The sequence below is a fragment of the Microtus oregoni genome, unplaced genomic scaffold, assembly GCF_018167655.1.
Source record: "Microtus oregoni isolate MIOR12 unplaced genomic scaffold, Mior012 000044F_ref0000062, whole genome shotgun sequence".
Lineage (NCBI taxonomy): Eukaryota > Metazoa > Chordata > Mammalia > Rodentia > Cricetidae > Microtus > Microtus oregoni.
The window spans coordinates 8,847,347-10,000,779 of NW_024543218.1; the positions used below are offsets into that span (position 1 = coordinate 8,847,347).

Below are 1,153,433 nucleotides of genomic sequence, written 5' to 3' on the forward strand. Positions count from 1 at the left end.
CTTGGACAGGAGAAGCATGGTGTCTGCCACACTTCCCTTCTTCCCAGCATTCTGTTCTGTCTACTCCACCTACCTAAGGGCTGCCCTATTAAAAGGCCAAGGCAGCTTCTTTATTCAACCAATAAAACCAACACAAATGCAGAAGGACCTCCAACACCATTTCAAAATGGCCATGGCTTTTTTTCTCTGCTACCACGGAATCAGAAAAACCTTCTAGCAAACAGAGCCCACCCAAGAAAATGCCATTACCAAGCCATGCTTAACTTTGTTCTTTTGTGTCTAAGATTCCTTTTTAAACACTCTCAAGTTTTACATGGATTTAGTCCACCACGTTAGTACACCAACTGTGGTAAGGGGGCCACTTGTTGGTTCCTGGCTCCTCAACCCTGAAATAAACACACAGAAACTATATTATTTAAAACACTGCTTGGTCTGTTAGCTCTAACTTTTTATTGGCTAGCCCTTACATTTTAATTTAACCCATTTCTGCGTATCTCTATGTGGCTGTGGCTTACCAGCTAAAGTTTCAGCGTCTGTCTCTGGTGGGGCTACATGGCTTCTCCTTGACTCTGCGTCCTTTCTCTGAGCATTCAGTTTAGTTTTCCCTGCCTAGTTCTATTCCCCTATAACTCTGTTATAGGCTCAAAGCAGTTCCTTTATTAGCCAATGATATTCACAGCATACAGAGGGGAATCCCACATCTCCAGTTTGTGCTGCCCCATTTTTTTTTTTTTTTGGATTGTAGAGGCATTCCTAGAGGCATGGTTAACCTATGAGTGACTGTACCCTTAAAGAAAACTGACTCTGTTTCTCAAAAAGTCATCAACTGTCTGTAGCCCTTCAGCTAGGGGCCAGTGCTCAGGCGTGCCTTGCTCCTCCTTGCTAGAATGTTGATTGGCTTGCTCTTGTACAGGTCATGTGCAAGCAACCTCAGCTCCTGGGAGCTCATGACTATAGCAGTCCTGTCACATCCAGAAGACACAATTTCACCTGGGGTCTTCCCTGACCTGTGGCTCTTATATACCCTTCCAACCCCAGCTTCTGAAATGGTCCCCGACTCTTGGCAAAGGTACATGCATGTGTGTGTGTGTGTATGTGTGTGTTTTATATAAGTACCATTTGTGCTTAAGTACTCTATAGATTCTTTCTGAGATTGGCTCCTGTGAGCATCTGTCTTAATTAATCAGTCACTGCACAGAGAGAATTCTCTGAGAACTTTGTTCTTAGCATGGGCCATGCTTTAAAAACTATGCTGCTATGGGACATAAGGAAGAGTAAGGGGGAACCAGAATGGTCAGATGATTTCAGTAACCTCATTCCCTCTATAGGAAAAACAACACAAAACCACAACCAGACTTTAACATTATCTTTGACCTATAAGCACATTTGGGGGATGATTGTCGTCTGAGTAATGTGAGTTATTGCATAAGATGTTCTCGTAAGACTTCTCAACAGCCCTATGCATGTTACTCTGTTGTTACAGCTTTCTGAGGTTGAGAACAACTCATCAACCCAAGGGGAAGTTGTCCAGACTGGTGCTGGCCAGTAGGAATAGAACTAGAGTCATGCATTTAATTAAAAATTTGCTGATAGCTACATCAAACACACACACTTACACACAGGGAGGGGGCGAGAATGGGTAAAATTACTTCCCATGCTATACTTAACATAACATCACTAAAATATTTTCATTTTAAACACACAAGGAATATAAGCAACTGTTTCCATATTTTGCACTGTCTTTGAAACCTTGTGTGCTTGGTACACATAAAGCACACTTCAGTTCGACCACACACATTTCAAATGCTTAGAAGCCACATGACAAGCACAAAGGGGTGAAGGTCACAGAATGCAGAGTCTGGGCTCATCCACAGTTGGGAGTGTGAGTCATGGTTTATTACCGCTCTGCACACAGTCCTTCGAATACCTCCTACCATGGCTGGAACAATAACTCAAGTCTTAGAGACTGAAGGTGGTACAGCCCTATCTCCATGGCTAATTTCATTGCCTCCCTAGTTCCCTCTCTTTCTGCCTCTGTCCCAGGCTTGCTGCTGAGTCACGTTCACCCTCACCTCAGGGTCAACGTACTTCCCGTTCCTTTAGCCTGGATTCCATCTTCTCAAGTCACAAGCCTGGGAATCGTTAGGGTTTTTCTGTGATGCCCTCTCAGGATGACTTTCCTCTCTAACGGCTTTTTGTCTGCCCACTCCACTTTCTTACTGTTCATTACTACCCACACATTTTAAAGTTCACTTGTTGAGATCTCTTCCACTAGCGAATCCATGAAATCAGAGCTTTGCTTTGAATGACCTAGCACACAGCAGGCTTGCCAAGTGAATGAGTGAGTTGTGCAGTTTGGGGCAAACCATTTGGAAGTGAGTGCAGTGTTCAAGAATTTGTCCTCTGGAGCCAGATGTCAGCTGCCCAGCTTGGTTCCTGTGAGCTGGGCCCTTTTCCGCTCTGTTTCCTTATCTAAAAAATGTGGATATTAATAACAGCATGCATTTCATGAAACTGGCATTACTTCATGGATTAATGAGGTGAAGTATGTCATATGTGTTCCACAGGAAGTTCTCGAGGAAATGTAGTATCTGTGGCTACAGAGATTACTTACATACTCAGGCACCCAGAATTCAGTCTATGGTTCCTAAAAGCCATTCCTTTTTGCCTCTCATATCTATCTTGGTTCGCAGTTGGGCATCCCATTACCTTCAACACCCTTCTCGAACCCCTATAATATACAGCCTTTCCCTCTCCTCCCAGGCCTGCCTGTTGTTCCCCTTTCTTCCTCTTCCCTTTATCGTCCTTCCTGGTCTGCCTTAGATGTTGAGTTCTTTACAAGCACCGCCCCCACCCATCTTTCTATTTTGTCAAAAAATAAAATCAAACCTCATGAACATATTTGTGTACAGAATTTAATGGTGTCAAATATGGCAATGTTGTACAATCATCATCATTATCTACTTTCATAACTCTTCACTCTGGAAAATTCAAACTTTATACTCATTAAATACCCCTTCTAGGCTCCCTCCTCCCAGACCCTGGCACCCACGGTTCTACCATTTATCCTAATGATGTTGATTGCCCTAAGTACCTCACATATGAAGAACTGCACAGTCTTTGTCCTTTTCTGACTTATATTGTACTCAGCATAGTTTCATCAACAGTCACATTCTAGCCCACATCAGCTGGGAACCCTCACCCATTGCTGGTGGGAACGCAAACTTGTGCAACCACTCTGGAAAGCAGTGTGGCAGTTTCTCAGGAAATCCGGGATCAACCTACCCCTGGACCCAGCAATGCCACTCTTGGGAATATACCCAAGAGATGCCCTATCATACAACAAAAGTGTATGCTCTACTATGTTCATAGCAGCATTGTTTATAATAGCCAGAACCTGGAAACAACCTAGATGCCCTTCAATGGAAGAATGGATGAAGAAAGTATGGAATATATACATATTAGAGTACTACTCAGCAGTAAAAAACAAGGACTTCTTGAATTTTGCATGCAAATGGATGGAAATAGAAAACACTATCCTGAGTGAGGTAAGCCAGACCCAAAAAGAGGAACATGGGATGTACTCACTCATATTTGGTTTCTAGCCATAAATAAAAGACATTGAGCCTATAATTAGTGATCCTAGAGAAGCTAAATAAGAAGAACCCAAAGAAAAACATAAAGGCATCCTCCTGAATATTAACCTTCATCAGGCAATGAAAGGAGACAGAGACCCACATTGGAGCACAGGACTGAAATCTCAAGGTCCAAATCAGGAGCAGAAGGAGAGGGAGCACGAGCAAGGAACTCAGGACCGCGAGGGGTGCACCCACACACTGAGACAATGGGGATGTTCTATTGGGAACTCACCAAGGCCAGCTGGCCTGGGTCTGAAAAAGCCTGGGATAAAACCAGACTTGCTGAACATAGCGGACAATGAGGACTACTGAGAACTCAAGAACAATGGCAATGGGTTTTTGATCCTACTGCACGTACTGGCTTTGTGGGAGCCTAGGCAGTTTGGATGCTCACCTTACTAGACCTGGATGGAGGTGGGTGGTCCTTGGACTTCCCACAGGTCAGGGAACCCTGATTGCTCTTTGGGCTGACAAAGGAGGGGGACTTGATTGGGGGAGGGGGAGGGAAATGGGAGGCGGTGGCGGGGAAGAGACAGAAATCTTTAATAAATAAATAAAAAGATGAATAGTATTTTAATATGTATATGTACCTCTCTTTGTGGAAAATACTGTTAGGATCATGGAGTGCACAGGTATCTCTTTGAACTTCTGTTTTCAGTTCTAGATAATAGATATGTAGATGCTAATTCCTGTTTACATGACCCCCTGGGCAATCTCATACACCTCTAGAACTTTGGCTACCTTTTCTTTCTTTATTAAAAATCTGAATAAAAATATAATTTTCCACAGTTGTCTTCTGTCTTTTTATCTCTCCCATATATTATTCCTTGTTCCCTCTTAAAATCATGATCTGTTTTTCTTTATTGTTGCTACACACACACACACACACACACACACACACACACACTAAATATGAATACAACCTGCTTAGTCCCTTTACTTGTATGTATATGATTTGGGGGCTGACCATTTGGCATTGGATAACCAACTAGGAGTTTCATCCCTGGAAAAGACTATTTCTTCCACTCTCAACATTCCCTAGCTGTCTGTTTTTATTTGTTTATTGATGGATCCCCATGACATTATCTCTTCCACATAGGATGTATTGGTATTGCACTTACTCAGGTCTTTTTTAGGAAGCCATATTGTTAAGGTATCATGGGTGAAACTTCCCTATTATCTCTAAACAATACAATCTCACAGCAGATTTCCTGGTTCTTTGGTTCTTACAATCTTTAGGCCTCTTCTTTCTCAATGATCCATGAGCCTTAGGTGTGGGAGCTGCATTGTAGATGTAGCTATGGGAACTAATTACCACTCAGATACTTGTTTTCTGCATTTTGACCATTTGTGCCTTTTTTTGTTTTTGTTTTTGTTTTTTCAAGACAAGATTTCTCTGTAGCTTTGGGGCCCGTCCTGGATCTAGCTCTTGTAGACTAGGCTGGCCTCAAACTCACAGAGATCCGCCTGCCTCTGCCTCCTGAGTGCTGGGATTAAAGTTGTGCGCCACCACCAACTGGCCAATTGTGCTTTTTTTTTATGTTGCAAAGAGAAGTTTGGTGGCTGAGTCGTGAAAGCTAGGTGTATTGGTGGTTTATGCAGATAAATATTTAGAATGCATTTAGACATTTTGTTGGTGTAGTGAAGTGGTAGTAAGATCCATGACTTCACTAGTCCTAAGTGGTTGGTTAGGTTTCCAGTACCAGGTAAAATTCATATTGAGTGTGCCCTAAGTCCAATCAGAGCTACTGGTTACTGCCAAGACATGACAGCTGTTGGGCAATGCTGGTCATCACAGTGGTTCGTGGGCATTGTAGCTGTGTAGGACTATTGAGGGCTTTCCTCCCATTGAAGCTGTCATCGCATCTTTGAGAGCTATGAATTCAGGTTCTCGAGGTCTTGTGTCCAAACCGCAGGATGTCTTCAGCACTAGGAGCTTACTCTCAGTTTCTAGGAGACAACCGACGGCAACAACAATAGCCGAAATTGTTTTGAGAGTATTGCACTCACTTCCCAGACCAGCAACTGGAAAGGTCTCATGCCAGGTATTGGGAGTTTTGTTAGGTAGTCTACGATTGCCATGTCTCATATTAATTCCAAATCCACTTCTCTAGCCCTGTAGTCTCTCTGGAGCTCCAGATTCGCAATTTTGATGGCCTTGGATACCCAACTCTGAAATCATTTCCTCCAGACTATACCCCTTCAGTACTTCTTGTCTTAATGAATGGCTCAACTCCCTAACCGTTGTCCATCTCAGAATCTGCAGTGTCAATCTTGAGCTCCTTTCTCCCTTCCTAGATTCCAAATAGCCACAAATCTCCGTTAGATAACCCGGCACCACACCTCAGTTCAAGCCCATTATCACTTCATGCCCAGACTCCAGGCTCCTGAGCACTAACGACTTCCTCATATACACCCAGCACCTACCTTCCCATCCCTTTAATTCTTTATAATGGATTAGAGTGATTCCGAGAATGTGCAGATCAGATAGTTCCATCCATTCAAGGCAACAAGTCGCTTCCAGCGCCTTTAGAACCACACTAGTCATGGGGGAAGTAAAAATACACCACACACACACACACACACACACAAAACAGCCATTGTCCAACATATGCCCCTTATACCACTGTCTGCCAGTTCTTTTTTCTCAGTTCCCAGGAGACAATAATTTCTAACTATCTACTGGATTCCTTGGAATTTGTCTCTTATGAGGAAGAGGCTGGCTCCAGTTCTGCTTGAATGTGGTTAGCTTTCATTCCTTGTTGCTCCCCATCCCCATATATCTGGACAACTAAGAAAGGAGAGCTGTGCAGGCCTTGTCTCTAAGAATCAGTGTGAATTTAAGATTGGATTCTAGGCCACGGTGGGAGAACTGCCCACTATGTTGGCCTTTGACCATAGTAAAAACAGCTGCCTTAGCCAACTGCTTACCTTCATGTTAGAACCGGAGAGCATTCACTGCTGGGAGCCTGGGTGGGAACTAAGTATGCTCTATTTACGTTCACGGCTGGATCCATTGAGTTATCTAAATCCTGAGTGGGCAGCTGTGCCCAGCTCTGGGTGAATGGACCGGAAGAGCTTTCTGGTTCATACTACTATGCCCCAGTCTGTCCTCACCTCTAGCTTTGTAATTCTTCCCAGATGTGTTTTAAAGATTTGGGATGAGCTTTCTCCTAAGGTCATTTACTCTGCTCCAGTTCTTGTCCAGTGTTCTTTAGACCTCCGGTCCTGGGTTCTCTTATTTCTCTCTCTGTCTTTTCTTATATATCAGAACCCTGGGTTTTTTTAAATTCTATTTTCTCTTGTTTGAACAACTCTGCTGATACCTGCCTCAGCAATGGACCTGAGAGGTGACTCTGGCTACTTTTGGTGTGTGAAGAGCTGGATTAGCCTTTCACTGAGTGCATCATTGGTCTAGATGGGCATCCAGGGCAGCAGCCATGCCCTGCGCTCCCTTCTGTCATCTAGTGTTGCTGCTGAGAAGCCTAAAGCCGTTCTGTACCCAGTTCTACTTGGAATCTTGGGTTTGGCTTTTGAAAGCTTTTACAATACCCTTTGTCCACGTGGTTCTGTGGTTTTTACAATGATGTGTTTCAGTGTGAGGTTATTTTCAGGCATTGTCTTGGAACTCAATAGGCCCTTTCACTTTGTAAAGTTATGTCCTGTCATTCCAGGAAATTTTCTTGAATTGTTCCTTTGATAGTTTCCTCTTCTGTTTTCCACTTGTTTCCTTTCTGAAACTCCCATTATTCAGACAGGGGATTTCCTGTACTAGACTGCACCTCTCTTGTGCTTTATTCTCTTGGTTCTCTAATGCCTTATATGCTTTGACTTATGGGAAGTTTTTCTCATTATATATATTTTTAATTTCCATCTGATTTTTTTTTTTTTGGTTTTTTTCGAGACAAGGTTTTCTCTGTGGTTTTGGAGCCTGTCCTGGAACTAGCTCTTGTAGACCAGGCTGGTCTCGAACTCACAGAGATCCGCCTGCCTCTGCCTCCCTAGTGCTGGGATTAAAGGCGTGCGCCACCACCGCCCGGCTCCATCTGATTTTTTTTTAACTGAAACGTTTACTATACAAGGGTTTATTTTTATCTTTTGTTTTGTTTTGTCGTTTCTCTGTAGTTTTGGAGCCTGTCCTGGAACTAGCTCTGGAAGTACACCAGGCTGGCCTTGAACTCACAAATATCTGCCTGACTTCCTCCCCCCCCCCCCCCCCCCGAGTGCTGGGGTTAAAGGTGTACATCACTGCCACCTGGTTACTTTTACTGTTTATAGTAATTTATAGTAAAAATGAAAAAGTTTTAGTATCTATGCCTTGTTTAGTGGATATAATATCTTATAACATTTCAGTAGCTGTTAAAGTCTTTGAAGATATTAATAATATTGTTTTCTTCCTCCTGTATAATCTTTAGTGCTTTCTAGTTGATTTTTTATGTTAATTTGCTTTGGCCTGTATCTTTCTTACTAGGAAACTCAACTCAGAGTCTGAAGATCCATAAATGCCTGCCAATATCCAGGAGGAAGGCAATCAAATGTCTCAAGGAAGCCTGACTTATGATATAGTTGGCTCTGCCAGGGCATACACTGTGGAACCCACTTACTGGACAGGACCACGGGAAAGAGCAAGAAAGACAGGCAGGGTTCTCCATCATCACTTTCATCTTTTGGAAGGTTCCTCCTCAGCCTAGCCAGTGGCTAGTGTAAAGTTTCAGTTCTCTTGAGACTGATAATTCAGTTACTATGCAGCTGCTAGTCTGTCTTTTAGCTTCCAAAATCATGTTGTCGATTTATCTTTTATGAATGTACTTTTATCCCTTGGGAGGAAGACTCAGTGGGAATCACGGTAAGTTCAAGGCCAGCCTGGGTACGTAGGCTCAGTTCCTCATAAGCCATGGCTATAACCAAGATTCTTTCTTTTAAAATAAAATAAATAAACCCAGTCACTATAAGTTTTTAGTGAGTTTTCAGAAGAACGTAAAGAACATCAGGTGCATGCAGTCTGATGTTTCTCACGAGAATGAAAGAACACACACCCTTTACTGGCGGACACCGAGTGCTGTCCCTGTATAAGAATGCAGTAAGAAGCACTTCCTGGGAAAGCTGCCCCACGAAATATGCCTGCATCTTAACCATGGCTTGGCTTCCCATCCTCCAGAACTGTGAGAAACAAATTTCTATTATGTATAATCTGCGTAGTATATCATAATTTTTAAAGTAGCCCAAACGGTTGGAATTGTGAATACATGTTTTACCTCATGCCTCTAGTAGTTTTTGGGCTTCCATCGACTGTTACCTCAGGTTTAGAAAATAAAGATTTTTGTAATTCTGCTCTGAGTCTTATAATATTAGTATCAAGCTAGTTTCAAGGAATCAGTTTGATCTCCATGGGCCTTAATTTTCTTACCTGCAAAACTGAATAATAAAAGAGACCCCAGAGTGTTAGTGAGGTGATAGGAAGAGCCTTTGGGTGCTTAACATGTAACAATGACTTAAATAACTTAAAAACATTTAGTTCATTTCTAAGCACCAATCTGAGTAGTGAGGACCCTCTTTCCAATGTCAGGTGTATGTCTTTCAATAGCACATTCATTTCCATGTGTGGGAAGGCCAACATATATTGTTATATTTAGGATTTTTGACCCATTCATTAAATTTTTAAAGTCTGACTTGTTTCTTGAATTCTTCTGTCATTCTATAATATAGGTACAACTACATTTCAGATATGGGAAAGACATACATCATGCTACAAAGATGGCTTACTCAAAACTCTTTTGAAAACTGAAAGCATCTCAGTCGAAGCCTGGAGTGTGTGTGCGATGATCTTGGACACTGTGGTGGTTTGAAAGAAAATGGCCCCCAAAGGGTGTGGCACTATTAGGAGGTGTGGCTTTCTGGGAGGAAGTGTGACACTGGGGGGGGGGTCAGGCTTGGAGGTCTCTTATGCTTAAGCTACACCCGGTGATGTAGTTCACTTCCTGTTGCCAGATCAAGATGTAGCGCTTCTTGGCTCCTTCTCCAGTGCCATGTCTGCCTGCATGCTGCCACGTCCCACCATGATGATGGACTACACCTCTGAGAGTGTGAGCGTTAACCACCCCAGTTAAATGTTTTCCCTTCTGAGAGTTGATGTGGTCATGGTGTCTCTTCACACCCACAGAAACCCTAACTAAGACCCTTTCTCATGCCCTTGTTAGGTCCGGTTCTACATGTTAACACAGGGATACTAATGGTTCTCAGAGGGGGATAAATAAAGGTTAAGGTTAGAATAAAATGGGTCCACCAATTCAAGTCACTGCTGATTATAAAAGCATGCATTACTTTAGCTACATTTTGAAGTTATAAGTAGTAAGTCACGGCACTTAGGGGCCGTGTCACATCGCTGATGGTTTTGTAGACAACCTCTCCTGACTTGTAGGTACTTGGTTGGAACAGACACATGAATGCGGACAAATTGTCATTCATCCTGGAAGGAAAGATAGGATTTATTTTTATTTAATTGCTCCTAAGAGGACTTGTGCTTACCAATCAAAAAGGCTTAAGGTTTTCGTTCTCTGAAGCAACAGCTTCTAACCATTCGCGTCCAGAGTTCAGTTACAGGCCTGGCTTCTGAATTGTGGTTATCATGGATGCAACACGAAACACTGAAGCTGATGCCATTCATAAATGAAGACTCTTATGCAATGATGAATCTGTATAACACACAGAAGCAGCACCAAAGGATGGGATTAAACAAACTGTATCTTGTTAGAAATAGTGGTAGATATTTTCTCATATAGATAGTTTCTGCAAACTAAATTATTTTAACAACTGAAAAAATATTTTAACTAACATGGCAAATTATAGTCTTTAAGTACATTTTTAATAGGATGGGGACTAATGCTAGTCTCTGATGCATGCTTTAATAGGATGGGCACTAATGCTAGTCTCTGATGCATGCTTTAATAGGATGGGCACTATTGCTAGTCTCTGATGCATGCTTTAATAGGATGGGCACTATTGCTAGTCTTTGATGCATGCTTTAATAGGATGGGCACTATTGCTAGTCTCACCTGCATGCTTTGACTTGTGTAGTCCATGGCTTTCAGACCTGCTCTGAGCTGAGTTACATGGAACGTTACTTAGATGCTTTCACAACTTCTTTGTTCTTCCGTCAACTCTTTGCAAGCAGGTCATTTTCCTTAGGTCACTGGAATTCTTCAACTCTAGAATGAAAGTGCTCAGGCCTGCCCACAAAATAATCAGGCAAATGCAGTCCTTATTTCTGGATAAATTTGGAGGTCTGTATCAAAAAGGAGCGATTTCTGATAATCTGAAAAGAATCCCAATAAGAAATGGGCAAACAGTGGGTGGCAGAATGAAGAAAGACGAGAAGCCTCATTTTATAGGAGTTCAACTACACTAGACTCTGCAACCATGTTCCTCTCCTCTCTGGGTTCAAGACTCTCTTTATGGTGGGGTGGGGGGGAAGGAGGGAGAGAGGTAGCTCTTATGAACTAGTCCTATGTATCTGTAGGAATAAAAGGCAGCAGGAACAGTTAAGTGTTTTGAATTACATGTACCAATTTCACTGATGACTCAGAAAAATTATACAAACTACCTAAACTGTGTGCTCCTTCATTCCCTGAGTGTGTTCAGAAATAAATGATATTTGATCCTAAGAATAATTAACTCGAACATTTCAGAGTTCTTGAAGGATATTTAATTCGGTAAATGTCTACCACTTTAGTAATTATTCTGATTGGATGTCAATTTTGGGAAACTTTACATTAATAAGTATATCTGTTTTTCCATCTCTGCTACCCATGTCCTTGGCTTCCTGACTCGGTGGATTTCTTTTCCCTGATTCTCTTTGCACACTATTATGGGTCGGTGGTTCTGCTTTGCTGGTTCTTTGATCCTAATCAAATCCTGCATTTGCAGCTTATTAGGATCAGAATTTCCTCCCTTTCTAATTACTGGCAGCACAGCAGCCCATGTTTGCTTATGCAGAAAGAATCTGTAATAAGACCCACGGTATTTTACAACAAATTCACGGGTTATGTCTACTGTGACTAGAAATGATGGACATTTCATCACATGGAATTTCTGTCAATGAATCTTTGCCTTATTTATTTATGAAATACCCTGTACCTTATGCATCAACTTTCATATATCAAAGGTGTATCAAGTTTTAGTTTGTAAGCGAGAGTGGGGTAATTTTATCTCTAAATTTAGAATCAGATTCTTATAGCTAATGACCCCAAGGGTTATCGCCCTCTCGCTCAAACTTCTGCTTTTACAGATAAGGAAATAGGCTGTTACTAGTCTAAGGCTACACAGCATTTACAGATGGAGTAGGGATGAAAGTCATGGATCCTGGCTACACAGTTACTTCTCAAGGCCTGCCACACCTGCACTGCTGGGTCTGGAACGGGAACACTTGAGGGGGAGGCCCTAGATACCTTTGTTCTCAGATGCTGCACTTTCAATTTAGGTCACCCCAATTATAGGTTTGTGGACCACAAGTGCAGACAGAGGGCTGGCACAGATCCATCCTCCCACCCAGATGCTGGATACGTATCTGTTTCTCTATAAACAAACCACAGGTCATTTCACAGCGACGGCAATCCATTCTCCACTCTCGGATAAGCAAGTAATCCTCTCTGGATCTCTGGAGCATGCACTGTGCCTTTCCCAGGGTAGGATCTCGAGCCTTGTGGAACTTGTAAGACATGATGAAGGCAAATGTGAGGAATTTCATAGAGCTGAATCTTTCTGGCTGGTGAAATAGCTCAGTGGGTAGAGGACCTTGCATGCAGGCCTGACAATCTGAGTTCATCTCCTGGATCCCACAAGACAGCATCCCAGAGCCAACTTCCGAGACATGTCATCTGATGTTCATGTGTGCACTATGGCACGCACGCGCGCGCGCGCGCACACACACACACATATATATACACACATTCATAAACACATACACAGTCATACCCTACACAAACACACATATACATGCACATACACATACACACAGATCTGCACACACACACATGCACACATTCATAAACACATACACAATACCCTACACAAACAACATAAACATGCACATACGCATACACACAGATCTGCACACACACACACACACACACACACACACACACACAAATACACTTTCCCACCCCCACACAGATGTTGAATCCTTAACTGGAAGTACACACATCTCAAAAGCATGAAGAAAATTTCCTTTGCTAGTCTGGAGGTTTCTTTTTTTTTTTTCAATACAAGTCTTTTATTGCCCCAAAAGACACCCCAAATCATATTAAAATTCAGGATCTTGTTTCTGGAACTGGTAACTTAGGTCTACTCATCAGCCTGCTGCACTGTTTCCTTTCCAGACACATAGATACCATCCAAAAACTTCCTGATATCTTTGTTCTTAACTGTTGTGGCCTGCTGTATCAGAGCTGCCGAGTTTGAAACAAGTTCAATATCATTTCCTTCAAGGATTAATTCATCCTTCTGGGCTTGAGAGACAGAACAAGCAATGCCTGTCCTCATCCGAACCCTGCGGATGTATTTTTCACCCAAGAAATTTCAGATTTCAACCAAAGACCCATTCTCTTGAATAACGACGTTGATGGGGAAGTGAGCATACACGGACCTCATCTTGTAGCGGAAGCCCAGCGTAACACCCTTGATCATGTTTTGAACGTGGCTGCAGATGGTATCGACGGTGGCCAGTTCCTTCCTGTTGCCCCAACATTTGTCAACCCGGAGCCTCTTCTTCTTCTTCCCAAGAAGGCTCAGCTCTACGTTGATGTGATTGAAGTCCCTCCGGAGGGTTCCTCTGGGGCCCTTCACAATGACTGTGCGCCCCTTCAGAGTGATGTCCACATTTTCTGGAATGTCGACCGTCTGATTGCTGAGAATGGTCTTCATTCTCGCAGTAGATGGGGCAAAGAGCATGGAGGTTTCTTGAAGAATTTGCCAGTGTAGCACACACCCAAGAAAGGCCACAGACAAACACAGACATTTGCGGTTGCCGAGCTTCATCTGGCTGTCACTGGAGCCAGCTTTTGCCTCCAGATGAACAACTCTGATCCGCCGTCAAGACGACTGAAAGTTTGTAGTCAAGAAGGGAAAAGGAAATAAAGCTCCATTATGTTCTCAGTTAGTATTTTTGCTGTGAAAAGTGAATGCATTTGGGGAGTAAACTACTCAGATTCCACCAGCAAGCATAGGTCGCAAAGACCAAGTTCTCTCCCACCTAGGTTTTTTTTTTTTTTTTGTTTCCAGAAATTTCGTATCATACACAAATGTCAGTATTTATGCAGGTTTTGCCTCATTTTATTTTTTTAATATGCATTCTCTACTCACCCTAGACATACCCATGCAAGTTTGTGTTATTTTAAAAACTGGTCATATACATTAGCTCTGTATGCATAGATGGTAATTTAAGAAGTAATTGCATGTTTGAATAAATCAGTATAGGAGAGGTCAAACAGATACAACACACATGCATGTGCTGGTACACACACACAAACACATAACACAAGCATTTGAGGGCAAACACCGCTGAGCCACGACACTGGGCCTGTGTGCTGTATTCAAACCAACCACTTCCAATGCGAACATGAGCATGGCCGCAGTCACACAGCACTTCTTACCCGTGACCAGTTCTTCATCTTGTTAACTGGAAGAATTTATCTCTTTGCATGGTTCTCTCCCTGCGAGTCTCTCTCTCGCTACTCAGTTGTAACTGCTGACTTTCTAACCAGTCTGAGGAAGTGGTAAACGTCAAAACTTTTTCCTTTATGAGGCCACACTTGGTGCTTTCTGTTATTATCGAGATACGGGTGTCAGGATTCAACGTCCTTGCGTTTAAGTTATCTCGACTTTGCTCATGAATTCCTGGCTCTCTCCTCCGCTGGGGGCTCGACCTGACTAGCTGCCTCATATCGATGGCAACCTACCAAAACCCTGTAAAGCACTCAGCACAGGGCGGGGCACATCAGCGTTCTACCTCACAATTTAAGGAAGGCAGGGGGCTAGTTTTTGTTTTAAGATAAAAATCTTTTGACAAAACACAAACTCCCTAAAACTTCCTTTAAACCAAACAGCATTGTCACACCCGCACAAGCTCCTATTACTTACACAGCCAGATGACTCAAGATTACTTAACGTTTCTATTCAGAAGAACTTTGCTGGCCGGTAATCAGTACACCAGGCCTTCCCCCACCTTCCTTCGCTCTCCCCTGGGAGACTGACGTTTGGAGTACTAAGTTTATTAGAAAAAAAGCCTCTGTGTTTTCTGCCGGAACTGTTTGTCCTGGGTTTTAGAAAAAGCCACTCTTAGTCATTTTTCAAGTTTATTCGCTGAGGTGGGGAAAGGAAGTGAACATGGCTTTTAGCCTCTGAGTCTTCAACTCAGAAACGGGGCATTTGTGAAAATAGGTTGTAAGTAGCCCAAGGACCGAGGACTCTGTTTATCAACGGACCTACAATGATATCCCTGTCACCCAGAGACAGGACTGGGGGGGGGGGGCACACAGGAGTCCTGACTTCTGGACGTTCCAGGGAGCAGTTTCAGCTTTTGCGCTTGACCCCATTAAAACGGGGCTTCTCCCTCCCTTTGGAGCAAAGCGTTCACTTTCTCTGTAAATTCAAAACGACCAAGCAAGTCTGTCCTAAACCCGACCGGGTCCCCGAGGTCAGCGAGCACGGGCTTGCACCCTCCCCAAACCTTTCGTACCCGGGGGGGGGGGGGACCACACGGAGCGCGCCGCAGCGGGTGGGTTGGGTCTGCGCGGCGCCCAGCGGGGCCGTCCGTCTGTCCATCTGTCCGTCAGTCCGCGGGCCGGGGTGGTGGAGCGCGCGGGAGGAGCGCGGCGGCGGCGGCCGGAGCGCGGGCGGCCGGGAGGGGGCGCGGCGGGTCCGGGAGGGAGGGAGGAGGGCGGCGGAGGCCTCGGAGTCGGAGAGGCAGCGGGGTCGTGCCGGGGTCCCGCGCGCCAGGCCTGGGGCCAAAGGAGCCACGGCTCTCGGGGCGGCACTGCGCCTCGGACTGGGAACTTGTCCCGCGAGCGTCTCCCGCAGCCGCCCGCGCCTCTTCCGGCCGCCGCTCCAGCTCCTTTAGCCGGCCGCGGCCGCCGCGCCGCTCTGCCTTACAAAGGAGGACGAATGAGGCGGGCGGCGGCGCGGTGCGGGCCCCCCCGGGCGGCGGGGATGGCGGCCGCCCCCGGCACCACCTAAGACGCCCCCCGCGCCCAGCTTCGGCCCAGGCCCGAGCCCCGCAGGCGGCCGAGCGCTGCGTGTCGCCCGTGGCCCGCGAGGAGGCGGAGGAGCAGGGCGAGGCGCCGCCTTCCCCGCGCACTGCCGCGCGCCCTCGCCGTTGTCTGCGCTGCGCGCTGGACCAGTTTCGCGAAGTTGCCCGGGCCCCGCGCCGCCCAGATGTGCGACCTCATTGAGCCTCAGCCGAGCGAGAAGATCGGCAGGATGAAGAAGTTGAGGAGAACTTTGTCAGAGAGTTTCAGCCGCATCGGTGAGTGTGCTCCGCTGACCCTCACCCCACCCCACCCCCGTGGGCTGCCGGCTGTCCCCGGACTCTCTCCCTCGGCCCCGCGCCCCCACCCGTGCTCCGAGCACCAGCCAGGCAGCTGCCACCTCCAGGCGAGCTGCGGACCAGGGATGGAGGGGGGGGATGTCGCTCGGAGAGCCTTTCCCTCTTCCCCAGGATCTGGGCTTCATTTGTGGACTGTCCCAAGCCTTGAATTTGGGTTCCTTCTCTCAGCCACTAGTATCTTTTGCACCAGCAGTGGACCGCGAGGGGACACCCAGTCCTCACCGCCATAGGGGTTCTGCGGCCACCCAGGTTATTTGTTATTTTTAAAGCTCTTTGGTATTAGGTGTTTAACTAGTAATTTAGCTTTGAGAATCGCTGAAACGTTGACGTGTGCCTGAAGCTATTTAACGTAGCCAAACCTAAAGGAAGTGGGACAGATACCTTGAGACCTTTTGTTCCCTACTTCGGGTCCTATAAATGGAGGTTTGGGTGATCAGTTCTTAGGACGCTGAACCTTCCAGCTGCTGTAGAGAAATGTGAGCTATGAAGTTGTGGGGACTCTATGAATCAGTCTCCTGAACTGCTGCAGTAGTACTGTTCAGAGTATTGTCTTTGAGAAAGAGCAACGGACTTAACAAAGAACAAACAACAACAAGATCAGGGAATGTTTAGGATACTTAAAAAGATAGATCCGTGTTCTAGGGAACAGCAAGAGGACAACAGTGTCATGTGGAATGGGTTTGTTAATCTTGAGGTTTACTGGCAGGAAGTGCGCCTCTTAACCTGGAGGTGTAGCTGCCTCCTAAACCGTCATAACTTCCTTTGACACAGGTAACTGTGCCAAGCAAGAGATTCCCACAGAGCCTCAGACAAACCTATCAGAGTGTCCAAGTGTACCTTCTGGCCTTTGGTTCGCTGTGATCATGTCCATGAAAGTGTTAATTAATCATAAACAAGCTAATTCCTTAAAACACTGATGTGCCAGTGACTGTCAGCTGTCTGTCCATGCATGCAAACTGTCTTCAAGTGAAAGTAAACATTTGGTCAAGCTTATTATTGTTAATATTAATTATTATTACCATTATTTTGGTCCAATTTGTTAATATTATTTCTGAGAACACTCAAAGTTATGTGTAGAAGCCAGATTAATCCAGCATTTCCATATTGTGTTTGAATGCACACAGACTCACTCTTGTGGATTAGGCATTCCAGTGTGGAGTCTTCTATTGAAATGAAGTTCGAAGCCCAGAGGAGTGGAGAGTGAGGTGTGCAGTCCTGTGCGTTATTCACAAGGATGTTTCCGTGCTGGGCCCAAATCACTGCCCATGCGGGTTCTGGAGTCCATTAGGGCCTGTTCTGAAGCGCATCAACTAGATATTTACTAATGCTAATGATTCCGTTGGAGCCCCTCCAGTTTTGTGTTAAATAATTCATTGCAGTTGAGTCTCAGTAAGAAACCAAGGGCATTAATAGAGAAATACTGTATGTTTAAATAATTTTAGGGTTTGATGGCCAATCACTAAAATTTGGGGTAACTGCAATATTGGCAAATATTGCAGTTAATTGGGCTTCCTAGATTATTGAGATTCAGTGATGGGAAAACTCCTTTTGAATCAAACTCTTCTCACAAATGCCTTCTATGATTATGTGGCGATTACATGCAGGCTTCAGGAAATAGTACAGCTATGTCGTGTATTGAAAGAGGACCTGTGACTCAGAAGAGTGGATCATACTGTGATATATTGTGAAAGAAATTATTGGTATTTTTAAGTGATTTTAATGTTGGGTGTGCACCAAAGCCAGGGTGTTTATTAGAAACAGCACTGCCGAACGCGTATTGTTCTCCTCTGCTTTTCTTCACACTCAGAGGCAGTGAACTTTGGTCATTCTGATGACCGAAGGAGTTTTTGAGGAGCTAAAGGCAATGGAATGAGAGTTTGTGCAGGGAATGTGGCCTGTGCATCAGATGGGGTTCCTGGAATTGCCAGTCTGAGCTCAGTGACCTTGGATAGGTTTCTCAACTTTTCTGAGTCTCAGTTTTCAATTTGTTTGTTGGCATTTAGTGAAATAACGATTCATTGTCTCGTGTGACGCGCAGTGTGGACTCAATAAATGTCTGCACCATGTTGTCGTCGTCAGGCCCAGACCATACTGGCGTGACTCTGTAGAAAGCAAGGAAAAGAGAAGCGCTGACAGATTTGTCCTATAGCAGCCGGAAATCGGGGTAGAATTGGACCGAGCTGGGCCTGGCCATCTCTTGTCCCGCTCGACTTGGGCAACCAGTAATCCACTTAAAGGCCTGCATTCTCACACATCATAGATGATGCTAACTGGTTACCATCTTCCCCAAACACAACTGATCTGAGATTACTATATTATAAAAGGTCAGATCAAACACATTGGGTTTCAAGCCACAGGGCTCTAAGTATGCCATCTGCTAGGCAATGACTCCAGTGTAGCTGGAGTTCCCGTATAAGACGAGTGTGATTGAATTCTACGGTCAACTGTCCATTTCACAGTGAGTGTTCACAGCTTCCTGCTCAGTGACGTCAGCGTGGTCACTATTTAGGAATCGCTATTCTTGTCTAATACGATTCCCTCCTGTTTCCCACTTAGGACTTTTAGGCTAGCTGAGCAGACAGGAGCTTCATTGTTAGATAGCTGAACTCTGCTACAGCCTATGTCTTTCCCCTGGAATTTTTTTTTTCAAGACAGGGTTTCTCTGTAGCTTTGGAGCCTGTCCTGGAACTCGCTATAGATCCGGCTGGCCTTGAACTCACAGAGATTCCCTGAGGTTTGCAGGGAGGTTCAGGCAGATGAAGGCTATGAGGTGTCTGTATGATTGGGTCCTATGACGTTCCTTCAAACATGTTTGGATTCTTCCCAGGAGAAAGGAAGTTTATGTTTGATATTTGAGAAGAACCCATGTATGCCATTTCTTTAAAGGATGTGGTGGGTGAAAAGAGGAAGCCGTGGTTTAGGCTGAATTCCTGTGGGTTTGTTGCCTTCTGCCAGAGGTGTACATTTCTAGATTTGATTGTCAGTGATGAGCCGCTCTGAGAAGAGGGAGAGATATAAAGTTAAAAGTTCAGACACACTCTTAACTGTTGTCCTGTATTCTTTCCCGAAGAAGCTATAAGAGATTTTAATTTGGGGCTGGGAGTTTATCTCAGTGGTAAGAGCTTTCCCAGGATGTGTGAGGCCCTGAGCTCAGTGCCTAGCATGAGAGAGGGGCGGGGTCAGAGGGGCTATCATTGGTAATGGAATCTGTGTTTATGATTCTTACATAGAAATACATATGGTTTTTATTTATGAAAACACTAGTGTATATCAAGTTATGAGGTTCTCTCTCTTTGCCTCTGAGGTAGATCTCGCTAACCCCACATATTACCGTGTGCCTTCTGGAGCTAGATTCTGCAGTTAGTGAACAGTGTGGCTGGAAGACAGGCTAGTGAATGGGCAGTCCCACCATTCAGTGGGAAATTCTGTAGTGCAGGTTAGCGAACCCGCCAGTGGAGGACACCGCAGAATCTTGCCTCTGTGCTTGGGGAGGAGTGGGAAGCCTTTTAGGAGCTGTGTCTGAACTGAGGACCAGATAGACTGTCTGATCATATTAAATGACTTCCTATTTATCCTTTTGTTAAGCCAGGGTAGCACAATCTGCCTGTTGTCCCACGATATCCTTGAGGACAATTGTGGTTTTACATTTACATAAATGATTAATGACAATCAGAGAATGTAATCAATAACAAGATGTTATGTGCATGTGTAGGTCAGAGTTTATCATCAGTGACTTGATAGCTATCTGGCAAGGACATCGTGGTCTTTGTTTTACTGTTAACTGCTTTTTAGGGCAAGGATGCAATACTTAGAGAAAACTGTGTCAGGTGTTAATCTAATAATGTAAGGTATCTGTTGAGTCTAAATCTGTTCTTCCCTGTGGCACACAGGGCCTGACCGTATCATTCAGCAGAGAGACCTTTGTTGCTTATCAAATACACCTATAATTTTTTCTTTATTCCCCCCTTTCTGTGTAATCTTAGACCCACCCTTTATAGTTAAGAATGGTGGGAAGCTGTCAGAACGAAGAAGGGAGCAGTGGGCTGGTGTGAATGTTTGAGAATCCCTCACCCCACTTCATTCTTTTCTCGCCTCCACTCCTTGTTTTCCAACCCTGATGGGACAGCGTCGGCTGCAGGACATCTTTGCTTGAGAAGACAGGTGTCTAAACTTCCAGCACTTTTGCAGTGGCCGCAGTAGATAAAATATTTTCGAAAGTTTGTCTTCTGAGTCACGCATCTGCAAGGCTCATGACGTGGCTTCTTCCCTCTTGCTAACTGATTGATGGATGAGCCGGAACTGTAATTATGTGCTCATATGGTACTTTGTGTCTGAAGGCAGTGCTAGTCTAAAATACTCATCCTTTTGAAAAGTGGAGAAATTTGTTTATGTTTGCGTCACTAATGTTTGGTAATGGCCTCGTCAGACAAGCATATTAGTTGAAAGACTCACCTTTGCTGGCTGGGCTTGAGAGTTTTGAGATTAGGAGTTACATTCTGGTGAAGATTAGCCAGTAGAGTCAGCTAGGGCCTTCTTCCTTTCCCTCTTTCAGGTTTAGTGTATGGTGACAATTCTGGGGTGAAAATATGCATGTGGCCGATTTCAGGAGCAGCCACTGAGGCCGGGACAAGGACCCTCCTTTCATTTTAATTCAGGGCAGCTTGTTACCTAGTGATGAAGGCGGGCAGTGTGTTTTCGGATGGAAGGGAAGACTAAGAACTAGGTGTCTTAGCTGCCTTGGTCAGCCTGCACCTGCTGGCTGAGCACCACGGCTACATTCTTCTGGACCTTTTACAAAGACGAATTTATGATCTAAAGCAGAGCAAGATCAAGATTGCTAGAAAGATTCAAGATTGCTAGAAAGCCAGGCATGGTGGCTCAAGCCTGTAATCCCAGCACTTGGAAAGCTGAAGCAGGAGGATTGCTGCTAGTTCCAGGCCGAACTGGGTTCCAGAATAAGACCTTGTCTCAAAAATCACATGGCAGTACACCACACCGGACACCACATAGCTACAGTATATAACTTTTTGCTAAGGAGTTTCTGCTTAGACTTACTAATTTCTCAGGATTTAATTGCCAGAATAATTTGCTTCTCATTGCTTTTATCAGAGCACGACCTCTCAAGCAATGGATACCCAAGCCTTTTCATCCAGGCTAGGACCATCCAGTATAGGCCTGTAAACACCTAGGCAGGATTTTGTAGATGTGAAACATTTCTGCAAGTGGTAGTGTCAGAGAAAGGAGCTATTTTGTGCTTTCTCATCTCTGTGAAACGTTGTAGCTACAGGACTTAATTAACCAGTATTTGACAACTATGTGCTGTATTCTTTCCTTTTTCTTTAGAGTCAGATCAAATTTCATTTCCAAGGTTAAGTGTATAGAAGATAAATCTGAGGTATTTGTTAGTTTCTGTGAAACATTTTCAAAAAATTCATCATGTTAAAATTTGAATTACGTCTCCTATCCCACACAGTGCTCATTTGATAATGCCTGGCTTTTTTATTACCACGCACAAACTTTCCTTTGCATTAAAATATCACTTTGAGCCGGGCGGTGGTGGCGCACGCCTTTAATCCCAGCACTCGGGAGGCAAAGGCAGGCGGATCTCTGTGAGTTCGAGACCAGCCTGGTCTACAAGAGCTAGTTCCAGGACAGGCTCCAAAACCACAGAGAAACCCTGTCTCGAAAAACCAAAAAAAAAAAAAAATATCACTTTGACACTGTGTGGAGTGTTTGTTATCCTCACAAGTGGCGTGGGAGGTCCACACAGCACACAGGAGGATACACAGAGGAAATTTGTTTGAGATTACTTTGTGTTCCTCTTATACTTCTATTAAAGCATGTTCTGCCGCAGAAGCGGTAGTGAAAGTCATGGGGGCTTCTCTTCCTTATTTCCAGGAATGCTTCATTTACATATTTATGAAAAGTCTTTCACAGACGCATGCTGCGCTGTTCCCGCCCTCATTTGCAGTTCTTGTATTTATATCATGGCACCGTTACTCAGATAGGGGCACAGTTTTGCTTTCTGAGATGAAAACATTGTCCTGCACCCCGTTTCTCCTTCCCGGGACTTAGATTCTCTTTGGGAGGCATCACAATAACAGTCTCCTTTCTCTTTCTTTTTTAGCTCTGAAGAAAGATGACAGCGCCTTTGACGAGGTAGGCCGAATCTCTTCCTCTCACGCAAAGGTGGATAGGTCCTAGGGGCCAACTTCGTGCTTAGAAACAGGAAAGATAACTTAAGAAACCGGGAAAAACCCATAAGTAATGAGAGACAACATTTGTTTCTTTTGTTACCCCATGTTAGTCTCCAGTCTCAAATAGTCATTTGAATGTTGTAGTAATCACCAGAGGTGTGTCTGAATCAGTAAACAAAAGACACATGCGGCCTTTGTGTTGCTGCCTTCCCTCTAATGGTGTAGCCTGAGGAGCCACACACACGCGTGTGTGGGGCCAGTCCAGAGCTGTGGGTAAGTCGGGCAGTAAGGCTCCTTTGCAGACCTTGCTGAATCAGGGCGTGATGTGCCGATGCCGCAGATTGTCTGCAACGCTCCCGAAGGAGGAGGTGACTTTTTCTGTTCCAGTTTCCCTGCTCTTTCGGGATCAGCTGGGTCTCTCTTCACTCGCTACAAAGTGGTAAAGAAAATGCCTACGTTCCTAGGTAACAAAGCATTCTGAATAGGATTTTAAAATTGTGCTTTCCTGAGCTGTTGTTACTGTTTCCAGGGCGTCGTCGAGGGAAATATTTCATGGGACACATATAAGGCCAGTCACGTGGATGTTATGAACGGGTTGTGCCGTGTCCGTTGTGTGTAGTTACATGTAAACAGAGATGTTTCTACACCTCGTGCTTACCCCACAGCCTCATGAATGCATAGAGTGGTTGGCATTGATTGTTTAACATGCTCAGATTCCATGAAAGGTGCTGGCAATCCTCCCCCCTCCACTGTAGTGAGGCAAGAACATATGTGCTCAGGGAATGTCCCTTTGGCCACGTGCTGGTCCTGTTCTACGGGGAGGGCCACTCAGGGCGAGCCTGCTGCAGGCCAGGATTTCTGGACGGGGCCAGCGCCATTTGTCTCTCATGATCTGTTGCTTCATCGCTGCACCTGTTCCAACTTTCCTGGTCCGCGCTCAATAAAGCAGGTTACTGAAGTCCAAAACAACTTTCCCAGACAGCGTTCCTGGACCATCCTCCTAAGATTAATTTCTCTAGTCTTGAAGGAAGAAAAGAAACTTTCCTTTTTCATCCTAGTAGATATTACTAGTTTCCCCTAAACCTGTATTTCTGGAATTTCTACCGTTTCCTTACTGAGATATCTGTTTTCAAGTGAGTATTTATTCAGGAGTCAAGAGTGAGACTATTGGGCACCTTTTCTTTCTTTATAAAGAAAAGCCTCCCCTGTAATTTATGGGAGTAATTTAAGTCTCCATAAAGAGAGACTTCAGGAAAGAGAGGAGGCTAAAACTCTTCCGTCCTGCTCTCCCGATATAACCACTGTTGAATATTCTTGCTTTTTCCTCCAGGTTTTAAAACCATAACCCATTATTATAGCCCTTTTCTCCTTTAAGCCATGGCGTATTTCTCCATGTCCTCATAGGCTCCTCCCGTCAGTGTACGGAATTAGAAAACAAAACAAACAAACGAACAAACAAAACAAACAAACCACCTCCTTTCTTGTATGGTGTTAGTCTGTTTCACAGCCGCGCGTACATTTGTGTAAACAAGCGCATAAGCGAGAGTCTGGACAGAGGAGTGTATAAGGATGTCACAGCTGCAAATAATCCTGTAATCTTATTCTGAAACTTCTGTAGAATCAGACGTTCTGCCGTTTGGGACAAAGTCATCACCAGCTCCCACACAGTATTTTCCTTCTTTCACAGCACAGAGGTTTGTTTGTTTTTTTCTTTTTTAACATTGTTAATCAGAAAGTCATAGAATGCTAGACCCAGAGGAGTGGCAGAAACCGTTACTTCTCCATCCTGGCATTTCGGCATTTCACAGATGAGCACATTATGATGCAGAGGGCCGGAGTAATTTTCAGCTCGTTAAGGAAAGCATAGGGTCTTGATCTAGGAGGGTAGGGGTGATGCAGGCGTGCCGGGGGCTGATGCTAGTGCACCTGCAGCTGAGCTACTGCTCCTCTCTGCACAGGTCTGCACAATGCTGGCAGCTTCCTTTCAGACGGCTTGAGTGGATTACATAAATTAATGTATATAAAGCTCTTAGAAGACTGTCTGGCGTGCTGGAACTGGCAGAGTGTGGATCATCTCTGCTGCTGTCACCAAGGGCATCTTCATTGATGTGCTAACTGTGGTGATCTACCCTCTTTAGTTGGAAGAGCTACAGGGGCGATGGAAGATTTCAATTAAAAATTAAGGCTATGGAGGAGATTTCATTTCAGATATACCACTAAAATTTCATGTAAGACTGTGTAATGATTTTCAAATTAAGATGGTGAGAGCACTATTTAAAATCCACCATTTTTTATCCTCTCCAAGTGGATGCCTCGCTCACCCTTGTCACCCTTGGGCACACTGCATGCGGCTCCCATTCAGTAAGGGTGCGTTAGAGTGAGCGACTGTCTGCTGCGGGAGCAGAGGGATGAGCTGAGACGGCAAGACTTCTATCGGCCACTGCTTAGCTACTCAGGCAGGTTCTTAATGTAGTCTTAGTCTTGGTCTTCTCATTTGTAAACCAGCAGTTAGACTGCACTCTTCAAAAGTGCTCTGGGCTCTAGTGTGGGATTCTAAGTAGCAAAGTTACCTCCGCCGGGGACTTTCATGTGGAGGAAGTAGAGAGATGGCCCTGGCTCAATTCCCAGAACCCACATGGAAGCTCACCATTGTCTGTAATTGCAACTCCAGGAGTTCTGACACCTTCACACAGACACACATGCAGGCAAGACCACCAATGCATATAAAGAATAAAATAAATAATTTTAAAAAGTCTACTGGAATCTAAGAGGAGCTGGATATGTGCTCATATAGATGGGAAGTAACAGTTTTTTTGAGGATCATTTTCAGATTGTCTAGTAGAAGTTTTCTTGAATGTGTGGGTTCCTGGCTGTTTACCTCGCCTCATGTTGGCCTCATGTTCGAATCCGGTCTCTATAGTCTCCTGGAATTTATTTGAGTCTGGAGTCCGGCAGCTGGAGGGCTGGGTCAGTATCTTAGCTATGCGGCAAGGTGTGGCTGTTCTCTCCCGACTCGGAGTTTACAAGCTTCAGGCTCCTTATCAGAGGGAGCGCCAGAAAGTGCCTGGCCACAGGAGTGTGGGTGCTACTCCGAGATTAGTGTGAAGATTCCTTTCCGGTGTGTGGGAATGTTTGACCTTGAACGATGGAGAGAAAAAATATGCTTTAGTTATTTAATCTCTGACTGTTATACTCTGCTGATTTTCAAAACAGCATGAAATTGTATTCATAAATTATGTAAAGTAGATCATGTGTGTGTATTTGTGTGTGTGTGTGTGTGTGTGTGTGTTTACATGTGACTAGCTTGCAGTTAAGTGTTGAGGACTTCAGACATTTGTGTTGATAGATAGTGGGTGTGGCTGAAACCCCTCGTAGTTGGAGACCGGAAATTTTCAGGATGGTCATCAGCCCTTCCTTCGTTGTGCATTTATTTGGACCCTGAGTAAAATGGTAGCCAGTTTATGAACTGTGAGCTGAATCTATAAGTTTTGAATGAACTAACCAGTTTTAGGATTTCCAGAGACTTTCTTCCCTCTTCAAGTTTTAAGCTTACTTCCACAACCAATAGAAGTTTGGATCCGCAGGGTTTGGTGCCATACATGGCTAAAACGAAGGAACTAGATAGGTACATACTAGGGGAACAAATCAACTAGAAAGAAGGTAAAAGAAAGCTGGTTTCTTATGCCATTGTTTCTATGGGGCCTGGTGGTGACACTGTGGTGACCTGTCAGTCAGTGTGGGAGAATCTGTAGGACTTTGGAATGTCTTGGTGAACCTACATCATGCCTTCATACGGAATCTCAGTTTTATGTTTAATGATTTTTTTTGACGAATTATGATACCTAATATACAAAAGATAAGAGAATACAATTATTATTGTTCACTAATATTGTTCAATAATTGTATGCATTGTTTATATTTAATGATTGTATGCAAAACTAACATATACAAAGTCTTGCATGTTGGAGACAAAAGCTTCAGTAAACGTGAGTGAATTCACATAGAAAGGATTAGAAACTTCCGAAGTTACAGCAGTTCATGAGTTGTTATTGATTAATGAGAAAAGCTGTGTAGTTCTGTTTTGTCCTGCTGCAAAATGCTGCCCCTCCTTGGCTTATGGATGGGAAGTACAGAAACTTGAATGCTTGAGATAGATCTTTGAGGTGTGAAGCGCTTCATTTTGAGGATGGTATTCCCATCCAAATAATTCATCTCTTCTTTTGTGGTGAAAAACCTCACAGTGTCTGAGCCTTCTCGCCGTGCCTGCTTCTGTCATGTTTGTAACCCAGAGGAGCTCCCAGGACTGATGTGGATACTTTTCACCTATTTCACTCTTGAAATCCAAGGGAAATGTATACAAAATATATAAAAATCTTCATTTTTAAAATCTCATCTGTGAGTACCCAGGAGTCTATTTTAGAGACCACCTTACAATCTATATTGGCTGTAATAATTCTTGGGGATAGACGGGGACAGTGTACACCTTTAACTTCCAGTCTAGAGCATGGTCCCTGTTACTCATATAAAGACACAATGCTCGAGATAATAGCTGTAGCAGTAACTGACTTCATGAGAACAGCGCGCTGGGGTGCGGGGGTACTCCTGCACTGTTTTCCAGTCGTTGTAGCTCTCTCTGTCATGGCCTCCCAGGGTCTGTGGGTCTACAGCTGGCATTCGGCTGTCCACACTCACCGCCTGGAGTACCAAGCCACCTCCTGTTCACCTAGCTTCCAGAGAAGTGGGCCAGTCTTTCCTGCTCATTCCTGCATTTTTGCGGTTCCCCCCTGTTCTTGCTGGCACCAGTCCCACTGATGCAGCTCTGCCCGTTGCCTTTCCTTGTTTCCTCTCACCCTGGGCATCCCTGTCTCCTGACAGTGCTATCCGTGGTGTGCCCCTTTGTCTGTCATTTGTAATCTCTCTGAGCATAGATTTTGACCTGTCTTCTCCTCTCAGCTCGTGGCTGCCAGGGACTGCTTGAGGAAATCCCTCTGCAAATACATCTATCAGTTCCTGCTACTGCTGCAACCTCAAGCAGCAGTACAAAGCCAGCCCTTTGTACGTGTAGCTGTGTCGCGGACCTTCCCGCTCCCCTCAGCCCTGCTCCTTGTCTCTAGAGTCATTTCTTAGGGCTCTCTGAGCAAAGTGAGGCAAATCGGGTGGCTTCAACAACACACGTTTCTGGCGATCAGAAGTCTGAAATCAGGATGTTGACAAAGTTAGTGCCTTCTACAAGCTGTGAGAGAAGGAGCTCTCCTTAGCTCCCTCTCCTTGGCTTGTGGATGCTAGATTCTTCTGGTTTCTTTATGTCATCTTCCCTCAGAGTGTTTGTTTCTCTCCCCCTCCCTCCTCCGTCCTTCAGTCTCTCTCTCCCTCTTCCTTCCACTGGGATTTACTATGTAACCTATCCTTGGATTCAGGATCCTTCTACCTCTGCATAGCAATCACTGGCACTAACTTTTTCATCCTCCCCCCCCCCCCCCAAAAAAAAAAATCCGACATCTTTCAGATTGCTCAGGTGCCTGATCAGCTCCAGGGTAGCCTCCTCTTAATGTAATTATATTAGCAACAATCTTTTTTTCCTCCTTCCTAAAGAAGGTCACTTCAGAAATAACAGAGTCAAAGCTTAGACCTGTGAGTTTTTAGTGGACAGAGATCAACAGTTGCAGCCTTCCTTTTCTTCAAGTACTCAGTCTTGTTAGGATCTTCACTGCCTTCCCACAGACGCCGCCTACACCAGCCTGGACTTCAGAGGACTCTCTGTGTTCTGTTTCTCCTGCTTCAGGCCACTTTCTCTCGTCTCCCCCAGCCCACGTTTCCCACTCTGTCTTTTCTGTCACCCCCTTTCCTAGCACTTTTGCCCAGGCTCTGACTGTGCTTCTCTAGCCCTCTTTTCTTTTGTAACAGGAGCCTCTGAGATCATTTCTCATGCTCTCATTGAGTGTCTCGTCTGTGCCTTGCTTTTGGCTACCCCGCTATTATAGTCACACCAGAGTGTCTGGCTCAGCTTCCTGTTCCAAACTCTGCGCTGGATATCCAGCTACACAGTTAGATGTTTCTGCCTTTGTATTCTCCAGCCATCCTGGTCTCAGTGCACACAAAATATTAGTAATTCCTGTGGTCCCCAACCCTACACTTTCTCTCTTCTGTAACTTAGAAACTGGCTTTCCCAGCTGTGTGATTTCCAGGCTGGGAGCCTTAAGCTCTCCAGCCCCTCATGCAAGCACTGACTTGGCTCTCTTCCCTCAGTTCCCTTGCTTCCCACCACTAATTCGGACGCACAATTTCAGCATCTCTTGCCTGGCCTGGTGGTTGTCTTCTGACTGACTATCCTGTCTGTGGCTTCCTTCCTGTTCCAGCCCGGTGTAAGATCTCCCATACAAATTGTGTCCTTATACCCCCACCTTTCTTTAAAGGTCTTTGTCAGCCGCAAATTCAAGTTCACTTTCCTGGCTTGACTTTCAAGGCTTTTCACAGTCAATTCCATTCCTGCCTCGCGGTGCCTGGCGGCCATTTATCCCTGTTCTGGTGCCCTCATTGTCATCGCCTCTGCCACCGCGTCAGTTCCGTGCTGTAACTGCCACCTGCTTTATCTCAGCTCCTCTTTGCTCCCACGACTCCACTGTTCCTCCATTTCAGCCTTGCCCAAATGTCCCCTCTGTAAAGACTCATGCATCTGGTGTTTATGGCTGCCTGTTTTGTGTCAGGCTTTGGATATGCGCTTACCCTGGCCTCCATCTAGTCGGACTCAGAGAGGTAAATGTTGAGTTGTTTATCAGGCAGCCTCTCCTGGCGTTTTTCAGTCTTGTTCTGTTTTATAGGAATATTCTGCATTATCTTGTTTTTTCTCTGTGATCATGCCTGTGTAGACTGGTTTTTCTTTGGGCCACCAGTTCACAGATAATGACAGGGAGACTTCTTGTTAATTATGAAAACTTGTCCCACTAGCTCTTAGAACTTAAATTAACCCCAAGCATATCAATCTAGGTTTAGCCGCATGGCTTTTTACCTTCTTTCATTCTGTATGTCCAGCTCCCTCCAGGTCTCATGGACTTCTTCCTGTGGTGATCTCCTCCTGCCTAGCTGTTGGCTGTTCAGCTTTTTATTATCCCAATCACAGCAGTACATTTTCACCTTAGATGCTGTGGATCGCAGTGTGCTGGCTAGTTTTAACTCAGCTTGACCCAAGTGAGGGTTATCAGCGAGGAGGGAACCCCAACTAAGAAAAATGCCTCTATAAGATCAGGCTGCAGGTCAGATTGTAGGGACTTTTCTTAATTAGTGATTTATGAGGGATGGCCTAGACATTGTGGGTGGTGCCATCCCTGGGCTGGGAGTTCTGGGTACTATAAGAAAGCAATCCATAAGTAGCAAGATAATAAGTAGGGCTCCTGCATGACCTCTGCATGAGCTCCTAGCTCCAGTTCCTGTCCTGAATTCCTCTAGTGATGTGGAAGCATAAGCCAATAAACCTTTCCTTCCTCAACCTCCTTTGGTCATGGTGCTTTTGTCACAGCAATGGTAAGCTTAGCTGAGATGCACAGGAACCTACGAACTATTGTTTGATTATAGCAGAAGTCTAGAAGTCATTGTATTCCAAGTATATCATCCTGTATCATTCGCAAAAAGAGCTTCAATTCTCCTTAATTCTCTGTTGGAAATTTAGTTTAAATTTTGCATGCTTAAAACTTTCTGTGTTTTTTGGATTTCTATTCTAAAAATGTTTGATCAGATCAAATGCCATCTCCCTAATTATGGTAGACATAATTACCATAATTATGTCTCGCCCCGGCCAGTGGCTGGAATGTCTGAGTAGCCCTGTACCGAGTCAGAGGGGAAGAACAGGCCATGAAATGCAAAATGTATGACATTTGGGGGAGTTAGTCACCTTCATTTTGGAGAAGACAAGAGAGCTAACAGGCATCGAAAGCCCAAGCAGTGTCATGTCGCTGCCTTGAGCATCACCATTCTGCCCGCAGGCTCACCAGACTGCAGCTGTGTCTCTGAGAGGGTGAGTGCTCCCCTCCTGCCTACCTCAGCTGTGTGTGTGGAAAGCTGGCCTTTGACACTGGAAGAGTTTCCGCGTTGCATACGTACCTGTGTATTTCTTGAGCAGGTGGTGTTTGAAACACCCATTTATGGAGTATTGAGTGTCTGTGTAATCTCATAGCAGCAAACACGATGGTCACCAGTCAAGGGTGAGGAGTCTCAGGAATTTCTCAGGTCTTGAATCTGTGGTCTACATTTGATTTCTAAAACGAAAACAAATGTGTTTATTCTTATTCTCAGTGCTTCACATTTCTGAAGATATAATCACACACCATTTGAACCAGCAGGTTTATTTTACAAATTTCTTTTTTAAGGCCATATTGATATTTTTAAGTTTCTTAAATGAGCATTTTCAACATTTTATGACAACAATAAAAGCAATACATTCCCCCTGGTGAGTCTGTTTTATTTTTTTTATTTTTAATATATAGTTATTTCTCATTATTTTTATCTGTTATTTAGCTTTAGCATTTGTTTTTTCTTAATATTGAGTTTTATTAGCTATTTTGTTAACTACTTCTTTTTAGAGCACATAAGCCTAGGGGTTTTCTTAAAATGTTTTTCCCAATGACGTGAATTAATGACAGTGGTATTTATTACACAGTAATTTTTAAAATAAGGAGATAGTTTTCTTCATATATTTTTATTGTTTAAAATTTGTTTTATTATTTTGTGAGTATGAGTGTTTACCTTCATGTATGCATGTATAACATGTGTATGTCTGGTGCCCAGAGAGGCTAGAAGAAGGCGGTGCTGGAGCCCCTGAAACTGGAGTTATAGACAGTTGTGAGTCGCCATGTGGGTGCTGGGAATTAAATCCAAGTCTGCTGGAAGAGCAACTGGTGTTCTTAGCTGGTGAGCCATCTCTCCAGCCCTTCATATACTTTTAAAATACCTAGTCCAAATTGTACAATATTAAGTCATATACACATATTTATTTATGTATAGAAAGAATGTATTAAAAATCTTTTAGGGTTTTTATGAGCAGATAAAAGAGAGAAAAATATTTCAACAATATGTAGTTGTATTTCCAGGAAAGTTCACATTTGTCTTCTCAGTGATAAAAATGCTTTTTCCTCTGTTTTGTTTGAGACAAGGTCTTAATGTATAGCCCTGGCTAGCATGGTATTTGCTGTGTCGCTTAGGATGGCCCTGGATTCATAGTGCTCTTCCTGCTTCAGCTTCCTGAGTGCTGGGTTTGCATATCACATTTCAGCTTAAAACATATAAACATTACATGTAGGTACTGAAAGAGGCGGAGAACTCAGGGAGTGTTTGAATGCTCAATTCCATGTCCTTATTAGCTCTTTTTCAGTCCTAGGACCTCCACATGTGAGGAGTCTATATGGCGTGATGTTTGGATGGTGTCCTGCTATCCCTCGAACGTGTAACGCAGCTCTGTGTCCCAGTCAGTTTAAAGGCTGAAGCGTGCAATTCATCTTCTTTAAAAATATAGCAGATTGATGCCGGTCTTTCAGTGTATTTTAATGGTTCTTTGGGAAGGGAAAGAAGGGGACAGAGTTGTAATTATAATACCACAAACTTGCGACATCCCAGGGTTTGCCAATGAGAATGTGTCAGTCATAATCTTATCAACCCTAGCGTATGCTTTGGTGGAAACAAACTGAAATATGTCCCTATAATTTAGTTCTTCTTTTAAGGCCAGACAGTGAGTCTAACTTAGTTTTCTCTGGGTATTTATTTATTCTGTTTTATGGCACGGGGGCTATGAAGCCGCAGTGGCTCTTGGGAGGGGAGGGGGAAGGGAGAGAGTTCTCTACCTATCCCCTGAGGATTGGGGTGTAGGCCTCTCAGGGCCTGACTCTACTCAAACCTTGATGCTATGCTTGGAGGTAGCCAGAGTTGGTGCTGGGGCTTTTTGTATCCTTTAAGTGTCTGCAAGTGATGAAAATGGCCAGGGGTCTTCTTTAAGTACCTGCTGCTGACGTACTGGGAAGAAACAGAAGGTGGGTGTTGCTACACTCATGTGCAATCTGAACTTTTTAGAATGACGTAATTTTAGAACGCGATGTCTGAGTTTTGATTCAGAACATTGGGTTTTCTTAGTGCTACAGGATATACCGTTTGATGCCAAATTAATATTCCAGGAGCCTTAACCAAAAGAAAAGCTAAGTCAGTTTCTAGTTATGCAGAAATTTTTAACAAAGGGAAATCATTCTATGTCAGATACAATGAATTTTCTTATTTTCTTGGAAACATTTTTCATTAATCTAGATGAATTGCAGATAAAGAAGAAATGAAGATTGATGAGATAAACTTGTTTGTTAGGATTATAAATCCTTTTGTGTTATAGGCCGTTGTTGGTTTTCCGTCTTCAGCTCCCTGGCTCGCTTTCGATTGCTTTCGAGTGGCTATGATGGAGAACGTCCCATAGTCCTCACCTCTCCTCCTTAAGAGGCAGACTATTAAGTCTCTGACGAATGAGGATCCTTGGGTCATTAGATATTGGGGTTCAGGTGTGCAAAAGGCTTGATAACACATGGCCTGTGCGCAGACGCCTTAATTGAGTCTGGGACTTCCCCAGGAGGTTCTCATGACTCTGTCTAAATGATGTGTTACATGTGCACCCGAAGGTGCTTTAGTCATAGCGAGAAAAAAAGCAAACATGTACTTTGCGAAGCGCACCACGGATTTCTGAGTAGTTACTGGGAGATGCAAACACGAGAGCCTGTGTGACTGACATTGACTGCGCGTCCTCACTGTTGGCTGAGCCATTGTGCTCATGTCCTGCATCCCCGTATTACTCTGACCACATTGCCTGGAGTCCACCTCCGGAGTAGCATCTTCTCTGGATGCCCTGCAGGAGAAACACTGCGTAGGTACGGGGTGATGTACGGCACACTGCTGTAAAGGACAGAGTTCCCATAGAGACTGCCTGTGTTTGGCTGCAACCCCAGCGTTTGAGTAGCCGTTTCCAACAAGGCATGATGCTGAGTATGACTTTGATTTTCAGTTTTGTTTGTTTTTATTATTTTAAAGAGAAAGAGAAAAAGAAAGAATGTAAAGTTGTGAGTTAGGAGGTGGGGAGTATCTGATAGAAATCGGAGGGGAAAACATGAACAAATATACTGTCTTCGAGTTTTTTCAATAAAAATGTTTGAAAGACTGAGTGGATTTTTTTTTTTTGCAGTAAATAGAACACCACAAAAGCTTTACCTATTTATTTATTTATTTATTTATTTATTTATTTATTTATTTGTTCATCTGTATGAATATTTGCTTGAATTTATATGTCCCATGTGCCTGCAGGGGGCCAAGGAGGCCAGAAGAGGGTGGTGGTACACCGGAACTGCAGCAGTTTGCAGGTGTGAGCTACCGTGTGGGTGCTGGGGAAGAAACCCACGTCCTCTGCAAGAGCATCAAGTGCTCTTAAATACTGAGCCCTCTCTCCAACCCCGATAGGACAGTTTTTGGAATCAAGCTACACCCAACCTATTGAAAAGAAACCAAGGCCTGAGGACATGAAATAATTACACCAATAAAAATGATATTGGAGAGAGTTTGACCGATTAGTTATTTTGAAACCGGAGGGGTCTCTTTTCTCATTTGCTCCATTTCAGATTTCAATTTTAAACGTATTTTATTCGATAACATTTATGTCTGTGATGCAGAGCTCTGAAGATGGTGGAGGTTCACTGTTGGGTGGCAGCTGCACGATCTACAGATGGAGTCAAACCAGGAGGCTTGACGAGAGATGCCAGGGTGCCATAACTATCAGGTCCCTGGAAGCAGTGTTGGAACATTTGACAGTGTGCGTAGATTGCCTTCATTGGACAAGGCAGAATGGTTAATAGTGAATATATTTTCCTTCAAGTCCTGAATATATACATGGATTCTTAGCTCGTGCATATGAGAGGACTTTGCCTTTATATTTATTTCATATCGTGGCAGCTGGAATCTTTGTGAAGGGGATAGCTATAGAGAAAAGAAGCTGATAGTTTGTGACATTTCCATTTAGAAAGAAAGATGAAAGACTTCAGTAAGCAAAGAGGAGAGACATTGCATTATTTTTATTTGTTTATTTTTATTTTTCTTGTTTGTTTTCTGGTAGCATGAAGAAAGAAATAGACCCGTTTGAAACTTTTCTTTGCTTTTTTCTACCCTGTTCTCTTCCCCCGGCCCCAGTTTCATAGGTTGGCCAGTCTTCTCTTTTGTTCCGAACACTGCCTGCCTTTGGTGAAGCACACACTGCTGTTTCCTCCCAGGCAGACGTGTAGAGCCCGTGGCTGCCGAGCTTCTCTGTCCTGAACTCTAATGTGCCAGGCACTGGGTTGGTGCTTTGGGATAGGGGTGTTTTCAGTGCCGTCCTCTCATGGAGACTAATGTGGTACTTTTAGGGTGTGCACAGTGGGAACAGGCTGGGGAAGAAGGGGCATTGTTTCAGGCAGGAGAGAGAGATGTTCTGTGATGCCAGTTTCTAGAACCAGGCCTGGGCTCCCCGCTGTGACCCTGAGAGGCTCCAGTGTACACAGGTCTTTTATCTTGTCTTCTGCTTTTGACAAAACACTAGTTGTGTTGAGAGGATGTGGGTGCCCCCACATGAGGAGTGATTTTAGGTTCTTCTCGGGGCCATTTAGATGTATTTCTCCCCCTCTTTTTGATGAGAAGGAGTAGGGAAGGGAAAATCTCAAGTGAGCGAAATCAGTTCCAGTCACCAGGCTCATTAAGTTAATATTTACTTTCTAAATGAATGTATTTGCCCGCCCTTCCTGCTGTTGGTTTGGCAAGAATTTAACATGCACTTGAGGGTTCAAGCTACTCTCCACTTCCACCAGGCACTTTACTCAGAGGCTGGTGGCCTGTGGGACGTCCTGGACCCTGCTCTGTTCTTTTTCTTGAAATTTCATGCATCTTGGGTTTCGGGGAAGACATAAAATCAAGTCACATTTTCTCTGTTTCTCTGTCTGCTGCCCAGTCTCCATCAAATGATGGATCAAATGATGTCTTGTGCCTTTAAACCTATTTCTAATAACCGTGTTGACGTATGAAAAGATCAGGCATTGGGTTAAAGACCAACCGTGGAGAACTAAAGATCTGAAAACTCTGTGTATTTTTGTTATTAATTCTAATAGCGTGACATGCTAGCATTATAAAAAAAAAAAGCACCTGATCCCTCATGGAAAGGTGAAAATATACAGATGAAAGGTGAAAATATCCATTCAAATACTGGAAATTTAGGGAGAAAGGTTTCTGCTTAGTAACAACTCATCTTTTTCAATATTTCATTCATTAGTATTTTAGGGTTGATTTTCTTTTAAATTGTGTGTGTGCACGTGTGTGTGGGTGCGTGTGCGTATGTTTGCACACGTGTGTGTGTGCGCGTGTGCATGCATGTGTGTGTGTGTCTGCGCACATGAGTGCAGGTGCCCTTGGAGGCCAGAAGTTGGCATCAGATCGCCCAGAGCCGGAGTTACAGGCAGTGTAACAGCTGTAACAGTTGTGTGTTACAGCACACAGGTGTCAACTGCTCAATGCGAGCGTTGGGAGCCGAACTCAGGTCCTCTGAAAGAGCAGTTTCCACTCTTTACTGCTCATTCGCCTCTCCAGCTCCTTATTTTTAACAGTTAAGCAGCTTAGAGGTTTAAAAAAATAAAGATGATCTTGTCATGAAGGCTTTTTGCTCTCTGAACCTTAGTGACTACTCTCACAAGTCTGCCTTGGTGTTATTGAGACGCTGTTTAATACATAATCCTTAGTTAAGGGCAGAATCCATTTTTATTAATTTATTTTGCATATTGGTAATTTTACTTAACTTTATTGATTCCAGTCTTTTTCAGGGGTTTCCTAGCTAAATAATCAGGCTATCCACAAATTGTTTTTTCTTAACGTTTTCTTTTTCTAGTGTTGTATGAAATTAATATTTTTATTTTTTTATGATGGAAGTTTTAGTTTTTCTTAGTGGAAGTTATTAATTTTCCATAGGTCTCAGATGAGTTTTTATGGTATAACGTTTTAATGAACATAACATATTGATTGTTGTACCCTTTCTGGATACAGGAGGTCTTCAGACACATTTCATAGCATGGTGGATAAACTTTTCAAGCCAATTATGTTCCATTATTAGAGGCTGTTTCGAGGCTTTTAAAAAATTTATGTCAAAGGAGAAAGCTGTGTGTGCTTAAAATTCTTAAGCTGGAACCCTTGTTCTTCCAAATGTATCTATATCTGACACACACGCACATCTATCTCAGCAAATGCATCCGTTTCGAAAGCCACAGGTATGTCCTGCAAGGTTTTGTAATTCCAGCATGGTGTCTGGAATCACGAGAAAGTCTGATGAACTGTGTTTGGAACATACACTGTCATTTGGGGAATCTGCAAGGCAGTAAATAGCTACAGGAATCACAGAGTTAGCAGTGTATTGGGCGAGGCAGTTTCCTCTGAGATTTATTTGTCATCTCTGCATGGATCGGCATCCACCTCTCAGGTTCTAGCAGGTGCTGCGAGCAGTGCTGGGTGCTGGGTGCAAAGCTAGAGCAGGAGATGTGGGAGCTTCCTCCTACCTTCCTCCAGACTCTGCAAAGCCTTCTGGGAGCCCCCTTTCCTTATCTGTCCTGCCAGGAGGAGTTGTTACGAAGAGTGGTAACCTAGAGCTTGTAAATCCTTTCAAAGGTCCTGGCACAGAGCCTGCGCTGCCTCTTCCCAGCAGCACCCTGTACACCCGTGGTGTGCTGTGGGTTTGGATTTGTGAGTTCTCACTTCTGGAGACTCATGGGTGTGCGTTTGACTTTGTGAGCCCCACATCGAGGGGCACAGGCTCAGGGCCACATAGTGCCGGCCTAGCTTCAGCACGGGCACCAGTGGTCTTACTTTAGAAACTGCCTCATTTTAAAGACGAGAGAACCGATACTGTAAAGTCCACACGGATGCTTCCTACTGTTACTGTCTCAACTTCTGCAGTCACACAGCCTTTGGTGACACCTGTTGGCTGGACCTAACTGTGAGCACTGGCTACCAGGTGGGTTTTGGTGGATGAGAGTTATGGCCCTTGTGAGCACCACTAATGGGTGGGTCACGTATGTCACGTCTCCGGTGTGCACCTGGTGACAAGAATGTCACAGATAGCATTGATCATCCTTAATAGAGTGGGAGGAAGATAATTCCTGGTCTTTCCTTCTTCTGGTTTGAGGCCTTCCAGCATCTCCCTGCATCCCTGGTTCTCTGTTTTTACCGACATTTTCACTAGAACACAGTCACTGTCTACAGAAGCCCCGTTTCCCCAGTTCCCTGCCTCCTGCATCCCTGAATTGAGTAATCCACCCACTGGCGCCATCAGGATATTCCCCTTTCCCGGCTGTTCAGCACAGTCCTTTGCACTTGCAGATAAAGACCGAAAGGCCAGCCAGCCAACACTTTTGATATCTTTTAAGGGCTCTTGTATTATTTGGACCTTCTTCTCACCCAGCCCACTTCTTTCTCCAGAATGCCACAGGTAAGCCTATGGCAATGAGATAAGTCTTACCTTAATTATTTTTCTTTCTGTGTTTTATTTAAATTTTTCAATAATGTTTTCATTAATTTCGTTTTACAGATAAGGAAGAAACTTAGAGTAGTTAAACAGCACAGAGCTAGTGAGGGTTCTGAATGAGGGGTGATGTAGACCCCAGCTTCTTAAACTTTGTCTTTGGGCCCTGTGTCAGTTTGCTTTTATTGAATGTGGATCTTGTGGACAATTTGGTGATAGATTTTGGAACATGCCATGACCAAAAATTAATGCTACATGAGATGTATGATGCGGTCAGTGTCTTTTTGGCCAGGATTGTCCCTGCTGCACCGTGCAGCTTTGCCGCGCCTTGGTTTTGAACTTGTGGTTGTGCACCACACACCACTCTGCCATGCATTGCCAGTGCCTGGGACCACATTCAGTGCTGGAGAAGATTGGTTCAAGATGTGTTAGAGTCTTCTATCCTGTGGAATATTGGTTTAATGATGCAAAGATGTGTTGTATTCTTTTATGTTGCATTTGTTTAATTTGGTGAAGCTCTGTTACTTTGCTTGTTTAAAACACCTGATTGATCAATAGCAAGGCAGGAGCAAGGCTAGGTGGGCCTGGCAGGCAGAGAGAATAGAAGGAGAAAAGGAGAAGAGACAGAAAAGGGGAGGGAGAGGAGCTACACAGCAAGCCACGGAATAAAAAATAAAGAACAGTATATAGAAGGGTAAGAAGCCCAGAGACAAAAGGTAGATAGAATAATTTAAGTTAAAAAAGTTGGCTAGAAACAATCCAAGCTAAGACTGGGCATTATAAGAATAATTCTCCATGTATTTATTTGGGAGCTGGGTGGTGGGCCCCCAAAGAACAAAGAGTAAAAGAGTTAAAAAACAAAACAAAACAAAACAAAGAAATCACCCCCTGACAATTCAGGGCTGTGACATGCTTTGAACCAGTATGTTTTAGCTGCACATGGGTAGTTTTCTGGCCTCATATAAACACAATGGTTTAGTTACAGAAAGCAAGGTTACTATTTTTGCAGTCATTTCTCATTTAAGTATCAGGTTTGTATCATTTTGGATTGGATTAGGATGTTTGATTTTTTTAAAAAAAATGCTGACTTAAGTTTCATGAAAAACCATGAGAGGAACTTTGGCTTGGGATTAGGCTGGGATCTGGAATGACTCTCAGCTTAGCTCCCCCAGTTTGCTGTCACGCATGTGTGTGAAATGGTGTTCTCAGCGCTGACAGCGTAGAGTAGAACAACGATAGGTCAGCTTTAAGAAATGCGGAAGGGAAGATACTGTAGGTCTCGCGGTGCTAAAGGGTTAATCAGATGTTCCTTCTTTATGTAGAAATAAGTAGGTACATACATCTCAGTAGTGCGCACACTCACTTTCCTCTTCAGTAAGCGGTAAATTCTGCATACATATGCACCAACATTTGTTTTAAATTTTTTTTTGTTTTACAAAATATTTATTTTATTGGAGGAATATGTGTGCATGGCTGCTTGTCTGTGTTCTATCATGTGTATGCAGATGCCTGCAGAGACCAGAGACGACATTGGATTCCCTGGAATTGGAATTAAAGGTGGTTGTGAGTTGTGGATATGGGTGCTGGGGGCCAAGCCCGTGTCCTTTGGGACATCTCGCAGCCATGGTGTCTCTCTAGCCAGCAAATTGTTTTAAGATAAAACTCTTGATTTAGTATCAGTAAATGTTTGACTCGATACTTATTTTAGGCGTATACCCAGGGTCACATAACAATTTGTCCCAGTAAAAAGGGTCATGAATGGAGGAGGGAAGCCATGATCTAGTCATGCCTTCATCCTGAGCCTTCTAGCACTGAGAGAGGCTTGCTGGGTTAGCCTTTGGAAAGGAGCCTTGAAAATTCCTGCCTCTGAATGTTGATTGAGTTACATTTTCTGTTGAATTGTAACTTTCAAGTTGCAAATTAATGCCAAGAGTACATTGGGGTGGGACTAATTGAGAAACAAAGTACAAAAACAAAAGTGCTGCATACAAATTGATCTTCCAACTTGGAGTGCTTACGATAAATCCTATTGCCTGTGCCTCCAGGAGACTTTCTTACCTAATTAAAAAGTGCAGGCCAGATAGGCATGCCAGGAACCCAGTACCAATGGCAGTTTTGCTCCTGTTCGTTTGGCAACAGTTCAGAATAATTGGTTAAATTTTTAAAAATAAAATGACTGTTCATAGTGGGCTAGTTCTCTTTAAAAACCAGTGGGTGTGTGTGAGTGTGTGTGTGAGATCATCATTTTTAGCTTGTGGTTTTTTTTTTCTGCCAATCTTGACAGTTGTAGAAAAGCTCATAATACAATCCTTTTCCTAAAGCCCCAGATTGTGACTGGTTTAAAAAGTCACGATTTCTAAGCCAATATACTGGGCGTTATTTTACTTGGATTGGGGTTTTCTACTTGGGTCCCAAGACAGGTAAAAGTGAGCCCCAGAGAGTGCTCTCTAGTGTGTTGGGTTTTGTCTAGACTTGTCCCTTGCATTAAATGGGGAGTGGGGAAGGGGGGCTGGGGAGAATACCCAGTGGTTCTGTTAGTGACTGGGGAACGGATGGCCCTCTTCCCAGTGCTGCCCTGACTGTTTGGACTGAAGCCCTTCCTGTCACCAAGTAGTTCGTGCTGTTTATTTATTTACACAGTGTAAGGAAATTCTTTCTTTATCTCCCCATCGTATCCTCCATCAAAGTTTCCACTCTGGGCCCTCGTCTAAACAGCAGTATTTGAGTCTGTCTCTTTCCTTTTTAAAAAAGTTCTTTTTAATTTGTTTTAGTAGTAACTGTTATTCTCTAGTGCCAGGGATTGAGTCTAAGGCTTGAGCATGTCTCTGGCAAGATGTATGCCAGAGCGGGGTCTTGGTATGATGACTATCTGAAATTAAAAAATTATCAGAAAATGAAAATTTGTCGTGTTCTGAACATTAGAATTTAAGGTACAAGAATTATTATTATTATGATTTTTTTTTTATCCTATTCAGCCTTGAAAAGGTGGAACACTGGAGCCCTGGGCCTGTCCTTTCCTTTTAATTCACTTTATGGTACTGTTTTCCCCCATCTCATACTTGGGGACAGTCTAGCTATTAGCACTTCCCTGGGCCATCCTGGGTAGAGGTGATTAAGAAGGCAGCTGCAGCCCCGTGATGCCTCCCCAGCTCTCAAGCCTTTTACTTCAATCAGTGCTTGTTATCTCTCAGGGTCCTTAAGGACACATCCCCACACCATCAAATCCAGAAAGGGCTTTATCTGGGAGGTTGAGCTGTGTGGGGAATTAAAGTGACAGACAGCTGTCTAATCATGGCAAATTGTCCCTGTCTATTCCTAACAAGTTTCATAGGCCTTCGGAATTTCCAAAGTAATTCCTTTTTTCCTTAACCACCACCTTCTGGTGACAATCCTGTGAAGTGTTGTGGTCCTGTTTTCATCTCTGTTTTGTGGAGGAGGACAGGGCGCTCTGAGGAGTGGGCGCTGTGCATAGGGTTCCCGCCCTCATCCCTCACTCTTGTTATTCTGTGTACCTGGCCTTAAAGACTTCTCTTAACTCTTACTTCAGAGGGGATAGTTTGATTCTGGAGCAAATATGAGTGGCCATGGCCCAGGAACACAGATTTAGATTGCACCTTCCAATGTAGAGGCAATTTCATCAAGTTTTTACTAGTAACAGAACAAAGAAAGTCATACATCAAGACACTTTTCAGATACACTCTTGGAAACCCCAGAGGGGCAGGGTCACAGCGAGATGGAGAAATTTCCACCGTGTGCCTCGGCTCTTTCCGGATGGACGACAGGCTTAGTTAGCTTTTGGGTTGGTGGGAGCTAGTCATCTGCTAAGTTAATATGTTTCAAAGGAAACTCGTGCTCTGCCTGGAAATTGGTAATGATTTGCCTAAGGCTTTTAGGTTAGGTTAGGTTAGGTTAGGTTAGGTAGAGAGGAGGCCTGAGAAGGAGGGTAAACAGAACTTGTCTGTGGACTTGGAGCGTTCGGAACTCTGCAGAGCATTGCAGTTCTGATAGGTAATCAGCCACACAGAAGGTTTGTTCTGGAAATTCTAATCCATAGTTCTCCCCGTTGGCCAAACATCACATTTTAGGCATGCTATATTATTAAATATTATAATCATATTCCCCCTTGCTATGAAGGGTCACTCTTAGAATCTGATGCAGATGAGGCTGGGTGGAACAGCAATCTGTTGGAGAGATGAAGCCATTAAGAAACTCCTGGACTAGACGAAAACTGGTAGTCATTGTATCTGACTTATTTTGACTAATTTTTCATTTATTTTGTCCTGTATATCTGATGTAACAGATAAGAATATTATAAGAATAATTGTAAGAGTATTATATTCTAAATTAAAATAATTGAGAACACTGTTAGTCCAAGGGGTAACAGATGAAACACACATTGTAAACAACCAAAATTGATACATTAAAAAAAAACTTGATTTACTGTATTCCCTTCTCCAGATTTACAGTTTTGGTGTACAATGAACTCTTACTTGTATTTAGAACACTTAAAAAAAATCTTTTATCTTTTAATTTCGGGGTTTGTTTTGGATTGTTGTTGCTTCTGTCCAGCTTGACCTTATACCTATAACATCATGTTTAGTGGCTAGCTCTCGTTCTGAGGAAAAACCTGTATTTAATATCTGAATTACCATAAGTCTTATTGGTGCATACTGAGTGAATCTGTTTTATTCCATTGCTATCTTGCTAGATTTATTTTGAAAAGTAAATGGAAGGCCACATTATAGAAGAAATTGGATAATAATATTCCTTAAAAGTATTTTGAACAATATTATTTTCAAATGTACCAAATATTAATAACAATGTTATAGACAAGAGATCAGATCTGTTAGAAATCATAATTTTATAGAATTTATTGTAGAATAATTTTTAAAAATTATTTTGACAGTCAGAAATGGAAAATGGGACTCTAGAAGGGATATTATTGCCCATTTTATTTTTATTAGCAAAATATGAAACTTTAAATTCTTTTTTTCTTTGATACTAGCTAATTGCAATATACGATACCTTAAATTCTTATTTAATTAAGAAACAACAGCACTTAAGGATTAAGCCATCATGAATGTTGTTATGTAGATAGATGTCTTTTTTTGAGGTAAAAGAGTTAACACAAATCTTTGAGTGTGGTAAGTTGAGTACATAGAGCAAAGCTTCCTTTGCTTAAAAGTAACTGAGCCTGTTCTGGGACCTTTTAGCGTTTAATTTGTTGTATCACAATATTTCAGCATAAGTAGAAACACAGTAATCTAATTGGTTAGACACACATAGAGTATATTTTTTTAATAGAAAAACATTTCTTTGTTTTGTGAGACTTCAGTTTGAGGGCTGGAGCCATGACTCATGGCTGAGAGAGTGCTTGCTGGGGACACATGTTTGGTTCACAGCCATGTGTTAACAACAGTCCAGGGTCTTCTGTGTCATGTTCTGACCCCTGTAGATAACAGGCATGCATGTGGTGCATAGAAATACATGCATGCAAAACACGTTTGCATATAAAACAAGAAGTAAGTCTTTACAGAAGGGAATTTGGATTTAAAATGTATGTACCCCAAAATGAGTTTTCTTTGGAAGATTTAAAATATGTTTTTGTCAGTTTAAAAACTAGATTTCTTTTATCCAAATTTTACTGTATAATGAGAAGAAAAATCTTCTTAGAGACAGTGAAAACCCTTGAATCTCTGAAGTCTAAAACTATATTCAGGTTAGGTAGGGGCTTGGGGCAAGCGAATAGTTCGAACAGCGAGATTCGGAAATGAGATGACATCACTCTAATGTGTAGCTTCACTGGAAACAAGATTAGCAGTATTTTATCACTTAGGAGTATACTAACTGAAATATTCATGAAAATCATAGGTAATTTTGAAAATAATTATAAGAGGATTTAAGAAATATTTAGCTACTTGGGGACGTGACTGTCGTGTGGTTGGAGATGAGCTCCCAGTATTTTGAATCTCCATGACGTGTTCTGATAAAGTCCGCACAGCTGGGAGAACTTGGAATTTGCACATCCATTTCCTTGAGTTTTGAGGGACAGCAGAGGTTAGAGGGACCTGGAGACAGCCCTTTTTTCTAGTCAGATGGACTCTTAGATGTGATGTCCTTCCTGTCTGCTTCAGTTGGTGACCTCATCTTCATCCTTGAGAAAGACTCTGTAATTACATCTGAATTTTATTGCCATGTTTAAGTATTTGTCTGACATACATTTTGTACACAACAAAGAACTGTTCAATATTTAAGAAAACCTTATTACTGTAAAACACAGAATAGAGCACTAATTTTATCTCAAGGTATTGAATTTTACCGTAAAAAGTTAATAACCCTTATATTAAAATGAACTAAATTTTAATGATATTTACTTCCTTTAACTTTTATTTTCAAAATATTTTTTTTAGTATACTTCAATCTTATAACATTAGTCTCATTGATTTCATTTTGTAATAATTTTTGTCTTACCATACGATATCCTTTTTTGTTGCAAAACGATTTTTTTCTTTAACCTTGATTTTTAAACCAAAAATAATCTCATAGGGAGCAAGGGGAAGGTTATGAGGGGTGCTTGACAGAAGGAGACCAAGGAGGAAACTAAAATATATATCTTATACCTATAACTTTTATCTCCCTTTTGATATTTTTATCATTATCATTAATATTACTGTTACTATTCTAATAAAATTAGAAAATAGCTTTTAATAATTTAAAATGAATTAAATTTAATTCAAGAGGCTATATATAAAACACAGAAAACATATTTGGTATTTAAAATATCTAACAGTTATAAAGTCTAATAGTTTTGTGCTTTTTAAATAATATATAAACTAATTATTTCTTAAAGATTGAAATAATTATAACAAACACTTGACATTGCTTTTGTTAGCCCAATCAATCCTGAATAAGAAAATAACTTCTTGAGATATCACCAACCCTGATCTCAAATGGTAATACAGAACTATAGTAAAAAAAAAAATCAGCATGGTGCTGTGGGACAATGGTCTGTACCCTGTCAATTATATCTTAATAAAACGCTGATTGGCTAGTATCTAGGCAGGAAGTATAGGCGGGACAACCAGACAGGAAGTACAGGCGGGTCAACGAGAATACGAGAATTCTGGGAAGAAGGAAGTCCCAGTCTGCAGTCATGACCAGCCACAGAAGAAGCAAGATGTGACTGCCTCGCAGAATAAGGTACTGAGCCATGTGACTAACATAGACAAGAATAATGGGCTAATATGTAAGAGATAATAAGAAGTCTGAGCTACTAGGCCAATCAGTTTATAACTAATGTAGACTCTCTGTGTGATTCCTTTGGGACTAAGGACTGTGGGAACCAGGCAGGACAGAAAACCTCGTCAACAGCACAGTATTGGCATAATACCATGTTGCCCTCAACTGAAGAATGGACAAGGAAAATGTGGTCCATTTACACAATGGAGTACTATTCAGTGGTAAAAAACAATGACATCTTCAAGTTTGTAGGCAAATGGGTAGAACTAGAAAAAAACCATCCTGAGTGAGTTAATCCAGACCCATAAAGACAAATATCATATGTACTCATGCATTAGTGGCTTTTATATGTAAAGCAAAGAATAACGATCTACAGTCCACAACCCCAGAGAGCCTAGACAACAAAGAGGACCCTAAGAGAGCCATACATTAATCTACATAGGAAGGAGAAAAAGACAAGATCTCCTGAGTAAATTGGGAGCGTGGGGCTAGGAGGGAAGGGTGGAAGGGGAGAAGGGAGGAAGGAAGGGGTATGGGGAAAATGTATAGCTCAATTAAACATAATAAAGTGTAAAGAACACAGCATGGTACTGCCATAAAAACAGACATGTTGATCAGTGATTTATGAAGACCTCTACATAAATTCATACACCTATGGACACCTAGTTTTTGATAAAGAAGTCAAAAATATAGACTGGAAAAATGACAGTGTCTTTAACAAGTGGTGCTGGTCAACCTTGATGGCTGCACGAAACCCAACTTCATGTGGATCAAAGACCTCAGCACAAGGCCCATGGCACTGACCCTGACAGAAGAGAAAATGGGAATAGCCTTAAACTCATGGGCACAGGAAAAAACTTTCTGAACAGGATACCAGTAGCACAGGCACTAAAATCAATTAATAAATGGGACCTCATGAAACTGAAAACCTTCTGTAAGGCAAAGGACATTGTCATTCAGACAAAGCTGTAGCTTACAGAATGGAAAAAGTTTTCTATCAACTATACATCCAATAGAAAGCTAGTGTCTAAAATATATAAAGAACTAAAAACCTGGGCATCAAGAAAACAACTCAATTAAAAATGAGGTACAGATCTAAAAAGGGACTTCTCAGTAGAAGTGAAAAGCACTTAAGGAAATGTTCAACATCTTTAGTTATCAGGGGAACAACTTTGAGATTTTTTTTATCTCCTGTCAGAATGGCCAAGATGAATAAAACAAATGACAGCTCATGCTGGAGAGGTTGTCGAGGAAGGGCAACTCTCATCCGTGACTGGTGGGACTGCCTGTGTTTGTGCCCTGCTTCCTGCTGTGTGTCTTCTGCTTTTTCCTTTGACTCCTTGTTTTTCTGTTCATTTGCTTTATTTTATTTTAGTTTTCTTTTATTTAGATGCCCATTTGTTTTCTAATGAGAGAGAGAGAGAGAGAGAGAGAGAGAGAGAGAGAGAGAGAGAGCCAGAAAGGATATGGGTTTGGGTGGGGCAAGAAGGTGTAGGGGGCAGGGAATCATAATTAAAATATGGTATACAAAAAACTATTTTCAATTAAAAATGATTGTTTTTGTTAAAAAAAATAGGATTAAATTTTCATCGAAGTTTGTAAGACATTCAAAGCTGGATTAAGTCTGACATTTTTTACTTTATTTCTTTTCAGCCACCTGTTTACTCTTGTATTAAGTTTCTGTTAATCATTTAATAAATATTTTATTTAAACTGTTTCTTTAAAACTAAAAATGATGAGTATTGTTCTAGATGTTATTATGATATAACTTGTTGAGATTTTCTGTAAACTTTAGGATGCTTTTGTAAGTTTTGACATAGGATTTTAGAATGACCTTCTCCCATCTGCTCCCACCCCCCAAAAATGTTTAGAGTAATATATCTTACATAGGCTCAGCAAAGATATGGATTTTGAAAAACCTACTTGTTCGTTTCAAAGAGGCAGTAGTGGTTAAAAAATATTCCTAAAATCCTTATATTTATATAACTCACTAAAACATGGAGATAAATCATCCTTCTAGTCCTTGGAATAAGAGAAAGGGTTCTATCCAGTAGGAAAAGAGAAGCAGAAGTAATCCTCTTAGAATTCATTCACATACTCAAACAGTAGGGACCGTGTCCTAGAGCCACAATTGAGTCAAGGATCAAGGAGATGCCATTTTGACCAGAATATATAATTATCTTTATCTTGTCTTAAAACAATAATACTTTTTACATTTTGAATTTAAAAACTCATGTTACTTCTCTCAAAGGAAGATGTAGGACCTTTGGCCACCTCTGCTTGTTTTAACACAATGGCCACTTGATTTAATACCCACTCTCTGATCTTCATTTATTCTTTCGTTCTATATACTTGTAGCCAAGCCCTCTTACCTCTTGGGGAAGGTGGAGTTGACACTTTACCCTGAAGTTTTAGTTTTAACTTTGAGCCTCAGGGAATCTAGGTCAACTTAACAACTTTAATTTACATACTTACAAATAATTTGACACTGAATAAATGATATTTAAACAAAGTAAGCACACAGAGGGGGCCGGTGAGATGGCTCAGGGGTTAAGAGCATAGGCTGCTCTTCCAGAGGACCTGAGTTTAATTCCCAGCAACCACATAGTGACTCGCAACCATCTACAATGAGATCTGGTGCCTTCTTCTGGCTTGCAGGCAAACATGCAGGCAGAACACTGTATACATAATAAATAGATAAATCTTTAAAAAAGTAAGCATACGGAGACAGTATATATAAGATAGATTTTTAAAACCGAAGATTCTGAATGCTGTTAGTAGAGTTTATGCCTCCTGCTACCTTGAAAAGGTAACACAGCACAAAAGATCTTTAGGAAATCTGTAGTCCAGCCTTAATGAAAACATGACATTTAACAGTTTTACAATAATTCATAAAAACAATGATTTTTAACTGACATTTGTATTTATTTCAAGACTGTTCATGAAGGGAATCCTTACTGAGATCTATGTACATAAAATTTGAATTTATAGCTCAATGAAATCTTTTTATTCTAATGATGTTGCTTTATAGGAAGAATTCTCATTTTAAGGTTTTATGAAACGATAGATCCAAAGTTAACATTTTCATAGTTTTTAAGATGTTAGTTGTACCCAAGTTTATGAGGCAGTATGTATTTATTATGTCTTTTAATGCACAACCAAAATATATTCATAAAGCTTCACATGTAGATATTTTTTATATTTTTATTATTTTAATTTATTTATATAAGCCCTTGCACAAGCCATCCCACTCCTCCTATCTCCTTATCTATCAAACGTCACATTCTTTTTCTCTCTTCAAAAAACCGGAAAACAACTAACGCATTAAAACCTAAAAAGGAAAAATGCCAGACCACAACCACGTCACCACAACAAAGCACACAAAAAAGTATGGGGTCCATTTGCACACATGCATCTAAACTGGGCATGCCAAAAATAATTTTAGTATGCAGTAAAAAATGAATGAAAAAATAAACTGCAGTGTCCCTAGTTTATTATGTATTTTTTGACACAAACAACACATAACCCAATTGCATGAAATCTGTGGAAACCTAGTTTTACAAAAAGGTAGAACATTTATATCCCCATTCCATTATGTTGTGAGAAAGCTTAGTAATGCTAGAGCTAGTAGCATGTCTTGAGTCCCAGCGTTGGGGAGGCAGAGGTAGGCAAGTCTCTGAGTTTGAGTTCAGACTCATCTACAGAATGAGCTCCAGGACAGCCAGGGCTACACAGAGAAACCCTGTCTCGAGAATCCAGAAAGCCCTGCAGTGGGTGCCATAATTGTTGTTATAAATGCAGCTGTTATGTAAAAGAGCCCAAGAGATTATTCTGAAGCCAAATATGAGTGACTATGGCCCAGGAGCACAGATTTAGGCTACCTGTACATTACCTATTCAAAGTGAAATTGGTTTCTTAAGCAACATAATAAAGCCATACATGAAGACACTTTTCAAATACACTCTTGGAAACCCCAGAGGGGCAGGGTCACAGCAGGATGGAGAAATCTCCATCATATGCCTCAGATCTTACCAGACAACAGGCATAGTTAGCTTTTGGGTTGGTGGGAGCTGGTCATCTGCTAAGTTAATATGTTCCCAAGGAAACTAGTGCTCTGCCTGTAAATGGGTAATGATCTGCCTCAGGCTTGCAAGGCTGTTAGGTTAGGTACAGAGGAGGATGGTGCATGGCTCCGATAGCTTGTCTCTGGACTTGAAACATTCGGAACTTTGTAGGCATTGCAGTTCTGATAGGTAATCAGCCACAAGGAAAGTTCATTTTGAAAGTCTAAGTTATTTTTTGGAATCTTTGGTCCATAGCTACAAACCTTACTAACGTGGTTTTCAAATTGATAGTTACTTCCTTGATGACTATGAGTGATAAAATGAGCCATCCACTAATTTGTCCATTTAGACAAATGCATTTTATTTTATGTGTCTTGTGTTACAGATTCATGACTCTAAATGCTTAGTTTTCCATAGTTGAAAACCGTATTTCACAATCTTTTAGGTGCTTAAAGCTCCAACAATTCGAGCGATGGAGGGAGTCCTGGCAGTTTGGCTGAGAGGGAAGGACTTGTTGGCATTCCAAATTAGGAACCCAGCTGTTGAGTCACACTGAGCTTCAGTGTGTCTGCCTGTGGTGGCAGCGGCCAGGTCTCTCAGTACCTTGAACCAGGGTGATCTGCCTGGGGCCACTGGGCTCCAGTGCTCCTTGGAAGTGAGGGGAACACCTACCTAGTGGGGATATTAAGGTCTCAGTGTCTTGGTTTCTTTTTCTTCCATATAGACACTTGAAGCTAGCCTAATGAAAATAATTGAAAAACGGCTAGAATATCACATTTTACTATCTGAGTCAGATTTAATTCATGTACTGACTGGCCTTTCACACCTTGGATATTTTTATGCTCTGGATCACTTTAAAGCATTGTCTTTATCATGTCAAGGAAATTCGTTTATAAGCCTCTTGAAGAGGGAAAGCTCTGTGACAAAAGCCAGCTGCCCAGACACTTCCCTCTCCTCACCCATCCCCCAGCAGGCCGCTGAAGCAGTGTGTTGGCTTGGCTCCAGCTTTCCCGACTGACAGAATTGTTCCTGGGCCAGGAATGAGAGGAATCTGTCAGGTTTGGAAGATGGCTTGGGTTGCTTTGCTGGCTTCCGATTTGAAACCTTCCTGCTGAACTGAGAGCAGCCCTTCCCAGCATCGGGAGTTCTGCCTTAACTTAGTGCGCAGAAATCTTACTGTTAAGCACGGCTTTCCAGTCTCCTCCTTAATTTCAGGAGCGCCTTTTTTGTTTTTTTCCCCCTTTCTTTTGTAACATGGAAGAACTGGGTTACTTTTAAGCAATCGCCTCTCTTGTACAAGTTAATACCCACGATTTCTGACTGTTTGCCACCCAGAGCTGCTACCGGCATAGGAGATTGCATTAATTTCCTCATTGTACTTTGAGGTGGGAAAGTGTAGCCATTTGAAAGGCTTAGGCCAGGAAATGATTGGCCATTGTGGATGGAATTTGTTTATCTTTCCCACTCCCGCATTCCTAGACTGTGAGAGAACTGGGCATCCCTGTGAGTACTCTTGGACCCTGGCAGCCCCTGTGCTGGCTCCCTTTATTTTTTATTAAAGGCTTTCTTTCTCCTTAGGGAATGAATTTAGGGACCTGCATACAAACATTTCTCAAGGGCTCTTTCTCAAGTGTTAAATACACTTGCTAAAATAAGTGTTGAGATAATTTTAATGAGCTTCCAGGTCATGACTGTCAAAGAGAAGTATAATGTAACTGACATATTTTTCCCTATTAGTCAAATTTTAAAATAAAAGAAATAGATAAATTTGTACCCCCAAAAGCAACGTCATGTATCATGTCTCTGAGCAATGTTATCTTAACCCTGTGTATTCTTAACCCTGAATACAAAAAGTAGAATATTAGTGCATAAAACAAATGTGGAAATTATTCTTTGGAATGTTTTCCTGTTCTTTTTTGTCTTCAAAATGGTCTTATCACCATGCAGGTGTCCTACTAGTCCTCGTAATCCGTGAGGTAGCATTTGTCACACTAGTGGTTACTTTCCTACCAAAGTAAGAGTCCGAGTCTGGGCCTCAGTGGCCACAGATATGTAGAGAGACTTTTAATTTTGGACGAAAGATTTCTTTGCATGAATTCATTCACCGTGTGTGTGAGATCAGCAGAGGAGAGGCTGGCTGATGGAGTGTGCTCTGTCTATGTCAGGGCTGGCAGTGTGTCAAGAGCTGTCACCCAGCACAGTTCCTGCTGCGCATGCTCACTCGGAAGCCCCGAAACCCGCTAAACATGGTGAATGCTGTGTTTGCTTGTGTTAGCACTTGGTTCTGTTTTGCTGCCCAGTTCCTTTTCAAGGTCATATAGTTTTATGAAATAGGCTTGGGTTTTGGTACTAGCCTGCCACCTCATGTTTCATACTGCACCTTGATGTTTCCATGTCTCTTCAGTTTTCTTCTTGGACAGTGATTATGAAGTGCCGAAGGTGGATGAGTCTCCAGTGTAGGTGGTCGTGGAGGTATTTCAGCCATTGGAGGATTTCCACGTGGCCTATGTTCTAGACATTGCATCTCGGGCTTTGATGAGGAGAGGACTCTGGGGGGTCTGGTCCATGAGATGTGATGTAGGAGGTTTGAGGTGGGCCTCAGCATTCTCATTTCTCACACAGTGTCAGGTGACGTTTTACTGCTGGTCCTCAGTCCACATTGGGAACAGCAATGATGTGGCGTGCCATGGTAACAGAACTCCAGGCAATAGCAGGTTTTCCAGTAACCTGCCACAAAAAGAGTAAAATAAGAATAACATAGTGAGATTTTCCTCCAGGCCGAAAGTACTCTGGTTGTGTATCTTTTAATAATTCAGAGATAATTTCTTCCCTGCCTTGTTACCATGGTTGTTGTAAATGGTAGTTATTATTTTTTAAAATGACCTTTCGTGACAGAATTCAAAAGCTAACAACACTTCATGTTCTGCGTTAATAAAACAGAATAAGCATAGTGCATGACTAACTTCTAAAGTCTGATTTACCCTACCTTCCAAATCAGCGTATGTTTATCGTTTTCTTTCTGAGTATTTATGCATTTGTATTGACGGACGTACTTGCAGAGTTGTTCAGTGTCACTTTCTTCACTAGCCCTCGGCTCCATTATTGTCTCTCAACACTCTTATTTGAGATTCAGTTAATGATGAGCTCGTCTCTGATTGGCCAGCTCTAAGTTTACTTACAGTGCAGACGTTTGTGCTTGTGTGTATGTGTGTGTGTGTGTGTGTGTGTGTGTGTGTGAAAGTGTTTGTGTGTGTGTATTTTCAATTGTACACTGAAAACTTTAGGAACTTTTTATATAAGTTACTTTATAAAAACATTTCTTTTCATTTAGGCAGATTTAGTTGAAATCACAGAATGGCTTGTGGCATTGCATTTATGAACTGCAGTAATACATAGCTGTAGGTGGTGTGGTGGCTATGAATGTGTATTTGTACTCATTTGTATTTGTATTTCCAATTCATCTGTAAGAAGTGCGGTAAAAAGACTTTCATTCTTTAAAACTTAAATTATTTGAAAAGGAACTACAAACATTTTATCACCTCATTAAGTCACTCAGTGTCGTTAGACCCAAGCATATAGATCTCTAGATATGTATATATCTGTTGTGGAATGTTAGTTGAAGATGTGTTCCATTTGTTTATGCTGTGGAGTGTTTATCTAATGATGCAGAGATGAGTTGTATCCTTTCATGGTGCATTTGTTTAACTCTGTGAAGCTGTGTTTCTTTGCCTGTCTAAACCACCTGATGGGTCTAATAAAGAACTGAAAGACCAATAGCTAGGGAGGAGAAAGAATAGGAGGGACTGGCAGGCAGAGAATAAATAAGGGAAGTCTTGGAAGAGATGATCGGGGAGTGAGAAAAGGAGAGAAAGGAGGACATCTGTGGCCAGTCATCGAGCTACACAGCAAGCCACAGATTAAGAAGTGAAGAAAGGTATACAGAATAGAGAAAGTTAAAAGCCCAGAGGTAAAAGTTAGATGGTATAATTTAATAACAGCTGCCTAGAAATAAGCCAAACTAAGTCCGACATTCATAACAATGAATAAGTCTCCATGTGATTATTTGGGAGCTGGGCGGCAGGCCCCCCAAAAGATCTAAGAGTAAAAAGAAAAAAACCCAACTGCATTATATACATTATACAGTTTTTAAAGGCAATATAAACTTCCTCTTATTTTGCAATTATGAATTAGTTTATGTATTTTACTATTTTTCTCCTCCTGTTTAGACATTTTCCGTGTAGATTACAACTATTTGTTTTCAAAAGATGGAAGATTTGGGGTCAACCTGGTTTATATGGTGAGCTCCAAGATAACCAGGACTACATAGAGAGACCCTGTCTCAAAAAACAAAGCAAATATACAGAAAAATGGAGGAGCATCCTGTGTTTTGGTAGCGTGCTAAGCATATATTCAGTTTATTTATGTAGAATGCTCATTCAAGATCTATCTACTGGGTCATCCACAATACTAGTGACTTTCTCCCAATACTGTGAGGAAGTTTCTCCTGAGGAAAGGTTTCCTACGTGCCTCTGTGGCAAGGGCCATGCTTGCCAGGGGACCTACCATCAGACCCCTCAGGACGGCCAAGTGTGCTGCCTGGGCTGTGTACCCTGTGGGAGAAGAGGTGTGGCTGATGCAGGGGTGTGCAGAGTGGTGGCATGGTGAGGAGGTCGTACTCGTGAGTGAAACCTGATGCTGGTCCAGTGAGTAGCATCACAGTGTGTTTGGACTTCCTGGAAGAGGTTATGGTCCCTAGACCAGGAACCAGCACTGCAAGAAGCTTCTGACAGTTTTGTGCTTGCTGTTTAGAATGATTAAATAATGGGACTTACGGACCTAAGAGAATGTCTCTCTCAGCATTTACCTTGGGGAGAGAATGTCTCTCTCAGCATTTACCTTGGGGTTGGACACAAAGTCCGAAGGCTGAAGGGGTGTGCATAGTATCCTTTTCTTCACCAGGGAAGGCTCTTGGGCTGAGTTGGGAGAAATGCTAGTAGTTCTTGTAGGTGCCAGAGCAGAAAGCTCCGTCAAGCACAGATACTTTCAGTCTGTTGGATGTAGCTAGAATATGGCTTACTAATTGGAACTGGAAAGACACTCAAGGGTAAGAATAAAAGGTCTCTCAAAGTGAACCCACTTATTGTGAAGATCAAAATTTCATGGCTATTATGCATAGAAAATTTGATTGAATTTGGGTCTTCTTGGAAATAAATCTATAACTATGAAAAGAAATTCTCATTTTTTTACTTGCAATTATTTTCTAATTCTTAGAAAAACAATGATATAAAGATTTGGGGCACATTTTCTTATGAAAACCACATAACATAATTTGCTATGCTTTAGCATAATAATAAAGTAAGTTTTACGCATTCATTTTTATTTATAAGGTATTAAAAGAATTTTACACATGTGTTTTGATTTTCTTAGTGCATATTTACAACTGTGGGTTCTTTCCCTCTTTAGCTGTGAATTACAGAGAATGCTGCCGTTCTTATTTTTTGTGGTCTTATGTTATTCAAGTAGGTTTCCAATCACTTTTGTTTCATTCTTGGGTATTATATCTGTTTTTCAAGGTTGCCGTGGTCTGTGATGCATGGTGCAACCCATATGGAGGGAGTGTCTGTTGAACTAATTTTAGAAGTGGGCATTTTCTTAAATAATTTTGAATTGTGGCAATCAATATTTGAGGATATGTATTTGGTTGCAGATTTTCTTTATAGCTCTTGGATTTTTAATGTATTTCGCGATTATCACAGTAGTTTCAAGGATAACGAAGGCTTATTTTTTACAGTTTTATTACAGGGTCCTAAACAAGGCAAAATTTTAAATACTTGACAGGTGAAATTGTCAATATTAGGAATTTATATCCTTCTATGATTTAGAATTATTTCTTTGAGTTTTCCAATGTTGTCTTTCTATGTTATATTTTTATGCTAATATCTCCATCTCATATGTGAATCATGGTCATTAGGGGTTTGCCTCAAAGAGAACTCTTTGTTCTTTGAAATGAGCAGTAATTACAGAAAGCCTCCACACTGGATAGCATCTGTGCGGGGATCTTCCCCTCAACATTATGAGCAATTATCAATCATGGCCAGAGAGTCGGCTTGTAAATTATGAATATTCTGAGGACAATGATGCAGAATGATGCTGGAGTTAATGGAAGCGCCATATGCCTAGGGGGAGATGTCATCAAGACAAACATTTTGTTTGTCAAAGTGACATTCAGATGACTGGAAGCCATATTAATCCAGTCATAAGTTCCTGTCAAGCTTAGGTCTGATTTTAAAAGTAGCTATTTGGGGCTCATTTGGTTATCACTGTCTAAGGGAGCACATGGTATAAAACCATCAACCCTTAGGATAGAAAGTACCAGTGACAGAAAATTCACTGGCCTTTGGAACTCTTTCCATCAACTGTTGAGCACATTCTTTCTGCTTGATTGTTTCTGTATTTTGTTGTGATCTGTTCGGGGAAGTTCAGTTTCTTTCCTGGTATGTTAGTATTTCTGTCCTATGGAGAATGAGGAGAGACTATATAGTTCATTAGGAGTTCACCATCTGTAATCTTTCAATACAGTACAGTCATCTCGAAGGTCCTGAAAGCAGGTCTCCTCCAGCAGGAGCACGGTGGGCAAGAAGACCTTGCAGGAGCTGTGCTGGCTTGATGGATGGAAGAGAATTGACTTCTAGGCTGTCAGCTTCTGTTTTACTCTTTCTCAAAGTTGCATTGCCTGAGAACATGCTTGTACCATGTCCTGGCAGCATGCAGGGAGTTCTTTCCTACACGTTCTTTCGCTACACTGCTGCCCTATTTGCAATGAAACAAACTAGTATGAACCATCCTTCTCCACCCACAGTCTTTTTTTTTAGATATTTTATTTAGTTTGTATATATGGATATTTACTTGAATCCCTGAAATATTCTGTCTCTATGTCTCCAGCATTGGACTTACTATGCTAAAGCTCACCTGGTTCTTTTTTTAAGGGTAGAGGTATCTGAACGTGGGTTCTCTTGCTTGCATGACAAGCACTATACTGCCTGAGCCTTCTCCCTAGCGCTTACTCAGGCGTGCTGACTCAAGATTTCCAAGCCTTGCTCATTAAAATACCAGTCCACCATTTCTGCATCAGGCACATCTTTAGGTGCCATAACCACTCTACCCATCTACTGTACTGTATCACATGAAGCAGGATGCTTACTTTGCCTTGTTTATCTAGATTAACTGCATAAAATCGCTGTCAAATGCAAGATTTTTATTTATTGTCAGAGGAAATCAGGGGCATCTAAAAACTTTTAAATTTGAGGCTGGAAAGATGTACTTCTTTTGTTGTTGCTGGAGAGAATCAGTGTAATTCAGTGTAAATCAGTGTAATTCAGTAAAAAGCTTTAAAACTGTTATGCCCAGATCCGGCAAGTCCCCTAAAAGCCAATAAGGAGGCTGAGTCCCGTTTGTAAAAGCAAAGAGCCTTTATTTTATGCAAGTTTGCAAACTCGGTCTCTCCTCATGTCCAGTGTATTGGAATAAATGGAGAGCCCCAAACTCAGTCAGAGTTGGGTTTTTATAGTAGTAAAGGTGGGGGTGAGGTTTTAGGACCCCTGATTGGCTGGCATTTGTCGAGGGATCTCCCGGTGAGTGTGCTGGCAGGTGATCCTATCTACAGCGGTTGGAACGTTAGGCATTTCCTTTGGATGGCCTGTTCCTGGGTGGTGCTCCTGTAATCTCGGTCTGTGGTTCTTCCTGCAACCAGGTGTTGCTTCAGGGTAAACTACTGAGACTCAGACCTCCATTAAAGTTGTAGATGGCTGAGTCCTAAAGTTTTATAAATTTTGTATTTGTTAAGATGTGTGATCCTGAAGGCAGGGCCCTTGCCAGCCATCACTCCCTGCTCTGTCCTGCAGGGGCTTGGCTTGCTCTTTCTCTGTATAGGTAGAACTGAAGTGTGGCCCTTTCTGAAGCATGTCATTAGGGAATTTGGCTCTTGATTTCTCTCCGTTGCTCTTCTCCTACTAAATAGTACAGATCCAGGAGCCTTTGTAGAGTACTCAAGGGTGGCTTCAAAGCCTCACCTCCCAAGAGGGGTGAGGTGACCTGAAATGAAATGTCCCAGACCCCGGGAATGTCTGCTGGTGTGGGTAGTCTTCCTGGACTGTGTGAAGGGAAGCCACACTTAGAAGGATACAGAGCTCTTGCCTGTGGCTGGAAGTGCACCTTCACATTCCACAGGGGGTCCCCAGAGTTGCATGTTCAAGGTCATCATGAGGAGACTCTCTCAGGGTTGAGGTGGCCCTGCATGGACAGGAGAAAGGGGGAAGGGAACATGTGTGACTATGTATGTGCTGGTGTGTGTGGGATAGGGTTAGCCCTGGTTTTATTTCAATCAAATAGATCTAAAAAAGATGACTTTCTCTGGTTTTAGTGAGCGTCGAATATGAATCAGGTTGGCATTTTGCAGGTAAGGTTCTAAATCTTACAGAGCAGACACGTGTAGATTATAGGTTATGTGTATTTGTTTATTCATGTGTGTGCGTGCTCACACACACACACACACACACACATACTCAGTCACACTTGCAAGTGCAGTATGCGTCTTTTTAGACACCTTGAAAAATGGGTATCCCCCCTTGAATAGTTTTTTCCCCCCTTCAGTCTAGGCTTCCCAGGTCTGAATTAAAAGAGGTTTTGAGCGGCTGGAAGGTGTGGGCAAAGTGGTTTGGAGTGTTTTCTGTCTAGACTTGATAGTCTTGCTTAAATAATTTGTAAGGAACATTCGGGCTGTTTTCTTTCCTTTTAAAGGAGACCCAGCACGTGTGTGGTAGCCCTTCAAATGAATGCTTTAGACAGCTACACTTTATTTGTAGGCGAACGGGAACGTGCTACCCCTCTGCCTAGTTCAGTCGCACGGGCCCATGGTCAACACATTGGCCAGAAGAGAAAGGGAACATCCTCTCTTGAAAGCCTGTTGTCCTGCTCGAATTTCCCTTCCGTGTCATGCACACTGAGAGGAATTAACTGGCACTCACCAGACTTCTTAACCACAGCCAGATCTGGGAAGCGCTCCCTTGGCCTCAGAAAGGGTTTGGTCAGCGGAGAAGAAAATTACAGCTGACATTAATGGGTGGAGTCGGCAGGCGGGAGCAGCCAGCTCTTCTGGGGCCCTGTGGAGCTAGTGAAGTGAAAGCCGACTTCTCTTTACGTCTTTAACCTCGCCATTCTCCCCAAACTCTCAAAGAAAGGCAGTTCCATCATCTCTCATGATTTGCTCGGCTTTGGCAGGAGGGTGAGCAGCTCATGGACATCTCCCGGTTGTTGAGTTTACATTGAGACAGCGTGCTGTCCCTAATTAGTGAGAGGCAGGCTGACTGTGAAAGACCTTGGCCTCCAAATGGGGATTTTTAACGCTCGAATGTACCTGTGAGTGTCTGAAGCCCAAAGCGAGGTCCTGGCTGCTCTGAGTGGATGGCATTATAAATTAGTTCAAGTCTAGCTATAATGTAAGCCTTTATTTTTCCCTGGTCTAGTTTCTTTATTAAGCCTTTTTGTTTTACTTTTAAAGCATTAAAATATATAGTTTAAAACAACAGCAGATCATAAAAATTTCTTGCTATTTCCTAGTCTACAGTCGCTCTTCCCTGTAGGTGACCGTGAACAACATTTTAAACACTGCTTCTGTACTTTGTTTTTTGCTTGTAAATTCCTTTCTTCCTCCTTTTCCTTCTCTTCCCTTCCCTTCCCTTTTTCTTCCCTTTCATTACCCCTCCTTTCCCTCCCCTCCCTTCCCCCCCCCCCCCCTTAGGAACTGGAGTCATAGTTGTTAGCTGCCTTGCAGAGCTGGGAATCCATCCTGAGTCCTCTATAAGACTCTAGCTCTGACATTAGCTTTTATACACATCTTGTCCTTACACGTGTGGGCGAGTGGACGGCTTTATTCACATTTGTAAATGCTGAGTCACGTGTGCTATGGGTATGTAAAATTTTAAGAAATTCCTGAATCACTTAGTGACAGGAACATGTTCCAAGACATGCAGTGTGGTGTTAGGCAGTCTCATTGTTATGGGCATTGCACAAACTTGATGTCTGTGACATTACTGTGCAATTATAGTATGTGTGGCCACTGTTGTGCACAAGTCTGCCATTGATGAAAGGCCATCGTGTGCCATGCCTGTGTATGCTGCCAAAAGTGCTTACTCTGACCCTCACTGTTCATTTCCCTAACCTTTCCTCTCCTGTTTTCTGGAACTACAAGATTTCCCAGTTAGACACACGAACACTGGTGATTTCCTAGTTGTTTCAAGGGTGAATTACTTTAGTAATGAAGCTAATTGTCTCTCCTTTTTGTTATTAAACCGTTTCCTCCCCTGTAGACTTTGAACTACTTTTACTACTTGATAAAATTTAGGACACTGCGGGGCTGGTGTCTACCCGCTTCCTGCTGTGGGGAGCTCTGGAGGTCCTCTGTCCCCACCTTCCCCTTGGGTAGGAATGGTTCGTGTGACTTGATCTTTGATTGTCTCCCGGAATGCGCCCAGCATTAAGGGGCTTAAACCCCATAGCATTTCATTCCTGTTGGCTTCAGCTGGTAGACATTTCAAGGTATATTATAAGAGTAGCTGAATGGATAGAGAATGTGGGAGCAGCTGGCTTCTTTAAATAAACAACATTAGTGGAGCCCCAGAATTCTTTCAGGCCCATCTGTGGGTCAAGGGCTGATGTATGCTTAATGAGTTTCATTCAGTCACCTGAAGAACAGGAGAATATAAGCACACACACCCTCAGTACATTGGCTATGTGCTGAGACACGGTAGGGAAGTTATCCTGAACTTCATGTCTTGAAGTAACTCTGACGTCTGTTCTCTCATAGAATCCTCTGTGGCAGGAATCTGGAGTGCCCAGCCTAGTGTTTCCGACTCTAGTGTCGGAAGCTGTTTGAGCTGAAGTGCACCGAAGGCTTGCCTGAGCTGGGAGGCCTGTCTGCTCAGTGACTCACCCCTTGGCTGTTGGCAGACGGCCCCGATTCCTTGCCACATGGATGTCTCTATAGGGCTGTCCAAGTATTCTCTTGTGGTGGCTGGCTTCTTCCAGAGGAGTCTTCCAAGAGAGACAGACCAGTGGAAACCACATGTCGTTCGTGACCCTGGAAATCATGCACTGTCATTTTTTCAGTGTCCCCTTGGTCATACAGATGAGCTCTGCTTAGGATGGGAGGGCAGGCCTGTATCTACTAAGGCCAGGAAAAGCGCCATCCTGGGGGTTTGCTTGGAGAATGGCCGCCCTTTCCTCTAAGCCTCTCATCTCGCCCTCCTGCCAGACAAAATCCTCGCTCTGCTCAAGACCCGTGCTTCATCTCAGTGCAGCTCACGTCTTGGAGAGGGATCAGGCGCTGTTTAAACAGGTTTCGAAAACTAGGGATTCATTAGAAAGTTTCCTTTATTGGAAGAAATTGTTGGAATTCCCAGTGTTCTCAATTAGAAATGAGGTTCCTGTTCCATGGAATTTCTGGCCGGAATTTATAGAAAGTATATTTATCATCATGGCAGAGGAATATATGCTTAGCGCAACATTTTAACTTAGCATTAGTCAGGAAAAAAAAACATATAACATTCGTTGGTTCTCAAAAGCGAGTCTGAGGTTCCTGGAAAACCCGTACTGGAGGGTTGTCAGACCAGGGAGCTGGGACCCAGGGAAATATGGAGGTCCAGCTGTGCTGGCTGCCAGGTGTGGTTTAGCTTCAGACCTGCCATTTTAGACTGCTGCGTGACACTGGGGCTGGGCTCTGCACACGGTTTTCCAGATTCCTCTGCCATCTGGATTTCTGCTCCCTTCCAGTAGGATAAGGCACCCCATGGAGACTCAGCCATGGAGGAAGGGGAGCAACCAGACACACATGCTCCGTTCAGTGCCTAGATGTGTTCAGCTCATAGCTTCGCCAAGAGCCAGTGCTGCTTTGACCCCTCCCCACTGAGGTGTGAGAAGCCGCTACGCTCTGTATGGTTCCCATTTTGACACCTAGACCTTGCAGTTTCTTATCTTCTTTTGTTTTTCTGAGCCTCGTTGATGCTTCTAGCAGCTACTAGTGTCTCATGACCAATGCCCCATTTTCACTGTTCAGTCCCCACACCCATGTGACCGGTTTTAAAATTGCCTGTCGTCTGAGGTGTTTGCTTTCCCCCACACTGAAGCAGGGGTTAAGATTTCCAGAGACACCATCCCTGACAACTGCAGAAGCATGTTTGCGTCAGTTTTTCCTTGGCCTGTGTCTCCTGCAGCCGGCCTCCAGTCTCCTTCTGAGGGCTCCACAGATACAGGTATTCTGTGATGCTGGGTAGTTTTGTAAATCTTTTTAACCAAGGAGCTTAAAAACAGTCATTTCCCTTCACCTTGGCCACATGAGATAAATTCTGTGTGCCACCAGTCCTGACCGGAGGGCCTGCTTCTGGGCTTCTTCTGTGTGCTGCACAGTGGCCTCTGGCTCAGCAGTGGGCCACTCCAGGCCCACACTCCCTTCCTCTCGTCTTCTCTTATTTTCCCCAAGACTCTTACTCCTGCTTTGCCATCTGCTTTATCTCCCCTTTCTGTTTGCAAACCCTAATTCCCTCTTTTTCTTATTGCCCCCAGTTGGAATGATGGATAGTTTGTGTATATTAAAATTGGAAACACTTGCTGAGAAGTATATCTGTGGAATGTACTTTCCATAAGGGTAATGGCATGAGGAAGCATAATTGTATCAACCCATGAATTAGATGAGTGCAGTATAGACCCAAGGAAACAGCTAGCAGTGCCATTAATGGGACTTCTGTTCTTCAGGTTAGTAGACTGATTCAGCCTTTCTATGTCTACCAGAGGGGTTACATGAGTCTTTACAGCACACTTATCTTTTTGTGTGGTATAAAAAACTCTATTTTAGGCAGGTGCATTTTGGAACATAGCAGTGAAGTGAAATGGCTTGTCTCTTGCCTGTCTTGAAAGACCGTACTGTGTAGCTAGGAAGAGAGGAACCACATACAACATTGAAAAGGGATGGACATCAGTGAGCCCTGATGTGGTCAATACTAGATCCATGCTGGGGGGAAGACAGTGGTGCCTCCTCTGACAGGCTCTGAACACTTTGTTGTCTCAGTATTTATACGGGCAAGCTCATTGTGTTACAAGTGATGAGTCTGAGGCTCAGTTGTCAGTTCATTTGCCCAAAGCCACTCACTCACAAAGTGACGGAAGTCAGGGTTCTGACTGGCCTTAGTCAGGTTTATAGTGGTGACCTGTGGCTGCGGTTGTTTTTGTGAGTGTTTTGAAATGGCTTGATGTCATCTCCTCTTTGAAGTTTCCACCCTGCTCTGCGCTCTGGAGGCTAATCTACATGGATTTCACCAATGAACACCCATCCACAGTGTCTTGCAGCCAGATGTGACCAATGAGAAGCATTCAGGAGCTCAGAGGGAAAGTGTAGGACGGTGGAGGTTTCTTTCTACTGTTCCTCTTTGTCAGTCCCCGCCTGTTTGCTCTATAGCTCTCTCTCCCTGTGTTCCCCTGTGTCCCAGCTGTCCTACCTCTCCTTTACCACTTGTCTCCTGCCTGGAAAAGTGGGTAGCCCATTTCTAATCCAGAACTTGGGGCACAGAAATGGGGGCCCCAGGGAAAGCTGGCTAGCTAGACCAAGCCAGTATCTATGAGCTCCAGGATCAGCGAGAGACTCTACCTTAGTATAGAAGGTGGAGACAATCGAGGAAGCCACACAGTATGATCCTCAGGCTTCCATAGGCACGGAATACACACATGAGTATCCGGAACCACATGTAGCTGCACACCTGTACAACTACACGCATGTAATACACATCTACACAATTTGAATAGAACCGTGCACATACCACATACGCAAAACAGTCTAGTTTGTGAAATTGGTTGATTGCTTACTGGGAAATGCAAATAGGAGTTCCTAAATTAATTGCTTACCTTTGCTAACATGTAGATTAACTTTTACTTTGTCAAAATCTTGAAAAGTTCTTTTTCTTTGCTTAGGTTGATACACAGTCAAGGAGAATACAGATTCTTTTAAAATGAAGCAACTAACTGCATCTTCGTTTTCAGAATGCATTTCACTAAAAAAAAAAAAAGTTTACTTTAAGGGGTAGCCACTAATAACATTCCTGATTGGTGCTTCTATATTTATGATCCATATGAAATTTTTTAAAGAATTAATTAATTAGTTGAGGCAGGTTTTCTCTGTGTAGCTCTGGCTGTGCTAGAACTTACCTGTAGACCAGGCTGACCTTGAATTCAAGGATCTGGCTGCCTCTGCCTCCCAAGTTCTGGGATTAAAGGCGCGTGCCACCTTGTCAAGCTTGAAGTGTTTTATTCTTTTACTAGAGAACTAATCTTTTGGGAGAGTTTTAGGCATTTTGAGCAGAAAGATAGCATTATAGCATTTTATCATTCTTCCTTTTTTGTTTCTTCGAGACAGCGTTTCTCTGTAGCTTTGCAACCTGTCCTAGAACTTTCTCTATAAGTCAGGCTGGCCTCGAACTCACTGATATCTGCCTATCTCTGCCTCCCAAGTGCTGGGATGAAAGGTGTGTGCTACCTTCACCTGGCTCCCCATCTTCTTTTACACCTCTTCCCCTGTTATTACTATCTTAAGGTGGCTCATTTGTGGGGAACGGGCATGATTATTACTGTTAACTACAGTTTCCCTTAGGGTCCACTCTGTGCCCCACAGTTAGAGTTTGAAAAAGAATGGCATACCTTTCCCATTGCCATCACAGACTGGTGCAAGGGCCCTGGAGAGCTCTTGGTGCCCCATCCTTGCTCATTCCTCACTCTTGTCCCTGAAGCCCTGCTGACGACTGGTCTTTCTCCTGTCTCGATAGCTTGCCCTTTTCTGGAATGTTCCATATTATATATTTGAATGTTATGGTATGTAATCCTTTCGGACTGGCTTATTTCCCATAGTGAGAAGCATTTAAGGCTAAATATTAAGAATAAAATGTCTAAATGGTATTTGTTTGTCTCTATGTTCCACAGTCGGTTTACCCACTCACCTATGGATTGACACCTTGGTTGTTTCCAGGTTCTGGCAGTCATGAATGAGGTGGCTATCAGCTTTCTTGTGTAGGGTTTCATGATGACAGGAGCTTTGGATTGATGTCCTAGATTTAGGATGGGAGTGGAATTTGGAAAGGAGCATCGGTTTGTCTCTCCAGCTTTTACAAAAAGGTTGGCTGGTTGGACGTGTCTAGTAGGAAGCTTACACTGTCGTAGCAGAAGGTCCTATGGGAAAGGAAGTACTTTTGGAGTAAACCATCTATTTTCAGGTGAGAAGTACAATTCCTAATCCGGCAAAAGGGCTTTTTGATCTAGTCAAAGCCATTGGGAGATACTGACTTACTTGCTAGCCACCCCGAAGCTCAATTAAGTTATGAATTCATCAGATAGCTGTTGATAAGCAGAGAATTAGAGTTGAGGCGCATGCTGATTATCTGATAGAAATCAGCACACACACTTACCTGCTTCATCCCCTTCCATGAGTCATTTATTTCAGGCCGAGAGCTCTACACACACCTCACATGCATATCTGGAGCGTGACCGCATCTTTGGGATGCTAATGTGGCCCTTGCTCGTTGTGGACCAGCCAAAAAGGGCATTCATTCTTTGTGATTTTCTGTAGCCATTTGTAATTCTGCCAAGGGAGTTGACATGCTGGGACCTTGCCAGCCTTTCTTCAGAGAGGTTGACTCATGTTGAAAGATCCTTGGAGTTTCTGTGGTCGGTTAATCTTCTGGTCTGTTGTCTGTGGTGTGAGCCAGAGACATTTCCAACACATACATTCCCAGCGGAAAACTCAACTTGGAGTGGTGTATCTCGGGTAAAGCTGCTTCAGCTTTTTAGTATTTGAGAGAATAGCAAGCCCCTCTTGCTGCCTGGGATCTTGCAAGCATAGATTAGCCCATCTTTTTAGAACTCTTACAGTTCTCAGGGGAAAATGCTTTGCGACTTCTAAGCATAATTACTGGCATATTAAAGCTGGAGTAAGGCAGAGTGCACCCACTTGAAAAATCAAATGCTCACCCTTTTCTTCCGTTTGACTCCTTTAGAGGGCTAATTCATCTCGAGCGGGAAAAGCTTTTGAGCTGCAGTGGAGAGTTTTAGAATTATTATCCAACGCTCCACCACAAGTCTGACCTTATTATTTTGGCATCTGTAGCTCATTACGTCATATACAGTGGCCTAGAATCTTGCTGAACCTAAGATGAGGTAAATAAGATCCTGTTCAGTTTGTGGAGGGCTCTGAGGTTCTTGAGCTGGTCATGCCCAGTTCCTAGGTGCATTCCAGTGTTCAGTGCTGTCCATGTGGCCAAGGGAAAGTGATTGGCAGTGAGGAACAACTTTCTATTTCCTGGTACTTACTCAAAGTTATAAACAGGAAGTGTTTTTACACTTAAAACATGACTAGAAATAGTTGGGAAAGTCTGTTTTGTAGACAATGACTGGCTAAAAATGACAATATTTCATTGCTCTTGGAGATTTAAGCCTCCTATTGCCATCAACCGGGTCATGCTCTACAGAAACAGGTTTTCAAAAAATATTTTCTAAGAAATTTACTGATAAAAATTGATGCCATAGACATGTGGTTATTAGAGATCGCTGCTGCTTGCTTACATAACTTAATTTCATCTTGTGGAATGTGGAGAATATCATGGGTCTACATGTTGAGAGAGCTTATTAAGCAATCAGGATCATTGTGATTAGGACTTTGGTTGCAACTTTATTTTTGTTTCTGCTCAAAGTCCTTTTTTTCAGATACTCTCAGTGAAATTTGTTAATTCAGTCTTCTTCTTCACATTTTAATTTTCCTTATATAACCTTCCATAAGAATGCTAGGAACTGAAGCTATGATAAAGGGCTCAAAGTGAGTAGGAAATGCGGTAGAGCATCTTAAACGGCAGGGATTTCTGGATCCGTGTCCGTGATCATTTTCTAGATGATCTAGACCCGTACTGACTAATCACATAGCCCTTAGAGCGGAAACGGCAGGGATTTCTGGATCCGTGTCCGTGATCATTTTCCTGATGATCTAGACCTGTACTGTCTAATCATGTAGCCCTTAGAGCGGAAACGGCAGGGATTTCTGGATCCATGTCCGTGATCATTTTCTAGATGATCTAGACCCGTACTGTCTAATCATGTAGCCCTTAGAGCGGTAATGAGGTAATGGCAGAGATGGTCTGGATCCGTGTCCGTGATCATTTTCCTGATGATCTAGACCTGTACTGTCTAATCATGTAGCCCTTATATGGTTCTTCCCGCCCACTCTATGGAAGGTGACTTTTGGGACTGAAGAACTGAACTTTTCATCTCAGTTCCTTTAGGAAACACCATGGACCTAGTGGCTGCTTTATCAACAGCTCTAGAGAGTAATTTCCTTTCTCAAGGCATTCTCCAGAATTTATTGTCTGTCTGCTTACATCATGCTAAGAATGTTGCTGAATTTTTCATTTTTACCACAAGTAAGAATACCTCGAGCTCCTGTTACACTGTAAGGAAGCCGCCGTGAACTGCAGTTACACTGTAGGGACACCTGGGCCCACGGAATGTAAGATGGCCAGGCCAGCTGTCCAATGTCTGTTTTTGCTCCTGTTAAGTGACAGAGTCTAGTTTTTGTTCCTCCAGTGATAGCATCTCTTGTTAGTCACGATTAATTTTTGCTTTTCTAATACTTTACGATTAGATTACAATTTCCTGCTATTTTCACCACCCTAAAATGAAATGCCAGACCCAGTGGCGTTCTTCCCCACTCCCCACTCGCAACTCCTTCCTCCGTCGTTTTCTCTAGAGGTGACATCAGAGACGACTTTGGCTGCTCCAGTCTTGTGGTGCACAATCCTCTGTCCTGGTGTCTTACAAGCATCGTGTATTCACTAGTAGCAGTTCTTGAGGCTGGCGGTCTGAGATGGGGACCTCAGTCTAGAGAGTGCTGTTCTAACTGCAGAGCTCCTGACTTCCTGTAGTGACCAGACAGAAGGGATGCTTTGTCTTCTGTCCTCCTGGTAAATGCACCAGTGCCACTCATGAGGGTTCTACTCTCATGGTTTAATTGCGTTCCAGTGGCCCCATTTCCCACTACCATCTTACCAGAGATTATACTGGAGTGTAATACACTTTGAGATCTGTGCCAATAAACCTTCAGGCCATAGCATTCACTAAATGGGATTTTATATGAGGTTGTACTCATATACCATAACTTCAAGGATCATGTATGCCATTGAAGGCAAAGTCCTTCGGTTCTTTAGGTAATTTAATAATACTCCTTGTATAGCTAATCCGTGTCTTGTTTATTTATTAATTAATGTATTATTTATGTTGCCAACCTTTTCATGATCTTAAGAATTGCTGCTATAGCTTCCTCCTGCAGCAGATGAGAACAGACACAGAAACCCACAGTCAGACATTGTACAGAGAGTGAGGGACCTTGGAAACCCTCCGCCCTAAATGGCAAGTCTCCATCAAATCCTTCTCCTCAGAGCTCAGGGAACCCCACAGAAGGGGAGGCAGAAAGAGTGTGAGACCCAGGGTGGATAGAGGACATCGGGAAAGCAAGGCCCTCAGTTCATATGAGCTCACAGAGACCGAGGCAGCATGCATAGGGCCTGCATGGGTCTGCACCAGGTCTTCTTTTCTTTTTAATATTTTAATATTATCCCTTATAAGCCTGTGTTTTCCAATGAGACAGAAAGGGAGTGGATCCTGATGGGAGGGCAGGTGGAGAGGAACTGAGGAGTAGAGAGTGGGGAACCCGTAATCAGGATATAGTATGTGAGAAAGTAAAGCATTTTCAGTAAGAGGAAAACAGTTGCTGCTGTAAAGATACTCATCTAGGTACATATGGGGTACAATTTTATTTTGCTGGTTTGCATGTGTACTGTATGTAACTCTTTACTGTTTCTGAGTCAGGGGTATGTTCTTTGTCATGCTTGCCTTCTTCCCCTCCTGCCTCTGTCTGCGGAGTACTGCCAGCGATGCTTTCGTTCTGGTGAAGGTGACTATGCCTTCACATATCCCGTGTGACAGATGGGGTAAAGCAAACTGTGGATTTAAGAGAAGACACATTGAAGGATAATTGAAGAGCACCAGTTTTTCTCCGTCAGTTCTGGTTCAGTCTTGTGTTTTTAACAATCAGCACATCTGAGTTTGTACAGCCACTGTTAACATTGGTCATCTAAGAAAGTACATGACCACTTCCCTTGTGTATTTCTCCGTCCTTCTCCTTACTCTCTGCACTGTCTAGCTGAGTGGCATCCTCATTGTGGCAAGGACAGCAGGAGTCCATAGCTTGCTGGTAGGATTTAAGTTGAAATAACAAATTGCACTTTTTCATAAATACTCGAGAAATGTGCAGGGAACTTGCTGAGTTCAAAGCAGGACAAACATCCCTCTTAGTTTCTAGTGTGTTCATGTGTTGTCCTCTGCTCTGACCTGAACGGTTAGGCTGAGAGCCTCCTGCTGGTCTGTTAGATCTGTTTAACAGATGGACATTTGTGCCTGAAATGACGGAAATATGAATCTGCTTTTAAAAATAGCTTAATAATTTTTTTGTATATTTCCAGAAATAGTTTTATTAAAAACAAGGATATGGTAAATGTAGCCATATAAGAATATGACCCCAAATTGTAGTACAGTTAGCTAAAAAAGGAAAAAAGATCCTATACAGTTGGGTATTTTGATTTACCCTTCTTATCAGGGTTCATTAGTTATACAAACTATGACATGAAGCAGAAATGAAGGAAAGTGCTCTGTAATGGAGCCGAGGGCTGTGGGAAAGTTCCAGAAGTTCAGAAGGGGCCCAGTCATCTGAGGCCCTAAGAGGGTACACTCTGGAGATGATGATGGTGTGTGTGTGTGTCTGCATACCGTGTATACGTTTATGTGTATGTTTGTGTGTATAAATCTTTTGTATTTATTTTTTAATGGTGAAAACAAAAATTATTAATTTGGAGTCTAAAAAGGATAAGTACTGAGCTTAGAATTTCATAGTGAGAAAACTTTTGAGTCAGGACGAGAAACAATAAGATGTACATACAGTTTGAAGAGGGACATTACTGGGTTGACATATATGACCAGTGTCCCCCAGTGGACACTGACAGACAGCAGAGGTGTTGCTCTGAGAAGCTGGAAGCTTTGTCCAGGAAGATCAAGAGGGACTCCTGGTGCAGCCCCAGTAAGAGGCTAAAGGACCCCAGAGAGATGGCGGCGCAAATCCACATAGGAAAGCAGAGCGATCTGGGGTGCATGGTCTGTGAGCAATGGCAGGATAGAAAAGCATGGATCACGCACATGTGTACGGCCTCCCTGCTTTTTCATGTTGCACTCTGCCCAGGCCCCAGACCACGGCTGGGGCCACACATGGTCTAGACAAGTATTTGCCTTCCTTTCCTCCTCAGGTGACGCGTGTCTCTGAAAAGAGCCTGAAGACATAGCAAAAGTGTGCTTTTTCCATTCTCGCTCAGCCCACTCAGGTTGGCCACCAAGACTAACTACCACAGAAACTAAAGGCGTAAATAATATATGCTCCTGGTCTTCTTAGACAGAGATAATATCTGTAAGTTATTCTGCAGTGAAGGATTGATGCATAATCATTGCAAGCAACATTTTGAATATGGAGAATGTTTGGAAGGAATATAGCATGTTGGCTGGGAGCAGAGATTTTTAGCTTCAGACCCTGGTGTCAACTACCTGCCCTCCCAAGCCTCAGTTTCTTCTTTTGCAGAAACAGGATCAACAATTGTGACTACCTCTTCGTATGGCCGTGAAGGATGGATTTGTTAATATACTCAAAAATATCTGGATCAGTACCTGGTGCTTGGCAAATGCCTAGCGCGTGGTAACTGATCCCCCTGGTACTGTGATGCAGGCAGGGGAACATTAACAGAAAATTTGACTTGCTCACATTCTTTCCCCGTGGGAAAACAGCGTGAACTGGGGTGGATGGACAGTATCAGCACAGTGCAATGCAAGGCGCCTCGTCTTTAAAATGTTGTCCGTACTAAGTGTGGTTGATAAAGATCACCTGGGCCTCTGCTGTCCTTTCAGAAGAATGCTGAGAGGGGCCCTCGCAGATGCCTAGTGCAGACTGTGTTCCCCGGAACTGTGAAGCACACACCCGCACATGGAGGTCTGAGTCCTGAGGTCTGTCAGGCTCTTAGAGCATCTTTAGAGTGTGTGTTGGTCTCATTGATGAGACGGGGCCTTTAACTAGACGAGATCCTGAGCTCCCAATTTACAGATAGCCTATATTTAACCGAGCGCCTGTGTCCAGTGCAGTCCCCCTCTCGCACTGTTCACACCCAGGCTATTATGACACACCTTATCAGCATGAGTCACCTAGTGCCTGGGTGGAGGATTTCTCACCCTCCTGGAAGTCCTTCACATTCCAGCCTGTCTTTTGTCAACTGGAACCGCAGTTGCTGGTGGTGACCAGGGATCCTGCTGCTGTCTCCCGGAAGGTCTGAGATTATTCAGTGTGTTGATGCTGGAGCTTAGGAGGTGACTCCAGAGCAGCAGCAAGGCTGGCTGTGCGGCCAGCTGCTCCAGGCAGTTTCCAGCACCTCCAACCAGTTCTGAGGATGAGAGGCAGAATTCCTCTGTGTGCCTGCCAGTGCTCCTCGCTGGGCTCCCTGGCAGGAATCTGAGAACAGCTCAAGAAGCAAAATCAATTGAATTCCAACACAAGGCAGAGAAAATTGACACCGTCCCCGCAAGGCCACTTCCTTTGGGAGAAAAAGTTTATAAAGTATATTATTTGCTTTAACCGAGTGCCCTAGGTCCTCAGAAGAATACGTTCAGCTTGTCTTAACTTTGAGGTGAAAAGGAACTGTCATGGCGGGGGTGATTGTGGCTTGTATGTGTTGCTTATGTAAATGAGGAGTTTGTAAATTAGACGCTCGTTGTTTATGCTCATGGTTATTTCTCCGTGGTTGCTGGTGTGAGACATATTTGATGATTTCACCCCCAATGTTTGAGGCCGAAGCAGTTTACCTTGAGTTCCCTGTAGTAAAACAGGGGTGAAGCCTAGGCTTGGGAAGCCAGAGTCTGGGTGGGAAGACATACCCGTACCTCGGCAATGTAGTGCTGGAAGGTGTGCATATGGAATTCTCAAGTTTCTGTAGGTAAATTCTTCTGAGAAGAAACCATTGCTTGTGGTTATTCTGTCCACCTTTTCCTCATGAGGGGCTAGAGTCTCCCAGGAGGAAGCAGCTGACCTTGCTGCAGTGGGTCTCTTGCCAGTATGTTCAGAACCCTGCTTTACTATTGATCCCTTTTTATTAAGGGTATCTGTTTTTGATCTCTGAGGAGCAGCGGTATTTCTCTTGTTTCCATAATTTCGGATTCAGTTCCTGAGCCAAGCATTAGTGAGCAAATCTGTGCTTAAAGCTTTTGGTCATGTTATTCTATATAGTGTCTCTCTCAAAATCCATTGTACCACCAGTCACTTTCAACTTTGGTATAACAAAACCAAATTTCCAGTCAGGCTGATGGCTGAAGAGCTGCCTCATTGGTAATGCTTGCCTTCTACAGTACTTTCTCTCCACAGAAGAGAAATAGTTTTGTAGAAAATAAGTTTACTTTTATTTTTATAGAGTCTGAAGCCAGTGAAAATTATTTATAGTATCAATGAGAACCTTTCAGTAGATAATACTTCCCAAGGCTAATGTTTACATTCTACTTTTCACATTTTATTTAAAAATATTTTTTTCTGCAAAATTTGAGTTTCATTATAATATTTTAATATAAATAAATCATCTTTGTACTTTGCTTATGCTTGCTACCTTTTGCTTAAAAACTTTCTAAATTGACTTTTTTTTTTTTTTTTTTTTTTTTTTTTTTTTTTTTTTTAGTTGCTATAGCAGTATTTAAAGCCATTCTCTGCGTTTGCTGTTCTCAGTGTGGAAGGTGCTGTCATGAGGTCTGGGGACCGAATGGTGAATGGTGTGGCCTTGGCGTTTGCCCTCCAAGACCTCACAGTGCACTGGAAAGTAGGCTAAAAAATAAAATAAAATAATGTTCAAGAATGTGTCAAAGTCAAAAGAAATTTCTAATTTTGCTAGCTCCAAAATGAATGAAACCTAACAAACATGATTTGAGAGATGATGACTTGTCGCACTGGGTCGGGATGAATGCACTTTTCCCATGAAATGTCTCATTTACAAGCATTATAATACTTTATTTTCTAAGGTTTTAAATGTGTCGCTGAAATCGTAGGGACTCAGTCATTTTCTCACGGCCATTTGAGATCTTCCATGCATGCAAGGCCTTGAAACACAGGCTTTAAATTTCCATGTGCAGCAAATCCAGAGGAAGAACAAAAAGCATGGCTTCTGTAAAATTTAAGATTCCAAGTGGCGACGGGGCTCCCCTCCCGTTGTGTTTTCACCAGAGGACGTCCAGCTCCAGCTGCAGTGGCAGGCCGTGGCCTGAGCCATCACTGTGCGCTGGGAGTTTATCTGAGAACGGTCATGTTAGGTCATGGCAGGAAGAATCGCCTTCCTCAAAGCTAAACAAGCCACAGCCTGTAGCCCCTTCAAGGCCTCAGAAGCCTGTCTGCAGTCTATGCTGCCAAGAGCTTTGTGCTCACACCCAGGGCCAAATGGTTTCCTTTTTGTTTTTTAAATTAGAGCAGGAAATGTCTATTAGCAACTTAATATCTTTGTCTCTAATTCAGAAGCAAAAGCCAATTATTTGTTATCTTAAGAAGTTAGTGGTTTTTAATTATTTTTTTTAAAGACAGCAAACAATATAATGGTTTTTTTTTTTTTTTTTTTTTTTTTTTTTTGGTTTTTCGAGACAGGGTTTCTCTGTTGCTTTGGAGCCTATCCTGGAACTAGCTCTTGTAGACCAGGCTGGCCTCGAACTCATAGAGATCTGCCTGCCTCTGCCTCCCAAGTGCTGGGATTAAAGGCGTGCACTACCACCGCCCGGCTTATAATAGGTTTCTTAATGGCACTTTTGGACGGATATTGTTATTCTTTGTTCTCCTTCCTCTCCCGCATCACCACCTTCCCTGTTCCCCGTCTCCTTGCTGGTGCTCTGCCTTCCTTCCGAGGCCACCTTCAGCTGTATGCCACGTACATCTTTGGCCATTCTTTTTTGCTACTACTTTTCAAACCTTCCTTCCTCCTTTCTACTTTGATGTTTCTACACACACACACACACACACACACACACACACACACACACGTGTGCGTGCATACACACATACACAGTCTTAAATTCTGTACCCGAGAAAACTTGATATCTGACTTTCTAGCCTGACTTTTGTTGCTTAACATAATTGTTCCAATTTTTTATGGCTAAATAAAATTCCATCATGTATGTATATCATATTTACTTTTCCTTTCGTCTGTTCATGGATGTGTAGGCGGCTCTGGATGTTGGTGATTGTGAATAGTGTAGCAGTAATCTGGGTGTGCAAGGATCTCTGTACAGTGCTGATTTAGAGTCCCTGAGACATATATCCAGGCATGTTGTAGTTTGCTGGCTCATAGGCCATTCAGTTTGAAGTGTTCTGAGAAACCTCTACACTGACTTTCATCCTGGCTCCATCAGTTGATTGGTTCTCAGCAGCATGTCTAGATGCTCCTCTTCCCCATGATTCCAAGCCTTTGTTTTCCTTTGTCCTCTTAGGGACAGCCACTCTGACTGGGGTGGGACGGAGTCTCAAAACAGTTTTCAATCAGAAGGGTCAAGGAGGAATGCCTGTTAGAAGTAGACAGAGCAAGAGCCAAGAAACTTTAATACAATTGATAATGATTACAGTGACCACAAATGATAAGGGCTCCCCCCTCCCTCTTTCCCCTCCTCCCTTCATTTCCTCCCCCTCCCTCTCCCCCTCCCTCTCTCCCCCTTTCCTCCCCCCTCCCTTCCTCCCTCCTTCCTTTCTCTTGTTTTCTTTAAGACCAGGCCTCACTATGCATCCTTAGCTTGCCTGGAACTCTATATAGATCAGGTGGTTCTGAACTCACATAGATTTGCTGCGCCTGTCCCTTGGAGTGGTGCTGGGATTAAAAACTTGAGCCACCATGCACAGCCAGTTTATGGCCTTTGTCTTCTAATGTATCCACAGCAAGCCGTTAGCAACGTGGAGGCTCTTCTATGCCTATATATAATTCTGTAAGAAGTAGTTTTACTGCCAAGGTTTGAAGGTGTTCTTGTAAATCTCAGATCTTGGTGAGCTCAGCCCTACCTTGCTTGGAACCCGAAAGTTTTACTAGAAAAAGTAACTTGACATTCTGTTTTTCTTAGAAAAGACAGGATTCCTGTGCAGTAAGTAATGTAAACTACATATTTGGAAATTCCTTTTGCTTGTTCCTTTTAATTTACTGGTGGTGGTTCATCAATTTTATGTATATAAAATTTAGGTGAGCCTAATTCTCATTTAATAAAAATACTATCAGCCAGGAGGTAGTGGCATAGGCCTTTAATCCCAGCACTTGGGAGGCAGAGGCAGGTGGATCTCTATGAGTTCAAGACCAGCCTAGTCTAAAGAGTGAGTTCCAGGATAGCCAGAGCTACATAGAAAAATTCTGTCTCAAAAACCAAAACATAACAAACTCAGTATCAGAATCAACATTAAACAATATAATATCCTCTGTCTGTCTCTCTGCCTCTGTTTCTGCTCCTGTATCTTCGTGTGTGTGTGTGTGTGTGTGTGTGTGTGTGTGTGTGTGTGTGTCCGTGCACTGGACATATCTGGAAGATCCATATAAGGTACGTCAAGCATGTGTTGAGGACAAGCAAGCTCACTTTATCTCCAGCTTTTGTATCCTGTTATATTAAAGACTCAACATTGTCAGATCTTCAAACGGCCAAGGAAGCCAAGAATCCTGATTGCTAAGGGTCTTTGGATGCGTTCATATACTGTTTTTTCATAACAGCTCTATGAACATTAGCAAACAAGTTAAAAAGCAGAAAGGAGGTGCTTTTTAACCTCAGTTACAGTCTGAGCAGTTACAAGTGTGACACAAAGCACTGAGCACACTTAGTGTGTAGCCAAACCACCACCACCACCACCACCACCACCACCACCACCACCACCGCAACCCAAGACCTGACGCTGGAGTGAGATGTGCTGGTGGTCATATGACGGAGTTGGGTCGGGGGATGGGGGCTAGGTATTAGCATAATTTCATTGAATACATGAAGTAAAAATGTTAGAGAATTTAGCGACAGGAGAGAAAGCTTCTGAGTAATGATGGGGATTCTTTCCAGGCTCAGACTATCCTAGAAGTTTTACCCTCTTTCTGGAAATGTTGATATAAGAGAAAAAAGCAGGATTTCCAGAGTTACTTTCTGGTATGTGCACATATATAGTAATTCCCATGCTTGGGGCTTTCAGGAACAGTATTGGGCAGCATCGTAGAGCAGTCCTTTTGTGGGTACATGCCATCATCCTCCTGCCCCCCTCCCTTCATCTGGGTGCTCCTTTCCTTTCTCCTTCGTCGATTCTTATGTGCTCCCCGGGTTCTTTTCATCTCAGATCCCTGCGCTTGCTCTTGCCTTTGCCCTGGATAGAACATTGCAGACTTCATTTCTTGCTTTATTTCTAGGCTTAGCTCGAATATATTTTCTCCGAGGGAAAGCGTTTTCTCTAAGCTTTCATGTCATAAACTCTGGCTCTGTGCGGACTGAAGAGACAGACAAGAGCGGGCACGGGCGGTATACCATAATCCCCTCGTGTGGGAGACTGAGCCAGTCGGTTCATGAGTTCGTGTTAGCCTGGGCTGTGTACTGAGACCCCTGGCAGTGAGGGAGGATGAGAGAGTGCACTGGGGTGTTCTGGGCTTTGTGTTCATATCTGTCTCTGGAAATGGTGCATTCTCTCCTCCGGTTCTCTGAGAAATTACTCCATGAGCTTAGTAGATAGTCTAGAGAAGGAAGTGGAGTTCCCTGCTTCCCCAGTGAGGCGCACTGTGTCTCATTCCTGTGGCTTACCATATATGCGAGTGTATGAAGGGCCTGAGAACCCGTGTCTCGAGTAGCTAACTGTGATGTAGTCTTTCTTGCCTACCTTCCGTCACTTCTGTTAGAGAACATCTGTTTCTGTCTTGAGTATTGTTTGGTGTTGCACAAAGTATAGTTTAGGAAAATGCTGTGCTAAACATGGTTTTAATTAATTAGAGGAAATGTCTTAGAAAGGAATGTTCTAGAAGTAATGGGAATAGCAAGCAGATTTTGTTCATCTCTCTCCATGACTTGACTTCAACATTTCAATGTTTACTTCATTTTCAGAGGATTTTCTTTATAGCCAGGTCTGGCCTAATTGCCTGTATTCCAAGCACAAGAAATGCATTTTTTTTATGTCAGTCTCCTAATAATTTTTATTTCAAAAATTTAAAACACATGTAAAAGTTAAGACAGTTCTATTATCCAAATTTAACTGTTACCCAAATTCCATATTATTTACCAATTCTTTGGCCAAACTCTTTCTAAAGTGTAATGAGAAATACTTTGCTGTTCATCTTGTGTGTGCATACTTTTCCTGGGAGGACCTAGGGGGACGGGGAGTGGAGCGGGCCTTATGAATAGCAGATGTGGATTTGCGGTGCCCCTGAACTGTGGGCCCCAGACTCCGGGAGCATCCTGAAAGGGATGTTACTTTATCTCAGTGTTATTGCCTACCAAGATGGAATTCTTGGGCAATTTGTAATACTGTGTTAATATTCACATTTGAAAAGTCAGAAATATAATCTCATACCATAAAATTCATTCCTTCCTATATTCATAAAAGTACGTATCATCGCCGCTGCTTAATTCCATAACCTTCCTCTCACTCCTAAAATATGACCAATCTCATTAGCAGTAACTTTTCACTCTTTTTTCTCCTCTAACCGCTGTAAGTTTTGTATCTCATTGTGGTTGTTATGGACACTGAACGTACTGTTGTGCTGTATTCCTCCATACATACCGCGTTTTGTTTTTCATTTATCACTTGGGGACACTTGGGCTGTCTCTACGTGCTGGCTGCTGTGACTATACTGTTGTGAACATTCATCAGTAAGTTTTTTTGACATATGTTCTCATTTTTGGCATATATCAGGAAAATTGATCTTCCAGGACATCCCCCAACTGTATGACTGCCAGTAGGGCAGCCCAGCACTTTGCAGAGTGCACTCTTTAAATCCTACCTGCGGTGCCAGGGAGTTCCACTTTCCACATCCTTCCGGATGCTATCAGTCACAGTGGCGTGGAAGTGTATATGGTCTAGACTGTCATTTCTGTAATGGTCAGTGAGTAGACACTTTTTCATCTTGATATTTGCTGTTGTATATCTTCTGTGGAGAACTGTCTTTTCAAGCACTGGCTTCTGTCTGTCTGTCTATCTTCATCCATCCATCCGTCCATCTGTCTTTCTGTGTCTGTCCATCTGTCAGTCAGTCCATCCATCCATCCATCCATCCATCCATCCATCCATCCTGTCTTTTCGAGACAGTGTTTCTCTGTGTAGCCCTAGCTGTCCTGGAACTAGCTCTTGTAGTTCAGGCTGACCTCAGACCCACAGAGATCCACCTGCCTCTGCCTCCCGAGTGCTGGGATTAAAAATGTGCACCCCCACATCTGTCTTAAGCACTGACTTTTATCTAGGTTGTTTTTATATTATTGACTTGTACTCTGTCATTGATTCTGGATGCTAGCCTTGCTTCTGAGACAAAAACTGCACAAATCTCCCATTCTTTGGCTTTTCTTTTCATTCCTTGTTGATGTGCTCTGAAGCAGTAACACTATATTTTGATTGGATCCAGCTTTCCATTGTTTCAGTTAGATCGTTTGCTTTTTTTTTTTAAAGATATAATTCATTCCTAAGAAACCATTACCAAATTTGGGATCTTGTTCATCTACACTTTTTTTTTTCTGAGAACTTACTAGTTGTAGCCTTTATATTTAGGACAGTGATCCATTTTGAGTTAATCTTTGTATATGATGCAAGGGAAGCCCATACTATTAAGAATAAAATTTGACTTCAGCTATAGGATGACCTAGAAAGGTAGTTATTTTCTCCTTACCTCTATCTTCTTGCCTTTCCATCCTTGTCCTGAAGCCTCCATTCTTAACGAATAATGACATAATTAATTGGTATTTGTGTAATTCAAAGTAGTAGAAATAGAATCGAAGGGAGGACAAAGTCTCCTTATAAATGTGATTACATTTAATTAAATGAACAACTAAGTTACAGTGGACATCTGGCACTGTGCCTTTCTCTCCTGCTCTGTTTCTCTGACAGTGATGCCTGATCTGTTCCCTGTGGAACTCCTTCCTTACCATTTGGTTTATAAATTGTCTTTGCACAAAGAGTAGGTAGCTCAGAGATGGACACAGACTGAGAAAGGATAATGAGAGGGAATCAAAATGAGTGTGAAAGGAAGCTGGCATAGACTGGAACTATGGATGTCTTACCACTCCAGATGGACATCTGTCTGTGTATAAAGCAAACATGAAGAGAAGTGTGGGCTAAGACACAGAGATACGCCTTTCTTTTTATATCATGAATAATAAAAACCAAGAGACAGATATTGGGGTTCAGGCTGAAGATCAGAAAAGCAAAGCAGCCAGCTGCTGTCTCTTACCTCTACCTCAAACAAAAATGGGCAGTCTTCCCACCACAAATCCTCAGACTGAGACCGAGCTGAGAGTTGTCTCTTCCTGTTTGATATTCCTCTGTAGTGTTGAGATTAAAGGTGTGCACCACCACTGCCAGGCCTTTATGGCTAACTAGTGTGGCTGCTGGGATTAAAGGTGTTTGCCACCACTGCCTGGCCTGTTTGGCTGACTAGTGTGTGGCTGCTTTGAGCTCTGATCTTCAGGCAAGATTTATTTATTAAAACACAATAATATGGAAGTCTAGGATGTAGCTGTGCGTGGAGCGCAGACCACTGCTGGACATCCCCGATCTGTGAGTCTGTTCACTCCTTTTCAGGTGTGTTCCTGAAGGAGCTGTGACTTAACACAGACACAAGGCCAGGAGCTTAGGGCAATATACCTTTTTCTTCCTTCACGGATTTGACCTTAGTTTGACCTTACTGTGTGGATTCAGGCGATTTCATCAAATGCATCATTTCATAGAGAAGAAAACTGAAGCCCAATGGGCTATAGATTATGCCCAAAGTTGTGAGTTCCTTCTTCTTGGTGCATGAACATGGGTTCATGGCTTCATGAATGATGGAGTTCCTAGTGTTAAAACATTGTTTTATTAATATGAAAAATGTCTACAGTTGCAATTATAAAAAGTTTTGCATCAGTTTTTTTCATGCTTTGTGGTCTATCTTCATAATAGAAATGACAGTTGAAACATTAGATTCATGTTTAAAACAAATTATTATTTTTTTTACAGATATATAAACTCACCTACATTATTATATAAAAAAGCTTATACTGAGGAAAACCTGGGCACTAATAATAAACATTTCATGTTCATTAAGTCACAAAATATTAATTTCACCACTTATTCACTGTATAGCATATTTATACTTTTGTTTTCATGGCTTCCACTAATGACACCATTAAGATAGCTAAATAGTATGAGAGATAAATTTTAAGTGTTTTGGTTCCCACTAATTTATATCAAGGGTAGAACTTGCTTTTTATGGCTATCAGAGACTCACTAAACTGAGCGTACAGCTGGTGTATCACTCCACATCCACACTCGCACCCTTTATCTGATGTTCAGTGCTGATGGCATTGAGGTGACTGTATCGTCACGGGAGCAGTTGACATCTCGACATTCAACTTAGCTGATTCTCTTGGACCCTGGCTCCATCTTCAGATAGCCTTGTTGTGCATAATGCAGACAATATCGGATCACACACAAGTTCCGCATGAACTTTCCTGGAAAGTCTGTGTCCAAAGTTTAAAAGTTATAGTTGTTTTCAACACAAGATCTGGAACAAAGTCATTGATGACGGATGGAAGCGTGGGTCAGTTAGGGTAGAGTTGGGAGGGGACGCTGTAGTGTGGAATGTGTTGCTGGTGAGGGAGGTAGCAGGGGTCACTTGGTGGACCTGTCAGACCTGTCTTGCTTATCAGTGCAGAGAGAAGATAGCCAGAGCTCGAGAGGGACCTTTGGCCACTAGAGATGGCCTCTCCGGAAAGGCCAGTCTACTAGAGAATGTGAAGAGAGAGTTTCTGCAGATGTAGCGGGTTCTAGCTGAGGAGCAGAGCAAGCCATAGAGGTACTCAGCAGCTTAATTTGCATCCATGATTGCACTTCTTGAAAATGGGAAGGTAAAACCTGTTTTAGACTTTCACATTCAGACATTTAGGGAGGATTTTCTTCCCAGAAGGATAAAAAAAATCATAAAACACGTAATTATGGTTTGTTCAAGTATCTTTTCCAAAAAACCATTTCTTGTAGGCAACTTTAAAAATGGCGAGTAGAGACAACAGCTCTGTGCTTGCTCTTCTGCAGAGCGCACAGCCTCTTCCAGCCTGCATGCTGGACACTCTCGGTCCTCTCCTGGCTCTGCTGTTCTGGACAGGCCACCAAAAGGTCCTCTTCTTCCCCTTTTCTGCCTGAAGGTGGAGCCGAGCCCTCTCCATTTGAGATGTGGCGATATCTAACCCAGAAGGTTTAGATAATGCTTGCCCCAGTGGTGTCCTTTGGGAGCATTTGATGATTGTGATCCTTTTTCGTAATGTGGCCGGGGCTGAGGAGGAGGCTAACCCATAACCTGTCTGGTTAGCTCAGGGACAGTCTAGGGTATGGTTTTTAAAGTGCCCAGAGTCCTGTGGGTCTGGCCTTTCCTGTACACTGACTATTTTCAGATAGATAGGGATTGTTTTCCTTAAAGCATCATCCCCCATTTCTCAGTGGATGTATTCTTGTGCCCAACTGTTGCTTTATTTATTGCATATTATGTTTGAATACCAAGTGTGGCCCTTTGATTCTTTGTTTCCAAGCCTGACTATCTTCTTCTATTTAAATGTTTTGCTTTAGCCTCTGAAGATAATGCATTGCCTTCCTCAGTGAATGCTGGCATAGGCCATACGAAACTTTCTTTTTGTTGGTGTTAAAAAGAAATTTGGCAGTTCCTAGCAAAGTCCCAGCTGTTAACTTGGGGTATTATGAAGCTGCGAGGAGGGACCGAATTCTGCCAGATAACCAACCAACTGTATCTGTGTTAAGCAGTTTATGTATGCCTTGCTTTAAACAGCACTTTCATGAATTTTGGTCACAAATTGAATCAATTTAATGTACCTGTGCAATTTATTCTCTTTTCTACCAAGCAAACAGCTATAAAAATGGTCACCTATTTCCTATATCGATTAAATGTCAGCCTTCTTTCTAGAAATATCTTATATAAAGAAGATCTTACAGTGATATGATCCAAAGATTGTAAAAACACACAAAACGAAAATGGCCGACGTTTCCTGTGGCTCCTCTGACCTCGAGTCCACTCATTGATTTCCTTAAACCCTACTTACCTTCATGAACGATTTTAGATTGCTTATCACGAAAGCTCCTTTTAACAAGACCTGGAGCTAAGCACAGGGAGAAAACCAGAAGGGTGGCAAAGAAGGTGAGCAAGGGCCTAGGCAGGGGCCTGGGAGGCTGTCTGGCTCTCCCAGAAGGTACTGTGGACCTAACCAACAGCAGTAGACTTGCCCACTTACAAGGAGATGTTTCCTGAGCACCCACCATATACCTGGGCTTCGGGGGCACCGGGTGTGCAGTGATCTGCTTGGCAGCAGACACAATTCCTTTGTCAGCTTTGCATTTTAGTGAAGAGAAAGGTTTTGAAGCGGTGCTGTCTATGTAGTGTGTTAGAAGTAGCCGTTAAGAAGAGAGGGATAAGAGGAGACAGGTGGAGGTAGTGGTCTAGGAGCGCATTCCTGAGAAGTGGGTGTTAGCTAAACGCCACAGGCTGAGGGGAACGTAGGAGTGCCAGAAGAGCATGCCCTGCAGAAGGGGCAGCCAGGGCACAGGCCCTGATGTGCTCGTAGGAGGGGGTGGCATGTGCTGGCGGAGTGAGTGAGGAGATAGTGACCAGAAGAGGTTGTCATGGCCGCTTGCAGCTGAGGATCAGTTAGAGCCATGTCAGGTTCTTTAAGTAAAAAAGTACCAAGGCTCACATAAAACCAGGAACCAGCCCTACCATCCTTAAAAAACATCCCCTCTAGTTGTATATCAAATTTGCTTATTCATGTGCTTCAAGTTTCCAATATTTTTTTAAGAAATGAAGTGATAACTATGTGTTCAGATATATGTGTTTGTCATCATTTCTTTTTTTTTCATCATTTCTTTTATAGTTTCTTAGATATTTCAGGATGTGCTTCTAACTTTGATACATTGCTGTTTAATTGGGAAGCAAGTAACAGAAGATCCCCCTAGATCCACTGGCCTAACGAATCCTTAAATGACCACTGTAACAAGAGGAGATGGTGGACTTTGTCATTTACTCTTGTTCTGACAGTCTCGACTGCTTCTGCTGACCCTGAAGCGTCCTTCCCTGTATTCGTCCACCCTCACCCCAAGGTTATCCAGTCCCTAAAACCTTACGGTGAAGCCTGGGCGGCTGTAACAGCCATGTCAGATCCACTCTAAATCCTACTGGTCTTCTTCTGGACAAGTGCGCTTTAAAACCATGCTCTCACAGTCCTGTGATGATTTTCAAAGTCTCCTTGTGTTGTAGGCTGTTTCCTATTTAAAGCCAGTGGGGTGCTGTTTTAAAACTTGTGTTTCCAGTTCTGTTGTGAAAATACAGCCTCCAAGCCACTTAATGGAGGTCTCCTTTTCATAGCTACTCAAGGGGAAACCTCTGAGGGGCTCCGCCTTTCGTAGGCGATGGGAGAGAATACATAGTGTGCTCCGCTGAGCGCTGCTCTTCCGGAATAGCCCACCATCTGCGCTCGCTCATAGACGCATGCGTGATCAAGCCCGTGTCCTCTGCAACTCATGTAGTGCTTAAGATGGGGTGTTTTCCCATTTGCTTAACATTTGCGAATCTTATGCCTTTGTGTCATGGAAGTTGGAGATGGGACCAAGTGTTGGGAAGGTCAGGTCTCTATGGGTTATGCACCAGCGCCCTATTTCCGGGAGGATTATTGCTTTAGGTTGCCAGGGAAATGGGTTAGGAGGATGCCCACTGGTGCCAGCTGCGGGGCTGGCAGGCAGCTGGTCCCTGGGTGTCTCTTGGGCAGAGTCAACAGTTGGGTCAGAGTGGCTGTGACTCAGCGAGTGTAAACATTTGCTTAGTTTAAATGATTAGTGCAGCCCCTGCCTAGTTATTAGCTGATGATAGGGGTAGCGTGGAGGCCAGCCGCAGTTCCTCCCTGCTGGAGAGCACTGCTGGTAGATGCATTTGACCAGCTGTCCAGGGAGCCCGTTCGTGTTGATAGAGTAGCAGGTGAAACTGTAGTGTTATGATGAAGTGAAGTGGGCACTGAGAAGGACCAGTAGAGGGGGAAGGGTGCAGGTTGTTTGCCTGACTCAGGCTGTTGAGCAGCCCTCTCACACAGGTAGGCACAGGAACAAAAGAACCCGTCCCAACGCTTTAGAAGAAGAGAGGAAGAGGGAAGCGTTACCGCCTGTATTATGATTGCTTTGGGTTTCGGTCTCCCCCACTAGAGTGGAGATGTTCATGCTTGTTCATTTTAATCCCAGCATTGTTGAAGCGAGCTGAAAGGCAAACCGTATTTCTCTCTTTAATGTCCCTCTTCGGGCTGATGGTAAGGTGTTACTTTGATAGGTTTTTGTAAGCCTTTGGCATACAATCCGACTTTCTATCCATTTAGAGGTGCGGGATGGGTGTGGGATTTAATGAAGGATTGTATAGGCGTAGAAGCTCTCCCTGGTTCCTCACCCATTTGTCATTGTTAGTGTGTGTGCTGGGCCCTGTCTTTTATGTCCGTGTTTGGAATGCAGACACAGCTCAGTGCCTTGAGAAAGGCAGGCAGACTTCTCTATTCAAGGAAAAAGGGTCAGGAGAGCAACAGTCACTGAGATGTAAATGTCTTGAAAGGAATTACATTGGGAGGAGTTGTAACAGGAGTTGGGAGCAGCTCTTCAGGAATGTGTGTGGCTCAGCGATTTGTGATCAGCTCAAAATCTGTTAACTGATTGCAACTTGAATTAAAATAAGTTGAGCTGTATAGTCGAACAGAATGTTCCAAAGTTTATTACTTCAAACAAATTTTTCTTATATTTGACCCAAAACATTCCTATTTATGTTTTCTCATAATACTAATGACTTGTTGGACAGGCAGTGTACTGTCTCTTTAATGGCCTATAGTGGCGGTTATCCTCAGGGAATAAAGGTGATTTTGTTAAATTGTTCAGCATATGTTTCTCCCGAGGATCTCTTGAAACACCAGCCTCCAGAGCAGTTTACTTTAGAGGAGTATTATAGCTAAGACAAGGGTGATAGCACATACCTATAATCTTAACACTCGACAGGCACTTTTAGCCTCGGTTTCTATTGCTGTGTCGAAACACCATCACCAAAAAGCAAGTTGGGGAGGAAAGGGTTTATCAGACTTACACTTGAGCATCACTGTTCATCACTGAAGGAAGTCAGGACAGGAACTCAAAACAGGGCAGGATCCTGGAGGCAGGACCTGATGCAGAGCCTTAGAGAGGAGCTGCTTACTGGTTTGCTTCCATGATTTGCACAACCTGCTTCCTTGCAGAATCCAGGGCCACCTGCCTAGGGATGGTGCCACACACCAGGGGCTGGACCCTCCCCCACTGATCACTAATGGAGAAAATGCCTTATAGCTGGATCTCACGGAGGCATTTTGTCAACTGAGGCTCCTTCCTCTCTGATGACTCTGGCTTGTGTCAAGTTGACAAACATCAGCCAGTCCAGCAGACAGACATGAAGATCACAAGTTGTGTAGCAGCGGAGTGTGTTAATATTATGAAATATTGCCTCGGCTAATGGCATTAGGAAGGCATCAGTTTATATCTTCCTTGGATTTTGCAGCAGTCTCTTCAGATGAATTCATGAAACAGTTTCCAATGTTTAATTAAAAATACTCAGTTTATTTGAATGTTATGTTAGGTTACCGAATATTCAATATCATTAAATTTGTTATCTGTGACACAATTGTGCATAGAAGAACCCCATATCTGCATCGATAGGGGAAATAAAATACAGCATGAATAATAAATTTAGAACCACAGTATAGAAGAAGCTGGGGTCAGATGGAATGAGTTTTTGTTGGTCTTGCACTCAGTGACATAGCAGGACAGTGGAAGGCTACTCTGTAGCTTAATCTGGTCCCTTCCGATGACCCCTTCCCACGTAGAGCAGAATGCTGTCCTACATGTCTCCTTGCACGTACTACACATGCACCATGGTCCACATCAGCTGCCGGAGTGTTTGCAGACTGCAGTTCCTGTGGCTCTGAAGGGGAGAAGAACTGATTTTATCATTGTTTTATCTGCATTTGTTTTCTACTCTAAACACCATTGTGATCCCAAATTAGAAGACAAAAGAACTCATTTCTCATGGTTTGAAACTTTGTGGGGCAAACTCAAACCCAGTTTTATATGTCGTGTTTTAGAACATGGTTTTGTATACAGTTCAGTGTTTTCCAAACTCTGTTGGAAAGTTAAATCATCTCTTTCATGGATTCTGTGATGAGACAAACTCGGTATTGCTGTCATTTACAGGTTTGAAGATGTAGGGTGCTTTTTGTTTGTTTGTTTAACAAGAGAATATAAGCCAGCTCTTAAATTTTCTTTTACTGGGGATCGAGCCCAAGGTACTACTTTCTACTGAGTTTTTAAATGAAGCAATGTAATTAAAACTTGACCATTTGGGACACATATTTCAAATACTGTTGTCTGTGTGTTACCCCATTTCAGACATTTCTGCCCTGTGGTAAGATGGGTTGTCTACAAGGAAACAGGGAGACTTTCATCCCTGTGCCAGTCTGCCCATCTGGGACAGTTCACAAAGTTCTTAGTAGCCACTTGAGACGCGTTTTCAGTACATGCTTGTTGGCAGGTGTGGCTCCCGATAGACCTTTGTCTCCACTCCCTCTGGGAGCCTGGACTGTGGCGTGAGTACCATGGATACCTGTGCCATGGTCGCCCTGTCTGCCAAGTGGCAGATTTATGACCATTACACTTGCATCTGTAACAAGAATGTGTTGTTACCTTTCATGCGGCTTGGGTGGCTTCATTTTCCTGTGTATTAGGTAGAGACTGTATCTGCCATGGGGGGCTGTCACCTATAGTCACGGTGGGATTTTTCCCCTTTAGTTAATTCTGAGAACGTCCTCACAGACACACATTAATTAGGTGTGTCTCTTAGGAGCGTCTAAATCAAGTCAGCTCGACAATGAAGAGTAACTTACAGACATAAGTGAGCGAGAAATAAATGAAAATTTAAGGACACAAAGAAAGGAAGTGATTGTTTCTGTGGAAATAAATGAGTTGGAAACAGGATTCAGGCGTGTTATGAAATTTATTTTCATCTTGACTCAGTCGCAGAAGAGACAACACCATAGACAGGACAGAGTTCAGAGACAAGTCTCAGCATGGGTGGTCCAGGCTGGGTTTGAGTACTGCAGGCCTCAGCCCCCAGGGACACTACAGACCTGAGCCCCTACATATGTACTGACCAGTCTTTCAATCATCCTTTTTGAAATTTAATACTGGAATGTATAGGTGGTGGTTTATAATTATGGTTAAAATGGGAGGTGGGAGGAGCCTGAATTTCTAGACTGCAGGAAAATCTTGCCACCACAGAAAGTCTGTTAGAGTCAAAGGTCAGGGAGAACTTGGGTGGACCAATATCCTTTGGGCCTTTGCACGAATCAACTTGTGCGGCTGTGATTGAGTGAACAGGTCTGCATGGGATCACGTCAGCCAGCATTCTAGCACGGAGAGCAAGGAAGGGGCCATGGCGCAGGAGGGGAAGGGGTCATGAACCTCCACACCTCACTGAAGAGCTATGAGGTTGATGCTTTCTTGGGGGTGGGTTGAGGCTTTTTTAAGGGTATAGCTCCTGGTAGGCCCACGCTCTAGTGGATGACCCCATATCATGAGTCTGTGGGCAACACAATTGGATTCCATGGGTTAAAAAAAGAGGACATGAAGGTTGGGGGACAGGGAGGAGAGGATGGATTTGTTCAGTGAGACAGGAGGAGAGGGGATCTGTGTGGAAGTAATTGTAGAGGCGAAGAATTGGGGGTGAATATAATCAAAATACGTTACATGAAATTTGCAAAGAATAAAATATTTAAAGGCAAAATGTGATATATTATGATATTTATAATATTCTATTATTTATATAATTGTCTTTAAGGATATATTAAGTTTCTTAAAATCAAGAGTGGTTTTTTTTTTTTTTTTTTTTTTTTTTGGTAATGTCCCCATGGACAGAATAAAAAAACTTATTCAAGTTAAAGAAGAAAAGGATTCTTGAGTGAATTAGGTGCAACGAAACATAAAAGACATTTGCAATAATCTAGTTTTTATGTCCACCTTAAATGATACTTTGGTTGCGTCCCCTCACTACTGGTGTTCACTGTACTGTGGTGTCTTATAACTTTATGCTTGTACCAGTTTCCTGTGGTCTGGGTTCTCCTGACTTTATATTTGCCCCATCCATGTGTCATTTCTAATCATTTACTTAGAAGCCTAGGAGGCAAAGTTTACATTTGTCTATCTAGCCAAAAAAAAAAAAATAGAAAATGATAATAATGTAGACAAGTCTTCAGGGTAAATATATGAATTATTGTTTTGTTTGTGTTTTTTGATACAGGGTTTCAAGGTTTCTTTGTATAGTCCTGGAACTTGCTCTCTAGAACAGACTGGTTTCAAACTCGGAGACCCACCTGCCTCTGTCTCGCAGATTATGAGATTAAAGGCCTGCACCACCACCACCTGGCTCTGCTCCTATCCTTTCTCCCCCCTCCCTTCTTCCCTTCCTCCTTTCTTTTTTCTTTTTGGTTTGTATTTGTAAAAGATTAGTTTTCCTGAAAAAATCTTAAGTGTTTAAAAACTTTTTTTGTAAGTTATTTCAACTTGTGTAAAACTTTACAAAGACCATTAAAAGTATCCCCTTCCATTGTTTTTTCTGTTCTCTCTCATTTTCCCTCCTCCTCTCTAGTTCTTCCATCTATCTGCCTATCTGTCTATCATCATCATCATTGACCTGTCTGTGCAGTGTGTGTGTGTGTGTGTGTGTGTGTATGTGTGTGTGTGTGTACACAGGCACACACATTTATACACAATCTTAGACTTGAGAGTAAGCTGTATATAAGATAGTATATGTGATCTCTTACGCTGTCAACTTCAGTATACTTAACACGGATTGAATACTTTTGCTCTAATATATGGCTTATTTTCTAATTTTGTCATCTCACCTAACAAATACTGTTGCATGGCATTGTTTCACCCCAGGGAAGACCCAAGCCTAGAATCATATATTATATTTACTTGGCTATGTAGTTTTGGCTCCTTTGGTCTAATGCAGTTCTTCAAGTTCTATATTTAAGACATTGGCATTTCTAGGTGGAGCTATTTTTTTGTTTTTAATAGACTGCTGCCCCATGCCATGTTTGTACTGCTTCCTCCTATTTAGATTTATTTATGCATTTCCAGTAGAATGGCATCACTGACATGCTCTGGGCTTCTGCCTCTGTGGGCACATGATACTCATCCGCACCTCAGACTTGATGCCGATTGACCATTTGCTAGTGTCTGTAGGCCGTGTGTGGGGAGATTCATTCACTACAGATGCATGGGTCCCCATGAACGTATCTTCCCCAGACCTACAGCTAGCATTCACTGGTTATTTACTCAGGTGGTTAAAGGCCACGAGGTTTACCCTCATGATACAGGCTTCCTGGAGTAAGCAGCCACCTTCATCCGTCCATCCATCCATCCATCCATCATCCATCCACCCACCTATCCATCTACCCATTCATCCAGCCACCCACCCATCCATCCGTCCACCTACTTATCCACCCATCCTCTATCCATGCTCCCATCCATCCATCCATCCATCCATCCACCCATTCATCCATCCGCCCAGCGACCCACTCACACATCCATCCACCCATCCATTGCACAATGCATGTTTGCTTTCAAATTCCAATTATAGTTATAGACACATGTATACACACAAATCGTCTCTACTTTTTAATGTGTTTTTGTTTGTATTGTCTACATTTCTATAGTAAAGTTTCTGAGAAACTTTATCAACTTGTCATTTCAAAATTACTTGACCATAAAGCCGCTCTGTCTTTTCTAGTGATGCTCTGAGATGCTTATCCTCTCAGTAGCTTTTCTGCTGGTGGACGTCCTCCCGTGGAATGATTGGAACCGTTTTCTTAATGTCTCTTCATTATGTTAAAAATAAAACCCCTTTCTTTTCATGACTAGCTGACTTTTCTCAGTGGGCAAGTGCTGGACCCAGGCCCTGGCGCTGGTGCTCTGAGTCTTCCACAGGCCCGGACCCACAGCACAACCTATTTTGTTTTTAAAATAACAGTTTTGAAAATCAACAAATGCTCCTCTAGATGCTGCAATTATTTTCTGATTGACCTTTTATTGTACTAAAATACTTTATATATTTCCTAAATCTGAGTAGCCTTAATTAAACATTCTCCGTGTTAAACTTGGTTTGCTTGTGTATTCTAACTTTTGTTTCTAATTAATTTATAATGAGGCTGAACTACAAGAGCAGACAAATCATTTGTCATTTGTGTGTGTAGTCTGTTTTTATCTTTTGCCAATTATTGTATTGAGAAAGTAATTTTTTTCTCTTGAGAGCCTGTTGTATTGGCAGGGATAATAATCTTTGTTATATACATGTCTATAACATGTATTCTTTGCCATTTTATCACAGTTATTTCACATATATGTTTTATATACACATTCTTTTTTCACATTTATCTAATCTTTGATTCTTATGGTTCTTGAGGTTTGGTTTATATGATAGAAGTTTTTCCCGTACTGAGATGAGAAAAATATTCAGCCATGTTTTCTTCTGACAGTTTCCTTAGTTGTTTTTTTAATTTATTTAAAGTGATTTACTTAATAATTAGTTTTCTTTTTAATTTTCATTTTTATTTTTTATCATGTAGATTTCTTACTAATAATACTTAATACCTGGTATTTATGGTTTTTTTCTTATTTTTAAAATAGTGTTTTTAATTTTTACGTCATATTTTGATCATATTTACTCCTCCATCTTCACTCCTCCAAGATTTCCCCTTTCCACCTGATTTTCCTCCCCGCCCAACTTTGGGTCTTGCTCTTCCTCCTACAGCCCTCTCATTCGAGTGGGGGCCTGCCCGGAGTGTGAGCAATCTACAAAGTGACTGTCTTTCACTCAGACATCACCAGATGCCAGCAGTTCCTCAGCTAGTGCTGGGACTTCCTTCCCACTTCCCCTGCTGCAGATTTGTTTGGCTTGTGGTACGGGGTCTTGTGGATGCTGTCATGGTCGCTGTGAGTTCATATAGGCAGCCCTGATATATTCAGAAAATACCATTTTCTTGGATTTACCCAGGATTCCTGGCTCTCCAACTTTGCTATCCTGTCTCTAGAAGATCCCTGAGTCTCAGAGGGATGGATATGATATGTATACATCCCATTTAGGGTTGGGCACTCCACAGTTTCCTGTAGTCTGAAGTCTGCCCAGGGGATGTTCTCTGTATTAATTGCCATTTCCTACTTCTCTGAAGAGGACTGAGAGACACTGATGATTCCTCTTATTCAGTTATATTTTTTTAAAAAATATTGATACATAAGAAAGCACAGCATACTGTGTATCTTTGGGCAAATTGCCTGTTTCACTGGTCTGATTTTTAAACTGGGTAAGATTATAGCGCTGTCAAGGGGAGTGTTCAGCACTAAGATAAGACCCTGTTTTAAAGACGTTAGTGTATAGCTCTCAGTTGATGAATAGCATCCCTACTGCTGAGATATCTTCAGTGTCTGTGAGCTGTTTAATTTTCTTACTGTGTTTAGCAGTGTTTTTGGCTGACTTTAGTTTTGAAATGTCCACCCATTCATCTCTAAATCAACTTTTGCCTTCTCTTTCCCCTCATGTAAGAGTTTAAGAATACCTTTTAGGGCCAGTTAAATCCAGGAGAAAGGAGCTTGGGGTCAACACTATTTTCTGTCACCTTCAACTTACTGATCAAAAATGTTATCTATATTGGAAAATCAACTTAAATATGCATCATGGTGGTGTTTGCTTTATTGATGCACTCCTGCAAGAGATGGTCTGTAAATTATGTTCAGAATGGGGTAGTCCGAAGATAGAATTCCAACACTGTATTAGTGAAGGCTGTGTTTTCACAGTGTATGCCACTTCCTTGTGTAAATGCAGGTAAACACTGCCAAGTCAGTGAACCAGCCATAAATTATATGGTACATGTAGGGCAAGCCAGGTGTGTACCTGTCATTATTTTCTAAAAATAAGAGTTCCCGGGAAATGATGAATTCAAATTGCAACTCGTGGCCATTAACCTCAAGTTTTTGAGAGCATCAGTGGATTTTTTTTTTTGTTTTTGTTTTTGAGTTTTCCATGCATTCAACATTCTGATGTACCCGAGCTTAGTTGTGAGTAATGCGGTTCCAGGACAGTGTATGACCAGGAACAGACCAGAAGCTCTAGCAAGAGCAGCTTGTGAGCTAGTCTCCCTGGCAGCATAAAGAATAAAAAAAAATCCACTCATCATGACAGCCGCTAAACAAGCGAATGCATGGTCTAGTTATGAGTGACTCTTGCAGAGCAGCTGCACCGTATACAATTCAGAACTATCAGCTAGACCAGTCCATCCATTCGGCCATTTCCTCTCCACAATCCCAATGGGCTCCAGAGAACCAGGTGACCACGAGGGGTGGGGAGGTGTAGGAGAGGCCTGCAGTTACCAACATTAGCTACAGTTGTGTTTATACGAGTCAGTGTGGAAGACCTACTCGAGCCTGCCGTGACTGACTGAATCAGGCCCATCTGGTGGGAAGAAACTTGGTACCGCTGCGCTCAGGGAAGCTGAGCAAAGCAAGAACTGGGTTGGGGGTGGGGGGTGTGCTACCCAGAGGACATTACTCACTGTGAGTCGGGTTTTGCTGGCCAAAAGGGGCCAAGTAAGGTTCTTTGCTGGAGCAGAGGATAAGTGGGAATGCTGTCATCTAAAGGAGAAATAATTATGGTGTTCGGGGAGCAGCACTGCCCTTTGTACACAGTGTGGGAGGAGGTAGGAAAGGGAATGGGATTGCTACCTTGTAGAAGGTTTTGATACCCAGGCAGGAAATTTTTACCCATGGTCCTTGGGGCCAAGGGTCCCCGTAACCTTAAAAAGGCCCTTATTTAAAACAAGATTTCTCTTTAAAAATAGCTAACCTTTGCTCCCCAAAGGAACTTAAAACAGGATGGAGTTATTAGTCCTGGAGAGACTTAGGTTATAAAAGCCATCTAGAGACACCCTGAGGAATGCCCTTGGGACGTGGTGGCAGTTTTCTCCCATGGTGATATAAACTAGGAACAGTTATTGGAGCTACAGCAATGGTAGCTGCTTCAGGACAGAGGATGGAGTCAGTAAATACTGGTTCAAGGGAGCTGTCAGATTTGACTGCTGAGAAATGTGACTCAGAATTACCCCCCCCATCTGTCTGTCTGTCTGTCTGTCTGTCTGTCTTCCATAAATCAGTGCTCACAATGTATGGACGACAGAATACAAAGGGAAAGGCCATGACTTCTAGGGAACTGTGGAGTAAAGTTGAAGAGACGAAGGCTGGGCTGCAGTGGTCATAGCAGTCAGAGTCCACATGTTTAAAACACCCCCGTGGGCCACCCCTGCATTGAAAATGAGGGCAGAGAGTGATTGCTTCAGAGATTTTTCTCTGGAATCCAATATCTGCTTTTGACACCAGGGATCAGTCATAGACCAGCGAATGCAGATTCCTAGTGGAAGTCAGCAATGGTACCCTACAAAAAAAAGAGGGGCTGGGAACATGGAAGGAAATAAATGGCATGTTTTGCAATTATATAAAAAAACCTAACCATAACACTTGGTTTGTATTCCTAGGACACAATTAGCCTCCCATATTATATCATTATAAAATTTTGCAGTTAAAAATCTGTTTAGTTATTTCTGCCCGATAACAAATTGTTTGTTATTATTTAAGGAATATGTGGAAATGACTTAACAGTCATGTATATTTAAGCATGAAGTCAGGAATTCTTGACAGAGTAACTGATTTAACAAAAAAAAAATCCACAACTAACAAACTATTATAAAAGTAAACTGGAAAACAAACCTTTTTTGTGGTGCCTTTCAAGTGCAAATGTGTGCAATGGTAATTCAATAACGACTCACCCTTAGTGTCCCGGTGCAGTTGTGACCTAAGCTGAGCTTCCTGGGACTGCAGGCATTTCTTTCTACACTGGCATAATCAGTGCTGACTTCAGACAGTTTTAAGTAGCATTCATGTGAGCAAACAGCGGTTGCAATGATGATATCACTCCGTCAGCCCGGAGCCTGTAATGAATTGGCAGCCTCTCCCTTCCCTGTCCTTCATCCCACACACCCACAACCGTGCTTTTAAAATCTACCTGGCTGGCGCACAGTGGTTGCACTGCACATGAGACTGGTTCCTGGCTTCCCCTGTTTCTCTTAGTGGAGTTTGAGCTCTGCCAAGCTCCACTCTTTCGCCTCCAGGGCCTTAGATCTCAGACAGTCAGCTGAAAGTTGGGGTATGGTACCAACGTGGTGTTTGTATAATTATCTGGATTTCTGGCGCACAAGGACAACCAGTATGGCTCCATGTGGTTGGAGGAGTGGAGAGAGACATGGACAGTTTTTGAAGAGACTTGTGGGTACTCTCAGGACCCACAGATGTTGCTGCTGGTGGCTTTCCTGGTTGCTTTGGCCTTAGAACATAAGGGTTTTGCTTTCAGTTTGATTACACCTGGCTTCATCAACAACATCCCTTGTTGTTTTATGTATGGATCTAAGGGGTTGTCTGGGAGGCTGGATGAGAACAGAGAACCCCTTACATTGTTGAGCAGAAACCTGTAGAGTATGGAGAAGTCTTAGAGATGGAGCATGCAACTGGATGGCAATGCTCTGTTAACTGAGTTGTGGCCTTGGTTTAGGAGGTGTTAGGAACACATTTCTCCAGGCTGGTTCTTAAGGAACAGTGGTGGGCATTTCCCCATGCTGACCCTGGAGGAACAATGGTGGGCATTTCCCCATGCTGACCCTGGAGGAACAATGGTGGGCATTTCCCCATGCTGACCCTGGAGGAGCAATGGTGGGCATTTCCCCATGTTGACCCTGGAGGAGCAATGGTGGGCATTTCCCCATGCTGACCCTGGAGGAGCAATGGTGGGCATTTCCCCATGTTGACCATGGAGGAGCAATGGTGGACATTTCCCCATGCTGACCCTGGAGGAACAATGGTGGGCATTTCCCCATGCTGACCCTGGAGGAGCAATGGTGGGCATTTCCCCATGCTGACCCTGGAGGAGCAATGGTGGGCATTTCCCCATGCTGACCCTGGAGGAGCAGTGGTGGGCATTTCCCCATGCTGACCCTGGAGGAGCAGTGGTGGGCATTTCCCCATGCTGACCCTGGAGGAGCAGTGGTGGGCATTTCCCCATGCTGACCCTGGAGGAGCAATGGTGGGCATTTCCCCATGCTGACCCTGGAGGAGCAATGGTGGGCATTTCCCCATGCTGACCCTGGAGGAGCAATGGTGGGCATTTCCCCATGCTGACCCTGGAGGAGCAATGGTGGGCATTTCCCCATGCTGACCCTGGAGGAGCAGTGGTGGGCATTTCCCTATGTTGACCCTGGAGGAGCAATGGTGGACATTTCCCCATGCTGACCCTGGAGGAGCAGTGTGGGCATTTCCCCATGCTGACCCTGGAGGAGCAGTGTGGGCATTTCCCCATGCTGACCCTGGAGGAACAGTGGTGGGCATTTCCCCATGCTGACCCTGGAGGAACAGTGGTGGACAGTTTAGTTTGTCAACCCAGAATACTTTAGTTGCTCTCTAAAAACTTTCTTTGGTTGTTGGGGAGAGATGGTTTTTGTATATTCAGAATCGATGAAGTTGACATAACTGGGCAGAATTTGACTTCAACATGACCTATGAAAAATGTATGTATGATTTGCTCAGGTTATTTTGAAAGCATTAAACAAAATTATCTACATTTGAATTACTGTTTAGGAAGGTTCTATGAGTTTGTAATTGGTTGGTAAATGAATGAAAGAATTTAGAAGTTGCTAATAAATTCAGAATAATTTTTCTGATGACCCAACGGAAAGGAAGGGGAGGTTTTAGTCTCTGAGGAAATGTTTATACATGTTAGTATTCCTGGTTGTCCTTAAGTCTTATAGATGACTTACATGGCTACTGGGTTGATGCCTGAACCTACATCTTAAGTTTTTTAGGTTAAAAAAAAATAAAAATTAATGTATTTTGTTTACATACACACACACACACACACACACACACACACACACACACACACACACACCGGGGGAGGGAGGAGAGGAAAAACATAAGAATCTAATCATTTTTTTCCCCCACAGGATGTTAATTTGTCTTTTGTTGTAATTGAGAGATTGTGTAACCGTGAAGCTCTGCTGGCCCAATGCTGTATTTAAACTAAGTTGGCCTTGAACTCACGAAATCTGATTGCTTCTGCCTCCTGCTTGCTGGAATCAGAGGTTGGTGACTTAATTTCAGATGAAGTGATATGTCCTCCAAAAATGTAAGTCTATGGCTTTAGACTTCGAGAGAACCAAAGGTCTGCTGTGGACGGGAAAGTCAACGATGAGCTTGGAATTTGTTGTTTCCGAAAGGTCCAGTCACGGGACAGTGAGGGGTGTGAGCTCTCGGGTCAGGTGGCATGGATTTGAATTGTAACTCTAACTGGTTCCTGTTGAAATGGCTTATTTTCTCAGTGTCCTACTTTCCGTATCTTCAAAACGGAATTAACAATAGTGCCTACCGAGCTCAAATCGTTATTCTGCCTATTTAGATTGCAGTGCATACAAAAGGCATCTGGCAGTTCCCATTATTATTATTTGCAATAGTTACTAAATATTATTTTCTTAAATTTCTTCAGTTTTAGGTTATAAAGGATTTAATTAACTATACAAAATACCACAACTTAGTTTCTTCCATCTTAAATAGAAGTCTCCTTAGAAACACTAACCCCAGTGTCGTAGTGTGACTTCTCTCGCGTTGTGACATTCTGTACCTTCAGAATTAGGACTCTTAAGAGACAACACAAACATTGCTTCAAGTTGTAGCTAATCCAGAATTAAAACACCGGTACAACGAATGTGTGGAATCATTTATGTAGCTGTAATTAAGCTGCTTTTGTATCTAGATACTGTTGAGAGCAAAAAAACGTATCAAAATTATACTGATTGCAGCTCCTTTCCCAAAGATCACTTTAGAAGTTAAGAAAAAATAAAACAAATGATATGTAAGTTATAATTATGACGACTATTCTCTTGGCCCTCAGGTTACATTTGCGTGCTCTGTATTGTGAGTTTTTAAAACATCATTATAATTACTTAAAACTGCCTTTTTAAACTTGAAAATGTACTCTCAATGGATCATATCATAGCATGTGTGTTTGTCTCTGTTCTGGACCATGAGGATTAAGCAATGGATGAATCTGATGAAAGTACACCCTCCTGGAACTCAGCTGTGGAGTGAGGCAGGCAGTAGCACCCAGGACTCACAGAAGGGGTACTTCTGTAGACATGACACCAGGAGGGCTAAGGTGTGGAGATGCCGGGGAGTTTAGGATTTGTGGGAGCAGTAAGGGGCCACTGTTAGTGGAACATGGTGAGCGAGGAGGAAGGTTAAAGGAATAAAGTCAGAAATATATCCTACATTGTATACATTGCAGGCTGCTCTACAGCAGCATCAGCGTAGGAGACAGGAACTGTGAGAAGGTCAGATTGTAGCCTGCCTCTTTAAGAGGATGCTACCCTGGGAAGTAAGGCCCCGTGGTTGGATGAACATCAGGCCACTTATTCCTCCACCTCCTGCAATGCTCAAGGGACAAGGTTAAGAATCGTCCTGTGGTGTGGTTTTACAAGTCCTGATGTATTTCCCTCACCAGTATCTTGTTCTCCCATGTTCTTTGTCAGATATGCTGTCTGTCTTCGTTAGGGTTTCTGTTGCTGCAAAGGGACACAGTGGCCATGGCAACTCTTCATAAGGAAAACATTTAATTGGGGCTTGTAGTCGGACCTTTCTGTGGGGACTGCTGGCTCCCCAGTAATGACAGAGAGACTTACTATTAATTATAAAAGATTGGCTGATAGCTTAGGCTTGTTAACAACTAGCTCTTACAACTTAACCCATTTTTATCAATCTACTTTTTGTCTCGTGTCTTTATTACCTTTACTCTGTACTAACTATGCTGCTTCCTCTCCTTCTGACTGGTGACTCCCCTCTTCTTCTTCCCAGGGTCCTGTGTATCTGAACATCCTTCCTAGCTATTTGGCCATTCAGCTTTCTACTAAACCAATCAGAAAGGCAAATCTTCACAGTATATAAAAAAGGTTATTCCACAACAGGGGCTGGCTTACAGAGGTTTAGTTATTATCAACATGGCAGGAAGCATGGTATTGCTCAGGCAGACATGGTGCTGCAGAAGGAGCCACGAGTTCTACATTTGGATCAGGGGGCAGAAGGAAAGAGAACAATACTGGGCCTGAGCCTTGGAGACCTTAAATCCCACTCCATGACGCACTTCTCCAACAAGACCACATTTCCTAATGGTGCCACTCTGTCAGAGCCTATGGGGCCATTTTCATCCAGATCACCACAACTGTCCCAGGCAAAACCACATGGCGTAAAACTTCTTCCTAGTCCTGAAAACTTAGAAAACCCAGATACTTTTCTTTGTTCATGGCATTCCTCTGAAGACTCACTCTCCCCCCACCCCCTCATGGAGGCTTTATCTCTCTTGGGTTAAACTGTCCCTCAGTGGCAGTCCTCTCAACTGTTAGGCTGTCTTCATAATGCTCCTCTGTCTTAAGACCTAGTCATGTCTTATGGCTCCTTCTCCCGATAAAGCCCATTCCTGAAATGCAGCTGTGTGTCAGCTCCTTTTGGGAATCCTCCCATGGCTGCCATTCTATCTGTGTATCTAACAAGTTCTGATTTGCTTTTAGTTTGGGATCTGGAGACAGGGTCTTTATAGCTTGAGTTGCTCTTGAACTTAAGATCCCCCTCCTCACCCTCTGAATGCTGGGATTTCAGGTGTGAAATCCACATACATCCACGTGAGAGTTTGTGAGTGGGTGGGGAGATGGCACCGTGGTTAGGAGCTCTTGCTGCTCTGGCAGGGCACCCAGATCCAGTTCCCAGCACTCATGTGCTAACTTTCTAACATCTGTGACTTCAGTTCCAGGGGGTTCAGCACCCTCTTCTGACCTCTGAGGACGCCAAGACACATGTGAGACACATGTACACAGGCGGATAAGACACTCATACCCAAAACTAAATTTGAGTAGAGTGACGTGGCTTCCAGTCTATTTTGAAAGGACACTTTATCAGTTATGTTGAGAAAGGGCAGCGATGGCAGGAAACCAGGTGAGACGTTCCTGCAAAAGTCAAGAGCATCTTACGTTGATGTCATCATTGCCTCACAAGGGCAGCTGTGCTGGAGGTCCTGAGAGGTGGCTGGCGTCTTTATTTTGTAAGCAGACTCAGTAAGTGAGAATGCAGAAGATGGTGGTTAGCCAATTTCAGGGTTAGTGTAGGGCAGTAGAGACATGGTTCTGGTTCATTTATAGGTTTGCTTTGAGAGAATGGTGCAATTTTTACACCATGCATGTCGATATATACACAATAGAGATGAAGGAAGTGTGGTGTGCTTTGACCTGAGAAGTGTATGATGCATTTTGTGTTTAGAGTTGGCTTAAAGATGCATTGTATTGCAAATACGTGGGGATTTGTTTTGACTTCCCACTTTATGTTCATCGGTCACAAGACACTTCTTATGGAGACCAAAAATGTACCTTTTGTTTTATTGCTTCAGTTTTTAGAAGATACACACAGATTTTCTATTATTTTTCTATCTTTTGAAGACTTACTTTCAAATACCATCTATATTGAGTAGCTATGTTTTATTTGAAAATGATGCCGCAATTGCCTAAATACTTTTTTGTAAAGTTTCTCAAAAGTTGATTTAAAATTTGTCTATAAATTATTTAATGGTTGTCACTTTAAGTTCATGAACTTTGTTTTGGCACACAGAGATGCCCTTAAGAGCCAGCAGGTATACTACAGCACATTGCCTTTTGTTCTGTTTTGGCTTGAGTTTACTAACATTTTCACACTTGCTCCTTTGTCTGTGTCCTTGTCCATCTAGGTCCCACAGTACCTGCTTTTGTGGACCTAGGCTCCCTGTTCACTTGCCTTAGTCCCAAAGGACCCCCATAATCCTGCTGAATCCTCTGTTTTCCTTCACTTTTCAGCAAGATCTTATGCCCCCTGCTCTCTAGGTTTGTTTCCTAAGACAGGATCTCACTCTGAAGCCTATGCCAATTGCAGACTCCTCCTCCCTAGGTCTCTCAAGTGCTGTGATACAAGCGTGAGTCACCATCCCTGGCTTGCCTTGTTGTTTTGAAGGATGCTTAACCAGTGGATTCCTAAGGAAAGCTTTGTTCCTGCCATTATTTCTGTTCTTACATTCAGTTGATATATTGGCTTCATTTAGAATTGTAGTTGAAATATTTTCCCTGAAGAACTTTAAAATCACCATTCTGTTGTCTGACAGGTTCCTTTATGTGTTATTTTTTCCCCTGTTTTCCTTTGGCATTTTGAGACAGTGTTTTATTATTGTAGCTCAGGATAGTCTTGAACTTGCAACTTTCAGTCCTTTGCCTCCTGAGTGCTGGGATCATGGGAGTGTGGCACCATAGCCGGCTGATTTCTTACTTTTAAAGTGTTCTTCTTTTCTGTGTAAGTCTGTTATATGTGTCTATCTTTTCTTCTGTTTGCTGTTCTTACATGTTTGCAGCTGTTCATAAATACATGATTTGCATGATTATCATCTCCTCTCCAGTGTGTAAGGAAAAGTCTTGATGGCCCTTCTCCGTATGGAAAGCTTATTAGCAAGTTGCTTTGCTTAATGGTAATGAATCAGCAACCAGAATGGCTTCCTCAAAGGAGTCAATCATTGTTGGAGACATTTTTCTTTCAGATGGGAAAATCAGATGGGTTAGGTTGGGCCTTGTGTGTGAGTAGATTAAGGGACTTGATGTGAGGGTCCTAGCGAACCTAGTATTCTCTTGTGGAATATTACTTGAATTGTGTAAAGGTATGTCGCATTTGTTTATGGCACATTTGTTTAACTACACAAAGATGTGTTACATCTGTTTATTCTGAATTTCTTTAATTTTGTAAAGATGTGTTGCTGTTTTATCTAGCCTGCCTAAGGCACCTGATTGGTCTAATAAAAATCTGAACACCCAATAGCTAGGCAGTGAAGGGATAGTTGGGGCTGGCGGACAGAGAGAATAAGTAGGAGGAGGAATCTAGGAGAGAAGAGAATGAGAGGAGAAAACCAGAGAGAAAGAGAGGGAGAACCCAGGGACAGTCAGCCAGGCAGCCGCCAGCCTCCTAGACACAGAGTAGGACAAACAGAAGGAGGTTAACAGCCCCGAGGCAAAACGTAGATGAAACGGGTTAATTTAAATTATAAGAGCTAGGAGGAAACAAGCCTAAGCTAAGGCTGAGCATTCATAACTAATAATAAATCTCTGAGTCATGATTTGGGAGCTGGTTGGCAGCCCGAAGGAATGCTCTTACAGTATTGAGTGCTTTGAAGTTAATGCTGGCCACCATTGTGTTTCCTTTTCAACGTGTCTCCAGTTTACAGGTGCAGACGCCAGTATCTAAGAGAATAACCTGGGTCCTTTGGGTAAGGATGTGCAGACACTGGTATCTAAGAGAATAACCTGGGTCCTTTGGGTAAGGATGTGCAGACATTGGTATCTAAGAAAATAACCTGGGTCCATTGGCTAAGGATTGCAGACACTGGTATCTAAGAGAATATCCTGGGACCATTGGGTAAGGATGTGCAGACACCGGTATCTAAGAGAATATTCTGGTCCATTGGGTAAGGATGTGCAGACACCGGTATCTAAGAGAATAACCTGGGTCCATTGGGTAAGGATTGCAGACGCCAGTATCTAAGAGAATATCCTGGTCCATTTCGTAAGGATGTACAGACACCAGTATCTAAGAAAATAACCTGGTTCATTGGGTAAGGATGTGCAGATGCTGGTATCTAAGAGAATATCCTGGTCCATTTCGTAAGGATGTGCAGACACTGGTATTTAAGAGAATAACCTGGGTCCATTGGGTAAGGATGTGCAGGGATTATAGCCTTAAGTTGTGACCTAAGAGCCTGCACAGCTCTCCAGTTTCAGCATAGCTTCTTATCTTCCCTTCTCGTTTTCTGACCTGTCTGTATTTGGTGCAGAAATTAGCTCACATGTCACTGGTTTCCGAACCAGATTTCTCTGCTTACTCAAACCAGTAATTGCTCCTTCAGCATTGTTGATAGGTTTCTTTCTAACTTTGTCTGTGTCCTAGTGAGTTTATTTCTTGTTTTGATAAGGGAGGAGAAAAAAGTCTGTGTTCAGTCTGCCATGTAGAACCAGGTGTCTCAGTCCCACCAAGCCATGTGGGTTTGGGTGTTTTGTTTTAGAGATGTATTTTATTATTTGAAGTTACGCGTAGGCTTGTGGGTATGTACATATGGGTGCCACTAGAGGCCAGCAGAGGGCATCAGATCCTCTGGGGCTGGAGTTGTAGTATGTGAGCTGTCTGATATGGATGCTAGGAACAGATAGGACAGAGCTGGGTTTCTCTACAAGAGTAATACATGTTCTTAATCGCTGAGCCATGTCTCCAGCCTTGCTGCTTGGATTTTTATTTTAACCTGCTGTGCTGTGAGAATTTCACATTCTACCTTGAAATTATTTCTGTAGTGAGGCTGAGTCTAAAACTTTTAAAAGTTCCCTTTGAAGGATGGTGTTATTTGTAGATATGAAAGCCATCTCATTGTTTGGTTCTATTGCAAAATCTCTACACATAGTCTGATTATTTGTATTTTATACAATAAACACTATAGGGGTCCCTGGATGTAGTGCTTATTCTGTGACAAAGCATTGCTCTAGAACCTTAGGAAAGGCAACTAAATTCTTACCACAATCTTCAGAAATCGGTGCTCTCGTAATGATTTCCATTTCTCTGGCAAGCAGACACCAAGGGAAAGTGGTCATGATATGAACCCAGGCAGCCTAAGCCCAGCTTCCATGGTCTATAAAACTGAGACAGAATAAAGACCAGGATGCTGCTGCTGACTTTGTGTCAACATTACACTCATAAAACTTTTCCAGTTTTTTCCTGCATTGTGATGGACATTAGAGTGCTTGCAGAAAGAGCGTACGATTATGAAGAAAAGCCTTTGACAGAAAGAAGTGTTGAACGTGTCAGTACTCATGCAATAGAAATGCCAGAATAGGAGTCTCATCAGCCTTACAAGTCCTGTGTGTGTTGCCTTCTGGGAAGGTGGGCCTGTCAAGTGGGTAACACCCAGGATTTTGCTGCTGCAGTTTCCGCAGTCATGGAGATGAGCCTCCCTCTCGCTGTTGAAGGTCTTTGTCTTCAAAGCAGACTGTGACCACATTGATTTGGTGGTTACTTGGGAGATTTTACCCTTGTCTAGCCATAGAGCTGCACAGAAGGGAGAGGATGTGGTGCTTCAAGTGTCTCAAGGACATTTCCTAGGGACCAGATCTCTGTACTCCCTCCTTCCTGTCATTATCCACATTGTGTTTGTAGGATGGAATGGTCCAGGCACATTTTCAGAGGCCGTAAGATGAAGATCGATGACTTCCACTTGGGGCATCTGTTTATTTTCTTGGTGAGGGGTTTGGGCATTAAACTTTACTAGCTAGCTCAATCACTGGTTCCCTTTTATATCCGTGGCTCAGCAGATAAATAGTGGAATTACCCACGTTTTATTTATGTGGGGGCAGGAAGTCCTCTAAGCAATGAGTGGATGTAGGTGACCCCTTCCTAAGAACCCAAGTGATTTTATATGGAGATCTATCACGATGCAGATCCAGAGAGCTCAGATGACGCCTGGAATGACCTCATGTCTGCAGCCATCACAGCACGCATGTGCTCTGTGAAGAACTAGTTAGTATAAAGAGAAAGACCAATTTCCTCAAAATCCTCAGATTCCAGAATGTGATTGACAGTGTGGGATTTTAGTGTGCTTCATTAAGAATTAGATGCTTTTGAGAAAAGAGTGCTTTCTGGTCGCCTTCGAATTCAGAGGCCTGAGAGGCTTGGAGTACAGGCAGCAGCATGGATGGCAAAGGTTGCCTGTAGCTTGACCTCCAGCTCCACCTGTTATCCTGTGACTTTGGCCATGCTGCTTAGCAACCCTGAGCTTCATTTCACTCTTTTTTAAAAAATTTATTTATTTATTAATTAAACTTTTCCACCTCCTCCCCTCCTCCCATTTTCCTCCCACTTCCCCCTCTTCCCCCTCCTCCCACTCCCTCCACTCACCCTACCCCTTCCTCTCCAGTCCTAAGAGAAGTCAGGGTACCCTGCCCTGTGGGAAGTTCAAGGCCTTCCCCCCTCCATCCAGGTCTAGGAAGGTGAACATCCAAACAGGCTAGGCTCCCACAAAGTCATTCCATGCAGTAGAATCAAAACCCAGTGCCATTATCATTGGCTTCTCAGTCAGCCCTCATTGTCAGCCACATTCAGAGAGTCCGGTCTGATCACATGCTCCTTCAGTCCCAGTCCAGCTGGCCTTGGTGAGCTCCCATTAGATCAGCCCCACCGTCTCAGTGTGTGGGTGCTCCCCTCGCGGTCCTGACTTCCTTGCTCATGTTCTCCCTCCCTCTGTTCCTCATTTGAACCTTGGGAGCTCAGTCCAGTGCTCCAGTGTGGGTCTCTGTCTCTATCTCCATCCATCGCCAGATGAAGGTTCTATGGTGATATGCAAGATATTAATCAGTGTGGCTATGGGAGAAGGCCAGTTCAGGCGCCCTCTCCTCTGCTGCCCATAGACCTAGCTGGGGACATCCCCTTGGACACCTGGGAACTAATTAAGGGAGCCATTTTAGAGTTGGCAAGAGACTTCATTTCACTCTTAACTGAGATGGATTACCACTACCCATCTCTTTGAATAATAAATGGAATTAAGTAGGATAATGCAAATTAGCGTTTAGTAATGGTTAGCACACTGAAACACTGGCACATTGTGCATTTTACAGTAACAGTATTGATTGCATATGTGTGACAGCACACCCCTCTACGTCATTACTTTGTAGATTTCATATACTATATATTTCTCAAGTTTCTTTCATGTTTGTCTGTCGCCTGTACTCCTACAGGAATGTTTTGTTGGGTTTCACTGACTGGCCAAGTATCTGTTCCCATGATTCTTGATGATGAGGTGTGTTGGTGTGTTCATGCCCCTGCAGTGCTCGCTCTCTTCCAATGTTCTTCATCATCTTTGCCGTAGGCATTTGATTTGATCTGGAACCGGAACACTCGTGCTCTGGGTGCTGCCTTGTGATTGTTGTTCAGGTGTAAGCCCCAGGTGGTTATTTTCTGCTCAGTGCTTCAGTTCCCATTCTTGGAAAAGGGCAGTGGGAGTTTTGCCCCCACTTCATCTTCTGATATCAGGACATCAGTCCCTGAGCAGCTGTTACCTCAAGCTCCCCCGCCCCCCCCCCCCCCCCCCCCCCCGTGATCACCCAGCTCTTGAGTCAAGCTTGTATATAATTATGGGAAACACTTCATACTTGATGAATAGACTGGACTTGGCTTTTACTGAATCTCAGCCTGGTGCCTTTTCCATTTACATACATTTTGCATTTACTATAGATTGGGATTTCAATGGAATGTGATGAGGTATAGGGGATTTTTTTTTTTTTTATCTAACTTTGACATCATGGTCTTTCTATGTATCTGTTTTTTTTTTCTTAATAACATGGCAAAAACTGAACTTGTAAAAAATTACTCTTCCCTCATATATGACATCCCAACTGCAGCCTCCTGTCTCTCCACGTGTCCCGGTACCTCCCCCAGATCCACTCCTCTGTTTCCCTTCAGAAAGGAGCAGACCTCCCAAGAATATCAAACAAACGCAGCATAACAGATTTCAATAATGCTAGGCACATCCCCTCATCTGTATCCGTTTCTTTATCATTAGAGAATTTGGGAAGAAGCCTGGCAGTCGGAATCAGTGTCCTGGTGGTGTCTTCTGAGGGGAGACCTTCTCATGCATAAGCGTATTGTATTTTCTTTGTTTCAGTTGCGTGAAAGAACTTCAAAGCCATAGATTTGATTCTTCGCAGATACAAACCCAGCCTTCATTTTCTAACTTACAGCATCCACTTATGTTTTTCGTTATATTTTGCATAGAGGTCATCACATCTTTCTGATGAGAAAGAAAAAGAAACTGCTTTAAATTCGAGTCATTTTTGTCTCTCAAACTAAAAATATTTCCCCCAGGGAACAGCGTTTTGCCAGCGGAATTCTCTAGTTTGTGGTCTCTACTAGGAAAAGGTGCATAGAAGTGTGGAACACATGAATGAACGAGCTGTGCTTTAGCCTGGTGCGAAAACCTAGGTTCCCTGTTTGTGCTGTCAGAGGAAGCATTCGGATCTGTACACATTTGCTTTTCCTCCATTTTCAGATGGTTGTGCTGCGTGTTCCTCCCACAGGTATTTAAAATGTGACTGCTTCTGTGGAATATAAATATTGAGGTCGATGTCTAAAGGTCGTTTTTAAAATTTAAAACATGTACGCTCCCTCATATTTAAATATTTATTGGACAGAAGTTGTATAAGTCATCGGCACTGGTGAGGGACTCCTGACCTAGAATAGATCCTGGGTTATGATGCCAACAGAGATTTGGTAGGAGCACACCAAGGTTAGTGCACATGAGGCATGGGCTTCTCCAGCAGACACCTTAGGAGTTTCCCCATCACTTTCTAAGGAATCTTTAGAAGGAATAGCTTATGTAGACACCTGTCTTGATGGCTCTCCCAGTGGTACTGCACACTGAGTGTTGTGCTATTTGGGGCATCTAGGAAAGGCTCTCAGGGCAGTGGATGGGGAAAGAAGTTATCAGCAAGTATGTTGCAGAGAACCAGAACTGTGTAGCTCTGTTCCTCAGTGCTTGTGAGGAACCCCGTGAAGGAAGGAATGCACTTTGTCATTGTTTTGAGCCTTCTGCCCTAATTCTCTTAACGAGTCTCTGTCCAGATTCTCTCTCACTTGGCGTTATTCATAAACTTGCTAGTAAAACCGAGGGAAGTGATCTGAGAAGGCTCGGGCTCCTTATGCTGTGCTGTTGTTTTTGGTTACTCTGCTGCCGATTCTGGTGGTGGTGGTAACCCTTGCCCTCACTTCCTTCTTCTGTCCTCCTCTTATCCCTTTTCTTTTGAAATAAGGCTCTGCACCATAGCCCAGGATGGTCTGAAACTCACCACATACTCTAGGTTGGCCCCAAACTTGCAGCATCCTTCTGCGTGGCTTTTAGTGTTGGGTTATAGTCACGAGCTGCCACACACCTCACCCGGCTCTGCTTTTCCGGATCAGTAGTAGTGTGTAGACCAATGCCAGGAGGGTCATGGAGGAAGAGCACACAGGCCTTTGGAAGGAATCTTTCTGATGAGGAAATAGAAGCAGAGAGAAGCAAATCTACACATTAGAAAAATCCCCTTGCCCCTGTGGATGCCCAAGAGATGGAAAGGAAAATGAATGACTGGCTGCTTTCCGGTCTGCTCCACAGGGGATCTTATCCTTTTTAAACTTTGATCCTTAGTGCTTGGCATTGTCGCTAATGAGTAGTAGGTGCCATCTATATTTTTGTGAAGCAGTTGAAGACAAAATCACAGAAAATGGGGGCATAGATAGTAGCCCTGAGGTATAATAGGAACTCAATGATTAAATTACTGATTCTAAGGTTGTAGAACAGGCCTAGAAAAGAAGGGAGATATCTGGAAAACAAAACCCACTGGAAAAAAAAATACCCGTTTCATTTTAATTGAAAGACATTTGACTGAAAAACGTACACTAAGTACTCTATATGACTATTCTCTTAACTAGTTAATATTAAGACTGAATCTGCTGTTTTAATCTTCTGTTGATTTGAATTTTAATGCTAAAATGAAACCAAGTTTTCTGTAACTCCACTGTGAAGGAAAGATGTATGGATAAAGGGGTTTACTGTGTGACTCGCTCTGTCACACTGCAGCTTCCATGAGGAGATTTAAAATGGTTTCCTCTTTTCTCTTAAATTTTGTTTTATTTTGGTGCGTGTGTGTGTGTGTGTGTGCATGTGCGCACGTGTGCAGTGATGGAGGGCATACGTGAAGGGACGGAGAAATGAATGGATCAAGATACATGATGTAAAAGACACAGAATAACTAAAAAGAAAGTTTAAAGAGAAACAAGGGTGATTTAAAATTACTTTTTAGGGGGGCTGGAGAGATGGCTCAGTGGTTAAGAGCATTGCCTGCTCTTCCAAAGGTACTGAGTTCAATTCCCGGCAACCACATGGTGGCTCACAACCACCTATAATGAGATCTGGTGCCCTTTTCTGGTGCGCGGGCATACACACATACAGAATATTGTATACATAATAAATAAATATTTAAAAAAATTACTTTTTAGGACTTCTCATGTTTCTTGTCAAGGCCAATTGAAATTTCTTTATTTTTTAATGGCATATATTGTACAAAATAATGATGTCATTGTGACATTCTCATAGTGTAATGTTCTTAGATCGTGTTCACTCTCTCTGCCCGCTTTTATCTCATTTATCCCCACCCATTGCACATTAGAGAGTAAACAGACAATGCTTGTTTCCCTGTAAACTCTTACTTTGATTTAAAGTTCTTAGTGGAGAAATTCTAGGTTATTGTGGTGTTTTAATAATCAGGTGCCAGTTACTTATACGTTATACTTATACAAATCAAAACAGCTGTAATCGAATTCTGTTCCTGAATATTTCACTACCGAAAGGAGGGTTTATTAACATTTAATGTTATAAGTAAGTTAAATGATTGACTGTGCCCACAGGAAGCTGCGCATTAATTAAAGGTTGTAGCAAAGTGTTCTTGAGCTAATTGATCATAAGCTGAACGCATTCGGAGTAGAGTGTGCTGAGGTTCGTCACCAGGCTACAGTGCTTGATAAACCATGATCAAAAGCAATGTGGAGAGGAAAGGGTTTATTATACTTACAGGTCATGGTTCACCATCAGGGCATCCCTGGGCAGGAGCTCCAGGCAGGATCTGAAGTACAGAGCCGGGAGGAAGGCTGCTTACTGGCTTGCTTCCTCTGGCTCATTCAGCTAGCGTTCTTGCGCAGTCCAGACCCAAGGAGGGCACCACCCACAGTGGACCTGGAGCCTCCCGCATTAGCATCAAGTAGTAATTGAGAAAATGCCTCATAGACATGTCCATAGGCTAGTCTGATGGAGGCAATTCCTCAGTTGAGGCTCCCCCTTCCAGAGTGTTGTCGAGTTGACAGCTGGCGCGGACTGTGGTAGTCACTGATCGGCAAAAGGCTGACACAGGGGTTAAGTAGTCACTCTTCGTTGGTGACTTGTGTGTCTTTGTGCTTCTCTGGAGCAGTTAGAGAACAAACAGGATCACATGAGCTGCATTCCTCTGTCTGTTCACAGCCGCCTTTCCCAGACGACATTCTGATTAGTGTTTTCTTGCTTGTGACACCCAAAGGGACACACAGTTCCGATGCTAAGCACAGGGCCCGTCACGATTTCTGTTTCTCGAACATTCTGCCTTGTCCCAGATCTCCCCTCCCACCTGCCTCCTCGCCTTGTTCCCTTGACCCCCAGATTTTCTTTTGAGAGCTCCCTGTGTAGAAAGGACGCTGGAGTTTTTGTCTCGAGGACTGGTTACCTGGAAGGTGGTTTAGTGATGGAGGAGTGCTGCGAGCAGGGGCAGGGTTTTCAAAGGTTAGGCACTCAAGAGTTAAATTTTGGGTTTGGGAAGTTAGAGATTTGTGCACCATTTCTGAAGGGAATTGACATGTTTCATCAGGTTATTCTTCAATGGCAGGGTCCTGAGAGAGAGGACCAGGGAATCAGAAGATAAGGAGACAAAAAATTTGGGCTCAGTACATCTTTCACGAGCTATATCTTGTGCCAAGCAAGTTTACTAAGAAATACAGCATTTTATATACTATTTTCAGAAAAAAAAAAGAGTTAGCAAAAAATATCTTACAATGGGGATGAAATCAGTAAGAATATAATCAAACAATGTTGCACAAGGGGACAGAAGATACCATAAGGACAACAGAGAATAATAAGCATACAGTGGTCTTAGGACTGATAGCCATAGCTCCCCGAGGCCCTGGCCCCAGGCAATTACTGACTTTGCAAAGTATGATCCTGGTTCTAGAGAAGGAGCTGTGTTCCTTCTCCACACATCCAGGCCTCAGGAAAACCTTGGCTAAGCCCAGCCCTCAGAACTAAACAGTGGATATGAGTTTGAAGATGAGGGACAATAGGGCCTGAAAATACATAATGACATCCTAAGTCTATGGTGCTGTCTGAACATTGGGCAAAGATGAGCTCGCTGTAGAGGGAATGCAGATGGAAGCAAGCAGAGGTCCAGGGTTCCAGTACATGGAATATCTCAGTCTTCATGTGGGAAGAAAGTGAGTTCATGATAACTGCAAAGGGACAGAGCCAGTCCAATAGGAGAGAACTGGTCTTGGGTAGTTAGAGCCCCCACGATGGCCTGGGGACAAAGGAGCTGCTCCATTGTGCTAGGTGCTCCCAGAGGTTCTGCTAAGGTTTAGCAATGGTCTGTGAAGGCCAAGGATGACCTTGAGTGGGATGAAGAAGATAGGCCTGATTTTAACAAATTAAAAAATAAATGTAAAGAGGGATTGGGAAAGGCCAAGGCTTCCTTTTAAAAAAATTTAGTAGGTCTGGAGAGATGTCTCAGCATTTAAGAGCACTGGCTGTTCTTTCAGAGTACTGGAGTTCAATTCCCAACACCCACATGGCAGCTCAACTGTCTGTAACTCCAGTCCCAGGGTACCCAACACCCTCATAGAGATATGCATGCAGGCACACCACCAATGCACATTACAGTAAATTGGTATAAAGAAAAAAAATAGAGAAACAGAGTTGGGATTAAGGAGATTTAAGGTTAAAGTGAACTGTGGGATTTAAATAGGTTTCATTCCTCTCCGTCTTAACAAACAAAAAAGGGTCCTCTGGGACACAAGGCTGCCCTATAAACAGGAGAAAGCTGTCACCCAACGAGTTAGAGCTCATTCTCTTCTCTGCGGTGCTGCAGTCTTTTTATAGGGTGTCAGATCCCATTGTCACTGCGGTGCTTTCTTCTTCTAGGTTTTCAGATGTTAGATGGTGTCTTTGGGCTGCTATAAAGTCGAACAGCCCTGCGTGAGATTTTTTATAAACCTAGAAATAATTTCAGTGTAAAACCATCAGAGAGGATTTCTAGTCGGAAGTAAAGTTGGTACAAGTATTTTAATTCTTTTGAGATGCTTAAATATGGTTAAAAGAATCACTCATTATTTCTCAAGCACTAATTGCTGTGGAAGAAGCATTTTTATGGACTTGCCATATGCTTTTGTGAAGACAAGCTTAAGCAGGGACTGGAGATTAGTTGACACACACCACTTCATGCGTGTCCCCATGAGCAGGGTTAGGCTAATTTATGTTTATTGCCCACACACTGTGTGTTTTCCTTTCCAGTGAAGGCGCTGTTGTGGGACAGTTGCCGACGTGTCCCATTCATTCATGCCGGGCAACATTGCTTTAGTGATGCAGACGTGTTGCGTTCTTTTACGTTGCATCTGTTTAACTCTGTGAAGCTGTTACTTCACTTGTCTAAAACACCTGAGGGCTCTGATAAAGAGCTGACCGGCCAATAGGTAGGCAGGAGAGAGAAGTAGGCGGGGCTGGCATGTAGAAAGCATATATAGGGGGAGAAAGCTAGGGGAGGGAAGAGGAATGAGAAGAGGGGGAGAGGAGGATACCAGGGACTAGCCACGTAGTAAGAACAGAAGAAATATATAGAATAAGAAAGGTAAAAAAATAAGATGCAAAACTTAAAGAGAAATAGAATAATTCAAGTTAGAAAAGCTGGCTAGAAACAAGTAAAACTGAGGCCAGACATTCATAAGCCAGATTAAGTCTCCATGTATTTATTTGGGAGCCGAGTAGTGATGCCCCAAAGAGTTAAAAAAAAAAAAAGCCAACTGCAGAGCTCTGTCTTGGAGAAAATTTCTGCAGAGTCTTGGGGTAGGGACATTTTACCTGTGTTTATGTATGTTGTTCTACCAATAATTATCTTTTACTAATGCTTCTGTTGTTTTTTTTCTTTTTTTTTAAAATTTATTTATTTATTAAAGATTTCTGTCTCTTCCCCGCCACTGCCTCCCATTTCCCTCCCTCTCCCCCAATCAAGTCCCCGTCCCTCATCAGCCCAAAGAGCAATCAGGGTTCCCTGCCCTGTGGGAAGTCCAAGGAACCCCCACCTCCATCCAGGTCTAGAAAGGTGAGCATCCAAACTGCCTAGGCTCCCACAAAGCCCGTACGTGCAGTAGGATCAAAAACCCATTGCCATTGTTCTTGAGTTCTCAGTAGTCCTCATTGTCCGCTATGTTCAGCAAGTCCAGTTTTATCCCAGGCTTTTTCAGACCCAGGCCAGCTGGCCTTAGTGGGTTCCCGATAGAACATCCCCATTGTCTCAGTGTGTGGGTGCACCCCTCGCGGTCCTGAGTTCCTTGCTCGTGCTCTCTCTCCTTCTGCTCCTGATTTGGACCTTGAGATTTCAGTCCGGTGCTCCAATGTGGGTCTCTGTCTCTGTCTCCTTTCATCACCTGATGAAGATTAATATTCAGGAGGATGCATATATGTTTGTCTTTGGATTCACCTTCTTATTTAGCTTCTCTAGGATTGCGAATTATAGGCTCAATGCCCTTTATTTATGGCTAGAAACCAAATATGAGTGAGTACATCCCATGTTCCTCTTTTTGGGTCTGGCTTACCTCACTCAGGATAGTGTTTTCTATTTCCATCCATTTGTATGCAAAATTCAAGAAGTCCTTGTTTTTTACTGCTGAGTAGTACTCTAATATGTATATATTCCATACTTTCTTCATCCATTCTTCCATTGAAGGGCATCTAGGTTGTTTCCAGGTTCTGACTATTACAAACAATGCTGCTATGAACATAGTTGAGCATATACTTTTGTTGTATGATAAGGCCTCTCTTGGGTATATTCCCAAGAGTGGCATTGCTGGGTCCAGGGGTAGGTTGATCCCGAATTTCCTGAGAAACCGCCACACTGCTTTCCAGAGTGGTTGCACAAGTTTGCGTTCCCACCAGCAATGGATGAGTGTACCCCTTTCTCCACAACCTCTCCAGCAAAGGCTATCCTTGGTGTTTTTTATTTTAGCCATTCTGACAGGTGTAAGATGGTATCTTAAAGTTGTCTTGATTTGCATTTCTCTGATCGCTAAGGAAGTTGAGCATGACCTTAAGTGTCTTTTGGCCATTTGAAGTTCTTCTGTTGAGAATTCTCTGTTCAGCTCAGTACCCCATTTTATAATTGGGTTGATTAGCCTTTTACGGTCTAGTTTCTTGAGTTCTTTATATATTTTGGAGATCAGACCTTTGTCAGTTGCGGGGTTGGTGAAGATCTTCTCCCAGTCAGTGGGTTGCCTTTGTGTCTTAGTGACAGTGTCCTCTGCTTTACAGAAGCTTCTCAGTCTCAGGAGGTCCCATTTATTCAATGAGGCCCTTAATGTCTGTGCTGCTGGGGTTATACGTAAGAAGTGGTCTCCTGTGCCCATGTGTTGTAGAGTACTTCCCACTTTCTCTTCTGTCAGGTTCAGTGTGTTCAGACTGATATTGAGGTCTTTAATCCATTTGTATTGGCATATAAACAGAGAAGTCGACCAATGGAATCGAATAGAAGACCCTGACTTTGACCCACAAACCTATGAACACCTGATTTTCGATAAAGGAGCTAAAAGTATACAATGCTTCTGTTATTTTAATTTCCTATTAGTTGGAATGATAGTACATAAATGAGATCTATCTACCTTAAAAATGCTGGTTCCTAGTTGAAGTAGCTTGCTTGTGCTACTAAAGAGTAGAACATTTTCGTCCATGCGGTGCTCATCATTGCGGTGGGTCTTCCTCATTGAGATTTAATCCATGTGGGGAGATTCTGTTTCTGCAGAGATCTATGCATCATGGATGCTTCCCATGGCTTTAGTGGGAAGCCAGTTATTTGAGTATGCATTAAAAACCGATGCATTGTTATTTTCATCCTGCTGTGGTAGACAGATGTTTTGTTTAGGACTGTCTCAGAAGACAGAGTCTTGCTTTCTGATTGGTCCCAATAGAATTAAAATGCCCTCCCTTTTTCCTTTTTTGAGAAATGTGTGCCTATCAATTTAAAACTCTTTATTTGAAAAGTTATTTGACCGTTATTAGTGAAATTAATTCTTGATGAGCTATTATTTTTTAATGTTCTCTTGTTGAAAGTGTTTTGTGGTAAGTACTCAGTTGTGAATATGCTGTGCATCTGATTTTCCTATTGGAAAATGTAAATTTCACCCCTTCTTTGTAGTGTGTGTGTGTGTAGGGGGGACTGGGATGAAGACCGGGTCTCTCTATAGTCCTGGCTGTCCTGGAGCTCACTATATGGACCAGGGTGATCTCAAACTCTGTAGACTCTAGGTTTTCAGTTCTGACTTGAATCTTATACACTAGAGCTTTGTAGTTAGTGACAATGGGGAAATAGTAGGCTGTGAAAAAGACAGAAGGAAGGGAGAGAAAGTATAAACTTAATATTGAATTATCAATAGGCATTTATATCTTTAGTCCAAGGAAATTGAAGCACATATCAAGAAAGCCCCTAGAGATATACTTATGTTTTCTAAAAGGTTTCCAATTTCTTGACATAGTGTGAAAGAAAAGTACAGTAGCAATGGAACAAAGATGTTGGGGAATAATCAGTAGAAACTGAGGGAGTTGAGCAGTGACTGGGAAATGAGCCTGGGAGGCCTTTAGCACCTACAGATGGCATGTGTGGGCTGAACTGAAGCAGGAGGGCTAACACAGGTACCACATCGCATACCGGAGCACCAGCTCCCAGAGGCAGGACATCTGTGGTTCCTGAGAGTTTAGTGCCTGGTCACTCCTAAATATATATGATCGTTAGTGTTGAAAACCCCTGGTTTATTGAGCATTGTTGTTCCTTAGTCTTACAAGAACCTTCTAAAGCGTAGGAATTTGTATTATTTCCTTAAGTTAGGTATCTTTCTGAAGGCCTTTGGTAGGAGCTCATCTTCGTTTCATTCTTGATCTTTCTTTCTCCGTCTGACTATTTTGTCTGAGAGTGTGTTGGGGTTGGTGCTCCAGTGTGCCTGTTTATGGGGGTTCGTTGATGACGTTGCCTCTTTTTTCCCCTTTTCTCATTGGACTTGTCTTATCTTTTAAGAATTCGAAGGTGAATAGCCTTGCTTTGGTGTGCCAGGCAGGATTTATTTTTTGGAGCACGGTGGCTCTGCACTGTGTACGGTCCCTTGAAGTTGTTGGGCGGTCCAGTTGCAGCTGTAGTTTGTTTACTGCTTGCCCGTAGAAAGTTTGGTGTTGATGGGATCTGTTTGCAAGCAATGCTATGTTTTTATAGGAGTTGAATCTTCTTGGATGCGTGGGGCATTGACTAAAGAGGTGCTTGCTTTAGCAGTGGGTCCACAAAGCCAACCTAATTGATTTGACTTTCCCATTGTGGTAAGTGAAACCATAAACGTTTTCTGAATTAGAGTCCCTGCTGGAGAGAGGACTAGAGAAGGAAAGATGGCTTCCAAAGTCTTGGAGTCAGACTTTTGCAACCGTTGCTAAAGTTAAGTTTTCTTTAACACATTGGGGAAAGCCTTGTTGTCTGCATCTGGGACAACTAGGAAAAAACCCATGTAGGTAGAACAGCCTGGAGTCCGTCCAAACACTCTTCCACCAGAGTCTCAAAGAGCCATTGTCTATGAGGCTTTGAGCCACAGAGCTCATTTCACTCTTCTAAGCTGCACCCTATGGTATCACAGAGCCTCGCAGTTATGCTATCAGCTTACGTTCAGATAGAGATAACTGTTGTTGTGTTAAGTGTGATCTGCTAGTGTTTGGATATACAGCTCCCACCTCACACCATCCTACCTTACCCACTGAGTTCTTTGTGATTCTGGTATTCAGACTTAGATTACCTAAGCTGGACACAGGCCAGTGTTGCTTGGTCCATTTCTCTGAAACCTCCCTTAGCCTGAACTCTCAAAGTATCGTCTGTTATGAGGTCTGTTATGTGGGAGTTATTTTATTCGTTGTATTCATTGAGTGTTTGTGAGAGCAGCAGTGGTGCCCCATTCATCTTTACCTCCACGATGTGGAATTCAAAACGCAGTAAATGACTGGTAAAATAATAGGAGAGAAATATCTTAGGGGTGAGGAACACAAAACATAGTTCCCTATAAACATCTTCTTAGCTTTTTCTTCACATCCTCCACATGTCTCTAGAGCATGTCTGTGACTTTTGCAAGAGTCTTGTTGCTGCCATGGCCAGTGGCCTTTAAAGGCCAACATTGAGGCAACCAACTGACTTCACTCTTGTAGTTTCTGTAACATTTGTTAGCTGCTTATGAGTAGTGATATTTATCCCCAGTGTTTCTTATTTGAAGTGATAGACGTGTTATTTGGCTTGATTGAATGTTTTTACATATTGTTCATAAACCCAGACATCACTTTGTACCATATACCTATATACTACATAAATCATCAGTTAAAAAGCTACATAGTTGTTAAATAAAAAAAAAAGAAAGAAAAAAGAATATAGGGATGCCGTGAGTGTGTTTGCCAGAACTGTTTTGTTTTCTTTCCTGCGTGGAGTGCACAGATTCTGAGAGCGCCCTCCATCTTCCTTCCCTCGCTCTTTTGTACGTTGCGGTTTAATAGACTGATAAAGTTTTCCAAGAACATTTTTTTCAAGTCTTGGTAGAGTGAGGGGTGTTCACTGATAAAACTGGTCACACTTGATTCCCTCCAGAGTCCAGAGAACACTCAGAAACGAGTAAGTGAACAATCCCAGTGTTTCCCTGAAATGGCACCGTGACCCAAGGACAGTTAGAGTGCAGCTTTTCAACAGTTAGCTGCAGCTCATCTAGAGCTGCAGGGTTTTGAGGAAGTTTTTGTCCAAGTATAGGAATTGTAGATATTGGGCGTCATTGATATAGAAGAGTTGAGTTGTAAAATTTAGGTTTCCTAAAGGTTATGTTTAGGTTTGGTAAAATAACACCAACATCTAAAAAATCAGTCCATATAATGGGCATTTAATTGTAAATGCTTAATCATAGCAATTGCCAGGGCCATGTGGAATTGTAGTCATTTGATAACCGTCTTCTTTTGAGGAATACCCATCTTTTATCAACTTTTAAAATAATACTGAAGTGTTTCTCATATAGGTTTAATGAAATGAATTCATAGAATTGCAGCGTTATAATGCACCACGTAGCCTTTTCTGGTACCCTCAGCTTGTCTTTACACCATTTTCTTAGTTGATGTTGTCTTTTTCTTTATGTTTTTAATGCGGTCTTCTATTCCTGTCTTCCATTGGTCTCTTTTTTTCTTGTTTCGTCCTTATGCGCCACCCCTCTGCAGTGTCTGAACTAGCTCTAGGTCATGTGGCATGCAACCAGGGTGTCTGGATAGACAAGAACACCTACGAAACTGGTAGGATAGAGACTACACACTTTCATGTCTCCGCCTTGAAGAGTCAAACCTACCCTCTAGCTGTGACATTTTCCCAATGAAAGATGGTGAAGAAAAGCTTCCCTGAGACAGAGAGAAGGGGCATGTAGGGATGTCTGCGGGACAAGGAAGGAGTCTTGAGTGAAGCAGGGAAGAGCTTAGACATGGGTTTATTTAGAGCAGGGTCCGCTTGGCCCTGCATGTGCACGGGGAAGCTGGATGTGCTTCCCTAGTGTTCAGCTGGATACCATCGCCAGCTAAAGCAATATGAAGACTGTTCATAATCTCGCATTCAAAATGAAGGAGCTCAAGATACATTTCAGAACTGGAAAAATGAATCTCATGTAAGGGTAAGCATTTCAGGGGATTAGCTTTCTTTTCCTTGCAGAAATGAATTTACATAGATGCCTTCTTATATGTCAGTCTTATTTTCCATTTTTCCTCAAATCCAATGAGATGTTTGTTTGCAAGACTTATTGTCTTTTTTTTCTTTGAATCTCAAAGTGCTTTGTAGCGTCTATGTTCTAGTGAGGTTTCAGATACATGTCACTGTCCCTCATGAAGATATTCCTCAGTGCATGAATACAGTGATTCATTTCCTGATGTCTTGCCCCCCAGCATGGTCTTTACTGCTATTTTATGGTCAACCACTATAGTTGACACTATGTTTTTCTTTCTTTCTTTCTTTCTTTCTCTCTCTCTCTCTCTCTCTCTCTCTCTGTCTCCCTCCCTCCCACCCTCCCTCCCTTCCTCCCTCCCTCCCTTCCTCCCTCCCTCCGTTCCTCCCTCTCCCACCCTCCCTCCCTCCTTCCCTCCTTTCCTTTCTTTCTTTTTTTTCTTTCTTTCTGTTTTTCGAAACAGGCGTTCTCTGTGTAGCTTTGCAGCCTATCCTGGAACTAGCTCTTGTAGACCAGACTGGCCTCGAACTCACAGAGATCCGCCTGCATCTGCCTTCCAATTGCTGGGGTTAAAGGCGTGCGCCACCACCGCTTGGCTGACACCACATTATTCTTTCCACACAGTCTTTAAGCTCCTTGTTTGTGTCCTTTCTACACGGACCCACAGACTTTGTTTGAACTCCTGTCACCAGTCCCTGTTTATGTAGGTGCTGGGGAGACCCAGGACTAATGCAGAAAGCCCCTGCTCCTGAGGGATTTATAGCGTGGTTGGGTGGGAAGATAAACAAATGAAACAAATTAGTGTATAGAACCAGTGAGGTGTGATAAGGAGTGAAGGGCGAGACTGTACCGAGGAGGTTGGTGGAGAGCTGTATAAAGCCGGGGCCAGCTGAATGACCCAGGGATTGCTGGGCAAGACCATGGTAGATGGAGCAAAGAGGAACATGGCTGCAGCAGGTGTAAGCATTGAGGAAGCGAAGAATGGCCCACCCTGACTGAGCAGAACCCAGCAGGCTCTGCAAGTCCCTCTCAGTTCTGCACTGTCGGAGGGGACCAGCCCCGCCTGGAGCCCTTGCTCTCCAGGTCCAGTCAGTACCGCCTGCCTGGGGCAATAAATGGCTTATCTTCTAGTTTCAGGTTGGGTACAAGCATTTTATCTGTGGCCAGATTTTTCTTTGACGTTTTCCCTTCTTTGTCCTGCCTTCTCCCCGCCCCCCCCACCAGAAGATACCCTCAAGAAATCCAGTGGACTAGCGTCTTGGTTGAGCCAGATGTTAGGAAGCTCTGACCCAGGTGTGTAAAAGGCAGCATGCAGTTGAGCATACACATATCCATGCGCCAGAGTGCAGCTTCTGCCCCTGCAGTTGCCTTTCCTCTCTATCTGTCTTTGTTTATGACCCTCTTCCTCCTCGTTATACCAGAAGTTCGGAACTGTGCTAGGGCTCCCCCTTTTTGCTAGGCCTCCAGTCCATTCAGTCTTCAGGTAAAACAAAATGCTTCTTTATCTCCCCTCCCTAATTCCATTGCCTTCTTTAAGGTCTTGTCTAAACATTTGTCCTTGCTTCCTGAGTGTCCCCCCCTTCCCTCCTTGTTTAGGTCCGTTTTCTACAGCATTTCCTTGTTGAACAATGAAAACCCCCACATAGCCCACCTTCTTGCCTTGTCCCATAGGACTTCCCTTTTGGATTCCATGGCAGCTTCATCTGGGGTAAAATGCCTAAATTCTTGCTGTGCTTTCCATGGCCCTTTATGCCCTGGCATGGAACCTTCTGGCAATCAGCTTGCACAGTTGCCACCACTGTGCTTGGCTATCTTCACAGCCAGCTTCCACCTGAGGCTGCAAGCTGTCCCTCACATACCCTTCTCTTCCTGGCCCTCAGATTTGCGTTCCTTCCTCTGTGGAGTCTGTTCTGCACTACTGAAAGGAGGTTATTTGTACCCTAACACGTGCTGTCGAAAACCTGCTTCATCAGGGATGCTTGTGTCTGGCACTCAGGAGGCTGGCACATGAGGATTAAGTGTTTGTGGACATCACATCTGCATAGGCCATTGAGGGCCATCCTGGGCTACTTAGTGGGGCCCTATCCTAACACACCAGCACCATACTTATTTTATCACATTAAAATAATTTGTTTTATTTCTTTAGCTTCGTCTTATGGTAGATTTTGTTAAGTGCTTGAAAGTATTGTCTAAAGTTTATTTCTGAGTTAGATCTAATCTGACCTTCTTGCAAATGTAATTTCTCACAAGCATAAATATTTGATAATTATAGTCTCCTGTCTTGCATGCCATGTGTTTATATATCTGCTTCTAGTGTTAGAGTGCACTCAGGTCCTTGTGCGTAGTAGGCTCTTTATTTCCAATCACTTATTTGGCTCCTTGGCTGTAGAGAACACTGTTGTTCACAGTACATGCTTGTGGAATAGGTAACTAAAAGGGTAAAGGAGAGTTTTTTCATCAGCCCTTTATTTTTTAAACAGAATACCTTAGTAAACAAGAATATTTCACATACAGTTTCAGGAAAAATAAACCATAGGAATTATTATGGTGAAGTGACCAAGCTGACTTGAATCATGGATTATTTCAGGGAGCACTGAATGTGGGAAGGGAGTTTGCCTAAGATAATTTTAGGACCCAAACACGGAGTTGGGAAATTGATTAGTTATTTTAAGGATATAGTCAATATTTTATAGATGCCTCGCTTTGTGTTATAGGGGAATGAAAAAAGCCAGTGATTGCTTGGTTTGTACTCAAGGACTTTAAAACAGGGATGATACCAATAATAAAAGAGCGTTTTATGAAACAGCATATAATTAAATCCTAAGTGATTCAAATACAGAGCGACATTGGCTTTGCAAAAGGGAGCATTTTTTGGGTAGGAGAGATGAGCAATTCCATAGAGAATCTCAAGTCTTGAAAGACATTTTGGACTTAGAGTCTGTTCTTCAGACATAGTGTTCATACAATTCTAGAGTGTTCTGATATTACAGCCACAGCTTGGGCTGGGGAGCCAATTCTGCCCTAAAGTATTTGCCGTTTGTTGGTTCCCAGCTGCTCTACCCTGAAATAATCAAACAGGAACTATATTATTTAAAGCACTGTTTGGCCAATCATTTAAGTGTATTGATAGCTAGCTCTTACATCTAGAATTAATCCATTTCTAGTGTTTTGTATTTTACCACAAGGCTCGTGGCCTACTGGCAAAGTTCTACCATGTCTGTCTCTGGGCAGCAGCTCCATGGCTTCTCCTCACTCCTACTTCTTCCTCCCAGCATTCAGTTTAGTTTTCCCCCATCTAGCTAAGTTCTGCCCTGCTATAGGTCCAAAACAGTTTCTTTAATCATTACTGGTAATCACAGCACACAGAGGGGACTCCCACATCACCATGCAAACATGGGGACCTGAATCTAATCCTAGAACCCATGTAAAATGCCAGGCACGGCAGTACATCCTTATAGCCCCGGCACCGGGAGGGCAGTGTAGACTATTTGTGAGTTCCAGGTCCGTGGGAAATAAGGTGGATGGCTTCTAAAGAATGACACCTGAGCCTGACTTCTGAAATGCAAATGCACACACACACACACACACATTTATAACTTATTTCTTAGCTGGGTAAAGAAGGAAGTACATAACATAATATTTTTATTTTAACAGGTTTTTTTTTGTTTCTGTTGATTTGTTTGATTTGGGTAGGATTTTGTAGGGACTTTTCTTTTGTGTTGCAGACAAAAATCAAGGTCATTATTTCTGAGTCATTCAGAGTGATGAGGGTGAAGTAGCAGGAAGGCAAGGTAGTTCATTTGGATCAGCGGGGATGTGATGGGCAGATTGTTCTTTCTCAGCCTGCTGGCCACACACAGACTCAAGACCAGAGCTCCCCATTAGCGTAGTGGTTACCGTCTCTCATGACTATATTCATCATGCAACTAACGTTTATGAAGTGAGATTGCCATGCCACTTTAAAATTGCTTGTGCGAATTATTTTCCAGTTTTGTTGCACTTTAATTTATGAACCTTGGTGGCCTGTTTTCAGGCACAGCAAACCCTAAGACAAATATGAGGGATGATAGATCAGCCTCTCTCCTGTAGGGGGCGCTAAGAGAGTAGCAGTTTAGTACTCCTTTGCCACCCAGCACCTTCTGGCATGACTTGGCACAATTTACTTCAAGATTGTGTACTCTGGTTTGTGCTGGCATTTTATTTTTGAGGGTGTTGTGGGTCCTAAGCCCACAGTAATTCTTCAAACTCACAGCTATGCATTCTCTCACTTGGGTTCAGTAAATGCCACACCTGTTTGATTATTTTTTTTTAACCTCATGTGTTTGAGGCATGGTAATTTTAGAGTTCTCATTAGGTCTCATTTACATATGACAAATGTATGCATCTAGACACATTAAACCATTTTCCAAACGCTTGCAACATTGCTGATAGTAGCCTAAACTTGGCCTTTTGTAGGACCTCAGATTATTATTTAATGGGATTGTCACTCAGGACACTTACTGGCTTCCTCTAGTGCTTTTAAAAAAATTGAATTGAGCATGATAAGGTGCATCTCTTGATTAAATGTGTTTCCTCCTGTGCAATCACCATTAGCTGTTTGGCTTCTATTCCATATGCTTTTGAAGCCAGCCCTGCATTGCAAATCAATAGCTTTCTGGAGAGACAGTGTGTTGTGAATTGCCTGGACAGCATATGCATGCTTCCCTTGGCTGCAAAGCTGCTGCAGAGCGCGGTTACTCTGCCTTCCTGGGAACTCCACAGGCAAGTCCATCGTGTTTGCAGGAAAAAAAAATAGATTATTTTAGGGAAATATTGAACTGTTAAAGCTTCTGATACTGAACATTAGCATGTCCTTTGTGCTCTTCTGAGACCATTTTTTGGTTCTGCTCCACTGAGATCAGCTTCTCAGAGTGATTTCTGGATTTTTTCCCCCCTGCTTATGCTTCCCCCTCTCTTGGTTGTAGTACGGCCGTACCATTTCAGCTTGCTAGTGCAGAAAGATGTGAATTCAGTTGCTGTGTGAGGCTGGCCTGGTGCAAGCACATTGCTAGAGATATGTTAAAGAGTTCCAGGTGAATCCAGCTTGAGAGAGACAACCGCAAAACGGTAAGACGGAGCATGCCTGGAATCCGAGCAAGGGTTTTTATTTGGAGCATCTCGGCAAGTCTGAATCCTGACTCACTCATTTACAACTTGAAAAGGATTCATTTTATGCATGTCATTTTACTCCCTCCCTCTATTTAACTGCCAGGACCGCCAAAGATTGATAAAGGGTAATTTAAATTAAGGATCTGATGGGGGGTTACTCAGGGAGTCTCCGGAGGCTCCCGAGGCTATTGCTTGTAGTTTGTAAACACCAGTGGCGGAGATAAGATGAAGAAAATGTTCAGAGACTGCTTCTTTGCCAGAGCTGAGCCGGATTTCTTGGAAACTCGTCTTTTTTTTTATAGCTTAAAGAGCCCTTTGCTGATTGTTTTGCCTGGTTATGCTCGGCTGAATGCCCTCTGAGTCAGGCGACTGAAGGACGGGAGACCACTTTTCCTCCGGGTAAACTGATGGCTGTGAATTCAGCTGCCTTGGACCCGAGTGGAATTGATATCTCTACTATGTTAGAGATCCGCAGCTTTTTCTCTGCTCACCCTCTCCCCTCCTTGAGTCCTGAATGCACCTGGTTCAAGCGTGTTGCCGGGTAGAGGTCAGGGCGCTGTCATTTAGCATCACTATATCTATAGTGGTTCTGGTTTCCTGCATAGAAGTGGTATTTCTCCATGCAGTTCTGCTGGAAGTGCTGGCTCTGCTAGTGGATTGTTACCATTGTAGACACGGATGGAGAACCCCTGCATGCTGAGAGGCTGGGGTAGTAGACAGCCTACTCCATCCAAAATGAGGCTTGCCTGCTCAGGGAGAAGATGAAGAACCAGGTTGGGATATAAACCTTGACAGAGGATGAAATTCTACTTGTCTCCTTGATTGAGGCATAGTATTAAGTAGTGGGGGGGTTTGAAGTTGAAGGATATATTTTTATATTGTTCACATTGAGTAATACATTAGATGATCCTGTGAATTTGTCTAGGTCCACCTTTCTTGAAGGTGATAAATATTAAGGATGTCAGTGTTAGATATTTTGCTTTAAAATATTTTACTTTGAATGCTTCAACATAGGAATTCACTTGAACTGTGCATGCTGTAGTCGGGGAATATCCACTGGCCAAATTGTCAGCAACTTGCATCTTGGCCAGAAACTAGTTTTATCTAATTTTGTGATACCAAACAGTCTAAGAATCAGCTAATTGGGAAAAACATTGATGGAATTTAGGATTCACAGTAAGTGATTTATTGGAGGAGGAGCTTCTTTACTTATTCAAATTTAAGTGTAAATCTGGGCTTTGATTTCTAGGAATGAATATTTGGATTTTGTTCAAAGGAGTGTTGGAATCTTCTTGTGTTTTGGTCACTTATTATTTTCCCAAAAAGTAAAGGGAAACATGAACTGTTATTTTCACCTGATTCTATTGAGACGATGCACTGCTTGCTCTGGCTTTTCCTGAGAGTGGTATGTTCTAGCTATTTATATTTTTACCTTCACTTTGTGTAAGCTGGGAGGTTTATTTTCTCATCCTGTGACAGAAGGAACGGTACATCTGCCAAAAATAATTTTAAGAAGGGGACTAGTAGAGTGGTAATTCGACATTATGTTGCAGTATCCCTCTCCTGTCTTTATCACGCAAACATTTATTATCTATATACTGTGTCTAAGACACTGGGAGACACGCTTGCAGAAAGAAGAGGGGAGAGGGAAGGCTCTGGGGAAACGTTCCCATTTCCCCTGCAGTCTGCACCATGTGTCCTCTCAGAGAGTAACTCTGGAACGACTGCTGAGGAGAGCCTCTTTCCTGCAGGCAAGCATTCACTTAGGTACACACATTTGTGCACAGTCTGCTGTGAGACACTGTGAGCGGAACAGGTCGTTCTGGTTCCTGTCATCATGGAGAAATTCTGTGGGAAATTTTTGTTTTTCCACTTTGGTAATGGTGAGAGAGATACTGTCTGCGTTGATTTTTAAAACTATGTTTAAAATGCACATTCCACAGAACTTGCCAATTTTAGATTGACAGGACAGCGGCATTATTGAGTATATTCAGTGTTCTGCAATAATTACCTCTATCCCTTCCCAGAACTTCCCACCATCTCAAACAGTTAAGTAATAACTACCATTCTCCCTTCTCCTCCCCCTTCATAACCGTGATTCTGCTTTCTGTGCCCGCGAGTCAACCTCCGCTAGGTACTGTGTTTCTTGTCAAATGGAATGACGTCGTATTTGGCTTCTTTCGCTTAGCACGTTTTCACAGTTCACTGATATAGTACCATACATTGGAATTTCATCCTGTGGAGGGTATACTTGATTTTAATATGGAAAAGATAGCGGTTTTCCTCCTTAGTATAGGGTGTCACTAAATCAAGTTCCCATATGGACACTGTAGTGGAAAACTTAGAGCTTCTAAAAGTAGTAGCCTGTGGAAACAGCAAGGCGTGAGGACTAGCAATGCACCCCGAGAACCACCCACCGATATCTGGTTATTTCCATGGCCTGGTGATTGAGCATCGTACCTGGACTGCTTACATTTTCTTGTCTATTCATTGCTGCTAAGAGAGCCGTGATCAGTCGGTATGTCCATCGTGAAGCGGGATTGCGACTTCTGTCATCATTATGATTTTGCCTCACTGCGCTCCCAGTGCCTTGCTCATTCTAGCTATAAGCAAAGACATCAGAACACCACTCAGGTTTCCTGTGAACGCTGTGCCCTGGATACCTTCTGGCCCCAGTCCCGTTTGTAGTGGACAGTCAACCAGAAACCCTAGCCTCTGCGTTAGTCAAGAAGAATGGAGAGAAGGTATATGCTTGATACCACAGTAAACAGTTTTTCATTAGACAGGCAAGCTTAGCTTCATCAATAAAGTTTTCCTTTCTTGATTTTCTCTACATACCACTTCCCTTACACCCAAGATATTTTTCTAATAGTTGTTCCTTTTTAAAAGGTCATGTCATGGCCCCACCCAGAGCCATGTATTTGTTTGCCAATGTCTGTACTGGATCCCTGGAAATTTTGTATCTATGTCTGCAACTCCCTGTTCAAGGCACCTAAACATTAACAGAGGAGCAATGTTTATTATAAGTCATCCCATCTTTCTAAGTAGCCTGCATCCTCCTAGTCTTGTTTTTGTTTTATTGGGGGTGAATGGGATCTTATATTGACATGCTGACTTTTTCAACTTAATATCTAGCTGAGACCTTCCGCCTCTGCTCTCCAAGTGCTAGGATTATGATGTTTCTAACCACACTTGGCATCCTGTCCTTAATGATTCCTAATGCATCATGCTCTTCTGTTGTTTTTTTTTTCCCTCTGTTATGCCTGACTTTTCATATGAGGCAGACTCTGAATTAGATTAATTAAATGAATGTTTACTTGGGTGGTGAGCTGGAAGAGAGGCAGGAATGGCAGGCCAGAAAACCACATCCCAGTTAATCTGCGTTGCTTTCATCGTGCTTTTTCTCTCCTATCAGCAGCAATGAGGTGGAAATGGATGGACAGTATTGTGCGTGGGATGTAGGTTTCTGGGGACACATGTGCAGTGGTCAGGAGCTTCTGCTGTGTAGTTTGGTCCTGCAGTGAACCTCCACTCCCATTGTTTACTCTCTGCATTGGACAGGTTGCTTAGCTCATGTGCATTTGAGTTTAATTACCCATGAAACTGAGATAATGATGTCCCCTCCTGAGTTCTTGTAGATCATGTTAGCGATAGTTTTTGTGGTAACTGCTATAGAAGAGTTCCACGGTAGCTGGCCATCGTTAGTGACATTGTCACCTTATCTAGAAGCCCTCAATTTCCCCCTCTGTTTTCTAACAGCTACATTTTTTTTTTTTGCAAGGTCCCAGATCCTTCTCCAGTTTGCCTCATTAGAGGATGCCTTAGTTTTACAGAAGATAAAAGGAGGTTGTAGGAGGTTGCTCATCTCTGCTTCTCATCCACCAGACTTTGGAAGGGTGTCTGTTGCAAAGACATGCTTTCCTGTCCAATCGACAACCCATTTCAACCAGCAGCCAGTTTCTCCACTAAATGAGATCTTGCTAAAAACCTTGGCCATGAAATGCTTGTGGAAGCTCTGGGTTTGTTTCAAGGGGCAGACAAGCAGCAGGGGGTTTTCATCCTGCTGCTCTGTTCTGTTCACCTTGGCTGGCTTAGTGAGGAGTCGCTATGCTATTGACTCTTCCCTGGTGTGGGAAAGGAGAACAGGTCTTCCTGAAGTCAAGGGGCGTTGTTATTAAAGAGCCACTATTGGTTTGATTATTGCTGAAATTTTAGCTCTTCACCGTGAATGGGCCAATTGTGAGGGCTGCATTGAAGGACACTTCCATGTTTTCCCAAAGGCTCCTTGTTCCCTGTGTTTCTCTTCAGGAGCTCTGTGTGGTTAGTGGCCCACATTTGAGTCTCTGAAAATGGCAAGAGCTTCAGAAGTCTCTCTTATATTCAGTGATGCCCTGTATTTCTCAGCATTCTTTGGTCAGGTTTTATTTAGATGGATTTTATTGGAAGATAAACATCACACTTTAACCATTGTAATTGCCAAGCACTAATAATGCATTTCATTTTTATTAAAGATGTTTGATCCAGGTGTGATGATAGAAATTGTGTTCATTTCCTTTGTGTTTCAGAATAAGATCTTAGTATGGCATTTTATCTCTTCTTCAGGGAAGAAATTTTAAAGTATTTATAATCTTCATTATTACATATTCCTATAGTTACCAGGTGAAAGAGTGCAGGCCCGACTGGATTGGTCTGATCTCCAGTAGCGTGTTCCTTTCAGTTTCCACTCTTTAAAGCCATTGTGCTTCCTGCATCTTGCGTGAGGGGCAGAACAGAGAGGAACTTGAAAGGTATACTCTGTGAAGATAGAACTGACCTGGTTCAGCACAAACAAGCCAGGGGCGATTCCGTGAGGCTCAGAAGTGAAACAAGAGGATTCGGATGGCACCCGGCACTGACCTTTGCACAACTTTTCCGGCAGATGACAGCTTCTGGAGTCTGTTATGATGTCTTTTAGAAGGTGAAATTCAAACAGTAGGCGTTCCAGGACGGGCAAAAATCCATCCTGGTTAGGATACACCATGGATTTCTAACTCAGCTCATTTTATTTGCTCTGAGAACTCCTGAAATGGTGCATGGGCTTGGTGTTTAAATTGCTGTGGCTCATGTTAATCTTCCTGACCAGGTTCCTTCTCTAATGCATAATGGAGGATCTTTTGAAAATACACAGTGACTTCCCTTTCTCAGGAAGGACCAAAGGCAGAGCTTAGTGAAAAGGAGCACTCTATATAAACCTGTAGCGTCTTAGAGAGCGGAGAAAAAGGTCCTTTTGTGCTGGAATAGATTTTTTTCCTTTTTCTTTTCTTTTCTTTTTTGGAATAGATATTTTTGAAAGCTTTAAAGGAACAGTGTCTTGATGAAGAAACTAATTATCCATGCATTGAAAGCCTGTTTGTATGGCTTAATGTTTCAGTTTCCGTGGGGATTGTTAGTTGGTAGAGCCTTCAGTTTGTGGAACAGCAGGACAGGGTCACTCTCTGGCCATATGTGGATTCTCATCATCCCACATACGCCTTTTCTGGTCCCTCTGACTGCAGATATGTGGTCAGGGAGAAAACACAGACATCAGTTCTGCTGTTCGAGCTCCCAGCCGTGGATACTCATATGGGCATCCTGCGTGAATGCTATTTTCTTAATTCTCTTTCTACATGATGGTATTTTAGCCAGATTACAATTGGGGGTATCAAGCAGGAGTCAGAATTTGTATGATACCTTCTTTGACATTTTGGGATGCTTGGTAAAATTTTACTGGGACCAGCATTTGAAGGGTGTTCCGTTCAGCTTTCCACACACTAGGAGTCAGAGCCCAGGTCCTTTTCCAGTCTAGACAGGATCATTCCATTCCGCCAAGCAGGCAGAGGGCTCCCTCCAATGGCAGGGCTTGCTGTAGGGTAGGTACACAGTACTTTGTACACATCTATGTCTTTAAAATGTTTCCTTCCTAGATCTAGGAGTAACTTCTTTCTAAACCTTTTCCCTCCAAAGATGCCGAATAAACCTTAGTAAACAAGTGGAGCACAGTTTTGGATTCAATTCTCTTGAGAAAAATATTAATACTGTTAAAAAAAATAGTCATGATGGTTAATGTTGAAACCTTTTCTAGAACATATAAATGCTCCTTTACTAGAAATATACAAGTACATTAACCTATAGGCAGGAAGCATACTGTAATAATTTGTATGTATTATTCGTTTTTACCTTAATCTCCTTGCTTTTTGTTTTCAAATACATTGGCCGTATATTGTTAGAAAACTTTATTTCCATGTGCAAAATAATAGTAATTATCTGAATTTGCAATCCTATTTTGTGGGAAGTTTGAGCAAAAGTTTTAGTCAAAGATGATGACGCACTTGTCACCCCTGCGGTTTGAAGAAATGAAAACAAAATTTGTTTCTAAAGGAGTTGACTTTTCTCCTTTATTTGACCATAATAACAATATATTATTGTGTGGTCTAGGACACTGTGTCTCAAACATCAACCCCAAAGACATCTTGTTAAAATCAAGATTCTAATGATGTGGGACTGTGGTGGCCTGACATCCCAGGCAGGGCCATTCCTACTGTGAGCACCAAGAGAATTATAGAGTATTCAAGAGAAGTGTGATCCCCTAAAGATAAAATCATGACAAAGATCCTATGTAGGCCTCATGACAGTAGAGATGTTACCCTTGCTGCTTTAAATTTATCATTATAATCAAAAATTGAAGATGCTAGAGTTGTCTAATTAGCTGCATATGTCTTTATGAGCCTGTAGACAAAACTATATCTCAATAAACCCAATACTATATATATATACATATATATGTATATATATGTAATAAGTAATATAGTAGATAGAGCTACTTAGACTTATACTGATTACATTTACTAAAACTTTAGCTGCTGGAAGCATACGTAAATATTCTCATTAGAATTAAAAAGAAACCAAAACCAATTGTCCAGCTTGTAAACATTGGAGCCCAGAAAGGATATAACAAAACTACAGTCCCTGAGGCAATATGACATGACACGGTTCAGCTTTGTCCATGAAGGAATTAAATAATAAAATTAGGTCAGATCCAAAGAAACAAGTCAGTAGAGAAATATATGTTGCATTACCTTAAAGAAACAAAATGGCAACAAATCCTGGTGAGGATGCAGGGGGAAAGAATTCCTTATCTATGGTTGGTGCATCCTTAATGGAAGTCGGTATAGGTGTTTCTCAAACTCAAACACGAGCCTCTGTGTGTTCCAGCGATGTCATTCGTAGCCTCACACCTCTGGGACTCTAAAGTCAGCACTGGACAGAGATAGAGGCATACCACGATGCAGAGCCTGGGTTATGGGAGAAAAGGAAGCAGAAGACTGGAAAGAGAAAGGGGGCGGGCAGGATGGGTGGTGGAATGTGTGTGAATATGTATATGAGAATGTGATGATGCAACCCACTACTCTCTACAATTAATATGTACAAAAATGGATGGAAAAGTAAATGGCATTTTAGAACAAGGTCGCTGCAATGGACATTGAATTGTGGTGAGTAGGAACAGCCAGTGAAAGCATTTTCATTGGAAAAGATCTCAACTCAAGAGCGTGTCTCCATTTAATATAGTTTCTGAGGGTGATTTTTAAGACAGCCTACTTTATTTATTTACTTATTTATTATGTATACAACATTCTGTCTGTATATAGGCCTGCAGGCCAGAAGAGGGCACCAGACCCCATTACAGATGGTTGTGAGCCACCATATGGTTGCTGGGAATTGAACTCAGGACCTCTAGGAAGAGAGGTAATGCTCTTAACCTCTTAGCCTTCTCTCCAGCCCAAGATGCCCTACTTTTAATTAAAGGGATAGGCTTATCATTGAGTAGTTATTGGCAGAGCATGTATTTCCTGGCCATACTCTTATCTTTTAGGACACTAAAGACACAGAAAACAGTTTATGTATTCAAGGTATTTACAGTTTGGGCCTGGAATATAATTAATGCATGAGAAATATAACGACAACCAAACAAAGAGAGACTTCCTGCTGCTCCAGTCAGATATATGAAAGCAGGCTGCTTGTAGCTTACCTGTGTATATGAGAGCAACAGTTACTTAGCGTAGGTTTGGAGGCACAATCTGAAAGTGGTTTATGTTGTAGTAGGAGCGGCGAGGCTGTGTCCCCGGCACCCAGCCACCCGCATGGCTAGCTTATGCCCCGAAATAATTACACGGAAACTGTATTCTTTTAAACACTGCCTGGCCCATTAGTTCCAGCCTCTTATTGGCTAGCTCTTACATATTGATCTAACCCATTTCTAATAATCTGTGTAGCCCACGAGCTGGCTTATCAGGAATGATCTTAACCTGCGTCTGCCTGGAGTGGGAGAATCATGGTGACTCCTTGACTCAGCTTCTTTCTCCCAGCCTTCTGTTCTGTTTACTCCGCCTACCTAATTTTATGTCCTATTAAAGGGCCAAGGCAGTCTCTTTATTTAACCAATGAAACAACAGATAGAAAGATGACCCTCCTCCATCAGGTATAGGTCATAGTAAGGGCATTAATGGTTGCAGCAATGACGCTGATGCAGGGGCAGAGCTGCTGTTTAACAGACCAAGGTTGACAAGTGTCCTACAGTGTGACTTGCCACATCATGCTTTACACTACTGATTCCTTAGCCAGATACTCATGCTGCTATCACTGAGAAATGATTGTTTGATTTCAGAGTTAATGAAAATATGAGGCCCGAAATACCGAAGTAAATGTTCACAGTATGTGCCACCTCCATGCTTCCGGAATCCTCAGCTGCTCAGGAGGAATTGTCTTTAACACGAAGGGAACACAAAGAAGTGAGCTTATCTGCTTGGCATTTATCTATTTAAAACCATTCGCTACTTCTAACCTTGGGCCCATTTTCATACTAGAGGCAGGAAAGGTCAAAGGAGCTGCTAAGTCCACCAGCTCTGCCATTCAGCCTGCGAGAAGACAGACCTAGAGAGTTGAGCAGACCTGTTGTGAAGTTGTTTGGAGTCGTGCATGCTAGTCAATGCTATTATGCAGAGCTTGAGTTTGGTAAAAACAAGATGGTGAGTAATAGAATGGCCATGCTCATGTCACCGTATGTACATGCAGTTTACACATCCTTTATCTTTGTTCCATGTGCTCCGAGAGGCACCTCTATCTACACAGATGCATAGACACACAGACATGCGAACGCACACACACTAATTCAGGAGAGAAGAAACCACAGCCTACAACACGGGAGTGGATGCCGTCCTCATCAACCCCGCAGGTTGAAATAACAGACAAAGGTGGCTGTCATGGGCATTATTCCAGTGGTGTTATACAATTCCTCTTAGTCCTCAGAATACTGTTCCTAGCTATCTTTTTATAGCTGAAATTCCTTTTAAAGGAGGAATCTTTTCGTTTATAATTTTTAAAATTCAAGTATTTTTGGTGGAGGTAATATTTACATAAAACCTTGTAGATGACTAACGATGATTTTTATTGGGAGCAATTCTGAAAGAAGTTGTTGAGTAGGAGAAAATACTTAGAATTCCATGGGGTAATGTACAATGCAAAAAACAAAACAGAGATAGCTAGAAATAGATGATATTGTTAAGACAGTGCTTATGGCATAGCTTGTACTGCCCCTGTGGTAGACACTCCCTTCATGAACCTCAGAAGACCTTGACCTCGCCCCTGCTATATATGTGGGGATTATTTGACACAGGTAAACTTGGCATCTTTGAAAGCCATTCTTTTCTGGTAGCTGCCTTCCACTAAGCAAGTAGAGAAGGTCACTCTGGGATCTTAGAAACACGCCAATCACCAGAAAATGGCTGATTCAAAGTGACAATTTTCAACCCGAATGAATTCGGTCTAAACGAATGCCAGCCTTAACCGAATCACGCTCTTTCCCATCTACTGCTGAGGTTTCAGTAGACAGCTGGCTAGGTTTACATAGCTGTAAGCAAAAGTCATAGGTCATACTCTGCCTGTTGGAGCCCCAACACTGAATATCTGACTTTTCCTTTTCTTAAACCACGTTATGGTCTACCAACAAATTAACAAACTTTTGTTAAGGGTGATCAGGCCAACTCTATGAGATGGAACCTATATCTGATATCATTAATGAGGCTAAATAATTCATGGAACCAGTGAAGACCTACTATGATTATTCTGCTAAATTAACAAAGCAGTTAAATGACTGTCAATGGTATCGCTGTCCCCATAGATCAGGGCCTTGCTCAGCCCTCATCAGAGATGCTTCTTCTGTGGTAGACGGCAGTTAGCACAGAGACTCACAGCTGCACAGTGTTAGAGGGCGAGACTTTGGAGCACTTGGCCCTGAGTGGGATGTTGCTGTCACACTCTTCAAGGCTCCGGGATTTATGCAGAAGGGGGTGGTGGTGTTAGGACTCAGAGAGCTAGTGATGGTGGACAGTTTGGAAGAAGCAGCATTTTCCAGACACAGCAGGGCAGATGCTCAAGGCAGACACAGGCCCAGCATGGTGACTGAGTGGGCACAAAGGCTCTCTGCTCACAAATGACAGCTGCTGGGTGACAGAAAGTCAGGTTCCTTCTCTGGAGTGATACGGGGTACATCAGCATCCTCAGGAGTGGTTGATCAACACAAATGGATTGCACCTTTCTTTCAACATGTTGTTGGTGTTTGTGTTGCTGTTGGTGTTGCTGCTGCTATTGTTGTTGTTGTTGCTGTTGTTATTGGTGTTGTTGTTATTGTTGCTGTTGTTGTTACTGGTGTTGTTGTTATGGGTGTTGTTGCTGTTTTTGTTGGTGTTGCTGTTATTATTGTTGTTGCTGGTGTTGTTGCTGCTGCATTTTTTTGTTGGTGTGGTTGTTGTTGTTGGTGGTGGATTTTTATCTTATAAGAAAGAAAGGACACAAAGTTGGTGGGGAGGGAAACAGGGAGGAGATGGGAGGAGCTGGAGGAGCTGGAGGAGCTAGAGGATAGTAGAGAATATGATAAAATATATGATATGACATTCTCAAAAAACAACAAAAAAGATAAGTGGGCCATACTTATTCAGATGAATATCTCTATGTGTGGTTTCAGCTCTCACCTAGATCAAAAATTGAAGTTCTGCTGACTTCACTGGAAGAAAAGAAAATAAGTTTATTCGGGTATTGATGATGATTTCTTCTTTTTAAGTGTTTTCAAGTGCCACGCGTCCCTGCTTATGTAACTCTTGTCACCTCTGTTTGTGAATGCAGTGTGAAGCACTGCAGCTGGAGAAAATAGATTCTTAATTCCCATTAGTGTTGGCATGTCTTGTTCTCACACGGGGCGATAGTGTGCTTGTTTACCGTGATCCGCCTCAGGCGCATGTACCCAAGATGTTTTCTCCTGGCCCCAAGATTTGAGAAGACCACTTTGAAACCATAGAAGCATCCTGTTCCTCATGACTTTGTAAGCAAATATTAGTTAGATTCTTCAAGAGGACCTCTGAAGACAAATTGGTTTTGAGAGTTGTCAAACGAATATAAGATAAAGTCATCGCCCTATGGAGGAGATAGATTGTTAAGATAGTTAATTAAAAGGAAGCGTTGCAATATAAGGACACAAAATATAGCAGATTAAATGCAGTCGCTGAAGGGATTCTTAATAAAGCTGGCTAAGTGTCTGAATCATCAAGGGCTTCTGGGCAGAGGGAATTTTTAGCACAGTTGTGGCTTCCCTTGGGAGGAAGGCCACTGCCAAAGTCTATGCATCAAATGGTAAAAGCTGCTGATCTATGGAATGGCCCAAGTCTCCTGTGCCTGGAGCAGCTTCAGTGGGCTGTCTTTGTACATGGCCAAGCACTCATAGTCTTAAAAATATGTGTCGCTAATACAATCAATTAAAATTAATTTAGGTCTGGAGAAATGGCTTAGTGGTTAAAAGTGCTCATTGCTCTTGTATAGGACCAGTGTTTGGTTTCCAGCACCCATGTTAGGCGGCTCACAGCAGCCCATAACCAGCTCTGAGGTGCTTGACCTCTGTGGGTACCCACATATGTCTTCTCTGTCTCTCCCCTCCCCCCCCTCTCTCTCACACACACACACTCACACATTTGTTCTCTCAGTGTCTCTTTCATACTCTCTCACACACATATATAAATATTTAAATCTTTAACATTTTTCTTTCTCCATATTTAATCTCTGATTACTGACTTAATCAAATTGCCCTCCTTTCACAGACTAATTTCCATGATTCTAACATACTTCATAAACTCTAAATAAAGCACATAACATGAAGATGGTTGTTGTAAATATGATTGCCATATTTATGCATGTCCTATTCTAAACACTGATACTAAGGGTTGGATTCGTTTCATTTTTGGAACCTTCCTAAGCATTATAGATTTACTCACTTAGCATGCCTCCCCAGGAAGTTGAGTAACAATCTTTTCTTGTGTGTTCTTGGGATTGTGTTATCTTTATAGTTGTACAGTAGCATGTACTTACTCACTTAGCATGCCTCCCCAGGAAGCTTAGTAACAATCTTTTCTTGTGTGTTCTTGGTATTATGTTATCTTTATAGTTGTACAGTAGCATAGGTTATGGAATCTTAGTTGTTAATCATTGGGGGTCTTAGCTGTCTTATCAAAACTAAGTGACTCAGACTTGAACCACAGAATGGAAGCCAAACTGAGTTCTCTTCTTAGGGGTTATTTCACATATATTGTTAAACGTTAACTTGTTTTAAAGACTGCCTTCCATATGTGGGTGTTTCTTTGCGCAGTTTGTTGTCTGTCTCACGGATGTGCACTTTGGAATATGTCATTTGGGGAACATTGCCTGTCCTTCACGGCACTGTCATATTGCCCTGGTCATTATTCCCCGAGCAGACCATGTTACTCTTGTGTCTAAACTGGCACCACCCGCTTGTCCCCCTCTTCCACCCCACCCCACCTGACCCGTGAGCATCCTTCCATGTCTTTGGTAAATTTCCTGCTTGGTCTAGCACTACTTGGCCGTTCAGCATTTTCTGTGTTAAAATTGGTTATATTGGATTGGATTCATCCTTTCCTATTGTAATTGCTATTCCTACTTTAGTGGCTTTTGTCATCTGAAATCACATTGAACTCATGCTTTTTCGGTAACTCATTCGATTTAAACACAATATTATGTTTCTTTTTGATAGTTGAATAACCCACCACTGTATCATCAGTGGGAGCTCTGTTAGGCCGATTCTCTTATCCGACTAACGTTCTTGTGCTATTTTAAAAAGGCCTCTAGCTTTCCAGTCAATAGCTGGATGTTTCCTAGGCTCCATTTCTCTTGATTCTTCTTTAATCTCTTCTCCCACCCACCACCGACACTTATGTCCTGTGAGCTGGAAGCTATTTTTTTCAGTGGGAGCTATAACATCAGCCAGAATACAGGCACGCAGTGGGATGAGCTGGAAATGGATGAAAGGGTTACTGTTTACGGGCTGGAGAAGTCTCCTCTGCGAGGTGTGGGGTTCTGTTTCTGACTCTTCTTACTTATAAGGTTATATCTGTGATCACGATTCATACTTGCTAACAGATTACGGAGGGGCTCACAGGAAGATGTGGGTGCAGGGGGATAGCACCTACGTGTAACCTGTCATCCAGGCCTCTTCTGCTGGGTCTGTATCACTCAATGGTTTCATGCTAAGAGCTAGTGGAAATTACAGCTTCCCGCAAGGCGTGGGCATTGCGATTATTTCACCTTGCTGGGTCCTTCTCTGAACCAGAGTTCTTTAATTCGGGGTCTCCAGGAGAACTCCCACAGGAGTGTGTGAGGGCAGCAGAGCTGAGCCCAGGTATGTCAGGAGGACCCGAGTGAGCTTGGCTTTCTGTTGTGCTCATAGACAACAGATCATGTTGGGCAGATCACGTTTAAGTCCTGTGTCCTAAATACTGGAAACATGAAACCTACCTAGAAGAGTTTCTTTGTGCTATGTGGAAAACTCAGTGTACATTTCTTCCCTTGATGAAGATGCGTGCACAGAGAAGGTATGGTTACCTGTATGTTTTGTGGCAGCCTGGCTGAACTGGAGACCAGATAAATTTGGTATGACCTTAATTATGTGGAGAAACTTGTTGATGAGCTTTGTAACTCGTGAAGCTACAGTTGATGATGCCCAGTACATAGCCATATATAGTGACAGCAATCGTGACAACCGTTGCTTACTTCCGCCTGGATTTGATACAGTGTATCAAATTTGTTTAGTGGTCTATGCGGCAGTGTTTTTGCTTGTTTGTTTTTGTTCTTTTTGTAGGTTCTGCTCAGGTATCAGAATGCTTCAGGCTGTTTCAGCAAAGTGCACATAATAGGTTTTTACCCTTGGGTAACAGTCCCTCACAGGCACTGGCTTATTATTCACAGTTTCAATAGCGTTTCTTTGCCTGGGATCTTACCAGGCTGAAGTCAGGGTGTTGTCTGGGTGGTGGCTTTCACCTGGAGCTCAACGTCCTCTTCCTTGTTGACAGAACTAGTTTTACTGTGTGTGCAGGTCTGTGGTCCCCATTTTCCTGGCAGTTGTCAGGCCAAGACTGTGATATACCTTATGGTTGTATCACTCAGTTCTCAGCGTGGTCATGGCTGCCTTTCAGACTAGCCGGCCCTGAGCGTTCTGTCTTTCTTGGTTTTGGAGGGCTCTCCTAGCTTTGTTCACCCCACCAGGTAATCTAGTGTTTGTATATAAAACAATATTATCATATGACATCATATTATATTTGCATAGAAAAGGGAGAGGATTATTCAAAGGCAAGAGATTCAGATATTGTTTTAGAGTCCACCTATTAAAACCTTCAGCAGAAGGATCTTGATGATAGCTATTTATGAACATATGTATTTGTTATCTTTGTAGCAGCATTGTGCTTTTTAAACAATAGCTTTTGGATGAATGTCTTGAAGCCTTAGCTTTTTTTTTTTTTAAATAAAATATAATGATTAGTTATTTGGATGAATCTTTTGTATAAGATTTATTACAAGAAGACTGAGCATGACTGGAGATAGGCTGTAATACCATGGTGTGGCCCTGCCTTCCATGGACTTAGCCAAAGGATTGTTGAGGCTTAGATGCAGGAGGGAAGGCTCAGCAGTGAAGAGCACTTGCTGCTCTTGCAGGGGACCTGGGATGTTCCCAGCATCCACTTTGCAGCTTCCAAGTGTTTGCAGCTCCAGTTCCAACATCATCTTCTGGGCTCTGTGGGCACTGAGCATGCATGTGGCGCATATACATAATATGCAGGCAAAATATGCATACATCTAAACTAAAATAAAAAATCTTAAAAAGAGAAGTAATGCCTCTCACATATGGTCTGCTAGTAGGGTGCCTGAAGAGCGTGGTACTGCAAAACTACTGTGGCAGGCTGATTTATTTCCAATTCAAGTAACGGCAGTCTAGATTAAAAGAAATTGAGGTTGTCTTTTCCATTTCTTTGTCAGTCTACGTAGATGTTTGTCAAGTTTTAACGTTGTTTTTAATTTTTATTCATTAGTGTTTTTTATTTCCATTTTGATATTGAATTATTATTTAATTTTATTCTTATTTTAGATTTCATCCACTCCTCTAAGTATCTTAAGATTGATTCAAAGCTTATATCTTTATATCGTTCTTCTTTCCTGCGTTCTTTTAGTATTATATGTTTATGTATATGTATTTTATATGTATATATACTATATATTACATATATTAGCATTGCATGTTTATGAATTTGTCAAGTGGAGTGAAGTCAATCAAGATGGTGGAAATTTTCAACCTGCATCTTCAGAGGTAAACGTTTGAAACAAAGTAGCCCCATCCTCCTTAGCTTTCTTTAGCTCCTGCTTCTGTCAGCTCCTGCTGTGGTCAGTAGGTACCCATCCCATCCCTGCTAACTGTGGCTTTGTTTGTTTGTTTGTTTTGTGAAATGGGTTTTCCACTCCTTTCATGATTTAGAAATACCCATTTGCAGTCAGATGATAAAACCTGAGCATTCAGAACCTTGTAGGATACACGGCCTATGCCATAAGGTATTTTTGTTTGTTTTTTATTAGGTAGATAAATTTTCTTTTTTTTTAACGTGCAAACTGCGAATCTACACAGAACAGTTATAAGTAATTTTCTGTATTGTGAATACAGCTCATAAAGTGGGCTTTTCTGAGTTGAAACGCGCCCTGGCCAGATCAGTGCGTGTAGTGATTGCGTTGTTTCAGTGAGGCTCACTCAAGTCATCCCTTCTCTATTCCAGATATGTGTCACAAAGATGTCTACACGGAACTGCCAGGGGACAGATTCAGTGATCAAGCACCTGGACACCATCCCTGAGGACAAAAAAGTCAGAGTCCAGAGGACGCAGAGCACCTTCGACCCATTCGAGAAGCCTGCCAACCAAGTCAAAAGGGTGCATTCTGAGAATAATGCCTGCATTAACTTCAAGTCCTCCTTGGCTGGCAAAGAGTCACCCAAAGTGCGGCGGCACTCCAGCCCCAGCTCGGTAAGGACCCCCCCCCATATATCAGGGGGTACCCGGAAGGACTAGCCTTCAACACAGCTGCACAATGTGCGGATGACGGCAGGTGGTGTTTGTAGTGAGAGTTTATGCATTTTCTCTCATGGTTGAATATTTTGGAAGAGAGAAAACTAGACAAAGACTCTATTGAGTTAAGAGTGCCCAGCAAGCAAATATGAAATCATTTAACTTATTTTTAGAAATAAAACAAAACAAATACCTTTTTCTTTAAAAAAAAATAAGATTGTTTGGCCGGGCGGTGGTAGCACACGCCTTTAATCCCAGCACTCGGGAGGGAGAGGCAGGCGGATCTCTGTGAGTCTGAAGCCAGCCTGGTCTACAAAGTGAGTTCCAGGACAGGCTCCAAAGCTACAGAGAAACCCTGTCTCAGAAAACCACTCAAAAAAAAATTGTTTTTGGAGTTAGAAAAATTTATCATTGCAAACCCTTTGTATTTCACTCTCTTAGAGATGTCTGTGGACGTGCCTGTGCTCGTGAGAAGTTTTCTAAGTCGGCAGGTTCACAAAGCATTTCAGAGAAGAATGAGCGCTGTCCAGGTGTCGTCTCACAGTTTGCTCCCGATGGAAATATTTTAGCATTTAACAGCTAGGCGTTGATCCTCAGAGGGAAAGGCCACTCATTTTCAGGAAACCCTCGACTCAAAGCCAAGGCAGTTCTTGGCTTTGGACTAAAGTATTTGCCTTAGTTTGAGTGTAGTGAATCCAGTAGACTGTGTGGCCTCAGAAAGAGACGTTTACTTTCCTCCTCCTAGAGCTGAGAAGTCCTGGGTGTTGAGCCTGTGGGACCACCACAGGTTTCACTCATGAGGGCAACGACCAGATGAGCCCCTTGCCTTCGCCAGCTCTCACCTCTGTCTAGTACCGCTTCCCTGGGATGGGGTATTTTCAACATGCAGCTTGTCGAAGAGGCCTTTGCATCCAGGATGCTTGCTGCTTTTCACTCACAAAAATGTAATTGGAACTCAGACTTTCAGGGCTGGCTGGCACTTAGCGCTGTGAAAATATTTTGTGATCTTTTGAAACGGAATAATTTTCAGACTTTACCGACACTTACTAATCTTTGGACATTGATGCCCTAAGGGTTTAGAGAGTGGGAGGGAGATGGCAAGGAAGCTTGATTCTGTTACCTTCCTAAAAACACATGGCATTTAACAAGCGCTGAGCTCAAAGTTTCTGCGGGAACAGACCCAGCAAAGCCACTGAGCTGCTCCAGTAGCGTTGGCACTTAAGTTTCATTATGTTTTGTGCTACCGAGCAGATCCAGTGTCAATAAAGCAGAAGTAATAGTACTGCAGCCTCTCTGAAACTTGGTTTTGGAGCCCCAAACCCTCGCTTGTGATCGTCACTTGTTACTGTAAAGTGGGTTTGCCTGTCACAGCTCCACCATTGACTCCCCAGAGAACCTCCCGATCTAGTGTTATGGAAGAGAAACTGAGAGCTGTAGACAACAGTCAAGCTCCTACCATCTTAAGGCAAGTGTATACCATCTACTCTGTAGTTACCTGGTACCATATGTCAGCCTGTAATGGTTTGCAGAAATTATCATTCTAGATATTACATGAGTTAATCCCATGCCTTTCTTTGGGGACTTCTCTCAAATGACAAATCGAGTTACTTTTCTTGCCTTATGTAGAACGTTTTGGAATAAATTCTGCACAGGGTAGATTAACTAGAAGGAAGAGTTTGAGGAGGCCCAGGAAGAAGTGACATAGAGAAACAGAATTTAGGGATAATTAGTAATTTATGGGATAATAAGGAATATACAAAGTATTTTCTCCATTATATTTGTATCTATAAATACATGTATATAACATCTTAAGCTTACATTAATATATAGCATTTAGTAGTGTATTATAATACAGAAAGGATCCTGTACTATGATTACATTTCTAATTTTTATTACTTGTAATTGCATTTTCTTTTCACTTGTCCCCAACTAGTAAGGTTGGTAACACTGTTTCAACCTCAATAGCAATGTGTTAGTTTGATTATTTTATACCTGTGATAACCATAGGAAATCATGACCCATAAAAACCATTGGCACGGGGTTCTGTTATTTTTTGAATCATGTGATGGTATAGTTGTGATTGCTAGATCCGAGCACCCTTGCCCTGACACAGCGGTATTGATTTGTACCCTTCATCTTGTCATTATTTCAAACTATTGGTTAGTTAGAATTGTCCCTAGGAGTACAGTTGGAAAGACACCGTGATGAAGTGTGGCGGTATTTCTATTGTTATACACATGTTATATCCATGGGCACTCAGGGTACCACAGCCATCCTTAATTGTGGCTTTCTTGCAGTTAAGGGTGGTATGGTCCTGATCTTAAATGACTGCCTGGCTAAGACCATGTGTTAAAGGCTTGGATGCTATCCATGCCTCATTAAGTAGGACTCAAAGGAGGGAAACTGGGTCACTGGGCACGTGCCCTTAAGTGGTATTATTTGGACCACCCCTTCTACTTCTTGTTTTTCTTGTCTCTCAGTTTTCTGTCTCCCCCCTCCCACTTTCCTTCTTTCTTCACTCCCTTCCATCTCCTGCCCCATCCCAGATGCTATGGGGTAGCCAGGCCTTCTGTATGCTCCTGTCATTTGGTACTGGGCCATCCCAACTAAAAGCAATGGACTCTGGTGACCATGGACTGAAACCATGAGTCCACATAAGCCGTTCCTCTGGTGAGTTGTGTGTGTTAGATATTTTGTCAGGAGGCACGGGGCTCTCAGCCTTACACAAACAGTCCTTATGGAGAATGAAATCGAGTCTTCAGTGAAGTCAGTGGAGCTATGGCTGCATCACTGGGATGCACATCCCGGGATCCTCATGTCGTGTACAATAATACAGCCTCAACACCTATCCCTGCTTCTAGGGATGAGATTTCAACATAAGAGAGTTTACTGTGTCCCCATTTGGGCGGAACTTCAATCCATGGGGCTGTTTTCCTAGAGTAGTAGTAATAAGGGAAAGAGATGCTCAGTTCTCATCAGTTTAATTTAATTCTGGTTCTCCAGTAGCTACAGAATCTTAGATCAGTTTCATTATTGTTCCACCCCTTACATTCTTCATGTCCTAATGGGGTGTAGAATAGAATCAGTCTTATGATGGATCTGTTGGTTATAAACTTAGGTAATAAACGTCAAAAGCCAAAGAGTAAGCCTTCAGTGTTCTTGATATTTGTTACTGCTGTGTGAACAATGAAGTAGAGCTGCTGAGGTCCTGCCTTGCAAATGGCAGGGTGGCGAGCACTGTTCAGCTGCAGCGTCCACTCTTTCCATTACCCAGACCAATGTTCCCCTCCAGTGAGCCAGGCAATCGACAGCCCTTTGCACTTCTATGCTGTTTTTGAAGAATGCATTAACATTATCTCATTAAATCCAATGTCTCTGTGGAGTGTCCGTTGGCAGCTGCACCTTAGCCGTCTGTATTTCCAAGTCACCATGGTGCTTTTGAGTGCGCACTAAGTAGAGAAATGATAAGAAGGAAACGGTTGTCCCATAAGGCTGGTGTCCATCCGTTCATGCACCCGAGGTTGCAGAGCAGAGATAATGGTTAGGGTTGCCTGCATCTCCGTGTGTTCTAGTGTCTTCGTTTAAACAGGGCAGCATAATAAAGCTGTGTGGAGAAAGGCAATGAAAGACCCGATCTTTAATTTTAAGAGAGGGACCCCCTGCCCCACTCCTGCATTATTCTTGGTTTTGTTCGTTGGATAGGAGAGGTTTTACTCGTAGCCTCTTTAAATGCTTGGCATTTGGATTCCTTATTTATATGCGTGGTAATTGCACATCAGACTACTTTCCATGCTTAAAATAGAAGACTCACTTTGTAAGAACCTAATCCTCAAAGCTTAGACCATCTCATATAGTCCATGTTTCAAGGAACCATCCTTTCATAGACCAGAGCTGTTTTTAGAGGGGAATCACATGCCTTCGATCTGTCTTAGGAAGACTGTATGATTGATCTGCAAATTACAGGCTATTTTCACAATGTCTACAGATCAGTACCACAGGGCAAATAACTGATTGTTTTGCTGCTAAACGGGGCAAAGTATTAATTTTACGCCATTCCAGTGTTAATAGAATATACTTTAACCACAGCAGTTAATAAATCCAAATCCATTTAGTTAGATAAATAGACCATATGTGCCATTATTATTTTTTCTTACTTGTTTGTTTTTCTTTTAAATAAAATCAATATTGGTTTTTATAACATGAAAACTTTCACATTTTTACAGTTGCCTCTGCTCAGTTTTTAGGTAGTGTTACAGTGTCTCATTTGAAAGCAATCGCATATTCCAGGCAGATTGCACAGAGTGAAACATACAATGTTTAGTCAATCTTTGTGCCTCTCCCAAGAGACGAAAAACTGTTGTCTTCCATCTCTGCCAGTTCCTGTTTCCTAGTACTTGCTGTCAGTATACAGTAGCCAGGTGGGCCCTGCTAGGAGCAAAGGGGTGGTTTTCTGTAGCTACCTTTTCCTTTAGCTCAGATTCATTCTTAAAGGAGTCCAACAGCAGACATGAAGAGTTTCTCACTCGGATTTAAAATAATTTAGAGAGGAACTGTGAGCACAATATTTTCTCCATTGAAGATCATTTATACAAAGTTTAATATAGGTTTTAAATTTCTATTTAGAACTTGAGCTTGGGAGGGTGATGGTGAAGTGCGACATTCTCAAGCTGTTTCCTGGCGATGAGAAACGGGTGCGAATAGACCCACACAGGACTAGTCAAGTAGCTCAGAATGCAAATGTCCACTACATTTCACTTGTTCTTATGTGTTTTTTGAGAGAAGAAAAAGTAAAAACTCTTCAGTGTGATGTGTAATTTAACATATGTGTAAACAAAATACCATTAAAAATCTTGGATCTCCTTTACACATTCCCTTCCTGTCTGTGGTAAAATTTGAAGTATATTAGTCTGTCATCAAGCTGTCTATTTTTCTGTGACCTGCATTGCCCCTCCTCCCCACAATGTACCTCAGACCCTATCTACAGAGAAGATCCTCGAGAAGGTGATTGAGTTCACTTGCAGTCACGGGGCTGGGTCCTCTAACTAATGTTCTTATGAGCTGAGGGAGGGAGAGGAGAAGCAGGATGAGGACTCCAGCCAAAGAGAGGCGTCAGCAGGAACCAAACCTGCTGTCACCACCATCTTGATCTGCTGTCTTCCATAACTGGAAATGCCTTTTTGTTGTTGATGCTACCCAGGCTGCAGCATTTGAAAACCTCTGGGGAACTAATACATATCTAGAAAACAATGCTTTGCTATTAGTTAGGGTGTTTTCTTAAAATACTGTTCATAACCAAATTTTGCTATTTCCCCTCGTACTACGTGCTGAATGGGAACATCAAACAGATGAGTTTTGCTTTGAGGAAAAATGTGTTTAATTAAAACTCAGCAGATAGTCTTGGGAGAAAGTCATCTTTCTGGGAGATTCTCCTATTTATGCACTTAGACCAGAGTAAATGATGCCGAAAGTGTTGTACAGCCCTAGTTATTTCTGATTTCTGTGAAGACAAGAGTTCTACTTTTGGTCCATGCTTCATTAAAAATTTAGCAACATGTAACTATGGAGCTTGGTGTGGCTTTGGGGAACTGTCCTCTCATTGGATACTTTGATGGAGAAATGGGTTACTATGGTGTTCAACGCTATGGCAGATTGAATAACTGACCTGGAAAACGTCTTGCAGTCTCTGTTGCTGCCTTTGACACATTCATTCTGCCTGTGAAGATGCTCTGTCAGCATCTAGAGATACCTGGGTTTAATAATTGGGACCAGAAGATGATTCTCTTTATATCAGTATTGAAAATAAGAAGCAGAATTTGCCTATCTCATTTTTAAAGTAGATTCATACCTCCAAGTTACCAACCATGTCATATACACTTAGAAAAATTGATGTCATAATTGACAAATTAAATTTTTTTGCTTCCATCTTTGGAATTTTTGTTGTTTCTTTTTTGAGACACGATCTCACTATGTAGCTCTGGCTGCCCTAGATCTCACTATGCAGACCGGATTGACCTCAAAGTTACAGAGATCCTCCTGCCTCTGCCTCCCACGTGCACCTCAGCCTGGTTACAGAATAAGTTTCAGGACAGGTACCAAAGCTACAGAGAAACCCTGTCTCCAAAAAACTAACAAAACAAAGCAAAAACCCTCTTTCCACTCTCGAAATCCCCTTTCCAGTCTCACGACCTTTAGTCATACTCATTCCCATGTAAATATACATAATAAAGATTAGAAGCCAGAATCTGCATATGAGAGAGTATGTAGTTTTGTCTTTTGATATTGGATCAACTCAGTTAATATAGGGATTTCAGATCCATCATTTTTCCTTCTGGATTTGTAAAATTCTATTGTATATGTGCCTCGTTTTCTTTGTATTCACCAGTGTTTGGATGTCTACATTGTTGTGTTTTCTTGCTATTGTGAATGGAGAAACAATGAAATATTTGTGCCAGTGTCTCTGTGGCAGGGTGTAGAATGCTTTGGGTGCAGGAACTGTGGTGGCATAGCTGGGTCAAGTAGTAGTGATAATTCTTCTTCTTCTTCTTCTTCTTCTTCTTCTTCTTCTTCTTCTTCTCCTCCTCCTCCTCCTCCTCCTCCTCCTCCTCTCCTTCTCCTCTTCCTTCTCCTCTCCTTCTCCTTCTCCTCTTCCTTCTCCTCTCCTTCTCCTTCTCCTCTTCCTTCTCCTCTCCTTCTCCTTCTTCTCCTCCTCCTCCTCCTCCTCCTCCTCCTCCTCTTCTTCTTCTTCTTCTCCTCCTCCTCCTCCTTCTCCTCCTCCTCCTCCTCCTGCTCCTCCTCTCCTTCTCCTTCTCCTCTTCCTTCTCCTCTCCTTCTCCTTCTCCTCCTCCTCCCCCTCCTCCTTCTCCTCTCCTCCTCCTTCTCCTCTCCTTCTCCTCCTCCTCCTCCTCCCCCTCCTCCTCCTCCCCCTCCTCCTTCTCTCCTTCTCCTTCTCCTCTCCTTCTTCTCCTCCTCCTCCTCCCCCTCCTCTTCCTCTTCCTCCCCCTCCTCCTCCTCCTTCTTCTCTTCCTCCTCCTCCCCCTTCCCCTCCCCCTCCTCCTCTTCCTCCTCTCTAATTTCAGAGGTGCTGAGCCAGTTTATATTCCCACCAGCAGTGAATAGGGCTCCTCTTTTCCCATAACATCACTAGCATTAAATGTCTTTTTCCTTGATGGTAGCCATTCTTATTGGGGTGAGATGGAATCTCACAATTATTTTTATTTGCATTTTTCTGATGCCAAAGATGTTGAACCCTGTTAAACATATGTATTGCTCATTTGTCATTTTTCTTCCTTCTTTTTTTTATTTTTGGTCTTGAAAATTTGAAACATGTATATAAAACATGCTAGTTACTTCGTCCTCCTCCTTTCCAGCTCTGCCAGCCATACCCCCTTCCCTACACAACTCTTTTTTAAAATATTTATTTATTATGTATACAATATTCTGTCTGTGTGTATGCCTGAAGGCCAGAATACACAACTCTTCTTATGAATTCGTTAACTTGTTGTCTAGTGTCCAGCGGACTTTAACTGCATGTTTGTGAACCTGAATTTGAAACTAGGCATTAGAGATTGCTGACCTGCTCATCAGTAGGTACACCTGGCTACTATGTCTCTCCTTCTCCCACAACCTCTTTACTGGCAGTCGTTCACCACTAAGTGCAGGAGCCTGTGAGCACATTCTCTACTCACTGTTGGCTGGGCCTGGCTTGTAAACACCAATACAGTGGGCACAGCACTGTGAGTTTGTGATTGCCATGGCCTTGCCATGCTTAGAAGACCTCAGTTTGCAATCCTTTCCTTAGCTTTCAGATCATCCATTCATTCAGCCCCCACTTCCAAAACTATTTTTTGAACTTTAAAAGGGTGCTGTAACTGTCTTTAATCAGACAGTATTCTTAGTGTCTTGTGGAGTCATGGGTCTCTGCATTCACCTTCACTCACTACAGAGAAAAGCTTCTCTGACTAAGGGTGACAGTGGCCCTTGCGTGTGGGTATAAGTATAGATATTTAGAAGGTGCTTTGAATCTGTGCCATCTGAGCAGTAGGTTTCGCCCCCTCCCGGGGAGAAAAGTCTTCTACAGTCATGGGGTTTTGATCAGATGCATAGCATTAGGCCTGGATTTTCTCTTGTGAGCACACATCCCCAATCTAGTCAGAAGCAGTTGTTTATCTCCCATAAGAGCTGACCACTATTGTGCCAATGGGCACATCTTGACTGACAGGCTGGTTTCATGGTTCGTAGAGTCCACAGCTGGGTAAGATCACTAATGCTTTTACTCTTTCAACAGACCTCAGGACTCTCCAGCACCCCTGAAAGCTAGTCAGCAGGGAGCAGGCTCAAGCTCCTTATTTTGCATCCAAGGCATGTGATGCCTGTAGCAGTAGGGCCTCACCATCTAGTTTTTGTGAGCAACCAAGAGGGATGCCAAGAACCTGTTTCCCACACTTGGTAATAGGGTTTTTGTTTAGTGACTCATTATTTCCAAGAATGACCCTGTCTGGTCTTGGACAGTATTTGCCAAATATTTTATGCTTTTTATTGGGTTACTAGATTGTGGTTTTTCATACCTCCCTTGTTTTGACTATTTCTTCCCCCACCTTCTTGTCTCTCCCACCTTCGTTTGAACCTGTGCGCCCCAAGTTTCCCACCCTTTCCATGCTCATATATGTTCCTTCCGCCCCTCTTCCTTAAGGTGCCCTGCCCTGTGCAATGTCTCCTCTCTAGTTTTCTGCTTTCTAGAGGTTCTCCACATTAAACACATGGAACTGAGGAGTGGAGGGAAGCTAGGACATACACGTGGGAGAGAATATGCAGCGTTTGTCTTTTTGTCCCTGGGTTATTACCTCAGTACAAAATTTCAAGTTTCATTGACTTTCATACCAATCTCATGATGTCAGTTTTGTGTCTAGCAGGATAAAATTCCATTTGGTGTGTATACTCTATTTTCTTTACCCGTTCATCTGTTGATGAGCAACATTACCAAATGGGCCTGAGAACCCTGGGTGTTAAGGGGGAAAGAATGAAATTCAATCCCTACACCTTAGGCTGTCCAAAACTCAATTCCAAATGGTAGGGTTTCCCCCCTTCTTTATTTTCAGATATACTCTTTATTCTGCTTGTGAATCTTCATTTGAATCAACATTGTTGATCCCCCACATCACAAATCTGTGAACTTTTATTTGCCAAAGGTGGTTCACTTATGTTTATTGTAATCTTTGATGTAATTGGGCTTAAATTTATCTTTATTTGATGACTTACTTGGTGTATTTTTTTTTGAGAATCTTTTGTCTAATTTCCCTTTCCTTGCCTCTTTCTTTCTTTCTTTCTTTTTTGAATTTTCCCTTCATTCCTCAATTTATTTAAAATGTATACATCTTACTTGTATAAATGTAGCAAAGACTTTTAAGATGTAAGAAAAATACTAAAATTTGTGACTTTGGAGTTATTTAGTGTCTACTCTCTGTTCTAATTGATTCAAGAATTCTCAACATGATTCATTCTCTGTCTCTCTCTCTCTCTCTCTCTCTCTCTCTCTCTCTCTCTCTCTCTGCCTTCTTGTACTTCTTGCACTAGTCCAGCCAAGCCTTATGATGCCGTACTGTTGAGGTTATCGAGGTTAATGCCTTGATTATTTGCCTCAGGTGATAAAAGTTGCAATGTCTACATATCTCTCACTGGGTACAAAAACTGCTGCACTATTAGTGATACAAATCATTGCCTCTTTTTGTTTGTTTGTTTTGTTTTGTTTTGAGGCAGGGTCTCTCTACATAACTCTGACCTGGAACTTACAATGCAGACTAGGCTGGCCTCAAACTTACCGAGATCCCTCTATTTCTGTCTCTGGAGGGCTAACCACACCCAGCCAAATCACTTCTTATTAACTTTATAAAATATTCCTTGCCATTTTGTTAACTCTGATTAACTTTTCTATGTAGATATAGTTGTTCCTTGAAGTGTCTGGTGAGAATTTTTTTCAAACCTGAGTTTATTGCTGTTTTAACTATACCTTTTTTCTCATTCAATACTCACTAAATGTTTTTTTATGCTGGTTAAATATTGATCATACAGTAACTTCAAAGCCATGCTTACCTTTTTACTGATAGCCCTGTTATAAGAGTTTTAGTTCCACTGTCCATTAAACTCCATGCTTCTCTTTCTTGGTTTCATCTTTTGTGAACTGTGACTTTAGGATTTGTACTAATGTTTTTATTTGAGAAACCTGCCAGCTTATTCTATTTCGTTCGCTTGCTTCTGTTGATTGGATCAAAAAAGCCATAGTATAATTATATTTTCATTAAAATAAAACTGTTAAGAAAAAAAGCCATGGTTATAACCTTAGGTTTAATTGCATTTTTCTGATGACTAGGGATGCTGAATGCAGTTATAAATATTTGTTGGCCATTTGTAATTGTACATTGTCGTTTTTGTAGATGTTGGCTGAGTCTTTGCTTGGCCCTTCTAACTCAGTGACCTCATTCTCCTCTATCCTTTCTGTTTTTATAAAATTAAGTCTCACCTTACCTTTCTCATGTATATGTAAAGGTTTCTGCTATTTTAATCTAATAGTTTTCTCATGGGTTTAGGGTCATTTCTCTGAAATTTTACTCCCAATTGCATTATACCATTCAAGATTCCTCGAAATGTCTGGTTAGATAATTCTTTTTTCAAGATCATGAACTGTTAGTTTTGAAGAATGTGTCTTTAGTCACTGTGTTGCATTTGCTGTGGTCAGGGGACAAGAGAACATATTTAGTATTTTCATTTTTAATTAATTGCTACAGTTGGAATGCAAGTCATGGGCTTTTTTGTGACCTGTCATTCATCTGTATCATTGTCCTTTCTGTATTTGACCTCCCTGCTCTTCTCCCCTGCAACCTCAGTGTACAACTTTCTCCCTGTAAGTAGTTTCTCCTCTGCTTTCACATCTGTCTGACCAAGTCTAGATTCTGCATATGAGGGGACATATGGGGCATTGTGTTTTCTTCTTTCTCTCTTTGCCCTCCCCCATTTATTCCCTTTCCTTCCTCATCATAGTCTCTCTTATTTCATATCTGTATATGTCCTACATATGGGCTCACACATACACACATAAGTATGTGTCCATATATGACAGAAAATATGGTTCATGTATTTGAGTCTGACTTGTGCTGCTTATGTTATCATTTTTATTTTTACATCAGATTTATCATGTTAATGAAAATCTCTATTAGTTTTCCTGAAGGTGCTATATTTCACCTTCTTTATGGCTGAATAAAACTCCACTGTGTGTATGGACCATATTCTCATCAAATTAATCTGCTACTCATCTTGTGTATTGTGAGTGCCTCCCTTCCGTAGCAAAACAACCAGGTTACACTCTCACCAGCGTAAAAGTGCATGAAACTTCCCTAGCATTTTTGTCATGCTGTTTCCTAGTGACAGCCGGTCTTATGGGTGAGATGGCATCATAGTGTTGTTTAATTTGCATTTTCTTGATGGCTAAGGGTGTTGAACAGTTTCCACATACTGGCTGTCTGAAGTTCTACCTTTGAGAATAGTTCTATTTATTCACCTATTTACTGATTAGATGGGTTTTCATGTTTAATTCTTTGGGACCTTCTTTATTGCCTGTGTTAATCCTCTACCACATATCCAGTTGCAAAGCTTTTCTCCCATCCTGTCGGCCATCTCGCCACTCTGATGCTCATTCCCTTTGTGCTGCAGACGCTCCTCGATTTCATTGGTCAGTCTTTAACAATTTTATGACCTGTGAGAATGCAAGGTTAGAATGATCAGTTATCTGTAAATAATTTTCGTTATCTATGTGATTTACTGATGAAATATGTTGGAGGAGTACTTTCGGACTAAGTGTTACACAGTCATGATGTTGTAGAGGAACATAGTATTCCCAGCATCAGCAGCTGTATAATACATGTAGTAACTACAGTCTCATTATAACTAGAAAGTCATAGTTAAGATTCTAATAGAACTTTATGGGTAGTCAAATGTGATTTTTGTACAAGTTTCATGTATCACAAAATTTTCTTTTGGTCCCTCCCCTACTGCTAAAACAAAGTAATAATTATTCTACATCAATGGGATGTATAAAAATATAGGATAGAGTATGTTTGATCTGCATATACCAGTTTATTAATCTATAATTTAGAATATTATGCCAAATGTGGAAAATGTTCATAACACATTGAATGTGAAAACACAGGTCATAAAGCATGTACATTGAATGTCACAACATCTCTATAAACAAACAATTTCCAGCAAGATAGCCTTGGGTGATGCTATATCAAAATATTTACAGTGCTACCTTGGTTAGATTATGGGCAAATATAATTCTCCGTGTGTTTGTATATTCTGAATTTGTACAATGATTGTTTACTGCCTTGTTTTAAAAATATTCTGATATCAGAAAATGTTACTTACTCATTGTCAACAAATTGGTACTGAAACAATGTTTTGTTTTCCCACTGTTCTGTGTTTAGCCAACAAGTCCCAAGTTTGGAAAAGCTGACTCCTATGAAAAACTGGAGAAACTAGGAGAAGGATCTTATGCAACAGTCTACAAAGGGAAAAGCAAGTAAGTTAAATATTTTAAAAAACAAGTCATATGTGCAGGGTATCTGTTCTCTTAATAGTAAATAACAGCATAGTTAAAAAATTCAAATTTACTACAGGGTAGATTTTCCTGCTATTTGGTTTCCTGACTTTTGTGACCTTGCTTTAAAGAAGTCTAAAAGCTAATGGAAGTGGTTTTCTTCACATAGCTTACTTTTTCTCAATGGACCTAGAATCCTCAAATGAGAATTATTTTCCAGGTAAATGAGGCAGTTAATTTCTCATGGTGGTTTACCATTTATTATTTTTTTCATTTTCCCCATTTATTGAAAATAGGTTATTTTCTCATACAATATATGCTGACTATATACACTCGAAGGACCCACAGAACACTGAGTTAAACTCTGTACTATATGCACAGATAACTTGGTGCAGACCTCTGTAGGCCCTGGGCCTGCTGCTGCCCTGTCTCTGTGAGCTCATGTGTGCTTTGCTTAGTTGATTCAGCAGGTCTGTTCTGCAGATGGCCTCCATTCTCTCTGGCCTTACACTTTTTCTAACTCTTTGCCTCCTCTTGCCCAGGTTTCTCTGAGCTCTGAGGGGAGGGATTTAATGGAGACATCCCATTTAGATTCTGTCTCTAATAATGTCTTTCTCTGCACCTTTTCCTGTCTGCTATCAAGGAAGCCTCTCTGATGATGACTGAATGAGACTCTGATCTATGAGTATAGCAGAATAGCATTAGGAGTTATTTTATTGAGTTTTTTGTTTTTTTGTTTTTGTTTTTTTTTTTTTTTTTTTTAGATCAGTAGTGTTTTGTTTTACCCTAGGTCTCTGTACACTCTAGTCTCTGATTCTTGATCACCCAACGGTATCAGGGATTGTCTAATGCAGTAGGCCTTAGTCAAACCAGACATTGATTGCTACTCCTAAAAGTTTGGGGCTACTGTTGCCCTAGCGTATTTGGTCACATTGTAGGTCAAAGGTTTTATGTCGGGCTTGGTGTTCATGCTTCTCTTTTGTAAACCTTCAGAGTGTCTTCTTGCATCAAAGACCCTAGAATGTAGGGGTGAAGGCTCCCGGTAGGTAGCAGCTGGACTTCTCCATATTCAGTGAGTTGTATGGATGTTGTATTCTGCAGTGAGACCCCACTGTCAGTGTGCAGAGAGGAATCCATTGTCTTAGCATCAGCCTGGATTGTTTGGGGATTTTTATGTGATCCCCTTGTGTAGTATGGAACAACAGGCTGCTTCCCTGCCGCCCCAGCTCCTGGCCGCCTGGCTAGCTTATGCCCCGAAATAATTACATGGAAACTGTATTCTTTTAAACACTGCTTGGCCCATTAGCTCTAGCCTCTTACTGGCTACCTCTCACATCTTGCTTTAACCCATTTCTAATAATGTGTGTAGCCCCACGAGGTGTGGCTTACCAGGAAAGATCTTAACCTGCGGCTGTCTGGTGTGGGAGAATCATGGCGACTACAGATTATAGTGTGGTTATCATATACTTAATGACTAATATCCATATGGAAGAGAATATATTTCATATTTACCTTTCTGGGTCTGGATGACCTCTGTATGAGTTTTTCTAGTTCCATCCATTTGCCTGCAGACTTTATGATATCATTATTTTAACATCTGAGTTCATTGTATAAATGTGCCACATTTTCTTTATCCGTTCTTTGGTTGAAGGACTTCTAGGGTTTCGAATAAATATAAGTGATCTAAATTCAAACATATTGTCATTGTTGACATCCTTTTGTATTAAACATTTACTCCACCTTTCCCAAATCTTTTAGTTTGAAATTGTAAGCTTTTATTTTACTCCTTTTTACCTGTCTCCTTTGGCATAAAGTTCCACATATAGAAGCACCTTTTCCTCTTTCCCACAGTTCTCCTCCTCTATTACTTTCTTAAGATTTAATGACAGATTGTGTTCGTGTGTGTGCGTGTGTGTGTGTGCGCAACTGGGCGGGGGCAGGGGGGGAGTGCCAGTATCTTTATTAGGACAACTTGCAGGAGTTTGGGCAATAGATACTTGTTGTTGTTTAGGGTGCCTCAAAGGCAGCTACATCGCCATAAGGCCCTCCCTCCCTCAGCCTTGGAGGTTCCTGAAAGATGCCTGTCTGGAGATCTCAGGCAGACTAGCAGTCAGCTGGGCAGCTCAGCTTCCTCTGTCATATGACTGTTCACTGCTTTCATTATTTTGCGGAGGAGCCTTGTGAAGCAGTTTTTAGTCCCCGAATCTCGTGAGCCTGCCTCTTCATCCAGAAGAGAATGTTTCAATTCGAATGAATTTTCCACACAAATATTAGTGACTGAATAATGATACTTTGATTTTCTCAAATTTCACAGTGATTTTACATTAGAATTTTTTGTTTTATTTTATTGAAAAGTTTTTCCTATAATATAACCGGATTACTCTTCCCCTCCCTTTGTTCCACCCAAGTCCTCCCACCTTCCCTTCTATTTGGATCTACTCCATTTCTGTGTCTCACCAGAAAATGAACAGGCTTCTAGAAGATAATAATAAAATAAAACATACACCCCCCCAAAAAAATCAACAGCAACAATGACAACGAAAAACAAAACAAAACAAAAAACCCAGACCACCACACCTGAATAGGACAAAACAAACCGAAGGAGAAGAGCCTCAGAAAAGGCACAGGAAACATAGACACAGACCCACTCAATAGCATACCAAGGAGTCCAATAAAAGCTACAAATCAGAAACCATAATATATGCGTAAGGACCTGTAGGGTAAAAAAGCAGAGAAAATGTAAAAAGATAAAATTAAATAGAAAGGAGGAAAGGAGAGCAGGGGGAGAGAGAGAGAGAGAGAACGATGGCCTTAAGTTAGCTTCTCTGTTGTCTATCTGATGTGGAGCATGAGGCCTACCTTAAGAGTGATTTCTTTCCCTAATGAGATTCCCGTGGAGAAACCTAAATCTTCATTCACAAGTGGTTATTCATAATCTTCTGGGTTAGGGATGCAGGCGTGTGTCCACTTCTCCTCTCAGCTCTCGGACCCCATCTGGTGCAGACCTGTTCAGGCCCTGTGCCTGCTGAGCTTATATGTGTGTCCATCTTGTTGTCTTAGAGGGCCTGGTTTTCCTGCTGACTTCCATTACCTCGGGGTCCTGCACTTTTTCTGCCTACACTTCTGTGGGGTTTTCTGAGAAGAGGGATATGATGGAGACATCTGTTTTGGGTTAGCATGTTCCAAGGTCTCTCGCTTTCTGCAAAATATCCGTATATTTGTTCTCATCTGTTGTAGGAAGAAACTTCTCTGGTTCTCTGGTGAAGGCTGAGCCAGGCACTGATCTATGGGGGTAGCAGAATGCCATTTGGAGTCATTTTATTGTTGCGGCTTTTTTGTTTTGTTTTGTTTTTTAAAGATCTGGTTTTACCATAGGTGCTTAGGCTATCTAGTCTCTGGTTCTTGGTCACCCAAAGCGGTGTAAGGTGTGGGTTGCAGCTCGTGGGGGTGGGGCCTCAGGAAAAAGCAGATACTGATTTGTTACTCCCACAAGCTTTGGGCCACAGTTGCACTAGCAGATCTAGTAGACAGGCCATCATAGTAGATGGAAGATTTGTAGCTGAGATCGTGTTCACATGTCTTCAGTGGTAGTGTGTGGAGTTCCTTCTTATAATCAAGATGCTGGGCTGCGGTCATGAAGGCCCTAGGTGGGCCCCAGCTCGACTGCTCTCTGTTCAGTGAGTTGTGGAAGTGTTGTTTCAGGAATGGGACTGTGCTGTCAGTTTGTAGAGAGCAACCTACAATTTTAGCAACAGCCTGGGTTGTTTGGGGGTTCCGATGGGACCCCTTTTACCAACAACTCCATTAGATATAATCCATTCCCAGATAGCTAGTGGGGGCTACGTCTTGCCCATTGTTTGGTGATTTAATTTGATTGCTTTCATATATATATGTGGTGGTTTAAAAGAAAATGTTCCCCATAGGCTGATAGGGAGTGGCACTGTTAGGAGGTGTGATTTTGTTGAAGTGGGTGTGGTGTTGATGGAGGAAGTGTGTCTCAGTCTCTTTCTGCTGCCTTTGGATCTGGATGTAGAACTCCCAGTAGCCTCCCCAGCACCATGTGTCCCTCCCCAGCACCGTGTGTCCCTGCATGCTTCCCACCATCATGACTATGGACTAAGCCTCTGAGCTGTAAGACAGCCCCAATTCAGCATTTTCCTTTGTAGAGTGCCACCTTCGTGTCTCTTCCCAGGAGTGGAAACCCTAACTATGACAAGGGATATATTTTAGAAAAGCTTCTGCTGTTTTTGGTTTCCATACCACCCCTCACGTGGCCCTTAGTTGTAGCTGTCTCTCCCTCGATGGTCTTAGTTAATCAAAACCCACTGACAGAGTTAGGGGTTAAAGCTGAAGATCAGAGAATCGGAGTAGTAAGCCACTAGAGAGACCTTTTACCTCTACCAATGTTCAGACCGAAGGGGCGATCTCCAGACTGCTGAGACTGTACTCACCAAACCTCAGGACCCACACTCCAGTGAGTTTCTGTCTCTTCCCCTTTATGTTCCTCTCTCTGCCCAGCCATATCACTCCTGTCTCCACCTCCCTAGTGCTAGGATTAAAGGTGTGTGACTCCCAAATCCTGGGATTAAAGTGTAACCACCACCTCCTGGATCTGTTTCTGTATCATCTTGTGTAACCCAGGATAGCCTTGAACTCACAGAGATTCCTCTGCCTCTGTCTCCCGAGTCCTGGGATTACAGGTATGTGCCACCATTCCCTGGCCTCTAGTAGCTTGGTTTTGCAATGTGATCTTCAGGCAAGCTTTCTTTATTAAAATACAAATAAAATATCTCTACATCCCTCCCCTTCCCTGCTTAATTCTCCTGTTCAGCCTGCCCATCTATCCATAACTATCAATTTTATTTTCCTTTCCTAATAAGATCTGTTTATTCCTACTAGTCCCTTACTCTATACCTAACCTCTGTGGTTCTATGGATTTAGCTTGCATATCATTGATTTAATAATTAATACCCATGAACAAGTGAATATATATCGTATTTGTTTTTCTGAGGCTGTGTTGCCTCACATAGGGTGATTTTTTTTTTTTTAGTTCCAACCATTTACCAGCAAATATCATTTAAAATAATGGCTTAGTACTACTATATTGTATAAATGTACCATATTTTTCTGTCCATTCCTCTGTTGAGGGACATTTAGGTTGTTTCCAATTTCTGAGTACTATGAATAGAGCAGAAAGGAACACGGTTTACCAAGTGTGTCTTTGGTAGGATGAAGTGTCCTTAGGGTATATGCCCAAGAGTTATGTAGCTGGATATTGAGGTAATTCAAGTCCCATCTCGCTGAGGAACTGCTCCACTGAGTTCCATATGACTGTATAAGTTTGCACTCCTACCAGCAATGGAAGAGTGCTTCCCTTACTCCACATCCTTGCTGTATTATTGAGCTGTCACCCGTGTTACGTTTTTCTACCAATTTTTGTGGGCATAAGATGAAATCTGAAACTATTTTTAATTTTCATTTTCCTGATGGCTAAGGATGTTGAACATTTCTTTAAGTGTTTCTCAGCCATTTGAGTTTCCCTTTTGAGAATTCTCCGTTTAGATCTGTGCCCCATTTTTTTTATTGCATTGCTTTCTTGATATCTACTTTTTTACTGTATTTTTGATATTAGCCCTTGTATTTGTTGGATTTGTGTGTCAAACTGTCAGAAGCTAGAGTCATCAGAAAAGGAGCCCCAGTTGAGGAAATGCCTCTCTGAGATCTAGCTGTAGGACATTTTCTAATTAGTGACCGCCGGAGAAGGGCCTACTCCATTGTGGGCTGGTGGTCCTGGGTTCTGTAAGAAAGCACGTCAGTAAGCCATCCTCCATGGCTTTGGCATCTGCTCCTGCCTTCAGGATTCTGCCCTCTTTGAGTTCTTGTCCTGACTTCCTTCAGTGATGAACAGCACTGTGGAAGTATAGGCTGAGTAAACCCTTTCCTCCCCAACTTGCCTTTTGGACATGGTGTTTCCCTGCAGCAATAGAAACCCTGACTAAGACAGCCTTCTATTGGATGTGTGGTTGGTAAATATCTTTTCCCATTCTGTAGGCTGCTGTTCTGTCTGAGTGATGGTTTCGCCATGTCAGTTTCTTGATGTCCTATTTATCAATTGTTGATCTTAGTGCCTGTGTTAATAGTTTCTGTTCAGAAGTCTTTTCCTTTGCTAATGAGTTCAAAGATATTCCTTACTTTCTCCTCTCTGTAGTTCATTTTATCTAGTTTTATATTGAGTTCTTTGATCCATTTGCAGTTGAGTTTTGTGCAGGGTGATAAATACACATCTATTTTGAATCTTCTACATACAGCTTTTTTGGGGGGTCTTTATGTGGTTTGAATAGCCGAGGAATTGGCCTCCTACAGTGAACTGGGCAGTGTTCCTTCTGTTTTGAGTAATATTGGCAATATCTCTTTGAAAAGTCTGGTAGAAATCTATGCCAAAACCATCTGGTCCTGGACTCTTTTTGTTTGGGAGAATTTTATTGGCTGCTTCTGTTTCACTAGGGGTTTTAGGTCTGTTTAAATTGCTTATTTGACCTTGATTTAACTTTTGTAGGTGGTTGTATATTAAGAAAACTATTCTTTTCTTTTAGATTTTCCAGTTTGCTGGAGCACAGGTTTTTCCAGATTTGGATTTTTAAAAAGCCTTCCCAGACATATTTCTCCCACACTTTCCCATCTCTGAATGTTAGGAAGAGACTGTATTCAGTGACAAGAAGCTTATAGGAAGCTTCTGTTTTAGGAGTAACCCAAGGCAAAAACCTTGTTTCACCTTAATAACCCTACCAAATGATACTAAAAATAATTTTGAAACCATCCCTGTTATAATGTCTTTATAAAATCTATGACAGAAAATTGAAACAGAACATGTAATGGAAAATTTAGATCTAATTTGGGTAAAAGTATGTGTATTCATTTTTCTTCAGGGTTTTTAAATAAAGAGGATTAAGTATTTCTTATGAAGATTATGTGCTAAGAAATGCAGAAATATACTGTTAAGGGTAGTAATTGTGCTAACTGTGAGTGGTATTAAAGGGTTTATTTTTTTCAATATGGAGTCACATGATAGGGCATGGAAAAAAGTAGAGCCAGGGAACTATACTATTAATGACTTAACCAGGCAGCCTGAAGCATGGAAGGTTAGAGTAATGCTTTGTATAGCCAACCTAGTTTTTGCAGAGGTTGTGTTACGTGAGTTCTAATTGGCCTTAGCAATCACAACCTGGAGCCAGATATTGGGGTAAATGCTGAAAGATCAGAAAGAGAAAGGAGCAAGGCACAGCCCACTGTTACCTTGCTAATCACTCCGATGAAAAAGGGCTGAGCTCCTGTCTCCTCCCTCCTTATATTCCTCTCTCTGCCCAGCCATGTCTCTTCCTCTCTGTCTGCCCTCTGGTCTTCAGACAAGCTTTATTTGTTGAAGTACAGACAAGATATCACTTCAAGGTTGTATCCCAAGCTTTTTATTCTTTCCTAAAGAAAATTAGTAGTAGTCATCATATAAAACTATTTTACATTTAAGACCAATAATGAGATGCTAACTAGCCATTATGAAGCAATTACTTGGTATACACCACACTACTTATTTTTATCTTATTTACCTCTTGCAATGGTCTACATGATACCTGCATCACAAGCATGTCCATCTCACCCGTCAGCAGTCCTGCTGCGTGGACTTTCATCAACTTTTTGTGCTCACACATGTTGTTAGTAGCAACACATGTTGAGCTCATGTCTTCTTGGCTGTAAGACATTTTTGTTTTTCCTAATCACGACACCATTCCTTCTTATTATACAAGCTGTAAAGCCTTGGAAAGATTCGGTCCTTGTTGAATAATCCAGATGGTACTCACATATGCCTGACTTGTTTCAATTGTGATTCAGACAAAAGCAAACATACTATTTGATGGTATGGAAGCAAGCTCTTAGAACAGCCTGCCCACAAAAGATGCCTTCAGCTAATGTGCAGGTGAATAACTTACTAAATGTTTAATGTGCCGATTTATTTCAAAATCCTAGAGATTATTGAACATTTTCCCATTTATTGTTCCTGAATATAAAAAAGACATCACCAGTTCCTTTACTTTTTGAGAAGGATGATTCTGGACAGTTGATAGCTTCTGTTCCAGCAGTTTTTAAATTATCTTATCAGTGTTCTTGAGAAGTCTCGAGACTACTGGTCACAGGTAGAATTTAATTTCCTCCAGCAGGAGATGAAAGCTGTTGCTCCCTCACCAAATTTAAGAAGTGATAGGCTGCCTGGCTCCTTTCCTTTTATGTAACAAGGTCTGGATAAGACAACAGCTATGCACTTGTCCTACAGGAGAATTTAAGAGTTGAGTTCTTTTGGTGCATTCCTAGAGTGGTACCCAATTAAAGGAGCCTTTTAAACCTCAGGAGCTTGTTTCTGCACTCTTCAGCATTCTCTCCTAAAGTTGAGTAGCCCTGACTCTATCTTGGAACCTTTCTGTTTAGCCTTCTCCTCAGTTCTTCATCATCTTCCAGAAAAGCTGCTTGGACCTTGAGATTCCCGTGATTCTCCATCTGTGAGGATTTCACACACATGTTCATTGTGCTGATATATGGGTTTCATGTTTAAACTTTACCACCAGCCTGATTGTGGTTGCTGGCCACGGCTGGCAAAACAGAGAAGCACCCATTTGGTGGCTTAAACATGAGACTTTTGTTGGGTCTTTATTCCAGTGTGGAGCGGGACGTGAAAGGTCAAGGGACGGCAGTTTGCTCCTTCCCGGTCTTCTGAGGGGAGTGTGCTCCATTCCTCCCTCTAGCCTTGGAGGGTTGGTGATCTTGTGGTTTCTCCCTTGTGCATTCATCCCACTGGAAACAGTCTGCTTTAATCTCCACAGTGTGCTTAGTATGCTTGTCTGCCTCTGCCAGTGTTTCTTCTGAGTCGGGACATAGATCCTATGGAATGAATGTCCTTCTTAGTGACTTCACTTTATCCTGATGGCTCTTTGATGACTGGTTTTTGTTTCACTCTTCCTCTTTGTGTGTGTGTACATATATGTATCCATGGATGACTATCCGCTGCATATGTTTATGTAGGTTAGAGGGCAATATCAAATATTTTTCTTCATTGTTGCTCTTCTTAATTTGAAGACAGGGTCTCTCACTGAACCTGGAGCCTTCCGTTTAGGCTAGAGTAGCTTGCCAGTAAGCTCCTGGGATCACCTGTCCTTGTGTTACCAACTCTGGCATTACAGTTGTGTGCCTCTGTTCCCCGCTTTTCCATTGGTGCTGAGGATCCAAACTCAATCCTCATGCTTGTATACCAGGCATTTAAACAATGAGCGATCTTCCCAATCCCCAAGACCATGTGGTCATATAATGTCCCTTTCTAAGTTTAGGCATGGTGAGAATGGAAACATATATTTTCTTGGAGGACGCTGTTTAGTCCTTAACAGTTACTCATTTTCAGTCTTCCAACTTGGCGGTGCATTCACAACAGTCTTCTTTTAAGATATAAAAACAAAATATAACTCAATAAAATATACAAAGACAAAACAAAATCCACCACATCAAAGTTGAACAAGGCACACTAACAGAAGGAAAAGAGTCCAAGAGAAAGCACAAGAACCACACATTGGGAAGTTCATAGAAATATTAAGCTGAAATCTATACAGAATATATAGAGGACTTGGTGCAGAGCGGAGTCAGCCCTGTGAGTCATATGAGCCTTGACAGTTGACTCAGAGGCCTCATCCGCCTGCTTACTCCCATCTCCTCTGGCTCTTAAAGTCTCTCAGCCTTCATTCTGTGAGTTTCTTTGAGCTCTGAGGGGAAAGTCTGGTACTTACTCTGTGGACCAGGTGCCCTTCAACTTTCAGTAATCCTTCTGGCTTTGTGCTCCCAAATGCTGGGGATTTCAGGTGGGCACACTTTCCCAGGCCAGGATTTGATGTACATTTTATAATATAATGTATTTGTTTGTTCATTTGTTGGTGTGCGTGTGCCCAGAGGAGGTGGGGTCGGGCACATATGCCGTGGTGTGTCTGTGGACAACAACTTGTGGGAGAGGGTTCACTCCTTCCACACTGTGGGTCCTGAAGATTAAACTCAGCCAGGCTTGGTGACTACGGACTTTACCTATTTTGCTAGCCCTTGTTAATATTTTTGAAGTTTAGCCAACCAGTGTTTATTTATTTATAATTATCCCCCTCAATGATGCATTGGTTAATTTACTCTTTGCTATGGCAAGACAAGGGACACAGCAGCTTGGGGAAGGGTGTACCTATCTGTTTCACAGCTCAACACAGGTGACAGTTGGGAGGCAGAGAGCAGTGAGTGCTGCTGGCGGTATTGTTCCCTTTTCCCTTAGTGTTGGGTGCAAACCTGCAGGATGGTGTTGTCTATGTTTTGGGTGGGCCTCCCCATCCCAGTCCCAGAAAGACTCTCAGAAATACTTACTCAGAGCCATGCCTTTTAAACATTTACAGGTCCAGTCAAGCTGATGTCAGCATGGTGGAGGAATATCCCGGCCAGCAGGATATGAACGGGGGTTCCTGATAAAACTGGAGGAGAGGAATGAAAGGGCAAGAGACACAAAAAATGACAACAAGACAGGATTTCTGATCAAGCCGTGCTTTATTATTTCTCAGAAGCTGTTATATAGCAAATGGGCAAGGGGGTGGGGGGGAAGTCAGGTCTGCTGGAATTCAGGTCCAGAGAGTCCCTAGCTGGTAAGGAAAAACTGAGGGTCTGTGATTGTTGACTAACAAAAGAAATGCTAATTGTTTCTAAAGCCTGGGGCCTGCAGGTTTCACTAGGAGATAAGATACCAGCTTGATTGAATTTACCCTGCAGAGGGGATAAATGTGAATATTTTACTTATCTTGTGAGCTTAAGATGGCTGTAAACAAAATACAGATCTCAAAAATACAGGTCTTTGCTTCCGGCTTCTCCACCCTTTTGAAGTATTAGAATGAGGCAAGTTGAAGCTCATCTGGTAGATGAGTGGGCATTAACCAGTGTGTGTGTGTGTGTGTGTGTGTGTGTGGGTGGGTGGGTGGGTGTGGGGGGGGGGCAGAGGCCCGATCCTCCCATGTCTAATTGGTGCGGGAATTTTCTTTCCAACTTGGTGGAAGAATTTTCTTTTCAGAGTTCCAGGTGTCCTTTTGGGGAGGAGAGGGTCTGGGTTTTTATGTCAGTACCTCTGCACATCAATCTCTATGCAATCAGGCATGTTCCTCAGGAGACCCAGAGACAGAATGCATGGTCCTCTCCCTGCAGTGCTTTGCCTCCCACCCCTTGCTGGTGCCCATGCCTGTCATGGGCCGACACACATATCTCTGGGTTTTACGTGGCTCCAGTAGGAGACTAACTCTCAAGAGGCTCTTCTAGCCCTCGATCAGCCAGATCAAGCCAGTGATAATGGAACAGAATGGGCTTGGATGCCAGAGTCCACCTGTTCATGAACAAACTTAGTGAGCCTATTAAGGGCCCACGGTCCAAAAGCCATCAATAATAAAAATCCTAAAAGGGGGTCCCAAAAGGGAAGGTAAGAGGGTGGTGACGCAGGGGGAGGTGGAGAACCAGTTTTTGAAGCTCCTCTTGCTCTCTCTGTTTTTTTTTTTTTTTCCACTCTAATCCTTCTCTGACCTTAGCCATTCTATCTCCGACTATCCCGGTATGATCAGTATAAATACAACATTTCTCTTTCAAGACAGTGTAAAGGGATCAAAATCTAAAATTTTTAACATATGCATCAAACCCAAACATTTTACAGGGTGTGTCAAACTTTTCTCAACATCTATAAGCAGTTACAAATATCATTAGGTCAATTCCAGTAAGAGTACAATGACAGACATTGTTGTTATTAAATACCAGTTTCAGTCTCTGAGCAATAGTCAAACCCCCAGTCTGCCCCCCTTCTTAAGTGAAGAGGGGTTAAGATGTCTGTAAACAAAATACTGATCTCAAAATACAGGTCTTTGCTTCCGGCAGAGGAAAACAGTACCAGATGTGGATTTGCTCTTAGGAAACTGAATCTCATCGTCGTTATCATCATTATAGTTTGCTGACATTCTCATACATGTAGATAATATGTTCTCATTATTCTCTCCCCAGCATCTCACCTCCCTCTGATTCCCTACGATACAGTTCCTCCCTCCTGCCAGTCTTTTGCTAGATGCGTTACTTCTGGTTTTGTTTCGTCACTAGTTTGCTGTAGTCCCTAGGAAAAGAGACTTGTTTGAGACTGAGAGTAGAATTTGTCTGTGTGTATAAAGGTGATCATTTATTTAGAAGACAGTTTGATGCTGTGTTAATTTAGCTGAAAAACAGTATTAAGTCCTTCTGCTGGGGCCAAGGGCCTCCCTAGCCATGGGGTTTTGACCAGGTATAAGGTAATAGGCATGGGTTTACATCCGTGCAACAGGCCGTAAACCTATCTGAATCAGTTGGTCATCCCCAGAACCATCATGCTAGTACCGCAACAAGTGGACACATCCTGCCCGTAGGTAGGTATCGTAGCTCCTGAGATTTAGCTAAAGACAAGCTGCCGGCTCTGTTCCATCTTGATTGTGATGCAGCCAAGGCATGTGGTATTTTCCAGCAATGAGTCTTACCATCTTGAGGTGCGTGGCTGAGAGAAATGGCAACAGTCCATACAACTCATTGGCGGTATGTTGTGCTTGGTCGTCAGGGTTTTGTTTAATAACCAATTGCTTTAGGATGGAACTTAATCTTTAAGAGTGATGGTACAGGTACATAAGTTATTCTATATAAGATAGGATTTCCCTGTACTATATAAACTAATATATAGTAAGACAGGTCCAGCTAAACTGGTGTGGTTATTTCAAAAGGGGACAAGATAAAGGATACTGTTGACTGCAGAATTTGAAGTGAGCAGCCATGGCTTCAGTGCTGGAACCCGGGTCTGCTGCATCACTGTGCTCCTCATTGGTTTTTTTTGCATGGTTTCCTTTTGTGGCCAATCTCAATTCTCCACCAAAATACAGGATTTTATTCTGTTAGTAATAAGCCTAAATTTATTGAACTCTGAAGGTCTCAAAGTAAAAGCAACCGAATTGACTTTGATATTTGGAGATTTTGAGTAACCAAAAGTAAGCATTAAAGTGGAATTTGTTTCAAGCAGTGTATAGTTTGGAAGGGCTGGCGGTTGGCCTGTGTGAGTATCATGATGGCGTGGTTATTGTAAACAGAGCTAAGGCCTCCCGCCATGTCAGCTCCCCACGCGAGATGTGCACACCCAAATTCTGTTGGACGCTGCTAGCAGAACAACCCAGAACTCCGCTGAAGTGCGAATGTGAGGCCCCACGTGCATGGCAAAGTTCTAAACCTTTGCTCCCCGCAGCCGAGTTGCAGGGCAGTAGGCAGGTAGGGCTGTTGCTGCTTCTGCTTTTCCCGGACTTTTTATGTCAGTCAGAGGAAGAACAGCAGCCCCTTGTTCCACCTCTGTTTTCAGTCACCCCACAGATGGTCATGCTCCCAGCCATTTTCTTGCTTGTCCCCGGTTTCCGTGGAGGTGCAGGTGCCAAGGCTTCTCTCCTCAGGAGTTTGCTAAGCTGCTCCTGATGAACCTGCCCACACTGGTTCTTGCCAGCAGTGAATTGTTATCTCAGAGGTCAATAAGAACAACGGAGGAATTTGCTCCTTTTATGTAACGCGAGATTTGTGTGACCAAAAGTGTCAATCTTCTTTTGCATTGCATTCTGCCTATTTGTGCTGAATAATTGAACTTGAAATTAAACGACCTCATAAATTGAGAGGGTAGCCAAACCCAGACCGATGTCTACTAAATGCATTTCAAAGAGCTCTTCAAAGCCCCAGGGAGAAACAGGGGGAAGGAATGCTTTTAATTAAACAAGCACAGGAGGAGAAAGGTGGGGCAGTTGACCATCTTTCCAGGATGTGGGCAGTTACAGACCTGGTTCTTCCGATTGCCCTCGAGGTCAATGCCATTGATACTCTATCAGAAGGAGTTGGAAGAATTGTATAAGTCAGGAATCCCTGGGTGGAAAGCCCTGAATACAAGGTTTATTGGTGTTCCAACCTAGCTCTTAATAAATGGATCATCCCTAGAGGTCACCTGACCATAGATAGGAGCTCCGCGCAGAAGAGAGGCAAATTGGATCTCATCTTGAGGATTGTTTGGGATGCTCCTGTCTGTTTGTAATTAAATTTTCCTGATGCCTATTAGATTTGGGGGCCGTGGGCCTAAGCTGTCTGCACCTTGCTTCAGAGGTCACCCAGGGACCAAAATTAGTTGTAGGATAGGAGAATGACACTACAGCATGCAACTGTGTGTTTTGTGGTTTAATGTACACAATACGCTATTACCATGTACAGTAGGAGAAATGGGATTTATAGAGAGTAGCTATGTAATAAATGAGGTTTGTCATGTGATTTTTTTTTAAAAATGTTCTTTGTGTATAGGGGAAAGTTGAAAACCAGGGCTCTTATCATTACCTAGTCCAAGGAGGATAACAGTCCACCCACTCACATCTGCTAATTTTATTTTCTTTAGAAGCACTACAGCTTACTCAAATTGCAGATTCCAGCCCTGATTTCCTTTGGAAGAATGCAGACATTAGAGTTTAGTTCGTTGGTACAGCTGGTTTCACTTAGCTTGCAGCAGATAAAACAAACAGTGCCTAATCTTTTTGACAAAAGCAACAATAAGGTTATTGTTTAAGCAAAAGGCACGATTTCAATTATTAGAATAACATGTACTGGAACAACTTTCTGTTAGACAGTTGCTTAAGTGTGGTGGCCTCTGTTAGCCTTTTTTGATTGAGTTCTTTGATCATTTTATTGTATCGGCCGCAAAACAACATACTGAAGTCAGTGTTAGTGTCTTCACTAATTCTTTTTGAAAGGGTAAACTGGGAAAGTTTTGATTATTGAAATGATTACATTTCATAGTGTGAGGGGTCTCTGTTTAAGGCATGTTTGAGAAGGAGAGAAAGGCTGCAAGGATGCTGCTTGCTTTAGCCATCATCCCGAGTAGTATCATTTTTAGTTTGAATCAGGATGCTAGGTAGCAACATCTTACTACTCGAAGCCAGTGACCCTCACCTGCCTGCCAGGATACATTTAATAGGGTCTGGAAGCTTATTTGTTTTTATCACTTGGGAGGTATAAGAGGCCATGGACACTGCCAAGAAATGCTCTATAAATTAACATGTGGTGAGGGAGAATTGTCTGTAATCTGTCAATCATGTTTTAAATAAACGCTGATTGGCCAGGCAGGAAGTATAGATGGGAAAACCAGACAGGAAGTAGAAATGATGCAGTGAGAACAAGAGAATTCTGGGAGGGAGGAAGTTGATTCCTCCCACTCCTGCCCAGATCACCGAAGCAGCAGGATATGATCTGCCCCACTGAAAAAAGGTACTGAGCCACATGGCTAACATAGATCAGAATAATGGGTTAATATGAGCTACAAGAGCTAATAAGTAGCCTGACCTAATGGGCCAATCAGCTTTATAACTTATAGAGATCTCTGTGTGATTTTCTTTTCTTTTTTTAAAATTTTTTTAATGACTTATTTAACTTTATTTTATGTGCACTGGTGTGAAGGTGTCAGTTCTCGTGGAACTGCATTTTCAGACAGTTGTGAGCTGCCCTGTGGGTGCTGGGAATTGAACCCTGAGTCCTCTGGAAGAGCAGTCAGTGCTCTTAACTGCTGAGCCATCTCTCCAGCCCCTCTGTGTGATTTTCTTTGGGGCTTGCCGGCTGTGGGGTACCGGGCAGGATAGAAACCCCAACAAGCAGGCCCCGACTATGTTACAAACATGACCATCTCCTGAAACTAAGAAGTAGTTGGACAAGATGTCAGTATTCCTGGGATTTATATACCCTGCTCTAAACCATGGAATGCACAGAGACAGTGTCTGTCTAAAAGCGCTCCTTCCTCTGAGTTTCTGACTAAGCACTTGCTGTGATCTGTGTGCAGTGGAGGTGTAGTGAACTAGACTCATGGTCCCTCTTTTCATGGTGTCTGTCATCTAATGAGAGAAGGAATGACTGAATCAGTAGACAGACATGTCTGTACTTGCAAATAGTGTGCGGGCAATGTGAGCAATGAGAAAGAGTAAGGGGAGGTGTGTTCTAGATGGGCAGACATTGGGAACCCTGTTGAGGAAGGGATATTTGTGCCGATGATCTGAAAGAGAAGTGTTTTTGGTTTGGTTTTGCCAGCTAGGTAATGAGTAGGGAAGAATGTATTGCAGACCAGGCCTCAATGCAGAAGAGACCTTGGTGAAACTGACAGAAATGGATCTGTTCTGCAAACTCAGAGAAAGGAATGTGACAAAGGCGGTGGAATGATAGAGGGCAGTTTGAGAAGTCTACAGTACCTTGAGGATTATCCTTGGGTATTTGTGTTTATGCAACTGTTGAAAAACCGTTCATCCAAAATGAGACTTGAAATGACTGTCATTTATTAACATGTGCCCGCAGTTGGGAAAGGACTAGATATAAAAAGTTTATTTCTGGTTCATTTTCGTTGCTTGGTGCAGTTTGACTGCGATACAAGGGATCACTGGCATAGTGGTTCACTGTCTGGCTGAAAGCTGGTTCTGCACATGGTTTGGGTTTTCCTATAGTACGGTGAGCATTTGAGGACACAGACAGACTTAAGTTATCAGTGCTGCCATATAAAGAGCCCGGGCATTGCCCTTATAAAGAAAAACATGCGTGGAGGAATGAATGACTTTTCTTATCTCTGATAACTGAGAGAATGTCACAGGGCAAGCCACTGCCCTAATCTCTGGAGAGACATGGTGTTCAGATGTTTGTAGTCCCCGTCTGGTTACCTACATCACAATCACTGAAACCATAAACTGCTAGGTATTTAGATGGTATCATGGATGAGTGGGGTGGTTGCCATCAGTCTTACAAAAGAGTAGGAGGTTGCAGTTGAGAATTCTCAGAAATGAGGTTTCTGTGCAATAATATATGATGTGATCCAGTGATACAAAAATGGCCTTAGTTTAGTTAAAACTAGATGTTATACATTTTAGAGCAATCATTATAAATATTTAAGCAAGCATAAGGTATGGAAGTATAAAATAGGATCATATAAAATTCCCCAGTTAAAATCAGAAGAAGCAGAAATATCAGAAGGGCAAATAAAACAGACAGAAAATAGATACAAACACAATAGATTTTCATACAACTTAATCAAAATAACTTCATGTAAGTGATCAAAATGTACCAATTAAAAGACTCTAAATGAACAAACCAAGACTCAGTTCTCTGTTGTCAAAAGAAATCCTCAGAATATAGAAACTCAAATTAAAAGTGAATAGACAGAGTGAAAATTTACCATGTTAACAAACAATAGAAAGATGAAGTAGTCATGTTTCTTTGAGTATTAAACAGAAACTTTTGGTCACTGAGATCATCTTCACTGACGAAGGGATCACTCCTTAATGATAATAGGGCCAGTTCCCCAAGCAATGTCTTTTTTTTTTTTTGGTTTTTTGAGACAGGGTTTCTCTTAGCTTTGGTGTCGGTCCCGGAACTAGCTCTTGTAGACCAGGCTGGCCTCAAACTCACAGAGATCCGCCTGCCTCTGCCTCCGGAGTGCTGGGATTAAAGGCGTGTGCCATCACCTCCTGGCTTCCAAGCAATGTCTTTGTGCTGGAAAACAAAACAAATAATTCGAAAGTATGAGAGGTGAGGATAGATGGGACTTCCCAAGACAGAAGAGCCTCCTGACCTTTGCTCTTTTGTCCGTAATTCATTCCTCAGGCAGATGGGTGAGGATTTGGACAGCACTGTTAAGATGTATAGACTGAGATTGGCCAGCAGTTAAATGTGTGGCACCCTATATCCCATTCTGCTGACCAGGTGTTCAAAGAGAGTGGAGTCAAGGGCAGGGAACACAGGCTACACCTCAGTAGGGAGCATGAATGAGCTGGGGGCCCGTCTAAAAGCCTCCTGTGGATCTGGGCTTTGTCCTAATCTGAGTTCCCTTCTAGCCCTTTCTCTTGCCTAGCTTTCTTCTCTGAGCATTTACAAATGGGGGATTAGCTCCTTTAAGTGTGTAAATACTCTGTGTAGAAGAGGAAGGGTGTGTTTGGGAGGGGATCTGCTTCCTGGTTTTTTGTTGTTGTTTGAGTCCTGGTTTACATATGTTGTCTTTGGTCACCAGTAGTCATCACTGCTTTTTTTTTTTTTTTTTACTATAAATATTGTCTTCGTTTTCATGAAAATTATGTGATAAGCTTACTTAAATAGTACTAATGCTTCTTGAAAGTTGATAGAATATTTTTCCTAAAATAAAATTGGACTAAAGTACTTTATTCTGGGATCAAATTGAAGATTGAAAATCATTCATTTCAGTGATTCAGCAGAAGCATTTTGAATTTTGTGTGATTCTCACCTACTTAAAATTGTCAGTTCGTTTGAAAAGGTTTCTTATACAACAATGTGTACATGCTCAACTTTATGATTTGTGTGAAAATTAATCAGCCTAAAATTCATGGGACCTCTCATCATTTATTACTTACAACTTAATGATGTGTCCCAAATAATTAAAGAAAGCAACAACAGCTATCAATAACTGAACATTTGGAACAGGAAATCGTGAGTAAGCTGAAGCTTAGCAGAACTCAGGTTCTGTTTGAGTCCATAGCCAACAAGGTGAAGCATCAATGAATTTAGTCAATTGTTTCCTATTTAGCATGAACTCAAAAGCAGATGTATATGCCATTAGCAATAATGAGAGAAAGATAGATAAGCCCCTGAAATTTTAGTATTAGTATTTACATTGAATAATCAGTGTTATAGACATTGTTTCCATCAGAGAATTTGAAGTACAGATATCATAGTAGAGCAGATGAGAGAGGAGAGGGGCTTTAGAGAAAGGAGGGACCCTTCTCCTACGTGTGCATGGGGTGTCAGAGAAGTTCAGCTTTAAGGCTATGTCTGTGGTTTCATCCTGCAGCAATGGGAATGATGTATATCTCTATCTGTAGAATCTGAAAATGGGAAATATGATATGAGCTTACTGTCTTTGAACCAACAAAATAACTGAGCTTAAAAAATCTCAGACAGAAAGGAAATTGAAGATCTCAGGCATAAAACATTTGTCATTTTTTTATGGTTGATTCCTGAGCAAATATGTTCTTTCTTTCTAACATTCCAAGGAAACAGACATTTCCCTGCATAAATGAATCCTTTGAAGTTATAAAAGCTAATTTGGTATCAAGTTCAGAATGGCCTCTTTGGGATTGCATTGTCTCAGTTGGGGGAAACTGTAAACTTTGGGCACTTTGGATAATATTGAAAGCCCTGTTGTAATCCAGTAGAGAATACCATAGATGTTGTTTCTAATTGGTCTGATGGGTTAGTGAATTTTGAGGCAGCATTGAAGTCAGACTCTGTAGAGAGGGATAGAAGAACCCTGAAGGAAGCAGAGAATTGGTTGTATGTCTGATCAAACCTCTTAGGAGGAGCACTGGAAAATTGGGATACTGAGAAACCATGTGGGTAGCACTACAGACGAGGCCCACTGGGAGTCCTTAGGGATCAGAATTCCCAACGAGAAAGAGATAGACTAAACACCAATACATTTTATAAAAGAACACAACAATACCAAAACATTAGCTTCAGGATCTTAGGATGAATGTTTCAGTGCTAAACTCTAGAGGGTTCTGAGGGCACCAGGGAGCATGACCAACTTAAATGCACAGTGGATTTTCTGAGTAAAGCAGCATTTAATCTCTAAATGAAATAAAAAGAAGTAACAGCATAGCAGAGAGAAGCAGAGGATAGGAGGGAACGTAGCAAGAGAGGAGACTGCGGGGGGGTCACAAGTGAGTGAGCAAGCATAAGGGGGATCAGGTGACACAAGAAGGTCAGAGGTTCAGAGGCATTCTGGAACGACAGGACAGTTTGTCATTAAGGAAGTGTTCTTACAGTGTTTGTAGGGTCCCAGTGGGAGTGGAGATTGGGAGCATGAGAAGAACAAGATGGAGAGGAAAAGCCCCTGTTCTGAGGGATGGTGCATGAAGATGCGGAGAGCTGATTCAGGGAGAGTCAGACGTGAGGCCTTCAGACCATTCTGGATTTAAAGCAATAGGAAAGACACATAGAGAGACTGGAATGAAGGGGTTAGTGGTAAGGAGGGAGGAAATGATTAAGGAAACCCTTGAAGTATATTCGTATATTCTTGATGGAAAAATTTGAGCCGTTTCTCAAACGTCAGTTGAGACTTCCTTCTACATGTCCCAGATAATTGGTCTTCCCTTTTTTGGGTCTCAAATGTTTCTTTTGTTGTCAGCTTCGTGGTATTTAGGCCTTAGACCGTATGGAAATGGCCCTCAGGTGTTTCTTCTGCCTTTGTATTGATGATTGTTTCAGCAGCAGAGAGGCCACGGAGCCCTAGTGTGGCTGCACTCTTGACCCCAGCGCTAGTGTGATTTGTTAGCATAGCATCTGCTCTGTGCTCCCCTCTTCTCTTCTCGTTATTTCTTTTTTTGTGTGTGTAATTTAGCTTCATGCAACATATGTGAAATTTTCACACTGGATCATTGCTCTCAGTCTGGACGACTGTGGTTGACTAAGCACATCCTGTCGAGAATGCTGTGTCGTCATAGTACGTGCTCAGTGAGTGCGTTTTAATTTGTCATTAAAAATCTTAGAAGAGATTTGAAATAAGACAATTTCCTACAGTTTACAAAGGAAGAAACTGATGTGAACATAGTCTAGAAAATCTTCTACAGTCACATGGCTGACTCTACCTTAAATCAGGACAAGTCAGCTCAACTCCAGATATGACAGGACTTTTTAGAAAAACATTCATCACTTTCAAGTCTGTGCTTGTCCTACCCTCTTAAATGAACAAATTTGATAATAGTCTTGACTCTTGCCCCCATGTTCGTATTGCGGTTTGGTTTTAGCCATTTACCCGTGTTTCCACCATCCTAGCAACTAGCTATTTCTTCACTTATTCCATCCTGGTAATTTGTGGAATTCTGTGATGAGGGAGAGAGAGAGAGAGAGAGAGAGAGAGAGAGAGAGAGAGAGAGAGCTGCTCTCTTCTCCTTTCTGGCGGGCTCTGCGTTTTAGGGAAGAGTTTCTATTTTGCAGCTGTCTTTTCCTGTGAGCCTAAGCTCAAGATTTCATGACATCCGTTTCTCTTGCTGCTTTTCATGGTTGCCATATGAGTGAAGGCATAGATAACTCCCGACTCCCAGCACAGTTGTGGCCTTTATAGCCCTCACAAATAGAGGAGGGATACTAACACAGTCATTCTTCCAAAACAAAACTCTTTCAGATGGGATTTTGAGTAAATTAGAAATTCAGATTTTTTTTTTTTTTTACTCTAACCTGAAGCTTATCTCCACAAAGTATTGTGACCATACTGAAGTGATTTTTGAAAATGGGCTGCAAGGAGAAAATGGCTCTCTGCCTCTATTGTGTGCTTTGAAACTCTTGCCAAAATTTCAAGGTCTTTCTTTTCACTTTTAGCCACTTCTCTGGGCTTTAAATGGACACGTTTGAATCGTATGTATTTATACAAACTGTTCTATGGAGTTTCTTTCTGAAGCTGCTGCTAATCATTTTTGTGATGACTGCTCTGACTTCAACTAACTTAACATTGGTCTAAGAGGAGCTTGTTTTATCAATACGGTCCAAAGGGTGCCAGTGTAGGAGGTTAATTTGAGTAGTAAGTGCTAGCGTTACAGATGCCATGTTGAAGCTGGTGTGGCCAGGTCCCTGCTTAGGAATTCTCCAGATGGGAGAGGACGCAGAGGGTGCAGAGATGGGAGGGGATGCTTAGGGCGCAGAGATGGAAGAGGGTGCATAGGGTACAGAGATGGAGGGGATGCAGAGGGTGCAGAGATGGGAGGGGATGCAGAGGGTGCAGAGATGGAGGGGATGCAGAGGGTGCAGAGATGGAGGGGGTGCAGAGGGTGCAGAGATGAGAGAGGATGCATAGGGTGCAGAGATGGAGGGGGTGCAGAGGGTGCAGAGATGGGAGGGGATGCAGAGGGTGCAGAGATGGGAGGGGATGCAGAGGGTGCAGAGATGGGAGGGGATGCAGAGGGTGCAGAGATGGAAGAGGACGCATAGGGTGCAGAGATGAGAGAGGATGCATAGGGTGCAGAGATGGGAGGGATGCAGAGGGTGCAGAGATGGGAGGGGATGCAGAGGGTGCAGAGATGGAGGGGATGCAGAGGGTGCAGGGATGGAGGGGATGCAGAGGGTGCAGGGATGGAGGGGATGCAGAGGGTGCAGGGATGGAGGGGATGCAGAGGGTGCAGAGATGGGAGGGGATGCAGAGGGTGCAGAGATGGGAGGGGATGCAGAGGGTGCAGAGATGGGAGGGGATGCAGAGGGTGCAGAGATGGGAGGGGATGCAGAGGGTGCAAAGATGAAAGGGGATGCAGAGGGTGCAGAGATGAAAGGGGATGCAGAGGGTGCAGAGATGAGAGAGGATGCATAGGGTGCAGAGATGGGAGGGGATGCAGAGGGTGCAGAGATGAGAGAGGATGCATAGGGTGCAGAGATGGGAGGGGATGCAGAGGGTGCAGAGATGGGAGGGGATGCAGAGGGTGCAGAGATGGGAGGGGATGCAGAGGGTGCAGAGATGGAGGGGATGCAGAGGGTGCAGGGATGGAGGGGATGCAGAGGGTGCAGAGATGGGAGGGGATGCATAGGGTGCAGAGATGGGAGGGGATGCAGAGGGTGCAGAGATGGAGGGGACGCAGAGGGTGCAGAGATGGAAGAGGACGCATAGGGTGCAGAGATGGAGGGGACGCAGAGGGTGCAGAGATGGAGGGGATGCAGAGGGTGCAGAGATGGAGGGGATGCAGAGGGTGCAGAGATGGGAGGGGATGCAGAGGGTGCAGAGATGGAGGGGACGCAGAGGGTGCAGAGATGGAAGAGGACGCATAGGGTGCAGAGATGGAGGGGACGCAGAGGGTGCAGAGATGGGAGGGGATGCAGAGGGTGCAGAGATGGAGGGGATGCAGAGGGTGCAGAGATGGAGGGGATGCAGAGGGTGCAGAGATGGAGGGGATGCAGAGGGTGCAGAGATAGGAGGGGATGCAGAGGGTGCAGAGATTGGAGGGGCCGCAGAGGGTGCAGAGATAGGAGGGGATGCAGAGGGTGTGCTTGTTAAGTTGGAAAAGCAGGGCTGGCAGGCTGAATGACTGGGCTGCCTTTACACAGCTGACTGGCACCAGCCCTGCACTGGAAGTGGTGGCTCTGCTTCTTAACCTGCTCCTTTTCCAGGGCACTCCGGAGCGGGAGCCGGTCCCTCCAGCGGAAATTCACAGCCCTTCTGCCCCTTTCAGATATGCAATTCAGCCATATTGTCTCCTTATTCACTCAGAGTTAGTGGTCCTGTCATATTTTCAGCAGATACATATTTGCCATACTTCTCACTTCTGTAAAGTCAAAGTCTATAAGTTCAGTTGACTAATAAGTACTCTGGATTTTAAGATCTTGGTAAAGGAAGAAAATAAATGACATTTTCTTTAAAACCTGGATTTTAAAAATAAACAAAAACCTGCTAGAAATGATAGCGAGTGTCTGCCTAAACCCAAGAAGACAGGAAAGATAATTTAGACAGTATTATTTATCTGCCATAGGCATAGGATCTTGGTTTTAATAGTGTTTGCTATATAAAAACCAGTGATTTTTTTATGAGACCAAATTCCACTTTAATAAGAAAAGCATAAAAGAAAACAATGAAGAGACAAAAAAGTTGACAGTTACTGACCAGTGTCTTAACTCTTTCCAAATATTTGACTTGAGAAGGTGTGTGTATCTTCCCAGTTTACCAAATTTCAGATTAATTTTCTTTAAAAGAAAAGCATTTTATGAGCAGGAGCTAAGTGGCCTCTTTTTTATTTTCTGGGCTGGATCTCCATATGACGCATTAGTGGAAGGAATCATTCCTCGGAGTGACCACTGGGGTTTCCTTCCTGCTGCAGAGGGGAGTGTGGCGTGACAGTTGTACATGTTACCTATTATGTATTTTAAATGAGCAAATATCTAATCATTCTTGAGTGTATTGAGCCTGTGTGGCCAGAGACATTTCTCCTTGATGCTCTCTTTTAGAATAAATGGAAACACCCCAGAATGCTTTCTGTTGGTGACTGTGACGGCTGACACACACAAGGAGAGACATTCTGCAAGGCTGATTTTGTCATTCCTTTTTTTTTTTCCCCCTGTAGCTTTGGAGTCTGTCCTGGAACTAGTTATTATAGACCAGGCTGGCCTCGAACTCACAGAGATCCACCTGCCTCTGCCTCCCTAGTGCTGGGATTAAAGGCGTGTGCCACCAGCGCCCGGTAGACTTCTTAAGTAAATGCTTTGTTCTGTGAATAGCAACAAAACCAAACTTTGTTGTAATCTGTCATCTCTAACAGTTTGCTATTCCAGCCCTTATTTTAGATAGTTGGCTTCATTTGATTATTGAAGCTAGGTTGCAAGAAAGAAACCATACAACATGGATTTTTCTCAAGGGACCTAAGTTGCGCTGTCTCTCATGAAAAGAACTTAGATTTCTTAGCAGAAGCAAATCATTATGGAGTAGTTTGTGTAGGACCTGGTTTCCTTCATGCCTTAGCGGTGAAAGCACAGAGCTCCTCTGCAGGAAGCCGTGTGAATGACCGCGAGGAGCACGCGTGTGCTTGTCCAGAAAACACCCTGGACTAAACAAAGCATGGGTGAATTTAGTAAATTGTGTGCTCACCTTTCTTTGTAATAATCCCAAGTTACTCAGATATTCTATAGTGTGTATGTATAGCCACAGTATATATGTATCACAGACTAGGGGTTAATGCAATATTTTAGGATGGTTAATTTATATTTATGAAGATATTAATTTTATGATTTGTTTAACCTGGACTCAGCACATAAGTGTTTTTGGTAGGTTTTATGAATGTGGTTTATTATTTTATATTCCTTAGGATTCAAAATTCCTATTTAACATCTTCAGATGGCCATTGCCTCAGTGGTTCTCTGTATGCTCACTCTAAAGTCCATCCTCAGTTTACACACTCAAAGCATATACATCCTGATTGGTTTCTCTAGGCTTTGTGTGCTTCGAACCCTTGTTTGTGACAGGAGGTCCCCAGCCCAGTATTTAAAGGCCTTATCTCTCCTTTTAACAAGTTAACACATTGTTAAGTCTTGGTGTTATGATTTTCTAAAAATGCTGCAAGATTCCTGGCGGCACTAGGCAGCAGAAATGCTGTAGGTCTCCAAATGGTGGTAGTGGGTCACGTGGCAGCAGGCAGTGGGCCCAGGGAGCAGCTGGTCCGAGGCAGAGATGGCTGCTGGTCCCGAGTAGTGGCTGGTACCAGGCAGGGAGACACATGGCAGGCGGGCAAGAGACAGAGACATGGATAGACACGACTTGCAGAGTCAGGTTGAATATTTATTCCGGGGGTTATGAAGGGGGAAGGGAAATGGGAAAGAGAGAGAGAGGAGAAGAGGAGAGAGACGAGGGGGGGACTGGGGGGGCGGAGAAGTGGGGAGAGAGGCAGAAGCGAAGCTGCCTCTCCAAAAGGAAGCTAGAAAAGAGAGCGAGCTCAGGCCTGAAGCTGAAGATCAGCCTGTCTCAGTGGATGGGGGAGGGAGTGGGCACGGCTTGTCTCCCAAAGTGACAAACAGTCATAACACTTGGAAGCTAATTCAAATCAGACATACCGTGAAACTTTCTACATATCGGAAATTTATCTCCGTGTCAGGCTTCTTTAAGCGTTCTTCTTGCTTAAGCTTTGATCTTGGGCCCCCATCTTTCACATGCTTACATGGGACAGTTTTAGAAAGAATCTCGCCAAGCCAGTGCGTGTGAGCGCCCCTGCACCTAGATAACCAGTTACCTGCTTGCCCTTAGCATGAATCCTGCCAGGCCAGTTTAGCAAGGGTCATTAACTCCTACCCTTGGTACCTTAATATGTTTTCACTCACCTGTCCTGTTGCTGACTGTAGTCCTCACTTTCCCTACTTGGAACTGAGGCCAAAGGTTCTCTCCCTCATTGCAGACGTTTGACACTTCTCATTAGAGTCTTATTTTTCACTCGTGTCAGGATATTTAATACCTATTTCTGTTCGGCCTTTCTTGGTGTCTCCTTTCCTTCCTCTGTATTAACTTATTCTGAGCACCAGGCACAGTGCTCCCAGTTCCTCAGTCAGCAAACGTCACTCTATGGTGATGGAGGAAAATGTCTAGAGTGCTTTGATCGGAAGCTGTGATGATGAGTTTCTGTGTTGGTTTTTGCCACGGTGGTGAAATACCAGCAGTCACCTTGGGGAGGGCTGGCCCGACTTGTGGCCTCCGAGGCTGCTGCCTGTTCTCTGGGTCCACTTGCCATTAGCCCTATGGTTGTGGTGGAGTACTTAATGCTAAAGTGTCTGTAGAAGGAACACGCTCAGCTTGTGTTAGCCGGGGACCAGAGGGAAGAAGGGACCCCTGTTTTCAACAGCCTTTTACCTGACCAATCCATGAGTGGATACTGTATCGATGATGCCAGAACCTTTAAAATCCATTCGCCTCCCAAAGGTCAAGCCATAGCAACACCGGCTCTGAAAGATGGCTTTAGGGGATGGAATTTTAGAGCCAGAGCACAGGAATTGTTCTTTTCAGCTGTGCACTTGGATACTAAGCCTTGGTTTCTGCAGTTTGTAAGTCATCTCTCTGGGTTCATGGAGTAAAATCTGCTATCACATTTGTCCTGAAAATAATTGGATTTTTATTTACTTTCACCGAGTCTATGAATACTCCCGTTAGAGTAATATCTAGCCAGGCCATCTCAGAGGTGTGCAACCTCATGCTTCTGGTCCCCACATGGCCCCAGGCCCTTGCAGTATGTGCCCTTAGTCATTCCTTTAAGGATTGTTTTGGGCACAGTTGCTTTTACTAAGAGGTAGAAACATGGGAGTGATTTTACCTTATGACAGGACATGCCAGGCCCATTTTCCTGAATGGTAATGATGGACATGTGAGAACTTGGGGCCATTTCACGTCTGATAAAAATATTGAAGTAAACCATAACTCACATAAAATGCATTAATAATTATGAATGTTCTGTGGGGTGCCATTTTGGAAAAGAATTTGTCCATAGGAAAATGATTTGGAGAAAAGCCCCTCCTCCCGCGTCCTCTGACTTAGCTCCAGGACGAAGTCTTTTCACAAGATTAAGGTGAAGTTTCCTTTGTTCTTTCTCCGTGTGTCTTTGCAGGCAACTACCAAATAGAAAATGATGGTTTTCTATATTGGCAGAAACATAAACTCCAGGGCTGGGTGTGTGTTTTGGTCTTCGTTAGAATGGGTGGAGGATACCCTGATCTCTGAATATCCTGTCATAACGTCTCTCTGGGGCTGCATTAATTGCTTTATCCTGTGGCTCTGAAGTTTGCTTAATTTTGTATGGCTCTTTTTGAATGGGAAAAACAAGATCTCTGTGGTGAACACCAGTTGGCAACGAGTATTTGGGGACTCTTCAAAACCTTGCCGGGAAATCGGTGATGTGCTTTTCCGTGCATTTCATCTGCTTTCTGTAGGGAGGCTTTTATCCTGAGAGCGGGAGCGCGGCTTCACTCATGCTGTGCTCAGGGTGTGGACCTGAGCCAAGGCCAGGGAGCTCTTCTGGCTCTGTTAGATACATGGGAACTGGACTGGGAGGCTCGAAGTGCTGTAAAGTTGAGCATCAGATTGTATCTGCTTTCTTCCTGTTAGCCCAACTCGCTGTGGTTGTGAGGCTGTAGCAATGCGTTTCACATAGCAAATAGACTTGCCTTTTCTTCTTAGGTAGGGTTGAGATGTGATGTAGAAGAATTAGCCAGAGCATAAGAAGCAAGCAACCCAGGATTTGGGAAAGAGATAATATCATCAGGAAGTATAGTCATTTCTTTTTAGCTCATTGGAAATGTTTTCTGTCATGGATGGGGACGAAAACAAACTTGCCGAAGATGACAATCTATTTGAAGTGGCTGCTTGACCTCCGAGAGAGAAAATGTGATTTCTCCAGAAGTGTAATTGCAGTGTTTTCCAAGCCTTCTGTGATGTGTTTCTCCAGACAAGTGTGCTTGAAAACAGGAAGAGGGCAAAACAAAACCAAACCCTGCCATTGCTTGTTTTTTTTCTATTTGGTGGTTCTCTGACTTTGCTTCTCTTCTTTCTTAATTTTCAGTGCACTCCGGTCCAGGTATGTTGTGTTTTTGTGAGTGAATATCACACAGTATGTTTCAGGTCTCACTTCGTGGGGATCTGTACTTTGTGATAAGTAACTATTTTTTTTTTAAAATGAAATTAGACATTTTCCTCAGTCACTGTGGTGACTCTAACTTATAAGACAAATAAATCCTTATCCCCCAAGTGGCTTTTGCTCTCAGTGTTCATCACAGCAGCGGAGACCAAACTAGAATTGTTGCCTTTATCTGCCATGAGTTTGGGTTGCTGGGCACTATCTCGTCTCCTCCACTAGCTTGGGATCTCTTCAGCAGCTTTTTGTGGGTTGCTCTTGTTATCCCCAGAGAGTTCATTGCATCTCGGAAACACTTGTCTTCAGAGTTCTTAGAAGTTCACAGTCCTTTGACTTAATCCCGCAGAAGGTTGTGTATCGGGGTAAATGATAACAGTCTCTTGAAACTCAACCAGACCAGATGAGCCCAGATTGGCCTAGTTTTAGATGCAGGAAGTCCTTTGAGGAGCTCAGGCCCCAAGTCCACTTATTGAAGATGTTGCTGCCCTAGAAAGATGGCAAAGAACAGATGCAATTACTCACCTCTCCTTTTGCTTATATTGCTCCCAAGGAGAGTTCCGTTCTGTCCGCAAATGCGGAGCAGGCACAGGAGGGACTTGTACCATCAGATTGTGACACATGGGGCTCACCATCAGATGGGGGAATGCACGGTGGTTCTCTAAAAACTTGTTTTCAGACCTGAGATGACTGTTCTATAGAATTTTAAGAAAGTTTGTACTTGAGTTTTTTATTTATCTGTCAATTTTCTGTGGAAATTATGAAAAACTACAAGATACTAGTAGTCCTGAAGTGTCGGAATGTTCAAACCAACGGATGAAACAGACCTAAGGATGTGGGTATGCCTTTTTACCTGCGCACTCTCCTTGAACACTTGGAAAAGAATATTGTTTGGATAGTTCTGAGCAGTTCCGAAGTGAAAATAGATGTTAAGAGGTCAGCAACAATGGTGCCATACCTGAATACCTTCTTCTCTTGAGAGTTAAACTGTGGTGCTAAGAGGGTAGCGAGCCAGTTTAGCTAGTAAGCATACTTCTTTGCCTATAAGTGTTGATAGGTGTATTTGATTTTGTAGTGGTAGGAAAGGAAGTCCTGAGAAGGTAGATTCGGTGTTGCCAGGGTATTTGATAAAGGCTGGTTAACTGACCCACGAGCAGTAGAGACCCTAGTGTGTGCTATTTCCGTGCCTAGACACAGATCTCCCTGCGTAGTCTAGTGGCAGTGGAACACGGGTGTACTTACCAGTGAGATCTCCCTGCACAGTCTAGTGGCAGTGGAACACGGGTGTACTGTAGTAATAAGAGTGGCGGGGCTGTGTCCCCAGAACCCCGGCTGCCTGGCTAGCTTATGCCCGAAATAACAACACACAAACTGTATTCATTTAATCACTGCTTGGCCCATTTCTATCTAGCCTCTTCTAGGCTAATTCTCACATATTAATTTAGCCCATTTCTAATCATCTGTGTTGTGCCCCTAGGTGCGCTTACCGGGAAGATTCTAGCCTATGTCCATCCTGGGTCAGAGCTTCATAGCATGTGTCTGCCCAGGAGCCAGGAGCATGGCATCTCTCTGAAGCGTCTGCTCCCGAGAGGAGAGCTGTGGAGTCTGAGCTCACTTCCTCTTCCTCCCAGCGTTCTGTTCTGTTTATTCCTCCCTCCTATCTTCTAACCAATGAGGGCCAAGCAGTTTCTTTTTATTTAACCAATGACCTTCCTCCATCAGTGTACTTACCAGTGAGATCTCCCTGCACAGTCTAGTGGCAGTGGAACACCGGTGTATTTACCAGTGATGGAGAGCTGAGGCCTGCCTGCAAGGGGAGCATGAACAAGGCCTGGGTGGGGAAGTGGAGTTGGGGGAGAGGTGATAAAGAGACAAAGAGATAGAGAGACACAGAGACACAGACACTTGAAGCCAAGGGCACCGAAATGAGGATGGGGTTTTGGTCCAGAGTGCAGTGCGAGAAAGCACAGTGCTGGTCTCTCTGTGTTCAGTGTTTTTGTCTTTTGAGGATGAGAACAGGGGAGGCGAGGAGGTAATGCCTGTCATGATTAGGATTGAAATATAGAATCATGGTTAGAGGCATGAGCACTGGGTACCTGTGACAGGTTGGAGTTTTATTAGAGAGAAAATGTACTCCTGAATCATATTTCAGAAGGAGAGAGATACTGCAATTTCAGGTCCATGAAGACAACCGTCACATTATACTTTATGGCACAATCAGCGAGTTCACAGTTCAGTTTCTAGAACGGGGCGTGTCCTGATCGGATCAGCCCTAATACAGCACACCTGGTAGTTTGTGCTTCCTGACAGCCGAGCTTGAGAAGGGACTCACAGTGTCTCAGGATATCTTAGCATGTTTATACTGATAAAACAGCATCGCTGTAAGAGACTAGGCCAAGGAAGAGAGACATGAGAAGCTTTTTTCAGCCATGATTAGACATTAGAATCACCAAAGGAAGTTTTCCAAATACAGGTGCTTTTACCTCTTCCCCCGGCCACACCAGTTAACTCAGAGGTATGACCAGCCACTGTTGTGGTGTAGCCCCTTGGTGGGTCTACTCTGCAGTGAGAGCTGAGAAAATGTACTTGAATGTACACAGTTGCAAAGACTGACCTGGTCCTGCTGCATGCCTTGCCTGTGTACCGAGGGGATAGCTATGCTGCCAGCATCCCTAACAGTATCCTCATTCCTCTGCTTTCAAGATACTGTCAGGACTGAGTCTCTTGCCTCCCATCCTTGTTTACATCAGACACCACCCAAGACCTGCATTTGACAGTCAGCCACTCTCACGACACATTTGCGTTTCTTTGGTAGCCTCTACTCTAGTGGTAGCTTCCCCCACTCTTCTGGGTCTTCCAGATGAAGAGCATCACCCCCAGATCAGCAAATTATCCCCTACTCCCCATCTCTGTTCTGAGTGTTTTCTTAACTCTGAATCCTGACTGTTCCATGTAGTACAAATGAATCACAAATTTATGTCTGGCTTAGAATTTTGTACCAAGATCCAGACTTATAAATATCAATGTGTCAGTTGCATCTTCATTTAATGTTTCTAGGCCAACGTCTTACCAAATAAAATTCTTGGAACACATGTCCATCTCTCCAAGTTTTAGTTCCGTTCATATCAACAAATGGTACCTCCAACTACCCTCATGCTGAAATCAAGAAATTATAAGTCATCCTTTTAAGTTCCCAAGGCTCAGTTGAATTTGTCCTGATTGTCTCGCAGTTTTGTCTGCAGAAGATGTTGCCTTTCTCCATTGTTCTTCCCCCAATATGAATGCTAACATCTTTTATCTAGACTGCAGCTTCAGCTTCTTGCCCACCCTTCCTATTGTGAGGTAATGTATTGGAGCAATGACAACTTATCAGTGATGGCCACCACTAAGAAAGTCCCTCACCTCCCCCAGCAGCCAGTAGCTCCTAGGAGAGCAGTGGAGTCTAATAAGCCCCTCCCATCCATGGTGGAACTTTGATGGGTTCCATCTAAGGCAGGTCCTCTGCAGATAATCACAGCTGCTATTAGCTCATGAAAACTGAGCCATGTTAGATTCAGAAGACAGCATTTTATAGCACCCCTTACTTAGTAAGACCCCCAACTCGTTCCTTCTTTCTGTACCTCTTTGTGGGGAAAATCATTAGTAGAAATCGTAGTTGTAGTAAACCCTTGACAACCTGTTACATGGCTTTAAACACTGTCAACCTCATATCTGATCTTCTTTTGTCATTTAATTTCTTCTACTAGTTTTGAGAAAAACTCCAACTATAATTGTTTCACAGAATATTATTTGAAAGATGAAGACTCTTGTATTAAAATACAACTATGGAGTTGGAGTGTAGAGCCTTTGCCGCTTTTGCAGAGAGCCAGAGTTCATTCAGTAGCCATCACTCCAACTCCAGGGCTCGTCCATATGCCTTCATATATCCTCTTCTAGCCTCTGAGGGTATATAAAGGCACAGGACACACACGCACGTACACACACACACCCATCATGTTCTAACATTACAAAATTAAAACAAATATTAATGTCTTAATAATATTAAGACCTCAGCTAGTGTTACTTTGAAATTTGTTTGTTCATGTTAGTTCCTACAGTGTCTTACAGTTTGAATTTTTCAGATTATAACCCAATAACTATGTAATTTGTTGATTATATTCTTTCAGTAAGCATTTAATCTAGGTATGGTCAGATTCAGAATAGGGTTCTATTAATTCTGTGAAGGAGCATGTCAGCTCCCATCAGAAAAACATACTTTCCTGTAGCATCTTCTATGCCCTTTGCAAAGCAAGCACTTACTACATCAGCTTTTTCTTCCTTTTACCACAGAGTACCCCATGGGTTTTATTAGTTTTAGTGTATAGTTATAGATTTAAGCATATTTGATGTCTTTATGTTGCATCTTACAAATAACCAAATATTGCCACTTGACAAGTGCCCATAAGATTAAGACGTAATTATGATATTACATACACTTCACATGAGATCACACACTGCAGTGCAGGTATTGGGGGACACCAAGCTGCTTTAGCAAAAGTGAGCCTCAGCCGATGGTCCTGCAGGCCTTACCTGGACAAGATTAACCTCCAGAAGAGACTCTCTCCTCTGATGGGTGGACATCGGAGTTAACAATTGCCATATGCTGGATATTCCCATGGCCTCCAACAGCAAACGTACACAGGTCTGTTTTCTGGCATGAATATAATGATTTAAAATGTCCAAACTAATTATGTTTCAAGGTAGTATGTGTCTATATGTTTGATTAAACATTTAAAATCATGAACTACGCTTTAGTTATGATTTATTTTTACAGGTAATAGTTGCTGATTGAATGTACTCTTTGCTCATTGTATTAAAACCTCAGATTTTGTATTCTTAGTCACCTCCTAGCAAATAGACTTTATACTGTTATTAATCTTAGATTTAACAAGAATTAGTATGAGTCTTCCCCATTTCTGTCTACATAATTTTGGCAGATGTGAAGACAAGGGGCTGCTAGAGTTACCTTGAAATTATAATTATTTAAATTTTTTCTCCCTTAGAGTGAGGTGCTAACACCTAGAAGAGATGGGGTTTAGCATTGTCAGGATCTGCCAGAAAACAATGGTTAAGTAGTACTGAGGTGACTTCTCGTTCCCATCCAAATAAAAGATGATTTAACGACAGTAGCCAGGCCACAGAACAGCTGGATAACTTTTAAGTTTCAATGCTAGATACTGAACATTTGAACTAGTTTTGAAAGATGATGTTAATAAATGAAGCCTGATTAGGATAATTTTCCAAATAGTTTTACTAACTTTGCCCCCAGTTTATAAACTCAGCTCAAAGGACTGGTCTGGTTCTGCCACAGCTTGCTGTTGTCCCTATGTCAACACAGCAAGGGACAGAAGCCTTGTGCCTGGCTTCTCTGGCTATTGCTTTCCTCAGCACTTTCTCTTGTTACACGATCATAACGGATGAGGGAGACATCATATATTAAATTTCCCAGATATATTAAATTTCTTTTAGGTCTACTGCTTTAATTTCCTTTATATCTTCCAGACACAGTCTTTTCTAGGTGTTAGCACACGAACACTACTTTCCAAGATGACCTAGATAATATTGTTTTAATGTACTAGTTTCTCCTGTTAAGTTGAGGTAACTGATGGAATAGAAGACTTCCCAGCTTTCCCTTGAGAATTACTTATGTGTATGAAAATTGGTTTTGAGCATCAGTTTTTGAAACTGGAAACTGTGCCCTGAGCAAAGGGGGGGAGTCTATAGGTTTTGTAGAACTAGAAATAAATGAACGAATGGGGGGAGAGAAAACAAAACAAAGCAGTGGGCTGTTGTTTTTGTTTAAAAATTCTGCTCTTTAGGCGTTACTCTCACACAAGAATTTTGTACCTGCAAGTGTCAAGGGTCAATGGAATTACAGACACAGTTTCCGAATTTAGGGTTTTGAAGTTTTTTTCAAAATCTCTTTGAAGCTGAATCCTACTTGACCATGGCTCTGACTGGCCACCTCGTGTCCCCAGGTCTCTGTGACTGGAGTTCCCCCAATACCTATTTATACAGCTCTGCCTTGTGCTGCATTCGACACCTCATTCCTTGTGACATATAGGCCACACTAGAACACTGAGTTACTAACCTAGAGCTTAGATTGCACCTCGCAGTGACGCCATGTTGGTGATGGGGGTTGTATCTGAAGGAAAATGGCTTCGTGTGTGGCTTATGAGAACAGAGGCAAGACTGGCAGTGTCTCCAAAAGAATGTTCTACGGCAACATTAACACAAGTTAGAGCATACTTTCCTCACCATGTTATTTATCTGAATTAATGCTTCCTCTGGCAATCACACCCTGATTGCCTTTTATTCATTAGCTTTTGATTTAATTAATATGACTTGTTAAAGGCGAATCTTCAATGTTTTTCTATAAACAGCTCTGATTTATTGATTCAATTTGAATATTGTGTTTATTTAAATAGGTGTTTGAATTACATGTTTTGAGCCCTCATAAAGTAGTTTCAAACTACAAGTTAATTAGGAAATATGACTTTCTTTTTTGCTTTTTTAGGGGATAGCATCTTAATTTGATACCCTTAAGAAGTGAGATGCAGGCATTGCTAGTACTTTTGAATTTTAAGTGCTTCAGATAGTACTACTAAAGTTTGATGATATATATTTGTACACAAATTAGAACATTAGACAATTTTATAATATTATTCTTCCCAAAAATCCTTTTCAGAATGGTTGAGCCTGTGACTTGATGCTTTTTCTGGTCTTTGAAGCTGAAGTTGTTGTCTGGACACTCATCAACTCAGCAGTTGATGAGTGTCCAGACATGCAGAGAAAATCTAATGAAGGAAGGAGAAAGTCACAGTGACTCAGGTTAAAGAGGGACTTGATGATCAATATGATTCCTAGTGGAAAACTAAGTGAAGCCTTGAGGAGAGAGAGGTGATGAGGGCTCTGTGCTTAGATTAGTAAAGGGTTTTCAGTGTTTTGCAGTGAGTGTGTTGGCTTTAAGAAGGTTAAAATATTCTACAGATTCTAAAACTTCCACAAAATGAAAACTTGTCACCATGTGCATAAGAAGCAGAGAAACTTCACTTTTAATGGGGGTGGGGAGTGTATTGTGGAGGGATCACAAAAGATAAAAGGAAAATAAATCCTTAAGCCAAACATGAATGAAGATATTGCTATTTTGTAAAATTTTTGTGTCTCTGAAAGATTTGGAAATAAGTTTTCTACTTTATTCTAGATTTATTTAGTATAAAGGAGAAAGTATCCATGAATTAACTGCACCAATATTTATTATGTAAAATGTATGCAGTGCCAGTAAGGTTCCGAATAGTGGACACACAGAAGTGAAAGAAGCATTTTCCTTATTTCTGGAGCTTTTAATGTATAACCTTTAAAGAAATTTTTTAGTTTCATATGATATGATATCTAAAATATCAGTGTCATAACAACTAAAATGATCATAGCCCACAAAGTCCCCTAACACTTAGGTCTGGAAGGGGCTCATAAGCGAAGAGCACAGGTTCTTCCAGAAGGCCCCAGTTGGATTCCCAGCACTCATTGTGGCTCACAGCCATCTGTAGTTCCAATTCTAGGGCTTTGACATCTGTCTCTGGCCTCCTCAGGCACCAGACACAGACATGATGAACAGACTTACATGCAGATGAAACACATAACACATGCACATAAAACAAAATAACATTTAAACAAACAAATAGACACCTTAACACTTGGAGTTTCAGTTCATGGAAATTGCATAATCATAATTTCATGAAACTGGCTCTTGTGTTTATAGAAAGTAAGTTCAAAGGAAATGTTTTTATCACCGTGGACTGATGTAGATTGGTCTTTGGGAGTGCTCAGGCTGTCTCGGTCACTGTTCTGTTGCTGTGAAGAGACGCTATGATCAAAGAACTCATAAAAGAAAGCATTTAACTGGGGACTTAACAGTTTCAGAGAGTGAGTCTATTATTATCATCATAGTGAGGGCATGGTGGCACTGGAGCAATAGTTGATTGTTACATTCTCATCCACAGGCGGAGAGAGAGACAGAGAGAGAGAGAGAGAGAGAGAGAGAGAGAGAGACAGAGAGAGAGAGACAGAGAGAGAGAGACAGAGAGAGAGAGAGAGACAGAAAGAGAGAGAGAGAGACAGAGAGAGAGACAGAGAGAAAAGAGAACAGGGAACAAACAAGAGAGAGCACTTGGGACTGACATGGATTTTTGAAACCTCAAAGTCCACTCCCAGTGACACACTTTCTCCAAGGCCACACCTCCTGATGCTGCTTCTCCTCTCAAATAGTTCCACTCCCTGGTGTCTAAGCATTCAAATATTGGAGCCCATGGGGGCATTCTTGTGCACACCACCACAGTGACTTTAGATGCATCGCAGGAATAAGTGTTAAGTCAAGGAAAGGCTCCATTGCTTTTCCAAGGACTAGTCATAGTTCATGGTCCCAGGGCCATGAAGTGCATGACCTTTAGAGGCATGAGATCCCATACTCCAGAATTCAGTTCCTGGTACATACAGTTTCATTCTTCTCAAGGGAAGTGGAAAGCTTTGGGGAAAGAAGGTGCTGCGTGTGTTTTATGGGTGAGAGGAAAATGTCTGTAAGCGCGGGGAACATTCCAAGGCGTTCCTGGAATCAGTTACAGCCTCCTGTGGGGGCCACTGATGAGCTCAGCTGGGCTGAGAAAGCTGTGCAGATGTCGACTCTGAGTCGCAGCCTCAGTCCCTGCCAGAGGCTCCCTTAGTTCTCAAACACAAAGTGAGGATCACAGGCTGAGAAGGGCACGGGCAGGGATTTGTGGATGCTTGCTCCTGGGTACCCAGAGAGCGAATAGGCTTAGAGAACTCAAGGTGATGCGCTCAGCAGCGGAGGTATGTCTTCCCAGCTGGGATACAGGCAACACATCCTGAATCTGACTCCCAGGAGAAGACTGCACATGGTGGAGCCTTGGAACAAGATGTCCGCCTCCCGTTGCCATCCCCAGTAATGATGGGGTGTCAGTGGGCTCAGGGAGAAATGCCACCTGGCAGTTGGAGTGTGATGAGGACTTTGGCTTCTGAGTTTCCCTTCTGGGGCAGCTTTTTTGAACAAAAATAAGTTAGAGTTTGATTTTTAATTTTTATTTATTTGAAAGACATTAGCATTCACATTTCAGACTCAGACATATTCAGACCCAGGTTTTCTGGGTCACATGATCCCTCCATTTTGTTTCCTCTGAAGACTTCTGGTAGCAATCATAATTATAATAAGAAACTATGTTGACATATAAGATTAGCAAACCAAATATTACTAACATAGAGGAGACAGAGGGAAGGACTAGGAATTGTCATTGTTGCTGTAGGAAAGGTATATACAAAATTTGAGTTTTCATTAAAAATAATAGAGTTGCATATGGCTTGACCTTGCAACTCTTTTTTTCTTAGGAATTTGTTACTCACATTCTAAAAAATATGGATAAAATATGCAAGGATATAATTATGTCACTCTAGTAGCAGAAAGCTGTGAATAAGCTAGATAATTATTAGTTGAAGAATAGTATGAAATTAAGTATATTATCTTTTACAATGGGATGTGTATCATATACCAACATTTCTGTATGTAGTTTTCTGTATCGTGCAGATGTATATAAATATACATATGTCAGTTTATGTAGCATAAACAAGTATATATAAAATTTACATGTAAATATGGAAGGGCTATAGACCAGAGAGTATGTCGGAATAGTACTCAGTGTTGACTCCAGAGGATGGGACCTGGGTGGTGGGAAGAGTATGTCAGGATGGTTAGTTTTTCTTTTCTTTTCTTTTCTTTTTTCTTTTTTCTTTTTCTTTTTCTCCTTCCTTCCTTCCTTCCTTCCTTCTTCCTTCCTTCCCTTCTGTCTTTCTTTTTTGGTTTTTTTGAGACAGGGTTTCTCTGTGTTACTTTGGAGCCTGTCCTGGAATTAGCTCTTGTAGACCAGACTGGCCTTGACTCACAGAGATCTGCCTGCCTCCGCCTCCCAAGTGCTGGGATTAAAGGCGTGGGCTTCCCACAGGTCAGGGAACCCTGATTGCTCTTCGATCAGATGAGGGAGGGGGAATTGATCGGGGGAGGGGGAGGGAAATGGGAAGCGGTTGTGGGGACGAGGCAGAAATCCTTAATAAATAAATAAATTTAAAAAAAAAAAAATAAAGGCGTGTGCCACCACTGCCTGGTTTGGTGGTTGGTTTTTTATTAATTATATTTTCTATTTTTTATGTTTAGTATCTCCTTTAAAACATTTTAACGAACAAGGCCACCAAATGAAGTATTCCAGCAGGTCCAGTAAAAGTAGAAAATAAGGCGATCAAGAGGATCAGAATATACGGTTATGCCTGGATGTTATAGTAGCAGAACTGACTGAATAAAAACTGTCTCCACAATGTAATGTTACCTTTGATTAGAGCTGACACACACATGCAGAATGTGTTTCAAAGAACCATTTGCTTTGAGTATGTCTTTATAATTTGTAATAGTATATTCTTCATTTTTTAGATTTATTTATTTTTATTTTTGTGTGCATTGGTGTTTTGTCTTCATGTATGTCTGTGTAAGGGTGTCAGATCCCCTGGGACTAGGGTTACAGACAGTGGGTGCTGGGAAATGAACCTGGGTCCTCTGGAAGAACAGTCAGTATTCTTAAATGTTGAGCCATCTCTCCAGCCCCCTATTCATCACATTTTTGATGATCTGCCATAATATAAAATACAACCAGAATCAATTATAGTTTTCAGAAGCTCTTATTTTAAAAATAGGAAAGATGTTATGGAAGATGAGAGCATCAGAGAGAGAGAGAGAGTGTGTGTGTGTTAAAGAGGGGCGGCAGAGGGTGGTGTGTGTGTGAAGGGAATGTGTGTGTCAAGTTTCTGTCTTTGGGATTAAAGGATCCTATCTAAGTGAAGATGCAGTTTGAGAAACAAAGGAAAATATTCCTTTCACTGCTTTGCTTTTAATTACACTGAGAATCATTGTCAAGTGGTTTTGTTGAACTCTAATTTCACTGGGAAGGGAAAGACTAAATCATAGAAATGTCAGGTTCAACCTTGGCAGTATTGCAAGTGTGTTTACCATGTGAATAATTACAGTATTCTAGGACTCCCAGGCTTGCTGAAATCAGTTTGTCACTGACATTCTCAATGCAGAATTGCATGGAATAGAACTTTTAGGATGCTAAATTAGAGCCACGATAGACGTATAGTTCTATAGAGTCACTTTGATTTGATCTTTGGTTTCCTTCAGGGTAAACGGGAAGCTGGTGGCTCTAAAGGTGATCAGACTGCAGGAGGAAGAGGGGACGCCGTTCACGGCCATCAGGGAAGGTAGGCACTCTGTCCTCTCTCTGATTCTCTATTTATGTGGTTTTCATGGCACGGTGAGTATGGTACTCTCTCCAGACATGCTGAGATTTAGTTACGCTGCTGAGTGTCTTATTTGATTGTGGAAACTGTAATTAAAAACATTCACTACCTTCTGCAGTCATACCAAGTCATATTAAACAAGACAAGACCATCTTTTTATATTCAGATTTGTGGGGGGAAAATTCATGGTGGGCTCTCTAGGCAACTGGAGAATATTTTTATGTCTGATTCTGTTTGCAGCACTGCTAAAATACTAAATAACTCACTACTAAATATTAAATACTAAAATGCTAAAATGTCAGAGTGACATTATTATAGATTCATGATTTTTAAAGGAAATTCTTAAAAATGAAGGATTATCCTTACCTTGTTGCTCATTTGCCTTTCTTCTTTCTTGGGTCCCTTGTTTTCTTTCTTTCCTCCTTTCTTTTGCTGTTGTTTTAATTCTTCTCTTATATATTACATTTCAATCTTGGTTCCCCTCCCTCCACTCCTCCACTCTTCCCCTCATTCCCTCTCCCCTGGACGCAATCCACTCCCTGTTTTCCTTTAGAAAAGAGGAGGCCTTCCAGAGATATCAGCTGAACACTGAATAAATAACAAGTGACATTAAGACTAGGCACATATCAAGGCTGGACAAGGAGGAAAAGGCCACAAGAGCAGGTGAAAGAGTCAGAGACATCCCCATTCCCACTGCTAGGAGACCCACAAAAACACCAAGCCATACAACCATAACATATATGCAGAGGACCTATCGTAGACCCTCACAGTCTCTCTGATTGTTACTGTAGTCTCTAGGAGCCTTTGTGTGAGTCCTGATTAGTTGGTACTGTTCTCCGTGGTGTCCTTGACTTCTCTGGCTCCTGCAGTCTTTCCTCTCCCTCTTCTGTGGGATTCCCTAAGCTCTGCCTCATGTTTGACTATGGGTCTCTGCATTTGCTCCCAACAGATGCTAGATGATGCCCCTCTGATGACAAGTGGGCTAGGCAGCAATCTATGAATATAGCAGAATATCACAAGTAATCATTTCATTGACTTGTGTGTGTGAGAGAGAGACAGAGACAGAAAGAGGCACACACAGAGAGAGGAGGGGGAGAAAGAGAGAGTCGTGTTTGGTTCTGTTTGTAGGTCTCTGGACTGTCCAGTTTCTGATTCCTGTCCATGCAGGCAGTGTCAGGCTTGGTCTCCCTTTTGTGGTGTGGGCCTCAATCTACACCACCATCGTTCTTATCCTTTAGTTTGCATTGCTTGTCTCATTCCTTTAGTATTATGTATGTTGCAATATTTTTCCCATTGCTATTTTTAAAAAGTTCTCTCATAATGCAGCAGATTCTATGTATAAGGCTTTAGTTTTATTAAATAAGGTTGAACTGTCTTTTGTCTTTTTCATTTATGCATAAGAGGGTTTCTGCTATTGATGAGAGTCATCTTACTCATGTGAATTTTCAGTTCTGTCATAAATATTAGGGTTAGTAGCTTCACTTCTACATATTTTAAAAATGCAAATTCTCTTTACCTAAGTCCTTAGTTCATTCTCCCATCAGAGGGACCAAAGCTACATCTTCTGCTGATCCAAATGATGTATCAGTGTTTTGCCACCTAGTTTTTGACAAATTGAGTACACTCTGTCATTGCCTGGTTTGTCATTTGATGATGATAATGTTGATATGCTTCTTCCTTCTTTTCCTCTTTCTAGTCTTCCTCTTTGCCCCAATATAGTTTTTATTGCTGTGATACAACATCATGACCAAAGATAAATTTGGGGAGGAAAGGACGTTTTATTACACTTCCATATTGCAGTTCAGCATTCAAGGAGGTTAGGCAAGAAACTCAAAGAGGGCAGAAATGTGGAGGCAGGAGCTGATGCTGCTTATTCGTCCTTATGGCCGGCTTATTTGATATCTTTTACACCCCACGACCATCTGCCCAGGGGTGATACCACCTCCAATGTTCTGGGCCCTTCCACTCCAGTCTTCAATGTTCCACAGGCTAGGCTAGAGTCCAGTCCAGTAGGGCATTTTCTCAGTTGAGGCTCCCTCTCCCAAAATGACTCTGGCCTGTGCCAGGTTTTCAGAAAACTAGCCGGTATGCGCTTGTTGTATTTTCTCATCTCATTCTTCCTTTCACTTCCTTGCAGTTGGCTTGCTTGGTTACCGGTTAGCTGAGACATCTTAGAAAATGTATCCATTGTCTCTGTATTATATACCAAGCCTTCCGTCTTCTGGTTCTTCTCCCTAACCTTTTAGTAGATTGCACACGGTTGAAACAATCTTTCCTGCAACGGCAGACTCCAGGCAGGGTCAGTTTTTCTCTTTGCTTTGTCTTGCCTTTTCTGTTTGCAGAACCTAAGAAGAGGAAAAAAAAAAAAAAAAGCCTGCTTTTCTCTAGTAAGCACCCATTCCTGGATAATTTCATTCATTCCCTAAATTTAAATAGCAGGCATAAGCTGTTGACTTCCACACATGTATTTATTTAGTTAAGACCTTGTCTTTGTGTCCACTTCATAGATCTGTCTGCCTACTTGGAATTTTCCCTTGAATTCAACAACCTCTAAAAAGAATAAGATATCACCACCAAGTACGACTGTTATAACAAATAACCTAAAACCTTATATCCAAACATAATTCTGGTCCATCACGTCCCATGCAGTATTCTCTATACATGAGTAAAGGTCATGTCCAGCGAATTAACCAAATGTGGTTCTGTTGGGTCCATCTCTAAAGGTAGCTCACATCTGTCCACAGCTGAATCTCCTCACTGTATCGCAGGATTCCTTGGATTGTTGCAGGAACTTTTGCATTACACTCTCCCCTTCTTTGTCATCCTATTGTTTCTTCTTTACTTTGAAACTACTATAATCTAATTATGTAAGCCATGTTTAATTAATCCCTTTATAAACCTGTATTGTCTTAGGGCCCTCACATACACTCTTCCTCTATCTAGAATACTCTTCATTGACCAGTTTAGGTACCAACTACAAACTCGTATGTTCTCTTCTCAAGAGAAATTTTCTATAACCATCCTGTCTACCAGTTGCAGCTAGCTATTACCTTACCCACCTTTATGCAGCTCACCATGCCGATAATCCTGTTCGTTCCCATTACCGTTCTTACTGGAATGTGAACTGTGGGAGATAGAATTTTAATGAGGTTAGTGACCTTGTTTGACACCCGCCCTGCAACAGCTATTGAGTGGCTTACAGAGCATCATTAAGTTAGAGTCAGTAAATAAGATGGAATATTCGATACAGATGGTACTCCTGTGGAATCTGTCATCCAGGTGGCAGGCAGAAGATTGAAATAATACATCAAAGAATAACACGCCATGCCATATAAATGCCAAATCATTTCTGAAGTATCGTGAATTCCCAGAAAGGTTCTCCACTAGTGAAGTGTCCTAAGATGTCGGCTGGACCTAGAGGCAGAAATCCGATGATAAACTGTGGAGTCTGGATGGAGAAGATGCTGTCTGGACTGGCACAGAGACTGAGCAGGGGTAGAGATTCAGTGACTTTTCTTAGTGCCGGGAGTGGGGATGGTTTCCATGAGGTGGTCTCAGTGGCTGGTCACGTGGCAGTAGGGGGTCTTGTGCCATTGGAGGATTTAGTTTGTACATGTTGAGTTCTAATGGTGTGGGCATGAAGCTCCCAGCAATTGAATATAAACAACACATTTAGTAAGACCCTTACAATCATTAAGACCCTTACAATCATAAAATCTTTAGTTTTATTTAATTAAATTTAAAGCAGAGATTTATTTGAGTCGATATTCTGGAAGATAGAAAGTGTAAAAAGCATGGCCGTGGCACCTGCGGTGCAGAAGGGCAGCAGTCGAGGGCAGAGGAAGAACAAGAGCAGAAGTAAAAGTAAGTTCAATGTTTTTGAGGTCAAGAACTTTCAGTAGTTCAATGTTTTTGAGGCCAAGAATTTTTGGTGCAAATGAGAGATTGACTGTTAGTCGGGGTAATCTATAGAGAGTGGCTTTTGGAGTCTGGAATTCTGGGTGTTGACTGTTTCACTGTTTCTTTGTCTTTCATCACAGAACTGTCAGGCTTAGATGGTGCATTACATAGGAGTAGATATCGCCTTATAGTTTTGGAGGCTGGAAGGCCAAAGCCACGATACCATGACACCCTTTCTGCAAGCTGAGAGAGATGATCTGTCCTAAGATTTTTCCCTGGCTCCTAGACAGGCGTCTTGTCCCTGTGTCTCTAGGTTTTAAGTCTGTGCCTGTCTGCATACACATGTCTTCTTTCTCTAAGGACACACTGGTCATACTGAATTAGAGGTTACCCTGACGATCTTATTTTACTGTAGTTACCTCCCTACAGACTCACAGCCAGCTACATATTGGAGTTATGACTTCAGCATGCAGTTTTGTTGTTGTTGTTGTTGGGGAAGGGCACATTTCAGCCCGTAATACCACTTAATAGTTTGGGACCCTAGAAACCTTATTTGCAGAAGGTAGGTGTTGGCTTATGTCTTTGGTTATGGATTTTCTATATTGACATGATTCTTCTGATTTCCTGAGGATTCTTGAAGTTCAGATTTTTCAATGTTCGTATAATGGAAAATGGTGAAAGAGTTGTTGAGGCATGGGATGGTCCATCACAAAATGACATCGTGTTTCCTTTAAATACAGTATTCTGAAGTCTCTACAAGAAAGTCTGACTTCTAAATGATTTATTTACATTTTATGTGTATAATGTTTGCTTTCATATACGTGTATGTATGATGTGAGTGCTTAGTGACTGTAGAGGCCCCAAGGGAGTGTGAGGTCCCTCCCTAGAGCTCCTGACTGGGAGCCACCTGTGAGTGCTCAGAACTAAACTTGGCCACTCTGTAAGAGCAACGAGTATTCGAAAGCTCCGAGCCGCCTCTTTCTCCCGTCTGTTGTTAGCAGAAGTGAAATGACTTCGTGATAATAATAAGATTGAAACAGTGGGTCAGTTTTAGATGTGTGTTCCTCTCTTCACCTTTCTTCCTGCCTCTCACAGTCTATTATGTATAGAAACAACAGCTGCTGTTACTGCTGGGCTTGTCAATCCCAGCAATCGATGTGAAGGCTAGGCGTAACTTATGTGCATCAAGCGGGAGAACATGAAACATTGGGAGGGCGGGACACTGGGCCAATGAGAGGGAGAGCTGGAATTTGAGTTCGCCTCTATTCTGCTATTCTGGCCAATTCTTCGTTCACGAAATGTCAACAGCGTGAAGACTGGGAGTTGGGACACACCGTGCTTGGGAATCTTTTTTTTTTTTTTTTTTTTTTCGAGACAGGGTTTCTCTGTGGCTTTGGAGCCTGTCCTGGAACTAGCTCTGTAGACCAGACTGGTCTTGAACTCACAGAGATCCGCCTGCCTCTGCCTCCCGAGTGCTGGGATTAAAGGCGTGCGCCACCATCGCCCGGCTTTAGGAAGGGAATCTTAAGTGCCTGCTTTTCATTTAGTGGATTACCTTGGAATTTAGGGTTTATCATAATTTTCACCCAGAGTGGAAATGCTAAGCAGCTCTAATCTTGCTTAGACTTGTGTGTCAAGATAGACTGAACTATATCTTGTTGAGCTCGAGAACATATAGTGGCTTAACTTAGGTTTAGATAACTTTGAAACTTATAATGTTTTTGGTGGCAGCTTAACATAACTGTGGCAAGGGTCAGCGTTCCTGTTTTAGTTTAGTTTAGTTCCTGTTTGGATGCTATCTCCTCAGCTTGTGGCACTTCTGATAGAGGGTCTGAGCACAAGGAAAGGTTTGGAAGGGAGCGGATAAAATATCTTAGGCTACGCTACCTTCAGTACCTTCATCACATAGATGTTCTTATTCCGTGGTTTCACTTCATAGATCTAATAGCATAAACATTTCCTATAAAGTTTCCTACAGTTAAGGCAAGGGGAAAGTTGTCATTTCTATAGATTCTTGAATGTATGGTACTTTGCAAAGGTAAGCATCCACAGAAATCTAAATACTCTGTAAACAAAGCAAGCCTAGGTGAAAATAGTAGCTACGTGTGGCAAGTATTCTGTCATGCACCTGTCATCCTAGCACTTGAGAGGTGGAGTCAGGGAAGTCGGTATTGCTAACATGGGTGCCAGCCTCCAGTCCGCACTAGGGTATGCAAAAAAAAAAAAAATCCAAAAATGTGGCGAGGGCCTAGGAAATATTCTTATCTATATGAGGAAACACACACTTTCTGATGGTAACTTTCTCTTTTACAGTAATCCTCTCTGAGAATCTGTCTCCACACAGCTGCATTCTTTTTATTTAGAAAAACAATCTTTTTTTCACTTTACATACCAATCCCAGTTCCCACTCCCTCCCCTCCTCCTGTTCCCTTCACCTGCCCCTCCAACCCTCCCCTCATCCACTCCTCGGAGAGGGTAAGGTCCAAGGCCCTCCCTACTATATCTAGGCTGAGCAAGGTATCCATCAGAAGAGAATAGGTTCCAAAAAACCCAGTACATGCAGTAGGGATAAATCCTGGTGCCACTGCCAGTGGCCTGCAGTCTGCCCCAGCCATGCAACTGTCACCTACATTCAGAGGGACTGGTTTGGACCTGTGCTGTTTCCTCCCCTGTCCAGCTGGAGTTGGTGAGCTCCCATTAGTTCAGGTAGACTGTTTCAGTGGGTGAACCCTTCATGTTCATAGCAGCATTGTGTAATAGCCGGAACCTGGAAACAACCTAGATGCCCCTCTACCGAAGAATGGATAAAGAAAATACGGCAATTTATACATTAGAGTACTACTCAGCGGTAAAAAAAACAATGACATCTTAAAATTTGCAAATGGATGGAACTAGAAAAAACCATCCTGAGAGAGGTAACCCAGACCCAGAAGGATGAACATGGTATGTACTCACTTAAAGTGGATACTAACTAGCTGTAAAGCAAACGATATTAAACAGATAGTTCATGGTCCTAGAGAAACTAAGTAACAAGGTGAACCCTAAGAAAAACATACATAGATCCACCTGGAAAGAGGAAACTTGGGAACATGCTGGTGGGGGTAGAAGGGAGGGTGGAAGGGGAAGGCGCCGGGTTGTCACCTGCTGTATACCCACCCATGGCAGCTCTCAGCAAATTGGGAGTTCAAAGCCCTGTCTGAACTCAAGAGCAGTCTACTCTTACTTTCTCTTTTTGTATTTTATTATTTATTCTGAAAACCGTTTATATTTTTAATATCCATTTATGATAGCAGGAAGGAGGAGGTGGGTAGAAGGTGAGAACAAATTAAGGGGAAATGCAAGCACCTTTCATAAGACATTTAGAAGTTGTTAGCCTGCTTATAAAGTGAGCAGCTAACTTTTATCGTTAACCTTCAGTCCTCTCATTAAATGATTCCCAGTACTGCAGTAAATTAGGCACGTATGATAGGAGTTGTAATTTTTTAAATGTGATAACATCATGGAACAGAAAATGAAGCTGGCGTTAACCGAGCCAGTGAGAACTGTGGTGTTTGATTTGGTTTTCCCCACTCCATCTTTGATGTAGAACATCTTTAAAAATATTTGTTGCTCGTTGTTAACTGCTTCATTATTTCACGTATAGAGACCTGATATAATTTGCGTGTGGATAACGAACATTAGTTTTGAGATCTCATTGGGTTATAATTCAAATAGAAATTAACTAAGCTAAATTTCATATTTGTGCTGTTACTTTACTTTTCCATAGCTTCAGTTACAGAGTTCCACAAACCTAATAGTTTTTTATACATATACTGCTAAGCTAGGAGCCTAAAATCAAAACATTGATAAGCCAGGCTTTCTGTGAAAACTGCACTTGAGAAACATTTGCTTTTTGCTAGCTTTGGCTGGCTCCTGGCAATGTTTGGGGTCTTTGACGTGTGTATACGGTACTCAGCCCTCTGTCTCTATGGTTACACGGCCTCCTGCTCTGCATCTCATCCTCTCCTTAGGAAGCTGCCCGTCATTATACTCTGGGCCTCCCTTAGCTGAGTGTGGGTTTATTTTAGTGGATTCCATTTATGTGGTGTATTTGCAGGTAAAGTCACACTATGAGGTCCCATGTAGAAAGGAATGTGGGGGAAATGTGGTTCAACCCACTCCGATCTTGATTCTTGTTATTTTCATGGAGACATTTGAAAGGACTGCATTTTTTGATCCAAAAGTTTATCAGAGGGACATGATATGTAGTGATGATAATATTTGCTGGTCATTTTCTCTTAATAAAATGTGTGTGTATGTTAGACAAATGAATTCATTAGCATTCTCTAAGGTGATTTGGCTATTTGTTATTTTTTAAAGAAAAATTCAATTTTTTTTTTCTCCGTGACTAAATGACTTGAGGTATGTGGCTTGTAAGGTGAGTTGTGTCATGTCAGTGAGCATGATTAAGACTTTGGTTGTTAGTTTGAGTTTGGCAGCAGGGAGAATTGATCCCAATACTAGTATATATAAATAAAATGATAAAGGTCTATTTTTTTTAAGATTTATTTATTTATTATGTATACAACATTCTACCTCCACGTATGCCCACAAGCCAGAAGAGGGCGCCAGATCTCATTACAGTTGGTTGTGAGTCACCATGTGGTTGCTGGGAATTGAACTCAAGACCTCTGGAAGAACAGCCTGTGCTCTTAACCACTGAACCATCTCTCCAGCCCGATAAAGGTCTATTTTGACAGTTCCTCAAATTGATAGTTGTGATTTCAGACATTAATTCCTAAGATAAAATATTTTAAATCTTAACTTTTAAGTCCATCCCACAAGAATCTGTTTTATCTAGGTAGAAAGTCTAATAAACATACACCTTCTCCATTTGTATAGGACTGGGCTGGTATGTGGTCATCCTTGGTTATAACCCAGGTCATTTTGTCAAAGGCCCGGATGGCAGAGCACATCTCCCATTATTCCCTAGCGGATAGAACTCGCCTCTTACTGCTGCCCAGGGTTTTCCAATCCATCGCTCTTCTCTGACACAAATGGTCTCGTAAGTGTGTTTCCAGAACTCCATTGAGAGAGGGCAAGATGAGGTCCGAAGACATGGTCTCCCTCTGTGCAGAACGAGAAGACAGTGCTGGAGAGGCTGGGGAGGATGCTGTGGGTTCGTAGCTGTGGTTTGTCAACACTGGTCACCATGTGTAGTGATTTAAGAATTAATAATGGACCATAAAGTAAAGTTTTAGCTATGTCTTACTCAATATTAGTACAGCATTTAATCATATGCAGTAGGTAACAATAAATTGTCTCTCACCTGTCTTAATAAGTTTAGAATTTATCATTTCCATGCTCAGTTTAGGCATTTCTGTAATTAGCTGTTATATCAACAGATTTATTTTAAAGTTGCAATCTGTGCCATGATTGTTTGAAGTTTAATAATCCTATAAGAACTAATTTGGGAGCTAAAGCACACCATAGAGATTACCAGCAAGAGGCATATTCATCTGGTATTTTAGTATGAATTCTCAAACCTAACTGTATAAATTCAAATTTGCTTGGATTCCTGCCTGAGTATTGCGTAGGCCTTAAATTTTACATACCTCAGTTTCCTCTTCTATTAAAGAAGATGGAAATAGTACCAGTTTTAGAGATCTTGGAAGAAGTAACCATTAAATTCATGTTGCTATCAACTAAAAAGAATCATAGCATGAACATTTTTTGGAAATAAAAATGCACTACTAGGAAATAAAAATTCAAGAGAAGATTTGCATGGTAACTTTAAGAAAACCAAGAGAAGGACCAAGAAGAGCTACTTTCTCTGATGTCTCTGAGGGTAAACGATAGAAGGATGAGTTTTCTCCTGGATTAGCTGTTTTGGTCTCTTTCAGATTGGAAATATCCCTCAGCTGTCCTGAGATCTTAACTATCAACTTCCATTTCAGAATCAGTTGTCTTGCTTGGCACCTTTAGGTGTTTGGATAAGGACTGTTGTGTTGTGAGTTACCCAGACACATGATGGGGATGAAGTGCCTCCCCCATTCCTTTTCCTTGCTGCTCATCAGATCCCAACACTGGACAGTTCTTTTGTAGGAGGCTTTGGTTTTCACATGGATACTGACTCTCTTGACTGAAGGGCTTAGGTTTGCTGCTCACCGTACGAGACGGAGAAAGAGACAAGTTACAGGGCATTCTCCCCCGTGAACAAGTAGAATTTCATTTTATTCATCTCCCAGTTTTTGGTTTAGATTTGTTTGTAGCTGATGTAAGAGAGAGTGGAAGGTAATGAAATATTTTGGGGGAAAAAAAGCCAAGTGCATTTTAGAACATGGATGTGTGGTTCTGAAGAGGAAAAACATGTAGGGTGAAGTATGTGTTTTGACAAGGAGCTCAGAGGGTATGGAGACTTTCAGGATGACATCCAAACTGCTTCTTGGGATATGGACTGGATAATAGAGCCTATGCTAAGAAAGAACCTACAAAGAAGGATGGAGATTAGGAAAAATTTAGGGAGTTCAGTCTTGCAAGTGTTAAATTTGAAACCTGGCATCCATATGCTGTTTGTATACATAGTGGCGATGCTGAAATGACAGATCAATTATACACCGACTGAAGACCTTATAAGTCAGGTGCAGGGTCTATGTTACTGTTCTGAGGAAGGTTGACATTATCATCTTCATTTTATCAATCAAAGAACTGCAGTCTCCAGATAGTTTTGTTAAAAGACACCAACAACAGAGTCTGGTGAACTGTCTGTCACATAGTATCTTCTCAATATAACAACCAAATGCCTGAATGCATTCCGATCCTCTCTGCATTGCTGTTGAGGCAGAAACCCATAGGGTTAGAATTGTATAGACTATTGTAAGTCAGCTAAGAAAAAGAGCAAGATGAGACTTGAAAAACCACTGCATCAGACAGTAAATGCTCGACCTGGTGGAGGTTGTGCCCCTCAGCAAATACTGCACTCATTGTACCTTCAATTTCTTCATTTCTGAAATGAACTTTCTTCTAAATTGCATTATCTTTGAAGAAACACTTTTGTAACAGCCCCCACTTAAAATTCTGTTTACTAGGAAACTATGTCATAAAGGAATAACACTTACACTAAGCCCCAACTTTCTTATCTGCACCTTAGAGATAGTTCTGATCTGTATATTAGCACAGGATTGTTGTGAGAGTTACATGAGTTTAGCATCTTTAATAGCATGGCAAGGTAAAAACTGAAGATGTCTTCAGGGAATTTTCAGCAATTAGAAGTGCATTCAGGTGGGGTTGCTTCCTAATCTTTTTTAAATTGTCTTAAATACAAATGCATCATATCGTAACGTATATTACCAGTTGCCAAACAAGATGAAATATAATACTTTTTCTAATTTAACCAACCAATAAAGCAGCTGCTTAATTGAAAGATAAGATTTTAATCCTCAAATTTAACAAAATAAAAGAAACCCACTATTTTCATAGGTTTTAAAGTCACATGATCCAACAGCTTTCAATTTTTTGTTGATATTAGCTGCCAGACAGCCATCACATTTCTCAGACTTACAAAGAATAACAATTGGATCCATTTACATAAACTTACTTAGAATCGCAGTCTAGACTCATGGATTTTTTTTTCCCTTCCATTTACAAAATTTTTCCTGTCAATTGTAAAAGGCTCTACAGCAATTCATGTTAATGTTTGCAGTGACAGACATAAAGGAATATTACTAATGGTTTAAAGGAGCTATTTTAGCACAATAAACTCATGTCTCATTATAGCATGTGTATGTGTAAAGAACACTGGTGATACAATTATGGGTTTTTCCAGCTGGTAAAAGATTGAGGCCAGTACTATCATTTGAAAGAAAAATTTCTGAATACTTAAATTTGACTCCAAATTCCCATGTTTATCTCCGGTTTTTACTGGCCATGCTGTTGAACGTGTTACCTCATCTCTTCCCTCGACAGTCCTGAGTTAATACCTCAGTACAAACGTCTCTGTCCTGCGGAGACGAAGATGAGGCCTAGGGATAAATGAATTCTTCTTTGTCACACATTTGCTAGAAAACAAAGGTCTTAACTGAAGTGTTTGTTCAAAGATAATTCATTCTTCACCTAAAAGTTTCTTGGAAAATTTAAAAAATATTGCAAGCTCAGGAACCTGTATTAATAAATTTTTATACATATAAACTTATTTTATATTTATTGCTCATATGATAGTTGTGAACATAGCTATATATTGCTTTAAAATTATTAAATTATTTTAAATACTTAGTATTTCTTTATATTTGGGAAGTCATTACATTGTTATGCTACATACCATGTATACTATCTAATAATAGAGGCAGTCAAAAGGTGAACTGTGAACTAATTTCATGGCCAGTGTCATGCTTACTGTCAGAATTTGGTGTTTTATGTATCTTGAGACTCTATATTAAGTCATATTTTCTTATATGTTTAGTGAGTACTTAGTAAAGATACCAAATAATGTGACTTTTTTAGTAGTCTTTTCAAAAAACAGATACAGCATATGTATTGGAAAGAGGAGAAAGGACTGGGAAAGTCGTGGTTGTAAAATTCCTATAAAATTTCATGCTCTTTGGACTGGAGAGGGAGGGGGAAAGGAGTGGGGGGAGGGGGAGAAGAGTGGGAGGAGGGGGAGAAGGGTGGGAGGAGGGGGAGGGAAATGGGAGGCTGGGAGGAGGTGGAAACTTGTTTTTTTTTTCTCATTTTCTCAATAAAAAAAAATAAAAAAAATAAAAAAAAATTTCATGCCTGCAAACATGTCGGTAGACTACAATTAAAAGAAGCACAAAGAGACCCACTGGTAAATTTTCGAAAGTAAAATTGCTTAAAGAAAAAGACAAATGGAAATGTTGAAGGTAGGAAGAGACAAGCAAGTCATTAGAGCAGAGAAAACTGTGCTCAAGAGCTGACCTTTCCTCTAAACTGCCAGGTATATTCTAAAAAAACAAAAGAAAAGAAAATGAAAACCTGTCAATTAAAATTCTACATCTAACAAAACTGTCCTTTAGAAGAGAAGGCAAGTCTTGTTTAAATCAGGAGACCTTGAGTGAAATACTCATGGAAGTGTGTCAGGATGGGTGCACATGCCACCAGGCCCACGTTTTAGTAGAAAAAGAATATAATATTAGAAATGGTAATTTGTGAGTAAATATAAACAATTTTATAAAGATATTATTCTTTCTAATCTCAGAATCTGTAAAATATTAGACTGCTTAGTATATTGACTGACATTTCTAGATACAGATTACATTATTAGACACAGACCTAATGTCTGTGAGGGAGAGAAAAAGCTACATTTTAAAAACATTAAGCAGATGCTAGCCTGGAGTAAACTGCAATAAATCAAGCTGTGAATTATAATTCATGGGATAATCACTAAGAAAATATCCTGATTAAAAGTCAACAAAATATGATATGGTTTATTTCAAAGTATGCTGAAAAAGACCAATGCACGAAGGCAGTTAGGAGAACCCAGGAAAATACGTGGAGCGTTCCTGCAAAAAATGCAATAGACAGAGATAAAACTCTACTACTCAACACTCTGAACTTAAGATGTCCAGAGAAGTTTTTCACTATGCATAGAAAGAGAAGAGGCAACATTATATATTCTATGGGAGATGAGCTTTAGTTCTATCGACTCAAGAAGATAAATGTAAAAGGATATGTATCCATAGGAAATCTGGCAAGATAGAAACTAGAATGGATCCTAACAGACACCTTTGTACTTTTCCTATAGACAGAGACATTTTATGATGATGCGAGAGTCAACCTGTGAGGAAGGTTTCGCTATTAGAAACACAGAAGCCCAACATTAGAGTTCAAATATGCAGGAAGCATATTCTTGTATACTTAATAGAAAAGTAGACAATTCTGCAATTAATATTATTCCACAAATATCAGTAGATCAGTTGGAAAAAGTCAACCAAGATATAGAAGACAGGAATGATATGGTAACCAATGTGGTTAATAGATAGTTCACCCAGCTCCAGTAGAGGATACATTTAACTGAAGAGCAAACTGAACGTTCTCAAAAGTACATCACAGATTAAACCTTAAGACAAGTCTAAGTATGTGAAAAATGATGGAAATGTTTCAGGGTGTGGATTCTGTTTACTGAACTATTACATTGAAAACAGAACAAAGCTCCATTTGGGGGAAAGTTGGGAATTAAACAAAACACATTCTGGGTAATCTATAGACCAAAAAACAATGAAACTTGTCGACACAGATACATGAGTATTTGGGAGAACAGGCTGAGCTGGAAACATGCATTTCAGAAAAGAAAAATATGATTTCAACTTTAAAATAATCTAAGGTTTTAAACCCTATTGGAAAAGAGCAGCAAATTTATCTTCCAGCAAAGAGAAGGAGAATAAAGACCACAGTGGAAATCAGTGGACTAGAAGACAGAAGCGTAGAGAAGCCAGTTAAACAGAAAGCTGTGTCTTTGCTATGAGATATTAGTAAACACTCACCTAACTAACCAGGATGAAAATGGCATAAGTACCACACCAGTGAAAAAATATCACTATTGATCTTGAGAAATGATGAGACTTTAACGGGGTACTATGAGCCGCTTACTTCCAGCAAATCAGACAAGTGGACAATGATATTGTCAGAAGCTATTGCTCTGACAATTAGATGTGTTAATGAAGAATAGATTAATACTTTACAACAAATACAAATCTCAACCCAAACTTTATGTTTCAATATAAAAACTATAGGATTTCTGAGCACGGACCTGCAGGAAATCTTTCGTGACTTTTGGACTAGAGATTAGCAGAATTTGTAGAAGATAGCTCATAAATTAAAGTGTAGTCTTTGAACACAGATCTAGGAAAGCAAAGAGACAAGTTAAAAAGGAAGAAAACATTGCCAAATAATATATTTGATAAAGGCCCAAATTCAATAATGAGGAAACTCATATGTTATAAATTATATTGTAGAATTGCACACACAAAGCTTGTTGAAGAGTGAGGTAGAACCCATTGGTAGCAAGTCAGGGTCTTTTGGGTGAGCGGCATCCCTAGAAGCTGGGGTGGCAGGTCTACCTTCAGGCCCAGGTGCTGTCAGCTTTTGGCAAGCAGATATACAGCATACTATTTGATTGGTGCAAGAAAGTAGCTCAATATGAGCAAGAATTATATATACTTTTTTATTATTATATAACTTGTACAGCCAAGGAGCTTATTGTTTGTGGCCGCTTACAGGTCCAACTCTTATGGCTTGCCGGGGAGAAGCAGCCAGAGGAAGGAGTGTTGAGGGAGGAATGACTGCTCCTGCTGTTTTCTGGCCTGTGCCCTCTCAGCTCCAACTCTGCTTGAACCCTCTTGTAAGACCTCGTTAAGTACCGCCTCTTCCCTGCCATCCTCTGTCTTTCTTCCTTTTTGTTTCTCTGTGCTTTGTCTATTGCTTGTATGCTTCCATTGCAGTCCTTGACTCCATTAAGCTTTCTGGTCAGCTGTGCTCAGTTGTGACCTGTTGGTGACGACTTGGTGCTTGAGCGCCTATGGTGTGGCTGACTCCTCAGATGCCAAACATTCCCCCACTGCTATCAAAATGGATCTAACCCAGAGTCCAGTCAGTGATTTAATAGAATTTAGGCAGCAATAAATTGGGCCATGATTATTTCAGAATTAAGAGTGGCAGTAATCACTGGCATAGTCTTAGGGTACATAGGGTTTGGTCAGAAATGGGCAGAGGGAATTTGTTGCTAAGTAGCTAGCTGAAGTAGAAATATTCTCCCTGCAACACACCAGGCAAACCCCACTCGTTTGCCTGCCTAGAGGGAATTCTACCTTGTGACAGTGGGTATGTAGGTTGTGCAGAAATTATCTAATGCAGACTCTGCCTATTCTGGTGTCCACTCTGATTCCTTCAGAATGTGAATCTGAGCATTGTTCTGATCAACATCTTAGTTTTTATGATTACTTTTAATCTTGTTATTACCATTATGCTTGGGATCTACATGAAAACACTATGTTTTCAGGAAGAAGGAGATAGAACTGGGTGTTGGTTGCATTCATTTCAGGGGCATTATGAGTACAGAGATCTTTGACTTGATAGATGGAACTACTGTAAGACTTGCATGCTCCAAGTTACTGAATTCATACTCTACTCAGCCTGCGGGCTCAAGACATTTACCCCTGAAGGGACTTAATCCTGAGTTGTGAGAGCTATGAAGAACACCAGGGATTGTGTATGTAATCTGGTCCTATCACTTACAAAAGATCAGCTGAGTCCTGGGGAGAAGTGTTAAAGTGAGCAAGGTGAGCGCAGCTCAGACCTGGACTGAGAGTCCTGTGCATCATCCCTGCAGAGAGCCAGCCCTGGCAGTGACTCAGCTCTTCCCAGTGCTGCTCTCCTCACATGGGAGCCCAGCTTTGTGTGAAGTGCCAGAAAGTAGGCCATTCAGATTTCTCGGCATTTCTCATTTTCTAGTGACATTTTAGAATGCAGTGGAACTCTTCATGAAACCATCAAATAATAATTCCTATCTTGATTTATAAAAAAAATCCTAATTAATAGCTTATGTGGGGGAAAAATGTACCATTATAGAATATCATGGGAAGTTCAGAAGTGCAAAGTTAAAGGAAACTCTGGTTTGGGATATTTATATTTTTTGGATATTTGCCATCTCAGTCAGTTCTCTGAGCATACCCAAGAGCAATGGGTTGATAGTAGGACTTTTTAAGAGGCCCTAGCATTTTGAATGGGACCCAAGAAAAAGAATTAAAGGAAACACTCAACAAGAACTTGGCAGTTGTCCTGTTATCTCTCTCCCTCACTCCCTCTCCCCCTCTGTGTGTGTGTGTGTGTGTGTGTGTGTGTGTGTGTGTGTGTGTGGCTGTAGCTTAGGGCTAGTGTGAGCAGGATATAGCAGCAAGGGTGGCGTACTGTTAATGTTGATGAATTTGTTTTTAGAAGTATTTATAGTTAGAAAAATTTCTTGATGGAGACAAAGACTGATTTTTCAGTATACTGGGGCTTTTTTTGTCATCAGAGAATTATGCCAATTTCCATGATAAGCAGAAAAATGGTTTTTGTTTGCTTAAGCTGACTATGTTAATGTTTAAAAATGTTAAATATAGTGAATAAGTGGTTGTCTGTGACCTCCGTCCCTCTTTCCTTTGCTCCTTTCTTCCTCCAGCCTGACAGGTTCTTATTATGTAGTCTTGAACTCAGACCAGTCCTCCTACCTTGACCTCTTAGGTACTGAGATTACAAGCCTGTTCTGTTACACCAGGCTTCTTTTCTCTGCCCTTCCCTTTCTGTCTATTTTGCAAGGGTTTCACTGTGTAGCTCAGACTGTCTTCAATCTCTCATGTCTTTTGTCTCAGGCCCAGGGAGTGAGGGTTACAGATACACACTGCTGTACACCTTGTGCTCACACTGTTGTCTAAATGCCATCGTCCAGACTGTGGAGAGCGCAAGCCAGTGAGAAGCAGATAGCATTTCCACTGTCGTCTGGCCTTCCAGGATCTCGAATATGTCCTTCCTTTTGCTACCCTCATGCTAATGTGTTTTGAGTACTGCATATGGCTTGAGAGTTGCAGAAGGCAAATGACTTATAAGTCTGTGGAAGTGATGGCCAGTGGATTCACTACAAAGTCTATCTGACTGAACGCTGGGATACGTGGTTTCTTACTGTGAGATCACAAGCAATGGTGACGTTGACGGCAGCATGCTTTGTGCTCTCTCAGCCAGGGTCAGCTGAACAACATCTGGACCAGTCTAATATATGCAGCCCTCACTCTAGGCTCAGGGGTGTTAGAAAGCAACCAAGGCTTGGCTGGCAGGAGGTCACTCATCACCAATAAATAGTGGAATAATGGATTAACCAACATTAAGACTTGCTGTGTCATAAAGTCAATTGATACGGCAGAACCTGTGTTCATGGTGGAAAAATTTATGCAAAAGAAATTCGAGAGCTAAACTCCACTGAACATGGAAGACAAGACAGTACAGCAGCTTTGTTTTCAAGTGCATGCTTCAGTGTTTTCAGAATTGAAGATCTACAACTTGACTACCATACTTCTAGCTAGTTCTTCTGTTTCCTGAAGATTTCTGCCTCGGTGGTAACTTATTGAAAGTAAGTGGCAATCAAGCCCATACCGTTATAATTTTCATATTTACCTACACTGTTAAAGTTATTCTCTGACCAACAAATTATTTAAAAACTTGATTTTTTCCTTTGACCTGAAAATTTGGGAGAATGTTGGGAAACTATCATCATTCAACTTGCAGTGCTTTAATATGATATCCTGCTTTCTTTAAGTACAGTATTAATCTAAAAATGTTTGAAACAAAAAAAAATAATTAAAACCTACAAAGAACAAAAGGCCATTTTTATACTCACAAACATGCACAGTTCTCAGCCCAGCTTTCCTTGCTGCTGCAATACTGGATGTGTGCTTGTGCAAATGGAGATCAAGACATGATCAGAAAAACATGGGCATGCAATTTTAATGACTCGATAAACATGTATACCATTTTACACATAGGCAAATCTATAAGTACAGTGTCATATTGTGCAGGTTATGTGTAGAGTTGTTGGTATAAGCTTTATGTGTCATTGGAGGGCAGCATGTGGCTTTTTATACTTCCGAGATGAAATACATTGCAAAAGCTAACTTGGGATGACACTCACAACACAGACTATCCAAACCTTTGGATTTTCCATACAAAAGTGTGTATTCTTTTTTCATTACAAGGATGTAACTGAAATGACTTGCTTTGTGGCTGTGTCTCCCAGTGTGGCCAGCATACTTTCCTTGAGGCTTATATTTCCAGTAGATGGTCCTGTATGCATATGTGCACATTTGCACCTTCAGTACATCCCTGAAAGGGCAATGCTTATTTCAGACAATTCATTCTCCATAAGTGCATTCTGTGTTTTGCATTTCCCTGCTGAAAATGATGTCTTCTATAAATTTCACAGTGATAAACATGAGGGAAACCTTTTAGTTGCTGTGGGTCCATTAAATCGATATCTAGTCATTAGAGAGGAGGGAGAAGACATTTTAAAAATGCTTGAATGATGACCTAAAATGCACATATTAATTTAGAAAGCCACCATTTCAAGGACTCCCAGTTTGGTGAGGCAGTCTGTTGGGCTTCACCCATAGAAAGAGGAGCATTTGTCATGCCTGATATTTGCCCTTCTATGGGTGAGCAACAGACTTCTTCTCTTTCAGATCACTTTCATAAGGGAACAGCAAGAAGTCACTACATTAAGAGAGACACAGTTCAAGCATAAAGACTAATCTTTTATGCGATTTTCTAAATAAAAAAATGAGAATATTTCCTTAGAAGATTGTACAAATCCATGACCTTCTCAAAACTTCTATTCTTTTTAACTTTGTTTAATTTGACACCATTTGCCATTGTCACTTATGGTTGTTTTTCTCCTGGGATGCCACTAATGCCAGGGGCAAATGTTCCTGAAGACACCCCTTCCCCCGTCCCCAGGGTCACCAGATAGAGTATGGAGGCCAGTTCAGATAAACAGTGGACAATTTTGAGCATAAGGGTGGCCTTTAAAGGATAGCTGTGTAGACTGAGTCTGCGCTTATGTTTCCCAGCTGCCCAGACCCGAATAATCACACAGAAGCTATATTAATTACAATACTGTTTGGCTGATGGCTCAGGTATATTTCTAACTAACTCTTACATCTTAAATTAACCAATTTCTATTAGTTTATGTATCGCCACGAGGCTGTGGCCAACCAGTATGTCTCCAGTGTCTTTCTCCTTTGGCAGCTACATGGCATCTCCCTGACTCTGCCTCCTTTCTCCCTGCATACGGTTTAGTTTTCCCGCCCAGCTCCATCTGCCCTGCGATAGGCTAAAGGAGCTTCTTTATTAACCAATGGTAATAAAACAGATTCACACCATACAGAGGGGAATCCCAATCATAGCTGGGCATCCTATATTCTTATTTGCTAGTTGGCCATCTTAATTCTTCCTTTCTCTCTGTTGTGGTCATCTCTGACCATCCAGAACTCTGTTGCCTCGACTAACTTCACTCTCTTACGCAAGTAAATTAGCTCCATGGAGCCACCCATTACCTCTTTGTGGTGATTTTCCCAGTCTCCTGGTGAAGAGATCCACATCCTTACTTTTGCTCTCAGCACTGAATTTCAGAGAGTGGATTGTAACTCTAGTTGAATATCCTGGTTTCTCCACCTTGACACTAAGCTATCTCTGTTCTGGGTGCCTCAGACCATGGTCTCCACTTTGTCTTCAGGGTTAATGTTGTCACCTTCTATTGAGGGTCTTGTCTGATTTCTTTTCTCCACTTAGATAGTCTCTCAACTTGTTTTCAGAATGGTCACCAATGTAACTACTTCTCTGTGTCCTTTTGAGCTTTTTTGCAATGATCCCAGATAAAAGTGGTGAAGAGTCCTAATGCTACCCTTTCTGGGCCCCCTTTGTTTGTATGTTCCTTCTTTCTGTTTCTCCTACATTCCGCCTCAAGGTTTAGACTCTTAAAATATAGTCTAAGATCAGCCCTTTAAACATTCAAGACAGATTGACTCGTGATGGAGGAAGGTCGTTGGTTAAAAAAAAAAAAAGAAAGAAACTGCTTGGCTGGCCCTCATAGGTTAGAACACACGTGGGTGGAGAAAACAGAACAGAATGCTGGGAGGAAGAGGAAGTGAGCTCAGACTCGACAGCTCTCCTCTCAGGGGCAGATGCCTCACAGAGACACCATGCCCCGCTCCCAGGCAGACACACGCGATGAAGCTCCGACCCAGGATAGATGTAGGCTAGAATCTTCCCGGTAAGACCAGTGCTCACAGATTATTAGAGATGGGTTGATCGGGATATCAGAATTAGCCAGTAAGGGCTAGAGCTAAAGGGCCAAGCAGTGTTTAAATGAAACAATTTGTGTGTTGTTATTTCGGGGCATAAGCTAGCAGGCGGCTGGGGTGTTGGGGACGCAGCCCCGCCGCTCTTAATACTACAGACTCGCAAGTTTATTGGGGGTCATGGGGAAATGAGAGCTGGTGGGAGGTGAGGTGAGAAGGGATGGGCAAGGAGAGAAGCTGACACACAACTGAGTTGTACCTGAAGTCTCAGATAGTCTGAAATTGGGGTAGACCTTCCAAGTAGACAAAAGGCCAGGTGATGACACCAACCCTCGTTCTCCTGGGTGGCTTTGAGTTGATAGTTCAAAGGCCCTCCAGTTGACCTGCTTCATGGTTGTCTTTGCTCTGTAACCCGTATATTAATTCCTACCATTTTCCACCTCAAGTGCCTGGGTCTGAGAAAACCTGGAGTGGGAGGAGGCCGTGTCTAGAGTCAGAAGCTGTTCCTACCAGTCGGCACAGCTGTGACACAGCTGAGGAACGTAGATGCTGCTACTGACACTGCCTCCATCCCAGTCCCATCTACTACCACCATCATCATGTTGCTTTCCTGTTGGAATCAAAGGTAGTTCCCTGTTACCCACATTTTTAGGAGAATGTTACCCTCAAACTTACCCAGTGGTCCTCTTCTGTTGCCTTGTAGCCACTTCTCTATGTGTTTGCTTCAGGCCTTTGTTTCTGATGTTCTCTGTCTGGACTGTCCTTCTTCTCCAGTGTTTACGTCAGTATCATGGTAACTCAAGAATAATATTTAGAAAGGGTTATGTATGGATTTCTAGACTGCTAGAAATCTTGATCTCATCAGGTGGAATTTACATGAATGTAAGCTTGTTGGTGTTTATTTGTGATTTTTACCCACCCCAATGTCTCTCTTTCTCTTTGTGTGTGTGTGTGTGTGTGTGTGTGTGTGTATGTATGTGATATACTGTGATAAAAATAGTTAGAAATGATCTCTCTGCTTTATAGGCTGAGCCCTTCTGTGAACAGAGCTCAGTGCACTGATCCTCTCCAGAGCATGGCTTTCAGGCTGGTACAATGATCATAAACTTGGGCACCCTTTATCACCTTCCTCATGGTGATTCTGGGGGAGAACTTGGAAACTATAGAGTCTGTTTTTTTTTTTCTGCCAAGTGAATGTGGCATAGACTCACAGACTTTAATGTTTAGTTAAAAAAAAAATAAAATCTCATTAGATCCTCCAGAAGATCTAGCAGATGGGACATGTAGATTTATATTGAGGCAGAAGAACAGTTCTTACTCTGTTTTCCCCTACTTTGTTCAGGTCAGACATGTATTTTTATGATGCCATTGCTTCTAAAAACAGTAGAGTTCGGCTTGGGTGTGGGCATCTGTACATTCACACAAATGGAGTGTTGTGTTAACCTGGGCTTGTTTTAAGTCTGGGTCCCAGCACTTAGTAGGACTTTGACATTGGGCAGAGTACTTATCTTGTCCTCTCATAAGCGGTTATAGTGTGTCTTTCCTGTGTGAGGTTTTTGGGAAGACCGGAGAAGTTTCATGCCCAATTTTGGTCACTGCTGTGGTAATGTGAGCTTGGGACTCACATGCCTCCCGACTGTCATTTCAAACATACAGTGTCGTGATACAGATGGCACTTAGCAAATGCTTTTCGTTTCTTTGGGAAGTGAAAATAAATAGGAAACAGTTCTTGCTCATCAAAAGCAAAATTTAGTAAAATAACTAAAAATGTTAGTGTGTTGGCAGATAGTTCAAAACCTTTCATAAATTCAGAGGCCCCCTATAGCAAGCAAAGAGTCTTGAGATCTGTGTCAAGAATGGATATATACTGGCAAATAGAGGTATGCCTCTATCTGAGTTTTTGGAAATTAAGCATAAGGGTAATATACAATATTGCTTTCTCAAAGATGATAAGCCGGGTGTTGATTTCCTACTTCAGATTCATTATCTCAGCAGGTCTACATAGCTGCCTTGTGACCTGTATCTACTGGCGTATCCCCAGGATTTACGAGGAAGACAAAGCTTCTAGGGAAGGGTATAACTTGCCCGGGGCCACATAATTCCTGAAACAGTGGGTAGGTGTCTCTGTCCAAAGCCCTTGTGGCCAACTGCATCATCCTTGGAATGGTGTTTGTAGCGGATGGAGCCAAAATAGTTTTGAAAGCAACTGCTCTTTGGGGAGCCGTGAATCAATGAGCCTAACTCGGTTCTATTGCCCAAGAGAATGGCATCCTGTACTAAAAGGGCCCACTGTGTAGTGTAAGGGATGGGGATGTGGAGTGAGAACTGGCTTAAAATGCTGTGCTGTGCAGAACTTACTCCACAGAGTTGGCCTTCTGTCTGCTTCACAAGAAGGGAGTTCAGGAAACTGCTCTTTTCTTTTCGTGCTCTTGATGAACAGTTCTACTGACAGGCTGGGCTTGTGAAGTTCTCTACTTCCTAAAAAGTAAACTCGTTTTGTTAGTCGTCTGTTAATATCCATTATGATTGTGATATAAAACCATTATAATTGTGTTTAAATGTAATAAAAATAGACTATGATACTTTCAAATAACATGGCCACACAAGGATTAAATTGCCCTTTACTGGCAATATTTCAAATATTTGCTGATTAAGTTGTTTTGGTAGATTTTACAGTTGATGTTCTTTTTGGCTCTAAGAAGCAATTAAATTATCTTCAGGAAATAGTGAAAGGTTACCTTTGGTTGTACAGGCCAACTTTCTGACTTCAGCTCAGGATTCATGAACAAATTAACATGTGAATCACAGGAGGTCTCTTCATGAGGAATGGGATTATATCCATAACTAAACCTCATGCACACAGCTGATGGGGGTTTGAATTTAGCAATACAGTAGGGGTAAGAGACTTCATTCCTTCTCCTGTTCCCCCCGACCTGCGCTTTGTCTGTGGCAGTGTTGATCCCTGTGCGAGCAACTGGCTCATTGAACAGAGTGCACCTGCAACGTTGAAGGCCAGAGAGCCTCCCAGGAGAACTCTTCTGTAAGTGATGGAGACAACAGGCTCAGTGCAGTCATTTGCGATGCTTCTATTTAAGAAGATGCCCCTGAGCACAACTAACAACACAGAATGACTCTTTCTAAAAACTAAACTCAAATTGCTTCAGAGCCAGGAGACTCTGTAACCTTTGCTCCTGCGTGACTTGCTGTGAAGAAATGGAGACGTCTACATATAAACCGTACCCCAGAAGTGATTATGTTTATCTTTTACTTAAAAAAAATTTTTTTTGAAGCATGATTTTGCTATATAATTTAGACTGGCCTCAAATTCATGAGGCCCCTGCTTCAGCCTTCTTAATCCTGGGGTTGCTGCCAAGGCTATCATCACACCCAGCAGAAGTGATTGTTTTTAGCTAAACTCTTTTTGGGATAATGTTATTTTAGAGAAAGATTGTCTTGTATGCAAATTGTAACAGATACAATTTCTCTCTCTCTCTCTCTTTTTCTAGTTGAAGGAGCCTGAATACCAGGGACTTGGCAATTGTTTTTAATAGATTCTTTGACTAAGATGACTAACTAGGTCTGACATAATCCCTGTGGCACGAGTCTGTCATTGTTTACCGATGCTATGACTCACGCTTTGGAAAGGACTCTTCGATGACATATGGATGCAAAAATGACCACCTAGAGCGTTTATCCCTCTCCCAGTCAAAACTCCTAGCAGTTTTGTTTTTTAAATTAAAGACTTGATTAGTCATCCGCATAGAAATTTCAGAAACTGCTTTTGCAATTACAGTTATCTGTCAAGAATTCCTCCCAGAGAGATGGAGTAAGAATGCTAATTAATTCCAGCTTCCAGAGTGACTTACGCCTGAGAGTCTGAGTTCAGCTTCCAGCAACTTAGGGGAAGCGTGTAAGTGCTATAATTAGCAGCAACAAAGAACGCCTTGTAGGCTATTAATCTGTTCACTTTGAATTCTTCAATGAAACTTGACTGTTTTTGTGTTACTCTCTAAGAACGCAGTGTTCTGGCTGCTTGTCTGTAGAAAAAGTATTGGTAGGAAACCCAGACCAAAGTGAGATTATTATTTAAGGGTTACTTTTAAAGTTTTAAATTTCTCATTATTTTTAAACTTTAACATTCAATAAATGTCCATATTACAGTTACACATGTTTTAAAAATTAAAACTATTTGTGACTGATTTAAATGTTATAGAAAAATGTGTTCAAAGCCCACAGTTCCCACAAACCTCTTTCCTTTGCCGTGGAGTTTCTCTGTTGCCAGCATTGAGTGTGAGTGTGGTACTCTTGTTACAAGTGATGAGGAAATATTGGTATGGAATTATTACTTGAAACCATTGTCTGTATTAGGGTTCATTCTGCTCTTTGTGGAAATGATGTCATATGTCCATCATGACAGTATCACACACAGTGTTTCACAAGTTTGAATCTTCATATTTACTTAACCTCTTACATTTCATCAACCTCCGCTAACTATTGATCTTATTTGCTGTCTCTCTGGTTTTCTTTTCCCAGCATATGGTATGGGTAGAACCAGAGTGGCGAGCCTTTGTGTAACTGCTTCTCCACTCAGCAATAGTGTAGTTAAAGGTCATGCATATATTTTTGTAGCGTTGCAGCTCATTTAAGATGAAATAGGATTGCATTTTATGAGTGTGTCATAAATTACCTGCTTGTGTACTTCAAAGTTTCTTTAAGTTTAGGCAGTTCTGAATAAAGTGGCTAAGGATATTCTTATTTTTAAAGATATATTTATTTCTATTTTGCATGTCTTGCTTGCACATGTGTAAAAAAAAAATACACCACATTGGTTTCTGTGGAGGCCATGATTGGAGTTACAGACTATTAGGCGCCACTACATGTGTGCTGGCAGCCAAACCTAGGTCCTCTGCAATGGTGGCAAGCACTGTTAACCCCGGAGTCTTCAGCCCAGTGCTATGCACATTCTTACATAAGTTTCTGAATGAACGTAAGGTATTGACTCATTTGGTGCTGTATTCTGCTTGCCACTGTCACATGAACTTAAGGGAGAGAATAGCAAGGATGCCGCTGTTATCTTCGCTCATGGTTTCAGGGCTTTGGTCTGATGTATTGGGCTTGCGGCGGAACAGAAACGTCAAAGTAGAAAGGCATGGTGGCTGAAAGCTGCTCACCTTGTGACAACGTAGCAGTGGACAGGACTGACAGGAAGGGCAGAGGGACAAATATACCCCTGAAAGGCACAGCCCAGTGACCTCTTTCTTTCAGTAAGTCTTCACCTCCTAAAGGTGAAGTACTCCCCCAGTACTTCCCAGTGCCACTCACTGAAAATAAGCCTTCAGTGTAGGAATCTCTAGGGTGCATTCCCCATCCAAGCCGTAACAGGGACCTACTTTCTTCTAACTGTCTTTGAAATGAGGTAGTCATTGAGTGTATATGTTAGGATAAAGCCCAAACAACACCCGTGCGCACCCTACTACTTTTGTGGAATGGCAGATTAGTGACTATTGAATATATAAAAAAGTGTTATTCGGGCAGAACCTGGAAGAACATTTTACAAAGTAACTCTGTATTTATTTGTTTATTTTTATGTGTGTGTGTGTGTGTGTGTGTATGTGTGTGTGTGTATGTGTGTGTGTATGTGTGTATGTGTGTGTGTATGTGTGTATGTGTGTGTGTATGTGTGTGTGTATGTGTGTGTGTGTATGTGTGTGTGTATGTGTGTGTGTGTATGTATGTGTGTATGTGTGTGTATGTGTGTGTATGTGTGTGTGTGTGTATGTGTGTGTGTGTATGTGTGTGTGTATGTGTGTGTATGTGTGTGTGTATGTGTATGTGTGTATGTGTGTGTATGTGTGTGTATGTGTGTGTATGTGTGTGTATGTGTGTGTATGTGTGTATGTGTGTGTGTATGTGTGTGTGTGTATGTGTGTGTGTATGTATGTGTGTGTATGTGTGTATGTGTGTGTATGTGTGTGTATGTGTGTGTGTGTATGTGTGTGTGTATGTGTGTGTGTGTATGTGTGTATGTGTGTGTATGTGTGTGTGTGTATGTGTATGTGTGTGTGTGTATGTGTGTGTGTGTGTATGTGTGTGTGTGCGCGCGTGCACACAGGTATGCTGTGGCACATGTGTGGAGGACAGAGGACAGCTTGTAGAAGGGGGTTCCCTCCTTCCACCATGGGGATCCTGAAGATTGAAGTCAGTTTGTCAAGCTTGGCCCTGTGTGCCATCCCACCAGCCCTGGGCAGACATTTTCCTATAATATTAGCAGAGCAGCCTAGAGAAGCAGCAACTAATACTTAGGTCCTACCTCAAACATCCTTAAATCAATAGTTACAGAAACTTTGTAAGAAATGATTTCTTTTAGTTACATGATTTGTGTGCTTGTCCCTGTGTCTCTCTCTCTCTGTGTGCATGTCAAGTGTGTACAGGTAACCACAGAGGTCAGAAGAGAGTCAGATCCTGAAAATTCCTGGAGGATTATATTGGAGGTTGTGAGCCACCTGGCTTGGGTACAGGGACCCTATAGAGGGTCTTCTGGAAGAGTGGCAAGCGTTCTTCACCACTGAATTCTTTCCAGTTCTCTAGAAACATTTTAAATGTCTTGGTGAATTTAATATGCTTGGTTCTTTTTAAGCATTCAGATGTTGTGATTTTATAACCAGTACTTCTGCAAATATTTAACCTCTCCTTATAAACCTATTAAAACATGTATTTTAAATGTAGCTCATCTGAAGCATTTCAGTATTGATGGGAACCTATTAAAATTCTCTCATATGTTTTCATTTATATGAATTTAACATAAATTAAAATTGTAAGTATAGCTTTTGACATATGAAACTTATAATAAACACACCATCAACTAACTACTAAATTTTTTCCCTGTGAGTATACATTGCGGTAGTTTGAATGTAATCGGCCACCATAACCGCATAGGGAATGGTGCTATTGAGAGGTGTGGCTTTGTTGAAGTAGGTATGGTCTGGTTGGAGGAAGTGGGTCACTATAGGGGTAGGCGTTGATGTCTCATAAATGTTTAAGCCATGCCCAGTACCTCTTCCTGTTGCCTGCAGATCAGAGATGTAGAATTTTCATCTTCTTCTCTAGCACCATGTCTGCTTGCTGACATATTAGTCTAAATAATCTTAATCAATAAAAACCAGGAGTCAGATAATGGGTTTAAATCCTGGAAGATCAGAGTACCTGGAGCAGCTGTGCTTCCTACCTGTGACCTTCCTCAGTCCAATAGGGATCAGATCCTGTCTCTGCCTGGCATATCACTTCCTTTCTTTCACCTCCTGAGTGCTGGGATTAATGGCTTGTGCCACCACCACCAAGCTTCTATGGTTAACTAGTCACTACTAGCTCTGCCCTCTGATCTCCAGGCAAGCTTTATTTGTCAGAACACAAAATATCACACAACAGCTTGCCTGTTGCCATGTCCCATCGTGATGATAATAGGACTGAATCTCTGAACTGCAAGCCACCCCAATTAAATGAATTCCTTTATAAGAGTTACCATGGTCATGGTGTCTCTTCATGGCAATAGAGTCCCTAAATAAGACATACGCTGATTCTGAAACTTACCATCAATGGTTTAAAATATGGTTTTGATTTGAATTGTGATGTTGCTATTTAAAACTAAACATTCACAGTGTCCTGATACCCATAGTGATCCAGAGGGACCATTACCAGGAGTGGTGGCCTTGTTTTATGAAGTGAGGTTGGAGACTTACACAGCTAGAAAGTCAGGACCAGTTGGGAGGCTGCCATCTGTGCCCAGTGGCATTGTCCTTTTGGATTGGTGAGGGATCATTTGATGTAGCCCTTGTCACTAAGGTCATACAGCCAGGTTTCTGCTTGGAAGTCTCTCCTTTTCCCTTTAAGTCAGGTGAATTTAGCCCGCTTCAGCCAGTCCCTCCACCTTTTCCTTGAAAGCTTTCTTGTTTTCCTATTTCTCTTCCTGATGGTGAGGTCAGAACTCTTTGTTTCCACTTTTAAAATGAGTTCTTTGAGTATTTTGTACAATGTATTTTGATCATTATTCACCCCACTCCTCTGATGCTTCCCAGATCTCACGCCCTTTCCTTTTCCATTCAACTATGAGGTGTGTGAGTGTGTGTGTGTGTGTGTGTGTGTGTGTGTGTGTCTTCCATTGCCAGTAGCAACTCAGCTAAGAGCAGGACCCTGTGCTCACTTCTTATACATGACACCACATTAGGGGCCAAGAGCCTGTAGCTCGATAGGGCATATATCCTAGGGCAGAACCTGCTACTGTTACTCTGCTGGGTGGACACAGTATTAAATTGACTTCTAATGCTTTATCTTTTACCCAGGGATCATTGCATCTCTCAACTCTGGTCAAGTCTTTCTACTCTTGTCATTTTATTTATTTGTTTCTTGCAGTAGATGTTGATTAACACAGAGACCCACTATTGTTAAAGATGCAGAAAATAAGAGACTGCAGAGTGCTGAGCCCTAAATGGGACATCTATAATTATTCCTTCCTCCCAAGGCTCAGGGGTTCTTAGGGAAGAGGCGGGTTAGCTGATTGTAAAAGCGACAGGTGGCGGACAGCTAACAGGAAACTATTTCCCATACATGGAACAGCGTTTCCCGTACACAGGATTTTTACACAGGAGATCGGAGCTCCTCATGCTAATGCAATACAGTAATTTTGAGTTCACCCTCTTTATTATATCTCTGACATATGTCTAACTGACTTTCCGTGGAAATCGCCTGCTACTTTTAATGACTCACTGGAAGATCAGTGACTGTGAGCTTCTTGCATTAAGGAATGACCAATTATGACTTTTTAGAACATATGAGTTCTTGTGTAACATCTGTGTTGTAAATGGGTGAATCTTGTAAGGACCAGAGTGACTTTCAGATAGAAATGTAGCCTTTCGATAACGTTTCCCTCTGGAGAACAGCTTTTGGGTTGGGTCATTAGCTGACTGGCCCCTTTCAGCTCCCACGTCTAGTCTGTCATTGCATTCTTTTGGCTTACCCTAGGAATCTGGCAACATCTTAACCTGATTCGTGGCTGCTGTCACCACTAGTTTGGGCTCAACAGTTAAATAGTTCTTGATTGTTTCTTCTCTGTAGTCTTTCTGCTCTATGACAGCTGTCATTCTTGAAACATAAGTCAGAATGTTATTCTATCAATATTGTCTCTCCAGTGGCTGTAATCATAAGGGACTCAATTAGAAAATCTTGGCCTGTATTCCTAGGTCACAGGCTTCTCTCTGGCTTCATATTCCACCAGTGTGTGTCTGTAGCCAGACTGCCCTCGGTATTGTTTTTGGATCACTAAGCTCAGCTCAGTTCCCACCTCAGTACCTTTGGACATCCTTCTCCTTTCTGCCGTCACGTGACAGTATGCCCCTCTCACAGATGTCATTACATCTCTGCTCAGGGTTCGCCTCCTCAAAGGTATTCTCTGACCATCGTTTCTGAGTTAGGCTCCCTTTTGTCCCCTCCCTGCCACTTTGTGGTCTCGTCAATAGAAAACTGTATCCCGATTGCTGGTACTCTACATTTTAATTTATTGATTGTTCCAAGTGTATTGCAATGCCTTTGGCTCTTGGAATACTTCCTGGCACTAATGTGTTCAGCAGCGTAAGTGGCAGATGTACGTGCTGAGTGGAGGAACTCATGGCTCCTATTCACAATGAAAGCTCAGTGGAAGGGCGGGCAGAGGCCTTTGTACATTGTAATATATTTGTATATTATAATACAGCTGCATTGTAGTGTCTCAGCCATACAAAGTCCCAATAAATACTTACTGAATAAATGGTGAGCAGTTTGCAGTGTGGATCTCTGTGTCACATTTCAAATCCTGGTCTTAGATTCCCTTCATCATGCTTTCTGCATCTGGGTAACGGAGCCTTCATTTCCCTAGCCCCATTGAAGGCATGGCCAGTGGGGTCTGTTGTAAGTTACACTAGGACAGCTGAGCTAAAATCACGCCCTCAGCTTGTTGACGTGAGTTTTCTTCTGTCTTGCATTTTTATGTCAAGGAAAACCAGAAGACAGTGAATGTAAGCGTAAAGCCAAGAAGAAGATGGAGTACTTGAAATGATTGGAAGGCTTAGAGCTGCTAAAGTAACTTGTCATCTCTGGCAAAGAACTGACACTAAACACTGCCATTTATAAACCATTTCATGTACAGTATAATTTATAGTAAAATTCACAGTATTTAAAGGAAGATAAGTATGTTCAAGAGGAATAGATCTGAAAACCCCCTAAGTAAAATCACATTTAAAAGTATCAGTCAAAAAAAACCCACTGCTCCAAACTGAAGTGTCGTTTAGGATGAAATAGCCCTATGTATGAAGAGCTAATTCAGGGCGTGAAGCACGTACACCATTACCGTTAGCGTGTGTGGAAATGAACTCAGATTAAAAGGAATTCTTAAACTTGTGGCGCTGGTCAGGTCTTCCCTGTGTAAAGGCACTGTTGCCAAGTTACATCCCCTGAACCCAAGAGTGTCATGCATGCCCCTCACCTCCCTAGCCCTGTCCTCATCTCTAACCCTGCTGGTGCTTGCCCATGCCTTTGTCTCCAGGAGAAGCAGAACAGTGGGATTTCAGTATTCAGAATCACCTGATATGGTATTAGTTCCATCACATAGTGTCACGTGATCCGTGTTTATTTTAAATCACTTCACGTTCTTTAAAAATGGGTGCTTTGGAACTGTTTGTTGTCACTGGAAACCACTTCTTTGCTAGCATTGAAGAATCATTTACCAAATGGTTCATATGATATGAAGAACACTGGGCTCTGGGCTTGCCTCTCGGGACCATATTGGTATACCGGAGTCCTCAGAGTTGACGGTGCTGTTAATTGTTTGCTTGACGGGACCTGGAATTCTTGGGGAGTTTGGGCTGTGGGGGAAATTATTTTGATTGCATTCATTGAGTTGGCAAGGCTCTTTCACTAGGGGTGACATTTCCTGAGCTCAGGTCCTGGACTATATGATAAAGGGTGTTGAGCTCATACATTCATTTCTCCCTGCTTCTTTGCCGTGGACACAATGAGGTCAGCTGCTCCTGTGCTGTGATCTCCCTGCCATGATGGACTGTAATTGTGAACTGTGAGCCAAATAGACTCTTTCTCCCTTAAGTTGCTGTGGTCAGGGGATTTTAGCATAGCAACATGAAAAGGAGCTGAGAGAGCAGACAGTGTTGGGAGGATTCCTGAATGTACATGCTAGATAACAATGATGACAAAGATTCCTTGTGTCTGAGATGCAGGGATCTCATTTTTCAAGCTGCTCAGGGATTCTGAGAATGTTTGCATGTTTGAGAACATTCCTCTATTAGGTACAAACAGTTTTAAGTTTCTTCCTTCAAAACTCTTTCATATAGGTAGAAAATGAAAATAAACATGAAAGGCATGATTAGATAATGTATTGGGGTATGTGGGGGTGTGTGCACGTACCCGTGTGTGTGCGTGCTCGCGTGTGTGCGTGTGTGTGGGTGTGGGGGATTTATGTGTGTGTGTGCGTGTGTGTGCGTGTGTGAGATCTAAATGTGGGTGATCTAGATAAGACAACACAGGGTCAAAGCCTTGATTTATTGCTGGGTAAGCATCAGAAGGAGCGCTAGTGCAGCAGGGTTCATCTGAGTGTGCCAGTCATTAGTGTGGTTTCTCTGGAGTCTCCTAAGAGTTTTCAAGAAAGGCCTAAAAAGAAAGCCAGATATTTTAGTCTAGTTACTTTTCACTGTCTTGGTAAAACCATTCTGTAAAATGAACTAGATAGAATTCCTTACCAAATTTTTTCAGGACTAAATGTGGATATTGTATGGAAGTCCTCATAGTCCTTGTTCAAACCTACATAAACCAGCTTACCTAATTACCATGTTAGAACACTGTTCTCGCTGCTATCAAGATGCCCTGGTAGTGGTGAAATAAGTTAGATCTTGTCCTCATACATGATTATAATTGCAAATATCAGTGGCCTTTAGAAACTTTATTATAGGGACTTCTATAAGTTAGTGATTTAAAAGACGGATTCCATTATAGAATATTTTTCTCTATCTTTTTTTCCCTTCTTCTAGCATACATAATTAGTGTGGATTCCTGGACATTACTTTGAAGGGGATTTTAATCAACATTGCTCATAGGTGGTCTGTGAGAATAATGCTGTGATTATCTCCTAAATGCAGTCTGTTACAGCAGGCATTCAGACTGCACTCATTCCCTGATGCCTAGTGGAAAGGAAGTGAAGCAGGAGACATGGAGACTGAAGTAGGGAGCCTCGTGAAAGGTAGATCTTCCTGTGTAAGCATCACAGCTCCATTTAGTGCTAAAAGATGCCTTTGGAGTAACCAGGAGGAAACTGGGGGGAGTTGTCTGTTTGCAAAACAATATTATAATCTGATTTATATTTTAAAAGGCTTTTTTATTTTTGCATTTTGGTTTTTAGTAAACCAGGAAGACTTGTTGGCGCTTTGAATTAGAGTAATCCTATGGAAATGGGGAAGTGAATGGTGTCAGTTCGGTTTTGGGGCCCTACCACTGGGACTGCCTGTGGGACTGATCTGGGGGAAGAGCAGTGGAAATCCAGGTCAGCTTCTGGCAGTCCTTTGTAAGCCTCTAGGGAAGCAGGAGGCATTTTTAGTAACAGTTCTGGGGCACATCTTGGGAAAATGAAAGATTCTTTTGAAGACCTGTATCATCCATCCAGTTCTCCCTGTCCGGTTGCTGCATGTGTAGTCTGAGAGTAGCCCAGATAGAGGGGAAATCTAGAGAACTGTCAGTGGGTTTTGTCAGCTAGTACCAACATTTAGCAGGGTGATGGGGCAAGGGCGCGGCAGCAGCGACTGGCAAGTGTAAAGGGATGGGATAATATGAGGATGAAGGCACTGAAGAAATGGAGACGCACACCTCCGACCTATTCGAAAGACAGAATTGACCGACAGATTGGGAGGCGTGCCATGCTAGAGTAGGCCCTGTACAAATCAGCAGGTAACCAAAGGAATAATGAGCATTGGGGATCCTGGGAGGACTACGGAGGGATGCTGAAGGGTTGCTGAGAATGCAGAGCGTGAAGACCTTGAAGCCAAGACACACTCTTAAGATTCTGATAGGAAATGCTTAAGAATGGCTCAGTTCTGAGGAAGGCTCTGCAGGGACGAGGACAAGCAAATGAGAAGGAAGGTCCGAGAGTGACCACAAATGTCCCTGCTGTGGGCAAGACTGCACAAACCAGTGATGATGGAGATGCACTGGTGCTGCCAGCTGTAAACTCAGGTAAATGGAAATGATCTGTCACTCTGCAAGTACTTTCTATTGTACTTCTTGCTTTCTTCTTCATATTTAACCCCTTGTCAAGTCACAGTTGTGATATAATGCTAGTTCAGCGTGTGTGTGTGTGTGTGTGTGTTGTGGTGTTTGTGGTGTCTGTTTCCTCTAACCACAAAAAGAATGTTTAATTTTGGGGGACCAAATGTTCTCCGTTTTATGTCTAAGATTCCTGCCTAGGGGATGGCAGCACACACAATGAGCTTCCTGCCTAGGGAATTGGCCCCACCCACAGTGAGCTTCCTGCCTAGGGAATGGCAGCACACACAATGAGCTTCCTGCCTAGAGAATGGCACCACCCACAGTGAGCTTCCTGCCTAGAGAATGGCCCCACCCACAGTGAGCTTCCTGCCTAGAGAATGGCACCACCCACAGTGAGCTTCCTGCCTAGGGAATGGCACTACCCACAGTAGGCTGGTCTTCCTTCCTCCATCAATATACTCAAAGATAATTCCTCACAGGCATGCTCAGGGCCACCTCATAGGTGATTCTGGGTTCTGTCAACTGACAATTAACATTAACTGCTGTAATTGCTGTGTGAGCTGTGTGGGCAGGAGGAGGAGCGAAGGCTGGAGTAGCCTGCCACAGTATTGTAGATAGGTTCAGAAGCTTCGTCAAGCCTGGTCTTATTCCTTCATTGACTGTTACTGCTGGTTTTGCCTGTTTGGCTTCTGTTTACACTGGCCAAGGTTACTTGGGCAGACAGATTCAGAAGAATATGCAGGTACCATCTGTTCTCAGTCAGATAGTCCCTAATTCCATAAAACATGAATACTACAAGACTTATTGAACATTGTCGAATAGTCATTTCCAAGGTGGGCCAGAGTGTGGTAGTGAGGGAAGAGACTGTGTTAATGGAAAAAATGTATATCATATACTTGCTGTTTTTATGGTGCAAACTATATAACATGGATGAATTAAAATTTCCTTTGAGACAACAAATTTGTTCATGGCCATTGAGAAAGTCCTGTAGAAAGTTTGAATGTTAAAAATATCAAGACTTTTCTTTACCATTTACTTAAGAGGTGAAGACCCACATGAAGTCCTAGAGGTTAGTTAATTGGGTTATTTATGCTTATTTAGTAAATAGTGAAGAACTGAGATTGTACTCATAGCCTTATGTTTTTTTCACTGGTTTGTGTATCTTGATTCATACAGAGTAATTCATTAGTTAGAATAAGCAGTTATATATTTTCTATTTTTTTAAAAAATAATTATTTTATTTACTTACATATGGATGATATGTTGCCAACATGTGTGTCTACACTCCAAGTGTGTTCTTGAGTCTATGGAGACCACAAGAGGGCATCATATGCCCTGGCACTTGAGTTACAGATGGTTTGTAAGTCCCGATGTGGGGGCTGGAAATTGAACTCTGGTTCTCTGGTAGAGCATCCAGTGAACTTAAATGTTGAGCCATCTGTCTGTCCAGTCCCATTTTGATTTTTCAGTGTGGAAATCCCAGCAGCTTAGATCTCTAGTCACTGCTTAATCTTGAAAGCTCTTTCCTCTCTCTGCCCAACCTACAGTATTTTAATGTTCCCTCTTGCTGCTGTGTGATTTTTTTCAAGATCCAGAAACACGGAAAATTTATGGCTCATAAGCTGTAGAACAGCTCGTGGAAGCCACATATTACAAGGAAGGAGCAAATAATTGTGTTTTTAGTTATAGTCTCAAACTTCTGAGTGGCATTATTGATGACTATGCTTGTCTTTCTGTTCCAATATGAACTGTTGATTGTATAAATATTAATTTTATGAGCAATCAATTTTTTAAATGTTGTATAAATATTAATTTTATGAGCAATCAATTTTTTAAGTCAGGAGTTTTATTGCAATAAAAAGAATGGAGGAGAAAAGAGAGAAAGAGAGAAAGGGAGAGAGAGACACGAACAGAGAAAGTGAGGGAGAGGCAGAGACCTGTTGTGATATGAGCGGTGGGCTATGTTCCTGGCACCCGGCTGCCCACACGGCTAGCTTTATACCCGAAATAATTACATGGAAACTGTATTCTTTTAAACACTGGTTGGCCCATTAGTTTTAACCTCTTATTGGCTAGCTCTTACATATTGATCTAACCCATTTCTAATATTCTGTGTAGTACCATGAGCTGGCTTACTGGGAAAGATCTTAACCTGCGTCTGTCTGGAGTGGGAGAATCATGACTCGCTGACTCAACTTCTTTCTCCCAGCATTCTGTTCTGTTTACTCCACCTATCTAAATTCTACCCTATCAGAGGGCCAATCAGTTTCTTTATTAATTAACCAATGAACGCAATAGATAGACAGATGACCCACCTCCATCAGAGACCTACTTGACTCTTGAGCACAGCAGTGGGAGAAGAGAGCCAAGCCCTGGAATTGTATGCGTAGTTCTCATTCAGAGGATAGGTAGAATTGTTTCTAAGTCCTTTTGTTTAGTGCAGCTTTGTTTTCTTTTTGAAATTGCTTCTTAGCACAGCTAGGTCCTGTACCCTTCCTTTGTGTACTGACACAGGTTGGTCACTAGAACATTCAGGTCAGCATTTACAGTATGCCTAGGATGGAGATGTTTGGAAAGATAGATAGAACACGGGGTGAAATGAGCCAATTGCCATTTGAACTTTGAGTTGGGAGGCTGATAGCATGGAAATAACCTACTTCACAGGTCAGGTCAAGTATGTTTGCCTTCTGAGAGGGTCTTGTGGCTGCCACCAGGAACTGCTGGCCAGCCTTTTGAGCCCCAGTTCACTTTAAACCAGCGAACAGGGTAGTGAGTGTGCGTCTCTCGTTGAGGAGATTGGCAGAACGATTTTGAAGAAGTAGGTGATGAGCAGAACTCTTCTTGTCCATGGAGGTGTGATGCTGGGAAAGTTAGTTCATAAAGGTCAAAGCCTATGATTCTGTGTCAGTTTTCCTTATACAGAACAACCGGGATTTGACTTGATCCTAAAACTAAGCGTGACACTTGGGTATTTCCTTGTGTGTGCGGCGGTGCTCTCCCTAATCCATTGCTCTGCCGGGTAGAGCTGCCTTGTGGGAACTCGGAAACGTTGAGGTGTCAGGACTGGGTCTTGTGGATGCTCTGGACAGGGCAGGGAACCCTGACTGCTCTTCGGACTGGAGAGGGAGGGGGAGGGGAGTGGGGGTGGGGAGTGGGGGGAGGGAAAAGGGAGGTGGGGAGGAGGCGGAAATTTTTAATTAAAAAAAAAAAAAAGAAAGAAAGAAAGAGTTGCTTAAATTCTACTTCATCCAGGGCACAATCTCCTTACTCTCCTCATGTTTTATTAACTTGGATGTTGGTGCATTTTCTGATATCAGATAATTGAACTTTTTCAGTAAAAGATGAGACAGATCTGTGAATGTTCATATACAGAAGAATTAGTCCTCATCAAAAAGTGCAGGCGAACAGTGTGTTTGTGGAAATCCTGGGGAGTCTACATTTTTATCAGCTCCCTCTTAAAGTTCACATCAATAAAGGTACCAGAAAGCGCATATACACACATACCTACACACAGAAACAACCCAGACACATACATAGATGCACATGCACACACAGAGAGACATACACCCGTGTAGACGTGTAATGCGCATGAACATGCACACACACACACACACACACACACACACACACACACACACAGCCATCAGCTTACAGCCACTGTGGACTTGCAAATAGGAAAATAACACTGGGCCAGAGGCTGAACTGTGGTTTCCTGTCAGCTGGATTAGAATACACTTTCCTTTGTATCTCTTGTTTTTACCTTTAAGAATGGTAAACTGATTCTGAGTATATATATATATTTTTTTTTTTTCACAAATAGATCAGTACTCACTATTTCTGTCTAAAAGAAAAGCTGCTGAGAATTTTTAAGACATTAAATTACTGTTAAACTGTAATGGTTTGCAGCTCGTGATTGTCACAACCTACGTGGCATACAGCATTGCAGTGAACATTAGCTATGGACTGCAGTAAAATATGCACTCACTCATTAGTTCACCAACTGTAGCAAATGCCCTGGAACTGGAGCTTTCGCCCCGCCCACCAGTCCCGAATAACACTCTGAGGCTTAATATTAATTACAGACTGTTTGGCCGATGGCCCCGTCTTCTTACTGACCACCTCTACTTGTAAACTAATGCATTTCCATTAATCTATGTATTTCTTCTACATGGATGTGGCCTTACCTCATTTTCTACTTGTCTTGCTTCCTCGGTGGTTGCTAGTGGGTGTCTTCCCCGACTCTGCCTTCCTTACCCCTGTCCCTCTGCTTGGATTTCCCACCTTGCTATATTCTGTCCTGCCATAGGCCAAAGCAGCCTCCTTATTAACAGAGGATAATCAGATCTATTCACAGCATACAGAGGGGCATCCCACATCATGGTCCAGTAATACAGTAAGTGGGAACAGAAAAGAGAAAGTGGAACAAAATAGTATGGGAAGTATCCTAACTTTCTGAAGCTTTCAAAATTAAGCATTATACTGCTCTAAAGCCAAAAGTCTATTAATTTTCAAGTGGAAATCACACAGTCAGTTGTTAAGTTTGCGGTGGTAACAGAACGTGCTACTTGGCTGCCTTCGCAGAGACTTCGGAAGTAGCATCTGGGCGTCAAGCTGCTGCTGGAGTCATGGCATTTGCATCACGTCTGTAGTGGCGTCGACGTCTCTAGGGAAATACAGGGGCTGGGAGGACTGGAGGATGAATTGTGGCCGCCTATATGTGGTTGTTTTTATTTTATCCACGTGTGTTCGTTATCCACAGCACTGGGGTTTGAATGATTTTGCAAAGTATAGAGCATGCGCCTGTCAACCCAGGAGAAAGCATTTTTCTTCTTGCCATTTATGGTTTTGGACTTGAACTTCTTTCTCCTTGGTCTGTGTAGAATGTGTAACTGATTTCTTGACAGCAGCCATTCCTCTACAGTGTTAAATACCAGCAGGCATTCCTTTGGCCTGACTCTGTCTTGGTACATCACTATCAAACCTCCCTTAAGACTTCAAAGTTTGCCATGTCTTTCTTATGTTCCTGATAGCTCTACTCATTGATAGGACAGAGGAGATGACTTTTCGTGGGGTTCCCACCATCTGCCGGGCCCTGGCTGTTTGATTTGTGCGCACGTACCCTTTGTATGTCCTTTCTGTGTAAGTTCTGTCCTCTTGGATGAGAGAAAGCCTGAGCAAGGAAGGTTCTTAGCCTTCAGCGACAGTGCCTACAACTTACAAAACTGTGATGGACACTTTTAATCCCAGCGCTAGGGAGGGAGAGGCCCGCGGAACTCTGTGCATTCAGGGCCAGCCTGGTTCACATGATCATGGTCAACTGGAGATACGCAGTGAGACTATGTGTCCGAAAGAGCGACGTGACTGTTTCTTATGTATTAGTCACCTTATTCCATTATTTCTGTGTATTTTCCGAAAAGATACTATTTATATCCTACGATGCTGTCATTTGGCATGTTGTCGATAATGTTAGACACCGGGCTTCATGTTGCTGCCTGTCGTGCAATCCCCATTTCCCAGGGGGCAGGGGTTGAGGAGACAAGGGGGCAACGATACAGACTCCAAGAGATTCCAGTGCAAAAGCTCAAAGTTCTTTATTGTTAAAATGTCGGGGTTTTATGGGCTTGGGGAAAGTAAACTTCCGCAGGGACGTTTTTGGTTTGTTCTTTTGAAACTGGCAGCCGCTGCTGGCGTGTTGTGATTGGCTAGGAGCTCACGTCATTAGTTACCCTGCTTTTGCTTCCGCTGACAGGTTGTTTTGGCCAATTTTGCTTATTCGTTGGGAGTTTGCGTTGCGCTTGCTTGTGCTTGCGCCATTGCCCTGCGTCAGTTCCATAGTCTCGGTTCCTGTCAAAGGATCCCCACAAATCCTTCCCAGCGTGTGAAGGGCTTGGAGGAAGTGGCTTTCGTGTGGAAAAAGCTGTTTATTAGAGAACTGTGCAAAAGATGCCAGTGATACTGTGTTCCAGAAGAGTGTGATACCACAGCTTGGGCAACTGAAGCCAAGAAGGAAGGGGGTTAGGTACAAGTAGCACAGATTAGAGAAGGCCAAAAAAAAAAAAAAAATCACTAGAAAGGGTTTCTAAAACAAAAGGATGCTGCTTCCTCAGAATCACCAGAGTTTATCAGGAAAAATCCAGAAGCTGAGCATTCATGTGATTATCCATACCTGCACATATCTACACATATGTTTGTCTGTGCACATACCCATACATGTGTTTCTATTTACACACACATACATAAACATGTATATTTATATATGCATACATTAACCCACATGCATACATGTGTGTCCACTTTAAACACACCCCCACACACCCGTGTGCACTCACACATGTGTGTTCATACACGCACAGACACGCATCCATACACATATACAGACAGCAGTCATTGCTTGCACAGTTGGTGCCCAATTCACAGTGGGTGGTAATAACTGGTAATGAGCACTCTGGGTAATGAGAAGATCGTGTTAAAACCCAGGGCCCTCCTTCCTGAAACTCTTTATCAGTCTTTCTCTTGGAGTTGGAGTTAAATAAGGATCTGAACATGCAAATGAAGAAGAGCCTGGCATTTCTCAATGTGCCCTACAGATCTTGCATAGGGACAGCAATGATTTTTGTGCCATTGCTGCTTTTGTTGGAGAGAACGGAAGCTAATGCCATCTGTGTGCGTCCTTTGAGTCGGGCACACAACAAGGAACTTGCTCTAGCAGGACTCGTCATGTTTTCATCTAACATTTCAGCTCACCGTTCTGCGAGTCTGTTTCTCCCTTCAAGAATTGCATATGGCTCAGTGTGACTCATGAACTTGGCGCATAGGGAAACACGCTTTCAATTTTAAACAGATTGATTCATCTTCTTTAGATCAGTTTTGTGCCTTATCAGAAAGTTGACTAATGGCTATGTCTTGGTTAGGTTTCTTATTTCTGTGAAAAGACACCATGACGACACTTATAAAGGAAGTAGTTCAGTTGTGGTGGCTCACTTACAGTTCAGAGATTCAGTCCATCATGGCGCGGTACGTGGCCGCATGCAGACAGGCATGGTGCTGGAGAAATAGCTGAGTGTTTATAACCTGCAGATAACAGCAAGTCAACTGACCGTCCCCCTTGTGGTATCCTGAGTGTAGGGAACCAGAAAGCCTGCCCCAACAGGGACACATTGCCTCCAGAATGTTTGACCCAGATTAAAGGTGTGCCCTCCAGCCTCAAGGTCTGGATTAAAGGTTTGTGTCATCTAGCGCCCATCAAGACACACTTCCTCCAACGAGGCCACACCTCCTAAGAGTGCCACCCACTGTGAGTTTATGGAGGCCAAATATATTCAAACTCGTAGGCTGGGTTAATTTAACTGTTTGAATTAGTTGATGGTGTTACTTATTATGCCACTGAGAATTAACTCTGTCTGGCTCAGTAGGTTAATCTTGTCCATGGGAAAGATACCGAAACGCCTTGGAATCTCGGAATCTTGAGATATGGTCCTTAGCAGAAACATCAGATGTTGCGGTATTATTGAAGAAAATGAATCCTGGAAAGGGATTGGCCTGTTCAGTGCTGTGGTTGCAGTGGGTCCTCTGGACTCAGACCCAGGGCAAAAATGTCTGGGGCAGAAGCTCTTTACAGAGAAATGAGAGATGACACCCCAGTGCATAAAGGCCTTAAGGGCAGCCTACAGGCAATTTTCTGCCCAGTAAACCAAAGCTTACTTCCTGATCGGAGGGAGAGAAATCTTTTTGTACGCACGTGGGACTGTTCCAAGCTTTGACTCCTGGGCCCATGCTCAGGAGTCAAGTACTTTCCCATTGAGCTACAGCCCCAGGACTAAGGGAGTAAAACCTTTATAAACTTATTGTGCACTGGAGTTGAATGGCCTTGATTGAACCGGATGGCTTTTGTGTTGTTTCTGCCCCAGGTAATGACGTTCTTGATTTGATTTATGTAGTCTAGTGTAAGTTTTCCCGTTATATTCTATCAATACAGCACCTCGACCATTTTGCTTAGGAAATGGTAGGGTTTCTATTGTATTTTTATAGACATTCTGCATTGTGATTTTAGATTTATAGTTAAAAAGTTCCCATTGCTCCGTGGAGTGCCCTTACTCTCATGCATACAACAAAGCAATAATAGGCTCTATAAAGTTCAGAAGGATTTTGAAAAATTAGCAAAGCACTTGAGTAGTTAATTGCCTGTGAATCTTGGAGCCTAGAGAGGGGTGACCCACAGAAATCAGAGTATAATTGGCTCTATAGAAACCTTGACTCCAGCAGAATAACTTCTTGGCATTTAAGTGAGAAATGAAAAATGTTTTAGTCCCCAAAGGAAGGGCTTGCGTCAGATAGTCTGCAGGCTTCCTTTTGGTTTCTGTTGTCTTGGCTCCTAGCAGATGGTAAAGAGAACTGGCTATAGACTCAGAAAGTAGGCCTTGTAAATGCCCATTCTAGGTCTATTCTGCCTTAAAATAAAGGTAGATTATTTTCCTAGACCTTCCAGGTGGAAAGCTATCTGTTTCTGGAGTTTGCTCATCTTTCAGTTTTGGAGGTTAGAAAAGGCTGGCAGAGGTGATCAGACTTCCTTTCTAAGCTCCAGGTTTATGATCAGTATGTTTGCAGCCTTGAGAACAACAAAGGCACAGAGAGACAATTGCACTGCCTTGTGTGCAATAGCACGTTTTTTTTGCTGCGAGTCCTGCAGGTCTTTCCCTTAAATGATTTAGCGACAAAAGGACATGTATTGTCTTCCAGTTAGAAGTCTACCTGAAAGATGGGGTTCCTTCCTCTTCTCTCAGAACTGAGGGAGGGTAAGGAGAGCTCCAGTAAGTGCCTGCTGTGCCTCTTCTGTGCTCTGCTGAGATGCTATGGAAAGGCTTTACAAGGAGAAGGGAATTTGATCAGATAAAAGCAATTTTTAAAAGCTGGTTTGAACAGCAATTTTCCCTTTAGTGTTCTTCTTTTCTTATTGTTATCTCTGAAAAAGTCTTTGCGACAGTGGAAGTGACTCACAACCATCAAGATATAGTTGATACCTTTCTCGGCATCTTAGCGTGAGGATCTTCTGCCCCAGCACCTGGAAAAACCTGAACATAAAGGGAATCCAAGGCCACAGGGGAAAATCATGGAACAAAGTTAGGAAAATGAAGACAGAGAAACAGATGATACTTAATTGGATTCCAAAAGCACCATTGATTGTACCACATGAGGACAGAGAAGGCTGGAGTTTGAGGCCTGTGGCCTCATTTCTCAGCCTTAGTGTTTATGACTTTCAATCAAAGGGTTGAGTTCAGAAATCTGGAAGGTGCCATTCACCTATTAATTCGGTGAGGATTACTTCCACTGGGTTTGTTGATTCAGTCTCTTTTGTAGAAGCTAAATTATGGGCGAATTTAATACATGAGACATGATGACACCTTCTAGAAAGGGAAATGCAAGTCCATGGAAGTTAGATATATTTGTACAGGTGGTGGGGATGTGAATGAATGACGCTTGCCATGTTTCTCAGGAGCTGTCTTTCCTGTATGTGAAGGCAGGTAGTGTTGTTGGTCCCAGACACTAAGCACAGACTCTAAGATAGCACTGCTTTCTTCACTGTAATTGAGACACACAGTACACAGTAGGATTGTTTTGACCTGGGAACCAGATACACCTTCAATTCTTCTGTTGCCAATGATGGAGACAGAGATGAAAAATTTTTGGAAATTTTTAATTTGTAGCAGATAAACCTATTTTTGTGTGTCTGATTTCTTGAAAAGCTGCTATTCTCTTAAGCTATTCTCTCAAACTGAACTTACGTTGTGAACTCAGGTCATAAAATATATAATGTGCAGCTTATCTTTTTACTCATGTGCTTCTCCTAGTAAATCATACCTCCAAATGTCTTCAGCTAGGCATCTGTGGAGTGCTTCTGTGAAATCTAACACCAGCTTTGGCAGCTCCCGATGAGAAGAAAATGGCTTTTAGTGAGAAACTAGAAGCCCCAAATGCAAGCTTTTAAAGTGGCTGTTATTGTTGGTAACCAAGTAGATTTGCTGGTGGTAAGGAGATTTAGAGAATTCTTCTCAGAATAAGACAGGAGAAGCATCTCCCCAAAGACATTAAATAAGATTTTGCTCTCTGTGACTTGACATAAACAAGAATTATTTTTTTATTGCTGCAGCCTCTGAATGTTGCATTAGGAAGAGAGAAATGCAAGCAAGGAGAACCTGGCATTCTGCAGTCTTTCCCAGCACGGTTGGAGGGCAGCCGAAGCTGTTATTGCTCTCATTAGATATTTTGTAAAGAACTTGAACATCCGGGTACAGTGAGAATGGGCCAAGTGTTGCATCATCTGCAGCTGGTTATCTGTGGTCACTGAAAAGGAGGGTGTGGGTATATGTCAGGGGAACCTGGTTAGGTTCTGCATGCTAGTGACCTTGCAATAAGTCACTGGGGTTAGTTGGGGGATTAGGTGAGTGTGGCCTGTCCAGACCTAGGTTTTGCCGTGTCTGTCCTAGCAGTGATGGTGGCGGGACGGCGGGGAAGTAAATGGTTTATGAGTTGTGTACTCCAGGACAGTACTCTTTGACCTGAACTTTGCTATCGTGTGGAACTTCTTCCCATGGGAGTGTTATCCAGTCAAATGAAATGCTTAGCATACTTGAAATCCCAGGGTGGCCTCAACCAAAATCAGCATTTGGTTTCTGTTGTCCCAGCTTCTCCTGCCTGGCTGCTGATCTATTTGTACTTTCTCCAGACAGTGAGGTATCTGTTTCTCAAAGTGATGCTCCTCTGGCATTTGACAGCACACCTTCCAGTTTCCCTGACTTTGAAATTGTGGTGTGATTCAAAGGCCATACATCCACGACCTTACTAATGTTTTATTCACATAGAGGTCCTGTGCGTTGACTTTTTTGCCTTTTTGAACTCAACGTAACAAAACTGCATGCCAAAATACTATTAAAAGTGTAGAGCCAAGAATTTTTTTTACCTTCTAGCTTAGGAGTTTAACTTTTATTTGAGTCTGATATTGTGTCTGTTCCCCCCTCACCCATGCGTGTGTGTGTGTGTGTGTGTGTGTGTGTGTGTGTGTTCAGCCATGCATCTCTTGGCTCTCTCACATGCATTCCGGAAGGCATTAGGACACACAGCCACAACAAAGGAGGCCTTGGCCTTGAACTGACATCTGCTTGTTTGAAAGGATATTAACTGCTTCTTAGTTTCTTTCCTCACCGTGATAAAATGCCCTGACAAAAGCAATCTAAGGGAGATCCAGTTCGTTTTGGTCGCCAGTTCCAAGCCGTCTGGCCTCAGTGCAGGGAAGTACCGTGGCAGGAGCATGGCAGAGCTAGTCGTTCCATTCCCAGTCAAGAGCAGAAAGCAGTGAATGAGTCCATGCCGGTGCTTGGCTGGCCCTCTCCAGTTCTTACGGTTCACAGTCTCCACGTCAATTAGAGTAATGAAGATCTCCCCTCATTGTAATTTCTAGAGGTGATTTAGACAATCACACGTGTGCCCATGAGCAGCCCTCATATGTATCAGCTTGACAATTAATATTAGCCATCTGAAGCTATTGATATAGTTTTATATAAAAGAGGTTGATTTAATTCTTGGCCAATAATAATATCATATATGATATAAATGTTTATTCTCAGTCAGAGGACATAGGAGACACACTGCCTCCTTGTGACATGCTTTTCACGGTTCTCACTGTATTTGTAAAAATTGTATAAAAAAAGCATGAAATAATTAAAATAGCTTTTATAGCCAGATAAAAGCCAGTGAGCAGTGGTGGCGCACACACCTTTAATCCCAGCACTAAGGAAGCAAAGGCAGGAGGATCTCTGTGAGTTTGAGGCCAGCCTGGGCTACAGAGCAAGTTCCAGGACAGGCTCCAAAGCTACAGAGAAACACTTGTCTTGAAAACAAAACAAGCCTTCTAGAATCTCTATTCCTAGAGTCTCTTTTGCTCAGAAGCCGGGGTCCAGAGCACAGTCGCCATTGTTCCCACCCCTTTGCTGTGCATTGCTGTGCGCTGCAGTTTCTGCAGCGTTCCCTGTGACGTGTTCGCCTTTGGGAAGAACCACATGCTCCACATTTATGTGCTGCCTGCCTTTGGGAGAGTCGTTCTTGTGGCAAATGGGAACAAGATCAAGCAGACTGTGGTGGGCCAGTGGATGGGAGATTTATAGGCTGAACTGACTGTGGTCTAGACCAGGAGCTGAGATGGTTTACAATGTGAGGATTAATGTTATCTTCATGAAAGTCAGTCTTTAGAAAAGGACTACTTCCAGCCATTTGTGTGTTATGAGAAAGAAGTTGAATTTCTTAGGTGTTGTAATAAGAGCGGCGGGCTACATTCCTGGCACCCAGCCACCCACACGGCTAGCTTTACCCGAAATAATTACACGGAAACTATATTCTTTTAAACACTGCCTGGCCCATTTCTATTAATATGTGTAGCACCGAGGTGCGCTTACCAGGAAGATTCTAGCCTACGTCCATCCTGGGTTGGAGTGTCATCGCGTCTGCCCTGAGAGGAGCTGCATGACTTCTGAGCTCACTTCCTCTTCCTCCCAGCATTCTGTTCTGTTTACTCCTCCCACGTATGTTTTAACCTATGAGGCCAAGCAGTTTCTTTATTAATTAACCAATGACCTTCCTCCATCACTTAGGGATCCTCAGAGTTCTTGAGTTAGAAGGGCAAGAGTGGAGCCCTCTTTCCACTGCTTTTGCCAGTTCTTCAGCACAGGGGATGAGAAGGAAAGAGGAGAGACGTGATGCAGGACACAGGACAGACGTGATGCAGGACACAGGACAGACGTGATGCAGAACAGAGAACAGATGTGATGCAGGACACAGGACAGACATGATGCAGGACACAGGACAGACATGATGCAGGACAGAGGACAGACGTGATGCAGGACAGAGAACAGATGTGATGCAGGACAGAGGACAGACGTGATGCAGGACAGAGAACAGATGTGATGCAGGACAGACGTGATGCAGGACAGAGGACAGATGTGATGCAGGACACAGGACAGACATGATGCAGGACAGAGAACAGATGTGATGCAGGACAGACGTGATGCAGGACAGAGGACAGACATGATGCAGGACACAGGACAGACATGATGCAGGACAGAGGACAGACGTGATGTAGGACACAGGACAGATGTGATGCAGTTATGGGGCTTCCTTTTGGTAATTGCTCTGTAGTTCCCTGCTAATCGTTCAGTTAAGCATCTGAATGCTTCTTATTTTAGTCAGTCTGTTGAAAATAAAGAAATTTTCAGAAACATTTTAAATATGAAAATGATACTTCTTTGTCACAAGCAAGTGAAATGATACAGAAAAGTGGGTGTAGAAAATTAAATTCTTTCTTCTCAGTTAGAAAATTGGTTCGATGAGTACTTTCCTTTTTTTTTTTTTTGTAGCCAGTGCTTTGCTCTTTCACGGCAGCTTGGTTGATTTGAATATTGATGGTGGAAAGGCAGCAATGCATTTGTGAAGATTTCTTAGTCACTTTGAATCAGTTAGGCTTCGGTGGGTTGAACCATGCTTCACATTGTCGCAGTTTTGGTGGTTAAGCCACACTAATAGAGGGGTCTGTTCTTCGAAGCGTTATAGGAAGTCTTCGGTATTGTGTGTGTGCTGCAGTGTGGAAGTCATTTCTAGATGACTGACCTTTGCAGTAGTCAAGGGCTGGATAAGTGGGTTATTGGTGTCAAAGGGGTGGATGGAAGCTTCAAAGTCCAATAGCGTGCTCCACATTTGTGTCATTGGAGAACTCAGAGAGGCTGAGCAGTTGGAATATGCAGGGGGATTGAATCTTGCCCTTGTGCCTACAGGAAAGCAAGGCTAAGAAACAAATAAAACAGTATGTATACTTTGGAGGCAAAGGCAGGTAGTATTAAAGTATTCCTAACCTAGTTTTACCTTTTCACACTTGAAGGACATCTGTGACACAAAAACATTATTCTTGGGCCTGTGTGGGATTTATGTCTATAGGATGCCATATTTACTTTAGCCTCATGTTTTGGATGAGCTATGACTTCTCTCCTACATAACTCAGGGAGTATGTATATAGAAACTGCAAAGAGCAGCCTGGGGAGACGACTTACTCGAAGCGTTGAGTCAAATTCCCCCAGAGCCTATTAGAATGAAAGAAAGAAAGAAAGAAAGAAAGAGAAGAAGGAAGGAAGGAAGAAAATCTAGCAATTTAGTGTGCCGGTAGTCCCAGTGCACAGAGACAGAAGGGTATCTGAGGCTGTCCAGCCAATCTGACTAAAATGGCAAATTCCTGGTTCAGTGAGAGACCCTGCCTCAAAAAATAAGGAGAACCAAGGAAGACACACAGTGTTGACCTTTGGTCTCCACACACATATGCATGCACATCGTGTAAACTGGTACACAAACACACACCCCCACACACACACATAAAAGACGAATATAAGTTTGAAGCTATAATCATACTTTTTATTAGCCTGAGGTTCTTTCTCTCTTTCTTGTTGTGTATTTATTATGTAATATGTATTTGTGTAATACTGTGTAATATTGGATATCACTAAGGGAAGAACCAGAAATGAGGGGAACTGTGGCATGTGTAATTATTTTTCAAGCTTGTATCCAGGTAGGCAGCCCGTGTTATAAAATGCGGGCAGAGTGTCAGGAGCCATCCATCAGTCTTCGGGTACATGCTTGCTCTCATTCCGTGTAAACCAAGTCCCCACCACAGACACAAGAAAACAATGAGTCATCTCTTCCCCCTCGACTCCTCCAGTTCATCCTTAGGATTTTCCCATTCTCAGTATCTTAATTTAGAAAATAGTCAGAATCCATCAGCAAGTAAGATAGGAGTTCTCAGTTGAAAGTTGTTACTGTTTATAGTAAAAAAAACATGAGTTTCGGAGTGCAAGCTGAAAAAAATTTTTTATCTGTTCTTTGTAGAATGAGATAGGGTTTATCGATATTTATTATTTTGGGGAAAAATCAGGTACCACTGGTAAGAACACAGAAAAGATGACAGGAAATGGGAAATGTCCTATTTCTTTTCCAATGCTGAAGTTACAGAGATGTGTTTTGTGTCTTCAGTCTTTTCTTCCTGAGGAGAAGCAGACATTTTCATATTCTAAAGATGGGTTCCTTACCTCGTTATAAACAGTTTTTATCAGTTACACTGGAGATTTAATCAAACCTACCTACTTTAATTTCATGTATTGGTTCAGATTCTCTTTTTATCATGATAAGATTGAATTTTAGATAAAATTCACCCCCTTTCAATCTGTGTTCTCAGTGTGGGAGGTCCCCAGTGTGACTGATTGATGCTATGTGTGAAGTTGGCACCTCGATGGTGGAGTTCCCTGCATCCCACAGTTACCTTTTAGACTTTCCGTCATATTGTTGTGACATCAGAGCCCCAAAACTATGATTTTCACCTTCAATCCTAATTCAACATTTTGTATCATACACAATGATGTCATTTCAAACCTCCCTGGTAAACGGATTTTGAAGTGTTGCTGGATTGTTGATTAAGCTTTGTGCAGAAAGGAAGTCTACTGAGTAACCAGTGCAAATGTTGCAGGATTTGATTTGTTTGCAAACTGAGAAAATAACACATGGTATACTTATGATATAGTTAAGTCTACAAGGGTGTTATTTTGACTGTTCGTTGTGGAGAAGGAGAGCCTGGCTCCAGAACTCACTGGTGCGTTGGATTGGCTTGGCACCCGTGAGACTTATTTGCCTTGATGGCAGCCGGAACTACAGCATCGGGCACCTGCTGCAACAGAGGCTGCTGGCTTGGCAGCCACAAAGCGGGTCGTGTCTCTCACCTGTCCTCGTGTTGGTAGATTGCTGGCCGTTTTCCACTGTCACCACCGTCAGATGCCATTTTTCTGTCATCACCTTTGGAAATTGTGGCTCTGTCCCTTCCCAGTTATAGATTCATTACGTTAATCTCAAAAAGAGCACTTTCAAATAGTGATACTTACTTCGCTGCCAGTGTGCTGAGAAAGCAGACGCAAACATAATCTGGCCTGTACACACTGTCAAAATGGAGACCTGTTCAAAAGGTGTTTGGAGGCTTTTAAACATCCTATGACACCGGTCAAATGACAGAAATATTTATTTATGTGACATTAGAGTTTTTCAAGGAAAATAAAAGCTTTACCCCAGATGAGAATTAGCAGGCATTTGTTGTTGCTGAAATCGTGAGGAAAGCACAGTACGTAATACATAGTGGGTGTGAAGATATTATTTTGAGAAATAAGAAAGGCTTTTGGAGGAAGAAGTGGTAAAAGAAAGGCAATAATGGGAGACGTGGGGATGAACAAGCCAAGCCAGAGGTCGGGTGAGCATGGGATTCCTGATGCAGTCAAAGCCTCAGTTCTGTTTCAGAGTTTTCTCCGTCCAGATGGGTCATCACTAACCTTGACAGCATAGGAGAGCACTGAAAAATGAAATTGGACAAGATTACAAACAATGGGATATAATATATTCCAGAAACCTGCCTCACACAGCCAGGGTCCTTTGGTTCATTGTGATTTCCGTAGGTCCTTCGTTTGTTTCCTTTGGAGGTCCTCCTGTGTGGAATAGTAGGTGTTAGGCTCTGTTCTGGCCATCAATTCCAAATACCCTGCTGTGATCCAAGTTAAAAGCCTCTCCTGAAGTCAGCTTCAAAACTCAGAAAAAAAAAAAAAGCTGCAGAAGACAACCAGCAAATGTGTATTTGTTCTACAAATTAATAGCTGAGTCCTAGCAATGTATTAGGGCTTTAATGGTTCAAAGCTGACGAGAGAGTTAAATAATTAAAAGACAGATTATAAATTACTAGGATGAACAATAATGATATATTTGAATTTCTTATAATTTCAGACTATGGCCTTATTCACAAATTTTTAAAGGAACTACAAGGTCAAAATCATCAATATATTTACAAATCATTGCTTGTTAAATCTAAATATTGCACTTATTTTTACATGTTTCTAAGTCCATGAGAGAATGTAGGAATCAGGGCTAGAGACATAGCCCAGAAGTTGAGTGTACACCGCTCCTAGAAATGAATGGCAGCTAGTCAATGTGAGTTCCTTCCATGTGCTGCCTTGTGTACAATAGGGATGCTCCAATAGAAGAAATGTCCTTTGTGTTGTGGAGCAGGAGGTTGGTAGCCTGCTCTTGATTCATCGCACAGACACTCCCCTAAAGCACAGGTGATTCGTGCCTTCAGGATCAATAGAAAACCATAGCAAGCTTGCGGGTACAGAGACCAGTGCTGGGTAGGCCGAAGAGAAGGATAAGAAACTGAAAAGGGACAGAGATACTGGGTTTTTTTGAAGCTCAGGATAATGCTGGAGAAGAAGGAAGCTAGAGTCAGTGTGCACGGCAGCACTGTTTACAGAGAGGAGTGCTGGCCCAGCAAAGCGTCACCTCTGTGGAGCTGAGGCCGTCTAAAGAAAGGCCAGTCCACTCCAATGATGCTGAAAACAAAGAAGGAAGGACAGGGAAACAAGAAAGATCATGCGGGATGGAAGAGGACACTCACCTCTCGCGACACCAGTTGTATAAAGGGGGATAAAAGTGTCGAGAGAGGGGACTCTCAAACAAGGCCTCCAGTCCAGTTAGTGAGCAAGAGAAGAACAAAGGAGTCTGCGTCTTAAAACACAAGAAGAGAAAAAAATCTGTGCACTTTATCTAATGGGTCACACCAGAAACCCACCATAAAACTAAAGAAAACCATACAGAAGACTGTGATAGGAATTAAATATTTTTTCTTTAGCCCTTTGAATATACGAAACAAACAGAAAGCCTTGTTGGATTGAAAATACCAAGCTCAGCAGAAAGCGAGGAAGAAGAAAGGAGAAAATGAAGTAAAGTGTGTGTTAGTTGAACTCCCGAGAAACATAGAAGATTAAAATAAATAAATAAATAAATGAAAACTAAATTGCAGGGTGTTCAGGGGAAATGTAAATGGCAGGCAACCATACATTTAATATCTACAGTTAATGTAAGTGGCCCAACCCCATCAAGTGAAAATCAGACATCGGCAGGATGGCATTTAAAAACATATGCTGTGGGTAAACCTTTACTCAGTATGCCAGAATTGGTAAGACGGACGGAAAAGGACCATAAAAGATCCACCATGTCAGCAATTTCATTCAAGCTGGACGGGCCACACAAGGTTAAGGGCAGAGCATCAGATACTTCCAGCAACCAAACGATACACAGCCATAAAAGGGTCAGTTCACAAAGAATCTAAGGGCATACGCAGTGAGCATCAGCACTTCGGAGCTTGAAGCAGGGCTGCCGAGATGGTGCAGTAGATAGAAGGCGCCTGCCATCCAGCCTGGCAACAGGCGGGGAAGAGTACTGACTCCTGCAAGAAGACCTCTGACCTCCGCATACGCGCATGTGCACAGGTGCATGCACACTAGCTTGCCTTCCATTGCTGTGACGAGCACTCTGCCCCAAAGCACATTCTGTTCCTTACATCGTATGGGCAATAGTCAATAACAGACAGAAACCAGAGCAGAAACCCCTGCAAGCTAGGAACGTGAAGAAGACATGGTGGAGAAATGCTGGGCTTACCGTCCTGTCCCTGCCTTCCGCTCTCATGGCTTTTCTACCGAGCCCAGCTACACTTGCGTAAGGAATGGTGCCGCTAGCCACAGGCCGGCCCCTCCCGTGTCAGTTAGCAGTCAAGAAAATGCTCCATAGACATTCGCACACTCCAGTTTGACTGAAGTAGCCTCCTAAATGAGACACCCTCAGATAACCGTGGGCTGTCAGGATGACAGCACAACCTAAGTTAGGACATTAACAAACACACAAAGTAAATAAATGTAAAAAAAATAAGAAGCAAAAAAAAAAATAAAACAACTACAGAACTTAAAAGATAATTTCATCACGCCACAATTTTAGTTGTTAATTTCATTCACATTGCCCTCTCGATAGCTGTCCTATGGGCGTAGAGCATGGGAAACGGATGGGTCTCATCTGGCAGTGAGCGCACCGGTAACGTGACATGGCTGACTAATGGTCACTTGTTTCTCTGCCCACTTTGTCTTTCAGCGTCGCTGTTGAAAGGCTTGAAGCACGCAAACATCGTGTTGCTTCATGACATCATCCACACCAAGGAGACGCTGACGCTTGTCTTTGAGTACGTGGTAAGTGGAATCAGAGTGCCGTCTAGCTAAGTACGAATCAAAATCTTACAGTGATAGCGTTTGATGTTTTAATGGCCATCCTGAGATGAGTGGATTTTCTGAGTACATGTGACATTGTTTTGCGTAAAATCATGGCCCCGTGAGAGATTTTTGAGTATGTCTCTTAAAAGAAGGTCCAGAAAATTGTCAAGTTGCATTTTCCTTGGAATTTGTAACGTAGTTTCACAAAAGCATCCTTAAGATATATATCTATATCTGTATGTAAATATATAGAGATATATTGGCAGGAGTTGGGGATGGATCCAGATACTTGAAATTTAGGTTTCAAGTCTTTCCTCCTTAGTTATTTCAGCTATTAACTAAAGCTTCCAATTTATTTAGCATACCATGTAACAATCTTCTTGTGTTGAGGGTGTCACTGCGGGAAGACCTGAACTTCAACTGGTAATTAATCTTTCTTCATTTCCCTCACTAAAACATATGGTGTTTGTGTAGCGCCGTCTCAGCCTTTAGCTGTGGAATCATGAAATGTAACCATGATAATTAGCATCCCAGCCTTCACAGATGGATCTGAGAGCATGTAATTTATAAGATACAAATGACACCGGTGCCGACTTTTTATTGTGAAGAACAGCTACTGGGATTTTGACTGTATTAAGGTCTCTTTTTTATAATTAGGGTTTTATTTAAATAATTCTCATCTTTCCTTAAAAGTATAAAAGAATGAATATTTGAGGCATTTTATATCTTCCTAATGTCTGCCTGTGTCTGTTATCATTCGAAAATTGTTGTCTCCTGAAGAAGCCATTCATCCTGTGTATTTACATATAAATGATTGATACATTTGAATAATATGGTAATGTGTAACAAGGATAGCTAGAGCTAGCGAGTTGCATATATTACGGGCTACCAAGAATGGAAGCAGATTCACACATCAATACAAATATAATTTCTTTTGTCTCCTCCATGAGTTGGAGTCAATAATGTATTGAGCTGACTTAGGCTTGTAACTTTCCATTCATGTTTTCTAGTATGTCTGATTTACATGTTTCAATGAAATCTAGATTTTTCTATTTATACTGTCTTCCACAATGCTTTACAGAAAGAGTGTTTATAGATGTACTTATTCCCTCCCTCAAATTGGGCAATTAAATTAGAAAAAATAAACAAGTTTGGGACACCTATATTAATGGACCTTTTGTTGATTTCCGTGTACAGTCCACTGATGTGAAGTTAAACACAGACATATGTATGTGTTAATTAAGTTAATGTGTACACATAATCATATATGCACACATCTGCTTGTGGTTGTGTTTTTTAGTGTACTCTGAAATCAGCATCAAACATTGCAATCTAAACGTTCTCAAGCTTTTTGATGATATTACCTTATTTTAAAGTTGGTGATATCAAACTTATTTTATGAGCAGCATTGATTTTGCTGTTCCACGTTACTTCTCGCTGCTTCTGGTGGCACATAACACCAACTTCTCAGGAGACTGAGGCAGGAGAGTCATAATAAATACAAAGCCTGCCTGGCTAGAGAGAAAATTGAAGGCCAGCCTGGTGAAGTTGGCGAGATCCTGTGCCCACAGGGAGTGGTATGGAGAAATGCGGCTCCATCATTAGATCTCTGTTGCTGCGGTAGATAGAATGCCTTAAAACAATGCGTGGAAGGGTTTATTTTCACATAAGCTTCCAGAAGGGGTGAATCTGTCCTGGGGTGAAGCAAGAGACTTGGGCTTTTTTTTTTTTTAGACTCTGGTGTGTCTTTGCTTTTATATTAGAATTCCATTTTTAGCTGGGGAGGCACGGCAGCAAGCAGCAAGCCTCGAGGCAGGAGCAGGAAGCTAAGGGCTAATAGCGTGGACTGTAAAGCACAAAGCTGAAGGCAAACTGGAGTAGTGGTGAGAGTGTGAACTCCCGAAGCCTGGCATCATGGATGCTCTTTCTTCATCCCGGCCACAGTGCTCCATAACCTTCCCAGTCAGTGCCATCAGCTGGGGTCCAAACAGTCCAATATGTGAGCCTGCAGGGCATTAGTCATTCAAACCAGCACAAGTTCATGCCTAGTTGTGAAAGACCGTGGGATCAATCTTGGCCACCACCAAAACACACAAAAAACCAAGAAAACAAATAAAATTTTATGAAAGGACATAGTTATATAGTATAAGGGAAAATAATCAATATGCCACACTCTTAAAACCCTAGATGTAAAGTTAAAACAAGAGAGTTTGACAGTTTTTTGGGCACTGCTACATCTTTGTTTTTCATTACAATTGTTTTCAGTGTCTTTCTGAGGTGCATCCATGAGCCTCACTACACAAAGGGTTCTTATTTATGACAATGCCCATGCAATATAACGTATGTCTACCCCTTTCTTTGATAGAGGACCCTAATCCTAGTTCTTTTATTCCCACAAGTGACATTTTAGGTTTCTGAAAGCCTTCTGAAGGCCAGAATAATGAAATAAGTGAGAGAATGTTAGTGATGTGGGAAAATCCTCAAGGAAATGACTTTGGAGCTAATTAGCACAGCAATCCAGTGTCTAATAGAACTTTGTTGATCCTCTCAAATACCTTGGAAAGTTAAAACATTGTGAAACTGAATTCTTACCAACTTTCCCTGTGTGCATATGTAGTGATCTGGAAGCTTGGAAGCTGGAGTTTGTTGGCCTAGGGCTCCCCAGGTGGCTTGCGTCTAAGTGGTAGGTCACAGGGGCCTCTGCTAAGTATGCTTCCAGAGCTGCTTCCGTCTCATAGATGGAAATGCTAAGGGTCACCTCTAATCCGGAAAAGACAAGCAGGCTTGGGAAGGAAGCTGCTTCCTAATGGTCTAAGACACTGGGGCAGCATTCTGTATTTCAGGTATGGGTTTAATCTTGAAAGAGAAATATGATAGCATTTGGAATCATTGACTCCAGAATACATTTAGTTGTGACAAGGCTAACAAAATTGTTCTTCTACTTAAACAGAAAGCTTAAGCAATTGAGTTTTTATGCTCACTGGGTTTTGTCGAAGACAAATGAGTGCCACGTTGTATTTAACAGTATGATGAAAAATGTAAGACATATTCCGTAAGTGGGAATAAGAATATTAATAGTAAACACAATTATAGAAATGTATGTTGCCATTAATTTCATAATCATTGTGTTTTGCTTTAAATTGCAAAAGAGCAAGCCATCTGGAACATCATTTTTCATTGTGTATTTAATGACGTACAAAAAGAAGCAAAAGCCAAGCATGGTAGCAAATGCCTTTAATCCCGACACTCGGGAAGTAGAGGCAGGCAGAGCTCTCTATCATGTAGACCTGGTCTACACTGAGAGTTCTAGGCCATTCTGGGCCACTTACTAAGACCCTGTCAAAAATAAATAAACCAAAAAATTGAATGAAGTTATCAGACGTGGACAAAGTTTTGATTTTACAAGATATATAAGTTATAGAGATTAATGTATGATATTGTGCATATAGGAGTTTGGTAGAAGACCAGACATTCCCTCAACTATTCATGCCACCAAAACATGAATAAACATAGGCAAAAGGATACAATTATGTAGGAGATGTCCATGTCTACTAACTTTGTTGCTTTGATTGTGGTGATGGTAATATGGGTATGTGCGGATCATGAGTCTTCAAAATGCGTAGGTGGAATATATACAAATGTTAGTCTGTTAGTTACTGCTCAAAAAGTGACAGGAGGAAAACCTAGAAATTCATAGCTAATCCCAATAAAAATCGATGTGGTCATTTTATTTCTCCTGCTATGATCCAAACTAATATGGAATGTATTTTAAAACTTAAAACTGTAAGATTGTGCCTCATGAGAAAAAGACAGTGCAACCAAAAATCATATAAAATGATTGAAAGATCACCATAAATGCCATGGCTCTATTAGTTTTATAAAACACTCCATAAATGTTGTCCAATTAAATTGTGATATTATAATGGTTGTTACTTTAACACGCTAAGTCTTGGCTTACTTTTTCAAGCATTAATCATTAAGTATGGCTCAGTTATGAATTAATGTAGACTACAGAAGAGAGATCCATGACCTGGACACTGGGACACTCCCGTGTCAGTAGTCACAATACTGAGGACACTCTCTTGTCGGAAACCCAGCCTGATTTCTAAATGAGCCAAGGTTTATGAGGGCAGTGATTAATTCTCCCAGGCACACCAGGCTATCTGGGGCATCTGAAATTGTTAAATGTTTTTGTACACACACCCACCCACCCCTCCCCTACACACACACACACACACACACACACACACGGAGACAGAGAGAGAGAGAGAGAGAGAGAGAGAGAGAGAGAGAGAGAGAGAGAGAGAAAGAGAGAGAGAGAGACAGACAGGGAGGGACAGAGAGAGACAGAGAAACAGAGAGACAGAAACTGCAGAGACAAAGTTTTCATCACTTTATTTAACTCATAAATCATCATTTAACTCGTATTTCATTTTCCCACCTAGCTGATCTATATTCCAGCTGTATTTCTCACATCTAAACTTTTTTTCTACCCAAGCAAACATGCTACATAAGCAGGCATAGCAGCTTCAAACAATGGCATGGCTACAGATCCATAGTTGTGTCCGAGCAATTAAAGACTCTCTGTTCAAAACAAATGTGCCGATCAGAGTTCCCTATTGCAAAATGGATCTCCTTCTTCTTGGCTGATTCAGACATGAAAGTCCTGCAGGGTTATTGTGGCCGGCAGCCTGATAACCGGACTTTAAAAACAAGAAAAATCAGGTGACTCTGGCCAGTCAGACCTAGAGCAAGAATTATAGCTGGGAAGTGTGCTCTGAGCACCTGCTGCCATCGGAAGTGTTGAAAACATACTCAGTTGCGTGTATGGCTTTCCTGGGATAATAGAGTAGCCACTCTGCTAATGATGTCAAAATAGCCTCTGCAGCCTCACGCGTCTTTGGGCTCTTGCCATCCAAAGATGAGCCAGAATTGTTTCAGTGTAGTTGGCTGAAGTGAAATCCCATGTCATGGTTTGGCTGTACTGGAGCCCACAGGACTGTGTGTCCAGTGTTTCGTGATGGCAGACAGATCCTGCTTATCTTCAAGATTCACAGAATAGGCTGGTCTTAGTGGCGCATGCGCTTAATTTTAGCACTCTGGGTGACATAGGCAGAGATCTCTGTGAGTTTCAAACAGTCAGCACTATATAGTAAAACCCTATCTAAATAAATAAATACATACATACATACATAAATAAATTCACAAAGCTCAGCGGCGGTTTTCCCAGCATGCAGTGCACATTCCAGTGTAGTGCCTGCTCCCCGTGGTCCCCACCGGCTCATAAGCAGTCACTGCATCAGCTGCATTACTCAGTTACAGGTAAGAATGTGAGGTGAACTGCAGGGGGCACTCTCACATATCTTCCCGTAGTGACTTTTGTGAAATCCTCTAAGTTGTAAGTAGTCGAGCGTGAATCTAGTTTTAAAAATGTGATTTAAGGTAGAGCATAACACAGAATATTGGCAGAGTTCCAAACTATAGTTCAGTATTAAATTTTGAGACTCTTCATTCTCATTAAGTGTTATTTGATTGTCCTAGGGTTTGATTTGATCGTTCCAAGAGCTCTAATGAGATCTGAACCAACAGAATGGCCATGAAGTCTGCTTCTCAGGTCACCATGCTGATCTGTTTATGTCTGCATCAGCAGTTTCTCCCAAACCCATTGATGAATGCATTGGCATGAGCCAGGAAGTCAGCTGGGGAATGCTAGAGGGCAGTGCCCTTCACCTCTCTCTCCGTGTGTCATAGTTAGGGATTCTATGAAGAAGTGGTAATGATGTGCTCTACCACCTGCGCTTGCATACGCAGCACCCATAATTAACAGTTAGAGTGATGTCATCAAGGGTCAGAAAGTAGCCTGTGAAATGACGAGTCCAGCCTTCAAGGTACATTCGGCGTGAAACAATCTCTTTGGCTGTTTCCTACAGGGCAGTTTAGCTGAATATTAGAAGAAGACAGTGCAAGCACATTTACGTAAAAATGATTCGTGTAAAACAAGACTGGTAATTTCCTTGCTCCCGTGTGAGCTGGCACTGAGATGTGACAGGAGACGACAGTAGCAGGGCAGAGTGTGTGTGTTGACAGAAATTGGAGCAAAGCAGGACTGACGCAGGTCAGCTAATAGGATGGCAGGGTGGCAGCCGTAAGAGAGAAGAGCAACGCAGAGAGGAGAGGGAAGCGGTGCCTGTGCTCGAGAGAGGCTGCAGAGGCCAAGGGCGAGACTTCCAGGAGGCCTGTTGTAGCATTCCAGTGCTCTGTGTTACTAGTAAATTAAACTTGGCATCTCTTAGAGTGTGTTTATTCATCAGGATGACTAGAACACAGCTGAAATTCAGTGCGTCTGTATGTGTGTGGGGAAGGTGTTCCTAGCCTGTGCTGTGTGCATTGCACCAAAATGTTATTAGAGTGTCTTAGTACATGGAAGTCATGGTCCCTCCTGGAACATTGGAGTTCTCATTAGATCCCCCTGTTTTGCTGATAAAGAAAACTGGGTTCATTCACGTACTTTCTGCTCTTTCCTGTAGCTGTGTCCTGCCATCTGTTGAGTCTGTGTGATGATGGACAGGTCCCGTTTCCCATCAGAATTCACAAAGCAGGCTGACTTTAGTGTTAGTCCAGGTATCCTCAAGTTAGATCACAAAGGACAAAGTTTTGCAACCATTACATAAATCTGTCTCATTTGGCATCATTTTTTGTAAACAAACTAAAAATTTTATGGTCATTCACTTGATCATTAATTGACTCATTTGTCCTCTAGCGTAAGTGGGCTGTCTTGACAGGCCCTTCCCTCTTGAGTCTAGAGATACAGATAGATAGCCCTAACCCCAGCATGATAGTACACTCTTGTGATCCCAACACTTGGGAGGATGATACAAAAGGATTACATATTTAAGGCCACTTGGACTGCATAGCCAGGACTTCTAAATAACAACAACAACAACTACAAGAAAGCGTACACACAAAAGAACGAACTATGTACACGTCTGTCTGCAGGAAGCCTGGTGATTGTACACTGGTGATGTAGTTGAGAAGCCGCTGGAGTTTAAAACGGCAGCCACACTTCTACGTGCGTGATGGGACTATGGCAACCTTGCAACTTGGTGAAAACAGTGGAAAGTTGGCTTGGACTCAAAGGCTTTCCTTTATCAAAGGTTTTAGTGATGTTTTTATTTTATATATGAAGAACTAGTTGTGTTTAGAGATTACACATTCTGCACGGGAAAGCCGCCATTGAGATGGGAGTGTCGGATGTGGAGGAGCAGATGCAGGCTTTGTGACTGACTGACGGCAGACAGTGGGAAGCCAAGGATTCTGAACCTCATGGAGAAATTGAAGAAATGAAAAGGAACCAGGCTAGCTTCCAATCAGTGCTCTCTTCGAATTGGTAAAAACAAAGTCAATTAGCTCCTCTTCTCTCCTTTCCCTGGTGACTGTTTTCATCTAATAAGGCGTGCGGTTTCTTCACTCATTTCAGCTGTTTGGTCACTGTCATGTTGGATGCTGGGATGGCAGTGTCTTTTTCTTTGTTCTTGTATCACACTTATATTCTGCGCTGTGGTGTCTTGTCATGTGGTTGCGAGCCGGATTGCATGCCCCAGTCCTCGTTCAGGATTTTAGTTCTATAGTCTAAGATGGAAGTGAGTCTCATCTTTAACTTGCTTAAGAGAATGCCTGATTATCTACAAACAGTTCTATGCATATTCCACTGTATCTCAAACCATTTTGTTTGAATACATTCTGCCTCTTTGGATTTGGTTTGTTTTCATTTTAAATTCTCCTTTTATTTTATAATCCTATCATTAAAAGCACAGGCACTTAGTAGTCCAGAAATCACGTGGAAGATAAGAGCTATAATAAAAAAAAGAGGGTTTCTTGGGAAAGGAAGGCAGTTTTAATTTCTTTTCCTCGCCAGAAATGCTGTTATATTTCTTAAGAAAATAACAATATTACATGAGTGGGCTTGTTAGGAGGTGTGGGAGGCAGGAAAGTGACACATTAAGTAGAATAAAACTATCAAAGCTGATGAGTTCGGAGGAACTAGACACAACTTTACTTATAAATGCAAGATTTTTAATTTTATGAATGTTCCTAAGATCAGGATGAAGGTAATCAATGATTCCAATCACCTTTGAATTCAGGCTGATTAGGTTAGTAAATGCTTGTAGAAAGCGTCATTGTCAAATTCTAAGTGGGAATGTGCACATTGCTATGTAGCCCACAAAATGGAGTGGAGGTAACATTCCAAAATTCTCACAGCAACTTGAGAAATTTGTATCATTTTAGTGTGTACTACTTTGATTTTGTTGATTGTGCATGCATGCATTCTTCTGTGTGTGTGTGAATGTGTGCATGCATTCATGCCAATGTGTGCATGTATTCATGGATTTGTGTGTGTACATGTGTGTGCATGTGGATGTATTTGTGTGCACACTTGTGTGTGTGTTGACACACAGTCTCTTGTTGCACAGGTTGTTCTTGAACTGCTGATCCTGTATCCCACTTGCCAAACACTGGGATTATAGGCATGTGTCAGAATGCCTAGGTTCTCTTGTTTAAAAGTTGTTATTTCGTTTTTTTTTTAAATGTGAATATTTAGCTCAGGTCACATGGCATTTTAAATTAGTTTCCTTTTTTTTGCTGTGGTAAGGTGTGTATTTGCCACTGTCAGTATCAGCCATGTATTTGAGGTGGTATCGTTGTCAACTCGCGTGGAGATTAGAGTCCTTCAGTTTTACTTCTTTAGGAAGGCAGAGGTATTCACTTCGTATCTTTTACATTAAAACAAATTCTGCTCTTCCTAAACATACTATAAAGCTTCTTTTTACTGTGTCTTAAATATCTTTTGTGAAAATTGTTACTGAAGGTATTTATGTGCATGAGTGTGTAGGTGTAGTGTGTGTACAGTGTCCACAGAGGTGGGAAGAGGGTGCTGGACCCCCTGAAACTGGAGTGGTAGATGCTTGTGAGCCGCCATGTTGGGCGCTGAGAATTGACCCTGGGTCTTCGGCAAGAGCAACATGGGCTTTTAACAGCGGGGCCATCTCTCTTGCCCCCTCTTACTGTCTCTGGTTGGGTGTTTATCTTTGGGACCAGCCATTGCTTTGTCCTTAATAACAGAGTGTTATTTATATAACTACAGAATTTTGTCCTTTTTGCTCTTTTACCCATTCACTTAAAAGCAGACTCCTGGCCACTGCAGGCCTCCGATTCTTTCATTCCCAATAGCACTGTTGTAATTTCGATTATATTAGTATTCAGTTCTTATGGTATTTGTCATTATGTCTTTGTTGCTGAGGCAGATAACATCCTATGATTGAGCTTCTCTCTCTCTGATCACGCTGCCTCTCCCCGGAAATAATTCTCTACTGATTTAAGGTTTTTTATTGCTTTAGAACTTTTCAGAGCATAGAGATGATAAGTGTCTGGTTTCCTGGTATGCCCCTGGCCTTTGCTTCGTCTAGAGAGTCACCCTATCCATTTTGTGTTTACTTGGGGAACATAAATTCTGATCCCGTGCAGGGACAAGCATGGGAAAGTGTTTGCATATAGTTCAGCATTCGCACTTGGTTGACACCTGGGTGTGGCGATTATGGCCAGGAATAATTTCATTCATGGGAAAGTCTTTGCATATAGTTCAGCACTCGTGCCTGCTGGGTGTGATGATTCTGGTCGGGAATAATATTCCATTCACGTTGCAGCAGAGTGCTCCGTGTTACTTATTTGCCATTATTTCTCCTTTTTATTTTATAAAGCAATCTTTTTTATTTTACATACCAATCTCAGTTTCCTTTCCCTCCCCTCCTCTTGCTCCTCCCACCCTACTCTCCCCTGTCTACTTCTCAGAGAGGGTATATACATACTTCTCAGAGTGGGAGTCAACAAAGTCTCTCATATTACTAGAGACAGGACCAAGACCCTCCCCACTTTTTCTAGACTGAGAGAGCCAGTTCATGCACTAGGGATAAATACTGGTTCCCCTCTGAGTAGCCCCCCAAACTGCCTAAGCCACACAAATGTCACCCACATTCAGAGGGCCTAGTTCGGTCCTATGCAAGTTTCCCAGTGGCCAGTCCAGAGTCAGTGGGCTCTCACTAGCTCAGGTCAGCTGTTTCTGTGAGTATTTCCATCATGGTCTTGGCTCCTTTGCTCATAATATCACTCCTCCCTCTCAATGACTGGGTTCCAGGAATTTGGCCCAGTGCTTAGCTGTGGATTTCCACATCTGCTTCCTTCAGTTACTGGATGAAGGTTCTGTGGTGACAATTAAGGTAGTTATCAATCTTATTACACAGAAGGGCAGTTAAGGCTCCCTCTCCACTATTGCTTAGATTCTTAGTTGAGGCCACCATCCTGGGAATTTTCCTAGTGCCAGATTTCCCACTACGCCCGTACAGACTCCCTCTATTAAGATGTCTCTCTCCTTCCCTAGCATCTTCACAGCTCAACATTTCTGGTCCCTCCTCCTCCTCTCCTTGTTCAGTCCCCTTCCACACCCCCCATGCTCCCAATTCACTCAGGAGATCTTGTCTATTTCCCCTTTCTGGGGCATCCATGTATGTCTCTCTTAGGGTGCTCCTTGTTTCTTGTCTTCTCTGGGGTTGTGGACTATAGTCTGATTATCCTTTGCTTTATGTCTAATATTCACTCATTAGTGATACATAGTGTGTACGTGCATGGTTGTCTTTCTGGGTCTGGGTCACCTCACTCAGGATGGCTTATTCAAGTTCCGTCCATTTGCCTGCCTATTTCAAGATGTCATTGTGTCTAACTGCTGTTGTATAGATGTGCCACACTTTCTTTATCCACTCTTCAGTTGAGGGGCATCTTGATTCTTTCCAGATTCTGACAATTATGAATAATGCTGCTATGAACATAGTTGAATATTACCTCCTTGTGGTCCTTGTGGTATGAGTGTGCATCCTTTAGGTATATACCCAAGAGTAGTATTTCTGGGTCTTAAGGTGGATTGATTCCTAATTTTCTGAGAAGTTGTCTTGCTGATTTCCAAACTGGATGTACAAGTTTGCATTCCCACCAGCAGTGGACAGCTGTTCCCTTTTCTCCTCTCCAACGTAAGCTGTCATTAGTGGTTTTCATCTTAGCCAATCTGACAGGTGTATGATGGAATCTCAGTATTGTTTGGATCTGCATTATCTTGATGACCAGGGATGCTGAGCATTTCCTTAAAGTGCCTTTAAGCCATTTGAGATACCTCTGTTGAAAATTCTCTGTTTAGATCTGTATCCCACTTTTAAAAAATTGGGTTATTTGGTACTTGGATATCTAGTTTCTTGGCTTCTTTGTATATTTTGGAGATCATCCCTCTGTCAAATGTGGGGTTGGTGAAGGTCTTTTCCCATCCTATAGGCTGCCGTTTTGTCTTGTTGACTGTGTACTTTGTCTTACAGAAACTTCTCAGTTTCAGGAAGTCTCATTTATTACTTGTTGCTCTCAGTATCTGTGTCACTGGGGTTATATTCAGGAAGTGATCTCCTGTGCCAATGCTTTCCCACTTTCTCTTTGATGAGGTTCAGTGTGGTTGGATTTTGTTGAGGTCTTTGATCCATTTGGACTTGAGTTTTGTGCATGGCCGTAGATATGGTTCTATTTGCATTCTTATACATGTCTACATCTGGTTATGCCAGCACCATTTGTTGAACATTCTTTCTTTTTTCCCATTATATAATTTTGGCTTCTTTGGCAAAAATCAGGTACTCATAGGTGTGGTGATTAATATCACAGTCTTTGATTCTGTTCCACTGGTCAATCTGTCTAGTTTTTTTTTTCCCAATACCAAGCTGTTTTTATTACTATGACTCCTTAGTAGAGCTTGAGGTCAGGGATGGTGATGCTTCCAGAAGTTCCTTTATTTTACAGGATTGTTTTGGCTATCCTGGAATTTTTGTTTTTCCATATGACACTGAGTATTTTTATTTCAGGTTTGTGAAGAATTGTGCTGGGATTTTAATGGGGTTTGCATTGAATGTATAGATTGCTTTCGGTAAGATTGCCATTTTTATTGTGTTGATCTTACCTATCCAAGAGCATGAGAGATCCTTCGATTTTCTGATATATTGTTTAATTTCTTTCCCCAAAGACTTAAAGTTCTTGTCATACAGGTCTTACTGAAGGTGTTTTTCAGCTGTAGAAGTTTCCTGGTAGAATTTTTCAGGTTACTTATGTATACAATCATATCATCTATAAATAGTAAAATTTCAACCTCTTTTCTTCCAATGATCTCCTTTTGTTGTCTTATTGCTCTAGCTAGGACCTCAAGAACTATATTGAATAGATATAGAGAGAGTGGTCAGCCTTGTCTTGTTCCTGACTTTGAGGGAATCGCTTTGAATTTCTCTTCATTTAGTTTGATGTTGGCTTGCTGTATTTTGCCTTTATTATGTTTAGGGATGTTCCTTGTATCCCTGATCTCTCCAAGACCTTTATCAAAGGTCTTGATAAATGATAATGATATGATCATGTGTTTTTTTTTATCCGTTTGTTTATATGGTGGATTACATTGACATGTTTTCATATGTTGAACCATCCCTGCATCTCTGAGATAAAGCCTACATAGTCATGGTGGATGCTTTTTCTGATGTGTTCTTGGATGCGGTTTGCCAGTATTTTATTGAGTATTATTACATCAATGTTCATGAGGGAGATTGGTCGTAATTCTCTTTCTTAGTAATGTCTTTGAGTGGTTTTGATAGCAGGGTAATTGTAACCTTATAAAAAGAGTTTGTCAGTGTCCCTTTTATTTCTATTGTGTGGGATACTTTGAGGAGTATTTGTATTAGCTATTTGAAATTCGCAGAATTCTGTGCTGAAACCATCTAACCCTGGGCTTTTTTTTTTGGTTGGGAGAATTTTGATGAGTGCTTCTATTTCTTTAGGGATTATAGATCTATTTAAATTGTTTGTCTGTTCTTGATTTAGTTTTGGTATGTGTTATCTATCTAGAAAAATTCCATTTACTTAAAATTTTCCAATTTTTGTGGGGTCCAAGGTTTTAAAGTACGAGCTGTGATAATTCTCTGGATTTTCTCGGTGTCTGTTGTTCTGTCTCCCTTTTCATTTCGGATTTTCATTTCTGAATATAATTTGTATTTTCTCTTTCTCCCGTTTGGTTAGTTTAGATATAGGTTTTTCTATGTTGTTGATCTTCTCCGAGAACCAATTCTTTGTCTCTTGACTGTTTGTATTGTTTTCTTTGTTTCTATTCTATTGCATTCAGCCCTCAACTAGATTATTTCCAGGCATCTGCCCCTCCTGGGTATTTTTACTTCTTTTTGTTCTAAAGCTTTCAGGTGTGCTGTTAAGTCCCTAGTGTGAGATCCCCTCACTTTCTTTATGCAGACACTTAGTGCTATGAACCTTCTTCAGCATAGCTTTCACAGTGCCCCAGAGTTTAGGTATGTCGTGCATTCATTTTTGTTGAATTCTAGGAGGTCTTTATTATTTCTTTCTCGAACTGGAGGTGATTCACTTGAGCATTATTCAATTTCCATGGGTTTTTGGACTTTCTGCAATCAGTGTTGTTGAATTAGAACTTAAAGCCATGGTGATCTGATAGGAGAGAGGGGTTATTCAAGTCTGTTTTTTATCTGTTGAGGTTTGCTTTGTTACTGAGTATGTTGTTGATAATAGAGAAAGTTCTATGAGATGCTAAGAAGAAGGTATATCCTTTTGTGTTCAGGTGGAATGTTCTATAGATGTCTGTTAAACCCATTTGAATCATAGTATCTGTTAGTTCCTTTATTTCTCTGTTAAGTTTCTGTCTGGCAGTCCTGTCCAGTGGTGACAGTGGGGTGTTGAAGTCTCCCACTATTAGGGTGTGGGGTTTGATGTGTGATTTAAGTTGTAGCAATGTTTTTTACAAATATGGATGCCCTTGCATTTGGGGCAAAGATGTTCAGCATTGAGACTTCATCTTGATGAATTTTTCCTATGATAAATATGAAATGTCCTTTTTCATCTCTTTTTATTAATTTTAATTTGAAGTCTATTTTGCTAGATATTAGGATAGCTACACCAGCTTGTTTCTTGGGTTATTTGATTGGAAAGCCTTTTCCCTACCCTTTATTCTGAGATAATATTTGTATATGAAGTTCAGGTCTGTTTCTTGTATCCAGCAGAAGGATGAATTCTATTTTCGTATCCAATCTGTTAGCCTGTGTCTCTTTTTAATTTTTTTTTATTTTCAAAACAATTTTATTTTACATACCAATCCCAGTTCCATCCTCCTCCTGTCCTTCCTCTGTCTCCACTTTCTCCCTACCCCACATCCACTTCTCAGAGAGGGTGAGGCCTTCCATGGGGAGTCAACAAGGTCTGTCACATCACTTGAGGCAGGACCAAGGCCCTCCCCACTGTATCTAGCCTGAGGAAGATACCTCTGTAGGGAATAGGCTCCAAAGAGACAGTTCATGCACTAGGGATAAATACTGGTTCCACTGCTAATGACCCTACAAACTGTCACCCACATTCAGAGGGCAAAGTTCAGTGTTATGCAGGTTCCCCAGTGGTATGAACAGAGTCAGTGAGCTCTCACTTGCTTGGGTCAGCTGTTTCTGTGGGTATCACCATCATGGTCTTGGTCTCTTTGCTCATAATATCACTCCTCCCTCTCTCTATGACTGGAATCTAGTTCTGCCCAGTGATTAGCTGTGAATCTCTGCATCGGCTTCCATCAGTTACTGAATGAAGGTTCTATAATGACAATTGAGATAGCCCTCAATTTTATTAGAGGGGAAGGAGAGTTAAGGTACCCTCTTCACTATTGCTTATATTTTTAGCTGGGTTCATCCTTGTGGTTTCATGGGAATTTCCCTGATTTGGGATTCCCCCTTGGATGCTATCAATATGATTTATTATCACTGGTTAATAAAGAAGTCACTTTAGCATATGGCAAGGTAGAGTATAGACAGGCGAGAAATCTGAACAGAAATAGATAGAGTAGGCGGAGTCAAGGAGATGCCATGTCTCTGCAGAAGGAGAAATATGCTGGAACCTTACCGGTAGACCACAGCCTTATGGTGATATGTAGATTCCTAGAAATGGGTTAAGATGTAAGAGCTTGCTAGAAATATGCTTGCGCTGTCAGCCAAACGGTGTTGTGATTAATATAGCTTGTGTGATTATTCAAGTTCTGTGTGTGCCGGAAACAAAATTGCAATTTCTGTTTACATTTCCCTGTGCCTGGTTTCTTGCTAGCCCCATAATGGCTCCCACTTTCAAGGTACCTCTTTCCTTGCTCTCCCTCTCTATCCTTCACCCAGCTCTACCTTCCTAATCCCTCATGTTCTCCTCCCTGCTCCCCTTCCACCTCCCCCCCCCCCCACTGCCAGTTTACTAAGGAGATGTAGTCTACTTCCTCTTCTTTGGAGTATCCATATATGTCCCTCTTATGGTTCTCCTTATTTTCTGTCTTCTTTGGGGCTGTGGACTGTTGGCTGGTTCTCCGTTGCTTTATTTCTAATGTCCACTTATGAGTGAGTACATACTGTGTTTGTCTTTCTGGATCTGGGTTACCAATTAGGATGCCCAGATTGGTTTATTCTAGGTCCATCTATTTTCCTGAAAATTTCAAGATGTCATTTTTTTTTCTGCTGAGTAGAGCTCTATTTTTTTTTTTTGATGTACCACATTTTCTTTATCCATTCTGTGGTTGAGGGGCTTCTAGGTTGTTTCCAGTTTCTGGCTATCATGAATAATGCTGCTATGAACATAGTTGAGCAAATGTCTTTGTGGTATGATTGACCATCCTTTGTGTGTATGCCCCAAGAGTGGTATTTCTGGACCTTGAGGCAGATTGATCTCCAATATTCTGAGAAATTGCCATACTGACTTCTAAAGTGTCTATGCAAGTTTGCACTCCCACCATCAATGGAGGAGTGCAGATTTAGTCACATCCTTCCCCTCAGAAGGAGAGCAAAGGGAATACAAGTTGGAGAGGAACAAGTTACACTTTCCGTGTGTACAGATGATATGATAGTATACATAAGTAATCTGAAAATCCTGCCAGGGAACTTTTACAGCTGAAAAACACCTTCAGCAATGTGGCAGGATACAAGATTAACTCAAAAAAATCAGTAGCCTTCTATAAATATGATAAGCAGTCTGAGATAGAAATCAGAGAAACGTCACCGTTCATAATAGCCACAAATAACGTAATATATCTTGGGGTAACTCCAACCAAACAGGTGAAAGGCCAGTATGACAAGAACTTTTAGTCTGAAGAGAGAAATGGAAGAAGATATCAGAAAATGGAAAGATCTCCCATGCTTTGGATAGGTAGGATTTGGATAGGTAGGATCAACATAGTAAAAATTGCAATCTTACCGAAAGCAATCTACAGATTCAATACAGTCTCCATCAAAATCCCAGCACAATTCTTTACAAACTTGAAATAAAAATACTCAATGTCATATGGAAAAACAAGAACCCCAGGATAGCCAAAACAATCCTGTAAAATAAAGGAACTTCTGGAGGCATCACAATCTCTGACTCCCAACTCTACTACAGAGCTACAGTACTGCAAACAGCCTGGTATTGGCATAAGAACAGACAGGAGGACCAGTGGAACCAAAGACACAGATATCAATCACACACTTACGAACATAAAGTAACAAATAATATAAAATAATATAAAATGGGAAAAAAGAAAGAATCTTCAACAAATGGTGCTGGCATAACTGGATATCAACATGTAGGAGAATGAAAATAGATCCATATCTATCACCATGCACAAAACTCAAGTCCAAATGGATCAAAGACCTCAACATAAAACCAACTACACTGAACCTCATAGAAGAGAAAGTGGGAAGTACACTTGAACACATTGGCACGGGAGACCACCTCCTAAATATAACCCCAGCAGCACACACACTATCCTTATTATTCTTGGGTTTTGTATGTTCTTGCTGTTTCATATTTCCTGTATATTTTGTGTTAAGAATTTGTTGGATTTAACATTTTTTTTTGTCTAATCCATCTATTTCCTGTATCCTATCTTCATCGCCTGGGATTCTCTCTTTCATCTCTTTCATTCTGTTGGTTATGCTTACATCTGTAGTTCCTGATCATTTACCCAGATTTCCACTTCCAGAATCCCCTCCGTTGTGTTTTCTTTATTGCCTCTATTTCAGTTTTCACGTCTTGAACCATTTCCTTCTCCTGTTTGTTTTTCCTTGGCTTTCTTTGCCTTTTTTTTTTATTTATGGGAATTCTCATTTCCTCTTTAAGTGCCTCTGTCAACTTCATATATCTATTTTTAAGGTCGTTTTCTTCTACTTCATTTGCCCTGATTGTGTAGAACCGCTAGTTTCTGGTGGTGCCATGTTGCTCTTTATGTTGTTGAGTGTGTTCTTACTCTGTCTCTACCCACTTCTTCCTCAAATGGGTGCAGGTAGGACCTGTGCTTCAGGGGGTTCGTCTCCCTCCCATTGTGCAGATGGGGCCTCTGGGTTAGTGGTTGCTCTTCCTCCAGGCACAGATGGGGCTGCACCTCTGGTGGTCACTGATGTGGCTCTGGGGCTCCTCCAGATACAGGCAGTGCCAACGCTCTGGTAGTTGTTCTTCTTGGTATAGAAGGGGCCATGGCTCCAATGGTCACAGATGCAGTGGGAGATGTTTGGGGCATGGGGAGGCTGCTTCCAGGAGTGTGGGTGGGGCATGGTGTATGCCTGCAAGGGCTAGGACCTAGAGAGCAGGGCACTACAGCCAGGAACCCAGAACTCACCTGTCCTGGTGCAGTCAGGGCCAAAGTTCAGGTGCTCATAGATGTGGTGAGGAATGATTGGGTTGTGGGGAGGCTGCTCTCATGTCTCTGGGGTTTCCGAGTAGGGGTGGGGCATGGAATATGCGTCCAGGGGCTAGGGCCTAGAGAGCAGGGCTCTCCAGCTGGTAACCCAGATACTCATCTCTCCAGGTTCAGTCAATGCCAAGGTTTGGAAATCTTTCTAAATCCCCCGCCCCAAAAGAGAGCTATTATTTTTGTTTCAGGACTTCCCTTCATGTTGATTGCTCTGAAGTTTTATGTGGAAGCAGAAAAGATACCACAGTGCATCTCACTGGGTCCATCTTTTCATGGTGGGATCAAGTCTTCTCAATTCTTTTCCTTTTTAATTCCTTAACTTTTTGTGTGTCTCTGTGTGTGTTTGTGTGTATTGTGTTCTGCTTGTGGTGTCTGTTTTCTCTTTAACTTGCAGAGAGACTACTGAACAGTTTTATGAAGTTGATTCCCATTTTAAATATGAAACATATGGCTCATGACTACAGATTTCCCGCACTCCCCGCCGCTGCTTGTTGTCTACCTTCTGACTGTTCAGAAGTCATCCCTGAATTTGCATTGGAATAATAATGAGTTGAACATCTTTAAATGCGAGACTTTTTCTTAAGCAATTTTCACAGATTATTTTATATGATATTCTCCCTTTCATCTTCTCTGTATTCTTTCTCTGTATAATTTAAATATCTGACTTTTTGGTTGTTTTTCAATCTTTATTTTCTTTGCCTTTTTTTAAAATTTTATTTATTTATTTATTTTTTGCTTCTCTTTTCCCTGAGCTCAGGATTAATGAACATTTTCTCATTTTTATGTTTTACGTATTGTACTTAAAACTTCTTGTTTTGAATTGTATGAATTTCTGGTATATCTTATCTCAGAATATCCCATTTATGAATCCTTTTCTCAAAGTGCGGCATGTTTTACTACTGAAAATACTAACAGTACTATTCAATACTAGTGGAAATATTTGCCTTATGTTACTTATTTTTTCTAGTAGTTTGTTATGGCTGCTATGTTTAATTTTAAAGACTTTGGTCATATACTAGATATAGAAACAGGCCAGCTGAGTTCTCTGAGTGTGTGGGTCGCTGGTAGACCCCAAACATCAGCAAAATAATGAAGTGTTCCCTTTTATAGTGAAACTCTGGACATTGCTGCCTGTCTTCCCCACAGTGCTATTAGATTCCCAGTGTTCTGTATTTTTTTTTACATTAATTCTTTGAGAATGTCACACACTATATTTTGATCATTTTCATACACCCCTCCTCCAATTCATGTGTGATCTACTACCTTTCTTTACCCCCTCAACTTTGTGTTCCTATTTTTTTTAACTATGGAGTCAAATTTATGCTTTCCGTGTAGTCTTGGGGTGTGGCTGTTCACTATAGCTGGTCACAGAGAGTGTGAATACGGAATGCCCATGAAGAATATTGTGAAAATAGGTAGGTGATTGGACTACACTTGGTTATCCTTCTTTGGATGATACCTGATCTTGGTTTGACTTCTCAGTCTCCATACCCTGTCTGTGTTAAAGGAGGTGGGAAGGGGATCTCAGGATTAAGGAGCTGCTGAGGACTTCTAGCCACCTCCATGTGTAGACGTTTTGTGTCTCGGTGTCACTACCTGCTGATACTTCTGTGTGTCAACTATTGCTTCTAGACTTTCCTCACTGACAGTGATACTTGTTCCTCTGTATTTTGCTGTGCTCTTCTAGCTGCTGTTTGTTTTGGAGCATCTAAAATGTGGTGGTGTGTGGATTTGGCAGAGTATAAAGTAGGTACATGTTCTGTTTGTCATCTTTATCTTGGAATCTTATAAAAGCTTGTGATTATATAAATCACTGTGTAATTGGTTAGTTTTGTTCATATTAATGCTGTGAAGCATGTACCATTTTCCTGTTCATCAATTATTAATAGTTTATCAGATGTGACAAAGGTCACAGGAATGAAGATACTCAGATTAACAGTGATTACATTACCATCAAATCCTTAAAAATTTAGAGGCATAAACAAAATCCAAAGTGTGTCTTTATTAGGATTTTTCCTATCGGTAGACATATTTATCTTTGCTAATTGGTGTTTGTTATGACTTGACTTAATGGTTGTGTGGTGGCAGTGTACACAGCAATATGCATTCATGCTGTGTAGAAGTAGCTGGTGGTCTCAATTTAAAACAATTATTCAAAATATATAGCCTTTTGATTTTCCATCATTTATATACCTAACAACCTCTTTCTAGCTTCAGTATTTCGAGTTACATCCACGTTCACCGAGTAATTTACTCTTTTCTAGCTGATGCCCACTCCAGTTTTCAGTCCTTAACAGATGCCCGTTCTTCGTCTCCATTTTGTAATTCAGGAACCAAAAAGCTAATGAGTCACGGCAACTATTTGCTAAGTGAAGACTTTCCATATGTGGGATTTTTTTCATTTTTCCTTGATCTGTGACCTGCTTTCTAGCGTGGAGCCCCAGTTAGCCTTCTCTGTTTCAGTGGCGTCTATAAGCTCAAGTCGATTTTCTTTTCTACCACTTCTTCTATTTGTGGTTTTCTGGGCTAAAGTGTAGAAGCAGTGAGGATAGATAGTGTTGTAATCCAGTTAGAAATTTGAGACTATGTTGAAGGAAGCCATCTAAATCTGCCAAGAACACAAAGTCAGATGGCAAGAGCCGTGGGGGAGAAAGTAATTATTCACAGAGTACTTATTAGAAGAAAACAAAAGACCAGTAATCTTTATTTATAAAAACAAATCAGAGCTCAGCCCACTGAACAGTACTGTGAGTTGACAGGCAGATTGTAAAGGGGTCAAAGGCCACTTGATCTTTCTTGTTTTCGATAATAGCATCTGTAACAGGTAAATGGGCAGCTTTTCATCCCGAGGCCTGCAACAAGATTCTCATTTTACGTGCTGAATCCTAACATTTCCAGCAGGTAATTTCCAGTTTCATTTCAACACAGCAGAGAACGGCAGTGTGAATGTGTGTGCACATGTGTGTGTGTGTGTGTGTGTGTGTGTGTGTGTGTATGCATATGTGTTTCAGAATACAGTATCTTTTCACTAAGCTACCTCAGAGAGTATGACAGACACAGAGAAAAGGTAACCATACCCCTTTTAAGTAAGCACTTGGTCTAGCTGCTGGAAATAATTCTTGGAGCTGTTACCACCCCAAGATTGCCCCAGCTGCTGATCACCCACTTTGATGGTCACACTGTTCCCCTTTGGAGACTGGGGATCATGAGGGGTCGTGAGGGATTAAAGCCCTGACTCTGTTGGTGCACCCCGATGCCTTGGCCACCAGTATAGTTAGTTGGCTTCCTTTATCCAGGTCCATTCTTGCTCTTTTATTTTGGTTCCATTTTTCCTTATATATTATTTTGTTCTGAATATACTTTATTCCAAACTATATAATGAACTTAGTATTCTTCTCCTTTCCAAAGAACCTCTCCATGCTGAAGAAGTAGAAATGCTACTTTACAAATAGATTTTAACCCTTCACTTTTCAAAGGGTGTGATACCCTTTTAAGATAAAATTAGTATATGGAATTCTGATTTAAGGATCCAAATATATGACACAGTACCGGAAAGTCCAAATATAGCAAGATTTTGAAGAAAAATTAATTTTGAAAAAAATTAATATAATGTGGAATTCTTTTAAACTTACTGATTTTTTATCATAGTTTTTTTAATTTTTTAAGAAATATAATTCAAATATAAATATATATACACATTATATGTATTAATATCCTTTCTATGTTTTACCATATCACTAGTGAACAAAATATTCAGTAGGATTTGTCTGTTATCAAATATTATATTACTCTTCTCAGGAAGAGTATACGCATTTTCTATCTAACTTGGACACGGCACGCCCCTTGCTTAGCTAATGAGTTAGAGTCTCTCTCTTTTTTATAGCTTGGCCAATCCTCCTTACTAACATACTTCACACCACACATCCCTCACCCCAGAGGTTACAGTGCTACCAGGTGTTGTCTCTGAAGACACGTGATCCGTTCTCACATGCATGTAACCTGTGAATGTTTATGCACGTACATTTTATATATATTCTTATTGTGTGTTTCCTGTACTTTTGGATTGTTTAAACACATAGATTCCAGATCAGTAAATATGTTTGTGTAATGTACATTCCTAATTGTAAATGAACACATCCTGTGCATCCCATGTTTCAGATTTTGCATAATTGTGAAATTCCTAATAAAATTAATCTGAGCGATGATCATCTTCAGACATTTTAATACTCACTGTTTCTGCCGTTTTAACTTTCAGTAACCTCATTTTCTCACTGGGGGCCATAACTCGGCTTTATTATCACGGGCTTTTATATCCTGGGTGGTACCAAGTGTTCACTGTGTGTGCAGTCACTTCCTTTGCCAAACGTGTCTTATGCTCATCTCCTTGGTAGAAATTATAGCCAGTTCCAGTTGATGAGTCCAGTGATTGTGCACCAAACCCACTAATTCATTAGAGCCCGTTTACTCAAAACTCTCCAGAGTGACTGTCTGAGATTATTTTTGGTATAACTAATTCAAGTTTGGACGCTGGTGCTGTGTTTTAAAAATTGGCAGAGGCAAAATTTCAAATGTGTGCACCCTGGAATCAGGAAAGGACAATATGAATTCTTCTGTAACTCAGCAGTGAAGTTTTATTCTTTTCCATGAAATTTTTTTCAACAAACTTTTTATTTTTTTGGACAAATTGCACCCATTGAGAAAAGGAAGTGGTATCGTGAGCTCCAGTTCACTGACTAGATGTTGGCATCAGAAGTTAAATCTTATTATGGCATGCAATAGCATTGGTCAGTGCTTCTAGCCACCTCCAGGTTCATATTTAAAACACAAAGTATTCCTGCTAAGCGTGTCTCGTGCCTGGGAAGGGTTTTATTGTTGGCAGTGTTGCAAGGATCTAAACTTTAAGTAAAAAAGAAGGAAATCATGGTTTCACTATATTTAGGCTATCCTGGGCTACACAGTGAGACTCTGCCTCATGCAACATAAAGCAAAAAACTAAGAACAAAAACGTGAGGGGAAAAGTGCGAGATCTTTGCCTAAAAGTACACATGCTTCACATACACCACAGGGCAGCGTGAGTTACTCCCTGCACCTCCTAAAAGTACACATGCTTGACATACACCACAGGGCAGCATGAGTTACTCCCTGCACCTCCTAAAAGTACACATGCTTCACATACACCACAGGGCAGCATGAGTTACTCCCTGCACCTCCTAAAAGTACACATGGTTCACGTGCACCACAGGGCAGCGTGTGTTACTCCCTGCACCTCCTAAAAGTACACATGCTTCACATACACCACAGGGCAGCATGAGTTACTCCCTGCACCTCCTAAAAGTTCACATAGTTCACGTGCACCACAGGGCAGCGTGTGTTACTCCCTCCACCGTGGCCGTAGCAGACATCTGCAGACTTGACTTCCTGAAAAGCTTTTTCTAACATGCGTCATTGTGCATTGTGTGTTACTCCAGCAGGAGAATGCATTTTTGACTTCATTTTTTCCCTAGAAACCTCTCATTCAAGAGAGTTTCGGTTAATCCTATTTTGGAGTTTGTGGCCCATGGGATTTCTTCCCCAGATAATCAGGCTTCATAACTAAACTAACAGCTCTCCAATATTTGGGAAAATTTTAATAACATTGCTTCTAATGTGCCCTTCTCTGCTGTCTTGGGAAAGCTTCCCGGAAGTGTTACAAGCAGAGGAAGTGTGTGAGTGAGCTTATGCATGTTTCCCTTCAGGTGTGCAGAGGAAGAACTTGTGGTTTCATTTGTATCTCCCATAGTTGTTAGCAAATTCCTATGTAGTGAAGATGTTTTACTCATCTTTGGGAGTTTTATGATCTTTTACTTGTTTATAATGCCCTGGAAGATTGATACAGACTTTCAGGTGACTTGCCAAAAAGCAAAAACAAAACAGAACAAAAACCAGAACAGCAAAGTGTAATTGTTTAATCCTTTCCTTTTCTCATAAGGTGTCCTAAAATTAGTATTTTTAAAATTAAAAATTATACCCTCTTGAAGCTCTCTGCAGTGCCGTTCATTTTCTAAGCTACCTGCCTCTGTATGACAAGCTCCCGTGTGAGTGCTGTCCTCCCTCAGAGCAAGCCAATGGAGAGCCTCTTCTGCTCATTCTTGTAGCCTTCGAGCTATCCATGCTGGGCGTGGTAGCTAGGCGCTGTCGCTTTGGCACTTGGCAAAGTGAAACGCCTGAACTATATGGAGAGTTCCAAGCCAGCCTGACAACAATATGATGGCTTGTCCCCCCAAACTCTCAACAGCAACACATCCAAACCAAAATAATTCCAGACTAGCCACATTGTTTACCACTGTCTTCTCTTTCTGGCCTTGGTCTCTTCTCGCCACCCCCTGTTTTCTCTCTGTTTCAAATTCCGCTTGCTTATTGTCACTTTCACTCCATAATTTTATGATCTTCCATATTTCCAAGAGGGTAGATCCAGAGAGTGTGTTCAGAATTAAGATAGTCTTGAGTACTACTCCAGATCCGTTTGTTTTGCACGTGTATGTGTGTGTACATGTGTTTCCATGTGTGAGCGCATCTGTGTGGGGACACATGTGCAACATACATGAATATTTATTTGGAGGCCAGCCGTGTCTCCCTCTGCTTTCTTCCGTGAGTCAGTATCTCTCACCAAACACAGAGGTAGCCAGTGCAGCTAGTCCAAACAGCCGGCCTGCTCCAGGACCCGAGACCGCTTCCCATTTGGTACTAGAGATAGGCTTCCAAGCTTACCTGACTTTTTTATGTGGGTGCTGGTGATTTGAACTCAAGTTGACATGCTTACCTGGCCAGCATTTTATCCACTGAACTCTCTCCCTCTTCTTCTATGTGAGCTTTGACAGCTCTCACACGGGAGCTGGTCTGGGAAGAGATGCATAGCTCAGAGAATCAACTATACCTCAGTGAGCTTCACGTGTGTATAATCTTTAATTTTAAAAATAATTAGTTTTAGGATACACTATGAGAAAAAGAAAAGAGTAAATAATTTTAACTTCTTTTTGTTTCTTAAATTTTTATAGTAATTCAATGTTTAGTATTTTCCATTATCTTGTTTGTTTGTTTATTTATTTATTTATTTTTACAAACTCAACCTTGTCTCAAAGTACCATGACCATTTTTAGAAAGGGCTTATTTAGGCTGATCCCATTCCCTCTCCTGATGTGACTCAGGCTGGTGAGTGATATGCTGTATCACCCCTGATCCACACACTGGGCAGCCTTTCCGTCCCTTGGCTTACGAGAGCACATTCAGTACAGTTTCGTACACTTTCCCCAGATTTCCTGAGTCGTCTCCAAGCTGTACATTGAGTGTGTTTAATTTCAAAGAAGAAGATGGTTTCCCTTTGAAAGTTCCCGAACTCTCCTGTAGATACAAATGCATTTGAGTTGACGAATTAGCTTTAGCAATATTGGAGCTGCTGAAGATACAAAGTATTGGAGCGTGCAATCTGCATTCCTTTTGTGAGAGAAAAATGGCTAATACGTTTCTGTATGATGTTATTCCCAGAAGTCAAATAGTCAGTATTTTGTTTTAATGGAAGGGACATTTAAGGTTGCTGGTTTTGCATGCTGGGAATGTGGTTGGGAATTCTGTTCGCGCACCCGCCCCAGGCTGCTCGTGCATCTTGGACAGAAATGACAGCTGAAAGCAGTTAGGCAGAATTATGGACAGTCACACATAGGCTTATTATTACCACAAAGGAGGAGAAAATGTTAAATGATTAAAAAGAAATGTGTAATTCAATTAGAAGTAAACTGTTCCACACTGGTTATTACTGAAGAATTTTTGTGTAGCATAATCTGCTTTTGTCCTAATTACTTTTACCCTCCCTAGGGAGTATGTGTGTGGTTTATTGAGAGAATTTCAAACATTTCCTGTGTGGTTTTAAAACAGATAAAAGTAAAAGAGTCTGAAAATAGACTTTGTGACATTTGAAATACGTTTGTGCAGAAATAGTGACATATTTGAGAACAATATCTTTGCTTATATCAGGATATATAGATTGGAAGGCCATGTTGTCTCTTGTAATGTCACCAGAAACACAATACATCAGTTATAATGAGAACCTCAGAGGAAAGAGGCGCTGCCTCTGTACTCATTTACACATGATTGTTTTGTTAAGGACGGTGGGGAGTTATAATGCATTAGTGCTGTAACCTGAGTAACAGTTGATCGCTTGCTTAAAGTTGACCTAGCACCACAGTTTACAAATAAAAGTCCTTTCTTATACATAGTGGGCGCAAGCTCCCTTCGTTAGATGCCTGGGTGCCTCTGGTTTTGTCTTCAATGCTGTGGGTTAAGCTTTCTTTTCATTTCTCTTCATTAGTGAATGATTCTTCTGTTTTGGAACTCGCAGCATTATGATTTGATTAGCTGTGATTTAGGACTGAAATAAGAGAGTGCTGTTGAACTTCACAGGGAAAAAGACACTTTCAGTCAATTTAAACCTGCGGGCTGCAGGTAAGAGCAGTTTGAGCCTAACTGCTCAGTAATTTGATGTTTTAATTCTTGCAGCACTCTGGGCTGTTTAAAATTGAGATTTTTGCCTTGAGGAAAAAGCTTCTGATTGCTGTGGAAGAAACGAGTGTTCCGTTCTATCAGTTTTCTTCCCTCCTGTGGAGCAGTGACAGTTCCCTGGAGAGTTGTGTGAGGCTGTAGACTAAGGTTAGATGGATTTAAAAGGTTACATAGTCTTCCAAAGTTCATAGCCATTGTGAAAGTACTGTTTTAATTCCACTCTGACCTCCGGATGGCATGCCAAAAAATTGTAATCTATCTTGTTCTTTTCCTATTGCTGGTACCAAATATCTGTTCGGAAGTAACTTAAGGGAGGGAAGGATTTATTTTGCAACCCAGTTGTAGAGATACAATTCCTCTATGGCAGGAAGACATAGCGGGCTGTGAGCTGGATGGTCATATTGCCTCTCCTGTCAAAAAGCAGAGAGATAGATAATAGTGTTCATCTGGCTTCCTCTTTTTTTTTTTTTTTTTTACCATTTTTATTTAGTTAGTACATCATCCCAAGGGATGCCACCCACTTTCAGCATAGGTCTCTGGAAACACCCTCCTAGCCGTGTCTGGGTACGGATCTCACTGGGGATTCTATTCTAATCAACTGACAATGATAATTAATCATCACGGTTTGGAAAAAGTTATAGGGTTTCATGTCCTATACATGGCACAGTGTTAAGGGTGCCCTTAGTCAGTCACTACAATTACCAGCTTTGGCACACTCAGAATTATTGTGGTTGCTTTAAACTTGGGACCACATGAGATACCACTGAAGAGTGAATAATAGCTCTTTTCCTTTAGAAAATTACAGTGTGTTTATTTGCAGTGTCTCTATCTACCATTTAGAGGTTCTCTATAATGGTTCTCTTGCCTGGATGAAGAGAAGGTGCCTAGACTCAAACTTGGTTGTGTAATAAGAAGGTTTTCAAACACTCCAAGGTTGGTGAGGGAGAAGAGGGCCTTATATTTTATCTATAGTTTATCTTATAGTTTATCTATCTTAGCCATTAGTTCCTATGTACTTCAATGAATCTTTGTTCATGTTATATGTCATTAATTTCATAATAGAGTTTATAACTGAGCTTTGCTGATTAAACACAGAATTAATCCATGTATTCAGAACACAGAAATTCTGAATTAGTTTTTAACCCCTCTAATTCCTCCATATTCTTATGCTTATGACACAGATTGTTTTTCTTCTCACTGTTATAGAATTTTACTAAGTGTGAGTATGCTGACTTTCCTCTCTCTGTCAAGTGGAAAGTTAAATCAACAGTATAAATGCTATGGAAGCTTTTCTTAATGTAATTTCAAAATGATGGGTTCTGTTGGTTATCCTCTCCGGGATCTTTATTTTTAGCCTAGATGCTTAAAATTAGGACTGTGCTATTTTCAGTCCCGTCTTTTGGCAGTGCTTCCAGTGAGCGCCCGAATTTGCTGACAAATACTTAAGATTGCAAGTGAACAGAAACAGACATGTACACTTGGGAAGGGGCTTTGTTCATCTAACGAGGGAAGTCCTTTCTGAAAGCCCAGGACATTCAAAAGCAAAATTACCCTGAAGCACTTGAGGACTTTTGAGTAGGAACTTTGATTATTTGGAGCCAACCACTGAAACCTGAATTCATGAAGAGTAAGCTAGAATAAAAAGATCCATAAATCCATAATGAATGCTGGGCCAAGCTTCACAGTTGAAGAGAATCATTTCTGCCAGTGGAGAATGGACAAATCTTTGTGTCTGAGGCTGCCAGAGTTCCACTAGCTTTCTCAGCAGTGTTCTGTGAACGTGCATTGTTTTCTGGCCCCTGAGCCAGGCCAGATTAAAAAAGACAAAGTGATGGAACCTGGAAAAAAACAGACTGTGGAGTGTTGTAGTCTAGCAGAGAATTGTCTTGTGAGCTAGGCCTCATGACTGACCAGCATATGACTGATGGCAGTCATTGTGACTTGAAAGTCTGCATGTGGCTTAAATTGACCAAGACTCTACTTTGCCAGAGAGTTCATGGGTTGAAGCCCTTTCATTTTCTGTGGTCTCTCCATACCTTGCATTTTATAAAGCACAAATTCTCTCCTGCCTTCTAATTTGATCCAGCCATGAGAAATTCTATCAGGATGACCTGCAGATTCCGTATCTTACAGATGCTTTTGTTGTGAACATTTAGTCTTCGTTGTGTTCTCAATTCAGCTCTTGTCTCAGATTCCTTCCCCCAGAAATGTTCCCGGAGCAGTCAGCAGTAAGGGAGGAAAAGATAGCTAGGTGGGGACTAGATCCTTAGAGCCAAAGTCTTCACTTCCTCTGTTTTTCTTTGTGATCTATCAATCTCACCACACTTGGAACCACCCACTCCCTTGAAGATTGATCTGAAGTTCCTAAGCATCAAATATAGACCTGTCAGACAGAAGCATCTGTAGTGCTTCTGAATGGCATTGTCGTGAGGATGAGCAGCAGTGATGTGGCGAACGTGACTGGGGAGCGGGAGAGCGAGGGCAGGGAAGAAGAGATCCCAGTGCAGACAGCTCCGGAGACTGTAGAGGGCTGAATTCTTGACGGACAGTCAGCAAGGGAGCTGTGCTCCAAGTGCCCCTTAAATTTGGAAGACATTGCCAGAGATCAGGCCGGAGGATCTGAGAGTGTCAGTTTGCACTGGCCACAGAAACTCCTGCTCAGATCTGAGTTCTGATTCAAGGGAAAGATGGAAGCACTGAGGAGCAACTGGTGACGTCATTATTTAGCCCCTGATTTCCACAGCAGTCCAAAACATAAAGGCCACACGACCCGGAGCTGACAAAAGAAGTTAAAGGAAGATTTAATGAAATTTGTAATTTTGCTACGTCTGATTCAGCCCAAGCAGAATGCTCCATTTAGAAAAAGGGGGGAGGTGTTGACTACAGTAATGGGAAGGAATCTTGGGAAATAGGAAGGGGGAAATAAATAGCTCTTAGTGTCGGTAGAACTGTTTGTGAAACACGAATACTATACTGGACAGCAGAGTCTGGTCTGTCAGTCCTGATCACTCAGAACAATCTAAGACCCATGGTGTATACACTGAGTCACTCAGAGTGCTTGAGCATGGAGAACAGGATAGTGTGAAAGAGGACGTGTGTGCAGACCAGCGTCACACGGAACCGCCAAAGGCTACCCCGTGAGCGTAGCTTCTTTTCCTTCTCACTAGATTTTTATTCTCATGTTTTGATGTTTTGTTTCAATCCTTTCAAATTTCCCTCCCTAATTTAAACCTAAGACAGAACTTCATGACCATCCTCATCACTAATATTATCTATTGTGCACTGGCATTCTGGAACCAGTGTGGGTGTTTGCTCACTGTTTTCACAAACAGACGTCTGAGGCAGGTGTGCTGATCACGTCATCACACAGAGGAAGGGATGTGACCGTGAGAGGCTGTGTAGTCTGCATAAGGTGACCTGGCTCCCACAGCTCTGTGTGTGTGGGGGTGATGTCCATGCACACATGCCCACAGACCGGGTTTCTGTAAGGAAATATGGACTTAATCATTTAAAGGCTTTGTCAACATACCAAAGATATATTGTTTAAAGTATAAAATAAGTTTAAAGGCTTGGCTTAAAAAGGTCTCATTTCCTAAGAACTCGTATCTGGAAAAACCTCTCCTGCAGTTCATGATGCTGGTTACAGGGCAGACATAAACAGGTCATCTGCATTCCCTGAGAATCGGGACTTTTTGCTTCATTTTGACTATGTTTTATTTCTCCTATCTTTTTTTTTTCATTTTAAACAACATTCACAAATACTTTATTTTTGAGCAGATGAAAACAATTGAGAAGTCATAAAAATTCCACAACAGTTAAACAATATCAGAGCAAACTCTTTGTTATATTTTTAATACAGAATCACCATGTGTCCTGTATGTAATGTCCTAAGAGTTTTCTAGCACCACCAACACCCCACCCCTTTCCTTGTTGATCTTGGATCAGATCAGCAGATACTTAGCTCTTCCTTCATTTCTAGTGTTTTTCCTGTTTGAGCTTGCTTTGTTGGTCTGTCAGCTCAGAATTGAGTCCTGCCACCTTGTATGATGATTTGTGGGATTGCAGTGTGTCTGTGACTGTCAGGTTTAGTTCCCCTCCTGTGCCTCTGTCTGGATTGACCCCACTTTTTAGAGACTGGTTGGAAAGCAGGAAGTTTCTGTGTTTTGTAGTAATTTGCTTATCTTACTTTCAAGTCTGAAGGACTCTGCACCAAAGTCACCTGAATTTACTTTTTTTTTTTTTGGCAGTAGGGCAGGGTATAGCTCTTTAGTTCTCATTTCTCTCAGTCCCCCCTCCACATACATAAAGGGTTACCCTAAAGTTTTTAAGCCTGTCCTACTCTTGTAGACCAGGCTGGTCTTGAACTCACAGAGGTCTGCGTGTGCTGAGATTAAAGGAGTGCACCATCACCAGGCTAGTTCGCTTTTCTTACAGAATGAGATGTACTAATTTACTGGTTTTAGAAAAAAGAAGTTAATTGTTATCGAGATGTGAAATATATGAATAAATGATGTTTGTAGTAGTTGGTCGGTTGTGCTACAGCCATACTGTATTTTAAAATCGTGCATCTTTGACACATCATATTTCTCCTTCATGTTCAGAGACGGTCTTGCTGTATAGTCCAAGCTTGCCTCACGTTGGTCATGTCTTAGTGGAGTAGGAATACCATAGAATGCCATCTGTACAGTCCAAGCTTGCCTCACGTTGGTTATGTCTTAGTGGAGTAGGAACATCACAGAATGGCATCACACGGAGGTCTCCCTTTTCTGATTCTCGGTGTTGATTATATCTTGGCCAAATCTTCTACTTGAAAAGAAGTCAGATTTTCCAAGGTTGATTGATTCACTTCATTGTGTTACTCAGAAAACAGGCTTTTCATCTCATTCTTTCAGGGGCGGCAAGTACTAACAGCACTGTGCTGCTCTGGTTAGGGCTCCTCTGACTCGATCCCATCCTGACAGATGGGACCAGAGTGGTGTGCATTTGAGAAGAAAGATCACAGAACAAGGCTGAAAGCCGTAAGGAATTCAGTCTCCTATAACAGCTTGCAATCACCCAGATACGATGGCATATGTTTGTAATTCTATCACTTTAGAGAATTTCTAACTCAAATCCAGTGTAGGCTACATGGTGAGATCCTATCTCAAACAAAATGGGAAAAACAACAACAACAACAAAAAAAAACCAACCCCAAATCTCTTTTGCAGATCTACTCAGGGCCCTTCAAGAGCTATTTTTATCCCTTCCAGTGACACAGCCACAATGGCTTCATGACCTCCCCCTCGCCTCCACCTCTCTGAAACCTCAACAGCCTAGCACCATGTCCTTTGAAGCAAACTTCTAACACACGAGTCCTTTGGTGAAAAAGAACTCTGAAATCACACCCAACCACAGCAGGCACCATCGGTGTGACTGGACGTATCTTCTGTGCGTCCAACCACAGCAGGCACCGTCGGTGTGACTGGACGTATCTTCTGTGCGTCCCAACCACAGCAGGCACTGGCAGTGTGACTGGACGCATCTTTTCTGCATCCAACCACAGCAGGCGCCGTCACTGTGACTGGACGCATCTTCTGTGCATCACTCTGCTTGTCATGTGTTAAATATTAAGCCACTTTGGTACCATTCTTATCCTATGGATCTTATACCACACACACGCACACACATGCACACACACTGTATCCATAACCTGATAGGTTAAAAGTTTTCCTGTACAGTTTTACTTGTTCTTCAAAAAGCAAATGTTCCTAAGTACTTAATTTGCTCCTTTCTGAAGTTGATGTTAGCTTAGCTACATTTGAAAGAATGAGAAATTAAATAATAAAAACCTCAGCTTTAGATCAAGATGAATCCCTCAGTGTCTTAAATGCTTGAAATAAAACTTTCATATAGTTATTACGGAAAAGCCCCACGGACCCACTGTAATTATATTTTGAGTTTGTTTTAATGAGCTTATCTTATATGTATGTATGACTCCGTATGTTTATGTCCTCTGTGTGTCAGCTGTCTGGATCTCATAGATCATAATTTCCAAATTAAATAGTTCCAATAGCATGGAGTTTGACTGATCCTTGACCCCCTGTGTGGTTTGAGATGGAAGATGGTTTTAGATGGTTCTAGATGTAAGAACGCGTATCGACTTGCTCCTCTGCCCACTGTCATCTGTCTTTAGATGGGCTCAGCTTTCTCAGAACTGATTTCTCCAGCGGGCTATCTGGGTTGTCTGGAGGACATTCTGCCCCGTGCTGAAGTGGTGGTCCTTACAGGGTGCCGTGACAGGATGATCTGCCTTCTGCCGTGGTGCTCGGCTCTCCCGTCCACAGCCACTTCATTCTTTCCATCTCCTCGGTGACTAACCTAAGTGCAGGGCATCACAGGGGCAACAGAAGCTCAGCATGAAGGGCGAGGCTACTCTGCTGTGGGTCATAAGTGGTTGCCGTCTGATGTCCACTCAAATCCCAGGCACAAATCTGAATTGTGGATATGATGATTCCAGCAAGATCCTTGAATGCTTTATGAAACCTGCAGCCCCTCAGTCACCCAAGCCAAACGGACACAGAATCACTTGAGCACTCATTTTGTCTTGTCAGTGAGGTGATGCCTTACAGTAAGAGAGCAAACTGTTGAGAAAGCTTTGTGCTGTTCCCCATATAGACACGAGTGAGGTAGAGAGAGGCACTGTTATTGGCATGCTAACTTCTCATACTTGAGACATAACTGCTTATTATCTTAGTGCTTTAAGGCACAATTGTCTTTTTAAAGTTTTACTTTGACTATGTTTTTGTTAATTTATAATTTGTATTTAAATATAGTCAGTTCCTGAAGACTAAAAAATATTTGTATGTATACATGTGAAAATTCCAGTTGTTAATTTCACTGTCGTGGTTTCGAGTGTTTTCAACTCACATAGAGTAAATAAGAACTTAAATTCATTTGTGAAAACCTTGGGATTAGAGTTTTGTTATGCGTCAGGATATATAGTCAGTGAGGAAATTGACACCCAACAAACTATAAACATGTATTTGTTTTAATGCATACATGTTTGACATAAACCTAAAGATGAAGGTGGTTCTATTGTGGTTAAAATGGGGAGTGGTGGAGCATACACTTGCATACACTATAAAATCCATTCACTTGTCCTCTATTTGTTTTGTCTAGGAGGTAATGGTGACTTTGAAGTAGAAAAATATTGATCCATTTTTTATAGCCAGAGGGATATTAATACATTTCCACTTTTTTCCAGCACACTGATTTATGTCAGTACATGGACAAGCACCCCGGAGGGCTCCATCCAGAGAATGTGAAGGTAGGAAAGGGGATGTGAGGACCAAGGGTTCACATTCTTCATGTGGAGTTTTGAGTTCAAGACGAACATCTCTATGATCATTTGAAAGGTTTTTTTTTTTTAAATCTTATGTATGTAGGACATCAAATTAAAAAGAATTAGTTGTTATTTTAGTTGGGGGAATTAATAGTGTTTCAATGTTAAATAGTTTTACTATAAAAGCATTTAGATTGTTTTCTGTACTTTCTGGTCACTTTTGCATAATATCTTTTATACAATAATTTACATGATAATTTCAGTAACTGAGTTAAAAGAGTGTTTGTGATATATAAGCTGAGAGTATTTGCTCAAGTTTTAGCAAAAAAGAATATATACTTTGTTTTTTCTTTAGATGTTTACTGTATTCTACTCTTCTTGAGTTTTTAATCTTGGTTTAAAGGATGTTTTCATGAAAAGCAAAAGATGAGAAAAAACTGACTAAAACACAGAGGTTTATTGATTTGTATAATTAATGTTTTCAATATTTTCAACATTGTGCTAAAATAAAATATCAGTCTCAAATAGAAAAAAAAAAAGGAAGGAAGGAAGAACCACACCAGCAAAGGAAGATGGTGGGTGCTGGTGGAGTAACAGTTTGAAATTTTTGATGCAAAATTATTTGCAACCTGGCACTACATCCCGACCATCAGGTGAAGAGTGTGGGTAAACTGTAGTCGTGCCCAGGATAGTGCTAGCACGACAGCGATGTGATCCATTTGGATCCCTCATTTCACAGAAAATAAACATCACAGCGACTGAGATTGAGACATATGTTAAAGGACCTTAGTTCTGTGTTGAATGTTTATTTCCCTGTGGTACAAAATTAATACATTAAATTACTGTTGTTAGCTGTATTATGACTTTATTAACAATTGGTCATATAGGTTTATTCCCATTTTTATATTGAAGATAATAGTGTTCTCTTCTCTGAAGTTACAAAACATTAGAAACTGAACACAGTGAGTTTGAATGCCCTGTGTTCTGGCATCTGACATGCAGACCATGGATGCTGACAGCTTCAATTCCTTGGGAGGCCACTCACCTATTTATATGTTGGCTTTTACTCACTGTTTGCTAAGAGACAAGTCACTCCTCCAGGGTTACAGTTAGGATTTACACTGCACGTGAAATTAGTCTCAAAGATGTCTGACAATGGCATGGTGACAGATGTCCCATTGGTATTTCTGTTCGATGTATTAACGTATTCTTTCATGTGGTGATATTTATTGTCACTTAAGTCTATGAACATAAAATGAAGAACATAATAATAATATTTGCTAAATTAACAACTGTTCATAATGCTGTGTTGGAGATTGATTAAAAGGAAATCATTTGAACTAAAACCAAGACACTAAAAGAATTCTACATTTTTAGAAGATTTGAAAATGAGGTGAAATGTTATTATCTTTAAAGAGTATGTCCTGGACTGTTAAGATGGTTCAGTGAATCAAAGAACTTGTCGGGCACAGGCTTGTTGACCTACTTAGAATCCCAGGATCCTGGAATGGAAGGACAGCACACACTCCAAACTTTGTCTTCCACACCCCTGCTGTAACGAACATGTTCTCACATTCACATACAATTTGCACGTTATTATTATTATTATAACAGTAAAACATTTAAACCAAAGTATTGGCTCGAAGGCTGTGTCTTTTTAACTCATCTAACGCTCAGTGTCTGGCTCAACATGTCAGATGTCATCAAATGATCGGAAGATAGTGCTCGGTATGTATTATGGTTAAAAAAAGAGAAGAGAAATGATCAAATTCTTTTGCATACAGATTTCTCGGTTTGCAGCTTGACAATGTGTAGAAATGTTTTAGATATTTATCTTAAATTTACATTCTCTCTTTGTTTTTACTTCTTCCATATTTGTTGGTTATAAAATGTCAACGTCAGGATAGGGAAATGGCTCCGTGGGCAAAAGCACTTGCTACCAAGCCCAGCCACCCGAGTTCCATGTCTAGGACCACCATGGTGTAAGGAGAGAGCAAGCTCTCAAACACACAATGTCACACTTGCCTTCCCCCATAAACATACATGCCAATAATATAATTGATAAGTCAATACACTTGTGAATTGAGGGGCTTTCTCTTTGTTTGATTTGGGCAGAATTTCAGGTACCACAAGCATAATGTGTTGTGGGGGAACAGAGAAAAAGAAGGGGCATCTGGACTGCCCTGTGCCCTCCAACTCTGCAGGAGCATCTGTAATATTTTAAGTTCATTTGGTACTAATTTTAAGTGAAAAATTTGTGGAAGCTTTATTGTTTCTGTGTAGCATTCCTGGTAAGTACTAGAATAAGCTCAAGAAAATTAGTCAGTATTAACTAAATTTCCCAAACCGTGCTGCCACTTAAATTGCCTGCAGAATGTATCTGTTATTAATATGGCATTCTGAAACAAATGTTAACTCTTAACTAATAGTTCATTTCTAAGCATTATATACATTTTTGACAAATGAGTAATTTCAGCAATTAGTTACCAAGAAGACGATTTTAAACCTGATGTTAAAGCCTGAGGACAGGGCCTTATTATAAATATTTATGATGATTAAAGACATGGCAACCCATTTCTACAGCACGGAAATTGGCATGTGGGAACTTCTTAGCTTTCTTGGAGACTACATATTTTTCCACATTTTAAACACTAGCTACCTTACAGCATATTAGAGTTTGGTCATGATTGAGTCACACACAAGACTCATCTCAGTTTATGATCTTATACCTATTAGTGAGTTATAGATTGGCCCTTGAATTTTTTAAACAACTGAAACAGTTTAAATGTCTCATTTTATTCTGGTTTCATGTATTTAAAAATTGATTAGCCCGAGAGACTGGAAATTAAGGTTCATGGAAAAAAAGAAAAGATTAATTGATGCTGTCTCTAGCTGGCAGACATACATATAGATGATGGTATCTTATTATCATGATGAGATTGAGTCTTCCTGTGTTTCATGTAATGTATTTCCATTTCTGTGATATAATGACCTTTCTAGATGATTCTTTACAAAGTTATATTTCCCGTCTTTTAAAAAAAAATAACTGAAAATGTCCAGAGTAATTTTGAACTCCCTGCCCTATTCCCTGAAGTATCTGCAATCCTCTTGGTATAAAAACTAGCTCCTGGCTTTCATTTCAGCTAAAATATGAAGTTTATTGTGGTGAACAGTGGCTGTCTTTCTTCTGTAGGTCAGAGAACAAGCAGGTGTATAACAGATAAAATAATGTTATGCCAAATTAAGGTTGTCTTATACAGATGGCACTGAGAATTGATTCCTAAATGAGACTCTCTGATGCTTAGAGAGGAAACCAAATGGCACCTGATTTTCTCCACAGTCTTCATTAGAGCTCTCATTGACCTAGTAATGACACCTTCTGATGCATATTATAGAGGCATATTATAGAGTTTTTCCTAATTCTATATGTTGGGAAATATGATGTTTTTCAAAAAATGTATTTTAAAAAAAATTCTATATACATTATTAGTGCTTACCCAGGAATTTCCTGAACACTTTTGTCCTATTTTTGTAAAAAAATTATACTCCCTATTTAGAAATTAAAGGATTGGTAGAAAATAAAGTTATAATAAAATTGGGCATATCAATCCATAGTGTATTAGACATGCAAGGGGCAAGTAAGAAGTATATTTTATGATTAACCAGTGAGGCCAACATTCAATGGAATCATTTGTTGATATACTTGTTAACCACTTGGGTCTGATAGAGAAATCAAGGCCAGCTAATTAAATAGTACATTCTTCAGTTGATCTAAAACTCAAACTTAAAGCATGGTAGGATGCAGTCTCAGAATCAGGCATGCTATATGTAGTTATAGGGCAGCCCAAGTGGACGTTCCCATTGGGAATAGGGGAGATGCCATCCTGGAATTCAGACTTTAATCAGATTATCCTCTCTGCCTCTCTCCATTCTGCGATGGACATAGCACAGTACATTAGTGTTCTATGTTTCCACCTCTCTCCATTCCGTGATGGACGGAGCATAGTACACTAGTGTTTTGTTCATCAAAAAGGACAAGATGCCCATCAGGGAAACCAGCAGGTCCAGTGGAGTTGCACACCGGATTCAGCATTCAGCACTTTTTTGATTGTCTTGGCTAAGCATGGCTTTTGTGTGACAAGCCAGGAAAGCCCATAGGTATTATCTCATCATTATGTAATCTCTATTATTTCACATGCCTCTGGGAAGTTGTTGAAAGAAATTCATTGGTCGTATATACCCAAACTCACAGTTTTAATTATTACATTTCACTTGGAATTATTTTTCTCTGTCGTGTAGCTTCCTTTGATGAATATTCTCCAAGACTTTCAGGCTTGATTCATTATTTGTTAGTCTTCTGGGCTGTATCTTTATCTCTTTCTTAAGTTTATATTACCCTTCTCGATTCATATCAAGATATTTCATGCTGATCTAGTCTCTAAGATGTTATAGACATAAAAATCATTGAAATGTAAGTGCTTGTTCGTTTTCATTGTGTGGAAAAGAATTTCCACTAAGTTTCTAAGTGTGGGATGTTAGCAATTCATTAACGAATCCTTGTGTTTTGGTCAGTTTCATGTCAACTTGAAACAAGCTGCAATCTTTTGGGAACATTTCTCAGCTGAGAAAAATTCTCCCTAAAGTTGGTGTATAGGCAAGCCTGCCCAACTCCTTGATTAAAGATTGATATTGGAGGGTCCAGTCTACTGTGGGTGGTGTTGCTCCCTAGGCAGGGCTGTGTGAGAAAGCAGGCTGAGCAGGCCATATGTGAGCATTTCTCCATGTTTCTGTTTGGAGTTTTTGCTCGGATTTCTTTTCATGATTAATTGTGGTATGCTACTGTCAACTGAAATAAATCCTGACCTCCCCAAGTTGCTTTTCGTTATTGTATTCAGTTACAGCAATAGAAACCCTAATTAAGACCCATGGTTCTCTGCGCATTTTTTTTTTTTAATCATAGCCTCGTAGCTACTGGAAGCCTATTTATTCTGTCAGGTCTGCTTTCACAGAACTTTACAGAAAACAGATTTATCTTGCAATCAAATTTGATCCCCTGGGAGTCTCCTAGTTCTAGATCTCCCAGCTTCAACCTGGTCACTCTGGGCATTTCCATCCAAGAGCATTCTCTTGCTTGGTGTCCCCCATTAGACTGAGTTGTGATGGAAGACAGTTGATCTGATGAGCCCAACTTTCAAATCAAATGAAAACAGTTCTTCCCACAGTAGCTGGCCCTATACCTCAGAGTCTCATTAAAAAAAAACCTGTATTCCTGTTCAGAAAGCTGCTATCGTTAGAAAACAAAATTTATTAGTGTACCAGGATCTTAGAACTGTTAACTAATTTTGATATTATCTAGGGATTCTGAAACATGTTATCTATCTTTCTCAAGATGGTATAGGAATCTAACAAAGCAGTAGAAAGTAGAGAAATCCAAGAGGGTGGAAGTGTGGTTAGTTTCTTCTGCCATGCATGTTTCCTGCCAGCTGGATGTTGAGTGCGATGCAGAAAATGCATCCTTGTGGCCCGATTCACGGCCATGGATCCCTGTGTATTTTACTGTCTGAACACTGTGTTAAAGGCTTTCAAGGACTGTTAGAGAGTAGCTAGCAGCTTCCCTTGATGAAAAGCCAGTTTCTAAGAAAATTCCATCCTATTTGTTATCCTTGTATCACCTTCTTGCCATTGCTGAAAACCTGACACATCAAATTGCAATGACACTTTGTAAAGTAAAACTACTTAGACATGATTGAATATATTATATTGAAAATTAGGACTCAATATTTATATTAGAGTCTTTGAAGCTTAATTAAGTGGAATGAGTCATAATGAATCATTCTGTAGAGTCTTCCCACTGAAGAGGTAGCTTTACGAGAGAAGTATTATCTGATGCAAGTTTTAGAATATTTTGTCAGTGTTTCTAGTTATTTTTCTAGAAAGGTGGATATGTAGCAACATCTAGAACAGTGTACTCCATAACAAGGTCTCAGTAAGCAGTTAATACTACAGCCATTTTCCCTACTGCCTGTTCTATTGTTGTTCATAAAGTTGTGAAATGATATAATTTAGTGGTTCAAGTGACTGTTAAAGGTATCCATCCAAGACTCAAGCAGTCCTTCTTAAACTGAGAAACCTAAGAAGGAGAAATGTTTAACAGCCTCCGGATGACAGCAACATAGGCTCGCTTTCTTTGTAGGAAACTACTGGCCTGCCATGGGGATGTGCACTATTGTCAATAGCTCTAACTGGTAGATTTGAAAGTCTTATATAATCCCTAAACTCCTTAAAGGGAATTTTTCATGCCTTGGAAATCTGCAAAATGTTCTCTGTTCTTAATCCTGTATTAAGGAGAATCTTGTATATTAAAGAATGCTTGTATTGCTGACCATTCACAGAACCCAATGAGTCTAGATAGTAAGGCACAGTGCATCTGAAGTTACATTTTAGACTTTGGTGCCATGGGTTACTTAAAAAGCTTGTTGCTGTATCTCTGATATGTCTGAGGAACAAATTACAGCATATTAAGTTCAACAATGTGTACCATTACCAACTCACTTTCAAAGTTATGATTAAAATACCTGCTTTTTTCACTTTGAAAACTTTTTGACATGTTTCAAAAAGGAATAGAGTATTAAAGGGCACTTGTAACTGATATTTATTGAATTTTAATCTCCCTTTTCTTATACCTATAAAGCAAAGTGTTTATATATGTTAGTAAGTGTTACATTGATAAAGAACAAAAAGCGGGTGTTTTTAGCAAGTATATGCCATGGCACTGAAAATGTGAACTGTTGCCTGCAACGGATGGCAAGGTTTGGAGGCTATTGGTCTGTTCCTGTCAGAGCAACTCCACTTATTGGTTCATTGTGGAAGGGCTGTCTCCTGGTATTTCAGTTACAGAAATTGAACATACTCATACTGGGGCGTAAACCTTCAGACAGTGTGTGGGTGGGTGTGGAAGAATCTTTGCAGAAGGATTAAGTAGGATATTCCATGACGGAGTGTTCTTGGGGAGGCCTCCTGTGCAGTGCAGCAGAGATCTGGGAATCAGCTAGGAATGTGATGCCTAATACGATCTACCAGTCTTGTCCATGCTCCTGCCTGCTGCCATATTATTTATTTCTAGAAAGACTTTTGAATAGAACAAAATGGGAAACTTGAGAACCTTTAGCTTATTCTATGCTGATTGGATCTTTTATGAAGTTGAATTCCTTTAATAATGATAGCACATTAGTTACTTGGGTGTCTGGCTGCATCAGAAGTGCCGCTCACTGCGTTAGCGACAGCGTGATGCGATGCAAGTCCACAAGCATCGTGAGAACTCAGAGGAGGCTTGCTTCGGACTTGCCCTGTTGGCAGGTCTTTATCAGAAACACAGACTTTGAGATCACAGGGATTAAAATAATACACGTAACAGACTTGGAACGATGTTAGCAGTAAGTCTTTATCCTTTCTTTTTCGTGCTGTGGGGTTCCTCTGGCATTTGCTCAATTTAATAACCAAGCTAATCTGATCCATCCTCTTGGCCCGTGTGGGCCACTCTGGTGGTCCTTTCCCCTTCACATCCTCTGTTGTTTTGTAGAAGGTCAAGTGGCAGCTTAATTGCATTAAGGTTTATGTAACATCTAAGAGATAATGGCGGTCCTGGAAACTCAGATGAGAATGTTGGGTCCGTTCCTGGTTTGCCTAAGGAGAAACCTCCCATAACCGAGTTCTCCAGTCTTACTGAAGAGTACCACATCGGATGTTCTATGTAGATCACCAAGGGGTGGAGTTCTTACTGTCTCCTACCCTGCTTACCAGAGCATAGACTGTTAGCCACTGTCAGATGCTATTGGTAAAACACACACGTTCACCCTTGCCCTTTCTTCTTTTCCCTCTTTCTCTGCTCACCTTCCCCCCTTTTTTCCCTTCCCTTCCCTCCCCTCCCTGCAACCCTTCTCCTCTTACCTTCCTTCTTCTCATTTGTTTCTTTGATAATGTCTCAGTATATAGCTCAGGCTGGCCTGGAACTTGCCATCCTCCTGGGTCAGTCCGTGTGCAGGGATAGCACACCCAAGCTTTGGTGGAGTTTGCTGTTGTCATCTTGACTCCCCTACCTTTATGATATTGTTGTGGAGATTTTACAGTTTCGTACGCTATCTTCTTTTCTTTGTTCTGGATTTATGTAACACTCATGGTCATGGCCTCAAGTTTGCACCTCAGAAAAGCAACAGTTTATCACATTATTAGTTCAGTTTCTGACACCAGGGAATACATAGCCTGATTCCCCCGTTCCATTTTCAGAGTGATAGATTTCCTGAGTTGTTTTCTTCTCACAGGCTAATCTTCACACAATGGCAGAGTCAGGTCTATTACTGTTCAGCTGCTAGAACTTTCCTTTCTTGTACCTTCGGGATAATGAGTGTGAACTGTGGTGTGAAGGTCTCTTATGGGACAAGGAGCTGTTTATGTAACTGTCAGTCTCTCTTTGCATGATGGTACCTGGCAGTGTAGAGATTTGCCTTGTATTCATTTTATGTACTTTGGGGGTGGTGTTAGCCCCCAAAGTTTAGAGCTTTTGTGCATTTAAAGCTGAGCGTGTGATCTCATCCTTCTCTGATCCCGATTTTATTCTTCTTCAGCATGATATCCTAGTTGCAGAGCTTCTGGATTAGCAGGATTCTGTATTTTTCTAGTTACTAAGGGTATTTGCTCCTACCTAATCTGCCCACTTCTGCTCTTAGCTGTTTGAGCATCCTATTCCAGGACTTCCTATCTGTGATCTTTTTTATCTGTCTTTATCCAGATGTCTCTAATCCATTTGGTAAAATCATTAGTGATACAGGCGTGCCAACTGTGTATCCGGTTTATGATGAGGTATAAGGGATACCACTTGTGCGAGCTGGAGTCAATTCTGTATGATGTGCTCAGAAGCTACAGTGGAGACATAGAGTGGGAATGTTTTATCCAGAGCAGAGGGGCTGCAAGGGGACAGAAAGCAAGTCAGGGAAGGCAGCAGGGAATGGGTACAGAGTTGAAAAGCAGCATGCCTCTGACGATGGTCTGGCAAGATTCCTTAGAGACAGGAATCGTAGTGACGGAGCACCTGGCTGAAACTCGAGTTCAGTTCCTTGGGTTCCCAGGGCGTGTTCTTGGATGTTCAAACACTATGCCATCAGGCTGAGGAAGCAGCTTCTATATCAGCATGCCTACACACGGTGATCCTTGTCTCTAGTTCCTGTACAGGTTAGGGAAGAGTGTCAGCTTTGTAATCAAGCAATCTTGGTTCGTGCCCTGGGTCTTACACTTATCACTGTGATGGGGATAATGGTAGTGCATATTTTCTGCTGTTCCTATCAGTTTGAAAGCATTGACATGGTTAAACAGCCAAATCCACGGTCCTATAGCTTCTAAACAATAGCCAGCATCTTGGGCAATGCCAAATTTTTCTTAACAAGAGATTTATTTCTTAATTTTAGTATACGCTTCTATATCCATGTGTCTCTTGATGCATTTTAATTCACCTACTCATCTTCCTTCTGAATGGAAGAACTAGGAATGTCATAGAAATCATGTGCCTTGGTTAAGTGGACAAAGAGGATTAGAAGTTAGGGTGATGTTAGTGTCCAACCTTTTCCATCTTCTATGTAGGAAAAATTAAGAGGAGGCAAATTCTGGAAAGATGTTTGTTTTCTGGGGTCTTTAGCCAGAATTTTCATCTATTCTGTCTCAGAATAGACACTCACATCTGTCTACTTGTACTCTGGAAATAGTGAGCCAAGGCCTTCTCTTTCCCATGCATATTTACCACCTAGAAAGATGTTTGAGGTGAGCTAATTGTACTGTCATTGCTACATGTTGTGTCAGAAGACAAGTGTGCTTGGATTTCGTAGCCCTGGTTAGTGGGAGCATTCCAGAAATGCCAGCTCCCAGCCCTCCAGGAGCTGCTAATCGTTTCCACTTGACTATTTCAGAGTGGTTCCAGCTTCGTTCTTTTAACTCACGTTGGATTTCCTTGGCACAGCCTTTTGTTACTAGTTGGATTTATGAGCAGGATATAGTTGGTGCATAAATTTAAAATCCGTTTGTTTTGTTTTTGTTTTGGGAGATTGATTGCTTAAATACTAGGTCAATGAGAGTGACTTTGGCAAGCAAATTATTTGAAATTAACTTCCCTGCAAGCGGAGCTTTGGGATAACGTGTGAATTATTCTTCAGTTACGAGAATAGAAGCATTCGCTTGATGTAAACGCCAAAGCGAAGTCCTCTAGTCATTTTGTAAATATTTGTCACACCCAAACTATTGCTCTGCTAGGCAAGGTCAGCCCTGCAATTAGTGAAGGTGCGTATGTGTCTTCAGGCAATAACCAGTCTCCACAGCCATTTGTACAAAGGCAGCCTGATCACCATTTGCTGGTAGTTGGACACGACTGTCTTGTTTTCATTGTCTCAGGTCATCTTATCTTTTCATTCCTTAAAGCACGTTAGTGGTGGACCCTTGCTCATGCCATTTCTATAGAATCAAATAAGAATAAATAGTAATATAAAGTTCTTATCTTTTATAATATTATAAATTTCTTTGCTCTCTTATACATCATTTTAGTCTAGAGAGATTGATACTGTAAGACTGTAATCACCTTATCTTCCATATTCTCTGTCATAGTTCATAGATGATAGAACTCTGTGGCTGAGGAAGTACCTTGATTGACACCATGATGTTTTAGAAATTCTCTGATTTACTTCCTAATGAATTGATAATGAAATGATGATTGATATACTAATATTGCACATTTTGCTTAATAAGTAGTAGGAAGTCCAGAGGTGGTTGCCCATTCTCACTGATGTATTTGTCAGACTGTATTATGAAGTGGCATTTATCTGAATTTGGCTTCTAACTCTCATCTCCCCTCTGTCTTTCCAGTTGTTTTTATTTCAGTTGCTGCGAGGACTGTCGTACATCCACCAGCGGTATATCCTGCACAGAGACCTGAAACCACAAAACCTTCTCATCAGTGACACGGGGGAGCTGAAGCTGGCAGACTTCGGTAGGAAGGCAGCTAATTGCCAGTTTATTTGTCTCACTGTGCGAATGCCAGGCAGATGGTGGCACTGTCTTTGTTTAGGCACCGTTCTCTGTCATCACTGATCCTGGTAATCCTTTTTCTGGAACAAAGAAATGATTTCCATCTTTTGAAAAATGATAAAGTAAAATATAATGGTTGGTGGATTTTTATAAAGTAGAAGACTGTTTACTGTTCTTCCTTATATAATCACAAGATCTTCACACATGACAGCAAACAAAATCTCAGGAAAATTCTGAACATAAAATATCCTCGAGGAGATCTCGTTTCTTTTCCTAGTTTTTACTATGAAAATAATCTGAAGTCAGATAACGGGGTGGCTTACCACACAACTTCAAAAAATCAAAGCATTTTATTAAGTGTGAGGAGATGGGAAGTGAAATCCCTGTACCAGTTTTGTCATCCTGGGCGGACAGCACTCCAAAGTATATGTTCCTCTAAGGACACAATAATGTAGGGTCTAGTGTAATTGTACCAGGAGTGACTGTTATTTTGGGCAGTCCTCATAGCACTGTGGATGAGAACACTTATCACAATTCTCGGTTCTGGAGCAGGCCTTTTAGAAGATGTTCTTAGAAATCTGAAGCCTGGCCTTTCACATCTTTGCAAAGCCAAAGGAAGCCAATCTGGTGCCTCTCCGTTCTGCCGCTGTGCTGTGGCTCACTGGGGTCCCCGCAGTGGGAATGACACTTGATGGCAGTGTGCTGTGTTGACGCTACACTGCCTCAATCATTTCTGAATACATATTCAGATTAGAAATTTGTTCCATTAAGAATGGAATGAAAATATTACCCTTGGGATATAAAGATGCCTGAGGTTGAGACAACCTTTGGAGGAAAATAATTATTTTCCCTATTCCAACCCTGAATAAATAGAAGAGGGAAGAGAGTGGCTGTGTATTTCAAGGTCAGGTAGTTGAACACTCCCAGACACATCTACACTACTGGGTTTTTTTTTTTTTTATGACATGTAGTCTCTATTTTCTTTTTTTTTTAAATTTATTTATTTATTAAAGATTTCTGTCTCTTCCCCGCCACCGCCTCCCATTTCCCTCTCCCTCCCCCAGTTAGGTCCCCCCCCCCATCAGCCCGAAGAGCAATCAGGGTTCCCTGCCCTGTGGGAAGTCCAAGGAACCCCCACCTCCATCCAGGTCTAGTAAGTTGAGCATCCAAACTGCCTAGGCTCCCACAAAGCCAGTACGTGCAGTAGGATCAGAAACCCATTGCCATGTTCTTGAGTTCTCAGTAGTCCTCATTGTCCACTATATTCAGAGTCCGGTTTTATCCCAGGCTTTTTCAACCCCAGGCCAGCTGGCCTTGGTGAGTTCCCAATAGAACATCCTCATTGTCTCAGTGTGTGGGTGCACCCCTCGCGGTCCTGAGTTCCTTGCTCGTGCTCCCTCTCCTTCTGCTCCTGATTTGGACCTTGAGATTTCAGTCCGGTGCTCCAATGTGGGTCTCTGTCTCTGTCTCCTTTCATCGCCTGATGAAGTTTAATATTCAGGAGGATGCCTATATGTTTGTCTTTGGATTCACCTTCTTATTTAGCTTCTCTAGGATACTCTGGTTTCTCTTCAGATCGTATAAATCTTTCGCCTTTTACACTACTGGGTTTTATGTGTGCCTTTCTTCCAGAGAGAAAAGGAAGCAAAGTTAGCACCATTAGGTATGTGTGTTATGAAACACCTTTCTTCATCAGTTACTTTAATATAAACAGTGAAGCTTTGTATGGTTTCATGCATGTGTTGTTTATTGCCAGATTTGGCATCAGGATTATATGAGGTAGCTACATATAAAGTCTGTTCCAATACAGAAACCAGTAATGGCGGGGGGAGCAAGTGGTAGAGAGAAATTCTGTAGTTCCTCAGGTTCAAGGAGCTAGCTTTGTGGCAGTCATGTTGTAGTTTGTTGTTGTCAACTTTAAAAGAATTTCCATTTTAACAGTGATTTTTTTAAAAATCATAGTTTGCCAGGATAAGATATCTGTTGAAGTATATTGTTGCATTGAACATTTAACTGAATTGAGCCTGCTCCTTATATTTTGTGTTGAATATCTCAATAAATGTGCATTATACAGATTTGTCTGCATAACTAAAGATACAGTAGAATTGTCTAAATGTGATTTATAATTAGTTTTACATTTTAAGATGTTATTATTTTAGCAAGGTTTGTTCATCTTCAAAGACTCCCTTAAGTCTTCTGGTTGTCCAATATCAGTCAGTCAGTCAATCATTCAGTCTTGAAAATATTCATATGACTAAGGTTATATAGGTTATATTTTGGAATAATGTTTCCAAACAAAACATTAGCATTTTATATCAGATTCAGTAACAAATTGAGATGGAAGTCTTAAAACCTGCAGTGATTTTTTTTAAATGTAGAAAATTTAGGAAAGTAAATAACTCAGAAATTATATTTTAACATTTTTATATAGTTTCTTTTTGTCTTTATTGTACTCTGTTTCACTTACCCATTACATATCCTCAAAATAAATGCGTACTCTTGTCTAAGTATTTATCTAATATGTCTTTAATGTGTATTTATGGTAAGAAGTATGGCAAAGATCATTTGTATCAGCTGGGATTTTTCTGTTATTGGCTAAAGTGTCATTTCTGTTCATACACACTTCTGTGTGTGTGTGTATTTCACTCTTTGTGGTGAAAGAATGATGTACTAGCAGTGCAGTGATGAGAGTTTTAATGGAATCAGTTCTTTGGTCCACACTGATCTGCAGAGCATGGCCCATGAACTTTCAGTGACATTTCAGTTGGCGTGGGGCCTGTGCATGGAGGATTAGGAGCAAGACTTGTTCACCAATTGACAATTTCCCCCCAATTAATTGTGCGTTATTTTGTACATTAATTTAAGACACGTGATTAACTGTGATTTACTGTGTTGGGGTACAAGTGTGTGTGAGCTGAAGGAAATGCATGGGAAAGTACAATGAAGCTAAATAGTTAAATCAGGACAGCTCCAGGCAGCAGAACAATTAGACACAGGTCTTCATCCAGAGCCCGACTCTTGAAGAGCTTTGTAAATTCTTTCTTTGTCTTACCTTTATCTTTCTTGCGAACAAAGGCCATAAACATCCGGATAAAAGAGGCAAATATGTTCTGAATGACTGTATCCCCAGTGCTGTAAATGCTGCTTCCTTATTAGAAAAAATATGCTGGAGGATAAGAGCACTAACATTTATCAGGCTTATCCTGTGTTCTGTATGTGCATAAGTCGCTTCTTGTTTCCTCGCTAAATAGACTTATGGCAGGCAGTCCACCTTTTGAGAGAAGTGTGACATTTGGAGTGAGGTAGACCTTAGGAGCCTTGGCCATACAGGTGTCTGGTCACAAAGCTGGGACAGTAGGGACCTTATCCATAAATTTTAATCTCAGGTGGCCCTGTGTCTTTATACTTATAGACACACACATTTTCCTTAGAGTAAATTGCTACTTAATTTTTAATAAATTCTTTAACTCTTTAGTAAAGCCGTGATCATTATTTGAATGCTACATATGGATGTTTGTAGATCTATTCTATATTACAATAAATATGATATAATTGCTATGTCTATTGATCACACTAATAAAATATATCTCAGAATTTACATAACATTCTTTTTTCATTTGACTAATTTAGCAGTAATGTGTACATTGGACTTTAATACTAGGGTGATTTTTGTCCTTGGGTAAGGTATACCAGATGTTGCTGTACTTGTAGATCCTTTACCTCGGAACAGAATATAATTTAACTGTTTTCCGGAAGCTGAGTCTTGCTTACCACTCACCTGAACATCATTTTCTCCGTGCATTTAGAATGAATGAATTGAGCTGGCTTAGCACCTCAACATTCCTGTTGCAGGGGTTTCTCTGTTGTTGTGTGGTAAAATCGCCTGCTCCATTGGGCTCACTTCTATTTGTCTTCACTTTATCTCTAGGGAAAATTGTTCAAACCTGTCATGCAGCACCAAGGTAATGAGGACATAGGCTGTCCTCGCACCACAACCTTTTACTGGCCTTTATTGTCTCCTGGGATGCTCATCTTTCTGCTTCCAATGTGGGTGTCCTTTTTATTATTATTATTATTATTATTATTATTATTATTATTATTATCTATAGAGGGACAGTTCATGTGGCCCTGCCCAGAATAGGGCCATTCTCCCTGTTCTCATCAGCTTAGCCACTTCACTCACATTTCCAGTGCATTGAAGGTATTCTAGTCACTTGCTTTTTTATTTTTATTTTTTTCTCATCTTGCTCACTGTTATTTGCACTATGTGCACAGCCCTACAGTAGATACTAAACACAAACTTAGCAATAAATATTGCTTGAATGGATAAAATACATAACAAAATGAATAATCATCTAAAGATAAAGACTCACTTGAATCTACTAATTTCTGTTTCTTCTTTGGAAAACTAACTAATTCTAAATAACTAGTCTCTTTATTAGAGTTGTTCTAGCTCTTGATAGTACCGGTGTGACTGCTGGGTTGGGATAGTGTGGAGTCTTAGGTTTCCTATGAGTCTCTCACACAGCTCTTGGTATTCACAAGGGGTGTAACTTCAGGTTGCAGAAGAAAAACATCACTGAGAAGATGTCACTGTAGACCCTTGCTAATCACTGAGGTGAGCTGTTATCAATTGCAGAGTATATCAGACATTGAATTAAGAGATCATTGCTGAATATAACTCACTTTTGGTCTTTCAAGAAGTCATTTATTTGTTCTGAGCTTATGCTTGGTGTGTGAAATGAAAGACAATGATCTTTTTAGTGTTGATGATTTGTGTTGAACATTTTTGACCATGTTAACCTATTTTTCTAGTGACAAGGGGCTTACTAGTAATTGAAAATCTGTCCACTAAGTCTAAATCAGTATCCCGCCATTCCTCCCAGGAATCTAAGTTTTGATTCTTCTTTTTTTGAGATTAATATAATCTCATCATTTCTTCTTTCCCTTCCTTCCCCTAACCCATCTCATATGTCCCCTCCATACCCTCACTCTCATTCAAATGCATGGCCTCATTTTTTAATTGTTGTTACCTACATATGTTTGCATATGTGTTTATCCCTAAATATGTAAATACAACATGCAGAGTCCATATCATGTTATTTATATGTCTTCAGTTTTTTGAGATTCAAACAGATGAGTCCAGCCATACTTTTTGATGTATTGAGTACCTTAAAAGAAAGAGATTGAAGCACAGACAGCAAATGCATGAATTCATCAAGACTTAGAAGTTTATTTACTGTTTAGCAGTGTAAGACTCAAAGTATTTTCATCTAAATTAGATTATAGTAAAGTAGACTTTAGATTTCCAATTTTATGTGGCTCTTGGAAGATAGGTTGGAGTCATCCAGGTTTCTTCTGTTTTTAAAGGTCACGGACTCACTCTGTTGAAAGACCATTAGGCTAAGTGTGTGCCTGGAGGTGGAAAGAGAGCTCCAAGAAATCTCTAATAAGCATTTGAAGTCATAGTGTGTTTTACTGACTAGTCAGTGGAGGAAGAGAGTTAAACAGCTGTGTGGTTTCAGTCAAGGAAAATCACTCTTTTCTTCCTACATTGGCCTAGAATATCACCTTCCTGAGGTCGATAGTTCTCACCAAGATTTTTTACGGAACTTTTGTAAACCGACTTTATATTAATTTAAGGGACATACTAGAAATGTGTCTTTGTAGAGGACATATTACGTGGATGGTTGTTTGTCTTGTTCTTCTTGGAGTTCACATAGGAAATAGTAGAACACAAAGAAATAAAATTTTAGGTGAAAAGTAGCGTCCCTCCAATCAGTTTGCTAGATTTGAAGTCTTTATTCCAAAAGGTATAGATGTCCAACTATTTTGTATTGTTCACAAATGAAATTTATCATTAGATCTATAATAATTACTTAACGTTAAACTTCACCAATTTGTTCATGGTCTACAGGATTCTATTTTACTGTGTGTTACTTCTAGCATGTAGTATGTAATAATCAATGACTTTATTACCCAATGAAGCATCACTTTACTTTTAAAAGACCGTTGGACCATTAAACATATAAGCAATTTTTAATGCACAGTTTAGGCAGCTGCTTTTATGTAGCTCTGCAAACAGGCAATATGTTTAGAATGAGATGCTCCACTCTGGAATGTGGACAGAGCTGTGCCCTTGCTCTTTCTTGCTCAGCATCTTGCATGCACCTATGTGGGGAGCTCATATGGACACATTAGCATCAGTCAGGTTAGAGACACATTTCCACCCTTACCACAGGAGTTTGGCTGGGGAAATCTCTCCTGAAAAACAACTGGCAGATAGTACTGGATGTGGGAACTTTACTTAGACTAACCTTGAAGTGACAGAAAGGAGTACCAGAGGTGAATAGGGTCAAAGAGCCAGCTAACCGGGGGCTTTTATTATGAGATGGACCAGTAGATGAAAGAGCAGAAAAGAGTAGAAAATTCCAGGTCCATGTGATTATGATGGCTTATGAATAGTTAACATTAAACTCTTATAAAAGTCACCGACTCTTGTAACTAGAGTTAGAAGAAAACTCTAAAACAATGTGTTGTTAATGCCATCATCCAGTTGTCAGTAAACTAAATCATTAGAGTCTTTTCCTCTGACCTCATTTTCAAAATAGAGGCCCCAAATCTATGAGGTGAAATAAAGGTATATCAGTTATAAATCTGTAAGAGAAAGGGAAAACCATTCATATTTGCAGTTTCAGGATTTTTCATGTAGATATGTTCCCCTGTGGCATTTAAACCCAGGGTCTAGTGCACATCAAGCAAGTATTCTACCGCTGCATTATGCCCCATCCCCTCTCTGCATTTCCATGGAGGTTCAGACATAGACATAGTATCCCAGGGATGGAAATCCACTAGCAGTGTGATAGCTACACCAAGAAGTGATTCCTCATGCTACTGTTTCCCTGTATTATGGTCAGAGTCTTTAGCGAGGCATCAAGTAGACAATTTATTTTAGCCATTTCTGACCTGTTCCCCAAACACATAGGAAGATAAGGGTATTAACAAGGCATCCCTAACATGATAGTTTGTACTGATCTAATGATCTGAGACAAGTTCAACAGTAAGGTCCCTCTTTTCCACTGGGATCCCTTATGTAAGATGTCACTCTGTATGACCCACTAGACCCAACCATGTCTCCTATGGTAACTGTAAGAAGAGAGACAGCGGACATTTCTTACAGACCTAGAGATCTTACTGGAGTTATCAGTTGGGATTGGAGCCCCAGTAACTCATGAGATGAACTGAAACATTGAGAAACCCTTGGGCAATAGAAAGATGAATTTTCTTTAGCAGCATTTCTGTTACCTTCCAGCCATACTGCGCTCTAGTTGAACAGATGCCAGTGATTCCTAGGGGCGCAGTATTCTAGGACCTCTACCGTCTACGGAGCTGAGCTTCTTTTAACTCCCAACATTCTCAGACCCCCACTTTGGACTGTTTCTGCATCCCAGTAAACAGTTTGTCAAAACGTAGATCTCAGCTGGTTTTCTGAGGTTCAGCTCCGCTCTGCCACTGACTGCCCACAGTCACCAGAGATTAAAAACCGAATGTCACGTGACTGCTCACGTGTCAGCTGCCAATTACAAAGTTCTAATTCTAACCAGATATGTACTAATAGGGATTCCCACAATTTCCTCCTTAGGTCAAACACTTTACTAAAATGGCTCACACACAAAAGTAAACACACTTAGATTCACTAGTTTACTGTAGAAGGTACAATTTGGAAACAGCCAACTCGGAAATGCCTAGGGAGAGGGAGGGCAGAGGAGAGGGGCAGATGTAGAGCTCCCAGCATTCACTTCTCCAGGCACACCAGCTCTCTCCACATCAAACTTTTACCAACCACGGAGCTCTTTCCAGCTTGCCATTTATCTTGGGGACCCAGTCATCCATCATCTCCTCAGTGTGCAAGTAAAACAGTCTTAGAGTTCAGAGATTTCAGCGATCTTACGAGGACTCATGTCAAGAACTGGAGACTAAGACCAAATATTACAATTAAACAAGGTCTTCTCTCTAGGAAATTTCCAGAGTATGTAAGGAACCTTAATAGAACGAAAGGCAAACACTTCTATCATAATGCCCCATGCTGGTTAGAGATAATCCTGTCCACCTGTAGGCAGAGATGTAACACAAAAAGCAAGATGCCGGGGTTGAATCCTCTTCTATTGCTTATAAATGGCACATAATTTGGTGCGTTACTGAAATTGTGTCTCAGTCAGTGTGTTTTTAAATGTGTATGTTTTACCCAGTTGTTACAAGAATTTAAATGGTCAGTACTTGTAATTCATCTCATAACAGTTTCTGGGTTAAAAAATAAATTTCACCTTTATTATTAACCTATTCGATAATTAAAGTGGTGTTTTGTTCAATGTGATATTTTTCTAATCTTTGCTTTTATGCAAATAAATTTAGATTTGCTCCGTTTTGTTTGGCATTTCTGCTGCATCTCTACCCAGAGTGCTATACCATTTCATTTCTGCTTAGTGTGACAAGATGATGTGATGCGTATTTTTTGGTCTTCATCATTGGTCCTTTCTGACTTCTCAAACCTCAGCTGGAAAGAGACGTGACTACAGAAAGCAGAGGCACATCCTTCCTGCTTCTGCTCGCATGACCTTTCTCTAGCATTGCTATCCCTCTTGAATGCTGGTAACCATATTTTAGAGACCCCCCCCCCCAGGACTAGTGAGATTTTCCTAAGTGGTTTCATTTTTATATCATTATCTTCCATATTATGTTATATAAAAACATTGACCTTTTAATTGCAATTCCGTGACAAGGGAAGGCCTTTTAAAACTTACTCAGCAATGTTACCTTTTTTTTTTTTTTGTCTTTTCTTTCCAACCACAGTTCCTCAATCTGCCTTCCCTAAGGAGAAGGACCAACAGCAAAGGAGCGACATGCAGTGATGTCGTCTTTCTGAGAGATCTGTGGCCCTGTGGCATGCTTTCATTATAGGATCACACTCCATGCTAATTTCTTTACGAGATGGAACACTTTTTAGCTAAGCAAGAGGGTACTTGGCTCTTACACATTTATGTCAGAATGTGGGACCCTGACAGATGTTTTCCTGAGGAGTGATTTATGAGTTGAGTAAATTCTAAAGATCATGAGAAAAATTTGTTGTAAGAAAAATAACATTACATAGTTAGATCTTCAAAGTATAAATAATTCTACCTTTCTGTCTGCTGGTTTTACATCCAATATTTAACCATCCATGGATGAAAAAATTAGAAGTTTTTATGATAAATCATAAACATTTAATTTGAGACAATCTTTTGGTGTACATATGATTTTACCATGTTTCAAAGAGGAAATTCAACTAATATACTGAGATCAATGCAGTTTATTTTTAAATGAAGAATTATATCTTGACTGAATGTTTGATACTGTCAAATGTAAAATATCTTCAAAATTTTTTGGAATTGATAAGAATCGAGGCTGGGAACACAAGCTTCACATGCATATACAGTCTGAAATAACAGAGATATGCTGTCATTTTCTATAGTCAAATTTTATTCAGTGATTTTTTTTAATCAAACTTAAGTCAAACTCAGATGGCCACTTTTCTAATTAAATGCTCTAATACAACACAGTCCAGAGAAATCCTGATTTGATTATTTATATGCTGAGCAATGATGGTAGCAAAATATTAAGATATTGTTTTTTTTAATTAAACTATTACATTTTTCTAAGAACAGAAACCAAGGGTTTTTTTTTTGTATTGAAAATAGATACTTTTCCTACAGTATATTCTGATTATAGTTCTTCCTCCCCTAGCTCCTCTCAGGTCTCCACACCTCCCCACTGATCCTAAACAGCACTCTCTCTCTCATTAGAAAACCAATAGACATGTAAAATAGTAAATAATAATAATGATATAAAAACAAACCAGAAAGGACAAAACAAACAGAAAAAAGGAGCAAAGAAAAATCACAGAAATACATATTGATACAAAGACACACACAGATCTCATAAAAACATAAAACTAGAAACTATAGGCAAAAACCTGTAGGGGGAATATGCCCAGGCAAAGCATTATGAGACACACACACACACACACACACACACACACACCGTTGAGTTAGTTTGTGTTGGCCATCAACTGCTAACCATGGAGTCTGCCCTTAAGAGTGGTTTGAATATCTAGTACACACCATTGGTGGAAAAAAGCAACCAAACAAGCAAACAAAAACTTAGTTTTTTCCTTGTGAGGGATTTTCAATGGGGATGGCTTCTGTGTTAGGGCTGGGGGCTGGGGTCCACTTCCCCTCTCACCTCCCGGACTCCATCTGGTTTAGAGTAGTGCAGGCCCTATGCACACTGCCACCGTCTCTATGAGTTCACATGTGCACAGTCCTGTCGTTTCTACACCTTGTTTCTTCTATGTCTTCCATCCCCACTGGCACATAAAACCTTTTTGCCTCCTCTTGTGCAGTTCCCTGATCCCTGAAGGGAGAGATTTGACAAAGACACCCCTTTTAGGACTGAATGTTTCCAGTCTCTTTCTGCACTTTGTCCACTGTGGTCCTCTGTCTTTTGCTCCTGTCTGCAGCAGAAGGCTGAGCAAGATGCTGGTCTGTGAGTCTAGCAGAATGTTTAGAAGTCATTCCTTGCTGGATCCCTTTAGCAGAACTCTAGTGTTTGGTTTGATCCTAGGTTCCCGGTCTATGTAGTCTCAGGTTCTTGGCTGCCCAGGCTCTGTTGGGGCTGCGTTCCATCATGGTGTGGGCCTTAAATCAAATCAGGTGTTGATAGGTTAGTCCCTCCTTCAAGTGCCATGGACAGCAGTGAGTAGAGATGAAGACTGTAGTTAGGCACCAGCTCAGCTTCTCCATCTTCAATGAGTTATATAGGTGCTGTCTTCAGCAATAGTGGGGCCTTCCCATCAGTTTGTGGAGAGCTACTACAGCCTTGGCACTAACCTGGGTTGTTTGGGGGGTTATCCAGAAGCCACCATTATCCATTAATTAGATGTAACACATTTCTGCCACTGGAGACTTAACTTGGAGGTGACAGTTATCTCTGTGGTGTATTGTATCCTCATTATTTGGTGATTTAATTCAGATTTCTCTCATATATGTATATATTTTAAGAAGCTTCTATTAGATTAGATTTTATAAAACAAACCTGTGACAGAAATGGAAGTACAAATCAGTAACCCCAGAGCATGGATGCCTGAGGCTCAAAAGTTGCTAAGAATTCTAGACCAGGAACAAAGTGAGACCATGTCTACAAATAAATAAACAATTAGAAAGAAGAAATAGTTACAGTTTTCTCTTGTCATCATTCTATAAACAAAGAGCAAACAAATATTGACACAATTAGGTGCTCTAAGTAATCGATAGCCTATTTCAGTTACAGAGAAGAATATATGTAGATTATAAGCAAGTAGTAGAACTTTGTATGTGATATAGAGCTCGCTCAGATTTTGATCTGTGGGGATTCTAGAAAACTGCATGGGGGATGTGAGGGGATGCTAAAGATTTTTCTTCTGTTTGTTTTGAAATGGGGAGACCCTTTAGAAGCACACCCCATTCTGTCACTCACATTCCAGGTTTGTCATTTGCTAGGCATAAATCTTGCTGCTGTCCATGTCTCTTCTACAATAACTCAGACATGTAATGGCATATTGATTTTTAATCATCTTTAGTGGATGGCTGTGCAGTAAAACGGTAAAATAAGTTTAACTGAGAACAGCACGAAGAATATTCTGACTTGCTTTTTTAGAACATTTTTAGGGAGCAGTTTGTTTTATAATTTCATTAATTTTGAAAGTTTATTGACCAATCTTTTTAAACCTTGAGAATAAAGGTGTATAGCTAAAAACATTCATAATTAAGGCCCATGCCATCTTTAAGAAAAAAAATAGGTAAAATGTCAAAATGAATGATTTGAAATAGTGGATGATGGATTACTCTGCAAATTTAGAAACCAAGTCGTCTGTGTCCTAGATACTTACTTCTCTGCAGTAAAAATGTCAGTGTCCTGCCGCTTTTCATCCCTGGCTTGGATAGCGAGTGGTGTCACTTGATGTGCCCTGTTTATCTGACCTTCTCTATAAGGGGCATGGCTGTGGGCGTCTGTGCTGTGCAGTTGAAACAAAGCACAAGCACTTTGCCTGGTACGAGATGAAGAAGCCAGCCTGGACTGAGTATTGTTTCTTCTGAATATTGACTTCAGCATGCGGAAGCATCCTCATTTGTGGAATCCTAAGGGCATCTGATCTGCAGCAGTTGACACTAGATTGTTTTTACGGCAGAACAGGGACTCTCGTTCAGTTCTGTTCTTTGTAATACCACTGACGGGCCTTTGTACTTTTCATGAAGTGCCCCATAGCTCATTACTTTATTCTCCATGAAGACAACAGTACCGTCCTGATTGCTCTGTTTCTCATGGTACAACACTGACATGTGCTTGCCAATATTAGTTCAATCTGGTCATCAAAATGAACAGTATTGCCAGGCGATGGTGGCACACGCCTTTAGTCCCAGCACTCGGGAGGCAGAGGCAGGCGGATCTCTGTGAGTTCGAGACCAGCCTGGTCTACAAGAGCTAGTTCCAGGACAGGCTCCAAAACCACAGAGAAACCCTGTCTCGAAAAAAACCAAAAAAAAAAAAAAAATGAACAGTATTTTAACTGAGCATTTCTGCTGACTTTATAGGATAGAAGATAATTCATCTTGAAATAATGTTAACAGATTGTTTGATTGTTTTCAGATATTTCAAGTACCATGAAAAAATCTTCAGATGGTACCAAGTCGTGTTATGAACAGTGGTCTTGTAAATATAAAATTATAGCTAAGTGAATTTTTACAGTCAACTTACCCCTTAATTTACATGCCAGCGGAATAGCTGCCAATGGGGTCTTTGATCTTCTCCTGGGTTAACCTTTGGACTACCAACTAGAATCAGAGGTTTTAATGTTCATTTATAGTATCAATTTACTTGGAACTTTACCCAAATAGAAGTTTTGTTGCAAACTTGAAATTTTTTGAACCTTGAAGGAAGGGTGAAGCATTACCCTTTACCCATCAGCTTGGTTTGTGAAGAAAGTAACCTACAGAATCTACAAAGGTTACCTATGACTTGAACACAATCATGTCTTAAGGCACAAAGGCATTCATATTTGCCTGATTTGTATTTTCTTTGCCAAAGATGAATTTTTTTGTAGAAATCAGCAAGATACTTTTTAATCATTTTTTCTCGGTGACATTCTTATCAAGCAGAATCCTCATTATACTTTATTTCCACTTTTCTCTCCCTCTCTGTTAAGTTCCTCTGTCTCACTCTAGACCTTAGGCATGACAATACTGCCTAGAAATTATTTCTACGAGGTGATGGTGGCAGGGATGGAGGAATAAAGGGGTATTATTGTTTTGTGTTGTTTGTAGGTAGAAATTGTTTTGTTGAGAAATACAAATACATGATTTATTTTGCTAACAAAAGTATCTTATTTGCTATGAAGTGATAAAAGACAAGAAATGACTAAGTTCATACTTTGTATGAACATCTTCATCCTTGTATGACGTGGAGGAGTATGGCAATCCCTCCAATTATTTGGGTGACTCTTATCTCCTTTGATAATTTTGGGTGTCTGTTTCTCTTCAACTTACAACTAAAAGCTAGAATGTTATTTCTAAACCTGGTATGCACATTAATAAAAATTAGTGTTAGAAAAGGGTGTGTAGCCTACTTGATAGAGTGGTTGTGCAAAACCCTGCTTTCAGTCCCCAGCACTGCATAAAGCAGGCTAGCAGATACCTGTATTCCCAGTTGAAGGCAAGAGATTCAGAAGTTCAAGGTCACCCTGGTCTACATAGCCATTTGAGGCCAACCTATGATATTTGAAACTTTTTCACAGAACAAAACATCTTAAAAGTTTTTAAAAAATTACCTTGGTCAAACTTACTTAAGGAGTAAAAGTTTGCATGTATGTATCCCCCATCCCAGCTCCCTCCTCCTATGGGAATACAAATTTAAATTACCTAATAATTTTAGACTTTTGAACTTTTTGAATTTAAAATAAAATGTATCATAGCATTTCCTAGATTTACTAAGGAAGAACAGATTTTAGACCCTCTTGAATGTTGATTTAGAGAGTGTTGAATGAACTATCTATTGCTTTGTGATAAATTTCTGTAAATGAATGTAACTAAACAGACATGCATTATTGTGCCTCGGTTTCTGTGGGATAAGGACCCAGGCATGGCTTAGGTGGGGTCTCTGCTTCAAGGGCTTTTACAAAGCTGTAGGCAATCAGGGTCATCAGAATGGGGAAGTAGCTGATCTCAAACTCACGATGCTGATGGCAGAGTGTTGGCTCTGAGTGCTTCTGTGGTGAGTGAGACCCAACTTGAGTCACAGACAAGTCAGGTGATGCCTGCCCAAACCTAGCTATCAAATGCAGAGGCCGAGGCTGAAAGAACAGCTTGAGTGACCTAAGACAGGTCATTCAACAAGCTTGACTTCTAGAAATTAAAGGTATTTCAGTTCCGAGTTATAATATTTTGAAATGTTTCTTAATATCTATTTCTTGTCTTGAGACAACAGCTTAGTAAAACACTTGCCTCCCAAGTATGAGTAACTGAGTTTGGATCCCCAGAAGCCAGGAAAGATGCTGGGCCAGATGGTGTGCACTTGTATGGAAACAGGCAGCTCTCTGGAGTTCATTGCCCGGTTAGCCTCGTCTACCTGCAGAGGCTCAGGCAAGTGAGAGAACCTATGAGAGATCCTGTCTCAGGCAAAAGAAGGAAGAAATGTGAGGAAAGATACCCAAGGTTGTCCTCTGGCCTCTACTTACAGGAGCACACATGTGGGTGTACACATCTGCACCCACATACACTCCTATACGTGCATGGATACATGCACGCGGACATTAATACACACATACAACACATACAACTACACATACAAAATTGTATCTAAATAAGCTCATTCCATTGCCTACCAGATGTATATGCATTATACATTGTCTGGTCATTTCCTCAAGCATGCTATTGCCAACTGCGAAGTACTTCTGCATTGCCCAGTGGGGGGAAAAATGCAAGAAAGATGAGAAGTATAGATTTATTGTGACTGCCAGCTTCATTTGGAATGCAGATTTCTGTATTTTCAATGACATTTTTCTAGTCCATTTCATGTTGCTATAATAGAATACCCAAATTGTACAATTCATGAAGAACAGACATTTGCTTCTTCGTAGTTGTGGGGTTTAGGAAGTCTAAGATCCAGCTCAAGATTGCCAGCATGTACGGAGGGCCGTGGTGTGAAACAGAAAGGAGGGTGGCGTGCACACGTGTGTGTTTGCACACGTGTTTGTATGTGCATGTCTATATGTATATATATATGTAGGGGGAGGGTATGTGTTTCACAGGCAGGAAGCTGAACTTGTTGCTTCATCATGAACCCGCCCCTCCCTTCAACAATGGTATCTGTTCTGTCTTGTCATGTTCTCCTGACCTCGTCCTGTTCTAGTGGCACTTAAATGAACCCTGGCAGTCACCATCTGTTTACTGCCACTCTGTAAAAAGAGAAGGAATAGGAAAATTTTCGTCCTTTCAGAAAGTATTATGTAACTAAACAAGGCATTTCCCTGTCTTTGGTGCTAGGAGTTCAAAGACCTCAGGTATGATAGACAAGCTTTTGTCCCTTGTTGACTGAGTTTTCTGTCCTTCCTGGTTCCCATATTCGTTACGTCCCAAAGAAAATCACACAGACGTCTACGTTAGTTATAAACTGATTTGCCCATTAGCTCAGGCTTCTTATTAACTCTTATAACTTATATTAGCCTTTTATTCTTTTATGCCCTCAGATTTGGTGTTTCTATTGTGCTGTTTTGCATGTATATATATGCACACACACACATGTTTTATGTTAAAATTCAGTGATAAAACTAACTCCACAACCATTTAGGTTTTTTTTTTTAACAAATCAAGTTTTAGGATGCTTTATTGCCTCAGAAATATCCCCAGTCCCTGTTGCATTCCACTAATAAATATTTTATTAATTTGTTATGAAGAAGAAATTTTTCTATTTGAAAAATATCTTAAACTACATTGTGAGGTGTCAAACAAAGCTTCATAAAGAAAGATAAGTGCTGTAAAGGACAAATTATTTGGCCTGACAAGATGTGGCTATTTAAAGCATACTTAGCAGGTTCAGAAGCAGGGTGTGGCTTGGTCTCTGTGAGCAGTTCTTTAGGACAGCTGTCCCTGGTAGTACAGGATGAGCTTGTCTTCCCGCTGACAGCTCTCTTAGAACCAGAGCACCGTTTGGGGAACACGCTGGGCCCTCTCCACTGAGAATGTGTGATGTTTGCTGACAAGCGAGAAAACAGACTTGGCAGGTTGATGATTCTATGTTGGAATATCTCAGAGTCTCCCCAGCTGTATTCTTGTGTCCATTGGTGCTTAGTTTTTTAAAACACTTGTCTGGATGTAAAAGTGAATCTTTCATACCCTGTGTGGTATGAATGGGCATAAAAAAATATACTCCCAGCTGTTTCAATAGCTTTACCACTTTCATCATCTTAGACACATTCATTGTAATTTCATGAGTAAATTTCCCTTCTAGGCAGATTTTTATCTGCAAGCTTATCTCTGGTTATTATGCAGACAAGTGAGTTTTAGAGAGCCGCTTGGTTGTACTGGTAGGGATGTGTGGATCTTTTGGTTTGTTGTTGCTTCTCCCCTCAGCCATTAACTCACTTCAGAGGGCTCTAGTTCCACTGTCTTGCAAAGGTAGCCTGTCATTTAGAATGAAGAAGAACTATTTGGGGACTGTGTCATAAAGAGAAAAGGCTGGGGTTTCGTGGTGGTGGACTCAGAACTAGGTCAGGATTCATTGACCTTTTCTCTTTTTCTATCTAAAACCAATTATTTTTTTAAAGCAGATAACATGCACCCACAATGTTAACATGGGAGAACAGTGGAAACTATGTTTCATTCTTCCTCCCATTTTTGTCCATGGTTAGTTGCCTTGTACAATTATTGATTTGTCTTCCATAGACACAGTGTGCACAGATAAGTACATAGCATGTTCTTATTTTGCATTTTGCTGTTTCCCTTAATGTATTACTCTTCGTTTCATAATAGTATTTAAAAATGTACTGGCCTCACTCATATTTTAAGTATATACTATAATTTGTTTAGCCAGTGTTTTCCTATACATTAAGATCATTTTAGTCTTTTCCTATGGTATCATAATCAATGCCCAGACACTTAAATATTTGTGTTTACAAATATGTAGATGGGCACCTGAAGTTGCCACTGGTGACTCTTGGAATCTTTGGAAACACAAGCAGTGACTTCTAATCCTTTTTCAACCTGCCAACCACTGTATTATTTCTGTGAAGTTCCCGTGTGTGTGTGTGTGTGTGTGTGTGTGTGTGTGTGTGTGTGTGTAGGAATGTCCAGATTCAGACAGTCCCCTGCATTAAGTAATTCAGGTCTACTCTCCAGTGACTCATCCATCAGGGTAGAGTGCTAGATAACAAATCAGATCTGCAGATGGATCTTGTACAGTGACTTGTGACATCGGAATTAAGGTTAGGGGGAGTTTGAATGGTATGGCATTAAAATTAGATATGGAAACTGGTGGAAATAGTAAGCAGGAAGGGCTTCCAGAAGCATAGGCACTCCAGAGTGCAAACACAACACTACAACTCCATCAAATGGGCTTCCTCACCAGGTCCAGGGCAGCTTCTGTTTGAGATCATGTGCTCCCAAAACCAAGGCTTGGGAAAATATGATGTTTTTGTTTCCCGAGAGCCTATGGCTCCTGAGGGGTCCACAATCAAATCTCATGGATTACTCCTTCTCTCAGCCAAGAGACAGAGATCTCTCTATCGTGCCCAGTATTTAAGTGAGAATTCAGCAAATACCCCAGCATCTGTACTCTTGTGACATTCAGACTTAATTGTAACTACCCTCGGGACTCACTGGGCCTGTCCTTTGGAGAGTGGAGACTAGCCATCACTCCGTACCCTTTCTTCCTGTCCTTTGGAGAGTGGAGAATAGCCATCACTCCGTACCCTTTCTTCCTGCCCTTTGGAGAGTGGAGACTAGCCATCACTCTGTACCCTATCCTCAGTTCCCAGGTTTCTGAACACCTCTTTGGGGGAGCTTGAGAAAGCATCATTGCTCTTTGCTGAGGCAAACATCTTTCTCCAGGAAACCACTGTGCTTCAAAAACAGCTCTGCCAGAAACTGCCCCAAGTTTACCCCAACCCTTTTCCTCCCTGTCAAACAGCGAAATGTAGGTTACTTTCACAGCTTGCTCCAAACAGTGATGAGGGCTTTATTTTACATTTACGTAACAGAAATTAAGCTAATTTTCTGGGAACAAATCAACAGTTTCAAAGGTAAGTTCAGGTCTCTTTCTTCAGTGAAACTGAACAGCTGGAAGCTTTGAAATGAGTGCTTTTATACTTTTGCCCATTTGTGTTGTTTAAAAACAACAAAACACAGCACTTAGTTAACTATTTGTGAGGCATCTAACTGGAAGAATCAGGGATGCTGTTAATGCCACCATTGAGACGTTAGCTTACTGACTACATTTGAGTATTGCAGTTTGCAGCTGTGAGCTCATAATAAGAACATTGATGCTCTTCTGAACATTTTTTTGACAGACTGGGTGTTACGTAAGCTCTGTGTTTTCTAACGATTTGCTATTATGTTGGAATGCGAAAGGGCTAGCCACTAGCAAGAAGGGAGGTAATTACAAGAAATGGCCATTACTCCTAGGGGGCTTATAGTGTGGGTCAGAAGATAAGCCGAGCTTGAATATAGGAACACAAACAGTTTTAGTTGCTGACTGCTGAGAAAATGAGAGGGAATAAAAATCTTTTAAGGAAACATTACTTTCTGAGGTTTTGTTTACCTAAGTGTTCCTTCTCTCTGGCATATTGGGCTTCGTCACTTTTTGGTAAATACCGGCTCCCTTCTGTGGCTGTCTGATGCTGCAGGTGGACCTCCATGCCGGTGAGCTGAACATGACTTGCGTCCATCTCTTCTCCACTCCCCTCCTTTAGATTACTGAGGAGATTCACCTGCCTTGGGACAGCTTTCTTCAAAAAAGCCTAATAAAATTATTCTCAAGCTTCCATTTGAATCTTTCTTAATCTTTTATTAATTAGATTAAGAATTCCAGGAGGGGACACTGGTTTCTCTGATATCATGTGTCAACCACGAAAAGAGTCCCCAAAATTCCAGGAATACAAGAAGGCAAGAGACAGGCTGACTATCAAGCATATACTATAGGCTACTAAACTACCTTGTTCTGTAGGCACTCCCTGCTTCCTTTGCATAGCCCACCTCTGCCACATGGAGCTAAAATCTCTTCAGAGCCTACTGTGCTCTGTCTGAATGTCTATGGCATCAATAGCTTTTCTAATAAATCTATTACCTCAAACAAAAACCTGCCTCAGTGTCTCCCTGAGCCTAAAAGTACCATCTTTAGTATTTGGGTTTTTACTTTCTCCCCACATAGGGATCTTGAATATTTATGTGACTGGATTTTAATCAGGCGGGACTTTGACCATCATGAAAGACTGAAAGAATTTTTATTTGAACTCTGTGAAACAGTGTAGGAGGAGGTGCCTGGGTGAGGGTCCATTGGGTTTGCTTCTCTGACAGGAATGCAGGCCTAAGCTTCTAGGAAGGACCCCGTGTTTCAGACACTCTTGACACATGTGTCAGGCCAGCAGTAGGCTCCCTGTGGACCAGATACTGTGACATCACTCAGTCAGAAGTTGGAACTGCAAAGCAAGTGGGATGTGGTCCCAACCAGTCTTAACAGATTTTCTCATAAATGAGGGACTTGGGACATCCTGTGCAATCACTGGGCCTAAGTCATTCAGAGAACAGTCCTTGGCATGGAGGAGGAGGGAGGGGAGTCTGCAATGCTCCTAGAGGACTTTTTTTGAATGATTTTCATGGACAAGTTAGGTAGGCGTTTGTCAGTTAAATAAGGCTCTGTAGGACATGAGAGCATGTTGTGCCACTATAGTGGAGAAAAATAGGCAGCTTCGTTATTTGCTCAAAATGGGCCAAAACACAAAGGCTACAGTAATATCATGGCTTTTATTCCTTTGAATTTATGCTTTTACAATACGGTCAAAAGACTCACTAAGAGGAATGACTGTGTGTCAGCGTATATTAGTAATAGTATTTTCTGGTGAGCAATGGGTATGTACTTAGGTTAACTGCACAATTAAGTGTTTGCAATGTGTCATCTCTTTTAGCCATCATGAATGCAGAATGAGTGGGTCAGGTGCAGGCAATTGTATCCGGATTCTACAGGGAGATAAAGGGCAACTCCAATGGGCCATTGGAGAGCTCAATGGAGTGATGTTTATGAAACTGGGTGGTTAAGGATGGGAAACATTTCCAGACTCACAACAGCACAGGCTTTTTCCTTCTCTGCCATGGGGTTTCAGCAGAAAGTGGTGCTGTAGCCTCGTGAGCACCATGCCTGCCTTCCTGTCGGTCTGGGAAGCCGGCAGGGAGATAAGTAGAGGAACCCTGGTTTTCTCCTTCCTCACCTTTTGGTCAGTGTATCTCCCTTGGCCAAACCCAGCTTGAAACCAGGGGACTCTAGTGGAGATCCTTCAGTTCAGCCTATAGGGAGCATAGGCTTGGGTGGGTGAGGAGGCATACAGGAAGCACGGGGAGCGGGGGAGATGGGTACCCAAGAGAACTGCCATATGCATTGAATAAGAGGGCACATCAGAGAAGCCACTAAGCTGTGTCTTTTACCCCAAATGGCATTTGTAGAAGTGGCCTCACGTGACTCAGAGAGACTGTCACACACACCAGAACACTGCTTCTTTACCAGTGGAGGAGATGGAGAAGGCACCTTGTGGCTGACAGACCACCCGAGAGTTCTTAGGCTCAGAACTGAAGAGTAAGGGGGAGAATGCTGTGTGCACGGAAGGGGATGGACTGGGGATGTAATACAGTTGCCACCTCAGCTTCCTTCCTCTTTAAAGAAGACACAGGGCTATTTCCATCCCTTCCCGAAGGAAGGCTGTGGGTTCTTCTCTGCAGTGGGAATGTCACCCATATAATGATGCGGTTTGAAAAATATTCCCCCAATTCTCAATTTTACAGATTTGAAATTGTGATTTTTTTCCCTACATTAGCAACATGCAGTCCTACTTTCAGGATAAGCAGGGTCATCAAAATAAGATAAGCCTGCATTTCTCTTAGTAGAGATTTTCTCGTAATTATCTGGAAATTCTGTGTTGAGTTCACTGTTGGGACGCTTATGTGTGATTTGACTATTCTTCAAAAAGTATGAATTGAAAAAAGTAAAACTTGTGGATCTCTGTGAATTCAAGGCCAGCCTGCTCTACAAAGGACAGGCAGTGCTGTTAGAAAGGTTGGGGAACACCAATAAAACAAAAAAGTATTATTCTCATTCAATTGGACAGACTTTCCTTCCTTAAATTGCCTCAATAATTGCCTTATAAGTTTGCAAGTAGTTTAGATGGTGTTTACTGTTGTGAAAAAAGTCTTAGTTTGTTTAAAGATTATTGGCTATTTATAGCTTATTTAGCATTTATGAAATTTGGTGACAGCATATCAAAGATCACCTGTTTCCCACATACTTTATTACATGTTCTTTTGATTAGCACTTACCCCCAGGCAAAGAGTCTTCAGGCAATCCTGTAAGATAAACAGTGCCCACTGCCCTCCTTGGAAGGATTCAAGGTCTTGGGCCATTGCTTAGTATGTGTGAGGCCCTGGGTTCATCTAACTCCTGGTAGGGATTTATGTGAACGTGTGTGTGTGTGTGTGTGTGTGTGTGTGTGTGTGTGTGTGTGCAATTTCTAGCTAATTATCTTCAAAGCCTTCACAGCCATGGAACAATCCAGCAGACAAAGCAGTAAAAACCGTGCACATCTGGCAGCCTACCTTGAAGGTTCCTGAGCATTTCCCATGAGAAATTGCTCGTTCGATTTCTTCTCTTGAGTGTGTTCTGTGATTGCTCTGCAGCTCTCTAGGCAATCCAGTCATTTGTTCTAGCCTGGTCAGATTTGGGATGTGTGTATGTGTGTGTGTGTGTGCACGCAGCTGGGTGATTTCTCCTTCTTCCTGAGTGAGGTAACCCAGACCCAGAAAGATGAATATGGTATGAACTCACTCTTAAGTGGATACTAGCTGTTAAGCCATGAATAATGAGCCTATTGTCCAGGAACCTAGAGAAGCTAAGTAACAATGTGTACCCTGAGAGAGACATATGTCCCTCTTGGAAGGGGCAATAGACAAGATCTCCTGAGAAAATTGGGAGCATCAGTGTAGGGGAAGGTGGGAGGGCAGAAGGAGAGGAGGAAGCAGGAAGGGGACAGGGGAAGAGAACTTGAGGGAATGGGATAGTCGAGATGGAGGAAGGACAGAGATGAGAGCAAGGAAAGAGATATTTTGATTGAAGGAGCCATTATGGGGCCAGCAAGATACCTGGCACTAGAGAAATTCCCAGGAATCCATAGGGATGACCTCATCTAATACCCTAAGCAATAGCAGAGAGAGTGCCCCCACTGGCTTTACCCTGTAGTCAGACTGATGACTGTCTTAAATGTCACTATAGAACCTTAATCCAGCAATTGATGGAGACAGGGGCAGAGACCTGGAAGGAAGCACTGAGCTGAGCTCCCAAAGTCCAGTTGAAGAGTGGGAGGAGTGAGAATATGAGCAAAGAGGTCAAGACCATGAAGGGTTCCCCCACTGAAACAACTTACCTGAGCTAATGGGAGCTCACCAACTCCAGCTTGACAGGGAAGGGAGCAGCATAGGATCAAGCTATTCCCTCTGAATGTGGGTGACAGTTGTATGACTGGGCAGACTGCAGGGTCACTGACAGTGCCACCAGGATTTGTCCCCGCTGCTTGGACTGGCTTTTTGGAACCTATTCTCTTTGGATGGATACCTTGCTCAGCCTGGATATAGTGGGGAGGGTCTTGGTCCTTTCTTGGAGCAATGTGCCTTGCCTACTCTGTGGAGTGGGTTGGGAGAAAATGGAGGAAATGGGAGGGGAAGAGTGGGAAAATGGGATTGGTATGTAAAATGAAAGAAGATAGTTTGTTTTCCTTTTTAAAAAAATAAAATAAAAAAGAAGAAACAGGAACGAAAAATACATATTTTCTCTGTTTTGCCATGTGATGCTATTTGGTCTGTTGGGATACACCGTAGAAAGCCCTTACCAGATGACTAACCAATTCGATCATTGTACTCTTTTTTTTTAATTCCACTCTAATTAAAAATATTACACCTGGACCACAGTTTTCCCTCTATCCCCCCCCCCAGTCTCTCCACTAGCCTCCCCCTCTTTTGCTCTCCTTCAGATCTTCCCCCTCTGCCTCCCTTCATAAAAGAGCAGGTCTCCCAGGAACACTCACCACCAGGGCAGAACAAGCTACAATAAGTAAGACTAGGCACATATCCTAACAAGCTACAATAAGATCTGGCACATACCATAATGGCTACACTAAGACCAGGCACATGCTGTAACAAACTACAATAAGACCAGGCACATGCCATAACATGCTACAATAAGAACCAGGCACACACCATAACAAGCTATAATAAATAAGACTAAGCACATGCCATAACAGCTACACGAAGACCAGGCACATGCCATCCCATCAAGGATGGATGACACAACCCAACAGGAGTTGGAAGGTGCCCTGCAAGTAGGCAGAAGAGTCAGAGACAGTCGCTACTTGCAGTGCAAGTAACCCCATAAGCACACCAAGTTTTTCAGCCATAACATAATTGCAGAGGAACTAGGTCAAACCCCTACAGGCTCCTGATTGTCTGTGAGCTCTCATGAGTCCTGGTCAGTTGATTCTGTGGAACATAATCTTGTGGTGCTCCTGACTCCTCTGATTTCTCCAGTCCTTCCTTGCCCTCCTCTGCAGGACTCCCCAAGCTCTACCTAATGTTGGGCTGTGGGACTCTGCGTCATTCTTGGGAACTTCTCAGCCATCACACCTCTATTCTTTCTACATTATTAAGTCACAGGTATGTTGTTCTCATAACAGAAGACAAGAACGTTGTTTTCCTCTGCTTTCAACACAAAGCACTTTAGGAAATAAGTAAAAACAAATTTTTTTCATAAATTTGTCTTAATTTTTTAATTCTTTTGAAAGCTAAAAATGAATGCATTAATAAGTAAGGACATATAACATTTCACGTAAGATAGATAGATAGACAGATAAAAAGAAAGATTGATAGATGATAGATAATAGATAGATAGATGATAGATAAGAAGATAGATCGATTGATAGATCGATCGATAGATAGATGATAGGCAGATAGCTAGCTAGATAGAAAGAAAGAAAGATAGATAGATAGATAGATAGAAAGATATATAGGTAGATGATAGGTAGATAGATAGCTAGATAGGTAGATAGATAGAAAGAAAGAAAGATAGATAGATAGATGGATAGATGATAGGTAGATAGGTAGATAAAAGATAGATAGTAAATTGTCATTTCTTTTGTGTGCAAATTATGCCTTTAACACAAAATTATACTTTCTTTAGCCTTATAGTTACAATTATTTCAATGAATATCTTTTAAATATTTCCCCTTCTATTAAACATAGATAATCTTCTCATATGATATATCCTGATTGAAGTTTCCCCTCCCTATACTCCTTCTAGTTTCTTCCACATTTTTTTATATGAAGCTGAGAATTGTCTTTTCAAAATCTTTGAAGAATTGTGTTGGAATTTTGATAGTGATTGCATTAAATCCATAGATTGCTTTTGGTAAGATGATGATTTTTTTACTGTGTTAATCCCATGAGCATAGGAGATCATTCCATCACCTAAGATTTTTCAATTTATTTCTTCAAAGTTTTATTATACAAATCTTTCACTTGGTTGAAAGTGCTTTATCAGTTGTAGGAGTTGCCTGGTGGAGATTTGGTCACTTTTGTATACTGTCATATCTTCTTTAAGGAAAGACTGTTTGACTTCTTCCTTTCTGGTTTGTATTCCACCCCTCCATTTGACCTTATAGCTGTAACTGTTTCCATCAGTATCTCCAAAATGTGTATGTGAGTGTGTGTGTGTGTGTGTGTGTGTGTGTGTGCGCGCACTAGATACTACATATGGGACTGGGAGACAACTTGCTGGAGTGCTCTTTTCCTCTCACCACGTGGTTTCTGGGAACCGGACTCAGGTTGTCAGTCTTGTAATCAAGTTCTCTTAGCAGTTAAGCAGTTTCCCTCTAATTAATAAATATCTTTTGTCCAGTATAGTCATGCATATTCAATGATGTTCTAGGTGATATTATTAATTCTCTTTATAAGCCAATGTTTCGAAAGTTGAGTACTATGTCTTGATTTAAAACTTGGATTTTTTTTATGACAAACTTTGTGGTTTTTACATTTAATTTAAAAATTATAATGAGTACAAATCAAATCAGATGGCAGGGTTCTATCTAGCATTCAAGAGGCTCTGGGTTTGATCCACAACATCCAGTAAACCAGTTCCCCATATGTAGCTTCAGCACTCAAGAGATGGATCCCATCAGATCAGAAATTTAAGGTCAGCCTCAGCTACATAGCAAATTCATGTCCAGGCTAAAATCTTGTCTTAAAAATAGCACTAATAAAAGTTGGTGAGAAGCCAGTATGGACATGGCCATCCATCAGAACTGCCAATTTGCTCAGATCAGAGCATTCATTTGCTGTGCAGTGCTGTCATCTGGAATTAAAATAATACATCAACTTTCACGAACTGAGAAAGAGAAACTAGAAGCATAAGGCAGTGAGCTGTGAAATGGTGGCCTATTAGCACATGCCCCATTGGAGATGCCTCTGCACCCTTTGCTCCTGCAGATGGGCCGGGATCCATGATGCAGAACTGCCCAGGTGGAGGCTTTGGAGGAACTAGGGTGTATATGATTTTTATACATCTAGTGAAGAACTTTTAGGATTACATCTGTAGGATTGCTGAATTTGATTACTTGTTGAGCACAAAAATTAACATAGTCTGTCGCAGGTATCAGCAGACCTTTCTTACGCGTGTGTCAGATTCTAAGTAAAGTTGTTTTCTGGATCACAGAGCATCTGTCAGCTACTCTACTCAGCTGTTCAGTAAAATGCAGCCATTGTCACATCTGAATGACCGGATGTAGATGCTTTCCAAAAGGATTTATTTAGAATGACGGATGCCCATCGATTAGTTCAATTTATGGTCCACAGATTTCAGACCGCTCGTTTAAAAAAATAAAAAACAAGCAAAACCCAAACAAACAGACAAACAAAACCAAAGGCTAGAGAGCCCTAGGAACTTGAGCAAATCTAACTACCTGGGCAATTCTGGAATCAACATCAGGCAGTTTGCTTTGCCATGTCAGCAGAAGCTTCATTTAATACACAGACTAATCCACAACAATGAGCTCGTCAATTGGTATTTAGCCCAATCATTCTAAGTAGGCTTACTGTATCTATTCATTTCATTTCAATTAATATCTCTCAGAGAAGCATGTACGAAGTTATAAATCCTGTATTAAAACTCAATGATATGAGCATTTTGTTTTCTTTGGGAAGTGTCTTAGTTTGCTTTCTGTAGCTGTGGTAAAACACCATGAGTAAACTAACTGCAAGAAGAAGGGATTTATTTCATCATACCGCTCCGGGGAACAGTCTGTCACTGAAGGAAGCCCAGTCAAGAAGCCAAGCAGTCAGGGACCTGGAGTTAGGACCCACAGCCGAGACCATGGAGGAAGACTGCTTATTGACTCAGTCCAAGTCAACCTACTTGCTTACACTGTCTAGGGCCACTTGCCCAGAGGTGCTCTTGAATTAATCCATTACTAGGTCAAAGCTCTCAGGAACCAACCTCTTCCTAAAAACTTTGCCTCTAAGCATTCCACACCCAGTGTTCAATGCATGAATTTCCACACTAGAGGATACTGCTTTAAATGTATGGCATATTCAAAACCAGTATGAAACAAATATGATAAGGTCCCAGAGGGACGTCTTGTCATTCTTGGCTAACTATTCTGTAAGAAAGAAGTAAAGGAGGAAATTTAAATAAAGAAAGCAATCTGCAGGGTGTAACTCCCAGTGGAGAACAATTAAGATAAGAGGAGAATATCCATTGTTGGGTGGTGAAGGTCTGTTTCCTCTTGAAAAAAATGCAGAGTCCTGAGATTTCTTCTTTGTCCTTGCTAAAGGACAGGAGCAAACTCAAGGTGGCAGCAGGTGTCACCTGTGAGTTGCCTATATTGTAGACAGGGGAAAGGAATTCTTTCATTGGAAAATTGTTAGCTACAAAGCTTCTTTACATCTGAAGTCGAAGATTCTATTTAGGAATTGTGGTAGCCCCACTCTGAACTGTAGCAGTGTTCTTAATAGCAGGACATCCCCTTTCCTCTCGGGTCTGTCCTCCTTAGAAATGGCAACACTAAGGCTATACCCATCCCTTGGTTATGGGAGTCCAGGAGAGTTGGCGGCACCAGTTGGGCCGAGCCACACTGCAGACAAGCTGCCCTCATCTGGTTTGCGTCTCACTTTCCTAAAGACTTTCAGCCCAGACTAAACATTAATAAAAGAAGTTTTGATAATCACCCATGAACTTTGTGGGTTTTTTTTAAAGGTAGTGTAGCTCTCTTCCTGTAGTGTAACCATAGCAACTGACAGGGACCAGAGAGAGAAAGCTCTCACACATGCTGTGCTAATTAATCCTGCCCTACAGTTTTCCTTCAGCTGGAAGATGCGCTTTCATAAATTTTGCATGAGTAAGCAGGTTTTGATTTGTGAACTTTACAAAAACATGGTGTTGTCTTTACCAAAAAGATTGGGGAAATGCACTAGAAAATCGTATTTCAAGGTATTCTTGTAAAAAAAAAATATAAGCCATTGTTGAAGTAATTCAGTCTTTCCTGAGAAACCATAGGCTTCACTTTTCTTATGAAATGAATGTGAATATCCTTAGAGTAAGTACCTTTTGTTCATTGATGTGTGTACACCTTCAGAACTAACAGCTTCCAACTGACTATGTCACCCCAAGTGAGGTGACAAGAAAACTTCATCTAAACAGACGAAGAAAGCACTAATCTGAATTACAGCCCATTACTGTCTATATGACATCTCTATGTGCAAACACTCTTACAAAGCCCTTTTTCGTGACTTGGAAAACTCATCCTCACTGCTCCTTTTGGGAACATTGTAGCCCAGCTAAATGAAGTTGTGGCTCTCCTTGACCTGAGTATGTCAGACAGGAGAAGATAATGTGGACTAGGAACTTCCCTTTGTATCTTCTCCAAATCCTTAACCAATTTAACAACTCACACTCCGTAATCACATGCAGTAGTTGGGCTTTCATTGTATTCAGGGAATTCTGAGGTTTCATATTTTTTTCATCTTAGACTGTTTCTTTCTATTTCATAACCAGCCTGATCGTACGAACTGTCAAAGACAATCTCACCTTTTTCCATTTGCCCATCTCTGTATGAGCTGTCTGACAATAAGGCCTCAGGAAAAGCAAGAAGCTCCAGCTCGGATGGTCTGGCTCCCATTTGACTTGACAGCCACATATGGGAGGCGTCAGAACCTATTTTCAGAGCCGTCCTTAGCTCTTTGGTTCCTATGTGGAAATGTTGTCGTTTGAAGGGATTGCCAATCCCTGCAGACACTTTCCCAGCCTTACTGTCATATTAATAGTACAGTTTTGTCTGAATTGAGGTAGGTTAAACCTTGCAAAGTAGAGAACGTGCTACATGGAATCTGTGCTTGGACAGAGCTCTATTTATGTCCAAGATATTAGGTGTAGTAAGTTAATATTTTTGTATATTTTTTATAGCTGTACATTTTTTATGGGATATATAAGAACATTAGCCAATTCCATATGTCATCACCTTATTGTAACAACTACACTGTAGATCAATGGATTATAATGATAATTGAATTATCAACTTTTTGTCTTACCAGCTACCCTTTTGATTATAAGTTCACAAATAACCCAGAAAATTAACAGCTATGGTTAAAAAACAGGAAGAAGTGATTTCCTAAACATCTCTGATAATTTTAATATATCATTGAAATGAACATGTTTAAAAGAGGTTCACAGCTGCTCACTTTGTAGGAGCTAAGGGAGAAAGACTGTCCCCCCAATGTCCCCCTCATGACCCAGTGAACCAACTTCCTCCTGCTAGGCCTCGTCCCCTGGATCGACTCTCAGTACCACTGTGGGCCATTGAACTGTTCTCTAACAAATGGACCATGAGGGGACATTCAGATCTAAAATATTGCACTGACCACTAATGGCATGGCCAGATAGTGATCTACTGTGACTTGTTTGGCTTTCAGAAGCAACGCTGTGAGATGTGTGACCTTTAAAAGACGTAGAAGGGCGGGGAGATGACTCAGTGGTTTAGAATGCTTGCTGTTCCTGCAGAAGGCCTGACTTCAGTTCTCAGCACCCAAGTCAAGCAGGGAATCCAGTGCCTTCTTCTGGCCTCCACGGGCACCCACCTGTGTGTCCACGTAGTATGTGCATGTGTGTACTTAGGTGTACATGTACACACACAAAGTAAAAGCCAATCTTTTTGAAAAGGGGACTAGGCCTCCTTAACATACGGGGGAGTGTGTTCAATCCTTAGCATTGCAGATAAACATTATTTTCAAAAAGAACTAGTCATTACATACAACCTAGGGGAAAACACTCTAAAAATACTAAATTATGAAAGAGACAGGGCCAGAGAAATGGCTCAAGAGGTAAGAGCATGTTCTAACCTACTGCTTTGCAGAGGACCATGGTTCGCTTCCAGTAACTACACCAGGTAGCTCACAGACTTTTGGAAGTCCTGCTCCAGGAGCTCTGACACCCTCTTCTGGCCTCTGTGGGCTCCCATCCTTATGTGCATATACCACCATACACATGAAATTCAGAGTAAAACAAATCTTTCTAAAAATGGATAATCACATATTCCAGAGGTAAAACCATGGAGGACATACATGAATATATGTTTTGTTTTGTTTTGCAGCCTTGTGTCTGTGTGTATTTTTGGTTATTAGGTCGAATTGTCTTTAAGGTAATACTACCACTCTTTCCCATTATGGTTTATATCAACTTTCATCACCTATATGTTCCAATTTGAGCATTGCTTTGTAATTGTGTAGCTCATTGGTTTTCAGGTAAATCTCCTGAGTGTGTATCCACTTGTGAGTCTTTGGAAAACACTCATACCATAAAAATTTTTGGGGCATCTCTTTGAGAAAAGTATTGCAGTTGCTTCTTACAGATTCAATACACACGTAAACATTGGTAGCTCTGGTCCTTTGTATAGCTGGGAGACTTTGGGTTTCTTAATATTTCTTTTTTTTTTGCAAGTTATTTTACCAAAGAACCCTTAGTGATACGACTTACATATTTGGAACTCTCAGAACTAGAGTTCTGCAAACAGATGCAGTAGCCAGGAGATTCTGAGATTGTTCTGATTTTGTCTAGAGATATTTGATCGGAGCCCTAGCACAGATGCTTTATTTTCAATATGCATTATTTCATGGTTATCAACGTGATGATAAAAAACATAAAAAACTGCATATATTCCCCTCAAATCTTGTGTTCATCTTGACATTACATTCATGTATGTGAATTACAGCAGTGTTGTTTAACGTTTTAAAATGGAACATTTCAATTTAAAACACATGTTCTTTGCATGCCCATCTAACCTCTTTATGTTTCCTGTAACCTACAGGTCTTGCAAGAGCAAAATCCGTCCCTAGCCACACGTATTCCAATGAAGTGGTTACCTTGTGGTACAGACCTCCAGATGTTCTCCTGGGCTCCACAGAATATTCCACCTGCCTTGACATGTGGTAAGAAATGAACACTTTATCTGATCTGTGTGCCATGCTCGGTCTGGGCCAAACCTAGACAAACATCAACCATTTGGAGGAGGAGCGGTGATGCAGGAGTGAGTGCTGCCTGTGCGTGGCAGGGCTGTTGCCAAGGAGGAGCAGTGATTGGCAGGGCTGTTGCCGAGGAAGAGCAGTGATGCAGGAGTGAGTGCTGCCTGTGTGTGGCAGGGCTGTTGCCGCTTTCAAACCTGGTTGGGAATGGCACTCAGAGACTGTTCCATATGGAACCTTCTAAGGGTTCTTGATGGACAAGGTCAGAGGGTTTTTTTTTTTCTTTCAGTACTGTAAATTTCTCTGTAAGGTCCTAATTTATTGTTTTATTTTATAATGAGGAAGTGTGTACCTTCAAAGAGCAGCAGACTAAGAAGTAACAGGGAATGAATTTATATTGCCCACATAGCTCTGGTAATTGGTTTGACTGAAAGCTATTGATAACAAGTGTCGAAAATGAAATGCCTTGAGTTTTTAAAATCTGGAATAATTCCAGGACAGGAGAATTCTATGCAGCAGTTCAGCAGCTGTTAAAGTCTTTTTAGTGTATTAGAATGATCGGAAATATTTGCTAATACTGGCAAACTACCTGCATTGCTAATTATGTAAGATTTAAGTGTCATAATCATCAACGGGAATGAACGTCTTTCTTAACACTCTGGAGAGAGTCACACTTGGCTGTTGAGCATGGCTTTTCCTTTTCTGGATTCATGATTGCGTTTGAAGTAAAATAATTCTTGAAGCTTGTGGCTGATTTATGACAGAGTCATCATTCTGGGATGATTATGCCCCCATATTTATGCTACAACTGATCATATAATGTTTATGGCCTCAGTAAAACTTCAGCATGTGTTATTTATCTTCCTCTGTGTAGTTACTTCATGCGTCTAACCCCCCCTCCCCCCCGAGCAATCTTGGCTTTTAAGATTTAGCGACTTTCTTAATGTATGTTTAAGATACCCCTAACTGTGGGGTTTGGTATTCTGTGGAGCCACTGACGTCATCTGTAAACTCTTATGTCCATGTAACTAACATTTTATGTCTAGATCTATAGCTTTAAATAAAACTAAGAATCTAGGCCGCCAAACACCCGGAGATTTGTTCTCATACGTTTGTATGCTTTATCATAAATCTGATCACATTTTAATGGTTCTGAAATCCCAAGAATAAATATCACCATCTATTGCTGAGTGGCTGAGTTAATCATTTTTTTATCACACTTCCTGGTCTTGGCTTTTTAATGGTTATTTACTCTTTCTGTAGTTAATATTGTCCCCTAAGGATAGGCCTATTTTGGGGCAACATAGATACTTAGATCCTTGATTATAATGGGGGAAAGTTAGAGATAGAGGCCAGTGCACACAGCAGGGTACCACTTAGTTGCCCTCTTAATCCCTTATTACTTTTTGCTGTTAGTTGAGTGTTGGCTATGCAAGTAATAATTATATCACAGTCTTGAGATATAAAGTATTGTTCCGTTTATTTTTGCATCTTAGTTGTCTTTCAGTAAGTTCAGCTAAGCTCTCTGCTAATAAAATGTCTTTTAGAACATTGGTGGTGCGGAACCAGTTTTGTCTTAGTTGCTTTGTTTAGTCAAGATTGCATCGTCCTGCTAAGTTTAGCACCGTGGCACATGCATGTAACTTCTAAGTTTAGCGCCGTGGCACATGCATGTAACTACTAAGTTTAGCGCCGTGGCACATGCATGTAACTACTAAGTTTAGCGCCGTGGCACATGGATGTAACTACTAAGTTTAGCACTGTGGCACATGCATGTAACTACTAAGTTTAGCACCGTGGCACATGGATGTAACTACTAAGTTTAGCACCGTGGCACATGCATGTAACTACTAAGTTTAGCACCGTGGCACATGGATGAAACTGCTAAGTTTAGCACCGTGGCACATGCATGTAACTACTAAGTTTAGCACCGTGGCACATGGATGTAACTGCTAAGTTTAGCGCCGTGGCACATGCATGTAACTACTAAGTTTAGCGCTGTGGCACATGCATGTAACTACTAAGTTTAGCGCCGTGGCACATGCATGTAACTACTAAGTTTAGCACCGTGGCACAGCACAGAAAATCAGGAAACAGGTGGGACCCTGGAGCTCAACTTAGCCAATTCAGGAAGATAGCTTGTCTCAAAAATGAAGGTGGACAGCAAGGACACCATTGACCTTGCTATGAATACATGTGCCTACAGTCACGTATACACACACTCACACATATGTACAGCACACAAACAGAATGATGTCTAAGTGACTGGAGTTACTGCTTAGTTGGAGGACCTCAATTCAGTCCCCCAAACCAATGTACAAGCATGAATATGCTAAGCAGGCAGATTCTTGAGCCTCACTGCCCAGTCTGCCTAGTTTACCTGGAGAGCTCTTAGCCAGTCAGAGAACTGCCCTCCTCTGCACAGGTAGAGAGCTTCCTGAGAAACAACACTCAAAGCTGACCTCTGGCCTCCATATACATACTCTCTCACACACACATATATATGCGCATGTGCACACACACACACTCGGGTGGTTTTTATAGTTCCGAATACAGGATGGGCTCCGGCTTTCTCCTATGTTTGTTTCTGGCACACACGGTTTTCTAGTCTGCCCCGCTTTGCCCCTCTCCCTGTGTGTGAGAGATGGTCGGGCACTTGCTGCCAATTTGTTTTGAACAGAGGCATGATAGAAGCATATGAAGAAGCCTGCTATTTAAGACGGGGAAATCTGATAGAAAATAGGGGACCCCAAATGCCCCCTTGTCCCCATGCCAACGTTACTCATTGCCAGACACAAATAGCAAGTGTATGAGGATTGAGCTTCCCGTGCTTATTTTCAGTTCACTTCCAAGCTCTAAAATCTAAGATGTCTATGCCATGCCTGTCATTTGGAATCTGATTTCATTCCAAGCAATTTTCTAAAAGCTGCTCTGCTATTTTGCAATCAGGTGAAAATGTATGTGTCTTTCCCATGAGGGGGATGTTCACAGGGAGCTGATTTTTGCATAATCAATGACATCGATGCAGGCTATTCAGACACCTGGAAATGGGATTGTAATTGAGTCATGGCTCAGCTGCACCAAAAAGAAATACAAATATTAACCCAAGGACAGCAGTAGGGAGGCAGGTGGCAGGAGTTTCAGGCTATTTTTACAGTTCATTTACTGTCCTGGGGCTGGAGTAACTAAGAACTGATGATCCCTACACAGCGTTCAATAGCCACAGGCACTAAAGATATTAATGAAGACACATATGCAATAACAGTGTCAGCATGTGATGGAAATCAGAGCTGGCACCACTAGGAGCTTCTCCTGTGTGTCGCCAGCACCATGGTGATGTGTGAATGCATAGAACAAGTTAACAGCGCATCACGGTAGTTTTGGTACCTTTGTTTCCTTTGATGAATGAAGATCTAAGCAGCAAATTCGAATTGAACGTTGCCTCTTGTAAAGCGTCTGTTAATGCTTGGATTGCGTAGTGCCTTGAACGTCAGAGCATTTAAAAGCTTGGCTAAGCTTCTAAACCAGAGAGACTCGTGGGTTCTGAGGAACACAGGAAGGGAGCATGGACGTGAGGGCAGCATATCTGTGTAACTTTTGGCTGACTAGAAAGCACAGCTCTGTCTGCAGAGCTGGGATTTTAAATAAGCTCATTTCCTCTCTGCATGCTCTGACCTGCCTTTGCAGCTGCTCGGGTTCTCTAAAGCAGAACGTTGTTGGGGATTATTTTACCGGATTAATTTTTAATATCAGGTAGCTAAATTATCTGTTGTTAATAAATGATTATCTCCTCAAAGGCTTTGTGCTTTAGAGGGGGCCCAGGGTATCAACGGCAGCACCCCCAACACCGTGTGCAAAGAATGATGGTTTGTCAAGCGCTTCCTATCATCATCTTTTTAAAGCTAATTAACATATTAACTATGCTTGTCAAAATGTGGGCAGATCATTTATAAATAAGCCTGTCAACCATAATGAGATTGCATATTAAATCACCCTGTCTCTATTACATCTCTGATTTAAGATTAAAATTAACTTATTTAACATTATAGCAGCTGGGTGGTTAGGGAAAAAAATCTGTGCTAGTCATAATATATAGGAAAATGTCTGCATCAAAATTGATCTTTAATATATTAGAAAGAATATTGCCTAATCATTAAGTATCATAAAGCCATTTGGCATTGCTTCATATTATATATCTTAATGGCCATACATGTTGGCATTATCCAGTGTTCTGTTATCATCTTTACTGATCTTTTTGTCTTGAATCCAAGCAATTTATGCAATGAAATTTCTTAAGACTCAGGTTTACTTACTGTTGTTTTAAGAGAAAGAATCATAAATGAATCTTCCTACACTGGGCATAAATTTATTCTGTGTATAAATAAAATAGAAAACACTGAGAAAATGATATAATTCAGGTCACATGTTGAGTAGGTAGCCAACATTCCGTCTAGGGCAGTGTTCCCAGCACCCCTTCCTTACAACATTCTGTGCTGTCTCATGAGGTGGTTTCTAAGAAACTGGTCTTCTTTTACTACCAACGCACCTTTGAAACACAAAGTATTTCATAATATATCACACTTCAATCCATGCTAAATCTTTTGTGTAGCTCAGATATTTGTGTAGCTCAGGCTCTGGTTCTCCCCCCATGAGCCTGTGCTGTCTGTCTCTCCTGGTGACTTTATTTCAATAGCTTCTACTATATAATTTTATTCAAGGAAGACTTTCTCCAAACAGTCAGGACATGAATCATTGAATTGAATACTGCTGTTGAATTGCGTACTTGCTGTCTATGCTGACATACATTTTCCCAACTCCTAGTCAGTACTCACTCATCACTTCTGCTAAAGTGAGTGCATCCATTTTTTTAAATTTATTTGTTTATTAAGGATTTCTGCCTCCTCCCCGCCACCGCCTCCCATTTCCCTCCCCCTCCCCCGATCAAGTCCCCCTCCCTCATCAGCTCGAAGAGCAATCAGGGTTCCCTGACCTGTGGGAAGTCCAAGGACCACCCACCTCCATCCAGGTTTAGTAGTAAGGTGAGCATCCAAACTGCCTAGGCTCCCCCAAAGCCAGTACATGCAGTAGGATCAAAAACCCATTGCCGTTGTTCTTGAGTTCTCAGTAGTCCTCATTGTCTGCTATGTTCAGCAAGTCCGGTTTTATCCCATGCTTTTTCAGACCCAGGCAAAGGGAGTACTAGGTAAGAACGAGAATTGATTCCTGAACTACAGCAGAGTCGTCTCTCTGTCAGTGTTGTTAGCATGTTTTCTAATTATTGCAGTCATAAGGCCCAGGAAGATATGAAACAGTCACTGTCAAATTTAATAGTTGCCTGGTAGCTCTTAAGCAGGGCTCAAATAATGTATGATCTAACTGACTTGCTATATTCAATAGCAGTGGAATGCAATGGAACTGAGGATAGCTACAAAGACCCACATGTCCCTGGTGGTTCTGAGTTCATTGCAACTAATGAGGGCTCTTAAAATCTGAGTCACCAAATAACTCATCCATATATAATGACACCTTCAAGAGTTAATAATTCTGTAAGGACAGTGGGTACAAAGGGTCTGACTGTGCTGTATGACTTAGAATGCACTAGAACAGTATTTGGTCCTTCCTTTCAAATCAGAAGAGATTTACTATGTTTTAATGTTTAAGTCATGCCTAAGGACTGACTGGTGGCTACAGAAACTTCTTGCAGAAAATGTATGATTGTTTGTGAGTTTTCTTGGTCAGCACAGCCCTCTAATCCTGTCTGGTTGTAAAACCATGGAACAGCTGCCAACACCAAACCAGCGCTGCCTCTGGAATGGTCAGGGAAGCAGTTATTATCAGAATCTCTGGTTATCGTCTTCACATCTCATTGTTTATGAGTGTGTGTGTGTGAAACAAAGAATGTATTTCAGTCAGGATATTTGGCCACTTAGTAGCAATGATAATAGATAGGATGAATCATTTAATGTAGACTTTCCCTGCTAAATATTTCTAAAACAAATTAAATTTCTCCTAATTTCTTTTTAATCAACATTAGCAAAGTAACTGGCTAGCCACAAATGGATTCTGAATGATTCTGAAATAGCCGTCACAGAGACTAAGTTTCCTGACAGTGTTATAACCATGGCACACTCCACTGACTCACCGGATTATAAGAAGAGAAAGAAAGTTTGGGGAAATATAAAACTATCTAAATGTTGAAGCTTGTATTCATATTGTCTTTGGGGTCTGTCACTCAACCTAATTAAATATCTTTTGTTTCTATTGGGTTATAGCATCCAAGAGGGCTATGGAGTATGACAATGAAATGGAAGATGCTATATTTGATTTTAGGAAATAAACATATAGGCGGTCTTTGGAATTAGGACATTTGACTCAGAGGAGTCTCACATGGGAGAGTAGAACATGGGTGCAATATGGTTCTGTGTTTTAACATAGAAATATGTTAATTAAGGAATGGAGCATGTAGATTAGTACCTTTAATTTGTGGTAGATTTGTTCTTCTATCCAGACATGCTTGTACGTGTATGAAATGCAAAGATTGTTGAGACTCTTCCTATATCACTCTCCAGAGTATTTATTTACTTTATGTATCCATTTATTTATTCGGAGACAGGTCTGTTAATTAACCTGGAGCTTGCCAGTGAGGTCCAGGGACATACCTGTGTCCACCTCCAAGCTCCGGGCTGCAGATGCTTGCCCCATGCCTGACATTTTACTCACGTGCAGGGGATCCAATCCCAGGTCCCTGTGCTTGCGCTGCAAACACTGTTTGACCAAGCCATCTCCCCATCCCCCTTTCATGCTTTAAGTTGTATATATATGTTCGCATAGAGACTGTCTCTCTGAACATGCAATGCTTTTCTATTTAAAGAAGAGGCCATGTTTAACCCAAACCATACTGAAGCCCCCCAAGTCCACTTCCATCTCCCACTGTTAGCGCTATGTCCAACTTATTTGACCAAAGCTTTCAACTGTTATTTTCAGTTTCCAGAGAGAAAAACTGTGGCAGTTTCAAGTATAGCTGGTTAGCTAACAGCTACCGCAACAGTGCCCATTGCGAGATCAGAGATCAGCTTTGCCCATGGCGACTCTTCTCTCTCACAGGAGCAGCTATGCCGTTTCCGCTCTTTTGGCAATACCACATGTTTCATAGGTTCTGCATAATTCTTTGCCTCATTGTCTATCAATTTAACTCTATTGGCTGATTTGCATTGGTGGGGAGCTAATCTATGGCGTTGTTCAGGCAAGCACTCTCGATTCACTTTTCCGGACATTATACTAAATGGGTGTTGTGGTGGATGAAGACTTTACACTCTTGTACCGATTTGTCCACTCTACTTTTATCCTAGTACCCCTGTGTAGAATCTCATTCATATTTTCATATATGAGTGTGTCAACATTACTAAAAATTAATAAGTCCAGTAGAATTCATTATATTCCTCTTCTTTTTTGTATAGCGTTTTGTTTTCTGGATTTTCTAATTACATTTTAATTTTTTTTAGTTTCATTGCCTTTATGCATATTGCTAGTTATTTAAAGTTTAAAAATGATTATGTAGCCTATTTGCAAAAATGTTTCCAAATCACTTTATCACAAAATCATTTTATCTAATAATCATATATATTAATTATTAAGATTATATTTTATTTACACCACTTCTCCCTTCCCTTTCCTCCTTCCAAGCCTTCCCATATTCCCCCATATCCTTCAAACTTATAACCTCATGTTTTCAATAATTGTTATTGCATGTATATTACATTGTATTGTGTGTATATATATATATACACACACACAAACATACACACACACATTCCTAAATGTAACTTTAAGTCCATATAATGTTACTAATATGTACGTTTTCAGGGCTGACTGTCGGCAAGACAGCAGACTGCTGTGCTCTTCCCTGGGGAGGCCGCCTCTTCTTCCAGCTCTGCTTGTCTGTGGTTCTTTGTGGCATGTCCCTTGGTGTCTTCCTTTTTCAGGTCACCTCTGGGCACTCATGTTGGTGAGACTTCATGAGTGTAACTTCTGATGTTACTAGGAGACCCTGATCTTCTGCAATAATCCCTGAGCCTTAAGTGTGGGACCGCGTTGTTCTGTACCCATATAATATTTTAAGTTTGTCATCTTTAAGGAATACATTGTGTTAAATCTTTGTGTGTGTACACTTTAAAGACTTATTTTTAATCTCTGTGTATATGTGTCTGTGTCTATGTGAGTATATACCGTGGCTATGCAGAGGCCAGAAGAGGTTGTCAGATCCCCTGGAACTGGAGCTAGAGGCAGTTGTGAATATAAGAAGAAAGGAAACCAGCCTAGTGCTGGCATTCTCTGTCTGAGGTGAAGCGAAGCGTGAAGGCTGAGAGCTGCTTCTGCCATCACGCCTTCCCCACCATGATGGATGGCAACCTCAAACCCTGAGCCAAATATTCTTTCTTACAGAAATGCTTCTTGTCCAGTAGAGGTCGCAGTAGTGAGAAAAGTTACTAATGAGGAACTGTGGGGAAAGCCTGGACTCTTCTGTAGGAAATCCTCTAAGATCAGCACCAGAGGGCTGTTCTTGGTCCTTCCTCAGAGGCTGACAGCTGATAGATGTCATCCTCAGATCAGGAAGAGACAGAGCGGATGATCAGTCACACAGACCAATTTACACACTTTTTAGTAGATTCCTCTCTGTTCCTCTCAGCACCTTCCCAGTCTCTGCAGCAAGTTTTACCCTTAGTCTAAAGCTATTTTGGTTCGGTTTAACATATCCTGCTGTGTGTGGTGGAGAAGAGGAGGGGGTAGTCGGAAGAAGCCTACTGGGCAGTTCCGTCTTTACAAAATTCCTAATCCTGCTCCCTATTTCCGGCTGTTCGATTCATCTTCACAATGTTTAAAGCCTGTGTCTCCATGTGCTTAGCCTTTTCTAAGTTGCTAAAGGCACAACTTCTCACCTAACTTGGAATTGTTGTCTGTAATCTGCATAGATAGCCAGCTTCATGCGCATCTGAAAACAGGTTATCTCTCACCCATGTGTGCCTTCTTTTGTGTTTGTGTTTTAATTTTAGTTCCCTAATTAGATACGTTGCCTCCTTGGAGAGGAGAAAAGAACTGTACATTTTACTGTATGCCCTTCTCTTGCTGATAATTCAATCCTCATGGCTTGAATGCTAAAGAGTTGCCTGCTAGAGTCCTTGCCCATGGATATTTGTTAAGGTGGCCCTGGAACCTGCGAGACAGCATAGCCGTGGGGGAAACTGTGACTGCCAGCCTCTGGGTGTGATGGTGGAAACAGATAACCCTTTTTACCTAATTGTTGTGAAATAAAAAATAACTTTATATAGGAAAGCAACCTTTACAAGAAAACCACATTTTGATTTATGAGCCAGTTATGAAAGAAAATAAACTGACTTCATAGATTTTAAAAGATAAATATTTTCTGTGAATATATTGAAGAGGGCAGTCCTTTGGATCTATATCCTGTAGGAATCCAGTATGAACTTGCTGTTTAAACAAGCAAAACTTGCCAGGGATGTAGCTCAGTTGGTAGAGAACTTTCTAGCATGTGTGATGTCCTAATCCTGGTCCCGGTGCCATTGAAACACAAGTGCATAGCTGCTGTCCCAGGGCTTGCTGTGTTGAAACAGGAGAATCAGAAGTTCAAGTTCATTCTCTGGTGCAAACTGAGTTGAAGGTCAGCCTGGATAACGTGAGACTTTCTCAACAGAAAAATTAATTAAGCAAGACTTTTAAGAATTATCTCGCCCAATAGGAACTTCTTAGGTCAGTCAATGTGCAATGATAGAATGCTGTTGTGTGCACGAGAATGATGTAATTGGGTGGGAATGGAAATGTGATTGGCGAACAACTGGCATTACTGTGAATGCTGCCACTGTTGGCAGTACTCAGTAAAGAGACTGCCTTCACCGCTCAGCAGTGTCTGTGCACTCTGACATTTGTGGATTATCTCTTCTGCTTCTTATTTGATTTATTTGTGGTTTTTTTGAGACAAGGTTTCTCTGTGTATCTCTGGCTGTCCTGGAACTTGCTCTGTAGACCAGGTTGGCCTCAAAGTCACAGAGATCCACCTTCCCCTGCCTTCCTGAGTGCTGGGACCACCTCTGCACAGTTCTGGGATTAAAGGTTTGCACCACCACTGCCCTGCTGTATTAACTCCTCTTGCTACTGCTTTGTCTAGGACATAGTCAAGTAATAATCATATTTTCTTCACAAATATTCTGTTATATAAATTCTAGATGTATGAATTTTTTCTATTTTGATGGTATAGCATAAAATTAATAAACAAAGTTACTTATGTTTCTTTTATTTTTGTGTAGTTTTCTTTGATTATTACTGCTAAACAATGTCATTAGAAGAATGAGGAAAACAATACAATAATTCTTGAAGATTTTTTTTATGTATACGATCATTTCCTACATTTATGTATATGCACCACATGTGTACCTGGTGCCTGCAGAGATTGGGTAAGAGCATCAGAGTCCTGGAAACAGGAGTTAACAGATGATCGTGACCTGCCATGTGTGTTCTGGGGATCTCTGCAAAAAAATACCAACTATTCTTAACCACCAAGCCATGTCTCCAACCCCAAAGCGATGACTTAGAAGGATTAAAGTAGGGCTGCAGAGGTGGGTCAGTGGTTAAGAGCACTGACTGATCTTCTAGAGCACCCAGGTTCGGTTCCCAGCACTCACATGGTGACTCACAACGGTTCAGCACCCTCACACAGACATAAATGCAAGCAAAACACCAATGCATATAAAAACAGAAATAAATAATTTTTTTTTTTTAAAAAAAAGCCTGGCAGTGGTGGCACACGCCTTTAATCCCAGCACTTGGAGGCAGAAGCAGGTGGATCTTTGTGAGTTCAAGGCCAGGCTGGGCTACAGAGTGAGTTCCAGGACAAAAGAAAAAAAGAACTAAAGTAAAATTTAACTAAAATAACCTATCAGTGGACAAGAAATACCTTGTAAATTCCATTAAAATACTCAGAAATTCGTGTATGTGTCGGTCACTTAGTGATTCCTAGAGGCGGGATCTAAGTATTGTTGCTGGGGCACTTGCGGGCAGTTAATCTTTGACATGGCATTTTGTATTTTTTGTATTCCCATGTGAGACAAGAGATTCAGTGAGTGAGATGCTTATCTAATTACATTTCCTGCAGAACCCAGCAAGGCTTTTATCATTCTTTCTGATTGATAGCTCAAACAGCTCCTCCTTTATTCCTCGCTTTTACCGTATTTGCTTTTAGAAATTGACTACATCATAACCTAATGAAAATTCAACAGATTAAAACTTTATTGTAGCAACTATATAAACTTACATTTATTTTTCATGTTTAATTTAACACGTTTAACTTAGAAGCTGCTTCTGAAACCTCATGAAATCAATTTATAATTTTAGTGTTGTTTTTATGACCATTTTGGACCCTACCCCATCTGGAGATGTTTGGTTACGTTTTTCCCACTGTTTGATGGAGGCATAGAAACGAGACAGAAGGCAAGAGGCAAAACCATCTCTAGAGTCCCAGGGTAGCCTCACTCCCATGAAGATCTCCCTTATACATGCAGTGAATCTACCCATTCATTCATTCATTCATTCACCTGTTTTGAATGACACTTTACAAGATATTCAGGAGTGTATGGGAACTGACCTTCTCTTTAAACAACAGCCGCCTGCCTTAGTCCATTGCCCACCCACGTTCAGTTCTTTGTAAACTACATTGCAGGGGAAGTGTTGGCCAATGCTCCAAAAAGTTCACAGCTTTTTCCAAAAAGTGGACTATGAAAAGGGTTCTTGGCTCCTTATTTTGTATATATTATCTGAGTTACTGTATGATTCTTAAATATCAGCTACCCTGTCACATACTTTAGTGTGGTACCATTGTAATATTCATAATCAGAGTACATCAAAGTTCAGCCTTGCCACTTGATGAAAAGACCTAAATATCAATGTAACTCACAACTTAAATTGAATTTCAGCATTTTCCTTGTAGAAGAATAGTTTACAAGAAATTTTTAGTAATTTTTCTTTGTGATATACCAGATAGAGTTTCATGAAATAATAATTTAAAAAGAGGCTTAAGCAGGTCATCTGCTTGTGTCTTTAAGATGCTCATGATCAGCCCTCCCACCCCCTACCACACATTGTCCAGGAATCAAAGCATTTCTGAGAGAAACCTTAAAAGATAGCTTCCTTATTCTGCATCCCTGTAAGAGAAGCAGAAGTCAAAGACATTCGAGCCGCAGGGTTTGTTTTCTTGTTCTGCCTGGTCTATGCTTAATCCTTTGAGAAGCACTGTTATTGGTTTCATTTTAAATGACTTCCTTCATTAATTGCTCTAAAATGCAATACATATTTTCTTGCTGTTTGACTAATTTTTTGCATTTTCTATCTTGCTTCCCCCAGAGTGGGCTGCTATGGGACATTTTCCTCCATCCACTCAATATAAACGGTTACTGGCTATCAGCAGTCTGATGTCCCAGGTTATCAATCATTATCCATACTTATCTTCAGATATCCAGACTTGTTAAAGACCCTTCACTGTAGTATGCTGAGGGCGCCCCCAGTGGTGACAGACAGTATTTTTTCTAGGCTCATTCTTTCATGCTCTGCCTAAAAATCTAGCTCTGAGCGCTTGATTTCAGCTCTGTTTCTATCCAGCTACCATTGTGTCTCCTGGATAGAAGACAGAATTCTCATCTTAATATCTTTTTGTCTGGCTGTGGTGAGCTGACCAAGGCATACTGTTGTAACTGAGGTGGCAGCATAGCATAACAAAGTGGTCATCCACCCAGGGCTGAGGAGTGAAGCTCCCAGGCCTCACATTGAAACTGGACATGCACTTACAAGATGCAGTTCCTTTATAAAACAAAGACAGTTATTGTTCAAGCATTAATAAAGTTATTCTATCTCTAGGTTTTAACAGCCAAATAATTCTCACTCCTAAATGAGAGGTTTCCATGGCAACTGTTGGAGTTCCTTTGGGGTATCTTATAAACAAAATTGGAGTAGTGGTATTAATAATTTTTTATCTTATGCTATAATATTAATTATCAGTCAGACATTTTTAATTAATTTTTTTCTTGTGCTATAATATTAATTATGAATCAGATGTTTCCTTTGTCTCCTCAGACTCATTTATGTCATTGGTTGACTCACTGATCAACTCACTGTGTTTAAAAGTATTTTCTGATGATTTGTACTAGTCCCTGTGCTGGCCACAAGAATGAGAAATGCCAACCTTACATTCACGATCCTGCGTCATTACTAAGAATATAGTTGGCACAGTGGTGATTCTGAGGGAAAGGGTAGAAAAAGCATCCTTGGAGAGAGATAAGGAAAAGTGAAGGCAGAAAGGCACTTTGCCCTGTGGTTGTCCCCACCTTAACTTGAGAAAGTCATTTGTCTGAGGCAGGAACACTATTGCTGTGATGAATCAACAGAACTGAAAAGCAAGTTGTGGAGGCCTGGGTTAGAGGCCTCCACAACTTGCTTGTAGGTGCCTGGCTGCCCAGACCCAAGATAATCACACAGAAACTATATTAGTTAACCCATTTCCATTATTCTGTATTTTACCATAAGGCTTGTGGTTTACTGGTAAGTTTCCCGGGCATCTGTCTCCTTCAGCAGCTCTATGGCACCTCCCTGATTCCACCTTTTCTCCTGTTTCTGCTTTGAATTCCTTCCTTGCTCTATTCTGCACTGCAATAGGTCCAAAAGAGCTTCTTTATTAACCAATAGTAATAAAATATATTCACAGCATACAGAGGAAAATCCCACATCAAAGCAGGAACTCAAACAGGCCAGAAAACTGGAGGCAGGAGCTGATGCAGAGGCCATGGGGGAGCTGCTTACTGGCTTGCTCAGCCTGCTTTCTTATAGAACCCAGGGCCACCAGCCAGGGGAATGACACCTCCCACAATGGGTGGGGCCCTCCCCCATTGATCACTAATTAGGAAAAAGCCCTACTGCTGGATCTCATTTCCTCTGCTGAGGTTCCCTTCTTTCAACTGACTCCCGCTTGTGTCAAGTTGATATAAAACTATGCAGCCCATCATCCTTGTGAGTTGACTGTGCTGGGTGCTGGCCTAGAAGAAGGTTACTAGACAATGCTGGATGCTTGCCTAGAAGGAGGTATCGCTAGGACATAAAATGTTAGCACTTGTGGATAGAGATGTCAGGTGGAGTAAAACGGAGGACTGGCGGCTAAGAGAGCAAGCACCTAGATTAAAGAAAAATTCTCAGGCTATGACAACCAACAGCTTGACTGTATCCCAGGAAAGGCAAGGTTTCCTATGATTCCTGCATTGATGGCTGGGAACTCGGAGATGTTAAACAGAAAACTAAAAAGAAACGAGAAATCAACAATATTCGTTTTCCATTTGACGCAAACTACTCCTAAACACAGACATGCACGTGTGATTGAATGCACATGGCAGAAGTTACCACTGAAGCACACGGAGCACAGGACACTGTGGGGTGGTGGGATCCGTGTGTCTTTGTCACAAGCGCACAAGACTCTGCCGTAGATGTACAGCTGACAGATTCATAAAGGCAGAACCACAAGTGTACAACTTACGGGACTACCCATTTTGTGGAGCTGAGGGAACACGTGTCATTTGGAAAAGTCGCTGCCATATCCGTGGAAACCTTGTGAAGCCATGATTCTTCCCTTCGAAATGGGATTCATTCCCAGAACACCTCAGCAGTGTAACCTCTGCAGGGCAATGGAATGACCTTGCTCCATTCCTCCACACTGTGAGACCTGGGAGCCATAACACTCATTCTTTGTTCTAACAGTCAAATTTACATAGAATTAATCCATCAAAATTACCTGCTAACAGACCACATAGAAATTTCTGTAGAAGACAGCCACTGAGCAGGAAGGCGGCATTCTTCACCTTTGCTAACAAACAAATCTGGGCATCTTCAAAGCTGGTTGTCACAAAAGAGATTGGATGAGGAGAATGGGTACCTCGGATTCAGGGATGCTTAGTAACTTTGTCTAATGGTTTGGGACATGAGGTATTTCCCCTTGAATGGCTGGCTCTTCCCTGGGTGGTGTTGCCTGTTCCAGAGTACTGCTTTGTCTGCTTCTACCTGCCCTCTTTGTGGTTTCGAGATGCATATTATCATTGTCCTTGCCTATGGAGTTTTCCAGCTACCTCTGTGAAAACTAGAAACCTCGTGGAGAGCAGCCCTTACTCTTACTCTCCTCTTCGTCGCTACTTCTACTTCTTCCCCTTATTCTCCTTCTTCCTTCTCCTCCTCCTCCTCCTCCTCCTCCTCCTCCTCCTCCTCCTCCTCCTCCTCCTCCTCCTTCTTCTTCTTCTCTGTGCCCCTTCACTTCACTTTTTCCCCTCACGTGAAACGTAAAGACCATGCAGAGGTAATGTACTTGAGTTAAATGTTTACCCCCAGACCCTCGCCTGCCATAGGCATACAATTCTGAGCCCTGAGGGGGTACTGAGGCGGGTACTCAAGGCTCCTGATATTTCTTATTGTTCTTCACTGCACATGTGGACTCTGGTCTGATACCCGCAACCTCTCCCCACCCTCCTGGAACTCCACTCCTCTTCAGACCCCATTCTTTACGTTTGCTCCATTCCTATTCTGATTTGCTCACTATGTAAATACATCTCGTTGCAGATGTAATTTTGTTAAACACTTGAAAATTTAGTTCCAAGTTGCTCTTTTTTTGCTAAAACTCTGTCATACGGACGTGAATATTTTCCACACAGGGATTTTCCTCACAGTCTAGGGCTTTGTGTTTTCATGGCCCGAGAGCTAAGTTTTCCATGGAAGTATTTGACAAAGATATATTGTGCCTATCGGTGCCTAATGAAGCGCTAACCACAGTAAATGGTGAGTGACGTTTTAATCAATTCGGTCCCGTCAGTGCCCACCAAGGGCATGGTGAAGTGTAATTTTTTAATCTTCAATTTTCAACGACTGAGAAGACCAGGATGAAAAGATTGCATCAGTTATATATAAGGAATTTTCTTACAAGGTATAATAAAAGTAAGTTGATTTTTTAAAAATTTTTTTAGTCTTTTATTTTTTTAGACAGCAGAAGTAGGTCCATTTTGCAAGTAGATACATTTCTTCAGAGAAAAGTGGGATAAATTTATGGCCACCTTGGTGCGCAAAGTCGCCCCAGCTTTGATTAGATAATGGTGCATTTCAGCGGACCGTAGCTAAAGAAAATTACCTGCTAGGTTAGTTAATGAGGAAGCTTGGTGAGTTAGTGTTGAATTTAAACTGTGTTTCACACTTAACCTGATTCAATTTACTAGTCCATTGTTTCATTGTTGGTTTTTTTAGCACAGCTCTAATACATGCTCACGGGATTTATCTGAGCCCCCCCAAACTGCTTTGAAAACAGTCATGAAGATCATTGTAGATTCTTGCTGCAGGGTCTGACTTGGAGACAAGCCACCTCAGCATCACTTAGGAACTTGTTGGAAGTTCAGAATCTCAGCCTCAGCCCTCACCCAGAAAGCTAGAACCCAGGACCAGCATACACATTAGGTGGAGAAGCTACTCCCATGCCGCTTTTGGGATTTCTGGTCCCAACGTAATGTTGAAAGGCAGAAATACAAAACAATCAAGTTGCATTGAGTTTGGGCTCTGTTGAGCTGCTTGCATCTTCTTCTTGATTTGCAGTACTCTTCCGAAAGATTTGAAGCTGCAGATCATTCTAGAAAGCTGTGACTATGTGTTTAGACTACATTGGAGGCCTCCTATAGCTTGCAGTTGGAGAAGCCTGTGTGCAGAGGTGCAGCTTCTTTCTCCCTGCAGCTCAGTGGGTCCCTGAGGTCTCTGTGCAGAGCATGCACACACACACAACAGGTGCCACAGCCACGTGTGATGTAGGAGGTTCTTCTGTCTATGTGTTGTTTTCATTGGTTGAATAAAGAAACTTCCTTGGCCTGATAGGGCAGCACTTAGGTAGGTGGAGTAGACAGAACCTAATGCTGGGAAGAAGGACATAGAGAGAGCCGCCATGGAGCTGCCAGGCCAGATATGCTGAATATTCCCCAGTAAGCCACCACCTTGTGGTGACTTAGAGATTATTAGAAATGGGTTGAATCAAGATGTGAGAGTTAGCCAGTAGGAGGCTAGAGCTAATGGCCAAGTGGTGTTTTAATTAATACAGTTTCTGTATGATTATTTCAGTGTAAGCTAGCAGAGCAGCTGGGACGACAAGCAGTCCGCTAATGTGAGACTAAAACTCTGACTTCTCCTTTACAGAGCTCCCACATTGGAAATACCAAGATTTTGCTAATAGATAAAAGTAGAAACAAAATATGTAACTTTTTCAATTCTGAACTAGACCATACTATACAATAGTAGAGTTTTTCTGCATTGTTCACTGAGATTGAACCAAATACTCGATTTGAAATCCAGTGAAGGAAAACACTGTTTTAGTTTTTTACCTGTTTGGGATAATACCAAAATTAGATTAATGTAAACTGGAGAAATAATAATGAATAATACTATGTTACTTTTCTTTTAGAGACAACCATTTATATTATGCTTGGGATCAAATATGCTTGGTGACAGATATAATAAGGTCCTCATACCTATTTTTTTCCTATGTTTTGCGACAGGGTCTCATTGTGTAGCCTAGACTGGACTTGAACCCATTGTCCTCCTGCATCAGCCTTTCAAAGTGCTGTGAGTGTTGGCTAATGTCACCACACTCTAACATCAAGTCTGATCAGGATTTTAATAAACAGATATTTCAGGATGCATATCAGTAGGTGGTTTTGGTAACCTCACCCCATTCCATCCAGTTTTAGAATTTGGTTATATACTCAACCACAAGGGTCAAGAGAGAGGAAGATGCTCAGGGACAGAAAACGGCATTTCCAATATGGCTGTGAGCCCCTCAAGTGACAGCTGCAGTCTAATAAGCAATAGTTTTCTAAACTCAAAGCTTAAACATAGGAGTTAAGAGAAATGGAAGAATATGACAGAGGTCAGTGTGGTGTGGGCTCCTCCAGGAGAATCACAAGTGTCTAAGAGTTAGAGATACCATTTGGTAGCTTTCAGTTACATCTCAATAGGTTGCTAAGAAGCTCCCCACCCCTGTATCCCTGACCCCCCTTGTCATCCTTCTCATTCTGATGGGATTAGACTGGGGTAGGGCACTTTGGATTGGTTTGTAATCTGATAAAATAAAACCAGGAGCTTTTGGGATTGCACAAGGGGTTGCTCGTGAAATTTCTACAGAATTGCAGGGTTCTACCTGGGAAACCTAAGCAGTTGTTCACTGTGCTGGAATGCTTACTTGCTTCTAACCAGAAGGGTCTTTCCCTTCCCGTGTCCCCATACTCTCCTGTCTTCCTCTCCTGCTTCTCTATGAGATGATGCAGCCAAGGGGAGGGAAGAAAAGGTATTGGGCTCAGATACAGCACAGAGATAGACCCATTTGCCTGGTAGGAGCCAGGCATGACTTTGAGTCTAGCATTACTGAAAACCAATAAACAATGAAAGAAGAGAAGCAAAGGGAAATGACTTTTTAGTGACATCTTAAGATATGAATTCACTATAGATTACCCAGCCAAACTACAGAAAGAGATAGAGTACTTTTTCTGTGGCATTAGTGACCAATACTGATTATTCCCACACTGTCGATTACATTTCAGCATTTAAAATCATTTAGCTCTTTTGACTAAGTTTATTTGAACTCATTTTTATACTTTATTTTTGTGCCTAACTTTGCATTCCTTCTTCACAATGAATACTACGAAATTATAGCTATCCAGGCCTGAAAGGGTATTTGTCATTGCTTATTATATCAAAGAACTATCAATTATGTTTCGAGTCCTATATTAAGTTTTTAAAGAAGATTTTGTTTTTAGTTAGTATATGTGTGGGTGAGGGAGTACATATACAAGTGAGCATAGTACCTGTGGGAGCCAGAGGCTCGGGTCTCCCTAGACGCAGCTGTGAGCCCAACAATGTGGGCACTGGTACCAAAGACACGTCCTCTGAAAGAACATATATTCTCTTAACTGCCAAGGCTAATCTCCAGCCCCCAGGGATTTTGGCTAGTGGTGTTGACTAGAATCCACTATTGTGCATGTTAACTCAAAAAAAAAAAAGCATCAGTGTACTGGTAACCTAAGTTAAATTTGTAAAGCTTGAGTTTCAAAAATTTGAAAGCTATGTCTTCCTGCCTGGCTGTATCAAGTTACCTTACCAGCCAAGCAAGGCTAAAGTCGGCTTTCAGTCAACTGAATCATATGAGACCTTTTAACTGGGCCTTCGTCACCAGACCATGTTCTTTCTTTATAGCTACATGTACTCATGTGCTCTATGCCCATGTGTGCAGGAGCAGGGGCTGGCTCACCCACATGTGGAGACTGGAGGGTGACATCTGGTGGGACAGAGTCTCCCACATAACCTCGAGCTAGGCTGGTGACAACAAGCCCCAGATCCTCCTGTCTGCCTCAGCCCCAACAGTGCTAGGATGGCAGGAAGGCTTGGTCATGTCCAGGTTTGGATGTGTATGCTGGGGATTTGAACTCGGGTCCTCATGCATGTGGAGCAAGTACGGTGAGCCATCTCTGCAGTGCTGCCTGTCTTATTCTTAGTGAAGAATTACAGAATCGTTCAAATTCTGAAAAGAACTTTCCAAGAGGACATTGTCCCGTACACAAGATCATTTCTTAAGTGTAGTGCAGAAGGAGATGAATTCATTCTCAGCAAACAGTTCGATGCAGTCGGCTTACTCTGTCTGTTGAAGGGGCACACAACTGATGGGGCAGAGAAAGAGAAGAGCACACAGAATGGTTCCTTCATGGGAAGTCAAAGGACTTTTATTGCTGTTTGGCAGTTCCAGTAAAAAGGAACCAGCATTTAATAATACTGATACACTGTATCATTCTACTTTTTTGTGTTCTATAAGGTCACTAATAATTTTGTAATTCTATTGTATAATCCTATATTTCATTTTCTTTTGCATTATAATTTCTATATCACCACTAGCCAAAATCCCTGAGGGCTGGAGATTAGCCTTGGCAGTTAAGAGAATATATGTTCTTTTAGAGGACGTGTCTTTGGTACCAGTGTCCACATTGTTGGGCTCACAGCTGCGTCTCGGGAGACCCGAGGCTCTGGCTCCCACAGGTACTATGCTCACTTGTATATGTACTCCCACTCCCACACATATACTAACTAAAAACAAAATCCTCTTTAAAAACTTAATATAGAACTCGAAACATAATGTACCTTTCAGTGCCTTTGAGGAATATGATGTCATAGGAAACATCCATTAGGAGCAAAAGTCAAAATCCCTTAGCAAGGTAAGCAGTTAAAAGCCTACAGAGTAACTATCATTTTGTTCCAACTTAACAGAACTGTAGTGTAGGTTTATCTTCTAAATATCATATTTTGGAGATGACGTAAACTAATAAATGAAGCTGTAAAAGAAATTCTGTGGGCAGTGTTACCCTTACCTCCCCAGCCCACCAGGCAGCTCAGCTCTGCACAGACAGGATGTGGTTGGCCTCTGCTGGGGCTCCTCCGAGTCAGAGTTGCAGGGCATGGGGGCAGAGTGAAAGAAGGCAGGGAAGAGAGAGTTTATTCTTGCGTACAAACAGGAAGGTGTGGGTATTCCAAATCCACAATGTAGACAGTGAAAACTCAGGTCAGTATTCTTGGAAAGAATTCTCGACAGAAAAAAAAAACATCTAGAAAACCACCGTACTAGCATTTTAAGTAGATGTAATCAGACGTCTGAGCTCCATCTGTCTAGAATGATATGAAACTAATTCTCATTCCCCAAGTGAAATTGTGTTTATGATGTAACGCGGGACTTTGTGCAGACGTTTTGGCAGCACACACCCTGGTGTGTGTTTAAGTTGAAGTTATGTGGCACGGATTGCAGGAAAGGCATTTCTACTAATGTATGATTGTAATGCAGAACGGTGTTGGTCACAACTGTGGTGACAACTGGAGCAGCTGCACAGAAGTGGGTCGCTCGCCTGTCTTTTACCCCGAGGGATTCTGACATAAGTGAAAGAGCCGATGGTTCCCTTCCCTAGATCAAAGCAAATACAGCATTTGAAGAAATGGCGTGGTATGGTTAGTCAGGAAACCTAAATGCATTCAAGAGGGAAACAGGAAAAAAATGATAACGAATGATTATTAATTAAGAGCTGTCTATATACTCTGGTCTCCGGCAGGCAGGAACCAGAGCAGGTCAGAGGTCTTCATGTGCAGGAATGAGAGCTCTATGTTAGTTCTTTGCCATTAGCATGACTTCTCTGGTTTATTCCAGTTTCCCACCGTCCTATTCTAAATACCTTGTTCTTCCAAATCTCAGCACAGGCATTTGACTGGCTGTTGGCCTGTACTGTGCTGTGAGCATGGCAGGCAGTTCAGGTAGGTGGCAAGGCTGAGCTCACGGGATGATGGGTGCATTGAGAAAGGGTATGCCTAGTGTAAGCTCATGCGGGGGGACTGTCTTGTCTGCTAGGAAGTCCAGGGAAGGCTTCCTGGAGGAGATGACATTGATGCAGGATTGCAGAGGCTGAATTGTGTTTGGAGCTCAAGAGTAAGTAGGTAAAGAGATGGTGCTGTAGGGTAAGGTTATGTCAGCATTTCTGTTTGGCCAGTGGCGAGCCTGACTCAGCAGTCCTGTGTGTAGATGCCTTGAGCCATCTCAGTAGCTCATGCCTGGGCAGAATCTTTGGGGTTTGTGGTAGGAGCGTTTGTGGTTTTTAAAAGTTGCCCTGATGATGCTGATTCAGAGTTCCCCGAGCATCTGAAAGTATAGCCCATTACGAGCTGTGAAATATAGCTGGAAGGGAGATGGAAAGGGTGTTCTGAGGCTCCCCTGTGTCAAGCCAAGGACGTTCTCACTGTGACCTACAGGTGTAAAGGGACCACTGAAACCTGCTTCTTGATTGGTTTCCATCATGCTCAGAGCCAGGGTAGCTGCGCATGTTTTGGGCCCTTTCCGAGCAATAGGGAAAGTGGGGTGCAGAGTGTGAGTCTAGGGGTATCTCAGCTTGGGTTGATCATTGAGACTGTTATTGATTCAGTGCCTCGTCCCTGGGGTGGGGTTTAATCTCTGATCTGGACTTGTAAGCAGAATTGTTGAAGTTTTTGTAATGATTCCTTTCTCTTCAGGGGAGTCGGCTGCATCTTTGTTGAGATGATCCAGGGAGTCGCCGCTTTTCCAGGGATGAAAGACATTCAGGATCAACTTGAACGAATATTTCTGGTAAGTTTTGCGCAAAGTGCTTCTCGGAAAAATGTGTCTCTAATTAGTTACTTAATGACTTAATGATCTGCCGGAAATATTTTAAAACATTTTTGTCACATTTGCTATTGCCTTTAAGAAGAAAGGAAATGTGCCTTTAAATTATCATATGTGAATAAAATGGTAGAACTGTAAGAATGAGTGAGATAAGAGGAGTATAGAATGATGGGCTGTAATTAATATGCAGGCATAATGGTTTCAAATAAAGTATGTAGAGATCCCCCAACTTCTGAGAAGATAGATCTCATCTAGGCTTTCCCCTCCATGCCTGCACAGTAGGCTTTGATTGTGAACTGTCTGTAACATTGAATATGGAGAATGGTAGGTGCATGGGGGGGGGGACGGTGAATGCAGAGAAACAGCCAGGTCTTTAAGACTGTTCTCAGGTATGAGAAGTCACATGGTGGCAGATGAGGAAAACGGCACACCGCTCTGTCATCTTCCTCAAACCATAACTCCTCTCTCACTATGAAACCAAAAGGCAGGACGTTCTACAAAATTCCCTATGCACACTCATCAAACGGTTGTGTCATTGTCATCAAAAACAAGGGACATCTGACAAACTGTCATGATCTGGGGGACCCTGAGAGCACGACACAGCCCCGAGGAAAGTGGTGGCAAGGATGAATCCCTGGATCAGCAGAACACAGTGGGAAAACCAGAGGAATGTACATGAAGTGGGGGCTTAGCTAATGTCCATGCATAAATGTGCGCTTTGGTTTGTTGCAAATGTATGGGTGAAACTTGAACAAGAGAAGCTACGTGAGCGTATTCAAGAGCCCTTACTAATATTTTTGCAATCTTTATATAATTTTGAGTTTTTTGTAAAACTGAAGGCAAATCTGTTATATTAAGGCAGCTTGTCTGTGTCTATCCCGCTCTGTCTTATTTTGTCTTGGTGTCTTTAGACAAGGCCTTCCTCACTTTCTGGAATTGTTCCCTCATAGATGAAAGAGGTATGTGAACAGAATGCTTCTCAAAGGTCGCTTTGAGGTATCATCGGCTTAGGAATAGAAAGTGCTTCTTAAGTCCTGCCATATAGTAAGCATGGGCTGTGGTAATTATACCATTCTCATGGTGAGTAGTTTCATTCGGTGGAATTTTTATGTTAGGCAGTAGTCATAAATATACTATTTTAAACCCAGAATACTATGTAGACAAATTAAAGGTTTTGTTAAAAGTATTTAAACTAAACACATTGCCAGAGCACACACTCCCATAACTCTCTTTCCTTACGAAACTCCCTGTGACAATGCCGAGGTGGGTTTTTAGTGTAGACCGTGTCAGGTGATGGACTGTCACTCACTGTGGAGATGGAGTTCTCCCCTCGGTATAAGAAGGACAGGAGGATACTGTCCATGAATTGAGACTCTGCCACCCCTGTGTCTCCCTCACTGTCAGCTGTGGAATGATGGGAAAGGGGACTGGAAACAAAGGGACTGTATCACATGGGATTCCGTCTAGCAGCGTCCCCTCTTGTAGTCGCTCTGTGATGACAAACAGAAGAATAGGAGGTCTTTCTTCAAGAGCTGAAGGGCTGAATTTTCTCTTTCTCCTGGAGGTTATCTTTATCTCCTTCTTTCAATTTTATTAGACGTTCTTTCTACAGTGCTGAAGTGGACTCTCATGACTATAAAACAATGCATTTTTATAAAGGAAAACCTCCATAATGTCCAAAACATGAAACCTGAAGTGTTGCCCTCCGTGCCTCCATGCTCCCTCTCTCACAAAACCGCGTTTCGTGTTTATATGTACACGTCATTGAATTCTTATATATGCTTTACAATTTGATCCTGTCCCGTCCGCCATTTGTAGCTCCCATTTTCATTTCATACTATGTAAGAAACACTTTTCACTGGAGAAAATTTGGAAGCGTCATCATTTTTACTGACAGAATGTCTCACTGGATGGATGAGACAATGTATCTGATCTATTGTTTTTGAAAAGCTACTAGAAGCTACATTGTATCCCTACTAACACTAATTATTAGAATTGAAAAAATTCTTAATATAATAAATTTGTTGAGTATTCTTATATGTCCATTACTTCATCCAAACACACAAAGCTCCTCACCCACTTGTACTCAAAATCTCTTATGTTTTTTTTTTCCTTTGAACTGTGTTGGGTCTGTAGATTATTTGAGAAACAAATAATATAATATTGAGCTACTCCTTAAATAAATTATTCATATAATATGTATGAGTCATAATATGCGAATAATTTAATTTTCTTAATTTTTTGGATTTCTGTTATGTTTAAGAGTGATCTGCTTGCATGCATGTCTGTGCACCGCATGCTTTCATGGTGTCCACAGAGGTCACAAGAGAGTGTTGGATTCCTTGGTACGGAGTTCTGGACAGGTGTAAGCTGCTATGCAGGCGCTAGGAATGGATCCTGAGTCCTCTAGAAGAAGAGGTATTTTAACTACCTATCAGTTTAGTTGTTGTTACTGTTTTGGGTTTCCTGCAGTCTAGCATAGCCTCAAACTCTTTATGTAGATGAGGGTGACCTTGACTTTCCTGTTCTATCTCTCAACTGCTGGGGTGGCAGATGTGGGCCACCATGCCTAGCTTTATGCAGCACTGGGGTTGATCCCAGGACTTTGTGTATATTGACAAGTATTCTACCAACTGAGCTATGCATTCAATTTCACATGTGTAACCCTTATAAACATATTTTTGCTTTCTTTTTTCTATAATCTTCAAATTCATTATTTTAAACAGTTTATCCATAAGGATTCTTTTCCTTTTATTCCTTTTGCCTGTTTCTAAATATGATGTGTGCATTCCTGTTCACATGTGTGGAGGTGGCTGAGTGTGCATGTCTATATATGAAAATAAGTGTGGAGGGTCAGATTTGATATTGGAATCTTTCTGGATTTCTGTTCCATCTTATTCCTTTGATGCAGGTTGTCATAATTCAAACCAGAACTTACCCTAAGGCTAGTCCTGCTGGGAAACTTGTTCTGGGGATGCCCTGTCTCCATTATCTGAGACTGGAGTTATAAGCACACCAGTGGGCATGCCTGATGCCTAGATGGATTCCAGGGACCCAAACTTCAGTAGTTCCTGTAGCAACTGTTTTAACCACTGAGCCATTTTTCCACAAACCTTTCTACATAGTCTGTGACTGTATGAAACAACTGCAAAAATCATTTTAATGAGGTATTTTTATATTTTATCTATAACATGCTAAATCATGTCTAAATATTTAACCTTCAGATTTAATACCCAACTATAGTCATTATATAACTCAGTTACATTCTGAGACTAATTTCTAGTTACATTCTAGACATTTCTAGTTAAATTTTAATTCTGAATCCTATCAAACAATAATTATATAACCTTTCCAAATTTTAAACTTAGTATTTTGCTAAAATAATTACTTTCCTATACTTAAGATGAGAAAGTTAGGTGTATCACCTTTTTAAAGTGAGCATTTGGGAAGCAGAAGCAGAAGGGTCAGGATTTCAAGGACAACCGTGGCAATTTAGCAAGTTCAAGGCCACTCACTCTGCTACCCAAGACCCGATCTCAAGAAACTATTAAATAAATAAATGACAAAGCATAAAAGGGACTAGTTTCTTCTTGTATATTATTTCAGGATGAGATAAAAAAAAACCAACCTGAATGGTGATATAAATGAATTTTATGATAAAGCAATAAAACTAAGAAGCTGAATTTCACAACAACAAATTCTTACTGGAAATGTTTGTCTAATGCAAATAATTCACATCAGGGAATATTTGTCGGATCTCTTTCTGTATGGATATTTAGCTCCTATTTCTTAATTTTATGGCAATGCTTTTCTAATTTTATGGGTATCCAGAGACATTTGAGCCTTGGCTAGGCTTTTAATAAGCCAGGAAAATAAATCATTACAAATTTCCCACGGGATTATCGATGTAGCAAGTCATGATTGGTTCTTCTTAGAGCACAGAGACCTGTGAATACAGATAACATCATGACTACTGGCAATAATGGTTTCATTTCCCATATGCACTTGAGGGACATAACACCCTTTAAGATGAAATATCCTTTGATCGTTAGGAGCTGAAGATCATCTGTGGAAGATTGCTGATTCAGAATTAAATGATCATACATTTTGCGTAGAAGAATCAGACAAAAATCAAACTAAGTAAGCTAGGAACTTTGGACATCAAATGTTATAATCTTAAATATTTTATAATCTCCCATGGATTGTCGATGTTTGTCAGTGGGGCTGTATAACATGCTCAGAAACCACTCTCACGACTCTGTGATCTCTGGATAAGGACATTGAAGAAGCTCAATAAGGGAAAGATTGCTTTTCCTCTGTGACCTTTTATATCTGGCCTAAACAGAAAGGTTGTTAATTAGGGATTAAATCCCCTTTACCAGGCATCTACTTGAAACTGCGAAATCTCTTTTCTAAAGTGGCAGTTGGATATCTGGGCTCTGGTAAAGCATTGCCAAGGAGACAATACACTTTGAAAGTCATGAAACATGGTGTTATTTGGTTTATTTGGCATCTTAATTTTGAGATTAAGCCATATATTTTCCTGTAAATTGTATATACAAAGGTGGTTGATAACCTTGAAGCATAAAATTAATACTCAAAATAGTCAATATAATTAGCTTGCACATACCGAGTCTTTATTAAAAAATATTCAAGGCAGCAAAGATCAGCCAGCTAAAGCCTTTCTATTTTTCTTTCTTTGTATTTCACTGACTTGGTGGGAGAAAGCTGGTTACATTTTAAACAAATCCAATTAGTTCAGTTCCAGAGCATCATAACGACATTGTTATACAAAGTGAGCTGGCGTTGCTGCAATCTGCAATCCCACATGAAATCATCTTCCTTGGGTTCCTGATGTCCATATGCAAGACACAGAGGTGTCCGAGTTTTTGCAAAGCCTGTTTACCCCACGTGAGGCTGCATGTGAATAGGGAGCGAGTTCTCCAAGGAGCAGCTGCCTCTGCTGATAGACGGACAGAGTGATTTGTTCTCATTTCGTCAGCATTGCCTATTTTAAAACACAACACGGTGTGTTCTCGTCACCTCTGTTAGCTGCAGAGCACAAGCACACGATACGTTCATTTAGGTGGGTGAGCAAAATTAGATCTAATAAAATAAGAGTTTGGATTCTGAGCACGTTGTTCTGGCTTGGAAAAAGAAGCCCACATGGCAGAACCCTGGGAATATGTGCCTTTCACTTCCAAACAGCTGAGCAAATGGCAGAGGGTGCATGCACAGCTGTCAGAAACTTTGGCAGGTGCTTCTGGGTTTATGCGGCTCGTGGCCCAAAGCACAGCAGTGATGACAGAGAGGGCACATGGTTCTGTTCTACAGGCCTGTTCTTTTTCTCCTGTCTTTGAATGCTGATGACCCTGAGACTCACTCATCTCTACCTGCTAGGTCTCCTAGCCTGCAGTTGTTAAACTACTTTAAATTATTTGATTAAAATATTCCTCTTCATTTGTATACGTGCCATTCAGGATGTGTGTGTGTGTGTGTGTGTGTGTGTGTGTGTGTGTGTGTGTGTGTATGCGTGTGTGTGTGCGCGCGCGCACGCATGCCACAGTGCACATGTGGAGAGCTTTTTGGAGCCAGTTCTCTCTGCTGTGTATGACCATCATGCTTGGTGTTAAATTAATTTACCTCTTGTTGACCAAAATTTTAATTCTACAGATGTATGGTATTGCAAGATTAGGCCTCAGGCTTGTAGATGCTTAAAGAAGACATTTCTCAGAGAGGTTTTACTGAGCATTGAAGGAAGAACAGGGCCGAAGATAGACATGTGGAGATACACAGGAGGTCATGGCTTAGCTCTAGGATAGGGTCAGTAGGAGTGGACCTTGTGTGTGTACACAGCAGGCTATTCAGGACTGGTGAGACTTCATTCGCACGAGAAGACAATCAATAAGCAAATAAACAGACACTGTATTTCTATTGCTGCTGTGAGAGGCACTGGCTTTCTTACCACGTTCAGGTGCTATCTCTGAAGGTGGTACTTATTGGTTGAAGGTAGTGGGCAGAAGGCATAAAGATACTAGGAATGTGAGTACTTCAGGCTGAAGGAACAGCTCATGACCACAACATTAAAGTGAAAGTCCCCAAGACCATGTCTGTAAAGTGAAAGCCATTCTTCTTCATATTCCAAGTGATTCTGCACACTCTTACCGTTTGACCTCCTTTAAAAGAGCATTTCTCCCCCTGGGATGTTTGCTGTGTGTGCATCACTCGGGTCTGATATAGCTTACTATCAAATATGAAACCTAATCAACAAAGAGCCTTTACAAAGACGAAATTATGAGAAGGTTGGCCATAAGGGCCTCCGAGTTAGTTCACCATGAGAATTGGCGTGGAGAGGAGGCAGTGAGAAATGTTTCTGTTTGGGGGAACAGGTGATAGCTCAGAGAAGAGAGAAGATGCCCAGAGCAGCAAGCCTGCGCTCACTGTTGAATGTCAGCGCTGGAAGGTGAAGGGTTTCTCCTCGGCCTCCTGTGTAGTGTCAGCACTAGAGCTGGAGGGGCAGAGGGGCTTCTTCTGTGCCTCTTGTATACAGAAAGGTTAATGATGCCGCTGAAAGAAAAAGGCCCTGTTTGTAGCTTTTGAGCCAGTACTTCCATGATGATAGATTGGCAAAGCCAAGTTACAGGGGATTATGTGAGTGGGCTGTGAAAGTTGAAAAACAATGAATATAGCCATCTCCAAGACATGGATCAGTATAGAGGGTTGATGTTACCCTTTAGGTACATTTTCATCAATGTTTATATGTTTTATGATACATCATAAATGTATCTTTTTCCTTTTATTGAAAATAGATTTTTTTTCCTCATATAATATATGCTGATTACAGTTTCCCCTCCGTCTAGTCCTCCCAGTTCCAGCCACCACCCCTCCCATCCAGATCCACTCTCTTTCTGTCTCTCATTAGAAAAAGAAACAGGCTTCTAAGGGACAATAATAAAATGAAAATTAATTCATTGTGATAGGGTAATACAAACAAAGAGAAGGAAAAGAGACCAAGAGAAGGAACAAGAAAGAGACCCACTCATTCACACACTCAGGATTCCATAAAAACGCTGGAAGCCATAGTATATACACAAAGTACTTGTATGGTAAAAATAAGATTTTTATATATACGCACATATATACATATATATGCACATATATGCATAATAAGACAAAAATTAAAAATAAGAAAGGGATAGTCCCGACATGATGTTCTGAGACAGGGAACCTTCAACAATGCTCTTGGGTTCTTTTTCTACTGGTCATACTGGTCATTTACTGCTGGGCCTGCAGCTACCCTTAAGTGTAGTTTGTTACCCCAGTGAGACTCCCTGGGAGGAAGCTAAATTTTGTCAGTGGTTTTAATTGGAGATTGCTCTTGGGTTAGGGATGGGGGCCTGTGTTCACTTCTATGTTCAGCTCTTGTACCCCATCTGTTGCAGCCCCATGCAGGCACTGTGAATGCTGCCTCAATCTCTTTAAGTTCATATGTGTTTTGATCTTGTTGGTTTTGAAAGTCTTATTTTCTTGGTGTTCTTCATCCCTCCTGGCCTTTCACACTCTTTTTGTCTCCTCTTCCATGGAGTTCCATGAGCACTTTTGGGAAATAATTTCATGGAGACATCCTGCTTAGGGCTGGGTCTCACCCTCTGCATACTGTCTGGCCATGGCTCTCTGCATTTGTTGCCATCTGCTGTAGAAAGGAGCTTCTCTGGTGATGGCTGAGCAAGGCACTGATCTGCTTCCATGGGTGGAGTGCCGTCATAAATACTTTTCAATGATGTAGGTTAGGGTATTTTTAAATGACACTGAAGATTGAGGAAGGCATAGTTGGTAGATTGTAGCTTTGCAGAAAGCCAGAGAGGATGAGGAGAGGAGGTGGTGCCTTGAAAGGAAGACGAGAGACTTGAGTAATACTGTAGAGAACAATGAAAGATTCAGGAGTACAATCGCAGGTTCTAGACATGAAAGGGGAGTAGGGTCAGCACAGCCACGGGGGAGACAATGGCAGGGTGTCTAATACTCTCTCACTGTAGGGACAGTAACAGGTGATAATTTGCAACTGTTACTTGACCAGGAGAGGAGACAGTTGCTGATCACTTTTTGAGGACTTTTGTTGATTTGAGACATTGTTATAAAAACAGTAATGGTTTCAATTCTAATTTCTAAATTTATAACTGTTTACTTTCTTATTAATATGGTCATTTTTATAATTGTTATAGCTCCCTTGCCTGTCTGTAGTTCCTGGCTATGGTTAGTAGTATTTACTAATGATTATTTTCAGTTTAAACTAATATAGTTCCATTTTATATTACATATAATTATAATAGATAGTAAACATATTAATATAAAATAATAAATTTTTACCATTTTGCCAATAAAGATATGTATTGTTCATATAAAGCTTCCTCATTATTCCAATAATGTTTCATCATGCAGCCAACCCACAACTATGGGTTTCAATTAATATTAAAATAATTTCATAAATGCATCTTTCCTGTTTCAGAGTAAGTAACTCATTAAGGGCTTGCCTGGGAAGTTCTGGGATTTGATTAGAAGTCACGGCTAGTGCTGGACTGAGCAGAGGTTGGAGCAGGCAGACTGGCTAAACACTTCTGTCCCTCTTTGTAGAGTCTTGGTTATCCCAAAGGTTCTCTGCCTGGACTAGCTTAGGCTTCCTCACACACAGTGGTTGGGTTCTAAGAGCAGGTATCCCAAGAGTAGTAAATGAAGCTACTGGGTCTCTCTTAACTGAGCCTCAAAAGTCACAGAGTAGCTCTCTTTTAGCCAAAGCAATCATATATAACCTTCCCAAAGTCCAGAAGAGATGCAGACTCTAATTCTATGAGGGAGGAATATCAAGTATAATCAGACTACTTTTTAGAACTGCTACTCTGGCTGTCTCAATTTTCATCAAATAATGTGAGGCTGACACACCACTTTGTCGGGAGACATATTCTGCCATATTCTTTCATACATTTGATGAGACATATTCTTTCTCTTCAGACTCCTATTTTTATTTCCATATTTTTCCCCAAAGGTCATTGTAGCCCTCGCTGTGCTGTTTGCCATGATAATGTGCAGGTGTGAACTTTCACCTTATTTCTCTCGGGCCATTGGGTACTTCCTTGGCTTGCCCTCCTTCCTTCCCCTTTACACTAGCAAGTTTATGGACGTGTCCGACTGAAAAACTGGTTAAATATGACTGTAGTGTAACAGATCTGAGACAAGTGGGGAAATTAGACTTTGTAAATTCTCAGGACGTTAATGGATTGTCACATAACTCAAATTCTGCCTTTTTTGAAGCCTTTCTGTCATTTGTAAGTATATATCCACATATAAGGAAAAAAATCTTTCTTCCTTAGAACAGAACTTCTCTTATTGTGTAGACAGCATCTGAGATGGTTCTCCTTGTTGGATACAGTGAGTTCTTCCTAACAATTAGAATATGGGGATGTATAGCACTTCTCAGTTTAAGCCACAAAAAGGTCGTTAAGTCCGAAGCTGGATAAACGGCTCGGCAGTTTGGAGCATCCACGTAGTGGCTCACAGACATCCGAACTCCAGTTCCTCTGACTTCCACCTACACCCAGCATGCATCTGGTTCACGTGTATGTAGGTAGGATATTCATACACATACAATTATGCCAATTTAAAAAAGTAACCTTTTTTTTTTTAACAAAACAGGTTGTGACTTTTCCTCCAATGCTGTTCTGTACCCTGTATTGTGCACACGAGGAAATGCAGAGCTGGATCAGCTTGTCCCGGCACCATGACTGATGATCTCTGGCAGGCATTTCTTGATTAATAATGTGTTTCCCACACTGATTTTGTAACTCCCCTTCTCTTACTCCCCAGGAAAGCTTACCCTTCAAAGTGTGTCAGTCTTGACTATTAATCTTTTTGTGAAGAACAGCTTCACTTGAAAGGGGACCTTCAGTCATCACCAGCCCCGACCCCTGCAAGGAAACAAATCTTCCTCCAAATATTTTCCCCTCACTTCATCTCTCAAGTCTCTATTACATATCTTGAGGAAAGTCTGCAGCTGTTTGATTAAAATTCGTCTTATAAAATAATCTACCCAAGTCATCGGAGCATTGCCTTGGCGAGCAATTTTTATCTAAGTCAAGCTAACAGTCATCTGGCCTTGGAAGTGGTTCATCCTCCATCTCTCTTGTCTTCAGACAGGGATCGGCTTACATTCCCCAGGCTGTGTCGATACCATGGCGATTTGTATTCTTCCCAAACTCCCTTTGTTTGTAAACTTGCACGTACTAGAAAAGTGTTAAGAAGTGTACACCATAAATGTGCCATTCAGTATTTTTTCTGTTAGTACAATAAGTGATCTAAACAAAGGTTTTATGGATTTTTTAAATGACTATATGCATACAATGCGTCCATGTTCTCAGGCTCTGCTCGGGAATCCATTGTCTCCAGGACAAGAACAGATGTCAGGATTCCGCTTTAGCAATCATGTTTGCAAGAACCAGCTGAGAGGCTGTATTGGTTACTTTCCTGCTGCTGTTATAGAGTGGGATGACTAAAAGCAATTTATAGAAAAGAGATTTTATTTTGGCTTATGGTTCTAAAGGGAGTATCTACAATAGCCAGAAGGAGCAGGTAGCTGACTGACTGATTATATTTGATCAGTGCACATGGAACAGAGTGGGAGGGTCTGGGGTGATGGAGAAGTTGGTCCAAGAATGAGGCTATAAACCTTCAAAGCCTATCCCAGATATAGCCTTCCTCCAGCAAAGCTCTACCTCCTAAAGTTTCATAACTTCCCCAAACAGTGACACCAACTGGGACCAAGTCTTCAAACATAGGAGTCCATTGGAGGAGGGCCATTCCTCATCCGCACCATCACAGGGACACTTCCTGTGCTAGCCAGCCTTTGTGCTTAATGCTTACATATTTGTCTAAATATAATTTAATTATATCATTCTACTAGCAATGACCCCAGTGCCTTGGTGGAGTTCTCTGAATCCTCAGCTGGAAGTTCCCTCTCCTTTTTCTTTTTTCTATTTTTCTTTTTGGTTTTTCGAGACAGGGTTTCTCTGTGGTTTTGGAGCCTATCCTGGAACTAGCTCTTGTAGACCAGGCTGGTCTCGAACTCACAGAGATCCGCCTGCCTCTGCCTCCCGAGTGCTGGGATTAAAGGCGTGCGCCACCACCGCCCAGCTCCCTCTCCTTTTTCACCTCTAGTTCCTGCATCAACCTGTCTGCTACCTCCCTACCTCCCTTCAATTTCCTCTTTATACCGCATTCATTACTGCTGTCTTTATTCAGCTGTCAAGATATAAGGCTCAGTTGGAGGCATGGAAGGGAGAGGGGATTTTGTGCATTGCAAGCCCTGGTGTACACCCTGACACTGCCTCCATCGCAACTCATAATACATAGATGCATGGAGTGGTCCTTGCAACTCATAATGCATAGATGCATGGAGTGGTCCTTGCAACTCATAATGCATAGATGCATGGAGTGGTCCTTGCAACTCATAATGCATATATGCATGGAGTGGTCCTTGCAACTCATAATGCATAGATGCATGGAGTGGTCCTTGCAACTCATAATGCATAGATGCATGGAGTGGTCCTGGCAACTCATAATGCATAGATGCATGGAGTGGTCCTTGCAATGTCTTGAACTTATTTTTCAGTCTTTTGATTTTTTGGTGACTCTATGGCCTCACTACGTAAGATTTAACTGTGTAGCCCATCCTTTGTCTCAAACTCATGGTTGTCCTCCTGCCTAATCTCTGGAGTAGTGGAATTACAAATTTGAGCTACCATGCTCAGCTTCTTTGCTCATCTTGAAACACATACTTAGGAGAATTACGTGGGAATGACTTTAGAAAGCCCATAAAAATTTGAAGATAACTTTCTTTCTGATTTAAAAAATAGATGTGTTTTTGTTTTTCCTCCCTTTCTCCTTTCGGAGTTCTTGGTTCTAATAGCATCCAATCCCAAAAAAGATAACATTTATCATTCAGATCCAGAGTTCCTCTCACTGAAGTTCAGTTGAACAGATAACTATCAATTCACTCTAAGCAAAATCAAGTATTAACAATGTTTCGTGTTTGCTGGGTGGAAAGCAAGCAGCTGTAGGCATCGAGGAACCCATTTTGAAGAACAATGTTAGACTCGTTTCTTATTTCCTCACACTTATGGCAAAGTGAGAATAGTGCTCACACCTCATACAGAATAGTGACGTATGCACACCTGACCTTGTGTACTTCTGACGTTAGAGCCAGTTCCTTTATCACTTGGGGCTGTGATGTGCTCAGAAGTAACAATTTCCCTTTTTAAAAGCTTTTACAGAGTTTCCATTAAATTTTCTTTTGAAGACGGTATTACTCTGAGGGAATGAAGAAGTTACAATTAGGGGGACACTAAATATGACTATATATTATTTACAAATTTTCTTTCTTTTTTTTTTTTTTTTTTGGTTTTTTCGAGACAAGGTTTCTCTGTGGTTTTGGAGCCTGTCCTGGAACTAGCTCTGTAGACCAGGCTGGTCTCGAACTCACAGAGATCCGCCTGCCTCTGCCTCCCGAGTGCTGGGATTACAGGCGTGCGCCACCACCGCCCAGCCCAATTTTCTTTCTTATAGTAAAACTTCATTCTAGAGCTAAGTAATCGGGAAGTGAATTGAATAACCAATCTCCAAATTCCAGTCTTCCTGCTCTTCTGCAGTGCTGAAGTGGATACAATTGTTAGCGGCACTAGCTTAGGAAATTACGGCCCCTCCCTAGCACATATCTAAGCACATGTATGATTTCTTTCCAAATCCTAAGTTTAGTTCTTTCAGTAATTTTAAAAATAATATTCATGGGGACTCTCTATACCTTCCATTCAGTTTTCTCTTTTGAATGCAAATCGAGGGGCATTGAGAGGGCGCTGGCTCTAGGCCCATGACCTGAGTTTGGTCTCCTAGACCCATGCGGGGGAGGGAAAATGTGCTCCCATCACACGTACCTTCCTTGGCATGTTCATGCCCCCTCCCTTTGGTACACACTAAATAAATTAATACGATATTAATAATAATTATAATTTAATATACTAATAATCAGCAAACCTATTCACTGTGCCTTGGGGCATGCTTGGGATGGGAGGATATTACTGATGATAATTCGAATTTAGTGGTTAATTTGGTTTGAAGTGGTCGAAACGGGAACATTCGTTTATTTGCCCAGACCTGTATCATCCTTGCTTTCAACAGAGGAAGAGATGCCCAACCCCGTTATCCTTTACACAAAGCTCAGTGCCATTAATAGAAAATAATGTCTTGCCTTTGAGTTTTAAGATCAGGATGATCAATCTTTGCAAACATGAGTAGTTTGTGACCCTTATTGAGTTGTCATTGTCACTAATAAAATATTGTGTCCTGGCCATTGCTTTCGCATTTATTTCTTGTTGTTTCCTCATGAGACAGGATCTTAGGTATAGCAGGCCGGCCTCAAACTGAACTTCTGATCCTCCTGCCTCCATATTCCAAATACTGAGACTGCAGGTCACTTTTATTTTGCATTTGAAGACTAATGAGTGAGCCCCACTGTTGTGGAATATTAATTAATTTAAGATGTGTTACACTCGTTTATGGTGTGAAATATTTGTTTAATGATGCAAAGACTTGTTACACTTGTTTGATCAAATAAAATTAACCTAGGGTCAGGAGGCTCCATCAGCAACTAGCTGACAGGAAGTGGTAGGGAGGAACCACATGTAGCTAGGGTTCTTAAGTGGGGGTGGAGCAGAAGGACAAGCTGTTCTTTGGGGAGACTCCAGGTAGGAGAGAAGGTTTGCTAACTGCTACTCAGCCTCTCGAAGTGAGCATGGTTTCTCCTCGACCTTTGAATCCTGAGTTCTGTAGAGGGGTAGAGATCTGGGTAAAACCAGACAGAGCCAGTGCCTGAGGGAACAGAACCCTGCCTGATTAGGGTGAACTGCTACAGGGAGCTGTGGGGTTGCAGTTGCTAATTTCCAGGACAGCAGTTGCCTAAGGGCAGCTACCAGATTTAATGGAAAACATTAAACCACTCAAATCACTTCTTGGCTTTCCCTACAATGTATTTTTTTTTAAGATTTATTTATTAAGCATCCAATGTACTGCTGGCAAGGAAGGCACCAGGTCTCATTACAGATGTTTGTGAGCCACCATGTGGTTGCTGGGAATTGAACTCAGGACCTTTGGAAGAGCAGCCAGTGCTCTTACCCTCTGAGCCATCTCTCCAGCCCTCCCTACAATGTATTTTGTTGACTTCTGGTATCCAAAGTAGTCATTCTGCTCATGAAAATGCTATTTAACAAAGAAAGGAAACCTGGAGGGCTGATGGGAGGGGGGTGTTTCAATAAGTCAATTTGCTCAGAAAATTAGCAAGCAGAATAAAGTTCGAGAACTGCTTTTGACTAACTTGTTAGGTCCACAGCTCAAAATCTGAGTTTGACAAGTCCAGAGAATCCAGTCAAGGATTTGTGTTTCAAGTTCAGAGGCTTGCATCCAAATCCAAGGGTTGTCCTCTGCCTCCGTGTCAGCATCTTCCCATCTCTTCTCGTGTGATCCTCCCAAGAAGCAGCTACATTGTGTTTCTCTGTGCTCTGCTCACTCCTCTGTTGTTTCCACTGCTGTCGGCCGGGGTTTGTGCTCACTGCACTGAGATGACATCCAGGCAAGCTTTGGAGAGGTGAGAGGACTGAGATTCGTAAGTGCCAGTCATCCTTTAAGATGCCCCTACCGTGACAGAATTGTTTATTCCTTCCTCATTACCTGACTGATGCCGTGGCGGTATTCCTGAGCTTTGAGACAGCCTGTGGCCATCCTTAGGACAAGTTTTAGGAAGAACGAAAAGAAAAGAAATTTGTCCAAGAGGGTCTTTCTCCAACAGTTCTTGGTGTTTTCCTGTCCAAGACTCCCGCGTTGCCATCCTAACAGACCCAGCCAGGCCTCAGCAGCAGGCCAATTAAGAGATGAGTGATGGCGGAAAGCAGAGTTAGGCAATGTGGTTGCCCTGGGAAGCAGAGAAGATGAGGCAATGCAGCAGCCACAATTCGCACTTCCAGGTGTCCATGTGAGCTTGAGTTAAAGAGGAGAGAGAATTGGGGCGGAACAGAGATGAACGCTTCGCTTAGCCGTCCTGATCATGGTGTGGGCTGGTTGATGACGGCCTCTCTTTGGCTCTGCAAAGTGCCCCCCAGAAGTCAGCGCTGGCATCTAATGCTCCCCAGAAGTCAGTCCTGGCATCTCTGTTTCTCATGACTTGATTGCCTCTACTCTACAGCGCAGCCTTATGGTGATGACTCCTTGCCCGCAGGCTCCTGTTGCTTGGGGACAGTTTGAGTCCCACGGTATAAACATGTTTATTCATCAGCCTGTTGTTTCTGGAGTTGAAGGTGACTCCGGAGGAGCCAGGCTGTGGTGTACACCGTCAATCCCAGCGCTCACTCTGGTGGCAGAGGCGGCAGAATCTCTGTGTGTTCCAGGCCAGCCTGGTCTACACAGCAAGCTCCACCCCGCCAGAGAAGCTTAGTGAGACCCTGTCTTTAAAAAATGAAATAATTAAAGGGACGTGGAGCCAGAGAGAGATAAAATAGTGTCAGCTTGAAAAGGAATCAGTGCCTTTCAAGCACTGAAAATCAGAGGCCACCATGTAACCGAATCAGCAAGCACAAATATTGCTTCAGTCCGTTGGTTGTTACAGATTTTTCTTGGAGTCTTGTGATCTGAAAACTCTTCAGATTATCATCTCCCCTCGTGCTCTTCAGCAAGCGTGGGTTAAAAATCCTCCTTTTCACTCCTTTTCTTTTGTTCTAGTTTATCTATTTATGACAAAATCTTATCACAGTGAAATTGGCTTTTAAATATTGTGGAGCAACAGTGCGCTGTCTGGAATGACAGATTAATTACCTCCTTCCCCCCTGCGGGAGCCTGGTAAGAATCTGAAAGCATATCTTGGCTGATAGCTTACCCCTAAGGTCTGTGTGTTCTACCAAAAATAATGAAGAAAGGAAATTTACCCCTGCTCCTGGCTCTCAGGGTACATAGCTTTGATAATACCAGCCTGTCATTTTGTATGATAAAATATAACATTCGCTTAGGACAGAAGAAGAAAGGAGATGATGAAATTCTATCCTTGGCATGTTGTAGTCCAACCTGCTGGATAAATGATCTAATGGCAATGAAAACACAACTTGAAGGGACTTCCAATAAAGGCTCCACTTCTCTTTTTCTTTTATTGGGAAAGGCAATATTTTCCTCAGAGATGAGCATAGTAACTGTCTTTTTATCCTGTTACTCTGTCTATTTCCTGTAGTATGTAATTCTACTACTCACTCAGGAGGAAATTAGGATATACTTAGTAATTTGTGTATTCATGTCCTGGCCATGTTCATGGAACAAAATTGGCTGACTTGAGTATAATGAGTTATCTCTATTAAAATATTTCTGTCATAATATGCTAACTGACAGAACTTAAACCTGATAGAGGTGTTGAAAGCCCATTCTCTGTGTTACACCATGTTAAAGTCCAGGAAAAAAAATCTGATGCTATTTAACCATTCCTGCTAAAGGCTTGAGACTCATGGTTCCAGGAGAAGAACGTTGGTAAATATGCTTCAAAGCATTTTTAAAGAGAAATTCTAAAACAGAAGAACAGGGCCCACTACCTTCACGTACAAAATGAAGTTAGAGTATCCACAACTTCAAAGAAAGAATTCTTTAGTACTGTAGTTCCTCTTTAAAATGGAATTTCACTAATAATCTTGAGATTTCCAAATCCCATGTTTTTGACTCCTGTCCCTACCATCCAAATGTCTGTTTGGAGAAGTATGGTTCTGCCAGGAACATCTTGTGAGAGCCACCAGACCAGAAGATTCCTAACGTTTCTCCAAAATTGTTCATCTTTCTCCACCATAGTTAAATTTCTGTCTAAAAATCTCTAGTAATTTAAGATTAAAGTCATAAAGATTCCTGTATGTCTCAATTCATCGTTTTCATTTAAGTGTTGATTATAACCGTCTGAGTTCCTTTAGCTATTATTATTCAAATTATTTGTGCTGCATAGATAGGTATTTTAATCTCATAGCATCTCATTTCATAGTCCTTAGCTTGGTGTTTGTTTTATTAATGCTTAATTATAAGTTAAATCAACAAATATTTGCTAAATATTATTTCAGATTATTTATTGTGATAGGAATCATGATGCAAAGATCAATAAGACATTGTCCCTGTATCCTGGTACCTCACAGTGTGCCCAGGGAGAAAGACAGGGAAGTGAGTTACTATATGTGGCAACAAGACCTTGTGTCTGTAGCCTACTTAGTAATCCATCCACTAGTGTCTAATAGGAATATCAGATGTAAACACTCTCAGTCTTGATTCTTGATGTTTCACATACAAAATAATTCACATTTTCTTCTCCACATTTTTCTCTTTAGTAAGTGGCAGTACCCATTGAAACCAGTGGCAGCAATTAAAGACTCGTTCTAAATGCTCATCCCCTCCTTATCCTACTATAATGGATCAGATAGTTATACTCATTCACGTCCTAAAGTAGATACTGATTTGGCCCACCGTTTACAATACCTTTTCCTACGATCCCATTATATCTTCATTGGTTACCACCACAACGCCCATCTTGTCTTCATCCTGGACTTTGCTCCCTCTCATTTTCCCTGGCAACCAGAGTGTCTTAGTAGCTTGTTAGCTTGCGTGTCTCAGAAGAAGCAGCAATGGCGTGTCTCAGAAAACAACTGGTGAGTGTCCCGAGATTGTGCTCCATGAGCTCTCCAGCCTTGGCATCTCTTATATCCACAACTCTTGCTCTGTTGAGTATGGCCACCGTCCACCTTAGTTAAAGCTCACTAACTACTGCAGCATTCAGGAGCCTTTTCTTAGGGGCACAGCTTGGAAGTTGCTCGCTCTCTCTCACAAATTTTGTCCAGAGTCCTGCAGCATGATATGACATATAGGAGCATGATAAAATACTACCACATGTCCAAAGAACGTTCCAGAAGATTGACTGCTAGTAGAAATAAGCAGTGCTTATAAGTAAACTTTCACCTAGGGCAGTTGTTCTGAGCCAAATTCCGGCCAGTCTTGAATAACTTTGTGTTGTGCTTTGATTAAAATATTAAACAGATTCTTCCAAATACTGCCCATCAGATGTGTGCAGTCAGCTAAAGCAGTACTTTGAAGTACTTTATGGTATTAAAAGCTTACACGAGGAACTGGAAAAGCTTGACATCAATAATTCATGTGCTTATCCTATGAAGTAGGAGAATAGAAGCAAATTAAATCAAAGCCAACCAGAAAGAAAACAATAATAAATGTCAAAAAAGAGATATGAAATTGAAAGCAAAACCAGCTGAAAGCATCAACAAAGTCAAGAGCAGTTATCACTTAGACCCACTGGTCAAGAAATAAAGGAGAGGTGTTGGCAGAACTGGTGGTGGTAGGGGGGGGAAGCAAAAGGATGGGAGACAGGCGCTTGGCTGGAGCTGGTTCACAGCTGCAGGTCAGACATGGAGCTAGGAGTCCCAGGCCTCTGCCAGACTGGCTTCTGGTGGGCTGAAGTCCTCCTGGAGAGACCTGCAAGACTGCAAGTGGAGCCTCCCCCGGTGACCAGTGCACTGCTAGGGTCTCCTGGCTCCATCTAGATCAGGTCACAAGCCGTCCTCCTCCCAGGCCCCTTCCACATCTTTGACCTGACAAAAACTGATAGATAGCATGTCTTCTGGAAAGAGGGAAGTGCTGCAGGCAGCCACTTGGAACTTAATGGCATTGCCTTGAACATAGAGACAGTTTGTAATGTCCACCATGAAAGTTCACTGAAAAATTCAAAAACGTTTTCATTTTCTAACATTTGAATATGTATAATGTTATTATTGACTAACGGGTGACAAAATCGGGCTTACGTACCATGAGTTAATGGTGACAATCCCATTTGTCAGGAAAGATTGCTATTCCAGTTCAGTAGACTTGTGGTCAGGAAGCCATGCAATATAAACAATTTAAGCAGAGTTTGTTGCACTTGGATGAAATGGCACATTCTGGCAGAACTCTAAGGTTTAGGATTTCACATTCCAGGGCGTGGCTGCAGTACCATTCTGACACAGAATTAGCATCTCTAATGAATGTTATATAAAACAGAGGCTGGGGAAGCGGGGGCATCAGTGACTGTTCCTTGTAAGGCAAATAGTATTTTTAGGACCAAAGTGAATTTTTCTTTGCATCCACATGGCACTCAACAGATGGCGATGTGGGCGGCTGTGGTTTAAGATCTGAAGTGGTTCATAAAGACGTGCAGTCTTATCCTTGTCCACCCTAGATGGCTACAAGCTCATTCAGACAGCTCTGCCCAAGACCGTGCCAGCCATCCCCGTGGGTGGACCCTGCTGCACCCTGCAGACAGGCAGTGCCCGGAACAGAAGGGTGGCTGGAGACAGCTTGTTTCTGCCTGCTGGCTGTGCTCAGAATAAGCAGAGCCAGGCCTATTTCAGTGTGAAAAAGAAAAAGTGTTTTTCTTCCCATGGCATTCCTTAATTTGTAAAAATAAATCCTAATGCTGAGATCATTGTTCCTCAGAAGATTCCACTTTTATTTATTCTTAATCTTTCATTCCATTTGCTGTATAAGCTGCCTCTGCCCAGAGTCTTAGCCTGTAGCTGGGTAGGTAAAAGGAGTAAGGGAGCAAGCTGCTGAGCCAGCGGTCTGAGTTATACCAGAAGGCTTACATATTCCCCCTAATAAGAATTTCCTGCTACCAACACTTGGATCTCCGAATTCACTTTCTTAATTTGGTCACATCCCATTGTTATTCATCCTCCATAACCTGTCCCACTTGAATTGATTTATTCCTGTCCTGTCTTTTATTTGTTCTAGCCTCCATTGGCCTGAACCTTGCCGTGTAGACCAGGCCAGGCAGGCTGGATCTCATGACAGTGATCCATGATCCTCCAGCCTCAGCCTTTTGAAAAATGGGATTCCAGACACTCAACACCATGCCCTGTGAACCATGTCTCCTTTTATGACTTCCTAAATTAAAAAGCACTCCAAATCCCGCCAGGTTCTGAAGTTTGTAAATTGAGAAGCCAGGCTTCTTCAGCACCGCTGTAATCCTTAGGAGTGCGGATTAAAATCGCTTTGTTATCCTTGTTCTTACATCTGTGCAGTCGCGTCCTAAACAGCATATGTTTGAAAGACGTATGTGTTTTGATTTTTTAAAATGTCATATAAACATTATTCCAACTTGTTTTGTTTTTTTTCCACATAATTCAGTCATAAGCACGTTTCTTATTCATTTCACATAAACCTTAATTTTGTTTCAGCAGCTGCGTGTCATCCAATCTGTGTGGGTACACAGTTATCCCTGTTGCTCCTGAAGATTTAGGCTGTTCTTCAGTATTTCCCTGTCATGAAAGGCAGGCCCATTGGGTCCACTCCCATGTCAGACCCGGCGCTTTCTACACTTACACTTGCTGTGCAGAAATGGCTCAGGACTCCGTGGCGCATCGCTGACATCTTCATGTTTCTTAAGTAACTCTCTAAAAGCATTGAGCTAGTCTGTACTCTCATCAGCATGCATTTCCTGTCCGATGTCCATGCCAGCATTGCGGACTGGGTGGTGGGAGTCAGTAGGCCTGCTCAGCCCAGTGTTCTTCCCCTGTCCGATGTCCATGCCAGCATTGCGGACTGGGTGGTGGGAGTCAGTAGGCCTGCTTGCCCAGTGTTCTTCCCCTGTCCAATGTCCATGCCAGCATTGCTGCCTGGGTGGTGGGAGTCAGTAGGCCTGCTTGCCCAGTGTTCTTCCCCTGTCCGATGTCCATGCCAGCATTGCTGCCTGGGTGGTGGGAGTCAGTAGGCCTGCTTGCCCAGTGTTCTTCCCCTGTCCGATGTCCATGCCAGCATTGCTGACTGGGTGGTGGGAGTCAGTAGGCCGTCTCAGCCCGGTATTCTTTTCCAGCGTGCAATGCACCCACTTCTGTAGAAGCATCTTCATGTCCCAGATAATTTGCCATTGTAACTTGATTCCCTGGACAACAGTGTTCAACCCATACCTTCCTGGGACTTATCTCCTCACATACTGCTCTCTGGTGCAGTGTGGGCTACATGCTGAATTAAAGAGGGTCGCTCTTCATTCTGTGGACTAGGATATTAAGTTATGATAAGCATCTTCATAATAGACAGAACACTGCTGGACACATTTATAAGATGTATAACAACCAGATAACTGTTACCAGTAATTGGCAGTCAAACAAATCCGCCTAGCTACAGCCTCCCACCACTGGAACAAAATAAATGTTATTTTTCCCATTTTTCTCCCAGATGAATAGAAGCTTCAGATTCATTTCAGCTAGATGGAATGAAAAAGCCTTCCAGCTACCACCTGTCAATAATCTCTTTTTATTCTATAAAGACAATATAGCATCAATAAAGAGAGTCTGGAAAAATGGGAGAGAAAAACAAAATTCCTGACAACGTCTTTATTTTCATTTTTGCATGTGTTTTTCTAATTTTTAGCCATCTGTCAGTATTTTCGTGTGACTGATGTCTTCATGAATATCGTTTCACATTCCACTTTGTGTGTTAATTCCAAACGCTGCGTTTTGTTAGACAGTCCGTCTTATGGTCTCAGCCTTGACAGTCTGTAAGCAGGGACGGGGTGGCCTTCTCAGAAGGGACTTTGACCTCTTCAGCCATCCTGTTGGGATTTTGATCGCTCCTTCTGAGCACAGGGCAGCCTTTCAGAGCTCCGTAGCCATGAGCAAGGGTGGGGAGAAGGGCAGAATGGTGTGGAATTTTGTAGCCGACTAGTGACGGTCCTTCTCCTCAGGAGTCTGTTGTCTGGCACTTCACAGACAAATGGCCTGGAATGTGCGGGTCGTGTCGAAGTGGAATCCTCAGAATAACCAAGGGCGAGAGAAACGCAGGCCGGCGAGGAAGATGAGCACACAGCTACCTGTATAAACATCGCAGCTTTTGTGCTAAGTTTCGAAGGAAGGCCAGATGCCTGCAGTTGGGTCATTCTTTACGTTCCTCCTGTGTTTGCTGCTAGTCTTGCTCCTCCCCTCTCCCTTTTTCCCACCTCCATTTCCATCTTCCTTCCCTTCCGTATGCGTTATGTCTTTCAAATGCATACTTGACAATATCCCCCGCCCTTAAATCAAAGCTTACGGGAGTTTCATTTTTCTATAGTGAGTAGAAGAGAACTTACCAATATAAAAGGCCCTTTGGCGATTTTTCTTCTTTGTTTCCCTGAGCCAGGATGCTGATTCCATAGATGACTTAAATGTTTTATGGGCATTGCCTCCTGAACACTTCTGCATCTTTTCTCCTTTCCCGCCCCCCCCACCCTTATTCCAGGCAACCTTTGTCACAGGAGATTAATTTACATATCCTAAACCTTGTAGATACACAGCCTACATGCTTTCTTGTGGTAGGATTCTTTCAGAGAATCTTAATTATTTTGGCATTGATCTTGTTTTAACTCTTGCCAGTATATTTATTGCATGGATTTACCACTTTTTTAAACATTTACATACTGGTAGATATTTACATTGATTCCAGTTTTATTGTTTCCAGTTATGACACATCAAATTGATATTAATAGTCAGCTGTCTATGCAAAATTATTTATTTGAGCACATTCCTTTCCTTTGAATAAATATATAAGAATAAAAAGGCTAGATCATATGACTCAGTGGATAAAGGTTCTTGCAGGACCGGCATGGTACATGGAAAGAACCAACTCTTCCAGGTTGTCCTTTGAATTTCACAGATGCAGCAGTTTCGCACGTGCACACCCACACAAATCCTGACTGTCTGTCCTATACCTTTCCATGGCCATGAGCAGTGTATGAGTTGTAGTCTACTTAACCATCAGCAATGTATGCAAGATTTAGAATCTACCTGGACATCAACAGTGTATAAAAGTTAGAGTCTAACTGGACATCATCAGTGTGTGAGAGTCACAGTCTACCTGGACATCAGCAGTGTGTGACAGTCACAGTCTACCTGGACATCAGCAGTGTGTGACAGTCACAGTCTACCTGGCCATCAGCAGTGTGTGACAGTCACAGTCTACCTGGACATCATCAGTGTGTGAGAGTCACAGTCTACCTGGCCATCAGCAGTGTGTGACAGTCACAGTCTACCTGGACATCAGCAGTGTGTGACAGTCACAGTCTACCTGGACATCAGCAGTGTGTGACAGTCACAGTCTACCTGGACATCGGCAGAGTGTGACAGTCACAGTCTACCTGAGTGCCAGAAGTATCTAAAAGTTGTAGCTATTGCGTGTCTAATTTTAGGAAACAGGTACTGCTATCTAATAGTGGCTTTCATTCACATTTTGCTAATGATTCAAGGTGTTAAACAGCTTTTTGTGCCTATATTTGTCAGATATTTGTTCAGATATTTTGTCTTTTTTTAATTGGATATTTGTTGTCTAGTCATTGGGTTTTGAGCCTCGGGGCTCAGGGTAGAGAGTATCGGCTATGCAGCTTGAAGATAGCCTTTCCAGTCGTTTTGTTTGTTTGGTAGCTACTTTTGAAGGGAAAGAATCCACACACACACACACACACACACACACACACTCCCCTCTTCTGTGTAGATTTTTCCTTTTCTCTCCAGCTGCCTTTAAAATGCGATCTTATCTTTGGTTGACATGATGTTGACACCCATTTCCCACCAGGTCCTTGTGCTTGGCATTTCCTCAGCTTCTTGGGTGTCCATCATTTTCATGAGTTTTGACAACTTTTAGGCTATGAATTCCTACCCCATCCCCCTCCCACTCAGTTTCTCCCTTCAGGAATTTCCGTTGCATGATTGTTGGGTCATTTGATTCACTGATTGCCACATAAGTCACTGATACTTTAGTTTTCTTTTTACTTTTTCCTTTCCCTCTGGATGTTTCCCTGGTGTCTGTCACTGTGTCTTCAGGTTAAAAACATCATAGGTTTTTTTCTCTAGAAGTTTATTTTGGGTCTTCTTTGTGGAAATGTCTTCTATACTTCTACTTAATATGCATAGTATTTCCTGTAGCTTTTAAGACTATGGAATGTCTCTGACTTTCTTTTTCATAAATTCTTTCTTTTTTTTGTCTTTTATGGGTTGGTACGATTGATTCAGTTTAATTTTCTATTCTTATGGGTTTTATTTTCTTTCATTTTGAATGCTGAATCAGTTACTTTTGCATCCTTGGCACTAAGTACCAGAGAGAAACACATTAAGATGAGAAGGGTTTCCTTTGGCTCGTTATATCAGAGCTTTTAATCCATACTTCTTGGTTCTGTGCACTAGAAGCTGATCAGCATGGCAGCATGGTGTGTGTGTGTGTGTGTGTGTGTGTGTGTGTGTGTGAGAGAGAGAGAGAGAGAGAGAGAGAGAGAGAGAGAGAGAGAGAGAGAGAGAGGCTGTTCTCACTTGATGAACAGGAGTCAGAGAGCAAAGAGAAAAGGACCTCTGAGATATAGCCCCATTGGTGTAGCCACTACAACCTACTTTCTGTAGCTTGGGTCTCACTTTTTCCCCATCATCACCTCTCAATTGTGGCATAATCATACTGTAAATCCATCAGAGGACAAATGTGTTGATCAGGTAAGAACCCTCAAGATCTAAAAATTGGCTCTTGAAACAAAATACCATCAAAGGAGAGTCAGTGGGATTTGGGCTGACCTGGAAAGCTGAGATTGACTCCTTTTAGAAGAACCAGTTCTTTGCTCCAGGGTTGTGCCACCACCTGCTCACCCCACAGCAGGAAAGTTCAACTGTAGAGAAAAGGAACCTAGTCAAGGGAAGGTATTGGCCAGGACCAATCAAGGAGGAAAGGGAGTCAGAGCGGGTGGGCCCACAGAAGCCTGGGAAGTCAGACCCAGAGATGCCCCCTCAACTCTCTTCTCTGGGACCACTCCCACACCCCCAGAATGTGAGCTGTTTGTCTGTTCTAATAAAGTTTGTTAATTTTCTTCTTTTTATTTCAGCAGCTGCTGTTTCTCTGTTTAAGAGTCTGTAATTTACCTCAACTCCTTCAGTTGCCTGCAGAATCTATAACTGGTGCTCCATGTCCTAGACTCTCAGAGCCTCTACTGTCCCCAGGGTTGGGGGTTAACACAGCAGCCAGTCCTACCTCAATCTGTAACTGTTACTTTCTGTATTGGACTCTCAGATTCTCCCCTGCCGGCAGTGGCTTTAGTATCCTCTCTGGCTCAGATTTCAGATTTTAACTTTGTGTCCAGGACACTAGGGTCACTTCTTTTACTTTCTAGGGACTGCCATTTTGGCTTCCTCACACAAATGTTACTTTCTGCCCAGTCATCTACCAATCTCTGCTCTTTTTCCTCCCTGGCAGGCTGCTTTCGTGTCCCCTACCTCTGGCTGTCACTCTGGGTCCCTCACTCCCTAATTTGCCCTTCCTCTCTGGGTGTGTCTTCTGTCCTGTGGAATGAATTCAGCAGTACCTCTGATGACTCCCCTTCACCCAAGACTGGTAATATGATCTCAGATACAGGGAAAGGTTCCTGTCACTGGATCCATGGTTGTTTCTTAGCTGACAAGAGAAATAAGCTGACACAAATCCCCAATAATTTTTTTATACAATGGCATAGGTCATGGATTCTTTCTTATCAGATTTTGTTTATTTTTAACCCCACTTCCACCCGGGTCATTTTCAACTATTCTATGACAAGTTCAAATCATGCATAAGAGCTTTATCTTTATGGTCTTGTTCTGGAGCTCTGGAAAATAGGAGGGGAAAGCATTTAGTCCAGTGGTTTCACCCCTCCTGATGCTGTAACCCTTTAATATAGTTTCTTGTGTTATGCTGAACCCTAACCATGAAATTATTACCATTCCTACCTCATCACTGTAATTTTACTACTATTATCTCAGAGGGCAAAATCTGTGTTTTCTGATGGTCTTAGGTGACTTTTGTGAAAGGGTCATTTAAATTCTAAAGGGGTTGTGACCCACAGGTTGAGAACCACTGATCTAGTGTTGTAAGCCACATTTTGGGGGTGATTTCTGACACAGTCTAGCCACAATGGGTTTGTACGTTTCAGGGTAGGGGTGTGTGGATTAGAAACGTTGGTAGGAGGAACAGAGATAGGGAAGAAATACAGAGACACAGAATTGTACCAGCAGGGCAACTCAGAGAATACTGAATTCGCTCACGTTTATTTTCATACACTTTTATAACCCAATACAAAAAGGAGGGAAGAAGGCAAAGACTGCTTTGACATGACACAAAGAACAGCCAGAACAGTTACTTGCTTCAATGCTTGAGACATCGAGCCATTATTTCCTGAGTAAAGCATTTGATGTTTTGGGCAGGATATGCAGTGAATACACCCTAGACCAAGTATATTGTAGGCAGCCATTCCCTATGTCAAACCTCCTATTAAAAATGAAGGAACAGGAATAGGCTTGAATTCTCTGACTTTTGGTCAGGGTGGAGCGGATCCACCTCTGTGGGCCAAAACTCCAGCTCACCACAGCCTCGGTCAGGGTGTGCAGCTCACTACAGCCTAGGTCAGGGTGTGCAGCTCACCACAGCCTAGGTCAGGGTGGGCAGCTCACCACAGCCTAGGTCAGGGTGTGCAGCTCACCACAGCCTAGGTCAGGGTGTGCAGACATACTTGTTGTCAAAATCTTTGAAAGAGCGAAAATAAGCTCGGACTCTCTGACCTCACAGTGGAACAGACTCACATTTATGGGGCCCCACAATCTAGACTGAGTAAATTCTTTGATACTGAGCCAACACCCTCCTAACTGTGGCAAGCAATGCTCTGTGAATCCATGGCGTTTCATCACTTTTTTTTCAAAGTGTCACTTTGGCACTGAAAACAATCTGAGCAATCTGAGTGGAAACCTAAGTTTTTATGGTGTTTCTCAGGTACTAGGGAAAAAAAAAAAGATCATGCTGTTGATCATAGCGTCTCATTATCCTTATGGAGTTTTCTGTTTTGTCCCCTAGATTTATCTTGAACTAAAGTAAATAAATAAATAAAAATTTAAAAGTAAAAATAATAGTTCAGAGAATCTTAGTGTCTGTCATAATTACAAACTTTATATAACAGCACTATTTGAGGGAACGGGTAATTAAGTGGTTTATTAGCCTGGCACAGGAGAGAATACTGCAGAGACTTTCTATCCTGCATGACTCTGTGTCTGGTGAAAAACTCTTCCGAATGACAAAATCCAACCGCAAAGTAGGTGACCTCATTTTATTACCCTTTCTAATTACAGATGTGTCCCGAGTGTTGCGCCCAAACTAAAAAAAGCTAGTGGCATTCTTGTGAGTTGCTAAGGTATTAAGACATCACACAAGATGAAAGTCTTTCTGTTGTCTCTATCACCAGGCATCACCTTTTCAATAGCCCAGTGATGGCTGTTTTCTTATTCTGAAGATATCCATTAGAAAACCACAGTTCTAATTCTTTCTTTCCAGTGTAGTTGGAATGTGGAGTAACGAGACATAATTTAACTACAGAATAAACTTCCCTTTGCCTGTCTTAAACTGCCCACCATTTCTTCCCCCCAACTTTCCTAAAATAGGTTATATTTTAGGGATTTCCTCTTCTGTGATGCAATACTTTATTTAGATGTGGAAAAATGAAACACCAAGAACAGAAATCAAGAATGCTGTGTGTGAATGTCTCTCTAGGACAAAACACGAGCATCTTTAAAACAGTGGTAAAGCCCATCTTTTTCCTACTCTTTTTGCCAAACATTACCAATTATTCTGCATATATTGCTAATAACTTCCCTATCAGGAGATCACGTATTGCCACTGTGCCAATGTGTAACAAATAAACAAGTTAATACTTTAATCAAACTTACCAGAAGTTAATTGTCTTTAAGCTGCAATAGTTGCTCTCTGTTTTGCTTCTAATCAGTCCTTAAGATATAGTCCTTAGTGTTTGCCCAGAATGGGTGAGGAACCTGGGTGTGGGGCGCATCTCAACCTTTAGAGCACGAATGACCAGCTATATAAACCAGCCATTTGTATGCTGTGTGGTCATCTGGGACAAGAGTGAAAGCCCTTTCCATTCTCAGGGTCTATGATTACTTATGTGTCCATATGGACACCTAAAGTTACTCCTTTAAACCTAAGTTTTCAAGCCTGATGTCTATCGGCACCCATCTCTCACTCATATACTCAGTCCATTTCCCTCCTGCGTGGCTTTGTCTGTCATGTGTGATGTGTTCTTTGACCTCCCCGAGTCTACTTGGTTTCCTTGCATTCCTGCAGCTTTAGAGGAAGGCCTGGTACTTTGATCTCTGCCTCCACCTCACTCACCTATTGTTGTTCTTCACCAAACCCGATCTTTCTCCTTAATAACCAAACTCCTTTTTTTCTTTTATTGGCCCCTACCCCTTCCTCAAGGCACTCCCTATTTTCTCTGTTTTGCCCATGTTCTTTCTGTTATGGATTTGCTGCAGGTCCCCACAAACCAAGGTGCATGGTCTCCTGGGTGTCCCCGGCAGCTAGCCATGTAGGCAGCGGGTGGGCAAGGGGCAGACAGATAGGCTCACCGTGAAGATAGGTTTGCTGCAAGCTGCCAGGGTCCCAAGCAGGGACGGTGCACAAGACCACACGGCCGGTCTCCGTGTGACTGTGACTGTGGGCAGCGGGCGAGAGAGACAGATAAACATACCACACAAAATAAAGTTAGACATTTATTAGATGGGTTATGGAGAGGAAGGGGGGGAGAGAGAGAGGGAAAGAAAGAAAGAGGAAGAGAGACAGAGAGGGAGAGATGCAGCCTCTCCAAGAGAGGGGACAGGGAGAAGGAAGACAGGGCTCTGAGGCTGCAAGCAGAAAGGGAGTGGGTGTGGCTTTTCTCTTAAAGGGACAGAATATTACACTTTATGTCCCCACTGCTGTGGGATTGCAGCCTCCACAAGCTTTCTTAACAAAGTAATTGCCCTTCCCCAGAGGAAACAGGTTTTCTTTATCCCTTTTGCCGTCAGGACAACAGCTGCATGGGCCCCCTGCAGCATGCATCTCCTAGCAGGTTTACTCTTTCATAATATAGCCTGTCTTGACTTTCAATAACTGCTTTACAGAATATAGGTCAGGTTCCTTTTGGTATATATACATAGATTAAAAGTATCTGAGCACACCACAGGATGCTGTTTTCGTTTTCAAGATGCATCTTTAAATGACAGCTGGTGACTTATATTTTAGAAAACCAGGCTTGAAATACATTTCAGAAAATCAATGGCACATACCAAAATAGTTTCCATTTCAAGTCCTGGGGAGTAGGCTCTCAGCATCCGCGCATACATAGCACATCACCTTCCTAGAAACTGGCTGTTGACCTAAAGTGAATCGTTTCTCTCCTAGCCTGCAGCTCCACTGAATGATTTGTGTGCAGCTGCAGATAGCTGCCCCTGAGAAATGTAGTCCATGACAGTAGCCACCGCAGAAGAAAGCCCATACGCTCAGGATTCTGCCATTGTGAATTTAGATGGGAGAAGGTTTGAAAGCCGGTATGTTGCTCTGCTGGCAGAAACCTGATGTTCCCTCATATGTCTGCCAGCCCTATGCTTGCCTCACTCCATCAGGCTTCCCAGCAGCCTTTGAAGCCTAGCAGACTTAACTTCCTGTTGCAAGCATGCATGTGAGTGTTGATGAAATCGTCTACCCACTTGGCTGAACAACAAGGTCAGTTAGGTGAGCATTCCTGAACTTTTTATTGTCCGTAGACTCTTCTTTTAGTTGCCTGATGACTGCTTAGGTGTCCTGCCTTGACTTGCCACCTCTTCTGATTGTGAAGCACACTTTTCCACCTTTCCCTCCTCCTCCAAACAGATTCTTCTGAGCCTCCGTTCCTTTAGTGTTCAGGGAGTACCTAGGAGAGAGCTGAAATCTAGGTCAGAAGCTGACTTTAAGGGTACATCTGAAACTTGAAGAAAGAATCATCTTCCTTGAGCCTTTCCATGGCAAAGTCAAAGCGCTGTGTATACCGGGTGCCTCTCATATTCAGTATCTACAGAGAGCCTCCCAGCCTTAGAAACCAGATTCTTTTGGAGGGATAGAGGAGATAGCAGCAGGGTTTTTTTTTTCGCCCCTCTATTAAACTTTCAAGCAAAACTAAGCAAATCACTGTCAGCGATAACATCACATGCACTAGTACTACAGAGGAACGGAAGGCGGCCTGAGCAAGACTTCCGTGAAAGCGTGGTGGCTTCAGTACCTACCAGTCCTGTTCACAAAAGAGGAGCAAGACATAATGAACAGACTCCTAGGATGCTCCTTGTTTGTCTGCTCTTGGGTCTTCGGTGATGTCTCTTTTCTTCATTTCCCCTGCTGGCATCCATCGTAATGAGTTAATACTTCTTATCGAGACATATTCCTCTTTTCAAAAGAAACTGACCTGTGACAGTCTCCTGCTGTTTTCTCCAATATGGAAAGATTTTTTTTTAAGATATATATAAGAAGAGAAAACTAAATATAAGCTGGGTCTCCATGCCTTTAGTAGGAGAAGGGGGAGTGGGGCCGAACAGATGGACATGATGTGACGTCCAGGGACAATATGGAGAATTTCCTGCCGCTTCGGAGCCTGTGCTAATAGAAACACTTTCAACTGAAAACTTTTATGAACTTTTCATTATTATTTTGTTCTTGTGATGCTCTTCCTAGGGACTTCTCAGAGGTTTCCTTTTAAAACAAGGATCTCTTGGCCAGTGTTGATGTAAACTTTTGGCTCGGCAGGAGGTGGGATGCTCCCTAAAGCTCTCTGAATGCTGAGGTTTTATACAACTGTTGCTGATGTCTTCAGGTGACAGAAGAAGGGTTTTTACCTGACATTAGCAGGGCAAATGGGCGGTGCTTTACAATGGATGACTGTCTGGGCTTCTGGAGGGTTTGGCATGCATAGAGTTCTGATAGGAAGGCTCGCCAGTGCATTCTGTCAGTCACTGCTCTCCTTCTGTGAGTAGCTGCATTTGCACACAGAGATAAGGCATTTTGAATTACAGGACCACCAGGGTGCAAGTGTACCCCAGCCTTCCAGATTATTTCCATCACTAAAGGATGGTGCTGCTAACCCCCTTCGTGCAGTTGCAGGGCTTGAGTGGAACCAAATTAGATTGGCTTTGTATCAACTGGAGGCTGTGCTGGCAAGCAGCACACAGATGAGGCCGCTTTTCCTAAAAGAAACACGGAGGCATTGGTATTTCTGATAAAATGTATGCTGTAATCTGTGGCATTGATGGTGAGGAGAGAAAGACTGAGTCAATTTGAAATCTCAACACAAAGAAAGCATAAAGAAGGAAGGGAAAGCACCAGTGTGCTCTCCTCCAGGGCCTGCTGTTCTGTCCTCTGGAGTTCAGTAGCCATTTGTCCAGGCACAGTGAACTGCACCTTTGGCGCCTTCTGTGCTGTGAACAGGAAGGTGCCATCTTGGTCTGTCCAGCATGTTTGCGGCAGCACAGCACTGAGTGCTGAGTGGCGTGAACCCTAGAAACTTGTTTCTCTAGTCCTGGAGGCCAGAACGTCCCAGATCAAGGCCCTAGCATACGCAGTGCCTCTCTTCCCCACAGAAGACATCTTCACCCTGGATCCTCACGGAATGGATGGAAGAACCCTCATCTCCTTAGGGGCTTCCAAGGACACCATCCTTCCCGTCATGGTGCAGTCTTTCCAACCTAACCACATCCCTAGCCTTCACGTCCTAAACCTTCCCGGCGGTGGGCAGTTTTCAGCCTGTGAAGCTGAGTGACAAATGAAGGACATTTAGTCCATAGCTGGCATGTGACTTGTTGGCACCTTTGTGATGGCTGAAGATAATACAGACTTTAGGAGGGAGAGACAGGGTAGGGGCAGAGGCTCCAGTAAGCTTCAGACAACAAGAATAATTTTTGTTGTGACCGGCAGAAGTAGCAGCCCCCCTGCTGAGCTGGCTTCTGTTTGCAGCATCTCAGCCTGGTAAGCGTGGGTTCTCTGTGCACAGACATCTCCATCTGACTCGTAGCTTCCTGGGCCTTTCATGTCTATAATATTAAGCTTTAACACTCCTGCTACCTCTGTGCCCAGGGGAAATTACACCCAAATAGATCTAACTTTGATCTCTTTTCAATTTCGATTGAATTACAGACAATAATACACTATTTTCAAGTAGTTAGAAGCTTCAGGCTGCAAAAATCCAAACCTTTCCAGCCCTTTCAGATCTTGAAAGCCAATGATTAACCATTGTCAGCTCTGCTGTGGCTTGGGCCTGCTGTCTGTTGAACTCTTGGCTCCAACACACTCTTAATTTTTCCTTTAATCTTATAGAATCCATTATTCTGTACTGCTTTAATTTCACAAGTGGATATTTATGCATCAGCTTTGTTATCTTACCAAAACCATAAGTTTTACAATATTCTATTCTAAAGGATGCTTTTAACCTAGTGGTTGCAAGCCATGTTATCACACACAAAGGACTATCAAGGCGTTGATTGTACCTGCCTGTACTATTCGGAACTTCTTCCCCATTATGTCAGTGCAATGAGATTCTGTGGCAATAGGTCTCTGATGAGCTGGAAGCCAGAGAACTCATTGTACTCTGTGCTAATGTTATATTAGCACGCTGCTACAGAACTTCCTAAAGTTTCTCCAAGCAATTGTTCTTGTTCAGGTGCTCCTGAACTGGTTGAGGTTGGCGAATCCAAGTCTGCTCCTTAACTCTAGGTTGAGACCGGCATTTCTCTGCCTACTCCTCATCCCTCTTGGGCCAGCAGGCGAGTTATGGCCATTTTTTTTTCTTACTTTGGGCAGAACAGCAAGAACTGTAAATGCAAATGTGGGGCTCCCTAAGTCATGGGGGCCCATTCCATTGGCCGAGTCAGTGAAATTGTCATTACAGAAATCCAAAGTCATACAGCAGAAAGGTAGAGTTATGGAAAACGGCAATGGATGAGCATCTTCAACATGAATAACACAGCTGACCATATCTGGATTCCCACTCCACTGATGGTCAAGGGACTTGGAGCAATCACCAGGCCTCAGCTTTTCAGTGATTGCTTGCTCCATTTCTTCTATTCCACGTTGCTTGTTATGTTTTGTTTTGAGACAGTTTCTTTGTGTAACACCCTGACTGTCCAGGACCTCACTTTGTAGGCCAGGCTGGTGTCCACCTCACAGATATCCAGCTGCCCCTCCCTCCAGAGTGCTAGGACTAAGGGCGTGTGCCACCACTACCCAGCTCCTTATTGCTGTTTAACACAGTGATGGTCTGTGCTTTCAACCTTGCAGACCTTGGAATCACGTAGGCCTCTGGGTATGCCTGTGGGGATTGTCCTGATTACATTAATTGAAGTAGAAGATTCACCTGCTGTGTGTTCTCAGACTCAGAGCCTGGATGTGGTGGGTGAGGAGAGAGATCTGAGCAGCAGATACTGGTGTGTGACTTTGGCCTCTGATTTTAGGATGTGCCGTGACCACTGACTTCAGGCTCTTGCTCCCCTGAAGCCCCCACCCCTACCACGGTAGACTCTAACTGTGAGCCAGAGTAAATCCTCGCTCCCTTAAGCTACTTTTCTCGGAGTGTTTTGTCACAGAGGACAAAGGAAAATAGGAGAACTGCCAGGCCTTTTTCTTAAGTGATGTCAGGTGGTATAGTGACCAAGAGCATCAGAAATCTTTGCTCATGTGGACTTCATATTCTAGTCAGAGAGAGAGAAAGAGTTAATAACATGAACATGTGCACTTGCGTGCATGAGTGTGCAATAAAGATTGAAAAATGCAATGAAAAAAATGAACAGGGTAAGCAAATAATTCCCTTTTCTCTGCTGCAGGGGTTGTTAATGGCTTTTCCTTAGGGTTGAGGGATTGCAGAATTTAAAAACTGGCCATTGGGATTTCAGTGCTTTTCCTTTTGGATCCTTTGTGATCTTGGGTCATTTAGGTATGCCTTCGTGCTTCTTTCTGTTGCTGCATAAAAACTACCAGAGGCTCAGTGTCGTATCCATACATCATGTCAGTTTCTGTGAGTAAAGTGTCTGGGCATAGCTTAGGCAGGCCCTGGCGTCAGGATCTTCCAAGGCTACAGTCTGTGGATTAACTGGATTGCATTCCTTTCTGGAAGTTGGCCTTCTCTTTCAGTCTAATGCGGCTCTTGGTAGATCTTAATTCTTAGTGGCCAAAGAGCTGAAGGCCTCCTCCCTCCCTCCCTCCCTCCCTCCCTCCCTTCCTCCCTCACTTCCCCCCTCCTTCTCCTTCCTCTTCTGCTTTCTTTCCTGGCTGTTATTTGCTCCTGCAAACTGTTGCTATCAGTCAGCAGAAGAAAACCTCCAGTGTATTAAGTCCTGTTTCCTAGAGCCGCACAGGAGGTGACTCCACCGTCGTCACCTGATACAGTGGACCGAATGGCATTAGAGTTTCAGCCTGCAGCGGGGAGCCCAGCTCATTGTTAGTCTTAGGGTCTGGCTGCCATAGTGTTCAGCCTCTTGTGTTGTGCCCCAATTTTCTCCTCAGTAAAATGGAGTTGCTATCATATTCTCGTCCTCATGGGTTAGCTTTGAGAATTAAGGGATTAGATTAAGTAAAGTACTTAAGATCCTGCCTGATAGCAGAAATTCCTGCATGTTCTCCACTTTGCCACTTCTTTCCTGGAGGGACTCTGCTACAGGGTTTTAAAGATCTCTTGTACCTCAAACCTCATAGGTTTTTGTTTGTTTGTTTGTTTTTATTTTTTGTACATTAGGATACAAAAGTAGGAATTTTTCTTAGAAAAGTAAGAGCAAGGGAGTGATGGAGTAGCCTGGTGAAGCCAGCCTCCCGAGCTGTCTGTACCAAGCAAGCAATCTTGGTTCCTCTTCCGTGCTGCTCTCAGTGGCACTTCTAGTATTTTCTGGTTTGATATGTGGGGGAATATCTTCCCAAGTGCCTGCTTTGGAACTAAAGCATTCAAAGAAGTACTGCCTTGTTAGAATCTATACTCCTTTGGATATTATACTTCCCTGAATTAATTGAGGCCTGGAGTCTTGAATAAAGCATTGACAGATGCCACTGGCTTATAAGGTAATCGGTTGAGCAGAGGTGCCAGTGCTGTGTCTGAGCTATGGAAACGTGAATAACTTTTACCAGTTTTAAACATGAGTCACTGGGGCAGTCCTGCCCCTAGATGAACTTGAGTACCCATGGAGGTCCACAGGAGAGGGCTTTATGGTCATCTTCCTGAGGCAATACAGTGAGTCCAGTGCTCGCTGTCCCTGTTGCCTTCTTTAGAGCTGCTTGATGACTCCTGTCCCTGCTGGAGTGTGTCATGTGCTAGAAACTTCTGGCAGGGCACCATCTGCAGGCTTGCTTCCATTCCTGTCTCACTGAATGATACGCTCTGTCTGGAACAGGGGGCGGCCTTGGTAGTTGTTAGTGCTGTCCTGGCTACAGAGGCCCATCATCTAGAGGTTTCCAAACAGCAGTGCTTTTGCCCTTTGGATCTGCCTCACTCCTTGGTGTGGGGTGTCCTGTGCATGCAGACGATATGTTTAGCAGTAGCCCAGATTTCTAATGTTCAGCTTCCAGCAGCCCTCCCCACCCTAAACCCAGCTTGTGACAAGCAGCAATGTCTACAAACGCTGCCAGATATCCCCAGTGCATTTTCTGTTTTAGACATAAACACATTTTTAGTGAAGTTTAAAATATGTCATGCATGCTTTTAATAAATCCAAGCGGGACAGAAGGAGCAGTGGTAAATTCTGTGTCTTTCCCTCCAGACAGCCCGGTGACATTCTTCTCTTCCAGAGACAGAAAGGCTGCTCTCCTTTAGTTTACAGATGTTTACCAATTGTTCTGAAATTTATGGAAATTCACATATGGCCGTGGGCTTATAATACACACAGGTGTGTGCTTTATATTTCTTATTAGTGACTTTTTTACACTTCTGTTCAGTGGGGATGAAAGTAAAATGTTCAGAATAAATCTGCTTACTTTGTTTCCATTGTGCTGTTAAGAAGGCTGCTCAGCTTTCTGTGCTAGAAGCTGAATCTCAAGAAGAATGATTTCACACATGATTGAGGGTCGGCCGTCCCCTTCTTGCATTTCCTCAGCCTCTGGAGCCTTGCACCACGGCCTGTCTTCAGACTGCTGCCAAAGAGAGGGGGCTCTTTGGCGTAGCCATGTTTTAAGCTCTTGAAATATGCATTTTGCATCTAACAAAACAACTGAATCTTTCAAAAAGAATCCTAACAGCTAATTTTTCTTAGGTGTACATGGACTTTAGTTTTTATTGGTTTCCTGGTACTACCAAAGACACCACATCCATGATAATGCTGTAGTTTTTACATCAGAGTACCACATTATTGTATCGTGGAATATTTTTCATATGACAATATTTTCATTTATCAATGTGTGTGATTTACCGTTTTTCATAAGAAATGTGTTACCATTCCATAAATGTATTTTTTTATGTTATAGTACCAGAAATTGTTTAGATGTGGTTGGGGGTTTGTTTGGTTTGGTTTTGGGTGTTTGTTTGTGTTTTCTGTTTGTTTTGGTGATGATAAAGTTGGTGTTAGTCTTCATATAAAATTGATGTCCTTGACTTTTTGAATGATATGTAATCATTCAAGGATGTTCTTTCAAGGTGATACCTTCTACTCTTAGTAAGGTGAGCAATATAGTACTCCCAACATGATCATGTGGTAAAACAGTGATTCCACAGAATCAATTAGTTCTTGAGTGTTTGTGTAGTGATTCAGAAACCAGACTTCTCCAAATTGCTAGGTAATCACAAGTACCTAAGATTTCTAAGTAGAAAAGATGATGTATAGGTGGCAAATACAAAAAGTGTACAATGCTAAGCATTTTCATGCTTTTTCTCATTATCTCCCAATGCTGTGGAGTGTGCACATTGCTAGCTCATATTCTGTACATGAATGTGTTTCTTAAAGAAGCCAGGCAATGGGATGGAGCTCAGTCAGTAGGGTGCTTGCCTCGCATACACTGAGTCTAGGTTTGATTTCCAGTACTGCATGTCACCAGTTGTGGTGACAAACCCAGCACCTGGAATGTAGCAACAGAAGGATCAGAAGCTTAAGGACATCCTCAGCTTCATACTGAGTTCAAGAGCGGCCTGGGACATGGCGGTAACTCTGACAGTACTGGTGATGCTGACCATAACTAAATAGGCTTAGCATCACTGCATTTCTCACCCTGTTCTCAGGCTGAGCCTCACTGCATCCCTCACCCTGTTCTCAGGCTGAGCCTCACTGCATCCCTCACCCTGTTCTCAGGCTGAGCCTCACTGCATCCCTCACCCTGTTCTCAGCACTTACATTTATCACTTTATTCAGTCTTCTTACCAAGTCCCAGTGAGTTATCCCTTTTTGCCAGACTGGGAACCGAGACGTTGGGAAGATCAGATTGATGGGTAGACTGGTTTTGGAAGCCACCGTTATATCATGATTTCTAATGCCATGATTGTGTGAGTGGTGAGTTACAGGCCCATACCCAAATGTAGACATTCTCTATCCACTAGGCAGGACCAACGAAAATAGCTCTTTCCTTCTTTGTCATGTAGTGCGGGATGTGAGTATTTGTCCTCTTCTGGGCTACATGTAATAACTGTGTCTCTTAAAGAAGTTATGCAGACGAAGAAGGCCTGAGTTCAGAACACATGTAAGAAGTTGGGCATAGTGGGTCACATCTATAACTCTAGTGCTAGAGTGGCTGGGGGAGGGGCTGAGATAAAGTGTGGAGAGATGAAGATATCTGGTATGGACTTCTGTCTTCTGCAAGGGCTTGCCTGCCTGCAGATCTAAGCACACACACACAAACACACACATACACACACACACACATCACACCACATAGGCCTAAGCGCATACACACTCCACACAGGCCTAAACACATGCACATACACACACATACACACACACACACACATACACACACACCCCACATAGGCCTAAGCGCATACACACCCCACACCGGCCTAAACACATGCACATACACACACATACACACACACACCCCCCACATAGGCCTACGTGCACACACACACACACCACACTGGCCTAAGCGCGCACACACACACAACACACACACACTCCCCATACAGGCCTAAGCATACACACACACATACATACACACCCCATACAGGCCTAAGTATACACACACAGAGACACATACACAGACACACAAACACCCCATACAGGCCTAAGCACACACACACACATACACCCCACACAGGCCTAAACACACACATACACCCCACAAATCAGCTTTCAAAAGGAAGAAATTTGGTCACTTGTAGCAACATGTATCAACTTGGAAGACTTAACCTAAGTAAACGGAAATACCCCGGTTCATTTGTATATGGAATGTAAAAGAAGCAAGGAGTAGAATGGTGATTGCTGTGTTTCTTTTTTGAGATTGAACCCAAGGCCTTAAACTTGTTCGGAAGAGCTGAACCACAGAGCTATGTCCTTTGTTGTCTGACACATGGTTTATTCGTAGCAGCTCCGATGAGCACGCTGATTTCATGTCCTTATGCTATACATGGGGTTTCTGGGTCATCTGGTAATTCTATTTCAGTTTGCAAAGGGCCTCTAGATATTTTTCTATTAATTTACATTCCCACCTATAAGGGACCCTCCTTTTAAGTCCTGCTTCTTGAGTCTGCTTACCCTCAGCCAAATCTCACCCTCTCCGTCTGCAGTGTGGAAGGATCTGGCCTGCTCAGATTGTTGTAGGGGTTGAGTGAGGTGAGGTGCATGGTGGCCTGGCATAGAACCCTCGTCCCCTTAGCCCACAGCCCACGCTCCCCCAGCACATCTCCCTATCCTAGCAGCTCCTCATGTGTACCTAACGCTGTGTCTTGCAGCTTCCCTGAAGTCGAGCATCCTGACCTTTCTGTGTCCCCAACTGAGTTTCTACCCTCCTCACAGGTCCAACCTGCCCTTGAAAGCAGATAGAGCCGAGTGACCTCCAGTCATCTTGGGAACTGGGGAGATATGTCTATGGGTGTCTTTAACCACCTCCCTCCTGCCACTGGAGTCAATTGAAATATGTGGAATTCGGGGTGGGCTGGGAGATGCTGTCCGTTTCCAATGTTAGCTTCTAATCTTCACAATACACGCTCATGGCCGCAGGCGTGTTTTCTAGAGTGAGCATGTATCACCCATGCATCGCCGTGAAGCTGCCATGCTCTGCTCTGCTGTAGTCGGGGCTGTCACCCTGTTCAGAACTCTTCATTCTGAAGTCTGCTGTGAAGAGCCCGCTAAGAGACAGATAGATTCCTCCCCGGGGAACTGTGCAGACAGAAATGGAAGTTTTAAAAGGCGTCTTGGGGAAGCCCCGGTGGTCAGTTCAAGCAGGAGGCGGCTGATTCCGAAGCAGCCTGGGAAGCTTTCTGACTTCCGCTCACTAGATGGCCGCATCCGTGTGTGCAGAGCAGAACGAGGGGGTGATGAAGGGGCAGCTGTTCTTAGACTCAGGTCTCGTACTCTAAGGGACTGTGGGTGACCTTGGTCTCTCTGGGGACAAGGCTAGTGAGAGAAGGAAAGACACAGTGACTCGTTTTAGTTTCCGTATAGTCTGAAAGGCATTGTCTGTGAGGCCAGTGCTGCTCTTGTAAAAGCAAGAGCAAGCAGCAGCTGCCTGTGCAATCTCTACAGCTATGTGGAAAAATAGGAGGGGGGCAATGGTTTCCTTCCCTTATTAATGTATTTTTTAATGTGGTATGAGAATGAGTCCCCGGGATTTTTTTTTTAACAATTTACAAGTAAACCCTGATTTGGAGCAGAAGTGGGATACTGGACTTGTGTGCATGGATGTCTCATATGCATGTGGAGGTTAAAGGTCAAGTTCACGTGTCTCTCCTCCATCACTTTTATTTGTTTGCTTTTTTTTACTGGGACGGTATCTTTTCACTGGGATGGGGCTTCCTGAGTAGACTAAGCCAGCTGTCCAGCAAGCCCATGGAATCCCCCATCTCTGCTTCTCCATCACTGGGCTTACAAGGATTCACCACCATGCAAAGCTGTTCTCACGCAGATTCCAGGGATCCAGCTCAGATCCTCATGACAGCCCAGTCCTGACAGTTCATCTTCCAAACATGTCTCCTCTGTGCCATCTCCAGTCCCCAGCTTGTTTCACTGAGCAACAGGACTTAAGTGGCTAGAAATGCAGACTCTGGGCAAACTCGTTTAGGAGGGAGACTTGCTGGCTATTCTAGGACCTCAGAGCACCAGGATCCCCTGAGCCATGGAGGGACTGGCGTTGGTCCTTTTCCTCACAGGCATCTCTCCCTGTGACCTGTTACGGGGAGGGGGGACACAGTGTTACCTTCCACAGCAGTGAGGAGCCCTGCGGCAGCTGAGCTGTGGCAGGGGTCAAGCTGTGGGCATCCCAGACCCTAACTTTGCAGAAACATTATCCCTTACCCCACATGATAAGCCAGCTTGGGAGTGTTGTATGACTGGCTGGTCATCCCAAGAGCTTTTCAAGAAATAACAAGGCAGGCGGTTCCTCCAGAGGTGTGACATAAAGTACCCTGCGGGCTGAGGCTCTTTATCTCCTGCTCATCCCGAAGTGTCCAAGGTCAGCATGTGCGGTGAAGTTATTTTTCTGGTGTGATCTAATGGGAATGTCCCCAGAGTTCAGAAACCATCTGCTCTCCCTTCCCCCACCAGTCGCCATTAACCTGTGTAACCCTTGGCAAGCCGCTCTGCCTGTCTCCGATGCTCTGCGTGTATGTCAGCATATAGCAGGGTTAGGGCTTATTGTTCATCTTGTCCCATCTCATAGCCACACGTGATGGGGCCCTCTCCCCACCGTCTTTAGAAACTGTCTACATTCTCCTGGTATCGGAGAAGTTAAAACCTCTGTGCTTCTTACCAGAGACTCCTTTAGGCCAGATTCCCACTGTCTTTTCCTTGGTGTCTTTAAGTAGGTAGAGAGGTCTGTTGGCTGCTTTCCCTGTCAGTGTTCAAAAATATTAGCCAAAAGATAAGGAAGAATGAATATGGATGAGCTTAGACGTCCGCGTCTTAGCTGGCACATCTGTGATCTACAACGTGCTATTACTGTTTCTAGTTATTGGAAAATAATTGTCCAGATGTGTTATTGATACAGAAGTACTTTAAAGTATACCAGGAAGTTGTCTGGGGGAGGGGGTACACTTACAATCCCAGCACCCAGGAGGCAGCGGCAAGAGTGATGCGCTAAGCCAGACCTATCTCAAACAAGCAGCGCATAAAGAGAGAACGTATTTGTGTGCGTGTTCCTATGTATTATTAAACTTGGATAGCTTACAGTAGGAAGGTGTATGGCGTGGTGGCACTGAGGATGCAAAGTGATTTAGCTCTTACAGTGAAGAGCCGCAGCAAAGCTGCACCCGAAGCATTGTTACCACAGACCTCAGGATTGTCCAGCGAACTGCAGAAACCCTAAAATTCAGGTGTCAGTGACTGGAGGGCGTGGCCCAAGCTGTAATCCTAGGAATGCCTCCTCTTACTGTTTAACTCGTCTTAGATTAGGAACAGCAAAACTAAATACCCGTTCCTGCCCCTTTAACTGCTAGGAGCCAGCAACCCACTGAAGGGAACATGGGTGAAAGCGGGAAGTAGGTGCCCAGGACAGCACCACACTGTGGACAGAAGTCAGTCCAGGACAAGAACACTCCCCTTGGCACTGGAGTTTAGGATTCGTGTTGCCCATACAGGCTCTGTCTTTTCCCATGGCTGTGTCCTAGCTGATCATGGTCGCTGGCTCTTGTAAATCAGTGATAAGTAAATAAGAATTTAATACTATACACACCTATTACAATTTTAATCTTAGCTATCTATATTTTATATATACTGCTAAGATGTCTCAAATGCAGCCCTTTAAGAAAACCTGGGACGTGCACTACCAGGTGTCATTACTGCGTCTTCACTGATCTCCTCCCTTCTCTCCTGGTCCGCTGCTTGAGCCCCACCCACTCTCCACCCCTGTATCATCCTCTCAGCTGTGGTGTCTCGGGTGTCCTGTTGCCTTCCCCTCTCCTCAGTACCTCTTTGTCCACTTCTGGCTTCATTTCCAGCTCCATAGTCAAGAGCCATGCTAATCCCCCGGTACATACATACAAGAAGCCCCACAAGCGAGGATCTACACATGAGAAAATAGAATTGAAATGCATCCTAATAAATGTTTTTAATAAAACTATTGTTGGCATAAATCCCTGTAGCGATTTCCTGCCAGTATGCCTGCCGTGGTTTTAGGGTAATTCATTCAGCCCTGTAGACCCTTCACGGCTCTAACAATAACAGCACCATTTTTTAGGGTGACGAAATGTATGGATTTTCTCTGCAAACACAGGCCTTGTCCTACATTTTCTCAGTGCAGGAGCAGCCTTAAGGACCGTTGTCTGCCTGGGCCAGTCCTCGGGTTTTCTCTGCTTCTGCCTGTCCCTTCTGCCCCCATGAACACCACAGTACAGAGAAAATGGCCCCTTTCTGTATACCCCACCTCTCTCGAGATCCTCATATCTGTCTCTGAAATGCCCCATCCTGTGTCCAAGTAGATGCCTCTCTAAAAGAAGATGTAGGGAATTTGGTGAAGAGTGGGGACAAGCCCAAGGCTGTCACCTAGTGGAGATGTGTACTCAAAGCCTCCTTGTCGCACCTAGGTGTTGGTCCTAGACCTGTACTAAAAATCCAGGGGTGGGGATGGGGAGGTTGCTTTTTAAATTCTTTCTCATCCCTTCCACTGTAGCTCTTGTCCCTTCTAAGTCACAGATCTTTTGTTAATCTCAGATTATGAGTAACAAAACTAAATACCAGTTCCTGACCCACTAATGCTGCTTGGAACTAGTGACCCATTTAAGGGAGCATAGCTCTTTACCTATGTTTACCTATGTGTTAGGGTTGGGTTAGGCTTGGAGTTGGGCCAGAATATTGGGGTTGGGGTTCGGGTTAGAGGGTTATGGTCATAGGGTTTGGTTTGAGGGATGGGGTTAGGGTTAGTGTTGGAGTATGTTGCTGGTTAGAGGTCGCAGCCTGCTATGGCCTAGTATTTTTCTCTCTAAGCTCGGCAATATGGAAACCCCCTCCCTCCCCAGGAAGACTTCCTGCTCTCTTCCTGCCCTTATCTGGAGAATGCCCTTGGGCCTGGATAATTGACCTTTTCTAAAATTTATCTCTAAACCAGGAGTCTGATTAGTCTTTAGTCTTTAGATTTACCTCTGGCACAGATCCCTGCTAAGAAGACTCGTGCTAGGAGCTCAGCTGTAGGACCCTAGTGCCACAGACTAAGCTTTGTGATAGGACATGCCACTTAATGCAAATTAGGGTTTTCCCCCCAGGCTCCCCAGCCCTATATATCCCTTATACTCTGGAATAAAGCTGAGCAGATTTACGGAAATCTGTCTCCCCGGGGCCTCCCTCCGTCTGTGCACACGGGCCATGTACGAAGCTTTCTGTCAGACCTTCTGCCTCTTTCCCCTCTTGACCTAGTGACCAAGGGGCCAAGAGGGAAAGAGGACCACACAGGTTAGAGCTGGTTAGGGTTTGGGTTGGATTAGAGGGTTAAGATTAGGGTTAGGTTTGGGTTAGGGTTTGGGTTGAGTTAGAGTGATGTGGTTTAGGGTTAGGGTCTCCACCAAACATATCCTTCTAGGAAGCCTTTGTCCATGCTATTCTTCCTCCTTGAGAGTAGGTTTGCTATCCCAGTCTCTAGCTTGGAGAAGGTCTAAAAGTTCTGTCCATCTGCCTGGCTGCCTCCCTCTGAGGAACACAGAGATGGTCGTGGCAGATAGATTCTTATCAGAAAGGCTTTTCTATCAGAACACATGGTCTTAAGTTTTCTTTTCTAATTTTTTTGGGGTTTTTTTTTTTGTGAAATCTACCTTTTTTTGAATTGGCCTGGAGATTTGCTAGCATTCTTAGGATTTGGTTTTGGTTCGTTTACTCTCTCAGAGGGTGGGGAGTTAGTATGGGTCTCTCACAGCTTTCAGACTTATGGAATTCAACCCAGATGGGATCACTGTTAGCTTCTGCATTGATAGCAGATTGCTGGCTAATCCAGGTCTCCTGGAGCTTTCCACTGCTGGGCCTCATGGTGAACTTTTCCTTCCTGTAACAGGGTGGAAACCTATAAGATGTGATGGTGCCATGATCAGGAGGCTGGATGAGCCGTATTCCATCCACATAATAGTGACACCAGGGATAAATTTAGCAATATGACAATAAGTGAGAAAATCTAAAAGATTGGCGATAGTATTATATCCTGTGTAGAAACCTTAAAATAAATGATAGAAAATGTTATATGTCCTTCTTAAAAATAAAGTTACTTAAATGAAAGACAATAATGAACATGATTTAGGTGGAGTTCATTTCAGGTGGAGAGCACATGGTTAGATATGTGGTTTCTAATGCCCTAGTTCTTGCCTAGGTGAGTTAATTTAGACAAAATTCTGTGTGTCCGGTCCAAGGAAAGAAAAAGATAATGAATACAGTGTTTTTCTCCTTGGTTTGAGGAGAAACATTTCTATATACGATTTCCAGGGTCAAATGAGAATGGATCACAAACTTGGTTTTCATGGGAAGAACCACATGGGAATGTCATCCTTAAAGGAAGTATGTTCAGGAGATCCACAGGTTGTCAGCAGCTCCTGCAGAGAGGGACAGGGTCACTTAGCTGAGAGGTCATCTGGCCAGCCACTCAGCTTCAGTTTGTTGGTCTTGGCTGTTCTTGCATGCCTAAGCTGCTTGCATGCAAGTCAGTGGAGGCAAATTACAGTCCTATCAATAATGTCTGCCCAATAAGTCTATATGCTGAGATGGGAAGAGACTCGGGATCAGGGATTATAGATCCAACCAGGGTCCTGATGCTGTGTGTGACTCCTGCCTAGGGCACTTAAGGGATGATGTCTTCTCTTGGCATTCTCCATGATTGGACCAGTTGCCTAGATTGATAAACAATGCATGGAATCATATATGTAAACTCGCAAACACCAAGGAAGCTTCTTCTCAGTTACTGCAGCCAAGTGGATGTATTTCCATGGCCTCTTCTGTTGAGTTCATGTATTTATAGTGCACAGTCTGCTCTTTGAAAACCATTTATAAAGAAAACTTCAGAAATGGTGATTTTTCACTCCATTGTAGGCTAAATAGATATCCCAAGACATTAGGCAGAACCTTAACTTTACCATGTTTGGAAAAGTGATGTTTGTAAATGCTGTTAAGGTAAGGACCTTGAGAAGGAGAGTACGCCATTGAGTTTCCAGACAGGCGGTCAGTTGTGGCCTTATATGAAAGGAATGTGTGGAGAGTTGAAACAGAAGGCAGAATGAAGACGGAGGAAGAAACTGAATTGATGTGACCACACACCAAGGAATGTCAGGCACCAATAACAGCTGAAACAGGACAAAACTGGTTCTTGTGTGAAGCCTGTATTTTGACTAAAGCCCCGATGACATCTCCATCAGCTCACTGAAGCTGTTGCTGGCTTCAGGCCCCGAACTGGGAGGGGATACATTTATCTTGTTCTAAGGTATCAAATGTGTATTTTTGCAGTCACAAGAAAGTAATGTATTCATGTTTTCATGCTTTTGGGTGAAATTTCATATTAGTTCACTTTTCTATTGCTGTGCTAAACCACCATGACCAAGGCATCTTTTAGAAAGAAAAGTCTATTTGGGGTTTTTGATTCTAACGGATAGGAGGCCATCACCATCGGCAGGAGAGCATTGCAGCAGGTAGGCAGGCATGGCACTGGAGCTGTGACCAAGCTTACCTCTCCGGCCACAAACAAGAAGCACACAGAGCTCACTGGAAGCGGCACATGACTTTTAAAACCTCAGAGCGTGCCCCCAGTGACAACTCCCTCTAGCAAAACTGTACCTCCTAATGGTCTTCCAACAGCCACGAGCTGCCCATGGATTATGGAGGACCTGTCATTTGAATCATCACAAATGTATTTTAAATAATAGTCTTGAGGATATTGATGTTTCATAATTGATAGCTTTATCATGTTGGATTTCGAGGTAATCCAAATCAACGTTAACGTTTACCATTTAACTAGTCTTACGCGTGCAGCAGCCACAGTGAAGGGTTTCCATGGGTGGACCAGGATTATTATTTGAGTCCTGAAGCAGTAGGATGCATCGTTCCATTAGAGACAGCGAGGCTGTGAGACAACCCAGCGAGGACAGGAAGGAATGTGGCGAGCTCTGATGCATAAAGCTGAGAGCAAGTTCTTAAATTCTCATCACCTGAGATGCGCATGGCGCTGAACTCCAGCTTGCCTCAGCCCCTTGTTCCAGGTATGTCAGGACTTCCTCTGCGTTGCTCCTGTGTTTTAGGTTGGGGTGGGATGTCCCTAGAATGAGGCTGGCAAAGCGGTGGTTCTCTTACCAGTATGCTCAGAATCCCTTGGAGTTTGTGCTGCTGTGGTCTGACTGGGTTCCAGAGCCATCCTCGTGCTGCTAACTGAAGGAGCACACCCTGAGTGGCAGAGTCCCCCATCTACTGCTTCTGTCCCCAGGTCCCTTTCTTGGGTCTCTTGGAAGCTCTGCTGTGGTGCTCCAGTGAGCAAGCAGCTTTTGGATGGAGCATGAGGAGCGCCCCCTCCCCCACAGCTGCCCTTCCTACTGCCTGCTACCTGCTCTTCTCATTGCCTTGGCTCCCGTGGTGCCCAGCTGGGGAGTGATAGTCTGAGGTCCTGTCCCAGTGACTCACCGACTCAGAAAAGGAAAGTCATTGCGATGAGGCTGACAGCAGTGAGGGGTCAGGGTTGGGCAGTCGGAATCAAAGCAACGGGAGAAAGAGAGATAGAAAGAATGAAAACATTTGGGGGAAAACATTTTAAGTGAACTGTTCTTACTGTCGGACTTTCTAGTTATACAGACCATTTTCTGGAACAATTTAAAAGTTGGTTTTTGTTTCTTCTCCAAGTTTTCCAACAACTGTTTTGTTTTTTTTCTCTGGGAATCATCTGTGGGCCCTGAGCTCAGGTTAAAAGCAAACAAGTGAATCTACAAGTCACTTACCAGAGAAGCCTCTAAGGGTTGCCTGGTTGGACGGTAACAGGCAGAGGCTCAGCCCTAGTTCTATATTAGTGAGCTTTAGAATATTTTACATATCCTTGCTTTCCTCTGGGCCAGGTAAAGTGACTCATTGGGGTGGGAGTGTCTCAGCCATTATTTCTGGTGCACACACACACACATACACACACACACACACACATACACAAGTACACGCATGTATCAGTTTATACACTGGTACATATACATGTGTATTCTTGAACACGTGAAAGCCAGAGCACAGCCTCAAGTGTTGTTCCTCGGGCATCTTCCACCTTGATTTTTTGTGACAGGATGTCTTAGTAAGTAGGCTAGACCAGCTGTCCAACAAGCCCCAGGCCTCCTCCTGTCCCTGCTTCCCTAGTGCAGAGATTACAGACATGGCACTACCACATCGAGCTGGGTGCTGGATCAAGCCCCCGTCCTCATGTTTGTACGACAAGTACTTTCCTTACTGAGATATTTCCTCAGCTCTCTCCGTATTTCCTCTCTGTGTGTGCATCTGTATACGTATGCACATGTACACGGTTGCGTGTGCACAGATGTGAGAAGGACAAAGGTCTGTGTTGAGTGACATTCCTCTCTTAGTCTCTACCTTGTGTTTTGAGACCGGATCTCTCCCTGAAACGGGAGCTCACCCACGCAACTGTACTAAGTGGTCAGCAATGCTCAGGGCTGTGTCTCCGCCTCCCCAACACTGGGGTTGCAGGTCCACCGCGCCGCCTGGCTTTTACATGATACTGAACTCAAGTTCATGCTTGCTTACGTGGCTATCCTAATCTCCTTGTTTTGGTGAATATTTTCTTAATGCTTATAGAGGCATCCCATATGGGGCCGGCACCCCTGAGCCAGACTGTTGCTAACTGCATTTGTACTGAACACTTTGCAAAAGCTGTCCTTACTTATCTGGGTTCCTTCCCATCTAAATGTTGGCCATGCTGAGAACGCTGCAAATATTTGAAAACATCCTCTCTTTCAACCCAGTTCTTGCAGTTGGACAGCCAGTTTAAAATATTGTATCCTTTTTCTCCCGTGGCTTTTACTTTTTTGGTCTACAGGCTCCCCCTGCTGGCCTTTTCTATGTAATGCGTGTGGCTCTTCAGCACCTCACCACGGTTCTGCTGCTCTGCAAACCACAGCCCAGAATCCGGGCATTTTAAACGGAGTCTTGTTTCCTTTTGATTTTAAAGAAATATGATCTCACCTTATCACTACTTTTTCTTAGTTAATTTTTTAAATTTGACGTGCAAAGTAATGGGCATCGTTATGGCATCTCCATGGGTACATGTGATGCTGCTTTGTTCTAACCACCCCCATCCCTTATGTCCTCTGCCTCTGGATGCCCTCCCCCCCCACACACACACCAGAGCTTATCCATTCTGCTTGGAGCAGTCTTTATGAAATCCCACAGCCAGCCTGCATGCCATTGCTGCAGCGAATACTCAAAACATTATGTCATTATCTGTGGTAGCTTAGGACCTACAGAAGAAAGAACAGAGCTATAAATATATATGTAACTGGGTAGTTATATAAGTAAATATAAAAGGAAAGCCTTTGTGAATTGAAAGACCCTCGACGAGGACCTCTTTTCGGGAGGAGACCTCCCCAACGCCAAGGCCGAGACCGCACGAATGCAAATCGCAAGAGGTTTATTGAGTAGACACAGGTACCTGTGGGCAGCAAGATCTCTCGGAAGATTTGCGCACCTGCCAACTGGAGGGTGGGCTTTTTATAGGGAAGAGCAAAAAGCAAGTTTACAGAAGCAAAAGCGTGGTTATCGATCGACCGGAATGAGGCAGGGGCATGAATGGTTTCCTCTCTCAGCATGGGTGTCAGCAAGAAGTATGTTTACAGAAGCAAAAGCGTGGTTATCGGAATGCGGCGGGGGGGGGGGCATGAAAGGTTTCCTCTCTCAGCATGGATGCCTGGCAACAATCATCCTGTTCCTATCTTATAGCTAACCTGCTTTGTTGACATCCTATCTTATTGACATCTTGCCTTGCAATCTTCCTATCTCTATCTCCTGCTCTCTCAGGCACATGGGATGTTCTTACGGGAGCAGGCTGGCTGCTGATCCGGAGAATTTTTTTTTTTTTAAAGCAAACAGGACGTTCCCCCGGGAGCATGCTAGCTGAAGGTTTTGAGGAGGGGGTCTGTAGGGTCTTTCAGAATGACTTCTCTATCTTTTTCATTGGTCAAACCTGTTTATTAACTCACCTTTGTCTGTATTTTAAGTTTAGTTATAGCTGAATAAAAACAGCAGACATAAATCCAGATTGTCTGCCACCGTATTATATCACGGCTGTTCCATTCTGGGGGCAGAATCTGACCTTTAGGTGAACGCAAACTGTGATCGTGCAACCCTTAGCTCTCCTAACTCTCATGAACACGCTCATTGCATTTTACACAGCTTTTCTCATTTCTTTCTTTTTATGAATATCTTACTCCCTCAATGCTGGTTTGTATCTGCCTGGGCACAATGCTAATTCTCCTCTGGGAGACAAGGCAGTTTTTCATCGCTTGGAGATAAGAGCTCAAACCACTCTTTTTAACACGTGTGAACGTTTCCAGATGCCTTCACAAGATGCGGGCCCACCATCCTCTGGACTGCCCTATTTTTCCCCCAGCCATTTTTATGTGCGGTATCTGCTGCTGGCATAGTATTCCTCATGCCAGCCACAGCAGAAGCTGCTTGTTGCTGTAAAAAGTGTTGCCCGAAACTCGCCAAATCAATGCATGTTTATCACCTCAACATTTCTGTGGGTTGGGAATTTCCAGAGTTGGACAAGATGGTTCCTCTGCTTCCCGGTCTCACGGGGATGCAATCAAGGAATCTGCTGGGGCTTGCAAGTTTAAATAAGGTAAACTAGATAAGGACAGACATCCAAGTTCATGTGGTTGCTGGAAACAGTTTCTTGCTGGCTATTGTACTGACTCACCAAATTTTTTTGCTGGCTGTTGGCTTGGATCAACCACAGCTTCTTGTCTCTGAACCCTCCCACCATGGCTGTTTGCTTCCAAAAAGCCAGGAAGGGAGTTTTCTCGCACAAGAGGAGTCTACAACATAGTCACAGAAAGCAATATCCAACCTTTCTGGCATTCCTTTGTTCAGACAAGTCACTGACCACTCCCACACTCTGGGAAATGGGTGTGGTTAACAAGTGGTCGGCTTCAGGAAGCTCTCCAATGGGCTTTCAAATATCACTTACTGTCTGCTGTCTCTTTTCCATCATGAACAGCTAAGTGGGACCCGAGTCGTGAACTTAATGCTTATTGCTGCCAGCTTTCTCTGCGTTCGATAGACAGTTGTTTCTGCTGTACTGTACACTAAACATTCTCACCAGTTTGGGGGTGCTTATGATTGGCGCTTGGGCCTCTTGCATGCTGAGCACGTACTGTGCGCCCTGAGCTTCCCTGGTCCCACAAGTCTCTTTTGTAAGTGTAAGGCAGTTCCTCTCTGCCTCTGTCAAGTCATTGATAAAAATGTTGAAAAGGGTGCTCATGTGTATGTATGGGCACACCTACACTCTATATACATGCACTGACACACTTAAATGTGTGTGCATGTGTGCCGCGGGGAAAGAATGACAAAATCTGTGTTCCTGAAACTCTGAACCTCATGACTCCCAGGTCCCTGGGAGACAGGAAGTATGGCTCTTAGAACCCTTGCCTTTCTTAAGGTGACCAGCATTTTCTCACTCGGCGACCTTGACCTTTGTTTCCCAGGGGTAATAAGCTACCCCAGTGAATAACAACTAATTTTACTAATGTCTGGCTAAAGTTAACATACCTTACATAAGCTCAATGTGGCCCTGCTTCTCTGAATTCAGGACGTGGACCCATTTCGTTTTTATTTTGTATAAAATTTGAATTAAGTAATTTTTACACAGAAATTTGAACTTTGTCAAGTTTAGAGCAATTCCATAGGAAATCTTGGCTTCATCTAGACCTTTATGTAAAGGGAAAGTCTTGGTGGTACTGTCCTGTGTTCCGCCTGGCTTTGACAATCATGAGCTACTTAGTCAGTGTTCCTGGGGACAGGAGTGCATACATATCAAACCTTTTTTCTTGCATTCCAGTACAAAACCTTTTATTTAAACCATCCAACTGCCTGGTTCCTAAGTAAAATCTGAAGGTGCATTTCTGTTCTTTGGGAGTATGAAGTTAAATAGTACGGATAATATATACCTTGTGTATATGAGACACAGCTTTTATTCGGAGAATATTAAGAATAAGTTTCTATAGTCTGATACCCGTTAGTCATTCATAAGGATTCTCCAAGTCTATGTAGTTTATTCAACAAATATTAAGGGCCTCCTTTATGCCACAGACTTAGGTAGGAAAAGGAATGGAAAGTAAACGAAGGAACAAATGAAAAAGTCATTGACGGCAAAGTAAACATTTACTAAAATTTAGCCTGTGACAGTTGCTATGTAGCCTGTGGCGAGGCAATTGCATATTACAGGAATCCTGTTCTAACACCCAGGCCGTGGGACTTGACCTGAGGATGAGGTTTCAGCACAGAGCTGAGAGACTAGGCAGCGGCTAATTACATGGAGAGGGCCAGAGGTCCAGGCTTCAGAATGGCATGTGGGAAAGTTGTGGTTAGCGAGCGAATGTGCCAGATGCAGGCTCTGAAGACCAGTGTGACAGAGCGCAAAGAAGAAAGAATGTGTAAACAATTGTGGATAAGGGAAGAGGGGTCTGTAGGCCTCAGCCTGGTCACAGGCAGCAGGTCACAGCGAGTCACGAGTCACGGGAGACAGTTCGTCTGCAGTGAAAAGTCTTTGGCCATCGAAGACTTTTCCTCCCAGAGTGGCACTTCCAATCTGATGTCGCAGAGACAGTCAGGAGTACGACTGTATTACTTGGAGGACGGTACGAATACTGAGAAGTAGATCACCGGGAGAGTGCTGGGCTCAGCCGGAGATGGGACCCTGGTGTAGTCTGGATGTGCTAAGAGAAGGAGAAAATGGGTGGATTTAAGACTACCCAGGGAAATTAAAACCAGAAACTATCAGGAAAACTAACATTAGCCGGGCGATGGTGGCGCACGCCTTTAATACCAGCACTCGGGAGGCAGAGGCAGGCAGATCTCTAGGAGTTCGAAGCCAGCCTGGTCTACAGAGCTAGTTCCAGGACAGGCTCCAAAGCCACAGAGAAACCCTGTCTCGAAAAACCAAAAAAAAAAAAAAAAAAAAACAAAACAAAAAAAACAAAAAAAACAAAAAACAAAAAAAACCAAAAAAAAAGTAACATTAGTATGGTTGAGACATGTATAAAAATAGCAAGAAAGACGTTAAAAGTGTCTTAGGAGATCCTGGTGTGTCTTTATATTCAACTGCTCTGCTCTGAGCACAGTCCTGAGAAGTCCCTGGTCCCCTGCTCTTTATTACTAACGGAGGGTAGATCTATATACGCTGCTTCTTAGCATTTAGTTCTAAAAGCATCTTACCCGCAGTGACTCCTAGGGGTCTACTTGCTGCCTCAACACTGCAGTGCCCTCCCCAACCAAGACAGTGTATCCCTTCGTCAGCTTCCCTGTCTTTGTTTCTGAGACCTCTGCTGCAGCACCGTGGCCTGATGTCCCCGGTTTAATATTATCCCTTCAATCAACTCATTTCAAATAATTCTGCTTGTCTGTGTCACTACAGAAAGCAGAAATCTCTTAGGAGTTTCCAAAATAGAAAATAAAGTAAGATAAAAATCAATGAAAGTAAGTAAGAAATATTACTAAGTTTGATCTTACCCACCCGGGATTCTAAACCTAAGGCCCACTTCCTCATCAAAGGGACGTGTGCCAAGTGTTTGGGGGTTGTAAAAAACAAACACCAAGGTGCAAGATGAGAGGTTTTTTTTTCTTAATGTTCTCAAAAGAATTGAAAGAGTGCCAAAGAAGGAACAACTTTTCATTAAGAGAGTAACTGTCATGCCAAGTTCTATTTGTCAACTAAACCCACTTGCATGTGAGGTTTCGTATCTCCCACTGTGGGGAAGGCTGCTCCAGATCAAATATTATCCCACCACTGGCCTTAGGACCAGAAGTCGGGGGGTGGGAGGGGTGGGCTCAGGCAACGGTGCAATGATTACGAGTGTTTGTAGCTCAAAGAAGAGGGCCTGAGTTCAAATCCCAAGCTTCCACATTAAAGCCAGGCGTGGTCACACGTGCCAGCACCAGGCAGTGAAGATAACAGGTGACAAAAAGGGAGGAATCTGGCAAGTGAGCCTGCAACATAGCTGCTTTAGCCACTCACTCCTGGTGGTTGTCATGTGTGCCAAGTAAGAGCCCTTCCTCAGCCTCCTTCTGTGGCCACTTTCTGCATCGCCCAATTTCTGGTCTACCAAGTCTACCTGAGTCTCTAGGAATTTGATGAGTCATAAATCTGGTCCCATTATGCCACCACTTTTAGCGTTTATCAGATATCAGAGAGGGCTATGTTGTCAGCCCTCAGTGTGTTTCTCTTCATTCATTACTGGTCTCTTGCTGTAAATAGGCACCATGAATTAGACAACTCTTAGAAGGCATTTAAGGAGTGTGCTTGCAGTTTTAGAGGTTAGTCCATGATGATCATGGTGGGAAGAAGAAATACATGGGACTGGAGCACTAGATGAGATCTTTATATCCGACCCATAGGCGGCACGCAGAGAGAGGGAAAGAGGGAAGGAGAGAAAGAGAGAAAGAGAACCTGAGGTGGGCTTTTGAAAGCTCAAAGAGCACCCCAAGTGATACACCTCCTCCAACAAGGCCACACCTCTTAATCCTTCCCAAACAGGAAATCACCTAGGGATAGGAGCCTGTGGAAGCCATTCTTATCCAAACCACCGCAGGTGGTACATTAACTACTAGTCTTGTTGCCATGACAGCGTGCCTGACGTAAGCAACTTAACGATGGAATTATTTACCATGGTATCACATGGTAATTGAGGTGGCAGGTCACAGTACATGCACAGTCTGGAAGCAGAGAGCTATGAGCCCTGGTACTCAGTTTCTTTTTATACAACTAGAACTCCAGCCCAGGGAGTGGCACCACCCACATTTAGAGTGGGTCTTCCCTAACTAACCTACTCTTAGACAGTGCCCTGCGGTCGGGAAAGCATAACTCAGGTGTGAAGAGACACTGAGTGTGATCCAAAGTTAAAGAGTGAAGGGTTTTCTACCTCATTCAGCCACCCATCCCTGTGCAGACAGACATTACTGCCTTTACTCAGTACCTTATAGAAATCCCATGGCTGCCTCAGAAGTTATAGATAAATAGAGAATGGCTATTTTAGATTCCATTTTACTCGGACAAAAATACCTGTAGAGCAACCTAAGGAAAGGAAGATTTGTGCTGGCTCATTGTTTTAGAGGTGATTCAAATGGTGTGGTAGCAAGAACAGTGTTATCTGTAGGTGGCAGTGTGAGGCAAATCGCAAGATTCAGTCACCAAGAGGTGGCTTACTAGGAAGTAGAGATCTAGACTGGAGCCAAATTCCAGGCTCTATAACCTTTCAAAATAGCACCCCAGCTGGAGACCCAAGACTGTGGAGAAGCGCCAGATTCAGACCTTCATAGTAACAATTTGATTTAAGCATGCAAGGTGCATTTCTGGATATTTCCATACAGAAATTTGCCTACAGTATTTTCTTCTGTCCCAGGCATCTTTGACTTCCTTCTTCTTGAACCTTGCCCATTTTTCTTAGCTTAACTCATCTTGTAACTCTCCTTGCCACTCCTGCCACCACCGTGTCCTCCTAAGATTGTCATCTCACCATGCTCCTTGCTTCTCACCACCCGTCTCCTCCTCCACAGTGCAGTTCTGGGCAATATGAGGCATCTGCACTCCCACTTGACCATCGTCCTAGATGGACAGTGCACTGTCCTGACAAGGGTTTTGAACCATCAGCTTTCTTTTTCTCTTTTCATTCTTCAGCATCTCTTCCAGAGTGTGGTATATGTTAATCCCATTGAGTTTTGCTATGACTGTCCTCAGGATTTCCCACTGAGAAGCCAGAAACACTCATGAGTCAAGACACGAGCCAAGACGCAATGTTACTTTAGAGATGTTCTACGTATGGCTTTCATAGATTCAGGTGAAAATGCATTATTCGGTTCTCTGTTCATCTGGGGTTCATAGCCACGCCAGCTTATAGTCATCAGTTCTAATACGGCCATGCCCATGAAGCCTGAAAGCATGAAGCAAGAACCCAGCATTTCTGTCTACTTTCATTATTCACACTGGTGTGATCCAGTCTTATCCACACCCATATGCCAGAATCACCCTGTGCTGGAGTCTCTGTTAGAGACTTCTAGGTCCTCTTAAGCTATGGAGGACTTCTGGTGGTCCTTGTTCTCCCGAAGCCCTGGGTGTTCTTGGTGGGGAAGCCCATGTGCTCCATGTTAGCAGGCCGAAGCCTCATGCAAATACAAGTTGGAAAAACATAAGCATTATTGTAATTGTTAATGGTTGGGGAGTATAAGTAAATATTGCAAGCAAGCACTATTTTTTTTAACTCTGAGCTCTAGTTATTTTCTTCATGGATTTGTAAATCAAATATTTCTACAGAGGGACCCTGTTCTTCTTATTCCTGTCAACTAAGGCTGGTGAGAGTAAGGTTGGTGCAGTAATGTCAGGACCAATCCCAGAAAAGCAAGTCTAGGATTATGGTTTTAAGCTTGCAGATAGAGATGGCAAAAACTCCAGTACGTCACAGAGACACGATTCTGACATACGTGGGAGCCCAGGAAACTGAGACCATTTCGTAACTTGTATTTGACATTTGCTTTCAATTACCACATATATGCTGAGGAGTTCCAAAGAATTCTTCCTGTCTGAAATTCTTCCCCACGACCCGTATCTGATTGCAGTTGCCCTGCGTACAACCTCTCTCTTGACCTGAAGGCATTCCTAACATTTAACAGACTCAGAGCTAAGCCCATTGCCCTTCAGCCTAAACTTCTTTTATCTCTTGCATTCTTGATTTATGCTTTTAGCTTCTTGTTGGAAGAGGAATTGGTTCTAACCACTAGATAAACATTTTTGCATCATGACTCACTATATGCACACACAGTTATATATGCTTCAAAAAGTGTTATGTTTTACTGTTGATCATTCTCTGATATTTACTGCCTTTCTTTTTGAATAATGGCTGGCATATATCTTACTATTAATTTAATGGTTTACCCCAGCATTTGACCAGCAAGTGTTATGTTTATCCCAGAAAGTAGTGGGGGAACTTGCATTTTTGTCCTTGGGGACTATTTCAACTCTACGTAAAATTTACATTCTCATAATTGGTACTAAACCCTGCAACAGATAAATATAACCCCCTTGGATTCATTACCTGATCTTAGCCTCTCAGTCTGAGGCCAAGTACTTTACTATGTCATCCAAACACACCATACATTCGTCATCCTCCCATTCATCCACCTGTCATCCATCCATCCATGTGCCCATCCATCTGTCCATCCATCCATTATCCACCCAATCATCCATCATCTCTCCATTCAACAATTCATCCATCATCCATCCATCAATTCATCCATCACTCCCTCCATCCATTCACCTATCTGTCATCCACCCAGTCATCTATCCCTCCATCCATCTTCCATCCATCAATCCATCAATCCATTAATTCCATCTATCCATCCATCCATCATCCATCCATCCATCCATCCATCCATCCATCCATCCAGTTATTGAACATTTTCCAAATCTGTATTGAGTACCAGACATGTGGTGAACACAAAGACTCTAAGGGTAAACAGGGTCTCTACTATGAGACTCACAGTCCAATGGGAAAACAAGTCATCTGTCGACTACCAGGTGTTCTGTAAGTAGAAGTCTGAAGAAAGTGTCTGGGATCACAGAGAAGCAATATGGGCCTTGAGCTAGATTGTCCAGACACTCTTTCAGGCAAAGGTGAAGCAGATGTGGGAGTCCAGCTGGCCGAAGCAGCAGCCAGCCATTTAAGAAATGAAAGCAAGGGGAGCAAGCGCTGCAGGGCCGTCAGCAGCTTTGAGAAATGAAATGCTGAAGTTGTCCTCCCAGTTGCCCGCTGGTGTTCCCATGCCTTCCTTATTGGCACTGCCTTTGACTCAATACTCCAGGTCTCACTAACTTCAGCTGCACTGAGGTTTTCCCCTCCCTAGGGGAGCCAAGCATAGTGTCCTCCCCCACACCCACCCCAGTGTCCTGTAGAGACCCTTTGTCATGCGGAAGGAAACTGATTTCTCCTCTGTTCACCTCCCTCACCAGGCCAGGAGTGTCTCCAAGGGAGTCCCAGGCTTTGCAGCTGTTGTGGGAAGCTGGAGGCACCCAGGCTACTTGGGTAGATTTAAAGCTGACCTGCACAAATGGGTGTTTAAAAGACCTCTCATAGCTGACCGGTTAGTGTCCGGTAACCAAGTAGTGTGCTTTTCCCCAGGAAGACTATTTCTTCCTCTCAACATTGCTTAGATTCTTGTAGTTGTTGGTGTCGGGTTGAGGCCCCCTAGACTTTCCCGTATCCACTTTAGTATCTATTGTCTTTTTTCAGCTCGTGTTTAGATAGTCTTCTTGTTGGTGAGACTTTATGGGTATAGCTTCTGACCTTCCAGTCTCACAGCAGACTCCCTGATCCCTCTGCCTCTTACAGTCTTCCCACTCCCTCTTCTGCAGTGATCCAGAGCCTTCAGTGTAGGGGGCGTATTTTCCATGAATCAGTTGGGACTGTTCTTCTTAACTCTACGTTTTGATTGACTGTAGTCTTCTCTAGTGATCTGTTTGCTGTGGAGAGAAGTTTCCATAATTATGGGTGAGAACTACACTTACCTATGGGTATAAGGGCAAGTATTTGGGATGTAGTGAGGGATTATGCTGTTTTTCTTGCCTGCTGGTTGTGGGTTACTCCCTTGAGATCTATGACTTCACTAGCCTTGTATAGTTGCCTAGGTTTCCAGTACCACGCATGTTTTTCTTCTTCTTAAGTGAGTCTTAAGTCCAGTTATAGAGCTGTTGGTTACTGCCAAGGGATGTGTGCCCCTACAGCACAATAACCCCACGAGGGTTATTGTGGCATGCTGGCCATTGCTGTGGTTCCCGATGTTAAACCCAGAAAACATACATGTAACTAAGGTTATACAGACTGAGCATGTTATATTTATGTATTTAGGAATGCATGTGTATGTGTGCACACACATAACAATGATTAATGAAAAAAGAGACTGCGAATTTGAAAGAGAGCAAGGAGAAGTGTATGGAAGGTTTGGAGTGAGGGAAGGGGAGGTAAAATGCAGTTCTATTATGACTTCAAAAAATAAAATAAAAAGCTAAAAAAAACATGTTATTTAGAGATGGCAGAGGCTTTGATATACTATAAACTCATTTACTTATGTGTATGGGGACTCTTAAATTCTGATAGCACAAATTGAATTTTCTTTTTCATAAGTTATTAACAAAAGATTGTTTTTGACTTTTAGGCAATGTTCTTTTGCTAACTTTGAAATGTCTTGGCATTGGAACTTATCAGTTCATGCAAATGAAAATCTGGCCCAGAGACAAGGCACATACTTCCCCTAGTGCACAGATGCCTGTCCTTGCCCATCATCCATTAACCCATGCTGCCCCTTCTGAAAGGCCTTATAACAAAATTAATTTTTCATTCTCATTTTCCCTTTTGAACATTGTGCCCACTTTGCATTTCCTGAGCAAAGGCTTCAAGAATGTGCACCGAAGAAATGGAGTCCAGGACCTGATGGCCAAGTCTGTCATAAAGAACAGTCTCGTGCGGTTTGTCTGTCCCATTAACATTCATGTGGAAGCCATACGGTTTACGATCTCAATGAAACAGAGCACCATACATGGATGAGGGTGATGCCTAGGAAAGAGCTTGCTGCTGTGGGCATTACGAGAACATTACCACCAGGACAGTAGTCATTCTTCAGCAAGACTTCGACCTGCTGAACTGCTGCTCATAGAATATCCAGAGGCCCATATGTGATGCAAAGACTGTCATGTTTGAGTTGAACGTGCTTCTCTTCAGTTGTTAAAATTTAGTATTGTTGACCTCCAGTGTGAGTACAAACAGGAACATCATCTCAAGACAGCCATGTGTGTGTCTGTGTGTATATTTGTATATGTGTGTGTTTCTTTCTCTTTCTCTCTCTCTCTGTGTGTGTGTGTGTGTGTGTGTGTGTGTGAGAGAGAGAGAGAGAGAGAGAGAGAGAGAGAGAGAGAGAGAGGAGAGATCTGAAAACGTGGGAAAGTGCCTTTCACAGAGACATTGTTACCAGAGTTCTTTATACAGTCATCTTTTCTCTTCCCTCTGGGCCCCTTGTCTGTCTCCTGAACTATCTCCACATAGTCCATCAGTTATGTAACCTTGTTTATATAGCTCTGTGGTGGTTTGAATGAGAATGTTCTCCATAGGCTCATATGTCTTAATGCTTGTCCAAAGTTGGTTGAACTATTTGGGAAGGATTGGGGGTGTGGCTTTATTGGAGGAGGTGTGCCACTTGGGTTGGGCTTTGAGGTTTCCAAAGCCCATAACATTACAGTTACTTCCCTCTGCCTCATGGTTGTGGCTAAAAGTGTGAGCTCTCAGCAACTGGCCAGCACCATGTCTTCCTGCCTGCTGTTATGATCTCCACCACAATGGCCACATACTCTTACGCTCTGAAACTCTAAGCCACAAATAAACATTTTCTTCTATAAGTTCCTTCATTGTGATGTGTTATCACAGCAATAGAAAAGTAACCAAGACAAGATCTATTTTATTATAGTTTTCAAAATTAACCAACTAATTTCAAAGAAGAATTTTATTATCTCGTGTGTTGATTTACTATCTCACTGAGGACACGATCCTTGTGTTTGTTACTGACTCACCAGGGTAGGAAACATAAATAAAACGCTCACTGTGTGTGCCACTCTTGACCAACAGAGCCCTAGAATCCTTTACCAGTAAATCCCTGCCCCAATCACCCCAGCTCTGCATTGTCTCTCCCTAGTAGTGCCTGCTGATCCTCAGATAGAGCAGTGTGTGGCTTCCTTGTCTTCGTTGTGCCCACCCCTCTACCCTCTTCACAGTTCTCTACCGTTGTCTCTTACCCTTCTAACTTGCTGGCTGTCCGTGCTTGCCCAGGGTCATGTTAATGGCAGCATCTGACTGTGACTCCCCTGAGCTAGGAGCTGTCTCCAAACCCCTTGCATCCCTGAGTCAATCTGCTTTTCTGTAGGGCATTATTTACTTATTGAATGCCATGGAATATTCTCCAGACAGATGAGACAAGCATCACTTTCTGGTTTATCAATGTGGAAAGGGAAGCCCTGAGGACCTTCTTCCCACCCACGTTTACTTGGGAAGAGGAGAGCAGCAAGGGAGTACACCCAGTCAGCTTGTCTTCCACTTTTGATGGGAACTACTGAGTTTTGTTCCTGTGATCATTAAGAGCAGGGAACACTTGAGTGGAATATGGGGGCCCTAACTGTCCTTGAATTCCTTTCACAAGAGCAAAAGTAGGTGAGGGAGAAACAGGAACAAGGATAGAAAAAGAGACTCTGCATGAAGAAGACCATTTTGAGGAGAAGAAACTGTAAATCACAGTGGCTAAAACTGAAGCGTACCGAGAGATTTTGAACATGTTAAAGTGTGACTCGAGTCCTCGAAACATTGCAATGCTGAGACAGAGGGAATGGGAGCAAATGACAGAGCTCTCATAGCTGCAATGATACTCTCTGAAGGTGGAGTGAACTCTCATAACTGCAGTGATGCTCTCTGAAGGGGAGTGAACTCTCATAGCTGCAGTGATGCTCTCTGAAGGGGGAGTGAACTCTCATAGCTGCAGTGATGCTCTCTGAAGGTAGAGTGAACTCTCATAACTGCAGTGATGCTCTCTGAAGGGGGAGTGAACTGTCATAGCTGCAGTGATGCTCTCTGAAGGTGGAGTGAACTCTCATAGCTGCAGTGATGCTCTCTGAAGGTGGAGTGAACTCTCATAGCTGCAGTGATGCTCTCTGAAGGGGGAGTGAACTCTCATAGCTGCAGTGATGCTCTCTGAAGGTAGAGTGAACTCTCATAACTGCAGTGATGCTCTCTGAAGGGGAGTGAACTCTTATAGCTGCAGTGATGCTCTCTGAAGGGGGAGTGAACTCTTATAACTGCAGTGATGCTCTCTGAAGGGGAGTGAACTCTCATAGCTGCAGTGATGCTCTCTGAAGGGGAGTGAACTCTCATAGCTGCAGTGATGCTCTCTGAAGGGGGAGTGAACTCTTATAACTGCAGTGATGCTCTCTGAAGGGGAGTGAACTCTCATAGCTGCAGTGATGCTCTCTGAAGGGGAGTGAACTCTCATAGCTGCAGTGATGCTCTCTGAAGGGGAGTGAATTCTCATAACTGCAGTGATGCTCTCTGAAGGGGAGTGGGGAGTGAACTGTCATAGCTGCAGTGATGCTCTCTGAAGGGGAGTGAACTCTCATAGCTGCAGTGATGCTCTCTGAAGGTGGAGTGAACTCTCATAGCTGCAGTGATGCTCTCTGAAGGGGGAGTGAACTCTCATAGCTGCAGTGATGCTCTCTGAAGGGGGTGTGAACTCTCATAGCTGCAGTGATGCTCTCTGAAGGGGGAGTGAAGGACAGTCCCTCGTGAGAGAGCCGTGAGGGGCACTGGCACACTTTTTTTCGGTTCCATGAAGATGACATTGCACTGTGTGATTCTTCACTAACTTATTATGAACTGATAAAATATAACGGACTTCATTTATCACATTCAGCTGCATTTGTTATAACGCAGAGAGTCGCCTTGGCTTGTTCTTTGTCCGGCTTTGCTTTTATTGAAATGAAAACCCTGCACTTGAGGACTTTGAGTGCCCTGGAAATAATGTCTGTTTTCACAATGTCCTGTTCTTTACTAGGTTCTTGGAACACCCAATGAAGACACATGGCCGGGAGTTCATTCTTTACCGCATTTTAAGCCAGGTATGTTTCACTGATCGCTAATGTTAGGTGCTTATGGTATGAAAAAGGTGACTGTACAAATGTGCACATTCAGGCGACATGCAGCTTTGATCCCGCCTACAAACCTTTGCCACTGTATATTTTATGTGTTAATGGAGTTGTCTTTGTATCCGCACCATTCACGTTTTTAATTGACTTCACTGCCCGTCCACCATGAGAGGGTTTCACCATATAAACTATGTTTGATTTGTCTAAATGATCTTATAGTAACTATTAATTTCATTATCAATTGTACATGTTTACCTGCTTATAAAAGCAAACTTTATCTGCAGAGATGGCAAAGCAATAGTAAAGCATTTACTGCATTAGCATAAGAATATGAGTCCGATTCCCAGCATCCATGAAAAGAGCTGGGCATGGTGGGTGGTTCCTATAATCCCAGTCCTGGGTAGACAAAGAGGGCAGATCCCTGCGAACACACTGACAAGGTAAGTCTAGAAGAATCTGTGAGCTCCTGGTTCAGTGAGAGACCCTGTCTCAGAAATGAAAGTGAAGAGAAATTGAAGAAGAGCCCCAGTATCAAACACATGCACACGAGCACAATTTAAATTGATCACAACTCATCAACTCAAACATATCACTACTTCTGAATACTACTAAGAAATTGTAGTAAATTATACAAAACATTTTTCCTCTCTTGACTTATGCTCGTAATATGTGGTCAGACAATTTGAGTTTAATTATATAAATTGTCCTGATTCTCCAACTGTGTGGCATTTGATAGTCAGTGGAAATTCCTTAGGCCTCTGAACTGGAGGCCTTGGAGTGCAGTCTTTCAAAAATAAGCTGTCACCTTCTCAATGGCCAGGAGAGGGCAGCCGCGAAGCTTTCAGTTTTAACAGTGACAAAATCTGACCTGATGTCCTTAATTTTTATTGAAGGGATGAAAGATTTGCAGTTGAAAATTGAATGAAATCAGGAAAATGAAGTATTGTAAAGTGGTTCCCTTTGTTTTTCTTTTTGGGTTACAAAACGTGGTCCTTAAAATGTAGAGACCCGCCATCGAGTTTCCGAAGGAGTTTCACGGAGTTCTGACAGCCGCTGTCCTGTCAGAAGGCGAGCTCCGCATAATTTCGCTGAGGGGAGCTAGTGTGTTTCTGCTGTTCCTTTTCCCCTCTTTACAGACTCTGGGAATAAGTGACCAATCTCAGAGAATGACTGAGTTGGGAAACTGTTTTTATTCTTCATAGTTTTGTTCTGAAAGTGTGCAGTGTGCTGAGAATTCTTTTATCTTATTCAGAACCTAGGAGACTCTTGGTACTTTTACTGAAAATTATAAATGAGTTCTATGTTCGTAAAAAAAAAAACTAGAAACACAGCTATGTATTATAATAGATTTTTTTTTAATTGAGCAAGAAGCATCTTGTAACCAGTGTACTCATTCCTAGTTGAGTTTAAGTCAAGAGGACAGCTCTTTCTAAGAGTCACAGGCTCTCATGGTTAGCAATCTTGTTAGGATATATAGTTTTGAGATGCAAGAAATAAAACAGACAATCCTGAGAGTCCAGAGTTTAGTTCACTGGCAGAACATTGACCTAGCATTTACCACACAAGAGAAACAAATAAGATTTTAAATGAATAAAGACTTATACATAAAGGACCGATTCATATAGTAATTTCACCTGCCAAGTGTCCATACTAAAAAATATGGAAGAATTTCAGTGCTTGGCACACTGTCCAAGCTCTGCTCTGGAGCATGGGGCCAAACTCAACCAATCAGCAAGTGAAAGGAATCTCATCAGAATGTCGGTTCGCACGCTTCCTCTAATGTGAGGCTGGGCAACCGTTCACTGTTTCAGCTTTTCCTTGCTGTGACCTGTTTGTGGCCTTTGCTCAATTTATAGTTGAAAGTTATAAGTCATCTCCCTTTCAATTCTAGGAGATTGTATAATTTTAGGTAATATCTCTTTTTTCTATGCAAGCCTTTTTCCTCTTTAGATTTAACTGCATAAGTGCATACCAAAAATGGTGCACAGAAAATGCACTGAAATGGACTGGCCCCGAGAACTGTCTGATTCGGTCAGTACAGTGAGATTAGCTGTTCAGGATAGATGCTGTGAAACTTCTCAACATGGATTGTTTACTTTTACTCTCAGACATGTTTATGCATTTGTTTACGACCAAAACCAAAAATCCCACAGCAGAATCAGAATGAGAAAAACAATGACCTCATATCCCCTTTCATAACTCCTGCTCGGTACCTGCATTCAGTCCTTCCTCACACCCTCAGATGTAGCCTTTCTCGTCCCCTTTTCCACATACATATATATATATATGTGCATATGTGTGTAAGATAGATAGATAGATAATAGACCAAATGACAACTAGGCTGATTCCGTTTCATTCCTGTAGTGAATACGGCAGCAGTAGGCATGAGCACAGATACCTCTATGTACTTCTCTGGGTATATGCCCAGGTGTGAAGTAGTGGGGTAAGATAACGTAGTTCTAGTTTTAATTTTCTGAGAAACCCTCAATGGCTGTATTACTTTGCACGTCCATCTAGAGGTAAGAGGGGTCTTGAAGTGACCACTGGCACCTCGGAAACTCTACACACATAATGACCTCAGAGCCCACTAGAACCAATGCTCCAGACTCTCACAGGATGCTGGGCACAGTGGAGCCGAAGTGTGGGTCCTGCGCTGACATCTGAGGCCACTGTACTAGAGTCTGGCCACAGGTTGCTCTCTGGTCCTGCAGAAACCTGAGGCCCTCTAAAATTTTAAGCAAGATTAAACATAGTCCTTACTGTTAGGTTATGTCTTTTTTGACTTGCTTAACAATAAAGTTTGCCTCAAAAAAAACCCCATGACATTTGCAAAACAGTATATGCATAATTTTTAATACCAAATCCTGTTACACACACACACACACACACACACACACAATTTGGGTCTGTATTTCATATAAGGACACTTTGGTTTTCAAATAGTTTATTTTACTGTCGTGTTCTAGGCTTCTAGGCCATATATACATCTAGACAGCTACATCTCTTAGAGAAAATTTCATGTCTGTATTTTCAAAATGTGTACAAAACCCTGAGCTAATTCTGTAGAAAATAGTGTCATGCTCAAAGAGCATGTAGAACCGATGTATGGCACTTTCTTCCAGCTCTTAAGTTTTCCTAACAAAGGGGCATTCAGCTGTGGTTTAATGACAGATTATTATTCAGAAGTCCAGACAGGAAGACACTGTAAAGTTCAAGGAGGAAACAACACTGCCAGACTGGAAGCAATGAGAAGCAATGAAATTTCAAATAAAAAATAGTCCTCTTTTCCAAAATCAATAAAGGGTGGGGGCAGATCTACAGTGGTTACTTTGTTTCTCAGGGAACATCAGTCACCCAGTGCAAGAGGGTGTTCAGTTGTTGAAGATGGGGTGTCCTCTATGAGGGAGATAGGTGAATACAGAAGTTACGCCAGTGGCGGCGGGAAAGTGAGGAATGGTGATATTTAAAACATATTATGCACCAGACCAAGCATGCAGAAACACTGACCTTTGAGTCAACATTTACACGTGGACTTGGTTATACTGTTTTCAATGAAGTGAACCTTTCTTCTTAAGTTCTCCTTAGTCCCAGACAGGCCTTCCCTAGCCAAGCAGATCCAGCCTTCTGTTTTTAAAGGGAGGAAGTAAATGCTTTCGGACTTATAGTGCCTTGGCACCTTGCCACTCAGTATTACCTTGGTACCTCACTGCACAGTGCTATCTCTACTTACAAAACAATATAATACCTTATCCTTTGATATTCGCAATAAGTCTGAGTTACTATACTACTGTCTTCATATTGCAATTCCATTTTACAGACAAGGGAATGGCCATCTCTGAATGTTGGCCCCAAGCTTGCTCCCTCTCTTGAAGAGGGCTTGCCTCTTCTAGCTAGCGCTGTGAAGGACTGTGTCTTCACAGAGAACTCTCCCTATGGCACCTTTCCACCTACCACCTGCTCACTGGGGCAGCTCTAAACCCTTCACCTGCTCTTCTAATAAGTTATCAGTTCTAAAAAAAATATTTCAGATGATTTACTCTCCAGTATTTTTCTTGAAAGAGATACAAGGAATACTTTCACGGGGACAATGGCCATGAACCAGGACTGTGCTTGAGTGATGAGAGTCTTGATCCTTCCATGTATTATCCATTCCAAAGCTTCCATGATATAGGAATAAGAGCACAGATTCTGGAGCCAGACACCCTTAGTCTCAGCACTGCTGGCAAGGATGAGAGTTTGACATATCATGTAACAAAAAGTCCACTGCTAGTGCCCGGCCTGGGATTTCAGTGCTCAGGACCGGGGATAGAAAATGCCGCTTTGGTCCTTTCAACATCCAATCAGGTTTGGGGACTTGGCTTTAGTCATACTCCTGGGTCTTCTCAAGTCTCTTATAAGGTACTGGAAAAGCTTTGGAGGCAGCAGGATTCCATGGGAATATGCCATGCAGGAAGACTAGAGATAGGGACATCTTAGTGTCATAATGTGCCCTTCACGGACCACCCTACAGTGAGGGTCCCCTGTGACTTGCAGAGATCCCTCCTCTATTCCTCAGAAAAGAGGGTGCCTACTCCATCCAGCACACCGACTTCTATGGAAATTCAATGCAAACTTGTGTTCTTACACATTTTTCTTTATTCTATCTACTTTTAAGGTGAATGAGCTAGATAATATAATTGATACAAAATCTAGTTTATAGTTCCAAAATAATGTTTTTAACATTAAAGACACGTCTTCTGCTTGTCATTTCCTTTTCTATTTCCTTCTTATGCTTTGTTTCAGGAGTTGTTCTCTCTCTCAATAGCCGCCATCATAACTGTAGATTAGCTCTAGGTACACTGTGTGGTGGTTATAAAAATGGTTTACCACATGCATGAGGTAGTAAAGTGCCCGCTTTACACAGCAGCACAAGGACCCGAGTTCAGCTCCCCAAAGCTGTTCACAGTGGTGCATGCTGGTAACTCTGTCCACTGGAGGGGGGAGGGTAGGCCTGCCCAAGGTGGTGAACTGAGAGAGAGAGAGAGAGAGAGAGAGAGAGAGAGAGAGAGAGAGAGAGAGAGCGCCTCTCTAAAAGGAGTGATAGAAAGACAGCTGCCTTGCGCTTTGGGTCTTGGCATGCGTGCGTGCATGTGCGCATGTGCACTGGCAACCACAGCGATCTGGTTCTCGGGTCAGGTTGCATTGCTGAAAACCTTAAAGGTTGCCTGGTACAGGTTTGGGACTTTTAGGTCTCTAACCTGTGCCAACTTTGCTGTTCTTCCTCTCACAAGTGGATGCCACTGTATCCACCTGGTAGAAATGCTAGGCAAGTAGTAAATGTGTGAGTTCATGAACTTTGTAGAAGGTCTATTCAGCAGTCATTAATTATAAATGATAATTGAGTTCATTTTGACATTCCAATACATGCATACGACATATTTGGGTCAAATTCACCTCCACCCTCTTTTATCTCCCTCATAATACCGTGTGTGTGTGTGTGTGTGTGTGTGTGTGAACCAGTGAGCTTAATTGAGATTGCTCACAGGAATGTGGGTCCTGAAGGGTTGTTTATAGGAGGACGGACAACATAGCAGTAGCTGTACTACTGCAGAAAATGTCTCTTCCCTCTGAGAGCAGCAGCAACTTCCTGTCGCTGCGGAGGAAAGCAGGGATTATATGAAAAGTGACAGGAGACTTGCCTTACTGTCTGACTATTGGCCGTCTTACTGGTGGTGTGGTCACTAGTGGGTATCAATCGTAGAGTGATGGTTAAGGAAGCTGCCAGTCTGTTCACCTAGCGGAAACTATGCTTTGCATGTTCTCATCATCTGCACTGTGAGCACGGGTGCTCCCCAGGTGCTGGAGACACAGCTGTGACCCAGGCCCACAAACATTTTCCTAAGCAGCTCACAAGCCAAAGAGAAACCAGATTATGACAGATGCTAAGTCACAAATGTGGCTGCAGGAATGTGAGCACAGGGAAGGCCCCAGGCTCTGGAGGTTCTGGGGAGGAGTGGAGGTTTCATTTGAAGTGGGAGAAGTAGTCGAGATCTGAGCAGGGAAGGGCGTGGATGTTAGACCATCTCAAAGGGCTGCTGGCTACACGGTCACAGACTTAATTCAGAGCTGGAAAGGGGTTTAATGTGTGTGGATTTTTCTTGATTATCTTTCTGTCAGCAACCTTGTGTGTGTGTGTGGGGGGGTGCACATCTATAAAAGTTTATCCTGACTCAGAGAAAAATTCTTGTCACACCAGTGAGTAGTGACATCACTGATATTTCCCCCCACCCCTCGTGTGGCTGTTGCTGGACAGGATTTGATACAGCGTCTCAGGGGTTTAGCCAATGGTATAAAAATAAATAGAAAGGAGCTGGGTGTCTTGTTAAGCCCCCAAATATAATCATCTCCAGTAGCAGATGCTGTCTGTGTGGGTGCAGAGCAGAAACTGTGAGTAACTGCTTCCTCTTGTCTGCTTAAAGAGTCTGTCATTTGCTCTGCCAGTCATGTCAATAATGATGGGAACTAACAGTGTCTATAAAGTATCGGAAAAAATGAAGTAATAAACTCTCAAGGGGAAGTGAGCTTCTTAAAAGTAGATTTTTCTTAATTTTGAAGAAACTTGGGAGTTTTATAATTATCAACATAGGTGTTTATCTCATGGAATATATAGAGTGTTGTTTGCCACATAGAGACTTCTTATCTGTTCAGCAGCCTCCACCCCAAATTATTAAAATATGTACCTGGTGTCTACTAGCCGATTTGTATGATTTGGTTACTGTCATATTTAAGAATATAAAAAAATACCCTGAATATATAGATAAGAAATAAGTGCAGTTGAGTTGTGGTGGTGCACACCTTTAATCCTGGCAGAAGATTACACCTGGATTAATGGGGCAGAGGCAGGCAGATCTATGTTACTTTGAGACTGGCCTGAGATACATGTTATGTGCCAGCAGCATTATTGTAAACTAATAGGCCACTCTTTATTTTTGTCTTTTGTTACGGGCATGTTATATTTATTCTGTTCACAAAAAAATGTCAGCAGGTACCTAGCTTGAAATCCACAGTGTGAAAATTCTTCATAACCCCCGAATCTAACGTTTTAGACATATACTTTAAAAAAAAAAAAGGAAATCAGAACTTCAGGAGGAAGATAAGGTACTTGGGGACTTAGACATAAAACCGAGAACATGATACTTGGTTTTAGATTGCTGCTTGACAGTGGAATCTTAACATCATAGAACACAGTCTCTCCAGCAACAGAATGGAGCCTATTGGGGCCCCAGACTCACGTTGCCTTCGTGAGTAAATGCGTGCCACTGTGAACAATCCATGACTAAGTAGTTGAACAGAGGGCAGTGGGGAAGGTTTTCTGTCTTCAACCCCAGGAAGCATTGAAATCACAAAATGTAGTGCAGTGCTCAGCAGTCTGAGGGTTTGTTGCATCTTGTAGCATTTGAGGATGCTTAGAACCAGAATCAATGCAAACATTTTCCATGCTAGTTTGTAGATATTGCTTCATGTTGTGTGCCTGTTTGCTGTGTACCCAATACGTTTCTGAGCCCTCTGATGTCTTCCTAACAGTGCAGGTAGTCGAGGTAGAGGGACGAAGCTAAAGCCCTGGAGGAAAGCCCTGTTTGATGACACACTGTAGCACTGAATCAGAATCTGGATGCAACCGCCATCCTGACCATGATAGTTCTCAAAAACGCTCCCCTCCCCCCCCACACACACAAATCATAGTCATGCTCCAGCGAGTGTTGGCTAACAGTTTCTCCCTATGTGGTAAGCTATGGGTCAGTTGATCTTGGCTGGTTCTTACAATTCTTGCTTCCAAGATGCCAGTTGGCTTTGTTAGGTTTGTTCCTGGTATCTCTCATCTACCATGGAGTCACAGCTATGGGAAAATGCTCTGCCTTTTCGTCCTGTAAAGCAGGAGGAAAAGATGGAAGACTCAGCTGTGGGCACATTCAAGCCTCTACTGTGTCAACACGGCTTATACTGCACTGTGAACATGGGTTCGGTGGGACTGAAGTGTGTAATTATGAAGGAGGGAGCAATTCCTTCATTTACACCTGTCCTTGAATGGGTATTGCTAAGAAAGTTGTAACGTGTGTGTGTGTGTGTGTGTGTGTGTGCGCGCGCGCGCGAGTACACACACACACACACAGATGCTTGTGTCTCAGAAGGTCTTGTATATTCCATTAATCGCTCTACCATAAATGAGAACAACTGATATTTTCTTGGAATGTCAACTTCCACTGTTCACTAGTGCATTAGAATCAGAGAATTACTGCCGGGCATAGTGCACTCTATCTGTAATGGCATCGTTCAGATGGAGACAGAAGGATCACAAGTGTGAACCAACCTGGGCTACATAACAATACCTCATCTTTAAAGATTTGGGCCTGGGATGTAGTTCAGTGGTAGATCACTCACTAAGCATGCTCAAGGCCTTGGTTCAATCCCATCACCTCCCAAAAGAGATAAAAAATTACCTATCAGAAGTTAGAAAAACACAAGCATGTTTGTGGTGTTTATTTATTGATTCAAAAATGAAGTTTAACATAGATCATTTTCTCTCTGGAGTAATATTTGCTTTATAATATTGCATGTCTCCCAGACACATACGTGGTTGACTGTAAGATGGTCAGTTTTCTAAGACGTATTAATAATAATAATAATAATGATAGCAGTCATGGCTAGGAAGTATGGTGTGTTTCTGTGTTTATTATTAACTCCCCAGATGCATTTTCTTATTATACATTTTCAGTGTCTCTATTACAAAGAAGCTGCTAGCATCCTGACCTGCACTCTGGGGGACACTGAGGCTCTGGAAGTTTAAATAATGTGCCCAAGAATTGTAGAATACTGAAACTCAAAGGCTACATTTCATATTTCTTATGAGCATGAGGAGTGTTTGTTCTGCTCATAGTAGGGTGAGGCATTTGGGAAGAAGGTTGATGGTGTTATAGATGAGGAAAGCTCACAGGGTTGTTTATATTCAGATTTCCTGTTACTGCTGAAGGAGGTTTGATCTGGCTTTGTGACTTCACGGTAAAACTTCAAGTCTCTCACAATCGCAACACACCTCATGGTATAGTAATTGGAGCATAGACTTCAGCTCTGGACAGTACACTGTCGGGGCCAGCCGACTTGTCAAACAATACCTGAAAGGAGAAGCAAGGATTAGAGAAAGAGCAAAGGACAGAATAGACTCGGGAGCTCTCAGTGAATACTGCACTCCAAATTTATTTCCCATAGCTCTTTATGCCCAAAGCAAAAGAGAGAGGGCAGAAGACTTCTGTACCATGGTTCAAAGAACAAACAAGTATAATCACCTCCTTAATTCTCAAATGTCTAGTAACCATGCCTTTGGCCAAACGTCCTGTTATTTGGCCTTGAGGAGCAAGAACAAGCTTGAACTCTTTGACCTTAAGTCAAGATGGAATCGGGTCACTGTAGGCTCCCACAGTATATGTCCATAGCCCAGCTCTGTTTGTGAGCTGTGTGCTATGCACTGTAGGCTCCACACTGTGTGTCCATAGCCCAGCTCTGTTTGTGAGCTGTGTGCTATGCACTGTAGGCTCCACAGTGTATGTCCATAGCCCAGCTCTGTTTGTGAGCTGTGTTATACACAGGTTCTCCAGTGTCTGTGCTTCAGCTTCCACCTGTGTAGTAAAGCAGGTTTCTGTTTGGAGGCCATGTAGGAGGCATGAGTGTCCACTGCTCTTTGATAACAAGAGCCTGGAGCACACCGTTCCACCTCAGCTTCTGCCGCGAGCTTACATCTCATGCAACCCAGTTCCTGCCCTCTGGGCTGGTTTGTAAGATGAAGGGGTTTGCAGGCCTGACCACCCATGTGCTATTGCACTCCTCCAGACTGTATGGACCTCCCCTCCTCCTGCTCTCTGCAAAAGATCTACTTTCTTTCTCTTTCCTTCTCCTAGGAGAGTTGTAAGTTGGTTACCTGTAAAGAGTGCACTTTGAAGCTTCCGTAAATGCCCTCTAGAAAGAACCATCTGATGGAAAGACAAGTGTTTCGTCTTGTGTGTGAGGAGGAAGTATAGATAGGTGGGACTCTTCCTCCAGAGATGTTCATGAACACATGTCCAGATGTGTACCACAGAAGGTGGAAATGTTTAATGAATAGAGCGGAATGCTTGAGTCTAGAAGTCTCTCAGAGATTGCTTTGAAAAAGCATAGTGTTGGGAACTGGAGGGGTCTGAGGATGGTTTCTCAGCATTTTTTTAATTGTTTATATTGAGCTATATATTTTTCTCTGCTCTCTTTCATTCCTCTCCCCTCCCATTCACCCCTCTCTCATGATCCCCACACTCCCAATTTACTCAGGAGATCTTGTATTTTTCTACTTCCCATGTAGATTAGATTAGAAATATCCATGTATATTTCTCTTAGGGTCCTCATTGTTGTCTAGGTTCTCTGAGATTGTGAATTGTAGGCTGGTTTTCCTTTGCTTTAGGTCTAAAAGCCACTTATGAGTGAGTACATATTATTTGACTTTTTGGGTCTGGGATACCTCACTCAATATTATGTTTTCTAGATCCATCCATTTGCCTGCAAATTGCAAGATGTCATTTTCTCCACCGTGTAATACTCCATTGTGTAAATGTACCACATTTTCCTTATCCATTCTTTGATCAAAGGGCATTTAGGCTGTTTCCTGGTTCTATCTATGACAAATAATGCTGCTATGAACATAGTTGAACATATGTCCTTGTAGTATGATTGAGCATCCTTTGGGTATATGCCCAAAAGAGGTATTTTTGGGTTTTGAGGTAGGTTGTTTCCTAATTTTCTGAGAAATTACCATACTGATATCCAAAGCAACTGTACTAGTTTGTGCTCCCACCAGCAATGCAGGAGTGTTCCCTTCACCCCATAACCTCTCCAGCATAAGTTGTCATCAGTGTTTTTGATCTTGGTTATTCTTACAGGTGTAAGATGGAATCTCAGAGTTGTTTTGATTTGCATTTCTCTGATGACTAAGGATGTTGAACATTTCCTTAAGTATCTTTCAGCCATTTTATATTCCTCTGTTGAGAGTCTGTACTCATTTTTTTATTAGATTATGTATTCTTTTGATGACCAATTTCTTGAGTTCTTTGTATATTTTAGAGATCAGCCCTCTCTGTCCAATGTGGGGCTAGTGAAGACCTTTTCCCATTCTGTAGGCTGCCATTTTATCTTGTTCACCATGTCCTTTGCTTTATAGAGGATTCTCAGTTTCAGGAGGTCTCATTTATTAATTGTTGCTCTCAGTGTCTGTGCTACTGGAGTTATATTTAGGAAGTGGTCTCCCGTGCCAATGTGTTCATGTGTACTTCCCGCTTTCTCTTCTATGTGGTTTAGTGTGGTTGGTTTTATGTTGAGGTCTTTGATCTGTTTGGACTTGAGTTTTGTGCCAGCATTTCACCATGGCCCTCTGCATAGCAATGATAAGGCCCAGCAGTCAGGTTAGAATGCATGTGCCATGTAAAAACCTCTGAATGCTCCAGCCAGGCATCTGTCAGCGCCCAACCAGGATATATTTGGGGGATTTCAAGTCCTTTAAAGACAGGAATTACAGTTACACAACAAAAGTAGTGTTTCTAGAATGCCTCTTGTGATCACTGTGGTATTTTGGCAATAGCACAACTATAATCCTCAGCGTTAGAATAGACTGACACTTTCTCTTCAAAGTGAGCTTTCTTCTGGTATCTGTGAATTTCCCGATACCTCTGCTCCAGAGACTGTGGGATATAGCTTTTACAATAGCTGAACTGGAACCCCAACTGAAATGTTCATGTCTTGCTTGGTTTTTCTAATACCAGAATGTAAAATAACCATCCTGATACTCATGAACATTTGTGAGTCTGGTTTTCTGTTTTCTTCTGCTGGGGGCCCACCATGATGCTTTGGATAAGTGCCTGTAGGCCACTTCTGACTGTTTTGTTGCCTGCTGTATAGAACCTGACACTTGGAAGAGCTCCACTATGTGCTTGTGGAATGACTGAGAGAATGAACGGGTCCTTGTGACTCCTATGCAAAGGGATTTGAGGGGATTGTCTGTTATACAAACATAAAATTAGGGTGCTTGTTTGGAGTGTAACCAGAGTGATTCATGACCATGGCAATTATTCGCTTCTACAAAAGCCAAACCATTTCCCTCTGCTGAAGCAATCCCAAGAGAAGAGCTGGGATCGCTCTATGTCTTTGTCAGATGAGAGCGGCCTCAAGGGTGGCCCTGTTTCTTTGCTTAAATGCTGGCCACTTTGTTACCAGTTTAACAGTGCATGTTGCAAATTAGATCAGTACGATAAATAACCAAGCCAGTTCAAGAATAACAATTATATTTTAATGGTTATAAGGGGAAATTCAAGCTACAAGAGTGGGAGAGGTCCGACCTCTTATCTGTCCAGCGGGAGCTGTGCAGAGAGAGGGTGCATCTGGGTCCTCCCAGTTTTTCTTCCTGGGCTGCAGGTAGCCACGCCTTAACTAGATGTGATTGGTTGACAGAATTTCCCCGTCATCTCCCTCTTATGTCTAAACAACGTCGATCCAAACCCATTACAACTATATACAATAGGAACAGATACCAAATATAAAATTACAAACAGTAAACAATATTAAGCAAGGAATGCATAACAAAAGTTTTACTACACATTCTATTTCAAGGAGTCTAAATATTGCATTGAAATTAAGCTTGGCTAAATCATGAGGAAGGTAACTACAATTGTCTAATCTTCAACTCCATCGAAGATCTGAGACGGGAAACAGTATTACTTGAGTAAACAGGAAGTGCAATCGAGAAACTTCCAAAATGTGCAACAAATGACAGAGACAACTGGCTACCTGGGCAATCACCCAAAGTCTCATTTGCAATATTGAAGCAACCAACTTTGCTAAGGCCTAACATAATGACATACCATTTTCAAAGGCAAGAAACTTTTCAAAACTATCTTACCCTGTCTTGGCAGGATATGACAGCCCTGTTTTATCCATTGATGCACGCTCTGTATCTCTGTCAGTGGTTGAGGTATGGGCATTTCTTTGCCCAAAGGCCAGTTCTGCCAAAGAAAGGCTCCAGGTGGAGTGTCTTTGGTACTCAACATTCTCTGGGGAATAGATCGGTGTTGCCAGGAGAGATTGTGTCTCACTACCACGAACTCTAAGTTAGATTAAATGCCATTTTCTACAGCTCTTTGAAGAGGTTGAAGATTATCTATCTAGCAGGGCGGTGGTGGCGCACGCCTTTAATCCCAGCACTCGGGAGGCAGAGGCAGGCGGATCTCTGTGAGATCGAGACTAGCCTGGTCTACAAAGAGCTAGTTCTAGGACAGGCTCCAAAACCACAGAGAAACCCTGTCTCAAAAAAAAAAAAAAGATTATCTATCTATACTGAATATAATCTCTATGTATCTAAAGAACCTGATTAGTCTAATTATAAATATGACAAACATAGATGGCTATGGACAGAGTTTCTCCATCAAGTGCATCTACTAAAATATAAAATAATTTTAAATTCAGATTATAAATAGTTGGGGAGACTCAATTCTAAAGAATGACTAGCACAACAGATATGTGGCAGTTTGAACATAATTTTTAAACATTTTTATTACCTTTTGAGATTATAACATAATTATATCATATCTCCTTTCCTTTTCCCGCCCGCCTTCTATTTCTCACATGCACTCACCCTCGCTTGCTTCCAGATTCATTGCCTTTTTTTCCTTTCCATTTGTGTTTAATGTTCTTCTGGTTTCCTTTGTGTTTAATTGGAATGTATATTTATATATATGCTTCTATATACATATGTACATTGCATATTCTTTTTATATAAAGTTATAGTCAAGTTGTGATTCTGTGGTACTAATATGTTATACAATATCAAAGCCATTTGTGAGACATTTTAATGACCTTTGTGCTAGTCTCCTCCCTGTTCGCTCTTCCCAAGAGAAAAATACCCACATTCCGCTGTTTGTATCTTTTGCACATTTTGGAATTGGGTGGTTGGTTTTACTCAATGTGGCCTCGTGTTGTTGAGGTTCTAAACACAGCAGCGTCTCGTAAGTTACAGAAGCGTGGGGGAGAAGAGCAAGGAAAGAATGAACTGAGAATTAACTGCTCGGATGACATGATGTGGACCTGTGAGCACATGCATAAACTCTAGTTGAGGCTTTGTCTTCAGGAAGGTTAGAGTCTGCTTCAAGCCCTGTCGGGTCAAGTGCTTTGAAGCTGCAGAACTTTACATATGTAGCGTCGCTCTCCAGCTGCTTTCCTGTTGCAGGGCACAGGCACTGGGTTGGAGGGAGACCTTTCCCATCCTCTGTCCCCTGAGTCATGTCGCCTAGCAGGTCTTTTCTTCTCCAAGGGCGCTTCCCCCGGTCTCCTGCTGTGCTGCGTTCATCCTCTACGATGTCCCAGCAATAAGAGGAATAAGAGGAGAAGGTGAAAGTCAGCCTGCAGGTTTAAATTAATTGCACTCCTTGGTGAAGCTGCCTTAGCCAGAGCTTTAAGGACACTCTAAACGTGATAGGGAAGAGAGAGCCACCAGGCAGAAGAAAGTGGGAGCACATTCCACTGAAGGTGAACAGCGAGCACGCGCATATGCAGATACTCGAATAATCAGATAGCATTCTCTGTACGGTTGTTTCTGTTGTAAAATACACCAGTTTCTGATCCTGAGCATTCATTTAAGCTTATTTTGGCTTCCAGATACTAGATATGCTTGCTCTTAAAGCTGTGCATCTCACTAGTTAAGTGGGGTACCGGAAAGCCTGCATATTGCTGGGTTCACCGCAGATTCTTGAGTTTATTTTGTCTTCGTGTGGAAAAGTGGTACCTCTGATTAGCCACCCTGACTTTGGGAGCTTTGTCTGTATCCATGGGAAGCTTTCCCACCCCGTGTCTGTATCCATGGGGAAGCGTTCTCTTCCCTATGTCTTAATTTCACTCTTATGCACACAGGTCTGAATTGAAATCAGTTCAGTGTGCCCCGTGCATCTCCTGACACACAGACAAGCTTGTGGGAATATTTGCTGAAAGAATGGAGAGTTTATGTAGATGCTGATGCAGATGTAACAATGAAGCTTCATGCTTTATCGTTTTTACCCTCGGGTCATGTGACACGTTTTGCTTTCACTGTGTCTCTTATACACAGCTGAAAATGACGTTTCTAAAAAAAATCTTGTCAAGTGCTAAATTGAGGCCTTGCTTAAAACTAGTGTCCTTGTGTAGTCACTAATTGGTGAGAATAATAATTGACTTATGAACGCAAGATTGTGTTGGTTTTGTCTGTAATAGAATTCCTGTGCATCTTGAATGATAGAGAATCATTCGCATTGCTTTGTAGGGACTACAAAGTCAAGAGAATCAAACTTTTGTTTTACAAGGACATTTGGTGTTATTGACTTTTGAAATATGTCTTGCTTTCCTAATGTCAGACTTTAGATGCTATTTTTCTCAGATCTTTAACAAAGAGCTATTGTTCCCATGTCTCCTTTCCTCATCATTTCATCCTCAGAGAACAATCTTTCAGTTGGTTCTACTACACTAAGTGCCCGAATTCCACTGCACCTTATAATGCTGTCCAGTGAAGAGTAAATCAGAAGTTATACATTCTATATATCTGTATCTATATAATATAGATAGATAGATACTGTTGAGGAACATGTCTTCAGAACAATGAATATTTACAATTAGAAGGATGGTTGGCTCTGCACACCACTGTAACTTAATGTCTGGCTCCTGTTCTTTTTCTTGCTCACCTGTGCCTTATACACTACAGGACACCATCAGACGTCTCGGTTTGAGTTCTAACTCTGACACTACATTTTGAATCCTTACAGAGAGATAAACCTATTCTCCAAGCTCTATTTAAGTTTTGCACAAAATGCCAATGCCTTCAAATCCTGAAAAGTTAAGGACAGTTAGGTGCTTTGCTGGCCATCTTGACTCCCGCCTCTCTGTGGCACCACCATGCGGTGCATCAGTAAACCTGCCTGGTCTTCCTTTCAGAGCAGTTTCAGATTCTTGTAGAAGGAGCTGCGGGCAGGCCTGCTTTTCATCCCTCCTGGCTCCTGCATGGTTAGCTTTACACCCGAAATAACAACACACAAATTGTATTCATTTAAACACTGCCTGGCCCATTAGTTTCAGCCTCTTATTGGCTAATTCTCACATATTGCTTAACCCATTTCTAATAATCTGTGTAGCACCACGAGGTGGTGGCTTACCGGGAAAGATTCAGTATGTCTGACCTGGTGGCTGGATCCATTGCATCTGACCCAGAGAAGAGAGGCATGGCGATTGCCTCACTTCCCTCTTCCTCCCAGCATTCTGTTCTGTCTACTCCACCCATCTAAGGGCTGGCCTATCAAATGGCCAAGGCAGTTTCTTTATTAACCAATGAAATCAGCACAAAACAGAAGATCCTCCCACATCAGATTCTGACCCTGTTTTTGCTCTCACTCCCAGACAGTTGTTGTCCCATTCTCCAAATGAATGGCCTGTGTGGTCCTTAAAAGAAAAAAGGGGTCAGATGGTGGTGGCGCGTGCCTTTAATCCCAGCACTCAGGAGGCAGAGGCAGGCGTATCTCTGTGAGTTTGAGGCCAGCCGGTCTACAAGAGCTAGTTCCAGGACAGCTAGGGCTGTTATCAGATATCAGATGTTCCCTTCTTCCTCTCCTCCACATTCTCTGCTTCAGCTGCCCTGGCCTCCAGCCCATTCCAGCTTTGCACACCCACCCTGGAGAGCCAGGTCCCTATTAGTAGGAAGGCTTTCTAATTGGTTCCCTCCTGTATCCTCAGTCCCAAGAAGGCTGAAGTCTGCCTGACTCTCCATGCACATATATAGTGAGGGAGCAGTTTATATAAGACAAATGCTAATATGAAAATGATGCTCTTTGTAGAAAGCATGAGGTATTGTGGTTATGGAATGGGTAGGTGGATGGGTGGGTGAGAGGGTGGCTTGGTGGAAGGATAGATGGATGAATGGATGGATGGGATAGATGGATGGATGGAAGAAGAGAGGGACAAGCGGGTGGACAGAAGGATGTGGGGATGGATGGGTAGACAACTGCACAGTGCTTCCAGCCACTGTTTTTAGTACACTCTGGTTTAGAGGTAGAAATCTCTCTCTCTCTCTCTCTCTCTCTCTCTCTCTCTCTCTCTCTCTCTCGTGTGTGTGTGTGTGTATGTGTGTTTATTCTGTGTATTTGCTTCTCTAATCTGATAGTACTCTTAGGCATGGAATATCCTGTAACAGAAGCGGTGTAAGTCATTTAGATTTCCTCCGTCACAGTAGAGACAGTGCTGACAAGATAGTACTGACGAAGGCATCAACTGATCTCAAGCTAAATCAAACCTGCTCAATATTAATCATTTAAAAGAAATCAGTCAGTTTGGAAACATAAGTTGTGTGATGTTCCTGAATGATGTGCACAAGAACAAAGGTTGCATTTTATCCTTTCAGACAACTCTGCCCTGGTGGGAATTCCATAAAGATTTCAGCCTATTTGGCTGGTTCAGTGTTTTGTTTAAGACTGGGCAGTGGTGGCTCAGACCTTTAATCCCAGAACTCGGGAGGCAGAGGCAGGCAGATCTCTGTGAGTTCAAGGCCAGCCTGTCTACAAGAGCTAGTTCCAGGATAGGCTCCAAAGCCACAAAGAAACCCTGTCTCGAAAAACCAAATGAATGAATGAATAAATAAATAAATAAATAGACTGGCCTGCCTTCACTTCCCACCCAGAAGGCCTTCAGTTACACCACTCAGTCCGGCAGCTCCTTGTTTAACAAACACACTTTCAAAACCAGCACATTCATTTCCTTTGTGGTAGTGTTTGTAGCCATGAATGACAGTGTTGACACTTAACTCCCCATCCCTCTTGACCTTGGGGAAAAGTGTGACCTGGCAGGAATGGTGTCTTTTCTGTTGTGCTCCTTCCTGTATTCCTAGCATGAGCGCCATCTGTGGAGGGTAATGTGGAGCTGACGAATAAAGAAATGTTCAGGATTTGTCTGATAAGTTTTTCTTGCTGCGACCCAGGCTGCAGTGTGCGCCTCTGTTAGTGTTGTGTTGGTGTACATCACATCACTCTCTGAGTGAATATGGGGGCCTGATTCTCAACAACGTGGAATCATTTCCACTGTCCCTATCGAGAAGGGTTCATCTCCCCAAGAGGTTCTGTGCAGTCCATCCACACCCATGCTCTGCAGGGGCTGGACATGTCCCTCCCCTTTTCCTCTCCACTTGGTCACTGTAAGAGCCAATTCTTCAGACTCATTTGGCATTGTTTTTTTTTATGGTTGAAGTAAAGTAGTTGCTTAAGCATTTCATAGCAATTTAAAAATAAATCTGGATATATGTTAACAATAGAAAATTGCACAAATAAACTCAAATGACAATATAATTTCAAAAGCAATCGCCTTTGTAAATCATACTTGATATATTATGTAGTTATTTAGTAACACATTTAATGTTAAATTAAGAAAACCTAAAACACTTTTATTTTATCAACACTTATATGAGGTAGTAGCTATTTATATAAGAAAGACAAATGCTAATAATAAAAGGAGCTTTTAAAAGAAAACATGTGGAGCCTGGCGGTGGTGGCGCATGCCTTTAATCCCAGCACTCGGGAGGCAGAGACAGACAAATCTCTGTGAGTTCGAGACCAGCCTAGTCTACAAGAGCTAGTTCCAGGACAGGCTCCAAAGTTACAGAGAAACCCATCTCGAAAAACAGAAAGCAAATGCATGAAGTATTGTGGTTAAGATAAAACAGCACTAGCATAAACAGATGGACATGAAGAAATCTGGGCTCTTGTGTATTTCAGACCTTAGCATAGTGTGAAGGAGTAATTTCAAATTACCGGAGAATGATTGATAGGTTAGTGAATAAAACACACCTACCATTATTGTCTGTCTTCTTTGAACAAACAAGTCAAGGACTATGCAATATAGAAATTTAGTTACAGATCTGTACATTTAAATTTATATACATACACATACTCATTTAACTACAATAATATATGTTGAGAAATGGCTAGGCAATTTGTGTGTGTGTGTGACAATCATGGAATGTATTTACATAGACCTAAATAGTATCACCTTCTATGCCTTAACTATATGTTGTTACTGCTGTTAGGCTGCATATGTGTTACAATATGTTGTCATATTGAGCATTGTAGGTGATTATAAAACAGTATTTGTATGTCTGAGTATATAATACAAAAAAGTATAGCAGAAATATAATATAAAAGGTAATAAATGACGTACCCCTATGTAGAACACTTCCTATAAATGAAGTTTTTCCGACTAGGATTTGTCCTCTGTGTCAGTGAGTAAATGGAGTGTGAACACTGATGACACGGTAGCCCCCTGCTGTGAGCTTCTCAGTCCTCTACATTTAGGCTACGCTAATTTACAGAAACCAGTTTATTATAGCTTTTAAACTTTAGATTTTCATTTTTAAAACATCTTTTAGACTTATAATAATACTTAGCTTAAGGCACAATACATATCCTTATATAAAAGATTCTTTCCTTGTTATTTTGTTTATAATAAGAAGCCCATGTATCCTGGGCTGGCATTGATATCAGTAGCTTAAAATAACTTTAAACTACTGATCATCTTGCCCACATTTCCCAACTGCTAAGGTTACAGGATGTACCCCCATGCCTAGGTTATGCCTTGTTGAGGGTTGAATCTGAGGTTTTGTACAGTCCAGACAAGTACTGGGACAATTGAACTCTATTCTCAGTTGCCTAGAAGTTTTTGTCTATTTAAAACATTTGTGTGGGGGTAGCCATGTGCTGCCCACCTTTAATCCCAGTCTCAGGTGGCAGAGGCAGGTGGATATCTGTGAGTTCTAGGCCAGTCTGGTCTACAGAGTGAGTTCCAGGACAGCCAGTGCTATATACAGAGGAACTATCTCAACAAACAAAAATGCATAGATTTGTGTTTAGGGACAGAGAGAGAAGGAGAGGGAGAGAGGGAGAGGGGGAGAGAGAGGGAGAAAGAGAGAGAGAGAGAGAGAGAGAGAGAGAGAGCGGAGCACCCTTAGGAAGTCCTGCAACACTCCTCAAGTACTATTCACAATGTTTTCTTTTTTTGAGACATAGTTTTTCTCTGGTCTGGGGCTTACCAGGTAGGCTTGACTGACCAGCCAGCGAATCCCACGAATCCGCCTGTCCCTGCCTCTCTAGTGAAGGGTTTGCAATTTTTGCCACCACACCCAGCTTTTGTTAAATGGGTTCTGGGATTCATCCCCTCAGCCCTAAAAGTCATTTCTTCTTGTTTTGTTGCTTTTCAAGTGTTCCTGTTACAAATTAAGATGAGATCAGTAAGAGAGCTGCACAGGGTCAGGGCCATCAGCATCCCTGGCTTCAGCACCACATCCTGTCCCTGCAGAGGTCTTCAGAGGCCATAATGCTCAAGGAGCTGGAACTTCCTGTGATCACAATGCCTGGAATATTTCTTTCTTAATTAGGGTTTCTGTTGCTGTGTTGAAATACCATGATCAAAAACAACTTGGGAGGAAAAATTTTATTTTAATTTATTTCATTTACACTTCTAGGTAACAGTTAACCACTGAGGAAAGTCAGGGCAGGAACTCAGCCAAGGCAGGAACTGATGCAGAGATCATGGAGGAGTACTAATTTCTGGCTTGCTTCTATGCCTTGCTCAGCTTGCTTTCTTTGTTTTTCTCTTTTTAAAAATATTTTGTCCATTTTGCATACCAACCACAGTTGCCCCTCCCACCCTTTCTCCTGCTCCTCCCTCTCCTCCACCCAATCCCATCTTCTTTTCAGAAAGAGTAAGGCCTCCCATGGGGAGCCAACAAAAGCCTAACACATCAAGTTAAAGCAGGACCCTCTGCATCAAGGCTGAGCAAGGCATTTTACCATAGGGAAAAGGCTCCAAAAAGCCAATATATGGATCCAGGATAGATCCTGGTCCCACAAACAGACCAAGCCACACAACTGTCACCCACAGCGGGCTAGTTTGGTCCCATACAGGCTCCCCAGCTGTGGGTCGAGTCCATGAGCTCCCAGGAGTTTACTGTCTCTGTGGGTTTCTCAGTCATGATCTTGACCTCCACTCCCTACCCCTTGCTCTCTTTGACCGGACTCTCAGAGCTCAGTTCTTGGCTGTGGGTCTCTACATCTGCTTCTGTCAGTTACTGGTTCTATGGTGACAATTAGGGTAGTCACCAGTCTTATTAAGAGAGCAGGCCAATTCAGTCACCCTCTCCACTATTGCCAGAAGACATATCTGGGGTCATTCGTATGGATTCCTGGAAATTTCCCTGGCAAAAGGGCTCTCCCTAATCCCATCATGGCTCCCTCTATCAATATATCTCTTTTATTTCTCTCCCTCTCTGTCCCTTCTCTACTCGACCATTCCATTCCCTCATGTTCTCATCCCCATCCCCTCCCTTCGACCATTCCCCCTCCCCCCAGTTTACTCAGGAGATCTCATATATTACCCCTTCCTAGGACCATCCACACATCTCTCTTAGGGTCCTCCTTGTTAGCTAGCTTCTCTGGAGCTGTGGGTTGTAGTCTGGTCATTCTTTGCTTTACGTCTAATATCCACTTATGAGTGAGTACATATAATGTTTGTCTTTCTGTGTCTGGGATGATTTTTTCTAGTTCCATCCATTGACCAACAAATTTCATGATGTTATTGTTTTTCACGGCTGAATAGTGCTCCATTGTGTAAATGTACCACATTTTCTTTATTCATTCTTTGGTTGAGAGGCATATAGGTTATTTCCAGGTTCTAGCTATTATGAATAATGCTGCTATGAACATAGTTGAGCAAGTGTTCTTGTAGTATGATTGAGCATCTTTTGGGTAATGCCCAAGAATGGTATTGCTGGGTCTTGAGGTAGATTGATTCCCAATTTTCTCAGAAACTGCCACACTGATTTCCTAAGTGGATGTAAATGTTTGCACTCCCATCAGAAGTGGAGGAGTGTTCCCCTTATTCTACATCCTTTCCAACATCTGTTCTCAGTGTTTTTGATCTTAGTCATCCTGACAGGTATCAGATGGTATCTCAGAGTTGTTTTGATTTGTATTTCCCTGATTACTAAGTATGTTGAACAATTCCTTAAATGTCTTTTGGCCATTTGAGAGTCTTCTGTTGAGAATTCTCTGTTAAGATCTGCAATCCCTTTTTAAAATTGGATTATTTTGTATTTTGATGTCTAGTTTCTTGAGTTCTTTATATATTTTGGAGATCAGTTCTTTGTCAGATGTGTGGTTGGTGACGGTATTTTCCCATTCTGTAGTCTATCATTTTATCTTATAGCACCATCCCAGACTTCAAGCTTTACTATATAGCTATAGTTATAAAAGCAGCTTGGTATTGACCTAAAAACAGGCATGTGGACCAGTGGAATCAAACTGAAGACCCAGACATTAATCCACATACCTATGAACACATGAATTTTGACAAAGAAGCCAAAATTGTACAATAGAAAAAAAAAGAAAGCATCTTAAATAATTGGTCCTAGCATAACTGGATGTCAACATGTAGAAGAATGCAAATAGATTTATATCTTTTTCCATGCACAAAACTCAAGTCCATGTGGATCAAAGACCTCAATATAAATCCAGTTACACTGAACCTGACAGAACAGAAAGTGGGAAGTAGCCTTGAACACATTGGCACAGGAGACCACTTCCTAAATATAACCCCAGCAGCACAGACACCGAGAGCAACAATCCATAAATGGGGCCCCTGAAACAGAAAAGCCTCTGTAAGGCAGAGGACACAACCTGCTTCCTTAAATCCCAGGACCACCTTCATAGAGGTGGCACTTGTTCGAGCCTTCCACGTCAGTACACCACGGGCTTTCCCACAGGCCAGTCTTCTGATGTCATTTTCCCAGCTGAGTCTCCGTCTTCCAAATGAGTCTAGCACGTGTCAAGTTTATATAAAACTAGCCAGTTCAATTTCCTAAAGATCTGCATGGATGGACACACAAGCGAGGTTGTGAAGAGGGGCATAAAGGAGGGAGGACTTTAAGCATTGAAAAGCATGCTATAGTAAATATATGAACTAATAACACAGTTATTACTGTTACTATTACTGCCATTTTCCAGAATCTGTACTTTATGTAATATATGTGCAGTGTTTTATGAACTGTCTGCACAGTTGGTTTGTGTGCACAATGTCATCACAAGTATACAAGTAACAGATATATTGTACTATGACATTACATTACAGCATTGTCAGATAATAGGAATTTTACCCTCTAAGTTTACAAGTCCACCATTGTAAACATGTTACACAATCCATTCTTGACCAAATCATCATTATTTATATGGGATATGGGACTGTGTGTGTGTGTGTGTGTGTGTGTGTGTGTGTGGCAACTTGACTTACCCTAAAAACCATCTCTAGACTGATAAAGAACCAGTGTTCCCCAATTCAAATCATGACCAAGTAAGATAAGTGAAGTCTGTGAAGCAGTGGTTGGGTAGAAATCTGAAGACTGGTTAGAGGTAGCACTGGGAAGCATCAAGAAGAGGAGGCATTCTTCCTCATTGGGAAATGAAAGCAGTGTGGCTTATGCTGAAATACAAGACACGAGCCCCACATGCTACGCAGCCTTACAGAGTACGTCTACCAAAAGAAATTGTCCAGTGGGCCCACTGAAGCATCATGTGTAATGGACAGCTACCTCAGAGTTCAGCAGACAGCTGTGGTCCTTTGTCCTCTGGAGTGCTACACATTTTTTTTTTTAATTGAGAAAAGGAAAAAAAAAGTTTCCCCCTCCTCCCAGCCTCCCATTTCCCTCCCCCTCCTCCCACCCTTCTCCCCCTCCCCCCACTCCTCTCCCCCTCCCTCTCCAGTCCAAAGAGCAGTCAGGGTTCCCTGCCCTGTGGAAAGTCCAAGGTCCTCCCTCCTCCGTCCATGTCTAGGAAGGTGAACATCCAAACTGGCTAGGCTCCCACAAAGCCAGAACATGCAGTAGGATCAAAACCCGTGCCATTGTCCTTGGCTTCTCATCAGCCCTCATTGTTCGCCAGTGCTACACAGTTTTAAAACAATTGTATGTACATTTCTTGATTGAAGGACTACCCACTGGGTGTTAACAAATGCCAAACATGTTTGGAGTATTTACTGAACATCCTATTTAAAAAGATAGAAACGCACATATGAGAGAGGAGGGGGGGAGGGAAGGAGGGAGGAAGGGAGAGAGAAGAGAAGAGAGAGAGGAGGGGGAACTGACATATCAAAGCTAACAATTGTTATATTATCACGAGAGAAAAAAAGAGGAAGTAGTTGAAATTACTAGAGTGAATTCTATGTCCGTTGTTTAGCGTGGTGTAATTTTTAATTTAAAAGTCTCATAATTGATTATACATGAAAGTACACACCATTGGACCCAGGTTGGCTTTGAACATGCCTGAGTACCGTGTAGCGCAAGATTGGAGACTCAACATTACTGCATTTGGTCTAAGATACTCCCGTAGAACAATCAGCAAGCTTCTCTTGTCTAGTGCTGATATTGGTCTGTAAAGCTGCATGTGGTTCTGAAATTGTAATTTGTACTTACTTTTTCAATTCAGTCGTTAATAAAATACATTGTTTTACGGGAGTATCTTTGACCAAATGCATGGGGACCTTGAGGGGAGGGCTGAAGCAGGGAGGGGAGAGGCAGGGAGGGGAGCAGAGAAAAATATAGAGCTCAATAAATATCAATTAAAATGTATTTTAAAAGTAAAAAAAAAAGCGTACTAGGGGCTTGGTCATGGACATTTCTTTGGAACTTATGAAGGTTCCCATGTACATGAAAAAAGAAAAACATTAAAGAAAGGTTTGCTTTGCTCCTAAAAAAAATAAAAATAAAATAGATTGTGAAAGAAGTCCTCCTAAAGCAACATAGCAGTACTCCATTGTTGTCAGTGTTAGGTCCTCCTGTTTTACTGTTTTGAAACTACTCGATCTGAAGAGCATGGTCCTTCCATACCTGTGTCTAACTACAGTCAAATCAAACATGACTCTTGAAAAAGCTGAATGTTCTTGAGTGTGGTGGTACATGGCCATGAACCCGGGACTTGGGAGGCAGAGGGAGGGAGGATTGCCACAAGCTTGCTATGTAGTGAGACTGTCTTTTAAAAACAAGTTATTTTCTTCAACACACTTGTGATATATACACTTGATACAAAGATTGCTTACTGTTTTTCTCTTTTATTTCAGAGCGCTTTACCGTGTACAGTTCTAAAAGCCTCAGACAAGCATGGAATAAGTAAGTCTGTATACAAATGGTGCGCATTCTCTCTCTCTCTCTCTCTCTCTCTCTCTCTCTCTCTCTTTCTCTCTCTCTTTCTCTCTCTCTCTGTCTCTCTCTCTCTCCCTCCCTCCCTCCTTCTCTCTCTCTCTCTCTCTCTCTCTCTCTCTCTCTCGCTTACTGAGTGAGTTTGTCACAGCATGCATTCACTCACTGATGTTGGATCCATCCATTCATTTGACACAAATTAACCCTTACTGTGTACCGTCTACCATGTTCACACACAGAGCCAACAGGCAGTGTGGGTTCAGGTTCTTAGAGCAATGTGGTATTGTGGACCAGCAGTCCAGTTGTGCGGACGTAAACATAGCCGGGCTCTGCTTTTTCTTGGCACATCTTTGTAGAGAAAGAGCGCTTCCAAATGTCTTTCGGGCCAGGCCTCACGCAGCAGACCGAGGCTGGAGTGCTGGGGCAAAGAAGTGTGAGCAGCTCCCTGTACAGTCTGCCAGCTCATGCCTCCTTTCCGCGCCACAATGCCGAAACTGTAGCTCCTGTGATGAAGTAAGCCATCATCCATTCGAACATGTCTGTAGGGAATCTGGTAGAACAGTCTTTGTACTGTTGTGACATTTTAATTTGGGGCATTGTCGATTATGACAATAGGAAGTAAAAAAATTTTTATTCAAGAATGCTTTTAATCAATGCTGTCAGCAGACTTGGTGGGCACCTAATAGTGACAAACCCTTAGGATGAATATATTATAATTTGAAGGATTTAACCATTTTTAAAATTAATTATTTAGAAAAGTATGACCATTCTTTTAAAAAAGTAATGCATGCAGCTCTTTTAATTATTAGGATATGTTCATTGTACAAAGCAATGAATTTCATGATACTTTTAAAAAATGTATCAGTCCATTATTATGTACCTATATTTTCATTATTCATGGATATATAAAGCTCCGTTGTGTTTGCATACCCCATTTTCTTTATCTCTTCACGTATTGGTGGATACCAAGGCCTTAAGTTGGCTGTTAGGACCTGTGCCCTAAAGCACATGATATATTTTAGTGAAAATGTGAAATCCTATCACGTTGTACAATGCATATATGCTAATATCTATTTTTTAGTTGTAGAATATATTTTAACTGTTCAGGGAAGAGGTTTTAATTTTATTTTTTTTAATTTAATCACATGGTACAAAATTGAAAAATACTGAAAGTCTGCAGTTAAAAGGAGTGCTCCTCTCTCTACCATTCCTCAGTCATGGGAATCATTGATATAAGTTTCTTTCTTTCTTCTTTTATTGAGCTATATATTTTTCTTCACTCTTCTCCCTTCCTCTCCCATCCCCTTCTAATCCTCCTATGGTCCCCATACTCCCAGTTTACTCAGGAGATCTTGTCTTTTCTACTTCCCATGTAGATTAGATTCATGTGTCTCTATTAGGGTCTCTATTGTTGTCTATATTGTTTAATTTGGAGCATAATTACTAAATTGAAGTAATTGATGTACTGTAGTAATGGATTCAAAATAATTTCCAAGAATTCAAGTTATTTGCTTAATATATGATGGTATGGTAATCCAAAAACAAAACAAAAATACATTGCTATTCAAAATCAAGGTACAAAATTAAGTAACAATATTAACAAAATTAAGTTTCAAAATTAAGTAACAATGCCTTTACAGGTAGGCATTATCCAAGCCATAGAAACTATCGGGGTGTTAACCTGCCAATGTGAACAGGAATTTCTTGAGAAAGAGATCCTTGAGTCTAAATAGCTATCACAAGTAATCCAGCTCACGTGTGAACCACATCTGCCTTAGATCACACCCATAGAAAATGACCACATCTGCCCTAGGTTACACCAGCAAAAAACAACCACATCTGCCCTAGGTTACCCCAGTGAAAAGCGACCACATCTGTCCTAGGTTACACCAGCAAAAAATGACCACATCTGTCCTAGGTTACACCAGTGAAAAACGACCACATCTGCCCTAGGTTACACCCGTGAAAAACGACCACATCTGCCCTAGATCACAACAGTAGAAAACTACCACATCTGCCCTAGGTTACACCAGTGAAAAACGACCACATCTGCTCTAGGTTACACCAATAAAAAACGACCACATCTGCCCTAGGTTACACCAGTGAAAAATGACCACATCTGTCCTAGGTTACACCAGTGAAAAACGACCACATCTGCTCTAGGTTACACCAGTGAAAAACAACCACATCTGCCCTAGATCACACCAGTGAAAAATGACGACATCTGCCCTAGGTTACACCAGTGAAAAACGACCACATCTGCCCTAGATCACACCAGTGAAAAACAACCACATCTGCCCTAGATCACACCAGTGAAAAACAACCACATCTGCTCTAGGTTACACCAGTAAAAAACTACCACATCTGCTCTAGGTTACACCAGTGAAAAACGACCACATCTGCCCTAGGTTACACCAGTGAAAAACAACCACATCCGCTCTAGGTTACACCAGTGAAAAACGACCACATCTGCCCTAGGTTACACCAGTGAAAAACGACCACATCTGCTCTAGGTTACACCAGTGAAAACGACCACATCTGCTCTAGGTTACACCAGTGAAAAACTGAACTGATTTCACTTATATCAGTAATTATGAGCATAAATTTTTGTTTTGTTTTGTTTTCAAGACAGGATCTTTCTCTGTGTAAAAGCTCTGACTGTCCAGGAACTCACTCTGTAGACCAGACTGGCCTCAAACTCGCAAAGATCCACCTGCCTTTGCCTCCAAGTTCTGCCATGTCCAGGTCCATAAGCATAATGTATCTTCAAAAAATTTTTAATATTGTATAATAACAAAGCATTGGTAGAGGAAGATATCAAAAGATGCAATATCCAAACCAAAAAGCCTTAACATAATGAAAAATATTATCAGTCTGAAAGTAAAAAATTATCATCACTAAAGATAAAGACACTAATAATGTATGATCCAGGAAGCTCTTCCTGCATAAAGGGGATTTGGGGCTAAATGGAGACAAATCTGAACTTCATAAAAAAAAAATGTCCTGTTTTTTTAACTGCCTTCGAAATAGTCTGTTTTATTTTCTTGGAATTAAGAAGACTATTTCTCTTGCAAATCTCTCTATTTATAGTTGTCTGACATTGGCACATATGTGCAATCCACCAAGAATTTTAGCCACTTTAAAGATCTTTTATTATTTTGGCTGGAGAAAGGGCCTTAGTGTATATTCTACAGCGAAGAGAAGGGTGAGATTCCAAGAACACGTTTGCTTGCTTTGGAAGTCTAACAGCTGAACAGTTTGGGAGGTTTGGAAGCTCAGAAGCGAGAAGTAAAAGGGTAAACCACCAACTCACAGGAGACAGACACAGCTGGAAAATCCAGCTCATGGCTGGTAAAGCAAGGCCCACGCACATCAAACAGGGTCAGGCCAGGCTCGTCCCTGCCCTGCTCTGAGGCTGCTCTGGCGCGTTATCCATCTGCCCATTAAGCACAACTGGATTCTCTTAAGAATGTATGCAGTTGGCAGTTTTAAATGTGCAGTAAATACAAAGGCACCGGCGAAGTCACCTTTATTTACCTAGATCAGTAACTGTGGGCATAATTCTTTGGGTTGTTTTGTTTTGTTTTTGAGACAGGGCCTCCCTCTGTGTAACAGCCCTGGCTGTCCTGGAAATATAAAAGGAACATCCCTGCCATGCTTCCGTGAACCCTACTTCAGAGAATTTAGAAATTACCCAATTTTATACTCTTGAACTTTGCTTGAATATTTTATGCAATTCCATGTTTAGCCTCCAGAGTGTATTTTTTAAATGACCTGCTAGCTAGTCATACTATATGTGCATAAAGCATCAACTAGGAGGCGAAGTAATGTTGGGGGAAGCAGCTTCTGCTGTGTACATTTCTGTTTGGGGACTCTACTGTTCTTGTCATTATCTGATGTGGGTCAGTAAGATTTAGATAAGCACCTCCTCCCGAAACAGAAAGATTATCTTTTCCACTCTCTTATGTTTGAACTTGATTTAACATTACCTAATAAAACAATACAGTGTAAGAGTAGTTTAGAGATTTACTTTTCTTGGCCAGCTTAGAAATACGATGAAGGTAAGAACACTGTCGGTACACTAGGGGGAGCAGTTGAGTCAAGCCAGATCTTAAAGCCATCCTCTTGCCACATTTTCACTGTTGATGATTTTTGTTATAATTCTATTTACTTCAAAGTAGCAGTTTTAATTTATCTAGTGCCTGGAGACTCCCTTTCATAATATTTTCAAAGAAATTATTCTCTGCATCATGATTGACTTTGGGGGTGTGGTGTTTATTGGGGTGACCAGCTCTAAACCAGACATTTTGGAATCTCATCCTCTCTTAATTCGGAAATGGGCTGGGCTGTGATTGCCAGATGTCTGTCTCTGTGGATTCGGGGACATCAATAGAAGGATGCGTAGAGTAGTTCCTTGCCATGTTCATTTCTCTTGAAAATGTCCCCTTCAACATGTGAGCACGTGGGTCTCTTGTTTGACCTTGGACCCAGAAGGCTCCCCTGCTTGCTAAAGGAAGCTCAGAGAAGTTTCTGTGTGCGTTTGTTCTCGTAATAATGAATCATTAGTTCAACTCCTCAAAGGGACTGTGTGAGAATTTGTTAGGCAGATCCAGCCAACCCCTTGACACCTAGGAGTTTGCAGATGGGGAGTCCAGAAAACAAAGGGAGGAGGGCCAAAAAGAAGGATGCTATGTGGGTCCTGGCAGGTGTCCTAGAACCGCATAAAAGGTAGAATTAAGATATATGTAAACACACAGTTGGGGCAGTTTCCATGATGAAGAGAAACAGCTAATGGGTTTGCCAATTACTGATGAGTAACAGCAGTATAAAAGCAGGGGAGAGGCGAACGATCAATGGATTGAGAAACCCCAGCTTGGCGTGTGTTCCCCGGGGAGTGTTGTGGACCCAGCAGTCCAGTTGTCGTGCGGACGTAGACATAGCCGGGCTCTGCTTATTCTTGGCACATCTTTGTAGAGAAAGAGCGCTTCCAAATGTCTTTCGGGCCAGGCCTCACGCAGCAGACCGAGGCTGGAGTGCTGGGGCAAAGAAGTGTGAGCAGCTCCCTGTACAGTCTGCCAGCTCATGCCTCCTTTCCGCCATGACCGGAGAGTCTTGTGGGGGAGGAAGGGGAGGGAGGTTGGACTCACAACAACTGAGTTCAAGGGTCCAACTCTGCCGCCCACCCACTCACTTCCTGTGAGTGAAACTCCTTACCTGTTCACAAGTCCTCTCCGCCCTAAGGGACTTACCCTTTATTTTGCATTGTAGCCAGATTTCTTGTCTGTCTGTCTGTCTCTCTCCCCCCCCCCCCCTTTTTTTTTTTCAAAAATCCATTGAATTAACTGCTCCTATGGTGGTCAAGAGCAGGCCTCATGCTGTTTGCTTTCTGCCAGGTGGCAGGTTTTGTTCTTCTGACGGGCAGGAAATAGCCATCTTCTCTCTTGCTAATTGGCAGTACGTGCCAGGCTTGGGAGTTGGCAACAGTCATTGTTTTTTCATCCTTTGGATTATGTGTTGGCCTCTTCATCCAGAAGTCCACAGGCCTCTGGTGAGGTTAATGCCGCCCGTCTGCTGGGCAGCTCGTTAAGTAGGAAACCCAGCAGCATTTCTGAAGCAGCCCCGAGCTCCCAGGGGCAGGAGGATTGCCAGGAGAGGCCTTTCCTGAACTGTGCCCTGAGGAGACTCCAGCAGGGTGGTTCTGCTTCTGCCAGAGCGAGGTGGGCATTCGTGCTCCCTAGCCACAGTTGCGCAGGAGCATGGATGTATAAATGTTATCTCACACATCTGTGGGGAAGAGTTCTGAACGGATCCAGCTTGCTCCATTGCTTGGAGTTCCAGAAGGCAAAATCACATATGAACCAGTTTGGGCTCGCTCCTAGAAGACCTTGTGGAGAATTTTCTTTCAGGCTCATTCAGGATGTCAGCAGCTAAGTTTCTAGTGGGGCGAGAGCTAAGGCCTCTCGGTCCTTCCTTTTATCAGATGGGAGCATGGACAGCACCTTAAGACTTCCCTGCCTGCCTGTCCTATTGCTGCCTCCAGGTCTCACTGACTTTCCCTTCTGCCCCATCTCTTCTGGCTCCAGTGAGGGGGAAGTCCTCTGTTTCAAAACGTTTCTATTATTTGGTTGGAACCCGGAGGAGGCCCAGGTTTACCTCTCTGGTGTAAGCTGGGTAACTGGCCACAGTGGCGAGGTCTGTCTACCATGGAAGGAGCCTGTTGACAGGCTGGAGGAATTGCTAGTGAAGAAGACATCTTAGACGTCCTTTCTGTTTACAACGAGGGAGAGGATTCCCCATGTAATCATAAGCCCTGGGTGAAGCCGAGGAAACCCAGCCCTAGCCAGCTCAGATATAATCCACTTTGCCTGGTTCAGAGGAGATACGTTCAAAATTATGCACGGGGAAGGAATCACTGTCTCTCCTTAGCAGAGAGTTTTAAAAGAGATTATACTCAGGAAGCCTGATAATAGCTGAAAGTTTGACTTGACATTTTTAAACCCACTGTCGGAATCATTAGAATGTATGGTTTGGGAACTCAACTTCAATTTAATTTGAATTTACTTAATTGATAGGTCAAGCGCCACTGTAGTTAGTGGCTACCATGTTGAGCAACACAGCTGCAAATCTATATATGAAATACTCATTTGTTAAATGCATTCCAGGCTTATACAAGCATGAATATTATGTCTAAAAGACATTGCATTTTGTACCTAAATGTCTGGACAGCTTTCTCCACCACCCCCCTCCCCCCCCCCCCCGCCATCTTTCTCTTGTAAACACTCTGAGAAGACAGCAGCTCCAGAGTCTCCAATAAGTGCAATAAATCTGCAGGGGAAATAGTATCAAAGACAATCAGGAAGATAGCCCCCCCCCCACCTCTTCCTACTGCAGGTGCCTTTCTGCTACCCCCACCCAGCCTCTGCCTATTACCGGCTTCCCTTCCCTCCTGTGTCCCCCCTCCCTCTCTCCCTCCCTCCCTTTCTCCCTCCCCTGTTGAAAACTGGTAGGGGTTAGACACACAGCTCTCTCCCCTTTTTGAACTCCCTGAAGAATTCACCTCTCAGCTCTTGTTCTGATTCCCTTGATCTTCCTTCGCCATGCTCAGAAAATATGGCAGAAGCCAGCTTCCTGCTCACCACAGAGGAAATGCTGTTGAAGAGGGCTCCGTTTTCCAAATGAACCCCTGAATCAAGTGCCAGGTCCCTCCCACTGTGCCCTCTGGATACATATGTATGTATGTGAGCTTCGGAAGGCCGGGAATTGCCACTTTTATAATGTCACACATAAACAAAAATGCAGCAGATTTCAAAAATTACTTATTTAGATGCTCCTATAATTTATTCCTTCCCTCAACACTTATTGGCATAAGTGATTAGGAAATGTTTATGAATTTAGTGAATACTCTGACTCAAATGATAAAGAACATGGAGAAAGATGATTTTAAAGACGAGTGTTGTAGTCACTGGCACCCCTGCACACCTCTTCTCTAGTTGGCCATGATGGAACACGGCATCCCCCACCGGGGCCTTTCTGTGGGAGTCCCACTGGGCTCACCTCCCACTGCAGTGGGAAGATGGTTACTTGACTACTCATGCTGGTGAAGGTACTAGTGTCTGCGTGCACATGGTGCTCCTACTCCATGAGAGGATACGGTCAACAGCTGTCATTAATACTACTAACCAAGAGGAAGCAGAAAAGAGGAAGGAAGCTGCACAGGTTTTCGCACACATGGCAAGAAAATGCCTGGAGCCAAGATCATACTTGGTGTCCTCTGTCCTCCATGAGCCTCGTGACTTTAGGAAGCTCACTAGCCTCTCTGATCTCTGCTGCTACAGAGTTGAGTATGAATCGCCCAATACCTTAGCAGCCCTAGTCCCTTGTATCCCCTTACCTTCCATTATGCTTTTTAATACTCCTTGTGTTCCCCTACCAGTCAGTTTAACTTAGTTCCAAATAAAGCATTTTCTTGAAGATGGATCCTACTTTTATACAGGTCCCCAGGCAGCTAGAAGGTCCTTGCCCCTTCCCAGGGGCACATGCTGAACTGCCTGCGCACCATTTTGTTCTTCTTGTAAATACTTGTTGGGAAATGAGATTTTATCTCCCCCAACAGTTTCTTCCTAAGAGTGATATGTTAACAAATAGCATTGTACATAATTAATGAAAAACTCGGATTTATCCTAAATCTTGAAACACATCTTTTAGACAGTTTTCCCAATTAGACTAAAAGAAACACACATCCAGACCGCTGTTACCAAGTTCACATGCCTAGAAGTAGACTTTTGCTATGGTACCCTGAACACACGAAAGGATGGGCGACCTCAGTCAGATGTAGAGGTTCTGGGTGTCTTCACTCGGTCTGTTATTTCAGCCTTGAAACCGAAAATAATTGTCTTTGTTTCAAATGCAGAGAGTCTCTTGTCTTTGTTTCAAATGCAGACTTGTCTCTTGCAACACAAATAATGGCTGGGAGCATGGTTTCACTGCCTCTGTCATCACTGCAGAGGCGAGCAACGGGATTCCCAAGGCAACTGGCCTTTCTCTTCAGACACCGAGCCACGTCCACACCCTTAGGCGTCAATCCTGTGCTTGGTTTCTTCTATCACCACACTAATGACTTCATTAGTAGATTCCGTGTCTTTACCAACGACAAATGCCATATACACATATATTGCTTTCCGGCCCGTTCTGTTTTGCTTTGCTGAAGAGAATCTCTATATAATTTCACCATTAGGAGGATGTCAAAACAATCCTCTCTTCTCTCTCTCTCTCTCTCTCTCTCTCTCTCTCTCTCTGTGTGTGTGTGTGTGTGTGTGTGTGTGTTTGTATTCTGCAAACAGCATGTACATGGAAGGAGTCTAATGGGGAGGATTGGTGGCTGACGGCTGCCCCCCTCCCCGCATAACTACGCTGCTTATCTCTGTGTGTCTGTATATGGAATCTTTGCTAGTCCTCGGCCGCATTTAATCCCTGAAGACTTGATATACAAACATCATGCCAAACAGAGAACTTCCCTTAAATTATTCAAATCTCCCCATAAGTGACTTCCCACTCTTCCTGAAGGGAAAAACATTTGATCATAAATTCAATTAAATCAGCCATCATCTTTGTGATGTTTGTCCAGATAAATCCTTTAGTGGCTAAACTAATAACTACACCAGCTGTGGGGCACGGGAGGGAGGGGGAGGGGAGAAGGAGAAAGGGAGAAAGAGAGAGGAGAGAGAGAGAGCGCACTTCTATATGGAGTGACTGTTGGAGAAGAGTCCATTCAGAGTAAAGAGGAAGAACTGATCTTAGGTCAGATTTTAATCACTTTTTGCATATGGGCTTAAAAGCTGAGACATTGAAGGATGGATGGGATTATGTATGTTGCTTTAGATTTATTCCTTTTATGTGCACATTTGGAGCTGAGTTTCCACTTACTGAATTTCAGGTCAAAACAGACATTGATACTTTTGGAGACGTTGGTACACACTGTAAAGACATATCCACCATCCTCCTTGTCTTCTGCACCCTGTCCTTCCTGTTTAAAACAATAGCAGAAATGGCTGTCACCATGCTTGCAAGTTTCTTAAGAAAAATGCCGTGGGACTGTAGCGCTACTTAAGACTTCTCTTACGTATGTCAGCTGAAAATGCAAGGATTTTTAAGCTTTACAATATATGTTGATTGCTTCTCGTGTTGTTCCTAAAAGCTTGAAGACGTGTGGACACAAGCATGCTAACCCGCTTTCTCTTTCTTTACAAAGGAGTCCAGTTAGTTTGGCTCCAGCTGAGGCTGGTGTGTGTCCATACGGCCTGCAGAGGGCGGCATGTTCTGATGAAACAAAGCCAAACCCAGTCAAGCTACAGGGTGACTAGGGAGTTATCTCTATAAAATAAGAGATAAATGGCTATGTTTTTTTTTTTCACTAACAAAACGGTTAAAATGTCTCCAGTAAAGAATCCAGATGATTGCTTGCTTAGATTGTCTGCCCTTGTTGATGAATTGGTGTCGGTGGATAATGGGTATTTTCAGGGATGGACTCAGCTATTGCTTTAGAGGCTCCTCGAGGATCCCACCAGGTCTTAAGTGCTTGCCTCTGCGCAGGACTAAGCACATCACATCCTTTACAGATGGGATTAGTACAGATAGCACTGCCCATTTGTCTGTCATCTTTTGTCACCCTGGCTAAAGTTTACAATTGGAGTAAAATTACGCCTAGATTTCCTAAGAAGTCTACTGTCCCACATCCATCACTGTGAGGCTGTGACCACCAAAAGAATCCCATTGTCCCTAAATAGGAAATTTAGGAAGCCGTTTTGTCGACTGTGGACCTTAGAACAGAGCCTCTTCCCTTGTCAGCCCACACATCTGCAGGGTGAATCCCTAACCCAGGGCCGTGCTCTCTGCTACCTGCCAAGGTCTTTGTTTTCTTAACCCCGGCTCCACTGTTCATCAGTAGAGCCAGGCTAGGACAGTGGAGGAACTACCCAGTTCCTTTGAGGAAATTTGGAAATGTCTAGAAGTTACATCAAATATTTAAGGAGCTAGAATGGTCCTGATGCACTGATGAGAATCCTGGAGGTTTTCATTGTCATGTGGAAGTCACTAGCCACACGTGACTATGAGTTAGAAGGTGGCTGCTGCCGTTGATCTGAGGATTTTGTGAGATGCAGTTGTTGTTAATTTCAGTATTTGTGAGTAGCGAGAAGGGCAGCTCCGTGGATGCTAGACCACAGCATAACTTCTGATCGGCTCTTAGCAAGTGTTTAGCAGACTATATTAGGTGGTGGGCTAAATTCTTGAGCAGGAAAACTACTACCCAGGTTTTTATTTCCACACTTATTAATGTCTCACATAGCTGCAGACTAATCCAAATCACTGACTCTGCCCCAGGATGTAGTTTCCCTCAGATCATCTAAGAGATTTTCATAATTCAGATTCTTCAATTTTGTTGAATATTGGACGCATTTCTCTTGGGTATCTGGGACAGAGTTTCAGAGCGCGGATCCTAGCCACACTGACTCTGGGGTTGCTGACTGGTTTGCACCTAAGCTTTATCACCTGCTTGTGTCTAGACTTCCAAGGGTAAAAACAGGACTTACTGAATGTGAGAAAATGTGTGTAGACATTTGGCACACATTAGCGAGTTTTGTAAGTTGGTTGTGCGCTTATGTATAAACAGCTGTTCACAGTGGCTATGCAGGAGGCCTGCTTGTGTCTGATTCTGATATAATATCAATGTTCTTTTCAAAATTTTTGTGAGTTCCCAAGTAATCATATAACATTTTTTCTCTCACATTTGAAAATGCTTGAGTCTCTTTACAGAAGATGAGAAAGTGCATCTCTCCAGTTCTCTACCTTGTGCTGATACTGTTGGCCCCAGGACAGACCTTTCACGCTATGGTGTGTAGTGTGCCACTTCCCCTGCCTCACGAATAGCACATGCCTAGCAAGTCAGGCTTTCCTTCAGACACTGCCCCAGCGTAGTCTGTGCCCCTGTCTAATCCCTGTGTGTGTGGGTCCTGTGCCCTCAGTTTCTCAGCCTCCTCCTTAGGACAGGAATGCAAGGTCGGTTCTTGTGAGATTCTTGTTCAGTAAAATCTGTGCCTCCCCTTTCACAAGACATGACAGAGTGAGGTAAGGCACTGGAGGACCCCTGTGTTTATGCAGTAATGGCCTTGCAGATCGGCCTTCCCTGGGCAAAGCCAGATACCGACACTTTTAAGCTTGGCAGGTTTTCTGCTCATAACAAAGATTATCTGCAGAAAAATCATTTTGTGGGAGTCTCTGTGATGTAACAAGCACTTCTATGTTGGGAACAGCGTTTTGCAAACGCCAGCACTTTAGGAACTTGATATTAATAGCGCAGTCAGGTGAGGGTTCATGAAGTAAGAAACTAAATAGACCAAGATTTTGACACCAGTGGGACAAAGGCACCAGTTCTTCATGTCTCATCATAGGGTAGGGTTAGAATAGGCTCTGTAGATATGGTGCCAAAATGCACACCTTCAAGGTGCAGCCCCATCTTGGTTTTTATTGTTTTGGGGGTGGCTGTAAAAAAATAAAGGCATTTCTACACAGAACTACTGAACTCCATTTTTTTATTGTTTGAGAATTTCACGTGTGCACATAACATGTTTTAACAAAATCTGTGCCCCATTTCCTGCCCTTTAGTTTCTCTCCATCTCCCCTACCACTTTGTGCTCCCAACTTTATGTAATATTTATATATACATTTATTCCTACCTCAGCCCTCCTGATTTTGTTTTCAGTTTTGTATTTCATGTTTGTTTGTTTTGTGTGTGTGTGTGTGTGTGTGTGTGTGTGTGTGTGTGTGTATGTGCATGCATGCAGAGGTCAGAAAATAACTTGTGAGGATTGATTTTCTGGCACCAGCAGAGTCCCAGGGATAGAGCTCAGGTCATCAGGTTTGGTTGCAAACAAGCATCTTTGTCTGCTGAGCCATCTTGCTAGACCTCTGTGTTTGTTTCGTCTTGTCTTGGTGGGTTTTTGTTTAGTTTGTTTTTTTTTAATCTGGGGGTTGTGTTGTGATTTTTTTCCATATTAATTGTAAATTGTCCAGTGAGTTGGCTCCTGCAAATTACTTCTAGGGAAATATTATGTTTTGAGAAAAATGCTCCAGCCCTGAAATCCTCTTCTTTATTTTATTTTATTTTTTTTAATTATTTTTGTTTCTACTTTGTAACTATAATTTTTTTAGATTTATTTATTTATTATGTATACAACATTCTGCCTTCATGTATGCCCACATGCCAGAAGAGGGCGCCAGATCTCATTACAGATGGTTGTGAGCCACCATGTGGTTGCTGGGAATTGAACTCAGGACCTCTGGAAGAGCAGCCAGTTTTCTTAACCACTCAGCCATCTCTCCAGCCCCTGAAATCCTCTTCTTATATTGCTTGAGGAACCAGTTGAATTTTTACATCTATAAATACAGTGGAGAGTAGCAGTCCTATAGCATGCAGACCAACAGCTGCTTGGCTCGTGGTGGGAGGCTGGCTCGCACGTAACTGCACCTCATTGCACAAGGAAGGCTTTGTCTGCAGCACCTCGCTTAATTCTGGAAACAGCTTTCAAGTGTTTTCCTCACGGACACGTCTAAGCCCCTTTTACAAATTTTATTTTTCTGTCTTCAATTATTTTATAGCCCCAAGAACAGATTTCTAATGACTTTCTCATTTACTGTGTTAGATATGGCAGAGCTGAGGCATGTAAGATCCTGACCATGGGTTCAGAGTATAAGACAATGTACAAAAAAGAAAATCTCGGTGGCCAAGTTATAACATTTTATTTAAGTGACTTATTTTTTTTTTAAAGAAATTGAACATTTTTATACTTACCTGGTATGATCAGAGAGGTGGTTTTCCCAGGGTGAGGCTTATCCATTGCATTCTAGATGTGTTGACCCCTGCAAGATCCCCAAATGCAGGAAGCTCAACTACTGCATAATTTGTGGTAGTGGAGGAGGTGAACTTTTTGTGTTTTTGGTGTTTCCCATTGAACTACGTTTTTATTAACACCACTGCCAGGACTACAGCTCTTCTTCAAAAACATCAATTTTAAGGAGGTGGAGGAGAACTCAGCCCATTTCATTACTGTGCGTGGTCCTGGAAAATGGTAAATCATATGTGCACACACACATACACACATACACACACACCCACACAATAAGGGAGTATGTTGGAAGCCATAATGTTGCAAGGGAGAGGACCTGCTTGTTCGTCCCAGCGGCCCAGTTAGCTTAGCCCTGAAATAACCACACAGAAACTGTATTAATTAAAACACTGTTTGGCTCATTAGCTCTAACTTCTTATTGGTTAACTCTTACATCTCAGTTTAACCCATTTTTATTAATCTGTGTATTGTCACGCGGCAGTGGCTTACTGGGAAAGATTCAGCATGTCTGATTCTGACGGCTCCATGGTGTCTCTCCCCTCTGCTTTCTTCCTCCCAGAATTCAATCTGTCTTCTCTGCCTACAGTTTTGCCCTGTAAGGCCAAGCCAGTTTCTTTATTAATTAACCAATGAAAACAACATATAGACAAAAGGACCTCCTACACCACCGTGATTATGTCATGGCACATTTAATTAGTTGTACTTATCACTATCTGCATGTATTTGAGAATATTCAGGAAGGTTCCTGCTCTCCTAGATGTGACCTTCTGGAGCAGTGATTCTCAACTTATGAGTCACGACCCCTTTGGGTTTACATTCAGATGTCCAGTATGCCAGATATTTACATTACAATTCAGAACAGTAGCAAAATTACAGTTATGAAGTAGTAACAAAATAATTTTATGGCTGGGGTCACCACAACATGAGGAACTGTATTAAAGGGTCTCAGATTAGGAAGGTTGGGAACCACTGCTCTAGAATAACAAACAGTAATAAGATAAGGTGATGTCGGAGGGGGATTGGTACAGTCAGGCAGACAGGCGGTGTGATTAGAAAGAATCACACTGGCTGGCTGCCACGTGAGGAAGGCACCGGTCGCAGGGCACAACACATGGACTCAGTAGATGCTGTTGAAGAAGGGAAGTGACCATAGAGAGCTACAGGAGTAGATAGGGGACGCGGGTCAGTGAAGAGAGCCAGCCACCGGTGGGAAGTGGCCTCAAGGACAATCGTTTGGGATTTTAGTTTACTCACCAAAAAGTCTTGGAAGTTATATTTTGTTTTAGTAATTTTCCTCTTTGGTGTTTCACTTAAAGAAATAAGTAAACGAAGACTGGTGGCCAAGAGTCTTATCACCATTTTTTAGATTAATGTTTGTAAAAAGACTTGGTCTTGGCCCATTCAGTTTGTTCATCATGAAAAGATGTCAGCCAACCTATCCTGGAGCGCACATGGTGGAAGGAGACAACTGACTCTTGAGAGTTGTTTGCTGACCCTACACCCCACCAAACAAATAAATAAAGCTGTAAGAAACATTTTTTAAAGACTTCACACTAACTTATCCAAATTAAGGGGATAGGTATATAGGTTTAATACCCCATAACTTATGAACCCAATTGAATATTATAAAGCATTGTTATGATAATATGTATAAAAACACAAAAGCAATTTCTCTTTAAGTTTCTAAAAATGACCAAAATAAGAAATTGTATGCACATTACCACAATAACTATTATAATGTCTTTGAACTATAAATAAATAAAATGTTAATTTACAGGATGAACATAGTTTTGTCATGGTGGTAGAATTCTGAGGGATTTAGTTTATAACTTCTAAAAATTATTATTTTTATTTTTGTCATTTTATAAGGACAGTATTTTTTAACTAGTATAGTGGTTTTGTTTAGGTGGATATCATGGGAAATAAATATTAGAAGTGGTTGATTGATACATGACTTTACTACTACTGATTTGGACGTTTACAGATACTCCAAATGGCAATTTCAGGGGCGACACACACACACACACACACACACACACACACACACACACTACAGAGAGAGACAGACATATAGACAGACAGACAGACAGAGAGATATTCTATTCACAATTAGCATTTGCGATGTATCTTTGGTGATTATCAAGGAAGTCAGCAGCCTCCATGTTGACTCTCAGTGACCCCATGGATCTTCTGATCTCCCCTGCCATTGTCCGTCCCACATCAGCAAGGCCTGGTCCTGGTGGCTAGTAGTATGCAGTGGAAGTTGACTGAATACTAATTCTGAGCTTAGGCTGTAAAAGACTTCACCTCCAGTGGACTCTGGCTTCTCCCCCCCCCCCCCCCCACTCTCTCTGTCTCTCTCTCTCCTCATTGGCTCTGGAGAAACTGGCTGCCATATCACATGACCAGACCATGGCCCCTGCCAATAGTCATGTAAATGAGGTTCACTGGGAATTGGACAGGACAAGCTTTCAGGCCATCAACTTGATCACAGCCTTCTAAGAGACTGAGTTTCAGCCGCCGGATAAACTGCCCCTAGATTTCCAACCCTCGGAAACTGTGTGACATAACAAATATTTGTTGTTGTATGTAATGAAATGCCTTCGGCAAACAAGGTGACAGTGTTTAAAGGGCGGAGCTACTTGTCTTCCGTGTCAACATACCGGCACTAATGTGTCTTGTACCTCGTGGGTTTTAGACTCCCCATGTTCTTTACTGTCTCGGGTTGTGTCAGGTCAGTGATGGAATAAACACGAAGAACGAGCCCTGTGGAGTATTAACTGCTATCAAGTCTCTCTCCTTTTGTCATGCCCTAGGATTCAGCAGGGTTGATATGAATTCACCATGCCTACTTTAAAGGACTGCCACAAAGCGGGGCTCCTGCCGGAATCAGGCTGTGGACGGGGATTTCCTTTCCCTCCGCTTGCCTTAAGCCAGTAAAAGGCATTAAGTGAAAAATCTGATATATTTGTTAGGGCGTTTATTGCATTACTGAGTTATATTTTCAGTTCTCAGTGAACGTTTTATTGAGAACATAAACTTTGAAGAGGTTTTGTTCAGGGTTAGAGAATCTTTTCTTCTCTTTTGGTGAAATAATACCCCACAAAACGAGGCCTTTCAGGAGCTATTTTGAGTCCTGTTTACAGCGGAAGGACACACTGTTCCCTTCCGGTGAGGCAGTTTCTGCCTTCAGAACCTCCTTTGCAGGTGAGATTTGTGACTTCGGGGCTTGAGAAGCAGCTACCATTGCTATGCACTCTTTACCTCAAGCAGACATGCCAGGAAGTAGGATGGTTTCTGCGGAGCCTCTTATGGTGGAAGTGTTCCTGAACCGCACAATCTGAGCTAAATATTTATAGCTGATCTATCTGAAACAGAAGCCATTTATAAAGCCCAATGCAGATTGATTATTTTTCACAAGTGAAGATTTAGTTTTGAACTCTTAGTTCCATCTTATCATCAAAAATAAGAATTATTCTCTTCAGATGGAGTCCTACTTTAATCAGCCCCTTGGAAGTCACAGAAATTGGCTAAACTGGTATAAATACCAAGAGCATCACATGGTTTCACGCGCACTGGTAATTTTTTTCTTCACTCTTGATTCCTTTAAGGGCTGGTGGGATGGGTGAAATAATAAGACATCTGTGATCAATGTAAGCAAGGTAAAGGTAGAAAATGTCAGTCTTTCCATCAACTCTGGGTGGTAGGAGAAAGCTGCTAATCCCTTACTTGTCTGGATGATGGGAAGTTGGGAGTCCCTTGATGTCCTTGAGAATGCCACCCGGGGTGAGGCCATGGAGTTATGGCGGTCTTGAGTTTTTGTCTCGATGTATAGGTGGTGGGTGACTCTAAGGAGACAGCATTGCCCAACAGTAGTCTGATGTATTTTGAAGAGGTGTTTAAAGAGCCAGGACTTGAACATAGAGTTTCTGTTGTTTAAACATGAATGTTTATTTTTTAAGTTCTTATGTCTGAGATGAAGATGAAACTCGGTAGGTATAATCTGCATCGATATGCTCAGTCTTTATCAGACGTTTGGACATTTCTCTTCTCAACGTGCCAGTCTTCTTTAGGCTAATGGCAGATTCTGGATTTCTCTTGCTCCCCATCTTCAAGGATGTGCAATCCAGCTAGCTTTGCAGTAGATGGGTGCATGGTGAATGGAGAGAAATGGAGGGCACTGTTTGATCTGTTCCTGGGAGGCAGGGTAAATTCTGTGGATCCCTCTGGCAAGCCAGTGCTAACTTTACTACCTCTACTTCAGAACCAGTTCTTCTCAGATCCAAGATTATGTAATGTTACAACCACAGCATTGGTAAATGTCTGTCCCGCTTCTCAGTCTTGTTTCTGAGGCATAAAATTACCCCATGCAAAGAAAAAAATTAGAGAAAATACTGCCTGCTATTGATGGCCCATGTCTAAGGCTGTTGTTTCTTTCTTCCCAAGATTAGAAATGTCAAGTAAAGAGAGAGAGAGAATGAGAGAGGCAGGGCAAGTTAAGAGGAATGCGGAACATTGACTATGATTTAAATAGCAGTATAGCATTATTTTTAGTGGCCTTAGAAGTATTTGCTTGAAGTTATTCATGATGCAAGATTCTCTTCACACACACACACACACACACACACACACACACACACACGCTCCAGATCCGCTAAGAATTATTTCTTATCATTTTAACTTAAGATTTTTCAGTTTCTAAAATTTCCCCCAAAGACTTCCTACAATGCTGGGCAGTGGTGGCACATGCCTTTAATCCCAGCACTCAGGAGGCAGAGGCAGGTGGATCTCTGTGAGTTCGAGGCCAGCCTGGTCTACAAGAGCTAGTTCCAGGACAGGTTCCAAAGCTACAGAGAAACCCTGTCTCAGAAAAAAAAAAAAGAATTCCTACAAACAGCAGTGTCTTTTTCTTTTCTCGAAATATGAATACATATTGGCCAGTAAGATGGCTGACTGGGGAAAAGGCTTTTTCTGCCAAACCGGGGGACCTGTGGAAGGAGGGACCTAACTCCCGCAGGTTATCTTCTATCCACCAACCATGTCCTAGGTCATCTTGGTACCGAGTACCTAACCTCCTCCTCCTCCACCAATCGATCACTGTTAAAAATGAACATGACGTGAACATCCCCACATAGCTACTAGGTTTCTCTGACCCTTAACGAGCATAGAGTCTTGCTGAGTACAGCGTCATCAACCTGATAGGTAGAATGTCTCCCATCAGTCAGAGGTAGACGGAGAGGTCAAGTGTACCACTGGGGAAATAAAATACTGTGCGGTAAAAGAGCAGCTCAAGTCAACTGCACATGGCCAGCTACTGAGCCTACACAGAGGAGACTTGAAAGAATTGATTTGGAAAGAGGAAGTGGGGCATGAGGAAACGTCAGCGTAGTGTTATTACCCAGGGATAAGGATGAGAAAGGTACAACTATAGACGACTTTACAGCAAGCTATCAGACTGTGGGGAGTGTGCATATGTATGCATATATGTATGTATATGTGGGCATGTGTGTCTACATGACAGTATGTTCTCTTTACTAACACTAGAAATTATCTGCAATGCTTCCTAAAGGCATTCTTTCAAACTCACAGGTGCATCAATAAGTGAAAATCTAGGAGAGCAAAGAATGAAGGAAAAAGTAGAGCAGAGTAATGAAGTTGCAATTTTCTTGGAGTCATTGTCTAAAGTTAGCCTGAGAAAGATAGGACATAGGGATTGACAGTTCCCACATAGAGTAAAGGCGCTCGACACACAGGAATGGGCTTCAGAAATAGAACCCAGCTTCAGCAATAGACTGCATTTTTTTTTCAATTTTTAAAAACAAACAAACCTGCTTCTAGAAAAGAGAAACTGCAAGAAAAAAATTTTTCAAGGCAGTTTTTCCTTTAGATAGAGATGAAAAACACAGGGTTTTTGCTTTGTTTTGTTTTGTTTGAGACAGGGTTTCTCTGTAGCTTTGGAGCCTGTTCTGGAACTAGCTCTTGTAGACCAGGCTGTCCTCAGACTACAGAGATCTGTCTGCCTCTGCCACTGAATGCTGGGATTAAAGGCATGTGCCACCACTCTCCTGAAAATTCCTATAGGGTTGTCATAAATTTACAAGACTTAAGGGTTTCAAAAGCCAGCAACAGGAATCTTTAAAGTCCCAGGGTTCTGTGGGAGTTCTGGGGGTCTTGAAAAGAGTCAAAGAAAATTGCCATGGAGAAACACATTCTCACTGGCTGCTCCCCAGCAACCCACTGTCCCAGCATGCCAGCATGAGCTCACAGACCAGAATTACAAACTATTAGAGAAAATCATTTGGACTAAGAATCAATAGCAAAAGAAACTGGATAATACTCTCTCAGGACTCACAACTTCAGTTATTGAGAATTGTCAGATATGTCCATATCTGACATATACATCTATCCAAAAACTATAATGAAAGAAAAGGCCAAATCTGAAAGCAGCCTGAGAGACCATAGAGTTGAACAGGAAAAACAATATATTAGATGCCAATAAGTGCCGAACCTTTTGGGATGAAAAGTGGTTCCGAAGTGATTACCTAGCCTGGAAAACAGGAAGCAACAGATGAAAAATATGGATGAGTGGATATAGACATTGAAAGTTTAGTGAGGTGGCATTGTCCAACAGTTACAAACAAGGAAAGAGGATTCTGAAAGGGTTAAACCTAGGGCAGATTTTCTAGAACTGATGGTTATGATGTTTAGAAGACAGTGAAAACTACGTTCATACATCAAGGTCATGTAAACAAATAGATAAAAAGTAAAGCAACCATGAGATTTTTTTAAAGGTAGCAAAGAATGACTGAACCATGAGATGGAAGGTGATTTAATAAAGTAATAAGCATAAAAACGTGGTAATATATCAACAAAAGCAATAATAGCATCAAATGTGCCCTTTTAAGAAAGTAGAAAATGAAAGCAAATATCAGACAATAATTGTAGTGTCATTAAAATTAGTGTATTCTGATTTCTTTTGAATTGTTTGTTAGGCAAGTAAAGATTACTCTAAACCTTAATTTGCAGTCAAATTTCGTCAGATTATATTCAAAGCTAAGGAATGTGAAGTTTCTTCTGATTCTTCTTTGATGGTAAAAGCTAGACTTTCCCAGAGAGGCCATTTGGTTGCTGTAGTTTGGGTGACGCTGAATCTTTTGGTTATGGGTTTGGAAAGTATCTGAAGGTCGACAAAAGTGCCATATAGAAATTTGTTATTATCTCACCAAAAAGCACCATTAGGTGGTCTAACTAGGACACCTGATAATAGAATTAAAGTCAGGAACAATCTTCACAAGAGTTCTGACTAGTTGGGTAAACCTGGCAGAATGTGTTCTCTGTTGCCCCATCCTTGGATTAAAGAATCAGTGCTGTGACCTATTAGAATTACACCTGTCGGGCTGGAGAGATGGCTCAGTGGTTAAGAGCATTGCCTGCTCTCCCAAAGGTCCTGAGTTCAATTCCCAGCAACCACGTGGTGGCTCACAACCATCTGTAATGATGTCTGGTTCCCTCTTCTGGCCTGCAGGCATACATGTAGACAGAATATTGTATACATAACAAATTTTAAAAAAAGCAGAATTACACCTGTCATCTCACAGAGACCCTAAAAGCCAGAAGAAACTGGACTGATATGCTGCAGACTCTAAGAGACTAGGGATGCCAGCCCAGACATCTCTGGTGATGGAAAACAAACCTTTTCATTACCAGAGATGGAGAAAAGAAGATATTTCATGTCAAAGTCAACTTAAACAATATCTATCTACAAGTCCAGCCCTACAGAAGATATAGAAGGAAAACTCTAAACCAAAGAGGTTAACTACACCTAGGAAAACATAAGCAATAAATAATCTCACACCAGAAAAACCCAAAGAAGGGACACACACACACACACACACACACACACACACACACACTACCACCAACAATGAAATAACAGAAATTAACAATCATTGGTCATTAATATCCCTCAATATCAATAAACTCAATTCCCCCAATTAAACATACATACACACACACACACACACACACACACACACACACACACACACACGCTAACAGAATGGATAAGAAAACAGAGCCAATCTATCTGCTACATACAAGAAACACACCTCAATGTCAAAGATAGATAGTACCTCAGAGTAAAGGGTTGGAAAATCTTTTTCCAAGAAAATGGACCCAAGAAACAAGCTATTCTAATATCTAACAAAATAGTCTTCAAACCAAAATTAATCGAAAGAGATAGAAAAGGAGATATATATATATCCTTTTCTATATATATGTATATGTATATATATATACATATATATATATATATCTTAATCATGTATCAAACCTCACATATTAATAGTGGGAGACTTCTGCACTCATTTCAATGGACATGTCATTCAGACAAAAACTAAACAGAGAAATAATGGAGCTAACAGACATTATGACTCAAATGGACTTAATAGACATCTACAGAACATTTCTCCCAAACACAAAAGAATATACCTTCTTCTCAGTACCTCATGGAAAATTCTCCAAAACTGACCACATACTTGGTAACAAAGCATGTCTCAATAGACACAAGAAAATTGAGCCTCTCAGGCCACCATGGGTTAAAGCTGGGTTTCAGGAACACCTGAAAACTCACGGAAACCAGACAATTCCTCACTGAATGACTACTGGGTTAAGGCATAAGTAAGAAAGAAATGAAAGACTTTCTAGAATTCAGTGAGTAGTAATGTGGAACATACGCACATTGATGGGACACAGCAGAAGTAGTGCTCAGAGGAACGGTCATAGCACTAAGTGTTTTCATTTAAAGGAAAGAGAGAGCTCGTACTTGTGACTTAACAGCACACCTGAATGTTCTCGAGCATAAAGAATCAAACACATCCAAGAAGAGCAAATGGCAGAAAATAACCTGAGAGCTGAAATCAGTGAAATAGAAACATGGAGAACTATACAAAGAATTACTGAAACAGAGTTATTTCTTTAAAAAAATCATCAAAATAGACAAACCCTTATCTAAAACTAAATGAAAATCAGAGAGAGAATATCCAAATTAACAAAATCAAAAATGAAAAGAGGAACATAGCAGACATGGTATGGTAGAAATCCAAAGAACTGTTACCTCATACTTAAAAACCTATATTCCACAAAATTGGGAAATCTAAAAGAAATGGATAATTTTCTCAACAGATAACACTTACCAAAGTTAAACCAAGATCAGAAAACCAATTTAAATAAACTTATAACCTCCAAAGAAATAGAAACAGCCATTAAAAGTCTCCCAACCAAAAATGCCGAGGACCAGACTGTTTCAGTGCAGAATTCTGCCAGAGTCCCAAAGAAGAGTTAATGCCAATATTCCTCAAATTATTCCACAAAATAGAAACAAAAAGAACATTGCAAATTCATTTTATGAGGCCACAGTCATTCTGATACTCAAACCATACAAAGTTTCAACAAAGTGAATTAAGGATCAATTTCCCTCAAGAACATTGGTGCAAAAATACTCAATAAAATATTCACAAGCAAACTGAATCCAAGAATATATCAAAACTTATCCACAATGATCAAATAGACTTCATCTCAGAGATGCAGGGATGGATCAGCACATAAAAATCTTTCAGTGCAATCTGCCATAAAAACAAACTGAGAAAAGAAAACACATGGTCATCTCATTAAATGCTGGAAAAGCCTTTGACAAAATCTAGCATCTCTTCATAATAAAAGTCTTGGAGAGATCATGGATTAAAGGACATGCCTAATCATAATAAAAGCAAAGTATAGCAAGCCTATAGCCAACTTCAAATTAAAATGGGGAGAAACTCAAAACAATTCCAGTAAAAATCAGGAACAAGACAAGGCTGTGTACGGTCTCCATATCTATTCAATATAGTACTTGAAGTTCTTGCGAAAGCAATAAGACAATTCATGGAGGTACAAATTGAAAATGAAGATGTTAAAGTATCTTTATTTGCAGGTGATATTATAGTATACATGAGAGACCCAAGAAATTCTACCAGGGAATTCCTACTGCTGATAAGCAGCTTCCAGCAAAGTCACTGGATGCAAGATTAAATCAAACAAACAAAAAAATCGGTACCTCTCCTATATACAAATGACCAACAGGTTTAGAAAGAAATCAGGAAAACAACACGATTCAAAAATAGTCACAAATAATAAAAAATGTCTTGGAATAACTTTAACCAAGCAAGTGAAAGACCTGTATAATAAAAACTTCAAGTCTTTGAAGAAGGAAATTGAGGAAGATATCAGAAGATGGAAAGCTCATGCATGCTCATGGATCTACGGTAGGATTAACATAGTAAAAATGACCATCATACTAAAGTAACCTGCAGTTTCAATGTAATCCCCATCAGAATTCTAACACAATTATTTACAGACATTGAAAGAACAGTACTTAACTTCATATGGAAAAACAAAAAACCCAGGATAACTAAAACAATATTATAAAATAAAAGAACTTCTAGAGGTATCATCATCCCTGATTTTAAGCTGTGCTGCAGAGCTGCAGTGTTACAAACCACGTGGTATTTGTATAAAAAACAGACACATTGATCAAAGGAATCAAATGGAATCCTGGATATAAATCTACACTGCTATGAACATTGGATTTTTTCTTTTTTTTTGGTTTTTCGAGACAGGGTTTCTATGTGGTTTTGGAGCCTGTCCTGGAACTAGCTCTTGTAGACCAGACTGGTCTCGAACTCACAGAGATCCGCCTGCCTCTGCCTCCCAAGTGCTGGGATTAAAGGCATGCAGAACATTGGATTTTTGATAAAGAAGCCAGACATTTTCCTTATCCTTTCATCTGTTGAGGGACATCTAGGTTGTTTCCAATTCTTGGCTATTATGAATATAACGACAATGCACATGTTTAAACAAGTATCCCTGTGGTCGGATGAACATTGGATTTTTGATAAAGAAGCCAGACATAGCCGGTGGAAAAGAAAGCATCATCAACAAATTGTGCTGGCCTAACTGAATGTCAGCATGTAGAAGAATACAAATTGACCATATCTGTCACCTTGCACAAAACTCAAGTCCAAGTGGACCAAACACTTCAACATAAAGCCAGATACTCTGAACCTTATAGAAGAGAAAGTAGGGAATAGCCTTGAACACATTGGCACAGGAGATGTATCCTGAACAGAACACCAATAGCAAAGGTATTAAGATCAACAATTAATATATGGAATCTCATGAAACTGAAGAGCTTCTGTAAGGCAAAGGACTCTACAGTCAGTAGGACCAAAGGGCAGCTATAAAATGGGAAAAGATTTTCACCAACTTCACAACTGACAGAGGGCTAATATTCAAACTATATGAAGAACTCAAGAAACTAGACATCAACAAACTAAATAATCCAGTTTTAAAATGGGGTACAGATCTAAAGAGAAAATTCTCAACAGAGGAATCTCAAATGGCACGGCCAAGCACCACTTAAAAAATGTTTGACCATCAGGAAACTTCAAATCAAAATGACTCTGAGATTCGATCTTAGACCTGTCAGAATGGCTAGTACTAATGACAGCTCATGCTGGCAAGGATGTAGACCAAAGGGAACACTCCTCCACTGCTGGTGGGAGTGAAAACATTTATAACTAATTTGGAAATCAATATGGCGGCTTCTCAGAGAACTGAGCATCAGTTTACCTCAAGACTCAGCTATACCACTCCTGATCATATGCCCAAAGGACATTCCATCCTATCACAAGGACACTTAAAGTCATTTTCATAGCAGCTCATCATACACAGTGAGTAAGCCCAAATGGAGCACCTATGGGCTGTGATAGGCAGTGTTGTGGGCCTAAAGCTTAACGGAATCCCAGATCAGCAAGTATATCTCCTTCCTGCCCAGCATGTAAGGTGTGCCTGTCATTTATATCAGCTGGCTCTCCTGAAACCAGGTAGTACTGTTTACATCTCTAAAGCTGTTCCCATGGCAAAATCTTGTCACTGTAGGAGCCATTCAGAGAGAGTAGGTGAATGAATGCTGAGCAGAATCACTGAGCTTCCATCATCACGTGAAACTGGGATTGTGGAATACAGACAATGGTCTAGACCTGCAATACTGAACATCTCTATGCCCCAAATACATGGGCACCCTCATATGTAAAAGAAGCACTTCTAAAGCTTAAGATTTTCACCAATCCCACATCAGACAGATGGCTGATCTCCAAAATATACAAAGAACTCAAGAAATTGGTCATCAAAAGAACAAATAATTCAATAAAAAAAAATGGGGTACAGACCTAAACAGAGAACTCTCAGCAGATGAATCTAAAATGGCTAAAAGACACTGAAGGAAATGCACAACATTCTTTGTCATCAGAGGAATGCAAATCAAGGTTCTATCTTACACCTTTAAGAATGACCAAGATCAAAAACACTGATGACAACTTATGCTGGAGAGGTTGAGGGGTAAAGGCAACACTTCTGCATTGCTGGTGGGTGTGCAAACTTGAATGGCCACTTTGGAAATCTGTATGGTATTTTCTCAGAAAATTAGGAAACAACCTACCTCAAGACCCAGCAATACTACTTTTGAGTATATACCCAAAGGATGCTCATACCACATGGACATATGATCAACTATGCTCATAGCAGCATTATTTGTCATAGGCGGAACCTGAAAACAACCTAAATGCCCCTTGACCAAAAATGGAAAAAGAAGATGTCGTACATTTACCCAATGGAGTATTACACAGCAGAAAAAAAATGACATCTTGAAATTTGTGGGCAAATGGATGGATCTTAAAAACATCATAGTGAGTGAGGTAACTCAGACCCAGAAAGAGAAATATAATATGTACTCACTCATAAGTGGCTTTTAGACAAAAAGCAAAGAAAAACCAGCCTACAATTCACAATCCCAAAGAACCTAGACAACAAAGAGGACCCTAAGAGAGACAGTGTTTTCTGAATAAATTGGCAGCATGGGGGTCATGGGAGAGGGCAGGAAGGGAGGGGAGTGAAAAAAAATATATAGCTCAGTAAAAATAATGAAAAAGATGAAAAATAAAAAGATTTCCTGTATTCAAAAGAAAACAAAACAAAAAGATACCTATTTAATTTGTACAAATTTGTGTCAGATCTCAAAATCAGATATGATTCCAGTTGGACTCTTTTTTATCAAAGCAACATAAAATTGATAGAAATGAAATGTTCACTGTGGTAATATTAATACATAAACAGTACTTTCGATATAATTGTGTCTTTATTGTGAAGTCTGTCTATTTCAGACTTAATATTTAGAAATAGTAATGGCAGCTTTGTAAGGGTGAGAAGGACTTGAGACAGGAAGATACAGTGTTGGTGACTTGGCCCATCTGTAAGGGGAAGAAGAAGGACCTTGAAAATGCCTCCTTTTCTTGTGGACTAATGTCTCTCAACAAAGACTCTAAAACCAGTTCACAGATCTATCAGTAAATGAAAGAAACAAAGAAACAGATGAGTAGCCATGCAACACTGGATCCATTCCTGAAGCCTTCAGATAGGAGAATTTAGTGAGGTCTCATGGACCATCCTGTGACTGAAGCGCATCACCTCCTTTCCCCTTCCACACCCGCTCCAGAGATACTTGAGTGCCCTTCTTGCACTAATTTTCCATGCTCAGTACCTTCCAGACTTTTAAAAATACTCCCAGGGTGGCTTGGCCCTGATCCTCCCCTGGCTGCCTCTGAGAGTCGGTGCAGTTAGCCCTGCTTGCAGAAATACAGCGACTCCTGGCTAAAATCCTTTGGAGAGCATGGATCGCTTCATTGAGCATTCCACCGCCATTTCCTACCTACTTTCCGCGCTGTCAAATGGGGTAGTTTCCTTGTTGGACTGTAATATGTGTGCGAATGGGAGCCGCGCCTGGGAACGTGCCTGACACATGCTCTCTTCTCTGTAAAGGGGGTATCGTCAGTGTTAGGTTAATTAGCCCTGTCTGATTGCCCCGACCAGCAGAATAGTTTCCATGGAAAGCAAAGCCGGGCCGACGGAGCATGGCTGCCGCACGTCGGAAAGCTTATACCACATCAAAGGCTTTGCTTCTAGCCTTCTCTCCAATAATCTGAAGAGACAGGGATCCTCTATCTACTGTTGTTTTAAAGGTCATCTTGAATTGATTCTGCCCCGTATCGTATAAGCATATCTATTTGTTAACCTGGATGCTTGTATCAGAATGGCTGACATTTTGGCAGGACACTTGCTTCAGTAATTTTGTATTTCAGGCAAGAAAATAGAAATTCTTAGAGGAAAAGTAATTTTAGTAACTAGAGAATTTAATAGCCGCTCTATTTTAATTCTCCCAGTTATTTGGTATTAATTTCCTATAAATGCGTCCATATGTGCAATGCTGTACAAAGATTCTATGAAGAAGTGTTGGCAACTATTTGATAAACTGTCTTCTCTAATTTTCTACTCCTGGACTTACTTTCATCCATTCTGAAATAATCAGTACTTTGCTTACAGTCAAAATATTTTCAGTCAACAATACTTAGGATATCTAGAGAAAAGGTCAGCGTGGAGTAACAGAGCCTGGAAGGATGCATCTGAGTTTGGTTGGTTTGTTTCAGCAGGTAATTTAAGTTGTTTTTCTGGTCAGGAACCAACTGAAGTATATAAAACATGCCATAAACCTGAGGTCCTATTTAGTGAATTTCTTCTTTGGTCTGATTTCTGTGTTTTTGCTTGTGTTTCTAGGCTCAGCTATGTAAATCATGCCGAAGATTTGGCTTCCAAGCTTCTACAGTGTTCCCCAAAGAACAGGCTATCTGCACAGGCCGCCTTGAGCCACGAGTATTTCAGCGATCTGCCCCCGCGGCTATGGGAGCTGACCGATAGTGAGTAGGGCCCATCTGCAGCGTCCAATCAGAGCACTTTGTCCTCAATATGTAGCTTGCATATAGACAGATGGCCTCATTCATGTGTACATAAGCATATTGCTATGGGGTTATGTATATATGTGTATGCGTTATGAGACTGTGTGCGCGTGTATGTATTATGAGTGTGTGTGTGTGTGTGTATGTGAGAGAGAGAGAGAGAGAGAGAGAGAATGTCATTGCTCAAGCCAGAAGGGGGATCATGTGTATATATATTTATTGGAGTCCTGCCATTCAATTGCTAGCTTACCAGACACAAAAAGAAAATGGATTCATTTTTTGCTATCTCTGCTCTGCAGTCTGCAGCTGCACGTCTTTGTATTTGATTATGTGTGTGTCCAAAAAATGATCTGAGCAGTCATAAAGGCAAAGGAAAATATGATTTACATATTTAGTGCTTTCTGTACACAGTGCTATTTTAACTGGCTGCAGTACACAGAGGAAAAATGATTCATTTCTGTTTGATTTTCAGAGACCATCTTGGTTGTAACAATAACCTTAAAGAGCACTGTTAGGCAGGGAGCTGAAGAGCAGAGCTGGCAATTGGCTGATGTACTGAGCTGGCATGTAAGAACTGAAGACATGTAATTCATTTTAACTGCACATGCTCTTGGTATTTGTACAGACAGCTCTTCTCTAGATCTTTTTAAAACAAAACACATTCCTGGGTGGGTTTTTGTTTTGTTTTTACAGAAGTGCTCATATTTGCACAGACTTTTCCAATTACATTTAAAGTATTCAGGGAAGGATTTATGGCTGGGCGGATCTCAGCTTTCTTCCCAAGTGTGAAACAGAATTCTTGTGAAATTTTAAAATACACTGTGGCAGCAGTAGGAATATATTTATTCAATGATGATATGTTCTTTCCAAAAGACCCATTAGAGATATTTCTTAACATATTTTCCTGATTGCCTTAAAATAGCATACTACATAGATGCATAAATATTTGTAATGGTTTTAATAATTCCTGTACATACGTCACTTAAAAGTAGATGTGAAGTTACTGCCTTTGTCTCTAAGAGTTTTGGCTACCCCTGCAGTATTGGATTGGATTCTCCATAGCAACAGTCACAATCACCCTCGATTTTGGCACTAAATCCTATGTAACAATTCCCTTGAGCCTTCTCAAGCTAAATTAGATAGATAGATCCATAGATATATAGATATAAATGATAGATAGAGAGATAGAGAGATAGAGATGATATAGATAGATGATAGATATATAAATAGATAGATAGATATAGATGATAGATATATAGATAGATAGACAGACAGTGATAGAGATAGATAGATAGATAGATAGATAGATAGATAGATAGATAGATAGATAGATAGATATCTCACACTATTTCTATCCATTTTCTTGTAGCCCTAAGGTAACTGTAGACGTATTGACCTAATTCTCTCCTTATGCTTACAAATCTTCTGTAACATCTCAATTATTCCTAGCCTATATTTCCTTTATCATCCATACTACTTCCTTTCCAAAGATCTGCCATCTATTACAGCAGTGATCCCAACCTTTTAAAGAAAATTCAAGATTAAAACCTATGAAAAAACAAAACAAAATAGTGAATTGATCATGCATATCTTTATACTTTCAAAAACAAAAGGTGCAAATGGGATCATTAGTGTATGGCTTCCTGAACTTCAGAACTGAGGATTGTTTTCCCCATGCGGTATAGCTTCCACCTTGATCTCACCCCTCCTTAGCGACATATCAATCCCAGTCAACCTGATGGCTGGGTTTAAGTCAAATTTTGAGGGTCTGCGAATTCTGAATTCTGTAGTAGTACTTTCCTGTTAATATGGACTTATTACCCCCTTGCCACTTAGTTTATCAGCCGGTGGTTAAATCCAGTTTCTGTAAGGGAGTAAATGCCTACACATTATCACTGAGCAGCAGACTGCCAACCGAGACAGCCTTGCCCCCGTCATTAACAAGTGCAATGTATGCAGAACACCAGAGGGGAATTAAAACCACAAAAAATACCTCAGGGTGGTATTTTTAATATGAGAATTTAATTTGTAATTTCACAGATTAAGAATTTTGGCTGCATTAATCCCTTTATCAGCTCACAGCAGGCCATTTGCAGAAGCATAACCATAAGGCGATATTCATTGGCAGAAACACGTCTCTGCATAACGTTAAACATCACGAGCAGTGAAACCTTTTGAAGGGGGGAGAATAAAGATGAAAAATCATTATATTTTTAAAGCGAGATTCTACTAAATGCCTCCGGTAACAATTTTGAGTTACAGAAATGCTATTTCTGCGTCTAGAAGATAATCATTATGAAGGATAAATCCATTCGCAAGAAAGGACAATCCCAGTATTAAATACTATAGTCATTTCCATTTAGAACAACGTGGCTGCCCTTGTAAACATGTTTGCAAAACAAAGAATCCCCAGACTTATGCGACTTCAGGAATTAGGCTGCTTGACTCTTGTGTGAGTTTGTACTTGACTGACTGTACTCGGAAATTTTCAGTCTTCACATAAAACTTCAGATTTGTGTAGTTTTTTTGTAAAGTTCACTGTCCGGCAAATGGCAGAGTTGGTGACAGCCACAGAACCTTCATGTCTTCCCTTTCAATAGCATTTGGGGGAGGATGGACCTGCCAGTACTGCAGAACCAACAGAAGGACGAGTCCACAAGTGGTGGTGCTGATCCCCAGCCTGAGGAACCTGCTATCTTGGTCAGCTCACACTGTCATGAGGAATTAGCACAGCGGGGGAGGCTGAAACAGTAGATATTTATCCTCATAGTTCCAGGGATAGACAGAAGATGAAGATAGACTGCTTGATTCTGTTCCTGTCCTCAGGCTGGCAGAGGCCTGCCCTGCTTGGTCCTCATAGGGAGAGGAACATGTTTCTGCTCTTCTTCCTATAAAGCTACTAATCCCATTGTGAGGACCACTCCCTTCCTAAGGTCATCTAAGCTTCTGAGCTTCATTACCTCCCAAGGTCCCATCCCCAGATACCAACACATCGGGGCTGGGGCCACTAACATCAATTTGAAAGGGGGCCCAATTCATTCCACAAAGCTCTTTGTCTCTGATGGCTCTCAGCACTTTATAGAAGAATGTCCACAAGACAACCACACCAAAACAACTTAAGGCAGAACCTGAAATCAAGCTAAAAGGAGAATACTGGTCTCCAGCCTTGGCATGCTTTGGTTAATCAGACCCCATGTGTGTGCGGCCCACATAGGTATGAGAATCCATGGAGTCGGTGGAGCTGTTTGGGACCAGATAATAGGGCTGATACGGCTGATCTGGATTCTCCAGGAACAGGGCTAGGAAGTGCAAAACTCAGCTGACTTCTCCAAATGGTCACTGAAGCCCATTAGAACATTTATTGTGGCTATGTAATAAAATTTAGAAGTGAAGAATTAGTGTCACCAAAGTAGGAAATAAAATAAATACATCAAGGGAAAGAAATTGAACAATCGCCTAGGGATCTGCCTGACAGTTAACGCTGACCAAGGGCATTCTCTTCCTGTCCCCAAACCCCAGCAGCCTTGCTCTACTTCTTCAAAAAGATTTAATTGCAGGGCAGTAAATAGAGGCTCATTTAGAAGAAATTCATTACTTTCCCCAAGCACACCACGGCGCATTCTCCTGTGTATACTGTCAAGTTACATAAATAATTGAAGCTGAACTATGCTTGTCAAAGTAAATGAACAAAATATACTTCACAGCACAGAGTCCTTGATTTTATTACATTCATTTGCTAAGTCATAAAACTCAAATCTCCTAAAAGAAGGCCGGCAAATTGATTCGGTGTGGAGATCACTGAGCAGGACCTCAGACTGGAAGTTCAGCTCCCCGGGTCTTGGTCAGGCAACTGTGGACATGGGCCTTCGTCCCTCTGTGCTTTCCACTTCTCATTCAGAGAGTGAGCTGAGGAAGGCATGGTAGTCTTGAGGGACCCTCCCAGATGTAATATGCAGCTTTACCCGCATGGTCCTCTATAATACCTTAACACCGCAAGGCCGCCATCTTTTTATGAGTGTAGCGAGCACACCTGTTTTCTTCTTTCGTTAATTAATAACTTTATTTGAGACAGAGTTTCACTGTATCAATAGACTGACCTTGCACTCACAGAGCTCCTGGCCTGCATCTGCCTTGCAGTGCTGGGATTAAGCTCCTGCATTACCGAGCTGCCCCACTAGCGCACTTACTTCAAAAGGCTTTGCTGTTTCCCTTTCCCGTTGTGTCTTGACTCTTTCCCCCCAGGCAGCAATAGCTCTTATGGTGCCATTTCAACACCTCTGTCTTTGCGGGGTTCCCCAGCTTTCACGTTGATCTGTCACTGGAATTTCACACAGTATCTGCCACCTCTTTCTGCTGACACTTGGTTTCCTGGACAGGATTCTTTCACGGTTTCCTTTTCATCTCCTAGGTCTATCCTCTGCAAGCTCTTCTCCTATGCCAGGCTGGCAGGCTGAGGCACATGGTTAGTGTTCCAATGTGTCCTCCTTAGACCTTCCGGTCTGGCTCACTCCCTAGAGCTGGGTAATTCCACCCAGTCTCGAGATGTAGATATCATCCAAACACTGGGGGCCCCTGAAGTCCCATTCCTAGTCCTCGCTCTCCTGACTCTCATAGTAGATACTGAAAAGGTAGGATTACTAGATTCAGACTCAAGCTTTTCACCCCATCTTGCTCCTGCTGAATTCCTGCTATTGAGAGTAAATGGCAACACCATCTTTCTGGGTGATGGAGGCGATTGTTGTTTCCTCGGCTCCTGTCCCGTGCCTGCACAGAGCCACACCAGCCCACAGCTCACCTTGCCGCTCCCCTCCTGTATATTCACAAGAGCTCAGACCCCTTCCCCTGCCTCCCTGAAGTCAGCTCTGGCTTCTCCTCTCTCCATTTTTTGGGGCTTGCTTCCCCTCCGGGTTTGTCTGCCCCCTCGCCTTCACATGGCTGCTCAAACATACCTTCTCTATCAGGGACTGCTCTGACCGTCTCTCCAACATCTGCTTTTTTCCTTCTCTACTTTCCTTCTTCACAACACTTACCATTATTTATTAGATGTGTTTAGTTGTTTGTTTTGTCCCCCTCACAGTCAGAAGGTCGCAAGCCAGCATTTCCTTCTCCTCTGATTTGTTTGCTGTAGGAATCTACGATTCCCAGGAAATGTTAGAGTAACAGCCTACTTCTGTCATGAATGGCTGAAAGAATGGCAAAGGCTTGTCTCCAAATCCAGGTTTAGTGTTCTAAGATCATAGAAACAGGATCTGTGGCTCTGTGTTGTGCAAGTGGATATGTGTGTACGTGTGTATGTGTGGAAATGTTTATAGTTGTGTGTGTGCTTTTGACCACTGGCATTTCAAACGCAAACACATACCACAGTGTGCCCCATGCTGGGAATCCAGACTGCACTGTAGTCTCCATTTCCCTTTAGACGAAATGGTGTCAACGTGCTTATAGCTGTGTTAATGGAACCTTCTCGTTCTCTCCTCAGTGTCTTCTATTTTTACGGTCCCTAATGTGAGATTGCAGCCGGAAGCTGGAGACAGTATGAGGGCCTTTGGGAAAAACAATAGTTATGGCAAAAGTCTATCGAACAGCAAGCACTGACAAGCCCGGCATTCTCAGGAGAGCACAGGTAAGAGACGCTGCTTTACTGGAAAGTAATATTCATAATAGGCATGGAAGAGACCTATTCACTGAAGTCTTTCAGCCTCATTTCCCCCGGAAACTGTCTTAGGAGTTCCATGGGCTATTCTGGCATTCATCGAACATTTGGCTGGGGCAGAGACCAATCAGGACTGTCAGTGTTTTCAGGCACCACCTAGGCTGTGAGCCAAGTTCCGCTGCGTCATGTGCATTAGTAATGCGGTCACATGCAAACCATTGAGTCACGAGTGTCTACTTTAACTGATCTTGAATTCATCACCGATGTTAGGAAAGTTCCACTTTGACCTGCACCTTTTGAGCATGAAGCTGTTTTGTCTGACCAATAAAATTTTTTTTAAATTATTTACTGTCATTTTAAAATGAGGATATTTCATATGGACGTCTCGATTTCCATGAAGCATCGGCAACTCTGACAATACTCCTTCTATTCCTTCTTAAAATTTTATGTGTGATAAGGAGAAGCCCTGTCCCTGTTTTAAAATAAGCTGACCACTGGGCCCTCATTGGTTTCCGATTCCTGTCTGGCCCCTGCCACAGACCTATCATAGTAAAGCTTTGGTTTTCACAGTTTAGTTCTTTGACCTCTACTGTTTTGCAGGTAGGAACTGTAAACTAGCTTGGTGGTGTCCAGGCATGTCAGCCTACCAAGTCATCCCACATGCCCAGTGGCCAGCAGAAGACAGCAGTGTCTGGGAGGTTGTGTCTTTCTGGGTTACCAGAGAGCAATGTCTGGAAGGTTGTGTCTTTTTGGGTTACCAGAGAGCAATGTCTGGAAGGTTGTGTCTTTCTGGGTTACCAGAGAGCAATGTCTGGGCTTTGTAACATCTCCCTCTGTTTGTTTGTTTGTCATTTCAAGTAAGGGCTTCTGTGTAGCCCTGGCTGTCCTGGAACTCCCCCTGTAGCCCAGGCTGGCCTCAGACTCAGAGATCTATCTTCCTCTGCCTCTTGAGTATTGTGATTAAAGGCGTGTGCCACCACTGGCCAAATCTCAGTCTTCGGCAAATGGAGAAAGAGCTTCCCTTGTGAGGAAGCATTCTTAATGTTGGTTTCTGTTAAGCATGTTCATCACTTCTGTGTCCCATAAATGCCAAGTAAAGTGAGCTGAATGATGTGTACAATAAAAACTCTGCACACGTGTGTGTGTGTGTGTGTGTGTGTGTGTTTGTGTGTGTAGGGGTGGAATGGGAGTGTAGGCCGGAGATTGATACCAAGTTCTTCCCTCAATCTCTGTCCACATTATTTTTTAAGACAGAGTCTTTCCTTGAACCTGGAACTCTTTGATTCAGGTAGACTAGCTGTCCAGCAAGCCTAAGGGATTCTTCTGTCTCTGCCTCCCTAGTATTAAGATTATAAGTATGCCATGTTTGTCTTTTTTTTTTTAAATGTGTTTTGGGGAATGGCCTGATTTTCTTCTATTTGAAAATCTGGTAAGAAGCTAAGTGGACAGATGGCAAGGACTGTAAATTCAAATATATACCCAGCCCTGTGAAAGACCTGCCAAGTGTCTTTGGCGATTTTAGAACTTAGCTTTTCATGCTCTCAGCATGGAGTTTAATTTTGCTGGCCTAGGGATGCAGTAGAGATTTATGTTGATTTGGAAGGGGAAAAAAAGATTCCTAGTTAAAATATGTCTTGTAAAGGCTGGCCAGGAGCTGCTGCTCTTAAGCCTGCAGCTCCACAGGTAGCCTCATGTTTCCAAGAGTGGGTTGATTCATGAGAGTTGTATGTGGCATGCACATTTTAAAAGTGTTTAGCTCCCACACTGCAGACTCCTTAGCTGATTAGGTAGAAAGAGAACAAAAAGTGGGCCCCGTTTTATTGACACATGCACACAGGCAAGTCTGTCTTTCCACCCCAGGACCATACATGTCCTTTCTTCTTGACTCCTCTGAATGCTCCTGACCGATGCAGTCAAGGCTGCAATGATGTGTTCGAGATCAACTCATCCTTGTAGAAATCAAAGAGACCTGGCTGAACAGAGCATTGCCCGGGAAGATTCAAAACTGGCTGGTTTACAAAGGTGCTTGGGACTGCAGCCGCAGACCTTATAGATCGTGTAGTGCTTCCTCACACCAGATCCAGAGTTGGATCCACAGTGCATGATTCCCTCTACAAGTGTTTGACAACAGTACATGGACATTCCCTATGAGTGTTGGCCCTGTTTTATCACCTTGAAGGCTTCAGTGCTACTGCTGCTCCAGCTATGACATCTGATTCAGTAGGCCACTAAAGCAAGATCTCAATTCTTTTCAGAAAAGCTGTTGGAACACTGGATTCTGTCAATAGAAAAATAAATCATCTTAGTATCTTATTTTTGCAAGTATGACTACCAAATGTTTCGATGTTAGAGATCAGACAATGCAGCCTGTTTGTTGGTCCCCGGCAGCATATGGTGTGGCTTCTTTCTGACCAGTAGATGAATTCCAAGCTAAAAGTCATGTTAATAAGTGCTTCTCAGGAAGAAAGAAGATAAAATCCTCTAGTCTTTGATTTTCTGATTTTTTATTTATTTGTCACATGTTTATAGCAGTCTGTGGCATATTCAATTTTACAAGAGTATATCAGCTTTTTTTAATAATACCCACAGTGACTGGGAAGCAGAAAGAGGGGAAGAGCCTGAATACAGGCTAGAGTTTTAGCCACCTCCCTCTGGTGATCAGCAGGGCTCTTAGTGTGGAACTTGCATTATGCCGTGCTGTTTTTGAAATAAAAGGGACTGGGCAGGCAGGCATGCTTCAAGTCCTAATATTTCTCCAATACCTCAATGCCACGCTATTTCCTTCCTCGCAAACTAAGGTCACTTCAATTATTCAGTTAATAATGTTGGATTTACATAAATTGGCCTTAGTGGAAAAGCTAATGAGATGCATTTTGCTATGCAGAAGAAAGCAATTTGGGTTTTAGAGTCTTGTAGCAAAATTAACTGAAAAGAAAGCTGCAAGTTCCTGGGTTAAGAGTAGGGGTAACCGCCCCTGGGGATTGAAGCAGAGTCCCTACATTTTGTGATTCTCTAGAGACACCCCAGCTGTTTCAGAGCTTGTGACCACTTGTTTGGTCACCACGAAGAGTTGACTGAGATCTGAGGGAGTCTCAAATATACATAGAAATTTTCTTTTATGAAGTGTAGGGATAAGACATCCCTTTTACAGCAAATCAGTTGGTCTTCAGACTCCATCAATCTCCATGTAAACTCACAAAGAACGTGTCTAGTGCGCGAAGTAATACTGTTTGCTTCAATTGCAAGAGGTTCACTCTGCCGGCGTTGGCGGCCTCCTTCTGTTTCAGCACGTTATCGTTCTTCGTCTGCATGATTTAAGAATTACCTGGTAATGAAACAATGGTTATTCTCTCTTTGCCTACCTCAGTCAGTAAACAGTTATTTCCTAAAAGTGGTTTCTTAGGTAAAGAGATTAGAGTTAATTGCTCAAGAAACGTTCATTGAATAGGATCAGGATAGTTTATTTGGTATTTTGTTTGTTTGCCATATTTGCTACACTCTCTGAAAATGGACATCTCACATTCCGGGATACCAAATGCTTGCAGAGTTTGCAACTTACTTTCTAGGGCCCATGAATCTATATTTTAAGAAACTCCAATGGTCATTAATTGATAACTGAAAGAGAGAGAATCAATCTTCCCTGGGTTGAACTCCCTAATTGGTTACCTAACACCTGGTAGTGGTCACCCATAGACAATGTATACACAGGAGCAAACTAAATGGACTAGGTAGACTGAATTTATATATTTTTTGGTTTTGTGTGTGTGTGTGTGTGTGTGTAACTATACTAACCAAAGAGGTCAAAAAGAGTAGAGCAGGGTACTGGATGGGCTGGAGAAAGGAAATGACATAAGTACAATACTCATGCATAAAATTATTTAATTTAATTTAAGAACTTGAGGGGAGCACAGATAGTGATGTCTTCACTAGATATTCAGGGGTTATAGATTTATAAGGTAAAATAAACAACTTACTTGAGTTAGGACAGGGTAAAGATAAACTAGGAAAATAGCATTTTATCACATGAACTAAAAAACTTAATTGTCTTTCTATTAATCTCTCCCTTTCCCCTTTCTTCCTTTTCCATAAGAAAGAATGGTGTAATGGAATATAATACAGTAACTGTGTGCCTATTTACAATTATTTTTAATTAAGTTCAGTTCTCCTTCAGTATCTCTTCCTTGGTAGAATTTTGAGTGCTGGGTAGTTGAAACCTATGGTCACTCTGCAGTGCCCTCTGGGCAGTACTGGTGGAGAAACACTTCTCTTATCCACCCTTTAAAGGAGAAATCAGGAAAAATGAGCTGAGTTTATTGCTAGATTCAGATCACTTCAGAAGAACACCCTGTGTTCAAGAGAGGAACAAGGCACATGGCAAAGCCAGAGGAATAGAGGCAGAGCAAGGAGACAGGAGAGACACAGCGCTCGGTGCTCTCGGGAACAGACATGAAGGGAGGCTAGCAGGGGCATTCCTCCAGTGAAGTGCCCCAGTGACACCCTCAGTTAGCTCTGGGCAAGAGGAGGGGCACAGACAGGCTTCACAAAGACGGGACAGAAGTCAGTAGTAGCCGTAATCTGTCTGCCATATTGACTCTGGAAACTGCTCCAGGATATGCAGCCACCAGTGGCTCTCCTCCATGCTGTGACATTGTAGTGGCTCACACTTTTGGTCCCTGTCAGCTCGTACTGCCCCCGTCTTCCCTTTCCTTTGTGGCTTCTGCTGCCTGCTTTTGCTTACTCTTGGATCCATCTTCGTCTCTCCTCCCTTTGTCCGACTTCTGGAGGAGTTGACTGCTGGGCTCTTACTGCCTTAGATTCTAAAACCCTCCTAGAAAGCAGCTCCGGTTTTTATATTTCATAACCATCATCAAGAAGAAGAGAGTGAGACTGTTGGGTCAACCACCCCTTTATATGCTACAACCTGATCCCAGGCCACTTCAAGGTCAGGACTGAGTCTGGTTCAGTTCACCCAGCTATAAGCCAAGTGGCCACATGATTTATAAGGACCCTTCAAAATGCAGCTCCGGTTTTGTCTGTCCCAAAAGCTTCTGTGAGGCAAACCATGTGCCTACAATGAGCCTTAATCTGGCTGCGTGGGACATGGTTATAATTAGACTCGTGAGAGGAAGGCTCATCTTGAATGCGCAGTGACATCCATGCGGTATTTCAGATCCTCATTGGCAGGTATTTGGAGCTGTTGGCTAAAGTTTGTTGTTGTTGTTAAGTCCTATTGCATTTTCTCAACAACAGTTGCAGATGAAGAGAATGGCTATTAGGATGTATCACCATCTTTATTCAAATGTTAAACCTGGGTTTTTCAGGAGAAGGAAGACCACAGTCTCTCTTGTTGTTGCCAGGACTCTGCATGATCCAACAAATGTTTCTTCTCAAGCAGCTGTAGTTTCATCGTTTCTTTTGTCTTGGGTAGTTGACAACATTTGTGGAAATAGTAGGAGCAGAGGAAGGAACCCAAGCATCCTCCCAGTCTTTATCATTGCTCCAACTGGACTAGAAAACAGACAGAACTTTACGTCTGCTCTGTAAAGTTGCATGGGACAAGATGCGTGGTGCCTGGTACACGCTGCATGCTGCGTGCTAAGCACTGGCCTGAGAAGATGCTGCAGACTTAATCAGTTTCCTACCCGACCACCTCCACACCCTTTACTGTAATGGGGTGACCACATGAATTCCAGCATGGCTAGGACTGTGCTGTAGACCACAGCCATTTGTGGAAATGTCAAAAGGTTGGATACCCCTGCACGTTTAGCTCTCTTCCATGCTGAGGAGTCTGTTACCTCCTAAAGGGCTGCGGAAAGATTGTAGAAGTTTGCCTCTTCTGTTCCCTCCTACCTCCTTCCTTTTCTTGGGGCACCTCTAATCCACACTCAGCACCATTACCACCCCACCTACACAGGCAGATGAGGGATCGACTATCTAAAAGCAGAATGGAAGAGTTCTACAGTGTTTCAGGAGAGCATTTGTAAACCACTTGGTTTTGTATTGAAATAATAGACTTATAGAAAAGTTATATAAAAACCCTGTCTCGAAAAACCAAAAAAAAAAGCAGTATCATTCCCTGACTTTCTTAAATACAATTCTCTCTTTTTCTCCCCCACATTTGCCATATGTAAATGCGAATAAACATTTTATTTTTCTAAGCTGTGCCTTTTATGTTTAAGTAATACAGTGTACTTACCTTTAAAAAAAGCAATTTAGAGTTATAGTTTTAATATTAAAAATAATGATAGCCTTTTGATCTTGTCTTTTTTATTTCATTCTCTGATTAGGTGTGTTTTCTGTTTATTTGGTTGGTTTCTGTTTTACTTATTATTTTGTGGCTTTTTGTGTTGGGTGTTTGCTTGAGGTTTTGTTTTTGAAGTAACTGAAAGAAAAGACACTGGTTTCATACTCCACAGACTGCCTTCTTAGCCCATGGATCCTAAAACAAGCTCTCTCTCTCTCTCTCTCTCTCTCTCTCTCTCTCTCTCTCTCTCTCTCTCTCCTCGTGTGTGTAAGTGTGTGTGCTTTAGCATTTCTAGATTAGAATATTTTCAAACTGTGAGTTGGGCAGAGAAAATAACACTGCAGCTTGCATCTTCTGACAGTTCAAAGCTCAAAGCTTTTTGCCAACTGCATAATCTGAGTAAAGTTTTTACATAGATGGAGGCACAGGTGTGAGTAATTAATAACCAGACTGTATTTTACAGTGTATGGCCCCACCCGTGACTGGTTGTCCTCAGCTCAGGAATTCTATTTTTCCTTTTCACCTAATGTTGATTCTTATGGATTTGGGGGTGCAGAAGGCATTGCCTTTGCCCTCACTGCACCTTATTGTATTATTAATACCAGGAGAGCAGCCGAGTCCCACCAGACTGCCTTTGTGGTCTGTTGGCACTCTAAGAAGTGTCTGAGCATAAAACAGGGCTGTTTGAGCTGCAGTGGGCTGATGGCCAGAGCTGACATCGTAATGCATGCAGGACAAGGTATAAAGGGCAGTGCTGAGAGGGGAAGGCAGAAAGAAGCTCAGCCACCCCTCTTGTCCTACAGGTCCTCCTCACCACTCCCTCCGAGATGGTCCTCTTGTGCAAACGTTGTCTGAGTGACAAGTGGGACCAGGGTTAGGGCTAGACATTAGGGCTCAAGCCTGAAATGAGGGCCTTAAGCAGATTAAAGTTCTAGCAGGTATAATAAAAACCTCACCTAAAAGGTCTTCCAATCAGCAAAGTTGAACATTTAGCTAAATTATTACAAGTATAATTAGGAAAATGTTTGCACTATTCTGAGATGCTACTGTGGATAAAGCTTTTAAGAACATGAATTTGGTTATGCAAATGTATAATTTACTGAGTCTCTTTTGGAACTTAGAATGGCTGCTGTTTCTACCAACACACACACACACACACACACACACACACACACACGCATACACACGCACATTCACTCACATACATACACTGATACTCAGTGCTACACATCAAAGACTAATTTTTCAATAGTCATAGAGTGTTGAAGTAACAGCAAATAGATTAGAGCCTTACCTTTCCACCTCTGGAAATATGGTACAAGGTCTAGAAAAACTAAAACAATATAAAGTTAGAGGATTTGGCAGAAATTTATCCCATGGCTAATATCATCATATAAGCCAAATACTATTCAGTCAGCTCCCACACTGGGGTGAAATTTTGAATTAGCACCTTTGAATTAGCGCCATTGTTTTAAAGTAGTTGGTGTTCTGTGTGGTACCCTTGGACTTTTAATTGCTCTGGATTATAATTTCCAATGCAATTAGTAAAATGCTCTCAATTACATGATTATTGTAAATGAGGCTATTGGCTTAATTACTATAAATGGGAAAGATGTGTGATTATCATATGCAGCTAGATCATGTACAGTACTTACTTTATTTTATTACATACAGTGGCATAATGATAACACATAATTATGCTGTATCTCCATAGCGAGATGCACAGAGTTGCGATCCATTGACAATAAGCCACCCACTGGACCCTTCTTTGTGAAGTAATTGGGTTATTCTGTGAGTGTAATTGAATACACTGATTCCGTGCAAGCCGGACACATCTAAATGTGAAAAAACAAAAACAGAAAACTTCACCTCATTGACTAAACAATGTTCAAAGTTATAAATTCTGTGAGTCTTGGGAATTTAGTCCTTCCAGCGTGTAACACCGAGTCCCTTTGTACCTGTTTGCTTTTGTGTTCGCGTGTCATCTCACCATCCATAGCAGTAGCCACGCTCAAATCTGCCTGAGGAGAAAAGAGGGCTTGTCTCGGCTGTGACAAACATTCTCATCATCCTCGGTTTACAGATGCGCACTTAACAAGCTTACAGTGCATAATTAATTCTGCAAAGGACGCCGCTTGACAGAGCGGGATTAGGAGAATTGCATATTGATAGTGGCAGGAGAAAATGAGTCTATTTTCTCTGGGTAGGGTGGGGTATTATTGTGTTCTTTAGAAACCGGCACATCTCAGAGGTGTTGCTCTCAAAATGATCGCAGGATGGAAAGAAATCAGTAATTACAGAGCCAGGCATTCAGTTGTGCCCTAATTTTCCCACCCGTTTTCCAGCGTTCCGGCTGCCTCAGAGACTTAAAATATTCTCATTAGGTAGCAGAGGAGGCAGCAGCCTCGCCCACTCCCTCGCTCTCTCCCCGGCTTTTCTTTTCTTCCCCCCTTCCATGCCTGCCTTGGGAGTGACTGTGAAGATCATTTGCTGGAATGATTGGCAGGTTAGAGGATTCGATCAGATGAGTTCCTCTTAGTGCAGGTCAAAAAGGCTAGTTAGCAGGAGCTGTCGAAAAATGCCAGCAGCATTCGAAATGGGAAATGTCATGACTTCCAGGCAGGGGGTGCCACCTGGAACAGAAAGCCCTCAGCTCATTAGCTAGTTACAGAATGCAGGCTTAACTGGAGGGAGCAAGGAAGGAAAGATAATACCCAATAGGAAAAATGATTGTGAAGTGGAATTGATTTCATGTATAATTTGTTTATCACTAGAGGGGACAAATGCTGTCCTTCCGACACGAGCAGAGGAGCGTGGACTAAGACTGAAGCCGCTTAGCATAATCTGCAGGTTGAGCTTCAGATTTCAAGAATGCAAACTTCTTTATTCTTAACTGGGAAAATGATCAGGTCATGTTACGTTAATTAAAGCTGACATACTCTAAAATGTTTTATCTGTGCAATTGTGATGATTCCACAGAAACAGAGAGATGGACAACTTTAACTTAGCTGCATACCAAAGCAGAAGGGGCTGGTGTGTGCAGGACTAGTTAGCTGCATACCAAAGCATAGAGGCTGGTGTGTGCAGGACTAGTTAGCTGCATACCAAAGCATAGGGGCTGGTGTGTGCAGGACTAGTTAGCTGCATACCAAAGCATAGGGGCTGGTGTGTGCAGGACTAGTTAGCTGCATACCAAAGCATAGGGGCTGGTGTGTGCAGGACTAGTTAGCTGCATACCAAAGCATAGGGGCTGGTCGTGCAGGACTAGTTAGCTGCATACCAAAGCATAGGGGCTGGTGTGTGCAGGACTAGTTAGCTGCATACTGAAGCAGAAGGGGCTGGTGTGTGCAAGATTAGTTAGCTGCATACTGAAGGAGAAGGGGCTTGTATGTGCAGGACTAGTTAGCTGCATACTGAAGGAGAAGGGGCTGGTGTGTGGAGGACTAGTTAGCTGCACACTGAAGCAGAAGGGTCTGGTGTGTGTGCAGGACTAGTAAGTTGCATACTGAAGCAGAAGGGGTTGGTGTGTGCAGGACTAGTTAGCTGCATACGGAAGCCTAGGGTCTGGTGTGTGCAGGACTAGCTTAGCTGCATGCTGAAGCAGAAGGGGCTGGTGTGTCTCCACCTACTGCTTAGTAATTGCATGAATCAAACCAGGGTCCTTGATTTACATGCAGTTTCGTTGATATAGGAGACCCAGTGCCTTCTGAGATATTTACATCTGACCTGCGCTAAAATAGTAAGGTACACTAGACAATGACTGCATCATATTTTGGTCCACGGTTAAATTTTTAGTCCTTGCTCTTCTTAAGGGTGAAGCTTCCAATTCCACTACAGCCTAGATGTCAGTTCACAATCAACACTTTACAAACAAAACTAAAAATAAGGTATATTAACCTACACGTTTAAAATAAAAGAGTGTGGTGGTGGTGCAGAAAATGGTTTTTCCTGACATGTACTCCTGTTCTAGGCCCTGGATTAAAACCAGTAGCTTTTACAATGAATTGAATACGTCTTAGTGTGGAGCCTTTACCTACATAAATTCCATTAGAAAGTGTATTTTCCTTTGATAAGAAGTTTTATGATGTCTTTTGCTTGGAGAGCAGCATCTTGTTGTTTTATCACGAAGGCCTCAGCTGCAGATCTTCCTGGCTGAGCACTGACAGTGTTTACTCAGTGCCCACATTCTACAGAGGACACATGTGTTCAGATGTCTTTGCCCTGGCTTTCTTCTTCCTCCTAAGTATTGAGACACTTTATGAGGCCACTGTTAAATAGCCAAGACTGTTTTATCAAGAGGCCCCAGACTGCTGTGTGCGGTGAATAGCACTCTTAAACCCTCCCCGTCAAAACACCAGTGCAAAATTCGTTCTCGTCTGCATCTCGCATAAAAGCTTAGCATTAATCTACGCATATAGCTGTCAAGTTGTACTGGGTTAGTTCTTTCAAATCAAAAAATTGAAATATCAGTGAGAATCCTTTCCTCTCTCCATTTGAGAGTTTTATTGTACAGTCCAGAAAGTGGCCTTAAAGGGAATATATAAATATATGGTTTTCCACATTTCTGTATGAGAAATGGTTCACCCAAATTGAACATTACTTATCACCATAATTCAATTTATTGGCAGATTTATTAGAAATATGAATTTTTAATTAGGGACTGGAGGTGTGCCTCACATCTATCAGTTTTGTGGGAATATTGTTTTGTTTTTCCCCAAGGCTCATTTTAAATGGTTGGTTGCCTACAGTGGGTTTCCCAGGCTGTCACTCTCTTTTAGGCAGGTGGCCCAGACTTCAGAGGTGGCTGCTGTACAGGGAGGAGAGAGATGCTCAGGCCTGGTCCCATTCCTTATCGTTTTCTTCAGCTCAGTGCTACAAAGTCAGCCCTGTGTTCACTGCCTTTGTGGACTCTGATATTTTGAATTCTTTGTTGATCGAGCTTGGCATCCCTATATTGACCCTTCCAAACTCTATGGACCCGGTGAGCATTGCTGCAATCTCATCTTCAGGTCTGATGATCTGGGCCCCAGGAAAGGAAGCGTCCTCCGTGTAAAGAGATGTCGGCCCACATGTGCTGCGTTTACCACCCAGGCCCCCGCACAGTAGAGTGGTTTTCGTACACGTCCTGAAATGTTGCCCTTCACCTGTGCTAGCCCTCTCACCGGTAGCTGGGCTGGCTTCTTACCATGCCATGAATCAAGGCAGTGGCAACAACAGATGGTTGCTGGGAGTTCTGTTCTTTACCACCAATTACAGCTTCTTTTTTAAAAAATTTATTTATTTATTAAAACTTTCTACCTCCTCCCCTCCACCCATTTCCCTCCCACTCCCCCCACTCCCTCTCCGCCTCCCTCTCCAGTCCTAAAAGCAGTCAGGCTTTCCTGCCCTGTGGGAAGTCCAAGGTCCTCCCCCCTCCATCCAGGTCTAGGAAGGTGAACATCCAAACAGACTAGGCTCCCACAAAGCCAGTCCATGCAGTAGAATCAAAACTCAGTGCCATTGTCCTTGGCTTCTCAGTCAGCCCTCATTGTCAGCCACATTCAGAGAGTCTGGTTTGATCACATGCTCCATCAGTCCCAGTCCAGCTGGCCTTGGTGAGCTCCCATGAGATCAGTCCCATTGTCTCAGTGGGTGTATGCACCCCTCGTGGTCCTGACTTTCTTGCTCATGTTCTCCCTCCTTCTGCTCTTCATTTGGACCTTGGGAGCTCAGTCCAGTGCTCCAGTGTGGGTCTCTGTCTCTATCTCCATCCATCACCAAATGAAGGTTCTATGGTGATATGCAAGATATTCATTAGTGTGGCTATAGGATAAGGCCAATACAGGCACCCTCTCCTCTGCTGCCCCTGGAACTAGTTGGGGAAATCCCCTTGGCCACCTGGGAACCCCTCTAGAGCCACCCAATTAAAAAATGGGGCACTGAACTGAACAGAGAATTCTTAACAGAAGAAGTTCAAATGGCCAAAAGACACTTAAGGTCATGCTCAGCCTCCTTAGCGATCAGGGAAATGCAAATCAAAACAACTTTGAGATACCATCTTACACCTGTCAGAATGGCTCAAATAAAAAACACCAATGATCTTATGCTGGAAAGGATGTGGAGTAAGGGGAACTCTCATCCATTGCTGGTGGGAATGCAAACTTGTGCAACCACTTTGGAAATCAGTGTGGTGGTTTCTCAGGAAACTGGGAAACAACCTACCTCAAGATCCAGAAATTCCACTCTTGGGAATATACACAAGAGATGTATACTATAAAAGCATATGTTCAACTATGTTCATAGCAGCACTATTTGTAATAGCCAGAACCTGGAAACAACCTAGGTGTTCCTCAATAGAAGAATGGATAAAGAAGGTGTGGCACATATACACATTAGAGTTCTACTCAGCAGTAAAAAACAATGATATCTTGAACTTCGCATGTAAATGGATGGAAATAGAAAAGACTATCCTGAGTGAGGTAACCCAGACCCAAAAAGAAGAATATGGTATGTACTCACTCATAAGCGGATTCTAGCCATAAACAAAGGACATTGAGCCTATAGTTCATGATCCTAGAGAAGCTAAATAAGAAGGTGAACCCAAAGAAAAACGTATATTTATCCTCCTGGATATTGGAAGTTGACAAGATCATCGGGCAAAAATTGGGAGCACAGGCATGGGGGTGGGGTGGGGGTAAGGGGAGATGGGGAGAGAGAAGGGAGAAGGGGAGGACTGGAGAGAGCTTGGGGAAATGGGACAATTGAGATGGAGGAAGGGTGGATATGGGAGCAGGGAAAAAGTTATCCTAACCAAGGGAGCCATTTTAGGGTGGCTAGGGTCTTGGCTCAATTACAGCTTCTTAAAGGCTAGTTCCATTTAGTACTGTTCTTAACAAAGAAATTAAAATTATTTGTTTTTATCAAGTCCGTACTCTTGGATCAGCAAGTGCATAAATCCTGTCTACCGCATCCCTAGGTGTCATGCTTGTCCCAGGAAGGAGGTCACAGGTCCTTGTTTAATCTACACGCTAATCTAGATGCTTTGATCTCCAGAATCTAGATTTAAGTTGAAACAAACTTGCAAACTATGGAGATTCAAACTTGGGTAGGCATTTGACAGCATTTTCTTATAAGCAGAAAAAAAAAGTTTGCCATTCACAGAAAACGTCATTCATGGAAGGTAGCCATGAATAGCTGTTGCTGTTGATAAAATTAGAGTTCTTGATAGAAAATTAGAGTTTGAGAAGAGTATGGAAAACTTTGATTAGCCATTGCGAGCTGGGTAGTTTTTCAAAATCTTTTCAAGCAAGATTGGTGGTGCTAAAAGTAAGTGAGGTTTTCTTTGTTCTTTTTTTAAAAAAAATTCTGTTTATAGTATAGTTTCCTAATGTTTGAAAACTCTACAGTAAACTTCTGCTTGTTTTGCTGTGATAGAAAAGTACATGCAGCTAAGTAGAAAGCTACTAAAATGTGTCCTTTCTTAGCTGTGCATCTCTGAGCGGCAAGAGCATGTTTCCATGATTTTCTTCAGTCAAACAACATTCCCCAGCAGATTAATTAAATACAGTATTGGTGTTGTACTGGGCAGCAGTAAAAAAGGTATTCATAATTCTAGCTAACAAACGTAATGGGTTCAACAGAAGTTTGCATAAGCCCATACAGAGGAATAGATGAAGGATAAACTAATTTTGCCGGAGGATTTTGCCCAAGTAGTGCCAAAGGGAGAGGCTATGAGCAGAAGGAGAAGTTGGAATTTGCATAAATCATGAAGGAAAGGAATGGTGTTGCCTCTTTATTGCTGTAAATTAAATTTGTTCTTTGATCATTTATGTATTTATATAATGCATTATTCTGATTATTCTTGCCCTACCCTCTCTTATCTTTTTTCCCGTCCTGTTACACTCATTTCTTCCATTTAAATATATTTCCCATATTCATATTCACGTCTTGTTTTGTTTCATGACCCACTGAGCTTAGCCAGGACCATCCATGTGACCATGGGTTTTGAGCTACTAGAGCCCGGTAGACTCACCACACCAATGGGTACACAACTGAGGACAATGGCTCCCCATCAGCTAGACTCTGCCAGCAGGGAAGAGCAGGGCTGCATGGCTCCCATTCCCCGTTTGTGACTGACTATCAACAGGACCAGTCTGCTGCAAGCCTCGAGCAGCTGCTGCCGATTCGTGATTGCCATGGTTGAGGCGTACTCAAAAGATGACGCTCCGGACAGAGTCTTTCTCCCTGTCTCCTAACCCTTGTGTTCCTTCTGCTCTCTCTTCCATGAAGAGGAATGGTGCTTTAGAACAAGGGAAGCAAGCCCCAAATCAAAGCCCTGGCACAAAGTTCAACTTCTTTTAGGAGTGTTCTGGAAGAAGGCAGGGAATTTAGAGTCAGCAAAAGAGACTGCATCAGCTAGCAGGATCCAGGTAGCAACGGATCTTCATGTTCAGATTTTAATGTATTTACCTTTGCCAAGACTAACTGGCCTGAGCAGATGGCAATGTTGCAAGGAAGACCTGCTTTCTAGATTGTTCTGGGGGACAAAATTAAATAGTTCTTGGCTGATGGAAAGTCTTCCAGGTAAATAATGTTCTTATAACCCAGCCTCATCCTAAATGGCTCCTGATGGTAGTGGGGTTGGTCTGCCTGTAGAAACATAAGCAGTCTTAAATGAACGACCACCTGCTTGCCAGCATCTGAAGCTGTGAGTGAGCCGTCAAACGTTTAGATCCATGAACCTATTTCTGTCCTGTCTGTATGCTACGGGTGAGAGACGAAGCCATTGTCTTCTGATTGTACCAGTTATTTGTAGTAGAAATTGAAACTTAATTTTGCAAAGAATCAACCATTAAGAAAATCAATTTGAGGCCGGGCGGTGGTGGCACACGCCTTTAATCCCAGCACTCGGAAGGCAGAGGCAGGCGGAGCTCTGTGAGTTCGAGGCCAGCCTGGTCTACAAGAGCTAGTTCCAGGACAAGAACCAAAGCTACAGAGAAACCCTGTTTCGAAAAACAAAACAAAAAATAAATAAATAAATAAATAAATAAATTTGATTATGTGGATTTTCTTGCGATGTCCTTGACCCCTCTAGCTCCTACAATCCTCTCCCGGCCTCTTCTGCAGGACTCCCCAAGCTCCTCCTAATGTTTGCCTGTGGATCTGCATCTGTTTCCATTCGTTGCTGGATGAAGCATAACCTGGGCTCAAAGGAGCCTACAGAGACTGAACAGACAACCGGGGAGCCTGTATGAAACCGACCTAGGCTCTCTACACATATTACAGTTGATCTACTTGTTGGACTCCAAACAGTGGGAGCAGGGCCTGTCTCTGACTCTTTTGCTGGCCTTTGGGACCTTACTCCTCATACTGGGTCACCTTGCCCAGACTTAATACAAGGGGAGGTGCCTAGTCTTACTGCAACTTGATATGCCATGTTTTTGGTTCATCCCCATGGGAGACCTGCTCTTTCCTGAACAGAAACAGAGAAGTGAATTGGGGGGTGGGGACAGAGGGGCATGGGGGTGGAGGGGCTAAGAAGAGAGAAGGAAAGGGAAACTGTGGCAGGGATGTAAAATAAATAAATAAAAATTTTTAAATGTAGTAAATCAAAACAAGATGGAGAAAAACTGAATTTGTAGGATTTTTATCTGCAGGGACCAATCATTGCTTCTTCCCTGGCTATTTTACATAAATACATTCATGGGGTGTGTGTGTGTGTGTGTGTGTGTGTGTGTGTGTGTGTGTGTCTGCCTCTGTTTCTGCCAGCAGAAGACACTGTAGTGTGCCACTTTCAAACCCCTTTGGCCTTCTCTGTGGCTTTCCACCACTCAGCGTGTCTGTCCTTTGAACTGCCTGCCTTCCAACTTCCACCTTCATGCCACCCGTTCATATGGAAGACTACCAACGAAGAGCCGAGAAAAGAGAAGGGTATGTGTGCAAGGAGTCAGAGGGAAGAGGTTGCCCAGGGGCCAATGATTTGACTGGGAAGCATTTGTTGGCTTTTAGCACAATTCCCATACTTAGGAAATGCACGGAATAGTTAATTAGGACTAAGTGAGCCCCTTTTCGAAGAGGCAGCAGGCCAGGGTTATGACTGTCAGACGTGTCAAAGATGCAGAATTGGAAGGCTTGTCTCTGAGAGCCAGGCCGTGGAGGGTCTGCTGGAGTCAGCCCCGAGAAAAGCTACCTCAGGAAGAACAGGCTCAAACAAGGGCCCGGGTAGCATTTGCATACTTTTCCTGCAAAGGCCTAATGCATAGAGAGGAGATGTCAGTAATGTGGGTCTGGCTTTGTTCAGGGTGAGGAGCACAGGGAAATCAGCCTTTCTCAAAGCCTTAGGCTTAGCCTAGAGGTTGCTCCAGTGAAGTTATGTTCTTGAGGGCTGTTTGCACACCATTGTCTGTTTGAAGATCTTCTAAACCCAAAGGGCTCAAAGTCTCCCCTCCTACCAGCAGGAAAAAAAAAGGGGGGGGGATTTGTGTGGTGAAAATGGCTCGTGTTGCAGCCTGAACCCAAGCGCCTTTGTTCTTACGCAGAGAACGCTGAAGTACTGAGAGTCCCTTTTAGGTCCAAGCCAAACAGGCCCCTCCATCACTTCCTTGCTGTCCACAAACAAGGCAAAACCAGCCCTCACTTAAATCTTTCTTTGCGGACACAAAGGAGGTCTCAGCTCACTTACCAAAAATATGCTCCCCTCCTCAAGATAAAAAGCAGTTTTGAGTAGCATGGGTCATTTGCTTCCTTCTAGGATTTGCTGTGCCTGTAGGGTCACGTCCTAGCTGAGATAAACTGTTTGCAGGGCTCTGCTGCACAGCTTTTCCTACTCTCCGCCGGCCTCGGCTTTAATCTGGTGCGATGGGCTTGTGATGTGAGTCTACATCCCGTTCTCAGAATGATTCCTTCTTTGCCAACGTGGAATGTGCTACGTGGCATGTCGTGGTGTATTCTCCCCTGTGAGTGCATGCCATGATATACATTTACACCTTTGGAGCGAGCTGTGTGTTTCTGAAGCCCATTCCCATCCCAGTATTCAGGGACCTGAACTCAAGACTTGTTTCAACTTCCCTAGTGTTTTTAACCCCTGTAAATCAGGGAAACGTGTATAAACACATATGCTCAGTCTTACTTTGTTTGCAGTTGGTGTGTTTGTAAGGGTAGTATGAACAGGTGTGACTGCCTTTTAAATTGACGGTTTTCCACATAGAGCTTAATGTCTAAGTAAAGAAATCTAGTATCTTCATATGAGTGTGTATGTGTGCGTATGAACTAAACATTGCCTGTAATAGATCAACTAGGATGTAAAATAAACTTGACATTGGAAGCTGGAAAAAGTACATGCATTGTTTTATAGTGCCAAATGCAGCCTGCGTCTTTCCTGATGAAGGCCATTGCCTTATCGCTTTCTTTATAGTTGTTGATTTTTAAGCTAGATTTTGGCTCACTTTAGACTTTCTTGGAAGCCCACAATACAAACATAAAATGGAAATAATGAGAAATGTTTCTGTATCTATGAAAACAGGGAATGTCTGTCTGATTTCCACAGTGAAAGCAGAACTGATAACACGTGAGGAGAGAGATTCACAGGCTCTGGCTTCTGGGAGAAAGGCTATGGACTCAGTGACAGAAACGAGGCACCTTTTATCAGGAAGCCCCTGTCTGGTGGCTTCTGCTGCTGCTCTGAAGCTGGTGGGAATCCTCGTAGGTGAGGCCAGGAGTTGAGACACTGGCAATGGCCGGTAGGAGCTTTCTGAACTTGTGAGTGGGAGGATGAAACGGTGCTTGCGACTTTGCTAACTATGTCAGTTTGGTGATGGTGGGGCTGCCGCCTCTGATCTGAGTGAACTCTCCTTGCTGAAAGTGCTGCATTCTGTGGCCTGCTTTGCATTCCCTGTGAGAAGCATGTCTGAGTTGGGGGGACTTGAATATACCTCTTTGTTGCTGAGCTTGTCAAGCATGGCGCTGTGTTCTCTTTCCCACCAGGAAGGTCAGGTCGCTGGGGGCCAATCTGTTTTCTGAAATGAACCCTACTATCTGTCCCGGGTGTCTGACAGATTGAAACAGTTGTCTGTGTCGCTGTGCTTTCAACAGTGTCTAAATGTGTTGCTTTCTGGGAAAACGGTAATACATGTAGGCTATGTTGAAGAAAAGAGAACCTTCTTAAGGGTTGGACTTTGGATGTTAATATTTATCTAATGGCAAATTTAATTAACTTTCTAAGAGCGTATTTACAGATTGAGGAAGTTGACTGTATGTACTGTGTGCACATGCGCGCGCGCGCACACACACACACACACACACACACACACACACACGGAGATAAGCCTTCGGGCTGTGCTTCTAAAGACTGCATGTTTAATTGGAGTAATAAAATTACGAGGTGTGGAACTGTTTCTGTGGTGGACTTGCAGAGGTAAGAGCCTTTTGTTCACTCCGACTGCAGTTTCATGTTTTTGGATCAGAGATATGCATAAAGCCTGAAGAAATTTGTACTGTGCCGAGCTTCACTTCAATACTCTCCAGATAATTGAGCTAATTAAATCTTTACCAACATTAACACAACTCCGGCATTCCTTGGACAGTGGATAATTATTGCATGAACATGGCGAGCTTAAACTAAACAGATGAAAATAGAGCTCTGTGGAATGGGTATTGAGTGTATTCCTTATTCATCTTTTGATAAGGTTTAATTAAAACTGCCTCTCTCCATTGTGGCGGGAATGAATGTGCTTGTTTTCCTAGTGAAAAGCAAATTATTCACTTTGGCCATGGTTCAGTAATCAAAGCCCTTGCAAAGTTTTGGGTTATAGCGTAGCTGTGGGTATATAATTGCTGCAATTCTGTATGAAGGCTTTATCTTTTTCTACTACTTCGACTTATTTATTTTTGTAGAACGAAGTTTATAAAAGTCCATTTTGTAATGTGGTGTGGAAGCACATATGTTTGAAGTCTGGCTGTGGCTTTACGGTGTCTGGATTCTTTTTAAAGGGTGTGTTTCTTAGAACCTCTTGTTGATATTGGAGGTGACAAGGGACAAACATTTAAATAGTGACATTTGTTTATTTCTCTGTTTTTTAAATTTTTACATTAGTGAGAAAAATGCGGAAAACCTTTGACTATCTCTGGACCCCAAGGAGAGAAGCAACAGGCACTGGGAATTCTTCATTCTTATTCTCTTTAGTATTCTTTAAATTCATCAGAAGTATTTTCTCCATTGCTCTTCTAAAGAGGACACTCCCCCTCATGTTGGTGATGATTGCATAGTGCAAGGAGACTTTATGTACATTGATGACAATCTCATCACCTTCGTCATCACTGCAGTGGTCTCTTCTCTTGATTTAATAAAACACGAGCTGACCGCAAGGATGTAGGATATTTTGTGGAGCCAAGGCAAAACTAAAACAAGATGATGGGACTGCGGCACGCATGAGGTCTCGCCTGCACCTTCGTCCTGGGGTCTCAGTTCTGGCTTCCCTACTGTTCTCATTCATGAGATTGGAACCAGGTACGCTTGGCCTGTGTTTTGTCATAGGGAGGAACCAGACATCACTCTAGGTCAACACTGCAGTGCCCCACAAGTGAATCCACCAGGATGGAAGGGTCCCACCTACCACCTCTTGCTGTGTTTTGCCCTTAGTACTGGTTGGTAGACGTGCAGACTGGGCCATGTTCTGTGTCTGCAGATCTCTTCTGGGTAGTGAATGCAGGGCTTTGAACTCCCTTGATGGAGCATGATGTCACTGTGCTAGACTGGAGGGGTGTCTCTTAGGTGCAGAAACGGAGATAGGAAAGAAGAGCTGCCTGCGCTGATCACAAGTAGGAGTCAGTTAGGTTTCATGAAATGATTCTTTCAGCCAAGTGCATGTGTGTGTGTGACTGTGTGCACGTGTTTGCCATACCACACTAAGTCACTTAATAAAATGCATTTTCCTTCACAGTGAGCTGTAACCAAAACAAGTTTCAAAGCAGCCCCTGCTCCTCAGATCCCCTTCATTGCTTCTCCTGGGAGGCAGGGGGAGGGGAGAATTGGGCAGACCTCCAGCCCCTGAACTTGCCCATCAAAGTAATTCCACTTTAATCTGCTTTACACTCTATACTTCCACCTAAGATGTTTTTTAACAAAGGATGCAATGGCCGGAAGATTGAAGGGACGGTTTCTCAGGTTTCCCTTAGGGTTTCCAGACCTAAGTACAGCAGCCATTGTGTTGTTTCTCTGTTTTAGAGAAGATTTGGGGAGCCAGCTAGACCTGTGTTCTGTTTCTCTCTCCCTCTCCCTCCTCTTCCCTTTTTTCCTTCTTCCTCCCCCTTCCTCTCCCTCTCCCTTCCCTCCTCTCTCTCTCTCTTTCCTCCCTCCATCCAAGCTGAATCTTCTTTCTCTAATTAATTCCATTTTTGAAAAAAAGCTCTGAACAACACTAAATATAAGCAGACTTTGAAAGCTTTACAACTGAATAAAGAGAGAAGCCGTTAGTCCTCTCCGTAATGGCTCCTGTTTGGTTCCTTCGAGAGAATCATGCAGCAGTGACAGGAGCACGGAGGACTTGGGAGCGGCTTCACATGCCCTGATGAGGTCCTTAGAGAGCTGAGAACCATGAAGAGAAGAGATTCCTCAACAAAGACAAATACGAAAAGAACAAAGACCTAAGAACAAAAAAAGCTGACTTTCCTCAAAGTGTATTTTATGTGACTTCCTCTGGAAAGTTGATATAGAGTCGGAGATTGTTTTCTTTTTCCCTGCCCTTGACATTGAACGAGGACATCTATGTGACACAGATTGCCCCAAAGCCAGACCCTTCTATGGGGCTCTTATATTTAAAGATAAGTGTTTTTCAGTGCTTATTCAACAAAAGACGGGAGCCATTATGAGCTTCCTCCATATTTGCCTGCTCGTATGGACCTTCTGTTAATCATGTATTACACAGTCCTGCTCTGTGGAATTGGCTGAGTTGCAGCAGCTTTCTGAAACTGGGGCAGCCCTGTGGAGGCCTTTCCTAGCTTCCAGAGCTCCGGGACCTCACTGTATGACTTACAAGCTTGGTGTCCTGAGCTAAGTCAGCAGTTCTGAACCTTGGCTTTCCCGGTGATGACACCCTACCTGTCTCATCCATCTGCTTGTGGGAAGCCAGAATGTAGACCATGGAGTATGAGTCCAAAGGGCTCAGTAACTGAACTCAGCAGCTTCTGTGATAAACACAAGAGATTCATTTGGGATCTTTCATGCCAGTTTTGGTTTTTTTTTTTTCCCTCTGCTTTCTTTATCTAGAATGAAAAGAAAATATAGACACCCCTTATAATGCATCTTGTTAGTTGATACAAAATTAGTAAAGGCGGCAAAAGGAGAAAAGGACGATCAGAGCGTGGGTTGGTATGAGTTGTCAAAGGGCTGAAGTAAAGAGTTCTATAGCGATTGAGAAGAGACATTCAGGAGATCTTTTTCCTCAGTCGGTAACAAAGAAGCACAAATGAAGGTCTGGGTGCAGGAGACGGCTAAGACTTGCTTGGGTGCAGCAGAGAAAGTGATAAAGAGGAAACAGTCATTGAAAGCGATAATTACAATTTCATCAGTAGTGGCCATATGTTGAAATGGAGGGCAACAGCCAGGAGACTAATAAAATTATGCCCAAGTGTTGGGAGTCGCTCATTGGCCACATGGCCCCTACACAAGGGTCCTCAAGGAGCTCAAGAGGGCTGAGCTGTGAAGTAGGACAACTTGGCCACGTCTGGGAAGGTAGAACTGAGCCGGGATAGCAGCAGCCTGAGGACGGGAATTCAAAAGCAAGGCCGAAGATTTCCTCTCTCCAGACACAAGAGAGCTCGGATGAGATACACATCAGTGTTTGCAAGCCGGGCCACTGTTGTTGAGCTGCGGGGAAAGAGCGTACAGTCAGACCTGAAGACAGAAGTGCCAGGTGCCTGCCGGGTGCCTGTCTCCCTCCCTGATGACCAGCCAGGGCACCCTCACCTGCAACCGTGTAGAAACGCGTGTGTAGTTGGAACCTGGAAAGGTGTGATAGATACTGCTCTCCTCCACCGAGAATTTGCCTGACTCGGTGTTTTAAAGCTTTCAGATCAGAGTCAGTCAGGTTTCAGGTAAAAATACAGATTTTCTGCTGTTCATTAACAAAATAAAGGAAGGGCAGAACAGAGCAGCGTCAGCCTCCATTGGAAGGGCCAGGAGTCAAACTCCCTCGCCCTCCATCTCCCTGCCACCAGGGAGGGCCTGTGTTCTTCAGGAGTCAAACTCCCTCGCCCTCCATCTCCCTGCCACCAGGGAGGGCCTGTGTTCTTCAGGAGTCAAACTCCCTCGCCCTCCATCTCCCTGCCACCAGGGACGGCCTGTGTTCTTCAGCTCTGTTTATTTCGTGGACGTTTCTTCCTGGTGACAACCTAGGACACATCTCTCACTTAAGTCATCTTCCAGAGCCTTCCTGAAGCTCATCTGAGACGTGCTTCAAATTTTCTGACAGTTAATCAGGTTTATTATTACATAAAGTTTCTTTGAGGTAAACTTGCCTGTTCCGTGGCACATGGCAGAATGCTAGCCTCAAAGCCAAAGATTTTCATATGGTTTCTGGGCATCCAGGAGTGAAGGGAATTTCCAAGGAAGAAAAGATCGTCATGGGAATAAGTGACAGAGACGAGTGAGAGCCAGCAGACAAACCAGCAAACATGTATCAGATGTCAGCAGATCCCAGGGATTCCCTAAGCCATATAGGCATGTAGGAGACAGCTCCCGGGTTCCAGCAGTTCCACAGTAAGTGGCCTTCAATGTAGCTCTTTCTATTCCATGTTAAATGTGAAATGGACTGTCCGGTACAATAATAACTAAAATGCAGCCTAGCAGGGAAAACAAACTTTGGGGAGCAGTGGCCAGGGAGAAGGTGGCATCTGAGATGGAGCTGGAGCATCAGACCTGGTACTTAACAATCAACAACCCATTCCAGGAAGGTTCGTCCGGCCCGGAAAGGTTGCTGGTCAGAGTATATTTGGAGCTGGAGAAGAAATGCAGGCAGGAGATTCTGTGAGGGTTAGAGGTCCCCGAAAAAAAGCAGAAAACATATCAGAAGACACACAAACCACTTTCCATAAACCCTGCTTAGTGCCAGAGTCTGTCATGCCATAAAGCCCAGTAAGATTATTAGTGACAATGGCAATAGCATCTCCTTTGTTTCCCCAGCACTGGGGATGCAGGCCAGAGCCCTCTGCACATGCTAGGCAAAGCATGCACACGCTAGGCAAGCACTGTACCACAGAGTCATAACCTGATCCCTTATCTCATAGAGTGCTTGGTGCACGCAGAAGCCCCGTGGAGCACTCCGCGTGGACCAGCTCAGGGAGTCTTCGGCACAGCATGCTCCAGAGTGTCTTTAAACCTCGTCTGCATGGGTGGAGTCTGGGACGGAAGCTCAGCAGCAGTGAGCTGGCATCTGTAAACTAATAGTGTATCATTACTGCCTTTATCACTGTCTTGTTATTCTGCGCCTGACAAGCCCACTTTATTTTAGATGTTTCAATCATAATCAGTCTAAGCCTATGCAATTATTTCATTGCTAATATCTAAAGGAACTCGGCTACCTCTGGAGATAAAATTAGAGATTCAAGAACTACGGTGCTCCTCAAACCCTGTCCAAATTGAGTTAATTAATCTGTAACTTGAACACCCTAAAGGCCCTATTTAAATACAGTTTCACTATGAGTGAGAAGCCCAGGGAATCTTGATTAAAACTGAATGCAGTCAGGGAAAAAAAAAGCGTAAATCTATCTTTAATCTAAAATTCTCAACATGAAAATGTGGCAGAAGTGTCATTGTTTCAGTTGGTTCTTCAAATATATATCGCAGTTGGTTATTAATGAAATGATAATGTTCCTTGTAAATTTCATGAAAGCACATTGGTCTGAAGGCACCTGAGATTTCTGCATAAGCATTTGGTGTTTTAAGAAACACCTGTATTAGATGCTGTCTCTATGGGCCATCTTTGGATGGTCTTGGCATTGCATAAATATTTCTTTCAGGATAAAAATACAGTTAGAACAGCAGAATTTCGCTGAAGCCTTAGTCACCGACCGGTTCTGATGGGGCCAGGAAGCTATCCCTGTTTGTTTAGAATGACCAAAAGAGCGGAAGTCACATGGTTTGGGGTGCTTTGCTCCAACTGATATAATAGTGATTTTTAGCATGATCACTGCATAGGAAGATTAATTTTCATTTCTTAAAATATTAATCAGTAATTTCAGAACACCCCGATGCCTTGGAGCCTCTGACAACTGTTACCTTTTCTGAAAATTATTTAAAAATAAAATAAAAGCAAGGTAAAGAATCAAAATAAAATATGCAAGGGCGGAAATGATCAAAAGGTAAATCATAAGCTCTCTAGCACGTCATTTCCACCTTCAGACTTAAATTGTGCACTAAAGATAGCTGTTAGAGACAGCACAAAGAGAAAGAGGGGAAACGGCTCCATTCTGGCGTAAGCTCTGAACATTCACATTCACTTTTTACACCTGCGTAGCAAACTGCTGACGCTTGGGCAAGGAAAGCCATTGGTGTCTGCTGCACAGGTACAGCATGTGCTCCAAAGCAGTGCTCTCACATTCCCGAGGAACCGCATGCCGGAGGAGGGGCGACCCATTATCCTCTTCTGTATTTGGGGATTTCAAGTTGATGCAGTAACCCTGAATTCCTAAAGACCTGTTCTGATCCAGCAGTATTGCTGTACTTTGTTGAGTGCCTTATTCCTCTAGACATAGCTTTTTAGAGGGCTGAACCTTAAATTAATAAACCAGCCAGGGCTGCATTGCTGACATGACTTGAAAGTTAACTGGAATTTATTGGTCTGCCGCCTACAAGCTGTTCTATGCCATGCCGCACATGAGAAAGCCAGCCTTTAAAGTTGCCAACAGTTTTTTTTAATTACCTCTAGAAAGATCTTTTACATCTTCAGACACTGCTGTAGTTGGTCTCCCCTCCACCCCTCATCTCCCAAATTGGGTCATTAGTGGCTGGTGTTGACAACAGCCATGGCTAATACAATACTCATGCTCACATTCCCTTTTCTGAGTTAGTGACGGGAAATGAAGAAATGGCTTCCCAGGCCAGCCACACCACGGCCCCTGTCCATGAGGAAGTTGAAGGCTGTCTTGAAGTAGTTTGGAAAGGTGGGAGGCAGCTAGACAGCCCTGTTTCCTTTACTGCTCTGTCAGGGAGGGAGCTGCCCTTACTCTCCCAGGGTCATTGAGCCCTAGGCTGGTGTCTGGTAGCGGCTGTGTCTTGAATGGCACCAGTTGTGTAAGTCTTTTAAATTTCCCAGGCGTTTGCCTGGCCTTAATGCCCAGTATACATAATGACATCTGCCATGTTCTATGTGACATCACAAGCTTTCCACCGCTGCTTCCTAACTTCTGCTTTGTCATGTTAAAACACCTTTGTTTTTCTATCTTCTGTTTGCCCATGGTTTTCTTTTATCACACACACACACACACACACACACACACACAAACAATTATACACAATCAATGAAGCTTCCCCCCACTATTTAAAAAGTACTATTTTTAAAGAAATTATTTAATTTTATTAATTTAAAATATTAAATTTTATTTCCCTGTTTTCATTGGTCTATTTTAGCATTGTTTGCTGCTTTTATCTTTTCAGAAGATCTACGGGGGAGGGGGAACAACTGTGTTTTAAGGTATCTTACTGTCAGAAAAAGGCAGATGGCAGGTGGGCCCCAGTATGCTCACTGTGAAGATAATTTGTATGTCGAGTAGAAAACCTAGCTAATGTCCACATATGAGAAAATACTCTCTCCTAACTCCATGTTCACTGCATTTATAAAGCATTTTTTAACGTAGAAATTTGTCAAGGGCATCTCAGACGTTTAAAATAAATGGCATGCGTTGTTTATTTGCCTCTCAAAGAACTCAGAATTATCGGTGCACTGTCCTCTCTCTGTATATAAGACATGTAATCTTTGCCCTAGCCGACTGCATTTGCGTATGTGATAATTACCTTCCACATCAGTGTGGCTATTACCAGCATGCATATATGATGTGAGCTTGTGGGTCTCAGGATCAAAACCATTCTTTATTTTTTCCTGCATAAAAAAAAAAAAAACTAGAAAGGGTAATAAATAATCCAGCATAGCAACAAACAGAAACTATTCCTCTTTTGGTATGATAATGTCTATTCTTCTAATCTATGATTCTAATTATGCTTGATCTTCACATTAGCATATTTTAACATTCAAATCATCAAGGAATTAGTCAAGAAACAAATAGAGATCTAGGGTTAAAGTTGATATGTGTACACCTGTCTGTCCACACATGCACACGTGTAAATCTACACAGACACACATTTGCAATAGTTACCTTAAAACTCAAAGCAGCATAAATAGTAAATTAAAAGTTCATTTTTAAAGGTAATCTGCAGTCCAAATAATGGAGTAGATACAAAACTGCATTTCATTCATATTAAAAAATTTGCCGTCCCCTGCCTCTCTGTAAGATGTACTGGGAGCTTCTTTGGGGACGCTGAGGTTTGTAAGTCAATAGTTAACACTCATGCTGTAGGGTAGATGGTACAGTGACCCTATAAACATAACCCTATCCTGGATTGTAGGCTACAGTCTCTATAGAATTAGAGTACCCACTCCTAAAGACAGAGTTTTCTTTTTGGAGAGACAGCTGTGAGTCTGGTCTGCATGCTTGGAGGAGACTCTTGGCAGCACCACGGAGAAAGTATAATTAGACAGCATCTTGCCATCCTTACAGATATTATTTTATGGTATTATTTCCTTTATATCAGTACATGTCAACAAACGCTGGTCGGTTTCGTTCTGTTTCCAAGCACTGTATAAGACGAGATATAGCTTCTACCCGTGAGCAGGTTAGCAGCAATAATTCTTGAAATTTCCTATGAAAAACACAGTGAGCCATATGTGAAAATGTATGTACCCTACACGGAAGAACTTACCCTTTTAGAACACTCTGGAGTCTTAGTTTAGCCCAGAGTCTTAGCTTATTTCTTTTAATTAGTGATCGTCATTTAGCACTCTGATTTTTGCCATAAAATAATATTTCCTGAAGAACTATTCTGTGAATATAGGCAGGAGAGTTTTTTCAAGACACTAAGTACATAGCTGTCAAAGGAAGGAAATTTCAACAGCTACAGATGCTAGATAGCATCTCCCTCCCTAACAGGTGGGGAGAAACACTGAGAACTTTATTTCAAAACATTTATTTGCCCTCCCAAACCCCTTTGCAGAACATCCTGGCTTTCAAGTTTTAAAAACGTCACTTTCATTACTGCCCCGTTCCTGTTCCTGTTTTGACCTTTTAACCTTTCTTAAGCACAGACACACACAAGCAGGCAGGATTCTGGGTGTGATGGGGAACTGCTGAGGGCCCGCAAGTGACAGTCTAATGGTGTTTAGCACTTCAAACCCTCTTCCCTTGGGATGTAGCTAATGCCTGCAGTGTTAATACTCCTTAAGAAGAACATACGTTCCAACCCCAGTGCCGTGTCAGACACACTCGAATCTGTTAGCAGTTGTAGGCTGACAGGGGCTTGTTCTCGTCCACACATCTGTCTTTACAGTTCTCTCCGTTATATATCCTGTGCAAGTTCAAAGTCTGAGGATGACATTGAAAGCACGTGTCTTGCTTTTCTTAGCCAGCTCAGAACTGCTTTATGTGAAGACACTAATCTCCCCATATGGAATTAAATATGCCATATGGATATGTTACGGCTGCCCTGACACATTCATGGCGTCCCATTGCTTCGTCCCCTCTCTTTATGGACCCTGTGTACCCAGATCTATATTTGGGGGAGAGGGGGGATTGATTGACGCCGAAAGTGCGGGATCACAGTGTAGTGATTTCACGCCCGGTTGTTGGCTAACAAGGCACCGTGGTCTTTATTTAGTGAGACCTGGTGGTCAGAGATGAAGAATGATGTCGGGCCCAGCTGGCACTCTCACAGAGCAAGCAGCTTAAAGGACTGCAGGGTTCCAAGTGTGAGGGAATTGTCTCTTCCCAGCAGGTATGGGTTAGTTCTAGACGAAGCCCTTTGTCTTCAGGATGCTAACTGGCCTGCTAGTTCATAAATCCAAAAAACCTACAAGACCCTCTATCCTGAAGGAAGCAGGAGTGGTGATAGTTTATTTAACACTCTTAATGCCACGGTGTGCTAGCTCTTGCTTAATGGCTCTCTACAAGATGATGTTTACATGTTTAAAACATTTCGTGTAATTCCCTTTCCATGTCTCCTTTCAATTAAAGACTGTTGGATCAACTAATTAGTAATATGTTTAATGAAACCTACTCAGACGGTCCACCACACTTTCTTGTGTGTTTGTGTTTGCGTTGTTTTTCACACACTGACAGATTTTGTTTCATGGCATTCTTTAAAAATGAGCAAGACCTAAAACTTTATGTGTTCAGGGGTGAGTGTGTGTGTGTGTGTGTGTGTGTGTGTGTGTGTGATCAATTACTGGTCAATCCATACAGTTCTTATGTATTTAAACTTCAGTATTTAATAATTGTTAATAAATAAAATGGCTTGGTGAATTTGGCCTTAAGTCTGCATCTGGAAAGTAGTTTGTTAAGCTAACAGTACTCAGATGCAAAACACAAAAGCTGGAGTTTTTAAGTAAACTGTTCTCAAGCATGGTAGAACTGTCATAAATTTGCTAATTCCAAGTGACCCATGAAGGACCTCAGCTTGAAAAATAGCCTACATTTTGTTTGTACTCATTTATAATACAATTTAGATTTTGATTCAGATGTAACTTTTAGATCGTTAGTCTAAATTGACTAGGTTTTACTACAACAAACACAAGATTTTTTTAAAAAAAAATTTGTCTCGTTAATAGGTAAAGCATTTTTAATGTGTTATCATGGAGAACTTGATACTCATTATTAATATTTTTCATTAAAGTCAACAATATTTCAAAGATTGTATATCCCATGAAGTATATGTTTATTCTTCAAATCCAGAGGCCTTTGTGCTTCTGCTGCAGGGCAGTGGTGCTGTCTCTGCTGCGTCCACACCCCAGCAGTCAGGCTGTATTTATTACCTGGGACTGAGGACTCAAGTCCCACTCAACAGTTGTAAGTCAGCCAGGGGCATCTTCATTACAGAATCATGAACTTGATGCAGAACAGCCTATTACAAATGGCTTAGTGTTCAGATTCAGGCAACTACAAACCGAATCAGGCTCTTAGTCTTTGCAAAACCTCACCAGTTGGGAAGTTGAGGAAATGTCGTTAGCCTTACAGAATGGGGTGAGGGGGTCAGATTTCCCTGATTCCAGCATTAGATAGGATTCCACTTACAACTAGGCATTCTATGATACTTTGATGTTATTTCTCTGAATTCTTTAAAATGCTATTTTAAAACATGCCTGCTATGATTTTAAGCACTCAAATAAAAACTGGTTTTGAAGAAGCTATGACAGATGAAACTGATTGACTCCAATTCTGTATTGTGAAGAGACTGTAGTATTGCAGGTCCCAGGGGTAATTGCCTTATCTTGGGCTAGTTCTAGTCCTGCAGAACAGCCATCCCTGGCCCACCTCTGCTTCTGAACTAACTTCTCATGACTAATGGATACAAACCTTTTGCAGTCCATTAACTTATCTGACTATTAGCTTCCACCAACCTTAAAGCTAGGAGTATTATCAGATGGCATCTTGGGCCTTTGGACAAGCTTCCTCCATCTCCCCAGACCCGCCTCTGTGAGGGTCTCACCAATATATTTTAAATTTGCCTTGAATTGTGACTTTCTTTTGTTCTGTAAAACTATGAAATATCTTAAAACTGGTTCCACATTGAAACAGAATTTGGGGTAACCTCTATCTGGGATCCTAGGCTGTAACTCACTCAAAATGGCTCCAGACAAACTGTTATTCTCTTACAACAACAAAAACAAAACAAAACAACAACAAAAAAAAACCCTGGTTTTAAACTACCCCCCTCACTGATTTTCTAACTTAGTTCTACAAAGTCACTTTTATTCAGTATCCAGTAGGACATAATAAAGTGCTCCCCTTTCTCTGTGTAGTCTCCGTTGGATTCAGTTTTCCACCCAGGTGGATAAAATCATCACTGGCCTCTTGATAACACATCGCAACCATTAAGATGGCAAGTTTGCCGATCCATGAGGTAAGGATATGGCCTACATGCTCAAAAGAAAGATGTGAAGTTGTTTATGGGAATGAAAACTGGGACTGACATAAGAGAGTAGTCACTGCGGTATGCAGAGAGAGTTAGACCCAGGCATTACAGAAAACCAAACCTGTGTGTTGGCATCATGGTATCCTTAATTGCAGCCAGTGGATTTGCTGGCTACATATACCCGTCATGCTCTCCTTGAGTGGTTATTGCTTCTCCAGAGCCCCACAGAAAAATTATAGCTCCCCAAAAGACCACTTACTCATACAACACTGAGTCTCGTGAGTCATAGTAGACCCTTCTGTCACCATAGACACATAATAACTTAAGAGTAACTTAGGAATAGTGCGGGAAATACCAACTAAGATTACTATTTGAGATCACAGTCTTAAAAGTTTCTTCCTTCTCCCTTCACCCATCTTATTACTGAATCATAGTCTTATAAAACATTAATATGCTGGACGGAAATCCCACTACATTGAGCTTTTAAGTTTATTTGTATACATCAACAAATCTAAGTGAATCTAGACATTTCCTTTAACTATAATATTCCTTTATCTCACTAACATTTTTCTGGTGCTAGTGGTGTATTCTGTTAATAAGTCATGCTTCTAGGATTTTCCCTAAGCAACTTATTTTACATACAAATTTATATACTTTAATATACAGTTTAGTACTCAAATGTTTGTTGAGTGAATACTGTGTACTCTGTGCCGGAGCTAGTGAATGACGTTAGAGATACTGTTATGCTTAAGGAACTGGCAGCTGGGCAGTTCAGATGCATATAGACATGCCAGTATAGTCTAGGTAGGGAGTGTGTAGACCACGTGTGAACAGTATGCTGTAGAAGACAGGGTAACCACCAAGGTCAACATATAAATACAGCGCGTAAGTGTAAGAAGCATCCGTGACCCTGTCTGCCTGTGATAATGGCCTTTGCAGTAAATGCACAGCTCATGTGCCCAGTGCCATTCTAAACATGTCAGAATTTAACAGGAGCACCAACAAGTTTATAAAGAAATCCAGGGTGTGCTCTAAAATCCCATTGAGAGCTTGGTGCGCTGTAGCTGTGACCTAAGGACAGGCAGAGCTCTGACTCCCCTCTCCCTGCTGCCAGGCTGATGGGCCCTGGGTTAAGAAAGTGCAGCAAGGAGCCCAGTCTGGCTATAGTTAAAGATTCTCCTGGAAGATTCCAAGGTTGGGAATGAGGAACCAATACGAGGTCCTAGACAGAGGGACTTGAATTCAAGCTAAAGAAACTCAACTTCATGCAGTTAGCAGTGATGTATCCCTGAGCAAGGAAGAGGCACCATGGGAGAAGTGCCATTTCCGTGCTGTTTGAAATAACGTTTTTCACGGCAGGGAGTTCTGATCTTACATGTCGTACAGTCATTGAAAAAGGTTGGGAACGGAAATGCATAAACACAGATCCCTTAGCTTTAGCCCAATGCCTCAGAAACAGTTTTGGTTAATATTTAAGTATATATAGCTATATATTTTCCATTTTGGTTAACATTTAGGTATATATCTTCTGGTTTGGTTACTATTTTGTTGTATGTCTTCTGGTTTGATTAAAATTTAGCTATATACCTTCCAGTTTGGTATATATATCTTTGGGTTCTTTAATATTTTGATAAATACCTTCTGGTTTCTTTACTATTTTGGTATATATCTTCTGGTTTGATTAAAATTTGGGTACATATCTTCCAATTTGGTTAATATTTAGGTATATATCTTCTGGTTTCATTAATCTTTTGGTAAATTTCTTCTGGTTTGGTTAATATTTTGGTATATAGCTTCTGGTTTAGTTAATATTTAGGCACATACCTTCCAGTTTGGTATACATCTTCCAGGTTGCTTAATATTTAGGTATATAGTCTGGTTTGGTTAACATTTTGCTAGATACCTTCTGGCTTGACTAACATTTTGCTGTATATTTTCCTCCTTAGTACACTTGAATGTTCTTCCCTATGTTGGACAGTTCTGCAGAGTCAGGCCTGATGCTATGATCTCTCTGATGAGGAGATCTCAGTATCTCTCACCAACCTTTGCAAACTAAAGTTATTTCTAATTTTGCCCTCTTATGATTCTTTCATTTCCTTTAGGTAAGTTTCCACAAATTTTAACTGACTAGGTTTCACACCACAGGTGCGGTTAGTTGATGTTGCTGGTTATTTCTTTCCTTAAAACACAATTTAGGAACAGGAAGTGATGTGGTGTGGAGCGGGACTTGGGTGAGAAAATCTGTGAGAATTCAGTATTGCCCTGGTTAGCTAAATATCTTGAGTTCAGATCTCACTTCCTCTTGCTGTGTAGGCTAGCTAGATGCGTCTCTCTGCCATGGTCTCTTCCTAGGCAACTGGCTAACCCCCGTGAAACAGTTGGGGCTGAACCTGGCACGTCAACCCAACGTCGTTAAATGAGTGGGGAGAGTGCACAGAGAACACGCGGGCGAGCCAGTAGACTCTGTGACTCACTGGCTATCACAGAGGCCTTGCAAGTGTGGCCAAGTTTTCAGGCCTCCAGGAAGGACTATTTGGGTGGTGGAGAAGGCCTCTGGCTTTAACTGTGCTGAAGCAGACGGCAGGAAATGGACTCCATCTGGTGCCTGAGGATTTCAGGGCAACGACTGAGAAAGGGCGGTGTGGATTTGGGAATGAAAATTGCTCTCTTGGCATCAAGGAGATGAGCTATAAGGGCAGGGCTCAGAATCCTGAGCACAGGAGGAAGGAGGAGGAAGGGCAGCGAGGAAGACAGAGCCCGTGAGCAGACGAGCCCCGAAGACAGAGAAGACTCCATTGCAGAGGACAACCACATAGGTAGTGATGGCGATCGTATAGGAGAGGGGGCAGCTGGCGGTGCCAAGTGGCAGAGGCTTCAGGGTGACTGGAAGAGGACAGTCTCTACCTCTAGTTAAGAAAAGCTACAAAGTTGGAACGCTCTTGGAGTTTTCTGTGACAAATCTTCCATTAATTTTCCTGTTAGCTTAAATGTTCTTAATTGTAATCACTGTCTGCCCTGGCGATTTTCAAGCAGAGCCTAGATGCCTTCATTCGGCAGTACACTGCATGCTCAGGCGGTTTGTGGAGCCGTCCACCCAGCCTCTTGCTTGCTGCAGATCCTTGTTTGTCGTTCATTATCGTCTTGAGCATAGTTGCTGAAGCATTTGGTTCTTGTAACCATTAAAAATGCATGAACAAAAATGCTGTAAAATAAACAAGGCTGCAATGTTTTATGCAATAACTACTTGCCAAGTCTTCCCTTTGAAACTGGAGCCATTTTTATGTCATTGGAGGGTAGTAGAATGATCTATAAACAAGATTTCTGTTGGGTTTACATATTAAAGCAGATGAAATCATTTTAAATAAAATGTTAAAAACATTTACTTCCTAGCTCAGACGAAGCTTCATCCAAAAAACATTTGAAAAAAAATAATCATGCACCCAAAATTCTAAAAAGGAAGGCAACCAAGTGTTGATCCCTAATTCATTTGCTACCTAAACCTGAAAGAATATTTTTAAAATCTAAATCCTCACTCACAGACATTAATCATGTCTTTTATTCCACTTTTTGAAAACCATCATCTCCGTGGGTTTACATTTTGGGCTCAGCTTATGAGCACCTATTTTTCACTTTCTAGCTTTCTCTGTAACTCTTAACTGGAATGGGCTACCAGGCCTCTTGGAACTAGCTCTTTGCTCTTAGCAATTCCTGTTCCCTTCGGTGTTCAGTTTGGTTTTAAACTGGATGATGTATAACTTCTCTGTTGCCCTGCGCTACCTGACTTTGCATCAAATTATTCAGAAATTAGAGAAACTGATTTTTCTCTTAAAATGTGTAGCCAGGTGATTTTTAAATCTTGACATTAGATTTAACTGGGCTCCCCCTTCCATTCTCCATTATTTCGTGGGTTCACTGCACAGCCCTGAGCCCAGATGGATTCTTTGTAAGCACTGTTTGACAAGGATTTGGGGGAGGGAGGGAAAGAGCCTTTTTTCCTCTTTGCCTACAGCTGCTCTCAACATGGCTCATCGCGATGGAAAGGAAATGAATAAAGATGAGTTATCTGCACTGAAAATCAGCCACAGAGCAGAAGCAGCTCACACTCCCCAACCCATCTGTGAATTTAGCAAGGAAAAGGAAGCATTGCCACCATCGATTTATTTGTATATTAATATTGACAGGGTTATCGTTTCAATCGTGTACCCTTGAACATTCGGGGCATTTGCAAAAAGCCACGTGGCTTTCTGGGTGGTTCACATCACATCCTGTGCGTTGGAAGCCATTCACACTGCACCTTTTGGCACCATCCACACTGAGCACTGGACAGCGCTGTGAAAACGCCATAGACACACTGATAACAAGTAGCAGCTGAGGAAACGTTGGCGGTTTGAATTGGCACTTTCTGGATCAGCCTTCATTGGGATGGCACAGACCGTGTTTGATTCTAAGTTGCAATTGTTTCCATATTTTGTGTATTATATGTCTCTGGTGATTGATTCCTATCCTCAAGACCTAGATATCTTAAGTGCTCAAAACAGTTTAAGCATTGAAGCATATGGAAAGAGAAATTTGAATTAGGGCAAGGAAGGGATACAGCTCACAAGAAAGGTTGTTCTGTCTTATGCATTTCCTCTTTCTCTACAAGGAGAATAAGCATATAAGTCTGAAAGGCAAATTGTAGCTGTCACCTGAGATACCGGTTTATGAGCGCATGAACTCTGATCATGGTCAGCTTCTGTCCTTGATGGTCAAGAAGACGTCTGTGCTTTGTTCTTCACAGACCCCACACTGCTTCTAGCTGTGCTCCACATTCACAGATATCTGGATGCAAATCCCAGCAACATCACGTGTGTGATGGCCAAGTGTGTCCATGGCCAAGTGGTTCAGCATTTCCCAGGCTCTCAGTCTTCATTTCCAGCTACTGATCTCACAGAGCTGCTGTTGTCAGTGAATGGCAGCATTGTAATATTTGATACAAAACGATTAACATTGTATAGTCTGTGCCACTGGCGTATCTCAGTGCTTCACTTACTGAAGAAGCATTGAGGCACTGCAGCCTGCCCTTTAATTGTTTAGCTTTCTAGAATGAACTTTCTGGGTTTGAGCATTAGCTCTGAAACATTCGTTTTTGTGTTCTTGGGAATGCCTTATCTAGACCACAGGGGCATCAAATTTATAATCCACAGACTTGCTGGGAAATTACTGATAGAACTTCTTCAAGCACTTATACTAGTACTTGCTAGACATGTGAAAAGTTCTCTTCACTCTTATTTGCTGACCTTATAGGGTTGTTGGCAGGCAATACTGATGTCTGTGATTTCCGGCATGCTCGGCATAGACAGTAACTGAAGTACTGTTCTGTGTGTGTAAGTACATATATGTGAAGATACATATGCATGCGTATGTGCACATGTATGGGAGGTCAGAGGTCAGCATCAGGTGAGTTCCTCAGCTGTTGTCTACCTCCATTGAGGCAAGGTGTCTCTTTTGCCCAGCACCCACCAGGTAGACCAGGCTGACTGACCAGCAAGCCCTAGGTAGCTGCTGTCTTCTCAGTGCTGGGATTCCAAACATATACCACCATGTCCGGATTTTTCTCATGAGTTCTGGACACCAAACTCAGTTCCTCATGTTTGTGTGGCAAACTTGGTGTCATGACTGTAAGTTATGGTCTTTCCTTACTGAAAACAAGTTGTAGAAGACCACCTTACCAAGCTTACCAAGAAAAATATGGAAGGCACAAAGGGAACTGAGTGCTTCTGGTTACCCACATATAACAGCATCATGGCCATAGACTGCTCTGCTAAGGACTCGCCATGATGATGCCCTTACCTGTTGCTATGATCCAAGATAACACAGAATCCTCTTTCTCCCTATTGCCAGCATGGTGAGGATGACAGCATCATGAGGAAGCGGCCTGATAGTTATGAGCACAAGAAAACTAGAGGTGATACGTGAAATGAGAAGTAGATATAATTACCAGTTCCCATGGCCAGTACTGAGAGTCTAGATTCTCTGAAGCATCCCTCCACACTTGTTGTTTAACTGCTAGGAGCAGAGAAGTGGACTAGATCCCTAGACTGCAGAGCATAGTGGTCTTCACGAGAGAGGGAAGGTTTCAAAACTGGACAGAAGGCTGCAGTGTGAGTTGTATGTCTCAATGAAGAGTCTGTAAAAACAAACAAACAAAACAAAACAGATGACAGTAAAGCGAGATCTGTCCTTGGGTCAGCTAACCTGGAATGGAAGTTTGACTTGCGATAGATTCTGGGATATATCCACAGTACTGATTTCAGGCCCTGGCATCTTCAGTCACAGAAAACGAGCGAGTTCGGAGGCACCTCAGCAGGTCTGATAGGTTCTGAAAGCTCTTGTTTTCCGGGTTGTTAATCATATACCACGTTTTGGAATGTGTGATTTCACTGTGGAGCTACCTTTACACTGTTTTACAGACAAGATTAGAATTCCCCTCAAGTAAGAGAGTGTGTTGTCTGAGGAAATGTTTTTTAATGTACTTAGAAATGAGATTTTCTTCCCATAGGGCACATAAGTGGTGCTTCCATGTAGGAAACGAGTTTTTTTTTTCTAGAAGAGACAGGTACAGGCAATGGGGCAGAATCCCGAACCAGGAGACCTTGGCTCTGGCGTGGCCTGTTCCCCCTGGAGGTGGCTTTTGAGTGGGCTTTGTGCATGTTGGTAAGCTGTGGATACTGTGAGTGGACAGAGAGTCCAGCAAGGGCTGCCCCACACGGAATCAATGGTGTGATCACCAAAATTGGTAAAAACCAATGGGTGTAGAGCTGAATGCCTGAACTGAAGCGTAGGCATTCTCTATATAATTTACAACATTTACAGAGAAAACCAACTGGTCTGTGTTCCTAAAATGCAAGGTGTACTACTCAGAGCAGTGCGTGTCTCCATAACACCAGAGCAATGTGAGGCATAACTGTGTTTTGATACTAGGTCACAGCACAAGCCTCCACAATAGGCTGATCCTGAAATTGGCTGTGGAGTGAAGGCACCAAAATCCTTAAGTAACCAACCTCTTCCCTACTCTAACTGAACATCCTTGTTAGTGGACCCTTAACTTCCTCAGGCCAGATGGCTCAGTAGGTAAAGATGCTTGCTGCCACACTTGACCTGAGTTTGGCCTCTGGAAACCACAGGGTAGAAGGAAAGAACCAACTCCAGAAGGCTGTCCTCTTCCCTCCACATCCACTTCATAGTGAGCATACACAGAAACACGTGAATAGTAAGTAAATACATGAAAAATAAAAAATAAGTCCTTTGACATTTTAAAAACATTGAAGACCTTTTTAATAAAACTCAATGAATCAAAATTTACTTTAAATAGTTTTTATTTTAGTTATTATTATTATTATTATTAGTGTGTGTGTGTAGGTCAGGGACAACTTGACAGAGGTCAAACAGTTCTTTCTTTCTTTCTACTATGTGGGTCCTGGGAATCAAACTTGGAGGCAAGTGCCTTAATCTGTTAAGCCACTCACTGACTTTTAAATCTAAGGTACAGTTGCAAAATAAATTAATGTGAAATACTAAACAAACAGAAGGGAATGGATACTAACAAATTCTTCTTAGCATTCAGCACATGGAATAAACATAATAAATAAAATATTAATTTCTCCTTCAGCTTTTGAGTCAGTAATTTGTATCAACTCTTTGTAAAATGGCATATAAACATGAAATGTAAGTACATGTTTTGTATAACACTAATGTAATAAAATCTTCAAAGAAGTCAAGATAGCAGATTAACCATTCTGCTTTCCCTAAGCTTGATGCTGAGAAAACATTTCCTATCCTCTTGATATGCCAAGTGTTTGTGGTTTTCTAAACCTATGGAAGGGAGGTGCAAATAGGAGAACAATTACTGCCTTCCTTGGTTGGCTAGTTGCCTTGGCATGGACGGTCTGGAAAAACCCTCAGGAGGGGACTGTACTCCATGGAATACGGTGATTCTGGTCTCCTTTCAGCTGAGCATCCTCTCAAAGAAACAAACACATTATCTTGTTTTCACAAAGCTTTGTTTTGTAGAGTGCTGCTGCAGTCCCAAATCGACCTAACTTGTCCAATCAAGTACCATGTTTTTATTCATTGGCTCTTTTGTTTAAGGTGGTGCAGGGATGCTGCAGTCTCTTTAAGCAATACATTTTTTTCTAAGAGTATTTTATTTACATTCGAGTATACTTTCCCATTTATTTATATTAAATATTTCTTTGGTATTCCTAGTTATCATTTAAGCTTTGCATTGAAAGGAGGTGGTTTGCTTGTTTAGTGATAAGTGTGAATTCTTTCCCTCGCACCAGGGTGTTGTGACAGAGTAGGAAGACTGATTGAAATTGGGAGAGACAGGTGGTGGACCTGACTGGCAAGTTAAGACTGGGGAGAGACTGCATGCAGGCACCAGGTTGAGGGGCAAATGGAAAGAATGGGTGAAAGCAAATTTCTGTGCCTTAAGTAAGGGGAATGGAGGAACCAAAGACACCAGGGCTTTTTCCAGGGCTGAGACCTGTTGAAGGAGCTGTGGGTTGCTTTCTGCCACCCAGCTCGCACCACCGGCTAGCTTTACCCGAAATAACACACAAACTGTATTTTTTTAAACACTGCTTGGCCCATTAGCTCTAGCTCTTACTGGCTATTTCTCATATCTTGATCAACCCATCTCTAATAATCTGGGTAGCACCAGTCTTACCCATAAAGATTTAGCATGTCTGACCTGGCAACTTGCTTTATCGCATTTGGCTCTGAGAGGAGCTCACTTCCTCTTCCTCCCAGCATTTTGTTCTGTTTACTCCACCCACCTATATTCTAGCCAATCAGGGCCAAGGCAGTTTCTTTATTTAACCAATGACCTTCCTCCATCAGAGACCCTGCAGGGCAGGCTGCTGGAGTCAGTGACCAGTACTGACCCAGTGATGTGGGGGGCACACTGTGACAGTCAACCAAAAGATGAGAAAATGAGCAAGCAAGTTCTGAGGAAGGGAGGTTTATCTTGGCCCACAGCTTCACTGCTTAACCCTGCGCTCAATTGGTCCATTCCTTTGGGACCCAAGGTCAACCAGAAGGTCACCATGAGACTAATGGTAGAGTAAAGCTACTCACCACGTGGTGTCCAGGAAACAAAGACCAAGTAGTGACATCTAGTTGTGAACTCTCAATGGGCACCTACTGATGAGAGAAAAGCCCTTCTGATCCCTTTGCTTCTCAAATGTCTATCAGCTAGCTACCAATCCTTTAACACACGAACATCACAGGAAATTTCACATTGAAACCATAACAGTTTCCCTATCTGCAGCTTAGTTCCTGTGTTATCAAATTGAGAAAAATTACAGCAACGATGATTATGTCTGTATCAAGAATTATTATAATGATGAAATTAATATATCTAAAGTACTTAGATGTTGTCAAACACACACTAAATGATCAGTAAACTTTAGCTATTATTAATAGTGTTATTGTTATTATAGGTCTCTTTGATAAAGGAACATACAATACAATCAGATTAGAAAGCCTCAGCTTTAATGTGGAACTCTGCTGTCATTATCCCTCTCTCTTCGGGCACCTGTGATCTCCAAATTCACACGTGCATGAAGCATGAATTTAGGATACTTACAGAGTTTTGCCTCAGTTAACATCTCTATCGATATTGAGAAGTGGCATGCAGTGATTGACCTCAACAAGATTTCAAGTTGAGGAGTTGGGGTCCAATGAAAAAAATTCCTCTGAAATGACTTTATATTATTTTCTAAATTATTTTAATTGAGATATTATAATTATGTCCTCTTGGGGATTTGATGTACATATACAGTGAGATAAGTTAGGCTTACTCACTCACCTGTAATTTCTCCACAATGAGACGTAGGTCTACTCAGTTATTGTGAAATGCATAGTGTGCTGCTATTGACTGTAGTTGTCCTATGTGTAACGTATCTCAATGCTCCCTTTGTCTGAGGGAAAGTTCATGCCCTCTGCATTCCTCACCTGCCCTCTCTCACATTTAGTAATATTCTGAAATACTGATAAAGGGGAGAATCCTCATGAGAAAAAAAAACACATGTTTGTAGGCTTTGCAACCATTAGTACACAGATTGAGTACCATTATAGCCACCGATGTAAGGAGATGGCCAGAAAAGGGATGGGAGAGCCAAAAGCACAGGGTTGAGGGTTGCATGTACTGCTTACTGGCTGTGGGGTGGCATCATATTTATATTGTCTAAATCTTAGTTTAATCATTTAGAAATTATGAAGTGAGTTAGTGTCCACATCCAGGAGGAAGTTTTTGATTTCTAGAAGTGACATAGTGTAACTTTGGGAACAAACTGTATCTAGTAATAGAATTGGTGAATAGAATATAATATAGCCATACAATGTTCAAGAGCTTAATAAATCCTTTTTTCCTTGATGTAAAGGAAATCACAGCCACCTGATACCCAAACTACAAGAAAGTCTTAATGCTCTGTAGTGGAAATAATAATTATAACAAGTAGTGTTTATATAACACACCCTGGACTCTGTAAATCCCGAACATATTACAGATTAAAACTGTACAGCATTCTTCAGAGAGAGCGACCATTACTACTCCTCTTTATACATGAACTGGTCAGGACAAAATAACACTAAGAAACATGTCCTTGTAGCAAGTTAGCAGGTCTACAATCAGAGGGAGAAACTGGGGGATTTGTGGGCAGATCAGGAGTCAGGTAAGGGAAGATCTCCCGCCAAACTCTGTGATTTCCTGGGAAGCATAGCTAGACTTAGCTGTGCTGCTGCTAATTAAAAAGCACTTATTATATTATTGATATAATAGGATCTGACCCCAAGTGCAAATGGAAGCCATCGTAACCAGTCAGTAGCCCGTCACATACCAAGACTGGCTGCATCTCATTCTTCTCACCCCACATCCAATCACAGAGCAGTTCTGCCTCCCTCTCCTCTACTGCCTGCCTCTATTGAACGCAAACTGTGACACACTGAAGGAATCCAAGATAAATTTGTAAAACATCATGTCAGGCCCTTTCTAGTCTCAGTATCCCCTGGTGATCCATGGTTGGGGTCTAGGAAAATAGAGCAGCACAGAGAAGCAGACACCAACTTGCCACGGATGCGTGTTGAGCGAAGCAGATATTTTTGTTTAAAAGACAGACAGCTGAGAAACAGTTATTTGATCCCTGCTGCTCAGGGGACAGTAGGGAAAGAAAGGTATTTTTTGTAATCGCTCTTCAGCGTTCCCTGTGCAGCGTGGTTCATACAGTCACAACAAAAACCCACGCTCTAATAATACATTGCAGCCGACCACAGCTACGTTACAAGCGTTATGCACAGTTGTGACTAGCATTCAGCTTCCTTTTGATTACTTGCAGGCCTGTGACATTTAGATTGCTGCACAGTTCTCCCAACCTCAGACAACTCAGAGTCAGCAGCACACATCTGATAGTCAAGTGCCAACGTAGAAACTGGAAGGACTTGGTATTATTTGCCTGTATCTCATCACATTTACAGCGACGGGGCGAAAGGGCACTTGATTACGAATCAAAGACAAAAAAAGGGTACAGACTAAATTTAACCTTGCTGCCAATTTGCTGTGACCATGAGAGCATCACTCAAACTCTGCCAGTCCTTATTCCTTCTCTTTTATTATGAGAAAGAGGCCCCATGAGCAGCCTAGGCTGGCCTCATCCAGTCTTTTCTCGGATACCTCTCAACCCTTCCTCGGTCCATAGCTCTGGCGTTCCACATGCACCACCAAGCCTGGCTCTCAACTCCCGTTCTAAGGAAGAGGAATGAGTTTTCTGTTGCCAGGACTCCTTCCGCCCTCAGTCCCATCAGTGAGTTCTGCTTACTAACGCTCCCATGAGTCTACTGCTCCCAGAGGTGGGGGAGTGTGGTTGTGATCCTCGCCTCTGCATTCAAGCCTTGTACAACTTTTCTGAAAGAGGACCAAGGGTGTTTGCTTGGGTGTGACTAGCACAGATGCAGATGGATCTGCTTTATCACATGTGAAGCAATCTTCACATTGTTAACACTATCAGAGTTTGTCTTTCACGGCATTATCAGAAATATAAATACAACCTTTAAATCTCACCTAAGTAGTCTTTTGCTAAATTTTATTGGATTTGCAGCTAGCTTAAAAGTGGTTGTTTGTGGCTTGGTCAGCAAATAGATACTTTAAAAATAAGCTAACATGATATGAGGAAACTGTTTTCAGTGTTTCTCCCTTCTTATATCTGTGGACACCCTTCACCAGTCTTTACACTAAGCTGCATAAAACAAACTGTCACTGGTGGCCTGTTTGCCAGATGCTTGTTTTCCCAATACTGGCAGCCTTGTGTATGGAAGGGCTCAGTAGACAACCTTATGAAATGCATATCTGGACTTCTATATGTTTTTTCACAACAGTCTAACAAGTCCTTGCAGTCATATCTTGAAGCAGGAAGTGTATTTGGTAGCTCTAGCCTGCTGTCCTTACAGGCTCTGTGTGTCTTCTGTGAAAGACCAAATACCATCCCAGCGGACCTGACCTAGTTGAACATAAATACACCATTGAGGAGCAACTGACTTCTGAATTAATAAAAGTTATAAATAAGTTGGATGGCCTTGTGACGAGGCTGAACTTGAAGTGCCTTTTAATTAATTATTCTGAAAGCAGTGCCTATCGCTGCCATGTCTGCAGAGATCTATGGAATAAAGCTAATTTGTAGAAGGCTGCTAGATTATCCACACTTAAGACTAGAAAAATCTAACCAACCTATAACGGAATTAAGGAAGAGAAAGAAATGAAAAACATTCTAATGAAAAGAAAAATGGTGTCCACGTGCCGGTGGTGTGGTTCCACTCATGGAAACCTAAAGACTTCATTAAAAATCAGTCAGAACTGCAAGTCAGAGTAGTAAAGTCGCATGGTTCAAAACCAACATACCGAAGTCACTAGCGTTTCTACATACAAGTAATAAACATACCGAAGTCACTAGCGTTTCTACATATAAGTAATAAACATACCGAAGTCACTAGCGTCTCTACATACAAGTAATAAACATACCGAAGTCACTAGCGTCTCTACATACAAGTACTAAACATACCGAAGTCACTAGCGTCTCTACATACAAGTAATAAACATACCAAAGTCACTAGCGTCTCTACATACAAGTAATAAACATACCAAAGTCACTAGCGTCTCTACATACAAGTAATAAACATACCAAAGTCACTAGCGTCTCTACATACAAGTAATAAACATACCAAAGTCACTAGCGTCTCTACATACAAGTAATAAACATACCGAAGTCACTAGCATCTCTACATACAAGTAATAAACATACCGAAGTCACTAGCGTCTCTACATAAAAGTAATAAACATACCAAAGTCACTAGCATCTCTACATACAAGTAATAAACATACAGAAACCACTAGTGTTTCTGTATACAAGTAACAAACTGTCCGAAAGGGAAGAAAACAATCTTTTATTTGCATACTACAAACTATAAAACACCAATGAGAGGAGTTCATGGACTAGAATTAACACTGAAAACGGCCAACGTGCCTGTAGTGACCAGCAGATTCAGTGCAGGCCCAGCAAAAATTCCAGTGTCCTTTTTATAGAAACGGGAGGGGGAAATCAATAAATCAGTTCTGAAATGCACATGAAACGCCTCCTCAAAGACCCCAGATAGGGAGAACTAATCCTGAACAAAAATAACAAAACTGTGGAGAGCACATGTACCCAAAATCCATTCTAAGTGATAGCACATATGTAACAGTAACAATTATTGTTGACAGGAAGGCTCCATGACTAAGTCTGGGCAGTATTTTGGGGGGGATACAACCCCGAAAGAATGGGCAACGAAAGCAAAGATAGACAAGGAGATTGTACTACCTTAAAAAGATATGCGTGATAAGGAAAATGATACACAATGAAAAGGGACAGCCCATGGAATATGGAAAGGAAGATGATACACAATGACAAGAGACAGTCCATGGAACATGGAAGAAAGTATTTGCAACCAACACAGCCAATCAGCATCCAAAATATATAAAGAGCTAACGCAGTCCAGTAGCAGGAGAGAAAAAGTAACCCAAATACAAAAAGAGCTAGACCAGACAATACTCTAAATAAGATCTCCAGACGGTCAGTATGCCATGGAAGAAATACATCCAGCATCATGCTGCCAGCTGATGAGGTGGCTAGCACCTGGTACCAGTCAGTGGTTGTTGTAAAGATGGAACATGAGTGCTGAAGAATTTGGGCAAAGAGAACCCTTGTTCCTGTTGGCAAAAGTCTAAATACGGAAGAGCCTTATAAAACAGAACTCCGATACAAACCGATAAACCAGTGGTCCTGCTTCTGAATTTTCATCCACAGGAACTGAAGTCGCTCTGCCAAAGGGACACCTGCACTTCCATGTTCATTGGCGCACAATACACATTTCCCAAGGTAGGGAATCCACTTGAGTGCCCATCAGCTGATGTTGGTCAAGGAGTCTGTACTGCGTTTACACAGTGGAATACCGTTCAGCCTTAAAGAGGAGATGCTGTCCTTGTGACAGTGTGGATGAATCTGGAAGACATTGCACTAAGGGAAATAAGTCAAACGCAGAGAGAAAAACGTGGCATGATTTAACTTCCATGACGAATCTGATAAAATTCACCTTGTGGAATTAGAGAACTGAACAGCGGCTATCAGAGGCTTAGTGTGTGTGTGTGGGGGGGGGGTGAAAAGGGAACTTTCAGAAGGACAGGAGGAAGTAAGTTCTGAGAAGGGTTGGACGACGGGGTGACTGCAGTTGACAGGTCGGCCATGATGTAGATATGGCAGTGTCCCCAAAAGTAAATTTCCAATATCTTGCCATAAAAATAAGTAAATGGATGATGGATATGTTCATTAGATTGGTTTACTCATGCCTCATATAAAACATTATATGCAGTATATTGTTTACAATAGTGATTTTTCAAGCAGAATATCAGTTAAACAATTTTGTATACTAAAGGTTAATAATTTCTTTTCTCCAGCTGAAAATCCATAAAAAATGTAACTCCTATCATGAGATCATGCACAGATTCTTACATTTTTCTTAGGATGCTGAACTAGCCCCAAAGTGGAGTGCTGGGGCCCGTTGCCATCCAAGTAATTTCGCATCTATGCTTTTTATTCATAAGGTCTGAATACGGGTGGATGTTGTTACAAATGCATCTCCATTTCCGTTTTGTTATTCATGGAGTGTATGCTGTGGTCCTCTGGCCAGTCCTCGCAGTGCACTCAATCTGTCTGAATTGGTCACTGTTACCGGACAGAGCTGGGCAGTGTTTGCCTTGTGCCTGCCGGCGAGCTCCTTAGCTGTCCGTCACCAGTGGAGGCCATCGTGCACAGAGCTGGGAAGGAACGCCTGGGCCTCGCTGCATTTGATAATGTTATCCAGAAACCAGGAATCCTCTTCAGTTCTTGTTCACCTAAGCTGAATTTTGAAAAGTAACTATACAGGATGAGACTGAGAATTATAATTGGGTTTTCTGATTTTTTTTTTTTATTTTAAATCCTTCCTTAAAGGTCACTGGATACAAAGAAGTCTGTGCATTTATCGAAGGGGAAGCTACAAAGCTGCTCCACCAGCTCTGTCTGGGCTTGTTTCTGCAATCTCATACCCTCTCTTGTCGCCCAGCAACAGGCAAAATGAAACATAATCTGTCAATTTCTTCTCTGTCTTTTAAAGGTTTCCCTCAAGGACTTATTTCCAAATGATGACAAATATTTCTAATTTAGAAGAAAAAAAGACGAGGGCCCCGTGTTTACCTAATTACTACATGTCTTTTCTCTGCGCACAACAGGGAGTGTCCGAAAAGCTTTTCAAGTCCAGTCCACCTGGTGGTGGACGTGAGCCCAGAATTCCACTTCTCTGCTTCCTCCCTTGGAAGGTACATTTTTATGTACATTTCGCTGCATTCATACTTAAAGTCCTGCCACCCAGTGGACTACCCTGTAGACAGGGCCAAAGTCCGGCCAGCCAGTGATCTATCCATCCTGTAGACAGGACCAGAGTCCTGCCACCCAGTGGACTACCCTGTAGACAGGGCCAAAGTCCGGCCAGCCAGTGATCTATCCATCCTGTAGACAGGACCAGAGTCCTGCCACCCAGTGGACTACCCTGTAGACAGGGCCAAAGTCCGGTCAGCCAGTGGACTATCCATCCTGTAGACAGGACCAGAGTCCTGCCAGCCAGTGATCTATCCATCCTGTAGACAGGACCAGAGTCCTGCCAGCCAGTGATCTATCCATCCTGTAGACAGGACCAGAGTCCTGCCAGCCAGTGGACTATTCATCCTGTAGACAGGACCAGAGTCCTGCCAGCCAGTGATCTATCCATCCTGTAGACAGGACCAGAGTCCTGCCAGCCAGTGGACTACCCTGTAGACAGGGCCAGAGTCCTGCCAGCCAGTGGACTATTCATCTTGTAGACAGGACCAGAGTCCTGCCAGCCAGTGATCTATCCATCCTGTAGACAGGGCCAGAGTCCTGCCAGCCAGTGATCTATCCATCCTGTAGACAGGGCCAGAGTCCTGCCAGCCAGTGATCTATCCATCCTGTAGACAGGGCCAGAGTCCTGCCAGCCAGTGGACTACCCTGTAGACAGGGCCAGAGTCCTGCCAGCCAGTGGACTATTCATCTTGTAGACAGGACCAGAGTCCTGCCAGCCAGTGATCTATCCATCCTGTAGACAGGGCCAGAGTCCTGCCAGCCAGTGATCTATCCATCCTGTAGACAGGGCCAGAGTCCTGCCAGCCAGTGATCTATCCATCCTGTAGACAGGGCCAGAGTCCTGCCAATCAGTGATCTATCCATCCTGTAGACAGGACCAGAGTCCTGCCAGCCAGTGATCTATCCATCCTGTAGACAGGGCCAGAGTCCTGCCAGCCAGTGGACTATTCATCCTGTAGACAGGGCCAAAGTCCGGCCAATCAGTGATCTATCCATCCTGTAGACAGGACCAAGTCCTGCCAGCCAGTGATCTATCCATCCTGTAGACAGGGCCAAGTCCTGCCAGCCAGTGATCTATCCATCCTGTAGACAGGACCAAGTCCTGCCAGCCAGTGATCTATCCATCCTGTAGACAGGACCAAGTCCTGCCAGCCAGTGATCTATCCATCCTGTAGACAGGGCCAAGTCCTGCCAGCCAGTGGACTATCCTGTACATAGGGACAGGACTCCAATATGAATCTTGACTCCATGCCATGTTTTTTGATTGACCTATTTTTTAGGTTATTCATTAGACCTTAATTCAGTATTTCAGTTCGGGTTTCTAAATAGGCCCAGCAAATATAGTGACACTGACCAGAGACAACAGTGGGTGTCAGACCTTCCAATGCACCAAGAGGCGGCCGGTGTGGTCAGAAGCAGACTTCCTGGGGGCAGATCCCACACCCGCCACTTAATTGCTGTGCACTTCACTTAACCTCTCCTCTAAAGAACTGCAGAAAGAATAGTTTCAACTCCCCCAAGCTTGTTTTATAGAAAGTCGTTTACTGATTTGTAGTTTACAAGATTAGAGAAAGTACCTACCTCAACTCGCAACTGTAATGCTTTCTTATTTTTATAAAATAATGATCCCTGCTGGACACAGCAGCTCCTACCTGTAATCCCACACCCAGGAGACCGAGGTAGGAGAATTGCTATGAATCTAAGCCAGTATGGACTATACAATGAGATGCCATTTCAAAACAAACAAAAATAAAAAAAAACTGATAAATGTAATGTAGGCTAAAAGCTAATTGCAGTAGTCACCATATGTATGGTCATGTTGAATAAGTAAATTTTTATAAAATGATGAGAACTGTGTCCAGCTATTGTTTCTAGTGTAAATTCAGGCACATACCACAGTCAGTGGGTGCCTTGCATATATATAGTAAGAACTCAAAAGTAAAAAATGTTTAAACTTTGTAATATTTTGCTTTCCTTGTCAGACCTGATGCTCTTCACATTATTTATATTATCATCTTAACAATCATATTATACCTTGCGTAATATGAATTTACTAAAACATTGAACAGAAAGTATTCAGAGCAAGTATTTTATTTACATGTATATCAAATATGAATTAGCACTTGTTACTTTTTTATTATGTTTATGAAACTTGATTTCCTGTTTCCACTCTAATCTCACACTAAGTTCCTTTAAACTTTTCAAAGCCCTTTCTTACTTAAAAACTTGTTTTTCTCCTTTTGGGGAGGGAGAGAAGAGTGATATTATTTCCAGTTTATAAATATGCATGTTGAAGTTCTGTGAAACTGGGGCAAAGGGAGCATCCAGAATTCTGAAGCGGGTCCAGGACAGCAGCCAGGCCAGGCGCTCTTTCCCTGCTCGGGGCTGGGTGGAGCCTTCTGTGAGCTTCTTCACAGACGGTTTCCAGGAGCTGAATAAAACCACCAGCCCGGCATGTTTGCCACGGCTACTTATTGTGCCCCTGCTCTTCATTCATCTTGCGGACAGTAAATCCATCCATTTAAAGACAAGAAGAATTCAGCGTTCAGCTGTGGTCTGCCGCGCACATGGCCACTTTCCTCACTCTGCCTTTGAACAGAACACAGTCAAATCTATTGTACAGCTCGCCGGCATGATATTGCTTTGATAGACACCGAGTGACCTAATATACACACTCCAGTGTACTCTAATCTGTGGTCTCCCAGCTCCCACTCGGCAGGAATTCTGAGATGTTGATGGAACCCCATGATTTAACAGATCAACCAGGCTGCCCTTTGACCCCTCACACTGGTTCTGACAGCTGCCTGCCATGTGTGGAGAAAACCTCACAGGCTGAAACCCCGCCACAGAGGAAAGGGCCCTAGATAAACATACAAGCGTGAGCATGCTGCTGCTTTGGAATTAGATTGTTTTTATAAACCAGATTTGCAGTGGGGATATTTAATAGCTAAGGGGTTATAAGCCCCCAAATGTGCCAGATACCTTCCCCAGTTAAAAGTAAGATAGGCTAGGCTTGGTGGTGCATGCCAGTCAACCTAGCCCTTAAGAGTATCTGAGTGCCAGGCCTGCCTGGGCTACAGGGAAAGATTCTGCTTCTCCCAAATAAAATAAAATAAATTAGTAAGTAATTAAAACAGTAACACACATGGTAAGACTGGACTTACCTGATCATTTTAGTTACCAGTCTTTGTCTTCTGGATTAGACCAGTTTACCTATGCTTGGGGCCTGAGTTCTCAAGTGATGCTACGGAGAAGTGCATCAGCATCTCCTGGGTTGCTTAGGAAACTCCAATTGTGTTTAAGCTGTCAATTTAATCCACACTGCCTTTCTACTTTTATCAGGATATGCTTCAGGTAGAGAAGAATGGAAGCTTTAGGCATGACTATCGCCCTAAATATAAAGTTGGTTAAGGGAGGAAAAAAAAAAAATCCCTCTCCGGCCCAAATAGCATTGTGCTTTCTAATTCGTTCTTTTCACATCCAGTGCGGCATGTTATCACGGCTAATGTTCTCCCGCCGAGCTGCCGGCGTCTTTTGTGCCGCTGTCAGGGTATTAAATTGATGCACCTTCCACATTTGGGTAGAGGTCATTATCCTGTCGCCTGGTTGCATCGCCTCTGCTGTGCAGGTTAACTGCTTGAGGTCTTTCATCTAGATAAATGTTTCGCCAGCACTTTTGCCGCGTGATGACATGAGCCAGCCTTGGAGGTCGAATAGTGATGCTAGGATAAGTTGCTCCCTGTGTGTTCACAGAGCCGGAAAGGGCTGGAGCCCAAACTTCATAATAGGCCTAAAAATAAGGGCAAATGCTCTCACTTTAGCAGAAGTTTCCAGATTTGGGTCTCTCTCTCTCTCTCTCTTTTTTTAAAGTTTCTTTTTCCTTTGGGAGGCTAGGGGTGGCAGGGTCATATGTATCCCAGGCTGGCCTCGTACTACTTACATAGCTCAGGCTGACTTTGAATTCCTGCACCCTGCTCCTGAGTGCTGGGGTTACAGGCGCACACCACGGCACCTTGTTTAGAATGAAAATTTTTTACTTTTAGGTGTTTTCTTTTAATTTCAGCGTTGTGAATGACCTCACTAAGTTTGTCAAAATCTCCCCTTCAGAAATCAGTGTTTGTCTAATCAGTAGTTGAATGTGGCATGGTAAGTGTTTGGGCTTCGTAGTATTGCTGTCTGGGGAGCAACTCGGAGGCCACCGCACTAGCCGCTTTCAGACTGCTCTTCACATCGGAAGACAGATTTTACATAAAAGGATTCAACTGAATCCTTTCCTCTCAGTGACATTTGACTGATTAATTTTAAAAATAATTTCAGTTGATTGTACTGGGTTATTTCTCAAGAGTAATATACCAAATAAAGAGGAGATAATTTTAAGTGAACTTATTTAACCATATAAGTTTATCACACAATTATTTTGAATTCTCAATTTTCGGTTCAGTTTTTAGGTGATTTTTTTTCTCATTGCTACAGACACCATGTCCATGTTTACCATTGGTATAGCCATATGACTGGAAAGATGCTTTTATGAGTATATTTAAGTATATTAAACTTACTGGATGTTCCAGAATAAACGCTTGTCTCTCTACTACCCCCAAGGAATTGAAGCCCATGACATTGCGTGTTTGAAGCAGGCCGGTGTCATGTCAGCGTTTGGTCACCATGCCTCTGTCAGTCACAGCTTCTATAATGCACGTGCTCTTGCCAACAGTTGACGGATTTCCAGTCATGACTGAAGATCACCTGTGTGTGATCCTCAAGTTTTTAGCATAAAACTGTAGTAATAGGGGGCAGCGGGGCTGCGTTCCCAGCACCCTGGCCGCCTGCTCAGCTAGCTTATGCTCCGAAATAACAACACACAAACTGTATTCATTTAAACACTGCATGGCCCTTTATCTCTAGCCCTTACTGGCTAATTCTGATATCCCGATCAACCCATCTCTAATAATCTGTGAGAACCGATCTTACCGGGAAGATTCTAGCCTAGTCCATCCTGGGTCGGAGCTTCATGGCGTGTGTCTGCCCAGGAGCGGGGCATGGCGTCTCTCTGAGGCATCTGCTCCCGAGAGGAGAGCTGTGGAGTCTGAGCTCACTTCCTCTTCCTCCCAGCGTTCTGTTCTGTTTACTCCTCCCACCTATCTCTAACCAATGAGAGCCAAGCAGTTTCTTTTTATTTAACCAATGACCTTCCTCCATCATAAAACAGAATGTAAATCCTGCTTAGCCAGTGCTGTCTTGTGGGAACTTGGAGCTGAGAGCTCCAACGGACGAAATCTCTGTCCATTTGCACAATATCTGTTAGTGTGTACAGGAACAGGCATGAATGGGGCAGTGGTCTTCCCTCCGCTGGGGGAGTTTCTGAGCCCTTTCTCATTTCTGGAATTATGTAATCATCAACACATTGCCCAACCTAGCAAGCTCAGCATTTCCCATGACCTCTGCCCTCCGTCTTCTTAACCTGGCATTAAGAAGAAACCGAGGCCTGCCAGTCTGCTGTCTGAATGGTTGCCTTACACTCCAGTTTATTCTCTTGGCCGGAGTTCCTTTTGTTTACTTCCTGTTCTCCTGGTTGTTCCTGTTTCCGATGACCCTATTCCTTGCCATCGTCCTCCCTTTCACTGCTAGGAGAAGCTTCTCTGCCTGGCATCCTGGGTGGGTTCCTACTTAGACATATTCTACTGGCCTTCATCTCCTGGATGCCTCGGGAATTCAGAGTCCTAAGGAACTGGCTGTGATTCATCTTCCCCACTAATTCCTGAAACTTAGTCTGGGTTCTGGTGAAGGACGGGCTTGCAACATTGGACATGTCTGCTCTCCCATCTCCCTCATGTCTGGAGAAACCACCACTCCCTTGGTCTTATTCCTTTAAGAAGTCTTTTTTTTTAAGTTTTCATGAAGAGATAACTTTTCTTTTCCTCCTTCCTTGTATCTAGCTATTTCACAGATAGCACGTTCTACTTTGATGTTGTGTCTACCCTATGAACATACGAGCCTTGAGTTAATAAATACAACGTTGAATCTACTTGTGGGTGCCCAGAAAGCCTCCCGCAGTGTACATCTGGGTCCTCTCTTGTTGGAGAGCAGGAGAGCCCACCTTCATTTACCTTCTTAGAAGGATGCATTTCCAGGAATAGTTTAGTTTCATGTTCAACTATTATTGTCTATTTTGAAACATGCTTGATAAGTAATATATCAATTCTTTCTATTAATGGTAATTCAACCCAGAAGGAAAATTTCACATTTTAAATAATGTTGCCTGACTTTGTTCTGCCTTTATAAACTGCTATCTATTGTGTCTCTACAGATCAGGAAGGTTGTTATGTTAGAATACAATTCTGTTAAGGGATATGTATGGATAGTACTAGTTGAAAGAATATGTGATTTAAGTTCTTCAATAGTTAAAGAGAATTTGCTCACAAACTTTTTAAAAATAAGGTGGTGCTGAACATGAGACATGGAGCCTGTCACACACACCAGGCAAGCACTTTGTTTACCCCTGAGCTTCTTCCCCAGCCTGGCTACAACTTTTAGTTTGAATAAAATGTAGGCGGTTCCATCTCGTTCTTGTAAGACACGGATTTGAATGTTTCGTGTTGAATGTGTTGACAGCTGGGGCCTTGTTATATATATATATATATATATATATATATATATATATATATATGGCCTCTGTTGTGTTATGACACATTCCTTCCAATCCGAAATTGTTGGAAGTTACCATGACAGGATGTTGAACACTGTTAAATCCTTAAATAATTTTGGAGGATTTATTTGTTTATATTTTTATGTATATGGGTGTATTGTCTGCATGTGTGTCTGTGCTCCATATGCATGTAGTTTCCACGGAGGCAAGAAGAAGCATTGTATCCTTTTGGAACTGGAGTTATAGACAGTTGTCAGCCACCATGTGGGCGTTAGGACTTGAACTCAGGTCCTCAGAAAGCAAAGTCAGTGCTCTTAACCACTGAGCCAGCTCTCCAGCCCACTGTTAAGTTCTTTTTTTCCCTTTCTATAATGATATATTTTTCCTTTCAATTTGTTAATCTTTTATATTTTTTGGACCTAGTCTTGCTTCTGCCTCAAACTTTCAAATGCTTACATTTTAGGTATGAGCCGCCATATAAATCTATTCATGTGCCTTCTTTCTTCTTTCTCTGTCTCTCTGTCTGTCTCTGTCTCTGTCTCTGTCTCTGTCTCTCTCTCTCTCTCTCTCTCTCTCTGTGTGTGTGTGTGTGTGTGTGTGTGTGTGTGTGTGTGTGTCTTTCCAAGATCTCAGTATGTAGCCCTGGCTAACTTGAAACCCACTATGTAGACAAAACTGGGATCACACTCACGGAGATCCTCCTGCTTCTGTCTTCTGAGTTTTGAGATTAAGGCATGAACGACCATGACCAGCTATTCATACACTTTCAGAGTAGAGGAAAATGAGTTCAATTTTTATATGTTGTTACACCTATTTTAGAGAAGTGTGTAAAATCTTTGTTTTAAAGTACCAATGTTTTCAATAAACCAAAACTTCACAGTCTTTCTTATTTACAACTGTGATTTTTAAAATCTTGTTTTGACTAGGAAATGTGCAGATACTTACATAGATGTCTAACAGATTAACAAAAACATGCATAAAATAGTAAACAGAAAAGAACGAGAACTATTAAATTATCAAATCCTAACCCTGGAAGTTCTGGGGAAATGCGAGAAATATCTGGCAGGTTTTAGTTTGGTCAAATCAGATTTCTTTCTGTCTTGTCTGCCCACCCCCCCATCATCCCCTTTTCTTATCCTTTCTGTTTGACATTTGGCTGAAAAGACCAAGCTTGTCGCTGTTCCGCAGGCTTTCCCACACTCGGCTTGCTGTTTGCATTCTTGTACCTTTGACATGCTGCCCTCTCTCATGGTTTTATAAACTGGTGCTGAGTTTTGATCAGACTCTGATGTAATGTTTTAGCAAAATAATGATATGGTATTGGAGATAATGATATGGTATTTTTCCATAGCTGTTTATAATCATATTCATCAGCCGTTGGAAAATAATGGTATTGTAAGTTCATATTTTCTTATTAGTTCGTTAATAAAAATATTTCCATAAATAAAAATTTATCTTTGTTGATCATTTTGATACCCCAAGGAACTCTTAAAAATATATATAAAAATAACAGCTTGCTTCTTTCTCTTCACAATGAATTACCATTCAGACATGGTGATATTCCACCTTAATCTCAGCACTTGGAATGCAGAGGCAGATGGATCTCTGTGAATTTGACGCTAGCCTGATCTTATATATCTTGAGTTCCATGCCAGCCATGGCTACATAATAAGACCTTGTCTCAAAACAAAACAAGGCAAAACATGTATCTTCCCACGGTGACCGACATGTTTTGATTTGCCCTTGAAGCAATTGGAGAGCCTCTCCAGGATGTTTGTCACTCATGGTGACAAGACACTGAGGATTTCTAGTGGCTCCGTTCTTTAGTCTAGGACAAGATGTCCTAGACTCGTAATTCTCCTGCATCAGGCCTGGAATCAGCCGGGAATCAGTATGGAAGATCCACTTTACCCCAGGGTTGGTCAGGACACAGAGTTGATGTGTTTGTGTGTTCAGATCGTGTCATATTCATTTTGAATATGAAACAATGCTTGTACCAATAGTTTCCTTCTGACTTCATGTTCAGGTGTGACTTTAGAGTAATCTGTCCTTTCTACATGCTGGACTATAGACAAAGTACCAATCACCCGCTCAGCCCACATTGCAGAGTAGCTTGGTAATGGCAATGGGATTCTTATAGATGGCTTAAGACTTTCACTTCCTTCATCCCTCATATTATAGTTATTTGTCTTAATCAGACACACAAATGGAGCATACACTGCTCAGATTGGTTGTTTGTAACACAACTGTCAAATTCTGTTTTAAAATCACTTGGAACAATGTCCCTTATATATTACCAGATGCATAAACAAGCTCATTAACATTTTAAAGATTGCCTTTTAATATTTTTCTTGACTATTACAGTAGCTTCTCCTTATCCATAAACCATGGTTCCAGTTTCCCATGATCAACCTAATCCCCCAAACACAGTGTTAAGCGGAACATTCCAGGAATGATTCCTAAGTGTTCAATCATGTGTCTTGCTGCCCAGTGTGGTAACGTTTTACACCTGACTCATATTATCCTCATGTTGTACATGGTCACTACGTATGTAGAACATTTGTTATGGGTTTAATAGTCACTTGGTTACCAATCAGAAGTCTCAGTATCTCAGGTTTTGTGTTCAACTAATTCTTGCTTTATGTTAAGTGGTCACAAAACACAGAAGTAATGAGACACCATAGGCATCAGAGAAAACAGAAAAGATGTTAATCCTACCATGAATAGCAAGGCTATTGGAAACAGGAGAAATTCTAGTATGTTTAGAATTTAATTGGATCTGAACTTCCAGGCATCCACTGGAAGCCTTGCAAACTATCCCTCTTGGGAGAATGGGATTCTTGTGTGGTGAAATACATTTATGTTCTTGAAGTCAGAGCCGTGAAACAAGATAGCTTCAGAAAGTCTGTTCATTCCTGGCTCTCCTTTCCTGTACATTTTTCTTAGATTTCGTGATAGATTTCCACTAAGTAATATGTTCGTGGTGTACTGTCAACTAAGCCATGAATTGTGTTAAGGAAAGGAGTTGGGCTTCATGACAGGGACAGGTGGATCAGTCTGTATTTGTGACTCCTTTCTTGGACAAACATCACCGTGCTTCTGTTTGTGGCACAAGAGCCATAGCACTTGAAGAAGAATTTGGCAAACACAAAAGTGGAAGAATAGGTGGAGATCACTTCTATCCTTGAGGCAATTATCCATACAAATGTAAGATTCTTATTGGAAAACCGAATTTTGCATTGAGAGGTTCGTCAGAGGTTTTTGTTAACTTTTTAACTAGCACCATGAAAAATTTTGAGGGAACCCTTTTGCCCTAGCGAGAGAGACAAGCCTGTGTCCACTGCCCTGGCTGGAGGAGTGCTCTTCAGAGCTCACCACGTTACAGGGAACAAGTGTAAGCGCCAGCCCTAGGACTCATGCTGTAAACCTCTGTTCCTAGTTGACGTCGGTGATTTCGTCTAGTTACAAGGTAGAAGACTCATAGTTTAAAAAAAAAATAAAGAAAGAAAGAAAAATCCTTTCTATTGCAAGAAAAGAAAGCAGATTGTTTTCATTAATTTTATGAGTGATTTTATTTCCATTCGCTGAAGTCTAGACCTGGGTTGGCGTGGCGCACAATGGGACAGAGGTCTGATTGGGAGATCCCAGTGTGTGTCACAGACGTGCCTTGTATTAGTGTCTCTGGCCACACAGTACACTCAGAGCTGATCTCTGCTTCAGCTGCCCCCTCATCTCTTCTCTCCTCATTTCTGTCCCACTGGGCTCTCAGGGGCCCTGCACTTGTATTCTTCTGCATTTCTGCTCAGCATCCCAGGCTCACCCATCAGCCTCCTGAATCCGTGCTCTGCTCTTCATTCTGACTTCTTGCTCCTGCATTCCTGCAAGTTTCTCCAAACTAACTGAACAGCTCATGCTGACTCTTTGCTGACTTCAGGCTCTCCGGCCCTCCGTTGCCCTGAATGGTGTCACATGAGTCTATTACATAATGCTATTTACATAATGTTGTCCCTTCTCAGAAATATGAAAGGAACCCCTCAGCTATCTGACTTTGCATACCCTTCACAAGTGGAATCTGTTCTAACAGCATTTACCCCAAAAAGTCCCACTTTCTCTGCTCAGGCCCAATTCTATCTCTCTGACTATCATTACCTGAATTTTATTAAAATTCAAATCATAGGCAGTTCAACCATTTTTTGATGGATTGCTATAGTCCTCCCTATTGCTAGAGGAAAGAAACCAAAGAAAACAAAATAAAATGCCATAGCAGATATATTGAGTATAGTTGCATTTTATTGCTTTGCAAAATGAAACCTCTTACTCACAATATAAATTGATATTCAAGTTGAAAAAGTAGAATCTGGAGCAATCAAACTGGAATATAAGTTTCAGCTTTGTCACTTATGAGATGTTGGATCTGAAGAACACTCTGTGTGTTGTCCAGTTGTATCTTTCATTAGGTTAAAAGTAGACAGTTACATCACTAGTTGACTTCAAGAGTATGGATAAGATGCATTTTTTTCTCTAAGAATTTATGATCTCAATTATACACAATGGGTATTGAATCATTCAGACAGCCTCAGCTTTTCTGTGATGATGAGTCATTATACCACAGTACTCATTGTTGTCTAGAAGACACCAGCTCAGTCTCTATCTTTACAAAGTGCTGCCATTGTCCCCTTGAGAATGAGATTTACCAATATAGATACAGCTGTATAGCTCTGTCCTGTGTGTAAATGAATTTTACTAAAAGATAAATGTCCATTGCTTAACTTCCGAGAGAAGGCATCCAATAGAAGCCAGGAGTCAGAGATCTGAGAATTACTGAATGTAATTGCATGACTTTCAGGGATTTGGCCTGACTGAGGTTTAGAGGAAATGAAAAAAAAGATATTAAAAAGACAAAGACAGGGATATATGGATAGAAAATCTGAGGTTGGGTGACCTGGACTCTCTTCTGGAGAGATCACAGCACTCAGTGTGTTTCTTATATACAGTTGAATAGGGATGGAGACAAGGTTTTTATATATAGAAGAACCACGAGGTGTGGCTATTACAAACATAAACAAGGAGGCAGGGTTCTTATATCCAGCTACATAAGGAGGCAGGCAGGTTTAGGTCGTCTTGGTAAGGAGCAGTCTCTGTGGAGAGCAGTCTTCAGCAGTAAATATCTGAGGGGAAAAGGCTGTGGTGTACATAACTTTCTTCACTATCAACAGTCACACTCGGACCTTTGGAATGCAGGTGAGACTGCTCTTTCGCTTCCTGACTAGCCAGATCTGAAATAATAAGATAGAAACTGTATTAATTACAACACTCTTTGACCGATAACTTAAGCGTATTTCTAGCTCTTATATCTTAAATTAACTCATTTCTATTAATCTGTGTAACACCACATGGTTGTGGCCTACCAGTAAAGTTCTGTGCAGCTTCTGGCATCTGTCTCCTGTGGGAGCTACATGGCATCTCTCTGACTCCGCCTTCTTTCTTCCTCTATCTGCTTGGATTTCCTGCCTTGCTTTATTCTGCTAAGCCTCTGGCCGAAGCAGCTTCTTTATTCATTGACCAATAAAAGCAACACATATACACAGAGGAACTCCCACATCAGTGGAAGACTTTGCCATCCCCTGAGCCCCACTCAGAGAAGTCTTTGTGACTCTCATGGGTTCTTGACATGGCTATGCCCCTGTCAAACAATACACATTTACTTAGTACTTTTTCTGGTCCCCACAACCGACCAGCACAGAACTGTGAGCAGGCACTAGAGGTGATATTATGCTTTTCTAGAAATGAGCAGAACGCCATTCTTTGTTATTTTCTTTGATCTCAGAGAAAGCAAGAAAGCAAGATTGGAAGACAAATATGGAGACACAACTATAACCTCATATTCTCGCTTGGAAAGGAGCATAGTCCGCAGCTATCAGTAAAAACAGAGGTGCAGACAGGGGCAGGATGGCACCACAGCTAAGTGAGCTGTCTCGTGTGTTTAGACATCAGTCACACACTTGTAGGCCAGCAGAGGGCCTAAGTGCAACCTAAATGACGTCATCCCCAGGTGCCTGTGGACATCAAAGGTAGCAGCCCCCCCCCCCCTCTTAAATAATCTGCAAGCCTCTTGGACCCACCTGTTGCTTAGTTCCCAGCACTTCTTCTAGGGTGTATCCTCAGCTCTGGAGTAGAAAATGCTCTTGACCTTGTAGGGCATCTGGTGTTTCATCTTGGCTCAATCCAAGGCTATAGACACCATGGCTGTCAGGCACAAACGACTAAAACAACCAGGGTAAATTTTGTGTCCATTCTCCTCCAACCCTGTGCCAGGACTTCTAAAGAGAACTCTATTTTCCTCTAGTCTTTAAAAAAAAAAAAATATTTATTTATTTATTTAAGACTAAGCCTCCTTCATCATTGAAAAGAAAGGCAATAAATATGTAGAAAGTTTAGATTTCATTGTGCAAAGTCCACTTTTTCCTTAAATAACCCCAGCTTTGCCTTAATTGTAGAAGGGACCAATGTTTGAAAGTGCAGAGCAGCCCCATCTGCATAGTTAGAGTCTTTCTTCAGAGTATTTCCTCAGCGTATCACAAACCAGCTCAGAGGATGGGCATGTAGAAATGGCTGGCAGCATGTCACAGGAAAGGAGGAGGAGGAAGCTTTGAGAAAGAGAAATGAGCCGTGGTTTGCTGCCTTTCGGCTGGGAGAAAATGCTCAGAATCGGCTGTGTGCTCTGATTCTGAAAACTCATAGTCTAATGTTCAAGAGAAGGGATGAAATAAATTTTTAGAGAAAATGTGTGGCTCAGGGAACTGAAGCAAGTCTGTGCAAATTACCTTGGACACCCAAGCCAGCAAGCTGATCCGCAGGAGGGACAAGATAGGGGAGCACTTAGGTGAGGTTGCTATGGCAACCATATGCTGATTGAAATGTTTGGGAACTCGTGATTCATACCTGACTCCATATTCTCCTTCTTCTTGCGTGACTCCTGAAGCTTTGAGGTCCTTGGAGTCTCGATGCTATCAAGCACCTCTCAGAGAGCTGCCATGGACCTAGAAGTCGCTGCTCCCTGGCAGGGAAGGCACAGAATGCTGTGCATGAGAGGAGCAGGATTAGATGTAGAGAAAGTTTATGAGGGAAGTGAGAGTGAGCAAGGATCATCCAGATGCCAGGCTTCCCAGCCACGTCCTGATACGCCACAACTCTGGTACGACAGAACCAAAGTAAGGCCATGAAAAACAGCCAAGCCCCTGGAAGCAGATGGGGATGAAAAGCTGAGTTCTTGAGGGCTGGAGAAGCCCTGGCGGTGGTGACTAAAGCAGAGCTTCAGAAGGATGAATGGGAACACTTCTCAGCTTGCACTGCCCAGCTTCCTGCTTTCTCAGCTATAGAATGGATTAGCAATCCCTGCTCTGCAGGGTCGCCATGAGTACTCATATTAGTTGTGGCTCTAAGCTTCTCTGCGAGGAGAAGGAAGATGGAGGGCAGATTCAGAACAACTGAAAGTTTCAGCTAATGTTGAGTCTACCCCTCCTCCCCAGTGGAAAGTAACAGCTCGGGGTCATTGTCAAAACTATGCAAAACCTTTTGTTTTATTTTATTTTATTATTTATTTATTAAAGATTTCTGTCTCCTCCCCTCCACCGCCTCCCATTTCCCTCTCCCTCCTCCAATCAAGTCCCCCTCCCTCATCAGCCCAAAGAGCAATCAGGGTTCCCTGCCCTGTGGGAAGTCCAAGGACCACCCACCTCTTTCCAGGTCTAGTAAGGTGAGCATCCAAACTGCCTAGGCTCCCTATATATCTTGCTAAAGGAAGTGATTAATGAGATCTAACATTAGTAAAGCTCATTTCCATTTATCTTTCATCACTGATGCTGATATTGATAAAGAAGGAAAAGAGGAGAGAGTGAGGGCTCTACTTGGGGAAAGGTGTTTTCTGCTCAGCTCCTCAAACTCCCAGGATCATGTGAACAGGGACCCTCCCACCCCTGTCACTTCGCCTGCTTGCTGGTGCCTATACTAGATAGAATAGTCTAGAAAAAAAATGTGCTGCACAGCCTGGGATTTTAAAATTTTTTACCCTTGTCTTCGTATTTTTTTTTTTATCATAAAAGGGGAATGTCCCTAGAATGCTCCCTTTGGTCCCTTCGTGTACATTTCATGGTGACATTTCCCTGGCGCGATGCTGGGGGCTGACGTCTAGTAGGAGAAAGGCTGCTTGATGCTCCAGCAGGATGGCACCCTGCAGAGATCCTTGTCCTGTGGTCTCCAGATTCAGTTGGTTCATAGTGCCAGAAGATCTATGAACCAACTGAAATTGTATGGTATACTCTGCATGTAGCTAACCATGCTGCTGTCTGGAGGAAGTTGTCTTGTGTTCACCTGGTTCTTGTGTTTGTCATTGATTGGTAAGGTGAGGATCTGCTGAGCTGAGAGCTTTCGCTCACTGCTAGCAGCTTTATTGATCACTTTATTGAGGTATTGGTGGCAGTAGAAAAAGGAGATGATATTCAAGAATTCAGTTTTGCAATTTGGATATTTATTCATCATTTTGGAAGGCATTCATGCCAGAGGTTAAGGCTGTACATGCTTGGATTTCAGAGGCAAAGAATTTATGGTGAAGATATTATTATAGTACAGGTATGTCCATAGCATAATAGGCCTCCAAGTAGTCACCACGGTTGGCTATTTTGTTGGGGTCAGTAGTGTTTGTACAATGTCATCAACTGCCCTTCTCACAGAAAACTCTTCTTTCTCTTGTTTCTGAAGCATCTCAATTTTTCTGCTTGCACGAACTGTGGCTCAGAGCAACCCCCTGATGCTGATTCCTTCTCTTAGCTGAATCACCCTTTCTGTCAGATCCCACAGTCTAGTAGAAGGCTGCATTTTCTCCTTTACATGCATCAAAGTCTAAAAGTCAACCGTATTAGAATCGGTTTTGATAAGAAAGTACTGAGTGAGACAAATTTAGCTTGACTACATTAATCTAAACATGTGGGGGTTATATCCTGTTTGCCCCAAAATACTCCAAGATTGGTTATGAGAATTCTATTGACTGTAGTGCTGAAACATGGGAGGTTAGTAGTTAAAAATGAAGGTGTTTCTGAGCTGCCATTTCAGGACAACTGACTCCAGTGTTTGCCAAAGGAATAAAACCACTGTGGCTCGTGAAGCTTATTGGGCACATCCTCTTCTTAATCAATAGACTTTCTGCACTATACTGTCTGTTTGATCATTATTTTCTAAATGGAGCTGGGATGATTTTTCCCTGTGATAACACGAAACAGCCAGGCGACTATTTTTTTTTTTCCCTTTAATTCCAAATGACACCAAGTATTGAAAAGCCAGAGCTTTTGAAAAGGACTTAGCAGAAAGTCATGAGACGTGCTAGGTGCTTAGGGTGCCATTTTAATGCCAGCAGACTGGAAAACAAACAGCACAACCCAGACAAGATGTGGCTTTGTTCTTCAGCATCTCTGTGAAGAGGAAATGAGATCTTTCTGGGATGTGCTCCCCACTCACAGGTGTGGAGGAGGAAATGTCACATTCCTGCCCCGCTGCATTGTGTGCAGTGCTGGTGCAGAGCAGAGAGAGGCGCTGCCTAGACTCTCACAGTATAAGCTCCATTCATGGCCTGCGCTGGGGCTTTGTTTCAGTCTGCCCCCGCTGGATGGTACAAAGGCAGGGAGCATCCCCTAATCCCAGGAGCCTGGAGCACGCCACCACTCACTGCATTCTCCTGCTCTGTTGCTAATGCAAGTGGGAAATCGACCCCCAGGTCTGCAAGTGCTGTTCTTTGCTCTGGCACTCGACCACTGAGTTGTTAGCATGTCAACTGTTTTATGCCGGGAGGAAAGCAGTTGCGCTAATGTGAACGTCTTCCTCACCAGACATTACAGGCTTCACGTTTCTAATGAGCTTCAACTCCTCGTGCACCATGCACAACCACAGTGTATCAAGACAAAGTGACGATGTTTTCTAATTCGGTGCTCTTTCCAGGACGCGATGGCATTTCCAAACTCCAAATGCTGCAATTTGAAGGTCTGTCTGAGGCTGTGAGTTAATCAAAAACAGGCGATCGTGTCTGAATTACGAAGGACAGCCGAGCAATAAAGATTGGAGTTATTCTTGTAGTTTCTGCCTAACTACACAGACAAATGTAAAGACATGAATGAACAAGCTATTTACCAAGCACCTAATACATCTTCCCAGGGCATGGAAATCTCCAAATTGTCCCCAAGGGCTATGTTTTGCAAATTATAGTCCTTGGGAGGAAACTTAATTTCTGTGTCTTCATTCATCCCTAACACTGAATATTTCTCTCGGGTACAATAAAACATTTCAGCATTTAGTGTTACAAAGCCTGGTACTTAGCAATTGCAGTAGACATTGGAAGATGAACCCTTCGATTTGGGGGCATCTTAAAGGGGATATCAGTTGCCTACAGCCCTTAAAACAGCCACTCAAGACTTCAGAAGTGTGAGGAGCATGCGTCTTTCCCTGGGTTGGGGCATGAGGGTCCCCTGTACCACTTCACTACACATAGCATTAAGTCTCAGCTCCTAAGCAGGCCTTTACAGACATGTGCTTCGCCACCCTGCTCAGCCTCTCAGCTCCCCTGCCTCCGTCCGCATCCACAGACTGGCATGCGGCAGATACCCACCTGCGGCAGTGGCCAATTGCTGCCTCCCAGTCCTTGACTGGCAAGAATAACACCTTCCTCTTTCTCCAGACACTGTGTTTAGACTTTTACCTTTCTTTCTTGTTTTTTATGGATATGTGTATGGTGGTGTGCCTGTGTGTGCGTGTAGACATGTTCACATGTGCGGGTTCACAGATGTATACACAGACAGATGTGTTCATTAATTGCTTTCTCCTCCCTTTTTTTTATTTTTTATTTTTTGCTGAGGCTGGCCCACACTGAACCCGGAGCTCCCCGACTTCAGCTACTCTAACTAGCTGGCTTGATCCAGTGATTCCTCGTCTCCGCTCCCCAAGCCCTGGGACTACAAGCAGCCTCCATGTCCACACAACTTTTCCATGAGTTTTAAGGGACTCAGGTCCGGTCCTTGTCCTTATATGGCCAGCACTTTAGCTGCTGTGGCATCTTGTCATCCCCAGTCTTTCTGCTGGAGACCCACTCTGGCGGGGTTCAAGTTCCAACCAGGATGTGTCGAGTCAGCAGGGGAAAGGAGAAGGCTCACAGAATTGGAGAGTGAAGCAGGATGGCTGCCCAGTGATGGAAAAAGAATACACCTTTTATACTCTGTAGCTGCACATAGGATTAAATGGGAGAAAGGAGTATGTGAACTGGGGTGTGGCTTGAAATCAGTGGTTGAGGAAATTAGCACTGACCTTGACAAATTAATAGGTACCAGTCATATACTAATGGAGGGCTATGGTCCCTTTTTTCTCAAGCAGAACTTTCTTCAAGCCCCCAGGGAATGGAGACTTTGTTCTAAATGCTAGACCTTGGGAAAAGGGCTTTCTGGGAGGATCTGACACTCCGTTATGGAAGATTGTAGTTTTTTAAATGGCTTGGTTTATCCAAAAATAGCTAAAGCTCAAAGTGAGGCAAGATGAAGCTAGACAATACTACTGTGAACCTGAGTAGACTTTAGGAATTTATAAGTTTGATTATCAAAGATACTTTATTTATCAAGCAGATGTTACGTTTCTAAATTTTCTAGAGGCCTGTTGTTAACTTGTATGGGAATAGGCAGAATTATTGGGTTATTTGGTTACACAGTGGCAGGGATTTTTTTTTTCTAAATATTTATTTTGTTTACAGAGGCTGCCATTGTACATATTTTCATCCTTCAAAACCCCCACAAAATTTCCCAAAGGGAAAGGCATGTAGTGAGAATCATTAAAAACGAAAGCAAAAGGGTGCCGGAAAATTGTGATCACAAAGTCGAAATGCTGGAACTTTGTCAGGTGGCACTGGTCACCCCGTGGTACACGCCATCTTCTCATGCCCAGTTCCTCTTCATTGTGTGACAAGTTCTAGAATAACAATTACACATCCTATTTTGACACGGGAACAGCCCTTGTCCTGGCCAAACTCTAAGGTTCTCTAAGTACCATACAGCTCTGCTACATGCTCCACAGTCTTGAGAAACAAAGGAGTCTTGTCGGCCATGCCTGGCTGTCCTCTAGCATGATGTGAAAGGAGAGTACCTAACCAGCTTGCCACATCTGGAAATGTGAGCTTCAGCTCTCCCATACCAGTGCAAGTGTGTGTGTGTGTTTCAGATCACCATTGGGACTCTGCCCCTTTACACTTTAAAACTCTACTGAATGTAAAAATAGGTATCTAGAGCAGGGCATAGTGGTTCCTGTTTGTAGTCAAATTTTCAATGGTGAGGAAGGATACAAAGTGATACAACATTTTTTTTTGTCATGAAAAGTAGACACTTTGGTGGTTTGGAAGAAAATGACCCCCAAAAGGAGTGGCACTATTAGTGTGTGTGGCCTTGTTAGAGGAAGTGTGTAACTGTAGAGGTGGGCCTTGAGGTCTCATACACGCTCAAGCTACGCCCAGTAAGGCAGACCACTTCCTATTGACTGTGAGTCAAGATACAGAACTTTCAGCTCCTTCTCTAGCACCATGTCTGCCTGCATGCTGCCTTGCTTTCTGCCATGACAACAGTGGACCAAACCTCTGTATTAGAAGCCAGCCCCAGTGAAATGGTTTCCACTGTCAGAGCTGCTGTAGTCATGATGTCTCTTCACAGCAATAGAAACCCTAAGACAGATGCTTAGTAAGTATTTCCTGGGAGTTTGGGTGAGAGTCAGATGGTGGCACTCCTCTAGACTGCCCTTGGCAGACTCCTTTTCATAGCACAGTGATCTGTGATCATTTGGATTTCTCTCCAGTCAAGCATGGTGTCCCTGCTGTCCGTGTAGCACACGGCATAGATATGCATGCCCTCCAGTAGGTGGGTCTATGGAAAGTGCATCTGTGGCACGTCAGTGAGGCAAATGTTAGCGGGCATACCTTCAACAGCCTGGAACAGAACGGGTCTCATTATAACCCTGTTGAAAAGAGATGATGACTCCAAAACCATAGATCTCTTGTAAGGGGATGAGTGAAAACTCCCAGCTCCATCTGGGGAGAAGGAGGAAGACTGCTGGGCAAGCTCCTGTCTTCTTGTCACCGAGCTTTCGCTCCTCTTGTCCTTTCACATTTATGGCTCGTGTTTCTGGGTGGAGAATGAGCATGTGTCTCATTTCAGCATAATAAAGTACCAACCAATCTTGCCATCTCTCTTTTCCTAGTACACTTGGAGGCCCCCACTTACTAATCCTGGTGCTCTTGCCAGGGTCCCCAACTCCTTCCTTTCCTCAGTTTTAAAAACAAACCTCTCTTCATAGGCGTCCCCTCCATCCGGGCCAACTGGACTCTGTGTCTCCCGTTCTGTACGGGTGTGAGTCCTGTCATCAACGCTCTGAGCACTGAGCCCTGTGACAGGCTTCCTGCAGACAGTGGTCTGATCCCTGTGACAGGCTTCCTGCAGACAGTGGTCTAGAGGGCATGCTGCTGATGGTGAAAGGGATCAGAACTTTGTTTTTTAAAATCACGTTTATGGAAGCTTTCTCTTCCATGGGTTTCCTTCTCTAGAATAAACATAGGAGACAATGTCCATGCGTACAAAATACTAGTGTTTATATCTCACACTAGTATGTATGTTCTGAGATGACATATTTCATAGTTCATCTTGAATATCATACAACTGTAGCAACTAATGGTGCAAAATATGACAGTACTTGAACAATTAAACCTAGCAGCTCATGACTTGGTGGGGAGTGCACACTGGAGGGTTTTGTAGTTCTCTGGTTCCCAGCTGAAACATCCACAAACTCAGTGGTCTGCGTTTGATGGAGGAAGTTTCATGATGCAACACTGGGGAGCTTAGCAACCTGGTCACCGTCCATAGCCCTGAGCAGGTGAGCAGCAAACATCTCTGCAAACATTTCCTGGTGTTTTGTGACAGTGTCACAGTGTGTTCCCGTAAGAATAGACATGTCTAGTACAATGTGACATTCATGCTCCCAACTGTTGAGGAAAATCCTACAGTAAATGTTGTAGGGCCTTTGGGGGGAGAGTAGGAGGCAAACCATTATTACTTCATACAACTTGACAGCGTCATGCTCCCTCATGACAGGGACTAAAGAGTACCACAGCTTACAAGTGAGCGGGGCTTGAAGTAAAGGTTGAGCTACCAAAACTGGTAGAGAGGGGGAAATGCCAGAGGACTCAGACAATCGGGACCATTAACAACTCATCCCAAGACAGAGCCTTTAAGCCAAAGCAAACAGAAAGGAAGCATGAGGGATAGGAGAGTGGGTGAACAGTGCCATGTGCCTCGTTGGCTGGCTTGCAACTGTATTTATGTATTCTGCACATGGCTGTTGTTAGTTCATACTTGACAAGTATAGAATTAGAAAGAAATGCCCCATGATCCTGGTATACTGGCATCGTTCTCTGCTGACCAATCATATGCTATCTGTGTATGCTACAGAAGTTCATTTTTATCTTTGCAAGTTTTACTAAATATAATAGTTCACCAAATGGGTTCAAAATTATAGATGATCATACATATTAAATTCAGAACCCTAAGCATGAAAACATTTTTTTGACAATAATGCTGCATGAGTACTCTAAAAAAAATAATGGATTTACCCAAAATGGAGCCAAACCTCCTCTCAGATATTTTAATTAAAATTCAACGTGAACCTTTGTGCTTGTCTGCCCACTAAATACGATAAGCAGTCTTATGGATTTGTGTATGTGCCCACTGCAGGTTGTGAAAATGCTCCCATTGCTCAGTTCCATGATGCTGCATTGGATTTGTAGAAACATATCTTAATAGGTCTGTAATGTATGAGGAGGGTTACAGCATCAGAATCCTGTTTAATTAACTTACACTCACTTGGGACCCAGTCACTTGTAAAGGTCTGCTGAGCAAATAGAAAGCTTCAAATAACAAGAAATCCTTGTGAAGAATCAGCCGACTTTGGTGACAACCTCTCTGTCAGCTTTGTCATTAAAATGGTTCCAGTGGGATGTTTTAGGCCTGACAGGGTTTTTTATATTTTGCATTTTATATACACCCAGTTATAATTTAATGTATTTGTAATACTTATTTTTATAAATATGTGTGTTTAAGACATGAATAATGACTTGGTTCTAAGGAGATCTCATCAAGAGTTCCTCTGTGCCCTCGTGGCACTCATTAGGGTGGGCAGCCATCCCAAAACTGTCAATCTTTTGTCTATATGTGTCAAAAATATGACCAGTGTTTGACGTTTGCATAAACTCGACTTAATAAACAGTCACACCATTAAAATAGCACAATTCTTTCAATCAATACTAATTATACATCATATAATGCATGGCCTTTTATGAGGACTTCAGTAAATGTTTGTTGATAATGATGATTATTAAAATGATATGTTAAACCCATCTCCTCATTTGAGAAATGCTTTGTTTTGAGATGTCAGACTTGCAGCTTTGCCTGAAGGTTTTCTAATTAAAATCACCACTTTGGCACAAAAGCTTAAAATGTGCAAAGTTGCTGCAATTAGTGAATTGTGCGTCCATATGGATGTTACCAAACAGCTTTCAACTTAAAGGATTTGGGCTATTTCGAATGATGGACCTTCTGGTGAGCTTAAAACAAAGCCTGTCTTTCTCTGTATTCGTTTTAATTAATAGTATCTCGCTGGTCTCAAAGATATGTTCTTTTCTGTAGGAAAGAAGCATGGTTCTCACAAACCAGAAATAAGTTTCTGAAGTAGGTTTGCTAAGTTACCACTTCTGTGTGTTTTACACTCTCTCCCATTCCCGGAGAGTCAGCACAGGGCAAGAGAAACTGGAAAATTCTGATTTCAGATGTTCTGAAAGAAAACCTGCATTTCTAGCTAAGTCATAACATGAACTCGCTCAAAAAGATAGTTATTTAAACCGTCAGCAGATTTTTCTGAATTGATTCCAACACTGATTAAAAAAAAAGTTCAGAATAAAACCTGTCCATGTGGCGTGTACGTGCACACAAATGAGATGGTGTGTGTGTGTGTGTGTGTGTGTGTGTGTGTGTGTGTGTGTGTGTGTGATTATCTGGCCTTACCCCCAGTACTTAGCAATTATTGTCATTTACATTTAATTCTGTGCAACAGCACATTGTGTCTGAAGATGAATAGCGTACAAAGATTTGCTTTGGTTTTCTTAGTGCTTTAAACAAACAGAGCCTTAGAGATCAGTTGGTGGCCCTTCCTAGACACTTGCCATGTGAAATCTTGTAGACAAGAAAGATTCTGAACTTTCTTCTCTAGGAAACCAGAATAAATTCTACAGACAGTTACGTGCTGTTGTAAAGGCTCCAGTTTCTAAATATTTTCAAGCCCCTCCCTCAGTACCCTTAGGAAAAGAGTCTGGTGGCCACAAGACTCCATTGACAGGAGTCCAGTTTTAAATACATGTTAAAAAGCCATGCAGGTAAAGCAGTTTATTGGAAATTATTTATTGAGTAGTTAGGAATTAAATGAACATAAAGAACTTTGCAGTTATTGGGATTTCTCCGAGCGTATAGGAAGATTAATTCATGTAGCCCTGAGCGGGGTGGGGGGTGGGGGGTGGGGGGGCGTGGGTCCGCTGAGTCCACCAAGGAAACCACCCCACAACATGGCCCCTTTGGCTTTCTTCTTTTCTCCTTTGTCTATCATGGAAGTTCATTGCCTGAATCCTCCAGATTTGGTGCCAAGTCACCCAAATTTTTCCATATTATCTGAATTGTTTTACTTTCTTTTTCCAAACATGTAGTAGTTAGATACTTATCTTTAAATGCCCCTGAGCCTCTACGTGGTTCTCTTGATCAGAGAGAGAGTGTAACCATTAGTGACACTTTACCTTGGAAGCAGATAAAAGTAAACTCAGTTAAATGATATTCCTTTGTTAAAAGATCACTTAGTTGTCTGATAAATCTTGCATGAGGGAGCTTCCTTTCTGTCAAAAGTTAGTGTTTCTTCTCAGTTAAGTAGAGACTTCTTCAGGAGTCTTAGCAATAGAGGAAATGACCGGTCACCCCTCAGCTACACCTACAACCTGATAGCATCCTGTCCGTAACATGGGTGATTAAAGAAAAACATATAGTTGTTTTAATTTTGAATCAAAATAACCACTTTTCTCCGACGAGGCTTAGAGGGAAATGATTTTAAAAAGTCTCCCTGTAAAGAAAAGACTACTTCGAGGAGGGACGGTGACCAGACAAGGAGGGGCGGGGGGAGCAGGAGAGCCAGCAGTAAAAATAAACACAAAGCCATGGAGAAGGTCAACAGGCCAGTGTGAACCACAGGCCATCTGATCGCTCCGAACACCCTGGTCTGGGGCCTCGGCTGCTTCTGCTCTCCCTCCGGCACGGAAACGGTGCACATGTGTGTACTGAGTGGTGTGTGTCTGTACACACAAAGATTTATCAGAGAGTACAGGGGGAATGAGAAAGTGCCCAGCCTGGTTTTAATTTGAGTCTGTTTGCTTGCATTTAGCACTTAAGGGCTTCTACATTCCGCTTGCTCAAAAGAGTGATGGCGCACTCCTTGCTTATGCCTCAAATCAGAAATGCATGAGGTGCAGCTGCAGAGATAATACATTTTCCCCAAAGGCTTTGGCTGAGCAAATTAGGTGTCAATGGGGTGCCCGCGCAGGCAGTACTCTCTCTAATTAGTCTCTTGAGCCTAGTTGGTGGCGGGTACGAGATGATCTAATCAATTGGTCTGTGTCTGATGGTTGGTGTAAAAATCCTAGCAGGCAGACTCTTTCCCACAGGTCACCCACCTGCACAGCACGGCTCCTCATTTTCACTTCTCATCTCCTCTATCACATGACGCGGACAGTTGGTTTTAAGAAAATTGAATCCAAAAAATATCTAGTTCATAGGGCGCGTGGGTCAGAACAAAGTTGCATTATGGGTACCAGTGATTCAATTAATTAATATTTATAGCTGAGATGCTCTATGTAGATACTTCTGAGTAAGGATTCTGTCAATCGAGTCAATCGAATCTTCTTTAAAACACTCGTTTTAGAGAAGGCTCATTATGGAAACCAGATAAAAATGGCGCCCACCTGCCTTGTGATTTACGTACTAGGATTGGCTGTGCGCACTGGCCATCCATCCAGCTTATCCTTCATATTCACTGTTCATTTGCATTGTGCGTCCCATGTGCTTTATTAACAACCAAATGTAAGGGAGATTTACAGTCGCATCGTTACTTATCTGTCAAAGCAAATCTTCATTCCATCAGCCTAAATCCCCACCTGTGAAATACCTGATTGCACTTAGATTCCTAAAAATGTTTTATGTGCCTTCAGTAAAACTTGAACGTAATGATGCCCAAGTCAAGAGGATGAGCATCCCGTTCTCTGTTAGAGCATTAGGCAAGGAAATGGTGTGATATGAGCTGTTCAGAGTCATCACAGAGGTGGGAGGTGTGCTGTCATGGGTGCCTCCTCTGTTTTCTTGTTCTTAGATTCTTCCACTAAACGCCAGAACTCAAAACTAACCCCTGCACTGATCACTTACCAGCCAATTAGTGCTCGTGTGTGGTCCTTGCTATCTAATTCTGCTACCCCTTAGGTTAGGCATTTATGATTCTCCTAGAGATTTCAGCCAGAGTCAGGTCAATGCAAGACCAAATAAACAGTATCAGTGTGTAGAAAACATCTTTAATGAACTCAAGGGAATAGTAAAGTGTATGGTGTTAACATAACTTATTGTTATGTGAAGTAACATATACTTGAAATCAAAACATTCCTTTTGAATATAATATAGTAGAGAAAAAAAGTATGTTTTTCCTATACCAAAGAATAAATCCTTCCCTCTATCCTGACTGGTGACGTTGTGTCTGCCAATAGCTTTCTTCTCTATACAGAGCCAAGTGGGCACTGCGGCTGAAGTAGCTGCCTAGTACTGCCTGTCGTAGCCACAGGAAAGAACTGTTGAGCTTCAGGGAGTGCGCCATTCCCACCCATCCCTATGCTTTCAGATCCTTCCTTTTTCTTTACAGTTCTTCGTCAACTGCTTACCATGTGCCTGGGTTATGCCTGTGCCCTGCTCTGGGTACACCTCGGTTTAGTCGGCCATATAATTAGTCCCCATGCATGGAATAGAAAGGGCATCTCTGTCATCTACTTAATAAGAATGTCAGAATTGGTAGGGAGATAGGGTTGTGGGAATACCATAGGGTCACGTGCTCTCTCTCCTTGCTCTCAAGGACCTCAGGAAGAATTTTCATGCAGAGTTCGGAATGGGTACTGATGTAACAATGCAAAGGAGCAAAGTGCATTTTCTCTGTTTCTCTGGGAGGAAGGGGTGCGGTGGGGCTCTAGGGGTGTTTCCATGTCATTGCTCTGCTGTGGTTGTGACTTCTTCTAGAAGAGACTTAATGAATGTCCCTATGAGTGGAAATGAGGGGTGAATTCTTATGGCTAAAGGATGCTAACCAGAGCAGCAAACATTTGCAATAGCATTGGAGAGGTGGGAAAGGGCTTCTGTGCAGTGTCTCTCCAGCCAGCCAAGGCCTCTCCAGAAACGTGATTTACATCCCCTCCACTCAGGTGGCAGAGAACTCTCAAGAACAGAAGGTGATCCCGACTTCATGCCATACCCAAAATATATGAACGAACTGAAACTGCAGGAGGTCGTAGAAGAAAACATAGCACGTAATCTTTCGGTTCCGCTTTGCATTTTTTTTAATGTGACACCAAAAATATAAGCAATGCAATAAAAAGATGTAAGCTGAACTCATTCAAATTCCAAAGTATGGTGTCACTGGCAATCCATACCAGAAATTTATTTTCAAATTGTATATTTGATGAGAAATTAATGTCCCAAGTGTATGAAGAACCGCAGCTCGGCAGCGAAACAAAATGAATTATAAAGCGGGGAAAGACTGAATGGATATTTCTCTGAAGAAACATTTCCATCTGGCAGATAAGCTCATTAAAGCTGTGTTCGGCACCACTAACTATTAGGAAAGGCTAATCAATAGGAGTAAGTCAGCCATCACAAAATAATTATAGTTTCAAAATAAAAACAAATAACAAGTGTGGGCAAGGGTCTGGTGAAATGCAAGCATGTCTTTACCGTGGGTGGGAAGCTAAACAGTGCCTTCACTATGGAAAGTTGTGTCGTTTCCCAAAACTTTAAAAGTTGAATTTCTGTTTGATCCGAGAGTTACATCTGCAGGTGTATAAGCAAAAGATTCAGATCTGGTATTAGAGCAGACACTCACCATATCAGTTTTACAGCAGCCACGGGGTAATACAGTTCGAGTGTGTGTTAACTGATACTTAACACGGTAAGGACCGTGTGATATAGCCATATAATGAGACGTTACCTGAACCTTTTATAAGATAATGAAGTACTGGTCCATACTACAACATGGTGAACCTTAACAACATAATGCGAGCGGGGAGCTGCCAAATACGACAGATCACACATTGCCCACTCCTCTCTGAACAGGTAGCTCCATAGACAGTCAGATAGTTGGTGCTAGTCAGTGGGTGTGGCAGGAGACCATGCGAATGGCTGCTGGGAATGGCATCGCCTCCTTAGAAAGTGCTGAGAGAAAAACAGTTGTACAGGATTGCGGTTGGACCAAGTACCACCCAGTTATATGCCTTCAGATGGTTGGTTTTGTGTTATATGAATTTCGTCTCCCTTAAAAATAAAACTAAAGGTGAGGGTAAAATTCTAAAACATCATCAGGGTAAGTGAAGATCAGTAGAGGGTAGGGGTAATGTTGTTCTCATGTATCGTAAGTATAAGAATGGAACTTCTTGCTCTCTTGGTTCATATACCGCTAGTTCCTACGGGGCAGGGAATGTCCTCAATGCTGCAGCCCATGGGAGCAGCATCAGGACAAGGGTCTCTGAAATAGATCTCTGGGGGCAGCCCTGGGTAGGCAGGGATCACAAACAAGCTTCCAAGCCTAGTTGTTCTGGGGTGAAGGAGAACTGAAGCATTAACTCCTTCAACTGTGGGACTTGACCTTGAAATGAGATCCCCCCCCCCCCCAGATGTCCTCTTTCCTTCCCAGAGTTCAACAAAGATGAGTAAGAGCTTTGTAAAAAATGTATGGAGAGGGCTGGTGAGATGGCTTAGTGGTTAAGAGCACTGACTGCTCCTCCAGAGGACCCGGGTTCAATTCCCAGCACCCACATGGCAGCTCACAACTGTCTGTAGCTCCAGTTCAAGAGAACCTGACATTGTCATACCAATGTGCATGAAATAAAGTTGTTTAAAAAAAAATGTATGGAGAGATGTACAAGGAAGATGCCTTCATTTGCAATGACAACCTTGCCTACAATGGGTTCCCAGTCTCAAGCCAATGTTTTTGGAAGCTTGAAGGCTTGTGCGGAAAGTTGGGCCAGCTTCCATGCTGGTGAATCTAATGTAACTGATAATATGCAACTAAGGAATTACATGGCTGGGTTTTAAAGGCATGTGTGTGATCCACTTTTCTCTTTCACATTCATACAAACAAACATGATGCTCTGTCCTTCTAATGATCTACTGCTCCGGGCACTTAATTCAGACCAGCATTGCCTCTAATAATTTAGGGAAGGAATTTAGTTGGGTGTATTTATCTCTAAGTAGTCTGAGAGGAATTTAGCCCACTTAAATGCATGGGCGTTCAGTGTTTCAAGGGAAGAAAACAGTCAGGACATTTGTTTATCATTTTTAAGAGAGGTTTTCATAGAGGAAATTGTTCTGCCTCCAGTGTATGTGCTTGGCGGAGCTGCGCAGAGCAGCAGTGGTTCACTCCTGCCCGACCAATTTTAGTGTTTCAAGCAATATAGTAAAAATGAATGATGTAAGTTTTTTTCTTAATGCAACAGTTTTCTCTTTTCCTTCTTCCAGGATTAAGTTGTCATCATTCTGAGAAGAAAAAGAAGAAGAAAAAAATACAAAAAGAAAAGACCACTAATGAAGTGGCCCACAGTGCTGGGCTCCTGGACCAGTTCCCTTCTGCCCCCTGTGGTGGATTTCACTTACAAGAAAATTGAAACTGGCAAGACCCTGTTTTCTCTGCAATTTATTTAAAACCTTGCACGCATTTGGATACCTTGTGATTTCCAAGAACTATGTGAAGATTACGCTTTGCTTACTGATACGTGGCATGTATCCTTTTCAGTCTTTTGTGTTTGATTCTGTTTGATTTCCCTCTGCTGCACAGTATCTCTGTGACGGGTTTTATGCTTTCACCAGCCATGTCTTAAATACATTAAGACAACACATTTGGTGTTCACACTTCCTCTGTAATGTCTGCACTTGAAAGCCACACAGTGGCATGAAACAATGTGTGTTTTCTTTGAGAACAGAATACATTGTGCAACCACCAGGAAGGACATTCTTATTGCTAAAACAAACCCCATGTTCTGACTGACTAGACACCATGGTCCCAGACAGCAGGACCCGACGACTTGTTGCTTACCTTCGAAGACATTTGGAAATGTGGGCTTTCTTTTATTATTGGAATTGTCCCCACATTTATGGGTGCCCAGAACTGCTTAGCATTTCCAATGGCATGGCTGTTTCTGAGCAGGCTGTAGCTAGAGAAACAAGCACCAAGAACAAGGATGAAGATGAAGGCTTCTTTTTTCTTTTTTCTTTTTTAACCTGTAGAAAGCAAGTCAGTTTTTACATGTGTTCTGGGTCTTGTCAACATCTGATTTCTTTTCCCCATCAGCTCTGTTACGCTCTGTGTTTTTTAACTGGAGAAAATAGTGAGGAATATCTTTCTTAAAACTTGGGTGCAAAAAAAACAATTTGTCTGTCAGGGCGAGTCCTGGGAGCCGTCTTTGCCAATTAATGCTTAAAAAGCAAGTTTAAAAATTATCTAGAGTTAAAATTTTGCTCACTTACAACAAAGCACCTTTGAATCAGATTGTTCAGACATATTCCAAGCCGCTCAGAAGGCACCGCTGGGTACCAGACTTTAAACCACTCTCCCGTAATAAGTGTTCAAACTCAGTTCTTAAACAATGCGGGAATTTTGCTTTAAAAATAGAAATGGCAAAGAAAGGCCTGGATTCCCTTGTTTTAAGGCACTCTGGGGCTTTGGAAGATGAAGTCTGTGTCACTGGGCACACATTGCACCTTGGTCTGGGGGGAGCTGCCCGGTGCAGGTGTCTCCCACAGTCAGCCTCACTACAGAATAAGGAGGGGCTGGGGGCTGGGACAGTTAGGAAATGTCACATAAAGCATGCCCTTTGCACCTCTGGACACAAATCTCCACACATTGCTCTGTGTTCTACTACTCCTGAGAAAAGAGAAGAAACTACAAGCTTGAGATGTGTCACGCAGTTTTAGGATCAAGACCAGGAATTATGATCCAGTTTGTGACAAGGGCTTTCTGATTCTCGAATGAGTATCGAAGCCAGTAGTCAAACCCAGAATGCCCCTGGAAGTAGAGCCATGTTCTTAAAACTCTCAAAGGCGTTGTCTCTGAGTGATAGGCATAACCAACCATCTAGCCTATCCGGAGGGAGAAGTACTTACAATCTCGAAAACACAAAGCAAGGAATTGCTTCCCGGATGGTTTGAAAGAAGGCAGAGTGTCTCTCAAGGTGACCCCGTGTACTCTTTGTGTCTCTCAAGGTGACCCCGTGTACTCTTTGTGTCTCTCAAGGTGACCCCGTGTACTCTTTGCTACCTGGGAATCGTTTTCATACCTCTTTCTCACATTCCTTCTGCGGGAAGTCTTTGCAGGTATTTTGACTTAAAGTATAATTAAATTGGGAGTTCTTTAAGTGAGGAGAAAACTTTACATGTAATTCAAAACAGCCTCCCCTGTGGTTTGCTTAGAATCCTCCATTCATCTGAGTGGCGGGGAGGAGGCATCGTGTTTGTATTTCACCAAGTAAAAGTCAGGGCTCCATGCTAACGTTGGAGGATTTCGAGTGAGCAATGTAAAGGCCACTAGAAATCCGTGCCCTTGTCTAGACAGCGTCTCCTGGGAAGGAAGGCATAGCACTGCTCAGTGTGGGGTCTGCCCCAAGTCACGCCCATCTCTCAGGTTAGAAGGGTTTTAGTTTTATGTCCCTGTCATCAAGGAAGGACATCCAAAGTGTCCCCCCAACCCAACCTGGCAGAGTCCTATCCCCCATACCCTGTTTTTCTCTCCCGCCCTCTCTGAGGGCATCATGAAAATCCGTGCAGACGGCGTCCATTAACATGTTAGTATACAGTAGAGAAAGCGCTGGAATGCTGGGGAGATTATTTTTCTATGAAGGAGTCACTTGAGTTTGGACAGCTGACAATAGCACGGACGCCTTGACGTGGTGATTGTATCAGCTCAACCTCACTGCACACAGTGTTTGGAAAGGAAGTATGGGACTCAGTTTCCATCTTCTTAAGGGGAACACCTTAATTAATTAATTAAGACATACAAGACACATAGGATGCAAACATGTGTTTGCTGTGCCAGGCCAGAAAGTCGAGGGGTATGAAGCAGGGGCAGTCATCTCCCACTGCGCAAGGATGAGACTCTGTTTCCAGCTCTCAAATGACTAGAAGTTTCCGAGGGAGCCTGTGGGAATGTAGGAAAACCAGGACCTCTTGGTGCCCTGTCCTGTGTGTATACGACAGCCACTGTAATCAGTACCCTATGTATGCGTCCACAGCAGACACCCATCTGTGAATAGTACGGTTTGTAATCTTCTGTTATATAAGAGGATGTTTAGGTTGTACATACTGGGGTAGATCGTTGCCTGCCCCTATACATAGAAAACATGCTGCATACTCGTGCATAACTTCCTTCTTCATCCCCGGCTTGTACACGGGGGAAACTGTACATTAGTCTTCCATTTCCTCATATACCAAACGGGAAAATTTTAAATCTCCAATGAAATAGGCAATTTCCTATTCTCACTGCCCCCTCTCACAGCAGCGTGTGTTAGAGGCACATATTAAATCAACACTCTTGGTTTGTGAGTGGACTTTCGGGTTTTTTTCTCATTTCCTTTTATTTCTCCCCCCGCCCCCCTTTGTTTATACGAGGCGCCGGGTCGTGTGCTACCTAACAGGGTTAGCACCTCAGATAATCATCAGGCTCCAACATGACACATAGCAAGGGGAGTGGGATACTACATGTTGCATATGTGTTACCGATTGTAATTTGTCTGTACTATGAAGGATGTAATGGTTTGTCCACTGTCATTGTTGTTTTCTGTAACATGATACGGAATAAAGTATAGCCAAATCTGCAGATGTCATCTTGGTACATAGCCCTGTGTATCCAAAGCAGCTGAAGACTCAACACGGTTCTTCTGAAAGAGTGACGTAAGAGATCAGGTGCGCAGTATATGGGAACAAGTGGGTTCCTGGAGGATTCTAGAAACCCTGCAAGTCTTCCCCTTTCTTTCTTTGCTGTGCCAAATTTGGGGTAGAAACTCGGGGGGCCCTGTGCACCAAATCTGTGAGCCACAGGGCTTCCCCTGGCTCCGTGCTCATGTTCCCACATGTTCCCCTAGCCCACACATCTGGAGCCTCTCTTATTTGTTGGTTGCGGTCGTCTCTCTCTTTTACCCACGTCTGTCTGGCCTTCCACATATCCCCATGTGTGGTAGGAGCTGCGGGCTGCGTTCTGCCACCCAGCTCCCGCCACTGGCTAGCTTATGCCTCAAAATAACAACACACAAACTGTATTCATTTAAACACTGCTTGGCCCACTAGCTCTAGCCTCTTATGGCTAATTCTCATATTTTGCCTAACCCATTTTTAGTAATCTGTGTAGCACCAGTCTTACCGGGAAAGATTCAGTATGTCTGACCTGGTGGCTTGCTTCATCGCGTCTGCCCAGGAGAGGGGAGCATGGCCTCTCATCTGCCCCACGGCTCCTCGGCCCCCAGCCTCTCCCACTGCTGTCTCTAAGGCACAGAGGCACCTGGGTAAATTCGATTTGAGACGGTTGCTCCATCACCACCTCTGTATGTTGAGTTAGGGTTCTGTGTACATGTGGTCTTCACAATAACCAAAGTAGCAATAGTTTGCAAATTGGGGAATCCATAAGTTACTGTGGAAAGCAAGCAAAGTCACATAACTGAAAAAAGAATAACCTGTCCTAGGGAGGTGTTTAAAGGAGCCAAGCAGAGGGCCCTCTTCACTCCCCCTCGGCAGCTGGCGTCCATTGCAGCTCTTAACTGCCTGCCACCGTTGGCGTAATCACGGGAGCTCTTCATAAACCAAAGGGGAAATGCGGCACTGGAGTCTACCAAAGGCAAAGAAATACATCTGAGAAATATTTTTAACTTTCTTAAAGTGGTGGCAGAGGTGTCAAGCACCCTCTGAGTTCCATAATTACCCAGCATTCCTTCTTTTCCAGCAGGGACTGTTCTATCTCTGGCAGGATGTGATGTGTGCCTTCTGAGCCGGGCAGGTAGAGTCTGGAGGACAGCACTCTCGCCATTGCTTCTGGTCCTCGGAGTGTAGAGCAACCAGAGGGGAAGGTGTTGGGGCAACCTTACGCCACCGGGTTAACACGTGCAGTTGCTGAATAATGGCAGGCATTGTGAATGCCTGCAATGAGGACCCCACAGTGGCCCAGCAGCCTGCTGCTACCAGTGGGTGGTGGCGTTATGGGCATTAGCTCTGAGAAGCTTATATAGCAGAGGGGCTAGGATAAAGGACACAAATCAGAAGAAAACTGACAAGATTTAAAAAAAAATCCGAGGCCTCGTATTTACTGTTCATCCCTCTTGCTCTCCGTGTGCTGCATTGTCTGCGGTGAGTCGTGCTGAGAAGGAGCCGGGCTCAATAATAGCTCAGAGCAGCCTCGCGGCCCCAGAACCATCCTGTGCCAATGGTGCCCACAGAGCTAGCCGAGAATAGGATTCTGATAGAGTTGTCTTTTTCCCCCTTCCCTGTGAGATCACCAATAATTATGGAAGGCATACTGCCAAGACAAAGGAGAGGTGGCCTGTCGGAGTGCATCCTGAACAGGGACCCCACAGGGATTTCTGCCCTGCAGCCCGAGGGGGCCTGCCTGACACGTGTACAAGTCCCGAGACGTCCGAGGACACGTCTGAACTGCCGGCTCAAGGGCAGAGAGAAGCTCAAAACTGAACTTTCCTAGTAACGCCATGGAGAGGAACAATGCTTTCTCTCTCTCTGTCAGCCTCAGTAACTGCCTGGCTTCCTCAAGACAGACTGCAGTTTACTGTGCTCCAAACCCACCTGGGTCTGTGACTGTCTTGCCTAGAAGTCACTTGGGAAGCTCAGACCCTCCTGCAGTCATTCACTAATCCGGTGGCTCTCAGCCCCGGCTCTTGCTGGAATTACCAGGAAGTTTTAAAAGTGCCTCCACCCCAAACCAATTCATTCCAGAACTATTGAGGGTGGGGACCTGGCACGGATTTGTTTGGGGAACTCAACAGGTGATTGTACTGTGCAGCCAGCGTGGGAACTGCCAGGCTGTCTTTCCTCCTGTCTGTGTTCCCCTGGAGAGGCAGGTGGCACTTTCTCTGCTTGGGCCAGAGAGTAAGAACTTTTGTCTTTCCAGCCTGTTCAAAACGCCACAGCTACCTACTTTACCACTGTGGTGCAAAAGTGGCCGTTCTCAACACACACGGGCAGTGTTCAGAGGAGATGACTAGCACACTCAGTCTTGGGTTTCTTGTAATTTTCACCTGCAAGAAATATTGTCTTGATTTTTAAAAGGCATTTAGAAGTATAAAAATAGGGGCTGGAGAGGTAGCCCAGTAGAAAGAGCAATTGCTATTCTGCAAGGACAGATTCCCAGCACCCACATGAAGGCCCACAACCATCCATAACTCCTCTTCCAGGGCATGTGACTCTCTTCTGACCTCCGTGGGTACCAGGTATTCACAGTGTGCACACGTATACATGCAAGCAAAATACTCATGCAAATAAAATGGAAACAAATCTTTAAATCTTGGTTTAGGATGGAGCTAATTGTCTCACTCATAGGAATGCCTGCGATTCTCCCTGTTTGTGCTTCATGGAGAACACATCATTTAAATACAGGCTTCCTTTTTTGCCACCCCTTTCATATAAGAAAGTTTTACAGTGCTCTGGATATGTAAGTATAGAAAATAGATACACAAATCAAACATTTGCTCATAGTACATCATAAATAAGTTTATTTTAGGGCTGGAGAGGTGACTCATCTGACAGAAGTACCCTCAGACAAACCCAACAACCTGTTTCCATCCCTGGGACTCAAGTGTGGAAGAAGAGACTCAGCTGCCTGAAGTTGTCCTCTGACCTCAACATGTGGCCCATGGTGCATACTATTACACACACATACACAATAAATAAATGTCAAAAATTGTAATTAAAAATTAATTAAAAATTTTCAGTATAAAAATAATTATACCTTTTCTTAAAAACAAAAGGAAATGAGTATGCTAGTGAGGTGAATGTGGTTAGTTATTTTGACAGCGAAAATTACATTTTGGCAGAATATTTGATATTACGGGACACAGAACGTCTTCAATGATTTCCAGATCTCCGTGTTTTGATTCTACTATTGCCAATGCTAAGAACTGTGGCACCTCAGAAAAGGAAAATCTGCCGTAATCCCAAGACAAGAGTTAGTCATTATTCATGAAACTCAAATTAGCAACTTGGACATCAATTGTTAAAATTCAATGTTCTTAGCATCATGTGTTTTAAGTGTACTCATTTTATACTTACATGTTGAAGAATCATGGCAGGGAATTATTAAAAATCTTTTTTAAAGTTTTATTTTATGCAGATGGCTGCTTTGCTGCCTGTATCTGTGCACTGTGGGTATTCAGGTCCCAGGAAGAGAGAAGAGGGTTGCCAAGTCCTCCAAAGCTGGGGTTACAGACAGTTGTTAGGTGCGGGAAAGCAAACCTGGTCGGCTGGGAAAAACAATATGTGATGTTAATCACTACACCTTCTTCTAGCTCCTTAAAAGTATTTTCCATAATGAAACCATGTGGCTCTTGAAAAGCAGGAAGTCTTCTGTGGATAGTAAAAGCGCTATGGTCTATTGTACCCATCACTAGCCATGGATGGCAGAGTGGCCTGTGCCATACAAAGTGTGCATGAATCCAGAACAGGGAACAATTTAGATAGATGGGCACTGCCAAAAATATCTTGGATTGGGGCTGGAGAGATGGCTCAGCGGTTAAGAGCATTGCCTGCTCTTCCAAAGGTCCTGAGTTCAATTCCCAGCAACCACATGATGGCTCACAACCATCTGTAATACGGTCTGGTGCCCTCTTCTGACCTTCAGGCATACACGCAGAAAGAATATTGTATACATAATAAATAAATAGATAAATAAATAAATAAGTGTCTCATGTTTAAAAAAAATATCTTGGATTTACTGAATGTTTATAACACAATTTATGATCATACACTCCGACAGAAAACTAATACGATTGCCAAGTTTGTAGGACCCTAAATTTAGCTACAAGATCCTAACTGGTGTTACAGTCTATAGTTAGAGAAGCTGGGATTTAGAAGTCAGCCCTGGCAAGGGGGCAGGCAGATCAGAACCACTTCTAACATTTGCAAGATCTAGGATGGGAGTGGAAGTGAAGATCCGTGTTTCTAAATCCTAAGATACAAAGCTAGCTGGAAAAACTATTATGGATTCCACAATGTCACTTTGAAATATGCCTTCATAATGACCAGGAAGACCAGGCTCGCATTTAGAATTCTGGGCCCTGGAGGTTTTCACCAAAACACAGCACGGCCTCCTCTCATGTCCCACATGATTTCAAAAATGATAATATTAAAATGTCTTTTCAATCTCTACGTCCTTGTGGGTAGACACAGTGCCCAGGTTGTAGCAGAGGGTTAACAGAATTTACAAGATAGTGTAGCTTAAGTAAGACTGAAATGGAGATAGTGTTTTCTTTTCTCAGAAAAGGGAAAGTTCAACAAATGTTAGTGTAGTCAGTGGATCCTATATGTTAGTGTAGTCAGTGGATCCTATATGTTAGTGTAGTCGGTGGATCCTATATGTTAGTGTAGTCAGTGGATCCTATATGTTAGTGTAGTCGGTGGATCCTATATGTTAGTGTAGTCGGTGGATCCTATATGTTAGTGTAGTCGGTGGATCCTATATGTTAGTGTAGTCGGTGGATCCTATATGTTAGTGTAGTCAGTGGATCCTATATATTAGTGTAGTCAGTGGATCCTATATGTTAGTGTAGTCGGTGGATCCTATATGTTAGTGTAGTCGGTGGATCCTATATGTTAGTGTAGTCAGTGGATCCTATATGTTAGTGTAGTCGGTGGATCCTATATGTTAGTGTAGTCGGTGGATCCTATATGTTAGTGTAGTCGGTGGATCCTATATGTTAGTGTAGTCGGTGGATCCTATATGTTAGTGTAGTCAGTGGATCCTATATGTTAGTGTAGTCGGTGGATCCTATATGTTAGTGTAGTCGGTGGATCCTATATGTTAGTGTAGTCAGTGGATCCTATATGCTAATGTAGTCAGTGGATCATATATGTTAGTGTAGTCAGTGGATCATATATGTTAGTGTAGTCAGTGGATCATATAAGTTAGTGTAGTCAGTGGATCATATATGTTAGTGTAGTCAGTGGATCCTATATGTTAGTGTAGTCAGTGGATCCTATATGTTAGTGTAGTCAGTGGATCCTATATGTTAGTGTAGTCAGTGGATCATATATGCTAGTGTAGTCAGTGGATCACATATGCAGTGTTGAGGATCATGTGCAAGGCACTGCCTGGCCATAAGAACCGATCTTTTTCTACTAAGACCGTGTTGGAAGCCATATGGTTAAGAAGAAAGGGGAAGGAACAGTATGGAAGAATGTCTTATTGGAATGGAATGATAAAATAATCAAAAAGATCTTTTAGTGACTTTGAACAAGACATCAATATGAACTAACTGGAAAAGCTAAAACAGTACACTCTAACAATGTGTTTGATAACTAATAATTGAGGGTCTACAATGTATCACAAATGTCCTGAGTGTTGGAAATGGGTTAGCAACAACACTTCTCTCCAACAATGCTTAAGAGGCAAACCCTGGGAGTTGGGGCCAGGCTGCTCAGTGGCAGAGTGCATGAAAAACATGGCCGTATTTCAACCTCAGGGACTTCAAACAAATAAACACAGGAAGCCGTTTCCAGCACTGACGAGCTGAAGAGGCGAGTGCTGGCATCTCTGCTGTTGGATGGTTTCCATCTCACCATAACTACCTCCTCCTGGGTCCACATGTTTGACTCCAGTTCCCTGGGGAGTTCTAGACCCTTTCCAGCTTCCATGTCTACATCCGAGAATAATCCCTTATCCCATCCAGGTTTCCTATAAGTGTTGTCGGAGCAAATGAATTCCAAGTGTAAGACAGCAGCGTGAACGAAACAGAATCCAAAGAAAGTCGGGGAAGTTGCTACCTGACCGTACCTGGGAAGACTTCCTGAAGGATGGCCATCCAAAATGAACCTCAACAAAGGAATTGCCATCTTAACACGAGCTGCTGAAGTAGGGGAGGAAGTCGTGCTGAGCTGAAGCGAACACAGGAACAGAAACACTAGGAGTGCAGGGTACTTGGGGAAAAAGTAAGGACCTCAGCTGCGGCAATGGGGAATAGGAAGTGAAAGCTGGGCCAGAATGCAGGTACCAAAAGGTAGGAATTGTATCTTGAGTTTCCCAGCAAAGAATGACACAATCAAGACTCCTTCAAGAACCATGACCTTGGCCTGAGTTTCTTTGCGTTATTCCTTCCTCCGAACATCTTTGAAATGCCTCCTGCGAGTCTGACACTGAACTGGGCTCATCAGGCAGTAAACGGGGGAGACACTTCCCTGCCTTCAGCTTCCATGGGAGAAACAATTGTGCAGACATTGTATTTTTGGCAGGGATATGAGAGAAAGTTATGGAAGTGCTGATGAAGATCGGTCACCTCTCCTAGGTTCCAGAGCTGGGACTGGGGCTGGGAAAAGGGAGGCTGCCTTGGAAACGATATAAGAGAGTCTCCAAAGGAACATGGGTAGGGTTTTCTGGAAGGAAGGAAAAGTAAACACAGAGCAGCGCATGGTGCCATGACCTCCTTCACTCCTATTAGTTCAGCCCCAACTCTGGAATTCTGCAGAAGAAACACTGAGGTTTCTGACTTTCCTCTGCCAAAGTAAGTGTTATAATTCAATGTGACTCTCAAGTTTTAAAATAACAAATCCACCCAGGACCCTCTGCACAGGCCTTCCCATATCCATGCTCTTGCACACACACACACACACACACACACACACACACAGACATACAAATACATATACACATAAACAGACACACACAAACACAGAGACACACACCATGTATACACAGACATACACACATATAAACAGATTCACAGAGAGTCACACATACATACACACAGACACAGAGACAGACATATATACACACACACATAAACAGACACAGTGAAAGAGAAATACACATGCATATATACACAAAACATACATAAACAGACACATAGAGAGAGACATATATATATATATATATACATATAGACAATCACACACACACATTGTACTCTAGACCAGTACTTTTCTGATGTTCCTCAAGACACCAAGCTCCCGAAGAGGTCCACCAAGAATTACCTATTTCATTTCTATAGCTTGTACCTAGCATAATTCCGTGGTCTTCAGATGTTTGCAGTGAGAGAATTTAGCTTTAGGCACATAGAAAACACACAGAGAGGAGCCTATTGGCCTTCCCTGTATCTCCACAAAGCCAAACAAAAAATAGAGGTCCAATTTTTTCTCATTTTCTATGAAGTAACGGAAGCACTCCTCAAACTTCAGGCTTCGACTCCGTGTGGCATAGTTACACGTGTCTTTTGGTACATGGCTTCCACTCCGTGTGGCATAGTTACACGTGTCTTTTGGTTCATGGCTTCCACTCCGTGTGGCATAGTTACACGTGTCTTTTGGTTCATGGCTTCCACTCCGTGTGGCATAGTTACACGTGTCTTTTGGTTCATGGCTTCCACTCCGTGTGGCATAGTTACACGTGTCTTTTGGTCCATTTACTTTGCTGGAGCTCTGGCAGAAATCTGTACCTGGGAAAAGGGGCTGAATCCTCCCTGAGTCTTTGTGCCATATCCAAGTGCGCCCGCATGCTTTCAGTCACTGCCAAAATAGTAACCCACGCAGTGTTCTCTCGAGGATCAGTTAAAGACCCCCATTCCTGGCCATCCTGTGTCGGTTAATGCTCGGGTTTTAGCCAGATGCTTATTCTGAAATTCAGCGCGTGCTGGCCTGCAGTTGCATGTGGCCTGAGCTGCTGCTCTTTCTCCTCGGAGGCTCTGGCTGCCAGCTGCAGTTTTGTTGGGAGGGAGGGCTCACTGGGAAGCCCGGTGCATGCCCACACTCTAAGCCAACGTGAGGGCCTGAGTGATGAATTAGTAAATTCAAGGTCACCGTGCTGGTATGGGGTGCAGCTGGCGTCTCCGTCTGATCCTTTGGGGGTTCGGCTGCACCGTGGAAATGTGATGCAAATGCTGCCACTGCAGCCATAAAATAAATCCCCGAGCTGCTGATGACAATGATGTCAGCCTCATATTCAAACTCTGGGACAGAGATCATGAATGGGCACCTTTGTGCTGGGGGCTTAACTCGGGGAAATTATCTCTCCTCTGACGGTTACTTCAAGGCTCCAGAAGGCCTTATTAGAGCGGTCATGTTTTTCAGAAATGACAATGGAATGCTCCCAAATTTAACAACAGTGGAAATCAAGCAGCAGTTTCTCAGAGTTGCAGCAGCAATAAGCCATACACCCAAAGATTCCCCACCCCGCACCCCCCGCCCCCCACTCCCCACTCATGGATGGGAACAGTCTGTCTCTAGCTAAGCTGCCTTAAGGCTTTCAGTGAGCACTAGACACAGAACTTACCCCAGTTTTGGTGAGTGGACTCTGCACCTTGGAGAGCCCCAATCTCACTCTCCTGGGACGGGCACCTTCCCACATTGTGGGTTGGGAAAGCCAGGGTTAAGAGTCCTCCCCGAGTCTGTGGAAGGATCCGGATAGGCTTCATTTCTGCTTTTCTGAAAGTACACCATGTTTGTTCCCATTGTGCCACAGCCTGAAGAGCAAAGGAGAGGCAGGCAGTTTGCACCAGCTAAAAATAAAGTTGTTTATCTAAGAAAATGTTTTAAGGCCTAAAATGATATTTTTAGGATGATAATACAAGTTATGATTAAAAGTGGTTTAGTACAAAGCATTGGAATTAGGTATAAAAAGCTGGAGGACCAAATAAAAATCTGTCTACCCTATAGACAGAGAGATGCCTGTAAGGACCCAGTAGTTCCAGCCCTAGCTGTTTGAGTTATTGTTGCCCGTATGCCAGAAATGGGTGAAGAAGGTTTGCATTGGGTTCAATCCTGGCAATATCAGACAGTAACAGATCCTGATCCAGAAACACTCAAATCAGACAATTCAGAATGTGGCATCACTAGGAATTATAACCTATGTAAAAAGCAGTTGAATGCTGGGTGTTACAGGCTATTGTTTTGTAGGTGTTGCTGAATAAAAAGTAACTTTTATTACCTATGTGAGCTACTGCCATGAGAAAATGGAAAACCTCTCTCAGGGATTTGAGGTCTAGGTGGAGGGTCAAGGCTTTGAAAGAGCTGTGGATGAGAGATTAGGGAAAATAAAATATGCTTGAAGCCAGAGAAAAGGAGACCTTGAGGAGAAGAGGTGCAGCATCTAACATCAACGTCCTCTGTAGGGGCAGAAAACAGAAAACACAGAAGAAAATGGTCAGGCTTTACTAAGGAGACTTCTGCGTAGGATGATGACCTACTAAATTAGAAGAAAGGGGCAGACCAAATAAGCGTTAATTAATATGAAAGTGCCAGGTGGCAAATGAGGCTGAAGCAAAGATGAACGCAGCACTGTGACCCCAGAGTCCATTCTGTCCCCCAGCTGGGTTGAAGGTGGTGCCTTGTGGGTTTCAAACAGTTGGAAGCTCCGCGACAGATTTTAAGGACATGGCCACCAGACGTGTTCATTAGGCAAAAATGTTTCTGTGAATCTAAATTAAAGGCACAATCCCACAGCAGCCTTTGTGGGACCTAAGAGAAAAGAGTTTTGACTGAAGGAGAAGTTTTGACTGTGGCTTTCACGGACGAGAGAGGCTCTCAATAAGATCGTCAGGAAACATGGGGTTTTAAAGTGATGTTACTCCTCAAAATGTTGCCAGTTAACACTAATGATTACAAAGTTCATATAAAATGAAGAGGGGCCTCAGCCTGAACTCACCTGAGAAATCATTTAGTCATAATATTGGGGTACACCAATAGGAAAGGAGTCATGGGGTTGTTGAGCCCTAATCAAGGAGCAGGCCACACTGTCTGCGAACCTCAGAGCGGTCCCAGACTGCTGATTACTACAAGCATTTGAACCATCTGTTTGGGCCGTCCCTGCTGACCCTACCAAAGTAAGATAAATGTGGAGCAAATACAATGGCCTGCACATGAGCAGCCTCGTGTGTAGTTCTTTAGCTAAATTCAGTGAGATTCCAACAAAATCCTAAACCCGAGACAGATGCATGCCAGCTGATGTCTTTGAGGATATTGTACATTGTGGAGTGTGCCTGTTGATTATTATTGTCAACTTCACAACCTAGCATTAGCCTGGGAAAAGGGAACCTCAGCTGATGGATGTCCAGACAAAATGCCCAGTGGTCATGTCTGGAAAAGACTGTCTATGATGGAGTGGGAGGGCCCAGCACACTGTGGGCGGCACCACCTCTAGGCCTATATAAGAAAGTGGAATAAGTTCCCGATAGAACATCCCCATTCTCTCAGTGTGTGGGTGCACCCCTCGCCGTCCTGAGTTCCTTGCTCGTGCTCTCTCTCCTTCTGCTCCTGATTTGGAACCTTGAGATTTCTGTCCGGTGCTCCAAAGTGGGTCTCTGTCTCTGTCTCCTTTCATCGCCTGATGAAGGTTAATATTCAGGAGGATGCCTATATGTTTTTCTTTGGGTTCTCCTTATTTAGCTTCTCTAGGATCACTAATTATAGGCTCACTGTCCTTTATTTAAGGCTAGAAACCAAATATGAGTGAGTACATCCCATGTTCCTCTTTTTGGGTCTGGCTTACCTCACTCAGGATAGTGTTTTCTATTTCCATCCATTTGTACGCAAAATTCAAGAAGTCCTTGTTTTTTTTACTGCTGAATAATACTCTAATATGTATATATTCCATACTTTCTTCATCCATTCTTCCATTGAAGGGCAGCTAGGTTGTTTCCAGGTTTTGGCTATTACAAACAATGCTGCTATGAACATAGTTGAGCATATGCTTTTGTTGTATGATAGGGCCTCTCTTGGGTATATTCCCAAGAGTGGTATTGCTGGGTCCAGGGGTAGGTTGATCCCGAATTTCCTGAGAAACTGCCACACTGCTTTCCAAAGTGGTTGCACAAGTTCTGAAAAAGCCTGGGATAAAACCAGACTCGTTGAACATAGCGGACAAAGAGGACTACTGAGAACTCAAGATCAATGGCAATGTTTTTTTTTAATTAATTTATTTATTTATTAAAGATTTCTGCTTCCTCCCTGCTACCGCCTCCCATTACCCTCCCCCTTCCCCGATCAATTCCTCCTCCCTCATCAGTAACAAGGAAAACTATAACTACAACTATTTAGTCTTCAACCCAATCAGAAACTCAAGAGGGATATAATATTACCTGAATAAACAGGAAGTATAGAGCAAACAGCTTCCAAAACCAAGAAATAACAGAAACAGGTGGCGGTCTGGACAGTCACCCAAGGTTCCTCTGTAATGTTAGGGTATTCATCTTTGTACTATAGTCCTAGAATATCTGACAGACTTTTCTGTGAACAGGAATTTTGAAGGACTGACCTACCTTGTCTTGGCAAAGTTTGGCAGTCACTTTATTTTGTGTCTTGTTTGTCCACTTTGGACAGCATACTGTCAACAGCCAAGGAAAGGACAGCTTCTTGCCCAGTAGCTAAATTTGCCACAATAAAAACATGCTCAATACAGAGGTTCTTTGATGCCCATCATTCTTTTATGAAATATATTGGTGCTGCCATGAGCAGATATGTCTCACTGTCATGAAGAGTCTTATGTTATTAAAACATTTTAAATGTCATATTCTGTAGATCTTTGAAGTGTTTGAAGAGCATCTTTCTATTTAGAATATATCTCTGTTTGACCTCAAAAACATGCCTAATGTGACTATAAGTTTGATCTTACAAATGACTAACTACTAACCTGTATTTATTATCCTAAATAGCTTTTAATGACTAGAAATTTACAATACATTATTGAATAAGGTGCATAGGTATAATACCTTAACTAAGAATAGAAACATATTTCCAATGTAACAACAATAGCCTTAAATTTGTTTTTTTTTTTGTTTTTTGTTTTTTTTTTTTTTTGGTTTTTCGAGACAGGGTTTCTCTGTGGCTTTGGAGCCTGTCCTGGCACTAGCTCTTGTAGACCAGGCTGGTCTCGAACTCACAGAGATCTAGCCTTAAATTTGTATCAATACAAAAATCCCTACCAATGTATTAGTTGTTTTTTTAGTTCAAAAGTAGACTCAACAATCTACCTTTGTATTCCATCATTCCTATACTATATCCTTCTTTTTCCCTTCAGAAAGAGATGCTTGAGTCTGAGTCTAATCTCCATTGTTTAGCTTTTTTCCTGACCATCAACCAATCACATCTAGTTAGGGTTTGGCTACCTGTAGCCCAGGTAGCAAAACTGGTAGGATACAGGCGTTTGCTCTTTCTCTCTATATGTGGTACCCACTGGACCAATTGGATTTTGGACATCCCACTCACGTAGCATGAGTTTCCCCTTTTCAACTATTAAAAAATAACTGTTATTCTTGAGCTGGTTTGGTTATTTACCACACCGACCTAATTCATCAACAGACTATGACCAATAACAACTTGTAACCAACACCCCTAAACAATGGCAAACATCCATAGCCCACCAAATGAGCAAAACCCACCCACCCCACCTCTTAGGAATGTGGGCATCATGTTCTCTAGACTGCTTCCTGTTGTCTGAGGGTGACAGCATCTTTAGGGAACCCTGAGAAAATTGAGATAATGGTCAAGTCCCTGGGAAAACTGACTGTATCATTTGTTGTCTAGTGTCTGTGTGATAGGAAAGTGCAAGACATATCTGAAATCTTGACTGGATAGCCCATCTAGCAACTTTGAAATTGTTCTGGATGGAGAATTTTGAGGAAACTGCAACAGAAGCATTCTGAGAGGCCGAATCACCTGGGTTCCTTGTCTTCATTGGTGTTTGGTCCCTTTCCCCCTGAAAACATAAACCTTTAAAGGTAACATATATATCTGAATTAGCACAAGTATAGAATGTGTGGTGTGCACAAGTCAAAGATAAATTTTGTTTTCTGTTTGAGCAGGTAACTTTATAAGTCCACTTGGACTGTATACCCAAACCTCTCTTCATGCCATATGAAAGGATGGCATGTGATAGTAGAAGTCATGAGGACTCTGTAGCCAACAATGTGGTCTCTCAATCTGTGGTTTTCTATTATGTGGGATTTCCATACTCCAAAGAAATATATGAACATGAGAGAGAGAGAGAGAGAGAGAGAGAGAGAGAGAGAGAGAACACTAGTTTTGATACCTTTTATAACTAACCTTGAAAGTAATATAGAATGAGTCCTTCCCTAGATTAGAATTGAACTACCAAGTAGATTCAGCTCCTCAGTGAGCAATGTTTTGAAGAATTTGAAGATAAGTTAATATCTTACCTTTATCTGTTTGGTGTGGCAGCACCAAATAGCCACATTGAACAGCAATGCATGTGATTACTCTTTAAGATGAGCTTGCCAGAATGATGAGAAAAAAAAAGCAGATGGAGATTTTCTTGTGCTTTTGGAGAGCATGTCTTGAGTCTTTGTAATTGTCTGCAATTGTTATTATTCCCCATAATAACCTAGTAAACCTTTGCCTACCTTATTGCTCTTGAATCTCGAGGTGATAACTACCTAGTGTTTCCCTTGCCTCATATATAGTTCAGTGTTACACAGGGGAGTTCTACCCTGATGTGGGATATTTCTCTGTATTTTGTGATTATCATTGATTAATAAAGAAAACTGCTTTGGACCTACAGCAGGGCAGAACTTAGTTAGGTGTGGAAAGCTAGGCTTAGTGATGGGAGAAAGAATGAGGAGTCAGAGAGAAGCCATGTAGCTCCACCGGAGCCAGATGAAACTTTAGCCAGTAAGCCACAACCATGTGGCGATACACAGATAACTCGTGATCCTAGAGAAGCTAAATAAGAAGGTGAACCCAAAGGAAAACATATAGGCATCCTCCTGAATATTAAACTTCATCAGGCGGTGAAAGGAGACAGAGGAGACCCACATTAGAGCACCGGACTGAAATCTCAAGGTCTAAATCAGGAGCAGATGGAGAGAGAGCACGAGCAAGGAACTCAGGACCGCGAGGGGTGCACCCACACACTGAGACAATGGGGGTGTTCTATCGGGAACTCACCAAGACCAGCTGGCCTGGGTCTGAAAAAGCATGGGATAAAACCAGACTCGCTGAACATAGCGGACAATGAGGACTACTGAGAAATCAAGAACAATGGCAATGGGTTTTTGATCCTACTGCACGTACTGGCTTTGTGGGAGCCTAGGCAGTTTGGATGCTCACCTTACTAGACCTGGATGGAGGTGGGTGGTCCTTGGACTTCCCAAAGGGCAGGGAACCCTGATTGCTCTTTGGGCTGACGAGGGAGGGGGACTTGATTGGGGGAGGGGGAGAGAAATGGGAGGCAGTGGCAGGGAGGAGGCAGAAATCTTTAATAAATAATTAAATTAAAAAATATTCTGAGCCGGGCGGTGGTGGCGCAAGCCTTTAATCCCAGCACTCGGGAGGCAGAGGCAGGCGGATCTCTGTGAGTTCGAGACCAGCCTGGTCTACAAGAGCTTGTTCCAGGACAGGCTCCAAAGCCACAGAGAAACCCTGTCTCAAAAAAACAAACAAAAAAAATCAATACCCAAAAAATATTCTGAAAATAAAAAAAAATAAAAAAAAATGGGTTAAGTTAATATGTAAGAGTTAGCCAGTAAGAAGCCACAATTAATGGGCCAAGCAGTAATTTTGTTAATACAGTTTCTGTGTGATTATTCTGGGTCTGAGCTGCTGAGAAGCCAGAAACCAACAAACAGGCCTCCCTCCAACACTACCCTCTGTCCTTCTTTGGCTTCCTGAATCCCAAGTAGCCATTGTCCCAAGGGAAAGTAATCCTTCCCATAAACTGTGGTCACTCCTCCTCTAGTCTCTGAGACTTGCTAATAATCCTTGGATTTGCCTTAGACAAGGCAAGGAGCTTTCAATACCAATTCTTTAAAACACTGCTTTCCATAGAATTAAATAAGACATCATCTAGCTTTAAATGTCTCACAGGAATAAATACAACATCTTTTTAGACAATCAAGATTCCAACCCTGCCCCATTCAAGGCATTGGAATCTGTATCTATCAGGTATTGTTGATATTAGGGACTATAAGCTTTGTAGCCATTACTAGGATGATAAGAAATAAATCCTAACTGTGTGAAGAAATTCTGGGTGTGCAGAGATATTTATTTGCTGACTGACAAATGACAGTGTGTCTATGAGCATAGGGATGGTTCAGCAGAAGGAAATATTCAGCCATGGGAGGTGATTGGTGCCTCCTTTTCTATATTTGGACTATGCCTTAGAGTTCATAGAAATGTATTACTTGTTTTCCCCCTTAGACCATTTTCTCTGTCTCCCCTTCTCCAAGCTCTACTCATTTATGTTTATGAATAAGGGCCACATGTGATTCATTCCTCAAGCTTAAGACTTATTTCTCATAACTTGCACAAACACAAATCCCATTTTTGACTCATTAGGGAGAGAGAGTGACTTTGGAGGGGAAAAAAAGTAGAGCTTTTGTTTACAGTTTTGACACAGGGAATAATTTAAGCTATTAAACTAAATTGTACAAGAGCGTGAACAATCTTGGAGTTATTCAAAGAGCCTGCATTTTGAAACAGAAGGGGTGGACTAAAGTGCATACAGCTTTGGAGGGGGTTAAGAAGGAGAATATATATATATGTTCAGAGTTCCTTGGTTAGCACCGTTGTTTTGGATGCTGAGAACCTGTCATCCTGTTTCAGGGGAGTCCTTCATCTCCTACCCACTGGTGAAGAGTCCCTCTTGTGTGGATTCCACAAAACTTTGATAGACACTCAGGCACCATAAATTCCAGAATCCATTTCTTTAGAAGAGCCAAAGAACCAGCATGAAAGGAGGAAGCAGGACAGTGGACGGTGGGGACGAAGCCTCATGTGAAGCAGATCAACTTTCGAGTCTCAGTTTCTTCACACCTTTCCTTCCTGAGTGTCAACAATATTATAGCTAAAATCCTACAGTTAAGAATATCACCAATGGCAACAGGTATTTCATTTGCTGTTGTTATATGGTGAGTGGGATATTAGAAGCAATTTTCCACAAAGGTGGTTGGGTTTTTGTTACTCTTGTTGCCTTGTTTTGTTTTGTTTTCTTTAACTTCCAAAAGTAAAATATTTAGAATTTTGTTGTTAGCTAAAATTCTTGGAACTGGAGCCACCAGGAAATACTTATTCATACTTGTAGAATGTCACATGTAGTTGAATTTCATTTGTATTTTAATTAATAAAGTTTGCCTGAGGATCAGAAAAGTAAAACAGCCACACTGGCCAGCCTTACAGACTGGGCAGGAATGGCACACATTTTTAATCCCAGTAGCCACACTAGCTTGCCATAGAAACCAGGCGGTGGTGGTGCATGCCCAGAGATAGCGGGGTTTATAAATTGGGAGGAGACAGATCTCCATCTCAGTCTCATTCTGGGGTTTCCTGGAGGCGGGACTGCCATTGTTGGACTGAGGTAAAGGTAAGATTGCTTTGCTTTTCTGGTCTTCAGGTTGAACCCAATATCTGTCTCTGAGTTTACATTAATTATGCTTCATTTTAGTACCCAACTTTTGGGGTAAAATTTTATTAAAAAGCCTTTTGCCTGAGACTTTTTAGCCACTGGCACAGGCCACAACTGAAATTGGAATTTCAGCTCTAGGAATTGAAGCTCAAACCTAGCCAGCTGGATTTGGGAGAAGCACTAGTACTCCCAACTCCCACCAGTGCTGTGGAATAAAGCTCTTGTACCCTGAAAAGATTTGTCACTCATATTGGTTTAATAAAACACTGATTGGCCAGTAGCCAGACAAAAGTATAGATGGGAAGGCCAGACTAGAAGAATTCTGGGAAGAGGAAACGCTCAGTCTTCAGTTGCCACCCAGACACAGAGGAAGCAAGATGAAAATGCTATCAAGCCATGTGGCTAAACCTAAATAAGAACTATGGGTTAATTTAAGTTGTAAGAGCTAGTTACTAATAAGCCTAAGCTAATAAACAGTTTATAATTATTATAAGCCTCTGTGTTTCTTTGGGACTGAATGACTGTGGGACCAGGTGGGACAGAAACATCTGTTTACAGTCACAATTCAGGACATCACCATTTTGTTTCTGCTCAGACACCAAGACTGCTGCTCCTTCTCTCTAAAGTTTTGTTCACGATGACACAATTGGAACAGGCTTATGTGTAACCTAATCGCAGCAAGAGGAAGGCTAGTGGCCAAAGTTTGTCTTTGACCAGAAAATTTCAAAGAATGTTTTGAATCCGTGATTGTGTGCTTAACAAAATACATTTGTCTGAGTTGTCTTAAGTTCTGTAATGTCCCATTTTTCTCTTCTATGGTAACCTTTCCTCTGGTTGATTGATCTTCATTAAATACATTATGATAGTAACAAGATATATTATTAGACACACTCATTTGCGTTGATTTTTAAAAAGTAAGTCTGCCTATCTTCACTAATTATTAATGAATTTACCTCACTTCCCCTATCTTGAGAGATGCTAGTGTAAAGTGGCTCCATGATGTGATCTCTGGTACCAGGATGTTTATAGCCGTTTAAAGGTCGTGAGAGACAACAGGGAATGAATCTACCCTATTTGTCATAGGAGAGAGAACAGAGGAAATTCAAGAGAGTCGATCATGTTACACAAAGAAGAGCCAGAATAGAGTCCTGACACTGGAAGGGTGTGGTACTAGGAAACAGAGATAGAGATTTAGAAGAGAATATGGAGTTCTCAAATCTTTGTTTCAAGCCTCTATCTCATGAACTAAAAATATCTTCTAACTGCAGAAGAACCCCAACTTAATTTGAACATATCCAAAGAAGTTATTTTGTTTTGTTTTAATTTTGTGGTCCTGGAGTTGGAAGCCAAACTCAAGGCTATCACACAAGCCTCTGAGGGGTTGAAAGGAATAGCTGCAGAACCTGCATGAAATGTTCTGTGTGTAGAAAGGTGATTGAAGCTTTCTAGAGATTAATCCAGTAAAATTAAAACATTTCTGCCTCACAGAACACAGAGTATATTGATTATCTCTGTAAAACACAAGGTTCACCCCTACCCCAAATTCCTGCTTCACGATGGAGCCAAGAGAACATCTGGAAGCCTTCTCCTGACGCATTCCAGCCTTAATTGGTCTCTTCTATATTCAGCACTTGTTTTTCCTAAAAAAATGACAGATGGATGCTTGTCTCTCAGCTGCATATTAGGTTTTTCCTTTTCCTTTTCCCATTGTATATGTGTTGCATGTTTTGAATGTGTGTGGCACACTGTGTATAAATACATGTACACGTGCATGCAGAAACCCAAGGTTGAGGAGTTTGGAATCTTCAATCATAGTTCCATGTTTTCATTGATGTAGGGTCTCTCACCCAAATGTAGAACTTGCCAATATGGCTAGTCCGGCTTGCCAGCTTACCCTGGGGATTACCTGTCTCCACCTCACAAGGATGGAGCTACTGGTAGATCACCCTGCCCATCTAATATGGGTGTGGGTTTCACAGGATCTGAATCCTAGTCCTCAGACTTTCCTGGCAAGTACTTGAACCACTAAGCCATCCACCCTGTTCCTGTAACTTGGGTTTTTGTGTTTGTTTTATATGTGCATTTGTTTTTTTTTAACCCATCCTTCACAAGGCTGTAGTAGACACACAGAAACAAATATATTTTAAATTTCACTGCTAATGTAAAGTAGACTTATGTAAACAAAGATGAATGAGACATGGTTTTGCATTGACTCATTCCATCATTCATTCATTTTGTTTATTCCTGAAATATGCAAGGCATACGCATACAGAAAATGTGTGAGGAAGAAGCAATTGTTGCAGTCACCTCATCTAAGAGCTCTTGGTGTGTGGATCTTGTTTCTTTCACCCTCTAACTTAGGTCCTTGTGGACATGTATTTATTGATTTAAGAAATCTTTACAGACTGTCAACTCTGTGCTAAGCCCTATGATGGGTATTGAACTTTCAGCCATGAACCTAAACTTACTCTGCCTCAGCCCAGATGACACTTGGGGTTAATAGCGAATTTGCCGAGTTTGAAACAGACTCCAAAATGCACAACCAAACTACAATTCCTGCAACTGAGGAAACAGGAGGCCCTGGTGAGAAGGCCTAGCAGTGTGCCTGAACTGGAGATCTGGATGAACTTTCTTAGGAAGGAGCCTTCTCACTGAGCTTTCATGGTGAGAGGAAGTACAAGTAAACTGGATGAAGCTGGTATTGAAGTGGAATGGTGATGGAGGAAGGTCATTGGCTAATAAAGGAACTGCCTTGGCCCATTTTATTGGTTGAAAGATAGGTGGGAGGAGTAGGCAGAACAGGACGCTGGGAGGAAGAGGAAGTGAGCTCAGTCTCGACAGCTCTCCTCTCGGGAGCAGACGCCTGAGAGAGACGCAATGCCCCCGCTCCCGGGATGAAGCTCCGACCCAGGATGGACATAGGCTAGAATCTTCCTGGTAAGCACACCTTGGGGTGCCATACACAGATGATTAGAAATGGGCTAAATTAATATGTAAAAATTAGCCTAAAAGAGAATGGGCCAAGCAGTGATTAAATGAATACAGTTTGTGTGTTGTTATTTCGGGCATAAGCTAGCCAAACAGGCAGCCGGGGTGCTGGGGACGCAGCCCCGCCACCCCTATTTACAACAGAATGGACTTGAGACCCAAGATGATGAAGCAGAAGAGTTGGGCAGGAGTCAGGTTAGTTTGGCTTATGTTACATGTGAAGTGTTAAATGGGGATATCATTAGCTCATGTTTATACTTCAGTGCTATGAACCATCCATGAAATTGTTGAACTTGAAGAGTGCCTCCTACTAATTTTCACATCTCTTCCCTCATCCTGCTGTGGAATGCCATGACTATGAACAGGCTGTTAAGAATGATGTACTAAGTTCAGTGGACATTAGCTACACCAAGCCAGGAGGTGACCCCTAGAATACCAATTGATTTCTTCTTGGCCTTGCAGACCACAGATGAAGGGACAAGGACACTATCATTTTCACTCAGCAAAAACTTTAGTTTAGATAACATTGTAGAAGATAAAGAGTTCTTACCTATCCCCTAGACCAGATTCTTAGTAGGAAAATCACTGGTCAGACATAATCCTCGTTATAAATATCATTGAGCTTTCTTTTAATGTTTGGTGGGAGGGAGTGGGGTGTTCTGGTTTGAAAATGATGTGTCCCCCAAAAGTTATATATGTTAAAGATTGGGCCCCAGCAGGTGACGTTATTGGAATGTGATTGGATCATGGGGGCATTTACTCTTTAATCAACGAGCACAACCCATTGGTAACTTTATTATGAGCAAGATAGTAAGAGGTGGAGTCTAACTGAAAGAAATATATTACTGCATGATGTGGGAGTGGTTTCTTATTAATAAAGAAACTGCCTAGACCCATTTGATAGGCCAACCCTTAGGTAGGCGGAGTAAACAGAACAGAATGCTGGGAGAAAGAAGCTGAGTCGAGGAGTCGCCATGATTCTCCCACTCCAGACAGATGCAGGTTAAGATCATTCCTGGTAAGCCAGCTCGTGGGCTTCACAGATTAATAGAAATGGGTTAGATCGATATGTAAGAGCTAGCCAACAAGAAACTGAAACTAATGGGTTAGGCAGTGTTTAAAAGAATACAGTTTCCGTGTAATTATTTCGGGGCATAAGCTAGCTATATGGGTGGCTGGGTGCCGGGGACGCAGCCCGCCGCCTACTACTACAACTGCAAGTATGCCTTCCTTTGAAAAATGTATCATCTCTTGTCCCATCCCTCTCTCCTAACATCTAACACATAGTGAGCCAGATGGTCCATGGGGATGTCCTGCTCTACTGTACATGGCCTCAGAAGCAATGGAACCAAATACTGTTGGATTCAGATGCTCTCTCTCTCTCTCTTTCTCTCTCTCTCCATCTATCTCAGGTATTTTGCTATAATTCAAGAATGCAATATGGCGGTGAGAAGTGGATTCTTATTTTCCTGATCCCTTGTGCTTCCTTTCTTTCACTGAGACAATCTTTGATCTGTGACTTGTGTTCTAAATTCCCTGTCTTGGCCCTTTCACATTCTAGTACCTTTGTTGCTCATTATTTGATCATCAACCATAGGCTGTTGAGTGAAATTACAAGGTGTTTCCTTGAATTCTGATTGCTGTGTCATTCCTTACTTTTGTACATTAGAGGTAATGATCAGGAAGCGATACATGCACCTATTATCTGGTAGGGAAAATGTCACCCTCAAGGTCACTAAGGATGAATTTGCATTTACCACCTTCTTTAAATACTAAAGGGAAGGCAATTTGGAGTAAGAACCAACCAGCCTAAATCCAGGCTGCTCTTTGTGTTAAGCAATACTTATTTTTAAAATGGAACTAGATTTCAAGAACCTTTGTCCCCAGAGAAGCTCTTCCTCCCTCTGAGCAGATGATGTGCAAATATGACAGAATAAAGCAGGGACAGCAAGACCTGAGCACACATTGAATCATTTGATGCTGGCCATGATCTCACTGTGAAAGTCAGGGGAAACGCAGTTAAGGGCTAAGTCACTGCCATCTAGCTCAGCTGTCTACGTGGGTTTTCTTTCCTTCTTTCCCCTTGTGCCACCTCAGATGCTTCCTTGGCCTCTGAGATTCCACGAGGCCAGCAGCTGAACACATGAATACTAAAGAACTGGTTTCCCTAGTAACAGTAACCATAAGGCAGACTCAAAACTTCCTGCCTTTCTGTCTGCCGGACTTTGTTTTCTTTCTATTGATCACATGGAAAAGACCCTCAGCAAAGTTTGCCCAACAAGCATGCCTGTAAGTCTTACAGTTCATAAGCAGGACGGAGGCTGGCACCCATCGATTTTGTATTTTGTTTCTCAGTATGCTCTGTTCTATATGGTCGGGGCTAAGGCTGGCACCCTTGGAGGTCTGTAGGGTATTCCACACTTCCTTTCATGTTGGTTAGAAATTTGTATGATTCGGAGCACATCAATAAGATGTCCCTTCCACCATGGGTCACCAGCATGGAGTTTTACAAAAGTGAACACTTCTTTCCCACAATGTTTCAAATCAGAAAAAGATGTTAATGGAGGTGAGAATGATCTGTTGATTTCTAGGCCTTTTATGACTGCCTTTTTGTCGTGATAAATCATCCTGTATCTTTTCTAGAGAGGATGAATTCAGGGTCCCTCCAGAGGTACCAAAAGCAAATGCTTCCTGGGAAATCATAGGTTTACTGCCCATTGCGTAAGTCTGCAACCTATTGCCCAGGCTCCTTTGACAGAATTCTGTAGTCTGACCACCTGGTCACATATTGGTCACACACCTGACCCTCAATGAGTCTGCCTCCTCACCTGGATTCCCAGTGGTGGCCTCAGAAGCATCCCTTTCCTGTGCCAGGTGCAAACTTGCTCCTTCTTGTCTCCTTGCCTTCTCAAGGCTCTGTCTACTCATTGTGCAAAAACAAACACAGTCTTCTGTTGGTACTACACACAATATCAGATGCTCAGAGTAGCTGACAAGAACGGCTAACAACATGGCCCCTATCTTTTGGAGGGGATCAGTGAGAAGCTTTGAGTGGAGTTCAGGGCTATTTGATAGGTGCTATGCCCAGGTAAGGATCACTTGAGAAGGAGGTTTAATATGCCTTGTAGAATCGGAGGCAGCAACAAGAAAACTTATGCATGATAATGTCTTAGAAATAAATCACAATAGTGAAATAGTTAACTGTGTTGAAAACTTCCTAGGTATACTGGGAGCTCTATGTTCCGTATACTCATTGCTTCCATCCCACAAGAGTCCACAGGTTTTAGATGCTCTGTCTCTCGTGCACTGAGGCTTCCAGATACAAACGTAGCCTGCAGACATTAGGGAGCCAGGAGTACAAGTGAAGAATCAAAGTGCTGTGCTATGAAGATACATAGAGAAGTGTGCTTCGCCAAGCGTGAGGTATGGTGAAGCCTTCAAAGGGGCGGGCAGAGCTCGCTCCTGGAGGCCTCCCTCGGGAGCTTCTCTCTGGTTCCCAACGCAAAGGGGACGACAGGAGGACATTCACCCTAGCTGTTATGAGATTGGATTTGATACGACAGGAGCCGTTAGGAGGCCGTTGCTGTCAGTTCAGGTTTGATTTGGGGCATCATCAATAAGGACAGAAAGGGACTTCCTAGGATACTCTCCCATACGGCACGAGCTCAAAGACACCTCTGTTATCAAGTGCACCTGCTACCCAGGCCCACGAGTCAGGGGCCTCCTGTCTGACGCCCAGGTTCACAGAATTACACACCCTCCCACACCTTCCACTGTAGTCCATGCTCCTTTCAAGTCCCAGAGCCCTAGAATAGCGCTAGGGACTCAGCAATGAATCATGTGGATGCATGCGTGGCATCCCCATACTTGGGAGACTGAGACAGGAGGGTTTTGAGTCAGAGGCCAGCCTGGGCTATGTAAATGAAACTCTCCTCTTCAAACAATAACAAGAAAACTGGGCTGCGAGTGCATCTGTTTTTACTTTCATTTAATTTTATCCAAGATCCTGACCGCAGGCGTCTTGTAGTTGCCTTCATCTTAAGGTGACAGGGAACTTGGGAAGGTGCGGCCATCAAGCACGCGATATGAATCACCTGACCGTCGCCACGCAGCCACTGTTGGGAGATACGCGGTGTTATCTCCTCCGTCCTGGAAATGACAGAAAGAGCAAAGCCTAACACGTGGCAAACTTTATTTCCCACAGACCCCGTAGCAAGAGAGCAGAACTGGCTGGGTTAGGGCTCTACAGTCACTATGATCCCTTAAAGCAGCTGAGCCTGGCTCTCTCTGCCCAGTACCCCAAGAGGTACCCACTACATCAAATTCTGCTGGCACAGTCGCAGGTGGCATTGTGTGTGCACACAAGACACAAGGTGAGGACCTACTGTGTGTCTCTTTGAAGGCAAACAGTTCACAGATAACAATTTTCGTAGCTTCTTCTGGAGGATGATCTTCATTTGCCCTGACCCTTGAAGCAGTAGAAATGTTGAAAAGATGAACTACCAGAAATAGCAACTGTGGAAAAAAGTCAGTAACATCAACTACAGGGGATGAAGTAACCCAGGGCTTCCTACTCTTTGAACATATTCTCATAGAGAAAAATTGTATGCTTGTTTTTTAATTGGAAAAATCTATGTATATATTCCATTCAGATTTTATTGGTTGTATTGGTCACCTGTCTTAATCTTTAGCAAACTGGCAGAGACATTCAACAACCAGACCCACATAAAATATTTTCATTCCATTTTTTCTGAAATGTTTCAATATAAAAATTTTTCCATCAAAAATCCAAATGAGATTAAATAATCCACATGAGATTCATTTTGTTGATTAGAAGTAGAAAAGAATGAAATGTTTAATATCACCTAGATTATAACTGGAATGATAAATTAATATGATTTGAAAAAAGTAAACCTATTCTATGTGATAGGTTTCAAATCTGAAGTAATTCGTGTGAGATTATATTCAAGTTTTCAGGTCATAGCCCTTGAACTAGGATTCCGCATTAGATGAGCAAAGACATGAATGACAGTTAACGGAGAGCTTGGTGCCCATTATCTTCTTGGTGAATCTGTACCGCAGACTCCAAGGAGGATGCTGTCCGTGGCTCCATTTTTCAGATTTAGAGAGACTGAGGACTTTGCCAAAGGTCAGTACGCGTGATGTCATATCCACATGCAGTGTAACACAGAGGAGGGCCTCTCTGCGGTGGCCACCCAGGGCAATGCTGCTGGTAAGACCCAGAGGCATTGCTGAGGGCTGTCACCCTTGAGTTGATGGCCCATCCGCTGCCTCTCTTTTCCTGGTTCCATTACCTTTCCTGTACCAGCCACTGGATTTCCCACAGAGTGCCAAATTGGGAATATCTAGGCTGGAAGACAGCTATTCATGCTGAGGGCTCTGGCTCCTGACCCCTGGATCCTGACCTTTAGCACTGGTCATCAAAACAATTGTCATGGAAGAGAAATGCAGGAGCTTGGGACCCAGCGCAGAGCTGGACTGAAATGAACAGAAGATTCAGGGTCCCAACTTCTGGAGAACCTTATTCCTTTTTTCATGACAGGATTTCCTGTTAGAGAAAGGAAAGTCTGCGAGCCAACGCCAGCAGGGGGAATTACTATAGTTGTCAGAGTCTATGATGAGGATGAGTCTTATGGCCTCTGACTCAACACTCAAAGGCAACAGATCAACAATGAAAGAAAGAGACACTGGGAAACACAACTTGTTTCTCCAAAACCATGCACTATCAATTACCATATTTTAGCATATGGCTCCACACTGAATTATTTTGCAGTTAAAATTAGGTTATTAATGTGATGAAGGATGGAACTGCTTGTTAATTTGGCATTTAGTTATCTATCTGAGAAGATAAAACATACGCTATAGATGGACACGCAACATTTAGAGCGCCTTCGCTTTGAAAATAAGCAATTAATATGGACTTCCTTACCTCAAGAACTTTCAGAATACATGTCGCATTCATTTTTACTATTTGGGGGGGGGAGTTGAAGACACAGAGAGAAAATGAGTGAGAGATAGATAGATGGATAGATAGATGGAGGGAGAGGGTTCCACCTCCAATTGTAGGCACAGGCTAAACAGCAGATCTTTCTAGCTTTAATTTAGGATTCTCTTTTGTATTTGGCCTTTGGAGAATGAAAACTGAATTTTCTTCTCTAGGACAAGCCTCTGTTGTAGTCATAGCAAATATCAATTTCATTTCCATCCTATTATTTTTCCAATTAAACATTTGTTGTGCAGAAGGCAATCTGAGATGCCTGTGCTTTCTGTTATGTAAAATGTCAGTTATGCTAATAGCTTTGGGAAGACATCTCCTGGAAGGTGGTGTGAGAAGAAATCAGGAAAAATGATAAGACCACCTCCACTTGCTTGGACTTCTCCTTCCTTCCTTCCTTCCTTCCTTCCTTCCTTCCTTTCTTCTTAACTAGCCTCAGAGGTTCCTACTGATGTCTCCCACCATGAGGGCTGTGTACTCAATTAACATCCTTTGATAAGGAGAATTAGTAGGACACTCATCTCAATTTTTCTAAAGGTTAAACCCAGACCCTCGCTTCATGCCACCATAGCTCCTGCCCCCTTCCCCTTTTCTGTTCACTTTTATCAAAACCTGTATGTCTAGGCTTGATGAAGTGCACTTCTTAGATTGTCTCAGAACAAAGTGGGAATATACCAGGACAACCTGAGATTTCTTGAAAAGTCTTCGTCCTGCTATGGCAAAACCCAAGGGGATAAGCTCTGTGGAAGGAGAATTTACTTTCTGATCCCTTTGAACAGAAAGCGTTTCCATTCTCTGGGATAAAATATTTTTTCCAAATGTTGATAATCAGATCTATGTTTAAACACATTGTATTTTGCATGTTTATGTATGTCTATCTGTATTCATATCTTATTTGTGTATTTGTTCTAAAAATATTAGCTTTCAATTTTCAGTTATTTGAGAAGGGAACCTTATATATTTTCTCAACTCGCTACTGTCGTGTGTGTGTGTGTGTGTGTGTGTGTGTGTGTGTGTGTGTATGTGTTGAGGCACAGAGATAGCAGTTGAATGTCATTGTAACTTTGCTCAGGATTGAGCTGATGTTGCAGGGGTGGCCCTTCCCAAATCCCACTCACTGGGTTAGTGTACCCTCCTCCAGCTGTTTGGAATGTAGCCTGCCAAAGACTTATTATTACATGTCCCTGCTTCTGGGAAACCTGCGCTGGGCAATTAGAACAAACCATCTCACCCTGGAAGCTAGTAGGGATAGACATAGCTAATGACCAACTGATACATGTAGAAAAGCCTGGGCCCCTGCTCTCAGCAAACAGTAATTCTGTGGTATCGTTAGTGGGTGCTGTAGTTAAGGGGGCTTCATGGCCTCCTCCACGATTCAGGCCAAGTCTGGGCTTCCCTGGAGCACCTCCATCCCCTGTTTTTTTTTTTTTTTTTTTTTTTCGAGACAGGGTTTCTCTGTGGTTTTGGTTCCTGTCCTGGAACTAGCTCTTGTAGACCAGGCTGGCCTCGAACTCACAGAGATCCGCCTGCCTCTGCCTCCCAAGTGCTGGGATTAAAGGCGTGCACCACCACCCACCACCGCCCGGCCATCTGTCTTCTACTGCCTGGAAAGACAGGCCCATGAATAGACGGGGGAGGGAGGGGCGTGTGAGCACGCTCACACACACAAAGAGTTAAGTAGGTCTCCACTGGTTTCAGCAAACAGGTCTCTACTTTGTAGAAAGCACTCAGTATGCGATCCTTTCCCTAAACATTACAGCATATGCAACCGAACTTCCTTGCCAGCTTGGTATTGCACAATCTTCCAAAGACAGTAAATTTGTTTCTCCATCCACTACACAGCGACAACTACGTCTGACCTGAAAACTGAAAGCATGTAAAAGTCTTTCCCAAGCAGTGCTGATTGCTCCAGATGGAAGACATCATTTTTCCTCTAATTTCTGCTCTAGGGTCTAAATCCCACACTCAGAAATTTGAAAACACAAAACGGATGCTCTCATTATTCCAAGATGCTGTGTCCTTAAATTTAGTTGTAATTTTTATTATTGTAAATTGCCTGGTTTCTTAAGCCAAAACCATTCGTCACCAGCAAACATCTTCTTCAAATACAAACTTGAACCTAAGTAATCTTATCTATGAATGTGTAGTTGTGTGTACTCTATTTAGTTTTTATATACACATATACTCATTTATGTATGTGCAGAAAATATTTATCTGTGCATTACCTAAAATCACCTGGCTTACCTGTATTGTTTTGCTGGTAGCATTTTCTTTGGAGATTCTGTCCCCAGGAAGTAGTAGAATTTCTTAGGAAAATACACAACTCAGCTTATTAATTTCCACAAGCATTTGTCAGTTGCTCTGTATCCTCAGGAAAATGTAGAATAGCCAGAATATTAAAGCCACGGAGTTCCACTGCATGTGGAGCAATGTAAGTGGCTAATGAACTCCAGGTAGGAAACACAGCATCCCAATCTTCAGCTCTGTCCCCACGTTTGGGGAAGCGCTTAGACCCGCCCCTCAGGCTGGACCCAAGCAGAGTGCTTTGGTACTGATCCACGTGAGTTTAAACCCAGCAGTTCTGTGGCGCCTTCCCAACCACTTTCTTGCAAGAGGCTGTCTGGCACCATGGTCCTAATGATCCAACCCTCAACATTGTAATTTCTAAGATTGGCTTTAGTCATTTAATAAGATAATAATGTGTAAAGCAGCCTCCAGTGGGATGCGAGATGTTGTTAATAATTACAATTTGCTTTAGGTGCTGCCTCTCCTGGCAAACGCTCAGAATTTACCAACGTTATCTCATTTCCATCTTATAACTTCCTTGTCAAGCCAGCATTTTTTTATTGCATTTCTTCAGAAAGCAGCTGAGGTATGAAGAGTTAAATGGGTTCTAAACGGAGGTCAGATCTGACATCCCAGATTCCCAAACTGGCTCAATGTTGTCTAAAGAAAGCATTTGTGAACTACTTAGGCATAATTTTTACAATAAATACTAAAAATGCCTCTAAAAGTTTTACATTTAGGTCTATAAATTCAAAGGCCCTTTAAACCTTGTATTGGGATAGAATCCTTGGTGTATACCTTCTTCAATAAGCAAACACCGAGGCTTCACTCCGGAGCCCAGCACACCAGCCAGAACCCGACAAATACCTCAGGAATACATCCTCACACAGAATTTGCATGTGCAGTTTCAGGTGTTTTGTAAATACTAATTAAATCCTCATAAAGATCCTGGGAAGGAGATACCTTTATATTCCTCTTCCTTACATAGTAAAGAAGCTAAGTGCAGAGACGTTTCGAAGCACGCCTCCCGTCCCACCATTATTAAGTGGCATATACTGAGAATCAAATCCATATAATCTGGCTCCTGAGCTCATTCCTTTAAGAAATATTTTGTAGTCATTGGGTTTTTAATACTTACTTGTTGAAAATGTACTCTTTCTTTCTTCCTCGTGTTAGTTAAGGGCTTTCCCCATACCTGTGAGTTGCCATTCTGGAGAGAAACTATCTAATCAGCTAACAGTCTTGTCCATGGCGGTGATTCTTAAAGTCTAGGTGATGGCTAGTCAGAATTCTAACTGCATGACTAGTCAGGCTGTTTTCAGAGCAACAAAAGCTCAGTAATGTCTCAGACTTTCCCACTCCACTTGGACTCCAACAAAATACCCCTAAAAAGGAAATTATTTCCTTATTCTCGCTTTTTTTCTTCTACCAGTTTTCCCTAGAATTGGGATAAGCAGTCATAGTTAGCAGAGTTATTTCTCACAAGTGACTTAGGCAATGTTCTTCGAGTCGGGAGGGCAGTTTCACTATAACGTACGTTCATTATCTCATCTGGTCCTTACACAACTGCCCAATGAGGTCACTGGAGACGCTGTTTTCATAACAGCCATTTCACAGATGAGAAAAGTGAGGCTCGGCATCGCTCAGAAAGCTTTCCCAACATCACCCACATAATGAGATGCAGAAACAGAGCACGTCTGTGTCGTGTGTTAATAAAGTCTGTAAATTGTCTCATCTCGTATTTAAGCTTAATAACTTCTGGTGATATCATTGCTAAGCTCAAACACTTAAACAAATAAAAGTCAGAACGAAGCCTGCGCAAGTCTGTAGACACCCAGAACTTTTGAGAACATCCAATGATTTTCAAGTTCAGCTTCCTTTTCCCGTGAGAAAACAGAAAGCAGACTCACAGCACCATAAGGAAAGGGCTTCCAGAAGCTGCCTCTTCCACACGCAGGACTTGAACTTGCCTGCTTGCTCACCCACTGCCCTAATGCAGGGAGACCTAGGTTTCAACAAAAGACATTGCCCCTGTGGAGAAGTGTGTCCCTTCTGCTGGGTTATAAACCTTGTACTGGAAAAATCATTTCACCAAAGAAAGAGTGAAAAGACACTTCTCAGGGATGAATAAGGCATGAGCTAGCTAGACAATGACCCCACAGGTCAGAACCAACCGCTTTCATTCACTTCCTTCGCGAAACATTTTCCATAAGAAAATTGGTTCTTATTCTCGTCTAGGTGCAGGACAATTGCAGTGAATTAAGATATAATTTAAAGATATTTTTATACATAATCTGCCCACTTCCACATTCAATCTGGCATTTCTCCAATATGAATTGTTATTACAAGCACCGACCTTCTTTCCTGTCTCCACTTGACTAGAATTCAATCATCTGATGTAAGCTTCTTTACTCTCCTCCCAGCCCACTTAGGATGCCTGGGTTTTCTCTCCCAGGCTCTCTTTCAGTAGAGAGGTGGTCACCCTCATCCTTAGCATTTTCTCTATTCCCTGGAGTTTCTCACCTGGGGGTTTCTCTAGTCACACTGTTACACTTTTGTGTCTGGTGGAATAATTTCTTAGGAAGTTCTTTGAAACAACAGGTCAATTTCTTTTTAGAATGCCTAAGTAAAATGTAACACAATGCCTAAGTTTTTAAAAAAGCAAATAAAAAAAACAAATCTAGAAGGCTAAACTTTATAAGCAAAGATAGAATACATATTTAATGATTTTTTGACAATTATATTAACCCACTGTGTATATTCACAGATTGAAAGAGATTTAAAAATGGCCTGGCTCTTCTGTAAATGCTGAAGGTAGATCCTTTCCAACTAACAGCTCTCAGTGGTAGGAATAGATGGACATAAATTTTTAACATGACAAAATTAATATGTCACATTTAAAATTTCAGTCTTTTTTTTTGTACCAGTTTTCTAATAAGAAAACAGTAAAATCCTTCTCATTAGATCAAGGATGAAACAGTTATGTTCCATGTCATCAGTACTGGTGCACATTCTTCTGAAAATGCTAGCACATACAAGAAGAGGGAAAGAAATGAAATCTAAAATAACAACAGAAAGGAGGAAAGTTATCATTGTCAAAAATCTTAAAAATCCACTGCAAAATTACAGCAAACCACAGCTGGATTCTTCTGGAATATTTTAAGCATGGCGCACTGATGTAAGCACTCTCTCCATTTGCTGGAAGAAGTTTAATTAGGTACACTTTAGCTGAAAGATTTGGTTTCTGCTGTCAAACTAAAAATGGACATACCCTTTGGTCAGACAATTCTATTGGTAATATTATGCTCATGTACTTGCCTATATACAAAATGATGTACAAATACATTTGTTACAACTTTGCTTATTCGTTGTTTTGTTTGGTTGAAACATAGTCTCAATTATGAAACCCAAGCCAACCTCAAACACATAACGGTCCTAACTTTGCTTCTGGAGTGCTGGGATTATAGGCATGTGTTACTATGCCCTGCTACGGCTTTATTTGTAATTAGAAGCAAACAGCACTGAATAGGAGAATCACCAGATAAATTAAGGTTGTGCAACAAAATATGATGTCATCATTTTAAAAAGTAAGGCAGCTTTATGTAAATCAAATATGAAGCCATCATCAAAATTTAGTAGTGAATAATGGAGGTATGTAGCCAAATGAGAAAAGATGATGCCAATGTTTGTGCTTATATTCAAATACCACACATTACTATAATCCCAACACTTAGGAAGCAGAGGAAGAAGATTGGGATATCAAGGCCATCTTGGGGTTATACAGTGAGATTCTATCTCAAAATAACAAAAGCAACTTCCAAGATTGATCATCCTGGATTTAGAACTGAGTGACCAGGGGATTAAGAGGAAGGCTTCTTTTTCTATACAATTTCTGGTAATAATTATCAACAGCAAATGCTTTAAGTATTAAATAAGTTTTTAAAGGCACAAAATAAAGAAAATAACAGATATTCCATCTTTCTAAAAAATGGAAAAGAAACCCACCTTGGATCTTGCTGACGCATTTACTGTTTCAGAACACGACACTCCAAGTTAAACAGCTTCCATTAAGAAAACCTTAGTGTGTTTGGCCATTCTGTGCGTGGACTGGACCCATGGGGGCAGTTCTGCATCACACAGTGTGTCTGAGTTCATGAACTCCACTCAGCTGGAAGAGTTTGGCTGACACTGGGATTCACAAAATGGCAACCCACTGTAGGACTAAGCATGCTCCCTTTCTGGGTCAGTAGTCCCTTGGAGTTTCTTGGGAGCTGTCTTTTAGGATACAAGCATGGGCTCTACCATCCTTGAGAAGACTTAGGAATGGATCCAGGGACAGCATCACTTCTCCCTCATTCTCCAGATGCACAACACAAGAGGACTGAAAATAAACTACCTCAGCTTTGGAGGAATGGCAAGAGCTGTCTGATCGTATTTACTTCCCCTCCGACTTGCTGGTTTTCTCAGTTCGAATCCCTGCAGCTATCACTGTATCTTTTTGCTGCTATCCCTTTACAATTTTAATAATTATGGGTCAGAATCTCACCACATATGACTCGTAGTAATTACCTTTCTCCAAAAGAACAAAACGGCTCAATTTCTGGCCTTAGGTTAGGAAAAAAAAAAAACTAATTTCAGGAATTGAAAAGCTGCCTGACAACCATTTAAAATTCAGTTCAAATTTTCATCTGCATCAGATGAAATCTGGAGAAAAAAAGGGAAAGAAAATGTAACCACCCTTTTCTTCCCCGATCCACACCAATAGAAAAACCAATAGATTTCTGTAAGCAAGTGTTTCTGAAAGGTGAAAACAGACTATAAAACAAAGACGTCAACTAACTCTTTCACTAACAGTAACGAGAGTCCAGCTCTTGCTGCCCAGCCCTGACTGCCCGGATGGCCACGAGGATTCCCACAGGCTTCCAGGGAGAGCTGATGATAGAGAATTGGGGTTTGAGGTGAGACCGTCACTTTCTGGTGTTAAGCCATTGAGTAACAGACTTCTGATGAGTCCCCTCCTTGCACGGAGGATTTCGAAGATTTCACAGACACCATTCCATGGTATCCTACTCTTTCTCCTTAGCCCACGTTTCCTCTCGACTGTGTTAATTTCTCTTCCTGCTTTGGATTGCAAGATCTCCTTTCTCATGCATAGTGAAACTTTGATAGCACCCTCTTCCCAAAACTAGATCAGATGCCCTTGAGACATTCCTCCTTTTCTTGTACAAATACTTTTACAGAGTCTGCTTGACTCCTCAGTCCAGAGGCGGACCCAGACAACCACAGCTGTCCTCTGAAACTATTATGCCTAGCTTGCATTAATTAGCCCAAGAGCAGACATTACACTCAAGTGAGACAGAAGAAGTCCCCTTATTAAGGGCAAGATTGGGGTTGTCGATAACGAAGTCACGTGAATGAAGCATATTAAAAGGAAGATTCGTAAACTACTTCAAAGAGATTCAGCCAATTCGGTCATTGTCTTCCTTAGATCCTGTTAGACATTGCCATGCCATTCCCATGCATACCTTTCTTTGATGAAAGTATCCAGAGTCATCTATAATTCCTAGTCAAAAACTTAATACAATTTATATATATATGTGTGTGTGTGTGTGTGTGTGTGTGTGTGTGTGTGTGTGTGTGTATAGGAATGGATTTATGTGTGTGTGGAGAAATAGTATAGATATTTTGATTTTTTGTTTTCCTGTGTCATTTGAAAGACAGGAAAGTAACTTGCATTGTCTGGCATTGTGTTTGAAGCAATAAATGATTGTTGAATGTGAACGAATGAATGAATGAGTGAGTGAGTGAACATTATAGAAATATAGAACATAGATAGCTCTTTGGAAAGTCCCTGGGAAAGAATGAGACATCATTTTATATGTTAGAATAATTAAGGGGATGTTGAGAATTTGGATTGGATGATGGTGAGTATTACTTTTAACTAAAGTTTTTCATTAACTCAATTGAACCAATTAGACATTTAATTCACTGTCCACTGGGAAGCATCCCAAAGGCAGAAAATGAGGCGTGTGAATCCTGTAGACCTCTGCATAACAAGACTGGCTGAGGGAGCTTACCTGCAGGAGTCAGGAAAGGTCTCTGAATTTAAGTAGGACAGAGGCACCAGATGGTAGCTCTGTGAAGCAGTGAATATCAAAGGGTTGTGTCTTAGTTTAGATTCTGCTGTTGTGATAAGATGCCATGGCCAAAAACCAACTTGTGGAGGAAAGGCTTGATTTCATCTTACAAATTTCAGGTCATACCCCATCACCAGGAAAAGTCAGGGCAAGAAGTCAAGACTGGAATCTGGAAGGCAGGGATTGATGTAGAGACCATGAAGGAGTGCTGCTTACTAACTTGTTCCTTGTGACTTGCTCAACCTGCTTTCTTATATAACCCGGGACCACCTTGGAGGGGGTAGAAGGAAGCTGGTGAACTGGGCCCTCAAACTTCAGTCACTGATCAAGAAAATGTTTTCACTTTTGCTTGCAGATAAACTGATAGAGGCATTTTCTCAGTTGAGGTTCTTCTTCCTGGATAACTATAGCTATGTCAAGTTGACAAAAAACTAACCAGGACTGGTGTGTGAGGTCCTTTTGTCTATGTGTTGCTTTATTGGTTAATGACTAAAGAAACGGCTTTGGCCTATAGTAAGGCAGAACTTAGCTAGGCAGGGAAAACTAAACTGAATGCTGGGAGAAGGAAGGTGAAGTCATGGAGAAGCCATATAGCCCTGCTGGGGATAGACGCTGGAATTTTACCCAGTAAGCCACAACCTCGTGGCAATACACAGATTAATAAAAATGGGTTAAATTAAGATGTAAGAGTTAGTGACTAAGAAACTAGAGCTAATGGCCCAAGCAATGGTTTTATTAATACAGATTCTGTGTGATTATTTCGATGCTGTGCAGATGGGAACAAACAAGTGGCCTCTTATAACAAATCGGTGCCCAACATGGTTGACTAAAATCCACTTACAACCTGAGAGAATTTGGGAAGAATTTCTAGGCAAACAAACAAACAAACAAAAAACAGAATTAAGTACAACTTAGCACCATAGCTCCTTTAAGAGAAGTTTTTCTGATTCAGCAGTGGCAGAAAAAAAGCTGCAAAGTTTTGAAACAGTGGCTTTCTGGGCCATGCTGCCAGAATGAACTCTGGCTCTTTCAGGAGGCCAAGCATTTAATGGGGTTTGTGGGGAGTGTGCTGCAAGTTACTTGGTGGCAGCATGGGCCAACTAGTTATCAGAGTTGAGGTGGTGTGGCTCCCATCCAGCAGTCTCAGGCAGTGAACAAACTTCTGCAACGTTGGACTGGGCAGGGCAAGCAGGCAGGGCTGCATTTGTCCTAGCAATGCCTCCACTTAGGTTTTAAAGAAGCATTTAGCATTTTAAGAAGTACTCCTGGTCGGAAAAGGATTACACATATACAGTAAAGACAAATTCAGATGGAAAAGACCTCTAAATGGGTCACAGTGTTGGATAAATGTACATAGGCTTGAGGGAGAGAGAGAGAGAGGAAACAAAACTAGAGAGTTATAAAAAGAAGTAAATGGTTTTCAAAAATAAAGTCTTTCAAGAGGCAGAGTAAACTTGTAAAAAAATAATTGGAGTAAAGAAAAAGAATCCATGTAAAGATAGAATATACACAAAGAGTCTGGATTATGTATATTGTTGTGTTTTCTCTGAATGTTTTGACTGTGAAGGAGCTAAGTACAGAGAGACATTTCATTGTACAGACTGTTAAACTAAACCAACATATATACTCTAAAGGTATCTTGACTTCAAAATTTGGGTCTATGAATGAGTTGCTTTGAAAAAGAGGTTCTTCTTTTGTTTCCACAGAGGATGAGAGCCTGTGGAATACTTCCAGACTAATGTGGTTTGATGGACCAATTTCCCTCCGAAAGGTCACCATGAACACCCACAAAAATTCTTCACCCAACAAAAAGCAGGAAGCAGTTTGGAGAGAACTATGCCCAAATTCCCTACATGATTGTTTATAAGTGTTCGTTTATATTTAAAGGGAGATATGCTATAGAGACAAATCATTTGCATTGATATGAGTCTTGGTTTATTTATACAAATTTTGGGTCAATTTTGTTGTATATATATTTCTGTTCTTGATTAAAATATTGTGTTTGTAAAGCTCATTTAAAAATGTGATGTATAATTAAGAAATATAGGTTAATAGATAGTCATCTATAATAGTCAAGCTTATAGTCATGTTAGTTAGGTTTTCTAGATGTATTTCATTTAGATAGGTATTCTTCAAATATTTCAGAGACCTTCAGAATTTGGCAATTAAAATGTTTTAATAACTCAGGACTTTTTATAACAATGAGACACATTTGCTCCTGGGAGCACCAATCTACTTCAAGAAGAAGATGGGCACCAAAGAGGCTCCTAATGGAGTTTGCTAGCCATTTGAGCAAGAAACTGTTCTTGCCTAAACTGCTTGATGTTTTGCTGTATGAACTGGACATGCAGGACCCACAGAGAAATGACTGCTGAACTTGCTAAAAGATGAGATGATTCTTTGGGATTCTTGCTTCATGAAAGAGTCTGCCAGACATTCTGAAGGACACAGAAAAAGTGACTGACAAACTGCCAATATATGTGGAACTGTCTTTGAAATTTCCTGCTTTGTGGAAATGTCTACTAGATACTATGAACCTGTAGGCTGAAGATGGATGCCCCAATAGTATAGAAGAACTTTGGGTGACTGTCCAGGCAGCAAGATATCTTTGTCAATTCTAGAGTTTTGGAAGTTGCTTATAATGCACTTCTTGTTTACTTAGGTAATATTATATCCTTCTAAAGTCTTTAACAATGTTGAAGAATATATAGTTATGATAGAACATAAAGTAGATATAAATTTTGTAACTAATTCTTGCTTGATCTCTCTTTTGTTATATGTGATTTAACTATGTTTAAGTTAAAACCTTCCTTTTTTATTTAAACAGAAAAGGGGAAATGGTGTGGGAGGTCCTTCTGTCTATGTGTTGTTTTTATTGGTTAATGAATAAAGAAACTGTTTTGGCCTATATCAAGGCAGAACTTAGTTAGGCAGGGGAAAATTATACTGAATGCTGGGAGAAAGAAGACGAAGTCAGGAAGAAGCCATGTAGCCCCACTGGGGACAAACACCGGAATTTTACCGGGTAAGCCACAGCCCTGTGGCGATACACAGATTAATAAAAATTGGTTAAATTAAGATGTAAGAGTTAGCCAATAAGAATCTAGAGCTAATAGGCCAAGCAGTGATTTAATTAATACAGATTCTGTTTGATTATTTTGGGGTTGAGCAGCCAGGAACAAACAAGCAGCTTCTTACAACACAGGACAAGTTGTGACTGACCCCAGAAGCAATGAAAGGGCTGCCAGAATGTTCTCTGGTCCCTGATGGTTCCAATGTGTGGTGGCTAGAGCAGCTATGACAGCCATATGTCACAAGTGTGTTGGAGTAGCGGGATAAGAAAAATGCCATTTCCTCCCTGGACCAATCCCATACACTAGAAAAATGAGAAAAAAAATGGCCAGTGGGTTGAAATTTCGGCATCCAAATTGGTTCTAAAGCTGCAGAGCTCCCAAGAATGCCTTTTTTCGCCAGTCCTAGCCCTTCCACAGTTGGCACCACAAGGGTTATTATACTCTTCTACCTGCAAATGGAGGTATTTTAGTAAACAGCAGGCTCCCTCAGAACATGGACTTTTAATTTATCAATAAGTGTATTTATTTGTAACTTTGTTTTTGGTAGAAGGTGAACTTGATAGATCACTTGGTTTGCTGTGTGAAATCTGAGTTTCAGAACGGGGCTTTGCCATTCTGAACATTAGCTACCTGTTTTCTAATTGTCCTGAAAGGTGCAGTCACTTCGCCTTCAAAGATTTCTCAATAAGAGCCCAATTCTGGATGCAAGCCATTTCTGGACTAAGGAATGATATCCAACTAAAAGTCAAGGACAAAAGCCTGAGTTCCCAGCAGTCCCAGGCCAGTGAGCCTCAGGCCTGGTGACTCATCTCATTCTTCTTAAGGAAGGTTTCAGTTCTGTGAGTCTCAGCTTGCCCAGTCCTGTCAGGAAACTGCTCTGCCAAGGTACAGGTGTCTGTTGTAGAGGTGAGGTATTTTTGTTTAGTTTTTGTGGGCCCAAAGCCACTAAATCTGTTTTGTAATGATTTTATTCAAGATTTCTCTTCAGAAAGACAGTCATATCTTTAATTTTTTTGAGCGGCTCTTTAATCTAGTTATCTGGAGAGAAATTTTTCAGTCTACTGGTTAAGCTCTTTTAGACTCTAATCAGGCTGGCTTGTACGCCATTGTCCTGTTAATCAGGGTGCGACCAGTTCCTCAGCCTCTCCATGCTTCATGTTCCCACTCTACAAAGATGGCGATAACAAAAACTTGGTTAAAAACTGACAACAAGAGCACAGTAAGCAATCGATATTTCATCACTGTCCCATCTTTTACACCGTCATATAGCATGATTGCACAGTGTAAATTCGGATTTCCTGCTACTGCAGATTTTCGTCATTGCTATACACATGTACAGTGTTCCCACTGACATGGTACATGCTCCCTGCACCTGCTTTTGCTCAAGGATGCTCATGAGAACGCTCTGGAAGCAACACCATGCAATATCCATGCCTCAGTTATGAAAGCATGCCCAGCTCCCCCTCGTCTGCTGAAACCTCGAACTCCTGTATACGAAGAGATGGCCACACTGTGAGGTCACTCAAACTCTCTGGGTGACAGTCCCAGAACAGTCCATTTGGGAAGTCAACCCTGATACTCTCCCTCTGCTTTTCTTTGCTTGAACTCACGACTGGCTAGGACACTTTTTGGCTGTTAGCGTCCTCTGTTAGTTTCCAGTGATTTCTGGATCTCTGTCTACACTGCTGATCTCCGCAGTTGTGAGATACATGAAAGGGTGTATTGTTTTACCAGTAAATTTGGAGCATTCTTCTGTAGAACTCAGAAGAACATTTGGAAACGAATGAATGTAGGCAATAATGAGATTAAGGGGAAATTTTCAGCATATCAGAGCATCAGAACAAATCTTTATCTGTGTGCACACTGCCCAGTCCATGTGCGTTTGGTAGTAACTGCAGCTTGTTTTCCATCTACACCAAATGGTCTGTGTTAATCTGAGAGCCCCAAAGCACACGGAGTCACATGACCTGAGAGGCCTCTAGGGGAAGCGCACCGGCTCCTGCAGTCAGATTCCTCTTCTCTGCTCCAGAGAACCGAGCGGAAATGAAAGAACTTGGTTTAAACAGACTCATATTGCACTCAATAGCTCAGTCTTATCAGACCAACTACGAAGAGAAATTCCTGAAATCAGAGAGCTGCAAGAGCCCTAGCCTGTTCATTAATAGTCTGACTTTCAAATGTAAACACACAGAGCTTGCTGCAATGACAGTAAGAAGATACACAATGGCCATGGAGTAACACACGGAGAAACCGAGGCTGAATAAACTAAAGCACGCTCGCCGTGATGGAAGACTGCGCGCCTGTTACCCCGCAGTGAGAATTCTCTAGTGTCTTGTCCTTCCTTTCAATGTAGAATTAAATGTGAGGATGGAGAGCAGAACACCTAACGGTCTACCCTTGGCAAATACCGTTCACAGGAAACCCCTTTGTTGAACTGGGTGTTTGCCTCCTAACAGGCACACTCTCTCAAGCTGAGGTTGACTCACTAAGGTATCCTGGTTGTTGTCATGGTCACGTGGTCTTGGGGAACAGCCTTCTGACATTGCCCTTAGGGTGCTCGCGATCATTATACTAAAAATTCAAATGACTCTCTCAGTGCTATGTTCTTGGGGAAAAAAATATTTGCTAATGAGCTTTCTTTAATTAGGCTACAGAGGCCATGGAATGTATTAGTTTTCCTTTGTGTGCAGCTGTGGTCAGTGCATGCGATAAGAACATTCGGATGTTCTAGCATCAACAGGAGAGTAGAATCTCAAGGTGCAGTTCTCCACCTTGAGTGAGGGCGGCCATCCTGCAGCAGACTTGGGAAGATTAGATCAGGCTCTACGGTAGGAACATTTCCATGGGAGGATTTTCTTTTTCCTTCTCTACTTCTCCCCTTTTTAGTGCTAAGAGATCTTCACTAAGATGTCAGGTAAAGCACAGGCAGGCCAGTGCTTTTCCCACACCAGCCAAAGATGTTTCCTATCTGAAATGTAAATGTCTAGCAACACACTCCCTTCACTTTCAGTCATATTTCCAAGGTGCGATAATCTGTGCCAACATTTTAAAAAATGACTAGCTTCCTGTTTACCTTGAACAAGGACAAAGCAAGAAACTACAAATGAACAGTCAACAATTTATCAGACTACGATTTTTAAAAAAATGCACAGAATTATTTATCCACAAAACTACTAACAGAAGCCGAGCGTTCACTCACAGAAGCACATGTTTTCCTTGTTCTCTTGTTTTTGTGCTGTACCAAATGATTGCAAATCCAGCTCCCCACATCTTAGCCACTCAGCCGGGCCTCTTCAAGTGTACCACGCATAAGGTTTTAATTTATGAGGGCTCATCTATATTTCTTGGCTGGAGCCTCACAAAAGACTACATTGTAAATCCAGTGGAAATGCCTGCATGTCGTGGGGAAGTTTTGTCATTTAGTTCACACCATTTCCAGTCGTACAGCGTCAACAGAACTAACTGGGGAGGAGAAGGCCTAGGGACTTCAGAGTTGGCCCTTTCCAAGATGGAGACATACACGCCGCAAAAATCTCACTTGATAGCATCCTCTTTGAATGCCAAGAAAATTGAAGTAATTAAGGATTTATTTGTTGGTGAAAATTCAGTGTTATTTTGTTCCTTAATACTTCCTATCTTAAAATGTCCTGTGATACTTGTGTAGAAGGATTCACACTTAGGCTTAATGGACAAACCCAGCTTAATGGGCTCTTTCCTGTATTTAAAATGTAAATGCTAATAAATTACAGCTCACTTAGATGATAAGTTGGTTTAAGAGCTTACTATGACTCAGCTATGTGGACTCTGTGAGGTGTAAGTTATGACAATCTCCTTTATTAGATCTTGCTTTTATTAATGGGTGTCAGTGCGATACTTCAATGCATGTAATGTGGACTAACTGATCGAATCCAGACATCCTTTCCTGCCTTCCCACTCACTTCCTAACCTCAATAATCCCTATGCTACACTTAGGTAAAGTGTTTTTGTTTGTTTGTGTAGTTAGTGAATTTTAACTTCCACATATAAAAAGGAGCATACTGTACCTAAAAATCTCTTTTGCTAAGTTGTTTTTAAAGAAAACTGTGCGTGTGTTTGTGTCTAAAGGAAGGACTTTTCCAAGAGAGTTATAAACTGAAGTTCTGAGCATGAGTGGATGCAAGAAGCATCTCATCAATGCTAAAAACGTATTTGTGTAAAGATGAACACAGAAGAGACAGTTGTTTCTAGAAATGCTGCAAAAGTATGCAGATGGTTTTTTTTGGAGGGGGGGGGGGTAAGGAGATGGACCAGTTAGTAAAGGCTTGCCTTGCAAACATGATGTCTATAGTTTGGATCCTTGATACCACACACACACACACACACACACACACACACACACACAATGGCTTAGTGGCATTCGCGGGAACTCTCTATCCATCCAGTCCAGATGAGTGATTGTGCTCTGGATAGAACGGGAGGTCCTACCTCAAAAAGGTAAGGGGGGCAGTGATGAAGGAGGCTAGCCGGCATCTACATCTACCTCCACCTGTGTGTGCACAAGGGTATTCACACGTACACAGGCACAACTCGTTGAAAACACTCGCTCTCAGAGAACAGATATGTTTTAGTAGATAATTATTAGCGTGTGTAGCTGGGTGTAATGGCACATGCCTGTTATCCCAATACTTAGAAGACTGAAACAGGTGGATCGTAAGTTTCAGGTCAACCTGGGTTATAAAGAAAATCTCAAAATAAAACAACAACAAAAGGTAAAGGGGGATTATGCAGAACTTTCTGGGGTTGGCAATCAATAGGAAAAGTTGGAAATCTCTAGTAAAATGTTAAGTAATCTAAACCAAGTCTATCTCTTGAAAGACAGCAGAGGGGACTCCTCTTTGCTGCTACCCCAGAGAGGGGAGAATATACAGTGAGCCCCTTTACCACTGTTGACCCCTCAAATAATGAGCATGCTTACCTGGGGCTCCAAAGCACGGTGGAGCAAGTTTTCTCTTTCTCCTGACACATCTGTGCGATCCAGAAGTAAGAGTCCAAGTATTGTGATACAGTGTGATACAGCTTCACAATGCATAGACCATCCCAGCTGTACTCAGTCTGCATTCTGGGGACCGTTAGTGCAAGCAGAACATTGATGTGATATCTCTCTCTCTCTCTCTCTCTCTCTCTCTCTCTCTCTCTCTCTCTGTGTGTGTGTGTGTGTGTGTGTGTGTATAAAATAATGCTGGATAGGACAAAGGTTAAGGTGAGATTTATTATTTACTTTAGCACTTCTCATAGACTTTAGACTATCATAAATCTCCAATAAGAACATAGAGTATGTTTTTTTTTATAAATTTCTTTGAACAAACTTATTTTACAGAACACCCCTAGGGAAGATCATGCATTGCACAGAAGACAGTTTGGAAAATCTGGCCCAACTCAACAGCGAATCTCAGTGTTTCACCTACACGAGTATCCTGCTACAGGAAGCTACATTAAAGACCAAGGGGCCACCATGATATTCACCTAGAAACTGTGTTTTCTTCTGTGATTTTTTTTGGAAGTGGGTATGCTTACAGATTGCACTCGGTGGTCAGATTCAAGGCCTACCCTGATATGTACTGTCACTGAGAATTTAGTATTGTTTAGTACCAAGAGACTTAGATTCACTTGTTAATGTGGGAGTAATAATCAATATCCATAACAAAATACATTTCAAACAACACAATGCGGGTGAATCAATGTCAAGAAAGTATCCGAGGTATAGCCTCAGAAGAACATCGTTGTAATCCATGATATAATTTCTGTTATTCAACAGAGGCTATCTAAGCCTGTCATCTGAAAGCAATAACAAACCAAATTCCTTCCCAGTGGGTCCCTCTGGCTGCACCTGAAGCGTCTACCTAGCTGCTTGAGTGCCTATAGGAAACCATGTAACTGAAACAGATTATCTCTATCCCTCATTTCTCACCGTCCACACTCAACTGGTGTGAGCAGTTTGTGAATCTTCACACTTTTAAAGAAAGATCTGCTCAAAGGAGATCTTTGAAATAAGAAAAAAAATGTAGCCAATTCTGATGCCTGACTACGTAATACTAAGAAGAAATCAGGTTATGTTTATTAGTTTATGTTGGAGTAGTTGAAATGTTTTATTACCAAGGCCGTAACATTTCATACTAATTTAATAATTTTTAATCCGTGAATCTCAAAACTTTCCACGTCCCCAGAAAATAGTGTTTTAAATACAGCACTCAAATTTCTCTGCTAGTATTTTTTTCCTTTTCTCCACTGCCTGCATCACCATCTCAGTGGTCTTCCTCTCTAATGAGTTGATGCTGGTGGCCATGGTGCGCCGTGCACTGATTGCTTACTTTTTAAAACTGATTTTTATTTTTTAAACATTAATAGCAACTTCTGTGTTATGAGTGCTTAGTATGTAAAACGTTGTATTGATACAACCAATAAACAGGAAATCTGCCTTAGAGGACTTAAACACTGAAAGGCAACTCTTAGAAAATGATCTCTTTTCAAATTTTGTGTAGTCTTTTCTATGTGATCTCTTTTAAGAAAGAATCTACTAAAAAACCGACTTTAAAAACAGTAACAGGAATGAAAGTGACTTGAAAGACTGTGGAAACTGATGAAATCCAAGTCAGATAATCCATTAACCTGAAGCCGACACATCCCTTAAATCTGGACCTAGTGTTGTGAATTGTAAACTGGAGAAAAACTTAGTTCCTGGATGATATCTTTGGTCGGATGGCAGCTTCAGGGTCCATGACATGATAAGAATGAGCTGTGTTCCTGTAGGTGAAAACCCTGACTGTCATTCTCAGCCTCCTTCCTAATCTCATCGCTAGGTGGGAGATGAAAGTTCGGGAATTTCATTAGAGCATCTTTGAAAACAGAGCTGTTTCTTATTCTGTGAAACAGACCAAGCCCTCTGTACTATTTCGTGCTCTGCCCTATTTCTTTGAAGAGAAAGAGAGACTGTGGGGTCATAGTGGTGGTAAAGGCTTAATTTATGTGATGCTTCTCAGGAGCTAATACATTTGAATAACTTCACATCCCACCTAGCACCGTCAGCTCAATAATTTTAAGGATGAAACACAAGACAGGTGCATCTTTATAACAGATGTCTAAGAGGAGGGAGATGGCTCAGTGAAGATGCTGTGCCTGGGGTACTGTGAGGAAAGATGGGTAGGCAGCATAGAGGAAGGTTAGGGAGCCCGTACCTGGGAGTCTGGACCAGGAAGCTATAGGAAGATAAAATGAGCAATGAATATAAGTGTTCAGAAGAGGACTTTCCCGCCCAACTCATTCTCACCATCAAAATGTGACACATGGTTACGTTCAACACTTCTGTCCCCAAATACCTGTGACCTGACTATGTATTTAGTACCTGCTGCTCTTTAAAAAAAAATGCTAAGAACTTACAGAAATTCTTTTTTCTCTTCAAAAATACTTTAAATCATGCCAGGCACAGTGGTGTGTACCTGTGGTCAAGCTACCCAGAAGTCTGAGGCATGGGGATAGTTTCACATGGGCTTCCATGCAAAGACTCAAAATAAATGTTAAAATGAACATCAAGGTTTCTATGAACATATCTATGAGACAAAATAGATGCCACTCTGATTTCATAGAGAAAGGTATGTCTGCAGCTTCCCTCAGACACCAACACGGTGAAAAACCTCACAGAGGGTGTAGACAAGTCCCATCTTGAGCGCTGATCTGTATGTATAGAGGAATGTTGATGTTTCTTCAGGACAGCTTTGCACCCTGTTCCCTGTTTCAGTCACCCAGGAACCACTTCCTGTTTCGGGGGGGGGGGGGGAGCCACCTGCAATAGCGCCCTATTGTTTGAACACTTTGGCCCCTGCTATTTTGCATGAGTTAAAGAGCCCTTTCTTTCCCTTCATGCCCAGGGCGTGCACACTCTCTGATCCTGCCCTTCAGAAACTTAAGCTGTTCTAGGCTTCTGTCTTTCGCATTTGACATCTGTCTCTCTGTAGGACCCTCCCACTCCTTGTGGCCTGTGTTAGTTGTCCATTTGTTTCCCTTGTGCCCTTTTGATCGCGGGTGTACATTGCCATTGTCACTGGTTTACATTCCTGTGTCCACTGTACTGTGCCCTGCTTTAAGGATGCGCCAGGTCTTCGTCTGTGTCCCTTACCTCCGGCGACAGTGCTCAGTGTATAATGGATGTCTGGTAAGTATCTACTGAACAAATGAATATATAAACGATAGAAAATAATCGGGAAACAGTCTCTCCAGATAAGGCTCATCAAAGAGAGAAAATCTCAATAGAATTAGTAAAACGCAATGGTACTTTATTGAAAATCTGAGCCACGTAAATTCCTTAAAATAATCAAGAAAAAAAAGTGTATCTACTGAGACAGATTCATATTCTCTCTCTCTCTCTCTCTCTCTCTCTCTCTCTCTCTCTCTCTCTCTCTCTCTCTCTCATTGTGGGAGCCTGGTTAGCCCTTGGCTTTCAGACTAGATTTGGTTGTGTTTTATATTCAAACGAATACCTTAAACTGTGAGCACCTCAGCTGGGGACTTAAATACCGGACTCAGCAGTGTCCCGAGTTCAAAAGGGGCCCCCTAAGGGTCCGGGATTGCTCCTCTGTCTGGGTGTACCCCGGGTCTGACGCTGGGGCACCCGAGGCTTCGGTTCTCAGGTTCTCAACAGCTTTCCTCTAACATTTAATGGGTAGCTAGCTCTCCTTTGCTTGTTTCTGATCCCATTAAAAAGGAGGGGTGAAGTATGGGTGAAGTATGAGTGCCCGAAGTACACTACTAATAGAGGCGCATCTGAGCTCACATTTTACGTCCCACCAAACTTTGGTTCTGTTGTTTTCTTTCGACAGGGATCCAAGGAAATGGCGCGTCCAAGAGCCCGCCAGAGCCCAGCCTGCCAGCTCCACGGTTTATTGGAGTCATATTTTCAACAAAATCTCGAAAGACTTAGACTCAAAGGAAACCCGATTCTCAAGTCAGGGGCACGCATTCAGAACCAGCGCTCAAAGTAGCTGTTTGTGACTAGAGTCAAGGGTAGGATTTTTAAAACATGAAAGTAGACTTAAAAAAAAAAAGCAGAGCAGAGCTAAATCCCGCGGCCCGCCGACTCCTATTCATTATCTCCAGCAGCATATGGGACCATTCTCTTACTTGTCCTCGCTCTTTCTTCCTCGCAAGCCAAAGCAACCAAGCCCGTCCCGCTTCATAGCTACTCTTTGTGCCTGAGCGGTGCCTCTGCCACCACCACCTCCAGCACCACCACCACTTCCTCCTCCTCCCTCCTGCAGCCGGTTCCAGCCCAGGCTGGGAGGGAAAGGGCTCCCTTTTACGCTCGGCAGCGGGTGCCGCGATTGGGCGACGGTCCCTGAGCCTCTAGCTCCGTGTCGGTTTCAAGGCTCCTCCCTCTCGGTGAAAGACAGACTGCGGGGCGCCTGGAAACCGGTTGGAGGGCGCGCGAGGGAGAGGGGAGGCAGCGAGTTGAGGGATTGACACAAATGGTCAGGCGGCGGCCGAGGAGGAGGAGGAGGCGGAGGCGCAGTGGGGACCCGAGGCGGCGGCGAGGCTGCCAAGAGTTGCCCGCTCCTCTCCCTGGCTGCGGCCACTAGCGCGGCGCCGCGGGCCGAGAGCCACCAGCCCGCCGCGGGCCGGGAAGGAGGGACGCGACCCCGGATCGCCGGGACCACTCGCGTTCGTTCTCCCTGCCGCCCGCGCTTCATGAACCGCAAGTTTCTGCGGCGGCGGCGGCGGCTGCGGGACTCCGAGCAGGATCTGGGCGAGCGGGTGGAGAGCGACCGCAGCCCGACGGAGGGCACGAGCGGGGACCGGCTCTCCCCGAAGACCCTGGGAGCCGCCACCCGCCGCGCCGCTGCCTGCCCCAGCCGACCGGCGCCGAGGAGGGAGCCGAAAAAGTATGGCTGAGGAGGCGGCGCCTAGCGAGTCCCCGGCCTCGGGCCGGCCGAGCTGGGAACTTTGTGCCGGGGCTCTCCGGGACCAGCGGGAGGCGGTGGGGCGCGGGGAAGCGACCGGCCACCGCCGTCCCCGGGCTGACCCCCGGCGCTGGGCGAGCGGACTGCTGCTGCTGCTTTGGCTGCTGGAGGCTCCGCTGCTGTTGGGGGTCCGAGCGCAGGCGGCGGGCCAGGTACCCGGGCCGGGCCAGCAAGCCCCGCCGCCGCCCCAGCAGCAGCAGGGCGGGCAGCAGTACAACGGCGAACGGGGCATCTCCATCCCGGACCATGGCTACTGCCAGCCCATATCCATTCCGCTGTGCACGGACATCGCCTACAACCAGACCATCATGCCCAACCTGCTGGGCCACACGAACCAGGAGGACGCGGGCCTGGAGGTGCATCAATTCTACCCGCTGGTGAAGGTGCAGTGCTCCGCCGAGCTCAAGTTCTTCCTGTGCTCCATGTATGCGCCGGTGTGCACGGTGCTGGAGCAGGCGCTGCCGCCCTGCCGCTCCCTCTGCGAGCGCGCGCGCCAGGGCTGCGAGGCGCTCATGAACAAGTTCGGCTTCCAGTGGCCCGACACGCTCAAGTGTGAGAAGTTCCCCGTGCACGGCGCTGGAGAGTTGTGCGTGGGCCAGAACACGTCCGACAAAGGTACCCCGACTCCCTCCTTGCTGCCGGAGTTCTGGACCAGCAATCCGCAACACGGCGGCGGTGGTTACCGAGGTGGCTACCCGGGGGGCGCCGGCACGGTGGAGCGGGGCAAGTTCTCCTGCCCGCGCGCCCTCAGAGTACCCTCCTACCTCAACTATCACTTTCTGGGGGAGAAGGACTGCGGCGCACCCTGCGAACCCACCAAGGTCTATGGGCTCATGTACTTCGGGCCGGAGGAGCTGCGCTTCTCGCGCACCTGGATTGGCATCTGGTCGGTGCTATGCTGCGCCTCCACGCTCTTCACGGTGCTCACGTACCTAGTGGACATGCGGCGCTTCAGCTACCCTGAACGGCCCATCATTTTCTTGTCCGGCTGTTACACAGCGGTGGCCGTGGCCTACATCGCTGGCTTTCTGCTGGAGGACCGGGTGGTGTGTAACGACAAGTTTGCCGAGGACGGGGCGCGCACGGTCGCGCAGGGCACTAAGAAGGAGGGCTGCACCATCCTCTTTATGATGCTCTACTTCTTCAGCATGGCCAGCTCCATCTGGTGGGTGATCCTGTCCCTCACCTGGTTCCTGGCAGCCGGCATGAAGTGGGGCCACGAAGCCATCGAGGCCAACTCGCAGTACTTTCACCTAGCCGCCTGGGCTGTACCAGCCATCAAAACTATAACCATCCTGGCGTTGGGCCAGGTGGACGGCGATGTACTGAGCGGAGTGTGTTTTGTGGGGCTTAACAACGTGGATGCGCTGCGGGGCTTTGTGCTGGCGCCGCTCTTCGTATACCTGTTCATTGGCACATCTTTCCTGCTGGCCGGTTTCGTGTCACTCTTCCGCATCCGCACCATCATGAAGCATGATGGCACCAAGACCGAGAAGCTGGAGAAGCTCATGGTGCGCATCGGAGTCTTCAGCGTGCTCTACACGGTGCCGGCTACCATCGTCATTGCCTGCTACTTCTATGAGCAGGCCTTCCGGGACCAGTGGGAGCGCAGCTGGGTGGCCCAGAGCTGCAAGAGTTATGCCATCCCCTGCCCTCACCTCCAGGGGGGTGGAGGCGTCCCACCACACCCGCCCATGAGCCCCGACTTTACAGTCTTCATGATCAAGTATCTCATGACGCTGATCGTGGGCATCACATCTGGTTTCTGGATCTGGTCCGGCAAGACACTGAACTCTTGGAGGAAGTTCTACACGAGGCTGACCAACAGCAAACAGGGGGAGACTACCGTCTGAGACCTGAACTATGCCTTCTTCTCCAGGTCTTGGTCAGATCCTGCCCTTGTCTGAAAGCTGGCCCCAAGGAATTTCTGCCAAGTAGACACTCAACTTTTGCAGGCTCCTTCCAACAAACAACAGAGCTCCTGCAAAAACTTCCATCCCTGGGGTAAAGGAGAGAGGGCCCAACTGCCAGAGGGGTGTGTGTGTGTGTGTGTGTGTGTGTGTGTGTGTACCCATCTCTCCAGTCTTAGCTCTGATGCTTGGACTGTATGCTTTTATGATTGTAAATAGCCCGTGTAAGATTTTTGTAAGTATATTTGTATTTAAAGACTACCGAACACGCGATTTTCCTTTCTTTATAAAAATGTTTAATTATTTAGGGAGGTTTAAGTATTTGAAGCTTTTCTCACTTGCCTTTTTCTGAAGACTACAGAGGAGGTACAAGGGAGCACACTTGCTGAGTGCCCAGCCCTTGTGCCCACCGCAGTTGTGGGAGCGCTGGCCTGGCTCTCAATGGCACTGAGGGCTGGGACAGGGTGCCTCTCGAGAGTCATTTTCCATCGCTGCTTCCTTCAGCTTCTCTCTCCCCTTTTTGCTTGCAGTAGAAACTCAAGGTGCAGAACTTCACAAAGTTTCCCCATCTGGAGGTGGGTCCCGCCCATTCTAGTTCCTCCCCCATTTAGAGGCACAGTGTAGAGCCTTGCCCCTGTGACTTCCCATGCAGGTTGTTGAGAGCCACCTTCCAGTTTCATAGAGGCCCAACGGGTGGTCACTGCCTGTTGACCCAGCCTCCCTCTTCCCTGCTGTCCCTTGCCTGGATGTTCCCTCCTCCCATCTAAACTGGTCAGAGAGTAAGTGTGATAACTAATGCCTAACTTCGGAAAGTCTGACTTTTTATAGGTGATCTCATTTTCCTCTTTAGTGTAAGAACCTGCTATGGGTTTGGCCATCATTATGGAAAGACGTGGCTAGTGATTGTGGAAGAGCAGCACACTTTGTGTGGGTTGGAAGAAACTGAAGAGGGAGATTATAAATTGTTAGTTCTAATTGCATTTTGATGGTTGAGAACCTGCTCCTGCCCCTCCCCCACCCAATCCTGTGAGGCTGCCTGCTTTTAGATTTTAGCTTTCTATGAAATGGAGACTTTGAGGTTGCCTGGAAAGCCTTGTGAGGAGTTGATCTTTGCCTTCCTTAACAGGATAGCAGAGCATTCATAGATTATGAAAATTTAGGGAGATCTCAGTGGAGTGGACTTCCTCAAAATGAAACGCTGTTTTCTATTTTTAATCAAATTGTAATTAGACTTGTATCAACTGTACAGCTGAGAAGTTGTACAGAATCAACATATTATGATTCCTCAGCCACTCATTCTGAGGGAGGAGCCATCCACAGCCCCAGGAATAGTCTGGTATACTTCCGAAGACAGAGGAGGTGGATGAGAGAAACAAACGCAATGTAGGCGTGCATGCTGAATCGGAAGTGTGTCCATTCCTACTGCATCCTACCCACCGTGTGTTCTCCTGTGTGCATTTACAGCAGTATGTCGAGTGTGAATCTCTCAAAGCCATTTAGAACATTCACTTTAGTTCTCTCTGAAGAGGAGAAAAGCAGTCCTCCTGATTGTAGTGTTTAAGAGTTTATCAAAAACGCCGGCACATAGGACCTAAATTTATCTGTCTGTCGTTCCCTAAACTGACATTGGTTTTTGAATTTGGTATGCATTTATTCTGTCCATTTATCACAAGACCATTTATATTTATAGAGGAATAGAAGTTTATATATATAAAATGCCATATTTTTAATTTCGCAAATAAAAAAATGAATGTTTTGTACGAAATCACATTGTTTTGTGCCTCATAACAACAGATCGTTCTGAAACATCTTCTCAGTTTATAATTCAGCCTCGTATCCAGCCCCACAATGTCACAACCTCAAGAATCGGAGAGAAAGTCTAATCCAGAGAATGCCCAGCCTGCCTACCTTCCGAGTGGCATCCACCAAGTCCCATGCAAAAGCTACTGTCTTGGCAGCAGAAGGCTTCAATGTTGTTTGGAATAATAATAATATCAAACGATACTATTATTAAAAGGTAACTCTCACTTTTAACATTGAAGGTTTTTTTTTTTTTCCAAGGGGAGCATTTCCATGACTTTTGCTATGGAGGTTTATCATTCAGTCCTCACCTCTGATGCTCCATGAGGGATTGTCTTGTCTTCCTGTTACCTACACACTCCAAACACAAAAGCAGGCAATCCGTAAGTGGCCACCGACTCGGTTCCTAAGCATCTTAGGAGAGCAGTAGACCATGGAAGTCTGGTGTTTCGTTTGTTTGTTTGTCTACTTCTGAAGATTCCATTTTCATATTGTTCAAAGAGCCTTTCTTTCCTTGAGGAATTTCCCAGTTGACCTACTCTTCCTCAGAATTTATATGTATATGTGTGTATGTATCTGTACACATGTATGTGACTATATATAGACATAATTAAATTTTAAAATAGAAATACACAATTTACATTTTATAATATGGAAATGATATGAGAAAGGAATGCTACTGAAAAACTTCAAATATCTGGAGATTAAAAACACCTTTATTACATTTTTCCATTACTTTTTAAAGTAAAAGAACAAAAGGCTAAAGAGAAACCATTACTATAAAGAATGGTCTTCAGGTTGTCAGGGAATTGTGTTATACGTCTTAATTCTTTTTAAGACACTTAAATTTTAATTTAATGGAAAACATATTTTAAGTATCAAGAAGCAGTATTTTTATTTTTTGTTACATTAATAGAAAAGGTAATATTTGAGAACCTTTTATACATAGATACACATGAAAAACAGTAATTCTGTAGCCAACTTAAAACATGTTTCATTAGGTAATTATGTAACATTTGGGAGAAAATTTCAAGACAATTCATTAGTTTTGATCCCAGGAATAAATGTAAAAACCAGTATTGCTGTGGATGCCTTTAAAAAGATGCAGATGTGAATTTGATTCAGAAAGGCTTTTTATTCTGCATTTGAACGTTCAAATAGTATTTTAAACTCACTGTCAGACTTTGTTTTCAGAGAGCAATTTATTTTAAGGTATGTGGGATACATAAAACCAGGGGGATTTTTGTCTGATTGGGTTGACTTTGCTTCATTCAGTATTGATGACAAAATAGAACTTACCCGGAAAACCATAGAGACACTGATGATCTAACCCCATTAGGATGCTGTTTCCATGACAAACCCTGTTTGGAAATGGTCTGATTTGCCTGGACACACACACACACACACACACACACACATTCTATTGGAGTCAGTTTCCCCCCTCACAGTGTACTTGATTTAGCTTTTACAGTAAATGTGATTAAAACATGAAAACCTTCAGATGCTCCTAATTTTTTCTTCATGTAAATGTTTGGTGAAAAAAATTTATTTAGGAGACAAAGAATTGTAGTTTTCATCTCAGAGACAAGCATATGCAAAAGAACCAGAGGGGATATTTCAGCTGTTCTCCAATGGTCTCTTGTTAACCTTTTGTCTCCACTGTGAGCACTGAAGCCTTCTGCCATACATACATGATTAGTAAAGGCCCAGCGTTTATCTAGAAAAAGCGACCATGAGGGTGGTATGACATTGAATACCGTTGATATACTTCAGATGATGAATTTTCATACAACTGGAGTCCTCAAAATTAAAAACCAAACACGGTCACTGCATATGTCCATATGTGAATACTATTAATATTGTCATGATATAGTTTTAAAACACACCAGTCTCAATGTTTTGCAGGGTTGGCCTGTGGGAGCACAGATAAGGCATGGGCTGAATGGCTGGGTAACTAAAAAGAAACTGTAACGTTACCAAATTCAAAAGCTTTGTGTTGAGGCTTTACATTCGCTATAATGTCTCAGAAGAAACTTGCCAAACAGGTGTCCATACCTCTAAAAGGGGAAAACACTGTTTGGGTTTCCTCACGGCTCAAAATTCCCTTAAAATTTAAGATTGAGGAAAATGAGCATTTCTGTGCACACAGATCACACTTTTTTAGTAGACATGTCAAGCTGTAGCAATTACTGTGAGAAAGCAGTTATTTTTTAGGACCTGGCAATTAAAGCATAATCTCCACACTAATTTTCCTTGAATTTTATTATGGTGGAAAGTGTCCTTCAGCCATTGCAGAGTCAAGTTACTTTGTAATAATTTTGCGTGTAGATTAACATGGAAATTTAATAACAGGTAAAGAGGATTTCTCACAGAAATCATTCATGTGATATGTTTGGTAAACTTGGATATAATCTGTAAACATGTGAACATATGATATTTTGTACATTATAATTAGTTTTAGATTCTAAAGTTCCTTAAAAAATTAAGGTGCCACTTCCAATAAAAATGAATTCCTTTAAGATGTTCATATTCTAGAGATACAGTTGGAGGACAGAACTCATGTAATACTGAATTTTCTTCATTTAATATTGGATTATTAATTTGAAAGGAATATGGACTATTCAAATGTAATTTACATATTTTACACACACTTTTTAAAAAGGTGAAATTGACACTTGAGAACAATTTTTAAGTTTTAATATTTATAATATAACGATCCCAAGAAATGTCATACACAGTGTAGACTTTCCAAACATGTTGACAATGCAGTGATTAACATCAAAAGAGCTGCTGGTGCTGCTTTGAGATAGTTCTTTGTGGCCTGGATTCCTTTTCTTTCCTTAAAAAAACAAAACAAAACAAAAAAAAAAAACAAACTGAGTATCCCTCTATTTTGTAGATATTTCCATTTCAGATCTCAGTACCTGTTTGAATTAAATTTACAGGGAAATAACTGCAGCATCCCCTGTAGACAAAGGGTGGCCTTTATTGCTTTTCAAGGGGGCAGTGTGTCCTTGCTTACATGCAGTGCTCCGAGACACACTGTGCTCCGAGACACACTGTGCTCCTGTCCTTGGATATGGTTGTCTTCACAGCTGTAGCTGCACTGCCCAGAAGTCCTACAGTCTGGCTGAGACCCTTTCCACATGCCTTGTGCTACTCAAGTGTTAGGAATATGTTTCTCTTAGGAAGCAGATTTAAGCTGGGGCACGGCGGTACATACCTACAACCCAAGCCTGGGGAAGGTAGTATTAGGAGTATTATAACTCAGTCTGAGCTATATAGTGAGACCCCATCTAAAGAATTAAATGGTAGATTTAGAGACTATTTTTGACCCTTTATTTCCAACTCCTGACAAGTATTTTTAAATGTTAATTTTAGTAAATACCCCGTGAAAAATTTGTAGTTGCTCCACTAAGGTAACCAACTATCCAGGTTTCTTCAGGACAGAGAAGCTGCAGTAGAAAAATCAACAAAGTTCTGAACAAATGGGTATTGGAGCTCAGTGTCATGAATTAAACTGCACTCTCATAAAATAAAGTGCAAATATACTGGGTAAATATGAGTAGAGTACAATGATAACATATAATAAAAATTCATTTTATCTTTCTCATTCTTTCTTTCTTTTGGTTTTTTTCTTGAGATGGGGTTTCTCTGTGAACCATTCCTGTCTGTCCTGGAACTCAATCTGTAGAGCAGGCTGGGCTTGAATTCACAGAGATCCTCCTGCTTTTGCCTCCTGAGTGCTGGGACTGGAATTAAAGGCATGTGCCACCACTGTCCAGCCATTTTGTGTGTTTCTTTGTTTTGTTTTTTCAGACAGAGTTTCTCTGTGTAACAGTCCTAGCTCTCCTGGAACTAGCTCTTGGAGACCAGGCTGGCCTCGAACTCATGGAGATCCGCCTGCCTCTGCCTCCCAAGTGCTGAGATTAAAGGTGTGCACCACCACTGCCTGGCCATTTTTGCATTTTGTAAAAGCACATATGCTGGTCACAAACTCAAAGTGGGCTCTGTGGCTGAAGTGTTCTTGCCATATCAGATGGAAAGGCAGTGAGTGAGCTCAGGCCTTTGTGACATGTCTTCACAGCAAGTGCCAATCAGCAGAAGCTTGTGGAAGGTAGAGCTGTCATGGACCAAACCACAATAAACACTGGACAATGAAGAGACCATGCACGCAGGCAGCATTCTAACCAGACACTGAAACTTGTTCTTGCTACACATAAGACCCGGTTAAGTATCTATTTTATAAATAAAGGAATCACATACGTATTCCTTCGGAATGCTTTTTTTCCCCCTGAGACAGGGTTTCTCCATAGCTTTTCGGTTCCTGTCCTGGAACTAGCTCTTGTAGACCAGGCTGGCCTCGAACTCACAGAGATCCACCTGCCTCTGCCTCCTGAGTGCTGGATTAAAGGCGTGCGCCACCACCGCCCGGCCAGAATGCTTTTTAAATTACATTAACATTTATATCAGAGTGGGGGGGGGTGGGGGGGGGAACTGCTGCGCTTTTGCATGCTTGCATTTATTTTATTTTCCTTTAGGATAAAAGCAATCCATTGGAGTAAGATGACACACTCCAATGGAAATCACTCCAAATGGTTATCCTACTTCTACACCAATCTACCTGTCAAACTCTTTCCCTAGAGATAAGTAGGGTTAGTACTCATTTTTTTCCCCAAACTCAAACCCATTTCTGAAAGGTGGAAAAAGATGACAGCTAGGTCTTAGGTCTTAGGATTCCTCTGTGATTATTGACAGCTGTAGAACACTGTAATCTAGGGCCTTCACACTTCCTCTCAAAGCTCTTCAGTCAGAATTGGTCCACTCCCATCCCGAATGTTTTTTGTCAATGTCATCCTTCATGTAAATTTACATGAAATGTCACTGGCTTTGTTGAAATCGTGCTACTATCGCTATCTAATATAACTCATTGTAAATGAAGTTAAAAACATACAAGTTGACATAATTATCCCAGAACACACTGGGCTCTTGAGCTGATTCTCAGCGGGAGATGTCAGGAGATACTGGCCAGTATCTGGACACATATCTGATCATCATGACTGTGGGAAGGGAAGTGGTAGAGCATGTAGCATGTGACACACCCAAGATGCTAGGGCACAGAAAAGCCCTCCACAATCACCCAAGATGCTAGGGCACAGAAAAGTCCTCCACAATCACCCAAGATGCTAGGGCACAGAAAAGCCCCCCACAATCGCCCCAGATGCTAGGGCACAGGAAAGCCCCCCACAATCACCCAAGATGCTAGGGCACAGGAAAGCCCCCACAATCACCCAAGATGCTAGGGCACAGGAAAGCCCTCCACAACCACCCCAGATGTTAGGGCACAGAAAAGCCCCCCACAATCACCCAAGATGCTAGGGCACAGGAAAGCCCTCCACAATCACAAGCATCTAATTCAAAGTTTCAGAGTGAAGACTCCTCACTCCAGATGAGTCACTGAAATTGTGAAATATACATTTTAAAATAATAAAATATTTTAAATATATTTAAAATTTTTGAGAATATTGTGGGTGATGTTGGTATGTACTTTTGACATGTAAATTTTGTTTTAACTTGATGGAAAGTTAGATAATATTGCATTCTGGTCAATTTCTTTCAAACCTCCATAACAAAGCACTGCCAACTTGGTGCTGTAAGCCATATACTTTTATTTTATAGTCCTGAAGGCTGAGGAGCCCAGCCTTGAGGCACCAGTGATCAGGCTCCAGGTGGAGCTTACTCCCACAGTCTTTCCTTGATGCAGTAGAAGGCCCCTTCCCTTCACATAGCTCTAACTACCTCTCAGAAAACTTTATCTTCAAGTACAACCTTGTTGCAGAGGAGGGCTTCAATATGTAAATACAGGAAAACTAGAACAAAAAGGCAAAACAAAGCCATTCACTCCATCACAGTCAATAAAGTAAAATTTTATTATTTAAATCTAGCTAGAAATTTATAATATCACACTTTCAGAAGAAAAAAGTTCTAAATATTTAGAGTAATGGAAAAGTTCCCCATTGACATTTTCCTTCCCATATTTTCCCTGTATTGTGGGAGGTGTGCCAATCGGGAATCCAGAAAACCTGGCTTCTGGTCTTGATTCACTGTGTTAAGAGACCATGAGCTGATATGAATCATAGAGTCTAAATTTTCAAAAGTAGTGATAATAAAGAAATAACAGATGTGTACACTGTCTTACTTAGGGTTTCTAGTGCTGTGAAAAGACACCATGACCAAAGCAACTCTTACAAAAGAAAATATTTAACTTGGTAGGTTATATTTTCAGAAGTTTGGTGGTATTATCATCATGATGTAGCATGGTGGCCAGCAGGCAGACATGGTGCTGGAGAAGGGGCGTGGGGAAGAGGATTACTACAACTTGATCCATAGGCAACAGGAAGTGGTCTGAGTCACTGGGAGTAGCTTGAGCACATATGAGACCTCAAAGCCCACCCCCACGCTAACACACTTCCTGTAACCAGTCCATACCCACTCCAGCAAAGCCACACCTCCTAATAGTACCACTCCCTTGGGGGGGCATTTTCTTTTAAATTATCACCCTTTATTTTACAAAGAGTGAAGTCTGAGTGTGAAGTGATGTCATTTGTGTCCACATTAATGTGGTTAAAAAAGGTAATTGGCGCACGCCTTTAATCCCAGCACTCGAGAGGCAGAGGCAGGAGGATCTCTGTGAGTTCGAGACCAGCCTGGTCTACAAGAGCTAGTTCCAGGACAGGCTCCAAAACCACAGAGAAACCCTGTCTCGAAAAACAAAAAAAAAAAAAAACAAAAAAAAAAAGAAGGTAATTGTTCTGAAGACTTCTACTTAGCTACATTGCTTTCCTTTAGGGAGAAATGCTCCCACCATTAAAGGGATGCAGGTTGTCTCTGAGTCTTTCTTTAGTTTTCATAGCTCCCTGGCCTCTGACTTACCAACACTCTTGGCTTCTGGACATACCCACCTAAGTTTCCTGCTGGGAAGCTTTCAGTTGGAATTTTCAGTTGAAAGTGAGTTTGTCTGGTGTCTACCTGCTGAATTATTTTAGTGGAGTTGAACACTACTTACATGGAGGTCTCTGTCTTAACAGACTGATGTGAGAAGATCCTGATTCTCAAAGGGCTTTGGAGCTAGAGATAGTGGAGGGTGGGGGCTGAGGAATATGATCTAGGTCTACATGTGGCAAATCCACAGGCAGATATTCTGGGCTGAGTGCCCTCATAGCATAGTAAGGGTGACCACAGCTGGCGGCTGTCAATGTGTTCATGGGTGAGTTTGGGTAGATAAAACGCAACTTGTGGATGGTATGTCCTGAAGATAGGCATGGGGAGGGGGATGAGAAGGAGTATTGTAAAAACCAATATCAACAATACTTTCCTTGAGCTGGTCCTGGTGGGAATGGAATGGAAACATCTCTGAAACAGGGTCATAACCTTCGGGTGGAAAAATGGTTTTCTTGCCTCCTCTTCCTCTGCCTTTAAACCAATTCAATTTCAAGATAATAAGGAATTTTAGAGGGGAATTGAATGTCATCTTGGAAAGAATGTTAAATTTGTAAACTCTGGACTGTATCCCAACCGGCTCTTAGTCTCAGATCCATTTATCTAAAATATTAATAACAGCAATCTTTTCCTAATTCACATAGCTATTAAGGAGATTACGACATGAAGTAGAAAATGGTACTTTGAGTACTAGGGTCATTACAATCTTCGAATTCTTCTCCACCCTGCATTTTCCTTTCCTCTCTTCTTCACCCTATTCTGCTTTTCTTTTCCCTGCAAACCTTTCCTCCGTTTATCTATCTCCTTTCTTTCCAGCTTCCCTTTTCTCCCCTGCCTCTGTAGCTCGCTGTGAAGATGGATGGAAATTGAAAAGGCATGATGTATCTTGATGCCATTGATTTTCCCCACATCCTTTCTTGTAAGCTAAGCATGTTTTCTAAGACTTAGCCACACAAAGATTAAGTTAATGGGCCCTCTTGAAGTTAAATGACACAAATAATGCACCGTATCAATCAACGAGAGAAATTGCTCTTACATAGACATTTCCACATATCTGGGCATGCTTTAGGACACACTGTTTCAATTCAATTTCTCTATTGCTGCAGACAATTCTGACCTAATTGGTAGGTTTCACACTAGGGTAACACAGTGACAGCTCTTTGAGGGCGCGCTAAGACACAATCAGGATAAGAGCTCTAATTTCCTCGTAGAAACATGGCTCTCTACTCCACAGACCTTGAACAATTTCAAGAGCTCTCAGCTTGTCCTTGTTGACTGTATTGGCAAATGGCACTTTCACTGGCAGTTATGGAAAGTGTCCCTTTGCTACGGCTGTTGTCTTCTTTTTCATACAGAAAGAGGAGCTGAGCATCTGGGTGTCCGACTCACCTCCAGGGTCTAGTGTTTTCGTTCCCTATTGCTGCTCTATGAAATCACGCTACACTTGAGAGGCATACATTTATCATGTCATACTCTTATACATTAGAAGACCGACACCGGTCCCCTTGGGCTAAGATCAAGGTGGCGGGTTGTCCCAATTCTTCTTGGAGACTCTAAGGAAAAATTCATCTTATTTTCCAGTTTCTAGGGCCCACTCCAATGGCCCACAGCAATACTCATCTCTCTGGATTCATATTCTCCATGTGTCCCAGAAATAGGTCAGAAAAAGATGATGTGCCGATGTCAACTGTCTTTGCTCATGGTGACCCCACCGTTTTGATGGGGCTGTAGATGGTGTGCTTGCCTAACTGTGTGCTCTTCTTCAAAGACACATCTGCCAGGGGATAGTGGCTTTGCTCTTTGATACGGAACATAATGTGAGAGATAATTGACACATTTAATCTCATCCCCTGCCCCTCCCTGCTTTTTTTGTTTTTGTTTTTTGAGACAAGGTTTTTCTGTAGCTTTGGAGCCTGTCCTGGACTAGCTCTTGTAGACCAGGCTGGCCTTGAACTCACAGAGATCCGCCTGCCTCTGCCTCCCGAGTGCCGGGATTAAAGACATGCACCACCGCATCTCCCATCTCTTAGTAACCTAACATGTACCTCTAGCATTGGCTCCATCTGTTAAATCTGTATGAAGTCAGCATCCTGTTTATGGAGGAAAGCTGTTCTCCTGTTTAAACATTTGTCAACAAAGAATTCCAGTCTCCTGGGTTGCATTTTACACAAATTCAGATAATGAATTTGCCTGCCCTCCTTTAAAATCCATTGTCATTTTTGGAGAATTTTTTTAGCATCACAACCGATCCTTAAAATAGTCTCTAAAATGTGATTTTTGACCTATTCTAGAAATCAACTGAAAACTTTTTTTAAAATCTAGACTGCTGTGGTCAGCAGCATGTTTTCCCTTCATTAAATCAGTCTGGGAATAAAAATCAGTCTGCAACTGTTTAAGAAGGGCTGCCAATGTTCTCACTCATCCCCAGATACACATTCTTTTCAAAGCTGAATAGAAAAGGACTACAGAGCTTTAACAAACTTTCTGGTATCTCGTCATAGTTAACAGGACAAAGTTACTTAGTACTGTTAGCATGTATCTTCTTTGTAGCTTCCCCCACCCGTGAAGGAGAGATAATCCAGGAGCAGACTAAAGGATCCATGAATTGAATAAAGCCTCTGTAAAGGACATGGGTTTTGATAATGCGTAGCTTGATTAGGGCCGACCCTGAATTAGTACAAGATGTGCAAGGGGAGTAGGGAATGCCTGGAGATCTTGGAGAAGAAAGGCTGTAATGGATCTTTATTGAATGCTATGAGAATAAAGCCAAATAACTCTCAAAATAAGAGGTATTTACCAGAGATGGTAATGGGTCATCAGGAATTCTTAAAATTGGGTGTGTATAAAACATACACAAGGGATTTGTTAAATAAGAGAATTTCTGGACTCAATCTGCAGAGATTCTGATTGTGTTGGTTAGGGAAGAGATCGTGTTTTTGACTTGTTATGAAAAATAGGAATAAAACAAACTTCAAGAAAACCCCTGGCAATGCCTCACTTGCAAACCAGGTCCCATAACACATCACAGTCAGAACCACAAGCACTTCTGTTCAAAACCCTCAGAATGGTCCTTTCTGGCCTATGCCTCTTTGCTCTGGCCTGGTAAACTCCTCTCCAGTATTCTGTGGAGTTGCCCTGGATCTATTCTTTTGACTTTTATTTGTTTTTAAGAGGGCTATTGAATTCTGCAAGTAAAGGTTAGCTTAGAATTCTTTCTTGAATGCAAAGACCGCGGGAATAGAATCAGTCTAGCCCCTCACCAAGAGGAAATAGAAAGGATGCGGACGCTCTGGTGCTAAGAAGGACTTCCAGGTTGGGCAGGCAGCAGGTGTGGGCAGGAAGAAACTGCTGAGGAGAAACCCAGAGGGCTCCTGGCTTCCCTTGAGTGGGGCTGCCTTGGGCAGAACAGTGCTTGAATGCTTTCCAGGAAGCTCAGCTTCCCACCCTCTCGCAGCCTTTGTTTTGTCTAGCTTTTAGATGCAGCGGGACTTCTCAGAAGGACTTTCCTTCCCCAGGAATTCACTAAGCAAGGCACTACTCTATTTATTTACACAAACAAATCCTTATTAAAGAGCCATTCATTCATTAACTAAGAAATGTGATTATTTCCACTCTTGTGTCTGGACTTCCAAGCACCTCTGTTGTTGCTGCATCAATTAAGTCAGGCAAGTGGGAACCTTGAGAAACACAGAGACTGATCCCAATTGATTTCACGAGATAAAAACACCAAACCCACGCTTAGATACTTCAATTTGTGTTGTCTTAAGCATCTTAAGAATGGCAATTCTTTACAGAAATCAGAATAGAAAAAGAAAGACCATTGAATATTTTTAGAATTCAGAAGTTTTAGTTCATGAAAGTAGCCTCTTTGTACTGTGGGGGTATTCTGAAGAGAGAGCTCATCTGGGCACATAGGGTACAAACATCAATGTAGCTAGGGACTATGGAAAGTGATTCTTGTCATTTAAAAAAGCAAAATGTTGTGTAGACATTATTTGCATATTTACATAAGCTTGCCAATAATATGTAAACAAGGTAATCTAGGTAAAGATGGATTATTTCAAATATAAGAGTTTATTAGTATTTAGTACTAATACTAATATACTATTTATAATTACTTTGACATAGTCTTAATACACAGGACAGACAGTTCAGTTACCTACTAGATTGTCACTTAGCAGTCATTTCTGCTGTACTTCTGAATAACAAACTGCAAATTTCCAGGTGTTAAGCACATTTTTTATGAAGTTTGTAATGGAAGTTGCCACAGAACACATCTAAATTAAGTAGAGATTTTTGAAGTAATAGTTTAGTAAAATTCTTTGCAGGAAAATAAAATTTGCTCAACTAACTCAATGATTTTATTGATATATATTAATCTTAATAACTTATAATTCAATTTCCATAAAAGCCAGTGTTTTAAGTATTAAGATTCAGCATATTTTAGTATTTCATAAAACTATACAACTTTCACAACTTCCTAATCCCAGATAATATTATATAATATTATTACATAAAAAGACACCCTAGCCATTCACAAACACTTCTTGCTAGACCCTAGCAATGATTAATTTATTTTCTGTTAGAATAAAGTTACAGAAATGTAACTTTTATGTGTCCCTTCATATAGGATAATTTTTTATGGACTCGTCCATACTTTAGTGTATGTCAGCGTGGTATTCCTTTTTATGATAAATTACATTCCATTTTGTAAATGCTCCCGCATTTTGCTTCTTTGTTCATCAATTGATGGGTAACTGAGCTACTATTTGGAGCTACTGCCAATCATTTGCTATGAACATTCATGTTTAAAATTTTGTGGAGATGTGATCTTGATTCTTTTACATATAATCTTTGTGTGGTGCTGGCCCACATAGTGACTCTGTTTAATTGACTAATTATTTCCATTCCCAACAATAACATGATCTGGTGGCTTCATTTTCTCCATATCTATGCAAGCACATACTATTGCCTGTCTTTTGACTGCAGACATTGTAATGCATGTGAAATGGAATGTTGCTGTCATCGCTGTGGTAATTTTGCTTGTATTCACTACTTTGAATTCATTCTCTAGTGGAGAGGTAGTGAGCACTCAATGGTGGCCTTTATACCTGTGAAGACCTGGAAAAGGAAGGTGAGGGATGGCGTGATGGCTCAGCCAGTGAAAGCCTTGCCTTATGAGCATCAATACCTGAGTGTGAACCTTCAGAGTACGTGGAAAGCTGTAGGGGACTGGGGAAGATCTGTAATGATCCCAGTCGGTGAGCTGGAAGATGGAGCAGGAGAATCCACAGAGGGAGGAGGGTTGGAGAGCAGGGTGTGTGCCGCAGGAAAGGAATAGGGAAGCTTCCTCAACCAAGGTGAAAGATAAGAACCAACATCTGAAGTTGGATGTCCTCTGACCTTCCTACCAGCACTGAGGCATGAGCACACACATGAACACACAACCAAGAAGGTGGTTTTAGAGTAAGATTAAAAGCTTATTTATTGAATTACTCATATATTACTCTATTAATAAAGCAATTTGTATGGCTTATCAAAATGTATAATGTGATATAAATGTGGAAAATATAAGTGTATGAGGTGAGTAAGAAATACAGGTAAAACAGTTTAGAAGGTTAATTTTTTGTTTTTGAATTTCCAATAGATAAAGTGACCCAGTGGAGTGTGTAAGATTGAAAAGAATCACAGCTCTTTACAGCTAGGCCTTTGTTCTATTCGATCCCACCAATAACAAGGGGATCCCTAATCCTGGGACATTTCTGCACATTACTAACTATTCCAGACGGCAGAAAAGTTGAAGGCAGCTCTCTCACTTCCAACATTATACTCTGTCGGCATCAGCACTGTTTGGAGCACACACAAAGCTCAGTGGATCTCAAAGCTGAACATTCACCCTTCCTGTGATGAAGACCTGATGATTCCCATCTCCAGGAGACTCGAGGATAAACCTGCCAGCCCGGACTGTCTCTCCATTCTCCAGCTCCTCTCCGTTCCTGATATGATTCTGGCAGACCAGCTTCACTATTTGCCTTGCAAACCCTCCTCTGCCTTCCATCTCCTTTCCCTCTTACTACTAAGATCGTGTGAGCTCTGTCCTTCAAGGTCAAACTCAGGTGGCATCGCTTTGGTAGGCTCTTAATACTCACAGCAGAATCAGATTTTCCTTTCTGTGTTACCGCTGCTTGTGGGATTTAGCACAGTGACGTGTTTGTGTCTGTCCTCTGCAGTGAGCTGTAACTTATTTCACACAAGGGTACTCATTTTTTATATCATCAGTGCCCGGCACAAAGCTGGTGTCCAAAACCATAGGTTAATATCCTGATCTCGCTCACCCCCATAAGCACATGTGAGTTTTGTCCGTCTTTAAAAGTGAACCCCAGAACGGAAAAACATTTGCCACATCCTCAGTACCTGCCTGCACTGGAAATCATCTCGCACAGCTTTTCCACACAGACACCTTGGCTCTAGCACCCAAGAAAATGTAAATAAACACTGTGATTTCTTCTCAATAAACCGTTCCCAGACCATGCTTCCCCAGATCCACTTTCTCATTTCAACCTTCTTACCCATCCCAGAAAAGGTAACTTCACCTCTGCAAGCTAAAATGAGAAATCTCATCTGAAATTCTACCCCCTGTCACAATCACTCCGTCTTCCAGGTTTATAGTGACTGACTGTCTTCGGGAGGATAAAGTGAATTGTGTTCATCTTTCAGTGTGTGTAGTATTAGGAGCGGTGGGGCTGCGTCCCCAGCACCCCAGCCGCCTGCTAGCTTATGCCCCAAAATAATAACACACAAACTGTATTCATTTAAACACTGCTTGGCCCATTTCTATCTAGCCTCTTCTCGGCTAACTCTCGCACCTGGACTAGCCCATTTCTAGTGTAGCCCACGAGGTGGCTTACCAGGGAGATTCTAGCCTACGTCCATCCTGGGTCAGAGCTTCATCGTGTGTGCCTCAGAGAGCAGAGCTCTTGCGTCCGCCCTGGAGATGGGAGCATGGCATCTCTCTCCAGAGAGCAGAGCTGTTGAGTCTGAGCTCACTTCCTCTTCCTCCCAGCATTCTGTTCTGTTTACTCCTTCCACCTATGTTTTAACCTATGAGGGCCACGCAGTTTCTTTATTACTTAACCAATGAAATCAACAGATTGATATATGACACTCCCACATCAAGTGTGAGTCCCTCTCTGGTGCTAAAGAAGCCAACAGTGCATATAATCAAGGAGGGGGTGGAATTTTTATTGCTCATCTAATTTAAGATTCTAAAATGCCATATTCCTTCTCTCAAACATGACCAGATCTCCCAATGATGGTTGAAGATTCTATTTAGATAGTTTTAGAAAAAAAATACAGCAATATTTATGTTTCATCTGCCTGATGTCCCTGGCCCCATATCTTGTGTCCTTAATACTCATTCTGTGGTGTCCTATCCCTCCGCTGTCTCAGACCATTTAGACACTGTGGGATCATGTCTTTTTACACCCTTCAGTTTATATGTTCCTCATGTCTTAACAGTTCAGTACACTGTCTGATTGAAGGTACACCCATTTTAGAACAATCACTCAATGTCTACAGAAACTATATTCATTTGCATGAATAGCAAGGGTTCAACGACCAACAAGAGAAACTCTGATGTCTCAGAGGAGCAAAGGACACTATTTGTTCCAAGGAAAGGCAGGAGTCACAACAAAGCAAATTGTTTCTCAGACAGGATCATTTTTGCTGCACTAAAAACAAATTAAATAATGACTGGCAAAAAAAAATCTCTCAAAATGCAGAGCACTGTATAATAATCGGTCATGAAACAAAAAACCAGTCAAATAATTCTCGATTGTTCTGATCGCCATTGTCCTACTGTCTGGGTCGCAATACTGAGTGGGTTGGGGCACTGGAGACACTGGCTCTTCAACCTGTGTCTTTCCTGAAGCACTAACACGGTCTTATTAGAAGCCACTCACACTGGAAGCGGGTCCCACAGCAGGAAGCCCAAGGAGAGCATTACGGTGAGAATCCGCTGTAATTTGATTTTTTAAGATTCTACTGTGCAAGGCATTCCCATGGTAAAAATATTGCTAATTAGCTAAGACTTTTGGTTCCTTCACACAAAATGCTGCAATGAAATTTAAGGCTGCTTAAAATTATCTTAACTCATCCCATTTGGCGAACTAAGCCAGGGTCTTAGGAGCTGTGGGGCTGTCATCTGCAGGAATGTGGGCAGGCTTAGGAGCTTCAGCCTATCCCCAAGAGCCATTTCGTTGACCAGACAACATAATCTCCTATCTATTTGTACTTTGAGGATGCAGGAGCCGATGCCTGGTTTATTAGCAAAGGGAACTTCAGGACCACAAAAACGTAAATGGGCAAGAATTAGAGCAGTATCAAAACTGGAGATTTTCTGCTTAACAAGCATTCACATGTAGCAGGAAAATTAAGTTTTCTCTTAGTAGAACTGGAAGAATCAACCCCGCCCCCCTTGGCTTCCTCCTTCTCTGTTAGGTAGTTGGCACCATGAAAACGTATTTCTATTTCCTGACTCAATTCAACATTTAAACGATACTGATGTCTGTATTTCTGTTCTGTCAAAAGCTAATAATATGAAGGATGTTTGATGAACCGTATGCACATCCGTTAAAGATTCCCATGACACGATGTTCACTCTGGGTTGTGACAGGTCCTGTTCTCTAGTAATTGACAGTTGGAAAGAGATATCATTTGACAAGAAAGTTTCTTTCCTCTTTTCATCTACCATCATAAAAATAAATTTTAAAATGAGAAGAATTAATAATAATGAACATGAATCACCCTAATAAAACACCACAGAGACTGGAAAGCTGTCAAGAAAATATGGGCGAGGCGAGAGAGGGAAAAGAAGTCAAAGGTGAAAAGACGGAAGAGCAAGTTGTGGAAAGCAATTTTAGAATAACTGAATAAAAGACAATTGTATGTGACACAGTAGACCACAGGACAACTCAAATGTCTAGAAATCTAGAGTACCACCAGGCTTCTGTTTTAACAGGACCAAGACTTCTGCCAGAAGATAGCCCTCTTTAGGCAGGAATAGACCCCACCCCACCTCCCAGCTGGGTGGAAGATCTGCATTAGTTTCTCATGTAGGGTGTGTGGGTATTATAGCACCCTTGAATCCACCCCCATGAAGTGCTCTGAAGTCCACCGAAGACAACCTGCAAATGAACCCTAAAGGTCCGTCCTACAAACCTTTCTGCAGATGATGGTAGAAGCAAGCTCCTCTGCTGCATTGACAACACACATTTGGCTGCTCCAGAGAACTCACCCTGACTTTGTGAAGCTGAAAGTCCTGTGTCATTGGCTACTTTGGCAATGCTGGCCCATTGGTTCCCTGGACCTGTCTCTCATTTTACAGTCTTGTCAATATGCTGGGTGGACTAGTTTGGGGAATAAACAGAGGGAGCTGGATGCAAATGCAAGCAGGGAGCTTGCGGGAGTGCCTTCCTAGAAGGATCATGGATGCTTCATGTTTCGAAAGCAAAGCCTAGGAAGGGAGAATGATGGGTGTCACATAAAGGTTGTGAGGAACCTGTTCTTGGGCACATGTTTGGCATGCGATCTTGACAGAGCCCTTGGAACCAGTGTGTATGTGTGTGTGTGTTCAAAATACACTGTAAGAATCAACATAGGATGGAAGTTAGAAGCAGGGCAAGATGTAGTTTGCTGACCAGATGAAGATACTTTAAGAATGAAGACTTTGCTCTTAATAACCATGCTGAGATAATACACATAAATGACCTTCCTAGACAAACTACACTGCGTGGGGACTATCACTCTCCACTCTGTTTTGCAGTGTTTGCATTTTTATCTTAAACGTGCTGTTTTCAATAGACTAATACAATACATGTGACTATGGGTCTTTCCATAGAATCTGGATGCTAAAAGAGTGGCAAGACAAAACAGGTAACTTTCATATCTGGTGGCCCTCCCCAACTCTATATTCACCTCTAGAATTTTAGGTCTTTAAACTACTCATTGTCCGCTGGAAACCCAAAGCATTACCATCCCCATCTTGCTTAGCATGTTTGTACCAATGCTCAGTTCTATGTGCTCTGTGTTAGTTATTTGACTTTACTCTCCGCCTGGCCTTATCTCCATGACAGTAGTCTCCCATGGTCTAGAGAGACATTCCTCTAGTACAAGCCTAGGGTGAAGATTAGAAACACAAGACTTCTTTATCATAGATGGCTACATCAGTCTTGCCAATGCTGATGTTAGGGTGTTTCTTTTTACATAGAGTATCCATGAGGAAGGGATGTTACTTTAAGGTGCTCCTAAATGGAGTTGGGCTTTGACCTTTGGTAAATTTTGATTCACCTAGGAACTTCCATTGCAAAGTGCACTTGTTTTATCGTGAGCAATGCATGTGGTCCCTAAGGCCTTAAAGGTTTAAGCTTTGGACCTCTTTTGTCTGTCAGGTGAGCACAGAGAGAATAGGAACTCCTCATGCACCATCCTAGTACTTTTATGAGCCTTTGGGAGACACCAGACTCAGATGCCTGCCCAGAGCGGACAGGTACCACAGCAGCTTTGCTGATCTCCTGGCAGAGGTGAGGATGGAGAGTCTGCTTATGGCTCTATTCTCAGAGCCTAGAATAGGGATGTCCTTTGCTTGCTGCAGTGACAGAGTATCTGACCAAAGGAAAATTTAAAATACATTTTTTTAATTAAAATAGGATGATATTACTTTGCTCTATTCCTTTTCCTCCTCATAGCTCTCCCAGATACTCCCTGTCCAACCCCACCCACATCCCCCACTCTCAAACTGATAATTTTTTTTATTATTATTACTCTCCACACACAACCATATGTATATGAATGAACAGACAAATAAATACAGCCTGCTGCTATAAAGCAGTCCCACACTAGCTCAGAATTGAATACAATAAAGCGTTCTTTATTTAGGGATAGACTCACAGATCACTATCCTCTGCACAAGTGGGCAACAGGAAACGAATCCAGCAGCAGCAGAGAGAAAGATAAAGAGAGAGAAAGAGAGAGAGAGAGAGAGAGAGAGAGAGAGAAAGAGAGAGAGAGAATAAGTTTTACAGCTGCATTTATAGTATAAGAGACCATGCCCAAGTGGGCTGGTATCTTAAAGGTACTGCTGAGTTTGTTTTTATTTCTTGTGTGTATGTAGTTTGGGGACTGATCACTTTATATTGATTGGATAGCCATCCTGGCAAAATTCTCCCCCTCTCAGCAGTCATTATTGGCCTATAGTGAATGTTTTGTCAAAGAGTAGAACTCAGTAAAATTGTCCCCGTCCACATTAGCATGTCTGTTCTTGTTTGTGCTGTCATTTCTAGGACAAACTTTCACCACATACCCTCTTACATTCTGGCTCTTAAAATCCCTCTGCCCCTTTTCCATGTTGTTCCCAGAGCAGGATGTAATGTAGAATATATGATATAGACGTGTCTATTGGAACTGAGCTCCCCCACTAGCTGTTGTTAAAGGGGGGATGAAGAAGGAACAGGAGAAAGGATGTATTGTATCTCACTGTTTTAATAGTGGGTGATTTTGGGTGATAGAAGTGTGTAGCGATTTGCCCACTGGGAAGTGAGAGAGCAGGTCTTGGCTATAACTGTTCAGTATCACTCCTAGGGCCTCATGTCCACTAGAATTAGACCCATATCCAAAAAGTTCCCCAACCTCTTAAATGGCTCCAAACAGCAGGAACCAAGTATTCATCAGGCACAGAAAACTGCAAGGGCTAGTTTACACTAAAATGAAAATTACAGGCATAGAGTTTTAACTCAAGAATACTTGTTTAATAAAACAAATTCCCTCCAAACAATATAAAGAAAGGTCTAATAGACTAGAGAGATGGCTCACCAGTTAGCAGAATCCAAGTTTAGATCCCAGCATCCATGTGGGGTGACTCTCAATTGTCCTTCTTTGTCTTTCTGATGTCATTCAGTGTCACAGAGTTGTGAATGAGGATTGCATAAACCATGAAAGCCTTCAGGATGGACCCTGACGCCTAGTAAATGGTTAACAGTACAGTTGTCAGCTGCCGTCAGTTTTAAGTCCTTTCTGGATCTGAGAAGTTATGAGAAGTTGATACTTAATCCCTACTTGGACAACTTGCCAAGAATGCTGCAGTTCCTGGTTTGTGGCCCCAGTCTTGAACTTGATTAAAGAGTAGGGTGAAAGCTGAGGAACGTAGTCACAGTACACCCAGGGTTAATGCAGTCTCCCTCCCTGCTAGGAACTGGCTCACAACTGAACTCTCGTTGGCTTCTCTTTGGACAGTAGATAAGATCTCCAGGTTTCTGTTCTGGTGGTACTACTTGTGAGGGGCAGTGCTTTACCAATGAGAAGGCAGGAAAAGTGTGGAAGAATGTGCCATGGGACAGGTAAGAGGTAACAACGTGGCAAGGTCATTCATCATGGCACAGTAACTAGCTGAACCCTGCCAAGGAGCCTCAGGTAGCTAAGGAACAGAATGTGAGCACAATGTAACCAATGGGCCTGGCACCTGGAAAGAAATTCTGTTTGTTAGAAACTTGAAAAGCTCATTTTTTGTCAGAAGGTATTTTTTTTAATGGAATCACCCTGTTCTTCTTTAGAATGAAAATCTTTATCAATTTAAGATATCCAGTACCTGGTAATCTTTGGTTAGGTTTATCAAACTATAATTTATACTTGTTGTACACTGGCAACAATGTATTCTTCAAGTTCTCATGGTTTATTATATGTAATATAGCACAAACAGATCATTTAAAAATATATAAATACATGCAAATATCATAACATACTGTTTATATAACACATAAATATTACATATGATCTGCTTTGTTATCATATACAATTTGTATCTGTGTAATCTAGGCATAATAATTTTGCAAGGTATATAGGGCATATAGTATTAACTACATTTGATATAGGAAGAAAATAAGGCAAAAACTATAAAGATGTTCAGGGTAATGAAAGAAGTCTGTGGGGAAGCTGGGTATGATGGTGAGGTGGTGGAAACCTACAATTCCAGCCCTTGGGAAAATGGGGCAGGAGGATAGCCATGAGTTCAAGGACAGCCTATGCACACAGTGAGTTTCAGGTCAATCTGAGCTACAGAGTAAGACCCTATCACAAGCAAACAAACCAACCAACAAATAAAAACAAACCAAAAAGTTCTGGGGAATGGTACAATGACATTTTATTGACTGCCAGGGCAGCCATGCAAATGCTGGCTTTCTTATTTCAGACTCAAAAGAACTCTTGTTTCTCAGACTTAGCTGGTTCACCACCAAAGACTAATTAAAATTTTCTACTATTTTCTTCTCTATTAATTATAGCAACTAGAGCAAGACCAGCTCTAACTATAATCTCACAGTTGTAGAGGCTACCTGTAATCTGTTGGGATATGAGAATTATTAGGACTTTCCATTTTGTGTTTTATGTGCACTTAAATGAAGATAAAGATCCCTGCAGTGGACCTTAATACTTATATACAAATATAACAATATATGTGCACAATTTATAACAATGTTCTTCTACAAATATCGCGCTCCATTCTTTTGATTGCTGTTTATTTTAGACACAGGGCTACAGGCTCAAAGACACCTAGAGACCATTGTTCCTAGGTAGTAACTACTTTCCCTCAGATGTCCTCTGCAGCTAAGAACATTTCTTTAGTTTCACCTTGTGCTGCTGCAGGAGGATGGCAGCAAGCTGCTGCTCCCAGAATAGCAGAAACTCTGAGCAAAAAAGGCCTGCGGGAATCAGTTCTCCTAACCCTCATTTGACAGGGAAAGAAACTGAGGCTTACAGGGGTTAAGGGATTTACCCAAGCTGACAAGCTAAGGGTGAGCTCAACAATATGGGGAACGGATGGAAAATCCAGTTAATGCTTAGCCAGCCTTGGTAATGTGTCATGGGACTGGCTTGCAGAAATTAAATCCTTTAATAATCCCCAAACCTTATTTTAGTCAGAAGTTTTAAATGCCTTACCTATCAAACCTTTTGCTCGAGATGACAATGCAATGGCTTTGTTTCTCTGGGCACCCAAGGATGTCTGCATTGAGCAAAAACATGTCACATATGGGGCAGTGTGAGTGTCTGATGACAGCACAAATGTGGCTGATACACATAGCTCTTAGCAATATACATCAATTGGCCCAAAACAGCAGATTTAAGTGAATATATTTTCTATACCCCTGCTTATGAAAATGGAAAAATTATAATATTTTCTGATGGGCAAAAGATTACTTAAAATTCATTTATGTATTTGTTTACTAATTTATACATATGTAGTTCTATGCGTGTGGATGTGGGGGCCTGCGAAGAGCAGAAGAGACCCTTGAATTCCCCCCAGCAGGAGACAGTCTTTTGTCAGCCACCTGGTGTGGGTGCTGGGAACCAAGTTGTGGTGTCCAGGAAGAATAACAAATACCCGGTTGTTGAACCATCTCTCCAGCCCACCTCTAAATTTTGACATATTGAGCTTTGTTCCAGAAACATCATGGACTGCAGAGTGTAAGGCTAGACCAGACCGGGGCTACTTGTCATTTGCTGAATCCTACTGAATATACAAACTCCTTCCTAGGCTCACTCTTGTCTCCCACTGACTTGGCCACATAGTTAGAAGAATTTACTAAAATTTATGCAGTTGGGGCTAAGTACTCTCAAATTAGTTTCCTGTATTCGAAAATTAAATCTCATTACAATAAACTTTAGAGTTAGTTTGCTTACTCAAAAGCAAAGAAGAGCAGAGACAAAGTCTATCAAATGATCATCACTAACTAAACCCATGAAGATCATGCCCTTATTGGGAAATTCATGGAAATATAAATTGATATAAGAAGAATTGATGTTTTTATGCTGTCAATTAGGAGATCTTTTCGTTTGATCAGACATTGATGCTCCCTTAACAAAGCTCCTCTTTTTGTTTTGGTTTGGGGTTTTTTGGCATCTTATTGCACGTTATATCTAAGGCAACTTGGTTTATTTTCAGGTCACAGAATCAGTCGTTTTAATGAGTTTTCTTGTTTATAGCCAAGTTATCAGTTGATTCCTTCCACAGATACGCGCCTCTCATTTGTGGGCGGCGAGAAAGTCAGTTCTGTCTAGCTTTTATGCTCCTCATGTTATCCATTTGCAGAACTCTAAACTAGACTTTTAGAGTGGCTATTAATTATTTCTCAGTTACAGTTCATTTAGGGCTTCCCAACATTCTAGAAACACTGCAGTGAACCTGCTTCGAAAATCAAGTCTAACAGAGGGACTTACTTCCTAAGTTGCCTGATAAACCAATCAGAAATGAAATGCAAGCTGGTTGTCTGGCTGCTTCATCTACCTGGGAGTCATCCGCAACTCCTTTCTCTCTCTGTTCATACCCTAAGCGCCACTGAGACCGGTCATTTCCCCCACCTGACCGTCTATGCATTCCTCAGTGTCCGTCTCCTCTGTCAAGCCCTAACTCAGTACTTTGCTCTTTCTCTCCTCTCCCTTGCACCATGCTAATGCCAACTAAGTGATCTTCCATCGTCAATCCCATCTCTCTTGCTACCCAGAACCCCTCAATGACTCGAACACTAGGAACGCCAATGTACATCTCTCCACCTGCTTCTTCCCTTTCCCTACTTCCTTACTAAACGCCAGCCCCAGTAGGGTGGTGGTGGCGCACGCCTTTAATCTCAGCACTCAAGAGGCAGAGGCAGGCAGATTTCTGTGAGTTCGAGGCCAGCCTGGTCTACAAGAGCTAGTTCCATGACAGTGAAGACTGTTACACAGAGAAACACTGCCTCGAAAAAAACCAAACCAACAAAACAAAACAAAAACCAAACAACAACAGCAAAAGCCTTTGGCAACCTACAGGTTTGTTACAGCTACAGTGCTTTTGTATGTGCCGTCCTTAGCAGCCAGAATTTCTTAACTTCATGCACCTGCAAAAGTCCCTATTTTTTTCCTTTAAGAGCCAACTCAAGGATCACCTTCTTGGTGAAACAGTGTGCCCTCATTGCCACCCACACCTACCAAAGGAGGTCTGCCCACGGGAGTATGGCACTATTCTGGAGTTATTTTTACACTCAGCGGCCCAGGTTCCACTGTAAGTGGGACAGAGATTGAGCAGAATTGGCACAGCCTGGCATTCTTCCACTTTTGGTGAACTGGATTTGCTTAATGTGACTTGAAGGTTATTCCTACAAATCTATTTCTGTCAGGATAAATACAAACTCGGCATTGCAGAAGGGGCCTCTAGCTTCAGGGCTGTTTAAAAGCGGCTTCTCCCACCGTCTCTCGCCTCGGGCGCTTGCCTGCTTGTCTGCTAATGATCACCTTAGGCCCTGAAGCAATGATTCGAGGCCCCCAGTGACTATCTCAACTTCAGACAAAGCTTTTCGTTTCTACTTTCCTTTCTTTTAAAATTTTTGTGAGGGAGAGATTCAGCACATCTGTAAGATAGTTTGATAGAAAAGCAAAATCTTAGGATGCCGGAAAGGATGTGGGTCCGTCATCTAATCCAGTTCTTGGCTTCCAGAAAGATCCGAGGAACTAACCAGCCCCTCCTGTTTCTAAAGGTCTGTGGGAATAAAACTCTTTTGATTTCTGAAGGCATTTGTCAGCAGTAGAGTTCTCAAGTCTCACTTCCCAGCCCGATGCTGCTATCTCTTATCTTGTCTAGGCCCACATCTTGTTGACTAGGGAGACATGCTGGTCAGCTCCCCCCAGGATAACTTGCTTAGTGACACTGGTGTGCCAGGGTTCTAGAGAGCAAGAGCTTTCTCTGACTGAAGTGTGTCACCGGTGTCTGGTCTGACCAGAAGAGCCTTTCCCTGGCTCCTGTTCTGCAAACGTGAATGAGGGGAGAGTGGTCTGAGTCCACGCTGCACTCATGACTTATTGTGGAAAGGGAAGGGGTGGCCCTGCCACACACTGGATGGTGAAGTTTGCTTTCTCCATTACAGTAGTAGCCCTCTCCAACCTGCTCCGAAGCTGGCCAAAGTATTCCAAATTTCACCACCACCGACTGTTAATATCCAGGGAGAGGAGCAAAGCCGTTACCCATCTACTGGTTAGAGTGTGCTTTCTCTTGTATCTACTCTGAAAGAGACAAAACTGCTACCATACGTTTCTGTTGCTAGACCTAAGCCTTATCACAGTTCGAAACTGTAGAAAATCAATTACGTGCTTTGACTCACTCCCCTTCCTGGCACAAAACCCCTTCTTCATCCTTGCAAGATAGTGAACACTTCACAACATCTACTGCGAACGGCTGGTTAGACTGCTCTGCTAAAGGGATGCAGTACAAACAAACCAAACAGAAGGCGGGCGGAATGCTAACCATCTTTTCTGGCCTCTGTTGTGGCCTCCCTGTAGCTTGGGACCGTTCTGCCCTGCCGCTCCAACATCTGGCCAGCATTTGAGGTTGTTTCTCAAGGACACAACCATGCAGCTCCAGTGAATTTCAACTTTCAACATCTCTCTGTCTCTAATCTATATTTAATGTTTCATGACTGGTAGTCAAAGACACTTCAGCTAAATATCAGATTGGAATGAAAATGATCCTTGGGAACGCGTTTGCTTCCAGCACACGCCAGCAAAATGGCTGTGACAGAGTCTTCCCCTAGAGACTTGTTGCCCATTCCCTGGCAGTAATAATAATTATGCCTTATGATTGCTGTGCCCACATAATCACAGATCACTTCATCAATGCAGTCCCGAGGGGAAGCCGCCTCTATTCCTACTGGATGTCAACCACAGAGAGCTGCACCCCTCGGGATCCCCAATCTTTCGCTTGCCCCTTCCAGGGCTGCTTTGTTAGCATTGTGTTTCTCCCTATTCTCTCCTGATGCAAATGCTGTGTAAATCATGCCCTCCAGAAGGCACATGTGGTGAGAGCGAGCGGGGAACGAGGCGAGCAGGCTGGTGCATTCTTCTCCCTTGCCCCTGCCCTAGTCGACCACAGGGATTTCTCACATGGAACATAATTATATCTGTGCCATATGGGCTCATCTATATTCTATTACAGGTTAAGCTAATACGACTCAGAAATATGCTAAAAATACCTCAAAGTCTTCTAGAGCTGTCAAAACACTTGTCACTTCTGCCTCATTCCTGTGATTGCCAGTGTTTTTAGTTTTGTTGGGGGATTCAGAAAGCTAGGACAGCATGCTAGCCTGCTGCCATCCAGCCTGTAAATGTGCTTTCATTTCCTGCATTATTGCAATCTTTGGGTGTGTAAAGAAAAGAACATTTTTAAAATCCTGGCATGGCCCCAAGACATGGGCACCGAAGCCCCTACACTTGTGGATTTTAATTTCCCAAGAGAGGGAGAGTACAGATTTCAGATGTGTGGTTTTGTCAGCGTTAGAATAGGTCTCGTCTTTGTTTGCTGTAACTATTCAGCGTGGTGGAGAAACACCTGCAGCGGGCTGACGCACCGGAGAGGCATGCTCCTTGCGTCAGAAGATGTAGTTTGGATGCCAGACAAATCTTGCCAGGATTTGATGTGTGTATGGCGTGGGTAATGAGAAGCATAATACATAATGAGTAATGAGTTCGGAAATGATTAACAGGGGCACGTTGGTTGCTTTCATGCAGTGGTTAAAGTCCACCAACCCACTCATTTCTACCATCAGTTTGCAAAATTGGTAGGTCATGCTTGTATAGACTTTTAGTCTAATGGCTTGTTTATGATATTAGCTTTTCCTCATTGTCTCTATCTTAACATGCTCATGGAATTTAAAAAATTAGTCTTGGAAACAGAAGAGTAAGTACAAATATTTCCATTTTCCACGCTCGACAGGCAACATTTCCAAGGCTTATAAGGTGATAATCACATTAGCCATCAGTCGAATACACAGATCTATCACACGGAAGCATACCTTTCTAAGTAACAGGTAACTGTGATATGCTATTAGGTCGATGGAGCGGTTAAGACCGCCTGGGTTCTAGTCATAACTTGGTCACTCAGTAGCTTGCTATCTTGGAAAATATATCACTTTCCCAATGCCCACTCTCTCATTTATAAAAATCAGCCGAGTATCAGCAACTATCCTCAAAGATTTGCTCAATTACAAAGACGATTTAGGGAACAGAGAGCTGGCTCAGTGGTTAAGAACACGGGCTCCTCTTGCAGAGGACCCCGGTGCAGTTTTCAGTATCATGTGGTAACTGACAGCCATCCTAACCTACAATTCCAAGGTAAAACACTTATGCATATAAAATAAAATAAATCTAAAACTTAAGAAAGGATATAATATTGTAAGCGGCATGGTCTCTTGTCACATAATAATCACTTTGTTAGTAGTGTTAGTTTTTATGGATGTTGGTTGTAGTTTTAACTTCAGTAGTTCCTTTATATAACTACACCACTGGTTTTTAATATTTTGTCTAAGGGCTGATAATTGCACAGATTGTTCAGGTCAAAGGATTTCAGCATTCTTTGGACCATATCCGTTTGTTCTTACTTTATTTAGAATCAATACAGGTTCCAAGAATCTTGTGAAAGAAATCTGAAAATTCATAGTAAATGTCATTAACCACTCCCATTTAATATGTATTTCTACCATATTTAGTATTGTAGAATACAATAATACATTTAGCATTCTTTGGGATGCAAAGTATCTGTGTACCCACAGTTGAAATGTTATACTGAAATGAGTAGGATTTTCAGTCTGTAGTAAGCAAACAATTGCGTTAGTAACTATAGCCAAAATTTAAGTTTTCCTTCTTTATGAAGGTATGTGTATGTGTGATGCATGTTTGTATGTGTTTGTGTCTACCTGAAGCTTTGAAGATGTGCAAATGTGCCTGTGTAAAAAGGAGAGAATCGAGAATCACTCCTACATATGTGTGTGTGCAAGAGGTTTTAAGATCATAGAAGCATCCCTGCCTCAGAACTTGGCTGGTGTGTGTGCACCTTCCTAGTCTGCAATACTGGGCTCTACTCTACTCCTCTGTCTTTTTCATCACCCTTGGAGATGATGATATCACCTTGAAAGTGGAATCATCACAAGGGCTATGTGTTGCCTGGACATTTCAAAGTTTCCATCTGTCAGTGACTGGTGACTAGAAGTAGGCTTTTTTTTTTGCTCCCATCTTGGCCTCAGGTTTAGAGAGAGAGGCAATGACAGGAGACACCAAGGACATCGTCACCCTAGTCTGGCCAGGAAGAAGGTGCTAGATTTTCAGACAAGGATGCTCCAGACAAGCAAACATTACTCAAGTAGCAGAATGACTTATGAAATTTCATACTTAACAATGACCTTTCCCCCTAATTTTTAGAGAACATGTTCTTCTTCTTTTTTTTTTTTTGCTAAATTACTCCAGAGAATTGCAGAGATTAGACTCACAAGCTTTCCATAGTCCTAGTTCAATCATCCTTTCTCCTTAAGCTTTCAAGTATATTGCATATAAATGGCTTTCAAACAAAAGTAAAATTTTCCTCTCTAACTTTACATGTCAAAAATGAAAAGTGGCCAGGGGAATTTGTCCTTGGATTAGGTCAAAACAAGGTTAATGCTTTTATAAATGTTTCTACAGTGATAATATTGACTCAAGTATCAAGTGACTCAATCTCAAATCTTGTCTTCTATCTTCTCCAACCTAGTCTCCTAGGGAGTAATCCTATACAGGGTTTTAGAGACAAGGGCTTAGAGAAACCAACTGGACTGACAGATAGAAGGGGTCTTTTGACATCGGCAGGAAATTTTTTTTTAGAAACTATAGAAGAAGAAGAAAAAAGAGTAACATAAGACAAATAGGTTCATAAACACAAATGTGCACTTTGTTCTTGGGGGGAAGGGAAAGTGTGTACATGTATATGCTTGTGTGCGTGTGCCTGTATGTTTGTGTGTGAGAGAGAGAACCCGTGTGTGTGCTTTTGCTTGAATTAGTCTTAAGTTTAAATTAAGAATTAACTATCAATGAAATTCCTTCCTGCAGCAGATGGGAACAAAAATAGAGACCATTACATAAAGAGCGAGAAACCCTGAAACTCTGAGCCCTAAAGGGGATATTGCCATCAAATCCCTCCCATCAGAGCTCAGGGAGCCCTGTGGAGGAGTAGGCAGAAAGGGTGTAAGAGCCAACGGGGATAGAGGACAGCAAGAAAACAAGGCCCTCTAAATGATCATGAAAAAGCTCAAATGATCTGACCCAAAAGACTGAAAAGCTGAAAAGACTGAAGTCCATGCACAAGGCCTGCCCCTGTCTGCACCGGGTCCTTTGAGTAAACGTTATCGTTTTCAGTTTACTGTTTCAGTGGGATTCCGAAGTGTGAGAGAGAGTGGGTCTCTGGTTTTTGTGCCTTCCCTGAGGCTCTTTCCCTTTTGTTGGTTTGCCTTGTCCAATTCCAAAGAGATAGTTTTGTTTTATCTTATTATATTCTATTTTGTTATGTTCTTTAGAATGACTGAATGAATAAATAAATGAATGGAAACTTAGCCATTTGGGTAAAGGGGAACTACTGAACTGTCATGGATACCTTCTTGGAGAGCTTAATTCAGTTTTCTCCAGTAGACTGACACTGTGTGAATATTGCATATTAACCACTCCAACACAGGCCTCATGTTCAGGAGTAGCTAACCAACATATAATGGCGTCCGCAGGACTTTATTTGGTTACAGTTTGGTGTTTTGTTTTATTATTTTTGTTCATTTCATTCTTTTGTGTGTTTTATTTTGTTTCATTAGTTTGCGAGGAGTTCGTTGTTGCATTAGGTTTTTACTTGTTGAGAAAGAACTTAGGGCTGGGTGCACAGCAAAGGAGAGAGGATCTAGAGGAACTTGATGAAGGGGAAAAATGTAATCAAAATATATTTAAATTTAAATATTGTTTCAAGATCATGAAAAATAAAAAGTATATGCTTTATAAATTTTATAAACATTAAAAAGATTAACTACCATGCATTTGCACATTCACACATACATGTAATAAATATAAACAAAGAAAAAGATACTATTAAATTTAGAGTGGGAGAGTGTGGTAGGAGTTCAGGGAGGAGAAGATGAGGGAGTGATGTAGTTCTATATCAACTAAAATATTTTTAAAATAGGAATTAATTATCATCATTCTCTTTAAATTTTCCTGATAAGAATGTGGCTCACTAAGAGGCAAAGATTCCCCACAGTGGAAATTCTGCTCTTCTGAAATAACCCTGAATGGCAGCAATTAAGGAAGGATATGGGTTCTCCACACCTGACCCTAATGGTCCACTTTTATTCTCAGAGTTGCTGTTTTATTTTATGGTCCTTCTATAAAGGGCATGCAGCCTCTCTAGAAGGAAAAAGCCCTTCAAATTTGAACAATCATTTACATAACTTTCGAATAAAAGCAAATTCCTGGGTTCCTACCCTATTGACTAAAATGTAAAACAAAAGCAAAAGACTTCATGGGCTATATGAAATATTCTTTGAAGACAAAAGACAGTTTAAAACTTAGTCAAAACATCGTGGCACATTTTATTCAAACTAAGGAATGTATCATGCAGAAGACAATGGAAACTGACAGTGAGAATAATGTGTAGTGAAATACGTTTATATGAATAATATATATACATATTCCTGTATATAATAAATGCACTCAGGAAATTTAATGCCCTAGAAATAATTTAAAATTTAATGTGTATTCTCTCTGCTGCATTTTGTTAATTTTTTTTTCCTTTTTGAGGGAATTTAGAAAATGACAAGAGATATAAAGTTAAAATGCATTTTACTTCGGGATGAACCCCATTGGCCATTTTATTTTATTTCCTTACTGTGGGTTAATGCACTGTAAATATGTGTGACTCATATTGGTTTAATAAATCTCTGACTGGCCAGTAGCCAGGTAGGAGGTATAGGTAGGGCAACAGACTAGGAAAATTCTGGGAAGAGGAAAGGCAGAGACACAATCACCAACCAGATGTTGAGAAAAACGAGATGAGAACAGCTCCTTTAAGAGAGGCCTCCTGACTTAGAATTAATGGCAGAAACCTCTCAGCTCTTTTAAGAGGCTGGCTCTGCCACCAAACACTTAAATGTTGTTTATGAATAACCACAGGCATGCTTCTTGGTGGTGGCATAGACCTAGAAACTCCAGAGTTGTGGCAATAAACATCATTACTCCAAAAAAAAATGGATTATGGATGTTTGTCTTTGTTTAGTGTTTTGCTTACAATTTGTTATGGATAATGATCAGGAAAAAAACAAAACAAAGATTAGATTCAAGGTTCTTGTTTTGAAAGGAAAAAAAGGGGATATGCTGTGGGATAATGCTCTTTTATTGGTTTAATAAAACACTGATTGGCCAGTAACCAGGCAGGGAGTGTAGATGGGACAACCAGTTTAAGAGAATTCTAAGACAAGGAAAGGCAGAGATGCAGTCATCAGCCAGATACAGAAGAAGTAAGGTAAGAATGGATTACTGAACAAAAATACCAAGCTATGTGGCTGACCATGGATAAAAATTATGGTTTAATTTAAGCTGTAAGAGCTAGTTAACAGTAAGCCTGAGTTAATAGGCCAAACATGTAGTAATTAATACAAGCCTCTATGTGTTTATTGGGGTTGAGACTGAATGGCTATGGGACTGGGTGGGACAAAAACTTCCATCTAGCTTTCCTTTTAGTTTTTTTCTCTGTGCATAAAAAACTTTATGGTAATGAGATTGATACTGAACATAGAATTATAAATCTTAGATCATCCCTCTTTACATTCTTGAACCATCCCTTCATGTCTCTCCCAGATATGTGTACCCACTCTGACCATCCTTTCCTGTGGTGATATCTTGTCTTTGCAGATAAAGTTTGCCTGACAATCAGATGGCTGAGCTAGTCACTAGCTAACCATAGAGGTCTGGAGGTCTGTGCAGACAGGCAGGAAGTGATAGACTGAAAGTGGAAGTGATATGGTGGAACGAAACAGGAAATTGGTCTCTTTCCATCCAGGAAGCGGAGAGGTAAGGTGGCTATGGTTTGCTCCTTCATCTCTCTGATCTCTCAGCATTTTCCCCAATATCTGACTCCAGGCTTTCATTATTAAAACCATTAGGACGCATACTACATATTGGTGCCCAACTTAAAGGCAGGAATTCATGAAAAAGCTACTTGTCTGTGGGTTTTTAGCCAGGGAGCTGCATGTGGGGCTCCTGCCCCACCCAGTTAGGCTTTCTTTTCTTTTTCCCCAAGTCACTGAGAGAATTCAGGATCTTCCTGTTGTAGCCTCTCTGAAACAGTCTCCAGCTGCCACCCAAACTCCAGAAACACCTTCACTCCAAACACCACAAGACTTACCCAGCTTAGACTAGCTCTGCTTTCAGGCAGCTCCCATTTCTGCACAATCCTCTCTCTCTCTCTCTCTCTCTCTCTCTCTCTCTCTCTCTCTACCACGTGTTATAGGTTTACCCTACACCCACTCCTCAGGCTGATGCTCACAGCTTATGGTTACATGCCAGTAGCTGCAGCTGTCCTCAGTCAAGCTATTCACCACCTGCGTTCTCCGCTCAAATGTGCTATGCCTCACAGGTCACTGATATTGTTGGCAGATTTGGTAAAACAATCGGGATTTTTTTTAAAGAGAGGAACTAGTTAAAAGAAAGAGCTTATCCCACATTAAAAAATGGGAAATGCTATTACTATGGAGGGATTTAGGTCACTATATGATAATATGATGGACAGTTTGAAAATAAAACAATTAAATGAAAGGGTAAATAATTTAGATAAGACACATAATGTCAATTATAAACATCAGTTTTATCATTTTTGTTTTTTTTATTAAAAAGATGGTTAATATGAGTGCTAAGATACAAGTTTTAGAAAAACTTAATAAAATAGATGTTAGAGATATTCAGATACAGAGGAATTTAATGTAGATCCAATTCCATTATTGCATTATAAGGTTAGAGAGAAACAGCCTAAGGTTTTCAAACAACCAGCTTTAATTTATCCAATTACCTTACAGAAACTACCAAATGACAGATATCCCCAAGGTTCTGTAAGAGTTAAATGGCAATGTTAGATTTAAGAAAGATCAAGAAAGCAATAGTCTCATACAGCATGCATTCACCTTTGTGAAGCAGATGTTAAACTCATGAAAAAATTTTAATAGAATTACCCCTAGAGATTGGAAAGACTTAGTGAAAGGAGTTTTGAAGTCTGGTCCTGAATTACAATGGACAGCTAAGACCATTGAACAATGAAGCGGAGCTAAAGATCTCCCAAGACCAACTTCTGACAGAGGGAGATTATGCTGATGTACACAAGCAATCTCTATATGATGACCGTATCTTAGATGTATGCTGCACATAAATTTTGAATGCTTGGGACAGAATTGGAAAAGTAGGAAAGAAAATTGATTTGCTAAAGTTATACAGGGCCAAAAGGAAGACTTCATGGATTTCTTACAAAGACTGACTTCAGCATTAAATAGAATGATACCTGATTCAGAAGCTAAACAAATAATAATAGAATATTTGATTTTGAAAATGCTAATTCTCATTGCAAAAGAGTAATTAGGCCTTTAACGGCAAGATCATGCCCTTGGAGGAATGGATCTGAGATACAATCAATATTGAATCTCATGACCATGGTGATGCATGGATAGGAGAGGTGATTTTTCAGACATTTGAAGAAAAATTAAAATATCAAATGTTTCAATTGTGACAAACATAGTCACCAACAAGGGATTGTAAACAGGTCATTCCTAGAAACAATGACTTTTCTAAGTATAATATGAGGAACACTTCTCCCTTCTAGATTATATACAAGGTGTGACAAAAGCAAGCATTGGACCAATAAATGTAGGTCAACATGGGACAGTCAAGGTAGTGCTTTGCAATTGGGAAACTCCTTGAGGGGCCTCTTGCTTGCCCCCATGATGAGTTTGGTTCAGTCATTTACTGTAACCATGGAAGAAATTTTTTCTTAGAGCAGTTAAAGGACCTAATGTCTATGATAAGAAACCATACTGCTCTGGATGGTAGAAAAGCTGTAGAGAAGAGAACAACAACAACAAAAACCAAGAGAAACCATAAGCTAATATTTTGGCAAACTTCTATAAATGAACAAAGACCAAATGAAAATTCCAAATAAATGACGTCATTGAATGCTCTGTAGATACAGGCACAGATGTCACAATAATTGCGCCAGAACCTTGGCACTCAAATTGGACGCTTCAGGAAGTAAATATTCAGCTTTTAGTGATTGAAACTTTATCTCAGTTAAAACAGAGCTTGAGATGGGTTGAACATATAGGACCAGGAGGTCAGAGAGGAAAATTAAAGCCATATGTGGCTGACATAGCAAAGAACTTATGAGGATGTGATTTGTTCCAGCAATAAAATACTCAGATTAACATTCCTCCAATCTCAGAAACAAACAATACATAAACATATGTTTCTGGGGAAAATATTAGAAGTTATTAAAAGGAACAGTCACCAACCATTCTTCTGATCTTTCAAAGGCACCAACAACCCTACCTTTAAAATGCTTGACAGACAAACCTATATGGTTAAGCAATGACATTTAACAACAGAGAAACTGCATGTCTTAGAACAGCTCATACAGGAACAGTTAAATTCTCAGCATATTAAAGAATAGAGCAGTCCTTTGAATTCTCCTGTGTATGTTGCTAAAAAGAAATCTGGAAAATAGAGAATGATAACAGATCTAAGAGCTGTTAATAAAGTGGTTTAGCCAATGGGCTTTACAGTCTGGCCTTCCTTTGCCTTCTCTATTACCTGAAGTTATAGTTATTGATTCGAAAGACCATTTCCTCACTATATCTTTACAAGAAAGAGACAGAGAAAAATTTTCCATAATGGTGCCTAATTATAATAATTTTCAGCACTTTAAGAATTATCAATAGAATATTCTCCCACAGGGATTGATAAATAGCCTCACCCTCTGCCAATATTTTGTACGGCAGCCATTGGAAATGATAGGTAAGCAATCCATAGTTTACCATTACATGAATGACATATTATTAACAAATTAAGATGTCAATCCTTTAGAAAGAATGCTGGAAGAAATAAAGTCAATTTTGCCTTGTTGGAGACTACAAATTGCTCCTATAAAAATACAAAGATGAGATTCTACTGATTATTTAGGATATAAAATAGGTTTACAAAACATTAGACTCCAAAAGGTGCAAATTAGAAGAGATTGATTGCAGACCCTTATGACTTTCAAAGATTACTAAAAAATATTTCCCATCTAAGGCCCCCTTTTGGTATAAAACCTGATGCACTGATTAATTTAAACAAAACGTTAGATGGCGACAAGGACTTAAATAGTTCCAGGAAATTATCAGCTGAAGCTGAGAGAGAATTGACTTTGGTGGAAGATAAATTACACAAGGCGCAGGTGGATTGTGTTGTTCTGAAATTTAATTGCCTTCTGTTCATCTTGCCCTCTAAGCATTCCCTTATAGGAATTTTAATGTAGAGGAAAGATATTATATTAGAATGGATCTTTTTTTTTTACCACATAAACTGAGTAAAATCTTAAAAACTTATGGGGAAAAGGTCTCTGAGTTAATTAGAAAAGGAAAATTGAAACTTCATCAATTAGTGGGAATAGATCCAGCAGTTATAGTTTTCCTTGTTACCAGATTCAAAAAAGAAATCCACTAGAGATACGTAAAACATATCAGGTTGAAAGACATAAAAAGACAGTTTTGGTTATGCAGGTTAGAATAGAAAGTGATTTAGGTACAACTTTTAAACTCACCAAGATAGGATAGATATGGGATATTTTCTCTGAATTTGTTAATTATTAATGGACTAGACGTTGTTGATGTATTTATTACCTATATATGTTGTATATAGTTATTGTACTTATTGTATATAGTTTTTCTTATTGTATATAGTTTTTCTTATATTAGTTATAACCTTTTAAATATATTTTAGATAAAAAGGGGGAAATGTGGCAATATGTTGTTTGTGCAAATAAAGGTTGCCTGAAGATCAGAGTGTGGAATTAGCCACTAGCTGACCATGGAGGGCTGGGGGTCTGTACAGTCAGACAGGAAGTGATGTGGCTGGGTGAAGAAAGGAAGTGAGGAGGTGACAAGGTGGGAGGAAACGGGAACTCAGTCTCTTTTTGGTTGGGGTAGTGAATAGATAAGATGGCCGTGGTTTTGCTCCTTTGTCCTTCTGATTTTTCAGCCTTTCATTCAATATCTGACTCTGGGCTTTTATTACTAAGATCCATTAGATCCATTAGAACTGACACTCCCCTCACCTCTCCCAGTCCCTTGATTGTGACTCTGACTTTGCTAGGACTTTAGCTCTTCTCCCACCTGCCCCTGCCCCTCATCACCCTGCACATGCCAGTGCCCCTCTTTTGACAGCTGGATTCCATCCCCAGAAGCCATCATCAACTGCACACACCTTCTTTTTCTTTGTCTCCTCCTTCATCAAGTGTGTCTAATAAAACACAATGCTGCTTTTACCTAACTCTGCCAGCTCAGTCTGTCCTTGGTGTCTGACACAGTGCAGGAGAAAAGAACATGACTGTCTTTTAGTACCTTCTTTGCTTCATTACTTCAATGTTTGAACATTTTCACAGTAGACATCTGTGATAATTTGAATAAAAATGCCCCCCTCCATAGGTTCATAGGGAGTATCACTATTAGGAGGTATGTTCTTGTAGGAGGAAGTGTGTCACTGGGAGTGGGTTTCAGGTTTCAGAAGCTCAAACCAGGTCCAGTGTCACTGCTGCCTGTCCATCCAGATGTAGCTCTTGGCTCCTTCTCCAGCTCCATGTCTGTCTGTGTGCTACCATGCTTATTGTTTTGATGAAAATGAACTAAGCCTCTGAAACTGTAAGTCATCTGCAATTAAATGTTTTCCTTTATAAGAGTTGCTGTGGTCATGGTATCTCTTCACAGCAATAGAAACCCTAAGACAGAAGTTGATACTAAAAGTGGGTTATTGCTTTGATAGGCCAGACCATGTTTTTTATTTAGAGAAATGTAGACTTTGGATTAGAAAAGCAGCTGAATGCTTCAAGGAGAATTTAATAGAACATTATAATAGGAGCTTGAAAGAGAGTGGTGTGGAGGGTAATTTGAACTGTGAGGGCCTGGCCCAAGACGTTTCAGAGGAGAAGAATATTAGTATGTGACCTAGAGACTGTTCTTAGGGTATTTTGGTGAAGAACATGACTGCATTTTGTCCTTGTGCAAAAAAAAAAAAATCTGCCTGAGGTTAAATTGAGAAATTATGGATTTCCAGCTTTAGCAGAGGATGCTTCCAAACAACCTAGCATTGATTATGTCACATGTCTATCATTGGCCATTCTTATGCAGATCTATAATGAAAAAGCGGCAAACTAGTTAAGGGAAAAACAAAATATACAATTGGAGGAGAAAAGAAAAGAAGCACCGAGAAGTATAAACAGACTTTTTTTTTTAAATAAAAAGCCTGATGTTAATTGGAATAAAAGGAGTCGTGACCTCCAAGCAATACCCCTGTTCAACTAAGCTTCCAACTTGTGAAAAGAAATAAAAGTGAAAAGGAATTAAATAAAAACTTAGGGCCAGGTATGGTGGTACATACTTTTAACCCAAGCACTCAGAAGCAGAGGCTGCTAGATCTCTGAGTTCAAGACCAGCCTAGTCTACAGAGTGAGCTTCAGAACAGTCAAGCTTAGGCAGTAAAGGAAATTATAGAAAACAGAAAGCTAATAAAAATGCAATTGAACAAGGAGACGATGTTCTAACCCCAGCAAGCAGTAGAACTTGGCAGCTTTGACCACATGGTTTTCACTTTCAAATTAAGCCTACAAGAAAGGGGCTATGTAATCTCACTCTGCGACTATGGAAAGCTACTGAGACCAGGCATGTATGGAGGCCTAGAGAGACCATTATGTGAAACTGTGAAGGTGAAATCTGGAAAGCCTTTGAGACCCCAAAGTGTTGGAGATGCCAGAGTCATAGGATACCCTCTGAGGAAAGCTGAAAATTAAGTGTGGAACCAGCCCAAGAGAAAGAAATGTGTTGCAGTTAACAAAACTGAAAGAAGTTGGATATTCGAAGAACACTTTGACATCAGACATGGAGATACAGAGTTTTGAGTTTGCCCAGCTGGTTTGTGGTCTTGTTACAGTCCAGCATTTCTTAATTATACTTCTTTTCTTCCCCTTTGGAACAGTAATGCATATTCTTTGTCATTGTATGTTGGGGTGTATGTGGTCTGCTTTTTTATTTTGATTTTACACCAGCTTACAGGTAAGAAATTTCATGAGTCTCAAGAAGTGACATTGATAATAGAACATTTAAACAAGGTTCAAACTGATAGACTGTGGGGACTTTTGAAGTTGTGCTGGATGTATTTCTGCATTATGATATGGCTATAAGCCTGTGGAGGCCAGGGACTGGAATATGCAGGGACTGGAATATGGTGGGTTGAAAGAAAATGGCTTCCATAGGCTCCTAAGGAGTGACACTTTTAGGAGGTATAGTCTTGTTGGAGGAGGTGTGGCCTTATTGGAAGAAGTGTGTCATTGGGAGTGGGCTTTGAGGTTTGAGAAACTCAATCCAGGTCCGGGATCACTCTCTCTTCCTGCTGCCTGCCCATCTGGATGTAGATCTCTTCGCTTCTTCTCCAGCACCATGTTGCCTGCTTCCTGTCATGGTAACAATGGAATAGACCTCGGAACTGTTAAGCCAGCCCCAAGTAAATGCTTTCCTTTATAAGAGCTGCCATGATCATGGTAACTTTTCACAGCAATAGAAACCCCGAGTAAAACATCATCTTTCATTTTCTTGGCTAGATTCATTCTTTTGTTATGTGTTTTAAGCTTTATTGATTGAAATATTCCACAAACTTCTTTTGGTTTGTGTCCTTAGCTGGTTTTAGTTTGGAAATGTTCTTTCCCTTTCTCTTTTATGGAAGTTTGAGGAGCACTGGCGTTAGCTCTTCTTTAAATGTTCTAACAGAAGTCAGCCAAGGGTCCTGCTGGGGTCTTTTTTGCTGTTGTAGGAAGACAAGCCACAGATGTGTTTACTACAGATTCATGAGATTCAGAGATTCCATAAGGAATATTTAAGAACATGCATCCAAACACACACACACACACAGATACACACACACACACACACACACACACACACACACACACACAGGCACACACACCCTAGGAAACCCAGAAGAATCTGATAAACTCTTAGACACATATGACCTATCAAAATTAAACCAAGAGGCGACAAACAACTTAAATAGAACCATGACAATGGAAGGGAAACAGTTATGAAAGTGCTCCCAAATTTTTTAATTAAACTACTTTTTAATTAAGTTACTTTTAAACCTAAATTTCATCAGGTTACTTGTCTTCAAGAGTTTTCTCAATCTCCTTTGCTCACTCAGAGTAAATTCAATGCCCAGTGGCATGGGTCCATTAAAGCCTGCATGTTCTCATCCTTCTCTTGCTTCCTGATCCACTCCATGCTGACCTTTTGCTGTTTCCTCCATTATGCCGGGTAAATTTCTCTCCAGGCCTTTGCACTATATGTTTCTATAGCCTAAAAGTCTTTTCTGGTTTTAATGAAAATATCCTTATCTGTCCTGGATGCCCTGTAGTAAACTGCACCCCAACAATTCTGTTCTCTTGAATCTCTCAGTCTTTTCTCTTCCTTCCTCTTATCACTTGGGAGAGCCTTTGGTATCACGTGGGATGCTCCTACAGAGCACAGAAGTTAATATTGTTATGCCTATTATTGTATCCCTTCCTGACACATAGGCATCAGTATTGAAACCTTCATTGCTATCTCCAAGTACTGAGAATGATGTGATGGGGATGCTAAATAAATATTTGTTTAAACAACTTAATAAATAACCCTACTCAAAGGGATGACAAACCTTTTAAAATTATGTTAATCTTATTTTGGTGAGTATTTGTTTTGAAAACCCTGCTTTCTGAATTTAAGTGTGATAGCTAATTTTGACTCCTGTCTGCTTGCTTGAAACTTTACCTTTCATCCTTTGGAGAAGATAATGTTAAGAAATATGTTGATGATGGATAAAGTGGATTACATACCCCAAAACATTGAGAACAAAGAATCCTGACAAACATTGTTGTGAAGTCACAGGAGTTCTGGTAGTGAGTTCCTGCCATCTGATGGAATAGCAGCCCAGTAGGAACACTGAGTCTGTGGATGGCAGAAGGGTGGAAGTGGCTTGGGATGGGTCCAGTAGGGAATTGGCAGTGAGAGGGTAAAGACAGAAAAGTGATAGGAAATGGCTGGGCCAGAAAACCGACAAATGCCAACTCTTACACATACTACAGCAGACTGAGGAAATAGTCATGAGTATTTATTGCACAACATAGGATGGATGATATTCATTCTTTACTCATGTCCGAAATGTGGTTCCATCACTAGGTTGCTCAGCTTTTAAGTCAAGTGAAAACCAAACACTGAGAAGTTTTCTTAAGTCTCTCAACAAACCAGATGCTGAGATCATGCAACCAACTCCAAATATTCTCATTTGTTCCAAGGAGTCCAGGTTGATTTATTTTTATATTTTTCACTAAATAAATTGCGTGCGTGTATGTGTGTGTATGTGTATGTGTTTACACACATACAAATCGGCAGATGGGCAGTGGCAGTGGAAGCTTTTGTTAAGAAAATCCCATCCCAGCAGCTGAGGGGCCAAGACTGCCTCCTAGGAAGCCAGTCATGCGTGCACACACCATTTTGTAGTCAATTAGATCATCTGATGCTGATTTGCTTTAATTGGAGTTTCCAAACATTTTCCCCCATCTGGCTTCCAATATCTGAAAAAAATTAAATCATTTAATGGTGAGAGTAATGAGCGAGAGGAAATCAAACAATGCAACCACCCTGCTTCCTTAATAGTGACACCCCCACCCCCCTTTACTTGGAAGAAGTAAAATGAAAGAGAAATATTTCACCACAGTCCAACAAGGATGCTCAGGGGAATGGCAGGCAAGAGAGAGGGATATAGATTCCTTAGGAGAACAGAGGAAGCTAGCAACCAAAGGAAGAGAGATGGGGAGAGTGAAGATGTGGTTTGTTAGTAGGGAACCCATGTTATTTCTAACAGAATAGCCTGAGAACATTTGATTGAGCCAAGACCCAAAGAGAGTGAAGCCCTAAGTGGTGAGTAGCAGAGACTCTGGGATTGGAACATCGTGGTGATTTCGAAGATTATCAAGGATGTTATTTAGCAGTAGAATGCTTCTCTTTACATGTTCAGTATTTCCAAACATGCTTATTATCTGCATCTCCAGCTGCCAAAACAGCACCTGGCACATAGGAGACACTACACAGTGCTACGCTTTGTCACTCAAGCCCCATTGCAGAACTGCAATACTATGTCTATGCATGGTTCCAGACACTTCGCTTGACTGGGGATGCAAGGGAATGAAGAAAAGACAAACACACAGAGACAGAAAGAAGGTCACATAGAACAATGGGCATAGATCGACTGGGATCTTGAACGGGAAAACTGCAGCCCCTCTCTATGTGTGTCATGTATAGTTGAACAGAGAGGCAGGGGTATTGCATGCAGCTGAACAATGAGGTGGAGTTGTTACATACAGAAAGGGTTTATGGTAAAGAGATGGATCGAGGAGACAGGTTTAGCTAATCTTTGTATAACTAGCAGAGAGAGGAAAGCTAGGATGGCTATTTTCTCTCAGCACCCATATGTGGGCCAGACAAATGATTTGGTATCTCTCTCAGCTGTACCCTATGGGTAATGCTTTGCTGTTTTCCCATGGGTATAGCTATGATTCTTGATATGACCACTCCCACGTCAATGGCACACTCACTCAGGGCAACCATTCTCTACAATGCAGGTTCTTGGAATGCTGCCAAAAAGACAGTTCTCATATATAAGCTCCCAGTGGAGAGTATCTAGGAACAAGAAAAGTGCACAATACCACTCTTTGTTTTGTTTCCAAAGACTGGTCATGCAAAAGCACGAAAGCCAGGGTGCTACACCTACAACGGGGAAATTCCAAGTACCTCCTGAGCTCCACAGCTCACAGTTGACATAACTGTTCATTGGGAAACTCCAGGGCTCAGCTTTTCCTTCTGGCCCATTTTCTTCTACTCCTTTCACAAACACTGATTTTCAGAGTACTAATTTTTATTCTTTGTCTCTAAGTCTGCCCCCACAGTACCCAACTGACAATGTCAGGAGGAGGAGTACTGAGAAAATATGCTCAAGTAGGATTTGGGGTGATTACTCCACCTTTAAAATCAAGTTTGGAAGCCCAGGGGCCTTCCTGGGAACACATGAAAGGCTTTGCATTGTTCTCTATGAGAGAACACGTAAGACCGAGGAACAGACACAGATGTACTCCTAAAAGGAGATGAGGTCTGAAGGATAGGAAACTCCCAGTCAAGTCAGCAACAGAGTCAGAGACAGCCCCTGTGCTCACTGTTAGGGGTCCCACCAGAGGACTAAGCTACACAACTGTCACATCTTTGCTCTGATCTGTGGCCTCTGATTTTCATGGGGCAGGGTCTACCACCATGGTCCATTCAAAGCCACCAATGTGACATCACTGAGGAGGACCACTCAGTAGCATGCCACTGTGTGACATTTCCTCCACACTGATGGAATCAATTGGAACAACTCCAGAAAAAAAATAATATAAAGTAGGAAGTGGTTGAGTTTTTGGTATTAAGTTTGTCTTATTTTCAATTTATTGTAAATTCATATATTTTATTATGATAACAATTGTTTTTACTATTCAGTCACAAATTTTCTGAAACGTAACAACCAGCTTTAAAGAGCCAGAGCAAACTGGCTATAGAATTCTAATAAGCACATCCCAATCAGAGGACAGGGTTTGATGTCAAGTCGCAGAAGCTTGTGGGGAGGACTGGATCATAGCTCCACTGGCAGAGTGCTTATCTAGTGTGGCAGGAGTCCTGGGTTGGATCCCCAGCACTGCATAAACTGGGCATGGTACCACGTGTCTGTAACCCAAGCTCTTAGTACACAGAGGCAGGAGGGTCAGAAATTCAAGTTCCTCTTTGGCTACATAGGGAGTTCAAGGCCAACCTCAAATACATGAGTCTATCTTTAACACACACACACACACACACACACACACACACACACACACACACCATGCCATAACCCAATCAACAACAAACAACAACAACAAAACCATATTAGGATATAATGTAGGACTGTGATATTTCTTTGTATAATCAATATTGTCAATGGAAAACTAAGTTATAATGGTGAGTAAGTTATAAAAAAATAACCATTTTGTATCAGCATTGGTTTGGAAATCAAGTGTTTAGACCTGCATATAATGTTGTCTTGACATATTAGCGTATACAAGCATCTAGCCAATTCTCTTAAACAAATGTACACAACTCTGATCCTCCTTGTTCTGCATTTGCCAATAATGCTTTCTGAGGAACAGGAACCTCACAGCTGGCTAGGGATTATTTCACAACGCGACAAAGACCACAGCACAAAATTTGTTCCAATTAACATTCTTACAATTTTAGATTGCCGGAGGGAGAACTAGGGTTGTTCTTTTTCTCTTTTTCTTTTCTTTAAATTGATATGGTCTTTCTTTTAACACGGTCTCATCGTTTAAACCTCCTGCCTCAGCTTTGTCAGGCTGTCCCTAAATGCAGTGGGACAGAGCCAGGAAGTTTTGAAGATGACAGATGTTACCATGGCCATTCCTTGAGCTTGTAAGCAATCAATCTTAGAAAGTGAACGCTGGGGTCATTTGCCATTGCTGTGTGCTTTACTCCAACATTCCTTCACTGTGCATTTGACTAATCAGCACGTCCTTCCTCTAAGGAAATGGTAGAAAGCCAAGACGATGTGGTGCCGAGGATTTCAAACCAGCTTAAAATCAGAATATCTGTGAAGGCGCTTCACTCTGTGTATCTCTCTGCTCTCGGCAGGAAAGCCAGGACGAAAAAAAGTGTGCAGCAGAGGTCATTACACATAGTTTTCTCTTTTGAAAAGATGTTTTCAGATCTGGTTTTTGAGACCAGGTTACCATATGTAGCTCAAGCTGGCCTTTACGCCACCATCCCCCTGCCTCGGTTTCCTGAGAACCCGCTGCGATTCTTCATGTGACACCACTCATGGCTACAAGCTAGACCTCAGTGTTTACAAAGAAGTCCATCACCTTCCGCATGCCTGCACCTGCCTCGGTCTGGAGATCTTCAGGAAAGATCTCTGAGAAGGAGGCTTATATAAAGCACAAGAAAGATGGGAGGATGCTGTGGGCTTTTTAACCTTCATGAAAAAGGTGGTTTTGTGCAGCACAACCATCAAGTGTGACGTCTGGATACATTCTCCCTCGGCTTCAGGCTTCACCCTTAATGCCACGATTTTATTTGTTTCTTTTCTTTCAAAACTGTATTATTTCCAAGTTTTGAGATGCAGTCTTTTCCCTAATGTCTATGTAACCTAGAATATAAAAATACAGTAGCTATGATGAGTCTTGAGCTAGTCCTGGCCTGTCTCCCTGGCAAGTGAGTGAAAGCTGGGTTTATTACTAAGTAGGGGTAAAAGGGTGGAGCGGACCTCTGTTGCCACATCACACTCAGCAATGGGCTTTGGAGCTGCTGGCCCTCAGGGGCAGGGCTTCTGCCCCCATGGCCGTGCTGGGGACATTAGCCCCGTGATGGGAGCAGATACACGGACCATGCTCCAGCACACTGCCATTCCTTAGCGTCTCTATAGTAGTGTTGGTTTCTCCGGATGCATTTGTTCAGTTTGATTGCTTGTTGAGTTTTTGTGTCTTCTGTCTTAACCAACAGACGAGAAAACAGGTTTCTTTTACATCTTTTTAATGTATGTATTTAGTTTTAAATTAGCATGAGCTATATTAGGTTTTATTAGGACATTTTCAAGCAAAATTTGTTTTTTGTTAGTTCTCTTCCTCCTTTTTGCTCTCCCTATCCGCTTTCATCCCTTAGTCCCCTCCACACTGGCCATAAACTTCTTTCTGCTTTTGTTTCTCACAAGACCTATTGCTTCCTCATCACCTCTTCCTCCTGCCTGGTTTTAGAGCCTGTATGCACGATTGCTTCATCTTAAAAACACACGCCTAAAACTCGCAAGCTTCTGTCTGCACAGGAGAGGCACATGCGACTTTATCTACCACTTTGCAGTCCGTCCTGAATCTGCCTTTATCCACTGCTCTGTCTTTTGTGCATGGCTCCCATATAGTAAGACTCTAATTATCTTTAGCTGAATATATACGTGACCAGTTGTGCTTAATTTCTTTGGCATCCTATATCCTGGTATCACTGGGGAGAATCTCAGATCCTGTAGTGCAGAATTTTTGACTCTCTACACTGTCAATGCCGAGTTAGTTCCTTCCTCATTGTCATGGTTCATTTGAAAACATTATTTCTATGATTAGATTTGTTATAGATTTTACTAGGTCCAGATTTTCATTGGATAGTACCTCTGCTAGTTCAGAGCATTTATAGACTTTCCTGATACTTAGCACTTATTTGTACTGTTACATTACAAACTTTATCTTACATAGTATCTGTATATTTATCTGGTATATAGTTTAGGTTCCATACTTTATAACTGAATGAGTGATACAAGTAACCATGATCTATGTGACTTAAGCTTCTATGGGATGCTAATATTGTGTCCAAATAAATGCCTTTGGCATCAGAGACCCAGGAAGCAACTAAATCTAATATAATCTCTAACAGAGAAATTGTAATTATTCTTATTATTACTGATGGGAAAGCTGCTTGAGTTAAATAAACACTAATTACACCTTGGTTCACTAGGATGGAGAATAAATGTTTCTCAAGTGTGACAACTCAAAGAGCAGACCCTACTTGCCTAGCAGAAAACTAATGTTAACTAGTATCGACATAAAATGCTCCTATAAACCCCAGGGGAATACACATGTGTTCCACATCTACCTTTACTGTGTGTCTTAGTCATGGTTTCTGTTACTATGAAGAGCCATGACCATGGCAACTCTAATCAAAGAGAACATTTAGTTTGGGCTGGCTTATAGTTTCAAAAATTTAGTCAGTTATCAACAAGGACATGGTGGCATTCAGGCTGGCAAGGTGTTTCAGAAGGGGCTAAGAATTCTGCATCTTGATCTGTAGGGAGCAGAAGGAGACTGCGTACCATACTTAGCATAGCTTGAGCATATGAGACCTCAGAGCCCACTGCCACAGTGACATACTTCCTCCAACAAAGCCACACCTCCTAATAGGTCCAAGCATTCAAACACATGAATCTATGGCAGCCAAACTTATTTAAACCACCACACTTTGGCTTGCCTTCTTGGGCAGCATATTATTATAGAAGAATTCTAACATCATCCCCAAATGATGTGTATGCAATGGTCCTGATTTTCCTTTGTTTATGAACTTCTGTTAACATCAACAAACTCAGCTGCTGTCAAGTAATAGCTAATGCCACTGAGGAGTTGGCAATAACAGAATGACCAGCATCTCTCTCTCTTCCCATCTCTTAATATATGGTAATAACCATTTAGTCTCCCCTATAGGCATATTCCGTCCATCTGGCAAAGCTCTCCTTTGTGGTCTACCAAGGGAAACTGCAACCTCAAATCCTTCCTCAATTTCAAATACATTTCAACAAAGACCTTTCTGGAGTGTGGTGGGCTAAACTATTGTACCCAACACGCATTTGTTTCCTATATCCATACCTTTTACCTTGTATGTTCGCATGCTCGTCCTTTGAACTCAGACTATCCTTCCCTACTGCTTGACTCTGGCCTTGGCCATGTATTTTGATTTGGCTGATGAGATGCTAGCAGATGTAAAGCAAAAGGTAGCTTGAAATGTGTGTGGGAGGTTAAATTCACCTCTGGCTGTGCCTTGGCCGTCACCCCAAGAAGAATGTGCGTTGAATAGCCTGGTGGGACGAAGGAAGATGAAAAAGCTGCCAGAAGTCCTGACCTATAGACTTACACTGTAAAGTGAAACCAGGCCAACTGACTCATAGATCTGTGAGGAAAAAAAAAAATACTTGTTTCAGTCACTAAATTTTGGGGTTACATTCTATGTATACATTGTTATTGTGAGCAAAGCTAATTGACACAAGATACAACTTTTTCCATAAACAGTAAAAGTTTTGCACCTATGCAAAGCAGTTTATTATATAGCTACTTAATGTTTCAATGTCTTTATTCCCAGAGTAACATTTTGGCTCTATTGTTGCATAATAAAAATTTATGTTAGAATATCTTGTGCAGTAAGAGGAGTCTTCGTAGAAAGGTGAATATTCCCTCTGGCTATGGACACAAAAAACCAGCAACCATATGCAAATGGCCGTATTTCCATCACTGTAAAAGATTTTAAAGTCCAGCTGGGCGTTTTACACAAAAATGTAGATTTGTCAAAACAAACAAACAAGTAAAACCCCCCACATAACTTAATGACTGGTTTTGTTTCTAGAGAAGTGTTTCTTCACAAATACCTCTTTCCTTTATAAAAACAATCCCTTGGAATTACAATTTTTAGTATACCGTCTACCCCTGTATTTCCTTAGGGTGGGCATGGCCTGCATCTTCTTCTTTTGTATGTCTCTAGTAGGAATTCCATTACCTGTCTTGTTATGATCATTGTCTGTTTTGTAACTAAATGGAGATCCTGAATACAATTCACACGAATAGGAAAAAGCCAAGGACCAAACTGACTTTAGGAAAGCCTCAGAGAGGGAATGTGAATGGTGATCCTGAATGACTGCACAGGCTCTGAGCTGTCAGAGGACACGTGAGGAGGACATATTTTAAGGGACAGAGGAAGATGTGGTGACCTATGAGCAATGGCAGGCAAGTCCTTCGGAACCCATTTGTCATCATGGTGCCAGGGTTGAACCTATTGCTTTGTGCATGTTAGACAGGTGCTTAGCTATAGAGCCACCATCACCAGCTCTCTTAGGGCTTCTATTGCTGTGAAGAGACACCATGACCAAGGCAACTCTCACAGAAGAAAGCACTTAACTGAGGCTGGCTTAGAGTTGAGAGGGTTAGTTCATTATCCTCGTGGCAGGAAGCACGGTGGCCTGCAAGCAGACATGGTGATGGAGAGGGAGATGAGAATTCTGCGTCTGGATCAGCAGGCTTTAGAAGTAAACTGTGTACCACACTGGCAATAGCTTGAGCGTCTGAAACCTCAAAGATCACCCCCCCCCCCCAGTGACACACTTCTTCCAATAAGGCCACAGCCAGTCCAACAAGGCTACACCTTCTAATAGTGCCACTCTCTGTGGGCTATAGGGATAATTTTATTCAACCACCTCACAAGCCCTCCTTTAAAGATGATTCATTTTTACAAATACTGTTAAATATAAATGTAAAGAAGTTACAACAAACATTATCAAAAGTGAAGTTGTCTGCGGCGAAGTCAAAGATCAATGAGTGGTAATAGTGTTTCTCCACAGCACTGAAAATCTTTAAGTGCAATGTAGCTTTGCAAATACATCAAATTAACAAAAAATCCTAGGCATTTCCCGTTCATTGAAATTTTGAAAAGTTTGCTTTCAGTTCTGCTCTTAATCATAATCCTTTTGCTTCTACTTATAGACGGCAATGCAATTGAGACTTGACTTAGTCTCCACCATCCCTGTGACGGTTACTAGTCCTCACTTCTTAGACGTTTTCTGAGCAGGGGAATCAGATGGGCAGAGCATTCATTCCGTCTGCTGGTTGTCTTTCAGCCTGCCGCACTGACAGGCGTGTACACAATAGCTGCTCGTGTCAGTATGTTTAATTAGAAACTTCCTCGTGAGCAATAACTGTGTGAGTAATAGTTATTTGGGGGTATTATCTCACTCGAACTGTTGAAACTGGCACAGAATCTGTCATTTTGTTGTTGTTGTTCTTGAGGAAACTTGGGCTTCAAAAGATTAAATGATTAAAAGATTAAGTATCAAGTCACACTGAGAATGGCAGCATCATGGTTAAAGCTCAACTCTGCCCAACACCAGCATCATGCTAGTTTTGATGGGACTGACAGACACACCCAAGAAGACCACATGAAAACTCCATTTCATTCATGTTTTCTACTTCAGCCCAGAGCAAGACAATCATTGAAATGCAAAGTGATGTGCTACATATTATATGCACCTGTGTGCAAATGTGTGTGCCCTACATTACACATGCCGAGTGATGTGTAGTGATAAAGTATGAGGAATATTGTTCTTGAGAGATGCCAACAGCATAGTTTGCTTTTCCCAGAACTCACCTGACTCTTCTCCTCTCCTCAGTGTGCCTGTTGCCAGGAAGTGTCAGCCAATGAAGACACCTAAGAGTCAAGCGCTTGAAGACGGAATGAGGGCATATTATACAAAGTTTAATGTGATACTAAAATTGAGTTAGTTTTAATCCAAAATGGATATTTGAAGCAAATTTGTTAATAGTAATCCTTAGAGAAGCCATGGAGAAAATACTTCTTAAAACACACTATAAAAAAAACACAGGGCTTGAAATTTTACTCATAAAATATCTAACAGAAAGAAAATAAGCAGAAAAATAAAAGAAAATAACACATGGAGCAAATACATAGAAAATGGTAGCTATAAATTCTACCTTTTCAGTCATTATGTTAAATGTAAATGGATTAAACCTTTCAGTTAAAAATCATAGATAAGCTCATGTTTGAGTAGCCATGTTAGTGAATCTTTATGGGTGTAGTTTCTGATATTACTAGTAGACACAATCTCACAAGGAATGCCCTGATCTTTGTCACTAACAGTCTTTCCAACCTCTCTTCTACCATGTTCGCTGAGCCTTTAGGTTAAGCAGTATTTTGTAGATGTATTTACTGGGATTGCGAGCCAGAGCTCTGCATTTTGCAAAGAGAAGTGTTCTTGATGAGGGGAGTTAAACAAAGATTACATCAATGAACATGCCAAAGTGGCTGGGATAAAATCCAGAAAGATTCAGAGAGCTACAAGCAACTTCGAAAAGCAGGGAGTAGAAAAGGAGGGTCTTCCTCAGAAAAAAAGCATAGCAATTGGTTGTCCAGTGCCAATGGTCAGCCTTGAAAACATACATAGAAGTAACATTATATGGATGGAACCAGTTATATTTAGGAATATATATCTATCTACATATATATATATATATATATATATATATATATATATATATATATATAACAGTTAGTGAAAAAGAATTTGAATTTGAAGAAGAATGGGGAGGGGTTATGGAAGGATATGGAAGAAGGAAAGGGAAGAAAGAATTTTTGATTATATTCTAATCTCAAAAATAAAATAATCACAGATTAGGCTAGACTTCTAAAAATTATCCAATTACATGCTGTCTACAAAAGCCATACTTTAAAAAGTGACAAATTGGCAAAATTTAGATAGATGTTATTGTTTGGATATAAATGTCTCCAACAAACTTATGTGCTAAATACTTTGGTCCTAGTTGGTGGTACTCTTCTGTGGGTCTCTGAAAACTTTGGCTCTGTGGCCCACCTAAAAGGAACACATCACTAAGAGGCTTTGAAAGCTATATACCTGGCTCTCTCTTTCTTTTCCACTCTCCTTGTTGACCATTTCGTGAATGGTCTCTTTTTCTCCCCACATTTCCTGCTACCATGACATAGTCCTTCACCCTAGGGCCAGAATCATTGTATCTAAAGAATAAGAACTAAAATCTCTGAAACAAGCCCCACAAATTCTCACTAATTTTTTTCCTCAGGTATTTACTCAGAGCAGTGCAAAAGTAACTAATACAGAATGAAATAAGTATATTATGCAAATAATAATGACGATAACCAGAGGAAAGTTGGGGAGGCTGTACTAACATCAGATAAAAACAAACTTGCAGGCAAAATTATTAATAGAAACAAGGATTGTTTTGTAATGACAAAGGGATTAATCTACCCCTTTAATAATCTACTATTGTGCATAAATCTGTACATACTTGATAATAGAATCCCAAACTGCATAAAGCAAACCCCTACAGAATTGAAGAAAACAGAAATCTCTGTGAGGTTGACGTCAGCCTTTTCTACAAAGTGAGTTCCAGGACAGCCAGAGCTACACAGAGAAACCCTGTCTCGAAAAACTATACATATATGTATATATGTGTACACACACACACACACACTAACACCTCTTCATGATAAAAGTCTTGGAGAGATATACAATGAACACACCTAAATATAACAAAAGTAATACACAACAAGCCAACAGCCAACATCAAATTAAATGGAGAAAAACTCAAAGCAATTTCACTAAAATCAGAAACAGGACAAGGCTGTTCACTGTCTCTATATCTGTTCAATATAGTACTTAAAGTTCTAGCTAGAACAATAAGACAACACAAGGAGATCAAGGGAATACAAATTGGAAAAGAAGAAGTCAAAGTAATCTATTTGCAGATGATATAATAGTATACATAAGCTACCCCCCAAATTCTACCAGATTCTACCAGAATGACAAACATGGCATCAACTCACTCATAACTGGAAATTAACTGTAAAGCAAAGGATAACCGTGCTACTGTTCACAGCCCCAGAGAGGCTAGGTAACAAGGAGGGCCCAAAGGGGTGCTCATGAATCTCCCTGGGAAAGGGAGGTAGAAGCAATCTCCTGGATAAACAGGGGTGGGTGTGATGTGGGAGGGTCTTCTGTTTTGTGTTGATTTCATTGGTTAATAAAGAAACTGCCTTGGCCATTTGATAGGCCAGCCCTTAGGTGGGTGGAGTAGACAGAAGAGAATGCTGGGAGGAAGAGGAAAGTGAGGCAATCGCCATGCTTCTCCTCTCTGGTCAGACATGATGGAGCCAGCCACCAGGTCAGACATGCTGAATCTTTCCTGGTAAGCCACCACCTCGTGGTGCTACACAGATTATTAGAAATGGGTTAATCAAGATGTGAGAGTTAGCCAATAAGAGATAATGGGCCAGGCAGCGTTTAAAAGAGTACAATTTCTGTGTAATTATTTTGGGTAAAGCTAGCCACTGCCCAGGAGCTGGGCAGTGAGAAACGGCCCGCAGCTCCCACTACATGGGTGGGGATGGGAACTTGAGGGGTTGGGTAGAGGGAGCGGATAGAGGGGGAGAGTACTTAAAGAGATGACTGGAAAGGGGTGCATATCAGGGTCAGATAGAAACCCGATGCAAGGGAACCCCCATGAATCTACAAGGATGTCCTCAGCTAAAAAGCCTAGCAATAGTGGGTACATAGCCTGAATGGACATCTCCTGTGATCAGATTGGTGACTACTCCAATGTCATCAGACAGCCTTCATCCAGTAACTGATGGAAGCAGATGCAAACCCATAGCAGAACATTAGAGTCTGCCCCCCCCCCCCGAATCCTGATGAAGAGAGGGATGGAGGATTGTAGGAGACATCATAAGAAAACCCAGAGAAACAACTTACTTGCCTCATAGGGACTCACCGAGTCTGAGCCAACAATCAGGCAGCCTGCATGGTACCAACCTACAGGTATTTGAGAGTTGTGTAACTTAGTTTATTTGGAGGACTCCTAACAATGGGTGCAGGGACTATCCCTAAGGTTTTGCCTGGCTCTCGGGAACTTCTCATACTGGTCTGCCTTGCCCAGTCTTAATACAAGGTGAGGTGCCTAATCTTACTGCAACTTGATATGCCATACTTTATTAATACCCATGGGAGGTCCGCCCCTTTCTTGACAGAGGAGGAGTGAATGGGGTGGGTATAGCACGGGAGGAAAGGAGGGAGGGGAAACTACAATTGAGATGTAAAATAAATTACAAAAATATCTAAAACCTAGAATTGTCCTTCCAATCTATGTAATTTGGAAATACGGTTGAAGTATAAGACATTGTCTCATGCAGCCCCAAATGAAAGCAAAGACGACTTTGATCTCTTTTTAAACAGTACTTTCATTCATTCTTTAGGATTATGATATTTACCCCTCTCCTAACTTCTCCCATAACTGTGATCTCCAACCTTCTTGCACTTCCCACTCAAGTTTTCGTCTTCCCCTACCTCACTGAATGTGCTGTCGTCCATAGCTCCTCCACTGCTGGTGGGATTTTGCCAGTGTAGGCCTCACTCCCAAGCCAGTGGGACCTACGCTGGCAAACGGCTGAACTATCAGGAGTCAGGGTGTTAGAAAACTGACTCTTCCCCTCCTAGCAACTATTAGTTCCTCAGCTAGTGGGATCTCGTGTCCACCTTCCCTCTCTCTGTGCTGGTGTTTTGTCTGGCTTGGGTTCCATCAGGTCCGTGCACGCTGTCACGGTCACATGCGTTCATTTGTGCAGTCTCTCTCGTGCATGTCGGGAACATTGTTTCCTTGCTGTGATTCACCGGTTCCGGCTCTTACAATCTTTCTCCCCCCTCCTTCTGGAAAATCTCTGAGCCTTGGGGTGAGGGCCGTGACACGTGTGTCCCATATAGGGCTCTGACACTCTTTATTTTCAGCACTCTGAGCAGCTGGGGGTCTCTGTGTTGATTGTCAGCTACTACAAGAAGCTCCTTTGACAGGGCTTGGAGACTCTCTGACCTGCAGAGATAGCAGCACCACTGGGAGTCCTTCTAATACTACATGACTTTGCTCTTTCTTCACATTTTTTTAATTAAAAAATGACTTTTCATTTTACATATAAACCCCAGTTCCCCCTCCCTCCTCTTTTCCTGCTTCCACTTTCCCCCTTCCCATACCCCATCCACTCCTCAGAGGGGGTAAGGCCTTCCTTGGGGAGTCAATAAGGCCTGGCATATGAACTTAAGGCAGGATCAAGTGTTAGGATCCCCACCCCTGTATTAAGGCTGAACAAGGTATCCCACTATAGGGAATGGGCTCCAAAGGACCAGTTCATGAACCTTGGATAGGTCCTGGTGACATTGCCAGGGCCCTCTCCCAACATATCAAGCCACATTCAGGGGGTCCAGTTTAGTCCCACGCAGGTTCCTTCCGTGTCGGTCCATAGTTCATGAGCTTCAACTAGCTTGGTTTGGCTGTCTCTCTGGTTTTCCCATCATGCTCTTGACTCCCCTTGTTCATATAATCCCTTCTCCCTCTCTTCAAGTAAACTCCAGGAGCTCAGCCCAGTGCTTGGCTGTGAGTCACTGCATCTGCTTCCATTAGTTACTGGATGTAGGTTCTGTGATGACAATTAGGGCAGTCACTAATCTGATTACAGGGGAAGGCCACCCTCTCCACTGTTGTTAGGAGTCTTAGCTGGGGTCATCCTTGTGGATTCCTGAAAATGTCTCTAATACCAGATTTCTCCCTAACCCTGTACTGAGTTCTTCTATAAAGATCCCACTTTCATTGTCCTCCTCAGTCCTTCCCCCAGCTGGGCCACTTCCATCCCTCTTGTTCCCATCCCCCATCCCCTCCTTTCTATCCTCCTCCCAGTTTACCCTCCTGGGGCCCTCCATGTGTGTCCCTCCTAGGGTTCCCCTTTTTTACCTAGCTTCTCTGGGGTTGTGGATTAGCTTGCTATCCTTTGCTTTGCATCTCTGATCCACTCATGAGGGAGTACACACCGTGTTCGTTTCTCTGGGTCTGGGTTACCTCACTCAGGACAGTTTTTTCCAGTTCTATCCATTTGCTCTACCACGTGCTGGTCTGCAGATATGCACCATGCACCACCATGCCCCGCCCTTCTTTCCAATATTCAAGCTCCCATGTATGAAACTATACGGAAGATAGGAAAAGAATATATTTTTATACACTTTAAACTCATTATTTAACTGTTTATTTCCTTGTTTTGCTAACATTTTTGTGATTTTTAAATGACTGCATCATAATGCCTCCTGCATATAAAGACTGATCTATGATGCCTTTTCCTTCTTCTTGGACATTAAGGATGCTTCTGCTGCTTTTCTGAGAATGGATTTCTAGATGTGAGATGATTAGGTCGGTGGCTAAACGGCTGGCCCTGCTTTCTCCTGTTGGGGTGACTTGCTGTTCACAAAGGTTGTGCCAATTTCCACTAATACCAGTGGGGACTTTGGAATTGTTGAAATAGGAGCGGCGGGGCTGCGTCCCCGGCACCCAAAGTGCTAATGAACTCCACGTAAAACCTGAGAGGGCTTAAAAAGGAGAGAGAGAGAATTTAAAACAGCTTTTTGCTGTTTATGGGTTGCGTGCTGCAAAGAAATTGTCCTGACTCAGCAGCAGGAAAAAACTGGCTGTTTTAAAATGCCGGCTTTCTGGGCTGTGCTGCCATTGCGATCTCTGTCTGGCTCCTGCAGCAGACAGAGCTTTTGAATGGAGCATTTGGAGTGATATGCTAAGGTTTGGTTGATGGCAATGTGGACTGCTGTGTGCCTGGAACTGTTTGTGGCTCAGGGACACCAAATGGCTCTGAGGCAGGAGCTGCTTGGCTCCGCCAATGAACTGTGCTGATATCAGGCAGGAACTACCATAATTACCATAAAAACAGCGCAGTTAAGGTTTAGACTGGGCAGGAAACAGGCTGTACCTTATTACCATATTACTTGTACATGATGCAACTTAAGTTTTTAAGAACTGCTTAACATTTTAAGAAATGCTCCTGGATAGTAAAAAAAAATTACAGATTCACAATAAAACAGATTCAGACACTGTTGGATGAATGTACGTAGGCTTGGGAGAGAGAAGAAAAAGAATATAAAGAATAAAGTTAATGTCTTAAAAAAAAGGGTAAAGTCTTTAAAGAGACAGAGTACAGATAGTTAAGAGATTAAAAGAAATAAAGAAAAATAAGCCACGTAAAAATGGAAAATTCACAGAGTCTGGATTATGTACATTGTGTTTTCTTTAAAATTTTTGACTGTGAAGGAGCTAAGTACAGAGAGACATTTCATTATATGGGCTGCCAAATGGAACCAGAATGGATATCATGAGGGTATGATTTCAGAATTTGGGTCTAAGGATATGAGGCTTTGGAGAGGGTCTTCTTTTGTTTTCACAGAGGACCAGACCCTGTGGATTTCTTCTATTCCAATTTGGTATGATGGACCACGCCCTCCTGAAGGGTTGCTATGAACATCTTCAGAAAATTGCTTCACTCAACTGCCAACTGAGATGAAACTAGCACACAGGTTACCCCATGAAAGATATGATTAACAGCGCCCCCATTCAGCAGGAAGCAGTTTGGAGAGAAAAAACTGCGCCCATGTTCCCAAAATATTGTTTATAAATGTTGTTTTACATTTAAAGGGGGAAATGATATAGGTATGAATAATTTGCATTGGTCTGGATTTTAAGGTCAATTTTGCTATATGTCTATACATTTCTGCTCTTGATTAAGGTATTGTGATTGTGTAGTTCATTTAAAATGTAATGTATAATTAGGAAATATAGGTTGCTGATGGATAATCATAAATAATAGTCAAGCTTGTAGTCATGTTAGATTTTCTAGATATATAGAGATATATTTCAGATAGGCATTCTTCATATCTCTCAAAGGCTACAGAATATGGCATTTAAAATATTTTAATAACTTAGGACTTTTCATGACAACGAGACATATCTGCTCCTGGCAGCACCAATCTACTTCAAGAGGAAGATGGGCATCGAAGAGGATCCTTATGGAGTTTGATAGCCATTTGGGCAAGAAACTGCTCTTGCCTGGACTGTTCCATAAACTGGACAAAGAGAACCCGCAGAGAGAGGACTGCTGAACTTGCCTAAAGGTGAGACGGTCTTTTGGGGTTCCTGACTCATGAAAGAGTCTGAGAGACATTCTGCAGGATACAGCAGAAAGTGACTGAACTGTCTTTGGAATTTCCTGCTTGATGAAAATGTCTGCTGGATACTATGGGCCTGTAGGCTGAAGATGGATGCCCCAACGGTACAGAGGAACTTTGGGTGACTGTACAGGCAGCGAGATGTCTCTGTCATTTCTAGAGTTTTCTTATTTCTTGTTTACTTAGGTAGTATTATATCCTTCTGGAGTCTTTGATGGAGTTGAAGAATGAATAGATAGTTATAGTTTTCCTTAGTTATGATAAAAGATAAAATAGATATAAATATTGTAACTGTAATTCTTGCTTGATAACTGTTTTGCTATATGTAATTTTGCTATGTTAAAGTTAAAGCCTTCCTTTCTTTGTTTAAACAGAAAAAGAGGGAGTGATGTGGGAGTGTCATATATCAATCTGTTGATTTCATTGGTTAAGCAATAAAGAAACTTCTTGGCCCTCATAGGTTAAAACATAGGTGGGAGGAGTAAACAGAACAGAATGCTGGGAGAAAGAAACTGAGTCAGTGAATCTCCATGATTCTCCCACTCCAGGCAGATGCAGGTTAAGATCATTCCTGGTAAGCCAGCTCGCGGGCTACAGCAGATTATTAGAAATGGGCTAGTCCAGGTGCGAGAGCTAGCCTAGAAGAGGCTAGATAGAAATGGGCCAAGCGGTGTTTAAAAGAATACAGTTTCCATGTAATTATTTTGGGTAAAGCTAGCTGTGCGGGTGGCCGGGTGCCGGGGACGCAGCCCGCCGCTCCTAATTCAACATGGAATCCCTGTAGAGAAGATATTATCCGAACTCAAACTGAGTCATACAATTTGATGAATAGTAATACATGGAGACAATAAAAATCATTCATATTTAGAATATTTAATATATTTAAATATGCAAATATATGCATAGAGGTACAATACATAGATATACAAATGTAATATATTATTTTATTTATTGCTGTCACAAAAAATCTAGCAGCAACAGGAAGGAAGGAAGGTTTTACTTCAGTCCTTGGTTTCAGAGACTTTGGTTTAAAGTAATTGGCTCCAGTGCTTCTGGATTGTGGTGAGACAGAACATCATGGTAGCAGGAACAAGTGAAAGAGGGAGCCGTTTACATCATGTTAGTCAACAAGGAAAAGGACTGAGGCAGGGACTGAAGACAAGATAGTGTCTTTAGAGGTACCTCTACCCCAGTGGCCTACTTCTTCCAGCTAAGTCCTACTCCTAAAGTTTTCAGAACCTCCCATACTAGTGTCCCCCAGATGGAGACAGAACATTTAACACATGACACCATAACTCTCCACAGTGGCCCCAAAATGTTCATAGTGCAAGATGCATTCAGTCCATCTCCAGAAATGCTGTGAAATTTTAGCATTTTCAATACTATTCAAAGGCACAAGTTCAAAATTTCTCCTGAGACTCAAGGCAAACTCCTAGCCATGAGTCTGTGTAAGAAAAAAAGGGAAGCTACACATTCCAATACAAAATGGCAGAGTGGGCATTCACAGTCTAGATGGAAAAAAAAACTGAGTAAAACAAAAAACACCTGACCAAAGCAAGACCAGAAACCCAAGGGGCAAACCTTAATTCAGTGTCTGGCATCCAGGTCCCGAGGTGTCCTACATAAGGTCCATCAGGCCTGGGCATTCCTGCCCCTACTACCTTGCATTTTGTAAACCAAATAGTTTCTCTCTTGGGCAGTCTCCATTTTTGACTGTTGTGTTCCGTGGCACAATTTCAAATGTCCTACCCAGCTGGATCTCCATTATAGTTTAGGATTCTTCACTGCCGCTTCAGGTATTGCCCTCCTAGAAGCTGCCTGAGTGAACTCCAACCTTGCCACACATTGCCTGGCTTCTCGTGCTTGCCTTAGACTTCTGGGTGGATCCTCCCTGACCCTGCATCTTTTTGAAGCATCTTTAATGTCTGCAAGACCGACAACATGTGAATGACACAAGATCTTCCACCTCACTTACATACTACTCAGATCTTCGTGGACTATGGCAACAGAAAGGGTCTCGTAGAAGTAATAACTTTTATTGTTGTTGTTGTTTTCAATTTTTTGAGTAACTAGATATCGGTGCTTCATCATTCCTGATATGTCGATCAGCTGATCACTAAAATAGTGAATGATGTTTGGGAAAACCATTCCACTGGGATCTTATTTATTCTATAATTTGCAAAATAAATCTTTTAGTCATCAATAACCAATATAAAAGCCTTTTTATAGTTCTGATTTCGTTAGTCTCAATTTGTGGGATCCAGATGATATATTTAGCCACCAGCTCTTACGTTCTTGGTTTGTCTCTGATACGCTTTCCTCACAGAAAACCATCAGGCCAAGAGCAGCAGACAGAACCGCTTCTACCTTCTGGGGAGGAAAATTCTGAGGACAGTTTCAGCCTATTGAGAAGCTGTCACATGCCTCAAGTGCTGAGGTCAGCATAGCCATCAGACTGGTCCTGCCCTGGATTCCCTCCTGGGGGCTTCTCCAGGACAAGGTCAAATACAGCTAAGACAGCACTCTCCAGGGTCTGTTCCCTCCTTTATGTATCTTGTACAATCCCAAAATGCTCACAGAAAAGACCGGGACAGTTTTTTTTTTTTCTCAAATTCCTCTTCAGTATATTTCCAGAAGACATTTGCAATTAACCACTTCATTACCAAGGAATACATAAACCACATTAGGACCAAATAATAATAGAAAGGGAGGGGAAAAGAGGAAGAGAGAGATGAAGAGGGATAGCGGAATAAGGATGGAGAAGGAGAGGGAGATGGACAGGTAGATAGAGAGGAACAGAATGAGGAGGCAGAGGTTCCTGCAAGTCTTAAGAGGTGCCTTCTGAGAAGGACTTGGAAGCTGTTTGTTCATTCAAAACCCAAACCCTACAGTCCTAACAGCTGTGTTTTAAATTGCAATGGTAATTCACTCTCCAAAATGGCTGCTATTAGGTAGTATAATAGGCAGCATACATAGGTTTATACCAGAATCTCTTCCTGTGGGGAGGCCCCACGCCTAGTCTGTGTTCTAACTGTCCCCTTAGTCCCCCAAAGGCCAATAGAGGCTAGTGGGAGTGATTCTGACCTCCAAAGGGCACACACAAAGGATCAAGGCCCTTCCCAGGGTTCCTTCCAGAACTAGCTGGAAAGTTTCTCTTGCTTGTAGAGGTCATTCTATTTGTAACAGCTGAAGTTAGCTTGCCAGTGACCACTTTTTTTAGCTTTAGGAAGGAGGCAGCTGTATGGAATGAAAAAGAATGAGGCCAAAACCCAGGGGGAAGCAGAATCAGCGGAGAGACCATCCTGCTGCACACAGCATGGGAACCTTCAGGATCTTGCAACTCTTGGGCCAGATCCACCTATTGGCTCTAGCCACATGAGGCACAAATTTTTTTTTTAGTGGAATTGAGTTTCTGCGGGTTCTATCACCTTTAAGTGAGGCTTCTTGGTAAGCTGCTCATCTTTGTATATGCCAAACACCTCTATCCTCTTTCTCCTTTACGAATTCGGATCGTCCTGTGCACACTGCTCTGTGGCTTACTCTTTGTTGAATGTCATCGACACTTTCCCAGGTAGTGCTTGTGAAGCAACCTCTTTCTGTGTCAGCAAGAGCAGATCATGCTGGACGAGAAAGCACCATTCCTCTACCTATTTTTAAAGTGCCAATTGGTTGAACGGACAATCTGTTGGGTTACAGCACAGTTTGAAGTAGACACCTTGTAAAAATATCTTATGGCATTTGGGAGCGTTTTTAGAAGATAAACGTATGGCAACACCATTTCTGGGTCAACAGTTTCATGGAACTTTCACAGACATTTTATAGAAACAGCCAAATTGCCTTCCAGGGTCAGTGTCAAGTTCACAGCCGCTGTCTGTTAGAAAAGGCTCCTTCCGCATCCTAACCAATGTGGGCATTGTGACCTTCTGGTTTTTGTAATGTGAGAGGCAAACTTATACCTCATTGTTCTAAGATGGGAATATATATATATGTATATCTATGTACCTATATGCACATATAGATTGATATCTAGAGACTGAGTTGTGTTTCTTTCCTTCTGTTTATATGTTTCTTCTTCTGGGACATGCTTGTATATACATTTTGCTTGGTTTTCTCAAATGAGTTGTTCATGTTTCTCCAGCTTGTGTAATAACTTCTTGTAGATTAAGTGTATAAGTGTACTGTTTGCCATTACCTATTGTTCCGCCCACCCCGACTTTTGTCATTTAAACAATTCTGCAGGTACCAAGTAGCTCCAGATGGAGGGTAATGGTGCCCAGGTGGCGGGCTCTGTAGAAAGTCAGTGGGTGGCAAGGAGGAGGAGAGCGTGGAAGGAGCTCACAAAAAAATCAAAGAGGCATTTGAAGTGCTGGCCATGAGTCAGGTGACACGGTGGACCTGAGGGAGTTTGGCAGCAGTGGAAGGACCCCAGCATGCGGGCACATAAAACAGAACCACGTGCTCTGACCACAGACGCAGAAGAACCTGCTACAGATGTTGGACTGGAAATTTTTGTTCTCCCAGTGATGACTGGAGCAGTACTGGGAAGAAGAGCTGTAAATGCAGAAGATGCCCTTTGAGACTGGGAAGCTGGAGATCGGGGTACACAGGTGTGCCAGCATGAACAACTGGTAAGATATATTACTGAGAGGTGAGAATTCCCGCAAGAAGAAGCGAAAGATGTGTCTGCTCCATCCAGTCCAGTTCCCAACAAGAACTGCAGAACAACAGAGAGGGCTGAAAAGTGTCTGCAGACAGCTCCTAATCAAGAGAACTTTAAAGCATCAATGTCCTGCTGCTGTTTTATCTTGTATTTTCTGTATCTACAAGCCCTGTTGTTTGTGTATTATAAGATATTTTGTTTACAAGTGATGATGACAATACTTTAAAATAAATATATTTAGTTTGTATAGTCATTTGGAACAACAAACTGCTAATTAGTTAAAAACTATTCTTAACATATTTAAAAAATTCTTATTTATAATATCTTTTGTTTGCCATGTTGAAAATTCAATCTTCACATATATGTACCATATATTTCACAAATATGAGTGTTTTCCTCTTCTTTTGTTTCAGTTACTATCAAGTTATGCACATCATTATTGCACTGGTGGAGTTATGGTGCCATGCTGATCTTTGATGGAGTTTATAGATGTCATGGAGGAGTAGAATGGTACCATTCTGGTACCATGAAAGCTAGTCCTTAAGGAGGGAGCGATTAAGTCAGTCTAGCTGAGGAGCCTCTTGGCCCTGTTTCTGAGGTGCATAGTTTCTTAAGCAATAGGGACTTCAGACTCTGGAAAGGCAGCCAAGGGCAACAGTAGCAGGCTGTCTTGAGCTCTGGCCAACAATTCAAAAGATGGCTTCTCATTCTGGTATTGGGGCTTTAGTTAGAAAGTCTTTTGTTCTTGGAGGGCGTGTCATCAGCCCAGATGAGAAAAAATCATTAAAACTACATATTGTATTTATAGGCAGAAATAGATACATCATAGGGTTTTTGGTCAATAGTTAACACTTGATTCTTTGTGGCTTTTTCATCAGCCACCAATATTGCTATTTTATCTACCCCCCTCTTTCTTCTGTTTCTACCCACTCCTCTTCTCTGAAAAGCCCCTCTTTTCTCTTTGCCCTTGTCATGTCAACTGTATACTATTCCCCTTTACCCCTCTCACTCCCTAGGGATCCCTCTTTTCCCATCTGTCTGATCATATCACTTGTACCTTGCTGTTACTATTACCCCTCTATGGTTTCCCAATCTCATATCCTGGCAAATGGTCTTGTTTTACTTACTAGTTTCTGTAGTTACTACATGCTATGTATTCACATCTAAAGATCTGGAGCTCAAAGCCTCCAATAAAAGAGACCATGTGACATTTGTCTTTTCTGGGTCTGGGTTACCCCACTTAATGTATCTTTTGTCGTCCCATCCATTTACCTGTAAGGCTCCAAACTTCATTTCTCTTTACTGCTGAATAGTACTCTGTAGTGAATGTGTGTAGGGATAAGTCCTGCCCCTTAACGGGCGTGTTCGCCTCGGGCTAATGTCTGCCTATAAATTTGGCGAGCAAGCTCCGAGCTCTCTCTTCTGCTTTCCTGGTCTCCGCAGGAATGGTGGTTCTGTAAGTCTATTTCTACATTAAAACTATATATATTTTTACAATCTGTCTGCATTAGTTTACGCCGCTACATTTTGGCGTCCAACGTCGGGCTATTTTGCCCCCGACTCAAGCGGGTAGCTAGCTAGCTAACACAGCACCCTCCCAGGTGCTGTTTTTCAGTTCGTGACTCCGGCCCCAGTGCCGAGTCCGAGACATACTCAGCCACACAGGCCCATTCTGCCTGCCTTGGCTAAGTTTTGTGGCGGAACCCCACTGCCCGAATTAGCAGAAGCTCAAGTACCTGTGGTTTTGCAACAAAAGCTGCCACAGCGTCAGATTTGGTCTGATATAAAGTGACTTGGCCGGGCAGTGGTGGCGCACGCTTTTGATACCAGCACTTGGGAGGCAAGGGCAGGCAGATCTCTGTGAGTTTGAGGCCGGCCAGGCAGTGGTAGCTCACGCCTTTAATCCCAGCACTTGGGAAGCAGAGGCAGGTGGATCTCTGTGAGTTTGAGGCCAGCCTGGTCTACAAGAGCTAGTTCTAGGACAGGCTCCAAATACACAGAAACCACCACTGGCAGGAACCGATCATTGCAGGTAAAAAATTTTTCTTTCATAAATAAAATGTCTGAACACATTACTGTTCAAGAATTTAACAGTTTTTTTAATTGTACCATGTGGGAGATTTTACAAGAGGTGTCTATCACCCCACATCTATGGATCCTTCTGGGATTCGTAGTTTTCATTGGCACCAAATGGTTTGATAATAGAAATATGATAAAGTCTTTACGAGACGAATCCAGGATTCTTAAGGAAGAGATTGAACGCTTAAAAACAATTGAGAATGATAACAATCTTCTCAAGAATCAGTTTGAAGTTCTCCAGGCTGATAACAATCTTCTCAAGAATCAGTTTGAAGTTCTCCAGGCTGATAACAATCTTTTTGAGAATCAGTTTGAAGTTCTCCAGGCTGATGTTAAGGAGAAATTCATTACTATGGAAGAGGGAACAGCTGATCTGGACCATAAGATTCAGTCCCTTTCTGTAGGAAATGAAACATTAACTGAGAGAATCAAAACTGCTGAATGTGACAATCGGATTTTGTCTAAAGCTTATGACAGATTGACGGAAAGATTGTCAATACAAGAAGGCACGGTTTATGCCATAAAAATTATGTCCAAAGATGAGATGTTATCTCTAACGGACAAACTTCATACTTTAGAATCCTCAATGAAGGCTTTGGAACATAATTCTGGACAGGAGATTCAGACATTGCAGAAGGCAATGGTGAATAGAATTGAAAAGATTGAGGAATTTCTAAATTCTGATGAAGAAGAGCAAAGGGTAGAAAGGCAAATTTTAACTACATCTGTGGGTAAGTCTCTCCGGGACAATTTCCACAAAGCTCTACCTACAGCTCTACCTGCCTTTCCAGTAATAACAACAGAGAAGGTGATTGGTTCCAAAAACCCTAGGGTCATCAAGGAGGATACATGGGAGCCTGTCCGTATGAATGACCTCAAGGAAATTAAACAGGCTGTTATGACTTTTGGGATGCAAGCCTCTTTTGTTAAAGAGATGCTAAGATCTTGGGCCACGACAAGCAGAGCAACCCCCTCGGACTGGCTCCAGCTGAGCTCTGCGGTACTCGAGAGTGGACCGCAATTGAAATGGAAATGCTTGTTCAGGCAAGAGGCTAGACTCTTAGAACAGCAGGAAAAAGCAAAGGGAATTGACATTTCCCTAGATCAAATTCTAGGTGAAGGGCTCTTTTTTGACCCTCAGGAACAAGCTAATTTGGATGAAAACACACTCTCCATGTGTACTACAGCAGCCTTATGGGCTTGGGACAGGGTACAAGACCCAGGACAGAGAATGGAATCATTTGTCAGAGTTAAACAGGGTCAGAGAGAACCCTTTAGTGACTTTTTACAAAGATTAACTAAGGCTGTACAAATAGGGATATCTGACCCAGAAGCAAGACGTATAATGATTGAGTCTTTGGCTAATGAAAATGCAAATGTGGAATGCAAAAGGATTTTGGGTCCTTTAAAGCTCAGATCAGCACCCTTGGAAGAATGGGTCTTGCATACACTCAATGTTGATACATTTGATTATGGCACTGAAGCATGGGTAGAAGAAGCAATTTCCAATGGTAAAAGGAGACACCAGAATACCAAATGTTTTAATTGTGGCAAAATGGGTCATATGAAAAGGAATTGTAGACAACGGATTTTCAGAAATAATAATAATAATAATGCATCTTTCAGACATAATAATAATAATAATAATAATAATAATAATAATAATGCATCTTCTAGAAATAACAGAAATAGGAGGACTCAGCCTTCAGGTTTATGTAGAAGATGTGGAAAGGGCAGACATTGGATGAATGAATGCAGGTCTACAAGAGATAGACAAGGCAACCTGATACAGCCGGGAAACGTGAGAGGGGGGGGCCTCACAGGCCCCCATGGCAAACATGGTTCAGTCATATCCAGTTTCTGCAGAGAACGTGCCTCATCAGTACAATTAGGAAGCCCCATGCCTACTGTTACAAGCAATAATGATCAGAAAGATAAGTTACGTGTGTTTTGACAAACTTCTATAAATGATCAAAGACCTAAACTGAGAGTGTGTGTAAATGGCATTTTTATTACTGGCCTGCCGGACACAGGTGCTGATGTAAGTATCATTACCCCAGAATCTTGGCATCCGTATTGGCCTCTTCAGAATGTAAATGTTCAGCTCCTGGGAATTGGAACCCTATCTCGAGTAAGGCAGAGCACGAGATGGGTTGAATGTATAGGGCCAGAGGGACAAATAGGAAAATTAAAGCCATATGTAGCCAATATCGCAATGAATTTATGGGGTTGTGACCTATTACAACAATGGAATACTGAAATTAACATTCCTGCTACTTCTAGAGCCTATATTTCTGAGAATAATATTAAAAGATATTACAAACGGAGAAAACCGGCCATTTGGGCTGTACAAGAACAAGCAATTGATGTCCCTTCAGAGATACCAACAGCCTTGCCTCTAAAATGGTTGACTGAGAAACCAATATGGACAAAGCAATGGCCTTTAGCTGAGGAAAAGTTACAGGCTTTAGAACAGCTGGTACAAGAACAATTAGATGCTGGACATATAGAAGAATCTACCAGCCCTTGGAATTCTCCTGTATTTGTGGTTAAGAAAAAATCAGGTAAATGGAGAATGGTGACATATCTCAGGGCCATCAACAAGGTTATTCAACCTATGGGCCCTCTGCAATCTGGAATTCCTTTGCCCTCTTTATTACCAAAAGGATGGCCTCTCATAGTTATTGATTTAAAGGATTGTTTTTTCACTATACCTTTGCAAAAAGAAGATAGAGAAAAATTTGCCTTCACAGTGCCTACTTATAACAATTCTCAACCTTCGAGGAGGTACCACTGGACCGTTCTCCCCCAGGGTATGTTAAATAGCCCCTCCCTGTGCCAATATTTTGTGAACCAACCATTGCAAATAATACGCAAGAAATTTCCCAAATCTATAGTATACCATTACATGGACGACATCTTGTTATCTGATTCAAACATGGATACCTTGAACAGACTGTTTGAAGAATTAAAGATACTTTTAACTAAATGGGGATTGCAAATAGCTCCTGAAAAGATTCAGAAAGGAGATTCTGTTAATTATTTAGGTTATAAAATAGGTTTGCAAAAAATTAAGACACAAAAAGCACAAATTAGGAGAGATCGCCTACGGACTCTTAATGACTTTCAAAGACTGTTAGGAGACATTTCCAGTCTACGACCAGCTATTGGAATAACACCTGTTCTAATAATTCATTTGAACAAAACCTTGGATGGTGATAAAGATTTAAACAGTCCCAGAGAATTAACAGCTGAAGCAGAAAAGGAACTGACAATGATTGAGGAAAAATTACAACAGGCACATGTGGACAGGGTGAATCCAGAGCTCGATTGTATTCTCGTCATACTACCATCAAAAATTTCTATTACAGTAATTTTAATGCAGAGAGATGATATTATTTTGGAATGGATCTCTTTACCACATAAACCAAGTAAGAAACTGAAAACTTATGTGGAAAAAGTCTCTGAGTTAATTATAAAAGGCAAGCTGAGCCTTCGTCAACTAGCAGGCATAGACCCAGCAGAAATTATAGTGCCTTTCACTGCTGATGAACTAAAGAAATTATGGGAAGGTAATGAACCATGGCAAAGAGCTTGTGCTAATTTTTTGGGAGACATTAATAACAACTATCCAAAAAGCAAGAGGCTTAACTTCATAAAGAGAACTTCTTGGATTCTTCCTCGAATCGTCCGTGATGCTCCAATAACTGGAGCCCGTACATTCTATACTGATGCCAATAAATCAGGGAAGGCAGGTTACAAATCAGAAGACTTGGATAAAGTGGAACAAAGTCCGTATAATTCTGTCCAGAAGGCGGAATTATATGCCATTCTTATGGTGCTAAGGGATTTTAAAGAACCTATTAATATAGTTACAGATTCACAATACGCAGAAAGAGTTATTTCCCAAGGTCCTGATGAGGAGCAGAAGGAGGGAGAACATGAGCAAAGAAGTCGGGACCACGAGGGGAGCACCCACCCACTGAGACAGTGGAGCTGATCTATTGGGAGCTCACCAAGGCCAGCTGGACTGTGACTGAAAAAGCATGGGATAAAACTGGACTCTCTGAGCATGGCGAACAATGAGGGCTGATGAGAACCCAAGGACAATGGCACGGGGTTTTGAACCTACGTAATGTGCTGGCTTTGTGGGAGCCTAGCCAGTTTGGATGTTCACCTTCCTAGAAATGCACGGAGGGGGGAGGACCTAGGACTTACCACAGGGCAGGGAAATCAGACTGCTCTTTGGGCTGGAGAGGGAGGGGGAAAGGAGTGGGGGGAGGGGGAGAAGGGTGGGAAGAGGGGGAGGGAAATGGGAGGCTGGGAGGAGGAGGAAATTTGTTTTTTTTTCTCTTTTCTCAATAAAAAAAAAGTTAAAAAAAAGAAAAAAAATTAATTCAAAAAAAAAAAAGAAACTGCTGAATTTATACCTGATGACACTGAACTAACCTCATTGTTCCTCCAGGTTCAAGATTTGATCAGGAACAGGCTTTGCCCTATGTACATAACACACATCCGATCCCATACGGGTCTGCCAGGTCCTCTAGCACAAGGTAATGCAGAAATTGATCAATTATTGATTGGTAGTGTGCTACAAGCCTCTGAATTTCATAAAAAACATCATGTTAATAGCAAAGGTTTGAAGAAAGAGTTTTCAATTACATGGCAACAAGCTAAGGAGATTGTAAAGAAATGCCCTACTTGCTCTTTCTATAACCAAACGCCACTGCCTGCAGGGGCTAATCCAAAGGGCACCCAAAGGAATGAAATCTGGCAGATGGATGTGTTCCACTTTGCAGAATTTGGCAAATTAAAATATGTTCATCACACCATTGACACTTATTCAGGCTTTCAGTGGGCAACTGCTTTAAGTTCAGAAAAAGCTGATTCAGTAATCACTCATTTATTAGAAGTCATGGCTATCATGGGTATACCTACACAAATAAAAACGGACAATGGTCCTGCTTATATTTCTAGGAAAATGAAACGATTTTTTGATTATTACAATATCAAGCATGTTACAGGTAAACCATACAATCCTACAGGTCAAGCAGTCATAGAAAGATCAAATCGAACTATAAAAGATATGTTGAACAAACAGAAAGGGGTGGAAAACACCCCCAGAAATAGGCTACATAATGCTTTGTTAACCTTGAATTTTCTCTACGCTAATGAGAAGGGAAAAACGGCTGCAGAAAGACATTGGATAATGGAAAAGTCTACTGAACTAAATCAACCAGTTTATTTCAAGGATGTGTTGACCTCACAATGGAAGCCAGGATATGTGCTACGTTGGGGAAGGGGTTTTGCTCTTATCTCTACAGGTGAGGAAAAATTGTGGATACCATCAAAATTAATAAAGGTTCGGTTTGAAGAAGAGAAGCCACTTGGAAAAGATAAATAACAATTCTTTCATAAGGATGCCGAACATACTGATGGTAAGAAATACAGATAGGTTGGAGGCAGGGTTCTTTTCTTATCTCCACAGGAAAATACTCATCTTCAAAGAAATTGAGGGACCCTGAATATTTAATTACTGATGGATGGACACATTTTGTAAGTATTAATTTTTATTTATATGTCTTATTAAACATTTCTTTATAAATATATAGAGCTGGTTTTGAAGTTGGACTCTGGCTCAGTCCCTCTCCAATTCCAATCCTGTTAGTAAGAGAAAAACCCAGAGTTTCTGGAGTTTCTGTCTCATGTCAAGAGCCATGATATGGGACAGAAAGAAATATGAGTTTAGAAAACATCTTTGCTTTTCTTCATATCTATCATACTTTTCATTGAATATATCTATCATGCCTTTCATTGAATATATATATATATATGTATGTCTATATATGTCTATATGATTAATGTTTAAGTTTTTCACAATGAACAATGAGTTTTTCCTGAAGTGACATTTGAAGTTTCCAGGAAGAACATGGGGCCCCACAACAACAACTCTACCTGGTTGATATGATGTCATGATACTGATAGCACTACTAAAAGACCTGTTTTGGATACCAGCTGCACAAGACGATCCCAACTTGGTTGAAATGGTGCACATCTTGTACAAAATTCTGGCCAGACCTCCACAAAATACTCAGAGACTATTTACAATTTTAAAAGACATTGATCTTGAAATTTAACCATCGTTTTACTTTCACAGGATCCCCCAGAAAGAACGTCGCCCCCATGACAGCTGGAAGTAATTCTAGAGGACGACGTCCCTCTCCCAGTAAAGTTTACCCCTGGGTTTAGGGACATCATTTAGGGGTTGGGAGGTTGGGGGAGGAATTTTATAAGCTCAGGGATCATTTAAAAAAAAAAGAGGGAATGATGGGATAATAGATTTATAATTGTGAGTTACTGCTTTTAGACAAATATATTGGTATCAATTCTTGTATATTGAAACAAAGTTAAATTATATTGACTATTTTATGCATGCATGTTTCTATGTCTGTTTAAAACATTTTTATGTATTGACATGTATTGTATTGATATATATATTGTATATATTTACCATATTGCAATGTACATTTCTACCTCTGATTAAGATACTTATATAATGTTTGTGTATTGATATATATTTGCCATATTGCAATGTATATTTGTACAGTGTTTATATTTGGAGGTCATTATCCTCATTTGTTACACAGTCGTTTATTGTCTTAGTCTTTAAATTAGATAGATATTGAGAATTATATAGATAAATAGTCATCTAAGTTTGTCATTTATAATCAGACTAATCAGGTTCTTTAGATATATAGAGATTATACTCAGTATAAATAGATAATCTTCAACCTCTTCAAAGAGCTGTAGAAAATGGCCTTTAATCTAACTCAGAGTTTCGTGATAGTGAGACACAATTGCTCCTGGCAACACCGCTCTATTCCCGAGAGAATGTTGAGCACCAAAGACACTCCATCTGGAGCCTTTCTATTTGGCAGAACTGGCCTTTGGGCAAAGAAATGCCCATACCTCAACCACTGACAGAGATACAGAGCGTGCATCAATGGATAAAACAGGACTGTCATATCCTGCCAAGACAGGGTAAGATAGTTTTGAAAAGTTCCTTGCCTTTAATAATGGTATGTCAGTTATGTTAGGCCTTAGCCAAAATTGGTTGACTCAACGTTGCAAACGATACTTTGGGTGATTGCCCAGGTAGTCAGTTGTCTCTGTCAATTGTTGCACATTTTGGATATATCTCGTTTGTTGAGTAGTGTTTATTTCCCTTCTCAGATCTTTGACTGAGTTGAAGATTATATAATTGTAGTTACTCTTTACATTATTTGGACTCCTTTAGATAGAATGTTTAGCAAAGCTTTTGTTCTCAATATTGTTTGTTATATTTATTATTTGTTGTTATTGTATGTAGTTGTATTTGGTTTAGTTCTGTCTTATTTAGACAAAAAGGGGAGATGTAGGGATAAGTCCCGCCCCTTAAGGGGCGTGTTCGCCTCGGGCTAATGTCTGCCTATAAATTTGGCGAGCAAGCTCCTAGCTCTCTCTTCTGCTTTCCTGGTCTCCGCGGGAACGGTGGTTCTGTAAGTCTATTTCTCCATTAAAACTATATATATTTTTACAATCTGTCTGCATTCGTTTACGCCGCTACAAATGTGTAACATGTTTTTATTATCCATCATCAGTTGTAGGGCATTTGAACTATTTCCATTTTTTAGATGTTTTGAATAGAGCAGGAATGAACATGGCTGAGCATGTGTCTGTGGAGTATAATTCAGGGTTCTTTGGCATATCCAGAGGTGTGATGTAAGTGGGCCATATGGTAGATTTATTTTAAGTTCTTTGAGGATTCTCCACATTAATTTCCGTAGTGGCAGCAATAGTTCACAATCCCACCAGCCATGAAGGAGTGTTCCCTTTCCCTGCATACCCTCAGCATTTTCACTTCTCCCATTGATCCTGGCCATTCTGACTTGGGTAAGATGAAATCTCAGTCATTTTATTTTGCATTTCCCTAGTTGCTAGGGTTGCTGAATGCTTTTTCAGGTATTCTTAGCCTCTTAGTCACTCTTCCTTCTTCTTCTTCTTCTTCTTCTTCTTCTTCTTCTTCTTCTTCTTCTTCTTCTTCTTCTTCTTCTCTTCCTCCTCCTCCTACCCCCTTCTTCTTCCTCCTCCTCTTTCTCTTCTTTCTCCGTCTCTTTCCCCTCTTCTTCTTCCCCCTCTTCTTCTCCAAACTCCCTATTCAGATCCCAGGCCCATTATTTGAATGGGTCATTTTTTTTTCATCTATTTTTTCAGTTTTTTTGTATATTTAAATATTAAACCTCTGCCATGTGTATAGGTAGAAAAAATGCTGTCCCAGTCTGTTGGCCTCTACTTTACATAATGGGATTGTTTCTTTTTCTATGCAGAAACTTTTAAATTTCATGAGGTCCCACTTGTCAGTTGGTCTTAATTCTTGGAGTAAAGGGAGCCTATCAGGAAGTCCTTTCCTATACATGTATCTGGTGGAATATTTCCTTTTTCTTTCTAGTTGTTATCAGCGTTTCTGTTCAAGTTTAGGTCTGAAAAAGCCTGGGATAAAACCGGACTCGCTGAACATAGCGGACAATGAGGACTATTGGGAACTCAAGAACAATGGCACTGGGTTTTGATCCTACTGCACGTACTGGCTTTGTGGGAGGCTAGGCAGTTTGGATGCTCACCTTACTAGACCTGGATGGAGGTGGGTGGCCCTTGGACTTCCCACAGGGCAGGGAACCCTGATTGCTCTTTGGGCTGATGAGGGAGGGGGACTTGATTGGGGAAGGGGGAGGGAAATAGGAGGCGGTGGCAGGGAAGAGACAGAAATCTTTAATAAATAAATAAATAAAATAGCTGAAAAAAAGTTTAGGTCTTTGATTCATTTGAGTTAACTTTTGTGCAAGGTGATAAATATGTGTCTAATTTCATTCTTCTGCATACATATAATCCAGGTTTCCCAACACCATTCTTGATGATGCTATCTTTTTTTCCATGCATGGTTTTGGCATTTTTGCCAAATATTAAGTTACTGAAGATACGTGTGTTCATGCTTGGGTCTTCTGTTGTATTTCATTTGTCTACATGTCTATTTTTGTGCCAATAACATATTGTTTTTATTACTATGGGTCTGTAATATATCTTAAGATCTAGAATTGTAATTCCTCCAGCATTTTTTGCTTCTTTGTTTGTTTTTTTGTTTTTTCCTCAAAATCAGTTTTGCTATTTATTGTCTTTTGTGGTTCCATGTGCCTTTTAAGATAGTTTTTTTTTCTTATTCTGCCAAGAATTAGATGGGGATTTCCGTTGAAACTGCATAAAATCTAGAAATAGCTTTTGGTAAATGGTCATTTTTAAAATGTTAATTCTATCAATCCATGAGCATGAGATGACTTCCTATTTTCTAGTATCTTTCTCTCTTTCTTCAAAGGTTTGAAGTTTTCATCATAGAGATTCTTTACTTTCTTGGTTAGGTTTATTTTTAGATATATTTTTTTGAGGCTATTATGAATGGGAGTGTGTCCATGTTCACCTCTATGTTTTTATTGTTGGTGTAGAGACAATCATTTGTATAAATTGATTATATTTATATCCTGCCACGTTGCTGAGTTTATTTATCATTTTTAGTAGTATATTATCATCTGCAAATAGGAATAGTTTGACTTCTTTTTTCCTGCTTGTATCAATTTAAGTTTAATTTCCTTGCCTTTGTTAGGGTTTTGTTGCTGTGAAGGGACACCATAACCACAGCAGCTCTTATAAAGGGACACAGTTAATTGGGGACAGCTTGCAGTTTCAGAAATTTATTCCATTATTGTCATGGTGGAAAACATGGTGACATGCAGACAGATATGGTGTTTGAGAAGGAGCAGAGAGTTCTGAATCTTGAACCACAGGCCACAGAAGGAGACTATGTTCCACACTGGGCAGAGCTTGAGCATATAAGACCTCAAAGCCCACCTCCACAGTGACACACTTCCTCACTTCCTCAAACAAGGTTATACCAACTGCAAAAAAGTCACACCACTTAATAGTGCCACTCCCAGTGGACCAAGCATTCATACACATGAGCCTATGGGCACCATACCTTCAAATTCCCATACTTCTCTTGCCTTATTACTCCAGCTAGTATTTTGAGAACAATGTTGAAAAGGTGGCGGGGGGGGGGGCATCCCTGTCTCATTCCTGCCTTTAGTATGATTGCCTCAAGCATTCTTCCCTTTAGAATGATGTTGGCAGTGGTTTTCTTGTATATAGCTTTTATTGTGTTGAAGTATACTCCCTCTAGCCCTATGTTCTCTAAAAATTTTATCATAAAGTCATGTAGGATTTTGTCAGACTTTATCTGCAACTGTTGAAATGATCATGTAATTTTTTTGTCTTTAACTCCATATTGTATGGTCTATTGCATTTATTGAATTGTATATGTTGAACCATCCCTACATTTCAGTGATAAAGCTAACTTGGTCATAGTATATATTCTTTTTGATGTATGTCTGTATTATGTTTGTAAGTATTTATTGGGTACTCTTCTATTTTATTAGAGGTATTGGCCTGTAGTTTTTCTTTTAATTGTGTCTTTACCTGGTTTAGATATTAGGGTGATACCAACTTCATAGAAATCTGTTGCAGGTGGGGGCACAGGGGTTCCTTCTGTTTCCATTTTTTAAAATATCTAAAGAAGGACTCATTGTAGAGCATTTTTGAATGTCTAGTGGAGTTCTGCTGTGAATTCTTCTGGTTCTGGACTTTTTTTTAGCTGGAAGGCTTTTTATTACTATTTCAATTTCCTCATTTGTTATGGGTCTCTTTAGAGTTTTAACTTTTTTTTAGTTTAATTTTAGTGACTTGGATGGATCTAGAAAATCATCTACTTCTTTTAGGTTTTCTAACCTCATGGAGTACAGATTCTACAATATTCTGGATTTCTTTGTGTCTGTTGTAATGTTGCCATGCTTATTTCTGATTCTATTAACTTGTACCCTTTCTTTCTTTCTTTCTTTCTTTCTTTCTTTCTTTCTTTCTTTGTTATTTGGGCAAAGGGCCTGCTAATTTTGTTTCTCTTCCAAAGAACCATCTCTTAGATTTGTTGATTCTTTTTATAAACTTATTTTATTCATTTCAGCTCTGGTTTTTATTATTCCTTGCTGTTGACTGGGTTTGGATTTAGATTGCCTTTGTTTTATATTGTGAGTACTGAACCAATCTGATCCTCTGAGGACTCCAGCGGATGAAGAGAAGAACCAGAAGAAGCATTGCAGATCTCAGGCTGAGAAAGTGATGCTCCATGGGAGATGTGTCATGCACATTAACCACAGATACTTTTGGGAGCACAATATTCTCTTGGTTCCAGAGGTGTCTTAGGGCTCAAGGCATAAATGTAGGAGAATTTGGAGAGAGAGTGAGAATTCACAGTCATAGGAGAAAAAAATGGTTGACCTCATTTGTTCTATAGACTGAGCAAGCATGAACACATCTCATCCCAAAAACAAAGTGGAGGGAGAGCACGGAGTACTGTCCTTATTTATAAACTGTCTCACACAGCTTATATGTCCATTAAGATATAGTTCTGAGTCCTGAGTGGCTCTGGACTCTAGGATGGCTCTCATAGCCTTCTCACTGAAAAGGGATGCAGGTCATCTCTGTGTGACTGATAAAACTGGGCTATGGTATAAGCCATTCACTTACCTAGACAATCAGCATTTTAAAAGGTTTATTTGTATTATTTTAAATCTCTCTCTCTGTGTACATGTGCTATATGTGTGTATTAGTGCAGGTATATTTGTAGTATTTTAAATCTCTCTCTGTATGCATACATGTGCTTTATGTGTATATTAGTGCAGGTATATTTGTATTATTTTAAGTCTCTCTCTGTGTGCATACATGTGCTATTTGTGTATATTAGTGCAGGTATATTTGTAGTATTTTAAATCTCTCTGTGTGTGTACATGTGCTATATGTGTATATTAGTGCAGGTATATTTGTAATATTTTAAATCTCTTTCTCTGTGTACATGTGCTATATGTGTATATTATCCATGTGCAGATATCCATGGAGTCAGAAGCAAGTGTTGGATCCCTAGAGCTAGAGTTGCAGACAGGTATGAGTCACCCGATGCAGGTGCTGGGAACTGAACTCTGGTGGGTCCTTTACAAGAGCAGTGCCTGCTCTTACCCACAAAATCATCTCTTCAAGCCCCCATTAAACCATTTGAAAATGTTGTTGGCTGATCTCACCTAAACTGAATTGATTACACCCTCCTGATACAGACACAAGTCTCGCCAGGAACCCCCACTCTCTCTCAACAGTTCACCTTCTTTAATCTTCCTGATTACAGCCACTGCCTTTGTTTGAGGAATTCTCGTGAGAAACATTCCTGAAATGAGAGTAAAAGAGAGAAAAACAGAAAGGGGGTGGGAATGAAACTGTGGGAGGCCATAGAAAATAGAACCTCCACACTGACCCTGTGTTAGGAGAGGCGCCAGAGAAGATTTACAAGGCAGCTGTCATTAATAGTGCTTCCTATTTGAGTGAAGACCTGGGAGTTGAGAAAAGACAACACAGATTATGTTGGTGGTCTTTCAGAGCATAACAGCAACAGATATCTTTTGTAATGTATTTTCCATGGGGTCAAGAGCCCTTGCCTGTCTTATTTGTTGCCATAACTTCAGCAACTAGAATGTTTCATGTTCTATAATATATCCTTAGTTAAGCAGGTTTGTGGGCTTGTTAAAGAGAATTGGCATATTTCCCTGATGTGGGATTTCCCTCTGCATGCTGTGATTACCACTGATTAATAAAGAAACTGCTTTGGAACTATAGCAAGACAGAATTTAGCTAGGCGAGGAAAACTAAACTGAATGCTTGGAGGAAGAAAGAGAAATTAAGGAGAAGCCATGGAGTAGCCACCAGAGACAGACATGCCTGAACTTTACCAGTAAGCTACTGCCATGTGGTGATACACAGATTAATAGAAAGGGGCTAAATTAATATGTAACAGCTAACCAATAAAAAGCTAGAGCTATCAGGCCAAGTCATGATTTAATTGATATAGTTTCTGTGTGGTTATTTCGGGAGTCTGGGTGGCGGGGAAACGAACAAGTGGCCTTCCTACAACATTCCCCATAAAGGTGTGTAGGAAAAAACATGAAGGAAAGAGATGTTTTGAGGTGAACAGGAGAAAAACTGGTTTAAAAAAAGCCATAAAGGACAGATATACACAATAACAGGGATGAATATAAAATAAGTATTTGGGGTAAAGGAAGGCAGAGCCAGTGACAATAAGTATTATGATTGCCTTTACATGAAACTCTATCAAAAGAATAAATAGTGACAGAAAGGAAGTGAGAAGTTGGGGAGGAAGGTTATGAATGGAATGGGACATTTTGGAATTGATGGCTGATTTCTATTGATTATGGTGTAGGTTTCATAGATGTTTATCTGACAAAGCATTAAGAGATATATTTAAATATTTTTCAACTTATTTAAAGTCCTTTATAACCACTAGTTATAAAAATAGAATATTTACATACATTCAGAATTTGCTTTGATCTACCTTAATATATAAATATATGATACCAATAAAGGCAACAAAGACTCAACTTCTTTTAAAACAAATTGGGCAATTGTTTTTAAGCTTTTCCCCTTGTTCTGGGAATAAAGTCCAGTGTTTCACACACACTAGCAAGTGTTCTAATCACAGACCACACCTCTAACATCCCCCTTCCAATGCCGTTTTGTAGATAACTCCATATGAAGAAAGCACTAGCACTTAGTTAATCATGACATGCACATATCAGTTTTTCCTTAATGCACATTGTTCTTATTATTTTAATTAACCTCTGAATGACCTCATCAGTTGATGAAGTGAGATGCTAATCTCTTAGGCACAGAGAAGGTTGCTGGGTGCAATTCTTTGTTAACCCAGGAACACAAATACTGAAGTATCTTTGCCCAGATGTGATCTTAGAGTCATTTCATTCTAATAATGTTCAGGGGAAATGGCTTCATTTTTCTTAAAATAATAAAGCCTCTAACCTTGTGATAGTCAGATATTCTGAACATGTATTCTTGCCACTCTGCTCTTAAGCTGAGAAATTTTCAGGTAACTCTCTCATTACCCTTAAGTTCACAGGAGAGTCAAGGCAATGGGTGTGGCCACATGTGCAGTGGGCCTCGTCCTGCTAAAAACCTCCCTGCGTGTGAACACACTCTTGCCACAGCGGATATGTGGAGGTCAGAGGACAACTTGCAGGAGTCAGTTCTCTCTTCAGCCATGTGGGTCCTGGGTATCAAACACAGGTTGTTATGTTCGATGTCAGGTGCCTTTGCCTGCTGAACATCTCAGTAACCCTTTTGGGACATTTTCAAACTCTGACCTTGGTGGAGCCGTTTCAGTACCAGAATAAGATTGACACTCTTTACCACAGTTACAAGTTGTGGTGTTGTTGCTAAGTTGATAAACCACCTTGCCCCCTAGATTTGACTCCATGCCATTTCAGACTAATTCTAAATTCTTCCACGTTAATAACCTCAAAACAGAAACATTACTTGGGGAAGTCTACCTTTGTTTTACTGATAGGTTCTCTGACCAACTCCCTGTACAAAGATTTATTTTTAAAGTTTCATAAAGAAAGCATTTTATTACATTTAAAGTCACCATAAAATATTACATGATTTCTCACATGTACAGAATACATACGAACATTTAATGTGTGCTAATAATAGTCTAGGAAATAAATCATAAAACAATCTTATTCTAAACATTACATAGGCCTTATGCCTGAGGCTCATTTCTCAGCATTTTATGTGATACAGATTATTCTGAGGTTAATAAAAATAACTCAGTGCAAAAGGTATATGTTATGAGAGAACTAGTATATACTCAGCATGGCTATGCAGGTATTTTGTTTACACACAGGTGTCTGTCAAAAGTCTCAGAAAAGATCTTAAGCATGTGTGAAATTAGGACCCAAAATCTTGAGGCCCTATATTTTATCCTGAATACAGATGAAAGAAGTAACCAAAGAAGCAAAGAAATGGAGGCACTAAAGATCCCGAGCAACCCAGGCAATCCTAGCAAACAGGGCAATGCCCTACAGAGCACAGACCTGATTTCAAGTTCCAGCACAGAGCTGCAGTCACAGATGGTCATGTAGATCGTGGAGTATGGTTAAAAAGCCAGGGCCTCACCCACATCGCCACATCTACACAGTCGCTGACCGCGCTGCCTAAGGTTGGAGAAAAGGCAGCCTCTTCAGCAAGTGGTGCCCTGAAAAGCAGACATCCACAACAGAAGAACCCCGATGCCCATCTCTTGCTCATACAAGTTCAACTCAGCATCACAGAGCACAACCTGGAACTCCAAAGCAGCAAGAGGAAACCTTTTCGACTTAAAGACACAGACAAAGAATTTCTTCTAAAAGATGCCGGTTACTTAGGAAGAGTAGACGGAATAAGCTGCATAAAATCCAAAACTTCTGCACAGGCAAGTAAGCAGTGAAGCAAGAGAAGGCGTGGTCTACAGGGCAGGCAGAAGCCACCTTTCACAGCTGCACACTGACAGGGCACTTTGTGTACTCACATCTAGACTATGTAAGAACTCAACAATCTAACTTTAAAGCCCACAAAATCAAAAATTCCGGTCACTTAATGAGCAAACAGAATGAGCGGATAATTCCCCTACCACCATATGAAGTACAAATGGCCTCTAAATATTGAAAAAATCCTTAGCCATCAGGGAAATGTAAGCTGAAGTTACACTAGGATATTGTAACCGACAACGGAGTGAGCCAGTATCTCAAAGGCTATTGGTTGAAGGCATTCGCAAAGCACCAGTTTTCATCTCATTTCATTCATTTCATCCCAGTCAGGATGTCATCAAGGAAGTTACTGAGGATGCAAGCCAAAGGGATCCCATATACACATTAGTGAGCATGTCTTTTAGCCAAAGGAATCCCGTATACAAGCTGGTGAGCATGTCCTTTAGTCAAAGGGATCCCATATACATGTTAGTGAGTGTGTCCTTTAGTTAAAGGGATCCCATATACATGTTAGTGAGTATGTCCTTTAGCCAAGGGATCCCGTATACACGCTGGTGAGCGTGCCCATTAGCCAAAGGGATCCCTTATATACACCGGTGAGCATGTCCATTAGCCAAGCCACTCTGGAAATAAGCATGAGGGTTCCTTTGAAAGATAAAGATAGAACTACCATACGATCCAATGACATGTCTCCTGGGAACATCCCAAAAGGAATGTAAGTCAGCAACCTTACAAAGATACCTGAGCATCCATGTTTATTGTGCATTATTGACAATAGACAAGTTCTAGAATGAACCCAAAGGAATACAGTAGTGTGTTATATACACACAACTGAATGTCACTTGGCAGTGAAGATAAAATAATGCCATTTACAGAAAAATTGATGAACCATGATTAACAAAATTAGTCTGGCTCAGAAAGACAAACATCATGTTTCTATCACATCATTATTATGGGTTTTATACATGCATACATAGAACTGTGTATCAGCATGTTTTACAGAGCCTTGATTCTGAGTCTCCCAGGCTGAGTGGGCCAGACCCCAGATATCCTCGAATGACAGAAGAGCCCTTTGCACAAACTTTTGAACCTTTGGGCTTTTCTTGTCAAGGCTGTGCCAGGGAACCACCTCAGGACATGCATGTGACTAGTAAATGGAGGTGACTTCTGCTGACAGTGCTCCCTTGCAGCTTAGAAATTGCGAAATGAAACTTGCTTGCTCCTAATCCAGAGCGGGGGATGGAATTTTTATCTGTCAAATGCCCTGTTAATGTCAATTTGATTATATGATAAGGGAGAGAGGTCAAAAGTCCATTCATGAGTTATGCCCACCACCCTGCACAGGGTGTAGGAAATGAAGCAGAAAGAAGCAAGAGGATTGAATCCATGAGCCATGTTCAGTTAAAGGATTCCACCTGCTGTCTTGTTTAACCTGTCCTCCTACAAAGGAACCGTACACAATATGAACCAACCCAATTCCATCAGTTCAGACTGAGTTTGTGGTTGGTTTGTCTCCCTAAAAATCCCTGCAATTATAAAGAAATAACCGGAAATAGCTTCATTATTTTCTACCAGTAGGAAGATTTGTCTCCACATTGCTCCCCACCACCCAACACCCCCTACCCCAGGTTATTCTCAGAATTTTGTGACAATGTAGGACAGGGACATGATAGTGCTTTTGTTCACTTCATGATGACCTGTGCTTTTTGCCAACAGTACTTGCCTTGGGCAGCACTCTAAGACAGGGTTGGTTATACAGACACAATGCTGAGTTTGGGGATGGGAAGACTGGGCTCAAATCTGTTTTCTTTGAGTACTCCCTAGGCTCCACATGCTCATCATATTACCCTCCTTAGAAAGTACCGATCAAGAAGATAGTTTATATGCAGGGAAAAACATAGTAAAACCCACAGTTTTATTATCATCCACCAGTACAGTGGTTCCCAATCAGACCAATGGGAGAGTCTAGGAAGCTTACTAAAAGTACAGAATATGGACCTCTAAGTGAAATGACCAAGTTATTATCTCTCTAAGGCAGGCCTGTACCTGCATGTCTAGAGATTTCTGATATTCCTGATGACCATGCAGACCTGGCAATCACAGAAGACAGATGCTGTTTATCTTGATGCTTAGAAACCTATACAACTATCACATGATATGTATATAACAAACATGTGACCAGATATTCATTCTTCATGTATTTACCAAGGCCCTACTGTGTGCTGGACACTGCATTAACCACCAGGGAGATGCACACATTACAACCTACGTGAGTAACTGTTACAATGTAGGCATGATAACTTTAACGCGATGTGTTGAATACTGTCACTGTGGTCAGCCATTGAAGGAACTGAAGCAGCCCTTTGATATGGTCTGATGTTGTCTTGCCATTTGTTTGATGCCTGAGAACATTTCATTTTCAATGCTCTGTTAGGATCAATGTTTCTTGCTGAAAATAGCATGAAACTTTAATAAAAAAAAACATTTTGTGGATTTTCCCACCAGTCTAATTTCTTGTTTCTTCATGGTCAGGGGTCTTGGGCACATGAAGTATGTTCATTTTCCTATTTGGAGGAAAATGCGCATGGAGAGAGGAACTCTAATCACTCCAGGTACAAATCAAGTGATGGTGCAGGACAAGTCATAAAAAGGATAGATGAGGAAATGGATCCCCAGGGACATCTCCATCCAAGGGGAAATGAGACTTTAAACCATAAAGAGACTATGAAAAGTGAAGTTCAATTTCCATTATCTGTATTGAGATAGGAAACGCAGAAATGTTCTTGGTTCATCCCATACATGGCCAGCTGACCGCAGTGTCTGGCTGACCTAACAGAGCTGGCTGACCCATGTTTTTGCTTATCCCTTGAACTGAACTTGAACCTCATGCAAGCTTTGATGTCATTTGGAAAATTATTTGAATATATTTTCCTCTCTTTGTTTCCTAGTTTGCTGAGACTGCTCTAGAAGATGAGACAAGGGAGAGAGCCCAATTGTCTATTGATGAGTGCTTTTATGATCATTTTCCTACGAATATGGACTCACAAAGACTCGCCAAGTATTGAGAGACTTCTTGAATTGTGTGTGGCAGTGGGAATATGACCATTCCCTATTGACTCAGTGTAGCAGGAGATGGAAACTCAATAGTCACGGCTCAGGTGTTCTGCTCTGAGTCGCTGTTCTAAACACACTGCTGTGTGGATGGAAGGAGCAAATAAAAGCATGCCAGTGTCACTAAGGTGTCTTGCCAAGCACGAGGGTGAATGACAGTAGTAACAAAAAGCAAGAATTAGAAAAATACCACTCCAGAACTGTAAATGTTTCCCAGATGTTTGGCAAGAAGCAAATTCTTAGGACACAGCCCTGATGGGTTTTCACAGTCTGTTCATCAGGCAGTAAATCCCGACCCACACAGGCACTGGAGGAGGAGTGGTCTGGTATTGGACTCTGCATGAAGGAGGATGTACAATCAATCTGACAAAGGGAGAAGCATGTTTGGGCAGGCAGAAGACAGGGGATGGGTCAATAGTAACAGCACAAGAGAAGTCACAGTCACAGTTTGAATCACAATGATGTTTAGAAGCTTGGCTGCCTAAGGCCACTGAAAACAGCCCTTGGAGTGAAAAAAGTGGCCTTGAAGTGAACCAGAAGTAAGGACCTGATGTGGGGGGCAATATGGAACCCTACGGGATAAACAATGCTATTCTGGGTGGCTAGTCTGGCAGAGGGAATATCTCCCCACCCACCTCTTAGAAAACTCTCTGTCAATGAACTGCATCCAAGATAAGCTGGAAATTGAGTTAATGTTTCTGCTCTCCCAGGTGAGCAGATCTACCGCTGTGTGGTGGCAAACCCTTCACATATTCCTGAGTCTGAAAGCTAACCAGTGTAATGGACTCTACATCACAAGCTCTCCAAAACAAACCAACTCCCTCTCCCCTCTAATGGGACCTGTCAGACGACAGATGATACGATCCCTGTCATTAGTTAGATACTTTAATTGATTTTCAGTGGCACTAATAAGTAACCGGAGTTCAAGCTTGCAGAATTTCCTTCCTAATTGTCACTGTTAAACTACTCATTATAGGGATAAATAGCACCCCACTTTATTTAAGCCATTTCCTCCATCCGTGTAAATTCCACTGGAAGTATCCCAGCATTTGCTGGCCCCTGGGAGGGCTCAGCACTCAGTGGTGAAGCAGCGGAAGAGCTACTCAAGCCCATTGGCTGTTTTGTTTGAATAAGCAAGCCACAAGATCCCAGCACTGACGCACTTCCTAGTGCTTTGGATTTAAAAGGCTGTAGAAAGGATAATTGACCACAGCTTGTCAGCATGAGAGATTTACTGTCATTAGCACAAATTCAGATGAATTGCTTTAATATTATGGAATATAAAAACTGGTCAGATAGTTTCCTTTCTCAGGACATTAAGGAGGCTTAAACAGCTTTTCACAGTTCCCTTCTGCAATTGGATATAAAGGAAGGAAGAAAGCATAAAAGAACCAGGCTGGAGAGGTAAGGAGTAGTGAAACTGGGAGAGGTAGGCAAAGGCAGATCGCAAATCCTCAAGCATAATGCAAGTGATCAGACATCTTGTGTTTCTTGTTTGCAGAAAGGTACAAAAATAAAATTGAAAAGCTCCAGTACTGGTTTCTGTTTTCTAGTGTAGAACTAGAAAAGCTCTTTGTATTTTGACTCATTTGTAGAGAACTAGTCATGCTTAGTTCTGATTCAAAAACTTTTTGTCTAACTCTACTTATCTTTGGAGATCTAATTGTTTCATTCAAGACTGGCCAATGGTTTCCACTTGCTTTGAAGCAGCCATTTGTCTGAGGATTGTATATGAGAAAAACCTGTGCCTAGACACAAGAAATGCTTATAATCAGAAGCAATTTCATTTCACTTTGCTTCCCCACAGTTCTTTGAGGGGAGAATATTTAGCTCCTAGCACCTAGAACCCAGTACGGGTCACTTGTTTCGGTTGTAGTTGTCAATTCCTGGTGCATGCTATTTGTTGTTTGGGGGGTTATTCCCCCTTTTATTTCTTGGTCACACTTGACATAACTGAAGGGCTAAAGTCACAGAATTTCCCTTCTGAAAATTAGAGAGAAAGTCTTTAAACCCAGCAACAGTCTGTCCAGTTTGCATTTGATTTCCCCCCTTTATGACACCAAGTGTCCAGAGAAGAACATGAATATTTCATAAAATAGCAGCATCAGTAGTCATGTTGTCTAAAACACATCAATAATTGCAACAATAGGCTGAGGCCACTCCCCTCCTTAGTTCTCATGTCCCAAAATGGTATGGACTGAATGACTAGATTCCCAAGACCTGGGACTGCAGGTTCTCCTGACAGTTAATTATTGTTTTGTAGTCTGGGTGCTATTCATTCACCTCCAATTTGCTGTGGAAATCATAGATTGAGTTTGTTGATTCTGTTTTCAAAAGTCAGATAGAGCAAAGACTTGCTCACATCTGTTTATGCCAGCTGCATATTTTTGTGTGTCAGAGAAAGATATTCTACTTAGATTACTAGAAGAGAAAGACATGTCAAAGATAGACTAGAGGGAGATCTGAAGAAGCGAACTCAAGTTTGTTGAAACTCGGCTATAAGATGCCTTCTCTTCCCTGTCCCTACAAGGGAGGTGGTAACAGAACTACCTGTGTCATTGCAAAATGTGTGTGAAATGACGGCAACCTTTACGCGAGGAAAAATAAAATGGCAAGAAATCACAGTGTACCTGACTTGGGTGCATTAGCATATGAAGACTAGTTGCTGCAGCCAGGGCTCTTTCATGTTCCAACAGAGACTGAGACTAGGCCTACACAGGATAACAGCCTTTCCTCTTGCGTGGATAGCGATGCATCCTTTAAAGTGAAATCTGTGCATGTCGCCTTGCGTATGCAGCTTTAACCAGTCCATTATATGCCTGGTGGAGAAATCCAATGCAGGCTTGAAATGAGGCAGCATATCAGACAGGAGATGCTTGCAGGGCATTGGAAGGGCCAGGCAGTGAAGCTGGAGGTGGGAGGGGAGAAAAGAACTTTTAAATTTAAACATGCTAGCCTGCCACTTAGAAAGCTTCGTTCGTTCTCTCTCCAAGGATTGCTTGGTCCATAGGAAAAGTATAGTGAGTTATAGAAGATAGAGATGAATGGAGGAAGGGAGGGAGAGAGGGAGGGAGGGAGGGAAGGAGGGAGGGAGGGAAGGAGGGAAGGAGGGAGAGAGAGTGAGAGAGAGGGAGAGAGAGAGAGAGAGAGCGAGAGAGAGAGAGAGAGAGAGAGAGAGAGAGAGAGAGAGAGAGGGGAAAGCAAACCATTGGATTTTTTCTCTGTGCCTCATTAAGTCCTGGCAAAGGAATGTTAAGTGCCTTGTATTGATTGTTTCACTTGGTCATTTTCTAACTAGTAAATATGTTTCTGGATGTATTGGGCAAACACTTTCATGGGCCTCGTAGAACACACCCTTCATCCCTTTCACCTTTATTCTCTTGACTGGTGTTGGAGACACCATGAATATCCAATAAGCTCGGCGCACACTGGGCAAAATGAGAACAAAGAGCAACAAATTAGGCAGAGTGGTGTATGGAGTGACACTTTTGGGGACCCCAGGTCTTTCCACAGTCATGGTGTTCTCCTGTCTTCACCATCTCACTTAGATGAACACACAGGGCCCCAGAAATATTCTGCTATGAATGTTGTCGGCTGACCATCATAGTATTCAGGAAGGATTAATTCCATGACCAATCTTATCTAAGGACAACAAAAGATACTCAAATCCGTTACATAAAATGATGTAGTCTTTGCAAATATTCTATACATATCCTCTACCCCCAACATTCTTCACGTCATCTCTAGAGGACACAGAATAAAATATAAGTGCTGTATAAATAGGTTGTATTGTTTAGGAATTACAGCAGTGACAAGAATCAGTGTGTAAATAATCAGTAAAAATGAATGTTCTGAATTTTCAATGAGGAATCGATTGAATATGGGGATAAAGAACCCAGGATAAAAAACTATCACACTTTTATGTCTAAATTAGGCATAAATATGTGTATGCTCCTGTCATGGTTTATATTGTTTGTCACCTTGACAGACTCTAGGAGCACCTGGGGGACAAACTTCTGGCCATGTCTGTAAGGGATTATCCAGGTTATATTAATTGAGATGGGAAGATCTACCCTGCATGTGGGCAGCACTGTTCTATGGTCCTGGGTCCTAGACCACACAAAAAGGAAAAGAATAGCCATGTTAAAGTATTTATCATTCTCTGGATTTCTGCTTCCTAACTAAGGATGCAATGTCACCAGCGGCCTCCAGCTCCCAGCCTGCCATCATGATTTCCCCTGATATGATGGACTATTTTCTGAGCTGTGAGTCAGTTTGAATGTTCCTTCTCTTAAGTTGCTTCTCGTTGGGTATTTTGCCATGATAATGGAAAAGAAGCTAAAACAGTGAATTGGTACCAGGTAGAGGAACTGTGGCTGTGTTAACAGAAGCATATAGTTCTCAGGTCATTGAGATTTGTGTGGGGGAGGATTTGTAGAATGCGTTGAAGCTTTGGGCTGGAAAAATCTCTTGAACACTGTAAATAAAGCGTAACTCGCTGTTCTGATGGAAGGTGCAAAAAGCGAAAGACTGAGAGGAAAGTGGGCCGTGCACACCCTGCTCGTAAAGTCCGAGAGAGTCGCATGGACCGCGACAAGAATCGTGGCTAACGGCCATTTAGATTGTATTGCGGTGAATCGTTTAAATGCATTATTTCTGTGTCCAGGGAACTTACATGAGGATGGCTCCAAAAGCAATGAACTAGTGTTTGAGGGAAGAGAAATTTCAAGGCAGGTTAACATTCAGGCTGTAGCATGGTTATTCTGGTCTACAGGGAAAAAGAACAAGTGGCCACGCAGTTTGTAGAAAAGAACTCAAACAGGTTCACAACCGAAGTCAAGGCACATTCTGAAAAAGAGCCCATGATTGTTAAGGAAAAAAATTCTCTTGTTCTGTGCTGCGACACTAGAACAGGTGCCCCAAGGACAGGACACCACCAACCAAGGGCTCCAACTGGTGAAAACACAAATTCATTTCAGAGAAGCAAGCTTAAACTGTGAGTGTTACCGCAAGGATTCCCTGCTCATTGAAAGCAACCGTCTAGGAAGTGTTTCCGAGGGTTGACAGAAGGAGATCCAACTGTGATCTAAGAACGGCAGGCTCTCTCCCACGCTGGCAGCCTTAACTTTTGTAGTATTGTCCACGTGGTTTTGCCAAAGTGAAAGTTGTGAGACTCAGGGGTCACAACATCTTCTGCCTCCATCCCACAGAGGCACTTGTGCAGGGAATGTGAAGTAGAGCAGGGTTCCTGCAAGACGGCCCCAGAGGGCACTGAATGAAGCGATAAAGGTAAACTCGGAAAACCGCTGGAGGTCCCAGGATGATGACGTTACCAGAACATGGGAGAAACGTGCATGCACACAGTGAATCCAGCTCAGGAGAAATGCATATGCTGTAGACACTATGGCTGGGGAGGAGAGGCTGTGCCATCCCTGTGAAGTCCAGATGATTCCACATGAGTCCTCAATGCCAGATATAGAGCTTCCGGATTGGTGTTCACCCTGCTGGGTTTTGGTTTGATCTGAACTTGCCCCACTGTTGTGGGAGCTGCGGGCTGCGTTCTGCCACCCGGCTCCCAGCCGCTTGGCTAGCTTATGCCCCAAATAACAACACACAAATTGCATTCATTTAAACACTGCTTGGCCCACTAGCTCTAGCCTCTAACTGGAGAATTCTCATATTTTAATTAACCCATCTCTAATAATCTGTGTGGCTTACTGGGAAAGATTCAGCATGTCTGACCTGTCGGCTGGCTGCATCACGTCTGCCCTGGAGAGGGTAGGCATGGTGTCTGTCTGAGGCATCTTACCTCACTTCCTCTTCCTCCCAGCATTCTGTTCTGTTTACTCTACCCACCTATGTTCTAACCTATCAGGACCAAGCAGTTTCTTGATTAATTAACCAATGACCTTCCTCCATCACCCCACTGTGTCCCTATTCCTCCCTTTTGGAATGAAAATGAGTCTTCTATCTTTGTATTGTGGATGTAACCTTTGTTTTTATTGTATTAGGGATCCCAATCATCTGAATCTCAGAAATGATTCTGCATTTAAACTTTTGAATGTGTTGGATCTGTTAAAGATGATGGGGTGTTGAAAGACCAGACTGAATACACTGTGCATTCTGAGGCCTGTGAACCATCTAGATTAGATTATTCTCTTAGATGAGATGGGAAGACCCACCTAGAATTTGGGCAGTGCTTTTCCAGAGCTTTGGACTGCATAAAAAGGGAAAGCTAGCTAAGGAAGAGAGTTCATCCCTTTCAGGTTCCCGACTACAGATGAAAGGTGACTAGCCGCCTCGAGTTCCTGCTGTCATACCTCCCCAGCACGATGAACTATGCCATGGCTATTCTTAGTCGTCAACGTGACTACATCTGGAATTAACTAAAACCCAAGTGGCCGGGCATGCCTACAAGGGAATTTTTTCTTAACTGAAGCATTTGAAGTGGGGAGACTCACTTCTAATCCAGATCTTTGGAGTGGGAAGATCCACCTTTAATGCAGACCACACTGTAGCAGCCTATGGAAAGGACATAAAAGAAGGAAGCACGCCCTCTCTTTGCCTGCTTGTCCTCAGTAGAAAATCCATTCCTTCACTGACATTAGAGCCTACTTCTTTGGGATGGTGGTGAATACTGAAGACCAGCTGAGACACCCAGGCTCAGGGACAGAACAACTTATGGATGCTTGAAATTTCCATTAGTAAACAATCATTGTTGGATCAGCTGGACCATAGCCTGTAAGCCATTCTACTAAATGCCCCCCCCCCCAGTGTGTGTGTGTGTGTGTGTGTGTGTGTGTGTGTGTGTGTGTATGAATCATTCTACAGGTTCTGTCCTCTAGCAAATCCTGGCTAATGTAGATTGTGTCCATGAACTGTGACCTAAAATCAGTCCTCCTTCTCCTCTGAAGCTGCTTTTGCCAGGTGTTCCGTCATGGCAATGAGAATAGCAGCTAAAACACTCCCTGCTTTTCTGGTTTCTCCCAATTTAAACAACTTAAATTTTATCAAGAAGAAATAAGTGAAAATTACTTTTAATCTTACCTCTCAGTGATAGTCCACTTAATATTTTGTTAAATATCTTTAAGGTATTTTTCTATGTATATTTATATATAAAAACCACATGAGAATAAAAAGGCAAGCAGAAATCCTTCAAAAAAAAAAAAAACCTTTTTCACTTGGAAATATATCCTGATGTCTGTTCCTGAAGATGAGTCTTCTTCATTCTACTGCATTTTTCTGAGTCCTTTTTCTACCTTAGGAAAATTTTGCAAAACCTTGTGTTCAAGAAGGACAACTATGTCTCTAGATAACAGAATGTGGTGTTCTTCCCAAAGAGATAACTCCCAATTCCCTTTGGGAATGGGGAAAAGTTCAAGTCGCCAGTAGAAAACAGTCGTCCTGTGAGGTCACAACAGGGCTAGCAAGTGTCTAGGGAAACATGGGGAGAAGAAAGGACTCTGGTGTGAGAGTCTCGCTGGAGACTCACTAGAAATTCTTTGGAAATATTTTTCAAGCAAGAGTCTTGACATTCTAATTTGTAACGTAAGCACACTGGTCTGTACTGGCCCAAAGAATGAAGGGCAATTAAAATTTCTTAAAAAATTTGATTCCTCAAGATGCTAATAAATGTGGCTGCTGTCACACTTTCCTTTCAGCTCTTCAAATCCATTCTTTCCCCTGACGCGCACTGTGAAGTACTGCTTTCAAAATCCTACAATGCGCTGCTAAGAACAATATAGTTACTGAGTAGGCTGAAAGCCTGGAAAAAGACTCATCAAGTCATTTATGAAATACCTCGCTATCAGACAGGCCTCCGGAGCAATCAAAACACATTAACTTTAAATGGCATGCTGTGCTTAGACCACAAGTACTACATCCATATTGAAGCAGTTGAGACATAAACGAGTTCTACAGAAATGCCAGGCGAAGAATTACTGCCAAAGGTAGCAGATCTTGAGCCAAATGTTTGAATGGCAGTCCAGAGTGAGGTCTCAAAAAGTTATATAATTATAATTTCCCAAAGAAATTCATACTGTGCAAGGCAAGACAGAGTTTAGGATTCTAACCACGTGCAGTTAATTTACTCACTGTCTTGCCCATCTATGTGTACTTGGTACACAAAGCTAACAGGATGAAGCCAGGGAAGAAAGTTAGTGGTTCAGTTTGCTATTTCCGCCGAGCAAAGCCCTGAAGTTTAGAAGCTGAGCTCTTACCGTAAACTCAGAGCATTTTAGCTTACTAAGGTTGACTTGACTAAGCCAAATGGCTTTTCTGTACTCCTCCTTGGAGTCTTTAGTATAGTGAGTGATGGTGGCTAGGTCCAGGTCACCCATGACGGTGACTCATTTATCTTAAGTGGTAGCAGGGTTGACCCAAAGCCTACAGCATGTCTTTCTTTGCATGGCATTATCACTGGACTATCTTGAAAGTTCTTGATTGGGCTTCTTGATTCTGAATTCCAAGAATACAAATCAAGAGCTTCCAAATAATTCAAAGTCAGAAGCCACTGAAGGCTGTATTTGGAGATAGTCAAGTTAATACCAGTGACAGAAGATAGAGAAATTGAGCTCTGGCCTTAGACAGATGAACAAAGATAGCTTATAAAACATATTAGCTAACATTTTATCATCAGACACTCCCACAGTTCTTAAGGGTATACTCATGCATTAATAGTTAGTATGCTTTGCTTTGTATATCCTGAAAGATGCATTGCATGACAAAGATTGGATACAAGTTACAATGAGATACTCGTGATAAAAAAATGTGTTTTATATAAGAATTGTGTGTTATATGAAGGGAGAAATACAACTTTATTTGGAAGGTAAATGATTAAAACTTGAGGGGTTTAAAGAAAAGCTTAAAAAGCTATGGACTGTCTAGCCCAGGCAGTGTGTTCAGCGTATAGCAAGGCAGGTGGCCCACTGGTAGAGCTCCATTGGTTTCTTTTTCAATACAGTGGCAACCTGCAAGGGGAATGGAAACCAGCAGTTAAATCCCCAGAGAGAAATGGATTATGAGCATCACAGACATAGCCACAATTCTGTTCTTTATGGAAGATGAGGTTGAGATGGCTTGAAGATCTTGGAAGCATTTCCCTTCAGAAATCTGATTCTACCAGCTGCTCCTAACAGCTTCCAGCTTCCTTGGCCCAGAAAACTGGTACCCACTAAACTACTTGTAAGGGAAGGGTTACAGGTTGACTTCAAGGTAGAAATCAGACCTTAGAAGTAACTTCTCTGACATTTCCATATCAACAGATTACAAAAAAATTAAAGATACATTTCATTACATAAGCAATGCATGATGGTGGTATAAAATATAAAATTAGAAAATACAAAGAGCAGGAAAGGTTAAAATTATCCTAATCCCAGTTTGAAAAATAACTGTCAACAATACAAGACAGATTCTAGGGGTTTTTTTCTACACATTTACAAAAGTATGTATATGGTAGTGTTTTATATTGGGAGTTACTTAAATACTTTAGGAGTACAAAGCAAAATTTATGTGTGTGTGTGTGTGTGTGTGTGTGTGTATAAACACACTTGATTCAAACATTATGCATGAAAAATGATCCCATGGAAGAACTTCAAAGTGGTTCTGGATCTTTCTAAGGAAGGCCTTTTGCATTTGCACAGGTCATACACTCTTGGAGTTGGTCTTGTTTATATTATACAAGTTTAAACGGTTTACACCAGAGGACTTTCTTCTTCCTTCCCTCCTCTTAGTCTCCAGGACTACCAGAATATTGGGAGCTTCAGACAAGGCTAAAGTTAATCCATGGGGTGGTGCTCTTTGTTGGCACAATAGGGGATTTGTCTTCAGACACTTCCCACTTTCTAGCAGATGCATCACCTTAAAAAATTCAGTAAATAATTTAGTAAATAATTTATTGTTTAATTAATTTAAATTAAACTTTGGTGCCTGTGAATGTGAACTAACATGGAAATTTAGACATAGGAGTTAGTTCATGAGATAACAGAGGTAGAGACTGAAGGGCTATAACCATAAGCAAGAAACATAGGATTGCTGTCTCTCATCAGTAACCTTGAGAATGTGGACTATGATGTTCCATAAAAATTCTGCAAGGAACCAACCCCACCAACACCTTGATTTCAGAATCCCAACCATTATGGCTTGAGAGTCAAATGTCATCCGTAGTGGTATGTTTTTAAATACTTGGTTCTCAGTTGATGGTCTTGTTTGGAAGATTCTAGAGCCCTTAAGGGTAGAGATCCACCAGAGGAAATCTGGCACTTAGAGGTGAATCTTCAGATTTTATAGCCCTATTCCACTTCCTGTCTGAGCTTATGCCACCAGCCGTACTCTCTTGATGCCATGCTGTCTTCACCAAGATGAACTATATCCCTTCTTAAGCCCTTCTTAAACTGAGGCAAAATGAGCCCTTCTTTCCTGAAATCACCTTTGTCTGGTATGTTGTCAGAGCAACAAGGAGAGTAACTAATAAGCCAGTCTTCACAATAGGAAGAAAATTATTTTTGGAAAGCATTGAGCAGATATAAACACTAATTATGTTTATTTGAAAAGGCTCAAGTAGTTAAACAGGGAAGAGAAAGACTTAGGGGGCAAGAATGCCAGCCGAGACAGAGTCCAAAGGTTCTCGCATTGGTCCAATAAGAAGTGATGATGGCTGGGATGAGGGCTATAGCAATAGACCTAATAGTTGATAAAGTGCAATATGCTTTGAAGACAGGGCTGGAAGGACTGGTTGGTGGAATGGAACAGGAGAGAGGACAGAGGAGCCCTAGGATGCCTGAAAGCTGTTAGTAACCCCTGAATGGATATTGGTTATTATATACTGAGTGGGGGAGACTTGGGAAGTTCCAGGGCTCCCAGGATTGAATTCATAAGATTTCCCAGGGACATGCCAAATTGTTGCTGGTTCTCTCAAGTCTAATGTTTTAGACAGTTCAGAGAGCAACTGAGGACCCAAGACTTGTAAGAAATTCCCCATGGAGTTCACCCTGTAAAACAGCCTGCCTGAAAGCGAAGACCAGGGCCAGAGATAAGCTATGACATCCTTAATTCTGACACTCAGTCTGCCAGCATTTCACTCTCATTGCTCAGTTTAAATTGTGAGCCATCATTTGCCTCTATAAGAAGTCTGGGTACAACAGGAAACCTAAATCATAACATGTAACAGGGTGTGTGTTTTAACAAGGAGCTTTCCACCCTGATAAAATTTTTGAAAGCAATGCTTGTAATTTATTTCCTTGTTTCCAAGGAGACAGGCTTCCAGGTCAGTAGAGGAGGAATACAATGCGGAAATATTTCTTAACCAAAAAATTAAAAAGATAATCCTTCCTTTTCATTAAAAAATGAAACCACGGTGAGTTTTTCTGAGATAGTTCTTTTCAGCCAGCTCTCTCCCCAGGACAATATAGCTGTCTTGCCTCATGGGGTGACAAGGATGTAGTGGCAGTCCCAGGCGTCTGACTCACTCATCAGCCACAATCTCCAAGGTTTCAGCATCAAGGCTTCTCTACAGACAGTCAGCTTGTGCCTCGGAGCCGGGACCCTTCAAGGTGCATCCTAGAGGCTCAGCACAGGAAGAGCAATGTGGTGCTCATACCTGAGGCTCTGCAGGAAGGGAGGAGCAGGGCCGAGGTGGGAGTACCATTAGCTTAGCCTTATTAATAAACTAGGCTTGATGATTTATTCATAGCTGGGACAATGGGGCTCCGCTCCGGAGGTCAGCGCAGGGCTGTTACATTAGAGATGAACAGATGCTGTGGAAGAGAGGAGGGGCTCCGGAGAAATGGTCTCAAGCTGCTGCCTCTTTAAGGCAGTGCATGTATTTATCTGACCAAGCCAGAGTTCCCAGCATGTATTGTGGCTGTAGTGGAATAAATGCTGGCAATGGAGGTCCCTGGAAGGGTACCCCTTGCTTTTCCATTTCTCATCTAGTGAGAGTTTGTTCACCTTCTTGGTTTATCCTCTCCTCCCCAGTACCTGGAAGATGCCCGAGTTTGTAATTCAAGATGTGGTATCTGGGGAATATCAGGATAATACCCATCTGAACGTGATCTCCATCAAAGTCAGATTACGAAGGAAGTCGAAGAGAGTCAGGGCAACGAGGCTTTTCCGGTGCACGGCTGAGCATATAATATTTTCAAAGATTAAGTCCTTTAAGATCATATATCTTCCTTTCCAAATGAACTGTAGAAATTTTATAGAGAGTCGTAAAATAGGTTGCGTTCCCTGCAGCACCCTGATAAACAGCAGGAAGAGATGGACTTTTTAAAGTGTCAATTGGTGTCCTGCGTGTTAAGAATAGGTGTCTGTTTGTGGGTTTGTTCAATGGTTAGCTGGTTGATGTGGCTCAGAGGGCAAGAGGAGCCAGGGTTTGACAGTCTTCAGAAAAACAAAGGCATGCACCAATCACTCCCCCAGCAAGCTACATCAGCCTTGACCGCAATAAACAACAGCAGAAATCTGATTTATTTACTACCCGATTGTTGGGTTTCGCTCTGTTGCCCCCATCTGAGCTTCCCTGGCCTCCCCAAAGACTTCAGGAGAATTAGATCAGATGTCAGGGAAGAGAGTTAGATCCTCCCTCCTTCCGAGCCAGACTAGAAGAGAGAATTCCAGGCCACAGGAGGCCCCGGAGAAAAATCTCATTGTTGGTGTATATGCTTCCACCCAGCACGGCTTCTGCAGCGCCTCCCTCCCTTCTGCTCAGCTTCCTGAGAAGAGATCAAATGTTTCAAAGCATTTCCACCTTTACTAATTTTTAATGCCTCTGCCAGACTGAAACTTGCCCACTGGAAAAAAAAAATAACCTCTGCTTGTTGAAATAGCCCAAAATAAAAGTGCTCCTTTAATGGTAGCACATGTAACTTCCTCCCCGACTGCAGTGGGAGCCAAGGAATATAGCTTTTGCTCAATTTATTAAGCATTAAAAATGTCCCCGGGAAATGATTGCACTAGCAATCTGAATATGTTTGAATATTATTCTTGAAACTCCGAGACTTCCTATAAAAGAATCAAGTGTCTCTCACCTTGGTTCTTCCCTGCCTCTCCTTGGGTTTCCAGCCCCACCCTGCTCATTCCTTTTCTTGGCATCTTCACCCATCCTCCCTACACACAGCCGCCCACCAGGATCTATATGTGAACCAGGAAGGAAACCCTAGCATTTGGCTTCCCAGGCCATCAGGAGATAACACGGCCTATCAGTCAGAAAAGAAAACTCCCCGACTGGAGTTACAGAAATTGCAGCTAATTATATGCTCCGTGCTTCCTGCAAAAGATATATATTTTAAGCGGCTGTGCTGACTTTTTCCCTCGGCTGTATTTAAAGGTTAGTTTCTGACCTGCTTCCTGGTTTAATGGAATAGTTTAAATATTACAAATCGTTACTTGATTCTAATGAATTATATCTCCCCTGGCACCTCACAAAATCCTTCCAGCGCCAGAGGAAATCATTCGAAGAAACAGGGGAGACTCCATGATCATAAACAGAAAAGCATGCCAAAGGGTTGCTGGATTCAGGATGGGCCTTCTTGGGTGGTAGAAAGCTTTTGGCCCTCGGCCTCACATTCACCAGAGCACCCGCGGCATGTGGCTGAGCAGCGTGAACTCCCACTCCCTGGCCTCCTTCTGATTGTTCACTCAGCTTAATTGTCAGCTCCTGCTAAGAACCTGTAACGTCTCATTTTGCTAGAGACCCGTGGAAGTGTTGAGCGTTGCTCATGGCCAATTCAGGTAAACTGAACGTGTGTGGTTTCCCTCTTGAATGCGCAGAGGCTAGGACAGGCTAAACCTGCCTCTGCACATAGAGGCCTTTTAGTGTTCCTTTCCTATCCTAATGAAGGTCTGAACCCAAACAAATCCTTTCTGTACAATTGTGCGGGTAGATACTCTCATCCCAGATTTTCTAGCTATATCCATCACCAATCTCTTTCAATAGAAGAAAGCAGCATAAATGCAAGACTACAACAGCTAACGTTACACAGGCGGCCCAGAGAAAATGAGCATTTCTCCTACCTTAGAAGCTACAGGGAAGAAATTAAAATCTCGCGATTGTTGCAAAGCGAATGTGAGCAAGGCATGGGGAGCTCCGTTGGCTTCGACGGCTTCATTGTGGATGTCTAAGCCTTTAGCTGCTTGTCTCTAACGCATGCATGTGGAAAGTGAGGAGTCCAGTCATGGGTACAGATGACTTTTCTGCATGGTTCCCAATGTCCTGGATTCCCTTTCAGCGCTGAGCAGATTTGATAACCCAGTGTGCAACCATGTTAGTCAGTTTTCCATCATTAATAACAAATGACAAGGTGATCAACTTACAAAGAGAGAAGACTCTTTTTGGCTCATAATTTTAGAAATTCAGGTCTGCGATGAGTGGTCCTCACTGCTTTGGGCCTGTTGCGGCACATTACAATGGAAGTGCATGGCAGGGCCAAACCACTGACCCCTCCTGGACCAGACACAGAATAGGGAGAGACCTCAGTCCCTTAATTTCTTTTCAGGGCAAGCCTCCAATGCACTGGAGTTCCACCTCCTAAAGACTTGACCATTTCTCACTACCACAAACTAGAGACGAAAATTTCAACATTTTAGCTTTAGAGATGGACATTTAAAATCTAAAGTAGAGCATTCACCCCAGAAGTTTTAGCCACACGTGCTATTTCATATGGAATCAAATTCTCTCATAATACATCTAAACTATTAACAGTAGAATCCTTATCATTGTCAATCTGTAGAATATCTGATAAACCTTATAAAAAAGTTAAGCAAGTTAATGGCTAAGGAATTTGGCCCCTGATTGGTTATTTAATACCAAGTAGTAAGTCCTTAAGACATATGTACATATGAGCAACTCTAAACAGGCTTGTGACATTGTATTTATTTATTTATTTATATGCGTGCATGCATGAACAATAATTTAAGACAAAGAGAAACAAACAAACAAAAAAAACAGAAAAGAAAAAAATGGAGACAATCCGTGAAGGCTGAGGAGGGCTTGGAAGTAGAGAGAAGAAAAAAGTGGGAGGGGAATCCAGGATTTGAAAATAGAGGGTTGGAGTGATCAGAGTATTCTATATGCCTATATTAAATGTCATAATGAAACTCGTTACTCCGTTCAGGTAATACACAATAATGAGAAACAAAAATTTATAAATGATGAAGATTTAAACTGCTTTAAATACCTCAGAGATCTCCCTTGGTGCCCAATCTAATTCAAAGTTCCTACATTGCCATGGTGCTTAGGGGCTTCCACCTACAAAACATTTCCTCTGAGGATGTTCTGAATTAAAAATTAAGATCCTGAGAAGAGATAACTTACTGTAGGAAACATAAATTTATCCAATTGTTTGCAAAAAAGATTATTAAATAAGGGCATTATGGGGGGACTCAGAGAGAGAAGGAGACAGAGACAGAGAGGTGGAAAACCTGTATCAGCAAGAGCCTTCCAGATACTTTATCTGGTGAAAAAAAGGCAGCAAAGTCAAATCTTGAGTGGGGATTTTGATGAAGTGGAATGAATGCTAAGCCAATTTAGACCTAGCAGCACATCTTGAAGGATGGGTGTCATTAAAGGTGGGTTTTTCATTGTCCAGACCACAGAGAATGCAGATAAATCAAAGATTCTTCTGCTTACTTTTCCATGATGAAAAACAAAAACCACTTTGCTCTAGATGGGGGTTCATCTGATGACTGTTTCAGGAGCTTCCTAGACGGCATAGAGCATGGGCAGCAGAGATGGCAGCGGAAAGGAAAAGGATGGGGAAGGACTCTGGGGTGAGCTGAGGGTGACAAAGGGAAAGGGAAATCAAGCATCACCAAATATTGATTCAGGTTTCTATAAACCTCCATTAATGAGCTGAGAAGACGCGTGTCTGCCAGAGAAGGCACAGGCGGCAAGGCGACTTGGAAGTTGTTGGTGGCACTCATGCGGCCACACTGTTGATTAATGTAATTGAAGAATATATTACAGAAACAGAAAAGGAAATGTGACTTCTTCAGGGACCCATTAATTTCTTAGGCATGAAGTGTTTGATGGTTCAAAGGCTTTGTCGAAGCTTATTTTAAATTTAAAATTCCTGTTGCCAAGGGATTGATTACCATTCTTATATGAGCTTTGTCAAACACAAAGTTGATCTCAGCTCTTTCAAAGTTCCATGACACTTAGTTGTTTTCAGAGCCTCCTCTTTTGTCCATAGGAAAGACAGCCTTACACGTTCTCTCAAGGACAGGATCGCTTTCACCTCACAAGAACAGCAAGAGAAAAATGCCTAAACCCTTACAAACAACTCCCACTCTCTCCATCTTTAGGGTCTTGTCAGTCATCTCTGCGAGTCTGGTATTATGCCTCCCACTCAAAGATGCCTTATGTTAATCTGTGTTTGGTTTCCCTTTGACTTCAAAGCACCAACTTGTTTGAGGTCTTTGTGCATATGAGGCTTAGTTATGCTGTGCAGGGACTTCTCGATTTTTCCTCATCTCTCCACCCCAAAGGACTGTATAAGGCTCTTTTTATAGCTACCGCCTGCCCTCCTCTGACCATGGTTTAAGGCACTCTCATAAACAACAGCCTCTGAAGGTCCCTCACAATGTCCCCAGCAGCAGGCTTTATTTGTGCTGTCCTGATAGTGAACTCAGTCCTTCAAGCCAGACAGCAACATTTCTGGTTCCTTGGAAAGCAAGCAAAGAACTACCATTTCACACAAGGGTGAGAGCGGGAAACAGTCTTTAAGACCTGGAGTTAAATGGCATTGCCATCTGCCTTGTTTTGCAAGAACCACCAGGCTGCATTTGAAACAACAGCATCATGACCCGAAGCTCGCCCAGAAGATCAATAATGAAATTGCTGAGGCTAAGGACAGCTCAACAGATGTAGCAAGAATTCTAATTGATCTTAATAAAAACCCAGAGTCAGATATTTGGGTAAATCCTGAAAGATTATAGAAGTAAAGGAGCCAGCCACTAGAGAGACTTTTTATCTTCACCGAATCCTCAGACGGAATGCCCTGAGCTCCTGTCTCCTCCTGCCTTATATTCTGTTCTCTGCCCAGTAATAGCCCTTCCTGTCTCTGTCTCCCCAGTGATGGGATTAAAGGCATGTAACTCCCAGCTACTGGGAATAAAGATGTGAGCCACCATTGCCTTGTACTGCTTCTCTTTTAGACTGAATTTCCAGTAGACCAAGGTGGCCTTGAACTCACAGAGATCTGTGTGCCTCTGCCTCCCAAGTGTTAGGATTAAGGTATGTGCCACTACTGCCTGGCCTCTATGGCCAGCTAGTGGCTAGCTCCACTCTCTGATCTCCATGCAAGTTTTATTTGTTAATGCACAAACAGAGTATCACCACAGAAAATCTTTTTCTCTGATGAGAAAGTATTTTCTCATTTCTTGCTTGCCTGGGTTTATGTGCATATGTGGATGCCCAATGTTGACATAAGACACCTTTCTCACAGATTACAACCTTGTACATTGAAGCAGGGACTCTCTCTCTCTGATCCTAAAGACTTATCCCCTTTTCAGCTAGTCTGACTAGTCAATTTACTTATGGGAGTCCCTGTCTTTGCCTCCAGTATTGGATTACAGGTAGACTTACATGTCTACCTTTGTGTGAGTTCTGGGGAGTCAACTTCTGATTGGCAAACATGAATGACAAGTGCTTGCTCCACCAAACCACATCTCTGACCCTTACTTGCCTTTGTGCCCTTACTGCAACGCCTCTGGAGCACAAAGTCCCACATGGGTGCTTCCTTTAGACTTGGCTTTCATCAAGGTTGTCTATAAGGACCCTGGGAAGAGTAGGCAGCAGGTTGGACTCAGAGCTCTAGACTGGCTGTCTACAGCTACACAAAGCATTAGCACCACAAGGTCACCAGCACTCAAAGGCCTAGGTAAACAGAGACATTTGCTGTCCCATCTGGAAGAAGTACTGTCATTCACAGTGATTTTGTTTCAAAGGTGTTTCTATCTGTGCTCATTCGGGGGCATGCGTATGCCTGGATCCTAGTGCTACCACTTGGGAGGCAGAGGTCAGATGGTTGGTGTGAAGAAGTGTAACTCAGAAGACTCTCAGTTCTGGTCCTCTGAGTGCTGTGCTCCAGGTCTGGGCCTTCTTGGATCTGTGCCTTGTCTTCTTCCTTCTGATCTGTAGCCCAGAAATAAACACAGTCCAAATTCCTGCTTTGAACACTTTGCCCCCAAAGAGGCGGTAAAGGGATCAGACCTGAAGCAGTTTAATGCATTCTCAATCTCTGCTGACTCTTACCTATTTACTACATAAAACTAGTGAATTGTGGTAACCACACTGAAATTCACAGACTCAGAGAAGTTAGATAAAGAGGAGCCATCTAGAAGGAATGCATGGATCTCCCTGGGAAGAGGAAGTAGAATACATTTTGTGGGTGGACTGGGAGCAGATGGGGAGGGGAACTGGAGGCATTGGATAGGGGTGGGAGAGATGGAGAGAGAGATGACTGAAATAGGCACATTTAGGGGGTGATGTGGAAAGCTAGTGGAGTGGAAGCTTCCTGGAACCACTGAGAGTGACTATAGTGTGGGTTCCTAGTAACCGAGGATGGGAAGCCTTCGGTAACCTGGCAAGACTCCCGGTGATGGGACTGGGATACTAACACAGCCCCCAAATTTTAACCCACAACCTGCCCTGCCTGAAAGATGTGCTGGGGCAGTGATGGCTCAGAACATGAGGGAATGGCCAACCAATGACTAGGCTAGCTTGTGGCCCATACCAGGAGAGGGAGTCCATAGCTGGCACTGCCTGGATGGCCAGGATTCAGAAGCTGGATGGCTCAGAGACTTGGGTAGAACCAAACATGACCGACAACCACAATGAAAAGCCAATGAAATGATTCCTAATGATATTCTGCTTCACTCAAAGATTGGTGCCTAGTCCAGTCATCATCAGAGAGGCTCCATTCAGCAACTGATGGGAACAGATGCAGAGAGCCAAAGTCAAACATGAGGCAGTGCTTGGGGAACCCCAGAGAAGAGGGGGAGGAAGAATTGTAGGAGCAAGAGTTGTCTGGGACATCAAGAGAAACATGGCCCACAGAATCAACTAACCAGGGTTCGGAGGGGCTCACAGAGACTGAGGCAGCAGACTCAGAGCTACCTGGGGTCTTTGTAGAATTACTAACAGTGGAAGTGGAGGTTTCTCTGGCTCTTGCCTGCTCATGGGACCCTTTTGGATTGCCTCATCCAGTCTTGACATGAAGGTTTGTGCCTAGTCTTATTGCATATTGTTATATGGTGTTAGGTTGATATCTTTGGAAGACTTCCTCTTCTCTGAAGGGAAACAGAAAAGCAGTGAAGCTGGGGGAGATGAGAGGTGGGAGGGGAATTGGGAGGAGGGGTGAAAAGGGAAGCTGAGATCAGGGTGTGCTGCATGAGAGAAGAATAAAGAAAAAGAAAAATAGTGAATTGTGAATGAAAGCATGATGCAGGATTCCGCTCTGTGTGCTGTGATTACCACTGATTAGTAAAGAAACTGCTTTGGGCCTATAGCAGGGCAGAACAGAACTAGATGAGAAAAACCAAACTGAATGCTGGGAGAAAGAAGGCAGAGTCAGGAAATGCAACGTAACCGCCAGAGGGGAAAGATGTGAGCTGCCAGCTGAAATCTTGTCGGTAGACCATGAACCTCATGGTAAAATATAAAATAATGTAGATGGGTTAATTCTAGATGTAAGAACCAGCTAACAACATGCTTAATCTGTTGGCCAAACAGTACTGCAAATAATATAGCTTTGTGTGATTATTTCGAGTCAGGGAAGCTGGGAAATGAACAAGCGGCCTCTCCTACAATGAAAATATGTGCGTGTGTGTGTGTGTATGTGTGTGTGTGTGTGTGTGTGTGTATGTGTGTGTATATGTGTGTGTATGTGTGTGTGTATGTGTGTGTGTATGTGTGTGTGTGTGTGTGTATGTGTGTGTGTGTGTGTGTGTGTGTTTAAGAGAGTTACAAACTATATCAAAGCCCATGGTGAAGACATGTATGGGCTAGGGCAGTGAGATAACAGTTTCTTGTGACAGAGCCTTGTAAACACAGCTAAGACCCTGTAGCTATGCTCTCCTTAAAGGCAACGACTGATGATGATGTGGGCCAGAAAAGAGGAGAGGATGTGAGCTGCAAACCTAAAACTCAAGGCTACAGTTTTGTCAATGCCAGACCCAGGGCCTGGCTGGTAGATGGCCTGGGGAATCACTCAAGGATGCTGGACTTTGCCATTTGGTCAACCTAAAACTGCTCCTAGGTATAATATTCTGGCCTGGTGAGCATCAGTGAGGATGCAGGCAAGTTCTACAGTGAAGGCTTCGAAGGTGCTGACTGTGTGTTATGATTCAAACTTTGCAAGCCAGCATCCTCCAATCCTAACATCATGGAGATACTCCTTGCATCCTCTGCCTACACAGTCTTTTCTGAAGTGCTGGAAAGCAGTCTTCATTCTGGATGTCTTGTTTATCTAACAAAAAGAGATGTGTCTCCACCCCACTCACCCACCATTTTTTCAGCATTTAAAAGGCATGTGATTGTGTTCTAGGCATTTTTCTCTAGAAAACTAAAGGGGAAGCTACAGATTTTTTTCCACTGATGTCTTTGAGGTTAATACAGAAAAAAAACTAACAAATACCTTGCTTTTATCACCTACAGGACATTTCCTACTGAGTTCATGCTTCTTGGAGTTTAAGTTTATGAGTATGAATGGTTATAGCATAAGAGGATTTAGGACTCAGTAGCAAAAAAGTTAAATTATATTGTTTAGCTTTAACAAAAATGTACTGTCCTAGGCATATAGGATACAAGGGTATGGTCTAAGTATTATCATTTCCATTTCATAGAAGAGGAAGCTGAGAAACAAAAATGTTAGGTTACTGATCTCGGGTTGCAAAACCATTGAGTATTGGTCCATGGTTCAAAATTAGATCAGTGTGACTCTAAAACTTTTGGTAATAATGGTTTTTAAAATATGGAATTAAGATAGAAACCATGAAATACTAGATGTTTAGTCTGTGTGACTGACGTAATCAAACACCTAAGACATGATATTCCAACAAAGGAATCCTCAGAGCTCTAGTAGCTCTACAGTCCAAGCAACTACAGGTTTGGCCTCTCTTGAGGCTTCTCTTCCTAGCTTTGTTGTGTTCCAGTTCTGAGCTTGTACGGTCTTTTCTGTGGAGATCCTTGGTGACCATGAGTCAGCTGATGAGAGCCTTCCTCAGAGACCTTGCTAAGCTGCTTTCCTGTGTGAAGACCCTGTTTTCTCCTTCTTTCTTCCTTCCTTCCTCCTTCTTTCCTTCCTTCCTTCTTTTTCTTTCTTTCTTTCTTTCCTTCCTTTTCTTTCTTTCTTTCTTTCTTTCTTTCTCTCTCTCTCTCTTTCCTTCCTTCCTTTTCTTCCTTCCTTTTTTCTTTCTTCTTTCTTTTTTGTTTTCTTTTTGTTTGTGTTTATTCCACACAGGGTTTTCTCTGTGTAGCCCTGGCTGTCCTGAAACTTACTCTGTAAGGATGGCCTCAAACTCATAGGAGGTCCACCTCCCTCTGCCTCCCAGTGCTGAGATTGAAGGCGTGCAAAGGGTCCTGTTTTCAAATAGTTTGTCTTTTGATGGCAAGTATCAGAACCTCAATATGAGATTAGGGCAAGAACAAAATGCAGCCCGTACCATTAAGAAATTCTTTCAAACTTCATTTTTTTTGAGTTTTACTATGTTTGGTAAGCAAAACAGTATACAATTAAGTATAAAACAAATATTCATTGTATAAATACAGTGCAAAATAATCTCCACAGTCAATTTGATTAATATCTATCACTTTATAGCTACTTTTGTGCATATGGAAAAACAATATTACATCTACCCTCTTAGCAGGTTTAAATATACAATACAATATTATTAGCAATAATCACTGGCTATACATTGGGCCTCCAGACTTCATTTAGTATATAGCTGCAAGTTTAGCCTTTCACAGATATCCAATAATTTCTTTTGGTCCCTAGTATCCACTTTTCTCTGCTTCAGTGAATTACGCTTAACAAGGAATAATATATATCATATATCAAATATATCATATTTGAATGGATGAAATAGTATATTTGTTACTGGCCTTTCTGGGTCCTAGCACAATGTCTTCCAGGTTCATCCATGCTGTCACAAGTGACATAATTTCCTTTTAATATGCATGTATGTGACATACATGTGTGCATGTTTAAGTGGGGGATGGACTTACCTAGGACACACATATGGCCAGAGATGATGTTATATCTCTTTCTTGATTGCTTTCCACTTTAACTTTGAGACAGGATATCCCAAAAAACAGGAACTCAGCAGTTGCCTAGACTGGCTAGCCGGGGAACTCTGGGGATTCTCCTGTCAGTTCTCAGCCCGGTAGTAGGCTTACAGACAGCTGTCATGCCGCCCAGACATAGGTGCTGAGAACACAAACTCAGGGTCCTCATGCTTATGCCTCAGGTGCTTTACCAAACGAGCCATCTTCTTTATTTTATTTTATTTTTTGAATTTTTCCAGTTTATTGTACATGCTGACCACAGTTTCTCCTCCTTCTTCTCCTTCCATTCCCTTCCTCCCCCACCTCCCATCTACCCCTCCCCATTCACTCCTCTTCCTCCATTCAGAAAGGGGCAGGCCTCCCATGGGTGTGAACAAAAGGTTAAGCCATCTTCTTAACCCTATTACTTTTTTATGGCTAAAATAAATAAACATATACCACATATTAACATACACCACAGCACTTTGTTTCTTTTGAATATATATTAAGAAAAATGCCTGGGCCATGTGATCATTCTATTATTTTTTTTTAAATACCCCCAGTGTTTTCCATAATAGCTGCACCAAGACACATTCCCACCAGCAGTGTAAAGTGTTCCTCTCTTTCACATAAATAAGGGTACTTGAATATCTCCAGTGTTTATTTATTTTAGTATTTGGCAGCTAGAAGGGACCTGTAGATCTCTGTTATGATTTCGATACAGGCAGCCATGGAAACAATGTTGTAGCCTCAGGGAAAGTTCCAGATTATCAGAAGTAAGTAGAGAAGTCAATGGAGACGCAGAATGACGGAAGAAGGCTTGCCCTCTTCCACCAGCAGTTTTAGATCCACCTGGAGGTGGCCAGCAAAGGACTCAGAAGAAAAAGAGAATGAGGCAGTGTGAACAGGTGATTTCTGCAGGTCAGGCCTCTTTTTGCCTCTTTTGAATGGAGAAGGTAGATGAGCTATGTGTATGCTGGGATTTGACTCTGAAATGTCTCCCCATACTCATGTGTTAAGGACTTAGCTGAAACTGATGGGGTTTGAGGAAGGAGGTGAACTGTAACAGTCTACTTCATTGTCGGAATCCCATAATGCAGTGGTGTTTGAGGGAAGTGGTGCTGGGCCAGGTGAAGGAAAGCAGGTGCTGTTAAGGGTATATCTTATGACAACTCCTTAAACCTGATATTCCTAGCCTCAGTGAGGTGAGCAGTTTCCTCTTCATGGGATACCCCGCCACCATGATGCTCTTCCTCTTCATAGGTCCAGAGCAAAGAAGCCAGCAGACATGGACTGAAACCTCAGCAACCATGAGCCAGAGGAACTCTCTCACCCCTCAGGCTTTTCTCTCCATGTAGTTTACACAGAGATGTAGTTCACAACTAGCCAAAGAAAAGAAGAATGGATCTTAGTTCACAGTTCTCAGCTACCTCCATTTTTAGCCCGTCCTACCTATTGTGGAAGAACTGCACCCAAACCACCCAGCCAGGGAGCTAGGAAATCTAGGTTTTCTAGGTAAGTAAACCCATGGATATGAATGACTCTTATCCCATCTGGGATGATAGTTAAAGGAGAGGAAAAATAAATGCGATAAAGCGTAGAGCCCCAAAGTTCAGAAGCCATCATCACCATCATCTTTTGCATTACATCACCTTCACCCAGAAATTTTAACAAGTTAGATGCTGAAACTGTTTCATAAAATTAATATTAATAAGAGTATGTTTTGAAGACTTTTAAAGTAGATGCATTCTTATTGAAGGGAGAAATAAAATTTAGGTTTTGGATTTCTAAAATTGCATTCATTGTAAGCATAGGTTGAGTAAAACAATTGTGTATCAAAATTTCAAACAACAGGAAACCGCATTCTTTTCTCTTGAAAAGTTTTATTGCAAATATTCATTAACATGTACATTGTATTTATGTATAGTTCCTGTGTGTGCACACATGAATGGCTTCTCATGTGGATACATGTGTTTGTGGCTGTCTTCATCAATCATTTCAGCTTAATTTTTTAGGCAGGGTCTCCCGCTGATCCCGGAGTTTCCAACTTAAGTAGACTAGCTGGCCGGTAGGCCCAGGGGTCCTCCTTGTCTCCACCTCCCCTCCACTGGATTTGCAGATGCTTATCTGCCATTTACTTAGGTTCTAGGGATCACACCCAGGCCATCATTCATACCTGGCAAGAACTTTACCAGCTGAGCCTCAGCGCCATTTCCATGAGCCAGCACGAATCAGGAAGCCGCAGTATGGACTCTGCTGGCTCCAGAGGTCCAGTCCCTTGGCATTTTTGAACCATATTTCCATTCCATTTTTAACCATATTAGCCATTTGATGGCTATTTCCACCTCTCTTCACAACAAGACTGAGGATTAAGTGAAATACTGAAATGAGTCTCTTTGTTACTTCTTTTTCCCCTCCCTTCTTTGTAATTATGCCTCTTACCCCTTTCTTTCCCTTTTCTCTCCTTCTGTTCTCTTTCTTTCGGTTAGTTGTGGATATTGGGCCGGGGGTGGAAAGGATATTGAAATGTTCTATTGATTTTCATAAAAGCATTTGGCAAAGGATGAATGACAAGTCCTAAGGTCTTTTTAGGGTGTTTGGCAGCAGCAGATAATGAACTAATGAACAAATAATAGGTAAAAAATAAAATAAATTAGAAGGCGGATGCTATCATTGGGACCCAGCAGAGCAATGGCTGAGGCAATGGCTCAGTAGATGAAAGACCTGAGCCCCGATCCCCAGAAACAAAGCAAAAGCCAGCTGGTTGGCAGTCCATCTGTAAGTTCATCAGAGCCGAGGAATTCCGGGAATAATCTGTCTAGCTAGTCTAGCTGACTCGGTGAACTGTGAGTTTAGTGATAGTCCTGGCTCAGAAAATAAAACGGGGAGCAGTGGAGGGAGGTCCTGACATCAGCCTCTGCTTGCAACAGGCAGGCACGAGGGTGCTGGCACACTGGTTCCCACATCTGCACGCACGCACGCACGACTAGAACAGCATTTCGAGAGTCTATAGAACTGTAATTTAATCTCTCATATGCCTCTCATTATTTTAACAATCCCAAACAACAGCTCTCTGATGCCTCATACAGAAGGAAAAACAGTTTCCGTGGACAGAGTACCAGGGCCCTCGATCACGCTAGTGATTATTTCCAAATGTTGAATGTCCAGGGAGTGTTTCCCATTCTCCTAACTATTAAACTATTTGGCTCCTTTTGGGGGAAGGGATGGGCTCGGCAGCCCACAGAACTTCATGGAATTCCAGAGCTCCATCAGAAATCCAGGGCCGTGTGTGAGAAGGTCTGAGGAGTCCTCTGTCCAGACGGTTTTCTCCTCTAGGAGTCTCTAGCTGGGAAGTTCAGTGCGGGGCAATTTAATGTTTCATCTAGTGGTTTTTATTTTGAGATATTTCTAACCTGTAAAGAAATTACAATAATAATGCAGAGGATCTCACAGACCTTTCACCTAGATATTTCAAATGTTAATTTTTAAAGCACTCTTGCTTTCTGCCTTTTCTCACTAATTACACAGAATTGTCACCTTATTTTCTGCTTGAGAGCAACCTGCAGACATTAACTTTCTTTATGCCTAAATACTACAGAATGGGTACTAAAGCGGGAGACGTAAATATAGCAATGTGCCTATGACCATAATAAGAGGGTTAACACTGCTGTACTTTAATCCTCACGTCTTCAGATTTGACACTGTCCCAACAATAAACTCTATGACGAAAGGATTTGACTCAGGACCAAACAGAGCTTCTTTAAACTTGAACTCTTGCTTTGTTTTTTTTTTTTTTTAAGACTTTGCACTCCTAATTTGAGCTGGCTGGACGTTTTCTCATTCCTATATTCAAACCACAGACATTTGTTAGAAATATCCCAGAAGGCACTGCAGGCTCTTTTCTATGCTCAATGTCCATTTTCCCCAGTAGACCTTCTAAATCTTGATGTTATTATTCTCTTGGCAATTAATACAAATCTCGTGGGGAGGAATACTGAGGCTTTATAAATACTGTGTTTCTGTTCATTTTCCTCTAGTAGTTTAACCTTTTAGAGTATTTTAGGATTGACCTTCCTGTGTAATTTTTGACTAAACGTAAGAAAAATAAAAACTTCACCAAAGCTCATCTCCCCCAGAAAGCTGTACGCTGGAAAAGTGACATTGAGGCAGTAAAGGTAGCCCAGACGAGACACCCAATTGACACCAGGTTTGTCCTTTCTTGAGCTTCAAAGACTCCTTCCATTATCTCTGGGAGACAACGCTGTCTCTTCAGGCTTTCCATTCTGCAGGCCTGAAGAGGGACCAATGGGCCCAGGAAATGGGCTCCAGCCTCCCTCCAGCCTGAAGGCTCACTCTGACAGTTTGTGCTGCAAGGTATTTTTAGTTAAGGTTTTAGTTAACATACAAAATAGTGGGTGTCATTAGAGCATTTTCATACATAAATGGCCTTGTGTTTTTCACCTCCATCTACCTTCTCCCGACCTACTTTCTACCTTTCACCAATACCCTTTCTACATGTAAATATTACTCTTGCTGTTGCTTTCATGTAATATATATGAGAAAATGCACACACAGAGTTTTTATTTAACTATAACAACGAATAAAATGGTATCACGTTTAGGAAAATGGGCAGAACTAGACTAAATCATGTTAAGGGAAATAAGCAAGATTCACCACCACCCCAATTTCTTTTTTCTCTTGTGTGTGTGTGTGTGTGTGTGTGTGTGTGTGTGTGTGTGTGTAAAAGGAGGCCTGTGATGGGGAGAAGAAGACTAAAGAAGGGGAAAGGGAGAAACCAAGAGAAGGCAAGGAAGAGCATAGACAAAATACCGCACATTTTCTCTTGTAGACTGAGAGCTCCTGGTCCACCCCTCCCACCAGCACCCTGGAGCTCAGCCTCTGCCTCAGAGGCCATGTGGAAATGCAGACAACTTGGGGGAAAGTTGCCATGTGTGGAGGAGACCCCTCTCCTTGGGAGCAATCCGTGCTCCTCTAAGCATCTGCATACTACAGCTCCATGGGCAGCCTCCCTGCTTTCATGTCCCAAACTGCCTCCTGTGAGAAAGTCCCTGGGAATCTGACCACCAGAGTTGGGGACACACTTCAGGTAGGACATTGATTTTCAGTCTCTTCTGCTTTTCTTTATAAACAAATAGCAAAGAGGGAAGAGACTGTCTTTCTTTTCCCACTTGTCCAGGGTCCCCTGAGGGCTTGGGGCATCTCTGCAGGACCCAACCATCTCTTAGAAAGCCATACTGCAGCCATTGACATCAGTCTTAGGAGCAGAAGCCTCAGTCTACTCCAGAGATGCCAACTGCATTCTCTTTTCCTCTCCTACTTATGAATATTTAAAAAGAAATATGTAACACGAATTGAAGCATGAGGGGCAGTTAAAAATAAAACTCCAGTGAGCTCTATATCACACACAGTGATATTCACTCAGTTAAAAATATGTGATTTGATAGAATTAATGCATTTGAATTAATGTAACCACCATCGCAATCAATTTTACATCTTCATCGCTAAAAAGAAGCCCAACCGCATTAGCCGTGACTCTCAAGGGAGGATTTTAAAGGATGGCTCCGTGTGTCTCTTGAGCAATAGCCGCCCATCTTTTGTTCTTTTCCTGGGCTTAACTATTCATTCGCGATCGTCCCGCTGAGCTCTGCCTACAATGGTCTCTCTGGAAAGACTTAATTAATTGATGGCGGTTGGATTTTCTTCCCGAGGGAGCACTAACCTTATATTGTTCTTGGTAAATTTGATTTTTGAATTTCTCCTCTCTTTTCCCTGGAGAATCATGGTTGGGTTGTCCTTTGGAAACTGCAGGATGTTATGAATCATCTTTTTAAGAATTTACAATTTAAATCACACATTTAGACACACAATCCTATTTATGCTTCCAAACAACAGTTAAATGTAAAAATAGCAGTATCTATAAGGTGCCCTTCTGGTCCAGGCAGTCCTAAGAGCTTCTCATATTTACAAAATTAATCTAATGCTCTCTTAGTCATAATGGATTCCCAAACTGAATATACTAAAACCTACTCAGCCTTGTGATAGTGTGGAGATGCAGAATCTTTAGGAAGGGGTCCAACCTGGAGGGATAATTTCCATATACATGGGCTTCTGGGAGCAAAACCATCCCCTCTATCTTTCCCCCCCTATTGAGGACTCAACAAGAAGACCCTCATCAGCCATGGAAGGTGGGCTTTGATACCTGATCTTTCCATTTCTAGAACTCTGAGAAAAGACATTTCTATTATTTTAAGTTACCTAGTACAAGGTGGTTTATTACAGCAAAACAAACAGAAGGCAGATTCTCACCCTCTGAGGAGACGAGTCTGGTAAGTTCACAGAGCTTCCGTGACAAGAAGCCCGAAGGTCATAGAGCTCAGAAGGCAGAGCAGAGGCCAAGGGTAGGAGCAGGGTGTTTCTAGTCTTGGCTCTAAACATTGCTCTCAGGGTTTCAACTTTCCTGTTTCAGAAGCAGATTCTGACAGGGGCCAAGTTAGAACCTGAATGCAAGTAGTCACAATCCAGGCCCTATGCCATTATCAACTAAGAGTCCCCACAGATCTCTTGCCAGGTTCGCAGAGGTGAGTTCTTCAACAGGTCTAGCCATTTCATTCCCCTCCCCACATTGTGGACAACATGACTGGAACTTCGTATCATCAACTACATCGTTATGGCGCTCAGAGTGTGTAGGAAAACCCCTCAGATGTTAACATGTGTGATTGTATTGGATGGAGATAGCTAATTTTCAAGTTGAAGACCTATTTCCCTATTGTCCCTGACCCTTTGTGACTTCTCTCCGTGTCTCTTTCTCAGTATGTTCCATCTCAAGCATGGAACACAGCACATGGATTTAATAACCGCAGCAGTGATTTGAGTGTGTGCTCACCTAATCAGAAAGAGCAGTGGCAAGCCCAAGAATTCATTTCAGTTGTATATCATTTTAAAAGAGTCGACACATGTGTCCTTTGGAGAGAAAATAATAAAATTTTAAAAAGCAAAAGCCAGTTCTGACCTGCCAACTGCAATGACTGGCTGTGCAGAGGAGAGCTGTGGAATTCCGAGGCCATTTGGGATTTATTAAGTTTGCTGAGACTGCGTAGAGCCTGCTCTCTGCCACTTCCAATGGTTTAATGACTTTTGGATAAGCCTTCAGAGGTAAATGGTTAAGTCACCAAATGCTCCATAAAATAATTATACAAACAATTTTCTAGCTAATTATCTAACATGAACAGAAGCACACAGCTGCTAAGATATATAATTGCTGCTTCATCAGGGCTGGCTACTGTATTTACATAATTTCTTCACTGATCTTGGCGTAGTTTGGTGGAGGGCATTAACATAATATCCCATGAAATGAAGGAGTTAAAGACACAGCTCTGGCCCCAGCTGGTAGATAAGAGCAGTGACTTACTTTGATAATTTTTTAAGGCAATGCATTACAATCTTTCAATCTATGAACATTTGTATGGCATATGTAAGTCCTTAGGTGGTTATATTTAGATTAACTTATGGCAGAGATAAATTTTTACTCTGTTATCTATTGAATGTACATACAGAGAAATAAGCATGTAATTGGACAGTTCACAAACTGAACTCCCTCAGGCAATAAGTGGAGTAAGAAATAGAAGATTATCAGAACCTCAATATATTCCCTTGTCTCCCCTCCAACTTCTACTCTATCTAAAGAGAGATATGATCTTCATTTCTATCCAGAGACTAACTTGGCCTCTGCTGTACTGAGTCTGAAAGCATCATAGTGTGTATGGTTTTTTGTGCCTCTGCTGTCTTTGATCATGCTTGTAAATTTCATTCTACTGCAATTTGTTCACTATCACTGATAATATGATATCCCATTGTATGAGCCAAGTACATATTGCTTATAATTTTACTATTGAGAGGTTTTTAAATATTGTCTGCTTTAGCAATATTATGGATGATGATATTTGTGTTTCTTAGTGAATATATGTCTATGCCTAAGAGTGGTGTGTGTGTGTCCACTTTATTAGAGATTGTCAAACGCTTTTCATGAAAGGTTGCACTAATTTGTACTCCTGTCTGTGCTGGAAAAAAAGGGGGATGAAAGTTGGAAGCATGGTGCCTGATGCATACTAAATTTAGAGGGCATTGCAGGATAAAAAAAGCAGGAGCCGTTGTACTAAAGGAAAAGGGTCTAAAACCAAGGCCCAGTGAAAAAAAGATCGTATGAGAAGGTAGCCTGGTGAATTAGGATCGCATCTGAGATATTCTGCACACAACTTGCTTACTGGAAAACCACCCAGCCCCGCTCTCTGGTTTCTCTTCTGTCTACATGGAGCATGCCGAAGTACCACCTGGGTCTGAAGGACCACTCTGGAGGCTTGGGTTTGCCTCTTTTCTCAATACATGGCTGCCTTGCTAGAGTGTTACAAATACCTAACATTGATGAGGAGTACTTCTGAGATTAAGGTATCATAAAATAAATGCTGTGCTCTCTAAATTCCATACACCAAAATCCTACCCTCCAGGCTGGTGAGATGGCTCAAATGGTAAAAAGGATTTGCTAACAAGTAGGACAACCTGAGTTCAGTCTCCAGACTATGCATGGTAGAAGGAGATCATCATCACCCACAAGTTGTCCTCTGAATTCCGCACCTGCGTCATGGCGTGAGCACCTACACCCCATACACTAAATAACTTAAGAACATGAAAAAATCCTAATATTCAAAGTGATAGTATTAGGGGATGAGTCTTTCATTAGGAAAGTGGGTCAGAGGAGGATGATGGATGAAGGAAAGTGATGGGTGGGAGGTAAATCAGACACTAGAAAAATCACACAGATTCCTTCATGGCTTGAGCTTTCTAAGATGGCCAGGAGCAGTAGGGGAAGAAGAGAGAGACAGACAGAGAGAGAGAGAGAGAGAGAGAGAGAGAGAGAGAAGAGAAGAGAGAGAGGAATAAAGGAAGAGAGGGAGGGAGGATGGGAGGGAAAGAAGAAGGAACGGAGAAAGGAAGGGAGGAGGAAGGAAAGAAAGGAGAGAGGGAGAGAGGAAGAGAGGGAGGAAGGAAGGAGAGAAAATATTTAGAATTCTTGAAAGACAAACAATGATTAGCTTTTTGGCTTCTTGATGAAACTGTTTCTAACAAGCAAGCAGTCCCTTTAAATAGAAACATATCTCTAAGAAGTAAATAACAATTTTCTTACATGAGCTACACTTATGTTAGCAGATTAAGAAAGGGTCCTCCTCAGTCTTGTCGAGGAATGCCAGGCAGGAGGTCAGGTGACTTTGCTATTATGCCTCTGGATCTACTGCCTCACCTACCCAGATTTCAACTCATCCATTGATTAAGTTGACTTTTAGTGCCTTAGGTGAAGATTCTTAATTATATTTGCAGGTAGACTTCAAGGGTTTTCTGGTTCTTCTCATCTCATCTGCCTGGACTGTGGGGTTGACTTCTGCTATCAGATTCTCGTGGGAGTCTGTCAAACTCACTCTTTAAAATAAACATACTGCTATAGGGATACGCTGAGTAAAGGAGTATAACCACGGATACAATAATACACAGTTATTGAGATAGGAAATGCCAAATTAAATATACGGTAGTCTCCCTATAGCAACGTAATGCCTGAATTAATGATATCTTAAAAAATATAGAATAATATACTGTTCTTGATTATTTAAATGTGAAAGAAAGGCATTTTCAGAGAAATAAAGATCAAAACAGTTCATCATCAAGTTTGGGTCCTTACCAAAAGAACTCATTAAAGATTGTGGTGATTTGAATGAAAATGGCCCTCATAGACTAATATATTTGATTATTTGTACTACAGTTGTGGGAGCTATTTGGGAAGGATAAGAATTATGGTCTTGTTAGAGGAGATGTGTCAGGGGAGGTTAGTTTTTGGGTTTAAAAGCCTGCATCATTTCCTAATAGTTCTCTTTGCTTCGTGTTTGTGCATAGGGTTGTAATCTCTCAGATACTGCTCTATGCTTGTCTGCCTGCTTCAGTGCTCTACCATGGATATCTATGCCAGTTCCCAATCTAATGTTTTCATCTATAAGTTTTCTTGCTCATAGTTTCACAGCAATGGAACACAGATATGTTTTAGGAAATCAGAGTTTTAATCCCAAAGAAATGGAGATCAAGAGAGAACCATGAGTCAAAAATTTTTAAACACATTTGTTAATCTAAGAAGTATGTTTTTAAAAATTATAACTAAGGGATTTCCAAATGTAAAATTGAAATGCTAGAAGACAATAGCATGGCCACAGAAAGTGAGTAAAATGGAAATTAGAAAGTATAAATTATGGCACTTAGGATGAAGACAGACACCTGCTTCACTCTGGACTATAAACAGGAATGTATTTCAAAGCTTAGAAGTGAGGGGAAAACATATGTGGAAAAAAAAGGACTAAAGAATACTATATCACCTAATAAGGAGCAGAAGTAGAAAAAAATGAGATAAGAAAAGGCACTGAACAGAGATTGAAACTATGTATCAGTAGTCTTAGTAAGTATGAGCAGATTAACTTACTCAAAGTAGAGTTTCTCCGGTGTAGACAATAAACCCATCTGCATGCTGCTGTGGGAGAAAAAGTAACATGGTGAAGTTCAGAGGTGGAAAAAGCCCGGAGAAGTGAAGAGAACCATGGCAGAATGTTGAAGGGCAATTGTCAGAGGCACTAGCAACAGGAAACCCAAATGGCTTTAACAGATCAGGCTCCTGATGTGGTCAGTGAATGGGACCCAGTGAACTAAATGGAAGGTAGTTTTGTATTCTCCATTTAGGAACAGATCAAGTGGCAATACATAAAAAGGCGAGATTTTGAGTAACACAATTCAGATTAAAGCAAATCTATATGGAAGACAAGCCCATATTATATAAATAAAGAATTCATTCTTTTCAAGTAGACACTGACCACATAGCAAACTAAAGCAGTAATCTGAATAGCAAAGAACAGATAACACAAACTTCCTTCTTCTTCCACAATACAATATCAGACACTGACAACAACCAAAGGGCCAGGAAAACTCCTTATGTTCAGAGCCTCAAAATAATCTTATTAATATTTATGAATCAGAGAATAAGTGATAATGGAACTTATAAAATATTTAGAACTCAGTGACCACAAAGCACTACCTATAAAAGCTTTGGGCATGGCTTCAAATTTGCATTCATTAAGATGATGTAGTAACTGTAATAAAAGGTTATTGCTGGGGCTGTGGAGGGAAGTGAGTACTAACTTCCATTGGAATCATGCTCCATCCAAGTAAGAGCTAGACAGAAGACTGGGGCCTGACTCAGTGGTAACCACTTGCCCCATGAACACAAGGCTTGGAGAGCCATTCTCCTAGTACCTCAAAGCAAACCAACCAGCGAACAAGCAAGTAAAGCAAGCTTTCCCATTTCAAAGTGAGACAGCACAGTTGTCTTAGCCGCATGCTAATTTCTCACAAGCAGCATGGAAAAGTACATTACCATTTATATCATGACTGTCCTATAATTGCTAGATTTCCCATTCCCCACTTCCTATTGACATCACTGCTAAAATTTGTACTGCTCTTATGTAGAGTTATTGTGTACTTGAAATGAAAATTTATGCTAGTATTTTAAAATGGCCATCGAGATGGATATTCCCCATCCCTCAACAGCAGATTTCAGTTTGTCTTGGCAACCTCACAAAGAGCAGGCTCTTTCTTTCATTGGTTTTCTAAATAATGTTGTCTTTGCAGCTCAATTGGACAGACTAGGGTCAGATATTTCTTATGGACTCACATCTCACAGAAAAGAAATCACTCTAAAGCATGACTGAGAGGACCCCCATTGTTTAAGAAATAGGTTAAAAAACAGGGCTTGAGACCCTTTGGGACTTTCCTGAGGTCACACACCTAAGAAGTGGGATGATCTGAATTAGAGCCATTAATTTCAGAGAACTCTGCAGCAATCAACATTTAAACAGTATACAGATTTCTTTTGCTCACTTTGACAGCTCATGCATTCTTAGAATGGACAAGTGATTGTCTGTAAAGCCATTCTAACACAACCAAGTATATCCCTGCTTCCTGCTTTCTACTTGAAAGGATTATGTTCAGTGCCCCTAATTCCTGGAAGAATGGGGTCCTTTTCTTAGGGTCATCTCTCTTAGACCAACAGTGCGGGGAGAAGTCAGCTGAGGATGGGGAGGAAAGAAGTTAAAACTCTCTAATGTTTTTTAAAAAGAAAAACAAAGTAGGTATACATACATACACACACATATGTATATATTAAAGGCAAGAACTAAAGCATATGTAAATCTTGACAGATAATGATTTATTTTACCTTGGAAACAGAAAAGGTCCAAGCTAACTGGTTCTATTAGTAACTGCATTAGCTAAAATGTATAGCAGGCAATTTCCCCACCCCACCCCCAATTTGGTTTTCTATCCAACAGATATAATTCAATACAAAAGACAGAAAGAAAACTTGACCAAAATCAACACACATGGGAGGGGGATGAACAGAGTTTGTTTTAAATGGTATTTTAGAGAAGTCTTCCAAGAGCCAGACCAGCATTTAAGCAGCATGGGCTGATAGAATCTTCCACAGACCCATGCTGTGTGTGGGTACACATCGTGTTTTTCACTGGGAGAGTTTGGTGACCATGGGGAACTTAGTCATGGATTTTCTGTGACAATTCCAGCAATGTGCTGGAAATAACTGACAGCCTCCAGACCAGAACAGTGGTTGTGTTTCTGCTCAAGTCAGCAGAAGGTCCGGCAGCAAAGGCAGAGCAAGTGAGCTAGATATAAGAGAATGTGCATAACTCTTGGAGAAAACTAAACCCATCATTACAGAAATGGTACAAACCAACCTAATAGGAAGTCCATTATCCAAATGAGCTAGTGTCATTTGTCAAGGTGCTGATAACCTTGCTTATCCAACATGGGTGTTTAATTAATTTTTTGTTTCAGTTACAAAACACTCGAATCTGATAACTTTACAAAACAAATAAGTTTTATTTGACATATGATTATGGAGAATGGAAAATCCAAACATGGTTATAAGGTCTGCTGAGGGGTCCCTGGGGCTAGATCACAGTACTGTAAAGAAGCAGAAAGGACATTGCTGCTTGCAGAAAATGATAAGAACATCAAGGTAGCACTGCTTCAAAACTCCCCATTCAACTAACCTGCTCCCATAAGCACCTGAGTATCTCCAAAAATGGTGTCATTCCATGGGCCCGACCTCTTAAAGTCTGCTACACTGGGAGTCACACTTCAAGTGCATGAACTTATGGGATATAGTCAGAGCAATCACAGCATGAACCCATCATACCCTATTGGAAGGAGGTGCTTGTTTGGTTCCCAGGCACCTGGCCAGCTTAGACTCAAAATAATCACACAGAAACTATATTATTTAAAACACTGCTTGGCCTACCTTCTTATTGGTAATCAATCTCTATTAATCTGTGTATTACCACATGGGAGTGGCTTACCGGCAAAGTTTCGGCATGTCTGACTCTGGCGGTAGCTCCATGGCATCTCTCTGACTCCACCCTTCTTCCTCCCAGCATTCAGTTCCATCTTCCCCAACTAACTAAGTTCTGCCCTACTATAGGTCCAAAGCAGTTTCTTTATTCATTAACCAATAAAAGCAACACATAAACAGAAGAACCTCCCACACCAATACCCTCAAGTCATCTCCATAAAAGGTCAACCTGATTGTCCCCTACCAGCCTACAAAGTAGATTTTAGTCTGGGGAAGATGTCACAAAAAATATGTATACTTAGTACTGAATCATTTTCAAAGTGCTTTCACATTCATTCTTCAATTCCACTCTTTAAAGGACCTTGTAAAATAGTCTCTGTATTTTTTAGGTCAGAGAAAACAAGATTTGAGAAGGATGACATACATGCATACTGGTAAGGGACCTAGGTCAGAGCTCATGAACTATCAACTCTATCGTCTCTTCTAGCACAGTTCCATTCTACCTCAGCCTAAGTCCTAGACCAGATCAGTCTTTTCTCAGATGATGCCCCAGTCATAGAACAACTAAGGGTGGCAGCATGATCTTCCCAGCCCTAGCCGAGCCTTACACTTCTCTATAACCATGAAAGAGACTACAGGAAGGCGTGTGACTGGATCCATGCACACTTCAGCTTCTGTGGAGATTCTTTTCCCCATTGGAGCCCAGTTCAGACTGAAGACAGAAATCTGTTGCCTTTCTTCCACCATGGGGATGACAAATTGTTTATTTTCCTTGAAAGTCCTGTGAGATTTGGACTTGCTGTTTTTTCATTCTGCTCTGTGAGATGAAACAAAAGTATAAACTCAAAACTGAAAATGTTAAGTCCTGAAAAGGGCCAGTTGTAACCAAAGACATTTGTATTGGGTTTTCTGGAACTCTGTTTTAGACATACCCTCTGAATTTTGTTCTAAAATATATTCCCTCTAAAATAGCAATAGAAAATGTGAACTGTAGTATTGGTTGCTTGTTGAACAAAACCATTGGTCTGAAAGTAACAGGGAGCATGGAGGTGATTCAAACACCACGAGGTAATAATCTCCAAATGAGTGGCAGAAAATGGCACCTGTTGAAAAATGTGATAACACAGTGATTCTCAACCTTCCTACGGCTGCGGCCCTTTAATGCAGTACTTCATGTTGTGGTGACCCCAACCATGAAATTATTTTAGCTGTTACTTCATAATTGTAATTTTGATACTGTTATGACTTTTAATGTAAATATCTGTGTTTTCTGATGGTCTTAAGCAACCCTGTGAAAGAGTCTTTTGTTGACTGAGGTTTTCTCTCCCACCAGGTCCCACAGCCTTTTAGCCCCAAAGAAATCACATAAAGGTCTACATTAGTTATAAACTGATTGGCCCATTAGCTCAGGCTTCTTATTAACTCCTTTAACTTATATTAGCCCATCATTCTTATCCACGTTAGCCACGTGGCTCAGTACCTTTTTTCGGCGAGGCAGTGACATCTTGCTTGCTCTGTGTCTAGATCACAACTGCCGACTGCAGAATCCTCTTCCCAGAATTCTCCTGTTCTCATTGTTCTGCCTCTACTTCCTGCCTGGTTGTCCCACCTATATTTTATGCCTGGCTATTGGCCAATCAGCATTTTATTAAAATACAATTGACAGGGTACAAACCATAGTCCCATAGCAATCTTTCTACCTCCAAAGGGCCACAACACAGAGGGTAAAAAATGATGCTCTAGAGGACCCAGGATAATGGATGTCAAACACACATATCAGAGAACCCCAGTTCCCGCCAGGGAAGAGTAGGTTTTACTGGAGTTGTGCACATGCAGAAAACAATGATCCTAGAAGGGACTTAAGCACAAAACAAAACAAACAGTAGATGGGACTGGATAGTAATCCGCAGTAGGCAGAGACGGGGGGGTATCTGACCCTGAATGCTGAAGAAACAAATTTAATCTCAAAAGAGAATCTCAGGTCTTTGTGCAGCACAGAGTGTGAGGACTCAAGCAGAATCCCCACAGTCTGTTTGAACTGAAGGAATACAGAAGAATGGGTGGACAGACAGAAAGACTAGAAACTGAGGGAGTTGGGTCGATGAAAAGAGGGAACAATTGTGACTGACGCAGAGTGCTGAATTTTGTATATCTTTTTTTTTTCAAATCCTTAATTGACTTCTGTTTTAAAAGATAGTGCTATTCCAGATCAGTGTTCGGTGTTTTTCTAGTGATGTGGCAAAGCATTATGACCAAAGTAACTTATAGAATTAATGTGGACTTATATCACTGGGGAGTTCATGATCCTGATGGTAGGGAGCATGGCAGCAGACAGACAGGTGTTGGGCTGGAGCAATAGCTGAGAGCTTACACCTTATCCACAAATAGGAAGCAGAGGGAGCTCACTGAAAACAGTCTGGGTTTTGGAAACCTCAAAGCCCACCTCCAGTAACACACCTTCTCCAAAAAGGCCAGACCTTCTAATCCTTCCCAAATAGTTCCACCAACTGAGGAAAAAGCATTCAAATATATGAGCCTATGGGAACTATTATTATTCAAATCACCACATCAGGAATACTTGTGGCTTATAACAATATGCTCTAAGGTACATATAAACAGCAAAATATTCACTAAAGAAAATAATTAGAATACTTGTCATCTCATACACATGTCTTGCACACATTTTAGTGACAAGAGCAGCTAAAAACCACTTAACACATATCTATTGTACAATACAAATTAATTAACTTCAGTTCTTATGTTATACACGAAACTCTAAGCTTGCTCATCCAACACATCTGGTATTTTGTATCCCTTAATCTCCCCACTTCTTACGTACTTGTCCAATCTCATTCTCTACTCTATGTATTTGAGTTCTTTTTAAAGCAACCATTCTTTATGTAGATACGACCCCCATATTTTTTCTTTCAAAAAGGTGAAGTTGCTTAATTCATTTGTGAACAGTAGATGCAGGAATAAGATTCCTAAGATCCTATGGGGGAAATGGCCTTGTGGTATTTTGAAAGAAAATGGTCCCCAAAAGGAGTAGCACTAATGGAAGGTGTGGCCTTGTTGTGGGAATAGGTGTGGCCTTCTTGGATGAAGTGTGTCTCTGTAGGGTTGGACTTGAAGGTCTCATACATGCTCAAGCTCCACCCAATGTCTCAGACCACTTCCTGTTGTCTGTGAGTCAAATTGTAAGAACTCTCAGCTTTTCTATCATGCTGCCTTGATTCCTACCATAATGATAATGGACTAAACCTCTGAACTGTAAGGGAGCCACCACAATAAAATATTTTCCTTTAGAAGAGTTGCTGTGGTCATGGTGTCTCTTCACAGCAATAGAAATCCTAACTAAGAAAGGCCTCTAGGAGGCTGAAGGGCTGAGGGGAGTTTGCAGACGCTGGACCACATGGGGCAGAGAATTAGGAGTCTGAATCATTGATAAGAGACTTTAGAATTCCTACCAAAATGCCAAAGAGTTCTCAAGAATAAAGGGCTTATAAAAATTAGTTTACGTGATAGGGCATCTCTTGGGTATATTACCAAGAGTGGTATTGCTGGGTCCAGGGGTAGGTTGATCCCGAATTTCCTGAGAAACCGCCACACTGCTTTCCAAAGTGGTTGCACAAGTTTACATTCCCACCAGCAATGGATGGGTGTACCCCTTTCTCCACAACCTCTCCAGCAAAGGCTATCATTGGTGTTTTTTATTTTAGCCATTCTGACAGGTGTAAGATGGTATCTTAAAGTTGTCTTGATTTGCATTTCCCTGATCACTAAGGAAGTTGAGCATGACCTTAAATGTCTTTGGCCATTTGAAGTTCTTCTGTTGAGAATTCTCTGTTCAGCTCAGTGCCCCATTTTATAATTGGGTTAATTAGAATTTTAATGTCTAGTTTCTTGAGTTCTTTATATATTTTGGAGATCAGACCTTTGTCAGTTGCGGGGTTGGTGAAGATCTTCTCCCAGTCAGTGGGTTGCCTTTGTGTCTTAGTGACAGTGTTCTTTGCTTTACAGAAGCTTCTCAGTCTCAGGAGGTCCCATTTATTCAATGAAGCCCTTAATGTCTGTACTGCTGGGGTTATACGTAGGAAGTGGTCTCCTGTGCCCATGTGTTGTAATAGCCAGAACCTGGAAACAACCGAGATGCCCTTCAATGGAAGAATGGATGAAGAAAGTATGGAATATATACATATTAGAGTACTACTCAGCAGTAAAAAACAATGACTTCTTGAATTTTGCATACAAATGGACGGAATTAGAAAACACTATCCTGAGTGAGGTAAGCCAGACCCAAAAAAGAGAAACATGGGATATACTCACTCATATTTGGTTTCTAGCCATAAATAAAGGACATTGAGCCTATAATTCGTGATCCTAGAGAAGCTAAATAAGAAGGTGAACCCAAAGAAAAACATATAGGCATCCTCCTGAATATTAACCTTCATTAGGCGATGAAAGGAGACAGAGACAGAGACCCATATTGGAGCACCAGACTGAAATCTCAAGGTCCAACTCAGGAGCAGATGGAGAGAGAGCACGAGCAAGGAACTCAGGACCGCGAGGGGTGCACCCACACACTGAGACAATGGAAATGTTCTATTGGGAACTCACCAAGGCCAGCTGGCCTGGGTCTGAAAAAGCATGGGATAAAACCGGACTCGCTGAACATAGTGGACAATGAGGACTACTGAGATCTCAAGAACAATGGCAATGGGTTTTTGATCCTACTGCACGTACTGGCTTTGTGGGAGCCTAGGCAGTTTGGATGCTCACCTTACTAGACCTGGATGGAGATGGGTGGTCCTTGGACTTCCCACAGGGCGGGGAACCCTGATTGCTCTTTGGGCTGAAGAGGGAGGGGGACTTGATTGGGGGAGGGGGAGGGAAATGGGAGGCAGTGGCGGTGAGGAGGCAGAAATCTTTAATAAATAAATAAAAAAAATAGTTTACCTGGAAACTGAGAAAATGAAAATTGATCCAGTTTAGCATGAAGTCAAAGTTCTAAAAGTTGGTAGTAATTTCTCAGTCACTTGATTGTTTGCTTAGATGAAAAAAACAGGTTATATTCTTTACATTCTCTGCAATGTGGAGACAGTATCCAGTATACAATTAAAAACTGCTAGACACACAAAAATGGAAAGATGAAAAGTAGGAAGAAAATTTTATTAAAAATAGTATGGTTGCCGGGCGATGGTGGCGCACGCCTTTAATCCCAGCACTCGGGAGGCAGAGGCTGGCGGATCTCTGTGAGTTCGAGACCAGCCTGGTCTACAGAGCTAGTTCCAGGACAGGCTCCAAAGCCACAGAGAAACCCTGTCTCGAAAAAACCAAAAAAAAAAAAAGTATGGTTTAGGGTTTTATAATGTTTATAATATTTAAGTTAAAGATGCTAAAGGAAAATATCATGTGTGACACACATGTGAATACATGAACATGCACAAGTTTAGGGGAGACGAAAGACTGAAATGAAACCAATGAAAACCTGCAGCAGAAAAATACAGTGTCTGAAACTTTTAGAAAGTAACCAGATGGTCTTAAAGACACATTTCAAATGAATAAAAAATTAATGAGCTTGAAGGCAGATCACTCAAATTGAAATACAGAGGGAACAGATACGGATAGAAATGAGTAGTCACAGTAACATGTGGGTCAATATTAAGCAGCCTTACATACATGCAAATTGATTTTTCACAGAGGAAAGAATAGAGAAGAATTTTTAATAATTGCTCAATAATTTAAAAAAAAAACAAAAAGTAAACCTCACAGCCCCTAGATCGAGGATGCTCAGTAAACCCCAAGGATAAAAATGAGAATGGCTGCAACTGAGCACATCACCAGAAAAATGACCGGTAGCCAACCATGAATGAAAAGAATTTGAGGAAGAGAAAAGCAGATACCTGAGCACAAGGGACAAGAGAGTAATAACCTCAAAGGAAGTGGAAGCCAGAACCCAACTGAATGATGTTAAAATCAAACCCAAACTAACTTTGCTATGTTTTGAATCTGAAATGTCCCCCATTGACTCATATTTTAAATGCTTCTGCTCCAGCCCAGGGAAAGAGCAGGATGGAAGACTGGAGCCTGGCTGCATGAGGATCTTTAGGGATGATGGACTTTTGAATAAGCCCAGGATCTGCATCCTGGTCCACTGTACTGGGAGGAGACGGCTTCTCCTGCCATGGACGAGGCTACCATGTCATGCCTTCTCCACTGCTGTGCTGCTGAAATCTCTGAACACCGTGAGCCGCGATGAACTTCTCCATCAAATTGTGTCTATGGGGAATCTGGGCCCCAGTAACTTAGAGATAACAATATATTCTGGAAATTTATTATCAAGTGAAACTGAAAGTCACCTCAGATCAGTGCGAGAATATTAGTGCTACCAGAACATGATGTAAATTATAGCAAGGATCCGAAATGCCTGGTTTTTAAAAGCTTTCTGCCAGCTAAATACTAAAAATTCCTCCAAGAAGGAAAACATAGGCTAGAAAGTCAGATCTCCAGGAAGGCAGGGGGAGCAGCAGAGAAAACAGATGAGGTCCTATCTCCTGTACTGACAGGATGTGTTCTAAGAAACTGTTCTCTGGCAGTTAGACCACGGGAAATGTAGTGAGCCGGACAGGATTGCCATTACAAGATGGCGCCAACATCCTGTCTTGTTGGAAACAAACAACTCCATATTTGGCTATGCCTTTGAGAGCTGCGCACCCCCTGCTTCCCGCATGCACAGTGGATGAGGATCCTTGAGCCTATCCCGATGCGGTCTGGTGTCAGCTGTTGGTGGCAGCCAATCACAGGGCGACCGTGTGCCATTTCCCTATTTAAGCAGCTGCCTAAGAGCCCTTCACCCCTTCGCTTCATGCTCTCCCTGCCCTTCCCTTCCTGCCCCTTGTTTTCCTGCCCCTCTCGTTTCATGCTCCCCATCAATCAAGGGTACTCCAGTAAAGCGTGATCTGAGTGGAATCCTGATGTGGTGGTTGTTCTTTCTCGCCGGTCGAGAGGTCCGCCACAGGGAAACATCGCAGCTTTTCTTATACTAGCCAAATCATATCATCTACTACATCACAGCCCACATAGAATAGTCTATTCAATGCAGGCTACAAACTTTAGAGCCTAGTACAATATTACATTTAATAAGTAATTGCAACATGGGTACATATTGATACTTTTCATCATAGCTAAGCATAGAAAAAACATGGTAATACATAAATAAAAGATTAAAAGTGGCATGTCTTTTTAGGGCACTTACCATAAATGTGTTCAGGAAATTTTCCTAGGTGAGTCAGTGAGTGGCTGACTCTCTGGGAAGTGGATGTGAACCCTCAGATAGGAGTATAAAGCACTGGGGACTTTACAAACACTGTGCCCTTAGCTACAATGTGTGCATACAAATATTTTTCTTTCTTCAGTAATAAATTTACTAACTAAAGCTTATAATAACCTTTTAAACTATGAACCTCCTCTTCTTTTCCAAGTTTTTGATCCTGTTGTAATAACGTTTATCTTAAAAACACATTTAACAGTTCAAAATATTTTTCTTTTTATCCTTGTTTGATAAGATTATTTTGTGTTTTAAATATTTTTTTCCAATCTTAAAAGATCAAATACATTCAGGGTAGTATGGCCATAAACGCTTTTCTGGGCTAAACTTTCTTTGTGTTTCAAAGCAATGTGATACACAAACACACAGTATCCTAGGCCTACAGAGTGAGGGCCATTGAGCTCACCTTCTCCAGCTTCACACCCTGCTTTAGTAGAAAGAGTTCAGCTAGAACTGTGTTGTTATAATGGATCAGGGCTTTGATAGTAAAGAGCTTCTAAAGAACCTGCATCTACAATCAACTGTAAAAGTATGCAAGCAAAAGATACACTCTCTAAAATATCAGCAAAGGGTGTAGTTACTATTTCAATGAGTAATAAAGTCATTCATTATTATTATCAAGTCTGAACCATACATAATACTGTACACTATACTTTTATATAATTAAGAACTCAATGAGTGTGTTTGCAATCTAACACCATCATAAGCTCATGAGTAATACATTTCACTACAATGTTATGGTTGATACAGTTGATACGAATTTTGCATGCCCATTGTAATCTTCAAGGATCAGTGCACACTTGAGGACTGTTATTAATCAAAACATCATTATACAGGTCACAGCCATATGGGTAAAGTTATAAAATACTGTCTTTGAAAAGATATGTAAGTAAATTGATAATAAAAATAATTCACATTAGATAATTTTAATGTATGTATTCTTGAAATATTTAGCAACAACAGCACAAGAAAAGATCAGCATATAAATGAAATTGCATTTTATCCATGAGTATAACATGAATTGATTGTAGACTAGGGTAGTCTAAGCACATGTGCTAATTTCTAAAAAGCAGTATGGGGAATTATAAGTATAAATCCAGCTGCAATACTAAAAATTAGTTTATTGCTACATATATAACAGGAAAGAAGAGACAAAAGTGTAAAGGGGACAAAGAAAAACACAAATAGATGATAGACTTAAATCCAGGTATACCAATAATGTGATCAAATGTGAGTAAGCTCACCCTCTAATTTATGAACTCAACACTCCCAGATTGTCAGACTGGAAAAATAATGATAACTAATACACGACTAAACGCTGTTTACAGGGAAGGAATTTTAAATATCAGTACACAGATTGACTGTTAAATGATGAGACTTGATATGTCATGTACATGTTAAGTAAAAGATATTTGAAGCAGTAATGTTAATAATCTGTTATGGTTTGGTTTGGGTATGAAGTATCTTCCAAAGGATGACAAAAGTTGCCTAGTCTTTACTGAAAGCAGTGTTCTTCGGTGGGGCTGTTGGAAAGTGATTAGATTCTAAGGATTCTGCCATCATCAACGTATTAATTCATTGACTGATATAATATTTTAATAAGCTTTCAGGAAGTGGGGAAAGGAAGGAGCTCATTGGAAGAAGTACATTAACTGGAAAGGTATTGTCTTAGTCATTGTTCTGTTGCTGTGAAGAGACATCATGACCAAGACAACTCTCATGGAAGAAAGCATTTAATGGGAAACTTGTTTACAGTTGCAGAGGCTTGATCCATTATCATCATGGTGGGTAGTATGGCAGTAGGCAGGCTTGGTGCTGGAGAAGTAGCTGAGAGCTACATCTTAATCTGAAGAGAGAGGGGGGAGGGAGGGAGGGAGAGAGAACTTTTGAAACCTCAAAGCCCACCCCCAGTGACACTTCCTCTAACAAGGCCACACCTCCTAATCCTTCTAATCCTATCAAAGAGTTCTACTCTCTGGAGACTGAGCATTCAGATATATGATTCTAGGGAACCATTCTTATTTAAGCCACCACATTCCACTCCCTGGCCCCTTTAGGTTTGTAGCAATATCATAATTCAGAAAATGCATTCAGTCTAATTTCAAAGATACCATAGTCTATCACAGTCTTAATACTGTTTTATAGCGGCATATTATTTGTGTTTTAATAATAAAGCTTGCTTGAAGATCAGAGGGCAAAGCAGTTATACTAGTCAGCCATATAAACCAGGCAATGGTGGCATACAGCTTTAATGCCAGGATTGGATTAAATCCAGAGACAGAAGCAGATGGATCTCTGTGAGTTCAAGGCCACTCTGGACTATACAAGATTGAATCTGTCTAAAAGATAAACAAAACTCACACAAAGGTGACCCCAGTATTTGGGATCACATGCCTTTATTCCCAGCACTAGGGAGGTGAAGACAGGAGCTATAAAGCTGGGCAGAGTGAAGAATATAAAGGGGAAGGGACAGGATCTCAGCAGAGTGTGGAGTCTGAGGTTGGTGGAGAGCATTGCAGGATCATCCCTTTGTTTGTTTGAGCCTTGGTAGAGGTAAGGTCTTTCTAGTGGCTTGGCTGCTTTGCTTTTCTGATCTTTAGCTTGAACCCCAAGAACTGTCTCTGGGTTTTTATTGTTACTGTTACACTGTTTAGTCTCTGAGACTCATACAGTCTCTTAACAGTATCCTTCTATAAAATCAAAATAAAAAAGCAGATCACAAACTTCCAACATATAGTGACACAGAATACCATCCCAAAGGGGAGGAAAGGCAACAGTGAGGAAATACTGGACCAGACAAAGACTGAAAACAAGCAGAGAAAATCCAATTCTCCAACTCCATGTCTGGTGTCAAAGTGTTCATCAGAGCTCCGATTCCGTCCAGATATATTGATTGCTACATACTTCTCTCTTGGACTTGTTATGTGCCTGGTCTTCAGCTTTCATATCTCCTCTCTGGCATCTCCAACATCTTGGGTTCTCTAATACAATCCAGGCTTCACCTTCACATACAATGACCTCTGTGGGCGGCCGTCCATTCTGGAACACTCCTGACACATGCCTGGCCTCCATGGCTTTCCTTAGGCATGGAAGGAGATTCTATAACTCTTCTTTTTTAAATTAATTTTTCATTTTACTTACCAGTCCCAATTCCCCCCTTCCCCATTCTCTTCCCTACCTCTTTTCATTCCACCCCATCCACTCCTCAGAGAGGGTATTGTCTCCTTTGGAAAGTCAACAAGATCTGGTATACCATGTTGAGGCAGGACCAAGCCCCTCTGTATCAAAGCTGAGCAAGGTATCCCACCATAGAAAATGGGCTCTAAAAAGCCAGTTCATATATATATAGCATAAGTTTTGGTCCCACTGCCAGGGCTCCCCAACAGATCAAGCCACATATTTGTCACCCACATTCAAAGAGCTTGGTTCAGTCCTAGGCTGATCCCTGGCTGTCAGTTCAGAGTCAGTGAGCTCCCACTAGCTTGGATCCACTATCTCTGTGGTTCTCCCAATCATGATCTTCACCACCTTACTCATATGATCCCTCCTCCCTCTTTTCAACTATGCTCCAGGAGTTCAGCCCAGTGCTTGGCTGTGGGTTACTGCATCTGCTTCCATAAGTTACTGGATGTAGGTTCCATGATGACAATTAGTGTAGTCACTAATCTAATTATAGAGGAAGACCAGTTCAGGCACCCTCTACACTATTGCTAGCAGTCTTAGCTGGGGTCATCCTTGTGAATTCCTGGGGTTTTCCCTATCACTTTGTTTCTTCCTAAACTCATAATGACTCTCTCTATCAAGATATCTCTTCTATTGCTTCCCCTCTCTTTCTCTCCCCAAATCAGTCATCTCAAACCCGCATGCTTCCATCCCCCATTCCTTCCCCTCTACTTCTCTTCCCAGTTTACCCAGGAGATCTTAACTATTTCCCTTTCCTAGGGCCCTCTCTGTGTATACTTTTTACCTGACCTCTTTGGGGTTTCTGCAATCCTTTTATATGCCCTTGACTCAAAAACCAGAAACATACCGGAAACTGCCAAGTTCTTTTAGAACTTGGCCCCTCTTTAATTATAATTGCATCAGTTTTCTGTGGTTGATGGTTTTCTTCACTGCTTAAACTTTCCTTTAACTCATTTTCACAAGTTGGAAGGTTAAATGAGTGGGATCGTGCCCTGAGGTTACCTCTCTCTTTATTCCATTTAGCAGAAGGCTTTTCTTTGATCTTCATCTCCTGAGCACTGTACTTAGCTCTAATACATTTCCTGGTGCTCATTTTCTCCTCAAACTATGCAACTTGTGTTCTCTTTGTCCAGCTTGCTCCTTTTCATTATAGATCAGCCTAAGGGTGAATACTAATAACCACAGGACAGAGTCGATGCTAAACTGTCTTGAAATCTCCACTGCCAATGCCATCAATACAAAACTCAGGCAAATGTTTAGGATTAGGGCAACAATAATAAGCATTCTTTGCCAAAGTATCACAGGAATGAATGATATCTGGGCCACTTACTAATATTCCTCCACTTGGAAACTCCTTGATCTGGGCCCCACAGTCCACACTACCCTCAACACTCTCTTCCATACTCCTACTAGGATTCCCTATTAAGCTCTGCTCAAAGCATCCAAATAGTTTTTAGTCCAAAGCCCCAAGTCTCCCACATTCCTCCAACAAACAGCATGGTTCAGCCTGTTACAGCAATAACCCACTCCTAGTTCCATCTTCTGTTTTAGAAACATAATCATTTGCCAGTATCCTTAAGTTTGAACTGTATCTAATCATGAATTCTTCCTATCCACCATTAGATTAGCAGTTTTTCTTCAATGTTTGCTCCCAAACATAATGTCTGACTCTGCCTCGATCCCTTATCAATGAACCAGCCAACAACAACCTAAACCTTTGAAATAATTAGTCAAAATAAATATTTTTCTCCTTTAGGCTTATTTTTCTCATGTATTTGTCACATTGGTGGAAATGACCACCCCATAATATTGGTAATATGGAGGAGGGGTAATGGCTGTCACACCAAAGATGATATGGCTCAGAAGCCTTCCAAGTGCTTTGTGAGAAGAATTTGGAAAGGTTGATGGTGTGGGCTATGGAAGTCTTAGCATGCAGGTGGAACTTAATGAGTAGTTTCGCTGCAATCTGAAAAGGAGCCGGTGGGGATGTGGACATGAAAGTCTGTAATCATGGCATTTCAGATGGAACAAAGACTAGTGGGAATTCAACTTAGAACACGTGTATATAATATTCTGGCAAGGAATGTATTAGCATTTTGTTCATGTCCTGAGACTTTGCGTGAGGGTGAATTTAGATGAAAGTCTAGCTAGCATGATAGCTACAGGCTAGATGACAACTGCTAACTGCTTTCACCAGGACAATGACAAAATAAATAAATAAAAAGGGAGCAGAAACATTTTAAAAACTTGAACTTTTTCCAGCAAAGAAGCACATATTAAGTTGGGGCCAAGGAAAGCAAGGCTAATAATAAAGAGGATGGGTCCACTTAAAAGAATCGCTTTTCATTTGGAAATTAGAGCACCTTTGGAATTGACTACCCCACCCTTGCAGACTCAAGGATATAAAGGTTTTGAAACATTGGAAAACCTTTTCCCAATGGAGTAGCTCAGAGCTGTTGTTCACATAAGACCTCTTAGGAATCCTGCCTCAAGTTCAGCCACATGTATTTTCAGAGGCCACTGCCTCAGTTGTCCTAGGGGGCTGCACAGGCTGGCAGAAGACACTTATATGACCTGGGCAGTGCTGGTTTTGCAGGCTGTACTGCGTAAGTGTAGATGGAGTGAGGGCCCGCTTGTTTTTCCCAGCCACCTGGCTATCTTACACCCCAAACACAGAAACTGTATTAATTAAAACACTGCTTGGCCATTAGCTCTAGCCTCCTATTGGCTAACCCTCACATCTTGATTTAACCTATTTATACTAATCTGTGTTCACCACGAGGTGGTGGCTTACTGGGAAAGATTTAGTATGTCTGACCTGGTGTCTCCATGGCAGCTTTCTCACTCTGCTTTCTTTTTACCAGAATTCAGTTCTGTCTTCTCCACCTACCTAAGTTCTGCCCTATCAAACAAAGCAGTTTCTTTATTGATTAAGCAATGAAAGCAATACATAAACAGAAGGACCTCCTATACCATGTAAGAATTATGGGATTAAGGGGCCCCTCTTGAATTTAAAAGTAAAGCCTGTGTCTGGCTTGTGGGGCCAGATAATGTGTTACAAGATCAGGATCCCTGAAGGTACCTGCTGCAAAGGTGATGCCTACAGCTGTGAAGGGTGACGTCAAAGCTTCCGTGGAAACTCCAGGAAGTAAGCAACATCATGAATGTGGAACATTTGTGGAGGGAAGTTGGAGGCAGTGTAAATCCATCCCCTGAGAGATTCCATGTGGGATACAAAGAATAAGGACCCAGGAGTGCAGAAGTCCCTTGGAGCTCATATCACTGGACCACCTGACCTGAAAGTCAGCTGTAGGTTCACATAATTCAATCTTCCCCTCTCCAAAGGTTTTTGTTCTTGCTTTGGTTCAGTTCTTCCTTCTGTGCCCCTATTTTTCTCTGTACGAATGGGAATGTTTATTCTGCATCATTGTGGGTTGAAAACATCATCTTTTTTTGTTGTACAGTAACTCACAGATAAGAATTTGTCTTGAATCTCAGAAGATACTTGACTGGGGACTTCTAAACATGCAGGATCCTAAAACTCTTGGAGATGGGCTAAATGGACTTTACATTATGGGATGGACGTGAGCCTTTTGGAAAGTAGAGGTGGATATTGTGGTTTATATATACTAATTAACTACCAAAAGTGATTTTTTGATATTGAAAGCAATGTTCATAAAATGGGCTTTAGGAATTAAATTGGATTTGGAGGGCTCTGCTTTTATCAACCAATTATTCTATCGGCATAAAAATTGTTCTTTGACTTCAAGACATAAAATATTGCCAGAGCTACACGTTCAGTTTCCTAATGATAAAAGATATCAGCCTTTGCAGGAGCTAATAACCCTAAATATTCATGTATTTACTAATTTAACTAAGAGTAAATTTGGGAGGACTGTCCAAGTTAGCCCTGTTTGTGTGTAACCTTGACACATGGCATCATCTTGCCTAGAAACCTAACGCTATTACCTGAAGCTATTACATGGGGTATATCTTTATTAATCTTAGTGTGCCAATTTTCATTTGTTTCATATATAAAAATATAATTGTTTTAAGTGTGTTGACTTTTACCCACTCTCTTTCTTTACAGAGTCCACTAGCAAATACTGAATAGTTTCTGACCTTATCTAGCTTTCACCAACAAAGACATAGTGTTAACCCCTAAGACTAGGACACAGCACACAACTCTAGCAGGGAGAGAAAGCATGGGTTGTGTGGAATAACTCAGGCATAGTTCTGCACAGCTCTAGAATCCCATGCTATCTTCTCTGTTGCTCTTGAACACGTCACCAAGTGTATGAGACTACTATATAACATATTCTCAGGAAGCCTTGGTGTTCCTTCACGAATATTAGACAGAAAAGGTGAAAGCCATCATTTCGTTATTTTCCTCCACATCTTTATTATTTTAAATTTTTTCACTGCATTTTAATTTATGTACGTGTATATGTGTGTAGTGGCATGTGACATGCCATGGCACATGCATGGCTTGTGTGGAGATCATGGTTGACTTTCAGGAGTCGCTTCTGTCTTTCCATTGCATTGATCCCAGGAATGGACCTCAGAGCATCAGCCTTGGCAGCAAGCCCTTCCCCTCTCCGAACCCTCTCTCCAATCCGGTCCTTCCTTCTGACTATGGGTAATTTTCCTTTAAGCAGTAGCCTATGCTGGACCTTAAGTGGAACCTCCTTAGCTCAGCTCATGGACAGTGTCCTGGTTATCTTTTCCTGATTCCGTTTCTAAATCCTAGCCTACTCCCTCAGCAGTGCCTGTGACTTTGGAGAATTTCATGGAACACTGCCTAGGAGGAAAACCATTTTCATTATGGATGTAGGATCCCCTGTGATCATGGCCAGACTCCACGGGTCAGAGCACAAAAACCACTCTACCACCTCACTATTCAATGTGCATTGTTAGTCCCTAGACCACCAGCAGCTCCCCAAAGCCTGGGTCTGACCTCACCCCCTGGATCAGAATCTGCATTTTGACCACGCTGCTGTTGATTTGTACACACAGAGGTGTAGACCCTGGAACATAGGGGCATAGCTGAGGAGTAAAGCCTTTGAATGGAGAACCTGGAATAAGTGCACAGATGTGGGAGAAATGCACACACTTATGTTCAGAACCCATGAGACATATGCGGAAAGGACAAAACTAAACTTTGCCAAAAGCTAATTCCATTAGTTTTCTGTAAATTTAATAATCTGTACAATATAATCAGCCATTTTCCAATTTCTTCAGGAACTCTGAGCTGCTTAAAAAAGATTATACATTTGTCTTTTCATTTTGATTCTTCAGACTTTTTAGATTTTACAAAGCATCTTGTGATTGTATCAACAAATTTCCATCCCCGTGAGAATTAAGTGCCTCATAATTATTTTGATTTAAAACAAAAACTTTCAGAGCTGGGGAGCTGGCTTAGCAGGTAAAAGCACTTGTGCAAGCACAGGTACCCAAGTTCAAGTCCTCATCACCTCCATAAAAAGCTGGCATGCAAGTGCTGTGCAGAGCGGAGGCAGGAGGATTTCTGGGACTTGCTGGCCACCAGCTTAGCTCCTAGTTCAAATGACAGATTCCTTCTCAAGGGAATAGGCAGAGTGGGAGAACACCTGCCTACTGAAGACTCAGCTCAGATGCCATCTCCTGTCATTAATCCTGGGTCCCTCTCTTTCCCAATAACCTCTCCACCTGATTCTCAAACTATTAAGCCTCTCACTAATTAATATATTATCAAAATATGACTATTGTATTGAAACTAATTTGCATTTATTTTAGTGATTCTACATTTATTCACGAGAGAAGAAATGATTCACAGGTTACATGACCAAGGGGAATTTCTGTTAAAGTTCATGGGTTATGGCTGTTACTGGGTGACATCATGAATAATCAGCATCACCAGCTCCATCCATGCTCTTCCAGGTCCCACAGCCATAATCCTGCCTCCAGCATGCCTAGATAGAAATGACCACCTCCCAGGGATTCTGTCTCTCCCTGTAGTCCTTTGGTAGCCAAAGCTAAGGTTCATATATGCAAAGCAGACATGATCTCCTGCAGTTGGCTCACAGTACATTACAAGGACCCACAGTCTTAGAGAACCATCCAAGTGCCCTAGACTATCTTGGAGAATTCTCCACTACTGGCCTTTACTGAGGTTTCTGTTTTTCACTGCTCAGTTTAATAACAAGACATTTCCCCTCCACCCTCTCTAATTTTCCTTCTATCCTTGCTTTGAAAAATTCCTCTGTCTAGCATGTCTTAGCTACCCTGTAAACAACAGATGCCTGTGAAGACTCAGCTAGAATTCCATTTCTTCCCCCAAATCTCAAACCTCTGTCTTTCCCGAAGACCCCTCCACTGGACTCCCAAACTGTTAACACCCTGTTACTTAACATACAATGGACCTCACTACAAGTCTTTACTCCATTCCAGGCTGAGTTTTAGCTTTGTGCATCTAGCTCATACTGTTATTCTTGGCATTCGCTGCCTTTCTGCTTGGCTTTTAAAATAGTAAACTATATTGTCTTCAATTCTTGATCCTCCAGACTGTCTAAAACACGTAAGATAGTTAGGTATTTAATGAACAAAACATGTTCTGTCTGCCATAATACGGTTATTGTCACTGTCACAAAATTCTGGGCTCTGCAGGCAACTTAAACCTGGTTATCAGATGCAAGGCTGCAAGAAAATTCTCCTTCCAACATGAATTTCAGCAATAAAGTTTTAGGGAGCTAGAGAGATGGTTCTATGGTTAAGCGTGCTTGTCCTTACAAAAGATCAGGATGCATTTCCTAGTATCCAGATGGCCATTCACAGCCTTCTGTAATTCCAGTCCCAGGGGATCCAGGGCCGCTCTGGTCTCCACTGGCACCAGGAATGCACATGGTGCCCAGACATGCATGCAAGTCAAACACTCATACACATAAAATAATGACTTGAAAATAAACATTTAATAGCCCCAGCTGTGTGGGGGAAAGCACAGGTCATTAAGCCAATCCAAATGCTTGCTTTTAACTTACCCGCTAGGAACATCTTGATCCCCGTTAGGTTCCTTTCTTTACAACACGGTTCCTGACTAAACTTGGTGAATCAAAGAGGGGGAGGTGCTGGAAGATCAAGAAGACACGAGATGTCTACCACCAAAATTAATTAGAAATCTCTGCTTCACACAGAAGAGACAAAGTCATTGTTGCAAAAGGAAGACTAATTGTTCTCCATCCCACTTCCCACGATCATTGGTATTCTTCCCTCTCCTCTCTAGGGATTGCTGGGGGCTTCTCTGGCTCTCGGCTGATTCTCTTCTCCTCCTTGAGAGAGGATGGCTGGTCAAAACCCCACACCGTCCAGGGGCTGTGGTTGTAACTGTAGGCAGAGTCAGGATGCTACAGCTTATGAGCTTTGTTCTGATCTCTGCTCCACAGCTGACTGGGTATGAAGATTTGGAGCCCTTTTCCACTTTGCTTCTGATTTGGCAGAAATGCTGGGTGAGAAAGAGCGACATTTCATTCATTTGATCCTCTAACTTCTAACTGACAAGGTCTAGTTTTGAAATTTATAATAAACCCAGTGTTCTTTGGTATATTCTTGAGGCATCTGGAGAACCATACGGCCATTGGAAGGAGATAATGAACACTGCTGATGACCTTTAATTAAAATATAAACAAACCACTCTCCTATTTGCTGATTCACTCTCAAGAATTGAAAAGAGACAGAGACAGAGACCCACATTGGAGCACCAGACTGAAATCCCAAGGTCCAAATCAGGAGTAGAAGGAGAGAGAGCTCGAGCAAGGAACTCAGGACTGCGAGGGGTGCACCCACACACTGAGACAATGGGGATGTTCTATCCGGAACTCACCAAGGCCAGCTGGCCTGGGTCTGAAAAAGCATGGGATAAAACCAGACTTGCTGAACATAGCGGACAATGAGGACTACTGAGAACTCAAGAACAATGGCACTGGATTTTGATCCTACTGCACGTACTGGCTTTGTGGGAGCCTAGGCAGTTTGGATGCTCACCTTACTAGACCTGGATGGAGGTGGGTGGTCCTTGGACTTCCCACAGGGCAGGGAACCCTGATTGCTCTTTGGGCTGAAGAGGGAGGGGGACTTGATTGGGGGAGGGGGAGGGAAATGGGAGGCAGTGGCGGGGAGGAGGCAAAAATCTTAAATAAATAAATAAATAAATAAATTTTAAAAAAAGAATTGCATACTGGTAAGGTCGCCTATAACACAGAGAGATATAAATGTTGCTCAAGCCAGTTTTCCAAAGGCACAGATCAACTGGGAAATTGCTTGTTGGCAGGTTGAATCCAAGTATTTCCATCTGTACATAGGATTCCAGTGGCTACAAATCTTTTAAGGTTGGGTTTATAAGCTCTGCCTGGTGATTCCTGGTAGGTACCACAAGGTGCTTGCCTTGTTCCTTGCCAGTCTGGAGTTTACTTACAATGCTTTGTTGGTTATTATTATTTATTGGTTATTGGATATGAGATGTGTAGATGTCTCATACCAACACCCTAAGGAGGAAGATGACAGACGAAGAAAAAAACGAAAGGTAAATGCATTCGGAGTGTATCACTTTTCAGGCAGGATACCATACAATTACAAAAGTATTCCATTTACCGCCAGCCTTTCATGGGAAGCCAAGTCTTCGATGGCTCCTTACATTTACAAAGCAGAACTTAATTCATAAGTTATATAAGTTATCACCTCATATAATCTTCTCAATCGCCCTTTTATACAGAGGGATGCTCCATGGTTTAGAAATAGAAAAATTAAGATTCAAAGAGTTTGACCAATATGCAGGAGAAGTTTAGACAAAATTCATGCTTATGTACACATTAGTGTCCATCTTCCTAAGTTCAGAAACATCATGAAGACATAGGAAGGACGCAGGCTTCAGAATCCTGCAGGATCGAATACAAATCCTGACTCTCGCACATCCTAGCTCATGAAACCTTTTAACCTTGCGAAGTTCCACTTTGCACATCTAAGGCTGAGGAAACAAGGAAATGCTGCAGAAACATAAATGCATGGGCCTGATGGCAAAGGCTGGACTTGGGTTGGCTGTGAACATCGCTACTCTTCTCACAGGAATCCCTGAAGTGCGAATGCTTACGTCCTAGGTTACGCTCATGTTTCTAAGCAGACCATCTTACAGCAGCAGGGTCAAAACAACAAAGGATGTAGGGTCAAAATAAGCCTTTGAAGTTGTTACACAAATAACATCCCTATCGGTCTCTCAAGCTGTTCTTGGGGCTGAGTTTACTGTATCTCTCTCAGGTCTTCTCTGGTGTTGAAAGTCAGCAGTTCCTGATGGCTCTAACATAGCTGTCTCATCAGTGGGTCATGAAGTCAATTTTGTATGTTTTGACCAACATTTTTCTAATTAAAATGACTAGACTAAGGGCTAGAGAGGCGGCTGAGTGGGTAAGAGCATTTACTGGTCTTGTAGAAAACCTTGATTCTATTCCCAACACACATACCAGGCAGCTCACAACCGATTGTAACTCAAATTCCAAGGAATCCAATGCCCTCTTCTGGCCTCCAGGAACACCATGTATCAGCACATACAGACAAAACAGGCATACAATCATACACATAAATATAAATTTTTAAAAGACTAGACAAGATTATTTAAATAGCAGCATATGTCATTCTTACCTTAGCAATGTCTTTTTTCTTACCTGTGAAATATCAACTTAAATAAAATTATTTTTAATTTTTATTCTCTCATGCATTATATCCCAACCACAGTTTCCTCTCCCTTCACTCCTCCCAATCTCTTCTCCACCTTTTCTCTCCCCCAGATCAACTTCTCCTCTATTTCCCTTAAAAAAGAGAGAGAGAAAGAAAGAAAAAAACTGGTCAGGAATATCCATAGCCTAACAAGATACAATAAGACACGACCCAAACCCTCCTGTCATGGCTGGATGCGCTGATGCGGATGGAGCGCCTGACCCTGATGTACCTGTCAAACCCCATTAGGCTCGGTCTTCGTTCTCTCTATTACAGGCATCTGCACAGTGGACAGTCAATGCGCTGACACTGAGTAAAACAAACAAACAAACAAACAAAAACCTATGCTTTTATCCTACTGAATTATGTCTAGACCAGAGTTATTTAAGATCCAGATGCACATTAGTTGCCTAGAGTTCTTTCCTGGACCCTGCTCAGAGAAGGAACTGTTGTTGAGGGTTAGAATGGTGACAGGGGGGCGTTACAGAACATAGGAGAGACTGAGTCAAGATGGAGAGGCAGAATTTGTGCAAGGGAAACACTTGTTTTTTGTTCTTTTTTTGTTTTTGTTTGTTTGTTTGTTTGTTTTTTTCTTTTTAAAGACACAAGTTTCTCTGCGTAACAGCCCTAGCTGTCCTGGAACTAGCTCTTATAGACCAGGCTGGCCTTGGACTCACAGAGATCTGCCTACCTCTGCCTCTCAAGTGCTGGGATTAAAGGTGTGTGCCACCACTGTCGGCTGCAAGGAAAACATTTTGTTGGGACATACAGGCAAACAGGACCTAGCACAAAGGACTTGGGAGCCCTTGCATGGCCAGCAGTCAGGCCTTGGATTCTGTTGTGAGGTAGTGTCAAAATGTGGAGTGAGGTTAGATCATTGTGGAAGTAGTTAAATCTTCTGGACAGAGCTACAACTTTGGAGGCTTTTAAGCAAATAAATATAGTGCTCTGGTGAGGTTAAGATTCTAGTTTGTGGAACAAGGCTTGGGACAAAGGGACATGTGGCTGAGGCAGATGATGTGCTGCACTGCGGTAATCCAGTCGTTAGACAGTCAGGGTGCCAACTAAAATGGCACAGTGGGGACCCGGAAAGAGGTTCCACTGCAGCTGTGAGGTTCTTACGAGACTGGGTGCCATCGATGGGCGGGATCCGACAAGCTGCCCCGTGTTTATGTGCTCTGCCTTGAATTACTTAATTTGCTCTTCAGATGCGTCTTTCCTGAATATGAAATTCTCTCATTAAGATAGAAGCCATATGCCTGCTTTGAAGCCAAGCCAGACCCCACCTACTGCTGCCCTTTACCTTCTTCTTCTCATTGGTAATCAGCTCACCGCAGCAGATGTTACTTCCTGACTCCAAAGATGCCCATAGTCTCCAGATGGAACGGAGGATAGGACTGGGCCTACACTCAGCATGCTCCAAAAGTGGATATTAAATGGAAGCTCCCTTAACTGTGAGCTGGGCAAGAAGAGGGGGAGAGCGCCCAACACCGTGGTTACCAAGCCCATGGTGGATACCCACTTACTGGCTCCCAAAGGCCTTGCCAAGAGAAACAATTGACGCCACATTGTGTACTTTGAGTTACCTTCACGGATTAATTTGACAGATATGAATTGGCCATGTCCCAGGTACCAAACAAGGCTGTGGGGGTGAAAAAAAATGAAAACCAGTGGAAAAAGCACAATTCTCGCCTTTGATAAAGTTTCCAGCTGTGTAGGGGACACAGCTGCAAATAAGTAAACGCTATTGAGATGGAGTGTTCTGCTCTGTGTTTGTCTTCTGAGCCCCTCAAAATGACCTAATACTACAAGGCCCAAATGTTTTTCCAGCACACTCTTTCCTTTTCCTCGGGTTTATATTTAAGTGGCAATAGTTACACTGCCGGTCCCTCCTGACTTTATAGAAGTATTAAAATTCATGGTGAGAAGAGCCGTTTCCTCAGGCCCTGGGCCGAGTCTGGCCGTCAGTTCTTTGCAATGAAGACAAGATGGCGGAGAACGGGAAGGAAGGTGAGCGCAGAAGGAGGCTCGCCTTCAGGAGCCCTGTAAGTATATGCTATTAAGTTTTGTTTACATGTTTGAAAGAATGAAAAATTTATTAATCGACATGTCATGAATTATAATCATTCCTTTACAAATAAAATCCTAGCACTCAGTAAGTACTGCTTGGCAATCCATTTTTTAAAAGGCGGCTAACTCAAGGACAGAACACATTGACCCATCTTTGTATGCCATAGTTTCTGGAGATCGTCTTTACTGAGAATTGGGACTGCATATGATGAGACCTTGCTCTGCTTTTGTTTTATAGCAATTTCTTCTTTATAAATTTAAATGAAGTGGTTTCCAGCAGGGAGGGGGATGCAAGACGGAGGTTGGAAAAGGCTAAGAAAATAGATGTTGTCTGGAAATAAATGCTGTAATTATATTGGCTTTAAGGATTATTTCAGATCTTAAGAGAAAGGGGGCATTGAGAACTTTTTAAAATAGAAATTATAGATAGCATGTTTCTAACTAGCTTCAGGCCAGTTTCCTTCGAAAGTGTGCTCCCCAACCCCCATATCCTTGTTAGGTTTAGCTTAACAATGATGCGAGGGGCCAAAAAAGCTTTTAAAGCTGATTTCCTTCAGCTTCTGATTCCTTGCCAGGAAGCAGAGGACTAATTGGCCAGGCCCCCTTTAGTCTCCTGGCTATTCGTGAAAGTGGAAGCACAGAGTGCGCACACCCACCCACACAGGCACCCAGCTCAGGGCAAATAACACCACGGGAAAACCCTACACAGTTACTTGATCTTACTAACCCTGGAAGTGGGACGCACAATAAGAAATCCCATTAGGACATTATTTTCTCATCCTCAAAGGGAGGCACATGCCAGCCTGCAGTCCTTTACGGAGGGTAAAGTTACACCTTGCAGTTTGGCCTCATGCAGACGTGGCCTGGATCCTCTCTTGGTAAAGGACCAACTGAAGTCTATTTGTGGAGCCTGGAACCTGTGAGGGGAATCACAGGACTTCTGTGCTCTCTGATTTTAAAGTGAACATAAATAACTCGACAGCTGTGTTTCATTTCGCTCGCGTCCCGTGAACACCCACCCACTCTGATAGTCATTTACAGAGGTGCGCGCCGAGGCAATTCAGGAATGATCCAGGTCAATTTGAAAGCCAGGTGCCAGAGCTGGCCTTATGAAGATTTCAAATCATTACTTAGCAGATTAAGTTGAAGGAAAATCTATGATTCATCTTCCCGCAGATGTATGAACTTTTATTAATCAGAAGGTCCCAGAAAGTTTCGTGAATCACAAAGTCACACGCAAACATCAGTTCAACACATGTGGAATGCAATTTGTCTAATGTTTAAATTATTCTCTAGCAATAATGTCTTCATGTAGTTTAATACAGCGTTAAGGCAAAATTTACCAGCCTTCTAATAAATCTAACCCGACTCTGAAAAGAAACACACACACTCACTCCACACAACACAGCCATACACACATACCACATGCACATACATGCTCATACGCCAGACACACACACTCACCACATGCACATATACATTCACATGCCACATGCACACACACACACACCACAAGTACACACACACCACATGAACATACACACTCACACACCACATGCACACACATACCACATGCACACACACATACCACATGAACATACACACTCACACACCACATGAACATATACACTCACACCACACACCACATGCACACACATACCACATGAACATACACACTCACACACCACATGAACATACACACTCACACACCACATGCACACACATACCAGATGCACATACATGCTCATATGCCAGACACACACACTCACCACATGCACATATACATTCACATGCCACATGCACACACACACACACCACATGAACATACACACTCACACACCACATGCACACACATACCACATGTACACACACACCACATGAACATACACACTCACACACCACATGCACACACATACCACATGTACACACACACCACATGAACATATACACTCACACACCACACACCACATGCACACACATACCACATGAACATACACACTCACACACCACATGAACATATACACTCACACACCACATGCACACACACACACACATGAGGGAGACAAAGTGAGAGAGCGGTATCTGCCTTTATTGTAACTGAAACATAAAAGGATCAATTCCCTCCCTATCAGGAAGACAGTGGGTTGTTTGTCCCTTTTCTATGGAAGACAACCGCGGAAAAGTAGATGACTCACTCGCTCACTCAGTGCATACATACTGTCTAAAAGCTTCCAGGTACTTCTAGTTACTGGGAGACTACAAAGAATAAAGCCTTGTTTTCATAGTCTGGACACCCAGAAACCTGAGATGTTCTTCTAGTAAAACTATGTCCAAAGGGTTGCAACAAAATGAAGTGTATATTAAAAATGATATCAAGATAGTAAAGATTATAATGCATGAACAAAGATGAAATACACATTTTCCAGCAGTGGCTCCTGGCCTTCCTAATGCCGAGGCCCTTCAACACAGCTCCCCATGTAGCAGTGATCCCCAACCTTCAAATTAATTTTGATGCTACTTCAAAACTGTAATTTTGATACTGCTATGAACTCTAATATAAATATCCGTGTTTTCCTGTGGTCCTAGGTGACCCCTGGGAAAGAGTCACTTGATCCCCCCCCCCCCCCCACACACACACACAAGCAACCTACAAACTAAGTGTTGCTGGTTTGGGGGCACTGTGGCTATCATACTTTGTGGCGGAAGAGGGTGTGTACAGCATCAGCAGGGGATAGATTTCAGTTCTTTGAGAGGATCGTGAGTCAGAACAGAATTGGCTTCTGTGGAGGCACAGGAACTCCGCATCCATGACACCAAATCATCTTCCAGTCAGGTACCAGTGCTCCCTAGTCTATGGGGGCATTTTTGCATCAGGCCAAAATTTGCACCAGAGGACATTTGGGCTTCCCTAATCTGAGGCCTCTATGATTCCTTATAGCAGATAGTCAGTGACTACAGAGCCGCCATCTTATTGAACAATCCCTACTTCATCAGTTTGATCAGGCAGAGGCCTGGGAGTGAAGCTGTGTCTTTGTACTCTAAGTGAAGCTATTCAACAGTTTCTGTCAATCTCTTGCCACCCTTCTAGATCATCTCCTTAGAACAATGACTAAATGTTTGTTTAGACTCATGGCTTTGAGAGCAGAGCCTTCAGATCATATATCCCTTTGTTCAGTTCATCTTCTGTGCTGTACAGACATAAACAGAAGGCCTTGGGTTTGTGTGAAGGGAAGTATTTGCCTGTGTCTGAGTTGTTTGCTGGGCCCAGGACTCACATCCATTCAGTCCAGCTTTCAGGATTTATTCAGTTCTATAATATATATAACTTTGGAGTTGCCCAGCTTTAATATTGTGAGTAGTAAAATACCAGTTCCTTACCCGTCGTTCACAATTCTCCTTTTCTCTCCCATCTTCAAGCTTGGAGTTTTCTGTTGAAATAACCAAACACTTGGCTTCACAAAGAGCACAGCTATCATCGTAAGGAAAGTCCTGGCAAATGCTTGAAACTTCAAATCAGTTTTCGGATTTCTACTTCCCCTTTTTCTTCCAATGTGAGAGAACAGCTAAAGAAACTGTAGGGGAGGCTCTGGCACGAAACACTCTCAGCCACCTTTTGAAGTATTTGGTTTGGAGGATGTAACTACAGCTGTTCAAACTTGAAATTACTTACATTGGACAAAAAAAAAAAAAAGAAGAAATCACTTAACTCCAAAAAGTCATGTGGCTTTATATAAATTAAAAATGATCAAGAATCAAAACTTGACTTTTTTTTTTCATGGGCATATTGCCCATTGGGTACTGCCCTAGAAGGGCACTTGTGGGGACGTTGGGTGGCTAGGAAATGTCCAGTGAAAACTGGAGACTGCCAGTCTTGCCTAATGATTCACATCGAGTTGCAGCTGAGTTTGGAAACAGCAGGTAGTCATCAGAAAGGTTTATGTGGACACTAATGAATCAGAAAGAGAGAGCCGGGAAAGGGTTTCTTTTCATACGGGGCCAGATTCTGATCTGATGTAAGTCTGAGAGAATTAGCCGACATATGGAAATTATCCCTGTGTGGTGCTCTGGGATTGCAGGGTGAGGAACTATTAAAGAAATGGGGATATGAGCTTGTGAAGAAAAGACCTGGGTGGGAGAGGGTTCTTTTCAAACATTTGAAAGGTCAGCATGTAAAAAGGGAGGTATTGTTGCTCTCAAGGGAAAAACAGGATCAGCTGAGGGGCTGGAAAGATGAGCAGTAGTTTCAGTTTTCTCTTATCTCCTCCTAGAGCATCAGAGCAAGACAAGTTCATGTGGAAAGACAGAAATCATGTGTAGAGCTATCCCCTAGGAACTGGCATGGGACTCAAGAACACTGATAATTCTGGGACTCGCAGTAAAGTTCAAGCCTCCAAAGGCAACATCTGTATGGGCTCTAGGCAAGGAGACACTGAGGGAGAGTGGAAGGTCTCAGCATTGGGGAGGTCTTGATTGAAGCCATAGTCTTCTTATTGTCTTTGCAACCTTGGAAGAGTTACTTGGCTTCTCTGTGTGGTAGTTTCTTGATCTGTACAGTGAGAACAGCATCACCTGTGTTCGTGGGCATCCATTGTGTCTACCTACTCAGCACTCTCCAGTTCTCTTGTAGGAAAATTCTTTTCCCAAGCTGAATAGAGGGCTGGTGTCAACAGAGGTCCAGAAGTTCTTCATGAAGCTTGTAGGCCTGCTGCTATAGATGTGTACTACAGAGACATCTATCACTATGGACTGAGCAACTCTAAGGTTCATATCCTCTCCACTGTAAAGGCAACTCTTGTTGGACTGCCCAGACTAAATAGTCAATCTAATCAACTCCCTGGTAGTATAAATTTATTCAATAGGTTCTGTTTTTATAGAGAACCTGGTCTAACCCAGATTGTGGTATCCAGAAGTGTTCTAGAGAAACATGAGCGTGGTGGCACTGGAGTTGTCTCTCCAACTAAATGACACCTATGATGCTAACTACTTTCCTGGTAGCATGGAGAACACTGGAAAACCAGAGTGTGAACTATGTTGCATAGTTAATAGCTGCAAGCCAAATGAATTTAGTGCTCCTGACTCTCCTCTTATGAGGAGTAAGGAATTTAGTGACTCTGTGGGAAAGAACTTTTGAACATTTATGGAAAACAGGGAAAAATAATGATATCTGGATAAAGCAACAAAGGAAAAGAACGAGGTCCATGGTAAAGTTACCCAGCTCCAGAGGTGCATGGCTGATCTAAAGGTTGCTAAGTGTTTCCTGGAAGAGAATCTTCTCCTTGGCATCTGTAGAGCTCAAGTTGCCAAAAGTCAAAATGAACCATCATCGTGCAATTAACTGACTTACAACATAGAGTTAAGTCCCAGCCTAAAAAGTTGTCTGCAGAACTGGAAATGACCGTCTCTGAAAGAATGTTACACACAAGACAATGCTGATGGCCTTTATTACCCAGCCACCTTTGACCTGTATAATCAGATTTGATAGCAATCGGGCCCCTGGTGGTGAGGTAAAATGTGTCATCCATCAGGAGGTATGCCACATCCACAAAGTACTTGTGAATTTTATAATTCATTCAAGCAGAAGTTTGGGGGATACAAGTGGGAATAGATGTTTAAGAGTGTTGCAGAATGGTAGGAAAAACATAAAGCTGGATCAGCCTGAATTTATCCCTATGGACCCATTGAACAGAGATTCTAATTTAATAATAAAGCTTACAGATTAAAAACAATGCCATGAGTTTATTTGACCTGATAACTGAAGGATTTGTCAAAAGATGGCCTACTGAGCCCCTTGATTTAGTGTTAGTAAACACATTTAAAGGCTCGTGGAAATCAGAATGCCTGAGTAGATTCAATGTTTAAAACCTAATCCTCCACAATGTGGGGCCTAGAAGACATGGTCTTCACTAATGCTATAAGACAGAAATTTGAGCACCAGACCAGTCATTTGAAGACTATTACTGCTGTTCTTTGCCTTGTAGTAGACCTGAGGGTGGGAGATGTAACTACTTGATTGATTGAATTAAATGTACTGGATTCTGGAGTAGTAGAGGCCACGTAGCAGCCCTGAATTTCCAAAGGCATGGATAGCACAGGCAAAACAATGTCTACAAAGGCCTAACTCAGGTGGTTTGATACTAGCTAGTAAATTCTGACTTGATCAGTATAAGTAGAAAATTCAAGAACAAATGAAAGAAACATTGAATCATATCAATGGAGACTCATGACCATCAACCAGTTACTGGACTTCTTCAATGAAGAAAAGGCCAAATCTCTTTGAAGAAAGACCTTTTTATAATAACAAAGGTTTTAATGTTACCCTTTTTCAAATCCTTACACTTAAGCCTAAGTGTGGTGGTTTCAATGAGAATAGTTCCCACAGGCTCATATATTTGAATACTTGGTCCCCAGTTGGTAGAACTGTTTGGAAAGGATTAGGAGGTGTGGCCTTGTTGGAGGAGGTGTGGAGGGGTAGGCTTTGAAATTTCAAAAGACTTACACCATTCTGAGTCTCTCTCTCTCTCTCTCTCTCTCTCTCTCTCTCTCTCTCTCTCTCTGCTTCATAGTTGTGTCTCAAGATATGAGACTGTTCTAGCACTATGCCTGATGCCTGATGCCTGGTTTCCATGCTCCCCACCATGGCTTCTAACCCCAGAAACTGTAAACACCTAATAAGTTCTTTCTTCTAGAAGTTGTTTTGTTCATGGTGGCTTATCACAGGGATTGAAAAGTAACTAAGACAATAAGGGTCCCTGTAGATTGGGGGAAATAAATACTTAGACCTTTGGGGACCACTCTCCTCTGCTTCTGAATTGATATTGAGTGCAGAAGACACCATAAATCACTGTAGTCCTTCTTCTGAAGGTCAGTGATTGATGGATTTTAGCTAAAATTTAACTAACAGTGGGTCCATTGAGTCCCCAAAGTCATCCAGAGGTTATTTTACTAGTCCTAGAATATGTAAATGCAATACTTGTTCATGAAGCCTTCCCGAAGCAATTTTCTTTCTACAGTTTGTAGCGAGCTGCGTGGTGTCACTCCTGATGGAGATGTATAATCAACTCCTGAGATGGCTAAGGCCTGACCTATGCTATGATCACGCAATGATTATCAGCTGCCTGCATATGCGTGAACCTATGGGCAGTGCTCACATGGCAGTTCGGGGTTGGCAGCCCATGCCTACTTAAGGGCTGGGAGAGGTTTGCCCGGAGAGAGAGAAGACAGAGGAAGAGAGAGGAAAAGGAGAGGAGGAGAGAGGTCAAAAAGAAAAGAGAAAGAGAAGAAAGAGAAAAGAAGGAGAGGAGAAAGGAAAGAGAGGAGAGAGGGAAAGAGAGAGGGAAAAAGAGAGAGAGAAAGTGAATCAAGTCCTGGAATAAATTGCAGTGAGAAGAGCTCTGGTGGTTGCGTCATCCTTGCGGGACGAGGGTAGCCGTGACAACAGTTCACCTCAATGATATATTACATATATAGCCCTTTGTTTTAACCTAGTTCACAGAGATCTAGACCACCTGTCTATTTCACAAGGTATCACAGTGGTCAACTATGTTGATAGCATTTATGTTAATTGGACAAAGTAAACAGGAGGTAGCAACAACTCTGGACTTGTTGATAACACATATGCCTATCAGAGAATAGGCAGTAAATCCAAGCAAATTTCAAAGGCTTTCTACCTCAGTGAAATACCTAGGAGTCCAGTGGTGTGGGGCATGCAGAGATATTCCTTCTAAGATTTTCGATGGTTGTTGAAGTGCTGTAAATATATATTATTATATTTGAATTATGAGACATTAAACGATTAAACACTGTTCAAGGGACTTTACTGCCTATTCTTGGAAAAAATAATACATTTATGATTGTATGTGGGATAATTATATCATGTGGGATTATGAACTTGTTACTGTTTCACTTGGAAGTTAAACATGACATAAAGAGATGTGATTGTCAGTTTCACAGGGTATGAACTGGTAGTGGTTAGCCTAGGCTATCACATTGTCCAAATCTGGAATCCAATAAAAAGCAGGTCACTGTAGAATTCCATAAAGGATTTTCTTGACCAAATTATTTGAAGTGGGAAGACCCACATTAAGTTGGGGTGACACCTTCTGGTAGAAACCAAGATGAGAGAAGATAGAAGGAAGCTTTGCTGTTTGCCTGCTTGCCTTCACTCTTGCTGGTGAGTTCATCTGAACTCCTGTGGCTGCTGATGGTCTGTTGCTGCTGAATTTCTTTGCTGATATTCTCTGCTGCATTATTGGTTGGTTCCTCAGGAATTCAATGTGAAGTAAACACCAGTGACTCTTCAGAAATCTTTCAGGTCCCTTGCCCTGTCTTCACAAGGCTGAGGAAGCCAAGTTCATGGACTAAGCAGCTACCATGTTCTTGACTTGACCAGCGGAAGATAGCCATTGTTGGGCTATATAGACAGTGCCATGCAAGCCAATCTAATAAACCCCTTTTATAAATATTCATTCTATCAGTTCTGTACTCTAGAAAACTCTGGCCACATGAACCCAAAGAAAATTGTTACCAAATTAATTCTTCTTCATTAGTTAAAGACTAGACTCTATGATGGGATTAGCTGCTACAATCTTCAGTTGTAACTCCATCGCTAACTTTCCTGTAGCATCCTTGCTTTCTATCATCTAGATGTCATTACGAGCATCTTCAGTGATGAAGAAGGCGCTTTGCCACAATGTGCACTGTAGTCAGAACCCTCTTGGTCACTTGAAGTCATTCTCAGCAGTTTTATTAATGTTTGGTGTTACACTAGAGAAAAATGAACTCTGCTTGTGCTCGGGATTGAAGGCCTGGGGACAGAACCTGTAGTGGCAGAAGCTTGGGCATTATCACAGTTGTTCAAGGTATCACACTAAGTCTCACACTCACCCACTCCTAAGCGTGAGTGCAGTGCAACACACAGGCTTGCCCTACCAGAAACAACACCTTGGACACCATCAAAGGATTTTTATTAGGCATTCTGATTTGACCGCTGTGCACAGAGCGCTGGTGTAGGTATTGGAAGAGTGACAAGATGTTTATTGTCCAAGGAGAGTGTAATATATCTGGAGAAAGACATTTTTACTAACCCAAAACTTAAGACCAGCATTGAGAAAATGTTGAAAATGTTCACAACTGAAAGGAAACAGAACAACTGAAGAGGATCCCAACTCTAACTTAAAAGGATAGACAACTGGGTCCCTTTCATACCTGTGGGTTATTGCGCTCCACGAAAGAGACCTTCCCTGTGATGGTGTACATTGCCTCGTCCATCTTGTGGATCTGGCAGGGTTTGAGAGGGAGTGAAATGGGGCAAGAACTCCATTTGGTTTTGGTGGGGCTCTCACTTTCATTTGATGGTTTCTAAAAACTCAGTTTCACTTTGTGAATTTTTTTTTGTTTTTTTTGTTTCTGTGTGGCTTGCCTGACCAGCTGGCTGGAGGGAGCAGTAATGGGGCAGGCAGGGAAAGGGAACCTGAGGAGACAGAAGAAACTAATTTCCACACCCCTACTTTAAAGCTGGGCTATTAATTCTCACTGTGTAGGTGATGTTAAACCTCACAGTGGCAGGAGAGTTGCCTCTAGAATGCTAGCATCCCCAATTGCTCTGTGTACGGCATCAGATGGGGTTGGGGTGTGAGGGTAGATTTCCATTCTAATAATGCTTTGTCAAGTATCATTAGACCAAATGCTAGAGAACATACAACTAAAAAACAGCTACTTAATTCTATGGACTTTTAGATCCGACATCAGAAACACCAATGCTTCATGGCTTATATTACAGAGAAGAATGTGAGCAGAAAGGAAGGGGTAAGCCAGGAAGAACTCCTGACGGACAGTTTCAATGGAGCTTTGTGTTTTCAAGTACGTTTAAGCCATGAAGCAGGCCACCCAGCTCCACCACACAAGTAGGTCAGCACAATATTTTCACAGGTGAGGAAACTGAGCAGAGTGTTTGGTGGCTCCCCAAGTACAGACAGGGCACAAACACACTTCCATATTTCCATCTAGGAACTCATCCAGAGGGAAGGCCTTCTTCCAAGAAAGAGCAAAACACACGCACTTAAGAAACTGACATCTTTGTTTGCTAACTATGCTGGAAGATTCCTGCTGTAAACCAGGAAGTGTTGAGGTAATGCCGCACACCAAAGGGTCAGGTTGGAAGCCAGCCATTCTAGCTGAAGCTCCTGTGCTGTATTCTAATGAAATGGTGGCTACAGGAACTGCTAGAGAACCATGAGGCTGTTTTCTCTGATGGAGCTGCATGACTTTATAAAAGTCACTTTGTGGGGCTCATATATACATATTTAAAATAAAGGTAATATTTTTTGAAAACCTTTCATTTTAAAAATACAATCCCAACACTTGGAAGGTGAAGATAGGAAGATCACATCAAGACTAGTCTAGGATGTGTCACAAGACAAAATGACACAGAACATAAAATAGTATGCTGTATAAACCACCCATAATCCCACTGTCCTTTGCGGGGACTATAAAAAGTTATAATGGCGTACCTCCAGCCTTTCCATGCCATTTCAAAGCTTGATGCATTTCATTCCAGGCTCAAACATGTTACTAAGTGTGGATACACTTGCAAAGTAAGTTTTAAAATGGAGTCAAGTTGTACAGTCTTCTGCAAGGTCTTCTTTGATTTCTGATCACTCCACATTGATCAAGCTTTCATGGTTGTAAATATTCTAGTGCATGAATTTTGCCTAAATTATTAAGTGCTTTTATCTGATAAGACCCAAAGAAGAAGATACGTCAGAAAGTGTCTTGCAACCATACGTTTAACTTAAATGTAGGGATCTGTTTTGATACAGCTCACTGACCTTGATGTGACCCTATCACATTCAGCCATACTAGAGCTGTTTCTCATTGATAAAAGTCGTCAGAATGAGGAAAATGACATAAGCTACAGGACAATTTTTAATGACATTAATATATAGTACTACAGTATAATGTAGTATGCTGTTTAGTAGTTATATCCCCATTTCACTCTTGTAAGTAAATAAAATTAAATATTAAATATGCTAAAGTGAATTGTGTGGAAAGAGCACATTCATATCACCCATGACACAGCATTCATTGACGAGCTCTGATGCATGAATGAAGATAGGCTTTGAGGTTTCATTTGGCAAATTTATCTGCTTGCTGTTCTGTTTTTGTTTTTAATGGTCCCTGTAACTGGAAGTTTCTCTCCTGCCTGCCAGTTCCCAAATAACCACTCAGAGACTTAATACTGGTTGCAAAAGATTTGACCTATTAGCTCAGGCATTATTAACTATTTTTTACAACTTAAATTAAGCAGTTTCTATTATTCAATATTTAACTATGAGTCTCATGGCTTATTATCTCACATCCTCGCTTCTCCAGTGGCTGGTGGTATCTTCCAGATCCTGTATCTTTGTTTGGATTTCCTACCTGGCTCAATTCTGCCTGACTATTGGCCAAATCAGCTTCTTTATTAACCAATGATAATAAAACATATTCATAGCATCTAAAAGGGCATCCTACATAATCTCACCTTTTCTGTCTAATTAAAAGGAAGGTTTCAACTTTAACATTTAAAATTACATATAACAAAACAGGTATCAAACAAGAATTACAGTTATACTATTTATTCTATTTGTATTTAGCAAAATTAGAGAAAGTGCTCTATCATCCATTCTAGCTTTGTGAGTCTAAAGTTTCATATCTAATTTATATTTTGTCATAATTAAGGAAAGCTATAATGATTAACTATCTAGCCTTTAACTCCATCAAAGACCCCCAGAAAGATATAATATTACCTAAGTAAATAAGAAGTATATTGTAAGCAACTTCCAAACTCTAGAAATGACAGAGACATCTGGCTGCCTGGACAGTCACCCAAAATTCTGCTGTAATGTTGAGGCATCCATCTTCATCCTATTGGCCCATAGTATCTGGCAGACTTTTTAATGAAGTGGGAAATTTGAAAGACTGTCTTGCCTAAATTGGCAGTTTGTCAGTCACTTTCCTCTGTGTCTTGCATGTACGATTAATATGGCATGCAATCAAGCAGTCCAGGCAACAATAGTTTCTTGCCCAAATGGCTAGCTTTGCCTACTGAAAGCAAACTCTATAAGGAGCTTCTTCGATACCATCATCCTAATTGAAGTAATTGATGCTGCCAGGAGCAGATGTCTCTTACTCTCAAGAAAAGTCTAAGTTCTTAAAACATTTTAAATGCCATATTCTGTAGATCTTTGAAGTATTTGAAGATAACCTATCCATCTGAAATATATCTGGGCATATCTAGAAAGCCTAATTAACATGACTATATGTTTGGCTATTATAGATGACTATTAATTTGTATTTTTAACTTTATGATACATTTTTAAATGAGGTGCATAAACATAATACTTTAAATAAGAGTAGAAATATATATATATATATATATATATATATATATATGATGACAAAATTGACCTTAAATTTGTATCAGCAAACCAAAATCCATACCAGTGGGAAGTATTTTGAGATTAACAGTTATTTTTTAGATTAAAGTAGATTTAATAATCTATCTTCTTTATCTTTTCTATATCAGGTCCTTGAAAACAAAGTAAAACCTCAGTAGGTAATTTATTTCCAGGAAATAGAAGTTTTAGTTTTTATTAAGAAGATAAAACTATGCATGGATATAGGGGAAGAAGGGAGGGTGGAATGGGAGAAGGAGGGGAGAAGAAAAGGGGTGAGGATGACTGGAAGGAACTGGCTGGTCAAGATCAGGGAAGGACAGAGAGGGAGATCAGGGAAAGAGATATCTTGATTTAGGGAGTCATTATGGGGCTAGTAAGAAACCTGACATTAGAGAAATTCCAAGGAATCCACAAAGATGGCCCCAGCAAAGACCCTAAGCAATTGTGGAGAGGGTGCTTGAACTGTTCTTGCCCTGTAGTCAGATTGATGACTGTCTTAAATGTCACCATAGAACCTCCATACAGCAACTGATGGAAGCAGAGGCAGAAATCCACAGAGGAGCACTGGGCTGAGCTCCCAAAGTCCAGTCAAGGAGAGGTAAGAGCAATAATAATGAGCAAAAATGTCAAGACCATCTCTAGCCTGACAGTGGGGGAACCAACATAGGACCAAACTAGGCCCTCTGAATGTGGTCACCGTTGTATATGGCTGGAGCAGACTGTGGGGCCACTGGCAGTGAGACCAGAATTTATCTCTACTATTTGTACTAGCTTTTTGGAATGCATTCTCTTTGAAGGAATACATTGCTCAGCCTAAATATAGCAGGGAGGGCTTGATCCTTCCTCAAAACAATGTGCTAGACTTTGTTGACTTTCCATGGTAAGCCTTACCCTCTCTGAGGAGTGGATGTGGAGTGGAGGGGAAAGTGCAGGAAGTGGGAGGAGGGGAAGGAGTAGGAACTGGATTTGGCATGTAAAATGAGAAAAGATAATTTTTTTAAAAGATAAATACGTAAGTTTTTTAAAAAGATGGAAACTGAGTTTCCCACACACAATACACTCTGTATAAATTTGAAATAAAGTTATGACTGTGTACTTAGATTCCATAGCCTACTTAGATAAGAATATATGAATCTTGTACCCAGTTTTCAATTCCTTATGTGCACTGATTATTAACATTGGTTAAGTCTGACCTCTACCCCATTGCCTATGCACAAGATGAAGGCTCCGTAAAAATTAGCCTTCCTTTGGTGATTCTGGAAAAATAATGACAAGCATCTTTCACAGACAGACTGGAATGTATGGATTGAGCCCTCATTCCCAATAGTTACTTTTCTTGTTTAAAGGCTGAAGACAGTTTTAAAAATGGCAGTCCTGATGCTAACTACCACTCCATAAAAGTACAAGATTTCTAGCTACCTCTTCGATCTCTTCGGACATACCCTGAATTGGAAGGACTGTAAACTATGTCACCATCTGTCTTTTAGATATGATGTAACTATACATTAATAGTAATATGGTTCTTAATATTTCTCCCTTTTATTTCTTATTTGGTGGGTATCATCAACAGCATAGTTCAAGGTCATAGACATCCATGATCTTTAGGAAGTAGGAATATATGTACTGTCCCTGGTCTACTTGGTCACAAAGTGAGGCAAACATCATAAAGAGAAAAATCATATAATGATGTGCCTTTACTGTGCCCCTTCCTTTTGTTTCAAGTAAAACAATTTGAGAAAAATCAACATGACCAGAGGAGCCCTCATTCAAATTTTAATGATAGTTGGCGTTCCTTTCTGTCTATGATTTTAACAAATGTTTTTTCAATGTCCTTACACTCAGAATTCTCCAAAACATGCTTACCTTTAAAGTGCTTTCCTCTTTCAATATGGATAGTCTTCTGTGACACAAGCCCCTTGCTTTATTTGTTCTGGGAGGGCCCTCTTTGGAAATAAACCTCATACCTCCTACCTGCTGTACTTAATCAGACAGTCTCCATTCATAGATTTCTTGGTTGTGCCTGGTGTTCCATTATTATATTCTCACTTGGCTTCCCAGTCAACAGAAATGTCAGAATGAGGAAAGCAGCCATGAACATAGAGACAATTGCTGATCCCTTCTGACAAGCAAAGCCTTGGGCATTTTGTTCTCAGCCGATTGTGACTCACCAGCTTGCCCCAGACAGTACAATGACCACTGGACAAGGTCAGGTCTCTTTCAGGTCTGAATAATTTCTCTTTATAGAGACATCTACATTGCAGCCACAGCTAAGAAGCAATTTGTCAGACTCCTGATCAACCATTGTCGTTTAGTACAAAAGCATCCAGAAGGCTCACTTAGAAGTGGGTTTTTCTCTCCCACTCATAAGAGGCAACATTTTCTAGCATGCTGGCTGCCTAGGCAGAATTTCCCTCTGTCCATTCTCCCACACTGAGTCCACAAATTCCAAAGGACTTTCTCCCCCTGGATAAGACTGCATTTTGGTAAGATGAATACAGACAATAGATGGAAACCCAGGTCTGGATCATCTAAAACTGCATACAGGAAGACCAAAAGAGGACAAAGTCCAAGACAATCGACGAGGTATTGCTCTTCAATCAATATTCTGATATCATATCCTTGTCTTATCAGTTTCCTTTTCTTCAGTTCTGACCTGCAAATGACGTTCTTTCACAAATAGTCTTTTTTCTCTATTGACATCTACCCAGAGTCTGTGCTGAAAACGTAATTCTGAAGGTTTCCAGTGTTGCCTTTCCCTTGGGAGGAGGGGTGGGGTTTCTTCTATTGAGTTCCCTCATATTGGTAAATACACCCTTCCACAGCGGGTGGATATCCACACCTCTGTTGAGCAGGTCATACCTATTGAGTCCTGGGTATGCAGGGAAATGCCGCTGAGGGCTGCAGCTTGCTGAGGCGCCGTTTTGTTACAGCAGAGCCGTATGATAAAGGTCCCCTGAGCTAACCTTCACACGAAAGATGGTTCCATTCACATCACTTTCCTTCTGGAATGTCTGGTTTTAGCCTCCAACTTATGAAACATGAAGGCACATGTCAAAAAATGTTCCGCATATAAGTGAAATAATGCGAAGCAATTATTATGCTTGTTAAGAATGCAGCAATATGATTATGAAATGTTAAGTGTTAATGAGTAAAATCCGTCTCAACTTGTTCAAAATTATTTGCCTCCTTACTAGTGAAGTGTAAGCAACCAAAATAAGATGCCACGTCCAAGTAGTTTAGAAATGACAGAAACCTAAACACGACAGAAACAAAAGCCAAAAGTCAAAGAGGTGAGTTCAATTACCTATCCACACTGGCTATCCACCTTGTTCAAAAGACAGAGATAACTTCCAAATCTCCAGTTCTCTTCAAAGAATATAGATGGGCCTTGTGTCTAAATTAGATGATGCTTATAAGTGACTCTTTTGATGTTATCTTCAAATTCATCTATCTCCTTCCCAAAGGAGAGCGATTAACAGGCTTCAACAGTAGCAGCCTTTCCAGGAAAGGTATACAAACAGCTTCAGTGCTATAAGGTTCCGGTTCTCAGCAGAGGTTGCTGTTCTCTAGCCCCGCCCTGACCCCAGGCAAAGATGCTGAAATCAGTACTTAACAACCTCTGTGCTGCAGGGATGCTGGTGGAGAGGAAAGGAGGTGGGAGAGAAGATACTCAGTTCCTCTCTCCTGTGTCCAGGGCTCCCAGTAATGGTTATGGGGACTCTGAATGAAATTCCTTCACTCTTATCCTTACAACTTTCTCCTGTGGGGCTAGCCTGTGCTCTTCATGAGGTCATATCTCCATCTTTTCATTACTCCATGCACACCCACAACTTCTCCCTTTCACTGTATAGGGCAGACTCCTCCATCTCCACCAGGTCATTGCATCCCTTAAATACAACCTCCTTTCTATTTTACTTATATTCTACTGGCCCTTTAAAATTATAGGGTTATCTCTGAAGTTAAACATTGAGTAATCTAGTTAGACAAATACAGGATACCCAGTTAAATTTGAATTTAGATTTAAAAGCAAATATGGGATATAATTGTGCCCCAAATTTCAAATGGGGTCTGGTCACACTATACTTCTTTCTTAATCACTTGGTGTATAAATCAAAGTACTCCAGCCCACATGGACATTTGTTGTTTGTGGTACATTCTTCCTATCTGTGTTTGTGATGGAGCATTATCCCCCAAGAACAGCCAGCATTATTAACAGATTGTGAGGATTCATAAGAGGACTCTTTCCCCCCAGAGATGTGAGGCTTGTCGACTACTGACATTCCATCTGGATAATGGTATGAGAAGAGTCACTGGACCTTCGCCTGAGATTCCGTCCTTCACGTCTCAGCCAGTTACATGTAATTCTGCCCAAACGACCTGGGGCTTCACTGTGTCCATATGAGCTTGAGCATACAGACCGTGCAAGGTTGAGATGAGGAGGGGCTCCATCTATGCCGCTGTGAGGAAGTTGTCACCTATGCTGAGGTGACGCTTTCCAGATGCTTTGGGGTCAGCAACACTCCTGTAAGTAGCCCCTTACCCGTGCTCTATCAATCAGCACAATGAGCTCACTGGTCTCCCCTAGGGTGTACTTTGACTTGCTGTTGGGTCCTTATAAGGAAGGAGTAAACATTTGTTTATGTCTCCCGGATGAGGAATTCTCTCAACAGTGCTTTTCTTTACTGCCTGTATCCCTCCACCTCCCCATTATTAGGTTCCATGCAAATGTGGAATTTTGAAGTTCTCTGTTTCTCTATTAATTACTTCACGCTTTGCCTGAGATAGTTCTCAATGAATACTTGTCATTTTAAGAAGTAACTGTCACTAAACCCCACAAACACTAAGTCTACCCCTTCACCTCTCCCTTCTACAGAACTGGATGTCTAATGAAGTCTTGATAACCTCTGTCCCCTGCTTTCTCTGTAGTTTCTTATTTTCCTTCCTCAGTCTGCCTCTGTTCTGAAGCATTCTACCAAAACAGATTTGAATGTAGTCACACTTTATCCGTGTGGTCACAAATTACCCTCTAGACTTTCAGAGTCTAGTCTCTGAAAGAAACTGGATGGTACTGAACACTCCCTACTTGACGAAGTAAGCCTGCATTTTCTCCTCCGCCTTGACTCCTGCTTGTGTGATAAATACCCAGCACCCAGTTGCGGGCATGGTTTCCTTTGTGGGCACTAGAATTTAGAGTTAGTTCTAGGCCCTCTTTTCTGTTCACTCTTTTTCTCCTTCAGGAACTCTCATTTACACCCCTTACTTCAGGGACTATTTATTTCCTGGTGACTCCCAAGTTTGCATACCCAGTTCATGTTGCCCTGTTTATTGTATACCTATAAGCCAAATTGACACTGGATATCCCAACACTATCTCACTCTAACATGTCCTTGAAAATCCTCCAAATATCTTAGAAAATCAAGTTTGTATGCTCTTAGACAATCAGGGGGTTCAAGATAGTTTTGCGACATCTTTGACATATTCAGTGGTAATTTTGAAATGCAGACGTGGGGCTAAAACAAAAACATTGTGTATTTTCCCTCATGTGTAGAATCTAGGTTTATGTGTGTATGTTTGTGTGCATGTACAATATGACATGAAAACATAATACTAATCAGACAGAAGAAGGGGACACAGTGTGGAAAGAAGCAATAGGATAATGGGATTGTATTGACTGAGGTTTCTGTCCTGCCTGGTTCCCGCAGTCATTAAGTGTAGTATTAGGAGCGGTGGGGCTGCGTCCCCAGCACCCCGGCCACCTGGCTAGCTTATGCCCCGAAATAACAACACACAAATTGTATTCATTTAAACACTGCTTGGCCCATTAGCTCTAGCCCTTACTGGCTAATTCTGATATCCTGATCAACCCATCTCTAATAAACTGTGTAGCAACGTCTTACCGGGAAGGATTCAGCATGTCTGACCTGGCAGCTTGCTCCATCGTGTCTGCTTCAGAGAGCAGAGCTATCGCGTCTGCCCTGGAGAGGGGAGCATGGCGTCTCTGAGCTCACTTCCTCTTCCTCCCAGCATTCTGTTCTGTTTACTCCACCCACCTATGTTCTAACTAATAAAATGGGCCAAGGCAGTTTCTTTATTTTTTAACCAATGACCTTCCTCCATCAGTTAAGTCCCAAAGAAATCATACAGAGGTCTACATTAATCATAAACTGACTGGCCTATTAACTCGGGCTTCTTATTAACTTTTATAACTTCTATTAGTCCATAATTCTTGTTGTGTTAGCCACATTGCTTGGTAGCTTTTTTGGTGAGGCAGTCACATCTTGCTTGCTCTGTGTCTAGCTTCCTCCTTGTCTGGGTGATGACTAAAGACTGAGCTTCCCTCTTCCCAGAATTCTCCTGTTCTCATTGCCCCACCTATACTTCCTGCCTGGTCATCCTGCCTATACTTCCTGCCTTGCTGCTGGCCAATCAGCATTTACTTAAATACAAGTGACAGGGTACAGATCATTGTCCCACAGCCGGATTGGTCAATATAAGCAAAGTACAGTGTCAAATATAGAAAAATGTTATGATGAAACCTCAAACTTGTTGGTTTGGATGATAACAAAATTAATTTTAACTTGGGAGGCAGAGGCAGGTGAATCTCTGTGAGTTCAAGTCCAGCCTGGTCTACAAGAGCTCCAAAGCTACAGGGAAACCCTGTCTTGAACTCCCCCCCTAGAAGTTTTAAAAGTAAGTAAAATATTTTCTGCTTACTCTGCCCCTGATCTTTCCTACTTTGCCTTGTCTCAGTGGTGATGTCTTCAGGCAATTAGTGGAGTTATCTTGAAAGCCAACAGACATTCTCAGCTCCTGTGTAGCTCATCCTCGGCATTGCTCTTACACCCTTCCTTTGTCTGTGACTCCATGGCCACATGGCACAAATGAGTTAGCTTTTGCTTATTAATCAAAAGAGGTAAATCCACTGTCTCAGATTTCCTTCCATTGAACTCTCCACATTTACAGCTAAAATGGTTTTACTATCTGTGGGGAAAATTGTTGGAGTCTTAAGAGGCCCCAGCATCTCTTTCCAGTTTCCATTACTACTCTCTCTCTCTCACACTCTCTAACTATGGCAATGGTGAACAAAATTTGGTTTCTTAAATGCACCTACATACTCAAGAGCGTTAGATGAGGATGAATGATAAAATTCACTGGCTTACAAGAGAAAGGTAGTAAAATGAAAATCTGCCATCTGCATCAGCCAAAATCATTATATAAAACCTAAATCTAAAGAAGTTTTGATGTATCACCTGGTCGCTCTTCTTCTTTAAAATAAAGGAACTGGAATGCTCAGGGAGGAGGAGAGACTGGCCCAAATTAGGCAGTTACAGAGTTAAGCCTGCCTGAACCCAACATCACCCCTTTGCCCCAGCAGAAGACAGATAGCTAACAAGGAAGAGTGTGACCAGAGATCTTTTGTAGTTCTAAAGGCATGGAGAACACCGGAATGGGATGGAGTAGAGAAAAGGAGTCTAAATCCAGGCTGTTGACCAAACATATCCACAAGAGAACCAGTAATTCTTCAAGACACAGGAATCAGGAACTTTGTCAACCAGGTTGAAACCCACACATCCAGTCCACACTACCCTGTTAGTTCCATAACTACATATCCAAATTACTGCTGGATATCTCAAAAGCATCTCAAACCCAATTGTCTAGAGCTATTTTTAAAACATCCTCTAAATGTAGGCTGGAGCAACAGATTAGAACCAAATTTGTCCAATCTTGGGCAATGGGTTCAAGATAACTTTGAGATGTCCCTTCAACATAGCCAGTGGTAATTTGGAGAAGTAGACGTGGGACTAACAAGATATCACATATTCTTCTCATGCCTCAGATAGGCTTTAGCACTATCATCAACAAACAGGGAGAGATTCAGGGTTGGTGAGGTGGTGGAGCAACTTCTCAGGAATTTGGAAATAATAAGTAGGACCTAACCAATCTACCAAATTAGATTCCTCCTTCTACGGGTCTACCGCACATGCCACCTGTTACCATCTGGGATTTCCACAGGGAACCCTTTCCTTCTTTTATGAGGCCAAAAAGCAATCAAATGTGTACCTGCTGGATGCTACAGACCTGACAGTAATAGATTCAAGGCATTTTATTTCCTAAAAGTACCCCCCCAAGTTACCATCTGTGAGATCCTAGACCATTTCCATTCAAAGGAAACCTAAGATACCCAGTGCAAATCATAGTTCAAAACTAAAGTTGTCACTCAATAGTCAGGGGAAGCTGTCTGGAGAACTCTTGTCCTGAGATCAAGGGAGGCTGAGTAAATACTCCTTGTGTGCTTATCACTGTGGGCACTGAAGTGTAAATGAGTGTGAAAGTTGCCTTTTGGTGTCAACAGACTTGACAAGATTGTTTTCCAAATGGGATTGGAATTATTAGTAAATTTGTTGAGCTGCGAGGCACTCTTTATCAGCTGTAAGTATTTTTAATTGGTTTCCAGGGAACACCTGTGTTGGGGGTTATAGCATCAAAGGTGATAAACAACTTAATTATCCCTCAGAACCATTAGGAAAAAGTATCACTGTTGGTGAGTTTTCTTTGATGCCTTCTTTTGAAATGCCATCCTGCTACTATTGTGGGGCTATTTGTAGTTTGTGTCCTGGAGCTTTGATGCTCCCTTCATAAGCAGAGAAGGCTGTTAAAAGTAGATTAATGTCATTAGAAACATTTGCACAGGCCCACTGTATCACTTTAAAATGTATTTATTTTATTGTTTTAAAATAGTCTTGTTCTTCTATTATTACTATAAACGTGAGCATTGTACATACATCACTGCTACCCTTCATTCTTGTCCCTCCCAAATTTGTGATCTATTGGTTTACCATTCTTGCTACATGTGTTGGATTTTCAGTCCCTTCATTGTTTTCCTTTTTGTGGAGATAAGCTGAGACAGAACGTGGTAGTAATTGTCAGTAGGCCAGACATCCATTGTAAAGTACCTTCCTTTGCCTTTGGGTAATAGATGTGTTAGCTTTCTAGAATATTTTGTTCCAAGATAATGTCTTTTAGGGCAGTCAAAATTCATTACTGTAACAGAGAACATCCAAGCTACAGAAAAGAGAACCTCAGGATTTGAGAACAGGCAGAATTGATCTTCCGAAGTTCACAATCACTCCTGACCTATCCTAGTGATGCAACAGTCCCTTACTTCTCTATGACCTACCCTAGTGATGCTGCCCTCCCTTACTCCTCTATGACCTACAAGTGATGCTGTACTCCCTTACTTCTCTATGACCTACCCTAGTGATGCTGCACTCCCTTACTTCTCTATGACCTACCCTAGTGATGCTGCACTCCCTTACTTCTCTATGACCTACAAGTGATGCTGCACTCCCTTACTTCTCTATGACCTACCCTAGTGATCCTGCCCTCCCTTACTTCTCTATGACCTACAAGTGATGCTGCACTCCCTTACTTCTCTATGACCTACAAGTGATGCTGCCCTCCCTTACTTCTCTATGACCTACAAGTGATCCTGCACTCCCTTACTTCTCTATGACCTACCCTAGTGATGCTGCACTCCCTTACTTCTCTATGACCTACCCTAGTGACGCTGCCCTCCCTTACTTCTCTATGACCTACAAGTGATGCTGCACTCCCTTACTTCTCTATGACCTACAAGTGATGCTGCACTCCCTTACTTCTCTATGACCTATCCTAGTGATCCTACATTCCCTTACTTCTCTATGACCTACAAGTGATGCTGCCCTCCCTTACTTCTCTATGACCTACCCTAGTGATCCTGCATTCCCTTACTTCTCTATGACCTACAAGTGATGCTGCACTCCCTTACTTCTCTATGACCTACCCTAGTGATGCTGCCCTCCCTTACTTCTCTATGACCTACCCTAGTGATGCTGCACTCCCTTACTTCTCTATGACCTACCCTAATTGATGCTGCCCTCCCTTACTTCTCTATGACCTACAAGTGATCCTGCCCTCCCTTACTTCTCTATGACCTACCCTAGTGATGCTGCACTCCCTTACTTCTCTATGACCTACCCTAGTGATGCAACACTAGCTTTCTTCTCTATGATATAGACAGATTTTCTGGCTGTGCCCTTTTACTTCTTGATTGTCTTTTTTTATTCAGCAAAAATAAATGAAAGAATTTGTTTGTAGCTGTACAAGAGATGCTATGGAAACTTACAGGAGTGGACTATAATTGTTTTTAAACATTTCACATTTTAAAAACTGCTGACTATGTTGAAAATCAAAGTTGTGAAATTAAGGGACCTATTCCTCTGCTCCCTATGAACGAGGACACTGAGGCTCACCCAGGAGAGGAGGAGATTCGCTCAAGACTCTTGTCAAACTACACTGGGGCCTTCTGGTGCACTTCTGCAGAGGAAAATATGTCCTGTGGGAGATGAGACCCATGTTCAGTGACTGTCCCCACCAGATATCCTTGGCACTGTATTGAATTAAAGGGAAATAAAACGACGACTCTCCTATGCTTGTCCAAGATGAGCAGTCTGCTACCTAGGACAGAGTAGTCTCCCAAGACCATTTTGAAGCACAAAATATTGTGTTGGATTTAAAGTGAGAATGATTTAATCTATCTTAATCCACAAATGTGAAACCTTCTTGCCCGGCAGGAATATCTGTATTCTAAAGAAGCTTGAGCTCCTACCTTTGGTTACCAGACTATGAAACAATAGACGGCAGGGACTGGGGTTTCCCAAGTAATCACTTGCTGCAGGAGTGAAAACCTAGAAGAGTCAAAGAGGGACTTTTCTTGGAGACAGATTTACACCTCGTCAGATGACGCTGCAGGAGAGACAGGGCTAAGAAAGCGTATGGGACCACATCTTCGCTGGATTGCCTAGTTATGCCAATCTCTTTGCTTCTACTTAAATTTAACCCACATGCTAAGACCTGAATATGGACTTGATAGTTTTGACAGTTGCTGCTTCTCTTTGTTCCCAGTGTGTCCACATTTTTAAAAATTTCCATTCTAATATTATTTTTTTTTATTAACTTGGGTCTATTAACTGGCTTATTGAGAAAAGGTGGAGAAACCTAGTTTGTTGTGACACAAGCTGTGACCTTGTTTGGTAAGTGGGACAGCTCTATTAGCATGGAGCTCACAGCAGACCTGGTTTCCCTTCCCATTTAACTACAGCATCATCCATTCCTCCCTGTTTCTCTCTCTATTCAACTGGCCACTGCAAGGGATTTCTGTAAGTTGGTGGGGCTTCCTTGTTACAAAATAAAATGCCCAACTGTATCTATTTATATAAAACTTTAAAAAGAGTGGGTATGGTCTCCAGTCTTATGGCTTTAAATCTGACATGCAGCATGCTGTTGGCTAGAAGGAATCACTTCAAGAATCTTAGTTATCTCTAACTGAATTGCCCCATCATACAACAAAGGGCCAAGCAGGACGTGTCTCATGCTAAACAGACCTGAAATCTTTGCTGGTTTCCTCACCACTTCCACCAGCCCTACTTCTAAGATGCTTCTAAAGAAGGCAAAAGGACACCCATCCTCTAGAGCTCTGGCTTCACAGTAGAGAAAGACTCCTTCCCGTTCTGCGCACAGCGGACAGACATAGTTCATGAATGAGTCTTAGAGTCTTTAACTGGTGATCAGAGTACAGGTTCTGGAATTGCTCCAGTGTCTCTGCCCAAAGTCTGTTGTGATAGGTTTGTGCTGTGGGGTGATGCTATTGGGTGGTGACAGAATCGTTAGAGGGTTGGGGAAGGTAGGCCTTCTAAGGAAATGGTGGGTCCTAAGTCTCTTTCTTTGCTTCTGGCTTCAGGTGAGGTACTTTGTTCAGATAAGTATGCTACTATCTGCCATACAGTATGCCATGACACAGTATCCCATCGTCTGCCATACAGCAGGACGTGACACAGTATGCCACCCTCTGCCATACAACAAGACAGGACACAGTATGCCACCCTCTGCCATACAGCAGGACGTGACACAGTATGCCACCCTCTGCCATACAACAAGACAGGACACAGTATGCCACCATCTGCCATATAACATGACGTGACACAGTATGCCACCGTCTGCCATACAACAAGACAGGACACAGTATGCCACCCTCTGCCATACAGCAGGACGTGACACAGTATGCCACCCTCTGCCATACAACAAGACAGGACACAGTATGCCACCGTCTGCCATACAACAAGACAGGACACAGTATGCCACCGTCTGCCATACAACAAGACAGGACACAGTATGCCACCGTCTGCCATACAACATGATGTGACACAGTATGCCACCGTCTGCCATACAGCAGGACGTGACACAGTATGCCACCCTCTGCCTTACAGCAAGACAGGACACAGTATGCCACCCTCTGCCATACAACAAGACAGGACACAGTATGCCACCCTCTGCCATACAGCATGCCATGTCATGAGCTGAGCCATGCAGATACTGTGTCTTTGAACTTGCAAAACTGTAAGATAAGTAAGCCTATTTTTCCTCATGATTAGTGTTGAAATAAGGAGCGGCGGGCTGCGTCCCCGGCACCCGGCCGCCCCCACGGCTAGCTTTACCCGAAATAATTACACGGAAACTGTGTTCTTTTAAACACCGCTTGGCCCATTTCTATCTAGCCTCTTCTAGGCTAGCTCTCACACCTGGACTAGCCCATTTCTAATAATCTGCTGTAGCCCACAAGCTGGCTTACCAGGAATGATCTTAACCTGCCTCTTTCTGGAGTGTGAGAATCATGGCGACTCCCTGATTCAGCTTCCTTCTCCCAGGCTTCTGTTCTGTTTACTCCACCCACCTAAGGGTGGGCCTATCAAATGGGCCTAACAGTTTCTTTATTGCTTAACCAATGAAATCAACAGATTGATATATGACACTTAGCCTATGTCAGGCATTTTGTTATGGTGGCAAAACTGACAAGTGGTCTGTGCACAGCCTCCTTTGACTGCTCTCATATTGATGGCACCCATGGACAAATTCCCAGCAACTCAGAAACCTCGTATTCACGACCACTTTAAGTAGAAGAAATGATGGTGTGTGGAAAATGAAACTTTATTTAAGAATTCATCTTCCAATTTTTCCCAAACGCTTTTCTGCTCTAAATATAACAAAGAAGTGTCGTGCACGTCCACCAGTAGCTGTGGCCCTCTGGGACAGAGATGCTGCAAGTGTCCCTAATCAGTAGAAAGATTCTTACATCAACCCCTTAGACCAACATCCTAGCCAGAATAGATCCAGGAGCTTGGCTCTAGATCAAGGCACCATCTTTGTAGAAGGCAACATTGACACCCAGTTGACTTCTGTCTCTATATTATAGGGAGAACTTTTCATCTCTATATCTTATTCTTCAACTGCCCCTTTTTATTTCTGTCCCGAAATGGCAGATAACACCACCACTGTGGCAGCATCTGCTCAGTCTGGAGCCCTACTAAATGGTTTGGAACACTAATGTTACATACTTCCTGTATTGAAACTGTGAGTTGAAATTTCAGATAATGTGCTAGAGTCCTTCAGAGAGTGCACTTCAAAGCTGAACCTGGAACACTGCAAGAATCAATAATCCAGCAGCATGCATGCACACACACACACACACACACACTCACGCACACGCACACACACACACACTCACGCACACGCACACACTCACGCACACGCACACACACACACTCATGCACACACACACGCACACACTGTTGTGCTCTTATTGTCACCCGTGGCAACATCAGCACACATTGGTGGAGATTACTGCTATGATTGTCTTCTCTAGCGTTCTGGTTCTTCTAACTGCTTGTAATGATTTCACCCTTTGAAGTGGGTAGGATGAGCGAGTACTTGTTTCTAGTTTCCAACGTCGACACGGCTTACTGAGATATTTCTTTCTTTCTAACTTCCCCCTTACCTGCATGGAAGGCTGGGCCTGCTCATGACATGGAAGATATTCAGTCTTGATCAGTGGCAAGCCACAAGTATGTGTGTGGCCACACACAAAGAACTGACCAGATAGGCAGGATAGAATTAAAGTCTTTCACTTCTCCTCTTGGGAGTAATGGAGCAAGTTCTAACGCTGAGACTCATGAGGGATATTCAAACTCATGCAGGATAAGCAAGTAAGAAAAGCATGATAAGTTTTATGGTGTGTGTGTGTGTGTGTGTGTGTGTGTGAATGATGTGTGTCTTTCTCTTACTCCCATAGAGTGCACAGGAATAAGAGGCACTAACGGAACAATGATTTTTTTTTTTGAGCAAACCATCAGGCCCCTCTCACTAAACCTGGCGTGGGCCTCCCCCGCCTCTGCTCCAGGAACTGGAGAACTGTCTTCTGCAATGGTGCTAATGCTGAACCATGTGCCAAACACCGATACTTCACCCGTGGTTGCTGCTGTGTGGTCATACTGGCTGTAACAGAGAGCATATTTCTCAAGTGAGGTAAGGCCTATTTATCACTTTGCTGTAATGTGTAATTATCATAAATGGCACCTAAGTCTTTAATTACTAGACCAAAGGGTAGATAAGAACTTGCTATAAGAAAGATAGAAGACCAGGGTTCTCTTTATATGAAAAAGCATATGTTATATGCACATAGGAATCATCCATGTTCACTTCGAGAAGGATTCTCGATGTGTTCACGTGTTCTAGTATTCATGTCTAGAAGTATTCATTTACACTTGCATGTAATTTTGACATCCTGGATTGCCATGGGTGACCCATACCTACGGAAAGACACAGCTAAAATAAACAAGTAGCTGCGTTGCTCAGATGTGGAGTCCTTCAAGCAACACTGTTGTAAGGTCTGTGTTGCTGAGGGCTGTTACTAAAGACTTTTCCTCTGAGGATCTTTGCCTTCTCTCTCTGCATCTCCTGATTTGGTTAAAAAAAAAATACCATTCACCATGTGAACTGTGCACGCTGCCAATTCAGGGTACAGAGGGTGATCCGTCTCCACGATGCTCTTAGCTCGAGTCTAGCACTTACCCCACAGAAGCTTGAGCTTCTAAGGAAATAGAAAGAGAGAGATATTAATTTTGACCCTGTCTGTGACAAATAATGCCTTCAAGTCTTGAAAGAATGCTGGCTTTCAGTTGTGCGAGTGAGAAAACGTACAGAGCTGAGCATGTTAAAGGCAGTTCCTGTAATAGGTTTGTCTCCCAGACAAATTGTTTTGTTTGTTTTTCCAGACTGGGTTTCTCTGTGTAATAGCTCTAGCTGTCCCAGAACTCACTTTGGAGACCAGGTTGGCCTCGAACTCACAGAGATCTACTTCCTCTACCTCCCAATGGCTGGGATTATGCTACTGTGCCCTGAGGACACTTTCCCAAATAGAGTCACTACCGACCTTGGCAGTTGTTCCAGTTGACAGTGACTAACTGTGCTAATGATGTTAATGGCTCCTGGCAGGTGTAAACACAGGTACTAGGCACACAGTTAAGCCAAGTGTTTTACATGATTTCATCTAGTTATTCCTCACAGTGATCTTATTGGGTATGTCCTATATTTCTCTGCATTCTCACATCGATAAATGGCAAGCTGGCCAACACACGGAAAAGCAGCAGAAGCAGGATTGGCATCCCGACCACCTGAAGCAGGATTCCATTACTTTAAACATTACCCTCTGTCAGTATGTAGCCTCTGTCTTGGCTTAGGACTGTTGCTAAGGGCTTCAAACCTCAGAATATCAGTTTCCAAAGAGTCAGGATGCTTTCTTTTGGTTAATGGAAAATATATACTATCCCAAAGGAAAATAGTAGCACCCACTAGAGAGATTCTGGCACAAGCAATGCCTCGTGCCCACTCAGCCGTCAGGTGCAGCACACTAGGGGCTGCAGTAGAAGCGGAGGCACAGCTGGGGTTCGCTGTCTGGTGAGGGTGTTTAGCAGCTCTTATGCCTGGGGCTCATTATCTCCAAAGGGGAGAGACATCACAGAAACAGGTCAAGACACCCAGGGAAGAGCTGGCTAATGATTCTAGGCAAATGTCCCTGAGCCCGGAGGTAAGTTGTGTGTCCTCTCAATGGCCCTTTCAGGGTTGTCACAAAAGCATCAGCGCCCTCAGGGGAAAGATTGTGAAGTCTTTCTATTTCCTTGGCTGCCACCATTGTCTGTGTACTTGATATTTTGAAAGAAGGCTTGCTATGTCATGAAACCCACGAAGGATTTTAGAATAATCTCTCTCTCTTTTTTTTTTTTTTTTTGACCTCCATGATGGTCATGCTAATGCCTGAGATGACTCTATTTATTTGGAACCTGCTTCTTTTGGTAAAGTATGTTTCAAAAATATGTGTAGCCTGTAAAATTACCCTTGACAATGGAGAGAAGGACGAAGGGAGGGTGTGCGTATATCTGAGAAGGAGACATTTTAAAGATTTTTTTTAAACAAAAACATCTGGAATAGTTGTTGTGTTTTTCTGGGCAAAGACTAAGGCACCAACAGGCACAGGTGACACTGACTTCCCTTGAAGAAGACTTTGGAGTCATGTCTTCTTTGGAGTAATACATGGAGTATTCAATGTGCCTCACCGTTTTGTCTGGGCCACCCTTACTTGGTGTCCTACTAAAGTCTCTTTTATTCTCAAGTCAAGCAATCACAAACCAAGGAGGACAAAACTGAAAATAGAAAACCATGGAAAATGAACTTCTGTTTACTTTTAATCCAAATCTTCAAGATCACTTGGATGTAGGAGCCTGTCTTACAATAACATGCCCATGAAGTCAGGGCCATAAGAATCAGAATTTGAGAGTGAGAGAGAAATAATCAGCTATGTGGTATACCCGCCAATACACACCTTGCCCTGAAAGCACTTTCTGGGTAAATCTATTAAGCTATGAATATAGACGTGACATTCATTGCTACCGCCTTCCAATAATTCAAGGCCACTCTGAACCTTAGTTTGCTTCATATAGGACTAATTTCAGCTTCTGCCTGCCTAGAAGAGTTAACTTAAGAATAGAAACAGATAAAAACACCAAAGCTGAACTCCTTTTGAAGAGAAAACAGAGAATATGGACATTATGCTTATTTAGGTAACAGAAAAACAGAAGAGTAAAAACCTTTGTAGCAGACACCTACCATGACCACATAGAATCCTTTCTCTTTTATTGTCCCTAGCTTTTGTCACCACTGTGGTGGCTGGGTTGTGCATGGGTAAAATGCATCCAAGATCAATCTCATAATGAAAGCAAAGATCTTGACTTTGCCAAGGTTCCTCTATTGCATACTACAGAGGTTTGTGATACCAAAGGAACTTCCTAGGCATTTATGCAAAGATACTCTCAAAACGCATAGAAGTTAATACTCCCATGGGAAGAAAATTTGATGAGTAGGGGACAGGAGTCCACGAGCTGATTTATTTTTTTCCCCTCCAGAACCTTCCCTGAGAGGCAATTATATAGTTCCTCAGAAGGTGCAGCATAAGCTAGTCCTGCAGCAACCGGCATGGTCAACATTCTCTCCCATCTCTCCCATCTCTCCGTGCCTCCTAACCTATTCTCATTCTGTACTGCCCTCCCTGACAAAGCACTACACTGCAGACCTTCGGCTCAGGCTCTGCTTTCTTAGGGACCAAGGCGAAGACAATTGATATCACTGAGATGCCAGACCAAAGTGAAGATAACGGATATCACGGAGACTACTCCAGAACAAGGTGAAGATAATTGATATCACAGGGAATCCAGACCCATGTGAAGATACTTGGTATGATAGGGAATGCAGACCAAGGTGAAGATAATTGAAATCACAGAACCTCCAGAAAGCAGGTCCTCAGGAAGGCATTTTGGCTCTGACTCATAGACACCACACTGCTGAAGCAGGTGTGCCGGTGGCATTATCCTAAGACTTTCTTCTGTGGCCAGTGAAGCTGAGATGCAATTGGTAAACGAAGGGGCCACAATGATTTAAAGGATGGGAAATATGATGCTTACAAAAATTGTATGTATTGTTTTTCTTATTTCTGTGACCAAACACCTGAGAAGAAACCACTTAAGGGAAATAGGATTTCTTATGACTCCTGGTTGGAGAAGGGATGCATGGTGGGGAAGGCGTGGCAGCAGGAGTGGGAGGCGACTGTCACTTTGTATTGTCAGGATGCAGAAAGTGAGGATTATTAGTCCTTAGCTGGCCCAAATCTTCAGATCAGGGCATGGTGCCACCCACATTCAGGATGTGTTCGTGTGATCTGGTAGGAGTAGGGGGCTCTGTACACAGAAACAAACTCGAGGTCTTAGAATGGAGTGAGGAACTCAGAATGAATGCACTGAACTCCTATCTCCTCCTGCCTTATATTCCTCTCTCTGCCCAGACATATTATTCCTGTCTCAACCTTCCTAGTGCTGAGATTAAAGGTGTGTGACTCCAAATGTTGGGATTAAAGGTTTGAGCGATCACCGGCCTGGCTCTGTTTCTCTTTTAGACTGGATCAATCTTGTGTAGATCAGGGTGGCCTTGAACTCACAGAGATCTGCCAGCCTCTGCCTCCCGAGTGCTGGGATTAAAGGTGTGTGCCACCACAGCCTACCCTCCGTGGCTAACTAGTGGCTAGCCCACACTCTGATCTCAGGACAAGTTTTATTTGTTAGAGCACAAACCAAATCTCAACACACCAGTTCATGTTCATTTTCACAATTGGTGAAGAGAATGTTAACATCTCTACCTCGTTACCCATTCCAGATCTACACCAGCTCCCAGCGCCAGGGATTGGTCAGGAGGTCAGAATCCTTTGAGGAAGTGTCCTTCGATGATTCATGAGATACACAGGAAATATTCCTTTGATTCTGCCTCAAATATACGTGTGGTGGAGTAACTGTTAAAAGGGGGAAACTCTAACATGTTAAAGCCGGTGAGAAAAGAAGTTTGGGTTGAGATGCTATCAAGGGACCAGAAGTACCTTCAAAGGTCTCCAGTTAAGTGTAAACAATTCCACACAACATGATAAGGGACTTTTGACCTGGGATTGTTTCAAAGTACTTTAAAATATTCCCACACATAACCTAACATTATTTACATCTGAGTACATGACTGAGATAAATTTATCTATCATCTTTTGAAACCCTAACAGTTTGCCAGACGATGAGGAGTGAAGAAGAAAGTCAGAAGGCCCCAAAACACTCTATTCTGTTCTCACTCCAGGCAACACTAACAGGGATTTCAAGACCAGGACCCCAGAGTCAGGGGATATAAGGGATAGTATCATTATATTCCAAATTGAGTTCTCCTGTGTGTTCATCCCAGGGCTTTTCTGATGCTGAACAGTTTAAGACTCGTGGTGAAATGACCTGACTAGCCCCCTGCCCCCCCCCTCTCGTGTAAGATAGAGATATCTTAGAAGAAGAAATGAAAAATGATAAAATTCCTACATAAGATTGGCCTATAAGTAAGCTTGTGGGGCGTTTTCTTAATTGATGGTGTATGTGGGAGGGCCTTGCCCCTTGTGGAAGGTGGAATCCTTAGGCTGGTGGTCCTGGATTAGAAAGCAGGATGACAAGCCATGGGGAACAAGCCAGCGAGCAGCATTCCCCATTACTTCTGTCTCAGTTGCTGCCTCCAGGTTCCTACCCTGAGTTCCTATCCTGACACCCCTCAGTGATGGATGTTTTGTTACCTCTAAGTGTAAGATGAAATAATAATGATAATAATAATAATAATAATAATAATAATAATAATAATAATAATAAACCTTTCTCCCCAAGTTGCTTTTGGTCATGGTGTGATGTGGGAGTGTCATATATCAATCTGTTGATTTCATTGGTTAATTAATAAAGAAACTGCTTGGCCTGATAGGTTAGAACATAGGTGGGTGAAGTAAACAGAACAGAATGCTGGGAGGAAGAAGGCAGTGAGGTAAGACGCCTCAGACAGACACCATGCCACTCCTCTCCAGGGCAGACGCGATGCAGCCAGCCGCCAGGTCAGACATGCTGAATCTTTCCTGGTAAGCCACGCAGATTATTAGAGATGGGTTGATCAAAATAATGAGAATTAGCCAGTTAGAAGCTAGAGCTAGTGGGCCAAGCAGTGTTTAAATGAATACAGTTTGTGTATTGTTATTTCTGGGCATAAGCTAGCCAGGCAGCCAGGAGCCAGGCGGCAGGAACGCAGCTCGCAGCTCACTTCAACAATGGTGTTTTACCACAGCAATGAAACCCTACTTAAGACAGTGATAATAGTAAGTTATCGGAAAGGTAACCATATGTATGTCAAATGCCCCGTGATTTACTGTGAGCAGACTAGCAAATCTTCTGATAGAAGTTCTGTGGAAATTATCTGGCAACGGTATCCTCTTCTGTGCTCTTAAGGAAGACAGGTCGGAACCATTTACCTTTCTTCCTGAGGGCTAGAACCCAGTGGAAACGGTGCTTTCTGTCCCCATGAGCTGAATGTCCCAGTTTCCATTTTAGAGTGGAGAAGGAAAGGGAAACTTCCACAAGGCACCGGAAAAGTTCCCAGTGAGCTTGAGGCTTCAGCTCTGACATTTTGGCCTCCTTGTACTGATGGGCTAAACATCCAAGAAAAAGTTAGACCTGTTGTTCTAACTAGGTCTGCTGGTAGACAGTGGGGGGAACAATGGCCTGGGAGCCACATTGAGGAGCTGGGCCTGCTCATGTGTGCTGTGCTCACACATTTGCCTGTAGTCTGTCTGCTTCTCGGCCTCCTGCTCCTTGTCACTCACTGTCGTCTTCCCGGCTTTGCACCTGCTGTCAAAGGGAGAGCACAGACAGCTCTGTTTCTGGCAGCACTCTCCGGTGAATGCAGCATTATCGTTTAACCACTAAATGTCCTGCAAAGGCCTGTGTGATGAAGGCTTGGCGACAGTGTAACCATGTCATAGGACTTCAGAGAAACGACTGGGTGACGAAGTGTGTGGCTTTAACAGGGAATCTCTCCAAGGCTATAACTGCAATATAATGGGCTCCATGGAAACTTAGGCCACAGGACCCCGTTGAGAGGAGGGGTCTTGAGAGTACACCACTGGAAACTCTCTATTATTCCTGAGCTGTCTTCTTGCCCCATCCCTTTTTTTCTCCCTCCCTCGGTTCCTGCCACTGTGAGGCACACAGCTTGGCGCTGCCTTGTGCTCCTCACAGTGATATCAGCTTCCACAAGGCCCAAAGCAACGAGGCAAGCAGCAGTGGACTGTTTCTGAGACTGAGTCAAAGCAGACTTCTGATCCTTTTAAGTTGACTCTCGCTCACTACATCCTAGCCTTGCTGACACCCAGGCCCCGGCTGCTGGCCCATTGGAAGGCTCAGCTGTACTTAACTCCAGGTAGAGAACACATAGCCAACACATTTCACTTGGCTTAACCTGCAGGACAATCCTGAGAAATAAAAATATTTCTGTATTCCAGAGAAGGAAACAGACAAGTGCAGGTAAGCCAAGGACTTGCCTAGGGACAGGTAACAGAATGGCAGAAGCAAGCTAAAAACCAGGAAGCATCTAAGTCCGAGGCCCAAGCTCTTTCCCCACCCTTAACCTGCTAGAGCAGTGGTGATAACACAGACACCGGAAGGAAGCATCTCCAGCCAGGGGGGGGGTGGTGGTTTTAATCCCAGCACTCAGGAGGCAGAGGCAGGCAGATCTCTGTGAGTTCGAGGCCAGCCTAGTCTACGAGAGCTAGTTCCGGGACAGACTCCAAAGCTACAGAGAAACCCTGTCTCAAAAGACAATGCCAAAAACGACTGCATTTCCTTCTCTCCCGACATCTGATTTCCCCTTTGTGCTACCACTGGCTGTTTTTTACTTAAGATGTTAGTTTGCTTTGTCATGTGTACCAGAGTGCAAGCTTACCCAGGTGAATACTGCAGAAATGTAACAGACCAGCCAACTCCTCTCTGAGAACCTTCTTGGGTTGTGAAATGAAATGGAATAGAAGAAACAGAAATATGTTCTTTTCAAGTAAAACTTGGCGCCTAGGACTGAGGATGCGGTCGGGGGAAGGAGTGCTTGCTGCACAAGCTTGAGGACCTGGGTTCTGAACTCATGACCCACATGAAAAGCCAGGGTTGATACCAATGCCAGACGTTCTCCGCTGGCCTCCATATGCACAGTTAAAATATGCATGCACCCACATACCCATATGCACATATCACACACACATGCCCACGCACATACATGCAAACACACACCAAACAAACAAATCCATAGGATCTAAAAATTGAACTGAGAGATAAAGTTGAAAGTTTATATATTCCTGAAAATAATTTATTTTGAAATAAATTCAGCACAATGAAAGGAATAAAACAAGAAAATAGAAAACTGTATTATGTAATTTCAAGTTTGATGATGGCAAAATAGTAGAAAATATAACCCACAAGGGAAGTGAAAAGGGTTAATGAAGTCAACAGTAATGAACTGGTGGGTGAAGCCGCGTGGAAATTGATCAGCCTTAGCTGAAGGCCATTCCTGTCTTGTTGAATGTTATGCCTCAGCGAAGAGAGGGAAAAGAAAGCTTCTGTTATTTTGATATAAAAATGTCATTAGTTTTTGAACCATCATTGTAATTCAAAACAGCAGTCAATTCTTAGTACACATATTCTAATAATCCACACCTGCTGGTAGGCATTAACAGAGATAAGACCTTCTAATAAGCCTGCACGGGGCCAGGAGGCATCTGAGTGTCCCTGGGAACTGCTCACACTGGGGAAGCTTGAGGCAAAGTGGTCCAATCCCAGGCAAACAGAAGTCCAGCTGGTGGTGGACACACTCTCTGATGTGTTATCATCTGTTCCCAGCGAGACATGTCCTTTAGAGTGACTCAGAGAGAGACAGAGGCCAAAATCTTCTGTGATCAGAATTCTATAATGGTGTCCGTTCCAGTTATTCATGCTTTCTTGTTGACTTCGAGTAACATGAGGCAGTACGGAGCAATGTGTGTGTTTGTTTCATTTAATAATTGCATATCATTAATCAACCACTGTTATTCAGAATGATAATGGTGGTGGTGACCGTTGATAAGGTGCTTCCTTAGTTCTGAGTTTTTCAGATGCAGCTTCCTGTATTTAAAACTCGGCAGAGTGGGTGTTATTAGTGTAATTAGTTCCATTTTCTCCACGAGGAAACTGAAGCATGGGAGGAATAAGCCAGTGGTTCTCAACCTGTGAGTTGGTTGACCCTTTCATAGGGGTTACATATCAGAGGAGCTGAGTATCAGAATTTATTTATGATTCATTACAATAGCAAAATGACAGTTATTAAGTATCAATAATGAAAATTATTTTATGGTTGGGGCTACCACAACATGAAAAACTGTACTAAAGGGTTGCAGCCTTAGGAGGGTTGAGAACCCTGGAATAAGGCATTGTCTGAGGCAGGGGTTGAGGTAATGAGATTACCCTAGGCTCCTCTCTCTGTTCCTTCCATATAGGGCATAGTTGTTGATTCTCACCTGGGAGTCTAAGTAGGCAAAGGCAAGCTTGCTAAACACTCTGCATTGTGCCAGGAACTGAATTACAGGGGAGAGGGATATGCAGTTTTGAAATGTCAGATAACTAAGATCTGGGTCATTGCTGTGAGTACAGAACAAATGAAACCGCAACAAACAGAGTTGATTTGCTGTGACATCTGGCCTGCCATCTCTGCTACTTGGTACAGAAGACCATGCACAGTCCACAGAAGACCGTGCACAGTCCACAGAAGACCGTGCACAGCCCACAGAAGACCATGCACAGCCCACAGAAGACCGTGCACAGCCCACAGAAGACCGTGCACAGCCCACAGAAGACCGTGCACAGCCCACAAAAGATCGTGCACAGCCCACAAAAGACCATGCACAGCCCACAGAAGACCATGCATAACCCACAGAAGACCATGAACAGTCCAAGAAGACCATGCATAGCCCACAGAAGACTATGAATAGCCCACAGAAGACTGTGCACAGTCCTAGAAACTGCTCTCCCATGAAGCACACATTTCCCAATTTTTCATGTATGCTCCTTATAACTAATGTTTGTGTACAAAGTATGGGTTTTATTTTTATGTTCATGCAACTTTATCATCGTACTTGGCTCATACTCACCCTTTTATCCCCCACACTCTTTCCTTCCTCATTTCCCTAATCCCCTTCTCTCCCAGTACTCCCCTAGTCCCTTCCCCTTCCCTATTCAGGACCATTGTTCTCCTGTCTCTCCCTTCCCCACTCCTCTTTAATCCCGTTCCTCTCACCTCCTCTCCATTTTCCTTGCCCATCTCTACACACCCATTATGAACTTCCATACATGTTCAAATCTAGCTTCTACAGACGACAGAGATGTGATGGTTTGGGTTCTAAGTCTGACTCATTCCCCTTCCATCCGTTTTCCTGCAAATGGCACAACTTAGCTCTTCTTTATGGCTGAATAAAACTCCATTCTGCATCTACACACCACCTTCTCTTTACCCATTCATCTGTTTATGGGCATCTAGGCTGCTTCCATACCTTGGCTACTATAAACAACTATCAGCATGGATGAAACATGAAAGTGGAGTTAGTTCTCAGCACCAGGATTATCGTAGTTGCTGAAAAGGGGAAAATTTAAGATGTGAATTCTTGCATAGATAACACAGCTGGAAGCAGTTTTGACACGTCAATATACTCATTAATATACTTATCAGATTGCTGTTGTGTTTATGGTGAGTCCTTTCATTTCTAACAGCCAACTACAGCTGTTGGTCTGCATTGGGTATTTCCATCTTAAAACATTTTGTGTATCTACCTTTTGATTCTCGCGATGGTCTCAATGGTAATAATCTGGAAGTTATTTTAGACGGCCTATTTACCATCAAGCATGTTTTTTCTGCCAAGGGAACAAACTTAGAGCATATTTCTCAGCTTTCCTTGAAGTTGGATGTAGCCTTATGACTTTTAGCCAAGGGAGGGGTGCAGGGCACAGGCATCTCCATGGGACATTCTCTATGCTTCTTTCCTTTTCCCATCATGGTGCAGACGGATCTAGGGACCCTATAGCCACATTCTAAAGACATCAGAGATATGCATGCAAATGACTCATGGTCCAGAACGCCACATGAAAGGCTATTTTCCTGGGAACCCAACACTGAAGAATTCTGTGAGCAAAAAATAAACTTAAGACATTAAAATTTGGGGGTGGGGTTTTTGGTATAAAAGCTAGTACTGCTATAACACAAATGTTAGCTTTCATGTTAAAGAAATATTTTGAGTGCTATTACCTATCTAAGGCTCGAGTGTCTGAAAGTATTTCTACTAGCAGATATGTTCCTATTGTCATGTATATGTCACTTCATCTCAATAGTCATTCATGCAAGAGGTATTTAAAATCGTATTTCTGAGCTTTCTTATAACTATTGTTTTATGTATTTACTGGTCTTTGTCCTCCACTGGGATTTTCTAACAAGCAAATAAGTTAGTAAAGCATTATTTTTTAACATAAAAAATATAAAATTGTAAACTTAAAGTTGGTGGTTTATGAAAGAGAAAAATTCATAGCCTTGGAAAAGACCATCCTGTTTTGACTGCCTCAAGTCAGCAAATGGAAGGAGCAACCCAGAGAGGCCTAGTGAGGCTTGGCCCAAAGAAGACCTATAGATTCCTTAATCCAAATTCTGAGCATCCCATAGCATCACCGAGCCTGTTTACGAAGCAATCTGAAACAAAGGGAGCTGGAGTAAGTCACTGAGCACGCAGAGACTCCCTGGCCCTTTCCCAGCGGAGCCAGTGGTGGCAGAAAGGATGAAGACTTTGGTATCAAATTCTCCTTTGAATCCTTACTCTTACATCCGCTTTGGACTCTTTTAGCCACTTCAAACCTCCAGTGTTCTCTCCCTTAAATGAGGATGGCTCACACTCCCCGTTTCCCCAAAGGACGGGGGACATCACAAGAGACAGGGCAGAGAAGGCTTGAAGCTGAAGCCTGGGGAGAACTACTTGGGGGCAGTGTCTCCTGACAAAGTAAGGCCGTTACACCCATGGGCACATGGTGTCTGCCATCACCAATGTCAGATCAGCCAGTCAGAACTCCATTACAGTTGGAGGAGAGGCTCAAGAATCCCCACTCTGTCAAGAAGCCATTAACAGGTGGTGGCTACGTTGAGAAAGACAGTTATCTGTAGAGACGCAGCCCCTGGCAGATCACCTGTGCTCCGGTGGGTCTCCCTACACCAGCGCATAGTCGGACAGCACTAACTGGGATCAGTGTATTTACATAAGGAGACAGAAGCTGGGAGGAAGGTGTGGAGGGGGCTGGAGGAAAAGGCTATGGCCGAAATACCTTGTATAATACAAGGTACACATTTCATGTATAATTTCATGACACGCATGAAATTCTCAAAGACTAAAATAAAAATATATCTTTTTAAAAAATTGCTTCTCATTGTGAGACTGTTGATTTTGCCCTTTGCTAAATCATTATTGAGACCCTACAGGAAGGAAGGTTAGTGATTCATCCGACGACTCCTTGCTTGCATCAAATTTCAGTTCTTTAATTTCAAAGCAATAAATAAAATTAAAAATTATAAGGATTAGAGATAAGGATTTCAAAGTGCTAATGAGTAGCGTATCTCCTTATGTGGGAGATGCTATTAGCTTTATCCTTAATTGTGCTCATCACGTTTGTAAAGGGTACACACAGTGAGTTTGAGCCATTTGCACCGAGGCATAATTGCTAACAACTAAATGTTCAGGGCTCTGCTTTCGCGGTTCCTTTGCTCATTGTGCCATGACAAATTAATCCCATTCTGTATTACTCAATAATGGAAGCACAATCAAAGCAAACATTTCCAGAAATTTTGGAAATGTGATTCCACAAATGCCTTTCAAATGTCTTAAGTCTGAAAAAAGGTTTGCACTGCTTTTTAAACACGATGAGTTTTCCTTTTCATCTGGCCCTCTGCACTTCTTTGTGAGGCTGTGTTGTCTTCAAATAAGAATTACCGTGTCTCAGCTGAGCTGAGGTTTGCTCTGTCCTTTTAAAGAACTCAGGGGACTGGGAAGGTGACTCGGTGAGTGAGAGAGCCTACTGTGCAGATATGAGGGCTTCACTTCAGATCTCTTTACTACCCACAAAGCTGGCCACAACTGGGGAGTGGAGACGGGAGGACTGCTGGAGCTTGCTGGCCTCTAGCCTAGCTCCAGGCTCCTCTCTCCATCTGTCTCTGTCTGTCTCTCTGTCTCTGTCTCTTACCTGAAGTACCCCTGAGAGATCAGCGTATCTGTTGCTGTCGCGGCTATACCCTCGATGCTCAGTGTCCCAGAGGAGTGACTGGCGCACAGGACACACCTTTAAGCCCAGACTGAGAAGCAGTGAGCAGAAGTTGTTTACAGTGTGTGTGTGTCATGATTTAGCATCATAGAACAGCATTAAACAAGTTGTTGAAACAAGGGCTAAAGTGTAACAGCCTTTCTTTTTATTGCCATGTGTCATCATACAAATATATTCTAATGTTCTGTCGTGAGCCAGTACTCAACGCAAGACAGGCAACACCTACATTTAGTTTGTGCGAATGATTTTGTTCACAATGCCAGATTTCTCAGGTTGGGACTTTTCAGTCTTGCAGATACTTTAGTTCTTAGCAGTCAGAGCTTATACTTTTATCATTCACAATACCTGTGGGCCATCTAGCCTCATGATATACTGTCTCCATAGTTACCATTAATCATTATTATGGAGAGGACCAGCCACCTCTCCTCCTCTCTCTGTTGGAATCTCCCTGTGACCTGCAGAAGAACAGTGAAGGCGTGGACCCCATGTAGGCAGATTTGGAATGCACAGGCGATGTTTCATATTGGCAGCAACAGACACACTGGCTTTCCTGCCCCCTCCAGCTCGCTTGGAAAGGCACTTGGGTGGTACCTAGCAGTGATGATATAAGCTGTGTCTCCTCTTGAAAGCATCCTTTATAGTCACAGTAGAATACTCTTGAATTTTGCAGGTCGTCAAACACACAAAAAAGTTTTTTTTTTTAACAGTTGAGGAAATAAGCCTAAAGAAAATGTGTAACTAATCCTATTAGCTGACTTAATATAGAATTATTAAAAGCCTTGATATACAGGATTTAACACAATCTTTCTAGCAGGGTGTGATGTAATCTGTTTTTGTTCCTCAGCTAGCAGATGGCTTACCTTTAAGTAATTTCCAATATGTTAAGAGATCAAAAGCCATCCTCTCGCCACTGAGGCAGTAATCGTTCGTCTCTGCTGGGGGTTGCTTGGTACTGCGGTAAGGATATGCAAAAGCTCCTGGCATTTCCAGAGATAGAAGGGCGACATTTCTTCAGACTTTGAAGTTAATAATCCTTCAGAAGTTGAAAACTGAGGGATTTTTTTCGAAAGCCTTTTAATGTTCTATATGCCATGCGCTAAGTAAATATCTGTAAGAAATCACCAAGGGCTGGTGTGAAGCACTGAGGAGTGTTCAGCGGCCTCATGTGGCATGGATGAGGGCGCTCTCCTTGCGGGGTGTGAATGCACCGTGTTTCTGTCCAATAACGGTCTTCGGAGGATGTTCTTTCTATGTTGGCCTGTCTTAAGCATGGCGCTGGAGGCAGCAGTGGCATTTGTCTGACAGTCCATCCCTGCAGTCAGGACACGGCTGGCTCTTCCTAGCTGGGGAGCTCTCAGGGGGCTTCCTCCAGCTTTTGTCTGGTTGTTTGAAATGATCTGTTGGTGAAGAGATGAGGTAAATTTGCGTTTCAAGGATTGTTTGATCTTCACTACTAGAGACACAACAAATTGTATCTCAGCAGTTTCATGTGCTGCTAACAGCGTGCACTGGTCAGAGTGTCCAGGGCTTTTTAACACACTATTCGGAGGGTCCTGATGCGCTTCTGGAGTGAGAGAACCCTGCTGAATTTTTCCTTCAGAAAAACCATAGCATCTTAGGATTTGTTAGCACCTTTGCTTTTGATTTGAACAGGTTTTATTTTATTCCTTGGACTAGTTATTTTCGGGCTACTTAAAATAAGAGTAGTCTCTGTAGGAAAACATATTCCTAAAGCATACTGGGGGCCTAAGGTTTCATCTTCCCTTAGAGATAAAACACAGTTTTAACTTAGACGGCAGGGTCTTCTGCCTGCTCCCTCTTCCCCATTTCAAACTATGCATTTGATAGCTGGGAAGTTGCCAGGCTATGGGTTGATAAATGAGCATCTAACAGCTGTCAAGAACTAAAAGAAGACATGAAATAGAATTTCAGAGACATATGCAAGAAGCTAGCAAGTTTCAGGTTTCATTGGGGAAGGGATCTAGATAAATGCCTGGGGTGATAAAAGGAATAAGATGAGAACTCAAAGTGTGGTGATGCCCTTAACCTCACTCTGAAGACCACATATGGACCGACGTCCAAAACCAGGCTCACGTGGCTGAAGCTGCAACAGCACCATCCACTCTCTCAGTCAACAAGCACTAGCTACGGCCAAAATTCTCAGAATAATCCTACCCTAGTGACTCTGCAAGGTGCTTTCATTTGTGTTTTGATATTGTAAGAAATATCTTGAAATTGTTGACCTGAGAATATCAACTTTTCCATATCAAAATTAAGAGGTAATAAGATTTAGGTGGATGATTTGTCAAACTCTTAAATCTCTCAAGTTTTAGGTTTGAATGGGATAATAGGTAGACAAGTGTGAGCTTTTTCTAATAATAACAATAGTAATAGAGTGAATACTTGTGAGTTATTATTTATAGACAACCTACATTGGTATAGATTTTTGTATATTGATACAAATTCAAATTATATTTGTTATATGAAATATATTCTTATTCTGTTTAAAATATTTATACACCTATGCAAAGTTATTTTTTCATATTGTATACATGCATGTTTCCACCTCTGTTTAAGACATTTCATATATTGATACAATTTTAGGATGTATTTATCATATTGCACTGTACATTTCTACTTCTGATCAAGATACTTAAACATTGTTTACATTTTAGGTCATTGTTCTCATTTGCTACCCAGTTGTTTAAAGATTGCCTAATATTCTGATAGAAAGTCTTAGTCTTTAAGTTATACAGGTATTAAGTATTATAGGTCAATAGTCACCCATGTTTGTCATAATAATTTTTAGACTAATCAGGTTCTTTAGATACATAAAACTGTTGTTCTACATATATAGGTAATCTTCAACCACTTCAAAAAACAGTAAAATATGACATTCAAATAACTTAGGGTTCTGTTGACATAAGACACAATTGCTCCTGGCAGCACCAGTCTATTCCTGAGAAAATGTTATGCAGCAAAGACACTTGGAGCTTGTTTTCTTCTTGGCATAACAGGCCTTTGGACAAGGAACTGTCCATGCCTCAACCACTGACAAAATGCACAGTGTCTGGACTGGGCAAGCAGGTTACAAGCAAAAAGACTGCCAAACCTTGCCAATACAAGGTAAGATGATTTAAAAATTTTTTCTGCCTCTGAAAATGATCCGTCAGTTACTCTAGGCCTTAGCCAAAGTTCAATGTTGCAAATGAGACTTTGGGTGATTGCCCAGGTAGCCAGTTGTCTCTGTCATCTACTGCACACTTTGGAAGCTGCTTGATTGCACTTCCTGCCTACTCAAGTAATATTATCTCCCTTTTCAGGCCTTCAATAGGGTTAAAGACTAGGTAGTCATAGTTACTTTCCTCTTATAACTTAACCAAGCCATTTCTAATACAAGACTTAGACTCCTTAGGATAAAATAATTATTAAAACATTTATCATGTTTCTTACTTAATATTGTCTATGCTGATTATAATTCTAATATTTATACTTGATATTTGTTCTTATTGTATAGAGTTTTGTATTAAGTTTGAAACTCTCTTATTTACACAAAGGGGGAGGTGATGGGGCGCCTCCTTCAGGCAATGGCCTTTGAGAGGCTGGACCAGGTAGGGAGTGGCCTTGGGTACCAAAAAAGTCCATGGGTCTGCCTGCTTGTTCGGTCTATCTCTCTCTCCCCACTCACCACGTCTAGATGTTGGATTCCATTCCTGTTCCTCGTTGTGATCCACTAGTTCCCCTTTAATAAAGAACGCCTTATTATACCCTATTTGGAGCTAGTGTGGGATTAATTGATTCGTGTTCCTTTTCCTGTGGTGTGTTCCTATTCATTTGTTGTTGTTGTTTCTTTTTTTAGAATGATCTCAATACAATGGCTTCCCATGTGCACTATGTTGTCTCTGTATTTTTTCTTCAGAATAAAAAGACTCGGGGTTTCTTAGTTTACCTACAACCTCTTCTTTCTCATGAGTCTCCCCAGGCCCACTAGGAGACTGCAGGATGTGGTAAGAAGCTGAGCTATAACAACCACTGGCTTGTTCTTTCTTCATTCAGATACACAATGAGAGCCAAATCTGAATGCAATGTCTAAAATGCAATTATCAGTAAGCAAAGAATGTGGGAAAGGTGAATTTTGGAAAGCCGAGGATCATACTTAAATGTTGGTCAGTCCATTTGGTATAACTGCCCATTCTCAGAGACCAAAGGGTTTGTGAAAGCAGCTGTTTGTCAGCGTGTGAATAAGGAGCTGAACGTAAACCAAGGATGAAAGCGCCACTGGAGCTAATGTTAAACATTGGTCTAACTGTGGTTAAAGGGGTCAAGAGTGGGGCCGGGAGGACAGTGGGGAGGGGACTGGCTAAAATCAAAACAAGTAATGCACACATGAAAATGCCACAGTGAAGCCATTGCTTCATATGCTAACCTAAAAAGATCATAATATATATATATATATATATATATATATATATATATATATATATATAATATGCCATTACAGAAGGGGTGTATGGTCCTAGATTTCCTACTGAAAAAAATTAGGAAGAAACTGAGTATGGGAACCCTGTCCCTTCTGCTCCTGTGGATCCCTTGTAGCCTGAGCTACTATGATAATTCCATGTTAACCTTCCTAAAGCTTGGCTTCTGTTAGACAAGCTACAGAAGTCCAGCTAGTGGATTACAGTTAGTCCACTCTGTCACGAACGTAGGCTTCACAGTCCTGCTTCACTTGAACCAGGGGTAAGCTATTAGCATCCAGCTCAACACTAATGTCAGATGTCTGTAGAAGATTCGTGTTGGGGCCACTGAAGAGACCACCCAATTGTTAAGAGCGCATCTGCTTTCCAGGGAAACTGAGCTCGATTCCCAGAACCCTTGTCAGGTAGCTCACAAATGACTTTAATTTCAGCTCTGGGCTCCAATCTCCTAAGGCGCCTTCATACACACACACACACACACACACACACACACGCACACACATACACACACACATACACACACACATTTAAAAATTACTTTTAAAGTCTTAAAGAAATATATTGGATAACTGTGCATCTCATCTGGAAACAGACAAGAATTTAGATGGTGTATCAAGAATATACTCAATTCTCAGACAGCTGTGCTGATTCTCGGGGACTTCACTGTTTCTTGAGAGAAAAGACTGTAGATTACAGATCTAGACCATTTCTCCTGATTCCTCAGATCATAATTTCTCTCAACCCAGGATGAGAGAAACATGTTCTCTTCAAGGCAACGGTGCTGCAGCATGTTGACAGTCGCCAGCCTCCGATCACCACCTCCCCACATCACAGAATGTGGGTTAATTTTCTCTGTCTTGAATTAAATCTCAGATTCCCATTCTTGTCTCTTTGTTAAAATTCCAGGGAGCTGAGGAGCGCTGCCTGCACTGAAGCAGAAGGACAGCGTGATGAAGGATCTTTGGAGGTTAACGCATTTCAGCGCTCTGCTTTTCTGCTCCTTGCAGCTGAAGCCAGAGCTCCAGGGATTTTGAGGCAGCAGAGGGTGAATGCAGGATGCCCATCCCTCCAGCACAGCCGAAGTCTCAGCCCAGCAGTGAACGTGCCGCACTCTCTGTATCCCTACTGTGCCGTGAGTAAAGACTTCTCACTTCATACATCATTCACAACTTGCTCTGGGGATTTCAAAAAGCTAGTACATACCAGTCTCACAAAGAAAGAAGAAAAGGAACAAACCTATGGGAAAAAAAAAAAAGATTAAAGGTACATCTGCCAAGTGTGACACCATCAACAGGGACACTAGCAGGGCACAATGTACTTGAGTATTAACCAATTAAACAAATGGAAATTCTCATTCGGTTCACATATTTGAAGACGTGAGAATTTCAGAGTCGAACACAGCTAGAGAGTTAATGTCCTTACCAAATCCTGGTGCTGTAAAGAGCATAGAAAAACACAATGGAAACAGGAAACTGCTGCCCTCCCCGAGATATCTGGTGAAACAAAGTGAGTTAGGCTCACCACCTGGCTCATAGACCGAGCCCCAGGGGAGGCAAGGCAACTTGAAGATGCGGGAAGGGGCAGTCGCCACTGTCCAAAGGGCCGAGCACAGACTGGAAGAGTACTTCCATAATCTGGATTTTGAATGCCCCTTCAAAGGCTCATATATTAAAGACTTAATCTCCAGAGTGGTGCTATTGAAAAATGATAGAATATTTGGAAGTCTAAGTCACTGGGGAAAATGCTCTTTAGGAGGGCAGAGAGGTCCTCAAGTCCTCTCCTTTCTTTCTCTTTTGCTTCTTGGTCGTATTGGAAGTGACTTTTCTCCTGCCATGAAGAGCTGCCCTGCCACAGACCCAAAACAATGATGTCAAGTTATGGGAAATGCCTTCTAAAATGGAGGCAAAGCAGCTTCTTTACAAACTGATTGGCTGAGTTAATCTTTTATACTTATGGACTGAAGATTAATACAAATGACTTCAGCCAAGCCCTCAAATTTCTTTTTAGCCACAACAGGAGTCTTGTGAATTTTATTGTTGTTTTCTGAGTAACAAACATATCTATTAAATAATAACTGGGCCCTATCTGTAATGTTATATGCTGGTTAAGTGAGATAATAATTTGACTGGAAGATGTGCATAGCAGAATCTGAACCATAGGGTATTTGTCAGCATCAGTCATAGATGGACACATTAGAGGGAACACCACTGGGTGTTTCATGACAATGATCTTTTCTAAAGGAAAAACAAAATCAATGTTTATTTCTGAAAATGAATTGAAGAGACTTGGAGCTATAACACTAAGGATCCACAATGTTTTCATTCTCTACACTCGTTCTTGTCCCATCTCCTTCTTGAACAAATGAAAAGTAAGCTGTTTTTCATTTTTTGGTCCTGGAAGTTTTGGATACCTACATCCACTGAGTCAAGATTACCATTCAAGTTACTTCAAGCCTGGTGCTGGGTACGACGGGGTCCGGGAGCATCATTCATAGCCTGCCAGAACCAGGGGCTGTTCACAGCACACAACGAACCAGAGGCCCAACTGATCTAAGAATGAGTCTGTGACACCTTCTTGCTAGCCAAGCTCTGTCCCTTTCTTAACTCTGGTTTTCTGATCCCTACGTTTTCTTAGGCTGACCACACACTCTCCTACTTCCGGTTTGATGTTTTCCGATTCCTCTTTCCAGATTATTAGAAAGCATCTCAGGGTTGACCCCTTACCATGGCCCCAACTCTGCGCTTACACCAGTCCTCCTATTTTATACCCTACAGTTTCAATCGGGAGTCTTCCATCAGATCAGTCCTGTGAGAGTCCATTGGTTCCCATCATTTGTCTAAAAAGTATGTTGTGTGTTTTTCAGCTTCTACCAGGGAAGATTGGAAAGCTTTCTAAGAAATATGAGTTTATCATCTCTTCCCCATGCCAATGAGGATAGTCCTGCAAGAGCAATATAAGGCCTAGATTGATCTTTGGGGAAATCCAAACTCACATGCCATTTACTCATTATCCAATAACTAGTTGTTAAGATTTTATGGCGAATTATGGGGCTGTAAGATGCTGCTAGGTCCTGGCACTGTGCTGCCAATGAAGAGGGAGCTCGTGCCTACCTGATGAAGGAAGGTCATTGGTTAATAAAGAAACTGCTTAGCCTGATGGGTTAGAACATAGGTGGGTGGGGTAAACAGAACAGAATGCTGGGAGGAAGAGGAAGTGAGCTGAGACTCCATGCCTCTGCTCTCCAGGGCAGATGTGATGAAGCAAGCTGCCAGGTCAGACATGTTGAATCTTTCCTGGTAAGACTGGTGCTACACAGATTGCTAAATATGGGTTAGGCAAGATAAGTCACCACCTCGTGGTGCTACACACATTAATAGAAATGGGTCAAGTAGTGTTTATATGAATACAGTTTGCATGTCGTTATTTTGGGGCATAAGCTAGCCAGGCGACCAGGAGCTGGGCGGCAGGAACACAGCCCGCAGCTCCTTCAACACCTACCCATCTAAATAGACTTAGAATAAAAACCACTGTGAAGTTCTGTGACTGTTATTTGACCAATCAACAGTCAAAATGTCTTTTAGTTTTTATGGCCCACAGCACATTGATTAAAAATTAACTGTATCAAACTGCTTGTAGGCGATGTTACATATAAATCTCAGTCAGAACGTATTGTCACAGAACAATAATGATTCCATGTCTCTCCCAGGCACTACTTCTAATGCTTACTCTGAGATCTGCTTGCTACATGACATGACCCCAACAAGACTTAATTAACTTGCCCATAATCCTTTAGGTTTCAAGTTCTGATAGTCTTCATGTTTTTGATTAACCTTTTGGCTGGAAATTTAATGAAGGGAAATCAAAAGCATACAAGATGATGAGGCAGAAACTTAAATTTTTAGCACAAGTAAGTGCCTAAATCAAGGCATAGCTGCACAGCTTTTAGATTAGTCTACAAGGGGCTGCATACAATTGTTACTCTCAAAGCAACTAGGGATTTTCACAGCAAGAAATAAAAATCCATGAGAAAAGGAGAGAAACAGCATGTGCTCACATGAAAACAAGTTTTGGTGTCTATCTGGTATTTTTGGAATGTGACAAACACTGTAAAGCTCAGAAATGAACAGGATTCTAATAGAAGCATTGTGGAAACAGTACAATGGTTTGTTCTCAGTAGTATTTCATATAGAGACCAATTTAAGGCACTTACTCATGAAGGTGCTGTAGGCTACCTAGCTTGGGAAGCAAGAGAGAAATCCTGTAGATTTTTTTTAAATATAGTTTTTTTATGGGCAGCTTTGTCTGATCAGTTATTATCCTTCTGAAGTCTTTAATAACTCTACGCTGCCTTTAATAAAAAACTTTCCTTGGCAAAAGTAGAGTTACTTTTAAAAGACAACTTTTAAATACTGCTTTAAAAGGGAATCTAACAAAACTCAATTGAAGAACCATATGCATGTTGCCTTCTTCTGATTTCTACAGATTTGGAAGAATTTTTGCCTAAATTGTGAGATTTGTAAAGATTCCCATGACAGTGTTTGGATTCACACTAGCTTTTGTTCAAAACAGTGAAACAGTACAGGAAGGATGTGGTGAGGATGGGAGCTTTTAAGCCTCAAGAGCACAGTGGTTCCCCAGAGTCCCCGACTATGCTTTCCTCTACATTCACCACTGGGGGAGATGTAGGATGCTGAGATGGAAATCAGATGGCTGCCCAGCTTCCCTGAAACACAGAGAAGGAAAGTGACAGGTGCCCAGCAGCTGGCCAGCAGAGCTCCTGTGAATGCCATCAATCTAGGTAGCAGCTGAACTAAGGGGTCTGAGGCCTGCCATTTGCCTTAAGAAAATTAGGACTCTCTTAGCTCTGTTTAGAATGGAACCTGAATTTTCAGGGGGGCACATCAGTTGCTCTATAGGATTCCCCAAAATGATTTCCTTGACAAAAATGAAAACATTTACATCAGTATATGATCAATGCTTATGCAAGACAACTTTAACATATTTTGGGGTATAAAGTAGAATTCTTCTCGGACACAAGAAGAAGCTTATGTAAAAATTTAGAATGTAGGCTCTGCTAGGTATAGGTGGACATATGAATAATCCCAGTGGGACGATTAGGGTTCAAGACTAGCCTAAGCTGCATAATCTACTTGCCAAATTGGAGGTCAGCATGAGATCATGTAACAAAAGGGAAAAAAAAACAGAAAAAATATGAGAATAAAGAAAGCAGAGAAAAATATAGACTCTGGCATCAAAATATTCAGGATCAAACTTTGCTTCTTCTTCAGATATTTATTAATAATAAATTGTAGTTTACTATACCGCTGTCAACCTTGGTTTCTTCCTCTGTGGAAGAAGAAAGTAGTAGTGCATACTTTACTGAGTTATCATGAAGATTGGGTAAGAGAGTGTCAATAGAGATTTTAGCAAATCTTCTTGCCTAGGGGTATAACTAAGTGATACTACCGTAGCTATTATTAATAGCCATCTTGTCTTTCCATGGCCTGAACAGCTGCACTTGTAAACCTGATTAGAGGTAATGAACGATTAAGAAAGAAAGAAAGACCCAACTGTAGAAGAAGCTGTGGGCTGTGTTCCACTGCCCGGCTCCTGGCCACCGGCTAGCTTTATACCCCAAAATAGCAACACACAAATTGTATTCATTTAAACACTGCTTGGCCCATTTCTATTAATGTGTGTAGCACCACGAGATGGTGACTTATCTTGCCTAACACATATTTAGTAATCTGTGTAGCACCAGTCTTACCGGGAAAGATTCAGCATGTTTGACCTGGCAGCTTGCTTCATCACGTCTGCCCTGGAGAAGAGAGGCATGGTGTCTGCCTCACTTCCTCCCAGCATTCTGTTCTGTTTACCCCACCCATTTATGTTCTAACCTATCAGGCCAAGCAGTTTCTTTATTAATTAATTAATGAAGGCAACAGATTGATATGACACTCCCACATCATTCTAACAGAAGCATGCTGGGAGGAGTGGACCTTAAACTCTCTGATGGAGATGTGCCAGCAGCCTAGAAACTCATTAGGGTTTCTGTAGGGGAACAATCTCCATTACAGTTTTCCAGGATGAGGGACCTGTTATGGCGACTGCTCTCAGTACACACTGTCAACATCAGTGCTCAGAGAAGGGACAGACTTTGTCATTTCCTTGTGCCTGACCTAGGGAAAGAGTTGGTATTCCCATAGACCTAAAGCATTGGTGTCCATGGCAGGCTGTGCTCATGTCAATGGGGCACATTCACTCTTGACTTCCTCTGAGTGCCATGGTTAACTAAGCTGTTAAAGACAATGACATCATAAGATGTGCAAGCAAATGGATGGAACTAGAAAAGATCATCCTGAGTGAGCAGTTATGCATTCAATAATAAGTGGATTTTAGTCATAAGGTAAAGAATAACCATGCTACAGTCCACAGGTCCAAAGAAGCTAAGTAACAAGGTGGGTTCAAAGGGGGGCACATGAATCTCAGTATGAAGGGGAAATAGAATAGTCATCACAGGTAGACAGCAGCAGCAGGGTCAGGATGAGGAGTAGGGTAGACATGGGAATAGGAGGGACCATGTAGGAGGAGGATGGAGGGAGAGAGTACTAGGATAGACAGTTGGAATCAAGGGCATCTCTGGGATGAGCTAGAAATCTAGGGCAAGGGAAACTCCCAGGAATCTACAAGGATGTTCGCAGCTAAGACTCCTAGCAATAGAGGATATAGAGCCTGAACTGGTCATCTGTAACCAGGCAAGACTTCCATTGGAGGGACTGAGACACTAACCTAGTCACAGAACGTTCGACCTACAATTTTCCCTGCCTTTAAGATGTGCTGGGGTAAAGAGCACACAGAAATTGTGGGGGTGACCAACCAGTGACTGGTCCAGCTTGAGATCCATACCATGAGAGGGAATTCACCCATAATACTGCCTGGAGGGTCAGGACCCAGAGACTGGATATCCCAGGGACCTAGGATAGAGTCTAACACAACAGCAAAGAAGTCAATGGAATGACTCCTAATGATATTTTACTATACTCATAGATCGTTGCCTATCCCAGTTGTCATCAGAGAGGCTTCACTCAGCAATTGATGGAAACGAATGCAGATACCCACAGCCAAACACTAGGTAGAGCTTGGGGATGGGGATTCCTGCAGAAGAAGGGGAGGAAGGACTGTAGGAGTCAGAAGGGACAAGGACATCACAAGAACACCTACAGAATCACTAACCTGGACTCACAGGCACTTACAGAAATGGGACCACTAACCAGAGTGCTTGCATGAGACGTATTTAGCCCCTCTGCACATACTACAGTTATTAGCTTGGTCTTCTTGTGGGAAACCTAACAATGGGCATAGGGGCTGTTTCTGACTCTGTTTCCTGCTTTGGGGACCCTACTTCTCATATTGGATTGCCTTGTCCAGCCTCCACAGGAGAGAAGATGCCTAGTCTTACTGCAACTTGATATGTCATGGTTGATTAATATACATGAGATGTCTTCTCTTTTCTCAAGAGAAAGGAGAAGTGGATGGGGGGGGGGTAGAAAAAAGGGATTGGAGGGAGGAACTGGGAGGAGAGGAGGAAGGCAAAACAGTGATCAGGCTGGAAGCTAACCAATTAATAAAAACAAACAGAAAAATGAAAAAATGAGTAATAAAACAAAATAAATAGCTACCTTCCGAGCATACCCCCCAACTGAAGGAAAAGCAGAATTAGCTGGGCAACTTTCACTGGCTCAATAACTTATATAAAAGGAAGCTTTTGATAAGCAAATGGTTCTTGTAGTAATTAGAATTATATCTGAAAATGTACTCTAGTTACTAGGGATGACTGTAACGTCTAACCCAAGAGGGTAGAAAGCAAGCAAGATGAACTGAAAGAAAGTAAAAAGAAAGGAGACTGAAAAGCAGACATCAAAAGAATGAAAGCATCATATGAGACAGTGAATAAACAAAGAGACTCACCAGTTCTTGGAAAAGTAGCTGTGTTGGCTGGTTTTGTGTCAACTTGGAACAAGCTAGAATCATTATAGAAGGAGCAACCTCAGTTGAGAAAATGCTCTCACCAGACTGACCTTTGCCCAAGCCTTCAGTGCATTTTCTTGATTGAAGATTGATGTGGGAGCACTCAGATCACCATGGGTGGTGCCATCCGGGGCTAATGATCCTGGATGCTATAATACAAGTTCAGCAAGCCTACATGATTTCTGTATCAGCTTCTACTTCCAGGTTCCTGGCTTGAATTCCTGCCCTAATTTCCCTTGCTAGCAGACTACATGATGTAAGACTAGACAAAACATTTTTTTCTCCAAATCATTTATAGTCAAGGTTTTATCACCACAGAAACCTAGTGTAGGATTCCCCTCTGTATGCTGTGAATATGCTTTATTACCATTGGTTAATAAAGATGCATCTTTGGTGTATGGCAAGGCAGAATAGAGCTAGGCAGGAAAACTAAACGGCATGTGGGGAGAATAAAGGCAGAGTCAGGCAGACACCATGTAGCTACCGAAGGAAAAAGATGCTAGAACCTTACCAGTAGGCCACAGCCTTGTGGTGATATACACAGATTAAGAGAAATGTGTTTAATTTAAGATGTAAGAGCTAGTTAGTAGTACACCTAAGCTATTGGCTAAACAGTCTTGTAATTAATACAGTTTCTGTGTAATTATTTGGGTCTGAGCAGCCAGGAAATGAATGAACAGTCTCCCTAAGACTTCAACCAAATCAATAACTTTGGAAAGACTAGAGAATAAGAAGAAGAAATAGGAAAAGAGAGAGAAGAGGAGGAAGAAGAGCGAGCAAGAAACTATTAATTATAAGGATAATAAATACAGATAATAAAGTATTAAGCCAAAATAAGGAGAGGGGATTATCATTTTAATATCTAAGAAAAATAGAAACAAAAACATAGTTTTTGACTAAGAAGCTATGGTGTGTATTACCAACCCCAACACAAAGCTATACCAAGCCATTATAATTACCAGTAAACACTGGACACTTTCCCTCTGCAATCAGAAACCAAGCAAGTATCCTTTCTTAACTGTTTCTGTTCAGTGTTATTCTGTGGTCCTATCCAGGGCAGTAAGACATGAAGACTACAAATATGTTTCACTTTCTTGAACAATTTTATTAAATTTATAGAAAGATTATAAAGTAGAAAAACATACAGAGGTATCTGTGGTGCTTTGAATGAGAATCACCCCCATAGACTCATATATTTAAATGTTTGACTCCCAGGTGGTGGGCTGTTTAGGAAGGCTAGGGAAGTAGGACCTTTGCTGGAGGAGATGTACTACTGGCAGTGGACTTGGAGGTCTAAAAAGCCTACGCCTAGCCCCAGTCTTGCTCTTTGCCACCAACTTGCTGATGAGCTTGTAAACTCTTAGTTACTGCTTTAGCCATGTCTGCCTGCCTATCACTATGCTTCCCACCATGACAGTAGGCTTTAAAACTATCTGCAAGCTCCCAATTAAATGATTTCTTTCAGAAGTTGTCTTGGTCATGGTGTTAGTCTCTTCACAGAAATAGAACAGTACCTAAGACAACATCATTTAAAAAGAAAATTATCTTTGCTAGGTGTGATGACATTCAGCTTTAATCCCATCACTCAGAGACAGAGGCAGGTGAATTTCTGTGAGTTCAAGGCCAGCCTGGTCTACATAGTGAGTTTCAGGACAGACAGGGATATATAGTGAGACTCTGCCTCAATTTTTTAATTAAATAAAAATAACAACCTACTGACACACAAACATAACCCAGCCATTCAGTTAAATTTTTTTCAAGATAATATTTAAAATACCATTAAGAACATACAGTACTTGGAGTAGTCTAACACAAGATGTGCATAATGGAAACATAAATTTCATACAAAAGGACATTATAGAAAGCCTACAGAGTTATGGTAAAGTAATGAATTTGTTTCATTGTTTGTTGTAGAGAGCTATTTATATATGACTGTTACTTGACAATTAAACGTGTGTGTGTGTGTGTGTGTGTGTGTGTGTTTAACTTGTAGAATTGATCATAAAAGTCAGTTCTGAAGAAGCATGGAGTAAGTGAACATACCAGCAAAGCATGGCTGGACAATGTAAACAGACATACTTATGGAATGCTGCAGTGAAGGCTATGGGATACTGGAGAGAATGGGCGAATGGGCCAAAGGCAAGCCAGAAACAAAGTCATAAGTAAATAAGAACTGGGCTTATAAGAAAAAATGCTGGATAAAACAGCAAGGAAAGTCAGTCTATTGAGAGTTACAAGTGTGAGGATGTGGAAGAGAGCACAGCAAGTAATGTGTAGGTCAATCCTGTGTTCCCAGTCCTAGGGGAGCTAACCCATGAGGGTCGTGAGTTAGTTAGAGCACAGCTAGTAATCTACGAGTCAACCCTGTGCTCCCAATCCTAGCGAAGCTAACCACAAGGGTCATGACTTAGAGGCACATTTTCTGTCAGCCTGGGATATGTAGAAAGATGCTCCCCTTGTAGAGAAACAAAATAAAATACATATAAGTCAATAGTTTGTAACATCACTGTAGATAATGGAGTTACTAAACACTGCCAAGGATGCACAACCATAAAGAAAAGTGCTGAGCAGTTTGATAAAAAAGTTAAAAAAACATAAAGCCTTGCCATCAGAAAATGCTATAAAGAATGGAAAGAGACATTACAGAGTGGCAAATAATATTTAAAACACAATATCATTATAGGGGCCATATATACAGAATTTAAACATATAATACATTCCTGGAAATAGTAAGAAAGAACATAGCTCAAAAAATCAAGATATATGGCCTGGAATTTTGTTAAGGAAGAAACCAAGACTGGGATATCGCTAAGCATACAAAGCCCTTGACCAGCATGCAAAAATCCCAGGGTTCAGTCCTCGCCCACATACACTGGGTGTGGGGATATCCTTGTAATCTTAGCAATGGGAGGTAAAAATGAATGATTCAATATCACAGGTTCTCAAGATGCCTCCGCCAGTAAAGGCATTTATCACACAAACCTGGCAATTGACTGGACTTCAAGTTCCATCCCTAGAACATAAGTAAAAGTGGAAGGAGAGAACTGACTTCAAAAATTATTCTTTGACCTCCATATTCATGCTGTGGTATGCACGTATGTGGGCACACACACACACACATACACAATTAATGTACACATATGTGGGCACACACACACACACAAAATTAACATCAACAATAATAACAATTTAGGCGATGTCCCCAGTTAGTTCCTTGGGCAGCTGAGGATAGGGAACCTGAAATGACTCTATCCTATAGCAATACTGACGAATATCTTACATATCACCATAGAACCTTCATCTGGTGATGGATGGAGATAGAGACAGAAACCCACACTGGAGCACTGGACTGAGCTCCCAAGGTCCCAATGAGGAGCAGAAGGAGGGAGAACATGAGCAAGGAAGTCTGGACCACGAGGGGTGCACCCACCCACTGAGACAGTGGGGCTGATCTATTGGGAGCTCACCAAGGCCAGCTGGACTGTGACTGAAAAAGCATGGGATAAAACCGGACTCTCTGAACATGGCAGACAATGAGGGCTGATGAGAAGCCAAGGACAATGGCAGGGGGGGTTGATCCTACTTAATGTGCTGGCTTTGTGGGAGCCTAGCCAGTTTGGATGTTCACCTTCCTAGACATGGACGGAGGGGGAGGACCTTGGACTTTCCACAGGGCAGGGAACCCTGACTGCTCTTTGGACTGGAGAGGGAGGGGAAAAGGAGTGGGGGGAGGGGGAGAAGGGTGGGAAGAGGGGAAGGGAAATGGGAGGTTGGGAGGAGACGGAAACCTTTTTTTCCTTTTCTCAATAAAAAAAAATTAAAAAAAACAATTTTTAAATGTTCAAGGTCATCCTCAGCTACATAGCAAGATTGGGGTCAGTGTGGGCTACAAGACATCATGTCTTACATCAGTCACTAATTGAATCCAAATGTCCAACAAATAGATGAGAAAGTACACTTAGTAATTAGAAATATGCATTTAAAAGTGCCGTGTGATTTTATTACTTGTCACCAGAGTTGCTACAATGTACAGACCAAATTTTCAGGCTTTGGAACAACTCAAAAATTTTACATACAGCCGGGCGGTGGTGGCGCACGCCTTTAATCCCAGCACTCGGGAGGCAGAGGCAGGCGGATCTCTGTGAGTTCGAGAACAGCCTGGTCTACAAGAGCTAGTTCCAGGACAGGCTCCAAAACCACAGAGAAACCCTGTCTCGAAAAACCAAAAAAAAAAAAAAAAAAAAAAAAAAATTTCACATACACTGCTGATGGGAAGGCAAATGGTCCAACTTCCTTTAGAACTCTGTTTCAGAGTCAGGCGGAGCATCTCTGACCTGAAAGTTCAAAATCTGAAGTGCTCTAAATCATGAAACTTTGAAAAGACCAACATGATTCTAGAAGTGGAGAAAATTCCACACCTGTCTTCATGTGAAAGGTTACAGTAAAAGTGCACACAACCCCAGCACTCAAGAGGCAGAAGCAGGAGGACCAGTTATTCATGGTAGGGGGCCTCAGGTGAACTAGCTAGCTAAACCATTTGTAGCTCTGAGCACTGGACTCAATTGAGAGAACTTGCACCAAGGAATATGGCTGAGAGAAAAAACGAGAAACTTCTGATGTCAACATTGGGCCCACATACACATGCACACACATGGATGCATACAAATGTTCATTTGTATACACACACAGACTCACATGTAGACAACATATATGCAACACACACTCTCAGTTAAAGAACAGGAAAGAATTATAGGCTCAATGCCATTTATTTATGGCTAGAATCCACTTATGAGTGAGTATATACCATATTCTTCTTTTTGGGTCTGGGTTACCTCACTCAGGGTAGTGTTTTCTATTTCATGATCCTAGAGAAGCTAAATAAGAAGGTGAACTGAAAGAAAAACATATAGTTATCCTCTTGGATATTGTAAGTGGACAAGATTGCCGGACAGGGGTTGGGAGCGCGGGGGTGGGGGTGGGGTGAGGATAAGGGGAGATAGGGAGAGAGAAGGGAGAAGGGGAGGATGGAGAAAGCTTGAGGGAATGGAATGGTTGGGATGGAGGAGGGGTGGATGTGGGAGTAGGGAAGTAGATATCTTAATTAAGGGAGCTGATGGAGGAAGGTCATTGGTTAAGTAATAAAGAAACTGCTTGGCCTCATAGGTTAAAACATAGGTGGGAGGAGTAAACAGAACAGAATGCTGGGAGGAAGAGGAAGTGAGCTCAGAGACGCCATGCTCCCCTCTCCAGATGTGATAGCTCTGCTCTCTGAGACACGCGATGAAGCTCTGACCTAGGATGGACGTAGGCTAGAATCTTCCTGGTAAGTGCACCTAGCTGTGCTACACAGATGATTAGAAATGGGCTAAATTAATATGTGAGAATTAGCCTAGAAGAGGCTAGATAGAAATGGGCCAAGCAGTGTTTAAAAGAATACAGTTTGTGTGTTGTTATTTCGGAGCATAAGCTAGCCAGGCAGCCAGGGTGCTAGGGACACAGCCCCGCCGCTCCTATTACAATAGATTGGCGCCCAGACATGATGAACTAAATCCACTTAAAAACCTGAGTAGGCTTAAAAATATGGGAGAGAAAGTTTAACACAGATTTTTGCTGTTTGTTGGTGGCATGCTGTAGAGAGATTTCCTGATTCGGCAACAGCAGAAGAAAAAACGCTGTGTCATTTTAAAGCGCAGCTTCTTGGGGCTGTGCTGCCAGCGTGAACTCTGGCTTTAAAGCATTTCAATGGCTTTTATGGGACTGGATGTTTGTGTTCCCACTTGGGATGGGAAGGAGAGTGCTCTAAGACCGTGCTGATGGCTCAGTGCTCCCTGCTTGCACCTGGGCAGAGAGCTGAATCAGGCTTAGGCAGGCGGGAGAGCATGGCGGATTCCTGCCACCATATAGAAATGTGTTTTTAGACTGTGCAGTGCTCTGCATTTCAGATTTGGATGTAACTTGGATGAAAAGAATTTCTGTGCTGCACGCTCAGTCTCAGAATTAAAGTGCTGAGTGCCGCTCCTACCTGGCAGCCCCACAGCTAACACAAAATGGTACGTCCTCCATTTTGAAATTTTCCTGACTCAGCAGCAGGAAAAAACTTGTGTTGTTTTAAAATGCTGGCTTTCTGGCCCGTCCTGCCAGGGCAAACTCTGACTGTTTGAGGCAGGAGGGCCAACTACAGAGAGAGGACATGTGTGTTGTCTGTGGACATAATGCTGCAACTTACTTGCTGGCAGGAACCTTGAAATACCATAGAGTTGTGACAGTAAACATGGCTACAGCCAGTACCTCAGCCATGAGGCTGGAAAGCTAAGGAATGGACTGGATCTAGCTGGCAAAGCCTCAGCTTTAGTCCTACTGATATTGCTTGGTAAATTAAAGACTCATGTGGTCAGAAAAAGAGAGATAAACAGTAAAGAGAGATTCAAAGACAAAGAAAATTTCTAAATGGTTTACAGTGTGTTAAAAATATATGCAAGCTAAAAGTTGAAGTTCTTAAAGTAAAAAAAAAAAGGAAGAGTGTTGTTGTGTGTGGTAGTACAACCTTTAATCCCAACACTTGGGAGGCAGAGGGAGATTGACCTTTGTGACTTCAAGGTGTGGTAGCACACGCCTTTAATCCCAGTGCCTAGAAGGCAGAGACAAACAGATCTCTGTGAGTTCAAGGTGTAGTAGTGTACACCTTTAATTCCAATGCCTGGGAGGCAGAGACAGGCAGATCTCTGAGAGTTCAAGGACAGCCTGGTCTATAGAGTTATTCCAGGTCAAACATACAGAGAACCTGTCTCAAAAAGCAAAAAATAAAAGTAAAAATAAGCAAAATAGAGGTTAAAATAAAGTGCACAAAGATGGAAAATACACAGAGAATCTTGATACTGTATGCTATTATGCTCTCTTTGAATTATTTGAATGCTGAGGAAAGAGCAAGAGCTGCTAAAAGATATTTATTTATAAATGCTGCTGAACTAATCCAACATAGATATTTTGAAAATGCCTTGACTTTGAAATTTGGATCTAAGGACATGATGCTTTGGAAAGGAGTTTCTTATTTTGTTTTCACAGAAGATGAGACCCTGTTCATTTCTTCTATTCTGATATGGTATGATGGACCACGCCCTCCTGAAGGGTTGCTGTGAACATCTTCATAAAATTGCTTCGCTCAACTGCCACCTGAGATGAAACTAGCACACAGGTTATACCATGAAAGACCTAATTAACGACGCCCCCATTCAGCAGGAAGCAGTTTGGAGAGAAAAAACTGCGCCCATGTTCCCAAATATGGTTTATAAATGTTCTTTTACATTTAAAGGGGAATGTGATATAGGTATGAATAATTTGCATTAGTATAGATTTTGCTTTATTGGTAAAGATTTAAGGTCAATTTTATTATATGTACATATATTTCTGATATTGATTAAGGTATTGTGATTGTGTAGTTCATTTAAAAATGTAATGTATATAGGTAGTTAATAGATAATCATAATAGTCAAGTTTGTAGTCATGTTAGTTAATATTTTCTAGATGTACATAGATATATTTTAGATAGGCATTCTTCATATCTTTCAAAACTTATAGAATATGGCATTTTAAATGCTTTAATAACTTAGGGTTTTTCATGACAATGAGACATGTCTGCTCCTGGAAACACCAATTTACTTCAAGAAGAAGATGGGCATCAAAGAGGATCCTTATGGAGTTTGATAGCCATTTGGGCAAGAAACTGCTCTTGCCTGGACTATTGCATAAACTGGACACAGAGAACCCACAGAGAGAGGACTACTGAACTTGCCTAAAGGTGAGATGATCTTTCGGGGTTCCTGATTCATGAAGGAGTCATCAAGACATTCTGCAGGACACAACAGATAGTGACTGAACTGACTTTGAATTTTCCTGCTTCATGGAAGTGTCTGCTGGAAACTATGGGCCTGTAGGCCGAAGATGGATGCCCCAATGGTACAGAGGAACTTTGGGTGACTGTACAGGCAGCAAGATGTCTCTGTCATTTCTAGAGTTTTGAAAATTGCTTACTTTTTGTTTGCTTAGGTAATATGTATTCTTCTGGTGTCTTTGATGGAGTTGAAGAATAGATAGATAGTTATAGCTCTAGTTTTCCATTGTTATGATAAAAGATAAAATAGATATAAATATTGTAACTGTAATTCTTGCTTGATAACTGTTTTGTTATATGTAATTTTGCTATGTTAAAGTTAAAGCCTTCCTTTTTTTGTTTAAACAGAAAAAGGGGAAATGATGGAGGAAGTTCATTGGTTAAGTAATAAACTGCTTGGCCTCATAGGTTAAAACATAGGTGGGAGGAGTAAACAGAACAGAATGCTGGGAGGAAGAGGAAGTGAGCTCAGAGACGCCATGCTCCCCTCTCCAGATGCGATAGCTCTGCTCTCTGAGACACGCGATGAAGCTCTGACCCAGGATTGACATAGGGTAGAATCTTCCTGGTAAGCACACCTAGCTGTGCTACACAGATGATTAGAAATGGGCTAAATTAATATGTGAGAATTAGCCTAGAAGAGGCTAGATAGAAATGGGCCAAGCAGTGTTTAAAAGAATACAGTTTGTGTGTTGTTATTTCAGAGCATAAGTTAGCCAGGCAGCCAGGGTGCTAGGGACACAGCCCCGCCGCTCCTATTACAACACGGAGCCATTTTAGGGTTGGCAAGACACTTGACTCTAGAGGGGTTCCCAGGTGTCCAAGGAGATGTCCCCAGCTTGTTCCTTGGGCAGCAGAGGAGAGGGTGCCTGAATCAGCCTTATCCTATAGCCACACTGATGAATATCTTGCATATCACCATAGAACCTTCATCTGGCAATGGATGGAGATAGAGACAGAGACCCACACTGGAGCACTGGACTGAGCTTCCAAGGTCCAAATGAGGAGCAGCAGGAGGGAGAACATGAGCAAGGAAGTCAGGACCACGAGGGGTGCGTCCACCCACTGAGACGTTGGGACTGATCTAATGGGAGATCACCAAGGCCAGTTGGACTGGAACTGATGGAGCATGTGATCAAACTGGACTCTCTGAATGTGGCTGATGGTGGAGGCTGACGGAGAAGCCAAGGACAATGGCACTGGGTTTTGATTCTACTGCATGGATGAGCTTTGTGGGAGCCTAGTCTGTTTGGATGCGCACCTTCCTGGACCTGGGAGGAGCAGGGAGGACCTTTGATTTCCCATAGGCTAGGGAACCCTGACTGCTCCTTGGACTGGAGAGGGAGGACGAGGGGGAGTTGGGGGAGAGGAGGGACGTGGGGGGAGGGGAGGAGGTGGAAATTTTCAATTAAAAAAAAAGAACAGGAAAGAAGAAAGAAAAAAGGCAGATAAGAGGAAGGGAGACAGGAAAAGAGGGACAGAAGGAAATATAGGCACATTAAAGTATTGTTAAAAAGTACCTTGAGTGGTTCTTGCTTAAGTTTGGGTCCTATCCCCAATATATCTTGCTACATATATGAACATATTCAAAACTTTAGAAAGAATGTAACAATTTAAAGCGCTTTTGGTCCTGAGCAGTGTAGCTAAGTTATTCTCAACTGGTGTAGGAGGTCCTTCTGTATTTGTGTTGCTTTCATTGGTTATTAAAGAATAATAATAACCAATGCCTTGGTCTAGTTGATAGGGTGGATCTCAGGTAGGCAGGGAAGACAGAACAGAATTCTGGGAAGAAGGGAAGAGTGGCAGATGCCATGAATCTCCTTCCTGAGATAGATGTAGGTTAGAATCTTGCCGGTAAGCCACAGCCACATGGTGATACACAGATTTATAGAAATGGGTTAATCAAGATGTGAGAGTTACCCAATAATAGGCTCGAGCTAATGGGCCATGCAGTAAATTAATTAATACAATTTCTGTGTGATTATTTCAGGTGTAAGTTAGCAGGTGGCCAGGACAAACAAGGGGCCCCGCTCCCTACTATACTCAACCTGTGTAGAGAAACTCTTAGCTTATACAATCCTCAGTACTCAGATACTGCATCCATAATTAAACCCAGAAGAAATGCCCACATGTTCATATGACCTGAACACTCTCAACAACATTACTGAAAATATCTATATGGCTGTTGAGGGTCAAATGGACAAACTGAGGTAAAAGTGCAAAAGATAATATCACACAGCAGTGACCATTGCAAGCATTTGTAGCATCATAAACTAACCCAGCATGAGGAGGTAGACAGAGGCCATGCTGATCAGACGTGTTTACCTATGTTCAAATAGGTAAGTTCCTTTCCTGGTTAAGATACTGGCTACTTTGGGAGTGTAGGGGTCCCAGAGGCTTTGTGTTTCTCGATATAGGTTCTGGTTAAAGGGCTCCATGGGGTGTGGGAATTTGCTAAGCCAGACATTTATGCTTTCTACATTCTTCTATACAAATGTTTTTTCTTTAATTAGACACCATATTTTTGTTGCAAAAAATCATTAACTTTCCCATACAACAGAAATAGTGGTAATAACATAGTAATACATTAAAAAGATCTTGCTCAAAATATATAATATAGGATATAGTAAAAATGACCTTGTTCAAAAAGTATAAAATGTCGACATAAACTGCAGCAAACTTTCAAGCTATCTCTGGGATCAAATTTCATTGACAGAAAAAGATACTATATCCAATGTTCATGGATGAGCAAATTCCCCATAGTTCAGCAATCACGATTACAGAAACATGGCCTGGAGTCTGAACAGCCTGTCAGAACAAACACATCCAATTGTCAGAGTGGTGCTAGTTCTAGGATTCAGACCTTGTGAGCTCAGGCTGTAGGAAAATCCACAGTCTGAGGCTGTTGGAAGCAGAACAGCTGAAACCTGGCACTTTATGTGAGACCAATAAGGGAGTAAGATTCTCTCATTAATGTTTGCATCTTCAGGGAGTCTAATTTCTATGTCTTCAGACTTAAAAACACAACATGGACGTGTGATATTATTCTAAAGGAAGAAATAACCCACATTGTAAGTAAAACTTATGACATATGCATAGATATCACGACAGACATAAAACTCTAGTGGCAAAACTAGTGTGGGATAAATAGATCAATGAAAACCATTAAAGTTAAGCAATCTATAAAAGTGATCAGGCCGCATGGAACAGTTGTCTCGGCAGACCATTCACTTACCCACACTTCCGCGGTACAGATTATAGAGTCATGAACACTGTTTCTATTCTCTCTTTATTACCAAATGGTGGAATTGAAAAGGTGAGTCCACCTGAAAGACAAACACATTGTTACAGTCTTATTTAATCTGATATTTATTTTCATATAAATGGAATATATGCTTTGTCCTTTTTACATATTGTAATGTTCTATTGGTTTGTTGTATTTACATAAATTAAATCAAACTAATGTCCTATATGATCCCTAAGATAAATAATAGAAATTCACCTTGCAACTCTATACTCATACCAAGTTGCCAAACCAAGTACTGAGCTCAACAGCAGCAAGAGCAGGTGATGATGTGCTGGAAAGATCCCCTGCACACTCCTGGGAGAGGCTAAATCCAGGCAACTACTCTGTCATTGCACAGTAGCGTTAGATATACGCATAACCTATGATCCATCAATTTCATCCATTCTTAACTAAAATTTCTCATAAACAGCAAAGGCACATAGAAACATTTTTTCCAGACTGTGAAAATTACATTTCTGTCAACTGAAAGATGACTAACTGTGGGATGTCGTTTAATGGAGTATCCTATAGCAATAAAAATAAGTGAATCTCTATTATGATCAGCTACAGGATGCCAAATGATGAAGGGCAGAAATAAAAAAAATGCATACATATGATTCATTTATATAATGCTCAAAATTGGCCATAACTACACTCTGGTGTTTAAATACATAATTAGGTGACAAAAATAAAAAAAGAAAATGCAAATGGGCTGTGAGGTAAAAGCAGAATGGAAACACTTGAAGGACAGAAAGGGACTGGAATCAGAAATAAACAGGAGGAAGCTGGCAGGGCATTGGCAACCAGTTTCTACATCTGGTTCATAGTCACACAGGTGATATTTCACTTATTAAACACACTTCCAGATTTGCACGTGTTGTATTTCACAGGCCTTTGAACCGTTTAAAAAGTGTTAGCTACTTTTCTGTCAGCCTCTGAGGGCATTTGTCTTCCCCCCCCCCCCCACAGTTTCCCTTCCTCTGCTGTTAGGCTTCCCTGGAGACTCAGGACTCTCGAGGTCCAGGTTCACTGTCTACCACTGTGAGGAATTCACAGTCCTGAGAAGTGAGGAATGCATGTGGCTGAGCGGGCTCAGTGTCTCTAGGTGTAAACCCTGGATTGATTTCTCCTCACGGGAAAGACTGTGAGTCTGTAACTGACCTTTTTTTACTGTACTTCTAAAGTAAAACCAGATTGTTTCCAAGCGTATTTTTGATCTGGTAAAATAGAAAGTGCTATCAATTTGATATTCGGAGGACCATCTGTTTGTTATCATGTAGTAATGTTATGCCCCATGTATCCACTTTGGGATCCTTTTATTTCTGTATTCAGCATTGTTACAAAAATCAGTCAGATGTGTGCAGAAGCAACACACTATGAATGACCCAACCTGGATCTGAGCCACCAAGCAAACGTAGTAAATAATTTTACTAGCTCCATTGACTGCCAGAAAGGTAACGACAGTTACCGGCTCTGTTTAAGGGCATTGCTACAAGGTGTGGGAATGTGACTTTGGGATACAGGCTGTGAAGACCTCGGTGTCCACTGACCATCGCACAGATGCGAACTATCTCGATGGGGAAGCACATGAGGACGCTGAAGAAAGGCTCTGGCTAAATGCTGCCTTTGCAAATGTTGAGTCAGCCTGTGGAGTTTTCCCAAAGTCAGAGACCATGCTTGTCTTCCTCCACAGATGATAAATGATTAGGGGAGAATTACTCAATATACCAGCCAATCATCCATGCTTCCTGCCAAGGAGACAGAAAAAAAATGTGTTCTTTTAACTTTACATTATTTGTGGACTCTTTGATTAACTATATATTTTGTAATCACATGATACTTTATGTTTAAATTTTATATTAAAATCAAGATAATGGTGGAATTCATTATTATAGTGTGTTATCCTTACCTCCTACCCATCTTTGCAAAGCTGTCTACAATTTACACTTTATGGATGAGATTAATGTCTATCTCTCCCTCTGGTTTTCCTGTTATTTTCCCTTGTGGTAACATAGTCTTCCTTTCCAGAACATTTTTCTGAATATATAATAGCATCTTTATTCATCCATTTATTGTCTTGACTACACCACTAGCTGGAGATTCCGTCAGGATGTGTGCAATGTCTCCTTCACTTATCGCTGGGTACCTACGTTTAGCACAATGCCAGACATGCAGTATTCACTCAAGAATGTGGTGAAAGAATGGCTATAATAATGCCTTAATTAAAATTATCAGATCGAAATTACTAGCTGGAAATTGTGATGTTGTGATTCCAAATAAAAATGCATCCTTGCCTTACTTTGTTACTTACATTTTCGAGTAACATTAATGAGAACTCAATACTTGGAGTTACGCATTTCAGACTCCATCTGTCTGTCAGAAAAACTCATGAAGTTACAGTGGGTTTCACCTGAGGTCAGAGATGCCATCTCTCCCCCGGCTCCATCATCACACACGCCAACATTCACCCCCGTCTCTTGCCTCTAAAGCCAGTATAATGAAGATGAATAGGTATTTTGCAGACAGGTAATCTCATGGTAACAGATCCCTGTTATTTATACCAGCAAATCCACCTCCCTAGTGTTGGGACTTGCCTGCACCCACCAGGGTTGGATTTTGCCAGGAGGTGATCTCGCAGGGTTCATTAGGGCTAGAGAACAGCTGTCCCTGTCTGCTGACGTCCTAGGATCCAGTTGCAGGATCTCATTAACTCCTTCTCCTTGCCTGCTTCAAGCCTTTTGTTGGCCAGGGCTTATTATTTCAACCTGCCTAGTATCAAAAGGCCCAGGGGGGCAAGGGTTTTGTTTTACCTGTTTCTGTCCAGGGTTATTTGAACCTGCAGGCCAAGGAAAACCAATCATAGTAATGTTTATTGCAAATGTGACTTTAAAACAGAGAATTGTCTCATACTTCTACACAATCCCTTATCTGAAAAGTCCTAGTTACTAAGAAAAAAATAGTTTAAATTTTGGTTAATTTGCAATAGAATGCTAAATATGGGGGGATTTTACATGGTTTTTTTAAAAGCTTGATTTAAAAACTTTTTGAAGAAAAATAGCAAGAGTATTAATATGACATGTATGTTTATACCTGTTTATATATGTTTAGTATTGCTTAGTGGAAGAATACTGTTCAGTCCAGAGCAGGGTCCATAGTTCACGCCCCAACACCAGGGTAGAGGGGAGACATGCCGGGCTTTTTGGAAGTTCCCTCAGGCCAGCAGGCATTTTAGTTCTTCCAAGTACCAACTGCCAGGGCATGCTGGCCTGCAAGGATCTGCTGGGGCTAAACAGAAACAAGAAAGCAACCTGTAAATCTGAGTCCTTACATTCTAAGTAGTGACGAAACAGCAGCCCACCCATTACTATCAGGCTATGAGCATGGATGAGATGCCCTGCACAAGAGGGCAAGGTGAGAAAAGAGGGCTCCTATGTCACCTTAAATAAACAAACTCTGACGTATGGTGCTAGCAAACAGAATGAATGAGAACAGCTGGAAAGACAACAAAATCCAAAGAATGGAGAGTGAGGGGATAAGGGAAGCAAGAGAAAAGTTTAAGAGAGAAAGGATGATCAATGATCAAACGGGGGCGTGGGGGGGGGGGGTTCATGCTCTGTCTGTCAACTGAGACAAGACCTGGAAATTGTCTACTGGATTTAGAAGCACGGTGGTCACAGGTAATTCAACAAGAGCTGCATTGTTAGAGCGAAGGAGCAAAGGTCAAAAATGAAATGGGTCTCTAAGGGAGCAGGTGGAGCGTGAGGAAACGAGCAAGTGGATACAGAATTGTGACAAACTCCCCTGTAAAGGAAAGAGGAAGGGTGATGAAAGGGAAGCAGTACTGGAGTTTCTCTCCTAATTGCTAACCAGGGGAGGTCGGGGATATTCAGACGCTGACAGGTGCGATCCCGCTAGGAGAAATGAATAAACAGGGAAACACAGAGCTAGATGGTTAAATTGCCATGATTGGTGGCACCCATCCTATCATCCAGTTTAACTGCAGACCCAAATCCCCAGCTACCTTCTTGGGTAGCACAGAAATGAGGGTTTTGCTGTCAAACACTGCCTTTGAGTTAAGCCTCCTCAACCATCAACCTCCATTTGGGCTTAGCCTCTTCTGAGTCTCAAAACTCCAGTAGTCTTCTTCCCCAACATCAGCTCAATCCAGCCCTCTAAGCCTGCTTCCTCCCTGCCTCAAGGATGCATCTGCAGTCACTGCCAAGAGTCAGTGCCTTGCGGTAGATCTCAGGGGTCAGAATGCCAGGGAAGAAAGTAAAAGAAAGCAAACACTAGAGTCACAAAAGTCAGCACTGTTAAATGGTCAAAAGTATTTTCCCGAAGCCTGCAGGAGGAGCTGAGGACCATTCTATTATACCGTATTTAAGAACACCCAACTTCAAGGACCATCTGGAGGATACACTAAGTGTTTTGTAAACGCCTAAGGTTCCAGGCTAGGAAGATCCATCCTTGTGTGTGCTCCATGGATTTCCGTCTCACATCTCCCTCTGGCTGGTTTTCCATTACTGCAGTGTGACCCTCACTTCACACAAAAACCTGCGTTCCATCTGTTTCATGTTTCTTTCTGGGCCCTTTAATGTTCTAACTCACTTTTTTGGAGGAAATATTGAAAGCCGAAAGTAGCAGATAAAGATTTGTGTGCAGGAAGCAAGCTGTCAGCATAGATGTATGATATAATTTTACCAAAAGTTCAATATCACCTTAATGTGTATTTGGGAGGAAAGCTATAAATAAAATGTTCCCTCTAAATGGGATCATAAAACAATAAGAGCATTTTCATTTTTTTAACCCAGTCTGAGACAGTCTTCTGATTCTATGCCATTACCATTGTGATTCCATTAGAAAGAAAATAAAAGGGAGGGGGAAGAAATAAGGGAGGAAAGGAGGAAAGAAGGGAAAGGAAGAGCGAGGAAAGGGAAAATTGATTCTACTTTAGTTCTCTTGCTAGTCAGTGAAGAAGCACGCAGGCATCCGGCTTAAGATTCCAGAATCCAGGCTTGCCAGTAGCACAAGTCAGTAATCCCAATACTTGGGAGATGGAAGCAGGAGGATGGGAATTCAAGGGCAGCCTCAGCTACATGGCAAACTCAAGTCCAGCCTAGGCTACATAAAATCCTGCCTCAAAAACATAAAGATGTATAATTTTAAATTAAAAACTTTAATTTTCAGATTCCTACACTATTTCAATTGCTGCCATCGCTACCTGGATCTACACAATGTATAATGATGAGCTATTAGGATTGGGAGGCAGGTCTGGGATCAGATGTCAGTTTCATCGTCCACCATGGGCGAGGCCTTGGCTACAGCTCTTGAGGCTCCTGGCCTTCATTTGTAAAATACACAACCATTTTAACTTTGATGGGTTTATCATGAGGATTTCATAGAATGATGTTGGCAAAGTGAATTACAGTAACTGCAACTATTGATGCAAAATGAACTGAGACCAATCCCCGCACGCTGGCCTAGCTCCTTCAGAGACAATAGTCTACCTGGAATTAGAGCCGCCTGCCGCTGGTGGTGCTTCCACACGAATGCACACTTTTGTCACACTCTCTCACTCTTCTACTGAGGGCTCCAAATTCTCTTTGTTTCATACTGCCAGCAGGATCATTTCCCAGGAAGCAGGCTAGACAGTGAAAGACACACTGTGAGTTTACAGGACCGACTGCCCCTGCCCGTTTTCCTGCCAGCTCTCCCAATTCTCTTATGATCCCAAACCTTGGGCGTTGTTTCCTAATTTCACTCAAAATTCCTACTTTTTCCAGGTATTAATTTTCAAGTGTCTGAAATTTGTTTTATACTTCATTTAAACAGATACATAATATATACACTTCCTCCCAACTTCAACTTCCCACTGGGAGATATTTGTCAATCAATAATAATTAGTGTGTATGAGGGAGAGAGAGAGAGAGAGAGAGAGAGAGAGAGAGAGAGAGAGCAGTTTTTCTACTATAATTAACTAGGGAGCTATAGAAAATATATCCTCTTCTTTTTAAGACCCACTTTCTAAGATTAAATAACCAAATATGTACCAGAAAAATTACCACTTTTATGCTGTAGAGCTGGCTGGTTTGGAAGTCCCTTCTCTCTTTGTAATCAATGAGAGAGTATTTCCTTCAGTTTCTAGGCTCTTAGGGTGGTTGCGGGAGCTGTAACTTCTGTGGTAGTTCTCAATGAATCGGGGAGGGGGAAACTCACAAGCTTCCTTTACTATTCTGAGATCATTCAGACATACAAACAACGTCAGTAATTTACAAAGTTATTTTTCCCTTTGTGTGTTACCTAGGTGCCTTCTACCTTGTCCCTTAGTTACTTGATCACACGTTGTCTAGTTCCCTTTTAGAAAAGTAACTTGAGTGCTTGGGGGGTGGGGACCAATCATATTTAAACCTATCTGTTTACTTGGCAAATGGCTTAGTTACTTTTCTATGGCTATGATAACACACCATGACCAAGGCAGCTTATAGAAGGAAGAGTTTATTTGGGCCTTACGGCCCCGAATATATAAGCTTATGGAGGTCATTCTTGTTCAGACCACCACAGCAAATATCCCCAGTCATGGGAAGAAATAAAAAATTTCATTTAAAATAGGAGATACAGAATTATCCTAAAATCTACTGAGTATCATAAACTGCCCCCAATTCATGAACCACAAAATACCAAACGCACACAGATACAGATAACCTGCCATGGGCGCATGCTTGTGCATACATGTGCATGAGCACATGCGTACGCACGCGTGCGCACACACACACACACACACACACACACACACCAATAGCATGGCAGTATATCTGTATCTGTGTGTGTTTGGTATTTTGTGGTTCACGAATTTGGGGGCAATTTATGATACTCAGTAGACTCATTTAACAGATAAATGTAGAAAATTGGGGCTGATTCTATTTTTAAAAGTTCTTATTTGACAAAGTAGACTTTCTACCTATTCAATTTTCTATATCTTAGTTATGTGGTAACTAGGAAAACAAGCAGATGTCATTTTTAAAAAATTACCGCAATGAAGCAATAAGCGTCTTGAGAAAGAAAACCGACACTTGCTACAAGACTATAGAGCCTAACAAATTCACAACTGAGCAACTTTTCTTGCATCTTGTGGATCAAAGTGAGGAGTTTTTGGGTGTTCAGTGGTGACTTTACTGGGAGGAGATACATGCTGGACATCTGGAGGGGTATACTTTTATTGAATCATTTTGATTTAGGGAACCATGATAGCAAGAATTATCCTGATCTATAGATAACATTGACTTTTCTGTTACCTGCCAGAACCTGCATTCATTCTACCTGGGCATTTCTTTTCTTGGACTAAGAGGGGTCAAGTCACCATTCTGAAAGTCCCTTTCCCAATTAAGTCTGTGACATGAGCATGGAACCATATAATGGAAAGAACTGATGGATTTGCTTAGCTAACCTGACTGTGAATTAAATGATTAGGAATAATGACATTTAAAATAACTGAGAAAAAACTGTTAATTTGCTCCATAAGTTTTATACTAAGTAAGTGTAGCAACTTGAGAGACATTCAAGTAACATAAAATGTTTCTAGTCCTACTCATGAGCAGCCCTGGGAAAATGTCCACATGGTGCACAGCCAAAAATGCATTAAGAATACGATGATCTCCAGGGATACAAAAAACATATCTAAACATAATAAAAGCAATATAAAGCAAGCCAATAGTCAACATTAAATTAAATGGAGAGAAACTCAAAGTGATTTCACTAAAATTAGGAACAAGAAAAGGCTGTCCACTCTCTCCATAGTTATCCAACATAGTTCTTGAAGGTCTAGCTAAAGCAATAAAGCTAATAAAAGGAGATCAAGAGAATACAAATTGGAAAGAAAGAAGTCAAACTTTCACTATTTGCAGATGATATGATAGTATACAAAAGTGACCCCAGGAATTCTACCAGGGAACTCCTACAGCTGAAAAACACATTCAGTAATGTGTCAGAATACAAGATCAACTAAAAAAAAAAGTAGCCCTCCTATATACAAATGATAAAGAAACTGAAAAAGAAATTATAGAAACACCACTATCCAGAATAGACAAAAAAAAACATAAAATATTTTGGGGTAACACTAACCAAAGAAGTGAAAGACCTGTTTGACAAGAACTTTAAGTCTTTGAAGAAAGAAATTGAAGAAGACACCAGAAAATGTTCTTGGATAGGTAGGATCAACATAATAAAAATGGCAATCCTACCAAAAGCAATCTACAGATTCAGTGCAATCCATATCAAAATCCCAACATAATTCTTCACAGACCTCAAAATAACAATACTCAATTCATATGGAAAAAAAACCCAGATAACCAAAACAATCCTGCATAATAAAGGAACTTCCAGAAGCATCACCATCCCTGACATCAAGTTCTGTTATAGAGTTACAATAATAAAAACAGCTTAGTATTGGCATAAGAACAGAGAGGTTGACCAATGGAATCAAATCAGAGACCCAGATATTAATCCACACACCTATGACACCTGATTTTTGACAAAGAAGCTAAAATTATATAATGGATAAAAGAAAGCATCTTCAACAAATGGTGCTGACATAACTGAATATCAGCATGTAGAAGAATGAAAATAGATCCATACCTATCACCATGCATGAAACTCAAGTCCAAATAATTAAAGACCTCAATATAAATCCGACCACACTGAACCTGATAGAAGAGAAAGTGAGAAGTAGCCTTCAATGCATGGGCACAGGAGACCACTTCCTAAATATAACATCAGTAGCACAGACACTGAGAGCAACAATAAATAAATGGGACCTCCTGAAACTGAGAAGCTTCTGAAACGCAAAGGATACAGTCAATAAGACAAATAGGCAGCCTACTGAATGGGAAAAGATCTTCACCAACCCCACATCAGACCAAGAAATAATCTCCAAAAATATATAAAAAATTCAACAAATTAGACACCAAAATATCAAATATTCTAATTTAAATGGGGGTGAGATCTAAACAGAAGATTCTCAACAGAAGAATCTTAAATGACTAAAAGAAATTTAAAGAAATGTTCAACATCCTTAGCCATCGGGGAAATGCAAATCAAAATGATTCTGAGATACCATCTTACACATGTCAGAATGGTTAAGATCAAAAACACCAATGGCAGCTTATGCTAGAGAGGATGCAGAGCAAGGGGAACACTTCTCCATTGCTGGTGGGAATGCAAACTTGTACAACCACTCTGGGAATCAGTGTAGCAGTTTCTCAGAACATTGAGAATCAAAACTACTGCAATACCCAGCAATACCACTCTTGGGAATATACCCAAAGGATACTCAACCGTACTACAGGGACATCTGTTCAGCTATGTTCATAGTAGCATTATTTGCAATAGCCAGAACCTGGAAACAACCTAGATGCCCCTCAACTGAAGAACAGATTAAAAAAATATGGTACATTTATACAATGGAGTACTACTCAACGGTAAATAAAAAATGACATCTTGAAATTTGCATGAAAATGGATGGAACTAGAAAAAAAATCCTGCATGAGGTAACCCAGACCCAGAGCAATGAGCATGGTATTTACCCACTCATAGGTGAATATTAGCTGTTAAACAAAGAATAAGAAACCTATAGTCCATGACCCCAGAGAAATTTAGTAACAAGAAGAACCCTGAGAGAAACATACACAGATCCCCCTGGGAATGGGAAACAGACTTGATCTCCTGAGGACATAGGGAGTGTGGGGGTGGGGGAAGAAAGGAAGGCAGAAGGGGCAGAGGAAGAGGAAGGGAAGTAGGGAGAACTTGAAAGACTGGAATGGTCAAGTTGGGTAAGGACAAAGCCAGAGAACAAGGAAAAGAGATATCTTGATTGAGGAAGCCATTATGGGGCTATTAATAAGTAAGGCACCAGAGAAATTCCCAGGATGACCCCAGCTAAGACTCTAAGCAATAGTGGAGAGGGTACTTGAACTGGCCTTGCCCTGTAGTCAGATTGATGACTATCTTAATTGTCATCACAGAACCTCCATCCAATAACTGATGGAAGCCGAGGCAGAGATCCACAGTTGAGCACTGGGTTGAGCTCCCAAAGTTTAGTTGAAGAGAGGAAGGAGTGAGACTATGAGCAAAGAGGTCAAGAGCATGATGGGAAAACCACTGAAACACCTTACCTGAGCTAATGGGAGCTCATCAACTCCAGCCTGACAGCGAGGCAACCAGCATAGGACCAAACTAGGCACTCTAAATGTGGGTGACAGTTGTATGACTGGGGAAGACTGTGGGGCCACTGGCAGTGAGACCAGAATTTATCCCTACTTCTTCTTCTGCCTTTTTGGAACCCATTCTACTTGGAGGGATACCTTGCTCAGCCTAGATATAGTGGGGAGGGCCTTGGTCCTGCCTCAAAGCAATGTGCAAGACTTTGTTGACTTCCCATGTAAAGCCTTACACTCTCTGAGGAGTGGATGGAGGTGAGATTGAGAGGAGGGTTAGGGAGGGAGGAATGGAGTGAGTGGGAACTGGATTTGACATTTAAAATGAAAAAAGATACTTTAAAAAAATAATTGGTTTTTAAAAAATAAGATGATCTCAGCCTCGGTGCTTGCTATTCAATCATTTTATTTTGCATAGAAAGGGTAAAAACCACTTGACTATAAATTTAAGGAAGAGATTTAAATGCAAGACATTTCTCAGCCTAGCAGAGCACTTTTTAAACCAGAAGGAATATCCAGGACATATAAATAAACTGCCTTGGCATGGAGGGCTCCTGTAAATCCTAGGTCCTCAACAGCAGCCATTGAATGGATAAAAGGACAGAAGAATCTGTAGCTGGCACTGTTTGTGTAACACTTGCTATACTTTAAGTGTTTCTTTAGAAAAGAAGCCTTTGGAATGCTTTCAGAGTAAATGAGAACTCTAAATATTATGTTTCCATTTTAAAGATCTGACTCTGTTCCTGGTTCTGCCAATTGTTTCATATCTCTGAATCCTCTGTGTATTGTCTGTAGTATTAAGGTGGTATCATTTCTTCCTTCCACGTCATCAGGCATTGAGAAGTGATGTCCAGAGACTGTAATGATGACATTCAAAGTGACACATATTTATTTGTTTGGTTTTAATTTACTTCTTCTGTCCTTTAGTTTAATCTTTTAGAATTTATAAGACCTAGATTCTTAGAAAGAATTACTACTATTTTGCGTTACCATTAATGGTTATGTTACAAAAAAATCCTCAACATCAAGGCTTTATTCAAATTAGAATATATTTTGGACTAATAGATTATATAATTAATATATAAAGATGTTTATGATATAAAAATTTGAACTACATACCGACAAGGCAAAGGTGTCATGTGGTCTTCTCCAAGAACAAAGTCTTCCACAAATGGTTAGTCTACCAACTTGTTGTCTGTATCTCCCACACTGGTGTGTGACTTGGGATAAGAAGTCACCTAAATCTAGCGGTGATCCATGAAGGAAGGCTGGTGCGTGGATCTAAGCGAATGTTGGTCTATGAGAAAGACAAAGGACCCTTTCTTTCTCTGGTAGATCTTCATGTGAATATGATGTCCAGATCTGATGTGGCTATCTTAGGTTCATTTGAAAATGAAACCAACATGTAAGCATTTTAATTCCAAAGAGAAAGCAAAGACAGTGTCCTGCCCCTGGGAGGTAATAAGCTTTTTAATATTTCTCTCTCTGCCTCTGTCTCTCTGTTTCTGTCTCTCTGTCTCTGTCTGTCTCTGTCTCTGTCTCTGTCTCTCTCTGCATGTGGGTATGAATGTATTGTGCCTATGCCATGCTGTATATGTAGAGATCAGTGAAAACACGCAGCAGTGGCTCTCTCCTTCCGTCATGTCAGTTCTGGGGACAATCTCAGGCTGTCGGGCATGCCCGCTAGCACCTTCACCAGCTGAGCCATCTCAAAGAGCCTGTGACTGATAAATTATTTTAGACTGCTTATTGAAACTTCCTGTTACCTATAGCTGAAAACAGCTTAATTAAAAACCGGGGCAGTAGAAACTATCCTTCATCATACTCTTGTCTCCATAAAAATGCTTTGAAGTGAGCACTTTACTGATAAAAGGCCACTCTGCAAATTTATCTAGAAGGAAATAGGGATCTTAGAGCAGAGGAATAGTGATTTGTAAAGACTCTTCTGATATAATCTATTTTGGCAGGTGGTAGGATAAATAGAATTAACCAGATAACCAGGCAAGTCTTTATTGGATGTCTACCAGTACGCAGCATCTTTATGGAATTTAAGTAAAAATAGGTCCATTATTTGTATCGTTTTTATGAGAAAGACTACTCATACTTGGCTGTCAGATTCTAAAGAAAATGTGTGTAATTCTAAGTCTATAGTTCTCATGGTTTTAGAATCTAGTGTGTAAAATGTACTTGAAGAGTTCTCTTGACTTCTTGGCTTGTCAACATGAAGGCAGCCAGTCTCTGCCAAACTCATCACTAAAACTATTTCTCATGAGGAAGAACATTAACATTTCTTTCTTTTAGTGCACCTTAACTCCAAGAGTCTTAAACCTATATAAACATTCACCTAACAATACACTTGAAATCTCAATATTTGGTTCATGCAACCAGTGGCATGAACACAAAAATGAAGATAAAACATAGAATCTTGACTCATTTCTCCGTCAATCTTTGTCTCCACCTCCTTATTCAAAGGACGTGAAGTCACATAAGCTTTAGGAGGACCAACAAGCAATTGCAGTTGGATTTTCTTTTATTCTAGCCCCATGTTGGAACTCCAAAATGATGCTGTTGTTTGTTTTTTACTCTTTTGGTTTGGTGGGGCACCATCCAGCTCCCATATAAATCACACACTGAGTCTTACTATTGCTTAAAAATACCCAGCCCTTGCTTAGCTTGTTTCTAGCAAACTTTTCTTAAATTACCCTGACTATCTTTTGCCTCTGAGTTTTTTCCTTTTCTTACTTCTGTATATCTCATTTTCACTCTTACTCCATGACTGGCTGGGTGGGCTGGGTGGCTGGATGGCTGGGTGTCTGGGTGTCTGGGTGTCTGGATGGCTGGGGGGCTGGGGGGCTGGGGGGCTGGGTGTCTGGGGGGCTGGGTGTCTGGGGGGCTGGGGGGCTGGGGGCTGGGGGCTGGGTGTCTGGGTGTCTGGGTGTCTGGGTGGCTGGGTGTCTGGGTGTCTGGGTGTCTGGGTGGCTGGGTGGCTGGCTGGCTGGGTGGCTGGGTGTCTGGATGGCTGGGTGGCTGGGTGGCTGGCTGGCTGGGTGGCTGGGTGTCTGGGTGTCTGGGTGGCTGGCTGGGTGGCTGGGTGGCTGGCTGGCTGGGTGTCTGGGTGGCTGGGTAGCTGGGTGTCTGGGTGTCTGGGTGGCTGGGTGGCTGGGTGGCTGGGTGGCTGGCTGGCTGGGTGGCTGGGTGGCTGGCTGGGTGGCTGGGTAGCTGGGTGTCTGGGTGTCTGGGTGTCTGGGTGTCTGGCTGGGTGACTGGGTGGCTGGGTGTCTGGGTGGCTGGGTGGCTGGGTGGCTGGCTGGCTGGGTGGCTGGCTGGCTGGGTGGCTGGGTGGCTGGCTGGGTGTCTGGGTGGCTGGGTAGCTGGGTGTCTGGGTGTCTGGGTGTCTGGGTGTCTGGGTGGCTGGGTGGCTGGCTGGCTGGGTGGCTGGGTGTCTGGGTGGCTGGCTGGCTGGCTGGCTGGGTGGCTGGGTGGCTGGGTGGCTGGCTGGGTGGCTGGGTGTCTGGGTGGCTGGGTGGCTGGCTGGCTGGGTGGCTGGGTGGCTGGGTAGCTGGGTGTCTGGGTGTCTGGGTAGCTTGGTGGCTGGGTGGCTGGCTCCTGATGTCCTCCTTGCCTTGCTCTACCTTACTCCTTCCTCATTCAGATTTCTCCTCTTATTTATTCTCTGCCTGCCAGGCCTGCTCATCCTTTCACCTGCCTCTCAATTGGCCGTTCAGCGCTTTATTAGACCACCAGGTGTTTAGACAGGCAAAAGAACCACAGCTTCACAGAGTTAAACAAATGCAGCATAAACAAAAACAACACATCTTTACATCATTGAAGGAATGTTCCAGAGCATAAACAAATGTAACACACCTTAAAATAATATTCTACAGCAAGCAAGCTTCGCACAGATGGGTGAGTCTATTTTTTTCCTACAATTCAAAATCACTATTTTTCACTTAGAGTTGACTCTGCTTTTAGCGATCATTCCACAGGCCAAGGGATAGCCAAGTTAAATTAAGTAGGGACATCTCAATATCCTTCACATAAAAAAATAAATAAAATAAAATCTTATCAAAAACTGAAGGTTTCTTCAGGTATTTGTAGAATTCCCTATTGGGCAAAAGTATGTGAGAAACAGCCATATTCTCAGGGCTCTGAAATAAATCTGTTTTCTAATTGAAAGGTGGAAGAAAACACAGAACCCACTGTTCTAAGGCTAAAAACATCGTGATGGCTTAACTCTCCAATATCCTGACATCTACTAGCCAACAAGTGAAGCTTTAAACTCTACTTGGGACGTAGAGTAAGTCAACAGAAACTAAACAGAACTTGATCTTTGGCAAATAGCATACGTTTTGAAGAAAATTCACAGTAAAACTGATATTTCATAATTTGTATTTAGTAGGCAATAACATTTGACTCAACATTTTAATGAATCCATTGATCAGTCATTAATGATTACTCTACCTTGATCCAGATGGAGTTGAACCTAAAACATTCTCTTAGAAAGTCATAAAATGGCATATTCAAAAACGATGCTTAAGTTATTCGATACAAATATGCTTCTGTTCAGGAATCTGTCATTTATGAATTCCCCTGAAAATGGCCATTGACCTGTAAGGAAACAGCTTGCCAGTGAACACGTGCTGGTACGAAGCCTCCTGCAACTGAGTAGACACTGTGGAGGAAGACATGGGTTTCCTTCAGCTTACATTCTGATGCTTCCATTAATAGCTCCCAACGCAACATTTTAATGAATCCATTGATCAGCGGCTATTGATCTCATTTTGTCAGGGACCTGCTCTGAAGCTGTGATCTCACAAACTGGGTGTTCCTTACAGTTGGAGCTAATATGGGAACTCTGGATGCCACAGGAACGATTCCTGGACTTGGCAGGTGGCACTGTTGCCTCTGTGCTTTATTGGAGGTACACTTTGATTTCTTTCTTGGGTTAGGAACGTTCATCTAGCCATTGATCTTGCATGGTTGAACTTGCACTGAAACAGAAAAAAAACTCCTGATTTTTAAGGACCTTTGAATTACTTAATACATTGATTCAATACTCATACCTGCTCTTCTGAAGTAACTTGTACAGACATTATTATTGTCACCATTGTCACCTATTCTTGGTGGCCAAGATGTTCAATTCAGCCTCCTGATTTATCCATCAGTATTTACCATTGTGATTTTCTTATGATCCTGAGATCAGTATAGAATCACCCTGTAATCAAAATAATTTCTGTTAAAATAATCTTCCCTTATGAGATAAAAGTCATACCTAAATCCCTTTTTCTGGGCATCATATCTCTTTAGTGTTAGTATAAGTTACTCGGTGAATTTATCCTGCCTCCCCAAGGCTGATGAACTTCATTGTGGAGAGTATCTACTCTATATGGTGTTATTGCTATCCTATTAAACCAGGTCTGCATGATAAAATCGTTTGTAAATTCTCTCTAGTCTGAAGTGCCTATAAGTAAACCACCCCACCCAGGAAGATGAAAACAATAAAAAAGTATTCGTGCATCCCAGGGTTTTGGGAGTTTTAAGGCCAATTTGAAAACTCTACTGTGGAATAATTTTTAAAAACCAAGTGCAGGCTCCCTATAAGCAACTTCAATATTATGTTCTCATGTACAACAAGGCACTTTATCTGGTAGCAAAATAGCAATAATGCCCTGTCTACCCTGCCCTCTAAGAAAACAAACACTTCTTTGTGTGGGAGCTTTGTACATGGCTGCACCGATGAAGCGGATGCTGTTGGAGGACCGGAGGACGAACATACTGATACGAATAAAAATGAGAAAATTAATTCCAGAACCCAGTTAGAGATAAAGGATGCCATTTTCTTACTCTCTGAAATGCAACCCACGCAAAACATCACGCTGGGCATTATTTGTGGAGGAAGAGCCCTGCCGCTTCACTGCAGACTGTTTTCCTAGCTTGACATGTTGAACCAAATTGTGGCAACTCCTTCCCACTGCTCCGGGCTAGTCCATTCAGTGACTCCTGGTGTGATTTCTGAAGATGAATGAACCACCCAAGATTTCAGAAACTTAATTCCAGGAACTCCTATAAAAGTTTGGTACAAACTCCGAGAACTGAATTGTGGATTTTCCTGGATCAGCAAGCTGGCTCTCTCCAGGAGCATATGAAGCCCTGCCCGCCCCCCACAGGTCCTCCCTAAACTTTGTGGTACTCCTGCCAGACACTGGAGAATTAAAGGAAGAAACGCAACCCTTTCTTACGGGTTATCTAGAATAATTATCAGTACATACACATTTGGCTGAGTAATTGCTTCCTGCAACACCTGGCCCAAAAGGAAAGCAGTCTTTAAGAAAAAATGAGGTTTTCACTTTAAGCAACGCGCTTTCCACATTTCAGACTGAAGTTGATGCATCTTTTTCCAAAACAGCTACGTGAAAAGACAAAAATTAAAAGAAGAGTTAGAAGTGAAGTAGAACACAAACTGGATAAGCACAAAAGATGTGTTCTCGTTTCCATGGAGCTGACGGATCAGTTTGCATGGTTAGAAATAGCCCCGGATGGCTTCATGGTTTCTTCCACAGAGAGCGTGCTGACCCAGGATTCTGCTTTGACATTCAGTCTTAGAAAATAATACACACCTCTTTCATCACCATGCAGCCCAGTTCCTGATGTATATAGGGCAATTCATACATAATGGATGAATGAATAAATAGGAATAAACTGTTTTCTGTTGGGCAAATGATGCCTTCCTTCTCTAGGGAGGCATCGCCATTCATTCTCACACAGAGTGCCCTTGGAAAAAATAAATTTGAGCTTCATACTAACGGTCAGGTCAGAGCTAGAAAAAGTGGAGGGGAGGAGTCAGTAATAGTCAGACCATGTATAATGAGACTCAGAGTTACTTCCTACTCACACTTCAGGATTTATCACCATATCAATTTAATTTTAGGGAAAATAACGAGAAATTCGGTCTTTGACTATTATTTAGAAAGAACGGCTTCAAAATCATCGAAGCAACTCCAGATCACATTATACCTTCTCTGGAGTTCTAATGTTAGTCTTGAAATACATTGGTTCACAACATTCGCAACTGAACAGAGCCGCCTTGAACCTTGAGGCAGAGGCCCCTTTGCAGGTTGACTGCGTGCGATAGTTGGTCGTGTTTTCCCAGTGCTAGACTCTCTCCCCATACTCAGAATTATCCCTGGTTTCAGAGAAAATTTGCTTAGAAGTAGGATATAGAATCCCAAATCCTATGTTACACTTAAAAGAAGGGAATGCACTTCTCTTCAAAGTTGACATATTCATAAACATTCAACTAAACTGTATCATGTTCTAGTACTAAAATGGAAGAATCTAGGGGACCTGAATATCAAAACCAATCCCAGTTGGTCATAGAATGAGTCTTCCAATCCAGCTCATGTTGGTGGTTGGTTTTGTCAAGCAAGAGCAAAGGTGGTAAACTAAAATAGAAAAAGCTCCAATACACTAAAGGAGATAAACTATAAAAGTTAGACAAAGTTATAGACAAAGGTAAGACTGAAAATATGATTTTTCTTTACAAAACGAATTAGATTTGGATCTTGCATACCTGATAGGAAGTGAGATTAGAAGGACTCAAAAGAAGGTTGCTAAGGAAAGAAAGAGAGCCTGGCCCAATTTATTTATTTATTTATTTATTTTGAGACAAGGTTTCTCTGTAGCTTTGGAGCCTGTCCTGGAACTAGCTCCTGTAGACCAGGTTGTCCTCAAACTCACAGAGATCCACCTGCCTCTGCCTCCCGAGTGCTGGCACTAAAGACGTGCCTGGAGAACTTCAAGTCTCCTATTGATATCGTGCCGACAGTTCGAGTACAAATTATACAAAAGTCTTACTGTCTGCATGCATGTCCACCATCTCTATCCCATCTTAGCTCTTTAATGTCCTATCCTAATGGTACTTTGTATATGCATAAATCTGGTCCTTTGGTTCACTTGTCTGTGGCAGACTGAGAATTGTTTGGAATTCATGGGCACAGCTCCCATGGCAAGAGCATTGAGTTCCATTCCCATAGGCTCCAATGTAGAGATGTTCATGATCAATATGCAACTGTAGCCCTCATGGTCAGTTGGAGCCCCTGAGGAGCCCCTTACACATGCCAGCTGGGGTTTGGAAATGGTCTGCTTTAGGAGTCAAACATGTTGCATTTGAATGAATACTTCTAATCCACTCAAATGCCTCACATAAAACCCTAACAATGGGAGACTTGCTTCCTGATATATAAATAATTGAGGTTCTGGATATTTTTCCTCTCTGCCAAAGTTAATTATTTTCACAAACTTTATTATAAAAACTTGGGAATGAATAGAAATATCACACATCAAAATTAACGGCAACCAAAGTCTACATAACTCTAGGATTCCAACCTTTCTATTCCTAAAATGCAGCTTCCTTATCTAGAAACCACCCTTGGGAACAAGCCAATGAAAACTCTGGCCACAGTAGATGTTCACCATGGTGATATTTACAATGGTTTCCAAATGTAATACACCACAAATAACTACAAGGGTTATATTTGTCAAATAAATCTAGGTTAAAACAAGATATAGTAGGGGGGATTTTATTTTACTTGAAATTTGAAAGTTTGGTGGGTTCAAGATAATGTTACAATTTATTAATTCAATGTATAATTCATCAAGCTTATTAAATCATCCATTGGTTCAAATATTTATCTTTTCAGTATGATGAGAACGTTTAAAATGTACTTTCTTGGTGATATTGAAAAGTATAATGCATTATTTTCTTCAATACACGCTGTGCAGTGTGCTATCTCTCAAAAATATCTTCGAGTTGAGACTTTACAGCCTTGATCTATTCATCTTGTCTGTTTCTTGCAACTCCCGGCCTCTAGAGAACATTGCTCCACCCTCTCCTTCTCTGAGTCAGACGCTGGAGACTCCACATACAACTGAGGATAGTTGATGTTGGTCTTCCCCTCTCTGAGTTACTTGGGAGATGTTTTCAAAGAATGGGAAGAAAAGTAGAGAACAAACAGTAGAGGATGAAGCGCCAAGAGTCCATCCTGCAACAGAACCCCCGAATAGGCTGGCGAAAGCTGTCAGCTCTGTCAGAACTCTGGGAGATTATCAAATATTTAGAGCAGACACATGAATGTTTAATGGAGAAAGGAATATGATTCAAACATGATGGAGAACTCTATCGCAACTGAAGTTACTTTTAACCTACTCCACCCCTTCTGGTGTTTAGGCTATCAGATTTAAGTAATCAAAAGAAGAATTAGTGTATTCAAAGATAGATTCACTGAAAGCATCCTGTCTGTACAATGGCAGAAAAAAATAAGGAGCACAGAATCACACCTTATAGCTCCCAGGGGACACCATGAGTTCACCAGCAGAGGTGCAACCATGATCCCAAAGGAGAGGAAAGGGATAGAGAGAACATTTGAAAAACAACTGCTGGGAAATGTCTAAATTGATAAAAGACAGATCTATACATCCAAGTCATTCATCAGACTCCAAAAAGAATAAGCTCAGAGTTCCATGCTGGGGTGTGTTATAGTCAGACTCTTATAAGGGAGACCAAGCCCGTCCTCTTGAAAATAGCCAGAGACAAGCAGTTTGACTTGTACAGAAAATAATCAAAAATATTAACAGTTGACACTATAACAGAAATCATGGAGGACGGAGGAGGTAAGGTGTCATACTGAAGTTACTTAAAAGAAAAGAAAAACCCTGCCATCCAGGAGTCCTGTAAATGACAACATTATCCTTTGAAAGTGAAGGCTAAGTCTTAGCCACTGGTACATTTATCCTAAGGCATCATTGTGTGAGTTTCTAGGTTGAAATGACAAGGGCAGGGAGCATACTAGACAATAACAACACACAGGAAATGAAGAAATAAATACGTAAAGGTACATTGCAATATTACTCCATTTTGTATTAGTAACTCCTCTATAATTTAAGAGGAAAATGAACAAAGCAGTCGTTTTCAACCTATGTTCGTGGTGTAAGATGTCATTTATGACATCATCAAACAAAGGAGGGAAAGAGATATTCAGGAGAAAAGCCTTTATGCCATTGAAAGTAAGCTGATATCAATTCAAACTAAGTAGCTGTAGAATGTAGTCATAATCCCCAGTGTAATCAATGTAAAAATAGCTTCATCAATACAGGAAGGGAAGCAAAAAGAAAAAGCGATGCACTAGCGGAAACTGTTAAATTAACTAAATGCAGAGGGATGGCAGAAAAGCAAAAAATATGTGTGTGTGTATATATGTATGTGATGTGTACACATATGGAGAGAGAAAATAAAACGGCACAATAGAAGCAAATATCTCCTAAATTAATTACCTTTAGTATAAAATACTGAGGTTGAAGAAAACCATTCAAAATTTGTTCTAAGTAATTTTAAAAAATGATGCTCCTATATACTGTTCACCAGGGACTCACTTCATATCCAAAGACACAAATGGATTGAAATGAAAACATTCAAAAGTTAGGTATTTTTCCATGAAAATGACAACCAAATAAATACTTGTATTGCTATTTTAATAATAAATAAATGGAATTTACACTAAAACCCATCATCAAAGACAGAGAAGGACTCTGTGCAATGAATGATAAGTGTCAATACAACAAGAAGACGTGATCGTTCTAAACACAGTGGTAGAGCAGCAAGCTACACATGGCAAACGGAGATGGGCTACAGCGGTAGTTACCGTCCTCAAGAGCCCATTCAATAACAGATCAACCTGCTAGTTAGAAAACCAATAAAGAAACCGAGGAACACTGCAGGCCAGCTAGACCCCCCCCCAGGTCTCACAGAACATGCCTGCCCCCCGACTACAGCAGCCCTCTCAAGCACACACAGAATTCTCCAGAAGCAAATGCATGTTAGCTCACACGTTTTAAAAGACTAAAAGTGTGCAAAGTGCTTTGTCCGACCACAGTGGAATGAAGTTTGAAACCGACAGCAGAGGGAAATCGGGAACAAGCATGGAGCAATCATGACAGCATTAACTGATGGATCGGAAGAGAGAATGCGCAGACTGGGACAGGAGAGTACTTTGACATGAATTCAAGTGAAAACAATGGACACAAAGAAAGTGAAAAAAAATGACCAGCGATTCTGAAAGACAACAATGCAGGTATTACAACTGCACAGGGCTGGGGAGATGGCTCAGTCTGTGAGGACCTGAGTTTGGGTCCCCAGCAACAATGTAAAAAGAAGTGTGGTCCTGTGAATCCAGTGTTGGGGACAGTGTACTGATGGTACCTTCAGAGGGGCAGGTCCTTGGATCTCAGTGGTCAACCTGTCTAGTTGAATAGGTGATCTCCAGCTCCAGTGAGAAACCCTATATATATATATATATATATATATATATATATATATATATATGATACAGATATAGATATAGACATAGATATATATAAATGATAAAGATATAGATATAGACATAGGTGGTATATGTACAGATATAGATACAAATATAGAGAGATGTAGATATAGATATAGCTATAGATGTAGGCATAGATGTAGATATAGACAGATATGTATACACACACACACACACACTTATATATCAAGATTAAAATGTGCCCACACACTGTAGTTAGATGGACAATAAAATCACCTAAACAGACAGAGAAGTCTCCTGGAGACCAAACTCTGTTGTGGTCCCCTTTAGTTTAGTACTGCTGATATTGTATTTACCTTTTTGTTTGTTTGTTTGTCTGTATTTTCCAACTGTCCCCAGTGGATATGTATCACTTGAGTATATTTTAAAGGACAGGATAAAAACTTAAAATAGGTTACTATAAGAAAAACTCTGGGAATGTGGTTTTGGAAAGAATTATTTCTTCCTTACTCTTTTAATATATAAAATCAATGAGACAAGCAGAATAAGAAAGGAAGCACATTTTTAAATCAACAAAATATTGCATGCCCATACAACAGATATCAGTAAGATTATTAATAATATAGGCTTAGGTGATTTGGGGGGAGAATATTTAACTAGCACACTGATCTCCCCTTGATGTTATTTATAGTTGGCTAATTTAGGCAGCAGGAAGACCGTGAGCACACTGTAGCATTAAGGAGCACTGTCCCACTGCCTGGAGCACCAAGACCCACGGGGTGGATGACCCAGAGACCTAGGATAGAACCGGAAATGACTGGTGAAAAAATGTCAATGTCTGATGCCTAACAATATTCTGCTGTACTTAGAGATTGATGCCTAGCCCAATTGTCATCAGAGAGGCTTCATCCAGCAAATGATGGAAAAAGATAGAGACCCACAGCCAAACATTAGACAGAGCTCAGAGAATCCTGCAGAAAAGGAGGAGAAAGGGTTGTAGGAGTAACAGGGGTCAGGGATACCAGGAGAAAACTCACAGAATCAGCTAACCTGGACTCATAGGAGCTCACAGAGACTGAACTGACAGCCAGGGAGCCTGAAAGACAGATGTAGACCCTCTGCATATATGTTACAGTTGGGTAGCTTGGTCCTCTTGAGGAACAAACAATGGGAACAGGGGCTGTTTCCAACTCTTTTATGGCTTTTGGGACCCTACTCTTTCTACTGGGTCAACTTGCTCAGCCTCATACAAGGGAGATGCTTAGTCTTACTGCAACTTGATATGCCACGTTCTGTGGATTCTCATAGGTGACCTGCCTGTTCCTAAACAGAAACAGAGGATGAGAACAGAAAAGTGGGGGGGGGGGGGACTGGGAGAAGAGGAGGGAGGAAAAATTGCGGCCTGGATGTAAAATAAACAAATAAATTTATTTTAAAGAAGAAGCACTCTCCCATGTGAACAGTTATGTCTCTACTAGCATTACTGGGAATAGCCTTTTTGGAAGAACTGATCCTCTGGGATAAAGCAAGGAACTACTTGACAATCCAGACTCCCTGCAGCTTTCCCTGTGCTCACTGGCTCCACACTACTGGATCCCGTCTGTATTAGATTAGCCTCAGGGATTGAGAGGTGATGGGAATATAGCATCCTAAATGGAGCTTCTCTCAGGGGCATTGTCTTTATTCTGACAAACTGTATTATCTCCAAAATCATCTGCAAAGTTGACAAGGACAAGCTTTGATTTTATTTTTTTTTGTTTTGTTTTTTTTTTTGTTTTTTTGTTTTTTTGTTTTTCGAGACAGGGTTTCTCTGGTTTTGGAGCCTGTCCTGGAACTAGCTCTTGTAGACCAGGCTGGTCTTGAACTCACAAAGATCCGCCTACCTCTGCCGGGATCCCAAGTGCCGGGATTAAAGGCATGCGCCACCACCGCCCAGCTTCAAGCTTTGATTTTAACAGCAAGTCAAACCCTAGATGGTAGACTGACAATGAAAAAGCAAATGCTCACCTTAGGAGACCTGGATAGAGGTGGGCAGTCCTTGGGCTTCCCACAGGTCAGGGAACCCTGATTGCTCTTCGAGCAGATGAGGGTGGGGGACTTGATCGGGGGAGGGGGAGGGAAATGGGAAGCGGTTGTGGGGACGAGGCAGAAATCCTTAATAAATAAATTTAAAAAATAAAAAATAAAAATAAATAAATAAATAAATAAAAAAGAAAAAGCAAATGGATACTTTGTAAAAACTCCCTGACCTTAAAACCAAATAAGAATCTCCTTTAGGAAAGAAACACACCTTAGGATTGTTCTGCCCCAAGAGGGCTGGCCGCATTTCCCCTGCAAACTGCATCTCCCTGGGTATCTAAAACCCAAATCAAGCACACACACATGAACACGTGCACACACACACACATAATAAGATGAGAAATCAATTTTCAACATACCTTACATATCTCACACGAAACTGTGGTCCCTGTGGCCCTTGACATTCCTGAGCCCCACGTCCTGTTTCCCACAGACTTTGTTCTGGGGAATATGACGTCAGCTTTCTCTTGACACCCTAATCAGCATGTAGCCTCTTTTAGTTTATCCCAGTGGCTAGCTAAGCAATGTGCCTTGTCCATTTTTGTGCGTGACTTGTGCCTTCCTCTTGGGCACAGCCACAGTCACATGCATTAACTGCAGCTTAGGTCTACTCTATGCCAAACAGGAACATGATACTGAGTACTGAACTCAAGTGTTGTAATAAGAGCGGTGGGCTGCTTCCTGCCACCCGGCCACCCGCACGGCTAGCTTTACCCGAAATAATTACACAGAAACTGTATTCTTTTAAACACTGCTTGGTCCATTAGTTCTAGCCTCTTATTGACTAGCTCTTACATATTGATCTAACCCATTTCTAATAATCTGTGTAGCCCATGAGGTGGCTTACCAAGGAAGATCTTAACCTGCGGCTGTGTTGGGTGGGAGAATCATGGCAACTCCTGACTCAGCTTCTTTCTCCCAGCATTCTGTTCTGTCTACTCCGCCTACCTAATTTTGTGTCCTATCAGGGCCAAGCAGTTTTCTTTATTAATTAACCAATGAAACAACAGATAGAAAGATGACCCTCCTCCATCACTCAAGGAAGAGGGAAAGGACAGTTTGCAATGTGCTTACCTGGAGAAACTCCTGGCTTTATCCCATAGGTGGGGACCTGAAAACCTAAGCAAGAGGAACTTGCTTTCTCGGGATTCCAACATAGATTCTGCCTCCTGCTGTATGAAGCAGACAAGCTCCTGCTTGGCTGCATAGTTTCCCTTGTCTTTATCCCTCTTCATCAGACCCCGTCTAGCATACTCTGGGGCCTTGCTCGCACTAGACTCAGCGAGCTTTGCGAATCTGGGTTTCCAAAGAGTCTTTGCAGTGCTGGGAACCCAGGGCCAGAGTCGAGCCACCAAGCCAAGTGGGTGAACACAAGAGTGGCAGCCAAGTCAGAGAGCGCTCTCCACTAGCTGATGCACCAATGCCCACCTGCAGGCCGCAGTGCACTAGTGTTGAAACCATCAGATTGTTTCTGTTTTGGTTTTTACCACAGTGGTATTTATAACAAGATTAATGTCTATTACCTTTCTGGGAAACCACATATGACAGTACTTTGTAGCGCTGCTTTCCAAGTAATACAAACCCGCAGAAACAATTGGAATATAGATAAATAGTGTTTGGAAACAAAAAACAGTCTGTCCCTTATTAATTGAATATTTATGAGAGGATATAGTCTCCAGTGTAATTTTTCTTTATTAAATATGTTATTTTCATATGTTAATTTGGAGGTAAAATAAATATTGAGATATCATGCAGGACAAATGGTAACTACACACCCTTAAAACTCCTAAATTTAAAAGTGTGTGTGTGTCTGGTGGGGGTGTTTGCTAGTGTAGGCACATGCATGTGTGTGCACACAGATGTTAAGGCCAGAGGTTAATGTCGGATGCCTTCCTTGTTCCCCAAATTACTTTTTGTTTAAATACCTTTTTTTACACAATATATTTTGATCATGTATTTTCCTCCTCCAACTCCTCCAAGATCCTTCCCATTCCCTACCCACCCAATTTTCTGTTCTCTCTCTCTCTCTCTCTCTCTCTCTCTCTCTCTCTCTCAAAAATAAAAATCAAACAGTAGAATGGGGGGGGGGGGTTCACCTTATTTTTTGAGACAGGAGCTCTTGCTGAGGCTTTAGGCACACATGTCTCACTGTTCCTGGCATTTACGTGTATTCTGTGGGTCTGCACTTGGGTCTTAGCTCCTGCAGCAGGCACCTTATTGGCTGACCCATCAACACAACAACTATTTTTTTTTATTTTGATGACACCTAGTTTACCTGCTTCTACTGATTTATTTCTATTAAATGTCTCTAAATTGTTATCAACTACAAAATATCCATGATTATTATATATATATATAATGATTTTATGGGTCAGAGGCTTTAGTCCCTGGCTTGGAGCTGAGACAAGTGACTTGCTTTGGCCAATGGATTGCTAGAAGACATAATATAAGTGACCAGCTTTACCTGTATCTGTGTAGTTTGGTTGGCCCTCTTGAAATCTGCAATGGAGAGATTATTTCAGAGAACTATAGCTTCTTTAAACTGAGTCTGAAGATAAGAACATTCATGTGTAGCTAAACCTGGTCCAACTGGGTCCCACCTATTCATATCCAAACCATAGACCTATGAGTAAGAATAATTGTTTGCTGCTTTTTTTTTATATATCCACTAAGATTTAGGGAGATTTTTGTTACACAGTTATTGTAGCAGGAAATTGACTGTTATATCAGTCTTGCACTAAGGTACTCTTGCATACTCTGTATTTTACAAGGTTCACAATAATGGTTTAACTTAAATTGTATGTCTAATTGCCCGATTTAATCCAGTTTCTGTATTATCAAAGAAAAATCATTTGGGCTATATGTTTTTTGTTGAATACAATGAAAATCTTTCTGTGGCTTGGTCCTTGTCTGGTTCTCCAACAGAATCCTACAGGCTAGATAATTCATAAACAATAGCAACAAGTGATTTCTCATGTTCTAGAGATGTCAGCTTAAGATCAAGCCATCAAAAGATTGTGTCTACTAAAGACTCGGTCTCTGTTTAATAGGAACCCTCTTATTTCCTCTAACAGAAGAGAACTAGCAGAAAGCAAACACTCTTCCCACATGGCAGAAGATACAGAAAGGTCCGGGAGCTCTCTGTACTCTTACTTCTAAAGGGATTCATCCCATTCATAAGGGGTTAACTCATATGACTCTTCAATTTCCCAAAGGCTCTCTCTGTTGATGTTGTTACCTTGGAATTTAAAGTTCCAGCATATTAATTTGGAGGGAAACACTAATTCCAGTTCTCACACCTGCACTTCCATATTATCTAAGATTTCAGCTGTTTTCTGTCAGTAGGTCTGGGAACTAGTGAGGTGTTCTCATAGCCAAGGCCTTCCAATACATGTTGGAGCATAGCCACTCTTAGAAAACTGCATGGCGGCCAAGAATAGAATGGCATCCAGTGGGAGAATAAGCACACTTGCTCATGACCAGCACAGCAGCTCCCTTATTCAACCAGAGCACAAGATGGCATCCCGGAACGTGAGGGGAGAAGAAACTAGAGACCTGTTTCAGTCTTTACACATTTCCACAAGTCTCTGTCGTCTCCCCGGTATGTTGACATCTGCTGCAGCCCTTCTAAATAACCCAGGACATCAGAGAATTGCTCTCTCCTGCAAGCCAAGAGAAGTTTGGCAAACACATCTGTACAACGTATGTACCCGGCACATTTCCTTGTTGAATTATTCAATTAAATCTAATAATGAGAGCACATTGACACAGTTAAACACTCAGGTGAATAAAAGATTCCCTTTGAAGTGCAGAAGTTTCTGGAGTCATCTGTCTGTTAACAAGGAGCGACTCCATGGCTACCGTCATCCAGGGAGAGAGAAACTTTAGAAAAGGTAAGCTAGGGTGGAATGCGCTGGAGGCTTTTTATGCCATGATTTGAAGGAGATGAAAGGTAGAGACACTCTCCAATGTTCATTTGAGCCATCAGTCTTTTTGGAATAAAATACTGAATTTTAAGAGACAGAAAAACAAGACTCAGTTCTCCAGTAAATCTTATTCCCTTGAACCCCAATTGGACCCAGAGAGATGAACACTATGCTATCAACACATTTATTTCTGATCGTCCCTCCGCAGAACCCGGCACAAACAACCCCACAAACACATCAGACATTTCTCATCTCAGCGCTCACACCGCAGAGCTACAGGATTTAACTGGTCCCCATCACTGCCATACTGTATATCACAAAACAACAAAAACATTGTGCAAATAAAAGATCCATCCGCAAATGCACATTTAATGATTCTTATTTAAATATGATGCATACATTGTAAAAACCTGCTAGTCACACTGCCTGTCGGGAAGGAAGGGTGTCTTCACTAGCGCTGGCTCCACGGTACTTGTGCTATGACATCAGTTTGTGTCATTAGCAATCGCCACACTTCAGGTAGTCCCTACACTCCTTATGGTAAGGACCATTTCTTAAGCCTCTTTTAATCTCCATGACTTAGCATGACACACAAGTCACAAAGCAGGGCATCAAAACCTAGATGAGTAGCTGAGTCCTGCCGTCTGTTGATAAGCACGCAGACCCTCCACCAGGCGTTTCGCATGCACCTTCTCTAGTTGTACAATCGCACAAACACTAAAAGAAAACGCTATCCTGGGCTAACGATCAAGAAAACTGAGGCTCAGAGACAAAGCCATGGCCATCTCGCTGGTTTCATAGCGATGCTATGCATTTCACTGTGTGTTTGAACAATTTCATGTTTGTGAATAACAGTATAAAAACACGAGTGCTCCAAGTATTATTAGTAGTCACTTTGTCCTCAGTGTCTAGCAGGTTTGGGGGCGGTCTCTCATATTACTTAACCTCTGACCCCGAAGCTTTTGCTTGCACATGGGATTCTAGAAAAGAAAGAAAACGTAAGTGAATGCTCATTTCTTGACACAGAGGTATTGGTTCAACCACTAATCTCTCTGACTTTAGTCTTTCCTCCAAATCGCTAGATCGAATTTACTCCGGCGCAGACCTTTCTGTCACAGTCTGATGTCAGCTAGCACTGAAGTGACTCTCTTCAGCCATATCTGGTGTTTGCTCACCGCATATGCCCACAGTAGCTCAAGAAAATGGGAAAGGTTCCGAGGCAAGCAACGCAACACCAAAGTGTTTAGGCACTTGATCTTTATGCATGCAAATAAATCATCCCCCGTAGAAGTTACAAAACTGACGATTTCCTCTTAAATTATGGAAAGATGTCAATATAAGTTTATAAGGGCTGAGTGCTGCTCTCCACTGACCTGCTCCTGATTGTAATCCGATAACATGGGGGAGTCTTTTAGCTGAGTTTCTCCTCACACTATCTCATTCCTGATCAGGAAGGGACCATTTTGCTAAGCGCTCCCTCTGTCTCTGAAGAAATTAGAGCCCAGACAGATGAAGTGACCAGATTGTGGTCTGTCGACCAGCCACCTTCAGAGCTGCCCTTAGAATTCAGGCTTTCTTTCTGCAAGCCCAACCCCCCATTTCCAAATTACAGTTTAAAAATTCATGAGATTTTTCCCATGCAATAATTAAAACATGTAGTGTTCATTGAAGAAGTGCACATTTTCTTCAGTTATGACGTCTTTAATGACGTGAAAAGTGTGACTTCAAAAATACGCAGCAAATCTAAGTTTTTAAAACCTCGGCTCTGTTTATCCAAGGCGGCAGGAGTGCTATGGCTCCCTTTTCTTGTTTACAAGGACGTTCATAGTTAGGGCTATATTTAGTCTTTGCTGCAGTCGCTGTGAGCTGTTATTATGAGCTTGACTCTGTAGATGAGGAAACTGTTGATCAAAGAGACTAAAGCATCCAGCAAGAGGGTGGTAGTCAGAACTCAAACATGACTTTATAAACTCAACTCCATGGCTTCCTCTATTTCGACACAGTCCGGGATCCTCATGGAACACTTGCCTAATAGCGGGTCCAGAGGGTGTGGGCCAGGCCCTGGCTTTCTGAACAGTGACCCATAGCCACAGCTCCATGACAGTTAGGGTGAGGCCCTGCCAAGATCACTCTGCCAGAGGAATATGAGCAGAAGTGCATGCATATACCAGAACAAACTTTCCCCGTCTCTCTCCTTTCTCAATCAGCCGTTACACATGCTGATTTTGGGGGGAGTGCTTGGAAGACACCTGTTGAAGATAGCACGACCTCAACCTTACTCCCTACAGAAGAGTGGGGTAGCTAAGCTTTCACACCTCCGTTCTAGGAATTACTAACAGCCACAGTGGATACTTACATGCGGAAAAAGGTTTCTTGTGGCAGGCACAGAAATTATAGGACTTACTTGTTATAGCAGCAAACACGTGCTGACCAAAGTGTCTGTTTTAATTGGAGACCAGCATTGGTATTCCTGCTCTTCTCAGAGAAGTCTCCATAATTCATGCTTACTAATTCACTTATTTTACTGCATGGGAATTAATTACTTATTTTTCCCCAGTGATTTCACTTTCGGTTCCTTGATGTTCTATCAGCTCAGGGTTAATGATAATTGCTGTCCTGAGCAGCTATTTGTGCTAGTCAAACAAGTATCATTAAAACATCTTTTGTGGTATAGTTCATTGTAAAATCTGACAAAGCATGAAATTAGAAAGACTTGCATTTTTTAAACCCTTCCAATCACACCCCCCCCCCCCATCTTCCAAACGAATTTTAGGGAAAATTTACATCTCAGGCTGGGAAGGGAGCCCTGGTCTGGAGTTAATCAGTGAGGATTTATTGAGTCTCCTAAGTGCATGGCTTATATATGGGTTTCCCTACCAGTTGGAAACTCTTAAAGCCTCAGGCCTGAGAATGCTCCCTCGAGAACACACAGGGCCTTGTCTGGCCACTAGTTCCAAAATGTGGCTTTAAACAACACGTCGAGGGCTTGGACCTCCTGCCATTTCCCACCGCGCAGAGGCCTGCGGTCTCCACTGCTCATGCGCCCTTGATGTGGTCGCTCCAGGAGAGAGAGTAGGGGGGGATGGATACCTTTGAGAAGTAGACCCGAGAATATATTTTAATGACTCTTCCATCATAAGATTTGCACCTTTTTCTCTCCCCAGAACTTCAAAGTATCACCCCTTTTACTATCTCAAACCTTAAATCCAAATCCAAATCTGAACAAACGAAAAGACTTGCCCACAAAGCAGTCTCCATCACAAATGACGAATGCTTTCAGAGCTCTGGGGCCGGGCGGGAGTGTTGGGGGGAGATCTGAAAGCAGTTTGGTCACTAGAGTAAATCCCCACAGAAACAGGAATAAATCTCTGTGACATCTGCTAACAGACACCATTTCCCTTAAACACCTCTTCCTGTCCAGCTTCCACACCACCACCATCCGGCTTTCCAAATGCTCCCTTTGTTCTGGTTTTGGCCTTTGGGGATGACTTAGCCAGCAGATGGTACCAGGAAAACCCACACTATCGCATCCAGCTGAGCAACTGCAGGCAGGTGAACTAAAGCCCCTGATCCAGGGACTGAAGTAAAAATATCAACAGAAGCAAAATGGCAATGCCTTTTTGTGGCTGTTGTTGTTCAAGCTTCGTTCATTCGTTTGCCCAAGAAACATTTGCCACTCACGGATGTGGGGTGAGCTCTGCATAAGGCGGTAGAGAAAGGCACACACGAGACATCCTTGTTTCCCAGGTACAGATTACACACTTACAAGCCTAAAAGTATGCAGCCAAAGCGCGAAGAACGGTGGACTCATGACCCATCAGGTGGGATGGTATGTGAGTCAGGAAAGACGGACTCTGGCCTTGTTGGTTTATCTGTCTGTGTGGTTGAGAATTGCCACAGGCTGAATTAGCAAAGAAACAATATTAGCATATAACCCCTGGAGAGCCTCTTGGGCTCCACGCATTGTGAATCAAATTACAGAATAAAGTCCAGGTTAATTCTCCTCAATATCAGAAATGGGAATCCAGGAGGAGACAAAAGAGACCCATAGAGCTGCCAAGTTCTGGAAAAGAGGGGTCTGAAGGAATTGCTGGACCCCATGCTGGCATTTAAAAGCAGCACTACCACCGCTAACCCCCAAATGGCTCCGTTAGGGAACTCCCGACGTGGAATGGGCCGGTCCAGAGCAGCCACTGAGTCACATTGAACCCTGCCTGCTTCACATTATTGCCTCTCCGGTCTCCTCCCTAGAGGTTCTCCACACAGCTGGACCGCATTGTGGCATGGCACGCTTCTCGTTTTCCCCACAAACGTCCCTGATTGAAGGCAGATGACACACGACCTCGCGCTCACCTTTAGGAAACGCGCTAAGCCTGGTTTAGCGCTGCCAGGTTGTAGCATGGATGTTATTCCTGTCTTCCAACCCTGTGGGTCATGGGTTATTGTAGAGATCTCCAGCTGTTACGCATTGCCAGAGAGATCAGAACCAGATTGAAACAGTGTGTAAGTTAAGCATCCAGATAATTAGACCCCGAGCCTAACTATTGAGGAGCCTTGAAACCTGGGAAGGTACCTGTTGTAGATGTTTACATATGACTCTTTACCAAAAAAAAAAAAAAATGCTTTATTGATGTTTCTTCACCCAAGAAACTGGAGCTCTCCAAGATGCAGATGCTGGCATCGCCCCTAGAATCTATGCATCTCTTTGTGTGTTTGGGAATTGCAAGAATGGCATCAAAGAAGAAGAGATCTGAATATAAGCTCTGGAAACCCATCACCCTTTCAAGAACCTCAAACTGTTCCAGCAACTCTTAGACCTGACTGGCACTTGTTTTCTTTAGGTGAGTTTGCTGATTTGATTTTATGTCATTCTCTGGTGTCCTTTTTTCTCCTAAACTATGCTGGACTCTCACTCTATGGGAAGCCCTGGACGAATTACTTGACACATTCCACTTCCCATAAACCTCACAATAACTCATCAAGTGTATGCTTAATGCCCCTGTTTGGTTTTCCTGTTTTATGTATTTTGAGACAAAGTCAAACCATGTTCTAGGCTGGCTTTTAACCCGTGATCTTTCTGCTGATGTCTCCATTTTATTTTTGCTCATCCCCCAAATGGCAAAGTATTATTCCTTTTAATATCTGAATTCAAAGTTCCAAACAGAAGGAAGGTCTTGCCCACATAGCTGCGCCCAGCACAAATGAAGAATGCTGTGTGTGTGTGTGTATGTGTGTGTGTTGGGGCCTTGTGCGGGAGGGATCCTGAAAGCCGAGTTTGGCCACTAGGGTAAATCCCTAAGGAAACAGAAACAAATCTCTGGGTTTTCACACAGACAAAGAGACTAGAGAAGTCATGTGACTTTTCCACCCATGAGGGTGATTTCTGTTCTTTGAGCTTCCCTTAGGCATCTTGTAAGAAACCACTCTGAATTGAGGCCTTATACTTAGGCAGTGATAGCTGCTTCTTTCTTCCTCTGAGACACTCTGCTGCCCAATCAGTCCCCAACTCCTGGGCTCAAGAGATTTTCAGCCCCAGGCAGCTGGGACTAGAGGCATGTAAAGGCCTCTCTGCTTTTCTGGAGTTAATCTCAAATGAATAAAGGACACCGAGCTCTTCCCTCTCACAGTCTCTCAGTTAAGTACCTCATCCATGCCATTGGGATCATTATCTTACAAGAGGAATAGATAATAGTGCTACTCCAACTCAACCCAGCCTCTGTTCTCACCATTCCCAGGGATGGATTTTAGGCCACCTTCCCTCCTACCTAGGCGAGGGCATGGCACAGGACACGGGTGCAAAGAAGCTCTCCCTGCCTCATGCTGGACTGTGTCAGAGGTACTTTTATGAAACCCTGAAGGCTTTATGGCAAAGGAAGAATTGCTGTCTACATTTGGCGAGTTTCCAGACTCTCGAGGAAGTAATTTCTTCCATATGAAAAACAAAAACAACATCTACCTCAAGGACTTCATGCAACTGATACCATCACATCCGTGGCATCAGGGGATGGGTTTAGTAAAAGACTTCTGCCACATGCTGTTACCGTCAGCCACGTGGGAATATGCAGGCCGGGACTCCTCGCAGTGACTCAGTGACGCCATGCCATGCAGAGCCCTGGAAACGGAAAATGCCCTTGGAACAGAATTCTCTATCTCATTAGGAAATTAAATTGTGACTTTCCTGGGAATGACAGCTCTGGCAGGAGGAGATGGCAGCCTGGATTTCTACTTATCACCAGGGTAACGACTCTTTAATCCTCCAGTTTCGTGTCAGGTCTTTGATGAAGAAACTCCAAGAAAATCGCAAGGCAGTTTGACAGCGATGGCCTGAAACTGTGTCTATACATTATAGATGCTGGATCAACCAAGAGAACCCAATTGGAGGTTGAGTTAGGAACTTCGTTAGTTCTTAACCCAGGTAACGCATCAAGAGCAAGAGGGATCGGGTCAGCTGAGAGTGCTTATCCCAAGATAGCTAGAAAGAACACCTATGAATTCTAATTCGGAAATTTTCTTCTCTTTTCCAACTTTTCCAAGAACCCTGGTACTCTAAAGTTCCTCCTGTACTGCTGGGGCGCAAAACCACAGCTCAGTTCCCTACTGGGAATTCAGGTCTGCGCCTACCTCTCTTCTCTCTGTAACCCCCACCTCCTGAGACTCTCGTTTCTGACACTGTCTCTGACTGGTTTGAAAACTGTTACTAACAGAGGAAACAAATTTGGAAGGATGTATCACTTTTCTCCTCACTGAGATCAAGATGCCTGAGAGATCAGCTCAGAAGGAGGAATTCCTTAGTTTATCTCACCGCGGTCAGAGGGTTGTGTCCATGGCCTTTTGCTCTGTGTTCCTGGGTATAAGACAAAGCTTCTAGGAGGTGTGATCATGAGGTAGGAGAGGCTGTTCACATCCTGGCTAACAAGGAGAGTCGGGAAGATGGGCACCAAGTATCTTCCCCCAGGAACTTAATTCCTCCAGCAAAGTCTTACTAACCTCCTTGAGTCCCCAGAACTCCAACTTTAGTACCACTTTGATGGGGACCAAATACCCAGCACACAGGCCTTCTGATGGCTTCACAATCCACACCATAACATGGACATTGTTTTATGACTAATATTTGCTGTCTTAAATTTTAATGAGAGTAACATGTACTGACTGCTTAGTGGTGTAACGTACAGAAGTAAAAGAACAAAATTATGGAGAAGTCATTTAATAAAACCTCACGCCCTCACCTTGACCAGCTGAAGGCGTGGAATAGCCCTTTAAATGTGTGTGCTTTCCATAGTGCACAGGATATCCGCACTGAGGACCCCTTTCTGTAACTAGCACCAATGGCTACGCCGTAGATTAAAGAGCCAGCATCGGTCATGAAGATGGCATGAAAGCAATGTTCCATTGTGTACCATTAACATACCCAGAAGCCATACAGCACTGCTTGGGCAGCTTGGCACAGAACATGCGCATCTCCCCCTTGTCAGTAGGTATTTAAGTGCCTTGCTGAATGTGGTGTTCATGTTATTGTCACTTAGCGCTGTACCCTAAGACAGACATGGTACTCCGTGCTCCTTATCTGTCCTTTCTTGTTTGGGGTCCTAGGCATAAAACTGGATCACACTTTACGACTTCCTCGGAAGTCAGCTGAAGCCAGAAGGCTGAGTTCTTGACAACGGAATATGGGAAGGAGTGATACTAAGGTACTGCTCGCCCGGCCTAGCCCCTAGGTCTCCTTGTGGTCTTCCACGAGCTCTTTGTCTCCGGGTATCAGTCCAATGAAGGTAAGGACATTCCAGAATCCACAAAAGAGACATCCTCTAGAAGGCTCCCTGAGTAGCTGGATAGAGAACAGCTACCCTCAGGACCCCTTCTTCCTGTCACTGGGCTGTGCCATCAGCAAGAAGTTAATATTTCCTCAAGCATTCCCTAGCTATCAGTGGCCTGTTACAGCAGTTATCCTGTTTAACCTCCCCTGTGTTTGGGGAGGTTCACTGAGTGCCAAGAAGATAATCGGCCCAGCCAGTGGCAGGACACAAAGGAAAACATTAATTACCATGGGTCTGGCTTCACGTTGGATGCTGATGACACCCTCTGAATTAAGAAATTAGGGGCAAGTGGTTGCGAAATGTCTATTGTTCCTCCCACCTTCCTGTTTTCCTCTCTGAATCCTAACGTGGCATTCCTTGTGGGCCAGTGTTCTTTCCACCCACCTTGGTAACCCGCAGTGCTTGGGGTATCTCACCACTACTCCCTGGTTTTCAGCTGAGTGAATTCAAACAGAAGGAATGCGGTGATGCAGGCAGCAATCATGGCCCTCGGGTTCTTTGGCCTTCCACCCGGAGCTTATGTCTACAGCCAGAGCACTTAGGACTCAGTCCCTGAATGAGTACATCATGTCTGGGAGGGGGGCTTACTTAAAACAGATGAGGGTTTTAAGTTCAGACTGTGCTCAACAGTTAAATTCAATTTAGAGACTTCCCGAACCCTTTCTGAAATTACACAAGGGCCATGAGAAATCAGCTTCTTTCTTTTGTGGTTGCAGATTTAATTCTGTAGTTCAAGAAGCTGCGTCAGAGAGCTTGCGCAACACTGCAGGCTGTTGCTGGTGGAAATGAAGACACTGCCTCCTCTGTTGTTCAATGCCTACAGTTACTCCACAAAAATTCAGTCTTGACCCTTGTGTTGGAAGTGTGTGAGTCCTGCCCCAAGAGAGAGTTCAAATTCTGCAGAAATGTCCATTGAAAATGCCCCAGAAAAGACGCTAATGGCAGATCTGGTCTCTCAGAAGTTAAGTTTGAAAAGCCCATTCTTGGAACAGTAGGAAGTCTGTGGGAAATACTCAGGTGAAGTCACAGGATGGGAGCAGAGCTAGAGATGACGATGCTTCCTGCTGAGATCCCAGTCCCCACCCTATGTGGTCAGCATGGGCCACGTCAGCACAGCAGAGAATCACAAGCTTCGAAATTGCTCCTTACAGACCGAAGGAAGGTTAAGTGTCCATCCTGAGAGGCAGCAGCTCTCGTATTCTCAACCCTGTTCATTTACTTGGTGCTGTGTACTTTTATACTGGAGAATCTAAGCACAGAAGCAGGCAATATGGTTCCCATATTGGTTAGCAATGTGCTTTGTACATGCCTTTGCCTCTGATTTGCATCCATGAGCTGGAGAGGCTTTTATAGAAAGGTGTATAATAAATATTTCTTAATTTGAAATCCCCTACCAGCTTCATCATTTATAATACTATTTAAAATGAAAATCTCTATAGAACAATCCCCCCTCCCCAATCTGCGAATCACATAGAAATCTACAGAGAAGACTTGCCTTTTTTCAAGACTTAGTCTACATACGGGGTACAGTCAATGTCTTTGCCAAACATATATACCCATTTGACTATCATCCCATCAACTCTAACACACTGGATACTATCACATGAACACAGCACGCTGGGGATACAAACCTGGGAGAACCTTAAAGATCAGTGTAGGGAAACGGACAGATACATTAAAAACTCAGTGTGTGTGTGTGTGTGTGTGTGTGTGTGTGTGTGTGTGTGTGTGCAGATACCCAAGAAGCCAGAAGAGGGCATTGGACCCTGTGGTGTTCAAGTCATACACAGTTGTGAGCCTCCTGACCTGGGTATGGGGATTAAATGCTAGTCCTCTGAGGAACTGCAAGGACTCCTCACCACTGAGCACCTCTGCTAATGTGAGTTCTTCCTTTTAATATGACTAGACCAACCAAATACAGGGCCATAGGAAAGAAACAGACACATAGGTCTCTGGTTATTAGAAAAGTTTAAAGTAGACAAGAAGGGACATCCTCAACAAAACATGCTATATAGTGAGAAGGGAGAAGAATGGCCAGGAATATAAAAGGAGATATATTTTAGTTCTCCTCAGAACCTGGCTTCAGTACTCATAATCATTAATTAATGAATGGACAGATACAAATGACTAACATTGAAAACATAGGTCTAGCAGCAATTCGCAGGAAGGGACAATGCCTTCTTAGCTTCAATTCGTTTCTGTCTTATTTTCATGGTTTGGTTCTTTCCCTGTTCTATATTATTGTGTGACTAACCCCACTGCTTCATTTGACCAAGGCTGAACCGTGGCTAGCCAGGAAAACCCTCCTTTAATCCATGTAGGATGTGGCCAACGTCGGAGCATCATGCCCTCAGCAGCCTTTCCAGCATCCCTAAGTGACTTAGCTCCTGAACTCCCATGATGCTGCCTTTCCCCTCCTTCTTTAGCTTAGGGGCTGAGCCTCTCATGGCCATATCCCTGGGTTATCTCATCAAGTCCTGCTAAACTCCAGATTTCTTCCACGTTGCTCCTGTAATGAGGCTCCTGCATCTAATTCCTTACACTCTAAAGAGCTATTGTGCGTTCCCCTTCCTGCTTACATCTTGGGCTTGATTTCCACTTTTATGTGTCAGAGTTCTAATTTCTTTGTTTTTTTTTTAATTTTGATGAAAGCTATAACTTTTGCAATCATAATTAAATCAAGTTTTTCCAAAAGAAACTTAGCATGAATGTGGGGTGTACAGCGGGCTGTTATAAAATGCTGAACCAAAGAATGAAGGAGAGAGAGAATTTGATTATGTATGCACATGCAGAGGCCACATACTACAGTAGTGATTCCAAACTGCGGGCTCACAGGCCCATCTGAGGATCGTCATAAAAACCTGTATTGGTGACGGCTTGGCTGCCTCCCTGCTATCCATTCTGAACCATGAAGAAGAAACTTCAGCCTAAGCTATCCGGCTCGATACCGAGCAAGACCTTCGAGTTCAGACATCATGCGGCCCATTTCTATGACAAAAAGGATCATTTACACCAACAATTATAAAAATACACACCAGAGACTCAGTCCAGTGCAAGCGTGTCAGCAAATGGGATGCCAAGGAGGTCATGTCTAACAGTTAGGAAATGGTACCTGAGTGGTCTTTATAAAGTCCATCCCATCCTTCATCCTCGCTGCACAGCTGAGAACCTCTAGACACACGTGGAGGAGTGGGGGGAGATAAATCTACTGATGGTTTGTTTCCTGTTTGTTTCACCGGCTAACTCTTTGAAAAGGACACTTTACAAATATATTGAGGTAAATACTTGGTGGAAGATGGTTTTAAAGACACTTTGTCACATAAAAAAATACCAAAGTAAAAGAAATTTTCTTTTTGGTGATTTTCTAAACCACCAAACTATGAAGAAGACCCCTAAAGCAGGTTGTTAAGAGCCAAATTAGTCTGAGTAAATAAATAAATAAGTGACCTTCCCAAGGGGAAGCCGGAGTTCTTAAAATCTCAGCAAATGAAGTTGGAATCGCCATTAATAATGAACTTGCCAGTCATCTACATAAAGAAGGGATTTTTTTTTAAATGAAAGGTGAGCACATTAGCATTTATCTCCTCATTAAAGCATAGAAATGTTGAGACGATCATTGGCTCAGCCTTGAAGGCTACAAGATAAAAATCATTTTTTTATCTGGTCGCCATTCACAGACACCTCAATAAACAACTTATCAAACCGTGTTACAAGTGAGATACCTCATACCACAGCCAGACCTGATTGCTAAGGTCCCACAATTGCTAAGGCAGATGAAGAAGCCATATAACTATTGAGGGTTCCTTATTGGGACTGACCATGAGTCGGCAGATGGCCCCTGAGGGTCACCTCCCCTGCTGAGGTCACCGTGATGGACTTCTCCTCTTCCCAGATAGGCAAGAGCAATGGCTGTCAGCTCTCTACCCAGTCAGTGCTGTCGCAGATGGAGATGCAAACCTGGTAAGAAACCTGGCCGTCAGTGAACAAACTGATGCCAGACAAGGCAGATGGGGGCCAACATGGTGGTGCAGTGCCTGGGAAGGTGAAAATGAAGAAAACAGGGAGATTTAAGTAAATCTAAGACAATGGCTCCGAAAACTCTTTAGGTGCCAAAAACACCTATTGTTCTGCTTAATTCTAAAATATGAACTAGTATCGCTTGCATAGTAGGAAATATCATTATTACATTGATTTATGGGTTTGCATGCATAAAAATGTATGTGCATATACATACACGTACACAATACTGAATCATTACCATATGCCTAACACAATGAGCTGTGCATTAAACACAAGACGCTGCTTTTCCGTTCAGTCTTCCTGCTAACGTTTCCCAGCGTTCTCATTTGGCCATCTGTGAGTATTCACAACCACGCAAATGGTTACAATTTCCAACAGTTTGGGAAGTAATTTATTGGAGAAAAACATAAAATCAAGGAGATTATTCATTACGTTTTTTTTTTCCTGAGAACTGGAAAAAGAGAACTATAATTGTATTTGGGAGGAAATTAGCTTAGCCCATTCTAAGAAACACTCATAATTGCTAAGACCCCTAAATTGCAAACAACTAAAAGCAACTTGAGTTAAGTAAAACAAAGAGAGAAAGAGAGAGAGAGAGAGAGAGAGAGAGAGAGAGAGAGGATTTTTATGAGCTTATACAGGAATCTCTTCCGACACAAAGACAGAGATTAAGTAAAGGCCTACAGAGTCGCAGAACCCAAAACAGCTCTAGGCACGGAGACCCCTTCTTTGTGTCTCGGCTTTTGTGTGTATCTGACCCCCATTCCTCCTGCTCGCTCCCCGTTCCTCCCACACACTTTCCTTCCCCTCCTAACTCCCTCTCAACTTCTCCCCCTCTTCCCTTTATTAGCTAGTTCTTTTTGCTTCTCCAGCTACAGAGTCCTTGTGTGTGGCTAAATTTATGTCTTTCAGGTCCTAGAGCTAGAAACTGTTGTCGATCTGTCTGGCTCACCACGCTCAAAGTGCAGATGGCTCCTGAACTTGACACGGTCCTCATTGCATCCTCGAGAAATAGGAAAGGGTGGACACTATCTCCTTCCCCATCATCAGATAGTCCCCACTGCCTGTGCAAAGCGCTTTCACTGACTGCTGTGTAGCTTTCGTGTTATGAATGAGGAGTAGAAACGGGACTTGGTTTTGCTCCTTCTGCATTTGCTAGGAAGTGTCTTGATAGATGCATGATCTACCTCTTCAGTCAGTCAAGATTTGAGATTCCTATGTGGTGTGTGAAGGGAAAGACCAGCCTCTTCACAGTGGCAGTTACATACGCAGTGATTTACAGTCCCCCGTGTGTGCCCTAATACAGGAGTCTACATACTTTGACTTGGCTTTCAACAGACAGCAAAGAGCCAATGTCCTCAGACAAGACACAGAAAGTCTAGCAAGTGATGCCTAATGCCAAGAGGAGGGAAGCAAGCGGTCTGTCTCAGCACAGGTCCAGGAACGGTACTGCCTTTGTAGCTCTGGACTTGTTTGGATTCACAAAGAAGATTTAGCAGAAGGGTGGCCTGATGTTAAACGCCGTAATCTATATAGTTCATAGTAACATCTGACCTACTGTGGGCACTGAGGTGCCCAAGCAGACATGGCAGCCATCACGCACACCAGTGAGGAGAGCTTCAGCCAACCGTGAGACTCATGACTGCAGTACTTACACAGGGAGTAGCCTTGTTTCGCTGTGTTTTTATTTTGACTGGAGAAGGTGCTAAAACAACGATTAAAATGTAAAAATTATTAAGTTTTGTGTTGAGGAGAAATAACTCAAGGTATACATAAGCTTCAAGTCAGGTGACTCCTGACTTTATACTATAGTTTGTCAATGTGGCAGATGTCTTTAGTTAGAACTGAAGGATTCTGGGTGCTTTTATGGTTTTCTCTACATGCTTCACAATACAGGTACGTGAAACACGGGTACTTCACTGTTGTCACAGAGTCCCATAGGGACATATCTCTTGTCACCAAACCTGCAAGTTCTAGGTTTACAATGTATCATTCTGAGGTCCTCTTCTTCATACTGGACTCAAAGTCTGCTTTTTGGTGTATTTCCTCTGTTGTCCATGCTTATGCCATAAATATGGAGACATGGGATAATAAGCTTGCTTACCTGTCTAAAAATGATTTGACATTAGTCTTCCATGTCTCCTGCATCTCCTCAGTTAAGAGGTAGCATCTACAATAATTTTTGCAAGAGCTCGTTAACCCAGTGAAACCTTTGATTGTGAGAATAAATTCTCTGTCAGTTGAACTGTCTATTCAATATCTCGTGTATCTTGACAGCTAAGTAAAACCATTGTAAATCAATGTTCCAACCATTCTTTTCTTAGTTAAAGCCCCAAAGAAATCATTATCTAGGCCAAGGAAGAACTTCTAAGTAGGAAATATTATAGTAAGCGATTTTAAAGTAAAGATTATTTATTTTGCTCTCTGGAAAGGAATGAAGGGGTTTAAGTATCCAATGAAACTAGAAAAAATATTGATAAGATGAAACCTTATGAACTCTACAGCTCTTTCTAGAATTGTAGCTATTAAACTATGGCAGTAGCCACATTAAAAGCTAAAACTCATCTAAAATACAAATGACAGGTCTTATGTAGCTAGTACCCAAAGTTTACCAATTGTTATGTAGCTAGTACCTGGAGTTTACCAGGTCTTATGTAGTTAGTACCCAGAGTTTACCAGGTCTTATGTAGCTAGTGTTCAGAGTTTACCAGATCTTATGTAGCTAGTACCCAGAGTTTACCAGGTCTTACGTAGCTAGTACCCAGAGTTTACCAATTCTTATGTAGCTAGTACCCAGAGTTTACATCTAGCTCTTCCTCACTAGGCTCCAAGATCCTCAAAAACAAGAATCGTATCTTATCTTTCTCTCACCCAAAACAGAAAAAGACATTGCTTCAAGATATCATTTAAAAATGTTCAGAGAGTGTTTGATTAAAGACTTTACATGTTCTAATCCTTTCTATCCTCACTACAACCAAGAAGAGGTAAGCAGGACAGGGGCTACTGGTCACCCCTTACCATTTGGTATATGTATTTTCATAGTCAAACATGCAGAAAATGAAAATGGAGTTGGTAGGCTAATCATTCAATCATAGATGAACAGGCATTAAATAAAATGGAAAAACCTCTATCAGAGAGATCTATCAAATCATCATTTCATGCATGTGTTGGTGCAAGAGACACAGAGGGTTTTTCTGGCCAAAGATCTCTGTGACCATAAAGACAACACTGGAATCTCACAAAAGAATGCACCATGAATATCCAGGAGTAGGAAAACAGGCAGCTGAGTGGATATTTTCCATGTTTTGGGGGGTACTTCGTAGAAGTGCTGTGATTAAGGGTTCTTCTCAATTTCCATAGAGGCATTCCGTAGTGGTGAGAATATACAGCTGAATTTTATATCAAGCAAAGACTATTTTACAGACAATTCAGGACGGTAATTTTTAATTAAATATATGAGCAAACTAAGTCTCTTAAAGAATAACATAAAGAAAACCTCGGTGGATTTAGACCAGTTAATTGTTTACAAATAAATGCGACTAGCTGCGTTCTGAAATGAAAACTTTTGTTCTAAACGAAGCGAGATTCCAAGGTCCCTTCTAATGGTTTCCATTCTGACTTTAGGGGAGTCATGATACTGTGTATACTTTAACATCATTTCAAAAGTATTTAAAATTCAAATCGCTTACCAAATTCAATTGCTTATTTTCCTTTCATACGCCCACTCATCTGAATTTATAAACCGCTCTAATTTGGTTTTCCATGGTAACATTGCAGTTACTAGTGTACAGTGATTTGTCAGTGCTTACACATAGAGCATACACTAAATCATATTGAAGAATTCCCCACTCTCTAACTACTCAATACAATTTAAAGTTGAAAAATACTCTATTGTTATCTAAGTTCAGTGATGCTTCACTCATTTTATGACTTAAGAATACCTGAAGACTGTAACAATATAAAGCAGAAACTGAGTACTCCATTACAGCTAAAATAACACTTGGTCAACAGACCCTGCATTTAAACAGAAACCAGAAGAATTGTCATTGTAATATTAATGATTTCCTAAAAGGCCAGGCTAAAAATTAATGATGTTACTTGACTTGACACACACAAAAATATATACAGTTTGATTTCAAAACAAGCTAATAGTTTTGATGGTGTTGTGACTTCCCCCATTTTCCACAGTTAGAATTGCAGAGCAATTGCAATGTAAGTTTATTTCACATATAGTTGCGGAGATGAGGAAGATCTATGAGTATGGTACCAGTTCCTGGTAAGTGTCTTGTCAGTGTTGCATCATAATGTGGTGGAGTTGCAAGTGAGCATGTGCAGAAAATCCAGCCAACCAACTCTCTTATTAAGAACTATTCTCATAATAATCAACCCACTCTCAAATAACAGCATCCATGCATCCATCCATCCATCCATTTTCATAATAATCAACCCACTCTCAAATAACAGCACCCATCCATCCGTCCGTCCGTCCGTCCGTCGGTCCATCCGTTCGTCTGTCCGTCCATCCATCCAATGCCATCAAACTCTCAAGACCTAACATCTCTCAAATGTCCTGCCTCCTGATATTGACAATTAATGATGGCAATTAAAGTACATGAGTTTTAAGGGGACATCAAAACACAGAAACATATGAGGGGTACTGTAGGGGAGAGAGTGACATATGAGCTTGTAAGTTTGAGCTGAAAGGGAAAGTCTGCCTTCCATGTAGAAGAACATCATTAATTGGCTAGGGGCATTCAATGGAAGAAGAATCACACTTTTATACGTGGACAGGGCTCTAATGCCCACGGAATTTGTCCATTTTTTCATCACCACAAACACAACCATCAAGGAAATTATCCTTGTCCATGTCGGATTACTCCCTCTGTGTTCCAGAGATTTCTTCCCGTCTCCTCCCTCTTCTCCTGTACACCACAGACAGGAGAGACCAGACCTCAGGCTTGTTTAGGGTCTTGCTGAAGAGAGGTTGTGCTGTGGACGGTATGAAAAACTTAGGACGTGCAGGGGCTCTCCTGCCAAGCAGACTCTGTGGAGTGCTAGTTTCTAAGGCATATAAAAGGCCTGAAGAAAAAGATATGCTGTGCTCTCTTACAAATAGATGGTTCTTGTTCTAAATAACCAAGGGTAGATAAAGAGACAAGAAATGGGCTTTTCTTTTACATTTTTATTTATTTATAGTTATTAATAAATGCACATATATAGGATTCCATGTGATGTTTTAATGCATGTATGCAATGCATAATGCTCAAATCATTGTTTCTTTTGTAGCAAAAGCACTCACAATCGTATCTCCTGGGCACTTTTAAATATATACTATTCTATCATTTAAAAAAAATCATCATTTTGTGCCATAGAACACCAGATTTTATTTCTCCTAACTGATTATAATGTTGTACCCATTAATCAGTCTTTTGCCGACCTTTGTTCCTCCTAATCAAACTTCTAGAACCACCATTCAGTTCTCAGTTTCTAGGACATCAACCTTTAGGGACTTTGCAAATGATTGTATTCAAAACCTCTTTTTCTCCTCTATATAGTTTATTCTATTTAATATAATAATCTCCAGTTCCATGCTGTCACAAAAGAAAGATTACACATATTCCTGTGGCTGAGTACTAGTCCATTGTGTGTATTTGCCATACCTATTTCCCCAATAGTCCGTTGATGGAAATTTAGGCTGCGTCCAGTTTTTGCTGTTTTATTATGTTTATTGTAATGGGAGTGCAATGGATGTAAGGGTGAAGATGTCTCTTCCTGCTCGTGGCTTCTCTACTCTGAGCCTGAAGGACTATAGAAGAGTAGGGAGCTGAGATGAGACGATTACTTCCCTAGGAAACTTAGTACCTGCTTTCTTCTTCAGTAATAGCTTTCTGGGGGAGAATCTATTAGCGTCTCTGGTGGCTTAAGAACAGCACTATTTGGGATGCTTAATCTGAGTTTAAAGTAACAGTGAGAAAGAAGGAGAGTAGGAGGGAGAGAGTAAAGAGAAGGGGGACGAGGAGGGGGAGAAGGAAGGGAATGAAGAAGCGGGAGGAAAAGAAGAAAGGAGAGCAGGGGAGAGGAGGAGAAGGGAGTGGAGGGGAGTGGAAGAGAAATCTGCTTAATGAAGGAAATCAGCTTAGGCAAAAATAATAGATTGTAGAGAAAATGTTATTACTAGATGACAAACACTAAATTTAAAGAGGTGAAGCAGGGGAGAGGGAGAGAAAAGAAAGGAGGGGAGGGAAAGATAAAGAAGGAAAAGGATAAAGAGAGAACAGGGGCAGGGAAGAGTGATTCAAGAAAGGGAACAGGAAGGTAGAAGATGGGGGAGCAAGACAATTGCCAGGGAGACAGGAGTGCCTACTCAAACCACAGTGCTAGCACAGCTGGACAGCCACACGCCAAGCAGTGAATTGCCAGACAACAGCTCAAGGACTCCACCCAAAGAGACAAAAACATTCAGGAGGAGGAAAAGACGAGCAGGTTTTGTTCCAAACTCTGACAACTACAAAGAATTTACATCAAGTAGAGAAATACTGAGGGTCCATGAAGACTACCTAGTAACCATATTAGAAAAGAGAATCAGCAGAAAGCTCCTAGCGCATGTCTAACTAGAACCAAATGCCTGGGAAGCTGACCAAGCTTTGGAGAGAGCTGTGTTGCCAGGGGAACCACTGAACAGATTGTGACTGTGTGGTTTTAAAATACCCCTGAGCCAGCAGCAGAAGAGGCTACACAGCAAGCTTAGCATACGAACCAGCACTCAGGGGAGGCATAGTCCTCCAGCTCACCATCCATATGACCAGTCTTGTTACCAGAAGCTAGCAGAGAATTGAGGACCTGAGGGCTGAGGGCTGAGGGCAGGGTCCATCCATGTGAGGAGCACATACTCCATCTCTCAGGGAAAGAGGCCAGTTCTTCCCAGAGGGATTGCAAAATTATGTATTTCCAAATCTCCCCTTCTAAATGTCTCTATGTTCTGAGCTCTTTTATCTCCAGTTTACTTCATTATCATAAACAGATGGAATATAACACATTTTTAAAAATTTGTTGGATTTTTAGACCTCTGGATTAAGAAGAGGTATGTCTTGATATGCTATACAGGCTTTTTGAAGGTTTCAGAAATCCTTGCCTCTGAATTTCATGTTACCAATGAGTGCCTTTATAGGAACAGGATGTGAATAAAATACAGTCTTCTTTTGTGTATACAGTACCTTAGGACCTATCATGGTGTGTGAAATTATGGATATTAAAGTTCTTTACATAAAATGGACTAGAATTTGTACAGACCACTCTTAAGATTTTGCTATATACTTACATCCTATCTAGATTTCTTATAGTATTGAATACAATATAAAAATGATATAAATAGTTATGGAACTGCATTGTACACATTCAGTGCAGTACATTTCTCCTCTCAAATATTTTCAACTCTTGGTTTGAATGAAAATGGCTCCCATACGGAGTGGCACTTCTAGGAGGTATGATCTTGTTGGAGTAGAAGAAACTGTGTCACTGAGGGTGGCTTTGAGGTGTCAGAAGCTCAAGCCAGGCCCAGTGACTCTCTCTTCCTACTGCCTGCTGATCCAGATGTAGCTCTTGGCTCCTTCTCCAGTGTCATGTCTGCCTGTGCAGCATCATGCTTCCCACAATGATAATGATGGACTAAACCCCTGAACTGTAAGCCAGCACCAATTAAATGTTTTCCTTCATAAGAGTTGCGACGGTCATGGTGTCTCTTTGCAGCAATGGGACACTGACGAAGACAGTGGTGAAACCTACAGATCTGAAGAGTCACCTATGCCGATAACCAGAGAGTGGGCCTTTCACACGCATGCCCAGCTTACCTCATGCCATGTACATAGGAGACATGTACATCTCTGCTGTTTGAAGTTTGCTGTAGCTGTGGTTCTTTTCCTTGATGGAAAAATGTCAGAGAAGATGTGTAATGCTTTGGACCAGTCAGGATCTCCACACTTCCTAGTTGGTGCTGTAAAGATCACCAGAAGCGTAAGTCAAGATAGACAAAGTATCCATTGGCCATGATCCATAATAACTGTAATCAACAGACATCTCTGTGTTGGACGACAGAAAAAAAGGTATGAAATAAACTTTGAGTATATGTGTCTGTAGTAGTAGTAGTTGTTCTTGTTGTTGCTTGGTATCATAACAAAACCATCAGTATATTCATTCTTGCACGTGTCAAACTGAATGAAAGAAAATCTTACCCTTGCTAGTGCAGATAATACCAAAAACGCCCCCAAAAATAAGACCCTCATATTAAATGTAAGTATACTTCAAAATGTGTGAAAAAAACTTAAAAGTTATAGCTATGTTTCTAAATTCTTAATGATACCTGAGAAGAGCGAAGGGAAAGTGGTGTGAGGATCACAGTCTGTCCCGGGGTCACAGTAGGAAGTAAATTCTTAAACATCTCTTTGAAAGCCTTATTGAAATGGATGCAGGCACTCACACCGCCTCATCTTCCAGCTGGAGGAGGATCACAGGTGGGCTTCTGTAGTCCTGTGAGTTGGATAAACGCCTTCCTAGTGAGCTGAAAAGGGACAGTCAACCTTAAACTTTTGTTTCTTTGGGGTACTTTCTGTTACAGGATCGTGTGCAGTTTCTGATAGAAAATGACGAGAAAATAATGAAATATACAGTTCTTTCACACCTTTCTAAACTAGAGCAGGTCTCTTCTCCCATATTTACATAAACCACAAAAACAAAGATAAATAATCATAAAACATAATGTCAGGATGATAAGTGTATCGTGAGCATGGCTTTTATATTTTAACGTTTGCTAGAAAAGGTAAAATTCAAGATAAACTGGTTCTTCTCCTGACAAGGGAGGTGTGATGTGGTGTGTATGAATGCTGTAGTCGAGAGCTGCCTGACGTCCTAACCTCACCCCACATCTTACTGCTCCTGACCTGAGCTGAGCCGTTGAACTGCAACAGCATCTGGTCTATAAATGTCTGCTCCCTCACTCATCCAAATAGCACAGTTACACTATATGTGGGGTCTCCAGGTCAGGAGCTTTCTTTAGTGGTACTTAAGATCTTTGGCTCAAAACTCTGTGAAGGGCAAGAAGTAATCCATCTCCGTAGCTGAGCTGCATGCGGCTCTACCGTTCATTCTCAGTCCTAGCAGATTTATGGAGTTTCAGGGCTTTAGATGGAGATTCCTAATGGTCCCCATGAAAGTTCTGTGTGTAGAATTCAAGGGAAACATGCACTTAAGTTGGGGAAATGGTGCATCTTCATTTTTATTAGCCTTTGGTTAAATTTACAGTAATAGATAACAAGCTATGAGAATTTTATCATATCTGTAACTTTGGTACCAAAGAAATCCCACACATCTTCTGGTCATATCAGAGTATCCCAAAATATAACTGACTCTTATCATTACTCTGAAGTCACAGTAGTTTATTGATCTATCAGTGAGTTTTATTTTCTACATTAATAACGAACTATATGGATTACTATATCACAAACATTTTTATCACTATGTCCCACATAATCTATTATATTTTAAAATGTAATCAAAAGTGTATCTTTGATAGTATTTTTAAGATAATCTTAGAAAGGTTCTGCTGATGTCACTAGGTTGCCAGACAAGGTTACTACGCAAAAGGTCCTGGAGACCCTGCCATGGTAGAAATGCTTCACACCACTGTCTGTGCTGGCAACCTGGATCCTGGTTGATTCCCAATACACTTTGTTATTCCTGTGTTCTATTGCATCCACAAACACGTCATCATTTTCTGTGTGCCAGCAGCGGTCTATGAAGCGAATAATGTAAAGAAGACCGTGGCCTACAAAGAGCATAGTCCCAAAATTGAGAAATGGGCAAAAGAAGAAAGCACAGCAATTTCCAATGATAAAAATGTGCTGCAAAGAAAGCAATGAGGACGTTAAGAAAGAGGGCTAAGGAAGGAAACGGGGAGGGTTTTTCCGAAGGCTGAACCTAGAGTTAAGTGTGGACCAAGGCCAGGAAGAGCTGGGGCACATGATTCAGGCAGCAAAGGTGCCCATGCTGACCAGTGCACTGGGAATGCAGGCAGCGGAGATTCTCATGGTGACCAGTGCGCTGGGACTGCGGGCAGCGGAGATGCCCCTGGTGGTCAGTGCGCTGGGACTGTGGGCAGCGGAGATGCCACTGGTGGTCAGTGCACTGGGAATGCAGGCTTCAGCACTGCTCAGGGCTGGCATGTTTTGTTCCTCTTGAAAGGTCTCTGGGAAGATCTAGAAATATCTAGTAAAAGCACCTCTCCTCTAGTTTATGAAAAACATACAACCTCAGACCAGAGTCCACAGCCCATCAGCTACATGCATATTGCTCTCAGACCGTGTTCTTATTCATGTGTACAATTCTTATAAATGGCTTTGAAGGTTGGGGAAGAAAGAATGACCATCACCTAGACAGGCACTGCCTGGGGAATTCTCTAATTCAGCTCTTGTGGTGGGCTGGCTTGATTTATGTTTGCTTTTCAGGTTTGTTTGTTTGATTGATTTTTACTACAAGTGCTCCTGCTCAGGGTGGGAAACATGAGAGCTAGAAAAAAAAAAGGCGCACCAATAGGCCTTCATAGTAATGTCTCTAAACCTAGTTGAGAACTCTTTCTAGAAACATCTTAAGTCCTCCATCACAGCCAATGTGTAGGGCTTTCGCTACTATATCTTCTCTGAAGAATGTATATGATTTTAGAAGATGGGCACATAAGTCTATTACTCATTCATTGGGCTATGACATCACTTAAAGGCTATTTAAAATTTTTGTAATAATACACTTTTCCCTCTGTTGCCACTACTATTGGCCATGACATGTAGAGTAGATACTAGGATTTGGTTCATTGTCTTTCATTTATCCCACTTCCTTTACCAACTTGCCACATGCTGATTTGAGTACCCGCTTAATTGCACAAACATAATAGAAGAATTGGCTCCATACCCTAAGCAATGGATACCATGTGACTTAAACTGGCAAATCAGAGCTAGAGGACCTTCTGGTTGGTTCAGAGAAAAGTCATGGAACTACCTCTTAGGTGGGGGGGTGGGCAGTGCTACTCAGTGACTGAGCACTTGCCTGGCATATGTGAAGTCCTAAATTCAATCCCTAGAACTGGAAGGAGAGCAAAAACACAGAGAGGAAGAAGGAGGAAAGAGAAGGAGAAAAAGAGAAAAAGGGAGAGGAAAGAAAGGTAGAAAGAGATAGGAAGCAGGGAGAGATTGTCTTTTGAAATAAGGTCTCATCCTTGTGAGGTGAGCATTTTACCTACTGAGTCATATTGCTAGCCTTCGTCGTATTTTATTACATTGACATTATTTTCTTTGTTATATTCACCCCCACTGTACTGGTCCCTTCCTCTTCCCTCTTGGGACTTTTTTCTTTTTAATCTAACTTCCACATAAGGGAGAAAATGTGACATTTCCCTTTCAGGATCTGTGGTGCCCAGCTCTTAATAAAATACCTTAGCCTTAACTGAACATATTACGTGTGGCTAATGGCTATAACCACCTGTAAACTCCATGAAGTCTCAGAAATAATCCAACACTCCTGAGAGTGAGCGTAGACCCGGCGCAGAAGATGCGCAGACTGGGTCCTGGTGCCTTGGGAAGCAACGCTTTACCTGAAACCAGGCCGGCCTGGAATGTCTCCTCACCTCCGGAAACAAGGTCCCGCCTCACTTCAACAGGTCTGGCCTGAGGTTTCCATCACAGCAGAAGCATTCTGATACTTGATAATCTCTGAAGGCAAACTCATTCATCAGCTCTCTCAATGGCTCTGACATGCTGCCTTAGTCTCTGCTCAGCACTTGGCCATATGAATTTATCCTCAGGTGGATTTATCATCTTAGCACATCAGAATAGAGCCCTCCCACCCCATCCACACTCTTCTTTCTATTTGTTCACAGTATTTTTCCGGATTTAATCACCAGCTAGCCCAACGCTCTGCACACTGGCTTACTGATTTGTATATCTGAAGATAATTTCTTAAATGCAACCTCTGCAGTCTCTCAGTCTGATTCAGAGAATTAAACTCAAAGGCCTTTAGAAGTCCATAAAGCAAAGAAAACCAGCCTACAAATCACAATCCCAGAGAACCTAGATAACAATGAGGACCCTAAGAGAGACTTAGATAGATCTAATCTACATGGGAAGTGGAAAAAGACAAGATCTCCTGAGTAAATTGGGAGCATGGGGACCTTGGGAGAGGGTTGAAGGGGAGGAGAGAGAAAGGGAGGGGAGCAGAGAAAAATGTAGAGCTCAATAAAAATCAATTAAAAATTATAAGCAATAAATTTTTTCATAGAAAAAAATGAATTCCAATCAGGAGTGAATAGTAGCTGACTTTGTGCGTCTGATACAGAGATATACATGGCAAATAATACTGGGTATTTAAACTGTATGATGTTCATATAACAAAGGATAACATAAAAAGTCTAATAAAACCAACCACAAGAGAAAGATACATGTGCGCGCTCACACACCCAAGACACACACACACACACACACACACACACACACACACAGAGGGCTATGATCACAAATGTCACAAAGTAAAATTTCCTTGACAATTTAATGTATGGAATTTACTCCAGCCCAGAGACTTCCAGTTCCCCAGTGTGCTTTGGGCTGTGCAGCTGGTCCACCTAGCTGACACCTTCTCTCTAGTGGAATTAGTTCTTCCTTTACTAAAGATTTCTGGCAGGTCCTTTTCAAAGTGAGTTTGCCATTCCCCAATGAATCAGAGTTCGGGGAAGGTTGGATCAGAAGTGAAATCTGAAAGCTTCGATGTCAGGACAGGCAGTGAGGCAAGCTTCAGGCTGTCTCCTCTCCCATGTCAGGAGACTGGAAACTCACTTCTCTTGAAATGTAACTTCTCTGCTAAGAGCTGAGAGAGAGCAAGGCCAAAGCCACCTGGAATCCCTATCAGAATGAAGGATGATATTATACTTATGGAAAAAGGGAAAAGACAAAATGCCTTTAGTCTGATATAGATTTTAATTTTTAAAAATACTTTATTGTAATGAACTCATGAATAAAAACATCATTCATCTAGATTAACGTAGCCCTTCCAACAAGCCTCGTTCTGTTCCTAACTCTATACAACTCAATACATCACTTCTACATGGTCAGATGAGTGATTCTGTGGTCATTAGAATTTTTTTAAATTTATTTATTTAACATTTCCACCTCCTCCCATCCTCCCTTCCACTTCCCCCCCCCCCCCCCCCCGTCGCTCTCTAGTCCTAAGAGAAGTCAGGGTGCCCTGCCTTGTGGGAAGTCCAAGGTCTAGGAAGGTGTGCATTCAAACAGACTAGGCTCCCAAAAAGTCAGTACATACAGTAGAATCAAAATCCAATGTCATTATCATTGGCTTCTCAGTCCACCATCATTGACAGCCACATTCAGAGAGTCCGGTTTGATCACATGCTCGTTCAGACCCAGTCCAGCCAGTCTTGGTGAGCTCACATTAGATCAATCCCAATGTCGCTGTGGGTGGACGCACCCCTTGCGATTTGTTCAACTATGTTCATAGCAGCACTATTGTAATAGCCAGAACCTGGAAACAACCTAGGTGTTCCTCAATAGAAGAATGGATAAAGAAGGTGTGGCACATATACACTTTAGAGTTCTACTCAGTGGTAAAAAAACAATGACATCTTGAATTTTGCATCCAAATGGATGGAAATAGAAAACACTTTACTGAGTAAGATAACCCAGACCCAAAAAGAGGAATATGGTATGTACTCTCTCATAAGTGGATTCTAGCCATAAATAAAGGACATTGAGCCTATAGTTTGTGATCCTAGAGAAGCTAAATAAGAAGGTGAACCCAAAGAAAAACATATAGTTATGCTCCTGGATATTGGAAGTTGACAAGATCGCTGGGCAAAAGTTGGGAGCAGGGGGCTGGGGGTGCATTGGGGGTCATTAGAGATTTTTAAAAATCTTCAAAAATGTGTCAAATCAGTAATTTGTCTTAAGAGATCATTTTCTCATCAGTGAAAACAGACTTGTGTATTTTCCTCCTCTCTGCCTCTGATAGAGGACCTGAAGCCCTGAGGCCTGGAGCATTTGACAGAAAAGACACCCCGAGTCTTCTGGGGACAGAGGATAGGCGCCATTGTCCTGGGCAGGGAGAGTTCATTACTGAACAGTGAGCGCTGGAGATGGAAGATAAAAACAACAGGCCCCAAATAGCCTCGGGCTGAATTCATTACCTGTGGACCCAGTGCTAATGATTTAGGGAGCACACTGGTGCTTAATATTTTATCTGTTTAGCCCGATGGAAGGGCTTTAAAGCAAGTCCTGCCCAGAGAATCTAGTGCCTGGAATGTCTGTGCTGGAAGACACAGACTGAGCAGGGATAAGGCGCGCTGTAAAAGAACCGTCCGTTCAGATTCTACTCCTTCCGTGGCAAAGCCCAGCCCTTGGGGGGCCAGAGATCTCTGCAGGGACAGAGCCGACTCACTGAGATTCATCAGAGGGAGATCGATAGCTGCTCTTCGGGGGAGACTTCCGGCTTGGTGCTCACAGCCCGTTATTCATAGTATACCGGGAGAGGTGGTGTCATAGCAGGAATCTGAGTTTGCACCCAGGCTGTGGTTCCTTCAGGACATCACTGCCATTTTGTAAATGCCAGAGGCACCCACTATAATAAGATGGGCCAGTTTTAGAGGCGCAGGACTGAAATCATAACAGCTTAGGAGGCTGAGAGAGGTGAGGAACACATTCAAGTTCTGCCTAGACTTCGTGTGGAAATGAAGAGTAAAAAGAGGGCCGTGGGTATATCTCAGCGCTAGATCGCTAGGGTAGCACGTGCAGGATCCTACTTGCAATTTCCAGCATCAGAAAGATGGCAGGATGGAAAGCGAAGGGTACCAAGAGAGGTTCCAGAGTCTTCCATTATTCTTAGCGTTCATCCTAATGTTAAGTCGCGAGGTGCTTTACCTCTGAGCACAATCAGGATTTGGCCGCAGAGTTAGCTCAGTTAGTTGAACCAGGGTAGCACTTCTTACCTGGTGTGTGAACCCCTGGGTTTGATTGCCAGCACCTCAGAGCATGAAGCACGGCGGGTAAGCCCAGCATCTCTCTTTGGCTACATCTGCGTTCAAAGCCAGCCTGAGGTGTCATGCAAAGAGGAAAAGAGGGAAGAAGGGAAGAAGAAGTCGGGAGAGTCTGCTCACATGGAATAGAGAGATGGCTGTAACTATCCAAAATAATACAGGCATGTATAATAAAGAGCAGTTTGGTCAAAAACATCCAAAGAAGTTAAGTAATAGTTAGAGTGTCGATTGGAGTTGAATGGATTGTCACCTTGGGTCTCTATTTAAATTCTTACCTTCGAGAATGCTTTCCTTTTCCTTATCAAAGAAATTTAAAGTGGCTGATTAAAATATACATAATAAAAATAATCTTTGAAAAGAAACTGATCAGGCTAATAATAATATTACCTTTCCTTTATATCAAAATCATTCTATATTAATTAAAGCTCTTTATATTTTTCTTTTCTTCCTTTTTTTCAGTTTGATTTTTGAGACAGGGTCTCACTAGGTATCCCAGGCTGGCCTCACACTCACAATCTCCTGCTCCAGCCTCCCACATACTGATGACAGGACACAGGCGTGCTCGGTACACATGCAGTGCTTTGCATCTTAAAGCTCCCCAGCAACCTAGGCATGTGGATCTACTACTGTATCTACTAAAGCAGCCCAGTCTCGAGGGTGGAGTAGAGAGTGAAGCAGAGTTCAAATCCAGGCCCTCTGGTTACTGTTATTCTTTTGCGACCTGCAAGAACAAGGTGAAACTAGTTGGGGCTAAATATCAATGACAGTCCAGAAACTCCAAAAATGGCCAATCGACTGATGACCGACCGACTGACAGACAGACAGACACACACACACACACACATTTTAAGGAAGAATTGAGCACTCTTCTGGAGCACAGACGTGATTGGTCAGAGGCATCCGCGTTCGAAGGGCAGCAGCAAACACGATACACGGAGCTATTTACTGGAAGGGTGTTCAGAGCAGATTGAAAGCCTCCTCACAGCAAAACACCAAATCTACATTTATAATTTAAGTAGAAATGAGTCTTCCAGGGGAGTGAAAACCAGTAAGATGCAAAGAACCATTTCTCTGGTGACCTGGTTTGATCCAGAGATAAAAATCTAACTTTCTGAGTGAAAAAAAAATAACTGCATAGCTTCTAGCATCTATCAGAAATTGATTTTCTCAGAGGAACCTCTGGGCAAGTGCTGGATAATGGACGGTTTGCGCCTAGAACAAGTGAAGAAGAGTAATGTTAATTCAAAGGAAATCTGGGGGCTTCTGAGCTAATCAGGCAAACAGAGGGAAGAAAGGGGTTCCCTCAGAGGCAGTGGGGCTCTACCAGGACCCTTGCTGCGGATCTGCCTCCCATCCCCAACCACCAGCACAGTCTCTGCTGAACCCCAATTTCATCCCTAGAAATAGAACATATCTAGAAGGAAGTTTCAATGTTCAAAGCTAATTAAAGTAGTACATTTTTCAAAATTCACAAAAAGTTAATTCATTTCTGTAAAAGCCAAAATGTCGACAAACAGAAACGGGAGATACAAGAAGAAATGGCAGGAAAGGCAAGGCCAGGTGGGCCCAGCAAGGCCAGGCTAAAGTCTGGAAGGTGCTGTTAGTTTTCACAGGGTGGAAGACTTCATGGAAAACAAGACGCAGGTAGATGGCCCCTCTGTTAGGATTCGTTTCCACTTCAGTCCTGACTGTACTGCAGTTTCTCCCTCTACAGACATGACCAAGGACAGGTTCTGCAGTCACATGTTATCAATTAAGTGATTGCATTTTTTAGATCCATTTGTGCCTCTTGTTTGTACTTCCGTGGCCTCCAAACCAGTAAAACCCTAACATCATGAGCGAAGCCCAAGTGCAGTTTCCAGTCACCGTATACACCGGGGTGGGCACCCACTCTTTTTCCTTAGCGTTCCCTGTGTTTACCCCGGGCTATGGTATGTAATTTTGCTGATGAATGTCTCATGCTGTTCTTAAAGACGAGATTTATTTGCTCTCCGTGCAAATGGCTGTAAATCAAGACCAGCCTCATCCCTGTCTTCAGGTGGACCTCATCGGTGGAGGCGTCTTATCAGCAAGAAACAGCTTCTCCTAATGGCCTGATAAATATTCCGGCCTCCCCAGAATCAGTTATCCAGAGATTCCAATCACGGTCAGTACTTAGAGCAGCTATTACCAGACTTAGTGCCAGCAACCCTTTGTACTTATCTCTGTAACCAGAGAGGCTGAAAAGCTCCTTTTATGTCCCCACTCCTGGTCACTAAAAGATGAGTTCATTCAAAATTCTCTCCTGCCTACAGAGAGCTCAGAGTCCTACAATGAAGACTTAAGGAGAGAATGAGTGAATATAGTAAAAACATCTCCCTAGTGTCCATTCTCTCCGCCCCCAACCCTGCCTAAATTTGGCGCAAGGCAAAGGAAGTCTTAAGTGAAGGGCAAAGGGACATAGAAACAAACTTCACTGTCTTTGTATCTCTTCAGCAGAAGACAAAAGGGTTTTAGGGCAAATCAGCTTTTTTTTTTTTCATTATGCATCTTGGTTTTAATGAAATTGATCTACAGACCCTGAAAGCTGAAGAATATAGGGCCTGGGATTTATGAAATTTCTCAGTGGAAATCAAGTACGTTTTTTTCCTGCATGGCCTTACCGGCATACCTTTGATGGAAGTAATTATAAAATCTCAATTACTGGGAGGAATAAGAGGGGCTGAGAGTTAACCCCTCACTGCCCTTCATGGAAACCAGCTACCATGTGATCCATAAAAACGACCAGGAAAGGCTTCTCCAGGAAAAAATAGCAGGATGTAAGGAACCTGGTGCCTCTTAAAGAAATCTAAAAAGACTCTGAAACTCAGAAGCAGGCCCCTTGAAAACCAGAAATGCAGAGACACCCGCAACAGGCGCTAAAAATGGCATCACTTACCTCTTTACAGTCACTTGGGCCCTCTGCGCAAGGGAAGCTGTGCTCTTCGGGATGCCAGCCTCGTGTTGGGTTTCAGTAGATCTCGAAGCTCTGGAAGACCTTCTGTGCTCCCTGGTGATCTTCAAAAGCAGACTTGGCGTTGAGAAACTGTGCGCACCCCTATCACTAACAAGATCGTTGGGGTTCAGCGTGGGTAAGCCGTTTTTCCAAAGTCATTTAATGCTAGAGCACGTACTGACTTGATATGCTCAGCCTGCAAAATTTCAACTCTGCCACCAAAGGCCTGAGCGTGGGATGGGGACAGTAACGGAGGAGAGAGGCGTTCCGCTCAACAGTGGCTATTTCCAAAGCATCTGCTTCTAATCCGGGCAGAACTTTGATTCATATGCCTGCTTGTCATTTTTTTTAAATGAGCTGACAAAAAGTCTCAAATTCTATATCAAGTACAAAAATAGCCTTTTCACAATTATCCATTCCTTTCTGCGTGGGTCATGCTCTCTCCACAGTAAGAAGCTACATCCTGTTGGTGGCTTGTCAATCTGTGTGAGTGACCTGCCGCAGGAAAGTTCCAGTACGAGGCAGCCTTTGTCAAAAGTCCCCGTAGTATGTCAAGTGGAGAGGCTAGGTAAGAACTGAAGCAGAGATCTGGACGCACTGGGTGGTGGCCTCCAGCCTCCTCGCTCCTTCCCAGGCAAAGCCGGGAAAACCTTTGGATCAACTGATCCAATGTGAAGAGAGGCCAGAAAGGATGCCCTGTCCGAGGTAGTCTGTGGCCTGAGAGGATAGTTCTGCCGTCTTTGGGCAGCAAGCGTGCTGGAGACTAGAATTTGGCCTCAGAACACTGAAGGCCATGATAAACACTCCCTTAAAGTCTCTTTAAGAGGATAAAGGGAGAAGACCTGTAAAAGCCCATCTTCCGGGCATGGCAGAACCAGCCAGCGCAGGCACCAGCAATGGGCCTGTAACAAGACTGGGCCTGGCAACAGTCAATCATGGACGAGGGCGGGACTCACAGGAAGGGCTCACAGGCTCAAACTGCTTCCTGACCAGCTGCTGACTTCTTCTGGAGAACATCGGACTCCAGTAGATAGTTTCAACCCCTCTGTCACACGGATAGTCCTCTTTAATTTCAGTGGGCCTAACAAACAACACCAGGAGCAAAACCCCCGTAAATACGGGAGACTTGTGGGGAGGTATGGGGGGGGGATGGAGATGGGAGGGAGAGGGGAGATTAGAAAGGGTAAGTAGGAAATTTCTAATTTAGAATTTCTAATTCTACAGTAATTGGAATAGACTTCATACATGTATGAAGTTACCAAAGAGCAAACTCAATAAAGTTTTTTTTTTAAGAAAAAAAAAGCTCTCAAGGAGGAAAAAAATGTTAAATGCCTCTCAAGTAGTTTTCCTGTGAGTGGAACAGCTTGTTAAATCTATGACCTCACAGTTGACAATTGTATAATTGTGGAACTGAGTCAATAGCAATAAAACGTTTTCCCGGTTTTGTCCAGCGCTGTCTTTCTCCTCCGAAGGTTTGTCCCAGTGTTCTTCTCTTCCTCACAGAGATTATACGGCCAGATAGAGCACACAGGGCACCACATCCCAGTCCTTCCCAGGCCATGTAGAGCGGCTCATCGTTACGACTGTTGCTGTAGGTTTTATCTGCTCAGGTCTTGATCCCATCAGCATAACTTGTCCTGCCTCATTTCTGCTCTCTGAAACGTTTCCCTCACGTCAGGCCCAAACGCTCTCACCTCTTCTTAAACACTGAGGTACTAACCAAGGGGCATGTCTTAACTAACTCAGTAAACACTACTTCTGCCCCCACCCCCACCCCAAGCTTCTTCAACCATCAGACTCTCCCGAAGTGAAGGATTTTCCCATAAATGTTTTATGACTTTCTAACTCCACAGAATTCCTCGATCCAGCTTTATTATTCTATCTCATTTCTTACTTGGCACACAGTTTTCCTCATTGAAACAGATTCCTCTTGTGTGGCCTTGTGTCTGTTTGCCAGTTGCCAGAAGACAGCATGCTATAAGAGAAAACTCCCGGGCAGTGTATGTCAGTCAGGTTTTGGGATTTTTTTTGTCATTCATTTTTTTCCCTGGGTCGCCCCTGTGCGCCTTTGTGGAGACTGTCGAAGCCTGGCACAAACTGCAGCTCCTGAAGGGGATGTTCTTCCGACAGACAGTGTGTTCCCAGCTTGCCCAGCAAGGACTTCCTTGGCAGCAGGGCAATGAAACCACTGGAGACAAAGCAGCCGTTGGCCACCTCCACAAAGGCAGCGGCAATGACTCAGTCTTGAAGTATTTGCTGTCGATGGTGCATAACAGAAGGCAGGGCTTCCGAAGATGGCGCTCCAAGTAGCCAAATCATTCACCTGGGAAGGAGATCCAAGTGAAAAATGAGATGGACATATCATCTTGTGAACAGGTGGCAAAGAGACTAGCAAGGAGCTGGAAGCCGTCTTAGAAGAAAAGGTCTCAATGGCCAGGGACCTTTAGGGGTGTTGGAAAAGGAGTCTTGTGACTTGGCTTGGGCAGGACGCCCTTCACCGGTCCGCTCTGCACCCGTGTCTGGAAATGAACCCTGCTCTTTTCATAGGATTATTGTATCAGGCCAGTTCAGACAAGGCAGTAACAAACACAAATCCGACTGGAGCTCTCCTCTGCCTCACTCTTGGGCAGGGTGTGGCGGATAAATTCACTTCCCGTGAAGACGCAGCATTGAAGAAAAAACTATCCCAGGAACAATCAGTTTGGGCTTTACTGTTCTCTAAGCCATTCACAATAAATTTGCTGGAGAAGTAGAAGGAAGGGAAGATGCCTGTGGGTAGAAAAGACCAAGCAAAAAGGGGATTTTTCTGTATGCTGTGCAACAGTTTCTTCTGAGATTAATCACCGGTCTTGAAGAGGCACTCTTTACAACAGGAAGTGAAACATTCCATCCTGCAGGGAAATAAAAACTCAAGGCTTCAGGAAGCCCCTGAAGCTGAGCAGGCTCACTAGAGCCCTCCCTCCCCAAGCAGGTGGAAATTGTCTTCCAAGAAGAGACTCAGCTCACCAGAAAGGATACTCTCCAACCCTCTGGGTTGCCTTCCTGGAGCAGATGGCTACAGGTTCCCACTTTAAGAGCTGTCTCCCAGCTGTGTTGGGTTTTTAGAGAAGAGCTGACCTTGAGTCATGCCCATAAGTAACCTTTGCCCATTTTCCTTCAAGCAACCCCAGTGAAACTCACTGGCTCACAGACTTGGACCCTAGTGGCATCCCTAGTTTGCTCTGTTCTGGGGTGAGTAAGCATTTATTGACATCTCCTCAGGAACAGAATCATACAACGCAGTTTCTAAATGCAAGAGCTCAAGACAAAGATGGCTGATGGCAGATCTTGGGTGAGCTCCCAGCAGCACTATGCTGTGGTCCAGGTGATTGTGGCTCTGAGGTTGTACCACAAGAAGAGCTCACTGCTGCTCCTGCACTGAGATTCAGTTGAGCTCATCCTGCCCTGAGAGCCAGCTTACCAAATGTTTGCACATCTGTGCCTCTCACAGGGGTCGACGCCAAGCTTAAAATCAAAGGACAGATGAAGAGAAAGGAGAAAGGAGGGGAAGGAAGTAAAAATGGGGAAAGCAAAGAAGAAAGGTTTAAGGTTCATTTTATTTTCCTAGGTGATAGACTAATTGGCCAAGAAAATTGTTGTTTTGAACCATGTAAAATTACTGCTAATCAACCATTTGTTGACCCACCATTAAAAATAATGGCAATTTCATGAGGTTCAGCAATTAATAAAAAGCTAGTTCCTCTACTTGCAGGTGGTGACCTTGCCAGATCCCTGGGGAGACGCTGCCTGTCAGAGGGCTTCCCTCTGTAAAGGTCCCTCACATAAACTCTTGCTGTTCCCTGACATACATAGAGCATCCCCTGAGGGCATTGTTATGATTCCTGACAGAAGAAAATCAAAATAGGGTGTGAAAGAGAGTTAGCTGGCTACAAGCTGGGAGCAAGAAGGATTACAAGTTAGAACACAAATCTACTTGGCAGCCTCTTGTCTTCTCTTTGGGAGGCTTGGCTTTCCTAAACAGGGTGCATTTCCCTGTCTTTGTTTCCCGTCTTCAAATGCATCCTTGTGTTTGTCAGTGTATCTCTGAACAACAATGAAGAGTCAACCAACATTGGTCCCTCTGCTGCAGAAAGAGCATTGAAATGAACTTCTTTCACTGATGCCCAGGGAAGGAAAGGCTGTGACTTATAATGTTTTAAGAGTAAACCATTGAAAAAGATTTATAAGACAGAATTGAATCTACACCCAGGGGAGACCTAGAAGACAGAGAAGAAAGAACACATGTCCAACCTACCACCTAAATCTCTATTCATGGCACAGGGAGTCCCTTTTTTTCTTGGGTATGCTTTACTTTGAAATGGTCCATCAACTTCATAACCACCCACTCTATGAAGCCTTTCCCTAATCCCCAAGTCAAAGTGGATTTCCTACTTCTCTGTCCTACCAGAAAACTTTATGTTGCAGAATCAGATTCTTCCTTGGGTAGTTCAGACACCAGTGTTTGTGCTTTGACTGTATGCAAGGCACTGCCTGAAAGATAAAGTATAGAAAACACAATCTTGGGGTGGGAGTTTTAGCAATTGCTCAATAGTTAAGAGCATGAGCTGTTCTTTTGAAGATGAGTACATACTGTTCTTGCAAAAACGAAAAAGCAACCTTGGTTCCCAGTATCTATGTAGTACAGCTCACAGCCATTTGTAACTACAGTTCCTGGGAAATCAAATGCCGCTGGCCTCTACCAAAACCTGCATTCACATGTGTTTGTGCATGTCCTACACACACACACACACACACACACACACACACATATTAAAAATAATTAAAATAAATCTTTTAAAAAATACAGTCTTAATGATGCTTGCAGTCTGGTTGGCCATCCTATGGCAGCAGATGAGGGTGGTTCTGGCGATGCCAAAGGTCTTAGCACACTTGACGTTCTCTACCAGACTGCCAGGTTCCTTTGTTTCTAGTCTCTCATGGAGTGATGCCAAATGCCATGCTCAGCACATATCAATGTGGTGACTATCTATAAATGATGACTGCAAAGCAAAGTTCTTAGTTATTGAGGATGCCGTCAAATCTTGATCGATAGATGACCAGTACCCGCTCCATACTATGTTGCTTCTCAAAGCCCCTTGCTTCTCTTCCAGCCAGCCTCAAGCAAGCTTCTATAGTCAGGGTCAAACGTGAGTTCTTGCCCTTCCTTCATTCAGATCTCCCTAAAGCAAAGTATATGCTCCACTGCGCAATGTCGGGGGGGGGGGGTACTCCGTTTTGTTCCTTCTTCTTCCTCTCTGCTGTCTGCAAGGACTTACCATTTGGTTTTCTGTTCAGAATAATCTTTAAAACAATTTTAGACATCTCCATGCCATCGCAAAGTTCCTGGGTGACAGTTTTGCTTCCTTTCTTCCTTGGGTGTGATTTGTTCACATTTGGATGTTACCTGATTTGTGAAATGGCTCTTCTATTCAGGAAGAATGTCATATAGTGCCCAAGCTAAATTTTGGGGTTGTATCAAGTCTTGAGTTAGAATTCCAGCAAAAAACCCCAAGGTCCCAGTTGTGATTTCTCTGTAAGTAAACTGAGAAGCTTCTCCTGGCAGGGGTTTGGAGGCTGCTTGTAGGAACATGAAGATCTTACACTTAAGATCAGGTCTCTAGAGACACTGATGCACAGTGGGTAGCTTTTATAACGTTGGGTCTGTTTTTTACTGTCTCGGAGCCCAGATCTCTTATCAAGATGACTGGGTTCAATTTTTCTACATTGTTAACTGTCTCTCCATGGTCCCATATTGTAGGGTTAGGCCGACCCCTTTAGGGGGCGGGTTTGCCTCGGGCGAATGCGTGCCGATAAATGGGCGTGTGCGGGAGGCGGCTCCTCCCTTTCTTTCCTACCTCCTGTGCTACGCAGAAACCTCGGTTCTGTAAGTTTTATTTAATCATTAAATTTGTATATATTCTTTAATATTTGCCTGCGTTTATTCACGCCGATACACCATATAAGGGCACAAACCCCGTTCCAAAATCCATCAACTTCCAAAAGCTCTCTCCTAATACTAACATATGGGATATAAATTTTTGAGACCCAAGTTTTAGGCCACAATTAAAAGTAAAACAAGGACTGAAGGTCATTGACAGAGGGCATGTTAACAAGCAGAAGAGCAGGATAAGCCATGGCAGCACAGTCCTGCCGAGGGTCACGTGGGATACCGTGGGGGCACAACGCAGAACAAACCCACCCACAGGCAAGGGGCCTGAGAGGATCACCTACCAGCTTCGCACCACCCGACTTTGGCTAGGAACTGCTTCGGGGCGATCCCTGCTTTGTTCTGCACATCCCTGAAGTCATTAAAATGTCCTCAAGCCGAGACCAACAGGAGCTGGAGGTAAGAAATCTTGACTTGCACAGAAACCTGAGCACTAATGCTGCAGACAACCTCCGGGATGGCTGAGGGGATCCAGCCAGACAACAGCAGCATGAGCCACATGCCCTGATGCATTATGGATCTTAATACCCAGCCCAACTCACCCTACACTAAGAGAGACTATTGTACCAGGGACTACACAAGAGCATTCGGCGAAAAGGGCCGCTAAACCTGAAATGAGGCTTAAACTTTCGCCCAGCCTCCATATTGTGATAAGGAGAATCTCTTCTGATTTCTTCTGACGTGGCAGATGGAGTGGCTAGCAGTGAGCCAAGGCTACAACAGCTCTCAATGTAGGTATCATAGGATCTGATTTTAAATGTCGCAGATTTTTCTTAAAGATGTATTTATTTTATGTATCTGAATACTCTATCTGCATGGACAACTGCATGCCAGAAGACAGCATCAGATGCCATTATGGATGGTCGGGAGCCACCGTGTGGTTGGTGGGAACTGAACCCCGGAGCCTCTGGAAGAGCAACCAGTGCACCTAACCACTGAGCCATCTCTCTGGCTTCATGCTGCAGTCTCTTTATTGTACACAAGAAAGCATACAAACAATAAAGAAAAGGGCAGCAGAGAGCATGCAGGTTTTGCAGTAGATTGACAGGGCATCTTGACAGAGGAGAGACACCTAATGCAAGGCTAGTTATCTCCCCATTCCCAACACTTCTCCGTGCGGCTTTGCCGAAAGCCGAATCTGTGCTCATCGTGAGCTGTTGTTTCTGAGTCCAGAGACAGTTTCATCTGCTTTGCCCAATGGCGCAGCGAACCTGGCAAACTGCGCCCACCACCACGGTTTGCCCAGCCATTTGCCATAACGCCTGAATGACACAGAGGGGATTTGGACCTGACCAGAATTGTCCTCTCCAAGGGTCACTGAGCATGGGCAACAGACTTCCCCAGTGCTTCTCATTGGGGCAACTGGCCTGAGAGTGAGATCCCTGGTTTTTCAGCTTGAAACTTCAGTTGGTATTGAGGCTGTGGCTTGCACATTTGTGACAGACACCACGCCTCTGCTGAATGTGTTTCTGCTCTTGCCTCTGCGTCTGGGCTGGGGCTTTCCCTGTTCTTTTTCTCTCCCACAAACTGTGGTTTGCATGTTTTCCATCTTACTACTTAATGGCAAGATTCCTTTTTCCACCTCAGGAACAAATTGAATCTTCTGATCGTAGGTTATTTGCTTTGTCTTTGAAGCCCTGTAACTTGTCCTGGCCATGAATACTGAATGAACAGCTCCTGCAGAATGAAAGACTAGGGTAGTCTTACCCAGCCACATCTGCGTCAAGCACCCTCTGCTTTCTGACAGCTATGACACAGTAAGTGGGCATCCTCCAAGTTCCTTCTGTCTTGGCAATTGTTAGTCGCCTGGAATCATAGGAAAACGAGGCTAGACAAGGTCTTGAGGGTTATTCTAAACTACCACTTAATGTCTGTAGTGTCTAGTCTGCCACATCACGTCACGGCCTGATTGAAAGGGTTTCGGATATGCAGAAGGCCACTGTAAAAGATACTGTTTAACTGGCTATGACAGAGGTGAGCAGCATTTGTTTCATGGTCAGTAAAGCTTAACATTAAACTAGAACTGGGTTTTCTTGGAATCTAACAAAACAGTGTCGAGACTCAGTAGATTTATGTCATTCACCAAGGCTTGTCTCATGGTTTGATGGATAGGAACCAAAATTCATTCAGCTTCTCACAGTGGTTTCACTTGACACAGGAGGAGATGGATGGGGACGAACTCTCCTCACAGATGTCCTGGCATGACTTAGAGTTTTCCTTTTTAGAGCAATTACAGTGACTTTGGCCCCAGCACTGAGCATCTGGGGGACTCTCACCTCTGCTCTCAAATCTGCTTTTTGTACTTACTTTTAAATGATTAAAACAATGTTCAATCTCATTTTTTTCATTACACGAGAGACAACTTTGTTTGAAAACATGGTTTTCTTTCCCCTGATAACACAATGTCATCTATGTTCCCAAATTGAAATTTGACGCTTCTACTCCTAGAACTACTTCTGAGATTTCAATGATTCAGTCACAGAGACAGGTGTGTGTGTGTATGTGCGCGCGTGCATGTATGTGAAGTGCTTGAATGAGTATATAATTAGAAACACTTAAAACCATGGGAGAGTAGCTTTGAGCTCAAAAAGCACACAGACTAGCTTTGTAGCTTTTCTCAAATTACTTTATCTTCTAGTATTTAGGGTCCTGATCTGGAAGATGTGAGCTAATAACACCATTTAGATATACTAAAAGTATTAAAAGAGATACATCTATATGTAAGAGATATTTAATATAGTAGCTAATCTTTATAATACTAACCATAGGTGATTGATAGATAGGTAAGTAGATAGATAGATATACAGATAGATAGATAGATAGATAGATAGATAGATAGATGATAGATACATAGATGATAAATACATAGATACATAGATGGATAGATTATAGGAGAGAAAAACTTTTCTAGATTATATTAGGAAGTCACAAAACTAGTAAGATGCTCAATATTTGAGTCATATTCTTAGACACGCCTCTGAAGATGGCTAATGCTTTGCATGTCTTCTCATAAAACAGTGTCCTTGTTCTTTGTAAGCCAGATACTGAAGCTTAACTTGTAAGCAAGTAGAAGTGGACTTCCAAGGTGTCTCCACACCTTGGAATCTTCTAGCCCTAGATTCTGCTCTGGAACAAGAGTTCCTCAGGTGATGAAGTTCTGGTCAGTCCAATGAACCATTGCTTCCGAAGCTGAAGGTCCCTCTGTATAGCATGAGGGACTTTGTAACCTTGCCTCTCTGGCATGTACAGGTGTCCATTCCTGTAGCCGACTCCCTTGGAGCCTTCTGGTCAGACATGATGCTGTCTGATTTGGCATCCCTCCCACACACACTCCAACTTCTGCTGGCGCAGAAACCGACAAAACCTCTCATCTGCAGCCCTTCCCTGCGTGTGTCAACTGTGATTGTGTAACAATAGTTCTTGGCTATTTCTTTTCCTTCCACTGAAACTAATCTGGAGATTAGCTGCAAATCACAGAAGGGAAATGCAAAAGTTCACCTTGACATATACATTCGATAGACACATCAAGGGACAAATAAGTCAGAAGCCCCGTTGCCTAGTACTTGGTTGTGTCTGGACACACATGATTGCTTTCCCTTCTTCACCCATGTGTAGAGATCATGCAGGCAGCCCATTGTGGAATTCCCTATGCAGAGGCCCAGCAAGCATGTTGTCCTAGAGTCTAGGATCTCCTCAAGCCTGCTGAATGAATAGACCATGGGTCCTCTAGCAAAGAGGCCATGTGGTTCACATTCCTGTTCCTAGAATAAACTTTCTAGAAGAGGAGGAGCTACAGTATATAACACACCAAAGACAACCAATTATATTAAAGATACAGTTATTGAAAGTATTTCACTATTATATATACTTTTTCAATATGCACAAAATAACAAGATCTTGCAACATGTCTATTAACCACTATAATTCCAAAATAGCAATGAATTCAAATCATCATTGAAATGCTGCCAAAAGTACTCTTGATTTTTACTCATGGTCGAGTCATATTATTACAGGCATAAATGTGGTTTGTATCTTGCATTGTGATTGAAGGAATACTGAACTTCAAAGATTCATACAAACTAAAGTTGTAAATACGCCGCTTCAAATGTGTAGCACTCCGCTGAGTTCCTTCCTCCTTGCCAATCCACAGTTTAAGAATTGTAGGACCTCTGTTCACGCTGTGAACCAGATTCTAGTTTGAGATTCCCACCCTCTGTCCCCTCTCCTAGCCAATTGTAAGAGCTCAAGAATCAGGCTCCTGGCAATGACAAGCAAACATGGCCGGGGCTCCTCTTAAGAGGTGGACTTTGTCTTTCCTGACAATGGAAGGTATTCATTTGGAAGAGAGCTGTGTACCTTTACTGTTCGGTCCATAGGCTTTGAAGGCTGTGGACTATGCTGCCAGGAGAATCCGTGCCCCCCTTCTCCCCGCCCCGACATGATGAGCACTGCCATGGAAAAGGCAGCCTAGCCCAGAGTCTCCACCACAGAAGGTAAACACTGGGGAGTGAGTCTCCACGGCAGCAAAGCCCTTCATGCTAGGTCATGCTGGATGGAGGTTGGGCTTGTGGGACAAGACTTGGGGTTTTCATCCCGGTCTCCGACTGGGTGTTCCCAGCCTTACCTTCTGTCTGTTTGTTCTTTTGTGTTTGTTTTTCTGGCCCCATCCCTCCTCCTTTTCAGCCTGGCTCCGATTCAGCTCCAAACTGGAGCCCCAAAGCAGGGAGGCTGACTTCCTCTATGAACCCCTCCTGAAGCCAGCCCAGGGCCCCGCCAGGGGAAGACAGAAGTCACAGCAGCCAGCACAGTCCCCACCACCTGCCTCCCTCTTTTCTGCTCAACAGCAAAGGGCTCACCTCAGCTCCTGCCAAGCCCTGACAGCTCTGGAAGCTAAGAGGCTTCCTTTGAGGAGTGCACAGGTCTCTGCGCAGAGCTCAGCTGCCAAGCCAAGGGGCCAGCTCTAGGAATGTGTTTTTAATATTCATTGTTCACTCTGTCTGTTACCGATGTGTGCACTGCAATTATTCTAATTCTTTGCACATGTGTTGTTATGCAATGGGGCCTTTTAAGCTATGCCAGGGTTTTTTCTTTCTTTCTTTCTTTCCTTCTGAAACCCAAATATATTATTTCTACCTATGTTTCAGTTAGTTTACCACACTTTCTTATTTTATTTCAAAGATCAATCTTGGAGGCAAAAGACAGAGTGGCGTGTGCAGAAAGCAAGGTCCACCTGCTTTCCTTGTGGTAGACCAGTTGCTTTTGATTTGGGTTTGTGTGTTCTCTGCCTCGATCTCTTGTTCCCTTCTTCCCACATGCACAAGCAAGCCGGCATACGGACATCCATGGCCCACATGTGATCCTCCTCGGGCAGCCTCTGCACCCAGGGGAAGAACAAGCATGCACAGCCAGAGAGAGCATAGCCATGCACATGCGTGCAGACCGCATGCAGGCAGATTTCTTACACAGTAAATTATTTTCTCCCTCTCACTGCTGAAGCTAGAAAAAGAAGAAAATTCTTTCTTCCTTCTTTTTCTTTCTTTCTTTCATTTCCTTTTAAATTTTAATTGGGCCTTCTCTGATACAATATAAAACTACCACCACTGAACCACACAAAGGATTGCATTCCCTCATTAATTCAGAATGTTTTATGTTTGTTTAAAGAAAAAAAAATTCTTTTTTCATCAGGGAAAACAGGAACAGTGAAACCAGATTCTAGATGGCCATTACCCTTCAAGTTTCAGAGGACAGAGACACGAGCTGAGCAAATTAAGAATGACTGTTGTTTACTTCTGATAACGTTGTCTGAGCCCCCAGAAGCTAAATGGAGAATCAAACAGTGGAAGTGTGCACCTGGCAAGCATCTCCAGCCGCGCCACGCATGTGCGTTTCTTTACAGACTCCTCTGGCTGCTCTCTGCTTTGCCAGGCGGAGAAATCTGGCACGGTGGCACCCCTGCCTGCTAAGCGTTTTACTTCCATTGTTAACTGTATCCACTTGTCACCAGGAGACGTTAGTATTTTAAGGTAGCAGGGAAGCAGGCCTGCCTGCTCCGGAATGCTGCTGTAGCTCTCCTTGCCAAGAAGGAATCAAAGAAAAGGATGGCGCTAATCTGGGAAATCACACTAGAGAGAAAGAAACATGCAGAGAAAGGCAGAGGCAGAGAGTGTGGGAAGGAGGGAGGGAGGGAGGGAGGGAGGAAGAAACTGAGAGACAGAAGAAGAAGCAGACATGCACAGAAAAGCTGGAATTTCCGTGAAAAGATTTAGAAAAGGAGGGTACAGCCGTTGCTAGGAAGCCAGGAGGAGAGTGAGCAGACACAACATCCACCAGATTTTTAATACAAATCCGTGTGCCTTTGTTTGCTCCATCTCTCAAGTGAGGCAGCTGGGTGAGGAAGAAGAGAAATACGCTTCAGTCTACTTTAAAAACAGGTTGTTTGAAAGGCGTGCTTGCAGAGTGACTTTGGGCAGCTCTGCTGAAGGCATGCCTGAAGTCAAAGGGCACAGCCTTGTTCCCTAAATTCCAAGGCAATCCTATGCCCGGGAGAAGCCCACTCTAACATGACACACCCTTGGAGGCTTGATGCAAAAGAGGCACTCTTTATAACCTGCATGGCAACTGGGTAGTCTTGCTGCTACTCAGCCCACGTGCGGGCAGGAAAATCTGGTCCATGATAGCCACATGAGCTCTGCTCTAAATGAACAAATAGAAGCGAAGCAGTGTCATGGGATGGTAGCTGCTGCTGCTGCAGGATCACCTGAATAGTAGCTGTGGTAGTCAGAGGTGCAAGTGTGTGTGTGTGTGTTTGCGCGCGCGTGCATGCACATGGCATGTTTACCATGCAGGCTCGCAAGCTCCAAATATACATGGTTTGGGAAATTCTGCCAGGGGTTGCTGTTACAGTCTTGAATGGAAACTCAATCTGGAGGCAGACTTCCCTCCTCGTGAGTAACCATAGCCCTCTCTCTGAAGCCTTCACCCTATCCAAACTTACTGGCATTGCGAAGAGTGATCTGCCTTATCCAAGGTCTGCTGATTTAAATTATAATCATGTCTCAGAAAATAATTTGACACCAACCAACAGCCAATATCTAGACTGAAATTAACCAGACAGCTGGATACTCTCATGACAGACAAAATTAACTGTTACACATCTCTATGAGATAACTTGGCAAATAATACCTCATCACCCACTCAACCAACACACCAAAGACCAGGAGCTTGATGGTCAGCCAGTCTGGTCAGTTGGTAAGCTCCAAACTCATCCTGCCTGCATCCAGGAATAGTGGCTCATTCTCAGGGCTGATTTCATCTGCGACTCAAAAGGGCTGGAGGAGACAATTCTAACTTCCATGTAGAAAGACAAGCAAATGTAGTGAAATTCACATTCAATTTTCCTAAAATTAAAAAAAAATACAGAAGTAAAAAATCCAATTTGAACTTTAGATAAATAATAGTTAACATTCTAACATGAATACTACTATACTCAGAAAAACATACTCTTCAAAATTTTGCATTGTTGTTCGAAAATGGAGTCCCAGTTGAATATGAATTTCAGATAAGTAACATGCCTTTTTAATATATGCATGCAACATTTGAGATATAGTTCTTATAATAGTGAGGACTTTCTAGAGGAGCAGAGTCAATTGAATGAACAGGTGTCACAGTAGGGACTTACTAGACTGGCTTCAGTGATATGTCCTCAATAGTGAACTATGACTATCTGGACACTGGAGGGGCTGAGAACCTGATAACTAGCTATAACCATGAGGTTGGAAGCCTTAGTAGTCCACTGTAGCACTGAAGGTTTGGAAGATTTCTGGAAGCTCACTGGTGTTCAGTCCATGTTGGAAGGCTAAGGAAGCTGGTTTCTTGTGGTAGGAAAAGATGGTAACAGCAACAACAGCAATGACAACAGAGTAAATGTACTTCCCAGCAAGGGGCAAAGGTGGGCAGGCAAAAAACAATAGCTATCCCTTCAACCTCCTCATTTCTGAGTTCTCAACAGAAGATGCTACAAGCTCTGCAAGAAGGGCTTTCTCTTCTCAGTCAATCCCTACAGGAAGTGTCCTCATGCACTTACCCAGAGCCTGCTTCTGTCTAATAGCAGACTTTTCTTGTTGAACAAGGTTCAACATTCACTTCTGTCTGTGGAAGGCTGAGCACCTCTCTACCCAGTGCTGACTGACCTGGACAGGTAATGCTACTTCAGTTTCTTCCTCCTTCTGACTGGATTGAGTATAGAAGCACTATCCCATTAATCCTGCCAGATCTGTTTAAATGAAAGAATCATTGACACCCCAGTCATATTGCTGAAGATCTTTTTGGTCCCCTCAGCCTTCTGTTTTCATACTTTAGTGCTTACTCACTTCCTTTTTAAAATGTCTACAACCCTAATCTAGATTCATTATTTCCCTTAGGTAAAAATGTGAACTCTGTTATTAGCATGCCCCTCTCACAATCCATCGCCACACCCACCAACCATCCTAACATTCATGCACTCCCCAGACTCAAAAATACTTTGCTTCCAGAGTGTTTAATGTTTTAGTCTAGTTTCTGCTACAATACAAAATGCCACAGACTGGACAATCAGCGTTTTATTAAACCAGTCTGAGTGACAAATCTTTGCAGTGACAAGAGCTTCAGCATTCAGGCCCTTCTCCCTTTTCTTATAAAGTCATCATGCTATCATGTTCCCTGCTCACAACTCCATATAACCCTAACTATCTCCTAAAAGTCTTACTTCCAAATACCATTTCTATGAATTTGGGGGTGAAGCTCTCAACCATGAACTTTTAGGGTACACATTCGAACTATAGTGCCAGTTAAACAGAGTGTTCTATTTTGACCTACAGGAAGCCCAAAAAAACAAAGACATTCATCATGAGTATAAAGGTACTCTATGAGTTGAAAGGTTGTCAATAATTTACGTCACTTTGGAGCACTGTAAAATACAAAATGTCCAGAAGTTTGAATTTTAGATCAACAAATGACAAATTTTTTGTTCTTAAAGTGGTAGTTGCCATTTAAGCAGATACCATAAACCTGTGTCAGACATTTTCTGTGAAGAGACAGATGGTGTTTTGTCAGGCTTTGGGAGTTCCATGGTGTCTTTTATATCACTCTATTTGCTCTTGTATCAAAGCAAATGCAGGCAACAAATAACATATCCATGAATGGGCTTACAGTATCCAGTATGGATTTAGCCCACATTCTGTAGACAGCCAATAAGATTGGTTCTCCGAGTCCCAACTGAGGTATTTCCTGTAAAGCTCTCCCCAATCTACGAGGCTTGAAATGATTTCTTCTTTAATGCATACCTTATGCCCTTCTGTGGAAATGCCCATCATCTGTTATATACACAGCCCTTACCTCACTTCTCTTCTGACTAGCATGGCATGGAATTCCTTTCAAAAGCATGAGCAATCTTTTGTACAAGGTATGTATTTCATGAGAAAGTATTTATAGGAAGAATATTTTGGTTTCTATAGAGTTAATCTGTGCAAAGGCAGATGTTGACCAGCTACAACTTCTTGCTTCTCAATCAGGGAAAACGTTAATTCTCTTGAGAACCATGAACCAATATCAATGCCTACTGGAGAAATTCAAATTCTAGGCCTATCATCCATCACTTAAAACACACAGAAATCCACACATCAAAAATAATTAGCTGAACATTTAATTCCCCAACCAAGAATGTTGGTGATGCACGTGCATCTGGGCTGAAACCACTTCCTTTTTGAAGCACACTCAAAATAAATAAGTAGTTATATCTGATCTGATCTTCCAATACATTCCTCCACAATCCTTCCCTTGGGAGAACCTCATTACCTCAGCTCAAAAGCCACGAGTCGGAAAAATTGGGCCTTCCTGTAGCAAGGCAGGATAGAGCTGCCCTGTGCATCTCTCCTGAGAGTTTCAGACCTGCAGAGACCAGACATAGAGAGGCCAAACTACAAGTGTTTCTCCTATAAAACAGTAGCACTTTTAAATAACCTCAGGTCAGCCATTACCGAAAACGGGGGTCAATTTTATTTTTTTAGTTCTGTAACATTCTTATGCGTGGCGACTTTTGTGCTGTCAGAAGTTTGCGTTTGGCATATTGTTTCTTAATATGGGTTTTGGAGGTTGGCTGGTTGGTTGGTTTTTGTTGTTGTAGTTAAATTTCTACACCTCTCACCCATTGCAGTGCATTTCGTGTCTTCCTAATCTAGAGGCTTTCTAAGAGAAGGAGACACAGCTCCTGCTCATGTATCTTCGAGAGCCCTCGAGTTCCCACAGTCACAGTGGGAATTCTCAGTGAATGGATGCACATACGACATAGTTGCCACCTAGCGCTCAGGTTAGTTTTCCAATATTAAATTTTCTTTTCCTTAAAAATCTTATCCCATGTCCTTTATGATGTTAATTATTCTGTATTTAAGACTCTTGCAGTTTTCATAACCCAAATTCATAACCAAAGAGAGTAAACCAAAAATTTCACTTGCAGCTGTTTTTTTACATTTTTAATGTTTCTTTTTATTTTAATTTTATTTATATATTCCTTGAGAATTTCAGACACGTATAAAATATATTTTGATCATATCCATGCTCAACTCTCTCCTTCCAACTTCTCCCAGAACCCCTTCACACCCCGTCCCAACTTCACGTCTTCCCCCACACCTTTCTAACCCACTGAGGCCCTTTATTGTGGCCAGTGTTTGCAGAACCATCCACTGGAGCGCGGGAAGCCTTTGAGAGACCACACTCCCTCTCCAGCTGCCATCAACTGCAGGGGCCTTAGGGGCCCCCTCCACTGTAGGCTGGAATGTTGACTGGCTTGCTCTTGTGCACACCCTGTGCAGGCAGCCCTAGCTGCTGTGATTTCAGGAGTGCAACAGCATTGTCACATCTAGGGGACACGCTCTCTCAGTAGTCCTTCCCCACCTCTGGTTCTCAGGCTTTCCCCTTCTCCTCCACAACATTCTTGAGTGTTTCACGGATGCACCGTGTCAAACCAACACTCTGAGGCCCACGGCACTGCAAAGGATAGCATGGTCCCTCTAAGGCCCTGCGGATGTTGTACCTGGAGACAAGAAAACAGCGCTGTGGAGGCAGAAGACTACGGAAGGTAGGGTGGCATTAGATTTCCTAAACACCTCTTGTGTGTTTACCAATTCTACATTTACTAATCTGACCTGTCTTGGCTCCAAGCACGGGGCTGTTCTTAGCAGCCTGCCCTGGGCTGGTCCATAGAGGCCCAGAATGTAAGGGTCTGTGGAGGGCATGGACTTCCTTAGCTGCTTACAAAAGGGAACTAAATCAGGAATGGCGGCCTCTGCCTAAGTCAGGACAGCTTTTAAACAAAACCCCCAAATCTGTTATAAACTGAAAGAAGTCACTGCCTAAACCTTATTCCAGCTTGTTTCATTATAGCGGGCACCTGTTGCCATGGCCTTTGTCACTGTGCTTGATGCCCAGCATGTAGAGGCATTCAGGACACTTGCTTGACTAATTTAATAAATCCAGATGGCCAGGCATGTGTCAGGGAAGCAAGGTGGCCCACAGACCACTGACTTCCTGTGGTCTACACTGAGGAGGAGTAGAGTAGGGTTATTCTATTCAAAGATGAAAATGTGGATTATGTCAGTCGGCCAAGAGATTGCATCCCCAGTCTGGATGAGTTTTGTTGTTAGTTACAGATGTGAATAAAAACAGAGGCTTCCTTTTATGCTGATCAAATCCAAGAGCAAAGTACCATTTGGGGATAAGAGCAGAGAGGATAAGAAACATAAAACTGCGTCTCGTGACAGCTACATTTCAATGGCCCGCTGTGGAATAGGAAGACAACAAAGCTATAAACACAAAGAAGAAGAAGACAAGACACAAACTCCTTAGCAGGCTGGCAGGTCTGGGAAGAGTGGCAGTCATTGATTTTGATAAGATCATGTGACACTTCAAACATTTGGAGGGGATGGCAGAGAACAAGTGGGAAAGTGTGGTGGGGCACCATGAGACTGACCAGCACACATTCTATGTATGTGAAGATTCTTGCTTCGTATAAGAAAAGAAATAGCAGAAGTGCTCTAGATCAGTGCACATAGCAGGAAATGAGTCTCCGACGGTAGAAAGCGAGTCCCGAGCATGGTGGATACAGGAAAACAGACTTGAAATTGTACTCACAGCCATCTGCTGTTTCTCAGCAGTACCACGGAATGCAGATGACATGACTAGCAGCGTCATAACTCCTGGTTATAGCAGTCCAGGCTCCTGTTGGACTCGGGAACAGCGAGGCCATCTACCACATCAGCTTGTGCCTCAAGGTTTCAAACAGAAAGCATGGCATGAGGACGGTGGCCATCGCAGACTTCTTGTTGAGACCGTTCCCATCCATAACCCCAGTCCATGGAACACCCTCTAACAAAGCTAAAGATGACGAGATTTTATTTCCTCTTTACTCCTGTTATTTTTCTAGCCACACTAGTTACTTTATTCCATTAGAGAATTTAGAGGCTGAATTCCAGAACATGCAAGGCCATTTCACCCCTCGGGAGCCAACCAGAAAATTCTCTTCCTGTCTAATACAGACATCTGTGTCCTTTGAGAAAATGCAACTATCTGGTGCCTCTATGACATTCTTGGAAAATATATTAGCTCTCTTCTATGCTGAAACACAGACCGGGAGAAAATAGCAGCAGCGAAGATTTGAATTGAGCTACGGTGCGCCATGAGAAATCATGTTCCGACACTGCTGTTGACCTCTATTCCGACATGCTCCCAGCATCCACTTCATTAAAAGCCTAGAAACCAATCAACCAAAAGCTTGGAACCAGAGCAGCAAGCCAAGAATGACATTAGCGACTAGATTTTGAATTTCTGCACGGCTTTGCAAAATTCAGCAGTGACTTGTATTGAAAAGAGATCTAATTAGGACATCAAGTACTATTGACTATCAGCATTTATCTGCTTAGCTGGACCTGCCAAGCAGAGGCAAAGTCTGTAGTCAACAGTCCAGGAAAAAGGGAATATGATAGGCAGGTCTTCACCCAAGGATTCTCAGCGATTCTGAGATAAGTGATCCGTCTAGCTTTTGTGTGGGAAACCTTGCAAAATCTGGCCTTAACAAAGAAAGGGTTCTTTGTCATTTTAAATGATGTGAGGCCATTTTACAATGATCTTCTAGATGTTACTGCTACTGTGTTTTGAGTGTTTAAACGTCCTTTAAGTAGCCAATCATAAACACATAATCAGGAAGCTAACCAGACATCACTGAATGTTACAAAAACAAACAAAACCAGCCTTGGGGAAGTCTGTGACTTTCAGTAGCACCTTTAACACGGACTCCTTTTATTGAAATATTTATTGAGTACTATTATGCTCTGAATATGAAATATCCCCCACAGACTCATGCATTGAATGCTTAGTATCCAGATGCAGCACTGTTTTGAGAGCTGGGGGAAGCAGGTCACTGGGAATGGGAATTGGAGGGGTATGAGGTTCCTGACCCCTTCTTCCTTCTGTTTTCTGGCTACCACACCCTCTCCAGCAGGATGTGGAGCCACGCTACTGTAGGGATGTATGAAGCTGTAACTTAGCCTTCCCTTTGAGTTGGTTAAGTATTTTCTCACAATTATGAGCAAAGTGGCCACTACAAGTGCGTGCCATGTGCCGGGTCTTCAGTCGTCTGTCGTGGTCACCTCTATTCTTATACTAAATGGGCAAGACCATTGTGATTGTCAACATCGGGGAAGATAAATCTTTATAAAGTCTCTCCATAGGATTGGTCTTTAAAGCAAACCTGTAGGGCATTTTTATAATTGATGACTGATGGGTAGAGGCTCTGTGCATTGTGAACAGTGCCCACAGAACACTGTTTTTCTTTCAAATTCTAATAAGATTATCCTTGAGTTTTGAGTCTATCCTTAAGTTCTTTTATCAATGAGACTAAAAGGCTCAAGACAGGAATCTGTATGCCCCTGGTATCACCTGGTCACTATTCACTATCTGTAAATGTTGGTGAGTACCTAGAGAGGAGGAAGGTGAAAAGAGAAGCCGCAGAGTGTTTGAGTCAAGCTGATAGATCAGCTGTAGAGCAAAGGGGAGGCACATGGGAGGGCTGGGGTGGGGAGCTTTAGAAAAAGTGTAAGAGAACCCTTGGTCCTCTCCTCAACACACATGCTGGGACTCTAGCCAGAATCCAAAAGAAAGAGACAAAAAAGAAGGAGGAGGAGGAAAGGGGAGGAGAGAAGGAGGAGAAGAAGAAGAAGAAGAAGAAAATATATAGTCCTTTCTGGACCAAAACTCAAAGGAGGAAAGAGACCCACCCAAACCTCATGGCAATACAACAGGGACTGCGGGTGGGGCAGGAATTCTGGGAAGGAAAAGTACAGTATCTCATTGAAGGTTTAATTATCCCACCTCTCCTCAGCATGGATTAAGGTGAGTCTGCCTTTCTAGGGGTATCCCATGTTCCAGAGTGGTAGTCTCTTGGTCAGCTGATTGACTAACCTGAGTGGGTTAGCTCTTTCGTTTTTGGTAGCTTTTAATGTTAAGACTCCACCCAACCAGAGATTCTGTCCTCTTGAGTAGAAGAAGTTCTCTCTTAATGATTCTTTCCTTCTACTGTATGCGTGTGTGCTGGAGGTGCACATTGAGTCCCGTGTTCTCCTGCAGAAGGCATTTGCACATCACTGGGTGGCTTAATCTCTTGTTTGCCTCAAATGTTTGTTCTTCAACATTAACACCATCCTCTTCGTATTTCAAATTTCTTTCAGTCAAATTGAAAGGGATTTGGTGACTGTGTTGGTTCTCTTAGCAGAAGAACAGATAAAAAAGCAAGGAGAAGCTTCAAACAAAATGGTACTCTAGCTGATTCAAAGATAAAATTAATTTGTTCTCACCTGGTTTTTTAATTCAATTTATGAAATCCAACAAACTACATCTCGCTTATTTATGTGTTTGTTTGTTTGTTTGCTTGTGAATTTATTTATTTATTTATTGGAACAGAGTCTTGCTTTGTAGCCCTGGCCTAGAACTCACTTTGTAGACCAGGCTGGCCTCAGATCCACAGAGATCCCCTTCAACCTTTGTCCTAGGATTATAGATGCCCATCACCACTCCCAGCAAAGGATACCTTTTGTATGTTCATTTCAGCACAGTGAAATAGCGGACATTATTAGAGATGCTATGATAGACTCAAGAGTTCAGTGTCAAAGACAAGATGATTTATTGTGTGATATTTGAGCAGAGTGCAGTGTTATGGTAAAAACTATGTGTTCGTGCAAAATTCAGAAACCTTCAGAACAGAAAGGTGTTTGTGATCCTGCGTGGTGCATGCACATCTAATAATGGCCTCCTAAAAACCTGCTGTATTTCCCCAATCAAAATAGAAGCTATCTGCCAAGATATGTAAACGTTAAACACACACATCTGTACTAAGTTGTACTCAGTTGAGTAACGGAACGATAAACGTTTATAGGGAAGTTGGCGTTAGGCTTCATTGTGGAAATAAATGTTTTATGTTTTCTCGCTGCTGGCTGGCCCAGTCAGCCTCGAAACTGAGACTCCTCGGCCAGAGAGCAAAGGGGAGCCGCGCCCCATTAGATCTCAAGGTGGCCTGACGTGATCACAGGGATTCAAAAATGCTTGAGTTTTTAAAGAACCATTTTGACAGTGGACTTGAGGACCTAAAAATAGCAGAGGCACACACTTTACCACTTCCCTGAAACTTTACAGATAGAAGAAGCAACCTTACAAAGCCAGAATACAGCCATCTCCACAGGCCTCTGTGCCAGGCCAGTTCCATGAGCCTGTGACCTGTGCACTCACACAAGGTTCCCAAGCTCAGAAGGCTCCGCACTTGCTATCCTGCTCCATTGTTTTCTTGACATCTTAGTAACTGAACACCCCCCCCCATATTTTGTGTTTGCACAGATATCTGTAAATTAGGCCGCCAGTCTTGTTCTTAAACACCTTTCATTGGCAAGAAGCATTCCCAGGAAACGTCAGCCATCTTCCCTTTGAGAAAAGTCAATACAGCCAGCATCTCACTTCCAATTATTTCATTTTCACCTCTGAGGCTGCGCAGAAACAGAAGGGCAGAGGGGGAAATGGTTTTTAAAGGGCACTGGAGTGTTTGAAAACCTCAGCCAACATTCCATTAGGCAGTTCAAATGGTTCTTGTCATTCTGCAATTGCCTCACCCACTTCCTGCCTAATCCCTGATGAAAAGCCACCATTTTCAACCCAGTATCTTCTGGTCATTATAAAATGTTTCATTTTGTTGTATTGTTGCTGTTGGTGGTGGTGGTGGTGGTGATGGTGGTGGTGTGTGAATGTGTGTGTGTGTGTGTGTGTGTGTGTGTGTGTGTGGTGATGTTTTAAACCCCCAATGCTCTCTAAAGCTTAGGGATAATGTTATTAAAGCATTCTCCCAGGCTCAGATAGGAAGCTCTCGGGGCATCACTGTTAATCCAGACCAAGTCCATTTTGAAAGAAAGAGAAAGGAGACTTGTGAAGGGCAAGAGCTGACCTTGGCTCACTGTGGGGACAAAACCTGACATTCTGCAGAGGAGTCTGCTGAGAAACACAGAATGAAATTGCCCTCAGCCCAAACTTCCCCCCTTGACTAATTTTTCCTTAGCCTTTTCCTTTGCTCAGCTTTCTATCCCACAAACTGTGTCCTGGATTTTTCTGTAGCTGTTTTTAAGACGGGACTTCAGGTATCCTAGGTCAGATCCCAATTCACTTCATAGCTGAAGAATTCCCGATCCTCCTGGCTCTACTTCCCACCATCACCATTCCCACTTCTGGGTTATTGTCGTCATTGCAGGGTGTCGTAACAGCAGCCATTGCCTGGGTAGTTTAGGAACAGCGGAAACTTCTCTCAGCTCTGGAGTCTGGGCAGGCAAAGAGCCAGGTGCTCTCAGAATTGCTGTCTAGTGAGAGCTGGTCTTGGGGTTCCGGGTGCTCTCAGAATTGCTGTCTAGTGAGAGCTGGTATTGGGGTTCCGGGTGCTCTCAGAATTGCTGTCTAGTGAGAGCTGGTATTGGGGTTCCGGGTGCTCTCAGAATTGCTGTCTAGTGAGAGCTGGTATTGGGGTTCCGGGTGCTCTCAGAATTGCTGTCTAGTGCGAGCTGGTATTGGGGTTCCGGGTGCTCTCAGAATTGCTGTCTAGTGCGACTGGTATTGGGGTTCCGGGTGCTCTCAGAATTGCTGTCTAGTGAGAGCTGGTATTGGGGTTCCGGGTGCTCTCAGAATTGCTGCCTAGTGAGAGCTGGTTTTGGGGTTCCTAGCACCTTCACCATGGGTCCTTGAATAGAGGAACGGGCAAGTTAGCAGTGGAGAACATCTTTTAGAAAGACCCTAATGTCATCCATGAAGGTTCAGCTCGCCTACCATCACTTCCACAAGCCCCATTGCCTAATTCCATCTCACACAAATTTCAGCACCTGATTGGAGGAGATATTCTGACCGGGGAAATATTTGTATTCTGGGTTTTTTTTTCCTTAAATCTACAAAAATCTACTCAATCATGAGGAATCCCAAGACCCCAGACTCCACCGGAAAGGTACCCAGGGAGACAGTGATGGAGGATGTCTCCGTCAGCTCAGCCATGTTTCCAAAGCAGTTGCCATGCTCTTGGTGAGACACCAGTCTAGATCTATCCTTTCTGGCTAAAACATAGGAAGCTGTCTGAAAACCTACAAGTCAGTGAAGTAGCTACCCACCACCACCACCTCAAACAGTGCTCACACCTGTGTTGTCCCTGTAAGGCTGCTCTGAAAGGACCGTCAGGACTTGAGGGCCAAGTTAGAGCTACACCCACGGTTAGAAGGGGCACACTTCGTATAAATTCACATTCATCTACATATCCCCTGGAAGCTCATTCCTCCAAAGAAAGCATCCAGGAGACAAAGGCATACAGATATAAGAAACTCTTAAAATTCATTTTTTGAGAGTTTCATGTATGAGTACTGTATTTATATCATTTTCCTCCCACTCGCATCCCTCCAACTCCTCCCTTGCCCCCACTGTTTCTCAAACTCATAACCTCTTATTCTTTCTTTAATTATTATTGTTACATATATGTTTATGTATACAAAACATACTAATTTATAAATACAACCTAAGTTCAATTAGTATTGTTTACATGTTTGTGTGTGTGTGTGCGTGTGTGAGTGTGTGTGTTTAGAAAAGCTTACAATCGTAGAGACTGAGAAATTCTGTAATCTGCCATCTTGTGCAGAGTGGACGCTCAAGAAAGCCGATTGTGCAATTCAAAGCCTGAAAAACAGGAGAGTTATGGACTATACATAGGAGTCTGTGGCTAAAGGTATAAGAACTAGGATGCAGAAAGCAGAAGGAGGCAAACATCTCATCTCAGCAGCTGAGAGAGAGAGACAGACAGAGAGAGAGAGACAGACAGACAGACAGACAGACAGACAGACAGACTCAGTGTATTGAATGGTACAAGCCTACACTGGGAAGGTCATCTGCCTTACTCAATCCCTTAATTCAAATGTTAATCTCTTCCAGAAACATCTGAAGACACACCCAGAAATTATGTTTAATCAGACAGACAGGCATCCTGTGCCCAGTGAAGTCGACACATAAAATTAAGCATCAGAGGAATTTTTGGACTGACCTATTGCAAATGGGGAAACTATGATTCAGAAAGAGTAAGTAATTGGTGTGTCGTGTACGAGCTGTGAATATTGCCACTGAAGTCAGAGACCTTGGCTCAAATCCCAGCCCTGCAGAAGTTACCAAATCTGTCCAAGCCTCAGTTTCCTCATGCATAAAAGAATAACAAGGGTATTGAGTTACCCAACGCTCTGAGGGGAAACAGATGGCATGGGGAAATGGGGAGGGCTTACAGAGCTCTGGACAGGATCAAGAGAAATTTTGAAAACTGGTGAAGTGGGACCAGGGTGGAAAGGTCTGGCAAGTGTGGGGCGTTCCTACCAACCTAGGCCTGCAGAGCAAGGAAGGGAGCGGCCCTGGGAACCTCCCGAAAACTGAAGCTTCAGCTGCCTCTCCCTGCGGCTATAACTGTAGGGGAAGCCAGGGAATTGGGTCGCCAGCCCCAGGAAAAAGAACATGGCCACTGCCAACTGGCAACAAGAAGGGAGGGTGTCGAGAGAATTAATGCTCTGACCTTACTCCCCTCCTGACTTCTGACCTCCCATTGGTGGGGACGAGAGAGCAAGAAAGCCAACTGCTGTAGATTCACAGCTGCCAACAGGAAGGAAGAAATAGTACATCCGTCAAAGATGCTGTGATAGCCGTGACCTCCGGAGAGACAGAATCTTCAACAAAATGTATTCACGCTTGAGGAGGGTGGGGGAAAACAGTCAAGTAGACAGACAAAAGGGGAGATATTTTATTTATTTTAAGGAATTAAACATGATCAGGGGAACGACTGCATCTGAACTACGCAGCATCAGCCAGCAGGAGGGAAACCCAGGCAAGAGGTGCTGCAATCCTGAGTCCAAATTCTAGAGAGCAGCAAGCTGGGTACTCAGGCAGGACCCTGTGTGATGGGCCTTGAGGAGAGAGCGATCTTCTTCAGGCCTCAGCCTTTGCTTTAGGGCTCCAGTTGGTTGGCTGAGGCCTGTCCACATTATGGAAAGGAATTGTCTTTAATTCAGTTCACCTAGGCTCTGGATGTAATTCAGTGGTAGAGTGCTTCCCTAGTAAGGGTGAAGTCTTGGGTGCAATCTCCATCACTGAACAAAACTGTTAACTAATTCAAATGTTATGTTATCTGAACATATATGCATATGTGTTATATATGCATATATAATGTATATATAATACACGTTATACATATAATATATTGTATATTATATACTTACACAAAGCACACCGCTGGGAAAGAGGAAGTCCTGCGTGAGGAAAGCACCAGGTTTTATTGTAGACATGAGCATAGCTATGCCAAGGACCCCAAAGCCTCAGACCCATGGGAAAATGGCAGTCTTTCTTGAGGGCCCAAGTCTGGATGTTGATAGTATGTGAAGAAACTGTCTGCTGTAGCTTTCTCCCCTCTGATACTTACTGCCAGAACATCGCTCCCCACAGAGACTGCTCTGTGTGTTTCCTTGATCCAGCTGTATACCATACACCCTGCCTCCACTCAGATGCATGTGTTAACCCTGCCTCCATGATCAACTCTACTCAACAAACATGCTGAGAACCCTGTCCACTGGAAACGAGCTTTTCTCTGTGTCCGTTCATCTCTTCTTCATTCCCTCATTGACCCAGGCAGGTCCCTCCCTGGAACCATGTATGGGCACAGCAGTAGACTTGTTCTGGTGTTGGTCCAAATCTTTGGGTACCATAGCCTAACAAAGTTGGCACATAGTTTTAACCATAACAGACATCTACTCTACATTCCTGGCATGAGTATTGACTCCATGTATCTTGGACTGAGTGTTCTGCAGATAGTTAGAGGCTGAAGATAGATGCCCCAACGTTGCAGAAAAACCTTGGGTACAGGTATCCAGCTGTTTGTGTCATTTCTCATATTTTTTGGAAGTCATCTGCTTACACTTCCTACTTACCCATGTAATATTATTATACTTATTGTGTATAGTTTTTCTTATATTAATTATAACCTTCCTTTTTAATTTTTAGACAAAAAAGGGAAAATATGGCAATGTCTTATTTGTACAAATAAAGCTTGCCTGAAGATCAGAGGGTGGAGCTAGCCACTAGCTAACCATAGAGGTTTGGAGGACTGTACAGACAGAGAGGAAGTGCTGTGTCTGGAGGGAGAGAGGAAGTGATAAGGCAGGAGGAGACAGGAACTCGGTCTCTTTTCAGCTGGGAAGTTGAATAGGTAAGGGGGCCCTGGTTTTGCTCCTCTATCTCTCTGGTCTCTCAGCATTTTCCCCTATCTCTAACTTCAGGCTTTTATTATTAAGACCTATTAGAACTCGTGCTACAGATAGTTGAAAGTAAAATAATATAATGTTGCCTCTGGTAGGATAAAATATCCAGTAAATGTTAGCATTATTGGTTGTGCCTAACTCTTGAGTAGTATGCTCTGAGTTCTGTTGACTTTGCAGTGGTTTAATATTGAACATTCTCTCTTTTCTTGTCTATGTCTTTCTGTGACGAGGCTTTGTGAGGACCTATTAGGTCAATACAGTAATAACTCAATGATTTGCCGCCGTCAAGGAGGAAGCCAGTGCTAGGTGCCCGTGAGAGCCCTACTTCTTGGGCTGGGGAACTGATGCATTGTGGGATGGCACTTCCCTAGTGGGCGTTGGGGGAAATTATGGAAGAATTAAGAGATGTCTTCAAAAAATTCCTTCCCCTGCACAAATTCAGTTGTTTATTAAAACATCAAACAAAATTAAGTGGTATCATATTTACTGGGAAGGCTTTCCTCAACTTTTGTTGTGTTGCTATACCCTGCAAATCTGCTGATGAGATTTTAGACATCAGTTCCTAAATTTATGTGCCCACTAATTCTATACCCTCCAAGCGTGTGAGAATGTCTTGAGGGCTAGGATTGAAGAGAACAGAGTTTGGGAATATAGTCCTGGGACCACCCCGAGCATTACTCTAAAAATACTGTGAGCCTGTTCTTTACTGTCCTTCTTTTTCAATACGGGAGAATCTTGGGAAATCAAAGACCCAGGTTCCGGAAAAGTTATATAATTTGCAGGGCCCAGTGCAAAATGAAATGAGTGTGATTGGTCTGTGTGTGGGTGTGCGTGTGTGTGTCTGTGTGTGTTTGTATGCATGTGTTTGTGTGAGTGTGTGTGTGAGATTACTGTAATTCTGTAAAACCTTTAAAATTTCTCTAGTTCTGCTTTCTGAATCTTCTCACTGGGAGCTCAAGATCATGGATTCTCCCAACTGTCCCCATGTAGCTACTATCCAGGCTTCTTATGTGTACAGGGAGGACCTAGGACAAAGAGAAGGGGGGGGTCATAAAGCCGTGGGTTGTTGACAGCACTGTGGTTGCTTTAAATCTCTCCTCCCTGCCCTCCAACTCCACCCATGTGCCATAAGAGCAATAGGAAGCTGTCCGTTCTGCAGCACAAGTGGGACAAAGGTAGCTGTGATCAGGACACCCCCTGGGAGAAACACTGACTTCCTGTCTTCCGGCATCTAAGCAATCCTCCTGTCTGCACACCCTCCAGAGTCTCACGAGTGAAAATGTAGACCTCCTGTTCACAAGCATCTCATCTCTGGGAACTGTTCTCCCCTTTCCCCTTCCACTTAAAGTGTGCTTTCTTTTGGTTTTGAATTTTTTTTTTATAAAAACTGAGTATTTGCATCTTCAGTCAAAGGGTTCATGAGGGCCAATTATCAACATCTCTTCCTAAATCCTAAATCCCTGTGTCTCGTTGGGTAGCTTGGACGTACATGCACGAAGTCATCCCGCAAAACTGGTCAGCATCATGAAGCAGGGCTCCTTGCCTGGAGTGCTGTTTGTTGGACACTTGCAGGACTCCGCGGCATTGATTTCAGGCTCTGCTGATAAAGCTTCACAGTTCACAGCAGACTCGGAGCTCATGGCCCTAGCACGGGAGTGATGAGGGAATGGAGATTTCTAAATATTAATATTCAGAGGGAAGCACACACGGGGGCAATCATCCTGTGTTTCCTGACTCTATTCCCCTCCAGTTTCCATCCTCCTGTAACTGTAACCTGAGGTATATTTCTGCTTTTGAAGAGAAAAATTAATTTTTAAAAAAAATCATTAAAGAGCGTAGCACCTGAGACTTTTCACATAAGGCTAGATGAAATTTCATCTTTTTTAAAATCAGGAATGCTGATGGGTTTCCTTCCTGGAGCACCACAAGGGATTCTGACTCCATTAGAACACCAGCCAAGAGTTGCGTGTGCAGTGGGTGGTTAATTGATAGATCAGACACTGTAGGGAAGTCAAGCAGGTAAGATGCAGGACTACGCAATGCAATTAGGCCATAGATTTAGTGGTATACACATAAAACAAATACTGTATATGATGTTCGAAAGCTAGGTCTTTATTATGTCCTATTAACAAGAAATATAACCCAATCTTGTCCCCAAAGAAGTATTATGTCCCATATTATAATCCATTTATCCAAGGAGATTTACTATCATCAATTCTAACCATATTTTAAACATCTTTGGGTGTATGTATGCATATGGTGTGTGGGGTGTGTAGGCACATGCCATGACTGAAGGCGGGTGGAGGTCAGAAGACAACAGTGTAGAACAAAGCTGGGAGGAAGTGCTGGGATTATAGACACAAGCTGTTGTTTCCAGCTTTCCATGGGTTCTGGGGAGTCTAACTCAGGTTGTCACACTTGGGTGGCAAGCACTTTACCCACTAAGCCATTCCCCAACCCCCCAAAATGGAAATTTTGAAGTTCATTTTATTACGTTATCAGGCTTATTATGAAATGTCCATTTTATTCAGCAGACATGTACTGAGTCCTTCTAGGTCCTAGCCACGGGTTCTCTACTGTGGGAATATAAATGTGCAAACCATTAACCCTGAGTAATAGTTCTACTGCCTTGGGGATAGTGGTTCAGTTGGGAAGAGATGACATCTGTGCCTAAAGACAGGTCTAAGAAGGCAAGCGTGGTAGTGCCTGACCAGTGCATCCAAGTTAGAGTGTAGAGTTGGGCTCTGCTGGGAACGGTATTTAAACTGCAGTCTGAAGAACATTCTACAGTCAAGGGAAAAGCTGTCTGGCAGAAGAAGTCAGTCAGCATAGCCGAAGACCCAAGGAAAGAATGAGTTTGTTATTTTCAAAGACCAAAAAGTTGGCTAGCATACGTGTAAAATAGAGTCTGTGTAGTGAGGGCCAAGAAGAAACCAGAAGCCAGATTGTGGAGACTTCAGACTAGACTGAGGAGTTTGGAATTCATTGTATGTATGATTAGAGGTAATTGGTTGGTTTTAGTAAAGGAAGTGATGTTATATAATTCATATGTTTAAAAGATCCCTCTCTGCCTCTCTGACAATTGTCAAGTGGAAGGAAGGGATGACATACAAAAATCAAAATATCTGTAAGGTGACTAACTCAGACTTTCAAAAATGTCATAAAACGTGGTGACCACAGGAACTAGCATAGATTCCCCCAATCACACTGTTCCATTTTTTTATTGATGGAAATATGATGGTTTTGACTAAAGTTGTAGAAGGAAAGAGGGTGCCTCCAGCCATGCCTGAGTGATAATTCAAAGATTTATGAATGTATTGATTATAGAAGAAGAATAATCAAGAAATCAAGTCTTAGTTTTTTAGAACCTGTACTATGGTGATATAGAAAGAGATAATGAAATAAGATAAAAAATTCTCCATGGAGAAACACCTTTAAGAACAAGAGTTCTGCTTTATCCACTCTAAGTAAGGAACAACTGTAACATGAGGGCCGGCTTCTGTTTATCATGTTCATATCTTTAACTTGTTTTAAAATATTTCACAGCAACAGTTGTTATAATGTTTATGAGTATAATTATGCACACACACATTAAGTTACACCCTAAGGACAACTTGTCCTAATTTTGAATTAAACCCTCAAGCATGATTTAATAACGTGATATCAGAAAATGCCACAACAATAGGCTATTGTTATTTCTAGACAGGACTAAGTCATTGATACATTAACATAAAGAATGTTATTAATGGACTCACCAGAGCAACTGGGAATGCTGATTAAATTGGTAGAAATATATACATTAATTCTTGTGTTCTAGAGAAATGATTTGACCTCTAATAAGCATGATATAGTCAATTTAGAAACTGCTTTGGTCCTTGCACTGTGACAATAACCCAAATCTTGGTCACTTAATGATGCTCTTCCAGTATTGGTCCAGAGGACTCCAACTGCCCAGGCCAGCTAGGAAGTAAAGTATCATTTCTCAACAATATCATTGGGTCTGATCCAAATGAGTATTTCATCATCATTCAACTAAACCATCTGGAAAATAAAAAGACAGCATTTTTATCAAGCTTAAAACATCAAAAAAAAAAATAAAGTTCTCTCTATTACAGCATGCTCTTGCGTGTAGAAAATTCTCAAACTTCACTAAAGCTACTATTCAAACTTATAACGAGTCCTGCATAATGGAACACAGAATCAATAGACAAAAACCAATCAATTTTTACTTGCAATGAAAAATTCAAAGATAAAATTAAAGAGTTAGTTTCATTTCATCAAAAAGAATAGAAATTCTCTTTAACACAGTGGTTCCTAGCCTGTGGGTCATGATCCCCTTTGAGGACTGAACAACCTTTCCCAGGGGTTGCCTAAAGACCACTGGAAACCATATATGTTTCCATTACAATTCATGACAGTAGTAAAATTACAGTTATGAAGTAGCACCGACAATGACTACGGTTGCAGCCTAAGGAAGGTTGAGAACCACTGCTGTAACAAGTCACTGAAAGGAGTTTAAGTTCTACAGTCTCGAAACTCTAAAACGTTGCTGAAAGAACACCAAAGACCTCCTCAGCATGATGGTGTACACCCATGATCCCAGGATTTGGGAGGCAGAGCAGGAAAATCAGTTCAGTCTTCCTCGGCTACAGAAAGCTGGAGATCAGCCTGGGTCTTGTGTGGCGCTACGCCCGGGGAAATGTGAAGAGGCATCTACTCACCCCAGAGAGGGAACTGAGGACAGACTAAAGTAGGGGTACCACCAAGTCCGACTAGGTGAGCCAGTGAGTCTCTTGGGGTCACTTATAGGAAGATGGATGGGCAGTTCCTTACAGGGGCATAAATGACACCAAGACAGCTGCATCACCAAAGCCCATACCAGCATGGGTGACACCCCAAGAGCCAGAAACCTGAAGTACGTTCTACAACCTATAGGCAGTTTGACAAGTCAGGGAAGTCCTTTCCCTCTGACCACTTCTAGGCGGCCCTGCTGCTCTTTGTTTCTCCCAGCTGGTTCTGCTGGTCTCTGTTTTTCCTCACAGCTGGGCCTGCCTGAGAGTCTCCTTTGTAATCTGGCTTCCTGAGAGCGACTCATTGTTTCTGTTTTATATAGTCCTGAAGAAGGAGCCACCTAGTGAATCTGGTCAGTTTCAGGGACATCCTAAAACTATGTTCATCAGCAAATAGTCAACTTTTCCATATGACCAAGTGTTGTTCTTTCTTTCTTTTTACTTTTATGTTAGGAAAAAAATCATCTCTGACACTCCCTGATCCAAGCTGGATGCAATAGCATTCCCAGAAAACTCTGCTACTCTCTCCTGTCTATCAGGTCTATAGATGAAACATCTTCCAGCAGTTCAGCCTCAGGTTTATGTAGTGTTCTGCTTATCATCTTCATTCTCTTTAACAGAGCACTCCTTTCCCTACCACATCAGAAATGAACCCTATCCCCACCTCACTCCATCCAGCTCCATGGTAGCCTTTGCCCTTGGTCTCCTGGCTTCCGGATTGATTTCTCATCGTCACAGGGCTCCTTTCCTATGTTCTACACAAACTCTGGAGTTTCTACGGTGTCTAATTTAATGTTTCTTCCTTCCCTTCTTTCAAAACTCTCGTTCCCTTCCTCTCAACGTCGCCTTCCTGCTAATGGATCAGCTCACTGAGACTCGGTGCCAAACCCAGTAGCTTCAGATGAAAGCCACTCGGAGGAGGAGATAGCAGACTGTGACTGAGCTTACTCCACGCTGTCTCACAGTGCTGGCAAGCAAGGCTGTAACTGCAGATGCCTGTGTTTGCCCAACTGTTTGACACTGTGACCGCTCACAACGGAGTCCACGTATGGATTGACCAAAACGCCCATCTCAAGAATTCCACACATATCCATGTGGGTAGAGCTGTGATACACAGAAAAATGTTTCACCACAGAGATGGTGAAAAGAGAAGGCTCAGCTGCAGGAAATAAAATCCTGAGTAAACAGTAAGGCTTTGAAGTAGAGACAAAGAAGTGAGGAGCTGACATAGCGGACAATGAGGACTACTGAGAACTCAAGAACAATGGCAATGGGTTTCTGAACCTACTGCACGCACTGGCTTTGTGGGAGCCTAGGCAGTTTGGATGCTCACCTTACTAGACCTGGATGGAGGTGGGGGTTCCTTGGACTTCCCACAGGACAGGGAACCCTGATTGCTTTTCGGGCTGAGGGGGGGGGGGACTTAATTAGGAGAGGGGGAGGGAAATGGGAGGCGGTGGCGGGGAAGAGACAGAAATCTTTTATAAATAAATAAATTAAATAAAAAAGAAGTGAGGAGCTGCGGGCTGTGTTCCCGCCCGGCCCTGCAGGACTAGCTTTATACCCGAAATAACAACACACAAATTGTATTCTTTTAAACACTGCTTGGCCCATTAGCTCTAGCCTCTTACTGGCTAATTCTCATATCTTGATTAACCCATTTCTAATAATCTGTGTAGCACCACGAGGTAGTGGCTTACCAGGAAGGATCTTAAACTGCGTCCATCTTGGAGAGGAGAACTATAGTGTCTGCCTCACTTCCCTTCTTCCCAGCATTATGTTTTGTCTACTCCACCTACCTAATTTTCTGTCCTATCAAAAGCCAAGGCATTTTCTTTATTAACCAATTAAAGTAATACATAGACAAAGGACCTTCCTCCATCAAGACAAAGGTAACATTCCATCAAATCAGCAATTGCAATAACATTCAACCGCATCTTCACTTATGCTGTGGAAATCTGCTGCCTTGGTTTTTTTTTTCTTTACATTTTTCCCCTCTCACGTCTTTTCAATGGACAATTAACTGGTAGTGGATCATCCTACATTTTAATCCCAGCTCAATAATCCCCATCCAATAAGGATAGTCAATCACATGACCACCACCGAGTCAGTTTTCTCACCATGTCAGCTCTGATATTGCTCACTGCCCTGCTTACCTCATCCATTATTGAGAAACAAAAGAGTGTGTGGGTTTTATTGCAAGGTTCTATACAATCACAAAATCTTACTATATACTCATTATTAAAGCAAGGTATACATTTAGAGTAATACAGTTTAAAAAATGATTTGCAATACAGCATGCTTGCTGTGCCTAGGCAGACTGATACTTGGCTATATAGTGACTTTTACATCATATATGTTCAATAATTAATGGCATCACTGCTTTCATCTCTCCTCATTCTTCAGTATCTAAAATTTCAACAGAACATGGTACCTAACTAGAAGAAATGATTGAAGTCTAAGTAATTGAAATGTGAACTCAGCACTTAAATTCATAGCTCTTTCCAAGAGTGACTCTTTGGTAACACAAAAGGCATGAATTTGGATAGAATAAAGCATTCTTTTCCTGCAGTGGACCACTGGAAACACAGTGTTGGCTCTGGTTGTTGATAGCAGTGCTGTTTTATGTGCAAGACAGAACCATTGCACCATGAACTCACAGCAGTGTGGCTGTTGGCACTTGAGCAAGGCTAGCAACAGCCAGGGTATGGGAGAGTCTCAAGAGATCGCATCTCTTCCTGAGGGCCTGAGGAATTATTGGTTATGGATGACTGTTGGGGGAGGAGCATGTACTGTTATCAATTGTGTACCCCCTGGTGAGTTCACCAGCCTCCTGTGGATAGCTGAACTTCCATGGTCATCCAGAGAGCCCTGGTTAAACTCGGTGGCCCAAAACAAACCAAAGGAATGTGTAAGTACAAAGGGATTTGTGGGAAATTAGGGGAGGAGGTGTCAACAGGTCTAGGGAGAAAAAGAAAGACTGAAGAAAATCAGAAAGCATTATACACATATGTGAATTGTCAGCAAATACATTTTATTAATTAAAAACGTAACTACTACAATTTGTGTACCCCAATTCAACATAAGAAAACTTAAAGTGAACAAATTAGAGGAATACAGTCTACATAATAAAAAAAAATCAAACTGTTTACATCATTATGGAAAAAGCAAGTACTTTAATAGAAACATTTGGGACATGGAAATACAATTCTCTCAAAATATTTGATCAATAATCACAAAGGAAAACAGTAAATGCCGATAGAAGTTGTTTCAAAGGAATGAAAATTAATTTGGGATACACTGTCATCACGAGGTTAACAAAGATTTTGACTCCTTCGAAAGGCTTCATGGCTTGGAAACCCTGGCCAAAAGAATAAAACCAGTCTGTTCTCTCCTAAGGCTCTTTGAGGCAAATGCAGGAAATTCCTTATGAAGTTTGTTTTCAAGCCGCACTCCTACCTCTAGCATTCCTAAGGAAATGTTCAAAATGCACATAAAAACCTGTGGGCAAGGCGATCACTGCAAGATTGAGTCATAAATCAAAGGGCTATATTTTTCAAGAATAAAAAAGCAGTAAAATTAATTATACGATCATATTTTCTGTAGCCTTTGAACATTAGTGCACAGAAGAATAATAATAAGGGAAATTTCCCTCACTACATTGCCAATATCAGAAAGCATAGAAAAACGTGTGCACCGTGTACTTTGTCTGGATATTAGACTCCGAGGGATACAGTGACTGCCTTGGCTATACTGGTGGATGGAATTCCAGATTACCTTTTGCAAACTTCTATAGTCCATTTTCAATATGGCTGTGGTAAACATGTATTGCTTTTATAACAAAAACAAAGTAAGAAATTTTCCAGTCAAAACATTTTTTAATTAAAAAAAAAAAGTCTAATCTCAACTTGGAGGCTTTTTGAGTTGTTTGGTTATTTGGTTCCAAATCCAACACAGTTTTAATTGCTTATTGGCTAAAAAGCCTCACAATGAAAACCTAACCCTTTATTTGACAGAAATAGCAAGGGTGGACAAGGGCTCAGCCCGTCAAGCAATGGTTCTCAACCTGGCCACCTGCCAGAGCTGCCCTGATGCTTTGAAAACCTGCACACTAGGCTTCAGCACATATAAAATCTCCTCTCTGACTGTATAAAGACGATGGAGTTTATTAATCAGGTATCAGCGTGTGTGTGTGTGTACATGTGTATGTATGATTTTCCCTAAAATTCTTTCTAAATTGTGAGTTTCCAAATATTTCAATATAACTTAAGGCCTAGTTTTCCCATAGTCTTATTTTATATTTACTCTATTTGTTCAACTTAATTGACTCAACTTGACTATAACTTCAGGAGTAAAGAGTTGAAAGAACATTTTTTTCGTGCAATCAACATATTTTACTATCTTAAATAAGGATTGGATTTAGCAGATTACTGCAGGCATGTACCACCAAAAGCTATAGGCTTGGCAGCTTTGTTTTTCTACAACATAGTTACTATTTCCTGATGTGGGATTTCCCTCTGTATGCTGTGATTACCATTCATGAATAAAGAAACTGCTTTGAACCTATAGCAGGGCAGAACTTAGCTGGGTGGGGAAAACTAAACTGAATGCTGGGAGGAAGAAGGCAGAGTCAGAGAGATGCCAGGGAGCTGAGGAAGACAGATGCTGGTCGGAACTTTAGCCAATAAGCCACTTGGCAATACACAGATGAATCAAAATGGGTTAAATTAATATGTAAGAGTTAGCCAATAAGAAACTAGAGCTAATGGGCCAAGTAGTGATTTAGTTAATACAGTATCTGTGTGGTTATTTCAGGCTGAGCAGCCTGAACAAAACTAGCAGCTTCCTCCAACAATTTCCAAGTCCTTTTTCTTTTAGTAAGTGGCTATACCAAGCAACCCATTTCCTTACTTACCAGTGCAGTGGGAGGATAGGCATGAAATCAGCATCGTTCTCTGGGGCCATTTGTTTGTAGGTGTGCCTGCAGGTTTATGGTGGTTTTGGCAAATCAAGCACGTTTAAGCCAAAACGGTTTTGAGCACACTATGGAACAGTGGGACTTTAACTACAAATCATTTGTTCCCTAAATAATAAATAAGACTCCAACTCTTTTCTCTTGAAAAGCTTAGCGAAGCTGAGGAGTCCTCACTGAGGAGCTGGAAAGGCCTCCACCCAGATATATTTCTACACTCATGGGTTCATTCACTTCAACAAAAATATTAACCCTACCTTTGTCTTGAGGGCTATGTCACCAGCTACATAGATCAGATGCACTCCAAGGAATTGCTATACAGTACAATCTCAGGTTCATTGATTGTGACTCAATCTTTTTTCTAAAATTCAGCTAGAGAAACAATATTAAATAAGATATTTTAAACATGCATACACCTAGAAATTTAGAAATTGAATTATGAATCAGAACATACACACAGAACTCAGGCATGCTGGCATACTACTATAATTTCAGCATTTGAAAGAGAGAGAAAGGATAATTTTCACAAGATCAAGTCCAGCCTGAGCTACACAATTAGACTTTGTCTCAGAAGAAGGAAAAGGAAAAGGAAAGGAAGAGGAGGAACGTAAAGAAGGAAGAGAAGAAGAGAGGGTGAGAGGAGAGAGAAGAGGGGAGGAAGGAAGGAAGGAAGGAAGGAGTTAAGAAAGGATTAAAAAGGTCAGCTATGCCGACACATGAGCTGTCTAAAAATCTTTAAATCATTAGGAACATAGCCATATACCATACTGAGGACTATGGAAAGGAACAACATTGAAAATGTATTTCTATGCCTATAATGTAGCCATTACTTATTAGACCTGCAAGAGAATTTTCCTGGAATATTTTTGTTTTAATGGTGCAATCTGTTTCTAAAGACAACATACACTCAAAGTAAAAATCAAATATATTATAAATTGAATATAAATATATTATAAAAATTAAAACAAGGTATCATCTACAGATACAGACTACTAATATTAATACTCATATTACCATCTGAAAATAGTTATTGCTCACGTGATGCAGGCTGGAGAGCAGAACTGGTCCTGCCCCTCACTAATGGCAGCACTCAGGAGAACAGGTCCTGTGCCTCACCTGGGCAGCACGGTAGAGGTGACTCTGTGTTCACAGGCAAATGGGCCCTAAAGACACGAGAGCAGAAAAGCTGACCCCACATCCCCATCTGCCAGGTGTTAGTGTGGGCCAGGGAAAGATGCCCTTCTCCCTGGGCCTCACTGCCTGAGGCAGGAGCATATTGGAGAGCTTGCCTGTGGTGAGGATGAGGGAGAACGGGTGGCCTGACCAACCCAGGCCCAGAACCAGGTCTATGAGTTTGCCCGCCCCTACATCCAACCCATCTGTAATCTGCCAGAGCAGATGAAGGGGCTGGTCCTGCAGATACAAAGCTGCAGGATCTCTATAACACAGGGCAACCATAGGATGTTCAATAGGACTTCCAGTGAGAGCCAAGCCAAAGCCAGAGGCCTAGAACCAGACCAATGACTCATTGCAGTGAACTAAATGGTACACTGTATAACTCACTGTGTCACACTATGGCTTCTGGATGAGGTTTATTTTTTCATTGAAATTTTATTTTAATTGGGGTTGGTTGCAGTTGCAGAGGGATTAGAATTCATGGTGTATGTGTTGGTTTGAAAGAAAATGACCTCCAAAGGCATTATGGAGGTGTTTATGTTGGAGTGGGTAGGGCCTTTTGGAAGAAGTGTGCCTCTGTGGAGACCAGCTCTAAGGACTCATATGTAGTAATAGGAGCGGCTGGGCTGCGTCCCCGGCACCCCGGCCACCTGGCTAGCTTATGCCCCGAAATAACAACACACAAACTGTATTCTTTTAAACACTGCTTGGCCCATTAACTCTAGCCCTTACAGACTAATTCTCATATCCCCATCAACCCATCTCTTGTAATCTGTGTAGCATCAGTCTTACTGGGAAAGATTCTAGCCTATGTCCATCCTGGGTCTGAGCTTCATGCGTCTGCCTCAGAGAGCAAAGCTATTGCCTCTGTCCGGGAGAGGGGAGCATGGTGTCTCTGAACTCACTTCCTCTTCCTCCCAGCATTCTGTTCTGTTTACTCCTCCCACCTATGTTTTAACCTATCAGGGCCAAGCAGTTTCTTTATTGCTTAACCAATGAAATCAACAGATTGATATATGACACTCCCACATCACTTCCCCTTTTCCTGTTTAAACAAAAAAAAAGAAGGCTTTAAATTTAACATAGCAAAATTACATATAACAAAACATTTATCAAGTAAAAACTACAATCTTTATCATAACTAAGGAAAACTATAACTAACTATTCTTTAACTGAAGCCACACCCAGTGTATCAGTTCACTTCCTGTTGCCTATATGTCAAGATGTAAGGACTCTCAGCTCCTTCTCCAGCACCAAGTCTGCATGCACACTGCCATGCCCCACCATGATGAGAATGGGCTAAACTTCTGAAACTATAAACCGCCCAATTAAATGTTTTTCTTTATAAGAGTTACTGTGGTCATGGTGTCTCTTTACAGTAATAGAATCTTTAAGACAGACGTTGGTACCAAGGACTGGGATATTGCTGTGACAGACGGAACTGTTTCTGTTTGGGAATAGTATGAACTTGGGGAATTTGGGACAGGAAAGCAGCAGAACACTTTAAAGTGCTGCCCAATGGGACGTACTCATAGGAATGTGGAAAACAGTGGTACTAAGAGTTATTTAACTCTGGGGGCCTGGCTCAAGACGTTTTGTGGAAAAGAATTAATATGTGGCCTGGAGATCAGCCTTGTGATATTTTGGTGAGGAATGTGCCTGCCTTTTACCCCTATCCAAAGAGTCTGCCTGAGGCTAAAGGGAAGAGATTTGGATTAATTCTATTGGCAGGGGAAATCTCCAAACAGCCTAGTATAGACCCTGTCATGTAGTTACTGGTGGTAATAAAGATTTGTAATGAAAAGGAGCTAGCTGACCAGGATAAATTACAAAATGTAAAATTTGAGGAGAAAAGGAGTACCACCACACCAGAAAGAGGAATGGAACTAAGTCCTTTGTTCAAGGAGATAAACAGATTAAGAAATGGAAAAAGGGGTGGTGATCTCAGGGCTCATCCTGCCCAGCTAAGTTTCCAACTTCTGAAAAAGAATTAAAGAAAAGCTTAGAGCCAGATGTGCTGGCAGGCAACTTTAATCCCAGCACCCTGAAGACAGAGTCTGGCAGGTTTCTGGGTTTGAGGCCAGCCTGGTCTACAGAGCAAGCTCCAGGTCAGCCAGCCTTAGGCAGTGAAGGAAACTGTGGAAACAGAAAGCTGATGAAGATGTAATTGAGGGGACCATATTCCAGCCCCAGCAAGCAGCAGAACTTGGCAGCTTTGGCAATGTGGTTCTGGCTTTAAGGATAGAAAAAGGGTGTTATGGAATATTCCTCCTCTACTAAGGAAAGTCACTAAGGCTAAGGCACATGTCAGGGGCATCCCTGAATGGAGACCCAGAGAGCCCATTGTGTGAAGCTGTGAAGAAGAAGCCCGGGTTTCCTTGGAGACCACGAGATATGAGAGATGCCCGAGTCATGGATCCCTGCTGAGGAGAGCTGCTAACAGGGAGTAGAACTGGCCCTAGAGAAAGAAGTGTGTTGCAGTCAACAAAGATGAAATGATTTGGAGATCTGAAGAGCATCTTGACATCAAACATGGAGATACAGAGTTTGGAGTTTGCACAGCCTGTTTTTGGTTTGGTTCAGTATTTCCTCACTATCATCCCTTCCTTAGGTTTTGGAATGGTAATATATATCCTGTGCCAATATATCTTAGAAGTATATGGTCTGTTTTTTGATGTTGACTGTATAGGGGATTGCAGTTAAGAGATTGCAGTCATCTCAGAACAGACTTAGACTTTTCGACACCATTGAGGCTGTGATAGACTATGGGGACTTGTGAAGTTGGACTACATGCATTTTTGCATCATGCTGTGGCTACAAGCCTTTGGAGTCCAGGGAGTGGAATGTGGTAGTTTGAAAGGAAATGGCCCCCAAAGGGAGTGACACTATAGGGAGGGGTGGCCTTGTTGGAGGAAGTGTGTCACTGTGATCGGCTTTGAAGTCTCAAGCCACACACAGCACACAGTGTGCCGGTTCACTCCCTCGTGCTCCTAGCTACCTCTCCAGCATCATGTCTGCCTACACAGTACCTCGCCGTGCGGATAATAAACTAAAACCCTGAAGCTGTAAGCCACCCGACTAAATGTTTTCCTTTATGAGAACTTCCATGGTCATAGTACCTAGTCACAGCAATGTAAACCCTAACTAAGACAATGTGAGTCAAAAAAAGAATCAATAAAAAGTAAAAGAAGAAGAAGACCACCACCAGCAGCAACAACAACTGATCATTGCTAATAGTTAGGCAAGCATCCTAACACCCATCCACTTCTGGAGTCACAGACTATGACTGAACACGGATGGCTATGTAACGTTTTGTCTATGCTTGTGGCTACAGAGAAGAGGTTACGCTATGAATACCCTTTTAACTCGATTTGAATGATTAATCTTACAATGAATATATTTGCACTTTCTCTCAGAGACCACGCATAAATGCATAACTTCAAAATGTTGTTATGATAAACAAATAAAATTTCATATATTTAAATTGTGAAATGTGGCATGTTAATGTCTTGATAGTGAAATACCCACTGCCCACATAGCTACTTTCTGTGCTAAAACTTCCCCACTAAAGATCTACCCTAGTCATTGTTGCATTGCTGTGACAAGACACCTGGTATAAACGACTCTAGCAATAGCTTCCTAGTCCAATAGCAGTAACTCTAATGTCATAGTGACTATGCTGGCCACTGTGCGGAACGTTCTTACTGTGCTTGCACCTTTGTAAGAGGAGTTGATTAAAGAATAAGTTACTAAACATTTTTTAACCAAAGAATGTATACATTGTTATGATTCATAATTAATTTACAAAATAAGTTATTCCAGCGTATTCTCTCCTGCCAAGAGCTTCCTACCTATTTTTATCAGTTTGCCAAGTTTCCTCCAGTCTTCAAATACCAATAAATAAATAAAAAATTAAATAATGACCACACATAATTTTCCTTTTGTCAATTGCTCTTTCCCATCTTCAGGCTAATATTTTAGAGATGTGTATCCCTTTAATTATTTCTACACAGTCGAGCATTTACACCTTATGTGGCCAACAAGTTACAAGTTTACTTTTGTCTTTTTTTGTCATCCATATTTAATACCTTAGCATTTGCAGATTGGAAATGATGAGGGAAAACATTGAGTGTCACTCTGTAAACTGAAATTTCCACTGACTTTTCATGATCCAACCAGAAGTCCCCATCTTCTCCTAAAGCCCCCCCTCCTTCCTGACGGTCGAGTGATCTCTCTTCCTAACTTCCTACTCATTGCTGTTTATTGGGTAGCTGACCACACAAGGCCGGATAACATAACTGAGAACTGTCTTTCAAGACTCGCTTGTCCACATCAGCAACCAACTCTGGATTGTATAGGAATCGCTTCTTCCAACACGTGTTCAACAAACAATAAGTAATAAGGGCTTGCTGAAGGAAACATTGGGGAGAAGAGATGGCAGACGGCACTGAATGGCTCAGGGTCTGCTGGAGTTTGGCTCATCATTCTGCCAGGCAGGTTGTTGATCTCCATTATATTCCATTCTGACCGTTTCCAGTGACATTTGAGACAAATCTATATCTTAATTAAAAGGTCAGACATGTGTCCCAGTTCAGTCAAAGTGCTCCCCATTTAAGCTATATGTGTGTATAGTTATTCAAAGTGCCCCTTTGCACTCGCGAAAGATGGGATGATAAATTATACGCTCAACATTTTTATTGCCCTTGTTTCTCATTTACTTCCTAAATTTACCATTTACCTCAGCATTTAAAAGACTTAGCAGATAAAGATCGAAGTTTCCAAGTGGAATGCAACTTTTGGGCCCTCTTCATCTTTTAGTTAATTAAATTTATATAAAAGACTAAACTTGAAGGAACCGAGAGAGCATTCAATGCACAGATGAAACACTTGCTACTCATAGGACATTTTTAAAGGCCATAAAACCTTTTTTTATCGTGCACGCCTTTTCTTCAAATAGTCTGAGAGCTCTCTGCAGCTCTATTATCCTTATGTTTTCTAGCCTTTCCCATCTCACTTAAAACAGTTTTCATTGGCCATGCAATAAATTCTTAGGTGAACCCACGGGGCAGGAGAGGGGGCGCTATGGAGGCTTTCATATGCTTTTGATGAGGGTTCTCCTCCCCCGACTCACAGACACACAAAGGGAAAGTACCCATGAGAGTGCCCAATGCCAAGGGGTACCAGGCAAACTCTGTGAAATGGTAAGATTCACTTTTCTGTCCTTGGCTCCGCTGCTCATGGCTACAGCTCATCTGAATTAGATGTGTCTGAAAATTCAATTACCCCGAATGGAAACATCTGGATCTTTTCTTCTCCCTTTAATCCTTTGTCCTGGTGACTTTGCCAGACAGTCCATATCCCTTCTTGGTTTGGCAGGAAAATTACAAGGGCACAGTTAAAAGTGGGGTAGCTGGTGGAGATGTCTCCTGGTCTGTTTTTCTCAGAGTATGTGGCTCCTTTCCCCATGCAGATTCAGGGTCATGGTGTGAAGTCTGAGTAAAGACCCTGGAAGAAAAGTTAATATAACTCTATATTTTATAAAGGGAAAATTTTGGAGCCTAGAAAATTGAAATGAGCTGATCAAGAGTGCATAGATAATTACAGCAAACTTGAAAAAAAAACAAATTTTTACCAATTTTTTTATGATTCTAGATATGGAAACATATTAACACACTTGAATCCAGTAACCTGTGAATATTGCTAATGTCTTTTTCCAATCTATCTACTAATGCTAGGCTGATGTTAAATATGAGAAATGTGTTGTACATCTAAAATACATTTTAATGTTTTGAGAAATCTAGTAAGATTTTTTAAATATTGGCATTTATAGTGATACTGGGCTATAAAATTAACTTTTTTGAATTAGAAAATTTCAAATAAACTCAGATAGACATGTTTGTGTATGTCTATAAGCTAAGAGACTCACAGGAATTAGGACCTGGGGTGGGAGATTACTTGTTTAACTGCAAGTATCATGTACATCTAATCTTTGGCCTATGCTTCTTTTCATGGAAAAAGAAAAGTCCTGAAAACACAGGGGAAAGAAGTAGAACTATATTTGACCCATGATTCTAGCTTCTATTTAGGAAAAACAGGGAATGAGCTCTGAGTACGATTGCATTGTAGGGACAGAGACAGTGCGTTTAGGTAAACTGGATATCTAGTTCTCTACGCTGAAGAGAGGGTTGATTCTTTAAGCCAGCCATCTCCTCATGCAATGGAGGGGTTATAAAATCCTGATGAACAGGACAAGCAATCTTGAAATAAGATACCACACAGCTAAGAATACTAAAAAGATATTTTAAAGTATATTTAATCCTATCTGCACATAAATTATTACCTTTCCTTCCCCTAAAAGTATGAAATATGACATTCCTGTATGAACATGTTTTAGACTTTGTGAAAACATATTAGGTTTATGTATAATATTTTTAAAATCTTTACTGCTTTGACAATTCTTGGGAATAACCTAATCTTGCTCCTGTTTCTACTTGCCTTAAGGCCGAGACACATAACCCATGATTGTGAAAAAAAGAATTGTGACAGAAAGGAAGTAACAGCTTGGAAGGGGACGAACCCACAGCCCAGCCATAGGCACAGTGCGGAGGAGAATGGGGTGGGGAAATAGTCAGAAGAATACGGGGAGAGAAGTGGAACACAAGTGTCCCAGTGTCCTTTCTCTGGCGTTTGACCTAGAGACTGTCAAGGGCTATAAGTAGGCATGGAGGGAGGCTATGGCTGAGCAGCGTAACTGAATTGCTTCTCATTGGCTGTTCTGGGAGAGCACGAGGCAGAATTCTTTGTACCAGCTTGGAATGGTGCCAGTTGTGTAAAGAGGTGTAGACAGGCAAAAAGCCAGCAACTGAGAGTTCAGGTGGAAAACCCCGAGTATTCGACATGTTCTCATACAGGGACCAGAGGACAAAGGGAAGCTGGTAGAGGGTTGAGTTGAGATGCAAAAACCCTGTGATGAATCCCACTCTGATAAGATACAGGAAACCCTGTACCAAGTCTGCAGGACAAACTATCTAGGCCCAGGAACCAAATGGTGGCAAGATCATCACAGAGCGTCTAGAGTTTCCTTCCAGCAGATTCTCCAGGAAAGCCTTTACAAAAGACCCATGAGGGTCAGCATAATAGAGCAGTGCCACTTAGGCTGGAAATAAGAAGAAAGAAGCATGCAGGTGCTGTTAGAGGCACAGAGAGGCGCTCTTGTGGAGAGCGCTTGGAGAATGTCTCCCATAGCCCCATCTGAGAACAGTGTGCTTAGTTTCAAAGCCATTCAGCATATTGTTATCCACAACTTGGTAGCATGAAGCCCCTGGTTCCGGAAAAGTGAGGGTTATCTAACAGTACTAATGGGCGTGCAGCCACCATTTACTGACCATTAGCATAGCCACCATCTACTGGCCGTTGGCACAGCCATCATCAACTCACCATTGGCATGGCCACAATCTACTAACCATTAGGACAACCACCATCTATTGGTCATAGACAGTCACTGGCTATGCATCACTGACTCTCAATCCAAGTACACAACTACAGACTTTCAATTATTATTTTGAAATTCATTGTATGGGAGAGGCAAAAAAGGGGGTGGCAAACTGTGACCAAATCATAAGGAAAACTAATATGCCCTTCTCAAAACTTGGAACCTTGAGAAGGCAGGCTTATTTCAAGGCCAGGCCATGTCTGGAAGTTTTCTCCCATGGGTCGCTATGATAATCAGCATTGCCTGCCAAATTTCCCATCACTTGTTTTTCTACCCAACGGTTGCCCATAAACCTGTGTCAGCTCTTCTGAAGCCAGACTCAACCAGTGTTCCGGCCTGCTCATGTGCCTTCCCAAGTCCTGGTTCTCAGCCTGTTGCTTTGGAATGCATAACCAGCTGTATTTTCATAGCTACTCTGAACTCTGAATTTCAGCTTCAACCCATTTTGTTACTACTTCATTCTCCCACCCTTGGCTATGAGCTTCTACCTCTGATCTGTTTTTGGCTCTAAATTTTGTGATGTCTCTGAATTTTGTGATGCCCAGGCCAGTTTGCTTCCCAACTCCAAACTTTGCCTGTGTTGCCAGCTCAGCTGGATGTCTCAGCATCTGGGACATGCAGTATCTAATTTGATTTCTGATAACTCCACCTCCTGGCACCTATGCCTGTCTGTTTCCAGGTTTCTATTGTTATGATAAGATGGCAGGACCAAAAGCAAATCAAGGAGAAAGGAGTTGTTTCATCTCAGAGCTCTTGGGTCATGCTCCATCTCTGAAGTCGGGACAGGAACTCAAGGCAAGAACGGAAACAGAAGACATGGAGGAATGCTGCTTACTGGCTTGCTTCATATGGCTTCTTCAATCTGCTTTTTGTTTATGTATTTTGTTTTATTTTGGTTTTTGAAATAGGAGGATTTCTCTGTGTAACAACCCTGAATGTCCTGGAACTCAGTTGTTCTGTAGACCAGGCTAGCCTTGAACTCACAGAGATCCTTCTGACTCTGCCTCTGGAATGCTGGGATTTAAGACCTTTTCCACCTTTGTATATAGTCTGATTTATATACAACTCAGGACCCCTTGTCCAGGAGTGGTAACTCCCCAGTGGACTGGGCCCTCCCACATCAATCATTAATCAAGAAAATTCCCGACATATTTGTCTATGGGCCAATTAAATAGAAATGTTTTCTCATTGAAAGTCCCTTTCCCCAAATGACTCTAGCCTGTGACAGCTTGTCTTAACTAACCAACACAGAGACCCACATCATTTCTTCCTTTTCAGTACCAGCTAGACTTTGTGACTGAGTTCCAACCCACTGAATCCCGCAAAAAGTATGATGTATAACTTCTGATACTAGATTGCAAAAATACTGTGGCTTCCACCTTGGGTAACTCTCTTTTCTCTTGCATCCTTATCACATCCTTATCCTTACTTATTCTAAGCAGCGGCAGTTGCAGGATTAAAAACTGCTCCATAGTGGTGTCCCCTTGGACTTAATGTGTGAGGACCTAAATTCTGCCAGCAGTCTTGTGAGTGACCTCTTTGTCAACCCTTCGGGTGAGATGTCAGCTCCTCCCCATGGAGCCCCGTAACCCACTGCCTTGAAGCAGAGCTATCTAACCAAGCGCTAAACAAATTTCTCACAGAAACAAACTTTGGGCTGCCAAATTCTGTAGTTAATTTGTTAAGAAGCAATAAATAACTAATGCAGTGTGGGATCTTATGTTTGTGTACAGAAAATTCATAGAAAGTATCCTATCAGAAACGAACTGAACCTCAGTACTTGAAGTGATTGCCAGCTATTCAGAACAAAAATGTTCACAAGGTGCTTGGTAAAAACAGACTTGGGCACCACTATAGGAGAGAATAGTAAATCTTCAGAATCAAAGGTATAAAATCACACAATGAGACAACTGTTTTTTGAGAGCTGTGTCAAATGGGCATAAAGGATAGTTTATCTCTTCCCTTGCCAGTCTCACTGGAGAGTAGAGAGGTCGTCAGAGGTGCTTGGAAGGTGTGGAAACTATTGTACTATTGTGGCCTTCTTTTACCCTATGCCTCAAACTGTGATGTACCTGTACAATTCTTTACCTTTGGGTTTCTACTGGGCAGGCTTCCTCTCTCTCTCTCTCTCTCTCTCTCTCTCTCTTTCTCTCTCTCTCCTTCCTCTCTCTCTCTCTCTCTCTGTCTCTTTCTCTCTTTCCTCTCTCTCTCTCTCCCTCCCTCCCTCCCTTTTTTCTTTCTTTTTGTTGGTTTTGTTTTAATCTATTCAATTAGTTATGGACACTAGCCCATTTTATATCTTTCGATTCATCTCTTGACTTCCACCTTTATATTTAGCCTCTTGCTATTTACAGTTTTCCCTGTGAAGTCCATCTATCCATCCTCCGTTCATACAGCCAGACCTTGGCAGTAGATTAAAGGAGAGCATCTTTGCTTCAACATTCTAAGATTCTTCTGGAGTTTATAGGCCTTGGATGGTGGAACCATTAGCCACTTGCAACTCATTTTTGACTCCACTGAGAGCTAATCTTTTAGTTTCCTACACTGTTGCCCAATCATGAACTCTGTTGTTTAAATTTCTCTTTCATTTTAAGTGTTTTATTATGGAACATTAAATGCCCACACATAGTTACAAGTTTTAGGCCTTTTATTCCATCATTTTTATTTAAAAAACAATGTCACAGTCTTATCGTAGCTTTAGAGTATGTATTGGTAACTTTTGATGCAATTCTATTATTATAGTCAGTGTTACTATTTCCTCTATGCTTTCTAGATATTCTTTTGCATTGATCTTTTCCCCCAGATAAGCAATTTGGTCATATTTTTAAAGATAAAAGTGATAGCTAGTAGGCATAGCTCTATTGAAATTAGATTAAATTTAATTTGGGGACCAATACAATTCTTCACTTTCCTATTCAACAGCAAAAAAAAAAAACATATTAGAAATTGGATTGGCTGCACAAAAATCAATTCAAAATAGATCAAAGACCTTTGTGTGAGACCTGGCACTTTGAAACTGCTAAAGAAAAACACAGGTAAAACACCTCGAGTCATAGGCAGAGACCAGGACTTTCTGAACAGGACTCCAGCAGCATCGGAAATAATCCTGAAACCTGACAAACGTGATTACATGGACTTGAAAAGCTTCTACACAGCAGAGGGAACTATTGCCAGAGTCAGGGACGGCCTGAAGAATGGGGCGGGGGCTGGACATGAGCCACCTGCACGACAGACAGGCTGAGTGTGGAGGATGTCTTAAAGAGACTGCAAAAATCAAACACCAGAAAACCCAATTACCCAGGAAGTGAGTGGACTCGTGACCCACATAGACAGTTCCCGAAAGAAGAAATACAAAAGGACAATAAACATGGCAAAAAGTGTTCAGCATCCTTAGCCACACGGGACAAGTAAATTAAAGCTGTGTCGAGATTCCGCGTCTCCCATGACCTATGGGGAACGGCTATCATAAAGAAAAGAATGGCAACAAGGACCTGCAGAGATGCGGAGGAAAGGGCACATTTATGCTCTGCTGGTGGGAATGCAAGTTTATGCAGTCACTGTGGAAAATAGGGTGCAGGTCTCTCAAAACCTGAACGATGCTGCCCTGTACCCCAGCTATGTCCTCTTCACTACGAAGGATGCTGCCCACGAATCACAGAGAACTGTGAGCGTGTTTAGTCCAGCTCTAGGCACAAGAGCCAAGAACTGGAAGCAGCCTAGACAACCATCCGCCGATGGAGGATGAAGAACATGAGCCATGCATGCACACACACTGTATTTGATGCTGCCATAAGGAAAAATGAAATTATGACATTTGCAGAAAATAGACACAACTAGAAATTATTAAATTATGCACCATAAGGCAGACTCAGAAAGAATACTGTTGTATGTTCTCTCCTGCACAGAACTTAAAATTGTGTGAGTACGTGTGTGAGTGTGGTGTGTGTGTATGTTTGTTAGTGTGAGTGAGGTGTGTATAAGTGTGGTTTGTGTGAGTGTGGTGAGCATGAGTATGAACGTCGGGGGTGTGTGTGTGTGTGCACGCGGTGTGTATGTATGTGGGAATTGGTGTTTCTATGTGTGTTTGTGTGTGGGAGTGTGGTGTCTGTATCTCTACATACATGTTTGTAGATAATGAAACTACATAGAGGATCATGGGAGAGGAGGTAGACTTCTTAAAGGAAGTGTGGAATTGAGAAGTAATTGATTGTACATATTAAATACAGATGGGGAAGGGGGGATGAAGTAGGATATGGAGAGAAGTGCGGGGAGGGAAGGTCTCTGCAAAGGGCAGTGAGGGGGGGCAATGAAAAAAAAAAGTACAGTCATGTCCACATATGAAGATGCTGTGAAACCAAATACTTCATCTGTTAACCCGAAAAACAACTGGAAAGAACGAAAGAAAAGAGAGAGAAGCGGGAGGGGAAAAGAAAAAGATTGGAATGAGACATTGGTGAATTTAATTCTTGAGGCTGGTGTGATGCCTCAGTGGGTAGAGCGCCTGCCCTGAAGCCTGATGTGTGATCCTCGGGACCCTCACAATGGAAAGAAGAGAAACTCCCACAGATTGTTCCTTGACTTCTACACTGTGCAATGAAACGAACTAGGTGCACAGACATCCCTAAAAGAGAAAATTCTGAAATGCAAGTATCATTTTTACCTAATAATGACCTATTGAGAAAGCGTTCATTTGAGAATACTTGGATTCAGGGGCAACAAGACGCTTAATTACCACAGGAGGAGCCCTGTGTGTGAAAAACCCGAGTGCGCTGGCGGGCGCGCCCTTCGGAATGTTGGTGAAGTCCCATTGAAAAGAATGTCCACTCTGAACCTCTGTCACGTCTGGGGTCACAAGTGTGACCTGAACGTAAAGGAACCTCGATCTCTGCCATTTGTCCGTTCTCACACACGCCCCTGCCCCGTCCGTCCTTTTTACCCCCCACCCCCCCCACCCCCCCCCCGGTAGGCTGGCTCCTTTCTTATTGTTTCCTTGGCCCATTGCCCGCTGCAGCTAGCTTTTCACTCCATTACTTTTACTGCATGGCAAATATATTTTCTCCTTCTGAGTATCTCTTTGGCCCCTTCCCTCTAGTGCCCAAGTGGACGACTTTTAACACCATTGAAACTTCAGGTTCTGCAAGTTTTGTCACAGTCTGACGGGGTGAGGAAGGGGTGGGGTCACGTGAAGGGGGTACATACATGTTTGAGTCTGACAGTGAACAGCTAGAGCGATTCATTTCTCTTCCACTATGAGTGTCCCAGGGATCAAACTTGGGCCATCAGGCTTGGTAGCAAGCACTGTTATCCACGAAGTCATCTTGCCCAGCCCATGTGTTTATTTTTATATGATCTTTAAATTTTTTAATCTCTGAGATCCTATAAAATAGTCATATTCTCTAAGAAATAAAATGGTGCATAACTTGGTCCCTGACTGCTTTTTAAATTTATTTTGAAATTTATTGTGTACTAAAAAGAGTATTATGCATGGATGTTTTAAATCACATTAAGAAGCACCTACGTATTCCCCAAGCAACGGGAACACCAGTTCCTTCCACATCAGGCTGTGCCCTGCCAGAAGAAACCGCTGCCCTGGATTCTATAGTAATAATAATTCACTTATTTATATGCATAATTTGGGGGTTGCCCGACTTTTAGTTGTACATAGTCCTGCTCTATGTGCTACATGGCTTTTTATTGTCTTCATCAGCCCTCTGAGAGTTGGTCCACGTGATGCTGAACAGATATAGGTCGGCCACTTCCCCTGTTGTAAGGCATTTTTAACAAGACAGTACAATCTATCAGCCTGCTTTTCATGGCCGTTTGGATTTGTTTTCATTTTTGTTTTGTTATTACAAAGGAAGCTGCCTAGGACATTTTCAGATACAGATTCTCCTGGCCATATTCAAGAGTTTCTCTGGGAGGCTGGGTTTGAGGGTGGAGCACTCCTCGGCATAGTTTCTCCTGGGCAAGGGCTTGCTACAAACAGAGAATTGTGCATTTCAACTGTGTACACATATGCGAGGTCCATTCATAGAACAGAATGAGTTTTCATAAGTCTTTCTTTGGCACCCCATCCCTCTCCATTCCCACGGTCCCACACTTGAGTGCATGCACAGAGACAGACACACGTTTGCACACACGTGCACAAATGACATTTGCAGAATCCACACCCAAAGGAAGAAATTCAGAGTGCTGGAAACATTTTATTTTATTCCGTAAAGGAAGAAATTCAGAGTGCTGGAAACCTTTTATTTATTTTATTCCGAGCCTTTGCTTTACAGGGGAAAACACCGAGTCCTGGGAAGATGAAGTATGCTGGGTTCATTTCCCTCTCTTCCCTTGCTAACACCATCAGATTGAGAGGGAATGGAGCCAGCCATGACTGGAGCAAGCAGCCTGACTGGGCACTTCCTTACAGTCCTCAGGGTGAGGCAGGGGACTGAAACAGGCAGTGACGAGCTGTCCTTCTCAATGATCCTTCTGGAAAAGAGAACTAAATGCCTTTAATCAATTCAAGAGGGATTTAGCTAATGGTAAGGACTTTCTGAAAGAATGTCTTCCCCAACAATGGAGGGCCTGCCAAGGGGCGCGGTAGAAGAGCTTCCCCCCCCCCCCCCCCCCCGCAGGAAGGGAAGTGCGGTCTGCAGCCACGTCAGTACCATTGGGCTGAACCAGATTAAAGCGCTGCTGTCCGAAATTATTTGACTATAAAACCAGTGAATTTATCTAACTCAATTAAGTAGCTGGAAGCAAAGAGGTGGGCTTATCCCTAGGAGACATCTTGTCTTCCATTTTGGCCTTTATTTATCTCCATCCACGGCGCATGGTGTAAATTGACTCATGGGAGGCTAAAATTTAAAGCTTACCAGGAATCCTTGCCTAAATTACACTTTTGGCATTTAAAAGCCAGGCTCACCGACGGTCTAGTTTGTATACCCAGTCGCTCCAGAACTGATATGCTATCATCTGTGTGGTAAATAAAATGTGGTTGTTAAGCTCCCGGATAAGCTCTTTATGATCCTGGGATAGTCCATCTCAGGGAGACCTTTGTCTGTCAAGGCCATCCAGCCAGCGTCAGCTGTCAGCCGTGGTGTCTCTGCCAATGGTGTGAAGAACGGTTAGGAAGGCTGTCACTCAGGCTCACTTCGGGGTCAGACAACGCCAGAAAGCACTTTTTGAGTGGTTGGTAGCCTCGGGTTGGTGCTTATATAAGTTCTGGAATTGCTTTGTGAGTTTTTGCTATCCAGAGAGCTGGACTGTCCACTCTGTGTGATGTCATCCTCTGACCAGATTCTATTTCCAGAAGTGTTTGGTCCCCAAATATAATGAAAATTGTCAAAGGCCAAAATACTGAGCATTTGAAAGGAATGGGGTTTTCTCTCAGATGAGAATGTGACATGTCTATGTTCCCCAGCAAGTGTACAAGTCAGAATGACCAAGAACAGCCCTCTGTATGGTTTATTCATCCTGATGTGATATAACACACAGGGAGGCGACTGAGCCCTGTATGCTCAGACATGCAAGCCAAGTACTCAGTGTAATGTTTGTTCTGTCCCTTTAAGAGACAAGCAACACCCACTCCCTTCCCCATCTGCTAAGGCAGGCAGGTCTTCCTTCCTGCTTGCAGCCTTAGTCTCTTCTTTCTCCGTCTCCCTCTTGAAGAGGCAGCTTCATCCTTTCCTCTCTCGGTCTCTCTCTCTCTCTCTCTCTCTCTCTCTCTCTGTGCTCTTCTCCCTCTTTCCTTCCATAACCCACTTAATAAATATCCAGCCTCACTCTGCATGGCTTGCCTATCCATGTCCCCATCTCTTGCCTAACTGCCACGTGTCTCCCTGCCTGGGACCAGCCACCGCTCAGGGACTGGCAGCCATCTCTGCCTGGGACTAGCTGCTCTGCCGCCACATGGCCTGCTACCACTGCTTGGGAACCTACAGCATGTCTGCTGCCACCGGGGATCCTGCAGCAATCTTTAATCTTTTCATTACACTCAGCTCTTGATACCTGCATTTCCCACTGTTAGGAATATTTCCTCAGCGAGCTCTCTGACGAAGCAAAAATTCCCAATCAAGCCAAATCAAAACAAGCCGAATAAAGAAATATCCAGGTTAAATGGGAGATCTGCGCTCTTGGGTGGCAAAACCAGGAAGCCGCAGAAATGCGACCCCCGGGATGAAGAAAGGGGGACCATGTGTTCTTCTTTTGGGGGATAACTTAAGTACCCTGGAGAGTGGTCCTGATCCCACCCCCAGGGAGGGGTCAGGACTTGCCTGCCGGGATTTGAAGTCCAGACCAGGCCTGGGGGCTGAGATAGATGCCAGGGACTGGGGCCTAGGCTCCCAGCCTAACATCCACCCACCCACCCCCCAGTCCTCGGCATTGTAGGTCTGTCTCATCCTTGCTATCAGACTCCCCTCAAAACTGCCTGTCCTCCCCATTCTGGTGTTTTCTTCATCTGCAATGCCCTGCAAGAAGCGTGCTGTGTTGGGGAAGAATACCTTCAGGAAGTAGAACCTTGCTGGAGGAATACATCGCCGGAGGAGGACTTTCAGGGCTTATGGCCTTACCCCCACTTCATACTCTCTCTCTCAGCTTCCTGTGTGTGTGGATGAAACTTCCCATCCCTGTCCCGTTGTCATGCCAGAACTTCCCCACGATGACGGGCTCTCTTCTTCTAGAACTACAAGCCAAAACAAATCCTTTATTCCTCGGTTGCCTTTGGTTGTGTTATTTGATCCCACCAAGAAAAATAACTAATACATACTATTTTAACAGTCGTATAACTTAGCATTGGTACGATATGATCATTTGTTTGCATGTGCACATTAGCTTCTCCCAAGCCCTATGCTCTCTTGTAGCTCAAGGAGATCCACACCACTTTGCCATTATCTGTATAAAGACCTTTCACACAAGGACTTGAAGTCTCTGGTGAGCTCGCTGCTTCATCTGCAAATGAGCTGAAATTCTTGCCACAGCGTTGTGCCAGTCAGGTGTCTGGAAGGAGAAGATACTTTGCAGAAATTAGAGATTTAGTGGCCGGTTGCCTTTCGGTCCTTCTGTGTGAAGGATGCTTTCTGCACTGTGCTAGTCACAGAGATGCTAACCCATCATCATCCTCTGCCCCCTTCATGACCACATCCCAGATCTAGTCCTCCAGGCCACCACTGATCCTTGAGATCTCAGTTTACACCAGCCTGCCACATCTGATCAGCCCAGCAATTTCACAAGGCATGCTCATTTGCATTTCTGCTCCAGGCTATCTTAGCACATTACCCCCCACCTGAGGTTAGTTTACTGCAACCTCCTTCAGGGCAGATGCGATTTGGTTTGTAAATTACAGATCAGATAAAGTCATTCTCTGTCTTAAAACTGGCTCAAAGTCACACCAGCACTTGAGCTCCCCAAATGTCTCCCCTTCAAGGCCCACTGAAGTCTGTCTTTGGCACACTCTAGGAAACAGCTTAACTTCCTCTTTTACACGTCTTACATCAACAAAGACACCACTTCATACACGTCTGCACGCGCGTGTGCACACACAGGGGGACACATTAATTTTGAGCTCCAGAAGGAGAAGGATCAGGCCTGGGCTTTGCTTTACTTCTAATGTCTTCAAATATTGAATGAATGTACCAGGAAATGAGTGAGCAAATGAATTGTTTATTGAGCTAGTTTCTTAACAATTTCATGCATGTATAATATGTATTCTGATTAGTGTCACTCTGCTCCCCCTCCATTAATGCCCCTATTATTTTCCTATAAGTCCCCTTACCAAATTCAAGAGTTTTTATTTTTTCATTTTGTTTGTTTTGTTAAAAGACCCACGGAGTCTAGCCAGGATCATCTGTGTGACTGTAGATTTAGAAAAATGGAGCTCGGTGAGTTCACTATTTTGAAATACTATTTTGAAAGTATCTGTGTAGGTGGCATTGAATAAAATTTCAGATATTTTCAACAATGTCCTTAAAATAAAAATGCATGTTTCTAATGATTTGTATGATATAAATCATATATAACATATATATAAAATAATATTGCCAAGAATAGATTTTTTTGTAATATGTACAGCAAAATATGAGAAAAAAACCAATCAGGAATTATAATAAAAGCATTACATTTTTAATTTATTCTGTCAAAAAAAATCCTGTGTTGTAGAATATTAGTTAAAGGTGAGTTACATTTGTTTATGCTGTGGAGGATTTGTCTAGTGATTTGGACATGTGTTGCATTCTTTTATGTTGCATTTGTTTACTTCTGTGAAGCTGTGTTACTTTGCCTGCCTAAAACACCTGATTGGTCTAATAAAGAAGTGAACGGCCAACAGCTGGGTAGGAGAGGGACAGGTGAGGCTGGCAGGAAGAAAGAATAAATAGGAGAAATCTGGGAAGAGAAGATTGAGGAGAGCAAAAAAGTGAGGAGGGTACTGGGTCCACCATTCAACCACACAGCCAGAAATGGAAGAGTGGGGAAAGAAAAAATACACAGAAAAGGAGAAAGGTAAAAGCCCAGAGGCTAATGGTAGATAGGATAATTTAAGAAGAGCTGGTTAGAAAAAAAAAAAAAAGCCAAGCTAAGGTCAGGTATTCCTAAGTGAGAATACATCTCCATGTATTTATTTGGGAGCTGGGTGGCAGCCCCCCCAAAAGAGGAAAGATTAAAAAAAAACAACAAACAACAACAACAAATCCAGCTACATTCCTGTGTCCCTTATTGGGTGATGTCTCTTACGTGACGCATTCAGTGCCAGAGAGCAATGATACACTTTTCTGAATAACTACCCAACAGATGTATCGCTGATTCAGAGCTGATTTGCTGTAACCTATAGCTACTCAAGAAAGTTTAAGCTTCAAAAATAATGCATTCAGGGCCAGAGTTATAGTAGAATCAGTAGTGCTCTTGTCTTGCACATATAAAGCACTGAGATCAACTCCCAGCATGCCACACTCCTACAAACTTAGCACTCGAAGGTTGGAGGCAGGAGGATCAGAGAAGGTCAAGGATACCCCTTGGCTCCACATCAAGTTCAAGGCCAGCATGGGCTATAAGTGGCCACGTCCTCCAATAAAACATATTCTGCATCATTTTAAGTAGCTGACTTCCGTTCTTCCAAAATTAGCCTTAAGTGGTGGTTTATTCGAACTTCCAAGAGAGAGGGAAATAGACATATTTTGAGGGAAAATTGCTCCAATATCTTCAGGAAATTTTCCACCTCCATGCTCTATAAAGACTAGCTGCACCTTAGTCGATTCAACTGCTTCTTAATAGATTTAATAACAATATTCCAAATGGGGAGCCCCACTGGTGTCCTGAGCCTCCTGCTACAACTGTGCTATATTAGAGAAAAATCTCAGCTGAGCCTCTTCTGAAGTGTCTCATAAATTAACTAAATTATTTATTGTACACTTTCAACTTTATTATTGCAGTCAAAATTGTTTATAATATCTTTTTGAAGCTGCAAGATGGCACACTGAAGCCCAGATACTATTCCAGGGGATGATCTGAGACCAGAGTTCAAAGATTGAGGCGGAAAGGACTCTCCCTGGAGCCTTTTGCTTTGAAAAGGGAAGAAAAGCGATGCATACTCTATCAGCACACTCTTAAAGCAGTACACACAGCCGAGGCCTGCCTAGATAAACACAACGGGAAGTCACTGGGGCGAAACAAAAGGATCCATCCAGCTAAGGGAGTTACAGTCTCCTCAAGGTGTTGCTCATCCTCTGCTGTTATAGTCTACTTTCCAAAGCAGCGCTGATTCATTCCTGGTTCCCTTCTACTCTCACATATAAACTATTTGTTCCACAGTTAACTCCTCAGCAATTATGTTCATTTGGGAAAAATACCTAATGGTTCCTAAACCTGAGGGTTCCATTTTCATGGAAAACCCTCCTTGCCCACTCTGACTGCCTTCATTGGAAACCCTGGTTCCACTCGGCAAGTCCTTGCTCTGGTCATTCATGGTGTATACATTTCTAGAACACTTGAGACATTGCCAGTTCAAAGGGTTTCGTGCCATTTCTCACTTCTTTGCACCTTTCTCTTCATGTGAAAATAAAATAATTTTGAAACTAATAATGTTTAAGATGTCAGAATTACCATTTCTCTACAAGTGGGACAGCTCCCTAAATATTCATTTTGAAAAAATGAAATTGATATTAGTTAAGGGAGATGAAATTAATAATAGCTACCCACAAAATTTCTAATGCAGTGAAGTTGTTATTACTTGATATTATCTAGTAATATAATAGAGTTCTTTATTTGAAGCAAAACATTCAGTCTCCTTACTAATGGAATTTATCTTGCACACAAAAATCCCAAACCTAATTTTCATTGGAATATCCAGGAAATTGGATTTATTATAATATAATTACCATTTTTGTTCTTAATACTTTACAGATATATCTACAATTACATAATCACAAATATTAAAAATAAATTTTATATTTTATGTTATTTACATTTTTATTATTTGAATTAATAAAATGATAAAAATCAAGAACTCTAGGAGGCCGAGGATATAGCTCAGTAGTAGATCATTTGCCTAATGAGTGTCAGCCATGAGATCTAACCTTAGCTCATCACAGAAAGAAAAAGAAGAAAGGGCTGGAGGGAGGGCTGGGGCAGAGAGGGAAGGGCAACACAGAGGGAAAGAGGAGAGGGCAGGGGAGGGAGGAGAAGAGAAACAGCGCAATGATAAAGTCCACAAGAGGAACAACTCGTCAATCACCCGGAATAGACCCCAAATGATTGTTCAAAGTGATTTTCTCCAGAGTGTTCAGCCTAAGAAAGGGAGTTGAGAGCCAGGCAGAAGCAGGAGGATAACCAGGTAGAGGCAGACTGAACTCATTTCTGAAATCCCTCGTAGGAAAATTTGAGTGTTTGCCTTTAAGACCTAGCTGGGAAAGCCAGACGGAGACCCATCCCAGGGACCCTCTCTATTTCATCCTCAAGTTAATCCTGTCCACAAAATATTTTTTCTATATAATACTCACAGTTTCTAGGGATAAGAATGTGAATATTTTTTAGAGTGCTATTATAAACCAAATGTGTATGTTCCTCAACATGCATATTAATAGAGGAAGATAAACAGGAAAACATACACATACAGCGAAATATTACTCAGTCAAAATAGAAAGAATATGGTAGTACATGCTAAGACATGGATGGTCCTTGAGGATGTTTTGTCAGATGAAACAAGACAACAGCAATGTACTAGGCTCATCCGTTTATAGTCGTTGAGTGGTTAAGGCCCATCCATTTATAGTTGTTGAGTGGTTAAGGAGTGTAAATGTGGTGGACTGACGGTCTTGGAGGGGTCTCAACCACTCCGCCTCATTCTTTACTAGCAAACAGGTTACCTTGGGTCTGGAAAAAATAAGAGGCAGGTATTAATTGTCTGTACCTTAATTATCAACAACCTTGTCTTTTTTTATTACAGAGAATGTAGGAAAAAAAACAGGCATTTCCCTCAATCCTGGTGGGCAGGGCCTTTCCTGGAGTCCATATAAATTATTGTAATTTTTTATTGATTTTATTGAACTATACACTTTTCTTTGCTCCCCTCCCTGCCCTTCCCCTCCCCTTCAACCATCTCCCATGGTCCCCATGCTCCCAGTTGACTCAGGAGATCTTGTCTTTTTCTACTTCCCATGTAGATTAGATCTATGTAAGGCTCCCTTAGGTTCTCTGGGATTGTGATTTGTAGGCTGGTTTTCTTTACCTTATGTTTAAAAACCAATTATGAATGGGTACACATGATAATTGTCTTTCTGGGTCTGGGTTACCTCACTCAATATGATGTTTTCTAGCTCCATCCATTTGCCTGAAAATTTCAAGATGTCATTTTTTTCTGCTATGAGGTACTCCGTTGTGTAAATGTACCACATTTTCCTTATCCATTCTTCGGTCGAGGGGCATTTAGGTTGTTTCCAGGTTCTGACTAGGACAAATAGTGCTGCTATGTCTATCTTTGGCAATTCAGAAATGTTTATTGAGCATCTCTAATGATGCTGAGCACATTTCCAGTATCTGAGGAGAGGGTTGTTTTTCAAAAATAAAAGAGAACAATCCCTACACACTCTAGGGTTGTTAGGATTGATCAAGGGCAAGTGTGACAGAGGCCAACAAGAATTGGACCAACTTTTGCCATCACCCGTCAGCTTCCAAACAGGATATGTTCTTTGTGATCTTTTTAATAACAAGGTTCTATACAATAGATTTGGGCACACTGATCATCACCTTGTCTGGTCAACCTCCGGTGACAATTATCCCTCTCTCTGTTCAAGTTCTCGCTGCATCCTCAAGGGCCTTTCTTTCAGAAACTACCTTCACATCCTCCAATCTGCATCCTGCTGGATCCATTCATTCAGTTCTGATCACCATATTCATCTTTAGGGAAAGGGAAAATAGTCTCCATGGGGGGGGGGAGCTGTGCTTAGTCTTGTTTCAAGAAAACAGAATGTTTTTTTTTCTCCAAATAATTCCAGTTCCCCAAGAAAACAAAACACAGAAGGACCGTTAAATGTGTTTTAACCATTAAAAAAGGTAGGCGGATGTTCCTTCCCTTTATCTATATGAAAAATTTCCCTTCCTGACATTGAGTCATGTTCACTTTTCCCAAGAGGGAATAAAGTGTTCTCTGTAAAAGCACAGCCCTTTCTTTCCCGGTGCTCTGGCCCCATGCCAGCATCACAGAAACCGCCAAATAAAGGGCTCAGATAAGTTCCTCAGGGGCCAGGGGAGTGTTATCAGAGGAAATCATCTTCCTCCCCATGACAAGGCTGGTGGGTCCCCAGCATACTCACAAAAACATTGGGGCCCCCAAGGAGTAGAAATTCATCAAATACTCAGTGGGGAATTCTGTGCAGAGCAGCAATGGAAACCAGTGGAGACAGAGTTTTATTAACTCCAAAAAGTTGTACCAACTGGGCTCTAGGAATAACACTCAGAGCTAGATGCCTGGAGACAAAGGACTTTTAGTGACAAATATAATGTGCGAGAAAAGGATGCGTTCCTTTGCCTACGGTTCCAATAGTATATTTGGGGACCGTTCCAGTTTATACAATACAATTATCCACAGCAGGAAATACTGGATAACTAGAACACACGTGTAATACATGCTACTGCTTGGGTGTGCAAAAATATTTATAACTATAATCTCTTTTACTGTTTTACCGTAGTTAAATGAGCATGATGGGCAGCAGGAGAGAAGACTGCCCAATCTGGTTGAGGTGGCATTTAGTCCATTAGATTTCTCAGGTGCCTCCAAGAACGGCTCAAATCACCGGAAAGACTGATCGTCACAGACCAAGGCAGATACTTCATTGTTGCAGAGAGACCTTTGCTCTATGCGCTGATGCTGTTTCTCCTCTAGCTTCTGGGTGAAGCTAAATCTGTACCTGCTGTGTCTCAAGGTCTGCTTTTCCCCTCTCTCCTTCCCACCTTTCTCTCTCCCTTCCTTCCTTCCCTGTCTTCATTCTTCCTCCTTTCTTTCTCTTGTTGGCCATTGACTTTCTCTCTTCCAGTTGATGAGTGGTTCTTTAATTGAAATCTAAGCCATGATCATAGAAAGAAATACAGACTACTCAAGCTAGAAGGAACTAACCTCCAATTGACAGGACTGGAAACCGAGGCAGGCTTAACTCAAAGCCTTATACTTAATTTCTCGCAAAACAAGAATCTGAATATGAAGGACTGCATCTTAATCATGACATATAAGTTTCAAGGTTCTTGATTTGCTTTAAAGTTCTTATGTTGTTTATCTAAATTGTTATTCACATGCCATAGTCTAAATCTGAGTCTGCATTGTTACTTAGCAATAATGAAAACATTAATGTACAAACATTTATTTTTTTTCTAACAAATGACTTCCATTAAGATGAGCTAACCAGAAGTCTTTAATATTCATACCAATATCTATCTAAAACCTGGCAGCTCCAAACTGATGCAAGGAGCAAGCGGTAGGGTTTCCTGAGTCGCTCTCGGCATTGTGTCTTTGGAATGCTTTATGTCAAAGAAAGGTTTTTAATGCCACCAAGCAAACTGTTTTAAAGAATTCTTTTTACTCTTAAAAGCTAGAATAAAGAAGAAAACACCCACAGAAAGTATTTCAATCAATTGGCAATTGATTGTTTCCACATCCCAGGTGGACTTTATAGCTTCTAGAGGGCCAAGGGCAGAAGTCCCTCACTCAGTCCTCTGGGGAAGCTCCCCTCCAGAGCTCGTCCTCCCCGGCAAGCCTGCACATTCGCCTCTCTGCATAGCACACTCCTACCACTCACAATGGAAGGTATTGTTCTGTAAAGCCAGTCAAATTAATTATTTGAAGACCCCAGGATGTACAACATGAAAGCCTGGCTTTATAGATATTCAGGGCACTATATAATATGCCATGGTGAATTATTGACTCTAATGAGAACATCTCGAAGAGACTGAACTCTCAAGGGTGCTGGCTAACGGGCTGGGAGGAGGGGCTCACACATTAAATCAATAATTAGGCAGACAGAAGGAAGAGAGGCAGATTGAGAAAGAGATTTCTGAAAACTGAGCCCTCGTCATCTGCGCAGCTCCCTGGCCACTGATTCATTAACTGAAGATTAGCCTCATAGCATATTGACCAACGTGCCAATAAATCCCCAGTTCTGTCCGTTGTGATTCCTGCAGTGGACAGACGGGGATAGATGTTTAAGAGTGTTGACCAAGAACAAAGCAATATAGAGAACTGTTTGAGAATATTTAAATTTTCACGTTTATATTAGCCAATCCGATGACTGGATCTTTATCATGTTGAACATTGCATTGGTTTGAAATAGGGTGTAAAAAGAAGGAACTGATGGTTTTAAAGTATGTTTTTATTTTATTATTTGCACAAGTTTACTTTCATGTACATATATAATAAACGCTGAGCGTGTATGCCCACTAGAACCTGCTACCTTCTCAGTTCCCAGTTCTTCACTAGTCTCTGTTCCGTCTGACCTCTATGGATTTATGCCGCTATATAAACCTGGAATGCAAAAGTGAGACTAAATGTTCAATATGTGTCTTTCTGACACTGACTTAATTCACTCTAATTCCTCCAGTTGTGTCCATTTTCCTGTACATGACATCACTCCAGTCTTCTTTAATGACTGAAAAAAATTTCAATTGTGATATATACCACTGTCTCTTTACCCATTCCTCCACTGACAAACAGCTTGGCTGTTTCCCTGGCTTCATAACCGAATAGTGCTGTGATAGCATCCCTCTGCAAGTATCTCTGTGATGCTCACTGGGTGTCCTCTGGTAGACACGTAGGAGTTGGGGAGCTGGGCCATGCAGTCGGTCTATATTTAGTTTTTAAATGGTCTTCGTACTGATTTCCATCGTGACTGGACTAATGACTTCTCTCCAGCGTTGTATAGGGAAGCCTTTGTCCATATCCTCATCAATATTTATTTATTTTCTTAACGGCAGGCGTTATGACTGGGATAAATGGAATCCCAACATAGGTGTATTTTGGGGGGAGGTGTGTGGGTGCATATGTGTGTTGCTGTGTGTTCTTGTGCATGTGGCAGCCATGGAATAATCCTCAGACATGGATGATGTTTTTTTTTTTTTTAGGCAGGGTCTCTTAATGACTTAGAACTCATCAAGAAGGCCAGGGTGGCTGATTAGAGAGCCCCAGAGATCTGCCTGTGTCTATCTGTCTGTCTCCCCAGCACTGGGATTTCAAGCGAGTCCATTACATCCAACTCTTTAAGTGGTTCTGGGTATGACATTCAGATCCTCAGTTTTGCAAGGCAGGTACTGATTTCTCCAACCCTCTTGTAGTCTTAATTCACATTCTTCTGATGGCTGAACATTTTTTTTCATGTTTATTGGACATGTTCATTTCATCTTTTGATAACTATACTGACTTAACACATGTATTGATTGTTTTGTTTGACTTCTTGTTGTTTAGTTTTTTTTAGTTTTTTGTATTTTCTAAATATTAATTCTATATCAGATGTATAGCTACCAAAGATTTTAATGTTCTTTTTTAAATGTATGTATTTATTTATTGAGGTTGGGAGGGCTTATGCCATTGCAAACAGGAGGAGGCTGATGGACAACTTCGTGGAGTTGGCTTTCTCTTACCATCTTTATATGGACTGCAGGGACTGAACTCCAGTAACCAGTCTCGAGTGGCAAGTGCCATCTCACTGGCCCAGAATTTAAAGGAGTTTAGAGTTTATCTATAGACACCCAAAGAGTTTTTAAGGCAAAGCAATTTTCCTGCCTTTCTGAAAAACCAGTGTGATTGTTTTAAACATGGGACTGTATCTTTCACTTCTGAATCTCTGTCTTATGCTCGCACCCTACGAGAGTGAACATTTTCTTTTCCCCCTTTTCATGTGTTTGTGTTCACATGTGTGTAAGAGTACATGGGTGTGCCATGCACAGGCCCGTGTTGATGTAGGGACTCTCCTGCAGTCTTTCTCATACTTTGATTGGGTCTCCCAACCAAACCCAGACCTCCTGGCCCCCACAGATATGGCTAGTCTCACTAGCCCGTTTGCTTTGGGGATCCCCAGTTTTGAGATCTCCAAACTTCAGTCTTCTTACCCAAATGGCAAGCACTCTAACTTCTGAACTGTCTCTCTAGGCCCAAAACCTGCTTGTTTAAAAGATAGTTTTAGCTCTTGTATCTGGCAAAAAAGTAAAGACATACTGTAGGGTTTGTGAGACGTGACTCACAGAAGGAAGAGTGTAGGTACATCCTCAGCAAATCCTCAGAGTTCTTCATAAGATCACTTCTGATTGTTGAATGTTGTATTGTACGTTTTCCTTTTTTTTTTTAAGAGACAAAAATCTCAATATGCATCCCAGGCTGGTCTCAAACTAACCATTCTCCTGTGTCCATCTCCTGGAGTGCTAAGATGACGTGTGCTGCGTGCCTAGTTCTTGCTTTTTTTTTTTTCTGATGAAATAAGTGACTCATGGAAACATGATGTAGCCCTCCCTCCCTCACAGAGATTCAGTCCATGACGGTCTCGAAGCATGAGGGAGAGCTCAAAATTCAGCTCCCAAGGCTAGTAGAGAAATCAACATATATCTTACTTTACATGGTAAATTTTCAAAAACATCTGGCATTCTTCCATTTGTCTGGCGGTACCACAAAGGTTGGGGATTGGTGCCTAGACACGCAGGGTTTGCTGGTGTTGGTGGATAAGCATTTCCTTGTGTATCTGCCACCTGAAGGGACTCTGAGCAGCCCTGTTCTCATTACTCACAGCCCTCAGCAAAGAGTGGACCATAGAAAGAATCCGCTCCCGCCAGTACTTCTCAGATGAAGTGGGATTTTACTAAGGAATGGCTCGTCCTGGACCTATCTGTCTATTGCCACAGCTTCTAGAATCTGAGTTCTACTTCCTCTGGCCCTGAAACCTCATTGCCAGAACTCCTAACCCAGGCTCAGGACTTTCCTCACCCACCCAACCTACCCTGCCTACCCTCTTCTAGTAAGTACACAAACACCGTTTTCTCATTCTGAGGTTTTATGGGAGGATGATGGGAACTGTGCCAACCCTTATGGTGACCAATGGAGCTTTTGGAGACACTGGTGTTCTGTACTGTTTTATTGTCCTAGGAAACACTGGCTTCAAAAGACAAAAAAAAAAGTTGTTTCTGGAGTTTTTGTCCCTGCTCTGAGCAGCATTTATATATAGCATTCACATATATTACACATTGGCATCATTTATATATAGCCCGGCCTCTGTATTAGTACAGCTAACTGCAGCGCGCTTGGCCTTGCTGTTTGCACAGCTGGACGTGTGGGACAGAATGAGTTCACCTCTTCAAAGATGAGCTTAAAACCCCCATCTAGTAGTGTCGTTCTTCTCTCCACCTACGGCCATCCCTCATTGTTCTCACAAGCACAGGGAGTTTTAATGAAGTCATGTCTTTCAGTGTCAACACCGCAGGTGCCCAGATGCTGATAAACCCGCTTAACTCCCTGTCAGATCAGCATGTTTATCTGCAAACTGCAGAATGTATTTAATTAGAAAATATGAAAAGGTTCTGCAGGTTTGTTCTCTGGGCCCAGAAGCTAACGACTCAGCTGTGAAGCACCGTGTCTTCCCAGTGGCACAAATGACTAGCCACAGATGATCTTAGGAGCTTATTCATGGCAGAGTCTGAACTGTAAGGTATAAAACATTTTCTTAAAATCTGTTTTAAAAATAGCTTCTAAAGAATGAGAAAACTTTACCAGATACAGAGTTAACACAGGTGTGTGTGTGTGTGTGTGTGTGTGTGTGTGTGTGTGTGTGTGAGTCAGACCAAACCCATCAGAAAGGGAAGGAGGGCGCGAGGTTCCACCTTTTATGAGCAGCTATTAGCAGCTGGAACAGAAAGAGGTAGTTTTTTAAAGAGGGTAGCCTCAGGTACATTCACCACGCTCCAGTGGAAGGCCACGTATCTAAGAATATGCAGTGGAAGGACACGTATCCAAGAATATGCAGCCAGTACAAACTGGGCTTGATAGAGGAGGAACCAGGAACTAAAGTTAAGTAGGAGGGGCGGTGAACATGATCAAAGCAGATGGCACAAAGAACCAATTTAAAAAATCAAATAAAATCTCTGTAACCAAGTCCGGCGAGATCTTCTCTGCCCCAATGCAGGGCTTTGGTGCTGACTATACTTCACACGGAAACTGTTTCTAAACAGCGCTTGCTCTGTGCCCGTGCATGGCTTTAGTCATTTCCAAAAATATACAAAACTTAAGGAAAGGTTATGATAACTGAAATAGTTCATAAAAATGCTGAACCTTGAATGAGCTTCAAGATTAATTTTTTTTAAGTTTTGGAAAAGATAAAAGAAAGAAAACTGGCAGACGGCTTAACCTCTGAGCGCGTTTGCAAGATTAGGCAAATATGCCAGCCTGCCTGTCTCACCTCACCGCTACAGGTACAAGGTTACGGCTTATGAATTATTTTCTAGGAAGTATCTTAAACCACAAGACAAAAACAAAAGCAGGCATTTATAAAAGTATTTCAGATAACCAGCCCAGTGGTTACTGAACACTGCCTCTTGTGTGTTCTCCGTGATAAAGAAAAACTCACAAGTCCACATCCGGGGAACACTGGGGAAGTAATACGTCACCACAGCATAGATTGCAAACTACTTAATGCTGCACGGGAGGAAGTGGGTCCTCTTCTGCTCTAGGGAATCTGAGGGATGCTTTCGAGAGCAAGGCTGGTGGAGCTGGACTGGAAAGAGCCAGAGGGAATGATGGGAAGTCAGGGTCAGTCTGCGCTGCTGCCCACTGATGATTGGCCTCAAACCAAACCACTAGGGTCATCGAATCAGGAATCTCCCTTCTGGACTGTGCGCACAAGCTATCCTCTGACGACAATGCAACAGGATCCACCCCAACCCCCAGCCCACCCCCGCTTATGCTAGCTGTATACCCACAGACAAAACATATGCTGGCCAAGGACCTGGAGTATCCACATCACTCTGTGATTGTGTTTCTCGATACACTCTAATAAATCAGCATTCTGGCTGATGTACATTTTTAAATTCGAGACTCAACTCAAACTGTCCCTTATGAAGCAGATACAAAGAAAATTAGGTGAAAACTCACTGGGAAGTCAGCCTTCTGGCTGCTGGGAGGACAATGGCAGAGCAGCCCTGCGAACACCACCGGTGTCGTCTGGAAATGGGCTCCTGACAAAGCCATATTACCCAGCACGGTTCCTCCCCATGCAAAGTGTTCCCTTTCACACGATCCTCATTATAATCCCCTCAAATGCATTAGAAAAAGGCTGCTCCAAATGACAGTCAACTTGGACTCCCAGAATCAAGTCTGAAGGGAAGGATGCCCCCATTGTTTCAAATCACTTGTCTTTCTATGGGTGGAGCCGTATCCCCACAAAATCGAATACTGAACCCCAAACCACCAGTATTTTGGAATGGGGCTGCATTTTGATGTAAAACCTAACTAAGGACATTAGGGGCCTAATCCATTATGACTGGTATTAGCAGAGATTAATGAAGACATAGACAGGCACAGAAAAGAAAGAGCTATGAGGTCACTGTGAAGGAAAGGAAGCAGGGCAAGGAGAGAGACCTGAAAAGAAGCAAGTCCTGCTAATCCTTTGATCTCAGACTTTTCACCTCCACACTATGAGGAAGAAAGCTTCTTTTGTTTAAGTCTCTGTGTTGTGACACTTTGTTTGGGAAACCCCAACAATCTAATATACTTCCTTTTGGTCCTTTTCCCAACCACCCCAAACAGACCTTAACAACCCACAGTTTTGCACTACAATGTGCTTTACCCACCCGTCCCCCTCCCCTCTCCCCTGCTCATATTCACACACACACACACACACACACACACACACACACACACACACCACTCTGCTGCATGAGTTTGGAGGTTCCTCTACCAAACATTGGCTGATCTCACTAAAGAAACTAAAGAAACTAGAGATGCCACTTTTGAAGCAAGAGAACCTGAGTTTGTTAAGCTTGTACATGCTGCACAGTGTCCTTAACCCTGAGATGCAGGCTTTATGCAACCTAGGCATGGGAAGTTGTGATTATCTTGATTTTTGTCCTGATTATAAAAGTCAATATTTTGCTGGAGAGGTGAGGCCCAGGAAGTCAGACTCTGCTCCAGCCTCTTGCTGGAGAGTCAGACCACAGAGTAAGCGCAGCTCACAGGAGTGCTCCTGTGTCTCTTTTATTTCCTGTTTCGTCCTTTGTAGATGAGCTTGGTGAGGCCATTTCAGATTTTTAGTTTTGAAATTTCCTTGCACTGGGGTCGGTTCTTTTGTAGGTAGATTCGATGCAAACTACTTGTAGCATTGGAATTCTGCTATGTTTGAACCAGAAAAAGGGTCAAATATGTTTTGTATCCCCAACTTTCATTTGTATACTGCTTTTTTGACAACTCCTTCTGTAAGATGCAAAGGCACGTTTTTTTTTTGTTTTTTTTTTTTTTGTTAAAATCATCACACAACACTTATTTATCTGGTTCATCGACACAGAAGGCATGCTTGTGTGTTCCTTTTACTTTGAACTGAATTTCACTGAACACGGGGACAAATCTTCTTGATTTTGAAATATAAATGCCTGTTCTCAACCAACCAGAATCATCCACTAATTCTCTCTTCCATCAATAATTATGTCCTATGAATGGTGTATACCCTTGATGTGATAGGCATGGCACTTTAGCCACCCAGTCTAATCATGAGAAAAGCAGGAGATAAATCCTGTATCCCCAATTACTTAGCTCTTGACCAATACTTCAAAAGTTGTCAAGCTCATCAAGCACAAGCGATGTTTGGTAAACTGTCCCAACCCAGAGAAGCCTGAGAGCTGTGATACCCAGGTGTCACACAGATGGCCTGGAACAGAAAAGAACATTGGTTGAAAACTAAGGACATCTAAATAAAGTATGGCCTTTTATAGTTATGTATAAATTACTTTCCTGTTAAAGTAACAAAATACCATGACCAAGGGCAACTTAAGGAAGAGAGTCTGTTTTAGCTAGTAGTTCCGTCATGGTGGGAAGGCATGGAAACACACAGGCATGATGGCAAGACCAGAAAGATGAGAGTTTACATCCTTTACCACAAATGAAAAATAGAGAGAGCAAACTGGAGGGAATCTAAGGCTATAAAGTCTCAAAGCCTGCCCCCCACAAGGCACACCTCCTGAACCTCCCCCTCCAAACAGTTGCCACCCACTGGGAACTAAGTGTTCAAATGCCTACTTTAATGGGGCCATTTCTCACTCAAACCACCACAAATAATTTGTCAACACAGGTATATTAATAGGAACAAATGTATCAAACTTATACACCATGTTACCAACAGAGGAAACTATGTCCAGTCACATGGGAATTCTCTACCATCTCCATGATTCTTCTGTAAATATAAAACTGTTCTAAAATGAGACTATTTTAAAAACAACTTTCCACTAACACTCCCTAAAGGCCCTGGTTGTCTGTACCCAGCTCTAATCCATAGCCAGACGGACTTCTCCAGAGTTATGATGTGTGGCTCCCTCCTCTTGCTATTTCCTCTCCCAGTGGGACCTCTGTACATATTTCACATAAGCACTTTATCTTTCAGCTCCCATTAACGCTCCACAGTCATGCGAAGGCTGCTAGTCCCTTTTCTCTTTAAAACAAACGCTGCGGTCGGTTCAGGTTCCGTACCATAGTCTCATCCCTCGGTGGTTCCCGCACAAGACTTATCTGGATGTTTTCTCCATCGGGATGTCTACAACTTCAATTCCTGAGGCAAACTTCTCACAGTCTAAGCCCTACGTTTCATTAAATAAAGCCCTTTGGGGCCGGAGCCGAGCTGCTAGCAGCAGAGAGAAATGCCAAGAGGCCGACTCTAAATCAGTGTGAAGGAAATCGATACCAGGGAGAGCTGGGTATACTTGTGTTCAGCTCTTAGCATCAAAGTTCTGCAACACTAATGGCATCCAGATGCATACCACCTGGGACCCAAGGCTCTGAAGAGAGTATTCTTTTACGACCGAGCTGTTTGGGGTTTGGGTTATTTTTTTTTTCTTTTCTTGTTTGATTTTGTTTAGTTGTTTTTTTTTTTAACTAATCGAAAAGCAATCATGCTTGCAGGAAAAGCTTGTTGGCCTTCAAATTTAACTCACACTCAAGTTAGCTTGTATTCTGAGCCAAACAGACCTTGATCTTCATTTATTATTCAATAAGACAACTACAAGTAGCCTGGAGTTTGTTTTCAGACTCAAACACACACAAAAAGGACCCACGTATCTGAGCAAGGGTAATTCTATTCTTCCTACAAGAGATGCAATGATGGAGCGAGGAGCAGGCAGAAAATCAATACCACATCACCCTCTCAACACCAGGCTTACAAAGGCCTTTGCTCCGCTCAGAAAGCAGGGGAAGATGGATCTGCCTCACAAATATTTACTGAAAGGACTCCTTTTTACTTTACAAATCATTGATTTTAAAAGTATATGGGTGCTAAGAGGAAGCAATCCTATGAAATTCTGATATTGTATGCTCAGCACAAAAGCTAATAACGGGAAAGAAGTGAACTTCCTGCAGCAAACTTAAGCCTCCAGAGGGCCAGGCAGAATCCCCGAAAACATGGTGAAAGAAAAGAAGGCCCAGGGAAGAATTCTTATAAGGTGTGTGTGTGTGTGTGTGTGTGTGTGTGTCGGTGTGTGTCTTGTGTGTTTGTGCCTGTATGTGTCTGACTGTGTATTTCATAAAACTTTATAGAAACAGTGTTTCTATTTATTTTAGGTAATTATTACTATCAACCCATCCATAAATACATTGCTCCATTTTCTTAAATGACATAAGCATGGAAGCTAGCATTCTTTAAATGCTGATTATGAGCCAGGCTCAGTTATAAGAACTCCCATTCATGAGCGCAATCAAATCACACACACACACACACACACACACACACACAATAAAGCAGACATCAAAATATTACTAACATTATCTCAATTTTATCAGAGGAAGTAAATAATCTTTCTGAGGCTTCACTATTAATTAGGAAGAGAACTGGGATTTGAACCACGCTAAGGACCTTCTGCAAACTTTGTCCACACCCACAGCCTCCCTAGCAGCTCTGAGTAGCTATTGGGAGGACAAACTTAAGATTTAGGGTCCCTGAGGAATCTCGGGTGTTTTCGAGTGTGTTCGCATGTGTATGTGAACGTGTGTGTGTGTGCGTGTGTGTGTGTGCGTGTGTGTGTGTGTATGTGCGTGTGTGAGTGTGTGTGTGCATGTGCGTGTGTGTGCATGTGCGTGTGTGTGCATGTGCGTGTGTGTGCATGTGCGTGTGTGTGCATGTGCGTGTGTGTGTGCATGTGTGTTTGCATGTGTGTGTGTGTGTGTGCATGTGTGTGTGTATGCATGTGTGTGTGTGCATGTGAGTGTGCATGTGCGTGTGTGTGTGTGCGTGTGTGTGTGTGTGTGTTTTTTTTCTGTTGTTTTGACGTGGGTTTGAGTTTAGAGTTTTGGTCTAGCTAGGCACTCCTCACTGTTCTAGCTCTCATGTAGCCCATGCTAGCCTCAGTCATGAAAAGACCACTGCTTCAGCCTCTAAGTACTAGAATTACAGCAGACACTATTCCCCCAGGCTCAAATCTGCTACAGAGAAGCTTTTTCTCACTAGAAGAAAATAGGCACAAATAGCAAATATTTATGTGGTCCATAATTCAGTGTGACTGTCATCTCCAAGCAATTGTTAGGGACTCTGAAGGAACAACTCATGAGTCAAGGAAACAGTTGTATAAAGCTGCTCTTAGACCACTGAAACCTCCACAACCATTTGCCAGTTGACTTTCAAACATGGAGGACTTTAGAGCTTCTAGAAGAGGGTCTGGGGATGCAGCCCCGTGGGTCAAACTTGCCTAGTACATACAAGGCCCTGAGTTCAAGTCCCAGTATGACAAAAAAGGGCAGGGAACAAGAATGTGCCATGAGAGCTTGTTAGAACTACAGGCATCTGGATTCTGCACTTCAGACCCTGCTCCCACTGTGGGGCGGGGAGCAAGAACCTGTCCCCCAAAGGGTTCTCAGGTGCTGTTACTGATGATGATGGTCTAGATCCAGAACTGGAGAAGTGCTTGTTAGACCTTATGATTAATACCAGCATGGCTTAGGTTTCAGAGGGACAAAACATACTAAACTTCGAATCAATCCCCAAATGCCAAGATTCCAAGCAGCTTCCAGAGTAGAGTCTGGCTTCAGGACAACTCGACCAATACAGTTGTACAGGGCCCATCCTCAGATAAGCCCTGCACTTCAGCCCTAGGCTGGAGCCACTATCTTAAAATTCTTATAGTGGTCTGATATTTAAGTCTGCGAACTGTAGGTGGAAAATCAATGCGACAATGAATCATGCTGGGAGGCACGAAACTGTGGCACAGTCCTGTCTCCCGCCACCTCCCTCTCTCAGTCCCTACTCTTCTTGTCCTTTAACGCATCAGCAAACCCAAGTTTATCTTCCTAGAACCCATTCCCAAGCTTCTTCCAGCTACAACAGCACCCAGCTGTTTGGGAGTCAAAAGTTAGACCCACATTCCTCTGCCATCCGCAATGGTCTAAACACTACCACAGCAAGGGGTGTGCGCTTCAGCACATCCATGCGAGGGCAAGGGGGTAGCCATCCCCAGTCCGTCTGAGAGCCACACCCAGTCTATAGGTGGCTAAGCACAGCACTCTAGAGATGGAGATGCCAGTGGGAAAGACTCCTGGCTCTCTTCCAGATTCTAACTATTCCAGTGTCCAACTGTGCCAGACTCTAAAGGAACAACAACAGGAGTTGAGTAGTTCTTCTGAAATGAAAATATTACACCAATCTTGCAAATAGTCTTTGTATGGGGGATTCATCAAGGACTTTTTCTTTAATTGAAGTGATCACAAGTAAAATAAATATTTCAAAGAGTTGATTAAAACTTCTGGTAAGGACTTTATATTGCTTCTATCTTTCTTGCCATTATAACCAGTTTGTTTATAGTGTGTTTAATGAAGTATATGGATCTTGGTATACTGAAGAATAAACTGAACAAGTACTTCTCAAAACATTATAGTGCACATGAACTCACCTGGAGATTTTGTTACAGTGTAGATTCTGGTTAGATAGTCCTGGAGTCAAATCCATGACTGCATTTTCAAAAAGCTTCATGGTGATGGTGACGTTGTTAATCAAGTCCGGATCTTTGTATTCAAAATATGCTCAGTGCTGACATGCTAAGGTATGCCCACAGGTGCAATGATCAGTGCTGACATGCTAAGATATGCCCACAGGTGCAATGATCAGTGCTGACATGCTAAGGTATGCCCACAGGTGCAATGGTGCTATGTCTGACATGCTAAGATATGCCCACAGGTGCAATGATCAGTGCTGACATGCTAAGATATGCCCACAGGTGCAATGATCAGTGCTGACATGCTAAGGTATGCCCACAGGTGCAATGATCAGTGCTGACATGCTAAGATATGCCCACAGGTGCACTGGTACTATGTCTGACATGCTAAGATATGCCCACAGGTGCAATGATCAGTGCTGACATGCTAAGGTATGCCCACAGGTGCAATGATCAGTGCTGACATGCTAAGGTATGCCCACAGGTGCAATGGTGCAATGAATGAATTGGGACCAGTCACTTCCTGATTTAATTTAAAACTCCACAAGATGAAACAACATGGGCCGCACCTATTAACTGGCCCAAGAACCCACAGCTAGATAGGACATAGGCCTTAGGAGAGAACCTCTCACCATTATTTAGTTAAGTGGAAAAAATATTAAACTTCATCTGAAATACTTACCTTTATAACTCCAGACTAATCCAACTCTCAGCTTTCATCAGAGAAGGTTCTTTTTGTAGTAGATTGTTGTAGGGACGCTGCTTGTTGGTTCCCAGCTACTCAGTCCCAAAATAACCAAACAGAAGCCATATTATTTAAATCACTGCTTGGCCCATTAGCTCTAGCTTCTTATTGGCTAACTCTTACATCTTAATTTAACCCATCTCCATTAATCTGTGCATCACCACGAGGTTGTGGTCTACCAGCAAAGTTTCAGCACATGTGTCTCCGATGATGGCTCCATGGCTTCGCCCTAACTCCGCCTCCTTTCTCCCAGCCTTCAGTTTAGTTTTCCCCGCCTAGCTCTGTTCCTCTATAGCTCTGCTATAGGCCCAAAGCAGTTCCTTTGTTAACCATTCACAGCATACAGAGGGGAATCTCATATCAGCTGATGGTCAAAGTGCAGAGAATAGGAGACCATGCCATTCTTAGCAGTAAATGGTAGCACTGTATCTCACCCTCTGCTTTGGAGGCTCACGGAAGTAGTTGGGGAAATTAGAAAGGCCAGAGAGTAGAGGATTTCTATGAAAAAGTGATTTTTGGTCATGATCAGGACATCACACACCTGAACTTGCAGTACTATCACTATGCACAAGATCTGTACATGATCAAGCCAGATAATACTCCAGTATGAGTGGGGAATGGGCTCACAAAGCCCCAGCCCTAGCTGAGGGCTATGGCAACTGATAGCTACAGGGAACAGGGAGATACAGCACCTGATAGACTGGCCATGTTCCAGAGGATCACTCTACACCCACACAAGGTACTGGCCACATTAAGGGGACTTGATGGGTTTTAAAAACAGTACATGAAGTTAGGAGGGAAAAATGGTAAGAAGCATAAGAAACGTTGTAAGGAAGGGAGTCCGGAATAGATTTAATCAAAATCGTTTAATTAAATCTTCTAATTTCCACATATGAAATTAAAAACAATCTTTTAAAATTTAAAACAGTAACAAAATACGGTTTATGGCCCAGCAACTCTCAGAAGACTTCCCAGCCCCACTCTAGGCCTATGTTTCAACATGATCCCCAACAGAGTCATAAGGACACGAAAGTCTGAGACCTACCCTAGACCTTCCGACTCCTTCTCTTTCCACTTGCTCTGCTTCCCAAATGAATATCTGTCATTTGGAGTAACTGATGATGGTTTCAGTCTCCCATCCATGTCCCAGGGTAGCAGAGGTTCAGCCTATATGCAAAGACTCCCCTGCCTGCTTCAAGAAGGAACGTAGCATTGCAATAGGAGCACCCAAGCTCCAAACATACCCAGGGTTCAAACTGTGCTTCTGCCTCCCGTGAGCTGTGTGACCTTGAGCAGATTACTTAGCTTCCCCCATGCCTCTGTTGGCGCGTTGAAATCAGGTGTAAATCAGGACCTCCTCCAGAAGATCTCTGAGTATTAACGTCATAAAGCTCTTGGAATCATGCCTTGCACACAGCAAGCTCTGCAGCCATGTCTCAATACGAATTTGAAAATATAACTAGCTTTTAAGTTTTCTGTTCCAGAGCCTCAGGACTTGCACAACTTGCATAAGTGAGTCAGTTGCTGAATAACTAAGGATATATAATCTACCTTTCACAAGAGAGACGAGATGCTATCTCAGGCATTTAGGATGCTGTCTGCCGTTAACTAGAGCAGTTGCTATATCTGCAAGACACTTGACTATGGGACCAGTAGCCTTGGCCCAAAGCCCTGACAAGTCCCTGTGTCTAGATATGTATGTCACTGTTATTCCCTTGCGAAAGGACATAATGAAAAGGTCACTAGTTTAAAGGCTGATCTGTTTTGCCTCCATGCAGAGAGTCTATTACTTCCCCAATGGTTCGGCATCTATTAAGAGCTGCCAAGGCATTGTGCAATTTCAGATGGGTAGGTGGTAACCGAATCTCTGTGAATTGGCTAGGAACAGTGCAAGAAGTGGGCAGTACATCCACTGTCGCTCTGCTTCAGTGAAATCCAGCCCCTTCTCACCCCATATACTGAAGATGCAATCAAACATAATGCCAGACAGACTCTGCTGCACGCGCAGGCTTTGCACACGTCTGCTAGAGCCACAGCCCCCAGTTCCTGCTGTGCCCCATCCATCACCGTGTCTTGCCTCGATGGTGCTTGTAAACTCAAGGTGTGCTCCCGAGCAGTTATGTGCACTTGGGATTTCCGCTTCTGATCCGTCTTTAGCTGTCTCTTGGACCCAAACTGATTGCAGGCAGGAGAAAACGGTTGAAAATATCATGACATTTAGATTTTTAAAAGCACATGGTGGTGGCTCAACGGGTTTGCTTACCGTGGATTAAAGCCTATTAAGGCTCGGGCTCTGTCCTCTCTGGCGGGATTGTTTCTGACTCACATGTGGTGACTTGCAGAGCGCTTCATTACAGCTCAGGGGCATAACTGGTGCCACGCAAGCCATTAAAAAGGAGTTTTCAAGACTACAAAAAAGAAACCTTTGTAGGAGAGGGCCAATTTGTTCCGAAGACGATGCTCCGGGAGAGCCTTCACAAAGTGGCGAGCATCATCTCAGGTTCAAGCTATGCGCCTGCTCTCCTATTTTTAAATACCAAATAGAGAACGGGGTGAGTGTTTCTTTGCGACAGCAGCTTTGGTTCCTGCCCTTGTTTTCTGCCATTATAGCTCCAGTTAAGCTGTGTGACTAGCCTTGTATAGTTTCTTCAGGGCGGGCGGTGGGCAGTTGTTATATTTGGGGTAAAAATCCACAGATCTGTGTTTTGGATGGTGTCTCTAAGAGAGGCATCATATTCCCTCTGCCTCATTTCCTTTATATTAAAATATTACTACTATCAAACTCAGAGCTGTTGGGAGGACTGAGAAACCAACCAGAATAATTTTGTAAGTAAAAACAAGACATTTCTTTTTATTATTAAAGCAGGTACATTTGCTGTTTACCATCTTCAGATCCCTTTGCTGTTTTTCATAACTGATTGCAACTTATTTTCTTTTTAATTGATCCTATTATTTTTAGATTTGTCTCAGCAGCAAACCAAAACAAATACTTCTGGATAACAGTTTCTTAGTCTAACAAGGTTGCCATCTCAGGCTGGATGACTCTTTTGGGGGTGGGAACTGTCCCCATGTGCTAGGAGAGTTTTCATAGACCCTTGACTTGGACTGCTGGAAGCCAGTATCCCTCCCTTGACCATGTTGCAATGACCAGAAATGTCTGCAGACTTTGTTAAATGCCCCCAGGCATAAATCCCTGCTCTGGAGTGTATCTAGTTGGTATGGTCTATGTTTGCATTTCCTGTACTGCAAGTGGAGAAAGGTAAGAGCAATTCAGCCAGTGAGTGAAAGCTAAGGGAACCAGTAGGCAGAGTCTAAGAGCGTGTGGCAGACATTGACCAGACTGGTAGCTAATAATGACTACTAAAGCCTGGAATGACATAGCATCAGTTACTTTTGACATCAAACTGATACTTTTGTAGCATTTATTTTAGACTACAGTTTCAAAAGGAACTCAGTCCATCATAGCAGGGAAGCTGTGGAGCTGTTCATGGAGACAACAGCACGTGGAAGAGATGCCTTCTATCATGGCCAACCTGGAGACAAAGGCCTGGCTATTACCTTCAAAGGGCTACCATTAGTGACTTGCTTCTTTCAGTTGGTCCTCACTTCCAGAGGCCCCATGGCTTGAGAAGAGCACCACAAATTCAAACATTTAAAATATGCGCACATGGGAAGCATTCAACTTGCAACTAATAGTGAAAACTGAGGCCATAACAGAAATGTTGGAGTGGTGTTAGTCAAGAATAGCTTGGGAGTCTCTGGTGCTGTGGATGTGCATCCTCCAATGGCAAAGTCCCTGGTACTGCACATGGGCATCCTCCAACGGCAAAGTCCCTGGTACTGCACATGGGCATCCTCCAACGGCAAAGTCCCTGGTACTATCGATGTGCATCCACCAATGCCAAAGAATGTATCTCCAATAAGGAAGGAGCCATAGCTAAAGAAAGAAAAGTTACCTTAGATAAAAACTCTCCAATGAAAAGGTGGCAGACGACCTGTAGTAGCAAGGACTTCTGTGTCAAGCAGTGCTGACCTAAAAACAAAAGGATACAGGGAAAAGCACTAAGTGGGGGAAAACAAAGTAGGAAGAATAAAGATTGGAGAAGAAATGACAGGAAAAAACCAACAGTGAACATAGAGGGAGAAACTCTGACCAAGATGAAGGGAAGTTCTGACTGGCTTCTGGACCTGTCTGGACAGACGCCTGCCCAATCTGCATTGCTGATCAGCCCAGCTCACCTTGTAGCTACTTTCTCCCTCCACTGTCATGGCCAGCTCTGCCCATATCTCACCATAGATTCTATCCTGTCCCCACCCAAACCTAATTAACTCCATGGCTGCTGGCTCCTCACACTGATCCTGCTCCAATACTACTGGGCTCATCTGAAGCACAAAATGGGGACGCTGGTGGTATCGCATTGTCAGTCTGGCCCTAAAGGCCCTCCAGGTTCTGTAGTCACCCCCTCTCCAAGACTGTGAATTCTCATTTTTACGTCCCCCACTGTGTTCATCATAAACTCGTTCTGCGAGATGCTGGATCTTGTATAAACTCCCTGCCAAGAATCATTTTTATTTCATGAAGGCTATGGAGGTTTGAAAGAAGATGGCCCCCAAAGGGAGTGGCACGATTAGGAGGTGTGACCATGTTGGAAATGTGGGCCTCACTGCAGGAAGTGTGTGACTCTGAAGGTAGGCTTTGAAGTGTCCTATGTTCCAGCTATGCACAGTATCACAGTTCACTTCCTGTTACCTGCACATCACCATGTCCTCCATGATGATAATGGACTAAACCAATGAAACTGTAAACCACCCAATTAAATGTTTTCCTACATAAAAGTTGCTGTGGCCATGGTGTTTCTTCACAGCAATAGAAACCTAACTAAGACAAAGCTGTAACACATTTTATAGTTTTATATCATTTAAACAAGTTGTGCTTGGTTATGAGATCTGTGTACATTTTGTTCTTCTTTAACCTACAAGGTACACTTAGAATGTAGTAGTTGATAACTAAATACCAAAGAAAAGACAAAAGGAAAGGATGTGGTTGAACTAATGATCCAGATGCTAACAGAGGGGAAATTGAAAGAAGTATAAATAGATGGACTCTTGAGACCACAATAGTCAGCTAGAACAGCGATTCTCAATCTGTGCATCATAACCCTTTCTGGAGTCAAAAGATCTTTTCACGGGGTTGCCAAAAACCATCAGAAAACACAGATAGTTGCATTGTGATTCATAACAGTAGCAAAGTTATGGTTATGAAATAGGAACAAAATTATTTTATGGTTGGGAGTCACCACAACATGAGGAACTGTGTTAAAGGGTCACAGCATTAGGAAGGTTGAGAATCAACTTGATGGTGTCTCAGCAAAAATCCAAAGAGTATAGATGAAAACTTAAAAGGGCAGAGGGCAACATTCAGGGCAAAGATGAATACCCTATGTTGTTCGGCATCTCCAAGGCTAGTTTTGCGTAGCATCAGCACTGTACAGCAATTATGATTCAGACAATCAGTCTTGGAACCCCTTTCACCAACCATGCGGTAAAGCAGTTAGCAAGGGTTGATTCAATTCCACTGTGAATTGTCAGTGAAAAGTTTGATGTCTGCTACTTTATGTTTAAGGAAGTAGGAATAGAGTCATTCTTTTAAAGAATTTTTAGTGAATATACATAAAACGAAGGTAGTTTGAGAACCTGGATAGCAGCTTCAATTTCTTCGAAAACTCGCTTAGCTGGAGTTCCTTGGAACAAAGACATGAAGTGAGGAGATGGGGGTGAGAAGTTTTATTTGTAGTTGACTAGCCTAGCGAGAAACAAGAGTTTGACTCTGATTTGCTTGCCATTAAATGAGAAAATGTGGCCTATAATTACTAGACCACACTGTTCTTGTGTGGGTGGACAATTGGATGATAAGCCTTTCTCGGCTTTGTGTCCAGGAAGTAGACATGAAAACTAGGAAATTATAAACCCTTAGATAATATATATCAATGCTTTAATTTTCATCATTCCTGGAAACCAAGTCATAAAGAAGTTTGTGTTTCCCACCACAGAAGTGAAATAATTGGCAGCTATATTTATTCCTAACCAAATATTCAGAATCAAGGACACCACAGATATCAATGGCAAAATGTCTTGACAGTCAACTAAAAACCCTAGACTAGGGTTGAAGCTGGATGGAGAAAATAGGCTGATGTTTTGCTTTCTCAAAAACAAGAAAGTTTTGTACACAAAACCAATAAAGTTCAATGAATCTGTGTGCGTGTGTGCATGTGTGTGTGTATGTGTCTGTGTGTGTGAAACATGATAATGTTTTTTAAAACTCAGAAAATGAGTCCTGCCCTCAAGGAAGTGACACTTGGGTCAAGAAGAAAGATTACATAAATAGCTCTAATAAAATGTGGGTGAGGAGAGGCTTCATCCCATAGCTGGTGGAAGCAAGTACAAAGAGTCACAGTCAAACAGTAGACCAGGCTCAGGGTATCCTGCTGAGAGCGAGGAAGGATTATAGGAGTCAGAGGGGCCAAGGACATCATAAGAAAATCCACAGAATCATCAACCGGGGTTCATAGGGGCTCACAGAGACTGAACTGACAACCAGGGAGTCTGCATGGGACTGACGTAGGCCCTCTGCATGTATGTCACAGTTGTGTAATGTAGTCTTCTTGAGGGACTCCAAATGGTGGGAGCAGGGGTTGCCTCTGACACTCTTGCTGGCTTTGGGGACCCTACTCCTCATACTGGATTGCCTTGCCCAGCCTTAATATAAGGGGAGGGGCTTACTACAGCCTGATATGCCATACTTTGTTTATATCCAGGAGAGGTATGCCATTTTCTGAATAGAAATGAAGGTGTGGATGGGGAGGAAAAGCGAGGGAGGTGGGGCGAGGAACTGGAAGGAGGGTGGGTAAACTGTGATTGGGTTGTAAAATAAATAAATATTTTTTAAAAAGTTTAAATGTGAGCTATGTTTTGGGCAAAAAGTCAGAATGTCAGCCGTCATCATACGGCGAGTGTTTAATTGTATATGTGCTTGATGAGTTGTTCCTCCAGAGAGGAATCAGTGTGACCGTCAGTCCTGGTTGTTGTCCTGACTGGATTGAGAGATACATAAGGGATTGGTAAAAACACTTCCGGTTGTGTTTCTAAAGTAAGTTAGAATCTGGGATAGCAACCAGGAAAGGACAACCAATCCTGAATATGGGCGGTACCACCCAATGGGTTAACAGTCTAGATATGACAAAATCAGAAGACGCGGTTGTGCCCACCAGCCAAAGTTTGTCCTCACGCTCTCTGTCTCTTGGCTTCTGTGCTGAGAGCAGTCCCTCTGCCTTGTGCTCCCTGTCATGATGGCTCTGCCTTGTCACAGGCCTACAAGCAATGGGACCAAGTGACTGAATTGAACCATGAAAAGAGACCTTGCCTTCCCAGGTGACTTACCTTGAGTATTGCATCACATGGCGAACAGTTAACACATCATTTAATGCTCAGTTAATCTTGTAACACAGATATTAGTATTACCTTCTTTACAGATGGAAACGATGGAGTTAGATTTTAGTTAAAAGATGCTCAACCGTGCCACAAGGACATGTGCTCAACTATGTTCATAGCAGCATTGTTTGCTATAGCCAGAACCTGGAAACAACCTAGATGCCCTTCAACTGAAGAATGGATAAAGAAAATGTGGTACATTTTACACAATGGAGTACTACACAGCAGGAAAAAAAAATGACATCTTAAATTTTGCAGACAAATGGATGGAGCTAGAAAACATCATTTTGAGTCAGGTAACCCAGACCCAGAAGACAATTATCATATGTACCCATCTATAAGTGGTTTTTAAACAAAAGGATAAAGAAAACAAGCCTACAAACCATATAATCCCAGAGAACCTAGACAACAATGAAGACTCCAAGAGGGACATACATGGATCTAATCTACACGGGAAGTAGAAAGAGACAAGATCTCCTGAGTAAATTGGGAGCATGGGGACCTTGGGAGAGTGTTGAGGGGAGGGGAGAGGCAGGGAAGGGAGCAGAGAAAAATGTAGAGCTAAATAAAAATCATATATATATATATGATATATATATCAAATATATATCATATATATATATCTCAAATATATATCATATATATATAATATCCCCACGTATTCTGACTGGAGAACTTGAATTCTGAAAGCAATCCTACATCCTATGAATTTCTGAGATGAAAAAAGCTGGATGAGTGAGCTGTTGAATTAATTAGTTTGGGATGGTGGGATATTGGGGGGTCTATAGCTCTGAAGTTTACAGAAACAGAGAAGAAAGCATACTAGTGGAAGTCTCTGAGATGGGAAACAGGGAAGTACATGACAAATGAATGAGCCAAACATACATTACTGATCTTTATTCAGAGAGTAAATCATATTTCAGAAAAAGCCCCTGTCCGTACCCACCATGTATCCAAGACTGATGACCTGAAATTGATATTCAGAACCAATGTGGGAGAGGGAGAGAAGAGATTCCAAGATGTCTTTGGCACTCCATGCACCCGGACACACACAAGCACACACCAAATAAATAAGTGCATTTTCAATAGCTCTAAAATCCTATTTGGTCTAGGCGTTCTCATATCTAAAGGACAAAATCAAATTTGTCCGTGAGACAGGAGATTCAACCTGTGATGTAGTTGTTACCTATTTATGACCTTTAGCATCCCCTCCTCGGTGCCCACATTCCAGCCAGTGGACCACTTGGTCTTTGATGGAGACAGATTTTCTCTCTACATCCCAACGCTCAGCCCCTGACTTTACTCTAACAGTCCTGTTCCGGTGACTCAGCCTGCAGTCTCCTCTCTGAAAGTGTCCGACACAGTGCAGGCTCAGCATCTTCCTCAAGTTTTTGATGTAGTATACAATTTGAGTCCTGTCTCACCATGTCTGCACCATGGCAAGTTGTTCCCAAATGTCTTATAACTCACTAGATCAAAAACTCTGCAGAGAAGGAGGCTTCTCCCCTCTGTTTCCTAGAACTCACTCTGAAACAGCTAAGTAGCTGAATGACTTCCTAGACTCTAGACTCCATGAAGAAGCACCCAGCTCTGCCCTGCCTTATCTACACGCCTCTTTAGTGCAAGGCTCACGCCTTTCTCCTGGAACTGTTAAATCAAACTATGACAGGAAAAGAAGTACACACTGCGGTCATTGCTACAGATATGATTATGTTATCAACCTTTCAAGTCACAAGCCGGAGAAACTGCTTTCAACAGTTTAGAACAGTTACTCCGGATGGAAGAAAGGCTTACACATTTAATTCAGGCGTGTTGAGCACTTGGTATGGTGATGATATCTTTACCTCAGAGGAACACCACGGATGCATTTACAACCGCACAGCGTGATTTACACACTGCCTTTTTTCTTCATGTATCATCTCATCCCTCTTTCTCATTTCCAATGATTTTTCAATGGTGTCCGCTGATCCCAGGTATGTTACCTCTGCCAAAGTAAGACAGTAAGACAATAACCTCACATCAGTGTTATTTTACAATAAAACAGCTTACCATAAGGAGAAACAGTCTCCAATGAAGGAATATTTATTCAAATAGAATACGTTTACTTTTATGAAATATAGGCTAGTTTCATGCCTAAGAAAACTCCCAGTGTCGAAGCCATGTGTCCTCCCACACCCTCAAGGCTTGGATCAAGAACTTCGGCTTGAGAGCTGAAGATAGCTCAGCAGGTCAAGGCACATGCTTCGTATGTCTGATGGTCTCAGTTCATTCCTGGAACCCATACAGAGGAGAAAGGTGAGCTCTAACTTCGCACAGTTGTCTTCTGGACTGCACAAATGTACCCCGACTCATGTACTCACACACACAGCATGCGTATACACACATCATAATAATAACTTTAAAGAAGTTTTGAAGAACTAAACTTGGAAGCAACATCCAAGCCCTTCAGCGTCACCGCAGCTTGCCTGAGTGGTGCCCGCATCTCCCTTCTCTATGACCTCAGATTCAAGAGAGAGGGAACATACCAACTCTTCCCCAAAAGGCTGGGGTTTGGGTTTGGCTTGGCTCAGCCCCCATTGCCTTTATTCCCTTTATTTCTCAGAGAGTTAGAAGAGCCTTTGTAAGCTACACCTCATCTCTTGCCGCGTTGCGTCACGAGTCAGGTTTTCTCACCCTCCATACTTGGAGCTCCTTGTACTATGAGTGTTTGTCTATCTCATTTTTCTTTCCCCGTTACCTCGCACACTGTAGGAATTTAATCTGATTGTTGAATATAACTGACCCTCATGATAGAGAAACTGGCTCACTAAATTGACAGGGGGAACAGAGCTTGACTGAGAGTTTTACAGACTAATGTTAATAATATAACAATCATTCCGAAGCACAGTTATTAGGTTCTTGAATCTTATTTTAGTGAATAAACAAATTCAATATCTACTGCTCTCTATTTCCAACTGATGTCACAAATTAACAGAGCTCGAGGTCACATGATCCCAGAGAGGCCATTGCCCTCCTCTGTGAGCAGTAAAAATAATAGAGTCCCATCCATCACAACACCAGCTAAAAAATTGTCAGCCAACAATATCGAGTTCCACTTAGAGTTATGACAGTACACTATTTACTTTGGGTGGTCCCACTGATTAGTAAAATCAAATAATATATATTTAACAAACAAATTGGCTAATTTTGGCAGAACAATCGGTACCCAGGTTTCTGAAGCTGGAACACTAACCCTCAGCATTCTGCTTAGAGCCAGTGGGCAGAAGAGAGGAAAGGGTGAAGGAAGCAGCCGCTCAGTGATCTCCTACAGCAGAAGACACAGCCTGGCCTTCCTCCTAACAAGTTCCTCAGATACACCCAGCTTGACCAGAGATTGTCCAGACTTGATAGCTTCTCAACCTGCCAATCAAGATAACGTGAACAACATGCAAATTATGATTTGTCTCCCTCTCGATTCTGTGATTCTACATTTTCTGCTTATCTTAATTATATGCACCCTCTTTATTTGAATTCTTTAATTACATATCATGTCTGGAATCTCACTGGATGCATTTGTAAGTACCTGCTCAACCCTGTGCCAGGTCCTAGTACTGGCATTGAGGTCACTGTGAAAAGAAAGCATAGCCATCTCTAACTGTGGAGAATTTATTACTGGTAAGGAAGACAAGTAATGAATAAAAAACAATATTCACATAAAGTTTCAAACGAGGACAAAATGTGAGCGAGCAATGGAGCAAACCCTCACCAGGGCGACAGAGCAGAAATACTTTAGAAATAAAGCCAGACAGGGAGGGTATCTTGGAGATCTCACTCCTGAAAAAACAACCATTCCTCCCCACACAGTCAGAGTGGCTCGAAGGCATTGGTTAATCAGAATCCTCTCCGGCTATCAACCCCTCTGGGAGCTTTAAGACAAAGTGCAGTGATGTCAACCTAGAAGGTGCTCTGTAAGCGACCATTACCTAATTAATTTTCCTCACGTGCTCACTTGGAAGTGTATTCACTAGAAAACCACTGGCCTGGTCTACTCATCCCCTAACAATGGGAAGGAATATTTTCCTCATCAAAGATTTCCCCCCCAAAGGCCCGGCGACTACCTGAAGACACAGTCTCACCCAAAATGCTCTCCACCCCCCGGGATATTGTCTGTTGACAACCACCAGCTGTTGTTCATTTGTGAACACTGATCCCTGCGGTGTGTCCTTTGGGTGATCAAGCCCACACTCAAGCTCTCTATAAAATATTCAAGACGATTTGAACTCTCCTATTTTCCCATTGACATTTTTACCCTGCCTTTGATCTCGACTTGATTTTACTTTTCCTCTGCTTGCCCTCCACTATTCCCTTTTTTTTCTCTGTAGACCTTTTCCATCCCTCTATGTATGCCACACGGCATCAGTCACTAGTTCTCACAGTTAGAAAACTCATAGAATTCAAGCAAGTTGCTTTTCTTTTAAGAAAAAAGTCCAGGTACTAGCATTATTTTATTAGAAAATAAAATTTTTAAAGGTCAAATCTATTTTTGTTAGAAAGACATGCTTTTCCTATCTAGGAGCTCTCAAAAATTTACACTTCCTGAGGCCTACAACACACCCTGGGTGTTAAGAACACCCCCACTTCCCTGACCTTTGAAGTATGGAGTTTAAACCAAAGATATTCAAATAACCACATATATTTATACTCCTCAGGCACCATTCATTCCAAGGAGTAGAAATAACCCTCGGAACAAATGACAATTCCACAATCACCTGTCCCCCACAGATGCGTGAGGATGAAGTACTAGCAAAAATTCAGTGAGTTTCCTGGGAACAGTGAAAGCTACCTGGAAACTAAGGTAGTGATGTTTTCCCCAGTCTAGCTTGCCCTCCCCTGGCCAATTCTGACAGGAACATTCTCTCCCCTCATACCGTTTTGGTGGCTGACATTTTTAGTCGGTTTTTAGTCAGCTTGTCCCCACATGAAAGCTGAAGCCATCTGGTTTTTTGGGAAGAGAATTTTCTTGGCATTTTTGACTTTCCAGATGTTGAAGTCTCTAGTAGCCAAACCAAGGGACTGGGGTAGAGGCGTGGCTTTGAAAAGGTTTGAAATTTCAAGAGTTTGCAGGAATCCAATTCTTTCCCTAAATCATCCCCAGTGCCCTCCATCCAGATTTTCTGAACAGCTGACATTTTCAGAACGGTTCCTATGAAGAGCTCAAAGGACACAAACTTCTTCACTGCTTTTTTTTTATTAGTATTATTTCACACAGCACAAGCAAAAGTACTGTTTTTCTAAATATTCCAAATCTCCTGCCCTGTAACAGATGGATTCATCAGAAGCCATGTGCCATCTGATGGATGTCACTGTTGTGTTCTTAAGAGGTTCTTCTGCCTTCAATCTAGATGCTCTAACAACAAAGTTCAAGACAGAGGATGAACAGAGAAGCCCAAGGCCAGGCCACATTCAGTTCCTTTCCCTTCAATCCTAGTCACTTTGAGCAAGTCCGTTATTTTTCCTGTGGTCTCTGCTCCAGGCAGAAATGGAATAAAAAGATTTTTGATGCCAATTCTAAATTCCTTTCTTTCAACTCTGATTTCCCTTCCCACTCAAAAATTATGATGTATTTGTTTCTTGAAAATTGTCACTCAAAAACAGCAGACAAAGAAATAGAGCCGAAATAAGTCACCCCTATGTAGTAGCTCAGGCCTCCGCGCTACAACTCAGGACAGCTGGGTTCATTCACATCTCATGGGGAAAGCATTTATAGAACTGTCTGAATCTTCTTCATATTACTAGGACAGAATATCACAGACTGGATACTGGATAGAAAAAAAAAGAATGAATGCATTCCTAACAGTTCTGTAGACTGAGAAGTCCAACATTTATGCCCTGTCTGGGCAGGGCTTTCCTTCCATGTGATTCCATGGCAGAAGGCAGGAAGAAAGGAGGGTGGAGAGAGAGAGAAAGCCCAACTTAAATTTTTATAAGAAACCCACTTCCTTCATATGACAAAGTCACTCCCGAAGTAATGGCATTGCCCTACTCATGTAGTGACTAATGTCCCAAGGGTGTGACATCATCACCTCGCAAAGGAACCACTTCTCAGCACAGTTGCACTGGGCTTTACATCCCCAAAACATGGAATCTGTAGAAGAGAATCACACCAATCACAAAGGCGAAGCTCTCATGCGCAGCCTCCTCTGATTCCAAGTGGCACAGAAGCCCGAGAGACAACCAACTTAAGATCTACCTAATTCAGACATCCAGCTCTCTCCGTCACCAGAAAGTAGTTCCAGCTGAGGAGACGCAGACCGCAGTTCTCTCCCAGGGAGGAGCCACGGCTCTGTAGATAGTGCGGTAGATCATAGAGACTAACCAGGTCAAGGCATCTCGGCTCTCCACTCGGCTACACAGTGAAGCTTGTGCAGCAAACATGTCCTGCAGCCTCCTGCAGGGCTGCCTCCAGCTCTGTCCTGCACTGCTACATTCTGGTCTTGTCCTTGATACAGAAAGCCTATGTTTCCAAAGCTGACATTAACCAGCCATGAGGAACACATTGCAAAATAGCTATGCTCTGGGCAGCCATGCAAGCTGCAGCCTTCAGATCCAGCATGAAAAAGCCCGGAGAGGCCTAGGCCCCTTGAAATGCCCTCAGCAGAGAATGCAGTGGGGTCAGCTCACACGCGGCCTCCCACCTGCTCACCTCACGCTGGTCCGTCTGGGCTGACCTCTGGCTTTGCAATGTTTCCCAGCTTTGTTCACGCTGCAGACTGAATTTCATTAGCATGCAGAAGCCTCTCCTGCATTATTAATCAAGATGTGAATGAAGTAAGATAAAACCTAATCCTCAGTCCCTCAGCTATGAATGCTCAAACCCAGGCTCATTAAATATCTCTGTCAACCATGGATTACACCACCCTTAGGCCCCAAATTGATTGGAAGTCAAAAGGAGAGGGAAGAAGCATTCTATTGTACACTATATTCAAAAGGAGGGGCTCGGTTTAGGGTGTGGCCAATTTAATCTATTCAAGGGTAACTCCAGACTATACAGTTTCATAGATTCTTTTTCTCCTGTTGTTCATGGCAGCCAACGAAATGATAAAACAGATGCAGGGAACCAGGTGTGTGAAAAACTAAAAGTCATCAAACAGGAATAAAGCAAGATGCCACTTTGGAAACTAGCTTGGTGAATCCCTGCGTGCATTCAAACACTGTTTCTCTGTGCTGAAAAGAAAAAGCCAAACAGCAACACACGTGTATTGAATTCTGTTAAAGTGCTTCAAGTCCCACTTCACTAACGTTCTTATCTAGCCTCCTCGCCACCATCCCATCGTGAAATACTTTGTAATTACAATGATCTCTTTGAGTCCAATGATCAGAGCTGACACACAGGTGGGGAGTCTTTGCTGTTAGGGATCTGAGATGGACAGAAAGCTTTCCCAAGCCAGCAAGCATACTCCTAAAACGTCGCTGGAAGAACCACGCAACAGGAGTGTTCCTGGCCCACAGTCTGATGCCATGTGTTGGTGTTTGGTCAGACTTCAGCCATAAGTGTTTATCTATGAATCCGAAAGCCCTGCTAACTCTGTCAAAAGGAAAAGAACAGTTCAGCATCGGAAATTAGTCCTCTCCGCTGAAAGTTTCTGAGTACTAGTTACATTCTAAACACATCTGCAAGGGGTTAGGGATGGGGAAAGTAGAATTAAATAAATTAATTGTTTTATATTAAGAAAATGACCAATGTGTGTGGGGAGAATCAAATCCAGGAGATTCATAACGAGAACCAGATGAGGACGTGAAAATGATTTGACATAATCAAGAGCGCCAGGAGACTTCCAAGATCATGGTTCAATACAAAAACACCTAACAGCTCAGCAGCCAAACCCAAATGGCCACATTTCAAAAACGTCACCTGTGTTCCTAAGTTGTTTTCATTCTTCGAATTTAGAGAGGACCAGGAGGTGCCCCTATCTTTGCACAGCCTGGGTGATTCTTATTTACCGTAGACAATGAACACAGGCACGTGTGCATGGCCAGTTTCGTGTTCTGTTTCCAATACCCTCGCTCCCCCCCCTCCCTCCCCACCCCCCCCACCCCCCCACCCCCCACCCCCCCGCCGCCTACACTGTTCTATTTAAATTCCGCATGCAGAAGAGGAAATGGCTTCTAAGATACTAGAATCTTGTTCTCATTGACTTCCTTTCTGTTCTGTGGCTCCATTTCTATTCAGATCAGGTTGCACAGGCTTTGACATTTCAGAGTCTAACTTAAGTCAGAGCAACTGTGTGATTGCCCTTGTAGCAAAGGGGAAAGCAGACTGAAACTTTCCAAGAAGCCAGGCCAGTGCGGCGGTTTTCATTGTGTGACTCAAGATGGTAATTCCATGCTTCAGACTTTTTGAAACTATTTTGAATTATAATTTTATTTCAAAACAGGGGCTAATTTGGAGCAAAACTCCTGTTAAAGACCTGTTAAAGTCTCCAAAAAATAAGCTTAGCCTGGGTATACTTCACCAAGAAAATTATGTCTCCCAACTTTCTTTCTCCTGGGCCCAAATCATGCTTTGCCTGAATCTCAATTCAATGAAAGAGTCTTTGTCTTATTCTCATATGGACCCTTTATCTATCGCTCCCCACAAGCCAAGCAATACGGCATAGAAAAATGGAGCCAACCATTGCTTGAAGATTCCCTGTTGCAATTCCCCAGCTCCATTCCCAAAGAGAAACTGAGATGTTGTCTTTGGGGCATCATAGTCTACTCACAAGAACACATCCTGTCTTGCACCCCTCCCAAGAAACAACACTGGCTATACTATTATAGCTCTAGTGATTCGTATCTCTACCATATTTATGGTTCATAAAGCTCTGTTGCGTCTTCATAAGAGCCATGTGAAAGAAGGAGGGCAGGTTTTGTCTTAGCTATGTTGTTATAGATGGGCTTTCACTCTTAAAAGAGTGCATGTTTATCTCAGATCACACAGCCAATGAGAAGGAAAGGCAAGGCCCCAATTCAGGTCTTCAAGCCCCAGGTCCTGTTTTCCTTCCTTCACTCCCTTTGTTGAAAGCAGGGTCATTCTCAGGACTTTCTGTTTTTTGATGCCTCACCTTCATCCCACGTGTATGTGGACCATAAAACACTGGAGGAATTCCTTCGGGCATACTCACACATTGTGCAAAGGTGATTGTCTAAATATCTTAACTCTCCCCCTGGGATCTAGGTTTTGTTTTGTAACCAATGGGTTTCAATATGACTGTGGCTTATGGAGTTCTTAGAATCAAGGCATAAGATCTGAACACAATAAAGAAACCCAGACTCAGTATGACCACTGGTGACCAGCACCCTTTCAGTATGTAGCAATGAAGCCACACAGGTATAGACTGTATCTCCTGAAACTGAACCAAAATAACCTTTTTCTCCTTAAAGTTTCACGATGCCATCTGTTGGGTATGGCCATGAAAAGCTAACTCTACACAGGCATAATGTGCTATGTGGTCTTTTGCACGTAACTTCTTCTACTGAGCATAACACTCCTGAGGACCATCCATGTTATAACATACATCATTATCTTATTCCTTTTTACTGGTGAGTGGGATGCCATTGTAAATATGTACTTTTACTAATCTATTCATAAATTGATAGACTTAGAATTATTTGTGCCTTCTGGCTACTGTGAAGCTACCACTATAAACACTCATATAGTCAATAACAAGGCATCAAATACCTGGAAGTGTGTGTGTCTGTATATGTATGTGAATGAGAATGTTTGTGTTCCTGTGTTTTCCATGGAATGTGTGTGGCATTTCAGAGGATAACCTGGGGATCAGTCCTCACCTTCCACCTTGTGTGAAACAAAGTCTCATGACTTCCCCAATGTGCACACAAGGCTAGCTGGCCCATATCCCAGAGATTGTCCGGTCTCCCATCTCACTGTAGGTGCTCTGTGGTTACTGACGTAAGCTACTACATCTGACTCTCCCCGATTTCTAGAGAGCTGAACTCAAGTCTTCGTGTTTGTACTAGCAAGTGCTTTCCCTACTTGGTCATTTCCCCAGACCCTGGAAATTTCTAGAATAGTAGGTTTCAGGCATTCTTATCACAAACAAAGAATTATTTGAGGTAATATCTACATTAATTAGCTTGAGTTAGCCACTCCACAATTATCTGTATTTCAAAGCTCCATGATACTGATATACTGTAAGCAAATACAACCCAGTCAATTAAAAACTGAGTAAAAGGAAATAAATGAAAATTAATACTACCTCTTTAAACTTTTACATTCAACGCTCTTTGTGGGCATAGGTGTTTGTTTCTTTTCACTTTAGCTCATCTTGTTTGCATTTAAATAAAATTAACTTTTATTTATTTTAATGCAGTAATTTTATTGACTATTTGAGAGTTTATACAAGCATATAATGAATTTTGATTATATTTCACCCCTCTTCCTCTTCCTAACTCTTCCAGATCTACCCTATTCTCCCAATGTCATATCCTCTTTTTTAAGTATGCTGATGAATTCAACTTGTGCTAGTTATATACTCATGAGCATTGAGCCATCCACTGGACCGTGGTTGACCCGCCTGCCAGAGGCCATACCCTTAAAGAAAACAACTCATTCTATGAGGCTAATATCACCAGAATATCAAAATGAAAACACTAAAAGAAAAAAAAACCCACTACACACCAGTATCACCTAGGAACATCATTGTAAAAACTGTCAGCAAACCACTAGCAAGATGAATTCAGCATTGCATTAAAAAGATTACACATTAAATTGGATTTATTCTTAGGATGCAAGGACAAGGCAACATATGAAAAGTCAATCAGTGTAATATAACTATTAACAAAATAAAAAAGAAAAACACATGGCCTCAATTGGTGCATGAAAAGCATTTGACACTCTCCAATGCCCTTTCATTTAAAAGTATCCAGTAACCAAGGAGGAGAGGCAAGCTTAGAATTTGGCGTGATGAACACTATATAAAAATTCATACCCAGTGGTCAAACTCTAAGAACTTTTCCTTTAAGATCAGGAACAAAACACGGATGCCTGCTTACATCAGTTCTATTTAGGGCAGTGCGGAGAGCTCTAGCAAAAGCAGTTACATGAAGAGAGAGGAGAGGAGAATAAGTAGAGGCAAAAGAAAGGAAGCAAAGGAAGGAAGGGCGAAGGGAGGGAAAGATAGAGAGGGCAAGGAAGGAAGGAACTGGAAGGAGAAAGAAAAGGAGAAGGAGGGGAGATGGAGGCTGCGTCCTAACTAAAAAGGAATGTGAAGTGACACTTATCTGAGAACCCAGTCTTCTATGTAGGAGAACGGCAAACGCGGCCGCGCGCACGCATGCGCACGCACACACATACGCACACGCACACACACACACACACACACACACACACACACACACAGACTGTTTAAAATAACCAATGAAAGCTAAGCAGTGGTAGCGCACGCCTTTAATCCCAGCACTTGGGAGGCAGAGACAGGCGGATCTCTGTGAGTTCAAAGCCAGCCTGGTCTACAGAGCTAGTTATAGGACAAGCTCCAAAGTAACAGAGAAACTTTGTTTCAGAAAATAAAAAAAAAATTAAAATAAAATAAATTCGGTAAAATAGCAGAATATAAATTTAACACGTAAAACAAGTTATGTTTCTGTACACCGACCATGAACAAATTCCAAGGGAATTACAAAAACAATCTAATTCACAATAATACAAAAAACTTTTTAACCAAAGATGTGAAGGCTTGCCCAAGGGAAATCATAAAATATTAGTGAAAGAAACTGAAGAAGATATGAGTGGATGGAAATGCATTCTGTTCCTGTTAGTTAGATGAATTGCCGCTTTTAGGCTAGAGGACCAGAGACACAGGGTAGAGGCTACATAATGTATTCTAGGCCCTCAATACCTCAGCTCCCAGCCCCCAACACTACCTACAGCAATGTAGTGGTCAGTGCAGTCAAAATCCCCATGAAACTGAGCATGGAGTGCAAGCTTTAATCCCAGCACTCTGGAGGCACAGGCAGGGGCATTGCTGTGAGTTTTAGGCCAGCCTTATCTGCAAAGTGAGACCTTGTTTCAAAAGAAAGAAAGAAAGAAAGAAAGAAAGAAAGAAAGAAAGAGAGAGAGAGAAAAGACTTTTTCATGAACAGAAAAACTGACCCTGACGCTCATGTGGACTCTCAAGGGACACTAAATCGTGAGAAAAGAAAGAAGCGAATAGCAAAAACAGAATCGAGTCAAAACAAGAGGCCTCATAGTCTCTGATTTCAAACTATATTGCCAAGTAAATCATAGAATGGAAGCAGAATGGGCACTAGCATAAAAATGAACCCATGGCCCAATGTGTCTCTCTGTTAAACCAAACTGACAGCTCCTATATTTATGGTCAACTACATTTGACAAGGGCGGTAAGAATACACATCGAAATCGAACGCTGTGGTACAAGCCTATAGTCCTTGCACTACAGAGGCTAAGGCAGAATGATTACAAGTTCAAGGACAGCCTACTCTCCACTGTAAGTTCAAGGACAGCCTGGGCTAACACGTGTGTGTGTGTGTGTGTGTGTGTGTGTGTGTGTGTGTGTGATTTTATCCTTGCATTACAACATGCAGGATTCTTATTTATGTCATCAATGGCTGGGTGGGTATGTGTGTATGCGTGCAGGCGTGTGTGTGTGTGCCTATGTGCATGCATGTGTGATTTTGCTATAAGAAATAGAAGAAAACTGACATTTTGATATCATTTTGATATGTATGAACCCAGAAGATATCATGCTAAGTGAAGTAAATCAGACACAAAATGATAAAAAAAAACTGTTTGAATCAAAAAAAATAAACAATTCTAACACAGAAACAGTGAACAGAATGGGAGCTCTAGTGACCAGGAAGGATGGGACTGGGCAAGAATGAGATATTATATAGCAAAAGGTTCAAGCTTCTATGTATTAGATGCACATGTCCTAGCGGTATAATGTACAGCATGCTGTCTATAGTTGATAATATTTATTGTGTGGCTGAAATTGGCTGAGAGTAGACCTTCAATATCCTCACCACCTCACCATCCGTGCGTGGAAGTGTTAACTACATGAGGTAACTGAAGGATGTCTTAATTAGCTTGATTGTGATAGGTAATATTCATTCTCTCCCTCTTCCTCCCCTCTCTCTTTCTATTAAGTCATCATATTGTACACCATAAAACTATGGGATGCTTGCCAATTATCCCCCTCTAAAGCTAGAGAGAAACAGCAATCTTCCCAGGTAGTTCCTCAGAAGGCACAAATTTGCATTGGGACTGGCAGTGTCCAAAAGCCATCTCCCCACTCCTTTGTGGTGCTGCATTTTTAACAAAGCTTCTAGAGACTTCAAACCCCTTGGGAAACGGACAGGAATATTTCCATAGTAATAAAGAGCAGCTCACCTATCTTCCACTTTCAAATTTCTATTTATTCATTACAACAAAGTCCTGCTCATACCCTACAGCTGTTAACGTAGCCACAAAAAGTTCGGATGACTAGCGAATCTTGTATATGCTGGATGCTTTTCCGAAATGCCTGTTTATGTTGTAATTTATTTTCTTAATAAAGATCTTTTCCCCTTTGGTGATATCACTTACATTTGTTAAAAACATAATGTAATTTTCAAAGCTTGTAGGTGACTATTTGGGGATGCCTCTTCTCTAGGACTGGAATTCGGAGGCAAGCTCCAGATAGTTATCCGAATAACTGAGGGAGCATTCTGAATGGATTTGTAAGCTATCATATGATGCAGATATGATCATTTGCAAAGCAGCCTAAGGCAATTTTGTCTTCAGCTATAAAGGGGTTTCTCTAGAATCCTGATTGAATTTAATCCTTGATACTTCGTAATTGTCTATAGAACTCTTCATTAGAAACAGTAACCAACATATGGGGAGAGAAATTATGAGAGATATTATAGACTATGTGTAATTGAATTAGTTTATAGGCATAAGAAACAAATAGAGGATAACATGCTTCATCCTCCCTTTGAAAAACCGAGAAGTATACCCTGTGGATGGTTATAGACTCACAAGTTGAAATTTAAGGAAACCTCACAGATTTCTAACACTCTTCTTAGTTTGCAAACAAAATCTATCAAAAGTAGATATTACCTGCCTGCAATCCCACAGTGGAAGAGACAAGCGATCAGCCAGAGGCCTTAGCTCTTCAGTCAGGTGCAGACAATGTGCACCAATCTCAGCTTCCAGCTTGGTAAATAACACTCCTCCACCTAGAAGGACGAACAGTAAATGGCACCACTGTTTTTGCTTGCATGAACGTCTTCCACGGGACAGGTTTTTGCAGACACTTTCTCGCTTGCTCTCCTAAATCTCCCTGCGGTGTGGAGCAACTGAGGAATAGGAGCTGAGAGTGTTTATTAAGTGATTTGCCCGAGGCGGCACAGCCAACAGGTCCTAAGTCCCTGAACTTGGAACCAGATGGAGTTCTCACATAATGGTTCTCAGACTGCCCCCTTCAGACCTCCTGATCATCGTTTCTCCTTCACAAAGACCCCTCCAGGCCCTAACACGCACCCTCCATTCAGGGCAGCACTGGGAAAACTCATCTCCCTCACGGCCTCAAAGCCCTGTAAAGGTCAGGGGACCTATTTAAAATAACTGTGTGGGCACCACACAATCAAGAAAGGGCATAGGCCAGGTGGTGGTGGCGCACGCCTTCAATCCCAGCACTGGGGAGGCAGAGACAGGAGGATCTCTGTGAGTTCGAGGCCAGCCTGATCTGCAGAGCAAGTTCCAGGACAGGCTCAAAAACTACAGAGAAACCCTGGTCTTGAAAAAACAAAATAAAAAACTTAAACAACAACAACAAGAATGGACATAGCCCACCTACCTTATGAAAATTAAGACAAGAAATCACCACTGAGACCTGAGAAAGCCCAACATGCTGGCACACACTTGGAATCCCATGGGCTCCTTGATTTTTACCTCACTGCAGCTGCCAACATAGAAGCAGATCTCTGATGTTTCCTGGATAGCCTGCTTGGCATGATTGACAAGCCTCAGACCGATGTAAGACTATGTAGTCTCAAAAACTAGGGTGGAAGGCAGCTGATGATGAGAGTCCAAGGTTGATTGATCTCTGGCCTCATGTGCACAGGTAAGATTCGTATGTATACCTGCACATTCATGAGCACCCACAGACACACACATGCATACAGACACACAAATAGAGAACAAACCTTTCATCCACAGAAGCATAGAGATTCCGATACTAATGGGATCCCACAAACACATAAAGCAGGAGACTGTTCATTATTGTGCATTTATCTCGGTTTCTTCCCTCCTAGGGAGTGGGAGAGGAACATGCATACATGTCGGAAAAATATTTTAAGACCAGCGTTTTAATTCTGAAGAAAATTATGACCGATATATGCTGAGATGACGTTCTCATTAGGTAGTAAAAGCTAATTGAGTCTTAAAAGCTGACCTAATTGAGGGATAACAGCGCCCACGTGTGCCCAAGGAAATGCATCCATTTAGTGTTCTGGCCAGAATGCCTCAGAAGGGCATGGCAGTCTTGAATCCATAAGCAGCACAATAAATAAATAAATAAATAAACAATAAAGAAACCTTATTTACCACAGCCTTCTGAGAAAAAGCAACTTAAGGGTGGGGGGGACATTAAGCTGTGCAATTAATGTTACAAAGTCACATTAGCACATAAATAATTTCCGTGGCAGGTCATGGGATTTGCATGCATATTTTATCACTCTGTAAGAAATGATTTTTCTCTCTGACCCTGATCCTTCTGTGTACTTTGAAGTCTGCAAATCAGCAGTATAGCCTATAAGTTTAAAGAAATTTAGAAAGAATTGTGGAGTTAAAAGGTACTTTTGATGTCTCTACTGTTTCTCCTATCACAAGGACATCCGATACAACTGAAGGAAAGTAGAAAATGTTAATGCCCAAGAATTCTCCACAGCAGGCATATTCAGTTAACCCTTTGTGACCACTGCTTTTCTCGGAGGTCAAAGGTTAACATACTTTCTAGGTGGGCCAATGAATTCCTAGGTTCTGTGACCCCCCTTCCCTTTGTAATGACCCTCATTACTGTCAATGCTGTCACACTCGGTCCCTAAGAAGTCACACCTCTCCCTGTCTCCATACTTGACAGCATTCCAGTCTGAGTCTCCTGCAACCTAGCTCCGACCACAGTGCTCCCCACTGACATCCTCGGTGTCCCCTTCTTTTCTGCCAAAGGAAATTTATGCTCATATTGTCTCAAAGCCTTTCATAGCATGGCCCCGCCAACTCCTTTGCTATGTATTTCCCACAATTCCCCCGCGCTGACCTTTATTCCCAAGCCACACGGCTCTCCTCGCTGTCTGCCACCTCACAGCTTCTCCCTCTCCACTGTGTTTGTATGGAGGCTGACTGATAGCGGGACTGACTGGGCTCTGGTTACAGAATGACCCCTTCCTGGCTGTGTGGCTCTGGGCAAACATTTGACCTGTCTGTGCTTCATCCGCTCCTCTGTAAAATGACAGAAGTGTCCTAAGGAACTCTTCTCAGACTAACTCAGTGCGCTGAGTCTGCAATGATGGAGCAAATGCTACCCCATGTCAGCAGGTGTTCTGATAACGGCTGCTTCTCCTCTTGGATCAGTCTACCCTCACTCAGAAGCCAACACTTCCTCCCCTCATCCAATGTTCAAATCAAGATCAAATGAACACGTCTCAGCTGCTCCCAAGAAATGCTGGCTTTTGGCACAATGAAAATTCTTTGTTTTCTTACACAGATTATAAGTGCGCTGAGAAAGAAATCCGAGAAACATCGCCCTTCACAATAGCTACAAATAACAAAAGTATCTTGGAATAATTTTACCCAAACAAGTGGAAGACCTGTATGACAAAAACTTTAAATCTTTGAAGAAAAAAAATGAAGAAGACACCAGAAAATGGGAAGATCTCCCATGCTCTTGGGTAGGTAGAACTAACAGAGTAAAAATGGCTATCTTACCAAAAGCAATCTACAGATTCAACTCAATGCCCAACAAAATCCCAGAAAAATTCCTCACACATTTCAAAAGAATAATACTCATCACAATCCCTGACTTCAAAATCTACTACAGAGCTACAGTACTGAAAACAGCCTGGTATCAGCATAAAAACAGACAGGAGGACCAATCCAAAGACCCAGATAAGAATCCACACACCAACAAACACCTGATTTTTGACAAAGAAGTGAAATATATAAAATGGAAAAAAGGAAGCATATTCAACAAATGGTGCTGACATAACTGGATATCAACACGTAGAAAAGTGAAAATAGATTTATATCTACCACCATGCACAAAACTCAAGTCCAAATGGATCAAAGACCTCAATATAAAACCACCAACATTGAACCTTATAGAAGAGAAAGTAGAAGTACACTTGAATGCTTTGGCACAGGAGACCACTTCCTAAATATAACCCTAGTAGCACAGACACTGAGAGAAACAACTATAATGGGACCTCTTGAAACTGAAAAGCTTCTATAAAGCAAATGACACAGTCAACAAGACAAACAGAGCAGCCTACAGAATGGGAAAAGATCTTAACCAACCCCACATCAGACAGAGGTCTGATTTCCAAAATATACAAAGAACTCAAGAAATTGGTCATCAAAAGAACAAATAATCCAATAAGAAGTGGAGTACAGACCTAAACAGAGAACTCTCAACAGAGAAATATAAAATTGCTAAAAGACAGTTATGAAAATGCTCAATATCCTTAGTCATCAGAGAAATGCAAATCAAAACAACTCTGAGATTCCACCTTACACCTGTAAGATTGGCCAAGATTACATACACTGATGACAGCTTATGCTGGAGAGGTTGTACAGTAAAGGGAGCACTTCCGCATTGCTGGTGGGAGTGCAAGCTGGCACAGTTGCTTTGGAAATCAGTATGATGATTACTCACAAAATTAGGAAACAACCTTTCTCAAGACCCAGCAATACTACTTTTGGATATATACAAAGGATGCTCAATCATGCCACTAGGACATGTGCTCAACTATGTTCATAGCAGCATCATTTGTCATAGCCAGAATCTGGAAACAACCTACATGCCCCTTGACCAAAGAATGGACAAAGAAGATGTTGTAAATTTATACAATGAAGTACTACACAGCAGAAAAAAAAATAATATCTTGAAATTTTCAGGCAAACCAATAAGGAAAAGAGTATGAGACAGAAGGTTCTAGATTTTTCTGTCCAACATTCATGACTCTCTGGTGTTGCCATCTCTTTCAGAAATACCAAAAGATCAGAAGAGAGAGCCTGAAAATACATCCAAGAGCTTCCAAATAGTTCTCAAGTCAAAGTACCCTTGGGATACCCTAAACAAACATGTCCTGCCAGACATGGCCAAGAAATACTCAAGTAACACAAGAAGGGTGTGCGGTTTAAGATCAGCAGCTGACTGGTGCATTGAAAGGAAACATGGTAAAGTACAGAACAAAAGTAGACATTTTTCCAAATGGTCGAAATGGAGCCTGGAGGGTCTGCCCCGGGCATGATCTAGCTCTGTCTCCACTCACTGTATGGCCTCCGGAGTTTTACCTAAACTTCATGATCCTCTGAAATTTATAAATGACTTCATAAAACAATGTTTGTAGTATGCCCAGCACACTTAGTGCTAACTTCAACCAAAACTTCAATGTAAAATAATAATTCTGCTTTTTTAGGTTGCATTAGCATAAATTAATTATACAAAAAAATGGGTCGCATTATGAGATCTTCAGACATTTATACATAATGCACTTTGGTTATATGTACCCCTCTGTTGACCACTTTTGTCCTTTCCTCCTCTTCTTCCCAAATAGTCTCCCCTACAGAAAAAGTCTGCTTTCATAATATGAGCAAGAACAGGTCATAGACAGAAACTTGAAAATTCTGCACCAATCAAAGCTTACAAAACTAAACCTGACTTCAGCACAGGCTTCTTCCTCAACTTGGTAAGTGTCATATCTTCGATTTGCTGCTGGTAAGAGGGTCATTCTACACTCTTGTGTGAGAAGATGGAGATTCGACAAGATTTATTGGACCGAGAGAGAACTCAGATTTGGGAAAACTAAATAAAAAATTCTATTTTACATAAAAAAGAAAAGGTATTTATCCTTGACTAATTCTAGCACTTTTAAGTAAGGTCTTATTACTTGCATGCGTGTATGCGTGTGTGTGCGTGCGTGTATGCGTGTGTGTGCGTGCGTGTGTGTATGTACATATGTGTGTTGTGTGTGTGTTGTTTATCATACAAAATAATAAGTTTCAAAATGATATATTCACAGATCCTTAGCCCTGTTACTCTCCTCTCCTTCCTATCCTGTCCCCAAAAGTCACACACGCGCACACGCGCGCGCACACACACACACACACACACACACACACAGTATGTTTGTCTTTCTAAGTTTGGATTATTCTATTTAATATTATGATCTCAGTTCCTCTCATTGTCCTGAAAAATCAAGTGATTTGAATTTTATTTAGAGCTAAATAAAGCTCCATGTGTGTCACATTTTCTTTATGGATTCATTTGTTTACAGGAGCCTAAGTCTATTCTATAACTTGGCTACTACTAATAGTGCAGTAGCTGCCATAGCTTTTCAATTCTCTCTGATGTGCTGACTCAGAGCCGTCCAGGTATATACCTAAGAGTGGGATAGCCGGGTGCACGGTAATCCCATATGGGTTCCCATAGAGACTAGACTACTTACATACACCCCCTTATATACTTATACAGAGAGTCCTTTTCCATACAGCTTCTCAAGCAGTTGTTGATGGTAGAACCATTATTCTTGAAAATCAAGTGCTTACGAGTCATAAAATACCATCCTCACCAAGAAAGATTTCTTGCTTTCTGTTATTCAGACCAGTCATTTATTAGGATATTAGGACTGATCAAACATTTAATCATATGAATTAATCAAATATAAAATGTTTCTGAATAAAACCTGATGATGGAGGAAGGTCATTGGCTAATAAAGGAACTGCCTTGGCCCATTTTATTGGTTAGAGGATAGGTGGGAGGAGTAAACAGAACAGAACGCTGGGAGGAACAGGAAGTGGGGTCAGTCTCGACAGCTCTCCTCTCTGGAGCAGACGCCTGAGAGAGACGCCATGCCCTGCTCCGGGGCAGACACACGCCATGAAGCTCCGACCCAGGATGGACTAGGCTAGAATCTTCCTGTTAAGCGCACCTTGGGGTGCCATACACAGATGATTAGAAATGGGCTAAATTAATATGTGAGAATTAGCCTAGAAGAGAATGGGCCAAGCAGTGTTTAAAAGAATACAGTGTCAGTGTAATTATTTCGGGGCATAAGCTAGCCGGGCAGGCGGCTGGGGTGTTGGGGACACAGCCCCGCCGCCGCCCCTATTACTACAACCTGATTCATGAGGGGCAAGTGAGTTTAATCCTATGGAAAATTTAACTTAAAAAAATTTAAATTAAATCCAGGTGTGATGGCACATACCTTTAATCACAACACTTAGGAAGCAGAGGCAGGCAAACCTCTGAGTTTGAGGCCAGCCTGGTCAACAGAGTGAGTTCCAGGACAGCCAGGGCTACACAGCAAAAACCTGTCTCCAAATCACCCCCAAAAAGAAAATAAATAAATTAAAATATCTGTAAAATTGTTTTCTGACTAATGTCCACCAATGTGTATTATAAGTACTAGATAGTGAAAGAAATTATATGTTGGAGGAAAATATTTTGTCTAAGATCATTAAAGTAGCAATCATTAAAATAAAAAAAAACCCTGAGCATTGATGATTCTCTGCATCTTTGCCCAGCTTATATTTCCCACAAAACAACTACCTGCTCTCTTCTGCTGGCTACCCTGTCTTCCTTTTATGCTTCTGAGTGATGGAATGTCCCATAGTCCCCAGCTTTTTATCTACTGCTTCCATCCTCGTAACACAGCCTTCTAATTCTCTATACTTTCACAAGCTAGCATATGGCACTTTAGTTTTGAGGATGGAAAATGCACAAAATGAGGATACGTCTCTGCTTTACTAGGCTTAAAGTACTGTGTGCTGTGTTTACTTTAAAAAGACGACTAGTCATGCCACACATAACTCCCAACATGTATAAAAGCCACCACTGAATCGCTAAAGCTGTTTTTACACAATCAAATCATCATCCAATAAACTTGCCATGTGCGAATTAGAAGGACATTTCAGATACCTAGTTGGTGCTGTTCCTAATATTCACAGGCTTGAAAAGAACAGTTTTCCACATTATGAATGAGAATAACGCTAAGAAAGCAATGTGTGAGGCTACCAACGCAACAACCCAGCATCTCTAGATGTTTCCATCTTGTTATTCTCTGGTTATCCTGAGGTTCCAGAAGCTTCCAAATGGATGGTGCAGATCGCATTGCTTTCATACACTCGCCAACATAGAAGCAAAGAGTCATGCTCACTATAAAACTCAATTCTCCCTGGATGATAAAGCTGATCATCAAATGATAAGACTAGAGAAAACTGACACAGTCTTAGATAGCCTCCAAGGTCATTCGGGAAGGATACATCATTTAATCCAAAGTAATTCAGTCATGTTTTGCTTCAAAAAACCAACCACAGGGCCTACGTATTATTCCCTTCGATGTCCAATGAAACAAAAGCAACTCAGCTTCTGCTGCTGCTATGATAATTGGCACTTCAGTCTTTCTACCCAGCGAACACAGACTCCCATGAAAGACATCGAATCTACTTGAAGTTATCAAAAACCCTTCAGAACATATGGGTCTTGGTGGAAGCAACCTGCCAATAATATTGAGCAAGCTAAATAAAGAAGAAGGGCTAAGTGAGGCTGGCCGACATCCAAGCTCTGAACACACCGGCCATGTGGCAAGGCATCAGTTCAAAAGATCATCTCCTCAGTAGCAGGAAAGCTGAGTTCAAAGCGAATGTTCCAAGGAAGCTAATTTCATGTTTGCAGTTAATCTCCATATTAAAGAAACATCAGACGGGTGGTGTTTAGAGAAACTCTGAGGTTAGATCCAAATTCTGGAACTCAAACTATGTTTGCCTTTTGGGAGAACAGCCATTTGGATGCATGAACAAGAAATACAGGAAGGATTTTACAAAAGACATTAGATGTTGTTACACTTTGTACTCCCAGGAGAAGAAAATGCGAGGTTTCTACTTTCTGAGCGCCATGCTCACCACATGTTCCTCAGTCGCTGGAGATCTCTGCCCGATAACGCCTTTCACGGGCTGTCTGGCTCGAATTGCCTTCTGGGATCCCAAATGTGCCAAGCTGCCACATCTTCTTGTCATCAAAGGATAAAATAATCCTGGACAGGTAAAGAATTCGCTGTCGCATGCCTTCTACCTTGAATATTTGCATTTTCCATGTAATTTTAATGTAACTATCAGCCAAAATAGCATTTACTGGAAGCAAAACATGAACCTGGAGTTGGCCGATGTTTTGCAGTTCTGAGTTCTGGAGTTATTAATGTATGTCTATGAACTTCGTGTCTTTGAGGCAACTCATATACCACATGAATCTGAGTAAGTGTCCAATGGCCACCATTGAGCTACATTTTATGCAGAGAATTTTGATACAACAAAATGACTTTTTAAAATTTTTTTGGAGAATTTTATGCATCAGCACTGAATTTACAGCATCCTTACACCCTTCCTCTCCCTATGCAATTCCCTTGAGATTTCCCTCCCATTATTGTTACATGTATGAACATCTATGAGAATATACCCAAGAACATCCAAATATGTTGATTTACTCATTTATATCCCAATGCACATACAAACATGTGTGCACACGTGTATATATGACCAACTGCGTCCATGTAGCTTTACTCCTATGTGCATGTCTGGAGATGGCCCCTGGCATTAGACAAGCTCTATAGAGTTCATTCCCAGACACAACTGATCTCCCTCTCTCGGCAGCCATTGTTTCCATGGCTCTTCTTTTAGGAGTGGGAGCATGGGGACTGTCGTGTCTAGACTAGCTTGTCAACTGGTACTGTCATTGTGCTGGTCTTGCTCAGGTAACCATATTGTTGGGAGTTTGTAGGTGTCCTTCCCCTGCAAAACAGAGTTTCTAAACACAGGCTGCCAGATTGAAATAATAATATACAGACTTCGTTGAGTTATATAAGCCCAGCTGATATTCTGCTCAATTGTTCTATGTTCTATATTCATCTACTGACCAGGTCTGTTTTAAATACATGAGGGCTGATCCAGTCACCATTCACACGGTGTAGGTAGAGAGGTGGCCCTCCTAAAGACAACTAAGTAGGAAGCCATTGCAATAACAGGATACAGAACATCCCTAGAAACAGGAGAAGGGAGAGCAGAATTGTTTTGATGATCTCTCTGGTCTTTAGGAAGAAGGGAGGGAATATTAATCGTTGTTCAGCTAGAGAAGAAGGAAACAGCCACCCTGAAGGCAGATAAAGGAAAAGACATAGAAGGTAGAACAAAGTTTCTTATATCGTGTCCTTTCCACAAAGAATTAAGAAATCTCACAGATAGAGAAAAAGAGAAAATTTGAAGGGAAGTGACAAATTGGAAGGAGGGGGAAGGTCATAATTCTGCCTGCATATGGGGAGCTCCCTGCATCTTAGCAAACACACGAAAAAGGGAATATCTCTCACCATCAGAGAATGGGAATTATACTATATAACACTTGAGTGTAAGTGCTGGGCAACTTGCAACACTCAGGAGGCAGATGCAGGTGGATCTTTGTGAGTTCGAGGCCAGCCTGGTCTACAGAGTAAGATCCAAGACAGCTAGGGTTGTTACACAGAGAAACCCTGTCTCGAAAAAGTAAAAGTCTTGAGTGTAGGCAAATTCTATAAATATTAGGAAAATTTATAATAGACTTCTTGTGGACAGTCTAACTGATGGGATAGAGAAAAGGGGCCTGGCTGCAATCACAAAGCAAATAGGACCTATTTCATCTGCGTGCCAACTGTGATTCATCAGAGAAACAGACCCAACAGGTGGTGTATTTTATTTCAAGGAATTGCCCAATGGTGGAGGCTTGCAGGACTGAAATCAGCAGGCAACGTTGCATGCTGGAAGCTCACACAAGAAATGATGTGGCCATCTCAGGCTGACATATGTAAACCACACTGGGAAGCTGGAAGCTAGAATTTCTATGTTACAGTCTTGAAATGGATTTCCTCATTCTTCCAGAAAACCTAGGATTCCCTAACGAAGGCCTTCAACTATTAGTGCTCATAATAATCTCTTTTACTTAAAGTCAACTGATTTAAATGTTGATCATATCTAAAAATTACCTTCACAGAAACATTAGGACCAGAGATTGGTAAAAGCAACAAGGCACCATAGCTTAGATAGATAGATATATGAAATTAATTGCCATCATGAGCCTCTTAGAAACCTTCAGAGCACATCAGTAAAAAATAGTCACATGACACACTGGGTAAATCTGAGCCAGCACTATAAAGGTTTGCTTCAACAAATTATGAGACAGACATGCAATGAAATTTTATGAAACCCCCAAATTATGCAATTTCAAATAATTAAAAATCTTAAAAGGTAAGGAGATATTTCTGATATAGAATAAATAAAAATTAGAATTTTAAGTATATATAGAATGATATGCTCATTTAAAAATGAACAATTTATCAATGTATAGAGTTGGCAAGAAAAACAAATAAGCCAAATCTGAAACGATTATGTCTGAAACGAGTGACCCTTATTGTCTTCTGTTTTCTGTAACTTTTGTGGAAAAATATGATTTAAAAAATGCCATTTTTATCAATAATAACTATCAAATTATAAACTTTAGGATGCTATTTTTCACCCTGCCAAGCAACAAATGAACTCAGCCACCCAGCCTGGACTACACAGCAGCTGAGGCAGCGTCACGATGGAACAATATGCAGACCGAGATCTGGACCAGTCACGAGCAGACGGTAAATTAAGGCATCAAAGCTCTTCGTCCCGTGCCTTCTCCAGAATTACTTAGCGTAAGTTGCTTGCTAAGCAGGTGCCATGACAGCAATAGAAATGACAGCATCGCTCCTAGAATTCCTGGTTTGCAGAAGGCCAGGTGTCATCTGGGAATGTTAGCTTCTGACTAAGACACAGCCAGCAAGGTCACGGAGCCAGGCAATAGCAGATCAAGGGATACTCAGGCCTGGAATAAGCAATCTCCCTTTCCTTTATTCTTCAGGCTCTTCCAAAGCCTGCTATGTGGTACTTCATGGGATAAGATCCCCTTCCATTCCGAGTCTTCCCAGGAGGTTGTGGTTCTCTGTGATGAGGCTTGCACTATTCCTCATAATCCCTACCCAAGTATAGATAGAGGCAAGCACTGGAGTTGAGGTCTTTTGCTAGATTCTGTTTTGTTATTATTAAAAATAAAGTCATATTTATTTTCATACAAGTTTATGGACATAAATCTATACCCGATGCAAAGTGCCCCCTCCAGCTTATTTAACTGAAACCCAAACATACCTTTAGAATAAAAAATATATTTACATGTAATGGTGGTGTTTCATGCCCACTGCCCAGCCTTTTGCATCTTTCACCCAATGTATTCTGCCAGTCAATCCACAGTAGTACAGCTCTGTTTCAGTCCACTGTATAGAAGGATCAGACTGAATCCCTTCTGATTTACAGACTCTAATGGCAGCCACAGTAGAGGGGTTCCAGAAGCTTATGTTTGAGCGTAAATTAAGAGTTACTGATGCATTGGAAGACTGGAGCCTTTCTACAAAACACATTCATGGCACACACACACACACGCACACACGCACACAAGCACACACACACACACTCATACACACATGCACACACACACGCACACACTCACATGCACACACTCACAGTCGCACACGCGCACACACATGCACACACACACACTCACATACACACACAACACATTAATTTCTTCCCTACTGCTATGTCAAAGTGGCTGAAAATCCCATTATACGATTTTCTCCTTTGGGTTGATACTCTCTCCAGGATACCCCCATTAAAATGCAAATATGTTTCCTGAGAGGCAATACATTAATTTATTATCATCCCTTATACTTGTGAGAAGCAAAAAGTGTCCTTGGTATCAGAGAGTGACCAAGCATTTGAAATTCCACTTTGACTCATCACTAGTAACCCATTCATGACCGCTCCACGCTGCTGCTGTTTCCACTTAACTCTGCTGTCATAGAGATTGGCTTGAAGAAACTGAATGTTTTCTTTCTCCCCAGAGAGCTGCAGAAATTCTGGAGAAACATCCCAGGACTGACAACTTCATCCTTGCTGAAGGTTAGTTTCACCTGGGCTTGACTCTACTTGTCTATCTGGACATGTTGACTAGAAATGGGACTTCTCAGGGAATAAGAAGCATGCATCCTAGACTTTTACAATGATCTCCTATATTCACCCCAGAAAATGAAGGAAGAGCATCCTTTAGAAGCATATCTTCGATAAGTTCTCAAAAATTTACAATAAAGCAACTAAGGGCCAAAGGTTTGCAAGCTCACTGACTTCACAACATCTCAAAAGGAAGCTGAGGCAGGTTATAGTACATGCCTCTCAGGGTTGGCTATTTTAACTCTGCCAGAAAGACCAGTTTTGCCTTGGATTGAAACAATCTTTAGAAAGCGTCATGAGAACTGGATTTCTGCTTGTCTTCAGTGTGTGCCTTTTAAGACTCCAAGAGAGTCATCTCAGTGTTGTTAAAAACAGGGAAGCTTGGGACCAACATAGAGCCAAGTTTGCATGTCCCCAGTGGTACAAAGTTGTGACCCTCAAGGATAAGCACCAAAATCAAATATAAGCTTTAACTTTGGTTGGAACTCGCACTATCTTAACAGTAAATATGGCCAGTGTGGTACAGGTTTTATTAACCACCAGAGTTAGTCTGTCATTATCTTTAACTGAGTTACTTTGGGGAAAGTCTTCAGCTTTCTCCCAGGTTATACTATTAAAAGTATTCACTTTGGGAAATGTGGCAAAGGAGGTTAAACAAAGACAATTCTATCAAAAGCCTCAATGAAATTATGAGTTTTCAGAACATTGACTTTTACGATTAGCAGTTCAGCTGGAATGTTTACGTTTTCTCCTCCTCAGTGCTACGGATCTAACCCAGAACCCCAAGCATGCTAGACAACAATCTACCACTGTGCTTCATCTCTAACCCTTGGAGTATATTAACTCCTGATGGTGCCCATGGTGCCCATCACTTTAACGGGGAAGCCGAGGAAGATGTAGGTCATGCCCTGTGAAACAGTGATATAATCAAAATTCTGAAGTGGGTTGATCGTATGCACACCACCAACAAAAATGGACTCAGCAGATTATATATATATATATATATATATATATATATATATATATATATATGTTTTCATGTATGCAACAATAGCAACCAAAGAAAAAGAGGCTATCAAACTGAGAGTTGTAGGGGAGGATGTGAGAATCGTCTAAGCATGGTAGATGGGAGGGGTTGGAGCAAGGAAAGGGAGGGGTGAAACTGATGTAATTCTATTTCAGTTAGAAACATATTAAAATAAAATACAATATAAAAATTGTGTATGGAGACATATGTGTTTATTTGGGTGTGTATATGGTACTTCTTCCTCATCGCATATACTTTCTGAAACCTATAGACTCTTCTGAAGTCAAAAGCATCCCTTATGGACAGATATGGCGGGGGGGCTCCTAGATAAACTCAGGATGGGGAAGAACTGCCATTGAAACCGACCTTATGATTAGAGATTGGAAGCTAACGGAGAAGAGAGGAGCTACAGGTTGAGTTCATCCATTCCTACATTTTAACCATCATAAAGTCCCAAAGGATACATATTGGAAGCTTCTGGATGGCTGAACACATGAGGAGGCCATGTGCCTGGAGAGGGGCATGGAATTCCATAGTCCTTCTCCTTTACCGTGTCTTAAGCATTTCTTCCATCCACTTGATTCTGAGTTGAATCCCTATATTAAAAATGAGTAGCCCTAAGGAAAACACTTCCCTGAGTTCTCGGAACCATTTAGCCAATGTTTCGACTCGGGTTAAGTGTCAGGGGGATCTCCCGTTGACTTTGACTGCTGCCTGGCATTTTAAGTAGGGGCCATCTGTGGGATGGGGCCTTTACCTGTGGACTGTGTACTAACTACAGTTAGTGTCAGAACTAAATTGAATTGTGAGACACCTGGGGGGGGGGGGGCTGTGAAATTGCTTGACATGCAGAAATCACACAGCCGGTGTCAGAAGTCGTGAGGTGAGGCTGGAGAACAGGAGAAAGTATCTTCCTTCCTGTTTCAGCGTTCATCAACCAGCCATGTCCAGTAGAGTATGCAAACCCTCCCTAGCCGAGCCTCCTCATCGCTCCACAGCAGCTTTCCTTCCTAGCTAATTTGGCTTTTATTAAGACTAATCTGAATTCTAAATAAACTCTTGGAGTTGCTTAGAGATAAACACGATACAAATAAACAGCAGCGAACACTTGATGTTTTAAAGTGTACTTTGGAACCATGTGTGTTTTCCCATGCCAACTGCAGGCCTCCTGGGAATTTGGGGACACCATGAACTGCTATGTTTTGACCTTGTGACCTCACCTTTCCCCTGCATCAACCCTTTCTTATTATCTTAACTACCCATTATATTATCACTCCTAAAATGTGCTCCCTCTACCTCCTTCCAGAGCCATCTCCAGCACAGTTCCCCCTGGAGCCCTGCTCATATTCCCTTGGTTGTCTTAAATAATTCATATACATAATTTTAAATAGATTATAGCTTTGCCCCAGTAAAAATAAGCTTTAAATCATTTTCTTTCTCCGAAATAAGAAAACCGGATGACTCCTTTCAAGATTTCTGTCCCTCACAACGCTTTGGCATGGGTCCCCTGGACCTGCCACACTTGGTGGATAAGCTCTCGGTGACAGACAGCATAAGGGGGTGTTCTCTCCGGTCCCAGCATGGACAGCCCTGCGCAATTGGCTGCAATGTCTGGCCCTCATTAGAACCCGCCAGCACTATACATGGTAAAGAATGCATTTCTGATAATACTTAAGTTAGCTTTGGACCAAGGCCAAGAGTCTCTCTGGCAGACTAAAGCCACTTTTGCAACACTCCACTTTTAGCAAGATACATGATAAGGAAATATATATACAACATCATGGGTCACTGGGTCACATGCCCCCACTTCCTCACCCACCTTTCCACCCTTTGTCGGGGCTTAGGAACCATTCCCAGGCAATTAGTCATAACCTTTCTTCTACCTAAGTCATTCTCCTCTCCCTCCCTCCCCTTCTTCCCTCCCTCCCTCCCTCCCCTTCTTCCCTCCCTCCTCCTCCTCCTTCTTTCCCCTCCCCCCTCTCTCTCTCCCCTCTGCTAGGTTTTCCTAAAACAGTTTGCTCCCGGTGCCTTAGAAATTCAGGACATCTTTTAGAAGTCATTTTAAAAGATTTTAATTTTAAACTGCACAGTTTAACTGATTTAGCACATTCTTCTCTCTAAGGTCACACTTTTGCTAGAGAAAATTTTAATTTATAATACTTCTCTCTCTGAGAATTGGAGAGGGGGGTCTCAAAACTAATGAGAAAAATGTACAAGGTGGATTTGACCCCACTAAATCCAGTGCTGGAAAGTTCTGTCCCCGTCCCTCTGGGTCAGATATGAGGTAACTGGGTCTTAGTTTGGCACTGTTGACTGGGCATCACTAGCCCTAATCTGAGAGCTGTGGGCAGAACGGTGCCCTTTGCCTCTTGGACTTAGATGCCAATATTTATGAAAGGGCATTACTCAAAGTCCTATAAATGATAATAATTGTATAAATTATATAAAAACAATCATTGGGGCCTGAGAAAATGACTCAGAGGGCAAAAATGCTTGTTGCACAAACAGGAAAACCTGAAACCCACACAAAAACAGGTATGGCAGTATAGACTTGTAATGCCAGTGCTGGATCCAAGACAAACAGCTCCCAGGGGCTCTCTGGCCAGCTAGTCTAACAAAAATGGCACACTTCAGTCTCTCACTGGTAATGTGTAGGGCAGTAGAGGAAGACTTTCTGTGCTGACCTCTGGATTCCACAGCACGCTCATCCGGGCATTCACCCCACTGCCTCGCACGGAAGAGCATACGAAAAGCATGACCCTCAGGACCACACAGTCTCATACACATTCACTGTTTACATGTGCTGGCTTCCAGAAAGTCTCGTCTGCAGAGTATCATAACAAGTGTGGGTAAGGGAAGAAACAAAAGGCTCAGACAATACTTACCAATGAAAGAAAATCCTACAAAGCATACATGATAATGCTTGATTTAAAATAACTCCAATAAAAATAAAAATCTAGTTCTTGTGTATTGCTTTGCTTGGCTGTTTAATAAGATTTATGTATCTCCAAAGCCAATACAAGATGGACACCAATGCTTTCACTTGATTATACTGTGCCCAGGAGGGAGCAGAGAATCACACCTCCTAGAAAAAGCGTACTCTAATAATTAAAGATGGATATGATGTTAAAAGATATTCTAGCAATTCCCTCACTTTAGGGATGGAGACACCCAGGTTCACTAGTGCTAGCACCCTTGGACACGAGCATCAAGAGACAGACGGCCTCTCATTCAGATGGTGTTTCTTGAGATCTCACTGGGAATCTGACCAGCAAGAAGACACAAAGCATCTGGGAGCCTCAAAGTCTTCACTAGTGAGGTGAACTAATCACCAAGCATACTCCATGTGGGCATCAATAATCAGAACTTAACACCCAACACACTCAGCCTGGTGCAGAGGAACTCAAAAGCTACTAGCTACTGTCATTGTTAGAAGCCAGTTAAAGGGAGAAACAGAAGGAAGCTAAGTCAATGGGTTCCTTTCAGGTCAACTTCCTCTAAGAGTCCACCACCACTGAAGTAATGAGAAACTAATCCAAACCTACAGTTCAAAATTCTCTACCATAATCCAAATGTGTGTATAAACTGGAGCTCCAGTGTTATTAGAGAGATAGTAGGCATATTATGGCTAAAATCATGAACTCTTGGACTAATCAGCCTGTGTTCAAACCTAGCCCACCCATTTTCCAACTGGGTAGCAATAAGCAAGTTATTTGATGTCTCCGTGTCACAGTTTCCTCCTTTATAAAAGAAATGGTGTTAGTCCCTATTTTGTAGGCACTATTAGGAAAAAGAATGCAGATATTTGGAAGGCACTCAAGAATCTGGGCCAGGTGTATAGAGTAGCATCGTCATCGTCATCATCATCAACAACATCTGCAGCATCAGCATCAGTATTATAACACTAGCTGAGACGCCAGATAAGATGCTTTGTAGTGGAAGACCCTAGAGCAACTATTCAGAGCCATGGATCCTAGTGATGAGAACCTGCAAACCATCTACTGTTCAAACTCCAACCTCAGAAATACTTAAGACACTTTGCGCACTGGACTTGAAACATAAGAAATATTCTGAGATAAGAATAAAAAGAAAATAAGAGGTCCTAAGAAGAAGAGGAGGAGGAGGAAGAAAAGATAAGAGTAGGAAATGACTCTGAGCACGCCAAGGTGACTCAGTGAAACACTGAATGTAAAGAGAACGCTGGAATTAGAGCTTGCCAGCTGTTCTCGGCCGACCACAGCGCAGACGGGCTGTTGAAAGGACGTTCTGCTGAATGGGATTTACTTTTTCTGTGTTTTGTACCTGTGGAATCACAGCACTTAATAAAGTTTGGAGGAAATCATATATTCATCCAACCATTTTACAGATAAGGAAACTGAGACATAGAAAAGGACGGTGATAAGCCAGCCTGTGGCTTGTAAATACCGCAGCCTCGGAAGGAAAGCGTTTCCAGGCCCTTCGCCATCACTAGTCATCAGAACATCCCCAGCTTCCCACTATAAATCTGATTAACTAGATCCATATTTTATAAATAAGTAGCTTAAGGAGCAGGAGTGCTTCACCCAGTTGAACTTCAAATTACTTCAGATCAAAGTAATGTATCTTCTCGGATACCAGACTCTCTCTTAAAAATTTATGTGCTTTAAAATTCCTGTTACAGAGAACATAAACAGTACATTGAGTTTGATCAGTCAGTGAAAAATTAATCTCAGGGGGTAAATGTTTCATCTTTCAGGGCATCGGAGAACCACATAACAAGCATTTTACTAAATTCCATTCTGGCCCTGAAATCATCTGCTTATGTCATATGGACGAACAGTTTACCGAGAAGCTGGCCATTCCTCGCAAGGCCTCCCTTACAAGACAGAGGCTCTTCTGGAAATAATCCCATCATTCAATATCTCCCATGTTTACCATGACCCAGACAGACAATTGCAGCTTGCTCATGTCTGTGTTTAAATAAAGATTCGGGGTTGGATGAATTAGATCTCTTAGACCCACGATCTACTCTCATCCAACTTCACAAGCCCTGCATCATATTTTATTAAGGGGACTGCTTTTTCTTTAATGCTTCATCCTGACTCCCACTCCCTTCCCTGCTAGAGCCATCCACTCTAATCTTATAAAAAACATAGGTGTTGTAGTGGTTAGTTCTAAGTGTCCAATTAAGGAATATCCAAACAGCTGGGAAGCAAGCTGTAGGGTAATGTCCAAGAGTGGAAACACTGAATCTCAGTGGACGTGACCTGTTTTCTCGAAGAACTACCAAATAAAACCCTCAGAGCATCTCTATGGGGTTAGACTTCTGCTACTGATGCAAGAGAGTTTCTCAGCTTTCTCATTAATAGCGGGCGCTAGCTGCCTTCCCAGGATCATCTGTCTAGTGCAGTGTTCTCAACCAATGGGTAACCACCCCTTTGAGGGTCAAACGAGCCTTTCACGGGAGTCAGATATCAGGTATCCTGCATGTCAGATATTTATATTATGATTCATAGCAGTAGCCAAATTATAGTTATGAAGTAGCAACAAGAAATGATTTTATGCCTGGGGTCACCACACCATGAGGAACTGTACTACAGGGCTGCAGCATTAGGGAAGTTGAGAACCACTGGTCTAGTGGGTAGAAGAATGTTAGTTAAACCATTTCAGGATCACCAGCTATTAGAAATGTTTAAATATCCCTCCACCACTTTGATAAGGTGAATTTATAGACTCCGTACACATCCTGCACAAGTCTGGAGCAACCAAAAACAGCACCACGCACATGGGTAGATTCTTCCCACACCAATCTGCTCCAGTATTTCTGCTTTGCAAAGCCATTAATCTCAAAATATTTCACATCTGTCTTTGTTCTTGTGGGGAAGGGTGGGGTTGCCTCTCTTAAAGGCTTTCTGAGGTTTCGAACCTCGACCTCTGTGAGGTTGGTATACTAGGATTGAGTTCTTGGCATTCGTTCTCCCTGCCTCTTTGCTTTCTCGTTTGCCCCCTCCTTCCCTCTCTCTCTTCCTTCCCCCACATCTCTCCTTCCTTTTTGGCACCTAGATCTTGACCTAATCTCTCTTTTTTATCTCCTCCCTCCTCTCTAGGGAGAATTCTCGGTGTTCTTCCTCCAAACAAGAGGAAAAGTGATGGGCTAGCCTAGGGAAACCAGATTACAAGGGGAAAATGCCACCTGCGTACACTCAGTTTTCCACACGAATGCACTTTAACAATCCTATATCACTTTACACATTATTCATTACCGTTTGTAGATAAAAATAGAAACCAAGATGGAGACAAAAGGAAAAGCATTTTGTGATGTAATCAGATGGATGACCTCCAGGCAACCCACTTTAGCAGAATTTGTGTCTTTTACATTTATTCCTGCCTCGCACAGCATCAGGAAACCTTTTGGGAATAGCAACTTTCCTTCTATTCTCCTCGTTTTTTCTCTTGCAGATCCAGTCATCTGAGCTGCAAGAAGATTCTGGCAAAAACTGATAACTGTGTCATCTTTGCTTTTCAACAATGGCCTGTGGTTGCACTTGCAAAAATTCTTATTTCATTGTCAGCGACTCTCTTAAAAGAAACATTTTAAATACTCAGTTATTACTGTAATATAACAATCAAACAAACAGCTGCGCATTTTCAGACTACATTGCACTTTCTGATTATATCTCATGCTAACCAACGTGGTGAAGCAGAATCCTTACGTGGAGGGGTGATTTTAAACGTTAAATCTCTAGGTATAGACACATATACAGTTTGTTTCAATTATTTAACTACACCCACTTGTTGGCAATTTAAGTTTTATATAGTCATCTATCAAAATCTGAAAACCCGTGTGTGTGTGTGTTTCTGTTTCTATTATCAAAACAGGTTAAATATGCTTGAAGAACACTTTTTTATACCCCAAGTAAGCACTTGCTTCTTAATGGTCAGCAAGCACCATTTGTGAGTGAGAATACACACACACACAGAGAGAGAGAGAGAGAGAGAGAGAGAGAGAGAGAGAGAGAGAGAGAGAGAACTGGGTCTAGCAAGAGCTTTGGAAACCTCAAAACCCACCCCCAATGACAACCTTTTTCCAATAAGACCATACCTCCTGAACCTTGTAGTCCTTTCAAATAGTTCCACTCTCTGGTGACCAACTACATGAGCCTGTGTGGGCCATTCAAACCACCACACAAGCATATGTCTCCATCATTAGCTTACTACTAGAAAACAAAGTCCTTGGTTCTCCCCACAGAAGAGCTGGCAGAGCTTTCTGTTCTGCCTGGTCCTGCAGCCGTTCAGTCCTAAAGAAACACACAGAGGTCTACATTAATTATAAACGGATTGACCTATTAGCTCAGACTTCTTATTAACTCATATCTTACATTAACCCATAATTCTTGTCTGTGTTAGCCACATGGCTTGCTACCTTTTATCAGTGAGCATTCTTATCTTGCTTCTTCTGTGTCTGGGTGATGACTGCAGACTGAGCCTTTCCTCTTCCCAGAATTCTCCTGTTCCAGTCACCCCACCTATACTTCCTGGCTGGCTACTGGCCAATCAGCATTTTATTAAACCAGTCCAAGTGACAAAGCTTTACAGGGTATAAGATTATTGTCCCACAGCATCTTATCACAACCCGTTACCACACACAAGCTCCTTCAGGCCAGGTGATTGTTAGATGGTTTGTGACAGGATCCTAGTAGGTCTTTTGTCTTCCACCCACTAGAAAGATCCATAAGAAAAACTCTCTTAATGAAAGATTGCCCATGAGAGCCAGCTTGTCATTTTCTCATGCCAGATTGTCACGAAAACTTTATAAAGAGGAACCCAATACGCCCATCCTCAGATGGTGAAAGACTCCATCTGACCATTCTTTTGTAGAATTATACAGATTTATTCATCATAACAAATAATGTAAGTCCATTTTTATTGTTTTTATTGAGCTATACATTTTTTCCATTCCCCTTCCTTCCTCCCTTGACCCTTCTACTTTCTCCCTGTTCCCCCCCACACACTCCCAATTTATTCAGAAGATCTTGTCTTTTTCTTCTTTCTAAGTTGATCCATTTATGGCTGTTTTAGGGTCCTCTTTGTTGTCTTGGTTCTCTGGGGTTGTGGACTGTATACAGGCTGATTATCCTTTGCTTTTATGTCTAATATCCATTTATGAGTGAGTGCATGCTACATTTGTCTTTCTGGGTCTCAGTTACCTTGCTCAGTATGTTCTTTTTTAGTTCCATCCATTTGTCTATGAATTTCAACATGTCATTTTTTATCGCAGAGTAGCATTCCATTGTGTAAATTGACCACATTTTCCTTATCCAATTTTCAGTTGAGGGGCATCTAGGTTGTTTCCAGGTTCTGGCTATTATGAATAATGCTGCAATGAACACGGCTGAGCAAATGTCCTTGTGGTACAATTGAGCATCCTTTGGGTATATGCCCAAAAGTGGTAACGCTGGGTCTTGAGGTAGATTGATTTCTAATTTTCTGATAAACCGCCATACTGTTTTCCAAAGCAGCTGTACCTGTTTGCCCTCCCACCAGCAATGGAGGCATGCTGGAGAGTTGGCTCAGCCATTAGAGGCTAGGCTCACCACCCAAACTGTAAGTTTGTTTCACTGGCGAAAGGCGGAGCAGACCAAGAGCATCACTGAGAGGGCTCACCAGCCCTCAGGCCTCCCAGTTAGCACCCACGCTGCAGGCCTCCGAAGGCCCAAACAACCATTTCAAAAGTAATAATTACAGAGTCTGAATTATAAAATAATTACGAGTTAGGAAAATGCATTTGTCTTCACAATAATTCACAGACAGGTAAATAAGCAGGGTCTTATATCCCAAAGCAACGTCAGCAAGCTATAGCTCTTGAACCCCATCTGACTCAGGGGCTGATTCTATATGCTCTGGAGACAAACACAGCTTATCTCCCACCACTCCCATATCAGTTTGAGACACTGTCTCATTACGTAATCCAAGCTGGCCTCCAACCTGAAATCCTCCTGCCTCAGCACTCTCAATGCTGAGACTGCAAGCATGAGCCATAATACCTGACTTTTTAAGAGCTGGAGCGGGGAGGTAAAATAGCATGGAATGCAGAAAGCTCTTTTTGAATATTTAATTATGTGTTTATATGTATGTCCGAGTGTTAGTTTGTGCACATGAGTCCAGTATCCATGGAAACCAGAAGATGGCATCAGAGTCCTGGAGGTGGAGCTAGAGGCAGTTCTCAGTCACCCTGCATGGGTACTGGGAACTAAACTCAACAAAAGCAGTATGTACTTTTAACTGCTGAACCCCCTCTCCAGCACCTACCTCCTTTTTGTAAATTGGAACTCATGAAGTTTAATTGAAACACAGACACACATTCGTTTACTTACTGTCTGTGGCTACATTCGTGCTCCAAAGGCTGGAAACCTAAACTATTTGTTCACTGGCTCTTGACAGGGAAAAGAAATTGTGGACTCTTTGTGAAGTGATAGACAACAAGTACCGGGTTCTGACAAGCTTTTCGGTACTGTAGTTTTTAATCACGAGGAAACAATGATTAACTAACTGTTCAAACCTATCCTAAACTGACCTTACAGCTTGTTACTCCTTCTCATAATAAGTTGCTGGTCCTTAATTGTTTCAAGAGACACGTTTTCTCTTACGCTAAAACGAGGTATGACTGATACAAACCAGGGCATTTCTTCAAATGCCTGAGAGAAGCAAAGCACCCCGTCTCCTGGCAGAACTGTTCGCTAAGCTCAAAACCAAAACAATTACAGCCAGTGAAGACAGGGCACACGGACTTCCTTTCCTGCCTCTGGCCTACTTTAGGATCCACAAATCCAGAGAAAAGTTTTGAGCAGCTTTTCATTAACTTAATAAGAAAAGCAGAGTGCAGGCCTTCTTCTGAACGGGGCTTGTTTGCTGTTGTTTGCGCTCTCCCTTGACAGCGCCTGGACGTTCTTCTTACATTTCTCTAGAAGGGGTGACCCACCGCAGGATTTGACTGTTGCCCCCTCCTCTTACCCTTCTCGTGCTCAATCCATAGTCGTCATGACGGGCAGTCTGCAGATCCACCCTGAGTCTCATCCACGCCATTCCCCAGACACAAGCTTCTAGAGTGCTTTCTCAATCTGCCATCACCAATGACTTCAAAAGTCATCCCCCAAGCAAAGGCTTTGAAAAAGACACGAAGCAGACTCCCCAGCTAGTACAATTCGATCATCTCCCAGGACTTCACAAATATGCCACATTAAGTTTGTTATCTCCCTGAGTTACATAAAAGCTTATTTATATTCAACTGATCAAGGGATAACCTAAGCAATAACTTCTCTGTGGGAGGTACTGACCAGAAAGTCCTCCGCTGAGGGCCAAGGACTCTGTGGTCCAGTCCCAGGTCCTCAGCGTACCCATTCCATGAACTGCAACATGGGAGGAAAGGTTCGGTTCTCCACACCAATCTCACTGTTCAAATATGCTTTAAAGTTGTGTAGGAGCTGAGACAGACTTTCCTCCTGTGACCTTAGTCAGAAAATAATCCATGACTCACAGGTCTCAGGGAGTCTTTTTACCAAGTTTGGGAACCTGCTGCTGCTCAGTCAGCAGCTTTAAAATCCAAAACATCATTGCTATCAAATGTATCAAACGGATACTGCATTCCTGAGTCCGAGCTGATGACTTCAAGATGTACAAATTTACTTTCACTTAGAGAGGTATGAATTTTCATAAGTGACTTTTAAAAGAAATAGGCCTTCAAAAAAAAATCTATGTAGCCAATAACAGTTCTGATGAGTTACTAATGACACTGTCTGCCTTTGCCAGTCATTACCAAACTCTGCCTAACACAAAGATAAATATCTCTCTACCACAAACCAGGTTTTTTTGTTGTTAAAAATCAAGCCAAGGAGGATAAAGAAAAGGGGGCGGGAAGATGGAGGCGGTACATATTTAATTAGGCCTAGGCTTGCTGCCTGACTTTCATTAGGCCCGGCCTGACTCGGATTTGGCCCACTCTAACTCCTTTCCGGCCACTGGGTACCAAGGCCAGTGCTTATTTCATGACTGTTTCAATTCATCAAGAAAATCCTTTGAAGGATGAAAGGAACTCCACATTTTTTCACCTGTTGTTCTTTCTTGTGTGCCTGTCACTTTGCTAGCCAAACTTGCTTCAAGCCAAACCAAATGCTCTCCAAACCTCTACAGTATGCCTTTGAAGATCTTTTAAGTATTTTCTTATGCTGGCCAGGAGAGTTTCCAAATAAGGAGTAAAAACATAACGTAGCCCTTAAATTATTTTTTTTTAAATACCAGAGATGCAAAATCACATTCCAGCATGTGCATAAAAGCAAATTCCTCTTCCCTCAGTGGAGGGGCATTGAGCCAAATACACCTGATGCTCATTACCGCTCCCCCAGCATATTGCTCATGTATGACAACATTCCTTAAAGACCATATGCTGCTTTTATTATCACCACCTCACAAGCTTTCCCAGGCTCTTTAGAAGAAGTGTTCTGTCGGCCGAGGCCACTGAGGGGCTCGTCTCACCGCTCCGGTGAAATTCGGGTTGCTATTTGCACCATTAGCAATGGCTTCCTGATTTCCAGCAGCACAGCAATTAGGGACCTAATCTGTCACCACCGGCTTCAAGATTTGGCTTTCATCAAAAGTGAAGGAATTTTCCAAGGAGGGAAAACACGGTGCTACCTTCGAGCTAAAAATAGCTCTGTCTTCCAGACAGCGCACACCTCACATGGCTCCAGAGAAACCTGCTTCAAGCAGCTTACGAAGGGGCTAGAAGGAGAAAGCCATGGCAGATACTGGTTTGTGCCACCGAGTTCGCTCCAAAATATTCACATTAGGAAAAGCTAAAACAGACAGGAAACGTCAGCACTGCTCACATTAAAGCAAATGAGGCTCTAATCTCTGGATTCTTCTTAAGAGAGTCAAAATAGATAAATAACTGAACATAATGAATATACCTAATTCTTTAAGGCTGAGATGTGATGGCTGTATTAAATATTTACGTGGCAGAAAACCAACGAACTAGGAAATGGAATAGAGTGCCTTGATAGAACTTTGTATCATAATCATAGTTTACTAAAAGGCAATAATATTGATAATTAGTAATATTATTGTAACTTCTTATGAAGAATTTTCTACATCCCAGGCAGTACTCAACATGTGCCTTATTTTCTTTAATGTTCACAGTAGCATCATTCTGTCATGCATTTGTATTCATTTGACAGAATCTGAGGCTCAGAATATTAAGAAGCTTGCTCAGAAACTATTAACCAATGGTGTTGAAGTGATGGCCGATAGTTAAAGTCTTACTTAGTGGTAAGTTATTCTCTCTGAAGTTTGCAAAGTCAGCCATTTAGACATCTAGTATTGATTTTCATACATGCATTTATTTCTTGATGCACATCAAATAGGAAAGAAGTAATAATTCCTTTATCCCAAGGGAGCTAGAACCCTTGATGGTTAGTGGTCATTGTTAAAGTGCCTGAACCCAACAATGCCACGGGAACCTACCTCTAGGTGTGTCTCTAAGGGTGTTTCTAAGAAGGTTTACCTGAAGAGGGAAGACCCACTTTAAATGTGGATGGCTCCTTTCTGTGGATGGGGATTCTAGACTGGAGCAAAGGAGAAGGCAAGCAGAGGACTAACATTGAACTCTCTGCTGTGGACACAATAGCACCAACCACCTCACATTTATGCCACCATCTCTCCCTGTTATGTGGACTGTCCCCTCAACTGTGAGCCAAAGCTGGCCCATGCTTCCTTACACTGCATTTGCTAAGAGCTTCATCATAGCAATGAGAAAAGTCAGAGAGATCAGTTCCCCAGTTCTTGTTCATTTGGGGGTTTTATCAAGGCAGTATACAACTATCAGAAGCTGTATTGCCAACAGAAATGAGTGTACTTATTGCTACCTACCAGAATGTTCCATCTACCCTGTTCCTGAGGTTTTGCTAATCAAATAACTTGAATTCACAGCTTCCTCTCCTAGCTCATCAGGACACAGCTAGCAATCAATCACTAACTCCTGGGGACCCCTCGCCTGTGTTAGCAGAGAAACCTTGTCAGATGCCTGTGACTTCCAAATTCTCCTGCCTTTTTCCAGGTTTCCTGGAAGAGATCGCCTCTCTCCTGTGTCTGTCTGTACTCACTCTTTTATAGAGGCCTCCCAGCAAGGCGCTTGTACATCCTTAGTTTTAGCAAAACAACCTTTAATGCTCACTTCTAATTACCCTCTCAACTCTCTGAAGGACTAAGACATGACCTCAAGGGAGGCCAGAGCTAGAAGCAAGTCTGTGTCACTGACACGTAACCATTCTCAAAATGACCATACTCGGATGACTAAGCCATCATTATTGTATCAGCGTTACCTCTGAATTCTTCATCCCTTATAATAATTATCTGCCAGGATCGTCTTTAATCCTTGGGCAAAATATCTTCTGAAAGGTGCTGCCCACTAGCAACAATAACATGCCCAGAGCATAGCTGAATCCTAATAGAAACCAACTGTAAATTTCTTGCCCTGTTCAAACAGTCATTCACCCCACACACTTCTCACTGAGAAACAGAACCTTGTCGGTAGAACTGCTAGATAAAATTAAGCTACTAGTGTATTCTGATACAATTTATTTGGGGAGCTTTAGGAGATGGGGGTAATAGGACCACCAGGAGATGAGGATTGGAGTCAACACCAAGCATGGTGCTAGAAAATTGAAAGAAAAAAAATTAAATTGAGTTCAGGCCAGAGACCTCAATACAGGGATCTAAAAATGTAATCTTGTGGTCTCTGCTAGAATGAGTTCTAACTTGAGAGAACCCAAGTCCAGCATCCTCGTTTCTGATAGTTTTCTGTTACAGGCAGATGGTGACCTATTAGAACACCCTTTCCCTGTGTCTGTAGCTTTAACAAACACTTCTCTCCATGACCAGTCAGTACCTAGCTCAAGCCTCTGTGTCTTTTCCTGTGGGTTGCCTCTGTCTCAGAGCAGGATCTGCCCACCTCCAGGGAGGCCAGGATGGTGGTGAGTCAAGACATCCAAAAAACCTCCAACTCTCAGGGGGCACACGGTAGATGACCAGTTTCCCTGGCCCTTGCTGGGAATAAAATCTCTAACAGGGTCCCTGTCAGAATGGAATCCACCTTCCCAAGCGATAGCCACCCCTGAACGCATTTGCTATTGATAGTTGCCAATTCCTTTCACGTATCCTTAGTCATTTGTGGTATTCCCAGGATTACTTCAAAAAATAAAATACTCCAAACATCAACCTTTTCAATTTTAATTAAAATAAAATTCTATTATTTTTGCTCTGTTTTCTTACCCACAGCCCTTCTTATGTCCACTCATTTCACATCCTCTCTGGCCACTTTTGCTTTGATTATTATTGTTATACACACACATAATCATGTAAGTGTAACCTGCTGAGTCCACTTAGAGTTGGTTTTGTGAATACAATTTTTAGGGCTGACCACTGGTATCAGATAACCAGGATTGCCCCTGGGAAGACTAACTCTCTGTATCTCAGCAGTCTTTAATTGCCTCTAGTTTTTGTCTAGGGATGGGAACCCCTAAAAGGTCCGCCTTCCCCATCTGAATGTGTGGTGTACTGTCATTGTTCAGGTCTTGGGCTGGCAGACGTGTTGTTGCGGTATCATGGACATAGCTTCCCTGTCATTTCTAGGAGCTGCAACCTCCCAGCACATTTCCTGGTCCTCTGGCTCTGACATACTGGAAGAGATCTTCTTCTACAATGTTCCTTACCTAGGTGCAGGAGTTGTGGGATAGGTGTATTGATTGGCACCCACAATCAGTTGGTCTCTGCATTTTGACCAGTTGTGTTTCTCTTTAATGGTCTCCATATGCTGCAGAGAGAGGTTTCTCTAATAAGGGGTAGGAACCACACGTATCTGTGGGTATAGGCTTTGAATGCAATTAGAAATTATGTTGATTGGAGCACCGGACTGAAACCCCAAGGTCCAAATCAGGAGCAGAAGGAGAGAGAGCACTAGCAAAGAACTCAGGACCGCGAGGGGTGCACCCACACACTGAGACAAGGGGGATGTGGGTCTGAAAAAACCTGGGATAAAACCGGACTCACTGAACATAGCGGACAATGGGGACTACTGAGAACTCAAGAACAATGGCAGTGGGTTTTTGATCCTACTGTACGTACTGGCTTTGTGGGAGCCTAGGCAGTTTGGATGCTCACCTTACTAGACCTGGATGATGGTGGTGGTCCTTGGACTTCCCACAGGGCAGGGAACCCTGATTGCTCTTTGGGCTGATGAGGGAGGGAAAGTTGATTGGGGAAGGGGGAGGGAAATGGGAGGCGGTGGCAGGGAGGAGGCAGAAATATTTAATTAATAAATAAATAAATAAAAAAGAAATTATGTTGATCAAGTAACATCATAATAGTAGGTTATGTTGTAATATTCCTGATCTCACCAGCCCTGAGGAATCTGGCTAGGTTTTCAGTAGCAGGCAGGATTTTCCTCCTGTTAAGCAGTCTTAAGTCCTATTAAGCAACTGCTGGTTACCACCAAAGACAGGAGTTCCACGGTGGCACCTTTAGAGCTATTTTGCCATTCCTGTCCTTGTCTTAATTCCCAGGAGTCACAGCTGGTTAGGACCACAAGCTGCTTTCCTCCTTCAGCAGTTTACATAGCACTTCCTGGTACCACGAAACTGGTCCCCAGGGAAGAGGCTTCCAGGTACTATCTGCCTCAAATCTTCCAAGTCCTGTGTCTGGAGTGTGTGGTGTCGTCAGCAAATAGAGACTTGCTTTCAACCTCTGGGAAGCAAAGGGCATTGCAATAGTAATAGCCTGCATTGTTTGGGGAAGTCTCTTGGGCTACCCTGACCAACAATACAAAAGGAGGTTTCTCAGGCTTCATACTGGATTTCTTGTTAGTCTATGGCTCTTGTCAGGAGTGCTGTCAACCCAAGTGAAATAGCTTCATTCAAGACATACACAAAAGATATATAGATGCACAATTTTAGGTAAGTATAAAATGATGTTATTCCTTAAGGATTCTTCAAACATTCTCAGTGTTCTTTGTCCCTCTCCCTCCCTGTCTGTCTGTAGTGACCTCCCTCTTCTATCCTAAATTAAACCTCCTTTTTTCCCATCTCTTGATTCACACTCTAGGTTCTAGTCTCATATCTGAAGCTGGACCTAGATGACAGAGAACGTGAGACATTTGTCTTTTGGGGTCTGAATTACCTCACTCAATATTATATTTTCTAGTTCTATCCATTTATCTTGAAATTTCATTTTTCTTTGCAGCTGAATGGTATTCCATTTTTTATAGGTTCTGCATTTCCATTACCTGCTCATCTTTTGAAGGGTATCTAGGTCACTTACGTCTCCTACTATAGTGAATAGAGCAGCATTAAACACCGATGAGCAACTTAGGACTTCTACATAACTCAGCCCATCACAGACCTAGGACTACACTCTTCCTAGAGAAAGTTGTATGGAAAACAAGTGCATGCAAAACCTTCCCAAGCCTTTTAAATCTGTGCTAAACTCCTGTGTCCTCAAGCAGCAGGTAATGCTTCAGCTGCTTCTCTACAGAATCAAGTATGCACTAAATGCTCAACTGTAGCTTTTATAGTGTCAGGAGCCACTCAGCCTGTGAAGACGTGTGTGGTGCGATTACTACAGTCAGATGAGATGGGTCACCAGAAAGAAGTTAGCCCAGCAAGTCACAAGGACAGCACACAATAGGTTTTCTGGAGAGCTTCCTGTCCCCCTCTCCACAGGAATTAGGTGACTAAGTTAACCCCATTTGGAATGAATTTTGATTTGTGCTGGATTTCAGTTTGCTTACACACAAGCACACAGTGCCTGGAGCTGCCTCAGCCCAACGGCCTCCCAGTCAATTATTTTAGCATGCAGAATCAGAATCTGAAGGCTGCAGGACTCTGTTTTGAACAAGCACCTATGCGTCTCTTATATGATGGTGTAAAATAGTCATTGGTGCCCTCCATGAACTCTCAAGCCTTTTTTTTTTTTTCTGTGAATCCTGTTCACACAGGTCCTTTCCTAGATGAAACGCTTTTTCTGGCAGTAACTTTTAGATTTTTCTGCTTATGTTGCTTCAAATGCCAAGCCCACCCACAACTCGTGAAACAGTCCTTAGTGACGGTGCATATTTAGCCATTGAAGTCGCCACCTTTCTTACACTGATTCCCTTTTCCATACCAAATGTTCCAATGCGACCAGACAGTCCAAATGACTCACTATATGCAAGCGTCATTATGGGCGTTCGCCCTTCTTCTGGTGTAACTATATACAATATTCAACAATTACTTCGTGAGGTCAGCTGCAGTCTTGTGGAGGGACACGGAATTTTGAAAGGTTCTGAAGTTCTTAAAATACTGGCAGTCTCAGCTCTGCGCATCCACTGACCTTCAGAGAAGCCTAGCCCCTCCCGTTCTGCGGACCTGCCTCCTTCCCATCAGATCCTTTGCATTTACTGCTGTTCTTGGCAAATTTCGAATGCAAACAATCCGGTCAACTGTCTCCAGTGGCAACAAATTAAGTCTTTACCCAGCCAGGACACACTCCCTGTGCTATCTTTTAAAGGCTACCTGCTGTGAGTTGCTTCAAGAGCTCGCTGGCAGCTCCGTGGAGGGAGTCTGCCTGGGGAGATTAGAATGCTTCTCAGGCGTCTGTTTTCCCGCTCCGAGCTTGCGGTCCCTGCTGCAGCGAAAGCTGCCATTTGTTGTCTTTCTTCCCCACAAAGGCCGCTTTGTCTTATCTGATGTTGAAATTCTTCCGCAGAGCTTTGAACAAAGAGACGTAAGGACAAGCATTCAGCTGAAAATGTCTTTGCTGTGCTTGACATTTCCCCATAAGGTACAGATAAGTACTGACTTTTTGGTTAAGTTCAGAGCCGGTGTCTGGTCCGTACTGACTGGACCATTATCTTTGGTCTTCCTTGGGGCTCTGAGCTCTCTTAAAAAACGCAAAGGACAAAAGGTAGGGAGAAGCAGTTGTCAGTGTTATCACTAATTAACTGGAGGTCTTTTCTGATATAACAAAAAATGACATTGACTTTCGGGGCACGAAGACATTTTCCTGGGCAATGTATTGGTGAGCAATGGGACAAATATGGAAATCAGTCCGTCATGTTGGTAGATTCTTCATGTCATTAGACTTCCCCACCAAGGAAAATGTTACTGACTTTAGCTATTTTTCAGGTAAATGTGCAGGATTGTCCCCCCTGCCCCTCTCCCTGTCTCCCTCGTCTTTATCTTCAAGGTTTCTCTGTGTAATGTTGGATATCCTGGAACTCGCTCTGTTGACCAGGCTGAACTCAAATTCAGAGACCCCAATATAACATAGTAAACTTCATTTTGCTTCAGTTCAACAGTTACGGAAGTCCAGAACACAGACAACTTTCTGCATTGCCCACCAGCGGCAACTGTCAATACCCTAAGAGAAGGATGATCCTCAGTTGATTTCCCCAAGTAATACTCCTTGTCCTTTGACAGTAATTTCTTTTTATTCTACCAACTGAAATAGTTTCATCTGATTCAGAACCCTCCCCTACTTCACAGGCTAGGCCAAACCGACAGATCCGGCAAGGTCACGGATAGTCAGGGAGTTTATTATTTATTTTAAAAAGAAAGTGCCACAGAATTACCAAAGTAATGGTGGCAAGGAGAGAAAAATCACTTAGTGCAGTGGAAAGAGCCCTCACCATGGACCAGAATAGTAGTGGGAGCTGCCATAATTTGAATCTAAAGAGTCTCCCAAAGGCTCAGGTATTTAAAGGCTTGATTCTAACTGATGGGATTTTAAGAAGTGATTGAGATTGTAAAGTCCCAATCTAATGATAAAGTTAGTCATTAATTAAATGATTAATGCTTTGACGGAGTCATAATTTGCAGGCCCCATACATAAGTGACATAATCTAGGAGGTGGTGCTAGTTTCGGCCGAGGTGCACCTGCCTTTGCTGCTGAAGCAGTTACGCCGTCACCTGTCACCAGGTGCCCCTCCACCATCAGCTCCACCACATGTGCATCCCTTAAAAGGGCCTGACAGGCACAGCTTCCTCTCTCGCCTCCTGCTCCCGCACAGCAAAGGAAAGCATGACAAATTTTGTCTGTTCCCCTCTACAAAAAAAGAGGACCCCATAGGACGCAATTCTAGACAAGCCAAAAAAATAAAAAAAATAAAAAACCAGTTAATTCCAGATAACACATTAAAGTTCATGACCACCTTTGAACTATAAATCTATAGGTTTACATCAGAATTTCCTTCAAAGTTGGGGTTGCTTAGCGTTTAGAGGATTATGCATATTCTCCTTGAGACATATTACTGAAAATGTTAATTTTAGATAATTCATTTCACCAATAATCAAATTTAAGCACAATTTAAGGACATCGGTCTGGGTAACCAATAGCAACGAAACACTACCTTACGGGCCCATGTGTCTTTGTGTCGGCAATCAGATTGTCGCAGAAGAGTCTCACTATACTCGACCAGCTGATGCACCAGAACTGAAGTAGATTTCAGAGGTGAATAAGGCCAAATGACATGGAACAAAGGTGTGTCATTGCTTCAGACAGAAAAGAGTAAGAAATACCGTACCGTGTCGCATGACCCACACCTGCGAGGACCTGAGCCTCCCCGTCAATCAGGATCCTGTCCCTTTAATTACCTCTATTGATTCAAACTTTGATTCTTTTTCAGAGGAGATGAGTCGCTAAATTTTGGACCTCTGCTTTGATTAGGATCTAAAAATATAAGGATTCAAATCAACAATGAACAGTACAAAAAACTGTCATGAGCTAATGTGCATGGGTCCATTAAACATGAATTCTTTAAATCATATGAATAAAAAGATGCTCCTTATGCCTTCTAATATGAAGTATAAACATTAAAGCCACAGCGAGACAGCCTCTTCCACCTTACAACAGGCCTGCAAAGCTTCCACAGATCCACTTCCCACTCTCATTTGATTTCTTTGGTGTACTTGTCACTATCGAATAGAATTATTTTTGTCAAGTTCGTTGCCTGATTTCCCAGAATGCAACTTTCATGGAAAGAGAAGTCTTCACTGCACAGTCAACAGCTGCCTAGAAGAACATCTTCCATTGCATTGCTTACTTAAACTGATGAAAAAAGACTGGCCATCCAGAGACCCCCTTCTAATACAAACCCCAGAGAAACTCAAGGGCACATGGAGGCATACATGGGGCACTATCATCAGCAGTGCCAAGAATAGAAGAACTGGGGAAAACCTACATGTTCTCAAGAAAGGAATGAATAAATGCATTGTGGTATGTTTATGCAATGGAATTTAGTAATTAACATGAATTAAATTGACTTACATAGGTAAAGTTAAAAACCATTGGCTGAACAATAAAGCAAACTATCAAAGATGCCTGCTGTAATGAACCCAGTTAGGACACGGCAGGTCACCCAAGACAGGGTAGCCTGGGGACAGGGAAGAGGTGGAAAGAATAGGAAGTCTGAAATGAAATCAGTCGTTTTCATTGCTCTAAAGAAAAAAAGTTTATTCAGTATTATGTTTCTCTATATCGCTGTATTTAAAATTTTTATAGGTCTTATTAATCATTTAATATAATCAAAAATATCTCAGGTTCTCTCCCTGCAATAATAAGTAACTAAACCTTCTCTGTATGATAATCATGATGATCACGGTAATGACGGCTTTCCCTCTTTCTCTCTCTTTCTCGTATTATTAACATCTCCTATTTTGTTTCTTCTTGTCCTATGCTTCTTCCCCAAAATAATTTTACATAGTTTACAATAAGGATTAAGGAATAATCTCACACAGTCTTTTAAAAAGACCAAAATGTAAATAAACCAGCTACTAAAGCAAACATTAGTGTCTCCATTGAGCTTCAATTTTTGCCTCAAGTTTCTTGAAGTTCAAACGACAAGCAAACACAACTGAGGGATTACATTGCTCTTGATATTTCAGAGGGTATCCTAAGAAAGACAGAGCATTTCCTCGAATTAAATTTTCAAAGCAATCTCTCATAAAAAAAAAAAAAAACTTGATGTCAGGGACACTGACAGGGACAATGTCTTCAAGTTCGCGTTCCCTAGAACCAAGAGTTGGTTTGCACATTTTTTTTCTCACAGTCACTTCTTTTTTTTCTTTTTTGGATTTTTCAAGACAGGGTTTCTCCGTAGCTTTTGTTTCCTGTCCTGGAACTAGCTCTTGTAGACCAGGCTAGCCTCGAACTCACAGAGATCTGCCTGCCTCTGCCTCCCAAGTGCTGGGATTAAAGGCGTGCACCACCACCGCCCGGCTCAGACACTTCTTTTTTTAAAAGCTAAAGACATAACATCTAGGTTCTGTTTAGGAAAAAAAAAATTCATTACTTAGAAGCCAAAGTAACACATGCCTTTAGTCATCTTACTAAATGCAAAGATAAACACCCAGTTTTTAAGCAGGGAGCATGTCTCTTAGATAATTGCCCCTGACTATAGTTCACTTTAAACAACCTATTGATAGATGAAACTAAACATCCATCAATTAATTATAATGAGTAATGTATCGATCTATAGCTGAGTCACTGAGCAAGGAGGATAATTTTATTTCCTCTAGAAATATAACTTGAAAAAGAAAGTTATAAAAATAAAGACCTGATTCATCCTAGACTCCAAGCAGCAAAATCCTGTTTTCTTTTAGACTTGTCAATTCTTTATTTAGGTCCAAAAATCGTGCTATTTACAGCCCAATATCTTAAGTTCATGGGTGTTATACACTCCAGGAGATACTGTGGTTTCTGGTAGCATTTTCTGTAAGTTTCTGATGCCTGCAGTGTAGGAATATGTCACAGGGATTGAGGTTTGAGTTAGTGCCAATTAAAGAGTGTAATGGAAAGTCCACTTACCTGTTAATTAGTACTGTTACTGCCAACAAATAAGGAACCGACAACTAATATCCAACAACAGGGAGTTTTAGGTAAGAATTTCAGAACAGAGTTTGGGGCAACAATTACTGGCATTTGTATCTCCTTCTCATCCTTTCATTCTGCCCATATCTAACTGCCCAAGAATCCTTTTGTTAAAACAGTGCTTACATTACCCTTCAGTTAAAACAACAAAACTTCATAGCAGCAACACTGACTCTTAGGGAGACGTGGTGATTTCACTCGAGTTATAGAGCTGGTCAGGAACACAGTCAGAACTTAAGCTCGTGAGCCCTGGTTACAACACCAGACGCCCTTCCATAGCTCTGGGTCCACCATGCACCCTTGATAAGAGAGCCAAAGTATGACATTGCTCTCCCTCTCCAAGGCTCTGGAGCATCATCCTGCCTGGGACGTGTCAAGAGAGCACTATGGCTGGAACAACCCCCTTAGAAGTTTGTGTGTTGGAAACTTCGTTCCAAAATCTGTATTAATAGTATTGCAAAGTGGAGCTTGTGGAAGATAAATTGAGATTAGATGATGTCATAAGGGTGGGCCCCCTATGATGGCATTTTTGGCCCTGTATTAATATGAGTACCTCCTCTTTTTAACTACCATGTTTGCTCCGTCTCAGCATAAATTGGATTCTGCTACACTATGAAGTACCAAAATGAGCTGTCACCAGAAATTTAGCAGACACCAATGCCATCCTCTTAAACTTCCCAGACTCCCAAACCTTGCCTCAAAACAGACTTCCATCCACGGGGAGTTTGCAGGGCTCAGACCATGACTAACAGCCAAATTAAATACGATAAAGTGCTCTGTTATTGTAAGACATTAGGAAAAAAGTGTAATGACAATAAGAAGGAATGGATTTGTCACATACACATAAAATAAATAAATAAAATAAAAAAATCTCCTTTATATATTTTCTGAACTCCTGTATTTTGTGAGAGCCACAGATAGTGGGTTAAGACGGAGTCGTGCACAGAAATCCTCCCACAGATCTTCTCTACACCATCCCCATCACAGAGCAATGTTCCTCTCAAAATCACATCAGCTCTCACTACAAAGGCGGAGTGTCTGTTGTGAAGCCTGCTTTTAAGGCTTCTTGACGACTTATAATTGCTATTAATGTAACCAGAAACAAAACAAGTGTATACCCAAAAGCTGACAGGAAATCGCATCCGGTGTGAGGCATATCTTCCAGAAATGAGGTCACCAGCTCTTACTGAGTTCACAGTTAAGTTCATGAAGTTTGTTTCCGAACAAAAGTTGTACCTTCTTTCCTTTTCATTCCATTTCTCCTGCATTGTTCCTCAGTATTATGGGATAAAATCAATTTCCTTAAGTATGGACTTATCTTCATGCTTATTTATCAAGGATAATCTAAAAATAAAAGAGTCCTTTCCAGATAGAATTCATTGACATTTGCAATCCCTCTAGTCTAAAGCCACCCTCCATGGGAAGAAGGAACCAAAGAAACGGCTAGCCTTGCTAACGCCATTTGGAAAACCTAGGGACACACTACACAAGGTAAGCAGGACACTCTTTTTCATAAGTGTCAGATTCACCTACCTTCAAATACCCGATGACCAAAGCTGGGGGACTGGGAGAGACTGGAGTCCAGAAATATATTTAAAAGCTTTAACTTGCCTAACTTCAAGCCAGTGTTGGCCCCATTTATTCACATTCATAATCATATTATAATAACTACTCCCACCTCATTCACTCTGCTTGCTTTCCCTTACATAAATGAACAGGTATCATAACTGATACAGATGAGAGCTCAACAGTATCTAAAGATTCCCCTAGGCAAACAAGCTTTTGTTTTTAAATTGGTCATCATAAATGGGACTCTCATAGGGAATGATGTTCTAAAGGGAATGGCCCAGTATTACCAAAATGCATGCTCCCATGGAAATAAAGACATCTGCTCAATTGCAATTAGTTATACATAGATTTCATGTATAAAAAGGCAGACAGTTGAATTACTAAAGAGTCAGGTTCCACTGGTTAAGATGTATAGAAACTTAACCAGAATTGTTTGTGCTTATGAGGCAAGCCGTGGCTGGTGTGGCATGAAGCAGTCAGGCCCAACAGGAGCCCACTACTCCATCCCATGTTATATCCTGAGTCTGGTATAAGGACCCATGTCAGAAAAAAAAATTCCTTTTTTCTAGCTAGTGATTTCTGTTTTCCAGAGGAGAATGAGTTTTTATTTGAACAGAGTAATTTGCAAGAACATCCTTAAAACATCAAATTTATGCCAACAAGTTGCTTAGTAAAAATCAAAATTTTAAATTTGAGAAAGTATCATTTCAATTAATGCATTGCTTGCTAGGATTGCTAATACTCATTTAGTGTAGCATAAAACAAGAGAATTGGGAAAAGGGGTTAATCCCTCCATAGTTGGTGTTTATAGATAATGATCACATGCCATTACAGGTACACTCAAGACCCCCAATTTATCTATGTGGAGAAGTTCATCATTTTTCTACAAATTAGTACTTAACTAGTACTTAACAATTCTTGTAGGGTCTTAGGGTAGGAAAAAGAATGCAGCACTAATTTCAGCCTGTCTCATGGAATAGCAACTAACAAATTCAGTCATGCAAGAAGTCTAACCTCATGAAGACAACGTCTAACCATGAAACAGAGTGTAAATGTTCAAACTTGTTTTTCTGTTATTGTGATAAGAGATCCTGATAAAAAGTAACATGGAGGAGAAAAGAATTTACTCCTTTTTATACTTCCCCATCACAATCCATATTGAGGAAGATCAGGGAAAGAACTCAAGGCAGGGCCTGGAGAGAAACTTCACAAGAATGCTGCTTGCTGGCTTGCTCTCTGGCACGTTCCCAGACTATGTTCTTCTAGCTTTCTTATACAACTCGGGCCCACCCACCTAAGATAATGATACCCACAGAGACCTGGGCTCGCACACATTAGTCATTAATCAAGACATGCCCTTCAGACATGCCCACAGACCAATCTGTCCTAAGAAATTCCTAGAGTTACCTTCCCAAGTTGTGTGAAACTGATGGCTAAATCTAAATAGGTCAACAAATAAACCCCACAATAATTATGCAATTTTAAGACAGTCTAAGACAGAACTCAACAGCCAGATAGTGGGCTAGAGAACAGCACACAACAGAGAAAAATCCAACCACAGAGAGTCAGGCAAGTCTTCTCTGAAGAGGTAACAAGCCAGCTGGTTCCTGAAAAAGAAAAAAACTTGCCCTATAAGAAGCTGAAAAACTCAGAATTCCAGTCCCAGGAAATAGTGCAAGGGCTTTGTAAAAATAGTGTCTAGGGTACAATGGGAAAAGGCCAGGAGAAGCTGTAAGGTGGGCAAAGGTCAGATGACCCACCTCTATTGACCACTGTTTGGGCTTTGAATTCAAAGAAAAACTGGGAATATGGAATGAATGTTACACTGGAAAGGAAGTTCCACCACATATTATGGCCAAGGGCATCAGATTGTTCCTAAGTGGATTAGCAAGCTAGATACAGTTATTTAGAATCCGCAAAATCTCTATAACCCATGTGGTTATGATTCAAGTTCAAGACATAAAAATAGAAATAAAACTACTAAATAAAATCCAAACTGAGACAATACTAGAAATAAAAAATTTAAGAAGTCAAACAAAACCAAACAAACCCCTCAGAGGTAAGCCTCACCAACTTAATACAAGAGACAGAAGAGAGAATCTCAGGTACTGAAGAAAAGATAGAAGAAATGGACACCTCAGTCAATGAATATGTGAAATCTAAAAAAAATTCAGGCACAAAATATCCAGGAAAAATAAAAAGGACTCTATAAAAAGACCTAATCTAAAAATAATAGGGATCAAGGAAGAAGAAACCCAAGTCAAAGGCATAAAAACAACAAAATCATATATTATATGTAATTGTAGCATGTTAAGGTTAAAACCTTTGTTTTTATTTAGCCAGAAATGGGGAGATAATGTGGGACCCTCTGTATGCTGTGAATACATTTTATTACTGTTGATTAATAAAGAAGTTGCTTTGGCCTATGGCAGGACAGAATATCGGCAGGTAAACTAAACTGAATTCAGGGAGAAAGAAGGGGGAGTGAGGCAGGTACCATGTAGATGACAAAGGACAAAGATGCCAGAACATTATTGGTGAGTCACAGTCTCATGGCAATACATAGATTATTATAAACAGGTTAATTTAAGATGTAAGAGCTTGCTAGGAATATGCCTGAGCCATTATCCAAACAGTCTTGTAATTAATTATAGTTCCTGTGTGATTATTCGGGTCTTGGTGTCTGGGAAATGGAAGCACAATCTCAGTTTACAGTCAGGTGGAAGCCTGGTGCAGGGGAATCTCCCAGGAGTCAATGGGGAGGACCGCAGTTTAGATTCCTAACAAAAGCAGATAAGTAGCCTGGACTGGCCATTCCCTGAGACCAGATTGGTGCCTAGCTCAACTGTCATTAGAGAGGCACCATCCAGAAAATGATGGAAGCAGAAGCAGACCCACAGCCAAACTTTAGGTGAGTTCAGGAATCTCGAGGAGAAGAAAGGAATGTAGGAGCCAGAAGGGTCAAGGACACCACTAGAAGGTTCACACACAAAACTAACCTGGGCTCATAGGGGCTCGCAGACACACCCAAGCAGACGGCATGAGACTAAGACCTCTGCATATATGTCACAGTTGTGTAGCTCGATCCTCTTGTGGGACTCTTAACAGCAGGAGCAGGGGCCGTCTCCCACTCTTTTTTTTTTTTTGATTTTTTTTAATTTATATGTTTATTTATTTTTCCTTTTTTTTTTATTGAGGAAAGAAGAAAAAGAAAAACGTAAACAAAAAACAAGTTTCCACCTCCTCCCAGCCTCCCATTTCCCTCTCCGTCCTCCCACCCTTCTCCCCCTCCTCCCACCCTTCTCCCCCTCCCCCCACTCCTCTCCCCCTCCCTCTCCAGTCCACAGAGCAGTCCGGGTTCCCTGCCCTGTGGTAAGTCCTAGCTCCTCCCCCCTCCGTCCATATCTAGGAAGGTGAACATCCAAACTGGCTAGGCTCCCACAAAGCCAGCACATTAAGAAGGATCAAAACCCCCTGCCATTGTCCTTGGCGTCTCATCAGCCCTCATTATTCGCCATATTCAGAGAGTCCGGTTTTATCCCATGCTTTTTCGGTCACAGTCCAACTGGCCTTGGTGAGCTCCCAGTAGATCAGCTCCACTGTCTCAGTGGGTGGGTGCTCCCCTCGTGGTCCCGACTTCTTTGCTCATGTTCTCCCTCCTTCTGCTCCTCATTGGGACCTTGGAAGTTCAGTCCAGTGGTCCTGTGTGGGTCTCTATCTCTATCTCTATCCATTACCAGATGAAGGTTCTATGATGATATGCAAGATATTCATCAGTATTGCTATAGGATAGGGTCATTTCAGGTTCCCAATCCTCAGCTACCCAAGGAACTAACTGGGAACCTCATCTTGGGCACTTGGGAGCCCCTCTAGGGTCAAGTCTCTTGCCCACCCTAAAGTGGCTCCCTTAACTAAGAATTGTGATTCCGTGCTCCCCTAACCACCTTTCCTTTATCCCAATTCTCCTGATTCCCCAAGTCCCCCCTCCTTCCCTTCTACCTTTTCTCTCCCCATCTCCCCTTACCCCCATCCCACCCCACCCCCAAGATCCCAATTTTCTCCCCGGCAATTTGGTCTACTTCCCTTCGCCAAGAGGATAGCTATATGTTTTTCCTTGGGTTCACCTTCTTACTTAGCTTCTTTAGGTTCACCTATTGTAGATTCTGTGGCCCTTATTTATGGCTAGAAACCAATTATGAGCGAGTACATCCCATGTTCATCTTTTTGGGTCTGGGACACCTCACTCAGGATAGTGTTTTCTATTTCCATCCATTTGCATGCAAAATTCGAGAAGTCATTGTTTTTTGATGCCCTTCAATGGAAGAATGGATGAAGAAAGTATGGAATATATACACGCTAGAGTACTATGCTGCATCTTCCACTCTTTTACTGGTTTCTGGACCCTACTCCTCATACTGGCTTGCCTTGACCAGCCTTAATACATGGGACGATGCTTGGTCTTATTGCAGCTTAATATGCAATGTTTCGTTGATACTCATGGGACCTGCCTAGTAGAAGAGGAGGGGGTCTGCTGGATAGGTGGAGGGATTTGAAGGAGAGGATACCAGGGGATAGTGGCAAGGATGTAAAATAAATAGATGAATTTTTTTCAAAAAAAAAAAAAGAAAAGATCTCTTGTACTTAAAGATCAATAGGCTTAATAAAGTGGGAATGGCCATTCCACTAAAACCAATTACAGATTCAATGCAATCCCCACCAAAACTCTAACTCAATTCTTCACAGATCTTGATAGAACAATCTTCAGTTTCATGTAGAAACACCCATACAAACAAACAAAAAAAAGTAGTTTAACTAAAACAATCCTGAATAATAAAATTGCTGCTGGAAGTCTCACTATCCCCAATCTCAAATTGTATTACAGAGTTATAGTAATAAAAACATCATGGTATTGGCATAAAAGCAGACACATCAACGGAATCAAACTGAAAAGTCAGTTATAAATCTATACACCTATGGACACCTGATTTTTTTTAACAGGAGTCAGATATACACACTGGGAAAACAGACAGCATCTTCAAAAAAATGGTGCTAGTCAGACTGGATAGCTGCATGTAAAGAATCCAAATAAATGCATAGTTATCGCCCTGTGCAAAACTCAATTCCAAATGGAACAAGGGCCTCAATATAAGTCGAGATATACTGGATCTGATAAAAGATAAAGTGGCGACTAGCCTTGAACTCATTGGCACAGTAGAAGACTTTCTGAAAAGAACATCATTAGCACAGGCACTAGGAACAACAACTAATTAACAGAACCTCATGAAATTGAGAAACCTGTGCATGGCAAAGGACACCATCATATAGAGAAAGTGGCAAAAGATTTTCACCAACTACATTATCTTATAGAGGGCTGGTATCTAAAGAGACTGATGCCAGATTGATAGCCTCAGTGTGGGCACTAGGACTCAAACTTGGGTTCTTTGGAAGAGCAGCCTGGGCTCTTAGTAACTGAATGATCTCCTTTGGCCAGTAGCCTTTAAGATACCAGTCCACTTGGGCATGGTATCTTAAAGGCTACTGACTGAAGGAGCTGAAGGAGCTCCCACAGCAGTTATCTCAGTGAGTCTTCTTTTCTTCCTCCCTACCTATAATTTTGTGGTTTCATCGTGGCTCATTTCCCCTTTTGTATTTCTGTATTTAGATAGTGCTTAAACTTTGTGGTTTTTTTTTTTTTTTTTGGTCTTTTACAAACCACTCCCTTTCTCTTTCATGGTCATCATAAGGAATTCTGAAAGGGGAGCTTCTTCCTGTGAGCATTTGAAAGATGCCGGACCATGGCTTTCTGAGCATCAGCTGTCTCTGTTGAGAGTCAACCACTAATGTAATTGTTCTTCTAAAGAGCATGTGTTGTTGTTTCTCGGATTCACACAATTTTCTTCCGTTGTATTGGCTTTGAGCAGCTTCATTGCTGCATTGCATTGGTGTTTTCCTCATGGACTTGCGACTTGAAGTTCTGAACATCTTTAATCCATACCTCGCAATTAGATTCATTGGTTTTGGAAAATTCTCAGCTGCTACCTTTTCGAATCCTGCATCTGTCCTTTCTTTCATATATGGAAGTCTGGCTATATTCATGTTAATCTATTTACCTGTAGACGTCTTATGTATCTCTTACCCTCTGTACTATTTTTCCTATGCTTTTTTCTGTAGCATTCATATTGGATGGCTTATTTAAACATTTTTAGTGTGTTTGAGTCATTGTATTCTGTCTTGGTTTGTTGCGAGTGTAAGGTTAAACTTACTGAATGATTTGCCAGGTTCAGATACTGTATTTCCATTTTTAAGCTCTGGGAAGGCCACTCTATTTGTACAGGTAACTATTTCCCACTTGAATCTACCAATTGAAAACTCATTTTGACTTGTGCATCTTTTCCATTATATTCTGTGGCATTTTGTACAGACTTTTTAAAGGTCTAAATCTTTTACAAAACATATTCACAATCTACAGACTTCAGCAAATGTCTCATGGGGGAAGCAATTGTAGTTTGGCTTGTTTAGGCTCAAATCCATCATAGCTTTGCTTGTCATTAAAAAACAAAAAGAAAAAACCTCCATGGTATTCCGTTTCTCCCAGTAGAGTCCCTCTATATAGATTAGCCATACATAGACTGTTATCTACAACCTCAGATTGAGAAAATAACCTCGCAGGAAAAAACGGGTAAGTGAGTTTTGTTACCCTCGGAATTTTTTCCTTGTATGGAATTTCAGCCTGCCTGATTCACTTGCCTTCAAATATGATCTTTTCCCTATTTATCTACTTTTTCCTGGATGTTCTGGGAGGAGAAAACTACTTTAACTTACCCAGAAACTAACAGTTTATACTCAGAAATTCTCATTATTATATTGGACTGGGGGAAGTGGGGACAGGACAGCAAGAAAAATCTTTTAAATATCACATAGAAAATCAGGGTCTGAACCCCACCTCACAAAACTCAGCATAAAGACTATTAGAAGTTGGTGGTTCAGACTATAAGGAGAATGAACATAGTTCAATCTGTATAATGTTCATTCAAAAGCTATTTGTTCGAGGAGGTTGAAAAGATGGCTCAGCGGTCAGAGTGCTCACTGCTCCTACAGAGGATGGTTGTTTCCCAGCACCCACACGGTAGCTCACAACTGTCTGTAACTACAGATGCAGGGGGATCTGATGCCATCTTCTGGCCTACACAGGCACTAGGGACCACACTGTACACATAGTACAGTGTACATGTAGGTCAAAACACTCATACACATATAAAATAAAATAAAATAAGAGAGCTATAAAAAGAGCTTAATTAAAGGCCCATTATGTGAAAAGCACTATACTAGCCACTCGAAGGAGCCTGGGAAGAAATAACCTAATGCTACCTCCATCCTCCTAAAGCTCCCATGAGAATAACACATTACAATTATGTCAATAATGGAAGTACAGGAAGTGATGGGTGTCACATTCACTTGTGTGACCTCAGTTCATTTCTGTATGTTTGTGGCCGTGCTACTGTGGTCCATTAAAATTCCAGATAAATGATTATGTAGACTTCATGAGGTTGTATCGTTTGAAGTAGAACTGGAAAAGGAGGAGGATTTTGACAGAAAAGGCATTCTAGATCTTGCAGAGTTGGGTGGATCACAAAGGCTCAATGACTTAAAAAGGAAAAGCAGTTGAGGGAGTGCTGGGATTGTGCGTAAAATGGATGACAACTGTGGGAGCCCACACGTGACTCAGTTTCCATCTGGAGTCATTTCTGACTTAAAGAAGTCATTTGAGTTCAAGCTTGCCTGCTCTGCTTTTTCCTATAACCTTGAGGGCTGTGAGAGACTTCTGATTTAGCCCGTGAGAAAAGAACACTCTATCTAGTAGAGAGTATACTGCTGACGACAAACCTCAGGACCATCAAGATAGACGTAAGGCTGCTTCCGAGCAGCAATCATGTGTTGAAGGGGAGGCTGCTCACTCAAGGACAGGAATGGGCTTGTGGTTAGATACAAACTGACCATCTGTGCTGTGCTTTGTTCTACTTTTGTATATAAGCAAGCTCTGAAATAAACTCTGGGCTGTTTGGCTGCTTCACATGACCAAGCAAGACCTCCCAACTCTATCCTGTCTTCTGTTTCTTTCATCTGACTTTCCTTTGGCCTTGGGTATCCCCTATCCAGGAACCATGGCTGACTTTGTAGGAACAGGGTCCTACAGACAACCGGAAGCTCTGGCTGCATATTTGAAATATCAGGACTCTAAGTTGGGGTGAATCCCAATACAAACAGAAGGAAGAGAGCAACTCAAAATGATTCTGATGGGAAAATAGATATAAAAATGAATCAAAAGAGAGCAAGTAAAAGAAAGTGACCTGTGAGCGCTTCTAGGCTTCACTTGTGCTGTGCTACAGCATGACTGGCGAGCTGAGGGGGAGGCTGCGATCAACATGGAGGGCTGGAAAACTACAGCTTGAACTTGGGGTTTTGGAGAGCATGCCCTCAAGACAGATAGAATTGGAGATAAACATTCATATTAAACATCCACAAGTTTGAAGAAATGTTTGAGAAGTACTGATGAATACATGGTGAATGTGGGTATGTGATGGAGGAAGGTCACTGGTTAATTAATAAAGAAACTGCTTGGCCTGATAGGTTAGAACATAGGTGGGTGGATTAAACAGAACAGAATGCTAGGAGGAAGAGGAAGTGAGGCAGACGCCATGCTGCTCCTCTCCAGGGCAGACACGATGAAGCTCCGACCCAAGAAGGACATAGGCTAAAATCTCCCTGGTTAAGTCACCACCTCGTGGTGCTACACACATTAATAGAAATGGGCCAAGCAGTGTTTATATGAATACAGTTTGTGTGTTGTCATTTTGGGACATAAGCTAGCCAGGTGGCCGGGAGCCGGGTGGCAGGAATGCAGCCTGTAGCTCCTCACTACAGATATGGAAGAGGAAGGGGATGGAAGACGTCACAGAGGTCACTCCACTTGCTTCTCCACCAGCCAATCCTTCCTATGCTGCCCCAGTGACACATCCTGCCACACCAGGAAGGGGAGATTGAGAAGCGATGACTACGAAGGCAATCGCTCAGTCTTTGACCTCAAGAAATAAATGGAGAAAGATGAAAAGAGCTAGAATGGCAATCCTACTATGTAGGAAAGAAGGGAGAATGTCCTATGAACCCATTTCCACCAATGAGACGGTTAGAGCTAGGTTAAGAAGTACCTACTACTAAACATTCATAGTTTGTCCTAGCAGAGAGATTGCCCAAATGCTTCAAATAATTTTGTCTAAAAAGCCTTATGTCTGAAAATTGATAAATGCATCTTAGCAGTGAGGCGTTTCTCATCTACATTTTTTTTATTTTTCTTATTTCTGTATAATCAGTTATATTACTTTTAAACAAGAAAAACCCACCCATTTTAAATTCATGTTCCTTCCCTCTCTGGAACACTCTTCTGAAATACATTTTTTCTATTAGCTAGGATGCTCTGGTGTGTGTCAGTACTCAACACTGGCTATCAGCAGGGCTTCCAGCAGTAAGAGAAGCACGTCCGTTAGACACACTCTAGAAGCAGCCACCGTCAGAAAGTGGGAAAAGGACACCAGTGGCGGGGAGAACACAAGCATTACTGAGACATAAAAGAGAATTTTAGCTACTTCTATTCATTTTCCTTATCTCCAAAGAGAACTTTCTGTATAAAATGTTGACCGTACAGTATAAGAGAATTCCTCCAGAGAACTGAGTAACTTAGTCATCTGGGTGAAAAGCTATATAAACTCTTGAAGATGTCCACAACATCCCTTGATAGCCCATTCCACTATCCTGAGCTTGGAGTATTTCATATCACATTCTTCAACATAAATTAGATATGATAAGGGCAAGGACAGGAGACGTTCTTCAGGCGAAGCATGAAGTCTCATCTAAGGCACAGTGGTTGAATTGATGGAGAGCAAAATCACATCTAAATGGTGTGACGTCCTCTGCGAAAGTCTCATTCAGAAAAATGGGGGAAAAGAAAATTTCTTTTTTTAAGAGTCTACTTTAATGTGTTCAAATTGTCAAAAACAGAGCTAAAATACAATTATGAACAGTCCTTGGAGTATCCAACTTATTGTCTGTTGGGGAAGACGCCACTTACTTTTTGACCACAGTTATTCTTTTATGATTAGACCCACCTTGGAAGGGCAAATACAGAGTATCAAATGCAACCCACAAGTTACCTATCCACCTCTTTCTACTGTGAACCAAAACTTATAAATTGTAATATTGTGTGGTATTTTACTCTTTTGGCTTTTTGAGGGGCCCACCACCCAGCTTCCAAATAAATCACACATAAATGCTTATTTATAGTTACAAATGACCGATCTTAGCTTGACTGGTTTGTTGCCAACTTTTCCTAACTTAAATTATCCAGACTACCTTTTGCCTCTGGGCTTTTATCTTTTTTCTTTCTTCTGTATATCTTACTTTCACTCTGACTCCATGGCTGGCTGGGCTGCTGGCCCCTGAGGTCCTCCTCTTCTCTTGTTGTTCCTCCTCTATTTGTACCCTCTGCCCGCCAGCCCCACCTACCCTTGCTCCTGCCCCATTATTGGCCATTCAGCTCTTTACTAGGCCATCAAGTGTTTTAGACAGGCACAGTGACACAGCTTCACGGAGTTAAACCAATGCAGTGTAAACAAAAGCCATACACCTAAAAATAATACTCCCCAACACGGTAAGGATGTACCGAATTGCCGAGTCCTGTTCCCAAACACAAAGCCATCGTTTGAAAAGTTCAGAATTTGTAGAAACCTGCATCAAATCAACTCTGCATTACAGTTATGGTTGTTCCTCTTTGGGAATCCAAGCTGTGTCCCTGGTTGACAAAGTGTAGCTACAGCCAAGCATTAAGTAATAAGGCTATGTTTTAATGTCGTTTGTAATTTGGTGCTGGAAAATTCACACACCTCTGCTTATAATTTACAATTAATTGACTCTTATATAATCATTGAAAAAGTTGAAAAAGCAAAGCCATTTGGCTTTTACTCTTCCTTTCTTTTTATTTTTAAAGATTTATTTATTATAATGAGTGCTTCATCTGCATATACACCTTTACCCCAGAAGAAGGCATCAAAACCCATAAAGATGGTTGTGGGCCACCATGTGGTTGCTGGGAATTGAACTTGGGACCTCTGGAAGAGCAGCCTGTGCTCTTAACCACCAAGTCATCTCTCCAGCCCTACCCTTTCATTCTTAATTAAGGAATATGATTACTTTTGATGGGTCATTTTGTTTTCCCCAACAGTTCTTATGAAAGCACACTATTTTTTGTAGGTATGCAAATGTGAGTTATCCCTGGAAAACTCCCAAAGTGCAGTTGGTAGTTAGTATGTAGTTCTTTGGAGCCTTGCCCTCTCAGAATTCAATAATCTACCATGTCCTCAATGCTTTGCCTCTTTATGGACATTAATGAAATGTTTATCCATGCTAACAATTAATCACGTTTTCTTCTTAACGTTGCTAATGATTACAGAACAGTGATGTCACACACTCCATAATGGTTTACAGAGTATACATGAACACATTCAGTCACAGCAGTTCTGACCCCCATTACTGGAGTTCCATTACATCTGAGACGGGCAGCAAACCCTTCAGCTGCTAATAGTGGTGGCTTACGTCACATTTGTGTTTCCTTCATATTTAGACATTAGCAAGCTGGGAGATAGAAGGGCAGCCTTTGAATGTCCACGTAGCATTATCATTTCTCAGAGTGTTCGAAAGGCCCTTTCCAAGGATTTCTCTCTAAACTGTTGAGAGACCGGCTTATTTTCAATCCAAGAATGTATGATAGGAATTACATGGAACAGCCTTATCTAGCATTTCTAATAGTACGGCACAAACTGTTTAGCTAGGGTTTGTCAACTTGTTCCCCTGGCAAGGCAACATAGCTCACCTAAACAGCAGCAGCATTCAATTCAGAGAAGTACTCAACACTCCCAGGTGTAATGTGTGGCCAGACCATCCTACAGCACTGGAGAGAATCTTAGAGGAACTTCTTCGTGGCCGCCAATCTGGAAGCCGCAGGCAGGGGCCCGTGAAGGGTCTTAAGTGAACTCTCAGCCACATTCCCCATGATACTGCTCGTATTTAGATAGCAGATGGACATATCAGAAAACGTGCTCAGGATCTGGAAATATGCCAAAAGGAACAAGCAAGCCCAGGAATGTGGATAGGATCCAGGCGAGTGCTGTGCTGAGCAGGGCAGAGAGACATTAAAGATTCATGGAGCCAATTGTCTTTCACCAGGGCCAGAAAGGCACCCAGCCTGGCCCATCTGAAGAGCTCCCCCTCCTGCCCCCAGCTCTGCAGAAGCACTGAGACAAAAAGCATGGAGCAGGGACTGAGCACGAGACAAGAGGATAAGTGTGCGGTTATTTGGGCACTACCATATTCTTCTCTCCTTTGGTTACGATTTCCTTGAGTTCCACCAGCTCATCTCTTTACAGCTCTATGCAGCTCAAGAGGGCTGCGCTGTCAGATCAAGGGATCCCCTTCAACAAATCTTCATGTCAGAACTTTCGAAATTATATCCCAGAAATTCTTCCTAAAATCAGCAAAGGGGCTTTTCTTACTCTCTCTCTCCCTCTCTCCCTATCTCTCTCTCTCTCTCTCTCTCTCTCTCTCTCTCTCTCTCCCCTCTCTCTCTCCCTCCCCCTCTCCTTCTCTCCCTCTCCCTCTCCCCCTTCTCTCTCTCTCCCTCTCTCTTTCACACACACACACACACCTCTACAATAAAATGTTAACTGGGAAAATCATGTACATTTTCCCTCCCGGAGTACCTTATCAGTAGTGGTAATACCAAGTAATAACTTCACTCACACACACACACACACACACACACACACACAGTAGCTCCTTCTTGTCCACTCCTAATAAACACACACTCCTAGGTAAAACCACCAGCCTGGAGATTGAAACAAATACAAGAAGGTTTCCTGCAAGAATTGAAGAACCATAAGGCTTTCTTTATTTTCTTTTCCTTGTTTCTGTATCTCCTTATTTTTTTGAAGCTTTCATTCCAAGCAAAGAACAATCAAGAACAAACTCCAAGACATGACTCACTCAGACAACTCATTAGCTTCTTCCATTGCAAACCCTGACTTGCTGTTGCATTTGCTGCTTGAGGATTGGCTGCACCTTTATGTGAGATGGAGTTAAAGGGCTTTCTATGTTTTGTCATCAAGAAGGAATAGCATAGCACCTTGATGAGACAGCTCAGTGTACTGGGGAACTTGTGCCACCAAAGCTAACACCTAAGTTCAATCCCTGGGACCTACATGGTAGGAGGAGAGAACAGATTCTTGCAATCTGTCCTCTAACCTCCATATAGCATAGCATGAACATCCATGCACATACATGCATAAACACACACACACTCACGTGCTCACAGAGAGATAGAAGTGTAATTTTTAAAAATGTTTTAAAGTATGTGTGTGTGCACGTGTGTCTCATTCATGAATGTAAATGCACCAAGTCTATGCCTAGTGCCTGAGGAGGACAAAGAAGGAATCGGATCCCCTGGAATTTTAGTTGCAGATTGTTATAAGACACCATGTGCCTCTGGAGAACCAAACCCAGGCCCTCTGCAAGATCAGCCAGTGTTCTTAACAGCTTAGCCTTCTCTCCAACCCAAATAAATGTACATCTTAAAAAAAAATTAACAGAAGGAAACTTAGCAAGATCTGTATTTGCTAAAACTAGATACTTAGGATCTGAAAACTTACCCAAGAAATGAAAACGTAAGGCCCTCTTCCTATTTCCATCTGTCAACTCCAAATATGACCATTCCACTGAGCTGATGCATTCACGCGGTGGCTCTTTCTCTACCTTCCAACATCTCTATGGCCATTTCCACAAGCGCAATCAGGGGCATCTTATTCATTCTGGACATTGTTTCTACCAAACAGAAGCCTTGCCTTTCCAGAACCAGACAAAGAAATCAGTGTGGTCAATCTTCTCAACTCAAACATTCAGTGACCTCTCCAGGAAAAGAAGTCCAGTGAGTAGAGTTCAGGTCTCCAGGTGGACACGATGCTGGGCACAAAGTCCTGAAGAAAATCTGAATCCCTGGCAGAGTAGAAACTTTGACCTACTAAGATAATGCTAGCAAGCAGGAAATGCTTTCGCAACTAGAAGAGACGCTGTAAAGTGCACTCAAGCTGGAACACATGACTACTGAAAGAGGAATGTTCAGGGCCTAGATGCAGCCCAGTTGGTAGAGTGCCTGCCTAGCATACATGACCCCCGGGGTTTGATACTCTGCGTAAACCATGTACGGGGGGGGGCATGTCTGTAAGCTCATCACTCAGGACAGCATCAGGAGCATCAACAGCATAAGTTCATTCATCATTGGATACTCAAGGCCAGCCTTGTCTGTTTGAGGACAGCCAGGCATACATGAGAAAACTGTCAAAGAAGCAATAAAAAAGAGGGGAGGAAGGAGAGGGAAGGAAGGAGGGAGGGAGGGAGGAAGGGAGGGAGGGAGGGAGGGAGGGAGGGAGGGAGGAAGGAAGGAAGGAAGGAAGTGACTTTCAAGTATGTGTCTAGAATCAGAGGTAACTAAATTCTACTCAGGAGAATAATGGTTTGTTCTGAATCTTGCAGTGGCAACACACTAAGATTGAACACTAAGTGTGAAAGAAAATTCTTACACTGATTTCAAACTCCGAGTGTACATTTGGCTGGAAGCCAAACATCCTGAGGAACACATGGACCCTTCAGTGGAAAAAGCCTTTAGAATTGGAGTCACTGCACTGTCCACTGCCTGTTAAATTGTGTGGCCAACATTTCCGGGTTATGGATTAGCCTGGTGCCAGGGAAAACCCCAGAAACACAAGAATGACTCCAACTAAGACTCCTAGCAATGGTGGAGAGGGTGTCTGAACTGGCCATCTCCTGTGAGCGGATTGGTGACTTCCCTAATTGCCATCAGAGATACTCTATCCAGTAACTGATGGAAGGAGAGGCAGAGATCCACAGACAAGCACTGCACTGAGCTCCGAGAGTCTTGCGGAAGAAAGGGAGGGGCAGTTGTACCAGCCAGGGTGGGTAATGATGGGGGAACTCACAGAGACAGCAGACCTGAGTTCATGGGAGCTCATGGACGCTGAACTGATAGTTCTGGAGCCTGCATGGGACCGACCTATGCCCTCTGCATGTGTGACAGTCTTGTAGTTTGGTATCTTAGTAAGGCTTCTAACAGTGAGAACAGAACTTCTCCCTGGCGCTTAACTGGCTTTTGGTAACCTATTCCCCATGCTGGATTACCTCGAGGTAAGGAGAGGGGCTTGGTCCTGCCCCAACTTGATGTGCCATGCTTTATGCAAGATCATGGGAGGTTTGTCCCTTTCTGAATGAAGGCGGAGGAGGAGTAGACCCGGATGGGGACAGAAGGGGAAAGGGACAGGATGGAGGGAGGGGAAACTGATTGATAAGTAAAATAAATGGGAAAAAATGTTATGTAAATAAAATTAAAAAGAAAAAAATGTGTGGCCAACAAAGAGTATTTTTCTGATCCTCAGCGTTCTCCCTGGCACCCAAAGAGGAATATTTGGAAGTAGCCTTGACTCTGTAACTTTACCTGTGACACCACCTCTTTTCTATAATGCCGGCTAAACTCTCTGCACAACTAAAATGCAAAAAAAACCTCGCTTCTTTGATATCCCCCACCCAAGTACAATATCACCCCACAGATCCAGCCTGATTTTGATAGAGATCATTGTTTCCTGAGTCATTTTTATATTGGCCTACCAACACTTTTAGGCTTAGTGCATATTTGTGTTTGTGTTCCTGGTCTTTATCCCAACAACAAGAAAAAGACTAGGACAATAACCATCACAACTGGTTCAGGAAAATACTGTAAAGTGCTAAACTCTTGTGCAAAATTGTGAGGAAAACAGAATTTACGTAGAAAAATATCATTTGATAGTGAATGAACGAGGCTCCTTTAGTAACAAAACTCTTCATCCAACGGTTGTCTTGAAACACTATCTTGGGAGACTGTGAATGCTCCTCTTTTTGTGGTTTTTGCATTTGTTTCTGTTTATTGATTGATGGTCCATGCATTCATGTGTGCCATTGCCTGTGTGTGGTGAGCCGAGGGCAACTCACAGTCAGTCCTTCTGGGGCTCAAACTCAGGTCATCTGTTCTGGTGGCAAGATCCTTCCCCAGCTAAGCCATCTCACTAGCTCTGCGCATGCTACTCTTGATTAATCTTATTTTTTTTTTTTTTTGATTTTTCGAGACAGGGTTTCTCCGTAGCTTTTGCTTCCTGTCCTGGAACTAGCTCTTGTAGACCAGGCTGGCCTCAAACTCACAGAGATCCGCCTGCCTCTGCCTCTTATTTTTAACCAAGTTTTCAAACGTCACTATCAAAAACATTTGGTAGGCTGAGGGGATAGTTGAGTTGGTAAAGTGCTTACTTCATAAATCCAGAAACCTGAGTTTGAGCCCCAGAACCTAGCCAGCCTGGCCCACTTGGTGAGTTCCAAACCAATGAGAGACCTTGTTTCATTAGCCATGTTTCAAAACCAAGTGGGAGCTAGGGTGATTGCTCAGTGGGTGAAGCCCCCGTGTGTCAAGTATGAGGACCTGACAGACATTGTCTCAGGCACTGTTCTAGTGTTGTAAAGAGACACTGTAACCAAGGGTTAGTCCAGCTCATCATGACAGGAAGCAGACAGGCATGGTGCCAGAGCAGTACCCAAGAGCTTTATATCCTGGTCCTCAGGCAGAAAGATAGACCCTAGGTTTGGGCTTTTGAAACCACAAAGTTCACTCCCAGTAACACAAGCCACACCTCCTAATCCTTTCAAAGGGTTCCACTTTCTGGTGACTGAGCATGCAAATTTTTGAGCCTATGTGGGCCATTATCATGCAAACTGCCTCAGACCCGTGTGTCTATAATCCTAACACTACTCCATGAAGAGGGTGCTGGATATCCAGGGTACCCAGAAGCTCATAATCTATCTTATGCAGCAGAATGTGTCAGAGGAAATGAAAGCTTAGGACCAACACTCAAGGTCCTCTGTCTTCCAAATTCCACATTCCATGTGCCTATATTCATACACAAATGCTCAGGTGCACACATATCAAAATTAATGATAAAATAAAATTTTAAAATGTTAAAAATCTTTAAAGATAATGTAGAATCTAGGACTATATATTTAATATAGTGACCAGTAGCCACAAGTTACTATAAACTTTGAATTGAAATGTGTTACTATGAATTGAAATATGTGTATCCCAATTTTATACTCATAAAATATGTACCAATTTTAAATACTTATATCTCAAAGAAATTATATATGTTTAATTTTCTTTTACAGATGTGTTCTCAGGGATCCACACTGGTCCCAATACTTTATAAGACATGCAGGTTTTTCATTTTGGGGCCTTTTGATTTCTTTTTAAATTTTTGCTTTTATTACAAATTGGCAAATTATATACATTCATAGACTACAATGTGATATTATGATTATGAATATAATGTGCTTAGAGTTTGTTGCTTTTTAATTGAATATACGCATATTGATCATATAATTTACTTTTTAGGCAGGGTTCTTTACAGCTGAAGACTTTGCTGAAAATCTAGACACCTCCCACAAGAGGCTGTAAGGTATGTGCTTTGGAATAAGAAAGGTAGAAAGTTGTTTTCAAAAAATCCTAATAAAATATTTAACATATGAGTTGTTAAATATGTAAATCATTTTCTGAGAAAGGCCTTTCAAACACTACCATGTTTCATATGTATAGATTCTGGATTTAGTGTTCTTCCAGTCAGAATACATGCAGACATATTTTGTCCTGGTTATAATCCATGAAGCTTATGAAGCAGACAAACACCAGTTTTTGTCATCTGTCCTTTGGATACCATTGGGCTCCTTGTTTAATTTAAACACACACCCATAAGCCCTACTCCTCAACACTTTCAAAGCAAGGATTTCATTTTATTTGTACATATATGTGCATTAGATATTTTGTCCTTTAACCATGTATGGTATCTCTTGGGTTCACAGTGGCATTTGAGGGTTTCACAGAATCTGATGTAGAAATTACAGTTCTAAGCTAAGACTCTAGGCAACCCAGGATTATAGAAGGAACTGGTATTATTTCAAGTCAGGATTTTCTCCCATATCCAATCTCACCCAAAGTCGAACATTAGTCACCCTGCATCTTTCACACAGCAGAAAGGAGATTTGATTAATGTGATTTCTTTGTAGAGAAATCTAAGAAGATTAAGGCACAATGATACAGGGAAATTGCTCCCTTTCTCACCCTTACACCTGAGCAATGTAGAGAGGCTGCCAGTCCTGGTGGGGAGAACTGTTAGTTGTGTCTGAGAGAGGGAAAGCCATCATCAGGGAAACTTTCAGTTCTTCACGTTTTTTGTTTCTTTCTCACGAACAGCTCAACAGATCTAAAGACTTGTAATGATTCCACTCTGTCTACAGGCAGGAGAGGGCACCATTCAGGTAAACCTTTGTGGGTTATTTCCCTCATTCTCCCTACCCTTCTTTGTGGGACTGCGTTTCCTGATGGCCTTTGGGGACAAAATTAGGACTTTCTACTTATTTCTGTAGTTAGTGAAGCACAATCAAAATAAAGCCAGTCGCAATGATTGCTGTTCTGATAACTACTTTCCATCTGTGTGTTCTGAAACTCTAATACTAAGAGGCGTGTTTTTCTGATAAGGAAATCAACTAAAAACTGATAAACATACATATATATCTCTAAGCATATGAGACATCACCCATTTCTTTCATTTGTATTTTACACATGGTTTTATGAAAAAGACTATGCTGAGAGAAGAAGAATAAGATTAAAATAACTTTTAGAAAGTGGGTTATTTCATTCCCACTGCTCCGCTCAAATGAAGGGCATTTGAGAAAGCATTCAATCAGGAAGCAAATTACTTTCAAAGACTAGTCCCAAGCTTGTTTTCTCCTTAGACCATCACAGCAGATATGAATCTAAAGATTCAGTTACAACAGAAAGAGTTACAGAGCAACCTACTTTCTACCTCTTGGCCACCAGCTAAGACACCTCAGGGCTAGCAACCTAAAAACTCCCTACTGCACTGGTGAGGGACCTCTTGATCCCATGCTTCTCTTCAGAAATCTGACAGCCCACACAAGGCTACCTAAACAGACATAAGATCTCCTTACTTCAGAGTAGAGGAAAGAAACTCACAAACCTGGTGCTTCACATGATAACCTCAAATGCAATGTGTAGTCTCTTATCACAACACTGAACTCCTGGTTTTCAAAATAAGATAGACATTTGATAGTCAATTGCTACCATTTTCATAGCTGATTAGAGCACACTACTAGTATGGTAGCTAGAAAGTTACAATAAAACTACTCTATTTTGATACATGAATCCTACTTTAGTCAAGTGTGAGAAAAAGCTCAAAATAACTCATCATAGAGAAAGCAATATAGCTAATGTAAGGGAACGGATCCACTAATAGTTGATCATCTGTCCTCAGGTAATATCCTAAGATTCTAATAGTTCATCACAAAGAAAAGGTAAATATTTATATATACAGTGGGTTTGTGATGACACATGCCTTTGAACCCAGCACACACACACACACACACACACACACACACACTCACACAGATGTATACACATATGCACAGCACAGCACAGCACTCGGACACATACATACACACGCCCAGCACACATACGGCACACAGACATATGCACACACATGCACATACACCAAACTTGCTATATTTAATGAAGACACAATAGAGTGAGTTATGGGTATCTTGTGATCCATTCCTTGAAAGGTGAACCACAAAAATAATTGTACTGAAACCAACAGTGATCAAATATCCATCTAATTCTCAATATTTCACTATAGTTCACAGCAGATCTAAGATGTGTCTACTTATACTCACTTCTGCCATCACCCTACTTACGTGATTAATACATGTCAACATACACAAATCATGATTGCACAACTGTGTTGACAGAGATTTCTGTCCCACCCAGTCCCAAAGGCATTCAGTCCCAAAAAAATACACAGAGGTCTACATTAATTATAAACTGGTTGGCCTATTAGCTTATGCTTCTTATTAACTAATTCTTATATCTTAAACTAGCTTATTATTCTTGTCTATGTTAGCCATGTGGCTTGGTACCTTATTCAGAGAGGCATTCTCATCTTGCTTTCTCTGCATCTGGCTAAAGGCTGACTCTTTCCTCTTCCCAGAATTCTCCTGTTCTTGTTTCCCAGTCTCTACTTCCTGTTTGGTTGCCCCACCTATACTTCCTGCCTGGCTACTGGCCAATCAATCAGTGCTTTATTAAAAGACCATTGTCCCACAGCACAACTTGGTGTATTTTCACAAACTGGGCATATCCATGTAGCAAGCACATAATTCAGCAGTAGTCTCTTCTCACAAATGGTCTGTACAATGTGTTCTTTGAGCACTTAGCTATTCTCATCCAACCTTACATCTTAATCAATGAGATATTTCATGCTGTTTTGTATAGCAGCAAATCATCCATTCTCATTACCGTCTAACATTCCTTTGCATGACTGGGCAGCATTCATTCCCCTGTTGATGAACCCGTGATCTTTTTTTAAAATGTAAATAAGGCAAGCAGAGCTGCCCTGCTTGAAACTCTACACTTGCTTAGCCTCATAGATTAAAAATCACAAATCTGCTGGGTGGGCACAGTGCACACCTTTAATCTCAGCACTCAGGAGACAGAGGCAGATGGATCCCTGGGAGTTTGAGGACAGCCAGAGCTACACAGAGAAAGCCTGTCTCAAAACACAAAACAAAATAAACAAACAACCCAGAAATCTTTCTACGTGCTGGCTCATCCACTCTCCACCCCAGTTTGCCCTTTCCTACCCTATGTTTTGACGATGCTACCTTCCTTCCTCGCTCTCCTCTGTCTCTATCTCTGGTACAGCCTAGTGCTCTGTTATTCCTGAGACGTTCTCGGTGACTGCTACCATCCCATTCTCGACATTTGACCACTGCTAGTCTTCAATAATGACGCCTGCCCACCTAGAAATGGATCATAAGGGAACCCATGATTGATTCTATTGTTTCAAAACTGTGAAACAACCCAGGGCAGATTGTTTCCTGCGTTTCACTCTGAGACCATCTTCTCAGCGATGGCTTCATCAGTCTTTGTCCTCCAAATAGCCATCCACTCTGCTTCGCAGTGCCTTGTTTGTTTGACTTTCCAATGTTACATGCAAAACACCAACATTATTGGTAGCAGAGAAATATAATTTGATTCTTTTTCAAGCAAAGCTCCACCCAGGAAAAAGGGGAAATTTAGTACCTAAGGTGCAGCCAAACCTCAATTCATTGAATCAAGTAAACCAATTTAATAGGAACATCATTCTAGCTGGTCATAGGACGTAAAGTGTTTTACTGTTTTTTGCATGGTTAACATTTCTTCACTTTTTAATTTGTTGCCTTGCCATCGTAAGCGCCTAGTGTAAGACTCGAGGGCTCCAAGATGTTCCCAATGAGAGAAACATTAAGAACGAAGTCATCTTATTCTATTTCCAGATAGTTAATGAGATTTCTAAGGCGTCCTACAGAATGACTTGTGAGTGTGGTCTGCAGTGAAGTGACATAGACTCCTCTGAAGGCCATAAAGGGTTCCACGAACAACATCATGTCATCTGAAGAAGGGACGCTTTCCTATGGAAAGATTTGCAGCATGTTCTACAAGGTACAAAATGTTTCTGTGGAGAAAAATGAAACCAATTTGACTCTGGTGTTCAAAACTAAGCCAGAGTTTTCAACCAAGCAACCGAAGAAAGTAAACCAGCATGTTTCGGCAATTTTCAAGTTCTGGACATTTCTAATTAAGCAAAGAAACGTGGTATGTAAAAAAGTAATGTATTTTTAAAGCATAGTAGAGAAATTAAATGTGTTCTGTTGAGGTTAACTTCTTGATGAAATGAGCTTCTTATCCTGGCAAGAAATGGGTCACAGCAATAAAAGTATGCTGTAAATTCAACTTGACAAATGAGAAAATTAATTCCGGAGGGAAAGGCCTATTAAAGGAATATTTTAATTTAATCATGCAATGAATATTTTGAGTCACTTATATACATGCAAGAAACTGCCTTGCATATTTTAACAAGGCAGGGCATAGCATAAGTTAATACAGTAGTGATGTGTTCTATTGCTAACATCTCAATCATGATATAGATAGATGAAATCTAAGAAAAAGGGTTTAGACACGCCAGCTCCTAATATTTGCTTATAAACTTCATATTTCAGCGTGGTCTTCACCTGACTGATGACATGTGCGAACATTATTCACTTTGGTAAGCAGAAAGACTAGCTGCTTCTTCAACATAAAATGTGATATGATGCCATCTTATGGCTGAAAAGCAAAGCTGAAGGTTTGGGATATGAACTCTGATGACAGTGATTAAGATGAGCTCCCTCAGACCTGTGAAGAAAGATGCTGATTACTACCAAACCTGCAAATTCAAAACACTCAGAACCAACTGAATTCTGGGGAAAAAATACAAACAGCTGGCTGCAAAGCAACGGTGCCACGTCTGGTTTACAGCAGCAATGCAGGGTGCCACGCCTGGCTTACAGCAGCAACACAGGGGTGCCACACCTGGTTTACAGGAGCAATGCAGGGGTACCACATCTGTCTTACAGCAGCAATGCAGGGATGTCACGCCTGGCTTACAGCAGCAATGCAGGGGTGCCATGCCTGTGTCACAGCAGCTATGCAGCTATGCAGGGGTGTCACGCCTGGCTTACATTGCAAGTCTTCCCGCAGCCTTCTGTCGGGAAACTACTCATTTGTTGGGCATCACAGGACTTTTCACAGCCTTTGTCAATAGAGCTTTTTTTTTTTTTTTTTTTTTTTTTTTTTTTTTTTTTTTTTTGATTTTCGAGACAGGGTTTCTCCGTAGCTTTTTGGTTCCTGTCTTGGAACTAGCTCTTGTAGACCAGGTTGGCCTCGAACTCACAGAGATCCGCCTGCCTCTGCCTCCCGAGTGCTGGGATTAAAGGCACACGCCACCACCGCCCGGCTATGTCAGTAGAACTTTTAAGTAGCTATTCTTGAGACTGGTTGGGTCTTTTTTCTTTTGTTTTGTTTTGTTTTATTTTGTTTTGGGTGTTGCATCAACATTCATAAAAACAACAAAAATTAAATGTGCTATCGAATTAAATTTTTGGAATTAACTATATATAGTTTACTAAGTTTTATGTTGAATCATTTAAGAGTATGATTTTTGTAGGCCCAAGGTTACCAGATATTGAGGTTTTCCTTTTTGTTCCCTTTATAGTTACCGTAAAAGTAAATGTCACTTGGGGCTGGAGAGATGGGCAAAGCCTATACTGCTTGTCTGGACTCAAGTTTGCCAGAGGACTCAAGTTTGGTCCCAGCACTGACAGAGAGCAGCTCACACCTATTTTTACTCTAGCTCCAGGAGACCAAACACCATCTTCTGGCACCCAAGGACACGGCAGTCACAGAGAGAGAGAGAGAGAGAGAGAGAGAGAGAGAGAGAGAGAAATTAACAATAATAAATCTTTTTAAAGAGAATACAACATTTAGGAGTCAGTCAAAAAACAAAAGTACCAAAACTCAAACACTAAATAAATACAATGGAAGTATAGTCTGACATGACCGTCAATCCCGCCTCACTAAACAAGCATCATTCACTCGGTGCTTCTCAGTGGCAGGCTGTCTTCTCCCAGGGCACCATTTTTCCTCCATTTGGTACACTGATGTACTATTACTGTCTGTTTTGGTTTGGTTTGGTTTGGTTTTGGTTTTCAAGATAGGGATTTTTCTGTATAGCCCTGGCACTGGGTCCAAATGCATCAGGACAAAGCAACATGCAGAGCTGCCGATTGGCTGTGAGATGTTCTACTCGAAATGATCTATTAGGATCTGCCTACCTATCCAGACAGTTCACTTTGTGCCCAGTTCCTAAGTGCCTAGCAAGCAGTTGCCTTTGTTCTGTCCTGGAACTTGCTCTGTGCTTCAGGCTGGCCTTGAACTCGGAGAGCTGTCCATCTCTGCCTCCTTAACGCTGAGATTGAAGCCATGTGCCACCTTGTCCAGCTTCACAGTTACTTTCATGTAAGGAAAGCCGAAATTTCTCTCAGTTCCAACTTTAACATAAACATCATCAACCAAATTTACGTAGACCTGGTGAATTCAAAAAGTTAAATCACAAATGTTAACATTAAGACAAAAGGATGAGGGGTATATGGAAATTCTATACTGTCTGCAACTTTTTGTGCATCAAAAATTATTCTTAATAAAGGGCTCATTTCTTAAAAAGTATTCTTTGGAAAGTCAGAAATAGCCACATGCGTTAATTTTTCTGCTTTCTGACAGCTTACTGGATCAAGGTCTTTTGCACACTTATTATACATTCTATGCAGGGAGGCTTTCTTATATCCTAAGGGTCTGATGCTATCCTCTGACTGTTATAGAGAAAGACCAGCATGATGCTTCCCGGATTGAAGTTCCCTGCTCAAATGCCGGTGTGGATGGAGGTGTACTTGTTCTGTGAGCTTAGCCAGGTCAACTCTGTCTCTGTGCTTTCCTTCCGTCTCATCATCTCGCTCCTAGAGAGACGACGGTGCTCACCTTCCACCTCTGCGAGAAGAACAGGAGGGTTCAATATAAATCTGGACATGACTTTAACTGCCTGTTCCATTCACAGTACAGAATATTTATATCAATGGTTTGGATCCGTCTCAGTCAGTAGAGACGGCTCCTCAGGGCAGAACCTGCTCTCTGAGTTGCAATAGACACACTGGGGTCCCTTACTAAATATGACATCCTTCCATCATGAATTCCAGCTTCAGCCATGAAATTTAGGATATGTATAAATCAACTTTTCAGTTACTAATGATGACAATGGTGCTAAAAATACACCCATTTTCTTTTTCTAAATGTTTGTTTTACTTTTGATAGAACACAAAGGTCTAAAAATCTACTTTCAAAAAGGACTTGTGCCCAGAATCTCATACTCACAGGGCTAACTATTCAGGGGACGCTCAAAGCTCCCCTTCGACTGCCATTTCCCTCCTGCAGCTCTCCCTGTTTAACCTTTTGGCTCCTGGAGAGAAGTAGCCGAACCCACAGCATGGGAAATGGAGGTTCTTAGAAGTTGCAGAGATCAAAGGATCCAGCCTACATGAACAGCATCCTCTCTTCCTCGGTGGTAGTTTTTGGTACTGCTCTCTGGTGGGGAGAGGAGAGAGGCTTTTGTTTGGTTTTGCCTCCCCTCGTCCCTCACCACCCAAAGCTGACAACTGCAGAGGAAGAATTTAGAAGTTTTGCAACAAGAAAGAAAAAATACCAGAACCTTAAGCTTTTGGCTGCTGGTGAGGTATATAGCTTCTAGGAGAATGACTGCATTTCTTGCAGCAAATGATGCCCCCAGCCTGTGTATGAAGAAGAAATCTATTTATCAAATGCTCCTTCTCTGCCTTGCTTTTTTTTTTCCGTGAAGGTTTTTTTTTTTTTTCCCCCTTAGGAAATGATTGGCTTTTTCCTTGCTATGGGCCTAGAGTATATATCCTTGAAATTCAAGAAATCCCCACTTCACAACTCAGAGGCCCTCTTCACCCTCACAACTCCACAAGGGCAAGTCTCTCCTACATTCCTGAAAGGATAGATACCAGCCCCTCCTCAAAGGACCCACAGGCAGAAAGGGCCTCTTACTCTAATGCAAGAAGACCCCTGGGACTACTCTATCCCTGTTTCCAAGACTACCTGTACAACTTCCTCATCGAAAACCGAGCGGCGCACACTGTGTGGAAGTTTACTATATTACATTGTATTTCATGAGTGTACGACATGCTAATAAAAATGATTTAAAATTCTAAAAATATTTGTAAAGAGCTCACTGGAAACCATCAACATATTGAACAACAAAAATTCCCTCAGAATTTAAAGATCTTGCCAAGTTTAAATGTATGGAAATCACTATAACTACCAGCTGCACGTAGCTATTTAAATTGAAGTTAATTTGAAGAACAATGAATTTGATATTCAGTTCTAAGTCCCACTAGTCACCAGTAGGCTATTTTGGTGGTTGCAGAAAGTTATACTGGGTAAACTGGTAGAGACAGTACATGGAGGTAATTCATACTCTGTAGGTCCTATTGCGTAGTCTTTACTTCCTTCCAACGAACATTCATGGGGCATCATCTTCATGGGAGACATCGGACAAGGAGCAGAGGTGTGTCCAACGACAACAGGACAATATCTGGGCATCAAGAATTTGTATTTGAGATTTAGAAATAGACATGAAGGTCTTCTGGACACCACATAGCCATCGCTCTCACAAACTCACTGCAGCTGTGGTGAGACGCACCAAACTAACATAAGGTTGGGCCCATCAGTATTTCATCATGGATGAGAGACAATCCCATGAGGCCCCACCCCTACCAGAGACACTATCAGCTATTAGTGTTTGTTGGGGGAGGGGCTTCATTTCTTCAGTGCTGTAGCCACAGATAAGTTGCCCTTTCTTCGCTGAATCTTCCCACCCACTCCCGGCAAAAAGAAGAAGACATGGAGATAGGAGGGGACTTCTTGAAGATCGTTGCCAGTGGAAGAGGAAGGAAGAGGAGGGAGGAGAGCGGGGTGGGCATAAAAATAGCTAAAAATCATAATATAAGTACATGAAGCCATCAAATAATAAAATCTCGGGCAAGGGGAGAAGCAGACATTTAATGACTGCAAGATGACACTGCAGGAGCAAGCACATGCTTGCACTCACAGGACTGGAGAGGTTTAGAGGCCACTCCACAGTGACCTTTGACGGTCTGGGGGATTCCACAATAACAAGCGTGGTCCTGATTGAGAAGCCGAACATTTCCAGGCTGTCAGCCCCGTGGGAGCAGCAGTTGGATGTGTGATGCCAAAACTGATTTTGAAAAGTGCCCCCCAACAATATTCACTTTGGAAAGAAGGAAACAGACAAAGAAGGGGCACCATGAGCAATGGAAAGAGCATACCACTCGGGGCGGACCTAATTAGGAGCTACCTCTATACTTAGCTGCGTGCCTTTGACAAAGCTGCTTAACTTCTCTGGGCCCTGGGGTCCCCAAGTTCAAAGTTAGGAAAAGATTCCCTTCCCCATCTGTCCTGTAGAGAAATTTTGGGGAAAATAAAAAAAGGAAGAAAGCACCTCAGAAACAGTAACCAGTAACGTGTTGTGCTATCGTTATTGTTCAACGTGACGTAAAACTTTGGAGGATGTGGAAGCCAATGCAGGCATAAAAGTTCTGAAAGGCATTTAGCAGGCTCAAGTTCTGCACAAAGAATGCGATCAAATTCCTGGTCTACAAATCTTTGTTTAGATTTGGAAGCAAAAGGACATAGTCTGTCCACGGACGCATGCTCTCCTTCTCCTGAGGCCAGGCCAAACTACTACACGTTGTTCTCAGAAGACAATTTGCCCCAGGCCAGTTCAAAAGAGGTTGTGATGTCAAGGGAGAACTTAACTCGAATGACAAATCATTTCTCAGTCCCTAGGGAAGATAAGTTGACCAAGGATGGGAAGTGACATAGGTCTGTTTGGTACAAAGAAGAAAGCTATTCCGTGGTGCTATGGCGGCTCTGTGAAAAGGGGGAAGTAAATGGCCTCTAAACAATGCCTATATGTATATTCTGCCGATTTCATGGGAATTTTAATATGAATTGCACACTCTGTAATCACAGGCTTTGGAATCCACCTATGAAAATATTAAATGGTTCTGGAAGTGTGAAATAGCATGGCTTTTCCTTCCTGCAGAGCCCACCAATGGCATGGGCTGATTTCTTTCTCAGCAGTGGAATTAAATTGATTTATGTTGTTGTGGTTTGTTTGTTTGTTTCTCAGGTTTTTGGGAAATGGTTTAAATTCCCCGGTGTCATGCCTTCATTTCTGAGCACCTCCACAAACCCTTGGCAGGTCCTACAACAGAATGAAAATGTGGACGGTGGGGCATGGCCCTCTGAGCTATGGTTTCACCATTCTCGCCATGGAGCCGGCACAGACTCACATGTAATAGGAAGAAAATGTGTGCGCTGCGGTGTGAGGCACCAAACAGCGTCAGTTTCAAACAAAGAGGTCTAAGGTTAAAATAATAAACTCTCAATGAAGTGTGCCACATATGACGTTAGTTCCAGATGGAACTAACCCAAACCAAAATCTCTCCTCAACAATTGCGAAACAGCGTTGCTCTCCTAGGCTTCTGACTTTGATTTTTCCTCAATTGCTCACAGATTGCACTCTGATAAACCCAGAGACGGCACAGTGGTGTTTGAAACGCACATGCCAGGAAGCCTGCATGATGCTCTGCACTAAATCATTCCCGACTCCTTCGTTACTGTGGCCACTGGACCATTTCTACAAATGGTCCATGGACCTTTTCTTCTAGAGAAATATTTTAAATAATCACTATAAGTCAGTGGTACACTGAATTCTTCTCCTCCTGGAAAAAAAATAGACATTCTTTACAATATAATTGGCAAGCTCTCCCGGATCTTAGCAATTTATAGCTCAATTGTGTAAAATTGAAATTGCAACATTTTTATGGCAAACATAGGCATCAGTCATGGAAAGTCCAGAGATTGACTCCCAGATGCCCGTATTTTGGTATGGATTTCATAACTCAGCTGAATCATCCTGTAGTCTTTTCATTATTTTATATTTTTGAGGTTATACTTTAAATTACTTTGAAAACTTTGAAGCATGTATTTTATCTTTAAATGCTTTAACCTTAATGTCCCTGAATTCCACAACATAAAACAATCACGCAATTAGCTATGACTCAGTTTCTTCTCTGCCACCATATCTTTGTGAGGAAGTTAACAATAGCCTGCCCTGACTATATTATAATAAGGTTTACAGAATATTTAAAATCATAAATAGTATTAATAAATAATGGAACAAAAAAGAGTAAATCTCTGGGGACCTGAAGTCCAGAAAACACAAAAATAGTGATAGTTTATTTCATACTTTAAGCTATAAAAATAGGCAAATTTAAAAAAAATACAATATAACAAAATAACAAAATATTAAAACAGCAATGAGGAAAAAGTCAACCACACTGTTTGTAAATCATAGCATTTTCTCAATATGAGGTAGCTAAATGGTAGCTTCCATATCATTAGGATTACTAAAGTCAAAATAATATATCTTCTATCTGAAAAAGTTATAAGGAATCACATTATTAATGATCTACCACAAAAAAAGAATCCTATAGTACACATAGGTCTGTGTATAAATATGCATCTGCAGTTTAATCAGATTGAAAATGCTTTCTCCAAGAGCCAAAGACCACCTAAGAAACACCAACACCAGGCCCCCCTCTTTTGAGTCATTGATCAGGATTGTCCAAGAGACTCCCAAAACAATATAAGCTACTGCTATTGTCAGTTCCCATTGCTGAAGCGGTTATGCATTTTAGAAAAGGGCTCAGAAGTCCTGAGCTGGACCTGGAATTCCTTCCTAAGGACTAGCTTAGGTACCAGGGGTACCAGGGGCTACCGTGCAAACATCCAAAGGAGGAAAGCAGCCAACAGTCCTATCCAGCTATGACACAATAATGCTAAGGTTGCAATAGTAACACTCAATCCTTGGTGATAACCAACAACTCTCTAATAGGACTTGAAACCTGCTCAGCAGGAGGGAACTCATACCTGACAATCGAAACCCAGCCAACTACCCAAGGCTGGTGGCATCATGGATCATGGAGGAGAATCTGCAACTCCTACTTTACTAAATCAGAATACTCCCTAACTGCATTCTAAATATTCTCCCAGTCCACTGCTTTCATCAGATGGTTGTGCAACACCACTATATAGAAAATCATCACAATAAACTTACACACTCAAAAGAATAAAGAGGAAGCATCAAAGTGGTTTGTTTTTTTTTTTTAAAGATTATTTGAAGTAACAAATGGGCAGGAGATTCTCAGAGCTCAAGGCCCCAAAGAAGACTAGAGTTTACTAACTCACAGACCACGCATAAAATAAAGATGTTTTATTTTTTTTCAAATGTTTTGCCAAAGCTATGCAAGTTGAAATAATTTTAGAGAAAAAGGAAAATCATGGCATCCAGATTAATAAACATTGAGATTTTTAAAATAAGGAACAAATATGAAAACATGAAGGGGGGATTTTCCTTTGTGTACTCGTCATAGTTATGAGTGATACAGGCAACATCATTTGCAAGCACAGATAAATATTCTTCATTGATGCCAGCAAACATCTTTGCCACCAGAAGTTACTAATGAACGCCTTCTCACCAGTGGGTCCCTACTTCCTACCAAGAAGAAAAACTAACTAATTATTTTGGAGGATTTTTTTTTCAATTTTACATCATCTTTTTACAAACTAAGCACACACAAACACACAAAAGCTCCACATCTCTGTGGCTTTAAATCACCCAGTCTACTGCAGGAAGAAAGAGAGCACCTTTTAGGATGTCTTTATGAAATATGCTAATAAATGATCGCATCTCATCTCAAATAACAATTTAGAACATTAGCATAGAAGTAATGTATTGGCGTATTTCAAAGGTTATACATGATGAACACATATTAATGAGGATTCTTATTTATTTTTTTTATTAAAAAATTTCTGCCTCCTCCCCGCCTCCCATTTCCCTCCCCCTCCCTCTCCAGTCCAAAGAGCAGTCAGAGTTCCCTGCCCTGTGAAAAGTCCAAGGTCCTCCCTCCTCCATCCAGGTCTAGGAAGGTGAGCATCCAAACAGACTAGGCTCCCACAAAGCCAGTACATGCAGTAGGATCACAACCCAGTACCACTGTCCTTGGCTTCTCATCAGCCCTCATTGTCTGCCATGTTCAGAGAGTCCGGTTTGATCCCATGTTTTTCAGTCCCAGTCCAGCTGGCCTTGGTGAGCTCCCAATAGATCAGCCCCACTGTCTCAGTGGGTGGCTGCACCCCTCGTGGTCCAGACTTCCTTGTTCATGTTCTCCCTCCTTCTGCTCCTCATTTGGACCTTGGGAGCTCAGTCCAGTGCTCCAATGTGGGTCTCTGTCTTTATCTCCATCCATCGCTAGATGAAGGTTCTATGGTGATATGCAAGATATTCATCAGTATGGCTATAGGATCGGGCCATTTCAGGCTCCCTCTCCTCAGCTGCCCAAGGAACTAGCTGGGGACATCTCCATGGACACCTGGGAACCCCTCTAGAGTCAAGTCTTTTGCCAACCCTAAGATGGCTCCCTTAATTAAGATATATAATTCCCTGCTCCCATATCCACCCTTCATCCATCCCAACCATCCCATTTCCCCAAGCTCTCCCCATCCTCCCCTTCTCACTTTTCTCTCCCCCATCATGGCCCTTCTGATCTTTTAGGAACAATAGGAATGAGCATAGATATTCTCCAACTCTTTCATTTATTATCAGTATAATCAACCAATGGATTGTTGAAAATCAAATGTGATTATAAATGTGTTCAGAAGTGGGCCCATCACACAGATCAATGTGTTGTATGTATGCTCAGAATCTTAACTACACCAAACACAAAGCCACAAGTACTGCTGCAGCTCTCAGTGAGTTCATTTTATACCATTCCATAATGATAGGCAGATTCTCTGTACCATACACAGCACCCTACTCAAACTGTTAAGTCACAGAAGAACCTTGCCAAGACCATTAGTAAATGTCTTAACCACTCTGGTACTGAGGGGTTTTCACTGCATAGAGAGGCCCTGTGATAAATTAGTGAAGACCAAAAACAGGAAAAGACTTCCAATTCTAGAAGTCTTTGCACAACACAGAAAACTGTCAGTTTAAACAGTCCTAAAATCTGCATCCCATTCCCTCAGTCTTTGGGTAAAGACTGTATAGTAGATGTGTGGAACAAGACACCACAAACCCAGGCAAATCTTGAGACTTTCAATATTTAACTCTCAACCTGTCAAAACAGAAATGACCTCATTATACACTCCGAACTTTCAAAACCAGTATGACCATTTCTTAAACTCTAAGCCTATCTAGACCCAGTAAAGTTACCCTCTATAAAGCCATCCTAACAAATGAAATGAAACCTGAAAAAGATCAAACTATGGCTGTTTTGCCAAGCACACCGTGCAAGGTGTTAACCATACATGTTATCATCAAGCCAAGGTCTCAGAGTGTGCTTATGCAATGCCAACTCAGAGAGTCTTATTTTAGTTCTACAGATAAAACCCTAAGTGACTGAGATGTAAACGTTTTGTAAGGAAGGGGTCACTTGTTGGTTCCTGACCGCCCAGCTAACTTAGACCTGAAATAATCACACAGAAACTGTATTAATTAAATCACTGCTTGGCCCATTAGCTCTAGCTTCTTATTGGCTAACTCTTATATTAATTTAACCCATTTCTATTAATCTGTATATTGCCACGTGGCTGTGGCTTACCAGGTAAAGTTCCCAGCATCTGTCTCCAGTGGCTCCATGGCTTCTCCCTGACTCTGCCCTTCTTTCTCTTAGCATTCAGTTTCATTTTCCTCGCCTAGCTAAGTTCTGCCCTGTTATAAGTCCGAAGCTAAATAAGAAGGAGAACCCAAAGAAAAACATAGGCATCCTCCTGAATAATAACCTTCATCAGGCGATGAAAGGAGACAGAGACAGAGACCCACATTGGAGCACCGGACAGAAATCTCAAGGTCCAAATCAGGAGCAGAAGGAGAGAGAGCACAAGCAAGGAACTCAGGACCGCGAGGGGTGCACCCACACACTGAGACAATGGGGATGTTCTATAGGGAACTCACCAGGCCAGCTGGCCTGGGTCTGAAAAAGTCTGGGACAAAGCAGTTTCTTTATTCATTAATGGTAATCATAGCATACAGAGGGAAATTCCACATCATAAATGGGTTGAGAATTAAGTGTAGACTGTGTTTTCTTTTCTTTTTTTCTTCTTTTCTTTTCTTTTCTTTTTTTCTTTTTGATTTTCGAGACAGGGTTTCTCTGTAGCTTTTTGGTTCCTGTCCTGGAACTAGCTCTTCTAGACCAGGCTGGCCTCGAACTCACAGAGATCCTCCTGCCTCTGCCTCCCTAGTGCTGGGATTAAAGGCGTGCGCTACCACTGCCCGGCTTGTGTTTTCTCTTTATATGGAATATTCAACTCCAAGTTAGAAGCCGTGACTTGTTACTGTAGTGTATCCTCACAAGAGGATTTTCAATGAACCTTGAAATCTTAAAACCTTCTTTGACTTTTCACTGATCTTTCCAACACTCATTAGGTTTTTTTTCTTCTTAAAATAGTAACATTTAGAATGCTTGCTGGTAAGTGGCAATGATTACCACCCATCTCAACAGCCACCCCTGTGAGGGGGAGTAACAGTAATGCCAGTTTTAGGTGAGAAAAGAGAGGCTTTGAGAAGTCCAGTGTGGTGTGCTCAATGTCACACAGGTTCTACAGATGAGGGGGGTTTCTGCCGTGCACCGCGCGCCCCGGTGTCTGTGCTCTGTGCGCTCAAACCCAGTTCGAGAGCTTCGGGAAAGGGGGCTGGAGGTTGAGGATACTCACACAGAGACAGACCGACACGCAGACCTTCAACACTGGTTCCAAAAGCCCCACTTTAATTAACACCATGTAGGCTTAAATACCCTGCAGTCAATGGCCAACAGGTGAAAATCCCATCCTCTGATCCTCTAACTAAGCATAGCTTCTAGTGACTTCACTTAGAAGGTTCTAGGAGGGTAGAGCAGCTGAAAGTCAGGACTCAATTAGTCCCAACAGGTTTCCAACCCTCAGCTGCAGGAGTCCAAAGCCATGCACTTCTTCCCGACATTCCACCAATTCCCAGTGCTGACGCTGAACTCACAGCCTAGCCACAGACGGTCTCATCTGTTCCCACAATGAAAAGCTCCCACAGAGGCAGAGCAACCAAGTGAGGAAGCCAGGGTCAGACTTCCCTTTGGATGTTTCTTGCCCGGCTCCTTGCCCTCCCAGACAGTCGGGGCAAACTAAATTGTCTACGTTTTTCTTTTGGTCTGGGCGTGGGTGGAGGTATGGCAGCATTTGTAAATTGTGGCATCTGCAATTATTTTGTTGTGGTATTTTTTATCAAAAGTGGAAATTTCCAAAGGAGGCCAAATTTGTTCCAAATGCTGATGTGTAGTTTACATCATGCTCCGCCTTCTGTGTTGGTCTGACTCATCATGTAAAAATGTGGTAGGCAGTCTGAGATGTTTAAACTTTCACATATGAGCTGCCTCCTGCCAAAGCCTGCAGTGTCTGCCAGTGACTGCCCTGATCCTCAGGCTCTACCTGTAGAAGAAGGACCTGGGACGGAACCATCTGAACTGCAGGCCACAGAGCAACCTTCTTGGAGCGACTCCCCTCAAAACAGAAACTTCAAATACAGAAGAAGGAAAGAGCCAAGCATATCCATATTTAGAGATTAATAGTCCAGTCACAGTGGGTGATCTAAATGTATACTAAAGCCTCAAGAGCAATCTACGGTAAAGAAACCCACTTAAAATTATTTACATTTAAATTTTCAAAACTTATTTGATCATGAAACAGTACTCCAGGGGGCGGGGAAGACCTATAAGCACTTTAGGAAAGCATACCATACCAGCTCACTCACTCAATGCATTGTTCTGGTGAAACAACTCAGTTCGTAACGTGCTTGATACACAGGCAGAAGGAGATATCAAGTTCAAATCCCCAGACCCGTATAAAATCCCAGGCACAGCGTTGCACCTCTTGTTGCAGCAGTAGGTGGTGGAAACGCGGGATCCCCGGGGCTTGCTTGCCAGCCATTGTGTCAGAATCTATGCGCTTCAGGTGCAGTAAGAGACTGTCTCAAAGCATTAGGGTGAGAGTAATTGCAGAAGACCCCCAACCTCCACAAACATTTGTATCCACAAACAGATAACATAAAAATTAAAAAATTATGTGTTAACCACCTACTACATGCCAAAGATTGCACTGGGTGTTAGGAATGCCACAACAAACAAAATGAATACCTCCCTGATCTCTAAACTCTAGCTGGGAAGACAGATGATAACGTACCAAATCTGATTTCAAGTTGAAGACGGAGAAAAATTCAGATTGGATCACTTGAAAACCCACTCCAATAAAACATCATGGTGTCACTGTGTTTTAGATAATATAATTTATGGGATCTTAGCATCATTAGAATCATTTAAGATATTTGAAGAATGAGGACTCTCCCCGTGAAAAGCAGGGAAAGCCATTCCGGGCAAAATTCCAGCGTCCGAGAAAACATGAGGTACAAGATTGCTGAAGAGGTTCAAAGACCTGAAAGGCCAGTGAGGTGGAGGAAAACTCGAGGCTGATTCACAAACTGCTGGCATCAGTTTTATCAGATGAGTTAAACGATTTTAGAAGGGCGGAAGCGAAATCAATTTTAAGGGGAAATCTAGTGCTTTGTTTCAAGGAGAAACACAGATCACCTCTGAGACCTCTCACCACTTCAAAATCCTAAGAAGGCCCAAAAAAATCGCTTTCTTTTCTTCAGAGATCACAGTCCTGGAACTTTTAGGATTAAGTTTCCACCATCAAGGCCGCAGCTATTGTGAGCACTGCAGCTCACTCTCAGCCCTAGATAACAGGCTATTGTGAGCACTGCAGCTCACTCTCAAGGGCAGCTTGAGACTCACCGCATTGAGGTGGCATGGGAAACTTCCCTTGGAGTTGTTGGTCAAGAAGCAGTTGGAGCTAGTGCCAATTCGGTGGAGAACAAAGCAAGGTTTCTCTGCCAAGATGCTGGTTAAGAAAGGTCAGTTTATCATTTCCATTCTATGTCTCAACAGAAGTACTAGCAGAAGCAATCAGATAAGGAAAAGAAATAAAAAGACAGCAAAATCAGAGAAAAAAGAAGAGAAATTATTGTCATTTGCAAATGCTACAATTCTATAGGTCAAAAGTCCTACCAAAAATTTTATGTTAGAACCAAATAGAAACCCAGTAACATTGCCAGTTACAAAACCAATATATAAGGATCAGTGACATTTCTTTACACAAATCTGAAGAGAGAAAGAGAAGCTAAGGAACAGTCCCATTTTCAGTAACATTTCCAAACTGGGACTGAACTAAGGAGGAAAAAACCAATATGAGAGATTACCTTCCACCAGTGAAGACTGCTTTATAAAACACAAGAAAGCCAGGTTTGGTGACACATGTCCCTAATCCCAGGATTTAGCAGAGTGAGTCAGGATGATAGTAAATGCAGCCTTGGCAACAGTAACATCTATCTAAACAACAACAACAACCCAGATCAGCTAGCAAGCGTTGACAAGGGTGTGTGAAGAAAGGACCCTCTGCTGTGTTTGTACCCACAGGAGCTGCTGCACTCTCCTCCAGCTGGGAGGATACCTCATTCCTGTGTTCATTATATCATTACTTACGGTAGTAAGATTTGTGGAAATAAACTAAGTGTCCATGGATAGACTATGGCTGGTGTATAAATCACATATATGTGTCATATTTTCTTTATATTTCTCTATATATCACATAGAGATGACATACATTGCAGATGTGTATTATAAGCATATATGATGGAATATTCCCCAACCTTAAAATGAGAGCCCTCTTGTCATTTGCCACAAAGTGGATGGACCTAGGTGACCTTATAATTTTATGAAACAAGCTAGACACAGGAGAAAAAGCACTGCATGACTGCGCTTACCTCTGGAGGCTTCAACAAAGACTCAGGTATACATCAGAAGAGAATAACATAGCCGCTATAATAAAACCCTAGCTGGAAAAGGCGGGTCGATGGATACGAAATAGCAAATGCAGGTTAAACAAGTCTACAACTCTGCTATGTAACATAAGAACTAGAGGAATGCTAAGGGCATAGACCATTTAATAGCTGGCCTACCTGGCAGCCACACCCTTCCTCCTCTTGTATGACTCTGCTATTACTCACATGGGCATCTGTTCCATCTAGAAGGATTTGCTCAAGAAATCAATTGCAATCATTCTGGCATTATAAAGAGTAGGACTGAGAAAAGCTAGGCTGAAAAACAGAAAAAGGGAGAAAGAAACAGACCCTAGTAACAGTTTGCATCTCAGAATCTAGGGCAGCTTTCCCTTCCATGTCCCACATCAGCTGGGGTAGCTTTCCATGCATGGCCCACATCTGTTCTGTGGCAAATATTCTCAGTATTCTTGCTCAGGAAATACTGGACAGAGAGACGAGGCAGCACAGCGACCTCCCCATTCCTGTGGTCAGAGCAGTTAGCAGACTGGTCCTGCCGTGTAGATTTTCCCTGTAATAATCATCAGTTACCAGCCAGCCATTCCCCTTAGCCACAGAGGACACATACCAAGCTCCCTGTGCCGTCTGCTGAATCTCCTGTCTCTTGATCTCAGAAGGAGAAAGAAATACTCGCCTAACCACCCCCTAAAAGGAGAAGGTAAGACTTAGCAAAGCTCTCCCCGAAGAAATTCCTGTAAATATTGAAGTCATCTCCTCCACCCCTTGATGACTTTTGTGTGGGTGAGCAGTTCCAGAATTGTGTAGCCGGTTCCTTGCCTGCTGCTTGGAACACTGGGCACAGGAACTACGTGTGCTCTCAGAATGCAGCGGCAGACATGAGTCTGTGTCTTGGCAGAGGCTTCAGTTCTAACCTTCTGCTGTACAAGTGAGCTTTGCCATCGCATATTCTGTGAAGGTTGGAAACCGTTTCTGTGTATTCAACGTTTTCTCAGAATTCAAAATGAAAGAGATGATCCTGGGATAATCACAGGTAAGAACCAAGCCTAAATTTTTATTATGTGATGAACTTTGAAGGGTTTAGAGGAAAGATGATTAAGGTATATAAAATTAAGGATAAAGAAATTATAGTCTCTTAAAAGTAAATACCCAGCTATATTCTTCACAGTCAAGAATGATTGCACCCCAGGGGACAGTGTCATGCTGGTTCATGTAAATTCATGACAGTTTTGACTTGGCTAACAAAGCAGATGAACCTAAATCTTGGCAGAAGGAGTTATTAGATATTTTAATAAAGAATGAGTTTTATTTTTAAGTTTTTTTAAACGGAAGAACTTATTTTTCAGATAATCTAGCTGATATCTTTCCCGTCAATAAGCCTGTAACTTCTTTTCTAGACTGTGAACTCTCCGAACATATAACTATTGTAGAGTCTATTATTCCGCAGTCTTTCATTGGTGCCCTTGCTCTGATCTCCTTTCTTTTTCTCTATATGCCTTCTGTTTCCCAGTGTCTTGTGACAACAGAGGGTCCCCAGAAGACAGTGTCGCTGGGAGTCATTTCTGCCTACTGTTTAGAACAAGGAGTGGCACATTCTGCCCCCACACCCAAAATACAGCTCTACACCTAGATTTATGATTTTGAACAACCTTGAAACGCTTCCTCGCCTCTACCACCCACAGAACTTCCTGAATTTGATTTTAATATCCTCTGGAATTCTGTAGTTAAAGAGGAAGGCTTCAAAGGTTCTGAGAGTCTGGTTTCTGGAAGGTTGTTATTGGCTGTGAGTTATGACTGAAATTATCTATTTGCTATTCAGTTTAATATGTTAAGAGAGATTTCTAAATGGACTGCCTCGGGTTTCGTGGTGTTGAATAGAATAATAATGTCAAAACTGCATGGCAGGGTAGGAGACAAAAGATAAGGTCAGAGGAAAACAGCTCACAAACCGCTTCAAAAACTGAGTCAGTATTTCAAAGCCTTTGTCACATATTTCTCCCTCTCCATCAACTCTGGCATCTTTTGTCTATGTGCATGTGTTTTCTAAGTATGGCTAATGAATTCTGACACATATATATATATATATATATATATATATAACATGTACATGCACGCTACATACATATTCATCTCTGTCACACGAGGCATAGATTCAAACTTCAGTGAAGGAAAAATATATTTTTGGAGAAGAAAATCAATATTTGCATACAGATAAATAGTTTTCCATCAAACTCCCAACTTCCTATTTGTCTCAGCATCCTAAATCCCTTCAGTAAAGAGATGCCCAGCATTATAGACCATTTTCCTCCATCTCGGTTACTGTGTCATGACTTCTTCTACAGGTAGAAAGTGAAGCATATTGAATATACACAGGGCAAAAGGCTTCCCGTGTAGGAACCACAGTATGTACCACTGTCTCAGCAGTCCCAAGCAAATCACAAAGGAGAGGACATTTAAGCAAACTGTGATGAAGTATTGACTGAGAAGATTAAATGATTCAATCTGATATATCTGCAAGAGCTAATTCAAAGGGCCAAGGCATCATTTCAGCAAATGAAGTTGAAAAGAGTTTTATCTGTATAATCCATCTTTCTTCAGTGAGGTTGGCGTCTATAGCCACGGGCTTGTTAGCTTGGTAGCCAGCTGGTCTGGCTAATGATGACCCTGGGGAAGCAACAACCAGGATCTACATTTCTCCACCCCTATTAGCTAAACAGTCAAATTAGTTCAAGAAATTGTCTGAGAAGAAAACTACTCTCCCGGAATGTGTACTATTCAGCTCTCTGGTCTGCAACACCCTTGAGTGAAGTGCCGCTAATTCCTCGTCTACAAACCAGTCCTGGAGATGAGCAGAGGTGACGTGAGACCCCTTACAGCCGGAAGAAATGGGAAGCCGACACTACAGCTCTTTCACACAGTGCAAGTGGGTTTTCTCTAGGACCCAGAAGTCCCAAGCTTCCTTTCTGAACCTCAGCTGCATCTTCTGTAAATGCAGAAGCTTGGTCCCCACTTTCTGTGGTTAATTTTGGTTGTCCACTGGTGATTAGGTTGAGAGATACACAGGAGATTAGGAAATAACGCTTTGGGAAGTGTTTGAAACGGTGTTTATACAGGCGAGAGGCAAGTGGCCCATGAAGTAAGGGGGAAACTCTCCAAGAATGTGGGCAGCACCATCCGATGGTAATGGGGGAATTCTGAAGACCGTTTTACCTTTATAATATCAAATCCGTGCACAATGATTACAAGACAGATGGAGGAGTCCGAGTCACTTCCCCAGCTGCTCCACCGATCCCGCTGGGGAACCAGCTCTCCCCTGCTGCACCGTAACCTCGATCCTGAGGAATCCAAGGGGGACTCCAAACTGTAACCCTGCCAGTTCCTTCACCGCCCCAGAGAAGGCGTGCGACCTTCGTTCTCAGTTCTTATCCAGTCACGTGCCCAGAGAAGACATCTCCCATAGGGCTAAGTCACCCCAATACCGTTCATTTGCTTATCGGAACAAATTCCCACAACACAATGGCTAGGAGTCCGTACGGGACAAGAGCAGAAGGAGGGAGCCCACCAATGTAGGCTTGCGCTCTGCTCTCTGTTTGTCAGGTGCTGTGAGGAGAGCAGCTGCCTGCCGTATCTTCTGTCACCAATGGAGTCACCTGAAGTTGTGAGCCCAAATCAACTTCTCCTCCCCTAAACTGTTGCTTCTCATGTGTTTTACACGTGACCGGAAGAATCTGAAATCCTTCCACAGGCTCATGGTCTGAGCATTTGACCCCAGCTGGTAGGTCTTTTTGGAGAAGTTCTATAAACTTTGGAAGACAGGGCCTATGAGAAAGAAGTAAGTTACTAGAGACTGGGAGGGGGGAGTCCTTAGAATATGCCATCCCTGGGCCATGTCCGACTGGTTCTCTACATTTTGGTCTACCATGATGTGAACAGCCTCAATGCTATGCTCCTGCCACGATAAATTAAGATGAACTGCCACACCTTTCTTACCTTGATTGATAGAAACCAGGAACCAAAATAATTTTTCTCCTCTTAAAGCATGTCTTTGAGAAATTGTCACTGTCACAATGGCCCAAAAGTAGAGCATTCTCTGTTCCCAGATACGATTCTGCTCCCTAACTGAACCATGTCCTCTGCACTGCGTGTATTCCTCCTGATTCTGCACCTCCACCTTCCTTTCCCAATGCTCCCTAAATGAACCATTTCCTCTGCACTGCATGTATTCCTCCTGATTCCTGCACCTCCACCTCCCTTTCCCGATGCTCCCTAACTGAACCATCTCCTCTACACTGCATGTATTCCTCCTGATTCCGCACCCCACCTCCCTTTCCCAATGCCAGCCACCAGGCTCTAGACCTAGGAGGACCCTCCTCTAAGCCAAAAGCCATAGAACTTCTCTGGCCCTGTAACTTAACTGCCTTCACTGTTCCAACTCTATCCTGAACTGGAAGTTAAACATCCATGTTATTAAACACTAAACTTATTAAAAATATACCTCACATTCAGAAGTACATCAGTAGGTTTTGTTGATCCTACTGACTTTCCAACCTTGTACTCCATTTCTCTTCTTTTTTTACTAAGCATGGTCAGTAGAGAACTCCTGTCTTTGTGGTTGAACTGCCACCAAATCACTTGTTAAACACATGAGAATAGATTGGTTCTGCTTATACTCCACTGAGCTATTTCTCTTGGAAGATGACTCCATCTGAAGCTTCAACTGTTGAATTTTTCTCGCTATTCTCTATCTTTACATAATTTGAACCAGTTAATGATATTTCAGTTATTTCCTCTCTTGAATTCTGTGGCAGTACTGTGAACCAGATGACCCCCTCTGTGACGATTTCTTTATTTCCTTCTCTGATTCAATTGTTGTCTCTTATATTCACTTATATTTTACTCTATATTCAATTTCTCTAAAAACTAGTCTATTTCTATGTTTTCCACGTTGACAATCCCCAAATAGGTACTTGTGATCTTCTAGTTGTGGTGATGTAAATGAGGATGTTCTTCATAAACTCATGTTTGACTATTTGGTTCAAAGTTGACGGAACTGATTGGGAAGGACTAGGAGGTGTGGCCTAGGTGGAAGAGGTAAGCCATTGGGTTTTCAAGAGCCCACACTATTCTCTCCCCCACTCCCTCATGGTTGTTGTCTCAACATGCAATCTGTTGCTCAAGTCACCTTGCCTGCCTGCTGCCATGCTCCTTGCCATGATGACCATTTAAGCAGTACCTAATTAAATGCTACATTTTGTAAGTTTCCTTGGTCATGGTTTTTTGTTACAGTGATAGTAAAGTAACTGAGACACTTCTCTAAAGGTCTAAACTCCTAGACCTGGGCTGCTGAAGTTCCCTCATTAGATACTATTCTAATTTTCAAATCATCATAGTTAAAGTTGAAGATTTTATCTTCCAAGCCTTCAAGTGAGTTACTTTACGGCCTTTCCTCCTTTAAGAACTGTGTGTGTGTGTGTGTGTGTGTGTGTGTGTGTGTGTGTCTGTCCATCCTGCTGTGTGTATTCAGGAGCTGGAGTTTTTGACAATCATGAGCTGACTGACACGGATAATAGGAAACAAATTCAGGTCTTCTGGAAGGGCAGGCAGCAAATGCTCTTCACTAGTTAACCATCTCTCCATCCCCTCTCCGTTGTCTCTTTACTTTATCAGTAGAAACATCGTCATGGAGACATGGAAACATTCACTATGTATTGCAGCTGGTAGACATGAACTTATTAACTTTTTAATTTCAGGCACCATACTAAGAACTAGGAATGGAAAAATAAAACACACCTCTTAAAAGGTTTACCATGCTCCATTTCCTATCACTTTTTTTTTTAACCATGATCCTTTCAATTTAGACTCAAAATATTTTTCCTGAAACTAGTTTCCTATCTCAGTCACATACATACACAATCCAAGGAATACTTTACTTCTTTCATATATTGGCCTCTCTGTTCTGCCAAATTTCCTTCACAATACTCATAGTCAATACTAAATATTAGACCAGAATGTTCTGCCTTCAATCACTTCATAGTCCAGGATAAAGTTCTGATAAAGATAACCCCAGTAGCACAGACACTGAGAGAAACAATTAATAAATAGGTCCTCCTAAAACTGAAAAGCGTCTGTAAAGCAATGAACATGGTCAACAAGACAAAACAACAGCCTACAGAATGGCAAAAGATCTTCACAAACCCCACATAAAACAGAGGTTTGATCTACAAAATACACAAAGAACTCAAGAAGTTGACCATCAAAAGAACAAATAATACAATAAAAAAAATTGGAGTACAGACCTAAGCAGAGAACTCTCAACAGAGGAATCTACAATGGCTAAAAGACACTTAAGGAAATGCTCAACATAATTAGTCATCAGAGAAATGAAAATCAAAACAACTCTGAGATCCAATCTTACACCTGTAAGAATGGCCAAGATCAAAAACACTGATGACAACTTATGCTGGAGAGGTTGTGGGATAAAGGGAACACTCCTGCATTGCTGGTGGGAATGAAAGCTGGTACAACCCCTTTGGATGTCAGTGTGGTGATTTCTCAGAAAATTAGGAAACAACCTTCCTTAAGACCCAGTAATACCACTTTTGGGTATATATCCAAAGGATGCACAATTGTGCCACAAGGACATGTTCTCAACTATGTTCATAGCAGCATTGTTTATCATAGCCAGAACCTGGAAGCAACCTAAATGCCCCTCAACTGAAGAATGGATAAGGAAAATGTGGTACATATATACAATGGAGTACTATACAGCAGAAAAAATAATAACATCTTAAATTTTGCAGGTAAATGGATGGAGCTAGAAAACATTATTTTGAGTGAGACACAGCAAGACAATTATCACATGTACTCACTCATAAGAGGTTTTTAAACATAAAGCAAAGAAAACCAGCTTACAAATCACAATCCCAGAGAACCTAGACAACAATGAGGACCCTAAGAGAGACATACATCTAATCTACTGGGAAGTAGAAAAAGATAAGATCTCCTGAGTAAATTTGGAGCATGAGGACCTTGGGAGAGGGTTGAAGGAGTAAGGGGAGAAGCAGAGAGGGGAACAGAGGAAAATGGAGAGATCAATAAAAATCAACTTTAAAAAAGTTCTGATAAAGAAACAGATAAAGTAGTAGAGACAATGCTGCAGAATAAGAGTGTCAACAGACCTAAAGCAGAAGCCGCTAACCATACCTGCAGATTCAGGACAGGCACCTCTAAAGAAAATGGTTCTTGAGAGAGATGTAAAGTATCCTGTGGCCTGGACCTATGAGACTTTGAGCACTCCACAGTGGCTGAGATTATGGCTTCAGAAGCACAAGTGTGAGCATAGGAAGTAAAAGGTGAGTGATTCCACTTGGGAGGTAGAAATGAGTCACTTCACACATAACAGTTACTGTGTGAGCTATGATTTAAAAAGTCTTTCTAAACCTCATGCTGAAATCTAATGTCCTTGTCACAGTATCAAGAGGTGAGAGTTTTAAAAGACCTCAAGAGTAGTGCATTAATAAAGGGATTGCTATTATTATCAATAATGATATTGATAATTTTATTATTTGAGGTATGTTACTAAGTGCAAGTCTCTTTCAATTCCTTAATTTTTTTTTTACTACACTTATCTATTTTCTTATGGGGACGCAGACACATCCTACAGAGTGAGTGTGGAGGTCAGGACAACACAAACCTAGCAGGAGTCTCTTCTCTCCTTCCTTCCTGGGAGGATTGGGGTTGAACTCACGTCATCAAACTTTGCTGCATGTGCTCTTATCCCCCACCCGAGGAGTCTCACCAGCCTCATGGCAAATCTTCATTCTAACACTTACTAGTTAGGTGGCCTATGGTGTTTAGTGATTCATTCCCCAATTTCCTATTTGTAAGGTGCAGATAATCATATTCTTTTTCTTCTGAGACATGAAAATAGAATAAGACCAGGTGAAGCAGGTATAGCAGTTCCTCTCACTATGGCTCACTTAATTTTGTTGCACTGTTCTTACTGTTCTGTCACTATTAATGTTGCTGCTACTGCCTGTTGAAACAGTACCAAGAGAGACAGGATGGGCTAGTAGATGAGAAATCTGAATCCTTCAGTGAAAGGCCAAGCAGAATGAACTGGTCAGATACTTCTGGGCATAAACACTATCAAGTAGGACTGGGATAAGCATGTCAGAGGAAGAACACAGGTCAGGAAGTTACTTTAAATCTGGAAAGGGGGTTCAATCAGAAAAAAAAAACTAAGCACTGATCATAGAACCAAACTTGAATGGGGAGTAAAAAAAAAAACATACAGAAAATAAACCAGCACAATTTATTGGAATAAAGACAAAAAATCATACAAGACAATTTTACAAGGAGATATATCCATTCTTTCCTGCTTCCTTTCAAAGCCATTGCTGACTTTTATTGTACAGTCATCCAACTATAGAACAAGGAAGAGGAATGTCTAATCCCACAGCGCAAAACCCTGTCATCTTTAGACTGGGAGTTTCTCTTTCCTATTCTGGAACTGAAGCACAATTAATAAAAACTCAGAGAGAGAAATTGGGGTTCAACCTGAAGATCCAAAAAGCAAAACAGCCTGTCACTGGCTCTTACCTCAACTTCAGTCTAAAAATGGTGATCCTGCCTCCAGGAATCTCAGAATGAGACTGAGTCTGAAAGCTGTCTCCTACAGTTTCATAATTCTCTTTAGATCTGGAATTAAAGGTGCACACCACTACCACCAGTTTCTATGGAAAACTAGTGTGGCTACTGGGATTAAAGGTGTGTGTCATTGCTGCCTGGTCTGTAAGCTGGCCACTGTGGCTGTTTTACTTTCCTGATCTTCAGGCAAGTTTTAGTTATTAAAATACAAGTGAAATGCCATCACATTTCTCCTTTTTGTCTAAAATAAAAAGAATGCTATAAAATATAAGAAAATCTATATACAATAAGTATAATAGCTATATATAATATATATAGGCAATAAATATACCAACAATGTCTAGTCCATTTGCATTTGACAAATTCAGAGAGAAAATACTCCATATTTATCCTACCTTGTTGAGTCCAAAGTCTTGTACTTAATTTACTTTCTATCAAAATTTGCTTTCTGTGAAAGGTAAACAAAGGAAACTACAACTATCTAGTCTTCAACTCCCTCAGAGACCCAAGAAGGAGATAATATGAACTAAGTAAGCAGGTAGTACAAACAAGTGACTTCCAAAAAAATGTGAGAAATGACAGAAACAGATGCTGCATGGACAGCCACTCAAAGTTCCTCTGCAATGCTGAGGCATCTATATTCAGCCTACAGGCCTAGCATATCAAACACACTATCTGTGAAGCAGGATATTTTGTGTTCTGCTTGTCTAATTAGGACAGCATAATGTCAGCAGTTGAGGTAGGGCCATTTTCTTTCCTAGTGGCTTACTTTTGCCACAAAGAAAGTAAACTCCATGAGGAGTTTCTTCCATACCCATAATCTCCTCTGAAGTATATTGGTACTGCCAAGAGCAGATATGTCTCATTGTTATAAAAAGGAGTAACCTAAGTTATGAAAACCTTTTAAATGCCATATTCTGTAGCTCTCTAAAGTGTTTGAAGATGACCTGTTTATCTAAAATATAACTTTGTTTGACTTTGAAAACATACCTACAAGTTTGATTATACTAGGTAATTAACTACTAACCTATATTTTCTTATTATCCTAAACAGTTGGTAAGAATAATTTCAAGGAATAGAAATTTGTACTATATTGTTAAATAAGTTATATAGGTACAATACCTTGAACAAGATTAAAAATGTATGTACAGTATGCTTTAACAAAATTAATCTCAAATTTGTATCAATATACAAAATTTGTATACAATATACAAAAGTCAAATCCAATGTAAAACATTTAAAACTAATAGTTGCTTTTTTAAAAGTAGATTTAATAATCTACCTTTTAATCTTATCATATATATCCTCCCTTTTTCTTTTCAAAGTAGATTCAATAATCTATCCTTTTATCATATAATATCTATAATATCCCTAATCCTTTGAACAACCAAAAACCACCCATCCTACCTCTTGGGAATGTGGGTATCACGTTCTTAAATTTACTTCCTGCTATCTGGAGGTGATGGTATCTTTAGGGGATCCTGAAAGAAAAATTTGGGTTGATTGTTAAGTCCTGGGAGAGATAGCTGTATCATTCAGTCAGTGCATCATGAGAAAGTGCAGGGCTTGTCTCAAGTCCTAAGTAAAGTAGTCTGCAAGACTGGATCATCTCAACTAGCCACCTTGAAATTGTCCAAAGCTGATCTTTAAGTGGTGCTATCAGCTGAATAGCATCATATGAACCAGGTGGAGTCATTGTTGTGGGGCACCATCATCTTCCTGGAAACTTCAAAGATTGCTATAGGAAAATGTACTGTTTACTGTGGAAAACTGACTGTTATGATACGAGCGGCAGCCTACATTCCTGCATCCCCAGCTCCCGGCCGCCTGACTAGCTTATGCCCCGAAATAATTACACGGAAACTGCATTCTTTTAAACACTGCCTGGCCCATTAGTTCCAGCCTCTTATTGGCTAGCTCTTACATATTGATCTAACCCATTTCTAATAATCTGTGTAGCCCACGAGGTGGCTTATCAGGGAAGATCTTAACCTGCAGCTGTGTCGGGTGGGAGAATCATGGCGATTCCTGACTCGGCTTCTTTCTCCCACCATTCTGTTCTGTTTACTCCGCCTACCTAATTTTATGTCCTATTAAAGGGCCAAGGCAGTCTCTTTATTTAACCAATGAAATTAACACAAAACAGAAGACTCTCCCCCATCATGAGACATAATTCATATCAAACAGAAAGTTTATTTCAATAGACATATATTCAAAGAAAGGTACAATAGAGACAAAAATAGGTATGAGGAGAGATTTTGAAAGCAGAATCTTGATAACTTTGTTGCTAGATTTTATCTTCCTTCTGTCCCTCATCAGGTGGCTCCTGATATGAGTCAGAAACTCTGGATTTTTCTTTTAACAACAACCTTGGATTTAGAGAAGGAGAGCCACTGTCCAACTCCAAAGCCAGCTTTGACTTTTAAGTGAGTCACAACTACCATTATACTGAGGAGTAGGGAAATATGTATATTTAGGTAGTGAGACTTTACCCTGCAGAAGATATTGATATCATAAGTCAAATTTCTCTTTGTTTGGTGATTCTGGATAGCTATCTTTTCTTCTTTAGGCATCTAGATGTCCAAGGTCTCTTTACTTTTTGAAGACGGGCATTTTCCTGCAAAGACAAAAACCAAACACTGCCCCAACCCTTATGAGGTTTCCTTACAACCTGCAAGATTGTCACCTCTGTGGATGAGTTGTCATTTCTCTTTATCAAGAGGTTTCTCTTTTCAAACCAAATCTTGATTAATTTTGATGGTATCCATAGCTTTTCTTCTCCTGTGGGATCAAGAGCAAAACCCATTCCTCAATGTAGCACATCTCCTGGTTTCCATTCTGAGGTCAACACATCTTTGAAGTATACCAGCTGATTTAATTCAGAAGTTTTTTCTATTACCCAATCTCTCTCTCTCTCTTTCTCTCTCTCTCTCTCTCTCTCTCTCTCTCTCTCCTTTTACTCTCTCCATAACTATTGTTCCGTTCTCATTATCATTAAAAATTCAAGGTTAATAAAGCACCATGCAATCTATTTCTGGGGGTTCTTTTTATCCCTTGATATTTGTTTACCATATCTTTTATAGTTCAATCTGATCTTTCTATTACTACCTGACTTGTAGGATTGTGTGGTATACCTGTAATAAGCTTTATAGTATAATAAGCAAAAAACTGTTTAATTTTCTTAGAGACATATGCTGGACCACCGTCTGTCTTTATTTGTGCAGGTATACCCATTATGACCATAACTTCTAATAAATGCATAATTACTGAATCAGCCTTTTCAGTGTTCAATGGGTATCAATGGTGTGGTGTACATATTTTAGTTTTCCAAATTCTACAAAATGGAAAACATCCATCTGCTAGATTTCATTCCTTTGAGTACCCTTTGGGTTACTTCCTGCATGTAGTGGTGTTTGGTTGTACAAAGAACAAGTATGACATCTCCTTACAATTTCCTTGGTTATTGTCATGCAATGGAAATGTCCTCTTTTAAACCTTGCTATTGACATGATGTTTTTTATGAAATTTTAAGACCTTCAGCACATTTCCAATCAATAGTCAATCAATTTCTGCATTACCTTGTGTTAGAGGACTTGGCAGACCCATATGGGATCAAATGAGTGTTATGTATATGGGATGAAGCCTATTCCTGATTATATCTTGAACCTGAATAAATAGAGAAGCCAAATCTGTATCATCTTGTATAAATTCAGTGTTTTCAATATGCAAAACAACTCTTTCGGCATATTGTGAGCCCGTAAAGCTGCTGGGTTGCAGTTGACAGTCAGGGATGTGGAAATGAATTGAGTTGGTTACCTTGTGTATTGGCCATTGTCTTCTGATTCCAGAATATGCAGAGCTGTGGCAGATGGGAAGGCAGAGGGTGCTGAACCTGAAACACAGCTTTCTTTGTATAGCTCTGGCAGACAGAGCCTGGGAACTCAGCTACCATCTTCCATTATTCCATTTTCTAAACACGTGTCTTAGCTCCTCAAACCTGTGTCTGGAATGGTGCTTGCAGTTTCCTGTTTCCTCTAGTGAGCTCTAAGAGCCCTGAGATCAGGATCATGATGGGATAGTCTTTATAAATCTGAAAATTCCACGTTAATTAGAGCTATTGATGCATATGGTCCCTATTAAACAGCAAGCCTTGAAAAGAAAGAAAATCCAGTCTAACTATCTTAGATTCCTCAAGATAGTGGCTTGGTCATAGTTGGTACTTAAGAAATAATTCTCAATTTGACTTGGTGTTTAAATGACTGAGTAACAAATGAATGAGCAGCAGATACTGTGCAAAGTCTGATAGCAGGCCCAGGAAACATTGCTATGTAACAGAACAGCCTTATGCCCTCCTGGCCAACTGATTCAGACATGGGGAAATCAAAGTTTTGCAGGCTGTGGTCATTTCAGAAAAGGGACCATTCCAGCCACTTCCTAAAACTAGTACTTCAAGATGGTGAAATGGAAAATGAAACTCCAGAATTTTAATGAGCTTGTTTGGAGCACAAGCATTAGCCACTAAATGGCACTTTTATTAGTCATGGCTCTAATGTGGGAAGGCACTGGGGTCCAAAATTCTTCTCTAAGTATATAGACTGAATTTTAGTTTGAAAATAAGTACATAAAAATAAAAGGCCTTTATTAATGTCAATTGCGATTATTTGAAGGAGAATAGCCCCCAAAGATTCCTACATTTGAATGCTTGACTCCCCATCTGTAAAGTGTTTGGGAAGGATGAGGAGATGTGGCCTTGTGGAAGGAGATGTGACATTGGGGATAGGCTTTGTGGCTTCAATATCTCACACCAGGCACACTTCTTGCTCTTACTCCATCCTGTGGATCAGATAGAAGCTCTCAGCTACTTCTCCAACACCATGCATGCCATGCTCCGGCCATGAAGATCATGGATTCATTCTCTGAAACTGCAAACAAGTCCCCAGTTAAATGCTTTCTTATAAAGGTTGCTTTGGTATGGTGTCTCTTCGCAGCAATAGAACAGTAACTAAGACTAATTAAGCTTACTCTGTGTTTGTACTCTGTTATTACTAATATTACTGTCATGTATTATTACAATTCACTAATACAATGCTAAGCTAGATTATATGCTAAACTTTGTCAAAACACTTTTCCACAGTGTGATTCTGGGGAGTTTTAACAAATGACTGTGGAACCCTGAGCTCCACCCTATGTCCACAAAATCTTGGGAATCCGCTTTTAATAATTCCCCAGGGGCTTCTTGTAGAATCTTTTCCATAGGACACAGTTATCTCTTATGTCCAGGTTTCTATGTAAAATTCATTTGTAATTTCTAAAAAAATTCAAAGAACACCTTCCCCACATATGACGAAAGTACCTTCTTACTACACGAAAGGCTCGCCACCTTTATGTTCCCAGCAAGGTTCATAAGCTAAGAAAGAACTTCCAACAGAGCTCAGGGGAAAAGGAGTGTGATCTCCAAAAGTGTGAATAAAAGGATGAGAGGCCTCAGTGGGCCGTCAGACTCCAGGAGTCAGCAGTCACGTTTCACACCTGTAACCCCAGCACTCAGGTGACTAAGGCTGGCAGAGTGTGTGCTCACCGCCATTGTCTCAGTTGACTACAGGAATACTTCTTGTGCCCACTCACTACTCCGCGGCTGCTGTATTGGTTACTCTTGTGTTGCTGCAATAAAACGGCATCACCAAGAGTAACTTAAGAAAGAGTTTGCTTTGGTTTACGGTTCCAGAGAGCTAGTGTCTGTAACAGTAAGGAAGGCATGTCAGTAGGAGCAGTAAGCCGAACAATAACATTGAACCACACACAGGAAACAGAGAACGGTCAGGACATGGGACATGGCTATTATCTCTCAAAGCCTGCTCCCAGTGGCATTCTTAATTACAAGTCTCTCTCACGCACCCACACACATGGACACACACACAGAACCCCATCCAAGCTATCTATTTTTCTACTACCTTCAACTGATCTTGAGTACAAATTGAGTACAGTTTCACTCCTTTCCCAGTCTCACTACACAACTCACAGTGTTTCTGTCCCTGAAGCCTGTATCAAAATTATGTCTGATTTCCTACTATGAGTATGTGAAATATATAAATAGGTACTGGATATATCACTTGGGGGCAAGAGCACTTGCTGCTCTGGCAGAGGGCCCAAAAGTCCCAGCACTCTCATGGTTCTTCACACCCCTCTGTAACTTCAATTCCACAATTCTTCTGGCATCCCCAAGCACAAGACATATACATGGAACACATACATACATGCAGACACTCATACACTTAAAACAAAAATAAATAAACCACAGCTAAAAGCCTCTCCTGTCTGTATTGTCCTATCCCGTATAGACAGAATAGCCAGATTAAAAAAAAAATAGACAACTTCACCAAGTTTTTTTTTTTAGTGTAATTTGTCCCAAATATCAAGGGGGCCTAGTCACACTTTAAGATTAGCATATTATTTGTTTAATATTCGTTCTGTCTTTATTTGTGAAATCTGCTCTGGCTGGAGCGACGGGCAGCATACAGTGATCAGGTGACGTGCTCATATTTGTGCACACAGAGGTCTGCAGTGAGCGCTGTCTACACATGAGGAAACCCAGACTCAGGGTCCTCTAGGCCTCTCAGGTCAGCCGCAGACGCCCTCTGAGAGAAGGGGAAGAACAGAAACCCCTGTCAAAAACAAAGCAAATGAAAGGCCTGTTGATAGGACTTGGAAGACAAGAGCAGAGAAATGATAAGAAAAAAGTGGGAAGAGATAAAGGGTATTTCTTACTGGATGTGGTCAAAAATGATTTTGTACTAAGCCAGGAAGGGGGGTGAATGCCCCTAACCCCAGCACTGGTGAGGCATGGAGAGGTTAAAGCAGGGGTATAAAGAGTTTGAGACTAGCCAGGGCTACATGGCAAGTTGTTTTATTTTAAAAAATTAAATAAAATAAAGTTCAATAAGTTTCTGCCCTGGGTCACTTTAAAGACAGCAGTCCTCAATGTCTGCCTAGAGGACATACCTAATTGTGAGATTCTCACATCAGATCATTTTTCTAAGCAGCTCCTACTTCCTAGTGATGCACGTATTGAGTGCTTCCGAAGAATAATCCAGAAACCAGCTCCAGTATTTCCTTTCTGCTGGAGTGGGGACCCATGGAAGTGGAAACATCATAAAGCACCTTACTACCACGGAGCTACACCCTCAGCCATCGGGTTTTGTTCTTAAGATAGTTTCACTTTGTTGTCCCGATTGGTGTAAATATGCCTTCCTCCTACATCCCAAGTGCTGGGCTGCAGGTGTGAACCACCATGTCTTGTTCTTTCTTATTGGAGTACTGGTTCTCCAAAGCAGGATGCCAGAGGTGAGGATGTGGGTCACCTCCAGGGCGGGGAAGGGGGATTGATGAACATATATAATCTCTCTTCTTCCTCATTCCCTTTCACCCTCTCTCCTTCCCTCTCTCCATTCTCCCTCCCTTCCTCTGAATGATTTTGATTTTTTTAACATGTAGGATCTAGACTCCCTGTGCACTTTCCATCTTTATGTGGCTTTTATAATCTTTTTTACTCAATTTCTTTTTTAACAAATTTGCAAATGCTTTCTCATTATGTATTCTTTTAAATTTATTTTTTACATATCAAACCCAGTTCCCCCTCTCTGCTCTCCTCCTGCTTCTACCTTCCCCCTACCTCACCCCCCCATTCATTCCTCAGAGAGGGTAGGGCCTCCCCTGGGAGGTCAAATAAGTCAAATAAGTCTGTCCCATCACCTTGTTGGTCTTGGTCATTCTGATCAGTGTAAAATGGTAAGTCAGACTTGTTTTGATTTGCATTTCCCTGATGACTAAAGATGCTTGCACCTAGTAAAGGTCCAAACTGCTCTGACATCACGTGTTGGTTATGACGAAATGAGAAACAGCACTTTATGGCACTGAACTACATTTGGGGATACTGATTCCAACCAACTTGACTACTACAACTTTTATTTAAACAGAATGCAGATAATACTATGAAAAATATACTGAATCTGGCACAAATAGTTAAGCAAACTGGTTCTTTAAAAGTTTACTGGTACTGGGCGTGAAGACACACACCTTTAATCCCAGCACATGGGAGGCAGAGATAGACAGATCTCTGTGAGTTTGAGGCCACCCTGCTCCTCAGAGAGAGTTCCAGGGCCAGCTAGAGCTAAACAGAAACCCTCAAAATTGTCCCTCCCCCACAAAAAAGCACACTGGTCTTGACCAAGGTACATCACAGTTTCCATTTTCATTTTAACATAAAAGCATTTTGTGCCTGTGGTTCTGTGATTATAACTATATTAGCACTCTTGTCAGTTTGTTCCTGAGCTTCTTTCTCCACAGTTTAGTTTTTCTAAAACTCACAAAAGGAAAATAAGGATTTTTATATGGGTTCACACACACACACATCAAAACCAGTAGTGAATATCAAAGTAATAAAGAATAAATTGTATGTATCTGATACCCTTCGAAACTGTCCTCTATATGTATACGATCCTAAGAACATTTAGTCAAACATATCTTCCTTGATAGTGGTATGAACTGCCTACATAAATAATTTATAAAATCAGCTCCTATGAATAGAGTTCATTTACATTGCTGCCCCTCATGAATTCCCATCACCTCCAAGGCCTGAACAGACACCGCAGTGTATCTGTCCTTGCTGATCTCTCTTGGCTCTGTTTTACTTCTCCACCTCCTAACATTGAAGTCACCTAGAAACTTACGAAAACACAGATGCTTGCCCCACTGTGGAGAACTGTGTTCAGTGATCTGTAATAAGACTCCAGCTTTTGAATTTTAATAAATGTCTCAGATGTCCTGACACAAGTGAATTACACATCACCTTTGGAGAAATACTGTTTAAAATGAGTAAAAGTATTTCCTAACACTTGCATATATTTTGTGACAGAATTTTTACAGGGAAAAAGTACAAAATTCATTTATTTCTATTATTTTTAAATATATAATCTAGTTACTCATTTTATTCATATGTGAAGTTATAAAAACATGAGTCATTTCTAAAATGTCTACTGAATTTATTTGTAAAATAATTGGCAGAGTCACTTTCTACTTTGACTAAGAAAGTACTAACAAGTATTCTAACGTCAACTGCTGTACTTCCAAAATTATGGGTCTGTATACTAAATAAACAAACAAAAATAATGGCTTGATTTCTGTACCTATTAGGTTGAAAAATAGAGAGTAGTAATATAAATCGATGATATTGTCCCCTGATTCATGAAGAGTAAAAGATCCTAGAGTAAGCTCAGGGGGAGGGGATCAGCCTCCACTTCCGGAAATCCTAGGGTCATGGTCAATTATTTTAAACAGTTTCATAATGTGAGCTATAGTTTCATTTAGTTCCCAAAGCCAAACTGCTTAAGTGAAATTTAGAAGCAAAGACCTTAGCTTTTATTTCTTACTCCATGCAATACACCTTGAGACATTTTGCAAATCACCCCTTCTCCTATTTATACCCCCCCCATCAATAAGGTAGGACTAATCTTTGCCAATAACCTTGAGATTTAAAAAAGATACCATAATCATATCTCTATCAAAACTTGAGACTCCAGGAAATAAATCACTAGGTACAACTGAAAATGGAATTATCTGAAAGTTTTCCCTGTTGCAGTCTTGGTAGAGTTCATATTTCAAACATAAATATTGAAGAAGACCGTTCTTATCATTAACATTAATAAATATTTATTGAGGTGCCTATCGGGTGTTTAGTAATAATGCTCCAGTCAGCAATCTTACATCAATATTGAAATAGATTCGCATTGCAAAGAAGCATATGACTGAGAGGGTCAAAAATTGGAGAGTGCCCAGATATTCCTCTGGGGATAAAGGAATTTAAGCACAAAGATTGGCTGGCCACTTGAAAACTGGACAAACATCTTAATGGCTGAGATGAGCCACTTCCTCAGTTGCCAAACCCACAGCATCACTTTGAAACTTCCTCTATAAAGTGATATCGCTGCAACCCCCAGCAGTCTTGAAGGAGTGCTCTTTCAAACGCAGGACTTGCTTCTCTGAAGCCCACAAGGCACGTGAGATCTTCGCAGCAGCTCTCTAAGCCAAGCACCCCAAAGAGATGGCAATTTTCATAAGACCTCAAGTCTCCCCATTGAGAATCCTCTATTTAGGAGTCTAGCCTTGATTTCTTGGAGTATGAATTAGTTTCTTTTCACCAATTTGTAGAGATTTGGTGGAGACAGGGAAATAACCTATTGCAAAGAAATTATGCCAAGAACTCCGCGTCAAAGGCTCAAACCCTCCTTCCACCTTTGATACACCCTGGGAGCCAAGAAGGTGATGGTGATCACCTTTTCTTTCTCATCTAGAAAATGGAAAGATGAGTCTAACTTGCTTTGATCAGAAGCTTGTTACACAAAGAGACACATTTGAAAAGGTCTTTGAGAAATACCCGGAGCTGCAGCCGTGTAAGTCAGAGAAGTTGTGTCTGAGCGATGGTCACTTGTCTTCATTTTCACCTGCTGCTACACTGCCTTCCTCTCTGGGTTAGCACAGAAGGAATCCTGTATTTCCTCCCTCGGGAAAATGTCTTAAACCAAGTTTCAAATGCCTTTTGTATTCATGTTTCAAGTACTTCTAAAACTGACTTCCCCCTAGCATTCCATCTGAGCTAATAGGGTCAGATGAGCCACCTGCTGATGGATCACCTGTTCACTGACCTGACACCTGATGAGGAGCAAGGGGCGAAACCTGCCTCTTCCTACAAAGCGGGCAGGCCCTTCGCCTTTTTCTACAGACTTAGGGCCCTCTCAACGCTTTCATGCATTCTTGTAAAACGAGGCTAGCTTTGCTCAAGGGATTCGAGTTGGGATTTACCATCTCAGAAGTTTTTGTTCTCTGTTTATTTTTGAAAACAGTTCATGCGTATCTATCATAGTTCGCAAAGGGTTTCCATATTTGCTGTATATGTACAACCAGGGCAGATGGGAAAGAATAATGATTTGACACCTATGTATAAATGTATATGTTTAGCACGCAATAGATGGCTGACCCAGGGTCAGATATTGAAAAAAAAAAAAACAATCATTCTCCTGTACCTTAAAATTTTACAGCAATCTATGGTGGAAATTAAAAGAATAAAATATAAAATAAGATGCAAATTTGAGCTAAAGGAAAGTATTGTTTTACTCCCCTTTTTTCAATCCAGAAATAGGAGATGAATCCTTCACAGCAACTTGCACTGTTTTTCATAGGGAGAAAAGTAGAAAACGCTATCTAAAATCCAGAGCGATAGATTTTACAATGAGACAAAAACTTAAAATGTTTGTTATTTAGTTTGCAACATGCCCTGTGAGGTGTGTAGCGCAGTTACTCTTCATCCCTCTTTCAGATGGATAAGTGAAAAGTCAGATGCACGCTATCGTCTGGTAACAATCTAAAACAAACCCAGGTAGGTCTAGACTTTCTGCACTGCATAAAACTGTTTAGTTAGTAAACGGAAAGTGGGAAACAAGATTGGAAGAAGGAGCCAAGATCATTCCGGAACAGCCGCTGTTTAGATTTGGAGAAAGCGTGTCTGTTTCTCTATTTTCTGTTGCCTGGTTGGCGTTTTAACCAGAGATACTTAGATTAGTCTGGTGTGTGTGTGTGTGTGTGTGTGTGTGTGTGTGTGTGTGTGTTAGATTAAAAAGAGATAGCATATCAGTCTGGATGTTAAAAACAATCAGGAACCACAAAGTAAATTGAGCACAGTTTAATATAAAGGTATTTATAAAAAAGGATGTAAAAGAATTTGAAAAGAAACAATACATCTGATAGAAGTACACAAGAAGAAACTGGGGGCAGAGTGTCTCCTCTTTGGGGTGGAGTGAAGACCTCACTGGAGAAAATACAGCTTCAGGCCACTGGTTAGTAGTGGCATTGGTTTTAATACTCAAGCCATAGTTGCCAGGTAACAAGAAATAATGCTGTAAGGAGTGAGAAAGGCTGGTAGATGCCCACCCAGAGAGAACTGGGGTGTAACCACTATAGTAGACTTGGAGCACACGGTATCCACAGACAGTGATAGAAAACAGCCTGAAGTGTACATGGACCAGGATTGGAGAGTCAATGAGTGGAAGAAATCACAGTGCCCCTGTCAGAGGAGGTCTGAAACATGCCGAGGCTCACATTAGGACTGCAACAAACAATCAAAGCCCCAGGCCATGGCTGCTAGTCTCAAAAGGACTGTGTATTTAGGGTACCTCTGATGACCCTAACACACACTGAGCAGCAGCAGACCCCGCATCAAAACCAGAGGATGACAAAACGTAACACAGGAACTAGGAAGCAAAAAAAATATCATGTCCTCCTTGAACACCCATGACCACCACAATTACTGGTATCTACAGACAAAGCTTAACATCATTCTGACTGTCACAGCAAATGCCTGCAGAGTCCAATCCATGACACTAGGCAGGTATCAGGATACATTTGGAGCTGGGAGGTGACTGACAACTGGATTCTTCCTTCCCTTCCTATGAACCAGAGAAATGAAGGTATAGATTGCTACTGATTGGAAGCATGATTTCGTCAAGGTCCCGCAGCCATTTAGCTGAGGTCTCCATGGCCTTCACTTGGTTTCTTTAAAGAAAAATATGGTTGCATTTTAAATGATAATTCCAGTGTATTATCCTGGGTCACCCTCAGGCTTTCTGCTTCTCCCTTTCTTTGAGGGAAAACAGATAGGACAAGGACACTGCGGGGGAGGGGGGAGCAGGGAAGACAGCCATGTGGAGAGGGTTTCTGTTCCAGCACTCCCTCATAGACTGGGACTTTGAAAGCACGAAGACTTCAGTTAAAAACAACTTCTGATCCACTAAGTGGCTGATCCTCTAACCTGGTCAACAAATACTTTGGCTTCAAGTAGCTGGATCAAAATACTTGGTCTCTTCAAGCTTAGTCTCACTCACTTAGAGAATGAAAAGAGACCAAAGGGAAAGGGGGGATTAGGCAGACAGTCTTCACAAAGCCAGCACTGCAGAAAAGCATGTTCTTGCTCATAGCTTGTAAACAAAGGACTGTCTTGTGTAAGCTTCTCCACCCAGAATGTATTTGCATGGATTTTGAGAAACTCTTTAATGTTTAGTGTTCTAAAGAACTCTAATGAGGGAGCGAAGTCCAAAGGAGGAAGATGAAAACAAAATCGTATAAAACCTTGAGTTCTCCCCCTCAAATGCAATGCACGGTTCTGGTCACAAGCCATCGGACCATCCATTTTCTTTCCCTTTTAAAGTAATTCGTCTTTTACTCTATGAGTATATCCTTAAATTTTATAATACATACTAATTAAAGATCATCTTATTATCCAATGAAGCAATATCATTTGATATTGTTGATCACTCACTCCGTCTAGTACATTCAATAATATCATGCTCTCTTCTGACCTTGCCTTCTACCATAGGCCCCTTCTCTCTTTACTCTACATGTCCCCAGTCACAGTTCTGTGCTTTCACTTCCCACCTACACTGAAGATGTGAATCTATTCTGAAACCTACCCCTTCCTTCTAAATAGCATACCCACTGTGTTGGTTTGAAAAAAAAAATAGTCCCCATGGGGAGTGGCACTATTAAGAGGAGTGGCTTTGTTAAAGTAGGCATGGGAGGAAGTGTGTCACTGTGGAGGTGGGCGTTGAGGTCTCCTAGGCTCAAGCTAAGCCTAGTGTGGCAGTTTACTTCCTGCCACCTTCAATTCAAGATGTAGAACTCTCAGCTCCTTCTCCAGCACTATGTCTGCCTGCATGCCACCATGTCCCGCTATGACTATAAGGGACTAAACCTCTGAAACTATACGCCAGCCCCAACTAAATGTTTTCCTTTATAAGAGTTGCCATGGTCATGGTGTCTCTTCACAGTAGTAGAAACCCTAAGACACCCACATATCCAACTGACTATAAACACAATCTGAATACTCCCATCCACCTCATAACTAGTAAGTTATAAAGCTAAAGCATTAATTTTACTCCCAACTTCTTTCTGTTTCATTTTTTAATTCAGAAAATGGCACTATCTTCTCCCAGCCATTAAGCTAGAAACAATAAAAAAAACCACACTCCTTATTCATCCTTTCCTCTGTACTCCTGCAGAAAATTTTGTGCTTTAAATATTTCTGAAATCTAACCCACCCCTCTCTAGTCTTTCTGAAACCTCACTAACATATGTCAGATTCTACCATGCAATGCTCCTTCCATACATTTCTCCACACATCAAAGACACTCTTATAAACTAGAAGTCGCTTCATTTAATTTCATGGTGAGAAAAACTAAGGTCCCAACTTAGCACAAGGTCTCATATCCTGTCCAGCCTGTCTCTTTACACTGACTTCCATCCTCTGCCACCAGTGTCTCCAAAGTCTCTTATCTCCTGTCTCGAAGCTTTTGTACATGATGCTGATGCTGCACATCCTTCCTCCTTCTGTCTAAACCCTTGCATCCAAGCTGCTCCTGCATATGCAATGACTAAATGTTCCCTTCCAGGAAGGTGTCCTTGGACCCTCTGATTTGTGCAGCAACCTATGTTGTGGCTCCAGAGGATTCTATGCTCCCCTCAACCTAAGCACGTGTCGCACATCATTTTTCCTTAACCATTTTTTAAAATCTACTCAAATGTATAATTTGATTCTCCAACCTAAATGTAAACTTCAATATAATTTGACGAGAATATTAGTTGTTTAACCACAACCATAATCAAGATATAGTTCATTTCCATGAGGCTTCAAATCTCTTCATTGTTTAAAGCCAATCAGTCTTCCCCGTGTGCCTCAGACTAATTTTGAGTTGCTATCACCGTGCTTTTGACTTTCTCTGAAATACTACGAAACAGAGTCGTACAGTCCATAGGTGCTCAGTGCAGCTCTTTATCACAGCAGAATGCTTCTGAAACTCCCCATGTTGTGTAACAGTAATCCACAGTTTGTTGTTTCTCTCTTTTCCTTCTTGCTATTTGAATGCATGCAGTGTGCATATGTATCAGGCTTATGAGTGAGCACATGGGCCTGTGGAGGTCTAAGGTCAATGTTGGGACGCTTCCTTGATTGCTCTTCTGCCTTAGTTTTTACCTGAGGGAGAGTCTCTCAGGCACACCCAGAGTTCTCTGATTGGCTAATCTCTCTAAACAGCCTGCTCTAGGGACTTCTGGTTTCTCTGCCTTACAGGTGAATTACTAAGCCCACCTGTTATTTACATGGCTTCTTGGGAACTGAACTCCTTTTCTGGTTGGGTGACGAGCCCTTTACCCACTGAGCTGTTCTATGTTTGTCTAGCATTCCATAACGATGCACCAATTTATTTATGTACTCATCTGCTGTTTTTAAAATGTTTGCTTCCTGTTTGGGACTATTAGAAGCGAAGCAGCCACAAAAATTTGCTTTTAGCATCTTTGCACACACACATGACGCAGGAGGTTGAAGCAGGCTGGGTTACACAGCAAGACACTGTCTCGTATATTATTTTTAATCATTGTGTCTAAATAGTACCTCTGCTTTCTTTATTTCTTTTGTTTGTTTGGAGACAGTGTCTCACTCTGTGGCACTGATTGGCCTTGAGATTATCATCCCCCTGCCTCTGCATCCAGAATGCTGCATTGTACAGTCATGTGCTGCCATGCTTATCTATGTTTTTTGCCAAAACATGCTCTCCTTTTTTTAAAATCCATATGCTCACTTTAGGATATAAGCTTCATAAAGTTTAAAACTACCTCTCATTAATTTTAATTCCTCTATAGTTTAGAAACTTTTCTGGAATTTGTAGAATACGTCTATGCCTATCATAGTACAGACAGAAATCAACTCTACTACTTAGCAGCTGACAATAAATGCACAACAAAGCTAACACCCTGCTGATGTGTAGGTTCCAGATGATGGCTCCACTAATCCACACACTTAATTAATCCTGAGCTTATCATAAATACCAAAGTTGGCAGGAATGCAGCCAATGTAGTCCAGACCATAGTGGCAGAGAGTAAGGAAAGATGGGGCTGTAACTCAGGCCTATTATAAAACAGCACACTCCAAAGCACTGATCCCTGGAAGGAAATGCCCCCAGGAGATTTAGTAATTCACATAGAAATTTGGGATTCTGAATAAGGTCAAAGGAAGGTCATGGGTTTGTTTTTAGACATTCTTGATAAAGGTGATGAGAATGTTTGGCAGGAGTCACAAATGTGGACTTGGAGCTTAGTAAAGGGTTGGGAGATGTTGAGTGCGCCTGGGTTATGGAGAAGGCAAAGAAAGCTATGGCTTTAGGAATAGGTAATGGCAAAATTAGAGCACATGAAAAGGAATATGTGGCGAGCCAGCTTTAAGAGAAAAAAATAAAGGACAAAATATTCCAAAAACTGCAGAATCTGCAGCATCCAGGAAGACTTCAGAGCAGAGGATTTCAAGAAGGCATTAGCCACTACCACAGCCTCAGAAAAACCAGGGAAAACTGACCATCCTTGTCTGGGGATCAATGATGAAAAACAACAAATCCTTCACGACTGACTCAGAGAGAAGGAAGGGCTTTAGCAGCTTCACAAACAGACTTCATGTCAACAAAACACAACAGACGAGGGAAAAAGTGACCAGGAAGTTAGCTAGACAGTGTGGGGACCTCAAGAAGATCCAAGTTTATCAGAAAAATATAGCCTCTGTTTCTCTGATGTCTGCTGTTGCTTACAGAAACCACTCCTTGAAGTTGAAAACCATTCTGAATACACTTCGTTTTGTGGATTTGGAAGCAGCGCCCTAGAGAGAGTTTAGTTTGAAAAGGAAAGTTGCCAAAAAAAAAAAAAAATCCCAATGGCATAAGAAGCTAAATATAATCTTTCCTTTTGATGGCTCCCACTGGGCATCCTCTGAAGCCGCAATCAGGAGCTTCTAATTGATAAAGCTTTGATATTATGAAAGGTCACCGTGGATTGCTCAGGCCTGTTGTGAAACACACTGTGCTCTTTTCTCAAGCATTAGCAATTAAGGACAATAAATAATAGCGCCATTCACCCTTTACAGAAGCAGAGCAACACCTTGAAGCCCCTTACCTGTAGTGAACAGCCACTGGAACTGGCCGGTATTAGAAAGACTTTCCGTTTGCTTTCTGTGGCATAGCCAAGCTTATTTCTGAGACACACTTGACCTACCCACCCCCAACATACCCATTTACACTGAAGGCCTGCTTATATTCCCCCACACGGTAAGAAAATTGCATTTTAAAATAAACATGCTGTTTAATATAATAATAAACACCGTGTGTCTGAGACCCCTCCACTTTTGTAAATCTTTCTGATTAAATTATTCCTCCTGTTAAGCAAGACCTTTCATTGTCTTAATGATTTATTTTAATTCAGTCCAACTGGCGAGAGGGACTTGGTGACACTCTGCTGTAACATGTCTCCTTCCCAGTCCAGTTCTGCTTGCAGTAAGTGTGCTACAATCCCTCCACTGGCAGCCAAGGAAACCCCATACAAAAGCAGCATTTATTTGCAGTTCCAACAGAGCCAAGTCATACATATGCTCTTTGACAGTCTGCAGTATCTGTTCTCCGGCATTCATCTGGAGCTGTTATTGGAACCATTAAAATTATTTTTTCCAGTTTTTAGAGGCCCGAGACACATTAATTTATCCTGATGGATGGTATGATGTGCTCATGTAAAAGAAAAACAAGTGTTACATAAAACATGACCAAGCTGCCAGCCACCCCTTTTACGTTCCCTCTGACTCTAATGTTTCATTTATATTCTCAGTTGAAAATGGCAAGCAGTAAAAAGAAAAAAATAAGAATAAATCTCCCATTTTGACTTATTCTTTAGTTTTCACAACCTTTATCACACTGAGCAATGCCATTTTTGATCTGAAGTAAGAGTGAAACTTTTGCTTCCACCCAAAAGTAAACACAGATGGTCCGATACTGGCAGAGGGCTTTATGACCAAATGCCTCGGTTAAGCAGGCCTATTCTGCGCCATATTTCACTAAATATGGCCTGTCTTGAAGTAGGCAGGCTCTCCTTGGAGGAGCCAGTCTTTATCGTTATTTAACACAGAGTGCGTGGCTTGTCTGTCACCATAAAAGATGTTGCCTTCTTTGTGCAGAGTCATCCATGAGAGCTGAAGAACAGGGTGGCCCTCTTCAGCCCAACCAGACGGACCCAACTGACAAACAGAGGCATCCAAGGGCCCTTTTCAGTCTATTGTAGGACCGTTAGAAGCATTCTGCTATAGAAACAATGTTAGACACAGTGGTTCTTTTCTTAAGGAAAGGCATAAAAGCCTGCTTCACCCTCTGCATAGTTACACTAATAATTTAATAGGATCCAAAAAACCTTGTGCTAAAAATACCATAATCAGACAGTGTATAATATGCTTCTGTGAGAATTTACTGACAATTCCATCCTTTTTTTATACTTGTAGTATTTCTTTCTGGCAATATCTCCCGGAGTTCCTCTTTCAAACCTCCTTTGCCATTGGGTTGCAGCTCAGTACAAAGCCAAATGCAAGCCAGTGGTGTTAGCCGCTGTCACCTGGAGCGAGGACATTATGGTTTCTGTCCAGAATGTCCTGCAAAGACCTGTGTATTAATGTCTTGTCACCACCCTGTGGCACTCTTGGAAGATACAGGAACTTCAAGAGGTAGGCACAGTGGAAGAAACTGAGTCCAAAATACCAGGCAACCTTTCTTTCTCTTTGTTTCCCAGTTGCCGTGAAGCGAACACGCCTCCTCCACTGCACTCCAGCCATGACGGCCTGGGCTTCCACAGGCCAAAGCGCCAGGCTCCAGGGGCCATGGAAAAAACCATGTGTTGATTCTCTCAGGGGTTTTGTCACAATGATGGAAAGCTAGCTAATACATGGAACTTCAGGATTCGCTCAAGGGATAATAGAGGGCGGGGTCTGAGAAGTGAAGGTAGGAAAATGAGTCTAGGAAGAAGTGAGGACACACTATGCTGTCAGCGGACATGACACACTGGTTGAGCTTCGGCATCACCTTTCCTATCTCCCATCAGTCCCAGCTGTTCTGATTCCTCTTCACCTTCTGCTGCCTTCAATTACTTTTACAAGGGTTTTCCTCTGCTTTCTGGCTGGCCATGCTACAGACCAACAGCCTCAGATTGCTCCTTTCTTCCTCGGCTTTCTAAACAGTGCTGCAGCTGCTAACAAAGGAAACCAAGAGATAAAAGAGCTCTCCTAAACTCACTTGCCACAGCCTCCTTTGTTTTGTTTTTTTCAATTTAGATTAAGTTGAAAGAGACAAGTGTACAACTGGATGGTAATGAAAGGTTTTGAATGACTGAATGAAATATGAATTTGTTTTACATATAGCCAAGGGAATTCACATTAAGCAGATATGTTCTACTTGGGGGGATATAAATCATAGATATTTATGTATTTATATATTATGTGTATATATTACATGCATAATTGCTATAATATAATATTTAATCATATATGTTTTATATATGTGTGTGTATATATATATATCACACGTGTGTGTGTGTTTGTGTATTATCACAACACCTGGAGAGACAAGATATTACAACTTGTGTTTAGAAGAAGACCTTCCTCCTATCATACACACTCTAAATTGGAGGCAGGGTGGTGATGTGGGTTTCCCCTCTGCATGCTATGAATATGTTTTATTACCATTGATTAATAAAAAAAAAAACTGCTCTGGCCTATGACAGGGCAGAATATAGTCAGGCTGAAAGAGACATAAAGAGAGAGTAGGCAGAGTCAAAGAGACGCCATGTAGCTGTCGAAAGAGGTAGGCACCATGTAGCTGCCCAAGAAGCAAAAGGTAACAAACCATGAGCCTCATGGTAAAATACAAAATAATAGAAATGCGTTAATTTAAGATGTAAGAGTTAGTTAATAAGAAGCCTGAGCTAATAGACCAAACAGTGTTGTAATTAATATAGTTTCTGTGTGATTATTCCCGTTGGGCAGCCGGGAAATGAACGAGCAGTCTCCACTTACAGGGTGGGTGTCCTGTGAGTGGTAAATCATTGTTATTCTCATGCCATCCTGTACACAGATGCTCTTTGCCTAAGACCAATATCCCGTTAAACATTGGACCACGCCATTCCTCTGTCCCAGATCATTTGCATCAGCTTCTGTGACATTTATAAATGCTCATCATCCACAGCACCATGTCCCAGCTCAAAGGGAAGAAGGATGAGCTTCACAACTCCCAGGGCTGCCTCCTAACGTGGCCTGTTATCTCTGAAAAGGACTTAACGTGGCTGACAATTCTCTGCTCTCTTCAACAAACCCCAGTATCTCCCACACCACCCTCCCTCAGGAACTTCTAAACTGAGAAATATCTGCATGGTGGAATTTTATCCAGGGACTGAGAACCCTCCGCTTCAGTCCTCACTGTTTTGTAAGTCTGTCTCGTAGAGGCTGCTTACAATAGACTGGAGACAGGAAGCCTAGAATCACAGCATCCTTTTCTGGGAATGGTGGAAAGAACAAAACCCTGCATCAGTTAACTACACCCTGCCTTGTGTATTTCAGAATCTCCAGTCTGGGCTCTCCAGTTGTTTCATAAGTCAGCTGTAAAGTCTTTGAGATGTAGGTATGAGCAAAGACATGAGGGGATTCCACAGAGAACACACCAGGCACGAGGTAGCCTATCAAAGCTGAGGGTGAGAATTATATGCCCCCCAATTTTCTTCTCAAAATTCTTTTCTGTTTTAAAGCCAGCATTTAAACAAGCTTACCACATTCTAAGCAGGACAATAAATGATTAATGTGGATTATTTTAACAAATTCTCACAAGTCACTAAAATATGCTATATTCCCAGTTTATAGGTAAAAAAAAAATGACTTCATTTTCAAAAAGGAAAGAAATCATATGAATTTATGGGTACAAAGAGTTTATAACTATAAAAAGAATATTAAAAAATAAATCAAGGCAGGAGAGCTAGCTCAGTTAATAGTATTTATTGCCAAGCATGCGGGCCTGCGTTTGATCCCCAGAAGCCACATAAAAAGAGTCAAACATAATGGCACGTGCTTGTAAGCCCAGCACTGGGGAGAGGAGACAGGCAGGGCCCAGGGGCTCTCAGCCATCCTGCCAAGCTAGACGGTGAGTGTCAAGTGTCAGCCAGGGATCTGTCTCTCCCCACCAAAAAGACAATGCAAACCAGATAGATGCTCCTGGGGAGCAGCACCCAAGGCTGACTTCTGTCCCACATGTCCACACCCACACGTCCACACACACTCGTGCACACCCACACATCCACACACACTCATGCACACCCACACGTCCACACCCACATGTCCACACCCACACATCCACACACACCCTTGTACACCCACACATCCACACCCATACGTCCACACATGTACACTCACACGTCCACACCCACACGTCCACACCCACACATCCACACCCACAGTCCACGCCCACACGTCCATGCCCACACCTCCACGCCCACACCTCCACAGCCACGCTTGCATACTGACCCTACAGCAATTTTTAAAGAGCATAAAGTATAAGCTAAATTACAATATTATAATGCAGGCCAAATCCCTCCCCTCAGAGCTCGGAATCCTGCCGAGTAGAAGACAGAAAGAGTGTAAAAGCCAGAGGGCTTGGAGGACATCAAGGAAACAAGGCCCTTTAAATTAGCAGGATCAAAGTATATTCGAACTCACAGAGACTGCGGCAGCATGCACAGGGCCTGCACAGGGCTGCACCGGATGGGTTAGAGCTAAAATAAGTGGACACAGCCCCATCCCTAACCCAGAAGCCATCTCCAATTGACAACACTTGCAAATGAAAATGAGTTTCTCCAAGGCAGCCTCACCGAGGAGACAAACTATCTTACGGTCAGCAGCGAACCAGTTCGGTGGCATCTTCAGAGCTTGCTTGTCTCATAAAGTCATGTCAGGGCTTTTTAAAATCTTACTTTTTATTCATTCTTATTGTTTATTTTTCTGCATTTTTCACCATAAGAGTCCTTTGGTTACACAGTTAAGGCTTCCAGTCTAGTGATCTTATGTTTATGGCATTCCTGGGTATATGGATAAGAGGGTCTCTGTGTCTATACCTGCTTCCTGTGTTTTTTCTTCTCTTTCCTTCTGGTGTTTTGCTTTATTTTATTTTGTTGCTGCTATTGGGTTTTTTTGGGTATATTAGTTTTTTGTTTTATCTATATTTTGCCTTATTATTCATCCCTTAGAAGCCTGTTGTTTTCTAACGAGAGACAGAAAGCAGGTTGGTCTGGATGGGAGGGGAGGTGGGGAGGAAGTGGGAGGAGTAGAGGGAGAGGAAAACATAATCAGGATATACTGTATGAGAAAATGTCTATTTTCAATTAAAGGAGAAAATATTAAAAAAAAAAAACAGGCTGACAGTGTCAAGTACAACCAAATGTTACAGGGTAAACTCTACTTGAAGAGTTCTAGTTTTAGTAAGAGACCGCACTCAGATTTGAGACTGCACTCAGACAGCTGGACTTTGCTTATTTTGTGAATGTGAGGCCATCGTGTGGCACTGTGAGGGTGAAGCCTGGCTCTGTTGCAAACCTCAAGATGTCGCAGACGCCAGAGTCATGGATTCCCACCAAGGAAAGCTGCAGATTGGGTGTGGAACCCGCCCAAGAGAGAGAAGTGTGTTACAGTCAACAAAGCAGAAAGGAGCTGGGGATCTGAAGAGTGCTTTGACGTCAGACACGGAGATGCAGAGTTTGGAGTTTGCTCTGCTTGGTTTCAGTCTTGTTTTGGTCCAGTACTTCCTCACCTTCCTTCTGGAATGGTAATATACAGTCTATGCCATTGTATGTTGGAAGTATATGATTTGCCCTTTTATTTTGATTTTATAATGGGTTGTACTTAAGAGACTGCCGTGAGTCTCAGAAAAGATTTTGAATGCTGGACTTATAAACGTTGTACTGTGGTAGCCTATGAGGACTTTTGAAGTTGGACTGGATGCATTTTGCATTATGATACGGCTATACGCCTATGGGGATTAGGGAGTAGAATGTGGTGTTTTGAATAAGAATGGTCCCCACAGGCTCTTATATCTGAATGCTTAGTTACCAGGAAGTAACACTATTTAAGAAGGAATAGAAGATTAGGAGGTGTGGCCTTCTTGGAGAAAATGTGTCATAAGGGTGCTCCAGCACCACGTGTACTGCATGTTCCCACTATGATGAAAATGGACTAAACCTCTGAAACTGTCAGCACACCCCAAATTAAATGCTTCCTTTTTTAAGGGTTGCTTTGTTTGTGGTGTCTCATTTAAACAATAACTAACACCAATGCTTCTTAGACTATTCCATAAAATAGATAATACAAAAGAACTCTACAAAAAAAATGTATGAGCCCTCATATCAAAACCAGATAAACACACACACACTACAAACATATATGCATATATGCATACATACATACATACATACATACATACATAGTATTAGAGGGTCTAGATATGCCTCAGCAGTTAAGAGCTGTTCTTGCAGAGGACCTAAGTTAGGTTCCCAGCATCCACATCAAAATGCTCACAACTGTCAGTAACTACAGCTCTGGGTAACTAAAGCTGCCCTCTGGTCTCAATAGGTACCTGCACATTGTTAAATACACTATAACCTGTTTAGAGTTTTTTTCTGTCTAAACCCGATATATGTGTGTGTGTGTATAATTTATTTTACTTTTAATTAAAAATAAATAATAGCCAGGTACAATGGTGCATACCTTTATTCCCCATACTTTGTAGGCAAAAATAGCCAGATCCCTGTGAGTCTGAGGCCAGCCTACTCTACACAGTTCCAGGACAGCCAGAAATACATAATGAGACCCTTCTTTAAAAACCAAAATAATAGTAATAACAGTCTTTAGAAGTATAGACCAATGACTCTGATAAACATAGGTCCCAATATTCTCCATAAAATACTTGCAAATGAAATTTAAAATAATAAATTTGGCTTCATTTCAGAGACACAGGGTTGATTCTGTAAGTGCAGATCTATAAATGTAGTGCATCACAAAAGTGAACCTGAGGGCAAAAATCACAGGATCATCTCAGTAAACCAGAATAGGCTATTGACAAAATCCAACCTACCTTAACGATAGAGAGCTCTAGAGATAAATTATATTTTATTATACATACCAATCCAAGTTCCCGTTCCCTCCCCTCCTCTATTTCCCTCCACTTACCCCCACCCTACCCCCCCATCCACTCCACAGAGAGAGTAAGGCACTTTGCTTTGGGGAAGAAGGTCCAGCCCTCCCTACTATATCTAGGTATTCATCCAAAGAGAATAGGTTCCCAAAAAGCCAGTACAAGAATAAGGATAAATCCTGGTGCCACTGCCAGTGGCCCCTCAGTCTGCCCCAGCCATGCAACTGTCAACCACACATAGAGGGACTAGTTTGGTCCCATGCTTTGTCCTTCCCGGTCTGGCGGGAGTTGCTGAGCTCCCATTAGCTCAGGTAGACTGTTTCAGTGGGTGAACCCACCATGGTCATGACCTCTTTGCTCATATTCTTATTCCTTCCACTCTTCAACTGAACCCTGGGAGCTCAGTCCACTGCCCTAATACAGGTCTCTGCCTTTGTTTCCATCAGTAGCTGGATGAAGCTTTTATAGTGATAGTTAAGATATTCATCAGTCTGACTACAGGGCAAGGTCAGTTGGGCACCCTCTGCTCTATTGCTTAGGGTCTTAGCTAGGGTCATCCTTGTGGATTCCTGGGAATTTCTCTAGAGCCAGGTTTCTTGCTAGCCCCATCATGGCTCCCTCAATCAAAATATCACTTTCTTAGCTCTCATCTCTGTCCTTCCTCCTTCTCGACTATCCTGTTCCTTCAAGTTCTCCTCCCCCCTTTCCTTCTCCCCTCATCTTCCCTTTCCACCCTCCTTTCTCCCTCCCCCACCCCCATGCTTCCAATTTTGTCAGGCCATTGTGTCTATTTCGACTTTCCAGGTAGATCTATATATGTTTTTCTTAGGGTTCACCTTGTTTCTTAGCTTCTCTAGGATCATGAACTATAAGCTCAATATCCTTTATTTATAGCTAGTATCCACTTATGAGTGAGTACATACCATATTCACCTTTTTAGGTCGGGGTTACCTCGCTCAGGATGGTGTTCTCTAATCCCATCCATTTGCATGTAAATTTCAAGTTTCATTGTTTTTTACAGGTGACTAGTACTCTAAAGTGTAAATGTGCCACACTTTCTTTATCCACTCTTCGGTTGAGGGGCATCTAGGTTGTTTCCAGGTTCTGGCTATTACAAATAATCCTGCTGTGAAGATAGTTGAACAAATGTCTTTGAAGTATGCTTGTGCATCTTTTGGGTATATGCCCAAGAGTGGTATTGCTGGATCCTAAGGTAAGTTGATTCTCAATTTTTTGAGAAACCACTATACTGATTTCCAAAGTGGTTGTACAAGTTTGCATTCCCATCAGCAATGAATGAGTGTTTCCCTTATTCAATATTCTGTCCCACATAAGCTATCATTGGTGTTTTTGATCCAAGCCATTCTGACTGGTATAAAATAGTATCTCACAGTTGTTTTGATTTGCATTTCCCTGATGGCTAAGGATGTTGAACATTTCCTTAAATGTCTTTTGACCATTTGAGATTCTTCTGTTGAGAATTGTCTGTTTTTAAATTTGGTTATTTGGAATTATGATATCTAATTTCTTGACTTCTTTATATATTTTGGAGATCAGTCCTTTTTCTTGTGTGGGGTTGGTGAAGATCTTTTCCCATTCAGTAGGCTGCCTTTTTGTCTTATTGACTGTGTCTTTTGCTTTACAGAAGCTTCTTAGTTTCAGGAGGTCCCATTTATTTATTGTTGTTCTCAGTGTCTGTGCTACTGGGGTTATATTTAGGAAGAGGTCTCCTGTGCCCATGTATTGCAGGCTACTTCCACTTTCTCTTCTATCAGGTTCAGTGTAGTCAGATTTATATTGAGGTCTTTAACCCTTTGGACTTGAGTTTTGTACATGGGGATAGATATGGATCTATTTTCATTCTTCTACATGTTGACATCCACTTATGCCAGGCCAGTACCGTTTGTTGATGTTTTCTTTGTTTCATTTTAAAATTTTAGCTTCTTTGTAGAAAATAAGGTTTTCTAGGTGTGTGAATTTTATTCGGGTCTTCAATTCAATTCCGTTGGTCAATCTCTCTGTTTTTATGCCAATACCAAGCTGTTTTCAGTACTGTAGCTCTGTAATAGAGCTTGATGTCAGAGACGGTGATGCCTCCAGAAGTTCCTTTATTGTACAGGATTGTTTTGGCTATCCTGAGTTTTTTGTTTTTCCATATGGAGTTGATTATTGCTCATTCAAGGTCTGTGAAGAATTGTGTTGGGATTTTGATGGGGATTGCATTGAATCTATTAATTGCTTTTGGTAGGATTGCCATTTTTATTGTTACCTATCCAAGAAAATAAGAGATCTTTCCATTTTCTGGTATCTTCTTCAATTTTTCTTCAAAAACTTAAAGTTCATGTTGAATAGGTCTTTCACTTTTTTGATTAGTGTTACCCCATTATATTTTATGCTATTTGTGGCTATTGTGAAAGGTGATGTTTCTCTTATTTCTTTCTCAGCTTCTTTATCATTTGTATATAGGTGGGCTACTGATTTTTTTTGTGTTAATCTTGTATGCTGTCACATTATTTATCAGTTGTGAAAGCTCCCTGGCACTGTCAATGTCTATGTCTCAGGGAGCCACTGAAGTCTCTCTTAGCTTATTCTCTTGGTCTACTTTCCTGGCTCTCTCTCTTGGTCCACTCTGCATAGTCACAGATTGTGCTTTAGAGTTCCTCTCGTGGTCCTCTCTCGTGGTCCTTTCTGTGTTCCAGAGGTCCACTGAGGTTGCAGGAGGATAGGTGAGTTTGGGGGTGGGATGGGACTTGTAGCTTACAGGTTCAGGTGGATGGAAGGAGGTATTGGGGTAGCCTACCTGTTGAAAACTGCTCTGTTGGCTGGATTGAGAAGCTGAGGCATGTGCGGGAGGGGCCCCAGGCTTTTGCCCCACTATGGAGTGCCTAAAGAGTGTGGTGTCCTGCTGTCACTCACCTCTTGGTCCTCTCTGTATTGTAGCAAGCTGTGTTTCAGAGTTCCACTGAGGTTGCAAAAGTTTCGGGCAGGGTAGGGCTTGTAGCTTACAGTGTTTGGTCATCTGCTAATTTTTTTTATTCTTTTTATATATCTTTTATATCACCAGTTTTATACAGGCATAAATAATGCATTATGATCATATTCATACCTTAGTCCCCTCTCTCATACCTCATTTTCACTGATCCCATCCTTCCTCCTAAGCAGTCTTCCCTCGTCCATCATGATGAGGAGAAACAAGATGGGATTTCCTAGATGGTAGCATAACACTCCCATCCATGGTAACCTCCTGAGCCCAAGTTAGGCCTCCAGGTCTAATGCCTCAACCACTGTGGATCAGTGTTCTCAATATGTCTAAGAACAGTTCCTAATAGTGCGTAATGTAGATAAAAGATCATCACATATTTCTAAAAATAGATTTAAAACATTTATTAATTTGGTCCCATTTCCTTGCTACAGTGACTAAGGCAGCAATACACATGAAGGTACAAGAGTCTCTCTGGTAAGGTATGAAGTCCTCTGGGTGTGTGCCGAGGGTGAAATGACTGGGTCATATAGTAGTAGTTCTATCTTCCTTTTTTGAGGAAACTCCAAGCTGATTTCCATAATGGCTTTCTTAATTTTCACTCTCACCAGCCTTGAGTAAGGGTTCCTCCTATTTTAAAGAGAACGGACAACGTAAATCTAGTTGTTTACCACAGATGACTGGATGAGGATAATCCTGTACACATGTAAAATGAAATGCTATTCAGCGCCAAGGAAAAATGAAATTGCAAATTTTGTAGAAGAATGAATGTATACACATATGTAGGTAAGCCAGCAATGTAGGCATATATTATAACATTTAGAAAGAAAAACAGAAAGGGTAACACTAGACCATGAGGAAGAATGGAATGCAGATAAAGTCTAGTTTTCATGATCATGTTTTCTTCTTCTTTTTTATTGTGGATAAATACATAATAATGTAATTGAGAGTGAAAGAATAAAATCCTAAGTGAAGTGCCATGACTTCAGAATGGTCATTTTAACAGCAAAGAAGTTCACTGAGACGCATGGTGTTTGGAAGGAGCAAATGGGTTTGCTTATTTGTTTGTTTTTAAGTGGCAACATTACTCTTTGTTTTTACTTAAAAGTTCACTACTATAAAATAACATTCATAATATAATTACTAAGAACACCGTTAAACAACATAGTGCAGACCTGCTACTTAACAAATTTGTTCAATACATTTTCAATTAAGTTTCGCAAGAAAACACTCTATATGTATTTTCTACATGTAACATATTATTTCAGAAAATGACTAGAAAATTACATGCTGCAAGTTAGCAAATGCTATCTCTAAGCCACAAAAATTATGAATACTTAAATGTGTTTACTCTTCTGTATTTCCCAATGTTGTGTAACCATGTGGCTATCTTGCAATCAGGAGAATATTATTTTTGTAAATAAAAAGCTATCAAAGCTACCTCTGAACTCATAAAGGCTCCTACCAACCGTAATTATGGGCTGACTCAGGATGTGGTAATTACATAAATACAAATGATCCCCAATTTACAATGGTTTGACTTGTGCTTTTCAACATTATGGTAGTACAAAAGTATAACACGTTCAGCAGAAACTGGGCCCTAAAGTCGGAATCTTGATCTTTGTCAGGCTAACAGTATGTTATGATATCCTTGTTTGATGCAGGGCAGCAGCGAGCTCCAGATCCCAGTCAGCCACATGATCACTCAGCTCCAGATGCTAAGCTATAGGTCCAATAGATTAGGTAAATTCAGCGCATTTTCAACTTCCTATATCAGGTTTTTTTTTTTTTTGGCATAACACCATTGTAGGTCAGAGGCCATCTGTATCGGCTGGACTGGGAAAGGAAAGAGGGGGTTTATGTCAAGGGATCTTAAAGGTCCCAGTTGATCAAGCTATCACTAAGCTCTCACCCCTGCTCACTGACTTCAAAGAAAATAAAGGCTCACAGGAGTGCATGGCCCCATTTACTAAGGAAGGTATTAATTCCAGTTTAGAGAACATGGAGTAAGAGTGAATACACTCTATGATGACTATTCTATTCCAGTCTACTGACAATCCTTCGTTTGTCAGGGAGCGTGTAAACCAAAATTCACTAGATGAGTGTATGATGCAAACACTAAAGACATACAGTCACTCCTGTCTCGCTTGTGTGTGTGCTGCTTTCCCTGTAGGCCGTGTACTGCGCACACAGTGCTTTCCCTGTAGGTCATGGGCTGTGCATGTGGAGCTTTGTAATACAGATATGTTCCTCTTAGTTTGAACCTTGTCATTTTTCCTCACATATCAATCCTCCAATCTAGGATAGCATAACCATCCATAGTTAAATATGTCAAGCTCAGCAAAGCTACTATCAGATATGGCATGGGATAAAGTCAAAAGCACAAGGATTTTTGCCCTCTAAACCTTCAGAATAATGTAGAAATCAAAATTGGTTTATAATGTGCTTACCTGATATATAACATTTGTTTTCAGAACAAAATCTGATTCCCTCACTTCATATGCAACAACTAGATTTTTTAAAAAAAAAAAATATAACCTCCTGAAAGGATGAAAAGGTTAGCAAAGGATTGGATTAGTTGCAATGATTCTATGTTAAGTTTAATATACAGACACACAATGAATGCCATGGGGGCTTAAATGTCAAAGTTAACCAAGGGTAGTCAATATGGAAATGGTACCTAAATAAGTACAAAGACAGTACTATGTATTTTTAATTTTTTATTTAAGCAAAATATAATTACACACCCCTCCTTCCCTCGTTTCTTTCTCACTCCTCCTAAACCCACTCCCTCTCAAATTCACAGCCTCTTTTTCTTTAAGTATTATTGTTACAAATGAATGTGAATAATTCATGACTACAACCTGTTGAGTCTGTTCAGTGATGCTTGCATCAGTATGTTTTTAGGGCTGACCGCTTGGTAATGGATAACCATTTAGGAGGTTCATCCCTGGGGAAGGCTGGTTCTCCCTCTCTCAGCAGTCACTAACTGCCTGTAGCTCTTTATCTAGGTGTGGGGCCTCTGGAGATTTCTCCTATCCATGTTGGCATGTCAACTAAATTGGTCATTGTTAAGGTCTTGTTTAGGCAGCCATGTTATTGAGATTTGAGATTCATGGGTGTATGTAGTTTTCTTGTCATAGCTGGAAGACAATGCTATGGATTTTGAGGCATTAGGATGGTATAACAAGCAGAGATTGTTAAAGTCAAGGTGAAAGAATGCAAAAAGCTTCCAAAATTACATCGTTTCATAACTGTCCAATCAAGAAATGGTATTTGTTTAAAAAGAAATGGGTATCTATTAAACCAAAAGAAAGCTGTATATAAGAGCATACTTCCAAGCCAGGCAGTGGTGGTGCACGCCTTTAATCCCAGCACTTGGGAGGCAGAGGCTGGCAGATCTCTGAGTTCAAGGTCAGCCTGCTCTAGAAAGTGAGTTCCAGGAAAGCCAGGGCTACACACGGAAAGCCTGTCTCAAAAGCCCAAAACAAAAACACAAGTATTGGTTTCTTTTTCTTCAGCTTGAGGCTGACAGAGCCTATAACCCGCTGGAAACTGCGTGGCGTCTATGGAATGTTCCATTTAGTTCGAATCATCAACCAGACTTGCAGCTATCTGCCTCTGGAAAATTGTAGAGACTAAAGGCTGTCTACCCTTCCCCCTGCAGCACACCAAGAGAACTTACAAGTAAACACAAGTAAACACAGAATGATTAAGACATAATTTTAATATTTGTATCAAGCTATATTTCATCGGTGACCCATAACTTCTATAATTAATTTTGTTATCAGTTGCTCACACGCTAAAGTAAACTTTAAATTCAGTGAAGTTTATCACACGAAGCTCGGCTGATAAACTGAAGCCATGTATGTCGTGCCTATGTGAAGTGTAGGCATATGGCTTCCATCAAAACAGCAGACATCTGGAAGAGGCAGAGCAGGGCTGAGAGACAGTCACACACAGTGTTCCAAGTGGGATGAGGTAGCCCTAAGTGCACTGATGTAGTTGTAGGCATTGGAGCTAATCTTTACGTGGTAACAAGACAAGCAGAGCTCCCTCACAGCAGGGAAGCAACAAGAAAGGAATGTCTCCAACCAGGGCCTGATCTTAGAAAAAGAACGGAGAATGTGATTCCATTTGCTTTTCTAACCGTAGAGACACGGTGGCTCACCACAAGGCCGAGGTCCTCCTAAGAAACTGTTTTCTAGAAACAGAAAGCTCCAAGTCTCACTGTACACCACTCCTGGACTAGGGAGGACAAAACAGGGCTGCCCTGCTCTCTTGGTAAATTCCAGCCGCCGCTCTTAGGTGCTCTCAGAAGTTGCTCATAGCCAGACCGTGGTGGCGCAGGCCTTTAATCCCAGCACTCCGGAGGCAGAGGCAGACGGATCTCTGTGAGTTCGGGGCAACCTGGTCTACAAGAGCTAGTTTCAGGACAAGCTCTAACCTACAGAGAAACCCGGTGTTGGAAAAAGAAAAAAGAAAAGCAAGTTGCTCACTACGAAAATGAAAGCCTGCAGGTGTCCTCGCCGTGTGAGCCCTAGGGGGTCACATGGGGGTCACACATGGGCACTGTGTAAAATTTGGAAACAAAACAGTAATTCTAACTCAAACATGTTCCTGGAAGTGCTCACACACAACTGCACTTGAGAGTCTTAGTTGTGAAGGCGCAGAACGCCCCTCTGCACCTCACAAACAATGTAAAGAGCCAGTGTTCCGGTTACTCAGCGGCACTCTCCTGCATGCTTCGAGTCGCACGGTTTTACTGTTCAGGTTTCCTGCTCTTATGAAAATATAATGGCTACGGGTCTTTAATATTTTCCTATTGTAATCTTCAGCATGCACCGCATTACTGGCTCTTTGGACTATATTGTGTTAGAACATTTGATTTAAAAAAAAAAAAAGTGCTGAGTTCCTGACTTGAGTTTCATTTTTTTAAGTCCTTAAAGAAATTTTAGCTTAAGAATAGATGAGAATTTTTAGCAATTTCTGCAGTGGCCCTAAGCATACGTTTGTTGCTTCATATATCTATTTATGTGAATTGGTTCTCAACTTTGACAATTAGAAAATCAAAATTATCAACCAACCCTGAAAAACACTGAAAATGCTCTGGGTTCACCAACATCAAATAGTTAGCCAAGATTTAATTGCTTGGGTAAAAGTAAACATTTTATCAATAGTACTTTGCTTTCCATCACTAATAAATGAGAAATTTATATGTATAGCAAAAACTGCTTTAAAATAAATCTCTTTGTGATTTACGATAAGTAAATGTTTTGTTTATATGCCTATTTTATATACATATGAGCCCAGTTAGCTAAAAATATCTCAAGTGAAAAAGGGTTATAAGTGGAAAAGCTTATGAAGTCCTGGTCTAACCTATGCCACTATGACTTGAGTATAGGTTGCTAATGGTAAGGCCAAGGCCGAGGCTTATAGTTTAGGACTCCTGATTATTCCATTTAAAATAAAAAAAGTCTGGGGTATGAATATGAATCTATCAGTATTTCTTCCCAGATAGCTTCCTAGGACTTCCAATGTCTTTTCTAAAAAAGAGGTGTTGCTTTGTTCTTGGCATGGATACAGACATGAAGTTAGTTGCATTAGTTTAAGAATGCTGAAGCGGATCTGGAAACACACATACAGGCATACATCATTTTCTTCTCTTTTAAGACAGTTCTCACTTGCTCAGACTGCACTTGAACTTCTGGTCCTGCATTCATGCCCACGTGCTGCTATTTCAGGTATGTTCCAACATATCTAGCTAAGATTGTAGAATTTTAATGGTATCTTAAGCCAACGTTGAATGAATTGTTCACCTTTGCTTAGTGCAGCTGAAGACCACTCTATGTAAAATGTATGATTGGATGAATTTTCTCATGCACATTCACTCACAAAACTACCACCACAATCAAGACACTACCTATGTACATTACTTCCAAAAGCTCGCCTGTGTCCTCAGTGGAACCAGCTTCACTTCATTTCCCACCCAGCCTTCCCCGTCACACTGACCCATGATCTACTTTCTGACACAGGCCGAGAAGCAGTTCCTAGAATTTCGAGTAAACGGAATGATGCTTTTGCTTCGTTCATTCAGTTGAGTGAGGATTTACCTATGTTACATGATCAAAATACATCAAGTAGGTGGGATTTTATAAGGACATTTGCCAAAAACGGATGTCAAAAGCTCTTTCAGAAGCCTTCACAATTCTCCAATGATCTTACGGACAAGTTCTGACAAACTTTAAAGAAATGTCTAATTTTTAGTTTTTAGTCTTAGAGTATGGGGGAGGGGAAATGACAAGCTTCCAAATTTTCTTGATGAAGCTAACACAACCATGGCCTAACTAAAACCCCAACAAAGAGGCAATCTCCTTCTAAACCACGAACGATAATACCAGAACTTTAATAATTAAAAGGGGAGGATATAGCCGGCTGGTGGTGGTGCACACCTTTAATCCCAGCACTCATGAGGCAGAGGCAGGCAATCTCTGTGAGTTTAAGACCAGCCTGGTCTACAGAGCTAGTTCCAGGACAGCCAAGGCTACAAAGAGAAACCCTGTCTTGAAAAACCAAAACTAAAAAGTGTGTGTGTGTGTGTGTAGGGGGGATACATATACCATCTGCCACACAGCCCCACTGTAAACACTAGTGAATAATTTAAGGAAAACATTAGTAGGTTAATGGAAACTCCCAGAGATCTAAAAGGATGACTCCTAGCTAAGGCTCTTAGTATAGAGGATACGGATCCTGAACCAGCGATCGCCTGTAACTAGGCAAGATTTTCAGTGGAGGGATTGGGACCCCAACCCAGTTATAAAACCTTTCACCTAAAATTTGTCCTGACTACAAGATGTACAGGGATTTGACGGTGGTGCAGAAATTGTGAAAGTGGCCAACCAATGACCTGTCAAGCTTGAGACCCATGCCAGGAAAGGGAGCCCAGCTCTGTCACTGCCTGAAGGACCAGGAACCCAGAGATCCAGGATTGAACCAAAGACAACCAGCAGAGAGAGAGAGAGAGAGAGAGAGAGAGAGAGAGAGAGAGAGGAAGAAGAAGAAGAAGAAGAAGAAGAAGAAGAAGAAGAAGAAGAAGAAGAAGGAGGAGGAGGAGGGAGGGAGGGAGGGAGGGAGGGAGGGAGAGAGAGACAGATAGGGGAGGGGAGAGGGAGAGAGAGATCAATTAACGATCCCTAATATATTTGGCTATACTTGTAGACAGGAGTCTAGCATAATCGTCATCAGAGAGGCTTCTTCCAACTGATGGAAACAAATGCAGACTCATGAACTCAGGGCATCCTGCAAAAGAGGAAGAAAAATTGTAGGAGCCAGCGGAGTCAACGACACAAAAATACCCACAGAATTAACTAACCTGGGCTCATAGGGACTCAGAGAAACTGAACTGACAGCCAGGGAGCCTGCATGGACTGGCCTAGGCCCTCTGCATGTGTTACGGTTGTTAGCTTAGTCTTTTTGTGTGACTTCCAACAGTGGGAGCAGAGGCTGTGTCTGAGTCTTTTGACTGCTTTGGTGACCCCTTTCTTCCTACAGGTTACCCAGCCTTAATATGAGGGGAGGTGCCTAGTCTTACTGCAACTTGGTATGCCATGTTTGGTTGCTATCCAATGGAGCCCTGGCCTTTCCTGAAATGAAACAGGGAGAAGGGGCTGGGAGGAGAGAAGGGAGGGGATGGATATAATGTGAGAGAATAATTTTTTAAAAAGAACGAGCAAGGAAGTCAGGACCGCGAGGGGTGCACCCACACACGGAGACAATGGGGATGTTCTATTGGGAACTCATCAAGGCCAGCTGGACTGGGTCTGAAAAAGCCTGGGATAAAACTGGACTCTCTGAACATAGCGGACAATGAGGACTACTGAGAACTCAAGAATGAGGACTACTGAGAACTCAAGAACAATGGCAATGGGTTTCTGATCCTACTGCACGTACTGGCTTTGTGGGAGCCTAGACAGTTTGGATGCTCACCTTACTAGACCTGGATGGAGGTGGGGGTTCCTTGGACTTCCCACAGGGCAGGGAACCCTGATTGCTCTTCGGGCTGAGGAGGGAGGGAGACTTGATTGGGGGAGGGGGAGGGAAATGGGAGGTGGTGGCGGGGAAGAGACAGAAATCTTTAATAAATAAATAAATTTAAAAAAAAGAACTAACAATAAAACAGAAAGTAAATTTAGAGATAAAAAAGCAGTTTAAATTTCATTAAAACAGAGGATGATATAAAGAAATCCATTGATGCCATTCACTAAAGGACTGAAAGGGATGGTTTTAAAAGGATTTCTCAAAAGTCATCATTCATCCACTCATCCCTAATTTAAATAAACAAATCCTTGTGAACTAAGAATAAAAGAACATTGCCTCAACTTCAACGTTAGCTGTAATTTTATCTCTTTGTATTGTTCAAAGATTCGAGCAATGGATATGCATTATCAGAGAATAAATCCCTTTCCGCTGTAAATGCTTTTGAATTTATTTTTAAAAGATCACCACACATACGATGTACTTTGATTCTATTCACCACCCACTCCTTCCTCTACCGCCTCGCCTCCTGGATCCACTGTCCACACCCCTCCAACCCTTTTCCCAATTTCATGTCTGTTTTTTTAATTAACACATTGAGTCCAACTTGTGATGCTCATTTATACACTGGTGTGGAGCCATCCACGGAAGCATGGCCTACCTACCAGAAATCATATCCGTGTGTGTGTGTGTGTGTGTGTGTGTGTGTGAGAGAGAGAGAGAGAGAGAGAGAGAGAGAGAGCGGCTAACTCTCCCTCTGCTAGCAGCCATCAACTGTCAATTACTTGTCAGCTGGAAATGAGGACTTTCGTGCACCCTTCGCCCTCCAAACTGGAATGCTGCCTGACTTGATCTAGTGCAGGTCTTGTGCAGACAGCCAGAACCGCGGTGTACTCATGGGCACAATGGCATTTCCATGTCCAGAATATACTGTTTAGCTCGAGCCTGCCCCAACCTCTGGCTCTTAAAATCTTTCAACCACCTCTTCCAAATACTCCGAGTTTGAGGAAAGGCGTATGTTACGGTAATGGCTGAGCACTCCACAGACTAGCTGTGCATTTCCGCATTAACGACCCTGCACTGCACAAAGGAGTTTCTCTGATGAGAGCTGAGATTAATTAGAGCTGGGCACTAATCTGTGGGCACAGGTGTATATTTAAGGAACAGTCCAATATCATCCATCCCCTAGGACCTACGAGTTCCTCAACCATTGGTTCTTGGCTATATCTCCAGTACCAGGAAGAGCAGGGGCCTGAGTCTGACTGACTATCTCATGGCTTAGAGACAGTGTGGTAAAGGCCAACACATCTCTGCACTGAGGATCTTCAAAATTGTTCCTGTTTAGCCCATATTGCCTCGGGAACCTGGTGAGACACTGAGCTGTGAGAGGACTAATTTTGATAATGCTGGAGGAAACAATTGCCAATAGAATATCATCAGCAAGTCATTTGTATCTTTTATTTATCTATATGTATATGTGCACACATGCACACAGGTACCCAGAGAGGCCAGAAGGCTATCAGATCCCCTAGGGCTAAAGTTAAAGAGGGTTGTGAGCTGCCTGATGTGGGCGCTGGGAACCAAACCCAGGTCTCAAGAGCAGCAAGTACTCCTAAGCACTGTGCCATTTCTCCAGCCCCCATGTGTATCTTCTTGCTCATTTTAATTATGTAGTTACTCCCTCAAAAGATGCGCATGCCTCTGAATTCTTCTAATCTTTAAAAATGTAGCTGACCCATTTGTTTTCACTTGTTTTTCTTTAAAATTCACAAAGCTTAGCTATGTAACAAGGGAAGAAAAAATGCAAAATACATGCAAGATTTTGGTTCTGATTTAAACCATATTTTAGCAAGGACTTTAAGTGTAATTTGGTACAGAGATAAAAGATTCATTGTGCAATCCTACTCTTTCTGCATCATTAATCAAATAAATTTTTCTTAATGCAGTGTTGTGTAAAGACTAATCAATCTATGTGCATGCATGCTTTGCATTCACTACAAAGTTGTAATATGGAATAATTCTCCCACCTACATTTTGAATATTCAGTATCACCATTAACGAGCAAGGTACTTTCCCAAGGTACTATACCCAGTTAATATATGCTTGCATGGGTGTGCTATACAAAGAAAAGCAACAGGAAGAGTGACCAAAGCGTGTCTTCTCTCTGGAAGACAGTATCAAGTCTTTTCTTTCTTGTGATTTAACTTCCTGCCCACCCTCCTGCACATCCACTGAAAATATGAATGCTCCTTTCACTTACAACAACAGAAAATATTTTGGAATTTGTTTGTGTTGCTCTTGTTTGTTTTTAAGAAATGGCTTTCTTTCGCTGACATTCATGGATCTATTGTACATGGGAAGTAGAAAAAGACAAGGTCTCCTGAGTAAATTGGGAGCATGGGATCATGGGAAAGGGTAGGAGGGGAGGGGACAGGAGAGAAAGGGAGGAGAGGGGGAGATTGGCTCGAGCCTTCATCAGCAACCTATTTCTGTTTATGGGCCTATGTGCCTAGCTCTGTGGTCTGTGTGCCTCTACATAAGGTCTTATCTGATTTAAAGCTTTGTTTAAAAGGCTTTACTTCAAATGCATTCAAACCCTATTATTTGAAAAGTTAGTCTTGATGGACAGTCATTATCCATATGCCTGCCAACCACGTCTTTAGTGCCCAATGACTGTATATATTCCCGTCTATCCTGTATAACTCTTGGCACTTACAATCACAATTGCTACACAATTTCTGCTAGCCAGGTACAATCTTCAAACGATATGAATTTATTCTTGTGGTGCTATAGAACGGGGCTGGATACTGGTCCCCTGGGCTAATCTCAACACGCCAACAGGCCCATCCCTAAAGGAGAGTGTACTTCTGCCTGAGGCGCCTACATTCTTACCTACTGCTCTTCTCTTCCCTATAAAAGCCAAAAACAGCAGACAAGTCTTTCTTATACTGCCTCCTCTGATATCTTTTACAGCCTTCTTTCATTTTTAATGGCCTTTGATTAAATGACCTAAAGACCACCCAAATAATTCAGGATCATCTCCCCTTTTTAAAACTTTTCACCTAAGCATTTTTGAGACAGTCTCAAGGTTATGAACCAGGCTGGTCTCAAATTCACAGTCCTCCTGCCTCCGTCTTCCAAGTGCTGAGATTCTTAACTACATTTTAATTTAGCACATCTGCAATGTACTATATCCTCATGCTTCTGGCAACTAAGATATTAACATCTTTGGGAAGTCATTATTCTACTTTCTAAATTACTGTATAAAAGAAATCAAACATAACCCATAGTTAATTTTGTCATGGGAAAGGGTACTAGTTGTTCAAATGAAAAAAAATGTAAATGATGGAAACTCATATTTTACTATTTTTCTAGGCATTACACATTAGCTATAATGAAATAAAAGAAAATCTTGGAATTGAAAACAATGAGAATAAACAGAACTAATGCATGTAAAAGCATCAATTTCTTTTTCCTGTGCTGGGCATCTGACCAAGGTCCTTCCATGTACTGAGAAAGCTTTCACCCACTAAGCTATAGCCCCAAAAGCTGACAGAAACTGTGAAAGCAGATACATTGTCCTAATGTAGAATTCAGAACTACTGCTCCACAGCAGCCACAGCCCACACCATATATAGACTGTTACATCAACTTAAACTAGGAAGAAGTAGCTGGAAGGACCATATCTGAGCATACTAACTATGAGTTCTTACAACCTATAAACAAAGTATCCACAGAATCACTATAGCATGTCTGTGGTGAAAATCAAAACTCATGGGCCAGCAAGATGGCTAGGTGGGTAAAACACTTTGCCTCGAAGCCTGATGACGGAGGCCCAACTCCTAAAATGTGTCTTCAATGTCCACGTGCCATGGCATGCACACACACGTGAGCATTTGCACACGCACACGCACACCCTAAAAAAATATATACACAAAAAACACATATACAAATAAATGTAATCTTAGACATTTTTAAAATATTTTTAAAAATAAAATGTTTGCTTTTTGAAATAACACTAGACTGCAACGATTTCCTGAGACTCCTCCAGCACTGCCCTACCCATTTAATCTTCTCAATTTAGCTTTATATCTTTTCTGACTCCAGGACAGGAGAGCAATGTTTGATGAACTCAAATCATACCCAGCATGTACCAACTCTTTGATTCGAGTTTTTAAAGTATCTATGCTTGCATCCAAAACCCTAGGGTTTTCGATTATTCGTGAAATGCTGATTTTTTCTTCTAGTAGGCAGTCTATTTTATCATTAAACTTTTTCTCTGATAAGAAGACCATGTTGAGATAGCTTAGGACAAACTTCTGTACCTCCTCGTCAGTGCATCCGAGAGAGAGCAGCTTCTCTTGGATATTTGCATAGTTTCTTTTGGTACAATCGTTGGAAAGATCTAGGATTCCAGCTCCTGGGCCACATATCAGAAGCAGCAGATCCTCCGTGTTTAAGTTGAAAGTTGACTGCAAAAATTCAATGTTAGCTTTCACTCGTTTTGTGCTCTGAGTTAAGATGGAAGGATTTTTAGAAATTATCTTCCTGACAAAATCTGTGGGATCGTTGTGACCTAAGGATACACCGGTCTCCTGCAAAAACTCAACCATTTGTTTATTCAAATTCAGGCTATTGGAGAAGGTTCTAGGAGCCCTGGTCAACAGTCGGCAGAGACATTTATTGGTCAATCCAACAGAGCAGAGGAACTTTATATTATTCTCTAAGTTTAGGTTGTTATTAGACCGAAAAAAGGATTCAGGAGAACGCTCCAAAATATTTACAATTTCAAGGTCTGATGCCATAATCTTCCTCCACAGCTCCCATCGCTTTGAAAGACCTTCAGAAGTGCGTGTTATGGCTCGTGGGTACCTTGAGATGATGCTACCAATCACTTTGTCACTCGCTCCTTTGGAAAGAAGGAATGTCCTCAGCTCCTGCTCGTTCGTACCCACCCTGTTGAAAACTCCAGGCTGCCGTCTCCTTGCCAAGTCAATATCAACTCCCATGGTGAGCAAGTTGTTCAGCAGGTCCTCATTCTCCGAAGGTTCCCTGTCCTCACTGCCACATTTCCCACTACAAGGCCGAAATGAAACTGACTTGAGAAAAATTTCTGCTGAATATTGGATCGTCCAACCTCTTGAACCAAAGAGGAAGCTCTTTCCCATACTCCAGACTTTTCTTGACGCCATCATCAGATAGCCCAAAGTTTTTCAAATGCTGTGTAAAATAACATACAGTGTTAGCATGCAATATTATATGAATGCCTGTGTTAAAGAGCCTATGACAATATTAGGATCCCTTAACCACAATGGGCCTTTCCAGCAGAAAACACCGATTCCTTCAACTTTCCTGGTTCTGCACTCACACTCTGCCTCACTACGTCTATTGGATCCCCAGGGACAGAGGGCTCTCAACAGAAAGAGAAGCAGAAGGGCATCACTGCTGCTGCTGCTGCTGCCCCAAACTGCCCTGCCCTTTACTGTTCTTTTCACTTCACTGTGCCTGTTTCTTCCATCCGGTATGACTTCTCCACCCGTCTTTTTCTGGTTTCTACATCTTGGTTTCTTCCTATTACATGGCATTTTCACTACCATCTTGCCTTTCAACTCGGCAGATATCTGACCTGCCCCTACCCACAGACAGTAGATTTCTTTGCTTCTGACCACCTTGATTTCAAACTCTAAATGTAGCCCTAAAAAAACAACATGTCTGATTATCTAATTTCCATCTTCAGTGTCTTTTTCTGGATTTCTGTGATCCCTTTAAATGGATCACAGTGATTCTTAACCTATCCAAATCTCTGGACAACAGCTGCCAATATCAGTTTACCAAATTGTTTCCCTGACCGCAATGCAATATTTCTAAGTTAATTTCCATCTTCAAAACAGGATGGAGTATTCAATGGTATAGCACATGCTTAACATGCATGAGGCCTTGAGTTCAATCTCCAATACAAAAACAGAAAAGGAGGAACTGGTTTTCCAATTTAAGGGTTCTTAGGTCTTAAATCTGGGACAATTGGCTGAGGTGCCAAATTAACATGTCACAGCCAACCTGGCTGCCATGTTCTCCCAGCATGCCCCAGTCCCTACAAGTTGCCACACCCCAACCCTACCTTGAATGCTCCATCCAGCCCAGGGGCTGGGCTGCCCTCCCCACAGTTGCTCTTCCCTATATAATCCAGCTATTTGGCTCCGCTGGCCCTTTTAATCCTTTCTGGGCATTTTTGCCTTCTGGTCTCTTGGCTTCCACACAAGGTTCTCCTCTCTCCCTCTCCCCCATCTCCTCACCTCACAGAGTCCGGCTCAGTCTGCTGGTCATGCCCACCTTGAACTCTTTCAAATGCCTCTGGCTGTTTGGCTGTTCTCTTCCTCATATCTACAATAAACCTTCTTCTCCATCACACCTAGGTACAAACATGTCCTCCTTTTACTTCTGAGTAGCTCTTAGTAGGTCAAGTACTCCAATGATGGCCATATACCCAAAGGTATATAGGTAAATCCAATTGAACTCAATGGCTTGAGAGGGAGGAGAGAGAGAGAGAGAGAGAGAGAGAGAGAGAGAGAGAGAGAGAGAGAGAGAGAACACAAAGTTGAACGGTTATGGAATGGGATGAGAATGTGGGAGGAGTAGAAGGAGGGGTGAATATAATCAAAATTCTCAAGTAATTAATAAAAAAATATACATAAAAAAACAAAAGGCAAAAGGCTCTAGCTTGTACAGTTCAACCTTTTTCCTTCCAGATCCTCTTGGGTGACCTCTGCTGGAGAACACTATCAGATGACAATCAGACAAGTTTTATAAAAAATTTTATAAATAAGAGTGTAAGATCCAGTGAGATAAGGAGAAAAAAACAGCATAATTCTTAAATTGTACTTGTCTTATCCTGTGAAAATTTCTGCTTTTATACCGGGCAGTGGTGGTGCATGCCTTTAATCCCAGCACTTGGGAGGTAGAGGCAGGTGGATCTCTGTGAGTTTGAGGCCAGCGTGGTCTACAAGAGCTAGTTCCAGGACAGGCTCCAAAGCAATAAAGAGAAACCCTGTCTCAAAAAACCAAAAAAAAAAAAAATAAAAATTAAAAAAAATCTGCATTTAGTCAATTTTCCTCAGATTATTATACCATAGTAAACAGGTAAATGTGCCACAGAATATTCGAGAGAAATTCTAATACAGATAACCAAAAGTATGCAAAAAGGTATGCCAAGACAGCTAAAAATAAAATCTGTTAGGGTTTCTGTTAGATCTGTCACAATTAGATTTTGTTTCTCTTTATATAACTTATCCTCAAGCAAATACTGTCTAAATCATTCAACATGGACAAGACTGAACTGGGCATATCTATGCAGCCCCCAAACTAGCTCTCCTCTGATTAACGTCATCTGCGATAAGCACCGTGAGGGCTGATTGTCTTCTTCTGTCTTATCCCTACAATCATCAAACCGTGCATCAGCTTCACTCACAAACACTAACAAGGAAATCTTGTTCTGAATCCTAGTCCATTCTAATCTCTTTGTCTTCCCTGTCTTTTCATCATTTTAACTGACATAACAAATAATGGATTTCACCCTATAATAGTCCTTTTCCTCCTCCAATGTTCCTCTTTTGCTTCTATGTAAAACACATGCACATACGTAGATAACTTATATAAATCTAAAGTCTACATTAGAAACATGCCCTATATTATTTCCCCCCATAATTCTCCTATTTCCCTATCCCCTTCTTATTAGATCCCTTCCTCCCCAGCCAGTACTTTCCACTTTCGTAAGACACACACCCTTTGTGAGTTTCACTTATATTGTCAAACTGTCTTTTCCTTCAGATAGGGTCAATTTCTGGAATCCTAGCTGTACAGCAAAGTCTTGCATAAACACAATCTCCCTTTTAAGAGTTGTTGAGCTGAACCTGTAACCTCCGGCAAGGTGACTGCATAGCCTAATGCAGTCTTTTTTAAGAAAGTAAATAACAAATATTTACTTCTATTTTCCACTCAAAAGAAATCATTTTTTAAAAAGTAATGCTAAGTTTAGCGAATAACATGCAAATATTGGTGACTGTAATTAGTGACTCTGAGGATTTATGTTCCCTTCTGTCCCACGATGGACAGCTAACGGGCTTTTTTAAAAAATAGGTAATTCCTAGCAGTGGGGTACTACAATCCAGCTAATCCTCTGACACGGCATTTAAGTATAGAATTTTTTTACAGAACTGCTTCTTCACATCTTATTTGTCTTACAATTGGAGACTTCGGATATCCCCAGAAAAGGTAAGGAGCTGATATTTCTACCATCGCACCTCCAATCCGGAAAAGAAAAGGCGAGATATCACCAGCGAGGTAGAGAATAAAGAGATTGATTATCGTGTGAGTCTCAGTACCTCCCGCAAACTGAATATTTCTCACTCATGAAGAAAAGAAAACGGCAACAAAACGCCCACCTCCGTGCGAGCTGGGGAAAGGCAGTGGAATCACAACGGGTAACCAGAACTCAGCGTTTCATATACATTTTCTTCTTAATCCCCCACATACACAGCGACGTAAAGGGTGGGCACTGTCCCTAAAGTTACAAATTCTGACACAATCCGAGCTCCTTTTGCTATCTGAAGTGGAGAGGACTTGAGGAGTCTACACTCAAAACCACCTTAGTTCCTCATCACAGGCTTTCCTTATCCCCAGCGCAATTCTGCAAAGGCCTTTAGCAATAGCACTGTAGAGCACAGACACGCGACCCACTTATAATCACTGCAGCAGCTCCCAGCCTCACCCGGAGCGATACATAGGACTCGCGCGGTAACAAAACTCGCGGCAGGCGCCTTTTACTTCCGCTTCTAGAGGACCAGGAGAGATGGAAGGGCGGAAGTAAAGACTAACTTCCGGCCTCCAGCCGGGCGCAGGTGACGTCATCGGATCTGCGTCCCCAGGCGGCGCAGGCCTAAATTCCCGCGAATCTGACCCTGGCTGCCCAGCAGGGGGCGGCAAGAGACCGTTCTGGATGCTAGCAAGGGCCTCGAGCTGGTTTAGAAAGCAGGGCGGGCTAAGGCTTCACCTTGCTGGGGTTGGCATTCCCTCTGTACCAAGGAACAGGTTAGGATTTTTATCTCACTCTTCCTCTTAGATTGTTTTATCGGTCATTAATTTCTTTTGCATTTTTCTGTTTGGTTTGGTACTTGTAAGACTAAAGGTTTCTCTTTGGGAATTTAAATTACCAATAATCGGTTTACCTGGTAAGTGAAGCCACCTGAATGTTCATTGCTCTGCCTGTCTCCGCATTTTCTTCTGTGAACACCAGAGCAGGCGTAAGTCCCTATGAAAGGGACGCCATTGTGAAAAAGTGTAGCTGAGATATTGGAGGGTTTGGGGAATAGGAAGACCAAAGGTAGAGGGTGAAAGGTGAAGAGCAAGTAAGAAAATGATTAGTAATGACCCGGCAGAAGGAGAGACTGAAGTAAGTAACGAATTGGCAAATCGAATGTCTTTGTTTTATGTTGAGGAAACCCTGATGCTGAAAACCTTGAGTAATGGAAAAAACAAAATTTGTAGCAGCGAATAAAAACTTATCAATAGAAAACACCACAGATTGTTTAAACCCCATGCCAAGTATATGCTGAGTCATGCCGGAGACACCAGAATACAGAAACAGATTTACCAATGAAGCAACAGTACCGTTCTGCTTGAGTGTAATAATACTCTAGAACCATGTCCAACCAGGGGGAGCATTTGCCAAAACTTCCAAAATTGTTATGAAAGGTTGTTTCAAAGTTCCTAAGAACCAATCTTTTAATCTCAGGGCTCCAACTAAACGTTTGAATGACTAGACTACGAGACTACCTCCACGGAAATCAGGTCTGTGCTGATGGAGCAGTGTTCGTTAGTGACAGAGAATGCAGCCTTGCTTGCCGTTACATCTCCTTATGCCTAGGGTTCTTCCTTTCCTCGGCTCCTCTTTCCACTTTTCAGCTATGTTAAAGACTTATTTTCTGTGCCAAAATCAGTAAAGTTATAATTTTTTTTCTTTTTTGGTTTTTCGAGACAGGGTTTCTCTGTGGCTTTGGAGCCTGTCCTGGAGCCAGTCCTGTAGACCAGGCTGGTCTTGAACTCACAGAGATCCACCTGCCTCTGCCTCCCGAGTGCTGGGATTAAAGGCGTGCGCCACCTTAAAGTTATAATTTGAAAGGGATTTTATTCTTTCAAAACAGGCCCTCGAAGGCAGCTAATTATGCATTCTTAGGAATGTAATCTTAACGGTATTTAAATGGTCCCCAGAACTTCAGATTCTTCTACTTTTTGTCCCATTTCATCTATGTTCTGTCCTATCTCCACACTGATATCTCTAACACAAGCATGAGTCTCAACAAAGTAAGTTTTCATATAGGTCCCTGCATGGTTGGGGAAGTGGGGAATACCCCACTCTGTCAAAACCTATTTTCCCAAAAAAGGCAGTTTATTACCCTGTTTTTCAGAGAAGGTAAACATAAAGAGTTAAATAATTAGTCTTCTATCTTACAGGTACAATGTAAGCAGTAACTAGACCCATGGTATCTGAAACCAGAGTCTCAGCCCAGAACCAAACTCTACTCATCTCTGCAGCTCGGAATACAATCCCTCCCCTAGTGAGTACGTAGAAATGGTAGTTGGAGTAAAATGAGCCTGCAATTTGGAGAGTTCAGAACGTTGTTAAACCTGAGAACCTCGTGGATAAAAGACTAAATCCACAATTGTCCAATTAAAGCAAGCTGTATTTGGAGGTGCACCTGGGACTGGCAAGCTCGCTGTCTCACCCTAAGTCAGGATTTTAGAGAGCAGCCCAACCAGCCTCTTAAAGTCTCTTTATAGGAGAGATAAAAAATATTCCAGGGTGGAGAAAGTCAGCTGCTATACATTGTTAGAAAGTTACAATGAGCCGGGTAGTGGTGGTTCATACCTTCAGTCTCAGCACACCGGAGGCAGAGGAAGGCGGATATCCGTTAAGTTTGAGTTCGAGGCCAGCCTGGTCTATAGAGCAATGTTCCAGGACAGGCTCCAAAGCTATACAGAGAACCCCTGTCTTGAAAATAAAGTTACAATGAAAGGGAAGGAACAAGGCTAAGGATATACATCATGGGCCTTGAGTAGCAAGTTAGTGTAGGTTGTAAGCTACATGTTTTGTAGCTTACATCAGATCCAAAAAACAGGAACTTATTCTTAATTACAAATGGAAACTTTAGCTTTGAGAATTTTACACAGGACAAACGGCTTATTTTTTAACTACAAACAGAAACTTAACCTACATAAGACAAACCTTTCTCTCTCTCTCTCTCTCTCTCTCTCTCTCTCTCTCTCTCTCTCTGTGTGTGTGTGTGTGTGTGTGTGAGTGTGTGTGTGTGTGTGTGTGTGTGTATGTGTAGTGGTATATTATTCGTGTTTTAATAAATAAAGCTTGCCTGAAGATCAAAGGTCAAAACAGCCACACTAGTCAGCTATACAGGCTAGGAAGTGAAGGCATACACCTTTAACCCCAGGACTCAGAGACAGAAGCAGACTGATCCTTGTGAGTTCAAGGCTACTCTGGGCTACACCAGGTCAATCTAGAAACATCCCCAGGTGGTGGTGTTTCACACCTTTACTCCCAGTGTTTGGGAGTCACACACATTTATACCAGCACTAGGGAGGTGGAGAGAGTAGTGATACGGCTGGGTGGAGAGAAGAATATAAAGGGGAAGAGACAGCAACTCAGTCAAGTGTGGAGTCTGAGGATTTGTGGAAACAGGATCTTGTCCTTTTGATTTGAATATTTTGTAGAGGTAAAAGGTCTCTGTAGTGGTTAACTGCTTTGCTTTTCTGATCTTCAGATTGAACACCAATATTTGTCTCGGGGTTTTATTATTCGTGCAACATGTGTGTGTTTCTCTCTCTCTCTCTCTCTCTCTCTCTCTCTCTCTCTCCCTCTCCCTCCTTCCCTCCCTCCCTCCCTTCCTTTATTTCTTCCACCCACCTCTGTTCCCACCTCTCCCTCTCTTCCCATCCCCCAATCCACTACTCCTCTGTTTTAAACAGGAGCATCTTGATTACAAATAGAAACCTTAAGTTGCAAGGACTTAGCAGGACAAGCAGGAACTTATTTTTAACTGTCTTTAACTGCAGACAGTACCTTTAATCTGAAGGGTATGTTTTTCCCATTTTGATGTATTAATTTGCAAGGTATATTGTCCCTGTTTTGGTCTTACAATATTCAAGTCTAATATGTCTAATTAGCATTTTGTGTCATTTTCATGCCTATCTGCAGCTTTCTGCATTTTACTAGTATTAACTAATATATTGACTATGAAACTCTTGTTTCTTTGGCATTAGTTGGCCATTCTATACTTATGCAACTGGAGAAGCAGTGAAACAGTAGAAATACTGCTTGCCTTAACATGTCTGGTGAGATACAGTTTAAAACACAGGGCTGTATCAACTCATATCCAAGGGCACATCTAGTTCTAAAATTCTGAAACTCTATTCTGTGGGATCTTTTCTCTCTCAGCACCTAAGTAGTGTGGTGATTTATTAAGAAGGTGTCTTATTTTTCTTCCTATCCCATGGACTCAAATCAATGCAAAAGAGGAGATGGGAGGTAAGTAGGCACTACTTATCAATGACAAACAAGAGGAGTAGATCAGTGCCAAGCCAAACAGCATGGAGATTTGGCTTACTGCCCAGCGTTCTCAGTTTTTATAGTGTCTACTGCCACGTATCCTCTGGATTCCTGCGGGCCACTAGCAAGCCAAGTGGACATAAAGTGTTCCCACCACAGAAGCACGTGCGGAGTTTCCCACCACAGAATCCCCTGCAGGATTTCCTTCACCACTTTCACCATGAGCTAGACGCTTAACATTCTCTCCTCTGTGTGGCCCCCATCACTGCAACCCTTGCAGCATATTAATATTGCCAGGGAGCCTTTTCTAGGGAATGAAGCCCAGCCGTCTATGCCAGGGGATTCTCATTTAATTGGTAGGATCAGATAATGGTATGATTTTGTGGGATTTTTTTTTCTTCTTGGAAAAGATTCTAATTAACAGCCAGAATTAAAAATCCTTTGAAACTAGAGTCCTTTTGTACCCATATTCCTCAACTAAACTCAATATGGAGGCTAATTCTATTCCTAATCAAGGAGAATTCAAGGAATTTCATGTGGTGCAATAACACCACAGTTCAGTACTCGAGTTTAATCCCATAGAGGCCTGGACTCTTGGTTTCAGTAATTCCACATGGTTGCTGTAGTTAATCATGATCAAACTCTTCTGGCAGGGTCTATCTTTGACCGCTTCATATGTTCCAGGGTAGGAGTGCGTGGATTAGAAATGTTAGGCAGGAAAAACAGATATAGAAAAGAAATACAGAGACAGGACAGAGTCAGGAGGGCAACGTGGTGAATACTGAATCTGTCTGTGTTTATTCGTATTATCTTTAAATACCCCAATCCAAAAGAGGGGAAGAAAGCAAAAGACTTTGTGTTTATCATGATGCAAAGAACAAAGTGTCTACTAGGTCAAGATATTCTGCTAGTAGCCACACCTACTAGTAGTCAAACCTCCTGTCAATAACCTTGAAGGAGCAAGACTAGGCCTGAACTCTGACCTTTACTCAAGGTGGAATGGGTCCACTTCTGTGGACTCCGACACTCTTCCCTCAAAGGAAAATGAGGGGTAGAAAGGGAATCAGTTGCTGGGACAGCAAAGCAGCAGATGCTTGTCCTTCTGCCCCACATCCTGCTCAAACCACTTTAACAAAGTTGTCCAACATGAAGTGTCACTTAGTGGCAGGAATCTGAGGGAAATTACACGAGGGAGCTGCCCTTCAGTAACACCTCCAGTCAAGCTGCCAGGTGGTTCTCAGCATTTCTCTCTGTCCGTCTGTGGTAGAGACACATTATGATTATTCTCAGAGAGCTTTTATTTTCTCCATGTTTTGTTGATTCCAGAATTGTTTCTCTATGGATGTGTTTATAAATCTCTCCCATCCTATGGTTTCATCAGTCTTAAGTGCAGGGTGGCATCAGTGCTATACCTAAATGAAAGAAAGGGAAGATTGTATGTTTTTGGAAGTGAAATTTTAGCATAAACATGAAAAAACAATCTTTAGGGTATAAAGTACTAATAAAATTTTTAGAATCTCCTTAAAACCATATTCCCAGTGTAACCCTTCCACCAGAAAGCAACACCCAAAGCTGGTTTGCTAGTACTCACTTGTGTCCCAACACTTGGGAGACTGAGGCAGAAGACAGTGGGTTCAAGACAGCACACTCGACCTAAGTTCAATAAAAAAAAAAAACTAGCATGAAAACAATACAACCTTAGACGGGAAAGAAAGCTGAGGAGTGGGGAGAGGGAGAGAGGAGGAGAGGGAATAAGAGAAAGAGACAGAGATAGAAAGACCAAAATAACTTATTTCAGCTAAGAAGTCAAAGGAGATATTCCATAAAGAGAGACAGACATAAGAAGACTGACTTTTTTGATCTTGTCCTTAAGGCAGAAACTCAGGATATAGTCTTGACTGCCTAGAAGTGACTATGTGGACCAGACTAGTTTTGAAATCTGCCTGTCTCTGCCTCTCTCAAGAAACTGGAATTAAATCTTTGCTGAAGGCAATCTTTAGTGACATGTTTCTGTTAATTAGATTGGTAACATCCCAGCTGAAATTACCTGGTGCAAGTGGAAAGGAAACACAAACACGCAACAAAACCACTTAGGAGTTTATTAGAGGATATGTGTACAGGAGAGTATTAGAAGTCGGTGTGCAGAGAGAGAGGGCTAAAATGTAAACCCAGCTTTTAAAGGCTGCCTAGTGCATGCGCACAGGGGGATGATGTAGCTATATCATATGCAGATGATGGAGCTCACGCATGTGCACAAGGGTTTACATAGCTGTGTCATATGCATGTGATGTAGCCATGCTGCACGTGGGTTCATGCAGGGCCTTTTGAGGTCCCTGGGGCTGCTAGGTATTTTTGCCTGAGGGCTTATCTACACATATGTGACCCTGGACCGGAAAGTGCCAGCTGTAATAGTCTGTCCCTTTAAGAGACAAGCCATGCACATTCCCTGCAGCCCCTCTCTTGGCTCACTCTCTCTCTCTCTGTCTCCTCTCTCCCCCCTCTCCTCTCTTTCTCTCTCTCCTTCTCCCCCTTCTCCCTTTTTTCCTTCCCCTCCGTACCTCAACTAATACATATCCAATTCTATTCTGTATAATGTGCCTGTTTATGTGACTCCCACCCGTAGCCTGCTCACCCTGCTCACTGGGCTCGCCGAGGACCAGCTCACCGCCACATGACTGGGGACCAGCCACCTTGGTTTGTGAACCTGCTGCCACTGGAATCCCACAGCAAGCTGCTGGGGGATAGCTGCAAATTCATAACACCAGCCATGCTGGTTGGCTAAAATCACAATACCAGCTAGCAATGATGTGGTGTTTGCTACTCTCCTTTGTGATCCCGCAGAAACAAAACTATATGATTTCTCAGTACCAATGTGAGTTTTATAAAATTGTACCCTTGAACTTAATTACTATGACAATTTTTAAAACAATCCCATTATTATGCCTATAAGAATTCTCATTAGAATGTTTTTATTAAAATTTAAATTCAGGTCCCCAGCCCATGGTGTTCTCTTCTAAATCTAAAGATTTCTGTGACACAATCCCTCCATGTGATAGTTAAGTACACATTGCATATTGAAAAACTGGTACTAAGAATTAATGGAAAAGCCCAGCAATGGCAGTGCACACATTTAATTCCAGCAGTTGGAAGGCAGAGACAGGCAGATCGCTGTCAGTTTGTGGCCAGCCTGGTCTACAGGGTGAGTTCTAGGACAGCCAGGGCTACACAGAGAAACCCTGTCTGGAAAACATAAACAAATTCACATATTTGTCTAATTAAAAATACACCCCAACTATATTTTATTTCCTTGGTGTTAAATATAAACCTACGCTTGACCTTTTTGTCTATGTTAGCTAGCCAGTGTGATCTTCTGTGAATGCTTACCTCATAAAAAGGTTTTCAGGTGTTTTAAAGTACTTAAAACAATTCAGTATTTCTCTTATAAATGAGAATGTGCTCTCTATTGCACTTGAGATTGTTACAGTCATGATTTATGATCTCTACTATTTTTAGGACATATTTAAATTAGCCATTGTGAGTCAGGTATCCCAGTGTATTTAATTCATTGATTGCATTGTCTAAACCGCTCCTTGAATTTCTTCTCTGGATATATTACTCCTACTGTCTAAATGATTCATCTTACCAAGCTTTCTAAGGTGACAAGGCCTGTTGCTATCTGGGATAGAATGCTGATGTGAAAGCAAGCCTCAGCTCAAAAACTACTTCCTTTCAGTAAAAAGAAAAAGAAAGAACCATCATGTCTAGAACTAGATACTTGGAACTTCAGATCTATCAGACCATATATTGTACCAATGCCAGGTTCAGGAAACAAAGGCGTCCTTCTTCTTGGGGTATGTATTATTTCAGTCACTCTGGGGGGTTACGTACCAGTTCATTTGTATGACGATACACTTGCATAAACATCTCCAGAGGAAAAACTGCTATGAAATTTTGAGGGGTGGGAGGGCAAAGGGAAAGTCTCAATGAACCGGCACTGATCTGATCTGCAAACATTTGCACCTGTGTTGTAAGAAAGCATGTCACAATGTCATTTTTTTCTATCTTACTCAAGATGTTTTAAGGGATTTATTTACTGTGATTTTCTTTGAGAATCAATGATTTAACCACAAAATATAGTATTTGGGAGTCTTCATCTATAGGCAATATAGCATTTTGTGAAAGTATTATGACTTTTGAAGTCCTTTTTTCTTTATTAAAGTTTTAGCTTTTTTCTTCAATACTTCAAATTTTATAGTTTGAAATGCTTCCAAACTTTGAAATAACTTTTCAGAAATAGGATTTCTATTAGTTTCTTAAGTGGTTTACAAATAACATTTTAATTTGTGATCTGTAACATATCTTCAAAAATTCAACACTCTTCAGAAATATAGTAGAATATTAGCTAGACAATTACCCTAAGACTGTGTATCTTATATGAAACAATTTGGCACAAACTCCAGGGCCAAAGGGAAATCCTTTCCTTCTTTCTAGCCATCAACTCTGCAGTTCTATTTAGATGGAAGAGATCCAACTCCAATGGCATATTTACAAGGCAGGAAAGTTTTTAATTGTTAAAATTAAGAGATCAAAGTCTCTAATTACTTGACATTATTTTTAAGCTATGTGTAACAGGAGAAGAGTATATTCTCTTGTCAACTAACAAAGCAACTTGGTCCTCTTCAAACGATGAAGCGGGTTAGAGGACATAAAAGTAGTTATCAAAGGGCATCTTTATCCTGCCTCATGGTATATCTGTTTTATCAAAGGGCATCTTTATCCTGCCTCATGGTGTATCTGTTTTATCAAAGGGCATCTTTATCCTGCCTCATGGTATATTTGTTTTACTTTTAAGAGCTATATCTATACAATTTTGAAGAAAGTTACAAATACATAAGATAAATGTAAATCTCTATAACGTTCCTCAGTCGCCCAATTTCCCTCTATTGATGCACTCTGTCCAATGTCTTGGAGGTTCTTCCAATGATAATTCGTGATGTACCAACACATACCAGTAAATGTTCCCTGTCCATCTATTTTTAATTCCCATCTCCCCTTTCTTTCTCATCCTCTTCCTCTCCGTCTCTCTCCTTCCCCTTTCCATGTCTGTCCTTTCCATTCTCTCTCTCCCTCCTTCCATCTAATTTTTTTTATATGAAAGCCAGTGTGATCATGTTCTTTTCTGTTTCTTGAATTTATAGTCATAAAGTTTGTTCTGAGTCGGTACATAAGAAGGCCATCATTCCAGCTTGTTTCTGCATAGTGATCCACTGTGTAAGGTCATTAAAATCTCCTATGAAGTTCCTTACAATGAGTGATGCTTTCCATCTTCTACCATCACAAGTAATTGGCAGCAAATATTTGTGTGCTGGTGTTGAATAATAAATGTTATCTGCAGAACAAACACCCAAGCCTTGAGATTTAATCAGGGTCGGAACATTTTCACCTAAGTGAAAGTAGGACCAAATTGCCCTTCATAAAAGCTATACCCACTGTCACTTCCAATAATAATGTATGAGAGGGAATCAAAGTAGCTTATGATTCAGTTATTTCTTTGTAACAGAACAATATTGTTTTTACAGTTTATAAATTAGGAACAAACTTATTTGAAAGAAGGAACAAGCTGACAGTGTATAGCAACTAATTCAGTTTGTTAACAAGTGAGAAAATCATATCACAAGAAGCATTTTATTGTTTTGTTTGTTTTGTTCCTTTTTTGTTTTGCTCCTTTTTTATTAGTTCTTTGATAATTTCATACAATGTATTTTAATTATATTCAACTCCACTCAGGTCCATCCTTCCCTTACCTGCCAATGCAACCTTATATCTTTTTTTTTATCCATCAAGTCCAACTTGTGCTGCCCAAATATATTCTTGGATGTGTGGCCTTCCACTGAAGTGTGATCAATTTACTAGAGGCAATGCTCTTAAAGAAATTAAAAAATTAAATTAAAAAAAGTTTTAATTGCCAATAGCTCCTCAGCAAGGGGTGGGACTTCATGTCCCGCTCCCCTCTCTGTGCTGGGATTTGAGCTGGCCTCAGCTTGCACAGGTCTTATGCATACTGCCATATCACCTGTGAGTCCGTGTGTGCTGTGCCCTGCTGTGCCCTGAGCCTGAAGAGAAGGGGGTGTGATCCCGTTTAGGGCTGAGCACTCTGCAGTCTCCTCCTCTCTCCACCTTGACCATATTAATTAGCATCCACCACAAGAAGCCTGTCAGATGAGAGTTGAGAGATACATCAGTCTGTGGGCCACTTTAACAACTATGACCCTTTGGTAAAATAGCAGTAGTAGAGTCTTCATTATTGAATTATAAAAATAATTGTGCTTTTAATTCATGCATTTCTGGAGAGTGTGTAGTGTGAAGAATGGTACGGAGAAGTAAAGTACAGCAAGCTCAGTCAAGTTTAGAGGTGTGTAAAATGTGCTTATGTTTCTGTTGTTTGATGTTTTGCTTTGTGAGTGCTTTACATCTAAATTATTCTGTGGTTTTAGAATCTTTTCTCAATTCTTTGAGAATCTGACTATGTGAGTACAAGAATGTCCCAGCTTACAGATATACTCCAAGTTTTCATTTTGTTTTGTTTTGGCACTAATTGATTGTCTTGAAAGGAGAAGATGTGATATAGGGTCCCATTTAGGACAGAATGTTTTAGTCTGTTGATTTTCTGCACTTTGGTAAATTGTGGGTCTCTGTGTTAATCACCACCTACTACAAATAGAGGCTTCTCTGATGAATGTTGAGAGATGCATTAAACTATGGATGTAATGATAAATCATTAGGAGTTAATTTATTCTATGTCCATCTAGCAGAATAACCATGCTAGATTCTCCTCTAGAGCCTGTGAGTTGTCTAACAACATTCTTGATCTGAACATGATACCATTTCGTCATGATGGATTTCATCTTGTGGAGAAATATTGAAATCCAGTCAGAAATTGGTTGGTCATTTCCCTCATGATGTTTGCGCCACTTTGCACCAGTGGGCATGTCTTGTCAACCAAACATTAGTACAGCTTGCAGAATTTATAGGTGGGTAGGACTGGCAGTTACTTTTCTCCTCTTGTAGTGTCTATTACATTCCAACAATATGGGAGCTAGCCAATAGGGATGAAGCTTCCAGGACAATACCAGCTTGTTCTATCTTCAGCAATGGGATCTTAGCATCAAATTTGAAGAGTAACCAGTAGCATTGTCAATAATGTGTAATGTTATTCAAATTAATTTTTCTTATTTTACCCAACTGTTTGTCATGCTATTTTGGCTCTAATCTCAAATAGCAGAGTCAAATGTGGCAAAAAAAAAACAACAACAACTTTTGTCCAGTATTTTACCTTAACATGGAACTCTAAGGCATAGTTCACCACAGTTATAACAACATCAAATGCATATCACATGAAGATAACACATCTCTTCAATAACAGGCACGAAATATACTACCATGATTAAACAATTTATTTGACACGTTATTTGAAACATTAAGTACTCTTTCCTCATTCACTATAACACCATGGACATCTTTGCTAATGGAAGAATCAGCATTGTATATGACGCCAAAGCAATAAGTAGTTTTAAGCTTACATGGTCAATTCTTGTTCCAAATCCCCTTTAAATATCAAGTTCATAGTCACAGCTACTTAAAGTTGGCTGTGCATAAGCTGTCCTGGAATTTTACAGATAAATATCTTCTCTTTCAATGAATTTACCTTACAAAGGGTTCAAGAGTATAAAGAGAATACATTTTACATCTCTCTGATAAACAAGTTTCCTTGTACAAATTGTAGGAGTCAGGTTTGGGATCATTTGAATAATACATCTCCAGAAGACACTACAATGGTGATAAACTAAAAGGCAATGTTCCAACCTGCTTTATTGTAGTGACTGGTTTTATATTTTTTTTTATTAAAGCAGAAAAATGACTTTCAAAAGCTTAAGGCTGGAGTGGAATGTTTCCCAAGAAATTATTCCTTGTATGTATTTCTATGATATCTTCACAGCTAAACAGATTTAGACTAAATTACTATCCAACACTCATTTCTTGTGTGCACCTTCTGTGAATTTCTTCATCTATTAGTCTTTTAAAAGACTTTAAATTCATCAATGAATAGGACACTTGCCTAACTTGGCACCAATATTTGCATAATCAATCAAAAATTATTCATGCAGAATGTAGAGGGACAGCTTAAGGACACAGCACATAATTCACATCTGTGAACCCTTGACATTGATGCTCAGGCCCACAGAATCATTCTGATGACTACGCTGTGTTATTAAATGCTCAGACCCACAGAATCATTCCGATGACTGGATTGTGTTATTAAAATGTTTTGAAAAAGCAGTAAAAGCCAGGCGGTGGTGGCACACGCCTTTAATCACAGCACTTGGGAGGCAGAGGCAGGTGGATCTCTGTGAGTTCGAGACCAGCCTGGTCTACAAGAGCTAGTTCCAGGACAGGCTCCAAAACCAAAGAGAAACCCTGTTTAAAAAAAAAAACTTGTACTGAAAAAGCAGTAAAATATTTCTTTTCCAGAATATGTTAATTTTTTAAAGCAAACACAAGCAACGGAAAAAGTTTAAAACATCCAGTTAATTAATTCGGGAGATAAATGTCTATAGAATGTCTTTACTTTCACATAAAGTGATTCATATAGAAAGATCTAGTTTCAACTTATTATCTAGTTTGAACTAATTATTGCTAGCCAAATCATTATTCATTTTAATAATATTCTAAAAGTATTGCTGAGTACAGTGATGTTGTTTAGTATTGCTTAACTTCTGGCTAATTATTCATAAGTTCTCCAACATGACGATAAAACTCACACCATGTGTGACATTATCACATCACATTATTAATTTGCTACATAAATATAGAGTGTTTTATGTTCATTAGCTCTTCATTTTTGTAATAACCCAGGAAATTAAAACTAGGGTCTTTTTAAAAAGGGAGGAAATTTCAGGTCAATTGAGTTAAACATGTCTGGATATATGATTTGCGTGGCTGGGTAAAAACTGAACTGGAAACTGGATCTTTCCATATGAATCACTTTAAGTGAAAGTGAAGTCATTCTAGAGACATTTATCTCTAGAAATAAATCCAGAAGAAATTAATTTAAATACCTACAGGGAAGGCTGAATTTTTTTTTTTTTTTTTTTTTTTTTTTTTTTTTTTTTTTTTAGAGAGAATGATATTCTGTTCCCACGAATGGCATATGGGGAAGAATACTCAGTTAAAACAGTTCTGGAAACGTCCTTTGCTCAAACTGGGTCCTGGATGCACACATATTCACTATACTACAACACAGTAGCCTTTACATGTGTGTAACGCTTCTTTGTATTTTCTTATTATATAAACTTAAGAATGTTCAGATAAATGAATTGCTAAGGTGTTTAATGAAATGTTAAAGGTATTATTTATTTATTTATTAAAAAGAAAAACTATCTTTTTTATTATACATACCAGTCCAAGTTCCCACTCCCTCTGCTCTTTCCATTCCCTTCAATTACCCTCCCATCCACTCCTCAGAGAGGTTAAGACACATTGCTTTTGAGAAGGTCCAAGGCCCTCCTTACTATATCTAGACTGAGAAAGGTATCCATGCAAAGAGAATAGGTTCCCAAAAAGCCAATACATGCAGTAGGGATAAATCCTGGTGCCACTGCAAGTGGCCCCTCAGTGTGCCCCAGCCATGCAACTGGCAACCACATTCAGAGGGACTAGTTTGGTTCTAACTTGTTCCTTCCCAGTCTGGCTGGTGTTTGTGAGCTCCCATTACCTCAGGTAGACTGTTTCGGTGGATGAACCCATCATGGTCTTGACCTCTTTGCTCATATTCTCATTCCTTCCACTCTTCAATTGGTCTTTGGGAGCTGGTTCTGTGCTCCAATGTGGGTCTCTGCCTCTGTTTGCATTATTTTCTGGATGAAGGTTCTATGGTGATATGCAAGATATTCATCAGTATGGCTATAGGATAGGGCCATTTGAGGCTCCCTCTCCTCAGCTGCCCAAAGATCTAGATGGGGACATCTCCATGGATACCTGGGAACACCTCTAGAGTCAAGTCTCTTGCCAACCCTAAAATGGCTCCCTTAATTAAGATATATACTTCCCAGCTCCCATATCCACCCTTATTCCATCCCAACTGTTCCATTCCCCCAAGCTCTCCCCATCCTCCCCTTCTCACTTTTTTCTCCCCAACTCCCCTTACCTCCACCCCACCCCCACCCCCAAGTTTCCAATATTTTCCTGGCAATCTTGTCTCCTTCTAATATCCAGGAGGATAACTATATGTTTTTCTTTGGGTTCACCTTCTTATTTAGCTTCTCTCGGATCACGAGTTATAGGCTCAATGTCCTTTATTTATGGCAAGAATCCACTGAGTGAGTACATAGCATATTAATCTTTTGGGGTCTGGGTTACCTCACTTAGGATAGTGTTTTCTAATTCCATCCATTTGCATGCAAAATTCAAAATGTCATTGTTTTTTACTGCTGAGTAATACTCTAATGCATACATATTCCACACTTTTTTAATCCATTCTTCCATTGAGGGGCATCTAGATTGTTTCCAAGTTCTGGCTATTACAAATAATGCTGCTATGAACATAGTTGAACATAGGCTTTTGTAGTATCATAGAGCATCTCTTGGGTATATTCCCAAGAGTGGTATTGCTGGGTCCAGGGGTAGGTTGATCCCAAATTTCCTGAGAAACCGCCACACTGATTTCCAAAGTGGTTGCACAAGTTTGCATTCTCACCAGCAATGGATGAGTGTTCCCCTTACTCCACAACCTCTCAAGCAAAGGCTATCATTGGTGTTTTTGATTTTAGCCATTCTGTCAGATGTAAGATGATATCTCAGAGTTGTTTTGATTTGCATTTCCCTGATGGCTAAATATGTTGAACATTTCCTTAAGTGTTTTTTTTTTTTTTGGCCGTTTGAGATTCTTCTGTTGAAAATTCTGTTTAGTTCTGTACCCAGTTTTTAAAATTGGGTTATTGATAATTTTGATGGCTAATTTCTTGAGATATATATATATATATATATATATATATATATATATATATATACACACACATTGGAGATCAGTCCTCTGTCTGATGTGGAGTTGGTAAAGATCTTTTCCCATTTAGTAGGCTGTCTTTTTGTCTTATTGACTGTATCCTTTGCTTTAAAGAAGCTAATCAGTTTCAAGAGGTCCCATTTATTTATTGTTGCTCTTAGTGTCTGTGCTACTGGGGTTATATTTAGGAAGTGGTCTCCTGTGCCCTTGCATTGAAGGCTACTTCCCACTTTCTCTTCTATCAGGATTATTGTAGTCAAATTTATATTGAGGTCTTTAATCCATTTGGACATGAGTTTAGTGCATGGCTATAGATATGGATCTATTTTGATTCTTCTACATGTTGACATCCAGTTACTCCAGTACTATTTGTTGAAGATGCTTTATATTTTCCATTGTATAATTTTAGCTTCTTATTGAAAATAAGGTGTTCATAGGCGTGTGGATTAATATCCAGGTCTTTGATTCTGTTCCATTGGTCAACCTCTCTGTTTTTATACCAATACCAAGCTGTTTTCATTACTGTATAATAGAGCTTGATGTCAGGGATGGTGATGCCTCCGGAGGTTCTTTTATTGTACAGGATTGTTTTGACTATGCTGGGTTTTTTTTTTGTTTTTCCATATAAAGTTGAGTATTGTTCTTTCAAGGTCTATCTTTATAGATACAGATTGTGTGGGGATTTTGTTGGGATTTGCATTGAATCTATAGATTGCTTTTGGTAGGAGTGCCATTTTTATTATGCTGATCCTACCTATCCAAGAACATGGAAGATCCTTCCATTTTCTGTTATTTTCTTCAATTTTTTTCTCTAAAAACTTAAAGTTCTTGTAGAAAGGTCTTTCATTTCTTTGGTTAGTGTTACCCCCAAGGCATTTTATGTTATTTGTGGCTATTGTGAAAGGTGATGTTTCTATGATTTCTTTCTCAGATTCTTTATCATTTGTGTATAGGAGGGCTAATAATTTTTTGATTTAACTTTGTATCCTGCCACAATACTGAAAGTATTTATCAGCTGTATGAGTTCCCTGGTAGAGTTTTGGGAATCACTTAAATATATTATTATATTATCTGTAAATAATGAAAGTTTGACTTCTTCCTTTCCAATTTGAATCTTGCTGATCTCCTTTTGTTTTCTTATTGCTATAGCCAGAACTTCAAGAGCTATTTTATAAAGATATGGAGAGAGGCTGGCGAGATGGCTCAGTGGTTAAGAGCATTAATTGCTCTTCCAGAGGACCCAGGTTTAATTACCAGCACCCACATGGCAGCTCACAGCTGTCTGTAACTCCAGTTCCAGAAAATCTGACATCGTTATACCAATGCACATGAAATAAAGTTAAATAAAGTTTTTAAAAAAGATATGGAGAGAGTGGACAGCCTTGTCTTGTTTCTGATTTTAGTGGAATCGCTTTGAGTTTCTCTCCATTTAATTTTATGTTGGCTGTCAGCTTGCTGTATATTGCTTTTATTATGTTTCGATATGCTCCTTGTATCCCTGATCTCTCCAAGACCTTTAACATGAAGGGGTGTTGGATTTTGTCAAATGCTTTTAAGCATCTAATGAGATCATCATGTTTTTTTCTTTCCATTTTCATATATTGAACCATCCCTGCATCTCTGGGATGAAGCTGACTATATCATGGTGGATGATTTTCTTGATGTGTTCTTGGATTCAGTATTTTATTTAGTATTTTTGCATATATGTTCATGACTGAGATTTGTCTGTAATTCTCATTTTTGGTTGAGTCTTTGTGTGGTTTCGGTGTCAGTATAACTGTAGCCTCATGAAAAGAGTTTGGCAATGTTCCTTCTCTTTCTATTATATGGAACACTTTGAGGAGTATAGGTATTAGCTCTTGGAAGTTTTGTTAGAATTCTGCACTAAAACCATCCAGCTCTGGGCTTATTTTGGTCAGAAGGCTTTTGATGACAGCTTCTATTTCCTCACAATTTATAGGTCTATTTAAATTGCTCATCTGGTCTTGACATAATTTTGGTATATATTATCTATCTAGAAAAAATGTCCATTTCTTTTATATTTTCCAATTTTGTGGAGTACAGGTTTCTGAAGTATGACCTAATGAGTCTCTGAATTTCCTCAGTGTCTGTTGTTATTTCCCCTTTTTATTTCTGATTTTGTTAATCTGGATGTTCTCTCTCTGCCTTTTGATTAGTTTGGATAAGGATTTGTCTGTCTGTTGATTTTCTCAAAGAACCAGCTTTTTGTTTCATTGATTCTTTGTATTCTTTTATTTATTTCTATTTTTTTGATTTCAACCCTCAATTTGATTATTTCCTGTCTTCTACTCCTCCTGCATATGTCTGCTTCTTTTTGTTCTAGAGCTTTCAGGTGTGCTATTAAGTCACTTGTGTGAGCTTTCTCCATAAAGTGGGCACTTAATGCTATGAATTTTCCTCTTAGCACTGCTTTCATAGTGTCCCGTAGGTTTGGGTATGTTGTGGCTTCTTTTTCATTAAATTCTAGAAAGAAATTTCTTTCTTTATTTCTTCATTGACCCAGGGGTAATTCAATAGTTTGCTGTGCAATTTCCACTAGTTTGTAGGCTTTCTGAGAGTAGTGTTGTTAAATTCTAACCATTTAATTGGAAAATATTTTCCCAAATCTTTACTCTGAGGTATTATCTGTCTTTGATGTTAAGGTGTGTTTCTTGTTTACAGCAGAAGGTGGGATCCTGTTTTCATATCCATTCTCTTAGCCTGTGTCTTTTTATAGGTGAATTGAGTCCATTGATATTAAGAGATATTAATGACCAGAGGTTGTTGATTCCTGTTTTTTTTTGGTGGTAATGGTTGTGTGTTTTCCTTCTTTTAGTTTTGCTGGAGGGAGGTAATTTTTGCATGTTTTTTTTTTTGTGGGTGCAGTTAGCTTACTTGGGTTGGGGTTTTTATTCTAGTACTTTCTGTAGGGCTGGATTTGTGGAAATATATTGTTTAAATCTGGTTTGTCATGGAATATCTTGTTTTCTACATTGATGGTGATAGAAAGTTTTGCTGGTTATAGTAGTCTGGGGTTGCATCTATGGTCTCTTATTGTCTGCAGCACATCTGCACAGGACCTTCTGGCTTTCATAGTTTCCATTGGGAAGTCTGTTGTAACACCTTTATATGTTACTTGACCTTTTTCCTTTACAGCTATTAATATTCTTTCTTAATTATGTATGTTTTCTGTTTTGATTATTATATGGAAAATGGGACTTTTTTTCTATCTAGTCTCTTTGGTGTTCTGTAAGCTCCTTGTACCTTCAAAGGGATATCCTTTAGGCTAGGAAAGTTTTCTTCTATGATTTTGTTCAATATATTTTCTATGCCTTTGAGCTGGAGTTCTCCTCCTTCTTCTATCCCTGTGATTCTTTGATATAGTATTTTCATGGTGTCCCAGATTTCCTGGATATTTTGTGGTTAAGAATGTGTTCAATTTAATGTTTTCTTTGACCAAAGAATTGATTTCTTCTATAGTATCTTCAATACCTGAGATTATCTCTTCCATCTGCTGGTTATTCTTGCCTCTGTAGTTTCTGTTCCTCTATCTAGATTTTCCATATCCAGATTTCCCTCAGTTTGCTTTTTTTTTTTTGCCTCTATTTCATCTCAAGTCTTGAATTGTTTGTTTTGCCTTGTTTGATTGATTTTCTTGGTCTGCTCTGTACTGTCAATATCTATGTCTCAGGGAGCCTCTGAGGTCTGTCTTAGCCTGCTCTCTTGGTCTACTTTCCTGGTTCGCTGTCTTTGTCCACTCTGTGTAGTCACAACTTGTGCTTTAGAATTCCTCTCTTGGTCTTCCCTCTTGCTCCTCTCAGCAGGAACTTTCCTGCTGGCTGACTAGTTAAGCTGAGGCAAATGGGGGAGGGGCCGGGTGTTTTGCCCCACTGTGGAGGGCCTAGAGAGTGAGGTGTCCTGCCATGTAGCTGGTCACTCACCTCTTGGTCCTCTCTGTATTGTAGCTAGCTGTGTTTCAGAATTCCAGGAGGATAGGCTAGTTTCAGGCCTAGATGGAGCTAGTAGCTTGCGGAATCCGGTGGATGGGGATGGGTATTGGGGCAGCCTACCTGTAGGAAACTCTCCTGCTGGCTAGAGAAGCCAAGGCAGTTGGGGAGGGACCTGGGTTTTTGCCCCCCTATGGAGGTTTTAGAGAGTGGGGTGTCCCACTGGGTGGCTGATCACTAATGACTGGTCCTCTCTGTATTGTAGCAAGCTGTGTTTCAGAGTTCCATTGAGGTTGCAAGATAGGCCAAAGGTATTTATTCTTAAAGATTCTTTCCCCATGGTTAACTTTAAGGTAACCCATACATGGGATGGAAGCTGCTATAGCACACACTGGGACTCTGATCATCCACGTCATTGTCATTGCTGCTTCTTTGCTGTGCTGTTTCTTGTAGCAGAGCTCAAGCACTCCTCTGTATATTAGAGATCAATCTGTCCCTACAGAAAGATTGGAGCACACACTTAAAAGGATTAATGTTTCCAGGAAGTTCATTTCTATTCATATAGACAATTCTCAATTTGGATTTAAACAGTTGCATGACTCTTAACTATCTTCTTGGTATTAAGATACTAGACAATTTTTTTTGGTCTGTTGTTTGTTTGAGATAGAGTTTTCTGTATAACAGTCCTGGCTGTCCTAGAACTCACTTTGTAGAGCAAGTTGGCCTCAAACTCACAAAAATCTACCTGCCTCTGCCTCCCTGGTGCTGGAATTAAAGGCATACACCACCAAACCCAGCTACTGGACTGAGTTTTTGGAATGGACTTTTGACATCATGATGTTGAACATTCCTTTTTGTATCTCTATAATTCTGACTGATGTTTATATAATACTATATGTTGATTTTATTTAAATGTATATTTAAAGATTTTTTTTAACCAAGATTGCACTTGAATAATAAAAAGTCAAATACTGCTGTAAAGCTATAAATGAAGCACAGGTGAAAGGGCCTCCAATGTAAATCTCTTTCAACGTCTTTCTTTAGCTATTCATTCATAACTCAAAGTGTACTAACGTTGCTGTTTTCATTATTCCACTATAGATAATCCTGTATTTCTACCTTTTAAGAAAAATTGGGTTTTGCTTCTGCACATCACTTCTGCATATTTTTCTAATTGAACTTATTATTGCTAGCAAATCATTATTCATTTCAATAGGATTGTAAAAATATTGCTAAGTGCAATGATATTGTTTAGTATTGTTTAACTTCTCAATTATTCATGAGCTCTCCAACATGACTATAGAAGTCTTCTCATTATGAACAAACATATCAGGGAATTTATTGGGCCTCTCTCTGTTTCTCTTTTTTTTATTGTGGAGACATTCCTCCTGAACTATGGTCTTCTTGCTCCTGTCTGAACTGTATTTTAGGTATTCTTCAACTCTTCTCTCAATACCATCCTATATTTCCCTATTATCTGTCCTCTGTGCTGAGTTTTTTGTTTGTGTCCTTAGCCTTATACTACTGCTTTTGTTGTTGTTGTTGTTCCTCATTTTAATAGATATATGATCTGGTAAATTCCTAAGGAAAAGTTCTTAATAGTAATATTTTAAAAAAACTTGTAAATATCATAGCATCTTTAATTTACTCTCTGACTTTATTCAATTTGACTAATATAGAACTCAAGGAGGCTGGTAATCATTTCACTATGACATACATCTGATGACAGTGGAGGGTTCTATAAAATCTCTTTTAATTGATAAGAAAAATGTTCCTCCACAAAAGTAGTTAGATTGCAAGAGAAAATAAAAATGATGTGGAATTTCCCTCTGTATGCTGTGAATACCATTGGTTAATGAAGAAGTTGCTTTGTGCCTGTGATAGGGTAGAGCAGAGCCAGGTGGTGAAAACTAAACTGAATGTTGAAAGAAAGAAGGCAGAGTCAGAGAGAAGCCATGTAGCCTTGCCAGAGACAGAATCTGGAAATTTACCTGGTAAGCCACAACCACATGGCAATACACAGATTAATAGAAATGGGTTAAATTAAGATGTAAGAGTTATCCAATAAGAAACTAGAGCTAATGGGCCAAGCAGTGATTTAATTAATACAGTTTCTGTGTGGTTATTTCGGTTCTGGGCAACTGGGAACAGAACAAGCAGCCTCTTACAACAAATTGGTGCTCCAATGTGTGCTAGGTAAATCTACATAGAACCCAGGAGGGCTTGAAAAAAATCTAGACATTAAAAAACAAAGTTTAACTGTATTTTTTTTTTTGGATTGGCTTTGCTTGCTGGCAGCATGCAGCAGCTCCTTTAAGAAAAGTCTTCCCGATTCAGCAGAAGTAGTAAAAAACAAACAAACGAAATAAAACTGCATGGTTTCAAAATGGTGGCTTCCTGGTCCATGCTGCCAGAACAAACTCTGGCTCTTTTTTGGGGCTGATGCCAAGCACCTACTTTGGGTCTAGAAGCTTATGTGCCCACTCAGGGTCGAGAGAAAAGTAGCTGAGACCATACACAGGACTCAGCACTCCCTACCTGAGCAGGCAGTGGGATCAGTCTGCTAGGTGTGCATATGCAAAAAAAACCATCGTGGATTCCCACTGCCATACACAGAGATATTTCCAGGCCACGCAGTGAGCTACTGACAGATATGGCTTTTTGCTCAGATGAAAAGGGTTTATATGCTGCATGGTGCTACCCAGTGTTGAGGTGCTGAGGATGACTCCCACCTGGCAGTCATAGAACCTGCAGTGGACTACCTTCACCATATTTAAAGCCTGAGAAAGGCGGAGCCAGCACCCAGGGCCACTGAGACCAAGCGCTTAGCATTTTAAAAAGTCATCCTGGTTAGAAAAGGATTACAGATATGCAATAAGTACAGATTCAGACATAAAAGGCCTCTAAATGAGACACAGCATGTTTTTAAAATGTACATAGGCTTGGAGAGACAAAAAAAGAATAGACAGCTATAATAAAAAAGTGTTCGTTGTAGAGAGGCCGCTTGTTCTTTCCAGCTGTCCAGCTAGCTTAGACCCGAAATAATCACACAGAAACTAGTTTAGTTAAATCACATCTTGGCCCTTTAGCTCTAGCTTCTTATTGGCTAACTCTTATACCAATTTAACCCATTTCTATTTATCTGTATATCACCATGTGGCAGTGGATTACTGGCCAAGTTTTGGCATGCCTGACTCTGGTGGCAACTCCATGGAGTCCCTCTGACTCCGCTTTTCTTTCGTCCAGCATTCAGTAACTATAATTCTTACTTGATACCTGTTTTGTTATATATAATTTTACTATGTTAAAGTTAAAATCTTCCTTTTTATTTAGACAGATAAGGGGAAGTGATGTGGAATTCCCCTCTGTATGCTGTGAATATCATTGTTAATAAAGAAGCTGTTTGGGGCCTGTAATAGGGTAGAGCAGAGCTAGGTGGGGAAAACTAAACTGAATGCTGGGAGAAAGAGGGCAGAGTGAGAGAGAAGTCATGTAGCCTCACTGGAGACAGACGCCAGAACTTTGCCCGGTAAGCTACAGCCACATGGCAATACACAGATTAATAGAAATGGGTTAAATTAAGATGTAAGAGTTAGCTAGTAAGAAGCTACAGCTTATAGGTCAAGCAGTGATTTAATTAATAGAGTTTCTGTGTGGTTATTTTGGTTCTGGGCAGCCAGGAATAGAACAAGCAGCCTCCTACAACATAGAAAAGCTGCTGAGGGTTGACACTGACGAGAAAAAGGTAGAGGGAAGAGGACACTGTGAGAACGAGTGGGACGAGTAGACTACAGAAAGTTATGTGGGTCAGCAGGAATTTTTTGCAGCCTTATTCATTCTGTGAAGCTTTGGGTAGAGTGGGTACAAAGAGTAAACATATAGTTTAATTTAATCAGAGCAATGATTTTCTTAAGCAAAACTCAAAGACAAAAGAGGGACAAGAAATTAAGCATGGAAAAAATCTATCTTCTAAGTCCTGTAATTTCTTAGCAGTCACTTTGATGTAATAAACTTTTCTTCGTGATGCTAGACAATCTGTGAGGTTTTTTTAAAGTTTTATTCATTCTAAACACTTTGAATATTTTCCCCCATTTATTCTAAACATTAAGTTTCTCACAAGTGTAAAAGTTATTGAGTATAGCAGGATCTGTGGATGCTAAAAGATTTTCCACATTGTTCGTTATACATATAAAGCCTGTCTCCAGAGTGAATTCTTTAGAACATCATGGCAACAAGAACTGCTGATGGCTTTGAACAATACTTAAATTAGTATATGCATTAAAATTCTTTCCAGTGTAATTTTGTGCATGAGGGTTACAGAAACTGGATGTGCTGGAGATTTTCCCACATTACAGATACTGTGTGAGATCTCTCTACTTGTTAAAATGACAAAAACAAAGAAATGGTTTATATACAATGTTTACATACAAAAGGTTTCTATCCAGTGTGAATGTTTCTACTCTTATACCAAGTGAATCTTGGTATAAGACTTTCTGACAATAGTTACACGCATTAGGCTACTGACTAGTATGAAGTGTTTCAGATCTGTTATGATCACAAGAGCAGCTGAAGGCTTTTCCACAATTCTTATGTGTATAAGGCTTTACTCTCAAGTGAACAATTTTATGCTTGTTAAAGTCAATAGAATGAACAGTTTCCACATCTTTTACACACAAAGGGGTTTTCTCCAATGTGATTTTTTTCATGCAAATTAGGACAAGTTGAAATGTTGAAAGTTTTCCTGTAATGCTTACATGCAAAAGCCTTCTCTCCAGTTTGAACTCTTTCATGAATGTTCAGCTGACATTGTGGAGTTTTCCACAATGTGTACATGCGTAACACTTATCTTCAGTATGATCTCTTTCATGAACCTTACGATAGAAATTGGTGAAGTGTTTTACATAATGCTTACATGAATAAGGCTACAATAAAGTGTGACTTCATTCATGTTAGTTATGACTACTGAGATCACTGAAGGCTTTTCCAAGATGTCTACATACTCAAGATCTTTCTCCCGTGTGATTCTTTTCACGAATGTTCAGGTGATTGGAGGAGGTAAAGACTTTTTCACAATGCTTAAATGTACAAGAATTCTCTTTAATATGAACTCTTTTAATGAGTCTTACAGGAACTGAAATTATTGAAGCCTTTTTTTTTACAGTGCCTACATGAATAAGGTTTCACTGCAGTGTGACTCCTTCCGTGTCTGTTACAATTACTGGAGTTGCTGAGTGATTTTCCACAATGCTTACATACATAAGGTTTTTTTCCAGTGTGAATTCATGGATGTTCAGATGATGACACCAGAAAAAGGTTTTCCCACAATGCTTGCATGTATAAATCTTCTGCTTCTCTGTAGTGTGGTTCCTTTCATGTCTGTTACACCTATGGGGGTTGTTGAAGGCTTTCCACAATGCTCATGCATAAGGTTTTTCTGTAGTGTGGCTCTTTTCATGTCTGTTACGGTTACTGGGGTGCTTGAAAGCTTTTCCACAATGTTTACATGCATAAGGCTTTTTTCCAGTATGAATTATTTTATGGATATTCAGATGCGTGGGACAGAAAAAGGCTTTTCCACAATGCTTGCATGTGTAATGCCTCTCTGCCATGTGCATTCTTTCATGAATGCTACAAGCACTGGACGTGGTGAAGGCTTTTCCACAATGCTTACATGCATAAGGTTTCTCTCCAGTGAGAATTCTTTCATGAATGTTTCGATGAGAAGAACGGTGAAGTTTTTTCCACAGTGCTTACACGCATAAGGTTTCTCTGCAGTATGGCTCCTCTCATGTCTGTTACGACTACTGGGGTGGTTGAAGGCTATTCCACAATGCTTACATGCATAAGGCTTTTCTCCAGTGTGAATTATTTCATGGATATTCAGATGACTGGAACAAAAAAAAAAGGCTTTTCCACAATGCTTGCATGTATAAGGTTTCTCTGCAGTATGGCTCCTTTCATGTCTGTTATGACTACTGGGATTGTTGAAGGCTTTTCCGCAATGCTTACATGCATAAGCTTTCTCTCCAGTGTGAATTCTTTCGTGAATGTTTCGATAAGAAGAACGGGTGAAGTTTTTCCCACAGTGTTTGCAGACATAAGGCTTTTGTCCAATGTAACTGCTTTCATGACTGTTATGGTGACTGAATTGGGTGAAGACTTTTCCAAAATGTATATAAGCATATGGCTTCTCTCCTTTGTGAGTTACTTTTTGTTTCTCAAAACATGTTGCATATTTAAATATTTGGCCACACTGCCTACAAATGTACCTTGTCTCTTCAACATGACTTTTTTCATGGTTGGTAATGTTACTGGAATCAATGAAGGATTCTTTACAGAGACTACATACAAATTGTTTCACTTCTTTATTGGTTCCTTCATCATTCTGGCCATATGTGTATCTCATTAAGACATTCTCATTGAGTTTATATCCAGTGTGAGTTCTCTCCTGAGGCTGATCAAAACAGAGACTCCTACAGGCTTCATTACATTGTTGATTTTTACAGGGTTTCTCTTTAGAAGTTTCTAGTACTTGAAGTGATTCAGAATAACTGATATTTTTCCAATGTTTCTGATGTGTAAAAGCTTTTACCACAGCTTCCTTATACAGCGGTGGTTTCTCTCTAGTTTTTTCTCTGAGATACCCATGTAAGGATAAATGACCAATACTGTTTCTTACATGCAATGGAGTTTCATGAGTCCTTACCCTGGAAGGCATGTCTTTATTGATCATACTCTCTGGAATAGGTTGCTGGTTTTTATCACACTCAGTATGACATTCATATCCATGGTCTTTCTCAATTGACTGAATTCCCATATTCCTGCTGAGATCTTTAAAGTCCTCTTCAACGTTTTCTTCTAATGCTTTTTCTATGGAGACCAGGTTCAAAAATGTTTCCTTCATCACATCTCTGTAGAGCTTCTTTTGACTAGAATCCAACACAGCCCATTCTTCTTAGGTAAAATTCACTGCCACATCCTCAAAGTTTACTGGCTCCATTTCATATTTCTGATGTGTCTCAGTAGCCTCCCAAGAGGCCTGCAGTCAGCAGAACACACAGACGCCTAAAACAAGTCCTCACCAATCTGTGAGTTTTTTAAAAGTGGAATTTCATTTTGGTTTATTTATTTCAAAATTTATACCCTATGCTTTATTTCTGATTATGTTACAAAAGTCCTCTTAGTTGATCTAAGTTTCTTATTTCCTTCTTGCTTGTCTCCCATTTTTTCTTTCTGGGAAATTTCCCAAAACTTATCTTTCAACTCCTCTGATGAATTTTTTTTTTTTCGAGACAGGGTTTCTCTGTGGTTTTTGGAGCCTGTCCTGGAACTAGCTCTTGTAGACCAGGCTGGTCTCGAACTCACAGAGATCCGCCTGCCTCTGCCTCCCGAGTGCTGGGATTAAAGGCGTGCGCCACCACCGCCCGGCATGAATTTTTTTTGTCTTCAATGTTCCACTTAACTTTTATGATCTTGTTTCCAGTCACCAGATATCATATTTTGACCTCATGTATGCCATCAGTGCCCTACGTTAGTCTCTCAGAAGTTTCAGTATGTGTGCTGGAAGTGGGTTTTCTTCTCTCTGTGCTCTGTCTCTGTGCCTTGTTTCTCTGGGTGCCCCCCTTTTTTACTTTGTCTTTGCTCCCATTTGTCATGTTAAATGATTCCTTCACATCTCTGGTGGCTGATAATCTGTTCAAATGAGCTTAATGATATGTGGATTCATTCCTCTAAGGATGATCTGTCAGAACCATGAGTTGTAGGGCTTTCAACACAGGCATCTTCTCTTGTCCTGATGCACTTCCCTAGAGGGGATACTTTCCATATCCCATCTGAAAGTATTTGCCAAGTCTGTATTTCTGTGGTATTCTGAAAGCCAAGAAGAGGGAAAGGAACAGAGAGGTTTACAATGTTCTCTGATATTACATGACCATTTCTTCCCTGACTTCAATTATGCTTTGTGTCTCCAAGTTCAAAACTTACCTGACTTAAAATTCCTAGCAGCCTCCTTATTGCTTTTATCTAAATTTATATTGAACAATTCTACCAATAACTCCTCAGTAATCAGAGGCTGGGGTGAAAACGTGCTAGCTCAAAGAGGTTGAGGAGTAGGTAGTTGGCCTTCCTTCTTAACCAGCTTCTCTGGAGTTTTTTCCATCCTTCCAATCCAAAAGGAACAATCAAACTCTCCTTCCCTTTCTTCCTGTACATTTCTCTGTCTTCCTGACTCCCTCTTTACCCTCTATGACTACTTCCTGTCAACTAGCTGCTGCCTCTGCCTCCTGACCTCAGCCTTTTATTTAATTAACACATTCTCAGTGTACACAGTGTGATCAAATATCCTGTAATAGTTCCTCCTTTTTGGCTCAATAAAATATGATGGTTTTAACCTTAACACAGTGAAACTATATATAATAAGAACAATTATCAGATGAGAATTACATTTACAATATTGAGTCCATTTGTATTTGCTAAATTTGGTAACAAGAAAAACTGTAAAACTCTAACTACTTAGTCTTCACCCAATCAGAGACCTGAAAATGAGTAAACAGAAAGGGCAGAACAATCAACTTCAAAAACCACAGAAACAACAGAGACATCTGGCTGCCTGGACAATCACTAAGGTGCCTCTGCAACACTGGAGAATCAATCCTGGGCCTATAGGCCCAGAATATCTGACAAACCTTTCTGTGTATCAGGGATTTTGAAGGACTGGCCTACCTTATCTTGGCAGTTGACATGCTTTGTGACCTTCTTATCCAATTTGGACAGGGTACTGTCAGCAGTCGAAACAAGGGCAGTTTCTTGCCCAGTGGATAGCTTTGCCACATTTGAAGCAAGCTCCATATGAAGGTTCTTTGATGCCCATCATTTTTTTAAAAAATAGATTGTTGCTTCCAGGGGCAGATATGTCCCACTCTCATAAAAAGTCAGGGAGGGAAGCAGAGAAAAATGTAGAGCTCAATAAAAAAATTTAAAACGTCTTATGTTATTAAAACATTTTAAATGCCATATTCTTCAGATCTCAGGAACTGTTCGAAGACCACCTATCTAAAATACATGAGGCTAAATAAAGCTTATTTCTGTCTACATCTAAACATTTAGTACAAGTTTGTTATTTTAGTTATCCTAAACAGTTTGTATTACAAACTTTATATTACAATTTTAAATGAGTTGCATAGGTACAATATCTTACAGTATGTTGTAAAATAACCTTAAATTTGTATCAATATACAAAACCCCATACCAACGCAAAATGCTTGAAACAAGTAGTTGCATTTCAGTTTAAATGTAGATTCAATAATCAATCCTTTTATCCTATCATTTGGTTTTCCGAGAGAGTTTGAGTACAGAGGTGATTAAGTGAGTTATAGAAGGGAAAGGGAAGGGGGAGCAACACACACACACACACACACACACACACACACACAGAGAGAGAGAGACAGAGACAGAGACAGAGAGACACAGAGAGAGACACAGAGAGAGACACAGAGAGAGACAGGAGAGAGAGACAGGAGAGAGAGAGACAGAGAGAGACAGGAGAGAGAGAGAGAGAGAGAGAGAGAGAGAGAGAGAGAGAGAGAGGATTGGGGAGAGGCAGCAGCCATCTCTTCTGAAGAGGGACAGGTAGTAACCTATCATTTCCATATCACCATTTGCACCTTTTTTAAAGATAAAAGAGAAAGAAGGATAGAGGAATTGAAAAGAAAGACAAAAAGAGAAAAAACAGAAAGAAAAAACTCCCTTAATCTAGCCTCCTTTGTTTAGTTACCTCCTTGATCGTGACCAATAACAACTTGCAAACAACCCCCTAAACAATGACAAACATCCATAACCCACCAAATGATCAAAAGTCACCCATCCCACCTCTCATGAATGTGGGCATAGTGTTCTTTTTTCAATATTAAAAGTGTCATCTTTAATATCTGATTAGCGAGCAATAAGCTTGAACTCGGTGTTGGACTGAGCATTTAACATTGTTATTATCCCCACTTGATAGATATGGAATCTGTGATGCAGAAGGTCAGGTAGCTGGCAAGGGTCCTGTAGAGACGCAAAGATGGTTGGGTCTTCTGAGTGCACAGCCTCAAGAGTGGGCTAGGACAGGCCAACTGACCTTTTCCAGGGAGTTGGCTGCCAAGGGCTTGCCTTGCTCTTCCCTGGTTCAGTGACAATTGGGAGACATGGTTCTAGTGTGGACACTCCCAATTTGGGATGTGAATCTATACAAGTCACTTCCTTAGTCAAGTCTTGGTGACTTCACTCCTTAAACAGGAAGCTGAACAAGACTGTGAGTCCAGCATTCCACCCTCTTTACTGTCCTAGGCTTTTCCCTACCTTGGGATGTCTCTGGGATGAGACACGCCCTCACTTTCTGCCATCTTCTGCCAGTCTGTCATAATCACTGATCTTTTTTATTGTTTTTAATTGAGCTATATAGTTTTCTATGCTCCCCATCCTTCCTCTCCCCTCTGCTTCAACCCTCTCCCATGGTCCCCATGCTTCCAATTTACTCAGGAAATCCTGTATTTTTCTACTTCCCTTGTAGATTAGATTCATGTATGTCTCTCTTAGGGTCCTCTTTGTTGTCTAGGTTCTCTGGGATTGTGAATTGTAGGCTGGGTTTTCTTTACTTTATGTCTAAAAGCCAGTTATGAGGGAGTACATATGATAATTGTCTTTCTGGGTCTGGGTTACCTTTCTCAGTATGATGTTTTCTAGATCCTTTCATTTGCCCACAAATTTCAAGATGTCATTACTTTTTTCTGTTGTATAGTACTCCATTGTGTAAGTGTACCACATTTTCCTTATCCATTCTTCAGTCAAGGCGCATTTAGGTTGTTTCCAGGTTCTGGCTATGACAAACAATGGTGCTATGAAAACAGTTGAGCACCTTTGGGTATACACCCAAAAGTGGTATTGCTGGGTCTTAAGGTATGTTGTTTCCTAATTTTCTGAGAAATCACCATACTGATATCCAAAGGAGCTGTACTGGTTTGCACTCCCAACTACAATGGAGGAGTGTTCCCTTTACCCCACATTCTCTCCAGCATAAGTTGTCATCAGTGTTTTTAATCTTGGCCATTCTTACAGGTGTAAAATTGAATCTCAGAGTTGTTTTGATTTGTATTTCTCTAATGACTAAGGATGTTGAGCATTTCCTTAAGTGTCTTTCAGCCATTTTAGATTCTTTACTTGAAAATTTTCTGTTTATGTCTGTGCCCCATTTTTATTAGATTATTTGTTCTTTTGATGACCAATTTCTTGAGTTCTTTATATATTTTGGAGATCAGCCTCTGTCTGATGTGGGGTTGGTGAAGGTCTTTTCCCATTCTGTAGGCTGCCATTTTACCTTGCTGACCATATCCTTTGCTTTACAGAGGATTCTTGGTTTCAGGAGGCCCCATTTATTGTTTCTTTCTGTGTCTAGCTACTATTTAGGAAGTGGTCTCCTGTTCCAATGCATTCAAGTGTACTTTCCACTTTATCTTCTATGAGGTCCAGTGTGGTTGTTCAAGTCTTGCTGTTGTAGAGCCACCAGGTTTTTTTGGTGTCATGTTGCTCTTTGTGGTGTTGAGTGTGTTCTTACCTTGTCTATTCATCTTCTCCTCTGATTGATGTAGTTGGGGCCATGTCTCTGGTGATCAATCTTCTAGGTGCCAGTGAATCCAAGGCTCAGATGGTTGCTCCTTGTGGTGCAGACAGGGCCATGTTTCCAGTCACCCCAGAGGTTACTTGGTGTTACTGAAGGTAGCTTAGCACTCCCAGGGGTCACTCTGCAATCCCTGAGGATCTTTTTGGGCCTACTACCACAGAGGTTGCTTGCTTGTGCCTGCTTTTCCGGATGCCACTGATTCACGCCCATCCCACCAAAGTCTCTGTCTGAAGCCTGCTCCCTTAGTGGTGGCTCCCTTGTATCTTTTCCTTTTGCCTTGGGCCTGCTCTGGTGGAGGTCACTGGCTCAAGCTCCTGTGGAGGTTGCTACCTTGGGCCTGCTCTGGCTGAAGTCAGGCCTGTTTCCACAGATGTTCCTGTCTTGGGCCTGTTCCCTTGGAGGTCCCTGACTCACATCTGGTCCCTCAGAGGCCTCTAGCTCAGGCCTGCTCCTTAATGGTCACTCCCTTGTACCTGCTCCTAATAAATAAAGGGTAATTTTGACAGAAGTAGGTATGAATGGAGGGCCAACTATGTGAAAAGAGACAAGAAGAGCAGAAGTCAGAGTGATCCATCCCTAAAACAAAGCAAACCAAAGACTGCCAACCAATCAGCCAAAGACAAATACAGACCAAATTTTCTCTCCTAATTCTCAGACAGGACAAGCTCTACTGACAACTAGATCCTAGACTTCTGCCTTTCTGATCTGTGACCTAAGTCACATTCCTGGTAGTTCTTTAGTAGTTAGCCCTTTAAACACACACACATGCATGCACGCACGCACACACGCACACATGCTGGACTCTGGAAATGCATCAGTTCAATTTTTCTCTCTTTTGTCTCCAGCAGAGGAGACTGTGATCAGATGGTAAAATATTCAGGAAAACTATAAAAGCAAGAAGGAACAAGTCACCTTCCAGGAGAACTCTGTCATCTGCAGAATTTGTCCCTTTCCAGACAGTTGGAGTTTTAGATTTTATTAATGTACCAAACTTATTGTTACTCATAAATTTAGAACAAGAAAAGACTGTGATAATTGTAAAGAACCAGATTTACAACCTTTGAACTCAGGCTGATACACTGAACACCTGAAAATACTAGTCTCTGTAACTTTTCCATCACCCTGAAATGTTCTCCTGCCTATGTCTCCTGTATCTCAGACTCTCACCTAATGGACGGATGAAATGCTTCCTCTGTGATTTACTTCCATCAGAGAACTTACTTTGTGCCTCTTCAACAGGATTCTTACTTCCTGAGTGAGCTCTTAGAGAGAATTATCAAATTCAAAGGGAATGTGTAGTTGATAGAATTTGAAGGTGAAAAGTTTTTAAGTTTCAGAATCTTGGGATTTTCCCCCATTATTATTTTTCCCAACAAAACATAGCTAAGAATTATAGCAATTTAGATTTTGTTTGAACTCCAACTCTGCCACTTATCTATGTGATAATGGAAAAAATATTTCAGCCCTCAGTCTCCATTTATTTATTTGTATTTAGTTATAAATAATACATATTTCATAAGACTGTCATGGAAATTAAATAAAATAGGATAAATAAAACTCACAGACAATGCCTTGTACTATAACTTCTAGTATACAATAACTTCTAGCCACACCCATTCCATTCTTCATTTTTCTTACCCAATTGGATCAGAGTATTAAGTCAGTTCTCCTATAGAGAATTCCACCCCCCATGTATCCCTGTTTTGCATATCTCATCAAGAAACTGTACAAGAAGTCACAGCTTGAGCATCTTTTGTGTATATGCCTGAGAGTGGTATTGCTGGATCCTCAGATAGGCTGATCCCCAATTTTCTGAGAAACGGCCATATTGATTTCTAAAGTGGTTGTACAAGCTTGCATTCCCACCAGCAATGGATAAGTGTTCCCCTTACTCCACATCTTCTCCAGCATAAGCTATCATTAGTGGTTTTTGATCTTAGCCATTCTGACAGGTGTAAGATGGTATCTCAGAGTTGTTTTGATTTGTATTTCCCTGATGGCTAAGGATGTTGAATATTTCCTTAAGTATCTTTTGGCCATTTGAGATTCTTCTGTTGAGAATTCTATGTTTTTAGAATTTTAATGTCTAATTTCTTGAGTTCTTTATATATTTTGGAGATTAGTCCTTTGTCTGATGTGTGGTTGGTGAAGATCTATTCCCATTCAGTAGGCTTCCTTTTTGTCTTATTGACTGTGTCCTTTGCTTTATAGAAGCTTCTCAGTTTCAGGAGGTTCCATTTATTTATTGTTGCTCTCAGTGTCTGTGCTACTGGGGTTATATTTAGGAAGTGGTTATATTTAATGCATGGTTCTTTGCACATGCATTGAAGACTACTTACCATTTTCTCTTCTATAGGGTTCAGTGTCGTTGGATTTATATTGAGGTCTTTAATCATTTGGACTTGAGTTTTGTGCATGGCGATAGATATGGATCTATTTTGATTCTTCTACATGTTGATATCCAGTTATGCCAGCACCATTTGTTGAAGAAACTTTCTTTTTTCCATTGTATAATTTTAACTTCTTTGTCAAAAATCAGGTGTTCATTGGTGTGTGGAACAAAAGCATTTATTCAACTATGTTCATAATAGCATTATTTGTAATAGGCAGAACCTGGAAAAAACCTAGATGCCCCTCAACTGAAGAATGGATAAAAAAGATGTGCCACATTTACATATTAGAGTATACTCAATGGTAAAAAAAAAAAACAATGGCATCTTGAATTTTGCATGCAAATGGATGTAATTAGAAAACACTATCATCAGTGAGGTAACCTAGGCCCAAAAAGATGAATATGGTATGTACTCACTCATAAGTGGATACTAGCTATAAACAAAGGACATTGAGCTTATAGTTCATGATCCTAAAGAAGCTAAGTAATAAGGTGCACCCCAAGAGAAACATATAAATCCACCTGGAAATCGGAAACAGACAAGATTGCCTGACAAAATTCGGAGCATGGGAGTAGGGGGAGAAGGGAGGATAGAAGGGGAAGAGAAGGGGAGAAGGAGAGGGGTGAAGAGAACTTGAGGGAGTGGGATAGTCGAGATGGAGGAAGGACAGAGATGAGAGCAAGGAAAAAGATATCTTGATTGAGGGAGCCATTATAAGGTTAGCAGGAAATCTGGCTCTAGTGAATTTCCCAGGAATCCATAAGGATGACCCCAGTTAAGACCCCAAGCAACAGAAGAGAGGGAGACAGATCTTGACTTGCCTTGTAGTCAGACTAATGTAGTCAGACTGATGAATATTTAAATGTCACCATATAACCTTCATCCAGCAACTGATTGAAACACAGAGACCTGCACTGGAGCACTGGACTGAGCTCCCAAAGTCCAGGTGAAGAGTGGGATGAGTGAGAATATGAGCAAAGAGGTCACCCATGATGGGTCCACCCACTGAAACAGTCTACCTGAGCTAATGGGAGCTCACCAGCTCCAGCTGGACTAGGAAGAAACAAGCATAGGACCAAACTAGTCCCTCTGAATGTAGTTGACAATTGAATGGTTGGGGGAGACTGAGGGGTCACTGGCAGTGGCACCAGGATTTATCCCTACTGCATGTACTGGCTTTTTGGGATCCTATACTCTTTGGATGTATACCTTACTCAGCCTAGATATAGTAGGGTGGGCCTTAGACCTTCCACAAAGCAATGTGCCTTACCCTCTCAAAGGATTGGATGGGGGTAGGATGGAAGGATGTGTGGAAGAAATGAGAGGAGGGCAGGGAGTGAGAACTTGGATTGGTATTTCTTAAAAATCTAATCAATTTAAAAATAAATTTAAAAAAGTGGGAGTAAAACTCACACCATAACAACAAAATAACATGGAAAAAAAGAAGTCACAGCTTAGAAAAAGATCACGAGTTAATCTAGGACCTGAGAGACACTCTTAAACTCCATCATGGTTAGTAGAAAGCATGCTGTTTGAATACTGTGTCCTCAGCAATGTTGATCAGCATCACTACCAGTGTCCTGGGCCAGAAACTGATGATATGCATTCCCTGGGCTATTTACCTGTGATAGACCTTCCTCGGTACCTAATTTTCTGAATAAATGTTGGAATGCAGCTTGAATTTTGCAATCTTACGCCTTTTCATAAAGGCATATTTCTCTATATGGTTCGCTGAGCAATGAGTACTAAAGGGGGGAAGCTACTGTTCTTTCCAATAAGTCTTTCAATATATTTCATCTCCATTTGTTTATAACTTGTTAGACTCATTCAGTCCTTATTCAAATGCTTGGATATTTAGAATACAATGTCCTTCTTACTTTAACCCATTTTCTTCCTTATTTGTCTCATGAATGATTGTAAGTACATTTTTCTTTATTAATAATATTAATCAATAATTAGAAAATTTTTCTTGATGGGTTGTAGTGATGTCTTCATGACAATAAACTACATTGTAATATTGTAGAATATTGGTACAGTGTGAAATATAAATTATATAATATGAAATCATTATATTACTAATTATTCAAAAGTTGTCTTCTATTAAAAATTTCTTTATGATAGGTGAAACAAACAGAATTTTTCTTTCTAACATAAGATGAGCATGGAGATGACCAATTGCTCTTGTGGTTCAGTGATGCACTGTTACAAGTGACTTCCACTGTAGTTCTGCATAGACTGTAACAACTCCAGGAATCTTGTCCAACCAAAAAAAGATGGTTGGAAAACATTCAAACAATCTGTTTCTTTTCTCATTTTTAAAAGTTGTGGTGTGATTCACATGTCATAAAATGAATATATATTTTCCTTGTATTAACAATAAATTTCTCCCATATATATCTTGATATGGTTCTTCCCCCCACTATTTCCAGTTCCTCCTCACACATCACCTCCCATCCAAATCCACTCCCTTTCTGTCTCTTATTAGAAAACGAGTAGGCTCCTAAAGGATTATGTTATGATATGATAAAGCAAAAACCATTACATCAAAGTTAGACAAAATAAACCAAAGATAAAGAGCCCAAGAATCAGGGACCCACTTATTTGCACTCTGAAATCCCAGAAGAACTCTAAATTTGAAGCCAGAACACATGCACAAAGGAAATGGTAAAGACCCATGAAAGCCCTGTGCATACTGCCTTAATCTCCGTGAATTCATATAAACTTTAATTGTGTTGGTCTAGAGGTCCTTGTCTCCTTGGTGTCCTCCATTCTCTCTGGTTCTTTAACTTTTTCTGCCTCCTCTTCTACAGGGTTCCCTGAGCCCTGGGCAGAGTGATCTGATAGAGATAACCTGTATAGGGCTGAGTGTTCCCAGGTTTCTCACTCTTTGCAGTATGTGGCTGTGGTCTCTGTATTTGTTCCCCACTGATCGCAGGATGAGACTGATCTATGAGTATAGCAGAATGTCATTAGGAGTCTTTTAATACTACATTGTTTTTGTTTTAGAACATTGAGTGCTATTTGGTTTTACTTTAGGTCCCTGCGCTATCTAGTCTGAGGTTCTTAATAACCCAAGCAGTATTGGGCATGGTTTCATCTAAGAGAGTGGGCCTTAAGTCAAATTAGATATTGGTTGGTGACTCCCGCAAGCTTTGTGCCACCATTGCACTGGTGTAGCTGGTAGGCAGGACACCACTGTGGATCTAAGGGTTTGTAACTGGCATGGTGTTTGCTGTTCTCTTTTGGTAGCATGCAAAGTACCTTCCTGTGCCAAAAATTGCTAAAATTTAGGGGTTAAGACTCTATGCAGGTACTAGCTCAATTTCTCCATTTTAAGTGAGTTGTATAGGTGTTGTCTTCAGCAATGGAGCTTTGCCATCAGTTTGTGAAGAGTAACCTATAGTCTTGGCAACAGCCTGGGTTGTTTGGGGATTCCCACGTGACCGCTTGGCTACCAATTCAATTAGATATAACCCAATCCCAGTAGTGGAAGTTTCATTTGGTGACAAGAGATGCCAGTTGGGACTCTGTTTCCCTCGTTGTTTGGTGATTTCAGTTGGATCTCCTTCCTATATGTTTATATTTCAGGAAGCTTCTACTTTATTAGGTTTCCACTACCCCTCAAATGGCCTCTAATTTTAGCTGTCTGTCCCCCAAATAAATGTATCTTATCTATATGCATTAATGACTGTTAGTAGATGTGAGGGTCGTGTCCCAGCCAAGTTCAGGTCCAGAGAGGAGGACAGGAAGTGGGCTCAAAGAAAAGTCTGATCACCAGATGAGTTTCACACAAATGGTGGCCCTGAATAGCTCGAGCCGTCTTTATTTATACCTCAAAAACAAACATGCTTGTCCCACACTATGGGGTTAACCTCGGACAAAACAAATGCATCCCCCCCCAAATTTTTAAATTAAAACAATTTTAAACAAAAAACAGTGCTCAAATTTGCTAGCTTAGCTAAACATTGAGCCAGGCACATCCTTGTCCTTACAAAGCTAAAAGGTGATAAACATGGGCACACATTCTCAAGCACAAGAGTATCTTTCAAAACTTAACAAAGCATATTTACAGTTAGTGTACAGCTAGCTTGTATTTTCTAACTGTTCCCTTGCCCTAGAAGAGGGTAGGGCACGTCCAAGTCTCTCTATAAAGGGCAAACTTTAGTAGGACACTCTTTTCCCACCACACCACATTGTTCTTAATGTTTTTTCCCAGAATGATAGGTGCCCATTAACTTTTGTTGCCTCTGCTCATGCCTGCACTGAGCCAGAAACTTCCTAGGGTCTGGGGTGATAGATGATATTTCCAGAAAAGAAACCTGAGAAGCATCATTTCCCAAAGAATTTTAGGGGAAAATATTTGAGGAAATAAATGAGTTTTGGGGAATGATTACATCTGTCCCTACATGACTGATAAAGTGAATCTAAAAACCACCAAGAGAATCACCAACATTATGAGAGAGAAGAGAGCCTGCAGGCCACACAGTCCCAGCAATATCTGGGCTGTCCCGAGGCCCACTGGTCATTGCTGAGTGAGAGACAAGCCACATGGCTCACAAGTAGAATGTACATATTAATGTAATTATCAGACAAATCAACAGAAGACCATTTTGTTCCTCTGAAACATATAGAACATTATAAAACAGCACCTAGGTCCTCGTCACTGAAAGTTCATTCATGGTCCATTACACTCAGTCCATTCACGCATCCCAGGCGCACCTGCAGTTCTGATGGGCCGAGCCCCCATTTTTAAAAAGCCTAAATCATACAGTATTCTCACTTGCCTGAATTATTTTCTCAACAGAGTAATTTTGAGATTTTTCTCAGGACATGTGTGTTGCTAGAGTATCTTTTAATTGCTGAGTCATATAGAATTTTAGGTGACTAAAACTTTCCCCAGACTGCCCTAACATGTAGCTGCAACATGAGTCATATCTGATTACATGGCTGCTCTGTTGGAAGGAAGGATGGGAAGGGATTTGTCTCTCTAGGTTCTGCACTGGAGAGCAACCTGGAGTATCCTGCAGAAATTGGCTTCTGCACAGATCAACTACATCATTCAAAACTAATTCCACACTTTGAAATTTTGTGAAGAAATGTATGTTTCTTTCTATAAGGGACTGGTTATCTTATTTATATATGTCTGTTTGAAATATGGATGTGTGCCAGACAGTGGTGGTGCATGCCTTTAATCAGGAGGCAGAGGCAGGTGGATCTCTGTGTTGTAATAGGAGCGGCGGGCTACGTTCCTGCCACCCGGCCGCCCACACAGCTAGCTTTATCCGAAATAATTACACGGAAACTATATTCTTTTAAACACTGGCCCATTAGTTCCAGCCTCTTATTGGCTAGCTCTTACATATTGATCTAACCCATTTCTAATAATGTTTGTAGTCCCACGAGGTGTGGCTTACCAGGAAAGATCTTAACCTGCGTCTGTCTGGAGTGGGAGAATCATGGCGACTGCCCGACTTGGCTTCTTTCTCCCAGCATTCTGTTCTGTCTACTCCACCTACCTAATTTTCTGTCGTATCAGGCCAAGCAGTTTTCTTTATTAGTTAACCAATTAAAGCAACAGATAAGATACAAGACCCACCTCCATCATCTCTGTGAGTTCAAGGCCAGCCTGGTCTACAAATCAAGTTCTAAGACAGCCAGTGTGCTGTTACACTGAGTAACCCTGTCTCAACCCCCCACCAAAATCAGCTATTATTCATAAGAGATCAACACCATTAAGGTACTTCACGGAGAGAATAGGCTCATGTTTCCTTGGGACTCATTTCCACAGCACACAGAAGCTGTGTTCCAAAGAGGCCAAAGCTGAACTTGACAATATGAGTCACTCACATGGTACTGATGTAGAAAAGGATGAAAGCCGCAGGGTTGAAGGGATCATAGGAAGAAACTGAAGCTTGGTACCATTTGGCCAGACTGGAGAATTGAAGGGAGACAAAGAAAGGACATTGGTGAAGGTGCAGCCTCAGTCAGGAGACCAGGGGTACTGGAGATGCTAAGACTGTCGACCACCTCCCAAGGACAGTAGCCAGAGTAGAGCGGAGCCAGCCTGAGAATGGGGGACAAGCTGTGGACGGCGGAACTGGAGAGGTGGGACTGTCCAAGCCCTTTGCAACCTAGATCATGATGGAATTCCAGATGTCAGACGCTAGGCTACAGAATTTTCTTTATGTCTTGACAAATACTGTAAGATGTAATGATTATTTTGATTTTTATATTTAAGTTTTTCTTTATGGATAAAATGTGGTCTCTATTAGAGAAAAGTCCTTGGTTGCTGAAAAGAATGTGCATTTCATCACTGTTGTTTGGAATATTCTCTACATGTTAAAGTCATCTAAGCTAGTGTTCAGGTTAGCTCTCAAATTGTTTGTTTAATTTGATGACATAATGTAGCATGAAGTCTAGTTGGTCTTAATAAATAAAATCTTGGAGTCAGATATTACGGGGTGAAAGTTGAGGGATCAGAGACAGAGAGCATCTAGTCCCTAGAGTATTCTTACCTCTACTAATGCTCAGACCTAAAGGGCGACCCTGTCCTCAGACTGCATCTTAGGCCCACCTTATAGTCTCTCTGCCCAGCCATATCACTCCGTCTCCACCTCCCTGGTGCTGGGATTAAAGGTATGGGACATCACCACCTGGCTCTGTTTCTCTTTGAGACTGGATCAATCTAATGTAGCCCAGTGTAGCTTTGAACTAACAGAGATCCATTTGCCTCTGTCTTCTGAGTCCTGGGTTTAAAGGTGTGTGTCACCACTGTCTGGCCTCTAGTGACTTAGCTCTGCACTCTGATCTTCAGGCAAGCTTTTTTTTTTTTTTTTTTGTAAAACATAAACGAAGTATCACTATATTGCCACACATATTTACCAATACAAATGTGATATTGCAGTCACCCACTATCTGGATATATTTGTCCATCTAAGTCCAATAGTGTTTATTTTATGAAAATAAATGCACTGATGTTCACAGCACATATAGTTATTAGAGCTTTGCGATGAATAATTTGCACAATTAATTATTCGTAGTATATATAGTAACTGTATATGTGTTTGTGTGTAAGAGAGAGAAAGACAGATAGATACTGTGAGAGAGAGACAGAGAGAGAGAACTGGGGATCAAACCAGGGCCTGTAAACTTGTGAAAAGCAGGCAAGTATGCAAGTGTTCCATCGTTGATCTACATCCGCAGTCCATGCTGTGACTTCTTTCTTGCTTCTGATTAACCTTGGCCTGAAATCTAGTTTTTCGGGTATGAGTAAGGCTACTGCTACTTTTCCTCAGGTTCCACTTGATTGGAACATGTTCTCTTCTCTCACTCATAGTCTGTTTCTTTGCCAGTGAAACAAGTTTCTTGTAGACCACAGACAGCTGGGGCTCACTCTTTAATCCAATTAGTTAATATGGTTCTTTCTAAAGAACAAATAAAGTTCTTTGAGACAAGGTCTATTCTGTACCCTAGTCTGGCATGAAACTCACTGTGTAACTCAGGCTGGTCTTGATCTGGAACTTAAGGGAAATACCCTTGCTTAAGCCTCCTAAGCAAACACCATCACCTCCGCTCTCAATAGAGCTCTACTTGAAATTCCGACTTATGTGTTTATTCATTATTATGTGTGTATGCATGGTACAGAGAGGGTGTATGCTACAGGGTTCATGTGAAGGTCAGAACACAGCTCTGTGGAGTTAAACTTGGGTCAACAGGTTTGTGTTGCAAGTGTCCTTACCCACATGAGCCCTACTGACCGTCCCTTTAAAACAGCTCTGTACGTAAAGCCTACATATATAGAAAGGTTTGTTGCTGGGAAAATACTCTATTGTCTTGTTATTGTTGTTTTCTGCTTTTTGTATGAATTCTCTATATTTCAATTTTTTTCTCTTTTTTGTCTTTGTGGTTTGATAATTTGATGAGTTAATAGCGTTTTATGTTTATCTTCCTTGTCTTTCATTTGCTTTTCTTAGTGAGATTTTCTCCTTGATTTCTCACGATTGCATATTTTTCTTCAGCATTTGTGTATAAATGCTAAACTGATGATGTTTGATCTTGGTTTCCAACAATCAAAATTAAATTCCTTTAGGCATATTCTGTAATGCTGGCTTTTTGGTCACAAACTGTTCAATGGTATGTTTATCTTGAATATTTTTTGTTAGTTCTTTGATTTTTAAAGGATAACTTTGCTGGACATAGTCATATTAGTTAGCAGTCAGTTTCTTTCTTGGTATTTTAAGTGTGATATAATGATATAAATGAGACTTATTTTTTCATCATGTCTTTGTGGGATTAACACTCTTGTACATGGATGTCTGTATCTTTATAGTTTTCTGCTACTACTGGATTTTTTATGTTTTTAGGGTTTGGTTTTTTTTTTTTATTTTTTTTTTTTTTTGATTTTCGAGACAGGGTTTCTCTGTAGCTTTTGGCTCCTGTCCTGGAACTAGCTCTTGTAGACCATGCATGTATTTTATCTGCCCTTTCTGGAGTGTTTCTAAGCATCGTGGCCTAGTTATGCTGCGAATGTCTTGGATGTTGTGATTATAATTTTTTCCTTATTGCTACCAGAATGCAGTAATCCATCACTTTGCTTCCAGCCCTGATAGTCTTTCACTTGATCTAGTTAAGCTATTTTTGTAAAATTAAAATTTTAGTACTAAATTTTGTGTTTCATTAAGATGCAAACCCATTTTTCTTCCTATATAATAATGCAACATTAATCAGACATTAGAAATAGGAACAAATTTTGTGAAATCATTAATTATACATATAGTGTACGATATTGAAAATACATTTATACAGGTTCCTATTTGTTTTTATTACTATTTAGGTTATGCATATCTGCTCAAATCATGTCAATATCAAATATATCAATATTGGTTTGGTACATGCCCAACTAATTGTTTTTAAACCGTTGAAGAGTGTTTTAATTTTTTTTTTTTGATTTTTCAAAACAGGGTTTCTCTAGAGCCTGTCCTGGAACTAGCTCTTATAGAACAGGCTGGTCTTGAACTCACAGAGATCTGCCTGCCTCTGCCTCCTGAAAGTTGGGACTACAGGCATGTGCCACCACTGCCTGGCTAAACTGATGATGTTTGATATTGGTTTCCAACAATCAAAATTAAATTCCTTTCAACAAATACCACTTCAGCTTTATTCTATCAAAATTAATAATAATTCTATAATATCATCTAATACATACTACATATTCAACGAACTGACATTATTTCAAACATTTATTTTTTAATTTTTTGAGAATTGTATACTTTGTTTTTACCACTTTCTACTTGGTCTCATCCCTCTAACCTATCAAGTATTTCCCCTCCCTCTCAAATCCATGACTTCTTTTTCTTTAAATTTTTTTGTTATTTTGTTACTTTATTTTTGTTACATGTATCCATGCATATAAATATATAGATACAACCTGTTGAGTTTATCTAGTGACTTGTATGTCTGCATATGTTTTAGGGCTGACCACATGATTTGAATAGCCAATCAGGGAACTCATCACTGGGGAAGACTGATTCTTCTTCTCTTTTTTTTTTTCTTTTTTTAGTTGTTAGGACCAAATTTTAGTTATATCCACAAACCTCACTTAAATATATGTTTATATCAGGACAATTAAAAACACTTAAATAAAATCCATTTTGAGTATATTCTAAATATATTTATATTATTTTTAATATTTAATATATATTAATTCAATAGTATATAACATATATTTTTCTTTTTCATTCAGGACTGTCCCTTAACTCCTTCTGCTAGAAAAAAGCATAACAAATCATAGTCATGTAGTCAATGACAGTCTCACACTTCAGATTTGGTTACTGTGATCTTATGGAATTTTTTTAAATTTACTGTTTTTATGTACATATGTACATGATGTGTGTATAAGTGGTGAGTGTGTGTTCATGACGTCGAGGGTGCACATGCAGGTGTGTTCATGTGGAGGTGAGGGGCTAACTTTGTGGCATCAATAATTTCCAATTGTCACACTTGTCAGATAAATAACTTTACCACTGAGCCATTTCTCCAGCCAAGTATTATTTAGCTTAGAATTATACCACCTAGGTTTCCTATATAATTATATTACAATCTGGCTTACTATATTCCAGTATCTCTGCGGCCAGGGTCTTGTTACATATGCTGGCTAGAATTGATGGCGCTCCTGCCTCCGTCTCTTAGTGTCTGGGTTCAGGATGTGCCAGCATGTCCAGCCCAGTTCAGTCTTAAAGCATGAAAACGACGTACATTGGTGCTGTTGTAGTTTGCAGTCCATTGTGTCAGTAGTGAGGATACTTCCGGTTGATGGTCAATCTGAACAGGGGGCTCAGATGCAAAAATAGTCTCATCTTTTCCTTATAAACTTCCCTATCAGTCTGTAACTGATGGTTTTAACATCCATTGATATGTATTATTCATATCTATGGTTTCTTTTGATTCAAATACTTTTCAAAAAATTCTATCATGTCTTCATTTTTTTCTTCAGTGTAATTATATTGGTATACAGTTGGATTCATTTGTTTCTTTTTTTTTTTTTTTTTTTTTTTTCGGTTTTTCGAGACAGGGTTTCTCTGTGGTTTTGGAGCCTGTCCTGGAACTAGCTCTTGTAGACCAGGCTGGTCTCGAACTCACACAGATCCGCCTGCCTCTGCCTCCCGAGTGCTGGGATTAAAGGCGTGCGCCACCACCGCCCGGCTCATTTGTTTCTTTTTTAAAAGAGATTGTTTTTTATTTTAATTTTGGCTTTTGGAAACAAAAATGTTTTATAGACTTTCACAATGGTACTTATATTCCTAGTTTCTAAGATGAAACTGTGTAGGGATAAATATTTTATATTATTTTGCTCGTTTTTAAAATGCCATGTAGTATTTGTAAGATATATTCATTAGACTCCTTAAAAGATGAAAGAAAACACACACCTGTAGTCATATTTTGTTTGTGATTTAATAAATAAAGCTTGCCTGAAGATCAAACAGCAGAGCTAAGCAACTAGTTAGCCTCAGATGCCAGGCTGCCTTCAGTTTCTTAATCTGCCCAGAAGCAGATGGATCTCTGAGAGTTCAAGACCACCCTGGGCTACCCGAGATTGAATCTGCTGTCTAAAAGAGAAACAGAGCTCACACAAAGGTGATCCTAGCACTTGGGATCACAAGCCTTTTTAATTTCAGCACTAGGGATGTGGAGATGTGGAGTGATATGGCTGGGGGAGATAGGAATATAAGATGGAGGGAGACAGGAGCTCAGAGCAGTCTGAGATTTCCTAGAGAGAGAGTCAGTCTGAGGATTCTTAGAGAAAGGATCCCCTCATTGGTCTGAGTATTGGTAGAGGTAAGAACTCTATAGTGGCTGGCTGCTCTGCTTCTCTGATCTTTCAGTATTAACCCCTATATCCGACTCTGGGTTTTTAAAATTTTACAAATTTTTTAGAATTTGTGCTACATCTGGCACCCAACTTTTGGAACACAAATTCACAAAAAAATTTCTTTTTGTTCCTGTAACCTTAAAGCTGCTGGCAAAGGCCAGAGCTACAGGCAGCCAGAGTCACCCCCTGCTGGCTGGGTTTTCCTTTCTTATCTCCTGGTGGGCTGTCCCTGGATCCCCTTTTCAGGCTACTGCCAAAGAGATAGCTGCCTTGCAATCCAGTCAGGCATCTACTGTTCTGTGCAGAAGCACTAAGACTTACATCTTCATCGTCAGCAGTGGCAAATTTAGTGAGAAATCTGGGAATTCTTAAAGGAAGGGATTAGTTAAAACAGAGTTTTTCCCTTGTTAAAAATGGGGAACACTATGATGATGGAGAGAGTTAGGTCTCTGTATGATTATGCAATGAATTATTTAAAAATGGAACAATTAAATAAGTGAATATCAACTTAACTGGATTGACATAATGTCAATGATTATCTTGATAATTCTTGGTTTATCTCTAAAATATTTGGTTAATATGAGTTCCAAGATAGATGCCTTAGAAAAATTCAGATAGAGGAATTTAAAGAACCAACTTCTACATTATAAGGGTAGAGGGAATAGCCCAAATCTTTCAACCAACCAACCTTAATATATCCAGCAACCTTACAGGAATTGCCAAATGACAGATATCTCGAGGGCTCTGTAAGAGCTGAATGAACTTCTGGGCAAATGTTAGATTTAAGGAGATTCAAGGACACGAAACTATCATATATTATTCATTCACGATTTATGAAGCAGATGTTAAACTCATGATCAACTTGTAATGAAATTATCTCTCAAGAGTGGAGAGACTTGGTTACGGCAGTCTTGCTTGCTTGGTCCACAATTACAGGGGAGGACCTGGTGGAAAGAAGAGACTAAGACCTTTAAACAATGGAGTAGGGCTAGAGGTATAGGCATCTCTCAAGATCAGCTTCTTGAAGAAGGAGATATTAATATAGAAAGGCAATCCCTATACTATAGACAAAACCTGGCTTTATTCCAGGCATCAGCTTTGAATGCTTGGTATAGAATTGAAGAACTAGGAAAGAGGAACGAGATGTTTTAAGATCATTAACGCTGGAAAGTTGGTGTAGACGGCGTTTGTTCTCAACACAGATTCCGAAATCAAGCTCCTTTAGGAGCAGGGTTGCTAAGGAGAAGCCCCCGGGAGAAGTGTCTCTGCACTTCTGGAACAAAGAGCTGTAAGAAGCCTGTGGAGGCAGTAACTCTTCTTCCTGCTCGCCTGCTTCCCTTGGGTGGGCGGGAACCGGTGGGGACTAGAAGGAGGGATTGGGGGTGGTGGTAAGGCTGACTAGAGAACCCTCGGATCCCCGTTCACCTGGGCTGATAGACGATTGCTAGGCGGGTCCCGCCCTGGCCACCGCACTTCCCACTGAGGCTTCTCCTTGCAAGGCAGCTGCTGCTCTTGAATTAGGAAATGCACTGCTGTGTGTTTGAAGCACCGACTTCCGGGAGGAGCAGGTGGCAGGCCGCTATGTGCGGACCCTCCGACCTGGGCGAGCAGCGAGGCCCCAAGCACCTGCCGGGCCAAGGCTCGCGGCTGCGCAGACTGCCCGTCCCGCTCCGCCCAGCTCCGCCCACCCCCGTGTGTTTACGTGGAGACGAAGATGGCGGCGGAGATGGAGGGGCTACCCGGCACGAGTCGCCGGTGAGCGCTTAGCGTGCCCCGGGCGGCCGTGCGGCCGTGGAGCTCTGTCCGCTGGCGTCTGAACAGATCTTTCCTCTCCACCCTTTCCCTGCCTTCCCCGCAGACGACATGGAGGACGAGGACGAGGAGAGACAGAGGAAGATCGCCCAAGGCGGGGCTTTGGTAGGAGCACGGCGGCCTCAGGCCGCTCCGGGAGGCGGTGTCCGGGGGCGGGGGGAGGGGAGGCTGGGGGTGGTGGCTGGGGGTTGAGGGGGCAGGATTGGGGGTGGAGGGGTGGAGGGAGGGCAAGGTTCGAGCTGGGGAGAGCCGCCCCCCTGACTGCTGGTGGAGACCTGGTGACTGCTCCTCCCGGCTCCTTTCTCCCAGGTGCCACAGAGAACCCGAGGAGCAGGTGGCCGCCTATGCCCCTCTAAGAACTGCTTACGAATTGCTTTGCAGCCTCTGCCCTTTTCACTTTCTAAAGGGCGTTTTACAGTCGTTCAGGCTTTGTGCTTTTCGGACTGGGTGTTTAGGGTTTTTTTTTTTCCTTTCTTCTTTTTTTTTTAATCCTGAGGGACACCCATATGCTGATCACCAGCCTGCCGGCTTTAGGTGTCACGCTGGCACTCTTGGGTGTGTGTGATTGACCTGTGACAGCTGCCTCGGCAGTGACTTGAGTGTGCCACAAGTGCCAGCTGTGAACTTGGCTGCAGGGGCATTTTTAGAAGCGTTTTATTTATTTATTTATTTTTGTATGCTTGTGTTGGAGGTCTTTGTCATGGCACGTGAGCTTTTGTAGCGTGTGGAATGGAACATCTGACCACCAAAAGGGTCTATAAATTAAACAATACCAACAGAATTCCTATTTAATGTTATGTATTTGATAGTGTGTAGTAAATGTTATGTATTTGGTGAGTTTGATTTTTGTGTGGGCGTGCGTGTATGGCGAGACATATAAACAATCAAGAATTATACCTAGGTATCCTTCAGTGGGCTTAATGAATAATTCGACACAACATGAATGGAATATAATGATTTCTTAATAAAATTGCCAGTTTGGACTTACCTATTGACCTTGCTCCCTAAAATGAAGTAAAAGACCTCGTTTTTAGCAGTCATACCTGGGGACGATCACATTGTTTTAAACTGCTTTTCTGTATTGTACTTGACATAAGCGACAATCATCTGCGGTTAGGGTGATTTTATCTTTCACATTTTGGTAAAATATTTTAAATATTGTTCATTTCCCTCAACGTTATATAAAGAGGCTCATTATTATGTTAATACAACTTAAAATTATCTAACAGAATAATTATTCAATAAATATTTATAGAATGAACAGAATAAGAAATGAGTCCTCTTTATGACGATCACTTAATTCAGAACTCTTAGAGAAGTTGTCCATTGCTGGTATAAGAAAAGAACATGTAAAATCTCTCCCCAAAATAGGTTTATAAGCTTGTTTCTCCATATTTCGTAGTTGGTGCTGCTCACAGTCAGGATGGGTCTTTCCTACTTGTTTACCACTCTCTGAAAACACCTTCACAGACACGCAGTTCATCTCACTCACACCCTACGTGTTTCTTAAGCAATGATGTTTACAATTAAATTAGTCATCACTTCTCCATGTGTCCCTTCACACACATAACCTTTGGGAAATAACATTTTAAATCCTAGCACTATTGGTGGGCATTTTCCAAACTCAAGGTCTTTGTAGGATTATTTTCATTCTATATATTATAGTTTATTCTCCTGTGCAGGATTTAGGCTGGCATAAAACATTTCATAAAATATATTCTATAATGTATACATGACAAGCTACTTTTAAAATGTTCATTTATGTGCTGTATATAAATGAAAATTGTCATTGGAACGATTTATCAATTTACCAAGAAAAAGATTTAAGAATTGTGACTTATGAAACTATGTTATAAAAGATGATAATTATGTCTAATAAGCAGTAAGAAATAACAAAAATAACTGACATGGGAGATATCTGAGAGAAAGCACCAAAAGCTTTTGTAAGTGTTGCTTTTACTATTCTGAGCCATCTCCCCAGATCTAAAATATTTCTGTTATGATCAGGTAAAAAAAAATTTCAAATACCAATTTTAAAAATAATAAAGCCTTATCAAATAGAGTATGTGCTCTCTGACGTGAGCATCTCACAGAAGATCATGACAGTGTTACTGAAGTTTCCTACTTTAGTGTGATCCTGAACCTGTAGTCTTTTACTCCAGTACAGCTTGTATTGTAGAGTTCTGTATTATTTGGCATTTGTGAATATCCTTTGTTTTTTGTTTTCTTAGGAAAAGTGTCATGCATCCCAGACTGGCCTTGAACTCCTGCTCCTCCTGAGTGCTGGGACCTATAGATGTGTGCCACCAGGCCCCGTGGATCGCCTTTTCACTTTTGCCTTCCTTTTCCTTTGCTCTTACTGCCAGTTCTCATTTGTTTGGACATGGTCCTCTGGCCTTGTCCCTTTCCTATTCCTTTTCTCCTAATTAGCTGTTTTAAATTTGCATTGACCAAAGAACCCAGAAACGGGTTATTAGTCTGGTGTGAAACCTCAAAGAAGAACAAAGCCCAGGTAATGAGGAGCCAGATGAGCAACTGGACATAGAATAGCTTTGGTAGTAAAAGTAATGGTAACGGTTAAAAGAATGTGTGTTTGTCATATCTGACCTCTGAAAAGGCTCTTTCCTAGTAGTGCATCTATTTTCAAACAGGTGTTTCTGTCATAGCGGTAATATATTCATTGTTATGTAAAGAAAGCATTAAAGCCTTTACACACACACACACACACACACACACACACACACACACACACAGAGGGTGACCTGGAACTCACTATATAGACCAAAAACTGAAGAGATCTGCCTGCCTCTTCCTCTGCCTCATGAGTGGTGGGATTAAGTGTACCGCCACAGCCAGTCCAATTTGTAGAAATCATACTCAAACCTTTATTTCATTTAATTTTCACAATCTGATGAAATAATAGTTTGGCCTTATTAAAAGGCCCTAATGTTAGGAACACATATTTTGACTCCTGAGCTTTGCCAGCTCTCAGTGAACATAGCTAAGCAGATTATAAAGTTTTAAAAATGTTACTATAGAAATTAACATATTTCACATCTCAGAGTATGTTCTGAAAATTCTTTTTTTTTTTTGCTTGGAATGATAATTTATAACATCATAATTCTTTAGTTTAGGAATACATGATTGTTTAGTCACTTATTCTTGTTCTAGTTAGAGTAAGACACTTGCTTGGGATCTGAAACAGTTTTGCACTACAAATGTATATGGACACAGTATCTTTCCAGTAAATCTTGCAACTATTTCTGTGACTGCATATGTTAACATTTTTATAATTGGCTTCCAAATGGCAAACACAGATGGCTGCTGTCTGAATTTCCAGGGTGTTTTAGAATAAATGTTTTCTCAGTGAATTAAAGTGTATCGTTTCAGTGTCAGGTGATTAACCTAACAGAGTAGCCTTTTACATGTCTGTTAACTTTTCTTTCACATTTAAAGTAAAAAAGCCAAAAGAAACTGAATATAATATGATCTTTTTTTTTCTTTCATTTTTAATTGAACAGAATTCTCTCCAGGAAGATTCTGTACATAGTATTTTTCTGAGAATTTGAATTTTTAATTTTTTTTAAGAAAAGAGAAAGATTATAGTTGGAAGGGTAGTTTTATAATTTTCATTAATTTAATGAGTAATTAAAATATTTTTATCCATTTCTGAAGCCATGGGACTTGTGGAGTTCGGCATGCTTTGTGTTAGGTCTTCTCAGTTATTAAGAGGTTAAAACTATTGCTTAGATGTGTCATCCCTTAGTGATGGTTTTCCTTTTACTCCACATACACTTACTGAGTCTTGTCTAAGTGTTGAGTATAAAGAATTGAATTAAAATCCTTGCCCTCATAGAGCCTTATGCTTAGTTAACCGCCCCCCACAAAGACCGCATATAATCCACTATAACAGACTGAAAACAGTGTCTTTGTAATTTTATGGCTTTAGAACTGGCCTGTTCCAAATGCAGTTGTAGGACTGATTATTCTATTACATGGATATTTGTCCATGTATGGTCTTTCCATTGGATTCAGTAATGCATACTGTTACCTCTGCTTTTCAGTCAAACTTGCCATAATTTGGTATTTTTATCTGTGTACTTATACTGTGTACTTACATTTGAATAAACATTAGATATAAATGATTTGTATGCACTAAAAGAGTTGGAGTTTGAAACAGAATCTTAATCCTAAACTCCTCTGCTGGTGATGTATTTTAATGAGAGCATGGTAGTGTAAGCAGCTTCTGGAATGTGCTGGTAAGAATGCCATTCATAATAATTTTCTGGCATTGCATTCTCCCTGAGGGATCTTTGCTTTTTAAATGATAAGCCTGGACTTTTGATTCTATTTACAGATAGTATTTTAACAGCAACCCAGTCACTTGATTTTTAAGAATGAATCTTTTATCCTACAAACCCTTCTAAGTATATTTCAGGGGCTTAATACTGCACAAAGAGGCAGCTGACTCTGCAGCTGTTCTTCAAGCAGACAAGAAATAGAACACCTGTGGAGTTGCTAAATAACTTGGGAAAACCATGGTGTAGTGTATTTTTATATTGTATGGCACTAGTAATTGCTATATGTTATTGCTAAATGAATATCTTTAAAAAATGGGCATCCTATGTATATTCTTCTATAGTTGGTAAAGTTTAGAAATACTGTATTATTTAGTGTTTCATGGTGATATTTGTTGACAGGGGTTTCTTTCCCATCTGATACTGCCTGGTCAGGCAGCCCTTCAGTCATAAGGAAATACACAGAGGTCTGTATTAATTATAAACTGATGGCCTTTTAGCTCAGAGTTTTTGTTAACTCTTATAACTTATATTAGCCCATAATACTTGTCTGTGTTAACCACGTGGCTTGGTACCTTTTCGGTGAGGCAGTCACATCTTGCTTGCTCTATGTCTGGCTTCCTCTGTGTCTGGGTCACGACTGCAGACTGTATCTTTCCTCTCAGAATTCTCGTTGTCCTGCCTCTACTTTCTGCCTGGCCACCCGCCTATACTTCCTACCTGGCTATTGGCCAATCAGCATTTATTTAAAATATAAGTGACAGTGTACAGACCATTGTCCCACAGTACTTTCCCCACCCCTGTTTTTTCTTTTTTAAAACAAGAACTCTGAATTGAATCTCCTTTTTTTTTTTAGCTTTTCTCCTGACCATTACAAGTAACAACTTGTAACCAACACTGTAAACAAAGAAAAATATCCATAGTCCATTTTTTTACTAATATGGGCATAGTTTTTCAGGCTGCTTCCTGCTGATTGGGGGCGCTGATAATCTTACAGGGACCTAAAGAAAATTTAGAATTACAGTCAAGCCCTAACTGGAAAATTCTGTTAGGCTTGATCATCTCAGCTAGCAGTCTTGAAACTTGTGGTTGTAGAACTCAGAGGAAACTCCAGCAGAGGTCCTCTGAAACATTGGATCATCTGGGCCATCTGCTCCTATTGGAGAGTCTTTAGGGGTCTTCCTTGATCAAACCTGATTTTCCTTAGCCCAGAATGAATCCACAGCTTCTCATTTCCTGTGGAAACAAAAGGAAAACCTCTTCTCCAAAGTAACATACCTTTTGACTTAAATTTTGAAGTCAAGGCATTTTCAAAATATATATGTTGGATTAATCCAGCAGCATTTATAATCACATCTTTTAGCAGCTGTTGCTCCTTCCTCAGCAGTCATACATTTCAAAGACAACACAGTAATATGCACTATCCAGACTCCGTGTATTTACCATCTTTACATGACTTTATTTTAACCTCTTTTTATTTTATTTTTATTTTTAATTTTTGGCTTTTTTTTCTCTGTGTATCTCTGGCTGTCCTGGCACTCACTCTGTAGATCAGGTTGTTCTTGAACTCACAGAGATCCGTCTGCCTCTGCCTTCCAAGTGTCGGGATTAAAGGTGTGTGCCACCACACCCAACTACTCTCTTTCTTTTTTATTTTAAGGACTTTATCTTTTTCTTTTCTCTCCCAAACCTACATATATTTTTAAATACACTCTAAACCGTTTAGAGGGGTTTTTTTTTGTCTTGGAATCTATCTTTACTGTATCTCTTTTTCTGACCACATAAGTCTTTAATTTGCTAAGCAGTATGGCTAGGACTAAAGCTGTGATTTTGATGGCTGGATCCAACCCATTCCTTAGCTTTTTGAGAATCTAGCTTCATGGTGGAGGTACTGGCCAGACCCATGTTTATTGCCACAACTCTGTGGTGTTTCAGGGTCTGTGCCACCACCAAGAAGCATGCTATAGGCTATTCATAAACACCATTTAAGTGTTTTGTGGCAGAGCCTCTTAAAAAGGCTGCAAAGTTTTTGCAGCTGAAGCTGTGTCAGGAAGCCTCTCTAACAAACAGAGCCCACCTGAGAAAGTGCCTCTATCATGCTTAACTCTGTTCTTTTCTGTCTAGAATTACTTCCCAAGCTCTCTCAGGTTTTCTGTGGATGAGTTGTCCACATGTTGTGCACCATTTGTTGACTGAGTTTCTGTCCCACTTGGTCCTGCCTGGTCAGGCAGCTGTTCAGTCACAAGGAAATACACAGAGGTCTGTATTAATTATAAACTGATCGGCCTTTTAGCTCAGGCTTTTTATTAACTCTTATAACTTATATTACCCATAATACTTGTCTGTGTTAACCACATGGCTTGATACCTTTTCGGTGAGGCAGTCACATCTTGCTTGCTCTATGTCTGTCTTCCTCTGTGTCTGGGTCACGACTGCAGACTGAATCTTTCCTCTTCCCAGAATTCTCGTTGCCCTGCCTCTACTTCCTGCCTGGCCACCCGCCTATACTTCCTACCTGGCTTGTATTTATTTAAAATACAAGTGAAAAGGTACAGACTGCTGTCCCACAACATCATTGATGATACTGTGTTAATCAATTATATAATTACTTATCAGCTATTTTTGTAATTAATGTAGTTAATAGTTAAGGCTCATGTTTTCTTCCGTGTGATTAAAGAGCTCATATTTAAGAAGTGGTGGTTTCATATAAAAGAAATTTTATAAAAGGGAAATTTAGACTAGGGAGATGGCTCAGTATGTAAAGTTGCTTGCTTGCACAAGCAAAGTTCAGGTCCTCGACATCCATGTAAAAGCCAGGCTTTGTGGTGTGAGTTTCTAACCTTTTGGGTGAGGGGCGACATAGATGGAGGCAGGAAGTTGCCTGAAGTGGTGATTCACTGACCACTGAGGCAGTAGCTTCAGGCCAGCTTCAGGTATCCTGAAGAGTGATACCTACACTCGGGCCAGCACACCTGCACACACTCCTCACAAGCACACTCGAAGAGAAGTTAAGTTAGGGGAAAACACCTGTAGTTCAAGTCATGAAACACATCAAAGTTGCTATACAATCATTTTCTCTTTTCTTTTTTCTTTTTATTTTTTTTAAAGAAAATAAGCTGTCCCTTTTCATTATACACACCAATCCAAGCTCCCACTCCCCTCCTCCCATTCCCTCTATCTAACTCCTCTCAACCATCCCCCCATCCACTTCACAGAGAGGGTAAGGTATATTGCTTTGGGGAAAGTCAAAGGCCCTTCCTACTATATCCGGGCTGAGCAAGATACCCATCCAAAGAGAATGGGTTGCGAAAAAACCAGTACAAGCAGCAGGGACAAATCCTGGTGCCACTGCCAATGGCCCCCAGTCTGCCCCAGCCATGCACCTGTCATTCACATTCAGAGGGACTAGTTTGGTCCTATACTTGTTCCTTCCCAGTCCAACTGGAGCTGGTGAGCTCCCATTAGCTCAGGTAGACTGTTTCAGTGGGTGGACCCATCATGGGTGACCTCTTTGCTCATATTCTCACTCGTCCCACTCTTCACCTGGACTTTGGGAGCTCAGTCCAGTGCTGCAGTGCAGGTCTCTGTGTTTCAATCAGTTGCTGGATGAAGGTTCTATGGTGACATTCAATTTTTTTTTCTTTTTTTTTTAACTTTTTTTTTTTATTGAGAAAAGAGAAAAAAAAAAAACAAATTTCCTCCTCCTCCCAGCCTCCCATTTCCCTCCCCCTCCTCCCACCCTTCTCCCCCTCCCCCCACTCCTCTCCCCCTCCCTCTCCAGCCCAAAGAGCAGTCAGATTTCCCTGCCCTGTGGTAAGTCCTAGGTCCTCCCCCCTCCGTGCATTTCTAGGAAGGTGAACATCCAAACTGGCTAGGCTCCCACAAAGCCAGCACATTACGTAGGTTCAAAACCCCGTGCCATTGTCCTTGGGTTCTCATCAGCCCTCATTGTTGGCCATGCTCAGAGAGTCCAGTTTTATCCCATGCTTTTTCAGTCCCAGTCCAGCTGGCCTTGGTGAGCTCCCAATAGATCAGCTCCACTGTCTCAGTGGGTGGGTGCTCCCCTCGTGGTCCCGACTTCTTTGCTCATGTTCTCCCTCCTTCTGCTCCTCATCGGGACCTTGGGAGCTCAGTCCAGTGCTCCAGTGTGGGTCTCTGTCTCTATCTCCATCCATCACCAGATGAAGGTTCTATGATGATATGCAAGGTATTCGTCAGTATTGCTCTAGGATAGGGTCATTTCAGGTTCCCCATCCTCAGCTGCCCAAGGAACTAACTGGGGACCTCGGCTTGGGTATCTGGGAGCCACTCTAGGTTCAAGTCTCTTGCCAACCCTAAGGTGGCTCCCTTAACTAAGAACCAAGTTCCAAATGGATTAAAGACCTCACTATCAGTCAGAACACAGTGAACCTGATAGAAGAGAAAGTGGGAAGTACCCTACAGGAGATGGGCACAGGAGATCGCTTCCTATGTGTAACCCCAACAGCACAGACTTTAAGGGCAACATTGAATAAATGGGACCTACTAAAACTGAGAAGCTTCTGTAAAGCAAAGGACACTGTCACCAAGACAAATAGGCAACCTACTGACTGGGAGAAGATCTTCACCAACCCCGCAACAGACAAAGGTCTGATCTCCAAAATATATAGAGAACTCAGGAAACTAGACTTTAAAATGCTAATTAACCCAATTAAAAAATGGGGCACTGAACTGAACAGAGAATTCTCAGCAGAGGAAGTTCAAATGGCCAAAAGACACTTAAGGTCATGCTCAACCTCCTTAGCAATCAGGGAAATGCAAATCAAAACAACTTTGAGATATCATCTTACACCTGTCAGAATGGCTAAAATAAAAAACTCCAATGATAGCCTTTGCTGGAGAGGCTGTGGAGGAAGGGGAACACTCATCCATTGCTGGTGGGAATGCAATCTTGTGCAACCACTTTGGAAATCGGTGTTTCGGTTTCTCAGGAAATTCGGGATCAACTTACCCCTGGACCCAGCAATACCACTCCTGGGAATATACCCAAGAGATGCCCTATCACATGACAAGAGCATTTGTTCAACTATGTTCATAGCAGTATTATTTGTAATAGCCAGAACCTGGAAACAACCTAGATGCCCTTCAATGGAAGAATGGATGAAGAAAGTGTGGAATATCTACACATTAGAGTACTATGCTGCGGTAAAAAACAATGACTTCTCGAATTTTGCATGCTATGGTGACATTTAAGATATTCATCAGTCTGATTGCAGGGCAAGGCAAGTTTGGGCTCCCTCTCCTCCATTGCTTAGGGTCTTAGCTGGGGTCATCCTTGTAGATTCCTGGGAATTTCCATAGAGCTAAATTTCCTGCTAGCCCCATCATGGCTCCTTCAACCAAGATATGTCTTTCCTTGCTCTCATCTCTGTCCTTCCTCCATCTCGACCATCCTGTTCCCTCATGTTCTCCTCGCCCCTCCTCCCTCCCCTCCTTTTACCTCTCCTCCCTCCCTTATCCTCCTTCCCCTATGCTCCCATTTTGTCAGGTGATCTTGTCTATTTCAACTTTCCAGGTGGATGGATGGATGGATATATATAATGTTTTGCTTAGAGTTCATCTTATTAGCTTTTTTAGGATGATGAACTATAGGCTCAGTATCTTTTGTGTATAGCTGGTACCCACTTATGAGTAAGTACATTCCATGTTTATCTTTCTGGGTCTGGGTTAACTCACTCAGGATTTTTTTTTTCTAATTCCATTCATTTGCATGCAAAATTCAAGATGTCATTGTATTTTTACTGCTAAGTAGTACTCTAATATGTAAATGTGTCACAGTTTGTTTTTCCATTCTTCAGTTGAGGGGCATCTAGGTTGTTTCCAGGTTCTGGCTATTACAAATAATGCTGCTATGAACATAGTTGAACAGATGTCCTTTTATTATGGATCATAGCATTGAAGTAGTAAGTTCAGGCAAGCTTCAGACATCCTGAAGGATGGTCCCTACACTCAGGCCAGCACACCCGAAGAGAAATTAAGTATAGTGGAACACACCTTTAGTTCAAGTCGTGAAACACAGCAGAGTTGTTATACAGTCTTTTTCATGATTTGATTGATTATGGCTGTGAGTATAGTGTTACTAAAATCCAAGCTAGATATAATTGTCGATGCTTGAAGCCTGAAGCTGTTTTGTCTCTATTAAGGAGAGGTGTAGATGATTTTCTTCTCATAATTATTATACTGTGGTACTGTTTTATAGTTATAATTTTGTCATAAGTATTGTCATTAGTTGTTTGAATCAGTATTTTTAATAAGGGTTCAACGTTGTTCCAATCTAAATTAGATATAATTGTTGATGGTTGAAGCCTGTTTTGTCTCTATTAAGGAGAGGTGTTGATGATTTTCTTTTCATAATAATTATATGTGGTACTGTTTTATAGTCATAACTTTTCGTAAGTATTGTCATTAGTCGTTTGAAACAGTATTTTTAATAAGGGTTCAACATTGTTCACCCATCATTGAGTTATATACGGGATGATAGCTCTGGCTAGATGTTGGTATTTTATGTGTGTCCTGGCCCAGTGGTAACACATTGTATAATATTAAAGAAGACTTTTCTTTTTTTTTTCTGCCATGGTAGCTGAAAGTGTTTGTTGCTCTTTTATCCCTAAATGTTTTACCAGTCATCCATTTTTCTTATAACTTTCATCAGTGTTCAACATTTTAATGATTGCTGTGTCATTGTTTTAATTTTTGTTGGCTACTTTTTAAAAAAGACATCTTAAGTGTTAGTGACTTTTAATTTATAGCAAGAGCTACCCAGGTTTAAACATCTCTTTAAAATAAGAAAGGTATTGTGGTGTGGATGGTAAGTAAATTGTATGACTAGGTGGCACTAGGCTATATAGTTTTATAGGCTGTAGGACTCCTGAGGGTGATATGCAAATGACTGAGGACAAGAAAGCATCATTCTCTGAAATTTATATTATTTCTATTTTTTCCTTTATAGATAAGGCTACAAAACACGGTCAGAACTAAATCTTTTGAATTATCTTTAGTGTAAAGTTAAAGTCCCAGGAAATCCATGAAGGATGCACTTGACCTCCGTGTGTGTGTCGTGCTTTCCGATGGGTTAAAATCCACAGATGATACTCTGAGTGCCTCACTTCCTATTTTCTCACTCTGAGCTGATTTTTTTTCCTTTCGGATGTTTTCATTTCTTATTCCTGATTCAGAAACATCCAGTTTCTTTGCCATGTAATAGTAACGACTCTATCAAGAACAGGACAAGTATCCTTTGTTTTGTCACTTGTTTTTAGTGATAGTTTGAGTTTAATAAAATGACCCAGAGTTTTAATAATGATAAAGAAAAATCTTAGATGATAATGCTGCTTTCTTTTTTCCCCCTATAGCTTGCTGAGTATAGAGAAAGACAAGCCCGACGAGAAGGGAAAAAGAAGAAAAGTGTTTCAAAGAGTAAACAAGATGTACACAGCTTAAAAATTAATCAACAAAGTAATGAGACCTCCATAAATAGTTCTCAGTGTGTAGAATCAGCTGAGAATCCTGATTCCACCAAAATGAGAGCTGGACAAATAGAGAAGCAAAATGAAGTCTTTGTTAAAGTGAGTGCCTCCAGATTTTCAGCATAGTTCTGAGTGGAACCTTAGTGTAATGAGAGTGGGCATCAGCACACTGTGCAGTTGAATGATGACTTTTCTCCCTTCTTGCAAATTTGAGCAATATTTTAGTAGCTAGACCTAAAGTATTTAATGACCTCTGAGTGAGCTTTGTGAGCTTTATTCAACAAATATTTATTGAGCACTCACAATGCAAAGCTGAGGAAGGCAGATAGAAAGCAGGTCGGTGTAAACTATCAGACCCGCGCCAGAAAAGTGCACCTGCTTTTCTGGAGTACAGGGGTCCACAGCCAGCCTGTGTGTGTAACTTGGGTAGCTCTGGAAGGGGTAATATAGGAAGTATGAGTGGGAGTCAGCTAGAGGTTACAAACAAAGTCAAGGAAGCAAGTTCTTCACCGAAAGAAAAGCATTTGCAAAGATGAAAGACAGTGAAGCAGTGTGTTGTGAGATCTGGAAACAGGAGCTTCAATTTCATATGAATCCCAGAGTGATGGGGTAGGGTGGTGGTAATTTCTGAGTTTGGAAATTCTCATAGAAAGTGCCCAATGAATCCTAATTTCCCAAGCCCCTACCCCCTTGTTTAATGGGCAACTTTCTGAAATGGGAATTTGAATGGATCAAGATGGTTGATAAGTGCTTGACTCACTAATCAAGACCAGAGAGAGAGGGATGGGTTTCTCATGAGAGTATTGGGAAGATGGATATTATTTGAATTTTGTGTTACAGCCTGTTTATGTAGAAATAAAATTAGAATAGATAAGGATTGTATAGGGTTTCTGTTGCTGTGATGAAATACCATGACCAAAAAGTAAGTTGGGGAGGAAAGGTTTATTCGACTTCATTTTCACATTTCTGTTCATCACTAAAGGATTTCAGGACAGAAACCCAAATAGGACAGGAGTTGATGCAGAGGTCATGGAGGAGTGCTGCTTGCTGGCTTACTTCCCCATGACTTGCTCAGCTTATTTTTCTTATAGAACCCAGGACCAGCAGCCCAGAGATGGCACCACCCACCATGGACTGGGCCCTCCCCATTGATCACTAAATGAGAAAATGCCTACCAGCTGGACCTCATGGAGGCCTTTTCTCTGATGACGCTAGCTTGTGTCAGATTGACATACAACCAGCCAGTCCAGGGATTTTAAGCTTTGGTCGCTACCCAGATGTGCAATGGAGACATGTTCTATTCCCCATAAAATCCAGTCACTATGTATGTCTCTTGGAAGTATGGGAATATGGCTTCAAAACGAGAGTGAGGAGCTGAGGTTGGTAGCACATATCAGAAACTTGAGCAGGTGGGAGCCTGAAGTGGGGTGGCCTTGTTTCATTTCTGTTGTAATAAATAACCAGTAAAGCAACTTGCAGTGGGAGAGTTCATTTGACTTATTCCAGGTTCTAGTCCACCATTGCAGGGAAGTCAGACTCAAGGTAGCTAGCTAGTCCTATTGTATCTAACAACCCAGAGAGAAAAAATGCAGGCATGCCTAGTTTCAGCTCTTTCTCTACTCTGAAACAGTCTAGGATGAAAGCCCAAGCAATAGCATGAATTCTAATTGTTCTTAATAATAAAAACTCGGAGTCAGCTATCGGGGTGAAAACTGAAGGATCAGAGAAGCAGAGCAGCTAACCACTAGAGTTCTTACCTCTACCAATGCTCAGACCAAAAGGGTGATCAAACTTCCTCCTCAGACTGCAGGGAGCTCCTCATTTACACACAACCAGCCAGTCCAGGCAGGGCAGTCTCCTGCCACCGTATATCCCTCTCTGCTCCGAGCCATATCACTCCTGTAGTGCTGGGATCACCTTTGTGTGAGCTCTGTTTCTCTTTTAGACTGGATCAATTTTATGTACCCAGGGTGGCCTTTGAACTAACAGAGATCTGTCTGCCTGAGATTAAGTCAGGATTGTGTGCCACCACTGCCTGGCTTTTAGTGGCTTAGTTCTGCACTCTGATCTTCAGGTAAACTTTATTTGTTAAAACAAAAACAAAATATCACCACACTTGTTACCTTTTATGTGTATTTATGATTCAAGACTCCTAATTTATTATATATTGTTGAATCATTATTGAATTGTGGTTAATGTGTGTATTGAATAAGAGCTTGAAACAGGAACATACACACATACACACTAGAGATCATGCCCGAGCAAAACTTAACTAGCACACCTTTCCTCTATAAGGCATGCCACAACATTGCTGTTCCAAGAAACACTAGACAGCACTTAAACTTCATATTTGAGGTCATTTTTAAACAGTAAAATCAGTAATTAAAAAGTGCCAAAATGTGCCACAATGAGTCCTGGAAGGATACCGACTTTACGTTGTGAAAACAAGAAAGCCACTGTTGTCCTGTTCTGTGTCATCCAGTGTATCTACCTTGGGTCACTCTCAATTTTCCCTGTTCTGCTCATATCCCCAAATGACCTAATAGATGTTATGAGTATTGATTTGGGGCTAGCAAATAAATTTTATTAAGGAGGTGACTTCATGAAATCAAGAGTCTGAAAAAGGAAAATCAACTGTATTCTTAAATATATAATCTCTAAATATTATCCTTTTTTTAAATCTTGATAGTATACTTTGATGTACAAACTTTTTAATTTTTGAAAAGAAATGGTGAAGGTTCAGTGAGATGGTTGAGCGAATAGAGTTACTTGCTGGCTGGACATAATGGTGCACACCACTAACCCCAGCATTAGAGAGGCAGAAGCAAGAGGATCTCTGATTTCTAGGCCAACCTGGCCTATATAGCAAGTTCTAGGACAGTCAGAGCTGCATAGTAAGATCCTGTCTTGGGAAAAACAAGCAAACAAAACAAAAGAATCAATAAATGAAAACAACTTGCTGCCAGACCTTATGACCTCCATTCCATTCCTAGGACCCACATGGTGAAAGGAGAGAACCAGCTCCTGAAAGTTGTCATATGCCTTCCATGCCTGTGCTGCACACACACATCAAATCAATTGATGTAATACAGGTTTGTTTTTAAAGTGTTGAGAACATATCACTGTGTTGTTTAGCGGGAACATTCAGCCCCCAGTCCCTTGAGTATCTGCTTAACTTGTGTAGCAAGTTTTATATTTAGGGCTTTCTGGAGATGTATTTTATTATTTAGAGGAGGTTCCTTTCTACTCTTAATTCATTGAGTGTTTTTATGTAATTATCTGTGAGTGCTCTGCAGACACTCGGCCATGGAGGTCATCCCCAGCTCTGTGAGTGCTCAGCAGACACTCTGCTGTGGAGGTCCATCCCCAGCTCTGTGAGTGCTCAGCAGACACTCTGCCATGGAGGTCATCCCCAGCCCTTGTGAGTGCTCAGCAGACACTCTGCTGTGGAGGTCCATCCCCAGCTCTGTGAGTGCTCAGCAGACACTCTGCCGTGGAGGTCATCCCCAGCCTCTGTGAGTGCTCAGCAGACACTCTGCCGTGCAGGTCATCCCCAGCTCTGTGAGTGCCCAGCAGACACTCTGCTGTGGAGGTCATCCCCAGCCTCTGTGAGTGCTCAGCAGACACTCTACCATGGAGGTCATCCCCAGCCTCTGTGAGTGCTCAGCAGACACTCTGCCGTGCAGGTCATCCCCACCTCTGTGAGTGCTCAGCAGACACTGCCGTGCAGGTCATCCCCAGCCCTTGTGAGTGCTTAGCAGACACTCTACCATGGAGGTCATCCCCAGCCTCTGTGAGTGCTCAGCAGACACTGCCGTGGGGGTCATGCCCAGCTCTGTGAGTGCTCAGCAGACACTCTGGCGTGGAGATCCATCCCCAGCTCTGTGAGTGCTCAGCAGACACTCTGCCATGGAGGTCATCCCCAGCCCTTGTGAGTGCTCAGCAGACACTCTGCCGTGGAGGTCATCCCCAGCCTCTGTGAGTGCTCAGCAGACACTCTGCTGTGGAGGTCCATCCCCAGCCCACAGTTAATATTTTGTCTTGAAGGGCTGCTAAATGTTATGGTTTGTCCTCTATCCCTTGAGATGACATTAATTTAAAGGGCTGTTAGATATGGGTGAACGCTGCTAGGAAAGGCAAGCTCAGGCCCTTTGGTCACCTAACATTTCACTCAGTGGCCTCTTATAGCCGTGCAGGCTTTCAGGGTGGGTGGGAATGGTGTAGCTTGAGTTTCCTGGTTCTTCCTGTTCTGTGGTTGCCCACCCCCCATGATGTTTTACTCAGGTTTTGTTACTGTTAGATTACTTCAGCATTATTTCTGTTTGTTATTTGAGACACAGCATTTCATAATACCCAATTTTAAATTGTGATGGTTAAATCCATAATTTGTGATCTTCAAAATGTTTCTCCGTTGACCAATATTTTTCTTGTGAACAATCCATACTTTCCCATTCCTTTGTGTGCCTTTTTTGTTAACTAAACATTTTAAATAATGAGGCAACTTTGGCTTAGGTTTTGGTTTCAAGATGGATTTTTTAACATTATAGCATATTGATATTTGGATTCCTTACTGTAGTTTATCATTTTGAATGCAATAACTTTTGTTAATCTTTTTTTTTTTTTGATACACGATCTCTCTATGTAGTCCTAGACAGCCTCCCTAGTGCTGGGATTAAAGGTGTATACCACCTCCCCGGGCTAATCATTCTGTTTATTGTATTTTGGGGGAAGGGTTGGTTATTTTTGAGACAGAGTTTCTCTATGTGGCCATGGCTTCCTCTGTATACCATGCTGGCCTTGAGCTCATAGAGATCCACCTGTCTCTTCCAAGTAGGATTAAAGGTCTGTGCCACTGCCACTCAACTAGTCTGTTTATTCTTGATAACCAGTTTTTAAAATGCAGTGTGTACTTAATTATCATATGGAGGGATTGCGTCATGGAAATCTTTAGATTTAGAAAAGAACATCATGGCTGGGACAAGCCCAGTCCCTAGAACTCCCATTAAAATGCTGAGAATGGTAGCTTAAATCTGTAACCTCAGTATTAGGAGGACATGGAAGGATTCCTGGGGCTCAGTGGTTACCTAGCTTCTCCTAGTTAGTGAGTTCAGGTCAGTGAGAGACCTTGTCTCAAAGCAGATCAGCTGCCGTCCCAAGGATGACACCGAGAGTAGCCTCTGGCCTCTTCATGTACACAAATACACACACACATGCATAAATAAATAAATGAGCAGAACCTCGTGAGTTAGGACTCGTTGTTAGAGGATTTTAGACTAGAGACAAGCTTATTTTCCTGCCAGCAGTTGCTACTTCTTGGGAAGGCCATTGCAGAACTTGACCTTAAATGTCAAATAATATTTCTGTAGGAGTAGATGAGGAATTAGTGATAGTTAATATTCATAAACTCTCTAAATTTCATGTTAGAGGTGTGTGTGTGTGTGTGTGTGTGTGTGTGTGTGTGTGTGTGTGTGTTGGACAGTAAAACAACACTTTGGGAATTAGAAAAATTAAGATTTATTTCTTTATTCTATTCCCTACTTCACACTTGAGAGAAGCTTTGAATGCCACTGAACTCAAATTCTGGGTTAAAGCAAAATTGTTTCATTTTTATTTTATTATTTTATATGTATGGGTATTTTGGCTATAGGGGTTTATGCTTTCTTCCCATACAATGCAGTGCCCATAGAGGCCAGTAGAGAGCACTAGATCCCTTGGAACTGGAGTTACAGCTAGCTGCTTGTGGACCCCTTGGCAAAGAGCAGCAAATGCTCTTACCTGCTGAGCCATTTCTGTAGCCTCCTGCAAATGGTTTTAAGTGAATGCTTTTTAAGCTCTAAAAGCATTATATTAACAAAGGGTGTTATTTCTCTTCAAATAATTACTTTTAGCATGAAAATCTGGCAATACTTTTGAAGAAATGACACTCCGGATAATATCATTTAGGACTCTTATTTAGGAATTATAAAGTTTAGAGAAATTATACTTTGGTACTTCTGGCTTACAAAGGGTAGGTACTGTATATAAGAGCATATCCTCTTGTTTTTTTAGTATGGAGGAAAATATTAATGCTTAGACAGTAATTCACAGGTGAGAGTTTAAAGATCTGAATACTTTGTTCTAGGTTTGGAAGCATATTACCTGGCTTGTGAGCATTTTATGTAGTAGCTACATTATGCTACCAACAGCATTGCTTAGTGGAGGTAAAATATGGGGAGAAGGCATCATTGTAAATTGTTTTACTTTTCTTTTAGCCCGAAGGTGAAATTTCTTCCTTAGCCGACAACCATAGTTCTTTAGAGGTAAAATTGCCATTTCATAACATTATTTAAATAATGTTATAAGTAAAGATAGTCATTTTATTCACTAAAATTATTGTCTGTTGATGCTTTAACCTTTTACATGGTTTTGTTGCATTTCTCTAAATACAATAAAATAACAGCGTACGTGGTTAGGGAGTCACAGACATGGTCCACTGCTGCCATTTTTCACAATGTTCACTGACATTAACTATTCCATAGTTTTATCTTTAAATACATAAAGATTCTGGTCAGTGTCTGGGAGAGGCTCTAGTCCTAGGTCTCCAGATGGAAGACCAGTAGGGACTGACCAGTGTTTGGAAGAGGTCTAGTCCTGGCTTTCTAGATGGAAGACCACTGGAAACTGGTCTTATTTAGCGCGCGCGCGCGCGCGCACACACACACACACACACACACACACACATATTGTTTTGAGTAAAGCTTTTTACAAATGTGTGGATTTGCATTAACCTTAGGAATGTTTTGTGATGTTAGGTGAGAAACTCTCAAGTAGATGAGATCTCTTTATGTGATGATGATAAGTGTGTGTTATTTGTCTTAATCTTTTAAATATGATAACCATTTTTTTGGTCCAGAGTCAGAGAACATAAAAACATTTCTCTTTCTCTAAATGTGTCAGAAATTCGTGTATTTCATAAGTTTCAGTATGTGGCAGATTGCAAATAGAAAAGAGAACCATTTATGCTTAAATTAGCATAGCACAATTTTATATAAATAATATGGGTAGAACCTTTGATACTTAACAAAAGTAATGTGTTTTGGAGCTAAGTATATACTTACTAGTAGACCAGGAAAATAACCAACAACAAATAAATAAATGGATATCTGATTCACAGTATGTAAAATTTCCTCTGTGGTCAGTATGAATTTAAAATCCAACCGCTAAAAACTATCATTCAAGAATACTATGCCAAAACAGTTATCTTTTAGAGTAGAAGAAATCGAAACTTTTAAAGATGAGTACAAACTAAAGCCATTCGTGTCAACCAAGCTAGCAGTGTGAAAGATACTCCCACAAGTCACACACACAGATACAACAGATACAGTCTCAGTCACAAAAGCACAGAGAAGAGTAAGCATAGAGAGTAGATGAACCAAGAAAAAATAGGAAAAAGCCATTTATGTCTCACTCTGCAAATCAACAAATGCCTAATATAGATGGGGGCACAAAAAACCAAACCAAAAAAACTTGAAACAACCAGAACACAATCAACAGAGTTCTGGGAAACAGCAAAGTATTCTCAATAATAGCACTAATTGTAATTAGTCTCTACTTTCCAATTAAAAACACAATTAATTGACTATTTGTTGTCTGTGAGAAATACATCTTACTGGCACAGACACACAACAGTGAAAATGAGTGTATCAGAGTCTATACGCCAGGCAAGAGGAAGCCTGAAAAAACCACACAGGAGTAGGTGCACTCATACCTGATAAAGTGCACTTTATACCGAAGTTTACCAGAAAGAGTAAAGAAGTTTGCTGCATGTTAATAATGCAAGATCAGTCCTTTCTAGTTCTTGCAACGCATTCAGTATGCCGGAGAAAGTGAATGCTCCGTAGACGAATTGGAGGCCTTTAAGTATTTGCCCATTTTACATGTTTGATCATCATTACTGTCTTATCCCAACAGGGAACTTTCCTTCACTAGTTCCTCTCTAATACTTCTGGTGCCTTGGTCAGGGTTGGCTATCAGATCCTGGCAGGTTCTTCCAGTATGAACTACAAGTACTGACTCATTCCCAGCCTTCAGTACTCTGGCTGGTGGAGATGGGCATTGCTGTGACTAAGGTTAACGTCCTAAATGATTTGGGAATCATTGCCAAGTGTGATGCTGAAGCATTTGGGGAAGTTGTTTAGGTTGGTGCAAACATTTCTATGGTTACACAGTTGGGTTTCAGCTTTTTAGCATGCCTGTCTGGTGGCTGAGAAAGCAATTATGATCATAAAAGATTATGATGAACAGTGTACTTAAGAGCCTTCTACTGGGGGCTCCTTCACTGTGCCTGTCAACTATAGTATCCTGTTGCCTAGGCTACCAAAGTGCTTTCATCTTAGAGAAAACCAGACAGATGAAGAGGAGAGGTAAGTCAGAGAAGTGTTGAAGGGCCTTTTCTGGGGCTGGGGAGGTGGCTTAGTCAGTAAAGTACTTGTTGTACAGCATGAAGTCCTGGGTTTGGTTTCTCTGCACCCATGGTAAGTACAGGTATGGTTGTTATTTTCTGTAATTACAGCACCAGGGAGGCCAAGACAGGAAGATCCCTGGGACTTCGGGGTCAGTCACTCTTCCTGAATCAGTGAGTTCCAGGTTCAGTGAGAATCCCTACCTCAAAGAATAAGTTGAACTCTGACCTCACGTACACACACTCGAAAGTCATAGCAGACCGTAGTCTATCCAATTACCCTCTATATGGAGAAGCAGTATGAGGGGAATTAGTGGTGATTGGAAGAGAAGCAGGTGCATTGTAAGCACTCAGGTGTTTGAGGAATGATTGACATTTGAACTTGTTATATATGTTCTTGATGCTTGAACTGAGCAAAGTGCTTGTGAGACAAGCATGAGCTAGGGTCCTTCGCACCCACATGGAAAGTATGAAAATGTGTGTCTGTAGTCCCCGCACTAGGGAGCCAGAGATGGAGGATCCCTGGGGCTAGCTGCCCAGTAAGTGTAGCTGAATTTGCGGTTCCCATGCTCAGTGAAATACTGTTGTCAGGGAAATTACATTCAGTTTAAGATCATAATATATCAGAATTTTTTTTTATGGATAAATGGCTGCTGTTTTGTGACAAAAACAGGAAAGCCTGCCAATTGTATTTATAGTATAGCAATTATACCACTCATGATACTAATGTTTTATACTGTGTAAAGACCCCAGCTTACTAACAAAGCTTTTCCTGCATATACTTTTTATAGTGCAGAACTCCTGTATGCTGTTCAGGTATGTATCTCATTAACAAGAGAGCAGGTTTTCCCACTAATGAACCCACAGGATATGGGAATGTTTTAAAATGGACTTTGCTGTGGAATTTTAAATTTCATCCCTCTCCCTGAGGCGTGTTGCTAGTACTGAATTATTAAAACCTTGGATTGATTTAGGAAGAAGAATTTGATAATTGTTCTCAACAAGGAGCTCTGTCCAGTCAGACCTGTCTGGAGATGATGGAAAATGAGCTGGCTGGAAAACAGCTTACGATCGAAGAACTGACTGAAGAACTGGAAGAAAGGAGGGCCACCTGCGGGCCTGAAGTAATGCAGAGGGTGAGCTCGCCTCCCGTGGCTTTAGTTTGTTGTGCATGTGGATGGAAGTGCATGTGTGCTCTTTACACATGGGGCTTTGCAGTGGCCACTTAGGGCATCTTGTAATTTTGTTCTTGTACATAGCATAACAAGGCTGTTTAAAATGAGGATTGTAGAAACACAGCTGAGATAGTCACACTTAAAATTTAACTGCGTAATCTAGAGTGAAATCACTCCTGTGAAGACAGTGTGTGTGTGTGTGTGTGTGTGTGTGTGTGTGTGTGTGTGTGATCAGTCTGGGAGAAAATTGGTATAAACCACAAGACAGTGTGACTTAAAGCCATTAAGAATGCGAGTCCCTTATAAGGGTTACACTGACATCTGCTATGCGGGAAGTCAAGATGAAATCCATGAGGGTGGGACACTGATGAAAATGGCAGCATACTTCCATTCCATCCTCTTCAGAAAAAAGCTGGGGTTAAATGTGCATGTTGGTGTTACCTAGAAACACACTGGGGCACTACAAAGTATAAAGACATTTCTGTAAGAAAATATGGAAAAGTCAACCTAAATATATTCTCTTCCTTAATGCAGAGACATGTTTTGTTGTTGTTATTTGTTTTTGTTTTTTGGAGATAGGGTTTCCCAGTAGCTATGGAGCCAGTAGTCCTGAAACTCACTCTGTAGATTAGACTGGTCTCGAACTACAGAGATCTACCTGCCTCTGCCTCTCAAGTGCTGGGGTTAAAGACATGTGCCGCCACCACCCAGCTAGATAACAAGTTTTCAAAGTTAGTTTTGAAATAAAATTAATTTGGATAGTCTAGTAGCTTTCATGGAAGAATACTTTTTTGATAAAAGAATAAAAACCTAAAAGCTAGTATTTACAGTTTTTACTGATTTCTTCTAGTTATACGAATTTGAAGCTGCCGTTAAGCAAAGAGACTGCATCATCACTCAACTGATTGCTAACCTGCAGCAGGCTAACAAAGAAAAGGATGAGACAATGAGAGAATTTTCCGAGTTAACCGAACAAAGTCAAAAATTACAGATTCAGTTCCAGCATGTAAGTATTATGAGTACAACAAAGTTTATTGGTGTTTTTAGCAATGAATTATATTCTTTTTCATTTTCCAGAACAAATCAAAGACTCCATTTGCTTCTTTTAGTGTACTACCTTAGTGACCTGAAAAAAACTGGTGAATTTGTGTTGTTATATAGTAGCCAATAATTGTTTGTTTGTTTTTGAGACAGGGCTTCTCTTTGTAGCTTCAGAGACCTTCCTGGAACTCACTCTTTAGACCATACTAGCTTCCTAACAGATATCCGCCTGCCTCTGCCTCTCAAGTGCTGGGATTAAAGGCTTGCGCCACTACCAGCACACAGCATAACCATGGTTTTTAATTCATATCTTGTGAGTCATTCCCTGTTATTATTTAAACTAAACTCCCTATTTCTGTTTTGAAATTCTACAAAACCTTACTGTGGTGGACTGGATGGATTTTTGCAGACATTGCTCTGTAGTTGCCCTGGACATCTGCAGACCTGGCATGGTTTTATTGGGTTCTAAATGGTAACTGAACCTACACCTCCCATTTACTTTAAGTTTGCCTTGGGAATCCATCCTGGCTAGTGTATGTCAGCTTGAAACAAGCTTAGAGTTATCCGAAAGAAGGAAACCTCAATTGAGAAAATGGCTCGAAAAGATCGGGCTGTGAGACAGTTTCTTAATTAGTGATTGGTGGAGGAGGGCTCAGTCTCCTCTGAGTGTTGCTATCCCTGAGGTGACCCTGGGTTCTGTAAGAAAGCAGGCTGAACAAGCCATGAGGGACAAGCCAGCAATCAGCATCCTCCAGAGCCTCTGTATCAGCTCCTGCTCCAGGTTCCTGCCCTGTTTGAGTTCCTGTTCTGACTTCCTTTGATGATGCTATAATGTGGAAGCAATAAGGCAAATAAATCCTCTCCTCCCCATCTTGCTTTTGGTCATGTGTTTCATCATTCAGTAATAGTAACCCCGACTAAAGCAGAATCCGATTGCATTGGTCAGAGTTTGATAGCAAGTAACACAAAACAACTTGCAACATATTAAACCAGAGAGCTTAATGTAAGTATACAGGCGTCTTAGAGGACTTAGGGGCAGAAATATAACCAAGACTCTGAAAGAGATTGGAGATAGAGTCTGAAAAGTCACCAGAATGCAGAAGTCCCTTCCTGCCCCACTTACTCCCAGCAACGTGGCCTCAGTCCTGTGACCCTCACTAGACCTGCTTTCTCTGAAGTATCATATGAATGATGATGTAATGGCTCAATCATTCCAGTCCTAGCAACAGCAGATCTCAAACCCCTGAAGTGAACAGAGGTCACAGAGAGCCACTGTCAGCAGGCGACCCCAGGAGTCTGCTGGCACACAGAGTTCAGAATGCTGAAGGTTCTTTCTGTGTTCAAGTTGCAGGCTAGTGAAACGTTGCGTAGCAACACTCACAGCAGCACTGCTACAGAGCTACTTCATGTCAAGCAACAAGTCATGGCTCAGCAGCAACAGCTGGAAGAACAAGATAGACTATTAAAGGATCATCAGAAAAAGGAGAAGGAGTTCAAAATACAGATAACTGTTCTGCAAGAGAAAATTAAAGTATGTGAAATGGTAAGGATATCAGCTAGCATTGGAATTTTCTTTTTCATGTGTCTTAAGCATATGAATTAGAAAATTTTATAATTCTAACTCTGAATATGGAAAATAATTGCAATTGAGAATCTCACACTTACAACTGTGTATCTTCTACTAGGAGTTGCTAAGGTAATACTACCACTATTGTATTCCTTAAAGGGATTTGTGTATGTTAACTGGAGTCTCAGTAGAGCCTAAATTGATAGCTCAAATATCTATCTTGTTGCATCTGAAATAGTCCCATCTATTTTAGCTATGGTACAGAAATTCTGAAAGTATTTTTGTCACAAGGTAAAATTTTATAGATTTAGTTGCAAGAAATAAGTGTTGTTTATTCTCTTTCTGCAAATATTTTACTTCTTGGAAACATTTAGAAATTAAGGCTCTTTGGGGCAGGGGATAGCATTATGTACCACATAGTTTATAATCTTAAATTCTAAGAACAACTCATCCTAAAAGATTTGCTTTCATTGATTTTCAAATGAGAAATGAAAATTTAAAAGTGATTGTTGCTGCCTGGCCTACTCCTGCACCTACTCCCTGCCTGGGGCAGGGCAGAGCTCCTGAATCACACTTATGTAAGAAAATGTCTTATAAAACATAGCAAATCAGAAACACAATCTGATTTTGATTTGTAGGCTCAGGAAACTCATTTTAGGTGTTATCTGAGTTCTGTGCTAGAGCAGAGGTAAACTCAGATTGTTCCAAGTTCAAGGGGCTGTTGAAAATTTATAGTATATGGTTATTAGTTTGCAGTGATTAATAATCATGACGAACTGTATTTTTTGGGTCCTTTGGATTTTGTTTTCTTTCCATGGACAAATGAATTTAACAAAACAAATACTAGTTAGAAGGTTCTTTAGTGAACAGAAGGGAGGATTTTAGCACTCAGATATTGTGGCATTAGGCTGAGATAAACTGATCTATGCATCTCATTGTAGTGAAGTTGATGCCTGTGGACTCAGATTCTTCAGTCCTGTTTACCACAATTTCCCAACATCATTTTTTGTTTGTTGGTTTTTGTTTTTGATTGTTTATATTGAGTATAGTTTAATGATCCTTCTGGCTCTTGAGTGCTGTCAATATGTATAAGCATGTCTGACTCAGGGTATGGTCTTTCTAGAGGGACCATAATTCTCAAAGGCTGAGGGCACTTTGGTGTTTTACATGAATTGTCCTTAGAGGGTACTCCCAGCACTTCCTTCAGAGGGTTTCTTCTGTCTGAGCTTCAACATTTTTTTTCTTTAGACGTGTTATACATTTACTCAGAATTCCTTTGAATTCTGTTTGCCAAGGACTTTTGTGATATAATTTACCTGCTTATAATAGCTCTGACCAGTTCTGTAGATTTTATTTCATGCTTATTATTTGGGTCTGAAGCCTTTATTCACAGAGGAAACTAAATAGCAGATCCAAAACTCTACTCAACTTGGGGCTTTAATGCGATTATGACGTGACTATGTTTGATGTGTTCTTCTGGGCTCAACTGTTATCAACAGTTGTATAATTGGCCTCTGACAGGAACTTTCTTTTCTGTTTTCAAGCTTCTGTTTGAAGTGAAACTGTAGTTCCAGCTCAATATGTCAGGAATATTATAGTTGTTGAAGATGTCACTGAAATGCCCGGCAGTGAAGTTAAGACAGACTCACAGGAAATCTCTTCTTATTGCAGAGCTTTTGGCATTGGAACACCTTCAGATCCCTAGAATTCATGGGAGTCAACTGGACTTACTTTTAAATTTTTTTCTGAGACTATTCGGAGAGTGCATAGTGATATAATTAACCGTCAGAATATTAAATAATTGGAATATTGATCTGTTAGTTAATTTTAAAAGTGAAGATATAATGGATTAGTAAAGATTCAGTGTTTTTTTAAATTATTTCAATCATTTATTTGTCTGGAGAGTGAGCTCAGGTCATCAGAGCCCTCTAGTCAGCCTAGCAGTATTTTATTTTCCTTCTTTTTTTCATTCCTTTTTGGCAGTGCTGGGAGTAGAACCCAGGATCTCATGCATGCCAAACAAATTTCAAATTTAAAAATCTGTTACATTTTTTATTTTAAAATTTTTAATCATGTTCTTTCCTATCTTTCCAAATTCTCCCCACTTCCCTTAATTAAAATTTTTAATCACACTAAATGCAGTTCAATATTTCTTCCTAAGAAGATGTGAACTGTTGTATAGCTATTGTTTGCTCCAAGTGTCTAGGTATGCAAGTGTTATCATGGAAAAAGTAGAGCGGTGGGCACAGCCATTAACTTTTTATAGAAGATTTGAAATGTGACTTTATCTGTCTTTTGTTAATGAAGTTAAGCAACAAAGTTACTAGAAGTTTTTACACTTTTTTTTTCTTCTGAAGGAACAAGATAAAAAAGTCGAAAGCGCTAATAACAAAATAGAGGAGAAGCAGGCAATTATTGAAGCACTGAATACAAGACTAATAGAAGAAGAGAAGAAAACTGCTGTACTAACTAATCGAGTAACAACTGCTGATCAATTAGTAGGAGACCTAAAAGGACAGCTTGTAGAGAAAGACCAAGAGACCAAAAGCTTAAAGCTTGAATTAGCCAATTCTAAGCAGAAAGTGGAGCAATCTTCCATAGAAATGAAACAGTATATGGAGACAATCGAAGAGCTACAAAAGAAAAATTATGAAGTAAACTTTTCAGAAACCGGCATAATGCAAAAAATGGAAAAAGAAACAGAACAGAAATTAGCACAGCTCCAAGCAGAGCTAGATGAGGAGTATGGAAAACAGATTGTGCAAATGAAGCAAGAATTAATAAAACAACACATGAACCAGATAGAGGATCTTAAATCCCAGCATAAGGGAGAAATGGAGAACACTTTAAAATCACGCGGAAATCCAGCAGTTAATGACGAGCAAGTAAAGTTACTGAGCGCAACAATGAATGAACTGAATATGAAAGTACAGCATACTCTATATCAAAAGGAGAAATTCAGGGAAGAGCTGCGGGTAGTAAAGCTGGAAAAGTGTGCTCTCCAGAGTCAATCGAATGCTCTTCTAGAAGAATTGAGTGCTTTAAGAGACCAAATCCAGAGAGCCAAGCAGACAATATCTGAACAAGAAAGTAAACTGAATGAAGCCGGCAAGTCCCTCAGCATGGTTGAGGACTTAAAAGCTGAGGTTACGGCTGCATTTGAGTCCAGGAAGGAACTCGAATTAAAACACGAAGCAGAAATTACAAATTATAAGATAAAACTTGAAATGTTAGAAAAAGAAAAGAACGCAGTCTTAGATAAAATGGCAGAGTCCCAGGAAGCTGAATTGGACCGGTTGAGAACGCAGCTCCTCTTCAGTCATGAAGAAGAGCTTTCTAAACTAAAAGAAGATCTAGAAGTTGAACACCGGTTAAATATTGAAAAACTTAAAGATAATTTGGGGCTTCAGTATAAGATGCAGATAGATGACTTACAAAATGAAATGAGTAAGAAGATGGAAACTATGCAGTGTGAGAAAGACAGCTTGTTAAGTAAGCAGAGCCAGCTCATCTTGGAGATTACTGACTTAAAAGACTTGCAGGAATCACGGAATTTTCAGATGAATGAAATCAAAAAAGAAATTGAGACCCTCAGACAAGAAGAAAAGGAAAAGGGTACCCTTGAACAGGAAATTCAGGAGTTACAACTTAAAACTGAACAATTAGAAAAAATACTAAAAGCAAAAGAGGAGGACCTACAAGAAAAATGTGTAGAACTTGAAGCAGAGAATAGCATTCTTAAAGATGAGAAGAAAGTTCTCGAAGACATGGTGAAAGTTTACACTCCTGTGGAAGAAGAAGAAAAATTAATTGCTTTAGCTTCTGGTACATACACATCAAAAGACTGTAGCTGGCAAAAAGAGATTGATATGCTTCGAAAGGAAAAGGAAGACCTAAAACAACAGTGTATTCACCTAAGTAAGGAGATCGAGATGCAGAGGAATACATTTTCCTTTGCTGAAAAGAACTTTGAAGTTAATTATCAAGAGTTACAGGAAGAATATGCATGCCTCCTCAAGACAAGAGACATCCAGACTAAGCAGGCGTTAGAGTATGAACACAAAGTCAAAGCGCTGACTGAAGAGCTGCAGTTGCAGAGAGGAGGCCGGGTGATGCAGGAAGGGAGGCATTCTCAAGTAACTGATGCTGCGACTTTTATAGCTGAGCCGCTGGAAGTCAGAGAATTAGTTGAAAAGGATAACATTGAATTTATGGAAAAACTGAAAGTAACTGAGCAAGAAAAACTAGAGCTCTCGGAGAAACTTTCTGTCCTCTCAGAACAGTTAAAGCAGACACGTGATGAGGTTAACTGTCTAAGTGCAGAGGTTAAATTATTAAGTCAAGACAAGGAAGAGCTCTTGTTACGATGCAGAGAGTTAGAGGTTCCCACCAACCCCAAGGGAATAGAAAATGCCGCTGTGTGCCCTGCGCAGTTGAGCTCTTGGAAAACTGAGCTTACGACAGGAACGGACGCCCATTCTGGAGGATGTGATTCTAAAATCAGTAAAGATTTGCCAGAAGAATCAAAAATAATGATAGAAGATAAAATTCCCTTTAAAGGAAGTGGAGAAGACTTGAGATTGCCAACAAGAACAACTGAACCATCTCATGGTATAGTTGAGCCATTCGAGAAGGAAAAACTCGAGCAAGAGCTTTTTGCTCTCAAATCCACGCAGGTACGTCCACATGCGCATAAAAAGTCATAGTGAGAACACACATTTCACACCAAGATAGTTGTCACTTTCATGAAGCAATAATCCATATTCTTACCAGAAAATGGTGAACTTTCATGTTACTATCATTTTTGAAAATCAGTTGTCATTTTTACTTAAATAGTGTTGCCTTTCAATTAATCTCGTATATATGCTGCTCAGAAAATAAGCTAAGTTAATCATTTTTACATGATTTTTTTTAAAGAGAAGAGTTAAGAGACTTCTTTTTATTTATTTTTTAATATTTATTTATTTATTATGTATACAATATTCTGTCTGTATATATGCTTGCAGGCCAGAAGAGGGCACCAGACCCCATTACATATGGTTGTGAGCCACCATGTGGTTGCTGGGAATTGAACTCAGGACCTTTGGAAGAGCAGGCAATGCTCTTAACCTCTTAGCCATTTCTCCAGCTCCTGAGACTTCTTTTTATTAACTACATTTTTTATTTCTACTTTATTGTACTTATAATACATTTATTAACTACATTATAATCATATTTTAGTATCAAAGATTATATTTTAGAGTTTTTCATACTGATGTTTTCTGATATAAAATTCCAGTTATTTTTTTAAAAAAAACCTTTTTAAAGTTTTTTACTGCTCTATAAATTATTCATTGCTTATGGAATTTTATTTCTGGAGGTGCGGCTTAAGGCCTAGAGGTTTCTGATTCTTTGATCTGAATGAGAAAAACATAATATTAACTCTAAATATAAGTGAAGAATTTAAAAAAATGCATATAATACATGTTCTGGTTTTGTTCTGTTGATGCATTTAAGCCTATCCAAAAGCAGATTAGTTCCAGAAAGTATCATTTGGTTTGTAAGTATTGTTTGCCACAGTTCGTCATTAAGGAAGTAAGGGCAGATACAAAATCAGGATTAATGTAGAAAAGCATAGAGGAATGCCTCTTGCTGCCTTACTCACTGGTTCATGCTTGGCTAGCTTTCCTATATAGCTTGGGACCACCTGCCCACATAATGGTGCTATTCACAGTGGGCTCCTACATCAATTGACAGTCAAGATGATCACCCACAGATATGCCACAGGCCAATCTGAGCTGAGAAATACTTCACTTGAGGCCTTCTCATCTCTTCTCCCTTGACTCTAGGTTGTTGTCAAGTTGACAAGTAATGGTGTCTAAGACAATGACTAATAATCATTACTAATAACTAGGTTTGTTAAATACTAATACTAGAAAAATCAGGAAAGTTCTTGTAGGTTATCTACAGTATAAAATGCTAATTAAGTTTTACGTGTTTTTATATTAGTGGAACATTTATTTGTTGACTCTATTCCAGATACGCATGTAGTGGCAGACAAGAGATAAGAGCCCTAGTCTCAGGAAGAATGTATTCTAGTGGGGAGGGCGAGTGATAATGAGAAATGTAGTTAGCAGCAGTGTTGGTCTATTGTAGTGAGGAGGAGCGGGCTGGCCTGCTTTTCGTCCTTCCCGGCTCCCGCACGACTAGTTTTACACCCGAAATAACAACACACAAACTGTATTCATATAAACACTGCCTGGCCCATTATGTCTAGCCTCTTCTTGGCTAACTCTCATATCTTGCTTAACCCATTTCTAATAATTTGTGTAGCACCATGAGGTGGTATCTTACCGGGAAAGATTCAGCATGTCTGACCTGGCGGCTGGCTCCATCGCATCTGCCCTGGAGAGGAGAGGCATGGCGTCTGCCTAACTTCCCTTCTTCCCAGCATTCTGTTCTGTTTACTCCGCCTACCTAATTTTCTATCCTATCAAAGGGCCAAGGCAGTTTCTTTATTAACCAATGAAATCAACACAAAGACTCTCCCACATCAGTCTGTGAAGAAAGGGTGTTAAGCGGGGGAAGCATGGTGATCAGGAAAGGTGTCTTGGAGGAGTTAGCCTTTGAACTGACCTCTGTATGACAGGGAAGGGCCTGCAATGGGGAAATTACAACACTTGTAAAGATGGAGGTGAGCTTGATGGCTCGGATATAGGCCTGTGCGCTTGGCCTTGAAAGGAGACAGGAAGGGAAAGCAGACTTTGAATTGGAAGAAAGTATGTGTGAAGCTAGGAAGCCATGGGAAGTTTTGTCTTTATTTCTGACAACTTCTAATCGCATTCATGATCTTATATCAAATATAGAGATATTTTCCTTATACAATGAATAGAATCAAGAAATCCAATTACTGATTAATAAACATATGAAATTGTTTTGGAAAGTATAATGTGTGAGAGTTACTACAAAGGTATTAAATACCGTTTTAATTTTTTAAACAGGAGAGGACCTGATTTCCAACTTTAGCTGCCCTGATCTTGATACTATCTCTAACTAAAATTAAAATAAATATGGCCATTATAGACTTTCTTTTAAACTGAAAAGGAACACCTTTGAGATATATTTTCTGGGTTTTTTAGCTCCTAAAAATTATTTGTTTGTTTGTTTTCAGTGCACTTGGCTAGTTTGGCTAGAAGGAGAAAGAAAGACATTGTAGAAAGTCTCCAGTGTTGGCATGTGAGGTAGAAGGAGAAAGAAAGACATTGTAGAAAGTCTCCAGTGTTGGCATGTGAGGTAGAAGGAGAAAGAAAGACATTGTAGAAAGTCTCCAGTGTTGGCATGTGAGGTAGAAGGAGAAAGAAAGACATTGTAGAAAGTCTCCAGTGTTGGCATGTGAGGTAGAAGGAGAAAGAAAGACATTGTAGAAAGTCTCCAGTGTTGGCATGTGAGGTAGAAGGAGAAAGAAAGACATTGTAGAAAGTCTCCAGTGTTGGCATGTGAGGTAGAAGGAGAAAGAAAGATATTGTAGAAAGTCTCCAGTGTTGGCATGTGAGGTAGCCACGGGAGTGGCAGGAATCGGTCATTTCTCACACTGAGAGAAGTTGTTTGAATTTGAAGAGATACTGAAGCATAAGAACCACAGGCGGAACTGCTGGTCTGCCTTCCTTAATGCCCTGTGTGCCGAAACTGCAGTACCTGGAAGAAATCTATACAAAGCAGTGTAATTTTTAAAAGGAAATACAGTCCTTTTTTCAGGTGTGAAGAGTGAAACAAAGGAAACTTAGCAAGAAGAGAAAGATGAGCCTAACTTTGTCATTTACTGTCTGACATTTTCTAAAGTTCTAAGCATTGTAAAGACAAAATGATACATGATATTAATGGAGAGAAAGACTGTTAACTGTCATAATTGACAGGTATAATTTAATAAGAAACAAAGGGAAAGACTTAATATCTAACAGCCTGGGTGTGGTGGCATATGCCATCCTCTCAGCGCTCAGGAGCACAGGGAGCTGATGGCGAATTCAAAGCCAGACTGAACAAGTAGCAAGACCTCTTCTTAACATAGAAAAAATGAACATCCCTGCAGAACATGAATGAAGGGCAATGGGATCTGAATAAATGAAAACTTTCATTTCTGAATGGGAAATGATTAATATGAAATATTAGTTTGCTATATATATAACTAATTTAGTTCATGGTGAAAATTTATTGAAATTTAAGTGGTTTATAGTTGATCTCTAAGGACTGATGTGTTGAAATAAGAGCAGCGGGGCTGCGTCCCCAGCACCCCGGCTGCCTGGCTAGCTTATGCCCAAAATAACAACACACAAACTGTATTCATTTAATCACTGCTTGGCCCATTTCTATCTAGCCTCTTCTAGGCTAATTCTCACATATTAATTTAGCCCATTTCTAATCATCTGTGTTGCGCCCCTAGGTGCGCTTACCGGGAAGATTCTAGCCTATGTCCATCCTGGGTCGGAGCTTCATCACGTGCGTCTGCCTGGGAGCTGGGAGCATGGCGTCTCTCTGAGGCATCTGCTCCCGAGAGGAGAGCTGTGGAGTCTGAGCTCACTTCCTCTTCCTCCCAGCGTTCTGTTCTGTTTACTCCTCCCACCTATCTTCTAACCAATGAGGGCCAAGCAGTTTCTTTTTATTTAACCAATGACCTTCCTCCATCACTGATGTACAAGAGACAAGAATATTTTTAAGCACACTACATGTTGCATGACATAGAAAGGACAATATTAGCCTTGAGTGCACCAATTACTTTTACTTAACATGTGTGCCCTGGTGAGCATACATGACATGTGAATAACCTCAGAAGCCAGAAGAGGACATTAACTTCCCTGAAAATGGAGTCACTGTTGGCTGTGAGGCTGTGAGGTAGGGACTGGGGAAATGAACTTGGGTTTCCTGGAAGACAGTCCATACTCTAAACCACTGAGTTATCTCTCTAGAACCTAAACATGCCGATTTAATAAATACTGAAAATGAGGTAAGCTATTGAAAATATAAAATAGCATCCAAGTCTCCACATTTAAAGAAAGTAGCTATAAAATATTAGCAAATTTAGAACAGAAATGAATGAATTTTGAATAAACAAAAGGGAAAGCTTTGATGAACTTTGATCATTTGAAAAGATCAGTAGGTTGCAATTTTAGATCTCCAAGAATATCAAGGGAGAAACCACAAATAAAAGGAAGAATGAAATCAAAACCCAAGTACAGAAAGCGCAAGGATTTTAAAATAGGAAATGAGTACTATAAATAAACTCTACTGATGAAATAGAAATTGCTGAAACTAACTCAAATAGAAGTACAAAGTCTTAGTGAGCCAGTAACCATTACAGGAACTGTAACTGTAACCAGGCTTCCTTCTCACCTCTCCAGCTAACACTACTGCACCGTGACCATTGTACAAGTGGATTTCACAAATTCTTAGTGGCCGTTTAGGTACTAAATAGGATTTAAAAGGGAATCTGTGGAGCAAGGAAGGAAGACAGACAGAGCTCCTGTGAGGCTGGTTTGTATTGAAATACAGACCAGGCAAGAATAGTTCATGAAAAGAATGTTACAGACTAATCACACGTAGGAATGAGGCTGA

At 41.9% G+C, this 1,153,433-nt stretch overlaps 5 protein-coding genes, 1 long non-coding RNA gene and 2 pseudogenes across 31 annotated transcripts in view; 4 read left to right on the forward strand and 4 right to left on the reverse strand.

Moving 5' to 3' along the window:
- Positions 1 to 12,977: 12,977 nt before the first annotated feature.
- Positions 12,978 to 13,576, reverse strand: LOC121434780 (annotated as a pseudogene).
- Positions 13,577 to 15,598: 2,022 nt separating this feature from the next.
- On the forward strand, positions 15,599 to 541,810 carry LOC121434735 (cyclin-dependent kinase 14). 7 transcript variants are annotated; one of them, XM_041633665.1, is made up of 15 exons: positions 15,599 to 16,155; positions 22,364 to 22,395; positions 138,840 to 139,085; positions 151,601 to 151,695; positions 191,203 to 191,282; positions 244,364 to 244,458; positions 278,073 to 278,135; positions 289,050 to 289,173; positions 319,933 to 320,053; positions 342,236 to 342,329; positions 404,225 to 404,288; positions 429,519 to 429,567; positions 457,701 to 457,840; positions 463,356 to 463,499; positions 538,462 to 541,810. In XM_041633665.1, the coding sequence occupies exons 1-14, from the start codon at positions 16,065 to 16,067 to the stop codon at positions 463,469 to 463,471; spliced, it is 1,410 nt and encodes a 469-aa protein (XP_041489599.1). In that variant the 5' UTR covers positions 15,599 to 16,064; the 3' UTR covers positions 463,472 to 463,499; positions 538,462 to 541,810. The 7 variants fall into 7 exon arrangements, with proteins under 7 accessions (XP_041489599.1, XP_041489600.1, XP_041489602.1 ...); XM_041633666.1 differs by lacking the exons at positions 15,599 to 16,155; positions 22,364 to 22,395 and adding an exon at positions 122,161 to 122,286; XM_041633668.1 differs by lacking the exons at positions 15,599 to 16,155; positions 22,364 to 22,395 and adding an exon at positions 122,458 to 122,631.
- On the forward strand, positions 442,935 to 443,089 carry LOC121434825 (annotated as a pseudogene).
- Positions 541,811 to 588,454: 46,644 nt separating the features above from the next.
- On the forward strand, positions 588,455 to 592,970 carry LOC121434768 (frizzled-1). The gene has a single exon (XM_041633729.1). It carries the CDS (start codon positions 588,959 to 588,961, stop codon positions 590,885 to 590,887), a length of 1,929 nt encoding a protein of 642 aa, XP_041489663.1. The 5' UTR covers positions 588,455 to 588,958; the 3' UTR covers positions 590,888 to 592,970.
- Positions 592,971 to 929,026: 336,056 nt separating this feature from the next.
- Positions 929,027 to 998,520, reverse strand: LOC121434773. Of its 2 annotated transcripts, none has more exons than XR_005972503.1 (3): positions 998,231 to 998,520; positions 947,744 to 947,862; positions 929,027 to 930,187 (listed from the first exon to the last, which is right to left on the reverse strand). It is a non-coding gene; the product is annotated as an uncharacterized LOC121434773 (long non-coding RNA). The 2 variants fall into 2 exon arrangements; XR_005972502.1 differs by lacking the exon at positions 998,231 to 998,520 and adding an exon at positions 968,062 to 968,097.
- Positions 998,521 to 1,068,951: 70,431 nt separating this feature from the next.
- On the reverse strand, positions 1,068,952 to 1,073,820 carry LOC121434745 (transcription termination factor 1, mitochondrial-like). 8 transcript variants are annotated; one of them, XM_041633690.1, is made up of 3 exons: positions 1,073,739 to 1,073,820; positions 1,071,268 to 1,071,383; positions 1,068,952 to 1,070,194 (listed from the first exon to the last, which is right to left on the reverse strand). In XM_041633690.1, the coding sequence occupies exon 3, from the start codon at positions 1,070,167 to 1,070,169 to the stop codon at positions 1,069,033 to 1,069,035; it is 1,137 nt and encodes a 378-aa protein (XP_041489624.1). In that variant the 5' UTR covers positions 1,070,170 to 1,070,194; positions 1,071,268 to 1,071,383; positions 1,073,739 to 1,073,820; the 3' UTR covers positions 1,068,952 to 1,069,032. The 8 variants fall into 8 exon arrangements, with proteins under 8 accessions (XP_041489624.1, XP_041489623.1, XP_041489626.1 ...); XM_041633689.1 differs by having other exon boundaries at positions 1,071,268 to 1,071,495; positions 1,073,739 to 1,073,817; XM_041633692.1 differs by having other exon boundaries at positions 1,071,305 to 1,071,495; positions 1,073,708 to 1,073,800.
- On the reverse strand, positions 1,073,735 to 1,099,497 carry LOC121434702 (zinc finger protein 14-like). The gene is made up of 2 exons (XM_041633612.1): positions 1,098,265 to 1,099,497; positions 1,073,735 to 1,073,986 (listed from the first exon to the last, which is right to left on the reverse strand). The coding sequence occupies exons 1-2, from the start codon at positions 1,099,495 to 1,099,497 to the stop codon at positions 1,073,735 to 1,073,737; spliced, it is 1,485 nt and encodes a 494-aa protein (XP_041489546.1).
- A 20,228-nt stretch (positions 1,099,498 to 1,119,725) lies between these two features.
- The window catches only part of LOC121434638 (A-kinase anchor protein 9-like), a 136,989-nt gene continuing 103,281 nt past the window's right edge, over positions 1,119,726 to 1,153,433 (forward strand). For 4 of the 12 annotated variants that reach the window (XM_041633568.1, XM_041633570.1, XM_041633572.1 and 1 more), the window contains exons 1-8: positions 1,119,726 to 1,119,927; positions 1,131,512 to 1,131,724; positions 1,134,619 to 1,134,717; positions 1,137,877 to 1,137,924; positions 1,141,040 to 1,141,201; positions 1,142,091 to 1,142,246; positions 1,143,627 to 1,143,824; positions 1,146,206 to 1,148,524. In XM_041633568.1, coding sequence (XP_041489502.1) covers positions 1,119,874 to 1,119,927; positions 1,131,512 to 1,131,724; positions 1,134,619 to 1,134,717; positions 1,137,877 to 1,137,924; positions 1,141,040 to 1,141,201; positions 1,142,091 to 1,142,246; positions 1,143,627 to 1,143,824; positions 1,146,206 to 1,148,524 — 3,249 coding nt within the window. In that variant the 5' untranslated portion in view covers positions 1,119,726 to 1,119,873. The remainder of the gene's footprint in view (positions 1,119,928 to 1,131,511; positions 1,131,725 to 1,134,618; positions 1,134,718 to 1,137,876; positions 1,137,925 to 1,141,039; positions 1,141,202 to 1,142,090; positions 1,142,247 to 1,143,626; positions 1,143,825 to 1,146,205; positions 1,148,525 to 1,153,433) is intronic. The other 8 variants (XM_041633571.1, XM_041633569.1, XM_041633573.1 and 5 more) reach the window with 8 other exon arrangements.

Coding starts and splice junctions, on each gene's coding strand:
- LOC121434735 (XM_041633665.1), top strand. CDS start 16,065: ATGTGCGACCTCATTGAGCCTCAGCCGAGCGAGAAGATCGGCAGGATG. Junction 16,156..22,363: donor AGAGAGTTTCAGCCGCATCG/GTGAGTGTGCTC, acceptor TTTCTTTTTTAG/CTCTGAAGAAAGATGACAGC. Junction 320,054..342,235: donor TCCACCTGCCTTGACATGTG/GTAAGAAATGAA, acceptor CTTTCTCTTCAG/GGGAGTCGGCTGCATCTTTG.
- LOC121434768 (XM_041633729.1), top strand. CDS start 588,959: ATGGCTGAGGAGGCGGCGCCTAGCGAGTCCCCGGCCTCGGGCCGGCCG.
- LOC121434745 (XM_041633690.1), bottom strand. CDS start 1,070,169: ATGATGGCGTCAAGAAAAGTCTGGAGTATGGGAAAGAGCTTCCTCTTT.
- LOC121434702 (XM_041633612.1), bottom strand. CDS start 1,099,497: ATGAAGGAAACATTTTTGAACCTGGTCTCCATAGAAAAAGCATTAGAA. Junction 1,073,987..1,098,264: donor TGGAGAGAAACCTTATGCAT/GTAAGCATTGTG, acceptor TTTCTAAACCAG/CTCGAGGCCCTTGCTAGCAT.